This window comes from Fimicolochytrium jonesii (assembly GCF_025526975.1).
Source record: "Fimicolochytrium jonesii strain JEL569 chromosome Unknown EV422scaffold_4, whole genome shotgun sequence".
NCBI classification, from domain to species: domain Eukaryota; kingdom Fungi; phylum Chytridiomycota; class Chytridiomycetes; order Spizellomycetales; family Powellomycetaceae; genus Fimicolochytrium; species Fimicolochytrium jonesii.
In genome coordinates this window covers 944,411-1,787,891 of record NW_026515671.1, presented here as the reverse complement: position 1 = coordinate 1,787,891, position 843,481 = coordinate 944,411, and the positions used below count along the sequence as shown (strand labels likewise).

Here is an 843,481-nt window from a genome sequence, read left to right as displayed (position 1 = left end):
CAGACGAACAGAGCGGGTGGAGTGTTGAGGGTCTCCGGGTGTCGGCGGTGGTGTGTCGAGGTACAGGGTTTAGTTACAGGGTGACCGGGTTACTGGAGGTGCTGAGCCGAGCTGGTGTTGGGTGCTAGGGCGACTAGGGCTGGTTCAGGCGGCTGAGGTTGCCTGGGCTTGAGCTGATCTTTGGCTCCAGAGCTTCAGGCGCAGGGTTGGGGATTTGGGGATGGGTGTACGCATCGGGTTGAGCCTGGGCAGCAATGTTCTGAGCAGCTTGTGCGTTGGCTTGGGCTTGGGCTAGGTTGGCGTTGACTTGGCACATATCATTCCATTGCTTTGGCGGTGAAAGGTACGGATTCGGATTGGGCCATGGCGAACAGGTTTGGCAGATGCAAGGCTTGACGGGTTCTGAACTTCGCAGTGTTGGAGCAGATCAAACTGTTATGATCTCGACGAACTGAGGCGGAAGCGAAGTAGAGAAGACAAGGCGAGAGCGATGGGCGACAGGAGATTGTATTGGCGAAACAAGAGACAAAGACTAGAACAAGAGATGAGAAGAACTGGTGTTGATCTGCTGGGGAGGAAGGGAATGGACGAAGAGGGGGCGGCTATTTATAGATAAACAACCCAGCAGACCAAAGACAACAACAAGAGGGGACTGAGTGAGCGCCAGCTCTGCTCCCTAGCCTAGAGCGAGCGTAGCAGGCGTAGAGAGCAAGCTACAGCTGCTGGCTGTGGAGAAGTACTGGGGGGGTTGACAAATGGCCGGAGATTGGCTCACAGATGAGCGGGGTAGAGGAGGAGCGGCGAATGGGGGATTGACGAAATGAGAGGGGAGAGGAGGAGTGGCGATATTGCGGGAGGACTGGCAAAATGAGAGGAGAGAGGAGGAGTGGCAATATTGCGGGAGGATTGGCGAAATGAGAGGAGAGAGGGGGAGTGGCATTGACATTGGCATTGACATTGGCATTGACATTGACATTGACATTGACATTGACATTGACATTGGCGTTTGACATTGGCAATCGACATTGGCGTTTGACATTGGCGGCTGTCAGTAGGTAAGATTATGGTATGGGCGCGTCGTCCATAACAGCTATCAAAGAGAACACGAGCAAACTTGTTTCCGATGCGACAATGAGAGACCCAGAGTCCAGCAGACAGTGGTTCGAAGGCAGGTTTATCGGTAGGATCGTATGATGTAGGCCGAGCAGAGCTACCAAGGGGCTCTATCGACCTTGGAAAAAACTCGAAGATTGATTTGTAGTAGTATATGTAGTATTCGCAGAGTTGACGGCGTCATTGAGAATTTCCGTAATGCGTGACCCAGCATCAACCTGATTGGCTGAACCTTGTTGTTGATTAGGTTGGCGACTGCGCTGCGGAGTTTGAGCACCACGACCGCGCTGTCGAAAACCTCCGCGTCGGTTCTGGGTTTGCGAGCCTTGCTGTCGATTTTCTGGATTTGACCAGCATTCAACTCTCCAATGTCCCATTTTATTACAAAGGGGACAAGGAGTCGTTGGACGTTGACGAGGAATGTGAGTAGTTTGCCATTGTCCATGTCGACGAAAGGGCTGTTGACGTTGGTAGGGAACTTGACCTGTAGTGATACGGCTCACTCCAGGGGAATAATATGACGTACCGAGGGCATTGAGCCCAAAGGTCATATCATCTAAGTCTTGCTCGAATTCCGTAATTCGAGGATTGGCGTAAGGGGCGAATCGTCCGCCACGACCACCGCCACGACTACCTCGACCGCGGCTGGCTCCACAACCGCCACGAGCCCTTGACGCCGAGGCAATCGGACGAGGCGTATCGGCTTGGTTGCCGTCAGTGAACCCATGAGCCACATGGGCACGACGGGCTGCAGTGATAGCTTGAGCGAGAGTAATGGGAGTATTGATGTTGGTAGTGCCCAAAACTTCGAAGTTCGTAACAGCTTCAGCGAGATAATGACCGATTACCGTATTCTTGAGAAGACCGGCCTTGAAGTATCGGATCTGATCAATAAGGGGAATGGTGCCTTGAGTGTTATCGAGACGACGAGCAGCTTCGAGCTCATTATTGGTGTCTTGAAACTCCTTGATATATTTTTCGAGAGAGTCACCGAGCTGAGACCGGAAAGCTTGAGCTCAATAGTATTACGCAAGTTGCGAGGATAAAAATGAGCGACAAGAGCCGTTTCAAAAGCTGCCCAATTTGCGGGAGGTCCAGCGGTGTAAGTCGTATTGTACCACTCGAGAGCAGTACCCTTGAGGTAGGTAATAAGCGTAGGGGCGTACTCTGCCATAGTAAAGGCTATGGCATTGGCAGCTTTAGTACCGTCTGATCCAGCTTGTACAGCCGGGACAGTAAGAGACTCGAAAAAGTTGTGGTGAGACGTAACGAACTCTTCGATCTTTTTGGCAGCTTTGGCGCCATCATATTCGACGAGCTTGTTCTTGCGAGCGTCCATAAGAAGTCTGAAGCGTTCGGCTCGTTGGTTGTCTTGCGTAATAGCGCGCTCCCAAGTAGCGAGAGCAGCTGCGACAGCCGCAACGATAGCTTGAGTCTGTGCGTCCATTCTTGCTTGTGCACGAGTGTAAGGGCGATGTCCGGTAGAGGGGCGACGTTGACGAGGAATGTCTTGGTGATGCTAGCGGTAGGTGGTGCTATCTGTAACGTCAGAGGAAACGTAGACGATATTGGGCCCTTCTGAAAGGGCTGAGAGCAGTGTATTGTAGTGAAGAAAAAAGTAAGAAGCTCTTCGCAGCGGCCGCTCGCCTGACAGCTTTATATATGGACTGCCAGTGGGGCTTGCGTGGCTTCAGTGAGGCTTGGCGCCTTATGTAATGTATTACCGACAGCTCGGGTGGCCAGCCCGGGTCTCGGATCAAGTAAGAGTAAAGAGATATAATATGAAATACAAGTGAAGATGAGATATCCCCGACACAAACCCTGAAAAGGATTTGGAAACAATATCTCAACTACCACAAAAGCAATTGGAAGAAACTATTGCCTTTGACCGAATTCGCGTTCAATACCGCTCGGGGGGAGGAATATGAAGGTTTATCGCCATTCGAAGTAGATCTCGGACGCTCTCCGATCCTCCCGGGTTGGAATCCCACACTCGAAGGACAAGAACTCAAACTTCGAGCTGTAGATCGAAACGAAATCGAACTCTTCAAGAAAGGGCAGGAAGATATCGCCCGTATCGTACGCGAAAACTTTCAGAGATCGCAAGATCAATTCGCACGTCAACACGACAAAGGTCGAACGCCAATCGCATACAAAATTGGCGACCTCGTCGATTTAAACCGACAAGGAATCAACCTAGAAGTCGACGCTCGAAGAGGACTTCGATACTCAGCTACGTGGATCGGACCATTCAAAATCATCGCACTGGGAGCACATCCTGATACCTACGAACTCGATTTATCACCATTGAAGATCAGCGGCATCTGGCCCGTCTTTCACTTGGGTATTTTACGACCACATCGCAAAGAGCAATATCCGCAACGTGCAGTTCCACAACCTCCTCCACCAATAGAAGAACGCGAACAACCTGAATGGGTCATAGAAGATATCATCGACGAGCGACGCGCCGTACGAAATCTTCTAGTCAAATGGCTCGGTTATCCTGACCCTACTTGGGAACCCGAATCCGCACTTCGTTACACGCCTGCCTACAAACGATGGCGAAAAGCTCACCCACAATCTTTGTGGATACGGAGACGAACAGCATAGAGCATCTCATATCACATCACACGCGCGACGCCGCAAGAACAGCTCACTATCAATCACACCGCTGACAATAGCGACGTAAACTATATCACATCACGCGCGGCGACGCAAGAACCGACCTTACACACACACACATCACACACGACGTCGGCTTAGGGACGCCTTTGCCTCAAACACACACACACACAGTGCGTCAACACTATAAAATGAACAAGTGCGTCAACACTTTGAAATGAACATGAGCTCTCCCTTTCTTCACATATCCCTTGTAGTTCACCTCTTATCTATTCGGCGCCCCCCTCAGGATCTGAGGGAGGTGTCGGGGATATCTCATCTTCACTTGTATTTCATATGATATCTCTTTACTCTTACTTGATCCGAGACCCGAGCTGACCACCCGAGCTCTCGGTGATACATTACATAAGGTGCCAAGCCTCACTGAAGCCACGCAAGCCCCACTGGCAGCCCATATACAAAGCTGTCAGTCGAGCGGCCGCTGCAAAAAGCTTCTTACTTTTCTTTCACTACAATACACTGTTCTCAGCCCTCTCAGAAGGGCCAAATATCGTCTACGTTTCCTCTGACGTTACAAGGGGGGGAGATCGCCATTATTGGAACGGAGTTTGTCGAGGGGCGGCATATATCTGCCGCGGATCGCTCACTATTCGATCATGTACGGGCAGCCTACATGTCACTACACCAAGCGGGAGTTATTCATGGCGATATCGCATCGCGCAACATCATTATCACTGGCCTCTCTGCGCGCCCGGTCGTTCTCATCGACTTTGGCATGGCGCACGAAGCTACCCCCGCCAAGATTCAAAGCGAGCTTGCCCAGGTCGAGAATATGTTGGCCAACCTTCACTGAACCATCTCAAAGCTTCCCATCCGCAGCACAGCTTTTCCGAGGACGGAGCCTTTATGTTCCTTTGCACCGAATGCTGCGTAGAAAATCAAGATGTTTAATGTGGAGACTACTAAAGTCCCTGCAAGCTGGAGCACACCCTTGAAATGGTCCGGTTGTCGACCTCGAAGTGAGGGTTGATAACAAATCGGTGCTGGTTGTGTTCGCGGATGCGCCGATGGGGCAGCTACAAAAAACTTTGTAGATTGATTTCTACATAACGGTGTAGATGGCAGTCTAGATGTAGATGGCAGTTTAGATGTAGATGGCAGTCTAGACGTTTTGCAGATGCGTCGTTCTCCGCAAGAATTTCTGGCCTTATCCATTCACTTTGTTTACCGCTTAAAATGACCGCCACCTGTGCGGATATAGCATAGGTCAGCATATTACTTTTTTTGAAAATTTTGGTGAAAGGCGGTGGGCGTCGGCGCTTGCACACGCATCCTGAATTCCGCCATACGTCGCATGAAGTCTGAGAAACCGGCGCGCGAGCCGATGTTGGCCGCATATTCTCAGCCCGAACGCTGGTAGGTATTGTCGCCCCTGAACGTCGGCAACCCGCAGAGGAAAAAACACCGGCTCGACTGAGGATCAGGATCTGGGGCGTCGTATGCAACATTTACAGGTCGATGAATTCTTCGGTCTAGTCGTCCAGCGCCTAACTAGGATAGGAATCTGACCCTGAACCTGACCTTTTCAGAACTAACCATCTCCCGCTCTTCCTTGCAGCCGTAGCGACTCCCGCATCCGACATACCAGCGGTGTATATTCGTACGCAGTCTGCTTCCACGCTGCATACCGGACTTGACTTGACCCTAGTTCCCGCCAACTTCCTCTACTCCTTCCTCTTCCGGTTTCGCTGATTCGGTAACTCGGAGGTCCAACTACTCCAACGACCTGGTGGAAGGCTTGAACCAGCTTGCCTCATCTTCGTCGTCGGAACTGTCGCTGGACTAGTCCAAGTTCTTTTGGGAAGATTCCGGGGACTTGGGTGGGGGAGGGCACCTTTGAGGATGAGAGCCCGTAGCTGAATATATGCTTCTTTGGCCGTCAACCTATTGACTGGGTGTTTGTTCAAGCACAGTACCAAGCTCGCAAGCGCCTTCACAAGCACCGAGCCTTGGAAGCGGTAGGTCGCGCACGTAGTCGAGATTTCCAGCGAAAGAGGGGTCCGCGGAGCTCGCGTCGTCGACTCGTCGCTGAATTCATGAAGCGGGGGCGCTTCCAGGGCGCTTCTCCGGCTTCTGCGCAGTTCCATCCGCACCAACTCGCATCTTCAACTTCCTCCACCTGCGAAACTCAGCCACTTTGTGCCCCGCCCGGACCGTGAGGAGTTCGGCCAGGACGACTTCCGATTCGTGATGCCATGCTTCCGCTGCTCCGGAGAAGCGTATTCCAACCCTCTATCGTTGCAGATTGCGGTCGTCCCGTCGGAGCAAACTCGAGCAATGCCGAAATCAACTAGCAGGGTATGCTTCCTCTCCGGGTGAATCATGATGTTCTGGGCCTTGATGTCGTGGTGAATGATCGGTGGGACCCTGGCGTGGAGGAGATAGAGCGTTCGGGAGCACTCCAACATCCACAGCAAGACCTGGGCAACTTGCTGCTGCTGACCCGTCCTGAAAACCAGCGGACGTATCACCATGCATGATGTCCACCAGGGAATCGTTGCACCATGGTTGCAGGTAGATTTCGAGGCGCACTTTGCCCTTGCGGTCTTTGCCTTGAATGGCACCGAGGAGCTTGCACACAAAAGGATCGTCGGACAGCGTTCGATAGATTTCCATCTCGACCTTGACAACTGCGTCACCTTTTGGGGTGTATTGCACTTGCGAGTACGACTTGCGCGCGGCAACGTCGGTGCCGTCGGTGACGAGGTCGACCGTGCCCTCTCCACCTTTCAGAAGCACTACCTTGCCTTTATCGACCGCGCTCGGAGGTTGCCATTTACTCTTCTGGTTGCCTTTGCAAATGACGATCTGATGGACGTCCGATTCAACCAAGTTTGTCTTCGAAGGTGGTACCGCCATGTTTGCTCTGCGGAAGTTCGAAGTTGTTGAGATTGTTGCCAATTTAGTTGTTGAGGTTGTTGAGAAGATTCCGCGACAGATGAACGAGGGGCCCAAAAAGCTTTCCAGCCCAATTTATTGCTATGGACCGCCAGCTCCGCGAAACATGATTTTCCTGTCGTGGGCGTACATCTCCACATGTCCGGGTCCTCTCGGAAGGGCCCATTATCGTCCAAGTTTCCGCCCCGACGTACCTCTGCTCTATCCATCAACGCCTCAAACGACCCCTTCTTCTTCTTCGACCTCGTGTACCTCTCCTGCACCTTCGTTAGGTGTTTCGCAGGGTTTTTGTGGTTGTCCTTGTGGTACTCAATTCGCAATCTCCGTCACCACACGCAACGCTTCTCTTACGCGTGAGGTGGACATCGAGAAGATGCGCGCGTCGTGCGCGTAGTCGGGTTCGACGGGCCTGGCGGTGGCACAGCTAGTTTACATATACAGTGGGCTTCGGTGCGCTTGGCTTCACTGTCTTGCGCGCAGTTTGCTTCTTCTTGCCGCCGTTGCCGTTACCACTCTTCTTCCTGTTCCTGTTCTTTTTGGCAAGGCGTCGGCGAAGCGGACCAAGAAGCATGGTGCATAAACGACCAAGCTAAATCAAGTGTTCCCTGACAGGAGTTGGCCGTCATTTCATGGACGCGCGAGTTCGTCACGTCGGCACCGTGCGTAGGGATGTACATTTCTGCGATGCTCAACCATCCGCAGATTTCTCGGAATATCCTTGTAGGAACTACGAGAGATCGTGATGCTTTTACTGCCAGTGGTGTCAGGAAAAGCCTGGCGTTGTGGCGCGATCTATTGTTTTATGTTCGTGGTTAATATCCATATCACGGGATTGTCAGCACCACTAGGTTTAAGACGAACTCAATATGGTGAAATCCCGGTTCTGGAATGACCTTGCTGTTCAATCCCGGTAATTTTGGATGGTGCTCGGCTGGTTCTGGCTGCGCCAATGTTGGAAATGACAAGCCTGCTGGAAGCTCCCCAACCACGATCCCTTCTTCATCTTTCTCGCCTTCGGAGAGCTCACCCTCGTTCGTGCTGCCCTTCCTTCGTCACTTTGTAAGCTATCGTTCGCAGGACGGCAGAATCTTTGCGTAAATCAATACAGTATATGACGAGCAACGGAATGGATACCGAAGCAGCCATTTCAAAGCGGGGAGCCGAAGCTTCCACGCGAATCCCATTGCTAGTTTACTTCGTCGGTACGTGTTGGACTTTTCGCAGACCACAGATTTGGCGCTCACCACCTCTTTGGCGCAAAGCCGTCACTGTCATCATTGTCGGTGTGATTTGTGCAATCATCACCGCCATTTCATTCAAAGGCGCCAATGATACCGTAGATGACAGTAAGTGCGTGCCCTACTCCTTACTCCCTCAGCATTGCTGAGATTGATTGCCATTCCTCGCCCCAAGTTACTTCGGTTTTGCGTGATGATGCCATTGCGCGAGCATATGAGTCAGTTATGGCTATGATCGCGGCTGCCCCAAGGCTCGCCTCCACCCTGGGCTCTAGCCGCGTAATCAGATCCATGCTCACCGCCGTCGAATCCCTTCCATTCCAAACGCATCCGAATTTCTTAGCTGAATATCCTGATGCGTACGTAGGTCAAATGAGATGGACACACCACCTGATTTCTTCTCACACTACGTGCTGTAGGATGTCAGAAATATGGTTTTCAACTATCAGCAATCCTTCTATCGGACTCGCAGGCGTCGTCTGCGCTGACGGATCTCTAATGCTACAGGCTGCTCAGGCAGGAATTGCGATGATTCAAGATTCCAGTACAAACTATACATTCGGGATGGAACTTCTCACAAGGCCAGACCCGGAAGGCAGGCTACCTGTTGTGGGGCCCACGACATTCACTGCCTACGGTGGACCAGGAACTCCCCCGGTGCGTGTGTGTTTAGGCGGGTCGCTTCTTAAAATGATATTATCGCTGTTTCGCGTGAAAGAGTTGCGGAACAAGGCGACGACGGAATTCGACACCGCGTCTCTAATGAACTTCAGTATTTATCTTCCAGGATCCCGCGACAAGGCCGAAAGCCACTACAAATATCAGCCTTGGCACATGGGAGCCTGCTAGGGTTGACGACCAGATCAATTATGGATTCAATTGGCGTATCTGGCGCAATGCTCAGATCGGGAATGCCGTCATTGGAAGCGCGGATATCGGCTCTATCCAGATCTCCTTATCGACTGCATCTCTTGAGCCGATGCTTCGCAACATCCACATCAGCCCCAATGCCGTTATTGCACTCTGGCAAGTCACGAAGCGTATCTTCTGCAATTGTACCAACACTTTCTAAGCGTTCTGTTCTTCAGGGAGAGCGATGGAACAATGGTTGCTGCAAATGTTCCGAACACTGTTCGCGCAGTGGGTTCCGTTGAAAGGGCCAAAGCTAACAATACGACGGACGCACTCATCCGAGCTTCCGCACAAGTCCTTCTGGAGATGACCGGCGATGGGACTTCGTACCTCTCACTGCCAGCTGATGTCAGAACGACATTCACGGATGATAAGCGAGGCATAGTACTGATGCAATCCAAGTGGGTGAAGGATATCTATGGATTGCAATGGCTATTAGGCAAGTACGCTTCTTGATATCGATGGACAGATCCTACTAGGCTAAAAACCCTGAATAGTTTTGGCTCTTCCCCGTAGCGACTTCACTGCTAGCTTAGATAAAGCGCGAACTAAAATCATTTTCGGAGTCGTCGGAGCGAGCATCGGACTCGCATTAGCATCCTTCGCGCTTTCGTACGCTCTGGTGATCCCGATCCGGCGCCTATCCACCATCATGGAGCAAGCTACAATGTTCGATTTTTCTGCAGCACGGTGGGTCAGCCTCCTCGCAACCTTTACGAGATGTATCTCGGATGATCCAAAGGCTCATATAAGCTTCCTGTGGTATGATTCTTTGCAACAGCTCGTCCACATTTTTGACCCATTCCAGCATCTTTGAACCCGCGGAGATCGCCCGATGTAAAGCCGTCTTCAAGACAATGTTGACAAAATTTGCCTCAGCCATACAAGACAACAGGAACTTAATGAAAAGTACGACAACGGCAACACCAAAATCTGACAGCAAACACAAGTCGTTGTCGAAGTGACTGTCCTGCGAACCCTCATCGATGCTGGCTGGTAAAGACTGACCTCTTTACAATCTTCCCATGGTTTCGTTCGCATTATCTTCAACTGGCATGGCTTGCTTCAAAAAGCATTGACTGCATCGCGAAATAACGCAGTAGACTCGCACCTTTGCATCGACCGGATTCATTCGATTTCCTGGACTGGTCAGCGCACCAGTACAACCCGGACGAAGAGCGACTCCCTCTTCCTAGCGATGAGAACTCATGACCTTGCGTTGATAATCATCTGAATGACACGAATTTCCTTGTTCCAACTAGTCCTTGGCAATCCTTTTGGTACTAGAAATGATAACGCTTTCACGGCTGCTTCTCGGGTCCATACCCTAACTTAGGGTTATAAACCCTAACCTTACCATAACCCTATCGCTGATGGAGACATCGCTTCGCTCCTTCTGCCCGTCTGTTCATAACTGTGCTTTGTCCTTGTCATACAATCTGTACCCTACAGACACACAGTCTGGGTCCATAAAGCTGCTCCACCCGTCAGAGTCAACCGTCCTTTCGCAGCCTTTTGGCTTCTCAGAAATATGTGGAGAAGGTCATCCCCATGACCTGGGCCTACGGAAGTTCGTCGGAGATAATACATTGATGTAGGAGAACGTCATTGAAAGCAATAAATGCAAAATAAAGGCGGAATACAGAATACAGAAGGATGGAAATCCAAAACCATACAGAATACAAAAGAAGTGAAAATATAAAAGAAAGTGACCATACGCCAGAAGTCTATAAGCCATTGCTAAAGCCAAGCTGCCCATCCTCTCCACTGCAACGACATCATCAGACGACTTGTCACCATAGCTATGATGGCATCAACCTGCACTTCGGCAAGGCATGTCGTGCGTGATTTGATGCCTGATACAGTCGTAACGTGCGGATCCTCTCTCGAAGGCGGTCAATCCAGGTTTTCGTACGATGGTATAACACAAGGTTCCGTTCAAGGAGATACCCAGGCCTGGCTCCCTGGGTGATGGTTTCCCACGTAGCCTGACATCTCTTGCACATTTCGTCGTACGCTTGCCTGGCCAGGGCCCGTCCGCGATTCCCCTGCAGATCCCCGGAAACTCTAAGCACGTCCATGGGAGGAGCCAAGGTAAAAAGGTTGACGGTTTCGACGAGGCGATCAGGTTTGGCACGTAGAGCGGCGAGGACCGCTATCATGATAGCACGGAAGGTTGGCACATGAATGGCATTCCGAATCTGTTGGTTGCAAAGAGGAAAAGATATATGTGAGAAATTTGCAGTGGTAGCGGATACTCATAGGGTGCCGAGTATATCTTGTCAAGTGTCCTCTACTGTACCGTGCATCCCTTTCCTGTACCACTACATCTACGCCGAGCCACTCCCCTCCCTCTATACCACATCTTCCCCTTTCTTGACACTCTTGTCCATCTGGATCTTCCTATCCATCGTATATACCAGCCCGAAATGCTGATTTCTATCCGGCGAACCAGACAGTTTACACTCGAATGCGAAAGAGATTATGAATACGGAAGGATTGATCTTGCTTCTCCAAGCTACCCTTGCAGATGTGCAATAGCACATCAACGCGCTTCCTCTCATTTTCTCAAAACCACTGATACTTGGGGCCAAATCAAGCTGTCTATCACGCCCCGACGAGGTCCTGGCGGATCATGGGTCCGCCAATGGTCCACAGGCCTCCACTGATAGCTTGATCCCTAAGCCATTCTTGAGAACGACCAATGACGTCGTCCTCGTCGCCGTCGTCGCCGTTACCGTCGCTTTCGTTGCTCGAAACCGCAGGTTTAGCAGCAATGTGTGTTTGGCACACCACACCGCCCCGATCGAAAACCGAGTTGATCCATGTTGGCGATGTCAGCCGCGGTGGCAGCGAAGCATCGGCGAGGACAATTCGGCGCGGGGAACGGAGTGTCGACGGGAACTCGATTGGACCGTCTAGCGTGTCCAGACCATCAGGCCGCGCTAATACTACCGTCTCGAGTTCGGGTAAAGATGCCACCGCTCGCCAAAAGCCTTCGTCCGCGTTCACGTTGTACAGCGCTAATCGCTTCAGGGGCCAGCGAGTCCAGACAAGGTCTCTTTCTGACTGCCCATGGCGTAAGGAATTGGCGTACACATATAGTTCGTCGCGGGCACTAGTGAGCTCCTCTAAGCTCTCCAAAGAGAGAAAGGCGTCATGAAGAAGTTTCCGAACCCCTTGCGAATCGTCCTCGGGATACAGGCTCCGAAGGGGCATGTCTATAACCAAACGTTTTAGAAGTGGGCCTATGTGACGGAACAGGCTGACAAGTTTGGACATTGTAGGCCCATCATCGATGTTTTCCTTGAAGGGAGACAAGTACAGTGACAGGAGGCGGCGTTTGTCGATATTGACCCAGCCCACGCCCTCTGACGATTTCTGCCCGTGCTGCACCACAGCGGGGTCGGCGGCATCGAGAGCGTTCAGGAGAGACTCAAGACGAGAACGAGTGTCGATATACAGGCACTTCGCGTACAAGAGCCTTGTGGCTGTTGGGTTGACAGATCGCGAGACAGTGGCGAGGTTGAGGAGCGTTTTGGTGATGGGGTGCGCTCGTTGTAGGGCAACAGGAGGGTGTTGTGCCCCAGTGTCGGGCGTGACTTCTGAGAGCACCTCAACGACTCTGAGAATGAGTTCGAGTGGTAAGTTCGGCATTCTCCCGATGCAGACGGCGAGAAAAAGACTCCTTTGGGCAAGCGCCTGAGGAGTTGGGAAGTAGGAGGAGGAGGACAACCAGATGCTACGTACCGAGCACTCGGCGCCGCGTCGCTGTCTGACAGCTTCTTCCCCTTCGCTCAAGCAGCCATCGCAAGCGTCTTCGGAAAAGGAAGACTAAGTGATCCCGTACAGAGAAACGGAGACAGACGACCGGGACGACTACTGGAGACTCTTACGAAGCCGCCAGGCTCTCCGTACTGACAGCAGAACCCGTCCGAAAGTTTTTGGAACAGATTTTTTGATTTTATTCCTAACCTAGCAAGACCGATGTCGAAGGCGGCGTATATATCCCCTTGTATAAGAGAAGACAACCACTTCGTACCCGTGCCGCCATTCCATCGCACCACTAGCCCCTCCCCCACCCCAATCCGCCCAGAATCCCCAACACCAATCCCACAATCGCATAGATCATCAGCGAAAACAAAATCGCCTTTGCCCAAACGCGTTCGTACGGATTCCGACTAAACAAACAACACAACCCGCACAACCAGAAGATCGGAAAGATGATGCCGAGGGCAAACAGCCAGAACGAGACAGGCATTCCACAGCACCCGCGTGGCGCATTGTAGGCGGGGTCGTAGTACGCTGTGTGCACGTCGGGTTGAAGCGCCGAGGTGTAGGTCGACGGGCCGGGAAAAGGTGCTGGAGCGCCTGTCCCACCTGGAGGGTAGCCAGTAGGTGCGGTTGGTGGAGGAGGACCGTCGCCGTCTCGAGGAGGATAGGCGGGGGGAGCGCTGGTTGAAGGGGCGCCGCCGGCGTTGTAGGGAGTGGTGTTGACGGGGCCGGTGAAGTTGAAGGGTGCGGGTAGGCCGCGGCCGGTGGTGCTTTGCCCTGAGCCCATTCTTTTGCTCCAATGTTTCGCTTGTTGGAATTTGAAAGTTGCCCGTTGAGCGGTTTGAGGGGTGTGAGCCGTGAGACTTGGTTCGATTTCCGCACCGGACTTTCAAGGAAGTCGGCAAGAGTTGGTTCTTGCAGCCGAATGCACACAGGCTCGCTTCCCGTAGTTTCCCCCGGGCCCATATCCACTCTCCACTCCCCCAACTAATCACTGTGTTCCGAAAAAGCACTGTGTGGAGAGATGTGTGGGGATGCAGACGCGTGATGCGCCAACATCGGAAGACTTCAAGCTACAATCAAAGAGGGCAACAGAAACGTATTTTCACAAGTCATATGAAAAAGGTACAGTACAAGGTGCAGTTCCATCAAGCTTGTCACAGGAATAGGGGGTTCACCGCAACCAAAAATCGCTCTGCAAACAAGTCATATCAATCTTTGTAGAGCCAACGATCCCGCACAGCCCGTAAAACTCCATCAATCATGCTCTAATATCTCACAAGTCCCCTTAACCTTCTGTTCCATCTCATCTTGCCCATAACCACTCCCTCGCAAGCCGGCCGTCTTTGTCGCCTTCTTTGGCACGGCGGACGGCACTACTCCGCGCTGCTGGAAGTTCTGCGGCCGGGAGAGGGCTGCATTGGCTCGGAGGCCGCCGGCGCTAGGAAGACGGAGTGAGAACGAGATGGGGTTGACAGCAAAGGGTTAGGGAGTGGGGATACTTACAATGCGCCGGCCATGAGATTAAACACCTGTTGCACGGTGCTGACTTCGTGCACCAGCGAACGGTGGTCGAGTTCGGCTTTTTCAAGGACTGCGAAGTTGAGTTCGCAGAGCTGATAAAGGTGACGGCATCATCCATCAACGGAAAGGAGACTGGTGAGTGATGTTTGATCTCAACCACATGTACGCCCCACCCTCGCCAGCACCATTACCTGCTTCATCTGCCTTGCCATCCTCCTCAACGGCACCACCACCGTAACCCAAATCCCCAGCGTAATCCCCAACACGCTCACAACGGTGATCACAATCACCAGGATAATCGTTGTTCGCTTCACCGTGTCAATCCGCCCAAAGAAATCCCCCCGCGGGATCGCAATCACCAGCGCCCATGTGATATCCGTGTCGACGGGGAGCGGGCGGGTGCGGATGTACCAGTGGGAGCCGTCGGCGAGGATGGCGTTGTCGAATTTGGCGGTGACATTGGGTGAGGTGAACGCGGAATGGGTGGTGAGGTAGGAGGCGAGGAGGGTTGTGGAGGTGTTGGGGGCGTTGTGCCATGTGTCTGCAAGGGGCCAACGAATCCGTCAGCCTTATCTGGGATGTGGAAACCCATGAGCGATCTGCCAAGCTGGCACTCACAAAACTCCCCGCCGAACTGAATAGGAGCCTCGCTATTGGCGATAACCGTCCCGTTCGCGGTGAGATCGAGGACGAAGGTTTGGGAGTTGTTACTCGGCTTATTGCTTTGCATCACCACTTTGAGCGGTCGGTCAGGGTTTGCGCCAGCCTGGCACACATAGGTGGGGCGTGGGGATGTGAGCGGGAAATAATAGTTGATCGTATATGACCTGCCACACGACTCCTATTAACAATCATCCCGTTGAGGTAAAGAGACCGACTGACGCCTCATACCAGTAGAGATACCCGGGTCCAAACCTAGACCCGAACCAATTGTATCGGAACTTGCCCTGCCCGTTTGGCAATGGATCCGGATCGGACATTTGCATGTAGGCCGGGTTGCGGGTTTGATTGACTAGCGGGGTGATTATCAATGGGTCCGCAAACGTCCCATTCGGAACTGTATATGTATATTCAAAGTAGAGCTGGTCAGATGGCTAGAATTCGCCAAGGATCGGATAAATGATATCCCGCACTCACATCGAGCATAGTCGACATACGAGGCGTTGGTGGAATAATCCTGGAACATGTAATCGTAGAAGTTCTCGCCATAGTCAGAGCCGGCGTGTATCACGACCGATGCGACGGTGGAATTTGGCACGTTGTAGAGGTTCGTTCCCCGTCCTTGGTGGAACAACAGATGTCAGTCAGTAAGCAAGCTTGATTTTGACCAGCCGATGTCTGTGCGGGTACATACATACCACTGATATTAGCGTTCGTAATGCAGCTGACACTGAATGAACTGGTGGTAAGAACCCTCGTCCTAAAGAGGACGGGAAGGATTGGAAACTGCGATGCGAACGGGAAAGCCACTTACGCCGACAGAGCCTGTCCGTACGAGAGCATGGTTTGCCGGGCGGTATCGAACCAGCCGCCGGGCTCCATTGCGTCCGTGAAGTTGTCGAAACTTGTTGTGAGGAATTGGGCGGTGGTGAGCCGATGGCCTACATCTTGGGCGACCTGGATGTGATGATAAGGGAGATACCTGAGCTCGGGAGTTTGCGATGAGGGTGAGAGTGAAGACGAGGCTGACCTTTTGGAAACTACCGAGCCACTCATCCCAGTCGTGGAAGTATTTATCGAAACTGATCTGAGCCCAGCGATGAACTGTCAGCCCAGGTTCATGCGAACGTGATCTAAAACTGACCAGGGATTCAAGAAAACACCATTTCGCGAAAAACTTACTCTCAACAACGGCTCAGAAAGCTCATCGACGGTGATCTGCGCCGTACGGAAGAACAGTATATTGCTCTATTGCACATAAAAACATCAACATCATTAGGGCACACTAAAGCAGTAAACCTGGTCCTCCGCATTTGCAGGTGGACAGGTAGCTTTCCAGAGATGTAGCCCACGGGCGAACGTGCCTACCGGAATGACGAGAATCGACACCAAGAGCACAAGCTGGCTGCCCAGCAGCACCAAAAGTGGGAGTCTAGTCCGTCGGGTCGGGGGATCCTTCAACGACCGTGACGCGAGGTTGCGCACACTAGCCGTTAGGCTCTCGAGTTTGTCGTTGGAGGCGAGGGTCTGGGTGCTCATCTCAGCTTGGTCGTTGACGATAGACGGTACGATGGTATGCTAGCGGGGGCTTGCATTGCAAATCAAAGGGATGCCGGCGTGCTCCAATGGGACGCCGTCCTTATATACCCCTCCTGAGCAGCTTATGTGCGGGGCATGGTCTCTCCTCGATCGACACAGACCGACAGCAATGGAATAAACAAAAGCTCCTTCTCAAAGAACCCGCCATCCCGGAAGGAAGTTCAGACGGGTGTGGACGCATTCAGCTGAGGGATAGTCCAGACGACAGGGAGAATGGCATTCAAGGAAAGCGATCTAATGTGCATTTGCTGATTTTATCGTCGGTAGACCCTTGCATCGGCTAGCCGCGAATCGTTAAGGAGGACCATAAGTACAATAGAAAAAAGGGAATGGGGAACATCTCATTCCATCCCCGATTTGACAGTGATCCTGCAAGTTCGATTTGCTTCCGCCCTTTGTTACGCGTCAACACCCAGCCGTCAGCTGCGCAGGTTGGCGAGTGATACCCCAGGGTTATCCCCCACCAGGGTTGACGTTAATTCAAAACGGTTTCCCCGGGATGATTTGTCAACGTCTCCATGCTGAACTTATAGAGGCATGTAAGGACATTCCTCCGACATGCGTTGGAAGTATCGGATACGATGAAGGTTAACGAGCGTCCCGATGTGAGATACAGTTGGAAGAGGCACGACATGGGATTGAGGACGCATCGGCGAGCTCGTCATGAAAACCGATCACAGTTGCAGAAACCAGGCTGCGTCGCAGCACTTTCGAGCATGTGAGCAAGAAAAAGGATAAAAAGTACCGCTGCGTAAAAAGGATAAGTACCGCTGATAAAAGGATAAAGGAAAGTTCAGGGTGATTCAGCCCTCCGATCCGTCTTGGCGCGTATCTCACGCCCTCCTCTCCTCGCGCCCGTGGTTAACTTGTCGCATTCGTCGCTTTTTAAGGTCTACTATTACGGGAGGGGAAGAACACGGACGCTCTGTTTCCGATGCAAAACATCAGGTGTCGCATCAGGTAATGGCGCCTTAAACCTGCCAACCCGAACCCAGAAGCTGGCCAGGATGTTCCCGCGTCGCATCGGACATGCTCAGCACTGCAGTCTGCGTTTGCTGCCAGATATTCCCTCCTGACCTCTCTTTACCCGATTGGCAAGCTCTCGCACTATGGAGGGGAAAGCAAACCGGGAAACCGTAAGTGAAATTGCCAAACGTGGCACCCCAGATCCAGGGCTTCGACCCGGCCGTGACTACGACAAATTGTCCCTGCCACGTCACCCAAGGCTCAGTATAGCTTTCTCGACCTTACGTTAGGCCTGGGTAAGCAAGGTTGCCAGAATGGATTGTGGAACAACTGAGGTCTCCCTTAATCCGTGCCGGAAAACGGATGGGTACGACAGTACGTCCAGCCAACATGGGCCTCTGACCTCTGGCAGCCTTGCCTGCAATGCTGGGGCGCCGATGGAATTGGGCGGATTGGTACTCCGTCTCCAAATTCAGTTTGTCAACAGGCCATCAGCAGCAGCCGCCGCGAGCACTTGAGAGCGGAGTTTTCCAGGGTGCTTACGTAACACGCGAACGGCCCCCCAGGACTCCCTCGCTTCGGCCCCCTTTACTCACGAAAGCTATCGGGAGAAGGCATCCGCCGGCCGCACATAACCACTCCCCCGGCTAGTCGATAGCAGCAGCACCAGGACGCTTTTACCAGTGGGAGATCACCTCCGTTCTCCTTCTCGCTGCTCCCCCCGAGCCATGGCGACGGTCAAGTCCTCTGTGCAACATCCCTCTACAAGGACGGCCGCCTTCACACCCTGCGGGGAGCCTTCCCAGAGTCTCCTATCCGTCGTCGCTATTTCATTCCCCTCGCCCACACACCTCAAATCGAATTCACCCATCCTCTACTCGTGCGGTCAGAACCACTGGACCAGATACGTTCGGTCTGGATGGGTTTTCTCCTTACTATCTGTTTGTCGCGCAAAGCGTATGTTGTCCCCTTCAATGGTATGGACCCCTTAATCGAAAGGTGCAATTTCCGCTATGTGAACGTTTTCCCCGAGCTGCGAGCAGATGAGTTCCGGAGGGTGCAACAGTTGTGTTGCGGTACCCTTTGGGGTAGAGGACCGCCTGCACAAATGCATTCAGTTGTGCATGGGCCTTTGTCTACCCCGGCACATCAGAGCGTCACAACAGCGCCGTCGTTCAATCAGACTAGTCCATCCTCCGAAGCTGCAGCTGCTAGCGCATTCATATTACCTTTTCACTTCGGCAACATATTGTGAATGGCATTTACTCCTGCGGCAGATATTTTGGACGGGGAGTCGTCGGATGACATGGCGGAACCGCAGTGGACATACACTTGATCAGGCTATGCGGACGACACAGAGTCTATGCTCGTGGCATGCGAAGCCCAGGAACAGAGCATACAACGAGCGGATCTCCATACTCTGCGAAACTTGCAGCGGTTAGATGCGCAGGCAATGATTGATGGTACGTCTTCGCGTGTCGCATCTTGTCGGCCGGCGGGTTTGCCCGAGTCGTGATTTACTTGGCAGATGCTCTGTGGATAGTGTGTCCTGAAGGTGGTAGTTCACGATGAGGTGGAAGGATGCGATGTGTCACTGACAGTGCTGCCGCCTTCCCCTCTGCGAACGTGTCGACAGTATGCGCGCGTTCGTTGACGCCCTTTGCGACGGGGCAGGCACCTAATATTACACCAGAAGGCCCACCCTGCATTCCTTGAGGCCACCCCGTCAACGATGGGTTGACTCCGAACCTCCTTATATATATTACATAGCAAAAATACAGTCAATGTACAGTAGGCATAATCTATAGGTATCATCGTCGGTCTTCACAACATTCTTCACATAGAAATACAGATCCTTATCCACACATCCTCACAACCCCCTTTCCCTCCAATCAACTGTCAGGAATCTTCAATTCCTCTCTCGGATTCTTCACCACATACGCCACAAACGCCGTCACCCCCGCCACCATCTCGCTCCCCGTCGGCACAATCTCGCTCGCCGGGAGCAAGAACCCCTTCCTGCCCGTATCGCGCAACTCAATCGTCAGCCCCACCATCTTGGCCTTTGCGTTCATCCAGTCGTCGACGGTGCCTGACGCGAAATAGAGGTCGGCGCCGAGTTGGGGAGTGTAGATGACGCCGGATTGCGCTTTGATGGCGGCGGCGATGCTCTTGCCGAGGTTGGAGTAGTAGGCGGGAGGGTTGGGCGGGGTTTTGGTCCAGCCCCAGGGGGTGAGGATGAGCTCTGTTTTGGTAATGGAGATGTCAGATGGCCTGACGGTCTCGCGATGTGCAAGATGTTCCCCCCCCCCCCCCCCTTCACCCTCTACTTACGACTGAAGCTATGGAAATCAATCCCAGCAATTCTGTTCGGGATCTTGGTCAGCACGAACGTCGAAAGCGCCTTGGTCTCCTTCTCCGAGAACGGGCCCGACCCCGCCCAGATATCCTCACACGGGGTCTTCCCCGTGCCGATCTTATTCCAATGCTCTGCACCAAAAAGAAAACCAGCAAAGCGTCAGGCCGCGCCCTCCATCTCCTCGGAACTCCCAACGCAATCCGGAAACCCACTCACCATCCCAATTCCGATTCAAATCCACCCCAATACACTTACTCCCCTCATTCGGGGCCCGATTCTTCCGCCACATCCGATCCGTCGTAAACGTATACACGTAGCCATCCGGGTTGGACACCGGCGTGAAGAAGAAATCGACCGTGTCCAGTAGTTTGGGGAACGCGGGGTCGGGCGTCCCGGTGAGCAGCGCGTAGGCGAGAAACATCACGGTCGCGGGGGAAATCCATTCGCGCGCGTGGATCCCACCGTTGAGCCAGATGGAGGGTTTGGGGGTCTCTGTAGCGCAGACGGGGGTGCTTGTGGATGGTGATGTGGATGTGGATGTGCTGACGGGTGGAGGGGTGGTAGTCGTGCCTGGAGGCGGGGTGGTGGGTGTGCTCGAAACCGACGGTGATGTTGAAGTAGGCGTCATATGCTCTTCACACTCACACCCGGGGTGGTGCAAATGCCACCCCCACGGAACCACTCGCGGGGTCTCCTCCGCCCACATCCGTCTCTCCAACGTCTGGCCCGCACCGCTCGCACTACTACACGTTTGGACCACCCCCGCCTTGGGTTTCGCGGGCGGTTTCCCGATCTTGAACGCAGGGATATCCCTCCCCTCACTCGTCTTCCCGATCGACCCATAATCAGTAAACAGGTCGGGATACGTCTTGGCCCATTCGGCGATCTTGGCCTTGATGTCCGCGTACGTCCGGTACTTGGTGAAGAACTCGTCTATGTCCGCGCGCGCGTGCACGCTGTTCGCGCTTACGCCGCCGGTATCGGTGTCCTCGGCGTAGTTGGCGGTGATGGCGGCGTCCAGATCCTCCACAACAATCTCACACTCCACCGCAGCATTGAAAAGCGCCTCACGTTGTTGGAAATCCGCCCGCAGCTCGAGAGGGCTGTTGAGGACAGCGACCGAGTCGTCGGACCAGACGTCGATGGTGTAGTCGCGGATCAGGTCCAGGTGGGAGGGGGTTGTGAGGTTGCAGGTGAGGACTTGTTGGCCGGCGTAGGAGATGGAGCGGGGGAGGAGGGAGAGGGGGGCGGCGTTGAGGGGGTTGGGGAGGAGGAGGATGAACAGGGCTAGCCAGGTGAAGGCGTGCTTGGCTTGATGTAACGGCATCGTTCGCAGCATCTTGCAGTTTGGAGGACGTAAAATCGAGGGTGTTGAGACGGATGCTGTATTGCGGTGATCAAGGCGGTACAGGTCGTAGCCCAATTCGCTGCTTGCAATCAGTCTGTTCGTATCTTCCCCGTTGGACGAGGAAGGCGGCTTAACGGGCATCCACCGTTTAAGTGCCTGGTCCCCTCCTCCTAGTGGCGACAGCGCTTAGCGCGCATATCTCGTGGCGGCGTAGATCTACCGTACCTTGCGGGCGAGTATTCCGACCGTCCTTCCAATTCCGCTTCCACTCGGAATACAAAAGAATGGACAGCGCTAGCCAAAGAACTTCTTTGGTCTGAAAGCTCAAGCCTCGATCTTCCAAGATCCCGGGGCGTTTCGAACCATCACCAAACCTCCCCTTCCTTCGCAAGAGTGAGTCCGGGGCATCCAAGTTGAGCCCGGGGGTGTCCACGATGCGACGAACCGAGACGGGGCGCAGAAGCATCATGCATGTGGCTTTCCCACAGAACGGCGGGAGAAGACCTCACAGGAGAAGGTTGTAAAGATGTGGCGGGTTGGCTCGAGAGAAGGGAAGCTTCTTGTTCAAGCCCCGTCTCTCGGAGGCACGGAGGGCGGCGGGGCGAGGGGACGAGAGCAAGGGCAGACGCGCGGGAGTACCGGGCTACGGGTAAGCAGGTCTTTGCGCGTTAGGTCATTCGCGTGATGGGACGACATGCACGCGCCAACCTTGTCAGACAAGCCGAACGTTTTACTCAGTCTACTAGGATATCCATACGAGTCGACGACACACCCCGGGGCAGAGCAGGGGGCGGCTGTTAAAAGCACTGTGAAACTCCCGCTTTTTATGTTGCCATTCCCCACATCCCCAATAGCAGAACATCACCCAACAACCTCAGGGTCGTGGGAGCACATGCCAAAGCAAACAAGAATGGCAATTCCCAAATCAAGCAGATAATCCCTATTCACAGCGGTAATACATAAGAAAAAACCCCCAGCAAAGCCCGCAATGCTTTCTTCACGCATAAGCCGGACTCTGCCCCACAACCGCCACCCTCGCATTCTTCTGGCTCAACGTGATCTTATCCCCAAGACTCAGGGCAATCCCCTGCGTCTTGCTTCTGATCCTGATGTGTCCCGTGATCGTCGTCGCAGCACTGCCTGCGGTCGTCGTCTCATCCCCACGTGATGATGATGCAGCAGCAGCAGCGGGAGATGCGATTTGTTCAAGGCAGATGTTGGCGAGCGCGTCCTCGCCGAATATGGAGCGCGCGTACAGGTTGGCGGCGAGGAAGCCGCATTCGCCTGAGAGCGCGTTTTCCGGGGTGAGGCAGTTCATGTTGGTGGATTTGAGGATGTGGGTTAGGTAGGCGCGGATGTCGCTGTGGGAACGAAGACGGAGGGAGGGAGGGAGCGGTTGAATTAGTTTGGAAATTCAGGGATGCCAGGCGGGGTGCGGTACCGGATTTATGGGCCTTACGTGATGTTGGTGTTGACATTGACTTTGTTCTCCCATTCGAATTCGCTCCACATCATCCGGAACTGCCAAAAAAAATCGCACAAACGATGTCAGCCTCCCTCACACACTCACCCTCTTCCCGCTCACATCCCCACCGCCACCAAAACTCATCTTCCTCACCTGAGTTTCAGTACATGTAGCGGGCTTGATATAATCCATGATATCAATATGTATATCGTTCAAAATCACGCAGTTCATGTCCGTCGCCGACGGGCCATCGTACACAATGTTGCCGAATATCACGCCAGTTTCCGTTGACGAGACCTATTGTGCATAGCCCACGAAGTCAATCATGATGATGGTTGTGATGAAAAGTGTGGGGGGGCATATGGCTTTTAGCGTACCTTGATGTTAGCTTTAATCCCATGGAACCCGTGCGGGCTCATGGTATGTGGGGCGGGCCGCTCGACGAGCTTGAGGTCGCCGAGGGTGCAGAACTCGACGGTGAGGTTTTGGAGAGTTTCGCTGGTTTGGTTTACGATGAGGATGTCTGGGGCGGAAGAGGGGTTATGAAGATTAGGAACGGGCATTCGAAACGTATGTTCTTCCCCATGATCAGCATAATATGAGTTGACTTCATACCTAGCAGGATGTCATATTGATGCACGGTAACGTATGCCTCCGCGTAGACCGGGTCCGAAAATCCTGAAAGGAACGACAGAAGGTAGCATGAGCACTTCCACGCTTAGCAAGTCCCGTAGTTTCACAAATCTTCACAATCTCGGGGCATACCAGTCAACTGAATCACGCGACTCAACTTCGACGCCAAATCGTCCGCGCGCTCGCCGACACCGGTTGCTCGTGTGATGTCAAGATCGTACTAAAAACACCATATGACGAAAATCAGACCCCAAACTCTCCCAACTCATAATCACAAGTATGACGAAAAGTTCCGCGTGGCGTTACCTCGTCGGTCCCATCCTGCGCATTCCGCTTCGACTTCAGCTGCCGGAATATGATCGCGTCGTCAGCCTGCACCTTGACCTCCTTCTTCTGCGTCGCCTTCTTCTTCTTCGTGTACTAACCGGAATGCAAAAGTAAAATCAGCCCGACAGAATTCAGTAGCCAAACGGCCCAAAACACGATCCAGGACGTATCCCCCACCTCCTGCGACGCAACAAGCTTCGTAAACGCCTTCCTACAATCCCTCAAAAACACCTCTCTCAGCACATCGTCCTGCGGCACAGCCGACAGGGTCCTCAAACACGTCAAAATCCGCTCCCGCGAGTCCTCGTCGATGGGCTGGGTGGGGAACTCGGACTGCCCGACGCGGATGATGCTGGTCATGATCAGCATGACTTCGGAGCGGAGGGCGTTGCCGCGGGCGGTGTCGGCGGTGTTGAGGTCGGCGTAGCGGAGCATGAGCTTTGTGAGGGCGGTGGAGAGGACGGCGCCGAGGAAGTAGTCGCCGTTGAGGATGAGGGCTGTGAAGGGGCGAATGTGGTGAGTTATTCACTCCACACGCACGCACTCGCGACCAATGCGATGCAACTCGGAGACATACCGCGAAGAGGGGGCTTATGCGCCGCCTTAACAGCCTCCAAGTTCGACGTCAACGCGCTCTCGGTCGCATACGTCCCATCGGCAAGCACGCGGCGAGCGGGTGTAGGCGCGGTCTTTACCGTCGGACTGTCAGCGGGAGCGGCAGGCTCGCCTCCTTGTGCTTCGTCCAATAGGCGCTGTGAAGGGGTTATCATTCGTTAGATCCGATGTAGAGAGCCTTAGCCATCCCAACCTAACACGCCAAACGCAAACCATACCTGTTCTGACGCAAGGATGGGTATCTCGCCCAACGCCTTCCGGATCTGGGTCATCGTATGCTCAATAGCTAAAAGGAAAAGCAGCAATCAGTCACTGTCCTCCACCTGAATTCCCTCATTCCAACCCAACCATCTCAAAGGCAAAAGCCAACCGTACCATCCGTATCCAACGCATACTCCCCAATAATCCACAACGCGCCCCTAAACACGCGCCCGCTCTTCATATCCATAAACGTGTCCAACAGCTTCCCCACAATGCTGGAACGCAGGTGTGGGAACTTTTCCATCACCTCTCTACAGCGATTTCCCAAAATATCAGCATATATGTCCTCCGCATGACGAGATCATGAGTTGCAAAGAAGGTTCTTACCGAACGAACGCCATAACATCCACAGCAGCAGCGTTATGCGACTCCCCGACGAACTCCATGAGGACGTGGACGACATCCGCGGCGACTTCGGAGAACTTGATGGCGCAGGAGTGGATGGCGCTGATGAGGAGCTGCCTGTATTCGTTCGTCTGCGAGGCGTGTTGATTTCGTAAGTCCGGGGGTACCCCAATCAGGGTTGATGTGGCACGAGTCGGGGCCTACCTTTTCGTACTCCTCGTCATGTGTCTTGACAAGCTCCTGTTTTAGCAGACCGACGACTTCCGAGACGTTACGGTTGGAAACCATTTCCAGCGCGATGTCGACGCACTTTCTCCTTACGGCGATATCCGGGCTGAACATAGTGTTGTTCATCACAACCATTCCTTCACGGAAGTTCCCCCGTATGATGCGAAACAAGGACGCTACCTCTTCAAGATCCGCAAAATATCCATCGCCAAATCCTCCAATATCCTGCCATGGTTCTCCCTCAGCTCATTCAGCCGCTCCAACACAATCAGCTTGACGTTGTTATCCGACTCCTTCAGAGCCAGTTCGACATAGCATGCCGCCGCGGCGCGCACCGCCGATGTGTGGGATGTCAACGCAATGAGGGTGTTGGCCGCCTCATATTTGACCGAGTGGGCCGACGATTGCAGCAGCTGGAAGATGCTCTGGATGTATTTCGCCTTATCCGCCGTCGCGCTCCTGTAGTCTTTCCTGATCAGCTCGATGACCGACAATTGCAGCAGCTCGTCGAACGCCGGGATCTGGTTGAACACGGAGTTGAGGTACTGCACCGCGAGTTGCTGGTTGGTGTTCAGCAGCATCATGAACGCGTTGCGTTTACAGTTCTGGTCCGTTTCCGAGGCGAGGTAAGTGTGGATCAGCTCGGGTGCGTCCGGGATCAGGTACTCAAAGTGTTTCGAGATGGTGAAGATGGCCAGCACGGCGTTCTTGCGCACGTACGCATGGCGGTGTTCCAGGCACGTCCTCACTGCCGGGATCAGCGGTTCAAGCAATTCGGCCTCCCGCAATTTACACAGGAACCGTAACGTGCTGCCCCGGATGAACTCATTCGGATGCAAAAGGTCGTTCCGCAGGTTATTGCACACGAGCACCATCTCCTGCTTCAACTTCCCCGCCGCGTCGGTTTTGGGGCAGATTTCCCAGTAGATGAGCAGCAGTTTCTTGAGCTGCTTGTTCTTTGAGGGCACGACGAAACGGATGATGTGCATGAGGAGTTGGGGGAGCGGGTCGCCGTTGAGCATTATGAGGAGGATCTTCTTCATGGTTTCGATCTTGTGGTCCTCTTTTTGGGTTTCGAGTTGCTTGCGCAGCTCTTGTACGGTGGGTTGCTCCTTATCGTCTGTAGCGAAGTCAGAGGTTAGTCAAAGACAGCCAAAGCTCCTGTATTCGAGAGGGCGGGTTATCGTCCGAATGTTGCCACGTACCATCCTGCTGGATGAGCGTGTAGGAGTTGACGTCGGCCATCTTCGCTTTGAGGTCCTAGAGGCGGCAAGTCGAAAAGGTTCTTAAGGAGTCCGACGTAAGGCGGCTATGGCGGGGCGGACGAAGACGAGGCCGCTGTCCCTGCTGATGCTGAGAACGGTAGCGAGCGCTGATGAACTGGCGTCTGCCGTACCGTGGGATGGCAAAATTGCGGCCTTCGCGTGCGGTTATGGGAGTGCTGCCCATTCCATCCCAGATCAAGAGGGACGCCGGAGGGACGCCGCACATACGGGCGGGACGTGGACATCGAACATGTCACGTGCGAGCATCTAGTTTAATTGCCGTTTGCCAACCCAAACAAGAGAAGCTCCTCCGCAAACCCAAATATATGCAATATATACACTTCCGGAGTGGGAAGAAGAAAGCGGGAAAGGCACAAGATTATGTGTGTATGCGAGGCCGCCTTATATGTATGTGGAATGCAACGCTTTGAGGACACGTTCCCTTTCAACCTACCGCGACGACGACGACGACGGTGCATCGGTCGCATTATACGTAATCCTCCGATTCGTCAAGCTAATCTGCCCGTCCCCCTCCTTCTCAAACTGCGCCTCAAAGTCCATCTTGATACACCCCACGACACACGGCCCACAGCAGCAACAACAGCAAAACACAAAACTGGCGATAATAAACACCGGGATGAGAATCACCGCCGTCGATGGGGAGGGTACGCCGCCGTTTTGGAGTCGCTTGACTAGCAGGCCGGTGAAGAGATAGAGGAAGAGGGCAATGAGGGAGGCGAGCACGATGCGGAACGTGACGATGGTGGCGAGTTCAGGGATCTGGGAGCGGCCGGCTCTGCGTGCCGCGCGTTTGATCACGACCACGCCGAGGGTGATCGACAACGCTTCCACGACGATCCAGAGCCACGTGGGGAGGAACAGCAACCCCCACGATGCGTCGGTTGTCCCGTTGAATTTAGGGATCAGGACAGCGAGTTGGATGATCCGCAGCGTCCAGCCTCTGAACTCGTCAAAGACCAGCACGGCTTTTTCTTCCGTGGAGTATTTTCTATTTGCGATCTCGCCCGTCTCGGCGTCCGGGTCCATCATATGGTCCGAGGCACCTTCGCGGATCTGGCGGTTGACGTACGCGATGTGGTCGATGAAAGAGACGGCTTCGAGGATGAACCATGGCGCGAATACGATGCCCCAGTTCCAGTCCACTGTGTCGTCCAGCCGGACGATGATGAAGATTTGTAACAGCAGGAACAGCAGCCATTTGACAAACGCACTGCCGGACGCTTTCATTCGTTTCCGCTTTTCTCTCCGATCTCGCTCCTGGAACGTCTCCCCCTCGTTCATCTCGGCGTGATGTACCGCCGCGTCAGGTTCCGCTGATGCGCGGAGACGCCATAACACCAACAGAAGACACGCGTCGAGGATGAACAGGGGTATTGAGACCACGCTCCATTTCCATGACACTCTGCCGTCGGCCCGAACGGAGATGAGGGCGGGGAAGATGATGAGGAGTGCGGCGAGGAGGGAGCCAAGGATAAAGAAGGTGTTGACTGCGAGGAGGAATTCGGGGTCGACGAAGGGGAAGACGTTGCCCATGGAGTCCATCATGGCGACGCCACGTTCGCCGTATTTGTCGAATACCTGGCGCTTTTTAGGGTCGCCTAAGGGAGGGTAAAGCCTTAGCATAGGTCAAAATGGAATTGTTTCTGTTCGTTCACACTCACTGAGCACATCGTAGGCCTTCTGCACCAGTTGGAACCGGTCAACGTTCTCGGGCGTATTGCCCACCTTATCGGGATGGCATTTCAACGCTTTGCGCCGGTATGCCTATTTGGGTGACAGAGAGTAGGGAATGAGTGTGCGGTCACAAAAGCGATACGGATGTCCGGGCAGCGGTACGCTATAGGCTCGACCTCTCTTCACTCCTCAAGCATCCGCGGTTCCTCGCTGGCGCTCGCCGCAGTTGAGCTCGCCGGTGCTCAGGCAGCTGCTCGTCCTCGTGCCGCAGGACTTGCGAAAACCTCGAGCATCCCTGCATCTTACGGTGCAAAGTATACGCTGAAGTTCGAGCAACTCATGGCTCTTAAAAAAAACCAAATGCTGGCTATCCATGTACTCCACAAAACAGCGCCCATTCCGTCCCAAACCCCTCCACTCCGCATTCCCCTCTCCGCCCCTATATCCCTCAACTCACCCTCCGAATAGTATCCTCGTCCGCAGTCCTATCCACCTCGAGCACGGCATAGAGGTCTCTGTTGGGTAAGGAAGAGACGTCTGGGAATGCTGAGGATTGGTGGTCGGCCATGTTTTGAGAGTGTGTGTGGTGTGGGGGGTCTGGGTGGTGTGGAAGAGGGGTTGAGACCGACTGGAGGGCGCTCTCTTCCTGTTCTTTCTACGTACAGTACCTGGGAGAGAGTTTGTTTGTGAGAGTGGTGGGGGCGGTCAATGTTCTCCGTCGCAGTCAGACAGTCGCCGGACTGGAGAGGGGGTTGGTTGGTTGGACAGCGGCAAGACGCAGACAGACGGACACGAACCACGAATGCCAAAACCGCCGAGCCAAGCCCCTGCCTGCACGCGCACAAGATCGTGGAGAGCGAGAGAGAGAGGCCCCCGCAGCAAGAAGATCGGCGCCCATGCTAACCCTACCCCTAACCCCCGCCCGCATTGGCTAAGCCTTTCCACGCGGTGGTTAAATAGGAAGTTACCAGGGGATATACAGTAAGCCTAGCGATGTTTGAGCAAGCTCCTGTGGATGCGAGCCCCTCTGTTTCTAAATGGGCTCTGAGTTTAAACCTGCCAAACGCATGACGCAAGACGCTAATCACTTGAATCAGGCACCGAGCGGAAATCCCCGCGCGCCGATCTCGGCTCTTTTTCATCATTTTCCTACGCCCCACTTCGCACCAAGGCTGCAGGCGTGGGAAAATCCACTCGGGAAAAGTGCTATCACGGACTGGAGGTGAGGACTCTCTCTCAAGCCAATACAGGGCACTCATAACACTAGCTTATACTTACTCGCTGTACAGGCAGAAGCTACGGTCACTTCCCAGGAAAGAAGACGGAACGGGAGGATATCTTCCCCAACTACAAAACTTCAGGTGGATTTGAGGCTGGAGACATGTCGACGTTCACTCCGCTGGCCGGGGAGGCTGCAAGTGCTGCTGCAATTGAGGAGGAGTTAAAAGACCTGCCTCCACGTCCTCCTCATTTTGCGATTCCCACCCGTACGAGGAGTTTGCGATCTGTCCAATCACTCCGCAATGTGCATAGCGAGGAGAGGCTCCAGAAATTGGGAGGGGTCGGTAGTTCAGAGGATACCCTTGTGGAAGTCGCACAACACTCGTCACCAACCTCCTCTTCCTCCGAAGACGAGGACGACGATGTACCGCTGGGGCAGCTCATTCCCCAAACCGCCGAATTAGGAGTATCACAACCAGCACCCTTACTGGAAGAAGCCGATTTAGACACCCGATCGCACTACTCGGACGACAACCCCAGCGACTCAGTCTCCCTCCCCACAGACACCTCTACAATAAGCGCCCCACCGTCCGATATAGTCGAAGATTTACCCAACGAGGACAATTCCCCACGAGACTCCCTCGAATCCGTCGAATCGGGAGAGTCCCGTGCAACGCTGAACAAGGGAATGAGCAAGAGCGTCGAGAAGCTGACGTTTGATATCCGCAATGCGTTCAGGAATGGGTTGGAGCAGGCAGCGGAAGATAACCCCGACGTTGTGAATGAGGAGGAGTCGCCGGCGACCGTGGCGAAGGTTGCGCAACCGATTGTTGTTCATACGGTTCTCGCAGGCGTGACGCACGAGCATAGTCCAGAGGGTCATTTTGAGGCGGTTCCTGCTGGAGAGGCGAATGAGGAGTTCCTACAGGTTACACCAGACATCTCGATTGAGCATTCGGAGCTTTACAGTGAAGGTAGCACACCGCCTATACCTGTTCATGAGATTGTAACTCCGGTTTTAGAGGCCCCGACCCCTGCGGCCATGCCTCTAGGAGTCAGCTCCGAGAACGCTGGGGATGCTTCCGCACAGAACATTCAGGAGACAACCGAGGAACCTGTCCTTGTAGCTGCAGACATCGATCTCGAGGCCACTCCCAACGCCGCCAGAAGTGATTCTCTCCCAGTCACGAAGCCGGTACAAGCAGCTCCAGTTTCAGTATCCAGGGGGATTGCTTCCCCACCCCAGCGATCGGTACCACAACGCACACCCCCAACTACAATCCCGAAGGCGACCTCACCAACGGGGCTCATTTCGCCCACTCAAACCCGACCGCCAACCTCCTCAACCCCTCAGTCCACCCCTCGCGCAGCCACCACCACCGAGCCAAAAACTCTGAAGAATAGCATATCCCGCAACTTCTTCGCTTCCACCCCTCGCGCACCCGCCACCACCGAGCCAAAGACCCTGAAAAAGAAGCGCAGCTTTTTTGCGTCATGTTTACCATCGTGGTTGACTAAGAAGGACACGAAGAGTAAGACGACGTTGCCGACTGTTTTGGAGAGTCAGCGTGCGGTGCCGTTGGAGGGGGGAAAGGGGAAGGGGAAGGCTGTAGATGGTGATGAGCGGGAGGGGTTGGTTGGGACGAGTAGTGGTGCTTCTGGACCGTCGAGGGTGCCTATGATCAATATCGGCACGGTATGTTGAATCTCACAACCTTCCAACCCCAATTTGCATGTCTCTTTCGACTCACATCCGTCACTTCTTCTCAGGGCAAACCACGAGTAAGCGTCTCCGGCATGGCCACCCCCTCGCACATCCTCCGGACCCACGCCTCCGTCGACAGTCTCGCCCAAAGCGTCCGTCTCCGATCACAGCCATCCATTGACAGTTTTGCCAACAGCGATTCGTCACCGACTACTACCGAGAAGAAGAGCATATTTAGGCATCAGAGGGGTTTTTCGAGGGATGAACGGAGGGTTGGAGAGGAGGATGCGAGTGAGAGGAAAGAAGGGAAGGAAGATAGTGGACCTGGTGATGTTGTCGTGCCGTCTAAAAATGTCGATCCTGCTTCGGGAGGAGCTTCCAATATCCCGGAGGCATCAGTCAACATCGAAGAACTCGCCCGCTCCATCCCCCTCCCCGAAGACCATATCGTCTCCTCCAGCGCCGAAACTCTCGTCGCAACCGACGGCGCCGTCCTCGACACACTCAAAACCCGCGCGGTCGATGACGACGCTGCGTCCATGTACTCTGACGCCTCCTCTGAAGCGCTGACGCTGGCGTCGCTTGACAGTGAAGCGGATGTGGAGGAGCAGTCGGTGCAGAAGGCTGTTGTTGAAGAGGACAGGGTTGAGATTCCGTCGGCGCCGGCGCGGACCGAGACCCCGCTTTCGTTTAATGGGCTGCGGGATGTGCAGATTCCCGTCGCTGTCGCTGCGCCGGCCTCCAACTACACCATGGATGAGGACACTGTCTCGGTCAACGCGGTGGGCACCAGCCGATTCGCCGATCAACCGGCTGCGCCAGCACTGAAGCTGAGCACGAAGCGGAGCGGGATGGTCTTTATCAACCCCGATGACGACGAGTCTACACCCTTATCGGCGCTCACGTCCCGCGGTACACCGGAACCGCTCACGGCGTCGTCCCCGCGCGCCCCGCTCGCTTCTGCCCCGGCTTCCACTGCGTCTAGTCTTCCCACACTGGTAACTCCCACAGCCGCGGACCGCTACGACGTGCAATCAACTACGCAGTCGGCTCAACGCTCTCCAGACGGCAGCATCCGTAACGAATCCGCAGCACCCTCCCTCACCGTCCCTGTCTCCTTCGACAGCCTTTACCACGACCTTGTGATCTCCAACATGGATTTCGCAGAGTTCGCGGACCGCATCTCCTCTAAAACCAGTTTAGCGACCCACACCTCTTCCTCCGGCTCCACAAGCACGCTCGACCGCAGTTTATCGATGTCCGGCATGTCCCAGGCCCGGATCGCCCCACAACACAATACATTGTCCGTCCGCCCCTCCATGCCCTCCCTTCGTCTCCTCAACTCTTCCACCACCCCGCAACATGCGACGAAAGTCTACGCGCTGCCCAACGCCTCATCATCTAGCACGTCCTCGGGAACCACACCGTCCTCGACAGCCTCATCATCCCTGAACCGCCCGACCAACACGGTGAATAAATTCATAGCACGCCCAGCGCATATCCTCACCCCGCCGCATACACCCCCCGCCTCACCCGCGCGAAACGGACAGAAAACAGAGGCGGAGAGTATCAGCGACACCGTATCAGCAACCGACCACTGGCGCCGCAACATCGCCCGCGCACTCGAATCCACCGCCACGTTAAGACATGCAAGTAGTCGGTCGACTTTAGCGAGTCACGCGAGGAGGTCGCCCGAACCTGTCTATTCTCCCCCAGCGACGACCGTGACACCTGCCGCGTATGAGAGGGGCTACACATCCCCACCCTACGCAGTTCCCACCAAACGCCCAAACAGACCCGCCCCGCCACCGCCCAACACCGCTCCATATATCCCCACATCTCCGACATCCCCCACATCCTCAACCACGGCACAAAACCCACCCTTCCGCCGACCCACCCCCACCCGCGCACGTACACAGGATAGGAAGAACGCGTACTCGTTACATGAAGATTTCGTGAATGCGATTGAGGGGAGTTTGATGGGGGATGGGGAGGAAGGGTTGGCGGACGTTGTTAGTTTTGCGTTGGCTATGTCCGATCAATGATTTATTTCCCTTTTTGTTTCGTCTCACACGCGGCGTAATATCGCTTACATTTACATTTTAGTAGCCCTCATAGACATTTTTAGATAATACTTCTCTCACTCTCTCACACGCACACACATATGAATCATAGTTCATGCCCCCCCCCCCCCCCACCACTCTCACTTTGTTTCACTGGCCTCGTAGATGGTGTAAAATGCTCAAATAGTCCATTCTGTTTGTTTTGTTTGATGTGAAAGGCTTCATGGAGGATCGTTACGATGTGTGAGAACATGTTTGGCTTTTGGCTGGGTCCGCAGTTAGTCAGGCCCACGCACTCGCTCAGTTTTGCGTCGTCACAGTCCATCTACAAATAATACTCCGGTTTCCTGATATTCACCCCATGATCCGCCAACGCCGCCGACAAATCATCGACGGTCAGCACCGTCCTCTTATCCTTCACGACGCTCCTCCGGTCCTTTGGCAGGGGCTGCTGGGATCGGATGCGCGAGTACTGCAGGGCGTCGACGGCGATGTCTGATACGAACTTTTGCGCGGCGAGGGCAAGGAGTCGCTTGACGCGGGCATCTGGGCATTCGAAGCCGGAGCGCGTTGTGTAGTAGTCGGTGACGGAGTCGGGCAGCTGTTTATGGGGGCGTTTGATTAAGGGGGGTTCTGCGAGAGGAGAACAGATGGCCTTGGGGAAGCGGGGAACCACGCACGATAGGCTTGTACTCATCCATCATGGTTAACAACTCGGCCAAACTCCGGTCCTTCCGCAGCGTCTCCTTGTCCTGCCTGCCCAACATCGCGTCCGCGCCAGTCTCATCCGACGAGGACGAGCTCGACTCTGACGACGCTTCTTCCTCTTTCTCCTTTACTGCTGGTTCGGCTTCGTTGGACCGCTGTGGATGGGTGACTGGTGCGGCGTCGGTGACTGTGGACTGATGGGGGGTTGGGGGGTTGCTGGAGGATGCGGGTGCGGGGGCGTCGTCGATTTCCATGGCGTTGGTCAGAGTGCAGGGATCTGAGGGCGTTGGTACCGGTGCGTTAATGTGTGTGCTGCTCATTGGTTGTAGGATGGGGTTTTTGGGGATGGGGAATTTTGTGAGGAATAATGCCGAATGGCTCCCGCTTTCTTTCTTCCTTTTTCTAGAGTTTGTTAGGATCTCGTTTACGACGAGGATGCTGGCGGGTTCGGCAAATGGGGCGGGACCTGGACGTGGGAGAAGTGAAGGCGGCGTAGAATCTGAGGGCTCGGCGCTCACAACCACATACTCGTGCCAACTTCCACGGTCTCGCCTGCATCATCCTCGCCCGCAGTCTCCGCAGTCGCGCCCCGAAAGGACCGGATCGAGTAGGATCAACATGCTTTCCCAATCGCCGCAAGACAAGCCCGCCGACATGAGCTCCTCACTCGCCGCTGCAAAGTACTGCCGCACACGCGCCCCCTACAAGCTCATTGGCGTCGAGATGAGCTTCTTCACCGCAAAGTACAGTAGGTCTGCATTCACTTGCAGCGCAAAAGTCCGTGCTGACGCGCTTTTCCCACTCATCTCGTCCAGAGCGAAGGCATATATGCGCTGGAAACAGATCCCGTTCGAGCCCAGTAGGCCCTCTCCCTCTGCCGGTTGTATTTGGAATGCAGTCCGCTAACGGGGATCCCGTATGCGTCACTTCACATCCCCGGCAGTCGTCGCGAGCGCAGATGTCTACAGAGACGTCATCGTCCCCCTAACAGGCGTCTCCTACATCCCCATCGTGCTCCTTCCCGACGAAGAGGCCAAGCAGCACGGCTCGCCAGCCATCCAGGACACCAAGGACATCATCGACTACTTTGAGGCGCGGTACCCGAGCAACCCTGTCCTGCCACCGTCGCCGCTCGCGCGCTTCGCCGCTATGCTGGTTGAACTCGTTGCGGATGAGTGGCTTATTTTGATTGCTATGCAGTGGAGGTGGGGCGCGCCGCATTTCGCTGCTCAGGAGAAATGGGTTTGGACGCAGTTTGGGAGTGGGATGTTTGCAGAACCGGGTACGGAGGATGCGGCGATTGATGTAGGAAAGAAAGTGAGTTCATGCTTGAGCGACAGCGATCGCGACGGCGTCGGTTTGCGGTTAGAGCCGAGCGTTAGTGAGGCGCCTTTGGTTTGCGATGGAAACCCGAGCATTAGCCAGCGCGACCATCGCAAGCGCCTTCGCGAGCGAAGCGAGTTCCCCGCCGCAGGCCCAATCCCTTTGAACGGCAGGGGACTGTCGTCTTTCTTTGTTCCCTGTGAGCGACAGAGAACGGGTTGTTTTCCATAACACATTCGGCTGCCCTCGGCGGCTCCGCGGAGTCCCGGCTTTTGGGGCTCCTTGACAATCGCCTTCTCACCCTCCCTTTCTCTTCAGTCCGGTAAGCATTTCCAGCGCATGCTCCCCTCTCTCGGGATCACGGCCGCCAGCGGGTACATCCTAGATCAGCAGTACCACCATCTGCTGCGTCAGCTCTCGCAGCACTTTGAGAAGCACGCCTACCTGCTCGGGAGCGCGCCGTGCCTCGCCGATTTCGCATTGTACGGACCATTGTATGCGCACCTGGCCCGGGACCCTGTCCCTGGCACGGTGATGCGCCAGACGGCACCGCTGGTGTTTGAGTGGGTCGAACGGATGGGCGGGGTCAGTGACTGGTCAGGGCTGCGTGGGTGCGAACGTGCGGGGGCGGCTTTGGGCGACGAGGTAAGGAGAGGCGAATAAGGCCCCCTTTGTCCCCTCTCGACTTTCCACGTTCCTGCGTTGGCGCAGACCCTCTTTCGAAGGAGTGTATTCTCACAATCTATCATCTCGCTCCAACCCCCGGGCTTATTAGCCCCTTCCCGACACCCTATCCCTCTGGCTCCGTCCCCTCCTACAAGATCTCCTCCCCGTCCTACTTTCCACGGCCACCGCCACCGAAACCTTCCTCTCCAAACGCCCAAACCCAGCCGCCCCACTGCCGAGATCCATAGGCACGCACCGCGCCGTCCTCCATGCGCCTCCAGGAGACATCGTCGAAATCGACCGCGCAGTCATGCCGTCCCCGCTGTGGATGGTCGAGCGAATAGCGCAGCGGGTGTACCGGGACGACGCGGTGGGGGCGTGCGATGCGTGGTTGGCGGAGGCGTTCGGAGAGAATACCAAGGACATGTGGGGGGAGGTTGTGCGTGGGGCGGGAAGGGTGGGATTGGTCAGGAGGCGGAATGTGTTGTTTCAGGAACGGCAGTCAGAACATGCGGCGAAACTCTAGCCGTACGCGGGTGCTGGAGCTTCTGCCCCCTGCGTTGAACCCGCTTTTCGACGAGACTCCGCCGAGGAGGTTCGGTGCGTCTGATTCTGTCAAAGTGGAAGGTGGTGTCTCCGACAAGGACAAACCTGAATATGCCCCGACAGCGTTTCTGATCAGGGTGCGGGCCGCCAGCTGCTCAACGCAGCTAGACAATGCCGTTTGGAGTCTGAGATATCTACCTTGCTATGCAGGGGCTGGCTATGCTGTCGGCGAGAACCTTTATGGACACCCCGGTGACGAGTCGAAGCTGTGGGGTCTGATAGAAAGTGAGAAGGCGAGGGAAGTTCATGTATACCTGTAATATATGAAAAGAGCTTGTTAGGTCCCAAGTTCAACTTCAAACTTCCAGCTCAAGCGTAACCCAAGTGACAAATGCGCTCTGGCCCAGAATGCCCGTCTATTCCGGGCCATGTGGAGGTAGGAAAGGGGGTTATGTTCCGGGGCCGGTGTGTGGTAATGGGAGAAGGTAGGAGAAGAGTTCGCCATTGCCAATATGGCGGACTTTCCCATGCAAAATCAAGCTGGAACTTGGGGCCTTCCGGCAGCAGGCCAGCGCCCTTGTTCGTTCCTATCTTCACAGCCCGCATCGGTTCCACACTTGTGGATTTTCCCATTCACCCATACACCCACGTCAAAGGTCACCTCCTCGCCTATCCCTCTCGACCCTTTGGGGTTTCACACCACGATGACCATGCACGAATCAAGTTCAGCTGCATGCATAGTAGTGCGATGCGTGTCGCTGGTCCAAGCTTACCTCACACCTGCCCTCCATGCAATTACCCTACCGTGGTCCGTGTCCGGGGAAGTTCATGGATGGCGAGCTTTTTACCTATCTGGCGACCGTCAGATCAGAGAAGAGAGCCGCGGTTGCCCAACCCGTCACTTTTGCTTACTCACGCGTTCAACCTCTCCTGTCCCAACGCATGTGCTGTAAGTACATACAGTCCACATGGGATTTCGAGGCAAGTGGATGGATGAGGGATAAGGGGATGTATGGGTTTCGTAACTATGTGGGCTGCTCCAGAGCCACCCGTCGGGGAAAACACACTTGTTCGATTGCACCCATGTCTTTTGCGTTCGGGCTTGACGCGTTTTTCAAACTCCGCGTTCAAAATCCCCAAAACCAAAATCATATTCCAAAATACAGTACAGGCCCATCAAAAAAAAACAATGGCGCCTAACCTAGAACGGGGCATCACAAGAGGTCCAGTTGGGAAGAATAGTACACGTGTATGAGGTCCCATTGAGGGTATTGCGAGGTGCGGGGGGCCGGACATCTCACTCGGTCGCGGCATCTGTTTCTGCACGCCGGGGGGGCGGCGAATCCACAACCGGGCTTTCAAACTCTCCAAAATCATCTTCCGGTTTCGGGTCCCCGTTGTCTGCGTTGGATTCGCGGGGTGGGGTCGATGGGATCGGTGTCGTCCCGGGGGGTGATACAGGCTGCGGCGGGGATGTGTCGGTGCGTGTTTCTCTCGAGTCATGCGTTGGCGCGCCGGACCGGTCTTTTGAATCCCCAAGCGGTTCCGGTGCCGTGGCGGCGTCTCCCTTGGCAGCCCCGTCCGCGTGTCCCACCGCCTCATCAAACTGATACACATCACACCGCCTAACCCTGATCTTCTTCCCTCCCTGCCGTTTGCCCTCCTCGCCAGGCGTGGCCCCACTACTCGCCTTCGAAGACGCAACCGACACTGCGGAATACGTGCGTGGAAGCGGGTGTGGCAGCTGGTGCGGTTGTGGGTTCGCCGGTGGAGATGGTGGAGGGTGTGATAAGGCCGTATCGACAATGTAGGGTCTCGGCACCGCCACCGCTGAATTTGCGCGCGCCCGATTCTGCAACAGCGGCTGCGGCATCCTCCTCAGACTCCCGCTCCCACCGTCAATCACGGAGGTTCGCCTGCCCTGGGACTGGTCGTCGGGGGATGGGGTTGGGGCGATGACTTCGCCGATTGTTTCGACCCATGATTGGATGGGCTTGAACCATGAGGAGGCGCGGTGGAGCGTTTTGCTCATCCCGCCTGGATTCACGCCTGCACCGCCTCCGTGTGCAAGGTGTGAGGTGGTCGTGTTTCTGCGGACGGGTGGGCGTGCGTGGGTCGGGTTCCCATTGACGTTGGAGTGGACGTCAGGGATGGGGAGTCCGACGACCGTCGCTCCGCGACTTAATGCTGAACGGCGATGGGGGAGGGTGGGGCTGAATGTGTTGACGACGACCCCGCCGTCGGGGAGCCGGTGGGTTGATTTTACTGTTACGGGGCGGTGTGCTTTTACCCTCGCTGTGGCTGTCGTCAGTGCGTCCTCTGCGTGTTCCGCGTCACTTCCACCGTCTTCACCCATCTCGTCGGCGTCGTCATCCCCATCCGAGCCGGCATCAGAATCCTCAGAAGACTGATCATCATCGCCGGCGCTGCCTTCATCCACCGGCAGTACAGGCTCAGCAGCACTCGCAGCCCTCTCCCTGTACCACTTCAACTGCCCCACTTCCTTCACAACCCCCACACTGTTACTCCCCCCCGGCAGATCCCTCCACCACGGCGTACGCGTCACCCTCTCCTGCTGTTTCTCCCACACGGCCCCACCCCCCTCATCATCATCATCATCATCATCCCCCGGCGCCGCCTCACTCATCTCATCATCCACATCCGAATCCCACTCACTGTCCCGATCCCAACACCTCCCCACCTTCCTGCCGGGTAAGAAGGCACTCAGATCCTCGTGCACAACCAGCGGCGTCGGCGGGTTATCAATCATCTCTTTGAGTCCCCTGATCTCGCGTTCGCAGTCGAACCAGGTCCTGTTGGCGGATTGTTTCAGATAACTGAATGCTGTTTCGTGCGCGAGTTGGGTGAGTTCCAGCTCTTCTTTGTAGGAGATGAGGAGGTCTTTTGCCGCGAGGAGTTCGTCTTCGGCGTCTTCGGCGCGCGTGCGGAGGTGGGTGAGGGTGGAGAGGAGGGAGGCGTGTTCGCGTTGGAGGGAGGTGAGTTGAGAGTGGGATTGTTGGGAGGCATGTTGGGCGGTAGCGAGTTGGGTGGTTAGACGATGCAGTTGGTGTTTTAATTTTGTTACTGTTGCCGATTCCTGGTTTTCGTCTCGGTGGTGGGGATACTCAGTCCCGCGGTGGGGGGAATCATACGGGCCGTTAGATATACTATCCCCCGGGCGAATCTCGGCATGCTCGTACCGTGTCGGGGTGGATAACGGCGGTGTAGGTGGGATGTTGCCGGCGTACTCCATCACACCCGCGGCAGCACCTACAAACAACGACTGAGGTCTCGTCCGGTCGTTTTTGACCGTGTCATGGCGTAATATAGCAACGGCCTCATGACAGGCCACAACAACCTTCCCATCCGCCGCTCCCGCAATCCCGACGCATCCGGCAGGTACTTTCCACCCCCTAACCACAGCAGCCTTCTTAACATCCCATTCCTCGACACTCCCATCATCCGCCGCGCAGTACAACTTCCCGTTGGCGAGGCAGAGGGCGCGGATGAGGCCGTGCGCGCCGGTGGGGCTTTGGAGAGTGCGGAGGGTTTGACCGGACGATGTGTCGACGACTTGGATGAGGCCGTCGGAGGTGGCGAGGTAGAGAAGGTCGCGCCCGAGGGCGACGGAGACGACGGGGGTGAGGCAGACGTTGCCGAAGTCAGCTAAGCAGCGGCCTGTTGTGGGGGGGGGGGGGGGGGGAAACTATAGTGGTTAGACAAGTGATCGACTTGCACCTCGGCGACCGGCGGATAAGCAACCCCCGACCAAATGACGCACCTGAGGAGATATCCCACCCCTTAACCTTCTTATCCGCCGCCCCCGAATAAACTCTCCCTCCACCCGCAACAACCCCCTCAATCTGCGCATCATGCCCCTGCAACATCGATTTCTTTCGTAACGATTTCGCATCCCACTCATTCAAAACTCCATCCTTCCCTCCCGAAAACAGCGATGCCGAGCTGGGGTCATTGCCCGTTCCACCGGAATTCGCAGAGGCAGCGGCAGCGGCAGTAGCCATCGCCGCTGAATAACAGCATAACGCCGTGACAGGCCCCATGTGCGCCGCGGCAATCGACCTGATGGGCGTGCCGCTCATCCGGTTGAAGATGGTGATACACCCATCCATGTACCCGACATACAGCCGGCGATGTGTCAGCGCAAGCGCCGACGCGGAGGTGATAGCGGACGAGTCGGCGGGGTTGGAAGTTGGTTCGGGGCGCTCGCGCGGGAAATCGAAGGTGCGGCTGTGGGTCCATTGGTCGGCCACCAGTGTGTATTCGAGGATGTCACCGCTGGAGAGGCCGATGAATACAGAGTCGGATTGGACGGTGAGGCAGGTGATTGTGTCGCCAGGGACGAGTTGGAGGGGTAGCAAGGTGTGTTTTGTTTCTGCATTGGCGATACCATCGATGGTCTGTTGATTCCCTCGCCCACCTCCGTCGGGGTCGACTACACCTGGCGGTGCGCTGAAGAACGGCGAATTAACCAGATTCTCGGCCGCTGGGTATCCATTGGGAGTTTGTGGGTATCCATTTGGTGTTTGGGGCCGATGTGGGGTCCCTGTTGTTGGTGTGTCATAACCATTGATTACTTTGACGTGGCCCGGGCGCTTTTGAGGGATGACGGGTGAGGCTGGTGATGAGTTTGGGTTGGAGTGTGATGGTTCTGAGGGACCTCGGAAGACAGAGAGTGTTGCGTTCCAGAAATCCATGGTTGAAATATGGGTGGGACCCCCGTTTTGACCCTTTCAGTCAACTCGTTCAACGTCCTTCCAATTTCACACTTCCGGCCAGTCCCGTGGCCCGCAAATTCAGAAAGAAGCTCCTTGCTCAAAGACCAGCTTTGCAAGAAGGCAAGCGAAACTGACTAGTGGGCCACCGCCCCATAGAGCAAAAATAAAGTCCGCTTTGTCGTTCTCCCTGCACTCCACGGCGGCAAGCTGAGTCGAGTTAACACCTGGTTGATGGGGTTCCTTCCGCTGTCGCTCGCCTCCAAGCCCTTTCGGTTATGACTCGGATATCGATTTTGTCACAGACACTATTGCCGAGTGGGAGCGAGTGTGCAGCGAGGGTATCTGCTCTCGTTGCGGATGAGGTACAGTATGGATAGAATAGTAGGACTTTGCCAAGAGGCGTACCACGAACTCCGCTTGCAAGTTTGCGCTGGGGATTCTGGCAAGGGGCCGCTGCGTGTGACTAACGCGTGCTTCTTAACAGTGTCTGAACATCGCCTTCGCAGTGAATTGACTCACACCTTCCCATGCAGCTGCTAGGACTGAGACTTAGGCCAAAGGACTGAGCTAAGAGGACGTATTCGTATATTTCGTGATATTCGGGGTCTACTCTGGTCTATTCTTCGACGATAGATCTTTGAAGAAGCGCTGACTGATGAAATCGGATGGTGGGTGATGGGAGCATATCGCTACGCCGCGAAACCCACCACGGTGGGTCCAGAAAAAGCGGTCGATTCGATCTCGCACCGCAGGCGCACCGCCATTTCACCCATACATCATATCAAAGTCCTCCTCCTCCTCCTCCTCCGCTTCCTCAACCACTCCCGCAGCGGCATTAGCAGCCGCCCGCTTCTGCTTCTCATACTCGACATCGTCAGTAGGCAGCTCGTGCCTGCAGACGGGACACGTATTGTGGAGCTCAAGCCAGGGTGTAATGCAGAGAGTGTGGAAGATGTGCGTGCAGGGGAGGCGGCGGGGTGTATTCAGTGGTGTGGCAGGAGTTGTGGATGTGGTTGATGGTGGTGGTTCTGTCGTGGAGTCGGATGTGAATTTTTCGACGCAGATCGAACATGTTTTCTCACTGTCTTTCAGACCCGTGGCGGAGGTCATGTCCACCACAGGCATTTTTCGGATGAACTCTTTCGACGCTGGTGGTGGGCCTTTTGCGCTATGGATTTGAGGGGAAGTGTCAGTCGGTTCCTCTCATTGGGTGAAGCGAGTTCCACGGCTGAGGCTGAACGATTCCCTGCTCGCTCCTTTCGCGGCGACAAGGATGTTGGCTACCGCCCAAAGAAACGACTGGGGCTCGCTTTGCTAGCCAACAACCATGATACTCGCTGTATCTCGCGAAAGCTGTGCCTGTGGCGCGGGGACTCGCTTCCGACGGTGGGCTCGGTTTCCTCGCGCTCGCTGTAGCGCACTGGGCTCAGTTCCACTCTCCCCAAGCCGTACCTAGCATTGGCCTCATCCAACAACTGGGAAATCAGCCCATCCAACAACGTCTGCTGCCTCTCGTCGTCATGTCGGTCCCTTAGTGTCCCAAACAAGGACGCGACGGCCAACATCTGCTCCATCTGTTCCATCTGCTCGTTGTTATCCCTCGAGTCGGACATGAAGGCGTCTATGTGGTTGTTACTGGAGTTGCCATTTGTGGAGGAAGGCGCCGGACGCCGACGGGAGGGGTCCGGGAGATTGTGGTCCTCTGTTGGTGGGAATGGAATAAGGAAGATAAGTGAAATGAAACGACGAGTGTAAGCTGCGTGGGATGGAACCGGATCACTTACGGAAGTAGGAAGTCATTGTGGGCGGAGACGGGATGACCCTTGCGGTGATGCTGTGTGTTTTGTGTCGTGGGGAGATTGTAAATTGCGTCGGAAGTTACATACATGTCGAGCAGCGGCCGTTTTATGCCCAGCACACGTCGAACGCCAGCGAGTGTTTGCTTACGGGATGACGTGTCGCGTTCTCGCAAAACCCCGCTTGAAGACTTTGAGGACGTCGATGGTCTCTTGTCACGGGTACCAGGGTTCAGCACTCCGTTCGCTCTCCTTAGGACTATGACTACGTTGAGTCCCCCCGCGCAAAACAGTTTAAGGTTGAGTTCAAAACGGGGAAGGAACTCATGCATATCATTGAAAACACGGAAGGTGCAGGACCTACAATCTCACGACAGAGATTCCTAGCGAGCGAGGCAAGCGGTCTAGGCTACGACGGCGAAGACACCGTACGTTATCGATTTGATGTTCTTCCATGGAGGGACACTGTTGAATGAAGCGTCCCCCAAACATTCGGCAGGAAATGGATGACCCAATCAAATCCAAACGCATCCCGCTGGATTGGAAAGCCGTCTTTGCGAACGCAGGGATCACAGACGAAGATCTTAGTGACAAGAAGAACCTGCGGTCCTTAGAAAAGTTTGTGAAGGAGCATAGTCAGGGACTTCATAAGCTGGGCGCCGGTGAAGACCCTGCTCACCCGCTCCTGCGGCGCCTACTGTTCCAAGGTGGATATCCCCGCTAGAATGGGGGAGCTATCTTTGCCAAAGCGGGGATCACAAAAAGAAGATTTCGAAAGGACAACAGGAAGCGGAAGGTGATACGGCCGGTTCATGAAGGAGGACTCAGCTCCAGCTCCATATGTCACAAATGGTGAGGTGTCTCAAAATTCCTGTGTGCCTCCGCTTGTCCTTGCTTATCCATCTGTCACCGCCTTCGGCTCAGACTCCCTCCCCGGGCCGCCACCGATCTCCACTCCCCTTCCCCGCGACGAAGCACCCCGAATGGTCCTCCGACGAATGGTCGTGACGACCTTGACTCCAGCAATACTTTTTATAATTACTCATATGGGTTCATGCTTTATCTTAGCCCTAGCCTGCGCCCGACCTTTATTTTGGAGGAGGTTTCCCGCATGGTATAGAGGAGGCACGGTGTAGAACAAGTAGACGCATTAGTCACTAAGTGACACACTCCGATCTGAAAGGTCGGAGTACATAGTGTTCACCTCTCATTATTTTTCATTGCGATTCTCACTGTGGTGTGGGATTGGCAACGCTTTTGCTTTGAAAAGAGGGGGGGGAGGGGGTTGCAGGAGAAAGGCTGAGAGCGGGGCCCATGGAGACACCTGGTACTGACCACCTGTAAACCGGGCCCTCCCGCATAATGTTTGCGCATGCGGCAAGCGTTCCCACTGTTGCTGTTTAGTCCGTCTACCCTACTGATTGGCGTGGGGATGCTAAAATTGAAGAGCACGTGGGCGCTGGCGCTCACCTCATTGTTGATAGCCAACCTCAGCGAAGCCAACCTCAACAAAGCCTGAGGTGAATGATGTTGCTGACCGTGGTTGGAAAGGGCGCAATGTGGAGCATAGTTGCGAAAATGCGATCTAGAATGCTGGCAGATGCTTCCGTGCATTCTACCTCCATTGTTGTCTCGCGCAGCAGAACTGTCCCATCCGGTCGCCGTTAAAAGGATCGAGATCATTGCGAGAGCACTTCCTAGCCTCCGGCACAGCAGCGCTCCTTGCCGATTGATGGCCAGTGGATTCCTGCTCTAAGTGTTCTGGAGTGCCCTTCTTGAATGGGTCTTGCGTGCTGAGTGGTTTCGAATATGCTTGTGCGTGAGACCGACGGCCGCCGTACTGGTTCCGCTCTTCGGTCAGACACCTCAGCAGTCATCTCCTCAGTGATTCCGCGACCGTTTCCGAGTCTTTCTCTCTGCGTCCGCGACGTCAGTAAATCCTTCGCCCCAAGCAGATTCAACGACGTTCGCCTCTCAGAATGCGTGAAAACCCCGCTATAGTTTCGTCGCACGTCCAATAGCACATCGTCTCTCCCAAACACAGCGGTGGAAGACCTTCCGTCGCTGTGGTTGGGGTCTTCCACCGCTGTGTGTTCGGAAGAGACGAAATGGTTACGATGGTAGGTGGGATCTAGATGCCACTGCGGAAGGGTCTGCTGTGCTTCCGCTTGTGAGACCAAGAGACGGTCCAGTGCGGTCCGAAGTCAGACAACACTGCTCCAGATCCAGTCCCGTTAGAGTGTCCGTGTCTCTCCCCTCCTCTGCCTCCCCTATGCAGGTTTTCCGCACGGGCCTGAGGGGGGCGTTCATAGAATCGAGATACGGCACGCCCACCACTTCAATTTCGAAATTCCACTAGGCGGACTGTAGCTCATCCAACCTGCCGATACGTGCGTACCCGATCCGAAATACTTTATCAGCCCAATAACGGCGATCGTAAAGTTTTTCCTATGTTCGCCCTTTCCCATATCATACGGTTTGGTCGCTTTGATAAGCAAAAAATCATTTTCCGCCAAATCATTCCAGGTATCGAGCTTTTCCAGGTAGCCCGCGGAAAATACCGCTGAGATAATTTGCGCATGGCGGCAGTGAAGTACGATTCCAAGACTCTGTGTGCGATGCACGAGAATCAGCATTTGGCCTTCCGGCAAAAGGAACTTCTAGCCAACGTTACCTCCGGATCTGCATGCGGTTTCTGTTCTCGGGCATGTTGTCCAATGGAAATCAGTTCGGCGGCCCTCTGAGCAACAAACAATGTTAGAGGCCGGTTTCCTGTAAAGAAGCCGCCTGCACTCAAGAGCAATTGGAAATTGCGTGCGGGTGGTAGTGGATCTCTTTCCACTAGCGATGGCGACGGCCACAGACCCGTCTGTTTTACATGGTATTAGAGCCCCCTGTAACCAAACCCCCTTGGCGAATGGGACAGATCTGCAAGTACTCAGGTGATTTTAGCGCAGACGCCTTTGAACCTATTAACCATGTACTATATTAACTACTCTCTCACCTAACCAAAATTGCCATCGGCGTATTATCCAGCGTCCCAGCGAGCTGAAAATCTGAGATCGTGAAGTCCAAATAGTGCTGTAAAAAAGTCGCTACGGCAGCCTCATCTTTGTCCTGAGTGTCGCTCTCTTTTGATTCCTCAGAGCCCACGTTCTCCACCGACGAGGAAGCTAGGACATGGGAGAGTGCGCGGTACAGGGACGCTACCATTCTATCATGTTGTCTATGCTTTTCGACGTCCCTAATCTCGGATCGGCCCAATTCGAAAACAATGGGAGTGCAAACTCGATTTCTACACCAGGTTCAGAAACACGTCAGAGGTTATGTGAGGCCTGTTCTCCTCAGAAAACAATGTGATAGCCAAATCTTCTTACCCTTATCGCTGGGGCAGGAATTCGACAGGAACAACGTCTTTTACGTCGTCTGTGAGGATGCAATGCGCTTTCAGAGCGACGCAGGAGAGGTCGTCCCATGTCGAGGCGGAGGAAAAGCCTGTAGTGCTACGAATACGGCTTAGGGGAATCCAGGGTCGTGCAGCTACAAGAGTCATAAACGTTGTGTCTAAGTTGGTATTTTTGGAGAACGTCAAAGTGGTGTGATAGCGGAGAGAGGGACATTATTCTCGAAGGGGCAGTCGACCGCTGTACGCACATTTTGGCAGGAGACGAAGAACGCAAAGGATGTGTTCCGGCCGTTATGAGAACCGAACCGATATTCGCACTCACTCTCAGCCACTTGACACTACTTGACACGATCATAAGCGACATAAACTTGGTGGGTAATTAACCTACCGTAACAACACGCTCCGCTCTTGACGGCCTTCGATCATACTAACCCTAATCCTAACCCTAACCCTAACTGGGGCACATGACAATCAGAGTATGAGTGCGAATAGAAGCTTGATCATCAGTGAGTGCGAATATCGGCTCTCCCGGCCGTTATGTCCGTTTCCACCAGCATTTCACCAAAGCTCCCAGCAGCTGGTCGGAGTGTGCCTGACCGCAGCCAGCCTGACCTGACCATAGCAGCCATGGCTGACCATCATGTGCGACGGTTGTGTTTCGCGAGATGCGAGATTAGTGGAGACGTCCCAAGGGCATCCTGATCAACGCGGTCGTCAAGCCGTCTGATCAAATGGGCGTGGAGGGTCCGCCTGCTGTCTATATAACTGTTAAGTGGAACGCACCCACGGCCACGTCGAAAGCCCTGCCCAACTTCCACCCTGCCACTTCAAAGTCATCGCCCCCGTCGTTCATGCTCTCCCTCTTCTGCAACCCAAAGCAGCAACGGCCAACCATGTCTGCTGCCCCTCAAACCGTCGTCCCAAAGGACCTCAAGAGCGACGTGCGTATGCAAAGTGTCACCAAATTCCCGCACCTCCCTTGCTGATCTCCCAACACCTTTCTGTTAACCCAGCTGGCGTCCCTCGACAAGCTCTTCGCCTACGTTGACGCCAACAAAGACTTTTACGTTCAGCGTCTTGCAGAAGTCGTTGCTATTCCTTCCGTCAGTGGAGAGGCCGCCAGGAGGAAGGATGTTGTTAGGATGGGCGAGGTATGCAAATCCTGCAGCCCAATGCAAGTGCTGCTAGCCGGGGATAGGTTGGGCTTATAGAAGGGAGGCACGGACGGAATGGCTGGGAACCGTGCACTGGCAGGCTGTTGACCGGACGAGAGGACTCTGGAGATGGGATAGTCCGCGGTTTAGCCCTGGCATACCGATGAGAGGTTGCATTTCGGAACCGTTCACTTGTCGAGTTACTCGACCGGCCGAAGACCATCGGTGGGAACGGGGGTCAAGATGCAAACAGCCGCAGAACTTTCTTAACGTCGCTACAGTATATCGGAGCTCATCATGATTTCCACTCTCCTTCTATGGATGAATAACAGTGGCTCGTCGCCGAGCTGAAGACCTTGGGAGCCACGTAAGTTGCTAGACAACCTATTAGACACAGAGAAAGTGGTACTGATTCAATCTCTTCCCTTCCAGCGTCTCGACGCACATCCCTGGCACACAGGAATTAGAAGGCCAAACCCTCGACTTGCCCCCAATTGTCCTTGGACAGTACGGTGCTGACCCTAAGAAAAAGACCGTGCTCGTGTACGGACACTACGATGTGCAGCCTGCGTTCAAGGAGGACGGATGGAAGACGGACCCATGGACGCTGGTGGAGGCCGCTGACGGCAGGCTGTACGGGCGTGGTTCTACCGACGACAAAGCCCCCATCCTCGGTTGGCTGTGGGTTATCGAAGCCCACAAGAAGCTTGGCGTCGAATTCCCTGTCAACTTGAAAATGTGCTTCGAGGGCATGGAGGAGTCCGGCTCTGAAGGTCTGGACGAGTTCATCTACAAGGAAGCCAAGGGCGAGTTCTTTGGCGATGTCGACTGTGTGTGCATCAGTGACAACTACTGGCTCGGCACAACGAAGCCTTGCATCACCTACGGTCTCCGCGGTATCTCTTACTACATGCTTGAGATCTCTGGTCCCGGAAAGGACCTTCACTCTGGCGTGTTTGGCGGAACCGTCCACGAGCCCATGACCGACCTCGCCATCATCTTCAGCAAGCTTGTTTCCCCCAACGGCAAGATTCTCATCCCTGGCATCTACGACTCGGTCGTCGCCGTCACCGCCGACGAAGACAAGCTGTACGACAGCCTGGATTTTACCCTCAACGACCTGCACGAGGCCATGGACTCGAAAGTCACCATTCACAACAAGGAGAAGGACGCTCTCATGGCCCGCTGGAGGTTCCCCTCTCTGTCGCTGCACGGTATCGAGGGTGCGTTCCACTCCTCTGGAAGCAAGACCGTTATCCCCGCGAAGGTTGTTGGCAAGTTCTCCATCCGGTCCGTGCCCAACATGGAGCCCGAGGAGATCAACAGGCTCGTGAAGAAGTTTGTCGACGAGGAGTTTGCCAAGTTGGGTTCCAAGAACACGATCAAGCTTGACTGCTCTCACGGTGGAAAGTGCTGGGTCGCTGACACCAACCATTACAACTATGGTAAGCGGTGTGATGTTTCTTTAAGAACAATCTCGCCTCCATCACGTCAGAAACTCTGTGATCACTCACATAAACCTCCTTACACCCCCACAGTCGCCGCGGAAAAAGCTACCGAGCGCATCTGGAAAGTCAAGCCCGATTACACCCGTGAAGGCGGCTCCATCCCCGTCACGCTCACCTTCCAAGAAGCCCTCAACCGCAGCGTGCTGCTTCTGCCCATGGGCACCGCCGCCGACGGCGCCCACTCGATCGATGAGAGCATCCCGACCAAGAACTATGTCGAGGGGATCAAGCTTTTGGGGACTGTGAGTTTTGAGGATTGATTGCTTTTGCATTGCTGATTCTTGTGAATAGTAACTCATTTGTCCGTACTATCCGACAGTACCTCCACGAGATCGCCGCCGCCACCGCCACCACCACCGCCTAAACCCCATCTCAACCCCATCTTCCCAATCACGACCATCCGCCTCCCACAGCGGCAACTCAACCAAAGACATATGAAAGGCCCTCACATGCCCCTCGTGTATCTCCCACATTCCGACACGCCAAGACTCCATTGTAGCATAGGTTTTGCACATATGTAGCGATTAGTTATCCCATGTACAGGAGCATATGATTCACATAGCATTACGGCGTGGAGATCGCTTTATCGTGTAGGTTGTCCCCTCACGTTGGACGTGGATTGAATAGACACCTCTTGCTTTTGAATCGTCTCAACAATTGCTTTTTGCCGCCGAGGCGCCTGATCATTCACCAACGAAACCTCTCTCGTTTCCACTTGACATGAAAAAAAAGGAAAAAGAAAAGCGACCATCCGCAGACTTTGCGCTGCTTGTTGGCGACAACGAACGGCGGAGGCGCGCCTCTGGTCGAACGTTCGCTTGCACAGCTTCCCTTAGGTCGAGACTGAGACAAAGAAAAACAAAGCGACACAGACACTGGCCTTGACGTCCCTTGTACAGCCGTGATATCCGATTCAGTCCGTGTAGCCGCAATAGCGGAACCAGCCATTATGTTGAGCCGCTCACGCCTATCCACGAAGGGGACAATGGCCATTCGTGGGGACATTCGGACAGCGACGTCGGTTTGATGCAAAAGCCTTTTATCATTCCCTTCGTCTCCCTGTCGCTGGTCATGGTACTGTAGCGCATGGTGTGCAAAATGGAAGAAAGAGGAAAAAAGATCGACACTGAGAGGATTCGAACCTCTGCAGGCAAAGCCTATTTGCTTTCGAGGCAAACTCCTTAACCACTCGGACACAGTGTCTGATGACGTCTATGGAACACAGACATGGTTACGGTCATATGTTGCACTACGGGCTGTATAACTCGGAAACCGGGGACAGCGGCGGCGACAGGGGGGATAGCGGCGGCGACAGCGGCGACAGCGGCGACAGCGGGGATAGCGGGGATAGCGGCGACAGCGGGGATAGGGGCATGGTTATCTGCCATCCACATCATTGTACCTCTGCCTGAGGCGTCGCCGATGATGGGCAGCGGGGATAGCGGCGACAGCGGGGACAGCGGGGACAGCAGGGCAGTAGTAATCTCACAATGCACCACCCCATACCAGATACACATCCAATCAACGGGCGGTCGAGACAAAGTCTCGGTACTTTCAACGAGACATGACAGAGCGAAAGATCAATGCCGGCATCGCTGAGATGGAATCACATATTCCGTCGCACAAGAGCATGGACATTGAGGCGTTCTCAGCGTTCATTGTGGATTACGAACATGCGGGTATGATGTATCATGCTTTGTCTTCAAATTTGGTAATACATGGGCTGACATCCATATCCCAGATCCCGCCCTGGATGAGTTTTACCAGGATGAGATTCACGTCGCTCGCAGATTCAAGGCGTTCTCACTGCGGCAAAAGTCTGAGAGCAAGCTCATCAAGAACATGCGACGCCTGTATGGAAAGCATTTTGCCGTCATCTTGGGTGATTGGAGCGACGCTGGAAAAACCATGCGCTTTCAGGAGTCATCAAAGACCAAGGGGTGAGTGACCATCATTGTTTTTTAAGTATTTTAATATGCTAACTCATCATGGAAATCAGATTCCGCACCCTCTTTGCAAGAAACAGCATTCCATGCTACTTGTTAGATGAGTATCGAACGTCTTCCGTGTGCCCAGACTGCCACGGGCGTGTGAAGAAAAACATCCGACCCCGGCTGTCACCTCGGCCGTGGCAAGCCCGAAAGGGAAGAATGGAATACGTCCATGGATTGGTGGGTTGCCCCAACCCCAAATGTATCAACCAAGACTGGACGCCATTTGAGATTCCTGGAAGACGACCACTACGGATGAGAGTGCACAATCGGGACGTCCTAAGCACCAAGAATTTCCTCTCGATTGTGCGTTCGGTGGTGTTTGGCAATGGCCGCAGACCAGACGTATTCTCCCGTAACCGTAGGTAGTCTAGAATCCTCACCCCATCCCATTTTCCGTGGTGGTTATCTGCCATCCACATCATTGTACCTCTGCCTGAGGCGTCGCCGATGATGGCAACTTGTAGCTGTCGGGAAACAGTCAAAACTGTTCGAACATAAAGCTGTGTAATGACATTCATCAATGGTATCTGATTACATATGGTATCTTTCATGTTTCCGCACGGTCAGGATACTGCTGGATACCTGGGACTGCGCGTTGATGCTTTTTTTTTCCGCACGTCTACAGCAATAGATATCCCCAATGCCCTCTTTCAACGTTCACAAAATGGCTTTGCTTTGTTGTAATGGTATGCCTTTCCTTTCAACGGGCGGCGGCGGGGTGAGACAGTTGTAATACTATTTTGCTATGCCTATAAACCCCGGGGGCTATCTGCCCGCTTTTGGGTTCTTCCCGCTGTGTGTTGCTGTTGGGGCTCCGACCTCCCACTTTCCGTCTCCGCGCCCCGACGTAAATATAGTATGGGGGCGCGCCTTACGCAGCCCGCGGCTCACTCTTCCCAGTCCCATCTTCCTTCCTCCTCGCAAACCCTTCTTCCTCACTCGCCTCTTCACCAGCACCGCCAGTGGCACCACCAGTAGAAGTGGCGCTACGATGTTGCTGCTGCTCATCCACCACCCCCCTCTGCCCACCCATCCCCATCCCCATCTGCTGCTGCTGCAAATGCATCTGATGCATCATCTGCATCTGCATCTGCTGGTTATGATGGTGATGCGGGTGGTGGCCCAGCATGCCCATCATCGTCATCGGGTTGAAATGCAGATTTGGCGGGCCGCCTGAGGTGCCGTAGGGCGGGGTGTGCGACATGTAGGGCGAGGAGGGGGCGGAGGAGCGGTAGGAGGGATCGGATTTGGGGGTGGAGGGTTGCGTGCGGCCCCAGGAGAGGCGGACGCGGATGCCGCCTAGGAATAGGACCGGAGGGTTAGTGGGATTGTGGGGGGTGGGGAAAGAGAAGAGGGGAGTTCGTGATTTTACCGATGATAGCGCCGTTCATCTGCATGATAGCCATCTCGGCGGACTGGCGGTGGGCAAACTGTATGAACCCGCAGCCTTTGTTGGGTGGGATTTTGGAGTACACGATTTCGCCGAATGGGAGGAAATAACTGCCGAAGAAATAAAGGTTCAATCAATCAATCAATCAACCACTCAAAGCGTGTCGCGTCCACCGCGGAACAAGAGATCTCTCCCATCGAACATACCTCCTCAACTCATCATCCGAGATATTCCCATCCAAGCCCCCAACAAACACCGTCGTATTATTCGCATCATACTGCTGCTGGGCCGGATGATAATAACCCTGCTGCGCCGCACCTCTCATCCCTCCTCCGCCTCCGGTGTTGTTGCGCGGCGTGGCGACGGAGACGCGGATGGCGCGGTTGCCGCAGTACACGCCTTGCATTTCTGTAAGGGCGCGCTGTTGTTCGGCTTCGTCGGTGAATCTGGGGAGACGATGTGGATTGTTTAGTGAAGGAGCGGAGGTTGGGACAAACGGATAGTGAGGAGGATGGGTGGACGTACCTGACGAAACCATAACCACGCGATGCGCCGGTGGCTGGGTCAGTGACCACACGCGCTGATTTGCAGGTTGTGAAGCGGGCTTGTTGAAACGTTGCCTTTTTGAAAGAAGTAGAGGGTGATATGAGTACATCGCAAGCTCGTCTAATGATGACGATTCTCGCAGACATACCAGTAGAACGGCATCGGTAACCTCAGGTCCAAGATCTCCAACAAACACCGAAAACTCCGGGCCTCGCTCTTCCCTACCAGACCAGGGCGGTAAAGCGTAGTATCAGCATCAGCAAGAAAACCCTCCTTACCACCCGAACAAATCTCATACCTCGTACTAATATCTCTTCCACCCGACGCCCAGTTCAACTTGAACATTCGGTTCGTCCCAGGTATCAGGCTGCCGTTCACATTATTGAGATGGCGGTTGGCGGATTGGTTGGTGGGGAAATCGAGGAAGCAGTAGCCTGCGTTTTGTCTGTGAATGAGAGGAGATTGTCAGCGGGCTCGGTCTTGAGGATACAAAGAAGGGACGCACGGCGGATGGGACATTTTGATGACATGCGGGATCATTTTTGCACCTCCGGCGACATTCATCGCCCTTGTCCGCACTCGGAATGCCCCTTCCGACGCGAAACAACACCGATGGCGGCCATCCCGGCATCATTACTCCCTGTCGCTCGATATTCCCGCAAACCTCACACCAACGCTTACCCAGTAATCTTATCCCGAATCATCTTTACATTAACCTGCTCCCCCATCGCCGCCCTATTAACACACAAAACCCATCAATACACAATCCCCACAATGAAGTCAACCCCCAATCACACAAAAAACATTACCACAAACTCCTGATATAATTCTCCTCCATCCATGGCTCCAAATCGCCCATCCACAACGTCGTCTTCTGTGGATCGCCACCTGCCCCTGCGGCCTGTTGCTGCTGCTGTTGGGTGCCGTATGGGTCCCACATTTTGTTTAGCGGTGGGTGGGTGTCAAGTGATGGTTGGGATATGGGTGTAATGTGGCGTCGAATGCTGACGCGGTGGTTTATGGAAACGAGACGACGATGCGAAGAGATGCGGGGTATGGCACCACGATAAAGGGTGGTTGCAGTACGAATATAGCGGACAAATAAGATATGGAAAATAAAGTTCCCCTTAACGGAAAGACGAATGCCCCACGATGGCGGTTCCGGAGGTGTGAGATGACAGGACGATCACGGCCTAGCGAAACGAAAGCGGATGGCAGCAGACCACTCGCATGACCGAAAGAAACCTCAAAGCGGCTGGAACCGACGCAGACGAGGCAGCTCGAACCCTGGTAGGGTGGGTGTCGGGAGGATGGGGAGATAGATAGGGCTTTTACGATGGCTTGTGGTGCAAAAACGGCAGAGGATCGATGTGCGGCTTCGTTGTGGGGAGGGGTGACTCACATTGGGAGAGATTCACACGCGCCTCTCTCCCTCTCCCGCAGAAGGACTGGGGGGGGTTCAATAGTAGGCAGGAGCACGCCTCTCACGCATATGGGCAATCTTATCAAGGCCACGCCGATATATATTCACTCAAAAGTCACATATCTTTTATCATGTCTGTCTGAAGAGTTTATGCTATCATCAGTCTCTATCCTAGTACTCACGCAAGCATTGGAAAGTATGGACAGATCCTTGCTCCAAAACCGCCTTATGGAACTAAATCATTAGATGTAATTTGCCAAACCTGGAACGTTTTCCCTAGACGGAAGCCGCACGAGCACGAGTCCGAATAAGAGGAGCATCCACATCCACATCGCTCGTCGTCGCCAGCATCGTCGCTGAAAGCGTCACATGGTCCACAGCCATCGGGCTCCGTTGACGGACGATCCTCAACTTTTCCAAGTTCGATCCAGCAGGGCGACGGTACGGTTTGAAGCGAGCCTCCTGGTTCCTCAGGGATGCTGCCGGAATGCGGTTCTGTTGGTTTCCATTGCTGTGGCGAGGCGCCGCGGGGGTGATGGTGACGGTGACCATGCTGCGTTTGTAAGGAGGAGTTTTCGGGATGTACGCCCATGTTGCATGCGAAGTGATTGTTGCTGTTTTAGAGGCGCGAAAGCAGTAAGGCGATGCAGACGCTTCAGAGCACGGGCATGATACCGGCTCGTCATCCATGTAGAGATCCATATCCATTGCGTCGAGCTGCGGAGTGGGCGAGGGTGGCTGTTGTGGGAGCGCCGGCGAAATGTGAACGACTACCATGTCGCGATGAGAGAAGCCGAGGATGGGGCTGGGACTGCGGCTGCTGCTGGAAGAGGATGCTGGCGTGTCGTCGATGTTGGCGGTGAAGCTGTTCATTGAACTGGGGAAAGCCAAAGGCTGAAAAGTTAGTCCCGATCCCTCCAATCCGACAACAAAGCAAGGACGAAAGCCAGGGGAAAAGCTGGCTTACATGACAGATGAAATAAGGTGGGTGGGCGAGATACGAGAGAAAGTTGTCGTTTTATAAGCTTGTATGAGAAATGATGGAAGAGGGAAGTTTTTGCCTAGAGACCCCCCTGCCTTATATACTTTTTTTCACTCCACTCTCCGAAGCTTCCCACTGTTTATTGATAGTAACCGAAGCTTTGGAGGAATGCTTCTCCCGAACCCCGGAAAAGAAACTTTGGTCGAAAGTCCATCGGTCCCAGAATAGTGTCACCCGAAGACCCGCGCTGTCGAACTTTTGTGAGGATTCGCGGCGAGGTGAGTCAGAGTCCAGATTATGTAAGCGGCGAGGATGTCGCGGGATTGACTAGAAGTGGGTAACTCGTGCTAAATGTGAGTAACTCGGGTTAGGGTTAGACTAGTTAGGCAGCTGCCGAGCGGAGCGAGTAGACCCTGATTGTAGGAGGCCGGGTAAGGCCGACTCACCGAAGGCAAAGGGGTTAGGTTTGTTAATCAAATGGTTCACTTTGGCTGTAAAAAAGTCTTATTCTTGAGGTGAGCTACCCACATTTAGCACGAGTTACCCATTTCTAGTCACGCCCGGATGTCGCCGCTGCACGCGCGGTATCGTCGTCGCATGAGCCAGTGCTGGTGCGTTTCGCGTAACGGTTACGAGCATGACTTACTACCTGTGGGTACACAAATGAGAATGACAATCTCATTATTCCTGCCACTTCGCGCAGCGGGAACAACTCATTCGCCAGTAGGTCAATAAAAGGACGGTTGATGAAACCCAACCCCTCCTCCTTCGTGGAGGATCCCAACATTGAAACCTGCCGCATTCTCACTTCCTTCCGATCCCAAATGGCTACTCAAGTAACTGCGAAGTTGGAGTTCCCCAGTAGCGGTCAGTTCAAAGCTGCCGACATTCGCAACAAACCAACAGTCTTCCCCGGCATCACAAATGAAGAGACATCTCAGGCCATTGCTGATCAAATGAACAACGCCAAAGACCTTGTGCTCCGTTATAACAACATCATACTCACGTATGACAATGCTAATCACACTAGTCAGACCGGCAGGTGCATAGATTTATACAATACTCAGGACGTTTCGACTGACCCGTCTTATTTAGTGGAGGTTTTCCAAAACAAAGAAATGCTGTTGGATGCAAACACCGTCCAAAAACTGAAGGACGACCTAGGACACGAGCATCATGTCATCAAAACATTGGCCACAGAGTACGGTCTTCCAGTCTCAAAGCAGGCGGTTCAAAAAGCCAAGGACTACGTTGATGGTATGCAGGCGACAACAACCGCCACCACGCTAACGATCCGCGTTTCCCGTAAGTCCCATCTGAAGGAATCACAGTTGCTCTCCACGTCCTAATGCACAACGCTCCTAGGCCAAGTTTCTGCTTCCCACAATGTTAGCGTTTCGTAGACTATTTGCAGTGTAGTGCTGAACTAAGCAAGCGATCTTCCATTGGGGGGAATGTTCGTTGTGTCTCGTGGTGGACCGATTATACCAGTCAGAACGATTACACCGTTTTCAAGAAGTTCCCCAGTAGGGAGCTCACCTTTTTTTTCTGAAAAAAAAGATACACTCTTCATCCTAAAAAACTTTTGTGAAAAAGGTATAATTTTTCTAATTTGGTTGTATACGGCTGAGGAGCGACCCAACGCGTCCGAGAAGGCCTCTATCGCGGAGTTGTTGGTATAATGTGGGTTCTAACTGAATCTAACTTGTGTTTGTCGATGCCTGCCATGAGATAGCAGGGACGATTAGGGGTTCGGTTCAGGCAGTCCCCAGAGTCGAGGCGTGTCGGGGCGAGGATGTCGAGGACGGCGGTCTCCTCCAAGCTCCGCTCAGACACTGGCTCAGACACTTGAGGCTGACTTGAGGGCATCGGTTCCGGGACGAAGAAGCATCCGTGGTCCCACAGGGGTCAGGGAGGTGGAAGCATTTCATAGCTCAAGACTGCAGACGTCACGCCGGCCAGCGAACGTGAACTTCATCTGGTCTGTCTGGTGGAGCGGAGGAAGTCGCGAGGAAGACGGTTGCACAACACATTGGGACTGTAGAAACTGGGACAAGGATGACGGACTGGGGCCCTTACGATTTGTATGGCGCTAGGCTATTGAAGAACAGTAATGGAGATGCTGGAGCCTCGATGCGCGGACACACTGTGTTTCGAAGAACTAAAGGGTCTTAGTCAGCAACGATGGCATTAAACCAGACGTACCAACTGTTGTTTCGATACCGGGTCACTAGACCGGGCTTTGTGCGTATGAACACCGTCTGGCGTTCCGGCGAAATATCGAACGAGGTCTTTGTGGAGCGAGAGAAGGCAGATGGCGTCGCAGTTGTCCAGAACAGGGATAAAACTGCCGCTTGGGTACTTCGAGGGGTCAAAGCCAGTTGCTCGAAAGGGGAAAAAGAGACGAGACAGCGAAAAGATTCTGCGGAACGTGACGTCTGTGTTGCCGCATACCCAGAGCGTTTGCCACATTTGGTGCGACCACCTCGCTAGCCGTACCATTTTTCATACGCCCTGGTAAACACCACACGAGCGACAAATCCTGGGCAAGCCTATCAACGAACCAGGTCTTGTTTTGAAATCGAAGGATCGACTTTTAAGCGGCAGGAACACCTGGGCAAGAAAACGGCGGGTCGAGCAGCCTGACCTCACAATTTCTTGCATAGCCCCGGACATATATATAACGTTTTCGAGATTTGTGCAACGACGCTCCATGGCGTCCGGACAAAGACGCCCAAAGAGAGTAGAATTCCCTCGCTCCACGACCGGAACGACACTGAACGCTCAATGACTTGTATAATGAGCTAAGAAGGATTTTATCACAGCGTCCGGTGGACGAAGCGCCACGAGACTCTGTACAGACTACGAGGGGATATTGGACGTGGGGTTACGGCAACATTGAGCGAAGTCAGAAACCCTTTGAGAACGGGCTGCAGACCTCTCTGCACTCCAAATTACGAGCACGCTAACCTCACAAATCTGCTTGTTTCCAGGCATTGCTGAATGGTTGTTCCGCTTCACTGGACATCACTTTGCCCGAGCCGAAACAATGGCAGTGGACATCTAGAACGTGTTCAGAGAAGTGTAGCGACGGCAGGGGTTCTTGTGGATAGCGCCAATACGTTGGTGTAACACAGCAGACTAGTGGAACGTGCAAGCTCGCCCCCAGATATAGCCGACGACACTCCCTGTCTCGAGCCAGCACTTGGGTGCCATTCAACGAATGTTCATACCGAATGCCGCCTGGCACCGAAAAATATGCATGATACTGTCTGCGCGGTACGCGGAAGCCCCGCGGGAGTGAGCGGGATTAGGCGGTAAACAAGGACACGCATGTGATTCGGCTCCTGGTGTCCGTCATTCTTCCGAAGCACCTCTTAAGCACCTCATTGCTTGGCGTCAACCACATCCTTAAGGAGAGGGCACTGCGGCTTGTCAGCATTGCGTGTGCCAGAGCGAAGCCCATTGTACTGTACAAGCGCGTCGCGTCGATGAAAGAGCAATCCTCTCATCAACGCGACGCACTTGCATCATGGCTCCGAGAATCCCACCCGCCGCTGTACAGGAGGCTAGGTGGCCCACATCTATCCCAACTACTTGTGTTTGACGACTAACCGTCAAAGACCGAGGAACTCCGATGAACCAGAAAGGGTTTTGCTGCAGGGACCCGTAGCTCCTCATGCAGCACCATATGTTTTCATGTAGATGGATGCGGTTCTTACTAGTCTGCGAGGATCCAAACATGTGTACTGCTTTCTTTGGAAACCGAGTCGAGATGGCAGAGTCCTGGAACGCATAATCCCAGCAACCGCAATATATATATGTTCTGTTTTTATTTATATCGACCTTTTCGGTACACAAAGGGGGGAAAAGTTATCCAAAAACTTCAAACGTTCTCGACGAAGGGGGAGGAGACCACATACACAGGGACTCATAAAAGTAGCATCCCCGCTTCTGTAGTCCTCCTCCCTTAAACCTCGTCATCTCTCCTCCGCCCCACATATTTTTCGGTTCATATACAATATCACACTTCATTCCATATGTCCATTATTACTCTTTTGTACACTTCTTTCGCCCATCTATCTAAGTCCGTGCTGTGCAGGTTCGCTTATAAGCAAGGGATGCCAGCTGCTGAAAGTTCTCGTAATCTTCACTTCGTTTGTGCGGACGTTCAGCTCTTGTTTTTCTGATATCGGGTTTTCGATGATGACCGTTTGGTTTGGGCCGGTGGGGTATCGTTTGGGTTAAATTACGTCTAGGTGTTTTGCGTAGGGGCCGGGGGGTGTTGTTTCGTAACGCTTTTTTTCTGTGGTTTTAGTTCTTTGCTCTTCCGTCCAATGTGTGTTTGTGTGTACGTGTCCAAAAAGATTCCGCGCATACGTCGTACCACCCCTCTATCCCAAAATACTTGTATCGTAGTTCGCGATTGAGCCGTCAAGGGCGCCAGGCGGGTGCAGGCGAGACATGCTTGCCATACAGCGTCCGGTGCAGCATGGAGGTGTTGGCGGTCATCCTCTCGTCCTTGCGGCGTTTCGCAACGGGGCTTTTGGTCGGGGACCCGCTGCTGCTTGAGGAATAGGTGCTGCCTGACGTGGTTGAGGAGGTGGACGGTCGGCGTTGCGAGACGGGTGGACGGACCGGTGTGGGGGAAATCGCGCCGGGGGATCGGGCGTGCTTGCTTCCGGCCGACGAGGACAAGGAGAATTTGCGGTCGGGGTTTTGGATACGTGCGGGAGACGAGAAGGGGCGGTTCATGTTCGGGCTGCGCGTAGGAGATGTCTGGTACGTGGCCGTTGACATCCATCGCAACGGCGAAGGATCACTCGGAGCATGTACTTTCATGTCGTACGACGTCTTGACCGGCGAGTCTGGGAACCGCGGCGAGCTGCTTCCGAACGCCGGAGGGATAGATAGGCGTCGAGAGGACAGAGCTTTGCCGTCGGTAGATGATGGCATACACTTGATATCCTCGTGCGTAGATTTCTTGCCGGTGCCAATCTCCTTCTTGATGGGGCTGAAGTTCTTCACGCACGGTCCGCAGTCAACCCACTCGAACATGTTTTCTTCGAGTTCCCCGAGAATTTTGCGCGGCTGGTCGGTTTTCTTGCGCCACTGACGGCAGTAGCAGCCTGACCCAGCGAGCTTGTCGTCAACTGAGTTGGCTTCAAAGACCACCCCTCGGGTGTACTCCTTATAAGTCGGATCGCCTCTCTTTGGGTTCTCCTTGTCATCTGCGAAGGGCGACAGTGGGGCGATTACGACTGTGGTTTGCTGGATGGTGACCGTAGTTGAGTACACTGTCACTTGACCGGCGTAGGCGGTGCCAGGAATGCCTTGGGCAGAGTGGGAGGCTCCCTCGCCTGACCCGCTTGATTTGCCAGCTGAGGAGTAAGTCGAGCCGCCCTCGCCGAAGCCGGAAGAGCTCGAGCTGCTACCAGCGGATGACGAAGATGTGCCTCCACCATTGCCTTGATCATCATCGCCTTTCTTGTATGTGCGATGAGCGTGAGTACATTCATCAGAGTCGGAATCGCCATCATCAGAGTCTTTGTCTGAGTCGGACTCCTCATCGGAATCGTCAGGGATGTCAAAGTCGAGACGAGCAGGCAACTCGTCGTACCGCCTGTAGTCGGCGGCGATGGACGCCGAGCCGTTCAACTTCAGTTCCTCGGCCGGGTCCACTCGCTGACGCTTCCGCGCCGATGAATGCGTCGATGAGCCTGAGAAGTCTGGCCTGGAAGGTGGGGCACCATAGCTTAGCCGGCCTTGCGGGGTTTGTTTGCGAGGCGTAGGGGATTTTTCTGTTGATATTTTGCGCTTGCGGTCGGTACGAGGTGTGGGCGGGACACGGTGTGCGTACGGCGATTCCTGTTGGTCTGGCGGTGTTCGAGAAGGCTCATTATTCCTAGGTGTTGGGCGGGTAGAAGTAGATAGACCGGCACCGCTAGAACTTTCTCGCTGTGGGCCAGGGCGAGAAGGCGTCGATGGGAACTGACTTGAACCACTAGCCGCGGCGAGGAATGGGTTGCAATCATTCGGAAAAGGGCCTTTCCTTGCACTCTTGCTTGCGCTTCGAAGAAGAACGTCGTGGCGTAGACTGTTGCCATTGGGCCTCCTTGGTGTTCGCGGCGGTAGAGCGCTGGTCATCGTCGATGAACTGGGCCCGTCTGCCCCGAAGAAGTTAGGTTTTGGAGGAGCTGGGCCGTATATGTCGACACCGGGGCGTCGTCGTGCAATGTCTGTGCCGGCTCGTGACGGCGTGCGTGCATCAATTTGCATGTGACCGTCGTCAGGGAGCTGGGACGGACCTGCCAAGTTGCTTGAAGCCCCGCGATGAGGTAGGGAGTGAGCACGGTGCTTGAATCGGCGGTCATCGTGTTCAGGCGCAGGAAAGAGGCGACGGCTGACGGACTTTGGCCTGCCGGACGACATCGGTGACGGCGACCCTGGAATAGGCGGCCGAAGTGCGGACGGGCCACAGCTAAGGTTTCGTCGACGCGATGGGGAAGATGGGGACGACGGACCAGCTAAGAACGGGCTAGCTTCATCCATTTCCGGCTGACGCTGCTTGGACGGGGTCTGATCGACATCCCTGCTGCGAAGGTATTCTCCATCATGTGGTCCGCGACTTGCGATAGCGCTGCGGAGCCCCATGTTGCCGAACGGGCTAAGAAGCGCGGAAGGGGTAGCTGACATTCGAGACATGAGCGATCTCGACGAAGCGCCCTCTCCCGCAGCAAGGATGCCGGGTGGAGGCACACGAGAACTCGAGACGCGAGGGGTTGCAGGGGTTGCAGGGATCCTGGGTACTTGCATGCTGGATCCCATGAATGGGTTCAGCTCGGGGTCAACGACGGGTGAGGCGCGCGGTGAGCTTGCGGCCCGACTACCACCGCTTCGAGGCTGCTCGCCGTAGAACTGTTGCGGGGATAGCCCTGTGGATGAACGACTCGGGGAGCCCAGGTTCATGGGAGACGAAGCGACCATCCTGTTCTTCATGCTGTGGCTGCTGCTGCCTTGTGGCATAGTGGCATTGCGCAAGAGACCGTGAGGACGATGCGAAGGAGTCGGGGCCGCGCCAAAGCCGAAATCGCTGAGCGCCGAGCAAAGCTTGGCTGTTCGCGGTGTATCTTCCGTGACGGCAAAAGGGCTGATATCGCTAGGATCAGAAGGCGCCGAAAATGTCGAACGATTGGGCGTGTCAGGCTCAGCGGCAGGAGCAATCTGACTGATGAAGTCATCTGCATCCATATCCGGACCTGGCGCCTGAGGGGTCGGAAGGCTGTCATCGAACAGATTGTTGTGATCGATCGCCTGGAACGAGATGGTGGACGACGATCGCGAAAGACGAGGAGAACCGAGGTTACTGTTGGAGCGCGAAGCTGGTCGAGAGGGGATCCTTGATACCGGCGAGGTTTTCGCCGAGGAGCCGTACATTGGTGCTTTTCCTTTCCCTTTGCTGCTTGATCGACGATACGAAGGCGAGTCTGGGCAGACGTCCGCTTCAGGGTCATCAATATCTTGTGAGCTGCTCGCCCCCGCAGCGATGAGGCCTGGGCTGGTCTTTTCTAGAAGTAGGTCATGGATGTTTTTGGTTTGCAGGCAGCTCCTGTAGTTAGCGAGCATGAAGGATATAGTCAGTGAAAGTTTCGTTTTGATGAAGCTGTCCCCATGTCGGCGCGCTTTGAGGCGAGAAACTTACTTTGATCTAGTGTTACTCGCTGGAGAGTCCAGCGGAATGGCCGCCCAAGCAGAGCTTGCTTTGGACGGTGTGAGCAATACATCTGATCGCAGATGAGGGATTCTACCAATATTGGTGATGGGAAAGAATATTATGAGATGTGACCAGGTACAGATATAAGGACGACGCTCAACTTACCTTGACTTCTTAGTACTACCGCTTTGAGTAGCGAGCTCATTGGAAACGACTTTCCGAAGTCGCATATCAGCTGATCCGGATACCGAAGTAGGATCAGCCCTAGCCTGCGGGACGTTCTGTTCGCATAGTTGTTGCTCCCTGAGTCTTGTAATAATACCACCTTGTAAATCACTTAGTTGCTGCGACGAGGCACCAGCACGATCGCCAGCGGCCGTGTCGGTGTTTCTCGCCATTCTAGTGGAGCCACCAGCCCTGCTAGCCGACCGAAGATTGCGATGTTGCGGGGTCCTAGATCCGACCGCGTTCTTGTGTCGCTTCGCTTCGGGCGTGTTGCAGTTGGAACCATTCGCTTCATTATCATTGTTGATTGTGGCACCGGCGACGGGCGTCACTACTAGGTTCGGAACATGAGCGTCCCGAGCGTCATCTATGGCGACGTTGGCTTGTCGGGCTCCCGACGCAGGCGACGCGTCAGGACGAAGCTCGTGGGTGCCGCCGAGCATCCTTCACGCGTTAGGAGGCGGGTGTGGAAGTGCCCGTGAGAAGCTATTCGGTCCGTCTCGAAGACGACGGCGACGAGTGCTTTGAGCAGATCACTTGAGCAGAAGTGAGACGGAGACGGTGGATGTGGGACGGAGCTGTGGATCCGACGACGCCGTGTCGAACTTGCCGTCGACGGTGGTGGCCACCAACGCGTGCGATCTGGCTGGTGGGAGACTTTAACAGCGTGTCCGTGCTACGTGCTACGAGGGTAGAGTGCGAAGCGGAGTTCAAGTTACGAGGTGTGGCGGCGGGCCCGAAGAGGGGCGTGGGGTGCGTAGGATGTTGCACGCTAATCGTAGGGAATAATGAAAGAGAGTAGGGTTTTGTACGCGCTTTGCTGCTTTCCTTTCGTAGGTTCGCTTGCTCCCCAGCCAAACGCGTGTCGCGAACAAGTCAGCTACGAATAAGATAAGGGATTCGAATGCACGCAGGGAAATGGGTCGCTGTTCGGCTTGAGCGTACAAACACAGACAGGAAGTTGGGCCAGACAGAGCACGCAAGAGGTTCGTCTTGTCCCTCACCGATGAAGGAAGGCGAAGAAAAAAATGGAAAAAAGGCAACGGGAAAGCGCACGCGCGGCGATGCGTAGAGGGTTTATATCATCGCTTTGATCGCGTCGCACCTCCAAGAGGCATGCATGCCCTCAACGGGACCACGCGTTTTCCCTTCCTTCCAGGAGACAGGGGTCAACGAACCGAGCCAAGGGGGAAACATCCGCCGTGACTATGGCTCACATTCATCACAGCTTACAAACGTTGCTCATTGCGAAGCTGGGAAGAGATATGCGTGTAAATCCGGCCATACAGCCCGATCTACTGCCCCATATTGCAGGGATGCCGCTCGCTCGCCGATTGCTCGCAGCGGGAGATTGCCCGAGACCCATTGTATGGAGAGTTTGGGATATACTGTACCATCGCAGTGACTTCATGTCGGTCGCTCAAGTAAATTTTGGCGTTGCGGCAGTCGCTGATTCATTCAAGGGTGGGGCACAGCTTTATGTTCCCTGGTTGAGATGGAGGAAGAGTCTGATGCGCACAAAGCACCGCTTATACACCGCCGTCCGTATGCAGTTTGAACCGCATTTTTTTTACCAGCGATGCGGCGAGCACTTCCCACCATCTCCATGGACGGTACGTACAGTAGGCAGACGACGGGGACATCCTGACCTCCCAGAAAAACGGGAGATGGAACGGTGGAACTAACTGTGCGCAGGAAACGCACTGCTAATCACAAATAATTAAGGGCGCGTGACGTCAGACACATAAGGGCTTGGGAGGGATGATCCTACTAGATTCAAACCACAAGATTCGATTTCCATTTCTCTTTAGAACTTAGGAGGGGTTAGGGTTTTAGGACGGTGTTTCTCGTTCGGATTTACGGATAGCGTCAAAGTCTCTTCGTTTAGAGAGCACGAGCTGTGTGACAGTATGTGTGTATGCACATGGCATGACAAGAACATGGTAAGGAATTTCGGTGCTGGATCAGAGAACGGCGAAGCAACACGGAGCCGGCACTCTCGTCCAGATCCCACCGATCTTACTTCCCGTATCCTCAATCGTTTCGTAGAGATGCAGGATATGAACCAGGACCAGAAATGAACTCATGCCGGAAGCGAATTTGCTCGGCGGTCGAGTCGTCTCGATGACATTTCGAGGCATTGTCAAAACCATAACCTTAACCGATCTTGAAAAGACCGATGTTCTTGTCTACGCAGTCATACATGCACACCGCAGGAAAGGTCTGGCCAGTTGGACCGGTGGTCTTGGAGTAATTGGCTGCTCCATCTGTCTCTCAGATTCGCGCGCAGCCTTTCGCTTTGACAGCGGCGGACTGACAGCATATGACAGGGGTTGACACCCTTTGACATCATTCGAAATGCTGGCAGACAACCTCCACAGCTGCGACCATTACGCCAGCGTTCGCATACGAATACGCCATGCTTTCTTACTTGTGCGTACGTCTTCCTCCCAACCACTATCGTAGAAACCGTACGCAATGAGAGACATCTGGATTCTGTCTTGTCAAGCTTCCACGTCCATATGGCTCGTCCCTATCCAAAGCTTGATCTGCTCTAACAACATGCCCTAATCTCGATCTGAGATCTCCTTCGCCAATTAAAGATTCTGCTGCTCGCTTTTGTCCATCTAAATTCCTGGTCTCTGCGTTGGCCGCACGTTGCATAAGTGAAATCCTGGAGTGTGGATTCACACCCTGCCACAATAAAGGACATGGGGCCAGTTTCCGGCGATCTGGGCACGTCCACGGAAAGCATTCCCTCCGATAGGAATGGCGCATTAAGAAGCATTTGCCCAAAATCCAGGATCGCATTAGGAATGCCCCTCACATGCGCTTGGGATCTCTGGACTGCGGATATCTGGGCTTGGTCATTGAAGCCCCCGCCCGTCAAGATGGCGCGTCAAGAGTGTGGTCGCCGGACTTGCCAGAAAGCGCTGTGACGCTGTAAGAACCTTGAGAGAGTCCAGGATCGCTTCAAGAAGACCTTCAGACAGTGTCGTCAGCGGGGGCCAAAGACTAGATCAATCACTCCATCCCCGTGCCTTCCTGCCGAAAATTTCCCCCCCGTTCTGGCGTGATTGACGGGCCGGCTTTAACCCGAGATTCAGAGGCGGGCAAGAGTAAGACCTTGGACATCGCTCAGGAACTGCGGAACGGGGGAGTCCCAAGACCAGGATTCGTAAAACCTCTGGTTCGAAATGGGGGAAACGCCATGCAACGCGTAAGATGACAAGAGCTACGTATGTGTTTTTCGTGCCTTCCAGCAACTTTTCAACACGCTGGGAGAAAGAATCGCTTCAAGACTCACAACCCGGTCCTTGCCCAATAATGTCGGCCTGCAGTGAGAAAGCATCGCTTCACAACCTACTTGAAGACCGACTGGGATTTCCTTCCGGCGGTTGATGTATACATAGAATCCAGCGTGGGAAGACCAAAAAGAACTCTCGCAGGCTTGTTCTAGGATAGGATCCGATAGCAGACCCACAGCGAACCACGACAGACAAGTGCCTGGCATTGAATCGTATCCGAGCAGAAACCTTAAATCGGTCAGTGCAGAGAGGACACCCTCCAAATAAGACGGAACCCTGGATTGTATCCGCCATAGTTCGCGCCCGACTGAAAACGGGCAAAGTGATCTTCTTGTGCTCCCATCCCCATCTTCTTTCGGTTCGCCAAATGTTAAGCGATGGACCGAAAACGATTGCAAATCGAATCTTTGATTCACTCCCCTTTGGCTGTGTGTCTGTGCACACTTCCTTGATTTGAACGCGTGAGAACTTTCGCCGCACTCACTTTTGTCTCTGATGCTGGTGGTACTTGTGTTCCCACGAACTGACCCTTTCCCCTTCTGCAAACTCCGCATCTCAAACTCTTTCCACATCCCATATTATCGCAGGTTGAACCCCTTCGTTGCCCTTCGTTGCCCTTCGTCGTCGGCTGAGAGTTGCCCTCACCGCATATCGCAAGCTGAACCCGTTTTGCCCTTCTTTCATTCCGCTCATCCCAGGTACGTACGCTTACGTCCGTCGTCGATATCCCAGGCGAAAACGACGATTTTCCCACGCCCTGTTCTCGCACTGTTTCTTCGTCGAAGTCCGTGGGAAAATCGGCGCCAGCACTGACTCCGTTCTTCTCTCTCTTCACACTTTTCCCACGACATGTCTACTACCCGACGACGATCGCTCCGACCCGCCTCTGCTCTGAAAGCAAGCCTCTGCCCCGGACCAGCAACCCAGGAGGTGCTTTGCGGGAATTGTGCTTTGAAGTTCATCGCCACAAGACCAAGACTCCCCGTGGGAAATCGGCCTGCAAGTAGGTTTGGTGATCTTCGTCATATCTGGCTCGAGCGGGGACCGGCTCTGTCTGGGAACGCCCTTTCTCAGGCTAAAGCTCTTCGTCTTCCTTGCCGCCCAGTGTCTGCCCTACAGCAACGGCCGTCGCACCAGTGCATTTCCAGCGACAATTTACTGAAGCTGGCCAGGAACGCTCAACCTCAATGGTGCCCTCTGCCTTCTCACCCTTGTTTCGACCGAAGCTCTTCGATGCCGACGGCGCATAACCAAGAAAATGCTAGCGGTATCGACTATGGGCCAGATATACCTGAGAGTCACACGTCCTATCATAGCAGCATGCCCAAGGATGCCGAGGAACCGCCCATGTAAGCTTCGTGATTTCGTGAGCTCGTAGCTGCAAAAGCTCCCTGAGCTTGGCGTATCCTCAACGATCGGCTTGATTACCGGCCCTCACACGGTTCTATCTCTTCCCAGACTTCCCAGCATTCCCAGCATGAGCAGTTGGGCTTATGAGCCGTACGACACTCTATCGGCGAACTACTCCTGCAATCTCCTGCCCGATACTCCCAACGCCTCGGCCAAAGCCCATGAGGATGGTCCGTTTGACACCCATCATCATCAGTTTTACGAGATCCATCATCACCACTACTATTCGTACGCGGGATGTCGAGCAGATGGGGGCACAGAAGAGGATGTGAAAGATCACTCCACCTGCGGTCAAGACTCGCAAGCAGGCACTGTGCCTCCGGGAACCGAAGATCACGCCAGCATGTTCAAGCAGTCGTCGTACTACACAGCCCAGGGGCAGGACTATTCTCCACCTTCGCAGTATCCTCGATATGACGTGTCCGGCGGCACGATAGCAAATGGCAGCCCGGACGGTCTGGGCGGCGTAAACCGACCCATATCTTATTCTCAGCTTCCGACATATTCGGCATTGTATACCAGCCCGCAAGCTGGATACTTCGATCAAGTTGCGGTGTTCCGTAGATCCGAGAGCTCTCCTCAGCTTGCCGATGTATCGTACCGCGATCACCGTCCATATGCGCAAGCCTCCATCTCGCCGACTTCCAGCCACACGTGGTCCGCAAATGAGTACGATGGCGAGCTGTCCCAAGAAACCACATTGGACTCGCCGTGGGTTTCTAGCTATATTTCACCGCAGTGGCTGCATCCTAAGGTCCCTGTCCCGCTTCAACATCTTCATCGCTTTAACTCCAATGGATCAGCGTATGAGTCAACTGAGCCTGCCAATTACCCGATGCCGGAAGAACCGCAAATCACCATCGACAAAAAGCATATGCCTGATAGCGAAATCCAACACAGACTGCAAATCAGGGCTGACACATTGAATCTTATGGCCGCCACTGCTAAGAGGGTGAGTGCGGCCGCTTGGCGACCTGATCTGGAGCCGAAGGCAACAATGTAAGTCTCGTGGTTTCTCTGAAATTCAGCGGTGTATCAAGCTGACGGATAGTCCAATTCTTCGAAACCAGCTCGGAAGTTCCGGACCCCACCCCGACCCCACTTCCCAAGCCGCCTACCTTCCCGTCGCAAAAGCCGCCACCTGCTGCATTGTCCATAGTGATCCCCAGTCGCACCATGCAAGTCAGGAAAAAACCCGTCAAGCGTACGCCATCAAGCGCGACAACACCAGGAGGCAGTGCAAAACCTCGCCTCATCTGCGAATATCCAGTCGCAGGCAGCAGGATTTGCGGCAAGACCTTCTCCACCACGGGCCATTTGAGTCGACACGCACGCGGGCACACTGACGATCGACCTCACGCCTGTGAGTTTCCCGACTGCGACCGGAAGTTTACTCGAGCTGATAATTTGAGAGAGGTGAGCTCCGTGTCTTGGTGTCCTTTTGAGCTCTTCACGTTGGCAGACAATCTAATTCCTTGTATTTCCAAACATCTTCGACCATCCAGCATATGCGGAGACATCTGGTGAACGGTCAGATGAGCGGTCGGCTACCTGCGGGCGGCCGTCGTGGCAGTGCGATATCGACCACCAACCACTCACCGCCATTGCTGGACAACGTGCGCACCCCCCCAATGCCGGAAGCTTTCACTAGCACCCAGCAGCCCCACGAACCATCTCCCGTGCCACGGTCCAAAAAGAAACACGTTCGGAACACCAACAAGTCGAACCAAGGCAGCAGCAGTGACAACCCGAAGTCGACAAGCAGCACACCGGTGCCTTCGGCAAAGACCACGTCGATAACGCTACGCAACAACGGGAAGGCGATAAAGTCCGAAGGAAGCCGTCCGGATGTCAATTCGAGGCCGTCGGGTGATGGTGAGACGTCGGAGGGCTCGGAGGCCTCGGAGTGAGATCGTCAACGTCGTCGAGACTGGGCCGCAACACGTCTCAACTCAACTCCGATCTTCTCGCAAATCGACCTTTCGACCTGCCGCACCTCACAGAAACATCCTGTTTCCAAAAATCCACCGATCCTGTCACCACTCTCTCTCCATACCAGCCTACGCATTAGTACTCGAAATCTAAAGTCCGGCCCTCTTCCTACCATAATCCAGCACAATTTGGTTTATTGTTATTCGTTTCCATAGCCTATATCGATTCCCCACCAGGACTCGCTAGTATATATATCCCTCTCTATCATCGTGAGTTCCTTTTAGGGCCCATTTCTGGTTGTGAGCTTGTAGTTTACCTATGTATAGTGTGTCTATGTCTATGCAATATAAGCTTTTTGGTCGCCGTCGTCTTTGGTCCGGAGTGGAATGTGACGATTACGCGATGGTGGGAAACAACAACCCTTGTTCCCAGAAGAGCGCGGAAAGCCCCAAGCCCAGCCCCAAGCCCAACCTCGCCAGGCCTCCAATGCAAGCTCAAACCTTACACATGTCACTGTCGAATGGCGCCGCACCGCTCTCTGGCTAGGACTGACCCCTCTCCCCACCCCACCGGCTAAGCCCATTCTCCTGTTTTAGCCCGCTCCTCTGTATTGTAGTATTTGACTTAGTGTCTACAGTACATATCCCAAAAAGCCCTACGACACAAGAATCGTAGTAGGGTCAGAAAATGCTCCCGGACCTCCCACCCACGCCCCACACCATTCTAACTCAACTATTCGACTACCTGCAACTCCTGTTCCTCCCCTTCTCAGACCCTGCGACCGCCGTCATGGGGCTGATTGACCGATACCCTGGGGTGCATTCCGCGCGGCGATTCCTCATCTTGAATGCGCCGACGGCAGTGTTGGCTGTTGCGGGCGTTTGGGGGATGTGGAAACTGGTGACGTTTGTTGGGAGGGTTGGCGGGGCGGTGGGGAGGGACGAGGGGGGTGAAGATGAGGAGGTTGAACTGGAGGAGGATGAGGGAAACGCTGTTGTTGTGAATGGGACGCGGAAGGGGAGTTTGACGGCGGCGGCGAGGAGGAAGAGTTCGGTGAAGCAGGATGGAGGTGGTGCGGAGGGCAAGGCGAAAGGGTGGTGGAGTCGAGGGCAAGGTGAGACTTGGCGTGCTTGCATGGATGTGATGCGAGGGACCATCACAGCTGCCCGACGGCCATAGTGGAAGCTGGTATTTCCGGGCTCGCAAAGTTCAGAGAACTCATGCTTGACGTTTTCGCTTCCATAGTTGTATACCCAGGAGGGCTGACCAATCTTGGCAACACATGCTTTATGAACTCCGTGCTTCAGGTGTGTATCTATTCGAGCCTTTCCGTAAATACGAATCAAGTGTACTCAAGATTCTGTTCTTTGCGGTGTAGTCAATGGCATCCCTACCCTCACTTTGCACATACGTCTTGGAGCGGTCTAAATACCACGCGCAGATCAAGGTGTTTCCCGCAAGCGAACAGAAAGGCAAGATTCCCATGAATCATGCTCTATACCAATTAGCTTCAGGTGAGCTACTTGTTGGAGTGTGGAAAGTGCGTCTCTGGTTTGGTATACTGACGACGAGTTCGCCCATGCGCAGGCATAAATCAACTGACGAAGCATAGGAGATCATACCGGCCGAACGAATTCATGGATGCGCTTGCGAGCAGTAATGCCTCGAATAGGAGGCTGATGTGCTATGAACAGCAGGTATGTCCCCCCAGCCGGAGGTTGTAAAAGAAACCAAGCGTCAACTGTAAGCTGACATCCCTCTGCCCCCCTTCAGGATGCACACGAGCTCTTCCAACTCGTATCCGGTGCCCTCACCGACGAAGAACCGGACGACTCCGGGTTCCGGCAACTCCTTGATCTCGAATCAGTAGCATATCCACCCACCAAACACCAAGAAGCCGTTCAACATCTCAAACGCGTGCAGGCCGTGATATATGCCGGCAAGCGGCTGGATAGCTACTATTTACCGCCGCCGATGCGGAATCCGTTGACCGGATTGATGGCAAGCGCTATTAAATGTCAGACGTGTAAATATTCAGTAAGTGGGATATGCTTTGTGAATCGGGGATGAGCCATAATGGGTGAGGTTACTGATCGCGGGATGCAATCTCAGAGCGGCGTGCGTCATGAAGTTTTTGACAATCTTTCGTTAGCCGTCCCTCTTGGGGTGAGTGCCATGGTTTCCGATGAAATCATTCGCGGACGGCTCAAGTGCTCAACTAAGTGACTCACCAATTGTCCTTCAGGTACGGCAAGTATCCCTCGACTACCTCCTTCGCGCCTACATGCGCCCCGAAAGCATCCACGATTACGTATGCGCCCAATGCTCCTTAAACGCCACGAACCACGCCATTACGGGCGAGTACTGGGAGCTGACCGAACTTACACGCAAACTGCAAACGGAGTATAATGACTACGTTGCCAAGATGTCGGAGGATGCTGCGGCTGCTAAGCGGAGGAATAATAAGGCGGGGAAGGCGGGGATCAATGGGAAGCCGAAGGTGGCTGGTGAGGCGGATGGGCATGGAAACTATAAGACCACGTCGGCGGATAATCTCAAGATGAAGGACATTCTATTGACGAACGGAAGCAACGGCAGCATCAACGGAATCAACGGCAAGGGAACCCCGAACGGTGTACACGATATCAGCGATGGATCGTCACCTGGCGAATCCCCATCGTCAAGTGGCATGGCCACACCTTCGTCGGACGAAGACACGCACACAAAGTTTCTCCCAGCGAACGTAACAGCCAAGCTGACAGAAAAACTGCAACTGACCGCAAACGTCACCTCCGCCACCCTCCCCAACGGCGTCTCATCCCCACCCTCCAAACTCGATCCGGCTCTCGTCCGAGGTCTCAAACAGCGCACCAACCTCCTCAAAGCGCACGCAAAGCGCCTGGTCACCTTGACCCGCGACCGCGACATTGTCCGGCAAGCCTACAAAACCAAAGACGTCGACGCCGTCTTCCCTCCCACCGTCAAACGCGTCAAGATCCTCGCGCCCCTTTCGCTGAAAGCGACCCAGATCGCTGCACCCCCGCAGTGTCTCTGCCTGCACATGCAGCGGTCGGTGTTCAACCCGCAGTCCGGCAGGATTGTGAAGAATAACCTGAGGGTGGAGTTTGAGGAGTTTTTAGATATCGGGCCGTACCTCACTGCCGGGCGGATTGGACAGTATTTTGCGGGAGAGGGCGTGTCGAGGGGGACGTGGGAGGCGATACATAGGGCGAGGATATACCATGAGCGGGCGGTGGAGGAGGCCAGGGCGAAGGATGAGGAAGTGAAAGCTGCTGCGTCAAAGTTGGAAGCGTCGTCGTCTGCACCGACGTTGTTTGTGTTTCCTCCGGATGAGTCGATACCCAACGGCACGCCGCCGCCAGCAGTTTCGCAAATTCCGAACCGCACGTCAAAAGCATCATCGCCACCAGCAGTCTCCCACCACCCCAACGACACACCAACACCACCATCAACCCCGCCAGCCGCCCCCGACACCCAAACCCCACCCCTAGAACCCGACTCCACCTCCCCCTCCACCCACGCCCCCATCCCCCCAGACCTCATCCCCCCCTACCCACACATGTACCGCCTCGCCTCCGTCGTCCTACACTACGGCTCCCACGAATCCGGCCATTTCATCGCATACCGCCGCATCGCCGTGCCTCTTGACGCCAACGGGGATGCGACCGACAAGGAAGCGGTTGCGACCGAGGACGTGTGGTACCGTATATCGGACTCCAACGTCGATGTTGTGAGTCTGGAGGAGGTGCTGGAGCATGCGGCGGGACATGTTTATATGCTGTTTTATGAGAAGTGGGCGGGTTGATTGGGGGCCGGGATTTCTTGACGACGCCATCCACACACATGAGAGTATCACCGGTCGTTGTAGCGCAGATAGGGATTCGGGAAAGTACTTTTTTTTTTGGGAGAAGTAGTAGTCGCGGAGAAGTCATTTGTGCGCTTTCGTTTATCATACCATGGTTGTTTTCATAGCGCACGTTTTCATATGCATTGTGGGATTATATGATTCCATTTGATGAACAGGGCGGGTGTCTTTAAGCGAAAGCCTTGCAGACTATGATTTTTTAGGGCCCTCTGGCACGGAGGAGACTATCCCTGCCTCTCCATTCGCAAGCGAAGTAGCGGATGAGTGCCGGCTGCAATATCGCGCGAGGCAGGCGTCGTGTACAGTAGTTCAGAATACCAGTGGGCTCAGAGGGCTCAGCGGGCGCGGGCGTGTGAGGCGTTTCCACCATCTTGGGAAGATGGCCATCAGAGGCCAAACCCCAAGCCGTTCGACGATGGCTGTACAAGTACCAGAACAACGACGAGAAGGCGTCTTGACAAGCAGAGAGGCCATTCACACACACCCCGACCAGCACCCCGACATGGGTTTCGACTGACGCCGGCGGGATGTAGCAGAACAACCCAGGATGAACACCGCGAAGTTTCTTTCGTGACGGGCCGTCGGAACCAACAACGCCAAAGGCATTTAAGCTCTTTCCTTCCCGCAAACTCCCAAAACCAGGCGCAGCTCAACCTTATGCCTCGTACTATTCCTGGCGTCTGACAAACAGAGGCTCGGGTGGGAGGTTGCCCCACCGTGGCGTCTATGAAGCAACCGTTGGTTTGCCTGCCCGTTCGTTCCGGGTGGCCAAGCCCGAAAAATTCAGTAGCTCTTTGGGTGCCCAAACGAGCTTGGGGGCGAAGATGATATATGCACGACAACGCACAATCAAGCAGTTCTACGTTGAGAAAAGCACCCCGCTTTCACTTCCAGTATGGAAACCGCGGCGGCGACTGAGTATCGCATATCACGCTGGACGGCGGAGTTTTTGGATCGTGGGATGGAAGAGAGGTACGCTCGGGGGGGGGGGGGGGTCTGCCTTTTTGGTCCTAAAAAAGTGCCCCGGGATTGGGGTTTGTTAACTGACGGAAAACCAATTGGGGGCTTTCTGATGATAGGTACGAGCGGCATGTAGGACGCATCCGACGACGGCGGAACGTGATAAATTACACCGCTGGATGCTTAATCATGGCGATCTTCTGGCAAAGGGCATCTTCCGATTGGGATCCAGCGTTGCCCCTATTCGATAAGATGTGCATCGTCCATGGTCCCTACGCGGTAAGCACCCCCGCGGGTCATCGCGTTCTAGGGAGACATGCGGGCACTGTCGCCGTATCTCCACGACTTATTCTTTTGATCATTCGCAGCTCGCGTACTTCAACGTCTTCACGGCCCTCCTCATCTCCTGCACACAAACCGGCCCCTGGGTCTCCCGCTTCAACGCTTTCTTCCTCTTCCTCTACGTCACCGCCACAATCTGGCTCATCAACGTCCCCTTCATTCACTACACTCCCAGCCGGGCCGCCTTCTCCCTCGCCGGGCCGGGCGAGGCGGCCCTCACGGCGGTGGCGATGCGCTCGGTGAATTGCAAGTGGATGCATAAGGCGGTCGTCACGGTGCTGTATATTTTGGGTGTGAGGACGATTGTGACGGCGCTCTGGCACACGGAGGATTTTGTGAAGGGGGGGTATCAGGTGCCGTTGCAGCTGATATTTACGCAGTTGGTTACGTTGTTGAATGATGATCGGAGGTGAGGGGGCTTCGGAACCCGGGAATGATTCGCGCAATCGATGTCACTCTCACACGCTCAAAATTCGTCCTGCAGACGAACGATACAGGAAAAGAAAGATTTTGTGCTCTTATACCAATCCAACCAGAACAAAATCCTGAATAAGCTCAGCCCGCGGAAGGCCAAGGGGAACTTAGTACGCCCGGTATCGATCCTCCGCACGGAAAAGATGCGTGGGGCGAATGGGTATCACCATGGTGAAAGCAGCCGAAAAGTGCTATCATTCGACAATCACAACGACAACAACAAGGAGGAGGTGGAATCGGCCGCCGTGGAACAGCAGGACGAGGCTGAAAAGTCTCGATTTGAGAGCAGTCGCTGGAAATCGATATTTGTTCTGGATACACTATCTGCTGCGAAGAACAGCAGCAAGCTACGGGATATCCATGAACTAGGGTCCGCGAACGGCGATACCCCCCACGACGCGTTTCGCACAAGGGCCAGGAACGCGTTGAAATCCCTCTGGTCCACAATCAAAGTCCTCGTCCTCCATTTCTGCTGGCAACAGTTCCCCGCCTCCGAATGGGAATCCAAGTACGCCACCTTCAGCTCTAGAATCTCCCAACGCCAACAACAATTCGTCTTCCTCTCCACCGGCGTCTCTAGCGTGCTCTCCGCCTCGGGCGAGTACTACCTCACCCGCACAATAACACCCTGGCTTTACCACATGTGGATCACCGTCCCCCTCGGGTGCGCCCTCGCCGCCGCCATCAAAGAACTGCCCTGCCTCGGGCCCGCCCACCCCCGCCGCGAGCAACTCAGCTGTATCATCCTCGGCGCCCCCCTCGAGATCGGCTTGGCATTCATCGTCGTGGAAACGTGGAAGCTGTGGGACGACAACTACGAAACGTCGACGGATCTGTATGGGCTGATGGCACCGCTGGTCAGCGTGTTCCTGCTGCATATCAATTTCATATTGTCGCGAGGGACGCTGCAGGGACTGAGGGGACCGTATTCGATGGCGGTTCTGGCGATGGAGACGTGTGTTGCGGTTGGCGCGATGGTGTTTAGTGGGGCGAGGTATATGCTGCAGCTGTATATGTCGGCGATTTTGCTGACGGCGGCGATTGTGGCGCATGGGGAGGCCGGTGAGTGCCCCCATTTTCTATTTTTTTTTTAAACCCCCTGAGCTAGTTAGTACCCGACTCCCAACCTCTGATCCCACGTCTCGATTCCACAGAGCTTCGAAAACACTTCATAGTCAACCAAGCCCTGAACCCCACCATCCAATCCCGCGCCAGCAAATGCATGTTTTCCCACCGATGTGTAGCCGGCCGTGACGACGACGATGCGGACGGCGACGACCCAGCGGCATCCACGCCGCCGGTGAGCGCCACGCTGCAGCATCTGATGAGCAGTGTTGTGCCTGCGGAGTGGCCGGCGGTGGCTGCGGGGGGAGGCGGGACGGCGGTGCTCCCGGAGATTGTGAGTCGGGACGAGGAGCAGGGGGAGGAGGGGAGGGAGGTGGCGAGTGTGGGAGGGAGTGGGGAGGGCTGATCGAGTGTTTCGCCCGTGAGGTTTCCCGATTGAATCCTTACAAGAAAGGGTTAGACTCCCCCGTTTCTGATACTTGCTGACCTTCCGCCTCGATAGCTGTGTATGTGTATATAGAATAATAGTAGTAAGGGTCAATTGAGTCGGACAATGGCTCACGCACCTGGTCGTTGGGTTTCCCCATTACGGGGTCTGAAGAGCCCTCGACATCTGCCGTAGCTGAGAACCGTACTGTATCAGCCGTCGTGCCGTTAAGTTGCACTTTTTTTCTGCGTCCGCAGCCAGTGAGGCGAGAATCATTTTCCACCTTCCCAACCCCGACTCTGAGCAACTTCCCATGTTTGGAGGTGACCCAATGTTGCTGGTCGGAGTGTGCTTACCCAACGCGGATTGACAGGCAGTTGGCACGTGACTTGTGACCTATCTTGGAAGGGCGCAGCAACCGACGCCCCCCATGGACATGAATGAATGACGCAATGGCCGACTGGGACTCTCTCCCTTCTCTCGTGCGAAGGTTACGCGTCCGCCCAGAAGGACTAGAACAGGGGCTTCACAGGGCACAGGCGCATTATGAGGTCACGCGCACGGTCCCTTTCCCTCATGCCTCGGTGAACATCCTCCCCCTATAAATACCTACCAGCCAGCCATAACCCCCCTTCACCCCCCCTCGCCATAACCCCCCCCCGCAAACTCAAAACTTCTCATCTTTCCACCTTCCCCAACTTACGACAGCAAATAATGTTCGCCGTCCGCACTCTCCAACGCACGTTCGTCGCTCGTCCTCTAGTATCGTCCGCACGATGCATGGCGACGGGATCAGGGTCGCATATGAGCGATAAGGCGCCACCGTCCAAGAAGGCCCACAATCGTACGTCCATCCGAGAAGCCGTTGTGGTTTTGGAAAAGAGTGGGAAGGGGAACTGCGGATGCCGGAACTGAGTGAGCCCCCGATAGCGATGCGCGGTTTCTTCCCGGCGTGCAGGGCGAGGGTCCGGACTGGGTTCGGGGGCTGGGGAGACCGGCGACGTGCGCGAGTGTCGACCCGAAAGCCGACGTCTGCCCACCCGCGAGCGGAGTGAGCCCTCTTGGCGATTGCGGTTTTACGAGTTCACCCGGTTGGCTAACGCGTCATTCCCATCATCATTCTTTTTTTTTTTTCCCTTTCCCCATTATAGCCGCAAAGAAAGACACCGAGCACCATTTCAACAAAGACGGCGGGTGGGCAGAGGAACGGGCGTCTTCATCCGAGGCTGCGGTACGTGATCATCCCCCAAAAACCATCCTACAGAAAACCCCCCCCCCCCCCCCCCCCCGACACTCAATCCCATCTCATCTTTTTTGACAGGTGAAAGCCGACCGCCACCACCACGGCAAGCACGACGACCCGATCAAGCTGCAGAAGGAGTCGACGGAGCTGCTGAACAAGAAGCACAAGAAGGAGGGCCGTTAGGGGAACAGATTCGAATGGCGGGCGCGCTTCAGACCTTGCCCCCCCCCGCGCACGAGCCCCCCCCCCCCCCCCCCCCCCCACACAGCTAGCGAACATATTTACGGGCACCCCGCGTGTCAGGGCGTCCTCCCCGACCGTCTTCTCGCCTTTTTGGAGCCTTGTAGACACTCCTCGGAGTGTACGATCTCTACCTTTGTAAGAATGAAAAAACGAGCCATTTGCGAAAGGAAAACTCGGAGCTCTCTGTCCTCCCATCATTGCCCCATTATGGAGAGTATGCCCTTCCGGATCATACGAGAGCGATCAGGCACGAAGATCTCCGCGACCAATCGCCTACTACTGAATTCGAGAGACCAAAGTGAGAACACAAACTCCTCTGCCCGACCGAGAGTCTTCCGTTAGTCAATGAGACAGGTGAATGCATTTTGAAAAACAAACATGTACATGGTATGATATCCGAAACAGTTGCAGCGTGCCCAGACCCAAAGACAGGACAGGCCGCCCCCTCACGCGCCGCCAATCAACTTCCGCCCCGTCGCCAGCTTATAAGCCTTCAACAGAAAATAGAAGAAGATCAGGTACGGGTTCCACCAATCCAGGACATTCCTCAACTTTGTCCAGAGCGTTCGTCTCCTGGCTGCCGGTGCCGCGGCCACGACTGGGAGGTATGCTGCGGACGGTGTTGTTGAGACGGAGGTTGGGATGGGGAGATCGGGTAGAGGTTGAGTGAGGGATGGGTGGGGTGGTTGGGACTCGTCGGATTCGGCAAGGGTGATGACTTCGGAGACGGTGCGTTGTTCGGTGATGCGGAGGATCGAGTCCAGTTTCTTGAAGCTGTTCGGGAGACTCTTCGTCGCTGTTTCGTACAGCGCCCCCCAACACACAAACCCCATTTAGATCCCGCCATTCCATGTTCGAAAATGGGGCGGGGGCACACACATACTCACCAACGAACCCGATAACGCTCTTCGGAATCCACCCCTTCAAATCCGCATCTGCTACCTGCACGACCCTGCACATACTCCCGTCCGTACAGTCCGGTGAAGGCCCGATGATCTGCCCGGAGATCTTGGCGTCCATCCGCACGATGCCTTCGGCGTCGCGGGGAGGGTAGCGGGGGTGGGAGATGGATTGGGCGATGTTGAGGTAGCGGCCGTCGGGGAGTCTAAGAGGGTGGGGTGTTAGTGGGTGGTGGTGGGCGGGAAAGGATGGCGGGGCATGGGGCGGACGGTATCTTACTGCTCGACGTGGGCGAGGGTTAGGGTGTCGCGCGGGCTGGCGGGCCAGACGCCTTTGGCTTTAAGGAATTGGACTTTTGTGGCGTTGTCGATGATTTCTACTATCCCGGCTTCTTCGCCTGGACGAAAAGGGGATCACAAAAGGAGTGTCAATGAACATTTCCCCCCCCCAACAACGAGGATCCACCATCATCCCATCTACCCATTGATACCCATCAACCCAGCATCCCATCAATAACCACCAACATGGAGCGGATGGTTGAACGATGCCCCCGGCGCACTGGCCTCGCCCTCGGACTCGCTTCACTCGGACTCGCCTCGTTCGGAACCCTCAATCCATCCCTGGGCCTCGCTTCCCTCAGACTCTACGCCCCCGTTGTCCTCACTCACTATCCCTCGCACCCCTCTCGCTCATCTCAGTCAGAAACTCACAAAGATCATCCCACTCCCTCCTCCTCGTAATATCCGCCATCAGATCAAACGCGCACTCGGGCGTGCAGTTCAGATCCGCCACGACCCTCAGACAGAAATTCGTGTCTTTGCGCTTATGCACCTGGATCGGCGGCGTCTGCAGCAGCGCCACCGTCGTCCAGTCGTCCGCGTTGACGGTGAGGTCCGCGAGGGTGAGGAAGGAGGCGCGCATCGAGGTGATGCGCGAGAGGTAGGTTTCCGGCTGGGTGGACATTTTTTTGGTGATTGGATGAGTGGTGGGCGGGGGATGTGGGGGAATGGTGGGAGGAGTGCGGCTTGTGCTGGAGTTTGCAGGACGCGTTGTGGTCGAGGTGCTTTGCTCGAAATGCGGGTGACTGGCGGACACCTGCAGTCGGTATCGGGAAAGACAGAGGGAGTGTATGTGACGGTAGAGGAGTGGTTGCTGGGGCCTCGTATGCGTAAGTGGAGCAGTTGGGTTGAGGGTGCACTCCGCCTGCTCTTTGCCGGCCGAAGGGGGAGTCCTGGGCGAGAGACTCGAGAGAGACAAGCAAAAACGCGCGGTCCCGTGAAGGCCCAACTGACACGTGCAGAAGACACACACACGCGAGGCTTTCGTTCGTTCCCCTCCCTAACACCTTTCAAAGACCCTATACAGATCCGGCAAATTCGCCAACTGCACCACACTCCCATCCTCCACCATCCTCCTCCCCGCCACAAAATGCGCCTTCAACGCTGGGAAGACCACATGCTCCACACTCCTCCTATACTCCGCCCTCACCGCATCCATCATCCCCCTCGGCGTGCCCCTCGGAGGCCCTGCATCCCCAACCCCACCCCCGTCCAACTCAACAGGCGGCTCGACAGCATAGAACCCCGCCAACTCCCTCGCAAACGTCTCAAAGCACTCCCTCTCGGAATCCCACACGACTTCGCTCGCGAGACGTAATAGGAAGACGGGGAGTTTGTGGAACGGCGGCGTGTACCCGCGGAGCAGGACCGGGAGGGTAAGGAGCGTGCCGGTGGCCGTGATGGAGAAGGAGAAGTATTCCGCGAGCATTTCGCGGTGGGAGATGAGGAGGCGTGTGCAGCTCTGTAGGGGGGGGCGAAGATTAGCGACGGGCGAACGTGCCTTTCTTGCAGAGATGATCATATGCTTACCTCAGCGATCTCGTCGGGAGACATGAGGTCGTCACCGAGCGCCGACGTATCCTCGCCAGCTACAGCCACCGCAACGAGATCAGCGATTCGCACCGGCTCAGAAAGCCGCATGTGTCCAAAGTTCGAGAATCCCGTGAGGACCAGTTGATAGAATAGTTCTCGACTAGAATGAGTTCGGATCACGGCATGAGCTTACGACCATTTGGCACACCACGGACTCGCCATGACTTTCATTAACTCACCTCAAAACACCAAAATCCACCAAAAACAGCTTCGTCTGGAACTGAATAAGCGCCAACATATCATCCACAAACCCCACAAACGTATGCTCGCTAAACACCTCCGTAAGCCCTGATGGGTACCATCACGCCCTTAGCCAATGAAAACATCGAAGCGGAAAGCAGAAAAATGAGTGTCCTGGTACCCACCCTTATGCCCCGCCCGATGAAACTCCTGCCTCAACTTCAACACACTCGTCAACTTCACCTCCACAGGCGCTCTTCTCATCTGTTTCGATGCCCCGCAATCCCGCGTGGTCGTTCGCTCCCGTGTTCGTGCGGGTGGTGGTGGTGGGGAGATGGGGCCGTAGGCGACGTCCATCTGCACATCATCTTGGTCTTCGTCTACGGGTTGTGTTGCGTCGTCGGTGTTGAGGGCGGTGATGTCCGGGTAGGCCGTTGATCCGCGCGTTGGTGTCAGCGTACGTGTCGTATTGAATCTCCCGCTTTCTTGCAGTCGTGGCCGTTTCCGTCCCGCCTGTTCAGCGTCCTCATCATCGTCCTCATCGCCCTCATCAACGCTGTCAAGCGACCCAATAGCAGAGGTTGCCGACACGGAAGGTGAGGAAGCCGTGAGGGTTGTGATGAACGAGTCGAGGGTGCGGCTGCGGCTGTCGGTTCGGACCAGTTTGTGCTCGGGGGTTTTGCCTGCGTAGTGGTCCCAGGGACTGGTGAGTTCGTACCCTGCAACGAACGAGATGGAAGACGGTGTTTTTCTACGTACCAAGCTTTGGAGGCCCCGCGATCGTATCCGACGGCACAGCGCCCTGCCCCGTCAAAAACGTCTACAAAAGCCACTCAATCAGCCCCTCCTCCAAACCCACCCCCCAACCAGAACCCCATACCTGCGTAAAAAAAGTCCTACTCTGATTAGCCCCCACCAACCGCTCCTGCACGGCCGCACAAATACTCTCCACAATCTTATCCTCATGCAAAAAATGCACCTCGCGTTTCGTAGGGTGCACGTTCACATCCACGTTTTGCGGCGCGATCGTCATGCTGAGGTAGACGAAGGGGTGTGTCCCGCGGGGGAGGTATTCGGTGTAGAGGGCTTCGAGGGCGCGTTTGAGGGTGGGGGAGTCGACGGAGCGGTCTTGGGGATGGGGTTTTTTTGGTTAGTTGGGTGTGATTGGGCGTACTTTGAGAAGCGCAATCGTAAGGGATGGCGCAACTTACGGTTGATGAACAACAGAAAGACCATCTTCTTGGTGTTGAAGTTGGCATTGGAGATATACCCGTTTGCGTCAAACGCGTAGTGATCATTCGCGTGCTTCAGCTCCAGCAGCTCTTTCGCGATTGTCGCTCCGTACACGTAGCGAATGTTGTCGAGGGTGGTAGCGGCCGTCGGGGTATGTACATCCGCTGTGCTTGCTCCTTGCTTTTCACACTTTCTGAGTCCCCGCCCTTCCTACCTGATTTACATGAGCAGATCCCGACATACCTTCTTGCAAGTAAAGCTAATCCCACTATTATGTATCGCATACCGCTGAATCACATCCAATATCCGATTATACTCCTCACTCGCACTCTTCAACGCCTTCCTGCGCGTCGGCATATTATAAAACAAATCCTCCGCCACAATCTGCGTTCCCTTGTTCCCCGCACACGGTTTCGGGTCCGCGCTCATTCCCGGTTTCGCGGGTACAAGCTTCCCGTCGGCGTAGTAGGCCTTCCACGCGCAGGGGGACTCGTCGCGCTTGGTGGTGATGCAGACGTGCGCGATGTGGGAGATGCTAGCCAGGGCCTCGCCGCGGAAGCCGTAGGTGGCGATGTGGGAGAGGTCTTCGTATTTGGCGAGTTTGGAGGTGGCGAAACGCTCGCAGACAAGGGGGAGGTCTTCCTTGTGGATGCCGTGGCCGTTGTCTTGGATCTGGAATTCGGATTTTAGCGACCGTTGATGGTGCGTGCGAGGTCTGTCCCGGTCGCTTCATTCGACCCGCACCTGGAGTAATTTCAAACCCCCTTCCTTAGCCGTGATCTGAATCATCGTCGCACCAGCGTCCAAACTATTCTCTATCATCTCCTTCAACGCATTCGCTGGCCGGTGGATGATCTACAAACGAGTGTAGACGTTCAACCATCGCCGTCGTTCAAACACACCTCCCGAAAAACATTTGAAGATGCTCACCCACCTCCCCGGCCGCAATCCTGTTGACTACTTTCTCATCTAATTTTCTGATATGACCGCTATTCCCACCCGGCACAGCGCCCGCTTGCGCATTGCTCCTTCCTACGCCTTGAAGATGGCAGAAGCAATGAGCAACGTGACACCCATGCTTGCGGAGAGTGAGTACATACTATCAGAGGACTCCATGGTATCATATGGCTACGGCGAACACTCGAACGTCCCTTGTGGCGTATGTTGTCAACGCCCGGCTCAGCGATGCTCGGGTGTCGGGCTGTTGGAAAGGTGGGGCTTGCGTGGGAATGTTCGCCGACGCGCTGTCTCGTCGTTCCTCCCCCACGACCAACGAGAGGACGGAACTTGAACTCGGCAATTCGTCACCCCTTCGGCCAGCCATCGTCTCCATCGTCCAAGTCTTACCTCCGGCGACGTTCAACAACACTTACTTGGCCACCAGCTGACTATCAGCAAACGTTGGAGCCGTCCAGAACAGGGACTGGCAGTGTGTAAGTTTGTTAAAACCCCATGCCTTATATATAAGGCACTAGTGGACATCGTCAGTATCCTCAACCTCCGGCAACCCCAACCAGAGCTCGATTCTTTCTTGCTATGCTTCTTATCGGCCTTACGGGCGGGATTGCGACCGGCAAGTCCACTGCCTCGCAGCACCTCGCCAACTCCGCCCCGCCTATTCCCATCATCGACGCCGACCTCATCGCCCGCCAAGTCGTCGCCCCACACCGCCCGGCGTACTATTCCCTTGTCCGCCACTTCGGCCTACAGATTATAAACCCAGAAACACTAGAAATTGATCGCGCAAAGCTAGGCGCGATTGTTTTCTCGGGTGAGGATGTAGATGGACGGCAGCGGAAGGTCTTGAATGGAATAACGCATCCGGATATCAGGGCTGAGATGTTGCACTGCGCGCTGAAGTGCTTTTTGAGGGGAGAGCGGATGTGTGTGTTGGATACGCCATTGCTGTTTGAGGCCGGGCTGTGGAAGGTGGTGAACGTAGTGATGGTGGTCTATTGCTCGGAACAAGCTCAACTCGCACGGCTCACAGCCCGGGACTCGCTCACGCCGACCGACGCCAAATCCCGCATCGCCTCCCAAATGCCTATCGACGAGAAGCGCCAGCGCGCTGATATCCTGATCGACAATTCCTCCGCAACCCCGGATGACATGCGCACCCAACTGGACGCCGCTGTCACTAAGCTTCGACCGGGGAGGATTAAAACGTTTTTGTGGTGGAGTTTGGGTCTGGGACCGGCAGTTCTCCTGTATGCCGCTGTCACCGCGTATGTAGCAGGCAAAGGCGTCTGGGCAAGGTGGAGGGCGAGGAAGCTGATGGCGGAAGTGAGGAGGGTCGATACGGCAGCAGAACACCTGACATCATAGGGCGGGCTCTGCAAAGGAAATACGACTAGTCAGGCGAATCTTCAAATAATGTAGCATGGTAGTGGACAGCATGTGGCTAGATATCATACCATAGCAGCAGCCGAGGGCTTTTTGGGAAAGGCCGTAGTGTATTTAGAGTATTGTTTTTCACCTGGTGTCAAAAATCTTACAATAATGATATGCGTTCGAGAACAATTTCGGCCTAAACAACCAACGGCATTGACTTGCTCATTACTCCGCATTGCTCTACTGGACACCAGCACAGCGCTAGACCGTCTCCCAAGAACTCGTACACTACGCTGTGCATACCAGCCCTACGTGCAGCCCCACATTTGATTTCACTCGTCGCCATCTTCCGTAAACACTCCAGTCATACATTATGCAGCCACAAGCCTCGACGGAAAGGGATAGTGAGCGCAAAAACTTTATCGGCACTCCAAATCCGCTCACCTCTGGCCTCCTCCAACATTTCGGTTGAGATATGTTACAGTTCCGAAGAACCCAGTGTTCAACCGATAAGCACCGCGGGGCCTAGACACAAACTCCTTAAACTCTTCAACGGCGGTCTCGTCTTCACGGTTGAATTGGAGAGCGTTCCGCACGGCGGCTGTCAGCGTGGCTGACTCGGTCGCAGCCTCAGTGGATTTTGATAATAGAGAGCGGCGGGAGCGTTTCTTGAACACTGCGCGGGAAGTATAGCAAGTGCGGCTGAAAGAGGACGGCGACGGCAGTTATAAGGAGAACTGTCAGGGAAAAAGCGCAGATGGGCCTCTTCCTAGCAGAGCACAATCGACGGAGACAGAAGAACGAGGCGACCGGTGCAGCGAGTCGGTGTTCAAATAGATACGTTGGAAGTAGATGTAGATGTAGAGGGGTAGAAGGAGTTGCCAATTCTGAGCGTTTACAAAGTCTTCGCGTAGAATCCCAAGCGTTTTGCCGTCTTTCGCAGAACCCTATTTGGACCAGGAATGCCGCACAGGCTGGCAACCTCAGCGCTGTAAACACACCTCGCCCATACTATTCAAAAGCAACAGAAAGAATAGGGTCGAAAACAACAGGCGATCCCACCTACTGGACTTCGAAAAGGAACGTTAGGAAACATGTCGTCGAAGATGGCCGACGTTTCCCACGAGGAGACCATCGATATCCCCCTCCGACAACATGGCGAGGTTCTCGAAGTCAGCCGAAGGGAACTGAAGGGAAACCAAGAGTTTGTCTTCAATATCTTGAACGACGAGGTCGCTGCGCTGTGGGTGTTTCTGGATGTTGGGGTACGTTGGTTCATACCCTATATGATCACCTTCGGTGGGAGTACTAATTTGCGCTTCGTAGCTGGAGTACTATAAACAGGGACATTTGCTAGAGTTTGAGCAAGCGATCCGGTCGGGGATCTATCGAGCACAACAGGGTGGGTCTCTCGTCGCAGGAATTATGAGGTTTCGGAAGTGGGGACTGACCCCGTCGCGTGGATATCCACCAGAGCGAAACCCAAAGGAACAGCCACATCAGCTGCTGCTCCTTAACGTCCTGGCGTCGTTTTACATCGAGCTAGCGAAAACCACTCCAGCGGACGGTCGTTATGTCACGCACAAATCGAATAACTTGACGAAGGAGGACTGCCTATTGGAAGCTACGGCTTTGTTGAATGAGGCGCGGAAGATGGACCCGCAGGATACGTTCGCTATTGTTGCCTCAGGTGGGGAGAGTGATTGGGCTGGATGGGAAAGGCAGGCGAGATGCTGAACTGGCTCTCGGGATGTGAACTTAGGCAACATTCTCCTGGCGCGGCATCGACACGACGAGGCATTGGAGGCTTTCGCTGCAGCACTTCGCCGCGACCCAAATTGTGTGCCTGCGTTACTAGGCGAGGTATGATATCAGGAGCGCTGTCTGGAAAGGTGGCATGGCGTATTGTGCACGGCCGTTGCTGATCAGGTCCTGCACATGTTTAGGGTGCGGTTCGATCTGCTAGTGGAGACCACAAAACTGCCCTGCAGAGATATCAAAGGGTTCTGCAATTGCAACCCGACATGCGTCCGGACGTCCGGGTGGCAATCGGAATATGCTATTACAATCTTGGAGCCATGATCCAGGCCCGCAAGGCGTTCGAAAGAGCTCTGGCTGTGGTGTGTGTCACTCCCTCGCTGCCATCAGTTCTACAACATCCTACTGAGATTTTCCGTTACAGGATCCCAACAACCCGGACGCCCTCACATTACTTTCTATCATTGACTGGAACGGCCTTCGCTCTACGACCGACGGGACGAAAGTGGAGAAGGACGCGATCGTGGCTCGCGCCAACGAGCGTCTGTTGCTGGTTTATAAGAACGAAAGCAAGCACCCGCTGTTTTCGTGTCAGATGGCCCAGAGGAAACTGATAACACAGTCGTATGGAGATGTACGTTGGAGAATGCATCTGTACGCGGGAGATGCACTATGCCTGGTGGTTCCTGACGAATCTGCCAACTGTAGGCAATTGAGTACGCAGATCGTGTGGTGCATCACAGTAATAACCCAAAACTGCGTGCGGAGGCGTTGGTTTGCAAGGGGAAGGCCCTGAAAGCACAGGTTTGTTGGTTCAAGTCTCTCATGTCTATTCAAAGCAAGGAGTGTTGACCTGATCCTCGTTCGGTTATATAGGGTGACTCTGATGCTGCATTGCAGTGTTTTGAACAAGCCAACGCTCTGAACCCCGGGTCACGATCTGCTCAGTACTCCCTGGGAATGCTATATGTGCAGAAAGGTGTGTGTGTACCGAGAACTGCGTTGTCGATGACCTGAATCGCTGAATCATATTTCTACAAGGCGATGCCGAGAAAGGCGTGAGATGCCTGGAAGCTATCCTTTCCAAGGAGCCCAATAACGTCGAAGTCATTGTGGTATGTGTCAACCCCAAAAGTTTCTTCTGCAGCTGAGCGCTCTGTAACATTGAGCTGTAAACAGCGCCTAGCATATCTATACGCACAATCGCCCAAACACCGGACCCAAGCAGTCGAGCTATTCGATCGCGCGAACAAACAATCCGGTGGATTACTGGACAGCGTCAATGGAGTGAATGGAATCGCGGCCGAGTCAAAATCAAGCGGCACCATAGAGGATCCCTTGGTCTGGCTCGAGATTGCGAAAGTTATGGAACATACCAACATGAAGAGATCGCTGCAATGTAAGACCTTTCCTCCGCAATCTTAGGTCATGTCCCAATATCCATGTCTCATCTGTCTCGAACAGTGAACCTCAAAGCGATAAAGCGCCTGACCCAGCAAGGGTCTCCCGTACCTCCAGAAGTGTACAACAACATCGGATCCTTATGCCACGTCACATCGCAACGGATGAGCGCAACCGCCAAGGGTCCGATCCTACCGGGACTCCAAAGGCCAGCCGCCGCCCACATTCCGGTAGAAGACGGCCAATCCGCATTCGACAGGCCGCCAATCGACATGTTTGCCGCGATAGGGCATATCGACGACGTGCTGAAACGCGAGGAGTTTTGGACGCGGGAGAATTTGCTGCGGCTCGCGGAGGATTTCTACTTTTTAGCGTTGCAGGCGTGTCAGCAGGAGATTGGGAGAGGCAATGTTTCTGAGGATGCGCCGCTTACTGTTGTTACGGTGCGGTATAATCTGGCGAGGGTGCAGGAGAGTATGGGGGAGACGAGTCGGGCGGAGGATATGTACCAAGAGTTGTTGCGCGATCAGCCTGGATATTCTGAAGGTATGAATCGGTAGGCCGGAGCGGAAATCATTCATTCCTTCAATTTCTGAGATCGCGAACTGATTTGGTCCTTCTTTCGATCTATTCTAGCCTACAACCGTCTGGGAATAATCGCCATGAACGAAGGCCGCCACAACGACGCCGTCGAACACTTCCGGCTCCTCTCCGAAGCCGATCCCAAACAACCCGAACCCCGTCTCTACATGGGAAAAGCATACCTAGCCGCCGACAACAAAAACAATGCCAAACGGGCTTTTGACTCTGTGCTAAAATACATCGACAACCAAAACATCCAGGCCCTCGTAGCCCTCGCGCACGTCCAGCTCGGTCTCGCCCGGTCCGCCCGGCATAACCCCAAAGAGCGGGACGAATGGATCCAGCGTGCGCATCGACTATACGACGCCGCCCTGAAAGCCGATAAGAAGAACGTGCCCGCAGCCGTCGGCATGGGGATCATCCTCGCGGAAGTCGGGATGCTAGAGGACGCATTGGCGATTTTCCGACAGGTCGAGCAAGCGACCGGCAACCTCCCCGCGGTAGCCATGGACCTCGCGCACGTCATCCTGGCGCAGGACGAGAAAGACGCCAAGAGCGCCATACCCATGTACGAGAAAGCGCTGAAGAAGGGCAACGAGAACGACGCGTATGTCCTGCAAGCCCTCGCGCGCGCGTACTACATCCTTGCCCGCGAGCGGAAAGACGAGGCGGCGATGCAGGTGTCGTTGCGGTATATTGAGCAGGCGGCGAGGGTCGAGCCGAGCGATACGGCGTGCTTGTTCAATGTTGCGTTGGTGAAGCAGCAGATGGCGGTGGTGTTGAATGATTTGCCGATTGAGAGGAGGAATTTGGCGGCTATGCATAGGGCCTTGCAGGGGATTGATACCGCTGAAAGGTTTGAAGTCTATCTCCTATCAAGCTTGGACTTGACCAGTCTCTAATATCCATTCAATATCCAGGATATTCGGAGCCCTCGCGAACCGCGCACCGGAAAGCCGGCCCAACTACAACATCGCGCACGCATCACATCGGAAGGCTTATTGCAAGGATGTACGCAAGTTGTCTGAGAAAAAGATTCATGAGACGACTACGCTGGAGAGGCAGAGGGAGGAGCGTAAGGAGCGGATTCGGGAGGAGCAAAAAGCCAGGGAGGAGGAGAAGAGGCGGCGTGAGGTAGGGAGAGCTGTGTCATGATATCGTGCATCTATTCTTTGTGTCCGCGACGACCGCGAATGACTTACGCTCCGTCGCACATCTCTCATTCAGCACGAAGAATCCGAGAAACGCCGCCTTCAGGAAGAAGAACGAGCCAAACAACGCGCCGAAGTCCAAGCGCGAGTCCAAAGCGACCTGCAGCGCGCACAACAGTACGCGGAAGAGGAACGCGAGCGCGAGGAGGCCAGTGGCGGCGGAAAGCGGAGAGGAGCTAACAAACGCGACCGCGAACGGGACGTGTCCCCGGAGTCGGCGGGTGAGGAGAGGGAGCCGGTTGAGAAGAGGTTGGTTGAAGTTTCCCTCCTTCATATATCCTCGAATGATAGTTGGCTAATACATGTGTATATTCGCACCACCAGGAAAAAACTCCGCAAAAAACCCTCTTCAACCAAATCCCGCGACTCGGACACCAGCACCGACAAGAAACCGCGGGGAACGGGCAGCAGAGGCCGTCCACGCGGCGTGCAATCCCAACTCTCTGCCGAATTCGTCTCGGATAGCAGTGATGAAGATACGGTTGGTAGAACCAACGGTGACAACGGTCACGAGTCGGCGGCGGAGAACGGTAGGAATGATGGGAGGAGTCATTCACCTTCCCCTGCAGCGGCGGCGGGGGTTACTGACGGGGATGAGAGCCCACATGGGGAGAAACGGCGACGGAGCGAGGAGGATGATGGGGCTGAAGCGAATGGGCATGGGGATGAGGAGGATGAGGATGAAGTGCGGGTGAGGCCGCGGTTAAGCAAGATTAGACGGACGGCGGTGGCGGATAGTGACGAGGAGGATGTGAGGGAGGAGGCACCTGCGGCTGAGGGTGAGCGTGAGGAGGCGGCGGCGTGAGATGTATAAGCTATATCATTCGACAGGGTGCGTTGGGGTTCGACGGCTTGATGGCCTGATGGCTTGGATTTAGCGCTATCTAGCTAGTGTACATAGCACATGGGGGTGTGATGCATAATTCCTGGCCGTAACGCACATTTGTTCCTGTGCGAGTCTTTGTGAGCAGATCTAGCAGATGGAAATAACGCGTTGGGAACATCCCCTTGTAGCCGAGGTGAACCTAGCCGCGCGAGATCGTATGCGACGTATCAGGGTGACGGTGAATTGCACCGTCAATGTCACTTCACAAAGCGGACGCGTACCAAGTGGAAACCGCCCTGTTCCCGTACGAAACCGATTTTCCGGCCAGACATCGTCCCAAGTCGCACTTGCGAGCTCCCGTGCCAGCGGAGCTCTGGGGATAGATCACGGAGAGAGGGAATGTATATAAGAGCCTACATCGAGCGATGGGGTAACACTCTTGCAGCCCCTATATTCCTACTATGTACAGTGACTCAGGAATGGAAAGACGAACCTCCAAAAGCTAGAATAACGCTACGATCTCTTCCGTACAACTACATAGACAAGGAGCCGAGTAGCCAACAACGGACCAGAGCCGGGTCGCCGATCGAGTCTCTCCCTCCATCTTTAACATATGGAGATACCTCCGACTGGTAAACTCTTCGCTCTGCCTGTCTCGGTCCTCCAACATGCCGCATCCTCCCCACACGCCCCTACTGCCCCCCATAGATCTCATGTATCCTCTCCCAACTCCTCTCAAAATGCGTCGGACACTCATACCCATGCGGGTTACCCGTCAAATAATCCTGGTGGTAATCCTCGGCATTCCAAAAGGTCCCCACAGGCTCGAGGGTCGTCACGACAGTGTGTTTACCAAAATGATGCTGGATGTTTGCGAGGAAGTCCTTTGCGAGACGTTGTTGTTCGGGGGTGTGGTAGAGGATGGTGGAGCGGTATTGGGTGCCGGTGTCGCCGCCTTGGCGGTTTTTGGTGGTTGGGTCGTGCATGCGGAAGCTACGAATCAACGTCACGGTGGGGGGTGTCAACTTGGATTGCGCCCACGCGATAGCGATGACAAGCCCCGGCTTCCAGCACTTACAAAAAGTCTAGCAGATTCTCGTAGGTGATCTTCTTGGTATCGTACTTCACTTGGAGGGCTTCAGCATGGCCCGTTGAGCCGGAGCATACCTGCCTGTACGTTGGTTGTTCCGCGGCGCCTGTGTGAGGTCCGACTGATCAATAACCGCAAATCGACAATCCCTATCAACTGCAGACTACACCTCGCAGAGCCCCCAGCCCTCTCCTCCCAGACATCATCAACGCTATGGCAACCAGAACCCACCTCCAGCATACCCAACCAACAAATCCACATCCCCGCCAAACTTCTTTTTGAAACTTTTCTCAACGCCCCAGAAGCACCCCGCGCCAAACGTGGCGAGGCCGTACGCGCCGGTAGGATCGACGGGGAATCCTGTTCCCGAGGGTGTTTGCGAGGCGGTGGAGCCCATCTTTCTGCGAGGTGAGATGGGGAGCGGAGAAACTCTTGAGGGGAGTATGCGGAGTAACGGGGATGTTCTTGTGAGGAGATGGAAGGAGGGCGCAAGTTTGTTCATTCAGAGTTGGGGAGGGTGCGGGTGGGATAGACGGAGAGTGCAGTGAACCCTGGGCGGCTGATACAGTATATATTTGCAGCGATGACAGGCGACCTGAGGACAGTAGTACTGTACAGTAGTGAAGGGTGTGGGGGGTGTGCTTTCCGGAGGTGTGCTGCCACTGCTGCGAGGCCGTTGAGTCGTTGACGTGTTCGGGTGGCTGTGCAGAAGGGAGTCTCACCTCCAACCCTCCAAGACTTCAGGAACACTCCCCTCATCCCCCCCCCCCCCCCCCCCCGCCCTCCCCTCCACATCTCAACACAACCACAGCTGCCAGAACAACCCCTTCTTTATAATGTCCCATCCCGCAAACTTCGCTCCCTACCAGCCACCCCCACCCGACCCGCGCCCCCTCCCCTCCCCTTCCTCGCCGCTGCCGTCCTCATCCCGCCCAAAAACAACAATCCCAAGCTACCAGCAAAGTACCCCATCTCGCAGTCCCACATACCCTCACCAGGGGCATGGCGGTGGGGGCAGTAGTAGTAGTAGTGGCGGTGGTGGGGGAGGAGCAGGATCCTCGTATGCACCGGTGGGGAGTGGCATTGGAGGTGGGGGTGGGGCGGAGGAGAGGGTGAATAAGTATGAGACGAGTCTGGGCGCTAGGGTGGATATTGAGGCGGCTGGCGCGTATGTCTTGGGTGTTATTTCAGGTATGTTCGCAATAAGTGGAGGCAGACGTGCACGAAGCGAGCGAGCCATCAAGCGGAACGAGGGTGGTTGTTTGCGGCGGGCGGCGAGCGAGGCCTTGGTTCCATTACTGCGGTGAGCGTAGTGATCTAGGCGAGAGTCACATTGCGCCAAAGGCGCAATACTCCCTTAACCACGGCTCTTAGCGAGCCTCAGCAAGCGTCAGATCTTTTACGAGCGGAGCGAGCAACCGCCCAAAGCGCAAGACTCCCCTCACATCGTTCTTAGCGTGAGCGACAAGCGAACGGTTGTTTTTTTTTACTGATTCTGTGGTTGATGGCTGCTGAATACTCTCGCCCTCCTTTTCTTTGTTCCAACCAGCAACCCTCCTCCTAATCCTCGAACAAAAGAACGACTACGTGCGTTTCCACGCCTGGCAGTCCGCCCTCACCTCCACCGCCCTGCTCGTCCTGATGTTCGTCTTCAGCTGGATGAGCGTGACTGTCGTTTGGTTGATGTTTGTCGCGGGCGTTGGGGGGGTCGGGTGGTTGGGGTGAGTTTGGGGGTTTTTTTGGATTGAAGAGGGGAGGGGAAGGAATGCTGATTTCGGAATTTTCGATCTATAGGTATCAGGCGTATGTGAATGCGGATTCGCTGGAGAGGTATCAGGCGCCGTATCTTGGGCCGGTGAGTAGTTGTTCGATCTTCTGTCGGCCTGTTTAGGGGGGGACGACTTGACATTCGTTTTTGGAAAACTCGTCTAGTTGGCATCACAATGGGTCGACAGCGAATGAAATCGCACTGGGATGATCAAGAAGCTTCCGGTGGGGGCGGAGGAACCAGCGCGGCGGACGGACGGCGAGCATAAGCGATGTCCCGACTCCCGACGCAGAGGGCTCCTCCGCGTTCAATCCCACACACTCGCGCTTCACTTCCGCACCACCACTACCCTTACCGCCGGCATACGAACACCGTCCGCCGTAGCCCGCAACTCAATCGGAATCTTCCATACCACCGCCAAGCCTCGTAGCGCTTTTCCGTTTTGTAAATACCCTATTTTGGGGCACCGGCTCCTCTCGCGCCTTGCTTTCTCGTGTTTCGCGGAATGCCCCCTCATAGTCGTGATATGTGATGTATATATATGCCACTCCTTCTCTCCTCAAAACGCGCTTCTCATGTTGCAGAGGATAATCCCTCCGTCTTTTCCATCATAATCATCCCATCCAACCCCCTTGCTCATCCCTCAAACTCCCCTCCCCTCGCAATTCCCTTAACAGTGTTTCCCAACCCAGCCAACAACCTCTTCACACCCGCAACCCTTCCCCCACTCTTCCCGTTCCCCGACTCGCTCCCACCACCCTGCGTTAACCCCCCTCCCATCACTCAGAAGAGGTGGCCGTAGATTCCCGCCCCGCGACCGCGTTGCGTCTCATATCCTTCAGGTAAACCCTCTTCCTCTTCTTCATCCTCGTTATGATTCCGGGAGGCGGTGGAGAGACCCGCGTCAGCCTCAGCCAACTCATCAAACAGACGTCTGATGTCGCCGGAGGGTGAGGGCGGGAGTGTGTTGTTGGTGGAGATTGTAGCGACGCGGAAGTGGGTCGTGGTGGTTTCGGTGGTTGTGATTGTTGTGTCGTTTTCTTCGGCTTCAGGGTCTGAGTTGGGGGGTTGGGTTAGGGCCAGCGCACCGTGAGTTTCGAGTTGGTCTCCGCCGTTGGAGGGGGAGGAGGAGGAGGAGGGGTTTGCTGGGGGTGTGAATTTTAGGTGGCTCTCGTAGAATGCGAGTAGCTGGGGGCGGCGAATTGAGGGGGAGTTTGGGTTAGTTTTTCCGTTGCGTTGAGCGTATATCTGTCGCAACGGGGTATAAAGAATGAGCCTACCTTCTGCGGACACTTCTTGTTAGCAGTCGGGGTGGGGTGGACGGACTTCAGACCCGATTTCCAGACCAGATACACGCACAACCCGATCCCGGCGCGTTCAATCGTGTCGACATGGTCGATATCATCTTCCCAGGAGCGCTTGGCCATCAGTTTGGGGTCCATGCGGGATTCAGCGATGAAGCCCTCTTTGGTCACGTGCGGATCGTCGCCGTCCGTTTCGTCGTTGTCGATGTCCGGCGCGTCGGGCATCGCGTTGAAGATGGACTGTGTGGGTTTGCGGGGAACGGCTTTGCGTTTGGCGGCGGGGGACCCTGAGCTAGCTGCGGTGGTGCGTGATGAGCGGAGCTTGAGGGGACGCGGTTCGTCGTCGTCGTCGTCGATTTCTTCCCCGTCCTCGACGTCGTGCGAGATAGGGGGCGTGACGTCGCGGGTGCGGAGCTGACGCTTGCGGGGTGCGCGTTCATCGTGCTCGTCATCTTCGTCATCCCGTTTTCGTGTCTATGGTCGCAGTCAAGGGCAAGAACGGTGAGTAGATCTGTTCCCAGGCGAGTGCCGTTCCAAGCGGTAGTTGAGAGTAACAAGGAGAAAACTTACGCACATTAGTAGCCCTTCCAACGCGGCCATTACTAGCCGACTTAGCTGGTCTTCCGCGGCGCTTCGCCGGAGCCTCCTCATGTTCTTCTTCCTCGTCTTCCTGCTCCTCTTCACTCTCCACGGCAGCCGACCTGGTTGATCGGCTACTCCGGCCAGTCGCAGGCGTCGCGGCGGCAGAAGCCCTGCCCTTCCTCACAGGTGACTTTGCTTTATCACCTTTGCCCTTTTTCGCGACCTCAGCCCAGTAGTCCTCGAGTAACTGTTTCGAAGTGATGTTTTCAATAGGCTCCCACGTGTTTTGGGTCGAGGGGTACCCTGCCCATTTGATGCGGAATTCGTCTTTGCCCGTCTAGGAAATTGGGTGAAACGGGCAGAAGATTGTAAGTACCGTGATTTTTCTCCTATTCGCGTTGATGGGAATCCCCGCAGGCAGATCATCTCAAACACGAAAGATCAACAATGTCCACCTTCCCCCATTACTTACCTTCCTATCGCGTCTATGAGACAAGATCTTCTCGACATCATAAGTTCTATTCTCATCGTCGTCTTCGTCTTCATCTTCGTCCTCGGCTTCCTCCTCAGGATCTTGCTCCTCGTCAACCTGCATCTGGTCGTCCTCGTAGTGTTGGTCGTCCTCGTCCGCGTGTTCTGCAGCGGCCGATGAGCGCGAAATACGGCCCATGGTGGAGCGTGAGTATTTGAGCTGGTTTGGGTGGGTGTACGATGAAGGCGTGGATGCGCTTTGGTCTCGCTTTCTGTTTGCTGTGCTTGCTCTGTGATGGTTTCCCCCCCCCCCCCCCCCCCCCCCATCCGACCCTGCATCCTCTGAGCGCAATGAACGTCCCTCCCTCACGTGAAGTCACGTGCACCCGCCACATTCTATTCCCAGGACGGGTACAAAAAGGCCGCTCAAGCAGAAAACTCCTGTGGTTTCCTCCAAGCGATCGGGACCGGAGCGAGAGGACCTAAAGTCTGTCAGTATGTCCTCTCCTCCAAAGGTCCTATACCTGCCACCTTTCCGTAGTGGGGGTGACTAGGCGTACGCAAGAATACCCAAGGTGCCTGTTTGAGGCGTACTGCTCGTCCCCCGCAAGGGACAAATGGCGGTACGTTATAGGTATGGTAATCTCCATTTCGTTTGAGTGTCGAGAGACAACCGACAATGAGTGTGAAGGCTTTGGGAGAGGGTGATGGAGAGGGTGGCGTTGATGTCGCTCTTGTAGCGGGAGCTGGCAACCCGTTACGGTCCCCAGACAATGAGCACTCAGAAGCTTTGGTCAAGAGAACTCACAAATGGCCCGCCGACGGAGACTGTGGGTATGCCGTGAAGAATGAGATGGTATACACAGCTCTCTGTCCCATTTGCGCCTCTTTGTCGCATCAAGGACTGCTTTTCATGGGGGTGGAGGACGGCTTTTGTACGCTCCGTAAAGCTTTGGCTGAACAAGCGGATTTCCTCAGCAACTCGACCCAGAACTCGACCCAAGTGGCCAACAGGCCCAACTGCTGACTGGCTTTGACGGTACTATACGTCCTTCAAGAGCGAACTGTCGGTGACTGTAGAGAAGGGGCGAAGCACAGTGCTCTAGGTTATTTCAACGCTTGTCGCATTCCACGGAGGACGGCCGTTCCATGCCCGCGGTATTTGCTCAACCCAAGAGTGTTTTTGATAAATGGTTTGATCAGGATCTCCCCGATCGTCAGTCCATGTACTTGAAATGCAGCTTTGGCTTCTCTCCTTTCGCCTTCACTCCCCTCTATTCGCCTTTACTCTTGTCCTGCGCCACGACCGCTTCCAACTGTGCCTATTCACTAACGGGCCCCCAATTCACCTCCCAACGTACTGTACGACCTCGGGTTTCTGCGCGGTTTCCTCAGCATCTAAGCCGACACCAGGCCAAGGTCATGATGAACTGCTTTCCCATGAAATTTAGGCAGTAGAATTGAGGCCCTTTCCATGAGGCGACTTCAGCAGTTCCCCACTTTCCCGTTCCCTCATCCGGCAACTACGCACAGCTTCTGCACACACCACAGCAAACCGTATCCCGCACCCTCCCTCCCTTGTGACCGACCTTTTGAAGAAATACCTACCCGATGGACTGCCTGTGTAGTAGTGCAGTCGTAGGATGTTGGCGCAGTGCTGATAACCTTTGCGCCCGAAGACTTTGTGCAGCTGTTCGTGGTTGTGATCTTTCTCGTGACAACTGCCTTTCTCAACAACTGAGAGGACATTGCGCCAATGGGACATCGAATCGGATATCCAAGTGGTTTATCACACAAATCGCTTTGGCAGAGTTCGATGAAACCTCACCTCTCGCAGTTGGAGATCTTTCACAACCTTCCACAGTCCGCCGCTTCTTTTCATGCGTCCATCTTTGCGCAAAATCGGGCACATGGTGCACATGTGGTTATAGAACCACTTGCTGCTCGTTTTAGTTGGATAAAACGACTGACGGCGACGAGTGCTCAAATGACAGGCACCTCCTGGATTTGATTTGAAATCACGTCTCCACGCTCGAAGGTGACTGAACTGGTTCCCGTACTATAGTAGGCTTGCGTTTGCGTTTCCTCTTGGCCGACGTCTGCGTGGCTGCGGTGGTGGACAGCGTCTGATGGTGCGTGAGGATCCTCTCCTGCGGAAGTCTGGAAAGCGCATTTTGCCTGTCAATCGAAGCGAGGGGGAGCGGTGCTGTCAGTGGGGGCGGTGTGACTCACTGAGAAAGGCATTCAAGAGGAGCGACACAAAGGGCGGCGACGGAAACAGCTTCAACAAAAAGGAACAGACCCGGAGATCTTACCTTCGTTAAAATCACTCTGCAACCACAGCAACACAGCAGAGAGGGAGACGCCCCATCCTGCCCCCCACAGCACAAGCATTAAAGGCACTCTGGCACTCCACCCGCATACCTCGATCTATCGCATAGACATCCGAACATGTCGCTAAACGACGAAAAGCCCGTCCAGGACACCGAGACCGTAAGTTCTGCCCTGCTTTCTGTCAGAGATGGCTCGGAGTTGCACCCAAAAACACCTCCTGCCTCCCTATTTTTTTTGGAACCACTGCTCACTTCTTTCTGTCCTCGCCACCGCGGCTTCCCAACCGCCACCAATATCCGATCATGTCAAAAATCGCACACAGTTCGACTTTGGAATTAAGAAGAAGAAGAAGAAGAAGGCCGTGCCTGATTTCGACGACGACTCCCAACAACAGGAGTCAGAACAAACAACAATACTAGCCGACGACGACGCAGCAGCAGAACCAGCCGCCACCGGCGCCGCCGCAGAGGACGACGACGCCGCCAACGTATTCGCAGACCTGAAGAAGAAAAAGAAAAAGAAGAAGGCCACCTTCGAGGGTGACGACACCCCCACGGGCACCACCGAAGACGGCGCGGACGCTGAGGGCGCCGACGACGCCGACGCCTCGGGTGCTGCCGCTGCACCCGCAGAGGAGTTTGTGTTTGGGGAGAAGAAGAAGAAGAAGAGGTCCAAGAAGACCGATTTGGCGGATTTCGAGGCGGCGTTGAAGGATGGAACCGAGTCGGTCGGTGTGGAGGAGACGGCTGCTGGGGAGGAGACCGCGGGCGCAAAGGCGTCGGAGGGAGAGCCATGGCTGGGAAGCACTAGGGACTACACCTACGAAGAGGTATGTCTGCTTTTGGAGCTAACCTCAGCTGTTGTCATCTTCACCTCGTGCTCACAAATCTTCTCCCTCCCATATTTTTTCCAGCTCCTCCACCGCGTCTTCTCCGTCCTTCGCGAAAACAACCCCGACCTCGTCGGCGACAAAAAGCGGTACACGATCGCGCCCCCGCAAGTCCTCCGCGAAGGCACCAAGAAGACCCTCTTCGCCAACGTCGTCGACATCTGCAAGCGCATGCACCGTCAGCCCGACCACGTCATCCAGTTCCTGTTTGCCGAGTTGGGAACCACGGGCTCCATCGATGGTGCTCAGCGGTTGGTTATTAAAGGGCGGTTCCAGCCGAAGCAGATTGAGAATGTGCTTAAGCGTTATATCAGTACGTACCCTGCTGGTTTTTTCTTCCCCACTTTTCTTTTCGTCGACGAGGTGTCTAACCCCTTCCGAATGGGGCATTTTTATTTTCACAGTGGAATACGTAACATGCAAAACCTGCAAATCGGCCGACACGATCATGATGAAGGAAAACCGTCTCTTTTTCCTGCAGTGTGAGTCGTGCGGATCCACCAGGACCGTGTCGGCGATCAAGACTGGTTTCGTCGCCCAGACGAGGGATGCTAGGAAGGCCGCGCGTGCGAACGCGTAAGGGGGGAAACCCCATCGTTTACCTTGCGGGGAGAGTCGGTGGAGGGGTTTGGTGGGAACTACCCCTTTCATTTTGCCATGCATTTTTATTTATGCAAGAACCCATCGACACATTTTACCTCTTCACTGTTCATTTCCCCCCCAGCAACCCACCCCCAATTCAAAGTACCGCCATCCCCGGAAACCCCCAACCCCCAACCCCTCATCCCATCACCCCATCCCGAACCGTTGTCGCATTTCTCCCCCCTTTCTCCTACCTCTATTCTATTTTGTATTTCCTGTTCTGTACCTTCAAATGTTTCAACCGTCTACTCTTAACCCAAGTCTTGTGCCTTTTCGTCGTCCCTTTCCGTTTCTGAGATGCCATTGTTTTTCGGGCAGTCGTGTTTTGTTTTGTTTGTCCACCCAGGAGCAACGTATCTGCTGAAGACGGGCATACGAGAAAGACGAGAAGTGAAGCCAACCGGTAAAACAAGCATGACCGTTTCGGATGGTGTATACTTCTCGTTCTAAATCGCCTCGACGCCTGAACATCCTACATGCTCTTCTATCCTATTCCGCAACTGCCTATTCCAAAAAAACCCCCCCCCGTTCTATAGCGCCCGCCGCGCTCCACCACCCCTCCCAAAAAAACCCCGGTACATGATATGATGTGATATGCTATGATACGCCCGTCTGCAATGCGTACAAAGTCTCCATGGTCCTGCAAACGATCTCGTTCAGGTGGAGATTTTTCAGCCGTCATTCCAGAACGCATCCGACAGCGCGGCCGTGTGCGTGTCCAGCACCCCGACGTCCCACGCATCTCCCCCGCCATCGACGTCCATCTGATCGTGCGCTCCGTTTCCCTCCTCCTGCGATCCCGGGCGCGATGCGTCTGTGCGGTGGTCATCCGGCGCCGTGAGGGCGGCGCCGGAGAGGGTGGCGGGCAACAGGGCTGCGTACGGCGGGTCTGTCGGGAGCGGCTATACGCGGAAACCGGAAACGGCCCCCACGGCAGTCAGTATCCAGAAACACCCAAGTTCATTCCAAAAAAAAACCGATGATTGCTATTGCTGACATGCCCCACTCACCGGCATACTCCCGAACCACCCCGCGAGCTCGTTGTAACACGCCTCCAGCTCCCGCATCATGGTCCCGGTCAACAGATGCAGCCGCGCGCAGGCCGCCATGACGATCATGGACATGGGCATGAAGAAGGTTTGGGTTAGGAGGGCGCGGAAGGATGTGTAGCAGGTTAGGAGAGCGGGGCGGAGCTGTAAAATACACGGGTTGTGAGGGATGGAGCGGGGGTGTGGTATGGAGGGTGATGGACGAACCTGTGTTAGGATCCGGTAGGCGCTTGCGAGTCTCAGCAGGAGATATGCCATGTTGGCGCGTGGCGGGAGGTGTTCCCAACGGCCTTGGTGGCGTTTTGTTCTGCAGTACAATCACAGTGAGTGAGATGAGTGCAGAGCGACGCCTGCACAGTACGTAACAGAGCGTGGGACCTACTTGTTGGGATGCATGTCGTCCAGTAGCTTTTGGATGAGTGCTTCTAGATCGATTTCGAAGAAGCGGCGGAGGAGGCGGCGGACCTGGGCGGTGGGTGAGAGAAGGGAGAGGGAAGGAATGTGAGGATACTTTGGATGGATGAACGATATACCTGCTCACTCCGCTCAGGGACAAAAACCACCAATGCTCACTGGCGCTCGCTGACCGACTGGGAGCTCGCTTCGCTCGTCGCTCGCACAACCTCAAACATCCCCCACGCCTCGCTTCGCCCACTACAAGTGCGCAACCCAACTCCCTCTCGCTCCTCTCTTCCCCTCTCCCCCGTCTACTCACCATAACCAACTTCCTAAAATACCTCGCACTCCTATGCTGGTTCCCATTCTTATACCGCAGCCTATCCAGCGCAACACACTCGTTGACAAACTCCTTGCTGGCGAACGCGCGGCGGGAGGCGTGTAGTTTGCGAGGGAGCGCTTCTGCTAGGGCTTCACAGGCTTCGGGGGTGGAGGAGCGGTGTGCGGCGAGGAGGAGGGTTGCGCGGGGGATGGGAGGGGTTGACGGGGTGGGGGGAAGGGAAAAGCGGGAGTTGAGGTGGGTGTGGAGGGAGGACATTTTGTGTTGAGTGTGAGAATAGGTGTGCTGCGTAGGAGCGTGCGAAAAAAGAGAGGGGAAGGGGGGAGTCCGGACAAGAGGGGCCTTCACGCGCGACGTGTTGCCCTCTAGGCCCTCTCACCTCTCTCGCAGGAACCAACCGCCAGGGCAGACTTCCCCAACAGGCTCAGTACAGACATACATACTGTACATACACCACAGAAGCAACAGGAACGGCGACTTTCAATAAACAGAACCCTCGGCTTCGGCCTCTTCCGCTCATCCAATAACCCGCTTACCGAAAATGGAGTCCCGCCAGAAACTAACCCTCCCCGCCGACCGCTACCCGCTCAAGATCACCTCCCTGCGCGTCACAGCGGGGTCAGAGGTCCGCCGCGACGACGTGCTTGGCATCTACGAGTACGATAATAATAACCCTCAGGAGGCGGGGAATGCCACCGCGACGACTAGTAGGAAGCGCACGGTGAGGGAGGAGTGGAGGAGTCCGTATAGTGGCAGGGTGGACGAGGTTTGTGTGAAGGAAGGCGAGGTCGTTGTGGGTGTCAGGTGGGTAACCGCGAGAGGAGAGACGTCGAGTGGGAGTGGCAAGGGCGAGCGAAGCGGACGGTAGTTGTCTTTGGAGTGCTACGACGAGAGCCAGCGTCAGGTGCTCGAGCGCAGCCATGGATGGTGTGTGTTGGCGAGCGAGAGCGAGAAGGAAGCGCGGGAACAGGCAGCTGATTGATTGCGTCCTCGGCACATGAGTACTTCCGCACATTCCCAGCGCAACCTGCTTGTCGCGAGCAAAGCGATCATCCCAATACATCGCCGAAGCATCGTTCATCCAACGTCTTAATGCATCGCTTCATATCGCCTTGATACATTGTTTCAACTACTGACACATGAATTCCCCTCAGAAAGACCCTCGCCGTCATAATAGAGCCCTGCGGACACGCGATACAAGTACACGGGATCTGTGCAACGTGCGGGAAGGATGTCTCCATGTGAGTACCAGTTATTTGCGGCATACATCCGAGAGCAGTCCATGCTAACCTTCTCAATGATGTATAGTGGAACATATATGGGGAACGACCTGGGGCGAGCGACCATCAACATGGCGCACGATAATCGGGGAGTGACCATAAGTAGAGACGTAAGTGTGGAGCGCAAGTGGACCTGCCTCCCTTCTTGAAGCCAGAGAACATACCTGAGTCTTCGCGCATCACATAGGTCGCGGTGAAATTAGACAACGAGCGCTCGGAGCGGCTACTGGTATCCAAGAAGCTGACGCTCATACTGGATCTCGACCAAACTCTGGTGCACGCTACGGTCGATCCAACTGTAGCGCAGTGGATGGACGATCCATCGAATCCCAATCAGCAGTTCTTGAAGGTATTGTCTGCGTGTCCTTTTCAATCCCTACGTCGGACAACATACAGGCGGTCCATTCTGAACTCACCTCCCCAAACTCCCAGGATGTGCACAAATTCGAAATCCCCTCCTACCACACCCACTTCGTCAAATTGCGCCCAGGCACCCGCGAGTTCCTGCTCGAGATGAACGAGATCTACGAGCTGCACATCTACACGATGGGGTCGCGCCAGTACGCGGACCAGATTGCGAATATCCTGGATCAGGACCGCGCGTTGTTTAAGGATCGGATTATTTCGAGGGATGAGAATCGTGAGTGGACGTGGGGAATGGGTGGTGTTCAGAGGACCCAGGGCTGATATCTTTTGGGTGGTAGGATCGAATTTCAAGAGCATACAGAGATTGTTTCCGAGCGATCAGTCGATGGTCGTGATAGTGGATGATCGGTCGGATATATGGCATTGGTCGCCTAATCTGTATAAGATTCTTCCCTGTAAGTGGGTTTCGAGAGCGACCTAGGCACAGCACGCATATGATCTCACACGCGCTCCTCTCCCCCGATCAGTCAACTTCTTTGTCGGAACCGGAGACATTAACGCTCCACGACTACCGGTACGTCATTTACTTGCATGTGCATATCCCCAAACCTATCGTGCTCAAGGTGCTCCCCCCCAAAGCCCAGCGGCCCACCTCAAACCCCTCAAGCAGCCAGCAAGCCTGCCATCCCCGACAAAGACCACGACACCGTCACATCACTGGAAAAAGAGCTCTCGGACGAAGACGTCCAGCACCAATTTTTGGAAGATCTAGAAAAGACCCGCCCGCTCGAGAGGTTGAGCGAGGAGTTGGATGCGGAGGGGGAGACTCAAGGAATAACGGGTGTGGATGCTGATGCGATGGATGTGGTGTCCGCCAAGGAGGAGAAAGAGAATGCGGTATCTGATACCCCTCCCACACCCAAACCGGCATCCCCACCACCCACATCATCATCATCATCATCATCAACGCCCCCAGCGCCACCCACAGCCCCTCCCAAACGCCGCCCCAGCCTGCGCACCAAACCGATCCTCACCGACTCGGACCGGGAGCTCGACCGCGTCTGCAAAGTCCTCAAAGACGTGCATCGCGCGTTCTACAGCGGCGCGGTGGAGGAGTCGCGACGGTTGGGTGTGGGTGGGATCATGGCGAGGCAGAAGAAGGCGGTGCTGGCCGGTGTGAGGATTGTGTTTAGCGGGGTTATTTCGACGGATGTTGATGGGAGGACGTGAGTATGGGTGGGTTGGTGGGTGTGAGGTGGGTGGTAGAAGGGGAACTGATACTTTCCTTCCCCCCTTCGTTGGTGCCGGACAGAACGGATATTTGGGTCGGTGCTGAGCAGTTTGGCGCTAAATGCGTGTTTGATTTGTCCGATGATGTGACGCATCTTGTCACTGTCAAGGTATGTCTTCCAAAGGGGTGATGATGCGGGGAATACGGTTCGTGGAAGCCACTGACTCTTACACGGTGTTACAGCAACAAGGCCTGAACAAGACAAACAAAGTGCGGCGAGCGCGCAAGATGCCTGGCGTATTCATCGTGTCGTTGGACTGGTAAGCGGCGGGAATACGTCACTTGAACCCACTGATCCAATGGCGCGATGGTCGTTTCCTTCCCTTAGTCACTCAACTCACTCCACCCCTTTCCCCATCCCAGGCTCTATGACTCCATCTGCCGGTGGGACCGCCAAGACGAAACGCGCTACCTCCTCGAACCCGTCTTCCGTCCGACAGCCCTGCCGATCGACACGCACGCGTCCCCCAAAAGACGCGCAAAACGCACCGCCAAAGCAGACCACGAGTCAGGCTCGGACTCCTCCCCCGACGTCTCAGACGACAACGACGACGACGACGACGAGAAGATCCTGTCGGGGACGTGGGAACACGAGAACGATATTTTCATCCGGATTGGGGAGGATGATATTTTGGCGATGGATAGGGAGATTGAGGAGGCGCTTGCGGAGGAGAGTGGGAGTGATGTTGATGTGGGTGGTGGGGATAAGGGTGGTGGGGAGGGGGAGGGACATGGGGAGGGGAGTAATGGAGCCGGGGATAGTCAATCGTCCGGGTTGGATTTTGATGCGCTTTTTGATGAGGAGTTTGCGGTTTATGAGGAGAGGAGGGGGAGTGTTGGGGTTGATGTGGATGTGGGTGGGAGTGGGAGTGTTGGGATGGACGTTGATGTTGAAGCTGGTGCGGGTGGGGGAGATGGGGAGAAACGGAAACTGGGAGAGGGGGAGCGGGGACTGAGGGATAGGTGAGTGAGACACTTGTCCTTTTTCCTCAATTCTTCGGGTTCTTTTCGCTGACTTGGTTGGATTCTTACCGTGGTAGTCCACAAGCCCAACCACCCCGCAAGAAACCAAAAACGGACGCAAAGCCGCCGTCGTCCCCATCGCCGCGGCCTCCCAATCCATCCTCATGAAAAGAAGTGGACAGACGCGACGGAGGAGGACGGCGGGAAGGAATACCTCTGGCCCTTTTTGATGAAGGAAGAGTGAGGAGATGTATGTATGTGATTGATGGTAGGCGAGGGAGGATGGGAAGTTTTTTTATGTGTGTATGTATGTATGTGTTGGGTGAGGGGTTTATATATCTTGCATTCGCCAAGTGCGAGAGGGGTTTCTCTTTGAATGCTGAATGGGTGCTCGAGATGCGCTGACCTGGAACATGTTGATGTGCCTTTTTCACTGTCGGAGTCGTCGGGCGATGCGGGGTGCGTCAGTCAGAGACAACACGGGGACCTTTTTGGGCACGGGAGGGAAACCCTCCGCCTGGGTTTTTTTCCGTCCAACTCGCACAGCACGGGCGGAACGGATCTGCGCTTGTGCAAGGCGGAAACGGAGGGTCGGCAGCGAGAGAGGTCATAGCGACATCGGCACATTAAACCAAGAACGCCTGACGGAATTTTTGACGAGACATTGCTGTGCGCCATTCACACTTTCGGACCAAGCCAGTGTATCGGCGGTGTCCGTTCCGGCTGGAGCTCGAGCTCCTTCAGTATAAGCGAACGTGGAGAGTCGAGGATGCAAACGAGACCCGGCATCCGTGCGGGAAGAAGCCCCCAAAGCTTGTACCAAGGGTCCTCGAGCATCGTCTCCGTGATTCCCCGGCTTGCCTGCCGCAAAGAGTCACCGGACGCGGAAACAGTCTCTGCACGAGGAGCGAATGAGTTTGTCCCCGCTGCCCCATCCTCCAACCGAGAAGACGTTCACATCAACAGGTTGCTGGTGGGGCGAGCGTCGGACTTGTGAGATGACGCTGCTTACGTGAGGTGGCGATGTTTGTCCGAAACCTCGTGTCCGAAAACGTCTTCGTCTTCTGCTGTTCCCTTTGAGCCCAACAAACTACTCCGGAAATCTAGAAGTTGCACCAATCTCTTATCCCAACACCAGCAACAACAGCGAGAGCAGCGTTCAGTACCAACGGCCTCAAACCACACCCATCCCTGATCGGGAATCATAGCAAGAAATGACAGCGGCACCCACTCTTCGCAGCAGCACCTGCAGCGCAGCCGGCCTCCCCGAAGACGAAGACGAAGAAGACCAGGAGGCGCTCGCGGTGCTGCATTCTCGGTCGCGCGGGGAGGACGAGGATCAGGAGAATACCGGGGATGCTGAAAGAAGTGATGCGGGAGGGGATTCGCACTCCAACATCACGAAGAGCAACACCAACGACGATGAAGCCGATTCAGCAGCCCCAGTCCCATCCACCCCCGGAAAAGACATGTTCCACTTCCCGACCCGAAAACGCAAAGCCTTTGACTCCTACGTTGACGCCGGGCGGCAGCATCTCGATGACACCGAAATCGATGCAGACACGCCGACGCGGACTGGGAAGAAGAAGGTGCGGATGCTTGCCCCTGGGGAAGATGTGGCGACGCCGACGAGGGGTGGTACGGGTGGTGTGGAAGTTTTGGGCAGGCCGCCTAGGTTTGATATTGGGGTCGGGGCGGATGGGGGAACGCCGGCGAGGAGAAGGCAGAGGAAGGCTACGAAGAGGATTTTGAGCGTGCTTGCGACGGGGAGTGAGGATGAGGATGAGGAGGACGAGGAAGAGGAGGAAGAAGAGGAAGAAGAAGACGAGGAGGATGGCGGGGATGGAGATGGAGATAAGGACGAGGGGGGCGTGGATGGGGATGATATCAGCGATGACGTTGCGGAACCAGGGCATCAAAGCTATTTCACGTCCGCACGGCCTGCCACGACCCAACGAAACAAGAAAGGTGGCCGCCTCGCAACTACGACATCCAAGACATCCAACAACACGCTATCACGGCTGCCCTCGCTCTCGCAACTTTCTACGACCACCACCACATCATTCCGCCCCCAAAAGCATGCAGCCGAGACCGCGCTGCTGACCTCGCTCTACCGCGACCAGTTCCCCGAGTGGTTCTTTGAACTTCGGCAAGGCTTCAACCTCGTCTTCTACGGGTACGGCTCCAAACGCGCGCTGCTGAACGAATTCGCCCTTGAGGTCCTGAGCGCCGACGCCGCGGTCGTCGTCGTGAACGGGTTCTTCCCCGCCATCTCGCTGAAATCCATCCTCAACAGTATTGCCGATAAACTCATCCCGTCTTACACGACTGCAAAAAATTCGACAACAAATAGGACAATGTCAGCACCAACAGACCAACTAACTCACCTCCTCACCCGCATCACCCGCCGCACCTACCTCCTAATCCACAACATCGACGCCCCACCCCTCCGCGCCCGCGCAACCCAAGCCGCCTTCGCCCGCCTCGCCGCCCACCCCCACATCCACCTCCTCGCCACCATCGACCACATCAACGCGCCTTTACTATGGGACAACGTTGCCGCCCACAATTTCAACTGGCTGTGGCGCGACCTGACCACGTTTGCGGATTACGAAGTTGAGACCCTGCGTGCCGGGAACACGACGCTGGGTGCACGGTGTGCGCGCGCGGGGTTGGGTGAGGTTGGCGGGGTTGCTGGGGCGACGGATGGGGCGCGCACGCTCAGCGCTGTGCTGCATGTCTTGAGATCGTTGAATAGCAACGCGAGGGGGATATTTCGGTTGTTGTGTGAGCATCAGTTGGCTGCTGGGGATGAGACCGACCCTGCATCACCATCACAACAACAGAAAGGCAACAGCAGCAACAACATCACGCAACCCGGACTCTCCCACGAGCTGTGGTACGCCAAAGCGCGCGAGAAGTTCCTTGTGGGGAATGATATCACCTTCCGCACGCAGTTGGGCGAGTTTCGCGATCATGCGATCGTGGTGGCGAGAAAGAGTCCGGGGGATGGGAGGGAGGTGCTGGCTGTGCCGCTGGATCGGGAGACTCTGGAGGCGGTGTTGGAAGGGATGGCTGAGGAGGGGTGACAGAGAACATGAGGGGCAGGACGAAACCTAGGATAAGCTTCTTTCAAGAGGCCGTGAAGTAAACTGCCTGGTCAAGAATAGTCTTCGCGAGAGACACCCGCGGATGTAAATAGTTTACGAAGAATGTATATAAGCCAACCTACACACAACGACACCATTGGCTCCCTCTTCGCCGTTGCAGGAATATCAACCTTGCTTACTCGAGCTCCTTCCTTGGTTTTTACAAAAACGTGTAGAAGGGGTTGTGTGAGGGTTGCGGCCTAAGAACCCCAGCTCTCCATTCTATTACTTTGGTTCGTCGTTCACCGGCCTCCATCGCCCTCTCCCGATCCAGCGCCCGCCTTAACAGGCACCGCCTGTCCACGCATGGTAGAAGACGAGGGTTCGCCTGCACCACCACTCCCAGTGCCACTCCCCCCACTCCCACTAGCCCCACCGCCGCCGTAGAGACTAGCCTGGCTAGCAGCAGTCGCCCCCGCAGTGAGATCAATCCGATTCGCGATCCACTCGATACGCTCGACGGCGTCGCTGAAGCGTTGGGACATGTCCACGACGCGGTCTTCGTTCATTGTTAGGCGGCTCTGTCATAAACGCGTGTTGGTCCAGGCATTGATGAAATATATCATGAGGCGTTTGCATTACCTCAAGAATACTCATGGTCTGCGTCAAAACATCCACCTGCCGCACAATATGCTGCAACGTCGACGCCAGCTCGTCGGGGATCGTCCTCACTTCCAAGGGCGCCGAGTACGACGACGCAGAGTACGCCGGCCGTTCCTTCTCCCTCTCCCGATGGAGTTGCTGCTGCAATTGATGATTGGTCTGTGTGTTATCGCGCGTGAGTGGGCGAGAAGAAGCTGCGGCGTCGACTCCCTCAAGTTCCTGTTCCGCGAAGATGGCGGCACCGACGTCGATGATGGGTGGGGCCGGCGGTGGGTGGGTCGTGGCGGAGGTTGGAGCGGAGGTGTATGCGGCGGACGCAGGGGTGGGAACGTAGGTGGAGGGGATGGTGGTGGAGGTAGGTATGGAGCGGGCGGTTGTGCCGACGGTGGATCGTATGGGGAGTTGGCGGATGGGGCTGTTGCTTCGGGTGCGGGAGGGGAGGGTGGGTTCGGCTATGAGGGCGCGGGGTTGGGGGAGCGGTTGGATGGGTCGTTGTGTGGCTGTTGGAATGCCGAATGGCGATAAGCTACACATATCCGTTTGTGTGGGGGGACTTCAAAAACGCGTACTGGATGCACTCACACTGATCCTGGCCGATTTCAGCGGCACCCTCGTCCTGAGCCAGAGAATCGAAATTGCTCTTCCACACCATGACCTGCGCATCGCTTCCGCCCGTCGCAAAGTAATCTCCCATCACAGAGAAAGTTGCTGCGGTCGTTGGTCCATTCTTATGGCCATGCAGCGTGTAGAATAGGTGGCCTTCCTTTAGGTCCCATATCTAGATAGCAACCGACCAGGTGTTAGTCCATCTCCAATTTGACACCATCAACTTCCACGGCGCCACATTTTCCTGCCTCACCTTGACAACACCATCCCACCCAGTACTGATCAGGCACTCTCCACCCGGCCCACCAAACGCGACACTGTTCACACCCGCCCCGCCAGCGGGATCCCCGTTGGCAGACCCGTGCGCATCCCCATAATGTTGCAGCAATCTATGTGTTCGGATATCGAAGATCTTGATGGAGCGGTCGGAGGATGCCGTTGCGACGACGGTGCCGGATGGGTGGAAAGCTACCGAGGATATCATCCTGCATTGACGATTGTGTGAGAATTCGCAGAATGTGTGCCCAACCGTGACGCGAGTGGAACCAACCCGGTATGATCCCAATACGTCTTGACGCAGCTCTTCGTCCCGAGATCCCAAAGTTTTACGGATTTGTCGTCGCTTCCGGACACGATTAACCGTGAATCAGGGGAGAACTTCGCGGTGCGTACCCAGTTCAGGTGCCCGGAGAGTGAGTATTGGAACTTTGTTCGGTGGGTCGACCACAGCTACCATACGAAACGGCGTTAGATTCCTATCGTCTCTGGCAACGGTTGAAGGCTTCCATCTCTGGGCATACCTTGATAGTCTTGTCATCCGAGGCAGTAAGCAGCGACAACCCGTCTGACGAGAACTGAACAGTCCGCACAGCCGATGTATGCGCTTTATACACCGTCACGTCCCCTTTTCTACATCGACGCATACAAAGACATCATCAAATCAGAATCTCGCGGCATAAACCGTTGTTGCCGTCAACGTACACATTTGGGGTCCATAACCGCACGGTTTTATCCCGGGACGAGCTCGCGAGAAGGTTGGCTTTTGGCGAGAAATCTACGTTCGTTACCGGACCCTGTTGTGAATGCAGAACGTGTGAGATATGGGGTAGCCACGATAGGTGCCGCCCGCTCCCCCGTAGTTTCCAATGTCGTCTTCGACATAGCCTCCGAGAAACTCGCAACACGCTGCCGTCCGCCTTCCATCCCGCACTCCATGATCTCACTTCCCCTCCGTCCGCACTAAACACCTCCACCCTCAGATAAGCACCTTATGTCCCACAAACCGGAAAGCCCTAAACTGGGGCTTAAAGTTCCACACCATGACCGAATTGTCGAGCGACCCGGACGCCAGCTGAGTCATGGTGGGCTTGAACGACAGACAGGTGACTACATCTTTGTGGCCGCGGAAGGAGCGTTCGAGGGTGGGGTCCTGGAGTTGGAGGTAGGATGACTATGTGTGGTGATCTTGTTAGATGTGTTGCACGCGTTGGTTTTACGCGTGGGCGGGTTGGGACTTACCCCCATGGTCTATGGTGGTGGCCGGGTGGGCAGGACGGGAGGGAGGTCGTAGCAATGAAGAGGGAGGTAGCTGTGCGAGGGAGTACTCAATGGTTGGGTGTTTAGCACTCCTGGCAACTGCAGCCGCCGATTGTCTTTGGAAAAGCAAGTCCGGAATGAGAACGGAAAAGACGGCGGAGGCCCTCTGAGCATTGGCTTTCACCCCCGACGGAAGGAATTAAGACTGACGTTCAACGGATAAGCAGCACCAGCCTAGACACATACAGGACCTCTGTCCCTTTGAGCCAGCAATGGCAGCAGGAACACCCAACCCCTCAACAACCTGGCGCCCGCTCTACACAGAAGCCCAGCCCTCCCCTCGCGCAGGCCACACCCTCACCCTCGACCCGGTCTCAAAACGCTGCGTAGTGTTCGGCGGGGCAAGCCACGAGGAAGGTTTCTCCAACGACGTGCATTCTCTGGACTTGCGTGAGTTGTCAGTCCCTCGGTTTCTTGAGCATGATCATGTATTAACGTTGGGATGGGTGTTTCAGAGACGTTAAAGTGGCGAAAGTTGGCCCCTGCATCAACCAACAACTCCGTCGCCATCCCACCGCGGTACGAGCACGCCGCGGTCATCATCCCAGGCTCCGAAAGCGCCGCATCCCAGCTGCTCGTGATGTACGGCGCGGGGAACGACGGCCTGCTCAACGATGTCTGGACGTTTGACCTGGGTTAGTTTGCTACGCGTGTGCGATTGATGTCCCTTACGAGAGGCAGGCCGAATCCTGATGTTCGTTCGATATCCACCGCCCAGATAAGCAGCAATGGACATCTCTATGCACGAAAGGCACGGCGCCATCAGCCCGGACGCTGCGGTCCGTAGCCGCGATAGAAGATCAACGTAGCGGGTCGCGGAGGGTGTACATTTTTGGCGGTGGAGCGGAACATGACAAGGCTGTGGACGATGGATGCGTGTATTGTTTCGATGTTGGTGGGTTGATCATGGAAGCGACACACAGTGTGATAGATGAGACGCAAGTGACCATGATGTTGACAACGAAACAGCAAACAGATTCTGGACGCGACTAACGGCCCCGTCGCAGCAGCCGGCACCTGCGCCGCGTTTAGGGCACACGTTCACGGCCGTAGGAACGAAAATCTACTTGTTTGGTGGCATGGCTGGTGACGTGACGTTTGATGATGTGTGGGTGTTTGATACAGGTGCGTTGCCCCTCCGGTCCCTCGGTGGTCGAATGGGATCTCGTTTGGGATGTTCAACTAAACCATCATCCGTATCAGTGAGTAGGGAATGGAAATGCTTGGAAGGGACAGGAGACGTGCCGTCGCCTCGCTCAGGGCACTCGGCGACTGTGAACCGGGACAAGATTTATGTATACGGAGGTCTGACACGGACACCCAAAACTCAAGCATTTGAAGACGTTTACGTGTTCGAGACTGGTATGGTTTTCATCCGTCTCACAGCGTGTTTCCATCAACCAACCACGCCTTTTCCACCTCATTGCAGTCCACACAGTATGGACAAAACTCGACCCAGCATCTCTCCCACCCGGCCCGCCAGGTGCTCGCCTTGGCCACGACGCATGCGCCATCACGGAATACGCACCGCTCATCGGGTCAATGGCAGACGCCGACCCGTCCAACACCACAGCGCAAATCGCGATTACGGCAAAAGACGCGATGGTTGTGTTTGCAGGCATGGATTTGGGGGGCATGTACAATAGTGTTTATCTACTGGAGGTTTGATCGACGAGTTTTGAGGAAAGAATTTATGTACAGATGAAGGGAGGGTGTTCCAAAATGTATGCGGGGCTCTGCGAGCGTGGGGTGGATTGTATAGTAGGGACAGAAGGCTAATTTTTGGGGGGCAAAGTCGAGGGATAGGGCTGGGGTTGATGTCGACGATATTTCTTGACTCGGATGATAATTTATGTTTGTCGAAGCGAAGCCAACCTCGCTTTGTGCGGTTTCCGTGTCGCACTTGCCATTCCACTCTCCATTCCCAACTCCACTCCCCTCCCGCACGCAGTCAATCTACAAATAATACTCCGGTTTCTTGATATTGACCCCATGATCCGCCAACGCGGCCGACAAATCATCGATGGTCAGCACCGTCCTCTTATCCTTCACGACGCTCCTACGGTCCTTCGGCAGCGGCTGCTGCGAGCGGATGCGCGAGTACTGCAGCGCATCAACGGCGATGTCTGATATGAACTTTTGCGCGGCGAGGGCGAGGAGACGCTTGACGCGGGTGTCCTCGCATTCGAAGCCGGAGCGGGTCATGTAGTAGTCAGTTACTGAGTCGGGCAGCTGTTTATGGGAGGTGGGGAGTTTAATCAAGGATTCTGCAAAAGAAGAACAGATGCCTGGGGAAGCGGGGAATCTTTAAACACTCACAATAGGCTTATACTCATCCATCATCATTAACAACTCCGCCAAACTTCTATCCTTCCGCATCGTCTCCTTATCCTGCCTTCCCAACGTTGCGTCCGCTCCAGCCTCATCCTCCTCCGACGAGCTCTCCTCTTCCTCCTCTTCTTCCTCCTTCTCCTTTACTGCTGGTCCCTTGCCTTCGGCTTGGTTGGGCCGCTGTGGCAGGGTAACTGTTGCGGTGTCGGTGACTGTGGACTGATTGGGGGTTGGGTGGTCGCTGGAGGATGAGGGTGTGGGGGCGTCATCGATTTCCATGGCATCGGTCAGAGCTGGGGGATCTGAAGGCGTTGTTACCGGTGCGTCAATGTGTGTGCTGCTCATTGTTTGTAGGATGGGGTTTTTGGGGATGGGGGAATTGTGTGGAGGAATGCCGATAAGCTCCGCTTTTTTCCTTTTGTAGGGTTCGTTAGGATCTCGTTTCCGACGAGGATGCTGGCGTTGGCAAATAGAGCGGGACCTGAACGTGGAAGTGAAGGCTATCTCCGTGCTGAGCTTGAGTTTGAGGGAACCGATGCTGTGGAAATTGGGGAGGATTGTGAGCGAATTCTGAGTTCTGTAAGACCTTGAGGGGAAGGCGAAATCAGGCGAAATCGAATCGGACACGTCTTGCCGATTTCAACAGTTTGCCCTCGCAGGGCTTCTTTCTCCCATCATATATATATACCCCCAGCACCCACATAAGCAGTGTAACAGGGGTTTTCCCTCTTCCTGATGCATCGCCATTTTCTAAGCAAAGTAGATCCTGAGGCATCGTAGAATCTGAGGGGGGTGTGATCCGGCTGCCATGCCACGCCTTAGCCTTCCGCACGGAATAAGTTAGGGTTAGGGTTACATTGTAACACCCAAGTCACATCTAGCGTGTTCTTCAGTAGTTGATGACACACGCGTTTGCAGAGTAGGCCAGTACCTTTCTAATAGCACGGAATAGCAGCGAACTATACACCATCTGGTCCGTCTATCATTGGGTCAGGTCTCGAGGATGGACGCTCAGGGAGTTCCCCGTCAACGACTCCGCTTCGAGGAATACGAAATTCACTACAAATAATGAACGCTCCCACCCAATGCGTTCCACGGTAAATGGAAAGAGGGGCCGGGGTTATGATATGGTGGGGAACATCTTCGAGAACTAAAGTGTGGGTATCGACAAGCAGATAGCAAGTTCCACGAAGCGCATACGTGCGGATGACTGAAATGACCTCGTTGAAACTTGCCAGTGGTGGTCGCCACCCCGGCGGATCTTCCTCCTACGCCAGCGGCACGGCTCGGCGCAGGCGGGCGGGCCAAACAGGAAGGACGCCACGAGAGTCACTGACCTGACCTCAAAGAGCCACTACTGGCTCCGGCACCGCCGCCTAATCCTAAGATTTTCCAATCGAGAAGCATTTTTGAATGGGATTTGGCGACTTCCGCCTGAACAGAACGTCTGCGCCTCTGTCGATGTACTGCCGTTCGCTTCGCTCGCTTGAAAGCCTTTTATTCACCTTTGCGGACCGGAATTTGATACAAACAGATGCTCGATGCACCTCCGATTTGGTGGGGTAGCTTTGTTCGCACACCTCTCTCACCTCTGCAGGACGGCCCTTGACTCGATATGAAGTAACGCAACCACTTCCTTACGCCTCCTGGCCAAGTTCAGCTCAGCTTAGAGCGACACCTCACTGCCGCCTTTTCACATACGATTCATGCACATCAGAAGAAACAAGCGTGGACGTTTCATTTGTATATGCAGCGAGAATCTAACCCTCTCTCGGTATTGATACTTGCACATGCGCCGCATTCAGCCCGTCGCCCAACACGTCTGAGGGTGGTCGATACGCGTGAATAAAGCCCATGCGTACAGTACAGTGTTACTTTGCCTTCCATTACACGTACTCCCGAGTCCCCCCATCCCTCACGGATCTTCCCGGCTCCTACATCTAACGTCTCGGACCCGTCGGCCTTGTCATTTTCTATGCGTCGATGGTCCGCACCCAACTCAGTGTTAATAACTGTCATCTGTCCTGAACGCGTGCAGAAAACCACTGTTGCTATTTAAATTCAGGCAAAAAAACGGAAAACTAATAGATGTGTCCATACGAATCTGGGCAAAACACGTGTGAGTGGCTATGCGACCCCATTTGCCACCGAGGGACGCGTCGCTTCCGGGTACATACGTATAAAAGTCTGTGTCCTTGCGCCTTACCTCGTTCACTTTTTTTCAACAAGGCGTTCCCCCAATCTAGATCCCGATCTGATCCAATCTACTCATCTGCAATCTCTTCGGTTCACTTAAGTGACAGTTACTCTACAAATACGCTCCAGCCTGAACGTACTGTACTCCCAGCGCCACAAAGTTCACCTCCAGATGCTTCATCGCGATCATCGCCAGAATTAATCATCGCCACATCTCTTTCGTTTGGCACTCGTTCAAGCTGGTCTGTTTCCATACCATACTCGTGTGCGACAGGTGTTCGTTGCCGGTTGTCCCATTCTAAACTCACTGTCCCAGTCACAGATCAATCACAAGCCATTCGTCGCTACAAGGCCAATGCCAATCGCAGCATACGTTCACTGCCGACTACGTGCAACCAATGGGCGCTCCTTTGCTGGTCTTAGATCACACACATGGTTAGTATTACCTCTGCAAATCAATCAACCCTTATTATACGGTCTTTGCTAACCCAATTTCCCTCGTCTTATTCATCTTACTCATCCAGGTCTATCAGTGCATATGCGCTCCATCGTTAACGCTGATGTGTCGTGCAGTACATTTCGCCGGAGGTTTACATGATTGATGGTAAGTACCGTTGTGACTCCAACTGCTCATGCACCATTAGCCCATCGTCGTCGTCGCTATCTTATATCCACCTTTGTTTCTCACCTTAGGTCATGTACTCCGTTGATGCACTCCATCTCATGCAATGATGGTGAGAGTCGCTATGCGTCGTCGTTGTCGAAGAACTGGCATCTCGTTGGTAAGCAAGTCCACCTTCCATTCAAAGTGGCGTTCTTCGGTCTCGCCTTCTAATGTTCCACTATTCTTTGTTGCCTCCAGATGCGTTCTTCGCTCTCCTTACCTGCATATGTGGGACATATTGCAGCTCCCACAATTCAAACACTAATCTGTTTGAGATTGTGATGACTGCCGGGGATTAGCTCTCGAGAGGTAGGCATCAATCGGGTTTTATCCAGTCGTCGTCCAGATCATCGTCCTCACATCTGTCTTTCCTTTTGCAATAGATGCTACTTCTTCATGCCCTGAAGCAGTATACCAAGACGTCAAGATGATGGCACGGCCGTTGTGAAGCAACACGGGGAGCGTTACGGACGGCCCCGGGGCCGCTCATGCTATATGAAGGCACGACCTACGCATTTCGAGCATCACGCCTGAGTTGGGAACTATTTTTAGGGATCTTCTCTCTAAAGCGTGGTGTAAGATTTGTGCCTGGCTTGCTGAACAATGCCATGGGAAGAACGGGTGCCCTATCGTGCGTCAGCAACCTGTTGTGGATCACCGGTCGCATCTTGGCACCTACTATTTTTAGGAACGTGCTGGGATGCTTTGTGTTTGACTCGAGACTGACGGGTGGCGGGCTCAGGATGCAGGCTGGTCGGAGCGCCCGCTCTCTCTATTTGTCGTCGTCGTCGTCCTCAAGTCAAGTCAACCCGGATTTCTTTTGTAACATGTACATTTATGTACGTCAACGGTTTGTTGCCAGAACTTAATCGAATGCGATGAACTCTAAGATCTAGATCCAAAATGTTGAGACGAGAATCTTTACTCTCCTTCCAACTGCATGGACAGAGGGAATATTCACTGTTGTTGGGCGTCACAAATCCACCATAATATTATGCCCCTCCTCCACACTGTGAGCTGAGCACCTGAGGAGACCCTGAGCACAGCATGTGGCTGAGTGTGACAGGCTTGGTCAGTGTCTTATGTTTCGGTTATTACAGTTTATACGAAGCGGCCAGCTGCCCGTTGGATTCAGGTTAGAACGATAACGATACCGGACGGTCGTCCTGCCTGCTACGTTACCTTATCCAACTTGTCATGCCGCTGTCAAACAAACTGGCATCAAGTCGCCCATATCCTTCTCCAGCAGGAGATTAATAAGGCTGCGTTGGAAGGCCGGTCAAATGTCGTCTCGAATTAGGTATATATAGGGCTCAAATGTGCAAGTGGTCATCAATCATCAACAGCGCTGACTTCTCCATCCTCGAAAAGACGGTATTCTACTGGAACATTGACACTTCCCCAAGCCCCTATTGCTTAGACTTCTTGGCATTTTGGAAAGATATCCACCCTTTATAGTACGTATACTTTGTATTCTCAATTGATATCCACCCTTTTCTAGTACGTATACTTTGCATTCTCAATTGTTTCTACCCACGTCGTAGAAATCAAGACCCCTCCGCAAGTTTCCCCCGTGTTCAAGCATCCGTTCCAACAACTTCCACCATGGCCAATGAACCTAATCTGCCCGTTGGAATCCCAAAGCCTCCGCCTCCCCTTAGGCCTTCTAGGACGGCAGGACCAAGCACACAGCAAGCCGGTGTAAATCTACCAGCCCCATTGGGTCCGTCAACGGGACACCCAGAAAGGCCAGAGCCGTTGACCACCGAACAAACCGCAACCAAGCCGGAACGACCTGAACAAGCTGAACAAGCTCAACCACCGGAACCTCCAGCACCTCAGCCACCGATCCCGCCGGTACAGCCTCAACGATCCGACAAGCCGAACCCCGCGGAGCAGCCTGACCAACCACCTGGAGAGCATGATGGAGATGGAGGCGACGGCTCCCATAGCCAGTCGGGACATGGGTACATTCAGCCTTCGGCAATGTTTTCCATCAACCGGGACGGGTGGCTTGTCTTCCCTCCCAATGTGACCATCCCCATGTCCATGGGCCTCACGCGTTCGCCAGACCCGGCGAATCCCCGGAGAACCATCCTTCGGATTGTGGTGCCTCTCACTTTTGAGGACCTTCCTGACCCCCAGCCTCGACGAGCAACAACCAGCACCGAGTCGGAATCTTCAACCGGGCCCTACACGCACCACCTGCTCCGGTCAATTGAAGGTGTCCGGGTGCACATCCCCTTTCCGCCTGACAGAAACAACGACGACACCCTCGCCCGTGGATCGCAAAGCCTTCCAATCGAAGACTTGCCTGTGTGGAGTGCCATCGAAACCATGCCAGCTCCGTTGATGCCTAGTCCACAAGGCTTCAACCCCCCTCCTGGTAGCCGTAGGACTGGGTCTCGTGGAGCGCGGCCGGAGCGAGGCGGGGGAGATCAAGGCCGGGGAGATGGAGGCCGGGGAGATAGAGGCCGGGGAACAATGACACCGGGCTCACGGGGAGGCCGGGGGGGTGGGGTTCAAACAAGATTTGGCATACCGAGTGCCGGTGGTACCTGTTTTGCCGGAACTGCGGTTCAGTTGATATTTGACGGTCCTCTCCAGGACATCCTTACTGGAGAGCGTTTCGGACTGGAGACGATGAGCGTGGAGCTGGGTCAGTCGTTGGCCAGACTTTTGGGTTCGATGAGGAACCGGGATGCGGCGGGAGCAAGACAACACGTCGGCGCTTTGGCGCGGTGGTACCGGGTGGAAATTGCCGGCCGTCGGCCGGAAGAGAGAACTGAAGAGCCGGCCAACAAATTTTTCACAAGATTGCTTCTGTTATGATCTCGACGACTGAGGCGGAAGCGAAGTAGAGAAGACAAGGCGAGAGTGATAGGCGACAAGAGATTGTATTGGCAAAACAAGAAACAAGGACTAGAACAGGAGATGAGAAGAACTGGTGTTGATCTGCTGGGGAGGAAGGGAATGGACGAAGAGAGGGCGGCTAGTTATAGATAGGCAACCCAGCAGGCCAGAGAACAACAACAACAAGAGGGGACCGGCGGGGGCGCCAGCTATGCTCCTAGAGCGTGCGTGGCGAGCGTAGAGATCATTGCTACAGCTGCTGGCTATGGAGAAGTGGTGGGGGGTGTGGAGAAGCCGAGGGGGGATTGGCGAAATGAGAGCAGAGAGGAGGAGTGGCCTGGCTATGGAGAAGTAGTGGGGTGATGTGGAGAAGCCGAGGCGGGATTGGCGAAATGAGAGGAGAGAGGGGGAGTGGCATTGACATTGACATTGACACTGACATTGACACTGACATTGACATTGACATTGGCGTTTGACATTGGCAGTTGACATTGGCGGCTGTCAGTAGGTAAGCTTATGGTATGGGCGCGTCATCCATAACACTTTTGGAAGATACATCAGCAGCGAGCGTTGATGGATGATGCCCTCCACCTCATGAAGCGCGTCACCCACGAGCGTTGGGCATCCACGCAACGAATTGGCCACACATCTGGCCTGGCCAGAGGCGCCGGCCTGAGAAGAAACCATCGGTACAAGGTCCGAATGCGATGCCTTAGAAACCACCACTACGATCGTCACACCAATGCCCCACGGAATAACATCCACCCAGAAGACAGGCTCGCATTCAGCTTGGAACATCAACCCGTTTTCGCCTTTGGTTCTGGTGATTTCACACGTCGTGGCTGGCAGAAACCACATGGCACCGTGCCAATCAAGAGCCTTGCCAGACAACTGGCCGTTGCCGGCGCAACTGTCTTCATCATGCCTGAAATGGGCACTACGACACAATGCCATAATTCAATGGCAGGCTACGAGACCCTCGCCGGACAATTTCCAGAAGCCAATATCCACGACACCAGGGCTTCTTGGCAACCCTATGGCACATGCAAACATCGTCCCAAGTACTGGTATCGTCGACACCGGGAGGCTCCGGCCAGGCACGGACTCCGACGATAGTGCGAGCAAGAAGCAGATGAAGCGGAACCGATGTTGTTTCCAAGGTGCCCAGAGTCCCGCAACGAGATGGGCAGAAACTGGAGACTTGATAGTGCCCAACATGCCAGATACCTCCTGATATGCCGCCCATCTTTGACAGAGACATTCAAGCTGCCGCCAACTTTCGGTTCCTGATTCATCAATATTCACACTACAACGGTCATCGACCGAGATGGAATGGTCCGGGCTGGTTAGCTGATGCACAGTTGTGGTGAAGTTTTCTAGTCTCCTTAGATAGTTAGCCTCACGTATTTAGCTATTCCCACCCGCGATGGCACACGGACCTGCGTGCATCGCAAGATATGCGACAATACTTCTTGTATGTTGTAGAGAGACCCACGGTGTTGTTTGCGTTGTTGTATGATTTTCATACATTTTGGAGTCAGGGTTGTTTTCGAACGACGGTAATGAATGAATGGGATGCTTGGGTAATCGCGACTCCGCAAACCGAAATGACGCTGACACAGTAGATGAAGGCAAGGTACAATCTGGACTAAAGACGGCCCTCCGACAGTTAGGTTCCGTCCTCCCTCCAGGGCTCGGATCTCTCTCTCTCTTCCCAATTCTGCTGCTCAGGGTACGACTTTCTGACAATTAGAGAATTCTCAACCAATCCCGGATTTGAAATGAAAGCGTCCGTCAATATCGCGGTGGAGCCAGTCAATATCGCAAAAGACTTTTCTGCCCTCTGAGGAAGTAATTCCTCAAGCTCTCCGGCAGCGGCCCCAAACGGCGCCCCTACTCTTGCAAAGTGTCGTACTTCCACGCAATGTCCATCTGTCTCCTTCTCCTGTTCCTTCTAGCCTGCGTCGCCTTTCCCTATACGGAAGCGACCTTGTATGCCGGCGGCGCAGGCAACGCATTGTATTTCTACAACACAACCACAGTTGCCGGCATCGGAAGCCAAGGCATCGTCGACGGGGTCTCGTACGGCCAAATCGTAACGCAGTGGCCTCCAAGTACTTTCACGATCGAGTTTTGGGCGAAGTATGAGTGATGGACAGCGTCCCTCCTTTATATGTGATGAAGAAAATAGCTAACCCGACATTTCCTCACAACCGCAGAACCAATTTTTTCCCCTTCGTCTCCCAAAACCCGCACTACTTCTCCCTCGCCGTGTTGCATTCATTCAATTTTGAGGGGGTGGATGATGGCGCTGATGATGATTACATTAATGTACAGAATGGCTATGCGTCGTTGTTGTCGAATACCGCAGGGGCCATTTTGGTTTGTGATTTTTCTTGGGTAATGTGCTTTTGTTGATATTTGGGCTGATGCGGCTTGCTATTAGTCTGCGACGAATTGGACGGATCTTCGGTTGGGGGAGTGGCAGCATATGGGTAGGGTCAATGGATATGTTGCGTCGTTCCGGGGACGCATAGCTTGACTAACTGTTGATCTGCACACGGATTGCTTCCATTAAAGCGCTCACACTGGATGTACGTATCCCTTCATCGCCCACACATGCTTCCCCTTTCGGGCAACAACTCACACCCTCACAGGTCACAACAGGAGTAGCCCACTTCTACCTCAACGGCGACCTAGAATACAGCGATGAAAACACCGAGACGCAAGACTACTTAGTGGGCGCTAATCTTACGAGCACGGTCGCTTTGGTGTTGGGGCAGGACCAGGATGCATTCTATGGCTCGTTTCAGGACCTGAAGGCGTTTGTGGGGGTTATGGATGAAGTTCGGGTGGGTTTGCGCTTTTGTCGTTGCACTCGATATTGACTTACGTCAACGCTCCTTCACCTTTTTCAACGAAGATATGGAACGTTGTTCGGACGCAGGAAGAGATTCAAGCGGATATGCACCACGTGCTCCCGGGAAGCACCGCGGGCTTATTCGCAAAATGGGGGATGGACATACTGGAAAGCGATAGCAAGACTATTTTGAATGAGGTTGATGCAACTGCGAACCCACTGGTGCTGGGAGGTCAGAATGCGTTTGCGGATGTTGTCGAATGCCCCGCTGGGAGAATTGGAGTCTCGGACGTAAGTGGGAGGATCCCAACCGTGATGTTGATTTCTCTCATGTTGACTGACTGTGGCACATGCAAACAGAACGTCGAATGCAACCGACGACCTTCTTGGATCCCTTCCGATGCCCCCTTGACTGGCAGCCGACGAGTGCGGGCCTTCATTCCGTCGGCGTCCTTATCCAGCGTCAAGCTTCCCGGTTCTTCTGACGTCCCCAATGCACAGATCACCACGTCAATCCAGTCACTTCAAACCTGTTCCACGGCAGCCGGATGGTCTATATACCTAGACTCCGTCACACCCGCCGTTGATGGGAGCGTTATCCCGGGCAACAGTGACACAATTTGGGTGTCCTCCACCGCGGCAGTGGATGCTAGCTGTACATTCACGTACCAGATCTCCGACGGCACATCAGCGCCGACATCGGCGACCGTGACACTCATCGTTGCCAAATCGCTGACTGCTCGGAATGTTCACGTGGATGTCGTAGCGGGGGCTGCAAACATCTTCATCCCTCTGACGGCACGCCCCTTTGCACAAGGGCCATTTAAAGGTGCGATTGTGCAGACACTTCCAATTCGCGGTTCAATCTATAGAGCGACCTTGATCTGGAACGACGTCCCGCAACGAAAGGAGCTGTTGAGTGTCGGTGATGTCGTGAACACCGAAGTAGACGGCATCCAATATGTACCACACCCCAATGAACACGGTGCCCCATTTGACACGTTCGAGTTCAGCGTAGTAGGCGAGCATGGGATAGTCTCAACCAACAACGCCGTCGCGACAATCAACCTCGCCGCAAGGACCGGGATTCCGGCCGTTGCTGGCGTCAACACCTTTTATCTGACATTTGCAAATCGACACCATATAGATTTCCCGAACTACCCACTTTTGGGGATGGCGGAGTTCACTATGGAGATGTGGTTATGGCCAGACCCCGTATCGTCGTCTACTGCGGCACGCATATGGGCTACCGCAGACGATACGCTTGTTCTCACTATGGATCAAGTGCACAACGTCTTGCGTTTTGCCGTCGCCGGTCAACCGCTCCTCCGCGCAAATATCACCTCCCAGCAGTGGTCGCATGTAGCTGTGAGCAAAGACTCGAGCGGAGAGATCAGTATATACGTGAACAATAATGTACAAGACGTACATGTTTCCACCGCCGGCATACCATCCAGCGGAACGGGGCTCGTAATCGGGAAAGGATACGAGGGTGGATTGGACGAGATTGCCATTTTCAATTCGTCGAAAGGGGTTGTGGGAGGATCGAGGAATTTGAATGTTCTCCTCAGACCGCAAGAGACGGCCAATTTGAGCGTAGTGTGGCATTTAAATGAGGGCAGCAAGGGTATTGCAGCTTGCGGTGCACCGGTTTCCGCAAGCACGACTGAGGCATCTTTATGCGGGCCTGCTGGATCCTATGCCGGTCAGCTGGGCGGTGGATCTGCATCCCGTTTCCCCCTGTGGACAGCGGCCCCGAAGCAACCGAGCAACATCGGATGGGACGGCTTTCCATTCCTCAGCACGTACATCTCAGAAGAAAACGCATCCTCGATCATCATTCAATTGAATGCAATCACTCAAGACTCGGATGAGCGGCTTCTGGTGTGCACCATCAATTCGCTTCCGACACTCGGCAAGCTGTATCAATACAATGAAACTAATCCACCGAATTACATTGGGGAAGCCATTACAGAGTACTTTACACCGTGGCGGATCAGTCAGCCACGAAAGAAGCAATGGGTTAGCCGAGTTCCACAGTACCCGAACCGAACCATCCCCTGGCCGAGTGATCCGACTCTGCGTTTTAGCACCCAGTATTATTGGACAGATGAATACTCTGGCTATGGTGTCAATGCTCTGCTAGGCGCGCCAGAGAAATATGATGCAAGTCGCGCGGATCTCGGCTATGGCGGCTCTGAAGATTCCTGGTGTCCAAGTACGCCGAGGGGTGTCAAGTGCGAACCAAAGGGTCCTGCAAATCCATGGGGATGGAACTGCCCGCCTTCGCCGAATGCGATGGAGTTCGTTGAGGTTGGATATGATTTAGCGACGCATATTGTTAGCATCAACTCGTAGGTTTCTTGCACTCACCGGACCTCATCCTTCGTTTCATCTGCTGAAAGAAAACTTGGGAAACAGATACGAAAATCTGAATCCGGGAACTACGGAGATCATCTCCGTCCGGCATCCTGCCACCAACGACTGGATCGCAGTGTGGAAAGGCGCAGCGCAGAAAGACCTGTACTCATCAAGGGGCACATATATATCGCAGACCTACCTGATGAACTCGCCGGGCGTCTGTGGCACACCTTTCCAGACGGATGCAATTAGGCTGGATCGTGCCAACTATAAACTCGACGGATGGAAGGAGATTGATGCAATTGAGAACGTGGGGACTGACCGGTTAGAAGCTGGCTATGTCACCGACATGCAGTATCGAGTCGTGTACGTGCCCGACCCCTCAAAGAGTGGCGTCGATGGGTTTGACTACGGGGCGACGGACTGCATTGGGGATCTCTCCCAGCTATCCGAAACGAGCACCGTCACCATCCACTTGACCTCCCTGGTTCATCCGGCGACGGCCCCCGAGGGAATGGCAATGAGCTATCCGGTATCACGTCTCAATGGTGGCACCGGAGATGTTCTGCCATTCACCGTGATGCTTGAAGCTTATGAACGGGACGAGCGGACTCCGAAGTTTCAAATCACCAAGCCTCCGGGGATAGGATATCTGACAAATGCAGCGGGCGAGCGCATCTCTAATGCCGAGCTTCTGTCCGCGACTTCCAATACCTCCTCACACATCTATCGACTTGATCTGACCTTCCACCCGACAGGTTGTGGGATCGACACCCTTTCCTACCAAGTGATAGATGATCTGAGAACTTCTGATCCCATCGCCATCCAAGTCGTGATACCTTGCGTTCCATACACAGCCTACAGCGCTCCGCTGGGAATCTTCGTTGCATTCTTGAGCAGCGTCGGCTTGCTGGGTATCCTGGCCGCCGCGGTGTTCACCAGAATTTACGTCAAACGGAAAGTCATCAAAGCCGCCAGTCCGATCTTCCTGGGCCTGATCTTATTGGGTCTTGCCTTGACCTTCATCTCGAACCTGTTCTATGCTGGTCCCGTCACCCGAGCCAGCTGTATAGTTGCACCCGCCCTTCTCGCCATCGGCTTTTCGCTATCGCTGGGGAGTCTCTGCATCAAGAACCTCCGCATCTACTACATTTTTAACAATCCGAGGCCATCCAAAAAGGCGCTGAAAGATATGCGATTGTTACAGGCGACGGTCCCGCTTGTTCTGATTAATGTAATCATGATCGCTGTCTGGGGCGCCGCTTCCCCTCCAATACCGGTCATGATGAATCCGGAATCGACGGATCACTACCTTGTGTGCCAGTCTGCCAATAATACGTGGAGCACGATGTTGATGGCATATAACGGTTTCATTCTGGGGGTCACTGTTTTATTTGCGTTCGTGGTGAGTGGATACGGTTGTGTGCGGATATTTGCGTCTCACTGAAACTATTCTCCGGTGTGCTCAATCATGACCAGAATCGCAATGTCGCCCTGCAGTACAACGAATCAAAGCAGCTCGGCATTGCTTCCTACAACGTGATCGTCTTTTGTCTCCTCGGCTTTCCCGTCGTCTTCATGCCAGGAACAACGCCAAGCCTAGTCTTCATGGTTCGCGCGATCGCGATCTGGTCCGCATCGTTCGTCATTCTCACCGTGACCTTCGCCCCAAAGGCATGGCTGATCCTGAGAAAAGGAGAATCCGACTTGAAGCCATCAAACGGATTGGGACTAAAAGCGGGCATCCGAGCAACGGCCCGGGTTGATGATAGCCGACAGAGTTCGATCACTAGCCAGACGGTGTCGAATCATGCGCAAGAGGGTCTAGCGAATGTGGTCCAACATCAAATGATGGCGCGATTCAAGCCGAAGCTCATGTTTGGCCCATGGAGGGATGTCCATGTGATATGTCTGCCGGCGCACCATACGGTCATTTATGTGTATCCTGATGTGAGTCCATACTGCCGATCCATCTGATGACCGACGTATCGTGGGGAACATACTGAAACTGACTTCGTATCGTTTGTCTTCAAGTGCTCGGCTCTATCCTGCAATTGGAGAGAGGATACTTTCAAGTTTGAACTGGATCCAGTGCGGGAGAAGAAGCAAGTCCTGCGGATCATAGCTGGTGGGAAGATCGGCACGATCGAAATGCAACTGAGCGAGGCAGATGCAACCAATTGGTCCGCGCTGCTTACCCAACTCCAGCAGAAAGATGTGGAGAAAAGTTGCCGGTCCGTAAATGCGGGTGGGAGGGGTAGAGATTTAAGCGTGGTGGGGACCTCGGCAGGAAGGAGACCGACTTTGCCACCTACGGCAGAACGGAAGGGCGAAAGTGGCAGCGACGACAAAAAGGGAAGCGCGATTCCAGGGCCAGGGCCCTTAGATGTTTGAACACAACCAGAGACAGCAGTGCTCATTGCGCTTTATGCGAAGAATGATTCTTCTTTATTTGAGGGGCTTGTGTTTGTGGTCCATTGCAGACAAACGATGCCATGTTGATGCCGTGTGGAGATTTGGTTGGCGTCGGTCGTCTTTCTGCCCAGACGTACATACATATGTACAGAATACAGTACATATAAGAAGCGACATAAACTTGGTGACGTTTTTGGGTAACTAACCTGTACCATAACAACACGCAACCCTACTGTAAAGGCTAATCCTAGCGTAGCGCACCACGGGTCAACATCCGAGCAAACGGAACAGAAGCTCCGGTGACACGGTGTTACTTCAGTCCTTGTTGCGCTGACGAGGGTTGACTTGACGTGGCTTGATACCAGTCACTACAGACACTACGTACAGGATACTGTTTCTCCCATGTGACATCAACATAGCACTGGAATGACTCTGCCACAACAAACCGCTTGTCACTCTCCGCCTGACACACTGTCCCTCTCGACTGTCATCCTCAGCACTGACGTCCAGGAGCAACAGCCCGGCCGCAAAGCGTCCGGCGACTCCGCTCCGAACCAGACAGCTGGCTTTTTCGCAAGGTACGTAAACGCTTGTCTTTCTTGGCTTTTGGACATACTAACAGCTCTCGCTAGCCTACGCAGACTTAGCCGGCCAGTTCGGCATTCGGGTCGTACCGCCAACGGAGGCAACGTTCGTTCCCAAGTAGGAGGAAAAATTCTCATTCAGCTTGGTGGGGTGAACATGGATATAAAGGACACTAACTTGACGCCTTTATCTCAGTAATGTCCCTCGTGCAGTACTTCGGGGGGTTGGATTCAAGTTCGACAATTTGGCAACGGCCGCGGGACCGGTACAGGCTGTGCTCGACGCCTCGAAGTGTTGTGTTTTTCCGTTTGCCTTAAAGGTGTGATCTGATTTTGTCGTTCTGAACCTTTGCCATGTCCCGTCAGTTGGAAGAACATTGTGCTTACGTCTGCGGTCTGCCGCACCGCGCATGTACACAGGAACATCTGCCACCCATAGTCGCACGGAAGCTCGAGCCTCTCATGTCCTTCGATGAGGAGGGGGAAGACCTCACGCATAGCTCTATGTACGCTTTCGCCACCGCCGTCTCCACGGGGCTGGATGTCACCGACGGCCCGAATTTTTGTCGCGGAGAGCTCGCTTTTGAGCGACGAGTGTCCATGTCTCTCGTCCGATTTTTTCCTCTGGGAGAGAAGGGCTTTACAGACTTCTCGTGCGTATACAGCGTTTCGCGTTTCTCCATTCAACAGCTCCCGTGTCACGAATCTAATTCTCTCTGTGGTGCTCTTTGTGTACAGCAACGTCAATCTGCCGCTCCCAAGAACAGTCGCCATTGAATCGACGCTGCCCAAACCGGATTTTATTGCTGCTGTTGAAGGATCAGCTTTTCCAGGCGCAACCATCCAGACGTCGCTCTTCGCGGTTCCGGTGTTTCTCCTGGAATGCAAAGACCTGGGTGCTGGCGACGCGGTACCTCAGCTGGCCTGTGTTGCAAAGCCAACCCTGGATCTCTATCGGATAATGGGCGTGCCAGACAATCAACTGTATATCTTCGCAGCCTCGATCGTAGGAGACGTTGTGGAGCTTCACGTTTTTGACATGGTTCGCCCTGATGCGACTGCGGACGTTGTCTACCGACACCGTCGTCTCATGCAATCCAACACACAACTGCTCGAGGATCGGTTGGCCCTCGCCAACGCAATGGTCGCGATTGCGGCGGACGCTGTCATCAAGCGGCAGGAGCTGATCAAGCAACAGATACCCGCCATTCTTACCGCGGCCGCAGAGAACGAATCCCGCTTCGAGGAGGAACGGGAGGACGACGACGATGACGAGGATGTGTATGCCGGCGAGGTCAACGAGCTGAAGGCCCCTCGCGCCCGCCATGAAAGCCCGCAAACTCTCGTTGATACCCTCGAAACTCGATATGGGTCCACTTTCTGAGATCTGACAGGAAACAGGAGATGAGGTACCTTCGAACGGCCCGGACTCTTGCACATCGATCCGGGACGGCGACACATCGGAAGAACGTCGGTTGGGGGCGTTGGGGGAGAGCTTGTGAATCAGGGGTGGATAGAAATCGCTCTTTCGTTCTTGTCGCTCTTCCTATGATTGAATCACGTATTTTGAATCCCATATGTTCTCATGCAAGGAGTTTGCTGCTCTATCCTTGCGATCAAGGGGACGGCTACATAGAAAATGTCCAAACAGCGTGACCTAATCGAATGCAACCTATACATTCGATTAGGTAACGCTGTTTGGACATTTTCTATCACTACTATATATGAGATTACGTCGTACCATGGCATAGCGCTCCCAGGAAGGGACAAGAGTGATTAAATGACTCGCAGCGGATGTCTCTGTCACCGTGCGGTGGAATGAAGCCGCATTGATTCCGCTTTTCGCAATGTCGACTTTCTCGACCGGATTTCGCCAACCCTGGATGCAACGGTATAGTATATATACGCCGGCAACTATCCGTTCCCTCTATGACAGCATAGACGGGTTCACTGCTATGTCCAAGGGTACGACGAGAGCTTCAACCTTGCCGAACTTTGTTCCCGGCAGGATTTACAACTGGCCCGACGTCGAAGATGAGACCGAAACGGAGACGGATCAGGAGAAGGGGCTAGACTGGAGCCTCTTGGCCGGCACTTACTGTTCAAAAGGCCGGACGGTCAGCACATCGGTCGGTGATCGTGCCATTTCGTGGCGTGCCGTTTCCAAACCGTGCCCTTGCGCTAGGACTTCGTCAGCTTTGCATGCAGGCATAGAAGAGCCTAAGACGGTGCGGATCCATGCCCACGGTTAGGAACCCGCAACTCTTAGCGTTGGTACCGTCATGCTGAAGCAGATGCCAGCACTGGCCTCCAAATCCAGTTGAAACGCCCGATCTGGAGGTTAGGATTTCCCTAGTGAACCAATAACACCTCAAATTCTGCTTCTCATGAGTTCACTTGTCGGAATTATAGGTTTAAAAACAGGGTTTCGGGGGCGACAAGGGTATAAGTACAGAGGGCTAGGCCGTAGCAATTCTATCAAAGCGGCACCTCCTCCCCTTTCCAGTTCAGAAATCTACCACTATCCTGCGTGGTCGCCGCCTCAATCGTCTTGATGATACCACCGGCGCTCTCCAGGATAGAGACGGGTGCTTGTTCAAGATCGAAAAGCTTTGCCCCTTTGTTGCCCATTTCAGTCGCGACCCAGCCTGGATGGATGGGGATGACGGTGAACTCTTCCCCTTTGAGATCTCGAGCAATCTCCATCGCCGTGTACCGCGCTGCGAGCTTGGAGAGGTTGTACGCGAACGTAGGGAACATGGCCATCGGAAGCTTATCGAACGTCCCCATCTCAGATGATGTGAAGAAAACTTTGCGGGTGGTCTTCATCTTGAGCAGCGGGTAGAGTGTGTGAAAGGCCCGAAGGGGACCTAATGTATTGACGTCGAATGCGGCCTGCACTTGGCTCAAGGGCACGTCAAGCGCCAGGGCAGGGGGCATGGGGTTCACTCCGGCATTGGCGAGCAGCACATCCACACCGGTTGGGGCGATCCGAGCGATATCCTCAAGTGCCTTGATATGATCGGCGTCGGAGGTGACTTCGAGTTTGACAATGTGAACGTTGGTGTGGGTTTGGGCAAGCTCGGCGAGCTCCAGCGCTTCTGCAGGATTACGAGTCGTAGCTATCACGATAGTGTCGGGCCGCTGGGCGAGCAGTTGAACAATGCCGAGCCCGATGCCCCGGTTGGCGCCGGTGATGAACCATACAGTAGGACTTGCGTTTGAAACGGTCATTTGAGATATTAGACGATGGGGTCGGAATTGGGATAACCAGGGAGAGCGATGACTTTGTGATGTGGGCTGTCTATTCTTGCGATTCTGTTTTATAGAACATCGCCAAACAAGGCATCTTACTGTATGTGCGAAATCACAGTGGGCTGCGGACTGGCTCAATCCACAGTTGGCTTTCCTGAACGTTTTCCGACGCCCGATGCTAATGCCCGACGCCCGATCCGACGCCCGATCCGTACACGAATGAGTTGCACCCGCTGCCGCTGCCGGTTGTGTCTGTGAAAGATGACACCAAGACAATTACCGCCGCTTTCAATTGGCCCGTCGACCTGCCAGGCGTGGGGTGTCGTCCAGAAACCAGGTTATGGCGACATGCCATACTGCCTCGGCCGTTGCTGAGAATCTTTGACGCCGTACTACTTTTTAGTGGAACCTCGATGAGACATCGATTGGGATTGACATAGTAGATTCGACGAGCGACTCGGAGCGAGGGCGCCGTACTACTTTTTAATGAATTACGGGCGCCTACAGGCTATACAATGGAACATCGATGACACATCGATTGTGATCGACATAATAGATTCGACGATCATATGAGAGAACATACAGTACGATTCATGGAATGTCGGCGACTCGGCGGAGTTGCAGAAGCGTTGTGATACATGAAATACTGTAATACGAATGCCCACGCCCGCCGCCTCCGATCCTCCGAGCGGCCCGCGCGAACAGAAGCTAACGCGGCGGCGCCCGACCCGCTTCGTCTTGCGCTTCCGCCTTTCCAAACAGCCCAAACAGCGGGTCTCAGAAGCTTTGTCCCATCCCATCCCGGTGAGAGCCCATGGGACGCCCGGGCCTGTACCCGGGCCGCGGCAAACCCGGCCCATCCCATGGTTGGTTCCGAAGTTACGCCTACCAGTTTTTGAGCGAGGCGGATCTTTACTTCGGACGGGACGGAGCCCTAATGCTAACGCCCGACGCCCGATCGGACGCCCGATCCGTACACGTGAGAATGATATTTTTGACTAAAGAACAAAAGCGTACTACAGTAACAACGACGAGCCGAAGCTCAAATAGGGGAAGAAAAGAGATAAACTGTCTGCAAGTCACATGTTCTAAGCCACAGATCACATGAGGATCCTTGACAGGAACACATATCGGGGCCCTTTTTGGAACCTGTTCCACCCTGACAAGTCTCGCCGACACACACACACACCGAGACATGGCCGAACCCCGAACTCGTACCAAGACTTTGTGGACACCCTAAGTCCAAACTGGTGAGCGACACTGGCAGAACAACAACGATACAAAGAACTTCAGCTAACTTCCCTTTGCGATTGCAATTCCCAGGTCAAAACTGCCGACATTGCCGACATTGCCGAGGCTGCCAAGAGAAGGGGAGGAGGGGACAGCAGTGCAGCCACAGAGTGGGGAGCTGGGGTTGGAGCTCGAAGCAGGTGGCTGGCTTCAGTGTGCACAAAAGAAAGGAACTTGCCAGAGGGGAGGCTGGTTCCACCGACGATACTGCATGCGTTTTCAAGACGAATGAATACCCATACACCACATGCGCGTGATGTTGACATGGGCGAAAAGGCGCCCCCTGAAACCATACTGTCTCGTTGGATCAACCCATCGATCAAAAAAAAGTAGCAAGAGCATTACGCCGGCTCCTCGGCATGGGGAAGGTCTCCGCAGCACAATAAGTGAGCGACCTGTGGCGACGGCGGGACATGGGTTGCACCTGGTGATGTCCTGCAGCCACCTCTGGGCCTGTCATTCAATATTTCCGGGAAATTCCCCACCCCCCCCCCCCTCCTCACCTTATCGCCCCAACGGAGGGAGGTAGCACAAGAAAAAGGGTGCAATCTTTCTTCATCAAACACATGATCACAGCCAGAAAATGAGGCTCACACAACCGTCAGGTTTCGACGGCGACTTGAACAGCTCGGCGTCCATGAAGCGGCAGCCGCCAGTCGTCTTATAAGAAGCCCGTCAAGCCCGGATGTCGGCATTGCTTCGTTCAAAGCTCCTTCTCGTCAACATTCACTAGGCCACCCTATATCCCAGCTCCCACTTCCTCCTCGGCGTCCAGACGAGATGGTTCCTACCAACCCCAAGATTCGAGCATGGCATCAATCGTATAACGAGAGGCAAGACCGGCTCGAAGCTTTGATAGCGGAAGACAAGAAGGGAATCACGGCAAACAAGAGAGCAATTACGGTAAACAGGAAGCGAATCACCGCAAACAAAAATCAAATAGCGGCTCACACGGAGCGCATAGTTAACCTGCAACAAGGGCAGGTGGAGTTGGCTGCCTGCGTGGAGGCCCTCGAACGACGTGGACCTTCTGAAGCGGCGGTCAGCAACCCTGTGTAAGTTGCGGAAACCAATATCGAGCCAAATAGCCTCGCATACCCGTTCTAAATTCTTTTCGAACATTCGTTTCATTCCCGAATCAGGCCGACTCGTCCAACCGTAGCCATGCGGCCTGCGGAACTGGTCAACCACTTCTGCCATGCGGAAGATCACTTTCGGAATGCAATTCGAGACTACTGGGACATGAAGATTCGGAACAACAAGTACAGAAGCTTTACGGGCCGCTTCGAGACCGATATCCTACCAAGGTTGGCCTTCCAGCGCCAGAACGACGTAATGCGCATCATCTTGGCGGAGTTTCTCCATTCTCCCGTTGAGAATGGAATCGTACCCCCCGAGAACTATAACGCATACTTCAATTACCTTACCCGCAACCTGAGAGTGAAGAGAGTCGCCTCCCGTAAAGGTTCAGGTCGCAACAGCCACCTCTACTTTTACAGGCCGGTGTTTGAGGAGATGGAAGAGGGACAAGTTTTCTAGAGAGAGCAAAACCTCCGGATACCTACCGCCTTCCTGTAAACCTCCATGTAGCTTTAATTGAGATAGTGGTTCCGTAGCTTGCCCGTCGTCATTCGTAGCATTTTTAGTTTGCCCATATTCCTTTCTGTAAATAGTTGGAATCCACGTTTTTAAAGTGTTACATTCGCTCTATGTTTATGATGTGTGGCGAGGTTGGGGTTGGCGGTGTGAGAACATTTCAGTTGGCCGCAATCGACGGCCTCGGTATTAGGGCCTCAAAGCTAATTTCGCGAAACACGTTAAAGAGGGTTGCGTCGGCTTTGATCGCGCGACCTTGTGCTTCTCTCGTTGCTTTTCGACTCTTGCGGGGGTTGATCAAACTCCGTGTTCCACATCCTTCGGTCCCACGGTTTGCAGGTCAAAATTCCGAAAAAACAGACCTTCCCCACCCTGCCACCATCCTTCATCAAAGAACGTCAATGTATTCAGAAGTGGCCGCGAGGTGATTTGTCGGGCTTTTGAGGTTTCGTGAAGGGATGCCATGATCCCGGGGATTTGGTAACCACTTAACCACGTCGTTTTCGTCAACACCTTATGTCCATGAAGGCAAGAACAGGATTTTCTAGACGACATATGAGACAAAATCTCCTGGATCCAGACCCGTCTCTACGATACCGGTCAAGGTCAAGGTGATCGTCCATTTCCGCTGCGAGTAGCGCTGAACAAGATTACAGACAACGGTGGTCACACTCCCAACTACCCTTTTCACATTTCGCTCGTTCATGTGTTAGATCTTCCTGTTCAAGGGACTTCCATGTCAAGGTGGACACGAGGGCAAGAAGGTTTGTTCGCGTTTCCGCCTGTCTGCAAACCCCAACCACGAAGGAACCCCGGAATGAGACATGGAATTGTGCATGATAAAGTCGCAGAAGATATGACAATGCAATGAAATTTCGAATCAAGAAACAGCCTTCGTGTGCATCCTACGTAAACCCGTCATACACGATATCTACAGTACGCCAAATCAAGAAGAAGTTGTCGAACAGAGGAAAGCTAACGTCCGCCGACGCCGCTTCAATTCCATCAGAAATGGGATCACTGGACACGTTTCAGAACTCGACTTCCTGAAAGTTACGCACAATCTCATGGAAAAACGCAACGCTCTCGATGAAAGACGAAAGCGCGATGCGTTCATTGACAGTGTGGATGCCAAAGATCTTGTCGGCGCGGATCGGGTCGTATCTGTGTGCATATGAACGATGTTTTGATCCAATCATCAGGAAAAAGGCCACATTCATCAGAAAAGGACTGTCCGAACGAACCTGAAGATGTTCTTCGTCAGATCCCAATAATGCCTCGTATCCGTATTGGCAGGCATCAACTCCGGGCGTACAATAATCCCCTCCTCCTCCTCCTCCTTCTCCTCTTTCCCCTCCTTCACCTCCCAGTTCCTCGCACTGACCCTCCTCACAGTTCCCGCAATCAAGTCCCACGCCGGCGTATCCACCGGACTCACGGGCGCGGGCTGCAACGCCGGGATGAAAGTCTCATAATGTAATGCGCCAACAGCGTCAGGTGTTTCAAAGTGGGTTTTTGTGACGTTGAGGTGGTTGGTGGATGTGAAGTTGAGGGCTAGTCGGGAGGGGTCGGAGAGGTGTGTGAGGAGCCCGATGAGGTGGTGTTCGACGGTTTCGACGGAGGAGTGCATGGCGATGCGTTGGTTGATTGAGGCGATTGTTTGTTCGGGGAGGGCGTTGACTGGGGTTGGAAGAAACGCAAGACCTGAGTTCGAATCTGAACGCGTAGAGAACGTGTGCGTCGCATCCACTTGATACGCGTCGCGAGTCGGACACTTACGTTTGACACCCCCATTGATCATCGTCACAGCCTGCGACGTCTGCATCATATACCTCGTCTGCACATCCCTCGCCAAATACTTAACCAGAGCCGGGCGGACCTTATCCACATTCCTAATCGCCTTCTTCAACCACGGGTTCATCTCCGGGCCATACTTGGCGGTACACTGCAAGTTGAGCAGGAAAGGGTTGTCGTCGGACAGTTCGGGGGTGTACACGTTCTCTTCGATGTTCGCAATGATGCGCGCCATCAGGCCGATGTTGGTGTGTTTGGGCGGGATGGAGGAGTGCCCGCCGGCGGTGGAGAGGGTGAGGGTTGAGTCGGTGTAGCCCTTTTCGGAGATGCCGATGGAGGCGAAGGTGGCGCCGTATTCGGTGCCGATGCCCGGACCTTCGTCGATGAGGAGTTCTACGCCGCCGGGGCCAAGACGGTCGAGAAGCTTCTTGGAGAGGAACCGGGCGCCCTGCAACATGGAGAAAACATCGGTCAGCCCATCTGAAAAAGCTCATCCCCTGAAATGCGCTGCCGAATCTGGAAGATCGATATAACCACCTGGTATCCGCTAATCTCCTCATCAAATCCAAAGGCCAAGATAACAGTACGCTTGGGCTTGAACCCAGCCGCCAACAAGTTTTCAACGGCCTCCACAATCGCAACAAGGGTGTTCTTGGTGTCCACGCTCCCACGACCCCAGATATACTCCCCATCGAAATGACCGGAGAACGGGGGATGCACCCACTGATCAAGCGACGAAGCGGGCACAGGCACAGTATCGATGTGCGAGCATAGCACGAGCGGTTTGGCCGTCTTGACATCCTCCTTGCCCTCCCACGTGTACAATAACGCGTATCTGTTGACCAACTCCCTCTTCAAATGCTTGTGCGTCAGGGGGTAAGCTTTGGCGATCCACTCCTTGAACTTGTCGAATCCGGCCCGTTCGGGGATGTCTGGCGTGCCCTCTGGGGTCGGCATGATATCGCGGAGGTGGTCAAAGGTCTGGGTGTCGATACGCACGCTTTGCGCCAGACGTTCACCGGCCTCCTTGCGCCATTCGGGGTCGCGGAAGAGGCCATCGTAGTTGCGTTCCGTGATGTTTTGGTTCTGCTGGGGAACCCGGGGGGCGGGCTGCCTACAGATGGCATCGTCGTCATTGCCAAAGTCGTCGAAAGCATCCAGGTCGAGGGGAAGCTCGCTGAACGGGTCCGTGAAGGGTCTTGGGGTAATGTTGTCGAAGAAATAACAGGCCAGCAAGAGTAAGATGGCGAGGCCGAAACATATGGCCTTTCTGTGCTCTTTGGTCTCCTTGGCGCGGATTATAGCTCGAGCCTGCTCAAGATCTGAGTGTGACGTCGGCAATTCTGGATGGACTGGCGACCCCTTTTCAGTCGCGATGGTAGCGATCGGAAGCATCTTGGAGACCGCGGCAGGAAGCTACTTTATCTATACTAGGCGAAGGGAAGTTCCTCAGGTGACTGCTCTTATTCGCTCTCCGCTGAGGTTGGAGAGGTGGGTGGGAGACGGCTGGGGGTTGCGTTGAGTCTGCGAAGATGGAAGTGTGAAGTGCGAAGTGTGACGGAATGCGAGGTGTGCGGTGACTCACGGTGACTCACGCGCAAAGTCACTCGGCGCTCTTCCCGCTTTTCCCCTCCTTCCTTTTTTCCTGTTTTGGCACACATATTCACTCATACAGCGCTTTCCTCCTCAGACAATGGCGGGACCACCTCAACTCCCACTCCTCTCAGCCCTCGCATCCTGTTCCTGGCCGTCCACTCCCGATGAGCTCGCAAGCCTCCAATCCAACATCCACATCCACCTGGCCACCCTTCTCACCCCAACCAACCCACCTGTCTCCCCACACTATCTTCAAACCTCACCTTCCACGCTTTTCAGATCACCCCCTGAAGCATCACCGTCCCCACCCACCCTCCACCTCTCCTTCCACCCACCGAATATCACGACGTCAACAACATGGACGCGGCTGCGCATCGTGTCCACTGCAAAGAATACGGAGGTGTATCACGCTGACGAATATTGTGGGACGGCGGAGGTCGTTGACGCGGTGGATGTAAACGTGGGTGGGGAGGAGTGGATGGCGTATATTCATGAATTGATAGTGGATGGGTCGAGGGGGTGTGTGGAGGGGTGTGATATAAAGGTAGTATTGTGCAGGGTGTCTGGCCGCGAGCGAAGTGAGCGATTGTGTTGTACTGCCGTGAGCGAAGCGAGGGCGAGCGGAGCGAGCCACATTGCGCCAAAGGGGCAATACTCCCCTCACCAGACATTTCTGAGGGATCGTGGCAAAAGCGGATCTCTGATCATCGTAATGTTTGGTTCTAGTTCTTACTCCCAAAAGAGCAGAAGACGTGGTTACGACTATGGAGCATCGACATGGCCTGTGAGCACGATCCCGGATTGCATGAACCGTCATCCATGACCGCAATGGCGGGTTTACTCGATGCTGGAATGGTATGTGTGCACCACCCCTCTATCCACTCTCCTCATCCATCTCTTACTCCATCTCATTCATCCACCACAGCAGAACACCTCCCTAAACCTCCCCCGCGTCCGCACCCTCCTCCACTCCCTTGACGTCCCCATATCCCCATCCGCCATGCATCTTCTAACCCAAGTCGAACAACAACAACAACAACAACAACAACAGTCGAGTATACTCCCCGGATTGATGAACTTGAATCTCACACCGCAGATACTGGGGAATATGATGCAGGACCGACGGGAGAATGCGGGGGTGTGGGGGTTGATGGCACAGTTGGGTGGGATGAGGGTTGGTGGTGCTACACCGGCATTACCAACCGAACCGGGCGAAGAGGTGGAAAGCGCGGATCTTCCCATGGTTCCGGTCACATCCACACTCTCGCCCTCTGAGGGCGATGCTGCGTCCGCTCCAACATCAAATAACCAGCAACAGCAGCATAGCGAAAGAACCCGCCCCCCGGACTCGAAAGGAGAACCAGAATTAGACAAACTTACAATAGCTCTGAAAGACCACATCGACGCCCAGATCGCCGACCTCCGCGCCCATGTCGATGCCCGGTTCGATCGGCTGGAGGCCCATCTTGCTACGCTTGTCGAGATACTCACGTAAACTCGAGAGGGGAGCTGGGGTTGTCCGTGCGAGGGTGGTAGTGGAGACTCCGAACTAGGCAGGCGATGCGGCGATGCAAAGTTTGGGAGACTACGCACAGGTGTGGATTGCGCGCATAGCAATGGAGAATTCTAGACACGGGCTGACGTAACCGCGGGGACACCCTTCCCTTCGTGGAATCCGCACGTTGAGAAAACCGTCGCATTGAAGGGCGCACCGCCGACATCCACGGCAGGTTCAGCCGGAAAACGGTGGGGTGGCGGCAATCTCGAGACCCCACACCCAGGGCAACTCGGGCCCACCGGGATCTCGTCAGCAGCACATGGGAATGCACGCCGATAGAGCGAGGCGATACCCATCCACAGGAATCACGAACAGCTCTGAAGCGAGGAAAGCCGGTGGGAAGCGAGAATCTGGTCAATGTGTGCACCGGTAGCCACGCGTGGCCGCACCTCTCGCATTCCGGTCGCCGGTAGGCAGACAGAAGGCCCCACACCTCCTCGAGTCGCCCGTAGATATTAGACATAGATATGGATTGTGTTCACCCCTCACTACCCGCGCATGACGCATGAGAACGACACAGACTGAGCAACAAGAGCGTACCCCGACCCCTTTCATATACCCTATGTCCCCGCTACTCCAGAGCATAGGCAGCCACTGGGATAGGCAAAAGCGAATCTCTATTCCGTTACCATTAGACAGGCTCGTCAAGTCATATACACCGATCTCTAGATTCGATTTCTTCGCAACACAAACAAGTATATACAGAACCCAACCCCAAACAACCACAAACGGCCCCATCGTTCTCTAAAAGAAAGGAGCCAGAAGAAAACATCTCAACACACAATCGGAACCATATTTACATCCCCAATCCAATCTCGACACCCGGTTTCGCAACAGAGTGAGGCGAGAGCAAATCTCCTCACTCCCCTCCGCTATTCAAACCACCCCACCCACCCCCATAGTTCCCACAGTTTCATCGCGGAACAACAACACCCTTATCCTCACCCCTCTTCCCGACAGCTTTCCCAATCCCGACCGCTTTCGCCGCGTTCACGTTCGTATTGTTCGTGAGTTTAGCTTTGCCTACGCCGGGTGTCCCAAGCGCAGATGTATGCTTCATCGGTTTTCGGGGGAATGTCGGTTTAGGTGCCGTCGCTGACGTTGACGGTGTCGGTTTTGTTGTTGAGGTGGTAGCGGTGGGGATGTTGGACTGCGAAGCAGCGCGTGAGGGTATATTGTTTTTCGGTTGTTGTTGTTGGGCCTTCCCAGTCGGTTGCGCGACTGAGGCCGGTCCCGGACGGGTGGTGTGTTGTTGAGTGTGCGGTTGGGTATGTGTCGCTCCGCTTCGTCCGCCGCCTCTTCCACCGGCGCTGTGATACCCTCTGCCACCACTTCCAGTGTTCCTCCCCCGCCCGGTATCCATCCTCGCACTCGCATTCCCAGTCCCAGGCGCACGTTTCACATCCGGTAACGGCGGGAACGCATTCGCCATCGGCGGCGATTGCTGTTGTCGCGCATTCCCATTCCCATAACCGCCAGACGGCGGTCCATGCGCCAACCCACCGCCTCGCCCCCCAAACCCTCCCCGGCCCCGATAGCCGCCCCGTCCGCCTCTAAGGCCACCCCCATCCGCACCACCATCGGCAATAACAGGGCGGAATACGGTATTCCGACTCGCCCGATGCGCGTACTCCAACCCCGCGGCCGCCGCATCCTCCTTCTTCTGCAGCACGTACGCGGTCTCTTCCATCAGGGTGCGGACGGCGGTCGCGACGCCGAGGGGTTGCATGTTCAGGAGGCGGGGGTGGGATTCCATTAGCTCGGTGGGTGTCATCGGTGTAGACTTGACAACAGCGGGGGTTTTGATGATAGGTTCTTCCGCGGCGCCAGCAGCAACCCGCCCCATAATCATCAACGCCCTCCTCATCTCCCTCACCAGCACCCCGGGATGTTTCAAGCTCCCCGTACAATTCCGATCCAACTGAAACGGGTCCTCAACCACCAGCGCCATGCCCATACTCTTCCGACACGTCCCCATCAATTCCGGTGTGAGTTCCCTCATAACGCGGGCGGTGCGCACTGAGACGACCTGGTCGTGGCGGAAGCGGTAGTCCCAGGCGTAGTAGGTCATGAAGGCGTGGAACAGGGCGGCGATTCCGGAGGGGCCGCACCAGATGTCGTGCGGGGTGAGGGTTTTGGAGTGCGCATGGTAGGGGGCAAGGGAGGGGTGCGTGGGGGTGGAGATGAAGGAGACGTCGACGGTGAAGCGGCGTTTGGGGGGCAGGGTGGTGGTGTCTCCGGTTTCGGGTTCCGATGCGTCGTCGTCACTGGCCTCTTCTTCGTCGTCGGATTCGTTTTCTTTGTCATCACCAGCCTTCTTCCCATCATCCACCGGCTTCGCTCCTTTGTGCTTTTCCTTTTCTTCCGCCGCGGCAAGTCCATTGCCCTGCTGTTTCTTCTTCTGGTCGTTCCCACCCCTTCTGCGGCGCATGCGTGGGACCGGGATGGGTAGAAGAACTTCGAGAGTCTGGCGGACAGGATCCTCGTAAAGCTCTTGCAACGACGGGATGATGCCGCGGATTTGAAGAAAGTTGAGGACCATCAGCGAGTAGGCGTAGGAGGTGATCGTTCCTGTGAAATGCGTGAAATGGTGGTGTTACTTTTGAGTGAGCCCAAGGAAAGTGAGATGACAACAGCCACAAGAAGATGGGAATTCCGATCCATACCTCCATCAGCAGCATCATTAAGATCCCTATTCTTCGCCCAATTCTTCACCAACATAACCAAAGGCCTAACCCTCGGATCAATCAACGTATACGTCCTCAAAAGCAATGAATTCTTAACCCCCAACTCATTCCCAAAATTCGCATCACACTGCAACCCCGTCTCCGGATGCACAAACTTGCAGATCGGCACCCTAGCCGACGCGACCGGCCGCACATCTTGCATCCCAAACCTCCTCAGGATATTCGCAAGACGGAACATGTTGGTGAGTCGCGCAAACTCGTCCTCATCCAACCCGTGGGACTGCGGGATGCGGAGACAGATATCGACGTCGGAGGTTGAGAAGCCGAGATTGTTGATTGAGGAGCCGAAGAGCTCCACGTGTATCTTGACGTGGCCGCGGTAGGCTCTGTCGACGATGAACTGCATATTTTCTTGGACTCTTTTGCGGTCTTGTTGGACGCGTTGGGAGGGTTCGAAGGTTTGGTAGAGTTTGCGGAACTCCATGCCAAGGATGGTGCAGGTCATTGTGGAGAGTTCGTCGGGGCGTTCGACGCCTAGCAGGGGTGATCCGACGAATTGACCTTCTTCGGTGTGTTTGGCGGCTTCGACCTGGATCTGTTGGACGCAGCGGGCAACTTTGCAGTAGTCTTCGGTGACGACGATGGCTTTTTGGAGGACGCGTTCGCTGAATTTAAGCATCCTTTTTCTGAGCTTTGCCATTTTCTTTTTCGATTTCTTGGGTTTCTTTTTCGGTTCTTCTTCAGCTGCTGCGGTGTCGGCGGCAGATTTCTCGACCATTTTCTCCTCACCACCCTGCTGAGTCTCGTCAAGCGTCACTTCCAACGTGATGTGCTCTTCCGTTACGACAACCTGCGCTTTCCCAGGCGTATCGAGGCACTCCGCGGGAATCCCCGGTTCCAACATCATCTCAGGGGGCTCCTTTGTCGACATCTCAAACCTCCACAGCTCCTTCTCATATTCAATGACGACCAACTCCCTAGACTTGAAAAACCGATGGATGTCCATGGACCGCATCTGTCGCTCAATCAGAGCGCTCACATCACGATGGACGAGCGCTTCCTGTTCCTGCAATCGCGTAGCCTCGTCCGACCAGGATAACTTGTCCAGGATAGCATTCTTGACGTAACTTCTCACGAACTCGACAGCCTGTGCAAGAAGATTGTCCTGCGTCTCTGCGAGATCGTTGGCGGTGTCGACGTGCTGCCAGAGTGTGTCAATGGCCATGGCATGGGTTGCGGAGACAAGGAGGGCGGCGCCGCATCGCCGGACGAGCTCGTCATTGACCAGATTCCGGACTCGCTTTTCCATGTGTTTGCTAGTCTCTTCTTCGACAAAGGCGAGGAAGCGCCCGCGTTGCTGGCGACGGACGGCTCGTTCGCCTTGGGCAGCTTCTGATACGCCTCTGCGGCTTGGAGGAGGAGCTTCTTTGCTGTGATCTTTGCTGTGCTGCTGCTGCTGGATGGCCGCAGCCGCCGCCGCTGTTGCTGAGCCTGGGGGCAGGACAGCCGGGTCCGCCAGCATTCTGGTGCGGTTCCTGGAAGAGCGTTGGGACTGCACTTTGCGACGAGGACTGCGTAGGAGTACTTCTTATCTATACCCACGGGGGTGCAGGGTATCTGTCTGAGCTGAGGTTGTTCATCAGCTGAGCGCCAGTTGCTGGTGGCGTTAGATCTACCAACGTGGGAATGCCTTTCACAACACCAAAAAGGGACTTCGCATTCGCAAGGGGACGGAAGAGAAGCAGCAGCATCACGCGTCTCCCTCGCCAAAGCTCTCGGACACACTGTAATGTGCCTCGCATGCACACTATACACATATGGGAACGCTGCCTGGGATCGGGCTATGCCGCTCCTGCACCTATCCTGTACATGCACGCCGTCTCAGTACGTCACTTCTCCAGTTACCTCCCGGGATGTCGGAATGGGGCAAAGGACAGGGCATTTACAGGCATCACGCTCCAGCACTCAGCCCTGGCGAAGATGGGGAATACCACACGTGTCCAGCTATCCACCTACCTCACAAGCGAATGGAGCGCGAAATTGTCATTGTTAGAAGCTTAGGGCGCTACCTCCCAACCATGTCGTAATCGTCTTGCACAGATGCGACAGAGATATTTAGAGTCCAGATACGCTAAGGCGTTCTACTCTTTTCTCGATCAATTGTCCTGAGTCGCTTAGACGTGCCTGGTCTTGTCCGAAGTCCTACAATACCATGAATGGTAGTGTACCAGCGGACGTCCTACGAAGCGGAAGGGAAAAGAGAGGGGCACCTTCACGCGCTCATAAGCAAGGACCACCTGAAATCGACATCCACAGAAAGTCCCCCCGTCCCCGAGATGAGACAGGAGCCGTTGAGAGTGCGGACATTCTGTCAAGAAAGCGCTCAAGGAGAAAGGAAGGGGCTATCGCAGGATTACTAGGCGCTTATAGTCGAGATGCGGGAAGAAACAAGCGTAATCATTCGAATCGAGGTAGAAGGAAGCCCAGTTCAAGGAACAGTATGATGGGATAGATATAGAGACTTGAATCAGTTGACCTTCAAATCAAACTTTCGGTGAAGGACATTGACATTGAGCCAGTTCCCAGCTGCGTTGATGAACATCATAGTATCATAGTAGAGTATGGTTGCGGTTTGTTTGTTGGTTGGCTTGTTGGACAGCCACGGAAGAAGAAGAGGCGGCGGGCGCTGGTGGCCAAGTCCGACGTTGTTTTCGCAATTGCGACCCTCGCAACTCTCGCAAACAAACGCATTATTATCCACATATCCGGAACTCAACCCAGCCACAACAGCCACTTCCCCTCACAGTTTCATAAGCAGCGCACCCCTCCCAAGTCGCTCCCATTCCAAGAACCCGTCTCTTCAAGATGTCCCGAGCCTACCGCAAGCTCATGCGAGAACGCGACGGTCTCGTCCCGCTAGCCGTCCAACCGAAACAGAACACCAACAGCCTCAACCCCGACAACGAAGTCACCACCGACGAGGAGGGAGAGGGTGATAGTCAGCATCCGGCGGGTGGACAGCAGAGTTTGTTTGCTTTGGTGAGTTGAGGGGAGGATTCTCAGGAGTGATCTCTTATGTGTTGCTGACAACAGTCAACACTTCCATGGCAGTTGGGTGGCGATGACGTTGATAGCGATGAAAGCGACGAAGAGGGGGCAGACTCAGATACCGCAAAGGGACTCAAGGCCGCCACAACAACAGCAGCAGCCACCGTCAATGGGCAAGACAATGACGAAGACGACGCTGAGGATGACGAGGAGGAGGAGCGGATAGGCAAGCCAGCAGCAAAGAGGAAATCGAAGAAGAAAAAGAACAAGAAGAAGGGGAAGGGTGGAGGGAAGGAGGTCGTGGTGGAGAATGAAGGAAAGGGGAAGGGGAAGGGGAAGGCTGTTGAGGACGGGATGGATGAGATTGATCGGACGCTGAGGGAGTTGAATGAAAAGTGAGTTGCGTTGCGAACGGGAGAGGGCAATGCTGACTGGGAAGGCCGGTCGACGATGAGTACAAGACTGACGAATCCCGATTTCAACCAGGTTCGGCGACATCTTAACGCCAACATCCACAGAACCTACTAACCCCAACAACACCGACTCCGCCCGCCGCGACCTCCTATCCATCGACCCCCGCTGGCTCGACGCCGATGCCGAAATGCGTAAAATGTTCGGCTCCCGGGTCGTCAACGACGAAATCCGGCGCAAAAAGTACATCCGCAGCGCCAAACGCACCGCCCTAGCCGTCCCCCGCGAACACTGGCCCAAACCCGACAAACTCGGCCTGACCATGGAACTCGAATCCACCGCCGACGACGGCACCCTCTACTTCACCTTCGTCCATTCCCGCGCGTACCAGGAGATCCAGCACGTCTTCATCCAGTGCGTCAACACCCACGACCCAAACACCATTCAGAACCTGCTGCAGATGTACCCGTACCACATTGACACCCTCCTCCAGCTCAGCGAGATTGCAAAACACGGCGGGGATATCGCTATGGCCGCTGAACTCGTCGAACGCGCGCTGTATGCGTTTGAACGCGCGTTTCATTCCATGTTCAATGCCGCCACGGGCCTCGCGCGGCTGCCCTACCAGCGGTTTGAGAATAGAGCGTTCCATTTGGCCCTGTTTAGACATATCGGATACCTCGCGCGTCGCGGGTGCTGGCGGACCTCGTTCGAGTTTGCGAAGTTCCTCCTGGCGCTCGATATTGACGCCGACCCGCTTGGAACGCTGTACAGCATCGACGCGTATGCGCTGAACGCGAAGGAGGAGGAATGGTACCTCCGCTTCGTAGACGCTTATCAAGAGTCCCTGGGACTGCTCGACTATCCGAACCACGCGTACAGCCTCGCACTCGCCAAATGGGCCGTCGAGGCCAAAAACCACAAATCGTCTTCTTCATCATTACACGCAGAAAGCACAACCCTCCTCCACACAGCCATCCGCACCTTCCCAACCCTCATCCCCCTCCTCCTCGACAAATGCGGCTCCAGCGTCGCCGGCGTAACCCCCGACACGCCCTTCTTCGTCGACGAGACTGACTCCTTGGCGTTGCGGTTACAGGTGGAATTGTATGTCGAGCGCGCGCATTCGATGTGGAAGGTCCCTGAGGTGTTGGCGTGGTTGAGGGAGGGTGTGAAATCTGTGCTGGCGGAAGGCGGGGAGCGGGGGAGCGGGGTTGGGGAAGGGGAGGTGCCGAGGAATTTGTCGAGGCATATTTTCATTTCGGGTATGTCATGCTTCCACCAACCCGTATCTTCATCTCCCACCGCCATCCCACTCACACAATACTCACCCCCGGTGTGACTTTCGCAGACTTCCCAAACATAACCTCCGCCCTCCCCCGCACGCTCGCCTCAACCGACCTCCAATCCCACGACCCGCTTCCTCCACCAAGCACCACCTCCCGCGCACCCACGGGCCTCTCCCTCGACTTCACCAACCCCGTGACCGCAGCCGGCGGCGGTCTCAGGACAGCGCTCGCGGCCCTCGCGGATCAGATAAGACGACTGCGACGGGGGGATGGGGATGGGGATGGGGATGATCTCGGGGATCTAGATCCGGGCAACGGGTTGGAGGAGGAGGAGAATGAGGAGGGGGATTGGGAGGACGAGTGGTATTATGAGGAAAGAGATGGGCGGCTGACGGCGGGCAGGGGACGGGGGCAGTTTCAGTTGGGCAACGGACCGGGGCAGGTGCCGGAAGCGGATTGGATGGCGGGGTTTAGGTGAGAAATATTTGTTGTTCGTTTGTGTGTGTGGTATTGCTGGGTATCGGAGCTCACCGCATCTACTATTCTCTTGATACGAAACAACAGAGCGGCGGTTGGACGACTAAGGCCGTTTGCTGGGTGGGACCTTGACGGTGGCGGTCCCAACGGCGGTGACGGTGACGGGGAGATTGAGAGCCATGACGGTGAAAGTGACGAGGATCAGGCTGAGGACGACGATGACATAGCAGGCTTCGCATGATACCTGGCCCCGCATGATGCTTGGAGGAATTCGCCATCGGAATGAATGGAAGCACGCCCAGCCCCTCGCCTCTCCATCGGCACGGCATGTACATAGTTCCCACCCCTCAGTCCGGCGAACTCGTTATGGTTATCTTATTCGTGACATACGCTATGTATTTACCGCACATTACACATCCCCCCTAAAGTCATCATTTGGAATGTAAAATATGCATGTCCCAGAATCACACCCACGTACCATAAACACTCACATCCCACTCCTCCGCACCCTCCCTTTCTCTGAAAATCCCCCACAACGTCCATCCTGCCCGCTCGTAGAACGCACGGAGGGACGCGTTGCCTGCCCAGCAGTCCAGGAAAAGTCTTGTTCGTGGTCGTGCGGATACATCATCATCACTTTTTACCCGTTCCAAAACACTCCCCAGAAACCAACCCCCAATACCCCGACCCCCACCCTGCAATTCCGGTTGGATCATGAGCGAATGGAGCATCCACGCCTCCTCCGTTTTGGGGACGCCCCATGTCGAGCGGAGGGAGGGGGCGAGGGGGTCGATGCAGACCATGCCTGCCACTTGCCCATCACCGTCATCACCCTCGTGGCTCCCACTACTGTCAAGCAAAACCCACACCCTCCGTCCGTGCGGCGCATTGGCCTCCGTAAAGTCGCCACGAAGGAATTCGGCACGGAGGTGTTGGAGGGAGTGGCGGGTGTGGGTTAGGTGGTGCTGGACTGTGTGCGCGAGGAGGGGGATTTGGGGGTGGTGCTGGCGGGTGAGGGGGTGGATTTGGAGGTTCGCGTGGGTCGGCGACATTGGGATGGTTGGCATTTGGTGGTGAATGCGATTACCCAGTGCGACGGAGGATGTTTGACGAAGTGGTGGGAAGTCTAGACGTGGGAGACGATGGTTGGGGCGATAGGGGGCGAGATTGCCAATCTCCTCCAAGGTCTACTCATGCACTTGGACGAATCGTGCCGACCATTGCCCCGCACCGCACGCGACCCTCTTCACGAGTGAACGCGTGATGAGCAGGGCCCCGTAGCCCGCGCCGACATATCGCCGATGCTGCAGGGGGCGGGGCATATGGGCTCCCCGTCTCCCTCCCTCAACTGCCTCCGGACCCAAGCGGTCGGATTCCCACGCGTTTTACGTGGGCGACGATACCCAAGTGATGTCGAAGATAACATCGCAAAACCGGAGAACGAGAGCATGAAAAGACGAGGGAGCTGAGATTGGCGGAGAGTGGGTTATGATAGTTACCTTGGGCTGGTGAAGTTAGAAAGGCTCTGGGATGATGGTGTATAGTTCCTGTCTGCCCTTCACGCGTGAACCATCGGCGAGAATCTCGCGCGGCTATCTTCCAAGCCAAGCGAGAGGGGAAGATGAAGAGAGAGGTTACGGATGGGTTACTGGTTTGTGCGTCCAACTTCGGAGCCTTAGAGGGAGCGGGAACAGACATCCTGGAGAAGAAATTGACAAATTGACAGGGCAGATGAGAGAAGGTGGGTCTTGTTATACTTGTCGAGAAGCAATGAGACGGAAGGCGACTCGAGGGAAAACATGCAGAGCCGGATGTCGCCTCCGTTCGAGTTCAGGCCCCAATAATAACGGTTCGCTTCTTGCGACGTGTTGCTTATGCACGCGTTCCTTGCCACAACGCGTAAGCGCAACGTGTTGAGAGAGCGTGGCGTAGACTTGCTGCCCCTGGGTTTTCAGGTCATCGGGTGTTGAAAATCCGCGATTGCCCCTGGGTTGTAAGATCACGCACTTTTCAAAAGCAAGGGACATCGTCGAAAATATCAGCTGAGATTTCTCCTTTAAAATGGAAGGAGAAGGCGAGGCTCGACGCTTTGTCTAGGTACACCCAGAGAGCCCCTACGCCCAGAGAAACATTCATCCCTCCGTGCGAAAGCAAAACAAAGGAATCCGGGATCAGAACACTATTTATCTCATGGAGCGGATTGTTAAACCGCCCGAACTCGAGGTGAGCTGAGTGATACGAAGTTCATCATTTTTGGATTGCAGTCGCGAAAGACAAAATAAATTTCATCTTACGCATCTGGGGTTCGATCTCCCAACGTCCGCGCCTGCACTGAGTGCGTTGGCCGGGATGGACGCGGGGCAATCGTTCAGATAAAGGTTTGTCTGCACTATATGACTAAGCTGCTCTGCAGGTTTCCCGATGACGAGAAATGCTGGGGTTGGGCTCTGTACAGCAGAAGTAGGGTGGCTCAGAGATTCAGAGGTAAAGGGTTCATCAAAAAGATATGGCTCTGGAGGCTACGCCAAAAACCACCAACGAAAACGGGGACGCGAATTCAAATGATGTACAATGATGGGAATTCGGGTTGAATGAAATATGATGGGAAATAATCTAACCTATGAGTGATTTTCGATAGCCCATATTCCCTCTTCCCTCGGAGGGAACAGCTTCTAGACGAATCAGCCGCTATTCACAGATCTCGTTCTACCGTTTCAAGATGGACCCGTGCCACCTTGCTCCTACGCCTCATTCGACTACCACTAATCCCCATCTCCTTGGTTTCCCCGTCCACGACACGAAGGTCTCGTGTTTCACCTCAGAACCGCTTGAAAGACCGCTCCTGCTGCCGTTGCGCATACATCCACGCGCCGGTACACACCGCGCCCAGCGCAGCGAGCCCAAAGAGGACTTTGAGGAACTCGACGAACCCGCTGCTGCTCTTACTCGTTGCTTTCGTGGAGTCCATTTTGCTGTCGGCGTAGTAGGTGGGGACTTTTTCGGCGGAGGGGCCTTTGGCAGTGTCTTGATTGGAGGAGGCGGAGTTGGGTTTGGTGCGCTGAGTAATTAGGAGGGGGGTTAGTTTATGGTAATTGTAGGATGGGATGATAGAGGGAACATCTTGCAACGGCGGTGATTTCCGCAAGCTGAAGACTCCCCCTTCTTCCCTCGCAAACGCAAGGCATACACGAACGGATACTTACGACAGTGATAGCCTGCGTCTTCACACTGATAATATCATGATTATCGCTCACCCCTCCCGTATGCGCCGAGAACCCAATATACCCCGACGGCGGCAACACCACGTTATCCGCCTGAAAGCACAGCTTGAAATCCTCATCCCTCCTCCCCGCATTCCCCGCATTCGACCACACCTGCAGCCGCTTCGTCTCTTGCACATACTTGACCCTCGCCCACGTCGGATCCTCCTTGTTCCTAAAATCCAGCTCGCAGCTGCCCACCTGGCCCGTCACACCGTCCTTGTAGTCGTACGCTGTCTTGCCGTCGCCGACCATGGCGTTCACCCGTGGGAAGGGTAGCGCGTGCCGGCCGTTGTTGAAGGTGTCGAAGAACACGCCGAGCCCGGAGAACTTGTCCTTGGACCCAAACACGGGGCCGCGAGTGTTTTTTTCGGACGTGTACCAGAAAGCGAATCCGTCCCCGTGCAGCCCGGATGTGGTACTGTGGACTTTGAACTCGAACTCGGTCATCCAGGATTTGGTTGTGAAGGGATGCTTGGCCCAAAGGTAGCCAGCTTTGGAGCCGCGGTCGGGGGTTAGGCGGATGTAGTTGTTGACTTCCATGATGGTGTCGCCGCCAAAATCCCACCACCGGTTTTGCAATTGCTCCTCTGCCGAAACGAAAGTATCCTATCAGCATTCCGCCTTGCCTCTCCTGGCTCTGCAAGTACTGATGATTTGCATACCTATATATGGCGCAGATAACGAGTACGCAAACAATGTGAACGGCGGCTCTTCCTCCACTTCTTCAGCAGACACAAGCAGGGCTGCTGTAGCCAAGATGGCCAGATAGAGCGGTATCCGCCGCAGGAGTCGTACTGCCATGGCTATGTTACTTCGTAGTTTCGGGGTGGTGATGATTGCTGATCTCAAGAACTCAAATGTGAGGTGAAGGTGAGTCGGACGTTCTTCGCAAACGGAGACGTCGTACAGGGTTGAGTGAGTGGCCCTCGCCGTAGATATGAGGTGTGTGAGGTGAGGTGAGGGTGAGCGAGTGTGAATCCGCAGCCTAAATGACCCTGTCCGTGTCCTCTCCCTTCTTGCCCTTCCGCCGAAAAAGTCCAAAATGGAACGGAATCGAACGCCTCGCGCCGCAAATTGTCCCAAGCCCCGGATATGAAGATCCGCCTTTTCCGTACGAGAAAAGGACACGAGGGACACATAGACAGAAACAGAGTATCAGCGACGCACATATAAACTGCATGTGCATATTCATCGCACCGGACATCTCGCTCTGTCTACATAGGTGTATTAAAGTGTTATATGAAGGGTGATGAACGCACAAAATGAAACATCGACGACGGAAATACAACGGCATCAATGTGCAGTGTTGACCTCGAAGTTTCTGCTCTACATGGCTCTATGAAAAATCCTATCTCTACTTAGGCGGCACCGGGCTCCCATTCATCCTCGGCGTAAGGTATCCCAACGCCTCATCCAAACTAACATGATCGCTAATCCATATCCTCGGCGCCACACTCAACGAATGCTTACTATCCAAATGCAGATCCACAAGCTCGGCATGATGCGCTCCCTGGCTGAACCCAATCCTTAGACTATACTCCCTCGCCAACTGTTCGTCATCCTCAGTCCCGAGTCCGCGTGCACGTTCATAGAGCTCAAACGTGATTTGGGTGAGGTAATCGAGCTCGTCGACTTTTCCTATGCGGGTGGGCAGGCCGCAGAGGAGAACGATGTTCAGTAAAGCGATGATTTTGGACTCTTTTGTAAAGTAGAAACGCGCGCTGGGTTTGGGGCTCGAGCGGGCGAGTTGGAGGTCGGCAACGAGCTGGCGGAGGAGGGCAACGGAGGAGAGGACGCCGATTTCGAGCTTTTCTTCGTTCTGATTTGGGGGAAAGGGTGAGTCCTTTTTCGCGTTCGTGTTGAGAGATGAGGTACAGCTGGTTGGATGTCTACCTCGATTCCGTATTCCTTTGGCGCAACGAAATCAAACATGGCTTTTGATTTCGCGTAAAGCTGTTTGACTAGGTCGCTGCCCTCTGTTGCGCCGAAAATGGTCATGCAGAAATCTCGGCTGGAAAGAAGAGGAACCCATCGTCAGCACTCATTCTCGATGAAATTGGAAGCGACAGCGGCAACATAGAGTCAGGACGGTACATACTTGTGTATCAAATCATACTTCAACGAATCGTACAGCTCGGAGATCTTTGACGGATCAAACGATTTCCGCTCCACGTCACAGAAGTCCTTCATCATCTTCTCCCACCGTTCCTATACGACACACCCAATACGCCGTAAGCCACCTGGTCTCCTCTTCGCTGCAAGCATGAATGAGCAAACCTTGAACAGCATGGGCGTTTCCGAGCAACACCACCGTCTTTGAATCACATCCACATCCAATTTGGTAAACTTCTCCCTCATCACGTTCCGCAGTTTCCTCAGAATGTCGATAGTCTCATCCAGCTCCGCCGATTTGGCCGCGGCACTATCAACGCTCCCATCCTCTGTCAACTCCTCCCCATTCAGAATCCTCTGAATTCGACCTTTCAGGCTCTCCGTCTGTTCCTTCACCGCATTCGAATCGTCCAACATCTCCTTGCTGACCACTATGATATTCTTGGGAACATCGTCGAGTTTGAGGAAATAGCGGACAAAGAAATCGGCGGTGGCCGTTACACGCTGCTCGGAGCTGCTGTATATCTGCACGTCGTCCAACAGATCCTTGTTGATGAGCATAAGATCCTTGCGATAATTCTCCCCAATCTCCTTAGTTTGATGCCGGCCACCGTGTGTAAACTCTCCACCCCACTTGACGATCAATTGCACCTTTTCCAGTGTTTTATTCGACTTGTTGAACTGAGGTTTGATCTGTGCTTTGGTACCGGAAAACCGAGACTTTGCTGCAAGGACCTCACGTAGCTGTTGGAGTGTGGCCTCGTCCTCAGATTTGGTTTCGAGGGCGATGCGGCATGCTTCGGCGACTTTGTTGAGCTGTTCGAGTTTTTTGAAGACTACTTCGCCCTCCTGCCCGTTCAACAGATCCACAAAAGGCTTGCTACCGAAAACAAACTGGAGAATGGGAGTGGGTTAGTCATGCTCAACGATGATCAGCAAAGAACTAGTCGATGATGCCCACCTTCATCTTCTGCTTCGGTGTTCTATCAGCGTGGCGCATGACAGAAAGGAAAGCTTTGAGCTTCCACTGGTTCTCAATGCTTGGCTCCTTATTCAGTTTCCCAGGCTTCAAGGTCGTCGTATGCTCCAAGAAAATCTGCCTGAGCGTCGAGCAGCACTTGTCATAATAGTCGTCGTTTCCCTTGACGAAAGACCACCCATTCACGTCGATAACGTAGGACTTGCCATCCGCACGCAAGAGATCGAATCCACAGACGGTTTGCCCGAACGCTACAGTGACTCGCTTGGCCATCTCCTTTTCCTCATCCGTCAGGGCCGTGATGTATCGGACCTCTTTGCCCTCAGCATTACGGCGCACAACGCCGTCCACCACCGGCGATTTCCGTGTCTCAGCATGCGTGTAGCGGTCACCGACAGTGTACACTTTCACATCTTCCGCGTTGTCCACATTCATAAACTCCTCGTAGATGTAGGACCCATCCCGACGGATATCCACCACGTCCGGGCAGAACTCGCTGGACTTGTTTCCCACTTTCCTGAAAAGTTTCCGAACGCCTCCGCCCATCGCGGAGGAGTAATATATGTAGACGTTGTGATCTTCCCCAGATACTGGTTTCTCCACGAATGGCTTCTTGATAGTTTGATCTCCCACTTTGAGCGTATCGTTGTTGATAAGTTCAGGGACGACATGTGGCTGTGGATCCGTGGGCACTTTGATGCCTAGGTTGTCTAACCTCTCGAGGATGTCTTCGGACAAGAACGGGCCGTTCCCAGTGTGGCTGATCAATCGCCTAGGTGTTGGCACGCCCACTTTGTCGAGAATCATCAACACCAAACGTCGATCCCACAATAGTTGCTGCATCGGCAGATCGTTCACGCAAAACGGCTGCCGCAGCTTGACGTATCGAATAGCCTTCTCCAAAGGAAACCCACTGGAGAAGAACGAAATTAGGAAATCGCAACTTGGCCAGTTCTCAACCGCTGTTGGGAAGGGAGGTCAGAAATTTGTTCATCACAGTCTACGAGTGCCGGTCTCTACTTCACGAGCCGGTCGACTACTTACCTTCGTCCAAAATGACCTTATCTCCAAAAATGACAGCCTCAAAGTGTCCGGTGGATACAAGTCGGTTCAAAATATTCCGCATGGGCTTCGACCGGGCTGCGTGGGAAACCGTGAGAAAATTGCAACACAGACGCGATTAGACTCCAGCTGCAAGCATTCTTCCCCAACGCACCTTTGGTGTCCATGGCACAGACTCCTATGACCCCTGAGTACGTACGAGAGTGCTTAAGAAGGCCAGTTCACAGTAGGACCTTGCAAGAAAAGCAAACGCTCCATACATTTCGGGCCTCCAGGAACTGGAGACAATAGGTCGAAATCGCTCATGGCTGGTGGAGTAGCGACTTTGATAGACTTGCGTATTCGGAGCTTGAAAGTGCTGCTGTCGGTGGGGCGTATGGATGATACATCCGACTGCTGGAATGCGTGGGAAAATGCTTCGGTGACGGAGTTTGAACCCAGCACCTTGCATGCACGCGGGAGACTTGAATTCTGGTACGAAGTCTGCAAGTGGCGCGGCTTGAACGAAAACAGACCCAACCTGGGATTCTGGGAGCTCTGGGATCAGCAGACGTAGAAACTGCACAGACTGCCCACTCGCTGGCCATCTCACCACCACACCTACCAGCAGGGCCACACTCTCCTGCAACTCGTTGTCTGCGAGCTTCCGACAACAGGCATCCCACCGCCCCTTTGCAGTCGCCCATCGAGTCACAATGGTTTTCCTCACAGCAAGGACGGTCACCGCGCGGCTGCACCCATCCTTCGTTCAACGCATTGCGCCCAGAGGTACGTGAGCAAGGCACCCAGACAGATCAGAAGTGGAAATGGCTAGTGTATGCGGAATCCACTTGTATCTGCATGTTCCAAGTTGGAAGGCTGGTTGCCGTGTGAAGCTTGAGAAAGCCGAAGAGATACATCTTGAGTGTATCCGTCGATAACTGATATATCGCTCGCACTCTTTCAGCAATCGCACACCCAAGAGTATCTGCCAACGTGACAGCAGGTACGCTTCCCATAGATCCCCTTTTGCAGAAGCACGACTTCGTTTATCTCTGTAGACTCTTCCATTGTCCAAGCCGTGTGTGAAGTGAGCAACATCTGAGCGTCCTTCTTACTCCTAGGGTTCGCAACCGCCTCCACCGCCAGGCCTCTTGAACCGGTCCAGGACAAAGAGCTGCACGAATACGGTCGCTTCATCGCCTCCTGCCTGCCCAAGTACATTCAACAATTCTCCCTTTACAAAGATGAACTCACGCTCTACGTCGCGCCGTCTGGTCTCGTCCCCACCATGCTCTTTCTTCGCGACCACACCGCCTGCCAGTTCAAACAGATCGCCAACCTGTCCGGCGTTGACTACCCGACCCGCTCAAACCGTTTTGAGGTCGTCTACAACATGTTGTCTCTTCGCTACAACACCCGTATCCGCGTGAAGACATATGCCACGGAGGTGTCTCCCGTGCCCTCGATGACGCCTTACTTCCCCGGTGCCAACTGGTTTGAGCGGGAAGCGTACGACATGTACGGCATCTACTTTGTCAACCACCCGGACTTGCGGAGGATCTTGACCGACTATGGGTTTGAGGGTCATCCTTTACGGAAGGATTTCCCGTTGACGGGTTACGTGGAAGTTCGATACGATGACGAGAAGAAGCGTGTCGTTGCCGAGCCTTTGGAGTTGACACAGCACCTCCGTGCTTTTGATTTGCAATCGCCTTGGTGGGTTGCTTTTTTTTTAGCGGAGAGGTGTGCAACGGCAGCTTACTGACGTAAGTTATGAATTTTAGGGAACAAACCGGCGAAGGAACCCCGCAGCCAAAGTTCTTGAAGGAGGCGGCCAAGCAGGAGAAGAAGGACGAGGCTAAACCCGCTCGATAGGAAATGTACCTATAGCTCTATCCGCAGATTGCTGGAGCAAAGAGTGAGGCCTTTCATATATATCCAATTAGACTTCATGACAGAATGTGAACGGAGTTTCCCTTGAGATGTTTAGGATACGAGGCTTCGAGGCGTGCGTGAGTGTGCGACGCAGAGGGAGGAGGTGATTATGAAGTTGCAGTATGATATGCATGTTTCTTGAGACTCGTGGAGCCTTGGCTGCCCTGGACGTGAAGATTCACCTGGCGTGGTTGTTGTCGCGTCACCCGGCGGCTAAGCAGATAAAAATGCAAGCGACCTGACCGCTCGTCGCATTTCGCAGTTTTTCCCAACTGCCGTTGCCTTTGTTCGAGAGACTGACACCAGTCCCTTTCCCACTTCCACCTGTTCGCCCGAGCTACTAACACGCCATGGCAGCCTCCCGGGCGTCGTCCATGGAGTCCCTGGGCGGTTCTCCCGCTGTCACCTCGCGGAAAGCCTCATTGCACCAGCAGCAATCCGTCAGCAAGCCACTCCAAAAGGCACCTTTTGCAGATAACCCTACCCATGGCGTTGTGCCACTGAGTGCCACAGAGGTATGTATGGGCTCCCTGGTATCGCATCGTCGTCCGTCGCAAACTTGCTGGAAACCCTTACATGTCCATTTTACTCCCTCCGCAGATATTCCTCCAACGGCTGAACGGCTGGGCGCAGCTCGTCAAGCGTCTGATCACCCAATTTGAAGCCGTCATCGAGCACCAAAAGCGCATGGCCGAGAGCTACAGCAAGCTCGCCCGGGACTTTCAAAGCCCCGTTCGGACGCGGGACGGAGAAGCTATTTTCGGGCCGGACGAAACCACCCAGTTCCTCTTCCAGGGCCTGCTATCCTCGCACATCCAGGCCGCGCAGGAGAATACGGAAGCCGCAGAGTTGCTGGATCAGTACCTGTTACCGGATCTGAGGTCGCTGCTGGCGGATCTGAGGAAGAAGGGGGCGGATACGGATCGGGAGTGGACAGGGTTGGATAAGGAGCTGCAGCATGATCGGGAGACGTATGTGAAGCTGGCGGCGCAGCTGAGGATTGCGCTGGCGAGGCATGGGGGGGAGGCGTATAGTGGTGTGGAGAAGGAGTCGAGTGCTTGGAGGGATCCGTGGACTGTGAATAAAAGTATGTGTTTTCTTATCCAGAGCATTCGGTTGGGATGTCGAAAGGACTCCCTTGCTCATGATATATCCATTATAGGCCTGAAACGACATATCGCACTTTGCCTCCACAAGCAAGACCACTACCGCGCCACCCTCCTGAACCAGCAAAAACACTTTGCGACCTTCGAATCCAGCATCGTGCAGACCCTGCAATTAACTCTCTCCACCTTCTTCGACTGGCAAAACAAAGACCTCACCAGCGCACAAGCCACCTTCCGTAAGCTGAAAGCTACCCTGAGCACGCTGGACGTCGCAAAGGACTGGCAATCCTTCAGTCAGCAGCATATCGATCGCATATTACCGCCGGACGCCGTCAGCATCACGGAGGATATGATTGCGTATGAGGGGCAGAGCCACCCGCTGATACACTCGACGAAGGAGGGCATGATGTACAAGAAGGACTCGACCATGTTCCGCAAAGCGTGGAAGGAGGTCATGGTGGTCGTCACCACGGCCAATTACCTGCACGTGATCCCGAGCGCGACACCCACGCCCTCCGCGAACGCCAACAGCCCACTGGTCTCGATTTTAACGGAGGAGGAGGAAGTCGCGGCGCAGAACAAAGCATCTGAACCGGAACTAAGCCTCTACCTCCCCGACTGCGTCGTTGGCCCGCTGATGATGAACGAGAAGGAGCCGGAGGAGTTCTTCATACAGGAGAAGGCGGGCGGCATGTTTGGCGGGGAGAAGAAACATAAGTTTAAGGGCGCCAATATGGATCAGTCGGCGACGTGGTGGGGATACCTGTCCGAGAGGGTGCGGATGGCGAAGCAGATCACGGGGTCGGCACAGGCGCAGGCGTCGCCTGTTACGCCGGTCACGCCGACCTCGAGCAATGGGGCCCTTGAACGGATTGAGAACGCGCAACGCCAGCAGGGTGGTGCGGCTATTGATCCGTTAACTGGCGCGCCGTTGGCGACGGCTAGGGTACAGCAACAACGGTCTGCGAACCCGGATCCGCTGGGTGCAACGAACCGCGTCGCAACACCGCAGGGTGCCAAACCCGTAAGACCTACGTCTGGAGCCCCACAAGGCCGACCGACCGCGGTTGCGACTGCCGGGTCCCGGCCACGACCCGCCGCATCAACCGCAGCAGCAGAGAACGGATCAGGCCCGAAACCACAGCGAGTGGCAGATGTCCCCGTGAAAGTAGTAAAACGCGCAACGCCACCCTCCTCCCCACGCGGATCCCCACAACCACCACGCTTGGTCAAACCCAGCCCACAAACCATCCAAACCCAACCCGCAGATGTCCGCCAACCCACGTTTGCCACATTCCCGGCACCACCCAAACCCGTCGCGGTAGAGTCACCCACAAGTCCCTACATCCAACCCCCACCAGCACCGGAAGAACAGCAACCACAACAGGAGCAATACCACCACCAAGTCGAAACAGACTCAGAACCCGACTCGGACATCGAACCCGCACGCCCCTCCCTGACATTCACAACAACCGACCCCTCCCTCTCACTCTCCGCCCAAATGGAAGCTGCTCTCAATCCCTCATCTACCACAACACCAAACCTCGCAGACGACGAATTACACTCAGCCCACTCACAACCCCATTACGACCCCTGGGGCTCGACCGCGGTCGCGACGGATCTGTGGGGGGCGAGTGCGGCGTTGAAGAGTGAGTTTGCGAGCGCGAAGACGCCTACGGGGAGTGGGATGGAGTTTGAGGAGGATTTGGGGGGTAGTGCGTGGGCGTAGTGGGGTCTGGGACGGACGGGGATGTAACAGGCTGGGGCTGGTGGGGATGGCAGTCCCCATTTTTTTTAGCGCTGTAGGATATCATTACCATAGCACCTGTACTGTATTAATCTCCATCTCGCTGCTCTCCCAAGGCCGAAGTCGGTGCAAAAAACTGAGCAGCAACCCCGTCGAGGCCCTCAACCTTTCTGACATGTGAAAAGGGCGACGCGTGAGCCTTGAGAAGGGTGACATCGCCGAAGGCTGCAAAGTTGGAAACGAACAGACATCCACCCACAACGTCAAAGTTCCCACACCGACTATTCATAGTACGTAGTAGTCCCATAGTCCCGACCAACCGACAGCAACGATCCCACGATCCCACAATGCCGCCCCCAACCACCCTCGAAGCACGGTCCTTACACCCAATCCCACACCGTGCACTCCCTTCCCGAGTGCCCCGCCCCATTTCCCACCAACCCATCCCTCGCACCTCCGCAACCACAGTACCACCACGGACACCACCACGGACACCACCACTCGACGCCACACGCGTGCACCCCGCCTGGGTGGGCCACAGCGGGGGTGATCGGAGGGGCCACGGGGCATCCGGACTTGGGACTGTGGAGGGGAAGGTGTGGAATGCTGCGGTGATGCATCCAGCGTTTGCGAGTGCGAGGGCACCACCACAGCAGAAGAAGTGGGTTGGGAAGGCTAAGTTGTAATCAGAGGTGCTGCGGGAGTTGCTCGATCGGAACCACGCAGCCATTAACCACATCGCTATTCTTACGAAAAACGTTATGGATATCGATGCTGGGTGGATATGGGAGAGCTATATACATGCAAAGTGAGTTGGGTGGTAGCCTAAGGTGCTGAGAATCTACGGAGATCCGCCGACTGGAAGGCGCCAAGAGGGATTGTCGCTCAGAATCTACCAAAGTGGAGCCCGTTCTCCACTACGCCGAAAGGAGGAAATACGCTCATCACCACCTCAATTATCACCCCCCTTTCCCTCCTTCTCCGGCCAAATCCGAATCTGCGCCCCGAGCGCCTCCCTCAACGTCTGCCCCCCCTCAACCTTCCTCAAATTCCCCTCGGGGTCAATATACTCGCCCGGGTCCAGGATATCGTAATCGCCGAACGTGCGTGTAGAGTTGACGGCCTTGACCCAGTCGAGCTCCAACGCGTAGTCGCCCGGCTGGCGGACGATGGAGAACCCGACTGTTTTTATTTTGGAGCGGTCCATCGTGAGTTGCCGTTTTTGGACGTAGCCGTTGCTGGTTAGGACGAAGTCGCGGAAGGGGATCTAGGATGGAGATTTTGAGGCTGATGGGATTAGCACAGATTTTCGATGGGGGGATTAGTACAAGGAGAGCGCAAAACCTCACCATGATAGTCTCCCACTCCCCCGGTCTCTGAAAGTACAGCCGATGCTGCCATAGATACGTCGGATAAATGCTATCAGTTTGCAGATTCACAAACCATTGGCGTTGGTCGCCTTTTGCGCGGATGGCGAGGTAGCGGAAGAGGGTGGTGTCATAGCGCGGGTGGTGGAAGAGGGTTAGGGGGCGTTGCTGGTAGTGTGTTCGAGGAGAAAGTTAGATGATAGGTTTCAGGCGAGTTGAATGGGCAGGCAACGCCGTGCTGCGTACCTGTGATCTTATTCCAGCATAGCCACTCCGTTCCAGCTTGGCACCTTCTGGTATTTGCGTTGATATTGATCCCCAAAACAGTGCTAGTCGTAGGAGGCCCAGCCAGTCAGTTCAATGTCTCACCCTGCAGGCCACTCGCTGAAAACACCAACGCCCCTTCTCTCATCTCCAACTCCGCCCGACTCACCAGTCTGTTGCGGCGTCAACCCCCAATACGCCTCCGACAAGCCCCCAATATCCGCATCAGAGCCGACCACCCAGTCCTGCAGATCGTTCACGGTCGAGAATTGGAACAGCGGCATCTCCTTTTTCCAACTCGTGTCGAATTTTATTGCTGTTCGAATGAGTGAGCAGTAAGTGGATGAGGTAGGTGGGAGTGCGTTTCGGTTGCACGGGCAAATGTGTATGTACCTGCGACAGCCTCGTCGGCCACGTATTTGAACGACCGTTTGAAGTATGAGCTCATGACCCGTAGGCCGTCGGCCATCCTTCCTTTCGACATCTTTCTCGTATGTGCTCTATAGCGAATTGTCTATTTTCGATGTGGTCGTATCGAAGTTTTCCTCTGGTCCCGCTGTTGGTCCCAAATTCTCTAGTCTGCGTTCTGCGGCCTCTATTCCTCGTCTAAACAAGTCTTTCCGTGTATCGGCACTATACAGTGACCGTGAAATTCCCCCTTGTTGACTCCAAGTATATATCTATCTTCTTTGTCTCTTCTGACAAACGCCGGCGGTATGTGTTTTTCGTTGAAAAGTGTTCGCTAGGCGCCGTGCCGTTTTGAAGTGGTTGCAAGAGAGAATCAGACCGCCCATATACAACAGAATGACCGGTGAGCAGCTGGTACCAGCGCCAGTGCTTGCTCGGTGTTGAAGGGCGTTTGGGTATACGGGAGACGAAGTCCTGGGTCTCAATGTCCATGTGGCCGAAGAAATTCGACGTTGCGCCCGACGTTTTCCTTTTTGACCCGTATTTCTTCGGACGCGTGGAAAACGCAATAAGACTAAAAAGAGGTTGGGCCCCAGAGAGATTCGAACTCGCGGTGCATGCGGATGATACGACTTCATGATTGAGAACCGAGTCGCCACCAGGATAAGCTCTGCTTTAAACAAACGGGTAATGTAGAAGCGCGCTTCGCCAGCCAACTGGGAGCTAATCATCATCAAACACGAGTGGGCGCAGCGAGGAAGCGCAGAGGAAGCGAGGATGGGTGGGAGCGAGGAAGCAGGTCCAAGCGGGTCTCGCGCGCGACAAGCTTTCCCACTTTCGCCCCCATTTTCCCACGCTCAGATCTGAAGGACGACAACGACAACCTCCGACAACTCCCATCCTTCTCTCCCTCTTGCTAGCTTTCGATGCCTAGCACCACCAACTGGTGGCAGGTGCCGGGCGTCATCTTCAACAACTTTGGTGCTTCTGCAACCTCTGCCGGCGGAACGCTGATCATCGAGCGCGTCAACAACCATGCCGCCTCAACCACCGCTCAGTCTCAAAGCTCTCTCGTCAGGCGAGCGCCGCTGGTCCCAGTCTCGAACCTCACAGGAGTCGTGCTGGGTCGCGCGCGTTCATCCGACTGGCACCGCTGCGACGGTTTCTGTTTAACCGCAGACAAGCCAGTCGCGGAGTGGGTATTTGGTAGCCAAATCATCTCGGGTGACCACGCTCGTATCTTCTTTGCGAAAGGACAGGTGCTACTCGAGGACTTGAAGTCCAAGAACGGCACTTTTGTCTGCAAAGGCGTGACCGAGTTCGGCAAGCCTTTGCCTCCAAAGCTTGCTGCGGAGGCGCCTTACACACTCGTGACCGGCGATATTGTCGTCTTGGGTGTGAAGATGGTGGGTGAACCACTGGTTGCTCTGAGAGTTACTTGGGTGCCCAAGGCTAGCCCTCTTTCTGCTTTCCCTGCTCCTTGTACTGCTCCCGTTGCTACTACTACTGGTGTCGTTCCTATGTTTGTTGTTGACAAAGTCGGCTCGAAAGCGGTAAGTGCATCGAGCGATATCGAAAGTATCCTTATCCGTAGCGATGCGCGGCGCAACAATGCTTGAGGTTGAAAGCGATAGCGATAGCGAGCGGAGTGAGCTTCGAATCTTCTGGATTCATTGCGAACAGAGCGCGCCATCTGGTTCTTCTTCTCGGAGGAACCTCGCTGCACGAGTTTATACGAGTCTCACCGCCCAACATTCTTGTTCGCAAGCGTAGCTAGTCGGGTATCGCTTCTCGCACATTGTACTTTGGGGGTTCACAACTTCGCACATCACTCATTCTTGTAATCCCTCACTGGATGAACTCTCTTCTCAATTTCTCAATTAGATAAGCGACGTCTCAACCACGGCAGTAGCACCCAAACCGGCCCTCCCGGAAGGTGCGTCTTCACGGACGGCTCCTCCCATCCCTCTTCCTCCCCGTCCTTCCTCCTCTTCCCTTCCTTCTCGTTCAGCAGCCTCGCTCGGAACGACAGAGTACGGAACAAGAACCGGCGTCTTCAGCGGTCAATCCCTCCGATCCTTCAGCGACGACGTCGCGGTCCCGCTTCCGGCGAAGTGGAAAGTAGCGAGTTCGTCGACAAACACAACGACTACAAAGGTCGGACTCGTAACGATACCCGCGTCGAAGCCTATGGCGAAAGCTGTAGCAAAAGTGGCGAAAATACTAGCCAAGACCAAGCCTACAGCCAAGATCATCGAGAAACTCAGGAGGACTCCCAATAAAGCCAAGCCGGTCGCGTCGTCACGCTTAGCACGAGTATCTAAATTTCTAGCTACTCTACCTCCTCTACCGAAACGGGTCGATGGCACCATGACGCAAGAGGTCAAGGATGCAAACATTGAAGGATGGTACGTAAGGGGGAACGACAAGGCCAGCAAGTCAAAGAAAGCTTTGAGAAGACTACGATACATGCCGACGGAGTCGAAGGCGACCAAGCGCCGGGCGAAGCAAGAGTGGGAGGAGGAGAGAAAAGCGGCGGTGGAAGCAGAGCAAGAGGGCAGGGAAGCTGCGGAGATGGAATTGCTGCCGGCTCAAGGAGTAGCGGAAAAGCAAAATTCGTCATCCACCGCAGTGCAGCCTCAAGGAGTACTGAGGAACCAATCAACGTCCACGGCAGTGCTGCAGACGAACGGAGCAGCGGACAAGCCATCATCATCATCCATCGCCGTGCTGCCGACCCATCTAGTGAAGAAGCCAGTATCATCGACGGCAGCACCGCAGGCGAACGGAGCTCCGGAAAAGCCATCGGCATCCAAGGCACCGCTGCGTGTTGTTAGGCTTGTTGACTCCCCAGTGCGGGAAGCGCCCAAGGTCAAGAAAACTCGCTCTAGTGTCAAGAGAGTCGCGCTCACATCGGACGGTCTGGTTGCCGCTGGACCGGCCATCAGACAAGTCGCGCTCACAACAGACGGTCCGGTGTCCGCTGGACCGGCCATCAGACAAGTCGCGCTCACAACAGACGGTCCGGTGTCTGCTGGACCGGCCATCAGACAAGTCGCGCTCCCACCCGTCAGACAAGTCGAGCTCCCACCGAGCGGTGCGGTTTCCGCCAACCTTCTCCGGGGCGTGGTAGAGCATTATGCAAAAATGAAACATGATATGTACCTGAGCCACATCCGAGAATACGCCCCGGACGTCGACTACATGGACACGCGCCACATGCATCACACCCTCGACAGCGTGCCCCACAAGGAAACCGACACCACCTCCAAACACGTCTGGAACTCCCGCACCGACACCTTTCGCAGCCGCTCGATGTACATGACGCCTGCCGAGCTCTGGTTAAAGATTCAAGGCGATAAGCGCACACCGGCCAATCACGAACCGATACCCTTCCAGCTCCCCCGGCCGCGCACTATACCCGGGAACGCTACCGATAAGCACAGAAGACTAGCCGCAGCCCTCTGGGACATGTTTCACCCAGGCCAACCGCAACAGCGCGCCAAGAAAGCGACCAAGATACGCACGATCACCCGCTCGGTAATCCATACCCGCACCCTCCCCCCAACACCCATCACCATCGACTACGGCGACCTCTCCCCCACCACCCCGAAAGACGCACAGTGGGTCGACATCTCCTCCGACGACGACGTCGTGATCGTCTCCGAGACGCCCGCGCCCGCTGTTGCGATCACGTCGCGTTTGGAGTCTACTGTCACCATCTCCAGCGCCAGTCCCTCCGCTTATTCTTCCAATTACCCCGTCACGCCGGGCCTTACACCAGGTGCTGCTCACAAGACGTACCCGGCAATCACATACCCCGTGCCCCATATCGTCGCACTCCCGACACCTCCCGCCAACCACCTTAAGCGCACCCACACCGGCCACCCCAAAACACAAACGGAAATTATTGTCATCGATTCGGACTCTGACAACGATCAGGATAATATCAGTAATGTCGCCGATATCGATGACAACGCACCCTCATCGGACTCGGCGCCTGATTCGTCTTCCAACGACGATGGTGGTGATGATGATGTGGTGATGGAGAAAGCGGGTAAATTGATGCGTGGGTTTGAAAGGTTGAAAAATATTTGGACGCCGCATAAAGATAAGAAGGCGAGGGTTGATGATGGAGAGACGGAGATGGAAGACGGGCATTCGATGGAGGACGGGGCGGCTGGGATTGGGGAGTGGGTTAGTGGGGTTGTTGGGGAGGGGAAGTGATGTTTTGGATCCATTTTTGAACGGGAAACTTGCGACCCACGACTAGTGATGGGCTACTATGAGCGCTGGTCAATTTCGGCGGTGGGGGGTTCATTTTTGGGAAGAGACAATTCGACTTGTTGGGAGTTTGAGTATGGTTATGAAAAGATGTGATGCTGGAGAATACCCGCAATGGAACCGAAACAGAGGCGCCGATATGAAAAGGCTTTTCGAAATGTGAATGTATAGCGTGAGGTTCTCAGTCTGCCAGTTTGTTGTTGTAATGTGTACATTTCTAATTGAGTGACTTTGGTCTGAGTGACTTTGGACGACGCAGCCTTGTATGTTTATGGGACAACATGTACTGGGGATCAGACTCATTGGATTATATACAGTAAAACGCATGCCAGCACGAAGTCCATCCCGCGCGCCGTCGTCTCTCACCTCTCGAGCCGCCTCATGTCTCACATCTCCCAATCCCCCGACATCCCATCCTCACCCATCAAAAAGACATATCAACCCTCTCCCGCATCCTCTGCCTAACTTCACTAGCCATCGGGTCCAAGAACCCCTGCCTAAAATACTTCACATACGGTTCCAGCGATGTTTTCTGGTAATCTAAAAAACATACGCTGTGTGTTACAGGTGCTCAAGACGACACACCCACACCCACTATATCGCGCGCAATGGTCTTACCTGGGATTTTTCGACGACTCTCGGCTTCGATATAGGAGGGATTGTTGTTTTTGGCGCTCCACGCGTTCAACTCGTCGAGCAGGGATTGGATGGTGGGGACCGTGAGCGGGTTGAAGGTGTCGCATTGCGTTGGGTCGATTGGGACGCATACCCTTCCTAAAAATTCATATATGTGAATACCCAGGTGCATTGTAAAAGTGAGTGAGGAGGGGTATGGAGAGGCGATTTTTACCAGTCTTCGGATGCACGCAAAACGGGGCCTTCAGCAGATGATTCAACCCAATGGAGACGTTGGCGTCGAGGCGCGGGTACGTGTATCGGAAGATGATTGCGCGGTCGGCCGTTTCGAATGCTGCGCCCTGGTATGGGTATCATAGCATCAGTTTCGTGGCATCATTCTTTGATCCGCGCAATCATCCGTCATATCGATATCCGCCACGAAATTCGCGCGCAGGGTGCAGTACTATGGGGGGAAGGCGGGAAGGATGTCGGAAAAGGAGAGTAGAGACATTACCTTCTTGCCCCGCAACTCGCCCACGATCCGATTCCACCGCTCCTCTGAGGTCGTTCCGGAGTCGCTGTCGGGGGTTTCGTCTGTCCATTCCTTGTCTAGTCGCGTTCTCATTTCTGTATTCAATTCAGTGGGATGAGTAGGAGCGCATACGGGAAGCCCACAAAAGAAGAACACGATCAGAGATTTCCCAGGCTAAAAGGTTCTCCGTGCGTATGACGTTTCTGGTCTGGCTGAGCAAAGTAGGAGCTTACCGTGATCGGGCACAAGCTGCAACAGCTTCATCCAATGCTCGCGACTCCCAAGCACGTCCATATTCAGCAAAATCGTTTTCGCGAAATGTTTCTTGAGAACCGCATACGCCCGTCTACAATCCATAAACCAAGACAAACCAAAATCAGATGGAGGGCAGTTCTTTGTGCCAATCTGGGCATCACGCCACCCCGTAATCACAAAACTCACACAAGACTCGGATGAAAATTCCTCTCATCCATCGGATCCTCATCCCCTTGTCCCCTCTGATGATATCCACCTTTGACGACCTCGAGGTACGCCACGACGGCGGAGCGAGCTTCGGGGGACATGGATCGGGCGCGTTCGTCGGCGACCCAGCAGTGCACGCCGCGACGGCCGCTGTAGACCCAGAGGAGGTGTTTGAAGCCAAAGTCCTCTGTTTATGGGGAGGGTGTGAGATTGGGAGGGGTATTGGAGGGGGGAGGTGGGGACGTTTACCGGTGAGTGCGCGATGCAGGATTTTGATGGAGATGGTCATGAAGTCCCAGCATTTTAGGCAGATTTCGGCGCCGCTGGGTAGGGAGATGGGCAGGTTTGAGGTGTGCAGCTCCGCTGTAATCCTATTGAAATGGGGGCTGCTCACCTGCAGCATGTCCTGATATCATCGTAATCCGTCATGTCGATATCAAACACCAGCTCCCTCTCCCGTGGTCGGAACGCCGACGGTCCCACCGTCTTCTTATCCTTGGGCTGAGAATCACATTCCCATCAGCTGCGTTCTCTCCAGCAACAAAAAAAGGAAGTAAAGTGGGCGTACCGCGATATTGTACACAGCGCCGATATCGATCTTCACGGGACACAGTCGGAGAATCTCAGATTTGAGCTCGTCAGCCGTTTTGTACGACTGGAAACGGATGTAGACGTCAGAGGCGAGGGTGAAACTCCATTCGCGGTTTGCAAAGTAGCCTTTTGACACTGGCAAAGGAGAAACAAACAGAGGTTTAACATCCCCATTGCCATGTCCCCCAAACACGATAGGTGTCTATCGTTTTCACACTTACTCTCGCCATAAGCCAACCACCGATAAAAGTCCGTGAACGGAAACAGCCGCTGATAAAAGATATGCAGCCAGCTCTGGAACTGCGCCATCTCGCCGTTCGTGCTGGCGGACGGTTGTGCCGGCGGTGGTGGTCGTCGTGCTATTGGCTCGGATTTCATCATCGCTGCTGCGGCCTCGGCTTGTGAAGCGATGGCCTCGACCTCTATATCCATGAGATCGTCGTCATCGCCGTCGTCTATGAAGTTTTCGTCGTCGGAGGAAGAGGAGGAGGACGGGTGAGGGGGTTCTAGTTTTACTTTCTTTGTTGGGGATGGGTCTGTGGGATTTGGCGCTGCTTCCGCCTGTTCTGTCGAGCTTTGTCGCTTTGTCCTGCTATGACTCTCGGCATCCCCATCGCCTTTGACTACTCCTTCATCCACTGCTGGCTCGTCGTCGACGTCCATGGCCATGTCCTGGGTCTGTGTTATGAGTTGAGTGGCATCGTCGTCCTGCGGGCCAGCGGGGTCCTTGTCGGTTGTCATTTCTCACAGTAAGACGAGAGGCAAGTCCTGCTCCTATTCCGTATCAAAAGACTGTATCGTTGCGGGGGGCAGCAGAGGCGGTAGGCAGGGGTGGAAGACGAAGGGAGCGTTCTGTGGGTAGCGTTCTGTGCGTTGGTTGAAAGGCGGGGTGTTCAAGTCCAGAATTCAGCGTCGGACGTCCGAAACGCGCGTGTCCGAACGTCAGACAGTGTCATAACCCTATCACCGCTACTTGATACCCTTCTTTCCTGCCGTTTGCTCCTGCTGGTGGTCCTCTTAGGGGGCATGTTCCTTTCGCACGTACCTAGCTCCGCCAAGTAGCTTCGATGCACATCCCATCCCTTCCTCAGATGAATCTTCTCATAAGGAAAGACACAAGTACACGAGATTTTTGGTTTCACAATCCGTCACGACACAGCGAGGACAGAGAGCGGCAATTGTCTTCAGGCCATGACACTCTATATGTTTGATAAGAAATGTCGTTGAACGTCGTCACTGTTCCAGCTGAGATGTGTTGGTGTGATTTGTCCTTCAATGTAGCCACTGGCGAGCTTGATGCGCTTCTTCAGTACGTTACAGGCATTTACAGCAGCATGCGATCAGGAATTTCCGTACGAAGATGCTGTTCGCCAGGTCACAGCGGTATTTTAATCTGCAGCGCCTTTTTATGCACATGGCAACGTAGTTCGTAGACAATGCTTCCCGTCGATGGATGAGTACTAGACACAGCAAGATAGCACGCTCTCAGTGCCTACAGTTCTCAACGGCCGTCTTCAGCTGATGAGTCGATTGCTGGCAGAGTCATGCGGCTGGGAGACGACTAGTTCTATGTCCCTTCCCCATGTCATGCTAGTATGCATATGGAGGGTTTGGGTATGTGGTGTCGAACGGGAGAGACGGGGAGCCCGGGCGGGCGTTCGACAGCGCGACTTCATTGTTGAGCGCTGTCATCGCGGCTTTTGGTGATCTCGTCGGGCGTCGTCTTTGTTGTCTTTTTCAGTTCCCACGCCGGAACCCCTGAGAAAAAGTGCCCCACACAGTCCTGAATTGACGTTTGCATACATCTCTCCACTAGACGGGTCTCTATTTCCGCGGAGGACCGTCGTTCTACCCAGCAATAGCACCCGAACTTCTAGCCCAGCATGAAATTCTCGCACTCCATCCAGATCAACGCCTCGCCAGAATGGCAGGAGAACTACCTCGCATACTCGCAGCTGAAGAAAGCCATCTATGCCATCGAAAAAGCAATGCTCGGGTTCGAGCGCTTACCTGCTTCACCGAGGGACATACAGGTCGACAACGAGAACGACGAAGGCTCGCCGGCCGTTGAGGAAGCTCAGCCACTCCTATCGAAATTGCCAGCCGAGGAGGGCAACGCATTCTTCGTCAAAGCGTTGGACGAGCAGCTCGAGCGGATAACAGCCTTCTACACCAAAAAGGAGCGAGAGCTGACGTCTTTGGTGGACGAGTTAGTGACGGACGTTGCAACAGCGGAGGACTATGCGAAACCACAGGCGGATATCGAAAATGGGCTCCTGGTAGAGGAGCCCGCGGTCGAAGGAGACGCCGTCGCATCGGTGGGGCCGACGCAGTCGCCAACATCACCGGGATCGTCGACCTGGCCTCGGAGAGGTTCCGCTCCTGTCAACCGAACAGGCAGCCCACGGTCCCGCATGTCCGGAGTCTCCTTCACGACGCAATTGTGGGCCTCGAAGGCTATGAAGCCATACCGAACCCGCTTCGCAAAGCGTGCCATCGACCTGTTCATCCTTCTTTCCGAATTGAAGGACTACATCGAGCTGAATTACACAGGGTTCAGCAAAATCATCAAAAAGTATGACAAAGTGACGGGTAACAAACTCCGCCGGCAATATATGGCCACGAAGGTCGAAGTGGCCAAACCATTCCGCGCTCAATCGAAAGAAGCCCTCAACCAGCAGATCAACCAGATTGTCGAGATGTATGCGACGCTCCGCACAGATGGCAAGATCGCCCTAGCATGGACGGATCTTAAGGGAACATTGCGGGAAAGAGTGATTTGGGAGAGGAACACGGTCTGGAAGGACATGATCGAGCAGGAGCGGAAGAGGGAGACGATAGCGCTGCGGGCACAGTCGAAGACCGGGAAATCAATTTATACCGAGTTCACTTTGTTGGGTGTGACCATTAGGATATCTCGGGAACTGCTGCAAGTCGTGCTTTGTCTGGGCGTGTTTGCGTTCTTGTTGCTGTACCCTACCTTTGAGGCGCCGGAGCAGCGGAACTGCTTGGCTATACTGGTCTTCGCCTCATTGCTTTGGGCTTTTGAGGTATGCTGAGCAGTTCGTCTACTGGTTCTTCGGTGCCTCTCATCTGACCAGCATCCCTGCCCTCATAGGTCCTTCCGTTGTTCATCACCGCCATTCTGGTTCCCTTCCTCGTGGTATTTCTCCGAGTGCTCCGCACACCCGTCATCAACGCAAAAGGGCACATCACCGACTACAACCGCATGACAGCCAAAGACGGCGCCAAGAAGATCTTCTCAGACATGTTCGGTCCTGTGATCATGCTGCTGCTCGGTGGCTTCTCATTGGCAGCAGCGCTCAGCAAGCACAACATCGCAAAGGGACTGGCGTCGTTTGTCCTGGGGAAGGCGGGCAGCAAGCCGCAGTGGGTGCTTCTGGCCAACATGTTTGTGAGCACATTTGCGAGTATGTGGATTAGCAATGTTGCGGCGCCTGTGTTGTGTTTTTCGCTTGTCACCGTAAGTAGGATGATGGTTGTAAGTCTCCGATTCCTCCCAGCCTGTGCTTACTCAGCTATCCTTCCTCACAGCCCATCCTGCGCAACCTCCCTCTCGGCTCCTCCTACGGTCGCTGCCTCATCATGGGCATCGCCATGGCCGCCAACGTCGGCGGCATGGCCTCCCCCATCTCCTCCCCCCAAAACATCATCGCCATCGGAACCATGAACCCTGCCCCGTCCTGGCCGCAATGGTTCGCTGTCTCCCTCCCGGTCGTCATCATCATGGACCTGATCATCTGGGGCCTCCTCCTCGCCATCTACCGCCCCTCGCAAACCGAAGGCGCGGCCCCCGTCCAGCTGTTTGGCGCTGAGAATACCTCCAGGAACTATTTCAAGGACCATCCGTTGGAGAGGAAGCAGTGGTATATTATTGCGGTCACATTGGTGACGATCTTGCTGTGGTGCTTTGGGAGCGGGCTGGAGCAGTATTTTGGGGATATGGGTGTGATTGCAATTATACCCATCGTTGCGTTCTATGGGGCCGGGTTGCTGACTAAGGATGATTGGAATTCGATGTTGTGGTCTGGTGGGTTCTTGTCCTTGCGTCATTGTCAACTTGTCACTCAGGAAACATGATCTCCGATTGCTGACGCCAACTTTTCATCCCCCCAGTCGTAATGCTCGCCATGGGCGGCATAGCCCTCGGCAAAGCCGTCGACTCCAGCGGCCTCCTTCTCGAAATCACCAACGCGCTCACCCCGCATCTCGCCGGCATGTCCGTCTTCAAATGCCTCGCACTGTTCTCGGGCCTGGTCTTGGTGGGAACCACGTTCATCAGCCATACGGTCGGCGCGCTGATCATCTTGCCGATTATCTTGAAAGTGGGGGCTACGTTGCCGGATCCGAGGGCCAATACGCTTGTCATGGCTGCTGGTATGATTTACATGTCCTCATTTTTGCATAATTATCGCTTTTCGCAGCTGAAATAATTTTCGATCTCGCATCACAGCAATGATGTGCTCAGGAGCAATGGGCCTCCCCGTCTCCTCCTTCCCCAACATGAATGCGATATCCCTCGAGGATTCCAGCGGCACGCCTTGGGTGACCGTCGGCGATTTCATCAAAGTCGGGTTGCTGTGCTCGGTGGTGGCGTGGGTGATGGTGTTGAGTGTCGGGTTTCCGATTATGGGGATGGTGGGCATTCAATGAACAAGGGGTTGGAGATCCCAGATCAGTGCGTCGAAAAGCCTCCGACGACGTTGGGGAGGATTGGACGGACGATCTCAAATCTCCCTGCCACGGGCACCATTTTACATAGACGGGTCTTTACAACGAACTACTGTATACACACATTCTACATCTATCTATATTTTCCTTCGTCTTACTTTGAGAGGTTCAGCTGCTGCTGCAGATGGAGAAGAGCATAATTAGATTGACCACTCCTGACCGAACAAACAGGCTATGGCAAACCGCAAGCTATAGCCTTGAGAGCTGTCGACCCCAGCGGTGAATGTCAATGAGAATAAGAACCCAGGAAGCTCCCTCTCGCGATCTTGGCCCTTCTCATCTGTTCACTGTTGTTGGCGGTTGTTCTTCTTTTTGTCAACCCAGGAACGCTGCTGTTTCCGGGTTGGCCTGAAAAATCCTCGAGATCTTGCCAAACCTGTCAGTGCCAAACCCTGTCAAAATGGCACCGCTGTCAGAAACGGGTCTGCATGAGAAGGAATCAATCGACATTGACCTTTCTGGCGAATGGAATTCACCCACTTTTATATCGCAATCATTTATCAAGTGGGAATAATTCGATGATTCCCTCCTTCATGTACATGTAGGGCTCCGTCCGCGTTGCAGCCATAGATCTAGAATACGTCGAGCATCACGGCACTTTCGAAGAATGCGTGCATTCACCCATCGGCTGCCCATAACCGACCTCCTTGTCCACCGCTTCTTTCGGCTAAATGCTGCCGTATATCACCGGCGGAATGCTGGTGGATCAATAAATTTGGCCCGGAGGGTTGGTCGGCGGTTCTTGAGTAGCGAGGTTTCGTCGTCGTCGGTTCCTGGTCCGGTGGCGGAGGCGATTACCCATGGCGAACAGGGGGACAAAGCAGTGGATGCCCCACTTACCACACCGACAGAAGCAGCAGCAGCAAACCTCTCGGTGCCGACAGGGGAGGGTGCAGCGCATGGTGGTGCGTCGTCTTCGGAACGGACGACGCACGCCGAACCTGGTGATAGGGCTGCGACTGGAACCGATGCTCCAGTAATACCCACGCCGACAGAAGCCGCAGCGGCAGCTTATCGCTCGATGACAGCACCCCGCGCTAAGAAAGAAGCAACCGCTGCACTCACCACCGGACTGCCCGACAAACGGGCTGTTGACCAGTACCTGGCCGCTTCGAAGGCGGATGTCAGTGGCGAGCGGGGGGGAAAGTCGTTTCCATCAACGGAAGATGCATCAACACTAGTTCGGCACCGACAGGAAAGGAAAAGGGATCCGGCGGAGGGGGCGTTGTTACCGATGCAGGGTGTTGATGGGTCCGATGGTGCAACGCGAGGGAAGGAGGGGAATGGAGGGTTGTCGAAGGCGCCGGATACGGTGGATTGGGCTGCGGCTTTGGCGGCTGTGGGAAAGAGTCCGGTGCTGGAATTTGAAAAGAGCGATCGGAGGCAGCGTAAACACTGGAGGGGGAACTTATTGCGAACCCCCGCAGAAGAGGCAGCATGGGGCCGTGAGGCAGAACAGAAGATGCAGGTTGGGAATGAATTGGAGCGGAGGCTGGGTAGCACATCTCGAAAGGTGCAACCGGCGCGGAGGAGGGACGGTGAGAGTGAACCGGAGTCAAGGCCGTCCCGGGGCAAGAGCCGGGATCACTCGCATGCGGGAACGAGTGCGTCGCAGGAGATTGGAATCGAGAGAGAGGCTGAGCCGCAAAAGAACGCTCGGTTGGGGCAGGACGGCACACCTGGAAATGAGAAATCATCGGCAAGGAGGCTAGATGTGACTGAATTGGATCTCTATGGAAGTGAATTGGAGCTGAAGTTGGTTCGTGACAAAAACCCACCAACGAGTGCGCGGTCCCACAGCACCCCCGTCAAGCCACCCGCCTCCCGATCCGCCACCCCCAACAACCCAGCCCTGCTCGAAGAGTTCTACAGGGCTGTCTCACAAAACTACCAGATGTCCGTGTGGGTACTCTACCCCCAAGTTGAAAGCGCCGGCGACGCACCCTGGCTCACTGCCGAAGCGCTGAAGTACGTGCTGTACACCTACAAACGCAATGGCAAGAGAGAGCCCTGGGACCGCCGCGACCACGTCACGTTCCTCACCAAGCTGTGGCAGTACTATACCGCCACGGGCACCCCCCCGGATATCGGTGTTTACCAGGAGTTTATTTACTTCTTTGCGCGGCTGCAGAGTCCGACAATGGTGGACCGGGTGTTGCAGACGGCGAGTGAGAACAAGATTCTTTTTGTGGATCGGTATGGGGAACTAAATCTCATGCTGTGTTATGCGCATATGGGACAGTTCAGTGCTGCCCGACTGCTGTTGGATCAGTTTTTGGAGCATCACTTGAAAAGGCGGGCGGCGGCGGCGTACATGCAGGGATGCACGGCAGGCAACCATGAAGCGGAGATCGTGAAGGTTTTTGCGGAACTAAATGACAAGTGGGGACCTGATGATGTGCTCTTCTTTGAGTTGATCCACTTTTACGTCAAGAATCTGAACATTTCCAAGGTCTTGGCATTGTTTGAGCAACGCAACGCGGCGATGAAGAAACCTGCTCGTCAAGACATGTTCAACATCGTGATACATGCCTGTGAGGAAGCAGGCAGGCACGCCACAGCCGCTGAACTGCGCCAGAAGATGAAGCCTGCCGAAACGACCCCTCTCCCCAACTCAACCTCTCCACCGGTCCCAAACCTAGACGGCACCATCCCCACCCCCTCCGATCTCGTTCAACGGGCCAAACTTGTCTCCGCCTGGCTCCAAATCAAGAAACGCGGCTTCAAACACCTCAGGGTGCGCACCGATACGAACCTAGCTGTCCGTCTCGTACATGCCATGGACAACAAAACTGGCACTCTTTCGCAACTCTCACAGACGCTCCTCCAAGCGGGCCTGCACGTCGGCATCGCAACCCTTCGCGTCCTCCTCACCGGGTTTAGCCAAGTCGGCAACGGCCTCGCGACGGAAAGTGTACTGGGCTGGTTCAATCAGTGTGGTTTGAAAGCGTTCCGGGAGGACTGGAACGCGGTGTTGTCGGCATATGCATCGACCGGGGATGTTGTCAACGCGGTGAGGGTTCGGCAGCAGATGCGGGACACGGGGGTGCAGGTGCAACCGGAGACGTTGGTGCAGTTGGTGATTTTGTTCAGGGTGGAGGGGATGATGAGTAGGGCGAAGGAGGCTCTCGCGGCGCTAAGAGGGCAGGTTCAGCAGGGGGTCGGTACGAGGAAGGCGCGCATTTTTTTGGAGAGGAAGTTTGGGGCGGCGGATGAGATTGTTAAAGCGTTGCGGGAGTTGGAGATGAGGGCCGCGCGAACTAGTGCGGGCGCTCGGCATGCGGAAAGTTTGACCGATGTCTCATCTGAACCTGCGAAAACTTTGGGTGACATCTCGCCTTCCCAGCCGCCGGACGTGTTGTCGCCGGACACCTCGTCGTCTGAACCAGAAGGGAGCTTGTCCGATGTCTCATCTGAACCTGCGAAAACTTCCTGTGACCTCTCGATTTCTCGGCTTGCGGAAGTTTCGTCGGACATCTCGTCGCCTGGATCACTTACGTCGTCGTCCGGGGCGGACACCCCACCAGCCTCCGGCACAGAGACCCCGATCTCCCTCACGCCCGCGAGACCTACGACAACCGCCGGCCCGGAGAGCATCACCACCATCACCAAACCAATTCCCGAACGATACCTCGACCTAATCACCGTGCTGTATGCCCGAGCGCGCGACGGCCAGAAACAACCGCGCCGCAGCCAAGTCGGGGTGGACCTCACCCGCCGCAATCCGATGCTGTTCAAACGCGCCTCAGGGCCCGTCAATTTCTCACAGTATACTAAAGGGGCCGAGGCGCTGGGGTTGGTGGCGTTGGGTGGGGAGTCGGGGGCGGCGTGGATTGCGTTGGGGGCTAACTATGCTTTGTGCGAGGAATTGGCGGGAAATTTGTCGGATCCCTCGTCCGAGCCAGCAGAAACAGTGTCCCGTTCTCAACATGCGGAAACATCGACTGATGGATCGCATCCTGAACCTACGAAAACCTCAGCGACGAATGTACCCGCGGAAACGGCTGCTGATAGTTCGCCCTCTGAGCGGGCAGACGTTCTGGCTGAGGCTTTGCCTTTGCAGCCTGCGGAAACATCGACTGATGGATCGCATCCTGAACGTGCGACGGATGTGCCCGCGGAAACGGCTGCTGATAGTTCGCCCACAGAAGCTCTGGCTGAGGCTTCGCCTTCGCAGCCTGCCGAACCTTCGACCGATGTATCATGTTCTGAATCTGCAGACACCCGGGCGGATGACCCAGCACAACCTGCCGCAGATATTCCCTCCTCCGAGCAGGCAGAAGGTTTGGTCGACACCTCGTCGTTGAAACTGACTCCAGACTCGACTATCGGATCCGCCGACATCCCGCCTATCGAGCCGACGAAAACTTTTGCTCATACCCCTGGCGAAACGCCGGCTTCTTCAGCTGAGACTGCCAAAGCATAGTGATGGGATTCAGATTGAGAGATGTACAGAGTAGAATATAGAGCACGAAATATATTACAAGAGCACTATCTTCGAATAGAACAAGCTCATGGCTCATTGGTCTGTCACCGCATCAGGCATCGAACAGGGTAGAATCCAAAAGCAACCCCGCAATAGCGCACTCTGCCATCCGGCCTATGCCTGTCGCCTTTCTCTCATCCCCCGCCCCTACCCTTCCTCCCCAACGCCGGCGACCCAACCTGCGCCGTATAATCCCATACCCCACTCAAAACCCTGCCAGCGCCCGAAGTCAACACCTCCAAAGTCTTACTCCCGGGCCCAACGAGCCCCAACACGCCCGTATTCGCTCGGGAGGGTGACGTCGGAGTCGAATCATTGGATCTATTCGACGCATTCCCAAACAACTGTTGTCGCGTTGTTCGCGGATCAGGGGACTCTGCCGCAGGACGCGATTGCGGGACGGGCGGGAGGGGTCGTTCAAGGTGGAGCTTTGTATGTTGTTGGTGAGGGCGTGTCCCGGGTGCGTTGATGACGGGTCGAGCGGGGAGCGGGGGGACGGGTTTGGTGTCTGGGATTAGAGAGACGCGGCGGGTGGGGCTTGTTTGTGGGTGGGATGTGGATGGTGCTGTTGGGGTGGTTTGTGACGGTTTGGTAAGTGGTGTGACTGCGGCTGTGCTATATTTCTTGTGAAGGTGAGCGGGAACAGGAAGTAAAGAGAATCGCGGGGGTGCAACGTCCGATAGGGGTATGACGTTATACGAGTCCGCACTGAGTGCCGATGAGGATGAGAGGATCGAGTCGGTTGTGGGCATAGATGCCAGTGGTGGTCGCTTCGGTGCGGATTGGGTGAGCGGTGTGGATTTGTGGGAGATAAGGAAGGCGCCGAAGAGGGTTGAGGTTTTGGTCCAGTAGGATTGGACGTTTTGGGTAAGGGTGGACTCTGTCTCGGCGCGGCTGGTGGGGTGTATCTATTATAGGGGGTTAGCCGGGGTCAATCATCACGGAGTAAACGCTCAACGGCCCAAATGTACTACCCACCTCGCGTAAGCAAATCCCAAGAAGCTTTCGAAGCTCATCGGTTTTTGTCTGATCGGGAGACGGTTGGAACAGGGTTGCGAAATACAGGAGGTCAAACGCAACCTGAAGGAGGGCTTTCCCTTCTGGTATCCGGTCATCGACCGATTCGGACGTGGGAGGATTCAGAATCTTCCCGTAGAGAGCTAGTATTCTCGCGTTCAGAGCCGTCATAAGGCTTTGGAGGCTAGCCTGCGATTCGCAAAAGTTGAAGGCAGTGAGCAACAGCGGCATGCCGCATAGGAAGGGTGTAGGGCGATTTCGGGTTGTACCTTCTCAAGCGTAAACCCCGCAATCCGATTCCATTCCTGACAAAGATCGAAGGTCACTTCCGCGACGTACGACGATGGTTGCACCGGAACAGGGCTAGCACCCGGTTGTCCTGTCGAAACAGAATCTCCATCAGCCACCACCTTCGTATGCTGTTCGTGTAACCCACGCGATGCGACGAACCTTCCCGCCCATCAGCCACCTCCCCGTTCCGCCAATCAACACCCTTCAGCTTCTGCAGAAGTGTCGCATCCAACCGCTCAGCGATCAGATTCATCCACACCGTATGTGCCTCGGTATACACGTCCAGCATTTTATGCTCGAGCGCTATTGGGTCATAGGGATGTCAACACTCAACGACATCCAAACAGGGGGTTTCAAAAGTACACAAGAACTTACCGGACGAATCAGAAGAGTCCATGTGAACAGAGGAAGAGATCTTGCGGGAGTCGTGTTCCAAGACGCTCTCCAGCCGCCGTAATCGCAACGCAACGCTGCGGCCTACGCGACCGATAAAGAGGCAGGTGTCGATTGCTTCCGCTATAACATCAACATCAACCAAAAACCGCGCAAACCGCTTGATGTATGTGTTATTGCTGGGGACATACCTTGTTTAACCGAATCCTCACTGACCGCCTTCGCATCCGCTTCAGCCTGATGCAACAGCGCCAATAGTCCATCCCGATACCTCAACATCGTCTGTCCAAAAATCTTCCGAAATGTTGCCACCAACGCGGTCTTATCCCTGAAAGAGCAGCGCCCGCATCAATCAGTTCACACGGACCACATCCCAATACCAGTCCCGTTTTCCTTACATCCTCGAACGATAATAATCCGCCTCATCAACCGCGACCGGCAACGCATTCCCAAGCAACGGTGCGGTATCGTCTTTCACCTCCCTCATGACGCGTTCGAGCGCGTTGCATAGTTTGGCGGTCGCGGGGGTCTCGGCGCGGTACACGACCGTGCCGCTGTTGTCGAGGTCGATCGTGCCGGCGGACTGGTTTTCGGTGCCCCAGATGTAGTCGCCGATGTTGCGGTCTAGAGGGACGTGGGGTGTTGGTGAGATCACAGATGCGGGGGTGCAGAGAGTAAAGGGAAGGCGTACCTGGCTGGTTAAGCAGAGCGAGAGAGTCCAACTGCCCTTTGAGGAGCTGCTGGGGTTGATTCGCCAACGTTTCCAGAGAATGCTGGATTACAGACGCCGCGCATGCATAGAACGTCTCGCGCACGAGATTCGTCCAGAGGGAGTATGGCTTCGCAAGTAGCTCGCGGCACACCTACGAAAAGTGTGTGATCGTTAATCGGGTGCGCACTTTGGACCGCAACGCTACTAATGATGGGATGTCGCCATTCACCTTCTCCCATGGCTCAGCAACAACCCCAGCCGAATTCGTCAAGGACGCATTCGATGAACCATCCGTGCCTCGCTCCATCTGAACCGCAAACTCCAGAACCTCCTTCCAAACCGCAGCGAGGGCAGCCCCCTTCTCGACACGTTCCAGGCAGTGTTTCAGCTGTTCCCGGACCGTCTGTCCAATCTCATGCAGCCACGTGTCGACGTTGCCGCGGATAACTTCCCGGCTCGCTGAGGAAGGGTGTACTTTTAGTTTCGGGCGGTGGCATTGGATCGCGGGTGGGAGATGCCGGTATATTATGTGCAGGTTTGTTTTCGTGGAGTAGAGATTGAGAATTGAGGGAGTGGCTTCGGATGTAGGTGCCGACGGTACATGCGTCGCTCCTTCCGCATTTTGCGGGTGCGAGTCGGATGTCATGACGAGGGAAGTCAAGATCGCCGTCAAACGTGACGGATCCGATGGCGACGCGGGGAGGAAGATGGACATGACGTCCTCCAGAGTCTTTCGAAGCAGTTCCAGCACCTGGCGGATATGTGCGGCTAGAGAATTTGGGTCGGATGGTGGGTTGCGCATTACGTCGATGACGGCGATCTTGCGCATCGACAGGAACTTCAGGAGTGCGTCTTCTTGCGAGATGCTCGTTAGGAGGATGATGGCCGCTAGGGTATCCGCGACTTTCTAGAAAAGGAGTCAGCTCTCCACTCCATTATTATGACAAGGCCTCAATGCTCTTGATACCTGATGCGCCTCGGAAGTCGAAAGAAGGTTTCGCGTGGATCTTTCAACAATCTGTGGTTGAAAGTGCTGTACGGCGTTCCATTGCCGCTTGATGACCGGAAATGAGGACTATGGAATCCATGGTAGAACAGCGTCAACGATCTGGCTATCCTCATCTCATCAACAACTCCACCAGTCAGGGTACCAACCGACGGCTTAATTGACCAAGATTCTGGAACTGTCTGCAAGTTCTCGTACACTTCCTGGGATACGAGATAGAGACGACTCGCTTTCAGGAAAGAATGGCACTCCATAGCATGCCATATCTGCTCTGGTGTGTCCGCGAGGATCTTGATCTGGGCGGCTAAGCCGTACATGACCTTTTTCCTTTGCTCTGTGGGTCGTAAATTCAATTGCATCAGCCATAGGCGTCGATGTGAACGAGAAAACATTGCGCGACAGGCATCATGGCCGCACATCTCACCGGTGCTGAGCTTTCTGTCCCTCTGATGCTTCGTCGCCTCTTCCTTCCTCCACGCGTTGGAATCGCAGGCCCGTTGCACATCAAGCAACGTTTCGCTGACCGATGCAGCTGATTCGTGCATAGTTCTGATGGCATCGGCAGCATCAATGAGATCTCGATAGCGCTCTCCAACCATCACGCGAAGATCCTGCTTCTTCCGCTCGATGTCTGCAGTGGTCCGCGACAAGATCGTTCGAACCTCCACCACCGAATGCTGTTGAAACAGGGCGTCTGGCTCCATGGTCGCGAGAATTGAAGGCTCTGAGGCCCGCCTCAGGCCAGTTATGACCGACGTGCTTGATGTTTGTCGTTGTGGAAGCATGGAGTTGAGAGCAAACGAGTTTCTGTGGGAAGGTAACGCTGGGAAGGACGAGTCTCGCCTGGATGGCAGCATTCCGGACTCCCTTCGTAGTGGGCCGGGATTGGCCACCGACTCTCGCCGCGACATGGCTAGTTCTCACTACTGGCCCGTCCTCTCCGGGGAACCGTTCTGTTCTACCAGCTCCTCTCCGGTCAAAATATCGTTCCTACTATAAGGCCCCACTTATGTCACCTCTCGGGTCGTAGCGGCAAAGTGATCTTGGAGGTCGTTAGCTCGACATCTGGTGGCGCTCCTTCGCTCGTATACCCTCACAACTAAGCTCCAGATACGCAGCCCGTTCAGCTTGCAACGCAACCTTCCTTCCTGCTGTGTTTCTCGTCCAGGAAGAGGCGTTATCCGACTTGAAAGCACACCTGGGTTGAATGTCTGAACGAAGGGTACATGTAGAGAAGGGATCGAATAAACTCATAAAACGACACGTGACCGGCGTCCCAGTACTTTCTGGTTTTCCATCTCTTCGACGAGCCTCCCTCTGATGCTAAGGGCAAAAATTCGCCTCCGGCTATGTTACCCATCGCCTTTACTGGTTCCGTTTCACCGGAATCACCCTCGTCGCCAGGCGCTTGCAGGTCCCAGCCGAGAGCACATCAACTCTTTGCAAAATGCACGATCAATCTGACCAACGGGCCCGAATGAGACACATGGAAGTATTGCTGCTTGGCGGAAGGGGGATAGATGACTTCCTTGGCGTCACGAACGGGAACATTTTGCGGCGATGGACGACGACGACGCAAAGGAGATCAAGAGTCTCTTTTCCGCTGTTTCGATACGATGTTCCCAGATCCGCGTGTAATCGTGTAATCCACAACAATCTACCACGATTTGATGAGCTCAATCGTTTTGCTCTTCCGCAGTCAGTTGGCGCTTGAAGTACTTACCTTCCGCATACGTTCCTCGAGACAAGCCTGTGTACCAAGCTCCGCGAATCATGCGAAAGAAATCAAGCATGCTATCCACAACGGGACCGGTCTTTTTGGGTGTGGGTAGCATGCTTGATTTCGTTCGCCCGAAGTCTGCCTGCATAGCTTCCGTGCTAAAACGTCCGAGGAAGCACCATATTTGGGGACTCGGTAAAGCGCGAAATACGCTGCAGCAGTGATGTTGTCTCGGGCTTTACGTAGTTCAGCGGAGATATGTTTGAGCACCGCGCCAATCCACAGTGCTCAGATGCACTGGCTTCACATCGAGTTCACGAACCTGGCGGTGCTTGCTCCTACCTACGTATTTGATGGCAGGGACGCTTGATTTGCTTTCGCGGGGTTGTCCCGTTGACGAGGCTATGATCTGCAGATGTGTTTTTGTTTTCCTTGCTTCGCTGCCTATTCCCATCTGTCCACTTGACGATGAAGTCTTCTTGCAATATTCTATACATGTCGCCCAGTTGAATAAATGTACTTGTTGACGTTATCCATCCTCGTATCCCGTTGAGGCCCTTCGTCTGCGATTCCCATTCACGTCGCGTTCGACATCCCCACGGCCAAGTCACAACACTCGTGAGCTCGTCCTGGTCCCCAAGGCGACAAAATACCAGGACGGGCGCACGGCTAACTTAAGAACCGCATCTCTCCGCCAGAATCCAAAAAGGCGCCCTCCTCGCAAACCCAAAAAAAGATGTCCGAAGGAACGGCCAGCACCCCCTTCTGGGTCACAATAGTAGCCTCTGCCATCGCCGCTGTCATAGCCCGTGGCAGCACACATCCTCTGGACGTAAGTTACCACTATCCGTCCCTTCCTTGCGGGGGGCACCTTTGAATTCAGAAGTGGATCTCTAAAGCGTGACCCTCTTCAAGTGCGCTCACCGGCCGCACTTCACATAGACTTTGAAGGTACAGCCCGGATTTATGCCACGAGGATATTGGGATGGGAACGGGAGTTGATTGGAAGTTACCTTGTCTCGCGCACGACAAAAGGTCCGACTGCAGACAGCAATAGCGCCGCCACATAGCTCGACATCCACCCGACATGCGCACAGCGACGCGACGGGTCTGTACGGGTTGTCAGCCTGGGGCGGGTTCTGGTTCATAGTCCGGAACGAAGGGATAGGGTCGCTGTATAAGGGTAAGAGCGAGAAGGGACCTCTCATCCCCCAATCGAACTGTTTGTTTTTGTTTTCCACGCTCATCTGTGATGTGGACGCAGGCTTCAGCACCGGGTTGATCTTCGCCGTTCCAGCGATCATAACATACCTGTCCACGTACGAATGGACAAAGACGCATCTTGGGTTCGTCGGCGATCCTGCCACTAGTAGCATTATCCATCTGCTGGCTGGAGCGCTTGCGGAGTTGCTCAGCAATGTCTTTTGGTGTCCAATGGTGAGGAGGTCGACCGATGAAGACGGGCGGCGTCGTTTCTGTTGGGCCCTACTCACCCACCGCACCCTTTTCATCCTCCGCAGGAAGTGATCAAGAGCAGGCAGCAAGCCCAAGTAGGCAGCGGCCACATGCCTACAAAGCTAAACGCCCACCCTAGCATGGAAAACCTCTCCAACATCGACGACGACGCCGATATCCCCCTTCACACTCTAACCGACGACTTCGACTCCCCAATCCCCCAGTCCCCAACCACAGGTCCCACAGCACCATCAACATTCACCCTCATCCTCTCCCTGTACGCCCGCCAAGGCCTCCCCGGCTTCTTCGTCGGCTTCTGGCTCGGCATCCTCGTCTACCTCCCCTACTCCATCCTCTACTTCATCCTCTACGAACAACTCAAACTCCTCGCTTCCCACAACACCCCCTCGCTTATCCCCCAACTCTCCGGGTGGGCCATCATCCTCTGCTCCGGTGTGGCGGGGAGTATAGCTGCCGCGGTGACGAACCCGTTGGAGGTGCCGAAGGTGGCGTATCAGGTGGATGAAGGGAGGAGGGAGACGTTTTGGGCCATTGTGAAGGGGTTGTGGAGGAGGGAGGGGTGGAGGGGCTTTTGGAGGGGGGTTGGGGCGAGGGTGGCGTGGATGGGGCCGACGCATGTGGTGCAGTTTTGGGTTTATGAGAGTTTTAGGGGGTGGTTGACACCGAAGGCGTGATGGGAGGTTCCAACTTGCATGGCGGGATGACATCTCGCGTCACACGTGAGATTAAGGAGCTTCAAACGGCAGGTCTTCTTGGGAATCTTCAGTGCACGAGGTCGTTGATTGTTGCAGACATATATAGGAACCATCCCAGAATTCCTCAGACCCCGCTGCTATCGGTCTCAACCCGCGCTCCGTCCTCCGCCTACGCACTACACTAGACATAGAGGACTCTATATCCGATTTCAGCGGTCTAGATATAGATGCAATCATACCAGCCTCCAAACTGTCTGATCTTCACATATGCTCTTCTACGCCCCACATAACGTTCCCCGCTCCTCAACCAACTCCCTACAACTTCGACAACCCAACAACACTCAAAGTAGCCCCACCATCGATCGGAATCACTGCGCCGGTGATATGCGCCGACGCCCTGCTGCACAAAAACAACGCGAGACCGGCCATATCTTCCGTTGTCCCAATCCTCCCTAAAAAGATGCATAGATCGATCAGTCACATATCATGGGAACGAGGGGTGATGGGGATGGGATGGGAGGGGCGACGGATGATTTTACCGAGGGGTTGCACGCCTTCGAGGAGATCTTTCCCATGCTCGATGCCGAACTTTGTCATGCGGGAGGGGAAGACGCCGGGGGCTATTGCGTTTATTGTTATTTTGTGGCTGGGACATCAGAATCAAAATTTGTTAGATGAAATGTGAGGGGGAGGGTGGAGGCGTGGGGGGTGGCTTACCGAGCAAGAGGCAACGCGAGGACGCGGGTGAGGTGGTTTACGGCGGCTTTCGACGTCGCATCTGATCACAACCCCGGCATTCACATCTCCATCAGCACACACACTCCATATAGAAAACCCAACGAAATGAAAAGGGGCAACTCACAAGAATAGGTCCCCTTCCCATCCCCGGACAACGGATCCTCCGCGGTACACGCAGATCCAGCCACGGACGAGATGTTGATCACGCGCGACGGGTCCAGGGAGCCGCGGGAGCCGGCTTCCAGGAGCGGCAGGAGTCTGGGGAATGTGGGAAAGTGGATTAGGAAGAGGTGACGATTGCGTTGTGTCGCGAGTGTGAGGAACGATGAATGGATGGACCGACATTCCTGCTCGCTACGCTCGCGACGAGGATGTTGGGCAGGAGATGAACGACCTCGGCTCACTGACTCTCGCCATCCTCAAGCATTCTTGCGCCTTCGGCCCAGTCCTCAAGCGTTCTTGCGCCTCCGGCGCAATGGGGCTCGCTGTCGCTCGCATTCTCCTGGCATTCGCTCGAGATTTACTCACTCAGTTGTGGTATAAAACAAACTCTTAACATTCAGCGCCATCAACCGATCCCACCCATTGATTTCATCAAAGTCTTGCAAGGGCGAACCCCACGCCATGCCCGCATTATTAACCAACACATGGATCCCATTCTTTTCCTTCTCAGCAATCTGAGCCGCGAGTGCTTTGGACTGAGCTTTGGTGCCTAGGTCCGCTTGGAGAGCGATGCAGGTGCCTGGCCCCATACGGGTGAGTTCGGCGGCTGTTTCGTCGACTACGGCTTTTTTGCGGGATGCTATGTAGACTGTGTGGGGAGAAGGGTGCCTTTAGGGTTTGGAGAGAATGGGTGGGGATAGCGAGGCGAAATATGAAGGGAGTGGTGAGGGTGAGGGGTATGCTTTACCTTTGGCGCCGTTCTGGACGAGCGCCGCAGCGATCACTGCATGAGGGAGACGAGAAATGCCGTGAGCTTTCGAGTGCACCCCAGCAATAACGACGAGGGCATTTCCCAATACTCACTCTTCCCGATACCTGTGCCACCACCGGTCACGACGGCGACCTTGCCTTTCACGCTGAAGAGGGCCGGGAGGGAGAGGTCTGGAGCTGACATGATGCTTTACGGTTTTTGTGAATTAACAGAGACGTAAGGTCTTGTGGAGGGCTTTGAGCGGAGGAGCGTAGACGGAGGGGGGCGTGGAAGTGGGGGCCGTCTTTAAGGAGTGCTATGGTGGAGTCTCCACTGCTCAGCTTGAGGAGTGGTTTGCGAGTGTTGGAGTACAGAGTAGAGGAGGTCGGATGCTACCGCGGCAAAAGCACCCCTCCGCCTTGCCCGTCGCCGCCCATGTGTCATCAGCGAGAGGACGCGTCCGTCTTCCTTTCGCCAGTGTCGCACTCCCTCATACATACAGGACACAGGTTGCCTCACGACCACCCAAAAGGAGCAGGGAGAAGGTTCCGAAGCCCCGGAGTCCTCGACGACTCGGACGAGTTTCGGTCTCCCGACAAGCCTTTGCACAGAGCAAGCCTTTGCACGGTATGCACGGGGTAGAGCAAGCCTTTGCACAGAGGTATGCAGAAGCTCTCTTGAGCGAACAAGCTCTTGCACTACAATACACAAGTGCGCACCTGCCGGTGGTTTACCTGCCGGCGGTCACTTGCAGGCGGACGCAGCCACAGCCGCTCGATCTCACTTGGTCCGGCTGGCAGTTCACCTGCATGTGCCAGCGATTCACCCGGCAGTGCAGGAGGGAGGAGAAGGAGAAGATGGATTTGGACTGTGTGGTCGAAGGGTTCAAAGGAGACGAGCGAGGGGATCTTGCTTTACAGCGATGAAACGGCAATAGAGAACATCATCTGCAACCAAACTTTAACCATTCGGAGGTTTCTTCGACGAGGGTCCGGCCACATTCGAAAGAACAGCGCATGAAGAACGACTGCACGGAGCCCTGTGCAGCCGGTTCGAGTACAGCATTGTGACCACCATTTTCCGAGCAGTTTTACAGCAGCTAGATTGCTTCGCACCCGCCCCTCCAACCAGCATCAATCGTCCCGCAAACAACAACCGTGCCCGTTCCCCCCACGGTCACGCTAACGGTAGCTCCCTCGGCACTTCTGCAGGAGCTAGCGCTAGCGCGACCGTGGGCACGAGACCATCCTCCACCCGAACAGCGAGATCCGATTTCCGATTAGCGCGAACAGATCCGGTCGCTCGATGTTGTGATTGGCGGACCCCAAAATCTTCCTCGAGGCGTGTGCAGCGGGGCTACCGGCGGGGTCCATGCAGATGCATTCAGTGATTTACAGTACTGATGGATGGTTGTAGGACGCTCTGCGGCAAAGGAAGCGGAAACGGTAACGCTGATGCTGAAGGGAAACATCAATAAAGCGCAACTTCCGTTCGCAGTCGTCGTCAATCCCGTACCTTCATCAAAGAGCCGGTTGGCCCATGATTTCCCCACATGGTGCGGGCGAGAGTAAATGAAGCCCGTGGAGCTGCAAAAGATCGGACAGTTGTAAACTTCGAGTTGTCCTTGAAGTTGATGTGAAATGTGAGCTCGTTCGACAGCAAGAACGGCTCTGAACAGCACGTGACCGACACGCAGATTTAAATGCCTTGTCCATCCATACTTGCTTCCATGACGAACCCGTTTACTTCTCCAACCCACAATCCCGCCACAAAGCACAAATATGGGAGGAGGAGGAAAATACCCATACCCCAAGTGGGTCTGGTCATACTATGGTGAGTGCTCACATCAGTGCCTTGTCATCAGTTTGCCGAGCGGTGGCGGACTTTCGCTTTTTGGCGGGTCGAAATCATGCTGACAACCGTCGTAATCGATAGGTGGTTGGTGGCCGGCACCAAAGAATGCCGCCACAAATACCATCATAACGGGAGTCGGCATCCTTGGTCTTACCGCTCTGGCATTCAACTTCTCGGCAAAGCATGAGGTGAATATCTGGGCTTGGAAAGTGATCAAAACTGGAGGAGTTGAAGGATAGTCCGCGATAGCAGACCGCGTGCGAATCGGTGGTGTGGGAAGTGGCGGTGTGGGAGGTGCAGCGTCCGAAGAATGACGGTTACAATCGACGAGTTCAGTAGTCTCGAAAACGGTCGCGGAGAGAGGAGATTTCGCGGAGAGAGGAGATTCGATGAACCGATTGGGGCGCGGTTGCTGTGGAAGTCGGGGAAAGTCATGCCGCAGATTCTGAGCACCGCAAATTACAGGTTAGGCATAGATACCCCGATCGCTGGATCCCATCCATGCTATGGGCCAGGGAGTTTCACGTAAGTTCTTCGTTATCCCGTAATCTAGCACCTTGTCTTGTATAACCTGACTGTGATTTATTGTTCCCGTCGACAGGACCCAGCCTCGCAAAAGATGTGGAAGGAACAGTTAGCCAAGGAAGGACGGGAGTGGATCGAGCCTATCCCCGATTGTGAGTGCTCTTTTCTGAATTCTCAACCAACGATGTTTGCAAGGCCAACATCTCGGTTTCATAGGGTGGCCTTTCAAGAAGTGATTGAGTTCCACGAATGCTTTGGTGGCCTACCGAACCTTTGTATAGAGATGATGTTTGCTGGAAATGAAATCAAGGAATCTTCACAAAAAAACCCCTCCTGACAACGATGCGAGGCAGAAGTTTGTGGCATTGCGTGAACGGTTGACAATAAGTATATCCAAAAATGAAACAGCCGTATCAGAAAGTGCAGTGCTTCCTCAAAACTATCTCCGCCAGACCCGGAGACCCGCTACTAATATAGATCAAGGACAGGTTGTACGCCGCTTCGCCTTTGAGATCCTGCTCGTCCTCTGTCAGTTTGCCCTTCCGTGAGGCTTCCAGGATTTTTTCGTAGTACGGGATGGCGAGATTGTTCAGACCTGGTAATAAGTTGGGGGAAGGTGATTCGAGTAATTCGATGAGCGGCGATGGGCGGGCACCAACTCGAAAAGACGGGGGATGTGACAAACGTACCAACATGATGAAACGCCCTAGCGACATTGAAATTCGCCTCGACGTTCTCCCCGCGCAGTTGATGATACCGCATCACGAACGTGAACCCCTGCATCATATGCATGTGTCGATTATCGCTTTTGCGCTGCATTCCGCGCTGGATATGGGCCAGCCCTAGTGAGAAGTTAATGAGTGGGTCGTTGGGGCAGAGGTGGTAGGCTTTGACGTAGAAGGCTTGGGAAGGGATCGTAATGAGCCAATCAGGAACCATGTCATTAAATGACTGCAAAGTGGCCGAGTTGATCCGTACCGATTGCAGCCAAATAACTCCGTCCAGCCTGCAGCAGATGGCCATAAGTCGTCAACAGCAACGCGTTCCTGTTTTCCGGTGCATAGGGTTGTGTTTTCGCTCCTTTGTCCATGGCTTTGAGTTGTCGCATGAAGTATTTGACGCTGCTGTTCATGCCGTAGCATTGGACTGCTTCGGAACCACTAAAATAAATAAAAAACGAGGAAGCGCGTCAACCTTGACGATGGGGCGGTTCCAAATTCTGAGGGACACTAGCACATACCCTGCATGCATCGCACTATATATCCGATACACATCATTCGGATACCCCGATGTTTGACAAAACCACCGGCATTGGTCTGTTACGTGGACGGCGTTTCCTCCGTAGATGGCCACCGCTATCGAAAAACGACCGTTATTGTCCCGCTTCCGCCAATCACCCTCAACCAGATCGAACGACGGAGCTTACATATCATATGCAACCGTAATCGAATCTTCCTCAGCTCATCGTGGTAGAAGACATTGGCGTCGAACGCCGACATGAGCGTTGATTGCGCTTCCTCTTCTTTTCCGTCCATGACTGCAGCGTATGCGTACTTCACAAACAGATCATACCACTGATCGAACTTCAGTCCCAGAAACTCATTCAAATTGACTGGTAGCTGATCTTGGCGAGCCGATTTCGTCATTCCCGGCCGTAACCGGTCACTCATCTCCTGTATCTCATGCTGCACGCCGCCCTTGCGGGTCTTCAGGCGTGGATTTAGACCGCGGTACTTCTGTGCCCGATTCGTAGGGTAGAACGCTTTCGTGTTCTGGAAGGACGTGATCAAGGTTCGGGCTGTTCTCAGAAAGTCCGTCCTGGAGACTTTCTCCTTGATGTTCACCCAAAGCGTCATAACCCTCTCGTACGTCACCAACGCCTCCCTCCTCCTCGCGGCCTCCATCGCATCCTTCGTCGCTTGATCCTGCACCACGTTCCGCTGCTTCTCCATGATAAATGCCACCACCGCTTCCGATCCACTCTGCGTCGGTGTGCCGTCCGAGTGTCTGCCATCGACTTCTTTCCCCTGCGCCGCGGTATCGCCGCCTTGATCCCGCACAGCCGCTCGGGACTCGGCATCGACTTCCGCGATGAGTCTCAGTGCTCTGTCTTCGTCACCGAGCTCTTCGCAGACCTGGGCCAATGCTAGTTTGACATCGAAATCGTCCGGGTTGGCGTCGAGGACGGCTTCGTAGAGCTCGCTGGCGATTTCGAAGTTGCCCAGGTGGTGGTAGCAGTAGCCCATTTTGCTCCAGATTATGGCTGAGTCGGTCTGGGAGGGGAGTAAGGTAAGCAGCGTACCACGTCGCTGGTATCACCCGAATGTGACGGAATCATGAGTGCCTGATGCTTACCGATGGATTATCCCGTAACACTTCGAATACGGTCAGGGCGACCGAAAACATGCGTTTCCCCATGTATGCCTCAGCGACCTCAAAGTACAGTTCGGCGAAGTCATTCACCGGGCGCGCATATAACTTGGCGAAGTGCATCTGTGAAAAGCCCCAAGGGTAAACCTCAACTCTCCATGCATAGCGAACTCCAACTTTTTTCGGTCACACTATATCCCTGGTTCATTACCTTTGCAATCTCAGGCTGATCCAGCCAAATCCGGCATATCCCCAACTTCACTTGCAGCTGGATAGGCAGCTCCCTACTCTCCGGCACCTCATCCTCCGTATACTCCCGATCATCATCATGCTCATCCCAATGGCGCTCCTCCGTTCTCCCCTGAATCCTCCGTAAGCCCTGCTTGATTGTCACTAGCGTCTTCTCATAATCCCCTATCTCCATATACAACTCCGCCAGCATATTGAGCTCCTCATATCCAATACGGGTCTTCGTGGTGACCTTAACGCCCATGCTGACGTCAGCGAGGACTTGCTCGTCGTCGTCGTCGGCCTCTTCATCGTCGCCTGCATCGGGGGATGAGACTTGGATGGGATGGGTCTCGTCGGCTTTAAAGGCGGCCTCGAAGAGGGGGATGGCGCGGCCGGCGTCGTTCAGTTCGACGTAGATTTTGCAGAGCTCTTTTACGGCGGGCATGTTGTGGGGGATGATTTCGAGGAGGGCTTCTAAGTCGGTTATTGCCTGTGAATCGGGGGTGTCAGCGCCTTAGCGATAAAGGCGGTACGAGAGCAAGCCCTCCTGTGTCGTACCTTCTGCATCATTCCTCTCTCATGATAGATCGCCGCACGATCCCATAAAGCATCGACGTTCTCGGGATCCGCAGAGATTGCATGGTTGAAGCAATATAGAGCTTGATCATTCTGCCCAAATTTCCTGGTGTTTGGCCGCTATCAGCATCGCGCACTCCATACGTTTGACACTTCAGCTTGCGCAGACGCACGCACCTCGACATGGCCCCCAACCGAGTCCACAAATCCGTATCCTTAGGCGAAAGATGAGCCGCCATCATATACGTGCGCATTGCCTTGACCGTATCCCCTAACTCATCATGGATCATCGCCAGCGTAACCCACGCCTGATACGCGTTCGGCGCTCCCTGTATAACTTCATGCAGCAGCTTGACAGCAGTCGCGTACTCTCCCCGCATGTACGCCAGATTCGCCTGCCCGACAATCTCGGCCTGCTCGTCCGTCAACTCCTGCTTATCGCTGCTTTTGACCCGTCTACCGCGTTTTTTCCCACGGCCGCGGCCGCTGCTTTGCGTGGGCTCGTCGCCCCAGCCTTCAAAGCCGGCGGACTCTTCGATCTCGCGGATGGCTTCTTCGTCTTCCTCCCAGAGGAAGTCTCTGCTTCCTTGGGTATCTAGGCCAGCGTCGGCGGTCGCTTGGTCGAGCTGTAGCCTGCACAGTTACAAAATGGTTCGTTTTTTGATCAACCGGCACAGGAAACGACCGATCCATGTCCTCCTTACCCAACATCATCTGGGACGTCCTCCACGACTGCGTTTTGATCGTGCTGTGCGTGCGTCTCCGCCGTGTCTATGGCCATACCCTCGTCAAACTCATGGTCATAGTCTTCGCCTTCCTCATCCTCCGCCTCGCCCTGCGCGTCCATGTCATCCCAGGATCCAAAGAAGTCGGGGTCGCCGATAGCCGGTACATCGTTGGAGGCTGTGAAAGCATTATTGGCAGCCGCTGCCGGTCGAGACGAGGCTACAGGTGCATTGAGAATGTCGAGGAAAGACTGCTCGTCGCCTTCGTGGCCGTCCATTTTCTGGGCGCGAGGCCGTCGGCTTCTGGTTTATCGACCGTAACTCTCCGTTCTGGCGAGGATCACCTCCGACAGCTATATGGACCTCCAAGTCTGATGCCTGTCTGCAACTGAGAGGTTTCGTCAAGTAGGGTTGGATAAGGCACAAGTGTGGCTTTCTCAGGCGCTTTCCGACAAGGAAGGTATCGAATAGGGGAACCACAGGGGGAAGCAACGCCATACATTCAATGCTTGCGCTGGCCTTACGGAGCACTGCTTCTAAATAGGCCACCTTCTACCGCCAGCGGGGTGGATAAGGGAACGGTAACATTGAGGTGACGCTTGTTTCTTTCTACGCGTCGGCCACCGCTCTTAATTATAAAGAGTCCGTGATGGCATGCACGACGGGACGTATGCAGGGACGTATGAACGCAACGCAAACATATCGAAAAGTTCAGGGGATTGTTGAATGGAATCGCAAAGTTGCGCACTGCACACCCCATTCGAGCATATGCAAGCATCCCGTTCCAGGAAGTCATACAAATAGCAGATCCCTATCCAGATCCAGCCCGTCAAAAAGATTAACGCACTCGGAAACTCGGAAAAGAAAGCTCGCATTGTTAGACGAAAGTTCAACATAAGATTGGTGGCCAGCCAACCTCCCCCCGGCTCACTGCATTCTCCCTCATCTTTCTGGAGACGCCCACAGCTCGCCAGTTTGTCCATCCCCCTTAAGGAACTTCTCTGACAAAACCTACAAAAACACTAAATGAAAACACTTCGAGTGCATGTTTGCAGAAATGCATGCCATAAAGGAAGCGTGGATAGTGCTAGACCAGACATCTGGACTGTCAGTTACGAAGAGGGAAACGGTGGGAGGAAGGGGATGCTCTAAGTTCGGACAAGACGCGTACATACATGTACTATCGGGTCAGTGACGCCTGTAACGCGTTCACGTTACTCAGAACTAGACCAGTAACGCGAGTCACGTGACCCCCCTATGTATCTTGGGAAATGACTATGTACGGCACTAATAGAAAACGGAAATGCCCTCAATGGGGCATTTCTGCCATACATGGGTACAATGGAAATGATTAGTTATGCGTGTGACCATAGGCCGGGTGACGGCATTTGTTCGTACAGCTGAGGGTTATTGCGTTTTTGGGCGAGAAGTCCAAAGCGACGTTGAAAATTAGCATAATTCTCAGCTTGGACACACTGGACGGCAACGACATGGCTGCGACCCCTACAGCCACCACAGAGGCCACCGCTGCAGCTGGTCTGGACGATGGTGACGCCCCGAGGGACGACGATAGCATAGTGGAGGACTTGGAAGACGTGCAGGATGCGGAAGTTCACCAAAGCACCATTAAACAAATGGAAAAGGACCAACGAGCGAGACCGGTTGAGACTAACAACACATATGGCCACCGTGCGAGGTTGTATCTGGCATGGTGCGACACCAACAGGCGCTCGCAAAAGGTCACGCCAGGCAAAGTTCTTCTGTGGCTCAACAAATATGTCAAGCCCCGGGGGGCATTAAACAATAGAGGACAGCCCTACAATCCTCCAAAGCCCATGTCACGGGCTACGTTGGACCAGTACGTCAAGGCCGTGACGGACTTGTCCGATTCCCAGCAAGCATTGGGCGAGAACATCAAACCCAATTATCCTCGAATGACCACAATAAAGGAGATGCTGAAAACTCAGAGTAGGGATCAGTATAACAGCGATTATAAAGCGTTGAAAGATCGAGGGATCGGGAGTACAGGTGATTCTTACGACAACAAGGACCAGTTGAATCTAGCAAAGCATTGGTGGACGCAGGTGCGTGAATGGTTGATCGTTGGGAAGCTGAGGATTAGTGCATTTTTCGACGTCTCCGGCGTGCGCGCGTCGAAAAACCGCATTAACCTCAGCTTGGCCTCTTCTAATTCAGGATCCCTTTTTTGCAGCAAACTCCAGAGTCCGGGCTCCGGAACTACACATCCTTTTTGATCCAACACGCCACCCTTCAGCGAGGCCAAATCATGCGCGGTTTACAACTCTCCTGTTTCGCCTTTCTGCCGTTGGATGGTAATGAAGGACCCACGCCAGCATGGGGCGTCGAGCTCACATCGCGGCATGGGAAAACAAATCAATTTGGGCGATTGGAAACTGTCGGTTTCATGCGGGCAAAGAATGTTATATTCTGCGCTATAGCGCATGTTGCAGTGTATCTCTTCTACAGATGGCATATAAGCACGGTAAGGAACATGTTGCATGTTGCTTGTTGACCTTTTTCTTGAGGTGGACAAGCTGAGGATTAGTGCGTTTTTGGACGTGCCCCGTTGTGGGACGCCCAAAACCGAGGTTATCCTCAGCTTGTTTCTACTTCTGGAAACTCTTAGGAAACTCCACCGGATCTGTTTGACAAGGCATCGTGGTACAACACGTACTTTATGAAAAAGGATATCACCAAAACTGGAAGGAAACGAACGCGCAAGGTTCTCTCGTCGGACGATGAAGATGGGGGCCTGCGAAATAATCCCAATCGCTTTACATACCAACCGCACAACAAGATGTTCAAAGCAGCCTTCGCGGCAGTCGGGATTCACGCTTCCAAGGTCACCCACTTAACCCGCGGTACCGGTAGTAAGGAAGCCAGAGGCAACGGAGCGGACGTAAACGCGATCACCAATATGGGAGGTTGGAGTCGTAGTGCATTTTGGCTCGGGTATGACACGGATGTCCCCAAAGAAGTGATGCGGGCCATCGGCGAGTGGCCTGCAAATGAAGGCGGGTATTTTCTGCCAAGGGAAGTCGAACGGCCACAGGAACTAGTTGACCAGATCTTCCCGTGGGCTAAAGAAGCACTCGATGCCCACGATCGAAAGGAGCGCACACTGCCTTGCATTGCCAGCAAGAACGTGGCAACCCTGCTAGTCAAGTTACGCAAAAGCCTACTACAAGATTCCGCATTACTTCAATCGCATTTTCCAGCAAACCAATCTGGCTCCATCCGGTCTTCGCCAACCCTGTCTTTCTCGAATACCACGCGAAACTCAAGGCGGCGCAGGAAACGTCACCAGATCCAACAATCGCATCTATTGAGCATGTGCTGCCAAATGTCGCCGTCGCGATCAAAGCAACTAACGATTCCATACTGACGAAGGTGGCAACGGTTGAAGAAGGTATACAGCACCAGATGGCGGCGCTCACAAAACGAGTCATGGATTCAGAGGACCGAGTAACTGCAAGTAAGTCCGTGCATTGCCTTCGTTGGTGACAAGCCGAGGATGATCGCGTTTTTGAGCGAGAACCCGATGGGGACGTCAAAAGACAGCTTAAACCTCAGCTTGCCTGTCTTAACAATCGCCGACGTCTCTGACATCCATATGTTTGCAGATATCGATACACGCGGGCGCGAGGGCATCGCTATGACCATCAAGGCTTCGCAGCTTGTGTCTGCTTACATCAACGGCGTCGGTAGCGACGTCGCTTTGCATAGTCAGCGCATTGATCATGTGGAAGACTTCATGGGATCTATAGAAGGCATGATGACCGACTTGCAAATGTTGCCATCCTGGAGGAAGGCTCAAAATGCATTGGAACAACTGCGGTCAACGGAACGGCCACAGCCAGCCTTGCTCTCCCGCCTGTTGGCCTCACAAGACGCCACGTCTGTGCCTTCCCAAGCCCTCGCCAAAGAGCATTTGCCTACTCCTCCGCCTACACCCTCAGCGACATCAGCGGCTGGTGACATCCCAAAGTACATCATGAGTCGCCGGCTTGGTACGGTCATCCAAGTCTGGGAGGAGTACGACAAGGGCTTGGTAGATGAGAACAGGGCGAGGCAGCCGTCTGTAAGGGCATTGGATGCGGGGTGGCGGTCCAGCTGGCGGGCGGCCACAACTGAGCGGACTCATTATACACGGCGAAAGAGGATATATGATGCTGTACAGGCACGTTGCCAACTGACGGCGACCACAGGCAAGGAGGCTGCTCGTGCAATGGAGGTAGAGCGATGCCAGAAACAGCTTACGCTAGCGGAATACCAAGATTTCCTGAATGAAAATCAAAAACAACGGTGCTCATAACTTGCAATGTACGCTCTTTGTGCATTCTGGTAGAACTTATAAGCTAAGGAACCAAACATGAGGGTAGGGCATATCAAGGGAAACGCGAAAAAGGAGAGATTATGTATTGCGTGCGTGCGTGCGTGCGAAAGCATGTTCTCTATGCGAGGTGTACAAGATTCGATGGTGGAAGCTGAGGATTATTGCGTTTTTGAGTGAGAACTCAATGGGGACGTCGAAAAACAGCATAAACCTCAGCTTACCCTCTCTCATTCTGTCACGTATGGAAAAGGAGCGCCACCACCGCTGCCGTCCCCCTTCCCTCCTTTTCCGAGAGCATTCATCCCCTTCTTGTACTCCCCAAAATCCGGCGTGTCTTCTCGTCCGCCAAGTTTGCCCTCCTCCTAGAAAGTCAGTATTGGTATCATGATATGAGAAACTTTCTCCTGGCCACTCACCTCGTCCGACAGTTCATCGTCGGTATCGATCTCCTTGCCCTTCCTCTTCCCCCCTTTGGCAGCCTCCCTCTTTTCCTCAGCCCTCTTATGCGCCCGTTCCCTCTTTGCCTTCACGGCTTCGTCCTCAGCAAGCGTAAGGTCTATGGCCTTCAGTGGCTTCGACGTCGACGCCAAGGCTTTTGGCTTTGGCTTTGGCCACGACGACGACGACCACAACCTTGTCCACGCCTGTTGGGTCCTCTTCAATTCCATCAGATGTTGACGTTTACGGTATTTGGTCCGCTCCGAAGCACTCAGCATGTTATGGACGACGCGTCCATGCCATGCGCTTACCTCATGACAGCATCCCAACAGTCAGTCAATGTCAATTCCCTGTCAAAACCTGACATCTGCCAAGCCTCGCAGCCGCACGCAGCCGCGCTACCCCACACCTGCCACTGCCTTCATTTCTCCACGCAGCCGCACGTAGCCACACCTCCCAACACACGGCGCTTACAAACCCTTCTCCATACTTCCCCACGTACCCGCCCACAGCCTCAGCGTAGCCACCCCATCCCCAGTCTTCTGTTTCTATGCTTCCCCACCCTTGGCGCTTCTCTTGGCTTCCCTCTCATTCCGTACCCTTCTGCTTCCCCACGCTTCCCCAGCCTTCCCAGAAAAACATAAATAGCCGCCTCCCCTGAGCTCCCCACTTCCTGATCCCCCAGCAGATCAACACCAGTTCTTCCTAGTCTTGTTCTAGTTCTTGTTTCGGTCTGAATACCATTACCTGTCAACAACCTGCACCACAAGTCGCCTCTATTTCCATCGGCTCCGCCCATTCATAACAGTTTGATCTGCTCAACAACCCCCAGCCGCTGTACCTCCACGCCAAATCACCATGTCCGACGCCCTTCCCCTCACGGCCGAAGCCTGGCAAGCCATGTGCAATGCGATTGACGAACTTCGAGCACAGAATACCACCCTACAAGCCGAACTAGCACAAACCTAGACCACTGCCCCTGCCACCCACGCCCCCGAACCCAAAATCAGTTTCCCAGACAAATTTGATGGCACCCGAAGCAAGTTCCGTGGGTTCCTCAACCAGATCCGGCTCATGTTCGCCCTCCAACCCAGGCGCTACCCCAACGATCAGACCAAGATACGGCCTATTGGCACCTACCTCACTGGCACCGCCCAGGCCTGGCTGGCGCCCCTTGTCAAACAAGACCATCATTCCCTTACGAACCTGGATGATTTCATCCAGCAAATGCAAGCAGTCTTTGGAGACAGCGACAGGATCCGCACATCCGAAAACAAGCTCCAGAACCTTCGACAAACCCGTGCAGCAACAGAGTATGTAGCTGAATTCCGACAGCTGCAATGCGATGTGTCGTGGAATGACCAGGCATTGATTGCCACCTTCCGTCGCGGCCTCAAAGAAGACGTCAAGGACTTAATGCTCACGATGCCCCCTACCGCCTCAATTGACACCGTGATGGAACAGGCCATCCAATGTGACAACCGATTGTTTGAGCGCCGTCTAGAGCGAAGCAGGAACCGACAGCCATATGTGCCAGTTACCACTAGCCCCACCCTCATGAGCCCCGACAACCGCCCAGACGACCCTATGATCATTGACGCTGCTCGTCCGCGAGGACCCCTCACACCGCTAGAGCGCCAACACCGCATCACAAACAAACTTTGCCTCTACTGTGGTAAACCCGGCCACATAGCCAAACTCTGCCCGAACAAGATACGCACGGCGAATGTCGCGGTTAAGGAACCTGCACCCATCCAGGATTTTGCCCAAGTCCAGCTGCAGTAAAGGCCGAGCAGCTGGGCAACACCTGTCCTGGGCCTTCTCGCCACGCAAGTACTGCCAAGGGAGAAGCCACAAAACCTTGCTCTGATCCTGGCATCTCCAGCAACACCCTTCTCCTGACCACCAACAATGTCAATCTCCTATCTGAGATACCCTCACCCATGCGGACTTTGGGCCCATCCTCACCATTCGAGTACCCTGTTACCCTGCAGATATCGGCCCAGCGAGCTCCAGTTCAGCTTTCAGCACTACTCGACACCGGTGCGATGTCGTGCTTCATCGACAAAAGTTATGCCCGCAAGCACCGCATCCCACTTGTCAAGAAGGAGGACCCCATTGCGCTTGAACTGGTTGACGGACGTCCCAGCCATGCGGGCTCCATTACCCATCACACCCAACCTTTGGGCATGTGGGTCAACGACCATTTTGAGGAGGTGATATTCCATGTGACATGTTCCCCGCATGCGCCAATCATCCTGGGGCATCCCTGGTTTGAGCTCCATGATGTGGAGCTACACTGGAAGACTCGCACTCTTTGCGTCCGCTGCCATTGCGGTTTTGGACAATACGCCTCCTGGGATGCCCTGCCAACAGAACCTAGCCCGAAGCCCTCAAGAACCCCTGAACCTCTGATCCGTATCCATCAAGACGAGATTTCAGTCTCCCTAGCCCAGACACCCAACACACTGGACCCAGCACCCACACCGATCCACGTATCGTTTATCAGCGCCCCAGGCTTTCCGTGTGGCGGCAAGGCATGACCAGGCTTTCATTGCCTACGCCAATCCGACCAAGTCAGATTCCCAAGCCCTGGCGACCACTCCTCCAAAAGATCCGAAGGCCATCATTCCTGAAGAATACCAAGATTTTGCGGACGTCTTTGCCAAGAAGAACGCGGATACCCTCCCAGAGCACCGACCCTACGACTGTCCCATCGACTTAGAAGAGGGCAAACAGCCACCGTTCGGCCCGATCTATAGTCTCAGCAAGCCTGAAATGCAGGCACTCTGTGACTACCTTGAAGAGAACCTAGCTAAGGGGTTCATCAAGCACTCCAAGTCTCCCGCCGGTGCCCCAGTCCTCTTTGTCAAGAAAAAGGACGGTTCCCTCCGTCTGTGCGTCGACTATCGTGGACTCAACAATATCAACATCAAGAATCGCTATCCCTTGCCCTTGATTAACAGCATCATGGATCGTCTTCGAGGGGCACGCCGGCTCACCAAGATTGACCTCCGGGGAGCCTACAACCTTCTTCGGATCCGGCCAGGGGATGAATGGAAGACAGCGTTCCAATGTCGCTACGGCCTATTCGAGTATAATGTCATGCCGTTTGGGCTCACCAATGCCCCTGGAGTATTCCAACACCTCATGAACGACATATTCCGTGACATTCTCGACGTTTTTGTTGTGGTCTACCTTGACGACATTCTGATCTTCTCAAAAAACCCAGAAGACCACCCCAACCACGTCCGAGAGGTGCTCTCACGACTCCGCCAGCACGGGCTGTATGCGAAACCGGAAAAATGCGAATTCAACCGTGACTCTGTTGAGTTCCTGGGGTTTATCATCTCCCAGCAAGGCATTTCCATGGACCCAAAGAAGACGGCTGCCATTACCGAATGGGAACCCCGGACGAATGTCAAAGGCATCCAGCGCTTCCTTGGTTTTGCCAACTTCTACCGGCGATTCATCAAAGGGTACTCTGCGATCGTTGCACCCCTGACCACGCTCACTCGCAAAGACTTGCCATTCAAATGGACCCACGCTGCACACCTAGCTTTTGAAACCCTCAAGAAAGCCTTCACCTCCGCACCTATCCTGACTCACCCCGACCCTGACAAGCCCTTCATTGTCGAATCCGATGCCTCCGACTTTGCCCTTGGCGCCGTCCTCCTTCAACCCGATGACACAGATCAACTCCACCCTGTGGCCTTTCACTCCCGCAAATTTACTCCTGAGGAAATCAACTATGAGATCTACGACAAGGAACTCCTGGCTATCCAAGACTCATTTGCTCAATGGCGACACCACCTCATTGGTGCCCGCCACAAGGTCATCATTTACTGTGACCACAAGAACCTCCAGTTAATGACTACCCGTACCCTCAACCGCCGCCAATCCCGCTGGTCAATCTTCTTTGCTGATTTCGACTTTGTCATCACATACCGCCCTGGTACCCAGCAACACCAAGCTGACGCCCTCTCTCGTCGCTCTGAATACGAGCTAAGGGAGGGGGAAGAAGCATTCCGCTCCCAGGAAACCACGATCCTCACCCCTGACCATCTCCGCCTGGCCGCCACTTATCTGACCCCACTGGACTCCTCGCTCCTTGACCAAATCAAAGCTGCCCTGGCATCCGATGTGTTTGCGCGAAACCATCCGGCGACAGCTTAGGGCCCCCATTGCCCAGCAATCTCAAGAAGACCAAGAACGGATAAAGCGATTCTCCGAGGAAAATGGGGTTCTGCTGTACGACAACCTTGTCTACGTCCCCACCAACAAGCTCCGTGCTGAGATCTGCCGGGACATGCATGACACGCGTTTGGCAGGACACTACGGCATGTCAAAGACCCTGGAGCTCATCTCACGCAACTACTGGTGGCCTAGCCAGTGGCGTTTTGTCAAGTCCTACATCAGGTCCTGCGACGTATGTGCTCAAGCCAAGACCAGCAGACACAAGCCCTACGGTACTCCTCCAACCCCTGCAGGTCCCTGACCGCCCCTGGGGGTCAATTTCCTATGGACTTCATCACGGATCTACCCGCCAGTGATGGGGTTGATTCTGTGCTCGTTGTCATCTGCCGGTTCACCAAGATGGCGCACTTTGTACCGTGCAGGAAAACTGCCACCGCTGAGTCAACTGCAGATCTGATCTGGCACCATGTCATCCGGCTCCATGGACTCCCCGACGATATTGTATCTGACCGTGGCCCACAGTTCAACTCCCACTTCTGGAAACGTCTCTTCGCTCTCCTGGGAACCAAGGTCAACCTCTCATCGGCGTTCCATCCCCAGAGCGATGGACAAACCGAGCGGACCAATCAGATTCTTGAGCAATACCTTCGCTGCTTTTGCAACTATCAACAAGATAACTGGAAGGAACTCTTGTCTTCTGCTGAGTTCTCTTACAATAACACCATCCACTCCGCCACCCAGACAACCCCCTTCTACGCCAACTATGGGTTCCATCCTCGATTCAGTCTGGCTTCCGCCACCACAACCGAATCCCTTAATCCTGCAGCCGAAGCTCGTGCCAACCATCTCAAGGAAATCCATGAACAGCTTGCCACTGAGCTCAAGGAGGCCCAAGGACGCATGAAGCGCTTTGCCGATGCTAAGAGGGCACCTGGCCCAGACATGAAACCCGGGGACAGTGTCTGGCTCTTACAGCGGAATCTCAAGACTCTCCGACCTTCCCAGAAACTTGATCACCGTAAGATTGGCCCCTTCACAATCACGGAGAAGATCAACTCGGTCACATATCGCCTCAAGCTTCCCCCATCCTACAAAATTCACAACGTCTTCCATGTCTCCCTTCTTGAACCACGTTTCACCATTCCGGAGCGAACTGAGCCAGAACCCACCCCACCAGAAGAAGTCGAAGGACAGGAGGAATGGATTGTGGAAGACATTCTTGACTCCCGTATTCGACGCACGCACCTTCAGTACCTCATCAAGTGGCAGGGTTGGCCAAGCTCGGAGAACACATGGGAGCCAGTGGAACACCTTGCCCGATGTCAAGAGCTTGTTGCCCAGTTCCACCAAAAGTACCCCGACAAACCCCGACCAAAGCCTGCCAACATCAAAACAACATCCGGACGCCGTGGCTAAAGGAGGGGGTGATGTTATGGACGACGCGTCCATACCATGCGCTTACCTCATGACAGCATCCCAACAGTCAGTCAATGTCAATTCCCTGTCAAAACCTGACATCTGCCAAACCTTGCAGCCGCACGCAGCGGCGCTACCCCACACCTGCCACTGCCTTCAATTCTCCACGCAGCCGCACGTAGCCACACCTCCCAACACTCGGCGCTTACAAACCCTTCTCCATACTTCCCCACGTACCCGCCCACAGCCTCAGCGTAGCCACCCCATCCCCAGTCTTCTGTTTCTATGCTTCCCCACCCTTGGCGCTTCTCTTGGCTTCCCTCTCATTCCGTACCCTTCTGCTTCCCCACGCTTCCCCAGCCTTCCCAGAAAAACATAAATAGCCGCCTCCCCTGAGCTCCCCACTTCCTGATCCCCCAGCAGATCAACACCAGTTCTTCCTAGTCTTGTTCTAGTTCTTGTTTCGGTCTGAATACCATTACCTGTCAACAACCTGCACCACAAGTCGCCTCTATTTCCATCGGCTCCGCCCATTCATAACACAGCAGCTTCCGGAAGTACCGGACCATCCGAAACTATTTGTCAAAAAGAGAATCAATCAGTGTGGAATACAAGCCAAGCTGACAATTATCCGCTTTTTGAACGTCCCCCTCCCCAGAGACGTCAAAAGCGGCGTTATCTTCAGCTTGGGTAACTGGAATGCGTTGAATGACAAACAAGTACTCACGTCGTCCTTGTTCAGAGTCCGACGCTTTGCATGCCGTTGTTGCATGATGGAGTTTGAGAAGAGGGCGCTGATGTATGTCTCAGCGGCCTCCTGGAGGGCATCGACTGCCTCTTGGTACCAGCGATGCCTTTCAGAGAACGGCGTCGCCCCCGGGGTTGTCGCGATGCTCTGATTGTGAGCCCGGGGCACTTCATAGTCGATCTCCTCTATCAACTTCCTGAAGGGCGACTTTAGGATCACCGACCCATATGTATGGGCATAGTGTTTGATCTCGGCCTCTGCCAACTCGCCCGACCGATATCCGCCCCTTCTTCGTCGCAGAGTCAGCGCCTTTGGGAACGTGGACTTTGGTGGATAACCAACCTGACGTACCAAGCTGAAGATTAGTGCCATTTTGAACCCTCTCCAGACCGGGGACGGCGAAAATCAAGGTTCTCTCAGCTTGTTCAAAACCCACCTTCCAAGTTCCTGTGACATTATCAATTCTAGATTGGGGAATTAATGCAGGGCGATTTGGGCGATTTGGAAGACCGCGTGGAGCATCCAAGGCCAGTTTCCTGGCAGAACCGGGCGGGGCAGGGGGTCATGGGTTGACCATATTCTGATGTTAATTGAGAAAAGGAAAGAAGAGGCCAACAATCAGAATATATTCAGAAATGGTATGATATGGAACATATTATTCATCGGCTTCAGCATCCTTGGTCCTCTTCCGGCTATAGTATTCAGCCATTTGCTTCCGCCATTCCTTCATCTGCTCCGTATTTTCGAAGATGTCCTCAGCCTCATCGATAACCTCGGACGAAGGGTTACGCATTCCCTCAACAACTGTGTCCTGGAAGGACAACCATGGCTGGGAGTAGTCGCCTGGGGAGGGGGCAGTGGCTGCGGCGGTTGCGGTTGGGCCGATTGGCGGTGGCGGAAAGATGGGAGCATCCCATGTCTGATGGATGCTGTGTGCGACGGAGGCGCCTTTGCAGAGATGGCCAAGGGGGCATAGTGCGGTGTTGTCCCATGCTGGCAACATTCAATCCCTGAGCCTCTCTGCGTCCAATGGGTGGATCCTCAAGCAATCTGAGAGAAGAACACGGTTATTGTTATTGCCCTTCAACGCAGCAACAAAACAAAGACAAGCTGAGGTTTATGCGATTTTTTGACGCGCGCACGCCGGGGACGTCGAAAAACGCATTAATCCTCAGCTTGTCGAGAAGATACGTACCCCCGACCCAATCCTTCCTCAGCATCACCCCGTTGACTTGCTTCCCCTCGTGGTAGAGGCGCGCCTCTGAATCCACTCGACAGAGGCCGAAGGCCGCCGCCGAGCGGGCACGCCTCTGCAGCGTCCTGATGTGCCTCGATTGGTTGAGTGACCACCAGTAAAACTCGACCTGGTGGCCATCGACCATGCGGGTAACGATCACTGGGTCGTAGAGGATCCAGAGGTAACAGAAGACGGCAATCGTCGTCTCCGTCTCCTCCTGCCCCATCTGCCAGTGCATTTCTGACAGGTCGTACATGGCCATCCCCATATCCCCCTCCCCGTTGTCGTTGGGTCCCCGTCCCGTTGCCGAAGAAGAAGAAGCCATACTCACTTATGATGAGGGCAGGGTGTGTTGGTATACCTAAACTTTCGAACAAACGTCAGTCACGTCAGTCAAGCTGTCGAAACTCCGACAGGCTGAGAATAACGCCGTTTTTCGACGCTTTCCAGCCCTTCTGGTTCAAAAACACAATAATCCTCAGCTTACTTACAGTGCGTGGCGTTGCAAAGGAGAGAGGAGAGACGGTGTGATGTGTGTGCGATGTGTTGAAGATGGCGTAAAAGTGCTGTGGAAAGCATAGGGAAAACGTGAGGGGAAGCGTCAGCAGGCTGTCTTATATATGACATCCTTTAATTGGGGGAGTGTGTGGAAGCTAATCATGAGGCAAATCTGTTGCCATAAAAAATGAAAAATCGATTCCCCTAATCAATTGTTAAGTGTTATCATCAAAATCGAATTCTCTGTTAAATTGCGCGCATTGACGCGTCCATTCATATGGGATCATATGTGGTGTACTATGGGAAGCGTGTACTGTGAAGGCCAGTAACGCAAGACCAGTAACGCTTATAGTAACGCAGTGTGACTCACACACATCGCGCTCACGCGCATTCCATTGTACCTACTATATATTGACTCGCAACTGTGTCAGCTTTTGGGACTTGTAGCTAGTGAGTGACCCTTCGCTGCATCACGCCCTCGTAGTACGGTCTGACCTCTCATCGTCAGAAAATGCCGGAACTCCCAGAGGTCGAACGAGCCAGGCGACTGGTCCACGATAACCTCCTGAACAAGAAGATTGTCCGGGTCGACACGGTAAGGCTTGCTCTCCACAACTCATTCGCTCAGCTCCACCCATCCGCTTCGTGTCAACTCGGCACTTTGGTATTGGAGTGCCTCGCAATCATAATAGTGTGACGGCGTACGAACATTCACCCCACCTGCCACCCTTGCTTTCCCAGACTGTAGATGATATCGTATATAATGGCTGCAGCAACACCGAGTTCGCCGAAAAGCTGAAAGGACAGACGGTAAAGGATACGGGCCGGAAAGGCAAAGTGTTCTGGTTCATCTTTGACAAAGTGCCCAATGCCGTGTTGCACTTGGGCATGACCGGATCCGTCAGGGTATGCCCCTCTCCGCCTTAATCCTGTCCTATGTTGCAGAAATTCATACCCACCCCCTCCGCCTCCACATATCAGATAAAAGGCCAACCGGGCCTCCACTACGAAGACTTCTCCACATCCTCCTCAACCTGGCCGCCCAAATTCCACAAATTCGTGCTCGTCTTCTCCACCGGTGAAGAGCTCGCCTTCACCGACCCGCGGCGACTCGCGCGGATTCGGCTCGTCGATGGGGACCCACATGATTTCCCGCCCGTCTCGGAATTGGGTTTCGATCCGTATTTGGAGATGCCTGCTCTTGACGTGTTCAGTGGGTTGGTGAAGGGGCGGAAGGTTCCGGTGAAGGCGTTGATATTGAATCAGTCGTTTAGTGCTGGAGTGGGCAACTGGGTTGCTGATGAGGTGCGTCTACGGGATCCAAGCGTAGTGATGGACATGCGTTCATGAACGGCGACGTGACGAGCCATGCAGATCCTTTACCAAGCCCGCATCCATCCCGCGCAATACACCAACACGTTGACGGAAGCCGAGATCGCGGCGCTGTATGAGCAGATGGCCTTTGTGGTCAAGACGGCTGTTGAGGTGAATGCGGATAGCAGCCGGTTTCCGGATAATTGGATATTCAAGCATCGGTGAGGGGGTTAAATCGCGCCGGCATGGACGGGAAAACCATTGGGCTTGTCACTTACGGTGGCCCCCCTCGCAATAATGCAGGTGGGGAAAAGGGGCAACGAAAGCGCGTGAAGCGACGCTACCCGACGGCAGCATCGTCAGATTCGAAACAGTGGGTGGACGGACGTCGGCCATCGTACCTGCCGTGCAAAAGGTCCACGGAGACGCAGGCGCCGGAGGCCGAAAGGTATTTCTCTCTCACTTCGGACTTTGGACGTCCGGCACGAGACTGGCGACTTATCCCATCCGCGTGTCGCACTATCACCACAGTCGAAATCAAAAGTCGAGAAATCCGAACCGGCGTCACCCGATTCCTCAGCTCCCGTCAAACCATCACGGACGAAAAAACGCAAACCCACACGCGAGGACGCTGACGACGATCCGTCCCCAAACTCCCCACCTCCCATCAAATCACGGACAACGAAAAAACGCAAAGCCAAAAGCGAAGACGCTCAAGCCGACCCACCTTCGGACAGCGCCGCCGACGACGGCAATGAGGAGGAAGACGGCCCAAAACTACGACGCTCAAAACGAAAGCTGAGCATCAAAGTGGAACCAGTAGACGATGCTGAGCCGGCGAAGAAGGATGCAACTTCACGTGGACGCATACGGAAGGTTGAGGGTGTGAAGGAGGAAGGGCCAGCTGCCAAATCGCGGCGGGCAAAATCTGAGAAAGAAGTTGTAGCGGCGGAAGTAGGTTCATCCGCGCGGGGGACGAGGGCACGGCGTAAGGGATGATGGTGGAGCGGCCACATCGGTTTTGAGTTGGTTTCCGTTGCAAGTCGCACATATTTTTGGTTCACATCATGGTACCCACTTCTCTCATTGACTTGATCGCGGTCATGGGCGAGATCTAAGCAGCGTGTCAACCCAGTCGGCGTAGTTAATAATGCCTTTCTCACAATCGACGCCGCGGAAGCTAAAGTAGGTACGGATGGAGCCGCGCAAGCTATCTTCCATGATCAGAAATCGTTGTTCGGCATTGGAGTAGTATGAGAAAGAAGATAAAAATGCAAAATCGCCGTATTATTCCCAACGAATCCTATCTACATGTCGAGAATCGCCCATCTAGTATTTGGAGTGCGTAGCCCCCGACCCCGGAATAAGCTTCTCCTTCTTCTCTTTCCGCTGCTCCTCCTCCTCCCACGTGAGGTAATCCGCATACCCCTCGCGACCTCCACCATAGTACTTGCTCGGGTCCGAATAGTCCGTCAACGGCTTCCCAAGCCGGAACCGCTCGACGAGGTCCGGGTTGGTGATGAAGGGACGACCGTACCCGATGATGTCGGCGCGGCCGGCGGCGACGGCTTCCTCGCCGGTTTCGAGGGTGTAGCCGCCGGTGAGGAGCAACTTGGTGGGGGAGGTGATCAGCGGGCGGAGGATTTGGAGCTTGGATTGGGAGTGGGGAGGCCCCTGTTGCCATCCACCCCAGACGGGTTCGGTGAGGTGGATGTCTGGATGGTGAGAAATACGTTATGATGAGTAAACAGCAATCTGGAATAACGTGACGAGAGATGTGTCAGGCTACTTACATGCGAGCTTGTAAGCGTTCAGCTTAACAAGAACGTATTTGAACAAGGTCTCGGGGTCCTCATCGCTCACATTCTGGATTCCCAGCCATGGCGACAGACGGATTGCGACCTTAGAAGCGGGCAGCTCCTTCAACACCGCATCAACAACCTCAAACAAGAACCTAGCCCTGTTCTCAATCGATCCTCCGTAATGATCATCCCTCTTGTTCGACGACGTCTGCAAGAACTGGTCGATGAGGTACCCATGCGCAGCGTGGATCTCGATCCCGTCAAACCCAGCCTCGCGCGCCCACTTCGCGGAGGTCTGGAACTCGTTCACGACGTACTTGATCTCGTCGAGGTCGAGGGCGCGGGGGGTCTCCTTTCCGTCGATAGGGATCGCCGAGGCGGACACGGGTGCCTTCTTATCGGGCTGGAATTCCGACTTGCCGGCGCGGCCCGTGTGCCACAGCTGGGCGTAGATGTATCCGCCCTTCGCGTGGACAGCGGCGGTGGACAGCTTCCAGCCTTTTGATTGCTCCTCGGTCAGGATGCCGGGGACGTTGGGGTATCCAGCGGCGGTGAGAGATGGGGAGGTGCCTTCGCTGATGAGGAGACCGCCGTCCGTTGCGCGCTGGCCATAGTATTCGGCGTTGAGGGTGTTGGCGACCTCTTTCGGGGAGCGGCTCCGTGTGAGGGGGCCCATGACGATACGGTGCTTGAGTTCAAGGTCGCCGACCTTAATGGGCGAGAAGAGGTGGGGGGCGACGTCGATGGTCATGATTGGTGTTGTTGTAGTAGGTTATGCGTGGGGTGATGGTCAATGGATATATGGGATATGCGTTCCAAAAAAGTGTTGTTGTGGAAAGGAAACCGTCGAGCGACCCCGACGCTTTTATACGACATCTCCGACCACAACCCTCAAACGACGGCACCTGAGGATTTCTAAGCCCCGACGGTTGTAACGGTTGCTGTTGTGTCATGGTTGCTCGCTGTTGTGCGATGCTCCGCATGTGTTTGTGTTGCTGTGTTCCAAGACCCGCTTTCTTTCTTTGTCCGACCGTTGAGCGCTTTTTTGGGCACGCAATTCGGACACATTTCGAATCGGAGATCGCGTTTCCCCCTCCGAGTTTAGGTCATTCCAAACGCGATCTAGTCTATCTCGGTTAAGGGTTGCTAATCAAAAGTTGCGCCATGTCTTGTCCAATGCGGCCTGAATTGACCATTGACCGTCGGCCGTGGCTGCGCTCCGGATAAATTTGTAATCATCATCATGATGCTATTTCGTCGTCCTGCCCAATGGGCAATGGGCATGGATGCTGAGTACGTAATCAACGGAGAAGAGTGTGCGGAGAGCGGCAAAGCCCGTGTCCCGCTCTCGCTCAAGTCTTTTCCGGATGAGCAGTGGAATGCGAAGACGGTGAAGGCATTTCGGATGGTCGACTAGTAGGGGCGGCGGACGGTGTCGGGAAGGACAGGGCTAACCACACCTCAGTACGAGGAGCCTACTGGCCAAAAGAATCGTCTAGCTCGTATGGATGTACCTGCAACCCGCACCGCTTCGATGCGGTTGAACCACTCGTTCAAACCAAGCTGCTTCATGCAATCAACTGTAGAGGCAAACGTTTGCAAGTTTCGTTGCATGAGCTTTGTTGTCTGCAAGTGCAATTCGACGCGTTTCCTATGGGCTTCTGACGAACGACGAACAAAGACGTCGAGCAGCGCGCAGGACAAGACGATGAGCATCTCGGTCGAGATGGCTTGCCAGAAACGGGATATCAGCCGGTAACGTTGTGAAGGACGCGCGCAGGTGAGCGGGCAGGAAGGGCATACTACGCGCGCAAGTCATTGCAGCCGTGCATTATTCCCGGAGGATGCGAGCGCCGTAGCCCCAGGAAGCGGCCCGCAGCACCCACCTAGGTATTGCGATTATCGGTTGCACAGAACTATCGGGAAGTGTGCAACAACGTACTCCCAGGCCTCCCACCAAGACCGTGTGGGAGCACGACCACGACCTTACTTTGGGATGGTTTTGGAACATCGATTTTTTGTTCTCGGAGAGGCCGGAGAGAGGCGAGAGCCGGCGTATTCGATTGGGAAGGCCCTTTGAATATGGGCGGAAGGGCATATCAGTGCAAAGCGTTTTCCGCCGAAAAGATCGCCGAAAGTTTTCCGGATCAAATCATCGACAAGAAAGTTTGAAACCAACGCTCTTTCGAGAACAGCGCTCCAATGTTGATGTGAGTGGCAGAAGAAAACAGATCTAAACGGGGCATATGATCAACATTTATGAAACATACGCAGCGGGAATGACAAAGAAAACAGCCTTCATGATAGCCACAACCCCATGAAAAGTACGTGAATATATGTGTGAGGAAATACGACAACATGACAAAGAACAAATGCAGCAAGAACCAACGAAAAAATTCTATCTAGTTTTTCCCCTCGCGTCGAGGTATACTGGGCCGGCCCTTTAGATGTAAGAAGGGGAGATGCGAAAGGGTGTGGGTGGGGCCAAGGTGTGGGCGTGGGTCGGGTGTGAGGTAGCAGAAAAGGGTCAAAGTGTGCCAAAGTGCTAGCTATGGATGGTTGGCCAATGGGACGGCCCCGATCGAATAAAAACCCTCTGGTATGCATCGAGCACTCGGTGGAAGGTACTTTCAGATGCCGGTGTTGTGTTCTTGCTATTAGTACACGACGCCCTGCGAGAATGAGAAGAGAAAGCATTGATGAGCAACCGTGCCTTTTTCCGAATCCATACTTGGACGAAAACGAGCATACCTTGCTATCCAGATCAGCCCTAACAAGCTCAAACACCTTCAAGAGCTTCCGTCGGGCGCCAAGAGCGCCGACACCCTTGGCAATCAGGTCCTCCTCGGAGAGCTTGATCATGTCTTTCCAGTTCATCGTCTCGAAGGTCGTTGTGTACTTGTGGAGACGAAGACTGCGGAGCCAGCCTGGAATATCTGTTGTTCGAACCGATGGGCGTTGTGAGTGAGTGGGTGAGTAAGATCCAGACATGCTGACAGAGGAAGAAAAAGGAAACCCAAACGAACCTTTCAAAGCCTCCAAATCAACGCTTTCGGGTATCTTCCCCTTCTCCTTGTGCGCTCCAAACGGGCTCCGTGCCCGTCCACCAGGGTAGTGCCCATCGCCAAAGTAGTCCTCGCCATGCCCATCGCGGCTGCGGCTGTACGAGACATCACTGATGTCGCTATGCGCGTACGATGCCGCGCTGTTGGGTGTTCTCGGTCGCCCAACGTTGACGTATCCCCACCCGGGGGATGGATGTCCGTACGCTCCACCGGGCCCTGGGAGGCTGGGCGGGTTGGGCCCGGTCGGGGTAGGCGGTGTGAGCATGATGGGCGACACCGGTCGGTGGGGGTTAGGAGATACGGCCCTGCCGTAAGGCCCTCGGGAGAGCGGAGCGGCCTGGAGTGACAAGTGGCTCAGCGTCGGGATCTCCGGGTCGGGGAGACCCGTTAGCACTGGAGTGAATGTTCCGTTCCCAAGGCGACTCGATGGGCGATCTATGATCGGGGTGGTGGACGGCGAGTTGACCGATAGAGACCAATCCGCGGACGAAATGGCATCTCCAATGGGCGTGGTAGGCCGCAACAATGGGGACATGTTGGCGCTGTTGCGCGATGCTCGGGCTGGAGATGGAGCCCTCAACGACTGATAGGATGCCCTCTTATAGGAGGAGAAATCGTCCTGCGGAATGTACTCCGGCACCGCATCAGCCAGCGAGCGATTGCGTGCGTGCCCAGCAGCTGGTCTAGTTCTATATTGCTGATGCTGCTCCAACTGCTGCTGCTGCTGCTGTTGTTGTTGATGTTGCTGATGTTGCTGTTGCTGGTGTTGCAGCTTCATCGAGTTGATCTCATTCAATAACTGCGCGTACTGATCCTCCGCGTTTGGTGCACTGTGCCTGTCGAAAAGCCTTCTCGTGCTTCGGGGACCTCCAACGGCAAGGTACATGTCATCCTCTTCAGCAGCAGGCTCCGAGTCCAATGGGTTACTCGTCCTGTGCACAGGTGGAGATGGGGAAGGAAGCCTCGGCGGCATCGATACTACTAACAAGTGAAACATTTAGCTAAACTCGTCTCTTAATAAGACTAACTTGCCATTTACCTCTGTTCTGAGCCAAGCGGACCCCATCAATGATCGGCTGAGAAACTTGAGCAGGCGTAGGCACTGCTCCTGTGGCCGGGTCCTTTTGAGCCATCTGCTGCAAAACCGTAATGAAGAATCGGATTTGCACTTCGGTGGTGTTCTGCAACAAACTGTACAACGCCGTCGTGCGTTCTGGATCCGAGAGCACGTTGAACCACTGCTCGATGTGCTTCAGCTCCTCGCAGAAGTTATCATCCATCTAAAGACAGACCGTGACGGGGGGGGGGGGAGGGGGGAAAGGAGGCGGATAATCAGACGATCTGTGCTGGAATCAAATGGAAATCGCCTCGACCCCAGACTCTGTGTGCAACTCTCGGATGTAGGCCAACCCGCCTTCGCCTATCGATCCTTCTGAGAAGCCGGAAACCGTGTGTATCCTCCAAAATATTCTTACCTTCGCCCGCGCCATTTGCTCCAAAGTCTGTTCATAGTAGCTCAAATCCTCAAACCAGCGATCGATGGCTAATATATGGAAATCGTTAGTATGAAGATCCCGAAACGACCTTCCCTTGAGATCCACCATTTCAAGCGAACAAGATTCTCCACCGAATGAAATTCCACATACCTTCCGCCTCAGGCGACTTGTAATGAGCCGACAAAATCTCCGAGCTAGGTCGTTGGGCGTTGCCCTTCTGAAGTGATCCAACAGTAGCCGACATAGGACGGACGCCCGGACGGTCGTTCAGCGGGGCTCTGTGGACGGTAGCAGTGCGCTGACCCAGCTCAGCGGTGGGCGATCCGGTGCCTGTGGGCGGTGCGTTCGACGACATTGCAGACATGTTTTGGGGGGAGGTGTTCCAAGTGTGTTGCGGTGTCGAGTTTTCGGCCGTGGTCCAACGGAATGAGCGAGGGTTTTGGGCGGGGCTGAGGAGAGGAGGACCAGCTCACTCTCTTCTTCCTCTTTATGGGTGTATGGTTGTCTTTCTTCTATGTGTGTGAGCTGGGTGGGAGTGAATCCTATGTGGCTGCAACGTGGGCGTTGTGGAAGCCGTGGAAGGCTTTGCGCAAACCGACGGTCAAAATTGGGTCAAAATCGAGCGGAAGCCTCCCGGCGAGTGGGAGTGTAGATTACGCGGAGAGATTAGGCGCACGGAAACTCCCGCGTCGCTGCACATTAGAGTTGTGCCAAATCGCTAAGCATTCCTCGCGGTCAATCATGGACTTCATCAGTCACGACGGATAGATGTTCGGAGCTCGTCCTTTTTTTGTCATCTGTCAAAGGTCTCATCCCCTGACTTTCGTTCTATGTAGCATATAGAAAGACATCTGAAAGATTACCGTGAACTTCCAATTCTCGCAGAAACAAACTACTCCGTTTCACTTTGATTACGCCATACAGGTCTCATATGCATCTGCTCTCTCCCCGGCGCCAAAAACCGCACTCTGCAGTCTCATATTTCAAACAGGGTCAACGATGCCAACTGCCCTGTCTTGTTCACAACCTGATCGACAGAAAACGTTTGAGCAAAGTCCACGGACCCCATCGTTTCGAGAAAGGTGGATCGTACCTCAAACACCACACCATAATACCCGTAAAAGCACGTCGCCCCGAACGGATTTTGATGTCCTCCCTTGTTATGCACAACAGGTCGTGGTGCGGGAGTTGGATGAAGTGCGCGCTGGATATCTGGCCACTTTTTGGATTGAGGGGTGTCATATGAGCGAATGAGAGATGATTCCGTCGACGACCCTGGTTGCAACGACTCTCACTCTGACATACCATCGATTCGGAAGTGATAGGTTGCGTTCGACCTTCGGTCGGCTTGATCTGAAACCGGCACTTTCTGTACTGTGTAAAGTCCCACGACCCAACTGGGTTGGTGTGCAGAACGATCTTCTTGACGCAATGTGTTGCAGCTGAAAACAGAATGTCGACGCCAACGGAAAAGTCTGCCAAAGGAGAAAGAGAGAACATCCTTAGCAAGCTCTCGAAGAATGAGAAACAAACGTTCATCATGTGAACTCCTCGCAACTCACACGACCAAAAGTAATCACCCCTCTCCTCTTCCTCCGCAGCTTCATCCGCCCCAAAGATCTTGATCTGTTCATCATTCTTCACCCGCATCCCTTCGGCCTTCCCCAAAACATCAAGCACATCTTGTGCCGGCATCCCGAAACCTATCGATAACCGTTCCCCGCGACGGCGATTCGGCATGTGTATGCCATTACCGATCTGGGATGAGAATATTAGATACCCTAACTTATATTCGGGTCGTCATGACCGTTTATCTTATGGGCATACCTCAGCAATGACCTCCCCAACGTCCGATTTCGGCAGCGGGGCCACGGCGTCCCTCCATTTATCAGCTCCGGTGAATACGTAGAACCGATTCAAGACGGGTGTGGTCCCATCAGGAAACGATAGTGGGAGATCTGCCGACGCGAAAACTCGCATGAGAACCGGACGGGGCGAACTCAGATCATACATTGCGCTTACCAGGTATGGAATCCTGTGAGATATACTTTGCTGGTACTGGAAACAGGAAAGATATCCCCTAGAGCGATGAGAATAAGTGGGAGCTCTGTGACTGATGCATCATAGTTCGGCTTACTGGGTACGTGAGGGTGTACTGCTCCAGCCTCGGATCAAATTGGCCCTGCCATCACAGAATTGGAAATTGTTTGAGTAGATTGAGGTCGTCACTTATCCCGCAACCGCTGTCTGTACCGGATAGATGGGGCCGAAGAGTTTATAGATCGTGACGAAAGTCGGGAGGTTGTGAAGGGAGCTGAGCGATTATACCTGAATGGTTAGCGACAACCACCACAGTGAGCAACCACCGCCACATAGAACACGTTTACATACTTGAACTCCACATCACTATATGCAAGCACGTATTTGGAGAAGTCATAGAGCTCGATCAATCGAAGTAACTGACGTGACTAGGGCGTGAGCAGGCGCCAAATGTAGTTTTGGACATCAGCTAGGCTTGCCATACCTGCGTGACAGGATCAAATCTCAGACATATGCCATTTTCGGATAGGTTGATTACTATATCTGCCGCGAATGGTTCCTGCAATCCTTCCGTGTCATTATCCTGCATATCTGAAAATGTAGATATCCGAGAGACCTACCAAATCCCCATACTTGCATTCCACATGCTGCAAGTTCATATCCGTAATGACATCGATGACATCCCCAATTGGTGATCCAAGCACGAGTGGACCAACGGAACGTCCGGGAACCACAGGAAACTGAAGACGCGCAGGTGGAGGAGAGGGCAATGTTTGAGCTTGCTGGGAAGGCGAGCCCGGAACCGTAACCGCAGCCAACATTGCTCGAGGTGGCCTAGACGCCAACAAAACTGATTTGCTTGATTCGAATGTGGGTGACTCCAAAAGCTCAGGCTGGCTAATCGTCGGACTCGACAACAAAGATGACTTATCGTCAGGTGCCGTGGCGACGGTCGGTTTCTCTTCACATGGCTCAGCTCCGCCGGCTGCTATTGACGTCGACCGGGATGGGAAATCCTGGGCCGGTTTTCCTTCCAACTTCGCCTGTTCCCGGAGGCCTGCGGCGAGCTCGGGCGATGTTTGCACTTTCAGCAGCTGTTCTATCTCGGACTCTTGTGGGGTTGGGGAGCCGATACGGATGGCCTCGTGAGGCTCTTGGGTTTCGGCGGGCGAGTGCGACGCTTTGCGCCGATTCCGGCTTTTGGCCACCTTTGCAGCAGCCGCTCAACCCTGAGCAGCTAAGTATGTGGTGGAGAGATTTCGAGCTTTTTCCCACGAAGAATGCTTTTGCACTGTTATGAAACAATATAGAAAATACTTTCTGACGGCAGTCAGGGCGAACGCTTGAACGCCAGCAGAAAATCTTACAAAAGGCGGTGGGAGTGGGCTGATCGAACTTGCAAGGATGTCACCGAATGAGGCACTTTTATGGGGTGGTTTCAAGATGTCTCGGAGGGGCGAGCGTGCAGAGCTGGGAGATTCCCACGTCACGCGCGGACGGCGCAGCATAGCAAAAGTGCAGGCTTGGAGACGTTGGCAGACAAAAATTCGGTCTGCCTTCCAGTAGCGCTGCAGAAGACTTTGCCAACGAAACGCCGGTCTGATAAACCTGTGAAACCGGTCGTAATCGTATACCGACAAGCACTCCGGAATTCCAGTTGGCACTCACCCCGCGCCCTATAACGAATTGGTGTCAGCTGCTACCTGTGTCAGCTGCTACCTGCAGCTCGAGACAGATAAAAGTGGCTGCGAAGATAAATTCCAATCGATTTTCGCTCAGGTATATACAAAGGCTGCTAACCAGCATAAAGGAAGGGTTTCCGTTTTTCCACCTAGTCTTCCTTCCTAAAGCGACGGGCTGGCGACTCGGCGAAGCCATCTCTACGAGCATAGGATACAGGGTGAATGGTTTTCGGCAATAACTATATGGCGACGGTAACGGCGGCGAAGACACTCGGGACGATAAAGTTGTCGTCTCTATTGCGGACGGGGAGGCATGCCGGGAGGGGGGCGGAAGCCTGGAGGAGGTCCTGGTGGGAATCTGAAATAGCAGTCAGTACATGCTGCAAACGTAGGGCTAGAGCATTGTCTCATGAATAGATACTCACCCTGGTCGTGGGGGCATTCCCATGGGAGGCATGCCCATAGGAGGGGCACCAGGCATACCAGGCATAGGGGGTCTAAACCCAGCTGGGGGAGGTCCTGGAGGCATTCCGGGCCTGAATCCTTGAGGCGGCGGGGGCATTCCTCGTCCGAATGCAGGAGGCCCGCCCATTGGAGGTCCACCCATAGGAGGAGGTCCACCACGACCCATTGGAGGCGGGGGCATCATTGGTCGACCATACTGAACAGGAGGAGCGGTAATTCCCCTTCCCTGTGGGGCCATCATTCCAGGCGCAGGTCCACCAACTCCACGGACCGGTCCGCCCAAGCCTGCCGGGGCCATACCAGCAGGGGCCATAGGGAGACCTCGACCAGCAGGTCTGGCAATTCCAGGTCCGGACATGGCGGCAGCCGATCTCGCCTTCTGCTCGTCAGATACCGGAGGTGGAGCTTCCACACTCATGGAAACGATCATCTCTCCACGTAGAATGACGAGTCCCAAGGTTCGTTTCTCTTCGCGCTCCGCCTGATCTTTGCCCTTTGGTTTGATTTTGCGGAGCTCTTCGCAGTCGGCCAGAACCATGTTCATATGTTTGTCGAAGGCGAGCATTTGTCCGATTAGTGTGCGACTATCCAGAAGCGTTATCCGCAACCGATAGTTGAGCAGCGCCAGGATCTTAGAATTCCGTGACATCGACTGTATAGGTTCCGAGATCAAGATTCGATTAGCTTGACGTAAACCCAGATTCTCCCACATTGGATCCAACCGAGACACGACGGAAAGAGACACGAGCCCCCACTTACCATGGCTGTGTATCCTCTCCTCGTAAATCAGGAAGACTGTCGGCTTTGTGCTTGATGGTCCCGAGTGCAAATGACCTTCGTTATTAGCACGCCGGTTATCCTCGAAAAAGCTTCCCCCGCGGTCCAGGATATAGTTTAATTTCATCTTGAGACACCCACGTGCAGCGTCACGTGACAGACCAGAACGGATGCCTTGCGTTTTCCACTTTATGATTTAGGCCGTTTACCTCACCAATTTGCGGGCGACGTCTCAACATAGAAGGGAAAGCAACAATGGAGGTATGTCTCAATTCGGATGTCGGGTGGCAAGGGCTTGCATTGCGCCTATTTATGCCTGGGATTGTGCGTCCGTTGCTTTGTACATCACGTTCTAATGCGCTTCGTTGCAGGCTTTTACAACGGAACTCGAGGGGCTTCTGAAGCAGGTCACCGGCGGAGATACCGCCCGCTTGCAAACGGTGAGGATTAATGTTGACATTCTGGATGTCCCATATAGGAGATGCTCAAATTGTGCAACATTCAATCTCCGCCGATGTCATAGGCTACTTCGACCTTGTCTACGAAGTACTTCACGCAAGTGCAGTGTATTCCGGCGTTATTCGAGATTATCACACGCCAAACGGATGCTCCGGTACGGACATCAGAAGGGGTGGTAGGGCCCATTTGGTCCGTCACTTACCTCATTTCTCATGCAGGTCCGCCAACTGGCCGCTGTCGAACTCCGCAAGCAAGTGAAGAAGCAGGATGGCGCTTGGTGGGAGTCACTTGATGTCAATGTGCGGACGCAGATCAAAAACACCATCTTGCAGGTGGTGTTGGCTGAACCAAGGTGAGTGCCTTTCTGATTAACGGGGCTCGCCGCGTTCAGGGTTCCTTTCTAAGCCGTCATTGATCCACTTAGCAAGCCCGTCCGCAACCAATTGGCACGCGTAGTGTCGGAGATAGCCAATATTGAGATCCCGAAAGAGCGATGGAATGACCTGCTGTCCTTCCTTTACACATGCTGTCAGAGCACCGACGCCGGGCATCGCGAGATCGGCGTGTATTGCATTGACGCCTTGTTCGAAGTGATTGCGGACATGTTTTTGGACCGTATCCCGCAATTTTTCGAACTGTTTTCGAAGACGTTGGTGGACCCGGAAAGTCTGCAGGTCAGGTTGACCACCTTGATGGCGCTTGGAAAGCTTGCAGAGTACGTGGATCCCGATGGTCATGCTGAGATCAAAGCATTCCGGGATCTGTTGCCAGGAATGGTGGCAGTTGTTCAGCAATTGGTGGCAAATGGGGACGAAGATGACGCGGTGCGCGGAATGGAGGTCTTCGACAGCTTACTGTTACTCGAGTCACCTTTGGTGTCACGACATATGCCCCAGCTTGTTGAATTCTTCGTTGGAATTGGGGGGAATAAGGACAACGCACCGAAGGTTCGAGTCGCTGCACTCTCCTTCCTGATGTGGTCCGCTGTTTATCAGAAGAACAAGATCTCGAAGGCGAAGCTGGTTACACCTCTGATCGCAAGCGTGTTTCCTATTATCTCCGAGGAGGATGATGCGGATGACGATGAGGAAGACAACCCCGGCCGAGTAGCGCTCCAGCTCATCAACTCCCTGTCCACCAACTTGCCTCCTCAGCAAATCTTCCCTGACTGCATGCGCCACGTCGTGCAGTACATGCAGAACCCCGATCCCAACGCTAGGAAGGCGGCCATGTTGACTTTCGGCTCGCTCGTGGATGGCTGCGCTGAACACATGCGCAGTCAGATCAATGACTTGCTGCCGCTCTTGTTCACAGGTCTGCAAGACCCAGAGGGTATCGTTCGAAAGGCGGCATGCTTGGCGCTAAGCTCCCTCGCCGAAGAGCTAGCAGAAGAGATTGCGGAACACCATGCGACATTGATGCCGTTGATCCTCAATCTTCTCAATGACCCTAATGAAAAGATTCAACGGTCATCCTGCAATGCCCTGGACGCCATCTTGGAGGGCCTGGGCGACGAGATTATGCCGTACCTGCCGACTCTGATGGAGAAGTTGATCTTTTTGGTCGATAACGCGGCGCAAACTGTCAAAGGAGTCGCGATTGCCAGCATTGGATCTGCAGCCCACTCCGCCGGTGACAGCTTCCTCACGTATTTCCAGGAGGTCATGCCTCGCCTCAAATATTGCATAAGCTTGCAGCAGAAGGAGGTGTTTGACCTGAAGGGCCTGGCTACCGACACTGTCAGCGCCGTTGCGGAAGCCGTCGGCAAGGAAGCATTCAGACCTCATTTGAACGAGATCATGACCATCGTCCTCCAAGGACTTGAATTGAATGACTCCCGGTTACGCGAATGCAGCTACGTCTTCTTCGCTGTCGTTGCCCGAGTGTATGAGGAAGAGTTTGCGCCATTCCTTCCTGTCATCATCCCACAGCTACTGAAATCCTGTAACGAGGAGGAGAAGCTGCCTACTGAATGGGAGGATGAGGAGGATGAGGACATCTCTTTGGAAGCTGATGAGGCGGAAGAGGATCTTCGTGCGGCGTTCAGCGTCAGCTCCGCCATTGCTGAAGAGAAGGAATGCGCCGTGGACGCGCTTGGTCACATCTGCGCTGCAACCCGCTCCGCCTTCATGCCGTACGTTGAGACCAGCGTCGAAGTTTCGATCAAGCTCCTGGCACACCACCACGAGGACGTGCGGAAGTCGGCTGTGGACGCTCTGTTCGCATTTATGCTGACAATGCACAAAATGACCAACCCCCCAAAATGGGTGCCTGGTCTGCCACTGCAGATCCCCATCGACCCTGTCGTCGCAGGATTGGTGAAGCTGTCGATGGACGCTATGATCGTGTTGCTGGACAACGAAGAAGATCGCAGCGTTGTTGCCCAGACTTTCAGCGAGCTGACGGATGCGCTGCAGCAGATGGGACCCGCGGTCCTTGCTGACCGTCTGCAATCTCTGGCGGAGAACGTGTTGTTGGTTCTGCAAAAGGAACATAAATGCCAGTTCGATATGGAGGCTCAGGATATCGAAACTGCGGAGGCGCCAGGAACTCCCCTCCGCCGTGGCGCTGTTCCTGATGACGATGACGAACAAGCCGAGTACGATGCCATCCTTATCAACAATGCCGCAGATCTTGTCGGTACTCTCGCCAAATCCCTCGGACCGGACTTTGCCCCATTCTTCCAAAACTACCTCCCATTAATCACCAAGTACTACAAGAAGACCCGCCCAACATCGGACCGCAGCCTTGCGACTGGAGTCATTGCGGAGTGTGCGTTTGGCCTGAAGAAGGGAGTCACGCCGTTTACTATGGATATTTTGCAGCTGGTCATGAAGGCCCTCGGAGATGAGGAAGACGAAGTGAAGAGCAACGCGGCGTACGCCATTGGCGTCCTCGTGGAGAACAGTGACATGGATCTGAGCAGGTGAGGACGGGTTCTAGATGACCGTCCTGTTGTCGATGGCTGCATGGCTCACATTCCGTCTCCCCGCTTCAGCTACTACATGCAGATCCTGCAATCCCTTCGACCAATGTTCGACACGCACGGCAAAATCGCTGGCAACTTGGCCGACAACGCGTCAGGCGCCGTTTGCCGTATGATCATGAAGAACCCGTCTCTCATCCCATTGGACCAAGTCCTTCCTGTTGTTCTCGACAACTTGCCACTGAAGAAGGACTACGAGGAGAATGAGCCTGTGTACAGGTGCATTTTGCACCTTGTCAGGACCAACAACCCATTGGTAAAGCCCTTCCCCAGCGCAATCCTTCGTTTACTGGTGTGATGATATCTCACCCATCCTGTAACAGCTCCTTCAGAACATGCCCAAGCTCCTTAACATATTTGCCCAAGCCCTCAGCCCACCGGAAGGACAACTTAAAGACAACACCCGTGCCGAAATCCTGGAACTGTTGACAACGCTCAAGACGCATCACCTCGAAAGCTTCCAGACTATGGTTGCTGGTATGGACCCGGCGCACGCACAAAGTTTGGCTGTTCTTCTGCAGTAGAGCGCCCGTCGGACGATGCAAGCCTTTATGACACCGAGTCGCGTTACGCTGGCATCGCGGCGTATTGACCAGCCGGACTGAGGGTCCATATTTGTCCTCACCACCTTAACTATATTTGCGTCACAGTCGCATCAAGTGCCCAAGGGAGACGAGTGAAGCTTGCCCACCCTCATGGGCTGACAACCGCCCACTTCATATATATTTTACACCGGAGCAGACTGGCTAGCGCTAGTATCCCAACATATTCCCAGCAGGCGCGACCTCCATTCCTCATAGAATTTTTACCCCGGTTTTGTGATACAAATCCCCCATCTCTTATCACGTAGTCGCATAGGCCTGGCGTACTCAGTAGACGGTGATGTAAATACTACTTCCAGCGAAATATAGCTGTAGGCTCTATCAACTATATTTATTCGTGCTTCTTATGCTAAGGAACACTGCTTTGTTCAGAATCTGCCTACTGCCTCAGATTCTATCCTGACATCGCGATATCCAAAAAATCGGTGGCCAGAAACTTTTTTCCGATGTTCGGCACGATCCGCCAAATCAACAATCATAGCACGCCAAAACGTTATTCCCAACTCCATCATCCTCCCACTCCACAAGTACCGACTCATCCACATCTAGCACCTCCTGATACAAATGCTCCGGCACACAGCCGACCCTCAACCTCTCCATATCCACCTCCACCAGCTGTCGAGCAAACATCTCCAGCCGATTGTCCGTGGTTTCCCGTTGCCGTTTACCGTTTTGCGTAGGAAGGTAGGGAGCGAGGGATGGGAGGAGGTTGGTGGAGATGATGCGGTGGGCTTCTTCGCGGACGAGGCGGGATTCGTCGGTTGTTGAGTTGAGGATGAGGGATGGGGCGTTTGCGGTCCAGAACACGGTTGGTGAGGACGTTTCGGGATCTCCAAGGGTGGAGATTTGCTCAACGGTATTGCAGGTGTTGTTAAAAAGAAGGGAAAGGGACTGTAGGCCTCGAACGCGGACTTCAGAATCGGGGTCGCTCATCGCCCGTGTCAGGAGAACCGGGGGAAGGAGCGTTTCAAGATCCATATCATGTCCCGTTGATCTACGTTGCCTGGCCAAACTTATAAGCACGTCCATCGCCGACCGCCGAACGAAGGCTTCGGTGTCGGTCGTGACGACGCGAACAAGGTCTTGGGCGAGATCCTTGTCGAGTCCGCGTGTATGCAGGTAGACGTATCCCCGTGGATTGACGACTGTCTTCTCGAGAGCCACTAAACATGCGCTCCGGACGAAGGGTTGATCATCCTTCAGATTGGCAATGACTAGATCGGGTAAAGCCTGCTTGACTGCGAAGTCCGTCCGGGGGCTGACGAGGGAATTTTCATGCGAATCGAACAGGTTGGCGATGAAATGCAGGGCTGTGTCACGGACGTCCCATCTGCGGTCGTTTAGTAGCGTTTTAAGGACCTCTTTGAGCTGATGGTCCAGTATCCGGCTGCCATTGGGTTTCAAAGTGATCGATTGAATCACTTTCAGGCTCTCTTCCACGGTTTGCGTACGAGTAACGCTCCCCATCAAGAACTTCTTAAGGTTTTGCAACGCCTCCCAACAGTTCTCCAAGCCCGTATCGTGTGCGCTAGCCCGTGCCAGAGTTCCAATAACGCTCTTCATAAGCTTCTGATCTTCCCAGTACAATGGATCGGCTAAACAGGCCGCGACGATCTCGTAGGCCAGAAGCACTGAGAAATGCGAGACATGCTGGACCGAGCTCGACAGGCGATGGAGCAGGGCGTGCTGGTTGGCTTTGTAACATTCACTCCCGCTTTTCTCAACCAGTGTGTGAATCAGAGCGAAGAGCTTGCCAGATTCCTGCTCAAGATCCGACGATACAGCCGCCTTCCCGAGCTTCGGTGCGTCAACGCCGTGTAGGATCCAAAATGAACGCCATATGGTGTTGTCGACCCATCCGACCAGCCATGCTTGCTGCGATCGGTGCGCCAAGCCGGCTAAGATGTCCAAGATATCGAAGCTCGCGGTGAACTGGAAACTTGTCGCGGGGCCATTGACAGCTTGCGCAAACCAATGTGTGAAAATGAACTCGGCCGCTGCGAAAGGCAGTTAGCAATGGAACTCCGCAGAACGGAAATGAGTTCAGACGTCTAACCGGAAGCTGCCGTTGTGGCCAGCTCACTCATGCTGTGCTGGCCGCATGCAAGGAGTGCGGGATGTGGGACCCAGCCAAAGAGTAGCTTCATCGAGTCCAAAATTCGACTCCTCGCAATTCGGTCGGTATCGATCAGAAGCAAATCCATGCACGCCGGAACCTAAACCCGCGAAAGAGTTGCCAGTTGGCATCCCCACAACATCCATATGCTGTTCGGCCGCGGTCATACCAGTTCAGCGTCCTTCAGAAACTTATAAGCAGCATCTGATTTGGCATCGCTCAGGCTCCAGATCAGCTCCAACGCCGCATGTTGGCGAGGATGTGAGGGTTGGAGCCACGAGTGGATCACATCATACAATCGGCAGCCGTCAACTACAGATGCGGCAAGCCCTTGATATGTTTCCCGTCTATCCCCTTCCACGTCCGAATGATTGATTACTATCATGAGTAGCTTCGAAGCTGCGGTCGTAACCTATGGAAGTACGTTGGTTTGACCATGCATATTGGAACTGCTGATGCGGCGAGACTCACATGAATGCAATCACATTCGAGAGACCGTATAATGATGTCGGGTAGTTTGCCTGTTTCCATCAACCTGATATAACACGCGTTAGAGTCTTAAAGAGCGTGGCGTGCCTATATATGTTCATACCATCGTGCAGCCGACTCGGCAGCTAAAAGCAACGACAGGGACTCCAGGCATGCGGATAGGATTGACAGTGGTACCTCACGCTCCACAGCAGTGAGCTGGGATAATATATACTGAAGAGTGGGCTGGTTGGAAGCATAAAGCAGATCGAATACAGTAGGGTTCGCTCGGACGAGGTGGCCTACAGACGACCATGTTGCTCGGTTACACTTCGCTAAGCACCATGAAAATGCGTCTTGCAAATCCGACCTCCTTACCGAGGAAACGCACGGACAGAGCTGGGACCCTATAGTCAGCGTGCTGCAGACTCGCCTGAATTCCGGGAAGTCTTTCAGCCATTTGGAACCCTATGTCTCAGAACGCGATAACTCCTCCTCTCGCACCTCAATGGCTTCTAAAGCCCCTAGCTCATGGACGATCCAGTCGGTATGAGCGACTCCCTTCTCGGCATTGGAAGTGAGGAAACTCAGAAGCTTTTCGTGACGAGCTGGATCGGTTATGTTCTGTTGGGAACATTCAGACAGTGCCCTCATCTTTTCCGCCAGAAATAAAAGCTCACCGGCCCGAGCGTCGGCAGATTGCTTATGATCGCCCGCAGGCGCTCCGCTTCCTCGGCGTTGAAGAGCTCTTCACCGCTCGACATTGTTCCTACCCTGTTCGCAAGGTGGAATTCCGAGCAAGTTCTGTTGTTCAACTTTTCCAAGAACCACCGATCCCACACGCGAACGCGTTAAAATAGAGAAACACGACAGCAATAAGATTGCGTTGAGTCAGAGCATCCCACGTGACCGGAATTCAAGACGGAAAACCTTGGAGGTCAGTGCGAGGCTGTATGTGGAGGTCGACACCATTGGCAGACTGCAACCCATCAACGCACCGTACAGCAGTTGTAAGAGAGCAGATATGGCGGTGGCAACCACCACATACTCCCTAGACGGGCTCCAGGTAATTGTCCTCATGACCCCGCAAGTTGTTCCCGCTTCAGAATTTCTAACCCGACTTCCATAACAGACCCGTCTCGCCGAACACAAGAAATGTTTTGACTCCCTGGTCGAGCTCATCCCACCGAAATATTACTTTCAACAGAACCTCGATGCCGATTTGAACAATCGGTTTATGCATAATAAGAAGGGGAAGGCGCCGAAGCAGGCTGTGAAGGATGCGACGAAGAAGGCGAAGAAGCAGAAGGTGGGTGGGGCCAACAAATACTTCTCGCCCCTTGCAGATTATAAGCGGATGTTCACCCGGATGCTGGAGTCAATCATTGATTTTTGTACGGCTTCCGCAGCTTGATCCCGAGAGCAGCAAAACGGTATTAGAGGTCCAATCCGAGCAGTTGAAGGCAGCGAATGAGGAGGTATCGACACAGGCACACACAGCAGAAGCAACGGCGGAAGAGCCCGCTGAACTGGGTATGAAGCTTATTTGGCATATTGCGAAACCCATCCCCACATTTTCTAACCTCGCTACCCCAAACAGCATCAGGACTCAAACCCCTCCCAGCCGGCTCCATCGTCGAACTCCAAGCCAAATTAAAATCACGCATAGAAGAGTTGCGCGCAAAACGCAACGGCGGCAAATCCACCTCCTCAGACGCTAAGGAAGCCAAAACCCCACGCAGCCGGCAGGAGATCCTCGAAGGGCGGGCGCAGCGCAAACAGGAGCGGAAGGAGTCGATCAAGAAGCAGAAGGAGAAGCGCAAGAAGCTGGATGATACGACGGGGATGGATACGGTTGAGAAAACGGTGGTGGAGAGGCCGGGAAAGAGGGTGCCGGTTGTGGAGGAGGATGTGCAGTTTGGGAAACTGGACTTTGGTGTTACGGAGCCGTCGAAGAAGAGGAAGGGGCCCACGGACATTGCTGGTCAATTGAAGCAGGTGCGTACTTGCTGATGAAGCATGGTTCCTCCCCGCCGCACGGCTATCACTCACTTTCATTCCCCCCTACGCAACTAGGCCGAAGCCAAACGTGCGAAACTCGCGCACCTCGCCGAAACCGACACCAGCAAAGCCGAAGCAATAACCGAAAAGCAAACCTGGTCCAAAGTGCTTGCACAAGCACAAGGCGAGAAAGTAAAAGACGACGTCAAGCTGCTCAAAAAGTCGCTCAAACGTAGAGAGCACGAGAAGGCCAAGTCCTCAGCGGTATGGGCGGACCGCGAGCGGACGCTGAAGAAGGACAAGGAGCAGAAGATGAAGAAGAGGGAGGAAAACATCAAGGCGAGGGCGGAGGCGAAGAGGGATCCAAAGGCGGCCAAGGCCGCGAGGTTGGCGGCGGCGAAGAAGAAGAAGGCGAAGGCGAGGCCCGGGTTTGAAGGGGGTGGGCCGAAGAACGGGAAGAAGTGAGGGGGTGTTCTAATCCTCTGACACAATCTCGGCATTCCACACTTTTGCACGACACATATTTTTGCATATGCATTCTTGTCTCTTATTTAAATCAGACGGTCGACATACACGTAATTCCCACCATCGCGCGGAGGCGAACCTACCAATGACTCGATCATTCCCTCGCCAGATATCCATAATATACACCAGCTATCCACAAAATATGTAAAAATCCCAAAGGTCACATCTTACAAGGGAGGTAGGCGCATGAGAGGGATGTGCAGAACCTGTACAAAGGGGTGATGACGGGTGCGAAATGACAGGTAAGGGGGCATGAAGTCATCATCCGAGTCCTGCTATATTTTCCCCGCTGCTCCTGACCCCGAGCCTTTTCCGTCCCCGCTTGCAGTCTGTCCGCGTAATATGGCTGGCATGCTGCCATTCGGTTTCCCGTATGCTGCATCTGGTCCTCGTCGTGCTGCTGAAGTGAGCGGTGGTGGTGGTGGAGGTGGAGGTGGCGGCGGTGGCGGTGGTGCCTGTTTGGTCGGGGTTGCTAGTGTGGTCGGCGGGGCTTGCGTGGTCGGTGGTGCTTGGGTCGTCCGCGGTGGGGGTTCGTACTGCTCTATGCGTCGTAGTAATGTGTTGCGTTCTGTTTGGAGCGCCCTGCAGAGGTTTTCGAGTTTGGTTTTCGCGGTTGTGGTTGATTCGAATGTCTTTTGGTTCCTTGTTCGCTGATTGGGTGGGGGCAAATGTAAGTATCGACCAGGCAGCAAGTCGTGCTGCCTTCAGCGCAAGGCGCGGAACCCATACCTCCTCAGCCATCTCTAGAATGTTCTTATTCATCTTATCGCATTTGAGCTTGAAGGTTGAATTCTCCTTCTCCAGTTTTCGCGTCTTTTTCGTCATTTGCTCCATCTCCCGCCGGAATGTGATGAACAGCTCGTTGCTTTTGTTTAACGTCTCCTCGACCTAATCAAGAACCCAAAATCAGCGCCTAGCCCAGCCCTTCCCATCCTTCTCATCGCAAACACACACCTGCTTGAACTTGTCAACGTAAATCGCCAGTTGTTTCCTCAAATCCGTCTCCGTCTTGACGAAAGACGACACTTGAGCCTTCAAAGCGCCCGATTTGCCGATTTCTTCGTCGTTGATCCGCCGCTGCTGCTCGAGTTTCGCCTCGAGGAGTTGTATCTCTATCTCGCGGGATTTCACCATCTGGTTGTAGTGCTTTTCGCGGAGTTCGTATTGCTCCAAAAAGTTTTTGAACTTGTCTTTCAACCTGCAGGAGCCAAATTCGTTCAGATGATGCCCTCCCCTGCCACGTAGCTCAGTCACTCCAAATCCATACATTTCGCTGTCTTCCGCCCTCCGCTTCTTCTCATCACTGTCCTCCTCCATCTTCGACTTGATCTCCCATATCGTGCTTTCGAATTTGGACGATAGCTCTTCCCGCTTGTGCTGCTCCGTTATCGCAAGGCGTTTGCTTTCCTCCTGCAGGCAGTTCATTATTAGTTCACAACTTCATCCCTCCAACTGGTGTTTCCGTTCCCGCACCTTGACGCGCTTGTTCTCCTTCTGCAGCTCGCGGCATAAGGTCTCAATCTTTTGCTTCTGGTTCGTCAACTTCGTGACTTCCGCTTTGGCTGGAATGACCCACGGTGAGATGCACTTTCCATGATCTCAATAGTGCGGAACCAGACACGTACAAGAATCCTTCTCCTTTGCGCATTGATCCATCTTCTGCTTCAGCCTGACATGGTCGCGCTCCAGTCGCTTGTTCTCTTGAAACTATCGATGTTTCCCAGTTGTGAACAACGGATCCACTGGCTTAATGTTCAAAGTGACTACAAGCTTACCAAATCCATGTATTTCGAATGTATGACTTCCAGCTGCTCAGATCCAGACTGCCCTTCCATCAACTGTGTCATGTCCTTCGACGCCTTTTTGATGGCTTTCGCTGTTGCATACGTTTGTCAGTACCGGCCCAACCCGCAATTTCCCCGCAACAATCTCTCGTACCCATAGCCTTCTCCTCCTCTTCTTCCAAGCTCGACTCATTCTCAAGCTGTGTGATCTTCGATTGAATCATATTCGATAGTTCCTCAGGCGCCAAAGGCTTCTTCTGCGGTTTGCCATTCTTCTTCACCGCGGCTGTATTGGCCTGCTGCCCTACCGCCTGTGCTCCATGCTGATGACCATGATCGTCGGCGTGGGTGTGTTGGTGTGGATGATGGTGGTGGTGATGGTGTTGATGATCTGGCGGTGGTGGTCGTTGTTGGTCTGCGTGCGAGTGTTGCGAATGAATGCGTGCGCCGTTAGGCGGGTGATGCGGACAATAGTGTCCTGTATATTTCGGTATTGCTGGTGTATGCTTTGGTACCTCGGGTCGTGGTGGTGGCACTGGCACTTGTGGACCATTCGAGGGCCTGTTTTCTGAAACGCCTGTCGGTGTAGCTGCCGGAGCGACGTGGGAAGTCATGCTGTTGACTGCAGTCGTCGCTGGAACAGAAGGAGTGGGAAGAGGGACTCCGTTCGCTACTGCCTGTTTTCCCTTCGAAGGGAGATGCTGCCGTTGCTGCTGCGGTTGGATTGGAGCTTCTGTTGCGACTGCCGGTGGCATTGGGAAATGCACAGTCTCCGGTGAATTTTCCCACGCAGCACAATCGAGGCTACTGCAACCAATACAAGGCGTTGAGAGCTTCTCCTATGCCAGCCGCTTCTGCCTCTTCTCGTTGCCGCCTGGAGCCTCCTAGGGTGAGACAAGGGACAATGTCCATAGGACTCCGTATAGCCAGTATGACCCTCCACCGTCCCAGGCAACAGAGGAAGTTGCAAGAAGAAAACCGGTTGCAGCTTCTAGAGACTCCTTCTGCTTCCTGTTTTCTGCTCGAAAGTTGTCCGATAACTGCCGGAGTGGGAGATACCGTACTGCTCTGTGCTGTGCGTTCGTTCCTGTGTTTTCAACTCAGAGGACGGAATTTGACGTGCTTCCTCGGGGGTTTGCACTGCGTTTTCGGCGCAGATCAGAGGCGAGAGGATTTGAGAGCGAGAGCCAGCGCAAAGCCCACAGGCTCGCACCCGTGACTCACACCCGCGTCTTTCCCCCACTGACGGCGTTTTTCGACAGCCTCCCCTCCCGGTCTCCCTGCATGTGGCAAAAAGGTGAGGTGTGAGCCTTTCAGTCCCCTCTCTTCCGTCCACTCTTCCAGGCGAAAGAGCAAGAACTTCGACTCGAAAGTTGCAGCGTCACGCCTTCCAAACAGGCCGTCCCGCTTGAGCTCTATAGATCTAGAGAGCTCCGGATACTGTCCAAGAAAAGCCAGAAGGTACGCGAAACTGTCAGTGGCTTCCCACCTTTTCTTTGTTCCCACGGAGGCACAGCACGACTCACGAAGGTGGGTTTGAACTCAAACTATCTCACTAAAGAGAGCTGCCCTTCTCAGCAATAGAAAAAAACAACATAATGGATACCTGGGGACAAGTTGAGAGCGCCGCGCCCGCCGCTGGGTGGGTCCTCCACGAACCAGTAAGGCAAAGTGAGGACGACTGGAGAGCAGAGTTTGAAGCAGACCAGGCACGCCGCCAAAAGAAGCATGAGAAGACTGCGAAGGAGAGGGAACCTGAATACGTTATTGAGAAGCGCGATCCGAAACTGGAGAAGCGAATTTTCAAACTCAGCACCGCTGGTGGGATCGCTTTCAGTGAGCTGGCGAAAGTGAAAGTTACTGTGAAAGGTGATCGCATCCCTACACCCATGGTGAGAAATCTTTTTGCGCTCAATGATATTATCACTGGCAAGCCTGGCCAATTCTGTCGTCTCTCAGGAATCGTATGAAAATGAAAGCTTGCATTGGTTGATTCGCGAAAACTTGGTACTGTGCAAATACAACCAACCGACGCTGGTTCAGAAGCATTGCATCCCTATCGTGACGGCAGGTCGCGATGTCATGGCCTCTGCTCAGACTGGAAGTGGTAAAACGGCTGCATTCTGGTACGCAAGCATTTCAAGAACTGGAGAGAGGATACCTGCTGTTTGTCGTTTCGAGTGCTGACTAGTGGCACTCACAGTATACCAATCATGAATGTCATCCTCCAAGGTGGCCCATGCGATGTGGCACCTGAGGTGGAGGACAACAGACTTGTGACCGTCTACCCTCTGGTCTTGATCCTTGAACCTACTCGCGAACTGGCGATCCAAATTTACGAGGAATGCAAGAAGTTCGGTTACAGGAGGTCAGTCTCCGGGGAAGTAAAAGCGTATGGTACCGAATGATTCTCTACTGACATTCCGTTTTTCCCACGTCAGCTGGATCCGCACCCGCCTCGTCTACGGCGGCGTCCCCATCGACCAACAAGTAGACCAACTCAAAGGCCGCGGTGTGGACCTCCTCATCGCCACCCCAGGCCGCTTGCAAGACCTGATCGACCGCAAGTTCATCAGCCTCAGCAAAGTGCGCTGTCTCGTCCTCGACGAAGCCGATCGCATGCTCGACATGGGTTTCGAGCCCGCCATTCGCAAACTTACGGAGACGGACATGCCGACCAGCAAGGACGGAAGACAGACCCTACTCTTCTCTGCCACATTCCCGCCCAAGATCCAGCGTCTAGGTGAAACCTTCTTGAAGGACTCCCTGCGCGTCATGATCGGCAGCGTCGGCAGCGTTGCCTCGACCATCAACCAGCGATTCATCCAAACCCATTACTCGGAAAAAGATTCGCGTCTGCTCAAGCTGCTGGAGGAGTTCCTGCCTGGCCGCATCCTCGTGTTCGTGGATAGCAAGGCTCTGGCGGACCGGTTGCAGACGATGATCAATACGCGATCTAAGGCCCTTTCGGATGCGATCCATGGAGGCCGCGATCAGTGGGGTAGGGAGGCGGCTTTGCAGAAGTTTAAGGACGGGGAGATCAATGTGCTTGTGGCTACTTCGGTTGCGGCTAGAGGGTTGGATATCAGCGATGTTACCCATGGTCTGTCCAAATCCCTGTCATGGTGTCTCGATGTGTTTCAATTTGCCTAACTGCTTGCATCATCTCCTTAGTGATCAACTACGACATCCCTAAGGTGAGTTTGCGCCCATTTGCCGTTTCCCTGCATTCTAAAAAAAAAGTATATCTCACCCCCTTCCCATCACCCAGGACGACGACGAATACGTCCACCGCATAGGCCGCACAGGCCGCATCGGCCGCGTCGGCCACTCCGTCTCCCTCTTCTCCCCCGGCCGCGACGACTATACCATCGCCAAGCTCGCCAAAAAGGGCACCATCCCCTGGGACGTGATCGAGAAATCCCTGCAGAGCGCTCAGAAATCGTTCATCAAGAGGTTAATGGAGGGGCCCGGGGAGGAGTTGTATAGGCCGGGGATAGGGGTGGATCGTCTGGCGGCCCTGGTGGGGGTGCTGGTGGTGGTGGGGGTAGGGGTGGGAGGCGTGAGAGGGATCGTGATGATGGAATGGGGGTTGATCTCTTTGGGAATCCGGTTAGGTACCATTCTGGCTGATGATGGGTGATGCAGATTAGGTTAGGATGTCTAAATGGGTAGGGTAGGGTCCGGCGTATTTTGTATATTGTGAGTGTCAGATAGAAAGCATTTCCATGTATATACCGCGGCGTACGATCGAATATGAGAGCATTCATTGCAAACTACGAATACAATCCTTTGATGAAACAGTTGCTTTGGAGTCGAAAATCATGAAAGGGCGCAACTACTCTAACGGAACAGTGATGCATTCGTCTACACCCTACAAAAAGTCCTCTACTCCTAAACGGGTATCCTCCAAATCATCATACCTCCAGCTCAACGCGCGCTTCGCTTGTTTCGTTCCGGCTTTGTTTGAGGAAGGGTATCAGGTCTGTGCCTCCTGTGCCTTGTGCTTGGAGTGACTGCGGTGAAGAAAACAACGGTCAGCATGATACAGTAAAACCCCCTTGGACTCCATGTCCTCATTCCCAAGCAAACTCCAAACTCGGACCGCTCAACCCACCTCCCGCACCCTGGACGCCTGGGCAGCCCTCTTATCGATCTGTCCGACATCCTTCTTCTTCTTGGCCTGCAGCACAATATATGCCGCGACAATCTGCATATGCCGATCCCGAAACGAGCGCATGTTCTCCACACACCGGTTATACAGCCGTCCAATCTCGTCCGCCTGCACGGGGTCATTCCCCGGCGTGTTGACTAGCTCATACACGAACGTGCGGAGACTCGGCGCGCGTTCTAGGGCGCTGATGAACTCGCGGTGGGGGCCGGGCATGTATTTGCGCATTTGGTGGATGTGGTTGATCGGTTTCGCGGGGGCGTGGGTTGAGGGGTCTGGGTGCAGTGGAGACGGGGGCATGGTCGGGCGCGTAGGGTGGTGTTCGACGCCGAGGGCGACGTCGAGGCTGTGGATGAGGGAGCTTTGACCTGCGCTGGCGCCGGCGAGTTTGAGGTAGGTGCCGTGGACGTGGCGTGGGGGATGAGTGACGGAAGGTGGGGATTTGGGGACGCCGTTGGGCTTGGGGAGGTCGATTTCTACTACATCGCCTTCTTCGGGGTCTGTTACGCCTTCGAAGAGCAGGCCTTTGGGCAGTTCGCTGGTGTTTTCCCAGCCTGCCAGGTATGTTCGTACACGGTGGTAGAATATATGCGGGTCGTTCTGCGGAAATCGTTAGACCTTGACATCCAACCCACTTGCGGTATGCCGAAGTACTGACCTTCTCATACATCCGCACCAACACCTTCGAGATATCCTCTGTTATTTGCACCAGAATCTTGAGATTGTCGATAAGCGCATACAAGTCCCGCGATACCACCGCTTCTAGACTAGCAACAATCGCGGGGAGCGCAGGGGCCCCGCAGGCCTCAATGGCGATGCTGATGAGGTAGAACCAGGCTTCATCAGGTCCCGTAAAGGTTTTCATTACCGCTAGATTACTAGATGGGTTTGTGAGTAATGAATGCCGCGAATCCAAACATCTCCCGTCAGGTCAAAGTCTTAGCAATAGCTCACCTGAGATCTAGTGGACCAGAGGGATCCAACGCCTTCCAATTGTATAGTTCCACAGCGGCGTAGGTGATGACAGGTCGAAGGCCGAGATACTTGGCCGTCTCGTACCATGGCTTTGCGATATTTCGCGGAAGTACCTACACCGGTTGAACACGCATGAGAACACTGCCTTCACACCGACCATTTCCACCCCATTCCTGCATGCGTACCTCCGTGGCCTCACCGTTCCTCCCCCAAACGTACGCCTGCCCGATGAACGACAAAACCATATACGCCCGCTGCCATTCCCTATGCGTTGTCAACGACGTCGCCTCGATCTCCGGTATCCTCGCCACGGTCACCCTCAGTTTGCCAGCCAGTAACAAATCGCTCAGCTCATCCAACACGGTCTCCCATGGCTCGAACTTCTCCGGCAGTCGTCGCAGCGGCGGTGGGTCGGAGGGGAGGAAACCTGTTATTGGGTGGATGTCGTAGTCGGCGAGTTTTGGCACAGTTAGGACGTTGCCGTTGGGTTCCTTTGGTTTGGTGAAGGGGTAGACGCCGTTTATGGCGCTTTGGGAGGTATCGATGCGCATATTCAGAAGCGGGGTACGTTGGAGCGTATTGCGAAATTTGTGATGGTGCTGAGCTGCAACGGTTGTTGAAGTCTTTGCCTGGGAATTTCGGAATATCTGGGAATGTTATATGGAGCACAGGCGCCAAAAAGCCACTTTGGTCCGATGGGGTGCTCGTGACTGCGCGCCCTGCCCATGCATCCAGCACATAGCGATTTGCGCGGCCTTAGTAATGGCGTTCTCGAGTTTCGACAGCGTTGTTCATCGGCTTCAACATCAATGGCTGACGGCGACCATCCACAAGAGAGATCATCTGCCTTGAAAATCGATGAATGCCGTTCTAAGGTCTACAGTAGGCTTGCAGGGATGGTATTCGCCGACAGAAGCGACCCTTCGTTACCATCGTAACGCCCATGCAGCCATCATGACACGACCGGAACTCTACAAAAAATGCGCTCTTTCCGATGCATGGAGGCGAGACAGGTCGTTCATCGCTCGGAATTTCGGTTTCAAGCACCGATGAATCTTTCGTTCTGCAGGTATATAATACACCCTTTCCTTCGCGAGTGCCATACTCCCATCTCGAATTATTCGGAACGAAAGAGTGCAGGATATAGGCAGCATGTTCGTCCCGAAGTCTTCCGCAGTGTCTCCGAGGCCCATCTTGGCACTGCATATATCCCCGTTTCCTCGCCTATTGGCTTTACAACGGCCTGTTGGAAACCCCCATGCTCTGACAGTTGCCCCCTCCCCATATCGCTCGTCGGAGTTCAAGACGACGGCCCAGAACGGTGTCTGCGCAGCCGTGCGGTTCGTGTTGCCAGTGTGTTGTGTGATTGATTTGATTGCCCAAGGAAACGCGCGCCCAATGGATTTAGCCGAGGTTGGTCTTTGTTTCGACGCGGGGTCCGTGGTTTCAACCTCCCTTGGCCGTTGCTTGGTCCAGAATTTAACAAACAATAAGCATTTACGCATGGAAATCCTTCACCAACTGCATGGTCCAAGCTCCAACAAAAAGTTTTGCTCTCTTTCCAGGTTCCAATAAGGGTTGGTCCCGGTGATCCTACTATTGGGAATTGATCGTCCTTTGGTATCTACATGGCCCACTGGTACTATGACGATTGTCCAAGTTCCCGAATACCGAATCCCGAATCCCGCCGGGTTTTTTACCCCACGCCCTTCATGGTTGGCAGGGATTGATTGTCTCATCATTAGCGACATAGCCTTATGAGAAATGCATGGGTCTGTCGCTGAGCTCGTCCCGTCTCTTTTCGGGCCCGCCGCAAGCCAAGCAAAAGTCGACTTTTTACGGCTACTCCCGCTCCTTGCTGCTGCTGCCACATACCCCTACTTCAACCTTCAACCAGCCGCCACCCCCACCACACAGTGCATCTTCCATTGGACTTAAGCATATCCCTCGTCACCCCTTCCCTGGCCCATCCCTCCACGCCCGACCAAGTCCATTACCGACGAAACCCCCCCCCCCAAATTTTACTCCTGCGGAATTCCCCCCTTGCTACGCCGTCGGACTTCCCGATAGTATACGACGTGAAGAGGTTGCAAGGATGATGGCTCTTAGGGTCAGTAGGCTTCGTCGCCATAGTGCTTGTGTATCGGGGTTGCGGTGCTTGGGAGCATGCCATTCGCATTGGGTGACCGCACTGTGCCTGGGACATCATGTCTAACCACAATTCCCTCCCATTCTCGCAGGTGGAACTGACCCAATGGGTGGACGGCGTAGCAGCGTTCGAGAACGGGGACTTTGAAGCTGCGCTCGATGTGTTTGAGCCTATCGCGGATACGGCAAGAATACACTTCAACATTGGAATGACGTTTATCAACCTCAACGCTTTGGAAGACGCGGTGAGTTGGGGAACCATATCGCGCACCGTCCTGGGCACAAGTGCTTTTCTTGCTTTGAGGCCGTCTCCTGACCCGGTCTCCTCGATTTAGATATCTGCACTAACACGAGCAGTGGCGTGCGACCCCTTCTTGGCCGTTGCCTATTATATGCGCGGCGTATGCTTCTATAACCTTAATGCGTTGAACGAGAGTCTGGCGGACTTCGGGGAGGCGATTACCGTAAGTGTCCTTCTTGCGAATGCTCAGATGAGAAGAACTTGTCACGCTCACATTTCCATGTCCGTCACTGTTCCCAGTATCTCCGTGGGAATGCCTTCATCGACTATAACCAGCTGGGCTTGGCCTACAAGCTTCACGCCTGCGAGATCCTGTTCAATCGGGGACTGGTCCTTGCAGCCATGAATCGGATGGAGGATGCGTATAGGGAGTTCCAGGAAGCTTTGAAATCACGGCCACAAGACGGGAAAGTCACCTTTGGGAACATAGAAGAAGCACCAAGGATGGGCTCCCGCGCGCCGCAGTATCTTGGCCCGTACGCTGTTCCACCAGACACACTATACAGGCCGCCAAGCGGGAAAGTGAAAAACAGCGAAAAGAAGGATTATATCGGAAAGGCCAAGGTCGTCGCGAGTGTCGAGGCCACTGACAATTACGCGGGGTTCAGTGGGCGAGAATTGAAATTGAAAACCCTGCCCCGATCCAATAGCACGACGGATATACCCACCACCGGCGTGAACGGTCGGGCGATGGCGGACCCCCTGGCACGTTCAAACACGACGATTGTGCGTCCTGTCAGAGCCAATACCACGACTGGCGTCCTTGTCAGATCGGGCACTGTCAACCAACCACAACGGCTAGTAGCTGGCGGAGTCGCCCCATCGTCGATATCGCAGCAGCAACCACAATCGGCGGAAACGGGAGTGTACCGAAGCAGATCCACATCCCTCGGAAGCTCGGCGTCACCGGTACCAGGACCCATCCGACGAGCAGCTACTGTAACCAACATCCAACCCCAACGGGGAACACGGGCAATCTCAATCAACCCCATCGATGAGCTCATGTCGGAATTGAGCATCGATGAGCAGGACGAGCGCGATGACCGCGGATCATATACTGATAATAATGATCGATACCGGGAAGACGATAGACGGAATGGTGGACCGTCGCGGTATTCGCCGGGGAATCAAGTAAATACCACCACAATTAATGTCAACCGACGGATGATGGAGAGCTATGATCGGTCAGTAACCGCGTCACCCGTGTCAAGCATGGGAAGTATCCACACGGTCGCTGACAAGGTATGTCATTGAGGTAGTCGTTTGCAATCTCTCAAATTGTTCCCAGCCTGATCCACATATGTCTTCGCCACCTTGCAGATCAAACTAAAAGCCCATTTCCGAGGCACAACTCGCATCATCCTAATCCCCACAACCCTCCAGCTCCCCGACCTCATGACCCGTCTCTGCGAGAAATTCTGCCTGCCGCCCTCCAACAACCGACCGCCCTTACGCCTCATGTACGCCGACGAAGACGGCACAATGGTGACCATAATGGACCAGGAAGATCTGGAAGTCGCTTGGAACGTGCAGGGGATAGAGTGGGGGGACGGTGGCAGGATAGAGCTGTGGTGTGAGGCGTAGGGGAAGAGGACGTATAGACTGGGGTCAGGGCGTACCGTGCTGGGGGTATGACTCCCTGACCAGGAACATCCATTTTTCTTGTACATAAACCTTTTGAGTCTTAGAACCCTTCACTGTTCTTTCTCCGACTTCCTTTGCGCCTTATATACTATCATTATTGACACAATCATGTCCGTTATTCTTCATCTTGCTTTCCTCTCATATTGCGTTACATACGAGTGCCGATGTTGCGCACCCCTGTTTTTTTACTTCGTAGTCGCTTGCTGCGGCAGAAAACCTCATATCCTCGCCAATCGCTATCCCTGGCAGCTACGTGCGGGAATTCCGTCCATCTCGATATTAGGGCACGCGATCCGAACAGAAGGCATCATTCGTCGTCAGCGCCAAGTCGCTAGTCCAGGTGCGCTTATCTCTTCAGTAAGAAAGTTACACCTTCAACTCTTCTTTCTATCCTCTGTGGTGGTTTGGCATGTCGAAGCGTTTCGAACGGGGAACCGCACTTCGAGATTATCCCCGTCACCCCCCACCTCAACTCCTCGCCGCCCCGCTCCCCGCTTCGACCCGTTTCGAGATGTCATTCACCATGACGCGTGAACTTTTCGGCTGCAATCCGACATTTCCGTGCAACTTTCCGGACCGACCTCGCACACCCGGACACTATTCTGGGCCCTGGCCCGGAGGTGCTCGCGGTGGGACGCTACCCTGTCACCCTCGCTCTCGACCGGCGATGCGGTCTAGGCGGTCTTCTCGGGTACAGGCCGCGGCGTTTTCCGGCTTCAGCCCGGTTAGAAACTCCTCGCTTGCGGTCACTGGGTCGCGGGAATGACGAAGGCGAAGTTACCAGCGGAACTGGCACATCCTTTCGCCGCCACTGCGAGGCACCTGTCCAAGTCGTTGTCACCTTGCCGGCATGCAGCGGCATGTAGGGTGCGGGAAGGAGGTTACCCGTGCCCAGAGCATATTTATGCTGGGATTGTTGACTTGGGGTACCGCCAAAACAAAGCGAACGACCCCGACAGGATCTGGAATGGGCAGGAAGCTTTGCACCCTGCCGCACACTCACCCGTTGACGTAGCTCATCACGAATCATCGGCACGCTCGAACGCCGTTGACAAACTTTGGAGGGGATCCCAGCGGACGACTCTCTCGCGGAGAATGTGGTGCTAGCTCGACGCTTAAGATTCATATCATGAGGGGATACGACACGCTCAATCGACGCCTTCTGGACTCAGCGAGGATAGGGAAGTTATTTCTGGCAGCTCGCCGGCCGGCTATGTGGAGCAAGAACTTGCGGATATGTTAATGCCGGCCCATACCGGAAGCCCCTCTATTTGAACAGGACTGCGACAACTGGAGGGGTCAGAAAGAGATATCCGGACCTTTTCTGCTTGAACCTAGCGAATTGGATATGGAGCTCGCGTTGCATTTGCATACCCCCACATCTTCAAATGCGCCACAAGGAGGAACGAAGGACGCCCATTTCCTTCGCGAGGCTCACATCAGAAACCAAGCCTTACTGCGCGGATCCGATGGGAACTATCTAGGTATTGGGGGAGTTTGGGCAACGGTAGTACGAGAGGCGGAATTCCTCGACCACGGAATACGGGCCACATTTCCGTCGAAGGATATATGAATGGGCGACCCATACGCGGCGGCGGGCCCGTTCCATGCTACGCGACGATCCAAGCGAAATCGAGAATGCGTCTGAGGGGATTTTCTGGGATAGTCCAACGGTTGCCGAAGAATTTGGTTGGAGGTCCCTGCTCAGCTGATGCCGGTTCTCCGGCGAACACGATGCATGGCTGTGTACGCTTTTACGCAAATTCGCTTTCCAGGTCATTGCCGGCAAGTGTCGTTGAGCGAATTCTTAAGGAACTGGACAGTGGAGTCGGCAATGGGGTTCAGCGAGCGACGAGGGTACCATCATATCACTGTACCATGTGGGACTTTGCTGCCCGGCCAACGTGTGGTGTATCGTTCGAGAGCAAAGTATACTACGGCGACAACGACCTGGTGTAGAGTCTGTAGACTGGTGGTTTATAGCGGAATTAAAATAAGAACCAATGCATACCAAAAGGCGGCTAGATTTAGTTTAAAGCTTAAGTACATACGTCCAGCACTCCGATGTCCAGGTTCGTGGCCAGGGTCAGAAAACCCCTGTTTCCCTTCAGCCGGCATACCAAGAATCCCCCCTTTCCTGGTAAAAGAAAGGAAACGGCGAACAAGTTCCGGATAGCCTTTTTGCTCAGGCTTGAGCCGTAATAACTGGCGGGCCGTGGCGGCCCGATCTACTGTACTAGAAGTAGATTTTAGATTGGATCGACCATTCCGGACACCGCCGAACCTTCCTTCCCCCCTGTTGCGGCCACAACAGTGCGACTCGACACAGGGCTTTGCGCGCAATGCAAAAATGTAATAATGGTGGGAGCGCTTTCCACGATGGGCAAGCGCGCAAAGGGGAGCACACAACACGATGAGCAAATGCTTTGGCCTCCTACGACTCCCTTTTCTCCCTTTGCGTTTTTACACAAAAGGAAACCGGCTTGCGGCCCACGCCCTCTGTTGCTCTCCCCAGAAGGCAGGCCCTTTAAACATACATAGACTATAGGCTTCTGGTACGATAACCCGTACGATACCACATACCACAATGTCTTCCTCAGCAGACGTTGTCGTCTCCGAGGCCGGTGGCCACCACATGACCGACGATGAGATCCGTCTGGCCAAGGTACGAGACTTGGTGTTCTGCAGTGAGCGGTCGAAGGACCCTGGGGCTCCAAAGTGTGGTCGGTGCTAACTTCTTTCGTTTACCTTCGGTCCTTCCAGCTTGGCTACAAGCAAGGCTTGAAGCGCCAGTTCTCGGCTTTCCAGAACTTCGGTTTCGTTTTGACCAATGCGTCCGTTCTTATCGGTGTCGTGCCGTTGTTCTCCTTCGGTAGGTGTTTTGTGCCGTTCAAGTGTGGAGTGGGAGGCAAGCGGAAGTCTGACCCCTCTTTCTTTCGATAGCCATGGCGGTCGGTGGACCCGTGACCTTCACCTGGGGATGGTTGTTGGTGTCCTCGTTCGTTATGTGTGTCGGTCTGTCCATGGCCGAGATCTGCTCCACCTACCCCACCGCTGGAGGTCTTTACTACTGGACCGCCAAGCTTGGTGGGCCAAAGTGGGGACCCCTTTTCTCGTGGTTTGAGGCGTGGTTCAACGCTCTCGGCCAGGTCGCCGGCGCCTCCGGATCCGTTCTCTCCGCCTCTCAGTTGATGGCTGAGATGATTCGCATTGGCTCTGGACGGGTGTTGGTTGAGAAGGAGATCTTTGGTCTCTTCTGCGCCATGGTCATCAGTGGTGCGTTGGTTAACGTCATTGGAGGCCTCGGTCTGAAAGCGACGAGTATCGCCAGTGTGTACGTGCACATTTTGGGTACTTTCATCATTGTGATCGTCTTGTTGGTCACGTGCAAGGACAAGGTATGTAGTGTTTGTGCTCGCCGAAAGTACTTGTGTGCCAGATTCCTCGAACCGGGTGCTCACTCACATCGTCTTAGAACTCTGCATCATTCGTGTTCACCGATTTTGAAGACCAAATCGGCGCCACCCAGCACGGCTTTGCCCCCTTCTTCGTTTTCCTCCTTGGTCTCCTTCCCTCTCAGTGGTCTCTTCTCGGCTACGACTCCTCCGCTCACATGTCCGAGGAGACTGAGGCCTCCTACGTCAACGGACCCCGCGGAATCGTCTACACCATCATCGCCGCCGTCATCATGGGTTGGGGTTTGATCTTGTCCATGACCTTCGCCCTGGGAGACTACGCCACTGCGCAGGCCGAGACCTCATTCTACGCGGCACCTACGGCAGCGTACGTGTTCACCCGTAACGCGGGCGACGCTGGCGGCATGGTCTTGCTCTTCATCGTCGTGTTTGCCGGCTGGTGCTGTGGAATCGGCACCATGGCTGCCAACTCCCGCATGTTCTACGCCTTTGCTCGTGACAACGGTCTCCCCGCGTCCAAGTTCTGGACCAAACTGGACGCCAGGACCGGAATGCCCATCCGCCTTGTCTTCCTTTCCGCTACCTTCGTCATCATCCTCGCCATCCCATACATGTTCTCCGCGGCCGCCTTGACGGCCGTCGCCGGTATCTCCGTCATCGGATTCATGGTCTCCTACTCGATCCCCATCTTCCTGCGGATCACTGTCGGCGACAAGTACTTTGTCCAGTCCGAGTTCAACCTGGGGCGCTGGTCGTACCTGCTCGGCTGGATCGGTGTCATCTGGACCGCCATCGCTTGTGTGCTGTTCAACTTCCCCCAGGCTTACCCCGCTGCTGCCGAGACCCTCAACTACACCCCTGTGGCGGTTGGATTCCTGCTCTTGTACTCGGGAGGCACGTGGATGCTGGGTGCCCGCAAGTGGTTCAAGGGTGGGTCTTCACGTCTTTCTGCCAGTGTTGGCTTTGCTGGTTCTATGTTACCAGTGCGTCGTGTCTCACAGTATCTCTGTTTTTGTGTCTCGTAGGTCCCATCCCTGACATCGGCATGGAGCAGCAGGCTGATGCCGACAACAAGACTATCAACGCTGAGCACATCGACCCAGCGCCAGCGTACGAGGTCAAGAACGTCGCTGCTCACTAAAGCAGCCTACTTCGCACTCTGAATATATACTTTTCAGAAGTTACTAAGCGTATCTCGCACCGAACTGGCGCTCGCAACAGGAGTAATATAGCAATAATGACTTTCCCCACATCCGACCGATCAAGTCTGGTACTTGAGAGCGGCTGAGACTCTACTTTCCCCTCATTAGCATTAGCATTTCATCCGAGCGTATCTTTATTTAATACAAGTTGCCATCATCGGCGACGCCTCAGGCAGAGGTACAATGATGTGGATGGCAGATAACCACCGCGGAAAATGGGATGGGGTGAAATCTAGACTACCGGTTACGGGAGAATGCGTCTGGTCTGCGGCCATTGCCAAACACCACCGAGCGCACAATCGAGAGGTAATTCTTGGTGCTTAGGACGTCCCGATTGTGCACTTTCATCCGTAGTGGTTGTCTCCCAGGAATCTCAAATGGCGTCCAGTCTTGGTTGATACATTCGGGGTTGGGCAACCCACCAATCCATGGACGAATTCCATTCTTCCCTTTCTAGCTCGCCACGGCCGAGACGACAGCCGGTGTCGGATGTTTTTCTTCACACGCCCGTGGCAGTCTGGGCACACGGAAGACGTTCGATACTCATCTAGCAAGTAGCATGGAATGCTGTTTCTTGCAAAGAGTGTGCGGAATCTGATTTCCATGATGAGTTAGCATATTATAATACATAGTAGGTACTACCAATGATAGTCTAGTCACTCACCCTTTGGTCTTTGATGACTCGTGAAAGCGCATGGTTTTTCCAGCGTCGCTCCAATCACCCAAGATGACTGAAAAATGCTTTCCATACAGGCGTCGCATGTTCTTGATGAGCTTGCTCTCAGACTTTTGCCGCAGTGAGAACGCCTTGAATCTGCGAGTGACGTGAATCTCATCCTGGTAAAACTCATCCACGGCGGGATCTGGGATATGGATGTCAGCCTATGTATTACCAAATTTGAAAATCAAAGTTGAAGTAGAACATCATACCCGCATGTTCGTAATCCACGATGAACGCTGAGAACGCCTCGATGTTCATGCTCTTGTGCGACGGAATATGTGACTCCATCTCAGCGATGCCGGCATTGAAGCTCTGTCATATCTCTTTGAAAGTACCGAGACTTTGTCTCGACCGCCCGTTGATTGGATGTGTATCTGATACGGGGTGGTGGTGCATTGTGAGAACGCTGCAGCGGAATGTCGCCGCAACGGGGATGGTGGGGATGGTGACGGGGGGGATGGTGATGGGGGGGATGGTGGGGACGGGGACGGGGACAGGGTTGAGGAGGGCGTTGATGGGGATGGCGGGGATGGCGGAGGCGGCGACAGCGGCGACAACGGGGATAGCGGGGACAGCGGGGACAGCGGGGATAGCGGGGACAGCGGGGACAGCGGGGATAGCGGGGACAGCGGGGACAGCGGGGCAGTAGTAATCAACTGAAACGAACCGAAATGGCCGCTCCTTCTTGATGTCTCGACAGAACAAGAGGTCACGCTTGCCCGGATCAATGCTGACGATGTTTGGAGCCTCCCGTAGTTCGGCGATGTGGTGCTCAAAATACAGCTGCTTGACTTCTTCCCGCATTTCGGCCTTGCTGCATATTGTAACATATCTTTGGATTACTTTACATTTGTCGCCAACGCCGACTTTCAAGAATATGATTTGCAACATTACATTATGAAGCCTTTTCAGAAAGCAAGATCCGATGGCACAGCAGGAAATCTGAGACGTCAACTGGAATCCCGTCCAACAGATCCATCTCCGAATCCGCCCTCAATGCCCAGCAGCAAACACCCCCGAGTTTCCCATCCCCGAAATCCGCGGCACCTCCTTGACTCTCAGCGCGACGAATCCAGCAATGATCCCCGACGCCGCGCCAATCCTCAACACCCACCCTACAGAGTCATACGGATCCGGCTGCAAGTCGCCGAGCACATCCACCGCCTTATCCCCCGCCTTATCCCCCGGCGCGTTTCTTTTCTCGATGAGATGGAAGACGGTAAACACGACGCTGCACATGAATGTCGAGAAGAACTGCGGGATGACGATGTAGATGTTGTGAATGCCAAGGACCATGCCTGCTTCGAGCGATTCGGTGGAGTTTGTGGTTGGGGTTGGCGATGAGGCGCGGGGGGATGGGGCGATGCCTTGTGTGCTTGCGCCGATGTACGGGGGTATATGGTCATCGTCGTCATCGTCGTCGTCGTCGTCGATGCGGGGTAGGCTGCCGTACCCGCTGATGAGATTTGCGGAGGAGCCCTGGGCGCTGCTCGGGTTTTCGCGGGGGAGGGTGCGGTTGTCGTTGTAATAGTTGATGCATTCTCCGAGTAGCGTGAAGGGGACCCACTGCATGATTCCCCACGACACGCCGACGGAGGCGATGACGATGGTGGCGGCGAGCACCGAGTTGATGAAGAGTGTGGAGAACATGAGGGCCACAAAGAACCAGAACGCAAACGCCCAGACGACGGGGAGGCGGAGGTATTTGTAGTGCAGTGCTTTCAGCTTTTGGAGGACGGGATGCAGGTGCGAGTCCACCCAGCGTCCGTCGTCTTCGTCACGGCGGACCGTGATCATCGGGAGAAGGAAGCCGGTCGCGAGGGAGATGAGGGAGTACATCAACATGGCAAAGGAGCCTGCTCGTGTCGCTTCGTCGCTGTCTCTTCCACGATCTCCTATACCCTTATGCATGCCGATGGCTTTCTGTCCGACCCATGTTGTGCTGAGATGCAAGTTCCATTAGTATAGGTCAACTGGATGGAATACATCCTGAGTTTCCAGGACACAGTTACCTGTAGAAAAGGAACGGGAAGAAGCCCATCCACCCGAAAAACTGCACCAAGCAGATGCGCTGTATAGTCTCGGGCATACCCCTCATCGCTTTGCCTATGTCCAGCAAAGGCTCATACCAAGCCCTCAGCTTCTCCGCTCGTTTCGGGACATAGCGCTTCTCCTGGACAGCCAAACACGTGGCTCCAAGCGACAGCGCGAACCATATACTCGCAAGCCAGCAGAAAACTCTCATCTGACCGTGTCCGAAAAACGGGAAGAACCGGGGGAGATCCAAAAAACCAAGAAAGTATCCCACTACGTTTCCGATTCCTATCATTCGCCCGCCCCAGGCGTTCGCCGTCTCTTGTTGATGTATGGGCGCTACGTCAACGATCAGAGAGCGACATGATGCTTGAACAGCGTTGATTGAGAAGTCCAGGCAGTAGAATCCCAAAACTGCTGACATGATTGTCAACACTTCGTTCTTAAAGTAGACGGATGTGAGCACGGTTCCTGTTCTGTAGAAAGATTGCAGCATTGACGCATACTCGTTTCGCATCCTTCGACCCTGTGAAGAGTTGCGCTATCTCCGGCGCATACGCAATCATGGCGATCGACGCAAGCACAATCAGGCCACCAACTGGAGTTTCAACACATCAGTGACCTGGTTCCTAAAACATTGCCGAATAGCGAATCTGCACTGCATACCTAACATGAAAGGTCTCCGCCTACCGATACGGAAGCTGCACTTGTCGCTGTACACGCCAACGATCGGCTGAATCAGGAGACCGGATAGTGGGCCTGCCAACCACACCAAAGCTGACAATGCATGGGGCAAGTTGAGCTGCTGGAGGTACGGATTTCCGTACGCCAACTCAACGGTCCCTTTGATGACTGATGTCAGCATCTGACAATCGATCGGGGATTTCTATCTTCTCTCTTCACCTAACCCGCCTCTTACATGTGATTTGCACTCCCGTCAGACATATCGTCAATAAAATCATCGCCGGGAAAGAGAGGTCCCTTTTGACGTCAGAGTCTCCATCGAGCTCCTCTTCCCAATGAGGATCATCGTCTTCGATGTTGCCGAGGAGCTCTGGGGTAATGGTGACATTGGAGTCCCCCATGAGTCTGAGCGGGGTCGCTTTCGACGGGTGAGAACTGAGGTCCGGTGACGACGCCGTCCTGTTGTTGGACACTTTGTTGTAGGAAAACTTGGAAGAGTGGGAGCGAATTCCACCGCAGGAGATGGGCAGTACGCTGCGTATCAGCCGAGGCGCTACGATCCTGCTAAGCTTGTTGAGAACCTTTTTCCCACGACGCCAGGAGCGGCGAAGCTGTTTCGGGGTGACGGGCAAAAACTGAGCGACAAAAGGGAAAATGTCGTTTGGAGCCGGCTCAACATGTACTTTGGAGGAGAAGGGTGGAATGCTTCTGGCTGGCACCTTTCCGAACTTTGAGGAATGAGGTTCCGCTATGGGAACGGGTAACAGTTGTCGAGAGGAAACCACCTCGGTCAATGAAAATGCTCAGGCGGCCTCGCGTTTCGAAGTGGTGTCGTCGACCCCCGAGCCGGAACAGTGCTGAAGGCGGTGGCGAACAGCACCACGTTGCTGGGTCCTTGAGCGGAAGTACTGAAGGCACAGCTGTTGTGTGCTAACTGTATCTGAAGTGGGACGGCGATCTACCAAGCAGAATCCTGCCGACTGCTGCTGTGCGAAAGGACGAGAGCCACACTGCCTCCACTTGCCCCCCGGACGAGACGGATGGCTTCCTGTGAGTCTGTGACGCGTTGGCTTTTCACCCACGGAAAGGACGTCCTAACCCTCTAACCCCAACCCTACCCTAACCCTGAACCTGACGTCGTTTTGATCCAAGCAGCCGTTCGACCTCTTGCGCGGGTCGTTGTTCAGAGAAGCTAGGAGGATCGATCAAATTGAGAAAGTTTGGATGCACAAGCGAAATGCGGTCAAGATGGAAGATATTGCACGGATCCGTGGGTGTGTGGGCCCTCACCCGGAACCAACTCCAACTGTCCCAACCCCTGCTCCCCCGACTCCCGCGCGCACGCCTCTAGGTGAGCCCCACCCGCCAGAACGACCACGGTATGCACCGATCCGGTTCCCATCAATGGAGGTGTCCGCGGTCGACCGCGAGGAGGCAGACCCACCTCGACCGATCGCTCAACCGCGAGCCAAGCGAGTCCGCCCGGAGCGCGTATCCGTGGACGACGGGAAGGCGCGGGGAATGCCGAGGATGCGGAGGACGATGAAAGCGACGAGGTAAGGAGGAGGACAGCGACAACGGGGATTCCGATGACGATGGCAACGGCGAGGATGATGGAGACAACGGGGAGAGCGTGGATGATGGAGACACGGCGTTGCGAGAGAAGCGGGACTTGCTGGGCGCGACGACAGAAACCGCTCCAAGACCTCCCAAGACCGCGAGGGTATGAACGCACGCCTTGTCCGCTACATACTGAAGGTTGCGGAGAAAGCAAACAAAAACAAGGAAAGGGAAAAGAAGAGGAGCAATCCTTCGACAAGCGTCACGGACTTCCTGAAGACCATGAGACGGAGAGAATGAAGGAGGGAGACCTCCATTGAGAAGATCTTTGAGGTCGGGCTAACGTTCGCAGGCTTCTGACACCCAATGACCGTGTCGGAAGCCTGCAAAGGTCAGCCGGCAAGATAAGTGCCACCCTGGGCAACGCCGCCGACAGAATTCTCGCGGAAGCGGCCAACCCCTCCTCTTCGTTCATGCTCTAGTACACACGCTACAGGCCTCGATGCCGCCGGCGCAGGTCATTCTTAAAGGTTTTTCAGTAGAGCTATTTTTGAGGTGGAGGGAGATCGAGACGGGAACAACGGCTGCACGTGAGGTAACGGAGCGAGCACGGGCCGGTGGTACGAGATCGAGTCGAAAGGCAACGGAGCGAGCCCGAAAGGCATTCAAACAAATGCGCATTGCTCTTCTGATGCAGCATTGAGGTGGAAGGAACAAACGCGGTGCGCCTCCCCAGGAACGGTCGACGGGCATAAAGACATACCTTGTAATATACTATCAACAATCATCCTGTCTGAACAGCCTGTCTCCAGCCAGTTCAAGTCTTCTGTCCAGCCAGTTCAAGCGTGAGTGGTGGAACCGTGCAGCGGGGCTTCGTCCGCTTTGATCGCTTTGTCCGAGTGGAGGCTGTGTCGGCTGTGACGCCCCGAGGTCTGAGCACGCACTCTGTTGATTCGGTGTAAGGGGGTTCTGGGTGTGCAAACTCCGTCAACGGGTGGCCGATTTTTCGGGACGGCTCAGAGGTTTGGAGCATCCTGTGGTTGGAATGAAGCAAGCTTGGCAGTCGTCAGAGCGCTGATTCTTTGTGGCGATCCGAGTGTTGATCGGCCGTAGACCGCGGCGGCATTGTCGATGTACCCAATCGGCCGAGTGTTGGGGAGGAGGCAGCCCCGTTGTCCAGAGTTCAACGCTACCGAAGCCTGAAACTTGAAGCTTGTGGAGCATTGAGATTTGAGGCTGTAGGAACATGGCAGTAGGCTGCGGAAGGCGCATGGATCGGAAGGGGTGTAAACTTTACGAGTTTGCGTCGGAGTCGGGGAGTTTGCAGTGGCACCTTCGGGAAAATCGTCTCAAAAACATTCCAGGCGCGAAAATTGACGTGCTTTGACAGGTTTCGAGTGCGTTGGTAATCTCACTCGCTCACAAGCCGTTACGTAGCTGTGCGGTACGTAGTGTACCCGGCTTCCGGTTCGCGTGGCTTTCCGAGCGGAGTCTCTGGCAAGTTTGTTCCCGACCTTCGACCGGAGCCTTTGATCTCGATATGACAGCAACCCGTGGAATTTGAATTTGAAGGCGTTGAGCGGAGCCGGAGGGGCTCCTCATCGGAAAATCGACCCCCCCGGCAAGCAACCTCCCGTCGCTGAGAAAGACAAGCGAATCCCATGGAAGCCTGGAAAGATATAAAAGGGCAGAGGGGCTGGCGTTGGCCTCGCCGTCCCACATCGCTACTATCTCGACACCTTACCCACTTCTAATCTCTCCACTACAAACAACATAATGGGTAAGTTAATTGACTCGAGGTGCCGCAGGTCGAGATCAACGAATATCTAAAGGTCCCTCCGTCCAGCTCCCATCATTGGAAAGAAGGCACCGGTGTTCAACACCCAGGCTCTTGTCGACGGTCAGTTCAAGAAGGTTTCGTTGGACGACTACAAGGGCAAATATGTCGTGTTGTTCTTCTACCCCATGGACTGTGAGTTGATTTGCGAGATGTGTTGTGGGACGAGATGTGTTGTGGGACGTGGGATCTAGATCCGATGGAAAAATGACACACTTTCGCTTATGACAGTCACATTCGTGTGCCCAACGGAGATCATCGCATTCAGCGATAAGATCGAAGAGTTCCGGAAGCTCAACACCGAGGTCATCGCCGCATCAACCGGTGGGTTTATCAATCAGCAATGATCTCGCAATGGCATGTGGCGAGAGGCTGATTCTTTTTGCTCTGCTCGCGCTACTAGACACCGTCTTCTCCCACCTTGCATGGACCAACCAACCGCGAAAGCAGGGCGGTCTTGGCGAGATGAAGATTCCCATCTTGGCGGATGTCACAAAGAAGGTTTCGAGCGACTACGGCGTACTGATAAGCGACGGCGACGATGCTGGTGTCGCACTCCGCGGTACCTTCATCATTGACCCAGAGCAGAGCCTTCGCATTGCCCACGTAAACGATCTGCCGATTGGCCGGAATGTCGACGAGTACATCCGATTGATCGAGGCATTGAGGTTCCATGCCGAACACGGCGAGGTTTGCCCCGCCAACTGGAAGAAGGGAGGGGCAACCATCAAGACTGACCCCAACGCGTCGAAAGAGTACTTCTCCCAGGCGTAGATTTTAGGGGGCGTTATGTAAATGACACCCACTGTATATACTCCAACGGAAATGATGTTTTCCACCCCTTCTTAAAGTTTTTTGAAGTTTCTTCTGGTACGGCTGTTCGAGTCGGGTATTGTTCAAGTCCATCAGGATGGTGTATCTGTTGATGTGGTTACCCTCTAGATGAGCAATTTCAATCCGGAGACCCAGTATCTCAGCTAGCCACGTTGTATTTCGAATATACAGCCTCATACCAGCCATTATGCTACTATAGGATCAAGCATTCCTACAACACCTATCCTTCTGCTATAATCAGCGTTACCGCTTACGCCTCATACTGGTCCTTCCCGGGTGTCTTCCATCGCGAGCCGGTTGCTCTGAAGGATGTGTATTCGACGGATGCAGGGATGTTGGATCATTGCGTCGAGGTGTTCGTGGTGGCTCGCGCTAACTTCCACCCCAGACTCTCTCCGTTCAGTCGTCGTCAGCTTCTAAGTTATGGTTCCATTCACGGCGGTCGTCGATTATCAACGCAGAACGATCGCTTTTCCAATAGCGTTGTAGCTTCCGGCAAACGACAGTCTTTTGGTGTGGATATAGTAATTGCCAATGATTGCGAAGGTCACTTTCCACAAAGAAGCAATCATAACTCATCACCGTCGTGCCTCCTCCTCCCTCTGCCCTCTTCCTCGCTTCCTACAGCTGACCCGCAGGCACGGCGTCACTGTTCGCATAGCTCCAAGGGTGCAACACGCTATCAGAACTGGCCTAACTGTCCGTCTCCTCGTTATCGGTGAGGTTTTCGATTCAGTCCACATCACTGCACGGTAGCGTTATTGTGCCTTCCCATCTCTTCATCCTCGCTCCAGTACGATTGGGCACCACTGCGGCCGCCGCTGGGTGAATCCCATCATTCATGGTCTCTTGAACATCGCCACCCATTTGCCCCACCCCTGAACACGCTCCATTTCGTACGCCCGATCATGCATACTCCTCCACTGGCTTTTCCAATTCTCGCGTGCCCATCGGGAGAAGGTCGCAGCGTTTTCGTGTATCTGCCATAGATTTCGATTCGGCCCATGATGTCACCCTCCATCCCATCATGACAGTCTCTTGACGCAGTGGCTTGGTGTCATCCCTGAAGGAGGGAGCTCGCACATAGAACGGAACCGGAGTTGTCGGTCATCTGGGCTTCGCCAGCCCCGCGGCCGCGCCACTTGAATCGAAGGGTGCCGTTCTTGAACCGCGGCTGGGCTCGAAGTACGCCACTTATCACTCCAAAATCGAATACGCCCCACACATGCAATTTTCTTGCGGACAGGGCAATTTCCAGTTTGGCTTGAAATTGACCATAACAGTCCCAGCTCTCACATCCTTGGGTGCATATCGCCGCAGTGAGCAGCACGTGCCTTCCCAGTCGCAATGGCCTTCCTCATCAATGCGCGGGCAGAGTTCGGGCCCGCTTCACATCAGCCGCCAGATCCTCGTCCTCTCTCTTCCGTTTCAGGCTGTATGCTTCTTTTTCAGCCTTTTCTTCCGCTGTTTTCTTCAGCCTTTTTTCGCGTTCCAAACGCTCGAGTTCCATTTTTCTCCTCCACTTGCTTCGGCCACTCGAATTTTTCGTCCGCGAATCTCTTCTTCATACGCTCTTCCCGCTCCGCAATTTCTATCGGAACTTTCAGAGTCCCTCTTTGGCTTGGGATACGCCTTCTCCGTCGCCTTTTCGCGTGACCCGCCACGCTCAACGCCGTAAAAAGGGCATGGCGCAATTTAAAAACCCGGCCGGCTCGTCCTTGACGGGTGGCGGCTGGTGTACACGAAGTTGCCCGCTTTCCTCAAGTGGTGTTTTGAGTTGGTGATTGTGGCCTGCTGTGAAGGGAATGCCGAAGGATTGCGAATGGAGAATCTATGTGACCCAACGAAACTGCAAGTACGTAAGCCTCATTCGCGCTGTCGAAATCCTTGCGGACAACCCATCGCCACGAAATCATCATCCACTGGACCTGGCAGAATTACTCAAACAAGGGCACTTGGCAACAAAATACGCTCTCGGCGCTGGCAGCTCCAAAAACATCATTAGCACAGAAGAGTGAACCACCCATCTGGGGAAGTGCTCCCGTGGCCGAAGAGACGATCATCTGTGCGCCCATCTATCCGCCAGCCTTTCTCGCCTTTCGACATCTTTGTACGCTAGTCTTTGCTCGGACAACCGGCGGTCTACCATCAGCAACCTCGCAGCTGTCGAACGGTGGTGGGTCCACGAACGTGCAGCGGCCATACGTGTTCAAACCGAGAGCATCGGGGACGGGGACGTCAAAGACATGGTCATTGTCAAAGAAGCGGGAGGAGCTTCAGTGACAGCCTTGCGCCAAGGTCCACCTGCTAAACGTCAAGCAAAAGGTCGTAGAAGACGCTGTAAAGTGAGTCGGAGAGAAAGGAACGACAAATGGCGAAGTGGTCGACGGGCTGCGAAGGTTGTAGTCCGAGTTGGATGCGGAGGGAGCACTGTACCATCTCTCCGGCATGGGACCGATGTGCGAGGAATGCGTTAAGAACAATGAGGAGCTTGCTGGTCTGAAATGGGGGTGCAAGGCGAGCTTCTGGCACATCACCTAGCTTAGAAGGCGCTTCCCTCCATATTTGGGCACCTTTCGGTTGACCGTAGTTCCCAACTTACATAGCTTCCGCGAGCTTCTGCGTAATACCCTCCCTCCCTGCATGCATTCATCTTGAAGCCCGAGGCCCGAGGTGCAATACACAGTAGCAGCCATACACAGCTTACTACCCATCATCACTTCTGCAGCCTATGATACGCAGACGATCATGACAGACGGATCCGCCGACGGGAGACGCACTCTCTGCCGACGTTCGATCGTCGACGACTTCGACGCGAGGTGCACATGCCATGTCGCCCTGCTGGCGCTGCTATGGCGTCGCCGCAAAGGTGGACCTCCTCGTCGTGTCACCCGCCCACGGAAAGGTGTGAGACGAACAATTCCTGGAGCGCGGTAACTTGGCCATCTCGACGTGCCCTTCTGCGCGATTTGCTCCGTTTGCGGGGTCCATGCACGTGAAGCAACTTCTCCCATCCTTCTCTGCGATCGCCTGTCAAAGGCACGAAGGTTTCAGCGGCCAACATTGTAACATGATGTCAAGCCTGCCTCCAGAATCCTTCTGAACAGCCCCAAATACCCGCCAGCTCACTAGGAAGCCAAATCCCTACTGCCAAACCTCACCCCGATCACCCGGTACCTCGACCGACCCTCTTCACACGCCTCTGAAACCTCGTACCTGTCATTCAACCTGTTAAAACTCCGTCATTCCAAGCCTGGTTTCCCAACCGTCCGCCTCGTCACGCTGCATCACAGAAAGATATTTGAACTCTGAGACAGACGGAGGAGGAGGGTATGCTCTCCACTAGCGTAGGCTTTAAGACAGAACGGAGCGGAAATGGTGTGCTCTCCAATGTCGCTGGCCGGCCGGAGAGCAGGAAGAGGCTTGGGAGCGAGCATATAAAGAGAGCAACCTGGGCGAGCCCTCCTCTCTCCCTTCTCTTCATCCCGCCGCCGTGAACCTCCCCTCAACATCCAGCAGAACACGAAAGAATCAAACAAAGCTCCAAACACTGCACTTTCAAATCAAACCTCTTACTCTCCTACACCCGCATAAAAATGCTTCGCTACGTTAACGGCAGCGGAAACGGTCACTCGACCAACGGGTCGACTAATGGGTCAACGGGCAGCAAAGAATCCTTCACCGTTTTCGTGAGGCACAATGGCGGTGGTTCTGTTTCGATGATCGTGAAGCCGAATATGAGGTGAGAATTACATACCTGCCTCCTCATGCCCCCGTACGAGACACTTTGGAATACAAGTTTTTACAAGTTTGGTGACCAGCTGGACGTTTCTGCCCCCTCCCGCAGCATCGCCGAGCTGAAACAAGCCGTCATCAAACGATTCCCAGCCATCCAGTCCTACAACTTGCGTCTCCTTTGCGTCAGCAAGGAACTCGAGGATTCGTGGACTATCAGCCACTACCCTTTCGTCAGAGAGGGGTCCACCATCGATGTGGCGGTCCGGTAGGTGTTCCTTTCCATCTCGGAGCGGCAGGCCTTTTACGATACTGAATTTCTGTCTCCCGCTACAGATGCAACGGCGGCAACCAGTGAATCCAGTCCATTCGCGAAAGAAAACCGAACGACGCAAAGTTGTCGGCGCACATACATCCAGGCGCTTAGGGGGTTCATGAGCAAGCATTGATATCATTCCTATTTTTGTTGTATATACATGAGTTTCTTTGCTGCAAGTTTGGTGAATAGCTTTCCAATGAAATGTTCGAGGAAAGCTCGATGGAGTATCAATGAGAATCACTAGTTGTAATCGACAGAGGGTCCGTTGGACTAGCAACTTCTGATCCCGGGCGGATTTGCGGATTTGCGCTGACCGGCATATCGGCGACCACTTATGGTCCGTTGAGAGCGACGTGGGGGTGACGCTCAGGCAATGAATACTGAACCCGGTACCCATTGTCGTCGCCCGCCGACCCATATCAGGGATGACAGCGGTAATGCATGTGGGCGAAACTCGCACATGTCCGGTGGCACATGCCATCAAATAACATCGTAATGTTCAACCCACTGCGCAAACAACGGCGGAAGAATGATAGCCATAACCGCCGAAGCCACCCAGATAACCGTGAAAGCGGTCGGCTGCTTCGGCGACGGGCTCGGCGGCGGTGGCGCCTCATCTCCATTCGCGTCTCTCTTTATCACAGGATCCGGCACATCCTTCCCATTCCAAATTCCATCCTGGTGGTGAATGCCCGCCTGCTGACTGCGGACTTGCAAGGTATCCCCGACGCTGAGTGTCCAGCCATGCGTGGCAGCCACGACGTTCATGCCGACGCAAGCCTTGTATTTTGCTCCGGCGTCGACGCGTCGAAAGGTCATCAGTGTCGCTGTGGGTTCATTTTTGTGAAAAATGCCCGTGAATGGATTGTTGGTTGGCATGACGCAGCGGGTGCATCTAGAGGCGATGTACATGTCGTGGGTGTGATTGATGGAGATTTGTAGGAAGTCGTCTTCGGCCCAGGGTTTCATTTGAGGTGACGAAATAACGATATTTGGGCGGAAGTTGATCACTGACACATGTGTGATCGGGTTGTCCTTGTATATTTCGGCGTTTCGCTGCTTGATTCGCGATTCGATATCCGCGACGGAGGCCTCCGACAACATCAAGAACGGAAACACGTCCGCGAACGCAGTCTGAAACGATGCATCATAAGATCATTAGGTGCCCCACCAGCAGTGAATATCAGTAACTGAGGGGATCTCCGCGCTTACCTGGGGCTCATGACTAAATAATGCTCTGGCTGGAGTGTGATTGACTGGGAGGTCACGAACGGTATTTGCTTTCACCCAGAGCCTCGCCGGGACTCCAAGAAAGTCTTGCAGCCATGCGGCGGCCTCTTCTCCTTCGTCCACTCCCGCAACATCCCATGTCCACACTGTGATTCTGCTTTCTCCACTATTTTTAGTCAGTTCTGCTCGCGGCCGGAACGGGATCACCAGAGGAGGCATGTTGGGTGCGTTGAGAATCAGTCGACCACCACGTCCGTAAGCGTCCGATGGAATGGATGGCAGTGCGGAAGGAGGTATGTCATTCCCATCCTTGCCCGGTGGGCTGGTGAGCGCCTCGGCCACCACGCAGTCTTCCCCCTCGCCAATCTCCAAGCGTGGCAGGATCATAGACATCTTCGAAATCCCACGTTGCGTAACCTGCTGACGATCCGGACTGGATATGATCCAGAAGCGGTCCAATTCGAGGCCTGCGGAGCATTTGAGGCGCGTTTTCTCGCAGAGCTGAAAGGGCAGTGGCGAGGAGACTTACCAACTTAATACGCCCCGGATTGGAAAATAGCTCAGAGTTAGCAGCTTACGAATGGGATGCCCGGAGCTCACTCCTGAACAAAAAGAACTCACGTTCGCTGACCGCGGCGGACTTTACTCGAATGCCTCTGCAACTCTTCACAGGGTAGACATACAAGCCGCTGACCGTGATATCGTCGTCCACCGGCATGTTGGCGGCCATCCTGGGCGGCTTCGCTTGAAGGGCTTTTCGGATACGTTCTCTGCTTGTCTGCGGTCACCGGAGCGCTTCACTAGGCCGGCTAGTAGGTTGTCCTTCGCAGGTTACAGCGTTGGGATGTGCAAGCGAGTTTTATGCTCAGAAGACGAGCGTCCTTAATATTATTAGTGGGAGCCTGCGGGGGTTCCTTTCCCCACTTCCCAGGGTCCTGTCCTTCCTGCTTCCACTTCCTCCAGCCAAAAACCCCCAAGACGCGGAGGGGCCATTGGGGGGGAAATGCAGACGCGGGGGGACGATGGTTGACTCATCACCCATCACCCCAGATTCCGAGAAAGCCTGGTCTCCTGGTGCACGCCGCTGAACTTGGAAGTTCCCACGGTCTGGACCTGCTGCTGGGGCCCCAGTTTCGACGTCAAGGGTGGGAGCTCGCATCCACCTCGCTACCTACCCATACAGTACCCCGGTCCCCTTCTCATGACCACCGCCGATGTCCCGCACAGCGTCGACGACCCACGGCGGCTCTCCGACGGGTCCATACCAGACGAGAACTTTGAGAAGTACCTCTCCGCCGATGATCTTCTATCCCCCATCGGGAGCGACTTCGGGTCACCAAGAGCCAGCGAAGCAGGGAGGGCTGAGCATACCATAGGGCGGTTCTCTCCGCTTCCCTGGGTCTTCAAAAACTTAGAACGATGCAAGAGCCTATTAGGCGGGGATGGCCTTTCGCCGTTCGCAAAGCAGTGGTTGCGACAGGCGTTGAAGGCTGGCTTCTAGTGAGTCTTGGACGTTTAGCCGTTATTGCCCTATGAGAGGCCTGCTACTGAATGCCACCCTCTACAGCATCTTATCATGGTACACTTTTTCCTTGACTATTTCATTTTACAACACATGGCTCTTCCATGAGGATCAGCGGAATTTTCGGTTTCCGTTATTCACGACGACGTTACATATGCTTATGCGTATGTGTGTGTATTCTTGAGATTACACGCAATTGGCAGTTTTACTTCAGCGTACTGAAGCCCATCTGCTTTCACAGAGTTCAGTCTGTCTGCGATCGCCGTAATATTTGTGTGGCCAAAACTACGGCCAAAGCGGTATCCTGCCATGAAGGATTACCTCACGAAAGTCTTGCCCTGCGGAGTATCCACTGGGATGGACATAGGGCTGTCAAATAGTAGTTTGAAAGTAAGAGTTGCATGTCACGAAGATTTTTCTCCACGAAGCTCACTCATTCCCATTCTCCAGCTGATAACATTATCCTTTTATACGATGGTGAAATCAGGAGCACCCGTATTCGTGCTCCTCTTCGCATTCCTATTCAAACTCGAACGACCGACGTGGTCGCTATCCGCCGTCATCGCTGTCATCTGTCTCGGTGTGCTGCTAATGGTCGTCAATGAAGGACAGTTCAGATGGGTGGGATACCTAGAGGTGCAAACCGCCACGGTCATGTCGGGGCTAAGATGGGCGCTGACGCAGATCCTACTGGAACGCGAATCTATGGGCATGAACAACCCGCTTGCAGCAAGCCTCTTCCTCGCGCCCATCATGGGTCTTTCGCTTCTCGTAGCCTGCATGGCAATTGAGGGCCTCCCGACGATATTAACCTCTCCCGATTTCGCAACCTTCGGCTCAACGATGGGCATCCTTGGCATCCTCTGCGGCGGCGGCGTCATCGCCTTTTTCATGGTCGTCAGCGAGTTTTTCCTCATCTCAACCACCTCCATCGTCACCTTCTCCGTCGCCGGAATCTTCAAAGAGATCCTGACGCTAGTCGGCGCCAAACACGTCTACGGGGACGAGTTCCCGCCCAACAAGATCGTTGGGTTGATCATTAGCATATCGGGGATAGCGTTCTACAATTACCTGCGGATAAGCGGGATGCGCAAGAAGCATCGGAAGGAGGCGCGGAAGGGTGGGGGATTGTTTGCGGAGGCCGAGAGGGAGAGGGGAGAGACGGGTGATGCGGCGGATAATGTTGCGGATGCGACCAGAGGACTGCTTTATGGGTTTCATCCTGTGACGGCGATGGGTTCGCCGTTGAGCATGGAGTCGGATTTGGATATGCCGGGGTATGATGACATTGACCTTGGCGAAGATGACGATGATGGGCTGCTGTAGGGAAGAACATATGTGTAGACTGCCTTTAACTTTGTATATATACCCTATTTAGCACCACATCCTCCCCAATGGCACAGATATCTGTAGATCTAGCAAGTCGACCAAAAGACCGGGAGACTCCCGAAGGCCGTGAAACGATGGTCAAATGCATCTACCCATCCATAACTCTCCCGTCTCGGAGGCTTCTGGCATGGACTGATGGAAGCACCCGATGAGCATTGAGCAGGCGGGAACGATGTAGGCAACGCGTCAGCTTGCGATTGGGCCGTGGAAGTTATGACGTGGACGTGAGCGAGCGGACGAGGACGCTTCTACATCCATACTCCCAACCTTGATACTAATATACTGCATATAAAAACGGCCTTCGCATCGGGTCCACTCACACGCCAACGTTCGCTTTCCCAATACTTTTCAAACATATCATAGTATCATCAACACCAACATGCCCAGCCTCTCAACCTTCCCAAAACCCCCCACCGCCTCCCTCTACCTCCGCCTCCGTATCAAACTCCTCCGCCTCCTCGCCACCCTCATCCGCCTCGCCTTCACGTCCCGCATCCCGGCCCAACGCGTCTTCCCATCCCCCACCCACACCACCCCCTGCCTCGTCTACCACCCGCCCGCCAACCAACCCCCCACGGGCCTGTACGTCAATTTCCACGGCGGGGGTTTCGCGGCCGGCTCACCTGATGCAGACGGCGAGTTTTGCGCGTTTATTGCGCGGGAAGTCGGGTGTATTGTCGTTTCGGGGGGGTACAGACTTGCGCCGGAGTTTCCGTACCCGTGTGGGGTGCAGGATGCGCGGGATGTGGTCGTCTGGGCGCGGAAGACGTACTTGCCACAGACAGCGCAGAAGGTTGCGGTGGGCGGGTTCAGCGCCGGCGCAACCTTTGCGTTGGGTGTTTCCCAGTGGATGGCTAGAGCGGGTACCCCCGTCTCCTACGCCGCGGCTTTCTACCCGGTGATGAACTTCCATCAGGAGTCGAAGAACACATTGAAGGAGCGGAACCCGTGGATTCGGGATCTGTTCCATGAGGCGTATTTGAGTGGTCTGCCGCATGACGAGGAGCTCCTGAGGGATCCGGTGTTGTCGCCGATGTATGCTGCGGTGGATGAGCTTCCGGGGTCGGTCACTGTGGTGATACCGGAGATCGACCCGAATATGCCGGATATGCGGGAGTTTGTGCGGCGGTTGGAGGAGGAGGTTGCGAAGAATGGACGGGGTGCGGATAAGCAGATCAAAGGGTTGTACCTGGAGAAATGTTTCCATGGATGGAATCTTTTGCCTGAACGGCTCATTGGGAAGGATCGGGCTGCGAAGAAGTGGGAGGCGTATCGGACAGTAGCTGACGATGTTAGACGGGTTTTTGAAGTTTAAAAGCGATTGGTCATTTGTACATGGGTTTGAGGCTCGAGAGGAGCATATACATTCGGCGGAACTATGAATACAAACAAGGATATCTACAGCTATCTACGAGTGTTCGAACGCCGTCGCTCAGAAATACGGATTCTTCCAAAACTCCTCGTTATAGCTTTCTATCAGGTCCCTTCTCGTAGGTCCACTCTGCCAATTCTCAAATCCGCCACGAAGAATCAGCACCTCGGACGGTAGAGAGCCGTCGATTGCTGCTTTCGCTACGCCGTCTTCAAGCGCTTGCGCATACCGTTGTGCGCACTTTGGTCCTCGGACTGTCGAAGATACGCGGTTGAGAACACATTTTCTGCGAAAATGACCACAAAGACTCGGACAAAAGAATACCTTGTGATAGCGCACAGTGAAACACAACCTTCGGCACGTCCTTGAACTTCTCAACGTATGCGGCCGGGTCTTCGAGGAATTCGTGTGATGGGACGTTGACTGCTCCTCTTATGTTTCCGTTTGCGAAATCGTCCCCTCGGACATCTACGACGACAAAGTCTTTACCGATCTGCAGCGTAGGGTCCCGTAGGAGGGCGGCTAGGCTGTCGGCGTCGATGTATTTGGGACTTGATGGCATTGCTACGTTGACCGTCGGGACAAACCGTTGAATCGAGAGTGCTGAAAGTTTGGACGGAGATGGGCGGGCATCAAATCCAGTACCGCCGGTTCCATGCGCTCCCGAGGCCCCGGATCCCCATCCGCCAAAACGCGTCCCCCACAGCGGCTCAGCTGTTTCAGAACTTGTGGCAGACAGTGGCTTCTGGTCTCGAGTTGCCAAACTGCGTCGGGGAGGCATCTCCGCCAAGGGCAAGAATATTCCACATCGTTATAAGTACCCCCTGTGCCTTGCAACCGCCGCTCATGTCGACGACCCCTCCTCCTTCCCAGCTCACAACACCGAAAATGGCACGACAGTCAAGCGAGTCGTCCTATCCAATGACCACCGTCGGCGGCTCGGGCTCGGCAACGCCCTCAGCTGCGTCCAAGCGTCCAGCAATGAACCAGCAATTTGCTAACGGGTTCGAACAAGGGATTAATGTCGGCCGTAAAGGTCTTGTGGGAGGTGTCAAAGTAGTCGGGAGTGTAATGGACGACTTCAAGGAGGTGAGTCAAGCTAACCAGGTACCTGTTTTTTTTTGAAGAGATGCAATGCTAACGAAGTGCGCCACATTTATCTTAGTTCCTGAGTCGTGGAAATGTGATTGATCTCGCTGTCGGTCTTGTTATGGGTGCGGCATTCACCGCCGTGGTTACCTCCGTAGTTACGGACCTCATAACACCAGGTTGGTACCCGAGTTTCTCTACCCTTCGACGTTCTGCGTCCTCGTTGAAGCACTTCTCATCGCTTACTGCACATTTCAGTGATCGGGCTAGCGACACGACAAAACTTGAAAAACAATTATCTCATCCTGAGGTGTCCTACTGTGCCTGTTCCGATCGCTAACTGCACTAAAGCAATGTGGGCAACAGTGGCTGAGGCTCAGAAAGCTGGGGCGACCACTTGGAACTGTAAGCTCAACTTGCAATGTCGCGGATTCAATCCCTGTCATATGAATACCCTAACCATATCAATCTTTTACAGGGGGAAATTTCCTAGAAGTCACCATCAACTTCCTGATCATCAGTATCATTATCTTCTTCATGGTGAAAGTGTACGCCGCCGCTTTCCGCCGCAAGAAGCCCGAGAAGAAGACCAAGGAGTGCACTTTCTGCTACAAAGACATCCCTATCAAAGCGATCCGGTGCCCTGAATGCACGAGCAACTTGGAGGATAAGAGGCCCCCAATGCCAGAGAGCGTAGTCACTATCGATTCGTACGGCGACTACGAGCGACCTCGGCCGCAGAAGCGCCAGTGAGGTGGCTCTGAAGAAGGGGTTCTATTATGGATGGCGGACAATAGTCACTGGATGAACTGTCGGCGTAGTTTTCGGACATTTCCGTAGAGCATCCTATACGTATATTGTAGATGTACATACACATAGGCAGGTCCCATGTAGACACTTTTGCATTGTAAGAATAGCTTGATAGACTTCCAATGTGGAAGCAGGACATTCTTCTTGCCGCAAATACGATTGATGGCCAGTGCTGGACGTCGTGGACGTGCTCGATGTGGACGCGCAAGCCACGAGCAGCATTTTCGGACAAAACGCGTCGCTCATGCGGGGTTGACCAGTCCATGGAGTTCCCACAGGAATGGCCGGTTGGACAAGGCTTTCTCAGACCCACCAAAGACAGTCTATTCATCATCGCTGCTGGTCAAGGTGGTAAGAGGTTCATAGGTCAGGTTGCGTAAGGAAGGCACGCCTTGAGTTGAAAATAGCAAAGACCGACGGAGACAATGACTCTGCCGGTTTCTGTTCTCGTGAGGGTATGTGATGTCTTTGGACTCTTGAATGATAGAGGAAGAAAGGAAGTATCAACGCAGCAGAGATATAAGCCTAAGTGTTCCGCACTCTCTAGGTCAGACCCAACCCGTCACTGCGTCCTCCGATAGTCACAGTCGACGAAACTTCCCACAGCGTAACACTCTCCGAAACCAGAAGGTTCACCTACGACGCCGCCTACGGCCCCGAACACAAACAGGCCGAGATATGGAACGCAGCCATCAATATCGTCGACGGGGTGCTCTCAGGATTGAACGGCACCATCCTAGCATACGGCCAAACGCGTTCAGGCAAAACATACACCATGCTCGGATCCGAGTGGAGCTCGACGTCGGCGGAAGACACGGCGGGCGTGATCCCGCGTGCCGTGCGACATATCTTCGATAAGATAGAGGAGAACCGCGCGTCGGCGGATGATGTGACGTATCGGACCTATGTCTCGTTTCTGGAGATCTACCAAGAGCAAGTGAGGGATCTGCTGATGCCGGGACAGAACGTGGATTCGAAGGATCATTTGGCGATTAGGAAGGGTGTGGATGGGGCGATGAGTGTTTGTGGGCTGCTGCAGGTGGAGGTTGGGGATATGAATGAGGCGTTGAGGTAGGTAGGATGCAGTACGCGTCGGATCCGGTTATTGTTCAATCGTTGCTCAAACATGCTTGTCCGCAGTTACTTGGAGCAAGGAAGCATAGCTCGTACCACCGGCGACACTCAGATGAACTCAAAGTCCAGCCGGTCACACGCGGTGTTCACCATCATCCTTGAGCAGCGGAAAGGGGAGACTGTGAAGATCTCCAAATTGTCGCTTGTCGATTTAGCCGGTGAGAAGCAATGTGCCGATGACCCCGTATTCCTGTATTCCTGCTCGACACTGATGATGGCACTCCGTTGCAGGCTCCGAACGTCTGAAGAGGACCGGGGCTGAAGGTGTACGGTTTCAGGAGTCGGTGAAGATTAACACGGGCCTGTTAGCGCTGGGCAATGTCATCAGCATTCTCGGCTCCGAGTTTGGGTTCAAGAAGGGGACCTTTGTGCCATATCGCATGTCCAAGCTTACGCGATTACTTGAGGATTCGCTTGGAGGCAATGCTAAGGTGAGTATGCGCTCCACCGGTCTGATCCCAGCTCAGTCACTCATTGGTTGCATAGACCCTATTGATAGCTTGCGTGAGTCCCGCTCGCGAAGACTCGGACGAAACTCTCAACACGTTAAAGTACGCCCACCGCGCCCGCAAAATCCAAAACAAGCCAGTTGTCAACATCATACGAAACAAAGAGCCTCTTCCAGAGATTATAGATGAAGACGAGATCTTCCCAGATCCAATCGAACCCGACAAAGATCCCGACGTAGACAACGAGGACGAATACGCGGAAGGGGATGCCGGCTACACGGTCCTTGAGGAAGACAGCGCCGATGACCCCTGGTTCCTCGCCGTCATGGACGAGCTCCGTCACCGCACCAGCCGCGGTCTCAAAGCTCAACGGTCCCTCGAAAGCGCCCTGAGCGATCGCGACGCATTGAGCCAACGCGTGGGTCAGCTCGAAAAACTGCTTGAGGAGTCACAGCACTCTATTATGGAGATGCAGGCTTCCAGCGACGAACGATTGAAGGAGCTGTTGAGAGAGAATGAGGAGATTGCTGTGCATGCTGAGGAGGTTGAGCAGGAGTGTGAGCGGGCGCGGCAGGAGCAGGAAGGGCTGCTGACCCGTCTGACGGAAGTGGAGAACGAGCTGCACGCGACGACTGAGACTTTGACGACCGACATCAACCTGACGGTAGATACATTGATTGCCGTCCTCAATGGGGAAGATGTCGCCAAGGTCGTGGAAACGGCGAGAGGGGTCGTGAAGAGATGGCGGCCGGATTCTGCAGTTTGTCTCGAGACAAGCGGGCCGAAGCCGGGAGTGGACCCATACCCGGAGCACCCCGGGCGACAGCCACTTCGACCATCCCGCCCACCCTCCTCCGTCGCATCCGTGCCTGGATCTCTCGGTTACCCACGAAGAAGGGTGCGGAAGGTCAGCACGCCCGACCAGACAGCCGCGTCGCTGATCGACAGGCAGCATGCCGCTATCCGCCGCTTAGAAGACGATCTTTTCGAAAAGGACGAGCAGGCTAGGATCTTACTTCAGGAGATACAGCAGTTGAAGGAGGTGGTTGTCCCGCGACTGGAAGGCGTCAACTTGAAGATGATTGTGGAGAATGACAGGTTGAAGGCGCAGTCAGGAGGGCAGACGGGTGGGCATGCACATCCAACGTCGCATGCAATTGGGGATGAAGAGCAACTGTCGAAGCTGAGCACGCTGTTGGCGCAGAGGGATGATGAGATAGCGTTGCTCAAAGAACAGATCGACGCCTTGACTGCTGAGAGGGATGAATGGGAGGCTGCTGTAGCGGAGATGCAGAATGGGGTGCTGGTCAACGAAGCCGGGGGCGCTGATGTCGGGCAGCCGCAAACCCGAAACGCGGCCTCGGGAGGGAACAGCAATGACAGCCTTTCGCGGCGGAACCGCAACATATCCGCTCGCGAATCGCTGAACGCCATGTTTGTGCATAACGACCGGTCAGCGAAACAGATGAGGACCGCTTTTTGGTCTGAGTCTTTGGGGACGGAGCAGGGGACAACTGGTGTTGCAAATGGTGGAGCTCCTCCTGCCGATGTAAGCGACGTACCCATGATTGCCCCGGCCGCCGAGGACGATGAAGACGACTTCCCCGTTCACGTCAGGTAAGCTCGACGTTAGCGCCTTTGGGTGCAGATGCTTGGAATGTCTAACCTTTTGATTCTCCTCCACAGCGGGATATACGAGGGCCACAAAGACGTTGGAGATGGGGTTACGAGCCCTTCTAGAAATGAGGTCAAAAGCGAAGTGGACGACGGTCCGTCTCGCCAGGATGTGGTTGCTGCGAACAAAGCACGGGTAGAGACGATGCGGGATCTTCGGGATGCACATAAGGAGTATGTGAAGCGCTCGAATTCAATGGCGCAACGCGGGGCCGGAAATAATGTAGTTTATTCCAAACTCAGAATGGAAAAGATCCGTCACCAAACCACCCGCCAAGCCCAAAAACTCCAACGCGAGCTCGACGACGCGCACGCGGAAATCGCCAAATCCAAAAGCGCTTTAGAAGACAAGGAAGCCACTCTAGTCCGCTTGAAAGACGACAACGAGAGACGCTGCAAAGGGTTGGAGACGCAGATTGCGAAACTGAAGGCGAATGTGAAGGATATGCAGAAGCTGGCTGATGAGAAGGAGGCGTTAGAGGGCAAGAATGCAGATTTGCGGGAGGATTTGGCAAAAGCGGAATCGAGGGTTGGTGCGTTGAAGAAGAGGCTGAAAGAAGGTAAGAGGCTGAGAGAAGGAAAGAAGGACCTTCCGCTCGCCTGTACACTCACAAGGCGCCATTTCTCTATGAAAAGAGGCAGAAAAGCTAGCTGAAACCGAATCCCGCAAAGCCAAGGAGGTCTTCTCACTGCGAAAACAAATCGAGGAGGATGCCAAGCGCATCCGCCTGCTCGAGACACAGGGCGACACCTTGCGCAGGCGGCTCGATAGAGCCAAGTCAGCAACGGCCGCGACATCGGCTGATAGGACCGCGCAGCACGCGGCCAGGCGGGATACTCGGTCAGCGTCGGCGGCACATCCAACGAAGAATAGCACTGTTGGGAGCTTACCGCCAATTGCACAAGGGCGGGCGAAGGCAGGCGACATACCGGAAACTGGTGATATGCTGGAAGAGGTGCAGGAGATGGAGGAGAGTTTGCAGTCGCGGGCGGAGGAGATTGAGGTATGACTATGTGGCGTTTTTTCAATGCTGGGCAACGACTGGGGCCATAATCTTCATGTTCAAAGGCATTTAAAGAGTATCACGCGTTTTCCAAACACCTGCGGCAAGTCCGCACAGCTGTTGCGCAACTTACCGCGGATTTGAAAGAAGGGGAGTCCATCCTTGAGACGCTGGCGCCTGAGGATCCGATGCGGCAACGGGTTGGAGTGCGGGTGGGCGAGATACGGCAGGAGCGGGAACTTGGTGAGCGGGAGATGGAGAGAATTGTTAGAGAAAGGGCGGTGGTTGAAGGTATGCGCAGGTTTTGGTCGGATGTAAGGCTTGATTCGTGATGGAGACAGCTCATCAGTGTATCCCCATCAGGTCGACTGAAAAAGAGCCCGTCAGCCCAGGGACTTGGCAAAGACAGCCACGGGTTAGATTTGTCGGCCGTGCAGGACGAGTTTCAGGATCAACCGGACATTATCCATGTTCTCGAGAAATTGGTACGTGCAAGCGTCTGGCCCTGAATACGGTAAAAGCCAGTCTATTAATCATCTTCTCTTCCCTTCATTGCAGGACTCCTGCTCTCTCAGTCAGGCTCAGGAGCTAGTCGTTGAATGCATTCGTGAGCTTTCCAAGTTACAGGTGTGTGAGTGACTCTGAGTGATCGATTTCGAGATGCGGTGTTCTCAACGCTGCATCACCTTTCACGTCTCGAAGCGCGGAAAAGGTCAAACGAGAGGACACGAAGGGTCGCCATCGAGTTCAAAGGGGCTGCAAGACTCGGAGCAGAACAGCAAGATGGTTAAGGACTTGAAAGCGAAGCTTCGCAAGGTTGTGTCTGTCAATCATAAACTGGCCGCCGCATTAGAGAAGGAGCGGAGAGGGGAAAGGTGGGTGTACTGTCCGGGATTTTGTGATTGTGAATAGTGGCTTCCCAGGGACACAGCAATCCGTAACTGTATACCTTCTAACTTCATATTGAATCACAGCCCTCCGAATCCGACTCCGATATCTACCGTTCAGAGTAATTCGGCAGTCCAAGTATCGTGATGCGCAAGGGAAGGCGACAGAGGGAGAGGGAGCAGACGTAGTCCACGTCGAGAAGAGAGTTGTGTGACCGTCTTCTCGTCTGCGTGAATGCCCAAACGAAATATGCATGTGATAGCTGGTACATCGAGCTTCTTCGTCTGAAGATACTCGCCGCAGGGCTCCACGATGGCCACGGAATAGATACCTAAGCCAGATGCTCGTGGTCGAACGTCGCTGTTTCGAGAAGCGCAGGACTGCGATGCCTGAGCCTCCAAATTTCACGTTTGGTGTCCGGAAGCTGAGGAAGCGAAATTGACAGGGAAAGCGACAGCGCGATCCGTATGCACGCCGAACATAAATGCGACGCTTGTGGCGCGATCTGAAAATCATGGGGCTGAAAAGAAACACAGACTCGCACAACAATATACTGTATCATTTGTGCGAAGCTATTAGAGCCAGTGAAATGTGTGGGTCGGTGAGGCCCTGGGGGTCCGGACTCCGGACTCTCGTTTCCAGCAAAGCCACGATCAGGCTTGTTTGATCGCACTGTCGTACGTGTGAGATGCGAACCTTTTTTTGCAGCAAGGAGCCCTCCGGCGACGCCGCTCCGGTATCCATAAAATCCAAAATCATTTCGTTGGAGCATGTTTCCTTTTTTACCTTCGAAAGACCAGCATACCTACTGTACAGTACTGTATTGTATGCTTCCGGCCGACCCTTCTGACCGCGAGGAATATCTCGACTAGATTTAAGATATCCGCCACGGCACAAAGCGCGAATCAGATCAAACCATACATCTCCAGGTCGCATGTGCAACACGCACGCCTAGCTGTTCCAAAACGTTTCCCCAATACTTCGGGAACGTTTTCCCAATGGAGATGTGGGCAAGCCGCAACCGTGGAGCTAATCGCGGGCCAGTGGAAGTGACCAGCCAGCGAGCGTTGCTACGGGCCTGTACACCAAAAGGGTCATGATTATTGGCCGAGAGGTACACGTCCGACAATGGACTGTGAAATGTGCTCGCGCTTGCCACCCGACGCTTGCCACCCGACGCTGCTTGGGGGCCATGCCCTTGAAGGCAGGAAGTGATCCATCGATCATGAGACTCGCTTCAGATCGATACATTGGCGCTCATCTCCGAAGCTGGTGCCCCATCTCATGGGGAGCCTCCATCGATATGCCGGGCACGCTCGTTTGTCTCGGCTTTCGGCAAAGTCTATAAATATCGGGTAGCCCATCCGGATTCCCTCCCTCGGCAACCAACCAGTCTCAGTAGCTGTGACAGCACAATGAAACTTTCCGCCATCATCTCCGTCCTGGCAGTCACTGTCGGCGTCTTCGCCACTCCCATCGAGCCCGAAGCCGCCGACGTTTCCGTCAGCGCCGCGGAGATCGAAGCCAAAGCAGGCACCCTGTAAGTGATCCGCGTCGTGCCTCGGTTCTACAATGTCCAGATCCGGCTACTCTCAAGCGATAATATTGGCTAACGCCCGTCTTTTCTTGCCCCACGCAGAGCCGTCACCAAAGATTGTTCAAAGATCGACGCCCTCAGAGTCAGATCCAGGCCGGGAGGCGGCACAATCCTGGGCCAGCTCCAGAAAGGCCAGTGCCGCCCTTTTTGGAGCGGGTCCCCCGTTATAGTTTCCGGTTCTTCGTACACCGCTTGTGGCGGTACAAGCAGTAACTGGTGCGTAGTGAACTTCATTGAAGGGTGGCGGAACTGGACAATCCACTCATCAGCGCATTCCTCAACTAGGGAACCCATCAAATTCACCCTGTCAAGCGGAACCGTCAAGGGTTACGTCGCCACCCTCTGCACGGAGTGGAAGTAGGCACAGGCGTTCCACTATCGTAGTTTACGTCCCGGGTAGAATACTGGACCTCAGCAATCTCATCATATCCTTTGTTGTTGTACTTGCCACGGCACTGGTTCTTCAATAAATGCGTTCAATGAAAGTACGCTCTCCCTGGGATATAATATGCGTCAGCGTGAAATTAGGCGAGGTCCGAATATGATTTACCAGGGTCGAATTGACGGTGGAGTTTTTCTCATCCTTGTCCGATCCCATTAGCCGCTCCACATTACGCACTAATTTCAACTCGACAACTACCCTACGGCCATCTGCCGAACTCTGATTCCACCCTCATCAATTGTAAAGCGGCGTCGCATTTCCAGAGGACGATGAGGCACGTTTCCTACTCCGGGTCGTTACTTATCCGTGCCGGAATCTAATTGGGTTATGTTAGAGTGTCGTGCTGGCCATGTTGGGCAAACGATTCACGGAGGACGAGTGGAAGTTCGCTCTTGCTGAAAGACGCGTTTGCCCGTATGCGTCGCGTATTGTCATCATGAGGTTGATTTGCTCATTCGACGCGTTGCGACTTGTCCGAAATGAGCGGTTGCACGAGGGCGAAGATTTGCGTTATTGCAATCAACTTCGCCCGCAGTCGCTCAAGTTGGCTCAAGTTGGCTCAAGCGGCTCGAATATGATTATTAGAAGGAGACTCAGGCTAATCATTGGAGGTCCGAGGAATATGGTCATTGCTCAGTTGATGTGCATGATGATGATGGCTCGCCGTTCGTGCACAACTCGCAGCTAAAAACCTTGTTGAGGTTCGCTCATGTTGGCCGCCGCCTGCCCAGGGGTTTCTTTCAGTTTGCCCCACGTCGACCGAACCTATTCTGCCTCTGAGATGTCGACGACCGATTCGGAGGGAATCTGCTGCAAGACCGTCGGGCGAACAAGCCGTCCGGAGTTCATACTGTAGTTAGTCCATTCTGCGGCAGCCCTCAACGCGTTCAGACGACCCCGTCAATTCCCTTGCTCTGGATTCCTGGCGGCGTAGACAGCAGAGAGCGAACGTGTCCCTGTGCAGAGTGAGACCGCCTGCGGCACTCGTCCAGAACTCTCGCTATTTATTGAAACGGACGAAGGGGTTGTTGGGTCACTTGCGGGGTATCCTGCGGCTTGGCCTTCCGCAGCTGAACTGCCTTGTTCCCCTGTGCCCCGCGCGTCTCGCCCCTTTTTGTTTGTTTCCGACCGTCGGCCGTTGGCTGGAGGGGTACTGTTATTAAGGTGATATCACCGGTTGAGGGCCAGCGCACAGTGCGGGAGAGAAGGCAGTTGGATATCCCTCTAGACCGAATATTCCGGCGGAGCATCGCCGGGCGGGTTTCTTCACACTTTGCCCCGCCGTCGACAAGCAATCTTCGAGTAGACCTTTTCCTCGCATAACATACCCAGCACACGCCATATCAGCTTTCGACGTTGTGGAGCTCAAATACTGTTCGAATACGAATGAAGATGGTATCTTACAGGTCTCGTCGCAGTAGTCGGCTCACGCCCTCTATGTCGGTGCTTTGTTTGATGTCCGCAGCAGTGTTTTTTCATTCTGCCGTGGCGCGAAATATACCCTCGCAAGGTATGTTGTTGAAGATGTTTTGTACATCAACCGAGAAGCAGTCACTGATTGAGTCGATATTCTGTCTTTAGCACCTGATGGCTTGCTGCCTGAAAGCCGTAAAGCGGATCTCCTTCCACGTCTTTTTCCGTCATTTAAATCGCCACGGCTTCCGTTAGATGCATCTGCTTCGATACCTGCCGCTGCTCCGTCTGACCCCACGGTCGTGGATCCGAGACCGGCTGATACTGGCAGGATGTCGCAGTCCTCTGCGGCGGTTACGCCGGCGGTGCCGGCTGGGGTTCCATCTACCAGCCCACCAATTTCAAACCCGGCCGCAGGTACACCTGGTAACCCGCCAATCCCAAACTCACCTGGTGGGACACCCGCCAACACGCCAGCATCCCTAGCTACTGGGACAGCCGTCAACACACCAGCATCAAACCCAGTAAGCGGGACACCTGTCAACGCACCAGTCACATCCCCAGTTAGTGGGACATCCCAAAACACCCCCGCATCAAACCCAGCTGGTGGAACATCCGCCAACGCACCACAACCATCATCCCCACCCGCTTCCACTGGCTCGCGACCCGGCTCCGACCCAAATTCCGACCACACCTCAGACCACACGTCCGGCAACAGCGGACACACAAACATGACCAGCGCCAACGGGCCCTTCGCCACAAAAGCCAGAATTCTCACCCTCAGCGAAGCCATGGCTTTGGTAGCCGATCACCCCCAGAAGGCCATGTTGGCCGCACCTATCTTCCTGTTCATCTGCATCGTGGGGATGTTTCTATCCTACATCGTAACGCTATACCAATCGACCTTCCCGCATGCGACATGGAATGCGTCGCTCGACGCCGCTGGGAAGTATGTCGAGCACAAGGAGAGTGATGCCAGCATTGTTTACGCCAGAAAACCGACCACCAATGCCCGGTCTGTAAAGCACGATGATGACGAGGGCAGGATGGGAGGAAAACTGGTTCATAAAAGCTCGCTGACCCGTCTTCCGAGTAAATCGCGACCCCGATACCAAACTGCCGCTGCCGCCGCCGCCGCTGCTGGTGGTAGCAACAATACCGACAATAGCCAGCATCTGGCGCCATGGGAGCGTAAGAAATCACGACAATCGGTCCTTGTCGCCGCGCAGTCTAGCTCCGGACTCGTGGTCGTCGACCCGCCCACGATGCCTACGATGCGAGATTACGTCCCGCCCGAGCGCGATGAACAGCAACAACGGACTCCGCGCCGCATGAATACGGAGACGCCACCACCGCCTATGCCGATGCCCGTGCGGATCGCCACTGCCCACCCGTCTCCTGCTGTTGTTTACCAGATGATGTCGTCGAACCCCTTGGCGCAGGGATCACCACTTTCGCACCAGGCTTCCGTGTACCAGATGATACCCTCAAACGCGTCGGCGCAGGGATCACCACATTCGCACCAGGCTTCCGTGTACCAGATGATGCCCTCGAACGCGTCGGCGCAGGGATCACCACATTCGCAACAGGCTTCACCAAACAGAGGCTTCCCTGAACGCGGACAAAGCCTCGATGCCCAGCGCAACCCATCGGTCCGCAGTCGAAGTCCTGGTAATAATCTCGGGAACGCCCAGCGAAGCCTGTCAATCCGCAATCGGAGTCCAGGTCACAACTTGGTAAACGCCCAGCGAAGCCCATCGGTTCGCAGTCCGAGTCCTGGCCACGCACTGGTGAACGTGCAGCGGAGCCCCTCAATCCGTAACCCGCATGCGGCAGATCAGAATGTGAACGCCGATAATGGGCCGCAGAGGCATTTGATGGACATGTCGCCGCTTCGGCCGGTTGCCAGTTACGGAAACAACAACCAGCCGTCCCATCCGAACTATGGAAAGGACAACAACCTGCCGCCACAGCAGACGAGTCACGGAAATAACCACTTACCGCCGCATGCAAATTATGCAAATAGCAACTTACCGCCGCAACAGGCGAATCACGGAATTACCAACTTACCGCCGCATGCAAATTATGGAAATTACAATCCATTTGCGGATTCTCGCGCCCCAAGTCGGCAGGCACCAAGGTCAAGGTCGCCCATGCCCCCGCCGCAGGTGATAACACCGCCATGGGGCCCACCCATCCGGACCGCGGCCTCGATGGTCCCCCGTGTCGGCAGCCCGGCGAGGGGTATGCCTGTGGTTCACGGCAACACCTACAACATCACCAACAACAACCAGTTCAACCCCGCTCCGCACCCCGCTTACAACCATACTACTGAGACGAACACACCGTATAACAACCCTCGCTCCCACCCCATCGATATCCCGCCCTCGGCCCTAGTCACCCTCTCCCGCTCCAACACCCACACCGGCCTGCGCAGGAACAACACCACAAACACAATCACCTCCACCCTCGCCCGCCCAATCCACCCAGGATCTCAAAACGATCCACGACCCAACCTTATGCGCTCAGCAACCGTAACAGTCCGCAGAGCAGCGTACATGGAGCTCCCGCGCGCGGCTCCGCAACGGACGCAGCAGCAACCCCCGCTGGTACTTCCGCCACGGACACATTCGGCCACGCAGCAGGCTCCGCTGGTGCTTCCGCCACGCACGCATTCGGCCGCGGTGTCGTCGTTGGTGTCGTGGTCGCAGCATCCGAGGCAGACTTTGGATCGGATTTATGATGCTTATGATGTTTGATTGGGGTGGGTGATGGGGGGTGAATTGAGATTGGACGAGGCGTAGGAAACTGAGTTGGGTCCCTAACCTATGCTCAAAGCGGCGTGAGTGAGTTGCGGCGTTGTGGCGGATTTTTTTCTTGGACATGCGATATACCTCCCCATGGGGACCTCTTATGGCTTGATAGTTGATAGTGAGACTTTTGGGTTAATAGTTTTGAGTTTACGAAATGTACATGTGTATGAAGTTTTGAAAGGCGGTGCATCAATCACGTGCAAAATCAGGGAAAACGGCAGGCATCATAGTGATTGCGGAAATGATGTTGGGTTCGCATGCTGCGGTCTGTACACCCAACCCGACTCGTGTTGTGAGGCAGGTGTGGCCCAACTTTCTGCACCGTCTTTCTGTGCTCCAAGCTGCTGCTGCTGCTCCGTTTCCCTCCCCGGCACCGCATTCAACCTCTTGAAATATTCCACCGTTTCCTCAATGCCCTGCTTCACCGAAAACCTCGGTTCCCATCCCAACCACTCCTTGGCGCGTGAAATATCCGGCCGTCTCCGCTGCGGGTCATCCACCGTACTCGGCAGCCTAACGACCTCCACACCGGGGTTGACCGTATTCCGTATAATATCCGCGAAATCCGCAATGGTGTACTCATCCGGGTTTCCCAAGTTGACCGGCTCACTCGCCTCCTCGCAATTCATGAGCATGATCAGTCCGTCGACGAGGTCGTGCACGTACTGGAACGATCGGGTCTGGTCGCCGTCGCCGTAGACGGTGAGGTTCTGGCCGCGAAGGGCTTGGAGGATGAAGTTGGAGACGACGCGGCCGTCGTTTTCGTTCATGCGCGGGCCGAAGGTGTTGAAGATGCGGGCGACGCGGACCGAGAGCTGTTCTTGGTGGACGTAGGCGTAGGCGAGGGATTCGGCGACCCGTTTGCCTTCGTCGTAGCAGGCGCGGGGGCCGATGGGGTTCACGTTGCCCCAATACGTCTCTTTCTGGGGATGCTCCATTGGGTCCCCGTATACCTCCGAGGTGGATGTGAGGAGAAATCTTGCTTTATTGCGCTTGGCGAGTCCCAGCATGTTCATGGTTCCCATGATACTGGTTTTGAGGGTTTTGATGGGATTGTACTGGTAGTGCGGTGGCGATGCAGGGCACGCTAGATGGTATATTTGGTCGACCTCGATCATAAACCGATCTGTCACGTCATGCCGAACCAGCTCGAAATTGGGGTGCCCAAACCAATGCTGTATGTTCCTTTTCCGTCCCGTGTAGAAGTTGTCCAGGACAGTGACCTCATGACCCATCAGCATCAACCGGTCAACCAAATGCGATCCAACAAAGCCAGCGCCACCAGTGACGAGAATACGCTTCTTATCCGGTTGAGCGAGATTCCGCACTGGTGGGTAATCGCGTGCCGTGCTGTAGGTGATGGTCTCTAACGCGTTCTGATCGCCCGACGCGTCGTATTGAAGGTAGAGGTTGCGCAACGTCTCGAGAGGCATCGACGTGCCATAGCTGACACTTCCTACTGTATCGACGTGACCTTTCAGGGTCCGGTCATGTCCGAGCGTGCTGGATGTTGCATGGGTCGTCCGCTTCGAGTTTGGACTTGTCTGGGAAAGGGAAATTCGATCGTCAACCATCAATCACCCACAAACAATGCCCTGCTCGCTCCGCTCGCGACAAGGATGTTGGGCTACACTACATGAATGAGGAGAGTATTGCGCCTGTGGTGCAATGAGGTGCTCGCCGAGAGGCTCGCTAAGAAGTGTGGGAGGAAGTATTGCGCCTTTGGCGCAGTGTGGCTGGCTCCGCTCGGTCCCCCATGCCTCGCCTGCGCCAAATATCCCTGCGCCTCGCTGTTTGCTCGTCGCAGTACAACGCACTCGCTCCCTCCCTGCGCTCGCGTCCGGTGACACCCCCGCTTAGCTGCCGCAGAACAACGCAAAATCGCTCGCTTCGCTGGCGTACGCGCACCTTGTTACTAGTAGCAACCTTGTCATCAGAGAGCCCATGTTTTCCGGTCAAGTGCCTCTGCAAGCCTTTCGTCCCCGACTGCCTCCCCAAATATTTGTAAGAGTTCCCACATATTCCGTGTTCTGTTTGGACCTGGCAGATAACCTGATCTTCCGTTCGGACGAAGTATTTCCAGACCCAGCTGACGCGTGCGCCGAGACTGTTGCTGCTTGTTCCGCGAGGGCGAGTTGCAGTCTGTTGCAAGTAGTCTGGTAGATGAGCGGCTGCTTCTTCGTCGCCGTCCATGTTGGGGTGGTTGGGGTGTGGTGGGAAACTGGGCTGCGAAGTGACATGCATGACCCGCAGCAAACCCGCCGACCCGCCCCGCGCTCGTCCGAGTCGCGTGCGATTCTGACTCCTAACCCTAACCCCTTCCCTCCCAAGAGAATGCGCACCGACGGGATACCTATCTATTTCCCTTAATGCCTTGAAGAGAGATTAAGGGCGGTCGAGGCGGTCGGAGGTGGGGGTAGACGGCTGTGGCCAAATTTTAGTAGATCCTGCGGGGAGGCGTAGTCGAGTTCCATTGTTGCAAGTATCTAATGGGGAGTAGGGGGTGCTGGAAATTTGCTTGAGTCCCGTGATGCGACAGCCTACATGTACTGTACAGAGGCTTGTGTCTAGCAGTGCAGCAATCTCGCAGAATGAAATCGAAAATCTGTCTACAAAAGTTTCAATGTCTTCGAAAAATGCATACCCCCTGGAGAATATAGAATGGAAGTCTCCCAGCTTACGCTAGCGTCCGAGGACCGAAAAGCTTTGCGGAACGTTTCAAGCATAACCTTAAACTGCCCACTTCCCTGCACCTGAACCATGGATAGGAAACGAACGGACCCTCGGCTTCCGGCTCCATGATGGGCTCTCTTTGGAATAAGGTTGCGTATGTTATGAATGCCGTCAACAGTGTGTCAAGTTTAATAGATCCTTTCGGACATCTCATCGATTGCCAAATAGTGCGCGATAAGGGCAATGGATGACAGGTGCGGAGTATGGCTGGTGCGACGGTGAAGTCACGCGCCGCAATTGGGACGACGGACCCCGCATCCCTCATCTCCTCATCAATCAGTCAGCCATCCCCTTCCTCGCAACTTTGATAAGAACGGGCGTCGATTTCTTTAACCTTCGCTGAACGTTCCTCCGTCGTCCTTATCTCTGTTGGCTCAGCTCAGGGCGGCAAGCTGAAAGTGAAAGGCGAGTGGGTGGCACAAGGGCCCCGACTCCGAGGCCCTCGCACCAAGAAGCCATATCACTGTCCCATCGCCACATGCAGATTGATTAGGAACGCAGTTTGCAAGGGACGCCCTGTTTGATTAGGCGTTTCTATTCATGGGAACCCTGTACGCCGCCCTTCTTGTCTTATCTGGCGCGCGTATCCCGTGAACCCTCACTCGCCCACACAGCCAGCTCGCCCGCTACAAAAGCTCAACACCCCCAAACACAGTCCGTCGCAATTTCCTCAACCACTCAGCAGAGAAGCATCGCCGAACGCTTGAACCTACTGTGCAAACCCGCAACACATACCCAAAGAAACACTCTCTGTCAATACCCAAAACCACAGTGAAAGTCATGGCACCCACCACCCAAATCCTCGCTGCCGCCGCAGGCGTCACCAGTCTCGCAGCCGCGTACGTCGCCACCCGCACCAACGCCTCCACCGAGAACAAGCGGGAGCCCGGCACCGTGGGATTCCTAGCACCATCGCTGAACCAGCCGCAGGAGTCCTCCAACCCATTTGGCCTTCACAACGTCAGCATGCGTCGTCGCGTTGCGGCTCCAGCATCTCTTCGTGGGGACAACAACAACAGGTAAATTCGCGCCACCCTCCTATCGACTTCTTGTTTCCACATAGATATTGACCCCTTTCTCACCTCCACAGGCAAACCGCAGAAATGATGGTCCACCTATCCTTCGCCTAAAAGTCCTCTGAACGATGTAACTCCTGCAAAACCTGTACCTTCAATTCATTGCCATCCCGTTATCACCTCGCGCCAAGCCCTTCACGCGCAAAGGTTGCATATCCCTCTTCTTCAAGAACCTCATTACCGAAGTGCTCTCACATCCCATGTACATAGTTTTTTTGATAGTTCGCTTAAAGCGTGGCATTTGTCGTTTTGTTTTTTGAAAACGTTTGTCCATACATACAGTACATCACATACCGAAATGAAAACAGCTGTCCGAAGTCCAAATGCGTTGTTGCTGTTTGTGAGATGAAGACAATTTGTGGGTGGCGACACACGTCACGCTCCAGAAAGCCTTTGTTGCTTGTTCACCGTTTCCACGGTTTTTTTTTTCGTTCGGAAGGGAGAGGCGGAGCACCGGAGGGGGCCATCGGGTATAAAAGCGCAAGCCCCTTGCCATGGAGCCCCCCGCAAGGCTCGCATCCCCGCTGGCACACCCACTTCTACACTTGCAACACTGCAGGCTCATCGTAGCAGTTGACACCATCTCCATCTTCGCGATCTCCCACCCGTAGACTGTTTTACGATGGCGTCCGGCTCCAAGCACCTCCTATTCCGCTCATCCGGCTGCGGTAGCATTTCCGTCGAAGTGCTACTCAAGATGCTCCAAGTGGAATACGATGTCGTAGACATCAACTACAAGGAATTGAAAGGCAACGTCGAAAACGAGTCCATCAAGCGTCTGGCTCAACACAACCCGCTGAAGCAAATACCGACCTTCATCACCAAAGAGGGCGCAGTCCTCACCGAATCCGCCGCCATCCTCCTCCACCTCACCGAAGCTCACCGCCGCGAGACCGAAAAGCTCGGGCTGAGGCCGTTCATCGACCAGGACCCCAAACGCGCCGCCGAGTTCACGAGGTGGATGTTCTTTGCCGCGACGAACATATATGCAGTCATGGTGATGAACGACACTCCCAAACGCTGGGTGGCCGACGACTCGAGCGAGGAGGCGGTGGATGCGTTTCAGACTAAAGTCGACGACCGCATGTACTTTGCGCTCCGGATCCTTAACGACGGTGTTCAGGGGCCGTACATCCTTGGCGACCGGTTGACGATTCTTGATGTGTATGTGGCGATGATCTGCTGCTGGATCAGAAACGGTAGCAAGGAGCGCTTTTCGGAGGAGCTTCCGAAATTGCTGGATGTCATCGCGAAGGTGGAGGAGAACCCGATTGTTAGGGAGGTTTGGCTCGAGAACGAGTTTGTTCCCATTAAGAACTGAGTATGTCGGACCTTCGTAGTCTTTCATCATTGTAGCGGTGCACAATTGTCTTCCTCTAGAGTATACAGTTCCCCTCTTACGGGTTGATGTCTTTCCGCGCTTGTCTTCCTTCAAGCATTGCAAATGTATATATACATCTTTATACCCGTATGTCATTCCTGAACTTTCGGAAACTTCTGTTGTTCGTCCAGACATCGCCTCCACTACATCGCACACGTTACTTTTGTACACTCATCGCTTAGAGGTGAGTAAAGGGCTCTCCCCAATGCGACCTCGCGGTGTATTCGAAGTTGTCGAGAAATGAGATAATTAGGTGCGGCGTGCCCTTCAATTTACATGCGAGTGTGTACAGAGGTTGGGGGTATCGTTCTTAATTTACTTCGTAAACAGGGAGAGACCAGTAGGTGCCCGCCTTCGCGAAGATCCAAAAGCAGGGGCAGCGCCAAGAGCTGGCGTGCCAAAAGCGTTGGGCTGTTGCAGCTGTTGCTGCTGTTGCTGCTGTTGTCCAAATGCTTGTGTTTGTGGCTGGTGTTGTTGGAATGGCTGAGATTGACCGAGCTGCGATTGCATATTTGACGGCCGGAGGGTGGTGGACGCAATCAGTTCCAGTGGCGTTGTATCAGCTACAGTGAGTTTCGGCATGAGTTGAATGTACGCATTCAAAAAATGATCACGAGAGGCACTCATACCATCATTTTGCGTGCCGTTTATCTTCTCAAATCGCCCAGCATCGTTGACTCCGAAGTACTTCTGTCTGTATTCGAGGTACAGCGCCTTTTGCCTACTTATCGCGTCATGAACGGCCGCTATTTTTGAAGCTACGGCAAGGAGACTATCGTCTTGATCCCGCATGATTTCCACGAGCACTACAGAGCGAACGATGCGAGTGAGCGGTTGCCCGGATGGAAACCGGTGTTGGAAGACAATTCTTACCAGCTGGAGAATATGTCTTTTCTTGAGACAGGGCTTTGATGCTCATTTCCAGCTCCTGCAATGATGGTCAGTATCGTCACATAAGCAAAGCGAAAGGTCAAAGACGAACCTGGATCGTATGTCTATATTGCTGCATTCGCTGCTCTAGGGTATCCGCAAAGTCCAAAAAGTAGCTCATGTACGCGTCGTGTTTTGGTGGTGCCGTAGAGTGATGAGATCCGCTTCTGTACCGCTCGATGAATCGCGACACCAAATCACTACTCCGCAGCTCCCGTCCGACCTGTTGTCTAAGTCGTTCGATGGCGAACTTATCCCGTTCTAGCATATTGTTGAGGCCGGCCACTTTCTGCTCGAGCGTCCATCTTCAGTCAGCAGCTCTCATCTTTTCCAACCATGTACTACTACGTACTTGGGACAGTTGCTTCACTTCTGCTGTTATTTCATTTACAAGATCGGAGGTTGTATTCACTGCTACAGACTCGGCTGTTCGTATCTGCTGTTGTATGAAGTTCCTATGCACGCTTTTCAATTATGGTACGCCGACGAGAGTGCAGGGCAAAGACCCACTTACTCGACTTCGTCCACCTGCTTCCTGATATCCTCCGGTATCTCAGAATATTTCGTTTTGAGTGTGACCGGGCCAGCTCTACAAGATTGGAGATCGATCAGCAATGTTCCGAAGCTTCTGAAGAAACTCGAACTTACGGTGTCTGTGGCCGAGGCTGAACAGCCGCCCCAAACGCAGGTTGTCCAGGGGTAGCTGTGGCTGCTGGTTTCGCGGCGCCGAACAGACCACCGCCTGCCGCTGGGTTTGGCGCTCCAAATAACGACGTCCCGCCGGGCGCTGAGGTGGTAGCGGCGGGTGCTCCAAACAGATTCGAAGTGGGAGCGGCGGATGCAGCTGCGGGGGCGCCAAATAGGGAGGGCGCAGGGGCAGCGGAACTAGCGGTTGGAGCGCCAAAAAGGGAGGGAGTTGGGGCAGCGGCGTTGGCTGGGGTTGCGCCGAATAGGGAGGGAGCCGCCGGTTTTGAACCCGCGGGTGAGCCAAAAAGTGGCGTGGTCCCCGGCGCAGATGAGCCGACTGGTGTGCCGAACAGATTAGCATTCGGAGCTGCTCCTGCGGGCGCCCCGAACAGACTCCCGCCGCCCGGAGCTGCCGCTGCAGGTGCGCCGAAGGAAAACCCTCCTGGTTTTGCTCTGGAATGAAGCTATGATCAGCCCGCTGAATGAGACTAGAAGGGTAATAGGCCAAGCGACTCACGCTCCGAACATAGTGAGACGTAGCTATAATGGCAAGGGCCGACCGACTTGAATGCGAAGAACACCGGCTAAAGCCTTCAAAGCTTCTGTATCAGAGACGGTGATCTTCGATCTCCAAAGAGTCCGGCCAGGCGTGGCTGAACTCCCAGTAATTCGGTGTCGCAGCCGTCGTGAGCAGCAGAGGATAGACTGTTGAGCGCTAAACCACTTCCTCCGTATGCCTGTCGAACCGGATGGCGTGGGACCTGCGGATGACCGTCGAGTGAACTGGCAGGTCGCCCAAACTGTGTTTTCGCAGGGGCTGGCAGACGTTGGAAATGACCATGTCCGATCGCCTGGCGTTAGGGTTCAGTTCAGGGTTCAGTTAGGGTTAGCTATGTCTACGCGCGCTCGGAGGACAGTCGTCGTTCGCCGTTTCAATTCCGTTTGACATTGCCCGTTGCCACTGCTATTCCAGCCCACTATACTCTCCACCGACAGCCTCAAGCCTTGGCGCAGTACAATATGGTAGGTATTGGGAGCGAACGGTTCGATCTTGGTTTGGATGTGGTAAGTCTTGAATTGCAGCTAACAAAAGGACTCTGCAGTCCGCCCTGTTCAACTTCCCTTCCTTGCTATTCGTGATACTACTCATCATATGCACGTGCACATATATACGGGGACAGTTCCCATCAATACTGGATCGGAATAAGACAGGTGTGCTAGGATTATTCTGGAAGGCGGCGAGGATCGGTATGTAGTTTTCATGTGGGGAGCATGGATCTATTCATTTCCCCCTCTGACCGCCATACTCTTGCAGGGGAACGATTGAGCCCATACGTTTCGCTGTGTTGCGTATTAATGGCCATCAGATTGATCATCTTTTCGTGAAGGGTTGATCGGGTTTGGAGACCTTTTTGGAGTAGCACTTACAGAGTGCGGTCTCCTACCGTCGGAGGACGTTTGGTATAACTCAGAGCCATGGAGGTTGAAAGATGATATGGTCCCGCCAGGCTAAGTTTGGTATGTTAGACCAAGGTCAAGTTCAGCTTTCGCTGAGGATACCCGCCTTTTTGTCCTTCTCCATTAATTCGGAGGCTCCTGGGATGGCGTGCCGTCGACAGTCTTCCCCATCCAGAGAGACCTCAGGACAGGTTCGCTGCGTCAGACTTTATTCAAATCCCCCGACGGACACGTAGTGCTTCAGAATATCTTATTTAGCTCTAGATCCTACCCAATACATGTACACAAAAAAAACATATATAATATTACAAGGGCCTCACCGCTACCGGTGCCGAGAGCTGTTGATGCCTCCTCCACGCCACTTCTCACTTCAAACCCTTCAGGAACTCATTCATATCCAGATCATCGTACTGGGCTTGATCAGCCAAGTCGCCCAGACCTGCCAGGACATCTTTCGCGCTTGCTTTCTGTCCTGCTGGGCCTTCGATTTTCTTCTTGCCTTTCGTATTCTCGTCGGCCGAAGAAAGAGAGAACAGGTCGAGGATCTGCTCGGTGTCCATGGACTTCAAACCGGCGTTCTCCTGGTTAATGACGGAGGAGGCGATGTTGAGCTTGAACTTTTGCAAGCTACAAGAAGAAATGATGCGGCGAAGGTTAGTAAGGATCCGGCTGCGTTTGAATTTGAAGTGCCATGACATACCCCATAATCTTCTCCTCTAATGTTCCCTTCGTAATCAACCGGTAAACATTCACGACGCGCTTCTGCCCGATTCGATGCGCTCGATCCATAGCCTGGAGGTCCTTCATCGGATTCCAATCATGCTCCACAAAGATGACGGTGTCAGCTCCGGTCAGGGTGAGCCCGAGTCCTCCGACATGCGTTGTCAAGAGCAACACATCGATGGACGCGTCTTCATTGAACTTGCGCACAAGAGAATGACGGGTCGAAGAATCGGTCTGTCCATCCATACGAAGGTACGACACGTTGGGCATGTGCTTCTTGAGGAGGTCGTTCTCAATCATGTCCAGCATCGACCGAACTTGAACGAAGATGAGGGCCCTGTGTGGAGCTGCGACAGGGGTCAGAGCAGCGCTGGCACTGGAAGTTGCAGTTGACGGTGCATCTGCCCCGATGCCACAATCCTGTAGTAGTTGCCTGAACAAAAAATAAGAAATGAGGCGTCAGATATATATATCTCCAAAATCGTGTCGTGTCGAATCCTCTCAGCTTACCCCAATGCCTGTATCTTCGGTGCGTGTTGAAGATCCCTTATGCTGCTTTTCGTGGCGGCCAGGTGTGCTTGAACCTTTCCATACTGCGGATGACTCTCGTTCACAACCAAGGCCGGGTGGTTCACTAGTTTTCGAAGGTACTGCAAAGCTTGGAACACATGGCCAGTCTTCTTTTCCTTCTTCACATTCGGCTCCGAACCGTCGTCGTGCAGAATTGCCTCCGCGCCTTCCTTGGCTTGACTTTTTGCAAAATCCTCATACAGGGTCTTCTGCAAGTCGCTAAGCTCGCAGTAGTAGTCCTGAATGATCTTCGGTGGCAGATCATGCAAGACATCCTCTTTCATGCGTCGCAGAAGGAACGGCAGAACTTGTTTATGGAGCGCCTCCATCGCCAATGCGCCTTGCTCTTGTTCACGAGATGAACTCCTAGCGTCCCGAGACGCCTGAATGGGCTTGCCAAATCGCTCATTGAAGTGGCGTTCTGTGCCGAGGAAGCCCGGCATAAGGAAATCAAACAAGGACCACAGCTCCAAGACATTATTCTGAATGGGGGTGCCAGAAAGAATGACTCGGTGCATCGCCTGAACGCTTTTGGCCGCCTGCGTGATCTTCGTCTTGGGATTTTTGATGATGTGCCCTTCATCGAGGATGCAGTAGTTGAAATGCACAAGTTTCAGCTCGGCGATGTCGTTCCGGAGAATGTCGTAAGACATGATCACCACGTCGTAGGTGTGCAACCGGCGCCGTAAGTCTGCTCTGTCCATAGCAGTGCCTGTATAGATGACAGGTCTCATGAAATCTGCGAAAGTGAGAATTTCATGGTACCAATGACCCGTCAAGGTCGGTGGGCATACGATCAGAGATGGCGAGTGAGCGGAATCAGGTGATCCGGTTTGCTTGAATCGCTCAACACGAGTATGGTGATCCGAGGCGAGAATACATATAGACTGAAGCGTCTTTCCGAGACCCATATCTATTACGAATCAGTGTCAGCAGCTGCAAGATGGATGAGACAAGTTACTCCAAAGACACGTTCGAGCCTACCGTCACAAAGAATCCCGTGCAATCCATAGCGATTCAGGAACGCCAACCAACTGACTCCCTCCTTCTGATATGATCTCAGTTCCGCCTTGATGGGGACATTCAGGTTCATCTCCTCAACCTTCTCAGTCCCGACCAGCTGCCCGATGAACTTCCGCTCTTCGATCTTATGCTTGATCATCTCCTCGTTGAACCCTTCCGGGTCCGGAACACCACTCTCGAGAGGCACCAGCTTGACAAGCTGGGCAAAGACGTTCGTGGACACGAACCGAACTTCTTCGTCGGGATCCGACATCCGGGCAAGCACAGGAATGATCAGGAAGATAATGTAGGGCAGAATGCCGTGGTCCATGCTGCGAACAATCTGATCCACACATTCCGCGGCGCCTTGACGAAAGTGCGCATTGTTAGCGTCACCTAGCAGGGGAATCACTTGCTCAACAACTACGTGCATAGCGGGAACAGTGAGATTCTTGCAGAGTGAAGCCATGCAGCGAGCAGCCAAATGGCGCACCAGGGCACGATTGGATCGGAGACACATCGCTACACCAGTCAACAGCGGAATGAGCTTCGGGTGCAAATCCTGGTGGAGATGCACAGCAAGCCTTTCAAGGAGGTATAACGACTGCACAGTGCTCATCGCGAAATCCTGGTCATCAGCTAATCTTTGGAGGGAACAGGAGGCCGGTGCCGGGGTCGAAAAAGGCAGCAAGTCATCGGACACTATTGCCCACAGCCGCGGCAACATATCGAAGACTCTGGTCCCAAACAGATCGCACATCCCCTTGAACGCGGCGTCCGCCCCGCGCGACTCCACTTTTCTCTTCATGGTCGGTGTTTCCGAGGCGGCCGATGCTGCGTCCGCACCGCTTATGACGTCGGTAACAGAGGTGTCCAGCGCTGGATTAATACTTTTCCGCGCGCCCCTTCCGGCCCCTTTTTTCGTCGAAGCTGGTGCTGCCCCTTTTTTACCCTCATCTGTCGACGTATTTACCTCCAACAGAGTGAGAATGCCGTCCGTTTGCAACCTCACTTCGTCGCCATCAGGGATGTAAGGGTCATTGCACAACGACGTCTTCAGGTTCTTCAACACCTTATCGGTCACCGCCGGCGGTTTGTTCAGCCGAATAGCCAAGTGTATGTACCGAGCCACTTTATGAGCCGTGCGGACTTGAATGTCCTTGTTAACCTCCTCCTTGACACTCGACATCAAGGCTCGGATAACAGGATTGGCTTTAGCTGGTAACCGTCCAAAGCAGACTACGGCAGCGGACATGCTGGATGTAACTTGAATGTCGAGTCTCCTCATTGTCTCCTTAAATGACTCTATTACCGACGCTACTCGCTTGGTCCGATCTTCAATGCTGATTCGAGTCTTCGCTGGGCATTTCGTAGGTGTGAGATGCGGCACAAGCTGGTTAACCACATATTCTGCGATTTGAACGGTGAAGGTATCTCCGAGAGGTGTTGTTGGGCGCTGTCCTTGATGTGAAGGCAGCTCAGGTAGTGGGGGCGGAGGGGCGGTAGGCCCGGAGTCTCCGATGAGGTTGAGGAGTGCGTGACATTCTGAACGGACTTTCTGAAGTGGCGCAACCAGCTCGGTGTACAAAAGCGCTGTTCCCGCATCTGCTTGCGTCAACGAAGTCACCATACTCTCCCACAAGGTGTTTGCCACAGCTAGACTGTCCGCAAAGGACGGCGCCGCCGCGTTTCCGCCGTCAACCTGCATCGCATGCTGCTCCTCCCAATACACTGACCATTCATCCAGCATGACATTGCAGAAAACTCGATGACCAGCCCATGAACTGTTCAAATACGCCGTTATCAGTTCCTTGATGCGAGCTTCAGTATCAGAAGTTGCCGACCCGAGAAGCGTATATATCAAAATGCCGATGGCTGATGCACCCGCTAATCTGCCCCTGATGACGTCGGTGCGAGATACTACGGTCAAATCCTGCAAAGCCATTGCTTTATCGTGAGGAGACACGTTGAATCCATCTATGTGAACCGGCCGGTTTCGTTTATTGCCATCCGTGATGTGCGTCGCAACAGGAGAATAAAGAAACCGAAGGTCTAGCGGAGAGCCCACCGGCGTCATAACCAAGCTGAACCATGCGGACAGAACGGGAAGAACAATCTTTGCCAAATCCTGCGCGGAGGGCTCCATCAGCCTCATGAGTTGCTTCCAGAGCTGGAGTGTGTCCTGCACGATGTCTTCGCGCTCCTCGATGACGAAGTTCTGGAAGACCGAACGCAACAGTTCCACTGTTATCCAGCTCACATCGGCTGCCCGATGGCTAATCTTAACAAAGGTGCTGACTGTACGGAGAACGGCTTGCCGTACGCCCACGATCGCATGTCGAAAGAAAGGATACAAACGGGGAATCAGAGAGCTCAGGGATGTTCGGGCATCGCGTCGCATGTTCTCCATGACATCGGGGTTCATCATGAGCTGTGACAAGAGATCCATAACCGAACCGGTGGCCGAGGTTAAATCGTCCAACTCTTCGAGGCAGTTCCACAACGTCTTGACGATGGAGTCGAAGATGACTTCGACCGGGAGGATAGCGATTAATGCATCGCATATTGGAAGCAGCGCAGATGAGGACACCGCCCGAACATCATCGTCATGATCCTGGAGAGCCTCAATCAGAGCTTTGAACGCCGGTGTACGCCCAGCCTTGCCATCGGATCGCAATATGTTCTCCAAAAGATCCGTTCTGACAGCCATCCAGTACTTGAGCCCGACCAATGCGCCATGCCTCACTTGCCATCCCTTTTCTCGACCGCCTCCAACGCCCATTTCCTGTGAACTCTCTTTGCTGACTTCGAAGAGCTTCAGCAGGCCTTCGTTCACAAGGCGCATGCACAAAGATGGATCACTCCATTGCATCACAACCCCCAACGTTTGAGCTGCTGTCTCGCGGACTGGGGCGACTGCTTGATCACTCCCATAGTCGCCGAAGCGATCCAGCGCCAGCACGCAAAGCAGCCGAATTGAGACATCCTCCAGCCAAGCTCGATGCCGCGATGCGTTGATGTCTTTCGGTTGACCAAGAACTTTCCCAGACCCTGCGCCGTGAGGTTTGAGAACGGCTCGCAAACCTACAGCCGCACCGTGACGAATTTCCCACTTCGGAGAGAACAAATCTAGACACAGCTGCTCGCAGAAGCCTTCAAACGGCCATTCATCCCCCGACTCCTGAATTCCATACTTGTATACCGAGCCCGCCTTTTTCTGCACAACGACTTGTGAGTCGTTTGGCGGTTCCTCGATGGTGGGGGAAAGCCGAAGAGAACCTTCCGTGATGGCAAACGGCTCATCGTTTTCGGTTTTGATCGACAGCGGTACCGCTACTCTCTCGCTAGGACCAGCGCCAGTTGTTGAAATGGAGCTTCGGTGTTTGGTCGCTGATACCTCGACGATCTGCACTTTGGCTGGTTTGTCTTTTCCCATCCTCATCTTGCGCTTCATGCTTGCTCTCTGACGAGCGCTCAGTCCAGCCATACTCGGATCGTCCTCAGTCACACTCATTTGTCGGGACTTCAGAAGCTGCTGAGCAGATTGCTTCGCAACAGGGTTCTGAAGTGATGTCTTCGAGGCAACCACATCGTCATCATCCAATAGATCTTTCAAATGATCACTTCCGAGTCCAAGACGATTCTTCAATTCCTTCTTCTGCAATGCTATTCGCTCTTTGGGATCCAGACCGCCAAAGTCGACGTCGAACTCCTTTCCTGCGCTAGAGAGCAGGGGTGCCCCGTTGTTCACGACGTTCCCGATGTCGAAGGTGTCGAAGGTCAACATCCAGTCGTCCGCACTATCCTCAGCATGACTGGTAGCGCCCACCTCGCCTGGAACCGGCACGGGCGGTTCCCAGCGGGGGACATTCCCTGCGATTGCTTCGATGGCATTCCCTGCAGCTATACGCGTTGCCCACTCTGAACTTCGAAGGTGTACAATGACTCGGCCCAAAAGGTTGTAGAGCTGATCGGGTTGTTGTTTCTGGATCTCCCCTATCTGTTGGGCAGCTGTTGTACGGACGATAGCCGTCGAGCCGGTATCTAGCAAGGAGACCAGTCGTTCAAGCCTATCATGGAGACGTACAGTCAAGTGTTCAGACGATCGCTGCGAGGAATGGTTGCAAGCTGCAGCTGTAATACCTGGTGGCCATTGCCTGATAGGGGCAGGCTCATTCAAAACCGGCTTGAAGGACCGCTGATCTGTGAGAACTTTTACGCAGTAGGGATTCCGTCAAAAATAAAGTTTCTGGGCAAGTTCAGGGGAAAGTTCTCGCCTCTCGCGTTCCCGTCGACCCAACGCGCATTGGCAAATTTCGATTTCAAGGCCCGTCTGTCACGGCATCTTGGAGAAGCCTTGCAAGATGGTCTTCACGACACCAGCGCCGTTCGTCCTGCTGTTGATGCTTTCATCCGCCTACGGTTGCACTGTTCCATGGCCTGCTACTATCAACGTCACATGGGATTATCAGATCGGCGGCTACAAAAATCGGGACGTGGATGTTTATATGCTGGATGGCTTTCTGACCCAGTCAACCCTCATCTCCACTCTGCATGATCAAGGCAAACGGGTATCCTGCTATTTCTCTAGTCAGTACGAGAGCTTTCGGCCTGACGCGGGCAGTTTCCCATCGTCCCTCCTCGGGCATAATCTCGACTCGTGGCCGGGCGAAAGATGGGTGGATATTCGACAGAAGACGGCATTGGAGCCCATTTACAGAAGTCGCCTAACGCGAGCGGTGGATCTGAAGTGCGACGGGGTGGAATGTATGTGCTACCGCCCTGGGACATTGAGCCCGTGGCCGGAAATCATTGGCTAAATCCATTGTTTGCGCTCATCAGGGGATAACATCGATGGTTACATGGACGACAAGAGCGGGTTTCCGGTGACAGTTACCGACGGAGTCAGTTTCATACAGTCCTTGATCACTCTGACGCATGGATATAACATCTCCTTCGGTAAGAATAAAGGTGGTGATTGCTGCTGCCGGTAAGATGGCGTCAACATTGATGTCCCTCCACAGGACTGAAGAACGTGCCGAACCTTGTCGCTCAGTTTGTACAAGCCGCTGATTACTCCATCAACGAAGGTATCAAGCCTTCCTTCGATCAAGCTCCAAAAACCTTACCATGAGACTAATGCGCAAAACCCCAAAAGATTGCGCAAAATACAACGAATGTGGGTCCTACACACCCTTCATCACAGCGGGCAAACCTGCGTTCTCCGTTGAGTACACCGACAACACACAACGGAGCACAAACGCCAAATGCCAAGCGATGGTCAACGCACAGATGACAAGTCCCATCATCCGCGACCGAGGCGTCAAAGCCGACGGTTCCTTTTTGGCCTGCACGAATGCCGCAGGCGTGTGTTCGCCCCCAGCAGGGCCGGGAATGAGCACGGGGCCGACGGGAGGTGGTGATGCGTCCAGCGGTGACACTTTATCGACGCGAGGCAGTCCGTGGCTGGCCGTTAGCTTCTTTCTGTTGATTGTATACGGGATGGCGTAGGACGGTTCTGTGGGAGTGCTATCTATCAGGACAAATGACAAGGGCCTTTCCATTTCCTTTGTCTTCAAGGGTGGAGTCCTGACAGGATGGCCAGCTTGACGGCGGACGCAAAGGGGAATCAGAAGGGAAATGATGCCTCTCGGCTCTCGGCTCTCGGTTCGCGGTATTGATGTCGATAACTTCACGCCGAGCGTTGGCAAGCTATTATTGAGACGGAATCGAGGGACTTCTTCACCTCCCCCACGGCAAGCTGGCACTATGGGCGGCCTTCGCTTGTCGAAGAAGGCACATATCGGCCATGTTACAGCCCTCCAGTTCGTCTCGTCGACCGTCCTGCTCGCAGGTCAAGGGCCTTTCCTGAAAGTATTCGATACTGCCTTGGGACGGAACATCGCCGTCTTTGAAGTTTTCCAGAATGCAAGACTTCACGGCATATGGCTGGCAGGTGTGTGCAACAAGTGGCCCTCGACCATATTCTATAGCTGACGGGTGTACTCTGCAGACGGACAGACGACGGGGAAGGCAAAGACCGCTCGAATTGCATTATGTGGTGGGAAGATATTGAAATTCGGCGTACTCCAGTTCTCATATGACGGCGAGTAAGTCAAGATCACCACCCGAGGGTAATTCAGAAGCACGCAAAGACAAAGGGCTTAGGGTTGCCTGCTTCTTAGTATGCTCGTGTCGTGTTCTCTGGAAGTGGAACAAGAACTTGCCAATCTAAAAGACTGGGTCAAAGATGTTTTCTGGCTATCATCAGAGGTTGGTGAGCTAGGGATGCCAAACTAGGATGGAGAACATGTGCTGACTTCGTTGGCGACCAGCAGGACAGCTCGGCGGCGACGGAGGTAGCACTGGCATTCGCCCATAACTTTGTGCAAGTCTGGAATCTGACGCAAAATCGGACAGTGTTCGAAGTGCAGTGCGAAGAACACTGCATTCTGTAAGGAGATCTCGCTGGGTTGGAGTGTTCGCACGTCCCCGGCATTGACTGGTCGCCCCTTCAGGTATTCGGCCCGCTTTTACCGGACAAGGACTGGAAAGACATACCTTGCCTCTGGGACTGTTTTCAATCAAGTCTTACTTTGGGATATCGACGCTCGTAACGCCAATGGCGAGGGACGTGTACTGAAGAGCTTGGTTGGACACGAGGTAGATGAGTACATGCGTTGTATGCTCAGAAACGCTATAGGATTGTGTCAGCAACTTCAACGCGGTTAGGGATTATAGGGAGTTATCTTCAACATACGCTTTAGCGCAGACGGTGAGAAGCTCGCGACTGCTTCGGATGATCGAACTGTGCGAGTTTGGGACACGGACTTGGACAGCAAGTGCGTACTGACTCTATCAGTCTATTCACTATTGGAATTCCCAAGACTGAACTCCTCTCGCACAGATCGCAGCACGTGTGCCTGTTCGGGCACGCTCATAGGGTTTGGGACTGCAAGGTCGTAGGTCGCTATATTGTGAGCATTGCCGAAGACTCGACATGCCGGGTGTGGGACTGGATGAAAGCCGAATGCATCGCTTGCTGGGAAGGTCACAACGGGAAGAACGTATGGTCGGTAGATATTGATCCGGCAAACAACGTGATCGCGACGGGCGGCGGCGATTCCGGAATCCGCTTGTGGAGTTTGACTGCTCTGGAAAGGAACAAGATAGACTCGGAATCTCAGATGAAATGCGTGTCGGTGCTATCCGGTGATGCAAACCCCAAGTCTCCAATAGAAGTGGTGAAGACCTTTGCGCTGCTGACATTCGAGCACGCATTATCGACCACGGACACGGGGCAGTTTTGGATTCACGATCTTCAGTCGGATAAATCGCCGGACCTTCTGTTTGTTGATCCTGAGTTTGCACGCTACACCGTCATCGCTTCATCTGATTGCGGGAGCCTGGTTGTCGCAGGCGCTTTCGATGGGCAACTGATCGCGATTAGTCCTTTGAAAGCATTTCCGTCTTGCAAATGGGCGTCCCACACCGGAAAGGTCAATTCCGTGCATATATTCCCATCCGGGGAGGATGGAAAATGGTACCTCCTCAGTTTCGCCGAGAAGACAGAGGAGCTGTTCATCTTCGTATTGAAGCTGTCGGACGAAGATGGATCCTGCCTCGTCTCGATGGTTGCGATTGTGACGTTGCCGGATCATTTTTGGCCAATGGGTATTGCATTTTCAGCAAAAGCGAAGGTTCTGATTCTTGGGTCGCGGCTTGGTGCAATAGCTATGTACGACACTCAACCAGTGGCACAAAACAACGTCGCGTCCGACCCCACCGTCCTTGATCCCGTATACGTTCAGCGACGTGTACATGGAAAGGATTCCGTGAGTTCGATCACAATCGACGACAGGGCCTCGGAGAGACGGGATAATGAGCTTATATTTGGAACCGTGGGGCGTGATGGCATGTTCTGCCGCTTCGCTGTGAACAGGACAAAACCCGAATGGGCAGTAGAAAATCTGCACCGGACGAGAATAACCAAAGGATGGCTCGAAAAGCTATACTTTGTGGATGAGATGGCGATCCTGGTCGGCTTTTACAACAAACGTCTGTTCATCTACAACGAAACCAAGAGATACGAGATGTTTTCTGTGGACTGCGGGGGTGGCCACCGACGCTGGGATCTGAAGCTCGAAGATGGGCTACTACAGCGTGCCACATTCGGATTCGTTCGACTGGGGCGAATACAGCTTGTGATCCGTGACCAAGCTGGGGTTGCGGATTTTCGAGACCCGAAACTGCAGGACCATCATTCGGGAATGGAGACTAGGGTTATCCGATTCGTGCCCGGACAGACGGCAAATGACAGCCGTCGATCACTGATATTGACGTCCGGGGAAGACGCCGTGCTACGATTTAGCGAGTTCGACCCATTACGGCGGGATCAGACCATGAAGAGCGTGCTGAATGTCCGAAAGCATATGTCGGTTGTGCGAGGCATCGCTTTTTCCACAGGGCAGACGACCTTGATGTTTACGGCTGGTGCTCGGGAGGAGATGCGATGCTGGCAAGTTGAGACTGACAGTGGGAATCACACCAAATGCATTGAACGAGGGGTTGCCCCTAGCGTGAGCGACATCAACGATATGCGGATTATGGACATAGGAACGACGTCATTGAAGCAATTGGGGCCGACATACACCTTGCTTCATCTGATTGTTGCGGCTTACTCGGACGCAATGGTGCGACTGTGGCTATATGACGAGGCACATTCGAATTTCCATTGCATAGCCGTATCGAAAGCGCACAAGCGCTGCGTGACCAGAGCCAGGATCGTCATTCTTGCGAGAGGAGCGGAAGCTTCGGCCATTGCCGCGACCGGTTGCACGGGTGGCCTTCTTTCTGTTTGGGATTGCACTTCAATCATTGCAGAAGCATGGGAGGGGATACAAAAGGGGACTTGGAAGGGACCTGCGGAACTTGTGAGCATCGTGCATTGTTCTCGGATTCATCAATCCGGCATTAACGCAATGGATGTGAGATGCTCCGTAGGTCAGACATGATTTCTGCCTTCATCTTTCGATATTGCATTGTAACTGAATGGCATCATTGCAGGCGATACATCCGATTTCACAGTCGTCACAGGCGGGGACGATAACTCCATAACAGCCACAAGGTTGACGTTCAATCCTCCGGATCCTTCCGCAAGAAGCCTATCCGTATCTCGGGTCGTCCAGGGAAGCATCATTGCACCTCATTCTTCCGGCGTAACAGGTGAGGCGCAGATATCCCTTTGCCCACTGCCTCTGCTTTGAGCTCACACATGCAACATCCAGGCATCAAGCTACTTTCTGATGACTGTCTGATGTCGACCTCCGTTGATCAAAGATTGAACACATTCCGATTCAGTGCGAATGATACATCTCAAATTGAATTTGCATTGCTGTCAAGTCAGCACATTGATGTCTCGGACATATCAGATATGGACGCTACCGTCAATGGGTAAGCTATGATGCGTGCCATGAAAATTTTCGTAGAAGGTAGTCGACTGACGGTTGCTCATTCATCATAGTAACCGCCTCGAGGTTGCCGTTTCCGGGTTCGGGTTGCAAGTACTTGACCAAGAAGCATCAGAGTTTGCATGAAAAAATACCTCTGCCGTACGCATGAGCATGGAACGCGAATTTCGCATTGCAGCAACCATAGCGGCGGTTCATACAGTTCATTAGAGGTTGTTTCGCGATAGAGGATTGTAGGACAGAAGCATGTTAAGAATCGGGATAGATACACCGGAACGCAGTTTCCATGTTGCCGAACTTGTAGGAAGCGTCCTGCCTGCCAATGGATTTTGCTAGAAAGATTTAGCCCCCTTGGAAGAGGGCTCCCGGAAACGGAACTTTGAGAAAATGCCGGAATTTGCGCCAACTCAGACGCGTCAAAGTGACAGTTTGACAGTTTTTCGAGCGCCTTCTGGCAGTTTCCTCGTATTCCCGTCACTTGTATACGTGCCGGGGGAAGTCCACCTCCCGTTTACCGTTGCATCAGAGGGGGAAAGTTCTCCAATTTTCGCTAGGCCGAAATGGATAGAACAGTTTGACCGAAAATGACGCCCCGTTGGGAAGGTGGCCATGGAAATGTGGAGAGGACTCAGCGACGTAGCTAGATGTGACGTCTGAAGAGCAACGGCGAACCGTAGGCCAACGGCTATAAAAGCCGGGGCCACCCAACGTCCTCTCCCTCCCACCAATTCAGCACTCCAGACCAAAAACGCAAATCTCAAAGCTCTCAAAACAGCTTCCCAACGCTCTTAGCCACACCCACACTCAACTCGCCAAACCAAACCACAAACATGGGCGACCTCGACCGCACCCTCAACCGCGTCCTCAACGACTTCTTCGGCGACTTCCCCGTCTACGTCGCAAACGCTCCCGGAGCTCCAGCCGGCCGCCACCGCGGAGGTCGCGGCGGCGGTCGCGGCACCGGCAAGAGGACTGAAGCTGGGCCTACCGTGGAATGGGTCCCGCATGTCGATGTCCTTGATGCGGGGGACAGCTACATGATCTGTGCTGATCTTCCGGGGGTTACAAAGGAGAATGTTAAGATTGATCTCACTGAAGGTATGTGTTCTCAGCTTGGTGTCGGAGGTGGGAAAGATATCCGGCTTTACTGACGACGTCTTCCCTCTCCCTCTTCATCCAGACTCTACGATGACAATCAGCGGCGAGCGCCCCCAACCCGAGACGTACGAGAAAGCCCAGCCGCTCTCGTGGCTCGAGATGAACTACGGCAAGTTCGAGCGCCACGTACCCCTCCCCATGGGCAAATTCGACTCCAACAAGGTCGAGGCCAAGATGGAGAACGGTGTGCTTCACATCAAGATCGGGAAGGCTGAGCAGGCCCAACCCAAGTCGATTCAGATTGCTTGAGCCAATGTAGGAAAGCGCTCTCTCTGTATCTGTTTGTATATACCATCCTCAGTCGGTCGACCCCGAGTAGGCATACCCTTAATCAGCTAGTCTTCCAATTTTGCATCATGTCGAGAGCCTTTTTCTGTTTCTTGAATGAGAGATTTATCATACTCGCCTACATACATTTGGAACTGATGGCAATGATCAGCGTGTTCGTTGCGGTATGTCGTACCAAACTTTCACCTTTCAAGCCAAAAATTACACATGCAACTGCACAGCTGGGCGCGCTGAGAGTATATTACCGGACGCTTGCCAACGCCAACGTGAGCAAAAGTGAGCGCCAACGCCAGGGTTGCGACCTCGCACTGTGGCAAGATGCAATTGCGAACATCGATTTCTACTTCACAACGGCATCACGCGCCCTAATAACCCAGAGTACGCTATCCTGCGGGACTGCGTAGCATACAAAGCAATGCTTCTGGAAGCCCTGATGCTTTTATCCAGCAACAAACGTATGCGATGATGTGGTGCAGGAATTACGGCGTGACGCAATGGTGAAATCGGTCGGAAAGGCCCGAATGCGTGCACCGGAGACCAAGGTGTGGCGTCGGGGCTCAGGGCAACATCTTTGTCTCCTCATCCCTCACCCACCCGTTGCCTCTCCCGCCGTCCGCTGCCCCGGCTAAGTTAGAGAATGAGTAGGTTGACCGGGGGCGCGGCCCGGCGGGAAGGGGCCGAGGTGAACTTATACTCGTCGGTAAAGATTACTCGGCGTCGAGCTCGAACGCCTCCGAATACAATTTGATGGCATGAACGTACTGCATGGTTGACATTGCCCTGTTGCCAGCGGCCTTCAGGTCCTCAGCGTTCGCCTTGGATGCCTCCGCAGTGGACAACCCTGCAGTCGAAGCACCAGCAGTTGCCTGAGAAGAAGCCTGGTGTTCGAGGCTATTGATGGCTTCAGTGGGGCTACATGCTCGTGTCGGAGAGCGCACCCACGCGATGACGAGACGCGGAGAGATAGGGCGACGCCTGACTCATCACTTTCTGGCTGTGGATTTGAAGATTATCAGCGCGCTGAGCGGTCTTCGAAATCCGCTGCATAACAAAGAGTCCGTCCTTCCGAGACATCCCCCCCCCCCCCCCCCCCTCCTCCAACGAGCTCAGACCGTTTCTGTCCGCCGCACTGCGCTTACCTCGCCTGCCTTACGCTCGTTCAACGCAGGGTCCAGCTTTTCGTCGCACTCCATAGACGCACCTACGACTTCGGAGAACCGCCGACCGGAACAGCGCACAGCATCACGGAGCCCGCCGCCATACCCGGTCACTCGAGGAGCTCCTACTTCGAAGCGTTGAAGCTCTAACCTTTCGGGCTATCCCGACACCTGTATACTTGGCTGAACCAAAGTCGAGTCAGAATGCGGTACCGATCTACCAGGGGAAAGTCCTCCGGCCTGACGTTCGAGGAAGCTGTTTTTGAGGGTCTCGCCGTCGACGGAGGCCTATACATTCCGCATTCCATACCACAAATCCCGGTTGAAGAGATCCTGGGGTGGTCGCCTCTCACGTTCTCTGAGATTGCTGTCAAAATCTTCCGAAATTTCATTGGCGACGATGAGATTCCGGATGCCGATTTGACGGACATTGTTGCTCGTTCCTTTGCCACTTTCTCTACGCCAGAGGTCACGCCGCTCAAAAAGTTGCCAACCCTCGGAGCCGACAACCTCTACATACTCGAACTCTTCCACGGCCCGACATTCGCTTTCAAGGATATCGCGCTGCAGTTTTTGGGAAACCTGTTTGAGTACTTTCTGGAGAGGCGGAACAAGCAAGGGAAGAGCGGATCTCGCGCAGCCATCACGGTGCTGGGTGCGACCAGTGGGGATACAGGAGGAGCTGCCATCTACGGTCTGCGTGGCAAGAAGAACGTCGATGTCTTTATCTTGCATCCGAAGGGTCGCATCTCGCCCGTACAAGAACAGCAGATGACGAGCGTGCTGGATGAAAATGTGCACAACATCGCTCTGGAAGGCACATTTGACGATTGCCAGGACACCGTGAAAGCGGCTTTCTCGGATGAACCTTTCCGCCGCCGCTTCCAGCTTGCCGCCGTCAACTCTATCAACTGGGCACGCATTCTCGCTCAGACGTCATACTACTTCTACTCCTACCTGACATTGCTGAAACAGGTTGGTGCGGGAAGTGCGTCAGCCGGATCCCTCCCGACAATCCAGTACAGCGTTCCCACCGGCAACTTTGGAGACGTCCTGGCCGGATACTACGCTGTCAGGATGGGACTTCCCATCGCCCAGCTCATCGTCGCTACCAACGAAAACGACATCTTGCACCGATTCTTCCAATCGGGCAAGTACGAGAAGCGACACACCGCCAACGGCCACGAAGAGGTCAAACAGACCTTGTCGCCCGCAATGGATATCCTCGTCAGCTCAAACTTCGAGCGTCTCATCTGGTACCTTGCGAAAGGCGACGGGCGCAGCGGACAGGCGAGTGCGAACGAGGAGGAGGAAGAGAAGAAGGCGCAGAAGTCGAGCGAAACAGTGACGCGATGGGTGACGGATCTGAAGGAGAAGGGCGGGTTCGAAGTGCCTAGCGACCTGCTGGCTCGCGCGAGGGAGCTGTTCACCTCCTTCTGCACATCCGACGAACTCACGTCGGACGCTATCCACCGCTACTACCATCACCAGTACGCGAAAGGCGCAACCACCGACCCCGGAACGTCGCCCTACGTTCTGGACCCGCACACCGCCGTCGGTGTCGTGGCAGCCGAACACTTTGCCGCATCTGCCACCTACACCGCCTGTCTCTCGACCGCCAGTCCCGGAAAGTTCCCCGAAGCCATCCTCGCCGCCATCAACGAGCGGCCGCTGCCGGAGACGTCCAAGCAGAACGGGTTTAAGCCCGTGACATATGCGGACATTGCGCCGGCGGGACTCGTGGCTTTGCAGGGGTTGCCGACGAGGTGTTTGGATATCCCGACGGAGGGTGGGAATAAGGCTGTTGCGCTGAAGAGAGTCAGGCAGGCGATTGATAACATCTGTGGAGGGAAGTTCCCTGCCTAAGCATAGGGTCCCGCTTAGAGTATCGTCCTGTGACAATGCACATTATGTACTTCAATAGAGATTTATTGCTAGTAGCAAAGATGCCAGAGAGCTTTCAACCAACATCTCTTCCTGAATCTCATCGCTTTCCCTTCCCATCCATATCTCGTAAAATCACATCAAAAAATGTCCGTGCAGGGCAATAACCTCCGAAGACGAACAAGCTCCAAAAGAAGCATTCGACATCTTCAAGCGAAAGTATCCCGACATCTCCCGTAGAAGAACGCCAGGACCACTCCCGCCGGCCCGCTCCAGTGTTGTGGTCTACTCTTCGCCTGGTTTGACACTCGAGAAACCAACGTGGGGTTATGGACTGGTTGGATGAGTAACATGCCAGGCGGATTTTCATAAAGGGGGGGACGATTTCGGGAGCAGTGATACTGTGGAAAGGGGTGAAGCCGATGGGCTGGACGATGTGAATCGTCATTTCTTTCCAGAGTACAAAGTGCTTCGAGGGATGAGATTCGGTGGGTAGTCGTTGATCTGGGGATAGATTTTGCGAGGACGGCCTGACGATTTCGCAAGAGAAGATCGAGTTGAGAACACGCAAGAGCGAGAAAAATGGGCGTGCACCCTGCATCACGTGACCGGTCGGAGTTGGTTTGGTTTGTCTGTTCGTCGCCGTCATGTCAGCCTGAGCCTGTCAAAAGCGTTCTCTCTCGTCGCTCTGGCATAGGGGGACAGCCGATAACATTCATCTATACGAAAGATACAGGTAAATGTCACAAGTAATAGTCTCCCTCTCTTCTGATGTTATGCGGCCCGTCGCACCGATCTACTGGAATACAGAAGGAGCTGAAGACAAATATTGGGAGGACATAGAGTGTGTTATTACTCCCGCTGACATGAAAGCGCTCCCAGCGCTCATCCCTCCCTTAACGACATCAGTAGCTCTCTAATTCTTTGGTTTCCCGGGAAAGGATGTCGGACACTTGGAGCAATGCGGGGTTGCCGAGATTCCTGAGTGATAAAAAACCGAGGATGTGATTTGCGAGGTTCTGGCCCATTCCAGCTGCCTGCGGGCAAGTAGTACTTACTTGTCCTCATAAGCCCTGTCGAAGCCAAGGCTATGAAAGGGTTAAATCCCCACGAATGCCTCTGGGTCTTGTCCAAGAAATTGTTGTTTCCATAACAAATCTCCTCCCTTCTGTCCTCATTAACACCATCTCTATTTCCTCCTTTTGCCTTCTCCCCACAACAACGCTGATCTCCGATAAATCCATCGCAAATACTCTACCGGTTTGTCATGAGTGACTCGAAGGACGGTGATGCTCACACCATTTCCAAGAGACGATAAGAAAAGCGCCCATGTTGCTAGTATCCCTTTCTCCCTGGCTCCCACTCGGGGGAGCAAACAGGCGTCCCACACTAATGTCGCCTATTTAACCACTTCGCGTTTCTGTTGAGAGAGATGTCGGATGTTCGCGCGAAACCGGTGCCGCACGGCTGGCTGGCGGTAGATGGGGGAGATATGCACCGAGCGAGCTCGGGCTTCGGATCACATCCGTCTCAATCACAACGGGTCGATTACTCGGGCGTGCAACCCGTGAATGGCTGCGATGAGGTGTTAAGTTCGTCTGCCGCCTTTTGATTTCAAACTCGATTAGGTTTAAAGCTCACATGGTGCGTGTCTCTCAAAGAGTGCCACAAGATCATCGCTGCAAAATGCTTACCTGCTATTCATTTCCATCGCCTGCGCCACAGCTTCTCGGGCAAGGTTGTGCCCCTCTTCAAAATGGGAGGCACAGAGCCCGTCGTCCGCAGTAGGTGGGCCTTGTACTGCCCTTTATTACAGACGTTAACCAAGTGATCCTGCCGCTAACCAAGTGATGGGATGGTCCATATCTTCCCCGAGCCTGCTTCACATGTCGATATCGTTCAATACCCCGAGATCTGATGCAAACCGATGGTTTCGAACCATTGCGTCGCCGGTCGGGGTGCGCTGTCCACAGGCAGTGTGAACTGATCGCGGGTGCCCGGCGGCGGAAGCGGGCTGGATTGAATATTGGGCGTGATAGCTCGAAAGAATGATGTGTAGTGTGATGAATCTCGTCTTTCCTTTCTGTGGTTGAAGGCCTGGATGGGGTGACTCATTAGCTACATCGCTGCACCGGAGTGGTAGGGCGAATGTGTATGCCATGAAGCAGTCGAAAATCTCCACATCCCAGTTGGATCCAGCCCGATTGTTGACAAGCTGTCAAAATGGGGGGGGGGGGGTGGCGATGACAAACAGCCACTCGCCACCCGCCATGCGCGACTTGATGAGATATGACTTGATGTGGGGGAGCCCTCTGAGGCCTTGGCAGTGGTGACGTTTCCAGCCTCACAAAACCCAAGTTTTGGCCCATAACCTCTTTCCAAATCTCCCTTCCTTTGTGGCTTCCCACTCGTTTTGGAAGCGTATATCAGAAGTAACACACCTAGCCTCATCTCTATTCGTCTCTCAAACGTACTTGTCACTCAGATAGTCCCCTTTTTGCTCATCCATTCCGGGCCATCATCTCCTCGGCGTAGTCACCATGGCTAAGTATCATGCCGCCCTCTTGGCCCTTGTGGCTCTCATCGGTGAGTTCCCCCTGCACATCCCTCAACTCCCTGAACCGTCCACTCACGCTCACTTCCCGTTCCGCAGCCTGTGTCCTCGCAACCCCCGTCCCAGGCGTCCACGACGTCCACCAAACAACCGTCGATCTCTACGGTGTCGAACACGAGTCTCAGTTTGGCCGTTTTGTAGTTCGTGTAGAGAGGGTTGACCAGATTGTTGATCTGGACGAGAAGAACGAGGCCGCTTTGGCCGCTGACGGCTCCCTCGACAAGATCGATGGGACCCTCATTGCAACCCGCATCTCTGATGTTGTCGTCATGTTTGATGTGACTCCTAAAGCTGAGGTTTTGATTAACGGCAAGCCGGTGCCCATGGGCATGTCCAATTTGCAGGTAAGCCGCGAGCGAAGTGATAACCACCATGGTTGAAGATATTTGCCAATTCCTTGATGATTTATGTCAACCAAATGGTCTTACTGATTTTCCCTGATTTTTCCACAGGTCGAGGCCGAGGTCATCACGGGCGTCACAGCCGCCGGCCAAAAGATGATGAACGCCGAGCAATTGAAGGATGCGTTCGAGACCGGCATTGTGGGGCTCAAGGTCTTTGTCCAGGGCCAGACTTCCGAGGACGGTGTGACTCGCCTCACTATTGCCGAAGCTGTGAACGAGGTCAACGGGAAGGAAGTCATCCAGCAAAATGTCATGGAACATGTTGTTGAGGTCCACCCGGATGGCACTATCGTAGCCAAGAAGCCTTGCGCTGCCTCGAAGGAGACTATTGCTGCCATGGGTATGATTGTCCGCTTTCCCTCGATAAGTTCACGCAATGCATATGTCCGACCTCACATACTCCTCAAACTTCACCAGGCAAACACCACGGCAAAAAGGCATGCATGGGTCGCAAGATCTCCGCCTGGTTCCAGGGCCTCCACTACATCACCAAACTCTTGCTCGCCGCCCTCCTCGGCGTCCTCCTCGGCGTCGTCGCCGCAGCGTTCATGCGGATTGTCACCCTCTTCCTCGCCGGACCCTCGAACGCCGGTTACGTCGCTGTTGGGGAGCAGGTGCCCGTTTTGGTTGCTGTTACTATGGACGCGGATGAGAAGTTGCCGGCTTATGCTGCGGATGGGTACATTGTGGTTGAGGGGAAGGAAAAGGAGGTTGTTGAGCAGCAGCAGCAGTAGATTGTTTGATCACTGTCCCTCTTTCGTACCTGATGGCCCTAGCCTCATTCGTCGCTCTTGGTTGAACGTGTATGAATCTTTTTTGAATTCTCATGTGTTTACGCTTTTGCGTTGCGAATGAGCTGTGGGTTGCTAGCTCTCTACTCTTTACACTTTTGATGTTACTGAATACTGTATATAGTCGTCCGAAAATCAACTCATAAGCGATATCCGCAAATTTCGAATCCACCCGTCTTTCCGATATGTGATTGCAGAAAACTCCATACGTTCATTACAATCGCCGGTCGTCGTCGGGGAAACGTAGGGATGGAGAAAGAATATACAGTACACCGACACATAGTCCAAGGGATATCAAACTACCTAGGGCCTACAAGAAATTACATAACCCTCTCAAAAAACAGCATCTACACGTAAAAAAGAAAAAGACAGCAGTCCTACGCCCTACACTCCGAACGAAAAAGTCATCCTCCACTACACTACACTACACGCACCCTCAAAGCCTGATCCCCACAGCCTTCAACGCATCCACCGCCCTCAAACACCTCCCCACCAAATTCCGTGCACACACCGCAACTCCATCACAATCCGCCACCTCACTTGCCTTGACGCGCCTCGTCACAGCCCCCAGCTGCACCGCCAGCACCTCCACCTGCTCCAAATCCGTCGTGAGCTGCTTGCGTAGGACGGGGTCGGTGCACGCGTCCGCTGGGGGGCGGTAGGAGACGCACAGTTCGCGGGCGAGGTGGGTGAGGTGTTCGGCGGTGGTTATGTATGCGGATTTGAGATGGGTGGGGGTGGTGGTGCGGGATTGGAGGGAGAGGAGGGTTGTGGAGGCGGTTTGGAAGTGCGTGGAGACGGCGGTTAGGTTGGTTATGTCGACGCGGGGGCGGCGCGGGGGGCGCGGAGTGGGTTGGGGTGATGGGTTTGATGCGGTGTTGTTGGACTCTTTCACATGCGCTTCTTGGTTGTTGTTTGCCGTATCAAGGGCCGCTTGGACGGTTGTAGGACTTTCGATCGAGTCGCCGTCAGATACGGCTATTGCTGATAAGGGTATGGGGTGGTGACAGTCGATGATTGTTGCAGTTTTCTCGTCTTCCGTCATGAAGATGCTATGTTCAGCGCCTTCTGCAATGGGGAGTATCTGTGAGATAACGATGGCGCTGGCCGGTGGCTGCACCGCCGGAGACTCGGGTACGCCCATCTGTCCTTCCGCTGTATCGACGTCTCGTACGCTGCCAGCAGGTGTTGGCCCTTCTACTACCGTGATTTTCGCGTCTTCCACGACAGGGAGTATGATGGACATGGGGATCGAGACTGCTGCTCCTTCGATATGAACATCGCACGCCGACACCGCTGATTCGGAACCTTTGACATCAGCATAGGGAAGGTGCTCGGTTGATGGTGATTGGGCTGGGGATGGAAGAAGCGACTTGCCCTCTTCCTCTTTCAAAACGGACACGGAAGCCTGAGCATCAGGTGTAAGGACTCGTGGGCCATGCAAGTCCGTACCCGCCGGCTCAGCTGCTGCTGCGACATGTCCGGCAGCGCTAAGCTCCGCATCAGCAGCCACCGTAAAAGGCACGTCGGCGACAGATCTCGGCCGACTCTTCGACCCCCTAGGCGACGACGACACCGGACTTCTCAACCCGCTATCCACTTTCGCCGCCACTGACGTGAACGACCTGCTTCGCGTCCGCGTCACCGGAGGTGTGACGCTCACATCAAACGCGCCAGCTCTTTTCTGCGGCGACCGCGCAGTGACTACCAACTTCAACTGCTGCTGCCTCTCCGCCTGAATCGTCTGCACCTTTGCCTTGGCTTCGGCTATGCGTTCCGCGCGGAGTTTGCATGCATCGCAGGTGGAGCGATGTCTGTGGCGCGAGAAAGGGATTTCGTCGCGGTTGGGGTCGGTCATGACGGTGACGCTAGGGGGAGGAGTGAGGGGTGCGAGGGAGAGGTTGGCGGTGGCTGGCAGGCTTCGACGGACTCTTGCGCGGGGGGTTGTGGTGGCTAGTGGCGAGGTGCGGAATGTGCTGGTGCTAGTGCTTGACAGCGGGCCGGCGGTCGTCATCTTGGGGAGGAGGGGAAGGGCGATGTTGGAGCGGTAAGACTGCCTCGTCTGCTGCGACGGCCGACTAGTGCTCTCAGTGCCCTGCTATAATATGACTGCTGGACGAGTGAGCGAGAGTAACGCACGAAGGGGCTGCCTATTGAAGCGATGATGCAAGGGAAAAGGACACCGTTTTGACAGGGAAAGGGAAAGGCCGGTGTCCGAATCTTGTGATGAAACCAGTGACGGCATGCTCCACTCGCTGCGCCACGCCTGCGCCACCCCGCGCCCTCCGACCTCCCGCCCCCTAGTCAGTGAGTCACTCTCATTCGCGTGTCTTCTCCAAAAGGGGTTGGGACGTTGAACGAACTGCAGGCGGGACAAGCTGGATACGTATTACTGTACGGAAACAGGCTGCACCGTGGTTTGAAGGACCTGCTTGAGTGTTTAGCGTTTGGCCTCTCAGACTGCAGCGTTTTTCATTGCCGCCTGGGGGACAGAGAGCCCCGTCTTCCTTGCCCCCTTCCTAATGCTCCATCGCCTCAACCCCCGCACAATGTCCCAACTCCGACTCGGTCTCCGCGGCTTTCCACGCCATCCGGCATTCTCCGCCGCCGGTGGTGGCGCCGGTGCCCTAATTCTTGGCCACTCTCCCTTCCTACGGACGCTGTCGACGGGCCCAACTGGCGATGCCGGTGATGGAACGGTGGGGATGGTGACGTCGCTGGTGCAGAGCTTTGCGGCGAAAGTGGGGATTGAGGGCAACCAGTTTGCTACTGGAGGTACTATTGGGATATTGGGAGCCGCTCTGGAGAGAGTATTGGGTGCTCAATGCTTATGCGAAGTGAACACGTCCTCTCAGGATTGACGCTGGCGGTCGTTGGAGCGGCTGTTGGGAGCTTTAGCGTGCTGTGGCGTTACTTCCTGGAGTTTCTGCAAAAGCAGTTGATTGTAGGTGTCACACCTTCGCCCGTTGCTCACCTCGTCCCTCGCGTCGCTCACTAAAGTGTTCTGGCTGAAGGTCAGCGCGGAATTTGAGAGCAGGTTGGCTCATCTAGCGTGACAGATTGTAGTTCGAGATGGATTGCACCCATGCTGATGGCTGTCGTGCTTATATTTCCCTGGATGAACAGGGATGAGGCTTACAGGTGAGGAATGGGTTCGTCGCAACTACGTGGACAGTGAAAGAGTGCTGACATCTAGTGAATTGCAGCTGGCTGATGTCCTACCTTGCCGACCATCCCATGTCGAAGAGGTACCGCGAGGAAGCAAACTGGCGTTTGCGGAACAGATTTTGAACTTTAACATCGCTTCTTGCTGCCAGAACGACACGATTCAGCGTCACGACATCCATCCGCCCGGGACAGAAAACGGAAGCGGACGAGGCTGACGCCAACGTCGGCCTGCCACGTGTCTACTTCCTTCCCTCACCAGGTATGACCCATTGCGCACGCCACCACTCCCCTCATCAATCACATCATCCAACTTCTCCCCTTCACACATCACAGGAACCCACATCTTCACCTTCCAAAACCGCCTCCTCTGGCTCTCCCGCGAGCGCCCAAAATCCGGTCCCGCCAGCACCACCTCCTCCCCTCTCCCTGAACGCCTCACCATTAACTCCCTAGGCCGCAACCGCGCCATCCTCGAATCCCTCGTGCACGAAGCCCGCCGGCTCTGGGTCGAGAAGGACCGTTGCAGGACCGTGATCTACTCCGCGGATCAGTACGGCAGCTGGCGCCGGATCAGGTCTCGCCCGATCCGACCCTTGAGCACGATTGTGCTGGATGAGGGCGTCAAAGAGGGCGTTGTGAGGGATGTGAGGGAGTTTTTGGGGAGTGAGAAGTGGTATGCGGATAGGGGGATCCCGTATCGGAGGGGGTATATGTTTTATGGATCGCCTGGGACGGGGAAGACGAGTTTTGTTACTGGTGAGGGACGCCTTGTCGGGTTTTCGCTCCGGCTTGATATGCAGGGAGATATTGATTTCGAACTCTTTTCTTCAGCCCTTGCGGGAGAGCTCAAGCTCAATATCTACGTAATTAGCCTAGCCAATCGCGGACTAACCGATGAGAGTAAGTGGTTTCAGCTCAAAGTGAAGAATGTCGACCGCCCGAGATCGTAAATCGGCTAACCTACTCCCATACATCCCCACCAGCCCTAACAGAACTAATGGTCGACACGCCCCCCCGCTGCATCCTCCTCCTCGAAGACATCGACGCCGCCTTCATCTCCCGCACGCCCTCCCTCTCCCCCTCCCCCACGCCAACCCCAACAACAACACCAACAAACGTAACCTTCTCCGGCCTCCTCAACGCCATCGATGGCGTAGCCGCCCAGGAAGGCCGATTATTGTGCATGACCACCAACCACCTCGAGAAACTGGACCCGGCTCTGATCAGACCTGGACGGGTGGATGTGAGGGTGTGGCTGGATCTGGCGACGCGGTTTCAGATCAGGGAGTTGTTTGTGCAGTTTTTTCCGCATGTGGTTGGGAAAGAGGGTGAGGGAGTTTGTGATAGTGAGGGGGATGTGGTAGATACAAAGACGTTGAGGAGGTTAGCGGAGGAGTTTGCTGACGCGGTGCCTGAACGGACGTTGAGTATTGCGCAGGTGCAGGGGTTTTTGATGCGGTGGAAGAAGCGGCCGGTTGAGGCGGTTAGGCATTCGGGGGAGTTGGTTGGGGGGAGGGGGAGTGAGGGGCAGGGGCAGGGGCAGGAGAAGGAGGGAGAGTAGGGCGGTGGAGTAGAACATCGGCGTATTTGGTATTGGCTGTACTGTACTGAAAGAACGAGGCTCCTGTAGGCTGTGAGGCTTTGCGTGTCACAGTTACTGCGCGTACATTAGGGGGTCGTCCTGCGCGGGATGGGACGGGATTTGCTGGTCCCGCGTCCTGTCCCGCAGGACGCGGGACGTCCCGCAGGATATCCCGGTCCCGCTCAAGCACACCCAAACACGAGTCTTTAGTAACTGGTAACATGAAAACGAGACTAGCCAGCAGGAATTAGACTCTAAGACCGTCTGCACGCCCCAGATAGGTACTCTTCTAGATGCCTGTGCAGTGCCAACCTCATCTGGGTCAAATCAGAGTTAAAAAGTCTACCACGGTAAAACAATTAGTAAAACAATTAGTAACTGATAACATGAAAACGAGACTAGCCAGCAGGAATTAGACTCTAAGACCGTCTGCACGCCCGAGATAGGTACTCTTCTAGATGCCTGTGGAGTGCCAACCTCAACAGGGTCAACTGCCCATAGGGTTAGGGTAGGGTTAGGTTAGGGGGGCTTGCTGCTTCCACCATGTCGAAATGCTGTTGAAATGCTGTCAAGGCAGTCCCGCGGGATTCCCGCAGGATTTTTGCGGCGGTCCTGCATCCCGTCCCGTGCAGGATGGGACGGGACGGGACGCGGGATATCCCACTGCGGGACGACCCCCTAGCGTACATACATACATATTTGGGCTGTTGAATCACTACTGCCAGCTCTGGACATCGGAAAGCCGCAGACAATACCTCGCGGACTTTGCCATTAGAGCTGCAACCAAACCTACATAGTTCTATCGAAAACCTCCCTCTCCTACCTCTCGGTTGACCGCCACAACAATGACCTCCCACCAAGCAGCCATCACAGAACTCCTCCAAGCCCTCGGCCCCAAAATTACCCTCGACGCCAAATCCCTCACCCGCCATTCCAAGGACAACAGCTACCACACCCCTTACCCGCCGCTCGCCATCGCCCACCCCGAATCCGAAGCCGACATCTCCACCATCCTCTCCATCTGCAACACCCACCGCCTCCCCGTCGTCCCCTATGCCGCCGGGTCATCACTTGAGGGCCACGTCATCCCCGAAAAGGGTGTCAAACCGGTGATTATAGACATCTCGAAAATGGATTCGGTCATCGCAGTACACAAGGACGATCTAGCGGTGACAGTTGAGCCCGGCGTCGGGTGGATGGAACTCAATGCCGAGTTACGGGACCTCGGGCTCTTCTTCCCCCCCGACCCGGGCGCCGCGGCGTGTATCGGGGGGATGTGCGGGACGAACTGTTCGGGAACGCTGGCGTGGAAGTACGGGACGATGAAGGATAACGTGCTTGGGTTGCGGGTCGTGCTTGCGGATGGGAGGGTGATTACGACGCGCAAGAGGGTTACCAAGTCGAGTGCGGGGTATGATTTGACGAGACTGTTGGTGGGGTCGGAGGGGACGTTGGGGGTTGTGAGTCGGGCGATCTTGCGGTTGAGGAGGATACCGAGGTGTACGAGCGTGGCGATGGTGCAGTTCCCGACCCTGGATCTCGCGTGTGTGTATGTGCAGAAACTGGTGCTGGAAGGCCCGCCGACGTTGAACCGGATCGAGCTTATGGACGCGTTGTGTATCCGGAGCGTGAATATCGCGAACGACGAAGCGTGGCCGGAGGTGACGACGCTCTTACTCGAGTTTGCGGGGCCGACGATGGAGCAGCTCGCCAACGACTCGCGGCAATGCGAGACATTGTCGAGCACGCACGGGGTATCCGCGTACAGATTCGGCGGGTATTCAGCGAGGGAGAGCGAGAAACTGTGGTCGATACGCAAGAAAGCGTTTTTCGCGAGTAAAGCGTTACGTCCCGATTTACCCAACTGCGCGATATTGACCACCGACGTTGCTGTTCCCATTTCTCAACTGCAGACGATGCTGCACCATACCCATGCGCTTATCGCACAATACGGTCTCACCTCGCCTATAGTCGCGCACGCGGGTGACGGGAACTTTCACTGCTTTGTGCTCTTTGACCCGTCTAACCATGAAGAATCCGGACGCGTGGAGGGGTTTCGCGATGGATTGATCAAGAAGGCTTTGGAGCTGGATGGGACGTGTACGGGCGAGCATGGGATTGGGAAGGGGAAGCGGGAGGCGTTGGTTATGGAGCTTGGGGAGGATGCGGTGGAGGTTATGAGGAGCATTAAGAGGGCGTTGGATCCGCATGGGATTATGAATCCTGGGAAGGTGTTTAGGTTGGAGGAGGGGTGTAAAGCCAAGCTGTGAGGGAATGGGACGGTCTATGGAGAGATTCTTGGAAGGGGGGGAGGAAGGCAAGATCGGCGTAGCTTTTTTACATGTACACTAGACACCACTGTTCATCTGAAGCATTGCATCTGCAAGCAGCAACACGGCAATCGGAAAATGCTCACTATATCAGGCTGTCGAAAATGATCAAAACATTGTACCCTTTAATTAAGTTTCAAGAATTGAGGTTACCAAGAACCAATTCAGCGGACCATACGTGATCGCCGATGATTAATCAAGTTGGACGCCACTTCGCACACAATGGGATGATTATCAGCCGCACCCTCGTGGATTTCTGATTCAGGGCCCTGGCACGTGGAATATTGAATCCATGAGCGCGCCGCCCGGGAACTTGGTGGGTGCGGTCTCGGAGTGGGGGGCAAGCATGAAGTGTTCGCATTGCAGAGGATGAGCTCATCACAATGCGCCGGTGTTGCGTTCCTGATCCGACGAGTGGCCGGATGAGGCTTCTTTCCCTTCTCATCAGAAATCACAATCCGCTTCTAACTTCCTAGTGAAGGAACGGACGGAGAACGGAGGCGGCCCACAGAGACCCACCAGCGCACACGCACAGCTCCCCCCTCTCACAGCACAACAACACAGGCGTTACAGTACACACACGGAAGACAGAACCACAAACGGCGACACGGGCGCTTGCATATCCCTCCCTCGAAGGACATTCGAAGCTCAGCTCCACCAGTCCACAGCTCACGCCACCAACTGCCCCGTCCATAACCGACGACAGGCAACGACATTTCGACATTCTGGAGATCATTGCACTGCTGTGCCCGGGTCTGTAATTGAGAAGGGTCAACGCACTGTGCGGCTGCGAAATAACTACCGGTCCCACCAAGTCGACAGGCAATTCCTTCCCAATTGGTCCCTACTGGAAGGCCGACGGCACAGGCGCAGAGCAGCGACACTAATTACTAGTCAGAACAATATTCTGGGCTTCAGACTTGATGACGACGGAGTGTTCCTGATAAGATCTATCCGAATATTGTGCCTAGCGGCGTCTGGTTGGCACCATGGATAGGCCGTACCAGGACTATGCCTCGTATGCACATAATGGCGGGCATGCCCCGCCACCGCCGAACGGTATGCCCCAACCCAACGGAGTCCCACAAGACTATAGGTACCCGCAGCGTGCGGCAACTGAGCAAGGGCACCCTGCTTATGGAGGAGGCCGAGGAATGGACGACGGAGGGCACGGTCAGCCAGGCATAGTAGCACCGCGAGAGCCTCAGCGTTATCCGACGGGCCCAGCCCCGTTACCTGTGCGTTATTCCCAATCGCCTTATGGACCTCCTCAACATATGCCACAACATGGTCAACAGCCGTTTTCCCAACCACCCCCACAGCATATGCCGCACGGCGTTACCCATCAGCGCCCATATCCACCTCCAGGATCTGTCTACCGGTTTCCTGCACCACCTCTGAACCAACCGCAACGGCCGTATGTGCATCCCTCGCAAATGGTAATCCCGCAGAGATCCTCGACCCTGCAATCCCGGCCCCCACCTATGTATGCTGCTCCATATGTCATGTCGCCTCAGCAGGAGGAGTACCCCGCTCACCAACGGCCGTCTGAATTTGCGCCACAATACGATCAGAGACTACCGCCCCCGCCGTACCCATACCACCACAACATCCAACAACCACGCCCTCGCATGCAACCACCGCATTACCCACAACAGCAACTCCGACCTCCACCACAACCATTACCTCATTCCCATTCCAGTCAAATCTACCAACCACCACCATACCCTTCCGTTTCACCAACACCTCTTTCGCCGCAACAGCGTTCTACCAGTGCACCTCATCTAGCTCGACAGTTACATCAACGTCAGGCATCCCATCAGCAGATGGGCCAACATCTGCATGCGTCCCAGCCCGCATTGCCACCTCGGCAATCTGTTGAATCACTCAGTGCTTTCCCGCCGGCCGAACCTCGGCTTCCGCAGCGGATGAGTCGAGCATACCCGCCGGCTGCCATTTTCTCCTCATACTCGCAAGGTACCGTATTTTCACAACTGCCAGATTCACAAAACGTTTGCCCGTGCCACCGTTTGATGCTGATAAATTCCGATTTAGGCCTGACTCGCTCTCCTCCAGGGTCCGGGGACTCTGGCTCCAGTCTCGAAGTCACTAGAAATAGCTCTCGGAGAAGCTCCCGTGCGTTGATCGACGACTTTACATACTATCCGGCCATCCTTTCCCAAGTCGCATATGTCTTCCGGAAGCTCGTGCCGACCGCAAGTCGGTACAAGGATTCGCTGGAATATACCGATTGCTTTATTGGGAGGGATGCAGTCGTACGTCAAGTATCGGATTCGCAGTCTATGTAGCACACCTATTGATTATTGTCTCTCTTTCAACAGGATATCCTGTCGACCATCATCAAAAGCAGCGACCGAAATCTATGTCTTTTACTTGGAAGGGCGTTGGACGCTCAGGGATTCTTCCACGACGTCACATACAACCACCGATTACGAGACAGCCCGAACGAACTGTATAAATTCCAGACTGAACAACTGCTGATAGCCGACTCAACCGACGAGAAAGATGCCGGGTCACCAGCAAAGGGCGTCAAGGACGAAACCCTCCCCAACGGCGTATTCACTCTCCTCACCCACTGCTACTCCCCCACATGTTCAGCCGACAAGCTCTGCTACAGCATCGCTTGTCCCGGCCGTCTCGAACAACAAAGCAGACTGCTCAAACAGGCAACGTCACGGTCAAACCTGGAGAGGAGTCCGAGTAGGACGTCGTTTGGGGATCAGGAGAAACAGGCGGAGCTGCTGTGGTCGACCACTGTCCCGCAGGATATTGTGGATGCGGTGTCGAGTGCCGAGCGGAAACGGCAGGAGATCATCTATGAGGCGATCCAGACTGAGAAGGAGTTTGTGGGGGATTTGGAGTTGATTGAGAATGTAGGGACTAGGATTGGATTGGCTATCCCGAGCGATTGAATCCTGACATGTCTTTTACCTTTTTGCAGGTCTTCATTCAACCATTGCGGAAAAAGCTCATCATCCCAGCCGAGAGATTGGAATCATTCATCAGCAGCGTGTTCCTCAACATCTCCGAACTGCACGAAATCAACTCCCAGCTCCTGCAAAAACTCCTAGAACGTCAAAAAGCAAATCACATCGTCGACAAAATCGGCGACATCTTCCTCGCCACCGTCCCGTCCTTCCAAGCCTACGTCCGTTACGGCGCGCAACAAGTCTTTGCCAAACACATTCTCGACCAAGAACGTGCCACCAACCCCGAATTCGCCAAATTCCTCCAAGAATGCGAACGCGACCCGCAGTGCCGAAAACTGCCCATTCATAGTTTCCTCGCCCGCCCAACCACGCGGATTGGTCGATACCCCCTTTTTCTGCAATCGGCTATCAAGGCGGCCGCGGAACACCATCCGGATCGGACTTTGATACCGCAGGCGATTAGGGTTATTAAGGCTGTGTTGATGGATATCAATCAGGAGGCCGGGAGGTCGGAGGATATGTTGAAATTGCAGAGATTGCAGGATTCGTTGATATTTCCGGGGGAGCCTTATGTATGTGACGGGGGGTTTGCAGGGAGATTGTCGTTCGTTGGTGGAATTGCTGACCTCTGTGAATTTTAGGACTTGGGACTCGCGAAACCTGGACGTGCGATCATTCGGGAAGGCACTCTGATGTTGCGGAGGAACGGACATGATCAGGAGATACATCTGTATCTTTTCGATCACGTATTGCTCATGACGAAGACGAAGAAGGGTGGATCTCGGAAGCTTTATAAGCGGGTAAGCATCCGCTTCCTGAGTGAACTGCATCTGCTGAACAAGACGCTGACTGACTTCTTCACATCACAGCCAATACCACTGGAGCTGATAGTTGTAGCCGACACGCAATCCTCAGTGGGCCGACGAGGCTCAATACGGTTCGGATCCTCCAAAAGTTCCCCAGCTGCTTCCATTCTAAACGGAAGCTCCACCCAAAGCTCCCTCCAAAGCTCCCTCCCCAACTCCGTCCATAACTCCGTCCACAGCTCCATCAGCTCCAAATCCTCCCATCACACCACCATCACACCACTTTCCGACGCATCCAAAGGATTCCCTCTCACAATCACGCATCTCGGTCGAGACGGCGGCACCGTCACCTTCCACGCCTCAAACCAAGCCGAACGCCGCCTATGGCGCGAAGCAATCGAATCCCAAAAATCCCTCCTCATGGAATCCAAGCAAAAATTTGAAATCGTCACTTTACTCGACACGTTGTTCCCTTACCACAATCGGGTGAACGCGTCGACGGTTCTTGGGGATAGGTTGATTTTGGGCACGGATGCAGGGTTGTATGTGGGACCGCTGCATTGTGAGGATGGAGCGGGTGAGCAGAGTTTCAAGAAGGTGTTGGATATGGAGAAGATTTCGCAGGTGGATGTGTTGCCGGATCATGATTTGTTGACGTTGTTGGCTGGTGAGTTCTTAAACGTATGGGAGCTGGAGAAAACTCCATGAGACCGTAGCTGACCTTCGTTTGTTCATCACATCAGAAAAATGCCTGTGGTCTTTCCCCCTCTCCATCCTCGACTCCCCCGAATCCGAATCCGGCAAATACTTCCACAAAGGCGAACGCGTCTCCTCCAGCACAAACTTCTTCAAAAGCGGCGTATGCAGTGATCGCACCCTGATCTCGGGCGTCAGGGTCACTGCGCTCAGCTCCATTGTTAAGATCTATGAGCCGATTTCGGGGGAGAGTAAGAAACGCGGGAAGTTGGGGAAGCTGTTTTCGTCCGCGGAGCAGACGGTGAAGACTTTCAAGGTGGGTTGATGAGGGCCTGTTGTCGATGTATTCGGAATCTCGCACTGACATGTTTGTATTTTCGTAGGAATTTTACATCCCAGCCGAAGCTAACTCAATCCACTACCTCCGCACGAAACTCTGCGTCGGCTGCTCAAAAGGGTTCGAGATCGTCGACCTAGACACCCTCATGCCTCAGGGACTGATCGACCCGGACGACGACAAATTGGATTTCGTCAGCAAGCGTGAAGGGCTGAAACCAATCAGCATCTTCCGTCTGGACGGCGGAGATTTCTTGCTGTGTTATGACGAGTTTGGGTTCTATATCAACCGGTTTGGAGCGAGGATCAAGGAGGATTCGCTGATTTATTGGTTGGGAAATCCTACTAGTTTTGGTGAGTTTGGGGTTTCTTTCCGCCCCCTTTCGCTCCGTGAGCTTTGTCTTGACCTTTCCTCCTCCCGCCGTGTCACAGCATTCCACGCCCCCTACATAATAGCCTTCGAACCCTCCTTCATCGAAGTCCGCCACGTCGGCACCGGCGAACTGCAACAGATCATCCCCACCCACAACATGCGCACCCTCAACACCAATCCGGAGATCCTCCACTGCGTCATGGACAGCCCGCTCGAATACCAGTGCGTGTTCAGATTGCGGGAGGTTGTCTCCACGACGGCGGCTGTTATGGATGAGCTGTTTGATGATGAGGAGGTGGGGGACGGGGAGGGGGAGGGGGTGGATGATGGGGGTTCTGTGGCTTAAACTTTGGCGGGATATACCCCCCCCCCCCCCCCCATATCCGTTGTAGGTAGCGTTGGAGCGTTCTTATATATCATAGCGGCGTTTCTGGGAAACCCGCCCCCACACAACCGAGGTTAGATTACTCGAGCACTGCCGCAAACCCCTTGTCGACTTCGATAGTTGACATTTTTTCTTGTCCCTCTCTGGTGGGGAAGTGCTGGAGTACCCACGCACCCTACACCTCTTTTGTCTTTTGCCGCTGCACCTTGTCTATTTTGTGGCATCTCCGGTTTTTCATGTACATACACAACTCACACATATAGAATTCATACGATCGACACATTGCTCGGCCTGTTTCATTTGTGTAAGGAAAATATATTGGTGATGAGATGATGATGGAACGATCTACATAAATTAGGCTGCTTCTATTTAGAGAATAGAATCTGACAAAAATTCTGGACTAGGGTGTACTCCGTTGGAAGGGGGTCGCGGTGAATTTGGTTATTAGGATCGTTTTGCTCGTTTACCGCGGCCCGAGTTGGTCGCCATGGCGCTTTTGCGTTTGACCTGGAGAGATTGAAGAGAAAAGCGGCGATGACAGTGTCAGTATTCAAATTCATCCACGGAAAATCCGCTTGGCCCCCGGTACGTACGGAATCAACCAGTTGAGAGATGTTGACGTCCGAGGTAGCGGGTTTGGACGAAGCCGCGGTCGATTTGGGAACCTCCTGGTCGGGATGTGCCGCAGCGGACCGTTTCCGGCGCTCATCCAGGAGTTTGCCCATCGCTTGCGTCTTCTTGAAGCTGGTATGCGGGAGAAAGAGTATCAGAACCCGAGCTGACGACCTAACGCCAAACTCTACAAATTGCCACTCACTGAGGATTTGTCGGATCAACCGCAAACGCATGATTCTCCAACAGATCCGTAAACCTCGGATCCGCAGTATTAATCTCAAACCCATCCTGCACGCCGCCCTCGCGCTTCTCCTTGTTCGCGTCTTTTTTGTTACGGTTCTTTTTGCGGCGGGACTGTTTTTCTTCTTTGACGACCTGTTTTGCGTCAAAGTGGCGGTTCTCGGTTGAGGTCGGGTCGGCCATCAGGAGTTCGAGCTCGGCTTTGGCTTTCAGTTCTTCGGCGGTGGGTGGTTTGTTTTTGGCCTTTTTGGTTTTGCTGGGTTTGGATTCTTTCTCGGGTTTGGCTATTGAGCCTATGAATGGACATTGATGGTAAGTCGCTGCATGGACGACTAGCTGGGAGTAGGGCACACGCCAAGACCTACCTTTGGGGGCGTAGTTGTCGTCAAACGCGTCACGGAAGAATGGATCGTCCATGTCGACACCTTCGTCGCCAGAAGATACCAGAGCATCTGCAAATCGCGAACGTTAGTATATTGCTGTGTTTCATGATCTGCTGCACGTTGAGTGCCATATTTCTATTACCTTCTGAATTTGGTCCCTCTTCCGCGCCTGCCTTGTTGGCAGCCTTCTTCGCCTTCCGCTTTTCCTTGCGTTTGCGCAAGTAAGCATCAAACACAGTCTCGTCCTTCGAGGCCTTGATAATCCAGGAGAACATCAGAGGCGAGTTGCTAGGAGTCTCCAGCAAAGACAAGCAAAACCTACGTCCTTCCCCTTCTTCTTGTCCAAAAGAGCAGCTGCCTTCTCACTCAACCCAGGCGTGAAGGTGATCTCCATCTCCTCTCCTTTGTCCTTGCTTCCAAACACATCCCCCGCTCCCTCGCCACCCCCCAAAAGAGCCTTAAACTTCTGCCGAATAGCGTCCGCATCTTCACCATCCTCATCCTCGGAAGAAGAGGCCAAGTATGCCTTGAAATCCATATCCTGCAGATCGTCCTTTGTAAACTTCCGTCTCGTGACCCGGACACGGTCATCATCCTCTTCGTCCCAGGTCAGCTTGACTTTGGAATGCTGCAAGGCCTGTGTGACAAAGTCCTTTGGCTGATATACGCTCGGTGGCTCGTAGGCTTCGTCGGCAGGGCTGTCGTCGAACTCCATTCCTTCGGGTACATAGCGCAGGTCGAAGAAATTTGCGGACTTTTCGTATTCTGTACCGTCACAGGTTTTGTAGATCGACCTTGCGGTTTCGACCGAGTCGCATTCGAGTACAGCGTAGTAGTATCGCAACCTCTCCAATTGGTACTTTCGTAGCTTGACATTGTCGTACTGCTCGGTCCCGTCATCTGCTTGGATCAACGGTTTCGACAAATCGTCGCCACCGACGGGCTCAAAGATGTCTGCTGGTGGGCCTTCCCTGGCTTCCTTCTCGAGCCTCTCTTTGCCAAACTCCGACGGGTATATCTTGACACTCTTCACGGTTCCACTTGCCGGCTTGAAACCGTCAAAGATCTTGAAAAGATCTTTTGCTTTCACGTGGTCCCAATCCATATTGACGATGGCGATGCGGGATGTTTCGTCGCCTGTAGGGACCGTCTCTTCTCCGTATGGTCCGATATCCAGTACGTCCCGCTCCTCTGTGTCATCCTCAACAGCATCCTCATCTTCATCCTCGCTCTCAGAATCGGATTCGAGCATTGCACCTCCACGCGCAAGGTCGTATCCTGCTATCCGGCCGCCAGTTTCGTCTTCCTCGTCTTCCTCGTCCTCCTCCTCGCTGTCCACTTCGTCGCTTACTACAACGTCCGCAGAAACGCCGCCCTCTGCCTCGTCCTCCACCTCGTCGCCACTGCCACTTTCACTTCCACTCCCGCTCCCGCTTTCCTCTTTCCTCTCCTCTTCATCGTCAAGCTTGTAAAACCTTTCAAGCTCCTTCTTTGTCCCTTTCTTCGCTCGTCGACCGTAACGGTCAATCGCCGGTCCTGACGAGCCTGTGCCGAACTCCTCACTCTGCAACATGCCGATGAAACGGCTGTCGATTTTGACCTTGTTGGCATCTCGCTTCGCTTTGATGAAACGAGGGTCGGAGTGTACTTTAGCGAAACGGGGATCTGTTGTCAAGGGCTGTGTGGACACCTCCCTAGGGGCCTTTTTCGAGTCGCCCTTCTTTGCCATTGTGTCGTTTTGTGAAGTTACCAGACTATATAAAGAACTCCTTCCGTGGGTACAACCCCTTCAGAACGAGACTGCAGTAGACGCCTGGAAGTCACAGTGGGTCTACCCAGTTGGCGTTCTCTGAAATAGTTGGGTCCCAGTTGAGGAAATGGAGCTGTGGCGAAATGGACGAATTTGGAAGTTGCAAAGACGGAAGCACTGCGAGGGCGAGAAATGTTACGTAAGCAGCGTGGGAATTCCCAACTTTCCCACTCGTCGTCGCCGCTTCTCAAGATCAGGTTGGACGCTCCCCAACAGCACCTTGCAAGAATGCTACGTTTCCTGAGAAGGAAGTCGGGCCCCGTCGCCGCTGCGGAGAAACGCACCGACCCAAACGCCCCCATCAAGGAACTACGGCGGGCACACCTACGAACGGTCGCTGAGTACTACCTCCGCGTTGCCATCAACAAAGGCAGGTCCGTACTCTAGGCCATAATCTCCTTTGGGGCGCCCGCCGAGACATGGTCTGAACGTTTTCCGAATCCCACTGAACAGCTGGTTGTTCTACGTTGTCGGCGTGATATGGCTCCTCTTTCTACCGCAGAGCCAATTTCATCAGCGAAACTATGTCGACGAGAACGCGTTGCTGCCAGGCCAGGTAGGCAGCAACTGCGGTTATGAAGGCGTGGGAAAGTGCTGAAGGACTCTTCCCTCAATGTAGACGACGAAATACTTCTCCGCCCTCGATTATCATTTTGTGAAAGAGTATCGAACGCATATTCAGGCGTTAGCCGCGCAGTCGAAGATAGCTGCCGAGTGAGTGGCCCGAGGAGCCCACTTTTATTTCCACCGATTGCGGCGACTGATAAATGCCGTCCTGTTGTAGCTATGCCTCATTCATCGAGGGAGAACTCCGGTCATTCGGGCTTGACGCGTCAACGCAGGATTTCGTCCGATTTGCGAATCATGGACCGGTAGACGGATCGAACGCATACGGTGTGTTTAGAGCACCACGCAGTGATGGAACGGAGGCGATTGTGATATCGACACCTTTTGTCGCTCAAGATGGACGCGTCAATGCCGGTGGTGTAGCATATCTGCTCGCGCTCGCCAAGTTCGTCACAAAGTTTTCGCATTGGTCCAAGGACTTTGTGTTCGTGGTGACGCATCCAAGTCCCGTGGGGACCCAGGCATGGCTGGAGGCGTATCATGGCAAGCAGTCCCAAGAGGGGGCAGCGCTGCGATATGATCCACTGGCGGTCCATAGCGGCGTAATCCAGGAGGCACTGAATCTGGAGCTAACGGGGTCGGACGAGTACGCAGCTGTGGAAATAGATGTAACGGGACTCAATGGACAACTCCCAAACGCAGACCTGGTGTCTACGGTTGTTCTGTGCAACAAATACGAGGGCATTCCTGTTGCCCTACACCAAGCCGTTGCTCCCGAAAAGTTCGAGAGCGATTGGAACAGCTATCTTTTCAAGGCAGACATTCTGAAGGAATACGTGAAGGCCCAGGCCGCTGGTCTTCCGCGTGGTAACCATGCGCTCTACGCAAGGTTAGAGCCCTTCGAAGAAGGCAGTTTTGTAAAAGACCGCTGCTCAAGTGTTGCATCGACTTGCCAGATATCATATTGAGGCGGTCACATTACGTGGCCTGTCTGACGTACCAGGACGAACATACCGCATCAATGGGGAACAGCTGGGAAGGTAAATGGCGATCCCCGGTCAACAAGGAGTGGGAAAAAGCTTATCAATGTCTGTGCGTAAACCAGATCCATTGAGTCGATGCTGCGGAGTTTGAACAATCTCCTCGAAAGACTCCACCACTCCTATTGGTTCTACCTCATGCCAACAGCTTCGGCGTACATTCCCTTATCAAGGTATCTTCCACCGGTGGCACTTCTCTCTGTGACATTGATATTAGAGGTAGGCGCGAAGGTCGTGCACACGCACATCCCGCCCAGTACTGATAATTCCATCTGTCCGCTACGAACAAGTCTGTTCGTATGTGGCTTGCAGCGGGCGAACAGCTAACAAAGTGTCCCTCTCCGCCAACCCGTATACCGGGAACCAAATACGCCATGAGATCCGCTGAACTGTCCACTTTTGAGCGGATCAATCGACCGGTCTTTCTACCGATCGTCACGCTAGCCATGTGTCATGCTGCGGGAGCTTTCGCCCTCTACATGGCGCCGACAATACGCTTTGTGGCTCAGCATGGAAACATCAATGTGAGTGTCTTTGGTTCTTTGGTTCTTTGGCATGCCAGTCTCAATCATCTTAACCTTTCGCCTTCTGCATCACCACAGCCTTTAAACATGAGTGCCGCCATCCTGGTAGTCACCGCGTGTCTCTACGGCTTCCTCGTCCCCACCCTCCAACGCATCATGGAAGGCTCAGGCGCCAGCACCCAGAAAAGTTCCGCAGCATGGACGATGGTCAAATGCTTCGCCTGCATCGAACTCGGGGCCGCCCTCATCGCCCTCGCAACCCTCAACCCCTCCCTCTCCATCCTCCTCGCCCTGCCCTCCGTACCCGCCATGTACCTCGCGCGCCCGACATCCAACCACGTCTACTTCTGGGGGCAGCTGGTCGCGCTGTTTGTCGCGTCGCCTGTGGGGCTGTTGGCAGTTATGGTATTTGCGGACGGGCTGCATAGTGCGTTGGAGACGGTACGGTTGGCGGTGGACGGGTATACGCTGTATGGGGCGTGGCTTTTGCCGTTTTTGTGTTTGGTGTATTGGCCGTTGAATATGGTTGCGCATGTGATTATAGGCATGGAGCAGTAGATGTTCGCTGGTCTGTTCCCCCCTCAATCGACGAAGCCAGCTCTCTGGACTTGACGTACCTTTTTCGACCTTATGTATATATACCGAGTTATTGGTCTGAAACTAAACCATCATCGTATTCTACTTGTTCCCATACGTGCATTATGTCCATTGCCACCCGCTGAAACGGCACATCTTCCGATCTCACAAACTTTGTACACCATGAATCACACATCCCACATCATCCAAGTCGAATGGCAGACAGATGATCACGTCTCGGAGCATGGCTACCTGTCATGGACGTCAACAGTTCCCGTGCGTAGGAGTTGTGAAGCAAGCCCGAATCAGCGAGCGCTACGCTCAGTTTAAGCCTGGTTGACAAAGAATTAGACAAAATTGCAATGTAGCTACTAGATATGGCGATGAGATCGTGAACATACCTCTTATCGGCCAGCATCTTGTCGACCGTATATCCATCGACCCTATAAAACGGTGTCTAGAACCCGCAAACATCAATACACATCTTACCTCCCGTCCCACCAAATCGCACCGAAACATACATCCTTCTCAGCATCCCTAAACCTCCTAAACGCCTCCGTATCTCCACAAGTCCTCTCCCAATCCCTCGACGCACTCACAGCCACCGTCGCCCGCAATCTCTCCAACCGGCGCTCAAGAGCGGCTTTGGCTTCGTGTTGGCGGGCGATATCGGCTTCGTGGTCGAGTTTTTTTTGGTCGAGGAGGGTCGTGCGGTGGTGGATGCGGGTGCGGTTGTACTGGATGACGGGAAGTGTTGGGTTTGGGAGTATAGGGGGGGGGGGGGGTTAGGTGTGCGGGGGATTTGCATACCTTCATGCGTTCAATGGACTCCTCTTCGTAGGCTTTCCGCATTTCGATGCCGGTGAGCATCTGGTCCATAACCTGCGCTTGTTTGGCGACCTGGTATTCTTTGATCATCTTCTGATGCATCTCGCGCTGGGCCTGCATCTTCTCCTACGGCCGGCGGGTCGTCAGTAGCTGCAAGGACCGGGAACGTCGTTTCAATATTCACTGAAGCAAGCGAAACATACCTCATGTGCTCTCCGCTCCTCTTCCTCAACAACCCGACTCCTCTCCTCCTCCGCCTCCTTCCTACACCGTTCCTCCTCAACACCCTCCTTCCACAACCCCAACTTCTCGTGCATCTCCGCTCGCTGTTCCTCGCGACAACTCGCTTCCTGCTTTGCGCGGAGTTCTCGCCAGTGGTCCACCTCCGCGGCGGCGAACCTGGAGATGGTTCGGGCGATGAAGTCGGCCATCTCGCGGGCGTGCAACTGTTGCAGGATGCTGAATTGGGTGGTGTGGGTGGTGTGGGTGGTGTACCAGCGGAGATACCTCTGAATATGATACCTCGATGTGAGTATGTCGCCTTTCGGGATTTGATGACCATCCAATGCAAATGAACGAAGAACGTACAGAAATATCAGATTTTGGCAATCGGGGCATTTCAAGATGCACCCGATCCAGACAAGACGTCCATTTGTGCTGCTCGGCAGACTCGTACTCGTCGTAGACCTTCCTCAGCTTGAAACGTGTTTCGTCGCTGAGGGTGCAATCGGAAAGCGGGGGATGTGCCGTGGAGAGGGCGCTCACACGGTCTTTGTATGCGGTTATGAGCCTGTGGTGATTGCATGCGTTATGAGCCAAGCTGTTTCCAGCACGCAACTCAGGCTTGGAAGCTGGGTCAGATTACCTGTTGTGCTGCTCTACGCATGACGCCTTGATGTTTTCATCCACGCAAGGCAAGTCGGTGAACTTCATCACCTTGCCCTCGTGCACTATCCACGGATCGTCTCCCTCAGGTTGGTCCATCTCATTCTGCATTCTACGGAAGTGAACCATTGACTGCGATATGCTGCTCGCCTGCTCCGCCAGCTAGGTAGATGGGCGTCAGCATGCTTCTGCATTCGTATCTTTTGCGAAACGCATCGGTCTTCCCTCCTCACACACACCTCCTCATATATCGGCCGCAAGTACGCTTTCGTCTCCGCAAGCGATTCCAAGCAATCTTGCCGCATACTCTCCACCGACTCTTTCCGCCCCGTGCTACTCCTTACGCGATGCATGTAGTGTCGTACGCTCGAAACCCGATCCGAGACCTCTGGAGCCGGGCTATCATCATCAGATACGTTACCAACTCGAAACGATTAGGGGGGATTCCAGCCTAACCGGTCATGAATTCCTCCCGCTCCGCCTCCGCCCCCTCCACCTCGTCAAGAATGTCCGCAACCTTGTCCAACGTGTTCTTTTCGTCTTCATTCAATGGATTGCATTGGGCCACGAACGTGCATAGACTCTCGTGCGCTGACTTTTCTGATACTGTGCTTCAGGTTGCGAGCATACGGGTCAGGCGAAGATGTCACCATGTTGTGTTAACATTGAAGTCCGCCATACCTCAAATGGCTCAAGCGCTCCTGTTCCCTGAACCAAATCTCCCGATGTAACGCAAGTCTGGCGACCGTTCGGTTCTTCTTGACCGCTTTCCCCAGACGCTCAGCCTATCAAGCGAGATTTGCAAAAAGTCAGAACAAAGAAATATTCATCGTTGGCAAGGAACGATGAACCTTTTTGGAGATATTACCCCCATCGCTCGAGTCGAAGCTCTTCAGACGCGCAGCAAAGTCGTCCGCAGTTGGAGCTCTGGACATTGCTTTACTCTTTTGCCGTAATATGACCGATTCTAATCGGGAGTCTGGTATCCGGGAGGAAGGTCAGAGATTTGGAAACCACCCATATTTCCCATGGCTTTGGGGAGACATGCCCATTTTGTGTTTTGGATTCATCGTGTCTAGCATGTTGCACGTCGGGATATGATCTATGTCTCAATCCTTGGGATGCTTGCAAACCAGGCCGGGGGGAAGCTCATGTGATATATGCCTCTACTTCAGGTTCTAGGTGTCTTATTGCTCAGTTAGAAAAGCGGTGCCTCGGTCATTAAGTGCAATCAACGGAAAGCAGTGGATGTAATGTCAATTGCGGAATCAGTCCATATACAGTAAATGTCGAGTTTTGAAGTGTGAACACTCCGACAGGCAAACGCGTTTGTCATGCATTCCCCACGCGTCCGCGGATTGGAGGTCCTAACAACCGAGTGCGTTTTGCAACGCCTGCCCGACGTAACCTCAGGCGAAGGAAGATAATGGAGGAAGACAAACGGCGAAAGGGAAGAGTGGTCTTCATGAATGGAGCTCGCGAGATGGTACATGCCCATCAACGGAGTAGGACTGTCGTTGCGATGTTGACAGCTAGGCTGACTTAGGCCTTGAGGAGACCTCGGCAACGCTTGTGCTCGACATGCTGGTGATTGGAGGCCCCCCACCACAGTGATGAATGGAGCGTTTGAAGACCAGAACATGAAGGAATCAACGCGAAGCTTGCGCCCTATCCAAAATGTGATTCCCCTCTCAAAATATGAATACAAAATGAAGCAAAACTCAGGCATAGCTCCAAGAAGCCTATCCTACCCCACTTTCAGCAGAGAGACATTCAGGAGTTTACAAGGGCGGCACTCCTCACTGTTGAGGGATGCGACGTTCCGCGAACTTGCGCGTCTGATCCCGGAGCTTGTCGATTGGAGCTACGGGGAGGCCAGCTACGAGAGGAGAAGGGGCGGGGGAGGAAGAGTTATTAGGTTTGCTCTCGAAGGCGTTGACAACATCTGGGTTTTCTTACCCAGAAGCTCCAGAGAGGCAGGCTTGTCCGGGGCATTCGGGTGTGACCTGGTCGGGGAGATGGCCTTGCGACGTAGGAACTTTGAGGAAAGGTCGATACGCTCCTTTTCGGACATTTTCTTGGCTAGTAGCGGGAGATGTTTGGTCTCTTCCTCCTTTGCATGGGCTGTTCGTTCAAATAACCTTAGTCAGCGAAGCCGGATGGCGTAATATGCACCTCTCCCTCTTGGCACTCACATTTGAGCACAGCAACCACTCGTGCAAACAAATCGTCAAAGCCCGCATCCCCCACCGACATCTTGTCAAGGCGGAACAGATGGTTCTTGACCTCGGCATGGTCGGCGCGGAGGTGGTCGCCTTCCTTGTCACCTTCAACTTCGTCGATCAGTGGGTATACCGCAGTCTCCTCGGCGATGGAGTGTTGGGCGACTTCCCGGATGAACTCATTGACAATGGCCTAAGGAGGATTCGAGTAAAACGTCGAAGTACACGTCAATGTCAATTTTCTGGAAGGGTATGATGCACCACATGCAGCTAACTCACCTGCTTTGCCTCTTTATCGCCCTTCGTCTTGTGATACCTCTCAAACAGCTCGTCAAACGAGCGGTGATCGTTGGTGATCAACACCTCGATTGGACGGCGAGCGTTGAAGCTCTCGGCTGCTTGCTTGGGTTGCGGGAAGGTGGTGTTGAAGCGCACCCTGGTGCTGGCGACAGCGAACAGAGGCAGTTGGCGGTGGAGGGCCGACGCACGGGGGAGCGATTTGACGAGCATTTTGGGTGTGCTTACTGAGAGGTTTGAGGGAGTGGGGATGGATTGGAAAACGGAGAGGAGTTTGGCAGAGCACCTCAGCTTTTATATGCGTTTTGAGTTACGCGGCTCAACCTTCATGGAAGTCACACGATCCATACTGCATATCTAGCACCTCCATGTCGCAAGCAAACCATCCTTCGTGATTCATCCCCCGTTCCCGTCCATATGTGCGATGTTATTGTTGCTCAAAAGACGTCAGTCAAGGACGGGGCCAGGAGGGACGCGTTCTTTCGACGCGGGAAAGTCGTTATTTGACGCAGCTATGACACAATAATGCTCGGACTCAGCCTAGAACGACGCCCAAAGTCTATACAGTATGCATACTGTACAGAGTGTGTATAGACCAGATGGACACAAAGTACAGGAGGGGCAAGGGGGTTTCGCCGCAAACATGGGAATAGTGGGAACTGACCCCGTTCCCAATGGGGCATACTGTACTGTACGTGCACCTCCTGCCTACTGCGACAAGGCGTATCGCGTTTTCGGTCCTGCGAGGACGTTCTGAGCTGAACATCGGGCCGCCGGGTATATACCGAATGCAAATTCGCCCACCTAGGAATCCTCAGTTGGGAAAGCTGACCAGCGAGCTGTACGTTATACCCTTTCTTTGATGTCCATGGATGTCGAATGGGCCGATAGCCTTGGCCAATGGCCGCTCCACGCGTTTGGAGCGGCGAGGGTTCTTCGGGCAACAGAATGCTCAGAGCGAATCAGTACCCGAAGAGCCTGGCCCCGCGCCGTACATAGATCTAGAGGGGCCCCCGGGAAGCTACCAACCATTCTCACGGTTGCGTGAGGCACGCGTTGAGTGGCGAGCCTGAAGTCCGGCGTGGGAATCCAGATATGTCCCTACTGATCTTGGGCATGTTGCAGCCTGTCCTCGTCTCCGTCCTCGTCCCCTTCCCCATCCCCATCCCCATCCCCATCCCCATCCCCATCCCCATCCCCATCCCCATCCTCACCCCCGTTCGCGGCTTAATCATAACGGTCGTTGAAGACCGGGTAGCATTTAACGCTAGCCTTGAACGGAGGAGGTGGCGAGCAGACATCCTGGAGGAAGTAATCGAGAAGCCGGGCGATGGAGACCGGTTCTTTTATATCCGCTGGGAGAGCCGGGCCATGGCAGGTCAACAGGGCTAGGATCAGGTTCTCGAATGCTTTGAACGGATTTTACTTTCGTCTGAGTTGCGCAATCGCCTGATGTAAGAACCTGCTGACCTGCCAGCCAGATGTGTTCCTCGGCCATATTGAGCAACTCCCGATGTCGGGACGCAAAGACCAGCGCTTGCAGGAACGTGGATTGGAATCTGGACCCTGTGTCCTTTTTTTTTTCCACCAGAGCAGCAACCATTTTTTTCTCTCATAATTTGCGTACGGTCGGCACTGGCCAGCCACCGGCGCGCGGTTTCGAAATTCGGTCCCATGGCTGCGCAAAGCCTCGCTCGGGAGCTCAACATCCTGCCCTGCGACATCGAGCCATATGAGCAATGCGATCTATGTAGATATATGAGGCAAGTTGCTATAGCTGGGAATGTTATGGAGCAAAGATTAGATGAAACAAACCCGCATGGTGGATTGGGGGGGTTGGACGGCAGCAGTGTGTGTGGGGGGGGGAGGGTCTCCGGCAATAACGGGATTGAGTCCAAGCGCGTCCCGGGTCCAAGCCATCTGCCAGATCTATCCAGCAACCCGTGACTGCGACGTGACGAGGACAGAAGGAAACCGCAAACAGGCTCCCCCCTCCGCTTGTTCTCCGGAAAACATAAAAAGGGAAAGCTAAAGCAGTCACCCCTCTCCGCCACTCCCCCATCGCCTATCGCATAAGGACCTCCGTCTTTCGTCTCAAGTTCGCGTTCTCAAAGTCGCCAGACTCGCCTCCAGCTCAATAAGTCCACTAACCCGCGTTTTGGACGGTGCAACCATTCCTGTGAAGTTCAAAAGAGCAGTCCATAAAGTAAGTTGCATTCCGAGTTAGACAGTGGGCTTCAGTTATTCGAGTATCGTTCGAGGATAGTGGCTGCATTTCCCTGCTCGTTTGTATGGTCTGTTGCGGGATTTCGATGCTCATCTAGTCCTCTCTATATTTCGCTGCGCGAGTAGTTCAAACAAAAATGGCCTCCGAAGTTCAGCACAAGTACCTGAAGGCGCCCCTCACCGTCGGCGTCGTGGGAGCAGCATTCAGCGGCGGCCAGCCACGCGGAGGCGTCGAGCAGGGTCCCGCCCGCCTCGTCGAGTTCGGCCTCGTCGATCAACTAAAGGAGCTGGGTTGGGCAGTCAAAGTGGATGAAAAGTTCCCGACCTACGAGCACCTGCGGCCACAGACAGAGCAGAACCACGGCAAGCTCAAGAACGTGGGTTACGTCTCCGCCGTGACAAAGAGCGTCGCGGAGAGCGTCAAGGCGGTGGTTGAGAAGGGGCAATTGGCGTTGACGTTGGGTGGTGACCATTCCCTCGCCATGGGCACCATTGGCGGATCCGCGGCGGTGCACAAGGACGTGGGTGTCATCTGGGTGGATGCGCACGCGGACATCAACACCCCAGAGACCACCGACACGGGAAACCTGCACGGGTGCCCCGTTTCCTTCCTGATGGGTCTGAAGAGCGCGACGGACGTGCCGGGGTTCGAGTGGCTCAAGCCCTGCCTGGCGACCAACCGCATCGTGTACATTGGCCTGCGCGACGTGGACGCGCCAGAGAAGAAGATCTTGAAGGATAACAAGATCAAGGCGTTCAGCATGCACGATGTTGACAAGCACGGTATCGGCAAGATCGTCGAGATGGCTATCGAGTACCTCGGGAAGGACAAGCCCATCCACCTCAGTTTCGATGTAGACGCGCTTGACCCGACCGTTGCGCCCGCGACCGGAACACCTGTAAGAGGCGGCTTGTCGTTCAGGGAAGGACACTTTATCTGCGAGTCGGTGTTTGAGACGGGCAACTTGGTGGCGGTGGATATCATGGAGGTCAATCCGCTGCTGGGAGAGCAGTCGTTTGTGCTGCAGACAATCCAGATTGGGTGCTCTCTTGCAAGAGCGGCTTTGGGCGAGACGTTGCTTTGAAGCATTAAGCACGGGTGTGGAATGTGGGGGTCATTTTCGTACAACCCCTCGGAAGCCGGAGCGGGGTCGACGGTTTTTGAGTCGCTTCATTTTGTATAGATATTTTATCATAGATTCGATCTCTTGGCCGTGGCCCGTGATTGCGTGCATTACATGGAGCTCCGAAGAGGCAGATTTTGATCAGTGAGTGTCACATGCTTCACAGGTAGCCAACGGCCGCCACCGGGTGAAGGGGGCGGTATGAGGAAACCACCTTAACTTGAGGGGGAAAGATTTTATTACCCCATCGACATCACACAGCTGCCAAACCGAAAATATCGGACAAAGGCCTAACGGCCAAAGATGTCTATGTTAAATGTTGTGTAGAATGCCTATATATGAAAAGTGAGCACCGGGGCCAAAATCTTTAGAGAGAATAATCTACATAAATATGGACTATGAATACGACGCCCGCTCGCTGGGATGCCTATCTGTCAACCACCCAAGCAAAACCTCACTTGCGGCCTCTTGAAGAGCCCCCGCCCCTACCCCCACCTCTCCCACCACCATTCCCCTTCCTCACCAGCCTCTTATTCACACTCTCCTCATCATCCTGTTCCGCCCCCGGCCCCTCCCCAGCCCCCGTCCGTTTCCTCTTTCCTACACCCCCCGCCTTCGCATTCGCCAACTCCTCCTTCAACTGCATATGCGCAAACCTTGTCGCCTCCGCCACACGCTCCTGCAGCATCAACACCGCCGCCTTATCCTTGCCCAACGGGTACTCATCCAGCTTCTTGTTCATGGCGTGCTCGATGCGCTGGTACCACTCGACATCGTACTGCGTCACAAGGGTGATACTCTTCCCGCTGCGTCCGGCACGCGCGGTCCGCCCGACGCGGTGGATGTAGTCCTTGGAACTCTGCGGGACGTCGTAGTTGATGACAATGTCGACGGAGGGGATATCGAGACCGCGGGAGGCGACGTCGGTGGCGATGAGGATGTTGCGGGTGCCGGCTTTGAATTTGCCGAGGGCGCCTAAGCGTTTTGGTTGGGACATTTGACCGTGGAGGCAGACGGCTTCGAAGCCGAGGTTGCGGAGCATGAGAGCGAGCTTTTGGGTGCTTGCGCAAGTGAGCGTAAAGACGATACAGGTTTGGCCGGCGAGCTCGTTGAGGAGGTATGTTAAGTAGCACTCTTTTTGGGCGAGAGGGAAGAAGATGTAGTATTGGAGTAGTGTCGAGACGGTGGAGTACCTAGATCACAACTGGGTGAGCCTCAATGACGGACGTCTTTAAAACCGTTTCAAAACGTTCTTACTTTGTGGCAACCTCCACCTTAACAGGGTTGACCAAGGAGGCCCTCTGCAGCTTCTCCACCTTACTGGTCATAGTCGCCGAAAACAAGAAAGTGTTCCGCTCCCTCGGAATAACTTTCAACAGTTTCTCAATCTCCGCGCCGAAATCCAAATCCAGCAAACGATCAGCTTCATCCATGACCAGATACTTCAGCTGCTTCATGTTGAACCCTTTCGTGTTCTCCAAGTGGTCAATGAGACGTCCAGGCGTGCAAATGACGATATGTGGTTTTTTCGAGAGCGCAATGGCTTGCGACATCATGTCCATTCCTCCGACGATGACGGCACAGCGTACGCCGATGGTCGATCCGAGGGCTTCGAACTGCTCTGATATTTGGAAGGCTAATTCACGGGTGGGTGCCATGACGCATGCGAAGAGCGGTTGGGGAGCAGCGAACAAGCGTTGTAGGATAGGTAGGGCGAAGGCGGCTGTCTTTCCGGAACCTGTTTGTGCTAGTCCGATGATATCCCTTCCTTTATGTATGAAGTTCCCCCATTTGTTAGCAAACCCCGTTCTCCCATGCTCTTCCAGTCAGACAAGACGCACCTTCCAGGGCATGGGGAATAGAAGCAACTTGAATATCGGACGGGTGTGTGAAGTTGAGCTTCTTACATGCTTCTACAAGCTGGGGAAGCAGACCCTGCGGAGATAGGCCAAAACACACCATTGTGAGCTCGGAATGCTTTTCACAAGGTCTGTGGGCGCAACATACCAAGTCCTCGAAAGTCTTCTTAACCTCGGCCCCAGCGGTCTCTACTTCGGCGCTGTCGTTACTCATAGCGACGGTGTTTCCTGTGAGTGGAGAGTCGAACGGTGTAGTCGGTTTGTGGGTCGAGACGGGGTTTGAATTGCACCCTTGTTGCAACAGAAAAAAAAGGAAACGGGAAAGTGCTGATTTCCCTGTCGCGTCAAGCTCCTCAAGTGGGGAGCTTCTCAAACTCCAAGACCATTGCGCCGCAGGACTGCCTCTTCATTTGGCCGATTCCCACGAAGACAACAGATGGAGACACCTACAGATACACCGTGATACGCAAAAGGCAACACTTTCGAAGATGGGCGACTTCATAGGTACGTTGGCATAGTCAGAACAGCGCATGAATGCTTGAGTGCGGTCCGTTTGAACAACCTACTGATCACCGGACTTCTCCAAAGATGAACTGCGCCTCCTCCGCAACAACTACCACCTGGGCTCCTACCCCCAAGTCATCGACGAAGCCCTCAGCTCGCGCGACGCCTCCGTAGACCGCCGAGTCCTCGCCTACCGCGCCCTCCTCGCATCCAACAAACTCGATCGCGTCATTTCCGAGCTGCAGTCTTCGCCCGACGCGGAGCTGCAGGCCGTCCGATTGCACGCGCTCCATCAACAGGCGATCGGGACGAGGAACTCGGGGGCGAAGGCGAAAGTTGTTGGCGATATTTTGGCGCTCGTGGGGACGGGGAACAATGCGCATAGTAGTACGGTGCAGGCCATTACGGCGTTGATTTTGTATGCGGAAGAACGGTATACTGAGGCGTTGCAGGGGGTGTTGCCGATACCGCGGAACTTGGAATGGTAGGAGGAAGAGCACTCTGTTGCGAATGCTGAGGGAAATGATGGCGGGCTGGCTTACGTCGAAGATACCTTACAGTGTGGCGATTGCGGTACAATGCTATCTCAAGCTCGATCGGCCCGAGTTTGCACAGCGGGAAGTGGAGAAGTTGAGGACGTGGGCAGATGACGCCACTTTGGCACAACTGGCGGAAGCCTGGGCGAAATGCGCTGTGGTGAGACTGCCGATGTCGTTTTGTAAGGATTCCCATATGATGGAAATGTAAACCCTCTCGGCATTTTCCAGGGTGGACGTCAAAACATTCAAGACTCGGAATACATCTTCGAAGAGCTCGCATCATCTAAATCTGCCACGGGACGAATCATTTCTGGCCGCGCGATATGCAAGATGCAGGCTGGGGAGTTTGCAGAAGCGGAGCGGATCTTGGTGGAAGGGTTGAGCAGGGTATGTATCAGTGAATCACTGGTGGGCGTTAGGGGCGATGGGGAATTCTGGGGATAATAATGCCCACCATTGCTTGCTTTGCAGTGCCCAAACGATCCGGACCTGATAGCAAACCTGGTATCCTGCGCGGCTGCTACCGGCAAGTCGCCTGAGATCATCAACCAATATTTCGGGTACGGTGCCCTGTCATAACTTACAGTTCCTTTATAGCTCACGTCCCGTTCCTTTTCCGTCCATTAACGGGAATTCCTCTCGCTTTCACTCAACAGCAAACTGAAGGAACTGGCCCCGCAACACCCGTTAGTGGAGGAGTACACACTGAAGGAGAGCTTGTTCCAACGGTCGGCACAGCGATTTGCGCTTGCAAAATAATCTGGGGACAGGTTGTAAGATATATACCTTATCGACGAATCAATCATATATGCAGCGTACTGGGACGCTCCATAGCGGATTCGTACGAATGTGACATATGCTACAGCTACAACATCACAAGCACCAATCCGGAGAACCCATAAGGGGTGGGTACAGTTGCACAAAAGCGGGATTAAACTAGCTACGCCCTTCAAAACACCTTATCACAAACAACTACGCCCCCATGCCACCCCGCCACAAAGCTCTTCTTCAAATGATGGTCCACTGCTGCGATACCGGCAGGCACCACGCGATCAAACTCGGTGTGCACGACGTCTGCGTTGAACTTTTTGCCGTAGAGTTGGTCTGAGCCTGTGTTGTTGGTGACTTTAACGACCTGGGGTGTGGGGGAGATAGTGTGAATGAGGGCTGGCCCTCCTTTCGACCCTGTGTAATGGGAGAGGATGGAATGCATGGTAGTGACTTACCCCGCTGAGGCACGGAGATTTCATTGGGATGTCCTTGAGGCATCCCATAATGTCGATCACCCCCGACACGTAGATGGCGCCGGTGGAACCGTCCACCGCCACATTGTCCCCAAGCACCGGCTAAGTGAGACATGCCGTCAGTGAAACTCCCGTGTCCCCCCTCTTTCCGCCCCATTGTTATGCACCCACCACTTCGATCGTATCTCTCAACCGGAGACCGTTGTTGTGTCGGCGCTCGTACACATTGACGATGGCCGCCATGGTGTCGACCACATAGACGTGCTTTTGATCGGCGGAAGTTGTGATCCCGTTCGCGAGGGTGAACTTATCTGCTACCACTCTGCGTGTTCCGCACCGTTAGCGCTATGCTTGTAGCACCATCTCCATGTGGCAGTATCATCAGACCCCATCCACGGTGCTCCTTACCTGGCCTTCCCGTCCTTGCCCTTATACACAACGGTAGCAGCTTTCGACCACCCCAAATTACCCACAATCCCCCACGCCAGCGACCCAACCGCAGCCTTACTCCGATCATTCGTCGCGTAAAAGCTATCCTCATCAATTGGCACCACATCATTCGGCGAATGAAGCAGTTTCTCATCGCGGAAGGTATTGACATGCGTCGCGTGCTTATCGCCGATTTTATGGGTGAAGGTCTCGATCGAGTTGCCATCGAGTCCGACGTTAACGGCGGAGATGATGATGGATTTGGGGTCGGAGCGTGAGGGCGCGATGCCGATGCCGAAGGTGTGGAAGGATGGGGTGAAGTTGTGGAGGTCGAGTTTGCGGGCTTTCGTCGTCTGGAATGAAAAGATTGTGGCTTGAGGAACGCTACCGAGACAGCCTTAAATGTCCTGTTGGGGCATGCATCGTAGCAAACCTTCAAATCAAGAACGACTATGGCGCCTTTGGGCTCCTTAGCGGCCTCACGATCAAGAAGGTGGGCGGGCGGAAACCATTTCGACCTTGTTTCAAGATCCACCGCACAGGCTTAAGAGAGCACCCAAAGCATCGCATCAGACATCCGCTCTGTGATTCAGATAAGGGAACTCCACTGTCGTTTACCAAAGAAAACCTGTCCCGACGCTGCATGAAGCGCGCCGTTCTCGCATCCGCGTAACAAGGGGTCTGTATATGTATCGCATCCCAGGTGAGAAAAATTCCACCATCGCAAAGTGACGGGCACCACGCACCTTGCACAAGCTTGCAAGATGAGTCGGCCGTGTATTGCAACCCCCTGTTCTCTTGCTGTAGCCTGTAGAAGGTTCGCCCTTGAGGAGTGCGAAATGGCGTCAAAGGCTGAAGCACATGATACCGAGTGACTGGACGAGACACATACCAGCGGGGAACAAAGCGCCACCAACGATTGCCAAAAGGGCCACGAGAGCAGTTACGATGATAGCCATAGTTCAAGATGCCGCTTTGATAGAACTAAGAGAGAGCAACATCTCATAAATAATCGCTATACAGGTCTACATATCCTACGTGTATAGATCTGCAGATACCCTGAAGGCTTCCTCTATTCTTGTTGGTGTCCTGGCATTATCCAGTTGTTTTCAGTTAGAAAGTCGTTGACGTTCCTACTTGAGTCGACTCCCGTGTGTGTTGTCGCCGCCGCCTCGTGACCGTCGTTCCGCATGGCGTTTTCTACAACTCCACCAACACCCAGACCAACACCACTTGCGTGGAGGACACGCCCCACTTTCGCATGCAGGTCAAAGAACTTGCGGTCCGGTCGGTCCACTTGAAAGCCATCAAGCAAGAGCTTTTCCCCGTCTTCTATCCGTGCATTTTCTAGTGCCCCGACAGAGCGCCATCTCGGACCCTGTGCTTTATCGAGGTGGGTGATGCGGTAAACCATGTCTCCCTCGTCCGTCTTAGTGGCGTCGATAACCCAGTAGAAGCGCCCGAAATTGAACTGTGCGGTTGGACCTAGCGTGATTATTTTTGATATCACATCCACTTCATCGAACTTGAGATCGCGGTGGCCGAACATTTCGAGCGCCATCTCGAAATGCTTGCTGGCGCCCTGAAAAAGGATACGCACGTCAGCTACACACCCTCCTGCCTCCAAATAGACTTTAACATACCGGCACTCGGGAGATGGATAAGGGTACTATGTGTGCACCTCCGTCATTTGCAAATCAAGCCCCTCTTCCCTCGCATCGGCGATAGTTTGCGGAGGTGCCGTCGACGACAAAAAGCCCGAATAAACGCATCGATAGGAATCTCTCTCATTAGCTTCCTACTTGAGTTCCCCATCCCGTTGGACGGCACCGTCTTTGTTGGTAAATGCAATCATTGCTCGCCGCACGGCTTCCACCAACGTGTCCCGCGAATACGGCGAGCTATGACTGGATCGATCAACCGACGACCGGCGCGAGGACACACGCGATGACTCGGGGGAGCGGGACGCGGACGACGGGCGACTGGCGGGGGATCCTCGTCGCGACGCCCTAGGGGTGGCTCCACCAACCGCCTTAAGCGTCGTCAAGAACAGCTTGATGCTCTCAAAGACGGAATCTACAAAGTGCACTCTTTGGCGCTGTGTGGTACCGGTCTCCCATATGGTCTGGACCGTCCCGAGAACCTTACCGCCCTCTTCGGCGGTAGTAGTGTAAAGACATTCGAAGATCAGCCAGTTCAGCTCACGGATTAGCACAAACTGGTCTTGGCGGTAGTGGGGAGTCGATCCGAGGTTGACATAAGCTATTTGGAAGCCGTGTAGGCCTCACGGAGGTAGCCGATGGCGTCTAACGGAGCAGGTGCGGCCATCACGATAAACGAGGAACGAGGTGGAATACCGTCTCAAGAAGGGTGAAGGGAAGAAGCCGAACGAGGGAGCAAAGTTTGAATACAGACGGCGACACATACAGGGCGGACATTTCTAGGGGAAGGACATTGGGCACCTACCTCAGACAAACAAACACCTGGATTATATTAGTCCCCAAAGCCTATCAAACCGAGACCCCCACAACAATGTATTACCGATCCGCAGCTCTCACTATAAACTGCCGGAAAGTAGGGTTGGAAGTTGGGACAAACTCGGCGATAAGCAGGTAATCAAAGGCTGATTCAACGGCCATGGTGAAATCCGCCGGTTAAATGAACCTTGTATATGGTGTCGGATTGTTCGTGCTCCTGTACGTTCGACAAACAAAGGAGTCGGCATGACAGGCGCGTGAGCATTGTCTCCATCACACAGCTATAATTTCCAATGTGGTGGATAGCGTAAAATGTGCTAACCAACGTTACCTCGGATTTCTGTGGTCTGCTAGCGGCGAGAGCACGAGAGCATATTTCATAACAGCCTGGAAGTCCGGACGCGTTGCAACAGAAGAGTGGATGTCTCGGGTCGTTGGTGGACGGCCTGTTGGACAACTATCTCCAGCCCGCCCCGATGCAACAACGGATGTGGACAACCGTATCTTGATTTGCCGCCGACGACATCAGTCTGCTACTGGTTGCTATGTCTGACTGTTGCCTCCAACCCCATTTATTCCGCCGCCACCTTCTCTAGGGTGCGTTACTGGAGAGGGAAGCCATACCACAACACAACACAACTGGAACAATCATCAAGTCTCCCAAGTGCTTTCATCACATGTGGCAGCTTCCGCCTCAGAAGACGTTCTGGAAATATGTGTGTGCACGCGCACGATTAGGTAATCGTGAGTGTCACGTGACCTGGTGCCGTTTTTGCTTGCCTGGCCGGAACGACGACGGGCGGCGAAAGCAACAGCAAGACAGGTTTGGTTTCCGCTCCTTCCCTTTTACGCACATCCTCTCGCAAAAGGAATCAACAAGGTATATATCACAACCCCCTTCAGAGGAAGGGAACCTATGCCCGAGGAAATCAGCTCAGCCAGCTAACTCAATTTCCTTTCTTGTATAGATGTCATCCGATCTCATTTGGCTGTTGGTGGGTACTGGGAAATATAGGCACTTTCACTAGCGCAAATGCTGACATTCAGTCTCTTGGACAGACCCGCGACCAATCCTCCTTCCTTGTGAAGAGGAACGGCATCCAGTTGACCAGGGAGCCTGGAAATCTTCTTAACAAGAACTCCCTGAAGTACTCTGGTCTCGCCCAGAGGAAGGTGAGGAGTGAAGGAGCTGGGGAATGGGGCATTCGAACGCAGGGGTGGGAGGGCCGATGGACCGGAAAGCTGATCAGTACCTCCGCTTTATGACGTTTTGATAGACCATCGACATCCAGTTCGCTGAGAAGGGTGCCCACATCACACTGAAGAAGACCTCGGTGCCTGCCCACAAGCACGCCAAGTTGGGCCACAAGACCACCATCCAGAAGGGAGTCCGTGCCTCTTCCAAGAGCGTCACCAACCTTTTGAGCACCTACCGCCCCGACCTCCAGAAGGCTGCTCTCGCTCGTCTCACCCGTGTCACTGAGGCTCAACAGAAGCCCAAGGCCCAGAAGCCCAAGAAGCTCCGTGGTGTCCGTGCACGCAAGGCCACCGTTGCTTAAGCGGTTCCTTGTATATACATATCGCTCGCTATCTCAATGAAAAACCTTTTTGCCGCACTTCATCTTTGTTCCGCATCTGTGAACCGCTTCCATTCGAGCTATGTAGCATGTATGCCTACAGATCTGAAGAAGGGTTGTGGCCTGGAGTAAAGAGCTTCCTCCGATAGGCTGGGGAGTACTGGTTCTGACGAAGGGAGAAGGTGGGGTGCAAGGAGCTACTCAGGAACGAGGGTGCTACCTTGGGGGATTCGTTCAGCGAACCGTTCGATGTGCCCAAACTAGCCAGGAAGTTTCTATGATAGGGGGCTATAGATAAAGGTCTATCTTCTTGAGTCGTATGCGACTGCGGCTTCCGGTTCAGCGTCTTCACAGGTTGCAATACCCTTCCGGATCGCGCCCTAGCCTTGAGGAGTCTCGTCGCAAATCCAGCTGATCTGAACGTGAATAAGTGTGATGTCTTGAACACCGATGGCCCACGATTCCGTATCCGCTCCTCCAACCGTCCTCCCACAGCTCGGGCGCTTTCGAGAGCCATCAACCCCAGCGACACCGTGGGAAAGTGCTTCCAAATGTCGTGCAAAGCATCCACAGCCCCTTCCTGCACCCTCATCCACTCCTCATCGTCAGCAACATCAGCCCACCTCTCCCCATCCTGCTCCAAAATCGCAACCAACCCCTCCCCCATCGCCACCCCAACAACCGCCGAACTCCGATGCCTCTGCACAACCGCCCCCAGAAGCACGACCCCATAATACATCATCATCCAATCATCCTTCAACTCCCTCACGCATTGCAAATAGCATTTGCAGGCCACGTCGTTGCTTGTGGCGGCCGTGGCGAGGACCTCGAGGAGTTGCCGGGTGAGGCGCGTCCCGCCCTTCTCGCGCACTTCTTGGAGGACGACGGTGGGGATGTCGAGAATCCGCATCGGGTCCTTCCAGAGCGTGCCGCGGCAGATGCTTTTGAGGTAGGTTTGAGGGGTTGTGGTGCGGGGGTGGGAGTCGGTGTGGTTTGTGTGGAGGAGCCATTGGAGCTGTGGGAGTTGAGTCGGTTATTCACACACTAAAAAAGAAATCCAAAACCCATCGTTGTAGTACATACCGAGTCTTTCGTCATGGCCATCATGACCGTAACAAAATGATCGCCTTCGTATGAGGCACGAGACTCGTCGATGAACTCCAAGCATGTCTGCAGACTCGTCAAAACCGACGGCGGGAAAGTGAACGGCGACTCTTCAAAAGCATACTCCAACCGCTCCACGATCTTCCCCAGACACTGCAACCAAGAAACTCAATCACTCAGATCCCAGAAACCACCATCAAAACATCACAAAAACCCCCGCAAAAGGAAAACCTACCAAAAGCACCAACTTGACCTCCTCCACCCTCCCTTCCCCCCTCCATCCTGCAAGCACCCCCGCAACACCCTCCACTAACCCCCCCAACCCCTCCACCTCAACCGCATCCCCGCGTAACTCATTCCCCGTATCCAACGCCTCATACAACCGCCCCGCCGCCTTCCTCCTCCACTCACCCACCGCACACCCCACAAACACCAAAAGACACAACCGGATCCGCATGGCCGCCCGCCGGGCGGAGTCCGAGGGACGGCAGGGGGCGAGTGCGACGCTGGGGGCGCCGAGGGTGATGCGGGAGGAGGCGAGGCGGGGCATTCCCTTTTTCGGGCGGTATAAGGGGGTCGTGGTGGTTGATTTGGTGGGCTCCGCTGGCGGTGGTGGCGGGGAGAGTGCGGGACCAAGGACGGCGTGGTGCAGACGGTCAAGGACGTCGGTGAGTTGCGCGGTGTAGAGGTGGTGGTCGGTAGGAGAGGTGGTTGTTGAATGGAGGTGGAGGAGGTGGGCGATGTCGGTGGGAAGGAGGCGGGTGGAGGTGGTGGGGAGTGGGGTTGAGGGTTTGGTGGTGGGGGAGGAGGGGGCCTGTTTTTGGGCTTGGGAAGGGGCGTTGGGTTGGAGGGCCCATGCGTGCTGGACGAGGACTGTTACGTAGCCCATTTGAGTAGACTACTGCCGAGTGGTTATTGGTTGTAATCCTGGAAAGCGTAGAGAGAGAACGCTCCGTCGATGTTTCAGTGATGTTGATGTGGGCACCCTACGGCTCTGTTGGATGTGCGGCTTCGCTTCTCCCTGTCGGGGAACATTTAAGGTCCCGACCTACGCACGCTGTCGAAATCCGGTCAGCCGAGGTGACATGTTTGTCAATGGCGACCCAGGCGCTGAAACTGCCAGGAAGTCAATGCTCTGAAAATGTCCGCAAAGAAAAACGCAAAGGAAAAATGCTATATATGTGCATGTCAATGTATGATGCGATAGAGGTCTTTGCGTGAACGGTAAAAAAAATGAGTGAAAGAAACAGAAACAAACGGCTACGAAAAAAAGAAAATGGGAGTCTTCTATCTATCGTGTGAAAGGAATGTTTTCCATTCACGCAAGCTCAATAGCATTCAACAACTCCTCGTCCTCGCTCCCCAGCTCCTCATCCCCCTGCAACCGCGCATACTCCCTCCGCTTCGGGCTCATCGATCTGCTGCGTCTCGAGGATCCGCCCGATCCCAGGAGTTCCCTGACGTTCGCCATCAATTCCGATCCGGCGTTCAGCATCGATGACTTCCGTCGGTCGGCTCTGAACCCGCCGCGGCCGTCCGAGACAGCGTCCCCGGCGTCGATGTCGATGCGGGCCGATATGGTGGGGAGTTGGAGTTGGCCTTCGGGGACTTCGGAGAGGGTTTGGGGCGGTTTGTAGGTTTTGAGGAGGAGGGAGGAGACGACGACGGAAACGGAGGACAGTGACATGGCCATCCCCGCCACCATCGCGGGTAGAGTGATACCCCACGGTGAGAGAAGACCCATGGCCATGGGGACCATGACGAGGTTGTAACCAGTAGCCCAGACGAAATTCATGCGGATGCGGCGGAAGATGACGCGGGAGAGGTGGATGGCTGTGACGACGTCGGAGAGTTCGTCGCGCATGAGGACGATGGATGCGGCTTCGACGGCGACGTCTGTACCGCCGAAGACGGCGATGCCGATGTCGGCTTGCGCGATGGAGGCCGAGTCGTTGATCCCGTCGCCGACCATGGCCATGACGTGCCCGGCATTTTGGAATTTTTCGACGAGGGACTTTTTGCCGGCGGGGGTGATGCCCGCGTGGACGTGGGACTTGGGGATTCCGCATTGTTTGGCGATTGCCAGGGCGGTGGGTAGTTGGTCGCCGGTGACCATCGCGACTTGGATGCCCATACGGTGGAGGGCACGGATGGTGGGGACTGCCGAGGGTTTCATCGTGTCCGCGAGGGCCACGAGCCCTACAGGCGCGTTGTTAAAGGCAACAAAGATGACGGTATGGCCGGACGACTCGTGATGAGTTTGCGCCGAGACGAACGCTGCCGGCAACGGCGGGCATTTTTGGGACTTCAGGAATCTGGCGTTCCCGATAAGCACCTGCACCGGCTTCTTCGCGTTGGGTGGGATGACCTCGCACTTCAATCCCGATCCCGCAACCGCATCAAACTCAGTGACTTTGTGCGGGAAGGACGTGATACCCAACATCATCTTCGCGTGCTTGACAACAGCTTTTCCGAGCGGATGCTCACTGTTCGCTTCTGCCGCGCCGACAATGCCAAAGAACTGCATCTCGTTGTATTCCGTCTGATGCAGCAAAGCTTTGACGACACTAAGCTTCCCAATCGTCAACGTGCCCGTCTTATCGAACACAAACTTCGTGACCCGATGAGCAGTCTCAAGCGGAACACCACCCTTGATAAGAATCCCCAGCTGCGCTCCAACTCCCGTTCCCACCATAACCGCAGTCGGCGTCGCAAGTCCGAGCGCGCACGGGCACGCCACGACAATAACCGATATCGACATACTCAAACAAATCACGATCGTGCTGCTCGTCTCAAACGGATGCGGGCGCCACGTCGTCAACGATAGCATGAAGAACCACATCGTGAACGTGAGGGCGCCGAGGATGATGACTCCGGGTACAAAATATCCCGCAATACGGTCGGCGATGTCCTGGATGGGCGCTTTGGAGGTCTGGGCGTCATTGACGAGCTTGACAATCTGGGCGAGTGTCGTGTCGGCGCCGACGCGGACGGCGCGCATGTGAATGACGCCGGAGCCGTTGACTGTTCCGCCGATGACTGAGTCTTTGACTTTTTTGGTGACCGGTAATGGTTCTCCGGTGACGAGCGACTCGTCGATCTGGGTTGCGCCAAACTCGACAATGCCGTCGGCTGGGAGACGCTCGCCAGGGACCACTTTGAGGAGATCGCCGGCTTGGACGTATTCTGCAGGGATGCTCTTCTCTTGAATCTCCCCGGTTTCAGGGTCGGTTGTAAGCAGGACAGCAGACACGGGAGCGAGCGACATCAATTTGCTCAAAGCTGAAGACGTCTTCCCTTTCGCGACATTTTCCAAAAACCGTCCCAGCGTGACAAACGTGATCAGCGTGGTGCTCGTCTCGAAGAACGTTTGCGGGCGCTTGTGTTGGCTTTCGCATACTGCAACCAGCATGGAGAGAACCGAGAAGGCAAATGCGGCCGTCGTGCCTAGGACGATCAGGACATCCATCGTGTAACTTCCATGCGATACAGCCTTGTACGCGGCGGTATAGAAGCGACGCCCAATGCCGAATTGCACTGGTATGGTAAAACCAAGCATAAGAGCGTCGCCTAGCGCCAGGCCCGGAATTCCTTCCCACTCCAGCAACCCACGCAGGAATGTCATGGGAAGAATCATGGAGAGGAGGGTGACGGGTAAGGAAAGGGCAAGAGAGCGCCAGAAGGCAGACCTCCATTCTTGGATTTCGCGGGTTCGTTCTAACGACTCGGCTTGCGCGTTGGAGCCCATATCAGAGAGGAACGCCGCGAATCCGAGAGCTTCGATCTTTTCGACGATGTTCCGGACTCCGATGATAGATGTATCATATTGGAACCGCCCGGTTTGGCCTAGGAGATTGACCGCGGCGCTTTGGATCCCCGGCATCTTCAACACCTCTCTTTCAATCTTGCCCGAACAGCTTCCGCACGTCATTCCGAAGATTTTGAGATCCACCTTTCCAAACTGATCGTCAGGGAGAACGGTCGCAACGAAGCCAATGTCGTTGATCAGCTCCGCCACCTGCTGCTTATCCAGCACCTCTTCCTTATACTGAACCTCGGCACGCTCAGCCAGAAGAGCAACTCTACAAGACACGATCGCTTTGTTCGAGCGTAGGTGCCTTTCTATGCTGGAAACGCAACTGGCGCACGTCATTCCGCGGACTTCGAGCTGGACGGTCCGCACGGGTCCGGCGGTGGTGGGGGTGTGATTTGGCGAAAGCGCGCTCTTCTGAGAGCGAGCGCTTTCGAGAGAATCTCGCCCCCTCGTGGAATTCGTCCCCTTTGTCTCTATCCGAATTGGGGGTTTGCCGTGGATGGAGTTTTCTGCTTTGAGCGTCGCGTCGAACCCACATTCCTCAATTGCATCGATCACCGTCTGTACTGATATTAACGACGTATCCAGCTCGACCGTTGCTAAGTTCTTTGTCAAATCGACGTGCGCCATTTGCACGCCGATCAATGGCTGAATCTTCCCCGTGATCGTTTTCACACAGGACTGGCATGTCATTCCCTGCACGTCGATTTCGTAACGCGATGGGCCTGAAGAGACATCGTTCGGCATCGCGTATGGTTGCGCGGTCCTCCCAGGCATGGATGCATCAAACCCGCAATCCTCGATAGCGGCCATCAGGTCCGTTGGCGACACTAGGCCCTCGTCGTACTCGATCGCAGCTGTCTCCGTTGGTAGACTCACTACCACCTGGCTAACCCCTGGAACCACCCGTACCGCAGCTGTGACCGTCTTGACGCACGACTGGCATGTCATTCCTTTGACAGATATGGTAACGTTCGAGGCCTTCTTTGCGGCACCTGCCAGGGTAGCCCCGAAGCCGCAATCCTCAATCGCGTCTACAAGTTTCTGCTCGGTCAGGACCTGCGGATCAAACTCGATAATCGCGGAATTCGTCTCCAGTGACACATTGATGGAGGTTACTCCCGGAATGGGTCGCAGTTGACCCTCAATCGTCCTAACGCATGACCCGCAGGTCATACCCTCAATGTCAATGGTCGATGTCTTTGTCGGCATGTTTCGACGGTCCGCCCGGCCGGTTGAAGAAGGAGAATGGGTGACGGGTAAGCGACGTTTTTCAACAAGTCAGTAATGGATCGCGAGCGGCGTCTGCTAAGTGGGGACTCCCCGTCTCGAAGAGCCAGAGACTGAATGCAGTATTTGAAACGTGACTTGCACTTCTGTAGAGAAGAGGTGTTGTTAGTTTAAGGACCAGTATCCAGCTGTCGTCGCTTTCAGGATGCAACAAACACCTCGCAAGCCACGGCTGTGCCGAAGATTTACGGCGACCGGAGTGATGACCAAAATTAGAAACAATGGGGAAGTGGAATTACCGAGCCTGAGCAAAGCACGATCAACTGTCCTGCATCCAGGACAGAGGATAGCGCTACGTACAGTATATGGAAGTGGGAGAACGAGGTACAGTATGGTTGATATGAGCCTGAGATGGATGACAGATGGATGTCTTTGTCAGTCGGGGCTGCGGACGTCCAACTTCTCGAATTCGAATCCGGAGCGGGGATCCGGAAGTGACGGCGGACAATGATGAATGGGCGTGGCGTTTCGGAGCAGCGTGCGCCAGCCACAGATCGCTTGCAAATTGCACTGTTCGTTACCCCGTGTCTTCGGGCATTAGTCATCCCGCTCGCCCCAACAGTCCGCCTGCACCCTGCCCTTCTCTCCAGATCCAAGTGCGAGCCTCTGCGGACTTCTCGAGTGCATTGCCTCTCTTTAGAGCCAGCCTCTTCGCAGATGGAAAGGCGGCTCTCATATGCGGTGATCCCACACTCTTTCACCACGTTGGGAGACAGAGGAGAGGCAACGGTAACGTGCAACGAGTGCGAAGACTGCCGCCAATCTGGGCTACAGGAAATGGCTTGACTACCATCATGCGTAGGTGTCTGAGGCCGGGTACTTGTTTGAGGTTGAGGGGCGGCGACTCTGTGAGCCTCCAAGGTCTGCTTAGGCGTTTGCGTGTTAGTAGCCGCGGGTCCGCCTCTATCCACTTGCCTCCCACCGCCCACAGGCTTCAAATCCATCACATGGGAGCTTTATTAGACCTTCCTCCAGCTCATGCATGTACCGCAGATGGCATGGATCGAAGAAAAGCCATCCAGAGAAGCACTAAAATATGTAGTCTCGTACCCGTTTTCGTATGACATCGCCAGGTGACAAATCACAAAAGTCCGACGCCGGACGATTCGCGTTCAAGCCTCAAATCGAAGCCTTCAAAAACGAGACCATCCGAGGGCCGTTGCATAAAAGCCAGCGGAAATGTTACCAAAACACTTGCAAACACTCCAAGCAAGAAGACTTCTTTTAGCACCCACCTTCCGCTCTACATTCCGTATTCACTGCTATCCCGTTTCAAGCGCAATTCACGCGAACTTCACTTCACAAAGGTGGGTGGGTATTCAGGCGTCGGCGGTGGGCGTGAAATACGCTTTGTCCGCGCGACTTCGGCTCATTGAAATTCCAGGACCTTTCTTTCCACCGCAAACACCAAGATGGTCGAACAGAAGGACGCTGCTGCGTGAGTGTCGGCTCTGGCGTACAGCGTAGCGTTGGTGCGCACGTTTTGCTGACAATTTCTATCCTACGAACAATGGTGATAGGGCCTCCATCTTCAAGTAGGATTACGGAACTGGAGACCAACTCGTACATTGGTCTTGCTCTAGCGCTAACGTCAACTTGATCGCTGCAGATGGGCATCAAAAGACGGGGAGTTCCGTCGGTATGTCCTTCGCCTTCGCATGTCATTGGAAGATCTTCCGCGTTGTACTCACAGTCCACCTCAGCCAGGTGTCATCCTTCCGCGACGTCGTATCCACTGAAGCAGACGCAAAGTTCAAGGCCGAACCTGGAAGATATCATCTCTACGTATCATGGGCGTGCCCTTGGGCGCACCGCGCCATCATCGTTCGGTATGCTGGCATGTGAAGTTACGCCCGATATGTTCAACCGATACTTACTGCCGAGATGTTTCTGATATAGCGCGTTGAAAGGGTTGCAGGATGTGATTGGCCTTTCGGCTGTCCACTATCTTCTGCAGGACAAGGGATGGCGGTTCGAGTATGTTTGTCCTTCTGTACGATTTCGCGTTGTTGAGACGCTGATGTGGTTTTTTTCTTAGCCACCCTGGTGAATCCACACCCGGCGTCATCAACGACAACGTCAATGGCGCTGAGTACTTGCGGGACATCTACTTCAAAGCAGAGCCCAACTACGAGGGACGATGTGAGTACCCGAATGGTTGTCAGAGTACTGCATAATGAGCGCCTGACAAGGCCCGCCAGTCACGGTCCCCGTCCTCTGGGACAAAAAAACCCAAACAATCGTCAACAACGAATCCTCCGAAATCATCCGTTTCCTCAACACCGCCTTCGACGAATGGTCCTCTGCGCCCGGTGTCAGCTACTACCCCGAGAACCTCCGCAAGGAGATCGACGACCTCAACGGCTGGATCTACGATGAGATCAACAACGGGGTGTACAAGGCCGGGTTTGCTACTACCCAGGAGGCGTATGAGAAGAACTATAAGTTGGTGTTCCAGGGACTTGACAAGGTGGAGAACATCCTTGCGAAGAAGGAGTGGCTTGTGGGGGAGACCTTCACTGAGGCCGACATTAGGCTCTTTACCACTATCGTGCGATTTGACCCGGTAAGCTTAATACGATTGCCGCCGAGTTTGGACGTTCTCGACTATTTATACACTTCCATTTCATTAGGTATACCACACCCACTTCAAGTGCACCGGCGGAACCATCGCGCACAGCTACCCCAACATCCTGAGGTGGACGCGCCAATTCTACCAGCTTCCCAAGGTGAGGCCGTCCGCACATCTTGTTCCCACACCACACTGTTACTCATTACAGTCACAGATCGCGGAGACGGTCAACATGGAGCACATCAAAAACCACTATTACATGTCCCACATCCAGATCAATCCTACTCGGGTTGTACCCGTGTGGAATGGCCCGGATCTCACCGTGCCTTACGCTCAGAAGTAGACGGCGTAGGCTCATAGGCTCTCTAGTATAAATAGCATAGTTTTGAGCGATAATCAAAACACAATGCGATGCGTATACACTCATTCTAAAAGGTGTTTACGCTCATAGTGTCACCTATCTCACCTATCTACTCGTATCTACTCTATCATAAGCACGCCGTACCCCTGCACATCCTCGCACATTCCAGGCGGGATGTCAACCCCATGCGTCTCCAACAGGTTCGCAGCGACCGCGAACAGCTCGTTTGTGAACTCAGCACCGCATGCACACGGTCCGGTGTCGTGCAAAACTGATGACAGATTACTTTGGAAGTGGGCGTAGAGTTCCGCCGCCTGTGCACTACTTGTAACGGAAGGAAATGTGTTCAATGAGAGGTGAGACGACGAATGTGGAACGGGATATATCGTGTCGGAAAACTTACGAAATCAACTCCTCGCTATGTCTCGTCGTTGCCGGCACACCCCTCCAAGCCGACTTATCCCCCACTTGCATCTCATGCGCCACCGCGAGGCACAACAACGTATCCTCATCAAACAGCTCGTCCTCATCTTGTGCGGTTAGTGTGCTCATCAGCGATCGGAAACAGTGGGGGAGATGGGATGAGTCCAGGGTGAGGAGGATGGAGGAGATTGGGGAGGTGGGTCCGGCTTTGAGTTGGAGGAAGGAGCAGAGGGCTTGGGTGGCGAGGGTCATGTTGTGGCGGAGGATTCGGGCTTGACCTGGGGCGTAAAGTAGAGGGCACGATGTTAGGTGCCGTCTATATCGATACCGCTTGGTCCATTCCGTATACCCACCCTGGCGATAAACAGTGACCATCCGCACCCGCTCCGCATCGACACCGCCCGTCTGCAACGGTTTTGAGATTTCCCTCAACTTGCCACCAAGCAGCTGCCACAGCGTCGAGTAGGTAGCCACCTCATTCCGCGGGTTTACGGCACTCCGTAAAGCAGCGCCTCCATGCAGATCAAGCTCAATCCCATGCTCATTCATCACCAGAAGTCTCGTCACCGCGACAAGGTCCGGTGGGAGAGCCGTCTCATCATCGCCAGCAAACAGCAGGTGTACCAATCGGTTAGGCTGCACCGCCGCAAGCAGTTCCCGTTTCCGCTGTGCACACGGATCCGATTCATCGCGGATATTGAGCGCGACTTTGACATAGTCTTCCGGGTTAGGATCCAGCACGAACCCGTAGTTGCCCAACAAATTCTCATTTCCCTTCGCGCCATAATTGTTGAACACCTCCCCAGCAGCCGCCACATCCTCCAACGCAATGAAAGAGACGGATTGGCCGTCCTCGATCCGCCATTCGATGCGGTGCCCGCGGCGGTGGTTCAGCATGTCCAGGACGGGGTAGAGGCAGAGCTCGCTGGCGCCGGATGATATCTCCGCTGCTTCCTCGGCTGCGTGTTCCCGGTCTTCTGCAGTGGCTGGTCGGCTGCGTGGGAAGGCGCGGCTGGATACCGCTGAGTATGCCCAGAGGAGGTTTGGCCATATCAGCGAGTTTCTGATGAACATGTCCCCACACGCTTCCCTGACCATCTCCAGCCCTTTCTGTAAAAGCTTCCTGCGCTCTTCGACAATGTGGTAAAGATTCGTCCCCTTCAGCAATTGGGCCACCTCGCTCTCTGGCCACGACAGGGGGAGCGAGTACTCCTCGGGCAACGCCTCCAGGTACGGTTTCCAGAACGAGCCGGCGTTCTCATACATCTCGTACACCAGGAACGCTGACACCAGGATCAGACCGGGTGCATACGGATCCTTCCCGTTGTGCGTGATATCCGACGCATGCTGCTGTAGGTAGCTGTGCAGTTTCGCGCCGAAGGGAGACGAGCGGGCGACAGTTTCGGAGAGGACCAGGGAATATGGGATGGAGGTTATGACTTCTTTTGTGGTTATGGTGTCGGATGCATAGACACCTCGGCTGGCGCACAGAGGATCTGAAAAGAAGGTTGGTTTACCGATTAGACCTGACGCAACGCCGACAAAAATATGAACTGTTTTTTCTCTCACCATCGGTCTGCGGTCCGTCCTGGAAATTCAGCTTTGGGAAACTTGCGCCATGGCTTTTCGCCCATTCGAGGAGCCTTTCAACTTTGCTCCTGCCGGCGATACCGGAGTTTGCTGGAGCATTCTTCTTGGTGAAGTGTACGTCCTCGGCTGCATTGCTCAACCTCCGCTTTTTCGGAATGTGCTGTGAACCTTCGGCTGCCATTGCGTGCCCCGTCCCCAGTTACTGCCCACTCAGACCGTACCGGACAGTAATTCAATCAGGGGAGGGCCCTGGTACTGGGCGTTGGGTTGCTTGGCCACGGGTTTTACTACCTCACCAGCAGCTTTAAGGTGAACAGACTTCTCTTACTCGCAACTTGAACGCCAACGAACGCGTTTCCTCAACCATTGCACGCCGGGCAACAGTTGAACAGGCACGCAATGGGCTTCCAAGAGCTCCAACGTCCTCGTTATACCAACTCGTTATTTCCGGCGAGAACGATGGATTAGATGGAAGTGTTGGATGCTCATGGTGTTGCGAACCCTGCACCCCAAGTATGTACAAACTTTTCAGAACCTTTCGAAACTCTTTCTAACGACCGCGACATCGAAGCCTTCCGACCAGCCTTCCGACGCGTTGGCGCAATGCCCGCGCGATGGCGATGGGTCAAAGCCAGCAACCCCAAGGGGGGCAGCTGCATTCTAAGGATATTGAACCGCATCATACTATCATTCACTCATTCATATAACAACTGCCGCCTTTGTTAAAAAAAACTGCCTACCACGGTCGCTTTGCCTTGAGACGGACAGGATATCCAACATAACCAACACAAGCAATACATGCTTCCGCCCTCGCTGTGAGTCTTCCACAGCACCTCCGAAAGGGTACATTTCCAACCTCACAGAAAAAGCTTCCAACCTATGGTAAGACAAGTGAAGGATCACCGGGACGGATGGAGAGTATTGGAAAGTAAACAAAGTCAGATCGGGAAGTCGAGGGAGGGTGGTCTTTTTATACTCAGTCGGCGGGGCAGGGCGACACGAAATCATGAATACTGGCCAGTGCAGGCTTCTGGGGAGAAGAGGAGACAGAATCGCCCGCCCTCGAACGTCGAGGAAGACGTGAATTCTCTAATGTACAGTATAAAAACAACAGGGGCAGAGGGAAGACGCTGCAAATTTCTATAGTATCTCGTTCGCATGCATTGGACTCGCTCGCATGCATGCATCTCGTTCGTGAGCAGCAGGTTTGTCAGTGGGGTTCACGTCGGAGAACCTCGAACCTGTCGAACGTCTTGTGAAGTGTACAGTATACGAGTCTTGCGTCGACGCGTGGACATGGAGAGCGAAATGTGAATCAGACGTGATGAGGAGGCGGTTCATTCTCCGGGCGACAGCCTTCGCCATCTAAATCTACTCCAGCAACCCTATCGGACTAATCAGAGCCACTCGAGCCTCGCCGCCGGTACCCAATGGCCAACCCACTACCCATCCCCCGCTTCCTCTATGGAACCGCGTGGAAAAAAGACGAAACCCACAGCCTCGTCAAAACCGCAATCCTGCAAGGATTCCGCGGCATCGACACCGCCTGCCAGCCAAAGCACTACAACGAGCCCCAAGTCGGCAACGCCATCGCCGAAGTCACTCAGAACCACAACATCCCGCGCTCCGAACTTTTCATTCAGACGAAATTCACGTCATTGGATGGACAGGACCCGCTGCGTATCCCGTACGATAAGCACGCGACGCTGGAGGAGCAGGTCACGCAGTCGTTCAATGTGTCGTTGAAGAACCTGAAGGTCTCGTACATTGACTCGCTGGTGCTTCATTCGCCGATGAGGACATTGGAGGACACGCTGCGAGTTTGGCGGGTTTTGGAGGGGTTCAAGCAGCAGAATAAGGTGCATTACCTGGGCATCTCCAACGCGTACAATCTGCGGTTTCTCCAGCAATTGTATCAGCAAGTCTCCGTGAAACCGTCGTTTATACAAAACAGATTCTATCGCGAGACGGGCTGGGATCGCGACATTAGAAGCTGGGCTAAAGAGGTCAATATCAAATATCAGAGCTTTTGGACGCTCACTGGCAATCCAAATGTGCTGGCGTCGCCTGTGATTGCTCGCATCGCGAAAGCCAGGGAATGCTCCCCAGAGCAGGTTATGTACAAGGTCTTGATACAGACGGGGATCGTTCCACTGAATGGCACAAAGAACGTGACACACATGAAGGAGGATTTGGCGATCCTGCAGTGGGAGAACTGGTCAGACGAGGAGATCGATGCCGTTTTGGCCTTAGTTGGCGGAAAGTAGGCCGCTGCGTGCTGGCATGACGTACGTGATATGGCCCCTCGATGTAATGCCCTCTACAAAATGTAGGTAGTTATGCAAGCGTAGGAAGTAGGTCTAGTCTTCGATCAGGCGCACGATTATGTACATATCTCATACGAATGGTGACATAAAAAACATGGTATACGGCAGGCTGCGACTATGGTGGAAAGAAATGAAGCTGAAAGCATATCTATATAGTCTCCTCATGCACAACTCCTAATAGGGCACCCCCTCTGTACGAAGGATTCAGAACGCACCCAACGAATTCGAAAGCTACGCAAGTCAACCCCTCATCCGCTCCTACGTCCACCATTGACACCGTCGTCGATTCCAGGCGGCGAAGGGTACATCTCATTCCCCGAAACGGTTCGAAAGGCGGCGAAGGGTACATCTCATTCCCCGAAACGGTTCGAACCCTTGTGCCGTTCAACGGTGGTCGGATACGGACTCAAAGCCTCCATGGTAGTGTGCCATGCCCGTTTCTGCTTGGCCAAAGGGGTGTTCTCCGGAGTGAGGTTTGAGGTTTGCTGCCGATTCGCCTCTGACGGTCCAACCTTGGCGACCAAGCTTGGTGGAGAAGCGGTCTCAGCAACGTCGGTGAAGAGAATTCCGTTGTGGCTGAAGCTGCTGTGAAGTAGGTCTTCTTCAAAAACGAGTAACGAGTCATTCTCAATGTCGTAGGGATCAATTGTGGTTTGCGAAAAGGCTCTGTCAACGGGTAGGCTTTGGGCGTCCTCGGGAAGTGCTGCCGCACTGATTATCTGGTCGAGGTGATTGAGCTCATCGAGAGGAAGGTCACTGTCCATGTCAAACGAATCCGGAGAAGCGGCATGTGGGAGTGGAGCGCCTCGCGGCAATGCGACACTCATCTCTTCCTCGTTCGGCGCCTGCATAACATCGTTGAAGGGACGGCGATGCTCGGTGACGCTAAGCATGGTGTTGCTCTGCATGGCTGGGATGCAGAATATAGAACGTCAGTCGGCGATCTACAACATTAAACAATATACATCGAATTGCGTACGCAGACTGAGCTCATCGTCTCTTTTGCACTGTCTTGTGGTCAACTGTTTGGATCGCATCATGGCGGCCAAGTCGCCATTTGTGATAGTCGCGGGTACGTATTTAGCTTGCCCGTCAGATTGATCAACCTCGGTCAAGTCGTCGTCGTTAGCATCCTCTGCAATGGGTGAAGTGGAGTCGGGCACAATATGTGACGTCCCTAAGTAGTTTTCCGCATATTGGTCGTCGTGTGCAGCATAGTCGTCTTGTACAGCGTGGTTGTTGAAGGTCAAGCGAGGATCCACCGGTAGTTGATTTGGTGTAGGAGCGAATGGGAGATGCAGATCTGACCCTAAAGCTTGGAGCTGACGAGCGAAAAAGTTTGTCGCCGGGAAGGGTTGAGCCCCCGGTTGGAGACGGTGGGACGAGGCTGGGGTTTCCGGACGACGAGGAGCTTGCGGCGATAAGGAGGCAAACGGTCGGTCCGGCCAAGAGAAGAGATCCTGCTCCTCAATCGTTGGCCATGAATCCCAAGTGGGAGATGCAACTTCCTGTACGCGCGACATCCATGTTGGAGTGCCACGTGCGTAAAGTTGAAATCCCTATTTCGGCAAAAGACGTTGAGATGGATTGAAAGGGGAATTGAGGGAACCCACTGCTACCTGTTCATGGTTCGGGGCGAAGAAATCCGCGCCGCTTCTTATAGAAGCTGTGTCAGAGAACCCCGATCTCATCGGTTCCTCCGAAATCTCTCTCGCTCTGCTTTGGGTCGCTACCGTGCTCGCTTTCTGACGCCCAAAGAAATTGTCTTCTTTTCTCAACTGATGTTTATGCTCGGCAGCAGCATCGGCTTCCCTTCCGCCATCTTTCCGGCTTTGTAAAAGGGTCGTAAACTTCTTCCCCAAGCTGGTTCCCCGTTGATACTTCAATCTTTGCTCATCAGCAAAATCGCTCACCGGCGTTGATGTAGGTTTTCCGTCCCTCGCGTTGCGAGATTTCGGTTTGGGTCGCCTTGGGGAGACGAGTTCGTCCGCCAGATCTTCCAGTTGTTGCTTCGAACGGTAGCATTTGAGCCGGCGCAGGTCTTGTATTGACATCGACTCCCAGGTCACTTACCTGCATGCGATCGAATTTGGAGTTCAGAGCCGCGCTTGATCGTCCTGGCACGGGCGGACTCGCTACAGACACTATTTCCGAGTGTATCGATCGGGTATCATGAGGGACGTGGTTTACGACTGACGAACGGCCTGCTTCAACGCGTCAGGATGAATGATGGGATGTTCATACGGCAGTTAATGCAACTCGCCTGGAGACCCGGCAAATTCCCGATAGTAAGGATGGAATACTCCCGGGTTGCGGAATGCACCCGGAAGTCGATTGGCGAAAGGGGAAGGTACATGCCAAGGTTCCTGCTCCTCCGGTCGCCGTTTGATGACTGTAGCCGATACTCTACGGTTGCAGGTGGGTCATCACTGGCACTTCAAAACACCCGGCGTCAAACAAGCGAGGCATACAACCCTGCTACGGAACTTACTTTGCAAAGGGAATAGCCTGCAACTCATCTTCGAGAATTTGTCCTTGGTCTTCGTCCACCGACATATTTGTTCGCTATATTGCGTCCTGGAACCGGAGACCAGCGTGAATGAGAGAAAATCCACTCTACGTTGACCCTAACGGAGACTAAGTGGACGTCCGTTTGTATGGCGATGACCTCTGGGCGCGGGTTGAACAAGCGTGGGAAAATGCTCCAAGAGAAGGCAAACCCTGGGAAAGCTCTCCGGAAAGCTCCTGCGGGACGATGCGGGGTTGGTGGTTAGGGTTTAGAGGCGGGGATGAAGGCGTATGGGTCTTGGCGTAGATTGTTTTGAAGGCGTGATGTGTATGTATGTAGAGGCGTTGATGGTTGTTGCTTTTGCATTTTGGTGGTTTGATTATCATACGCATTCCAAACGGGTTCCTCTCAGGGCAGTCTCAGGGGCACTCATGGTTTGACAGCAACTGACACTATTTTCGCCTCTCGCCGTTTTCAGGGGTTCCCTATCTTCGTTTTGGGTCCCTCCTTGACGCCCTTCTCTACCCATTAATAGGTCGCCCGGATGGCTTCGACCGTGAAACTCCCAACACATCAAAGGGCATCACCAGCACCTCGCTCAATTCCACCCACTCAAACAGTACATGGAACGTGTCAAAGTTTTCTTGTCCTTCCACTCCAGCGTTCCCATTCATGTCCCACAGCACTGGAGCATATTTCCCGTCGTCTTTCCCTGATTTCGTTTTCATGTCACTGTCTCATTATCCTATCACCCCTCGAGACGCGGGTATTTTTTTTGGGATATGTTATATGTACAAGATGGGCGGGATCGTTATGATGGGCAGAACGATTACCCGGAAGGTTGGTTTTTACGCAGCGGGTGGTAAGGGATTGGATATGCGTAAATATGCGAGACGTTGGCGGCCCCACCCATACACAGACATGGGGGAATACAGGCAGCATTTCGCAACCCATCACTCCTTATTCGACGTAAGTTCAATCAACAATTGCCTGCAAAAGCATCAGCATCAGTCGGTTCACCGCCCACTATCACATCAACAAAAACAGCAATGAGAATTGGTATGAGACGTACCAGTCGGAAGGGTTATCCAGCATCACGGACTGCTTAAGAGCTGCTACTGCGTCGTCTTTGCCTAAAGAATTCCAAAAAAAAGGGGGGTAAGGAAAAATTTCGGTTGGAGATCGAAGATAGATTCAACGGCGACACTTTACGATTTACGGCTATACATGCGCGGGCCAATATTTGGAAGGCGTTGTACTGGGTTGGGATGGGAACAATCAGTATATTGCGATCCAGATACCCGCCCGGGCACATCTAGTTACAGGGGCAGATGCATCCTGCATCCCCACCACTTCCGCGGAACCCACATTAAGGGGATCCAAAGCAACGCTCTTCTCAAAACATTCAATAGCTTTCGTGAAATCCTCCTTGTTGTAGAACCCCACGCCGCATCTGAACCAGCCTAGGGAGTTGCGCGGGGAGGGAGCCGATACGGAGGAGGAGCCATTCTTCGGAGCTGTTTTGGGAGGATGAGGGGGTGAGGGTGGGGGCCGAGGTGAGCGGGAGGCTGGTGGAGGGCAGGGTGTCGGCGCCGGGTTTTTTTTGGATGGGTTCGGGGTCGGCGGTTGTTGCAATCGTGCGGTGGGGAGGTGGTGGAGGTGGGGTGGGTCGGGAGTATGGCTCCTCAATCCTCATTCACGCGTCTGCCTTGCTGTCACATCCTTTTCGAGTTTTCGAAAACAAGACGCCGGGAAGACAGGTTTGCTCAGACGCCGCGATAAGCAGCATGGAGGACGGTTGTTGAAGTATGTTCGTCCTGCGCACCGATACAACGAAGCCGGAACCGACAGACGACGTGGACGAGCTGCTTGAAGCGCTTGCCAACGTGACTCTAGGACAACCAGAAGCATCAGCTCAAGAGAACATGGTATCTTTTACTGTTTTTTTCCCAGGCTATTCACTTTCTATATCAGGGTCGCTGACAGCCTGTCCATTTCGTTTGTAAGATACATCCTCGCGTGCGCAGAAAGCGCAGGAAAAAGAAGAAGAGGCAGTCTGCAGGTCTTGCCTGCGAGCGGATAGAGCCTCTCGGCGGTAAGCTTCCGTTGGACCTGGTGAACCCGGAAAGCCGCGACTTTCTTCCTCCAAGTTCCTAAAGACCTCTTCCAGATCCAGCACCACCGCAGGCTCCAATCCCTCCTGTGGCAGAAGTCATCGACCTTACACTTTCTGACGACGACGAAACTCCTGCGGTGCCGACCTGGCCTTGTTACCAAGCAGAGCATATACCCTCGTCGTTTTTGAAGAAGCTGAAGCGCGATGCTATTAGCCGCGAGAAGGACATGGAGCTCCAACGGTTCTTGCGGGCCGTCAAAATACAAGAAAGGAATGTGGGAAAGGGCAATGACGCACCAATTCTGCAAATTGACAACATACCAGTTTCGATATCGCAAATCGAGGAGTTACTTCGCCCAGGATCTTGGTTGAACGATGAGTCGATCAATGGACTCTTTGCGCTGCTTCAGACGCGCTACCCAAGAACACGTTTCTTCAACACCTTCTTCTATCCGGCGTTATTCAAGGAGGGGGTGTACTCATATAAGGCAGTTCGGCGCTGGACGCGGAAACATGCCAATGGAGTGTTTTCCTTCGATAGAGCTGTGATCCCGATCAACAAGGGGAATTATCACTGGTGAGTTTTATAGCATGGTGATATCCTACAGAAGCGTTGCACGAAAGTTGTCTGTGTGTTTACGAACTTGTCACACAGGTGCTTAGTGACGGTTGACTTGGTGGAGCATCGCATTGCCTTTCATGACAGTATGGGCTCTAGCGCGCGTTACGGCAGTAAGGTCATGGCCACCATCAGGCAATATCTGCTGGATGAGGAGAAGGACAAACAGCGCTCTGGGATGCAAAGTGTAGGCAATATCAGGCCGTCCCCGAAGCTATGGACTGCATCATCCCCACCGTGTCCGCAGCAGCAAGATGGCGGCAGTTGCGGGGTTTTCACCTGCCTCTTCGCGAAGAGGTTCGCTATGGGACGCGAGATGGATTTCTCTCAGAGCGACGTTGATCAATACAGGCGGAAGATCGCCTGGGATCTGGTGGGCTTGCGTCTGTGCTCGGAGAAAGCACAGCACGCAGCTAAGTGAATTTTGGCACCGTATGCAAAATCCCCGGAGCCTCGGCGTATGGCAGGCTGTATTGCCAATGTATATAGATGTCGGATGAAGGCGCACTGTATTTCCTCAACACATGTGGTGTCTCGAAAAATTGAAGTGTACCGACACTCGTTATTCCTTGGTTATGGAGCTAACCTGCGCTCAGGCGAACCCTGCGAGGATCTTGGTGATTCGCCTTGATTAGCCTGTTGATGTAATATCATCGTAATATCGACAGCCCCGCGCGCAGAATCGCACTTTTCTTTTTTTGGAGTATTGCAATAGCTGGAATTGTGTTCACTCACCGTACGTAGTGTTACGCATCCCACAAAACAATGAGATACCCCTTGGGAGCCGAAACTGCTCGACAGCTCTCTGCCCAATCATTAGCGCTGTTCCGCGGTCTCGCGTCTCAGAACATGTTGGATTCCGCCCTGGGAAAAAGCACCTGCCCTCCGGAAACCTCATAAGGATCTTCCGTTTCGACGGCCTGCTGGACAAACGAATATGAAGCCAGAAAGATACCTCGGATGGACTGGAGTCGGTCAATTTCCCTCGCTCTGACTTTACCACAGGAGATCGAGCATCGAGATGACACGCAGGTACGCACAAATAGGTGACAGCTACACCGCGGTTTTGCCTGCCTTCTCGGACACGTCCCAACGTCGCCAACATATCGGGCAGCCTGTTGTTTTACAGGGCGCCACTGGGCAGGACATGCGGAACTTCGTCGCACAGTATCAGCACGCTGAGAGTGTAGCATAATGGGTGCGGCGGTTCATGCGATCGCTGCACTCGTAGTACCTCACGACTAACGTGACGGCCACGACGGTTGGGGGGCACAAGCAGCGTGAAGCACTGTCTACACCAACCATCCGTGATCCCGTCACAGAAAAGTCTGCCCGCCTGCAGCGGAGTGTGTGTCGATCTCCTTCTTAAGGCACACATTGCAATATTCAACACCATTGACCAGCGACCATCATTATGTCTCCCTTTATTCAATAACAGGCGCCATCCAGAGGTAGTGCAATACCGGAGGCACCATAGCCGAGGCATTGAGCAAGCCCAATACAACTCTGCCGTGTTTCAAAAAATATGGCACACGCCCTCCAGTGGGTTTCAATCACTTGAATGTGGCCGTGCATTTTGCTGAAAAGTGAGCGGGTTTCCGAGACGGGAAACGGCTTCTTCTATATACCCCGCAGCGGAGTGTCAACGCGAGTTTGCTGACGAGAGGTCAAGTCACGTGACATCGAATTCGACTCATATGAGTTCTCTTTGCTCCTCGAGCTTAGGAGAGGAGAGAAGCTTCTTTTTGGAATGTTCTGCAATGGTCTGTCCGCCCCTAACAAGTTACGGATATCATAATGAAGTGGCTTTCGAGAATGACGTCGGCGGGTCGGTATTGCACCGCTCCGGCAAGGTCCTTCTTCCCGATATTATTCTCCCTCCGATTGCTTAGTCGTCCGATATCCACATACAGAGGAGGAAGCCAAACATGAAAGACCCTTTCTCTTCAATGTGGTCCCGATGCAATTTATGTTGCGACGGGGAGGGGTTTCCCGTGCGGGTAGACCTCCTCTCACGCGCACTGGCGCGCGTTATGTCAGCTATTCGAACGCGTCCCCTTCGCTTAGAGAAACCTCCCTCGAACCCCTCGCCTACGGGTTTGCATGAACTTTTTTTTTTCCAAGTGGAAGGAATGTGGCATTGCCACGATCCGTCGCCAAGCAATGGCAACATTGCAATGGATGTCCCCTGGGTATAAAATGGCGAGGGACCGAAGCCGACAGGCTACTTTTAAGATCCCCATGACCACCATCTATCTAGCATTGATCAAAAAACGGAAGAACAACAAACTCTGCTCGATATCGCACATCTTTGCCAAACATGAAACTCTGCAATCTCTTCGCCGTCGCGGTATTGGCTCCGACCGCTGCTCTTGCTGCAAAGACTGTCGGCGACCCTTGCGATCCGGCCACGATTCTATTCGGATGCGATGGGACGGACTTCTTGCAATGCACGGTCGATGGAAAATGGGTTCTCCAGGTATGCATCGATTTGATACCCATTCAAGAACTCCGGTTATGACGTTGAAGACTCGGTTACTTACTCTCTCGTATTTATCCTTCCCGTAGAACAAATGCCCTGATGAGTGCGAGACGGACGCTCAGTACGGTCCTCTCTGCGATCTTTCCCCGCCAACGGGTACTGCAACACCAAGCACCACAGCCCACCATCGTCACCGCACCGCTACGCCTGCGGTAACGCACACTAAGAAGCACATCAAGTCCCACAAAACCAAGGCAACCTACCACACCAAACCGACGCATAAGAGTCATCACACGGCGGGAACGCACAAACCCAAGCCCCACAAGACCAAGGACCACAAGACGATCAAGCGTACGACAAAGACTTTGAAGCTCAAGAAGACCAAGGCGACCCCGACAGCGACCAAAGACCACCATAAGAAGACCAAGGAGGCCGCGGCGGTGACGAAAAAACACAACAAGGCCAAGCCTACCAACTGAGGAATGCTTTGATCGTGTGTAATATTTGCGACTATTCCCTGTTGATATGGTGTTAATGTGTAATTTGAATGTATTTCTACGTACCCAAAGATGCTTCTCGATTGGCGGACAATGTAAATTTGGTACAACGTTGATGCTTGCTCTCGTATTCTACGGTCCGTTTGCTATGCGCATCCTACGCTTTGCGAAGTGTTTCTTAGTGCCGCGAAGAGAGCAAGACAGTTTCCCTCCGGTCCCTCATAACGTGCGCAACGTTGAGTCTGGAGCAGCCGCGTTCATCTGCGCTCCGGTCAACTTCTCATTATCCCAGCGGCAGGTTGTTGTACAGGAAATCGGTGGTGAGCGGTGAGACCGGAGTCACTCCAGTCTCCGATTGCGCGTCAATGCCCAGGGTCGTGATTTGATCATCAAGGAGGTGCACACGGATGCCTCATCTCGATACAGCCCTGCGGCTTCGGACCCCGATGACTGAAAGGACGCAAATCGATAGCTGCGTACAACATAATTTTTCACGACGGTGGTCGATGCAGGTGGGGATGGGTCATCCATACAATGTGATGGGAGAACACTTGGCACTTCCAGTCGATAGGCTGTGCATTTTGGAAGGGAATTGGAGTTAGCGGCGGCGCTGAAGAGCCCTGAGTCCTCATGTCGATGCGAAAGTGCGCCAGAAGTAACTGGCAGGAGTTTTCCCAGGATCCTCCAACGTACAGCTCAGGAAGACAGCTTTATGTATCGCTGATGAAGTGCCATAGCGGAAATGTAATTTATTGAGATCAGATATAGACGACGAATGCACTTCTAACCCACAATGACAGGGTACTCGAATACGCAAAATGGAAGATCACTAAAGATCGTTTGGTTAGATATCTGGCTCCCCTGGGTGCTGATTGAAGTCCCGTCGGTGCCGTGAATAAGTCCAGTAGTGGTCAACAAGCAAGCGGAGGTTGGCACCTCCTTCGATATTACGGTCCAAGATCACCTGGACCGCGATACATAAGGAGGTACAAAGCCGCCTCTTTTCCGCCGCCTTCATCCACAGAAATGAACGTATCCATATGTCGTCGCAGTAGTCGCAGTATGGCTGTAGACAATGCCGTCCGGAGGGTCCCATCTTCGGAAAGGATTTTGCAAAAAACGTCGTCGCATGCGTTGGAGTAGTGTGTTCGCAATTTCGAAGCCCCCATTTGCAGCATGGCAGTTGCCGGAGGAACAGTCTCTCGGCGATGAGAACTGTTACCGCCTGCAATAGACGCATGCCGCATCACGGTTTTGACTGGTACGGACCCGCAGATAGTGATGTAGACGCCTAAGTCTTCCCGTCGGCCGCAGACACTCCCGTGGCTCTGGCCCATTTCCGAGGCCAACGCTGACACTGAGCCAGTATCTTGCGGATTGAAGGCCGACGCTGACACTGTGCCAAAATGTTGAGGATTGATGCCCACTGCTCATAAGTGATGCATATACGTTGCATCGTCCATCAGTGCTCGATGCTGGTGCATATTCCGGAACATCTAAGCCCTTTGAATTCTCACGCTTGAACCTGTCCGGCGAATCTAGTCGGTGATTGGTGGCCCGTACCGGAACGGGTAACCGAGATTTGGTTGCTGACGATAGATCAACTCGAGTCTTCTTGCGAAGTAATTGATCGACTGGATAGTTACATGATTGTCGTAAACCATTGACGTCGCAATGTTTGGAGCGACGGACGAGTTCGCCCATGGCGCAGCGCGGTCTAGCACGCAGGTGGGGTCAGCGCCATGCCAAGTATGCGCTGCGCAGGTATCCCTCTAATCCATCATAAATACTTCCTGAGACATTGGGATGAACCGTCATGGTTGCCAGTGAAAAGTTCCACCTGAACTGGCTCCGGGAAACCCCAGGGGTTGCCACGAGCACAAGGGATGCCACTCTGGTGAGGAATAGTGAAGTGTCTCGGCGTCAGACCGCAGAATGTTCATATCCGCCCTGTGGGTTGGCAAATTAGCACTCGTCGCCGATGGTTCCTATAGCGCTGTCCATTTGGAGCCCAATGCCTTGCGGTTCTGGCGAAGGGATCGCGTCCTCGTCGCCTTGTGTGCCTTGCGTCTTTTGCATGGCATTTCCAGCTTAGTTTGCCGTGCGTGCAATTCGGACTTCGTCGCTACCACCATGTCCTTCTTCTGTTGGCGGGCAGTCGCTTGGGACAGGGAGGATGTTGGCTAGAACGGGGGCGAGGCGGGAGCGGTGGGCGGCCTTGACTTGTTCGTAGAGACGGTGACAGATGCATTCCGGTAGCTCTTCCCAGTCTAAGTTTTCGGCAGCGAGGTGGAGCAAGCGTTTTAGGGAAGATGTGGCCATATCCCAGGCACCAGCAATCTTAGCCAAGGGTCTTCGTGTAAGACGTTCCGGACGCGGTCTGCCCCTGCCATGGGCGAACTCGTCCGTCGCTCCAAATCAGCCACCGTTTCCCATCGCGCGACCGGCAGCCTCCACCGTCTCCGTCTCCGGGTGGAGCAGCGCAGCGGGATTTCTCATAACGAGACCTATGGGAACTCCCAAAGGTCTGGGAGATCCGTCTAAGTTCCTGAAGTTTCATTTGATGAAGGCCCCCTAAACCGTCGGTACAGAGTATGAGATGTGCGTGATTTTCCGGTTCATGTTCCGCATGTGAAAACACCATACTTGTTCGGGCGTCGATCGTAGAGGCCGCACCCGCTTGTGCAACAGGAACATCGACCCAAACAGGCTGTTCCTCTCCTGTGGGGTGCGATCATTTACATAGCGTGCTGTGGGTTCTGGGTGGGGGGCTAAAGTCACGCCGTAGGTGAGACCATGTTTTGTCTTTATCTCCCCTGTCGCCTCATAAAACAATCGAAAGTCGAAATCCCAATAGGCGGGTGTCCGTCCGCTGGGGACAGATGTGAACGGCCTTAGGCACTCTCAACGTGCTCAGTTCGGGACAGGTGTTGTATATAGCAGCAGTCCATCACTCTGTAGTCTCGCCTCTTCGACCATGGATGAAGGTGCAGCGGCGGCCGCCAAATGTTTGGCCGGAAAGATTATCAAGGCTGTCTTCTGCCTCAGCCCGTCCACTAGCACCCCCACGGGCTCCCGGTCACCTTCTCGCCATCCCATCTCGAAAATGCCGCACTTTGCGGAATTCAAAATCGAACGTCACGTGCGCACATTCGTCATTCCGGCCACCGAGCAGCTCAGTGCAGGTATCAGGGCATGAATCGGCGTCTTTGCGTGCAAGGCACATCTCCCCGTTCTGGTCTGGCTGAGTTTGATGGCGATAATCGAAACCCAGTGCCTAGACACGGCTGTTCTACGAGGTCCCTGACTGCTGTTGCTGATATTTGATGCTGGCCCACCTGGTCGTCGCCGTTGATACCCCAGTGATCCCCGTGTCTTGGATGCGTGTGCTTGCGACTTTGACATCTCGTCGTTGTGGGGGGATGCGGCTAAAGGGGCCCGTTGGTACAGTACAGTACAGTGTTTACGTGGTCGGGCGGGGGTGGAAGCTTGGATATCTGCGCAGCACGTCCATCTTTCCAATCGATGTCTTTGCTACATCGAGAAAACCGATGGCCATATCCAAATGATCAAATCCATAAAATACGCAGAGACCGGCTCCGAGGAGCGCCATCCCATCCGGCCGCCTAGCGCACAAATGTAGGACTTTATCGCAAAACGTCCATGCCGGTTGAATGGGTATTTCCTTGGGCAGTAATCCGAGTCTGGCGATATAGGAGTGGAAAGCTCGTGAAGCTGGACGTGGGAGAGCCTGGAGGAAAGCCTGGATCTGGAGAACATGTGCACGCTGGATCTGGGGTAAGATTGCATATCATATGGGGCCTGTTAAAATCGCATCCCGAACTGACTCCCATTTCAAGAGTTGGACCGGTGACCCGGTACCGGCGGTTCCGGCAAAACGGTGTGGATTTGGTACGCACAGCTCTTGAAGGGGCGCAACAGCTGCGTCATGGCCGTGCGTCCCATCTGCACCGGGCGGTGCAAATAAAATGTGTCCGCCACCCTTGCTTTTCTTCAGCCTCGGACGTGGATCCTTTACCGCGCGTATATCATTTATCGATGTCGACAATTTACACTAACTACTATAACGAGGTCTTGATTAGATCTTGTCTAATCACTGCGCGGGGGAGAAAAAAGCCCTCCTCGCTGCCCGCGATGTCGCAAATCGATGACGCAGTCAGCGCACACGCAACGCGACATTGCCGGGTGGCGAGGATCGCATTTCCCTGTATAGGCATTAGCTATGGGGCCGAAAAAGGGACCAAGTGCGGATCCGCCCCACCAACAGCACCGGGAAGTGGGCGTGAACACTTTCTCCCACCTCCTTTCATCTCACTATTGTCCAGCGGTCAGCACAAAACGTTTGCAACAAAGAGTAGTCTCACTCGCCGCATTTCTCGGCCAGTCCCTTCTCGGAAAAAGCTCACAAGTAAAGGAGGTGGAGGTGTTTTTATCCTTCTGCGGCGGTATCCTTCGGTCTTTCTCTACATTTCTCCAATACCTCAACGCACATCCTCGCACCATCGCCACCCATCGTCCGCTACAGCAGCATACGATCATACCTTGCGTCCGACGATTCACCGCCGAAAAATCGATAAAATCCATCGCCTTTGCCCGACCACAGCAGGATTTTTTTTTCCTCGTCAACGACTCGAAACTCTTTTATATTCTGAAAAGTCATCGTAGCGTATTTCGCCAATAATGCTCGTCAACGGAGACCGCTATTCATCGGCCGAGACGCATCTGTCGTTACAGGCGAACCATACGCTACCGTTTGTCGCTCCCGACCTCCACAAAATCCTTCAGCATCGTGCTCCTCCAGTCTCGGAATCGCTCACCGGGGGCAATAGCCCCAAACTGTCCGCGAACCGGTCGCCCCCAACCGCTGGCTACAAACGTCCCAACACCCCGCCTCACTATGAACTCGTGCGCATACCATCACCGGCCCCGGCCCCAAACACCACAGCGAGTCAGCTCGCCGATACCAGCTCAGCAGCGCTCTCGAATATCCCACGCAACAGTCGAGGTGAAACTGTACGGTCCTGCCTGAAGCCCGAAGACAACCACGTCCGACGACCCTACTATACAACTGTCCCTCGCGGCAAGAAGAGCCTGACTTTCAACAACCTGCTAGAGCATGTGTGTCTGTTCATACGTGGCTCCCGCGTTTCGGAAATTCCCGAATTCGAGCAATACGGAGTGAGGGACACGGGAGATGTCGACTCTCCAACGCTGTCGGCGTCCCTAGCGCAACTCGAATCCTGGGTCATTGCGTCCAAAAATACCCCGACCCTGCCCTCATTCGACCAATGGGTGCCTGTGAGGCTGGACGCGGTGACAATCGAGAACAGTCGCGTCTTGGCGGGGAGCATCTTGGTCCGCAATTTGGACTTCCACAAGACAGTGACGGTGCGTTATTCGGTCGACAACTGGTCTACTACAGCTGAGGTGCCCGCCACCTTTGCGAACGTTATCACCCCGAGCGGCCATGGTTTCGCCGGCATCGACCGATTCCTGTTTCGCATAGATCTCGGCAAGGAATTCTCAGCTTCGGCACTGAAAGGGAATTTCAGCTTCGCTCTTCGATACGAGGTTGGAGGCCAAACCTACTGGGACAACAACCAGGGCTCCAATTACAACCTCGAACTCACTCGTGCCGCCACCGCGTCCTCAAGCAAATCCCCAACCTCGCCAGTCACTCCCACGACCGGCACACCTACAAACTCACGGCAACCGCTCTTCCCATGGGCAGATCCAGCAGCATTGCCAACCAGCTCGCGGACCACTCGACCAATCCGCCCATCACCATCCGCACCCGTTTTCATCCCCACCTTCGCACGCGCATCATCGCCTCGAGCCGAATCACCTCTCAGCACCTCCTTCATCCCCGTCGCAGTAAGCCGGCCCACGCTATGCGTGGAGGTTTCTGTCCCGCCAGGACTTCAAGTCTCCCCATCCTCCTCGCCATCTTCGAGCATCCCCATCCCCGATCAGTCCTCACATGGGCACGCCAAATCATCACCACGGCCGATCCCCAGGCCATCACTCCCTCGTACAGCCTCCTACCCTCCCGCATCCCCACGAAGCTGCTCCCCATGCCACTCGTCCCCCATCGCCATCGCCGCAGCCAATCATAGAGGCAGGAGCCCGTCACCATCGCTGTACCTGGACTCCATAGAGATCCCCTTCTCGTCCGCATCGGTGGGTAGCATGGCCGACTACCACATCAGCCGCAACTTCCACTCCACCGGCCTGCGCAGGGGAGGCGGGTCGCTATACGCCGACTCGGACAATTTTGGACTTGGATATGGTTGCTCGCCGCCGAGCCCTCACTCTGGCTACGCAGCCTGCCGAGCATGAACGAAAACCACCCTGATGCAGGGAATATCGGCAACCCATCGAGATGCATCCCCGAATCGTCAGAGAGTGACACACCCAGTAGAGTTCACCCGCGAGAGGAACCAAACACTTCGGTATCACCATACCACCAATACCCCTTCCCTCCCCCACCAATCAAGTTACCCCCCAGTGGTTTTGTGTAGACACGCCGGCTTGGCGCAAAGGAAAATGAACATGAAGAGCACCCCGATCGCTCTTCTTTCTCAGAGTTCTCTTGTGTAATGGGTTGTTTTGTTACCCTTCTGTGCTCTCTCATCATCCGTTAGTCTCGCCCTGTACATTTTCTTCGAGACCCCTTCCTGATTTTATGTAAATATATGTTTTGCATCCGGTTCTGTCTTTCTGTACCGGGCGTTGTGGTTCTGTTTCAAATATAAACATCTGTCGACCAGACCCTTCTCCTTGCAATCAAACATTGTGCCTGGTAGCGATTCTGGATGGAGCTGTCCTCACAAGGGCTGATGGTCACATCGAGTGGATACTGGAAGTTGTGTGCAATGCACCAGGTTGGAGCTATCGATATCTGGATCACAATAGAATGTTCTATGGATCTAGGGAATCGAACAGCTTCATATCCTCAAGAGCGCTCGAATAACTACTAAGCTTTTACAGCCGGTATACCCCTAGGAAGGCGTCTTACATCAAATCCCGGCACCTTATGAGCGTGAGAGATGGACGTACGTACGATGCTGTACGGAAACACAGTACGGTTGTCCAGCACCTTCTTCTCATCCCATCTACAAAGTCCTGCACATCCCGTAGGTCGTACATCTCGCATTCTCGGCTCATTTAACCTCTCATGTCAAAGTCCCCAAATATCCGTCCATCTGACTTGGCCCCTCTACCATATTGCATTGGCGGAGCTGGATTCGAAAGCGTCCAGATATACGTTCGCACTTTCACTGTAAGGTGTAGGTGGAGACGAGATGAATGTGAAGCTGCCGTTACTGAGTGTTTAGGTTGGGCGGGCGGCAGATGCCTCAGGTTTCCTGCCTTTGATGTACTGTGGAAGGCAGAGATGTTGACGTCAAAGAGTCGGACCGCCGAAACACCTGGATTTGAGGGGACGCTACCGAAACGCATCTGATCGTGCGAGGGAAATGAGCGACGTTCGAGGTGTAAGCACATCATGAATTATCCGTCGCATATCCGACATCCGCTTGGGCCATCGACCTGTTTGCAGAATGTGTGCAATATGGTAGAGGGGCCAAGGCGGATGGACGGATATTTGGGGACTTCGACATGAGAGGTTAAATGAGGTTCCGTTCGGCAATTTGGAGCTTTGCTGGACTGTGGTACTGGGGACGTTCGAGGATCGATTGGGTCGGAGGGATTGGTTGCACGATGTAAACTACATGCTTTTCGGATGCGAAGACAGGCGAAGATATGATACGTTAGTGAGGGGACCATGATGAACACAAGAAACGACGTCGGAAAGCACTTATCCTCAAGCACTTTATTGTGTGCAAGAGCGCGCAACCTCCCGGCGACGATGGATGTCTGGAGCCAACAGAGGCTTACGTCTGGGACCGTAAGGATCGCGGCTTTCTGATAGGAAAAGAAATGTGAGAAAGCGAGCCAGGACCGACTTTCGAGCTCAAGTCACTTAGCCACACAAACGCAGGGAACCTCGTCCCCAACATTCCCCGTTCATGCGCGTACGAGAGGCAATTCAACGGTTCTCGGAAGTGCGAGAGGACAACGATCGCAAAGGCGCTGGCTTTCGAAGACACCAATCGAAACGACAGTCAGACACAACAGATCACAAAAAGGGGCAAAACGACGAACGAGTAGATACACACAACAAACCGCATCATCATCTCCGTGCTATCAGATCCGAGCCCCACACGCGGAAACATTCGCAGCTCGGGTTTTACCCCGAGCCTCACATCAAACTTGACGGAGCGAATATTTTGTAAAGGTGCGTGCGAGAGGGCGAAACGAAAGCGATAGAATGGTTGTCCCAAGGGGCGGACGCGGAGAAAGAGCCGGATGATGGTGTTTTGTTGCGTAACGTCGTTCGTTCGTTCGGATGAATCTGTAAAAGAATCTTTGTTGAAAAACAATGATGACAAATGGTATTAGCGACTGATTCCAAGAATCAACCGTATAGGGTATCTAACTACCAGACGCCACGCTGATCCCTCCCAACCCATCATTCCCAAAAATGCTGATCAACAGCTCGATCCAAAAGAATACCCGCTCGGAGCAACATCTCTCAAGGCAGCAAATCGAGGTCCGCCAGAATGTTCGGTGGCGGGGTACACCCAATGAAAGATCGATCGAGGGAAGTCCCACCCATCTCGAAGAATTTCTTCCGATCGGCCTCGTAGATCTCCGTCGGATATATCCAATCGGCCAAAGGTGGAGTCATGTTATCCTCCTCGTCCTCATCCTCATCCCCTGCGCGCTCCGATTGTTGACCCACGTTCCACCCCAGATCAGCAAAAGCTTCATCGAGGATGTCGTCGACTTCTGCATCAGTAAGGGTAGGCGGAGAGCTATGTGCGGAAAGTTTGGAGGTGCCTTTCAGGTGACTATCGGTGGCACCTTCGCCATCGACTTGCGTAGTAGGCGAACACGACAGATTTTCGGGGGCGGGAGGCCGATAGAAGTCGCCTTTGCGCCGCCAGTTCTTGGGGCGACCGTAGACCGAGATGTTTTTCCAGTGACGGTGTCGCCGATCCGTTCGACCGGTTTGATCGAAAGATTTTCGCTTGTTCGTGGCTGGCCGCGGTCGAGCCTTTTGAATACTTCCTCCCTTCAAAGGGGCGGCTTGACCGACGGGCATGGAGGAGTCAAAGTAAGAAGGTGCGCGGAAAGGAGCGGGGTTCTGTGGGGGGGCGCGCGGAGTCGTGGCATAATTTGAGGCACCGCGGTAGAAAAACGGGGGAAGCGATGGTAATTTTGGCAGTGAGTGGCGAAAGGAAGGGGCGGTGGACGCCTTCGAGGCGAACGATCGACGTGAACGAAGACCGTCGCTTTGCTGTTTGGGCTGAAAGCGTCCTTTGTTTGACGAATTGCGGAAAGTCTTGGTAGGTCCGGCTCGCCTAGGTGCTTTGAGGATGTCTGTTTGGAGCAGGGGCTTATAAAGTAGCGGAGTTGGGGTGGCCATGTCTCCTAGCGATATGTTGTTGTTGAATATTGAAAGAGGTTGTCTGTGTCGAAGGGATGAAGACATCGTCTGCCAATAGCATAGATGGCTCCGAAATTGAAGAGTTGGCACTCCGTAAAGATTTGCCTACACTCCCGAAATTGACGAGTAGGACGGAACTGAGTACTTTCAAGTATTATCGACCGACAGAGTGGAGGTTTGCCGAAGTTGATAGGTCCGTGGGAAAAATGCCGAGAATCCGTGCGAGGCGCAGAAACCAGAAGAGAAACGACACTTTGGTCCTCGCGGAAACAGGTAAGGGCGGTGCGGATGGAGGCGCTGATTGCTTCTCAGAGTACTTCAACGAGCGAGAAGGTGTATATGTTCTTCAGAATGTCGATTTCAGTTGTTCGTGGGAACGTGATTTTCGCTTGTGGTGGCTGTGGTGGACTTGCTCGCTCCTTTTATACCCACCGCTCTCGCGCGTTTTTGCTTTGTCGTTGGGCGGTCATGCGCTTGAGTCATCGGACATTTATTTGCTTACGTACACACAAATCTCCGCCCCACAAAAAGTGCCGTCTTGACGCTAAACCAAACTTCCTTTCTTCTCCACACTCGATTTCTCGATTTAATTCCAGCGCGAAGTTCATGTGGTCCAGTCAATGCCCGTCACTCCATCGAGTCAATTGATGATACGTTTCAAAACGATTCGTGGACACTGCACGTTGATGTGCCTTCTGGTTGGTTGTCATGACCTGTCTCTCAGATCTCGCAGATTATAGTATTTTCTTTCCCTGTATGCTCAGGAACTACTTGAACGTCAGATTCTCACGATGTTCCGGCATATGTGCTTCATTCGATGACCGCACTCTTTGAGTACTTTCAATACGTTATCTATCAAACCACGGTAGAGGTGAGAGTGTTTGCAAGATCAGCTGGCCGTTGGAGTAGGGCTTATTCGATTCGGAATCTTGATGCCAAAGTCATGTATGTCTCGCAGTCAAATCGGACGCCCTTCGAAGTCGAGGGCCTCGAATTACGCGAGCCAGTGATAGCGTTTAGCGGGGAAGCACAGCGCTCTTTGGCTGATCCCCTGCAAGAGGTTATCTTAAAATGTATCGCCATTTCTAGGTGACTACGCTGCGAAATCGGATTGCTTTCAATGACGCCTGTAAGTTGGTCATGGTGGGCGGCCGTGGAGCCGGACAGTCAACTCTTGCCGAAACGGTCGTTGAAACCATTTATCCTGGGAAGTTCGTGAAAATCACAATCCCGCCTGCCAGCATCGACGCCGTCGTATCCGTCTTCCAGCCGCAATCTCGGCAACTCGATAGGACGATAAACATCCGCCAGGCAGCTGAACTACATTTCGCCTTGATCCAAGTCGTCAAATACGGCTGCTATGTTTATATCGACGAGATATAGCGATGCACAGGAGAACGACGCATCATAGCGCATGAGATTCAGACTATGGGGAAGACCTCACTAAACGGTTTCCGAGGAAAGGATCCGCTGGTGGAATTATTCTCGCAAGCTCTTACGCTCCTCAATACTTGGAGGCAGGACATCCTCCTGCCTCCAAAGATTGGGGAGATGGCAAGTTTTATGTCTCGCGACCATTTGGACGCAACGGCGGTGATTTCGCCACGTGGACCCCGCAAAATGGGAGTTATGCATGCTAGCCCAATTACAGTGGGGTATCTAGATATATGGGACATACTGAAAATCTCCAGTCATTTCGGTTTGAGGACCCTCGTGCCATGATTCGACTCGAAGCTCTTTTCGGTGGTGTAGCCAAATACTACCGTCAGCTTGTTCAGCGGAATTTACTGAACGAAGATATCTTGAATCTGGAATTGGTGCGTTAGTCGTTTTGCTGCTCAACCCCCTTATCTTTTTTTTTCCGATCATAGTCATGTATACAGCTTGGGGCAGAGAGGCAGTTACGGACCACCAAGTCATAGACCTGGAGTGGTTGCGGGAAACCTGGCAAATACGGTGTCTGCGACTACCCCAGGCCGATGAATCAGTGTCCTCCTCTCCACTTTTGGGGGCTTGTTATCTCTCCCATCAATGCTTCAGTTCAGGGTGCATTTAGGTGTTGCAAATACTGCTGTGGTTTCGCTGGATAGTAGATCTAGACCAAGGGACAAGAATCAGTCCGGCACACCAGTTCACAACTCTTTTGCCGTGGTCTGATTGGCGAGGTCGTGGACTCGACGTGGGAGTTGCTTCTGTCGAAGAGACGGAATAAAGCACCACGCGTTCAGGACACGTTATTGTGCGTTTACGTGATCAAGCAGTGCGTAATGAGGTGGCAGTGTGGCAGGAACGCCCATTCTGTGGCGGGCGAGCAGCGGCCGCAAAGGCAATATAGAAAGGTTTGGACGCTGCATGTGCCGCAATGCTTGTGACATGGTTTTGAGCGCCCAGGCCAAGCCGTTGAGTAGCCTGGTTGTGCTGTACATACTGTATATAGAGGGTGCCAGGGAGCTGTATATAAGAGCTATAACACACGCACATCAGTTCCGTGTGACCATCCCATCTGTGAAGCATCTCGGCCATCGGACGCTTCGAGAACTGCAGCCTGCACATATAGTTTGACGATTCCGCCGAAAGGAAAGGAGGAATGAAGGGCTCGAACTCCGACTCGAAATCCGGCGCCCCATCATGGGACAACGCTCAACCTGCTCACAGCAGCAGCGAGAGTTCCCGCTCGTACGCGGCACCTCCAGGTCTCCTCCCCGGCGTGAAAGCCAAGAAGTCGGGCTCATCCTCGTCCTTCAGCATGGCCTCCCTTGCCCCCTCTCTCACGAAACTGGGCGTGCCTAAATGCTTGGTCGACACTCTCCCACCTCCCCGAGATCCTCTCCACCCACCCCCGCCCTCCTTCTCGCGGCCCGCTCCAATCCACCTCCTGAACTCGCCGTACGCCGCAGGCCGCGTGGTCCCCGGGACTCCGCCGAGATTCCCGCCCTTCCAGGTGGTTTCCCTCACCCACCAGCTCCGCGACGGCTTCCCGACCGCATTACCTGCCCAATTGACCGGCTACGACGTCTACCCCCGCGACGACTGGGCCCGCTTCCTGGAGGATCTGGCGCTGTGCGGCAAGATGGGAGGCAGCCAGCGCGCGACAAATTTCCTTGAGAAGAATCTGGTGCTTCCTGGGATGAAGGCTTTGCGCACTAGTGCGGATGAGCAGGCCGCTGCGCATATGAAGACGGTGGTTGATGCGTGGAATACCAACTTCTTTGGGCCGCGTGGGTTGCGAATCACTGTTTTGAACGAGCCTGGTCAGCAATCCACCAGGGGTATAGAGGCAGGTCAGCCCGGCGAGGATGTGAAGAGGACTCCCACGAGTGACTACTTGGTCCGTTCTTCTCGGCGACGCTCCGTATCCTCGGTCTCATCATTATCGTCCTTGTCCTCCTTATCCTCGGACTCTGACGACAAGCGTAGCGGTAAGAAGAGCGGAGAAGCCTACGGAATCCGTGAAGCCAAACGGGCTCAACGCCAAGCCAATTTAGAGCGGAAGCGCGCCGAACGATGTGCAAAGCAGCAAGTTAGAATCGCAAAAAAAGCCACGATGCAACAAGAGCGAATTGCGGAGAAGATGGCTCGTCAGGCCGAGAGGGAAGCTGCCAAACGTCAGCGCTCCCTATCGGCTCTTTTCCAGGTGCCGGGGACTCCCGCTTATGGCGACAGGCTTGTTTGTCTGCAGGTTGCTTGCGTCGAGGCGCCTGGTGTGCAGGGTACTGCCCCTGCGGCTGATGGTCAGAAGGGGCCGTACTACCCTCAGGCTTCGGAAGCGTACAATCCGACTGGTCAGATGCCTTACGCCCCGCACGCTTTCGGTGGACCTGATCGGAAGATGCCTTACTACCCGCAATCATCTAGTGGGCAGGGTCAATACGCTGCTCAGAATATGCCTTATTACCCGCAGCCGTCTGGTGGGCATGAGCAGATGATTTCCTATGCCTCGCCGACGTTCGGTGGGCATGGTCAACAGATCCCACCCCAGCCTCAGGCTGTTCATAGCTACAGCCAGTACGTGAACCAAGGCCCTTCGGCGGCTGGACCGTCCTACACGTACGCCAACGGGCGGTACAATCAGCAGATTCAGCTTCCTCAGACCGAAAAGCCGCTACCGCCTTTGAATCATGGGGAAAGCTCCTCGCACAAGGGCGACGCATACCAGGCCACAACCTATCAAGAAGGCGGCAGCAGCAGTTCAAGCCATGTACCACCCGTTGGACAGTTTCCGGGACCCGCAACGCAGGTCTATAATATGCATCAGGGTGCATCTTATCAGCAGCCGGGGGCTCAAGAACATGTAGACGAGGTAGAAGATGCGCCGCCTCCTTACACGCTCTAAGCGAAGGAAGGCCCGGCTCCTTCACCGAATGGTGAGGGAAAGTAAAATGGACATATGTATGTAGTTTGCACATAGGGGAGATGTTGTGATGTTTACGAATGTTCGTAGTTCGGCGTAAAGTACAGTAGTTTGACGGGTTGAATGGGGAATTCATCAAGTTCCCTTACCCGGGGCTGGAGGTCGACCAGAAGAAGAATTGGACATGACTCGAGAGTCGAGAGCAAGCCCTGTGCATGTAACCCTCGTGGGAATGCCAGCCCGTCAAATCTGTCGGTTCCCCAAAACGTTTCTTGGCACGCCAAATATGCCGAGTAAGTCCGTCCATCCGTGTCTCCGTCCATCCATTCACACATGAACCCCACCGTTCCCCCATATCACATGCAACAGGGCCCGAGTTGTGCAAGGGATAGATGTAGCTTCGCTCGCCCCGTCCGATCCTAGCGCTGATGATGTATGGGAGGATGGAGGGCGGAGTTGAATCCAGGATATGCGTTGTGTTTGACACGAGGGGATGACCAGCGGGTGAAAGGAACAACTCAACGCGCAAGCGCCTCCCAAAATCGGTCCACGCGAGAGATGATGTGATGATCTTACTGTATGGGAAGCGGCAGCGAGACAGGAAGAACAAACTCCGCTCAACCTCCACACATGAGCATATCCATACCCCGAAGAGCCCCGCTGGGGCAATTGCAATGCCAAGGGTCGTTCCCACACCTTGTCACGGCTGGATATATAAAGGCGTCGAGCAAAGGAAGGGTATACCCCAGTCCTCTTTCTCACGAGCCAGTTTTGTCTATTGGTGGCCTGCAGCGAAAAAAGCCTGGTTGTACCTACAAAAAGCTTCGAACCAACCGCAAGTCTTCTGTGGTGACAAGAGCTCTTGACGCTCAGACGGCATACTAATACCCGCGGAGAAGGTTCGGAGCCACAAACCTTACGTCGAACGGGTGGGAGAAGTACAAAACTCACCTTTGTCCTCGCTGGTGCCAGTTCACTGCATTCCGCATTTTGGCCCGACCCTTGGCATTTCTCGCACCGCGGTGACATTCTCTTCGTATACCCTTTAAACGAAACGCCAACTATACTCGAATACCAATATGGGTGCTGCGCCGCGATTCGGCACCGTGAAGAGGGAAGAGAAAAGGAGGACAGAGCCGGCAGCGGCGGAAGCTGAGGTTCATTCGGAAGGGCGGTCTGTCGTGTACAGGCTGTGGCAGGTGCTTATTCTGATTATACGAGCGGTAACGCCGTTGGCGTATCTGTACTTTGGAACGGTTCTTTATGTGAGTGCAAGCGATATTGTTTGGACGTTTCGAGACCTCAACGCTAAATATTCTACTATCTTGCAGTACCGATGGTCCCAACCAGTACTTTTCTATGAAACCGTCGCAAGCACTTTGGCGAGGAAGATTACGTTCTCTGTACTGTCAGCATGGATGCTGGGAGAAGCGCTGTGGTTCCCCTGGTACATTGGAACGGTCGAGCGGCTCCAGCTTCGCAAACCGTCCTATCACGCAACGCACGATTACACCTCCCGGGAAGACCTCGTCGTCAAATGCATGCATGCCCTCCAGTTGGCATCTACCGGTCGCAACACCACAGATCACCAGGCGCGGATAGACTATTTGCGGAAAGTGATTGAGGGGTGGTTCCTTGGCGCCGACTTCTTCTCCATCAAGAGGGAGAACTTTCAGAGTTGGGTCGCGTGGGCGTTCTTGGACGAGGATTTGGCGTTGTTGGACAAGGAGAACAGGCATCAGGTGGATAAGCTCACCAAGATCATTGAGCGAGCTTGCGAGCATTCCTTCCCGCCCGGGAACAATCCCGACTTGAAATGCATTCGGCTCACTCTGGACGCCGTGCAGGCGACCCACCGTCCTCTCATCTACTACATAGTGTGCAAATCCGTCAACGCCCTCTCGCACTTACTCCTGCGAGGTATCGGATTCCGCCTACGTGAACTGCAACGCAAGCATGTGCCTGGAAGCGGAAAGCTGACGTACCTTTACCGCCCGGCCAAAGAGCCTATGCCCGAAGGTGCTCTCCCTATCGTGTTCATCCACGGGATCGGAATCGGGTTCGCTGCATACGTCCCGTTCCTGCTCTGCCTGCCCCGCAATGTCCCCGTCTACCTCCTCGAATGGCCGCACGTCTCCATGCAACTGACGGAGGAAGTGCCTACCATCGAAGAAACTATGGCATTCTTGGTCGCGATGTTGGATACGGATCAGCAGGAGAAAGCTACTTTCGTCGCTCACAGTCTTGGCACGATCGCGGTCGCGTGGATGCTTCGGTCGGAATCGCACCGCCAACGCGTAGGCTCCGTCGTCCTCCTCGACCCCGTCACCTTTGTCCTCTGCGACCCTACCATCGCCTACAACTTCCTCCACCGCCCGCCGTCCAACTCCCTGGAGCTGATCATGCAATACTTCGTCTCCCGCGAGATGTACATCGCCAACTCGCTCAGTAGACACTTCCACTGGAGCAAAAACATCCTGTTCTATGACAACCTCCCCCACCCACAAGATGGTTTGAAACACGTCGTCTCCCTTTCCGGCGTCGACGCCATCGTCCCCTCCCCACGAGTCAAACTCTACCTCGACACCTGCGCCGAAATGGACGGGTACAGAAACCCCGTAGATGTCATCTACCACGACGAGCAGAACCACGGCGAAATGCTGTTCCGCCTCCCCTTCCTCCGTCTGATCATGGAACGGATACGTGAAGCGTGCGGGTCTATCCCGTCCCAGCCGCCTATGTCCGTATCAGGCGAATTTCAGAGCCCACCACAATCCTTTGTGAACACCCCCAAATCCGTAAAATCGTCGCCACCGCATAACATGAAGCTCCGCTCGCACGCACGACGACCGGCGGCTTCTCCCTCGCCTGTGGCATCCGTAGACGCCGCCGCTCCTGTTGTCGTCACATCCACCGCCACATCACGCGGCCGGTCCAACTCAAAGGCGCCTCGGCTGTCTGTCATTGCATGACCACTAGAATCAGGGGGTGTTTGAACCATCCCCTCTCCATTTACAATTCGTGCTCAATACTTGCCTTTTTTTGGCCGGGATACATATGTGGTCAACCGCAAATTATTATAGATTTCAATATTACCTTACCTTGCCGCTGGCTTCATATCTCCCTGACTCGTAGCATATGCACACTTACGTACATATAATTCAATGCAATCTCTCACTGTATGGTCTGCTGTCCGCTGCGTCAAAGATATTCTGCTCTACCTTGGTGGAAATCGTACATAGAAATCGGAAGTGCGATCGGGCGGCACTCATGGCTAAATGAAGCAAGCCTAGGCCAAGTTTTGGAGCTCAGGCCCGGTTTGTATCTGGCAAACAAGTGAAAAAATTCGATTAGAGGAATCCGGCCTAGAAGTGGAGGAAGTATTCCAGAGAAGGAGCTTTCTTTGTAAGCGCATTCCAAACACGGTCAAGCATAACCTAGCAGAAAAAGGAAGGATAAGCCGGAAAATGCCCCGGACACAATCGACAGCGCGACTCGAACGCCGCCACGTCAGTCCAAACAGGCTGTCAATCCGTGGTTTGGGTTTTGGATGTGCCCCATTCGTGGCTTTTCACTTGAGTCCATCGTGTTGCAGCTATTCCAGTACCAGCTGGATATCGTCGTTTGGTGGCCTTTACTTGGCCCGCATCCACTGAAGCATTTGGGCGGCTTTTCGTATCTCGCCATGGACAGGTTTGGGATCGAGAATATTGTGCAGATCGTTAGTGAGGTTATACCCAAGGCGAGACGCTTCTCGGTTTTGTCCGAATATGGTAAGGGGTTCCAGAAGTTTGATTTCTTGAAGGCGGGGGCTGTTTTGAGGCGGATGCCGTGGGAAAGTTGTTGTTTGCTAAGATTAGTATTTATACATTTTCATTCAGAACTGCTGGACCTTTGGAGAGAGTTGATGGGATTTGTAGAGTCGGCGCTCGCTGGCAAGGGTCATCGGCAACAGGTAACAGAGCGGATGTCCCATGACTTCGTATGCCTATCAACAGCTCACATTTCGAGTCCCCTTCAGTCGTTAATACTACCAGGCTACGGCGCATTCCACGTCCGCAAAGCTCAGAACAAAGGTCCCGCCGGCGGACATCGGTACATTCCATACTTCATCCCATCACGCGGGTGGGCGAAAGTCCGGGGGTACCAGGTGACTCAGCCGCCATCGACCCTAGATGGTAGATATCGCATCACAGCCCTGTGCATCAGGAACGCTGACTAACATGGACTCTCACCTCAGGCGCACCACCCCCCGACCCATTCAACTTCTCAGCCTGCGCGCTGCACAGCGGCGTCCCGCGCGAAACGCTGGAAGTGGGGATCAAAGATATCACCCATGGAGTGATTCGGGTGATTAAGAGGGGGGCGACGGTGGTGTTGCCGTTTTACGGGATTGGGAGGCTGGTGTTTAAGGAGGGGAATCTTCGTTTCAGGTAAAGGAGGGAGAGCGGTTTGCATGTAGATGTGGAAGGGGATCTGACTTCTGGGGATGTTTTTAGCTTTTCGGCGGACTTTTTGACCAAGCTGAATGGGAGCGATCAGACGAGGGAGGGAAAGCCCGCGTTGGGGCAGGGAGTAAGGTGAGAGATGTTGTCAGCCTTTTGAAGCTGGGAATGAGCGCAGAAGCTGATATCGTCTCTTCACAGCACATCTGCCGCCGACACCCAACAGCCCGCACAATCAACAGATGCCAAAGATCAATCAGCATCCGCAGAATCCGAAACAACATCAGCACAAAAAGCCGACCCCAAGTCGGATCCATCTTCCGACAAGGACATCCTCGTGCCTAAACCGCCCAGCGACCCCGCCTCCGCCGTCCAAAGTCGACCAGCATCAGCCAGTTCCCGCGCACCATCGAACCCCGAAGACTTGCATGTCATATCGCGGGGGTACCTCAAAAAAACCGAATCGCCGCCCATTCCGCCTGTTCCGACAGCTCCGCCTGCTCCGCCTTCTCCTGCGCCGGAAGAGAAGGCGGTAGGGTCCAGACTGTTGGCGGTTGGGAAGCTGGATAAACAGGGGTTGTTGGAGTTTTCGGTCAAGTCAGGTTAGATCACATTTGCAATGAAAGATTCGCAAGGATTCCGAGCGCGAACTGACCCCGATTCTACACGACAGTGGGAACACACTCACACACGCACTCCGGCGACCGCCAATGGAGCGACGCCAGCTGTCCCGTATGTCGCTCCAACAAAATCCCTCCGCTGGAACTGCGGCACAGTAAAGCGAGGAGGGAGAAGGAGCAGGATCGGCTGCTGTTGCAGTTGTCGTTGGATTTGGATCAGGACTTTCTGTGTAGAGCTAAGGTTGGGTCGGGATGAGTTGAAGATGTTTCCGTGTGCGATGCTGACGGGGCGATTTTTTCGGTGATTGTAGGAGTTGGAATGGGCGAAGAAGGCGCGGGCGATGAGCGATGCACAGTTCAATAGGAACACGGCGGCTGAGATGGTATGCTTGGGAGATGCTTACTCGTGCTCGCGAGTGATCTAGCTGACTATTTTGGTTCATCGTCAGGCTGCACAGCAAAAACAGGCGGCAAGGGTGCTGCCCGTCAATAACATCTTTGAGAACCGGGATCCAGGCGCTGAGCCGCCAGAATCGGCACATCGGATCGCAACCATATTGCGGGAACAGGTACTCTGATATACATGTCTTTTCAGATGAGCATTGAAGGAAAACCTCTGACGGGCTTCTCTTGATGTAGATGGTCTCGAAGCAAATTCAGAAAGCCCATGACCGACTCCATCAGCAATATCAGAACGAGGTCTTGAACCAGAAGTTGATTGAAGAGTTGAGTTTGCACCAACGCTATCCCCAATTCTTCTGCGGCACAACGCCGAATCTCTCATCAGATTCCGCTAACCAAACGCAAACCTCTCGTATTGTCATAGCATCCGCAAATCCGAAATCGAAGCCCACCTCGACAAGCTCCGCAAACGCGCCCACCAACAAGAAGCCCTCGCCGACCAGATCCGGCACAAACAACAACGAGCTGCCGCCGGCCGGGCAAGCGGCGGGTCCGGCGAGGCGCCCGTAGCCGACGTGGACAGCAACCCGCTGCCAAATCCGATGGCGCGAAGCGAGAGCTTGATGATCTTGTATCAGAAGCAGAAGGCGAAACAGCTGTATCAGGAGCAGTTGGCGTTGGTTAGGCAGAAGCAGGAGCATGAGAGGAGGCTGGCGGATGGGGAGAGGCAGTTGGCGTTAAGGAAGTTGGAGGCTTCGAAGGACGAGTAAGATCGCAGGCGTGGCCAGTGATCTCCTCATTCCACATTTAACGACCATATCTGTGCAGGTTATCACAAGACGTCGGCAACACGAAACGTCAAAAGTTCGAAATGCGCCGCTCGCTCGAGCATTTCTGGGACCAGCAGATTGCTCTGAAACGGAAACTCCAAGCACAGGCTGCCGCGCAAGGGGTATGCTAGATGAGAAGAAGACGACAGATGGACCGATAATTCGTAGACAGCATTAGCATATTTCAGTAGTATGGCAGCGTTAGAGCCTGCGTTGCTTTATTTACGGACGGGAGTATAATGATGATTTCGACAGAAGCTATTCTCCGTATGTGTCGCAGCGGTGTGGTTGATCGTCCGATCTTCGAGCTCGCATGTGTTACGCTCCACCTCATCTTTACCCTGAACATCTACACTGAGGATCGCTACGGAAACTCGTGTATTTCTTCGTATGTACAGTATTTACACATCCGAAGATCTCGGCCCATGCGCACCGACTTCAGCCGCTTATCTTCGTTTCTTAGTCGCGGCATCAGCCGGCTGATCCCATTTGGACCTCTTCTTGCCAGGAGCGGGTGCTAAAAATTCACAATTCGCTTCAGACAGGTCTCGTGTCGACATACAATGCCAATCTGCCAAACGCGCATGCATACCTGCTTGTGATGCCGTTGGTAGCGGCTTGTTTGCTGTCGCTGGAGTGGATCTATTTACATTTGAGACAAACTGGATAGCGCGTTGCTGGGCTTTTGCCACCGCTGCAGCCAGCTGTGGATTCGCGTTGGGGCCTGCTATGGAGGATGCGGCGAATTGTTGTTGTTGCTGTTGAAGCGTGTCTTGTGCTTGCGCTGATGAGAAGCGTAGAAATCCGGATAAGTATTGACGGTAGCGTTGAGACAGCTTTTGGAAACGACGCACACCAATCTGATCAAAGAATGCCTCCTTCGGGAAGCTATGTGGGTCGAATATATCCTTCGGATAGTTGGAGCCCAGCTCATCGAGATCCAGGTACTCGATCAGTTTGCTCATGATCGAAGGATTGCGGAATGCATGCGTCTGCTCTAGTCGGTCGTTGAAATGCGTGCCAGACGCCTTTATTGCCAACCATTTCTCGATCTTCGCCTGCACAGTCGATGGAGAAGACTATCAGACAATGCCCATTCGGCGGTCGAAAGAAGATACGCCAGGTTCGCAAGCATACCTGGGTTATGGGATTCGGCTCCCCGTCCGGCTCTGACGGAATATCCATCTCGTCATCGTCAACAAACCCAGCCGGCCTCAGTAACGCCCGCAACGTTTCCGATCTCGTCGTTTCATCCCCCGTCTGAGCCTCGTGCACTTTCCTCTCTTTATACGTGCCCTGCAGATAAACCCTGCTATGGGGTCCTCTACCGGACCCCGAAGCACCTTCGAACTCATTCGTCGGCGAAGAGCGAGACGAGGCTGTGCTCCGATTCAGATGTTGTTGGTTCGGGTTTCCTGGTATCGATCCGGGGGTGCTTTCACCTGACACGCCTACAGGCGGCGGCCGCCTAATGATACCATCTCCGGATCTACCGTTTCGTACTTCCGATGTAACTGCACTTTCAGGAGTGTCGAGTTAGTTTTCCGCATAGTATGAGTTGCTTTCGAGCTTTCGTTCTCCGACTTCTTGGAAGGGGAATTTGCGCGCAATTAGAAAGGGCTTGAAAACGCAAGTTATACCAAACACAGGTTCAGAACTCACCTGTAACAACGAGGTGCCTACCTTCCTTTTTCGGCTGTCGTGGAGAGAAAGACAGTCAATTTCCAACTAGAGCTGAACACTCGGTCGCCAAAAACGCACCTCCGAAGCTTGTGCTGGACGGTTGCTTTCCCGCCCGTTATCCGGCTCAGACGTGTCGCTGTCACTGTCGCCATATGCTAGGCCCAATAAGTTGCTCATTGTTTGGTTAGTCCTTCGCAGGAGATGCCGAGGAACTTGGCGAAGTCTGCAGGAAGCCCCGCACTTGGACTCAGACTTGGACTACTTGGAAGACAGAACGCGCGCGTCTCAGCCCTTGCAACCGACTTGCGACCCTTCTCTCAGGTTCATCTGCAAGTCAGATCTGGTGGCTTTGCACCATCTCGTTGGGACGGTGTCTCACCTTGCGGGCTTCTTCGTCTGCTCTTAGTCGGCTGTCGGTTGGTCCTTGTGCATCTCGCCGAAGCTTTGGAAGGCAACACTTCGGGGTCTGGACTGTTGGCAATCTTACAAGATGTGGTGCAGGGTGTCTGTCACTTTCGGTAGCCGGAGCAGTACGGTCCCACTGCAACAAGAACGCAGCGGTCCCGGTTCCATTGTTCGTTTTGCGATTTCTGGCTACTCTGCTCATATTGCCAGGGCTCGCCAACCGCCTGGGTTTCTACGAAGAGCGTAAACTACATATACAAAACGACACAGAATCCAGTTGGACTAGGGCGGTGGGCGTTAGCAATGACTCGGGATTTGGCCTTGAACGGGGATGTTAGCTTCGATCAAACAGCTCTGGAAGCCCTTAAAATCTGACGAGGCGGGAGTATTCAACACACAACAGCGACTTGAACAAGCAAAGGACGTGGGGACCATCAAAACACCGCAGTAAATCCGGGATGATTGGAGTGCGCCAGGGCAAATTCTGTTACTACAATTGGAGCCCCGCTTGCCGACTGGAGATGAATGATGAACGTGTTGATCTTGGCGGAATGATCAAAAGGAGCTGGTATGGAAAGAGGAGCGTCGGGGATCGCAGGTGATGGCTTCTCATGGGTGGCGTGACGATGATGCGGGCCCCACCTGCATGCATGAGGGGAGACATGGATGGTTATGTGAAGGACTTTCACCGACGATGTGATGTTCTTCGTGACATATCCAGCATCATATACATGTACAGATATACCCTCATAGGTCCGTCTCTATAGTTGACGTGGGGCAAAATAAACCCAGCAACGTGCCTCTTTCAGCCTGTTGGCTTCCATTACAGGGGAGTAGCTTTTGCCGTATGTGCTACCCCTGTTTAAAGGTGCGAAAAATGGGGTGCCTTCGGCCATGTTTGGGGGGGAGCCTCAACTCGCAGGAGCCCCAAAATGCCGAGGAGGCCAGGAAAATCGTGGGGCCTGTCGAATTGTCAATACAGCCCTGACGAATACATAACGAAGGAAAAATGGTAATTAACGGACGTGCCGCTGGTAAACAGACAAAGAGCGGTTTGAGGGTGTTTTGAGGATCAGCAAGCCGTTCGTTCCGCTTCCGCCAGTCGTCCCCGCTCGCTACTACAAACATTGTGACTCGCTCTGCTCGGAGCAAGAATGAACCAGCCAGCCATCGGAACGAAGGCCAAGGCAACTCGTTTCCCACGCTTCGCACAAATACGAACAGAACACCTGCACTTCCACTCCCCCCAACTGTAAGATACTCGGGAAGGCATACACCGTCCAGGGGCAATCGAGCATCTGTCTACTAGACGACGACCATATCGCCACGCTCGTCGGAAGAAAGGACGATTATCGGAACGGAACTGTTGAGCATCGACTTACGTTCAACGTGCGTCACTGACGCCTACTCCAACTTACACACTTGCAGTAAAATCGACTTTCGGGACGTCCAGACTTCCCTCGATCCGGGGAATACGAATAGTAACTCTACTCATTCTCGGTATTGCAACAAAGCCGCAGCCAGAGTTCACCGTCCGCTCTTTCGATCCCACTTCTGGGAAAATTTCGTTTTCGAGCGAGAGAGGTTGCGTTTACGGTCCTGTGAGCGCACTTAGGACCGTCTCCCTTCGCCACTCGTCGCCTACTGCACTTCTGGGAGACGACGTTCTTCTGGTCGGCGGTGCCGCCTTGCGCCAGTACTAGCACACCGATACTCCACTCATTGACTTCAGTAGCTTGTTTTCTCTCCGGAGTGTGGCTAAGAGAAGCAAACACATAGCCTCCCATCAATTGAACGCTCGATTTCCTCTCAGCCTTACCTCCCGTCTATCCGCTGATTATCAGACATGATGTCTCCACAGGCCCCGTTTGTGGCAAGCACAAACTTGAATCCGGCCCTATTTCAGTCAATATATGACGGGACCGGAGTTAATTTCGCTTCGAAGAAGCGAGCAGCGGACCAGGAAGGAGGACAAAGGAAGAACATGTCACATTTGCCAACAGGCGATGGGAATTCTAGCGACTCTCTAGGTATGAGCGAAGCATCTGTGTTCAGTTGTGAGTCCATTCAATTGCTAACGAGATTGCCACTGTAGACTCTCAGATCTCAAATCTGCACTCACCCGCGGCCCGCGGCGCATCAAGTAAGCGTACATGCCCTAGCGGTCTGCAGCGACACCGGGGAAGTTTAGGGGATGAAATCTCATTGTCTCCCTCCATACTTAGACTCTGACGCGGGCTCCACAACGAAGATCAAAAAGAAGCCAGGCCGTAAGCCAGCCACAACCGAGCCAGCAAACAAACGGACAGCGCAAAATCGAGCAGCCCAACGTGCATTTCGTGAGAGAAAGGAGCGATATGTCAAAGAGCTAGAGGAGCGGTTGGCGCAATTGGAAGATGCGCAAGGGAAGATCGAAGGCGGAGTTCTGGTGGGAGAAAACACTCGCCTGAGGCAAAAAATTTCGGAGCTAGAAAGCGAGAACCGGGCGTTACGTCAAATGTCGTTTACATTCGACATCCCAGGCAGTGACATCACCCAAAGCTCGAACACGAAGCCGAATGAAGCGCCAGAAATCAACAGTGGAGTAAATTACGATTTCAACAATTACGATTTTCTATCAGCAATGGCTCCAGCAAGCACGGCCACAGCGTCGTCGGCTGGAATGCCTATTTCCCCAACTTCGCTCGTTAACTTGGACGATGGTTCGCAACTGGATACGTCGCCGTTCTCGGTGAAGACGCTCGAGACACCCCTGATAAGGGACGATAACAACACCAATTATGCTCTCTTCGACGACATTCATAGCTCCACACTGTCAATGACGTCGGATCTGGAAAGCCAATCGGCCCAAGATTTCAGTGATCTTGACAGTATCATTGCGGGGTTGCCGCTAACACAGTTCTCTTTTGTCGATGATCTGCCAGCAACACAGCCATATGGCTCGACTGCACAGTTTGCACCGCAATATTCGATGTCAACAGCGCCCGCGTATACGCAGCCATACCAAGGCGTCCGGGGACAACAGCCGTTCACCGCGAATTTCACAAACCCGTTCACTACCGACAACAATCTAGCAGATGCCGATTTCGATGAGTTCTTGAACCTCACCGGGGTCACACGACCGGCGACAGTACCACAACGACAGCAACCACAGCAACAGAATGTCGGAACAACAGTGCCATTGCAGATGCAAGCACAAACGCAGATCCCATTCCAGCAACCACGAGGACCGCAAATGGGCATGACGTCCACGATGCAATTCTCCCCGCAAGCAGCACTCGCACAGCAACCTTTCTCCCCTCAATCCGTCCAGTCAACCCACTCACCGTCATCAGCGCAGATGTCTGCGCAATATTACACGCCACCATGGCAGGCAGGCGATCTCTTCGAGCAAAACGAAACGAAGGGATCCGATGTCAAGTGCGTGATAGATCCCGATCAGTGGGAGAAGACCAAGGACTGTGTGCAGGATGCGGAGACGATAGACGATCTGTGCGAGTTGTTCAAAGTATGTTCTCATTGAATTATCAAAAATCACCTCTATGGGCTACTAACCGCCTCGCGCCTTTCCCAGACAAAAGCCCAATGTACAGAATTCCGCGACCTCCAAGACCAAGTCCTTCAGGCTTGCGAACGGGGCAGCAAAGAAGAGGTCATGGATCTCTTACTTGTGGCCAAGGAAAAGAAGAGAATGTACATGGTAGGTCTCCCCTGTCTCTGCCACTGATCCATCTTCAGACGCAGTACCCTGACAGACCCCACTTTCTTTTCACTTGGTAGTTGCGGCAGAAGGCGGGGGTCAAGGTATTACCGCCCAACCCCGAAGCTGGATTGTAGCAGCGTCACCCACTACCCCGTTCGCGCGCGGAAGTTTTTGCTACGATCTTTGACCTATACTTATGTCGCTTTTAGCATGTGGTATTTGATGTATATGCCCAGCCCTCCTTTCTCTTGTTTGTTGCACTACATCCCTGCCCTGCTTAGTTCGATGATCCCTGCTCTTGATAATCGTGCTGAATACATACGTACGAGATTTTTTGATATGCAACTTCCCTCTGGGCATATAGGATCGGGTCCACTGAGGGTGTTGGAATTCGTGTTCTGCAGTGGACTTGCCGATCACATATTCCCGCGTTTTTTCTCACTTCAGGGTCCAGCTGACTTTTGAAACCTTGCAATTGCGGTCTTGAGCATTGCAGAACACCTTTCGAGACCGCCGCTGCATCGCTACAGCGTCCCGTGCCCGAGCGCGCACTGCCAATAATTCCCGCAGAAAATATTAGACTACCAGGACTTCCCTGCAGCAACCGTACGATTGACGATACCCTCATCGTGACCTCATCTTGGATACATCGCGTCGCCGTGGCCGACTTGCAGACGCAAGGACGAAAGGAAAGGGCACCCACCGTCTTGTCAAGGGAGGAGTTATCCTGGAACTCTGGCACGACGTATGCGCTGAATATAGATTTCTTGTGATCGATGGCTGAGCGGGATCGACGGCTCGTTTACGCAAAGGGTATCTTCGCATTTCCGCTTTCGACTGCGTTCCCTAGCTGGTCGATCGGGGGATCGCAGATCACTAACAACATCGTCTATGGACATCTCACACCACAGACGACATCATCCTATGCTACCACGGGCCCCTCCTCTACGAAGCCCGGGTCCTGAACGCTGCCTACTGGGAGTCCTCAGACCCCAAGAACCCCGACTCCAGCGGCCCGCACTACAAAGTCCATTTCGTCGGGTGGAACAAATCATGGGACGACTGGGTGCCCGCGTCACGGACGTTGGAGTGGAATAAGACAAATCTGGCGAAACAGAAGGAGTTGCAGAAGACGCTGGCGCCGACGGGCACAGGGACGAGGCCAGGACGGCGAAGGCAGAGTATTGCACCCGAGGTGGAGGGTGGGGTGAGGAAGGGCTCGGCGGGGTCCGCGGTGGGCGGGATGGAGAGTGCGAGGAAGAGGAGGAGGGATTCGATTTTGAAGGTATGGTTGGCGGAAACTGGTGGGGAGCAAGAGAAATGCATGGAAGAGTTGTGGGACAAGCGAAGCTTACGACGTTTCTCGCTTGCTTGCTTCCTTTTGCGGATCAGTCACCGGACGAAGATCTATCCCACGACGCACCGTATCTCAAGCTGGACATGCCGCGACACCTGAAGGAGCACTTGCGGGACGAGTATCAGCACGTTGCGAAAGACCACTCGGTAATTGCGTCAAGAGGGGGGCCCGCTTCATTAGGAAAGGGCGTTCAATTCACGTCGCCGTGGCCTCTCTTCCAGTTACTTACCCTACCACGAGACCCAAGCGTAACCCAAATCCTCGAAGATTACGAGAACTACTCCTCCGAATCCGGGGATACATCGATGGACGAGCTGCGGAGTGTGCTGCAAGGGCTCAAACTTTAGTAAGCGTTCTCACACATGCACGCACTCTAGTGATTGGCCTCACCATGAATCCCTCTCAGCTTCAACACAGGCCTGAAGAACATCCTCCTCTACCGCTCCGAACGCGCGCAATACAACGCCCACGTCAAGAAGTCCTTAGAAGGCAAGGCTGCGTGTGATATTTATGGCGCGGAGCATTTGCTTAGATTGTTTGGTGAGTCGCATTTGGGGAGTCGCCGACGGAATGGAAATGGATGGGTAGGTGATTTACGCAATTGTTTTGTTTTGCGGTAGTGCGATTACCCTCCCTCGTTGCACGAGTGGGAGCCGACAAGGATACCGCGGAGATGTTTCAGCAGCACTTTAATGATATACTATTGTGAGTGCCGCTTTTATGGCGTCAGAGTCGTGGCGGATACTGGGCGGGCGAGGGAGTGTTGACAATTGGTGATTTGTCGCAGATTCATCAACGAAAGGCGAGATCAGTATCTCACCGCCGACTACGGGAACTGATATCTTCGAGCCGTGCCGGGTGGGGCACAGGAACATTCGAGTTTTGAAAGAAAATCATCTCTTCGATATATACCCCTAATGCTGATAATGACCCGATATCTTTGGGATGTCTTTGAGATGTGTATATGGACATGAACATTGTCCATTCTAATTTGCTATGGTGGATCGGTGTGTACGATTCATATGGAGTTGTGGTATTGAAGGTCTATTTGCAGAGAAATGAATATGTACAGAGAAATATCGGTCTAAGCACACGCCGAGACTTTCCTTACGCCAAATGTATGGGAATGAAAATGTCTGAGAGGTTTACATCAGAGAGGCTGAAGAGAAAAAATTGTACGCCGTTGGGTGAGCCCCAAGACTTCTATATTGGTAGTGTCCATGTCTAAAGCCATGTCCATCATCTAGTGGGAAGCTAGTGGTTTTCCCGCATCAAAGACCAGTTGGTCAAAGTTCACGATGGAACTGGGGCTCCTCTCCACGATTCGATTCACCGACAACGTGCTGTCGAACGGGTTGATGTCCGATGTGACCAGCGGGGTCATGAGTGGTTGGGCAGGCTTATCGTGCAAGCTGACTTTTTGGAAGCGACAGTCGAACGGGTTGATTTCCGATGTGACCAAAGGGGTCATCAGTGGTTGGGCAGGTCTATTGTGCAGACTGACTTTTTGGAAGCGAGAGGAGAGGGGACCAACAACGTCGTCGTCCTCTTCCTCTTCCGAAGCACTCTGTGCAAGCGGACTCTCTTGAAGTTCGGTGGGGACCTGTTGATCACGGTGCGGGGGCGGAGGCAGGAGGAACAAAGTGGATGGCGGACGACCATAGGACTCGATAAGCTCCATCATATCCACGGTCGACCCGTTGTTGTGATACGACGCTTCCATTCCTGATGGGAACGATTCCGTGGACGGGATGGTAATGATCCCCGCTGAACTTCGCCGCCGGCCTAATACGGGTCGCTTTGAGGACCTGTCGCTTTCGTACGATGATGGGGGCATGTAAGTTGAAATTGAGGTGGTGGACGGGGACGCGACGGGTAGGGCATCAGGGAGAAGGATGCCCCTGCTGTTTCGGGCTCCGAGGGCATCTGCGCTCCTTCTACGCAGTTTTCCGGCACTGATATCGGGTGTATGCGAGCGAGTACGGTGATGGCCGAAATGGAAAAGACGTCGACCTGTTTCCGGATCTCGTTCTGCATGTTCCGGCTCGACAGTTGGGTCCGCTGGGTGGTGGGAAAACTTCTCTTTCAGTTTCTGAGTTATCTTCTCCACAAGGCGGAACGAGCGACGGCGACGATAGTGCCCAGAACTTCCTGAGAGGTCTACTGCGGAGTCTGCGATACTCGATGGTGGTGCCAGAGAGGAGTTGGATCGGGTGGAAATGCTTTCGTTTCTCGACTTGCCGCCATGGGAATGACTCCGCCGAAGGCCCACCTTCGGGTCGGTCGAAGCGTGGGAAAGTGCTGGACTTGCTACAGGGCTCGTGGGAGAGCTAGGAGCGGACACCGCCCTCCTTTCCGCCTGCGTAGGCGTTGCTGGTCTCAGTAAGTTGGACATGTTCAGGTCGCTGAATTCGCCCTATCCTTGTGTTCGTCTACCAATGCTGTCGGCCGGGGAATCGTCGAGAAGTCTGAAATGGCAAGATCCTGGTGCAGGGCGCGCCGCTGTAATAAGGTAGTTTACAAAACGTCTAGTATCCTGCCTTTACTGTTCCCTCCATCTATGTATGAGAGGTTGTTCCGAGGCCCTGTCTTTGCTGAGAAGCCAGGTGGGGAGGCTATGAGCTCCGAGGAGGTTGCGAGTGACCTTCCGGCAGTCTCCGCGTAAGCCTCGCGTTCCCCCACTGCGTCTCCGCTGCGTAACCACAGCGCTTGGAACTCGGACGCTTGGAAGCCGCGGAGCAGGCAAGCCCCATATGTTTTGACCCCCCCTCAGGCCTCATGCGAACGCACAACGGTAGTGCGAAGTCTGCAGAGTACCTCTATATCTAACCTGACAAATGGATGGCATCTCCAGCTCATTTTTGACGGGCGGTTGACATTCTAAAAGGTTCTCACGGGTGGTTGGAGTTGTCCGCCTTGCCGAACAGTTGCAACGGCTATTACGTAGGTAGGCTCCAAGCGGCGACCGAAAGAGCATAAAACTTCACCGCACAGGAGAAGGAGGTGGCTCCCAAAGCCTAGAGTTTCGAGAAGTTGAACGGGAACATGTCGGAAGTTGTGGCAATCGTGACGTCAGAGAAGCAACAAAAACCAATAAATGGTTACATCACGTGAGCTCCGCAGCGGGTTTATTAGATTCTTTGCTCAAACGCTTTCCAGCTACACCTTAACATGCTCTCAAACCCGCGGTCATCTTTGTGCAAAAATCCTCGATATGACTATCTCCGCCGTGCTTGAGGGTGAAGATACGGAAGGGCACCTGGGATTTGTCAATGGCTTGCGGATGGCTCGTCCTGGACATTGTTGGCGTGGAATAGTCGAAGTGACTGCGCTCGAAGGTGCATCTCGTAATGCAGACAACTCGGCTTGAGTCCAGTATCAAGCCTGAAATTGTTCTCAGCACCAGCTCTGGAATACCGGGTCATAGTACCGATGTACAGTATACTTTCCAAGCTCCTTCGTTGATGAGCAAGCGAGTTTTTGTGAGGGCAAACGCGAAGACGTCACAAGCAGACAGAACCTTGACAACTTTTTGACGCGTGCTCGCGCGAGTGTGACGAAAGGGCTCTTCTCGGACATCGCCTGCAAGCCACAGGCGCTCCTCCAGGCTTTTTCCGAGAGCGGATTCCCAAGAAATTTAAGGTTGACATGAGCTTGCGGCCTTTTGATGACAGCCGCCGCCGCCGTCCACCTTGCGCCCGGCGCCGGTCGTCGACGGCGGTGACGCTGTGGACAGTGATGGCTACGCCGGAATGGTTGCGAGAAATGTGTATAAAAGAGGGTAGCAGCTCCTCGAACCTGAACTCACAAACATCTTGAACTGTCCAGCGATCCTGAACTTCAGAGTCATACCCAAATTGAAAGTGAATTACCTCTACCTCTTCATCCCACTTCATCAACCAACAAATCATAATGGCACCCTCAGTCGAAACGTCCGCGGCCAACGTCGAGCACATGGAAGGCAACAAGTCCCTCGCGGACCGTGTTGGCGGCCTCCTGCCCACATCCACTCCCATCGCATCCAAGAAGTCCGAGACGGAGACCATGCGCGCATGTGCTTTCCAAACGTCGAAAACGATGAAGATGGTTGATGTGCCAAAGCCTCTGGTCACCGACCAGCGCGATGTTATCGTCAAGATTACCACGGCTGCTATCTGTGGAAGTGGTGAGTAGGCGATGTGTGCACTCATTCATTTGCGGTGCCTGTGCGGAATCATTCTGATCATTTCTGCCTCTTCGCGACTTGTAGATCTCCACATGTACACCGGCGCCATGAACCCCGGCATGGCCAAGGGCGACATTCTCGGTCACGAGATGGTCGGCATCATCGAATCTGTCGGTGATCAGGTCACCAAGTTCCAAGTCGGCCAGCGAGTCTGTGTCGCCGGACCCATCGGATGCGGTGAATGCGAGTTCTGCAAAAAGGGGCTCTGGTCTTGCTGTGATACAACCAACCCTAGTGGCGCTATGGACAAACTCTACGGTGCTCGTCTCTGCGGAGCTTACGGTTATACGCACCTGACTGGCGGGTACTGGGGCGGTCAAGCGGAATACCTCCGAGTGCCCTTCGCCGACCACAACCTCCTCCTCCTCCCCGAAGACATCTCCGACGACGCCGCCGTTCTCCTCTCCGACATCGCCTGCACATCGTGGCACGCGAACGAGTTGAGCGAGCTGAAGGAAGGCGACACTGTCGCCATCTGGGGATTGGGCCCCGTCGGTCTCTTGACCGCCATGTGGGCGAAGGAGCGTGGCGCCAAGACGATCATTGGTATCGACTACGTCCCCCACAGGCTGGAGACCGCGCAGAAGGTTTTGGGCATCACTACGTTGAACTTCAAGGAGGTTAACGTGATCCAGGAGGTGCAGAAGTTGTGCCCCGGCGGTGTGGACTGCGTAAGTATACCGTGTCTCGCTCATCTATTTAGATGTGACCTACTCAGAGGTTCGCTCGCTCACACGTTCTTGTATGGTGATGTAGGCTATTGAGGTGGCTGGCTTCCGCTACGCCAAGAGCTGGTTGCACGCCATTGAAACCACTCTAAAGCTCGAGACCGACGCCATCGACACCGTTGTTGAGGCCATCACCCTCGTGAAGAAGGGCGGCCACGTCACCATCATGGGGGACTACTTCGGATATGCCAACCACTTCCCAATCGGCGCCATGATGGAGAAGGTGAGATTAAGTTGCTAACTGGCTGCTTCGGACAATTGCTTATCTTAATACCTTCCTCTTTCCTCTCCCTCAGCACATCACCGTCCGCGGCGGCCAAGTCCTAACCCAAAAGTACTGGAAAGACCTTCTCCGCCGGTTCCGTGAAGGCCTCAAGTGCGGCGTCGACCCCACCTTCATCATCACCCACCGCCTGCCGCTCGAGCAAGCACCAGAAGGGTTCCGGACATTCAACGACAAGACGGACAACGTCATCAAGGTACTCCTCAAGCCCGGATTGAAGGCGTAGATCTGGAAACTCGATTCTTAAAGAATCCGAAGGAGTCCCGTTTTTCCATCATTTCATATGTACATATCAAGTAATAAGCTCGTAATAATACCACTACCATTTTGGCCAGGAACCCCAGCCCGTTCTATGAGATCTAATGTCTACCCGAAGAAGAGTCGGCAGCGGCTTTCCGTTCCTGGCGTATCCGATCCAACTCCTTCGCCGCAAGGACTATATGCTCGCCGTGGGGATGGTCAACGGAGATGGGCGGCGTGCCGGTGTTTCCATAGAACACCTCCTCGTTGCTCATCCACTCGTCCATCCGGTCACGGAGGAAGTCCTCGTAGGACCATGGCTCGTCTGGTAGGAGGAGGCTCTCGGGGGCGGCCCATAAGTATGTGTCCGCTTCGGTTTTCACTTCTTGGCCGTTGTCGTTCGTTATGGTGACCGTGACGGTCGTGCGTTCGTAGTCCTATGCCAATGCCATGGATTAGGACCCGACAAGGAAGAAGATGCATTTACCGGCTACTACTCACATCAGTCTCAAAAGCATCCAGCAACCGCAGATCGTCGTGCGATTCTACAGGTACGAGGACTCCTCGGACTTCTGCCGATGGGTGATCGACGCGAAACATGGCCGGGTATGTTGCATCAATGACTTTCACTCGTCGGAAACCCTGCAATAACCGAATATCGTGAGTCAAAATGTTCGCCATACCATGCATCAGAACGTCCGATGGACCCTTACCTTCAGAACAGCGCTCCTCCCAATAGGCTGTGGCTTTCCCATCTATACAGAACGAGAGGTATCATCAACAACTGGTCTCAAGTCGAATCCCGCGCTGACGCATCCTAAAAGCTTACCACAGTCCCATAAACCTGCGGCGCCATCAACGTCCCATAGCAAAAGATCGGCCGCGGCGGACCGGACGCAGGTACAGGTTTAGCACTGACTTTCGCGGGCGGGCAAGTTGCGGAAATCATTATTTTGCGACACTGAATATATCGAGGTGGCGATGGACGAGGATATGTGCGGTGTATGTGGGGTATGTAGGATGTGAAGGCCTTTCCCCATGGGAGGAAAGGCCGTTTATATATGCAGCGCGCGAGCATATTCGTGGGGCAGAACGCCTTGTACGCGGGCGAGATTTCCATATTTTATCAATCGCGGAGGGCGCGGATCTTTGCCTCTCAGAGGAACAAGACACTCCGCCCAGGGACGTGGACCGGGTCAGTCACATCTTATCTGTGAATAGGAAGTCACGAGCTTTTGACGAGATTCATGTCGAATGTCTGGCCATGTACTCGGAAACGGGTAGTTTTTCTGTCCGGCGGTTCTTTGCTTCCCGCCATCTGTGAAATGCACGCGTCCAGAATGGAATGTCGCTGGATTTGGCAACGACCTCTGGCAACGACCTCAGTGCTATTGGCGAGCGAGAACTTCCGCGTAATGCTCCTTTGGGCCGGGTTTACGAGGGGTGTGAGAAATTAATGTGCGCCGTTGTGCGGGAATGAGGATCGGTGGAGATATCTACATGCTCCAACAAAAACTTCCGATACTTCCGTGGAGATGACCGTGATTTGTTCAAGTCTTATATACAAGCAGGTCGGAAGTGTTCGCCAACACCAGCCCCTCCTTCCTCGCCCTCCTCTTGAGTCCTGGTTCCATCCCGACCACAGGCCGTCAACTTTTTCGTATCATTTTTTGTGTTTCTCTTGTTCCTATCTAGGTAACCCCTTCATCGTTTCTGAGCTTATGAGAGAGAGTGGCCCATCATCACTTGCTATGGCGCAACTGCTACTTATTTAGACTACGCCGTTTCCTAATGTCGCACTTAGCTTCCAAATAGTTCCTTCTTCTTGATGTAGCTTTCGTAGAGGTGGTGTACACCGAAGCTCTTCATCCTGAATTGAGGGGGAGATCGTGTGTGACATGGAGGAGGCAGAGGATTCAACCAGGTTGATACAGCTACTTTACCGGTCGATCAACTCGTCCGTTGTGCGGATTTCCAGATGTAAAGGCTTCTCCTCCGACATGTCGTTCGAACTCTCTTCCATGCCACTGTAGTCGACCAGTCTTCGCCAACCATTCGGTGTTGCCGCCTGAAAGTTCTCGCGTTCCAGTGAACGCGGTTTCAAGTTCTGTAGGGAACTCCCCATAAGCTTTCATGCATGAAATGGTTTGCAAATGTGTGATGCTGACCGGAATCGACATCACGAACTTGCAGGTGTCCTCCGCCGTTCCTTCGATAACGATAAAAGGCTTTGATCCAATGCGGGCGAGAATGCCGACCCCGCTTTGCTCGGCTGCGTTCATCACTAGCTTCCGTTCTAGGGAAAGAAATGTGGTTAGGGGCCGTGGCATCTCCCTTGAGCGAGAGTGAAAAGATCGATGTGCAGCATAGACGTACTTTGCATAGAAATTAGTGGATCAACGGTGAAGAGAGTGCGTTGACAATATAAGGTGGTGAACTGTCGAACCTCAGCCGCTGTCGCGACTTTTGATGGTGGTGTCACCGATTTGGCAGCCACTTCCAGTTTCGCAAGAGCGGTGGTGACATCCTTGACGGCATCCTTAACCGGCTGCGACCCTTTCGGCGCAGGTGCCTTTTGAGATTCCATTGCGTTGGTTTGCGTTACAGCGATCTGAGGTTCCCGCCTGGCCGAGCCTCCATTTGACCTGTTATTCACATCGGGGGTCGCTCCCCTGGTCGGGACAGGAGGCGTTGGTTTGCGAGCGACTCCCGAAGCAGATTGTGCGAAGCGCGGACTTTGAGCGCGCGTTTCAGTAGAATTGGCAGCAATGCGATCCTGGTTCTTCGGCGTCCATGCAGGTAGAGCAACAGGTATTGCGTTGCGTGGTTGCTCCACCGACCTCTGATTCGGGAAAACACGCTCAGTTCGAAGAGGCTGCTCAGATGGCGCACGTGTAGTAGATCCAGAAGGTCCAGCCTGCCCTTGTGTTTGAAGAAGTGGCTGCTGCCGTCCTTGAGCTGCCCGTAACCGTTGTGCAGCCCGTTCCTTTCGTTCGGCCTGAGCCTGTTCCTCCTGCTGGCGTAAGGTACATTCAAACTCAGCCCAAGATCCCACGTATTCTGCAATGCATTTCTTGCATCTCCGCTTCTCCTTCCACTTCAACTGGGAGCTGTGCAAAGGACATGGAAAGAGGGAAATACACGGGAAGACGGCTACCCACCAACAAAAAAAAAGAGAAAAGCGTTGGAGTTCTTACCTAGAGTAGCGCTCCCGATCCAACAGCTCATGACACCCGCCGCAGACCTCCGGAGCAGGATCGGGTGGTAGAAAGTCCGGCATTTTTGTAGCGCGGATCCATTCTGGGTTAACCGGCTTTTTGGTCTTCTTCGCCCCTGAAATAGAGGTCCAGGAAGCTGAACCGCGAGTCATTCTCGCGCAAGACCCAGTAGTGGTAAGTCTTCTAAAGAAGAACAAAACGTGTGGGCGAGTTCAGTAAAAGGCCAGGGAAAAGGCATTGGCTCAGCTAAGTGACCAGGAGTACGGATCAGATCTCTGTTCTATTATTACGTGCAATCTTGTTCGGCGACTACCAACTTGCCCGAGAGCAAGGAGTCGAGCCAAATCAGAAACCTTCTCAAAGTTTGCGATCATCACACCGCAGTCCCCACGAAAACTACCAGCAGAAGCCCGTGATTCTCCGCTTACCTTGAATTCCAGCGGTGGCGGAACAAGCGCCTCCAAGCTATAGATTTCCTAAGATGTAGGTATGTAGGCGAGAAGCTGGAAACGCTAAACGATGCGCTAGTGGTATATATATAGCCTGGGAAGCAAAGGGAGAAAGAAGGGAGGGAGAGCTGAGGGAGGAGGACGACCAACAGCGCAATTGTCTACCAATCGACAGCGCGGCGCTTAGGCTCTTTCACGCTTCTCGACTTCCAACACAATTGTGGAGCAGCAGTTAAAACCGTATGTGGGACAGCTCAAGCACTTCACAGTCTGATACATACGGGCCCGCATATATATAGGCACGGGCTAGACTGTGGACGCTGCTGCCACGTCGACTGACGTCTCTAGTCGGTCTGCCAAACAGGCAAGTTTGAAGCGTCGACAGTCTCCGGGCCCTTTCGTACTGTATGCATACCGAAAGTCGCGGTGCCCAGCCTGATATCGGTTCGGCAGGTTCGGCGTAGTGGCAGAAGATACTTCATCCGTCATAGAGCAGTTTAAGTCAGCTGTGCGTTGGAACGACGAGAAAGTCAGGGTGCGGGAGGGTTGGATGCATATGCAGTACACCGTGTCAGATCTTTTGTGAGTGCTCCCGGCAGCGACTTCCACTCGACGACACACTGGGTAGCTCTTCGTAGTTCCCGCAAAAGAAGCGGCCTTGATGTCTAGACGGTCACAACGGCGGAGTGCAACGAAAGGCACTTCAAGTTATCGGGAGCCATCCGACCTTAGTGATGATAGCGAGGAAATGGACACCCAACAGGTCGATCGACAAGTAAAAGTCACCAAAAGAAAGCGCAAAGTGGTGTCAGATCCTTCGTCGGATGAGTCTGATACCGGGGCTGATGAGCAAAAGCAGTATGTCCGGCCGAAGCCTCGTAGAACGGCCGCGACACCGCGGAAACGGGCGAAGTCGGCCCAAGCCCTCCCGGCACCAACCCCTACTGCCCATTCCGAGCCTTTACACGAACCAGAACCTACGTTTGTATCATCGGTGAAAGTCCTGGAACTTATGCGGGTGTGCTATACCGGTGCCCGCGCGGGTGATGTCCTGGAAGGAACCAACCCGGTAACGAAAGGCGCCTTGTTACGAGTTTGCCGAGCCCAAATCCTTCCAATGAAGCGCAAACTCGACCAAGTGCGTGCTGAACCGGCCTTGTGGCGCGCCTTCTTGCGCCAGCTGGGTACGCTCGACTTCTTCAGTGGTATGAGTGAAGCGGGTCGCGCTGCCTGGTTGGAGGCGAATGAGTTGAGCAAAGAGCGTATGGGAAGCGAGGACGATGAGGAGCTTGATCAGTTACGCTTTCAGGTCCTTGGATTGGGGACTAGCGTTCTTGGGACCAAGGTCAGCGCTGAAGACGTGGAGAAGCTCATGGAGCCGCAGCCACGGGAATGGCAGGCCGTAGACATTGCGCGCATGATTCCTGCCAATACCGAGTCTAACAGTACCACGGAATCTGGCCGGCATACGCTCTTTTTCATCAAATCATGGTGGAAGATCTCCACTGATGCGCAAGTTGTCGGTGCATTTGGCGGTCGAACGATCGACATAGCCGCAGGCACTTTTTCATTCGATGGTGGCAGCAACGTGGTTCCGCAGACCCAGCTCTATCTACTTGAAGGTCTTCCAGCAGATGGAGCGCCAGTGGCGTTTCGTGTGCCTGTGGGAGCTCCCGCCACACTGACCCTTGAGGGTCTCACCGAGTCGCACATTATACCGCTGTGGCTTACATTGGACGATAAGCGTGCGCGTAGCCTCGATGCATATCAAGTCCGTAGTCTCGTTCAGACCGTGGGCCAGGCATTGGCAGGCTATGCGCCATCGGCTCTTCGGTCGTTGCTGCAAAAGTTGATTCGATTCCCGTCCCGCGTCTGCACTGACTTCGTGATACCTACTCCGACCGAGAACGACTTAGAGGTCCGAGACTTAAAGGAGGAGGTTGTGGAAAATAAACCGAAGAATGATGCTGTCGCCGTAGGAGTCGATTCTCGAATTGTTTTGCTGACAGCATGTTCCATCTTGCTTGGTAAACCGATGACATTCAACCCCGACATCGGACGGCAAGTATCGGGCATGGAAAGTTTCCTCAAACGCCTTGCTGTTATCCTTTTCGAGGATTCTTCATTCGACGACGACGGCGCTACTGTACTCTCACTCCTGGCAGGCGCTATGATGACGCAGCGTGTGCGAAGCTGGCGTCCGACTAGCGATTTGCTGATGCAGTGGTTTCGTGCCGCGCTAACAGCATATGCTTCCCCTCTGTGCTTTCGCTATGATATCCCTGCGGGTGAAGCGATGCCTGCTTGGACACTGGGTGCCGGGACGACCAAGCTGCAAGCGTCGTCAGCTTTGCTTGACACACTGCGCAGCTTTTCGGGCGACCTGGCCATGGTGCGCTACATTGCGAGTGAGGTTGACGCACGGACATTGCGATTCACGATCCGGGGACATTGTGAATCTGGAGCATCATCGTGGAATAGCAAGCTTGCCTCCGGGTGGCATGGGTTCGAGTCGTTACCGATCTACCACCACTGCGACCAGCACGCATTCCCCAACATCGGCTACTATTACAGTGTGGGCGTGGTCGAACGCGAATGCAAAAGAGCCTCTCCGGGACAGCCATATGCACCGTTATTCAAACGTTTGTTTGAACAAGTCACGGGTGCCAATCCGCGACGCACAATACTGGAGGAAGCCTCGTTTAATGATGATCCCTTTGTACGTGAAACACGACTCGCTCAGCGACGCCTCGTCTTGTCGGCATTCTCACCGCTGGGACCGATGCGGCCAGAGGTGCCCAACATCTCACATGACTTCACCTTTGAGCTCGATCAGTCGTGGTTACCGGGCCTGGTAGGCGCCATTGAACTCAAAGGGCGGGCCAAAAATGCGCGGAAGGGGACCCAAGCCCGCCCTGCTCTCCTCGTCACGCTCTGCTGCGATGACCCGTCGGAACTCATGGTGATTCGCAAGCCTGCACGCGGCCTCAAAGCTGATGAGGCGGCCTTGTCGGACGAGATCGAGAGCGAAGCCGTCGAAGAAGCGCGTCAGCTGTTGAGCGCGGGTGTACCTCTCAAAGCCACTCGCGCACCCTCTACCAACTTCAAAGGGTGTACAGCCATGTGGGATGCCGAGCGGAACGATTATTGGATCGTGTCTCAGAGCGGTCGTGGAGCACGTCGTGTGCTGTGGCAAGAAGCACGTCGCCTCAAATTGCAAGTGCCGGTTCATCCCTCAGTGCCGTATACGATGGAAGGCGCCCTCTTATCGCAAGGTCCAGGCATTCAAGAAGGCGCGATGGAAGCACTCAAGGAATTGGTAGCGAAAGCGCCTTCGCTTGCGGTACTATCCCGCGTGTTATATTACCTGGAAACGTATGACCACGACGTTCGTTTGAATCGGATAGCGCGCAATGGCAACGGGATGGAGTATCAGGTGAACATCAACGATACGGCGGCCTTTCGATGGTTGTTACGGTTCTCGTTGCTCTTCCCCGGTGCTTTGCGTCCGGCCGCACGCCATCTAGCTGCTTTCATCGTTCCGAACGGACCCCTCATCTGGTATGCTGTCGCACATCTACGCACACTCGTGCTGGACAGGCGACTGGGAGAGCTTAAGGATACCCGGAAGCAGCATCCCGCGACCGCGGCCGCACGTGGTGTGGTTGCAGACTGGAAGCCGGACACTTGGGCCGCACCGTTCGCACCATGGTTGCATCAAACCGAGGCTCTCAACGACATGATCGGGAAGCTGAATGCAGGCCGACGCGGGCACTATCTGCACTCCCCAATGGGAAGCGGCAAAACCCTTATTGTCTCGATGTACCTACAGCATCTCGCCGTCAACGGGCTTTTGCCAGAGCATGTTATCTGGTCGTTGCCGCCTCCCGCTGTCGATAGTGTCGCGCAGGAGCTGAAATCGTTTGGCTTTGCGGTGCATTGGATGATGCCAACCAAGAACAACAAGAGTAAGGCGCTGCCTGACGGCGTAGTTCGACAGACTGACGTCAAAAACTTGGCACGCTTTGCGATCACGATTGTACTCCATGACGATCTGAAACGAATGGCTGACGAGTTGCGCCAGGCATCGGATGATCTTTTCTTGGTCATGGATGAAGCACACATGGCACTGGACGAAACGCAGCGGACCACGATTGCGCGCGAGATTGCTAAGCTGTCTCTCGGATTCGTCGCACTGAGCGGCACGCCTACCAAGGATAATCGCATCTATAAGCTTATCCCGTGGATCTCCCTCGTCGTGCCGTTTGCCGTTAACGAGCGCAACTTCTGGGCCGCCTGTAACAGCCTCGTCAGCCAGATCGTCGATACCGGCGTGCACGTGCGTACCCACGAGATCGAAGCGCCATGGTCGTCGCCTGAGGAGGAGCACAGGTACCGTTCCTTGGTGCCTGAAAAGTATGGAGGCGTCAACAATTACTCGTCACGACAAGACGCTTCACGCGCCGCTACGCTCTGTTACGATGCGTGTACGCGTGAAATGGCGCGACTGGCAGTCGAATTGCTTTACGGCAAATTGGAATTCGGCAATGATGCGAAATGGCGAGGTGGCGTTTTCTTGGTCGCTAATGACGAGGTGCATCAAGAAGAGCTCACGAAGTTGGTGATCCGCGTCAGTCGTGGACGCGCCAAAACTTCCGCTGCCGCCTCTAAAACGAACGCGCGCGACCTCGCCGACGCCGACATTTTCTGCATCACGGGTAGAGCCAGCATCCACATGTCGGATACTGCCGTAAACGACAAAAAAGTGCGCGACTACCCAGTCGTCATCACCACCAAGCGTCGATCGACCGGCTACACGTTGTCTCGCCTCAAGGTTTCCATCACATCGGTGTACCCCTCCAATCTCGCGACGCGTCTGCAGCTCGACGGGCGCTTGAATCGGCTATCGCAGTTGGCCAAGGAGCTCGACTATTACACCGTGCACGCGGGCATTCTGTCGTATATTCTGCATAATCATCAGCATGCTGCGTCTATTGACAAGGCGTTTAAGGACATGGGCGTTTATATTGCTGGACCGACGATCTGACACGCTTTCGACACGGGCATATACACAGTTGCCAGCGACCAACTATCCCGATCTTTCGCCGCACGTATCGTCATCTATTTCACAGGTTTGTATGATTTCACACCTCGAAAGTACTCCGTAGCCGTCCGGCAGCGATCGGCACATGCATACCAACGCTCCATCTGGAGCTCATCGCTCTCAAGTCGACGCCTGCCCACGTGGCGAACGACACCAGATGATTTCGCATGGCCACGGGGCTCAACAAACGCAAGATCAAGCGATTCTTCCAGCGTGCGCACACCCAGTTCACACCATACAATAAAAGGCAAGTCTTCGTCGTCTCCTGCATCATTATCTCCGCGCCGTTTTGGGCCCTACCATGTGTTCGAGGGCTCGTGCACTGGACACTCAACGCAGGTTGCGGCGTAAGTGTTAACGAAGATACACAACAGATATATGATGACATCGACATATCAATAGCTTGTGCGGAACGCAAGTCAGACATATGTATGGCAAGATATGCAATGTGGACTAAAAAGCCCCCCAACCCTTCCGGATTCTGTGCAGATGGTGTTCCGCTTCAAAAGGCACTGAAGATGCTACAAACAAATCTATTCATGTAGATATATAAGGCAGATTTGGGTATTCATTTGTAGACGTGGTTTTCGGGTGCTCGGCCTGGTAATCTGTTCGCATAAAACTGTTCGCACCGTTAAGTCCGAGTCAGGCCTCCATATATCCATGCTCGAGCTCGTGTGATACGCGTACAGCAACGCTCACAGCAAACGCGTGACGCTCCGAATTCAGCCTGATGACACATCACCATTTGTGGGAGGCCGGATACCCGATCCAAAATTCCGACATGCGCTCGGCCCCACACCTTTCTACAGCATCGGGCTAACGAGGATCATTCCGAAAGTCCAGAGGCGAATGGGAGTAAGCAAGTTTGTTCATCAAGCATTCGGTTTGTTGTTATTTCAAACGAAAAAAAGGGCCATGGTATACATTTGCGTTGCAAGTGGATGCCATTGTTTTGTACAGTTTTTACCCCACAGCGGAGGTAAGAAAGTGCTAGAATGGGACGCAATGTGCCCCGCCGCTAGTCGGCTCACAGCGGGAGCTTTATTTCTCCTGGCACTGGAAGAAGTTGGCGCCTTCCAACGTCATGCCTTTTTGCTTTGCCCAGCGGTGCGCATTCCAACCGTTGCGTTTGCCTTCGAAGACGCTGAGTTCCAGTTTGGACTTTTGCTGCAAAAAATGACGGGAGAAAGTGAGATCGAATGTTTGACACGGTAAGGTAATGCGTGAGGGGTTGATGAGAAATCCCGTACCTTATACAGCAGGAAGACGTAACGGTGAAGTCCGGTGCCTGGTGGGGGCGTAGGCTCTTGGTAGTCTTGCAAATCCTCTCCTTTCTCGACTTCTGCACCGGGAATGTTTCCGACGACCCAGTGTCTCCATTCGCCCTGTGAGGAAAACAAAGAAAGTGTGAGTATGGGTTTGTGATGACATTTAGACGCGTGGGAAAAATCTTTGGGGCCGGAGGAGCCACGTTTGCAGCGCCGACGACGACGAAGAATACGAGAAGGAGAACATACCTGAGTTGGCTTGTCACGGCTTGGTGCGTCGGGGTCGACCATAATAACGGTGTAGAAGCTCTCGGGGTCGGCAGGCCACGTTACCGATGGTGCAGACAGACACGCAGCAGCCGGGAGCTCTTTCCCGAGCGCGGCCTTCTTCCCTGATGGGAACTTGACGCCGAGCTCGTAGGAGGGCTTGAAGTTGGCGCTATCTGGGATGACATCGGGCATGACACCGTTCGTCGTTAGGGACTTTGTCAGCTTGTTGAGCGCTGCGGCGGTTTTGGCTGCTTGTTTCTCAGCGAGCATGGTTGCGATTTTGGTTTGGAAGTGGACGGGTGTTCTCTGTTGGCAAGTCTCGTTTGGTTTCAAGCGTATGGGACGAAGTTACAGCCTATGTATTATATATTTGAAGTTGCGCCTGCATACGGATATGTTCTCTCAAAGGTATGCAGCCAGTGGAGAGGAACGACGAGAAGGATGGTCTCTTATATAGCAGCAGCAGCTCAACCCGTCCCTTCCATACCCTACTGTACCTTCCATTCGGAAGTGGTTGATGGGGGCCGCCATCCCTGAGATCATCGGGCATGCCACGTCAACGGCACCTGACCTGACCGTCTGGACCGATAACCGTAATAGCCATCTCCACTCTTCCCCCCGCCGTGTCCCGCAACCAGGCGCGGAATTGGGGTCCCTTGGAAGGCACATCAGGTGCAAGGCCAATACAGGTCCCCGCAGGTTGCAAGCTCGCACTTCCGATTTGTTGCATGCCCTCCGCAATTTGCGCCGACAATTTGGGGAGTGCATCGCAGTGCGGCGTCGTCAGGGATGCGAGTATTTGAGCCGGCTATATAGTGCGTATCATATACCCAGCCATCTGGCGGGCTTGCCAAGAAGCCCTGAGACAAGCGAACACCATAATATCACACAATGTTACAGGAAGGGGATCAGGCTTGATTGCCAGGCTTCGTCCTCATTAAGCCGTCGATTTGGTGTTTGGCGCTGGCCATCTGACCCTGGAGAAGGTTTGTGTCACGCATGACACATCAATTGCTGTCAGTCCTGAGTTTCCGACTTCCGGCTCACGCGTCGCTCGCTGCGCCTCGGACAAGCCACACAACACATAGTGACACATTCCGACGACATGCAAACGCTGGCTTCACTATCGATACCGTCCTCTCCGTTAAAAAGGGTTGATGCGTAAGAACCATTGTATTGAAAAACCAAAACGGCCAAAAAAGTTCCTCTCGCTAGCGACGACAGTACATACAAAATGAATTAAGAAGATGCCAAAGCATTGCAAAACTTAAGAGAATTCAATGAGGTGGAACGGGAACTGCTTGCTTCCGAAGGCGTCTCAGAATCAACTCGCAACTTGGGACCCTTTCGCAAAATCAATGAAAACCTGATCCAACGTGGTTTGGCTAAACGCATAGTTCTTGATGTTCGATGTGCGTGTCGCCCTGAGTTCTTCCAGCGCCTCGAATGCGCCTCCAAGACCCGAGACTTTCGGTGCTTGCTCAGCTGTAGCGTTCGAAGCGAAGTCCGACACGGGCACACGGTAGCGACGCATGGTTGCGAAATGATCGACTAGGGCCGCGTTCGGGAAGACCGATACGATCGCGTCATCAGTAGCGTTTTGAGCCGGGGAGGCCGATGACCTCGCAGCCGCAGCCGAGGCGCCATGAGTCTGCACCTCCAACTGATAACCTTCCCCAAACTTGGATTTGAGATGCTGCGCCGTGCCAAAGCATCGTAGCCTGCCTGCAACTTGGATGCCGATTTTGGTCGAGAGAATGTCCGCTTCCTCCATCGAGTGCGTGGTGAGGACCGTGGCCCTTCTATCTTTTGTTCCAAGCAGGATATCCCACAACCGGCGCCTGGCGGACGGATCGATGCCCGTACTAGGTTCGTCGAGGAACAGAACATCGGGCTCTCCCGAGATAGCGATGGCGAAACTCAGTTTGCGGCGGTTTCCGCCACTCAAATTGCCAGAGTGCACAGTGCGGAACTCTTCGATGTCGAGCACCTTGAGGAGGGTATCGATTCTGGCGAGACAGGCATCCTCTTGCATGCCTTTCAACGTGCCGTAAAGCTTGAGATGCTCCATTGGCGTTAAATCTGGCCACAGGGCGTCGAATTGAGGGTCGAAGCCGATATGCTTGTAAGCGTCCGAGTTGCGCGCAAAGATTGAGCGTCCTTGAACGTAGACGTTGCCATGTGTGGGAGCGATGGCGCCGACGGCGATCGAGAGAGTGGATGTCTTTCCCGCACCTGCATATTGGGCACATAACAGATCAGCAATCTGGACTCAATGGGAAAGACCTCAATGAGTAAATGCTTACCATTAGGGCCCAAAAGTCCGAATACTTCCCCTTGTGAGACACCCCAGCTGCTCCAATCCACAGCAGGCCTGACGGTCTCGAGGGCAGATTTTTCCCACCATTTGCGGGTCTTTTGAGCGGGATACGTCTTCCGCACATTTGCGACGAGCACCGAGTCTACGTCAGTGCTGCTGTCTCCCGTCTCCAAGTCCGTAACGGTTTTAGACGCAGAAAGCACTTCAAGCTGGTCTTGCACTCTACGGCGTTCTTTGATGACATCTTCGTCGTCGGCCTCAGCATCCGGACCACGACCCTCCCTTTTCGCACGAAGCTGGTCCATATCGGCGGAATTCCACGGCTTGATGCTCGACTCGGTGAAGCGCGTCTTCTGGAAGTCCAAGTAATAGATCACCATCGACGCCACGCCGAGCTGCACCAGAGCAATCAACAGCGTCGGAAAAGCGACGGCGTCAAAGGCAAAGTAGTCTGCAACCGTCAGCGCGGGCATGCCGGGGACCACACTGTTGATAAGGCTGAGCATGTTGACGTGGTAGAGGATCCCGACGACGGGGTAGTACGGGTCCACGGTTGCAAAGACGTAGTGGAGGGTCTTGGCTGTGTTTTCGTTGCTGATGAGCGTCACCAACAAGTATGGAATCAGAACCATTGGGGAGATGATGCCGGACATCACATTACGTGCGGTCTCGATGTTGGTGAACACCAGCGAGAGTGCGTAGCTGAACAATAGCGCAGATGGAAGGCCGACCATCAGCCCGAGGAAGACGATGGGGAAGGCGGCGCCGCCGAAATTGGCGATCGGGAGCGCAAAGATGAAGATGATAATCACGACTGATGCAGAAGACGTTCAGCACGGAAGCATGGATTGGAAAGTGTGGACAAACCCTCACCTGGCAAGATCATAAAGACGCTCCAATCAACAAGGAATGTGCCCGCCCAATATGCAGCACGCGGGAGTCCCATAACATACAACTGATGAACAATCCTTTCCTGGCGCTCAAGCACTAAAGCGATCGCATGCCCAGCAGCAGAGTAACCGAACGCAAACCCGATCAGCATGGTACTGACAAACGCCCTCGTATCCCAGACTTTCTCGTATACATTTGTGAGCGGTTCGAGAGAAGCTTTGATTTGAGGCACGTCCGTCGTTCTCCCAGCCGCAGCGAATCGTTGTGCTAAGATGGCGTTGTGTACCGTGTTGGCCAGCTTGGGAATCGTGTCGACGTCTCCAGTGCCATTGAAGAAGATCGTTGCTAGGTAATTGCTTGCGCCCGCCGATCCGAGTTGGAAGCCACCAATGTGTGGCTGATTGTTCAGCACCCACTGGGGTCGATTCATTCCGGCGTCGTTGTCAACGGCAGGGGTAGGCTTGATCACGTTGGCAATTGCAACGCCGTCGGTCGCGTTGCTTCCGACAGCATCGTAGAACAAGGTGCCGCTGTCGGAAGAGATGATGAAAGTGCGAGTTGATGTAGATGCCGAAGTTTCGTTTCCTCCCGTTCGTAGGACGAGGCCGACGAGTAGCATGACGATTGGCAATCCGACGGCGAAGAACAGCTTGCGTTTCTGTCGGAACTCCAGGAGGTATCGAAGCTTAGCGACGGTGATCACGTGGCCCCAGAAGGACAGTGGGCGGATATCATTCGCTGAAACCAGGGAGTGTCATGTTAGAGACTTCAGCAACAGACAGTGCCACCACACCATCGGAAATGGAATGCTACGAACCTTTTGGGCGCGGCAAGAGAGCTTCCTTAGATGATGCCCGAACATTGATCACCGTGGTAGCGCTCCCAGATTTAGCATTCGGGATCTCCGCCTCGTCCAGCTCCGCGCTCTTCAGGAACACCTGCTCCAGCGTAGGCATACTCAAGCCATAAGACTCGATGCGTGGCCCATTGGTAGCCTGCCCGCTCGCAGCGCCGTCCAGGATCTTCAATAGCGCCGGGAAACGAGCGACGTGTTCGGCGGGTAGCTCCCATTTACTGACAATGGTGTTGCTTGCGGGTCCAGCGTGACTAGAGCTGTTGTCACCCCCGTATGGGTTCAAGTCTTCATCGGTGAACTTAGCAGTAGGAATCTGGTGCTTGACTACCTCATCGATTGACTCTTGCACATTGGGCGCGTGAACGATGTCAAGCTGGTACCCGATTCCAAAACGCTTCTTGAGGAACATGGATGTTCCCAAGCATTGAACTTGGCCATGCGACAGAATAGCTTTGCGATCTGCCAGGACGTCGGCTTCGTCCATGAAGTGAGTGGACAGCAAGGTGCAGCGGTCTGGTTTGCCGGCGGATAGGAGGTCCCATAGTTGACGGCGCGATAAGGGGTCCATGCCGGATGTCGGTTCGTCTAGAATCAATAACTTGGGACGAGCTAGGATGGCGATGCCCACAGACTGTCACAGACCGACGGTTAGTGGCGAGATCTCCAAGTACGTTCGAGCTGTCGAGTCAGTTCCTTACCAATTTCCGCTTCTCCCCACCACTCAACCCCTCCGCGAACGTGTTTCGCTTTTCATCAAGATGAACTTCGCGTAAGACTTCTTCCACCCGAGTATCCCTCTCCTCCCCAGTGATACCCTTGATCCCAGCAAAACAACGCAAGTGCTCAACAACGGTAAGCTTGTCGAACAAGCAGTCATGCTGCGGGGTCACGCCGAGCAGTTGCCTGATCTGCGGCATGTCCTTGCGAATATCGAGACCGTAGATCGTAGCCGTGCCTTCAGTCGGGGGGATGAGCCCGCAGAGCATGTGGATGGTTGTCGTTTTGCCGGCCCCGTTGTGTCCCAATATACCAAAGATCTCCCCACTATTCATGTGCAAGTTCAGGTTGTCAACCGCAACCTTTGGCTTGGATTTGCCGGTGAATCTGGAACTTTCACCGAATATTCTTCTCAGACCAGTGATTTCGACGGCAACCCCGGCTCCGCTCTCATCGGGCTCCATATCGTCCGGGTTGTCTTGATGTCTCGTATGAGATTCGAGGGCACCTTTCGAGTTTGCCTTCCGACTGAACATCGTCAGGGGAAAGTACCACGGACGCGTTACTCCAAACTCCTGCTTGACGACAGCGTCCAAGTACATCGCCAGGAGTGCGTAGAAAGGCGTCGAAAGCGCCAATCCGAGCAAGTACGTGCCAGCTCCATTCCAAGGAATGGACGACCACTGCATGCCGCTTCCGTTAATCTCCAGTTTTACCACGGTGTTCAGCAGCAGGGTATGGCCGAGGGGGCTGAGGACCATTGCGATGATAACTTGGGCGCCGGAGGACAGCTGCGTGTCTTGCAAAGCGATTTGGAGTACGGCGGGGATGATCCTAATTGCCATGTTAGGGTTAGGGTTAGAGCTGCCAAGGGCGACGTGAGAAATCCCACTTACGTCACGAATGGGCCGACGACGTTCGCCAGCATCGTTTTGGAGAAGAACGGCGAAGTGGCGAAGGCAAGGGCGACGGTCGAGATGCAGTACAGATAGAATATAATCAAGATGAGAAGGAAACTTGTATTTGGCAGGAAGGAGATCCCTTTCACGATCGCCTGCAACCGGGACGTGTGAGCTAGGGCAAAAGTGGAGGATATAGACAAGGGGCTACAGTGAGCAGCGAGAATACTGACCGTTACAATGATGACGACCGGAGGAATGATGCCGAACGCGTAGGTTATTCCCCAACTGAGCCAAAAAGCCAAAGGCCGCAGGCCCATTATGTAGACCAACTCTTTGATTCGCTTTTCCTTCTCTTGCACAACGTAGAAGAGGACCGAGATGTAGAACTGAAAGAAGGCGATCGTCAAGTAAAGCGGGATCATCACATTGGTGGCGCCGGCGATAGTAGACTGCTCTGTTGATTCGGCAATCGGCATCTGTTGAAAATAGTTGCTGACTGACACATTGCTTGACAACAAACGGTTGGAGATCGCCTGGTCCAATGCTCCTTGCAGCGAAAGAAACCCGGTCCGGAGATACTTGTCCATCTCGCATCCGAACCGCATCAAAGTGGGGTCACGACACGCTCCCGGACTTGCTGTAACGCTTTTCGCATTTGGCAAGACAGATGTGTTGAGGCGAAGTGTATATGAGGTAATCGAAGAATCAAAGACGATTCCGGCGAAGAAACTTTCTGGATTTTGGAAGTAGAACTTTTCCAAATCCGTTTCGGACAAGAACGCGCGCGAAGTCAGAGGCTGAAAAGGTCCAATCGAGGGCGAGATTTGAGGAAAGCTCTGACGGGCTGCATTCAGATCTTGGATCGTCGCCGCGATGACGGCATCGGTGTCGGCAGATGGGGCGGTATAGGCCAAGATGCTACTCTGTGCTAGAGGTGCGGCATCGGGGCCAACAGGCCCGGGTATAGAAGGAACAAGCGGGAAGTCGTTGACAGCAGCGAAGGTTTGGGCGCCTGAATCGATTCGAAGGCTCATGATCGAAAAAATGAAGATCATTGGCACCGTTAACTCCGCTATTAGCTGAGGTCGGTTCCTCATCTTGATGAGGCGATTGCGGTTTAGTAAGGCTTTCAGCTGCGCCCACAAAGACGGTAACGGGACGTGGGCCATCTCTGGGTGCACCCGTTGTTTGGGTGACATGTCTTCCATGCCTCCGTAGTGAGAGAAGGGCGGATAGGAGCTGAAGTTCAAGCAGAAGAGCGGCGGGGCGGGGCTCCGTTCAAGTGTTGGTGTCGTGAAAGTTATGTTGCGTGGTGAGCCTCAACGTCAATTGACATGCATGGTTAGGCATCTACCAGCCGTGGGAGGCAGAGGCTGCTGTTTTATACCCGCCCTTTGCCCATCAATCTCCTCGAGATGAGTAGCTGTTCCCAGCTGTTGTTGGAGCAGGGCAACGCCACTGGTGACTCTCCCAGCTCCCAGCTCTCGTGGTTACGAGCATTATTGGAGGACAAGTTTCTTGGTCGTTGGTGGTTGTGGAAAACAAACAACCTGGCAAGGGGCGTGGGAGCGGCGAGGTTGTGGGCCCTTCGCCAATCCACGGCGATTCTAGGATTCCACGCGCCAAGTGACATGGCGACGCGCGCAAAGAGATCTTCAAGACTTCAAGGCTTCATGGAAGGAGCCCTCCGATGGAACATGCAAAAGTGTGCATCTTCTTATTGTCGTAAACTTCGCCGTAGCCCTGCCAGATGCCACGCCAGCACGAGCTGCAGTGTGCACGACACTCTGCCATGCATTTCACGGTTCACCTTCGACAAAGGGCAATCAACGCTAAGACTCTTGGCACCGTACAGCAAGTATTATCAGTAGGGCAGTAGAGCAGTTGCCGAAAAGAAGAAAGAAAAATGGGGCAGTGCTTGCCAAGCTGGCTGCAGCAGTGGACGAGTTATCAAAGAGATGGGGATCTTGCCACACCCCCTGGGGAGGATTCAGACGAACACTGCAAACATTTGATGGTTTCGCCAAGTCAGGAAGAAGCCTGCATATCCGGTTTGAGATTCGATTAATGACCTTCAGAAATCACATATGCCGATCAGCGTATCAGGGCTTCAATAAGGAGGCAGATTTGCTTAACGACGATACATCCGTGTAAACGTGAAGTCTCACACTACAATACAGGTGAAACTTGGGTTACAGACTCTTTTCCAAAAATGTGTGACATCCTAATGTCTAGGGGAGTCTCGGCAATGAATGCAGAAATGTTAAATGAACTACGCGTACGTCCTCAGTGTATACCACGTCAGTGGGCCCTCACGGACGTCGCAGGGTTTGAAGTCCTGGATCGCTTCACCGCCCTCTTTTTAACCGGCACGGATGAACTACCCAAGTCACTAGCAGCTCCAGTTGGGCCGCCCTTGCGCTTCTGCGGCGGCGCCAGGATATGCTGAGTAGGGACGCAACCATTCGACATTGCGAAGCTGTCAGAATAGGTCGCGAATCCGTACGGCGACGTCGGCGTCGACTGACAGTACGCGTAATCCGTACCCGCAGAGGGCGAGGGCGAAACTTGTGTCAGATATGTGTTGCAGTAGTTTGTTGCCGTGGTATAGACCGGGTATGCGTTGTTGGCGAAAGTCGCGGGCATGTAATAGTTCATGTGATACTGAGGGTGGTGTATGTCTAGTGGCAAGGCAAAGCCGGCCGATGGGTAGGTTGGCGTTGCCATTGAGGTATGAAGTGTGTAGTTGCTGGGTTGTCTCAGGCGCCTCGGCGGGCTGGGCGTGGCCGGTGGTTCCGGGACTCGGACTGGCCGTCGTGATGGACCGGCGGTGTTGCTGCCACGTCCTGCGTGTGGAGGTGTAATGTGGTTTGTCCGGGGGCCGGAGGAATGATATGCTGTGTTTGTTCGCGGGCTCGCTTTGGTGCGATGAATGCTGGGCGGTACGATGCGAGGTGTGGTAGTGTCGCGGGAATCTGCAAAAACCATCCCAAACGATTCAGAATAGCATCGGGAGATTTGTTACATCGATTCAACCAAGAACTCACCAGAAAGGGGTGGATAACCTGCGTCCCGAGCGGCCTGAACCCAATCGGTGACCTCTTGAATCTCGTAGTGCAGCACGTTCGGAGTAGAGTAGTGAACATCGTCACTAAACGCTCCACTAACCGGTGTGTATCCCGCATTCGAGCCCGCCGCGTGTGGTGGGCGACCCTTAGGACGTCGGCGCACGGGAATGGTCGTCCTGCTTTCAGCCGTCCTGTTTCCAGCAATATGACGGCGTGGGCTGCTCGACGGGAACGACACTTCAACAGCCGGGGCAATACTGGCTCGGTTGACGGTCGAAGCTGCCGTCGAAACCCCAGCCAGCTGCTGAGCAACAACCCTGCTTGCCTCGGCCTTCTGCGACGATCCATATTTGCTAGACGTCGCTGCCTCGGCCGCACTAGAACGTTGCGCGACGCCTGCAGATATCTGCCCCGACGCAACAAAGCGGACGAACACACCCATAGATTTCGACGATTTGCCATAGGTATCAAAGTACGATGGCAGCTGCTCGTAACTCGACAGATGCGGCTCCTCAAATTCGTCCCGCAAGCCCAGTCCTTCGTCATCGGACGGAGGAAACATCTTGAACCCTTCCCTGTGTAGTCCCATTCTGATAACCTCGGATGTGTCAAATTCCACCTCTGCGGGATTCTTCGGAATATGAATCAGGTCCATGAATTCCTTGAAGCTGCGTAGCGCTTCAACCGTATCCCTTCGATCCAACTTTGACAGTTCCTCCAACACCATCGGAACCGTCGCCGACGCCGTGGCCGTGAGCCCATTCAAGAAGGAGCTCGACACCGACGCCAAAAAAGTCGCAAGCTGCTTGTCAAGCCCAATGAAAGTGTACTTGATCTTGTGCACAAACTCCCACGGCGCCACGTATCCCAGGTGGTACCGGTCCTCGCGCAGGCATTTGATATGGTTTGTGTAGTGAGCAAGCTGTGCGGCGCCCATGAGGAAGTCACGCGTGCCCGCCAGTTCGACAAGGCGTTCGAAGCCTTCGCAGAGGTTACGGTCGGGGCAGGCTTGGACGTCCAACACCCCGCGTGCTAGTGCTTCGATCTCTTTGATGTCGTGGAGATGGCGCTCTTCTGTGCCGATGGGCGGGAGGTCGAATACCATGGCTGGAAAGAGGAAGTCGTAATGATCTCAACGTGGTTGGGAGTTGCGTCAAAACGAAGAAGTCGGGGCGCATGCAGTCTAGCGCCCAGCAGCAAATCCCCTTTGCAGTGTCGTCACCAACTAGTCTACTACCCGAGTAGCTCGACTCCTGTGAACGGTGTCACTTTTCTGCACACTCAATTCTCAAAATTCTGGCGGAAAGATAAGGTTGGCAAGGCCCGGGCGAACGCATAACCTTCGCTGAGTACCCTGGGGCGGGTGCCTACTAACCGTTAACAGGTTGGCGGAGTCGCGTGTTCGAGTGTTGCATAAACATGCCTGCGCTGATGTCATCAGGAATGCTGATGAGTCGTGGGACTTGCACGCGAGCACTCGTTCTTCTTTCTCAATCTTTTCGGCAGATTGCTCGATATCACGGGCATTGAATTCCACTCTCCAATTGTCGGAGAGGGACAAGCAGACAAGCAGAGCTGCTCCGGAGTCAGGGTAGGTGATTTTAACCACTCCTCACAACTTGGACGCCCGCAACAGTTCTGATTTCGACACGGTTTCCCCACGATGAGCGAAAGGTATTCTGCATCGCGAGGGGGAAAAGATAATGCTGAGCGGAATTGAGATCCGGCAAGAGGAGCTCACGCAGCTAAGTAATTTGCACAGCGTGCCTGCCCCCACACCGGGTTCTCGACTCCCACCACTGGAATCTCGCAAGATCACCAGTGCTCCCTCCGCTCGTGAGAGAGAGAGAGAGAGAGAGAGAGAGAGAGAGAGAGAGAGAGAGACAGACTACAACTGTCGACGCACATTGATAAACTAAAACTGCGCGCTAGGGAGTGTTTCGGGCATCCTTTTGACTCTAGAATCCGAGGAATGCTGTGCACAAGGGCGAAGCTGAAGTGGCCTCGTAGGCGAATCCGCCACTTATCCCAAGGAGGGCGAACCTCTGACTGGAATAAAAAATTGTCGAAAGGAATTCCTGCGTGGCATCGCAGAACCCACCACATCCAGTGATGAAGTGGTACGTCGTTCACAGTCTGCTTAGCTCATATTCTCACTCATTTATCTCCATGCTGAAGGTCAAACATCACGATGATGGGTGTGAAACAAGCCTTAGTTGCCAGATTCACTGTTTTGGCTCCCAAAACCGCCACGGGATCCGGAACGTTGCGGCAGCAACAGATGGCTCAAGGCAGTCGCAATGCGCTTTAGAGCACTCCATCGGGCTATCCCAGAGATGATCCCCGATGCCTCCATCGGCAAGCAAACTGTCAGCCTCCACTCCTCCAAAGGACCATTTCGCCAGTATTTAACAGCCGTTTTCTCAACACTCAAGCTGCAGACGGGTAAGGTGCTCCAGCAGCAGTTGAGAACGCCGTTCGATGGTATCCAATATCTATTTGGTCTGATACCATTGAGCGGTATCCAAAAACCCATCCTGTGCAGAGATGTACAGTAGTCATCGTTGGTGGAAAATTGAGCTGTGTCGTTTTGGTCCCTGCAGCTTCTTCGTATCGTAGCTCGCTCTGCGTTCGAAAAGCATTGCCACATGGCACTGCCAGTAGCCTTCCAACTTCTGGCGAGTTCCAAGCCATTTGCTGTGGCTTGTGTGGCGAAGGAAGTGAGCAAGGTTAGACTAATATAGCTTTTGACACGTGCCGTTTGGAAACTGGGACCCTAAAACCTGGGTTGGGAAGTCCTCGGAACGCGTTTCAAATATTCGAGCGAGCGCGCCCGACAGGCATTTTCCCGTTCATCCAGATCCAGCCCTCCAGACCACGATAATACCAAAAATGGACGTGCATTTTTCGCTTCTTTTGGGTTGCTGTGCATGGGACAGGGCTGTTTTTGTCCAACAGTGGAAATAGCTTGAATGGGCCTTGGATCATCGGCTGATATCGGCCGGCCTGCTGTGCATTGCATTCATAACCCAGCGGCCTTTGGGGATTTCACCGGTTCTTCCACTTAAGCGAGCTGCTGGTTATTTATTCGCGCCGGACGTTCAACCCTCTCCTCTTAAGTCCCAGCTCAGCTCGTGGGACTTTCCGCTCTTTCAAAGCACAGTCTCATTACGCCAACATTGAGAGAAGGATGCCAGCGCAAGTCATTTCCGAAGGCTCCTCGTTACGGCAGCGCGTTGGAGCAGAGGGTGCTGCGGACGCGTCGGCTCAGTCGAAGGTCAGCAAGGGTAATGTCGTGGAATCGGCCAAGTACGCGGACCAATGGGTGAAGCCCAACTTCACTCTCAATGATATCCGTGCGCATGTGCCGGCACACTGCTTCAAGCGGGATACTGCCCGCTCTTTCCGCTATGTCTACGCTGACGTCGCAATGGTAAGGCTTATGTTCCGACCATCTTTCTAGCTTTCCGTGGCAATTGCGAACTTATCGTGTTCCTGCTTCGTATAGGCGCTCGTTCTCGGGTTCCTCGCCACGAAAATTCATTTGCTCCCCGAAGCCGCCCGGTACTTTGCTTGGCCCGCTTACTGGATAGCACAGGGTGTTGTCTGCACCGGCTTGTGGGTGATCGCCCACGAGTGCGGTCACCAAGCTTTCTCAGACAAAGCATGGATCAACAACTCCGTCGGCTACGTTCTCCACTCTTTCCTCTTGGTGCCCTACTACTCTTGGAAGTTCTCGCATTCCAAGCACCACAAGGCTAATGCCCACATGACAAAGGACCAGGTGTTTGTGCCCAACAAGCGTTCCGAGTTCGTTGAGAAGCTTGGACCCCGTCAGCGACCTATCGACGACCACCACGATGAGGCCGTGTGGAAGGAGGCCCCTGTTGTGGAGTTCCTTAACATTGTTGCCATGCTCACCTTGGGCTGGCCGCTGTATTTGCTCAAGAACGTCACTGGTCAACGTTTCAACCAGTGGACGTCGCACTTCCGTCCCGATGCTCCCATTTTCGAGCCTAAGCAGTGGTTCTCGGTGGTGCTGTCCGACATCGGCTTGGCGGTGATGGTTGGGCTTTTGGTGTTGGCTGGCCAGATCTTTGGCTCCAGTGCTGTGATTTTCTTCTACGTGATTCCATACTTCAACGTGAATGCGTGGTTAGGTATGTATCTGCGTTCAGGTTGATACTTGGATTCGGGAACGCACAAACTAACTGTCAATCACACACTTCTAGTGCTCATCACATATCTCCAACACACCGACCCCAAAGTCCCCCACTACACAGAGAACGAATGGAACTTCCTCCTCGGCGCCATCTCCACCGTAGACCGCGACTACGGCATCCTCAACCACTTCTTCCACCATATTGGCGACACACACGTTGCCCACCACATCTTCAGCACTATGCCGCACTACCACGCACAAGAGGCGACCGCGGCATTGCAGAAGGCGCTTGGCAAATACTATCTCAAGGATACGACGCCGATCTGGAAGGCGCTGTGGAATTCTAGGAACACATGTAGATTTGTAGAGGATGAAGGCGACGTACTTTGGTTCAAGCATTAGGAGACTTGCAACCAGTAAGCAGTAGAGATGGCTGGCGACGTACTTTGGTACAAACAACGGGAGGCTCCCACTAGTTAGAGATGACGGGCCAGCTATCGATTTTCTTTGAAATATATTTTCTTTACGAGGATCGTTGCGGAGCTGCATGCGGGGTTGTTTTCTTTTTTTTGAATGTTTGGAAATTGGCTTCGATGTCGCCTACCAGGAGGTGAGGCATCTAGGCGGACTCATCGCACCTCTTCCAGCCTATACATATCGTAAACGATACTCCCGTTCAGACCAGCCATCCTCCGATATTCTGCAAGTCCGGTGGCATATCGTCGATAACCTTTGGGACTGGGCGAGGAGTTATGCTCAGACACGGCCGCATCATTGTAAGAGAAATCTTGCCCCCTGGCCGTCGCGGATGTGATTGCCAAAGGAAGGCCTTACTAAGAGACTCCTATTGACTACCGCAAAGAAGCAATCAGCAGCGCATCGAGCGGAATCCAAGTTCCTCAGATAAACGTGCAGTGTATTGTAAATCACACCCAAGATCCATATATACAATTGAGGTCCACTACGCCTACGCTCTCCCTACAGCTTGCTTCTTCCCGCAATTCATACGACCTTAACGATCTGCTTTCCGGTGTTGCGACCCTTCAGCATGCCCACGAACGCAGACGGGGCGCTGGCGATACCCTCGTCAACGTGTTCCTTGTACACGATCTTCTTCTCCTTGATCCACTGGACGATCTCCTGCTGGAATCGCTGGTAAAGCTCCCGGTCGGCGTAGTAGTCGCCAACGATGAAGCCCTGCAGCTTCAGCTTGGACTTGATGAGCATGCTGAGGTTCTTGACGCCGTAGGGCTCCGATGCGTTGTATTGGGAGATGGCGCCGCTGTTTTCATGGAGAGTGGCAATGGTTAGATACGCGAATCGTTGTGTAGCGCAGACTGTAAATTACGTCGCTTACCAAACGGGGATACGTCCGTGAGCGTTCATCAACGGCAGCACGGCGTCCAACATCTCGCCGCCGACATTGTCCCAGTACACATCGATACCCTTGGGGCAGTGCTCCTTCAACGCATCGGTGTACGATTTCACCGTCTTGTAGTTGAAAGCGGCGTCAAAGTTGGCCTCCTCGAGAAGCAGCTTCACCTTGTCGTCGCTTCCAGCCGATCCAATCACGCGGCATCCCTTGGCCTTTGCGATCTGTCCCACAACAAGTCCGACGGCGCCCGCGGCTCCGCTGACGTAGACAGTCTCGCCGGCTTTGGGCTCGCCGATCTTCTCGAGACCGGCGTAGGCGGTGTAGCCGGGCATGCCGAGGATTCCACTGTTAGCGGGACATAGCAAAACCGTGAGCGATTTGTTGCGGTTTCCCACGAGACGGTTTTCATGGCCGTGCAACTTACAGGAAGTACGACAACGGCACATCGGCCTTCTTTTCAACCTTCGTCAGACCCTTCTCGGACACAATAGTCCATTCCGCCCAGTCGACCATCCCAACTACAAGGTCGCCCTTCTGCAGCTTGCTGCCTTCTGCCGCGCGGTAAACCTCAGCGACGGCCGTCCCCTGCAGGGGCTCGCCGATCTGGAACGGATGGATGTAGCTCTTGGCTCCCGTGGCCATTCGCATGCGCTAACACATTTTGCAGCGGTAAGATCAGTCTTCTGAGGCGTGACAGCGCCTTCCGCTAAGATCAACGCTGCGGCTTACCATGTAAGGATCCAAGGACAGGAACAGGGTCTTGACCAGCACATTCTCGGGCTTGATCTCAACGGTATCGGGGTCGAAGTCCTTGTGCACAACCTCCATGTGCTTCTCCTCGACCCATCCCTGTCCAGGGTCCTCCCTGAAGATGACAACGGTGTTCTTGATGGCAGGCATGTTTGTGATTGATTGAAGGGATTATGCGTAAATGCGGATGAGGGTATTGATGTCTTGGAAGTGTATGAGGGTGTTCCAAAAGTGAACAAACGGAAAGGGGGAGCTGGTGGTCTCTCCAGGCTTTTATACTCCTTGGGCCTCACACCTCTCACGCGGCACATGAGTATGAGCGTCTTGAGCGTACATCAAAAACCATCACGGAGGCACAAATCCGATTCCGGGCCCGTGGCTGCAGCCGCCCTCGCTAAACCATCTCATAACCGCATGGTAGTAGCGAACTAGCGGATCGCACTGAACAAAGCGGCCCTCGGAAGACGGATTGTCCACCGCTGGCCGTCGATGGAAGCTTTGAGAACTGGGAGACGGAGGCATTTGTCACATCAGCGTCACACACACGGCTTGCCCAGATTTGCAGCCCTCTTTTTACGCGCTGGAACCCTAACCCCACTTTCGTGACATCAACAACGGCAGCCTCTTTGTCCAGTCAACTCATTATTCAGCTTCGCACCTGGGTGGGGGCAGAGAGGGAGTCCATGCGAGATCAGAAGGCAGAGGCTGCTCAAGAGGACAACTTGGGCCAAGCACCGTTTGGACGACGAGCGGAAAAACGCGAGCCGCCGCCAACCCGTCCTCTCTGCTTATGCTTTCTGTACCCCAAGTTGGCCAAAAGCGTGGGCTTTGTCGCTTATGCCTGCAGCTGAATCTGTCGCTGGGCGACATGGGGACCTACGTTCTCAATAAGCGGCCGCCAACATGAGCAACTCGAGCTGTCGTCGCCAAGAAGGTAATTTCTTCGGAGGGTGGGTTCGATGCACTGGGTGATGTATCGGACCCTGTCGGTTTGACTATGTCCGGCAACAAAGCATTGGGCATGGTTACGGACAGGAGAATGGCTCGCTGATATGCTAACAGCTGAGTCTGCGCACATCTCACGCAATCAAAACAGGTGGACATCTTCTGGGCTGGCCGAGTACGACGGACGGTAAGTCCCTTCGAGACAACGGATTATCATTCCGGCGACAAATCCGCGGGTGTTCCTGAAGTCGGTGAACCCTGAGATGACCATCATTCCTTCGCTGCGCCAGCCGAAGAAGATCCCTTTCATTGGAATGGATGACCAGGAGCCTCATTTTTGTTCAAAGGTGAGTTCTCCACCGCGCAACGGATGCTTTGCACATCATGCAGACAATTGTTGACCATGACCCAGGATGGGCTCGATATGACCTGGTTTTCCACACCAGCCGAACTTCCGATGTCAACGCATGCGGGGCTTGTCAAAAGGGTGAACGCCGTCACATTTATGGAGGCATGCCGTGAAGCTGGCAGGCAACCTTCCTGCGGCAGTATTGAAATGCAAACAATTACCATGCGGGCCACCTAGCGTCCCTAGGAGCTGGGAACAACTTTGAGCACCAACACATGATGTACTCGCAGACCAGATGGCAGAACAGGGCATTCTGGACCGCCATGGAGATTCAAGTGTACCCCTACGACTTGCGCTTATGGCTGCAGAACATAGCAGCAGATACTTCACTGCCACTTGATGTGCACCATTGGGTCTCAGCAGTTTCACCAAAAGCTATGCGACAATGTCTGTATGCTTGTGGGTGCTTGGAATCGGTGATCGGCATGCAAACAACTGGATGGTCACTCCGGAGGGGTTTGTGATTGCAATCAACTTCGATTTGTACATGTCTCGTGGTGCAATGAGTTATGTGCCCGAGGTTCTGCCCATTCGGCTCACCCCACAGGTAAGCTGGCTTCCCCTTCAATTTCCACCGCAAATTTCTCATGTGTATCGTTTCCTCTGCGCAACCAACAGGTTCGGAATGCCATTCATGAGCCAACCTTCCGGGCTATCATGACAGCTGTCCTCCCTGCTCTAGGCGCCAAACCTGATCGCCTCGCTGAAACCGTCAATCCTTGGTTCCTCCCATGGACGTGCTTAGAGTTTCCGGGGATCTGCAGGAGAATCGCGGAAAGCGCCTGTCCAAATAACTTACCTTACGACGCAATTTGCAAGAGATGTCAGGCTACGTGGGAAACCATCATCGATTGAGCCAGGCCTGAGTATCTCCTTGAATGGGACCTTAACGTATACCATCGTAGGAAACCCTGGATTGGACGCCTTCAAGGGAAGATCCGCAATTTCTAGTTGACTGAGTGGCAGAAGGACTGTGGCTTTCTTATTGCGCTTTTTCGGAGTTCGGGAGGGCAACATGTTGAGATGCCTGTGAAATGCTTTGAGATGGTGAAGGTTTCGAAGGCTCTACTATCGGCGGCTGCCCCTTCCGTCAACTGAAATTTCCGACAACTGAATTTCCGTCGCTGAATTTCCGTCAACTGAGACGCGACTGAACTGACATATGACACTACGTTCTGCCGACTCATGGGCGTCCAATCAACTCCTTGGCGCAATTTATGATGGTACTTCGTGCGGAGGAGGCGCTGCTGATGCGAGAAGGTGTGAACTGCCGACATATCTGCGCCAATCCAAACGCGAATCCCCGCCGGTCGCCACTTCTCGTCCTGCACGTTGTTCGCTGCTTCGGGAAGCTATGCCTCGGCCAGTCGAAGGCATCATCCTTCGGAGTCTTTCCCTTCGGCGAATAGGGGAAAGGCTTTGATGACATACTTCGGCAGCCCGTTCTGTAGACAGGAGTCAAGGTACAGTATGTGCAGCCGAAAGAGACCCCTGACTGAAGGTTGCCGACCTCGGCGCATATGAGTTAATCGTCGCATTTTCGTTTGTCCCGGCTAATCTTACTCGAAGTATCTACCAGAGGTCCCGTCCCCATATGCCCTACTCTAATCTACTTAACTCTACGCCGTGAAGCGGGGCCCAGGGGCCCGCAACTTCCTATGCATTCCCATGATGATTTCCACATAGTCTGGTTCATTGGAAGCTGTAATGACGCCGAATCGAATCAGAAACTCGATAATGACCAGGCCTGACTCGGGCATGAACTCTCCACGATGCAAGTGGGCTTGAACCTGTGGAAGGTGGGAGCAAATGATGAACTGGGCCCTACCTTGCGCTGACCATCTATTGCTACGGTCTTACCGTGTCGAGATCCATGAGATAGAATGCCTGTACTTCGCCATCGACTGCCCTGGGGGCAAAGTGGGTAGACAATTCCATATCGTAGACATACTCTGTGTCGGGCACCCATCCTCTTTTGGCGTCGTCCAAGAAGAAAGAGATAGCTCCCACGCTCCTCAATCCTGCTTTCACAGTCGCTGGATCCAATCCGGCCTCCTCATGGCACTCTTTGATGATGTTCTTGTATGGATGAACTCCAGCTGCTAGCCCGCCACCTTATCCCCGAATGGGTTAGCAAGCCATTTCTTATCTAGAAGTATGTCCAAAACCGTGTTTACATACCAACCAGGTTGTCCAACATGTTCGGATATGTCTGTTTCGTCGCGCTTCGCCTCGCTATCCACATTTTGATCGCACCAGTAGCTGGGTCACGGACATAACCGTTCAAATGACATCCATATGAGCGGACTCCAAGCAATCCAGCGGCAGCTCGCTCGACTCTCATGTAGACGCCTTTCCCATTATGTACGTCATAGCGCTCGTTTCGCCATCCATGTAGACATCCAAAGAGAGGGTGATCTCTGCTGCTCTCGTTTCTGAATTCAAGAAGGACACGTTCGACCGCTTCGGTTCTCGCGTCGGCTGTCGTCAGGGAAGAGTGAATGCGTACGCAGTGTTCCTGGACCTCGAAAACCTCTGGGTGAGCAGAAAGGTGCCGCCGGACCTCCGGTTGAATGTACCCTATGATGACATTGTCCGTGGCTTGGAGCGACCAGCCTACGCGTTCGGCCCGAGTAGGGTAAATGATATCCTCTTCCGTGGCGAGCGAGAAACCGTTCGCCCTCCGCACGAGGTCTAGAAGGGAGTGGTGAGGTGCGGCGGACATTTTGCGATAGCGCGGGCTTTGGAATGTTGCAAGGTTAGAGTTCTCAAGCAGCAGCTGGACTCAAAGCTGGACTTTGCAAGCGCAATTAACAGATTAACGCGGACCAACTTCTTTCGGACTTTTTCGAACTCGAGACCACGATTCATTTCGATCCAGCGACATCGGAACTTTTCACATCTCAGCTCCATTCCATCACCGAGGCCCTTGACGTATGCAGCTACTACCATGCTGACCAACACTAAGGTGAGGGATGCGCTCCTACCGTACCGATCTCCGTCAAATCTAAGCCGTTAGGTTTAAAGCCACCAGCAGAGCTCCTGAAGAAGATCAAGGTCCAGACAGGGGTCGTTCGCAGGTATTGGATAGGCTCGGCGGCGATCATATAAGCCTCCAGAAATCCCTAACACGGCGCCATTGAATGCAGGATAAGCAAAGACCTCAGCTACTATGATGAAGAAGCGATAAAACAACAAAAAGCGAATTGACAAACTTATCGCGGACGGAGCGGACGAGCATGATATTCGAAAGCAGAAGGAAGTGTTGGAAGAGACGCACGTGATGATGCTCGATGGGAAGAAGAGGCTGGCGAGAGCGCAGGAGGAGTTACAAGAACTTTTGGACAAATACCTTGTAAAGGAAGGAGGTGTCCTGTCTCCAGCCGTAATTGGTTGCTTACTGTCCAATCTCTCCACAGGGTGCGGTAGATCATGAAGCTGCGACTTCGGAGGAAGTGCTCTCTGCACAGTCGCTCCTGCAGACTCTACAGACGATCATCGTATGATGCGCTACATGGAAGATTCACGTCTTCCCACAAGTGCGGTTTCATTGTATATATTTGGAAGGTTTTACTGGCTAAGCGCCCAGGTTTTCGAATGCTACCGACAATATTACGGATGGTTCTGTATTTCTCCCCGCTGCAACTTGGGTTCGAGTACAGTATGTGGGAAATCAGAGGAATATGCCCTGACGAACCCTGACGACGGCACGCGTTCCCTGTCGAGCTTGGAAGTTGAAGCGTTCGGAACTGCCTGGAGGAATTGCAGCACCAGGCTGGGAATTGCACGCACCGGAGCAGAGCACTACTAAAACATATATAGAATATATAGACGCTTATAGAAAAAGGCTTGCCTCCTGTCTCGCTGAGATATATTAGCCAAGTCTTGCCACGATCTGTCCGACTCAGCCAAACGACGCGGATAGTGGAGCAACGCAATGGCTGGACAACTCTCCTTGCTGCGTGTTGCAGGGGCCATCCGAGCCGCTCGCCCAGCCCTGGGCAGGGTTGGTCTGGCAACTTTAGCAAACGGCTTCGACTACAAGCCAGGTCAAACACTACACGGTTTCATCGTCCAGCGAGTTCAAAGGGTTCCGGAGTTTGACCTATCGGCTATTCAACTGAAGCACGACAAGACGGGGGCAGACTACCTGCACGTTGCGAAGCAGGATACGAATAATGTTTTCAACGTAGCGTTTCATACCCCTGTTACGGATTCCACCGGAGTGCCGCATATCCTGGAGCACGTTACATTATGTGGGAGTAAACGGTATCCTGTGAGGGACCCGTTCTTCAAGATGTTGAATAGGAGTATGGCGACCTTTATGAACGCCATGACTGGTAATGACTATACGATGGTGGGTTCAATGTATTCGCAATGGCGCCGCAGGCGGCTAGCTCACTCACATTGGTACATAGTATCCCTTCTCGACGGAAAATCCCATCGACTTCAAGAATTTGATGGATGTGTACATGGACTCTACCTTTGAGCCTCAACTACGCTACCTCGACTTCAAACAGGAAGGATGGCGGTTGGAGCATGAGGATCCGAAGAACCCGCAGAGTCCTCTGATTTTCAAAGGAGTCGTATACAACGAGATGAAGGGTGCATTATCTGATCTGGGCAACCTTTTCCACACTCGGTCGCAACAACACCTGTATCCCAACAGTACCTACGGTTACAACAGTGGCGGAGACCCGGATTCCATTACGAACCTGACTCACGAGCAATTACTTGCGTTCCATGCCAATCACTATCATCCGAGTAACGCTCGGTTCTTCACCTACGGAAGCTTCCCGCTTCACGAACATCTGAAGGCTATTGATGAGCGGATCAGCAAGTTCGCTCCGTTGGATCTTGAGCCTCCCGCAGACGTACCGCTCCTGAATGGACCCAAGAGCATCCGATTGACATGCCCCCCCGACCCCGTCGGTGAGCCTGGGAAGCAGACAAAGATCGCCGTGTCTTTCCTGACAAACAAAGACGTCGACGTATTCGAGTCGTTCGCCGTTCGCGTGTTGACGTCGCTGTTGCTTGATGGCGCCGCCGCCCCCATGTACGAAGCGCTCATCGAATCGAAAATCGGAACAGACTTTGCTGTCACAACAGGTTACAACTCGCACACTCGCATCACGAACGTGTCATTTGGTGTGCAGGGCATCAAAAAGGAGGACGAAGCAACTGTCGAAAACAAGATCATGGATGTGCTTCGTACGGCCGCACAAACAGGTTTCGACCCGGAGCGCATCGAAACGGTCATTCATCAAACCGAGCTCGGTCTAAAACACCGCAAAGCCAATTTTGGTATGATGCTCGGTCAGCAGGTTGTGAGCCATTGGGTACATGGCGGCGACCCATTAGAGTTCCTGCAGGTGACCGAGCATATCGCGCGGCTGCGGGAGGAGATTGTGAAGCCGGGCTTCTTTGAATCACGAATCGAGAAATACTTTCTCAACAACAAGCACCGATTGACATTCGTCATGGAGCCGGATGAGAAATACAATGACGCGCTGAACCTGAACGAAAAGGAGCGATTGAATGAGAAGATTGCGGCTTTGTCAGAAACTGAGAAGAAGCGGATCTATGAGGAGGGTCTCAAGCTGGCGGAGAGCCAAGAGGGGAAGCAAGATATCTCTTGCCTGCCGACCTTGACCGTCAACGACATCGCTAAACACGGAAAATCGTACCCAACAGAGAACACTGTGCTTGCCGGAACTCCCGTACAATGGCGAAAAACGGCTACCAATGGCGTGTCGTACGTATCTCTAAAGAAGGACGTGAGCACCATGCCACCTGAGTTGGTGAAATACCTACCACTGTACACCAATGTGAGGGCTTTCCTTCAACATCTATCCTCGTTTCCGAAACTTGCTGCTGACCTAGTACTTTTTAGGCTCTCGCTGCACTCGGGACCGCCAAGCGATCACTTCCCGTCCTAGATGAAGCGGTCCGCAAATACACAGGCGGAATCGGTGCGGATATCCTCGCATCGTCCACACCACAGTGTCTTACCGAACTCAACGCCGCCCTTCTCTGGTCGTCCAACTGTCTCGACAAGAACATCGGCAACATGTACGACCTCCTCCACGAGATTATCGCCGCCGCCTCCTGGCAGGAACTCGAACGCCTGCAGACCGTCGTCCTCACCAGCGCCAGCGACGCCAACCAGGGAATCGTGCAGAGCGGCCATCGTTACGCCATGAAAGCCGCCGCGGCGGGACTGACAAAGTCCGGCGCACTGCTGGAGACCTTGTCTGGTCTGACCCAGGTCGGGTTCCTTGGCGGGCTTGCGCGGAATGGGGTCGCTGACGTGGAACAGATCTCAACGACCCTGAAGGAGATTTCCGAGGCCGTTTTGAGGAGTGAGGCGGCGACCAGGGCGGCGGTGAATGCTGTACCGGAGACGTGTAATGTGCATGCGGAGAAGATGGGTGGGCTTTTGGAGGGGCTCAAGTGGACGAATGGAGTGGCGCCACAAGCACAGCCTGGAAAGGAGTCGGCGCCGACGTTCGGCAAGCAGTTCTTCGCACTCCCCATCGCGGTGAATTTCACTGCAAAGTCTTATCTGGGCGTGCCGTATACGCACGCCGATGGACCAGCGCTCCAGGTAATGCCCGGTGGAACTTCCAGGACTTCCGGAACACTTTGCACTTAGCCGCTTACATCCTATTTAAACTTCCTTCGCTCAGCTCCTCTCCTCCTTAATGACCCACAACTTCCTCCACCGCGAGATCCGCGAAAAAGGCGGCGCCTACGGCGGTGGTGCATCCTACTCGCCCTTGGAAGGCACCATGTCTCTATTTTCGTACCGCGACCCACCCACAGGTCTGGACAACACCCTCAGCACGTATAAGAAAGCGGTGCAGTGGGCCGCGAACGCGACAAGGGAATTGGGGCAAAGGGAGCTGGATGAGGCGAAATTGTCTGTGTTCCAGAATGTGGATGCGCCGAAGAGCGCCTCTGATGAGGTATGTGCGATGGATAATGCGGAAGAGGGAGGACGTTAGGGGCTTATCTTGAAACGGGGAGGACTAACTGACTGATCCATGCGCTTCCTCAATTGTCTTTGCGTCAAAACAGGGTATGGCATTGTTCCAATACGGCATCACCGAGGAAATGCAGCAAGAGTAAGCTTCGTCCCCATACCCCGCACTTGACGTTCTCATCGAGCATACTAACACGCGGTTTCCCAGACGCCGCGAACGCCTATTCAACGTCACCCTCTCCCAAATTGAGGAAGTTGCAAACCGATACCTCGTCCCTGCGCAAAGCTCGATAGCGGTGCTCGGGCCGACCGAGGACGGGGAGCGGTTACGGAAAAACGGTGCGGGTTGGAAGGTCTCGGTAATCGAGTGATGATGACCAGTTTGGCCGCGGGTTCAGAGTAACGCCTTACTGCGGTCCACAAATCTTCCGAGCGGAAAAGTGGAGGTGCCGGCTGCCACGAGACCTTAAGGACGGAGGAGGACGACAGTATCAACGGTAACCTCATCATCACCAAAAGGTCACATTTAACGCAGAGAGGCGGTCGCGCAGAAGAAATTCTTCCATAGTGTATGTAGGCCATCCCATCCATAGCAATAGCTGAGTGAGCAACGCTTTTTTCGGCGTAGTTCGGGGCTACCCGCTTGACTTCCAACGCAGATACACATTCGACCGTGAACGGCACATTGTATAATAATTGCCAGTAGAGCTTTATTCACATCGAGCCGCCACGCACGCACTTCCGGAGTGACGCTTGTATTTGGGTTTCTGATGTTGCAAAAGACGTCGCATATACGGCAGCATCCGTTTTTCTTTGGATCATTGCCATGATATTAAGAGTCCCTTATATACATCGTCCCAGCAAAAGCAGACGCTTCAAAAAGAAACAGGGAGTCCAACGGTCCTAATCAACGTCCATCCTACACCATAACTCTTGTCGTCCCGCCCAACTCCAGAGTATCGGCACTATCCGGCCTCCTAGCCGTGGCCGCACTTAACCAGCACCCACCAAACGCCGGGCCGGGATGGAAGATAGCCAGGAGGCCGCTTGCTAAAATGATAAGCATTCCTTCTAGCACCATAAATAGAGGCTCATTGTTCGCTAGCTCGCTGTCGAAGCCACCGGCAAGCTCGGCGACGCGGTAGATGGAGCGGATGAAGATGAGGATGGTGGAGATTGCAAGGGCTGATGAACAAAGTCAGAAGATGCATACCCAACCAAATGCGATAAACGGATGCAACCACTCACCGATCTCAAACCGCCTGAATGCGGCCGTATTTCTGATCCCGACAAACATATCCGCCGCATCCCCGCTTTCAACCCGCTTATCAGCCCCGCGACGAGCCCTCCAATCGACCTCCGCCCAGAGTCCCAAAAACAGCGCCAAGCTCGCCACCTGGAAAGCGAGACCCGCCATCATGATATTCAGGCCCGTTTTGCCCTGGTCGGGGTTGGACTCACTTCCCGAGGCCATCGCGCCCCCCGCGGACTGCAGGATGAGGGCCGTAAGATCGCACGCGATGAAGAGAACTGTGTAGGTGGGCGGGCGAAGGCGGGAGTGGTGGGCGCCGCGGATGGTGATGATGCGAGAGAGGGTGAGGTAGATCGACGCGGAGAGGAGTGCTGGGGCGAGCGTGAGTGGGATGAGGGAGCTGTGTTGCAAACATCATGTCACACATCAGTGAAATGCTATCAAACCGAGGTCCAGGCCGAACATATTACTCTCCACCAGAAAACTTACATCAACACCGTATTGAAGTTGAACGGATCATTTCGCATCATCAACCGACCGGCATACCCCACCATCTCCCCAAAAATCCCGAGCACCACTCCGACCATGAACGTCCACGTGCGGTACCGGATGCCCATGAACGTATGGGCGAGCAGGAGAATGCCGAAGAAGATGAGATACAAGATGTTGCCAGATAGGACGGGCAAGTAGTTGATGACGGCTTCGTGGGGACATGTCTCGATAGTGCAGTTGGCGGGGACTTCGTGCGGCATCTTTGAATGTCGGCGGAACTTTGCGTGGTTTGTTGGTAGTAGGGAGGTATGTGTGCGCCGATGCTTGATGGGTTGCTTGAGATCGCATGGGGAAGGACGCCGCCGCCCTCTTTTTAAAGTCATTCTGCTTGATGTACTATCCCCATCTCAACGTTCGTAGACGCCTAGCCTACGGTCCCTACACTGTCTTCTCCACCTTGCAGACGACTCCAGCTACTCGACAACGAAGCTGCAGGACTATTAGGAACCCTGCCAAGACGTCAACTCTCCTGCCACGCTTCTACCGAGACATCGAAAAGGAAAGAAAGTCTTCCCCCCTATCGCGCCATAGCTGGATCTTCAACCCGAAATCCGAGAAAAAACGCAGAAACCAAGAAATCTACGCAGCGTCCCTGATGCGGTCAAGAGCAGGCTGAGCGATGCGGGGCGTGCCAGATGCGGCGTTTGCGAGCCACCAGCGATGCCGCATAAGACTGTGGAGCGGTCGTTTCGGCGGGCGGCTACAGTACGGTTCAGGTGGTGCGTTGCATCCATCCCCGCAACGTCGAAGTTCACGATGCCGATCCAACTTTGCCACAGTGAAAGGAGCTTTCCCTCCGAATTCCGAGTCTTTCACATGCCTGAAGATGTTAGGTTGATGCCGAGACACGGAGACACGGACACCCTTGAACTTTCGGCGATGTGCCAAGCATCTGCCTGTGCTCGAAGGAGGATCGCCGACCGCCAAGACTGAGCAAAACGACAGCATTGACGGGACGGTTGACAGCGGATTGTCGCGACTCCCGACCAACGGTTGCACAGCCACACGCCCACTGGCGATAAGCGACGCTCAAGACCGACGAGGCATCTTCATTCAACATCCCCGCGTAAGCGTTCTGTTTCAATGTCGTTGCAAGCGGCCCCGAGAGTCTGCATCGTTGGTGCAGGGCCTTGCGGCCTTGCCACCCTCAAGGCCTTCAAAGACTATCCTCACACTCGCTCCTGGGATGTCGTCGCATTCGAGGCAAAAACTGACGTCGGCGGAGTTTGGTACGTGGAACACCTCGGAATCCACTCATCTCCCCACGCTCACTACCACTGGCGGCTAAACCACTCTTTCACTCACTGGCTTTGTTTAGGGTCCCTGACCCACATCCTCCCGTTCCGCCGTCCCATTCCGGTGAAGCGAGCGGCAACATCCCATCCTCACCCATCTATGATTCTCTAACAACCAACTTGCCCCACCATATCATGGCCTTCTACACGCACGCGTTCCCAGACACCGAGATTCCACTCTTCCCACCGCATCAGGTTGTTAGGAAGTACATTCGGGATTATGCCGAGCGCTTCGACCTGCTGCGGTATGTGCGCTTTGGGACACGTGTCACAAAGGCGAGGTTTGTTGAGGAGCCCCGCGGATGGAGGGTGAGGAGTAGGGAGGAGAATGGGTGTTCTGGGACAAGAAATGGAGATGCAGATGGAGAGGGGGAGGGAGAGTTCTTCGACTATCTCCTTGTGTGCGCGGGTCACTACAACCACCCGCGGACCCCGGCTTGGGAAGGCCTGCCGAAGTGGGAGAACAAGAGGAGACGGGTCATCCACTCCATCTACTACCGGAACCCGGACCCATATAAAGGCCAAACTGTTTTGGTCGTTGGAGATGGGCCATCGGCACGGGACATCAGTGCCGAACTTGAGCCCGTAGCAAAGCAGATTCATCGGTCCTTTCCTTGCCCACCTCCACCGACTGCAGGGCATGACGGTATGTACAATACCCCCGTCCTCCATTCGCGCATATCCCGTTTCGATCCCGTCACAGGACACGTACGATTTGAGGACGGTTCCGTCGCGGAGGATGTGGACACAGTGCTCGCCGCGACGGGTTACGAGTTTGTCTACGACTTCTTGAGGCACCGGGCACTCCCTGCGCTGCAATGGCACATGGTACCAACGATAGATCCACAGGCGTACGCGGATGTGAAAGCCAATGCGGAGTCACAACCAGTGCCCGCATACGACGGACAGCGAGGTGGGATGGTGGGAGGGAAGCCTGAAGAAGCCGCGCATGATCATCCCAGCGATCTGCACGACCCATCACCACCACCATCACCTCCACGGATCTTATTTCTCGGCGCCCCTAGCAAGGTGGCTCCTTTCCCGCTGTTCGAGGTGCAAGCGATCGCTGCGACCCGCATGCTGGCCGGCAAGTTTGACTATGCGCATCCTTCAGCGTCATCAGCCGAATCAGCATTGCAATCAATAGGAACGGCATCATCGTTACCAACGACGGCCACCTACGATTTCAGGCGCGCAACGACGACTCACGTTCTCGACGACAAGCAGTGGGCGTTCTGCGATGCTCTCGCCCAAGCCAGCGGGGTGTTCCCTGAGCAGTGGAGCGTGCGGGCGTGGGTACCGCCGCTGTACGCCGTCAAGGCGAGTCTGAGGGAGGCGGCGCGGTTTGTTGGAAAACAGTGGAAGGAGCAGCAGGAGCAGGCAGGCATGCAGGCGGCGTAGATGTAGTATCACTCACTATACCTTGATCGGATTGAAGTGTATCATGGCCTAGTAGGCGTAGTGTAGATGCGCCAAATAAACCCGCACGTGACTCTAAGTGAGATGCGCAGGCGAGACGCGCTTGGAAGGGGATCGCTTCACATCAATCTGATCTCACAAAAAGGCGCAACAACAGTTGGGAAAGAGACCTCGGGGTGCAGGAAAACAGCATTCCCACACATCGCTCAGAATCGACATTACAAGATGTCCGCTTCCGTGCTGTTGGTTGGCTCCGGCGGCCGTGAGCACGCCATCGCCTTGTCTCTCGCGAAGTCTCCGAAGGTCAAGACGGTGTTCGTCGCCCCAGGTATGCACCAGAGAGCGTCCCAACCAGTCACAAAATCTTGAAAAGGCATGCTGAGGCCTTGTCTCTATTTGAAAGGCAACGGAGGCACGGATACTATCCCCGGCGGCAAAGTCAAAAACGTCAACGTCTCCTATGGCTCCACTTTCGAAGAACTCGTCAAATTCGCCGTGGAGAACAACGTTGCACTCGTTGTACCAGGCCCAGAACAGCCCCTGGTCGACGGCATTCAGGGCGCCTTCAAGAAGGTCGGGATTCCATGCTTTGGGCCCTCGAAGGAAGCAGCTCGCCTGGAAGGCTCGAAAGCATTCTCGAAAGATTTCATGAAGAAGCACAGCATCCCGACCGCCGCCTACGAGGTGTTCACCGACTTCAATCGCGCCAAAGCGTACGTGGAATCCCAGCCGCACAACCTCGTCATCAAAGCGTCTGGCCTCGCCGCAGGCAAGGGAGTTCTGCTGCCTGAAACGAAAGAGGAGGCTTTGGACGCGTTGAAGACGATTCTCATTGACCGAGTGTTTGGCGAGGCCGGAGCAGAGGTTGTGATTGAGGAGCGCTTGACGGGCGAGGAAGTCAGTGTGTTGACGTTCTCCGACGGATACACCGTTGTGACGATGCCGGCCGCCCAGGACCACAAACGCGCGTTTGATGGCGATAAGGGTCCCAACACTGGTGGGATGGGAGCATATGCGCCAGCACCCGTCTTCACGCCTGAACTCGCTGCTCAGGTGCAGAAAACGGTATTCCAGCCCACTATCGATGGAATGAGGCGTGATGGTCACCCTTTCATCGGTGTACTTTATGCTGGGTTCATGTTGACGCCTAACGGCCCAAAAGTCCTCGAGTACAATGCTCGGTTTGGCGACCCGGAGACGCAGGTCATCCTTCCTCTCCTAGACGATTCGTCCGATCTGTTCGAGATTATGCTCGCGGCGGCAGAAGGACGTCTGGACTCTGTAAAGATCAACTTCAAGAAGGCGTCAGCTGCCACCGTCGTGCTTGCGTCAAAAGGGTACCCCGGCGCCTACGAGAAGGGAGCCACCATCACAATCAACCAAGGGTCCAGCGAAGGAATAGTGTTCCACGCCGGAACACAGTCGAGCAATGGAACACTGAAAACGTCGGGCGGGCGCGTCATTGCCGTGACAGGTGTCGCCGCCGACCTGAAGCAAGCTCTATCACAAGCGTACGCGCTCATCGAGAAGGTCAAGTTTGACGGTGCCCAGTATCGCAAAGATATCGGCCACCGCGCGCTCTCCTCCGCATCACAGAAGTCGGAAGGTGGTGCCACCTACGCCGCTGCTGGTGTGGACATTGATGCCGGTAACGACCTGGTAGAGCTGATCAAACCGCTTGTGAAGGCCACCAAGAGGTCCGGAGCGGATGCTGATCTCGGCGGCTTCGGAGGCTTGTTTGACTTGAAGGCTGCTGGGTACTCGGATCCAGTCCTGGTGTCTGGCACTGACGGAGTTGGCACAAAGCTGAAGATTGCTCAGAGTGTTGGAAAGCACGACACCATCGGTATGTCGCTCGAAAGCCACGATGTCACATAGCGAATTTGGCTGACATGTACCGTTATGCAGGTATCGACTTGGTCGCCATGAACGTCAACGATGTCATTGTACAAGGTGCAGAACCGCTCTTCTTTCTCGACTACTACGCAAGCAGCAAGCTCGAAGTGAACGTCGCTCGGGATGTCATTGCCGGTATTGCGGCAGGGTGCAAAGAGGCAGGCTGTGCTTTGGTCGGTGGCGAAACCGCTGAGATGCCTGGGATCTACGAACACGGTACGTAATGTAGTGGGCTCCACATGCCTCACCCATTTCATATTGCAGAAGCTCACTCGCATCCGATCCGGGAAACAGGCGACTACGACCTCGCCGGCTTCGTCGTCGGCGCCGTCGAGCGCAACGACGTTCTCCCCGTTTTCGACAGCGTCAAACCAGGCGACATCGTCCTCGGCCTCGCCTCCTCCGGTGTGCACTCTAACGGCTTCTCCCTCGTCCGCCACGTCGTTGCCCGCGCAAAAGTCGACTACACCACCCCGTGCCCGTTCACCCCCCCACAAGCAGGCCAAACGCTGGGCGAGGCCCTCCTCACTCCCACACGGATCTATGTCAAGCAATTGCTCCCCGCCGTTCGACGGAAGTTGATCAAGGCGATGGCGCATATCACTGGGGGCGGGTTCCCGGATAACATTCCACGAGCGTTGCCGGACTCGGTGGGTGTGGAGATTGATGCAAAGACGTGGCCATTACCGCCTATGTTCAAGTGGTTGAAGAAGGCGGGCAATATCGCTGATGGTACGTAGCACTCTTTGAAAGAACATACATAGTCACCCAACCGATCATTGGTGATCATAAATCCATCTAACGTCCTTCCCTTCTGTGCACAGCGGAACTCGCCCGCACATTCAACTGCGGAATCGGCATGATCCTCATCGTCGCACCCGAGAACGTCGCAGAAGTCACCACACTTCTGAACCAGGCCAACGAAGAGGTGTACAACATCGGAACCATCGTGAAGAGGCAGGGTTCTGAAGAGCAGGTCCGTTTGACGGGCACTGAACAGGCCTGGGCTGTGTAAGGCCATACTTCCAAACTGCGCTGGAGGCCCATCTAATCATTGGGTAGTGCCCCGCGGGAGGTCGAGCGCACTTGCACACTTCGGTATTCCCTACCCACTCTGCCACGTTGGCCGTCTCCCCCATCTTCTTGCGATCCCTCAACTGCAGCTAGCACAGTCAACTCAGATCCAACCCACACCGTATGTGCCAGCTACGATAGTCTTATCAGATCTTCGTAGAACAGCTATTTCGAATCAATGAGATATTTTTTCCATGCCATCTTTCCTTTTGTCCGCGCATTGCCATTAAGTCGAATATGTACTGTACATACATGTACTGGGGCCCTTACAAACTTTGATTTTCATTCGCTCCAATACTATACGATACACTACGGTGGTAACTACATGCACACGGCGCAGATAAACATATTACAGGTACTATACACGTACGGAAATAAGGATTGACGCAGGACGAGAAGAACGCCGAATTTGAAGACACATCCAAAAAAAAAGTAGCCCGGGCAGTGAGCCCGTATATGATACGCAAAAGATGCAAGAGCAGGGGAAATATTGATCCCTCGCATCGAGCACGCCGTCTCTTCTGGCTTCCGAGATGGGACGACCGAGGAGCGTGGCAAGGCAGAGAAAATTTCGCGTTCGCCGAATAGCAATAGGTGAGGTGTTCGACCCCCGATTTCCATCTCACCCCAACAATCCCCCCAGACTCTTCACGCCCTCCGCCAGAACAGCCCTCCGTCGCCGCGTAGCCGCCACCTCCTGCTCAGTCCGCTGTCGCGCAGCAGCCGCTTTCCGAGGCTCTAGATCGGAATTGTAGTACTCGTATCGATAATGGTGGTGATCGCCATACGCGTCGCCATCATCATGGTGGTAATCATTATGACAGTCCAGACCGTCGTCGTCGCTGTCGTCGTCGTCTAGGAGCGGGTATCGCCGTTCGGGCATCTGGAAGGAGCGGAAGTTGCGGATGATGGCGGCGGTGCGGCGGGCGCGTTTGAGGTTGACGAGACGTTGGGGTGAGTGGTGCGGGTGTGATGATTGTTTGACGGTGGCAGGTGATGAAGACTGACTGGGGGTCGTCGTCGCAACCACGTGAGACGACGCCAGCGGCACCGACCTTCCTGCTTCTGATGCGGACGTAGGCAGCGCGGGGTCCTTGCGTTCTGATTTCGGAGGCGAGGCAGCAGTGACGACGGAGGACAAGAACGTTGTGTCTGTCGGTTTGAACAAGGGAGAGAGCGGGGGTACAGCGGGCAACAACCCGGGGGCAGACTCGGTCTGGTTCGGGGGTGTCCGTGGCCGGGACTTCGATCGCGAGCGACTGCTACGGTGGCGTGGCGGGCCTGTGAGGAACGCGTCCTTGTTCTGTTTCTGTTGCTGTTGGATGCGCCCGTGACGTTGATGGTCCGACCCAGACGACTCGGATGACGAGCCGGGGCCAACGAAAGGCTCGAAAAACCATCCGACCTCATCAACGTACGCTAGGTCGCTGAGGAAGAGGCCGAAGAAAGGCACAGCACACAGCGACTTCTCCTGTGGCTCGTCTTCATCTTCGTGAGCCGCATCCGGATTCGTCCAAGATAACATGTCCGCTCGTCTCATCCGCCGTGTAGGCTTTGTGGTTGACGACGCACCCACCGCGGGTCTTTTGCCTTTGGTGTCGACGCGCGCCTTCCGACGATCAGGGCGCTCAGACCACCAAGTATCCCAATCCAGAACCACCTCCTTAGCGCACGTCTCTTGCACCTCCCTCAGCTTTGCGAATTTGGCCCGGGCGGGGTCGGCAAACTCGAGGAGCTTAGTGAAGGCCTGGCGAGTGGACTCGGGAACATGATGCCATACATTGACAACGCCGTCCTTTCCAGCCTCCTTAGACGATGCGCCACCGTGTCCCAAGCTCGCAGACGAGGCCTTCTTCGCAACAGTCGGCGGTGCCTTGTTGCCACCACCGCTACCGCCATGGATCCCCAACGGCAACGTATCGTAAGCGAATTTGTACGAATCGACACCTGGTCCCTCGCCGCCCTGCAGCGGCCACACTGATTGCACGGCCAACACAAAGGCTAGCCCCGTAGACCAATTCCTCCACCGCGCCGCGATCCTCGCCATCTCCACCACCCGCTCCAGCATCGCCGCTTTTCCCTGCGCGCCTCCCTCACACTTGCTGAGCTCGCGGGCTACCCACCAGCATGTCGCGTTGAACCTATCGACCACTCTCCAGACGTCCGGAACAGTCTTGAATCCCGCGCTGGATCTGACTTTCCAGCTCTGCGTGAGGAGAAGGTGCGGCCAATCGACCTGCAGGATGTACTGCTGCTCGATGTGCGTAAAATGCTGAGCGAGAGCATGAGGCGGGTAGTCGACAAGGAAAGACCGATGTATAGATTGTGCGCCAGGGTGCGGCGGGTCGGGAAGAGAGGGCGTAGGCGTGTTCGAGCGACTTCCTGCCATGTGCAGCGACAATTGCGACGATTTCGGAGAAAGATGACTGCCCTCCGATGGCGGTGGATCTAGGATTGTCGCCCGATGTCCATGCTTTCGGAAGATCCATGACTTCCATGTCCGGCTTTGTTGACCCGGCACGGTAGACGACGCCGCCGTGACCTGCGATGATACCCCGGAGCGGATGGTATCCACCGACGGCCTAACTTCCGGGAAGAACATGTACGGTTGCGATCGGGCGTCGGGTGAGTCGATTCTTCCAACAGAGGGAGCCGGCGAACTCTTGCCGCCCGCCGCGTAGATGACGCTTTCTGCACTATTATTCGGCGGGCTGCGATTACTTCCCGTATCACTCCCCTTGATCCTGTTGACATAAAGCGTGGGCTCCGTTTGATCCCCATGCCACCTCCGTCGGTGCGACGTGTCGCTGTGTCCGCCAGACCGGGTCTCATCGTCTGAATGATTGTGCCGGTGGGAACTGCGAGAAGGTGCGCCAGACCTGTGATGTTTACTTCGACTCCTCAAACGATCGCGGCTCCTGCTCCGCATGCGCCGTTGCTCTTTCCTCACAACCAGAAGGTCCTGCAATGCACGCACTTGTGCCGCCACGTTCTCCTCCTCACCCGCATCCGACCGCGTCTGTCGATTCGTTGACCCATTGGCAAGGTTTGGATGCGATTCAAGCTTCGTCTTCAGGAACGTGTTCAGCGAAGCCCTCAGCGTCCGCGACGGTGCGAAATCAACATCATACTGCAAATCCACCCAGTATTCCAACAGCATCAGCGTTTTCACCAGCACGAGGCGCCGTCTCCCTTCCTGTGTCCCCGAACCGCTCCACATGCCTCTGAGACACCACACCACTCGTTGCAGGAGCAGACTCATCAGCGACTTTGCGCTCATAAAGACCCGGTAAGTGATAAAGAAATCTACTACGAAATCCGGGGGAGCATCCGTGGTGAGGTACTCGACCAATTTGACAGGCGTTGCCGCTACAAGGTGTTTGGTAACATTGTGTTTTCCGGTGTCGATGACATACTCAAAGACGGCGTTGTGTGGGCCAGAGGGTTCGTCAAAGGGACTAGGAGTCGAATCTTCTTCGGGATATGGGTTTTCAGCGGCCGTGTGGTAAGAGGTTGACGATTCCTGACCATTGTCGAGCGATGAAATCTTTGCAGCCAAGGACGCCAGGGGAGAGGATGGCCCCGCCCGTGACCCGCTATTTGCTGCTACACCACCCGCTGGCGCACGGGTTGCGGTATTCACGATACTAGCCTTGTGACCCTCATCCAAATTTCGTATCGGCGAGCCTGGCACCACTGAGACCTGTTTGAGATGCTGCCCCGGGTTCACGATCACATGCGACATGTCCGGCACCAGATCGCCGAATGTCAATAGGGAAGAATTGGCAGACATATAGCCAGGATCGCTGGCCGTCTTCGCGGGGGATGAAATTCCAGGCTGTTTCGCGCTTGTGTAAGTAAGAGATGACGATGATGGAAGGGTGAGGGTGGTAAGCTTCCGAGGCGATGACGCCGGTGTGCTGGTTTCGAACGACCCGACGCCTGATACAGCCGAGTCTGTGGTTGGGAAACGTTCTTTTCCGTGTCTATCCCAGCTGAGGTCACGAGGATTCGAAGAAGGGGTGGGCGTCGAGCGATTCGTTGCGTCGTGTTCCCAGGACACGTCTTCACGGCCCTGGATGTTGGCGACCTGCACAGTTGGCGAGGTTGCGACAATGTCGGCACCTGTCGGGTCGATCTCAATATGGATCCGATTGTCCTCGCCCACTGTTACCTGGAACTTGAAGTTGTTTCGCGGAGCTCCACTCGGTAGCGGTGAGGTTGGCGACCGCACGCTTTGACTTCCTGAAGGCGCATCCTTATGTGTTCGGACCGACAAGGAGTTCGGAGCAGGGGTAGGCGTGCTTTGACTTGTCCGAGTATGTCGCTCAGACATGGCATCCAACATCGACACCCATCCTTCCAGTCGCTCGATGATAGCCTCCCATGTTCTCGCATCACTCGGACCCGCGTGTTTGCTTCCATTCCTAGGCGGCGGGATAGGTGCAGCATTCGAGGCGCCGCCAGCTGTAGGTCGTGCCGGGAAATATGAGCCCTCCGCCGCAGGTGGAATGCCCATAGGCGTGTAAAACACATCTTCGTCCGCTGCTTTCGGACTCTGCTGGGTCTCAGCTCTCTTCACTGCAGATTCCGGATTTCTCCCCAATGTTCGCATGGCGTCATACCCGTCTATCAGCTCGTTAATGCTCAACGTGGGGGACGACGTATTCTCCGAATTCCCGCCTTTGCTCTGCGCCGGAGACTCGGGATCCTGAGGCGATTCGACCTCTATTGTAGACGATCTCACCGCGGCGCCTTCCTCCGCATCAACATCCGTGAAATCCGTCATCGACCCATCAGTTGCGGACACGTAGCCATCCTCCGGAACGGGCAACGCTGGTAATGGCGGCAGGTCAGCGGCAAAAGCCAAAACGGGCGATGTTGGCGAAGTAGAGGAGTTATCCGTCCTCCGATCCGGCGAGACGCTCTTCAACTTATAGGGATTATGCTGGCGCCACGCCTCCCGCAGGTCCTCTATCGATTTCGGTGAATATGTGTAGTTGCGTAATGGCGAGTTCTTATAGCGGTTGGTGTTGGTTCGTTTGAGCGTCGTGACTTTCGGCGTCGGGGTTGCTAATGAGGGGCGAGAAGCGGTAGGTGAAGGTGGTGTTGTGGTGTCGGGGCGAGCGTTGAGCCAGTCCGTCAAGATCTCGACGGACTGCGTTTTGCGATGTGCGGGCACAAAGTCGCTCGAGTTGTTGGAAAGAGGGAGGAAGGTGTCTGAGTAGGCTCGTTCTTCCTGCACGCTGCCCTGTACTGACGACCGGTATGGTGTCTGCCGACGGTCCATTGTCGCTGGGTGTTCCAATGGTATTGCGGTCTATGGTGATTGGACTGACGCGCCTTGTCGTCTGCGGAAGCCGTACTGTATATGTAAGTTGATCTCGACTCTCCACGACAGGGCTTGGAAGGGCTTGACTATGTAAGGGTAGTGGCCGCGGGTTTGAAGGGTGGCTCTCGGATGCTGGCGGAAGGGATCTTGGTCGCAGACTAGTATTTGCGGTATAACTTTGGGCCCGACAAGACGGCACTAGCGAGTTGTGACGGCTAGTGACGCGGTGCGCTTTCGCAAGGTGGGAGGTGTGAAAGGAAAGCAACAGCGGCAGTTCTGTGACCTCCGAACGAGAGTTGGCTGAGACTCAAAGTGAGGAAGTGTGAAGCGAAAGCGGGCGAGGCGGGGCGGGAGGGAAAGTGGCGACGAGAGAGGCGGACAGACAGGGCTTGCTCGCCGCGCTTTTGTCGTGAAGGCTCTCTTCTGGCAGAAGACAACCGGCCCAGGATCCATGGAACACAGCCGGAAAGACTCGCAGGAGGAAGGATTTCCAGCTTGACCCTCTCTTTGGGACAGACGCTCCCGGCAGGCGCAGTCTCTCGCAAAACCTCCCAGAATTGTGGAGGCGGCAACAATGGTGTGACCGATCGACAGGGGGCCGTCATGACGTGGACACACACACAAAACACACAACAGTCCTTTGCGACCTTCACTGGCCGCACCATTTGCACGGACTACGGAAATCTGAGTGTCCACAGGCCAGACTGCACATGTGTCATGAAGCCAGACTGAACTTTCTCATACGATATCATCTCGAGTCTCCTGGCAGCGGTACTGCAGCCATATGCAAAACGGCATGCCATGTCTGCACAAAACTTCAGACACGCAGATCCCTCCAGCGCCGCCAGTTCCGCCGCCGGGCCGCCCCCGCCCCGCGCCAGGGTCCTGTGCATTTGTCGAAGTGTCACCTATGGCCTTGGCACACTGATGATGGGTGTCCGTGCGCGTCTTACCGTGGAGGCTGCACTCCAAGTGTCAAGCCATATGTAAAGAAGACTTCGTTGTACGTTGTACGATGAAGGAATACAAGTTGCCATCATCGGCGACGCCTCAGGCAGAGGTACAATGATGTGGATGGCAGATAACCACCACGGAAAATGGAATGGGGTGAAAATTCTAGACTACCGGTTACGGGAGAATGCGTCTGGTCTGCGGCCATCGCCAAACACCACCGAGCGCACAATCGAGACGAAATTCTTGGTGCTTAGGACGTCCCGATTGTGCACTTTCATCCGTAGTCGTAGTGGTCGTCTTCCAGGAATCTCAAATGGCGTCCAGTCTTGGTTGATACATTCGGGGTTGGGGCAACCCACCAATCCATGGACGAATTCCATTCTTCCCTTTCGAGCTTGCCACGGCCGAGGTGACAGCCGGCGTTGGATGTTTTTCCTCACACGCCCGTGGCAGTGTGGGCACACGGACGACGTTCGATACTCATCCAGCAAGTAGCATGGAATGCCGTTTCTCGCAAAGAGTGTGCGGAATCTGTTCCATGATGAGTTAGCATAATGATACATAAAAAACAATGATGGTCACTCACCCTTTGGTCTTTGATGACTCCTGAAAGCGCATGGTTTTTCCAGCGTCACTCCAATCACCCAAGATGACCGAAAAATGCTTTCCATACAGGCGTCGCATGTTTTTGATGAGCTTGCTCTCAGACTTTTGCCGCAGTGAGAACACCTTGAATCTGCGAGCGACGTGAATCTCATCCTGGTAAAACTCATCCAGGGCGGGATCTGGGATATAGATGTCAGCCCACGTGTTACCAAATTTGAAGACAATGCATGATACATCATACCCGCATGTACGTGATCCACAATGAACGCTGAGAACGCCTCGATGTTCATGCTCTTGTGCGATGGAATATGTGATTCCATCTCAGCGATGCCGGCATTGATCTTTCGCTCTCTCATGTCTCTTTGAAAGTACCGAGACTTTGTCTCGACCGCCCGTTGATTGGATGTGTATCTGATATGGGGTGGTGAATTGTGAGGACGCTGCAACGGAATGTCGCCGCAACGGGGATGGCGGAGACGGGGGGCTGGCGGGCGGAGACGGGGGGCTGGCGGGTGGAGACGGGGGGCTGGCGGGTGGAGACGGGGGGCTGGCGGGTGGAGACGGGGGGCTGGCGGGTGGAGACGGGGGGCTGGCGGGTGGAGACGGGGGGCTGGCGGGCGGAGACGGGGGTGGGGGGGGGGGTAGCGGGGACAGCAGGGCAGTAGTAATCAACTGAAACGTACCTAAATGGCCGCTCCTTCTTGATGTCTCGACAGAACAAGAGGTCACGCTTGCCCGGATCAATGCTGACGATGTTTGGAGCCTCCCGTAGTTCGGCGATGTGGTGCTGAAAATACAGCTGCTTGACTTCTTCCCGCATTTGGGCCTTGCTGCGCTTCCGGGCCCAATGCCCATACTTGAGCCCTGGCTTCTTGAAGTGGATGGTAGCGGAATACCCGTTTGTGCTGATTGATCCATCAAATTTAAGACCAAGCTTCTTTCGATGCTTGAAGACCTTGTCCTGCAATCCGTCATTCAGCGACGTGAGGTGAGTGAAATAAGCGCAGAGGGATAGAGACTTACATTCACGTTGATAAACTGCCCCCACAGCTCCCGCTTGCGTTCATCGGTGAATTTCCCCATGCGACTTCGGCTCAAGCCCAGGATATGAGTGCCTAGGATCAGCGTGTCGATCCGAACAGATGACTGGATTCGAGATTTGCGCAGCGGGATAGCCGAAAACAGCCGCATTCCACGGCGCTCATAGAGGCGTGAGAGCTCACAATAGGCACCTGTGATGAGGCGAGGCAGGTGCGGACCATGATTAGACAAAAGAGGAAGCGGGGGGGGGGGGGGGGCGGAAATATACTAACTCACCTAAATATGGCATTGCGTCCACCGCAAGGCTGTACGCAAGCGGCTCATCCTGGGGAGGAAACAGAGCCCATAGCTCGTCGAGGACAGTCCGCTCAAGTCGTGTGAGCCGGGCAAACTCCTCTTCGGTTGGAAACTCCTCAAACGTCGCGTATTTTGTAAATTGACGGAACCGCTGATAATACCGTCTCCGCTGCGCTCGGTTGACTCCGGCTCTACGGAGATGCAGTACGACTTGTTTCAAACCAAGCCTTTCATTGACGTAGCGCAGAAGCATTTGAATGAAATGCTCTTGTACGTTGACTTTGAGGTTTGTGAAGATGCTCGTAGCCGTGTACGCTGCGGTCTGTTGGCAATTTCGCATGCGGATGGGGGCGAATCCGTGAACATCACAGTAGTCTTGAACCCGTGGACGCAACTCTTGCGCGATGACCGGATTGCCATTGTAGCCTGGATTGTTGAGCAGCTCAAACATCACACCGATGTGCCTGTCGGTGATGTCCGGGAAATCGTGTAGAGGACGGTCAGCTGTGGCGGGCATTGCGGTCAGGGCATTGTTTCATGGGAAATATACAGTGCAGTGTACCCCAAAAACTCACCAAGGTAGTACTTGAGAAAGAAGGTGGTGTGGCGCGCAAGGATGTGAACATTGCCGATGAATGCTGTCAGGTGCTCCCTTTGCTCCCTTTGAGCTTGATTATGGATGATTCGGTGAAGCGAAACCTTGGTGCTGGCGTGTGTTTGCGAGCGGGGTCGTTGAGGGGGTGGTGGTGGCGGGGGTTCATACACCAGGGGTCCACCCGGTGTGCTGGGAAAAAGGAACGGGATGGGAGCGGGGAGGTTCAACGGACGCTGCAGGCCCCTGTCCACGGGTGAAAGCCCTTGCTGCTGTTGCTGCTGCTGCTGCCCGTCTTCATCGCCGGAACTCTCGCCGGAACTCTCGCTAACCATGTCTGCAATTGCTTGGGGCAAGTGGCGTTGGACAGACGGTGGGAACTCGAATCGCGGGGGTTGTTGCAATGGTGTCTGCACAGCGGCTGGCAGATTTATGGGCAGCCGCGGGGTAGCCGGAGTAACCTTCCTCCTCTTCCGCCGTGGTGTGGTGGCTCCGGTAAAGAAGCCACACCACAGGTGCCCCTGGAGCGACATGATTGGCTGTGCTGTGCCTGTGCTGTGCTGTGCGTGCTAGAGATGAGGTGCTGCAGGTGATTGCCGCGATGGCTGTGTGTCAAAGAGCTCACGTCAGTGCTGTGGTAATGAGGCTGAGAGCGGTGAGGAATTGCGGCTGCTACCTGGTGGCGGCTGAAGGTGAAAGCGGGGAGGCCTACTGCTCACAATTGCGTTGGGAGGGAAGGTGGTTGGGAAGGAGGGCTCCTTTTAGGCCGCGCGTCAAGGCCGAGCGTGAAGGCTGTAGGCATGGTGAGTGGCATTCGTCCTGCGCTAACGTGGCTTCACACGCGTTAGCACCCACGCCCGCGCTAACGTCACGAGTCCAGCGCTAACGTATGTGCCTGTGGTTGCTACTGTGCCTGTGGTATAGGAACGACATTCAACATGGAAGCACGCAGAGCTCAACTTCTCACCCAGCTCCATGAGCTGCAGCTCTGCAGGAAAATGGTCGTCGAGCAGAAGGTGGCGCATGCGGGCGAGCTCAACGACCTCCGTCAGAAACGTCAGCAACTGCGCGATGCCGTGACAACGAGTCGTATCCGGCAGCTTCAGGATCAGGTCGAGCTTGTCCTCACGTTCACAGAGCATCTTGAATCGTCTGTGGGCACGATTCAGGCCGCCGTGGACGATCTCGCTATCAAGACCGGGAAGTTGATTCAACAAGTAGCCCGTCTCGTTACCGACACCCACGAAAGCTCAATCCGAAGGACGATCGCCATCAACATAGAGTACGAATTGAAGCGGGCCTTTCTGGCGGTAGATACCACTTCCTACTGGGAAGAAGATGACATTCTGGAGATGTCTATCGGGCAAGCCCGTGAGATAGCTCGGACACATGATAGGGAAAAGGGCTGATAGGATCTGCAAGGAGTGGTTTCCGGATGCTCAGCTGTCACAACGCACTTTCGCCGAGACGATGCAGCTTCTGAAAGTTGCGAGTTCCGACGTTCACCCGGCTGAAGACATAGAGGGAAATCGAATGACTCTGGCTGTGGCTACCGCCTTGTTGGAGTCTGAATTCGAAGCGCCGAGCAACTCGCGACAGGCTGGGAAACAATGGGAGGAGGAGAACAAGAAGACCGCAATCTATTACCTGAACAAACTGGCTCAGATTCGGGAGATGGAGAAGAGCGACAGGTTGCTCTATAGGTCTTCCGCGCCTCACTTACCTTTTCCTATTGGACCAGTGGGTGGTGGGGACAACCGCAACTAGCGCTATACTCGAACTTCCTGAAGCGAACAAGAAGGGGAGAAATCGGCGGCCGGTTACAATTGAGCGATCAGAGAGGGAGCGGCAGAGACTCGGATGGTTGGGTCTCGGTGACGGCCATTTGCCCCGAGCCTGAAGAGTTAAGAAACATTTTAGATATCTATGAAGCAAGAAGAGGACATGTTGCAACAGTTGATGGGGTTCATTGGAGGCGGGGACCCTCCCCCGGCACCCGTCACCGCTCAAGTTATTAAGGGGCCTTGGACGTTGCGTCAACAGCTAGCGAGCAATAGCAACAGCAGGAACTCTCCCCGGCCACCCGTCACCGCTCAAGCTATGAAGGGGCCTTGGACTTGCGTCAACAGCAAGCGAACAACCTACCTCCCCCGCCACCCGCCGCCACTCGGGTCCTGCCAATGCCCGAGGAACGATACAAACCCTGGAACTTGTATTATGAGGCAGAAAAGTAAAGACAGGCCACACGGACCGAGTCCTTGCTTGCCACTTACATGGAAGACCATGATAAAATGGCTCACCTTCAACGCTTGACCTCCATCCTGCGAGTGAACAGGGACGAAACAGACAGGCGGCACCACGCCTTGGGTATCACACCGGCCCGCGAACGCGAGCCGTATTGTGACAAAGGCCACGTCTGGTGGAGAGGCGTCGGGTGTATCCCCAATGACGTTTGGCGCAACCACAACGAGTTGTGGAGAAAGTCGCCGAACGTCAACAATATCATCTACTATGGTGGAGGGAGGCAAACGGCCCGTAGCCGCCGGATCCGTAGTCGGAGCAAAAGCCGTACCTGCAGCAAAGCCCGGAGTCGTAAGACGCCTGCCAAAAGCAAGCACTCGCGGATGACACGCCGCAGCAGAAGCAGGAGCATGTAACGTCAGAGGAAACTTGGACGATAATGGACCCTTCCGAGAGGGCTGAAAACAGTGTATTGAAGTGAAGAAAAAAATTTGTTGATCTTGGAGTAGCCCATGTCTCTCAAAAACACTTTTCTCTTTCTGTGACTGTATTCCGAGCAATCAGGAAAATTCCCTTGACATGGTAGCACCCCAAAGTCCTTCTTGGGACAATACATATTCTAGGGAGCGAGCATGTAGAAAGCGTAGACGATGCGATTATGACTCCGCTGCCGGTTACCTTTACATGTCCTTGTTAGCCGAGGCAAGCCCGTTCCCGTGATTGCGGGGTCTCAAGGGGTCGTTCGAAGGCCAACCCGCTTACGTGTTGACAGAAACCTTCGCGCCGTTTGCCTGTCCCGCTGGCCTTCTTGACGGGACCGGCTCACTGCGAACTCGCAACCACCCCCGGCAGCCAAAACCCACACTGTTATCATACTGCATATAACTTATTGCCACCCACTCTCCCATGCTGTGCCCCCTTGCCGGACGTAGAAGAAAACTTGCTCTCAGCTGAAGAGCTTTCGCCGAGAGTTACACCTCCAGGTGTTCAGCAGTAAAACACGAAGCAACCCATTGGACACTGTCCTTGAAGCAGGTGTACTCCGTCCAATGGTAAGCCCATACTATGTTCGCCGTCTCTCGTTTGCAACTGTCTGACGCCCATACTCTCTGCAATCCGTCTCACCAAAACGAAAAATAGAACCGATTCTACGACGATCAAATGATGATGCGCGGGAACAGGCGCAGCGGGTCGGTGTTCCCTGACCCCTACGGCATGTACGACGAGCCGGAGTTCCTCAACCAATACACCAACTCCGTAGCAGCCGCGGCCGCAGCAGCCGCCATGGGAGCCACCGGACGTGGAGGGTGGGGAGGAGGGCCCCACATGGGCCTGGCCGGCGGGCAATCGTCCGCCCAAATGCCGTATCGTATGGGCGGGATGGGCGGAGCTGCGGGTTATGGAATGGGATATCCGAACGGCGGAGGGGTGGGGGGTTATTCAAACCCGGCTGCGGCGATGGGCATGGGGATGGGGATGAATATGATGGCGTATCCACCTGCGGGGCTGGGGAATGGCGGCGGAATGGGGTTTGGCGCGGATAGATATATGGGCAGGGGCGCTTATGACGATGTTGGCATGGGGGGTATGGGCGTTGGTGCAATGGGGATGAACGGTATGGGTATGGGCGGCGTTGGCATGATGGGTGCTAACGGCGGGAGAGGATACCCCGCCGGCACGTCCCGTTTGAATACCGGCATGCGCAGTGGATACCCTGCCGTGGGAAACAGCTACGCGCAAGGGATGGATAAGCCAGGGCAGATGAAAGAATCCAACTGGAACGACCGGCCGAACAATACCAGCAGCAGCAACCTGCTGAATATGGGGAGCAGCATGGGCAGTTTGGCCGGCAGTAACAGCAGTGAGTCGAGGCCAAGGGCAGGATTCGGTCAGGGAGCCGCGGATTTTCTCCCAGACCCCGACGTTCGTGGTTTTGACGAGTACAAGATGCGGTGGGATCTCGCTGAGGATGGATTGAATGGAAAAGATGCTGCGGCTTTCAAGGTATATTTTCCCACTGAAAAAGTCTCCTGAAGCGATGACGCGGAGATGCTTACCTCGGTTTCGAATATTGATTAAATCAGGAAGGGAAGGGCTGGGGACCTCAACCGGAAATCATCTTTGACCCGCTCCTCATGTGGCGCCGTACTCCAGACCCGCCTGGTATCCCTGGCCACAGCAGCCGCGCTGCCAGCGAGCTACCAGCCGCACAACCGGAAGCAGAGGTGAAGATCAAACTAGAAAAGGATACTGAGGCCGAAGTCAAAAAGGAGACCCAGCGTCTGGAGCTCGAGACGAACATCAAAGTCGAGCCGGTGCCGATGAAAGCCCTCTTGACGGCAAAGTCGAACAGACCGACGGCGTCGGCGCTTATTGACCGTGCTCGTGAGCGTGAAGAGCGGGATCAGTTCTACAGGGACAGGTGCGTTGATGATGGAAGACTGGTCGCGAATGTTCGCTGGCTAGCACAGCTGTCCACATCATTAACCTTCTCATAATCCCTCACAGCACCAGATCGGCCAACCCTTTCGAAACTCAGGCACATGTTCCTCCTGCATACGACGAGGAAAAGATTTCCGCCATGCAAGCTTATTTTGCTGCTGCAGACACCGAAGCCCACCCGCTTCCTGGACTTTCATCGCATGCTTCCCAAGAGACCATCATGGGTGACGTGTCTCGCCAAGGGTCAAGGATCCTCTCGTCGTCCCTAAGCGGCCTTCACGACAGCTTCCCGATCACGAAACCAGACTTCTCCTCCATGGACAAAGGCGGCAGTCAAACCTCCATCGCAACCGCGTACTCCGACCGCGACTCGACCATCTCCCGGCCCCGCCCAATCTCCCGGCACGCCAGCCTGAGCGACCGCGAAACCACGCGCACGAGCAACACGCGCGCCAGCTCGTCCTCTCGCCGCTCCTCCGCCATCCCCGACCCCGATTTCGACCGCGACCGCAGCCTCAGCCCGCCGTCGTCCCGCAGCACCGACCACGAGAGCAACAACCCGCCCACCGAACACACCTATGCCCAGAACAGCCAGAATCAGTACCAGAATCAGGAACGTCATGGCGGTGGCGGCGTACGGGGCAGTCATAGCCCGGCCGTGCGTGCTCACCGCCCGCCTCCGATCGCTATCCCGGCGAGTATGGCCACCACTCCAGCGGCGTCAGCCGCCTTGATCGCGTCCGCGTCGTCATACTTTGCGAACGGGGCCCTGAACCTGCCCTACACCGTCCCGCATTCCGCAGGTGTCCCCACTGGTAAAACCATCGGTCCCGACGCGTCTCTCCCTGGTGCGGCGCTCAGTGCGGATGCGACTGGCAGCCAACATCAACGCCGCCACAAGCGCGCTGGGGACGATGATGGCTTGTTTGGGTTTGAGTTTGGAGTGGATTTCACTGGTGCGGGACGGCCGAACTCGGCGGCGCATTCTTTGTTTAGTAGGATGAATCGGTGCGTATTTCCTTACTTTCGCGCCTTTGGCGCCCTGGTTTCTCATTAAACTCACTCAATGCCTCCATTTGATAGATACGAGGACGACTAAATCCCACTACAAGCGGCGTCCCCTTGAATTAAGCAATACCCCGCACACCATCCCGCGCAACCCAAACAAACCCGTCCTTCGGGGCATAGAGATTTCCCTCCGTGCGCGAACACCCCTCACGGTTACATGACCCCCGTCCTCCTCTCGGAATCTGCGTATACCCACCCCCCACGTATTTCCTTTTCGTTTTGGCTGCGGTGCTGTCACGAGGGTGCGGTGGTATCTCTTTTTTTTCTCTCTGGCTTTTGGCGGTCTGGGTGTGGGGGTTCGATTTGCGTGAGTGCGGTCTGGTGGCGGTGTCTTTTTTTCTTCTCTTTTTGGACCTTTTACTTTTTGGGTGCTCTTCCTTTTTCCGGTTCGTCTTTGCGATGTATAGTTCGTTGTTGACGGGAGTAAAAATAAAATGGCGTTTTCGTTTGAGTCATGTCATGGAGTGGCCTTTGTGTGTGTGTGGGCATCCATTGAGAAGTGAGCTTGCCCAGGCGTGGAATTCCACACTATGGCCCTTCAAATTCCGTTGCGGACACCTGTGGTCATCGCCGGCTCGACTGGACACTCTTGTGCCTGGCATCACGACGCGAGAAAATGAGCCTCGCCAGTCTGCATCCATCGGCATCGTCATCCCATCAGCGTTTTCCCCCCAAAATCTAGCGCCCAGGGTTCAGCCCACCTGTCCTTGACCCATCCCGTTGCCTGCTGACTTGGCTATTGTTATGCTGATAGCCGTAGATGAATATCGCCAAGCGCTGGACGTTTTTTTCTTGGGCTTCTTCAGTTCAACGTCTCTTGGCGTGAGTCAAATGCATGTGTTGGAACGACCCCACATTCGTGAACAGGGAGGTTAGTCGCGATACGCTTATTTCCTTGCCAATGAATCATGAATGCGAGCGTGATGCCAAGCTATGTGAGAGCCCATGGGTTGCCTGCCATTGGATGGTGGTGCGATTGACAGTGGCCGGAGCGGAGTGGGTTATGTAAAATCTATTGGTGTACGCGCCAACAAGAACATTCCAATTGGAGCGCGTGGCTTTGCAGAGCGAGAACATGCGCGTCATGGAGGCATGACATCACACTAGGACGGGGGGTGCGCCACTCTTGGGCGCCAACCGTGCAGTGACACGCAAGTGACTCAACGACCCCTCACGCAGCCATGGAAAGGTGCGGGAATGACATCATGCGCGAATGCTCGGAGGTGCGCGGCCAAGAACGCGGTCCATGTGGGGTCATTGTCTGATTGTATGGCAGGGTGAGACTGTGAGAGGGAGACGGTCGCCGGATTGGAACAAGCACTTGGCTCGTTCTTGTTCTCGCTGCGGAATGATCTGGCTGCTGGCCCCCTCGCTCTTGGCCCCAACCTGCTACATGCTGCAAAATGGCATCCATGCAAGGTTGAAGGGACCGGCCGACTGATGGATGATGATGATGATGAGCTCCTTGGAATAATCGCAGACGTCACTCGCTCTCTTCCCTGTTCCCCTTTTTTTTTGGTCGACTCCCCATACTATTACACTCGTATAAATACCCCCACGCTCCAACGGAATTCCCCGCTCACTCCACACCCGCAAAAAGCCTCATCCGCCCGCCCACCACCACCGGCCAACGCTTGGGTTGCTTGCTCTTCGCAACATTCTACATCCGACTCGTCGACCAGCGCGCCTATATCTTACACCACACTTCCGACTTGGCAGCTACCTCCTGTTCACCCCACCGACTTGTCGAGATCAAACCGTGAACGATGGCCATACCACACTTCCGCAGCAACAGGAACCCTAGTGCAGGCACTATTCCCCCTTCGGGCAACCAGCCTGTGTACAAGGACGAACCCTTCACCCCCCGAGGCTACATCCGCAACTATGCCGCCGACTACATCATCATGGCCTGCATGGGCGCCCTCGGGCTCGGTATCTACATGCTCAGGCCCGCACCCAACCGCCTCTTCCCCATCTACTTTCAGGATGGAGAGGTCGTATACCCAGAGTTTGCCTACCCGTTGGAGAAAAACATCATTCCCATCTGGCTGGCCGCTTTCCTTGCTTTTACGATTCCGACGCTGTTTATCATCTTGATGCAGATCAGGATTCGCAGCTTTTACGATGCTAATGCGGCGATCATGGGTCTTCTCTTCAGCTTGAGTAAGTGTCTGCAACGAGCGAGGCGAGGGGCGAGTTACCCAAGTCTATTGTCTTTTGGTGTGACGGTCGATAATCGATGCTGACCTTACTTCCCCTTTCTTTTTCCTTTTCCAGTCACAGCCGCGGTCTTCCAAGTCTTCCTGAAATGGCTCATCGGCGGTCTCCGCCCCCACTTCTACGCCGTCTGCAAGCCCAGCATCCCCCCCGCCCTAGCCAACGCTGGTCAAGGCTTCAGCGGCATCATGGTCGACAGGAGCGTGTGCACGGGTGACGAGAAAGAGATCAACGACTCGCTTGAGAGCTTCCCCAGTGGACACTCGACCGCTGCGTTTGCCGGGTTCTTGTATCTGTCGTACTATCTTAACGCCAAGTTGAAGATTTTCTCAAACTACCGTCCCGCGTTCTGGAAGCTTCTTCTGTTCTACGCTCCTATTCTTGCCGCTACCCTCATTGGTGAGTTTTTATCTCTGCCTTTCTCACGACTGAGTTGAGAGACTCCCATACTGAGATAAGTCTTCTCTCCCGATCAGCCGGCTCATTGACCATCGACAAGTACCACCACTGGTACGACGTCCTCGGCGGCGCCATCATCGGCAGCATGGTCGCCACCGGCGCCTACCGCTTCCAATACGCCGCCCTCTTCGACTACCGCTTCAACCACATCCCACTCCCCAAGGGCGGCCAGAACTTCTTCCGCTACGCCCCCGGCGCCAGCGACGGTCCATTGGTCCGCCCGGCAACTCGCAAGGCTGGGTGGGGCGGCGAGTACGGAGCCCCGGTGGCTGGCGCGCCCTCCGACGCGATGTTTGGTGGCGCGGGCGCTGCTGGCGTGCCACACATGGCCGCGGCACCGCAACATGGCGAGTTGAACGTGTAAACCGCTTCGAGCATCTTCGTCACTATGTCTTTGCACATTTTTTGGGTCTCTCCTTTTGTATTGCTGAGCTCGCATATACCGCATGCGTGCGTGAGATGTATCCCCGACCACCAAGTTTGATTGTATCATTAGCCGCTTGCTTGTACAATCAGTGTTTCTTAATGACTGCAAATAAAACATTTCGTCGCACATAACCCTTTTCATGTTCCAAAACACGTTGCATTGAGCACTTTGATATTTACATGGATTCCAATCTGGGAAAGGAGTGTTGGTGTTCATGTCAACTTTCCTCAGCCGACCTGCCCCCTATATAACTTGTATAGCCCCGGCCCAACGTTCAGCGACCCCTCCTCCTCCGTAGCACATCCCTACCGCGCATGAATCTCAACCACATCCTCATCCTCCAACCCCAACCCCTCCAACGTCGCCCCGCCACCCAACATCTCCCCCTCAAACATCATCCTAAAACTCGTACCGGCCGGGGGCCCATGCCTCGCCTTCACAAACGCGTCAATGACCTCGTCCACCGTCGCCGAGAGCTTCGCTTTCAATTTCAGCGGGGCGGTGGTGTTGTGTGTGATTTTGATGGCGACGAGGGGGTCGGTGGGCTCTATGGGGGCGTGGGTTGGTCCGGGGGCTTGTGCGGACGACGACGCACCGCCGCAATGTGATGAGGGCCCCGTCGAGAAATCGGCATGTGTTCGAGGCGGCGACGGCGCATTGGACGCGAGCCTGAACGCATCATACTCGGGCTTGTTGTAGACGTCAAGCACAGAGTCGTCGTCCATGTCGAGCGCGGCGGGCGTGCCATATTTGAACAGCGCCGCGTTACGGCATAGAAAGACGGTTCGCTGTCTGTCGAGGGACCATTGGTTGCAGACGGCGGCCATGAGGTGGTCGAAGGGCTGGTCCTGTGGGGGGGTTAAATGTTAACATCATCGAGAATACCAAATGCAGGGTTTCGGGGGCTGGTTACGAACCCGTCGTAACCGCAACTTCAGAGGCTTGATAAACTCCGCATCAGGCACGGCCGGGTATCGTTTCCGCTCAACCCGGATCGTAATCGGCCGTGAATCCTGGAAATCGGAGGATGAGGACGATGATGTGAACGGGTTTGCGAGATCCATCAGGGCGGGGTCGAGTGTGGAGAGGGATGTGCTTTCGTATTCGAGGATTTCGGGTGCGCGGAGCTCGTTGCATGTTCGTTTGAGTTCTTGGCTGGATGAGAGGAGGTGTAAGCGAATGAAGGGTGAGTAAGGGAGGTGATCGGCGGGACGTACCTTCTCACGTATAGGGACATGATCACGTCTTCCGGGACCTCTGGCGGCGGTGATGGAGGCGGTGAGAGAGATGGTTCTCGTTCTACGGGTGGCGTCTTCTCGACCGGTTTCTTCCCTCTTTTCGCTTGCCTTCCACTGAATAAATCGAGAGATGTCAGCGTCATAGGCCCACACGTCCTACCACACCAGGAAACAACCATAAAAACCAACCTCTCCTCCTCATCCTCACTATCCGACAACGCATAATCCAATGCCGCCACCTTATCCGGCCCAAAACTCCCCACCCTCCCAAACTCCCCTCGCGCACCCAGCGACCCCAGCACAGCCTCCCCTATCCCCATCTGCGACCCCGCAGTTGTAGCCGACTCATTACTCGACCCACTCCCATTCCTCCTCACCGGCTGACGTCTCTGCACATTCATCGTCGCGCGGATAGTCCCCACCGACCCTTTTTTGCCCATATCGAAGAAATCGTCGACATTGGTGGTGGATTTAGACCGGGTGGTGGAGGTAGGGGCGAGTTTGCGGCGGGTGGGGAGGGGTTGGGAGAGCTTTTTGGCGGGACGAGGGGAGGTGTCGGAGTCGCTGGAGTCGGAAATGACCACGGAGTCGTCGTCTATGGGGGCTTTGAGGGGCCGGCCGCGTTTGCGTTGCGCGCCGTTGCCAGTTTTCAAGGGGGAGGCGCCTGCCATGGTTGTCGACGTGTTGCGCAAGGGGCTACGTGTGCGCCGTTGCTGTATTGCTCGGGAGCCGCTGTAAACTATGGACGTTGAATGGAACGGAACGCAGACTTGAAAACGGCATGCGGAAGTTGGAGTTGGAGGAAGGCCGTGCGCTGGCGTGCGAGACGTGATTGACAGCAAAACGTCGTTTTTCGCGTCGTCCAACTCCTCCCCCTTCTCACTTTCGTCCAGAACAGCGTGGACGCCTTGAACACGGATGGCAAAATACTCCTTACGCCATCTGCTTATGTTAGGTACATATACAGCCAAGCGGTCGTGGTCAGCCGCAGGTAGGCAGGTGCGATATGGACCCCGCGGTAGATTCAACACCTCCCGGCAATCCCCCATATGCCCTTAATATTTACTGCAACCGTTTTGCAGTCCACCTATGCCATCTACAGACATTCCACTCCCATGTACAACCTTTTGCCTCACTTCACCTCCTGAATAGATCGAAAGGAAGTACCATCATGAGCTTCCAGTTCTCAACTCGCAGACTGAAAAAGTACCCAAAACACCTACATCAACATTAAGCTCTCCAATGAACAGCGTCTTGTCGTTACTGGCAGACGCAATGATGCTATGTGTCCAGTCCACCTCGTTGCATACTCCTTTGTGTCCCGGTAGCTTGTACACGATCTTCTGCGCCGACACATCCCAGACAACCACCGACCGATCACCGCTTCCTGCTGCGACAAAGTCACTGTGTGGTGACCAGCAAGGGCGTAGTAGGTTCTTTTCGAAGCCTTGCGGTGCGCCTGGAGACAACATCAGATCGTCAGCTCTTTCAACGTCGGTGGTGGACCAGTGAGTGACGTATACCTTCAAGGATCTTCGTCAATCGGCTTCCTGAGGCTGCAAAAGGCTTTACATCCCAGATTCGGACTAGAGTAGAGATCGTCAGTCCAAAGCTCTCAAAAAAGCAAGCCCACAAACAAAAGTCATACCAGTATTGTCCATGGAGTTACTCAAAAGCATATCACCGTCGGGACTCAGCCGCAAACCAGTAACCGTATCAAAGTGTCCCGCCAGCGTATACGCAACCTCCCCCTTCCGCATATCCCACGCCCTAATCTTGTTGTCCAGCCCTCCCGCAAACACCAGTCCGCCGTCCTGGTTGAACTCAACGGAGGTAATCGCAAACTTGTTCTCGAACGAGTGCACCGCCTGCTTCACGCGTGGGTCCCACACTTTCGCTGAACCGTCGTCGCTTCCCGATACAATCAAGTCCGTGCCGCCTACTTCCCGCCGTGTCGATGCGCATGAGTTGACGTAGGAGGTGTGGCCCTTCAGCTTCTTGATGCGCTCTCCAACCTCTGCATCCCATACTCCCAGTGTTTTGTCTGTCGACGCAGAGTACACTTTTGTTCCGTCGCTCGACCACTGGACCTGTAATACTGGCCCCGCATGTCCTTTCAGCACCCCGTAGTTTTTGCACTCTCCGTGTGCTTCCCACAGATCTGCAAAAAGGATCGGATATCAGTATCGAGCCCGCGTCTCGAAAGTTTTGCACACCAGCTTTCTCACATATCAGGCGGTCAAAAGACCCAGACACAAGGTTGCGCCCCGATGGGCTAAATCTGCAGGAGAAGACTTCTCCTTGGTGGCCGGTTAAGAGCATGATAGGGCCTTGTAAGTCGGACGTCCTCTTGATCTATCATCCCGAGGTTGAAAAATCAGCAGTTGGCCACAACACTTCGGCGAAATGGATCGGCGACCCATATAACTCCCAAGCATAGCTCGTCAGCCAACCCACCTTCCGTATGATAGCGCCTCCACCCCGCCCACCAGTCGTCGCCAACGCGAGTCCACCAGATTCATTGTCTGCCCTGGGTTTCTTCGTCGCTACTAGAGCCGAACCAGCGTCTGCTTTCCGTTTCTCCGACATTGCTGATTGATATGCTATCCACCGGCCTGCCGACTACGTATGGGTGTTTCCAGTCTGCTGCGAAGCCGTTGTTGTCCTCCGCCGGCGACTCTGCTGTGTCTGGGATATCGGAGGCCAATTTCAAGTTTGAAACGGGGACAAGTTCAACAAGGCGCGCAACTGTTACATCCAGTGTTACAGTACAGTACATCTCGTCGGGAGCGTCGGGTCAACAACAGTGTCCAGATCCCTTATGCCCAGTGGTCTTCTCAACGCATCGACCTCTCCCACCTCCATGTCCACCCCTCTCGCTCAGCTCGAACGCATCCTCGTTCGAGATCTCGCCCTATGCACGAAACTCCACACTATCAAAACCGTTTCCGGCGGCTGCATCAACGAAGCGTTCAAATGCGTCACTGACACTGGCGACTACTTCGTAAAGGTAGCGCTCGGGCACCGGAGGAAACCGCAAAACCAGACGTTGCCTTGTAGGAAGTCAAGACCTCTTCAGTGATGGCAGCCACTTTTTCGTAGGTCAATCGCGATGGAAACGTCTCAAGCCTCCAGATGTTCGAAGGAGAAGCCGAAAGCTTGAACGCCATTTCCGAAGCAGTGCCTGGTTTCTCTCCAACGCCTCTAGGGTTTGGCCGTCTAGTTGATGGAGATGATAGGGGAGGATCGTTTCTGGTGACCACTTTCCACGACTTGGTCTCAAGGTATTTCCACCAGGGAGAGAAATCTGGAAGACCTGGATATGAACTGCTCTTGCAGGTCAGGAAGACGGGTGGACAGACAGCTTGCATCCAAGCTTGCCGAGATGCATAAGTGTCCGTCTCCCAACGGGAAGTTTGGCTTTGACGTGGTCACCATGTGTGGCTCGACGCCGCAGGTATGGCTGATGCACGTCAAGAGTCGCTTCCCACTGCTCAAACCAGCGGAATCCCCATAGGACAACACCTGGGAATCTGACTGGCCAACTTTCCTGCTAAAGAGAAGATTTGAGCCGTTGCTGCAGATGGTGCTTGAGAAACATCCCGGCGACAAGGAGCTGAGGAGCCTGGGACCTCGCGTGATGGACGGTGTCGCCACGTTGTTCAAAGGGCTGGATGTCAGGCCTAGCCTGGTACACGGAGATCTCTGTGAGCTTCCTCTTGAAGGTTCCGCTTTTTGTCAGAGTAGCTACTCATCAGCCGTGAGGGAGCAGGGAGCGGGAACTGGGGTGTGGACAGTGCACGGCAAGAGCCTCTAATATTCGATCCGGCCGCTTCGTACAGCCACGCGGAGTTTGATTTGGCTATCATGAAGGTCTTTGGCGGGTTTTCGGCAGGTATGCTCCGCCGCGGCTATGACATCCTCATTCCGTTCCCTCGATCAAGGAACAAACACATATCAAACCGATGTTACGGGCAGACTTCTTCAATGCATACCACGAGGTGCATCCGAAACACAGCGGGTTCGAGGTCCGCTTGCAGCTGTATCAGGCGTAAGTTTGGAATAGTCAAGCCGACATGCACACGGAAAGGCAAAACTCACCCGGTCTCCCGTTCGGAATGGGGATGGCAGGTATCACTACCTCAACCACTATTGTTTGTTTGGGCAAGGGTATCGTGCATCGACGCTCAGCGCGTTAGGGAAGGTGGCGAAGGCGATTGAGAATGAGGAATGATTGTTTTGGCGGTGAGAGATGTTTTGATGTCGTATCCACCATGCCCGTCAAGTAGCGTCCGTTGGCGTATCAATCGTTATTCGGTTCTACTTTCCACATATATAGCCGCTTCCGTCAACATCATCGACCTTGTTCAATCAACTTAATCGCATTACTTTACTGGGTCGATTTATCCCAGCCAAACAACCTAGTATTGTTCCTAAACATCCGATCCTTCTGCTCCGGGGTCATTGAATAATCTTCTAGCTTCACGATCCAAAATCTATTCAATCTCGCAGTTCCTCGGCGTCGATTGTATTCGACAACCACAAAACCATACTTGACCCCACCACGAGGCTCCCATTGGAGAGTAGTCCACGGGGATGGTTATGCGCGGGGTACTACAAAACGCCATAGCTCGGCGTGCCTTGCCTTAGGAGACAAGCACTATCTTGCAGTTGTTGCTGTTGGCCCGTACGGGTGTTGGGAACTGGGATCTCGAAGACGGATTGATAAGTCGTGAAGGTGTTGGGATCTCGTCGTAAGATTGCCATGGAGGATGGATGGGATATAATAAAGGTAATGTGAGAAACACGGAGAACAGAGATTTTGACTAGTAAGAGGTGCATAGCTCACCCTGGTCGTTCTGATTCGTGAGAATAACTGCACGAGCTTTTTGGAAACATTTTCTCAAAACCATGCAACACGACAGCCAGGTCCACCCCAAACGGGAACCCCATATAGATTAGAGCATACACTTCCTTATAAGCAGTCCCCACCAACAGTTACTGGGTAGCATTTCCGGCCGCAGCTTGTTTGAAGGCTGAAGTCCCAATAAAACGCAGGAAAGATGCACGCACAGCTGAGCAGACTACGACCCGCCTACTATGTGGACTTCGAGCTGAAGATTCCATGAAAAGTTTCGTTGAGCTGCAGGTGAACCCAACGTGATGTTAACTTGAAGTCCCCGCCATAATGTCCGAGTAGCTCTGACAAGGCGGGCGGGGTAACTGACAGTGCTACCGAGTGGTCGGGACCGCGCCGAATCGATTCTGAGAGGCCAGTGGAAACACTAGAATTCGCATCCAAGATGGAAATATATTGCAAATCACACCCACCTTTTTCTTTTCGGGATCGCTCGCACAGGAACCGGGTGAATTCTATCATATGACGTACAAGATACATGGACACGTAGGATAGATGTTCTTAAACACTTCAGCACGGTGCCTCCGACACGGATACCATCCTCCGCGCCTGTGTCCAGAACTGTCATGTGCACAAGTCCATGTGGAAGCAGTTCAGCAACTGCATTCTGCTGTGGAGGAGATGCTCCTCCTTGTCCTGCAAGTGCGTTTTCACATCCGTGGCAATTTGCACGCCGATGTGGCGGCCCACCGCTGATGCGAAACATGCGGTCCGCTAGCTTCTTTTGCGTGTTTCCCTTCCCCGGGAACGCTGCTCGGCAGCGAGAGGTGGGAGGTGACGAAGGCGATTGAGAATGATGAATAAGGGTTTTCGCTGCAGGAGCAAGGATGGTTATCGCTATGGGAGAGTTTTTGTTTCCATTCGTCTCGCTTGCCCCGGGCGGCAGACACCTGATTGATGTCGCGCACAGGGCTACGAAAAGCAATTAAAAGGCCGCCCACAGTCAGTCACATAGATGAGTTTGCTTTCGGTCTCCCACATCAAATACCCGACGTAGCCATTACGACGCCCTGTGGCACTGCAACCTACAGGCGATTCTATATTCTTCCTAGTGGTGAGGTTGCCAAAGTCCTAGCCACTTCGAATGTATGTATGAGAATATGTGCCTCTGAAATCTACCTGATCTACTAGATCACGAAAGAGCGCCTGTATTATGAAACGAAAGTCTACCTGACTGCCTGCTTCTGCCTACAAACGTCGCTCCCCCCAAAAAAACCCCCCATGAAGAGGCCAAAGTCTATCACGACGCCGGTGATGATGCCGGCGCGGGCGTGTCTTTGGGTGTGTTCTGGTGCTGTTGCTGCTGATACTGCCCCGCGGGTCTCTGCTGATTATGTACCTGCCCCTGCTGCCGCCGAGGTCGGGCATTGCTCAGCTTGCGAATATTTGCGACCGCACGTTGCCGGACTTCCGACACGTCCGGGGCACCTAGCGGAAGTCGTCGCGGCGCCTGACCTTGCCGGGGCGGTGGTCTAGATTTGGGCACACCGCCAGAGGATGGACCGTGTGAATTGGAATAGGTATCCCGCGGTGGGGTGATGACCGACTGGTTGGTAATGGGCGGTGAGGATATCCCCGAATGTAGATGTGCGCTGGAAGCAAGCACTGAAGCGGGGGAGATGCATTCGACGGCGGCTGGGGATGAAGGTGGTGGGGTTGGTGGCGACAGCACTACGGGTTGGTACCGCGATGGCTGCGAGATGGGTAATAGTATTGGTGCGTCGGGTGTGGGGATGGGATTTGGGTTTGTGGGTGCTGCTATGGGTGTTGCGGATGTCGGTACCGAGTCCACTCTGTTGAACGGGCCCTTGGGCCCCTGTGCCGCTCTATTTGGTCCATGACTGACTGCCTTTCCACGGTTCCGATTCTGATTGAAGCTCCTCTCGTAGGTGACTTTCCGCGGGTATGCGTTCTGCATCACCGGATTCGTCGGCAGGGGGTGCAGCGGGTGCAGCGCGTTGGCCGATCCCATACCCTGATCCTTTCCTAAGTCCATGTTGGGAATAGAGCTCGGGCGTGGCGAGCCGACCTTCGCCGCGCTCGGAACCCGCGCCTCTTCAGCTACACATCTGCTGCACATGCAATGGAAGTAGTATTCCTGCTGTAAACGTGAGCGACGCGCGTGGAGTGGGATGTTGGCGTCGATGTAGGAGATGGTGAGCGGCTCATTTTGTTTCACGGGCCGCTTGGTGCGGAATGTTATTTCGTCTGCTGCTTGGGTTGCGCTGGTGTTGGGATCGCAGGAGTGCTGTTCGGGAGTTACGATGGAGTAAGACTTTCGTGCAATACTGCAACCAGAAATACTGCGACGCCAAGAATCTCCATCGCACTCACATTGAAGTAACTCGCATTGGGAAAAAGAGCTCTCCCCATACACTGCTCGGTTTTCGGACTCCACAACCCGAACCCGTTGCTTTCAATCTTACTGACCAGATGCAGAACAAAGTCCGACGGATCTCCCCGGGGTATTGGCGGCACCCGGTCACCGTTCTCCAGCAAGCCACAGTCCTCGAGCAGCTTTACTATCAGATTCTTCGTCTTTCGCCAATCTTTCGCATCTTCCAACGGCCAAGAGCTGTAGTGCGACTGCAGATTGTCCACCTCCGCCCATGTCTTTCCCGTCCCTAAAATGGCAGCTTCGCCTAATGCTGATGCTTGATCACTGCCCTGCTGGACTGACCCAGCAGGTTTGTTTTCTGCCGCGCTGCCATTCAGTATAAATGGTGGTGCTGAAGCCAACGATATCGCGTCCCGCAACGTATTCGATATATGCACATTCCGGCCGCGCTCCACATGCCTGAGGGACGCAAGACGTGGTATCAGCGGCGGTCACGAAGGGATGTAAGACGCAGCGTTGTACATCAACGGCCTTACCGCGCATAAAGCGTCATCAGCAGAATCTTCAACACGCTCTTCTCATGTTGCGGCGCCTTATGCGTCGCCAACCGCCGAAGAGCCCCACACACCACATGATGCCCGTTCGCCAGCAGGTTAGCAAGGCAAGCAGGTGAGCACAAATACACCTGGTCGCAGTTCCTGCAGTGCAGGTGAAAAGCTCCATTGTCGTTGAAGTCCAGACATACCCCGCACACTCGCTTCTTGTGGGAGTCGAAGATAGCGTAGGCGTAGGGTGTGCAAGTCAAGAGGGCGGTGTTGGCGGGGACGTCGGAGGAGGCTACAGTATAGCGGCCTTGAACTGGGTCGTTCTCAAGACGATATGGCGGCGGTGGCGGAGGCTTCTGTTCGATGGTCGCGGGTTTTAAGAGCGGTGAGGACGTTAGGGAGTCATTCAAGCTGCGTGGCTGGAACAACGGCGAGGCCGGAAGACGCTGCTGAGTCCCTGGACGTAATGGTTGCTGCTGCTGCTGTTGCTGCTGCTGTTGCTGCAGCTTATTTTGCTGGCTTCTTGGTGGTGAAAACAAACTCATAGCGACCTCTTTGCAATGCTGAGGAAGTGTTCCGTCGGGGTTTTCCGGTCGTGAAATAGGTCCAAAACTCGCTATTGCCAGCGATACCGGCACGCGGTGAGAGCGGGAGTTGAGCCTCTGCACTGATGAGGCAGTGACTTGATGGAGATGGTTATCAGGATTGCTTCCGAGCCTTTACAATTACGGACGAGAAAAGCGGGAAGGAGAAGGAGGCGCGACTTTCGAGACTTTCGACCCTGACGCCCCGATTTGCCCTTTGTTCGTGTGGCACAGTTCGCGCATCAGCACAGCGACCCCAGTCTCACTAAGCTTTGACAACATACTGAATGGACATAGGAGTCAGGACATGCAGGCAGTGCAGGAACAAGGCTTGCGCCCGGTTTTCATTACGATGAACATCCGATGTACAAGAAAATGATACATAAACACAAAAATGGGGCGATCCAGACATCCTTTCTACAAGTAATATATGACGTTCGTGATCCCCACCCATCTATAGTCCGCCAGCATGGTTTTTCATATATCTCTTCATTATCTGAAAGAAGGGCTGGCATCCCCACTGAGCGAAAGATATTGGCAGAGATATGGGTAAGAGTTGTTGATTGCCTCTTCGGTTGACAGGGCGGTGACGGCGCCGGGACCTCTCGTGGGACCGAGCTGGAGGGTGATGTTGACCGCGCCGTAGTCGTCTCCGTTCCTTTGAGATGCGCAAAAACAAAGTGGGTTCGCTGTCAGGAATCTGCGGAAGCACGGTCCGTCCGGACTCAAAGCACGACGCCAGAAATTTCAATCCCAACTCACCAAGAAGACACAACAACCTGTTTCCCCGCCCCCACACAATCATACGCGGCATTCGACACATTGAAGAAATTGTAATACTCCAGCTTGGCCAGCGCGCCGCCATGGCTCTCGCACGCGTCTGCCGCGTCGACGGGGAAGGTTTCATTGGTGGGGATGTAGAACGTCCACACGCTGTTGTACACGGTGAATGCGCATCCGTCGACACCGTCTGGTGGGCTTGGGGCCGGGGTCGATTGGCGGTGGAAGAGGCGGGCGGGGAGGGCACGGGCGGCCACCAGCTATGAATGGGAGGATAGCTGATTAGATATAGTGCGAATGGGGGTGGGGGTGGCATTGGCAGGCGTTGTGCGGACGGAGAATCCTGAGATACTTACCGCGCACAAGACTTGGAAAGCAGCCAAAGCGACGAGTAAGAAGTTCATCTTTATTGCGTTGATTTGTTCTTCGGGCGGGCGTGGAAGTGAGAGAGAGTTTTTGGGACGCAACGAAAACCGACCAGCGTTTTATATCGTGCGTTGGCGGTGAGACGCCAGCGGTATGGGCACCGGAGAACACACTCCATGGCATCCCATCATGCCAGCGTCGCCTTCTGCCGTGCCCATGTCCATGGCACCGATAGCTTCGACCGTTGCGAAACGAGGGTTGTGCCACCAGAAGGAAGCACATCCGTGCCTTCTTGCCGGTGAAGAAAACGAAGGTTTTGACACGTCCCGCGAAAAAACCTTCTCGACCTTCTTTTCGAACGCGCGCGCTCGATTATGTCAGCGCGCGTCTCACCCATTCTCACATCAAAAACCCCATCGAAACCCCCAAAGTTCTTTTCTTCCCAGTTGTGACTTTCTGGTGGACTCTGAAAATATCTTTCACCGACGCCACCGTATGGGCTCGGATAGACTGTACTCGAGAACCCATCCGTGGCGCCACGTGCGAGACGGTCGATATCTATTCGAATATCGAAGACCAAAAAAGGCGCTTCCGTCTACGATGGCATTTCGTCCACTCGATAGCGTTGAAGCACAGCAGACATCCTCCCTCTCGGCGAGTGCTGAAAACATATAAATGGCATTCGTTTTCCTGAACCCAAATCAGCCGCCAAGGGGACTTATATACACGTACATAGAGGGTTCTTGTGGACAATGGGTTCATTGGCTTTATCCAGCATGAACATCGTCCAAACACATCAAAGAAATCCCAGCTCTTAATCTTAAATACTCTATCAAGGGTTTCCGCTTTTCTGCATATGTTCCACAGAGGTTCGAAAAACAACACATTCCATCTCCCTCTCCTTGATCCTCATCCCCTTAATACTTAACCGTCTTCCCCTCCGGCGTAACCACTGTAAACACCTCACTTGTCCAATTATCCCCCCTCCCCCTCCCCCTAAACCTCACCTCTGCCCTCCCCTCACTCCCCTGCACCCCAAACCTAAAATCCGCCTGCCCCTTCTGCATATTCACGTCCCCTTCCACGCTATGATCCCGCTTGGCGTCGTAGGTGATGTCCGTGCCGAGGAGTTGCTTGGCGGCTGGGTTGTGGCGGAGATGGAACATGACAGCTTTGAAGATGCCGGAATGCGACTTTTGAACGTTTACGCCGGAGAGGACGACTGAGGTCCACCAGCTGAGACCGGCAGTGGCGGCGGCGAGGTAGGGGTAGGGAGAGCGGAGGGAGAAGATGCGCCGGAGGGCGGACTGTTGGGACATGGCGTGGGAGTGCAGTGCTGTTTCGCTATTGAACTTTTCGAGTCCAAAGGGGGTATACTCTAAATATACTCAGGTATCTGTGCCGCCGACGACGGGACTTGCAGCTGGGGATGTTGCCGTGAGAGATTCCGCTGAAGTGAGGTTGCAATGAGCAGAGCTGGGCTACGAGAAGTTGCACCCTGTGCAAGTTCCGTTTCCGCGTTTGTGTTGACTGGGATTTCCTCCGCCTTGTTGACGGCTTTTGACAACTTTAGCAGAAAGGCAAACAGGGCAACCCGATGCCAGGTCCCAAAGAGGTCGCGTGAGAACGAGAGTAAGGTTATCGCCAACAAAGCTCACTCTTACTGACCATGGCTTCTGGGGAGACATATCTAGGGCCGGCAAGATAAGAAGGAGAGCGGAAGAAGGCACGGCCATCTCTATTTGAGCAGCACTCTCCACCATCTTTCGTTGCTTGCCGACTTCGCGCATTCTACGCCTTTCCATCCACCACTTGGCACCCATCGACGAAGCTCTGAGAACAATCTTCAAAGTCTACACTCCCTCGACATCTACTCTCTGTGCGTGAGGGAAGAGAATGATTCCCCTCGGTCGGTCGATTCCCAACTTGCCTGGCAACACTCCTACTACGAGCACCCAGGCCAACACGGGTTTGGGAGGGGCGGCGCCCGGCGGCGGCGCTGGGCCGGCAGATTTCAATTCTGCGAGGCGTCGATCGTCTATTGATGTGAGTTCCTTACCTTCAAGTTCAGTAGTTATTGGACGATCTTCTCACATTTCATTGCATGGGCAAATATAGGCAATCATGGGCCATCTCCGCTACGTCGGCTCCTTCCCAAGCCGCGTCATGCAAGACTTGTCTCAACCGAACGCCATCAATCGCCCGGGAACACCAGGAGGAAATCTGCCTGGCGGGTTTTTGGGGATGCAGTCGCAGACTTCATTCGGATCTTCCACTGGGTCGTTGCGCGCTTTTGGGAGGTCTTTCACTGATGTGAATGCTGCTGCTGCTCAACCGCAGGCCGCGCCGGTGAAGACTACGCAGGGTGGAAGCAAGGTTCCTGCGGCTGAGGCCTTCCTCTCCATTTGATCGGGGGATACGTGATTGGGACGATGCAGTACCGAGGACAGATGCGATGGGACACCTTGCGCCACCTTGTAAATGCATTTGTCAGTTGGATAGTTTCCTGCGAATGAGAGAGCATCGAGTTCCCGTTTAGCCTTTTCATGCACGGAGGGCGAAATGAATGACGGTGTGGCATACAAAAGAAGAAGGGGAGACCTGATGAAGCGTCCCACGGCAGCCCACGGCGTTGCAAACCAAAGCAACCCGAGGGCCAACCCGAAACGCGTACGCGAGCGAGCGATGAATCCCGTGAATCATCAGTTGTGTCTAAACACAAGCGGGGTGGATCCGACTGATTTGCTTTAGGCGTTCAATCAAAATCGGACGGCTCGGACGCCAATCAGATAAGGTGCGGGGGTTACCCTGGCGTCGCAGTCACCGGATACGTCCCATGAGAGCTGTCGTTTCTCCTTTTTTTTCCCTCTCATTACAGCACTACTTATTTGTTGGCACAGTCCTATCCTTCACCCTCAGTCCACTCGCAATCGCCGCTCTACCCACGCCAACAATGCTCCTTCGGAAACTCACCCCACTGGCCGCCCGCGCCTCGCCATTCCTCCGCCCCACAGCAGGATGCAGCAGATCACTCGCTACCGCCTCCACCCTGGCGCCGCTGCAGAGCGCAAACCTGCAGAAGAAGTTGACGGACTCGCCAAAGACGAAGCTGGCGAATAAGGAGTTGCAGTTCGGGAGGACTTTCTCGGACCACATGCTTTCGATTGAGTGGGATAGCACGAAGGGTAGGTCTCGGTGATGGCGACTGTGAGCGGCGGCAGGGTAGGGATGGTTGGGACTGGCAGGCGACGGTTAGCTGGGGAGCGCTAGTGGGCCGTCAGTGCGAAGGAGTGCAAGCGGGGGGATCAAGAGCATCGCTTGCGTGAGGCCCGCTATTGACGCGGGAATGCTTGAGGATGGCAGTACTGGCTGTAGGTGCTTTGCGAGCGCTTGCGAGCTTTCGTGCTTAACAGACCCCGAATCTCCCTCGCGAGTAACAGCGAGTAGGAAATCCTGTTACACCCAAGTCAAACGTATGATATAATATCACTCAACAATACTCCTCCCGCTTTTGACAGGATGGGCCACGCCAAAGATCCAGCCGTACGGCAAGCTCTGCCTCGACCCATCAGCTACCGTCTTCCACTACGCCATGACATGTTTCGAAGGCATGAAAGCTTACAAAGACAAGCAAGGGCGGATCCGTCTCTTCCGGCCCGACATGAACATGGCGCGGTTGAAGAAGTCGTGTGAGAGGTTGACCCTGCCCACTTTCGACAACGACGAGCTGTTGAAGTGCATTAAGGAGCTGCTGCGGGTTGATCACTCGTGGATTCCATCGGAGAGGGGTTACTCGCTGTACTTACGGCCTACCGCTATGGCTACGCAGGAGTCTTTGGGTGAGTATTAATGGAGCAGAGCCAGCTCACATCAACAATGAGACTTACTGTTTTCCCACTCGCAGGCGTCGGACCATCGGACCGATCTCTCCTCTTCGTCATCGCATCGCCCGTCGGCCCATACTATAAAACAGGTTTCGCCGCAGTTTCGCTCTACGCAACACAGCACTACGTCCGCGCATGGCCTGGAGGAACAGGTGACGCCAAGATCGGCGGAAACTACGCGCCTGGCATCAGGCCTCAGATCGAGGTTTCGAAAAAGGGATACCAGCAGAACCTGTGGATCTTTGGCGAGGAGGAGGCTATCACTGAAGGTGAGTTATTTGTATTTTCAGGTGCGGCAAACCGGTAGAAGCGGACGCTAAAGGTTATCGCTTCTCTAGTCGGAACGATGAACTTTTTCATGTACTGGACCAACGAACAAGGCGAACGCGAACTCGTCACCCCACCCCTCGACGGCACCATCCTCCCCGGCGTAACCCGCGACTCGATCCTCTCCCTCGCGCGCCAATGGGGAGAATTCAAAGTCTCCGAGCGCGCCCTCACCATGCCCATGCTGCGCCGCGCTGTGGAAGAGAACCGCGTGCACGAGCTGTTTGGATCAGGAACCGCCGCGATTGTCAGCCCGATCAAGAATGTGAGGTATAAGGATGTGGACTTGAAGATTCCGCTGGATCCGAATGATAAAAGTGCGCAGGCGGGGCCGTTGACGCAGAGGATTGCGGATACGATTATGGGGATTCAGTATGGCGAGATTGAGCATGAGTGGTCTGTTGTTGTTTAGGGTGGTGGATGAATTCATGGTTGGATGACACGGTTGGACTCTGTGGCTGATGGGATGCTATAGCACTCCAACGCACACACACGCAGACGAACCCTAGATAGATCTCTCTCTAGGACCTCTCACTACGTTCATTTCTCCCATTCCATTTGTGCAATTGAATGCTCGTTTTGGCTCTCCGATTGGCTCTCCCGTGCTCCCATCGGGCGCCTTATGATGCATCTCATTAAGAGATCACCTCTAGACAAAGAAAGCTACAGCTAGGGCTACCCTCTGATGTTCACCAAATCCTGAAGTCCCGGGGAAGCACCTGTATCTAAAAACACATCGCTCTCCACCCTCCTCTCACCACCCACTAAAATCCCCAAACCCACCCTTCACCTTCTTCTTCGCCGGCGGACCACCCACCACCTCCTCAGCCCCACCCCAGTCGATCCCCAACCCATCATCTGCCTGTCGTTTGGTTTTGCTGGGCGCTGGTGTTGCGAGGTATTTACCCACACCGCTTGTACTATCTGGGGGTGTGGAGATTGTGGAAGTGGAGGGGTTTTTCCCTTTGGGAGCTTTTTTGGACTCGAGGGATTTTTGGAAATCGTCGAAGGGGTCGATGAGTATTTGGATGGCGAGGATTTTTATTTCTTTCTGTGTGATCGAAAAAGGTAAAGAAGACGGTTTGATTGTCAGGTAGGAATTCTCGCGTGTTTTGGATGGGCGTTACTGGGTTAGGGTTCATACCTCTGGTTTATCGGCCTCGTCGGTAGGCACCTGCTCGATCTTTGTGAGCACGTCGAGGCCGCCGACTACTTTCCCAAAAACCGTGTGTTTGTTGTTGAGGTGTGGGCATGAGCGGTACGTTATAAAACTGTGGCACCATAACTGTGAGTGGACGTGGCCCTCCTATGTCGACATGCCCAGTCCATCCATTGGGTACTCACAATTGACTGGTGTTCGTATTCTTCCCCTTATTCGCCATACTCAGCACGCCACGACCGCTATGCGTGAGGTTGGACTTGAACTCGTCCGGGAAGGGTTTGCCCCAGATGGATTCGCCGCCGCGGCCCGTGCCGGTCGGGTCGCCGCCTTGCACCATGAAGTTTTTGATGGAGCGGTGGAAGAGGGTGTTTTCGTAGTAGCCTTTGCGGAAACGTGGCGGTGTCAGTGAGGACTAGAGAGTGGTTCGGAGAGAAAGACACGGACCAGATACCTTTCTTGGCCAACTTGATGAAATTATAACAAGCCCTCGGCGCATCCCCACACAACAACTCCAAATTCACATCCCCGAGATTCGTCTTGAGCTGCGCATACCCCTTCCCCTTGACGCGCTCAAACATATACTCCTCCTCATCGATCAGCGCGGCCGGGTTCTGCGTCTGCACGGGCACGGCGGTGGACGTGAACGATGACGACGCCGCGCCGTTGGAGTAGTGCGCTGCGTTGTATTGTTGTTTGTCGCGGGAGACGAAGGAAGGGGTTAGTGAGGTTGTTGGAGTGGGGCTGGATTTCGCAGCTGCTTTGTCTTCGGTTTTTTTGGCGAGGGTTTTTAGGAGTTTCTCTGTTGCGCCTAACGCGTTGATCTTATCCTCCTCCTTCTTCCCCGCGCCCTCGTTCTCGACTTTCATATCCTTCTTCACGTAGTAGAAATCCGTAATATTCCGCATCGTGATGTTATGAGGGTCCTGGAGGGTGATGACGTCCTTCCGCTTGAACGGTACATCGGTCATGAGGTCCGTCCAGTTTTTGGTCTTGATGTTGAGCCGCTCGACGGCTTCGTAGCTGTAGACCTGCCCTGAGGGCTTGATGGCGACGATGTGAGTGTTTTCGTTGAAGACTTTGAAGGTGATGGGGCAGTGGTAGGCGTCCGAGGCGTTTTTGTGGAAGTGGAGTTTTGTTAAGTCTTTCGCTTCTAGCTGGGGTTGGTGGGTTGTTAGAAAAGGGGCATTTCATGCTACACTTATGCGCAGAACACCGCTTCGCCCGGGACCTTACCTTTTCGCCCGTTACTGGGTTATTTCCATGTTTCTTCAGCCATGGCACAATATTCCTAACAATGTGAACATCATTAGGGCCCGGTACTCCATGATTTTGTCTTTGTGTTCATGTGTCCTCAAGTCTCAACGCTATCGCACTCGCTCCGCTGCACTATGCTCGCTTTGTCGGCCGGCATACATGTCTTCCGGGCACTGGCTCGTAGGAATTGCCGTTTTCAACCGGCCCGCCTCACTCCCTCGCCGAAGCCTCATTGAACTCCAACAACACACCTCCCCATCTCCCTCCCCTCCCCCTTCTACCCTCCTCTCCTCGGTTTAGTCCCTACCTACATGAGATCAAACACCATTCCCTCATTCGTACACACAGGGTGCTCAAAAGGCTGCAAAGACAGCGCGCAACAACTGAATGGCAGTCGCTTGAACTCGTTGCCTGTATATCGCTTTGCTCCTCTGAAAAAGGGATAGGATGTTAGACGAGGACTGTGGGAAGGGGCGACAGTGAAACAGGAGGGCTTACCCAGGCCCGGCAGCGTGCTCGGAGTGCGTTACGTAGAGTTTGTCAGTGTTTTTTCCCATTGTTATGGAACGAACGTGGGGAGTGGGTGCGTGACGACGGGGGTTTCAGCTGTGGTTCTTCTGCTGGCGTACGGGGTAATAGTGCTGAGCTGTTCGCCACTGCCGTGTTGGATGCCGGGGTAATGTGGGTGTAATGTTGGGTTGGAGTGGAGGTCCTTCTCTCTTGTTTGTGGGACGCGTTTTTTCTCACGGCCCAAGCACCCCAACCACCAGTAACGCCAGCAACGCCAATAGACATAGACCAACAATGCCCAAGGTACGTATCAAGAAGCCTCAAGGCGACGACACGGCGAGGGGACATCGACCCCATGTCGTTGTCCTCTCGCACGTCAGTCGGGACGTGGAGTGAACGAGGGACGCCACGATTGTCGAACGGACGAGAAGCCATCTTGGGAATCGAAAAGCATGGAGGGAGGAGACAGGGAAGAGCAAGAGGAGGTGTATCTCTCCCGACTCGAAAGCTACGCCGCAAATCATGTCACCGATGCGAAGATCGTCCACACGTCAAACCCCAATGTCAAGCCACGTCCCACTCACACCCAATTACCCTCCTTCGGTTCTTCATATCCTCAACACCCCCCTCCTTCATGAACCCCCTCTCTCCTCTCACCAGATGATTCTCTACCTCGAGCCGCGCCCCAGCACCCCCCTCCGAGCCCACCTCGACACCTTCCGCACAACCACCGCCGCGTCATGGGGCCCCACCGACGCGCACGCGTACCACCCGCACTGCTCGCTCACGGGCTTCTGGGATTTGCACGTGCCCAAGGACAAGAATGGGAGAGAGATAAGGAGGACGTTTCAGTGTGTGGCTGAGGAGCTGGAGGCGTATGGGGTGGGTATGGTGGAGGCGGCGTTGAAGGCGGCGGCGGAGAAGGTTTGGAGGGAGAGGAGGGGAGGGAGTGGAAGTGGAAGTGGGGAGATCAATGGACGTGGAACTGCAACTGGAACTGGAACGGGATCTGGAACGGGATCTGGAAGCACATCAAGAACACCACCACCACAACAACAATCGCCACCCCAACATCCCACCACCCAGGACCCTCTCAACGACACCCCCCCGCACATCTACGCCATAACGGACACCGACACCACCGACACCCCAGCCCTTCACCTCCGCCTCCTCCTCCCCCCCACAAAAGTCTTCCCCCCCCTCATCCCCCCCCACAACCCCCGCTGCCTCGTCCTTCCCATCCTCCCACCCCCCGAAATCACCGAACTGCAAAACCTTATCATGGAACTCTTCGAGAATTCGGGCCGCTTCGTGAATCGCCCGGCGAAGAAGAGGGGGGATCATATCAGTATGGCGTATTATCCGAACAGGGGGGGAAGGATTGCTGATGTGGCCGGAGCGGGTGGAGGGGATGCAGGGGCGAAGAGGATGGTGGGGACGGCGGTGAGGGAGGCTGTTGCGGTGAATGGGTGTGCGGGGGGGATACCGGCGTCGCTGGCTGCTGCTGGGCATGGGGACCACCACAACCATAACCATCCAAACCACCGACGGAACAGCAAATCCAAGTCCCTCGGCTCCCTCAACAACCACACTCACCCACTCACCCCCATCGAAACCCTCGAACTTGACAACATAGCCGAAATGAAACACCACGCAGACACGCTCCTCGCCCCGCTCTTCCGCGACCCCCACGGCGGCGCGCGGGTGTACACGTTCGAGTGTGAGGGATGGGACGTGGCGTACTATGAGCTCGTCAGGGAGGAGGAGGAGCCGAGTAAAGGGGGGTGGCATGTGTTTCGGGAGTGGGGGAGGTGGAGGGTATCGTGACGGTGTGGGTGGATGAGGAGGAGGGAGGGTGATGGGGAGTGCCAGTGGGTGGGCGTAGGTAGCTGAAGTCAGCGGTACTTTCGTATGTGGGTTCTTGTACATTTAGGAGATGTTGTCTTTTCTTTTCAAATTGAGATTTTGACCCTCGAAAGAGATGAGGACGTTGGAACTCTTTTTTTCCCTTCCACATTGGAACTCCCAAAATTCACCCTCCACTGTGCTGTTCGTTCCGCCCGATTAAGCAAGTAATGAAACAAGAATCCATTCATAAGGGACTTGGAGAGAGGTTTCAAAAAAGAACAGCGCATAATTTGGTATTGACCGACAAAGAAAGATTGTTCAGGCCTCTATGAAGAATGGTAGGCGTAATGCCATGGGAGGGTAAATCGCCCGTCCAGGTGCGGAACGGGGTCATCTCTATGGCATCGCCGTTGTGTGTGTGTGTGTGTGTGGAGAATTGTTGTGTTGCGTGGCAGTGTGGATGGGTGATGGGGGATAAATTAAGCGGTGGCCTCCTTGAGGTAGGCGATGGTGTCCGCACGATCTTGGGGCTTCTTGAACCCGGCGAAGACCATCTTTGTCTGGTTGGGAGGAACAGTAGGATGTGATGAGTTATTGATTCGAAAGTCCGACATACGCCGGCAAGCGTCGGACAAGGACTGGAGCTGTTGATACTTACGCCAGGCACAAACTTCTTGGGGTTCTCGAGGTAGGTGAACATGTTCTCCTCAGACCACACCACTTGCTTCTTTTGCATACCGGCAGAGTACGAGAACCCGGCGGCGGTACCCGAGGTACGGCCGAAGAGACCGTGAAGCGAAGGGCCGACCTTGTTGACACCCTGTGAGAGAGGAAGAGAGAGCGGAGAGTTGAGTTTTCTCGTTCACTGTTTCGCATCGTGTCTTCACTCCGCTCGGGGAAACAATCGTCGGAGGTATGATGGCGGGAATTTTACTTACAGGCTCAACGACGTGGCATTGAGCACATCGGGTCTTGAAGAGCTTAGCTCCGTTAGTGGCGTTACCTATGTGGATAGAAGAGGGAGTCTGACGGTCAATTCGTTGTTCTCCGGGGCACAGTGATTTTCCCACGATTCGGTCGGCCTCGAAATCTTGAGAGTTTCACCAGCTCCGACAAAAGGGGAGTACTGCGAGACGGCGGATACGTACCAGCGGGCATAGACATGGCTGTCAATATATGTGTTTGTGGGTGAGGTGGGTTGGGAGTCGTGGAAGCGATGCGTTGTGGTTGCGGGATGGAGTTGCGGGATGGAAGGGGGGTTTTGTCGGGTTGAGGGGCCCAGTCGGGTTGAGGAAAATTTCTTACTGTATTCCGACGGTAGTTTTTAGCCATCGATATGGGCGCGCATAGTAACAGCCAAGTGATTCATCATTCATGGGAGACGAGACTTTTCTGATTGAAAGTTGAGACGGGAGCCAAGGGTCAGTTACTATTTGCGTGGTGGGTGCTTTGTGACGTATACCCTGTCTTTTGCGTTGTCTCTCTCTTTGGTTTGGCGTCCACCCGGAAACACCCGATTCCCCTTGTTTGCGAGTCTGGCTGGGGCGCAGGCGTGGCGCAGGAAGTAGATGACTTACGTAAGGAGCGCCGTCACTGTCGATTTGCGCCTGTGTGCCGCCGCTATAATCATTCATTGCGGTTTGTTGTTGCTTTTGGCGCCCTACTGTCCAAGCGGCCTCTGTGGATGGACGACGGTGATATCTGGGGGGCCTTTTCGGGCGCTGCAGGTGCAGGTCGGTTCAAAAAGGAAGCGAGAGGCCACTGACAACAGGCGCTGACCCTTACCACGACAGGGTGTGAGCTCAGGGAACCTCTTGGGCTCCTGCACCACTAGAAACCCAGACAAGGTTCGAAAAACGCTGGGGAGAACATGGCGGAACGAACACCAGCGGCTACGACCGTACAGGAGCCGGTAGAGAGAAGAGATACCCCAGGTTCGACAGCGCCGGACGCCGTCACCTTGAACGCCAGTAATACCGATAGCATATCAGCACCCAACAGGGACGGCAATGGTACGGCAACCGAGCCAACGCCTGTTGGCGGCACCACCACCACCACCTTACAGTCACAAACCCCAATAACCGTCGCCGTCTTCGGACGGTCCAGAGCCTGTGCAGTCATAAACATCAACATAAACCAAACAGGCACCGCACTCCGCCGTCTCATCGCCGCAGAGTTCTTCAAAGGCTCGCCATTGGAATTCAATCCGCATGATCTGACCCTCTTCGACATCATCCGGGAGAACGTCTCCTTCAATGACCCGCGATTGTGGGATTCTGCAACGCATGGCGGGGACGACTTGGGCGATGATGGCGAGAGGGATGAGCAGCTTGTCTCCCTCCTGTTCCCGAGTGCTTTGGAGATCTCCCCATTGGAATACCTTTACACGTCCTTGCCGAAATTAGGAGGCTTAGATGTTAATGGAATGGTCAGAGTTCTCGCCGTGATAAACTTAGTACCGAGACGTGGCACATATGCAGGAGCTTCGAACTCAAGCTCGGCCGCGGAATTTGTTGACTCGGCGATGGGATCAGATACACCGCCGGAATACACGTCGCTGCCACGCACGCGTCCAGTTCAACGACGAAGACGAAGCGTCCCGGATATGTCGGATGCTAAAGCGTTGCAGGATTACTTACAAGCGGCAGGAATGTCAAGCACTGCAGGGTCTTCGAACTTAGCGGCCGAGAAGCGTCTCTGGAGGCAGGAGAATCTCCCAATGATGGGGCTTGGGTCTATGGCGGATAGGGATATCGAGGCTGCACCAGGCAGCTCCCCAGAATCGAGGTTTGATGATGGACAATCGTCAAGCGGTGGTGCTGCAATCGTTTCGCTGGCTCGCTCCCCGCCTTCTACCGAGCTCCTGATTACGCAAAAGAGCCAAACACCGGTGAAGAAGTCGTTACGTCGCCGCCTGAGTGGACGCAAAATAAGGGTCATTGGCATAATCGGATGCATCCTGCTAATACTTGCCGTGGTCGCGGTAATTTACGCATTTCAAGCTCGGAAGCGCTCCAGTTACAGCGACCCGTCGGGGACGATTTCCTCATTCGCCTCGCGAAACAACCAGGTCTACTCCAGTTCCCGTCTGTCCCCCGACGGCCGATGGCTCCTCGCTGGGTCAGCCAACACACCCACTTGGGACCTCTATGACACAAACTCAAACACATACGCGCGATCCTACGACGGCTACACGGCCGCAATATCGCCCACGGACAACGACATCATGCTCACAGCCTCCAACAACCCCGCGGGCCCCAACATCGCCCGTCTCTGGACCCTCACCGACGGCCGCGCCCTCTTCTCCGAACCCCTCGCACACCCCGTCCAAAAAACCCTCTTCACCTCCGACGGGCAGTACGCGCTCTTCCTCGGCGGCGACGCCACCACATACACCAATCTCACCATCTACCAAATCGTCGGCAAACCCCCCGTTCTCCAATTGGTCGATTTTGGAAACACCTACACGGGCGTCCCGCTCAAAGATTTTACCTGGGACCTCACCCGCCCCAACGACCCGGTGTGGACAGTCAGCCTCTCCGCCACCTCCAACGAGGTGCGCGTGTTTTACCTCTCCGGTACCGTCGTGCGCTGGTCCCTGGTCCCAAATCCACAGAGCTTAGGCGCCCTCGTGGGCGTATCCTACCCCTTTGAGCAAAACGACACCACAACCGTGCACATGATGGAAGACCGCTACGATTCCCCTTCGATCCCCTGGTTCCGCTCCTCAACCCGCTCGATCCACAAATGGGACCCGGCGGCGACTTCACCCACCGCCACCCGCGTCATCTCCAACATCGCCGACGCCAACATCACCTCCACCTCGTTCCAATCCTTCGACGTCGACACGGACGAAAAATACTTCTACCTCGCCTTCGCGAATAACGGGACGGGGGGCGTGAAGGTGTTTGATCTTGCGAGTGGGAATGCGACGCCGGTGAGGACGATTGATCCCGGGTGTGCGCCGAGGCATGTGAAGGTGGCGAGGGATGGGAAGGCGATTTTTTGTGCGTGTTTAGAGGGGACGAGTAGGGTTGAGGGGAGGGTGGTGGGGGTTGGTGGGGGGAATGTGAAGGTTGGGGGTGTGCATAAGGTTTTGCTGTGAGTGGAGGGGAGGGATCGATCTTTTGGGATGGGTGTGGTGAACGGGAGTGCGCATTGGCGGCGTGATTAGACAAGGTGCTTCTAGATAGCTTTCCTCTATAAGCTAGCCATCGTGGACAAATCAACTATTTTGGCAGACGTTTCGGCGTACGTATACATTTAGAGTAGAACGCATTTCGACGTATTAAAAGTTACAAGAGACTTTTGCAATAGTACGAAGGCGCTTTTTTCCATCAACCATGTCTGGTTCAAGACCTCGCTTCCCCGACCCCAGTCTATTAACGCCCGTCCCATCTCTCGTGTAAAGTTCCGCCGTACATGCCCGCTACCAAAATGATGGCAATATACATTGAATCTTGTGTTCGATGTACCAAAAAAATCCTTTTTGAAGGTCGCCATCACCATCCAACATGATATTGAAACCAGAAACTTGAGAGCGCCAGCATCCACCTTGTCCAAACCCCACTCCAGCCACCTTCTGCCCAGCGAAGCGCCGCAATCTCAGTACTGAATCCTCCCTTTCTCTTGATGAAGTCCTATCAGAATCCTCCGCGCAAACACATATTAAGCTTGTTCGAAGCAGAGTTTGCTCAACGTAAACAAACTCCGCGGTGCGCCACCTTTTTCGGAGTTGTGACGGCCAGGTATAAGAGCCGGGGGGATGCCCTTCCCCCTCGTTCGTCAGATTTTTGATTTTTGGTACTATGCTGAGTTGCTCGTTTTTTGTTCCGGGGTGGTATCTAAGTTGTGCTTTGCGCGAGGTCAGAGCTACCACATTACCGCGCACTGCTCGTCGTCGCACTCGCTATGTGCTCATCCCAAGAAACGGAAGCTGTCCTATCGCACTGTAACGTCATCATCCTTGCACCCGGTATTTGCGTCGTCGGAACCAACAGTGCTTTTCATTCAGCTCTCATACGGGCCGATGGTCACTAATCATTCCCGGCTGCATCGAATGTGTACCCGAAATCGCTTAAACCCTTGGTGGCGGGGGGAAGTCTGCTGTCCAAGTATTTGGCTTTCCATATCAAGTTCATCGCAAGGGACGACCGGCATTTCCACCGCAGCACTCATAAACGACCCATTTCTCATCAAATCGCCGCATGTCTCTGGCTTCAGGTGCTATATTCGCCTCCCGGCTACTGCATCGAGCCCTTTTGCCCCATGCACAAGCTCGGGTGTCAGTGGTTTCCAGTCGAATCATCGCTTTCTCCCATGTCATGAAACACCGTCAATCCCAAGGCAACCAGCAACGTAGTAGACGCCCAATGACGCCGTCAAACGCATACTGGCTCGAGACCGACGCCCTCATCGACTCGTTTGACTCATCTCACAGAAACTTTCCTATGGCCCGCTGCAAAGCTAGGCTGTCCATGCATTGGCTTTCCATCTGAATCATCGCTTCTTCCCATATCAAGAAACGACCATGGATTGTTATCTCGACCTTGCGATTTCGACTTTTTTTTCCCCACCTCGCTATTCCCGCATACCGGCTAAACATTCATGTGGCGAATTCGACCGGATAATCGTGATCCACTACACCCACCCACCATCCCTGCAGCGAGGTCGAGTTACCCTGTATGAGTCTGCTTACCTCAACGTGCGGGGACGCGTTTTCCGCTTAGCGAACTCAACCCCTCAGGCCCATCCCATTCCATCGCCATACCCCTGCTCGACTTGCGCAATTCGATATGTCAACCTAGAACTCGGCAGGCAGCGAGGTCAAGTTGCCCTGTCCGAGTCTGCTTACCTCAACGTGCGGGGACGCGTTTTCCGCTTAGCGAAATCAACCCCTCAGGCCCATCCCATCCCTATCGCCATACCCCTGCGCGACTTGCGCAATTCGATACGTCAAACCAGAACTGGCCCGGCTCGGGAAGTGGCGCAAGAGTGGTCGCCTTCGCCACTTTCGCCCAGACCTCGCAGCCTATAAATACTGGCCTCGAAGCGATTTCCCCCATCGCTTTTTTCCCAACTTCCTTCGCCCATCCAAACTCGATTTCGAACCCGTACTCGCATATCACATACAACGGTTCCACATGTTTTCGCACTTGCTTTCGTCGGCGCCTTCATCGCTCGCACTGTCTTTTGCCTTCATCTACTCTCGCGGTCGTCGCTCTCAAGGTCTTCCATCCATCCATCGCTGTCAAGTTCGCTGGCCAGCACGCGTTATTTACGCGTTTACCCGCTCGCCATTCAAGATTCTGCCCGACATCGTCTTCACGATCTACCATACAAGGCTCATCGTCGCCTTGCTATCATCGGCAAACCACAAGAAGCCCAAGACCCTCTCGTGTGGTTACAAGATCCTTCAAGTTCGTCGGCTCCTTCATCCTCATCGGCTATTTCACCCACGCGTGCGATACGCGTTCAAGATTCTCGATCTTGATACCCGAAGGCCAAGGTCCCACCACCATATCGTTCGTCGTGAAAAGTTCTTCGTCGACTAGTACCTACACCGTCGTCGTCGGCCAAACCAAGCGGGTTCCAGATGCCTCGGATCATCGGCTTTCAAGATCTTCAACAAGCATTACCTCTCTTGGTCATCACCGACTTGGACCCGAGCTTTACGGCAGCACCCGGTGTACTCGTCACACATCCTCACCATACCACAAGACTGTCTCTCAGTACCACCTACCTTCCACACCGCTTCTTGAGCCCAACGAATGAAGTCATCGTCGTCACTGATTCACGTAAGTATGGTATGTTGTTTATATTGTGGGTCATCCTCCGTCCTTGTTCTGACTTCTTTCACCTTCTTCACCTACAACCCTCAGGTCCTTTTCAAGCCTGCCTTACTTCGTCGGACGTTGCTACCTTCGCCCTCACCGCTTTATCAAGACCGCTTCGTTTCAAAACTCTCGTTGTGCGCTCGATCACCGTGCACCCAAGATCCGCGCAGCAGTTACGGCATCAAGTCCTTCGACGCGTCCTCCGTCGGCACCCACTCCGACTTCAGCCTCCTGCGACTCCTTGCTTCGTCGTCAGCTCACTCGAAGCCTCAAGCGTACCTTTCGCCGGCGAACCCTGGATAATCCCCACCCAGCGAACCCATGTGAAGTCGCATCATTGTTGAAAGGTCATTCTTTCTTGGTGAGGATGGAAGACCGTTGATGCAATAACTGCACCGGCCTGAAAACTCGCTCCTCTATGGAGAGGCAATGATATGATTGAATTGGTAAAACTGGTGTGATTCGCCGTCGTCGGCAACGTTTCATCACTACGACATCTACTCTTCGCCGGTCATTAGCACGCTTCAATAGTTCATCGTCGGCGCTCCGCAATATTAATATCGGTCATCGTCATCACGCTTCTACCGCAAGTGTCGCCGTTCATTCTTCGGTCTCCGGTCCAAATACCAAGATCAAGCGTCTACAGTCACTCCAAATTCATACCACGTCGTCGGACACTCGGAGGTCGTCAGCCACGCTACTCGGCAATCTACCCAGCACTATCCAGCACTATCCACCCGCATCCCAACATCAAGGCATCAAGACGTCGACATCATTGGCAGTACTACTTGCAACCTCTACTGGTTCATCAGGCTCTGGGTTGCCTGGGGGTACCCATCGCCCTGGTACGTTCTTCGTTGCCTCTCTCAACTTTTCATGGTCTCATGATCTTCTACTTCATTTAGTCCATGGGCTCTCCACGCTACTCTCCATTCCCTCCACTATTCGCCTGCCACACGCTCAGTGGAATGCACCATCGCTTGTCCTCGTCGCATGGTAAAGCCCTTCAGTGAGGCTGGCGACTTTGGCTCAAAGACTCACTGAAAGGGCAGGCATGCGGCGACGGGGACTTTCCGTTGGTCTCGGCTGCTGAGGCCTAATAATCAAGATCATCCACCATCGTCGCAAGTCATCTCACATCATCGGAGCATCGGAAGTCGTCAGCCACGCTACTCGGATATAACAGTTGTCGCCTACCACCCATCACTCCTACGCAAGTCGCCTCCAGTACTTTCTTGCCAAGACTCCTTATTCACTTCGCCCCTATACCTCGCGTCATTGGTCTCAACACACCCTCCCTTCGGCATCTGACCGTCTTTCGTTGGGATCGGGGTTGCCTCGGGGCACCCATCGCCCCGGTATGACCTAGCCCTCTTTGCACATCGTTTCTTGTATGGCTCTCATTCTGACCACCTTCTGCTTCCTCAAGGTCCATTCCACGCTACACTCCGCATCGCTAATCCTCATCAACGCCCGCTCTGTCAGCTTTCCCGTTAGCTTTGCTGCGGGCACACCTCTTCGGGAATCGGCGTCCGGTCTTTTAGCAAACACTCGACTCGGCAATGTCGATCCACCAATGTCTACTCGGCGGCGTTCCTTTTGATTCCGAGAACTACCAAGACCTGATCCTCCCCTTCGACATCGCCATGGGGAGGTAGGTAGGCAGCACTTCGGTGTCCGGTCTTTCGACAATCTCCGCCCGGCAATCCCTATCCACGGACTCGCCAATGCCATCTCGATACAGCCATCTGGACTCGGCAATCTGATTGCGTTCATCTGGACTCGGCAATCTGGACTCGGCAATCATTCATCTGGAGTCGGCATCATTCCGTTCATCTGCACTCGGCAATCTGGTTTGCGTTCATCTGGACTCGGCATCATTCCATTCATCTGGACTCGGTATCATTCCGTTCATCTGGACTCGGCAATCTGGACTGGGCAATCCTGGGGACATATCCTGGAGAACTACCAGGGCCTGATTCTTTCCCCCCCGACAATCGCCAACGGGGAAGATAGGTAGGCAGCGCTACGGCGTGCGGTCCCAAGAACTACGTGGGGTCTGATTCCTTCGGGATACGTAGGCAACGCTACGGCGCCCGACCTCAGGACTACGTGCGACCTGATTCCTTCGGGATACGTAGGCAGCGCTACGGCGTGCGGTACAAGAACTACGTGGGACCTGATTCCTTCGGGACACGTAGGCAGCGCTACGGCGTGCGGTCCCAAGAACTACGTGGGGTCTGATTCCTTCGGGATACGTAGGCAACGCTACGGCGCCCGACCTCAGAACGACGTGCGACCTGATTCCTTCGGGATACGTAGGCAGCGCTACGGCGTGCGGTCCGAGAACTACGTGGGGTCTGATTCCTTCGGGATACGTAGGCAACGCTACGGCGCCCGACCTCAGAACTACGTGACGTCTGAGTCCCCACGCGGGATACGTAGGCAGCGCTTCGGCGTCCGACGCCCAAGTCAGTATCTCGTTTTTTCGCCGCGGAATACCACTGACCTTCTTCGTTCGCCGCAGATGCCAGTTCACCATCCTACAGCTGTTCCGTGGATTTCGACGCCTGACATCTCGCGGCACCGACCATTTCACTATCTTCCGCTCTCGGTAAGTCTCCGCATACGTCATCTTGCCATCCTCCAAAATATCACGCCGATAATACTTCGCCCTTGTGCCACTCAATACTGAGTCCGGCTCACCAGTGAACAATCGACTCGCCTCCGCCACCTTCGACATCTCGTCTCCCCGAATTACAATCGACTCCTTACCAGCCCCCCGGTAGGCCATTCGACAATCGACCCGTCTTCGCCGCCTTCGACATCTCGCCACTCCGATACTCGACAATCGACTCGCCTTGCATCGACATCCGACTCACGCTCGCCTTCGACTTCCATTCGCCTTCGGGAACTACTGAGGCCTGATTCCATCCCCCCTCTGGTAGCGGGGAATGGATAGGTAGGCAGCATCCCCCCTCACTGGGGGGGTGTCCGGCCCTCGACATCGGACATTGCACCATATTCACGACCGCTAGCGACATTTGCCTTCGATGCTCGAGCCAGGTCGCCATTCGACACTCACCTTCGATTCGCCTTGGCCTTCGACACTCGCCACACGCCCCTCGACATCTCGACAACCAGCCAACCCGCCAATCCGTCAACCCGTCAACCCATCAATACAACCCGCCAGGCCATCACTTTGACATTCGTCATTCAGTACCGATTCGCGCCGATTTTCGACGGTGACATTCGACGCCTTCGACGCCTTCGACGACTCGCAAACCCGGAAATCCGCCAATCCCCTGGGTCACTACTTCGACTTCCCCTTCGCATTCCAGGTCTGATTCCTCCTCCTCTCGGGGGGACATAGGTAGGCGGCACCCCCTCCCTGGGGGTGTCCGATCTTCGGAATCCAATATCTGGCAACATCCAAGTTCGCCACCAACATTCGACGCTCGGCCACTTCGACACACACACTACGCCGTCTCGCCATTCGACTCCCGAGATCTACTGATCTGATTCCTCTCTCCTCCTGAGCGATATCGGGGGACAATAGGTAGGCAGCACCCCTTCGAAACGTGTCCGATCATACAAGTCGCCAACAACGTCTGACCGATCGACGCCGTGCCTTACGAAACCGCGACACATCGCCATTTTGCCATCGACCTTTCGACAAACCGCAACGCAATATTATTCGCCGCCATCCTCTCAACTTCGTGAATTGTCAAGAGTCGAGTCCTCCCTCGAGTCCTCCCCTCCGCCGCTGGGGAGGATAGGTAGGCAGCACTTCACTGTGTCCCGTCTTCGTCACCATCCTTTCAACTTCGAGAACTACTGAGACAGTCCTCCCTTCCGCCGCTGGGGAGGATAGGTAGGAAGCACTATGGTGTTCGTTCTCCACCCGTCATTCGTACACACCAATGTTACCGCGGCTTTTGATTACCATGTGCTGACAACTGTTATGCTTCCTTGCTTTTGTCTTTCGCAGGGTCGACGGCAAGTCTCGGATTGGCAGCAAGCTGAACGCCGTGCCTGTGTTCCTTTCCTCGCAATGCATATGGACTCTCATCTCTCTCTCGCCCCTTCCCACATGGGTGTCGCCTATCCGCAAGTCGGCGTCGCAAGACTCGGACAGAAAGATGTGTGGTGAGCCGTGAATTTACGTGGCAATACGGCCTGGCTACCTTTGACCCCAACGCGCCCGGAATACCATGGATTTGCTCTACGACAACGACGACTTCCAATCAATGGCATCAGTGAGGCGTATTCTACGATTGTCAGACGGATCCGTTTTCAGTTCTGGGCTCTGGACTTTTGGACCGCGAGGGAGATGGAGGATCGGACGTGGAGGAGTGGCTCGTGAAGTTGCAACATTCGATCAGACGCGGAAAAGTTCTCTTGTTGGTGGTACACCTCTGTCCCGTCTTGGCAGGAACAGGCTAAGGTCTTTCGTCTTCTCATCACATATGGCATCACTCTTGGCATGAGGGCATGCTGGCGGCATGGCGGCAGGGGAGTCGGCCGCGATGTGGTAGATCTTTCGCCTCGGCAGACGATGGAGGAGCTTTAAAAAGGTAAGTCAGTCGTAGGATTTACCACTTCTTACCTCTCCCTTTAGGGATTCGCCCGACGCTCAAACAGGGAGGCGAGAAGGATCTTCGAGGAAGGGGTCATCCTACTTGGACTATGCGTCTTCGGCATTCCGAGGACGTTCGCAAAATAAATACGCCGTGATATGCCGATGATTAAAAAAAGCTACTATATGCTACTATGATACAGATGCGGAATCACAGGATCATGGGGAATAATGCGCCATGGACATGCAGTCAACGCTCGGCATCTTTTCAACATGGTCCCAAAAGTCCCAGCCCTTCGGTTGATCCATCCCATTGCCCCTCTGCACCTTGGCCGCGTACTCCGCCTTAGACTTGACTACATAGTGATGCAGCGCCATCCGCTGCCGTGTAATAGGCCGTCTAAATGCGTAATCTACTTTATCGCCGTTTTCTCCCACCGTGATGGTGTCGTCGGTTGTGAAGAAGGAGTGGGGGGATGTGGGGTATGAGTAGTACGCGGTCCGCACGATGGACTTGATGTGTCGGTTGTCCTGTTCAGGGTCGTCGACGATGCATCTCGTGAACCCTTTGCGGGCGGATGGGGGCCGTTCGGTGAGGTTGTTGGAGTTGTGAACCTGCCAATTGACGCCGACAGCGCCGACTTTCGGGTCCTTCTCGAACTCGCGGAGGACATCGTCCAGCGTCTCCCTCTTTGTAGTGGAGGTCATTTCGAGGAACTCGTCGGCGTCGATGTATGCGATCCAGGTATGGCGATCGCGGAACCGGCGGTTGCATTCGTTGTACATGTGGTTCTGCATGTACGGCATGCGGTCCGTCTCGTCGAAGTACTGGAAGGTGATGGCCGACCGTGGGATACCGTAGTGGTTCTCCGGCTGCTCAGACAGGGGCGGTTTTGTCCCGTCGTCCATGATGTAGAACCTCCGTATGCCGATGTGGTGGTAGTGGTGGATGAACCATTCTGGCAGGTCGCGGACTTGGCCTTTGACCGAGAGGCATATTGCGACGTATTCGGGTTGAGCGGTTCTGTTCTGAGCCCGGTTCAGAAAGGTGTTGCGGAGAGTGGAGGGGAGTGTGATGGAGCTGAACTTGCTTTGGGAGACGAGGATCGTGTAGGAGAGCGATATTGTGATGACTGTAATGATGGCTGTCAGGGCGAACCACCATTGGCGGGGTGTCGAGGCCATCGCTCCCCGCATTGCGCCTTTTCTTCGGAGTTCCCCGGGAGGACGAATGGGGTGAGGAGGGCGGGCTGGAAGGAAGAGAGTTGGAGAGGCCGGGTAAGGCGACAGGGTCAACGTTGTGCGCTGGACGTCTAGAACGTTTGGCAGCTGGTTTGCTTGAGGGAGTTTGAGCTTAAATCGGAGCAAGCAAGCGAGAAAGGGAAAGAGAAGAGAAGGCGCTGCCGCTGACAGTTCCGGACGATCATTACGGCACCGCCCGCCCGGAGCGCGGTACGGGCCGACCGGCTGGGAACCATGATATTCGTACTGTCGCCTTCCTCCTGCTTGCGAACTTTCAGGTTGGACGCCCCGATCCCCTGCAGACGCCGGCACTAGAGTCAATCTATCGTCTATCCTTCCTCCAACCATGGTTTGCAAAAAGTGTAAGATTGCTTCCCGTCCATTACCTGCACCCCACCCCAAAACTCACCGCATATACCCCTCTTCCCACCCCCCCAATCCAGGCGAAAAGAAACTCTCAACCCTTGCAACAACCGACCCGTTCGCATCTAAAAACTCCTCAACATCCTCCTCCAAACCCTCCTCCTCATCAACACCCTCCACCTCCACCTCCACTCGCAAACTCAACGAAAATAAACTCCTATCGTCCAAGAAAAGCGGCAAATTCAATCCCTATGCTGCCAAGTGCAAAGTGTGCAAGCAGACGGTGCATCAGGCGGGGAGACATTATTGTCAGGGGTGTGCTTATAAGAATGGTAGGTGGGAGAGGATGGAGTAGGTAGGAGTTGGGGGTTGATGGTGGGCGGTCGAAGCTAACCTGCCATTCGATTTTCCAGGGATATGTGCGATGTGCGGGGTGCAGATATTAGATACGGCTGGGTATAAGATGGCGTCCAAATGAACGGGTCGACGCATGTACATAGGTTTGTTTTTGCAGAAAAATATACACACTTTTTTGGGGGAAACGAAACGTTGCATCATTGGAAAATGTCACATAGGTACGATTTATACATGGGTATACAAAGAATGGAAACGATATCGAAGCTCCTAGCGACAATGGCGGTGGTCTCTACAAATTCGCAGCGTTGGCAGGGCCCAATGGCACGCTCAAAATACTCTTGCCGCCCTTAATCTCCGCCAAAGTCGGCACCCTCTTCAACCTCAACAGCTCCGAAAACTGACTCACAACCGGATCCTTATTCAGGCTCGCCACGGCAACAACGGCGCCCTTGTTTGCATAATACGCCACAAAGCTGGTCTCATCACCTTTTTTGCTGGTCAAGTCGCCGTCCACATACACTTCGTCAAAGGGGCCGCCGCCGGCGTATCGTACGGAATTGCCGTATTGGACTGTCCAGAAGTACGGCACTTTCGTGAAGGGTTCCAGTTCGGAATCTGCGGACGCAGGGGGTTGGGACCCGGAGGCAATGGCGATGTTCCGCGCGATGGAGCGCCCCGTGTTGCGGGCGACGTTCCAATGTTCCACGCGGACTTTCTGGTCGGTCCCCCCCAAGGGAATCCGCGCGACGTCGCCGGCGACATAGACCTCCGGGTGGGAGTGCACGCGGAGGAAGTTGTCGACTTCGATGGAGCCGTCGTCGTTGAGGAGGCCGGTGGGTTTGAGGAAGGTGGTGGCAGGCTGGGCGCCGATGGCGACTAGGACGACGTCGGCGGCGAGTTCTTCGCCGGTGGTGAGTTTTACTGTGCCGACTTCTGACGGGTTTACCACTGCGAGAATGGAAGAAGGACAGTCAGTTCGAGCCAATCCAGGACGATATCACCGGAAAGGGTGCATGCGCGAGGGGACAAACCTGAAGGCTCGAACGATTTGGGTTGCGCGACCTTGAAGGTCACTCCCTTTTCTTCGTGCCATCGTTTGATGAACTTTCCAATCTCTTCACCCAGAACGGGCTTCAGTGGTGTCTGGTTCGAAAACAGGCCTCAGTCTAACATAATGGACTCCAAAGCGGATGGATGTGGCGACCCATACCTCATTCCTTGCCAAGACGGTCACACAAGCAGTCCCGTCCTTCGCAAGCACAGACGCCAACTCCAGTCCAATAAACCCAGTCCCAACAATAATAACCTTCGGCTTCTCCTTCGACTTGATCGCCTTATGCAAGGCATTGGCATCCACCAACGACCGCAGCAAATGAACATTCTTCAGCTCCTTCCCAGGCACGTCCAATGGCCGGGGATACGAGCCCGGCGACAGAACAAGATGCGAGTACCCCTGCGTCGTCCCATCGGTCAGCGTGACCTGCCTTTTAGCAAGATCAACCTCCTTGACCTCCTTCTCGGCGTGCAGCGCGATCTCACGCTCGCGGTAGAACTCCTCAGGCCGCAACGCGATCTTCTCCGCGGACACGTCCAGGCCTTTGCTGAGCTTGGTGCGGTCGATGGGGAGGTACGGTTCTTTCCCGAAAACGACGATCTTCCCACCAAACCCGTGCTCCCGCAACGCCTCAGCGGCGGACTGACCGCCGGACCCGTTGCCGATGATCACGACCGTGTCGTCCTTTTTTGGGGACGGCCGGTTGGGGATAGGCACGGTTTGCTTGGCGGCTTCGGGGGTGACTTCGATGTGGATCTTGTCGCCGGAGATGGCCACCGGGAAGGTTTTGAGGCAGGCCATGCCTGGGGCGTCTTCGATGTCGCCGGTTTTCACATTGAAGCAGGCGCCGTGCCATGGACTGAATAACATATCATGCCGTCAATTATCCGCCTCCCTTTCGTCTGGGTGTTTGACTTTCGTATGAATGTCTTACCAAGTCAAGCGCCCATCGGCTGTAAGCACGCCCTTCTCCAACGGCGCGCCAAAGTGCGTACACTTGTTCGTCGTGGCATACACTTTGCCCTGCACTTTAGCGATCAGCACTTTCTGGTCGCCACCAACGTCGACTGACTTCATTTGGCCATTCTCGAGGTCGTTGGCGGTGATGATGGGGGCGGGCATCTTGGTGATGGGGGTGGTTGAGAGGCTTTGGAAGTGGGTGGTGGGGACTCTTGGGAGAGAGATACGGGTGCGAAGAGCGAGCCGGGAGAGAGGTAGGGTGTACGGCGTTGGAAGGAGGAGGCCAGAAGGCATTGACCTTTCGACGGCGGAAGATGGAAGGCGCGGGATACTAAAGCTGTATCGCCAAAAACTAAGTGATCTGGAATGTGATGCTTTTACGGTAGAAAGAGAAGGGGCACGGCTAGCTATATGCGTTCTTATTATATACCTCCTGAGAAATCTCGTTGACTCTGCTCTTGCGTGGTTTCCTGCGATGCGGCAAAACGTTGTGGTTGCAGCCCGTCTGGGAGGTGGATCGTCGATCGCATGGCATTCCCCCATATCGATACGCGTTGACGACGTCACGGAGCGGGGCTTGCTTTTGGGCTGGGAACCGAGTCTCGCACAGGCCCGCATGCATTCATCAAGGTCACACCGACCCACAGTGCGATGTTCTGCAAAAGCGACCTCCTATTCTACCAAGACTTCCTATCATACTTCGCATAAACGGTCGCACCTGTCAAACCCCCCAACCCTACTCTACCCTGCTATGATCACCTACTCCTCCTTCCACTGCTCAATGTCCCTAATCCTAATCCCCCTCGTCGGCCGCTCATGAATACACTCAATCCCGTTGATCGCCAGCAACGTCTCCAGCCCCTCCAGGACGCGCCCGAACGCCACATATCGCTTGTCGAAGCAGGGCATCGCGGCCGTGGTGATCATGAATGGTGTGGTGGATGTGTGCGGGCCGGATGAGGAGGGGATGAGGTGGAGGGTGTAGGGGTCGTGCGGGTGGATGAAGTTTTCATCTGGTGTTCGGGGGTGGGGTGGGAGGGGTTAGTTAGGTCTTCTCTCATGTGTTTAGCGAGCGTAGGTGGGGGTCCAACTGACCTTCCAAGACATTTCCCGTGCGAAGTTGGCCATCTGGACCGCGGATTTCTACCAGAAGCAGAATGATCTGAACCATGCATGTGGAATTTCCTGCAACATCTCCAACCCCCCACTCACCTCCACACTCAATCCATCCCCCCTTAACGACCCTCGAGACCCCGCTCCCCAAATAACTCATCCCCCCCTGCCCGCCATCCACGTACTGCAGAAAATGCCTCGTAGTCTTCGGACACGTCTCCGCAAACAGCTCGATCAATACATCCCTCCCCAGCGGCTCGAATTCCCCATTCCCGTCGGCATTCTCAGCTTCAAACCCAATCTTCACCACGGGGTTGCCCAAGCTCTTCAAGAACCGCGTGTGCTCCTTCGTTGCTACGTCATCCCCCGTGGCTTTAGGCATAGCGACGTTCTTCCCCTCGGCGTACGTGACCAGGTCCGCGACGTTGAGCAGCTTCTTGGTCGTTTTGGCTTCCGTTTTCCGGGTGCGGTTGACGAGTTTGTGGGTGGTTGTTGTTGTGCTGTGTAGCTCGATTAGCGTGTGTGGGAATAAAGAGGCGTGGAGGTTCGAGTAGGACGATTGGAGGGCGTGGCGGCGGAGGGTGTAGGCGGTTTGCGGGAGGGCGTGGAATTCGGTGGTTATGTTGGGGAGCTTGGCTGCTGCCTGGATGTTTTACGGACAAATTTAGGAAAACAGTTGTTCGACTGTTCTCTTGTCAATATCGAGTGCATACCTGTGCAACCTCCTTGGCCCTATGGAAGCTCGAGTGCGAGATATCGCCGGTGACAATAATCTTCTCGGTGAAGACGGTCGACGAGCTCGTCGCCGTAGATGCGGGGGTGAACGGGACCACCGTCAGCGTCGTGGGTAGCGGCATTTCGATGTTCTTGGATATGCAATGAGTTACAAAGTTGTAAGAGTTCCAGGTCCAGGAGGGTGATTTGCTTGCTTTGTGTCCCTGGTTTTGACGGAAGCTTGAAATTGGGTTGCGAAGTTAGACGTCACGTAAGCAGAAATCGACAGCGCGCATACGACACGACAGGGACGTCGCTGGCGCTTCCTGCATTCCGGACGGCAGTGGACTACCACCGACGCATCGTACGAGATCGTTGATCTGGACCATCGGGATGGTATGATTTTTGAATGCAGCTGTAATCCGATGCAGTCGCGCGCACGCGGGCGGTCCTCCACGGTCGCAGCATCCGAGTATGAGACATGCGTGCGAAGTGGACGCATACGAAATGCCGTCCCAGGCTGTCTACACCGTCGCCGTAGATATCTCGCCCGCGGGCGTCTTCGCACCGAGGGTACATACGGCACTGGGACGGGCGGCCAGACGGTACTTGGTGTATTGCGCAATTACACGTGTGCGGGCGAGGGGAACGCTCCTGGGAACTTGGATGATGACGCCTACACCCATTTTGCCACAATGTCTCGCTGGCGGATGGGGCTACACCCTACCGGTCCATACTCAACGTTTGGGAAGCTGTGTCTGTCGCTTGTGGCCTCCTACGAGCTCAGCCGCTGGGGGAGCGGTGCACAGTCCATTTGTGAGAACGCGTCGCAGCCCAATCGCTCAATGGAGAGCTCCAGGTCCCCAGGGTGGCAGGGAACTTACAGCTACTCGCATGGCTTTGTGTATAGCTGTGAGACCCCCCCGATTGTCTGCTTTTGGAGATCGAGGTGCGGGTGTCGTTTCCGGGCCGGGATGGACGGGGCAGCACTGCTCCGGTCAGCCCGCTGTGTCCGCTCCCTATATCTCCCTTTTGCTAAACAGTTGTAGACACTTTGAGACGGTGGGACAGATACGCTGTAGATGAATGCGACACGCGGAATGGGCCGTCATTGCGAATGGAGCATCCGGCGTACATCAACGCATAGGGCCTTCCACAGGTTGCATGGGAACATCGCTATCAGATATCTGGTCTTACGAAATTGGGCCACTACCATACATTTATCATCCCGCAGTGTATTCCACACGCAGTGGTTTGCTCCTACATATGCGTTATATGCAAAGATCGGATACATTCACTTCGTAATAGATGTCCTACGAGCTACGCACGCACAACTAAGGGTGGTCAGCGGTGCAATTCGGTTGTTGATTGTGTGACACCCTATTCATACGCCTAACTCAACAAAATTGTTCAACCTGGCATCCAGCGCAATGGTGTTGATCACGGCATCTCGAGGCGTCTTCGACAATGTCCAAAAGCAGCCCGTTCTGCAGCTTCAGAGAGAGCAAACCGAAATGACGTCCTGTCATGCGTCGTGCATCTAATGGGACTTATATTCGTTGCCGAGAAGCTCAGGAACTTCGCACTTATCGACGATGTAGAGAACCTCGATACAGTTTGGGGTCTTATCCTCGTTTAGAAACTCGACCATTCGCCCCTAATCAAGTCGAAAATGGATAGGGCGGGCTCACGGCGCAGTTGGTTCAGGTATTCCGATATACAGTCCATAGTCTACGGCCTTGTCAACAGCTCCCTGCTCTGCTTCCAATTGAACCCGGATGACCTGTCCGGTAGTCGCATGTGAAAAGTAACGTGAAGAGCTGCTACACGGTCATCGACGACATCTTGGCCTCGCAAGGTTCGTAAATGATATCCAGAAACAGTTCAAAATCAGGCTTCGTAAGACTCTTCAGGTGGATCGGGGGCTCAGAGGGTGCATACTGGGGCCGGCGACTGGAATAAGAGGACCTTGTGCTTCACGCCAGGGGAAGTTCTTCAGGAGCGATTTGTGAACGGCGAAGATGGTGTCATCTCACCACATTCTGAACAGTGGCATCCTCGTAGAAACGCTTTGCCGAACGGGTAGGGGATATGGTCGGCTGCTCGGGAGCTCATGTGGCTGGGGGAGCGTGGGAATTTGGCAAGGGCCCGTTGAGGTTGGAAGTTGCAGTCGAGAAGGAAGGGAAACGAAGGAGGGAGAAGCCGCGAGAAAATCACGCGCAGATCATGCATGCGCCCACTCTCCCACGTCCTGCTGGAACAAACGTGAGCTCTAAATTCACCCTGGTTTCCCCACACATCTCGCTTCTGTTTGTCTTCGCTTACCAAGGTGCGTTAATATACTCTGTAGACGGCTGTTTCGGGGGCCAATTCCCTGCAGAGACCCGGCTGGACACGATAACGCTGTGGCATTTGTTCAACTCGCCAAGAACATTAACTGATCGTCTCCAATTTCGCTCTTGGTTTTCGCAGATCACAGAAAAGACACACGCAATGATGACCGCTGCGTAAGTACACGCTCCCTTGCGACTTTCGACCCTCCGTCTGCAGTGTCGGGGAAAAACAGAGGCACTATTGGAGCCGGTTGGGCCATGCTGGAACCGAGTCCCGATCTGCCCTCTAACGCTAATCATTTACGGGTTTCGCTTTCACAACTCGACCGATCTACAGAACAAATACCCTCATCCCGGAAGTTCTTTGGGCTCAACGGACCGACGAGCTCTTTGTCACCATCAACGTCAGCGATGTTGAGCACCCCGAGGTCAACTTGAGCGCAACGGGACTCAAGTTCACTGGCGCGTCCCACGGAAAGGAATACTCCCTCGACCTGGAATTCTTCAAGGAGGTCGACATTGAGGTTGGTTTCTCTAGTCACTTAACGGGTGTGCGTTGCGGGCTTTTGGGGGTTCCTTCGGTCTCCTGCTGGGAAACCTTTTCTTCCCTGTATTCACAATCCCAACTCGATTCTTCCAGGCATCGAAGCAAAACATCACCGCGCGCAACCTGAGCTTCGTGATCGCCAAGAAGGCGACCGGAGAAGAGTACTGGCCCCGCCTGACAAAAGAGAAGGCCAAGTACCACTGGTTGAAGACGGACTTTTCAAAGTGGAAGGATGAGGACGAGGTCGAGGAGGAGGTTGCTGCTGGCGGCCCTGGTGGAGCCGGTGGATTCGACGGAATCGACTTTTCGCAGTTCCAAAACATGGCCGGCGGTATGGGCGGTATGGGTGGCATGCCTGGCATGGACTTTGGCGCCAACGGAATGGATCTTGGAGGAGTAAGTGATGACATTGGCATAGGGAAAGAGAAGAGCACAAGCCCATCACGAAGGACGCTCACTGATCAATCATCTGTACTTTCTCCCATCCCTCACTCACAGGAGCAAGACTCTGATGACGAGGAAGAGGACGGCGATCTCCCCAAACTCGAATCCGTCGAATCAGTTTAAATACTCAACCCCAAGGTTCCTGTACCCGACTGACGACCACACCCGAACCTCCCTTCCATGTGCTCCTCTCCAACACTCGCAAAATACAACCCCCGTGATTTATCCCTACATTATTATCCAAATATTGTCAGCCGTTTCAACTCCTTTTCAAATATGGTGTGCATGTAGCCCCCTAAGTACATTTGTGACGTGAAAAAAAATGGCATTGTACATACACGTCCGACCGCGAAATCCAATGTGCAGAACATATCGCAGTGTGATAAGTTAGTGTCCTCCTTGGGCGGAAACTTGGCGAAGTTGCTGTAGGATTTGGGGCTTGGGAATATGGAAGTTCGCGTGGGAACGGCGCCGTTGGCCGCTGGGACTCGCACGAGCCGCTTATGAAAAGCAGTGCTCAACAGCGCCTTTTCTGAGCGCTCCCTCTCAACCCATTGACACCCACTGCCGTAAATACTGTATTAGCCGGATATAGATAGGAGGCTAGCCGTCTTGTATTTAGTTAGGCACAGTCCCACTTCAGTCAATCAGGCACCCGAGGTTCATTCATTTCACGCATATCGATCTTCACATTTCAGTTGCAGGCTTTGAATTGTCGGCACCTCAACCCTCGGCGGACCTCTCCCGCCACCATGTCGCCATTCCCACGTATCCCATCCCGCTTCGACTCCCTCGCCGAAACCAGCGGCCCTCTCGAAGCCTTCACCAGCCTCCCCCGCCCCACCTCCTCCAAACCGCCCCTACCCTACCGCGAGCCCTCCTCCATCTCCACCTCCACCACCGAATCCTCCCGCTCCCTCTCAGAAGCCACAGGCGGGTACCAACCCACCCTCGACGTAACCATCCACTTCCACAAAGCGACGAACCTGCCGAAACTAGACATCCTAGGCTCGATCGACCCGTTCTTTCGCGCGAATATTGATTCGCAGATCGATTATTGCTCGGCTTGTGTGTATAATACGCTGAATCCGGTGTGGGATGAAAGGTGGAGGGTGAGGAATGTGCCTGTGGCGGCGGTGTTGAGTGTTGTGGTGTGGGATAAGGATAAGCATACGGTTGGGGATGAGGTTGCTGGGAAGGTATGTGTGAGTGGAATGGAGCGAGTGGGGTTGATGCGCGGAAGGCAGCCTGAGAGCCCACCACCGCGAGCAATGCGAGCGGCGAGCGAAGCGACGGAGGTGCAGGAGCGCAATACATATCTCCTCGCCGCCGTGATTCTATGAAGGGCGCCTCCGAGCGTAGGTCGTTTCTGAGAGCGACAGCCAGCATTCGAGTTGTTTCACACCTCCCTCCAAGTTCTTGTCGCGAGCAGGATGATGGGATTCTATCTGTGCAGGATTTCTCTGATGATTTGATCGACCATTGCGTTCGCACGAGCTCACCCATGTTTCCTCACTACCACCTATTTTCCAGTGTCAAACTCCTCTGACACCCGGCCGCCACACCCTCACATTAACCCACCCAAAGACCGGCAACTACCGTGGCGAAATACACCTGGAAATCGAAACAAGCCCGTCCGCAACAAATGACAACAACAGCTCGACGTCAGATCCATCCTTTCCCCTTTACTCATTTGCAGGCCCCGTCCGCTACACTGTACATCACTCCCCGTTCGTTGGGCAGCTCACCCGCACGAACCAATCGCGTCTGTACAGCACGTGGAAGATGCATCTGGTAGGAATCCAGGCGTACCTGGAACCCCCTACACATTGGAACGTCAATTACCAAGCTGCCCAGACTATTTTCGCTAGCTCAATTTCCAGCGCGGCTTTGAGGGAAAGCATCAAAGCTGCACATCGGCTGTTGTACGCACGGACGTGGAACAATGGCGCGGGGGTGTTAATGAGCGGCGACGAGTTCATCGCTCTTCTCGTGTCAAGTTCGGAAAATCCGGCCGCATCAGCCGCCTCTGCGAGCAGGCCGACGAGCCAGAGCACAGCAGCGACGAATGCTGCGGTGAACACCGTCACGCAGGCACCCATCCAGGAAGTGCAGCCGACAGTGACCGGGCCCGGTATCATCCCTTTCCCAATGCCGCGCTTCGACAACGACCCCAGCCTGGACGCGCCACAACAACCCACCCTCCCCGCCAACAACAACGCGGAGGATCTCCCCAGCACAGACGTCAACGAACCCGGGCCACCGCCACCAAAACCCTGCATGTACACCTACGCCATTGACGACAACACGCTCCGGTTCTCGGAGACCGGCGCGGCGTTCATGTTGGACAATGCGTCTAAGCATGCCATGCATGCCAACTGCTCGGAATATATCCGGTATGCGGGCGAGTTCCATGTGCGGCCGGCGTGCGGGTGGGCGCAGATTCCGCCGCCGGCTGAGTATGTGCAGATGGGGATGGGGAAGGATGATTGGGGGTGGGAGGTTGTTCTTGGTACGTCTTTTTCACCTTTACTCTTCTCCATCTGGTTCCCACATCTCACACCCGCCTCTGTCCCACCACCAGACAACAACTCAGGCACCTACGCCCCACCCGCCACCCTCCTCCCCTCCCTACACGCCCTCATAGTCTCCAACTTCCCCGGCCTGCGACTCCGCTGCGTCGACCGGCAGGACCCCTTCCTCGAGCAATCGCGAAAGGAGATGCAGGCGTACGCTAAGCAGTATTATTCGCCGAGCAGTATGAGCGCTAGTGGGAGTGCAACGGCGGAGAAAGGCGAGGATGGGGGGGATGGGAGCTCGAAGGCGTTCGGAGCAACATTCTTTGAGAGGTTGAGGGGTTTGGGGTTGAACCGTTAAAGTCGGACGAGATGGGACCTCTCGCAATCGCTGCATGCAAAGTTCGGTGGACGAGATGGCGGCGTATTGTTTAAAATCTCCACAATCTAGACTGAGACTCTGCGCTATCTGGAGCCTAATATTTGGTGTCAATGTGGAACATCTCTTCCGACAGCTATGAGGTCGCGGACCCTGTCATCCGGATGAATCGGCAGCTTGTGCTATCGAAATCAATGGGGTTTTCGGTCTACTACCGAGTTGGCGATGTCCCCTCCGGAACGCGTGCGTTCTTCTCTTGACGCGGTTGGATGTGATTTTCGCACAGCATCGGGACCCAACCTTCTTCTTACTTTGGCTTGCGTCATCTCCACAGCCAAAAGGCAAATGTCAAAACGAGGTATCTGCCTAACGGAGACGAAGTAAAAGGCATGCCATATCGTTTGACATGCGGTACTCCGACCTGGATCCTTGGGAGTTTGTCAACATGGTACCGGAAACGAGAAGACCATTCTCTTGGCTGTGGGGCTGCGTCCTGCTGACGGCAATGATCTGGTGGACTTCTTCCGTCGTCGATCTGCGTTCGACCTCCGCCACTACATAGCGGGATTGAGTACGGAAGAAGACGCGTCGGACGAGTTGCGGTTGCGGTTCGACGGACGGACGGTAACGAATGAGCGTGAGGTTCTCAATACTATCACTCGCTGGGTACGGAAACATCGAGCGGAGTTGGGGATGTGCATGATGTGCTGCAACGAGGTCCCAAAAGACGCCATATTGCCGTCCTGTGGCAGAAGAGGATGTGACGTGCGTTGCTGCAAAAGTTGCCTCGACCGGTGGTACGGCGTGCTCGTTCCCGGGCGATTCATTCCGCCGGCAAATACCCGGTGCGTGTTCTGCCGACGCATCCCCACCCCGGAGGTCCTGTACAGACACAACGGTATGGCCTGGCAGCTGCGACGAGCCCCGTTGGACACCTTCGACCCCGCGTGGCATTTCGGATTTTGCCTCGGTTGCAACCGAGCGAAAAGATGGGTCGAACGCGTATGCGCCGCCGAACCTCCCACGGAAGATGGATTCCGGTGTGAAGATTTGCAACCTGTTGGCCAACGCGCGGGTCGTATTCACCAGAGATTGTCCAGGTTGCTGTGTGACCATTGAAAAGACGGTGGGCTGCGACCACGTCACTTGTGCCCACTGCCAGGAACACTTTTGCTGGAGATGCGGCAAAGCACACCCAGTTCAGGATATCTACCCCCACATGTCGAGCTGCCCTGGTGACGACGTCTATCAGGCGCACGGTGGGCATCGTGCGCCGGACGGAAATGGATATGGAGATGGATATGGAGACGAGTGGGACGATGACGACGACTGTTATATCCATTATTAGTGCCGCTCGAGGATTGTCGTTGCTTCGGATACATACCGCCATTTGGGTATATCCGGACGTCCCTTGAACGAAGAGCCTTATTAAAGAGGAGCATTTTGAGGAGAAATTGGGGGAAAAGACGTAGTAGATAGTCCTTAATGGCACGTAACTAGAATTATTTTAGCTAGTGTCATTTTGTACTGTCGACGTACATACAGTACTAAGATCCAAACACCTCAGCAGCCTCCTTGTGAAACGTCTTCGCGATCTCTCTTCGTCATCACCAGTTTCTCGCGCAATAGCCATGAACATCTGCTGCATCTCGCGCTTGTATCACTTCCACACGAATATCTCAATGGCGTTTGAAATTTACGTCGACCAAAACACCCTTCTCCTTTGCCAAAAAAATGGTACAGCTCGAATTAAATGGAGTTACTGTACAAAGGCCGACGTGGATCACGCTGACGCAGAGTCGCAATTCCAGCCCGAAATCCACCCATGATGCTTCTGATACTACTCGGAATGCTCAACACCCCTTCAATAGCCCTAACGAGTCCTTTTTCGAATTGGCACTCGTCTTCTCAGCTAGCGACCTAATGCCATCATACAAGGCGTCCGTTCGGTCTTCGGCGATATCGACGTAATGCACCAGCTGAAGGATATCGGCTTTGATCTGCGAGTCCAGCACGCCAAGACCATGTACAAATTGAAACCCAGCCCCTAAAACGATTCCAAAAAGCGCAAACAGGAACACCGTTCCCGTTTTGGCGGCGGGCTGCGCTGCTCGAAAGCACAGGCTGGCGACGATTATCCATGCGATGGCGACAACCGTCGCTATAACAAACTTTAGTCAGTGTCAGCCATCAACGTCTGTGTCCCTGCGTCCTCGCGAGAAAACGTCACTAACGCTCACCAAAGCGTCCGCAAAGCTCCGCGTCTTAAGCCTCTCTTCCGCAACCCGGCGGATATCGGCAAGCCTCCGAGCGGTGTCCGCCTTGACCTCGGCCAATTTGGCTTCCGCCTCGGCGCGCTTAACTTCCGCCTCGGCGCGCTTCGCTTCCACCCAAGCTAAAAGCACCGCAGCCCTTTCGCTCTCAGGTAGTAATCGAATGGCTTGAGTGATGTCTGTGATGTCTGCAGACATTGTGTTTTGCTTTGCTCTGCGTCCTCGGTTTTGATTTCGTTCAGCTTTTCCAAAGCAAGCTGTTCCAAAAAGCAAAGAAGTTCTCCACCAGTTGCTTGATGGCGGGAAGCAGTACGATCTGGTGGTCACTTCACCTCCTTACAAAATCGGAAAGCGGTATGATCGAACCGGGCCCCACGCTGATTACCTCGCTTACATGAAGGAGAGATTGCAACTGGCCGAAGCATTGGTGAAGCCTACCGGGTCGTTGTGGTTGAATCTAGGCTACACAAAGGCATACAACGGGCAGCACTTCCCTCTCTCCTACCATTTTTGGGATGCATTTGCCACGCTGGAGCTTCGACAGGAGGTTATATGGCACACTCATCGCGGAATTCGTGTAAGAACTACTTTTCGCCCCAACACGAAACGTACATGTGGTTCCAAAAGATAGGGCGTGATCCCTACTTTGACCTGGAGGCTGTCCGAGCACCTCACGACCAGAAAACATGCACCTATGGTACACGTAAAGGTGTCAAGCGTTGCAACCCGCGAGGAAAGAATCCATCGGACGTTTGGTTAGATCTGGACCTCGATACGACATTGTGGGACGTTTCCAGCGTGGCAGCAGGCGAGGGACGTTCGAGCGCTGAACGTGTCGCTCACCCGGCTCAAATGCCACAAGAGATTCTTGAACGGATCATCAAAGCTTGCTCCCCAGCGAAAGGCAGCGTTCTAGACCGGTTCGCCGGGTCCGGCAGCACTCTGATTGCCGCCATCAGATGCGGGCGCGAAGCTGACGGAATAGAAATCTCGCCTGAGTATGTGGCTTTGGCGAGGGAGCGTTCTGCAATCTTGCATCCACCCTCCTGATCCGAACATGACAACGCCTGCGCCAAACATCTACGGAGCACGATTTCGGGATTATTTTTGTTTATCCCCCTATCACATCGTATCTCGCACCGGAACTTAACTCAGCACGACCACGATCACCGATACCATTATCGCCCCGAAGATGGTGACAATGTCATCGTCTACGTCGTACATACCGGAATCTACATACAGTAGAACACGAGGAGTTTCAAGGCCGAGCAAAGTGGGAATTCAACGCGGTTTCAGGGTATGATGACGACGAAGACGAAGCCATCAAGCGCTTCAGAGGTGGGTTCGATGGAAATCCCACGGTCATTGTCATAGTGGACGTCGCCCCCGACGCCGTTCGCGGCAACGCAGTTAGGACCGACGGACGCTCCGCGGCGGGGAGGTGGGAACGCCGGCGGCATGGATACGGCATTGTTCGTCGGGAGTGGTGGAGGTGAGGCTAGTGGCGCGTCCCGCCCGTGTTTCCGTCGATAGTGGTGCGTGAATTCAACCACAGAGCTAGCCTCTTTGCAATTCAACACGCAGCAAGGTATCGTCTCCGCGGCCGCTGCAGTGAGCGACAGAACAAGATAACACCGAATAAGTCCGGTTCTACTGCCTCCCAGTCGCCCAGAAGGGTCTAACCTTTCTCAGGGTCGTGGTCGCAAGTAATCGTCTCGACGTGGCATTTCCAAACACGTTCGCAGGTCGGGCAAGTACGGTCCGCCAGCGGACAAGCGCACATTTCCTTCGTATGCCTGCGAAGGGCTTGTCGGCTCTGGCACAGGTAGAGACATAGGGGACAGACGTGCCTGCCGGAAGCCTTTCGCGGGGCCATGGTGTTCCTGTTGTCGCTCTTCGCTTTCTTTCCTTCACTTGTTCCGTGCAGACCCAGAGACCTCCGTTCCCGGTTCGCCTCCTCGCTCACTGTTGTAATACGCTTTTATTATACTGTGCGAGAAAGCTACTGGGATGGCTCGATTTCGGCCCTGTCGAATTCACTGACCGCTTGAATGGTCTTACGGAGCACATCCTTCAGCGGTCTCAGATCGGGTGGAAAGGCTAAGTGTTCTAACGCAGCGATGGCGGCTTCAGAAGTCTCATTCTCGGCGCGGTGGAAGGTGGTGTTGCTGTTTTCCTTCATATGGAGCACCGCCTGGAGCTCGTCCAGCGTCAGATTGTGCGTCGCCAGGATGGCCTTCAAAGCGTCGGTGATGACGCACTGAGGCGTCGGTTTTCCTCGTCGGAGAGCTTCCGCTTTCGTCTTCTGCTCTTTGCGAATGTCCTTGGCTATCTGTCCCCAGAGCGAGTAGTTGCGACCCACAAATTTCTCACTGAGGACATCGGTCAAATAGTCCCGAAGGTCGCCGACCCACTCTCGGTATTTGGCATAGATTTGCACACGAGCTTCTCCATACTCGAAGGCTGTGTTGATTTCGTCGAGGAGCTTCAAAATGACGTCGTTGTGCTGGGACTGCTGGCGCAGGATGTCGAACATGCGCTCGGTGACATTCTGTAGCTCAGTGATCAAGTGCCCAGCATCGTCCCACAACGCTCGCACTTCCGAGGTCATGTTTGCCGCTTCGACAGCTATGTCTTCCAGCAAGACCTTGACCAACGGTTCGATTCGCTGCTCATGACTCTGTTTCGCCCGTTCGATAGCATCTGCGAGTTCCTTACTGCGGCTGCGTACGTTGCTGATGCGGAGACCGAACCTTGGTCCCATGTTGCTGAGTTGGGCTGAAAAAAAAAGGCACTAACAGTGAGAAAGGGCCGTAGGATTTGTTGTATTTGTTATTCCTCCAACATACATAGATTTAGATATACCGGCACCACCGCCTACCTGTAGCCCACCTGATGTAGTTGATGTTGAGTCAGTTGCAGATGCTAACTTGGAGGAATTATCCGTCTTATTGACGTGAAAGACTGGGCTCGACTGGGCTACTTCCTCCAGCGGTCGTGTTCAACAACGACAGGAAACCAACTCCCACTCCATCCCCTGTGGTCGTTGAGTAGAGTTCCCAAGATGCTCCACCTGTCGATGTATTGTTAAGGTTTAAACCAGGCTGGGTACCAGCCACTGCAATGCCTGATGTTCTAGCGTTTCCAATAACATTAAGAACCGATAACGTCCCAACTGGAGTAATCTGAGCCTCTGAGGCTGACTCGCATTCACAGAAAACGTATTTGAAGATCGAGTAAGGCCACTTCCTGTATTAAGAAGATTATCGACATAAGTCTGATTCGTCAAATGGGTACTTGCTGTAGGGACAGTCGAGACTACAACATTCCCGCTGATATTTGCATCTCCTCAGCCTGTAATGCTAAGACCTTGCAAAGTTCCCACTTTTGTGATAACGGCCGACTGGTCTGCATTAAGGGACAAAGTAGTGCCAGCCTTGGAGAGTCCGGCTCCTGCAGTTGAGACTTGGCCATCGACATAGGACTTCTGTGCGACAGTTTGATCAATATTTGCATATGGTAGAATAGGTTCTTACTTGACAACGAACCTAATGTAGGCAGACCAGTCAAGGTGGAGTAGGCAACAGAGTTCTGAAGGGCAACTGAGCCAAGTCCTAAAGCCGTCCTTGCATTGCTTGGAGTTGGCTTGGAGTGGTAGAGACAAAATTTGTTGAATCTCCGACCAGAAAAATGTTAAGACTGGCAGTACTAGAACTGATGGCCGTAAGTTTGGGATTAGATGGCTGGGAACAAGGGTCCCGCTCCAAGAACACCCACGCTCAGCAATACTCGCCAGTACTCAGCACCAAGCGCCCGCTGGGCTGCGTTGGCGACCGGAGTCGAAACGGTGGTCTAATTCGGCGCTGACTGGAACTTCCTGGATATCTCCAACGAACGGCGAGGCACCTATCCTCGTTGTTCGCGAAGGAAGACACTGTGCATTGCGAGTCAAGGCTGCATTTGGAAACATTTGATCCCCTTCTGTATGCGAAGCGACTCGGTTGGCACTCCGAATGTGTGATCGTGTCCACGACCTCACGAAACTGGCCGTTGACTGCAGTAGAACTTGGAATCAGGCGAACTGGTGCAGCATTGAAATCGGAGTCGGCATCAGACCCTTCGCTACGTTTGGCACGTAATCTATATCAAGCCATGTACAACAGCATTGACAATTCACCTGTCACCCATGCCCTGGACTAGGATCTTCTACGGCGGAATGACGGCCATGACAACAATCTAGCATCCTCTGCTTCGAGGCAAACGACGCGAGAACCCTCACGTCTCGAAGGGCTTGCAACTGATGTGCATGGTGCGTGATATGGACCTTGACGGAAGGGAAGGGGAAAACGAGACTCAGAACTCGTATGTGCATCGCTCGTATCTGGGAGGAGTGGTGGCCCTCCGTGAAACGGCAAAGATACCCGCGGCGGAAGAGGAAACCACGCAACGCCTGCACAGACATATCAAGCATGATGTCGCCAAATGCCTGCAGCTAGACCTGACTGCGGTACCGGAGAAGCCAATGCCATGCGGGGCAAAGAAGTTGAAAGAAGTGTCATGCACCCGGGCGCGTACCTCTTCACCGTCAATGATCAGCAGTACGTCGGGAATACCGTCTGAGGTCTAGCTTGACGCTGTTTATATCAGCACCTCAAAGCCGAGTGCCGTGTCGGGGTAAAGCCAGCAAGGTACTGCCGAATATGAAGCCACCAAGGAGAACATTGATAGCCCAAATCATCCCCAGGCAAACCTTGAGCTTCTGGACACAATTGTTCGCTCTCCAACCGAGCAGCCAAGGTGCAACGCGATTCACGCCTCCGGGGGAGCTTTGGACCAAGAAGCCTGAGCCTCATGTATTCGCCTTGTCGTGAGCCATCGAGGCATGAGCCGATTGCTGGTATTCACGATCCGTAAAGTGTGGAGCGTTTGCGTGAAAGTCGATGGCGTGAGCGAAGCCTGATGTGAAGACTCGGACGGTGCGGCGCTGGATGGAGCGAAGCGGCCCGCCCGACACACACCGATTATTTGTCCGCGCACACTTACCCGGGCGTGAGCAGGCCAGTATGCGCAGACAAATGGTCACTGAGTGGAAACCCATGACGCGAGGAATGAGGAGTAGTGCACATTTGAAGCGGACTACCATTTCCGAAACAATGAGCTCAAATGCGCCGGGGAAAGCAGGCACGACTTCTTGGCGGCATCATCCCAAAATGAGTTCTGGACGATAGCACCATGTTCTTTGCATTTGGCCGTACAATTCCTTTTGTATCTCTGCAATTATTCAATATGAGCGGCGGAACCGTGCACGCAAAGAAGAACCTCGGATCCATCCAGCAAACTGATGTAACGTGAGCAAATCGCAAATTGTTCTCGCGCTCCGAAAACTTCTGACAGGTTCACTGCAACCTTTCCGCCGAACACCAGAAAGTTTTGGTAAAGATTCGCTCCACCAACCACCGGCGGAGATTAGAGCCAAAAACTCGGGAAGACATGTCATTAGACAGTCAGGCGCGCGAACTTTATGGCGCGAAATCGGGTTGCTAAACTCTAAAACAATTTAAACTGTTGTCACTATTGTCCATAAACAATAAACCTTCGATTTCATTGTCAAGAAAGGCGGCCTGCTCTTGGGGTAAGCGATTCCGCTGGTCCCGGTTTGGTTGCCTTTGATCGCTGACCCAAAGCGCCTAGCAAAGCGAAAATTCGAACGTTTCAGTTTTCTTGGCCGTTCTGGGGGTCCCAGGCCAGCGCCGGAACGAATGGCAACGCGACTCCGCTCAAAATTGACAGCGGCAGAAGGCGAGCGACGCCAACTTTGACAACGCGGGCACTGACAGTCCGATCTGGCTGGTCGCGATGAACCTTCGTAGCACCCACGCACATGTAGAGCGATGCGCCGGGGACCGGCAGCACATACGGGCAGAGGAACGCAGATGAGGGAGCGTCGGGTCGCATAAAAGCAGAGCTGGGCGAGTAGCATCCCCTCCTTCTTCACACCGCCTCACACCAACCCAACCAACATACACAGCCCCCAACCCCCAACACCGCTACAATCATGAAGGTCGCTTTCATCGCTGCATCGGTCCTCGCCGCCGTCTCTTCGGTCTCAGCCCACACGTACCTTGACCACGTCGTCCTCCCCGGCGGCGCAACTACTGACTGCATTCGACACACATCGACGTGGACAACCGGCCAGAGGAACTTCCCCATCAAGGACTTGGCCAGCAAGGACATGATCTGTGGGTTTGCGCCCACTCAGCCCGCGGCCGCCACGTGCCCCATCACCGCCGGCAGCAAGATGTCTTTGTTCTTCGGCCACGACCGTGCTGGGGACGACATCATCGCGTCCTCCCACAAGGGTGCTTGCGAGGTCTACCTCGCCGCCGCACCCGCGGATGGCAGCATGCCCACCGGCGACGCTTGGTTCAAGATCTTCGAGCACGGTTTCGACAAGGCCACCAACAAGTTCTGCACGGAGGTCCTGATGGGCAACGGAGGCCAGCTGGACATCACCATCCCCGCCCAGGTCCCATCGGGCAAGTACCTCTTGCGCACGGAGATCAACGCCCTGCACGAGGCCGACACCCTGTACACCAACAACCCTGGCCGTGGGATCCAGCTCTACGTGTACTGCGCTGAGATGCAGATCACCGGAACCGGCAACGCCGACTTTGAGCCCAAGACCCTCATCCCCGGAAACGTCAACTTCCAGAGCCCCGGTGTCCTGTTCAACCTCTACGCTCCTTACGACTCTTACCCCACCTTCGGCCCCGCCGTTGCCACTGCTGGCGGTGCTGCCCCCGCTCCCGTCCCGGTCCCGGCTCCTTCCTCCTCTCCCGCTGCTCCCGCGCCGGTCTCTACCCCCGCGGCGCCTGTGCCTACCTACACGGCGCCCACCGACCCCGAATACTCTACCGAGGCGCCTGTGCCTACCTATACGGCGCCCACTGACCCTGAGTACTCCACCGAGGCCCCGGCCCCTACTGCTGCGCCTACCTCTGCACCGGCTCCCCCCAAGTGCCGCAAGAGGAACTAAGTCATTTGCGATATGACGAATGTCCCATCGCAAGTATATACCGTTCGCCCGACTTTATAGAAGCTTGATCTCGCTACAAAGGCAAGCGATTTGTTCATAGATGCGAAATGCAAGATAGATGTAGATAGATACACACATATAGATAGACCGATTTCACAAGATAGATGAACGAGATGAACCGTTGAATATAAATAGAATTACGAAGCTTTGCAAACCACCAGACTGCGTTTAAATGTGGGAGTGTGACGGTAACCTTCTTCTCGACCTGGCTCTGCACTTTCGCAAATACTACTGCTTTCAAATGTGAGATACTTGATGGTATCATTTCGGGATGCTTTGATATATATAAGACTACCGGACATCGGTAAATACAAAATGAAGGCAGTTCAGAAGCCTCAAAAGAAACCTCTGGCACCGACACTCGCGTATCCTCCCTCAACCCCAACATCACCATCTTCTACCACGACCACATCGCCTCCTATACATATGAGCGCATACCCCGTCCCGCCCTTCAGACTCTCCTCCACCACGCTCAAATCGACCCTCACGCCCACGAGCGCGTTCCCGCCCAGCGCTCGCGCATGGGCCCTGAGCACGGCATGGATCTCCATCAAGAACGTATGCGAGAACCCGCCCATGCCTCCCTGTACAGAGTCGAATGTGATGGCGGCCTCCTTGACAAAGTGGTGGGATATGCGGCCGAGATGCGTAAGCGTGGGGTGGGAGGGGATGTACCATAAGGGTGTGAGTGGCACCGGACCAGTGTAGGTGGAAGGAAAATTAGGGAAGTGGTTGGGCCTGTGCGATGTTGATATCGGAGGAGCGCCCGATCCTGGTGATGCGACGGCGGACGAGGGTGGAACGGTGCTGGTAACTGAGGCTCCGATGCCGCTCGGATCGTCGGCGTCGATGGAGAAGACAAAATCTTCGTCGATGCTGGTCCCGCTGGTTCCCATGGATGTAACTGTTGGCTCGCGGCGGAAGAATAGACGGGTGGCTTCGCGCACGATGAGTGGGCTGGAGATGGTCAGCTTTTTGGGCATCGGGTCTTCCACAGCATGCACAATGCTCGGTCTGCGAGAAGATGAAAGGTTCCCAGATCGAATCTCCTCCAAGACTTCGTCCAGCTCGATGGTGTCGGTTTCCGCAGTCAACGTTGCATAATCGAGCGACGAACCCAGAGCCACCCCATTGAGCACGATCTGAATCTCGCATTCCTTCACAACCGTCACGTTGTAGTCCAGTCCGGCGACGACACACTTTTCAAAGTACGCACCCAACTGCATGATCAGCTCCTCATATATCTGCCTGAACAGTCCCGCCAGCTGCCTGTTTGGGTGATGGGAAGCACCGGTGATCATGGCGTGCTTGATCATCGTGATGCCCTGAACGCTATCCAGTCCGTGCGGTTCAAATAGGGTATCACTCGAAGGTGGCACGGAGGTATTGCAGATCGCGAAATTGGAAGGAAAGGAAGGCGACTGCAAAAGCACCAGATCCTCATCCTGCTCGTCATCGATCTGTACAATGACGCTGCGATGTCTCTTAGTCTGCTCTTGCTCATCGTCGGAATCGGAGTCAGACCCACTGCCGGAACTTGACGAGTCGTCTGCGTCGGTTTTGAGAACACGGTTTTTGACCTCATCCTCGTCTTCGTCTTCGTCCAGTTGTCGCCGCGCCCGCTTTAATGCCAGCGACTCCTCTTCCAAGAGTTCAAGCGCGTCCTCGATCATTTTTCGATTCTCCTCACTTCTGGCCATGATGCCTCGCTGAATCTCCAGCAGCCGTTGGTCCTCCTCATCGACCACTTCCAGGTTCCGAAACACTTTCAGTGGCGGTGGAGCAGGGAGCGCGCGCACATATGTGGCAGTGCCAGTAGCGACGGCCGTCATCAAAGACTCGCCTACGCTAAATTGTATTTTCAGCCCAAACACCGCATTGAGCCCGTTTATCCGCAGCTTATAGATAAGCTGTCGATGGATGTCGTATTGGGCGAAGGGAATAGCTTCAGATATGACACCTGGCCTGGAGTCTCCATGTATCCGGCGATACCTGCAGACTGACGGTGTATTGAAGCATCTTGAGCTTCAATCTTACAGAGCCAAACGCACGCGAAGACGTAATTGCATACCATGTGCTTCGAGCAAGATGCCATTACTCACGGTCTCGAGCTCAGGGGGTGGGTCAATGGTTGTCAACAAAACCTCCGGCACGTATTTCTTCTTACAGAGACCGCATTTGATATACGACATGGGAAATGGTGAGTCGTCGCGCCTATACGTGATATGACATGCTTGACAACCTGATTCGATGGGTGCTTAGAGGCACAGCCTTTTTCCACAGTGTGCCAATGAATCCGGCATACCTTTCGCTCGTTTCCGGCGTCTTCTCCTCTTCGCAAAAGCGTCCCAAAACGTTTCCCGAAACTCGCTACCTGTCAACGAGCCTCTTGGCTGCCCTAATGACCCCTGCGACAGCCCTTCTTCCAGTTTCGCGTCACGCGGCACAGATACCGAGTTCCGCCTGCTAACCGAGCTGGTCCCATTATGTGCATCGTTCGCAACCGACTCTCGCTTGGCACTGCCAGTCGCCGTACCCAGCACCTCCGACGTAGCATTGCCGCCCATCATCGCCATATCCATGATCGCCGCGGTCCCACTGCAATGCAAAACCGCAAGTTCGCCGTTGATGCAGCTGTCTTCGGTATACCCAATGACGAAAGGACACCCAAGAGCTCTGGCATGCGACTTAATCTCGTCGCGCAGCTCCGTCCACCAGGCTTCCCGGATCTCGGTTTTGCTGTTGTCGATGACTTTGACGGACGTAGCGCTCACAAGTCCGCCGATTCCGAGGATGGAGCCCGATGGGAAGTTGTGCAGCGTGAAAGTGACGTGCTCGGCGGATTTGTAGCCTGTTGCGGCGGTTGGTAGCAGCATGGCAACAGTCTGGTCCCTATGAAGGGATGAGCCGTCCTCTGATAAGCTCAACGCGGAGGCATGCGCATTGGGAGACGTGGGTACCGTCACCACCGGGAGCGATTCGCTAAAAGGTGTGCCGCCTAATGGCGAGGATGTCGGAGAATGTGCCAACGACGCCCAACTCGCGCCCCGGTCCAAAGTCACTTCATCCGGTATCACGAGTCGTACGGCGGTACCGATGGCCCGCGCTGTAATCGACCGCTCTTCATTTTCTATGTCGAAATACTGCTTGTATCCAATGACGGCATTCCCGTTCAGCTCGAGCGCTTCCTTCCCGATCTTCCTCCTGAGCTGTCCGCTCAAGCGGTACATGACACGCGTGCGCGATTCGTTCGACGTCCTTGGAGTTCGGAAGTTATCACTCCAGTGCTACGATGCATGGTCGAGTGTCAGACGCCCGCTTCAGCCTCAGTCTTGCATAGCTGTCATGCCAGTACTCACGTATTCAGGATCGTCCTCATTCTCGAGAGCAGATACAAAGCCCAATACGGACTGAACATTGAGGTTCGACGGCAGAGCAGTGGAGGTATAGAACTGAACACCGGCCGAACTATCTGGGCGGCATCAACGGATTCTCCTGTAAGCATCATATCCCCAGCGCACATGCCTGTCAAGCACCGCTCACCTTTGAAGGGATTCACATCCCCAAAAAACTGTAATCGGACCTGTACATTCAGCTCTCCTCTGACTCCCCGGAGTGTATCAAAGCTATCATACGCGGAAAAGTGAGCCGCAACGCCTCCACATCCTCCAGGACCCACTCCTATGCCCAGCTTACATCGGAATCCACCCAGAGATCTGCGACTTCGAATCCCACGTCAGAAGCGGGTTCATATCAATAAACACAGTCCCGATCGAGTCATTGTACGTGATCTGGTCGTAATCCATCACTTTCAGCTCCAGTGGCTCGTTTTGGAGATCGGCATCGTCGCTGACTTCCTGACAAGTTGGTTGATGAGCCTATGATCCCATTGCCTAAGGGCGAGATCAAGGAACGTACAAATCGGAAATCCTCGTTCCAGACGGGGTTCAGCGTCCTTTTGCAGATCTGCGTGCGGAACTCATCGTATGCTGCGAATTTCACCTCGACGAACGCGTCTGTAGCCGAACGGTGTTAGCTGAGACTGCGTAAACTACACCATAGTGGTGGGGTCGGCCAAAGAGCAGGTGGACATACCAGTCAGTTCGGTCGCTCGGTCCATGACCGGCAGGTTCCGAGCTGCGACGATGCGCACTTTCAGAATGCAAGGCTGGGAAGATTGTCATTTCGTCAGTAAACTCGAAATGGCCCGAACACAGCATATAACAAGTGTTGCCCCAACCATTTCGGGAAATGGCGCCGGGAGACCGGAGGGAGACCGTTGTCCAGTTTTATGTATGTGTGCCTCTGCCGAATGCTGTTCGGGACAGAGAGTCGCACCCCCTTTCGCAAAGTGCGCGAAAGACGGTGAACGCCTGTGAACGCGTTGGAGCGTCGGCATGATTGGAGTCGGTATCGCCCCCGCTGCCGTCGGTGTCGATATCATGCCATCGTCCAGCATAGCTGGTGCCATCAGAAATAGCGAGGATCCAGCTCCTTTCAAACATAGATATGTACATATTATAGAAGACGGCCTGTTTCTATACAAATCGAAGGGTTGGAGAGACGCCAGTCGCATGGATAAAGGACGATGTACAGTATACGTCGCTACGTTGTACACTACCGCCCAAGATCTCGGTCCAGCAATCCTCACCGCGCAAGGCGGTACTGCTCCCCTTGCAAATTCTCCATCAAGAAGTTCCACAGGCGGACATACACCTCCCTGGGCGCGCCGCCGGCGCTCATGCTGTGGTCCGAGTCTGTGTAGACCTGGACTTGGTAGTTGCGGATGCGGGCGTTGGTGAGTTTCCAGATGAGGGAGGCCGTATTCTGGAAGTGGACGTTGTCTGGTATCGAGGAGGGTGGAGTATGAGTGAGGTGAAAAAAGAAGTGGGAGCGTGGCGACAGTAAAGAGTCCCCGCACTCACCATCAGCAGTCCCATGCACCAAAAGATACTTCGCATTCCGGAAGCCCTCCATCTCCGTCACGGCACTGCCCTCATATCCCTTTGGGTTACTCCTCGGCGTCTTCATATACCGCTCCGTGTATATCGAGTCATAGTACATCCAATCCGTAACGGGCGCAACCGACATCCCCAACGCAAACCGGCCACTATTCGCCTCAATGCACTTGGCGGTCATGTACCCGCCGTACGACCAACCCCATATCGCGATTCGAGCGGGGTCGACGAAGGATTGCGTCCGTAGCCAGTCGGCGGCGGCTAATTGGTCGTCAACCTCGACGCTGCCGAGATGGGATGCGACGGCGGTGCGGAATTTGCGGCCCATGAGACCGGTCCCGCGGCCGTCAACGGTGAGGGAAAGAAACCCGCCGGCGGAGACGACGGCGGTCATGAAGTCGACCGAGAAGCGTTGCTGGACGAGCTGAGAGTTGGGCCCGCCGTAGACGCGCATCAGGACGGGGTACTTTGTGGTGCCATTCGCGTTGAAGTCATGGGGGCCGCGGAGCATGGCGTTCATCATCTGAGGGGACTGCCGTGCTTCCGATGACGACGAAGTATCTCCCGGCTTCTCACTCTGGTGCGCGATGGGAATTTGAAAGTATTGTATCTGGGGAACTGCGTATTGGCCGATGACATTCCACAATTCCTTGTTGTCCACATCGGTGCGGAACTCGGATAAATCAGCTTTGTATATCCTGCTCCACGGAACGCCTGGACCTTCATACTGAAGGACATAGAATCCGCAACCCGGTGAGAACCTAGCACTGTAGAAGCCGGCATCCGCCCCACTTGCGTCCAGCGCAATCCCCGCCTCCCTGCCCGCTAATATATTACTCGGCACGACAGGGCTTTCCGGCAACTCGCCCTTGGGCGGAGTCAACCGCTCTTTCGTGCCATCGAGAGCCACGCTGAAGATATGCCGTTGTGTCGGTCCATCCTCCGTGCTGCTGTAGTAAATCAACCCTCGCTGTGCATCCACAGCCAGGATCTTCTCCACCTCCCATGCGCCCTTGGTGAGCCACGCAGGGTCGACGCTGTTCACGCTTTGGAAATGCGCAATGTGCATGTATCCGTCAGCGTCTTCCAGCAGCTCCACGTAAGATGGTTGGTTACGGCCTATCGCTAGGGCTGGCGGGATAAAGGTAAGAGGCTGCAGTTTCGTAATCCAGCCTCCGTCCGTGGTGGTCTGGTTCCGCACCAAGGTTCCTCGCCACCGCGTCGTATCGTTCGCAGTCACGGCTTTCACCAGAAACAACCGATGCGTGTCCTGCACGCGGTTCGTGGTGCGTACGAGCAGCGAGTTGTCCGTGACCCATGTGACTTCTACGAATAATCGGTCGTTGTCGGGGAAGTAGTGGAGCGGGTCGAGCTCTACGAGGTTATCCCAGCCAGCGGGGTTCGTCGCCCCGGGTGTCGCGATATGCAACGTCACGACTGGGTTGGGATACCCCGGTTTGGGATATTTGACCGACACGCCCTCCGGATACGAGTTCTGCTTGTTGCGTTCATAGTATTGCAGATTGTATTCGGGTACTTCGGTTTCGTTGAATTTCAGATACGCGACATGGGTGCCGTCTGGCGAAAACCACATCGCCTCATGGCTTCCAAATACTTCCTCCTCGTAAACCCAGTCCGCAATGCCGTTGATAATATTGGCCGATCCATCATTGGTGATCGGGACTTCGATATGCGGGTCGGCATTCAGTGTGACGTAGATGTTGTTCTCCCGCACCCACGCAATATTGTTACCGCTCTTGCTCCACATCACTAGTGCAAGCTTTTTAGTCGGTTCCGACGTTGGCAATCTCGTTGCCTCCTTCTTGTTAACATCCCAAAGCCAATAATTCGCCAAAAACGAGTGACGCCAGCCCCGCTCGTAATCTGTTTCGACAAGGACATATCGCATGTCAGGAGAGATAAAGAAGTCTTGTATCGTTATCGGTTCTCCATTTGGCTCTTTCAGATCCTGGAGGATAACCGACTCGTTCTTCACATCCAGTGCGTGCTGGACGACAATACTTTTCTGGCGCAAGAAGGCATGGAAACCATCCGCCCCTAGAAGCAATGGCGTTCAGATGAGCGAACAATTATTGAAAACGATTAGCGGTTCCTTGGGGCTCAAGCCCGCTTACCCGGCAGCCACCTGTAATTTGACGTTCTGGGGCTGAACGTCCCATTGAAGAAGTGTTCTAACGTGACATTGGGCAGTAATGATATATGTTGCGGTTCTTTCACTACGAGGAACGAGAAAAACAGTTAGTCTGATGGAGAGCTCATAACACCTCTCCCGCTCGAATTAAGCGCTTACCGAACGCAGGCCCATTCGACGCAACAGACGACAGGATGATCAAACCCAGCACCAACGCCAGCCCACACATCAAGAACCATGGTTTCCGAACCCAATGCTTCATCCGCCGTTTCGCGCGATGCCTTAACCCGCCCAACAGGCCCTTCTGCGACATATCCATGTTCATATCGTCCATGTAAGCATCGTCGAAGTATGCGTCCTCGTCGTCGTCTTCATCATCGTTGACGTCGAAGCGGGCGCGCTGGCTTTGCGTTGTGGAGGATTGCTGGGACGCTTGGAGTGGGTAGCGACCGCTTTTGCATTGGTCGGTCGTGCGCCGGCCTTGGGTGGGTGATTGGCCTTGCGCGAACTCGGAATAGACGGGAACCGGCCAGGAATCGGCTTCCGGCCCGCCGGACTCGGATAGGTCTACTGCGGCAAAACCGTGCGAGCCGTCATTTGATGGCCGTGAGGAAGCCATTGCTTGGAGTCCAGCCCAAAGCGTTGCGGTGTTCGCAGCAGTAGCACGTCCGAGTGGCACTATTTGGAACGGAGGCCTCCTTTCTTTCTCTTGAAGAACAGATGCAGGTAGCCCCTTCTAGTCGGCACAACGAGCGGGAATGGTTGCAAGGGCGAGGGCAATAGCGATTGAACCCCTGCAACTGCCTGCAGGAAAGCTCTCAATTGCAAGGACAAACAATGGTTGTGGGGTGGCTGCAGTGCGGCCAGTTGACCGTTGACCGTTTCGGAGCGTCCGGGACCTGGTCCACCAATTTTTGACATTCCGGAAACGCAGCCTAGACCGACAATGCTCGCAGTGTCGCACATCAAGTCGAACCCAAAGTACTACATATTTTGTACATCTACATGTACACATCAGTCTACATTAATCTACGTATGAGGGGTGAGAATGATATTATTGTGCGATGTAAGTAAACCTTCCACTGTAAATTACTCGGTAAGGAAAATCTGCGCCCGTTCATAAGCCTCCACCACCGCCGGATTCATCGGCATCAAGATCGGCTTCGCAAACCGATACGCCATGAGCATGTAATACGTCTTCCCTTCGCTCAAATGCCTCAACGACGGCTCCTCATACACCCCACCCCTGTCCATCTTTGCCGCATCGCGCAGAATCGGAAGCGCTTCATGCAGGAGGTCGATGTCCGGATCCAGTCGGCGTCCAATACCCTCCAGCAGAACGATCGACACACCAACGTTAGCGAAATCGCCTTCGATCTTGATATGGTGCGTGCGGACCATCGAAAACACTTTCGCGAGAATGTCGCCGACTTTGATGGACCCGAGTTTAAGCGTGTTGTATTTCACCGTGTTGAGGAACTCTGCCATCGTGTCTACGAATTCTTTCTGGTTGATCACCGTCTGTGGGGTGCGTGAGCGCTCGATCATGAGGTGGCCGACCCGCTCGCCGTCGAATTCGGCGACGGCGCGGAAGAGGTCGAGGAAGTTGCGGAGGTTGAGTGTTGAGAGGGTTGAGACAAGCCCGGCGTCGAGGAAGATGAAGCGAGGGGTGTAGCCTTTTTTGAAAAGGTCGTTCATGGCAACGTGCCATTCGGCGGATGGTAGGGACGCAAGGTGGGATACTTCTTCCGGGCTAATTGAGTTTGGCTCTGCTCCTATATCGTTTGATTTCCCGAAGAGCGAGGAGAGTTGGCTGGATGTTGAGGGTCGATCGAATGTGATGAATATGTTTCCTGCATGATGCATCGGGAAGTAAGCAAGTGTAAAGCGTTCAGAGATGGCCAGAGATTCAAAGGATCTTACCAGGGTGCAGATCCGCGTGGACGAAGTTATCCAGAACCAGCATGCGCTATCAGATACAGATTGTCAATGCGTTAGCCACCCAGTTTCAACACATGAACGAGATCCTCAGCCAATGACACGCACCAAGAACGAATCCAGCCCAATCTCCGCCATCGCATGATCAAACGGCGTATGCCCCTCATCCAAAAATTTGCGAATCGGGATCGCATGTGCAAACCGCTCAATCAGTACAGTACGCCTGGCCAGGGCCATGTACGGCGACGGGAACGAGACTTTGGGTCGGTTTCGGAAGTTTTCGGTGAATCTGTTCAGATTCTCAGCTTCGCAGCGCAAATCCAGCTGTTCGTGCATCATCTGGCCGAACATGGCGACTTCGTCGGGAAAGGAGAGCCACTGGGCGTCCGGGAGGAGGTTTATGACGGATGCGACAAAGTGCATGATTTTGAGGTCCGCGTTGATGAGCCATTCCACCCCAGGGTGAAGGACTTTGACGGCGCAGGTTAGCGTCGGAGAGTCGGAGGCACCTGGAGCTGTTGGGCGGAGCTTGGCTTTGTAGACCTGATGTAGGGGAACTTAGCTTTATTCCTCTGCTTGATTTGTCTTCCATTTACATCATTGCTTACCTGGGCGATGGCGCCAACCCCAATGGGCTTCTCATTGAACTCCTCAAACATCTCCTCCAGAGCTACTCCGTACTCGCGCTTGATGATACGCTTTGTCGCACTGAAGGAGTGAGGTGAGACATGGGATTGAAGTCGGCCGAGGATTTCGCAAACGTAAGCTGGGAAGAGGTCACTGCGGGAGCTGGCCCACTGTCCTAACTACGAATCGAATGAAAAACGAAGTGAGCAACGTAGTTGAGGGCCCGACACATCAATAAGCTGTTGTACCTTGGTGAACGTCGGTCCACTGATCTCAAAACTCCACACCAGGTACTCGACCCACCACAGATTTGGCGTCGTGCCCAACTTGAAGCTTTTCCTTTCGGTCAGATACCATATTGGAAAAGTCAAGATGACCGGCCCAAACAGAACGGCGAGCTGCAAGAAGCGCCATGATACACGGATCGCGCTCCATGTTGCAGCCAGCACTCGCCTGGGTATAGAAAATACCCCTGTCGAAGTCGTACGTTGGTCGGCAACTTCGAGTGGTGCGGCGGCGAGGAAAACGGTGGCTGTGGCTGGAATTGAGCGGTGCGATGGAGGAGCGATGGAAGTAAAAGAGGTGGTGGATACATGGAGGCCCGATACATGGAGGCCCGGTACAGTCGCTACGAGCAGCCAGCCGGCTTTTGGTCTCCAAGAAGCGTTCCCATGACGCTGACGCGGACCTGCCCTGAAAGCAGACCACCACCAAGACCAGTCTCGCTGTTTCTGCTGTTGCTGCCCGTTGCCGTGCCGGCTGTGGAATCGATTATTGTGGAGAAATGACCTTTGGCTTTGACGTATCGATGCAAAGAGGTTGCGCCGTGGCGGACGGGCGGAGTATAAAGTGGTTGTGGCATTTGAAGGCAGCCGGCCGTAAAGCGCCAGTTGAATGCGCAACATGGGCTGGTTCGCTAGCCCGATGAGTGTGAGTGGGCGTGGAGGTGATCAACCTCCAACCCTCGGTGCGTCGGTAATGTTTCGGTCGTTTTGTACGTAATTTGGGAAATTGGAGTGGGAACTTCGGAAAAGCCGAGCCCAAGTTCCTTCGGAAGCCGTCGGAAATCGGTCGCCGATGACGGGTGACGGGTGACGGCAAACTCACAAATCAAATAAAAGCACTTGTCATAGCAGTAAGTGGGCCACACGCACTCCGACACCTGTCAAATTTCGTACTCGCCATTGGCGAGCAATGCTTTCATTGAGAAGAAATGGTTTTTAGTTCTGTTCTTTAGTTGGTGCGGTGGCGTCTCTATATGACCGGTGGCATAGAGCAGGGTACGATCCTAGTTAAGCTTAATCGGACAAGACAAGAAAGACGGTCTTCCGCGAAGGTCCAGGGTGGTGTGCAAACAAAGCGCATCTTGTTCACGCAATTGGTGGATCAATCTCAGCGAGGAAAGCCTGCGCTCCGGCCGAGTCTCGAAACAAGACTTACAGGAATGGTAAACATTGGCCATTCAGGATAGGGCATTCATGGGGCGCCCGCCGCCTGAGGGCTAAAAGCATGTATCCCATGAAGATGCTGAAAACCTTGGTGGCGTTCTTGTTTGCCTATGTTTGAGGAGCAAGGGCTTGCCCATAGAAATCCCGCATCCGTGAGGCCATGCCTCTGGTATAAAAGCATCTGCTAGAGGAAAGTCCCCGTGTTGTTGATTCCCATACACCTGCCCATACACCAAGATGGGCGTACACAAGGCGGCCCCGGTTCTGCTCGTATGCTTCCTTCTCTGCCTTTCGTCCGTCGCTGCCATCACCGCGAAGCCGGCCACTTCAACGAAAGCAGTCACCCCAACCCCTACCACGGCTGCGATCACTTTCGTCGAACCCACATCCGAAGCTGAAATTATAAAAATCGTTAGCGATGCATACAATGCTAGATCCCTGGTCCGCGTCGTAGGATCCAACCATTCCTGGGCCGACGTGGTCATCGACAACACTCCAGCCAAAAAGCGTGTACTCATCTCTTTGGAGAATTACTCGGGTGTGACGGTCGACAAGAAAACCAATATCGCTGTTGTGAAAGCCGGTACTCATATCGGAGATCACGCTCATTCGGCAAAGGGCGTTGCCGTTGATAGAAAAGTGACTTTGATCCATGAGCTCGAGAAGTATGGATACGGACTTCCCGTCCTCGCGGGAATTCAGCATCAATCTGTTGGTGGCTTTTTGTCAACTGGTGCTGCTGGAGGTTCCGTGAAACGATCTTTGCTAGATGCGGTTGTGAAGATTGCTCTTATCGATGGTTGTGGAAAGAAGGTAGTTGCTGATGTACTCCCAATTAACGTCGAACGCATCGAAGATTTAACAATGCGTTTCTTTTTTAGCAAGTCTATGCGCCGCCTCAAAAAGAGTTCTACGCCGCCGGAGTCTCCCTCGGATTGTTAGGGGTCGTCACAGAAGTCCATCTCAGGCTCGATTACAAGCTCTACAACATTTCCGGCTCTGAAGTTGCTTGTCCCGTCACTCCTCTATCCCAAAACAACTCCCTCGGAAGCCCTATCGACTTTTTCGGCCCCGGGAAAACTGGCTACCCGAGCCTTCTCCAGTTCTTCACTGGAAACACAAACGATGGTGCGCGCGTCCAATGGTATCCTCAGAAGCTCTTCAATCGTATCCAAATCTACCAGTGGAAGCAAGCTGCTTTGCCTGCGAAAACCCCGCTTTCGCCTTTTGTGATCTTTGGCGGTGCGACCGGTGCGGACGCAGTGGCGATTCAGGAACAAGTCGCTGGAGGATTACAGTTCCTGAACGCTGCCAACGATGAATCTCCGGAATTCTACGAACAAGCGGCTGGCATCCTCGACCAATTCGTACCGTTCGAAAGGCAAACATTTTACGATGTTTACTATAACAGTGTCTCCCCCGATAATGGGATCTCCGATACCATTCTTCCCGTAGTCATATCCGAATTCTGGTTCCCTCTGGAAAAACTTCCCAACATCCTAGCCACGTTGAAAACCTACTATGCCAAGAACGGATACAACGCCACCGGTGCCACCTCCGTCGAAATCTATACTGGCAAAAAGAGTCTTTTCTACTTGGGACCTTCCTACAACACGGACGTCGTACGTCTGAATTACGTCTGGCCCTCCGTCAATACCATTGGTACCCCGCAAGCCTGGTTCCAACAATTCTGGGATTTGCTTAAACCCTTTGAACCCAGATTCCACTGGGGAAAAGTGTTGCCGTCGTATTACAAGGGTGCCTATCTGACGAAATCCTATCCCAAGTTAGCCGACTTCTTGAAGGTACGCCAGGATTTAGATCCTCGCCAAGTGTTCGTCACCAATTATTGGCGCAACATTTTGGGAATTCCAGCCGCGACCGTTGGCAAGAGGGATCTCGGCGACGACCAAGGTGCTGTTCGCGAACCTGATGCCTTTGGAGTTGGTCAAGAGGGCGTTTACCCGGACCTTCAGGACTCGCCTATCCTCAACAAGGAAGCTCAAGAGAATACAGAATACCGTGACGGAGATTTGAACGAGGCTGTTGTCGCATAGTTTAGATTTCTTCTCTCTTATTGCTTCAATATACCGTACCTTTGGTCCTTGAAAGCTTTCGTCTTGGAGTGCGCCGGCCTTGCGGCAAGAGAGCGAGCCCTCCATGGACTGGGGCGACGCGTAAGTTGCTTACGCCAAACCGACGACCTTGCGCATTGATCATGAACCCTAACCCTCTAACGCTCTCCGAAATTTGCAAACCTTTGTGAGCTGCCCCGTTTTCCTTAACCCGCTTGGCTTTCTCAACATTTTACCACGCACGTACCACACACTCTTCTCTCGCCACTCAGGACGTAGAAGACATGAGCGACAGAGGAGGCAGTCGAGAAAGAGGGCGCGGCGGTGGTAGCTCTCGTGGCGGTGGGCGGGGTGGATTCAGAGGCGGCCGAGGAGGTGGAGGAGGAGGAGGCAGTCGCGGCCGTGGAGGTTCAATGTCTAGAGGAAGGGGACGAGGGGGACGAGGAGGCGGTGGCGGAGGCAGAGGAGGAGGAGGAAGAACGAGGGAGTTGAACGATACTACGAAAATGCCCGCTGTCTTGCAAACCCAGTTTGAAAACGAGGGACGCGGTGAGTCAGCGCAAGCAAGCCCATTCCGAGCATTAGCGACTCGTCGGGTCTCGGACGAAGCTGACTGGGCATGTATCGTTGCTTCGGCAGGTGAGGACAAGGAGCTGGATAGACGGTTCGCCTTCCGTTACAGCAAAAAGTCTTTGAACCGAAAAGCAGAGCGAAAGGAGAAAAGGCTGGAAAAGAAGCAGAGGGTGCACCAGCACCATTCGCAAGCGAAAAAAGCACATTTGCAGCCAGCGGAGGAGGAGGTTTGTATGGCGTGCAACTGGTAGCGTATTAAAAACTTGGAGGTCGCGACTAACGAGCTTGCTTCCAGGAAACGCAATCCAAAAAGCGCAAAATCGACCTCGAAGAGGAACCACAGCCCCCAAAGAAGCTGAAGTCCTTAATACCAGCCCCGAAACCCGCAGATCCAGCAGCCGAAACCCGAAGACTCGAGCGTCTCGCCCAATCCAATCCCCACTTCTACCGCCTACTAGCAGAACAAAACCTCGTCGACGGCACGATCGGCGGCGCAGGCCCTAGCACTAAAAAATCGGCGTTTGCAGACGACGACGCCGAGATTGCGAAATACGCCAAGAAGCTGAAGATTAAGGATAAGAGCAAAGTTCCGTCGACTTTCACGGAGGAAGGGCTGGACTTCTTGTTCAAAGGGCTCATGGGTGAAGCGGGGTCGGATGATGAGGGTGGTGTGGCTGGGGGCTACGAAGGCTACCTTGCGAGTAAGCGAAAGAAGACTGCAAAACCGGCTGTTCGGGCGGGGAAGGCTGCGGAAGCAGCAGGGTCGGCTGACGACGAAGAATCGGAGAAGGACGACAATGCGATGCTTGGGCTGGACTTTGCGTTTGAGGATATTGAGGACTCGGATAATGCCGAGGATCGGTTTAGCGATCTGGAGGTGGATATGGGCGATGATTCGGACGAAGAGGAGTCTGATGAGGAGGTGTTTGAGGATGGGGATAGTGTTGAGGGCGAGGAGGGTTTCGAAGATATGGTTTCTGAAGATGAGGAGGACTTGGAGGACGACGATGAAGACGATGAGGAAGACTTCGATGTTGAGGATCCTCTGCAGATGTCCGACTCGGACGATACCGGCTCCGAAGGGTCCGAGGACGATGATGAAGCTTTTGAAGCTGCAAGTGATGCAGGGTCAAACGCAGAAGACGATTCCAGCGAGGAGGCAAATACTTCGAACAGTCCGACCGAAGACGCCGACATATCACCTCAAATACAACCTTCCGCCCCAGCACCCGGCAAATACGTCCCGCCACACCTTCGCAAGCAGCCCCCAACCAAATCCGAAGCCTACCTGCGCCTTAAACGCCAAGTTCAAGGTCTTCTCAATCGTCTTAGCGACGCCAACATGGACTCCATCATCTCCGGCATCGAGGAGTGCTACCGCAACAACAGCCGGCACGACGTGACAGAGATTCTCACTGACTCCATCCTGTCGTTTGTCGCTGACCACGCGAATCTGCTGGACTCATTTGTGATGACGTATGCCGCGTTCATTGCGTCGCTGTATAGTATCGTCGGGATTGAGTTTTGCGCGCATTTGATGCAGACGGGTGTGGAGTTGTACGAGACCTCGCGCAAGGAGTATTTGGACGGGATAAAGGTTGACCCCGAGGGATCTGACGCCAAGAGCAAGCGATGCATCAACGTCGTCACCCTCCTCGCCTTCCTCTACAACTTCGAAGTCGTCTCCTGCGTCCTGATCTACGACATTGTCCGCGAAGCCATCGGCACCCTCAGTGAACTGGACGTCGAGCTCCTGCTGCGCATGCTTCGAATCTGCGGGTTCCAATTGCGCGCTGACGACCCGCTCGCGTTGAAGGACATCGTCCTCGCCATCCAAGCCGCGGCCGCCAACCGCCCCGAAGCCTCCTCATCGCGATTCAAGTTCATGGTCGAGACGATCATGGATCTCAAGCACAACAAACGCAAGCTGGCTAAGAAGGGCACGACGGCGAACGCGGGCGCAGACATGTCGCAGCAGGAACGGTTGAAGAAATTTGTGGGGAATATGGGCAAGAAGCGGGCGACGCTGCATTCGACGGAGCCGTTGAGGGTAGGGTTGGAGGATATTCGCAATGTCGTGACGAAGGGGAAGTGGTGGCTGGTGGGCGCCGCGTGGACGGGACATGAGCTCAATAACAACACCAACAACGAAAACCAAAACGACACATCCGCCCTCCCCACATCAACATCAACCGACAATCCCACATCCCTCCTTGCCCTGGCGCGCTCCCAAAAAATGAATACCGACATCCGCCGTTCGATCTTCCTCACCCTCCTCTCCTCCGAAGACTGCCTCGACTGCTTTTCCAAGCTGCTCAAGCTGCACCTCAGCGACAAGCAGGAGCGCGAGATCGTGCGCGTGCTGCTGCACTGCGCCGTGCAGGAGAAGGTGTACAACCCTTACTATGCACTGGTGGCCCAGAAGCTGTGTGAGTGGAAACATGGCATGCGGATTACATTTATGTATGCGTTGTGGGATGCGTTCAAGAGTATGGCTGGGGATGATGGGGGCGAGGAGGAGGAGGGGATGGATGTGAGGAAGTGTGCGCATATGGCCAAGTTGTATGCGTATTTGGTTGCGGTGGATGGTGTCAATTTGGGCGTGCTCAAGGTAATGGTTTTACGGTTGCCTCTTTGCAGTATCTTTGCGATACATTTACTTAACTTTCCATCTCTTTCGTAAACAGGCCTTAACATTTACATCCCTCCAACCCCTGCACCACCTATTCCTGCAACTCCTCCTCACAACCCTCTTCACAACCTACGCAAAAACAACCACCCAGATCCACACCATTTTCGCCCGCGCCGCGACGCAGGAGAACGTGCGCGAAGGGCTGGTGTTTTTCATCAAGCGCTGGGCGAAGGAGGGATATGCTGTGCCGGGGGTGAAGGTGGATGTCGACGGCGTGAGGAAGGCTTGGAGGGCTGCGAGGGAGGCGTTGGGGGGTGGGGGTTTTTGAAGAGGCGTGAACAGGGTGTAATTTATATATATTTTTGTATTTGCGTAGAGTAGGTAGTTGATATGATATAGAGTTGAAAAGCGGAAGAAGGTCTTCACAAACGTTTTGAGGGGGAGGTTTGCGCTGCTGACTATAATATAGCGCTGCACTAAAAAATGGAGAGTAGGTTGAACCAGTACGCAAATCATCCTAGATGATTGCATTCCGGGAAGTGGTGTGAGATTTGGCGCGTCGGAGCTCGTCTGAGATCTGGCGTGGTGGGTTTTCACCAAGGTTTTCACCATCGCAGACAAGCAGGGCAATCATCGAGGACGGACTTGCAACGTCAACATTGTGTCCCAAACACAACGAAGATGACAGACCAAATGCAAATAGACACCCCACCCCTCCTCTGTCCAGCATCCTCGTCAAGAATGGGGTCATCCAGCGCAGGCACACCGTTCCCACTACCACCGTTACCACCATTACAAACAACAGGAGAAGCAGACGAGCCGGAAGAAGCGGCACGGCTACGGTTCCAGCTAGAGTTGGAGTTTGTGCAGTGCTTGGCGAATCCGCAGTATTTGCAGTGTGAGTTTAGGGGAATGTTATGCCCATATGGCAGCGTCGGAGGTGTCTTTTGGCAACTCTGCAACGAGGCTGACCCCTGCTCTTGTCGTACTATCAAGTCCTCGCACAACGGCAATATTTTGCAAACCCCAGCTTTCTTAACTACCTTGCGTATCTGCGGTATTGGCAGGAACCGCCGTATTCCAAGTATATCACGTATGGGAGGGGCGGTCGATACCTCACGCTTTCAGGAATTTAAGATCTAATCCTAATCACCCATTATATGGCTACGTTTTCCCAGATACCCGTACAGTCTGTATATGCTAGATCTCCTCCAGCATGCTGCATTCAGGGAAGCCTGCGCGTCAGCGGATACAATGCGGTTCTTGCATGAGAAGGAGTATTGGCATTACAGGACGTACCGGAAGAACAGGATGCCGGAGTCGCATCGGGCGTTAGATAGTATGTAACATGTGGTTTACAGAGGGAAGGGATCTTACGCTAGGATTGCCGGCTTTTTGGATTGGTCGAGTTGTGGCGCAGAGTGGCGAAAGGAAACATGTACATTTTAGTCTTTCCATGTCCATTTGAACGTCATAATATTTACATTCGTCGGTGATCGCATCCAAAGCGACCGGACATATGTACTGTCGATGTCATCTCTCCCATCGCCACGCATCCCCCCGTCTCACAGCTTACTGCTAATAACAACATCGCGTTTCTCCATCTGTTTCTCAACCTCCATCTCCGCCTCCTCCTCCGCATCCTCCACGGGATCCACATGCCCAATCCTGCAAAACATCGCTCTAGCCTCCGCCCTCCTGATTCCCTTCGGCACCGGCTCCCTCCCAAAATCATACGTCGCAAGATCCATCCCGCCCTGTCCGCCTTTATTCCCCACATCAAAGACGCACCCCTCCACAAACACCTTCCTCCCCTCTCGCTTCGTGATCCCGCAGTGGAACCCCAGCACCTGCGCTAGCGGGACCGGCCGCCGGTAATCCACAGTGAGTGTGAGCGTCATGTGCGGGACATGCTTATTAGCCGGATCCGAGTGCACAGCAATCGCCAGTAATTGATCCAACGCCGTGCCGATCGCGCCGCCGTGCACGCACTGCGGGGCGCCCTCTGTCGAATGCGCAAAGTAAATCAATCCGACGAGGTAGTAGTTCTCCTGCTTTTGGGTGGGGAGGAACGTGCGGTATTGGAAAGTTTCGCCTGTCCCGTAGAAAAAATCGGTCCCGCTGAATAGGCCTGACCGCGTGCGCGCGCTGTAGGATGGCCACCAGAGTTTGGAGTCGGGGGTGAATGTGACAGTCGGGTTGGAGGCGAGCGAGTGCAGCGCGGGTAGCCGGGTCGGGAAGCGAGTGAGGTTGCGGTCGTGGATGGCGGTTGGGAGGGGATGCGGGGTTTCTTCGGGGAACGCCATTGCGGGAAACATCGTGCGTTCGATTTTCGCCGTCCAAGTTGCCTGGCTTGGGTGACCGTCCACTGTCTTTTCGCCTTTACCTGGTCCGCCTGTACCCATGACTTGCGAGCGAGAGGAAGATGAGCGCACTTACCTTTTTATGAAGAGTGTAAATGTCGCAGGGGTCCCTTTCCTCCGAGGGAGAATAGAGATGGCCGCCGCGGAGGCCGGGAGAGGTGTCACGTTGCAACCGCCTGACACACGTTCGTCCTCCTGCACTTACCGCTACCGCTTCCCAATGGCGGCGTGTAGATAGTGAGTTTGGCAGCACTTCAGACTACAGCAGGGACTTTCGGGTAACGAGTGATAAGAGCTCTGAATGTCGTTGAACGGACCTTTCGGGACGAGCAAGATGTCAGGGCGTCAATAGGAGCTACTGGAAGGCTTCCTTCTCGTCGGTTTGTTGTAGTGTACTGTACAGTACAGACCCCTCGCAAAAAGCCGCTCCCCCCAAAATCAAGTGAGTGCTGCGGCGCCCGACTCATCCGCTTGTGAAACGGACGCTCACTTCAATTAGAACGGGACGAGCTCTTTCCGAGGGGTCTGTACTGTATGTAAGCGCGCGGGCCCGAGGGCGGAGTTTGCTCCCCTTGCGGGCCTAGGGGCAAATGTGTTCTTCGCGGGCCCAGGGGCAAACGAGCGAGCGAACGAACGCGCGCGGCAAGCAAGCAGCGGAGGAGGAGCATAAAAAGAGCACCCTCATCCGCATTCCCTCTCAACTTTTCAACCAGCTTTTCACAACTTCCGGCTATCCATTAGTACCCTTGGAGTTGACCGCGTTGGGTCGGGCTTCGGTGCTCTGGAAGGAACAAGAGCAGGGGCGATGTGGTCGCTGGTTAAGAGAAATCTAGACCCTTCGCAGCGGGTTGGACATCCCGTCGCTCGTCCCTTGGTCGTGATGGCCGGTTGGGGTGGAATGCTGGTTTCGCCATCGGACTATGTGGAGGATTGTGTGGAGGATTGCGCGCGCTGTCAGAAAACGATAAAGGTGACGTGCATTGCTTTTCGCTGTTCTTCACACAAGTTAGGCGATTGTACAATTGTCAATCGGCTAACTAATGAGCCTACGGTGGTCCCAAGCCCACAAACCTCTTTCGAGAGGGAATCCAGAGGGGTTAGCACTAACTTGTACTTCTTCGTCGGAAAACTCCCATCTGCTATAATATTGTCAAAGGCTTGCGATCCTGTAATATACATTCTTTCAATATATAATTTGTGCCGTAAGGTCACGCTCCCGCCGCCTGCAACATTTTGCCCACAAAAAACAGCAAGTATTTGGTGCATGTATCGTCCGACGGCGGTCTCTGATTCAAACAAATCTCGAAACCTGCAGAGATGGCGGATAGCAGTAAGCTGGACGCAGGCATTCGTCGACAGCGGGGACAAGATTAACGGCCACCATCAGTTTATTGCATGCATAATCCGAAGGCGCAATGAATTTTCCTAAATCATCCCCTCTAATCTACACACAAGGCCTGCATATCAATCAACTGATGCATCTCCGTGTCCTCCCACTCCACCTTCTTCCGCGTCTCACCCTTATTCCCCGGCCCCCGTTTCTCTACCGTGACCTCCGCCGCCCTCGCCGACAAATCCACATCCGGCACCGCCGGCAAACCATTCGGCCTAATCTTCGTTCGTCGCGCACTCTTGGGCGTGTAATTTGGGGATGCGGTGACGGAAGCGGGGGAGGAAGTGTGCGTTTGCGGTTTTGCGGGGCGTTGCGCGGGTGAGGCGGGTGCTGGAGGGTACATGTACAGTGATGGGACGGGTGGGAGTTCCTTTTCCTTACGTGCCGCGGCGGTTGTGGAGCTGGCTTCGAACACTGTTAATGCGGATTTGACGTCGGCGTCGAGCTGGTTGAGCAGTTGCGAGACGCTAGATGACTCTGGTGGCGTTGATGGTGGTGGTATCGACGACATCTCCGAATGATCGTTTCCGCTGGATAATTGTTTGCGACCGGTATTCTGGTTCTGAGCCGCCGCCGCAATCAACACAGCCTGTGCTTGCGCCGCCGACATCGGCGCCTTCCTCCCACTCTCGTCGTTTTCCCGATCAGCCTGATTCCCCGGAATCACCTCCACCGCACCCTTCAGGAAAATCTCATCCGCGTTCCAGATCTTATTCAGCCGTTTGATGTCCGCGACGCTCATCCCGTACAGCACTGCGATGCCTTCGAGCGTATCCCCCAACTTCACGGTGTGAAAGACCCTGTTGCGCTGTGATGGGCCGGTTTTGGGAGGGACGGGTGGTGGATGCACTTCGTTCATTCTCGATGCCGGTGCTGCATTTCTCCCACTCGATCCTTTCGCTCCGGTGAGTTTGTTGTGAATAGCGCCAAGTATGGCAACGGGTTCGGAACTGCATCGACGGCGGGATAGGCGGGATGAGGTGAGGGAGTAGTCGTGCTCTGAGGTATAAATAGCTCCTTTCTGCGAGAGCGGGTGGTCGATCGTTAACTGGGTCGTTAGTGTTGGTCTTGCCATCGTTGAACGCGGACCGAAGGCGAGTTGGGTGAGGGGAAGGATGGGAACCTTTCCTGGCTAGCTCGGAATGAATCCTCTCGCAAAAAGTTTATATCTACGCTCTAACACTATTCTAGCACTAGGCGAAAGGGCTGCTATTTTGATACGAAGTTAGGCGGTTGGGCGTGATATGTTTACGAGCGTCGACGTCCATTCGGATTTTTGTGAATTTGAAGGAAGAAGCGATGGGAAATGCATTGCCTGTGGCGTGCCCACCCCACCGTATTGGGAAGCAACAACAAGGTTGAGGTTGAGCGTACCTGAGGGACGCTTCTCTCGAGAGAGACGACTTTTGGCATGTTCGGAGCAAAAGCGACAGCGTGCTGGCTGTCAAAATCGTTTATAAGTCACGTGCCGAGTTGATCGCCGATGGATCGCCTGATTTGCGCAAGAGGGATTGCCAGAGGGAGAAGAGAGACGAGTCCCGTTTCCCTAGACCCTCACTTTATCCCTCGACACAACACACCTACTCAGTACCCGTATATTATCAGAATAGAATGGCTAGCAACAAAGTTTTCGTCGGTGGTTTGGCGGTATGTCTCCCTCTTTTGTTGCGCTTCTCAACTGCTTGCTGAGCCAGATCTGGGGAGGGACAGCTTTCTGCCGGCGGTCTCCTTGATCTGAACTTCTTGAAACTCGATCGCTGATCCTCCTCGCCTTCCTCTAGTGGGAGACCAACAACGACTCGCTCCGCACTGCATTTGAGAAGTTCGGCGCCGTCGAGGACTGCTATGTGATTTCGGACCGTGAGACAGGTGCCCATCTTCAACCGTGATTCCGAAAGTCGGATGCGGCCCTTATCCCATCCCCCACCACTGTTGCTGTCCCTTTCCCGTTCTCGATACTGTTTCCTCCTGTCGCTGTGCCATGCTTTGGGCACTGAGCTTTCTGGACAGGAGTTTCATCTCGCGTCGAGACTGTTGACCATACGGCGGGTTTTCGGTGCCCTTTGCGGACGATTTCCAATGTCTAAGAGATGGATTGTGCCACACACATGTTACGACCGTTTGCCAAAGGCTCCGACAGTCTGTGTTTCGACGGGTCTCGCGCAACGCAGGCCGAAAATGGTCCACATGAATCATGATATTGCCACAGTTTCGATCTATTGCCTGTCTTTGGCACATACGCCGCATGTCGCCGTTCTGTTGTTGACCTTCTGGCGCCCTTCCCGTTCAATTTATCTCTATGTTCCCGCGGAAATCATCTCATCGACGACTCGTCTACATCCATTCGACTCCCCTCAATCGACCATCAATCTTCCGATAATGACGCTTTCATCATCAAGGTCGCTCCCGCGGTTTCGGATTCGTTACTTTTGCGGAGACCAAGAGCGCTGAGGAGGCTGTTAACGGAATGAAGGACCAGGAATTGGATGGCCGGTAAGTCATTAGCCTAACTCTCACACTGGTTGTTTGCGATATGCTTTCAAATTCCAATCCTAAATCTATGTATATTTACAGTACTATCCGTGTGGACCTCGCCAACGACCGCCCTCCTCGTGGTGAAGGAGGCGGTGGTGGTGGCTACCGCGGTGGCCGTGGCGGTGACTCCTATGGCGGAGGTGGTCGCAGCTACGGTGGCCGGGATGGCGGTCGCGATGGTGGCCGGGATGGCGGTCGCGACGGTGGCCGCGATGGAGGCCGTGGTGGAGGTGATCGTTACGGATCCCGCTACGACCGCGACGATCGCCGCGATGGAGGTCGTGACTTCGAGAGGAAAGACGACAGGAGACGCGAAGACCGTGGAGACTCTCGTGGAGACAAGGGAGGCGACCGTTACGAGCGCTCGGACCGCAGCCGCGCCGACCGCTAATTACCCTTTTTCGCAAACGTGTTGACCCCTGTCTGTATCCAGTTCTACCCAATCTTGCGTAGCGCTCAAGTCATAATATCGAAAAGCGCCCATTTTTGTATTTAGTTTGGTGAAATAAAGTTTGGAATGTGAAGCTGCTTCTTGTCCCTTCATCGCCCATTCACGCCTATATACAACGGTTCCATAGTCAAGATCTCATCCCACAACCATAAAGCGTCCTCGCCGCCATTTACTTCGAGCTCATATTATCGATCAACGCCAACTGCTGCTGCTGCACTTTATTCAGGGAATCCGCCTGCGCCGTCAACCTATCCAGCTCAGCCTGTCGCTCCTTGATCAACATCTGCATCTCCTTCTGCTTGCGGCGGCGGTTGTCGAGCTCGCGTTCGGAGCGGTTGCGGAGTCCGATGGCCTGTGGGAGAAAAATGTTAAGATTTTCATGGAAGTGACGGGAAAACGGACATCGAGGCTTTGATTCGTACTTTGAGTTTCTCAGCCTCAATCTGTAGCGCCTTCTCTTCCATCATCTTCATGAACATCTGGATGATATCGTTGAACCCATTCATCCCTATCCCAAAACACGTTCAGTTCAACATCCAGCGTAAAACAAACAAACTCTCTTCATGCTTTTGATGCTTAAATCCCAAACACCCACGCTCTGTAAACTCGCTACACTCATCCTTCAGCCTTTCCGACGCCTCGAACTGCGTTGGGTCCATGACCCGCAGTTTGGAGAACTCGTCGAAGGTCACGCTTACGGGTTGGTTTGTGATGCTCATTATAGCGGTGGGGTGGGATGAGGCAGAATCGCTATAGTGTTGAGGTGGCAGCGGTTGAGGAAATGGATTGGGTTTTGGAGTACTGAACGAGTTGACGGGCAAATGCGCGCGACGCGCTGTCGAATAGCCAAGTAGCGCAGTCAAGGGAAACTCCGAAACACTTTTCGCACCGCAGAATGCGGCCTTTCAATAGGAGCTCTCTAACCGCCAGGGTGTCTAGCAGCTCAGTGTGGCGGCAGTCTACGTTGTTCTGATAGGGGGGCGGGGCCGCGAGCCAGAGTAGAGTGAGTCGTGTAGTTGGCCCGGCCAGTGAGATCTGCTTAAGCTTAAATCCGACATCCTTGTTGATCTGCCTAGAGTTTCACCCCGCTATAAAAGGTGGACAGACATAAAGAAATGCACTGTGATCTAAGGATCAACGGACTCTGTGCGGTGGACTACTGTTTACAATCGTTGCTGTAACGGCGTTGGCGACAGATCTGGAGGAATCAGCCGCTTGCCACCGCCATGCCGAAAGAACAAGCCGGCCATCTTCGGCCCTCACTCTATGCCTCCTCCGACCGGATAGACCGCAGTGCTCAGCTCACAGATCATGAGATCCAGCGGATGGCGTCGTCGCCATCCTATGCGAACGAACAAGCTTATCAGCAGCATGCTCACCACCAAGGGGGTTCTGCCCTGGCTTCACCCCCAAATCTACATGACGCACCTACCACCACCGAGGAACTGCTGCACTGGAAACCCGCCATACCGCCCTCCCGCGGCTGCTTCCCCTCGGGCTCCCGCAAGCCCGCAATCGCACCCGCAGGAGTGAACCCTTGCACGCCACTAGCGAGGCTTGTGAACCCAGAAGGTCTGGTCGGCCCACCATCCCCGTCGCTCAACACCGACTTGATAATCGACGCCGTATATGCCATATGTCTAAGCAGAATCCCGCTGATAGTGGCTTCCAATGGGCTGGACAAGTACGCGATCCTCCAGTTCGTCATGGTTTACCTCCCCTTCCATACAACTTACACACAACTGGTCCTGGAGCACGACCGCAACTTCGCTAAGCACGACCTGCTCCATGTAGTGTACACATGCCTGCGGGTCGCACTTCTGTTCGGCCTGGCGTTCGTAGCGCCGATGGTGTTTAACATCGTCGACGCGACATGGAAACCGTTCGCGAGCCTAGTTCTAATCGGACGCGCGTTGAGTGGGTTTGCGCACGTTGTTGTCGGATTGGAGGCGTGTCGGACGAGGTCGGGGACACGGGCATGGTGGCTGATCAGCGTGCGAGCCACGGCGATCCTGCTGCCTTGCCTGCTGTGGGGCATTCTTCTCGGCTTCGACAGTGGGCAGGCGGACGTAAGGGAGAGTGTATGGGTGGCGGCGGTAGGGCTTGATTTAGCATGCGTGCTGCTGCTGGGGTTGAGCGAGGCCTGGACCGTGAAGAAGACAATGTATGATGACTATCCAGCAGCTAATCGGGCGATTGAAGGGGAGGATGGGAAATTCGAACAGCGGACGGGTGCACTGCTGTCGCTGATACTGGCGCTGGGCGTCACAGGTTTGTTCGACACCAAGCCTGGAGTGGGAAGCCCGGACACGTACACGGCCGTGTCGTTCTATGTCCGGTCGTTTCTCTGCGCAGCCTGTGGAGTCGTCTGCCTATACGCCATCGACAGGATCTACAAGGGATCTCAAGCGACGCTACAAGTGCATCACACGACCGCATCCCACCCACCGAATCGCATCACTGTGTCGCCCGGCCTGCCCACCAATACGTCAGCGCTTACCACCACATCGAAAACGACCACCCCCAACCATATTGCCCAATTCCTCCGCGCCTCCCTTCGCTTCCCTCTCTACGCCTTCGCAATCCTCTTCGTCTTCGCCCTGCAAGTCGCGATGGAAGGCATCTCCTACACCGTCAGGGAGATCCCTGCCTACGACTACACTCCCCCGTCCAACGCACCCTTCCTCACCGCAGCGAACGTCGCGCAGAATAACAGTCCGGCGGCGGCACTTTACGTACAGACGTACAACACAGAGATGCCTTACGCTGCGGCGCTCTTCCTGCCAAATCCCGTGCGCGGTGGGACGTCGACGTTGACGGATACCAGGAAGTGGACGAATAGCGAGCTGATGAGCGTTTGTGCGGCCTTGTTGATTGGGGTAATGGCGTTGATGGGGTTTCTGAATAGCAGATGTGGTGGTGGCTATATTGGGGCTTGGAGCGTTAGAGGTTTGGCGCTGAGAGTCATCTTTACGATGATGCTCGCCGTACCGGGATTGATTGGTGCTACTGCTGTTGTGACATTATTGAGTCTGACGGTTCTATTGATCGTCGGGTGTATCTTTGAAGAGCTGTTCACCCCAGCTCTTTGACATGAGGTTTTCTCTGCGCAAACTTTATCTGTATCATTTGTTATGTTCAATGTCAAACATTCGATCTCCCTGTACGTCCGACATGACAGCGTCTCTGACAGCACCAGAAACGTCTCTTGCGGCTTTCATTTTCCTTGGGCGTGTGCATCACTTGGGAGCCTGATCGTAGTTGATCGGCGTCTCCTATTCGCTGAGGCTTTGATCCCTGGACGGGCAATGGGCATGGGCTCTGTGCAGTGGATGGGTCGGACATTTCCCATGGACGGCATGTCCGAAACGTGGGAACGCTTGACGCGTTTCGCCCCTGGACGCGCCCAACGAAAAGGGCAAGCATATATAAAAGACATGACCAGAACATCCTCCCGAGGTCCTCCTCGAACTCACGAGAACGAATAAGAAGACATGAGAAAAATGAGCAAAGAAGGCGAGCCAGCAGTATCAACTGCTTCAAATGAAGATCTTCCTCTTCATGACGCTACAGGGAGATCCGCTCTATGAAAGAGAACCGGTGTGAATTCAAACAACGGCAGCGATTTTCTATCATCCTTACTGAGTAAGCAGACTCTTCCTCTTTAGAGGGCTTTCTGGATGTTATCCCTAACGAATGTGGAGGTATGAGAGTGCGGAGACAACACGACATGGTGAGAAGATGCCTCTGAATAGGGACACCGTCCCTCAGGAACTTGACCCTGTTCACCAGCGTCTTACTAACCGGGTCCAAGCGAGCTTTTCAAAGCTCACGCAGCCTGGCGTATGAGCCCGTTGATGCCTTGTAAATCTCGTGCCGTGACATAACTCACTTACCTTTGATACCCCCAGCGCCTCGGGCTTCCACAAAACCTGACGTCCATCGGACCCTTGCCAGACATGCCCCAACTCCAGGAGCTTGACTACTACGACAACAGGCTTGTGAAGATAAGGCTCAAAACTCTTGACGTGAGCGCCAACAGGATAGAGCATTTGCAAGGATTGGAGGCCCTCGAGAATCTGCAGGAGCTCTGTGGGCCATCTGCTCTGGTGCGATCTGACGTCCTTCCTGTTGACACGCAAACTCCGCCGTATCTAGGCAAGCACTGTCATCCTCTGGAAGTAGAATTTCAGCTGGAGGGAAAGAAGCGACTAAGGACAGTCTATTTCGAAGGCAACCCTCCGCAAACCGCGGCGGGTGCAACATATCGGTCGGAGATTGAGGCACTTCTCCGCAACTGACGCAAATCGACGCCACCCTGGTCCGCTAAATGAGCCGCTCAAGAATGAAGTTTTGCGAACGCTCGACAGCGAATCGCCACCTCTTCACCTTACAGAGGCCCGTCGCTAGGAAGGTATGAAGTGCGATGATTTTGAATGGTCCGATCCACGTAGCTGAGACGATGGACCAGGCAGCTTATTTCTAACTTTACTTCTAGCTTCACATAGCCTACTTACGTAGTAGAGAGAGAGGAGGGAGAGAAGCAAGATATGATAATCGATCTGAGCTAGTCAGAGAATCGCTGTGCGTTCGCAAGAATAGACACCGGTTTGCGATCTCCTTAGAGGGTTTAGAATACAAGTTTTAAAATAAATCACGTGACTAGAACTCGCTTACTTGCCTCGGCGTGAGCAGTGAGGATTGCAGAGGGAGATTTGCGTTGTGGGTGAAGTTTAGATCGTAGAGTTTCGTATATTCGAAGTTCGCCTACCAAGCGTGAAATCCTCTACGTTAAAAGTGAGCAACGACTGAAAAGTAGTGAAGACGGCAGGATCAAAGCAATTCGAGAAATCACCGTACTGGAACGAACATCATGTTCTTGTACAACTTGACCCTTCAGCAGCCCACTGCTATCACTCAAGCGACGCTTGGTAACTTCTCCGGTACGAAACAGCAGGAGATCTTGGTTGCCAGGAACTCCGTGTTGGAGCTGCTTCGGCCAGATTCCGACACGGGCAAGGTTCACTCCTTGCTCACCCACCAGGTGTTTGGCATTATCAGGTCGATAGCACCGTTCAGGCTGACAGGGGCATCCAAAGGTGCGACGGTGGAACTTAAAGACATGTTAATTCGTGAAACGCCCAGACGCTGACTGGACTGCCTTTCAGATTACATCGTGGTGGGGTCAGACTCGGGAAAGATTGTGATTTTGGAGTACAACCCCGAGAAGAATGTGTTCGACCGAGTTCATGAGGAGACTTTCGGCAAAAGTGGCTGCAGGCGGATAGTGCCGGGGCAATACCTGGCCGCGGATCCGAAGGGGCGTGCGGTGATGATTGGTGAGTTCTGAGCGACCCAGATTAATTGGGACCTGTCCCGGCAACTCACAGAGCATTGGTTTCAGGTGCGATCGAAAAGCAGAAGCTCGTCTATATCCTGAATCGTGATGCATCAACAAAGCTCACGATATCTTCACCGCTCGAGGCGCATAAATCGCATACACTAGTGCACGACATCGTGGGGGTTGATGTGGGATTCGAGAACCCAGTGTTTGCGTGTATTGAGGTGGACTACGCCGATGCAGATCAAGACCCATTGGGAGAGGCATTCCAAAACGCAGAGAAGGTGCTAACGTATTATGAGCTGGATTTGGGTCTGAATCACGTTGTGAGGAAATGGAGCGACCCAATCGACACAAGATCGAATAAGCTCATCGCGGTCCCTGGTGGAGTGGACGGCCCTAGCGGAGTCCTTGTGTGTACCGAAGATTACATCACCTGGAAGCATCAGGACCACCCCGCGGTCCGAGTCCCCATCCCAAGGCGACCAGATCCATTAAATCCCATGCCAACGAATAACGGGGAGGATTTCGACACCGGCAGGGGAGTCATCATTGTCTCCAGCGTCATGCACAAACTGAAGAAAGGGTTCTTCATATGGGCCCAGACCGAAGATGGTGACATCTTCAAAATCACAATGGATTATAGCGCGGGAGCTGATGGGGCAATCGGAGGCGTCCAGAACTTAAAGATCAAGTATCTGGACACAATTCCTGTTGCAACCAGCATGTGCTTGCTGAAGTCTGGATTTCTTTTTGTGGCGAGCGAATTTGGGAACCAGTGAGTGGAAGCGTGCGTGATCGACTTTCTTGTTATCTGAACTCACGTCTGTTTCCTCTAGCTACCTCTATCAAATCGTGAACCTTGGTGACGACGACGAACAGACGGAGTACCAAAGCGCAGAGTTGCCACAGGGAGAAGATGCGGAGGATGTTCTCGTTTATTTCAATCCCCGACCTCTGTTGAACTTGGCAATGATCGATGAGATGGAGTCCATCTCGCCGTTGATCGACGCAAAGGTGCTCAATCTGGCGGGAGACGACAGTCCTCAGATCTATGCTTTGAGTGGACGCGGAGCGCGATCCAGTTTCCGAACACTCCGGCATGGTCTCGAAGTCTCCGAGATGGCAGTGTCTGAGCTCCCAGGTCACCCGAACGCAGTGTGGACTGTCAAAGCGAACTCTCAGGAACAATTCGATTCCTTCATCATTGTATCGTTCGTGGACGCTACTTTGGTTCTGTCTATTGGGGAGACCGTCGAGGAAGTGACGGACACTGGCTTCCTCAACAGCACGCCGACGCTTACCGTGGCTCAGCTGGGTGACGATGCTTTGGTGCAGGTGTACCCCCGTGGTATTCGACACATCCGAGCCGACCGTCGCGTCAGTGAATGGAAGACTCCCGGGAACAAGGCCATTGTCAGAGCGGCGTGCAATCAACGCCAGGTTGTGATCGCTTTGTCGGGAGGAGAGTTGGTCTACTTCGAGCTTGATCGAAGTGGACAGCTTAACGAATATCAAGATCGGAAGGAGTTCGCTGCGCCTATTACGGCCCTAAGCATTGGGCCCATTCCAGAAGGACGCCAGCGTTCCAGTTTCCTCGCGGTCGGTTGTGAAGACAACACGGTCAGGGTTATCTCCTTGGATCCGGACAGCTGCCTCCAGTCTATGGGTGTGCAAGCTGTGACCTATACACCCGTGTCGTTGACGATCGTACAAATGATGGATACGGGGACGCCGGTCGGAACCCTTTACCTCCTCATTGGATTACAAGCGGGTCTTCTTGTGCGGACAACACTTGACAGTATCACCGGAACATTGTCGGATACTCGGCTGCGATTACTCGGATCACGGCCGGTAAAGCTGTTCAACGTTACGATTCAGGGGTCACCGGCGGTGCTAGCATTATCCAGCCGGCCATGGCTCTCGTATACGTTCCAGGGCCGATCCAAGCTCATCCCTCTGTCGTTCCCGATGCTGGAATATGGCTCCAGCTTCTGCTCCGAACAATGTGCGGAAGGCATCGTTGCGATCGAGTCCAACAACCTGCACATCATAACAGTGGAAAAGCTTGGAAATGTCTTCAACCATAGTGTTCTTCCGCTGAAGTACACGCCGCGTCGGTTTGTCTTGCACCAGCCTTCAAATAACTTCGCTATCATCGAGTCAGAACACAACACCTGGTGTCCGTCAGAGAAGACGAAGAAGCTAGAGGAAAAGGTGCGTCGTAGCATAGCGTCCGCATACGCTTGTGCCAGTACTTACTCTGTTTCCCATTTTCTTGTAGGCCAACAGCATGGATGAAGGCGATGGTCTGGTTCTGGAGGAGCTTCCTCCGGACCAATTCGGGTTACCAAGAGCTGAGCCCGGGAAATGGACTTCGTGCATTCGCGTTGTGAACCCTCGTGAGAACGAGACGACCCACCTCATCGAACTGGATGATAACGAGGCAGCTTTCAGGTTTGTGGATGTGTTGTTTTGCTGAGCGCAAGACGGCTTTCGCTGATTTCGACAACGGTTCTTAGCATAACGACATGTATTTTCAATGGGCAAAATGGAGAAACCCTTTTGGTGGTTGGCACAGCAAGCAATGTAACCATGTCACCAAGAACATGCACAAGCGGTCAACTACATACATATCGATTCTCGCAAGATGGATCCTCCTTGGAGTTACTGCATAAGGTATATTGAAACGGTGCTGACGCACTATGGCATACCAACGTCTGACCCCCTATTTCCTCAACTAGACACCGATAGACGAGATCCCACAATCACTTTGTGCATTCCAAGGTCGTCTCTTGGTCGGCATGGGTAGAACGTTGAGGGTGTACGATTTGGGAAAGAAGAAACTGCTTCGCAAGTGTGAGAACAAGGTATTACTGGCATGGTTGTTTACCATCTGTTTGGTCATTTGAGTCATCCTAAACCCTCCTCGCTTCTCAGCAATTCCCAAACAACATCTTGACGATACATACGCAAGGAGACCGAATCGTGGTTGGCGACGTGCAAGAGTCCGTGCTCTACGCGTCATACCGTCACTTTGACAACCGCATCGTCATCTTCGCAGACGACACCACACCGCGCTGGATCACAACAACGACGATGCTAGACTATGACACGGTCGCAGGAGGTGACAAGTTTGGCAACCTGTTTGTGGCCCGGTTACCAGCAGAGACATCGGAGGAGGTCGATGACGACCCGACGGGCAATAAGCTCGTATACGAGAAGGGGTACCTTCAAGGCGCGCCACACAAACTGGAACACACCGCCGAGTTCTTTATCGGCGAAACGCCAACCGCGATAAGCAAAACGGTGCTCGTCCCTGGTGGACGTGAGATAATCGTCTACATCACCCTCATGGGTACTATCGGCTGTGCCATCCCGTTCCAATCGAAGGAAGACGTGGACTTCTTCCAAACTCTGGAAATGCACATGCGGGCAAAGGCCCCGCCGCTATGTGGTCGCGACCACTTGGCCTATCGGTCGTTCTACATTCCGGTGAGGAACGTGGTGGATGGAGATCTTTGCGAGCACTTCAACCTGCTGCCTGCCACGGCGAAACGGGAGATTGCAGAGGAGCTGGATAGGGAGGTACATGAGATCGCGAAAAAGTTGGAAGACGTTAGGAATAGAGTAGCGTTCTAAGGGCCGTAGGTAACTCGTTATATGCGTCCCGGCACTAGAGCGTGTAGCGGCGTACTCTGGCGTCGTCTTGTATCTGTACAATACTCTATATATACATCTTCATGGCAGTTATACTGCCAGCCTAGTAGGCACATCCACAGAGGTCTTTATCTTAGCAAATGTTGTGTGTCTTTTCTGTTTTTCTGTGTTGGCAACTTGGCCGTGAGCGACTCGGAGGACATGAAAAACGCGTTTCTGTGGGAAGCCTGGAGCAGAAATACGGTATGACCACGCTTGTCGTGGTGTTTTGAACCTCCCCATTTTCAAACATCGTTCCCACAAACTCACTACACTTCAGAAAGAACAAACCCCGCAGTCCTCACAACCAAGAAGAAATAAATACCTGTCGGCCTAAGTCTTTTCTTCCGCCCGTCGCATCATGGTCCTGGAAGCAACCATCCTCGTGTACGTTACGCCAGAGAGCTTTTAGACGCGTCGTCGCTAAAGCCGAGAGCATTAGCGTACATCTTTGGCAGCATGGCTTACGATTCCTCTGGTGATCAGGTTGGATAACTCGGAATGGATGCGAAATGGCGACTACACTCCCTCGAGGATGGAGGCCCAGGCGGACTCTGTTACTCTGTTGTTCAACGCGAAGACGCAGTCCAATCCTGAGAACACCGTAGGCCTCATGACTATGGCTGGGAAGAGGTTGGTGTATATTGCCGGACTCAAGGATGGGATATACCTGGTGGACAGATGGCTGACTACCGCTTCCCCACGGCAGCCCAGACGTATTGGTGACTCTCACCCCCGACATTGGTAAAATCCTCACGGCACTCCATCACATCGACATCAAAGGCAACGCCAACCTAAGCACCGGGGTGCAAATAGCGCAGCTTGCCCTGAAACATCGCCAGAACAGGAACCAGCGGCAGCGGATCATTGTGTTTGTTGGGAGCCCATTGAAGGAGGATGAGAAGACCCTTGTGCGTCTAGGGAAGAAGCTGAAGAAGAACAATGTTGCGGTGGATATCGTCAATTTCGGGGAGGAGCTTGAGAACACCCAGAAGCTACAGGCCTTTGTTGATGCTGTGAAGAGCAACGATAACAGGTACGGCTTGGAGACAAACGTGGAAGAGCTTCAAGCTGACAGCGGGGTGTTTCAGTCATCTAGTGTCCGTTCCACCTGGCCCACACATCCTCAGTGACATCTTGTTGGCATCACCCATTATCTCCGGAGAAGACGGAGCGCCGCCCGGTTTCTCGAACGCCGGTGCCTTTGAGTTTGGAGTTGACCCCAACTTGGATCCCGAATTGGCAATGGTATGTTGCCACTTCACCTTGCTTCCGACTCGACTTCCCCGTCTTACTCCTAGCAACCCTTAGGCCCTCCGGATTTCCATGGAGGAAGAGCAGGCACGACAACAGACGACCACCCCTGGCGCACCAGCTGCAGGTGCTAGTGAGCCAATGCAAGTGGACGCGGCTTACTCCGGAGCTGGAGCTGTTGCCGCTGGAGGGGAGGAAGATGACATGCTCGCACAGGCATTGGCAATGTCGCTTGGTCAGCAGGAGGTAAGAAATCCTTTGTCTGGGAAAATTTGTCACCCATGTATACTTGAGCTTACGCAATGTCTCTCTTTGCAGCAGACAGGAATGGACGTAGATGCCGCGCCGCCAGCAGCTACCGGAGCCAACGTGGACATGAACTCCATTCTCGGATCGCTGCCTGGTGTCAATTTGGACGATCCACGATTGAGGGCGGCTATGGGTGGAGCCAAGAAGGAGGGAGAGGGCGAGAAGAAGGATGAGAAGAAAAAGTAGTTGGGGGATCATGTTGGATGTAAGGCTCTATCTTCCTGAACATAGGTGTATGCAGTGAATTGGCACAGCAACGAATCTTGTGGGATAAGTGTGAGCTTGCTTTCGATTGTCCGAATCAGGATCTGTTTCTAGGTGAAGATGGCATTCCAGAGTAGTCGATTTCCCTCTGGTAATGGTATGCCCGCACAACGAACCGGAATGCAAATTCGATTACATGCGGAAACCAGCAGTCTATTTCAAAAAAGTTGTCATGGATGGGTATACAATTGCACTAGAGTCCGCTGTCGAGAGCTATACACAGCACCACAGACGGAGCATCACCGAGGCCCAATCCGATCCCGGATAGATATCTTCCTTGGCGACCCAAACCACGTGGCCACTCTTTCCGCCGATGGGAGTAAGTCTACCAAAGATCTCGAACCCGGGAGGCCAGGTACGCCGAGTCTAAAAGTGGGAGGGGAGACAGACGAGGCTTGGGAATCAGCTGGGGAAGGTGATCTCAGCTCATTCGCTGGGGAATACGCCGCGGGCGACTTATTAGCTGATGCTGAAGACTCTAGCGACTCGTATTGGGCCATGGAGGATGTGTCCGAAGACGAGAATGATGGTGAGGAGGAGCGGGGTGGGGTGCTCATTTGTGACGGGTGTGAGTGCGGTGGTGTGTCTGCCGGCGAAGAAGGGGATGGAATTTCCGGCGGCGCCGCGTCATCATCTTCCGGAGATGACTCGTCACGCCAGAATCCACTGACGCGCCTTCGAGGCATGTGCTGTGATCTGTTCGGCATTGTGAAGGCGACAGTGTTGAGATCCGGAAGGACGGGGGTTGTCGACGAGCGCTTCAAGGAACCGAAGCTCATTGAGGGTATGGCGCGGGCGAGGATGTTTGTCGCGCTGGAGGTGTTGATCGGCACCGCGGGGAGAGGTTTGGGCCGGCCGGCCGTAGCTCTGGATGTTGTCGTGGATGGCAGGATGTGTGTTGAGGTAGGCCGCGGTTGGTCGGAGAGATGTCGTGCGCGGTCCGGTTTCAAAGGTTTCGTCGGAGCTGTGATCTCTCGAAAGAAGTACGCTTTGAACCGTTGGGGTCCCGTCATGTAACCCGAGTCGCGCTTGTCACGTTCATCGTTTTCGGGCGCCGTGTGATCCGGCGTTTCGGAATCGCTTACGGAAACCGACGCAGCCTTCTCAGTGATTTTCTCATAGTACAACAGGGCATAATCATTGATGGTGCCTTTCAGTCGGCAGATGTCTTCCAGCATGGCCTGAATAAGACTGACAAGCGGGGCCAGAATCAACTGGTGCATCTGTGCTTCCTGCGAGGATGCTATCTCTGACTCCTTGAGGGTCAAGGGCATGTTGAATCGCGTGGACATGCCCTGTACATCGGCGCGAATGTTATCGATGACCGTTTGCGACAAACGCGAGAGCTGTGTAATGTCAAACCGGCGACGAATCTTGCGGTTGAGCGCGTGTGGATCGGTCGTTGTCAATTTCGTGCGGACCGAGGTGCCGACTCTGAGCAGCAGTCGGAGCTGCGAGACGAAATCGCTCGTTGTAATGTTATTGGCAAAAGGCGGTGCTTGTGAGCATTCGCTGCAAGTGTTGGTGAATATGGGAGCGGCTGCTGCCGGAGTCGAGTGCTTGTCACCGTAGTTCAGTGGCAAGACTCTTGTCGAGGTGCCTACCGACTCTTTGCGAATCGTCCGCGGTGACTTTCGTACCACGTCTTCCAGTTCTCCAAAAACAGACTTCTTGGGTTCCGAAGCACTCCCGGATGCCGAGCCGGTGTCTTCCAAGAAAACCGAAGGTGGTCTCTCTCTAAAAGCTGTCACTTCGTTTCGTGATTGCGCCAGCAGATCGCACGCCTCGTTGAGCTCCATTCTGAGCTTGTCATTCGCTTCCCGGAGGCCTGACGCCTCAGCAAGTTCCGAGCGGAGCTTCGCATTAGCTGCTTGCAACTCGGTTGCGAGAATGTAGAGAACCTCAGCTTCCGTCTCTGATGGCTGCGAGGTGCGATAGGGTTAATGGATCATCAGACATGCGGACAATTGCAGATCAGAGTCGAGCCTCACCTTCACAGCCAATACAGGCGATATGCGCTCATCCAGCTTCTGACCCTCTGTTGCCACCTCGAGACGCACTTTCATAGAGCTCAGCTCCGCACGGACCCTAGCCTGCTCCCGTACTGCCCTTGCTTCCGCATCCTCAGCTTTCACGACCTCTGTTCGCAGGTTATCAGCATGTGCATCCAACGCGGCTCTCTTCGTTTCGAAGTCCCTCTGAGCTCTCGCCAATGCATTCTCCGACTTGTGCAGCTCGTTGTTTTTCGACTCGCATTCCGCCGCCAACTCCGCACAACGCGCTTCGAGCGTCGACTTGTCCTGCTTGTGCCGGTCCGCAATACGCGTTTGTTCTTCCTTGTCCTCCCGTGCGATCTGCAGTTGCGCCTCAAGGTCCTTGGCTTTTGCTTCCGCTCTGTTGCAGCGCTCAAGCAACTGGAGTCCGTATTCTTAACAGAACAGGGGTAAGCGTGGGAAATCCGGCTTTGAAGGCGGCGCGGCATAAGCACCACTTTTCTCACCAGCGGCAAGTCTGAGTTCAACCTGCTTCTCCTTCAGCGCCCGCGCGGAAGGACAGGGTGCGTGCGGGTCGCAGCCGTCGACGGAAGGGCCTCTCCTGCGGAAGTCAAATTCCTTCCAATTGAGCGGTGGCGGACCCGTTGTATTGTTCCCAGAAGACGCTTAAAAGGGAAGGTATCAGTCTACATGTCTGCCCGACATTTGGGAGTCACAAAACCGGTGGACTCACTTGAGACCTCTTCGTCGTGCTTGCTATACTCCGAATGTAGGCGCAAAATGTCAATGGTCAAGGTCTGGGAACTGGGGTCTCGTTCAAATGGGTCCATAACCCTGCACCCTATTGGCCAGTGCAGAGGCCGTTAGCTGAGAGAGGAGTCAAACAAGTCCTCCTGAGGGTTATCGCTCCGGTGGGAAAAGCTCGTCTTGAGTAAATAGTTGAAACGTGATTCGGTAATGTTCAACACGTTCCAAGCCTCTGCTCGACATGTTTCTGTGTATTCCTTCGACTTCGCATGTCAAGTTGGAGCCAGAACTCATCTCAACGCGTGACGCAGTCCCGACATTTTTCACTCGTCTCAAACGCTCACGAGGCATCGCTGCCAATTCGATAGCCTCCCATTCGACAACACAGAAACGGAGAACAAGTTCAGATTTACACGTGTGTTCGCTTACCCGTGCAGTGTTTGGAAGGAGGTCGACAGCCGCTTGATTCGTACCCAAGGCATTAGCCTAGGGGATAATTGTAGCTGTGGGAAGGGATTCTCACATTGTAGTAACCACCTGGCATTGCTTCACCGTTTCATGTGGGCTACTTGATGATATGGAACTGGGAAGATTCAGCTTGAAAATGAAATGAATCAACGGAGTCTTCTAGGGGAATTTGGCGCAATGAAGCTCGAGGAAGAGAGTCGTCCCCTGCTCCCAATGCTTCTAACTCGACTGCCACATCTTCAGAATACCTCTACTCATACACCCCTCGCCGACATTGAACACTCCAACAATATCTGGATGGCTTTTGGGTCCGGTTTCCCAGTCAGAAAATCCGAAAGGGAAGTTCATGCAGCAAACCGCCAGTTGCTTCTGTCGTGAAAAGTCGACAGCTGGCATGCATGGATGGCACGTCAAACGCACGTCAAAAAGCCTAAATCCAAATCTGACAGGACGCCGGCGGCGCATGCGTCACGATCGTACGAGCCAGAGTGCGGCCAGTCACCGCTTGACGGATTGTACGCGCTCTCCAAATGTCTCCATTCTCCACGACTTTTCGCGCTCTGAACTTTGCCGTGCGACAAAGCAAGGTTCTTTTCGCCATCCTTCGACGGAATCCCAATGCACTACGAAGAGTATAAATACCCCAAGCGAGAGACGATATTCCCCGCAACTCAATCGTCGACCAGAATACCCTCTTGACTTCGAAGAAGAAACCCCGCCGCAAATGCGTTCTTTCACCTTCCTCACCGCCGTCCTCGGAGCGGCCGCCGTCCAAGCGCAGAATCTGTCGGTCCTCTTCGACCCCTCCGTCTCCCAACCCTGCCAAGACGCCGTAACCACCCAAATAACCAACGTCCAAGCCCTCATCATCCCCTGCGGCCTCATTAACACCGCCGCAATCCTCATCGGCAGCGGCGGCAAGTTCGACAACAAAACCCTCAGCAATGCAATCGACAGCTCCCTCAACCCAAAGAGCCTCGACGCTATTTGCTCCGACACCTGCACGGCCGCCATCAACAACTTCGGCACCGTCGTCGCGGGACCATGTGCGAACCAGAAACCGCTGTTGAGCCCGTCTATCACGGGCGCGGCGGACGCGGACACGCAGGCGTTGTTGAAGAATCTGGGTGCGGCGGATATCTCGCCGATTTTGAACTACCTGCGGAAGACGGCGTGCGTGAAGAACGGCGCGACCTACTGTGCGGCGGATGAGCATGACGCCGCGCAGAGGGGAATGGCTGTGGATGCTTGCACGCCGTGTGCGAAGGCCCAGTATGATGCTTCGGTGGATACCTCTTCGTTGCCGGCGTATGCGAAGCCAACTGTGGATGGAGAGGTGGCAAAGGTGAAGACGCAGCTGGATGCGTGCCCGGCTGATAAGCTTTCGAACTCTACGACTACCCCAAAGACATCTGGTGCTATTGCGATCGCGGGTCGCAACACTGTGATGTTGATACCTGTGGTGGCCTCTGCTCTCATGATTTGAGGGTCTGGAAAGGCATCATTTTTGTTGTCGGATGGTAGTTCGGCAAATGTCATTCCAAGCCCTGTTTACTCACATGTATCATAGACATAGAGATCTCGTCGAGAATTCTGTATTTACTTGTCATTTGAATATTTTGATCCGCCTTTCAGCATCACAATCATGGACGTAGATATGACCGCCATGTGGCCCATGCTCTTTATTAGCTATTCTCATTCAATACACCGCTGTCACAGCAAATCCTTCCGTCCCACCAATCGATATATTAACAGCTCTATACTCTGCGTCGCGGCCGCAGGTGGCAGGCCCGCGGCCGGTGATTCTTGTATGAGTAGGTGATGCATCGCTTGCGAGCAATCGATGTACCCAATGACCTCACAAACGTATTCTCAAACAAACTCATCTTTGTCAGTGCCAAATTCCTTGCTATCCTTTATCCTCGAAGGCATTTCCTCCACGTCCCCATCTTTCCTCGTTTTCGCGTCCCCAAAGCTCTCAACGGTTCGCTTAATGGGCCTCACATTCACCAGCATTCCTCCCCCGGACGTCGTCTTCGAGCAAGCATCGTCGCCCGCCTCCTTCATCGGCGCCGTCAACAACCTCCGTTTGAGAAACACGGCGGCAAAGTATTCCCGCCGTGTCCGCTCAGCCTGCGGGACAACGACCAACCCTGCCCCACAGACGACAATCATATGCTCCAGCAGCAACCCTGATCGGTTAACCTGGTTGGGATCCAAGATGAAAATAGCAATCGTACATGCCAGCTCGATGCCCGCGCAGACAAGTCCGTACCGCGCGAGCAGGCAATCTGCGTTGAAGATGGCGACAGCGGAGTTGTAAAGGAGTTGCATCATTGAAATATACACGGAGTTTGCGATCGCTGCTCTCCGCGGGGGTCCCTCGTGTAGGCTCGTTTCTCTTTCTTTGGCGGTGATGAGGACCATGCTGGTTGTACAAAGCCGCCAGACGGCGTTGAGTATCGTCAGAGCGACTTGTTGCCGTCTGGGGTGATGTGCCCCGAATGCGGGCATAAACGTTATCGCGAAACATATACAGCAGGCCAGGATAAGGCTGACGGCTTCCGGTAGTCCCTTCAGACCCGCTGGCCCTAGAATGATGTCCGGGTACATAATCAGATGCGTCAATTGTGAGACGAGGGTCGATATAGCGATGACCACGCAGATGAGCCGCATCTCCTTCTGAGCCACCGTCGCGAAGTATCTCCTAAACCCTTGTTCGTCGTCGGGATTATCGAACGTCTGATGCATTACGTGGTTAAAGGACAGGACAACCCAGCGTAGTGGGGAGGTTATCCAGTGATGCTCTGCTTCTTTGTCATCCTCTGAACTGTCCTCGGCGGTGGTGGACAGGGCAAAGCTGGCCCGTGCTCGCTTGTCTCGTCGGTATTGGATATAGAGGGATGTCAGGCAGATCGCGTTTTGGAGGAGGCCTTCGATGTCGGATGAAATCACCTCGCTGTGGAGGATCCATCGAAGGCCCAGACGGCAGATGATGAAATAGGTAGTAATTGCGATGAGCTTGTGGAAGAACTGAGCGAGAAGACATATGAATACTAGTTGCCGCAATAATCACGTCCAAGAAAGAACGATATTACCAGACAATTGATGCACATCAGTACACCCCAAGTGACAACAATCTCCGCGGTTGTATGCGCTTTAGTGAAATCACTTGCTTGGTCCGGCATATCCGATGTGACGCTGAACGATAGCAAGAAGGTACCGAGGTTCTCATTCGAAAGCAGGCTGAAGCTGCATACGCTGACCATGACTGAGATTGTGGTGGGGCATGCGAAGGATTGATACCGTAGGGTGATAAACATCACCACCAGCGTGGTCAGCGTGGAAAGACTCATCTGTCGCATGTTTGGAAAAACAGAAGATCAGAACGTGTGTGAAATGTCAGCGCACAGGCGCTAAACAAGAGCAGGTTACCCACACAGCCGGCCGCAATATAATAAGTGTTTATAGCAGTAAAGTTCTCAACAGGCGGGGTAAAAAAGGTACCGGCGCTGATGATCAGTGTGACGCCTGTTTAAGGGAAGATAGAGGTGCCGTCAGCGTTCTACATGTTCATCGGGTAATGCCGTAAAGCGGCGAGAACAACCCGTACAGAACGTCATGCAGTTCGTTGTCAGTTGCTGATGGAAATGCACCCTTCGAAACCTGGTCCGGAAACGAATCAACGGTCGTCCCCGGGCGCACACAGACGCTACGAAGTCGCCTGGGTATATTTCCTCATACCTCCTCTCCAGATCGTTATCCACAAAGTAGTTCGACCAAGGTTTCATAGGAAACTGCTTGAGGGCTTCTACTGGTGGGTCGGTCTCAAAGACGAAGTTAAGAAGAGCCCCCAACCCGTTCAGGTAATCGCCGAAGTTCCACATTGTGTCTATCCCAAATTACAGCCAGCCTCGACTCTATGCTGCTCCAAACAACGTCGATAGAACCAAGGGCGAATTCGCAAGTCAGTCGGGCATGCAGGTATAAAAGTCAGGTGCAGGACCGATTTAGAATTTGGGAGCCGCGTTGTGGCAAGGCTACCGGAGCAAACCTTATGTTTGCTCCGATGGCACCGAAGTAACGACAATGGTCGTCACCCACAAACCCGGAACAGCTGGATGACGTTTGCCCTCTTCGGAACTACAACGGGGTTTCCTTTCTGCCGACTTTTGCGGTTGGCAGTCGTAAGTTGCGCGCCAACGGACATTGTGCAGTCACGCCCGCGGTATGTGATACATCACCATACGATACCCAATGGACAATGGTGGCAGGAATAGAGAAGGACTTACGATCGATTTTCTCAGTGCTGGATCGACCAGTTTTGCCACTTTTTGCCTCTGTCTGTCCGCGTCCCCGATCCCTTTCCCCCTGCTGCCCGCGGGCCTCGGGGGAAGCGATCCTGCAATGTACTTTTCTTCTGTTCTAACAGGCGAATGAGGGTTCATCGAGCATGCATGCTCGTATTGGAAGACATCTCAACCACCGGGCCGGTCTGGCTATCATTCAGATACAAAATGCGAACTTTCCGGATGTCTGATGGAAATGCCCGAAAAAAATCCCCTGGACTGTTGTTGAGCGGGAGGCGTAGCGACGCGCTGTCGAAACCGTGTTTGTTACTGTCGGAAACTCGGCTCGGTCTACCGTCAACATGAGAGTCGGCCCAGCAACCTGTTCGGACCGTTTGAGACCAGCTGCTCCGAAACATGCAGCTTCCCGCAGCGGTCCTTTGCTTGTGGTGAAACTTTTCAAGAGAGACTGTCCCAAACCAGACCCGCAGCTCAGCGGACCCGGACCCGTCGAAACTTGTTCGCAACCTAGCACGGGTTTCTTCCACGGGTCCAATCCGACCTCAGCAAATCCAAGGTCCTCCCAACGCCCAGAACAATAAGGCAAATTTGCAAATCTCAAGGTTACTTGGGATATCCGCATCGACACGTCCAGGCCTCAAAGACAACGCTCACGCTCGCGCCGTCCGAATCTACATCCATCTTCAGTGTTGTTGTACAGGACGACAATATTGTGACGGTTCCAACGTTTCGCGTTCAATGGGCACCAAAAGAACGAAAGTGAGACCGACCAGGAGAGGCGGGCTCGCTCCCAGGCGGCCAATAGCGCGGCCGTCCAAGTTTACCGGGCTAAAATAAGGAGAGGATTATTGCGGCTCATTGCGGGCTACCCGAACAAAGGGATGTATTATGGTGCATCGCCACCTACATAGAGTCTTGCTGTTGATTTACGCCACCCAACCTCACGCAACATGCCGAACTAAGTCTCGACCGCATAGAGTCTCATCCAAGCGCAAACAGGTGGATACAGCTTCTGGGGTAGGAGAGACGACGTAGCCATTGGGGCATGGACGTGCCGGAGGAAATATACGCAAACGCCGCTAGCCAGTTCAGCAACAAGTTCCGGGCCCGACAATGCGTGTTCATACATTGGTCCACAACCAATTGCGACTACACAATACCGTCCCGTCTCGCAGGACCGTTCCAAGCTGAATGGTGGCTCATCAATCTTTTCGGTTTGGCAGCACTTCTATGGCTACCACAATTGCGGAAAACGTTGGAAAATGTCACCGACACACAAATCTCCGCAGCATCAGCATTCCCAACTGTTAGCAACCAAACTCTTCCCTGATAGAAACCATGTATTTCACACGGCGGCCAGTGATAGTAGAGCTTTGCTAGACATCTTAGCGTTTTCACAAGGGTGGTATTGCGCCTTGGCTTGAACTTTGTAATTGTTATGGGACCTATTGCTATGAATATATGTGGGGAGTTCTCCCAAGCAACAGCAGCGGTAGCAGTTTTATAGCTAGCAATTTCCTTTTCACGGCGTAGTCTTGGCGTAAATGTTCCCCGGTCATTGTCATTTAGGAAAGTTTCTCCCTAAAGTTTTTTACTGCTGCTCCTTAAATCAAAGCTGAAGAGGGTATTCCGCTCTAGAAATACCCATGTCTGTAACTGAAAAGACTTTCGCGTAAGCCTGAGAGAACAGCTTGTGAAAAGTCGTTGGTGAGGAAAAGTGACGGGAGCTGTCATTTTGAGCTCGCTCATGCCCCCCGCGGAGCGCCTCTCCCTCATCGTCAATCACGCCGATTCAAATTCAATCACGCGTGACCGCCCGCCTGGCAGTCACGTCGTTCATCAAAGTCACGTCCGCTTCGCATATATATATATATGAGGAAGCCACTCTCAAGCCCCCCCTCCTTCCCCAGCATTCATTTCCTCCCGATACGCAGCAGCAACAGCAGCAATGACCAACACAAAGCACTCCGTCAGTAAGTGCATACACCGGCTGCCTTTTTTCTTGTCGGGCGACGAGCACTCTTGTTAACGGACGAACTTTCCTCACCCAACAGTTGTCGACACCGACCCAGGAGTGGACGACGCATTAGCGCTGCTTTTCGCTTTTGGCAGCCCCAACATCGATATCCGCGCCATCACCGTCACGCAGGGCAACACCACCCTTCAGAACTCCTTCCGCAATCTCAAGCAGATTCTGACAGTACAGGCAGCTCATGAGCGTTACCTTGCGGAGCACAAGACGGATGCGACCGTGAACGCCCCCGGCACCCTGCTTTCCCGCGACGAGCCAGTTGTGGTAGCTCTTGGGGCTGGCAAGCCATTGGAGGGAGAGCCGACATATGCGCATTTCTATCATGGCGACGATGGACTCGGTTTCTACTTCAAAGATGAGAAGCTGCAGGAGGACGATTTGGACCAGACGAAGGCTGTCGCTGGTGCGACAAAAGCGGCGAATCCCACGCAGGAGGACAAGGATGCTGCAAAGGAGCTGTACACTCTGAGTGCGCGATCTGCTGAGGATGAGATTCTGCATCAGTTGGAGACACACCCGGAAGGCACTGTCAGCATTGTGGCCCTTGGTCCTTTGACAAATGTCGCAAAGGCTATTCAGAAGGATCCCTTGACAAGTGAGTGTGCATCCGCTCTCCCAGACGACATCAACGTCAGCTGACTTCCTTCGTTCCATCAGTGAAGCGAGTCAAACACATCTTCACAATGGGTGGTGCCATCGACCACCCCGGAAACATCACTCCCGTCGCAGAGTTCAACTGGCACGGTGACACTCTCGCAGCGCATATCGTCATTGCGTCCGACCTTCCTGTCCGCGTCGTACCTCTCGACGTCACCATGGTCTCCTCAATCGTCGACAGCCACTACCTTAAGACGCATGCGGAACCTCTGCAAACACCCCTGAGCAACTTTGTATCTACAATCACGGACCACGTGCTTGGCCTGACCGAGCGTACAATAGGTTTCAGGTGGTTGTTTATGCACGATCCATTGACGGTGCGTAGAGGCGTTTGCTGCATCAGGTGTTTGGATACATCCCGCGACGTTCCCGGCTGACATCGTTTCCCTGTTCCACAGATCGGAGCTTTGGTGGACCCCACCCTCCTCGAGTTCACCCCTCTCGACTTCCAAGTCGAGCCTACCGGCACCTTCACGAAGGGAATGTGCGTCGTCGACCGCCGCACCGGTCCGAAGGGCACCCCCGCCTCCAAAAAACGCACGAATATTGAGGTCGCATTGAAGGGTGACACACACAAGTTTTTGGTCATGTTTTACAAAACGCTTTTTGGTCTTGACTGGGACAAGTTTGAGAAGGTGCCTGCTAAAAGCAGTGCTTCCTAGGCTGGAGAGTGATTCGAAATTCAACCGGCGTTTGCATGCTTATACTCCTTCAAGATGTCACACTATGTACACTATTGGCTATGCAGCTACGAATTCCTAGATAGAATTGTAGATATGTAAAGAAGCCGAAGACATTAAGTTAGGACTTCCTGCCGCAGCTATTCAGCTCAAGAATCATACGGATCTGTGAACGAATTGGTTCAGATGAGCACTGCCTTCGGTTGAACGATTTAGCCAAACGGATCTTACCATAATCTCCATCGTCGTCCTCATCATCATCAAAGTAGTTTTTGTAGCCTCTTCCTCTCCTATACCCCTCATCCACATCACTATCATCTGATTTCTCGCTATCCGACGCGTCAGGATACTCATTTGCATAGTAGTCTTCCGCATTCGAATCTTCGTCATCATCGTCATTGTTATCGGAGGAGTCGCCGGCGTCGGCGAGGAGGGTTGCGGAAAGGTCTTCGAATGTTCTGCGTGACGTGCATGATCAGCTCGATGGAGTAGAGAGAGGGACAGAGAGATGGACACCTACAGCTCCGCGACGCGGCTATGTGCTTCCGGATCCATTTCGGGTTGCGCGTAGTAGATGTCGTAGACGTACTCGCTGGGTATTGGCCCGTCTTTCTCCTGTGAGACTTTTGGGAATGCCCCTTTGTGAGTTCCATGCTCCTCATGCCCTCGATGAAGCATCCGGGCGCTCACCATGCAGGTATTCACGCATCATGGGCATCAAGCTTTCCATTAGATCGCTTTCTGGTATTGGCCCACTCTCATACGATGTAGTGTGTGGCCCCTTCTTTGGTTCATCAGACGTTTCTTCGACGTCTAGCAGCTGGAATCGGGTACGTGTCAGTTCTACCATCACGGCAAGGTGTGAACGAAGACATACCTCGACATCATCAAGAATCTGCCGCCGATCTTTCACCACACGATACCGGGCTGCTTTTCGTTCCGCCTAGAGATTGATATGCTCTGTCAGCTTCCGCACATCTGAACGGATCCGTTGAAACAGGATTTTGTGCCCCTCACATTCCTCCCGTTGATCGCCTCCGCTCGCCGCTCATCCGATGGAGATGGTGGCGGGGACTTGATGGATTGTTTGTTGGCCCGCAGGTATTTCAGGCGCTCGCTCGTAGCCTAGAGCATACAAGGGATGCGTTATGGGACCGCCGGGCTGAAGCGAGAGACCACTCCGGTCGCCGTCTACCTTTAGCCTCGTCGTATCATCGAAATCCCGCGTCTCGACGGTTTCGACTCTTTGAAAGAAGCGAGCAATCTCCGCTGGTGGTTCTGATATGATGAATACCGGGAGAATGAGAGATGAGGTCTCACTCCGGCGAGGTATAGGAGGCCTCGGCTTCACCAGAGCCGGCGCACGTCGGGCCCGGAACACCTCCACCATCATGACTTTACCTTCCCCTGTTTTCGTTCGCTTCTCCTTCCGAGCTATTTCCTCCGTAGCCACGACTGATGGAAGGGCAAGTCATATTGTCAATACGTCAATACACGCGAAAAGCAGGCTACGGCGGCGAAGGAGGAGCGGGCTTACTGAAGGCGTCAATGGGATCTTCGTTCCGCTTGCGTTTGATACGCAACATCGGGCCCGTAGGCAGCATCTCAAGGTCTGCGGTATCCGGTAGACTTGGGTTTGATAGCATCATATTGGTAGGTTTGAGAGAGCAATTTCCCGAAAGTCGATAACAGCAGAGCTTCAGACTCCCGAGAGGGAGAGATCAGAGCTGCTCTGCTGCTGTCAATTTCAACAGCTTCTTCCCACCGCGTCTTTTTCGAACTTCAACTTTTTGACATTGAAGAACTCCCGCAGAATCCCAACGACATGACCGGACGACGAAAAGCCCCTCCACGGGGTCAACGTGCAGCAGCAGCACCTCAGGGAGAAGCTGGAGCGCAAGCGCCCGGCGAAAGCAGCAGCACCGCCGAAAATGCCTCCACAACGCCCGCCGCGGCGGACACTCAGCGACAGTTTGGGACCATCGACCCTGCAGCAGGCTCCAGCGCTGCGCCGGGGCGGTTGGGCTCGTTGAGGGCACCACCGGATATTAGGACTGGGGTGGCGACGGGAGGAGGAGCTAAGGTATTGTGAAATTGTGCTTTGGGGATTGTTCTTCGACGAGCTCGCGTTCAAGGAAGCATAATCCTTCGACGGATAGCCCAAGTTTGCTCCGAAAATCCCAACAACGAGGCGGAAAGTGGAAGAGTATGTTGTGCTGTACTTGGAGGGAGAAGAATGGCAGCTATCTCATCATATTAACACTGCAACCCATTCTGCCACTCTTTAGAGTTGCAGCACCAGCGCCAAGCGAGAGATCACAATTCGGCGACGGCGCCCGGGGTGGAAGAGGTCGGGGACGAGGACGCGGTAGAGGAAGGGGAGGTGCAGGTGCGGTGATGGGTTAGAGCCGATCTCTTGGGGTTGAGCCTCTCGCTGATCAAGCCTTTCCATGAACCAGCGGGCCCCGGCGGCAGACAGGAAGTAAAGATGACCGCATCCGGCCCGTTTGCTTTCGGACCGGCGCAACGAGGTATGCTCTTTCCTTTAATGTACCGCTCCCCGCTGGCGATAAACAAATCAATTATATGCCAGGCATCATCGCAACACCCGGCCGAGCATCCGGTCCATCAGCTAAGCACGAGGTCGTCGATCAAAAGGACGCCAAAGCGGCCGAGGAAGACGACAACTCCTTTGACCCCACCGATCAGTGGTCTCCCGTGGTGGTGGGCAATGTGACGCGCCCGAAGCGGGAAAAGAAGCTCCGGGCTACAGACCGTGTGAAGGTGAAGACGGAAGCTGGGGTGGAGGCTCAGGACGGGGCGGGAGCGGATGTCGTCCCAATGGATATCCCGAGCACGGCGGAAGATGTGTTGGATGAATTGGCGGATTTGGGGTTCAAGCCTTATCCGCATGAGCAGCAGATGGAGGAGGAAGAGCCTGATACCGTGAGTCACTGGGTTCGAATCTTTACCGGCCCCTCTCCCTCTCACAGTATGCTAACATCGTTCTCGCGTCAGACCAAAGTCCTCTTCTTCCAATTCCCATCCATCCTACCGAAATTCCAAGACACGTCCGCCATGGTCATAGGCGGCGACAGCGCACCGGTGGCACCAGCGAAGAGCGCCAAACGACGGCCCAGTAAAGATGACGGGGCCGTGAAAATGGAAGACGGGGCGTCGGGGAATGTTAAACCGCATCAGGGCCCTGACGGCCGGGCGGGGAGATTGGTTATTTACAAGTCGGGGAAGATGAAGATCAGAATGGGCGATATCTTGTTCGATGTAAGTACCCCACCTTCGAGAAACTGCATGTGTTTTCGAGCCATTGCGTTTTTTTGCTCACGGATCTTCCCATCATCAATAGGTGACACCCGGCTCGCAACCTGGCTTCCTGCAACAGATCGTGGCGGTCGACACGTCGCAGCCAGCCTGCTACATCCTGGGCAAGGTCGCCAAAAGATTTGTCTGCACGCCGGACGTGGAATCGCTTCTCGCAGCCGATCCCTAAATGATGCCGATGCCCGGGCGTTCTCGCTCGTCACATCACGAAATTTTCTTCTTGGTCTTTACTCTGTACATATCCATCTCTGCTACGACACCCCGATTATCATTATGACCGATTCTATAGAGGCCGGTTCCCGCAGCCGCACAAATAGATATAGTTCCGTCCAAAATAGGCGGTAGGCTGTTTCTGTTTGCCGCAAGATACATACATTTCCAGGGCCGCACATCTTCCGGCGGCCAATCAAAAAGCCCCATCTCTGTCTCTCCAAAGCATCTTTTCTCGACCTCCCCAAAGTGAACAGGAGTTCATCAATACTGATCCAGCTTCGTGACAATCCCCACCCTCACAGCTTGGTCAAACGCAGCATAAACACACAACCCCTTCTTATCCGGACTCCAGTCAAACGCTGCGATAGGCTGCTCGGCGGCGTGAGCCGAGTTGATGAGCTCGAGTGTCCCTGCGACACCTTCAAGCACGTTTTTGGAGTCTTTTTTGGTTCGCTGATCTGGGTAGTTGCTGAGGAAAGGATGCCGGAGGGTTAGACATGCGGAGAGAGAAGTGAACTACGGGTAAATCTTACTATTTGAAGAGCTCGAGCGATCCATTTCCGCCGGAAGTCATAAATATATCCCGGTTCTGAGGCAGATGCCGCGCAGTCCACACGGTAGTCGCATCATGCGCCTTCTGATTCACATGCGCAAACCCATTCTTAGGATGTTGCGTGCGTACATCGTACACGCGGAAATTGGATTCAAGGGTGGTGACAACGAGTTTGTTCATCTGGATGTCTTTGCGGTCGAACTCGACTGAACAGACCCCGTTTTTAACGTTGGTTTCCCAGAGGAGGGACATTTGTCGGAGGTCAAACATTTTCACGTCGCCGTTTTCGTAGCCGGCGCATACGACGCGTTCTTGATCGTTGTACGAGTTTCCTTTGAAGGATGCGGGATGAGCGGTCCTGTCGCTGGTGCCGAAAAATAGAACAGTGGCAAAAACGTCTCTGCTCACCGAACGCTACTGCCCATGTATCATGAACGACTTCGCCTTCTGCGGGAGCAATCTTTGCGACAGGCTTGTCTTTTTGCCTCGTGTCCCATATCTTGACCGAGCCTGCATCCGACAAACATTTGTGAGATCTCACGTCCCATCCGCACCATCTTGCAGTGCAACGAGATCCAAGACCGCTACACACCATCTCGGCTCCCAGTAGCGATCTCTGGTGGTCCTTGTGGAGAGCCGACGCCTCCAGCCCCATCGATACAGTTGATGATCTGCTCATGGGCTTTGACGGAGTATAACGGCGTATCTGTCTTTTCAAGGTCCCAAAGTGACAGTCGCCCACCGAAATCACCCGTCGCCAGATGCCGGGACTGTAAAGATGATGCACCGAACGTCCCGCACTTAAAAGCGTCTTGCTTCTCCGTCTATTGTGACGCGAAAGTTCTCCAGTGAGCTCCCAGCCCTCTGCAAGCCCTTCGTGCGGGGTTCCACAACGTCCACGCAGCTCACCCACCTCTTTGATGAGCTTGATATCAGCTCCACTCAGCTCATACACCTGCAAAGCTCCTGTGCCTCGTGGGTGCTGTCCCAGGACTACGAAGCGCGCCGAGCTGGGAACCCACCGGACATCGTAGGCCGTGAAAGGTAGTGACTTCTGGATATGAGTGATGATCTGGCTTTTTTCTAAAGTCATGGCTGGTATATGAGTTGTAGCAAGTGTTCCGGCTGCAAGGGAGTCTGTCCTCTGAGACTGGAAGGGCTGTTCGCAGCACGGTAACGCTAGAAATCACTGGCGGTAATCGACTTGTCAGGCTTCTGATATTCTACGTGTGGAAGGGGACAACCTCATCATCATCATCCAAGGAGCGACGCGTCGAGACTCTGATCCATGGCCAGTCTCGCTCATCCCACCCAACTTCATCTCACCCATCACCCGTGCACAAAGATATTGACCAGCTTCACGCCGATGCTGCCTATCTTGCTTATCGAGAGGCACTACATAATACACCCCGGCATCATAAAGCTGTTGGTAATACGTCGATAGTCCATGTCAACTGCATGAAATACTGTACTGTACGTCCTCAAGACGTCCTTTGCAATTCAAACTTCACGCGCTCGGGACGCTGGTCATGTGACCGGCGGGTGCAAGTTTATTTGAGCGTCTTCCCTTTCTGCTGGTGCGCGAGAAAGTTGCTGCTTCGCGCCGGTCGCACCGAGTGAGAGCCACCAATAAGCGGCTAAGCGGCCTCCTATGAACGCGCACCCGCGCCCCCTCTGCGCGCGACATGTCACTTTGCGCTCGTTGTGTTCTCTCCTTTCCACCCCTCGCTCACGGCTTCTCTCACGGCTGACCTCCTGCAGGCAGGCTGCCAATATCCATTTATTCTCACCGCTCTATCACCCACGAGCGCTAGCACTGGACGACGAACCGGTTCCGTCTTCACCTGCGCTGCGTTCACGTCACGTCAATAGTATTTCAGGAAACTCTTGTTTGAACTCGAAGTCGTTTTCGTCGAACCAATTCTCGTGTCGCCCGCCTGTCAGGATAAACGAATAGGCGATCAGGGGAAGGTCTGTCTAGTTCCCTCAAACCTTTCCACCGCGCCGCCGATAATGTCGTCCGGACCGCCGTTTGGAGGAGGAATGGCGGGCGCGCCACCAATTGGACAAGTATACGGAGACAGTTTCGCTTCGACATCGAGTAACTCTGCGTTCGGTGGAGCTGTGCACCCATACTCTCAGCAACCCCAGCATTCACAGTATGCGGACTTCCAGCAGCCGTCCCTTCTTTCACACACTCCCGCCCCGCCGGGACCACCGCTGGCCTTCCGTCAGCAGCAGCAAGCTCCTTTACAGCAGTCACGGCTACCCGCGGCTTTTCCCACGAACGCTGGACCGTCGCTCACACCAGTCTCAGGGGCTATAGCACCGGCGTCGACTTGGAAGTACCCGAGACGTCCGGATGTAGGCACGGCGGGTCGTCAGATCCAGGTTCGCGCGAACTTCTTCCCGATCCTCAACTTCCCGAAAACAATGATCCATCACTACGACGTGGCGATTTTGCCTGACGTTCCACCTGCCAAGAACCGAAGAATTTATCAGATCTGGGAACAGGCATTGAAGTCGGGCAAATGGAAGGGACCTAACCTAGGATTGGGGCCCTCAAGCGTCCCACAACCGGCTGACCTGGGGGACAGGCCATTCATCCCGCCCGTATTCGACGGAAGGAAGAACGTATATAGCATTCAGGATCTTGGACTTCCTGAGGGCATCGATTCGGTCTATGAGCTGGACTACTTTGAGGACGAGGAGGCCAAAGTGTATGTGACGCTCTCATAAGGATCAGGCCTACGCATTGACATACTGATCAACCTTGAATATTTCATATAGGCGGGGCGGTAGAAAGTTCACCATGGCCATTCGAAAGGTTGGAGAGATTGACATGCAGCGTTTGGCTGCCTTCTTGGAAGGCCGCACTGGGGAAACACCCTATGATTGCATGGCTGCAATGGATATCCTTCTCCGCCACCGTCCGTCCTTGACGTACACAACCATCGGTCGGTGTTTCTACACGGCGGATTCCGCCACCACGATTGCCAACGGAGCCCAGCTGTGGCAGGGTTTCCATCAAAGCGTGCGCCCGGCACAAGGGCAGATGCTCATCAACCTGGATGTCTCAGCAACGGCCTTCTACCAACCAGGCCCTGTTGTGGAAATCGTCGCAAGGATTTTGGGACGACATGATGCCTCTGAGCTGCGAACACCTCTGAACGAACGCGACCGGCAGAAGGTCGAGAAAGCGCTCAAAGGCCTGAAGATTGTCGTCACCCACCGAGGCCAGATCCGCCGGAAGTTCCGCATCTCAAAAATTACCAGCACACCCGCCAATCGCACCATGTTTGCGCTTGAGGAGAGTGGTGCCGAGACATCCGTCGCGGGCTTTTTCCAGTCCAAGTACAACCACACCCTGTACTTCCCGCATTTGCCTTGTCTGGTGGTTGGAGATCCTGCGCGGCAGGTGTTCTTGCCATTGGAAGTTTGCGATATTATGGCTGGACAGAGGCATCTCAGAAAGCTCAATGAGAAGCAGGTATGTTTGCCGTGCACTCAGAGTTTAGATTCTTGAAGCACTTATCTGACGTTTCTGGCGTGATCACAGACGGCTGAGATGATCAAGTTCACTTGTCAACCACCCCATGTGCGCTCCAACAAAATCTCTGCCGGAATCACCCTTCTCCAGCAAAGAGACAACGAATACTTGCGTGACTTTGGTGTACAAATCGGGCACGAGATGGCCATTGTCAATGCCCGGGTTCTGCCAGCCCCATCGATCTCTTACCACCCGGCGTCGAAGGAGCCCATCATCACACCGCGAGAGGGTGCATGGAATCTACGCGATAAAATGGTCGCGCAGGGAGTGACCATTCGTTCGTGGAGCGTGATCGCTTTCGGACAAGAGCATGATTACCCGATTGGGGCCATTCAGAAGTTTGTCACCCTCTTGGTGCAGACCTGTGAAGAGTGTGGGGTGTTCATCGCAAACCGACAGCCACCCATCTCGTACGCCAACCCTCATGGCAACATCGAGAAGGCATTGATTGATGCGTACATGCTTGGCGGACAATCGTTTAGCGAGCGGCCACAGCTCGTTGTCTGCATCCTACCCAACACTGGCGTGCCTCTCTACGCAGAGATCAAGCGCGTCTCCGACACGGTCATCGGCGTCGCCACCCAATGTGTCCAAGCGAAGCACATGTTTGCCGCAAAACGCCAATACTGTGCAAACGTTTGCTTGAAACTCAACGTCAAGCTCGGAGGAATGAACTCATACCTCTCTAATACCCAGTTGCCTTTCATCGCTGAACGACCGACGATCATTATCGGCGCGGATATGACCCATCCAACCCCCGGCTCTGCCTCCAATCAATCCATCGCGGCAGTGGTAGGCTCGATGGATGCACAGTGCTCTCGGTTCGCGGCATCCATCCGCGTGCAGAAAGGAAAATCAGACTCGATCCGCGACCTGTCGGGAATGATCATCGAGCTGTTAAAGACTTTCTACCAAACTTGCGGCGCTAAACCCGAACGCATGGTATACTACCGCGACGGCATAGCAGACCCCCACGTCGCCGAAGTGCTCGCGTACGAGACGGCCGCCATCCGGCAAGCCTGCGATACCCTCGAGCCGGGCTACTGCCCAACCATCACCTTTGTGGTCGTCCAGAAACGCCATCACGCTCGGTTCTTCCCTATCCGCAAGGAAGACTCTGACCGTTCGGGCAACATCCTCCCCGGCACAGCTATAGCCCACGGCGTGACGCACCCCTCCGAATTCGACTTTTACCTCTGCTCGCACCCCGGTCTGCAAGGCACGTCTAAACCGACGCACTACCACGTCTTGCTGGACGAAAACAAGTTCACGTCCGACGGCATGCTCGAGCTCACGTACAGGCTGTGCTACCTCTACTGCCGCGCCACGCGCAGTGTGTCGGTCGTACCCCCGGCGTACTACGCTCACCTGGTCGCCGCCCGTGCGCGGTTCCACGCGTTTGGCGAAGGGACGTGGGAGTTGCCTGCAACCAAAGACCACCTCATCTTCACCAAGAAGAGCGCCTCGGCGGCCGCGGCGGCGGAACCGTACGTCGCTTCCCCGCTGACCCCGGTCGGCGGGATGGCCACCGGAGCGGAGTTCGGCGACAACCTGCACACTTCATTGTCCTCTTTATCCCTGTCATCCATACAATCAGCTCAGATCCCCTCCGTCGCTGCTGCGGCCGGTGGGAAGCCCGGCGCCAGCGCAAATGTACCGCCGACCCCGTGGAACGGACGAAAGGCGAAGGATGGACCGGTGCGCGTGATGAACTACGGGACCGTGAAGGAGGAGTTGAGTCGGGTTATGTACTTTATGTAAACGGGAGGGCGAGACATCCTAGGCGGTGGGACCGGTCGCTGTGATGGTGCTTGTATGAGCACGACGGATTTTTGTTTGCCATGTGTTCCGAAATGGATCTGGACGTTGAAACTGGGGATGGGACGTTGTACAGCTGTTTAAGGGGTTTGTTATTTTGACTGGATCGGGAGATTTTTCTGCTTTCCGTTGTAGGTCTGGGATGCTCCCTTTGCCTCATCAGGTATTTTGTAAAGTAATTTTGTTGCCTATAAAGCGTTAATAAGGTTTGGATGAAGCGAGCGAGTATATGGTCGTGGAAGTCGTCGGACTCAGCACAGGACATCGCTTTAATAAACCAGGGTACGAGATGCGGGCGGGATATGGGCAAGCCGCCCGGAGCTTTAGCGATAGCGGGTGAGACGCAAGCGGCAGCGGAAAAGATCAAGGAGCCCAGCAAGTAGCAGTCACCCGCGCTGGGATCTCTCCTCCTGTCGGTATGTATTGACATGAATAGAGTTTCACATATATGTACAAGAGGGTCATTCGCGTCTCGTTACGCCTCTAAGAGATCATTGCTGTGCAGAGATCGATTCCGCAGGCTGGGAAGGAATTCCTACACTTCGTTTCGAGAGATTTGCTCCCCTCAATCCACGTCGCCACCGTCAAAATCGGTCGCGTCGTCGTCCGAGGTTGGGGTGAAGGATGCATCAACGCCTTCCTTCGCTGGGTACCCCAGAATTCCCGACAGAGGTCACCGCACCCGCTCTCATACGTAGCAATCGCATCAAGCCCACTCCCAACTCGCTCTCCGTATACCAGTGAAGCGCAAGCACGGTCCCTCCCCAAACCTCCAAATCCCCTCCCATCCAACGCGGGCCCCAAATCCATCTACCTTCCCGCCAACCCCTCCCCACCCCCGCCACTCCCCGCCTCGGCCCTCAGCTCCCTGACCACCGCCGCAAGCGCCTCCGGGTTAACGCCGCTCTCACACAGTGACACGCACAGCGCGAGGGTTTCCCTGTCGAGTCCGGTGTGGAGGATCTGCGAGATGGCGTGGAGGATGTCAAGAGTTTCGTGGGCTGCTGTTTGTGTGCGGGCTGTTGTTGATGATGGGGGTGGTCGTGTTGTTCGTTCGGAGGTGGAGGAGGTTGAGGGGCGGTGAGGGGAGGATGAGGAAACGGATGCCGGGTGGTGGTGGGCGGTTGGACTTGACATTGACATTGAGTGTTATTGCGCGTCGGTAAGGCTAGCCCTGGAGCGAAAGCGGAGGCTGTGGTGAGGCGTTGGTAGGGTGGTGGCCACTCTTTAGAGAGATGACTTTGTGGGCAAGGTTGTTGGGCAGGTTGTTGGGAGTGATCTCGCTGGTCGACTGTTGAATATGCGAAGTCCGATACATACAGTATTTACGAGTTCGATGACACGCTGGATGACACGCTTGCTCGCTTGCTGTCCCCCAAGTGTGACCCCCCTTCCCCAGGATCAGACTTGAGAAGCACTTCCTGGACTGAGATATCAGAACACTCTTGGGAACCATTCCTACTCGTCCGCACTCACCAGATTTGCAGCTGCAACCTTTCGTCGTCCTATGAAAGTAGTGCGCAGTTGTAAAGCATGGAACGCTCCGTTATTCTTCAGGAACCAGAAGAGGTAACGACCGCTTTGGTGGAGGAACGCCAGCGGGCCCGGTCCCCAGACTCGCACTACCGCCAAACACAGTCTCGTGCGAGACACCAGTCTCCGTCTAAGCGACGATGTAGCGACAAGGAGAAGGAGAGGGATCGGTCGGCTAACGGGTTGGCACCCCTGGAGAGGACACTTGAAGAAGCGGAGGAAGATATCCAGCATTATGACGATACGTACGGCCGGAGGCCTCAGGATGAGGTTGCGGACGAAACGGCACAAAGAATGGAGGAGAAAGATCTGTGGCAGTTGTTGCAGGAGAATGAACGCAATGTGAGGGAAGCGAGAAACGTGTGGTTGCGCAGGGCACCAGTGGCCGCCCTGCCACATGAAATCATCGCAATGATCTTTGCTTGTACGTATACTGCCTCCCCGCTTCTGGAAGTCTGGTGGAAATTCGTCCCAATCGACGATGTGTGAACGACGTCCTAATGGCTACCCTTGGTCCTGCTTCCAGACATCCACGACCAGCCAACATTCGCAGCCCTTGCGCTGGTCTGCCAGGCGTTCAACATATGCGCAACGCCTTTGCTTTATCGTGCGCCTCAATTTCAGACCACTTTTCAATGGGCGCAGTTTGTACAAACATTAAGAGGGTCCGCTAACGGGAAAAGAGACCTAGGCGCTTTCGTACAGGTAGGCTACTTCCTGCACATTGGGGGAATACAGGAGGACCACGATGTTTGTCGGCGTAATCTCATTTCGAATTCCACGCTCGACAGGCGATCGATCTCTCTTCAACCGTCATGAAGAAGACTGTCGTTGAAGCTGAGGAGGGGAATCGAAGGAATAGAGTTAACCCCGGCCATCTCCACGGCGGATTAGCTCAACAAGTGTGGACCCATCACATCAATGTCAACAACACCTCGGATAGAGACGGCACGAACAACGATGAAGAAACCGAATATGTAGCCTTCGTTCCCGGTACTGGCGTTGCGTTGATGCCTGCCGGCATCCATCAAGTTGTGAGGCAGGGAAGCGTCTCGTCGCTCGAAGGTACCATCAGATCGAATTCCCGGCGTACGAACGTGGCACCGGCATTGGGAGGAGCCGGGGCTTCTTCGCAGAGTATCGTGAACGCAACTCAAGCTCCGATTCAGCAAACGGGCCTGCCACATCAATCAGAGAACGAAGTTGAACCTTTGTCCTCTGCTGTATACCCAGCCTCTCAGTCGACTGCGGGTCCGAGTGGAGATGGGCAATCCCGTTTAGACCGAGCCATTCAACAGATGCACAGTACTGTGAACATAAGTGATGACCTTATCAATGCATGCGGCGGTAGCAGTGATGCAGGACTGAACAGCGGAAGCGCCATTCTAGATCTGGCTAGGGCTCACAATGTCACTGGCGAAAGTAGCAGCGGTGCATTTGCGGACGACCACACTGATGCCATTCCTGGAATGAGCATTGGGAACTCAACACGTCGGGACTCGACAGCCACATCCACTCAGATACCCGTGGACTACGATACCATCAACAGACGCACCCCCGAACCCATCCGCTTCCATCTCCTCACATCCTCCCTCACTTCTCTCGCCGAACGATGTCCAAACCTTCTCTACTTGAACATCGCGAATTCACCAATGTCGGATGATACTTTGGTCGTCGAGACTGGGGAGTACATCTCGAGCATGGCGCAGCGAGCACAAGACCTACTCAACAGGGATCTGAACCATCCTTCGGAGAATTGTGATGACGGTGATCCAGACGACTACGGACACGATCACTATGCACAAAACTTACTGGAACGCAAATTCAGCGGAACTTACCGACGCCCATGTCCGAGCGCGAGTCTTACCCTCCGCACGATCGATGTCGCGTACTGCATGCATGCACTCGCCACGAAATGCCCTCATCTCCTCAGTGTCGATTTCCGAGGCGCCGACTGGCTCATGATCAACCATGTGACAATCCTGGCACGATCCGCAAAGAATTTGAGGGCCTGCAACCTAGTGAAATGCAATAAACTGCCTACGACTTTGGCGAAGCTGTGGTACTTCAAAACGCACACGAATGTGTGGGTGGTTCCCCACGCTGACGAGGCCGTCGGAGGGAGCGCTGGTGCGGCGGAAGCTGACCAGACTTCCGATGACTGTGAAACTGCGGAAGGACTTACGCTCTTGGAGAAAATGTTGCCGTGGCCGCAAGCCAACACGTTGTACTCGCTCATGCATGGTACCATGGTGGAGGCTTTGCGATCAAACAGCACCAGCTGAGTCTATGCAGATCTTCATCAGGAGTAGGCTGCGCGGCGGATGATAACCGAGATACCTCTCAGGTAAAGTTTGGATGGAAGGAGAACCCATCCTTTCAATCATCAATATAGTTTTAGCTGTTCAGTTTTGTTCCCCCCTACCATGTCGGCATGGCTTTATACCCCCCGCAGGAGTAGGTTAATATTTGTTAATGTGAATAACCCGAGTACGTACGTATGAATATCCCTGTCGCATTGGGCTGAATGAGAAAAACGTATGATGTGACACGCGGTGACCCTGACGCGTTGCTCTTGTTTCCCCGCTTCTTCCCCACTTCTTCCCAGGCTTCTTCCCTTCTTCCCTGAACTTGAAAACCCGCTCACCAAAAGAACACCTTTCCCGACCCGTTTTTTCGCAAAACATTACCCTCAGGATGTTCTCCAAAACAGGGCTGAAAGCCTACGCAATGCCGTCCGCCACCTCCGCCGCCACCTCCGCCGCCAAGCTCCTCCCGCGCCGCCTGTCGCCATCTCTTACCGGCCTCGCAAGCCACGTTTGTCGGCAGTCACCAGCACATTCGCTCGTCTCATCCCGTCCCCTCTCATCCACCCGCTCAAACTATCACGACCAGTCCTCCGCCCCCGCCCAATCAAAACACGTTCCGGTAGGCGGTTTCGCAACCGTCCCCGAAATCCGCGAGGCGCTCCCGCCCAAAGTCGCTGACCTTGTCGAAGACTACCCGAGCCTTACTACCCTCCCCGTCCAGTGGGGAGAGCAAGACCCGTTTGGACACCTCAATAATGTCATTTACCTTCGATACTTTGAGAGTGGGCGGATTGCTTATTTTGATCAGATCATCAAGCCGGGGCTGACACAGCGTGCTTACAACTCGTTCATACAAGGTATCTATCTGAGGAGATAAATGACGATTGAAGAGAAAGGCTAATAGCTCAACAATCCCCAGCGAGAGGAGTAGGCCCGATCGTTAAAACCGTATCCTGCAAATACAAGTCTCCCGTGAGGTATCCCGATACGATCACGGTGGGCGTGAGGATTCCGAGGGAGACCCTGGAGAAGGACCGGTTCGTTCAGGAGGCGGTGTTGGTGTCACATGCGCAAGGGCGAGTGGTGGCGACGGCCGAGTGCCAGGTTGTGACGTACGACTATGGGGAGTTGCGCAAGGCGGACATTCCGCCGGAGGTTATCAAGGCTTGGAAGGCTGGGGAAGGGATCAAGTGAGAGGAGTCTCCGCTTGATGAGGAGTAAACTACCTTGCAGTAATTTGCAGCACTAGATAGACGCCCGATCAGACTGTAATAGGGAGATCCAACTCAATTCATAGTACAAGCGCACACAACCTTAGAGCGAAGCAGTCTATGTCCCGATGAAATATGCGTGTAAACTATTTGACATAAATACAGACATGGTTGTATGCGCGTGAAGCCGCCGGAACTCTATTTTGCCCCGGCCTCTACACGTTCTTGTACCGGTACCGCTTCTCCTTCACGCTACGCACCATCTCCCCACTCCCCTTCGCGATGTCCCCCGTCCTGTTCCTAACCATGGCCGCAGCAGCCAAAACGGTGACACGAGGAATCGTACGTTTCCCAGCCGCCTTCGGAGATGCAACATCAGCGGCTGCTGCAGCAACTTTCGCGTTCTTCGCACCTTTCCCACCCACTTTTGCGTTTGCTGCATCCCTCTCCCTCTTCTGCAATATCGCTTCCGCGTCCGCTCTCCGCATGTTGTCGACAGTCGTTCCGCGGCGGGTGAGCAATCGCGCTGGGCTCAATGATTCCGGGCGACCATAGTTGAGGGCTTTCAAGGTGGCGGCGGAAAGTGCCGCGATGGGGCCAGGCAGGGAGGATGCGAGGTCGGTGGCGGTTTGGATGGAGGCGACGGTGTCGCGTGGAGATTGGAAGTGCAAGCTACCATAGACCGGTTCGTGAATGCCTGGAAGAGGGAGATACAAAGGTTACTTGCGTTTGCGGTGATGCGCACAGGATTCTCTACATACCAAGCTGGGAAAAGACTGCTGGGGTGTGGATATCCCAAAACGATGTCATGAATCCACGACCCTTCAACGTAAGGTTGTTGTCCTTGATGAATTTCGTGATTGGGAGCAGCAGACCTCTGTAACCGGGGCGAACGTATCATGAGCGACGAGCATTCATTCAAAGGCTATTCGGACATCAACGCAACGCACCTTTCGCGGACCATAATCTCCGCTTCACGCTCGCCTAGCGCACTTCGCTCCCACTGCGGCAAACCCGCTTCTTCAGCTTTCTTCTTCAACTCCGCTTCGGTCTTCCTTGCCTGAGCTTTGAGACTCTCCACGTCAATTTTGACCGACCCCTCCTTCTCCTGCTCCAGAACAACCAGCATGTATCGATGCTGCTTACGAGGATTGGATGCCGGCGGGTGTGCCGGAACGTAGGGAAAGACAACGTTTCCGGGAATGACGGGTGCCGTTTCCGGCGCTTTTGGCACAAAGTGCGCTCCCGTCAACATCTTCTCCAACTCCCCCTTCGCCGCATCGTCTTTCGGCGTTTGCAGGTATGGCGACGATCCACCAGGAATAACCAGCCTCCTCTGCACGGGAACATCCGTGATGAGCCAGTGACACCATTCCTCGTACGACTTGGTATCCGAGTCAGGACGGTCAACGTCTACCAACGCAACAGTGAAATGACGGACGGCGTCATCGTTGGTCGTGATGGTGACTTCGGGAGAATACAGCGTCCAAATCGGCGGGACAGGCTGACCGATAGGTGCGAGCCACTCAGTGTTTTGGAAGTTCATCTGGACAATGACGGTTGGTGTGGTGGACTTGGGAAGCACGTCGCCTATGATTTTCCAGTTCTCTTCCGATTTGCGGAGGCGGGGAACGAGTTTGCTTTTCCACCGTTGTTGGTGCATGGCCGCGAAGACGTCTTGCGTTGGGGCGCCTGACAAGGATTCCGCATGAGTACTGGGTTCTGTACGAGTCCCTAGCCCTCCTTCGAAACTGCAATCAGCATACCTTTCCCAGCAACAAACGCCTCATGGTTCTTGGGATCACTGTAGCCTAAATCCACTTTCTTTGCAAGGAGTCGTGCCTGAACCTCCTTGTCTTTCGGATCCGCCTTTTCCAGAGTCGCTATCTCCTTCCTTACTATCTCCCTGTGCTCCTCCAAGACCCGCGACGCAAATTTCTGTGCGTGGCTTGACGCCGAGGAGACTGTCGTAGCCGTTCGCTTGCACTGTGATCGGAAGGGTCTTTTGCCACCTACCGGAGACCGCTGAGCTGGCCGCAAGCAGCTTGGTGGTGGACGGAAAGGCATTCTGCTGCCTACGGTGTGTGCGAATAACGTATACAGGCGCCCCTTTGCGAACCGACTTGCCGCACAGTGACACTGGAAAGCTCTTGTCCAAAGTTGCTCAGACCGAAATCGGTTTGCCGGAAGAAACGAAGACCGAAGGCAGACACTGGACGCGCTTTGAACTTGGTCGTTCTCACAGATCAGAGCAGATCAGACCTCACGTCCGTCGGGCCTGAAAGTCCACATTCTCACTTAAGTGCGGTCAACCACAAAAAGGGCGCATGCCCTGTGTATGGCAAGGCAGCGTCGATGCACATTGCGCTTGCATCACCCTATCGGTGGCCTCGAACGGAAATCCTATATCTTCTTTGTAAATTTAGAGTGCATAACTGCTTCTGGTACTTCCCCAGCTTGCGGGCATAAATGAACTCGCAGGTTTCAATAAATGAACTTGCAGACATGAAACGATGCGATGAAGTTTGTCTATTGTATGTACATGGGATGAGAGATTCGATTTTGCCACAGCCTGATTGTTTCGAGAGGTTTGCCGACAGCCCGCGTCGCGCAGGATCTGATATCGCCGAGTTGGTCGGACGTGTTGTTTTACCCAACTTGATACGCTTCCGGTGGTATATTTCCCTATCATCGTGACAACATGGTCAGCAATGCACATCGCTCAATCAAGTATTGATGCAGTCGGAATATCGCAAGCGAAAAGCTCACCTTAACATTCTGATACGCCTGCATCGCTGCGGGAGTAGACCAGCCCGTTTCTGATAGGCATTGTAGACTGAATTGATAATTTAGGCCTGTGGCACGTGCGAATTCGATGACTTGACTCTGGCGGACGTCGTCCTGCGAAAAAAGCGGATGAACCTGGACATCAGACATGGAGCCAGCACGAGAGTCCCCCGTAAACAACTTACCAATTGATATTGTAACTGCAACTGCTTGAGTAGGGTGGGATCAGGTAGCTGCGGTAGGTGATGATGGGCTGGCTGCGAATGAGAGCTTCCGTTCGGAGCCGTTTCCGTGATGCTCGCCCAGGCCTTGTTGCCGGCATATGCGCGAATATTCAGTTGATCGTTTGACACACTATAAGGTAATCCTGCAGCAGCAGATCTTGAGCCTGGAGGTGGGGTTACGAGCACGAGGGTGCGATCGAAGCTACGATTTGTGTTTGTTTCCACTGAATGCGATGATAACGTTGTTATCAGCCCACGGCGCGCTGACGCGTACGGAAATTGATTCGGGTACGCACCTTCTCTGAACTCTCCATGTAGCAGAATGAAGAGGGTGAGATCTACACCCGCGCCGGTTTGATAGCCTTCAACGATATACGAGGGGCTAGGGTATTGTGGGTGTTGGGTTCGTGGTATTCGCTCGTATGCTCGTATTATGTTCGTCCCTCCTCTCGCCAACGCCGAAACTCGCTTCTCTGAGAAGGTTATGTCAGCCTCGATGCCACATATTGTTGCTGTGCACGCTCCCGTTATGATACCTGAGCTCTTAACTTTCTCCAGATTGTGATCTACATCCCTCCAACTGGCGAACGCGAGTTGATCTCTCCCGCGAGGGTCTTTCGTCGACCTCCCAGTGGAATCCAGGGAAAGAGAGAAGCATGCCTGATCGTGAAAGAGATCGAAGAGCGCAATTCGGTTGGCGTCGAATGATGTCAGGAACCTAGGTGAAGGGAAGGGTTAATCAGGTTATAATGAGCTCGTCAAAGGTCACAGTCCTCACTTTTGTACGAAATCGTTTACAAGCGCAGCTGTGCCCGGGGAATCCACGAATCCAGTTCTTGATTGTAGGGGCAATTCGACGGCCATTGTATCTACTCCGAAAGTTATTTCTGCGCCAACAGGTTCCATGTCGAGAATTTCGATGGTTGGGAAGAGCTTTTGGATATCACTACAGTAGAAACGAAGGGTTACACTACGTTTTCGACGCTCAGCGTAACTGATCTCATTTCCTCACCCGCGGTAAACGACATCACCACCAGGCTTCTGTAATGCGATGTCTCGAATCGGATTTCCAGAAAGTAGCAGCTCGCGAAGTTGACGGAACTCGGAGCCGCGCAACGGCTCAATGTCTCTCAAAGATCGGAGCTGATTGTCTTGGAAAGACAACGCCGTCAGGTTCGGCGCGTATGTCGGCAATATGGAGAAGTGGGATAGCGTTGTCAAGCGGTTGGACGCCAGCGACAATGTCTCCACATCCGGGCAGCACTCTCCGATCATTTTACAAATAACACCTCCCATCTTAGATTCTGGCTCGAACCCGCGGATTCTCTCGTTCGCTAATAACGGATCCTGCATCATATTCGACAGATCAAGATACTTCTGTTCCGGTTGGTAGCGATTCCGCAGTATGGTTCTGAATGCTTCGATTGCACCCCCTGGTCGGCTCTGCGGGGCTCTGGCGCCTGCAAACCCTGTGTTGTTTACAGGCGCGCGCAAAGACGCATGAGCTTGCCCTTGAGAGATCGCAAGCTGCGTCAATCGTTACCGGATTTAGAATTTTCATCGATCGCCATCTAATCAGGTAGAACTGCGTTCCCCACCTTCTTCGCTCTGAAATTAATGCCATTCAGCTGCATGATTGCCTGCGCTTCCAGAGCATTTGCCATTTTGAAGACTATTGCATTCCCACGAGTTTCGCTCTAGAATGGAGGATGAGGTGGTGGCACTGATGATGACCTATTGCATGCCATAACATGTACGCACCCCAACAAAGTTCAGCGATCGGCCGTGTTGCGCTTGATACTTCCGAGATAACCAGACCCCGAGCCCCTCCGGTGCTGTGTCGTGATCTATGTTTTCAACCTTCCTTTCTCGTAAGTGACAAATCCATATTGACGAAACGGTTACACAAACAACCACCCACCAATACTTCCTCCACTGCGAGGTTGGGACCAGCGCTTTCCCCAAACGAGCTTCCCCCTCGTGATCTGCCGGGCCTGAGAGAATAACATGAAAATTTTTAGATACGGAAAGCCTATTACGAGCGAAACTTCCTGGGAACGAAACGAGTATACATACGATTGGTTTTGTCTATGTCCCAGCCCATCGCTCATCATCGCATCAGCTTCAGACCCTCTCCCGTCATTGTAGCCACCTCGCCCTCGACCGCTTCCTCCTCTGTATGGCCCTCTGGCATTCCCGCCGAAGCTGGATCCGCCACTGAAACGGGACCCACTCTGTCCCCCGTTGATGGTGTGTGCAGATCCAAAGTCGCCTTGATTTTGTCGTGAGTGCCCTGATACGAAGGAAAGGCCTCTGCCGCGCCGGCCACCCTGTCCTGAAAAGCTCATCTCTACTCCAGTAACGCGATGAGGGCAACCTGCTTTCCACCTGATCTCCCAGTTGGTTGGCCGGGCGCGAGGACAGGAGATCGTGTGTGCTGGTCAGGCGGCAAGGAGAAACTGGAGGCAGCCGCTACTTCTCACTACTGAGCAGTTTCCGCGTCCTTGTCGTTCGCTTGCTTGGAAGGAAGAAGTGCTGTTGCGTTCACACGGAAGGTTCGGAGTGGTGCATGTGCCAGCAACTCCAAAGTGAGGCCTTGTCCACAAGTCGCGGAAAGGTAACCGTCAATACAATGTATCACGTGACCGGGAGTTCAGGTTTGATCTCAGCGTCATTCGGCATAAAAAGGGAGCCTTTCTTCCTGAGAGCTGGGAACAATATCGAGACCGCTCGTGGGAAGAACTTTGGAGAGCCCCAGCTATATCGAGCACTATCAAGCGACGGGTGGTGTCAACTTAGTCCATATCTTTCTGCCCTACTGCCTGGTGTCCTCCGCGGCAGACCAAGCGGGCGGATTGGAACTCAACCCAGCTAGCCCGTGAGATTGACCACCAGGATACCGCATATCGACAAGTACCGCGGTATCTCTAAAGATAATTCTGACTGGTTAAAACGAGGTCTCTTGCTGAAAGCAAAGGAGCACTCTTCCTAATTCCGTCAGAAGTGTGTTGGCAAAGTAATTGTGGCGAAAAGGGACGTGTTGCAAGGGTGTCTCAAGCATGGATAATTGGGCCGGACTACTCGGCGTCCCCAATAACGTCCAAGGGACTATGCCAAGCGAAAGCTACTCCCAGGAAGTTCCAACCTCCTTGGCCAACCCTCATTTGAACAATGGTGCCCTCGTGGGAAATTACGCGACCAATGGGCAGCTTGAGCCACCAGCATTTCAGCATCATCAATATCAGCAGCCCGCATCAACGGAGTCGTTTCACAGAGGAACCGATCCTACGTCAGTGGCCCCTACCAGTGGCTTCCCAAGTGTTTTGTCAGCACAACCGTCTTCTTACGCCTCGCGATCCGCTGTACCATCTTCATACGGAGCGCTACTTGGTAGCCAATTTCCTTGGGCTCAGTCGCTCACGCCCACTATTGCTCAGCCGCAACACCCATACACAACATTCCAGCAGCTTGGCCAGTATGACTCTACCCAGGGAGGATCTCCGTCAGCCGGGCCCACTTCCTTAGGCCAACATACTATGTTGGATGCGAACGTAGTTCATGGTGCGAGTGGAACCTCTTCAACTTCAGCGTATGGTAAGCGAAAGTGTTTTTCTGTTTGCTCCGTATTTAGCCTGAGATCCATGCGCACATATTGCGTCAATTTTCGGCCGATCTTAGGCAGTCCAAACCTGCCCCTGAATACGCAGGCGCTATCCATTTACAGTTGATGTGATGCTTATAAGAATGATCTCGTTGTCAATAGCTGCAAATGCGTCCGCTCCAAAGAAAAAATTCACATCAGAACAGACGGCCGCACTGAAAGCTCATTATGAGGAGAATGACAGGCCTTCCGATGCCATGTATAGGGCGTTCAGCCAGGAAGTGGGATTGACAGAAAAACAAGTAATTACTTGACGCACATGCTTGGTTTCCAAAACGATTCGCTGATTGTAATACCATTGTTACTAGATCAGAGACTGGTTCAGCCGTGAGCGATCTTCTCGCAAACGCCGAATGGCAAGCGGCACGCCCGACCTCGACACCAGTGCATCATCAACGACCAACTCCCAAACCCCGGCGACGTCTCTGCAAGATGGCCCTCCAGCTGCAGATGGATTCTCGGCCTACGCCTCCCTTTCACAATCGGCCCATTCTGGTGCATCGAACCCTTTTACTGCGATGAGCGCCTACCATCCCGCAACGAGCTCGCTTCCTTCTGCCCCAAGCATTGCAAATCAACCTCTCGACCTTTTCTCTCGAGGCAAGAACCTGTCCACGGATATGGTGGCGCAGTTCCTTGGTCGACTGAATGGGTCCTACGCTGCAGTGGATAATCAACTATCGGCTTCTATCGCTCCTCTGACCACCGCCTCTTGGATGCCCACGGGGTACCCGTCACCCATTTCCTCAGCAACGGCTCTCCCAGGCCAAATGTCGACCACCTCGTCGGTTCCATCTGCCCAAGCAGCGGCAAAGCCAGCAGCCACCCAGATAGCCCAGCAAGCTTTCACTTCCGCAGGTCCGGATGTGGTCACCGTTCCAGACGATGGCCCGTTGTTCACACCTGCAAGATCCCCATCACCTCAGCAGTTGATGGACGTTGACATTCCCGAGGAGACGAAATCTTTCGACGAGATGCTTGCACCTTTATTGGACGCTCGGGGGCAGCTCAGTGACGTCACGCACATGTCGCAATTTACGAAACTGGCGGGGTCAATTTCAGAATGGTCGGAGCGACAGGTGGTTCTCCGAGTTTTGTCAGACGCGGAAAACACCGAAGTTTGGAAAAGGTACCTGTCAGTCGTCCTTGATGAGGCTCCCGCTGCAAGTCTGACATGTATCTCCATTCCTTAGTTTCCTAGGTTTGAACGGCCTGAAGCTTGTGACGAAGATGCTGCTGCAAGCAAAGAATCTCATCTCAGACGTGGAGGCGGCTGCGGCAGCCGTCTCAGCTCTGGGCCTCCTAGCAAAATTGCCAGTCGATGTCAATGAACTTCGTGAGGTAAAAACTGGGAAGGTCGTAAAGCATTTCGCCTCGATGACAGATAGCGAAGGTATGGCGGCGAAAGGTACATTTGTACATATAAGGTTAGCTAACCTCCAATTGCACGTTGGTTGTCAGCTGTGCAAAGCGCAGCGTCTAAGGTCATGAGTAGCTGGCAAGCTTTGGTCGCAAAGCCGAAAGAAGTTCCAGCTGGTTCCGAAGGAGCACATGCAGCCGATAACGAAAAGAAGCGGGAACGGGAGAGTAGTCCGACTGAGCCTGGAAATCTGGCCAAAAGAGTAAAGGATTCGAAGGACGCGCTACCTACATCGAACCCATCCGCCGTCGTGGACGATACGGATATCTTCGTATCATTATCCAACGCGAATCTACCCAAAATCAAAAAGACGGACGGCGCCGCCCCGGCTAAGAATACGGAAGTACGATCACCCGACAAGCTCAAGGAACAAGTACCATCGCCGCAAATCAGGTATGTTCTACTTTCCGTCGGAGTGGGTATTCTTTTCATGCTCAGACGTTGCGGCCCGTACAGATCTGAAAAGCTGGAGCCTGAGAAACTTCCAAGCTATCGTGCAAAGACAGACAACCCAGCGACTTCCGACGCAGGTGTCTCGGCTGGCAAAAAACGTGTCAGATTCGCCGAGGGAGACAAATTAGTGGCTGTGAGATACTTTGAGAAAGATGAACATCTTACCGACAATGAGGTACATATGAGTTACGTTTTTATCCGAAGTGCTTACGGGCCCTTCTGACGTTCTTGTACAGGCACAGAAAGTTACACCCCATCAGATGGGCAACGCGAGAGATCTTGATCGCCAGGAAGGAAAACGTGCATTCCAGCGTGATACTGTTCCCGTTGACAAGTGGACCCCGCCACCAGGTAAGAACAGAGTCTCCCAGCTTTTTTCTCCCGAACCTGGGTACATGTTTCTTATGGATCCTTTTAGTACTGAACTGGAAAGTAATGAATGATGTAACGAAGAAGCTAGAACCGAAGACGTTGGAGTGGGGCAACGAGTCTGAAGAGCAGAAAGTGCAAGACCAACGCGAGCGGACGACTCTGGGCACCTATTACACTGACAATCAGCAGATACCGCCCACTCCTTCCGAGCCAGATACGGTCCATTCGTCGTCACAATCTACTTCTCCCAAGGAGATTCTGTGGGAACCACGTCCCGCGGCGGCCGCTGTTGTGAGTTGCTTTCATAGTTTTCTGGAAGTGTCTGACGGAACACTTATGCTGAATCCCTTGCAGCCTGCACCAGCTGCACCTCCCCCAGGTCCAGCAATGCAACAACTTCAAGCCCTGAATCCTGTACTCTTGCAGCAAATTCTCGCGGTTGTGGGGCAACAACAAAATCCCGCAGCGACGCTTCTCGCGGCTTTGGGGCAACAACATATACCACCATCGATACCGGGGCCTCTGTTTAGTGGCTTTGGGAACTCACTTGGTGGACTAACCGGTCAGCAACCTGGAATGCTGGGACCACTGGCCGCACCACAGCAACAACAACCACCGACGTACGATTCCGTTTTGGTATGTTTGTACGCGCGCACACGTTTCCGCCCTTGACTATCACAATTTCTGACATCTCAGTGTTGGATAGGCTCAGTTATCACAGGGGACACACGCTCCAGCCGCCCTCGGGTTATCGAACGTGGGCCAATTCGCTCAGCATCACCAGCGTTTCCCGTCTCCACAAGTTCAGCAATCCCCTCTTCAGGGCGGCGCAGGGCCAGTACAAGCGGGGCAACCTCACCAAATGAACGGCCACCAAAACGGTGGACAGGGGCGGTGGGGAAACAACCGAGGGCGGGGACAAAGCAACGGCGTACCAAACACCACGGGTCCCACGAGGGGGGGCTTCAATCGAGGTGCACGTCCCGGACCGTATGATCGCCCACCGAACAACAAGGGACATCCGCAATACAAAAAGCTCCCTTGCCGATTCTTCCAACAAGGCACTTGCAAGTTTGGGGATGATTGCTCATACCGTCATGACATGCAGTGAATCATAGTCAGTCGCCGGTGGACCTATGTATGTATACCTTTTCATGTAATTTTGGTAGTCCGCGGGCAAATATACACAAATCCCATCCCCCTTCATCATGACCTTTGGGTTTGGGTTCTATGTTTGGATCACTTGTTTCTCTCGGGCGATATTTCCAAATTCGGAGCCGGGCACGGAGAAAGGTATGACTGCTTGGGCCCTTCTCTCATCCCGAGCTCCTTCTCGACTTTCACATCGGCAACCTGTACAACCTGGGTTAGAAATGCGCATGCCATGCTAGGTTCATGTGAGAATTGCTACCAATTGCTTTCTGAGTGTTGTACCGGCCCTCTACGAAAGAATGTATTATATAAACAATATGATGTGAAGTGCTATGTGCAAAACCGGTTCTACTCGGTGGAATCTATTGTGAGCTATGTTACCGCCCGGCATCGGTACTGGCTCCCTCCGTTTCCTCCGCATTGGCGCTAGATCCCGCCTCCTCGTTTTCCTCCTCGGGCTCGAATGACTTCAGCAAAATGTTAACAGCGTCCATATGCCCTTGTTGTTCTGCAACGGTCACCGCACTCCTTCCCGACTCGTTCTGCAAAGTGGCGTCGGCGCCGGCGTCCAGAAGAATCTTGACAACGTCCACTTTGCCGTTAAGCGCGGCCCAATGGAGTGCGGTCGACCCGTCGTCGTTCACTGCATTGACGTCGCCGACGGTCAACGCCGGCAAGAGATGTTTGACAATTTCGATTTCGCCATTAGCCGCGGCCATGTGCAGGGCAGTCGCGCCGTTCGGTAACCGGCTGGCGTAAAGCGCCCTTGGAGTTAGGTTGGCTGGCGTCGGGGTTGCCGTTGTGGTTGGGGAAGTGGCGCCGGTGGCCGTAAGGTAATTGTCTACGAGTTCCTTCAGGCCGTCGAGGTCCCCGTACCTGGCGCAGGCAACGAATTCTTCGACATCAAACGTTGAGGAGGCGGCCTGGTCGTCTTTGACTGGGGCAGTAGGAGCTGCTCCGGCTGGCGTTGCGGTGGTCATTCTGTGTATATGCGTTGTGTGGAGTTGGTTTCAAGGTGAGCTTGTTGCAGTGGAAACCAGAGTGGAAACCGTCTGAGAAAAAAACGAGTTCTCCGTGAGGAATCATTTTGAGCGCGTTGGCGGAGGTTAGGAGAGGTTGGTGGAAACTGGGTGGAAATGAGCCCATGCTGCAAGTAATTCCTGGTGACCACTTGACAGCGCATAGAGGCCCGCACGCGCACGCACACGTCGCTGCATAGCGATTGGGCTGTAATATATCCCGAACGGGTCTCCAGGTCTCCTCGACACGCATAATGACGATATCTAGCTCGGCCGACTTTATCGGCGTTGCTTGCAACCGAGTCAGTCAAGCAACAGACTGCAACCTCGACGGCCTGGTGGCTTTTGCGGCGGGACGCTTTGTTGCTTTATATCGTCCTCAGGTGTGCTCCGGTGCGAGTTGCTGAGACTCTAGATCACCATATTAATGTTGGCATGCTTGATAGGATCCAGCACGACGGGGGGTGAAGACGACGTTGGTGGGACATAAAGACAGAGTGAACTGTTTACGGTTCTTGCGACGAGGTACTATCAAAGGAGAGAAGTGGGAAGGACTTGGTGTGGAGTTTCTTACATCGTTCTCCTCAGGCACCGGCGCGGAGCAGAGAGACGTGGGATTGGTGACGGGTTCAGCAGACAACACACTTCGTATCTGGAAGCAAAGGGATGGAGACGAGGTAGACCACTATATTCTGGGAGGCATTCGATGCCTGCGTCTAACATCCCAAAACAGTCGTGGAGTTGCACAGCTGTTCTAAAGGGTCACACGGCGGGCGTGTCATGTCTGGGAGTGTCCCGAGGCCGTAACATCCCTGGCGAGACCGACCTGGTCGCCTCAGCAGCCTCAGATGGCACCATAAGGATATGGGAACGCCGAGAGAACGGGGCTGAAGGTATTTTGTTGAGTGCATTCCCCACAAGCGCTGAGATTCCTCACAAGCACCGTGTCATCCCAACCCCAAAGACACCACGGAATGCGTGCAGATCATCAACGTTGGATCTCGATATCCGATGGCTTTGGCTTTGGGAGTGCTCCCTGGGTCGGATGGTGGGTAGAGCTTCGTGAGAAATGGAAATGCACGCGGGAAGGCTGACGACGATCTACAGAACCAGTGCTTGTAACCGGGAGGACGGATAGCAAGTTGAGCGTCTATACTCGTCGCGATGGAAACGTAAGCTGGAAAAAGCGAGTTCTCTGCCGTCTGCGCTTTGTAAGATCCTCATAGATTGTAGTTTGTGGAAAGTCTGGTTCTCCAGGGCCATTCGGATTGGGTGCGATCCCTCGAGATCGCAACGTACACGGCGAGCTCCGGAACCAACGAGCAGTCGAAACACTTCAAGGACGGCGACTTGATAATCGCTAGTTCCTCGCAAGACCGATACATTCGTACCTGGAAGATATCGCAAACTTCTTTGGATGCGGCGAATCCCGTGGCGGATGACTTCACGTCACTGATGATGAGCGCTTTGGCGGAAGCGGGATTGTAAGAATCTTCACAAAACTATCTCGATCGCATGAGTCGGACATCTCACAGATGGCTTGACTGCAGAGACGAAGGAGACATGCAACTGAGTACTAAAGCGCATATCATGGACCTGGACACGCCAGCTGGGTACGGCCAGTGAGACATTATTTTGATCGCACCACTTCATCGTCAAATGACGAGATCGACTGTCGCAGGAAACAGAAGTATGCCGTCATGTTCGATGCGCTTCTGATGGCCCATGACGACTGGGTACATAGTGCTTGGTGGCAACTACCTACAATAAAGGGTGAGCTCGTAAAGCAAATCTGATCCTGCGCCATGATCGCAACCGACTCACCGCACTTCCGCAGATGGCACATATCACCAGCCCATGACCCTCATATCAGCTTCCGCGGATAAGTCGATCATGATATGGCGTCCTGACCCGGCGACTGACACCTGGGTGAACCAGGTTTGTCTGAAGAAGAGGGGTAATTGCTCAGACGATATGCCCACTGACTACCGTTTATAGGTGCGATTGGGGGAGATTGGAGGAAGCACGTTGGGCTTCTACGGTGCTCTCATAAGCCCGCAGGGCACGACTGTCATTGCCAATGGCTACAACGGCGCTCTGAACGTCTGGTCAGAAACGAGCAAAGATGGTACGAGATTGAAGTCGATGAAGCGACATTGTAGAACATGCTTTCTGATGATCGTTTCTTCAGAATGGTCGCCGCAGGTGGGAATCAGTGGCCATAAAGCACCCGTTGAAGACCTCCAATGGGATCCATCGGGTCAGTTCATCGTCAGCACCAGGTAAGGAAGCGCCGGGGTGATGGGACAAATCTCTATGGCGTATTGACCAATGGTCCGTCTTCCATCTAGTCTCGACCAGACGTCGCGGCTATTGGCACCTTGGAGGCGAGGAGATCTGACAACATGGCATGAGATCGCTCGTCCGCAAATTCACGGATACGACATGCACTGCTTAGCATTTTTCCACAAGTACGGTTTTGTCAGTGGAGCCGACGAGAAGGTACTATGCGAGATAAAGAAAGACGGCATATGTAGCTAAGAGCTGACGACGTATGAATAGATTTTGCGAGTATTCGAGGCTCCAAGGACATTCGTGAGGTCTCTGGAACAGCTGACCCAGGAGCGAGAATCGGACGAAGTGATGGAGCAGCGGCCACTCGGTGCCAGCGTACCTGCTCTTGGATTGTCCAATAAGGCCGTCTTTGAGGGTTAGTAGGGAGTTGGTTGCATGCTTCATGCTTAATATGGCCAGCTGACTAGAACGATTTTAGGTGATGTGGCCGGCGCACCAAACACGCACGACTTTCGAAATCTGTCTGCATACACCGCTGTCGCGAGTACCTCAACATCATTCACGGCTACAATGGCGCAACCACCGTTTGAACAGCATCTGCTGCAGCACACGTTGTGGCCTGAAATAAATAAACTTTACGGACATGGATATGAGATTGTGAGCGTGGCAGCAAGTCACAATGGAGCATACGTTGCTTCAGCTTGCAAGGTATAAAAGGGGTACGAAACGCTCAGATCGTATCCTGGCCCTCACGATGATATCTTTTGTTTAGGCCGCCAAACCAGAGCACGCCTCCGTTCGATTATGGTCGACGAAGACGTGGAAAGAACTGTGTCCACCGCTAGCAGCACACACCCTGACAGTCACCGGAATCCGATTCTCGCCGGACGACCGTCGTATCCTGACTGTGGGACGCGATCGTGGATGGGCCTTATTCGACATAAATGAGGATGCAGGCACATTCACCTTGCTGGAAAACAACACCAAAGCACATTCCCGTATTATCTGGGACGGTACCTGGACTCACGATGGGAAGTATTTCGCCACCGGATCCCGTGACAAGACTGTCAAGATCTGGCACGGCGGGGAGGACGAGAGGTCATGGAAGTGTGTGGAAACTCTGAAGTTTCCAGAAGCTGTTACCGCTATCGACTTTGCGCCTTACTTTGTTCATGGACGGTGAGATATCATTCGATTCGGTACAGGCTGAAGAATCTGTATCTGAACCTCCTTTCGCAGGTATGTGCTCGCCATCGGCTTGGAAGATGGACGAGTGCAGATCGTACAAATTTCAATCAATAATGGCACACTGACGCAGACGGATGCCCAAGACCTCTCGTAAGTACTCCGCTTTCTCATCCCGCTTTCCGAAAGAGCAAAAAATGCTTATTGGTTCTCTTTTCATATGTCGCGCCGCCCCAGGGATGTACATGTTTCGATTGTGAATGCGGTGAAATGGCAGCCGATGAAATCGCCCGCTGATAACAGTGCCAAAGAAGTATCACTAAAGCTTGCAACGTGCGGAGACGACTGTTCCGTCCGGATTTTTGCTGTCACTTTCACCTTATAATCGGCGTTGTTGCGTAGAGTTCGTAGCGCGCAGAGAAATAGAAACCTTGGAATTCTCGAATAGAAACGAATAGAAGCTCATTGAAGGAAGCTTTCATAATGCGTCCATAGGATGGATATTCTCAGTAGTTTTCTCCGTGAAAAATACCCCCATATCCCTTTATAACGCCACCCTGCGTATGGGAGGACAACCTGGCACCGCTCTTTGGGAAACCTTCGACCCCCGCCGTTCTGTCGCCTTCCTGACGATGCCCCATTGCCCCCGAGGCGAACTGTGCGTACTTATCTTCGGGACTGAATAAGACGGGCACGTCTTCCGATGTTGCGAAGCACCCCATCTTGCACTGCTTATACGCAAGTCTGTGGTAAAGCGTTGGGGAACTGGACATCAGGAGCCACTATACAAACGACGTGAACACTCCTCCCTGCCTCCTCCCTGCCTCCTCCCTCCCACCCCTCCTCCTCCTCCGTCGCCCGCTGCGTGATGGTTGGCTATTCTTCAAGATTAGTTTGGTGTCCAGGCCTCCCGACCGTGGGCCTGGGCTGCGAAGTTTTTGTGTGTCTTGTGACACGCATGGACGCACATGCAGACTCATGCAGACGTGATGCAGACGTCCAGAAAGCCTCCACAAGCTCCCATTTTCCCAAGATCTTCAACGACATCAGGGCCTCCCGCTGTCCCCACTGTTGTCCTTCGCATACCACTTCTCTTTCCCACGCGACGCTCGACCTGCTAGCTCTTATAATACTCTTGTGAGGTCAACGTCCGCTCATAAACCACATTTCTGTACGGTAGTCGGCGAAACGATGTTCTGGCGGTTTGGGTTCCACAATGCTTCGGTCATAGACGGACTGCTAGAGAAGGAAGGCGTGACGCTGGACGAGCTGCTGGAGGAGGACGAGCTGATGCAGGAGTGCAAGGCGCATAACACGAAGCTGGTTGAATTGTAAGCAAGTGCCGGTTGTCTTATCACAATGCTTGGAACAGTGAACTCAGCGCCGCGTCTCTGCAGCCTTAGCAAACCCGAAGTGCTCAAACAGCTGCTAGGCTTCATCATCAAATCGGAAGATCTGGACGAAAGCAAGCGATTCAAGTGTGTAGCCGTACATGGAATCGAGGACATGCCCCTCCTAATACTGACTACGGCTTACTCTTCTAGATATCCATTTGTAGCTAGCGAAATCATCAGCTGTGAGATCTACTCGATATGCGAGGGAATCATGGGAAGCGAGGAGCTGCTGAATGAGCTCTGGGGGTTACTGGACCGTCCCGCACCGTTGGATGCCTTAACGGCAAGCCACTTCGGCAAAGTCATTGGCGTACTCCTAGCAAAGAAGACACCTGAGGTATGCGCTGACAATCGAACGATGTGAAGCTCAAGCAACTCACAATCGTTGGACCTCAGATGGTTGCGTTCATCCGCAAACAGCCCAATGTGGTGCAGCAGCTTCTCACACACATTGCTTGTTCTGCAATCTCCGATCTCCTGCTGAAGCTGATCAGCATGAACGACATTCCAGAAGGGGCCGGTATCGTTGAGGTACGACTATGCTCTGGGATAAGGACAGCGGAGCTGGATCCTGACTTCCGTATGTCTTCCACTAGTGGCTCAGTAAGGAGGGACTCATTACGACGCTGCTGAGTCGACTGGACCCGAAACTGGACTCAGAGGTACTGCACATCACGCTCCTTTCCGACACTGCGTACCGAGCTTCACTGCTAAACGACAGAATGAAACATAGGTGCATAACACGGCTGCCCAAACTCTACTGGACGTCATCGCTGTGAGCTACCAAACAGTTAGCCCACAGGATATGATGAATGCTGGCTTCGGAGGATCCTTGCTTGGCGAGGAGGCAGGTTTACCACCACCAACTCCTGGAAACACCCTGGTGGACGAACTGAAAAGGTAATCTTCCTCGCCATTGCATGCCCACCTCATCAAACTGATTGACTTCTTGGTTCAGTGAGGGGATGATGAACAAGCTTGCCTCGTATATGCTTGATGACCCAAGCTCGCACTCCGCAAGTGCTCTGATGAACGGAATCAACATTATCATCGAGCTCATTCGCCGATATTGCAGGTAATCGCGGAACACCGCGTTGTCAGTGATATTCGTTCAAGCTAACGGAGTGTCTGGCATTTCAGTGAGATTGAGCAAGCAGAGTATCTCCAGCACCAATACCAACTTTCGCAAGCACACCAGCGACAAGCAATCTCCCCTCCATCACAGGAAAAGCTCAAAGCGCTAGCTACCGATCTCAATGACTTGCTACACGTAATCGGAGATCGCTTGACGCAGTTTGCTGAGCTGCTGCATGGTCCTCCGAAATCGGTATGTCTTTGTCTTATGCAAAGCGCCGCGTTCGGCAAGCGCTAACGCTGACCAGGCTCCACAGGAGAACCCTACGACCACTGGTCAGATCACACCCTTAGGGTCTGAACGGCTCAAGACCTGCGAGTTATTTGCGGAAATCCTGCATCTTCAATATCTGTACACCTCTAGCCCGCTGTTCGAGAGGTTTATCACTGCGGGCTTTCATGACCCATCGGAAGAAAGGGCCGAAGCGAAGGAAACGCCGAGCGATTCGGGAGAATCCACAAAGTCTCCGCCCACACCTCCGCACCCTGAGAGAAGGGTGGCTGACGAGCTCGTTGCCATCACTGACAAGTTCATAGACGCAAAAGTACTACCTGCATGCTTGGTAAGTCCTCGTTCCACCACATCTTACAGCAGCGCGACAATGTTATTGACCCTGGCCATGTAGGACCTTTTCTTTCGCTACCCCTGGAACAACTTCCTCCATTCTGTCGTATACGACATGATCGCGAAAGTGTTCAACACTTACCAATATACCAGCTCAATCAACCTCATCAAGAGTCCTGAGACTCAAAAGGGCGTAGAAGCAGGGTCCCCAACAGCCGCAACCCAGTCAGAACCCGTAAACCCGGCGCAAGCTGCTGTGGAAAAGCAAATGGGTGCGGTGCAAGTTGTAGTGAGGAAACTGGTTCTGTCGGTATGTGTCGTGGTCTCCGAGTGCAGGCGGAAAAGGCTGCCTGAATATTCGATGATAACGTGTACATTCAGATTTTCCAAGACGGGCAATTGACAAAACAAATAATACGAGCACAGAAAGAAAACGATGAGCACGTGTAAGTACCCTTCCGACACGCTGATTTAATGAATTCCGAGGTTTACTGTATCGCGTTCTGCAGAGCCAAACCAAAAGGGGTACGGCTAGGATTCATGGGACATTTAACGTACATCGCTGATGAAGTGAGCAAGCTATTGGAGAAATGCCCCGAAGATCTGGTTAAGGAGCTAAGTGGTGAGTGCCACCACCGGTAGAGACAAACCACAATTGCCCGTGCTCATAATTGTTCACGACAGATCATATCGTAGCCGATGAGTGGCATAGTTACGTCTCCGGTCCGCTGAAGGAGACAAGGGAGCGGGATCGACAGCCTCTCGGTGGCGTGCGGCCAAACGCTGGTCCACAGAATCAAAATATACCCATCCTGGGAGCAATTGGCGGGAGCTTCACAGGCGCTCCAGAAGAATCGGAAGAAGTCAAAATCCGTGACGATTTGTATCAAGAAGCGGCAGAGGCAGATGATGACGATGACGACGACGATGAGGCCCTAAGCGGCATAACTGGTGGTGATAATGGTCTTCCTGGGGATGGCGACGGCACTACCGTCCCGACGTCCCCACGAGAAGAGCATGATTGGGAGAAGAATGTGGATGTGTGGTCGGCGGATGCCAGTTACGATTAACAGCACCGGAAGTCAAGGCGGCGGAAGGGGCGACAATTTTGGGTAGAAAAAATACTGATACGACTATGACTACGTTAGAAGAGACACATATGATGAGATACCCTCCGGAGCCGTTGGAGCCAACTGTTGCGTGTAGGCAGAATGAGGGCCACGGCCCGTAGACTCCTTTTGCACTTTATTTTGTTAATATCATTACGCGTTACGTTAGTTGCTGTGGGTAAGGAATGCTGCTCACTCCCGTTTAGCGGACAAGAAATGGCCTGAACCTGAAGTACAAATGACAGACGGAAGCGGTTCTTTTATACCCGCCGCTTACGCTTACTTTTTGTCTTGCTGCATGCACGCGCCCTTCCGCCAAAACCGGCGAGATTTCGTCGAAGGGCGGGCGACTGTGACGTAAATCCCCGTCAAGAGAGCCGCCGCGCACTGATGACACACGCACGGCCTCCCCTCTCCCCCTCCTCCGCCGAAGCCACGCCTCAACTCCAGGAGCCTCAAAGAGCTTCTCCGCAAAACGCAGATATAAGTAAGCCGAGGGACAACCGTTAGCTCCACCACAACACGTCCCACGAAACAAACCAACTCCAACAAGGCTCTCAACTACATCATACCAAGGTTGCATCTTTCTCTCATCTTGGACCATGTCTTGTGCGATCTACAAGTTTTGGACTCTACGTCATACACAGAGGCGATAACATGGGATGCTCATACTTCCTCTTCTTTCTTTTTCTAGCCTTTATCTCAGCCGTTATCGAAAAAGTCCTGCATCCGACCTCACATAGCACCACCATCACAGAACATAACCACACCATGCCAGGACAAACTGCAGACCAGAGCGGCTCCCAGTTCGACCATGTCTCCATTATCGTCTTTGGCGCAAGTGGAGACTTGGCCAAGAAGATGACCTACCCAGCTATCTACTCGCTGGTGAAGAACGGCAGACTGCAGAAGGACAAGTTACACGTTGTTGGCACCGCTCGGAGCGAGTATAAGATTGAGGACTTCCGCAAGAAAATTCAACCTGGCATTTCTGTACGTGTTTGCGCGCTGGTGGTGATTTGCCGACCGAGATCATCCTTTAAATATGACCCTCAAATTCAATACAGAAAAAGGACAAGAGCGAGTCAGAGTCGAAGGACTTCCTGGAAATATGCTCCTATGTCCAATTGAAGGGCTACGACGACGCGGAGTCGTACAAGAAGCTGAACGACGAACTGAACAAGCTCGAGAGGGGTTCAGGGAAGCATCTGCGGTTGTTCTACATTGCTCTCCCGCCGTCCGCCTTTGAAGATGTGGCTGCCAACGTTCGCACGGCGGCATGGGCAGAAGGAAAGACGAACCGTATCATCATTGAGAAGCCGTATGGAAAAGATTACAAATCTGCAAAGACTCTGTCTTCTCATTTGGAGAAGCTCTACAAGGAGGAGGAGGTGAGATTGAATGCTTGGCCTCACATTTCCCATTCCTGGTTTCTATTACTCATACAGCGGTCAAACAGCTCTACCGGATTGATCACTACCTCGGAAAGGACGCCGTCAAATGCGTCCTGCCCCTGCGATTCGGTGCCAACCCCATCCTCGCAAATTCGTGGTCTCGCGAACACATCAAATACGTCACCATAAACTTCAAGGAGGAATTTGGCGCTGAAGGACGTGGCGGTTACTTTGACGAATTCGGCATGATTCGTGATGTTATGCAAAACCATTTGATGCAGTGGATCATTTTGTCTGGGATGGAGAAGCCCAAGAGCTTGTCTACGAACGATATTCACATCGCAAAGGTACTGTCCGCCTTGTCCCGAGAAAGAAAGCGAACATACGTGGTACTCAACCTTCAACTGTTGCCAGTTGAACTTCATCAAAGCTTGCCGCCCCATCCGCCCGGAGGACACGTTAGTTGGCCAGTACGGCGCGTCTTCCAAGGACAAGGACAAGAAGGCTTATGTCGACGATGATACCGTGAAGGACGACTCGAAAGCCAACACGTTCGCCACAGCCGTTCTCTTTGTCGACACTGAGCGATGGAAGGATGTTCCTTTTGTCATCCGTGCAGGAAAAGGTGAGTTTTAGAACATACTTGATGCAGGGTAGCACTGATCGGCTATAGTCTAATCAACCCATGAACAGCTCTGGACGAAACGCGCGCCGAGATCACATTCGTCTTCAAATCCGACAAAGACGCCCTCTTCCCCACCAAAGCGCCCACCAGCTTCACCATCCGCGAGCACCCCCACCGCTCCCATACTCTCACCCTGTACACTAAGCAATCCGGCTCCGGCTTCAGGGTCGTGTCCGCGCCCCTCGCCGTCGACATGGTAGACACCGAGCTTGGCACCGCCGACAAGTACCAACCCAGCGCATACGAGTCCCTGATCTACGATGCCGTGCAGGGTGACCAGACATGGTTTATCCCACGCGAGGAGGCCGAGGAAGGGTGGAAGATTTGGGATGATGCGATCAAGGGCACGGAGAACCGTACGCCGTTCAAGTACGAGTATGGAAGCGAGGGCCCGAAGGAGGAGAAGGAGTTTTTGGAGAAGTGGGGTGTGCGGTTTGGAACGCAAGAGACGAGTGTGGCCGATGTTACCAAGTTGTTTTCTGCGGCGAAGATCTGAGAAGGGAGGCAGCGGGTAGTACGTTACCCGTGAGTAACTGGAGTCTTTGAGGCCGAGTGGAGCTCCTGTGTGTGAGGATATCATATGCGTTTGTACATACATAAGCTGGCAAAGCAGCGTGTCTCTGTCGACTACCTTTTTGAATGCAGGGGTTGCGGGGGTAATGATGAAGTGAGCGCGTCATGACGGGAGCGGCGCCTTCTCTCGCGTCGTTGTCTTCCTCCTTCCGCGGCTGCGTTCCATCCTTCCGCGGAACTTTCCAGCCTTCCGGAATGAGTTCGCATCGACGTGCGATATCGATACTGCACTCGTTTAACTGGATAGTCGCCCGGCGCTCTTCGACCGGTCCTTCTACTCCTACTCTACGGAGATAAACCTGTCCAATAGTCTCCTCAAGATTGCTACGCGTGCCAGCACAGCACTTCCAACTGAGCGAAGAGAAGCGAAATTTCTTAGACGCACACACAAGAGGCATAAGCTAGCCTCCTGAATACAAACCGAGAAGTCTCGCACACCGGCCTCACGCCCATCGTCCACATGTCCGCCTCAAAGCTAGATCTCAACAACCTCACTGAGGACCAAAAACTCAAAGCCCTCGCCGAATTCCGCACCCTCCTCGGCGCCGAAGAAGGGTCCAAATACGATGACCCAACCCTTCTCCGCTTCCTCGTCGCGCGGCAACTGAATGCCCCAAAGGCGCTGGAGATGTTGAATGGCTATGTGGAATGGCGGGAGAAGGATGGGATTGACAAGCTTCCGATACCGGGGGTGGATGGGAACCCCGTGCAGCAGAATGTAAGGGGCTTCAAGAGTGTGCCGGATGCGAATTGGGATATGACGAGGGAGGGGATGCCGGAGGAGTTTAAGAAGTTTTATGCTTGCATGGGTATGTGCTCCCAGAATCAGCCACGGAGGACGCCGTGTTGCCACTTGAAGAATGCACCCTAACCGTTTTAGCGAATGATAGGTGGAGGGTGTTTCCATAAAGTCGACAAAGAAGGCACACCTGTCTTCATCGAGCGCACCGGCTACCACGACGTGAAAGCCCTAGCAGTGAAATGCCCGCCGCCCGTGATGCTCGACTGGCACATCCGTAACAACGAGATGATTTTCAACGTGCTGATGCCGGAGTGCTCTGAGCGCGCAGGCAAACTCATCGAGAAGCATACGGTCATCTTTGATTGCACGGGATTGGGAATATGGCAGTTTGATATGACGGGGCTGAATCTGTTGAGGGCTGTGTCGGATTTGGACTCGAAGGTTTATCCCGAGCGGTTGGGGAAGCTGTTTATTGTGAACACACCTGGTGAGTCTCATTGCTTTGGCTGTTTGTGCTCATGAGAAACGGCTAGACTTAACAACTCACGTCGCAGGCATCTTCACACGCGCATGGAGCATCATCAAACGCTGGTTGGACAAACGCATCCTCGAAAAGATCTTCATCTGCGATTCAAACTACAAAGAGGTCCTCCTCCAACACATCGACGCCGAAAACCTGCCCGACTTCTTGGGAGGCACCTGTAAATGCAGCCACATGCCCGGCGGCTGCGTCCCATCACCCTACCTCGAAAGCAAAAAAGCCTCGGGCGGAGGCGACAACTTCCAACACAGCGCATCGCTGGGCTCCTCCACGCACGAGCACGAGCTCCTGGTTCCCGCTGAGGACCTCGAAGGCGCGCAAGTGAGCCTGAACTACAAGTTCAAGACGACGAAGAAGGGGGTGACGTTTGAGATCAGGCATCGGAAGGAGAGCGGGGAGGAAATCGTGGCGGTGCCGTCAAACTCTTACGAGAGTCATAAGGAGACCGTGTCAGCGTCTGTGCCGGCCCTGCCTGGGAAGTACATTCTGTCGTGGCAGAAGCCGTCAGGGGGGTTCTCGCTGTTCAACTCGCTGCAGTTGGACTATTCGTGTGATTTGGAGTTGCAGGATGGGGAGGAGGTGGTTAGCGAGAAGGTTACGATCTCGTCGGTGGATCCGTCGCAAACGACGACATCGTAGTGTACAGTGGACGTTGCGGACGCCGAAGCATTTGAGTATTGTCCCGTCTTAACATTGTCAAATGAACATTACACCCTTGTCTATACGCTTAATCTATTAGTTTTGTTGAGTCTGGCGAGTCAAAGCATATCATAGTATTCCGGTTTATTTCTCCACATCAGGACACCAACTGGTCTTGCGATCCAGAAAGCGCCGTCGGAGGAGAGTACGTATTGGGGTTGCCCGACAGCTTCACCGCCGGCGTCGATGGTTTTCCGAACCGCTTCTTTTGCCTTGGTGCACGCGGGATCGGTTGGTGGCACCCTGCAGCGCATGCATTCATGTTCATTGTCAGCAGGGATCGAGAATCGATGAAGGAAGGAATATAAAGCACTTACCAAGATATGAAGCATAATTACTCGTCCGCTCATGGCGGACAGGGCCGTCATTGTAAACGAGATCGAAGCCTCCGACTCGTGGTCTGATGCTTTTGCCGGAATGCCTGCCCATTCCCGGTTACATCAGCAACCGCCGCACATCCGGCGCTTTGCACTTGATTCTCAAAACGCATACCTGCGTTCCAAATCGACGACATCGAAGCAGTCCTGCACCATCGCGTGCTTCAGGTCGTAGTCCCATTGCGTTTCGGCTGTCAGCGATGGGGAGGCGTTTACTTCTAGTAACCATCTGTGGGTTGACTTGAGTGAATGGATGTCTGTGACGGGACAACTTATGAGGAGCAGGACTTACGGCTTAAGGTTTTGGTCAATGAGGATGTCGTAGCCGTAGCTGGCGGGATCACGGTTGTGAGTATCGGTACGATGGACCTTGCTACACCAGTTTTCAGGTCAACTTACAGCTCAAAACAGTGCTTATCATTGATCATGACCTTCTGCACGCTCATCAAGCTCCTAACAACGCTCGCCTCCATCTCCGTAAACAGGTCATCGACCGCTTTCGACCCGTGTCTGGCCGTAAGGAACAGCTTCAGGTTGCGGAGCAACCATTTGCAGCCCCGGCCGGAGATGTAGTTAGGCGAATGCTTTTGGATGGCAACGTTTGTTGCGTGTATATCTATGATGTGTCCAAAATGGTAGGCCTTGTGAGATTTCTTGTTCACATGTGTGGGGGGAGGATTTGGGGGACGCTTACACATGTTACTGATGTCCTTTGCTTGCATCGAGAACTGGGTATTCGAGAAGCGGCAGAATCCGTTTCGGTGGATGTAGATCGTTAACGGGTAGTATGAGGTGACCAGCACATACACACGGATATCAAACTTCTTTCCTGCAAAATGACCGCCCCATTAGAATCTGAGTGGAACAAGCGCCATGCATCGATGAACTCACCTCCTATGAGCAAAGGATTCTCAATATACCTCTGTACGATATACGCCTCCGGCGCATCATCCCCATCCCTATCCCCCTTCACATTCCCCTTCACATCCTTCCTCCACCCGTTAATCTGGCTGATCTTATTGATCAAGAAAATGCCCTTGCCCTGCGCCTTCCCGACCGGTTTCATGATCCAGACGCTTCCCGGGTTGCGCTTGAACTCCTCGGTGAACAAGGCGTGTTCGGCGGGAAGGACGTAGGATGGGGAGAGGAAATCGAATTTCTGGGATTCGGTTTTGCCGTACTCTTTCTCGATGGATTTGATCATGCGCTTGACGTTTTTGACTAGGAGGTCTTTTCGGGTCAGCTTCCCTTGTCGTGGTGGAGATTGTTGGGAAAGATAGACAGGTAGGGATTCGGTAGCGAAGGAAAGGAGAGGGTGAATATGAGTGGGCTGATATAAGTTGGTCCCTCCGTCTCCAAATGTACAGGTGCGTTACTCGAGGCTCCAATATCGTCGTCCAGACGCATAACGCACCTCATAGTGGTTACGAAAATGGTTGATCCGTTGATGCTCCTGCAAGTACACATGATCGAAAGTTTCGTGGATCCAGTGTACGTCCGCCCAGAAGAAGTCCCAATCCATGTCCCTGGTTCATCATGAGAATATTCAGTTCGGACAAGTCTTCACAAAAAGCTGAATGACAACCGTACACACCCATCAGCCTCCTTCCACCCGCGATCTCGCATCGCATCATACACCGTATTCCGAATCCCAGTCCGAAACCGAATCGTTTGAGAGGGACCAGCATTCGCCGGCGATCCATTCGATGCCATCATGGTGGATGGCGACTGCGATAGAACCGTATTTGATCCTATTGCCGCCTGGTTCAAGTTTGACTGTGATGCGAGAGGGGTTGATCGGCCTGATGTCGCTAGGCCGGTCGATAGCCGTGCGGCCGTCGTTTTTTCTCGGGACATCATTTTGAGTGGAGCAAGACAACAACCAACTACTGCATTCGCCGATAAGAAAATGACGCTTTGACGTTTCTACCCGGCGTAGAACAGTGTCTTCTGACAAAATGGCACTGTTCTCTTAGATGTGGATGAACGGGACTCGAGGGACTCGATCAAGCTGTTTGCGAATTGACGGGTTCCGACGTTCCGCCTCCGCCCATGACTGTGTCGCGTTTTGTGACGTTCCCTTCTCTCCGCCAATCCTCTCGCTTTTCCGTTTCCCAGCAACAAGAACTCTATACACCAAGCCGGGATCATGTCGGAGCTCATAGACCTTGTCGAACGTCAGTGCCGTCGTTGGCTTGAGGCCCAACGAAATGTTCAGGACAGCACCTCGAATCGCCCTTTCATCGTGGGTATATCGGGCCCTCAGGGGAGCGGTAAGACCACGTTGACTCGGGAGCTTGAACAGCGGTTGGCTCGATCATCCACCCCTCTGACAGCTGTAAGCCTGTCCTTGGACGACTTTTACCTCACGTACGATGAGCAAGAGGCGCTGGCAGCGAAGAATCCAGAAAACGATTTGTTGCGGTATCGGGGCAACCCGGGGACACACGACGTTCCGCTGGCGATGAAGACTTTAAATGCGCTTGTGGCCGCGCATACCGAGTATTTGCAAAGGGGCGTGATTGGTCGGGGAGGGGAGGCGGGCGTGAGCGTACGAATCCCGCGATATGATAAGGGCCTGCGAGCTGGACGGGGCGATAGGCTACCATTTGAGCAGTGGGACGCCGTGAGCCCACCGTTTGATGTGGTTCTTCTTGAAGGATGGTGTGTGGGCTTCGAGTGCATGGAGGAGGGCGCCTCTCTCGAACCATTACGTCTGGATCCTTTCATCGATCCTCCAATTGCCACACTGCTGCCTCACGTTACTAAGTACCCGAGCGCCCACATTCAACTGCTCAACGAATATCTACGCAAATACCATGCATTGTGGAAGTGGCTTGATGTGCTTGTGCATATATGCGCTTCTGACATTAACGATGTGTACTTGTGGAGAAAGCAGCAAGAGGAGGCCTTGAGGAAGTCGGCCACGCACGGACGGGGCGGGCTCAGCGATTCCGAAGTGGAAGACTTTGTTGATCGCTTCATGCCTGGTTACCTGATTGGGCTGAGGTCTCTGCAGCTAAGCGTAGATCTAGGGAACCGTAAATTAGGAGGGTACATGAGAGTCACCCTGGACGTACATCGTTCCGTCAACATGATCCTTATAGCTTGAACGAATGGATTTCAAGGGAAATAGCCGCACAGTAGACAGTTGTCAGCATTATGTCGATGTCAGCATAATCTCATTCGGCGTATTTACAGCATATAAGCTCGAAGGCTAATCCCTCGCTAGTTTCCCATTTGAGTACATACATAAACTACCGGCTACCTTCAGTGACCTGTCGGACCTTGTCTACAACTTTGGTCGCCACGCCATATGCAGTCGCCAGCACCGTGCCTACAATGTTCGCCCCCTGGTCGACACCTTGTTCATAGGATCCTCCCACTTCGGGCGCTTTCGCGAGGGCACGAGACTTGTACGACTTGCGGCTGTTGCTGTTGTCATGATATTCATAGTCAGAGTCAGAGCGGGCCTGTCGGTCGTGAACGTGGCGAGCATGCAATGGTGTTCGGAATCTGAAGCATTTGTGTTATTCGATGACATGTCTAGCAATGAAAATCAAATTGACTAAAGAAGTGAACATACCCGCCAACAAGGTCCACAAGTTCGGGCTGAGTTGAAAGACCGGTCTCGATTGGTTCTGGGTTAGGATTGAGACCTTTCAAAGCTGCCTCGACGGGAGTGGGGAACTCGTTCAGAGGGTCGTTCGTTGCCGTAGTGCTCATTCTTCAATTTTTGTACGGGATATTCGCTTGCGAGCGTGTTTCTGGGAAAACGAGAAACAGTCAACTGTTAATACGTTTTTCTTAATGGGAAAGTGGGGGTGCGTGGGGCACCTCACTGGGTGGAGGACTTACCGGTGCTGATCTTGCAAGATCACTTGATGGAGATGGCGAGTAACTGTTTTGGAAGAGGTTGAGGTGACCGGGCGAAGAAGGCAAGAAGGGGGGGCACCTTGGTTTCCGGACATGGAGATGGATGCAAAAACCCCTTTCTTTGCTGTGGAACATTCCCGCCTTTTGCCCCATGTTCCCCCCCATGTGAAAGCTGCACCACACGCTGTCGAAACCCTGCGGCGTGCACGCGTCACCCGTTGTTCCTGGGTGCTCTAGATGCCCGCCCCGTTCGCAACCCGAGAATAAATGCCAAAGACGGCCCCACGTTGTGTGGGCGGGCCTGCTAAACTCTGCAACGGGTGGACACGGCCGAGAGGGAGGCCACAAGATAGGCCAATGTACAGTCGTCAACAGGTACAGTACGGACGAGAAGTTCTCCAAAAAATCATAGACATTCTGCCCATTATGTGGTCGTATTTGGCGAGACCAACGGTATGGGACTTCATTTCAATTTCCATCACACCACACCAAAAACACCGAGCAGCATCAACAGGTTGGTGCTCGGTGCATCAGAGGTGGTCGCATCGGTTAAGTGTTTGGTGAAGGTTGTCGAAGCAGACGAGCATCAGAAGAGTTGCGCCCCGACAGCAGCTGCACGTGCATAGGACATGAAAGATTAGGCTCCTGTCCGGAGCTGCACGAGCTTAGCAGCAAGGACACAATCACTTAAGGAAACGGAAAGCCCAAGGTATGCTGTTCAGATGTTCAACACTATCCTTGATCAGCGTGCCATCACTGCATTTCCTGAGATATCTTGCCAATTCCCTTAACCCTAACCCTTCCACAACTCATCCAATCGCGTCCTACATAAGTCCGAGAGGGGCTTCTGGGCTTAGTTTCGGGGCACGACTTGTCTCTTGATTAAGGTAAATAAATAAAGCACACGGTCGGCGGTCCTATGAGCCGCTCAGCTCCACACCCACCAACTGCTGCTGCCTTCCTGCTGTCTGTCAACGTCAATAGACTACTGTAGAATTGAACTGGCCAAACACTCAGGCTGGAAGCGACTATCTTGGCGGCCGGAAACATTCCTAGCTCGGCAACCCGCTCTCAATACCTCAACCTTGGTGACGGGCCATCGCTAGGGCCGTCAGACGACACTCGCTTACTTCGCTCGCTCAACCTGAGCGGGCTCCTATAATAATCCGTCATCAGTTGGAGCGGTTTCGATTTTCCCACGAAGCCCGCCGAAGCGTTCTGCCCACGAGCGGGATATTGGTTGAGCTAACGTGAGTGTTTGGGAGTGCTTTCATGGGAGTTAGTGCTTTCGGCTTTGAAGAACCTAGGTGTTTCCACTTTCTAAGTGGCCCAGTTGGGTCCTTGACATCGACTGATGGGCGGATGGGCGGAGAGTAGCTACTTGAGCCAATGGTTTTGGTCATGGCTACACGTATCTTGCTTGAAAGCTCTTCTCATTCTTGTCTGCCCCTTGCAATTATACTCCACATGTTGCAGGTCCCTTCCTGTGGACATCACTCTTCGCGTGCCTCAAAAGGCTGATAGTGGCTCTCCAAGAGGCGTCCTCTTTGAGGGCCCATAAAGAATGCTGACGTCGCGTATACCCCCTGGAGCCGATTCGAAAGGCGAAGCAGCGTACAAACAGCGCATGATTATTTGCAGCAAAGACGGCTCGAAAACTGCGACTATCTTGCATACCGTGAATCCCGCTACTCCAGTTCCCACGAGTACTACACCGCCTCAGGCGCAGTCACATCAAATGCCATTACCAGCCGGAGCACGTCCTGCGCATGATCAAGCCGCATCCGTCGGAAGGCGCAAAAAGGTATGCAGATGAAGGGAGTCCTTCGAATAGCAGGTCAACACTGGTTTACACATGTTGGCTTAAGCAGGGAAAGAAAGGCTCGAAAGGACCTGGTCATTCCCCAAGCCATCACACGCACCAACATGCGACGTCGAACGGCGCGACCCCGCAGGGACATGTGGACGATGAGGAGCTTGACGATGGATACGTGGACGAAGAGGTTTACCACGCGCGCGGACGGGGCCAGAACCGCGACCATACCGCATCCCACCAACAGTCACTGTCTCCTGGAGACGAACCCTTGACGGACGATGACGAGACAAGCCCAGCTTATCAGCCACGGAATAACTCCGAAGGGAAAAAGAAGAAAAAGAAGAAACGAGGGTCCACTGCTGGTCATAGCCATCAGCATGCCGACATCTGGTACAAATCAGATGCGGAGGAGAAGCAGCGCATCAGGGAGTTCTGGCTCCAGTTGGGTGAAGAGGAGCGGAGGGCGTTGGTCAAGCTTGAGAAGGAAGCAGTGCTGAAAAAGATGAAGGAGCAGCAAAAGCAGACATGCTCGTGTTCTGTCTGTGGGAGGAAAAGGTTGGTATATCATATTGGACGCTCGAAAGAATGTCCGTTTCACACCTAATAGGATGAATTACAGAACTGTTATTGAAGAGGAACTGGAGATTCTCTATGATGCTTACTACGAGGAGCTCGAGCATTTCGCGAACGACCAAGGTACGAAATCCTTTGTGTGGCTTCCCGTGGTACTTTTCAATTTCTTTACGCCGGAGAGCTCCTCTCAGATGGAACGCCACGGCCTATTGCTGTGCCAGCAATAAGGGCGGCGCCCCCACTTCATAATGGACGGCATACTCACCCGGTGCCAGAACCGATATATGATGATGACGAGGAGGACGACGACGAGGAAGACGATGATGACGATGAGTACGATCACGATCCATCCGAAAGCATCTTCGAATTTGGAAGTAGTCTGACAGTCAAAGGTGCGTCAAAAAAACATGTTCGCGTCGAGGCGATCATACGGTGACGCTCAACCTATTTTCGATCTATTCTTTCTTGAAAAGGCGGGATTTTGACGGTTGCTGACGACTTTCTGAAAAATGACGGTCGCAAATTTCTCGATCTCATGGAACAACTAGCGGAACGGAAAATTCGCCAGCTGGACGATGAGATGGATCGGAATGGTGATGGAGGACAGGAATATGATGACGGTGAATACGATGACGAAGAGTATGACGAGGAGGAAGAGGAGGTACGGGGTCAGGCTGGTTGTTGTTGTGGCAGGCGTGCGTTTCTGACGATATCATGCAGGACACGCTCACCGAGGAGCAGCGGATGGAAGAAGGCAGGCGAATGTTCCAAATATTTGCTGCGAAAATGTTTGAGCAACGAGTACTTCAAGCGTATCGCGAGAAGGTACGCTGTCAACTGAAACTTTATGCGCTTACATCGCAAAGCTGATTATGGGTCCGTGCAATGAAGGTCGCACAGGAGCGACAAATGCATCTGCTGGCCGAGTTGGAGAAAGAAAAGGAGCTGCAGGCGCTTCGCGAGCTGACTCGGCAAAAGAACAAGGAGAAGAAGCGACAGCAGAAAAAGTAAGCCTGATTTTGCGACGGTGGGGTTGCGATCATTTTCTGGTCTTCTAACGACACTTTTGGCATCAGAGCACAAAAGCAGCAAAAGGAAGAAGAGCAGCTAGCGCTGGAGAAGAAGAAACAGGAAGAAGAAGAGCGGCTTCGGGCGGAGAAGGAGGCAAAGCAAGAAGCTGAGCGGTGGGTTAATTTTGAACATCATGTGTGTTAGGAAGTAAGGACTCAAATCCTCATCCTCAGGCTGAAGCGCGAAGCTGAAAAGCAAAAACGTGAGGAAGAGAAGGCACGTCGAGAGGAGGAAGAACGGAAAAAGCGAGAAGCCGAAAAGCTCCGGAAAGAGGAAGAGAAACGGAAGCAACGCGAAGCTGAAGAGCGGAAGAAGCGAGAGAAGGAAGAGCGCGAACGTCTTGAGCGGGAAAAACGGGAACGTGAAGACCGCGAGAAGAAAGAGCGAGAAGACAAGGAACGGAAGGAAAGAGAGAAGAGAGAGCAGGAAGAACGCGAACAGCGCGATCGGGAAGAGAAGGAGCGACGCGATCAGGAGGACCGCGCACGTGCCGAGAAACAACGACAAGAAGCGCAGCTACGACATCAGCAGGCTAAGAGTGCAAAGTCGCCTCCTGGAAAAGCTGCAGCTGTGTCAGGACCACAATTCAAGGGGCATTCATCGCCGTCGAATCAACCTCACTCAACCCGTTCGACTCTCGGTGGCCGTGCGCCGGCGTTGGCAGTTCGGCCTGGGTCCAAGCCTCAATTCTCTTCGGGCGCACCGGGCTCGCAGATACAGCGGCCTCCATCCGCTTCTGGTCCGCTCTCAAATGCACCTACCAGTCCGCCGCCGCATCCGACAAATTCCGTGCCGAGCCAAGCTGGCCGCTCAGGCCAGACTGTAACCGCGGCCCCTCACCCCAATTCGCTGTCTCCTCATGGACAACATCCGGGTCAGCCAAGCAACAACCGTCATCCGATGGCATTTGGAGTCCCAGGGCAGCGACCAGGGCCGATGTTTGGGCAGCCTCCCCTCCATAGCGCTATGCTCCATGGACAGCCGCTTCCTCATTATCTACCAGGTCCTCCCGCACATCAGCAACCCAATGCAATACCCCCTCCACCCTCAAGTAGTTCTATGCTCGGTGACGCTCAAAGCCCACCGGACTTGTTTGCCAATGCATCATTCCCCGCCATCGGTTGGGGCGCACCCGAACAAGCGCCGCTCCCTCTAGGGTACCATCCTGGCCAAGCACAATCTGGCGGCGTCTCACAAGCACATTCTGTCCGGCATCTACAGTCAGACAATGCAGTGCAACCCATAGGTGGGAACAAGCCGATCTCGCGGCCAGCTCCTATCCGACGCCCGTCAGCGGTCCCGTCCCAAGGATTGGAGAATTTCGCGCGGATGGGTGTCAGGGACGATGACGAAGGTGTAGCTGGGAGTGCAGCCCTCGGTGGGGAGGTCCTGAACGACGACGAGCGGATCACGGGTGGCTCGGCATGGCGCCGACCGTCTGTGCCATCCAACGGAATGTCGGGTCCACCAGCTGTCGCAATGTCCATACCTCCGGGATCTATGGGAGCGCAACATCCGCTGGACGTCTTTGGCGCGGGGACTCCCCCAAATGTTGGTGCAGCGAACAACGCTCTTCGAATGTTTGACGGGTTTTCGCCGTTTGGTGGGACGTGGACCGTGACGGAGCCCATGGGGACGCAGAGTACCTTCACTGGTGAGTAGCATTGTGGGTGCTGTTCCCTCATCACGATTCTTACTGTACATCTGCAGAGCCTGGAAGACACAGGACCGGGACAAGCCCAAATCTTACGGCGTTCTCGCCTCCTCCAGGCGGCAGATCACCCGGACTTGAAGCGTCCTCTGCAAGCCATCTGTTGGCACCTGGGTTCTTTCCCCTTGGATACATGGGCCCTACATCCACACCCCCACCCACTGGCGGAGGTAACATTCCCGTTCCATTGAACTCACCAGCAGGACCGATTGGAGCGGCCCCGGGTTCTGGGCGGCCTCAAAACTTTGGAGGTCAGGCGCAACCACAGGGGTCTCAACAAAAGATTCAACAGCAGCAACCACAGCGCATGTGGTAATCCTGTTAGCGGTCACCAGTGACGGCTCTTGTCGGAGTGGTTCACACCGTTTTGGCGGGAAAGTTCTGGACCTATCGGTCTCGTTCAGTGCGACCAACGGCACTCAGCTCCCAAGTTGCTATACGTGAGGCAAGGCTTTTTTTCCTCCTTCGCTACAGGGGAAGCCGAGTCCCCGGAAGGAATTGTGTATGCAAAAAACCCCCTCTCGCGTACGCGCGGTGTTTCTATGTAGGCCTTTTCCCATCCCCCCCCTTTTTGTCGTTTGATTCCCATGTTTTATGCGGGGTTTGTGCATTTAATCATGAAGCACGTTGTACAAAGAAATATCTTGCTCTCCTTAAGCTATCGTCGTCCTTCTTGACCTCTGACTTCACGACTGAGGAGGCTGGAAGTAACAGAGTGACGGCGGCGCTTCGACTCCAGGACGACTCTTACTTTCAAGAGCTCCTTCACCTTCACCAGTCGTGTCTCAGCTGGGCGTCGCTGGCGGCGTGGGATATGTCTGAAACCGGGATATACAGTACGTGAAGAGGATATTTAACCGAGACGCCACTGTATCTTCTGCATCTTCTGCGTCGCCTCGCACAAATGACCATTCAAAGCTTTTCATTTGGTAATGTCGCCCACCAGCCGACTTCGACAGTGGGCGCTTGATCGGCTCCCGGGAGATGAAAATCATGAGATGGCGACGAGGAAAAGTTCCTGGGACATGGTGGGTCCCCCTGCCTGCACGCCCGTCGCTACGTCAATTCAACTTCAAGAAGAGATGGGCATCGACAGTGGGCACACCAGGATGAATCTACCCGGGGATGGGCCTTGTGAGAGTGTGAGGTAAGGCGTGTGACGAAGGCAGCTCGTGGAAGGACATCCCGATTCCCTTGACACGACGCGTCGTTGGTTATCCTGCCGCCCACCGCCAGGGCGCCTACAACTCGGATATGAATCCGTTCGTTGATCGAGGCTTGATGATATCGGCAGCCTTCTCCCAGGCCTTCTCCGCTGGGCTGCTTGGGCTTGATTATTGTCGGTCTTCGTCAAAAGCCGTGGTGCGGACTAATCGGAATCCGAAAAAGTTTCAGCGAGCGAGAGCAACGTTTACATATATAGGACGGCGGTTGACTTTTAGACCAGAGGCCATATTACTGTACTAGATAGAATACCGAAACTGTTTTTCACTCTGCAATCCGCTCTTACTACAAAGGCCTTTTGTGGTTCTGCCCAAGTTACCTACCCTCACCACCTACAAGACTTTTGTTTTTACGCGATAATTACGTTTTTCCTCCCTGGCGCTATGGGTTCGGAAGCTACCGTTTTGCTCGGATGCATCTCCTTGGTAGGAATGCTGTCTTGGTTTTCTGATCCGCACGCCTGACGCTAACGGATTTTTGGTAGCGTAGATAATCGTTGCACTTACAGTAAGGGCCATGCGAAGCAGGATGAAACCTCCCGTCGTCGATCATGACCAAATGGAACCTCCATATTATCCATATGGATGCGACGACACTCTCAGCATTCGAACATTGCCGATATATACAGGGCGGACGGACTGCCCGCCACCTTACACTTTAATGGACAGGGCGGCCGCCGCGTACCGGGCAGCGAACGACCCGCGAAGTGAAACGCTGAATGCAGACAATTGGTCTAGTAGGACAGAGGTTGACGGACCAACGCTGGTTCTGTCGGTCGTCGATCTGCCGTACGAGGAGCAACCATGGCCTGCAGCGCAGTCCCAGGCGGTCATCCCAACAAGTGATTCTCCAATAACAGTACATCAACCTCCAACGAATCCTCCATCGCCAGCGTCCACCAGACCCGCGCACGAAACCCAGATTCAGCCGGAAATGTCGAGCGTAATGCATTTATATCCGCTTTCGCCTTATTCACCGCCGCCGGATATCGAAAATCAAACGGCCGCCTTAGAAATCACAACGACCTCATAGTCAACCTCATACCCAGACACTAGCCCCACTTATAACCGGGGATATCTTGGCTTCATCTATGGATGGGGCAGTATACCCTTTCCCCGGCGTAGTCTCACCATGCCTGCACGTGTCATGCGTCCGCCCCCTAATGTATCTTTACTTCTTCGGTCCATTCTTCCTTGTACTTACTCTTCGTGAATGCAAACGCCATCATGATCTCAGGCATGTACAGTACCAGCACTTTCAAACCCCAGGTAGTTTTGAAGAATTTGACGGAATAACATTGCAGTGAAGTTGACTGCGTAGTAAACACATAAGATGCTGCACACATGACGTATATCTACAAATGCTACGTCTACGTCTACGACAAGACCTGAAAAATGCGGGGGAATAGGGCTGTTAATAAGCCGGGCAGGTACGATACGTCGCTATCCATCTACTAGGATTGAACCAAAATGCCCGAGCGGCTCTTAGGGCCTAGCAGCCGAATGCGGCCTCGCTGTTACGCGGGTCACATGCGTTCTAACGGAACCGCGCTCATCCTCGCCCATCGAGGGCTTACGAATGTGCCTGGTGGGCGCAGAGACCGGTCTTGATCTTGGCTGCTGCTCGATGTTCTTCACTCGTCGGAAAGTGCACATGGGCAGAATGCCCGCAATCCATGTCACCTCCACATCTGTCCTGCCGAGAGCAAGCATGCGGCAGTATTGTGATCCAATGACGGATACATATCCACTGTATCCGCTCAACAAGTGCCACCAAGCGTGAAGCTCGAGACCGATGCGGAACGGGTAGCCAATATTGTTGCGGTGCTGTTGAATGGATCCGCAGTGAATCTGGTCCGTGTTCCACAACGCGAAGGCAGCCAAAATCGAACCGACGGCCAAGGCGGTGAGGCCAAACAAAAGATTTGTTTCACTTGGGTGGATTTTGCGAATGATGCTGATATTGCGGAGTGCCGCAAACAACTGCACAAGCGTGAGACCGACGAATGAAAGCTGGAAAATGATTGGCGTCTTCAGGAAGAGGTGCGATCCTGCCACCGACGCGAAAGTGCAGAGAAGGCCAATGATTGTGAGCGGAGATGTGTTCTTGCTGAACATCTGGAGACTGGAAGAGAAGGAAGATGTAAAGTCAGTCGCCAGCTTTTGGGACTGCATTAGGAACGATGATGACAGTACTTACTGGCAATACACAAAGACGCACGTGGCCATCGCCATCGGCAACTCATCCAAAAGTTGCATTGCGTACGTCAACGATCCATGGAACAAGAAACTCCCACTGCCCACCATCATTAACGCGATGTAACTCGCGTAGAACCTTGGCTCAGCGCCTGTCTTGATGCACGAATATATTCCGATTGCGGGCCATAATAAGAACACCAGGTTGGTTGTTGCATTCCACCATTCAGCGAGATATGGCGATACGATGTAGTTTTCTTCGCACCAGTCGAGAGTTGACGTTACAGGACCCCAGTAGCCGGGGAGGCCTAGCGCGATGGATATGTTGCTTCCGCCGAATAGCGATGTAATATTGTAGCTCATCTTGTTACGAGAAGGCTGGTTGATTGATTGTGTGTGACGATTTAGATGGCGGTGAAAGGGCTTGAGATTTGGCGGAATCGGAACGACGGGCTTGGATCTTATAGGTTTGCGTTTAAACAAAAAGATTTGCAGGCGGCAACGGAAGCAGCGTGCCCCGGTTCTATATGCGGATGGGCGATCTCTATTTCCTGGTTCTAGCGCGATGTGGCCTGGCGTCGATGTTCCTATTTTAGAGCACAGTACAGGTTGTCGGGCCAGCTGGTTCTGGTCAGCAGTACGATGAATGATCGTCGTCAAAACGTCTCAAGTGGGGAACTGAAGCTTAACAGGTATAAGAAAATCGCAATGTGCTTTGACGTCCGTATATTGTGTCAATGGGGTTAATCTGTTTATCCCTGAGTGCACATGGACAAGCACATGGGACACGAATCGCTTGTTGACGTCGACGTGCGGGTTCCTGGTTCTTATCCTGTTGTGTCTTGAGTCGTGTGAGTAGGGGTTTTGGTCACGCCCATACGCAGTTTCGTCTTGGCAGAGGGAAAGCAAGGTCTTTGAGTGGGAAAAGGGGTCCCAGCCGTGCTGTGAAACAAGGACCCCCGTTGACTGACAACCTGTCAAAATGTGGCGATGCTTACTAGATCTGGGCGCGTCTTCGCAAGCGTCAAGAAAAAGCGACGCAACGCCGACCGGGAGGGCATAGCATTATGGGGCGCATTCATTGATGAGAACGCTTCCCTTCGCCCATCTTGAAGCGTCTATAAAGCGAGCACGTATTCCGTTCGATAATGGGAACTATGCGGGTCTGAGAAGAGTAAAAATTTCGTATCGTGGAAGGCGCCATGTCCTCAAAACTGTCGTCATGCAAGGCAGGAGAGGAACGGGCCAAACTCAGCCGCAGCCAAACCACTGTAGACTGCCCGGCAATGCTAAATTCCCCCGCAGGGAATCGAACCCTGGCCATCACGGTGAGAGCGTGAGATCCTGACCACTGGACCACGAAGGATGTCGTGTCCGAATCATGTGCGACAAGCTACGACAAATTTGGGAGGTCTACATGCGTGGGAGTTCGATCGGGGTGCCAAAGATGGAGAGAACACATGGGAAGGGAAGTCAACCAACGCTGAACAGTGTCCCCGTATCGGTGTTCTATTGGTGTGGCGTTCATGAATTCCAATATGGATATGCCTCCTCGTCTGATCTATATATGTCGGAACGGTAGGGGCGATCGGCCTCAGCCATCTCAAAGGTTCCCCTCCGAACGGCCTGTCACTTTGCATGGCAACTATACGACTCATTCTCCGTGAAGGGCGAGGTTCGTACCCCATTTGCCAAATATTGTACAGGTCATCCCATCTATGCATCTTCTACGCAACTAAGCGAGTCCACCTCAGCGCTTAAGGGTTCAATCGTCCCCAGATGCAGGTTGTGAAGCACCGTCAGCACTTGCCGAGTTCGATTCTGCTGGCCCCATGCATCCCGCTCACATATCCTCGTCATCAAAAATAGACCCTCCCAAAATCCCCTCAATTTGCAATGCCCGTGTCGTGAACGTCCGTGCAAGCACTTCCGGGACTTCCGAGGACTTCGTGCACACTCTCATTGCGCACGATATTGATGGCGCTGGGGTCGTTGGAGTGCTTGATGAGGAAGTATTCGGAGGGCTTTGAGGTGGTGCTGCTGCCCTCGACGACGTCTTGCTGGGACGGGGCGTACGTGGCGACGTGAAGCTGGCGGCCGGCGATGCTGTTGTGAAACTCCGCCGTGAGTCACCCTGTTGCTTTCGGCTCGATGTTGGGGAAGATGCCGTTGGTCGCTGTCGGGAAGCGTCCGTCGATAGAGGTGAGGGAGGGGAGCATTTACGAGAGGACTTCGCGGGAGTCCCTCTCGAGGCAACGTTTGGCCCTGCACGAAACATGCTGAGTAACCACTGAGGAACAGAAAGGCTGTGGTATGAACCGTTACGAGGTTGATACAGCGGAGCGGAAAAGACAAAGCTGCAGGCGAATGAAGGAGCTGAGAAGACGAGAACGGAAAAGTCGCGTCCTTTGCACAGCGTCAAAAAGTTCCCAACTCATCGCGGAGCTCATCCCAACCATTTTAGCAGTCTAGTCCTCACTTGGACTGGGACTGCGTCACTAACACGGGAAACATACTACATATACGGCACGGATAGCTCGGATGGATGCCTCTCCTGAGGATGTCGGGAGACAACCCCGCGAAAATATCGCCGCCACGCAAGATGTGCTTATGCAGCCACGTGCCATCATAGGAGTTTCTGACGAACCAGTGGTTGCGTCGCCCGCGGTGATGAAGAAGGAAGAAGAAGAGCCGGAAGAAGGAGAAGTCACCGAGGAAAAACTGGACGTTACTTACCCCGGATTCTCTACGCCCCTTTTGAATACGTCATGGCGCTTGGGCTCCCGTAGCCCGCCAACACCCGACATCTTCGGGACCCCTCCTCACGACGATGTGCACGACGAAGATATAGATGCGGAACCGCTCCTGGAAGATACAGCCGGATTGTATCGAGCGGTTCAAGACATCCAAGAATATGAGAAGAACGTAAAGGTCGGGCAGGGCACTTTCGGGTATGGGATGTGTGTCGTGTCTCATCATTTCTTGACGTAGGTCTAATTCCATTCTTTGATCATTAAAAGGGAAGTGACTCTCGCTACTCACAAGCAAACACAGCAAAAAGTGGCGCTTAAACGAATCATTGTACATAAGCACAAAGAAGGGGTATGGACCCTTTATAATGCGGAATTTTCCAGAATACGTATGATTCTGAACATTCGTCGCCCCAGTTGCCCATCACTTCCATTCGAGAGATCATCATTTTGAAGGCCTTGAAACATAGGAACATCATAAGTCTTGATGCACTGGCCTTCAGCAGAGGTAGATATCTGGACGCGTTGGGAATCTTGACGAATTTGAATAATCTGATGGCGTTCCATCAGGCGACGAAGAAGAGTACGAACCCGCAACGATATACTTGATTTTTCCATACATGTCCCACGATCTGTACGGGCTCTTGAAGAATGCCCAAGTCACTCTGGAGCCAGCGCAGATCAAATCTTTTGCGCATCAAACGCTCGAGGGACTTAGTTATTTGCACAAGGTTCGAAGTCAATGATCGAACGCGCATGCCGCTAATGTTGAGGATGCTGCTAAACTTAATCCATGATTGCTTTCAGAATAGACTGTTACACCGGGATCTGAAAAGTGCCAACATTCTTATCGATGACAAGGGAAACCTCAAGATTGGCGATTTTGGCCTCGCTCGTCGGCATGTGACATCAGCCAATGTAATGACCACCTTGACACCAACGGTGGTGACATTGTGGTACAGACCTCCTGAGATTCTCTTTGAGGAGAGGAAGTATAACACCGCGGTGGACATGTGGGGATTTGCATGCATCTTCGCGGAAATGTGGGATCGGACACCGGTCTTCCAAGCGAAAAATGAAACGATCGCTATAGATAAGATATTCACGTTATGTGGAACACCGACGACGAAAGACTGGCCTGAGCTCCAAAATATCGCACAGCGGCAAAAACTGGTTCTGAAGCAGGAAACCAGAAAGGTGCGATATATATATAGTCAAGAACGGTGAGTGAGTAAACGGACAGCAACGGGTAGGCGTGTGTGGTGGAGATACACAGCAAACACAAGCATACTAACCGGGGCTCAGTCTCGATGTCCACACCATCAATTTCCTAGATTTTCTACTGACGTTGAATCCCGCAAAACGGCCAACCGCGGAAGAAGCCTTGCAACACGAATATTTCCTGATCGAGCCAGCGACCGCCAAACCCGGCACAGCAGAGTGAGGGCCATTAAAGTGTTTCGAGGTGCAATTAACGTCACATGCTAATCATTTCCTTGTCGCATCTTTCACAATAGCTTCCCAGGCTGGCCGGAATCCCATGAAATGGCCATTCAGGACCGAATAAATGGAGAGCAGGAAAGAGCCCACGAAATGGCAGAAAGCCTCGGCCAGGCCTCACCACCACCGTTCGAACTGCGGCTTCCACCTCACGCGGACGCCCTCATCGTCGACGGAGTTCCAACACCTCGACGTGCGTTGCCCGTCGCAGACGGAGGGCTGAAAAGGCGCCGGGAAAGCGGCGACCATGAAGGGGACTTGGAACGCGACCGGAAACGCTCTGTGGCATCATCACCACCACTTCCACCACGGCCGAAAGGGGACGGGACTAGGCGTTACAGTGAACGAAAACCATCCGCGCGTCCGGGCGTAGGGGATTGGTACCAACCACAACCACTTGGCCATCGAAAACGGACAGATGGGAGAGGCAGCGGAGGTGGCGGTGGTGACCGCGAGCGCGATGAAACGGGGCGCAATGATTCAGCGTATGATTCGCATCACCATCGGGATAATGAAAGAGAGCGGGGACGGAAGCATGAGAGGGGTGGTCATTGGGATGGGGATCGCGACCGGGACAGGGAGAGGGACAAGGATAGAGAATGGGATCGGCATAGAGATAGGGATAGCGATAGGGATTGGAACCACGACCGAGACCGTGATCGGGATGGCAGAGACAGGGGCAAGCCATCACATCCCCGACACAGAGACGACAGAGGAGGACCGATCAGTGCTGGCCCATCGCGAAGACCACCTCACCATGAAGGCCAATCTCCGGAACTCCAAGGGCCTAGGCATGCATTACCACCTCGCCCTGAGATATCGTATGATTGAGCTCGCCCTCCAAATATCTTTTTGACTATCTATTCGATCCTGCGTGTCCCGTTCATTATGCGTATGATGCTAGTGTATGTATTTACAAGTATTGGGAGGTGGCTATCCTATTCTGGTGTATACAAACGTCCCCGTTGGAGTAAATACGATTTTCGGAGGTGTATCTATGGCTTTCTCCGTCCTTTTCCGTGTACTTTGCGGCATTCATGACCTCCTACCACTCTTTCCCGCGCTTCGCTACGATGTCTGCCGATTTCTGCATTGCCCCTCGCCACAGCTCCTTGAAAATCTGACCATCCAGGATGGTCGTCTGCAAGATGGGTCGCACATGGCACGCAGTTACACGTCCGTACCAATTTCCATCCACCGCTGGGTTGCGGTGGTAAATGATGACATTGCCTGCATATTTGTGACCTGGAGGAAACACGACGATCAAAACTCCCCTCCCAAGGATATGGCCCCAGGGCAAACCGGTGACTTACCTCCAAAATGAGAGCAACCGAAGACATGCACATCATCAATGTTCATCTCCTTGAGAGCCCTCCTAAACTCGTTGACGAGCAGTGGTCCAGCCACTCCACATCGCTTGTCCCTTTTCTTGTGCGTACATACGAAAATCCACGCTCGCCCTTCCAAGGGAACGGGTGTCAATGGGTTGCTCGATGTTGTTACGGCGTCGATGCTGTTCGCCGAGGGATCCACGGACGGCACAGGCGCGTCCTTCATGGCCAGCAAGGTGTCAATAGCGCCAGTAGCTGATGCTGCATCCACGGACGGGATGGAAAGAAGGTCGGGGAACAGCCACACGGCATGTCCTTCCGTTCCTGCTGAAGCGGCAGCATCACTCTCCTCCGGCATGGGATCGCACGCCGTCACAATCGTCCTATATCCCAGCTCTGCGATCTCAACCGCTTTCGAGACGGCGTTCGTGACCTTCTCCTCGTCGCCTTCCTCTATCCTCTCCCTCCATGTTCTGCTCGTTCCCTCGACGACCATGATGTGACGTTTATAGGGCTTCATGGTTCCCACAAGAGGTCCTGGTTCGATTTTCTTCTGCAGGTAGCCCGGGATCTGCTCGTGGGTGGTGCATGGCGTTGCGCAACCTGCGCACGGGTCAGCATCTGTGAAAGGTACGTCGGCGGGAAATGGGTTGACTTCGCCGACGCCGAGGATTTTCTTGAAAAGGCTGGCCATGGCTTTTGTCAAAAGTTTCGTGCTTGCTTTGCCGAAGCTGTCTTGGGGAGAGGAGCGGCAAGGAGAAGGAAAGTGCTACTTATATACCTGCCAGTCGGGGGACAGACGTTCTATTTGGTATGTTCATTGCCGGTTCAACGCACTGCAACCGGACTCGGAGTTCCTACTTGCGAAACGGATGGTCGAAATGGAACAAGAGAACGGCGGACGCGATGAAATTTGTGGGGTTGGCGTTCCCGGAATCCGGATCGTCGGTCCAATCGGATTTGGGGTGGCTCACTCTGACTGATGCTGACTCAGCGTGGCTTTGCTCGGACACGCACGCGTTTGCAATGGGCGCATCAGCTCATCAGGCCACCGGTCTGACGCGTTCAGGAAGAAGCATCGCCTGTCAGTTTTCACGCCCGATTTCTTATAGGAGACGGATGGTATGGAATCGCGATATCAGATGTCCCTTGCTTTGAGTTGGCTTAGCACATGTTGTGCGCCATGCACAAAGTGAGTTGTTAATCCGAGTGATCCGACCCATAAACCTCCGTAAGTAAAAACGGCGTTACCGGCGGCCACCGCAAACCTGCCTTTTGCTGTACAAAGTTGGAGGTAGCCTTGGTATATATATCGTCCTCCCGTCTCCTTTCCCCACTGTGTTTCTGTGTGCACTTGAAAGGTCCATCTCCATCCTACCGTAAGGCGTCCATAGAATATAGTTAAGTCCCGCAACTAGATACGTGAGCGCCATGTCATTTGATTTCGAAGGCGCCGTGGCGCCGGCTCTGAATGCCACAAGGTAAGGCAAAGCATCTGCACCAGCATCGACGCCGTTTTGGTCGGTTCGGTTTCGGAAAGTGGCTAACGGTCGCACTTTTTCGTATATAGCGGTGTACCACCGCCCTACATGCCCAACTACCTTGAGCGGAAGTGGCTGGAGACGTTCGACAACACCGAGTACGCAGGGATGAAACTTGCCCTCGCACTCCTCCTATGGCACGAATTTGTATTCTTCGGCAGGTTTTTGCCCTACTACATCATGGATCAGATTCCATACTTCCAGAAATATAAGATCCAGGATGTAAGCCTCGCGAACGAGTATTGCACTTCGAACGCCGCCCAGGCCATAGCTGTTTGACGCTCTCGAACATTTCCAGGCCAAACCGAATACACCAGAGATGTACCGTAAATGTGTGATAAGCGTGATCAAATCTCAGCTCTTTGTGCAAGGGCCGCTGCTCCTGCTTTTCCACCGTTCGGCAACATGGCTAGGCATGAAGTTCTTGGAGGTCCCGTTTCCTTCATGGTAAGCCGGATTTTCCACCCTCTTACTACATTCGAGGTGTAATTTTGACATCTCTCCGTAACAGGACGACCATCGCTCTCTCCTGCCTCTTCTGCCTCGTCATGGAGGATACATACCACTACTTCGTCCACCGTCTTGGTCACCACCCCGCCCTCTACAAGCACGTCCATAAAGTCCACCACGAATTTTCAGCACCCTTCGGTATTGCCGCCGAGCACGCCCACCCTATTGAGGTGCTGGTTCTGGGACAAGGTTTCTTCATTGGGCCGGTGTTGCTGTTGTTGATGGGCGTGGACATGCACGTTATCACCATGTTTGCATGGCTAGCGCTGAGATTAGTCGAGACGGTGGATGTGCATGCCGGATATGATTTTCCATGGGTACGTTCGGGGGGTGCTGTCAGCTACAGACTTGCAAGTGCCAGTGCTCATCGACTGCAACATTTTAGTCATTCCACAAGTTCATCCCATTCTGGGGCGGCGCCGAATTCCACGACTACCACCACATGGCGTTCGTAGGCAATTACTCTTCATCGTTCCGGTACTGGGACTGGTTATTTGGTACCGACCAGGCTTTCGAGACCTGGAAGGCAAAGCAGGCCAACAAGAAGGTCGCTGCTGGGGAAACACCCCGTGCCGGTGTCCCAGTCACGAAAGAGGACTAGGTTTAGTATCATGGGACCGTGAGGGGCACCCTACCCTGGTCCTCAGCCGTACTTTGTGTTGTAGATCATATGTGAATTTCTATATGGATAATGAACGCTTTTCGAAAACGGAGTATCGCAGCCGGGAGCAGACAAAAGTGTTTCTTCGAGGCTAGGCATCCCGCGCCTGAACGTCTAGCATACAACGTGGCCTCTATGATGTCTATCCTGGGAACAACAAATACGCCTTCTAATCCAAAAGTATACATACACTCCCAGCTTGTGCTCAGTCGCGGCGCACTAGTATAGCGATGTTCTCCACTTGCGCCGTTTGCGGGAACATGTCGAAAGGCTGCACATGTATAATATCGTACAATTTCGGTTCGGATCGTATGATGCTTCTCAAATGCCCCGCGGGCTGGTGGAGCTCGTTCAATCGGATCACTTTCCCACCGATCCGTAACGTTTGAGAATCGGTGGAAGATTTCCGCAGCGACGAAGGCTGTTTCGGCTTGACTTGCGCGTTAACTCTTCTTAAAAGCGAAGCCAAGTCTCTCGTTTGCGAGTGCACATTGCAACTGACATAGACGATCACTTTCGGGTTGAATTGCCTCAACTGCTGCATGAAGTCCTCCCCGGCGCCTTTGGATGGTGGGTCCATGATGACGGCTGTGTGACTTGGATCCCGTCGTAGCTTCGGCGAACCATCTCGTGACCGTGATCCAAGAGTACGACCGAACTGTGCTTCCGGTTCAAATGCTTCATCGTAGATGCGTTCGGCTGACCCCTTGATGAATATCGCATTTCCGATGCTGTTGTTCAGCGCATTTTTTGATGCTGCGTCGAGAGCTTTGCTGTCGATCTCGATGCCAACGACCTTCTCGAAATCGGGGGCGCAGGAGAGCGCAAACAGCCCCGATCCGCAATATGCGTCCACGAGCACATTCACGCCGAAAGCGGATATCGTATCGCGCAGGCATTTGCGAATGTACGTCGTCATTTCCGGTAATATGGAGGAATTGTTTTGGAAAAAGCTGTGCGCTGGGAAGGTAAACTTGACGTTGTTGACACAATCTACCACTGGCAGTTTCGAGTGCCGGACCGATTGTGCGGATAATGCTGGTGTAGGCCACGGTATGGGATCGGATAGTGGTGCCAAGGGGCGCCGACGGTCTCCCGAATACTGCTGCACAGGGTGGAGTTTAGGTAGTACCAGAGAATGCCTGAACGATAAGGTTGAGCCGTTGGCAAACCCTGGGCTGGTGGAACCGATCAGCTCTCGTCTTAGAGCCTTGAAGTCATCCTCGATCTCCTTCGTCACGATCGGACACTCCTCAATGTCAACAACGGATTTACTCCCCCGTCCGTTGAAGCCGATTTTCTCGAGTGGCTGATATGCGGCTCGTCGAGGGTAGTGCGGAGTCATCTTCGTCCTGTAACCATACTGCAAAGGCGAAGGTATCACGTCCTGCACTTTAACAACCTTCACAGGCGCGTCTGTGTCGACTGGCTTTGCATTCCCGTCGGCGTCGATGATGGTCGGCGGCTTCCACAGGGAATCGAATGCCCGCTTCACCACTCCATGCTTCCGCCGCAATTGTTCTTCGTAGGTCACATGCTGAAAGGTGCACACCGAACATTCCTTGAAGTGTTTGCATCGTGGTTCCACCCGTATAGGACTTGTTTCGAGCACTTCTAACAGGTCCGCCATCGAAAATCCAGCCCCATCTCGATATATCTTCACCCGAACGCGTTCTCCCTCCAACCCACCATGCACCAGCACGATCCAGTTATCCTTTCCGACCGCAGCCCCATGTCCGGAATCGCTCGTTGCGATAATAGTCACTGTATCTTCCTCGTGATACGCGTACGGGGATGGCGTCGTAGTTGGCGCATCGAGGTATGGGATGGAGCCTGGGAGGTTTAAGGATCGAAGGATGTCGGCGAAGTCGGCGACGAAGAAATTATCGAACGGCGTTTTCTCAACGGCGGGTTTGCGAGGACCTGTGAACGGTGTTGTTTTCTTGCTTGGGAATCTGGGCCTCGGTGACGTTCCGTCACCATTCGTCCTCCACTCTCTCAGCGCGCGAATCTGCTCTTCGGAAAATTGCTCGTCCTTTCGAATTGGCTGTTGCCGCGACCTATCGGGCTCCTTACTACCGGGTCGATCTGAGGGAGTTGAGGGCCCCCGATTTCCTGTTCCCAACGCCCTGTTGAAGACGCGGGGTTTCGCGCACTTCCCAGCTGCTTGACCGTGACTTGAAAGCAGCGACTCCCAAGCTGACGTCCGTAGCCTCGAGGAGCCCAAGCGCCATCGTTGCGACATGGCGTTGCGTGCACATCTTGCCCGACCGCCTGTCATTGCTGCGACTTGGTTTTTGCGATAAATTGCTAGGGCCGGCTCACGAAATGAACGACTCGGAAAGTGACATTCGTGATGCCGTAAGCGAGCGCGGTCCGTGTGGCGGACGTGGCGTTCAAAGGGCTTGGGCACTCTGCTCCAAAATGGTAGGCCAGACCGGTTTCTTGTTCTCTCCCTCTTCGCCAATTTCGCAGCTTCAAGCTACAGGATCGCATATTACAATGTCCAGCGGAGGTGTCACCGTCAAGGACGTCAGCGCTCACGCTTTCGTCAAGGCTTACGCTGCCTACTTGAAGCGTACCGGTAAGCTCGAGGTCCCCAAGTGGGTTGACCTCGTCAAGACCGCTACCTACAAGGAGCTTGCTCCTTACGACCAGGACTGGTTCTACATCCGTGCTGGTATGTGTTGTGATCCCACAGGAAGGGCTTCGTCGGGCAGGGGTTCGGTCACTGCCTGTTGTCTGAACTAACCCACTCTCACACGATCAGCTTCCGTCGCCCGTCACATCTACCTCCGCAGTGGTGTCGGTGTCGGTGCTTTGAAGAAGAACTACGGTGGCCGTCAAAACCGTGGCAACAGGCCCCATCACCACGCCATTGCCTCTGGCTCCGTTGCCCGTAAGGTCATGCAGGCTCTCGAGAAGATCAAGGTGCTTGAGCAGGACCCCACTGGGTGAGTTGCGAGAGATTTTGTACTGGCTCAGGAAAGTACCCTCGTCTCGGAGCTAATCATAGTATCCTTCTAGCGGGCGTCGTATCTCCCAAGACGGACAGAAGGATTTGGACCGTATCGCCGCCCAGATTGTCCGCACCGACGAGTAGATCTCGTTTCCTGTGACTGTCTGGGATCATATGTAGATCAGTGATAGATCCACTCCACATGTAACCAGCTTCCGCACTCTGGCAAGCCGGTCTTCCGTTGCAATACCGCACGAAGACTGAGACAACGCTTCAGGGAATAAATTGGTGTTGGCCTTGCGGCCTATCTTCAGCTGGAAGACTGCCCCTTGACGCTGAAAGGAACTTTGTTCTAACCCGGTGCCGCGGCACATCTATCGACCGTTTCAGCTGGATAGTTGATTCCCTTAACGTGGATGGCGGGTATCATCCAGCTTTCGGAACTCCAAAGCGTGACGGATACTGGCGGAGGACAAGGGCTGATAATCAGCATGATAAGACTTTTGAGGTTGAGCTCCGACTGCCCAGCGGCTCGCAGGCCAAGTGCCCCCAACACGGAACCAAGCCCTCCAACTCCTGATTTGGTGTAGATGTCAGATTCGATATTTTGATTAGGTTCGAAGGAAAGTCGAGAGTGATGTACATTTTCTATTACTACGAGCGTCGAGGATATTATCTACGTATTAAGGGGAACTACAAAAAAGTATATACGAGGGTCTGGATTATGTGGAGGTGTGCCAACGAATGGAGACAATGTCAACATACACTTGATACAGGTGAGGGTGGAACTATACGCCGTGAGAGATCAAGGGCGACGACGGCTGTACTACTGCCGCCAGTGCCACGATAAGGCGATGCGTTTACGCCAAGGTACGGGCCTGAGCGAGCTCCCAGACTCATAGGTCTCCCTCGTGCAGGTCTTCGTTTTCCTCGAGATAGTTGTGAGCCTACGGACGACTTGAGTTAACACTTGCCAGCAACAGGACCGATTTCACAACGCGTAGGAACTCACCATCCTCAAGGAATGATTATATTTGTTCGGTATATGGTGAATCAAGAAGTTGGTTTTGAACTGTATATTGCAGAACAACTCCTTAGTCGATCGCTCCAGCAGATAATGGGGCGTAGGGTCGTCAATCAATGGGTTGCCCGTGATCTCGCGTTGTGCCTGGCCATCTTTCCGTGGTCGACTGGTGGAGGAGAATACGCGGGTAGACTTGTAGACGTAGAAGATTTTGCCCGGAATGAAGACCTTCGGGTGCTCGTTGGATTCCTTGAGATGGGTATGATGTTCCGCAAGGCGCTCCATACGGTCCTGCGTCGAGAGCTTCTTCTCGTTCAACAGGTCGTGTCCTTTCAAGATGAGGTCCCTGAAATCGCACACCGCTCCCCAACTGGACCGTGCAACGAGGTCGTTCTCGTTGATGTAAGTTTCGATGTAAGGTTCGAACTCTTCACACAATTCGGCGTTCACACTCGGAGGCGAGCCGTAGTTGTAGCACTTGAGCTTGAACTTGCGGTTGTCGCTCAGTTGACGGAGTTCCGGAATGTGGCTGGTGAGGATCATCGTGAGGAGGGACGCGACACCGCCTCCCAAAGAGTGACCGGTGACGTAGATTGCGGAGCACTTGTACTGCGAGACCCAGGCTTTGATTCGATCGAGGTAGTGGAGCTCGAGGTACTCAGCGCAGCGCAACATGCCTTTGTGGGCGTAACCGTGGGAGAACGGGGTGTATTCAGCGGTGATATCCACAATCATCTCATGGAGATTCTAGAGGAGTAAGGCACGTCAGTATCAACCTTCACAGGAACATATGAAGATCGTCATACTTACGAAGGTTCCCCTGATGGCAATGACGATAGCGTTCAATTTCGGGTCCCGGCAAATGAAAACTTGAGGCTTGAAAAGCTCCAACTGAAAGTCCCAGGCAAGCATGTCGTTCTTCCCCAATCCCAAGTGCTCGCGAGCCGTGGCCGAATCCATCTTGGGCCGAGCAGCATCACGAAGGTAGCCCTTTCCGTAGCCGAAGAAGTTCATGAGCAGGGAACCATATGCGCACATCGCATAGTTCAAGAAGTAGCAGGCCACACGGATTTGACGTCCGTCTGTGACTACGTCATTTGTCATTGCGCTGAGAGAGATAATGCGTCAGTCATGAATAAGAGATAAGCTTTGGCTTTCATCCAGATGAACTTACTTGGGATGGAACTTCTGGTAGTACTTCTGCACAAAGAGCATCGATCTGGCGATCTCCATCTTGTTCAACTTCCAGCCCGAACCGAAGAAAGCCGAGGCCAGCTGCGCAACCTCCTTGATTCCCAACATGGTGTTCTCAGCGATGATCCTCTTCCGTCTCCTCTTGGAAGTTGCGGTCGTCGCGGAGCTGGCGGTGCTTCGCATACTGATCATCGATCTCGTCTCCGAAGCCATGTCTCCATACATGTCAGCGTCCTGCGCCTGCATCTGCTGGTAGTAGTCCATGTATTCGCTGGTTTGCATTTCCTCTTCGGACGATCCAATCATCTTGTCGAGCAACATGCTCTCGTCCGAGGGGCCATGGCGGCTGCTCGCGCTTTGGCTGCGAGTCAATGTACCGCCGCGACGCGCGCCGATGAAGCTGAATCCGATGGTAATTTCACCAATGTCTTTGCTGGCCAGCTTGGAGCTGCGATGGGCCTTGCGATGGTTCAGGGTATATGTGCTGCAAAATTATGACATGTTAAACCCGACCTCACAGAAACAAGGGCAGTCCATCAAATGGCACTCACTGTTCCAAGTCGCCAAGGAGTTGCGGCAGTCGGGACAATCGAATGTGCACACGCCCGATATGCGATCCAAAGAATCCTCCCTCATATATATCAACCTTCAAGTGGTCGAACAGCAAGGAATGGTAGTTGCATTCGAATTTCTGCTTTTGCTCTCGGTGTCCATGGGGGTAAGGTGCCGAGTCCACTTTCACTCTCTTATGGCGAAATGAGAAGCGCACTTGAATGTTGTTCACGGGGCGTCGTAAGACGATGTCCTCGAGATGTACCTGCAACGGGCAAACACATTAGCGGGAGCGGATCGGATACACGATTTTGCGGCTCTCTCTTACCATCATTGTTGAAGGATGGTTGTCCCAAGAGAGACCATTGGTTGAGGTAGGTAAGGTGGTGGGGTTGAACATGGTTGCCGAGCGATGTTTATCGGCCGTCGCCGGCATCGACTGCACTTGGTTAGCCTGAGAGATCGATGCTGTAAAGGAGAGTCGCCATGTAAGCGCCGGAATCTCCTGAACAATTCAATGGAAGGATTTGGCTGCCATACTACGTACCAATATACATTTGCTCAATCTCCTGAGGGCTCATAGACGAAAAGTCCAGCTTCGAAAAGTCGACTAGGCCGGTGTTATGAGCATACTGGGGAACGGAAGAGTTGGCTTCCTCGACTGTGGCGTCGAATTCCGGTTCCGCATACATTGCGGCTTGCAGAACCTGCTGCTTGCTGCCAACGTGCCCGTCGCCATTGGAGGTGTCGGAGCGGACTGGTGTTGGTACGGGCGCCATTTCGTCGTTGCTTTCCGAGGGCTATGGAGTGAGGACTTTTGCCAACGATATTGTCTGACACTACTTTGCGTTATTCTACTTCAACCTCTTGACTAAACTGCTGGAATGAATAAGGCTGGCAATGCAACCTCACGTATATATGTATGATGGGACTGGGCTTGGACTACATCCATTGGCTGGGCTGGGCAGTGCAAGGTCAATATCCATCAGTTCAAGGTCAACATCGTCCGCCAGGCCGCAGCTTTCGAAATTTTTGCGTTATTTGTCTCATCAGTATCCCGTCGGCGGTAATCATCATTGTTCGCATGTGGGCAGTCTCCCACACCGCAAAAGCCTCGTCACGATGGATTCGCTGGTGTTCCGGGCCCCAACTCCACAGCGTTACAACGCACGAGCGCCCAGCTATTATGAAAGAGATGCAATTGATTTGGCCTCCCGTCACCGTTGGTCCGCTATCCACGGTTCAAAAAATGAATCTTCAAATTCAGTGCGGATCCTGCCATAAAAAATTTGCCTTGCACGCGAGGCTCTTTGATCGTTTTCTGGGACCCGCTCCATCGCTTTCTCTGGGAGGCCTTACGTTCTTCTCCACATATGATAGATATGAACATATCTATTTCAGCCTCCGAAGACGGCGGAAATCGACGGCGGATGATGGTCATGACTCTTGAGGCATCTCATGTTCAATCGTTGATAGTGGGTGGAAGACGAGGGACGCTTTTGAGATCGGACAACATTTGGGCAGCAGGGAGCAGCATTTTCGCCTCGCATGCGCTCCCACCGCCCTCCTCCACTTTGACGAATGTTCTAGTACTGCGAATTCGTTCCCTTCGAACTCGATGTCGTTGATGAGGGATGCATACCGTGTACGGTAAGGGAGGACGGAGAGGCAGACGTTTTGTCGTTCACAAAGCTCCACGCATATTTCCTTTGGATGCCCAAGACAATCGTAGGAAGTTGAGGCCAGAGTGCCGTTCCCGAGATAGCATGTCTCTCTCTTTGCATTTGGGGACACTAATTTGAGCAAAGCATGGCACACTGGTCATGATATGCTTTCTTATAGATACATGCAAAACAGAGTATGTCCCCAATGTGCGTGCGAAGTTGAGAAGCATCACATTTAACTTTAAATTTAGGCTCTTCAGTCCAAGAGGGATCATTGATGCCAGGAGCTATGCCGCTCCCAGTCATACCTACAGTAGGAATACTCCACCTGTAGTAGGAATACTCCACCTCCTCCAGCGTTCCGCTTTCTATGAATCCTGCGAGCTTTGACGGAAATGTGACTGCCGCGAGCCGCTCGTGCTGCTAAGGTTGTTCACGTCCAGCAGAATAATTGTCTGCATCAACAACATCCCTTCGAACGTTTTCCCAAGTGCACGATCCAGACCAACGTGAAGCATATTCTTTGTCTTCAGAAGAAGGGGCGAAGCCACGACTTCACAGTGCAAGGATGGATATCGTCATTGCGGTGCTCCACGCTGTTCGGGGTCAACTCGGATCTCTCGCTAAGAGGAGCTTCTCATTTCGTTCAGAAACGCAGTGCGCCGGACGTGCGTTGCATTCCAATGTCGCCATGGCCTCACGACAATAGAAGCAAAGCATGTCGGGCGCACATGCGAATTCTTTGGTGGCCGAATTCAGAGACCTGCCTACGAACTGGTTCTTCCATTTGAACGACGGTGGCGAGCGACATTCATGAAACTAGGCTATTATCGGTATGGGGAATGGCAAGCAGGAACCCGGACTCCTAAAGTCGTCGAATGGCGTGGGAAGAAGAATGGCTCTCGACTTGAAGATGGGTACAGTACTTTTACTCGTCACAGATCACAGATGAAAAGCGAACCTCGCTGAGTTACCGAGAGACGTGCAAGTCCGGTGCATAATATGCCCTTGTCGTCCTTCCCGGTCCGTTGCACTCCCGTCAAGGTCCTCAAAACTCAATTGCTGTGGGCCCTCGAAATTACATTGCTGTGGAGTGTGGGCCCTCAAACCTGGCCTCAATGCCGAGCGGTGAGCGGTTATCGTTGATAAGATTCGCGTTCGACTGAAATGACGAGGTTAGAGCGCCACCACGCGCCGCTGCCAAATCTGACGCTGTTCCAGCTCCTCCTTCCCAGCACCAGGGAAGAAACGGCAACACAGGTCCGAGTTCCAACCGAGCCCATATTCTCTGGTGCTTGCCACTTCTTCCCGGGAGGAGGCCGGTAGATATAGAGGCTACCGTCGACCGGGCAATGCTTTCTGGGAATCTGGGGTTTGCTGGGCCACTAAAGTGGTTTCCAATGATTTTCAAGGGCGTCTTATGGCTACATGATGAGGCCGCACCAGCTTTGAATTTCGATGAACGACCACCAACTTGGACCTCCTCGCCGTTTTTATATATGTGGCAAACTTCAACTTTGGGCCGTAATAACTGCCTTCGTTCTTGGGAAACACTCTTCATAACACTGAGTACTCAACGCCATGCCAGCCTCCATAAGTGATGCGGTCTCGCTCAAAGAGGCAGGAGATTCTTCGAAGCCATTGCTGGCACCATACCCAAGAAGCACCTCAATGACACCATCCACTCAAGTAAGGAATACGAAGTGCATATCCGCGTTCCGAGGTTGAACCTAGTCTAACCCGTTTTCAAAGTCGTTGAGCGCAACTGTAGACGTAACGGATGCATTACCCGCGGGCACTTCACCGTCGAATTCCTCAACAGGAGGCGCCACCAGGAGCTCCGATACCTCGCCTATGATATCACAAGATAAAAGTGCTGTTGTCGCAGCGGCAGCAACGGCCAAAGCGTTTCGTCCTCCAACGCCTCCTCCTAAAGATCTCATATTTGCGCCAAAGGCGGGCCCAAGTAGTCAATATCCCACCCCGGTTCAGTCGCCGCTGCGTAAGAAGTCGCTGATACAGCGGAAGGAGGATCCTTCTCCTAAAGTGGTACCGGCCGTAGCGGCTGGTTCTTCCACTGATATTGAAGAAACGCAGCCAATAAAGCCCAGGCCTTACTCATTCCAGGCCGATCCAGGAGTTGCGCCCTACGTGCTTGGTGCGGTGTCGAAAGTTCATTCTGAGGCTCCAAGCTTCAGCTTGAAGGGTCATCCAACGACTTTCACGAATGTTGTGGACGCCGGCCCTCTAGGACCACCACGGAACGAACTTCAGAGCCATCAAAGAGCCCTGGCGAATAACGAAGCCGACAAATCGATTGTCGGTGCAGCTGCAAGTGCGCATATGAATGGGTCAGCGCATTTAACTGACGACATATGCGCCCCAAGACGACCTTCCCGGACTACCTCACTGTTAGCGCTGAACACTGGTTTGCCCGTACCGGAAATGTTAGGCCTTAGCCACAAGGCATCCTTTGCCTCCTCCGACCACTTTTACCTCGCGCCGGAAGCCACCGAAAACATGGCAAAAGCGGAAGCAGATGAAGACGTGCACAGTGATCTCGAGCCGCGTATAGCGGAACTATCACCAGTTCCGGAGGGGGAAGGGGATTCAGCAACTCAAGCAAAGATATCAGCCGAAGGCAAGGAAGCCGGAAGCGCGGAAGTCCCAGCCGAGTCTACGCTATCAGATAGCATCTCTGAGACCTCGGATGAAGACACTGTCGGGTCGCTGAACTCCCCTATCTCCCCTATCGATTCTACACCTTCAGACGGCGCATCCCAAAAATCACAGGACGCAGCAATGGACTTTCCAACGGACCCGGCTGCGCAATCCGCTCCAACGGTGGCTTCCTCTCAAAGTTCAAGCAATCCGGAAACCTTAGTTTCAGAGTTACATGGCTCGACGACACTTCAGCCCCGGCCCAGTTTTCGCAAATTGGCAGTAAGAATACCGGATGGCCCGTCTCCTGGCGGCCCGCCATCCTCAAAGGTTACAAAAATGTCGATAGAAACCACGCTTCAGCTCTACAAGGCCAACGCATTGAAAAGCAACGATGATAAGCTGAAGTTTAGCTTTGCCAAATTCTGTCTAGAGGAAAGTGGCAAAGCGTCAGAACCTGCTCTGAAGGAACGTCTGCTGGAGGAGGCCTATGCTGTTTTGCGGGAGTTGAGCAGGAACGGAAACTCTGATGCGATGGTAAGTTTGGTGCAGTTTGGCAACACTGGTAGAGATGTCAAAATCTCATCTCCTTCTGCTTTTCTAGTATACGCTGGGACAAGCCTACTTTGACGACCGCCAGTACTCCCTGGCCTATACTCAATTGCTCAACGCTGCAAAGCGCTCGCATCCCGGCGCCATGTACTTGGCCGCCATGTTGAACGAAAAAGGTGCAGGCACCAAGAAAAGCTACCGTGTCGCTTTGGACTTTTACACAAAGTCTGCGCAGGCCGGATACCGACCGGCACTGTATCGATTGGGCATGATCGAGCTCCATGGCCACATGGGAGGGAAGCGGGACGTGCGGAAAGCTGTGACGTGGTTCAAGAGAGGCGCCGCGGTTGCGGACAAACAGCACCCGGAATGCTTGTATGAGCTTGCTAAGATTTTCGAGAAAGGCGTACCTCCACACATTCAAGAGGATGAGCCGTACGCGTTTGGCCTCTATGCGGAGGCAGCCGAGCTGGAGTACCCGCAAGCCCAGTACAAACTGGCGCAGTGCTTAGAGTTTGGTCGGCTAACGTGTTCTAGGAATATGGTGAGACTGAACGCGGTCTATGTAGTCCACTTTCGGAGCGTAAATATCTTACCCGCATATCTTTCCTCTTTCAGCGCGACGCACTTTACTGGTACGGTCGGGCCGCCGAAAATGGGAATGCAGATGCGCAGTTCGTCCTAGCAGGCTGGTACCTCCACGGCTTCGACAACCTTCTCCCGCAGAACGAGCACGAAGCCTACGCATGGACGTACCGTGCTGCAAAGCAAAACCACGCCGAAGCTCAATACGCTGTAGGGTATTTCTGCGAGAAGGGCGTGGGATGTGTCAAGAGCGAGGAAAAGGCTCTACAATGGTACCAAATCGCCGCGAAAAACGGCGAGACGAGGGCAATCGCGAAACTGGAAGCTGCAAACCAGCCTATCCCGATCTCCAGGGCTTCGAAGTCTTCCAAGGGCCGGCCCAGGCCAGCGGTGAAGGAAACAGGTTCCTCGTCGTCGAGCACGAGCGCCAGCAGCGCGGCAAAGGATTTGAAGAAGAAAGCACTCGGATTCCTACGGAAGTAAGCCGAGTTCGGACAGATGGACAGACTTTCTGGCGTATTCCGGCGTAACATCACCACTGTATCCTTCCTCTGCTCCGTCGTACATAGATATCCATAATGTAGACCTTCGTAGTTCTGTAGGCACGGACATGTACATATACATTTGGTGCGCCCCATATGCGTCACCTACCACGTACTCCCATATGAGCGGCATCTTTATGCATTCTCATCATTCTGACACTGCACCAAAATCGCGATGCCACCCTAGTCTAACATCTATCACCGTGTTTGTTGTAGTCCACCTCTCGCTTCCCACCACTAGATACCGCCGTGTTGATCTATGAACGTCCGTCCTTGGTCTTCAAAGAAAAGTCGCTGAAATCCCAAAATAGATATAGTCCACCCTCGCTCTCAGTTATTTTCCCGCGGGGAATGTTGATTCGCTGCTGATACAAAGGCCCGTCGAGCACCATGGTATGGAATTCCTAAGAGAGACACCCGGAAGAACGACGACTCAGCAAGATGCCCATGTGCTGGGTCCATCGACGTCAGGATAGACAACTTTCGACTTACCCCGTTTTCCCCGCATTGATCCACCGACTCACACCCAGGCTGTGACAGGCAATGCGCAAGGAGTTCCTTCGTCAGCACCCTTCCCAGCATCAGAGCTGCCACCTCTCGTGGGATGGCCGTTGAGTTCACGCAGGTAACGATGAACTTGAGGGCGAACTCGTCATATAGTTGTGCCAACAGTTTTGGCCGAGGTACCTCCCATAGGGGCCTAACGAGAGGAAGCCCAGCTGCCCGCGCCGCTTTCCCCATGAAGTCCGAGCACACGTCCTCAATGTCCCCGTTTGCGAACGCCTCGATGCCTTCCGATTTCAACAATTGCATCTGTGCCACATAACACGAGAGGAAATCGTTTCGTCCCGTCGCGGTTGCGCAGCTCTGATTTGCTGCATCTGAGTTTTCGCTGCTCTCTGCAGGTTGTCCGGGGTCGATAACCAAAACCCTATGAGGGACTCCAACTGCCTTGGCAATGGCCTGGATCAGTTCTAACTTGTGGCTCAGGAAAGGCTTCGCTTTCGCTGGAACGAACGTGCAGAGAAGCGCGACGTTGTATAGTTCGGGGCTTTTGGACAGGATGTGCAACACAAGAGTCGAGTCCTTGCCGCCGGTGAAGGAGAGCACCACTTTCTGGGGCGCCATTGGTCTCGCCGCCGTGCGCTATATGTCGAATGCCTGCCTCCTGCCTTCCGAATCATCCGAAGCCATTGCGAACACCTCTCAAACTTCGCCATCGACACAAAATCGCCCGATCGTGACTCATCGTCCCGGACATGGCTGATTGCGCCTTTCAAGTTTCGGATGCTTATCAGCGTCGCGGCGATAGGGTTGACTTGCGCTTGTTTCACCGCCCGCTAAGCCATGATTTGGAGATGAATCCGCAGGAACAATCGAACATGTCCGACGTCGGAGTCTCCAACCTTCTTTGGCTCGTGCTAATGACAGCCTATGGTGTGAGATATCAACTCACTTGGCGAATGCAGGGGTTAAAGGGGATCTCGGTGATTCCGCTTGAATAATGTGAAAGCCCTGTTGAATCACTAGTTCAGAGCGTGCTTGAATAGATAGATGCTGTGTGGGAAACCCCTCGCTCGCACGCCGTCTCAATCCGTTTAGGAGTACGACAACCGACAAGTGCCGATTTCCACTTACTTGAATGTATGTCATCTGGCTGTCCCGCCGCGGTATATGCTGCACACCGGAAAACCATCCCTGTTGTGCGCACCACCCCATCGATTGAGGGTTTACCGAACCATTTACGGTTTACCCATTCCAAAGAGACGTCTGTGGACCAGGAGAAGTCCCGTTCGTAAGGTGAGCTTGATCTTGACGATTGTGTCCGAAGGGGTCCTTCGCGCGAGTTGTATGTCACCAATTGTGACATAACCCCCAGCAAGGGTCTTCCCATCTTGGAGCATCTTCCATCACTTTACTGACCACCGAGCACATTCCATTTTTGTTCGGCAGTGAGTGTTACTCTGCGTTGAACCCCCTTGGTCGGCCGGGTCTCACTGGGCCCACTTCGCTATTTGCTCGTGGAATAGTATACAGCTTCGCTCCCTCTTGGGAACCCCGTTTCGCCTCTACGCTCTTGGGAACCCAGACTTCAGCCTTGCGCTCAAGGCATCTGGATCTATAGGCCTGGACCTCTGGGGGCTATCAGTTGCTTCAGTGTACCCAACAGATACGACAAAGATCCCCGATTTCCCTGCTTCGACGAGTCACTCTGGTCATTTCTAGACCACTGCCTTCCCCGCCCCTGAACCTCACACCGTAACACACTTCCCAACCCCAAACCATTGTTCCTATTGCGAACTCTGCACAGCCGCCTTCATTTACATACTTCATCGGCACGGCCTACGCGTCAACCTATGTCTTCGTACGGGGTGGCGGCCCAGCCTAGTGCTTTCTCGCTGTCGATAGGGCCTTTGACCACATTTCCGACCACCCGTCCGAGGGCGATATCTTGGCCGACGAAGATGACTGCTGGAACGGCTCAAATTGTGGCCCCAGGGATCAACACTTTGCACATAGCGTACCGGTAAGCAGAACGGATTACAGCTACATATACAACTTTTTGGTCGATGCTGACCTCTCTGCGTGCATGCCTCTCTCGCTCATGTTGCTCCCACAGCCCGGGCGTCACAGATCGAGGTCAACTGTATCTGCACTTCCGCACATACGCTGGTTTTGAAATGTTTGCGTTCTACGATCACTACTGCTTTGTCCGCTTCGCTTCCACGGATTTTGCTCGAGAGGCGCTGATGAGACGCGTTCCTGTTGGCATCATCACGTTGGAGCCAGCGCAGAAGAACTATCGAGTCCCATATCCACAACCTGAAGAAGAAACTGCACCGTCCAAGGCGATTCATGTGACGCATTTGCCAACCAACTATTCGAAGGATGAGATGTGCAAGGTGTTCCGTGCGTTCCCAGGGTGAGTACTACTTGACTACATCACCCTTGGCGTTTGATATCTGACTTGTCTTCATCTCCCTGTTCGCAGATTTCTTAGCATGCAGTTCCACGGCAAGTACGCGTACGTTTTCTACGAGAGTGGCATGGCGGCGTCGAAATGCTGGATCACGCTCCGCCAGGAGACCAACCTTGTCGTGAGCTATGCCAAGAACGCAAAGGAAATGGATGCTCTTTCAGAAGCCTTGGAACAGATATGCATCGCGAATACAGGAAATTATAGTCGCGAAGCATTACTGAGAGGGAGCTATCAAGGCATCTCGGGACCTCGCCAGCATTACGGTTATGATGATAGATACACGTTCCTGCCTCGAGACAGCATCAGACAGCTGGATGCCGACATCAAGAATGACTTCGAGAAGCTCCTCAGCGAGTCCCATTGCCGACTCTGCCCTCCTCCAATCGGAACACAAGTACACCCAGGGAAACCGCAGTCAAATGGCGACGAAGATGATGCTACATGGTTCAGTGACTCGTCTTGCGACATCGAACAATCCCTAGCGAGTGACGTCGATTCGATTGCACCAGACCTTCTCAAAACTGGCACTCGCACCCGAAACAGTTCTACCAGCACCTACAGTCCAGACGACCCGACGAGCAAAAACGCCCACAGATTATCGGAGCCATCTTCATGGGAGCCCGCTCGTGGCCACGCGTTCCCGGTCGCATTCACAGAGCGGGCACAGGCACGGGACCCATCTGTTCTCCACAAGCCCCCCAGATATCATCGAGGCTCAGTCGGGGACATGGAAACTTCAGGAACGGCAGGAAAATACTTCTCAGCGACGCTGCCGCGATTCATGGGCTCCGTTGCTCACCAAATATCTGAGGAAGACCGGAGCCAAGAGAGCGAGCAGCCACCGCTGGGACGCCGAGGGAGCTGTCCGAACCCTTTTCAAACTGCTCCGGCAGCCCCTCAACACTCATATCACCCGCAACGCCCGCACGCCACCATAATTGGAACCTGGCCTCGCGTACCGACGTATCCTCTTTCTGTAGCATTCGACCCGCAACATTGCACGGCTCCCGCATCCGAAGCAAACGTGCAGCTCGTGTAGCGACAATCGGCACGCCCCTTCCATACTACATACATCATCACGAACTTCACAAACCACCCGTTCCAAAGCACCATCGTTCATTCGCCGACATTCCAGCCAAACTCCTTCCTTGCCTCTGTTCCTCAAATTGGATATTTATCACGCGCCATGGTTCTCATAAGGCTTGTTTGACACTCGTGTTTTGACAGCCGGGACCATACTTTCTGGACTGGAGGTCGGAGAGACAATGGATTCACGAGCATTCTATACTCATCCTCGCTTGCCGTTGCTGTCTGCCTCCTCTACGTTGTATTGCACATAATTTGTTTTTCGGTTTATGTTCCCCTTTTTACAGTTACATGTATAATACTTCTATAATCCTTCTCTTCTTCCTCTGTTCTTCCTTCTCACTTCATTCTGATGTCTCGCTGAGTTTGTGAACTTTCGGAAATAATGGACATTTGTAGTCAAAAGGATTTGTACACCATATCTTCCTGTAATACCATTAAGTTCCTGCGAAATGTTCTGGATACCTGCAGTCTGTTTTCATAGAGAGCGTAAGAATACGCCCATGGAATGTATGGAGGAGTAGATTAGGCAGTATGACAAGCGACAGGTGCGGTCGGGTAGTCCTTGCTCTCTATTTGACGTATTTGCTCATAAACTTGCGATGAAAATCGCTCCGTAGCACATCATTAATGAACCTCTTCTTCGGGTTGTCCTCCACACCCCGCGCCTGGTTCTTGAATACCACGTCGTCGTCCCAGCGCCTCTTCACGGAGAAATCTTTCGACGCCTGGCTTTCAAGTAGAGGGTTCCCCGTCAATGCCTCTTCCTCTCGTTGCTTTTCATCTTCTTCCATCTTTGCCCTCTCCTGACGTTCCTTCTCCTCTGCTCGCTCCCTCCGGATCTTTTCCAGCTCGCGTAGAAGCTCAGCTTCATCGTCATCATCATCGTCGTCGCTGGAGTCACTATATATAGAGAGAGAGTAATCGTGAGCTGGCAGCCGAGAAAGTGTGAGAGACGCGGGAGGTTCCTTGAACCTTCTTACCTATCACTTTCCGATGCCTCGTCATCGTCCTCCGAGTCGTCTGCATCTATATTTGGTTCTATTTTTGTCCTCTGTCGCTTTGAGCTTTCATCTTCCTCGATCCCGGCTGATACTGGAGTGAAGAAGGGAAAGTAAACGAGGTTATCAGATTCTCCAATGCTCTAAGAAAACGTCGAAGACGGGCGGCTTGGGAATCCAAAACGCAACCTACTCTCTTTCCGCTTCTCTCCCCTTCTGGCCTTTTCAAAATGCTCACGCTCCTTCTCTTCCAATCTCTCCTTCATACGAATCTCGTCAAGGGAGTTCAGGTCCTCGGGAGCATTTTGGCCGGGTTGACGCAGCTTCAGCTTGGTTTGTGTGGCCAAATCCCTGGCGCTGACCAAGTGGACAGGTGCAGCGTTGGTGTCACGGAGCTGCAGTCCGCCAACGGCGGGATGCCAAGTGGGTCTTGCAGCTGTAGTCATATTGTAGATCGACGTTCAAAATGGACTTTTGGAAAAGAAATGGAAGAGCTGGGCAAGCAAGAAGCTGGGCCTATCAGAGGGTGTTCAGTCAATGCTTTAAACTCTGGCTGAAGATTAGAAAATGCGGTATGTCTAAACAAAATGTCGAGTCCCCGTGGCTGGAAACTTAGAAGGGTCACGAACACGTAACGTGTCCGGCTCGCTGACCTTTCTCGAACGGTATGAAGACTTCACTGCCGCATTAGGCTTGCAAACCTTACACCGTTTGTTCACAGAACTTCGAATATCGACAAGAACCCGGTGTGCCGCCGTACCCTGGTATGGCACCTTAAAGTCATTGTGCACGCCTGCTTCCTTTCGTGTCGCGAAATAGGGTGTCCAAACGGAGCGTTTCTCTCGAGAGGTTGTCGTTTCCCACGAAATGGAGCCTGAGAACCAACCGACGGCTCGCAGAGCTATGAACGTCTCTTGGGCGGGTCAAGCCGATAGGGAGGTAGCAGCTAGTCTACCAGGTGATCCGACGTCTTGGAAAAACCACCGTCCGTCCTTTTCGTCCAGTGAGCCATATTCCACCTCGGCCCCCGTGGAAGAACTGTACTTCTCCATGGACCAAGAGGGCACCCCGCTGCTATCAAGTCATGAGCGGAGCCAGCCTCGCATACTTCCTCGAAGTGCTCATGGAGCGAGGAGAACACAAGGGCCTCGCGCATTGACGCTTCCCGACCTCGCTTTAAAAGGCACGTCCTCACGAACTTCGCATGGGACGTTCTCACCGGTACCAGCAGGCTCGTGGCGTAAGTCACTGATATTCAGCAAACGGAAAAGCGAGACCTATGATGAAGATGACGAGACGGCGGCAACGGGGACGGGCATGAGGGTGTGGTATCAGGACTTCACCACTATCGACTGGATTCATGATACAATAAAGGAACGAGTGCGACTTCGCACTATGCGTCGCACACCGGGAATGAGGGGGTGGCTAACCGAGAAGCTTGACGGGTCTATTGCATGGATACTCTTGGCATTGATTGGAGTAACCTGCGGATGTATAGCGTCACTCATCGAAGTGAGCTACACCCATATATCGGATTGGCGGACAGGGTTTTGTGGCAGAAGCATATGGCTTCGCCGGGAACATTGCTGCAGCTCAGGTTGGTTGGATGATCTTGGTCAAGCCCCATCATTGTTCTATGCTCATCTTTCGATGTCTTTCAGAGGAATGCCCAGAATGGTCATACTGGTCCGATCCCGTTGCGTCACACATGCCATCGCGAGCGGAGCAGTACACGCAGTACGCAATTTACGTCATCTCTGGGGTAGTACTAGCGCTATTGTCAGCGGTGGTGACCAAGCAGTCTAGAGCTTCCACGGCGTCTAGCGCCCAAGCGAATCGTACAGTGACGGAGCCGAGCTGGGTAACGAATGCGCGCGAACAAAGAGGACTACGGCGGAGCAAGAGCCGGGAAGAGGGTTTAAAGGCGGGCAAGAAGCCCAAGTTCCATGCGGCAGGCAGTGGGATACCGGAGGTCAAAACCATTTTGGGTGGCTTCGTTATTACCGGTTTTCTTGGCGCCCGGACATTGGTTGTCAAAGTGGTTGGACTGGTAAGGACAGGCAAGCGCATTGGTTTCCTCGAATTGGCGCGCTAACCCGAGATTGTATAGATTCTATCCACTGCTTCTGGACTGGTGGTTGGTTCGCAAGGACCGCTCGTACACATTAGCTGCTGCGTCGGGAATGTATTGTCCCGGTTGTTCAATAAGGTGGGAAAGCGCAAATATGGTTGCTTCATTGAATAACGTACTCACCTGGCATCCTCTCCAGTATGCCAAGAACGAAGGCAAGCGACGAGAGATCCTGTCTGCATCATCCGCTGCAGGTGTTGCCGTCGCCTTCGGAGCTCCTCTTGGTGGAGTACTGTTCGCACTAGAAGAAGTATCTTACTACTTCCCTATGAAAACTATGTGGAGGAGCTTCTTCTGTGCGTTAGTTGCCGCCGTCACTGTCCGTATCATCAATCCCATTGGTGGCGGCCGGGTCGTTCGTTTCCAAGTTCATTGGGAAAACCTGGAATCGCGAGGTGTATGGTCTTTCTGGGAACTAGTTCCTTTCGCGGCTGTGGGGATACTTGGGGTAAGTGTTCGTGATTTGGTAGTCCGGACCCCGCACAATCTGCTCACCTTATCCGCAGGGGCTGTATGGAGCAGCGTTCATCAAGTTGACGAGCTTCTGGTCACGAGTCCGAAGTCGAACCTGCCTGGGTAGCTGGCCTCTTGCCGAAGTGTTTCTTATCGCATTGATCACTTCCACAGTTGCGTATCCATGGGAGCTTACCAGGTAAATATGCAAGTCTTACTTCTTGCGCAAGCCTGACCACTTATCTCATATTGCATGTGTAGCCTGGGAAACAATGATCTGCTCGGTCAGCTTTTCTCCCAATGTACAGAATCCTCAAAGGACATCATTTGTCATCCATTACCGCTTGCGTCCCACCTGGGAATGCTGGCGCTTGCTCTGCTCATCAAGTTCGTTCTCACAATCCTTGCCTTTGGCATTAAAGTGCCAGCGGGCATTTTTGTCCCTTCCATGTGCGCCGGTGCGCTGGTCGGACGGATGGTGGGCACTGTTGTGCAGTGGACGGTTGCAACGTACCCGGAACACTACGACGGAGCCTTGCCAACTGCGGTCGTTCCTGGTTTATACGCCGTTGTCGGAGCGGCGGCAGCTGTCGGAGGAGTGACGCGGATGACGATCTCTTTAGCAGTCATTATCCTCGAACTCACAGGCTCTGTGTCCTCCTTACTCCCGTCTATGCTCGCCATCATGTTGGCCAAGTGGGTAGGGGATGCTCTATCTCCCCAAGCGCTTTTCGAAAAATCTATCATCGCCGGAGGTTACCCGTACCTCGACTCCAAGAGGCCGATTCGCTCAGATCCGGGAAGGATGCTCACAGCCATGGATGTCATGGAGCGTGGGGTCAAGAGCCGCAAAGTGATTCGCTCAGATGTGCAATATACCATCGAAGAACTGCTGGGCTTGGTTGGGAGTGTCAGCATGACCAACCTGGGCCCTATCCTCCCGACCTCTTCGACACCGCACGGAGCGCCGCCTGCCGTGCACCCCAATGGTGTATACGAGGACACTGGCTTTCCCATTGTCGACCATTCAGACGTTCTTGTAGGCTATATCGCCGCTCCGGAATTGATGCATGCTTTGGGCCTTGTCACCGAATCCTTGGAAACCGAACACGGCACGAGACGGCCAAGCCCCCCTATCATCTTCCATCGACCAGGACGTGTCCCCAGCGTCAGTGAAGTATCCAGTGATCGCCGTATTGACGTCGAAAGCTTCTTGCTTACCTCCGTCAGAGGCCGCAGCCCCGCAGGTGGATCCCGGATACCGCGCGCCGGGTGGCATTCACCAGCACGAGGGTCGGAAAGAAGTATCGAACGCATGCCTATCGTCGCTTCTCCGGCAGCTACCGAACTTGGACCCGCGGGCATATCACGGTCGAACACTCCTGATCTGTTTCGCGGACGGTCCGAGCAGCTCGCTGTGCAAGGTGGCGGGCGAACATCCAGTCCCAGCCCGTTGAGGTCCGGTTTGACTGGCTCGGTTCCGGGCACCACAGCGATGCCGATGGCGACGCCTGCTTCATCGATGTCATTGCCTCTGCTCTTCCAGCCGCCCTCCCCCGGAATGCCATCCACTTCATTCCCACAAGTTACTCCTCACTCATTCTCAATCTCCGAGCCAAGCGAAAGCCGCGACGCATCCGACAACGTCCAGGACTTGACACGATGGATGGACCCGTCGCCCTTATCTGTCCCACACACCGCATCCCTCGATCTCGTGTATGAACTCTTTGTGAAGCTTGGAGTTAAGACGCTTTGCGTTGTGTGCGATGGGAAGCTTGTTGGCCTCATTCACAAGAAGGGCATTGTTGCCTACATCCGGGGTGAAAATTCGGCGTATACTCCGCCCTCTATGTAAATATCTCGTCTATGTTGCGGCGTAAGTCTGTAGGTGACACTGGTGCGTAGGGCACGTGTCAGAGTAGGGATGCTAATGATGGGTATGTGAATTTTGGAATACATATACAAGTTTGAATGTCTCTCAGATAAGGTATATTGGCCTTCATCAGCCCCTCTGTAAATGCTAGAACCCAGTCCGTGCGTCCAATATGTCAAATCCACGAATCCTGCAAAGTCTGCCACACCATGTTCATCCATCCGCTCCCGCCAGGCTGATAATACAGGTCAGCGAACCTCGTGGCATTCATGCCACTGAACAATAAAGCTGGAGTCGAGTCCTTGCTATCAGCCACAGCGCCAGCAGTCGCCATCTTCGACACTGTGGTGTACACGTCGTCCGCCGTGGCTTCCGGGTAAAGAGAAAGAAAGATGGCCATAATCCCGGCTACGTGGGGTGCGGCCATTGAAGAGCCTTGCAGGGTGGCGGTTGCCGAACCAGGGATATATGTTGACGTGATGTTTGTACCTGGAGCAAAGATGTCTGCGAGGAGTGAAGGATTAGTGCCAAGGTTTGACTCTTCAGAAGGCCATTTGAGGTACTCACTGACGCAGGGCCCGAAGTTGGAGAACACGGCGCGCTTATCCTGTTGATCACTTGCACCCACAGTCATGACAGCTCCGGATGAGGATGGTGATGAATCGCACGCTGTGGAAGAAAGAGAAATGAGTCAGTAAAGTGGCCCGCTCATGTTGTGCACTTGAAAGTCAGGTCCATATCCTCACCATTGATATTGTCATTCCCCGCCGCCGCACTAAGCGGAACACCCATCTCCCGCCCCTTCCTCACCAACTCGTCCAGCGCCTGCGACTTGCCTCCCCCAGCCAGACTCATATTAATCACGCCCCGCCGCGTGCCATTCCCCACCGCCAAAAGCGACCATTCGAGGCCCTGCACGACCTGCGACACGAATCCCGTCCCGTCGTTGTCCAGCACTTTCACACCAATGATGTTTGCAGCTTTGGCCACGCCCCATGTCGAAGATGCAGCGATCCCAGCCACGTGCGTTCCATGACCGTTGCCATCCTCCAACCCGTTCGAGGAGAACGTCGGGCCTTGCCGCGCTCGGCCTTTGAAGTCTGGGTGCTTGTGGTTGATGCCCGTATCCAGGATGTAGATGTCCACGCCTTGCCCGCCGTCTGGAGGAAACACGTACACGCCTTTCAAGCCCGCCTGACGGTGCGTGATACGGTCGAGACCCCATGGAGGGTACTGTTGCACCGCAGCTGAGGAATCATCGACGTTCATGAAAAATCCCGAGGACGAGACGAATTTCGATCCATCCTCGCTGCCGTTCGATTTGGGCGCCTGTGCGTGGTTTATTTTCTGATCTTTTTCCACAAATCGGACCAGCTCGCTTTGGTCAATCAAATGAATGATACCCGGTGGGAGATGCGCAGTGTAGCCTTTGAACACATCGGAGTTGAACATTGTCGCGATCCCTGAGAACTTCTTGGCGAGCGCAGGTGGAATGATTCCACCATTGAGGAGCGTGTTGCTAACCCACTGCACATGTCGATCGATGTCCTCTTTTGTGATGTTTTGCAGCATGGCAACGATATATCGATCGTCGCTTACGCTGTCCGTGCCTGCTTTGATTTTCGACAGGACTTCATCGGTTTTACCGCTGTCCGTCGCAGCCTTCACATTGGCCGAACCGGGCCGCTCAGGGGTTGATCCCCATTCACCGCCTGCCGAAGGAAACGAAGGCTGTCCTCCCAGCCATGCTGAGTTTTCGGGATGATGCTTCTGTAATTCCACCGGCGAGAAGGCGTCCAGATCAATCCGGAATTCTTCAGGGTGCTGCTGCGCGAGGGTTTGCGGAGATGCTACTAGGAGCAGTAGCACCGCTATCGAATGAGGTAGGGTGAAGAGCATCGCGCAATCGCACTGGGAAACTGATACTCAGATCGTAGGCTTTCCAGACCCCTTCTATATGGCAAGCTATAGGCAACGGCTTGGTCGGCAATGGCGGTACCTCCTGAAAGTCGAATATCACACGTATATACAAGGAGAGGATCCCACCTCCAGGGAATAGCGATCTATTTACCTATATACAGGGATACCGTTGTCCTCCGTCGCTTTGTGTGTACTGCACATTACTGCCTTGTTCTCACGCCATCCAGGTTCGACTTGGCCCTTTCCCAGGCTGTTTCCCAGGTGAGGCTGAACGCTCTTCTCAATGCGCGCGCGTTTTGCAAATGGGCCGCCGCCACATTCCGCCGCCTCCTCCCGAGGTCAGAAATCAGGAACCTCGCGAACTTTCCACTCTGCTTTCGACTTTCGGACGACAGATAGCCAAGTGCGACTCTGGGCATGGGCGACGGTCTGAGCGAGGGTAGGAGAGACGGCCAACAGAATGGAAAGGTCGACAAAGGAGGTTCATACGTATGAGCCAGTCCTCACCGTCACCAAACAAGAGCGGAAGGTAAGATTGGTGGTATTGAGGGATGCAGTAGTATCTCCACCACACGGAGCGCTTTGTAGTTTTTCTTCCTTAGGTCCGATATATCGTGCATTCTACAATATGCGGTTTTACGGTGCAATTGTCCCGTCCAGTTCGGGGCGCAGGTTCAAGGGGCCGATGTATACACAACATGGCAAAGCGATCGGAAGCTTTTAAGGTTTTGCTCGGCGTCGTTCGCTAGGGTCTGGGGTACCCTGGACTCCTGGAGCGTCTGTGTCGTATCAATCGGCCAACCGGCTTCGTCGGCGACTCAACTCAAAAGAGGGACATTCAGCTGTGCATTCTGCTCCCACGCCGCTAACGACTATCAAAACTGTCAGCGGGATGTGGTGGCCCGTCAGCGTGAACAGAGTGATTCAAACCCTACAAAGAAAGTGTATGATGCGACTGCGCGGCGCATTATTGAATAACCCTAGGCGGAATTCACGATTGGGGACTCGAAGCATGAAGCATGGAAGCATGGGGTGGAAGTGGATGACTGCATGGAAGGCAACGTGGCTCAAGCATATCAATACGCTATGCTGGCAAGAGAACGAAGTTGTGAGGAGGGCCCCCTAGCTCGTTCATTCATCTCTATCCTCCCATCGAATCAATGTTTCCACTTGCGGGACGCACTTCTTCTTCGTCACCTTGAGCGTATGTATGTACATATACAGCACGTGGGGATGAGATGCCCCTTGAAATTGCGATGAGACTGTCCTTAACCCAAATCAAGGCGGCACACGTGGGTCGAAAGTCCTTCCCAACGTAGTCATTCACCGACGTCTCGGGGTTTGCATATATGGGCATACACCAACTGCAGGAAGTCATATCCCAGAGAACCAGTCAATCGAAGATATGGTTTCCCAATTGAAGAGAAGGATATGTGGGAACGTTTATCGAGACCCATCTGTACTTTTTGACATGCCCGCTGACCGATTCACAGCTCAGAACGTGATGGGAACTGGGGTTACGGGCCTGTGCACGTGGTGCGCTTGATCTTGTTTCGGTTCTTATCACGTCAGGAGTGCGCAAAGACATCAAGGGCGACGCACTTGCCTGACTTCGCAAGACGTGGCGGTGCGTGGGTGTGACAGTGGTGCTTGTTGTATGGTGAAGGACGTACGCGCACCCGAGCGGTTGAAAGGCAAAAAGGCCAAGTGCGCCAGGGGTGCCTTGCCTTCCAAGAATAACAAATGACAGCACCAAGCGGACGGCTCGCGGGACTGCGCTTCTGTGAAAGACGGCGGCATGGGCATGGCATGGGCAGGCTGCGTATTTCATCACAGGCCCGACTGCTCCATCTCTCCGGGGAAAAAGAGAACTCCCACCATCACCAAACCTCAACCGCCAAGTCCAAAGTGCGCCCGATTCACGACCCGGCTTCTGCCCACTATCGTCAAGGCCAACTTGAAACTCACGCCTCCTCTAGCGCAACTCCGCCAGGTGTCGCCGTCTTGACATCTCTCAGCTATTCGACAGTGACATCCTGTCAACGACGATCACTTCAAGTTTAGGCGCTATTATACTTGAGCCGCCGGGGCTTTAGCCATACGCAATTGCCAAGTTGCCCAAGCGTTTGACGGCGTACCGCTGAAACTATCTTGAGGTCATACGATTACCTGCCTGCCTTAGCCCCGGACCTGTCTTTCAGAACTGCTATCCGCTTAAGCGAAGATGAGCTTAGCCAACTTCGCAGTTCATCTTCGTCAAAAACTCTCTAGTGTGCTTTCAGCCGTCGGCGTTGGCTCCGCGAGTGGCGCTGGCTCTTCGAACGCCACCGCCGGGGCCCAACTGCAGCAACGGCAAAGGCAGAAGAATAAGGAAGCCGTCCTGCTCTGGGCAGGTTTGCAACAAACAGACACGACAGCGGCACTGAACGCTGAACTTCGACGAGCACACATTGGGCTCGTCACCAAAACAAACTACAAGGCACCGAAAGACCCAGTGGTCCTTTGCCATGGTTTGTTCGGATTCGATGTGTTGGGACCCGAAGCAGTGCCAGGGCTTCAAGTTCATTACTGGAAGGGCATCGCAAATGCACTCCAAGACATCGGATGCAAAGTGGTTGTGTCCAGAGTGGGAACGGTGGCGGCGCTGAAAACGAGGGCGCAGGAGCTGCGGAGCTTTCTGGAAAACAAAGCAGAAGGGCGAGCCATGAACCTCGTGGCACATTCGATGGGCGGGCTGGATTGCAGATACGTCATCACCCATCTGCCATCGTCAAAATTCAGGGTGAACTCCTTGACAACGGTCGCCACGCCGCATCGTGGCAGCTCTTTCATGGACTGGTGCCGGGATTCGCTGGGTCTTGGTCTCCTCCAGGACTATATCAACAAGCAATCCGACGATGTGGTGGCAAAGCATCTGACATCACATCACCATTTACCACAAGATACCAACACCGCAAACCCACTTTCCGACGCAATGACGAGAACACTGCGAGCTCATCCCCTCATCCGCGCACTAGCCTCACCCATCGATTCCCCGGCATTCGCAAACCTCACAAAGGACTATTGCGCGGCGTTCAACGAAATCACCCCGGACGATCCATCCGTCCATTACGCATCGTACGCCGCGGTCGTGTCGCAGATGTCGCCCTTAGCACCACTTTACTTCTCCCACCGCATCGTGTCGGAACGGGAAGGCGTCAATGATGGGTTGGTCAGTCTGGCGAGCGCCAAGTGGGGAGAGTTTATGGGAACAGTGTCGTGCGATCACTGGCAGCTTTTACCGCCCAAGATGCGGGGCGTAGTCTTGCGGAAGAGCGGGTTCGATTCGATCGGTTTCTACCTCAACCTGGCCACCGATCTGGCGGAGAGGGGATACTAGACCTTCATCACAACCTCCCCTTGTAGTTGTGCATGTAGTACACATCACTCCCTACATCTACTTATTGAGTACCCTTACATTACACAAGTTGTTAATAGACATTCATGGAGACACTCTTTTTGGCTTATATCTGTTCGATCCGAGTCTGATTACATGTTCGACGCCCTAACGTAAGTACCGGAGAGCTCCGGATCTCAACTAGAATAGAATAGATGGAGGGGCTTACGGAAGAATCGTAATGAAGAACGCAATCCGACGCTCATATTCCGACGATTGCTGGGTTGTCCGGTCTCAGATTAAAGGGTCTGTCCAAATCCAAAACGTCGTGCTTTGTGAGAGCAATTTTGTTCCAGAATTACAAGCTCTGCCCAAGCGCTCCTCGGTCCGAAAGTCTTACACACAGAAAACGGCCGATTCATTGGGAAGAATGTGCAAAGCGGTTAAAAGAAACCCTGGCAGTAAACCACCTGACGCTTATGGCAGCTGCTACGCGTCGCGTCGATTTATCGGAGTTGTCACAAATGGTGTGGAGCGTCCACCGCAAATCTCGTAGGGCTTTGCAACGAGTGGAAACCGCATATTCGCAGTGATTAGTGCTCGAAAACCACAAAATGAAAGTCTTCATATCCCACATCGATAGCCCCCTCGGACACAACCTCTCCCGCCACTTCTCCACCACCCTCGTCGGCTCCCGCCGTCCCGAAGAGGAGCCCAGCGACGAAGAGGAGGAGGACGCACCCGTCGCCGAGAAACCCAAAGAGAACGAAAACTATATCATCTCCGGAACGCTGCAGGATGCGGATCCGGGCCTCGCGGGATTTCCGCCACCGAGGCCGGGGCTGATGGTGGAGACGGGGGATAGAAAGGCGGATAAGGCGAGGAGGGAGGCGATTGCGAGATTTAATGTTGGAGGGGAGAAGCCGAAATGGGTTGCGGAAGTTGTTGAGGTGAGGGATTATTGTGGTGGGAATGTTAGCTTTACAGCGAAATCAATATGGATGAATCCATCCTGACGCTTTGGGGAATGTGATTCAGAAGAACGACCGCGAAGCGCTAAAACAAGCATTGCTGAGCGCAGACGTTATCGTCTACGACATCGTCGCATGTCTCGACGAGGCAACATGGGCATTAGAAAGTAGGTCAGCACACTTTAAACGCATACCTTCCCACCAGAGTCCGTCTAACCTCTCCACGCATCATCAGCCCTAAGCGCCGAAGCCGACACATTCCTCGACTGTCCTAAAACCTTTATCGGCGTGTCCAGCGTGCTCACATGGGCAAAGACCAAAATCGATCCAGATGATCCTGAGGCGTTTATTGGAGAAGATGAATACCGCCGACGGCGGCCACATCCTAATTTCAAAGATCATTTGGCGTTGGAGAAGAATATCATCAAGGCCGGGAAGAAGAGCGCGTTGAGGACGTATGTCCTTGCTGCTGGGTTGGTGTATCATACAGGGGATAGTATCTTCCATCCGTTTTTGAAGGTGCGCCGGCTTGGATTTGAGCATTCAGAGTGTGTCATTGAACAAGGTAGGGATTGGATGCTCATACCCTCCATTCCGTCAGATGGCATGGCATAACAAGGACCTGACGTGCTACGGGGACGGGGACAACATCCTCCCGATGATCTACATCGACGACTTATGCGGAATCATCGTCGACACCGCCGAGACCCTTCCCGAATCGCGGTACATGCTCGCCATTGACGATTCGAAGCACTCGTTGTACGAGGTTTTGAGGGTACGCAGTGAAGTGATGCACAGCGGAGATCAATGTGAATGCGACGACTGACATTCAAACATTTCATAGGCGATCAGCGAAACACTGGGAACTGGAAAAGTGCACAAGGCATCGAAAGAGGTCGCGCTGTTGAATCCCGACATCCCGCAATTGAATTTCGACCAATTGCTGGTGAATCTAAGGCTTGACCAGGGCCACGTGAAGGAAATGTCGTTTGGGTGGAAGTATGAGGTAGGCGTCAATCATTCTGCTATCTGGATAGGGAGAAACTGACAAAGCCCCCCGCCGGCTTGTCTAGTCTGGGCTGATAGAAAACCTGCCACGGTTCGTGCAAGAGTACAAATATGCTCGCGGCCTGACCCCGTTGCGGATAGTGGTCCACGGCCCGCCGGCGTCTGGAAAGACATTGTTCTCGGAGAAGTTGGCGGAGCACTATGCGATTCACTTGGTCGATGTTGAGAAAGTGCTCGCGGAAGCAATCGCACGGCTGGTATGTGAGCGAAAATCGCACAATGTGGAGCTTTGAGTATGCCTTTCTCATGAGCGACTGCTCATTCCTAGGAGCGGCGAGCAAACGGCAACCTGACAGAGGAAGAGCAAGAAGACGACATCGACGCCGACCGCGAGCTCCTGGAGGAGCTTAAAGAGGCTGCCAGAGCGTCGAATGGGAAATACCCCGAGGAACATATCACAAATTTTGTGCGTGATAAATTGCGGTCGATGCCGTGTAGGAATCAGGGTTACGTTATTGATGGGTATCCGACGACTACGGAGGAGGCGAGGGAGCTTTATCGATGTGAGTTTGCCATCTCAAGACTAATGCCTCGGTCGGTGCCGGGAAGTATCTCATGAACATCGATATACAGCCGCGGATGATGACGGAGGTGACGAGAAGGGACCGGTGAAGATAGACGAGGTCATTGGGCCAGATCATGTCATCTCTCTGGACATATCCGATGAAGTCATCAAGGAGCGGGCTATGCATTTACCCGAATCCGCCGCTGGGACAAAGAACTCCGAGGAAGGTATGTATCACCTAGGAAAATGTACTCATGGCCACGTAAAATCACCAGAGCATGCTCACAATAACCATTCCTCTCGGATACAGCCCTCACGCGCCGCCTAGAAGAGTACCGTACCCACAACACAGACGAAACCACCGTCCTCAACTTCTTCGACGAGGCCGAAGTTCACCCATTCGTGGTGTCCACCGAAGCCAACGGCGTGGAAGCCGTAATGAGCATTCTGACGAAGCAGATTGGCCCAGCTCACAACTACGGCGCCACCATCGAGCAATTGGCGGAGCAACGACGGGTGGAGGAGGAAGCGCGGACGAAAGAGGTCGCTGCGGCTGAGGAGGAACGCTTGAAGCGGGAGAAGGAGGATTCGGAAAGGCAGAGTAAAGCTGTTGCGGAATGGGTAGGGTGAAAACCGCATTTCAAGTCTAAATGGTTGCTATCCCAGAACGGAGCCTTTCACTAACATGCCGTACTGATAGAACGCACGACTTGAAGAGGTTCGGAAACAGGAGGCAGAAGTTCTAGAAGCACAGTCTGTGCCTCTGAGAAACTATTTGATGAAATATGTCATGCCGACTCTCACATCTGGCCTCATCGAGGTGTGCAAAGCTCGACCAGAGGTAGGTCATACTTGATCTGGATTTGCCAGATCCCACGTCTGATCACTGTTCGCTTGGTTCCAGGACCCCGTTGACTACCTTGCGGAGTTTCTGTTCAAGGTATGTGTCCTAGAAATACCGGATTGATTGGAAGTGGGGTCGTCGCTAACCAACTTACCATCATCGCAGCACAACCCTGGAAATGCATGATAGGGAGGGAAAGAATCCGTGTATATGTACACTGTGCATCATATGTCAAATGACTATCCACCACTGTATACATATCGTTGCAAACCTTGGCTTCTTGAGCGTTGCTGCATGCCACATGTCCATTCGTATGTGTTATATTCTCTCAAAGGGGCGAAAAAGCAACTCGGTGGCGTGATGCCGTCAATAATGGGAGAAGTGTCGGAAGCCGCCATGTCTCAGAACCGCCACGTCCGAAGGTTGGTGCGACACCCGACCAGGGCATGGAGCGTGACAAGTTCCACTTGGTACTTTCTGCCCGCCGTTGCGGCGATGCCCTTAACGTTCCTGCCGCTTCAACGTATACCACTTTGCATGTGGCTGCAAAGACGGATGACCCAAGATGGTAAAGTGCCTAAGTGGGCCCAATCCAACATGAACGCCTCGTGCACGCTAAGGAAAGACGCCTATGGATATGTAGGCCTGGCCAGAGCCGTCTTGGGCGTCGTTGCCATTGTTGTCAGACGGCGGGAGGGAGGAGATGGGCTGGAGCGGTAACGACAGTGGTGGAGCGCCAGTAGGCGGGGTCGAGTCTGCTGTTGATGTGGACGGGAAGAGAGCGCCCAGCGGGATAATGGCGTAGGGCGATTCTGCAGCTGTGTACATTGTTCGAAGTAAGCGAAGAGTGCGGTATTGGGGTAGATCTTGCTACATATGATGGCGTGTGAGAAAAACAGCAATGGATCGTTGTCCAAAGGAAAGAGCCAGCGTGAGAAGTTGCACTTGGATGAGTCGTCAGAGTGCGTCGCGTGTGGCATTGGTGTCACTAACGTCGATCGGCATCCTTGCAACACTTGTGACTTTCGAGGCTTTTTTTCGGGCGTAGCCCACCGCCCATCTTCAAGTCAGAACACAAATAACTCTTAGTAGTCTCAGGCCCTTCCTCTCAGCCGATATAGCTGCAGACGACGAGGTGTTCTTTTCCATCTATCGCCGATATCTTTACGCGGCGGGTCATTTCGGAATTCTGTTCTCGGAAAGGCGAGGCTTGTAACGCAAGGGAGGGACGTACATTTTTGCGCCATGCCATCGTCAACGGGGCCGCACAAAGAGGGTGTCCAAGGGGACGCAGAGTCCGCCGTGTTGTCGGAACTCCCGCAAAGCGAGCCGACGACCGGCACTCCCGAGATGAGTGAGAGTACCAATGTCGCGTAAGTACCGTGTTCAAGGTTCGCTTTCCGTTTATCCCGGGCCGTTTGTTTATGAGCTTTGTCACCATATCTAGGGGTACCGGCGTAGGAAGGTTTCGCTCCGATCCCTTGGGATTCATGTTGCGTTTGACTTCCGAGTCTTCCGCGTTCTACACTGGAACGGTACTTACCTTCAGAGTCTGAAACGACCTTCAATGACCGATCGAAACTGATTAGATGCGTCGATGCGTCGGGAACAGGGCTGGCGAGCATATCAGAACTACATAGGAGCTCGAATCTTCTACGAGAAGTACTCAGACGAGATTCGCACCGGGCTGCTGACCTCCGATAGTCGTAAGTCTCCATGGTCTACAATCACACTCTTCCGGTCGGGATCTCAACTCCCTGCTCTATCTTCAGTGGCAGATGCTGTGAAAGCTGTCTCGTTAGCTCGGTATCGACAGCTCCACTCGAGTTACGCGTCGAAGGACAAATTGGCGAAGAAGACGCGAGGACCCCGGAGGGACATTACCCTCGAGGAAGTGATGGCGGATACACAGCGGCGGTTGGTCCGAATGATGGATGGGATGGTTGCTAGCATGAGCTCCATACGAACCATTCGGTAAATGCAGGTGTCGCGATGCGCGCGGACTCGCGGTCAATCCAGGGAGGGCTGACGGCTGTGGTTTCCAGATTCGTCGCTTTCTTCATCAACAGCATGCTGGTTCGCATGTACCAGCAGGGAATCCATATCCGGGAGAATGAGTTTGTAGAAGTATGCATTCTCGTTTGCTCTGCCGTGTCCTTTCGTTCAGCTGCTGACTGATCAATGCACGCCCTCAGCTACAAAAAGTCGCACGCTATGCGGAAAAGAACCGAATTTCGCTCATCTTTCTGCCATCTCATAAGAGCCACGTGGACTACCTTGTTTTGAGGTGCGTCAATGCTATGAAGTGAGACGCGCGACAATGGTTGACCCTAAATGATCTCCCATAGCTACATCTTCTATCGGCTAGGGATAGCTCTACCACACATCGCAGCCGGCGACAACCTCAACATGCCTGTCGTTGGTCAGATCTTGAAAGCTGGGGGCGCGTTCTTCATAAGGCGGCAGTGGGGAGATGATATGCTGTATGGAGCGCTAATGCGGGAGTACATAGAGGTTGGTGCCAACTTTACGATTGAGGAAGGCGCCAAAAACAAACTCACCATGGACGTGTCAACGCCTAGCTCCTGATGCAACGTGGGCACAACATCGAGGTTTTCATCGAAGGCACGCGTAGCCGCATTGGAAAAGTGCTGCAGCCAAAGTTTGGGATCCTCAAAATCATGCTTGATGCCGTCGCGAGCGGACGCGTGAAGGATGCGATCATGGTGCCGATGAGTATCGGGTACGACAAAGTTATTGAAACGGAATCTTATGTAAACGAGCTTCTGGGAACCCCAAAGGAGAAGGAGTCGTTGTCACAGCTCTTTGGCAACCTCAATATCTTGCAATTCAAACTCGGGAGAATCGATATCCGGTTCGCCAAGCCGTACTCATTGATGGACTACATCAAGAGCCAGGAGGTTCGCCGAGGGTCCGAATTTCACCCTCTGACCGTACCAAAGGACAGGACGCTGCTTTTGCAATCGTTGGGTTTCCGGATTCTGAGCGACATCAACGCCGCAAGCGTTATCATGCCGACTGCGCTGGTGGGAACGGTGGTTCTGACTTTGCGTGGACGTGGAGTAGGAAGAGACGAGGTGAGACAAGTGCGGATGCCTGCGGGGGCGGAGTTCCGTCGTGCTCATTGCTTTTACTTCGTGCAGTTAATACGGAAGGTGAACTGGCTGAAACGGGAGATCCTAACGAAATCCGGCCGCGTCGCCCACTTCGGTGATATGAGCACCGCAGCCATTGTCGAACGTGCTGTGCAACAGATGAGAGATCTGATTGGCCAGAGGACAGATCTTCTCGAACCCGTCTACTACCCCCTGAAACGTTTTGAGCTCAGCTTTTACCGGAATCAAGTCATCCACCTCTTCCTGGCCGAGTCTATCTTATCCATGGCCATGTACGCCACCGTGAAGAACGGCGGTCCCGTACACAGTCAACGAATCATGTTGCGACCATCGCTAGCCGAAGACGTATCTTTCGTCTCGCAGCTCTTGAAAGCGGAGTTTATTTACGGGCCGGGCGGTCTGGATAGGAATTTGGAAGACACCGTGTCCAAACTACACGCTGCGAACGTGATATCGATTGAGGAGGAGCGTCTGGGCACCTCCGAGTCCGGCGCGGACGTGGCGCACTGGATATCTCTAAGCCCTGAGGAACGACGACTTGGCCGAGAGACATTTGACTTTTATTGCTTCCTCATTTGGCCATTCATCGAGACGTACTGGCTTGCGGCTGTCAGCTTATTCGCGATAATACCGGAGAACCCGCCAGCCATTGACAATAAGACACCCACATTGGAATGGGTCGACGAAAGAGTATTCATGAACAGGGCGCAGTATCTGGGCAAAACCCTATACTATGAAGGCGACCTGTCCTACTTCGAGTCCATCAACAAGGAAACCATCAAAAACGCGCTCGCCCGGTTCAAAGACATGGGTGTCGTACTCACCCACAAAAGCCCGCTGCCACCATCAAAAACCGCACCGTACCTCGATGTTTCCATGCTGCCACCGAAGCGCGATCCCCGACTGCCCGTCCCATCTGGGACTGTCCCAGCCCCACCACCACAACCCGCGTCAGGCACATCGATCACATGGATAGCCATCGCACCGGAATACATACCCCGTGATAGACTGCCGCCAACGATCGTAGCCTTCCAAGCTCGAGCGGCTGCTGAAGCGGCGTCGATACTCGAATCGGATAAAGCGACGGTCAATGCAAGCGCGGTAGACCTGTTCCAGGCAGGCACTGTGGCAGCTGTACCCGCATTTCCAACCAGTAAGCTCCGACGACCACGCGATCGCCGGCCTGGTCAAGTCCCGTCTGGCACATCGGCGATTCCGGAGGTGCAGAACACGGCATCGGCGGCAACATACCCGTTGACCCCTCCACCAGAGGAGGACATTCAGGATCCCTGGTCTGACATTCACCCTGAATCTGCCCTGTGGGATTTCTGTGAACACATCGGACGGTTTAGGAGGGAAGGGAAGAACAGGCGTGACACCGCAACAGGTGCGTATTACATTTGAGTCCTTCGTTGCGATCGCGCATACGTTTACTAACGTCGATCCATTCCCCAGTCGCCATCCGAGTCCTTCGATTGGCACGCCTGGCCGCGTTCTCAATCGACAGGATCAAGGGCAAAAGCAAAGGGAAAGTCAAGAAGCCCGCAGATCCGCCAGCCGCAATGTATTACGGCGGTGAAACCGCGGCGGCCAGCAGTTCTCGACCGAAACTCTGATTCCATGTCTTACAACACACACTCGTCATTGAGACATACGTTCGAGCACAGCACACTGGTCATTTTCTATGCGCCTTGAAGAAATATTCCTGAGGGCCTATACGGACTTTTTGGCGCATCCAAATTTCCTGTACAAATTGTTCTTTTTGATCATTTGGGGGACGTATCCACTCTTTTGCCACTTAGCTCGTTTTGACATGGATAAACTGCTACCCTTCCAACCCCTATTGCCTTTTGTAACAATTGTGTCAAGCCGAAAGACAGAACGTCTCATAAAAAGAGGTCAATTCACGTGATCCGACATGTGACCCGACGGTAGTCGACTGGGCCTTTGCTGATCCTCAGAATTTCCGAAGACCGAGCTCAAAGGTGGATTAGCGACACATAGTGGACAGGCTGTAACTGCAGAGTCTGACAGGTGAGACGAGGGTCTAAGATCGCACCTTCTTGAGAGGTGTCCAACTCTGGCTCTGGATACTGTCGCAACTTAAATTGACCGACTCAACGGGCCTTTTCGCACATTGGATATAGATCTCCGTTCAACTGGGGACAAACTAGAAACGACACACTCTGTCCGATACAAAACGATCGCCTCACTAGCAACAAAATCCCCGGGCAAACATCCAGGCATTTGTTGTATAGTGAGATCTCCCTCACACGTAAGATGGCGAAGAAAAAGGGGGCTAAGGCCCAAAAGCAACCGCAACAATCGTAAGAGCCTTGGATGCCTGTCGAGAGTAGTGCCTTTGTCGTTCTCATGCGCCGGTTTGCAGATCATCTCGCCACGAATCGGATTCCGAGCTTGAAATCACCTTCGATCCAGCGGCGGAACCCACGAATGGCTTTCACACCGTCAACGGCGATGATGATGCTTTGAACGTCGATGAGGAGGGAAACGATTTGGGCGGTCTTATGGCCACCTTGATGGCGAACAAGGGCGGCAAGAAGGGAAAGAAGAGCAAAAAGAACCGATATGACGACGAAGAGGATGCCGCCGCCATTCTCGCCAGGATGGATGCTGAGGAAGCTGAGGTTGAAGGCAGCCCTATCCCTGATTCCCCGAAGCCGGCTCAGAAAGGAAAAAAGGGAAAGAAGAACCAGGCTGATGATAGTGAGATGGACCGTGTCGCCGCGGAAATCGAGGAGGCCTCTGCCAAACCTGCCGCCAAGGCCAAGAAGGGGAAGAAAGGAAAGAAGGGCGGGGACGATTTTGAGGCGGAGATGGATCAGATAGCTGCGGACATGGACGAGGAACCACAGTCACCTGCCCCAGCACCCAAAGCTGGCAAAGGGAAGCCTGCCGCGAAAGCGGCAAAAGCGGACTCTGACTCCGACGACGATGTTCAGGAGCCCGGTGAGATCAGAATCAAATCGAAAAAGGAGAAAGAGAAGGAGCGTAAAGAGCGGGCGAAGCTTGCCAAGAAGCAGCAAGAAGCCAAAGCAGGCAAGAAGACCGCAACTGCTCAGGCCGCCGCTCCTGAGCCAGTAGAGGCACCGGAAGAGGAGGAGGAGAAGAGTGACAAGAAGAAGAAGGGAGCCGCGGCCGGAAAGAAGAAGCCGGCCGCCATCATTGCTGCTCTTCGTGAGGCCAAACTTGCCCAAGAGGCTGCCGAGGAAGAGGCTCGGAGACAGCAGGAAGAAGAGGAGCGGCGGATAGCAGAAGAGCAGGCTCGCATCGAAGAGGAGGAGAAGAAGCGGGAAGAGGCCCGTCAAAGAAAGAAGGAGAAGGAGAAGGTAGGGACCAGCCCGTGGTCTGAGATGAACACGTTCCGGTGGTAACAGCGTTTCTTTTCCAGGCCAAGAAAGAGGAGCTCAAGAAATCCGGAAAATACCTCACCCCAGCACAAAAGGCAGCGCAGGCACAGCAGAAAGCCCGCCTGGACGCCATGATCGCTGCGGGCATGAAGGTCGAAGGGTTGGGCGAGGACGCTGAATCCGCCGAAGCGGCGGAAGCCGCAAAGCCAAAAAAGGTCGTTTACGGCAACCGAAAAAAGGGAGGAGCTCAAAAGAACCCCGTCGCTGCCAAGGAAGAGGAGGAGAAGCAGCGGGCAGCGGAAGCTCAACGGTTAGAGGCCGAGCGTCAGGAACGAGAAGAGGAGAAGAAACGCGCCGCTGCAGCGGAAGCGGAAGCTGCGAAAACGGCTGAGGAGGAGGAGAAAGAGCGATTACTAGCTATCCTGCAGAGCACAACGAAGCCGGTCGCCGAGAAGGAGAGTGATGATGAGGATGTCAAGGACGAGTGGGACGTCGAATCAGAAGATGACGTAAAAGACGCCTGGGACGCTGAGAGCGATGAGGAGAAGAAAGACGCCAAGAAGGTCGAAAAACCAGCTACAACGAAGGAGGTTGGGGCGAAGCCAGCTGCCAAACCAGCCGGCAAACCAGCACAGAAGGCCGTCGCCAAGAAGACCGACGGAAAGCCAGTAGCTGCCACATCGAAGCCCGCTGCGAACGGAGCCAAGGCGTCGAAGGCAAAACCGGAATCTGACGATGACGAGGAGGATGACTCCGAGGAAGAGGAGACTTCTGACGAGGAAGATTCCGATGACGACGACGATTCCGACGAGGATGACTCAGATGAAGAGATGACAGCCACTCAGAAGCAGGCGCAGAAGAAGAAGGAGGAGGCCGCTGAGCGTAGGAAAGAGCGTCACGCACAAGCTCTCGCCGCTCGATCTGCCGAAGACTTGCGCTCCCCGATTTGCTGTATTCTCGGACACGTCGATACCGGAAAGACGAAGGTCCTGGACAAGATTCGTCAAACCAATGTGCAAGAGGGTGAAGCGGGAGGTATCACTCAACAGATTGGTGCGACTTACTTCCCGATGGAGGCCATCAAGGAAAAGACTTCGCTCTTGCACAAGGGCGCTGACCCGGGATACAAGCTTCCTGGTCTGCTAGTCATTGATACCCCAGGACACGAATCTTTCACGAACTTACGTTCCCGTGGTTCGTCACTCTGCAACATTGCCATTCTGGTAGTTGACATTGTTCACGGACTTGAGCCACAAACCTTGGAGTCTCTTGGTCTCCTGCGTCAGCGCAAAACACCATTCATCGTCGCCTTGAACAAGATCGATCGTATGTACGACTGGAAAGCCATGCCTGATCACCCTACAAGAGATACGCTGGCCTCCCAAGCACCTCACGTTCTTCGTGAATTCAATGAGCGTGTGAAGAAAGTCATACTGGAGTTCGCCGAGCAAGGTCTGAATGCTTGCCTGTACTGGGAGAACAAGAATTACGCCAAGAACGTCTCGCTGGTGCCTACTTCAGCCATCACCGGTGAAGGTATTCCCGATTTGCTCCACCTTCTCGTCGACTTGACACAAACCAGGATGACGGAAAAGCTGATGTATCTCTCCGAGCTCGAGTGTACGGTTTTGGAAGTCAAGGTTGTGGAAGGTCTTGGAACGACAATCGATGTTGTCCTTTCCAATGGTGTACTGAACGAAGGCGATAGGATTTGCGTGTGTGGATTGAACGGACCCATCATCACCACCGTTCGTGCGTTACTCACACCGCAACCGATGAGAGAACTTCGTCTCAAATCACAATACGTTCACCACAAATCCGTCAAGGCTTCCCTGGGGATCAAGATCGCTGCGCCGGACCTCGAAAAGGCCATTGCCGGATCTCGGTTGCTGGTCATCGGCCCTGACGATGACGAAGACGAGATCAAGGAAGAGGTCATGGGTGACCTTACATCCCTTTTGTCGAATATCGACAAGTCCGGGAAAGGTGTCTGTGTCCAAGCCTCTACTCTTGGATCCCTCGAAGCCCTCCTCACCTTCTTGAAGGCGTCGAACATCCCCGTTTCCGGCATCAACATTGGACCCGTGCACAAAAAGGATATCATCCGCGCATCCGTAATGTTGGAGCGGGCTCGAGAGTACGCCCAATTGTTAGCATTCGACGTGCCAATTGATAAGGAAGCCGAGCAGATGGCTGAAGAATTGGGTGTGAAGATCTTCTCCGCTGAGATCATTTACCACTTGTTTGACGCATTTACCGCGTACATGAAGGACTTGGAGGAGAAGAAGCGTGCGGACGCGGCACCAAAAGCCGTCTTCCCGTGCGTCCTGAAAATTGTTCCGGGCGCCGTCTTCTCGCGTCGTAATCCTATCATTCTCGGAGCCGACGTCGTGGAGGGTAACCTCAGAATTGGCACGCCGTTGTGTGTGTACAGCGAGGAGACCTCGAGTGTAATCAAGCTTGGACGGGTTACCAGCATTGAGCTGAATCACAAGGCTCAGCAAGAAGCTAAGAAGGGAGGCCCCGCTGTTGCCATCAAGATTGAGTGCCCGGACTTCGAGACCCCAAAACTGTTCGGCAGACACTTCACGGAGAAGAACGAGTTGTATTCCCACGTAAGTATTTTTGCGCTTCCTCATGAGTATGTCCGGATGAGCGCTTGCTTATCTTTTCACTATGCATTCCACAGATTACAAGACCATCGATCGACATCCTGAAAACAACCTTCCGAAACGATCTCAGCAAGGACGATTGGGCCCTTGTTGTGAAGTTGAAGAAGATTCTCAAAGTCGAGTAAAGGACGAAAGCTTCTATCCTATGCGATCTTCTACACATCTGTACACTGTATTTACTCACCGTCATTCATTCGTGTCATCTGTTTCTGTTTTTGATTCTGCATAACTGTTAATATTGTTCATACTCGTTCACATCAACGAATCCTCAGCGCAAAGCGTGCAAATGGATGGACGCTCACGCTTAACCACACCACAGCCCGGAGGTAGCAGATATGACGTATAATGATGGCAAAGTGATATATTAGGCCCAATGAGAAAAGCAAGAGATTCAGGTTTTGGCGTAAGGTATCAGGAAGGAGGGAGGTGGTCAACTAGCACGATGCCATAGTCTATAGATGTAAACATACCCTTTCATCATATACAAGCACTATTCTAATGCGCACCGCTGCCATCTTGCGTTTCTCGCATTCGTTTGAACTGATGCCGTGTGCGGAATATGTCGTTCTCCGGGGGTCGATTCTGTGCTGGTCCTATTACCAGGGAAATGTTAGAGAACGAGTTCGGCTTTGGGGGGCATATCAATAGTCTCTCTAACCTTCATAACCAGCATCGTCATCGAAACCTCTCCGTTTCATTCCTGTTCGTGGACCGCCCACGTCTGGTCTCGTTGATCCCTGATGCGCCGAGTACAAGTATTAGTTGCGGTCCCTCGACCTATTTATCTGATCTCCAACAACTCCACTCACCCTTCCGCGCCCTCTTCCACGCCCGCGGTCATCTCTATCTCCCATGCGACCCCCACCATAGCCTCTGTCCCCTAGGGGCTGTGCATATCCCCGCGGTCTGAATGGTCCAGATGGCACTCGGTCAAATCGATCTGAGCGATCCACCGGTGATTCTCCTCGGGAAGCTACAGCGGGTTGTCTCGAGATGAAGGGCACGTGAACCATCGTTGGCGGATTTGGAGGTATTGGCAGCGGGATCTGGCGGAACAGGTCGATAATGTCATGGACTGGCAGTGTTGGGCCTGATCGATTGAGAGGAAATCATTGAGGCGCCAAATTCCGATCGAGGCACATAAAGCTAAACCCACCATTGTACAGAGCCGCCGCAGGTAAGACGGACAGCAGCCTCGCAACAGCTTCCGGCACCATCGCGCCAGGGCCTCGTTTGTCGACTGCGTTAAGGCTAGCCGGGGGGGGCCGCGGACTTCCAGTAGCCGAAATCTGACCTCCGGCGTTTTCTTGCTGCAGCTGCTGTTGCGCATTTGCGGGGGTTGGCTCGGGTTTATAACTGACCCACTTGGCCATATCCGGCCGTGGGTACCTCTCTGGATGGTACGATTCGAGGCTCTGGAAGCGACGTCCACCGCTACGGTCGTCGGCAACGGCCTTACTCTGGGTGGCCGCTGCCGCTGCCTGGGACGGGGCTGGGTTTGGAATGGCTCCGCCGCTGTATATTGCCTTTTGTGCTATGATTCGGCGTTCGACTCTCAGAGATCGTTGGATGTGATCGAGATATTCGATAAAACGCACCTGATAAACCTAATTCGGTTTCCCCAACATGGTCAATCCCAAGAAAGCTCCACCTTTCTGCTACGACATTCAAGGTCGCCAGAGGATTCTTCTGATCTATATGGAGTGCCACTGTCAGCGGAAGTAGAGATGCACAAGCGCACTAAAATGTCCGCACCTTCAGGATACGCCTCCGCACGCCTTGTCTCGGTTTTCAACACATTTGCCAAGTCGCCATTCTCCGTTTCATACGCCAGCAGTTTCGCCCACACAGGCTTCGCTCTCTGGGGCGGTAATGCTGCTAGTGCCCGTTCGAATAATGCACGTGTGTCTGCAGCATTGCCTGTTCAGCGCCAGATTAGGAATCACGAAAACGACCGGGGTTCACATACTATTATCGTCATTAAGATGGATAAGAAAGTCCAGGTAGTGCAAGATGAAGTCTGGCGCGTGTGGATGTTCGGCCGGATTAAAGGTTTTGAGGCCAATCTCAAAAACGCGGCCGGCCACATTTGCGTCTTTATTACTGTAGTATTCCATCAAGCCTGGTGCGAAAAGAGTATTATTGCCCATCACAAATAGCTGGCGAATCGCACTGACTGTCCTACCTGCCGCAACCCAGACATGATATGTGCAAAGGGGGCTTTTCCGTGCCTTTGTGAATATGAGACGAGCCGCATTGATGCTCTGTTGTCGACAGATAAAAAAAGGCCGATGAGTGCACCGTCACCCAAAAATTCGCTTCATGCAGACCTACTTGGGCTCGTCTCGATGTACGCATATAGGTTACATATACGAGTGCAAGCGCTTCTTTAATGTCTTGCACATCCTTCTTCCGCCGCTCTTCCACTTTCTCTTCAACTTCTTGCTGTCGGACCTTTTGCTTTTCGCGCTCTCGTTCTCTTCGCTCTCCATCCCAGTCATCCGCGCCGGAAATATCATCACCTTGCTGTAAACTCTGTAGCAGCGACTCCCGCTCGGCGTCGTATCGTTTATTAATCTGGTCGATTTCCGCTTCTAATTGGGTGATCAGCTTCTCGAATATTTTGGCAATCTCCGCGAAATCCTTCTTGCGAGATTCTTCAAGCTCGGCAAATGATAAGTTCAACAGAAGACTGGAAAGAGATATCGTTTAGTATTCCTATTATTATCCGAATGATTCCAAAGACCGAACCTTGTTGGCAGAGTATCAGCTCCGGTTTTCAACATTGTGGCAGCCTCCTCGGTCCGCCCCACGCTCTTCAAAAACATAGCCGCATCATAACTAGCAATCGATCAACATAGCGAACTTGCACAACGGGTGTTCACCGCGGTAACTCACTGGATTTCCGGGTAGAATCGCAACATCAGCAGAGCGGATCTGTATGCGAACGTCACTCTGCTGATCCACCCGTTCTTATCTTCCAGGCGTAGCGGGTTCGCTTTCTCCCAGGCAATATACTTCTTCCAAGCTGCTAACTATCATCCGGATTAGGACATGTTCCACATCTTGATTATTGACGTGCTCAACTCACGATTTGCACATGCTTCTCTGTCCAACTAGGAGGTTTTGCCATCCATGTCCTTTGAGCCTTTTCTATGGGCTCCAAAAGGTGCTTCAACTCTCGAAGTGCAGTTCTCGCTGTCATATACCCGGCGGACTTTTCCGACAAAAATTTCTTGGCCTGGAAGCCCTGGATTAGATATTTTCATGATGCAAATACGGTGGAGATAGCCTCGTACCGTGAGTTTATTGAGACCATTCTCGAAGGTATCATAATCCTTCCAGAGCTGTTCTATGTTTGTCAAAGGGATCCATATGGCACGATGATATGCACGTCGGAGCGAGTCCATTTGTTGCTGGTCCTCATATATTGACGTCGTCTACCGATGAAGGATCGGAAGTTCAGAACGTTGTATCAAAAGCTCAACAAGCCCAACCTATGTTTTTCTACAACGAAAGATGAAGGCTGCAGTGGACGCGGCAGGAAGGAATACCCCGCGACCGTCGGCGCTCACAAGGCCGACATTATCCCAAATGTGAGACGGCCCATAATCACGAAAAAATGCGGCAAGTTCCAGGACGTGAACGGTTTTGCAGAAGAGCATCATGTATTTTCCCAATATGCGTAAAAGCTCAACCACATTCTGCAGCCACCTAGTGCCCGTGCTTGCTAGCGCGTCCATCTTCCGGCCTAAAGGCGCAACACATACCTCTCCACTCTTGATGAAGTTGATGTAGTCGCTCCAAATGTGACCGGCGTCTTTGTCGTTGCCAACATTTTGAAGAACAGACTCGTAAGCCTTCAAAATCGTGTTGCGGGATTCCAGCTTGCTTTCCGGCGGAGCGTTCGACGGCGAGTGTATCCTTCGCACATAGTTCACGTAAGCCCTCCACAGCTCCACCGCCGGTACACTCCTAAGACATCTCCCAAACAACGCTTCGACTTTATTGAAAGCGCGATGCTTCTGCTCGAAATCTATGTATGCCAACCAGTATTTGACCTATAGAAAGTGTGCGTGAGTCGACCTTCACGAAAGCCAAAAACCAAACAAGTGAATTCTTACGGCGGTGGGAAACTGTTCCAAAAGGCCTTCGTACGCTTCTCGTATTCCAGTTTCGTCCCCACGTCCATGCGCTTCGGTGAGCCAAGCTGTCCAGGCTTCCACGTCCCAACAATTCTCAAGTGCTCTTTGGCGCAGCTTGTCAACCTTTTCCGTTCTGTGGTTCCTACCGGCTGCTTGCTCCCGGGACCCACTTTCTGCGTCAATAGGACGACCACCACGAGCAGGTTCTGCTGACTCGCCCGCCCTGGCGGAATCATGTCCCTTAGAGGTCGGCGCCGTGTTCTGAGTTCCGTGGGTAAGTACAGGCGTGTGCGGTTCGGAGCTAAAGTCGGTCGTTACTGGTTCCCCTCCGACACCCTGCTGAGCAGCTGCGTTCATTATGGAATAAGAAGTTGAACTATTATATGTGTGTGTACTCTTGCAGTGGGGGATGAAAAGTTGTTCGTCTCGAATGAGGGAGGGCTGGGAGGGGAGAGAAGACGATCTTTAAATGGACAAGGCAGCCCACGTGAGGAGCTCCGGCAAAATGCTCAAGACCCTTGACCTCTGACTTTCCCTCGTCGGGAATAGATCCCGAGAAGAACTAAGCAAACGTCAAAACGAAGCCCACCTTTCGATCGCTGTCTTCGGCAGCGGGGCGGCTCGGAGCAAGCACAAGGAAGAACCATTTCGCATAACTGCTTCATTTGTGGGTCGTACCTTTAAAAGCCATTATCGCCTAACGAGAAAGATGGGCAAGGTGGGATCTTCGTTTTTCTTGAAGATACCAAACTCTAGAATATAACCGTCATAGTGTTGCAGAAAAAGAGAAAGGAGATGAAGCCTTGGTGCTGGTACTGTGATCGCGAATTCGAAGACGAGAAGGTCTTGATAGATCACCAGCGTATCAAGCACTACAAGTGTACAGAGTGTGGGAAAAAGCTCAACACTGCGAACGGAATGGTGATTCACATGCAGCAAGTTCATAAACAACCATGCACGACGTGAGTATGGGTAGTTTCAAAGATCCTGGGGGTGGCATGGCTGACGTATTCCGTCTCCAGTGTAAATAACGCGTTACCCGGTCGTGATTCGGTGGATATCGAGATATTTGGAATGGTTGGTGTACCGGAAGAAGATCTCCAAGCTCATATAAACAAAATTCAAGGAGGAGGCAATGCGTCCAAGAAGCAGAGGACGGACCTGGGCGCCCTCACACCCGAGCAGATCCAAAAGCAGATGGCGGAATTTAAAAAGCAACAGCAACAGCTGACCGTCTTTGGAGGTGCACCTCAAGCTCCACCCGCGGGTATGCAAGGTGGACCCCCGCAACCTCCATATGGGGCCCCGCAACCATACCCCGGTGGTCCTGGATTTCCTGGCGGAGGATATCCTCAACACCCACCTCCCTTCGGGTTCCAGCAACCGTACGGCGCGCCCCCACCCATGCCTTACGGTATGCCTCCGCCGCAAGGTTTCCCACACTTCCCTCCCTTCCCTCCGCGTCCAGGGTACGTATTGCGGGGTGTCATTAATTGAGCTCAAAAGAGAGACCGTGAGCTGACGTTTTCACAGCATGCCGCCAATGATGGGACCTCCTCCTGGCGCGCCAATGGGTTTTCCACAAGGTCCGTATCCAGGTCCACCAAATCAAAATGGTCCTCCGCCGAATCTCCAGTGGGGCCCACGGCCACCAATGCCTTTACCACCACGGCCACTTCCACCGTCTCAAGGTCCTGGAGCGCCGCCATATCAAAATGGACCTCCTCCTGGACCTGGGTTTCCGCCCAATGCTGGACCTCCTCCTGGGCCTGGGTTCCCGCCCAATGCTGGACCGCCTCCCGGGTCTCAATATGGTGCGTATAGCCAGCCACCTCCGCATGTCAATGTTCACAGCCCTGCCCCGGTGTCAGCGACGACCGTCCCAACGGACACAGCCGAGAACGCCACTATGGCATCGGTGGAAGCCAAGGCGCAGACGGTACCCGCACCAAAAGAACAACGTGGAACCTACTTGATCTACTCGGATAACGAGATCTCGGTGGTAAGTTTTTCTAAATCATCAAATTTTCAACTTGCCGAAAACTAACACTCATTTGCTCGTGCCCCTTTAGGAGGAGAAGAGAGCACTGCATCCCAAATATGCCTATGAAGACGACGAATAGTGTCCGGTGATGTTGGAATGCATGGCTTTCGTGCTTTTAGCATTAGTTGAAGCCATATAAAGTTTGAGGTGTTCTCCCCTTTCCCCATAGGTCGGAACATATGAACTTATGTATCCGGTAACGTCGCGTCCTGTGTATGTGCACTCCCCATCAAAGATAAGTTAAGAGGTTAGTCTGACAAGGATGGGGTTTACAGGACTTGAATGAGCAATACACACTGTTCTTTGATTCACTGCGCCAAAGAAATCCCATATACACCGTTGTCTCGACTCCCAAGCACGACCCATTCGCCAACGCAAACAGGAGAGGAAAAGACGCCTGCTTCGCCTCCTACTGTCAATAATGCCTGCATTTTTCCATTCGCGCTATCCAAGACCATCAGGCCCCCCTTCATCGTAGCGCAGACCAATCCATACGGGCTTATGTACGGAGTTGCATAGACTCCACCATCCTTCATCATCGCCTGCCACTGTATCTCCCCGGTCAACAAGGACAGACATCGTACGCTGTTGTCATGACATCCAACGTAGACAGTGGTGCTTGCCAAGCATGGAGATGAGAAGATTGGCCCACCGCATTTGAACGTCCATAGTATCGAAGCGTCATGGGTGTTGAAGCAGTAGACGAAGTTGTCGACGGACGCTACAATGACCGTGCCGTGTGCTTCGGATACAGCTGGTGAGGCAAAGATGGGTTTCTTCGACGGAACATGAGTCGTCCACTTGAGTGCAGGTGAAGTGTTTGAGCTCGATGTGAAGCACAAGACCGCCCCGCCCAAGGTGCATGCGAAAACGTTCCTGAAAAGATGCAAGGCGTAAGACTCAGGCTGCACATGGATACACGTGCGACGTACCTTCGAGTTCGATCGACCGCACAGGAGGCAAAGACAGAAGCTCCGACACTCCACTTGTCAATGACTCGCAGAGCAGCATCAGCATTCATTGCCGGAAGAAGCTCAAGACAGTACAGGTGATGGTCATGAGATCCAACCCATATATAGTTTGTCTCTTGTTCCACTATTGGTGAGCACTTCACCTCCGCCCCCGTCGTGAAAGTAGCCATGATCTCCCCGGTTTCCGTCGACATAGCGTAGATCTTGCCATCATAACATCCGACAATGACCAGTTTCCCATCGTTTGTAATGCATGCCGAGCTTTCAATCCGGTCTTGTAGTTGTGCAGTCCACCTCGTTACGCCGCTTTCGACGTCGATGGCAACGAATCGGCCGGCGTGAGAGCCAATGTATGCTATGAGTGTTCTCGCCCCTTCGGCGCTTCGGATGCAGATGACTGGTGAGGCATCGACGCATTTTTTGAGGTCCACCCGCCATCGAATGTCCATAGATGGCTGTGTATGACTTGCCGCCCCATCACCGCCCAGGGCACTGCTAGCTAAATCAGTAGAGTTCATCCCGCGGCCATACATCCTGCAGGTCTCTCCAAACCGTCTGCGTTTAGGTGGTGGTTGAGATCCGGTTTCATCCGATTCATCTTCAGTAGCTCGAAAAAGTGTTGTTGCGGTCTGTGTTGTCGACTGGGTGCTCTCCGCCTCTGGGATTTGGTGCCTAGAAGCCGACAAACTGGACGCCAGAAAGCGCACGATGCCATCGTTGCTATCATGAAGGAGAGCTCTCAACAATCTGTCACGGGAATGCAGAATGAGAACCTTAGCGGAACGCATCGGCACGATGACTACAACACAAATTCGGCGCACCTTTCCTCAGATGGGATGCTGTTTTCCGATGCAATCGGCTTGAGAGTTCCTTTTTTGCCCACCCTCAGTAACCTTAGGATGACGGAACAAGCATACCTCCATATCTCACCTAACCATCTGCGCAAGTCACCGGCGACTAGGACCGCATCAATACTTGTGCCGCCTTGTGCGAGAAACCACCATGGTCTTTCGCTTCCAATTTCAATCCCGAGCCGATCTCGTACGATGTTCGAGAGCTTCGCGTGCATCTCTGCGATGGATGGGGGTGATGCCAGAGCATGAGGTGGAAGACCAAACGCAGACCTTTCGTTAAGATATTCCCAGAGCTTCACTCGGTCTGCCTGATTTGGATCAATCGTCAGCATTTCGAGTCTCTTGGTATGCGGCCTATTTACCTTACCTTTCCGTGCGGCGTCATCGGAAGCTCGTTGATGAAAATAAAGTCGTCTGGTCTTGCATAGAGTGGAAGTGCGGACTCCAAATGCTTTCGAATTCTTCGCAAAATTTCTTCTCGTTGAAACATGAGATGTTGCGCTTTGTTGATATCGGCCATTCCATCTCACCCACCATCTTGATCAAGTGACCCCTGCAGCACAACGAAGCCTACAAGCGAACCTTTGGACGAGTTCAACGACCCATCTGCCTCGACGGCTGTGGTCTTGGCGAAAAGGACTCTGGAAACAGGACGCGGTAAACGTCATAGCCCACGTATGCGAGAGTTGGTACATGCTACCCACTCACTGCGGGCGACACCCTCCACAGACTCAATCGCGGCGGCTATCATCTCGGTGTTCACGCGATAGCCAGATATCTTGATTTGACTGTCTTGCCGGCCCACGTACGAGGTGATGCCGGTAGCTTCATCAACTCGGACTAGATCTCCTGTATTCCGCAAGCTGGGAATTAAGTACGTGAGGTGAGCTGATGCTGGTACAGATACGATGTGAGGCACAATATTTACATTTTTCCTTCGATTTCATCGCCCACGAAACAGACCCGTTCAATTCCGCCTATCCATAGTTCTCCGACCCCATTTACAACTTCCCGGACTTCCACCTGCGTATCATCCAACGCATATCCGATTCCCACTTGCTTATCCACCCGTTGCAATGTAGCCCACACGGAGCATTCGGTGGTCCCATAAATGTTCCACAGTTCGACAGCCGAGTTTGCTTGCCGCGTGACCTCAGTCAGTCCAGCTGGAAACGCTTCACCACCCAAGATGACGGCCCTAGCGGCAGTTTCGCCACTGAGTATCAGCCTCTGATCGGCAAGTGGGAATCTCAAGAATAACGACGGTGTCATCGACAGATGGGTAATCGAGTGTCTGCGAAGAGCTGCCGGAAAGGCTGTCGGGTTTTGGAGCGTCCATCTTGAGGGGATGAAAATCTTTCCGTGCAAATACAAGGGCAGCAGGATTTCGATAAGGTGCGGATCAAAGGTGGGCGCCGACACCAAAGCCATGACTGGAGGATCTTTTTTTGTCATTCCTAAGCGATTGCTGGGTAGACGGTGTCATGTGAGATCTAGCAGGACACGGTGCGGGAATCTTGGATGGAGCAGCTCTACCCGATGGCGCAAACATTGCTGATGATGGATCTGGCGGGAACGCGGACGGAAACACCTCCCGCTCCTTTCCTAGTTGTCCCCGATGTCCGTATGATATAAGCCAGGTTCCGGTGTTGATATTGGGTTTCATGGTCTTCTGTATGACCCGTGAGAAAGGCACAAATGTCTGACCCGCGAGGGCTAGAATAGATTGAAGGCCGCATACCATCATTGGATCCAGTTCTGAGCAGTAATTTGCAGCCCGGAAGAACGTCGTCCAGATCTCTGACTTGAGTATTAGGGCCCAACTCATCTAGGAGTTTCTGCGGGGACCGGAGCGTCAACTGACGGATCAAATCTGTTGGGGATTGCTGCGTGTCCAAACCTTTGCGTACTCGTCCGCGCTTATGATATAATGAACCATGTCCATTTTAATCAAGATGGCGGCAGTGTGGGAGAGGGAACGAAACCCGGTGGCGAGAGGCAAATAGGTGGCATGCATCTGTAGTACGCTATACAGTCTTCTATATCAGCCGTTATATCTCAACTACGCTTTCTATGCTAAACCCACCCCAATAATGCGACGACGAGGTTTGCGGAGGCTTCCAAGACGACTCCCACGTAGCTAAATTGCCTGATCTGAAATCATCGTCATTTATCGACCCGCATACCCCGCCCAGCGGAAAGTGAGTGCCTTACGCCTATGGCCATCAAGATCTTCACTAAGGCCGCAACTTTGCTCTGCAGCTCGCCATAGGTAAACGTATCCTGTCGGAAGGTTACTTCCCCGCAGTGCACCGTCTGTGATACCGTCTCTGCTATCAAAGCAGTTGCCGTTGGAGGGCCAAGAGCATAAGCTTGTAAAACGGTCTCACGAGACATGATCTTCAAGATGTGGTCGGCAGTCGCGTCCACCGCACCGCTGTATGCCGCTGTAGGCCTCGTCTCAGAACTACAGTAATGGCGCCGAATACCGGCGCTTGGACTCGCTTGCGTGCTACGAAAGGTTACCGTCTTCCTATAGATGCCCTCTTTGGGTTTCACTGTTTGCCAGAGTCGAATGAGTCGGACGACGCGAGGTTGTGGCTGCCCATTTTCGATCTGGCGTTTCCAAAGCCTCCAAGTTCGTTTTACAGCCCATTTCGGCAAGTTGTGCATTCGTTGTCAACAGCCAAAATGTTCCGCAAGCATATGCAACTTGCCCTTCTGCTGCTGGGCTGTTTCCTTGTGCCAGCAGCCCTCGCCTGGGAGCAAGCCGATTATGAGGTACCTTGCCTTGCCGCGCCGCGCCGTCTCTGGCGACTAAAGTGTTGCTCTGTGCCATGTCACTTACTCACTTATTACACAGATCTTCGACTTGAGCGACGCTTTGAAGAAGAGCGCAGAGGCCGATGTGGATTTCTATTCTGTGTTCAACCTCACGTTAGTTATTTGACGTTTTGCCGCAGGAACTGCGAGTGAACGGCTCATATGAACCACCGCCTCTATGTTTTCAACGCAGTCGCACTGCCACCGTTAGTGAGATAACCAAAGCCTACCGTCAGCTCTCCAAGACGATCCACCCTGACAAGAACCCAGGTAAGCATTGATGCATTCGGCGAATTGGACTAGCATCTGCTGATACTGTTCACTCGTCTAGATCCAAAAGCCGGAGAGCTGTACACGGTCCTCACATCAGTGACTACCCTTTTGAAGGATGAGAAGTCCCGTGAACGCTACGACAACCACCTCCGGAACGGCATCCCCAAATGGCGTGGAACTGGTTACTATTACAACCACTACAAGCCCGGATTCTTTGGGATCTTCGTCATCATTCTGGTCGCATCCAGTTTCGTGCAATACGTGTCGGCATGGATTCAATACCAGCAGAGGAAGGGTCAGGTCGCGGAGGCACAGGCTTCCGTGAACAACCTCACTTACCAGCAAGTGAAGAAGCAGTTGAAGAAGCGAGGCGCTTCTGATTCCCCCAACCTTTCGCGTAAGGCATTCAAGAACACCTCCGCCATCGAACTTCTGGCGTCCACCGGTGAACTGCCGCCTCAATTGGTGGCCATTCCGCCATCGGTGAAGGATACGGCCTTGGTTAGGTTGCCTTTGTGGGTGTTCTCCTTGCTGGTGAGCATTCCGTCTAGGCTCTCTGGTCGGGAACCAGTGCAAGTTGCTGGCGAGCAACAAGCAGCGGACTCCCCGTTCACATCGGACTCGGAAGGATCGGGACGGGATGACTCTGGCTCGGAGGGAACGAAGAACCGCCGCAGGCGGAAGGTCGGATCGTCTTCAAACTTGGCGGAGTAGAGATTTTCCGTGCCTTCTTTCCTTTCTCCTTAACATATTCGATCGAAGAACGTAGTTTTGATGGCTTATTTAAAATGTGGCGATGGGAAGACTAATCGACTCTTTCATGCCCTCATTCTCCTCCCCTTCCCTTGATCTGATTGTGGCGACCAAAGCGCATGTGATATGGCTGTAATTTGGTATATTTTCGGGAATCGTTCAACGTGTACAGGATTTCCCTCCAACATCGTCTCGTCTCTATATCGCCGCACCCTTCTCCTGGTCCTTCTTCTGAATCTCCTCCCAACGCTGCTTGTACGGGTCTCTCCGCGGCCATTTGAAGAATCCATCGTCGGGTTTCTTCTCGCCTCGTGCAAGTGATGTTTCCAACCTTGCCCATTCGGCGCCGGCGATGATGATCGGTAAGAATATGGAGTGCGCAACTACGTGGCTCAGCTTTCCCGCTGTAAACGATGACGGTGAGAACACTATCTTTCGGAAAGTGCCACGCATAGAAACCTCACTCTGGATAGCTTACATCGCAGACCAATCAATGCACCAACGACTGCTCCTCCCACTGGCGCGTTCCACATATCGTCTTTCTCCCTGAACTGTGCGACCGCTACTTGTGTTCCGTAGAACGCGGCACCGGCAACACCTGCGGAAGTTTCCAAACCAGCGTTAATTCCTGAAATGACCACGGCGGGCTCCCAAAAAAGGCAGCCCAGCTATATCGTGCCAGCCGGATCGCCTTCTCGTGCTCACCGAAGAATCCCGCCCCTCTGCCGGCCTCCTTAAGCACTTCATGCCGTGGTGCTGCGATCCACCATTGAAAGGCGGCACTGCTGAGAGCTCCCGCGAAGACTCCGAGACTTCCGACCTTGACGGCCTCTGTGAAGGGCGACGCCTCGAGAATGTCCTTCTGGAGGAAGTCCTTGCTCTTTTCTTCGTGCATGATTGTGTTGGTGAATCTGATGGCGTGGGAGTTGGTCAATTGCCCGGGTGTTAAAGCCAGTTTGGGACGACAAGCCGTATTTAATTTCCCACACGTGATCTGTCCGAAAAAAATGACAGGGGCCAACGAACGGGAACTCATCGCAGCGAAAGAGAGCCGAGTTTTGCTGTTTCCCACTCGACATCCCTCTTGTTCTTCAATACCGAAGTTCCTGGGAAATACCGACAACCATGGCTCCTATCCAGAAGTCTGGCATTGCCACCGGCCTCAACAAGGGCCACGTCACCACCAGGCGTGAGCTCAAGGCTAAGCCCGTCAACCGCAAGGGGGTGAGTGGATCAAGCGCTTGTTTGAATAGCGTCAGGGGAAGGGGTTGGAAGAGGGGTCGTAGGAGGGCACGAATGATATGGGAGCAGGGAGAACCTATGCTGGTGGTGTGAAGATGGAGGGGGTCCCAAAGAAGGGGTGGGATGATGTGTTTTGTGGCCTAATTGTCTTGGGTTTGCCTTTCATTCAGACGTTGGCCAAGCGCACCAAGTTCGTCCGCGACCTTGTCCGTGAAGTCACCGGTTACGCTCCCTACGAGAAACGTATCATGGAGTTGCTCAAGAACTCTGCTGACAAGCGCGCCCGTAAGCTTGCCAAGAGGAGGGTAAGCTGAAAGACCTTGTTCTACATTGGTGGAAAGTGCGGGCTGGGACCAAGTTTGGCTAATCTGAACTCCTCCTTGTAGCTCGGAACTTTCGGCCGTGCCAAGAGAAAGGTCGAGGAGATGTCTGCCGTCATCGCCGAGTCTCGTCGTGCCCACTAAATGCCAACTCAATCAGTCGACACGGGCAATAGCGATTGCGAACCGCGCATGAGGAGCATTCACTAGGACTGTGTTAGATAGCTGGATGGAGATGATGGGACGAACTTGGAGGGTGTTGACAAGGCGAGGAAGAGGATCTCTTGTAGCGTTCAACTACGTTTATGAATCTGTCTCGAATGTATAAAGCCATACGATCGTCTAGCTACCTCACTTGGTGTGAGTCTTTTGCGTATGGCAGCTGTTTACTGATTGGAGAGGTTAGGAGAGGGGTGCCGATGCACATTTCACTGAGCGATCAGGCACATCTGCCATAGCTGGAGGGATTACCAACGGAGTTGGATATGGGGATGGGCTTCGGGCGAATCCAACGAGGACTCGTATGGCCAAAGTTGACGAGTCCCGTCGATGAAGTTTCGAGCCACAAGTATCATACGGACATCAAGCTAATATATTCTATGTCACCTCCAAAACTTTGATATACAAGAACGCCGTATGCAAAGCTACAATATGTTTACAGCTGCAACAGATTATCGGTGATGGAAGCATTTCCATTCACCTTCCCTTCCTTCACCTCGCTCTCCTGCTGTGCGGGTGGTGGAGACATGGTCGGGCTTCGAGTGCGGGTACGAACCTCAGGTGTGTACAGCGGCGGCGCCGTGGTTCGTTGTCGTGAGTCCGGTGTGAATGGCGCAACGCTTGCAGCTCGCGAATTCGACACGGAGCCGGGTGTTCGGGAGGATATAGGAGTTTTGGAGTAGCTGGCTCGCAACTGCGCGTCGAAGGATTTGTTGTTTGTGAGGAATGAAGCTGCCCCGGTTTTCTTGAGTAGATGCTGGGCACCTGGGGATAGGGAAGCTGAGCGGATGTTGAGTGGTGATGCAGATACGTGGGTGTTTCTGCGGGCGCCTGGCGTGGATGATCCGGGTGTCATCAACCTCGCGGGCAGACCAGGTGTCTTGAACCGGGGCGACGAAACTCCCGTTTCCGCCTTCTTGCTTCGTAAAGACTTCGCCGCCTTCTCAGATAGTTTGTGTCCCAGGGCCTCTCGCTTGGGTGTGTTGGGTATCTTGAAACTCCTACCACCGCTGTGATCTGCCCCGGCGTCAACCAATAACGGTGTTCCTTCAATGAAACCCCACGTCATGAGCTCAGACGGATCTATGTCCTCATCCGGATTCAAAGCAGGCGTCGACGAGACATAGGCGTATCCGTCAACCGCTCCTTGCACCTCTGCCGACTGTTCCACTCTGGGTAAAAGACCTGGGGTCGCTCTGGCCATGTCCCGCCACACTTCCTGTGTTCGCATTCGTTCTGCTGTTGCAGAGGCTACATCCGTGAGCTGCCCGTTGGTAAGAGACGGGTCGAATCGAGTGGAAGCGTGAGACACGGCTTTCGGCGCTCCGCGTGATGCGACTTGGTCCGCTGGTGTGTATGGTGCGCCCTCCGGGTAGTACATCAATGCGTTTCTGGCCTGAAAAGAGATACCAGATGTGAGCACCTGTGTCTGACATCTTTCCGACTGGACAGCCCTCGCTTACCTTGAACTTCCAGTCCTCCACGCCTTTATTCCCTCCTTCTATGAGTTTGCCATTCTTGTCCGTTGGAGCTGGCCCGGTTCCCAAGAGCAGCTGAGCCTTCTCCTTTTCGTAGATCCATCGATGCTTTTCCCGTTGCTCCTTGTTCGCCTTTTCTACAATCGTGGCAAATGAAGCATTGTCTTCGCTGGTGTAGGCGGCTTGGAACTTATCAAGTGAGAGCCGCGTGTTCATATTGATGGGGCCTTCATGTGTTGCGGTTGCCGCTTGCGAGACGTTCGATCTGACCGACACTGGCGTTCTCGAGCCCACCGGCGTGTGAAACGGAGCTTGCGGTGTGAATGAGCCCGCCATAGAAGCTGGCGTCCTTCCACTAGTTGCCATGCGAGCCATTTCAACACCGAGGCTCCTCGCAAGACCTATTTCTCCACCCTGTACAGCTGCCAGGAACTCGTTCTGCAACTTCATTTTCTTTAGGTTGGGGAAGAAATCGCGTTCGATAATGTCGGATACGGCTTGTACGTAGACGTCTTCCTCTAGGACAGTCGGTTCCTTTGGCCTGGGACGTTTTTGTCCATTTGGTGTAAGTGACACGACGGCCTGCGATGCTGTCGCCGTGCTGGCCACAGTTTGTTCGTTCGACATTGTTGTTGAGTCGACCACTACCTCCAAATTCGATATGTCGCGGAAGTGGACTTGGCAGTGTATGGGTCGAGGGAGTGCCCGCGAGCGGCTGAGGTGTGCGTATCGAGAGCGTTGAGGCTTTTCCGGAAGGCGTTGCGGCGAAGCGGATAGATCTTGGGGGTGGTTGAAATGGGCTTTTTCTGGTTTTGCCGTCTGGAAGGTGGGGCTAGGTGGGGGGGGGGGCGGGTGTGATGACGGATGGACTCATTTGACCGCGCTTTTGGGATTTGACAAGCTGCCTGTCTTGCTCGCCCACTGCGTCCTTAGTTTTGCCCCGTCGCCTCTCCGCCTTCCCGTTCAGAGAAGAGAGAGGAGCCAAACACAACCCCACCAGCCCATACCGCCAACCAACCGCCAGTGCTTCGAGGCCTGCTCCTTATTTACATAGCCTGCACATAATTTACATATACCCCCAAGAGTCGCTTGCGAAACCCTCTTTCGTCCGCTCCAACAGTCTCCCACGCATTTCGTCAGAAGGTGAGATACAAAGGCAGTCAGTATACTCAGCCGCGGCATGGCCAGGGCGACTTCGGGGCACTTCCTGGCAAACCCAACACCACCCTATACTTATGTTCTTTCAAGTACCATAGTCGTCCTCAGCGGTTTACCCCGGCACCCGAGCTTCCACTTGCGAGCCATTTGCCCCGCGTCTCCGCTGACGTTGCACGTGCATCACCGCATCTTGTTGCTTACCGGTCCAGCACCGCCATATCAAGCTTTGTAGAGAGGCGGCGGCGTAGTTCCTTGCCTATCCGTTGTAGTCAAAGGTGGGTACCCCTGCTGGCTATATATACTTGCATTCTCACCTTAGTAAAGCTGTTAGCACCCGTAGAGGTTCCCACGCGCCTGAGACCCTCGTTCACCGCCCAGAAGGGCGAAACAGAATAAGGACCGTATTTTTTTGGATTGGTATCAAATCGGGCACGTTATGTTGCCGTTTGCCCATCAACATCCACATCCCGCTGTGCGGGACGATGCTCTGATACCACCACCGGATGCCAGTATACCCATCAAACCATCTGGCAGAGAGCGGTTTTCTGGATTCATGGATAGCGCCGAGGTGAGGACGCGTGGGGATGTGAGCGATGGCTGGGGGACGACAATGATGCGCGCGAGAAGCAAATCCTGTGCTTCGACAGCTGGAGGAGGTGGCCGCCTGGGAGTAGTACCGTGGCAAATGGAAGCTGTAGGTGGCAGAATGCTTGGGCACTGCTAGTGTCAGTGAGGGTCTGTGAGACGAGGCCAGTGCAGTAGCGCTTTAAAGGGCGGCTTCTGAGCGATAGCTAGTCCCTTGCCCCATATCCACGATAATGCTCTGGTCGACGGTGGTTGGCCGAAGGAGCAAGAACGATGCCGTTCAGACTGTCGTTAATCGAGCGATGGGAGGTTGGGCGTTGTTTCCCATGCATTCAATGCCCGACAATGTCTTTGAACGATGAACTCATCATAATCCTTGAACTCGAATCAAAGGCGGTACTGGGTGACGAAGCCATCAACCCATTCAATTGGAAGCGGAGACCGTCACCAGATCAAGTACCTCACGAACTGGATGAGGAAACGGAGATGCTCCTTACGCTGGAAATCAACGCGTTAGCCGCTGTACGTCCCCTTGAAAGCATTGCATAATGAATGGCAACTCTATCGTTCTGGGAGTCGATGACGAGAACTCGGACCTGACGAAACCTCACAGAGCCTCACACCTTCACAAGAAAGTTACCAACTGAGATCGCTTTTCATCGAAAAGCTTCAGCGGATTTTAGATTTAGAGTGGCCGGGGAAGGAAATCAAAGCTCATGTATTCGGGTACGTCCTCCAGCGTGAGTCCTTGTGTGCGACTCGGCACTAACTCGGCAGTATCGACGGCCATCAGGTCTACTGTCAATGGCTTGGGAACCCGGACAAGTGATGTCGATGTATGTTTGACAACACCATGGGATGACCGGATAAACGGCATATCAAATATGCATATCCTAGCCACAGGATTGAGGAAGCGTAAGTTCCAACGCACTGCTCAGACACCATTAAACCATGCTGACGTTGGGCTCCATTCCAGACGGCATGGTTAGTATATATACGGTGGCAGCTGCCAAGGTTCCCATATGCAAGTTCTATGATCCCGAATTGTAAGTCTGCAATTGCCGTGGATATCGTCTGAAGTTCACTCAGCTAACATACAATGCCTAGCCATGTCAACTGCGATATCAATGTGAATAATGCGATCGCGCTTAGAAACACCAAGCTTATCAAGACATATGTCGATCTTGATCCTCGAGTGCGGCCGCTGATGCTCGTCGTCAAGTACTGGACACGGCAAAGAGTATTGAATGATGGTAGCTTGACGTGGTTTGCGATTCGATGCATTCCCACATACCTGACTTTCGGTTTCTGCAGCTGCGAAAGGAGGAACTTTGAGCAGTTATTGCTGGGCAATGATGGTACGTCGGCATACCGTGAGTCTCGTCTCGGATTACAAAATGTACTCATTCTACTTCTCCCTCGGTCGTAGGTGCTCAACTTCCTTCAGATTCGGGAACCTCCGATTCTGCCATGTTTGCATGAAATGTACTTTGCGAAATTGAAAGCCGACGCAACAAAAGTCAATCCAGTCATTGTCAATGGGGTCGATTGCTCCTTCCACGAAGATGTGGGTTCTCTGAAGGGCTTTGGCGAAAAGAACGCAGAGACGCTCGGAACGCTATTACATGCGTTCTTTCGGCGGTACGCTTTCGAGTTCGAATATGACACCTACGTCATATCAGTGCGGCATGGGCGATACGTACCGAAGGTAGACAAAGGCTGGGATGTGGACATTGAGCGAAACCGCCGCTTTCTGTGCGTCGAAGAGCCATTCAACCCACAGCGGAACCTGGGCAACTCGGCAGATGCATTCTCCGTCGCGGGACTGAGAAAAGAGTTCGAACGAGCTCTGCCGATCTTGGAGAGCGGAGGGACTTTCGCGAGGGTGTGCGAACCGTACATTCCGCCATCCCATCGAGTGATCAGCAGTCAGCCTCCCATGTTGGCCAATGGGAACGGGACGTATTTGCCTGAAACCAATGGCAAACTGCGTGGCGGCGATGTCTACACCAACTGGCATGAGGCGTATAGGTTACAGCTTCAACAAACTTACCATCACAAGTCGAATGGATCTGTGGGCGGGAGCTTCTTCCCGCGCAACAACAACCCTACTCCATACAAGCTGAATGGAGCTTCAAACGACCGCAGATCGGGATACACCAACGGACAGAACAACGATCGGCATTGGTTGGCCGGGCTCAACCTCATGCGGAATCCGGTGCCTTACTCGTCGGATGATCGTCCTCCTCGAGACGATTTCCATCGAATACAGTCGCTGTCACTAGAAAGTCGGCAGCTGGACAACCACAACAAGCGCGGAAATTACAGTTCGTTGATTTCCGATCGTCGGTTGATGGACTCCGAGAAATCGAAGAGAAATGGGCCGTCTTCCTGGAGTACGACACCACCTTTGCGTAGACAGAACGGCACACATGCCGGCCAGCCGCCGGGGAAAAGCCCGGTTGAGCCAGAGAAGGAAAAGAACAACAAGATTGTCGAAACAGACTCTGACGAGGCTGACGGCGACGCGCCTGCGCGAAGCCCCATCACCGTCATCATTGAGAAACAATCAGAAGATAAGAACACGGTCGAAACGACAGTAGCAGAGATTCGCAGCGGCGGGCGGCGGCGAACTCTCTCCTGCAGTCGATCAGAGATCCACTCTGAACGATCTAATCGGGGTGGATTAAGCCCTGACCGGCGGCGAATGTCGCCATCGCCGAGTGATGGAGACGCTGGCAAACGGCATAGGAGGCGGACGTCTACGCCAATGGCGCAGAATACCACTGACAGCTCGTTCGAGGCACGACCGGCATCCGTGGAAGCGAAGCCAATATCTACGCCTCCTCGACGGCGGACAAACAGTCGAACAGACAACATACAGACCGATAGGACCGATAGCCACAAGCGGGTGGCGAAATCTATCGATTCAGGGTCACGGTCACCCGACCGGTTAAACAATTCGATTCACAGCCAGAAGGGTACCACTGTTAGCGATTCTGTCGAAGTCAATGCCCCTGCTCCGGCGCCCCCATCGAAGCCGCCGCAAAGCAACGGCATCATGCCTGAGCGGGAACGATATGCCAAGCGAGCAATGCACTCGGAGGCAGCCGCGTCGCCAACAGGCGAATCGTCTGCCAACGGGAAGAACGATACAGGCGATTCCGCTCCCGGCGCCAAACGGAGGGGAAGCAAAGGCACTCTGCTTTGGGCCAATCACTCGCATCGGAACGATGGCCGATCTGCGCCAAGTAATCCGCGACGGCAAAGCCAAGGTGGTGGAAATTCCGAGCCATCGACTCCGAGAGCAGAGGATGATTCGGCGATCGCGGATTCACGGCGGGGGAGAGCCGCGTCTTCGGGTGGAAAGTGGGCCCGGCCGCGCTCGCTATCGGCATCAGATACCCCCAGAATGAATTGGCCAGGCGTCCGGTCTGCACCGAGTCCGGAACGAATACAAATACGGGACTCGTACAATCAAGTCGCGGCTAGGGCCCGGGATAAGGATGCCAGTTGGAAGGAGATACCAACGACTCCGTCCACCGTGAGCACGCCTTTGAATGGGTATCATCAATCACATATGCAACACGACTCTTCAGCATTCCACGGAACAAAAGGACTGCAGCGGATACCGCGGTCCGACTCCATCGAACATTTCCCGAATGAGAAAAAAGTCAACGGAGTCGCGACGCCGCCTTCGTTGGTGGGAACATCGATCGCGCTGGCTGCTACGCACACGTCCAAGGACAATGAGCTGGTAAAGCGGCATGTGGCTTCAGACACCCCTCCCTCCTCCCACTGCAAAGGACCGAATGGGGTGTATAGCAAAGCCGGGATCATCGGAGACGCCGCTGAACAGCCATCCGCAGGCCGGCAAAAGGGGAACGGCATCCACCATGGCGCCCATCACCAGACCGGCAGTCATCGTCATGCGCTCTCTCAGCAGCAGCAGCAGCAGCCAAGCCGGAAATCCGATGCATAACCGACAAGCACCATGTCTGGGGGCTCCAGCACGTTATCGCCTCCGTGCTTCTCAGCAGGGAGGCAAACACACCTGCACGTTAGCCTTACGTTTTCAGAACCAGGTGGGCCCCCCCAGATTTGTTCATACCCTCACAATTTTGTCGCTTGTATACCTCCCTCTCTTGTACGTGCATTGTTTGCCACACTTGTATTTTAAAAACGTTAAAACACTCCAAAAATAGGAAGAAACATGTCTGCGTCCGGTATCTGAAGGCTTTTGGGAGTAGCTCCCTTTGTATTATTGCACAGGATGTGCCAAAAATGATTGAACTCATGATGATAGCTCTATGGGTTATATAGGTAAGGAGCAGGTGTTGCAGGAGAGAATCGTCACTCTTTCGGTGTAGCGGGCGGTACCCTAAACCTCGCCTTCTCATGCGGCGCCAATTTCTCCTTCTTGACCTTCTTCGTCTTCCCCGCATCGTACTCCTGCTCATACCGGTCCGTCCTCCTGATCCGCACCTTGGTATGATCCACGATACGGGTCTGCTGCAGCGCCTGTTGGAAGACGTCAAACCCTTCCCACTGTTCCACCGATGCCCCGAATTGCGTGCTCACACCGCCGTTGGAGGCAGGCATGGGCCGCGATCGCCGTTCTGCGACTTCGACAAGGTTCGCGTTGCGTATGCTAGGCGTCTCGACGGCTTTGGACGGCTTGCCGCCCGTCTCGATGTAGTCGCGGAAAGGGTTCATGGATTTTGGTTTTGGCGGGGCTTTCACCTCGATCTTTGATATCGTGCTGGCTGCATCACTCGTTTGCTCAATCAACGCAGATGCCATATGGCTCTCTCCCGTTTCACCTGCCGGTTCAGCGCCGCTTTTCGTCCTCTTCCGCTTCTCAAACGCAAGCTCGACCTCATCCTCCCCATCCTCCCGCTCCCGTTTGCTCGACACAGGCGTGGTCAACCCCTTCGATTTCCCTTGCTTCCGGTGAGGTCCTTTGTTCCCCTTCTCCCGCGGATTCACCGGTAACGCGGCAATCACCGACGCCAAGTTAGACAGCTTGTCCCCTCTCCCGCCCCTCAATACCTTCCGACCGCGGTCCTCGCTCGACTGTTGACCTTCCTGTCCGTCCGCTACGTGCAGCAGCGGTGCATCAACCTCAGCTGTCCCTCCTCTCAGAATCTCGCTAATAGCGCCCGTCTGTGGCGACGACGGAGTTGAAGGAGCGTTGATGGGTTTGTATTTCTTACGTAGCTGTTCCTGCATGACGTCCGCCGACCGGACTTCTTTGAACTCGATGCGTCGCTCGAGGAGGGCGTTCGTGTAGGATCTTTGTTGAAGCTTTTCGTTGATTCCGAGGTCAGAGAGTGAAAGTGTTGACGGTGTAGAGGACTTCGCCGACGTCGGCCGGGGTCTCTGGACTTTGACGGACATTTGGGATAGGTGGAGCAACCTTTCGCAAGAGAGAACATTCAATTGCAGGCCTGTAGCGCTGAAATGTTCATTGCGAGAAGCAGTCGAGTTGACTTTGGATGGCCATGATGTTAAATAACATCCTTCGTGAATCGTTAAAACTGTTAAGTGTCCAACCGAGCTTGTGTGCAAGCTCACTTTTTGTTGGCTTTGAAGTTTGGAAGTTTGCAGACTTTCCACACTACGACGTCCAACATGAGCGTTATGGAAGTCGACAGCCAGCCGGCCCAGCAACGCTCTGCGCCAGTAAGCAGCTCCTTGACCAACCGGAAAGCCATTCTCGAATTGCTGTTGGTATACTTTAGCGACTCGGAAATCAAGGGGACGGTTGCCAATATTCCGCAGGGTGCATTCTCAGCAGAAGACTGGGTTGTAGGATGTAAGTAACTCGATTGACCACCACCCGCTGGCCCCCAGAACGCATGCGGGTGGACTTTATCGTCGCTACTGGCGATTCCGGACTAACGCTTTCTTGCCTTTGCAGGGATCCCAATAACGACACTCTGTTCTTTCAAACGCCTGCAGAGCTTGACAAAGGACCCCCTAGAGGTTGCGTCAGTGGCACACGAATTGGCTCAGGGAATACTGGAAGTTAGCACCGATGGGTCAAAGCTGCGTCGATTACGTCCCTTCACGGCGCAGGACGTCGCCAACCTTTCCGCCTTAGCCGCTCTGTCCCAGAATGTCGTTGAAGTGACCGGGTTTGCTCGATTGACGCCGGCGTCGGAGGTCTCCGCTTACTTTTCTCGCTTCGGACCGGTTGCCAATGTAATGACGGTCCCAGGTCAGGCGGAGCCAGTCTTCCATGTGGAGTTTCAGCAGGCAAAGGATATGGTGGAAGCACTTGCTCGCCAGCACTCGTACGAGGACGCAACGCTTCATGTTGTCGGAAGAACGAAGAAGACCATTGCGGGGGCGGAAGAGTCTCAGAAGAAGGGACCGAGCAACAAGAAAGCGTCGGTTTTGGAATCACACGCTGGCGGAGACGTACCTCGTCGCGATAGAGTGCTGAGGTTTCAGCTCGCTGATGGAGTAACCGCTACCGGGGCTGAGGTCAAGAACGCTATGAGTAAATTTGCCACTGTGCATTCTGTCGAACTGGATAAGGAAGCTACGTCGGGATACATCCGTCTGAAAAAGTCTGTGGCCGTTCAACTTCTACCCATTATCGCACGTCAAGGTGGTGCCCTTGTGCATGGAGAACCTTTGAAGCTGGGACTCCTCGGAGGTGAGGTTTGAAGAGTGATCAGGGGCATTCAACAGCTTCATGAATACTCACTGGCTCCTTTTTCTTTCAGATGATGAAGAGCGTCTTTACTGGGAAGTGTCTAAGCAAAAAGAGAAGATCGCGACCGCAGAGAAAAAGGCAGCACCACCATCCGTGCCAGTAACCACGGAATCGAAACGAAAAGCTGGTCGACAGCAGCGACGGTCTGACCGGGGACCGTACAGCAAGGGACGGAAAGGCAATGCAAGGAATACTCCCAAAGAGAAGGTCAAAATCAACGAGCTGGAAACCCTCTTCTCGAGCTGGGCTGTTACGCCGGAAACAAAAGCAGAATAGGATACGTAGCATCATTTGCAGTTTTGAAAGTAGCGCTGGTAGCTTCTCAGTCTGTGCCTCATCAAGCGGTGTACTGTATGTAGTGTAGTTATTTAAGTATTTAATGCCAGAGGTGCTTGTGCGATGGGAACGTGGAAGCGTTCCTCAAAGGTGACTCGCTCTCGCGTTCGGACATCGATTGATTGCATCTGGACTCGCATGCGGACTTTTTGAAGCCTTCAAGCTTTTCGTGTCCCGCTTTTGCCCCTTCTCGCTTTTCTATTTGCAAAGGCATGCCGTCCGATCTTGACCGAGATCTTGCCCCATCCCTTTCGCGCCAGTCAGCCCAGTCGGACACGCGCATACCACTCTCGCTCGCATCTATCACAACTGGCACTCCACGCTCACTACGTCGTTCTTTCGTGGACTATCTCGAGCTTTCAAGCCTTCCAATTTTAATGGTTTTCGCGCGCTCGCTGAAAGCATAGCATCCTTCGACGAGACCAAAGCTATGGATAAGTACGATAAGATCGAGAAGGTCGGAGAAGGTACCTACGGTGTCGTATACAAGGCTCGCAACAGGGAAAATGGCGATATCGTAGCTTTGAAAAAGATCAGGCTGGAAACGGAGGACGAGGGTGTCCCTTCGACGGCCATCCGCGAAATCTCTCTTTTGAAAGAACTGGACCACAGTAACATTGTGCAGTGAGTTTTCCAGTGGCCGATGGGCAGTTTGTCCTGCTCAGCCTATCTGCTCTTCCATTTTGCCCTTTCCGAAATGACCGGTCTGTGGTCACTCGCAACTCGGAGCTGACACATTTCCGCACTCTTGTACAGATTGAAAGATATTGTTCACAACGATACCAAACTTTACATCATCTTCGAATTCCTGGACCTCGATTTGAAGAGATACATGGATTCGCAGACGAATGGACTCTCTCAGCCGTTGATCAAAGTAATACCGTATGAGAGCAGGTTACGGCGTGGAGCTTAATGTCATACTAACATCGATTCGACGTTCCAGAGTTACATGTACCAACTCATCAAAGGAATTTTGTATTGCCACTGCCATCGTATTCTCCATCGTGACTTGAAACCACAGAATCGTAAGACTTTCCGCTTGTGTAGCTCATCAAATGCGTTTAAATTTACTCAGTCGTACCCGCCCCCGCCCTTTCTCAGTGCTCATCGATCAACACGGAATCCTGAAGATCGCTGATTTTGGTCTCGCAAGGGCTTTTGGAGTACCTTTGCGCGCTTACACCCATGAGGTGAGCATTTGCTGTCCTTCCTGAATGTCGGAAAGTCCAATCTCACACACCTTTCCACCTTCTAGGTCGTAACGCTCTGGTATAGGGCACCAGAGATTCTGTTGGGAGGAAAGAACTACTCCACAGCAGTTGACATGTGGAGTATTGGTTGCATCTTTGCCGAAATGTGTATGCGTCACCCGTTATTCCCAGGAGATTCTGAGATCGATGAGCTGTTCCGCATCTTCCGGTACGTTATCCTAACGGGCTGGCCTTGCATCCGTACTCATCCTTCTGACCGCTCTCGGGTAATAGGACTCTGGGTACACCGAACGAGCAGACCTGGCCTGGCGTTTCAGAGCTGCCAGACTATAAACCTACGTTCCCAGTGTGGTCCAAGCAAGATTTGGCCAAAATGATCCCCAATTTGGAACCCACTGGAATTGACCTTCTTTCGGTAAGAAGCTCACTAGGCCCGATATTTGTTAGTTTTTACCTTGGAGCTTACGTGCGATGGCTTTTCTGCAGAGGCTATTAGAATTCAGCCCAGCTGAGCGAATCTCCGCAAAGCAAGCGCTGATCCATCCGTACTTCGATGACGTAGAGAAGGACTATTCGCGTGCCATGTAAAAAGGTAAAGTCCTCTTCGACGTGGTTTCTAACACATCGGATCTCTGACGACTCACCTGGGGGTCCGCTCATAGGTGTCCATGCTATCAGTTTGAGGGACGAGTATGTATAGAGTTGTATGTCAGAGTGCCATCCCAGTTACCCAGATCTGTTGTCGCAAGCTCGATCTACCTCCGCTCTCGCCTTAGGGAGAGATAAGGGACATTTTTGTATATTGTTTTCATACATGTTGTTGCACATGGACGTTCACTGCTAAGACATTCTGTTCAGCGCTCTTGAAAGCATTACGAGGATCAGTGCTGTCTCTTCGAATAGTTGCTATGAACAAGTATCTGAAACCCTATTGCACATAAATACAACCACCAAACGCCCTCAAATCATCCTCCTAAATCTCAACAGGTTTTGCAACCGTGCGCCGGAAATAACGCATCTGGGCGCCCTTCTCCCTCGGCCGGAATGGGGCATACCCACCATAGGGCTTGGGTATGGGCAACTCGGCCAGCAGCGATTTTGGACCACCTGCCGCGCCGCCGGCGATGTCGGGGATGTAAGCGTTCGGACGCGGCTCAGCTGTGGTTCGAAGGCCTGAGTACAGGTAAAATCCGTCGTCCCTGAGATGATAAGAAATATTTGGTTCAATTGCGATGCTCCTGCGGAACGTGGACGACGTGCGACAGAACTTACACATCCAGACATCCACTCGCTTGTGCCTGCATGCGTCTTTGTGCGATAGCCTGTTGTTCTTTCAGACGTTGCTGTGTCCGTTGTTCTGACCGCTGGAAATCGCGCACTATATCTGCAGTTGGCGGGTCACCGGCTGCTATGCGTGACTTGGCTTCCTCCAGCATCATTTCCTGCGGGTATATGCACATCAGAGTGAGTGTGAGTGGAAGATATTGCGGTCAGATGCACGAAATGGAATCCTCGCAAATCACCTTGTCGATCTTCTCCTGATATAGACCCATCGCCATAGCCTGATGCATGGCCAATTCTGAAACTCGCGCCATCATCGCCTTTGTCGTGTGCTTGATGCGCTTAGAGAGATCGTTGAGCTTACTGGCGACCTCATTCGAGTCCGTGCGGCCCTCAAGCGTTTGTCGTTTTAGGCGGTCTGTGAGGGTTGTAACTTCGGAAAGGATGAGATCCTTTTCGAGGATGCGTTCCTGTCATATGCGATTTCCGCTGATGAGTGCGGCTTCGTGAATCTTCGTTGTCTCAAATATACCGTACCTCACGCTCAGCCAACTGCTCCTCAATACGATGCATCTTCTCCGCCAAATCCTTCTGCGACGGGTCCAGTCCTCCCAGATCCCTCGTCCGTGTGCCTTCCACCGGTGTCTCCATCTTGTCACTCAACTCGCTCACCCTCTCCTTCGCACTCTTCAAAAGCGTGCCCAACTCCGCCACCCGGTCCTCCCACTCCTTCACCTCCTTCTTCGCAACCTTCTTTTTCCCAATCTCCACGCCCCTGCTCAAATCCGCAATCACAATCTCGAGACGTCGGATGTCGCTCTGCGCATCGGCCAGCGCAGACTCGCCTCGTGTTGCAACGTCTTGCGCGAGGTTGAGCTTTTCGTAGAGGATACAGAGTTCGTCGTTGCGGTCGAGGAGCTGCATGCCTGTCGTGTTGCGGGTCCGGAGGAGCGTTTCGTGCCGTCGGCGTAGGGCAACTAGGTCGGTTTCGACGGCTGTAATTAGCATCTGTAGCGTTTCGATCCGCGAAAGATTTTGATCGATTTCGGCTGGCGAGGAGAGAGATGGCAGGTTAGCTCAAGATTTGTAATGCTTTCCACTCGGCTAGGCAATACCTCTGCGCTCCCTATACTGTAACAATAACTTGTTCGCCTCGTTTTTGGCAGAGTCTCTTTGCGCGTAAGCCGCGGTGTTTGTTTGCCGTCTTCGCTGGTGTTCGCAGAATCAAAGGATGAAGAGCAATGAATGATGAGGGTTATATTTGGTGACAGGCATGCCTTTTTCAGAGCTTACCGTGAGCTCGCGGTCTTTATGTGAGATTTCGTGGCGCAGAATCTCGATCTCGTTCGACAGAATCTTGATCTTCTCCTTCATCTCAGCAGCTCGTTGTGTGGTTGCTTGGATTTGATTCAGCTATAGGGGCGTTAACCTTTTTTAGCTCGTGCCTTTCAGCATTACCCCCAGAAAGATTTTTCAACTCCACGTACATATTTGTTTCGCTCATTCTTCACGACGTCGTAGAGTGTAGCGAAGTCTTTCAACCTGATGACCGCCTCTTGGCAGCGTTTGGAACCATCCAGCACAGCAATTTCCTTGACGCCCACGTCATCTTTGATGACTTTCAATTTGTTTCGGATGCGGATAAGTTCTTTGGACTACACTGCCAAGATTTAGAGGAAGGACTGCCGCATACGAGGATTTGACTGGGATGTGACGCACCTTCAACTCTTTCTCGACATTGAGTTCGTCCGCAGTCTTCCTCAGCGCCTCAACCTTCTTGACCTTCTCATCCAACTCCTCCTCCAATCGTCGGTTCACACCCAACTCTCTCGCAAGCGTCTCCCCCTGCGCGTGCTCGGCATTCTCCGTCTTCAGGAAATCGTAAATCGTCAGATCGATCTTTTTCCTGAGCAACTGAACTTGTTTTCGATAGTGCTTTTCGTCCCGCTTCGCGGTTTCGAGGGTGCGGTTGTGCTCGATGAGTTGCTGGTGGAACAAGGGAGTCGACATGCGGATGTTGGTTACGGTTGTCTCAAGGCGGCGTAGGGATTTGACGAGGACGTCCTTCTCGCGGAGGGAGCGGAGAAGGAAGTCGTGCTCTCTTCTGATCTGCATGAACCATCACTGGTCAACCGAAACTGATTTCAAGAGTTTTTCGAAGGTCGAATCTTCGCGTACCTCAAAAATACACTTCTTCAACGCCAAGTCCAGTCTCACTTTCTCCGCCTTATGAATCCCCAGCTGCTCCTTCGATATCTCATGCTGTTTGAAGATCTCATCGCACTGCCGCTCGATATCGTGTATTTCCCTCCTTCGCTGCTCATACTCTGCCGCTTGATCCAGCTTTTGTTGCTCGAGATCCTACCATTGAGAAGAGAAGCGAGGCTGCCATGGTTCATGATTTGCGATTGTCTAAGAGTGTGCCGCAAAGTAAGGGACCCTACCTTTCGTCTCCTGGCAAGCTTTTCGAGTTCCTTTTCAAACTGCTGGGAAAGGCCGCTTTGTTTACTGTTCTCGGTAACGAGGGAGTTTGTGGCGTCGCGCAGCACTTCCGATTGTTTGCTGGTAGGGAAGGGGCAACCTTCAGTGACGGCCTTCACATGTCCCTACTATCTTGTTGCATCATTGCTTACGCACATAATCTTCGGTGGCATTTCATTTGCCTGGCTATATGCCGTTGCGTGTCGCTCTCGCTCTAATTCCAACCTTTCAACGTCGTGCATGACCATCTCATATGTCGCATCTTTTTCTTCTTGATCCTTTTCCAGGTTTTCCACCTGATGCCGCCGCTGAATGACCTCCAACTAATCGCATACAATGCACATCAGTATGTCGCATCTATGTAATATAGTTCCTGATGCGATGGCTCACTTTGAGTTCTTTACTGGAGGCGATAAGCTGGGGTTCCAGCATGTCTGCTTTGTGTCTGCGAATTTCTTCTATATCCTCAGTGAGAGTGCGCCTTTTCTCCTGCGACTCCTCGATATCCTTCTGTAGTTTACTCTCCCGGTCTTTCGCCAATTTCACCTCGTTCTCGGCCTGAAATGCGGGTGGTGATGAACACCGACTGCTGGGGTGTTAAACAAATAGAGTGGATCAAACCTTCATGAGCTCCCGCTTCAGTTCACCAATCTCCGTATTCTCTGTGAACTGCTTCGTAGCTGTCCGGTCGATCTCCAGTCGGAGTTTGTTCAGGTCTTGCCCCACATCCTTAGTACGCTTTTTCAACTGCTTTTCATATTCCGCGCACGATAAAAGGAATCTATGCAAGGAGTGCGTTCGTTCCTCGAGAAAGTTGATGCTGCGGTGGGCGTTAGCTTTTGGGAAGCACATCCGGCAAAAAGGGGATCGCACCTACGTGTTCTCGTCTACATCTTTTCCACCCTTTAAGCTCTCCAGGAACTTAAAGCCTGGAGACACCTCGAGATTGAACAGTCCTCCAAGGTAGTAGTCGTCATCCCCTTCAGGTTCCTCCGCTCCCTCCTGCGCTGTGGCAGCCCTCGTTGGAGCGCGGGTGTGTTGTTGTCGACCTCCTTGGGCGGCCGGGGTTAGAGCCGCTGCTGCTGGGGCTGGTGTTGAGCGCTCAGATACATCTGCTGCTGATGAGGCTTTTGTGCCGATGCTTGGTGCTGCTGGGGTTGCACCACTCAATTGTGCGTTTGACTCTCGGGGAGAGCCGACGACGGAGCGCTCAGCTTTGGGTAGAGATTGTTATGCTTGGTTAGCAGTGTGCTTGCATAGACTCGGATGGACCCACCGGAACCGGGAGAAAACGAACCTTTCGCCTCGTCGCCTCGACCAGCGCCGGACATCGTTGGACTTTGCGGCAAGGGAAAATATTACGACGGAGATTTCTTAGAGCTAAGTTCTGCCAGATTGAAATGAATGGCCTGAATTGCGGATCGGCACTCATAACCTAAGCCACCCTGCACGCTGTCGAATACCGTCGACAGAATGTAAATTTAAAGACAGGTCCTTGAAGAATTTGAATTCAAGTCGGCGCTCACGTGATGCTCACCGCAGATCTCGTTTGTCGCTTCCCTCTTTTCTCGCTCCTCAGCTGCAACAACCTGCGAACCAACGTCAATTACACATAAGTCAGTAACGCAGAATGCCCAAGTCTAAGAGAGTGAAAGTGGGTGAGTACTGGACGTCTGTATCTTGTGTCTGTCCCGCTGCACGCTCTGTCGGCGGGGAAAACAGGTGCCAAGCATTTCCCAGTTCTTTTTACTCACTTCCAATTCTTTGGCAATTGCGACGATAGTCAACCTGACCAAGACCGACAAGAAGACGAAAGATCACAAAGTAGAGCTTGTTACGAAGATCCGCGAAGCTTTGGACTCTCATGACCACGTCTATGTCTTTTCCGTGGAGAACATGAGGAATACTTTCCTCAAGGACGTTCGCAATGAGCGTTCCAACGACCGCTTCTTCTTTGGCCGTGTGCGGGTGATGGCCAAAGCTCTGGGAACAACAGCAGAGGACGAGCAGAAAGACAACTTGCACCTTCTTGCCGACAAACTCGTCGGAAACGTCGGCTTACTCTTTTCGAACGACGATTTGGCGAAAGTGAAGGAGTATTTTGATGGTTTCTGGAAGAAGGACTACGCGAGGAGCGGTTGCACTGCGACCGAGACCGTTACCATCGCGGAGGGTCCCGTCATGCGCGGCGAGGACGGGTTTCCTCATAACATGGAGCCCCAACTGAGGTCGTTGGGTATGCCAACGGCGCTTGTAAATGGTGTTGTCACATTACGAAGCGAGCACACGATTTGCAAGGAGGGAGACGTTCTGACACCGGAACAAGCACAGCTCCTGGTAAGCTTCATGGGCGCCGGTGGACTCCACTTTAATGCTTGTGTGCGATTTGTGATTTCCGGCTTACAGCTTATGCCCCACAGAAACACTTCTTCGTTCAACAAGCCGACTTCCATGTCCAGCTGATAGCCCATTGGACAAACGGAAAGTTCGAAGAGATTGAACAGCCAGACGCCGACGCTATGGCATAGATTTTTTGGGCGAACCTTTTCGAACGGCATTCACCTCATTTGCCTTACCATCTCGCACACTCATCGCACTACAAATTCCGGAACCTTGCAATCCTGGAGCACGCTGGTCCCTACCTGAACACACAGTTGTCTGATGAGAGCAGTTCATAGATCAGTGTCTGAACTCGTCTAGTTCATGCGATCAGCTGTTTTAGTCTCACTTCTTGTAAAAGTGCTCAGTTTGTGAGTCTTCATACCACAGCTGCCAGTAGGCTAGATGAAGTGTGATGGACGGGCGTATGCAAGATCTTCTTAATTTAAATGCAATCATGGAGCAAAATTGGGGTTCATGCGTACAAGTGATGTTAGATGCAACGGAAGGTGGTGGATTGTGGCTGGGTGCAAGCCGTGATCTTTCTCTATACAAGAAACCCGACGAAGGACTGGATCGGAAGCTATGCTGAGCGGGGTGTGGTGGTGGAAAGGGGATAACCTAACACTAAACAGGGCAACGCGGCTTGGTTGCCGAGAGCCAAGGGTGCCTGAGAATGTCTTTAATGGTAGCTCGATATCGTTGCTTCTTTTGCAGTAAGCTAGCGATGAGATCTGAGCAGCTAGCGGAGCATGGTATCGCACGGTAGCCAGCGAACGCCGTGGCTTCAGGGGATGCGAATGGTCCGTGGCCTTTGTTGATCATCCCGTAGAGCAAAACACCCAGCGACCACGTCTCGGCCTTCTCTGGATCGTAAGCCTGGCCGAGGATGACTTCGGGTGGCGCAAACTCTAAGGTACCGTGGAAGTCTGCTTGCCCGCACATCCTCCTCATGGCAACGTCGATGGTACCTCCGAAATCGATGAGCTTGGCAAGCGGCTCGTCGCCTGTCCAATCGATGAGGATGTTCTCATCTTTGATGTCGCCGTGGACGATGTGATGTGTGGAGATCATGTGGTCGATGCAATGTACGACTTGCAGGAAGATGATGCGGGCTTCGTCTTCGTTGAGATGACGCACTTCGAGGAGTTCGAAGAGGTCCATGGCTCGTGTGCGCGCCGGCCGGCATGCCAACGGCAGTGGGTTGGGATCCGACGAGCGCACGGTAGAGGCACGCCAGGACCCGCCGAACACCTCCATGACGATGAGGAAGAAATCATCCTCTTCGAAGAGGTCGAAGAAGTCGATAGCGTTGGGATGCTTGACGTTCTTCAGTACGGCGACTTCGCGGGGTATACGTCCGTATTGCGCGTCACGGACCCAAGCGTTCGGTGGAACGCACGCCCGAGGGAGGATCTTGACGGCGACTTCCTTGCGGTCTTTTCGGCGGATTGCGGAGAAAATGTGGCCGCTGCCGCCGGATCCAAGGTTGTCCTTCACCGTGCCGTATTGCTCGAGGAAGGCTAATGGGAGGTGCCATCGCATCTTTTGATGCGCGCGGTGCTGTGGAGGTGGTGGCGCAGGCGCTTGTTCAGCAGCTGCTGCCGTTGTGTGCGCGATGTTCGCGCGGAATTGAGACTGTGCGAGCATGAGCCGCGGGCAAGGAGGTTTTGGCTTTGCATACGACTCGGTTTGGTATGTTGCAGGCGAAGAGCGCGGGATATAATCAAAAGATGAGCTCGAGTCATCGGACGAGGAAGTTGAAGACGTCGGCGACGGCGGGCAGGCCATAGCGAGCCCGTGCGCATTGTAGAAAGCGCCTTTTTCAAGTGAACACGGTCCGGAGCGACTTGAACCTGGTCGTCCGTATGGACCCTGGGTAGGTGGCGCATTGGGACCGCGAATGCACTGTGCGGGCATTTCGAAATACGTTTGTCCGATGAAGATAATATGTGTGTTGTGGTTTTGCGAAGATGGTTGCGACTCAGAAAGCTATGCTATGAGTGAAGCAGAGTGAAGACGTTGACAGCGATGAAGTAGTTCTGAGGATGCAATGAGGGAAGAGAGGGATGCGAGCATTCTTAAGCGGCTATATATATTTGTGAAGGCCCATATAGGAATTTTTTTTCGTTCATTTGTGCTTAATGAATTGAGCCTGTTTCTTCCTCAATAAGCTTAGAAAGCTACATGATGCATGCACAGTCCCCCGGCCCGAAACTAATCACGCTTGTCAATTGCTGGCGAGCCGATGCGATGGATTGAGATGGGGGGGGAAAACCCCGATGACGCGGAGGAAAAAGGCGATGTCCGTGGATCTCTATGTCCTTCACATACGTCTGCACGGCATAAACAACCCTGACACCTCGCCCTGGTAAGTGCGCGGAGGTGGGGGAAAGGCCAGAAGCCCTATTAGCTTTAATAATTGCTGGGAACCCCGGGCACAGTGCGAACTCAGAGCCGCGGCAAGATTATTTTCACAGCGTCGTTCTTTTCTAATGTGCCAGATCTCTGACTGTTCCCCCACATTATCGACTTTACGGGCTCCCGGTCCCGGGAGGCATTCATTAAGAGGGCCGTGGTGATGGAAATTGGCAAAGCTTGGGGAGGCAGAGTGCTTCGTGCACCGGGGCACATATGTAAAAGATGAGCACGGGAGATGGGGGCTGCTCCGAAGGCTCCAGCGAGGCGAGTGCTGCGAGGCGAGTTCAACGAGAACAAGGAACCTACACTGGATCCAGATCCACCGCACTGGGCATTCAGGGTTGCTGTGTAATGCAAACAGGCGTCTCTTGGCTCAGCAAGGGTCCGTCTTTCATCTTGGCCTTACCCAGGATCACATCTCACATCGATCTGTCAGCATCATCTCGACGTTTTCTCGGGGCAGAGCGCATCATCGTCGTAACGTACGTGCATGTGTGAATCTGTGAAGGAGAACGAACACAGATTCACATCGGAATTTCCCGTGGACGCGGCGCAGACCAGTGAGGTCATCGCCACTGCACGCTGTCGAATTTACGTTTGCCCTCCAAGCTCAGTCGTGATCCCAAACGCAACTCTTTGACAGACGTCCTCCACTACCATGCACTTAAAAAATGGCTACTCGCCCGCAGTTCACCAGTTACCCCATTGCGCCGTTGCTTCCCGCGGCCAGACATTCTATCAACTCGACCGATCGCTTCGGCTCGGTCACCCTTCACCCGTGCCGCTCAAGCGCCCCGTCAGGAAATTCTCGGTAAGGGACGTCTTGGGATGTTAAACTCGCCATTGCACAAAATTCGACGACAACTTTTCGTGTCAGAACCGTTCTTCACCGTCTCCTCCATTCCTCCTGCTTTGCCCACGTCTCCCCCATAAGCGTAATAAAGGATCTGCGATTTTTCGAGGATCAGCTCTCGATGGACATTCCTGGATCTCGGACGCACAGTACTGATTAGAGCGATCCGCACAGCTGTAGAGTATCACACGTCCAGCCCGAGTGATGAAGGAAGAAGAGTCGGAACGCCAAGGGGAACGCTGGATTGTCCATTTCCAGGAATCCGGCCCTCTCTATCCCATGGAGTCACGGTGCTGAGCTTCCCTCCCAGCATATGAGATCCCGCACGGAGATGACCCACGTGGTTGGATCTGGGCACAGCAACTGCGTAATGAGGCGAATCACAATCAGCGCCGGAATCACGCAAGGACGATGCAATATGAGTTTTTTTTTCAATCTCTAATATAACATGATAGGCGGAACGTAGATAGAAGGGAAGAGATCAATTGAACCGAACAGGATCTGGTAAATGCGGGTTTCCTTTTTACGGCTATTATCCTGGATTTGATGGGAGACGGGAGTAACGGATGTTGCGTTCTCCTCCGTTGGTATCGGGAGTAGGGTTTCAACATAGAACTTATGCGAGTCCGGCTTCCTTCATGGCCTGTTTTCGAAAAAGATGTCAGAACGCATGATCTTCGAAGCACCATTAAGGAATTGTGCGGCATGAACATACCCGCTCCATGTAGACACCGAGCTGGGCGGGGGATGGGGTAACATGAACGCCAGCGGCCTCGAGAGCAGCAACCTTGTCTTCCGCTTTACCTTTTCCACCGGCGATGATGGCACCAGCGTGACCTATTTGGTTCCGACATTTAGCGTTGGTGATCCGAAGTATCAACTGTCACGAAAATTGCGAATACTAACCCATCCGCCTTCCAGGTGGAGCAGTACGTCCGGCAATGAACGAGACGACGGGCTTGGGGTTCGCCCGGGACTGGTTGTGCTTCACCAAGAATTCCGCAGCCTCCTCCTCAGCGGAACCACCAATTTCTCCAATGAGAATGATACCTTCCGTCTCGGGGTCGTTGAGGAACAAGGTCAGGCAGTCAACGAAGTTGGTTCCGTTGAAAGGGTCACCACCAATACCGATGCAAAGAGATTGACCCAGTCCGACGGCAGTTGTTTGAGCGACGGCCTCGTATGTCAAGGTTCCGGATCGGGAGACGATTCCGATCTTTCCCTTCTTGTGGATGTGTCCGGGCATGATACCGATTTTGCACTCCTCAGGCTTGATGATACCAGGGCAGTTGGGACCGATGAGACGGGTCTTGTCCTGGTTCTTCAACACCTTCATCACGCGGACCATGTCCTGTTGAGGGATACCCTCGGTGATGGCGACAACCAAAGGAATCTCAGCCTCAATAGCCTCAATGATGGCCGCAGCCGCGCCTGGTGGTGGGACATAAATGACGGAGGCATCGGGCTTCGCTTCTTGCATAGCCTATGTGATATTTCGTATTAGCATCGTATCCTTCTTTCCCATGTTCCATCAACTCTTTGCATTCCCTCCACGGACCTCCTTTGCCGAGGCAAAAACGGGCAGACCAAGGTGGGTGGTTCCGGCCTTCTTGGGATTGACACCACCAATGACGTTCGTTCCGTAGTCGATGGCTTGCTGGGAGTGGAAAGTACCCTACTCGACGGATGCATCACACTGTGTGTTGAGTATAATGCTACAGCTTTACGGTAAAACCCAGGTGAACACGCAAAACCGACCTGCCTTCCCGTGAAACCCTGCGTGAGAACCTTGGTGTGCTTGTTGATCAACATGTTCATGGCGGTCTTGTCGTAAAGACCAGACCCAGCGGACACAGCGTAACCCCTAGAAAGAACTGATATGTACCACACGCCATCAGTATGGCTCCCCTTCTCCCGGTCTGATTCCAGCTCGGTTTCCCCAGTTCGCGCCTTCACGATGGCGGCCTTTCCGAGCACCCAATACCATCCCCAACCTCCCCAACCTCCCCAACGCTGTGTGATTCCATCATCAATATTGCCGTTTCCCTCCTCCGAAAGCCGCCAGATGCCATTCAACTCGGTACCCCAAGGAGCGGTTGGGATCGCGATGCAGTTTTGGAGGCCCCTGCCCGAGACGTGGAAGTTCGTGAATGACTTGACACTTACCAGGGGCGCCTTGCGCCTTCATGAGCTTGCAGACTGTGGCCATGCCGGCGGGCCTTACTCCTGACAGAACCATCTTGATCGTTTGCAGGTTGCTTCTCGGGGATGAAGGTAAACGACCGTTGCGAGGATGCTCCTTGGGCTTGTTCAAAGCTCCATGTGGGCGTCTTGCCGGTTCTCGTACACGTGAGCGTAGCATACAAATCTGGGAGGGTCTGTGTCACGTGCGTTGAGATCGATTTAAATGCCGGTGCCGGAAGATATGAGAAAGGGAACGCACTGCGCCAGGTCCCAGCCCCACCCGCCACTAGCACCTCTGCGACCTTCCCCGTTTCCCAACACACTTTTCCCACCGAAAAAACACCAGTACTGGAACAGCAAGATACCCTCAACACGCAGGTCCTAGCGCAGGCAGCTTCCAAACCCCAAACTCTCGCGTATCGCTGGACGTCCCTCGTCTTTACGCGCTATTTTGGTCGGAATTCCAGTAGAGGGCCCATCTTTTCCGAGGGCACTATACACTGCACTTTTTAAAACGGAATTAGGTGTTGAGCATGGCGGTAGGTCGCGCTGATGTCTCGTTGACGGGAGCTCAGGGCTCTCGTGTCTGTGTCGAAGCAAATCATTCACACGTTCACTTGCAGGAACCAGAGGGGAACGAACGCGCGGTCCAGCACAATCAGCTGGATTCCGGTGATGCTAATCCTGAAATACCCATGTCGGTTGGGGAGCATTCTGCTTTCGCCGGGCAACAAAACGCGGACGAGCAGCGCGCTGCATATCAAAGCCTTCAGCCAAAAGTGGACGCTGCTCAGAGCGCGGCTTTTCTACGGGCCGCGCAAGCAGCGCTTCAGTCTTTGCTAGCGAGTCACCAGTTCCAGGGGCAACTATCTCTACCAAACACGGCGCAACTTACTCAGTCGATCGCAGAAAGCAGAACAGCGGAACAAAGTAGTGCGGAAGCAGAAGCTGTAGCAAGCGCTGCTGTTGCTGTCAACGCAGCTGTCAACGCGGCAAACGCAGAAAACGCGGCGAATGCAGCAAACGCAGCAAACGTGGCAAGTGCAGCGGCGGCCAACTCGCAGAATATAGCACAGTCGCTACCTCCCGCTCCCCAACAACCCGCGATGCCCGATTTGCAACAGATGATGGCCCCTGCTTTCCCGAATCATCGAGACGAAACGGCGCAATTGCTTGCTCACTTTGCCAACAACCCAGCTGCAGCAGCGAATAGTTTGATGTTACTTAGCAGCGCGGCGGCTGCTGCAGGCAACCAGAGTAGTCAGCAAAAGGCCTTGGAGAATAGCGTGGCGATGCAGCAGAATTCCAGTGTACTCACCGCACAACTTGCCGCTCTATATCCTCAACTGGCTGCCGCTACGACAACGATGGATCCTTTCGCGTCTTTGCTGACAAGAGCTTTACAGCCGATGGCGCCGGGAGTTCCCCAATTCCCTTATTCCCTGTCCCCACAAGCCTTACAAGAGGCCGTGTTGGCGGCAGCAGCTGCTGCAGCTGTAGCGACGGGCGATTCCTCGAGGGTTGCCGATGGATCAGTTCGGTCGTCACAGGGCTCCGTGTCGCCCACAAGCGGCAAGCACTCGGACTTTTCCCTGCGCGCAGATCAGGTCGTCCCAGGCAAGGACGGGCGGTATCCCTGCACGCATTGTGAGCGAAGCTTCAGCCGGTGAGTATCCGCAGAGCGTGTTTGTGGGGTCGAATGTTCACTGACTGACTTCCCCATTATAGCCACTACAATCTTAAAAGCCACTTACGAACGCATGAAAACCACAGGCCATTCGAATGCACAGTCTGTGATCTGAGATTCACGAGGTAGGTTAGCATGTCACTGTCGCAAAAGACACCGCGCTGCCCAAGCTACGATCATTGACACACATCTCCTGCGCTCCGTAGGAACCACGATTTGAACCGGCACATGAAAACGCATTCTCGCGAGAGGCCACATGTATGTAGCGGATGTGGACGGAAGTTTGCCAGGTAATTACACAATTGAACGAAATGGCCGGTCGCAGCAGTTTGTGCCCGTTCTGATGTGGTCATTTTTTGCAGGAGAGATGCACTTCGTAGACACGAACGTATGGATTCCGAGGGCAAGCGAGCCCACTGTGTGCCAGGCAATCACAACAATCATCCGGCAGAATCAGGATCGACTCCAGGTCCATCATTAGCTCATCCAATGTCGCCGCATGCTTCGGGCAGTCGGCAGGAACCACTATCACCGCATTCCTATCAACAGCATCTGCAAGGACATGTACCTAACCAAGATCCAGCCAGCGGCGGTGCACCATCCACGGCTGCTGCCGCTGCAGCAGCGGCGGCGGTGGCACAAATGTTACCAGGGCCTATACAGGAAGCCCTTTACGCTGCACTCGTCGGCGCTGCGCAGGCTGCCGCCGCAGCCACTTCCGGCACCAATGTGCAAAACATGGGAATGCACCCTGACGGCGCGAGCTCAGCTGTACCCGCTCAACTACCTGGCGTTCCGGCCCCACCGACGTTGACCAATACCCCCACCCCCGCCCAGGTGCAAGCCGGCGTACAGGCCTTCCTTACGGCCGCTCACGCGCAAGCACAAGCCCACCTTCAACAACAAGCAGCTCACAGCGTGGCTAATCAGGGCGGCCCAGGCAACATGGGCATGCCTCAAATGACAATCGAGAACGCTTCCGCAGAGTTACAACATGTGCACTCGCATCAGCAAGAGCACCAACAAGATTCACCATCGTGACACTTCACCCCTTCTAACTGGCTGCCTAACTCCGCCAAAGTACTTACTTGTCGCTGTATCCTGGTGGTTCTCACCGCCCGCTCTCACTCCCAAGAGTCCCGCTCCTTTACCCGCCCCCGCACCTGGTCGGAGAATGTGTAGTATATTCCCCACCTCCCTATACCCCTGGTTCTGGACGCAACCACGATGGTGCAACCCAGTCCATCAGAGAAACCAGATCTTTAGACACTGCAATGGATATGAATTATGCATGCTGGAGATGTGTAATAAAAATCTATACGCGCGGTCAAGCGCTCCATATCTACACGTGAGGGGAGCTGGTGTCGTTGCGACCTATATCTGCCAGGCTGGGCTTCGAAGTATCCTCCATCGCAGGACAAGGCTGGCTCGGACAGAAAACAGCGTGTCCGTGCCATTATAGGGGCAACGTCCTCGTGGTCCCTGCGGACGAATTGCAACCCCTGTCCAGCGTGTGCACGGTGTTCCCACGGCCATTACGACCATGAGCAGAGTCATACCCGCTCCATTATCATCACGGCCGTTTCCCGGGCAAAGATCCCGTCTATTCCTGGTGATACATCTCCTCCAAGACCTCCACCGCCGCCTTATCCAACACCAAAATCTCGTTCCTCAACAACGGCGTGACCGAAACCTCCCTCGCACTCGACACCAACAGCGGCTTCTCAGCCGGCAGACCCGCAAACCCCTTCGCCTTTGGCACCGGCTCCTTCCTCTTGAACTTGCCCGCGGCCTTGATCAGCAGCTCCTCGGGCTCCTCGTTGCCGTACATAAAATACACGGTTTTGTTATTGACGGATAAGGCGAGCAGTTTCTCCATTAGGGTGGCTTTGAGGTCCGAGTCGAGGGTTAAGCTGTCGACGACGAGGAGCTGGTCTTGGCGGAATTTGGCGGAGAGGGCGGAGCGGATGGCAAAGGAGTAAACTTTGCGGGGAATGTCGGTGGATTTGTCGTGCGGGCGGGGGCCGTGTACTCTGTAACCTGTGTACATCAAATTAGACTCGTCAGTTCCTCTCTGGAATGGGAATACTTCGAATTCTTGGCCCGCGGTTCGACGCCATACCTCCTTTCCATTGTGGTGCACGAACAGTTCCCACACGTGCTTTTCCCCTTCCCTTTTGCGGAAACGCCTTCCTCGTAGATCCACGGACCTGCCCCAACGCCTTTGTGCTCTCCGTTCCCTGTTCCAACCAACTCTCTTCGTAGCGAAGTGCGCGAGCGAGCAAATCGGATCGCGGGTCGGCTCCAAAGACCGTACGGTCGAGTTCGATGAGACCGACCGACTGACCTGTTGAGAAGGATTGCAGGAATGCTTGGATTGATGGGGATTTCCAGTAGTAGTCTGGGAAAACGAGGGCGGTAAGTAAAGTGCTTTGATGTTGCAAATGTTCGTTTCGGACTTTCGGGCTATCGCGGATCCACCCAGCGGACCTGAGAGCTACGATGCATTTATCCTCGGTTCGCTCGCCACTCGTCCAGCCCGAACCGAAAGTCCGCAGATCTTCCGTCCCAAGATACATACTGTTTATGTCTTCGAAGGAAGGTACGTCTGTGAGATCGAGCGTATCAGCTCCGCGAGCCACCGGAGTAAGATGATGCAGCAGTGTGGGAGTTTCCACTCCGTAAGGGTTCTCGAGATTGAATGTTGCTGTTGGGTGGCGGGATTTGGGTGTGGTGGAAAACTGCAGGCGTGACGATGCTAATGGCCCTATCGCTTGTGATAGCGCTAGTGCTTGTCGGGAAAAACGACATGGTGCAGTTACACCGCTAATCGACGGTTGCCGTAGTAGGCAGGTTGGGCGTAGCCGGATGCTTGGTCTTACTGCAGTCATTGTCTGCAGGTTGTCCCGAGCACTTAATTGGTCGGCGTTGGGATGCCAGCAGGCGTTGTTGTCGAGGTGGTTGCAGGGAATACGAGTTTTTCAAGACGACCTAGAAGGTCATGTGATCGTGATATAAATGCTGGAAGCGGAGCGTCATCAGTTTGCAAAGTGATGACTCTCCATCGCGTGCCCATCGCCCACTTCCGCACTTACTGTTCAATCTGCTCAAAAGTTCCCATGGGCTTTCGATAGACCCATCGTAAAGTTTCAAACCAGAGTTTTCCTACGGTCCATTGCTCAAACTCCTCAGCCGAAAAAAGTTCATTAACTTCGAGAAGGACCTGAAGCATTTGGGTGTGAGGCGATTGAGTCTATACCGACTCGTTCAAAAAGGAGCAGGGAGGAGACATTATGTCGTACTTTTGGCCGTTCTCCGGATGGTCCGTGCCGCAAGGACTTCAGAAGCGGCTATTGAAGTTCCTATTGAAGCGAGCGATTGGCCAGTTTCTCGCGGCTGAAATCGACCTGGAAAATTTGGATGTCGAGTTTGGCAAGGGACAAGTGGTCCTGAAGGACTTGGAGTTGAACTTAGAGGTTAGAGATCGCCAATGACTTCAACAGCAGTGAACCTTTAGATGCTCACGGAGAATGATTTCGTTTTAATGATTTCCTTTTAGGTCCTGAATGATCTCGTAGCTGACCTGCCGGTCGTCGTCACGAGCGGAAGCATCAAGAGTATTCAGGCGTATATACCATGGAAGGACCTGAGCAACTCAAGCTGCACTCTGGAATTAGATGGATTAAATATCGAAGTTGCCTCAGTCGCGGACGACCCGGAAAATGGTTTGTATACAATCATGTGCAGAGGATCCTGCAATTAGATCCTGATACCGCGCTACAGGTCTCTCCAAGTCATCGCAGATGTCCGACTCCCATATCATGTCGTCCTCGATACATTTCGCCGAGAACTTCCTCCGTAGCGAAGCTACCGATGACGACGAATTTAGCGGAGGAGCTGAAGGTTCTGGTGCAGACGATCCCGGCGCGTCGAGCTTCTCGAACGGCGGGGTGCCACCTGGTGGATTAGAGGGTCTACAGGTGCTTGCCGGAGTGATCGACAAGATCCTAGCGAAGGTTAAGTTTACAGTTCGCAATACGAAGTTACGCTTTTGTCATTCGTCACCACACTCGATGGCAAAAGGCGTTCCGGGAAGCGGTCCCCATATATACTACCTGGACTTCGACCTATCCTCGCTGGCGTTCCAGGACGAAACGCCAGAAGCCGACGTATCGAACGCGTCGCTACCATCGGCTCCCAAAGTGAAAACCGTGCGCTTCTCTGGATTGACCGTTAGCTTAAACCAGCTCCATCCAGAAAGTATTCCGGCAGAACCCAACATGCCAGCAAGAGAGCCAACATTCTGCTTCTCTGCAGTCCTTGCATCGACAGCCAAAAGCCCGGATGATGAGATCCGGATACTCATCGATGAGGGCAATCACACAGATCAGCACTTACGGCAAAATATGCCTGTACGCCGACCGCGTGTTGAGGTGGACATCTCAATATTCTCGATATGCGCCCTTATATTGCCATACCACCACTCAATATTGATGGAGATGGTCTCGTCACTGCAAGAAAGCATACTGATACTAGCACAAAGCCGGCAGTTTGAACAAGGAAGCGAGGATATCAACATGTCGAACCTCTCTCGCAAGCATAGGTCCATGTCAAGCTCCTCACCGCCGAGTGATATCCAGCAGGATTGGGGAAGTCGTGGGTATCCGGCTGCTGGGGAATTTGTCAACAACAGCGATACGCCACTTCCGAAGTCTCTCCGAATACACATCAGGACCGCGCATGCCCATCTCTACCTCGTGACGAGTTTAGCGCCGCCCGTGATAGACGAATCGATGTTCTTCATTACATATTTCAGCGGCAGGCGTGATGTATTGCATTCTGATCTATCACGGAGCTTCATAACAAAAGTCAACACGAGACTGAATGCCGGGAAGCTGTCGGTGGACGTGATGCTTGGAGAACTGATAGGCGCGGATCATATCAAGATTGCCCTCCATGGCATTCTGGCAGCTTACGGGAAAGCTCCACGCGGGAGAAGGAGGAGCCGGTCTCCAGACGATATCTCTGAGCTCTACATTGCTGAGGCTGGACTCTCAGAATGGGTGCAGGATACTGGTATGTCACCGCTCTAGGGCCGTTGCTTGGTGACTGTTGATTAACAAAGGACTTCAGACGCAGGACCGAAATCGACTCCGAATTCCTATCAACCAATAGTCATGTTTGACGTGGGGGCAAATACGGACGAGATTCGAGATCTGTATGCGCAACTTGGGAAACCGGTGATACCCGCGTCATCCATATATAAGCCTTCGAAGGCCATGCCGACGTTGCGGAATGATGTCCGGTCGCCCGTCGTAGGAGAGACGAGCTCCTGTGCAATAGTCGTGAGCCTGCAGGCATCGAGAGCTTCATTTTCGGACCACTCCTCCCACATACGGCCATCGCCAAAAGTTTCCGTGAAGCTTGCACCGGTCAATGTGTATATCAACGCAGCAGCCATCAACCGAGTTTTGAGGTTGGTGAAGACCGTTGATACGGAAGCAACCGGGGAAGGGTATACTAGCTCGTCTCCATTCGACGATACACCTGTCGGGAACATTATGGATGACCTAGCTGGGAGTAACAGCAGCTTGGACATGGACAACGGGAACCGGACATTCCAGGTCCAGATCGCGTTGTTACGTTGCTGGCTGAACGTGGCAGAGCCGACGTCCTCTATTCCCTATGATAGCTTGCTCCTCGATCTCATCGATGTCGATGTATCCACGTCGCTGGAGGTGACGGAACATACGAGCAAGAGGCGCGGTAGTCTGGGGTCGCTGCACCAACCTTTAGGAACCTGCTCAACGCACGGCCTGAATGAGAGCAGGCGGTGGTCGCTGTCCTGGGAAGTCGGTGGCGTTGCTCTTGTTAACTCGAGAGCCAGCCCGTCAGGTATTACCTTTCGCACCCTTGGGTCGGCCTCAAGCGTAGGACCTTCATGCTCACGACGGATTTTTATGATTCATCCAGGTCTTACCATTCAACCATTCATGTTGATGGATAAGTCCGCCACCACCTCACCTCTAGGACAAACAGGCGACAGCCGACCAAGTATAGACGTCACCCTTCGGTCCCATGTATGCGATGAGTTACTCGAGAGACCTTCCCTCGATCTTCACGCCGCAAGTGGAGGGTTTACACTCAATAGGGAAAGCAGTGAGGAAGATCTATCGCCTTATGGACTGCAGAGCTGGCTGGATGTTGGCAAACAATCGGCAGGCAGTCCGAAACGGAAGGGCGAGAGTAGTGAAGATAAGGATCTTTTGTGGTTTAAGCAGCGGGCTATACAGGAGTCGGTAGGTTGCGTTGGTCTGTGAGCTCTGTGGCAGTACCCTTTTGCTGATCTATCTGGTTTAGTTAGTACATATCGATGGATATGTCCCAACATGTTGCGTGAACTTGACGAAGGATGCGTACGATGGCTTGCAGGTTCTGCTGAGCGTTTTGGCACCTTATCAGGAAGAGTCGGCCAAGACAGAGATACCCGCGCCCCCTCTGGGACTCTCCATGCCCTTAATACCCGTCTTGGAATTTCGTCAGCCTGATACATCGACTACGTTTCCCGAATCGTATACAACCTCACAAGAGTCTCAAAAATCTCCTGTCAGGCGCGATCCTTCGACGATGACACTGATAGTGAACTCGAACGCTTTCAGCGCGGTGATACACGCAGCCGATGCGGAGGAGAAGCCAGATCCAGACCAGCAGCTGATGTACACACTGGACGCGGAAGATCTCCGCCTGTTCGTCGTCAACGGCCACGAGGGAAAGCCCACGACGTATATCTGGATCGACGCCCAGGATCTGTCGGTGATCAAAACATCAAAAGCAGAGCAAACGCCCTCACCATGCCTGGATCGCACCCTTCCGCATGCGTCACAGCCGCAACAGATGCTCTCGGTATCGTTCTCTCTAAAATTCGACGAGGAGCTGAATATGAAAGAGACTTGGGCATCGTTCAACCTGCACGCTTTCACCTTACGGTCCGCTGCAGTCCTCCCACTCGCCCGCGACCTCGGCAACTTTTTCAAAGAGCCCCCAGAGGTCGCGTTGGTCGACACGGCGAGCAGATTCACAAAGCTGCATGTCAATCTACTGGACGGCTGTGTGGACTACAGCCCGGTCGACATACCGTCGCGAGCGGTTTTGGTCCTTGACAGTGTGAAGATCTCCTGCGATTTGATACCAGAGTCGCCCACTGTCAGCGTGAAGGTGTTGTTGTACAACGCATGCATATTCGCCATTGAAGACGACAGTAAGCGGAAGGAAGTCGAGTTGCAGACGTTGGGTGGTTTCATGCACACTAAGAAACATTGGACGGTATGTTGCTCCTTTCTCGGCATGATATACGGTGTTTAACACAGAATTCCGTAGAACATTGGTTTCGCACATGTCTTGGCATGCAACTTTCTGGAACTATCTCTGCGGACCAACAGCGGAAGCATAAGTCCGTCGCTGGAAGTGAGTCATTTTCAACGCAGCCGGCAGGTGGCTCTTTCGATCTTTCTGACACTGCACTTTGCAGATAGATGTGACCAACAACCAACTCAGCCTGGACACTTGTGCCGACTCTTTTCAAACTCTGATTTCGTTGATCAAGAACATTGGCGATAGTAAAGGCTCGGAGGACACTGAGTACGTATAGGGGCAGGATATATGGCATCCATGCACCGTATGGCTGACGACTGCGCAGGAATCCGCCTGTTAATAGGCACCCGGAGCCGGTTGCTACTATGCTATCGGGGAATCATGATGATCTTATAGGTACTGTAAAACCAGATTCTTATGAATGGACATTCGTGTACTATCACAGCTTAAACCCGTGTTCCCACAAAAAAACGTAGCGAGTCTCGAAGAAGACGTATTTGGCGGTGTCAAATCACGCTCAGCGGAATCGCTTCGCAGTCGGAGAGATTCTTACGATCTGCAGATGGAGTCTATCGACAACATGTCTGTCGGCCGCAGCATTGATGGCAGTTCCCCGGAAAGCGAATCCTTCTCTCCTGGCACGTCTGATGATTTCGATTTCGGTATTGGTGAATCGGCAATCACTAGACCACACGGGAGCAGCCCTGGGAAGAGCTCACAAGGAGGGAATGCTGAGAATGAACGGACTCGGGTGTTTGGCGATCAGAAGGGGTTCACGATTACGGAGAATTACTTTGCGCAGGTGTCTGCTGCTGCTGAGAAGCGGAATATGGAAGGCAACCGGTACGACAGAGTATGGCTGAGAATTCGTCTGCTCATATGACGCTCACTCTATATTGCTCACGAAGGGGAGGCGAGAAGAGCATGTTCCGCGTTCGCTTACATGATCTCGACATTGTCTGGAACATCTACGATGGATATGACTGGGAGGCTCATCGCGATTTCGTATTCCAGAGGAGCCACGCTCAAAAAGCCGATAAACCTCATCAACCCCCGAGTGATCATGGCCACACTCCGCCAAATAGAATGCAAAGAGCAGCGAGTTTTGGGTCTGCGGGCAGTTCACCGTCTGGCGAAAATGGGATGATGAGGCCCACTCTTTGGAGAGAATCGTCGACGGAACTTGGCGTGCCGATCGAAAACAATGCGTTTGAGATCGCGCATCAGTTCCTACCCACTTTGCAGCAGGGATCATCCGCGACCTTCGATAATTGGAGAGACCACGACGATACTGTCAGCGAATACAGCACCGCTACTGGCGTTTCGTCGCGGCCCCAAGAGGAAAAGAAGTCGAAGGGAACAAGGCGGCGGAAAGTCCCAACATCCGTAGCAGAACTCGTGCGAACGCAGACGCCGCAAATCATGTTCCGCGCATACGCGGTCAACATCAATTATGATACATACTCTGCGACGGCACAAACGGCGTGGGAGCTTGATGTCAATGTCAGGGACTTTGAGATCATCGACAACCTGTCCACGTCTAGGTGGAGAAAGTTCCTCTCCTACATGCGACCGGAAGGGAACGCTGCACCGCGGGAGACGAGCAGCAAGATCATCAAGGTCAATTTGAGCAGCGTGAGGCCGATACCGGAACCAAATGGCGACGAGGAGTTGAGATTGAATGTGAGTGATGAAGCAGGCCCCATTCGCACAAGCCCGCTGACCGGATTGTCCTCCAGATCGAACTCCTCCCTCTGCGCATGCATGTGGATCAAGATGCCTTGACTTGCCTCATCCGTTTCTTTACGTATGAGCATCCCTTCCCTCCGTCTCCTCCTGGGCCACCAGCACCCGATAATACCTTTTTCCGTAAGTCATGAGAATCGTCCAAGTTGCTTGCAAACCATGTCATGGGAAGCTCATGAGATCCAATATCCATACAGAACTCTGCGACATACAACCGTTGTCCTTGAAGATTGACTACAAGCCCAAGCATGTAGACTACGCCAATCTGAAAGGCGGAAATTTCATTGAGATTTTGAACTTCTTCCCCTTGGAAGGCGCGTTAATGAACTTACGCGGTGTCAGACTGACAGGGGTAAGTACGGACATGCGTGTTTCCATCCATGCGTCTCCGTCGACTGAGCGCTCCTCATGATTCCAGGTGAAGGGCTTCGACAGGATTCTCGATGGTATCTTCAAACAATGGCTACCGCACATTCGCGACACCCAACTGCCTAATATGGCGTCGGGCGTCACCGGGGTGAAGTCAATCGTCAATCTCGGTTCCGGCATCGCGGACCTCGTTCTCCTCCCCATCGAACAGTACAAAAAGGACGGCCGGATATTGCGAGGCCTGCAAAAGGGTGCAAAGTCTTTCGCGAAGGCCGCTACGACAGAAACCATCAAGATGGGCACGAAGCTCGCCGTTGGCACACAAGTACTACTTGAGCAGGCAGATGAGATACTGGGTGGTGAGGGTGGCGGATCCAACGGCGATAACACCGAATATGGCTTTGGCCCATCTGGGAGTGCCGACCAGATCAGCAAGTATTCGGAACAGCCGCTGGATATGCGGGAAGGTGTTGAGCTCGGTTGGAAAGGACTGAGTCGCAACGTCGCTACTGCCGCAAGGACCGTTCTTGCGGTGCCCACAGAAGTCTATGAGAACACGGGCACACAGGTTTGTCATTGCTCCGGGTGCCGACGTCGATGTGATGCGATTCTCACCATTCTCACCTCTACAGGGCACTGTACGCGCCGTCATTCGGGCGGTCCCTGTTGCCGTCCTTCGACCCATGATTGGAGCGACAGAGGCGGTATCCAAAACCCTAATGGGTTTGCAAAATAGTATGGACCCAAGTCGGAAAGCGTCTATGGAAGACAAGTATAAAGGCTAGGTTGTCTTCCTTGGCGTTTCATTTTACCCATATGCATTGTATCATATAGTTCTGTACATAGTTTTGTCGCGAGTTCCGTAGTACAGTCAGAGGAACTCCGGGCAATTTTTTTGGAAGTATCTCTACGTTCATGGAGTTCAATATCAATCTGGCATATGTGTCCAATCTTTCATCAAGTCTGACATGACCGAGACGCAGTGCAGACGGATATTTCGACACGGAAATGACATTTCGACGGGTGTCGCGTGAAGTCCTAGTCACGATCGAAACTCCGATTTTTGGGGTAATTGATCTGCCTCCAGAATCTGAGAAGCAAATGGTCGAAAGACTGGGACCGAGTAAGAAGGACCCCGTGTTGATTTGGCTTCAAAATGAGTACACTAATGAGCTTTAAATGCATTCCGCGCCAAATAGCGAAGAACAATTTCCCAGTGTGCTGAGGCCCATCGGTAGCTTGTCTGCTATCATCGTGCTGGCCTTCCAGTACAAGGATAGTTTCCTCCTGTGACCTGGTCGAGGAGCAAATGGATAGATTCGATCTTGATCATGGAAGATGCAAATGAGCGCAATTCTGGAGTTTCCAAACTGACGGTGCGACTATATTCTATCGACGTGATTGTATCAGACATGCACTGATTCTTCCAGTAGGTGTCAGTCCGCATTCGCCCTCTGGCTCCGAAAGACTTTGCAAAAGAGAACGTACAAACGACCGCCCGAGCGCTAGACGATACAGTTAGTGTCTATAGAAAATTTTCGGTCCACCACTGCATGGATATTCGGTTGTAACGAGTATTCTGCGTCCTTAGAACGTGATCGTCACTGAACCTACTCCTGAGACTTTTGACGACCACCTTCGGAAGGATCGTCCGAAAGAGCGCATATACGCATTCGACCGCGTATTTGGCGAAAATGCGACACAGGAGGAAGTCTTCCAAGGAACAGTGGAGAACTTGGTCCATTGGGTCGTAGACGGGTTCAATGCGACCGTTTTTGCATACGGTAAGCGGCAGTTCCAGTGTTTCGCATACGAGCGCTGCTGACCCACTTGATGTCTTCCAGGGGCAACTGGTAAGTATCACTAAAGTGTAGCGGAAAAAAAATGATGAAACATAGCGACCAGAAGTAAAGATGAAGCCACTGACCTTCGTTGCCGTACCTCGATGTCGAAAATGAATCTTCAGGAGGTATGGGGTTCAACTCTTTTGATTTGTGTTGGATCACTTTCTTACTGAAGCATCAATTCTAGCGGGCAAGACATATTCCATGCTTGGAAACGACACGGAGCCCGGCATCATAAATCTGACTCTGCGGGCACTGTTTGCTGTCTTGAAGCATAACGGTGATCAGCCAGAAGCACGGTCGAAACCAAAAAAAGGCCGGCAGCCCTCATCAACCCCGTCAACCACCTACACCGTCAGTCTCACTTTCCTGGAAATCTACAATGAGAACATTCGAGACCTACTGTCGGGTGTCAGTGTACCAAGAGCTGACTACTTGGACCTCCGGGAAGATCCGACACGGGGTGTCGTGGTGTCGGGGATTACGAGCGTCCGAGTCAGAGATGTGGAAGAGATATTGGCAGTGTTGAAGAAGCGGAACCGATATCGAACACAGGAGGCCACAGGCGCAAACGAGGCCTCATCTCGATCTCATGCGGTTCTGCAGGTGAGAATGTGCCCATATGCTAGGAAGCTGTTATGTCTAGACCTGCGTCTCACGTACATAGGCCGATCTTGGTGAATCTTGCACTTCAATTGTCCTTTCCCCAAGGTGCTAGTAGGCTGTGCTACCGCAAACAAGACCGGGAAGAGAACAGAGCGTTATGGAAAACTCAGTATGATCGATCTGGCGGGATCAGGTACGTCTCACCTGGAGCATGAGACTCTTCAGCCCTGGTCAATACCTAACGCTTACGCACATCATTGCAGAAAGGGCTGCTGAGACGAAGGTAAACACATCCCTGGACTTCACCACGGCTCGCCATGACTTGACACATTATATATTTCCAACTCATCACTATTCCCGCATATACACCAGAATCGAGGCTTGAGAATGATCGAAGGCGCGAATATCAATCGATCATTGCTGGCCCTGGGCAACTGCATAACCGCCCTCGCCGATACCTCGAAGCGCGGAAAGTACGTCAATTACAGGGACAGTAAGCTCACCAGGCTCCTCAAAGTAGGTCGGGCATTTCATCTGTGTCATCAATCAACTACTATCCTTCTCACTTCTGAAGCACCTGGAGAGCTTGCACCGATTAACAACATTTTCACCGACTAGGACTCTCTGGGCGGAAACTGCCGGACAGTCATGATAGCCAACATCAGTCCAGCTTCCACAAGCTTTGATGAGACTCTGAATACTCTAAAATATGCTACCAGGGCGCGCACCATCAAAACGAAGGTAAGCATGCAGCGGCAGTAGAGTCGAAAGAGAGAGTCTGAGATGTGCTGCCGCTGCTTCTAGGTTACGCAACAGGTATCCACAAAATATGAGCCGTACAATGCCACGATACAGCAGCTGCAAGGGGAAATCGGAGTTCTGAAAGACCGACTGACACGTGCGGAAAGCACGCACCTTCTCGCTGATAATCCTATCAGAGCGGCTGCGAATATCAGTGCCAGAGATCTGTTCCAAACACAGGGGCCCGGAAGCAAGCGTAGCAGTGTCGCTGGTCGACCCCGATATGAGGAGAAGCTGCCGCCGTTACATCGCCCAGGGACAAAGGAGTCGACATACACCACAATACAGCAGCGGCGGTCTGTTGGATCCATCAATGAACCAGCGAATGAAGCTCCGTCCCCAATATTCTCGCAATTGCGGACAGTGTTAGAAAGAGCGTTTGCACGACATCAGGAGTCCTTCAAATATCTGATTGCGGCAGAAGAAGACCTAGAGGACGAAGCAGAGCTAGATGAGCTGCGGACCAAAGTTGACGGCATCGAAGATGAGATTCGTCACATCCAAAAGGTGAATGCCTTTATCGTGACGTTGGGCGCTTGCAAACAGCACGGGACACCTGACACAATCAATGTAGAGTTTACCAACCTCCCTTGATGCTCGCGAAAGAGAAATCTTGGACCTAACTGTTCGCTTGCATTTCTTTCGAGCAGATAGTAAGTTGCAGTCCAGTTCCCTCGGCGCGGTTAGTAACATACATATCTGATCACCAAAATCTATTCTATAGATGAAGATCTCCAGCATGTGACACAAATGCAACGCCTTGTTCAATCGCAAACGAAAATCCTGATGGACGCATCCATGCTGGCACACCAGACAGCCCTGGACAGAGTGTTGGAGTTGCAGAAAGGGGCTGCAAGCAGTAAGGGAGGGTCAGCTGTCGCGACGCAGTTGGGCTCTCTCCACAATGAATTGCTTGCGAACAAAGCAAATTTTGCCAATGGTCGCGATGCCAGTAGAACTTTGGAAACCAACATCCAGCGTACGGCAGCTCGTATTCGTCAACGGAAAATACTAGATCAACATGGGGTACCAACCATCGTGGTACAGCCTCGAGATGGAGGAGACCATGAGGCGAATATTAGCGATGACGACTTCGATGAGGATGATGAAGGGGAAATGGAGAAGAACGACAGCAAAATCTCTCGGAGGTCATCAGACGTTGGATCAGGACCTGTTGGGAAGAAAAATGCCGGAACATCCATGAATACGTCACTATCACCTTTACCCGCACTGCCTCCGAACAAAAACGTTACCAAATCGCAGCCGAGCGATCGAAGGATGGACCTCATGAGGAAGGCATATAGTGTCTCGAAGCCTGGCGCACGCCGATGAGACCACATTCGTAATTTGGCGTTCTGGAGGACATGTGCTTACTGTATATATACCGCTCGCTTTTGTTCATATTACCGATACCAACCTTGGTTGATATCGAAGTGTACCGTTGCATCTCATTGCCACTAAATACAAGATCCCAAGGGGTCTATAGAGCTTCACTCGAATAAAGGATGGTCGATGTTCAGAGTTTCTGCGCCATGTTCACCGCCGCAAGCGTCAAATGGTGCTTTGTTCCGAATACAGCTGCGTACACCTCACATGCATTTTTGGCCGCCAGTAAAGCGTGAGAAGCCGCCTTGGCTGATCCCGCCTGACCTCCAGCACCACCATCACGGCCTTCAGCTGCATGTGCGAGTCCATCTGTTGAGTTCGCTTCAGGCTCCCGATTTGTTTCCTGATGCGCGGTTTCCGCTTGTGATATCAACTCTACACTCTGGTCATCCATGCGTTCGTAGCGAGCGTATAGGATCGCAAGAAGATGGAGCGCTTTCGCATGGATCTCCTGTAGCTTTGCGGATGCTTGTGGTGAAGCGATCGCGCTGTCTCCTACTATAGTCGTCAGCATCTGGATTCCTTCGGCTTCTTGAGCTTCATCTACAAGAGATTCGGTAGGCATGGGGGTTAAAGCAGAATCACTAATAATATCAAGTACTCTACCACAAAATGGCAACTTCTCGAACCTAGGATGGTATCATTCTCTTCAACCACATATTCTTGACCCGAGACCTCTGGCGTCGATGGTAGTGAAGATGCACTCTCCTCCACATGGCGCACTTTGAGCAGGGTATCAAACCATATCCGAACAATAAGCTCAAACAGCGACTGGGCAGTGTCCAGCTGATTGAGGGCTTGGAAGACAGTCGCCAGATGGAAATATCCGCCCGTCACTAGAGAAGACGACATATCAGTTTCCCCGTATATGACTCGCCATGACTACCTTCAAATCCTCTACCTGAAACGTGCTCTGGATCATTCTTGACCAGTGATGAAAAATATATCTGGAAAGAGCGCAAGTACATCAGATATTTCCTGCTCACCTCAGAAAGCGCGCGCCCACACGTAGGGAACTCACATCAGCAGCAAAACAGTCCCTCGCCTCCGTATACTTCTTCTTCGCCTTCCACAACAGTCCGAAATTTCTATTCAGCAAAGCTTCCACCACCGCATCCTCAATCCGCTGCGCCTTGGCTTCCACATCCACCACCGGCTCGCCTGGCTCTCCCGAGCGGTGCTCTACACCACCACCGCCACCATCTGCCTCGGCCCGCGCGCTGGCTCGCTTCATAAGCGCCCATCGCGCGAGCGATAGATATTCCTCCGCTTGGGAGAGCTGGCCGAGCCCAATGCTGGATTCGCCGAGGAGGAGGTAGGACGGGATGAGTTGCGCTGCATCGGGGCCGTGGATCTGAATGGCGGATCGGAGGGATTGGAGGGCGGCTGGGATGGCCAAGACATACTAGTTGATGATTTTGGAATGGCCAGTCAACACTTTCAATCACTCCACTAGGTCTTTTAACTGCTGCTGGATGTTTACCTCTCCCTCAAACAGCTTCTTGTGCGCCTCGGTGGTCGCGATCTCATGCAGCTGTCCATACCGCGTCCGGACCTGCTGCTCCCTATGCGCACGTTCCTCCTCTGATCCCAAGATAGACACTGGGGTCCTTCATCAACTCCGCTGGTTAGTGTATGCTTCACGTTCCTAATGCTACCATATCACGTGGTACCTCAAAGGGATGAGGAGCGAGCAGACCCGCTCATGGATGCTTTTCCAATCTGATACTTGATGCTCTTTGTCGCTAATGGCAGTTCAGGGGTTTCAATTAGCAACCCAATACGAGACTCCGTATGTTCGACTCGGCTGATATTCCCTCACCAGTAGTATGTTACTCGACACCCATCACATCGCAGATATCTGTGGACACCACACATTTAGACCATCGACGATTCAGTTCCAAGAGAGAAAACAGCACATACGCTGGCTTCCCACAAAGCTCACAGAGAAGCTTCACACCTACACGGAAACGATGCTTAGATTCCTCACGAACCAAAACATATAATGCAAACTTCCTCACCTTTGGGGTTCGCCAAAGGGTTGATTTGCGTCACGGTCGATACTGCAGGCTTCCTCATCTCATGGATTTTTTGTGCTTTTACTATTGAGATTCTCGCTTTCTTGTTGTCCTTTTTCGGTCTTGCCGGGTTTTCATCTGCCCTTTCGTCAAAAGTTTTGGCCGATTGGCGGGCATACCGTCAACGCCAGAATCGCGTGTTTTGGTAAGCGCCTGCTGTCAATATGCCATACGCGAGCTTGCCCCTCGAATATGGAAGCGTCGTGTTTCCCTCCATCAGATTTTTTCCTGGTAAGCGCAGACCCATGTCAACTCAAAAGTCAAAAGGTAAACCAGCTTGCCAGTCGGCCATATTTCGGATATAAAAGATACAAAAGAAATTTGAAGTATAAGCAAAGTGTGGAGGGGTGAAGGGGGTGTGGGAATCTACATAAAAGACATCTCAGTTCCATCTTTCATTGCATTCCGATGATGCCCGAAAGGCGCCCAGTCTTTCAATCCCCATTCAGAGAGCGGCCAAAATTTCTGGGGATCGTCCAGCACAAGAGCTGATTGCAGATCCCCCTGATTTCGATCTAAACAAAACGCAAAATGTATGTCCAACTCGTTCTTGTTTTTGAGCGACCCGCAGTTCGTGTGGATAGGGGACGGGGTGGTATCTGATATGTGCGCGAGGTTGAATGAAGCGGGGAGACAAGGACCAGGAGAGAAGTCCTTGATTTCATAGTTATATACCCACGCCGTCGACTTGCTTCTCTCCTAGGTGCATATGTTCCAGAGCCCCTTCGACGACAGTTGGCTGCACCACCGAATCGTACGCGTTTCGTTCCATGACATCGCAATAGCGTGCCACGATCTCGTAGCAGAATCCGTACTGCGATAATGATTGTACCATCAACACGCGCTGCGAACGTAGGTGGTGGACAGTGGCCAGGATCATGTCGTGCGGTGAGGTTTCGGGGGCGAATGTGGTGGGCGTGAGAACAGGGCGTACGGTCGACCATGTATCTGAGGGTGTTGACGACGACTTTTCGTGACCTCCGGATGGCAAGCTAGTAACAGCACTTGGTGCTTGATCTTGCACCGGGGTGTTGTCAGCATCGGCGTGCATCGGATGATTCGTGCTGATCGCCTTCAAGACTGCATCGACGCAGATGAACGCGCCTGTGCGACCGCAGCCAGCCGAGCAATGCACAATGACAGGCCCCACTTCCTCCCTCCCAAACTTGATATCGAGCCGCTGGCACATCGTAGATACCAGGTAGTGCACGCGGAGCATCTCATCGGGGTGCTTGGGCACGCCGTGGTCTGGCCAGCCGAGGTACTGCACTTGCCAGATCGTTTCCGCTTTGTCTTCCCGTTCGTCCACCACCACCCGGAACTGGCGCACGACAGTACCACCGCCGGCCGAAGGAGTCCGGTTTTCACCGAAAAGAAGGGGTATCTCTCCCTCATGCGTCACCCGCGTCCGACCGTATAGCATGGAATGCCCCTCGTCCGGCCAGTACTTGTGGCACGTTTGGCTGCCTCGTTGTACGTCTGCGTCTGCCACCAACATGAGCACAATGCGTGATTTTTGCTCCCAAGCCATCCGCCAGAAATCTTCGAAGGTACTGGCGATCGGGCCCTGGGTAGCTATGTACAACCGATGGCCGGCAGGGGAGACGATGAACGAAGCGTTGATGTAGTCGTTGTGACGGGTGTGCTGTTCAGCTGTGGCCGCCTTGTACGGTGACAATGACGCTCCGTCTTCGCGCATATCCGGAGTCAACTGTCCATCGCAAGCAAGCTTGACCCGATTGTGGTTGAAGGGCCAGATGTTGTTGTAGCGATTCCGGGTCGCGCCGCCCTCCAATGCATCGGACACAGAGAATGGATCGTCCCGAGATTGAGCACGGAATGCGCAGTCTAGTCGCCTCTTCTCAGCAGCCTCGACGATGGCAAAGTTCTGTTCAATCTGCCTCCTGACATTGCCCTGACGTACAAGATCTCTCAAGAACAACGGTATGTGCGTATTGTTCACATCGATCGTGTCCGCAAGCATCCCATCCGCGTTGAGTTCAGATGCACTCTGGTGGGAAGCGTACGTCGGTTGTAACAGCGCTGGCCTAGCTGCTCCAAGCGCGCCGAGAGCAGAAGGTGCGGTAAGCGGTCCTGTGATGGATAAGTGAAGGTTAGTAATTGAAGTGCCAAATGATCGTCAAGATTAGCACCGCATGGATCCTTACCTCCTATATTTAATGGCGCTCCTCGAGTGATGTTATTTGTGTTCGGTGCTATGCTCTCGGAACCTTGGGGTGGCGGCGAGGAGTCACAAAGATCAGGATACTGTTCGGAGAATGCGGTAAAACCTCCCTGTAACCATCCAATCCTCGCCGTCGAGTTCGCGTGCTGAAGCTTTCGTGCCAGAAGGACGATAGGCGATCCTTCAGCTGTGTTCAGGGAGTCGTCGTCGTAAATAATGATATTCTCGAACTTTGTCCAATCCTTTAGCACGTTCTTGGCGTGGTCAGAAGTCAGTGCCCCAAAGAGTTTCACGGGCGTGCAGGCGGGTCGTTTCAACATCATAGTGGGCACAGAGAGATTGACCGACGAACATATCCGGAACTCAGAGTAGTGTTGGTACGAACGCATGTCCAAACCAAGGACTGTATGTGTATTCGCCGACGAAGCGGATGTTTGGGATTGGAGAAGGCTGGCGAACTGGCTGGGTTCAAAGGCGACCGCATCTTTGGGTCCGGCGGCCTTTTGTACGTTTACCGAGTTGACAGATCCATCTCTCGCGTCTCCATTTGGCACGGACGACGCAGGTCCGCAAGGCAAGGATGGGGCTGCAGGGCCCTTCCTTAGCCCTGCTGAAGTCCCCGGCATCGACAGATTGAACGTGTCATGGCGAGGGAGTCCCGGCGTGTCCAGCGCACCCGGAGTTCTCGCGCCCCCAGGAGCACGGTTTATTACGATATGTTGTCCGGGTGCGCCTCTTGGCCCGCCATGCGAAGGTCCCACCGCTGGAGAGTATGGTCCCGCCGCTGAAGAGTACGGTTTCTGCCCGGGAGTTTGCTGTGATGGCGTTTGTGCAACGAGGGACGGATGGAAAAAGTTGTTATACGGTGATTCTGGCACGGCGCCAGCTGGGGTGAGGAAGGGGAGAGTCGTGGAGAACGCCTGAAGTGGGGATGCAGTCGGTCTTCCTGGATGACAGAAAGATTGCATATAAGTGTAAGTATTGAGTCAACCGCCACGACAGCCAGATACCACCAGAGAATCATCAACAGCGAGATGAATCTTACCCGTTGTTGGAACTGAGAAGTAGTCTACATTGCTACGAACTTCATTTGAGCTCGACCGCCCGTCGCCCGCATAAACTCCTTTGTTACATCGAGGGCTGAATCTCGCCTCGCTATCGAGGTCCGGTGTCGTGCGAGTGTACAGGGTTGCCATCGCAGATGCCGCTGGCGGCGAGAGTTCCTTGAGCGGCTTCAACTTGACAGTGTCGGTCCGGCAAGAGCGAGGTCCAGTCCCAAGAGTCTTCCTGTTGGCGGAAGGCGGAAGAGGAGGCTTTCCAGAGTTCTGAAACGAAGAGCGATAGCCTGGAATGAAGCCTGCCAGAGTGAAACTGGCGTCGGTCTGAGTACGTAGTGGAAGCCCGAAAGAAGCGAACGGGAAAGCAGCGAGTGGAGTCGTCGGACGAGGGGTGCCTTTGTCTGCAGTCAGACAAATGCGTTGCTCGAGCAAGAATGCTTTTCGCGTCAAACCGGATGCGGGACTCTCGGAAAGAGGATCGCACAACAACAAAAAAAAGGTTTTTCACGGTGGCAGTGACGAAACTCCGTATGGGTTGGGTTTAAGGGCGGTATAACGGCGGTAAGGGTTGGATATGGCGTAATGGGGGAACTGTTCTATGCCGAGCTGTTCCTGTCTTCTGCACGGGTTCGCTCAGAAAATATAGACGCCTTCGACCCGTTCCTTTGCCGACGAGAGATATGGGACTGTCAATAGCGTGACGGCAGTTGCTTGGCGGCTTGCAGCGGAAGTTGACTTGCAATGGCAGGCCGGGGTGCGGGATGGAAGTGGAAGCGAATCGTTCTAACTCCCAAGCTTTCGGAAAGTAAATAGGATACCAAGCGACGACGGACGAAACAGGATATACGAGGCAGTGCTTATGGCGTTCACTGACTGACAAAGTTGGGCCACGTCGTGCGTCAATAGGAGTTAGTTCAACCTATGGCAACCACCTTTTTCCCCTCTATTCTCTCCTCTGCAAGCGGACGTTGGGGCAATGATAATCGATACTGCATAGGCACGCACCACGAGCTCCCCTCGAGACGCGGAGAAGGCTGAGAAGGGCCGGTCGGCTCGGCTCCGCTCCTCCTTGGCTAATGTGTCTTACTATGGGATTTGCATGATCATGGGCGAGAATCACCGTGAATCGGCTGATTGTCAGACACTCATAATGAATTGATTTTCTTCAAACGCGTCATTCCAACGCGACAAAGACGTCAGCGTCATCGCCCCGGCACTGCCACAGTGCCACGCTAAAAGGCAATGATGGCTGGGCTATTAAAGACACTCTCTGAGACGCTCTTACGCTGACAGTCCAGTCCAGACTTCCAGTCGCTTGGGCCCAATTGTGAATGAACGCCCAATGCCCAGTGGTCCGCTCATGCAAAAGCGAAAAAAAGGGGTCGCTGTCGGATCGAGAACCCCCGGCGATCGCACTCCACTTTTCAGACGTTTGCAGGCAGGAGCCAAAGCGGGGCTCTCGGGAAAAAGAAGACAGAACAGCATCCTGGCATCTCAGAACGACTCCGATCAAAGCCACAGAGGAGGCGGAGAGATCGCAGCTGCGGCTGAGCTGCCTTTGAGAACGAACCATGGGCCTCCCTTTCTGTCTGTTCATTGTTCTTTGTGCTCTTCTGGTTTGAGAAAGTCCTTACACCGTCACACGAATGGAATTCCAAGGCCCCGGGCACGGCAACGCTGCGTGGAAGAAAATATGCTGAAATAAATGTCCCTGAAATAAATCAGCGACGACTTGGATTTCAATTATGGGGAGTCGCAGCTTTATGGACACTGACTGTAGCATATCGCGTCTTCACCCCCATTCCCCATAGAGACCGACTTCCGTTTCTGCCATCCTGAACTGACTCAACTCCCAAAGACTTATGCCTCCCATTTACGTAGTGGAGTCGCAGGTGCAACTTGAGCCGAACTGGCTCTTCTTGTGTTGCATACCCTGGCTCCACATGAAGGGGCATATCCGTAGCCTTTGGGCCCTCTTCAAACTGCTACTGTTCGTCAAGGCTCAGCTCATCCTTCAACCGAATGCAACGCAGTATCTCACCACCTCCATCACACACAATTCAATTCACCACCATATTCACAAAAAAAACGTAAGAATGTCATCCACGACTCAAACCCCGCCACACATCACCACGCAGGTTCCTTCTCCGAAGAGAATCATGGCGGGGTCTGCTAAATCGGGACTAAGTCTCCTCTACCCGATCTGTTTAGATCACACATCCCATCGCTGGAGCCCCGTCCGGCATGTGGCCAACCCTTCCCTTTTCAGGGTTGGTATGGCCGCCGAATGGGGTCCCGAAGGTGATCAGATAAGGTCGGGGTATAACTTTGGGGGAGAATCCCGAAATGGGAGAGTTGCGCCTTTTTGTTTCGGTGAGGAAGTGTCACGTGAGTTCTCACTGCATGACATGTGACTCGTCGGAGGTTCAATTCCGTGGACCTTCTCCCCCCGAAGCAGCCCCGAAGACGCAAGTCCAAAAGGTCCAAAAAGTGTTGAGATGATAAATGCATTGTTACATTTTTGCATACTTCAAGAAGGCCGAAGCCGTATGTCATTTCTCCCTCATAGCTGCCTCGTAGTTTATGCACGACACTCAAATATACACTCACGAATCATGGCTGGAAGCTCGTTTGTCAAGTCCGCACCCGAAAGCGGGGTGGGGCGGGATGGGATAATATTATTTCTCCAATGGACAAAAAGCTATACAAGAAGGTTCAACGAGGAGGTAAAAGTCGCGAGACCAGTCGCGAGAGATGTACAAAAGCTGCCCGTGGGAAAGGGTTCCTCCGGGCGAATAAACATCAACAAAATATATACGTATAAGGGGACGACGGTGGTTTTCCAAACGCTCGCTTTGGATATGAACGTCGTCCTCTTGGTTCTGCTCTAGACCCCGCAGATGCCAGTGACCCTGACGACAGGTTTCTGCGGCGTGATAGGCCTATCGATATCCATCCCATCGGCATCACAGCTCTGTTGCACCGCTGCAGTGTTGTAGACCGGAATACACCACGGCGACGCCAACATCGACGCAGCAGGGTGCGAACCCGCCCGCGGACACTCGACAATCGCATCCCCCGACTGCTGCTGAGCCAACGACTGCAGCACCGCCGAAGTCGAATCCGCCCCGCTGTACATCACCCTCTTGACACCTCCTCCGAATCCGTGCTGTTGACGTTTCGCGACGTGGGTATATGTGGTGGGTGAGGTCGCGGCGCCGGGGCTGTTTGGAGACATAAGCATCATGTCGTCCATGTGCATATCCGACTCGTCCTCGTCGTAGGCGCATTTCCGTTTGCGCGACGAGACCATCAGCTCTGGCTTAGGTGTTTGAGGGTGTTGAGGGTGGAAGGCCGGCATGCTGTGTTGGTGGTGGTGGAAGAAGAGGCCGGAAGACGTGTTTTGGAATGCGGGGGTTGTGGCAGGCATGTTTTTGAAGTTAATACGAAAGCTTATGCTGAACTTCTATGAACCTAAAGGATGAAAGCCGTGGTGAGTTCCAGGAAGTCGACTTCTGGTCTATATACCCTCCCGCAGCCCGTGGGAAAAAGGCAATGCAGCAAGGGTCTCATTCTCCTTTACCTTCGAAATGCAAGTTCGGTCGGCCGACCCGACAGTTTTCTGACACGGGGGGAAAGGACAAGTTGAGGTTTGCGGTCAGCGGGATGTTTGCCAAAAGCTAGTCCACAACAAAGTGCTGTTTCAGAGGGAATTCAGATGCGGTGGGGAACCGGCCGAGGAAGGGTCTGAGAGAGACCGAGACTGAGCTTGATCCCTCTCCTCACGCGTGCTGTGCCTATTCCGGGATCACCGCACGCGTCGCTCAGCTCTGGATAAATACTGTAATTGCCGTAATTTGTGCAGGTCTCCCCGTAATAAAGTGTCCTGTCAGTCGGTGTCCTGACTGACCACCCTTCATCCACGCAGGACCGTCTGCCGCACAGCAGTTGAAAGGGAGGCTTACATTACATACAAATACACATCGCCGGAATGGTTAGCACAGCGATGAATGGGAACATGCCACGGGGGAAAAGGAATCCTACCACGTAAACGACGCAAGTATTGCATCGTCGGATTCCCAGGCATTGCCAAAGTGATCCCACACTGAACGGTTAGTTTCAACCAAGGGAACATATCACCAATAAGTGCAGTATTATTGGTGCAGTACAAGTGTCAGAACAGAATCGGATTCTAATTGAGTGTACATCTAAGAAATGTAAAGAAAATGTACAAATATATGTGCGTGGTATGTAAAAGGCAAAAGGCTCCTCTATCTGCCTGTCTGCTGCTGGTAACTATCTACAAGAAAGGATGTACAAAATGCAGAGAAGTATAGAGGCCTCGGAAGCCGACGTCCACTCTAGATGAAGAGGGAGGTGTCGACGTTGGGGCACCCAGCGGTAACATCCGCAGTGTTCTTCTTCACCTGCTTGGTGTTGAGATCGATCTGCGCCTGGTCCTTTTTCAACAACGCCTCGGTCAACTGGCACTGGTTCTTCAACGCCTTGTTGCGGTTTTTCTGGCACTTCAGGGCAGCGATCTTGGCCTTGTCTGCAGCGGACTTGCCGGTGATGGCGGCAATGGCCGGGTTAAATTTGGTCTTTTCGGCGTTCTCGGCGACCTGGCGAATCACTTCGAGTTGTTTGGCGCCGAAGGAGGCTGGGCAGACGACGTTGGCGTTGGCGACCGCTGCGGGGCCGTCGCCGGATTTCTTGGAGATGTCGATCTCGTCGAAGGTTGGGGTGCCGGTTGCGAGGGCGGCGTTGTCTTCGACTGTTGCGGTCGCAGCAGAGTCATCGACCGTAGCAGTAGCCGCGGAGTCATCGACGGTCTCGCTGGCAACTTCCGTCGCGGCGGCTCCCGAGTCCTCGACGGTAGCGGTGGCAGCCGAGTCATCAACTGTCGCGGTGGCAGCCGAATCATCAACCGTCGCGGTGGCAGCGGAGTCATCGACGGTAGCGGTGGCAGCCGAGTCATCGACGGTAGCGGTGGCAGCTGAATCATCAACAGTAGCGGTGGCAGCCGAGTCATCGACGGTAGCAGTAGCCTCAGCACCTTCGGTCGCCGACGCAGTGTCCTCGGCAACGCTGGTCTCAGCGGCGCTGCTCTCAACAGCTGTAGCCTCAGCAGCGCTAGTCTCAGCAGCAGCCGTGGCCGAGGCAGATGCAGTGTTATTCTTGTTTCCCTTCTTGCCTTTCTTTCCGGCCTTCTTCGCCTTCTTCGCCGCGGCCTTCCTAGCCTTGCGGGCCTTCTGAGCAGCAGTCCTTTCGAGCTTGGCAGCCTTGTTTTGCTGCTTGCCAGCCTTCTTGTTGGCGGTCGCTCCGACGGCGGTGGCGTTGGCGTTTCCCTTCAGCTGCGCGATCGCGCGGCCGACGCCGTTGTTGCCGTGGGAATGACCTTCGGATGAAGCCGCAAGGGCGGAGGTGATGGCCGTGGCCGCGAGAAGGATGGTGGAGAGACGGAAGTGCATGGCTGATGTTCTTGTGCGGGTGGTTGTTCCAAAGAGGGGTGGGATGTTGGTGATCTCGAACATACGCTCGCCTTTTATACGTTGCATCCGGTGAGGTACACTCTCTTTCCCGCCACCAACAAAACGGCATCCCAACAACGGCAACGCTTCTCGGCGAGGTTTTCCTTCCGGTACAGAACTCCCGTTAGGCGGGTCCGTCGGTGAAGAGAAGCGTATACAATCCCCTCCGAAACATTTACCAACCCATCCCACAGGAAAGGCGGGCCCTCATTCCGGGCGACGAGTGCAGCCAACCAACGCATATCGATGTGCCGGGGTTCTGGGCCCGAGTGCCAAGCGTATCTCGCTGGTTCCGACTTTCAACGAGACGCAACTCACACCCAACCTTGCCCAAATGTTATAAAAAAATCTTGGCCGCATCGTGCCGGAAGGGGTTTATTTTCTTGGCCGCATCCGAGGTGTTTCAGGATATCTTGAATTGTTTTGATGATTGTTTTTGAGAAACGACGGGACAATCCAACTCCAAACAAGGCGAAACGCGTTTGAACATCCAAGACAGTCACGTGAATTGACGCGTTGACGATTCAATGCATTTAACTTTTCGGTTTTTGGAAGGATCTTGCGAGGTTTGAGCACACAGACGGAAGCATCTCTTTCGCAATTGCGGAAGACCCATCTCCAGTTCTGAACCAAATTAGGGTAGCTCCGTCCCCATTCGAGCTCCTCTGGACATTCGAGGTTCGCACTGTTCCGCTTTTTCCAAAAAAAAACTCGGTACCAATTTGACAAAGAGAGCACAAGTGTATGTATGTACATTTCGGAGGGAGGGAGGTTTTCTATACAAGGCTATATACGATTCTGTCTGTCTGTCTGTCTATGTGCATCTAGAAAGGCAGTCAGAGGGGGAAACAGTGACTACCATGCCCCTTCGGCGTTCGACGACGGGGCTATATTGGCAGGTGAAGTGGGTTGCGTCTAAACGGTCTGGACGGCTGGAACCGAAGCGGTCGTGGAGGTAGCGGATGCCTCGGCGGCGACGGTTGCCTCGGCAGCGGCGGCTGTGGTAGAAGCGGCAGTGGCGGTAGCAGCGGTGTTGTTGTTCTTGTTTTGCTGCTTATTTCCCTTCCTACCTTTGCCTTTGCCCTTACCCTTTCCTTTGCCGTTGCGCTTGTTTCCACCGTTCTTCTTTCCCCCGGCGGCCTTCACGGCCTCCTGCAGCTTCTTCTTAGCATCAGCGGGCAAGTTCTCGCCGACCGCGAGGTCGAACTTCAACGCGTTCCTGAGCTCCTTCTGCACGGTCTTTGCAGAGGCCTTCAGGGTTGAGTTGGACGGTGCGCCTCTGACAATCCGGTCAATCTCGGACTTTGCTTTGCGGGTCCCGGCGGCGCTCTGAAGCTGGTCTTGCGCGTTGATCCCCTTGTTGGCCTTGATCTGTTCGCCAATGCGGGAGTTGGCGTCGGTCGCTTCCTTGAGGTCGGAAATCAGAGTTGTGGTGTTTCCGCCGGCTTGGGTGACTGCGTCGACGCCTTTGACGGCGTTGTCGAGGGACTTGACGACTCCCGCGCGCGCCTTGTCGAGTTTGGCTGCTCTCTTTGCTTCCTTGGCCGCTTTGGCTTCCGCTTGCTTCTTCTTGATTTCGGCTTTCTTTTCCTCGATCTTCTTTTTTATTTCGGCTTTCTTCTTTTCTTGTTCAGCTTTCTTCTCCTCGGCTTTCTTCTTGTTCTCCTCGGCTTTCTTCTTGTCCTCCTCGGCTTTCTTCTTGTCCTCTTCGACCTTCTTCTTCTCCTCTTCAGCCTTCTTCTTTTCCTCTTCGACTTTCTTCGCTTCTTCGGCTTTTTTCTTTTCCTCTTCGACCTTCTTCGCTTCCTCTTCCACTTTCTTTTTCTCCTCTTCGGCCTTCTTCTTTTCTTCTTCGGCTTTCTTTGCCTCTTCTGCCTGCTTTGTGGCCTCAGTGTTCTGGGCCCCCTCGGCTTGTGCGGTCACGGTGGCTTGGACGATCTGGACATCGACCTTCTGAGTTGCGCTCGCAGCGACGGCACCCTGAGCGGCAGTCTCCAGTTTCGCCTTGGCATCGGCAGGCAAGTTGCTGACGACGCTCGCCTCAAACTGCACCGCGTCGGTCAACGATCTTTGCACCTTCTGCGCGGCCGCGAGGAGGGCCGCGTTTCCGCCGGCGGACGCGACGATGGCATCGGCGGCGGCCTTGGCCTTGTTGGTTCCGTCCGCAGTCAGGAGCTGGTCCTGCACGCTCGGAGCAGCGCCGGTTTGGACCGCTTGCCCGATCCGTTGAATCGCGGCACCGATCTGGGAATGAGAGGATGGAAGGATGATCTTTAGTGCGCTGCCCTTCGAGCAATATTGGAATGACCCTTTTTTCCACATACCTCAGCGAAAGCAGCGTTCAATGAGTCGACATTGCCACCGGCAGCCTTGATTGCGCTGACCCCTTTGAATGCTTCACCAAGCGACCTGGTGACACCGGCGCGGGCGGCGGTCAGTTCTGGACTTGCTGCTTCAGCGCGTGCGGCGATGAGGCCTGCTAATGGTGCCCCCGTGGTTGCCGTGGCCATGAAGGCCGCGAGCACGGCGAGGACTACCGAGTGCCTTAATTGCATTGTAAGCTTTTCCGGATGAGTGTTTGTGTGTCGTGTTCGGGATCGGAAGCGGAAACTGGAAACGAGTTGCTGTGACGTCTTTGTTTGTGGTTGATTGGCTTGTTGGTTTGATGGATGAGGAGATGGGAGAACTCCGGTCTTGGCTTTTATATTTTCTTGGCAGGTACCCCGTCCAATCCAAAAATCGAAGCAAGAATGTATCACGCAAATGTAAAACGCACCTGCTGCTCAAGCTGTCTCTGAGATGGAATCCAATGGATCCCCTCCGAGTTGACAGCAGCATCCCGTCAGTACCTCCGTTCTCCGACCGGGTTTGACCCCCGCAATTAAGCGGATGTTTCCAAGTGCCGAACAATCAGGTTCCGTCCCGACAATCGGAGCCGGATGGCCCAGACGCAGGCCGGGTAACATGTCGGACCTTTCGATCGCTCGTCTGCTAGGTTTCTGACTCGGAACCCGGAAATGTCTGAAGAACTTCGAAAAAGGGATGGATTCAAGAGGGGGCGTGAAACTCTGTGAGGAATTTAACGGGGGTGGTGTCGGAGGCAGCTTACGTAAAGACCGATTGTTCGCGATTGTTTGCATTGACAGAATGTGCCCGTCACTGGTTAAGGGAGCAGCCCGGGGTGAGAAAACCTCCTAGCCGTATCCTGCTTGCTACAATTGAGGGACGACAGGCCCCGTGCGTCGGTCTCAGACTCGCAGCAGGATGTACTGTATGACGGGCGGAAGTTTTTGAAGCCCGTTAAGCGGAGATGTTTCGCCTTCGTCCCATGTTGTGCATCCTCCGTTGTCTTTTCCGTGGTGAAGTTGAGAGCACGTGTCGTTGCTGCAGCATGGAGCCGGAAGCAGATGTATCACGGATAACCAGGAATCTTCTTCCGACCTGGTGCTACTAAATATTTTCGGCGATAATCACAGAGACGCATCGAATTAGGCCCATCTGATTTGACACAGTGTGGTCGAGATATCATATCAAGATCGATCGATATGACATTAAGTGTCTGGATATCTGGCCGTCATCACTAGACGGTCACTACGGTGACTGATATAGAGCTGACTTCGCAGAGGCAGGACTACCATGGCTTGCGAGTCCTGCGAACCGCGCGCATCCCATAACGAGACAAGAGAGCGGTATGCCCCAAGACAAGTCGTCTGTGAGGTATCAGTGACCATGAAGCAGTGCCAAACTCGAACCCCATGTCCACGATCCACGTCAAAGTCGACGGTCCCCCCGCAGGAACTAGCATATGTCGTTCAGATTGGACGTACGTCGAGCAACTTCCGGCTCGAAAAAACTTTCAGGTTATCAAGCGGTCGCATATGAAGGTTCAGCAGCCTCGCGGGCCAGTCGGCCCTGACAGCAGAGCCAAAACGCCGTCTTCTCCTGCCGGTCGGCCAGGCATGATGGGGAATCATCCATAATGGCTCATAACCGCGTCCAACCTCGGTCGCCATTTCCACCCCCAAGGCCCCCGATTTCGTTGAGCAACGATGCTGCTTTGGGGCACCCCTCGAGAAAGGGGACTGCCCCCGAAATGAATGAAAAAACGCGGCGAGCTCAGGCGGTCTGACCCCTCTCAAGGCCACATCGGACGCCAATGCCGAGATGAAGGCATTCTCGATCTGACCCAGCGAACTCCAGAGCGGCCGCTCGCGCAAATCTGCCCTAACATAGTACTCGCATTTGGGCAGAATGGCCCGTTGTGGGACGACCGTGAGCAACCCTAGCAGGCAGCCGAGCCCCGCCATTGTTCCTGCTGGCGTACGCAAGGATTTTTGCGCCACTGCGACAGTGTACGGTAGGTGAATAGCTCGGAGTCGCCCAATCCAACGCCTTGCAAATAACCAGCCAAGAGGGTGCGAGTTCTTCTCCAATTTGATTTACGAGGGTCGCGATCGTAGTAGTAGTTTGCCTCGGCCATTGTAAAGGGGTTGATAGCTGGAAAATAGGCGTTGTGAAAAGCTGCTGGGAAAGGTATCGACACACAGACGGCTTCCCCTGTGTACCCAGCACCATAATCATTTCTTTGAATTGCCAGGGCAGCCACATTCCCACGCCCATCTTCCAGGGCGACGGCGACGGAGCTGCTTGACATGCGTTGGGTGACGTGAGGAGCTGCGAGGGGAGGGAGGAAGGGTCTGGAGAGGTCATTTTTTCTTGTGAGACACGCGACTTTGGTTTAGCAGTTGCAGTGGAACTGATGAACGAGCTCGACGGGTGAATTTTTCGTGTAGCAAGGAATGACAGGAAGTTGACAGCGTCTTCGCGACGCGTTTTCAGTGGAGCATGAACCAACAGTGAGACTCGACGCTGGAGACACTGTTCCAGCGGAGCGGAGTAGATAGACAACGAAAATGCACAAGTGCCATATATATATTTGAAGGGACAAGTACGCCATCAAGGGTACGAACTAGGAAAGGCATATATAGCTAACTGTTCAAGGGGGAAATCAATCTATGGGCATGGCGTGCGCTTGATGAGCTTCGAACTGTTGCCGGCTCATGAGCACCATGCAACGAGAGGGGGACGGAGCTGATACGCCGATATATACCGTTCACCAGCCACCAACAGGGTAGTCGTATCCACTTCCCGCATTTCCTCCGCCGTTTCCCCCGCCCTGATTTCCACCTCGGTATCCGCCGCCTCCACCCCCACCAGCGCCGCCTGCACGCCCAAACCCACCACCACCGCCGCCGCTCCGGCCACCTCCAAACCCGCCACCAAACCCACCCGCACTGCGTCCACCACCTGCATACGGCCTACGCAAGAAATCAGGCACAGTACCGCCGGTAGCAGTCTCCAGCTTCTTGATCAGCTCCAACCTCAAATTGGCATTGTCGTCGTTGTAGAAGCTGGTCGCGCGGCCGGTGTTGCCCGCTCGGCCGGTACGCCCGATACGGTGGACGTAGTCGTCGATCTTGTCGGGGAGATCGTACTGGATGACGTGGCCGACGTTAGGGATGTCCAAACCGCGAGCGGCGACGTCGGTGGCGATGAGGACGTTGGGTTGGCCGTGACGGAAGTTTCGCAGGGCGTGTTCACGTTCGTTTTGGGTCAGATCGCCGTGCATTTGGACCGAATGCTGGTTGAGGGAAGATCTGAGGTAGTTGGCGAGGATGGGGGCAGAGCGCTTGGTCTTGACGAAGATGAGGACAAGGTAGGGGTGCTCCTTGGTGCTGGCGCGGAGCTCTTTGTCGTTCTTGAGGAGCTCGCCCAGAGCACGTTGCTTGCCGTGGTGGTCCGCATAGATGATCTCTTGCCTGATATCGTCAGTCTGAAAACCACATCATTGTTAGCAACCGAACGTATGGTATCACATCATGAGGAAGAATATGCTCACAGTGCTTCCGATTTCGCCCACAACTATGAACAGGTAATCCTTCAGGAAGTCCTGGGCCATCATCTGAATGTCGACCGGAAACGTTGCAGAGAATAAAGCCTTTTGATGGGCAGGGTTCAAGTCGCAGCCATCCAGGATGTGACGGATGGCAGGTTCGAACCCCATATCCAACATCCGGTCGGCTTCGTCCAGGATGAGGTATTTGATTTTCCTCAAGGTGACTGCCTGACGTTCGATGAAGTCGATTAATCTGCCAACCGTGGCGATGAGAATATGACATCCATGCATTTTATCACGCTTGAGAGGTATGGAGAGTTAGCACGGGTCTGAGGGGACTATATAAGCGGGCCCAGGTAAACTAACCTGTTCGCCCGTCGGCGTCCCACCTACAGGAAGAAAGCGAGTGGTGAGATGTCAGAAGCTACGACTGCAAGTCAATTTAAGCCAGGATTGTACAAGAAGATTACTGTACCATAAATGACCGATACTTTGACAAACGATCGGTACGTGAACTTCAATGCTTCCTTGTGGATTTGGGTCGCCAGTTCGCGGGTTGGCGCTAGGATCAAGGCGACTGGAGAAGCCACGCGGCTGTCCATCGGCGTGGGACCATCATAGAAAATGTTGCTGATGACAGGAAGTAGGAACGCGGCGGTTTTCCCTGATCCCGTTTGCGCGCAAGCCATAAGGTCACGGCCTGCGCTTAGAGCGGGAATGGCAAATCTTTGGATTGGGGTCGGCTTGTTGTAAGACGCCAGCTCCCGTAGCATCCAAGCGATACCTTCGTGCATGCCAGAGTTCTAGTGGGCGGCGTGGAATTAGGTGACAGCTTTTCGCATACTCAACATTTTTGACGCACCGCGAAGGTTTCCAATGGTGGAGGCAGACGGACACCATGGGTGTGAACTGGAATGTCGTCGTATTTGGCGAAATTTATTCCTTCGGTTATTTTTTCTGAGAACAGGGCTTTCTCCAGTCGCATGTCTCTCGGTTTAGGCTGCCATGGTACTATTTGCCTTCTTTGAATGGAACCATGCACTGGGACGAATGGAGGAAAAGCATATGGGATGAGTAATCGATATGCGCATTGCTACAGTTCAAGTGCGCACGCCAACGTGAAAGCATTCTTATCCGAAGGTCCCGCAATCCTCTCTCCCTTCTAACATGACCGAAAAGGAGTTGTCACATACCTGGCGCCTGTTGCTGAGCATCCGAATCCGTTTCATCGGCCCCAGAACTGCCGTTGGCTGCCACGTGGTCGTCCGCAGAGCCGCAGCCGTTTGCCACCAATCCGGTATTCTCAAGGCTGAGCCGGGAACCAAAGTCCGAGGCGAGCTGGTTGATCGATTCGCTGCTTAAGTTCTGCGTCAGGCCAGGCCCGTAAGCGTCCTCGGCCGCTACCGCGTTCGTAGCTGAACTCATGGGAGGTATATGGTATGTGTTTTCCTTTTGGTGGATGGCTTCTGTATCTCGTCCCACAGCTAGAGCCTTTACGGGAGTGTTTGGGGGGGGGGGGGGGGGGGGGGATGTGAGGTCGTTTCCGGCCGGCCGTGAGAAACTTGGTGGTGGGAGCAAAATGACTGAGCTGTCGAAAAGTGACAGTCGCAGGCGGGCAGCCTCAACGCTGGCGGCCTATGCGAAGATCCTGAGAGAGAAGCTTTTCCCAACCTACCCGACCGAAGCCGACCGAACAGAAGAGAAGGAAGAAAAGAGAGCGAGAGTGAAGAGTTTTGTAGCCCAGTTGTGGGGGGGGGGGGGGGGGGAACCATTGCCTCGTGAAGGGGTCCACTCACTCTCCCCCCCGGTTTGGCGCAAGGGTCTCCACTTTCGACAGCACGCGCGCTTGCGTGTCAGTGACTCAGAGTGACTCTGATAGTGGCGCAGGAGTGGCGCTGCTCCCCCTCTCGAACTCCCCAAACGCGCCAGGTTGGCTTTCCCATGCTCGTCTCCACCCGGGGAAAAGGACATCATCGTAAACCAACCGGAAACAATCTTGCACAACGACCCAACACCAATCACTACTACAACCCTTGTCCTTTTGCATGCGAGCTATCCCATACCAGCTCAACTGGATGCCATAGCAAGAAACTCTGCGCTTTTGGAGGAGGCTGTTTCTGAAGAACGGGCGGGTCAGAGATCGTTTTCACACCATGACGTTGCCACCAGCGGAAGTCAGCAATATCAAGGCCACTATGGCACTGGACCTCGGCATAAAGGCGCAAAAGAGGGCACGAGATGCAGCGGACATAAACGCTCAGAACGGCGCTCCAACGGACGAAGAAACCAGTCTGCGGCGACCGGCGTCGAAGAAGGCGCGGTTAGAGGAGAACGGGCCTGTAGGGACAGCGACGGCTGTGGCGTCCGGGGGTATCAACGGCGAATCTCAAGGATCTCAAGACCGATCCGAATGGGAGGCGACTCAAGATTCCGAAGCCTCGGACTTTCATAGTACACAAACCAGTGAAGAGACACTTGGTAGTCAGAAATCTAAAGGGAAACAGACGAACGGCGGCGAACTCGTTCCCTCAAATGATATCACGCCGATAAAAGTCAACCCAATAACTACTACAGCAAAACCGCATGCAACCCTGAAACCCATACCAACGAGACAGCTGCGTGCTCGGCACCCCAAACCAGTGAAAAGACTAAAGAGCCGTGTAGTGGAACCCATCGAAATCGTTCGTCTCAGTGAGCCAAACTTGGAAATCCAAGCCAGCGGTTGTCTGACCGCGCGTTGGAAGCCCGTGTCGCCGTGCGCGCCGTGTATTTGTAAGAATCGACCGACATGCAGATTCAAGGGTGTGAGAGCATTCAAAAAGGATCCAGACACCGGTTCTGAGAAGGTCGTGTTTCTATCGGACGTTCCGTCTGACGAGATACCCCTCTTGAAGCAGTCGGACTCTACCCGATCGGAAGCGTGGGAGAGTCTGTCCGATACAATGCGGTATAATCTCAGACTGATGCGCACCCCGTTCTTGGAAAGCGTCGATAGGGACTTGAAGCACCTGAGGAAAAGAGAGGTTGACGCTCAGGAAAGGGGATCACTTGCGTACTGCATCAAGCAAGCAGAGCCTTTCACCCGGCAAGTGTGCGATGTCTGTGAAACAGGGATATACAACGTAGGTGAATCGCACTCGAGTTGGACCCTCTTTGATGCTGCACACTCAAACCTCTTACTCTATCGATCAGGTTTACTACTTATGCACGGAGTGTGGAAGGGATATTTGCGTACAATGTGTCGAAGAAGGCTGGGGCCAAGGCACGGATATGGAAGCGGTCGAGACAGAGGCAGCGACGCAGCTGGCAGGGATTTCATCACATGATCCCCTGCATCGCTGTGCGCGCCAATATTTGCATACACCTGGGTCTTTTGTGACAGTCAGTAGATTGACGAGGGAGCAGATAGGGCATGCTAAGAGTTGGGTGAGTATGATAGATACTGGGCTTGAGGATGCGGACCGTGAGAAGTTAGAAGATGGGTTTGGCAGCGTCGCCGACAGCAGTGCTCCAGAGTCTGGACCAGCGCAAGCGCCGATCGACCATGCCCTAGACACTTCAGCACCAACCCAATCTGACGCCACCTCAACTCCCTCAACCGACGCCTCCACATTCGCAACAACCCTCATCGACACCCCCCACCCCGACGTCGTCATCATCCCCTTTTCCCAGCTCACCCGCGACCTCTTCCAAAAGCACTGGCGACGCCGGAAAGCGATCATCGTTCGCGGCGTGGGTGAACCGCTCGGAGGAGAAGAGTCTGTCTGGTCTCCAAAGGCGTTTGCGAGGGCGGCTGGGGAGGATACGGCGTCGATTGTGGATTGTGTGACGGGTGAGGTTGCGAGAGAGCAGGAGTTGGGGAGGTTTTTTGAGGGGTTTGGAGGGAGAGCGGAAGGGGAAAAAGAGAGGCCGATTTCTAAACTCAAGGTTGGTGTCGATGCTCGACCTGTCCTTATGACCGGCGCGGAGATTTGTGCTGTAGCATGTCTTCCTGATCCAAATCTTTCACATATAGGATTGGCCAACCGACACCCATTTCCGCACCAAACTTCCCGAGCTCTACACCAAATTCCTGAATCTCATTCCCATGCCCGAATATACCCACCCCACCGGCGCATACAATCTCGCAGGTCTTATCCCTGCCCAAGACGTGCCACCAGATCTTGGCCCCAAGATGTACGCCGCCTACGGATACCTACCCAACCAACTCGGCCCAACCACCCGCCTCCATCTCGACGTCGCCGATGCCGCAAACGTCATGGTCTGGTCTCAACGCCACGCCACCAAACCCGATAACTCCGAAAACAACACCACCCCAGACCCACAATACGACGGCGCCATCTGGGACCTCTTCCCGCCCACCTCCCTCCCCACCCTCCGCCACTACCTCCGCTCCTCCTACCACCTCGAACCCCTCCCCCCCACCACCCCCGCCCATTTCCACACCGACCTCCTCACGCCGCACAAAATCGACGACCCCATCCACGACCAAACCTTCTTCCTCCACCCCCACCACCTGCACGCCCTCTCCACCCGCCACGGCATCACGCCCATCCGGATCCACCAGCTCCCGGGGGACACGGTGTTCATCCCCGCCGGGTTTGCGCACCAGGTGGCGAACGCGGCGGATTGTGTCAAGATTGCGCTGGATTTTGTGAGTGGGGAGAGTCTGGGGGTGTGTGAGGAGTTGGGAGGCGAGTTTCGGCGGTTGAGGAGGGGGCATGGACGTAGGGGGGATACGCTTTGTGTGGGGAAGGTTGCTTGGGCGGTTGTGAGAGAGGGGATGAGGGGGTTCGAAGGGGGTGTGAAGGGGAGTGAGGAGGGAATGGTGAAGGATGCGGAATGAGGGATGGGAGCGATCGCAGGGGAAAGAGGATATTTTTAAGGAAAGGCGGTTTGCGTAAAGGCTTCTCCACCGTGCCTCCTCCTCTGGTCCTACGCACTTTAAATATTAGGTCAGCTGAATAAGCCCCGTAGTGTTAGTGCACGGGCTGATTCGGTGGACACCGTTACAATCCAGGTGGAAGCTTCTCTTGAATACAGCATGAGAATGTTTCGCCCGTTGGGGATCGCCCAATGAAATGAACATCGCCCATTTGTGTTCCAGGGACCAAGTCCGACATGCGCGCATGATTACGACAGCGCGGAAGATCAGTCCCACAATGTCCCCCTTCTGACGGGTCAAGCACGCCAACTTTCCCCCTCGTGAGGTCCTTCGTGAGACGGCCGCGGACTTCCGTCGTCAGATTGCTTCCGACCGTCGAGGACAAAAGCCGGCCGTCCGCCACGGATCGTCATAATGTTGCTCAAGCAGGAGTCAACCAAAACCTATGATATTTGCAGACCTGATGACGGCGGAAACACACATGCAAAGGAGGGAAAACAAGCTCACATTCCTCCATAAGGGACCATCACCCGACATCGCCGGCATGTGCGAAATCCCCCAGCCAATCCACCCCTATTGTCGTCCTCGAGTTCGCACCAACCCCTATCCACGGCACAAACGAGGAAAACTATCGAGTTGTTTGCCACCGCCACGTAACCGACATGTCGGGAGAGAGGCGTATTGGGAAATGAACGCAAGTTGGCGATCAATTTGGGAAAGTGGGGATTTTTCGACATGCGTGGAAAATTTGGAAATATGGATGTGGAGGGTTTTTGGAGGGATGGTACAAAAGGACAGAAGGACGTTGGCCGGCCTTTCCTAATGCAATATATGTCAGTTCTGTCGTGAAAACCAGCGAAGCGAATAGTGTTTGCTTGGATCACTTCTTAAGGATACCCGCCACTGGCAGAAGCATTTGGAAGTCCGGAAAAAGCCAGTTCGACGGTCAAACACCACAAAAAAATGACAGTCGACACAACCGCCGCTGAGGCACCGGGCACCTGCCCCTTCTCCGGCGTCCGCCAGCGTCACCTCGCAGCCGCTGAATCCACCGGCTGCCCCATGTCCCGCACCTCCACCCCGCCCCTCCCAGACCACGCCGTCCCGACGACCCCCCCAATCCAATGGTTCGACTATGAGAGCTTCTACGGCGGCCTCAACCTCGCCAGCATCCCGCCCAACCCGGTCGACCTCCATTCGCTCCTCAAAATCGGAGACCCCGTAGCCGACGACGCGTACGATGCCCTGATGGCGGAGTACCGCGCGGAGGGGAAACAACCCCCGAGCTCGTATAAGATTTTCGAAGAGGTTTTGGAACGGAGGGACGCGGGGGTGTGTACCGACGCGGAACGGAGGTTGTTGGCGGAGGTGGAGACGGTACCCTCGTGGGTGGATTGGGCGAGTTTGGAGAGGTGCGTGTGAGGGAGGGGGAGATATGTTCGCGTAACGATGGGGATGTGGAGGGATTTTGAAAGCTGATTCTGATTTGCGGTTTGTGTGTAGGGGCCGGGAAGTCTACTGGCGCAACTTGAGCGGGATCCAGATCGTGTTGCTGTACGGGAGTCTTGCCGGCGGGTTCTCGATCCCGCGCGTGAACGAGGTGTTGGTGCAGACCGGGTACTTGTCGCACGCCAAGCATGTCAATCGCCGGTTGATGGAGACTGCGGAGGTACATCTATTGCGTTCTCCTCTCCCCGCTGTCGACCGTTCCATCCCCCCCGCTCCCAATCTGGAATCTAACATCCCATCGTCCCCCACAGATGATAAACGACGTAATGCAACACGGCCTCGCACCCAACTCCCAAGGCTGGAAAGCCGTCGTCGGCGTGCGGTTCCTGCACTGCTCCGTCCGCGAGAAACAAGCGGATCGGATGGCGATGCGGAAACGGCAGGCCGAGGCGACCGGCGGGTCGGTGGATGATATCAGCGAGGAGTTTGGCGGGGCTATGGCTATTGCTCAGACGGATTTGGTTCGTTTGCCTGTTCAGTTGGTCCCCATACGGAACGCTTTGCTGATATGGGGTGTTTCTTATCAGATCGGCACCCTCCTAGGCTTCCAAGCCTCCGTCGTCGTCGGGCTAGCTCACCTCTGGACCTACCTAACCCCACAGGAGCGCGACGACTACACGCACGTATGGCGATACGTCGGGTACTTGATCGGCGTCATGGACGAGCATAGCCCTCTCCAGGTACAATCGTAACTTGACAACAGCCCCGCTTTGTCGTGGGTGACCAAGCTTATTGAATTTGTACCTCGGTTGCAGTATTCGTTTGAAACGACTTGCTCGGCTTTGAAGGATTATCTCCAGCTGTGTAAGTGCCTTCTCTATACACCTGGTTCCTCAATGCCTCCCAAGCTGACGAGTTTTCTTTTTTGTGAATCCACCACACACAGACTTCGAACCCGACGAAACCTCCGCCCGCCTCTCCAACACCCTCCTCCAAGCCGTGGCCGATAAAGTCAGCTCCATCGGGCCGCCTCAGGCCGACAAAGACAAGAACCAAAAAGTGAAGGCCGCACCCACGACAGCCAAAGCGGCCACCTCCACATCAACGGCAGCATCACCCACCAAGACGACGCCCAACGCCCCCGAGTTTACCTCCGGGTCGTATCTGCTGGGCGTCTCGATTTCCCGGAGGTTTCTGTCGGGTACATTGGGTACGTTGTCCCATTTCACATTCACGTAAGGAACATCCCCGAAGAAAAATGGTGTCTCTAACCGATTCATCCCCCATCGATTGCCGCCAACAGCCGACGCCCTCCAACTCCCCTCCCCACCCCTCTACTACCGCGCAGTCGCCCTCTGGCTCTGTTTCGTGGTGTGGCTGTTTGGCCGGATGGCGTATGTGCCGGGGTTGAGTGAACGGACGGTGAGGAAACGGAAGGAGAAGATGGTAGGTGTCATCGCATTTGGGAAAGGGGCGTGATGGGTGCTAGCATCCGGTTGCTGACTTTTCTTTTTTCCATGATTTGGTGCACAGACGAGGATGCTGAAAGTGCTGAATAGGCCCGAGGCTTGATGTTGATGTCGGCTGTTTTCTGCTGTTTTCTGGGTTCTGGAACATTTCTGATGTTGCACATACACAGGACTTTGTACATACGTAGATTCCCTTTCCAGCCGTGTTTTGCGTCTGTGTGATTAGTGTGGGGCGAGCTCAGGTGCAATAATGATTCTGTATATCTCCGTCCGTTAAATCTTCCATTGGCCACACCTTCGACATGATAACACGCAATGTGCATTGGCATATAGTCAGTCCCAAAATTATATTAGTGAACCGAAAATGTACCAAGGGTCAAGGCTCTAGATGGGGAAAACGAGTTTGAAACTAATGAACATAATATAGTGTGTTGTATCGGGCCAACATACAAACCGGGGCCCCGAAACAAGATGGTGATATAAAAACGTCCCTCACAATGATGCCAAGAATTGGCAGAAAAACAACGTATGCTAGCATACGTCCAGCCGGGCGTCGTGCGCTCGGAAGCGGGTATAACCACCCGTCACCGCTGCGGATGATGCGCCACCCCCACCTTCAACCCCGGCACCTCCACATCTCTATCCGCCTCCCCAACCTCCATATGTTTGTGTCGTGGATGTTGCGATGGTGGTGGTGGGGCGTGGGAGGGCATCGGCCCCACTTTTGGGGGGATCGGTAATGAGGCGGGACAGGCTGTGAGTAGGCCTGTCTGGTGATGGTGGTGGTGGTGATGTAACTCCGTTGTGTTCACCTTCCCGGAGCGGGGAAGAGCATTTTCAGGGCGAGCTAGCCATTCACCCCACGCGACCCTAGGCGTAACGCGTTCCAGGGGTACTTCAACTTCCTTCCCGTCCGGTGATGTGGCGGGTGAGGAGACCACCGCGACGTGTTTCGTGCCTTTGAGTCCGAACGCGGCGTGGCCTGCGCGGGCGGCGGTGACGACAGTGGAGATTGGGCGGCGGCGGAGGAGTTTGCGGCGGGTGGGTGGGGGTGGAGTGTTGATTGTTGCGCCTGCTGATGGTGGTGGTGATGGTGGCGGTGATGGACTGGTCGATTCCGATCCCGACGAGGAGGAGGACTCGACCCGCACCTCTACGACCGTCTCGACCTCCCCCGCACTCCCAACACCCGCATCATAGCACCTCACAAACGTTCGCTCCCAATCGCGTTCCTCGTCTTCATCATCGACCACCCATGCCGGGATCAGTTTCAGCCCTAGGCGTTTGGATGCGGCGACGCGGTGGTGTCCGTCGAGGATGACGTGCGGCTGCGAGCGGGTGATGACAGGGATCGGGACGGGGGTGGCAGCGTCGACGGTTTCGAGGTGGGTGAGGAGACGGGCAAGGTGAGGTTCGCTGACGAGTTCGTGGGGGATGAGGGTGGTTGGGTCGACGTAGGCGATTTGGGGTTGGGGAAAGGGGTGGAATGGGTCCTGAAAAGGGAACAAATTGTCAGTGTCAGTCGCTTGAAACACTGTTTAACGGGCGCAGCAAAGCGATCGTTGGATGGCCGATGGTTAAACGAGTCCCGCTCGTTCCGCCGGCGACGAGGATGTTGGGCAAGATTTTGATGAAAACGACCGTTCGCTGTCGCTCGCACCCAATGCTCGCTTCGCTCGCTAAGAGCTGCGCCTGCGGCACGGGATTCGCTCCGCTCGCGCTCGTTGTCGCTCGCGAAGGCGTTCGCTCTGGTGCCCCTCACTACCGCTCGGCCTCCGCGGTAGCCAACCTCAAGCAACCCTGCACCTCACATGGCTCGCCACAGTGGCAATGACGGTTCGCTCCGCTCCGCTACTCACCTTCACCACATACTCAGCGTTCCCAACGGACTGTTTCATATCGATATCGAAAGCCGTCGGCACCCCCAACAAAAAACACAGCACACCCAACAAGAATTGTGCGGGAAAACCTAGTTTCCCCAGGACCCTCCTCGCTATAGACAGCTGCTTTGCGTACTTTGCCCGCACTGGGGGTGCAGGTGAGAGTTCCTCCGTTGCACTTCCTCTGCTGGAAGGGTTACTGGTCCGCCGGCGAACGTTCTGGAGTTGCGGTTTGAGGGAAAGCCGGCCGGCTGCGGTAGGATAGCCCTGAGAGGAGGAGGCAGGGGAGTGCGGTGGCGGGATTAACTTGGTGGTGATGGTGGTGGTCGTGGTGGTGCAGCTGCGCTTTGCTGGTGATTTGCGCATTTGCTCTTCCGGTCACAGCGGGATTGGTGGGAGGGGGTGTGACTTTGAACGACCTGACCTTTGACTCGGACGGCTCTGCTGCGGGGATACGAGACGAACGCCCCGACGGTTGCTGCCAGCCTGACGCTGTATATGCCCTGTGACTGTCGTCGTTGTTGTTGTTGTTGCTGTTGTTGCTAGTCGGCGGAGCAGGGCGTCGACCCGTTGCGGCAGGGGTCGGTGTTTGCCTTTTGCACGACGGCGGACTTCGGACGCGCAAACCGGAAGTTCCTCACAGACAAGAAGGCACCTGCACTTCGACACTCATGCAGCTATGTCCAGTAAGATGTTGACAGTAAAATGGCGTGGGTATCTCCCAGAGACGCACGATTCCAGCTTATGACATCAAACTGAACATCGTGATATCATCCATCCAAATCGTTCAGGCTGAGCGTCGCTCGAAATGTGCATGCGAGCGTAGAGGGTTTGGAAAAGCAGACGGTGGCATTCCCGACACACGTGCCAAAAATTGAACTGATGCCAGTTGTGAAAACTTTCGGCCATTGGTTTACCGCTTTCGTAATGTCCTTGCCCCTCTCCATGCACTCCAAGGGTATTTTGTAGACTCCAAGGGTATTTTGTTACCGCTTTCGTAATGGTTACCGCTTTCGTAAAGCACCGATCGCAATGTCCCGCAGATATGATTTGAAGATTCAACGAAAAGGAAAGCTCCGATTGACATACTAAAAACAAAAGCTTGGACGAGGGCAATGGGAACATCTAGAGGAAGGGGTTGCTACTAAATCTATCACGGGGTTTACGTCTACGAAGCCCCACAGCGTATCCTGTCCCCCAGAAGAGACATAGATCTAGAGTGTAGGCTTTCAATGAGCGAGATAAGGCGTTGCGACGTCGCTTTATCATTTCGCGCGTGCCCATGTGTAAAACATATGTTCCTCCGTTTCAACCACCTTGGAGCAAGTATCGCTGCTCTTTACGGCGATTGCGATGCCTTCCCAAGCAAGCTTTTCTGCGAAATTGGAGGTGCTCATAGGATTAGTATGGCAGCTTCGCTTTTGCCTGTTTTGGACAGGCTGCCTGGACATGACTTGTTCACTTTGAGAGCTGTCGAAGAGGGCCGTCGGGTTGCCCGCTGTCGCTTTCCTGGCAAGTCACGTGCCCGCCTCGTGGCTTTTTTCCTCGAGTCGCCCGCGCCACTGGGGACTCTGCGGGTATAAAAGGGCCGAGCAACCCGTCTCTCAGTCCCTTCCATCGCAATTCACAATCCGTCTTCACTTCACCCGTCTCATCAGCAACCAACCCCGCAACAGCACAGACCCTCTCCTCCCCCACAGCCGTCCATCGCGCATAATAGGTTCTTGCAAACCACACTTTTGCATATCTCTCATCGCTGCTATTATCCCCCGCCGGTCTTTTTCCTCCCTCTCTCGTCTCTGAGAAGGGAGGAGACCGGTGTGTGGGCAGTCCAGTCTTTTCCTGAAAAGAGTTGAAGGCGCAAAACGTGGTTTGAGAATCTATTACGTCCGAGGATGCACAGTCTTCCTTGTTTGGAAGATACGGGAAGGGCGTTTGGTTGGGTCGTCGCCTGCTTGTTGGTTGCTTTGAGACACATGAAGCGAGGATGGGCACACACACACACAGACACGAAGGGAGAATGAGAGAAAGATAACCCTGGAGAGATGAATAAACTCCTCTTTAATTCTGACACCTCTACTGTCATCGGGAGTCCTGAAAATCCTCCCGAAATGCTCTCAACCGGTCTTTAGCTCTGACCTCGGTTATCTTCTCTCTTGATTTCTCTTCTTTTATCGTGTGTGTGTGGGATGTCTTGAGCGGGGAGGTCGTTTGCCGCTGTATGCGGACGACTTGACTCGCTCGATGAGGAAAGGTTACGCTGGGTGATACCAGTCGTCGCTCGACTTGTTCGATGCCCTTCCATGTTTGAAGTATGAGTTTCGAATGCCGACGCCGTTCGTCTTGGCGTATTCGGATCCACAAGGGAAACTCATCCGCTTATTTGGAAGAGACGGTGGTGGAAGCGTCCGTTGCACGTTGAAGCAAGGTGCACGCCGCCCGCACAATCGAGGCCAGTGTTTGAGAAGGCCATGTGCGGACGATTTCGACTTGCTCGATGCTGGCCCCCTCCCATGGGTGGGCCTGGTTTCGACGGCCAATGCCGTTCGTATCTGCTTTCACTGCTCGACACGGAAGTGCTCCGAGAGTGTGAAACCCACGTCAAGATGGCATCGTCCTTCGCCAACCTCCTACGCCGCCTACCGACACCAACCTTTAATCTACCAAGAGGAACTGTTTGATTGCCACATACGGCCAGCCATATACAATTTCGGATTCAGTACATACAGAGAGTCAGTTCACTTTTTTTTCTATGTACCACGGAGGGAATTTACAGCCGGTTGATGTCTCTATCTACATACGAGGATATCGGGATATGTAACAAATGTCTTTGGGTGATGTCTAGGGAGTGTCTTTGTCTATATGCCGTCGGTGGGAAGTCCAATCTATGCGTCTAGGGAATGCGGGAGCCGATGTAGTTTCCACTGCAAGAGAGAGAGGAGAATAGGAAGTAAGTGGTATGTGAGATGAAGAGAGCAAGGCAAGTGGGCGCAGAAACTTACGGAGCGTTGTACTGGCACACCACATAAGTAGTCTTGGTCTGTCCATAATCCCTCACGGCAACTCCACACCCAAGCTCCTTGGTAGTCCCCCACACCATCTGGGTATAGTGCCCATAATCATGCCACGTGAACTTCCCATTGTTATCGCCAAACCTGCCTCCAACAGGAAACATGCTCTTCTCGCTGTACCACGACTTGCTGGCGACGTCGCAGCCGACGGTGTTGGGTCCCGCAAAGGCGTAGAGGTTCTCACCGAATTGGCCGTTCGAGTGCACGAGACGAGGGGAGAGCGGTCCGGGGTCGGCGTTGGCGAGGACCTGGGCGTAGTTCTGAGCGGACCGGGCGACGGCGGAGGAGAATGTGAGGGGGCGTTTGCCGTCCTGGGCGCGGAACTGGTTGTGGAATGTAAGGCATTCGGTGGTGAAGGATGATTTGGTGGGTTTGGTTTGGGTGGGGGGTTGTTGGGGGAGGGTGGGTGCGGCGGTCTTCTTCGGGGGAGGGGCGACGGGGCGCTGCGTCTTCTTGGGCTCTTGCTTCGGCGGCGGCTTCTGTTCAGTTGGCTCGGCGGGGGGAGCGGGCTCGGGGAAGGCGGGAACCACGGTGGGTTGAGTGGGTTCGCTGACGACGGGCGGGACGGTCGCGTCGGGAACAGCGGTTACCTCGGGCTGAACGGTGGACGGCTTCTTGCAGGTGCCTTTGCCAGCGACCAGCGCGGCGGAGGCGAGGAGGAGCACCGAGGCCAACTTGACCATTGTTGCTGGTTTCGGTTGGTTGGCGGGTGGGGGTGAGAGGTCGAGGTGTGATAGGAATGCCGGAATGGTGGGGGGCTCCGACGCCGGCGCTGGGCTTTTATACTGTACTATCACTTGCAGAAGGCCTCGACCGCTATGACCTTTGAAAAGCCTAAAAAAGGTTCGGAGGTGGGCATGCAATATGTCGATTTCATTTGCGAGAAGCGGACATGGATGCCGTTGTTGCGCAGACGGGTGGTCGCCCAGCCCATCCCCAAGCGTCGAATTCGTGGAAAAAAGCGAGAGAGGATGACAGCAACGGTGGGACACACCGGATCCCTGGCGTGGGGGGGGAACACTACCACAACAATAAGGTTCTGTCTGGACTCTTCACGGGAGCGCAGTCTCATCCCCCCTCGCCTTATAGATATTACATTAGGAATCGGGGGCGATTCTAAAGATGTTGACGTCGATGCGAGCGGCGATCCGCAATGCAAGCCCCAGTTGTAGCGCAAGGCCCCATCCCAAACGCGCCTGGCAATCCCACCTCATCACTCCGACCATCCCAGTTCTTACCCACTGTCACTGTCACCCGCTCAACCTGACAGTGAAAATCTGCATATGAAACGCGGCGCGCAGGAAGCACAGATCTGGTCTGTCGAAAGTGCACTTGGACGACGGGAAATAGAGAAATAGAGACCTGTGATTGTCTGCTTTCTCAAAAACCCCAATTGCTCCGTCCTGCCGAACCGAGAAGCGTCGTTCGTATGCACCATGGGTTTTCTTTCACCACCCATCCAATACATGCCGGAAGTCACACAAACATCGGACAGTGCAAAGATGCTTCCATATGCATGCGCGCAGTGAGTACTGCGGGACTCATCCACGATCAACGTCGGGGGTACCCATCCCGAGCATACACCAGCGCGAAAGCCAGTGAAGGAGCGCAAAAATCCCTGCACGTTCACCCTGCGACTTCACCCATATTAGTCCTACCAGCATATATCCCCGACTAGCACGAACGCTGGCAAACAGCAACCCGCGGCGACAGCATCCCGTCCCCATCCCAACAACCTCCGCGGCGCGGCAGAACTTTCCATGGACTCTTGGTGCAGTCTGTGTTGCGGTGAGGTAAGTTTGTCAGCAGCTAGTTTCTTTCTTCCACCCATCCAGGGCGCAAAATGGCTGACATTGGCGTATCAACACCCCGTACTGAATCTCAACCCTCGCCCGCCATCAGCTGTATAACTCGATCCATCGTATCCACACCCCGCCCCGAAAAAGAAAGAAGGCGAGACCAAATACATCCCCGCGGACGACACCTGCTGCATCGTGAACAACTTTGCGTGCGGTAAGGTACTGTACTGTCGAGTTTCACATCCCGGACCTATGCTGCAAGACCTACGCATTTGCAGTCCTCGGACGTGACCAAGTCTCCGCCCAGCAGACGGGTGTGCATTGGGTGTACGATGGTCAGCGCGCCCAAAACCCATGAGAAACGCTTTTCCGCCACCAGACGCGCGCCGCGTTCAACACACACCTTGAAATTGAGCGCGGGCAACTTTCGGATCATTTGCTACGTCGGGATATTCGGCCAGTCGAGCGCGGTGGACTATGTTCGGTTGTAACCGGGTTCAACGCAAGATTGCAATAGAGGCCAGTGGTGGCGAAACGGCGCCTGGTGCAGCTCCACGGGGAATGTATCGTGGACTTGGGTACAAGACACATGTCAGAGGTTATGGGGGAGTTGGTTCCAGTTCGGAGGAATCCAAAGACCGCAAAAGACCGCGTGTGAGAAAGACGAGCACTGGTTCGAAGGGACGGCGGAACAGGAGACTCTGATCCCCGGAGACCAATGTCGGTCGAGAACGAGAGTGCAGGATGTCAAGAGCGGGAAGCCTTTGCTTCGAAGGAGAATGCATCGAGAAGAGAGACCAATGCAGCAAAGGAAAGAGCACGCGAACGAACAAGATATCCAAAGTGGAAACCTTTTTTCTAATTCAGTTTTCAAAGAAAGACACAAGAAAAAGACCAGTTCGCAACACATTCAATGTGGGGGGTATAAGAAGAAAAGCACGCACAACTAAATCTGATCTAAAGCAGAGAGATAGGGGGTATCGTTGAGGTCTCAAAATCGCTAACCACCACCTAATCTAATAAAAGAAACCGGGATGCAAGAAGTCTGAAAGAACAACCAGGAAGAAAGAAACGCAGCGAGCCAACGCCACTTATCCGAGCGCGGGGGTCGGGTTCTGCACGAAGCGGTACCTGACATAGTTCTGGAACGCAGTGTTGTTTGTCGCCCACCCGGCAAACGCCTCGGCCCAATTGAACGGGCTCAGATTCCACAGGCCGTAGGTCCTCGCCGCGCGGTACTCGACATCGTACTCGACCTGGTCGATGGTGTTGGCGCGGACGACGTCGGACCAGTACTGCACGTAGTCGGTCAGGGCGCCGTAGGTGCGGTGGTGCGTGGAGTAGTCGTAGATGCGGATGGCCGGGTTGTTGGCGGGGATGATCGCCGGGCCTTGGGAGTTGACGTGGAGGACGCAGGAATTCTCAAAGTCGACGGCGGGCACCGTGTCGGTGATGGTGGCGAGGAAGAACGGGCCGTCGCGGGGCTTGTCGGTGTTGTTGGTGTACACGAAGGAGAGGTAGTCGGAGTTGGTGTGCCCGTAGAAGGAGGCGAGGATGGTGTCGGCGTATTTGCCGAGGAGGTTGATGTACTGGGATTGGCAGTTGGGGAAGTAGAGGGATTTGCCGGCTTGGGAAGTTGGGGGTACGTGCTGCATCACGTAGGCCTTCTTGCCGCGGAACCGCAGCTCTTTGAGCTGGGATTCCATCCAGGTCAGCATCGCGCCGCCGGCGGAGTTGGGGACCGCGCAGTCGGAGGTGAGGACGTTGGAGGCGAAGAGGAGCATGGAGTTGAGGTTGAGAACGGTGAGACCTTCCTTGAGCTCGTACGCAAAGTAACCACCCTTGGCCCACTGCTTGTTGGTCGAGAGACCGAGGCCGAGGGGCTCCCAGACGGAAGTGAGGCTGGCGATGATGGGATCGCTGTCGTTCGCCATCTTATTGTAATCGAACTGATCGTTGTTTCCGAAGGTCGGGATGAACTTGACCTTCTTGACATCGTACACGCTGCGGATCTTGTCGACGACCAACTGGTGCTCGTATGTCACCGTCGGGTACTGCCTGGGCATCTTCTTGTCACGGTCGTGGCGGGCCGAGTCGCCGGTATAGAGGATAAAGTCGACGTCCTTGGTGTTCTCCGCCATCCAGTCGAAGGTGGCATTCAGGAGCGCCATGGGGGTATCGCAAATGGAGGCCAGGGTACCGTACTTGCCAGCGACATTCGCAGACGGTTTGGCGGTGTTCACGGAGTGGCACTGGGACACCGGGTCGGTTCCTTGCTTGTACAGCTCGTCGATGTGGATGTCGGAGATGTGCATGAACTTGCCGTTGCTGCCCTTGCCCCCGCCGACGGGCCGGTGGACTTCACCGTAGGGGCCCTGGTACGAGGTGGCGGACATGCAGCGCGCCTTCTTGGCAGCGGCGGAGGATTTGCCTCCCGGCGCCGCGAAGACGCCGGAAGAGAGAGCGGAACAGGCAATCAAACCGATGAGGGGTGTCGTGATGTGCATGTTGTGCTATAACTTGGTATTGGGATTCGAAAAGTGGGGTATAATCGAAATCGACAGGAAGCCGAGATGAAATTGAAGAATATATGAGACTTGAGAGTTGGACGATGAGATTGTGAGTTGAACAATGAGGCGCGGATGAAGAAAAGAAAGTAGGGAATGGCGCGCAGACCAGCCCCACTTTATATTTCGGAAGGCGGACGTGCCGGAAGCGCGCGCGCGCATTTGCTGTTTCTGCTACAATCCCCTCTATTCTTGATTACAGTTCCGCTTACTTTTGCGCGCCCGGGTAATGCAGCAACATCCCAAGGATGCGTTCCTCAAAGCATGACACTTACCCTTTTTTGGGTGTGTGGGGTTATTCCTGATCTAAAAGCGTACGATGCGATATGGGGCCATAAGCAAACACATTTGGAAGCAAAACAATAAGCAAATGTGCGTCGTGAACCTACGGATGGGTTTGCAGTGAACACAGTGTGGGACAAATGAGTCTTGGCGGGAGCGACACTCGCTGCAGTTTCCGTTGATCGTGCAGGCGCACTAATTCGCCGTGGGTTTGGATGTACCACGACTTCGGGTTAGTGTCTTCGGATTGAATTTAGCCCCTCACGGAGTATGCCCCCTACCTGGATTTAGGCCGAATGTTCGCAAACACCCTGCACAGCCGATGGAAGGTTTGGAAGTGTGCTACGTATACTTTGCGTTACGACGGTGGGAAGTCTCGTAGCCAATTCCGGTGACTCGCTATATTCGGAGGTAGTTTGCAATCCTGATGCTTGAAGAGTGACCTGCAAATAACACCCAACGGTTACTCGTAAACTGTGGCTTGAGGGTCACCCGGGGAGTTTGTGACGGAAAGCTGTAAATAGACGGTCGTTATTGTAGAAGGCATTTGCAGTAAGCTTGTTTTTGAAAGCGTTTGGAGTAAGCTTATTCCAGAAGGTGTTTGGCAGCACGCTTATTCTAGAAGGCGTTTGCAGAACTGCAGAGTTTCACGTTTTCCTCGGTTGTAGAGAATCTCCGCTCGCTTACGCGAGGCGAGATTGTTACTGGAGAACACGCTCTCACGCCTGGGCTTCGTTCCGCACTTTGTTTCTCCACAAAGCGGGAAAGCCAATGAGGATGTTTGTTCGCATCTCTCCGGCGACTGAGGACCCAGGAACGAACTTTACGGCGGCGACCTTTTTACTGGAAACGAGCGCTTACGGCCACCTCTATCTTTCGGACAGTTTGTGGATCGGGACGGTGTTGCCTGCGATGGTGGGAGTGTGAAGCTGGACGTGTTGTGAGAGCTCTGTATGGCCGTCTATGGCTGTGCTATCCTTTCTGGTGAGGATAATGCTAAAAGTGCGAACCCTGACCTGCTCTTTGCTGTAGTATCTTGGATAAGACGAGAGAGCGGGCCCCAATCTGGTTTCGAACACGGCGCATGTGCTTTTGCGCACGATGGGATATGGGGATCGTGGTCGTCCTGTGCTTGCGAGTTGAACCTTTAAGCTCACTCAGATTACATTGACGCGCAACCACAGGCGATGACCATTCCCTCAAAGCCGCTCTCCAACCCCTTCCTTGCGATGATGATATCCCATATGCGTGTCAGCCGAGAACACTCAAAACAGGTTACACCTCAACCCTCTCATGATGCGTCCCCACTACACTACCCTCACGGCTGTTCGAAAAGCTTAACTTGGGGTTTGCCCCCGGGGGTGGGCGTACGTGGTGGGAAACCCTTCTACGGGAGGTATTGGCGTGTATACCTGCGTTCGTTGACGACGACATAAATCTTACACAGGGAATCTGAGCAATATGGAAGCTACACAGACTTATGAGATGTAGATGGAGCCGTGAGTCTAGGCTCTTTTACTACGCGGCATACTTGTGCGTCATTCGGACCCCTTTCTGTCAATACCTGATGATGAAGAAGCAATAAACTCACATGTGCGGGGACGCTGCGATGGGTGCAGTTGTAGGGAGAAAACCTTGTTTGCTCCAAAAAAGCCAAATGCGGAGTGAGAGCCGAGTGATGATTCATGGGAATCACCCATCGCGTGTGCGACTTTCGAGCTCTCCGTTCTTCCTGTGAGGAGCGGACTTTTTCAACACAACAACCCACAGTGAGCAGCACTGCTGCACTCATCGGTCTGCCATAAACATACGACGAGGAAGGTCACCGGACCCGGGAACATATAGTTGGGCTTCCACTCCCAATAAAGGTGGCTTTAATAGCGAAATTGAATTCCCGACTCAACGACCACCACTACCCCGTCAACCCGCCAACTACACAGAATGACCATCTACCTCCTCGACTACGGCGCTGGCAACGTCCGGTCGCTCGTCAATGCTGTGGCTAAGCTCGGTTACTCCATAAGTCCGATCGAGAAGTTGGAGGATTTCGATAAGGCCGACGTACGTATGAACTTCTTTTGCAGTGTCACAGCCCCAACCCTTGCTCAACCTATGGCTTCTCCTGTTGTAGAAACTGTTGTTCCCGGGCGTCGGCGCCTTTGGGGCAGCCATGCAACGGTTGTCGACGACGGGGTATGACCAGGCGTTGAAGAAATACATAGCGTCCGGCCGACCTTTTATGGGCATCTGTGTCGGGATGCAATGTCTCTTTGAAGGGTCGGACGAGAGTCCCGGTGTGCCTGGGTTAGGCCTGTTTCCAGGAACTGTCACACGGTTCAAATCCGACACAAAGTCGGTACCGCACATGGGATGGAACAGCGCTGCGGTTCAACAACAGGAACAGGGCGGCGAAGGGCGGTGGTTGAACCATGACGGGGACGAAGGCACGCGATACTACTTTGTCCACTCGTACGCTGTCCCAGCCCACGACGCCGAATGGGAATTCGCAACAACGACGTATGGCGAGGAACGGTTCGTCGCGAGTGTACGGAAGGGCAACGTGTTTGCGACCCAGTTCCACCCGGAGAAGAGCGGGTTTGCTGGGCTTAAAGTCCTGCGATCGTTCTTGCAAACGACAACATTCCCAACCACCATCGTCCGCGTTCCATCACAACAGCAGAAACCAGAACGCGATCACCTCACACGCCGTATCGTTGCCTGCCTCGACGTCCGCGCCAACGACGACGGTGACCTGGTCGTTACGAAGGGCGACCAGTACGATGTCCGTGAACAACTGAACGACGGGACGGGTTCCCGCGTGCGTAACCTCGGCCGCCCCGTCGACCTCGCGCGATCGTACTTCGAGCAAGGCGCGGACGAAATAACTTTCCTGAACATCACAGCCTTCCGCAATGTACCCCTCCGCGACCTGCCCATGCTCGAGGTTCTCAAACGCACGTCCGAGTCCGTGTTTGTGCCCTTATGCATCGGCGGCGGGATCCGCGACATCACCGACCCCGAAAAGGGCACCGCCGTCCCCGCATTAGAAGTCGCGGGCGCCTACTTCCGCTCCGGCGCCGACAAAGTATCCATCGGCAGCGACGCCGTCTACGCCGCGGAAGATTTCCACCATAAACACAACAAAGAACCCACAGGCCTCACAGCAATCGAACAGATCGCCCGCGTCTACGGATCTCAGGCCGTAGTCATCTCCGTCGACCCACGCCGTGTTTATGTTGCATCACCAGATGCCGCACCCACCCACACCGTCATCTCCACCACCACCCCGGGCCCCGCGGGGGAAGGATACTGCTGGTACCAATGCACAGTCAAAGGCGGCCGCGAACCCCGCGACCTCGACGTCCACCAACTCGTCACGGCGTGCGAAGCCCTCGGCGCCGGTGAGATCCTCCTCAACTGCATGGACAAGGACGGGACCAACTCCGGGTACGATCACGAACTTATTTCTATGGTTAAATCCGCGGTCAAGATCCCTGTGATTGCATCCAGCGGCGCGGGAAGGGTCGAGCATTTTGTGGATGTGTTTAGGCAGACGGGCGTTGAGGCTGCGCTTGCGGCGGGGATTTTTCATAGAGAGGAGGTGCCGATTGGAGCGGTGAAGGCGTATCTGCGGGGGGTGGGGGAGGAGGTTAGGGGGGTTGAGAGTGATTTGTGAATATAGATTCTTGTTCGGCGTAGGACGGCTAAGGGGATCGGGTGTATTTCATTTGTATTTAGATCAGAGTTCATTGCAGACATCCATCCATACACGGTCGGCGACAGACCTCTAATCCGTGGGTTAACCCGCGCTCGGCGTACCGGCGGAATCAGCCGTCGTTCCCCTGCGCGATCGCGACATCAGGCCGCGCGTGTTCTCCAGTCCGCCCGTGATTCTTCCGGTCCCGTCAGAGTCGCCCAGTCCCGCTTTTCAAATGCATGAAAAAGCACAGTCGGTTTCCCAATTCCCACCACCACCCACCACCCACACCCACAACATAATGGCTCCCATAGGCAAACAAGAACACTACAAGGTCGTCATCGTCGGCTCAGGGCCCGCTGGCCACACCGCCGCGATCTACCTGGCTCGTGCCAATGTTAACCCCGTTATGTTCGAAGGTATGGTTCTTCCGGGCTTTGTAGCATGTTCGTGAAGGGCTCAGTTACTTATACTTGACGTGTGCCCTTGCTTCTAGGTTTTATGGCTGCGGGTAGGTTCTAGATATCCGCCGTTGTTTGCTTGGAACAGCTACACGGTAGTACTCTAGTCGCGTGTGATCTCACCACCTTCTCCTTCCAGGCGTCGCTGCCGGCGGACAATTGACGACCACCACTGAAATCGAGAACTTCCCCGGGTTCCCCGACGGCTTGTCAGGGCCAGAGTTGATGGACGCCATGCGGAAGCAGAGCGAGAAGTTCGGGACAAAGATCTTCACAGAGACTATTGCGAAGGTGGACCTTTCTGCACGGCCGTTCAAGCTGTGGAGGGAGGGAAGTGAGGATGATAAGGAGGCTGCTATCCTGGCGGACTCGGTTGTCATTGCTACGGGGGCTACAGCGAAGAGGGTATGTGTTGGCGGATGAGAGATCTGACGTAGACAAGGGCGGAGTGGTATTGACATACGACCCCCCTCCCTCAGCTCCACATCGCCGGCGAGGAAACATTCTGGCAAGCCGGCATCTCCGCCTGCGCTGTCTGCGACGGCGCCGTCCCCATCTTCCGCAACAAACCCCTCGTCGTCGTCGGCGGCGGCGACTCGGCCTCCGAAGAAGCGACCTTCCTCACCAAATACGCCTCCAAAGTCTACGTCCTCGTTCGCCGCGACAAGCTGCGCGCCTCAAAAGTGATGGCCGATCGCCTTCTCGCCCACCCCAAGGTGGAAGTCCTCTGGAACAAAGTCCCCATCGAAGCCAAAGGCGACCGGCTTCTCAAACAGTTGGTGATTGAGGACACGGTCACGAAGGAACAAACGACATTGGATGTGAACGGGCTCTTCTACGCGATCGGACACACGCCGAACACGGCGGTGTTTGCGAACCAGCTTGAACTTGACGATGTGGGTTATATCAAGGTGCGACCCAACAACGGCGTGCCGTCGACGTATACGAATATCGAGGGCGTGTTTGCGTGTGGGGATGTGCAGGATAAGACTTATCGTCAGGCTATCACTGGTGAGTTTGCTTTCCCCTTTTTCCCTTTCGATTCTCTTCTCCGTTCACTTACCCATTCCCTTGAATCTCGTAGCTGCGGGAAGCGGATGCATGGCGGCCCTGGACTGCGAAAGATGGTTGGAGTCGCAGGAATCTCACTAAACAGAGGATAGCGGCCAGCGGCTTCTCTTTACCATAGATACAAGCGTTATACTAGCGACATTTAGGGATCATGATTTGAGCTTCCTAGGTGTCGGATGTGGTTCATTATTTCTTCGTATAGACTTATTACATATTTTATGGTGAATCATTATCATATCCTGTTGTTGTTGCGGTTGTGGTGTATGGGATTCTCGTTGGTGGACTCTCCATGATTTGTCCTGTCTGGTCAGTCTCCGCGGCAGGGCTGCGCTATGATGACGGAGGACATCCGTTGGAGGGGAATGTCCGTATGCCAGATTATCGGCTTGCCATTGTAACCCCTGATTCAATGGCGCGGCGTTGCAAGTGCGTCTTAAGGAGAACTGCCAGCCTGCCGCCTCATAGACATAGATACACCCTCGTAATACTGCTTCAGCTTGTGGGATCGGAACTCACGGTGTGAGCAGAACGGAATATCGAACCCACGTGACGTAAGCAGTGGGAACAAGTATTTCGACAGTACGTGCTCTGAGCGACCTGCTCGAATTGCTGTTACTTTCGGGTGAGCGAAACCGGCAATACACTCACCACTTGTTCCGCCGCAGACTTCCACGTATCCCGCCGGAAGAGGAGCACAGCACCCTTCGACCAGAAACATCATAACCAAAAATGCCCACAAACCCCAATCCCCAAGCCCTAACCACCTTCCTCGCCACCACCGACCCCGACCCCGAACGGCCATGCTACATCATTCTCGGCAAACCAGGCTCAGGCCGCAAAACGGTTGCGAAGCGCCTGGCGGAGAAAGTTGGCGCTGTGTTGGTTACGCCTGATGCGGTTTTGGAGGGTGTTGTGAAGGATCAGGGGCATCCGGGGCATGAAGAGGTTGGCTTTTTTTTTTGGCAAGGGGGGGTTGTTGGGGTGCTGTGAAGGATGGGATGATTTGCTGATGGGGAGGGATCTTTTTTAGATTCTGGAGACGTTGGCGAGTGGACAGCAGGTTGCACCGGATAGGGTTGTCCAGTTGATGCTTGATGCGGCGTTGCGGGAGGCTGCGAGGTTTCGAGGTAAGGAATAGACTCGATGCACCCTCTGTATGAAGCGGGTGCTCACCACACCAATCATAAGGCTACATGGTAGCCGGCCTCCCCAACACCTGCAAGCCCACCACCACATCCACCACCACCCCACCACCCGACATAACAGCCCTTATCCAGATCCTGAACTCCAAATCCCCCAACCAAACCCCAATCCTCCTCTCCCTCACCCTCGCCGACGACGACCTCGTCCGCCGCCGCGCCGCGCAATGGATCGATCCCTTGACAGGGACAATATACCCTGGGGCACAGGTTGTGTTTTCAAGAGCTAAGAGGGCGAAGATTGGGATGCATGAGAATGGGGAGGAGGAGGAGGAGGGGGAGCATGACAAGGGGAGTGAGGCGGGTGAGGAGGAGGAGGAAAAGGAAGACGATGGGGATGAGGAGGAGGATGAGGAGGACAGGAGTGAGGGGAGTCAGAGTGGAGAGGATGAGGATGGGGAGAGGAGGAAGCGGAAGAAGAAGGTGAAGGAGGTGGTTAAGCTCAGTAATAAAGTGGAGTGGAAGATGATTCCTATGGATGTTGTTGATCGGTAAAAGATCGGGGGCGTCAGCGTCGTTGAGGACTCTCACTCCCCGTTCACTGATTGACGTATATCTCACAGCCTCGTGAAACGCCCTGAAGACTCCCCCGACCTCGTCACCGCCGCCCTCGACCACTACAACAGCACGTACACCGTCCCCTTGGAGACCGTCAAACGAAAGTACTTTAATGATCAGAGGCAGATTGAGCTGGATGCGACGCAGCACCCGGATGTGCTGATACCGGGGTTGACAGATGCATTGGATGCGATTGGGTTTGGCGAGTTTGGACGGACGGTGTTGCCGAGGGTGCTGGAGGGGCCGGGGGGTGGATTTGCGCGTGAGTAGATTGGCCAGAAAACAGGGCAATTGCTACTCAATTCCCCAAACTAACGGTGTTTTGATTGAAGCCGGAACATCACCGCAAACAGCATACGAGCACTACACAACCACCCAACTCGAACCCGACGAGCCTGCCCGCGATATCGGCGCCTTTGCCAACTACTGCCCCGTCACCGCCTACGGGCCCTCCGGGAAGCTCGAGCCCGTCCCTACCTTCGACTATGCCGCCGTTTACAAGGTACTTACCCTCCCTGTCCCTCGCCTCCCATCTCTTTCCCCAAACTAAAACGCATCATTGTTCACAGGGCAAAGTCTACTTCCTCGCTTCCCCCTCCCACCTCGCACTCTTCCTCGAAAACCCCCCCAAATACCTCCGGCAACCGCCCACGCTGCCCGAACTCAAAATCGCGGTGCTGGGTGGGCCGAGGGCGGGGAAGACGACGCTCGCGAGGGCGGTGGCGGAGCGTTATGGGCTGGTGTGGTTGTCGTTGGATGAGGTTTTCGGGAGGTGGGAGAGCGGGGAGGTTGAGACGGGGTTCAAGGCAGTTGCGCAGAAGGTTTTGTTTGTTTGGTTGGGATTGCCATGTGATGGGATGTTGGGCGAGACGGTATTGATGCCCGTGTTTTTCATGTTTAGGTGGTTCAAGTCTGCAGTAAGGGTGAGGCCGTCCCCGCCGACCTGCAGGTTCAGGTCATCCAAAGCGTTCTCGACGAGGCTCGAAAGGCGGGCAAGGTAAAGCAGCGTTTCCATGTGCAGCGCTATCACACATCCGTGGCTGATTGACCTCCTTTTCTCCTGTATCAGCTGGACAGGGGATGGGTCCTCGATGGATTTCCGCAGAATATGGAGCAGGTGCGGATCCATTGAAATACCTGTGCCATGCTTTCGTAACGGCATTTATGATTCGTTTAACACTACTGCATCCCGCGAACACAGACAAACCTCCTCATAGCCAGCGGCATCGTGCCTCAGTACTCTATCGGTTTGCAGAGCGGTGAGTGAATGCCGCGAACATGCATACTCGTACCGTCGGAAGCTCACATCGCACATTTGTAGATGTAGCCGACGACAAGGTCCGGCGTCGCGCAGACGTGCCCGATCTCGGCGCCGCGCTGCAATCCACACCCGCCCACCTCACGTCACTCATTCACCGCCCATTCTACGACGAGCTGTATAATGGGCAGACGAGCGAACTGGCGGACGTGTTGACGGTTTTGGAGCAACAACCACCGAGTGGTGATCCACATGATGCGGAGGGGAATCCGGCTGGCGGGAAGCAGGTGGTGATCAAGTTGAATGCGGCGGATCGGCCGGGGGTGGCGTTTGCGACTGTGCAGCATGTGTTGGATCCGTTTGCCGCGAAAGGAGGTATGGGAAACTACCCTCCCTTTTCCGGGCCTGGAAACCAGAGTGTCGCTTTTTTGCTCATGCGCGGTGATCTCCCGATCTTTTAGAGGTGGCTTCAAATCTTCCGTCTCCGGTTCCGTTTGGGGCGACAAAGGATTATGATCCCGTGGCGTTGCTGGAGCATGATGTGCTCATGAAGGGGGATGCGGCTAATGCTTCAAAGTACAAGGTACAGAATCTTCCCAACATTTTTGATAGTCTCCCGGAGTTCCGACTGCTGATCCAACTTCCTCCCTCAGTACCGCTACTACTACCACACGACCCCGGAATCCCTCGCCAAATTCATCGCCGAGCCTCAAACCTACACCACAAACGTCCACGCTCCCCCACCCCGCCTCGTCTTTGTCGGTCCACCCGGTAGCGGAAAGACGGCCATCATCAACGAGCTGCGCAAGAAACATGAGCATGTGCCGCATGTCCAGTGGAAGGAGCTTGTGAGGGCGTACTTGGCTGCTCAGACGCCCGTGAAGGTGGAAGTGAGTGGGGAGGAGGATGGGGATAATGGGGAGCCAGCGGCTGAGGGGGATAAGGATATGTTGTTGGATGCGGATTCGGGGGTGAAGGTGCTGAGGGAGTTGTTTGAGAGTGAGGTAATGTTGTTTGCGTCCCTGCGATACCTGATGCACCGGAGCAAAAGCACCCATTCTCATTCTAAATTCATCTCCTCTCACATGCAGCCCTACAAAACAACCGGCTTCTTCCTCGAATCCTTCCCACCCACAAAAGACGGCGTCATGGCAGTCCTCGAAACGCACTACCACGTCGATGCCTTCGTCGAGCTCACCGTCGAGGCTGACGTAGCCTCGCGCCGCGTCGCGAGCGTCATGCGTCGCCTGGGCACGTTACCGCTCAAGCAGTCGGAGGATGCAGACGAGGATGAGGAGGAGGAGGACTTGGAGGGTGTTATGGAGAGGTGTGAGGCAGAATGAGCGGTGTATGTGGGTGGGCTAGAACTCATTGATGGACCGATTACAGCATTGACAATGGCCAAGTGGACGCATCAACGATCACATCGACGGTGCGGGCCAACAGCCACATCCCCGTGCTGGAGATCGATGCGAACCTCACCATCCGACCAACCATGGCTGCCGTCCGCACACATCTGGCGACTTATCTCGAAAACGTAAGTCTCTCCTATCCGCCTTACCCGTTCTCGCTCCTATTTCACCTAAGACGACCCCTCCCGCCTCGAACGCCATCAACCCTGTAGCGCTCCAGCCTCTTCTGCAACGCCTACAAAATTTCTCCCAAAGAAGCCAAGCGCGCTCTCGAGCTGGGAGTGAAGACCTACAGCAAGTTCCGCAAGTACTGCCCCGTCACGGTCAACAAGAGCCGGTACATCACGCGCGCGAGTATCGGGACGCTGCCGGTTGTTTATGAGGACTGTGTGTACTTTTTGAAGGATAAGGCGGCGCGGAAGGTTTGTTTCATTTTCTTGTGTTTGTCTTAACCCTTGTAAAAAACCGTTAACTGATGGTGCATTGTTATTTTGACAACAGGACTTCCTATCCAACACGTCCAAATACGTCAATCAAGCCCCGCCACCGCCCTCGGTGCACCCGCGGGTGTGCGTGATCGGGATCGGCAAGTCCGGCAAGACGACGGTGTCGAAAGGGCTGGCGGAGGAGATGGGGGCCGTGTGGCTGGACGTGCCGCTGGTTCTGCAGAGTATTATTGATGGAGGGGAGGTGTGCATGGGGCTTTATGATGAGGTACGTTTGACCGTGGCTATCTATTTTTTTTTCTAACGCGTAGGTGCTAAAACGAAGATTTCAACAGCTCAAAGCATGCCTAGAACAAGGCAAAACAGTCCCCGACGAGATGGTTGCAGAGGCGGTCCGCATCATCACCTCCCGCGCGGCATGCCAAGAAAAGGGGTGGATCCTCGAAGGCTGGCCGATGACCATCCAGCAGGCCAAACTCCTCGAGCAGCTCGGTGTCGTCCCGCATTTGGTCGTCAATCTGGAAATTACGGAGGAGGAAGTTGAACGACGATGTCAATTGGCAGAGGATCCTGAGATGAGGTAAAGAACAAAGAAACTGAATATTCTGCCTCATCACTTTCTCGGTCGTCTAACCCTGTCGATCCCAGCTTCGACACACCCTCCGTCGACAATCTCCTCGAAATCACCCAACTGCGCAACCGTGGCTACGAGGACCGGATCGCGGGCCTGGCGGAATTGTACCAGCACCGGTATTGCAACTGGACAGCTCTGGACGGGAAGAAATCGGTGTGGGCTACGCGGGCGATACTGCGGGCGAGGGTGGAGAAGAATATTGAGAATCGGCAATTGTATTTGGAGGCGTTGAATAAAGGTTTGTTTCCGTGTGGGTGGACACGGATGAGGAGCGGTGTGGTTGATTGATGTGGGTTGTTTCCATCCTGGTCGGATAGATACGGCAGCCCCGATTCATGACGTTGCAGTGAACCTCGACGAAGTGGCCAAGAACATGGGACCAGTCGGTGACTACTGCCCCGTCAGCCTGACACAGAACGGCGAGCTCGTCGTGGGCCCGGGAGGGACAGAATACATGGCTGTATACAAGGTGAGTCGTCAAGAACATCGATCTCGCCAGACAAATGTGTTGTGCAATACTCACTCCGGTTTGATAGGGGATGTATTATCGTACAGCGGGCCCGTCCGAGCTATCAATGTTCCTGGCTGGCCCAACAAAGTTTGTCGAGGAAGGGAAGGAACTACCTGCTGTGCTTCCGGTACGACGGACGCCCGGCGATGTCAAGGCTATGTTCCCTGCGCAGATCGAGTTGCAGGGGTATTGTCCTGTCACGTTCGCTGAAGGGCCCAAAGGGTAAGTTGGATGAGGCCATGTTTTCAGATGGCCGTGTGAAACTCGTAGGAAGCTCATTTGGCATAGGTTCCAGAGCATCGTGCCCGGCCGCCAGGACTTTATCGCCGAGTATGACAACAAGCTGTACAGCATGGAGAGCGAACAGAAGCGCGAGGCGTTTATGAGGTTTGTCCTCTCGTCCCATAACTTATGGGCTGCGCCCTGATTGTCCGTGTATCGGATAACTGATGAACAATTTGCGCTACTGGCAGGACGCCATGGAAGTACGCATCGCTCGTTCTCCCCGCGAAACTCCCGCCTCGCCAAACCCCAATACCTGTAGGCAATCTTCCGCTTGTCGGATATCTTGAGCAGACAGTAGCCACGCGGATCACCGAGGCGCTCTTGGCGGTCGGCAAGGTCCGGCCAAAGCATCCTTTCAAGAGCATAGATGCATCAGCTGTGGAGTATCTTGCTTTGTACCTCAAAGGTAGTTGGATTTTGCGGAACGCCCCTACATCCTCACTTCCAGTAATGCTGACTGTACCTCCCTGACAGGCAACAACCCATTTTCAAAAGACTGGGTCCGCAACGCATACAAAAAGCGATTGAAACAATTCGAAGACCACTGTCATTTGATCGAGGCCTTACACGCAGAGGCGGCTCCGTTTGCAGGACCGCGACAAGACGGCACATCCCCAAACGAGCCCTCCCTAAACCCGCCATTCATAGACTCGTCGCGCAGGCCGCCTGGATTCGACGACAGGATGTCGCAGTTCTTGGCCCTGGAACCGTCAAGACAGGCTTTGCCACCTATTCGTGCAAGTCAGGGTGTGCGGTGAGATTGGACATTGGGAAGGTACAAGGGGCGAATATTGTATTTCTATATAGGCTATCTCTCGATCTTATATGCCTCACATTGGGGACTTGTACAAGGGCGCTGGTTGGGGCGAAACACATCAGCGTTCAAGCTCGCAGAGATTGACAGTTTCAATGCACGCGTGTAGAGTTGCTTACGTGATCATCAACACACTTAATACTTCTGTTGGAGGCGCCAGGTGGGACGCCTCACTTAGATTGGAACTCATTAAATTCATTACGCGTGCGCTGGCGGCGTGGGCGTAAACGCGCCGTGGTGTTGTGCCTTTTGATGAATGGAAGTTGTGCAACTGGTCCACCCACGGGCCACCACAGCTGTCTCTCCTTTCTGCTTGCTGCTGGGCCCCCGTGCCCGTGGATCCCATGGATTAATTGAATGAAGGCTTGATGAAGCGGGGGTTTTTCTTGGATTGTTCTTTGTTCTTTTTTTCTGTTCCGCGTGCGCCGGCGGCCCATGATTCATTCGTCCCACGACAAAAGTCTAAACTAAACTGGCGCCTGCTTTTTGGACCCTCCGTGGCTCCTCCGCCGGTTCGCTGCCACATCGAGGGATTCGAGGTTCCTTCCGCTTGCCAAGACAAGTCCCACGAAAGCGCTCCCGCACACGTACAGTAGCTCCTTCCACATTCGAATTTCCGACTTCCAAAAATTCAAGCACACGCGTCGAAAGTGGACATGGGCTCCTTCTGAAAAAACTCGTGGGCTAGCAGCCGAATAGCAGCCACAACACCCACCTCCATGCCATAAACTGCTCCTCCTTCCGCATTTTTCTTTCTCTCAACGCTTTCACTCCCATGCCGTCTCAACCTTCCTCTCTCACCCCATGCCCAACTATGCAGGAACGGAGTGCGTAGGTCTGCGGAAAGCTGTCTCGGCGATGGATATAAAAGGAAGGGTGGTCGGCCTCTTCCCTTTCTGTCCATCATCCCACACACACACAGCAACACAACAGCAACAGCAAACGCACTCCTACGCTCTTCTTTCCTGCACATCCATCAGCAGCAGCAACAATCCAAACCCTACACAACCCAACCAACAAATCGCAAAAGATGCCCTCCATCGCCCTCCAACAACAGTGGTCTTCCGCCCTCGAGCACCAATCCGGCCCCATCTTCGCTGACCTGAAAGTCGCTAAAGCCATCAAGGCCCAACAAAAGACATCGACTATCACCCCAGCCACCACCACCACCGCCGATAAATTCGTCATCATGCCCTCCTCCGGTGTAATGACCCAGCAGTGGGCTTCGGCGCTCGTTCACGAGTCTGGCCCCATCTTTGAGGACTTGAAGCACAAGAACGCCGGAAAGAAGGAGAAGAAGCAACCGGCGGCTAAGGCCACGGTTGCAAAGTCTTCCAAGAACTTCATCGCCATGCCCTCGGCGTTCAACGGCGCCCAATCATGGGCTACCGCGCTCGTCTACGAATCCGGGCCCATCTTCTCGGCGAAAGCTGCCAAGAAGGCGAACAAGCAGCAGCTGGTTGAACCCACCACCGTTGCAAAATCTACAAAGGCCCATATCGCGATGCCCTCTGCATTCACTGGCGCTCAATCCTGGGCCACATCCCTCGTCTACGAATCCGGACCCATCTTCTCGGACCTGAAAGCTGCCAAGGCGCTCAAGAAGCAAAACAAGAAACAGCAGAAACCCGCACCTGAGGGCAAGAACTTCATCGCGATGCCCTCCAGCTTCAACGGCGCACAATGCTGGGCGACTACCCTCGTCTACGCTTCCGAGAAGAAAACCGTATCCACTCCCACCACACAAACCGAATCCACCACCTCATCCCCCGAAATCACGCTAACAACCGTCCCCCAATCCGAACCCTCTGTTTCGGTCATCCACATCCGCCCAGCCTCCATCATCTCCGTCCACACGGCCGCTGATTCGGCCTACGCTTCTGATATCGAGACCGCCAAGGGACGTACGTCGAAAAAGACCTCGAGACAAACGCTGAACCCGTTCTCGGGGCCTGCTTTCCCTGTGCTTCGCATCTAGGGGAACACTGATATTTGTCGGATATACCATCCGCACAAGTTCTTATCCCACCCTTGCTCTCGTACATACTCTTTTTGGACTCGGTTTTAGTAGATTATCTAGTATAAATGCTCGGATTTTGGCCTCCACTTCTGTCTGGCCATAATTGTTCATCCACATATTCCCACCCTTTGTATACATTCCACGCTTCACAAGTTGTGCCGCTTTCGGCATGCCTCATTGCAACTATTGGTTTTACATGTTGTTATATAAAATACATATACGTGAAACAAAACTTGATTTCGTTGCGATCTTGGTCTGTTGTTCCAATGTTTCAGATTCCGCTCGCCGAGAAAGAGTATGCGGCCGGTGGTGTGGTTGAAGTCCAAGAGGCGTCAGAGAAGTATTAGCTAGGAACGCTACTTCCCTCGAATGCCGTGGCGCTATATAGAGGGAGACCAACGTTTTCTGGTTCGCGGACGTGAGGGTGTAGGCTATGGGGCCATTAAGGATGGCTCCCCATAGTAGGCCTCGTCGGACTGATGAAACTTGAGAACACTCGCCTGTCAATAGTGTCATTCTGTGACATAAGCGCCTGTCAATTTGTCGGAGGGATATTTTTCTCAGAATGCCGATTAAGGAAGGCATACAGGCACAGCGAGCAAATATCGTTGAGGGGGTGGAAGAGTGTTGTGAAGGGTAAGGAACTGGGGATTGGATGCTCCTGGGTTTGATTGCGTTTGAGACTGGAGGACTGATTTGATGGGAATATCTTTTGTTTTGCAGTGGAGCCAAATCGCCCGGACTGAACAAAGCTGAAAGCACCGCTTCCGGACGCCCCGGGCATCATCCCTCGTCCGACGAAGAAGGATTTCATCAAAATCAACGCATTGGACCCAATCAACTCCAGTAAGGAAACACAACCATCTCCACATCATTAAACAAGAAGAAAGGACTCGGGCGGGATCGAACGTATCAATCTTTCGCGGTGCCTGATGCAAACTGGATGGAGAGTGTTGGAGGGGAAGAAGGGGTGTGTTGGAGTCCCGAGTGGGATTGGACATTGATGTGTGTTTGGGGCGTGTTCCTACATCTTTACACTTGTACGCTACCATCAATCATATGCGTGATGTTCGAAGTGACGGCTGGGAGTCGTGCGTGGGAGTGACATTATTGTTAAGATAGGATGTAGGGGTTTTCTGAGATGCGGGCGGCACGCATAACGAACTCTTTCATTGGAGGGCTTTATGACGGAGAAGCAGCGTCCATCCGTGTGGTCTGATGTCGGTTGACCGGAAGAACGCTGGAGCCTTGAACGGGAGATGAAACGCGTGGGTCTGTGCGTGACACTCTCTGCGACTCGCATTTCTGGGCATTCCTGGGGGGCAGGCCGCAATCCGCAAAGCATGGCTGGCATGGGACAAACCTCAAAAGTCCCCACCATCACCGCAACATTGCAGCGCACTTCATATAAGAGTATTGCAGCAGTCCGCTAAGCCTTTCCCTCCCCGAATGCTGCCCAGGTTATCCGCAACCTAGCGCCGTGAAACTTCAGTATGTTTCCATAAGTTAAAGCGGCCCTTGTTATCCCTTTCCCACAGCGATATGATCTTGACCGATAACTCACGCCCAAATAGCACATAGTCCAACCCGCCTGTCATGCCGCGGTCGTCCAAGACCCGAGTCTCCTACTCCATAAGAGAAGACTATGGGGACCGTCAACTCCATCGCTCGGGCATCAACGCTCTCGCGCTCGACGAGACGACCCCGACAGAACCGGACGGAGCACCCGGAGGCATTCTGTTCACAGGAGGGAGGGACACGATAGTGAATTCATGGGACTGCCACATCGATTTCGCAAAGCAGAACCAGCTCGCGGAACAACGGGAAGCGAGATGGCGCGAACGTCACTCACGAATGGAAAAGGACCGCGTCGACTCGTATTACGGGTCGCCTCAGCAGCAGAGCCTCAGTGTAGGAGGGGGCAGCGGAGCGTCGAGGGAGGTCTCATCGTGGTCGAGGGCGAGCGCTCGACGAAACAGAACGCAAGTGACCTCAAAGTTTGCGGCGTCGTCTCGACATTCGATGATCTATCCCTCCGATGAACCACAGAGAGAGGGGGGCAGTAACAGACACTCGATGGTGGACTCCCCTGCAGCGCTGGATACGGTGGGGCAGATGCTTGGAGACCATTCTATCTCATCGTCACCACCCAGTTCTCCGATTTCACCAATCAGTCTGCAGGACAGAAAGGATTGGGGGGATCACCGCGATGCTCGGATGGAGACCGACCGGCGTCCGGCGAATGGGCTACATATACATCATCAAGTCGATTTTGCAAAGAGGGAGACGGGTTTGACTAGAGACAAACGGAGCATTACGTTTGGGGGGTCGCCTGCGTCGCATCACAACTTTGCGCTGATGAGTAGGAGTGAGTCGGCGATGAGCGTGGATAGGGGACCGAAGCACCACAGATTTTTAGGGGTATGCAGCAGTTCAGAGTGGTGCTGTCGTATGATTGGTTATCACGAGCACCTCTGACTGGAGCCTGTTTGCAGACATCCACACCACCAACGACGTTAAGACGCACGTATCAACACCACAGCGACTGGATAAACGACTTAGTCCTCTGTAACAACAATCAACATAGTATGCACACGTCTCCAATTTCTTTCTCCTCGTCCTTCACCCCGTGTATGCTCACCGTTGCAGTCGCTGTACAGTAATTTCCGCCTCGAGCGACCGGACCGTGTGTATCGCCAGCACAACAACGCAAAACAGCATGCCGCACATCATCGGTCATCACTATGACTATGTCCGTTGCTTAGCGTATTCCCCGCATCGCGGCTGGGTCGCGTCTGGGGGGTTGGACCATCGGATTCTGCTGTGGGATTTGGGCGAGGGCCGGGGGCCGGTGGGGACACTGTCGATATCGGAGACTCCTGAAGGTGTGAGGATTGGTACATCCGCATCTGGTTATGCCTCCAATCATAACAACTTGTTCCTTCTAGTTCTGCTCAACGAGGAGTCCCCGACCGCATCCATCTACTCGCTTGCTTGCAACCCCGGAGGCTCCGTACTGGTGTCAGGGTCACCGGATAAGGTCCGTGTCGCAGAGGGACTGGGATTACTCTACCGCTCTGTAGGCGTAGCCTCGCTGACATTGCTCTATCACGCAGTGCGTACGCGTGTGGGACTTCCGCGCAGGCAAGAACGTTATGCGCTTACAAGGACATACCGAGAACATTCGCTCCCTGCTTGTCAGCGACGATGGTCGACGGGTATGACCGACCACCTGCATCCCAATATCCCGCGCTTGATTTCGTTCTAAAAACCCTCGAACCCGTAGGTCCTTTCATCTTCCTGCGACTCCACAGTCAAAATGTGGTCCCTAGAATCCCACAAATGCATGCACACATATTCGCATTTCGAGGACTCGGTGTACTCTCTCTACTCCACGGACCCCGATCTGGATACCTTCTGGACGGGCGGCAAGGATGGATGGGTCACAAAGGTGTCAAGGTCAAAGACGCTGGATACGTCGGATGATCTGCTGGAGGTCGTGGCGGTTTGCAAGGAGGATGGGCCGGTGCACAAGGTTAGAGACGCTTACTTGCTGGGCGGTTGATGGTTGTGTTTTGCAATGATCTGATTGGTGGGTTGCGCAGGTGGTTGCTATAAACGATCTGTACATCTGGACAGCGACGTCTAATGCGAAAGTGAATCGCTGGGTAAGGCGAGAGCCCTTAAACATTGACAACCGTCCCCGAGATCCCCACCTCACCCATGCTTCCTCAACAGCGCGACATCCCCTTCCAGCACACCGACTTCCTAGAATCCGGGCGCACCTACGACCCCGCCGACGAGTCGGAACGCGTCATCATCCCCCGCAAAGCCATGCTAACCATCCCGCACTCCAAAGACCTCGACGAAGCCAGCACCCTGCGCAGCTACCGCCCCTTCTCGATGAACGCGAGCGAGCGCATGTCGTTGTTTAATCGACGGAAGGATGCGGCTACTTCGGTTTATGCCATGTCGATGGATGTGTTGAGGCCGGATACGGCGCCGGCTGTGGAACCTGCGTGGAAGGAGCCTGATGGTGTTATCAAAGGTTTACAACCGTGCGAATCGTTTTTCATGGCCGCCAGGATCAGTACGCTAATGGAAGTGCGATCTGTTTCAGGCACACCGGGAATCAACAGATTCGTGATGCTAAACAACAAACGCCACGTCCTTACCCAAAACACCGCCAACGAGGTCGTGCTATGGGACATTGTGCGCTGCGTCAAGCTGCAGGCATTCGATTGCACGTTCACTGAAGCGCTGGAGAAATGTCAAAACCCGATTGATTGGGTGTCGCAGTGGTGCTCGGTTGATATACATAATGGGGTAGGTGGTGCTGTTCTGATACCTGTATCGATTTTCGGTCTTTACGAAGATGGCTAAGAGAATGGGCGGTTTTGTAGTCGCTTGTTGTGCATCTTGACGAAGCGCGATGCTTTGAAGGCGAGATATTCCATGAGGACAGCGGTGTGGAGGAGCCGCCGGAAGCCGAGGAGCAGAGAAGTAGGCCAAACTGAATAATTCCAAGCGTCAATCAACGCAATCTCACTAGCTTACTATTGTCACCGTAGTCAACATCGGTAAATGGGTTCTAACCCTCCTCTTCCAGGCCTTCACCGCAGCGTACCATCTCCCTGCAGACGACAGCGCTAGTTCAGGTGATGCGGACGTTGGAAGGCAGCCACTGGGAAGGAGGGACGGAGTCGAAAGCGAGGAATCGTCCAACGAGGCAAGCCTTCCTGCACGGCTGAGCTTGGAAACGGCGATGACGGAGGGTGGGATCGTTGAAGAACGTCCGAATGATGCGGTTGGGGAGGTCCCAAGAACGTCGCTACAAAATCTAGGTCATGATAGCATACCCGAAGATCGGGAACCAGGGATGCCGCCGCGGAATCGCGCGGGAGGGTCAAGTCAAGCCATCATTGCTGTCCCGCCGCCGCCTATGAGCGATCCACCACCTGAAGCGTTCAGCCAGGCGTCGTCGATGCATTCGCTGTACAAGCAAGCGCAGGGTCATGTCCAGGAACTGGAGCCGATTCATACTATCGAGGCCGCGGAAGCCGTCCCAGCAAAAGTGTCACCTCTACCGCCGTCCCCCGAGTTTTCGCGGTCGCGACAGACTTCAGCTACATCGTCGAAAGGGCCGGAACGGAACGCATCGCTCATGGATAAGTTGAAGACGCACGTTAGACGACGAGCGAGTTCCGTCCGGAGCGACGATCTGAAGACTGCGAATCTCCGACCTGTTGAAAAGGACAACAACAAGCAAGGCGCCGCGGGTAACTTGACTCATCTCCGAACCAGCAGCAACGGGCCCGATCCAGCAGACGACAAGCGACCCCACACACCCTCGAACCCCGACTCCGCCTCCCTCCAAAGCACTACCACCCCCGCCGTAGTATCAACCCCACACGAACCCCGCGACTCGTCCCACACCACCCAACCCTCCACCAGCTCCCTCTCCGACTCCCTCGACTCCCTCCACGGTCGCCCCAACCTTCCCAAACGCACCGACTCCGCCCACGCAATCATCCTCCCCCCGCGCACTCTCTTCGCCTCCGGCTTCCTCAACCCTGACGAAACCCCGCACATCTCCATCCCCCCCACCGTGCGCGTCATCATCAGCGTCGAGGAGTCGGAGGAGGCCGCGGCGTTCTTGGATGTGTATAGAGGCAAAGTGGGGGATATGGGAGGGATGGGGGAGGTGGAGAAGTTGCAGGCGGTGCTGCCGACGTGGGTATTTGAGGCGGCGGTGCAGGGGAAGGCGGTAATGCCGAAGGAGAATGTGAAGGTGGCATTTATGTTGTATCCGATGCCGGGGAATTCAGGGCCGGATATTCCTAGGAGGTATGCAAAGGTTTCTCTTCTTCCCCCTCTCTCTCCCCCCCCCCCCCCCCCCCTCCCCGCGTTTTTTGCTTGCCCTTCCTTTCATTGGAATAACCCCTTTTGTACATTTTCATTTTCCAGTGGAACACGCTTAAGCGCCAACCGCATGCTCAAAATGCGCAAACTGATGGGTTTTGTCGTTGAGAAACTCGGCCTCGCGCCATCTCCCGAGCAGCGCCGCCAGAACCCTGAAGCCGCCGGAGAGTTCAACCCTGAGGATTTCGTTGAGATTCTTTGTCAGGATAAGGTATGTACACACCTCCGATCTGCACCTTCCCCTTCCATCTGTGTGGGTTGTAAAGCGAGGTTGACTAATGATTGTGGTTTCATTTAATGTTTATTCAGGTCGCACACCCGAACATGACCCTCGGCGCGGTCAAGCATCATCTCTGGAAAGGCGGGTCCGAGCTGAGTTTGTTCTTTCAGCGGAAGCAGGGCATTGCGGGGGATCCCGCTGTTTGTCGGTGACGATCCCTTTCGCCTCCAGTGTTGTCTCTGTCCCATTTCCGTTTTCTCTTTTTTTTTTTTGGTGGGCTGTTCCAGTTTGGACTTTGTGGCGGATTTGGTTTGGGGGAGACTTTTCATCTAGAGGGTTTGTTTAGATTCACTATGTATGTTCTTCACTGTATGTACCAACCAAACACCCTGACATTTGGTCGTTATACTGTATGTACTCAACGATAGCGGCGGCGTTCCGCAAGAGTGCTCCAACTCGAGCCATCTCGGAAATCTCAAGTTCAGAAGGGAAGCACATGTAGACGCAGTTGGGCACGATTGCATGAAATTGAAGACACCGCAAGGAGGCAAGCTGCATCGCCCCCAATTTCAGATGATTACATCTTCTCCCGTCGAACTCCTGTCAGCGTGCTCACCCCCACTTCCATACACAGCTTTACTCTGTGCCACCAGACACATCGAGGATGCTCGCGGAAATCTTATTCGTCATTCAAAAATAGTGCAAACGTCAAGGCACTGGCCCACGAGCAAGGACCATGATCTCCATGATGGCCGACTCAGGGTCAAGAAATTTGACAGCTATATCCGACATGCCGATTTGTTTTGTTGCCATACTAACAGAAGGGATGCGGAATGTTGTGCGCAGCGATGGGGAGTTTGAGGGGGCGTCGCGGAGGGTAAAGCAGCGGACTCGGATGCTCAAGGAGGCAACTTACGTGTAGGAGAGCATTCTCACCCTTTATGTCAGCCATGCCCTATATGAAACGCGTGAAATGTAACCTTTGACAGCATTTTGACAGTATAGATTGTGTCATCCAAGAAAACGCGAAAACGCGTTTCTGGTCTTCCAAGTCTTGCCCCTTTGAAACGCGAATGGTCTCCGGTTTGTTCTACAACCGCTGTCATGTTTTGGGAATATCTATGTTCACCTTCAGTAGTTTCGCGCACTCTATGGATACGCGGAGGGTATGCACACAGGGGATGGTTGGATTCGATTTTGTTTTCTCAGCAGATTCCTGAATGTTGAAGGGATCCCAATGCCTGCCTGCGTGCACGACGCATGCTTGAAAACTCAAAGATATTGGGAATGCTCCGGCAGGTGGTGCATGACCCCACTTCCACGCCAGCCGTGAGGTAGTGTGGGGAAGGAGATTGTTTGCCTTCTCCTCCATCCCTCCGTTCCACCTTTGTGCCAACATCGCCGCTGTAGCCATGCCTTCGGTGTCCCTCACGCGCTTCTCTCTTCATCATTATCCGACTTTGCTGCAGTTATGTTGCCGTTCAGTTCTTCGTTAAGCTGCATCAGAACCCCCTGCATGAGGCTGCTCTGGGGTTGGTGGGGTTGGCTGAATGATAGGTTGCACACATCACATGGAGTATGGTTTGGGCGGGGTGATTGAACGCCAGGTCACTACCGATTCGCTCAGTTGCCGTCTTGGCCTCACAGTAGGTTACTGTATCGAAATCCGAAGCTCCATATCACTCAAGTGGAAAATCTGTGCGTCCGCGTCTCGCTTCCTCCAGTTGCCTCCGCAACAGCCCTATGTCCGCCATTACCGAAAGAAAGCTAGAAAAAACAGTGACAGCGTGAGCGCTCGCATTACCTCAAACGGCATTAAGGAGTTATATGTGACCTTGGTGTAGTGGGAAGGATGGGGAAAGACAGAGATGAGCATCGGACGAGATGACGGATAGCCCTTGGGAAAATGTACATGCCTAATCGTTGGTGAGGTGAGGGGCTTCGCAGGCGTCACAGCCATTATGGACGGTATAGCGGGCTGACACAGCGTTGGACGGAGTAGCGGCGTACGGACGGGTTGGGGTTTCAATGGGACAATGTGGGTTTGGCATGGCATCGCATGTCGGAGTTGCAGCTTTCGCGAGACGCGTCAAAACTGAACTTGCTTACGTGTGCTTGTTTCCGGTCATTTTCCGCGACGACATGGGCGGTCTCGGCAACCCCTCCTGCTATGTTTGCAGCGATGCTTTGTCTGTCTTTGTACGAAGCTCGGTACTTGGATGCGCTGCGTGTCTACCAGCGCCCGCGGAAAAAATCCCGTTCCGGTCCATTGCGGTTATAACCGATGGCAGTCGCTGTCAGGATTGCAACAACCATTCCGACGCGCTGGATAGCAGTAACGCGGACTCAAGATGAAGCCTCGCTTGGAATGAAACGAATACTGAATCAATCCTTTTCCATGCCTTCGTTAGCCTATTTGAATTATTTACTCGGGCCAGCGACGGAAACCACCGCCAGAAATCCTTGCTGAGGAAGGAGATGACGAAGGTCCATAGTCCCAGTGTGACTTCTAGTGCAATGCTCGTTCGATCGATCGACTGTGAAGTTCATATTCGATGAACATCTAGATTATGGGCTCGAAGATGATGTCAAGACAAGAATCTCTACGTTGACGGTTGCTTGACAGCATTTCCTCTTACGCTAGATTGATAAATACTAATGAGATGTCACTACGCCTACTATCCCACGTTGGTATTCGCGACATCTGTCTCCGAGAACCTGTAGGTGAATCATTCGTACTCTTCCTTGCCGTTATGTGCCACGTACTGCAGCCTCGTCCGCCGGTAAGTCCTGCTCAACTCAACCGCCTTTAGCTCCTTTTCCAGCTTCTCCACGACCTCATCATGGATATCGCCATTTTCGTTCCACCTCCACACCTGTCGTGCCACGCCCTCAGGGTCGCCATTTACAGCCGATGACGACCCCATCTCGGCCTCCATCCTCCTCGAAACTTCCTCACTCCCCCTCCGAATAATCCCATCCAGTTCTTTGCTGCTCGTCCACGTAACCTTCCTCGCATCCACCAGCTTCTGCAACGTCTGCCCGCCATACATCGCCCTCCACGCCGCATTGATCCGGAACACGTTGTACGTGAAAAACACATTAGCGACTGTTACGTGGAACTTTGCGATATACAGCGAACTCGGCAGCGCCAACGACCACAGGAACAACCGCCGTCGGTGTCGATCCCGATTCGCGAGGTACTCCCCAACCTGCGCCTTGACCGCCCTCGCATTCGCGCTGGACGGGTAGATGAACTCCACGTGCTGGGTTATCCGCGGCACCGTCTTCAGAAAGTACTCGTCGGCGGCTCGCCGCGTCGTCCAGCGGTTACCCAGCATCCATGCCTTGAGCATCATTCTCCCCCCAGCCGAGTCCCTCCGCGCGTTACCGGCCCCACCAATAGCATGCCATGCGAATGCCGCAACGTCGGCAACCTGGTACCGCCATTTGCGTAGCACGTAGGCGGAGATGAGGGCGAAGCGTTCCCAGCGGGTGCGCGGGCGGAGGAACCGGCTGTGAAAGACGTACTTGTTGTGGACGGTGGGGAGGACGTACACTTTGAGATGCGTTGGGTCGGCGGCGGGGAGGGCGAGGGTGGAGGTCGGTGGTGGTGAGCCGGATACTGTTGCGGTGGGTGAAGGTTTGCGTGCTGTTGGTTGGGTTTTGGAGACGAGCTTTGGTGCAGGAGTTGAGTTGTTGAGTCGCCGCCATTGGCATTGGAGGGTAAGCGGTGGTAATGAAACGACCTGCCTGAAGAACGGCCGGACCACGACCCGACTTCTTGTGCTGTGCAGGAAGAGCATTGTCCCGTGGCAGGGGTAGGTAGCTATGCAGCTGTCGTTCTGGTGGTCGAAAAAGGTGAAAGTGAAAAGGTGAACGCGGGAGACTTCGCAGGGATTTCACCCAGGATCCCATCTCGACTCCATGACAGTCGACGAAAAGGCTCGTTGCAGCACTGGCGCAAGTGCCTTCCAACAACGGGCTTCGGAGACTTCAGAGCTCGGCGACCCTTGGCTCCGGTATACCCTCCCCTTCCTTCAGAGTGCTATCCGTTCGCATGGCTTCTTGATCGGAGCTTACCTTTGCTTCCGCCATCCAGCGCTACGCAGGCCAAACTATCTATCAAATCAAAACCAAAAGGATAGATATGCTCGTTCGCGGGAAGGAAGGAAAAGAGGCAACTCCCTTTGTGTCTCATTCACAAGGTGAAGGTCCGACGGACTCGGAAAGTCAGTTAAACCAGAGTGTTACTGTGAAAGGCCCCGGGGAACCTGCATAAAAGACGACTATCATTTGATCCAGCAGATGCATCCGTGACAGACTCTAGCAGCGTATGGCAGGCCAGCAGTCACTCAGCGTGCGTACAGCAGACACAGGCGAAGAAGGTATACCGGGCTATCAAGACCGCAGCTTGCCGGAAATCAGCAAGGGTGAAGGAACAGATACGGTGATAAGCATGGCGGGTCTGAGGAAGGCATGCCAGTATATCGAAACTCCTCGCGAAAATGCGACGGGAAATCAAGAGAAACAATGATAAACACGCACAGCGATGTGAAAACAGAGTAGTCAATCGATCGAGGCTTGCCGCAGATCTGCGTGGAGGAAAGAAAGAAATATGGCCTGGTAGTATGGCCAACGATGTGTGAAGCCAGAGCACGTACTTATATCCGATGCTTGCGGTCTGCTGGGAAAGGAAGTGGAGAGGGTCAGATCGGGGGAAGGACTCGAGATGTAGCTTGCTTCGAGGGCTGCCGCCGATCTATGGGTAGTGTGAAGAAGAGGTGGACAACATGCGGGGTGATGGGAACTAGAGTGCCCTACCTTGCGGCGAATCTGACTCAGGAACAAGCGAGAGATTGATGAGGATGCGTGGCGAGTTGGAGGAACGTGCCCTGGTCGGGCTACAGAAGACGTGTCGCGCTTTCCTGAGGAAGTCGGGATGGGAAGACGAAAAACCAGAGTGTTAATGTCTGATGCGCAAATGTAAAGCCGATGAGTGCGGTAGACGGAAGGATAGATTGCCGACGAGCGAGTACCATAGAGCGCCCTGCCTACTCATTCTCTGCCGAAGCGCAGGGGAAGAATCAGGTCTCAGTAGTTCAAGGATCGGAGAAGGATGACATTCTGAACTGCTCATCAATCGGTAGCAGCTAAGAGTCGAGTATGCCGGAAGAATAAGCAGGAAGCGAATAGGGAATGTGGCGAGATGTTCAATGGGTTTTGTTGAAGAACCAAAGATACGAACTCAGCGAATGCAATGAATCATCAACTTCAAGTGCGGCGATGACCGAACGCCCCAAAAGAGCGCTGTCTACGTATCCCGGGAAGGAATCATGTCACACGTAGTTCTTCGATGACGAGGCAAATGACGGACGGGCGATGCTGATGTGGGGGAAGGCGTATAATCGACAGCGGCAATGTCGAACTCGAAATGGAGAAGTTCAACTGGCGAATGGCGGTCAATCGCCGAAGGCGAATGGTCGAATGCGGATGGGCGAAAGACCGGACGCTCGAAGGCGCTGCCTACTTATCCCGAAGGAATCAGGTCTCGAGGAGTTCTTGTCATGTCAAATAAGCGGAGTGCCAACGTCGCATGTCAAATTTGCGAATGTGCAAAGTAGATTGTCTAAAGCGGCGAGTGAGTTGCCAAGAGCGGTGATTTGGGCGAGACGGCAACTTGTGTTTGCGCGAGTGTCGAAGCCGGGTGGTGGAGTGCCGATTGCGTGGGCTGTCAAGTGTGGCGAAATAGACACGATGCAGCGACGAGAAAAAGAGACAAATACGCACGAAGAAGGATGGGAGGCAGGAGGGTTCGGCGCCCGCGCGCTTCTCATAGACCCGGCGGATTTGGACGCTGTGGAGTCTAGCGGGTTTGGGAGAGAGGAGAAAACAGAAAGCTTGGACGGCACTATTTGCGAGAAAAGCTTCCATTTGTGGTTGCTCCTCTGCGGGTACAAGTTATCCTCGCAAGCTCGGATGTCTCGCGTATACGGTCTTTCCACCCAAGGGCCGGGACAAGATGACCAACCGCTCTACAAGGACATACCTGGTCGGCTACGCACACCAACAAGGCACCAAAGGTTATTACGAATATGAACGGATATTCGAGAGTGAGGCATGCCTGCAAAGCGACAGAGTATCAAGTTATGATATTGGATGGCGAATGGTGTCGCACTGAGAATACCGTAGCAAAACGAGCAATGATTTCAGCGACGCAGTTAATCCTGAGGAAGAGGACGACGAGATAGATGCAGCGGAACGGGTTGGCAAACCAGTGATATGCGAGATGGAGACGAGATGCGAAAAGGTTTCGCGTATTGCGTAAGTGGAGCCACGGACGTTGTTATCATGTGGAAAGGGAGATCTCAGTGGAAATGACATTGACCGATTATGGCCGAGTGACGAAGATCAAAAGATGAAACGATGCGGGCTTCGCGAGACTTGGCCATATTACCCAAAGGGAGCGGAGTTTGGTTTGCTTACGAGATGACGCGCGCGTTATGGACGGTACTGTCATGCTGACGCAATCGATGTCAGTTTTCTGACGCCCGTCGTTCTTGACTCTTGAGTAGTTTTGAATACATTCCTCCATTGCGAACCGTTGCTGTTCACTGACGCACTGGTACTATCATATGATCATGAATCCATCTTCCAGCACAGCAACTACTCTGAGAGGCAGCCGTTTGTTCCTGCTTCGAGGGATCTCTCAGAGAAAATATATGTCCACGTGATGCAAAGACAGCATGGGAGTCTGAGATCAGCAACGGGCGCACCGTGAAAGGAGTAGTACATCCAGTAAAACGTCGAACCCCTTCTTGTATGAGCTCTCATCTTGCATACCTAAATGAACAGACGTTCCTCGCATCTCACGTTTCTTTCTGACAGTCGGAGACCTTTTCATAATCGATCTCACTGTGACACTTGGATCCGTCAAGTTTCAACCCGCCGGTGTTCACTGTGGAACGAATACTGGCGGTGGCATGAGAAATCTTGGGGAACCTTTCGTGCATGAAATGGATGAATGGCTGTTCATCCGAACATAGAAGCAGGGAAACCCTACCCCCCCTATGCGCTGTGATCTTCTTCTGAATAGCGTCAGCCATCCACTCGTACTTGTCGGTCCCACGCCAGTGGATCCCGATGTTGAAGAAGTCTCTCATATGTTCTACATAATGAAGTTCTACTGCGGAGGATACATGTCGCCGTGGCACGCAGAACGTATCGAAAAGTCTCCGCCAGGGTGCGGCAACGTTCCTGACGGACTCGAAGGTCACTCGATCAAACTCATAAAATGCACCAGGGATGAGGAACTTTTGTTCGCCGAGAGAAGCCGTTCCGAACTTGAAAGTGAAAGCGCCACATAGGGGTCGCTTGTTCACTGGCAAAAGGGGCTCGAAATAGTAATGGAACCAATTCCTTTCACCGCCGATGACATCCTTGTACTCCGTGAGATATACAGGGTTGCGTTCCTGATAGACGCCGGATTCAAAAAGGACCACGAGCTGCATGGAATAGCGACTTGCCACCCACCCAGCAAGAGCTAAGTTAGGTATGTGCCACCAGAAGCCTCCATCGGCATTGAAACAACGGATCATGAGATAAGCTGAAGGGTTACTTACGGTTCTTTCCAGCGGAGGGTTATCATTTGGGACCATAGACCATTTTCGAAGCCTTCGTAAGGAAATCAGCGAGGATAACAATGATGGACACGACCAGTAAAGTGGTAGTACGTATATTCATTATGCTCTTCGGTGAGCGCGCTTACTTCTTTGACAAACAAAATTCGGTTATCTCGTTATCCCAGCCATCCAATCGATCCGGATGTCAGTTAATCAAGTATGTGCTCTGGATACTTCCAGGCCCGTCTCTACCCATATGCATCAATGAGTGATCGTGCTGCGCCGGCTCGGCGTCGTACGGAGGGGCTTCAACATCAACGGCAACAGACGCGCTGACTGGATTTTCAGTAGCCAGCTCGAGGACATTCCATTCATTATGCGTATCGAAATGATCAACGAGAAGTCGGAGTCGATCGGCTCGCTCCGAGGCCGTGAGATCCTCTCCAAGTGTGTTGAACAGCTTTACCAAAGGCATCCAGGCATCTATTTTCTCCTCAACCTTGTTCTTGTTCGCCCGCAACATGGCAACCTCTCTGCTTTTAGGGGCGACAATATCCATGGCTTGCACGATAGGAGTGACATCATGTAAAGTCTCCGTCAGTCTGAGGAGATCGTCCGGACTAGGAAGGAAATCAGGTAGCTGGAAACAAGAAAGGCTCATGATAGTTGCCTTCTGTTCGGCGAGATGTCTCCAGATGATCTCCATGCAGGATCTGTCCACTCCAGTGGGAGGGTCCGACAACGCATAGAAGGGGACGATATAGTTGTGTAGGATTCTTATTTGGATCTGAAAGCAGTCGATTTCTGGAAAGGAATCTGTCTCCCGGAGATCTTTCCAGAAGCCGTTGGTGTGAAGTAAAGTAAACAGTTGGGACCCGGTAGCATCGAAGATGCGAGTTACAACATCCTTTCGAGTGCTGCTGTAGGTGAATACATGTGTAACTCCATCAAATCCGAGTTGCATGTCTTTCTTTACGCAAGTCTTCTCCCATCGTGGAAAGAGACCGTGACGGGCAGAGAAGACAAATTGAAGTTCGTCGTCACTGTTGTTGAGGATACGGGCCATACTGATACTGCTTGTTGCTTGATGGCTTATGATATGTGATCTGTTGAGTTTTGCAGTTACCTTTGAACCCGAGGTCTTTATGATATCCTGAAAGACCGCAACTGATTTGGAAACGCGTAACTGTTATGGACGACGCGTCCATATCATACGCTTACCTCATCACAAGGCATCGACAGCCTGTCACTGTCAACTCCCTTGTGGTCGGGGATCGGGGATGCAGCCGCTATCTATATCACCAATTCTCGATTAATCTCGTCTCTAGCGACCTTGCCGAGTTCGATATGTTGTTGGCGAGTTCTTGCATGAAACCCAAGTCCTGGAGCCCCTTCAAGGTATGACTCAGGTGAATGACCTTATTGACGATCATCTCAAAAGCGAGAGCGGCTTGATCAACTTGGTCCCCGATACCATAAAAATACGTAACCGCCGGGATCCGGTAGAGGAGAAACCCCCACGCGAAAAGTCTCGTCGACAAGCAAGGCCAAAGTGCGATGCCAGGACTCATCAGGGTTTTTATTGATTGGCCTTCAGCGTTCCCCCGCTACGTTGTTGTTCCAGAAAAGGATGCGGCGGACTAAGCGGGTTCGTTCCCCTCGGGGCGCATCGATGTAGACCTGCTTCCGTAGGTCCTGAGTGACTCTAATGGCGCCCTCAGCTCCGGCAGGACCTTTTCCATCGCAAACACCATGATGAAGAATTTTGCGCATGAGGGCCATAAGCTGTGCGCTGACACCTTCCGCCTGTTGAGGTTTCTTTTCGTAGAGGGGAGTGCTTTCCACCTGCGCGTAGAAGGTAGCGTCTTGATGATATTTGGGCCCCTCGCAACGTATGCGGGCAAACTTCTTCAACTCCTCTGGATCAGAGAGCGATACGGCTAGGGTATGTAAAGGTAGCGCTTTTGGTCGTATAACTTCACGTGCGAACTTGGGGTCGAAAGGAGGTGGTGGGTTTGACGAAATCGGGGAAAGAGACTTCTTCGTGGTCCTCTCTCTCGAGGCGTGGTCGCTTGCGAGGTGAAGACAGTTGAGGTTCCTCTGCCACGGTAAGATCAATGACATTGGTCTCCTCATGTTTTCTGGCCAAGTGTTTTCTCCAGCTTTGTATTAATGGTATTTCAACAGGGGCGGGCATTGTGGATGGAGGAGTTACGGCTGGCCTCGTTTGAGTGGGCGCATTCACGAGGGTGGATTGGCTAACGGCCGGCCTTGTCTGAGCGGGTACGTTTCTGGGAGATGCTGGACCCACACAGATTCCCACCCACTTTCCAACCACTTTCTGGCACATTTACAGAGTGCGCGGTCTCATGCTCGTGTGTTGCTCTTGAATGCACATCTTATAAAAGAATATGAATCACCGACGATGCTTTCTGATCACGTGTGAGTGAGGGCATGTTTAAAACTTCCCTTTTTTTTCGACGGATCCTTGCAACTTGCAACCCGCTCGAAAGCCAAGGAAGCTGGGAGATGGGCGGGAGAAGGAGACTGGATCAGCCGGAACGTGGATTCAAGCGGAATCGTGAAATGAGGTCAGGATCTGATTCGAATGTTCCACCAACGCCAACTGTCGAAGGTGGTGGAGGGCGGGTCAAAACGAGGGCGGTTTCCAGAAAGGACAGGGCCACCGAGCAAGCTCCACGCCCCAGGGACGACGATGAGACATGAATGGATCACGGACGCATCATACAATGCATCATCCCTCCCCAGCCCTTGTTGCACTCCAGATCGAGAACATCGGCAGGTCGGTGACCAGAAGGCAAGCCTTTCTTGTCGCAAGCGCTTGTCATCGTCGGGTCTCGGCGTCATTGGGGCCATACAAACACAACCAGCCCCTGGCACTGTCGGCGTCGCCATCCTCGCTGAACTTGACCCAGTGCTCCCGATTGCAGCCGAACCCCGTCATCACGCCCTATCTCGACATCCAGCTTCAAATAAGTTCAAAACATTGAACTTGGTCTAAAATCTCGACTCCGGTACGTAGCAGAGCGGGCGTTAAGCCACCGATCGGAAACCAGATCCTCGGAAACGGGGCGGATCCAACCAACCCATCTCAGGCTGATGTCATTTCGTCTGAAACACGTCAACGCGCCGAGCGGACCACTCATCACTCCTGAACGCCATTTAAGGTTTAAAATGTCGAAACAGAGACCTCAGAGACTTCCAACCAAACTAACGGGATATCATATCTATATCATGTTCAAATTCACCCCAGGCATCTGCGATGGGGATCATGGGATACCTTACTGGTACCTGGATGCGTCGGATGCGTTGGGCCGGCCGCGCAGACCCAAGCGCGACATGTGCGTCGCTACGTACGTATACGTTGGCAATTGTGGTGTCTGTGCGCAGATTGATACGTTTCGGAATGGGATGCTCGCGTTAGGAGTTTCGGACTCGGGATTGTCAGCGGCCCAGACTCGGTCCATCGACAACGTCCATTGCTGTTGTGTCGATAGACTCGATAGTACATGCCGGATCTGGAGGCAATCGATTGTATACAGTAACCTCCCATCCATGAGGGGACTCTCCGACGGGCCCGCCCCCCCATGATGGATCTATGACTTCGGTCAAGAGTGCCACCACTGCACAATATATGGGAGAGACCCCGCTAGAGATACGCCGGTGCAGCGCCGCCGAACGGGAGCCAGCGTCACCTCCAGGCTCCAGGAACCCGATGATGATGATTGCGGACCAAAAGGGGCCACCGGGAGTTGGCGTCGCAAGAGGCATGTGCAGAAAGAAGCCCCGACGCGAAGGCAGCACCGGGAACAAGTCCTACTATCACCTCTTACGTCAAGGCTCGAATAACACGTACGCGAACCGTGGTTGCATTTCTCCCATCAGATCCCGCATCGCATCCACCACGTTCTCCTTTTTTTCCTATTGTGTGGTGTCTCCGAACAGGATGAGGCTATGGATACGCTGGCATATGGTAATTCCCACACTTTCCCACATTATCGCGCATATCGATATCACATCGGACTCCGTAATGTCCGTCAGCGCCAGGAAGTCCCTGGAACCCCAACAGGTCACCTTCGCAATACCGCTCAACTATGATCTTGAGCCACCGTCTTTCCACCCCCTTCTTTCTTTTTATGGTTTTGCTTGGCGGATTTCTGATCTGTGTTTTCAAACGTTTGACGAACATTACGTCGTATCAGCCCTGCCACCCCCCAAGCCCAGAGTCGCTGCCACACTCTCCGAAGCCCGTCTCGGAGCCCCTCCCGCTTTTTTACTAAAAGTGCTCTCTGCAGACTCGGTCCCCGCTCGTTAGTCTAGTAAGTCAACATACCCCTGGGAAACCGCAACCTTGCACCCAACTCCAAATCGTAGCGACAGAACGCCGACGACGGCGACGACGAGAAAGCAAACGACGACTCTCGACATCGATCTATATAATATAATATACCGCGAAACCATGAAATCAACCGTCCTTGCGACCGCCGCGGCGGTCTTGCTATGCACTGCAGCATCTGTGAACGCTGCCGCGGTCCAAACTTTCGCACCGCTGGAGCAGTCCGATAAGATCTTATTGTAAATATCGAAACGCCCATATCACCCGTGGTATTGCCCTCAGATGCTAACCCCGCTCCTGTTCTCCCTTTCCTCAGCGGCGCATGGGTCGACTCCATTGGCGGCACCGACAGCCCAACAGCACTGAACCAGCGGTTCAACTACAAGCCATTATCGTTCTTCCAAGGCAACTTCAACATCCCTGCCAACCTGACGCTCGTCGATCGCTTGATTGATGACATTGAGAAGACCGCTACTGATGGTATGTGCGAGATTTATTGATCGATATGTTCTTCGCGGCCAGCTTACTCATTTGATTTTCTTTAACGTTTCCAGCGATAATATACCTCACGGTCTACCCTATGGATGGACTGGACCTAGTAACAGATGAGCATATCAAAGAGTTTGGAACGAATATCAACAACGCCCTTGCACGCGGACGACGGTTTTTGATCCGATATGCGCCTGAGATGAACGGTGAGGACATTCTTTCCCGTCTGTTGGACCATGCCGCTCCTCGGGTAGCGCATCTACTGACCCCCTGCTCCCTCGCCCCACAGGCAACTGGTTTGCTTACGGCCAGCACCCCGCTGCCTTCGTCGCCGGCTGGAAACACTTCGTCGGCACGCTCCGCAACATGATCACCGACAAGACGCGCGTCGCCTTCATCTGGGCGCCCAACTCAAGCAATGGATACCCCTTCCTCGGCGGAAGATACAACACCACAGAGTCCAACCCCGCCGTCCTGCAGCAGCTGGATACAAACAAGGATGGCAAATACGATGAGTGGGATGACCCGTATTCGCCGTTCTACCCGGGAGATGAATGGGTGGATTGGGTGGGGCTGTCGATGTACCATTATGGAAAGGCGTACCCGTGGGTTGATAATGTACGTTGCTGGAATTCCTTTGAGCGCATTTGAAGGGAGTTTGGTGTCGAGTCAAGTTAACACCGGTTTTTTGCGCGTATTAGGTCCTGCCACAACCGGGAACGTGGGAAGCCATGCTGATCGGCAAGGGCACTCAAGGCCACTACAACTTCTACTCCATGTTCTCCGGCAACGGTACTGGTCAGAACGTCACCGCGCCCGTCTCAAAGGGCGGCAAACCCTTCATCATCGCCGAAACCGTAAGTCCGCGCGCGCGAATCTGCCACTTCGTCTGCAGACCATATAACACATCGCGCACCTCCCTCACACTCCTACCTCCCTCTTCCCCCCCACAGGCCGCAACTTTCCACGAAGGCTTCCTGAATCCCTCCGAGCCCGAATCCGCCATGAAACCGCTCTTCGCCGGCCCCGGCATGGTCGCCATCAAACAAGCCTGGTGGCGCCAAATCTTCAACTCCACCGCATTCACCCTCTACCCAAAGTTGCGCGGCGTGTGCTTCTTCGAGTTCCGCAAGCAGGAGGAAACCACCATGCGCGAGTTCCGCGCGCTCGGTGCGAATACGGCGGCGGATGCGGAGGAAAATAAGGTTGCTGCCGCGTTCAGAGGGGATCTGGCGCCGTTGGATGGGAGGATTGCTTGGGCGGGGCAGGCGAAGTATGGGGTTGCTGTTAAGGGGTCCGGGGCGGGGAGGATAGATGTGGGGAGGAGTTGGGTGGTGGGTGTGGTGATTGCGGTCGGTATGGGCGCGGTGATGGGATTATAGGGCGGCGTAGTTCGGTCGTCGGCGTATCCCTTCACGTATCATAGCATAGCATCACCCCCCCTTACGCACTACTAATACGTTCGGCGAGGAGGACATGGGATCAGATTTTGACACTCCCTCCTGGACAATCATTCCTCGTCGTCATCCCCCAATCAGTGCTTTAGTTTTTGTCAGTGCCATAGTTTTTGTTGTACGGCTTTGTAAATATGTAAACATCAAGCGTTTTGTGCATATTCTGTGATATGATGCGTCTGGCGGAAACTCGCTGTGTTCGTAATGGCGGTGTCTGAGGATAATTAAGGGTCGCTACGCCGCGATGTGTGTTACAAAACTCATGGAATGAAATGCATGCTTCCGAATAGGTTAACAACAGAATGCTACGCCGCGTACGGGGTGTCGCCGTCAACTCCAGAGAACAAGATGGAGCCATCCAATCCCGAACGCAAACCAGACTCACCAACCCTCCCCCTCTCAATCTCAACCCCCTTACAACCGCTCAACCCTAACAACGGGACAATATTCCGGCTTCCAAACCGCCTTCCTCACGCACTCCTCCACATCCTCCCCCTCCTTCACCTTCGTCGCCACCCCCTCCCGCACCGCACACTCCACAACCCTACACGCAACCCTAAACGACACCCCCCTACTCTCCCCAATCCCAGGCATCAACCCCTCGCGCACATCCCGCGGCGCCGCATCCGCCACCGCCCTCGCAGCCGCCCTCAACATTGCGTCCGTGCACCGCGTCGCGCCAGCGACGATACACCCCATCCCGATGCCGGGGTACACGAACGCGTTGTTGGCCTCCGCGACCGTCACCGTCCCGCCGGCATACGTGACCGGGTCCGTCGGGCTCCCCGTGGCCGTCAGCACATCACCACGGGTCCATTCCACCAGGTCCTCCGCGCGCGCCTCGGCGAGGCGGGTCGGGTTCGACAGCGGGAAGATGATGGGCCGAGGCGTGTGTTTGTGCATCTCTTTGACGATCTGCTCGGTGAAGGCGCCTGGGTGGGTCGAGACGCCGATGAGGATGTGGGGTTTGACCGTGCGGATCACGTCCAGGAGGGTGTTGGACGCGAGCGGGGGTTTGAGGTAGGGTTGTTGGTAGGGTGTGGGGGACGGGGAGGCGGTTGTGAGGAGGCCGTCTTTGTCGACGAGGTAGATCTGCGCGCGGGCGGAGGCGAGGTCGTGGGTGGGGTCATACATGGCGATTGCGTCTGTGAAGGGGTGGGAACGCGACCCCTCTTGTTAGATGGGATTGTGGAGAGAATGTTGAGTGCGAAGTGGGGGGGTTGATCACCTGCAATGCCTGTTCCGGCTGTTCCAGCGCCGTTTATCACGATCCGCATGTCCTTGAGCTCCGTCTTTAGATGCCGCATGGCCGAGAGCAGGCACGCAAGGGTAACGACTCCCGTTCCTGAGCGTAAGCAGGAGGAAGGTAAAAAAAAGTGAGATCCCCGCTCGGCGCGTCTATGCCGCTAAAAGAGCAATGCAACGCAACGCCCAAACCCACCCTGCATATCATCGTTAAAAGTGCAGAACTGATCCCGATACTTCTGCAACAACGTCCTCGCCTCATCCCGTCCAAAGTCTTCCCAATGGATCATAGCCCCCGGCAACACCTTCCTCGCGGCTTTCACAAACGTATCCACAAACGCCTCATACTCCTTCCCCCGCACCCTCTTCTCTCTCCACCCGGCGTACAACGGATCATCCAGCAGCTTCTGATTATCCGTCCCAACATCCAAGACCACGGGCAGGACGCGCGCAGGATGCACGCCCCCCAACGCAGTAAACAGCGCAAGTTTCGACGTGCTGATCCAGATCCCGCCGACTCCCTGGTCGCCGATCCCCAAGATCATCGCGCCGTCGGTGACGACAATAATGTCGACGTGCGCGGGCCCGGCTTCCTCCAGAAGCGCGCCGATACACTCGCGGTCCGGGTAGCTGAGAAACAAACCCCTCGGACGCCTGAACATCTCGCTGTAGCTCTCGATCGCCTCGGCCTCGGTGGGGGTGTAGACGATCGGGAGCATCTCCTCCAGATGCTCGGTCAGCAGCCGGTAGAACAGGACCTGATTCTGATCCAACATGCTGTTCATGAACGCGTTCTTCTTCAGCGCACCCTGCTCGTGCGCAAACTGCCCGTACGCGCGCTGCGTCTGCGTCGCCAACGTCGCCACCCCGTACGGAAGCAGCAGCTCCAGCCCCAGCCGCGTGCGCTCCGCTTTCGTGAACGCCGTGCCCTTGTTGAGCACGGGATGCAGCAGGATCTCGCGCCCGGGGAGCGTCGTTTCGATGTGTTGCGCGCCGGTGGTTGGGTCGATGACTATGCGGTAGGTTTGGGTTGAGGGATGCGCAGGGCGTGGGGGGGCATGCGGAGCGCTCATCTTGGGCGTGGCGGGAGGCTGAACAGTAGGTGTATGGGGGTGTCCCGTGCGGGCTTTTGCGGAAAAGAGATGACGCTGAGGAGTACGGGCAGTGAGGGAACGAATCGTGGCAGCAGGCCTGTGACTGTGCATATGGCTCGAATGATCTGCAAAGGCCCAATGTCGAAGTGGGATGTGGAAGTGGGGCGAAAAAGGTGGAGAGAAACGCCCCATGTCGATTGACGGCATGATGTCATTGGGCGGGCGTCAATCGCCCTTTCGACTGGGCCTTGTCCAAGCACAGAAAAGAATCTATTCGGCGAGCAAGCGCTGTCCCAAAAGAGTGCTCGAGGCATTGCTCGAATGATAAGCATTATGCAGAAGATAGGCAAAAGATAAATAGGAATAGGTACATAGTACAAGTACTCAGATGCTGGGGGGGCGTCTTTTTGCGCCCGTCTACGGAACGAACGAACGAACCCTTTGAGGAGTTCGCCGGAGAGATGAAAAGAGAAATAAACGCAGGGACAAGCCCATTCAAGAAGACGGCGGCACTCCCCCTCCACTCGCACTCGCACTCGCACTCGCACCACTCTTCTTGCCTCTAATCTTCTCCGCCGCCAGATGCGCCCCGGGGAACGCATTCTCCCCAACGGGAATCACCGGCAGCCCCAACGCCTGATTCCCCTCCCCCAACCCCAAACTCAGATTCAACCCCGACGCCGACCCCGCCGCCGCCGCCGTGGGACTCATCAACGGGCTGTGGGCGGCCACGAGATTCAGGAGCGGTTCTGGGGCGGATGTGAATTGGGCCCCCCTTGAGGAGCCTTTGCCCGGTGAGCGGGAGAGGTTGCTGTTGAGTGATTGTTTACGGGCTACGTTCACGGGCACCGACGATTCCGACAGCGGGCCGGATGATGGCGGTGGGAGACCCGTCTCCCTCGGTCCATGGGAGTACCCATCGGCGCCGTCCAGACTCCCCGGCACGAACGGGGTGACAGGTAGATTCAAATTCGCCTTGGCCACCGCGTTGAGCTGTTCGTTGAGCACGATGGATGTGTCCTGCAGTTCGGTGGACGGCGCCGAATCGGTGATGATCGAGTCCGAGGACTTCCATTGCGAGCCGAGGACCATGTAGCGTTCTTCCATGAGGGTTTGGTAGCGGTACGCGAGGCGGATGTTGGGGACGTTGGTTTTTTGGATGTCTGGGGGATGAATCAGGTGAGTACGGGTGAGTGATTGGTGGGCCTGGGTTTTGGCGGTGATGATGTGAAAGCTCTTACCGTTCCCAGCAGGCCCGTGGAAATCGCACCGGTCCCCTAACCAATGTTTCTTGATCTTCATCTCCCACCCGCTCTGCAGACAGCTGTTTCGCGCAATCTCGCACATGTCCGTCGACGAAAACTTCCAAATCTACAAAAATCAATCAGTCACACCCATCCCGCAAGAACCCCCCCCCCCCCCCCCCTCCCCCCACCACTCATTTTTCACCTCCCCAAACGCACCTGAGCCCCAACACTATACTCCTCAATCAACGGCTCCTTCGTAAAATGGAACTGCAGCGGATCGTCCGTCGACAGCGACACGTTCAACCCGCGCTGGAAGAAGGGCAGGAACGGGTTGCGCTCGTAGGTGAGGAAGAGCGCATTGTTGGAGAGGGGCGACATGGCGATACCGATTTGGTCGAGGTAGTACCTGGCGATGACAACGACTGAATGAGTGACGGTGGAATGGGATTTGGGGCGGTGCGGGAGGACTTACAGGTATTGCAGCGCAGGCACTTTACGCAACAAGATCCCGTGACTGATACTGTGGGAGGTCAGGAACGCCGATGTCAAGTGGTCGGTATCCCCCGCCTCGCCCGCATGCGGTCGCAACACAAACGTATCTATCATCAGAAAAAAAAGAGAGCGCAAACCAAAAATGATGAGAACTCCCACTCCCCTCGCTCCCCAAACAACAAGAACAAAGCATACTCACTAAACCCCCTCTCCTTCCTCCACCAATTCAACGTCGACATATTCGCATACATGTAATATATATAGTAGGAGTACGGCGGGTTCATGCTGATATCCCAGTTGCGCGGGAACGGGTACTTTTTGTACGTGCGCCGCTCGTTTTTGCTTTCGTCGTCCACGCTGTCGAACCCGATCACGCGTTGCAGGAACACGTGGAGTTCGGGGTGAGAGGTGGGGTCACGGGTTACTTCGAAGAGGGGTTCGAAGACGTCTGCGAAAGGTGGGGGGTGAGTGTTTCTGCGGCGTGGATAGGGGAGACCGGGAGTTGTGGGAGGGGCTTACTGCGGATGACATCCTCAAACGTAGCGATCAGCTTCGACTTTTTGTAGACGTTGTACAGACGGGGGATCTGCACCAACCACCGCACGTTGTTGGAGAACAGCTTGTGGTTGACGACCCATTTGGCTAGCTTGTCCCACTCGTCCTTTGAGCGCCCGTAGATTGACACGCGGTACTCGGCCATTTGGTACTTGCTCGCTTCTAGGTCGGAGAACACCTCTGTGGAATGGAATCAATTGTTAGCTATTGGTTGTTGGGTGAATGCGGTTTGCATGGGGAAGAGTTCGAGTGGTGCAGTGTTTTTCTTACCCTTGGTGAGTTCAGCCAAGTACCGTCCCTTGATGAAATTATCCGTCTTCATGAAGATCTCCCTCAGGCGGGATTCACCGACTGGGTTGTACTTCAAGTTGAACTTATCGAAGCGGTGGAAAGAGTCTTTGTGTGCCTGAAAAGAGGAGGTGGTGTCAGGGAAATTTCCTCCGACTACGAGCGTCCGCTCACTCGCAAACACTCACGTGCATGTCCAATGTGTCGATACTGAGGTCGTACGCGGTCAAGTGCAGGGACTCGAAGACTTGCTTGAGTGTCAGGTGTTGGTTGTCACGGTAAATCACAATGTCCTGGTAACGAGATTCCGAATGAGTTACCGTTCGCAACCCCCGAAATCAACCAAAAGGGTCATGGTCCAAAACTCACATCAGGGGACTTCTTGAGCTTGTATTTGATGAACCGCAGCAAGTGCTTAGAGTTCATGCAGGAGGAGTGATGCACGTGGGTATCGACTTTCCGAATGTTGTAAAAGTCACGATGCGGTACACGCTAGTATCCATTACGGGATATCAGTAAGAAGGTATACCCCAACAACATAAATCACACGCACACCACATACCTTCGTATCCGCAATCTCCTGATACTCATTAAGCAGCACGTACATATGGAACTTGCTCTCGAGGTACCTCAACCGCCTGAACGCGAAACTCTTGGTCGGTCCGTCGGAGATTGTCTCGACGACAAAGTCCATGTCCATGAAGTAGTCTTTGATGGTTGGGAAGGTGCATTTTCCGTTCTTGCTTTGGGAGGCGTCTGTGGGGGTGTCGTAGACTTGGAAGACGCCGTCGTCTCGGAGTTTGAACACGCGCTATGGAAGATAAGGTATCCCGTTTAGGCCATGTCAATTTAAAGTCAAAACAGACCTCAAAAAGTTGCCTCACCTCGTCAGCCCCCGGTATTTTGACATTTTCAAACTCAAACTCATGCGGAATAGGTGTTCCAGGCCTGATATCCTTTCCAGACGCGTCCTTTTGCGGCGGGTAGCTCGGGCCCGGTGGAGGCGGGTAGATCTCCCAATCCTCGGTGTCCTTGGGGTTGTCGCCCGCGCATTGTAGACTGCTCATCATGTAGCGCTTCCTGATAGCTAGGCACTTTTGCAGCGATACAAAGATGTTTTGCAGTTCCTCTCCAAGCTCTTCGTCTAGGGAAGTGAGAAGGATTTAGTAACGATTGATGGTTGATGGATGAACCTCAGCGTAGGATGGCTGATGGATGGAACGACACATTGCTCGCTCCGCTCGCTTCTCTCGCTGAGGCTCGCCTGCCTCAAGCATTTCCTGCTATCGCTCGGACTCACTACCGCTCCAACTCCCGTACCTTTGATCTCGGCCTTGGAGTAACGGGCCACAATCTCACTGGTCACCGGCGCGCCAGCATACTCCGCCCAACGTTCCGCCAAACTGAGAGTGGAAAACTGCTTCATATCCTCAATCGGGGTGGCGACGTTTGGAAAAACACCGGAAGACTGTCTCGACAGGGAATTCCCACCCATGATATCCTCATCCTCCTTTGATATCCTATGCGACCAGAACTTTGTATCCTCGTGCTGCATTGCGCGATCTGAGTGGTAGTCTGTGACGCGCCGGGTATAAGTACCGTATATATATATAAGAGGTGAGACATTGTGACGTTCCCAAACTCACTGTAGAAAGGGTCAAAGGGCCTTCTGGCGTAGTTTGGGGTAGAGACGTCGTTGTTGTTGTTGTTCAAGTCCGGGTTGGTGTTTCCTCTGCTTAGGGGAGCGGCGGAGACCGGTGGAGTGACTTGGCCCCCCGTGAGAGGCGAAGACCTGAAGCTGGACATTTCGTTGTGATACACACAACCGGTCGTAAGTGGAGGTCCTCTGGCTGAGGTGGGGGGAGGTTCCGACGGAAGCAAGCAAGGCGTGTTTGTTTGCAAGGAGGTGGGAGGGAGGGAGGGTGGCTTTTGCTTTATACTGTGATAAACTGTAGGCGGGGCAAGCGAGAGTGGGCAAGCCCCCGCGGAGACATTGAGGCAGTATGAGTGGATGGATGCAGCGACGCGTGGGGGTCATTAGGGCTCTCCCTCTCCCTCGTTCTGGCAAGGTTGTTGGCGACATACTGTAAAGTCACACAACGCGCAGTCGCTCGCTTTCTTTTTTCAGAGTCCACGCGTGCTGCATCCCGGCACTGCATTTTTACTGTACCAACGAAGGCAAGTCAGAAACTGCCCCGCCCGTGGACTATCCCTTCGTCCGTACTCAAGCGGCGGCTTGGCCCATCTGCCAATAGTAAACGCTGTCACTTCCGCAGCTGACCAGCGACGCTGTTGCAGATTGTTCCACACGCCCGACCCCGCCATTGTGGCCCATCGTTGAAGCCTAGCCGTCTGTCGTTGAAGATGCACTTCTCGGCTCCCCGGATGGTGTGATTCGTGGCCAAGTGCACCAAAGGCGAGGTTGGACAGTTCTGTGCCTAGCACGGGCATGGTACCGGCTGCTCAGTGTGTAAGTGGCCTCGTTCACTATCATCGTATGCAATTGAGCGGACCCCCTCCTCGGCAGCTATGCCATTCTGCGTCGTTGTAGCCAGTTCATAACGGCAACCAGCTCGTCTCGGTATAGCGTCGTGGCATCGTCGAAGACATCGAGTGTGTTGGACCACGACGGGCATTTCCACAACTCCGAACCGAGATCTGACGGGTTCATCGTCGTCAAGAAGCAGCTCAAGTAGCATCTCCACCCCAGGACCTAGCCGTAGCTCAAAAATGAAACCGCGATTGAAAGACCCTTGTGGCTCCTCAAAACAGATTCGGGGCAAGTTAGCAGGTTGCGTTCCGAGTCTCGGTCGAGCCGCAGCTTTCCCCTCCACCTTGAAACACCTCGCAAAATCTTCTAGGAACGTCAAGGAGATCGGGCAACTTGGAACAATGTGTCGCATCATCCTCGTGCTCGATGCGCTTCGCTCGATGCGCTTCGCTTGCCACGCAGTGGGGTCGGGGACGGAAGTTGTATCACTGAGGGAAGCTTGTTCAGGATAGGAGCCATGGTACGAACTGATGCCAGGCATCGTCTCTTCAACCCTATCGTGTCCCTCTTCAAAGATGCCGAAGTGACCTTTTCGATGGCAACTCTCGCAGAACCTTATACCGCCTCTGGGTGAGTGGCTGATTGCTGCAAGTTGCTGATTGAGCCAGGGGTCCCATCGCTCCCCCCCGATGCATCCTCCTGCGGATGGCGCCTCGAAAGAAATCCTTGTGGCCCAAGGTCGCAGTCGTCCTGTGGGGAATATAGCTTCTGCGTTCGAGCAGTGGACGGCTAAACGTCAACACCTCCGTTTCTTAGATGGACTGGGTGGATAGCCGTATCGAGATCATCTCGTTTCGATATGTTTTTTGTGTTTCGCCCGAAACTTGCAGTCTCTATGGTCGATCTGGCGAGCTTGAAAGCTGTGGTCCACTGCGGTCGTCACAACAGCGGTGGTGGAGTGAGTCGTAGTGGGTGGCGGGTTGTACAGTATACAGTATATGTCGTTGTCGTTGTCTGTCGACCGAGACTTTTGCATCGGAGCCCGGGTGTCCCCCAGGAGGCTTGGAGGCGGTGGCTTTCTTGGCTCGCAACTTACTGTACAGTACTGTAACTCCTTACATACTGGACTCTCAGCACCCAGCCCATACTCTCCAACTTCGCGACTCGTCCTACCGCCACACAGAGCAGCTACTGCTACTGCCCCGTCTTTCGCTAGCTGCCCACGAAATCAGCAAGTCAGGCCTCCGTCCAACACCGGCAGCACAACGCACTTCCCAAACGACAGTGCCGAGTTCGAAAACGTAACTAAACAGTAGTTGGTAAGTTGAGAGGCCGCTGACAACCCTTGTGGTCAAGGCTTGTTTCTACTTATATAGCTAACCACTGGCCCCCACTCCCACTCCGAGAAGTGCCACCCCATTTCCATATCGCTTCGACAAAGCTGTTTGCGATCTTGTCACAAATCTTGGAAAGCGCGACCCATAATGGCTGAGGCCAAGCCACCAACCCTGATCGCCAAGTTGGCTGAGAAAGGGAGTGTGAATGAACCGCCAAATAGCCACTCTATAAAGCTGTGGGCAACTTCGGCCCTGGGTTTGTTCGATAAGGTATGGTTTTGGCGTCAACTGAGTGCGAGAGGAGAGCACGACGGTCCGCTAACACGTACCCACCTTCACTAGGGAGAGCAGGCCAAGCTTTCAGGAGACTTGGAAACAGCATATGTTCATCTCTACAAAGCGATAACGTCAGTCCCCTCAAACGTGGGAATTCCACTTTGGTTTCTTTGTACTGACGCGCAGATTCCATAACAGCATCGTTGTGAATGTCATAAGCAAGCACCGAGACTTTGAACGAGCGCAAAAGGACGACGCCCAATACCACGCAGCCCGACGGAAAGTCAATGTGTACCTGCCACAGCTAGAGGAAATTAGATCGGAACTGAAGAGCAGGGCCGATCAGTTCGCTCAGGGGCGGCCGTCGTTTTCATCGGCCGGGAGCGCGCCGGGAAGCAGCAGCGACCTTACCAGAGGTGTCAGCAACATCTCCCTGGGAGGGACTGGGGAGAGTAATGGGAGTGGTGGTGGCAGTCGGGAACCGCGGACTGTCGTGCAACCAGGGGAGCTGTTTGGGCTCCTCAAGCAAGGCGCAAAGTCTGTGTTGGTCCTGGATGTGCGTCAGACGGAGAAATATCTGCACGGGCATCTGAAATGGCGGAATAACCGAGGCATGCGAGGTGGAGTTGTCAACATTGAGCCTGAATGGCTGGAACGTTCTGGGTAGGAATATTCCCTCTAGAAGAAGCAGCGATATGTCACAGATCGCTAACACTTCAAGGTTTACAGCACAACGTCGGCAGACATATCAACATACCTGATGTCGTTCGGTCAGAGCTCCTCCATGGCAAAATCCCTCTTTGAGTCGAGAAACCAGTTCGACATGGTAATCTACCTCGACGACCACAGCACGAATCCAGACACATCGCCAACCTTACGGCGGTTGATGAGCATTCTGTACGAACAGCCACAGAATGCGCCAAAGCTACGGCCATTACTGCTTGCCGGTGGCCAGCGTGCTTGGGAGAGTTTTGTGAAGGATAGTGGAGAGTGGCAGGGCGATTGGGTGGAGATCGGCGACGGGGTGGGGATATCGGAGAGGAGCGAGGAGAATGCGCCGCAGAATGCTGTGCCGGCTGGATCAGGCATCGCAAGAAGTGCATATGACTTTGTAAGTGGCCGGGTGGCTCCAGTACCGATGTGGCCTGCCCTTTCACTCACACCTGCGGAAATTGACAGGTCGCGTCGAAAAACCAGCAACAACAGCAGACATATGTGCAGAAGCCTCTAACGCATCCTCAGCCTACGCATCAACCACTTCAACAGCAACAGCAAAACGGATATCACCCCCACAACCCTTTCAACAACATCACCAACATCCCCTTGGGCGGGACATCAAATTCCGCAATGCCTGTCATTGTGCCCGTGACGCAGCAATCAACTCAGTACTACCAAGCACCATCCATTATAAGGAACAACAGCAGCGGTATGGGCGGCCAGCAAACGCGACGCTTTGAAGACCCATTCTACTTTACACCACGGTCAGATTCGGCGAAACGGATGGCCGTCATTGGCAACGTATATGCACCGCCATCCTCCGTGCCACCAACGACAATGACTTACCCCAATCTCGCCCCTCCCAACACATCGCTTGCGCCAAGCTCAAGCCCAATATCGCCCGTATACCCAAGTCCCAGCTCCATGGGCGCACCGTCCGTCTACCCCGCCCCCGCCGCGCCACCAAAACCACTCGCTCTGCAACCGCACAACCATCCCGGTGTCATTTCCATCCCGCCTCCCGCTTTCCCTCAACCCCCATCGCGCAAGAACTCATCGCCGCTCTTACAACGGCGACCGCCATTAGGGCCGCCATTAGCCCTCGAATCCGCGCCTCCAGCGATGTTCCGGCGATCCTCCTCTCCGTCGGGGTCACCCAGCACAGCCCGATTCTACGGCATGACGGCACCGCCGCCGATTCCCAACAAACCGAGCGGCCGCCTCGCAGGCCCTATCGCGCACTCGTACTCGAGTTACGATACGGGCCTTTCGGAGTTTGTGCCGTATTCGCAGATGGGGTCCTCGTTGATGGGGATGTCTGGGATGAAGAATTTGGGGAATACGTGCTTCATGAGCTCGATTATTCAGTGTTTGGCGGGGACAGTGCCGTTGGCGAGATACTTTTTGGGTAAGTTTGAGTTTGTTAGGACTTGGTCCTGCATATGGGGCCTATGGCTAATATGAAGGATTACCATTTGCAGATGGGAGTTACCGCAAACACGTCAACCGCAAAAACACGCTCGGCACAAAAGGCGAAGTCGCCGATGCGTTCGCCGAGCTCGCCAAAACCATGTGGACAGGCCAAGAAGGCAGCGTCGTCACCCCCACCAAATTCAAGCAAGTCATCGGCACCCACCACCCCTCCTTCCGCGGCAACGAGCAACAGGACTCGCAAGAGTTCCTCGCCTTCTTCCTCGACTCCTTACACGAGGACCTCAACGTCGCGCGCACACCCGCAGCCATTGCGGAGGTGAAAGCGAACCCGGAGAAGGAGCAGGATGATGAGGGTGTGCCGGATGAGATTATTTTGGATAAGACGTGGCAGCGGTATCGGAAGCTGAATTGGAGCATTATTGTGGATCTGTTTCAGGGGAGCTTGAAGTCGAAGTTGCAGTGTTTGACTTGTGGGAAGGTGTGTTGGACTGTCTGTCAATCCCCCTGTTGTGCCCTATCTCCCCATCGCCACTAACCACGCGCCCATACTCCCCGCCCTAGTCATCAACAACATTCAACCCCTTCATGTACCTCACTCTCCCCATCCCCCCCTACAACCAAGCCGGCAAAAAAAACGGCCCGCTCTACCTTCAGGAATGCCTCGACAAGTTCGTCGAAGAAGAGATCCTCGAAGGCGACGACGCGTGGCGGTGTCCGCGGTGTAAAGTGCCCCGCAAGTCGACAAAGACGTTGACGATTGCGAAACTGCCGATTATTCTGTTGATTCATTTGAAACGGTTCTATTATTCCGGGCCGTTCAGGAATCGGATTGATACTTATGTGGAGTTTCCGATTACGTATGTGGAGGGGTCTTTTTTTTTTTGGCGAGTACTGGATTTGAGATTGGTTACTGACTCTATATTGCATCTTAGATCGCTGGATTTGACGAAATACCTCCCGGCAGCGCGCGAACCCTTCGTCTACGACTGTTACGGTGTCTCTGTAAGTAACCCCCTCGCACAACGCTCCAACCACATCATCGCAGTCGGACTCACCACCTCATATGATCCCCCCAGAGCCACTTCGGCGGCCTGAACGGCGGCCACTACACCGCACAAGTAAAACACTCCTACAAGGGCAACCAGTGGTTCAATTTTGACGATTCGAGGATTAGCAAGACTGATGATAAGAGCGTTAAGGTAAACCAAAAAAACGTCTCAAGTGTTTGTTATGGGGCATTTGATCTGACTTCGTTTTTTTTTGACAGTCACCGGCGGCATATATACTGTTTTATCACCGGCAAATGAACGGCCAGCGCACGTCGACGAATTGGTGGAATGCGAATGGACCGCAGCCGGTGGGGGCTGGGCAGCGGCATATGATGTGATGTGATGTGAAAAGACGTGGCAGAACAGACAAGAATTGGACCGCAAGCTGCTCTCCCAGGCTGCAAAACAGAACTCCTGTGATACCCCCCCTGCCCCCGAACCGCCAGTCATACTAGGATGCTTTGTTTTTTTTTTTTGTGTATCGTGCCCTTTTTTGCTGTCGCCTTTTTGTTGGGACCGTATTCGGTCCGCCCCTGGTCTTTCTTCTTGTCTGTGAGGTTTCTCTGTTCTTATGTACATATGGCATGTGGTTTCGTTTGTTGGGATTTTGTTTCGTCGATGTCGATGGATTTTCAATTGAGGGCAGCTGTCAAAACCGTCACCGAGATTGATGAAGAGTGTCACCCGTTCCTCCGTGGCTTTCTGCTACAGCTTTCTGGTGTTCCCCAGCAGGACATTTAAGCCTTCAGCCGGCTGGTCAACCCCCACACAAGGCCCATCTTATGTACTAGACCAGTATCATTCTCCGGTGTCATATTACGGTTTGGCTCCCGTCCGTAACAGCTCTCGCAGCGGTGGTGGTCTGGCAGGAACAGACGCACGGCGTGAGGGGTTTCGCAGTAGGAAAGGAAGGAACAGGAACAGGAGTCACCTCAGGCATCTTACGAGCATATTCGGCAAGATGGACGCAGCGCAAATGCAGCAGCTATTCCTGCGTCAGCAGCAACAACAGCAACACCAGCAACGACTCGCCGCCGCCGCTGCCGCCGCCCAGCAGCACCAACAATTACAGGCCGGGCAACGACCCACCACCTATTCCCAACAACCCCAGCAGACCCAATTCCTCCAAAAGCAGCAGCAGATACCCGTGTCGTACGCTCAGGCGATGGGCGCTGGGAACGTAGCGGATTGGAGACAGGCGTTGGCGCCGGACGTCAGGGTCGCTTACACCAATCTTCTGGTCAAGTCGGTCGAATCGCTCGGGCAGTATCCGGATACGAGAGTCCATGAGCTGGCGTCTGGGTTTGAGGCGAGGACTTGGGAGAGGTCTCAGTCATATGTGAGTGTGCGGGCGGGGGCGGGCAAAATAGGCTCGACAGCAGCCTACTTACACCATTGTCCGCTTGGAACAGGCAGAGTACGCAAAGAATATACGACAAAAATGTGACGAGATTGGAGTCAAGACGGGGCAGCCGGCCGCCGCGACGAGCATGCAGATGGGCGGTGGTGGGATGCAGACGATGCAAGCTGCGTCGTACGGCATCTCGGTGGCTACCTCCAATGCGCCGCAGATCATGGCGCAGGTTCAGGCGGCTCAGATGGCGAGATCTATGCCGCCTGGGTCGATGCAGCATCTGGCGGCAGGTGGGGTGCCAATGCGGCCAGGAGGATCCGTTAGTCAGGCACAGGCGCAGCTTCTTATGGCGCAGCAGCAACAGCAGCAGGCGGGTGGGCGGCCTGTGCTTCAACAGCAGGGATTACTTACGTCCGTTGGCCAACAACAGCAACAACGGCCGCTGCTGCAGCAGGGGACGATCGACCCTCACCAATACGCATTATCCCAGATAGGGCCCGACATCACACCCCAAGAAGGCATGATGATTGCAAACATGACCCTGGCCAGCCTAAAAGAGCACCTCGAGAAAAACAAGCTGCCCATGAATTCCGCACAACGGGCCTGGAACGCCAAAGTGACGTACGATCGAGCATTCGCTGTAGCACAGGAATCCAATGCGAGACGAGCAGGGCAGAACATACCGCAAGTCCCCCAGCAGCAGCCGTTCCAGTTGCGCGCCCCGGCGAGTATGGCGCAGGCGACCCCGGCCGTGTCGCAGCCGTTTGGGACGGACCCTGCGCAGGCTCAGATGCTGCAGCCTGCTGCCGGAGTTGTTGCACGCCCACGACCACCCGTGGCGCCTGAGCCTGTGAAGACTGCTGTGCAACAACCGGCTAGACCTGCGCAACCGGTGCCGACTGCCGGTAAGTAGAGTCGTGATACTCGCTTCGCTGTTTGACGGCAGCAGCCAAACTGATTGGACAAATCTTTCGGCAGCTGGGGTGATCAAACGACCCGTTCTAACATTGGATGAGGGGGAGCAGCAATATGTTCGAGGAAAGGTATGCGGCTCTGAATTCGCCCACCGCGTCTTGAAGGTTTTCGCCGAAACTCACACTACCTAGTTGGAGTCCATGAAGCCAATGATGCAAAAGGCGGAGTTGATGATCGGAGTTCTCGACTCGTCCACGATACCCAGTGACCGCGAAGCCGCCAAAGACTGTCTCCAACTGGTATGTGTAGCCAATAGCGGCCTTCAACGAATGGCATACTCTCCGAAACTGACTTTCTCTCGCCCCCAAAGATGAAAGTATGGCAAGCGCAAATGGAACTGCTCCCACAAAACGTGTTCAACTTCAATCCGACCTCTGTGGAGAAGCTGTACAATAAGATGCTGCACTATACGAGGACGGCAGAGGACCGACGGCGGCAGATGCAACAGAATGGAGGGGTGAAAACTACACGGGGTTCGTCTCAGGACCCGATCCTCGTTGCTAGTCCGCATAGCTCTGTGGGCGGACGGCCGTCAGGGTCGTATCAGTTCCCCGCAAGCACGCAACCGGAAGACGCATCACAGGTGGCACCGACAATCATCACCGAGTCTCCGGAAGTCGCCGCGGTGGCGATTCCGACGACGAAAGGCGGGAAGAAGGGGAAAGGGAAAGCTGCGCCGAATAAGAAAGCGTCTGCTACTCCTACCACTGCTACCGCTGCCACCGCCGCAGCCCCCGCAGCCCCGCCTAAATCGCGTGGAAAGCGAGGATCAAAATCAAAAGCAGGCACACAGGATGAGCCGCCCCTCATGTCACCGGACCCAGCTGCTGGACAGCCCCCGGCTACCGCGGCGGCGTCTCCAACCCTTCTTGCACCCAAACCGAAACGAAGCCGAGGCAAGTCGTTGGCTACGGACGCGCCAGCGGAACAGCCCGCAACGGCAACATCAACAGCAGCAGCAGCAGCCGCGGCCGCGAAACCAAACCCGACGAACGCAAAGACGAAAGCGGGTGCGAAGACGGGCGCGAAGGCGAAACAACCCGCGACCAAAACGGGCAGTAAATCCAACGCTGCTCCTGCTGGTGAATCCGCGAAACCACCCTCAGTGCTGGAAGCGGCTGCCCTCACGGCTTCAGCCGGAGGTGTTGGTGGTTTCAGTACGACCACCGCCGCCGCCGCCCAACCGCAAACGGCGACCCCCACCACCGCGCCCATCACTACGGTTCGGACACCTTCAACAAAGCCAGACGTAGACCCGCACATCCAGAAAGCGATCGAAAACACCTACATGAACGATTTCGCTTCCTTCAACACGCACCCGGCGGACCCGATGGCGCATTTGGCGGATTTTGGGATGTTTATTTCGGGGAGGGGGATGGGGGATGAGTTTTGGGGGGTTGACGCTTGGGGTGGAGATGCGTTTGGTGGAATTGGGATGAATCAGATGGGGGAGAATCAGGGGGAGAGGGAGGAGGAAGTGGATCCGGTTGCGACCTACACGATGTATTTTGGATTGCATCATGGTGAGCGGCGGCGAGACTCACATAAGTGCGGCCATCACGACACCGCGTCCACGGCTCAGGATACCCAGACGGCAACAATCCATAAACGCAAACGAGATGAGGGGGAGGATGTGGGGGAGGATGATCCGCTTCCGAGCGGGCCTGTGCATCTTGCGGGTGGGGAGGCTGTGCCGGTGTTTTGAGTGGTTGACGGGTGGAGATGAGCTGGGCTGGAGAAGCATTATTCGCATGAACCCCGCGACCCGTCAGACGATGGGAAAACGACGCGCCGGGGGACATTATGGATGGGAGGGCGGCGATATCGATACCGCCCGCCTTTTCTTTTTTGGTGGTCAGCTTTGTTTACAAACATGCAGCATATGTTGGCATTACGGCGGGATTTGGGAGTTCCAGCGCGCGGAAGGGCGAAACCTGTACCCCGTATGTGTATTAATACGCATAATATACCCTACCCTTTGCACCTTCTTTGAACATCAACATCGTAATCCGTACCATTCCCCAAGTGGAGTTGGAGTAGGACGACAGCGTGCTATATACTGGATATAGCCCCTGCTTCTCTCCTGCGTCCCCCCTTTTCTCGGGGGTCTCTTTTCGAGGAGAAACGCCTGGCGAAGGGCGCGTCATTGTCCGCCTGTTCGAGTTAGGGTTGCAAGCAAGCTGAAGAACAGGCTTGCACTGGAATGGAGTTCACAAGCACAGCACACCGCTCACCCTCAGACAGCAAGGATCAAGCAGGACCCCCTCATCGTCCATATACCCACACTCACCGTCGCCCCCGCAATGTCTCGCAACATCGACAACGCCCGCCTACGGGTAAGTGAAACCGTCCGAATTCCCCTGTCCCCCTTCGAAACCTCGCCATCACTGTGAATACCGGTCTCTCACTAATTTGAAACTCATCATCACTTGTTAGGCCGACCTGACAGCAGAACTCAGTAGTACCATGGCGGTCGGCGAGGACACGGCGACGTTGACGGACTATTGCATCTTGTTGGTTGGGATGGAGAAGGATCGGGAGTCGTTGATTGCGGACCTTAGTGATGGTGCGTTGGGAATGGTGGCGTGGGGAGTATGAGGAGGACGTATGGGAGTGGGGGGAGCGGAAAGTGGTCGGCAATGAACCTCGAAGGACAGCATGTTACGTCGCACATAGGAGCGGGTCGAGCAGTGCATGACCGTCAGCCACCACACCTTGCTGCAACCTACCTGAAGGATAGGCCATTAATCACTCCTTATTCCGCATCTTCACAGTCACATCAGCGGAAGACGCCGAGAAGCTAGCGACTTGGATCACCCAGTGGCTGGAGAGGAATGAGGGGACGGGGCCGGGCACTGCGGAAAATGGCGAGGATCATAATGGGGATATGGTCATCCACATCGATGATGCAAAGTCCGATGAGGAAGTCGGTATGTATCCGAGATTTACGAGCGTGGAGATTTGACCTCTGTCGGCTCACAATGGAAAGCTGACAATGTATGGTTTATCCACCACGTTCACCGCAGAAGATGATGACGATCCCGATCAGCACCCGAGGAGAAGCCGGGTCAATTCAGCCTCATACGCCGGAACCCCCGCGAGTCTTTTGGTGAAAGCAGTGCTTGACTCTGCAAACAATACTCAAACGTCGCGAAAACGCCAGCGCGGGGATGCCTCGATATCCAACGATCGGGCGAACGCGACTGAAGGAGATGGGCCACGAAAGGCTGCGAAGATTGAGGACGGTGAAGAAAACGATGCAATGGAGGAGGATGATGGCGCGGTCCGTTTCACCATCACGATGGGAGCAGGTGCAACAGCCACGCACGTCATTCCCTCGGCGCGTGCCCAGCCTGACGTGCCACGCTGCACATACTGGCCCAACTGCACCTGGAGAAACGCCTGCAAATACTGGCACCCCAAAGAAACCTGCCCAGATTTCCCAAACTGCACCGCCGGAAACCAGTGCTACTACATCCACCCCGACGCGGCCGGCGCGACAAACTGCCGCTTTGGTGCCGCTTGCACGCGTCCCGGGTGCGCGTTCAGTCACCCCTACGGGCACGGCGGGATGGCGAGACGCGGTGGACGTGGTGGAGGGTATAATGGCTCGGGTGCTCGTGGGGCCCGCGGCGGCGGTGGTGCGCCCCCACCTGCGCATCTGCAGAAAACGCAATGCAGGTTTTATCCGAACTGCACTAACGTTGCGTGCCCGTACTTTCATCCGGTCCCACACACGCGTCGAGCGTCTAGCTCTGCGAGCCCGGCACCGCAGACGGCTGAACTTTGCAAATTCGAGCCTCTTTGCACAGTAAGTCTTTTTTCGCCTCTCCGCCGTCTTCCATATGTTTTTGCAATCACATTTTCGTCAGACAAAAAACATCAACTAATCAACCATATCTCCCCCATCCACCAGCGCGAAAACTGTACATACTCCCACCCCTCCCGCTCGACCCCGGAACCCTATAAATCCAAAAAGTTTACCGATCCCATCACCGACTCCAACAACACCAACGGCGCCTCCCACAACGCCACCACCACAACCAACTTGAGCACCGGAGGTCTCCCCGGCACCCGCCGCAACAAAACACTCGTTTTGAACAGCAACAGGCCGCATATCAGTGATCGCAGCTTTGCGTTTAGTGACGGCGTTACGGAGCATTTGGAGGTTGGGAAGACGGCGGGGACGGGGCTGAAGGAGGGGGAGGGGCAGCAGACGCAGACGCAGGGGGAGCAGGAAAGATAGGTGTGGATGAATAGGAGCGGTAAGGAATGGGGAGGGAGGGGGGGGGGGGGGGCGGGGGGTAGGATAGGGGAGGCGAGCGGGGAATGCGATTATGGATGGTTGCAACGCAAAATAACGACATCAGCACACGCAACACGACTGTGGCGAGTTTGTTTTGGAAAAGAGACGGGAAGAGACCGCAATGATGATCCCCGGCTGGAGGTGGGCCGTGGGAATTTCCCACTCTGGAGTCGCAAAACTAAAACACCCACGGCAACATGCAACAAGTAGGGAGCGGTCCCAACAAAAAACAATTCATCTGATGCCCGAATAGCCGCAAACGCAGAAGCGGTCCAATGGGATTCATTGTGGAGAGATGAACGTTTCAACATCAGTGTTTTTTTTCCATTCTTTTTGAAATATAATCTTATCTGGTGTCTGCGTCGATATAAGTACCAGGTTCTCCTGGGCACATGGTTTTGCTTCGTGATTTGCCCACTGTAGCCGTCTCGCCCCCCCGTTTGCACGGCGGTTTGTATAGAGCGGAAGGATAGACCCATCCGCATCGCACCAGGGATAAAAGCCATAGAGTCTTCCTCCGTGAATATATCTTCACTGAAAACGCATGCAACAGAAGAAAGAGTCCATATCTTACATGCCTTATAACACCGGACCTCGGTGATCCCCACACATGCCATCCTTCTCGGGCATTGCATCCCCATCTGGGACATTCTCCACATCAGTACCATCGTCCTCCGAGTCTATGATCCGCGGCGCAGGCATCGACGCCTGAAGCTGCCCATTGATAGCAAGGGGCGTGTGTTTGATGTACCAACCCTCCCACCGTGCCAACTTCCCAACCTTACGTTCCCATTATGCTGCCGACACTGGGTCAAGCCCTTCCAGAGCTAGTTCACCCCGAATTTTTGGAAGTCCCCGGCATTGTTGTTCCATGCAAGCTCCAGTATGCACGAGAAAGAAGCGAGGTCCTTTCACGGCAGTGGGTTCATCCACCAATCATGTCGTTTTTGAACATGGTGTTGCTTAACATGAGTCTCATCCGCCCACTGTTGGGTAGTTCGTTGCAATGCTTATGTCAACAGCAAAACACGTTACGCTGCAACGTTACGCGCCTTTGTCAACGCGTCAACGCGTAAAGGCAACGCGACCACTTCTGCAATGACCCTTGGTTACGTTTGAGGGTGGTATAGAACAAGCACTTATTCGGTCGGCACTATCAGGTCCGGAGCAAGCATCAGCACCCTTCGTCCGCACTCTTCTTCGGTCGGGTCCGGAATCACCTTTAACTACCATCGGCACCCTTCGTCGGCACTCTCTTCGGTCGGGTCCGGACTGATCTTAAACTACCATCGGCACTCTTTTTCGGCACTGCTTCGCCACCATTCTTTTCTCTGCTCGTGGTGGGGAAGACACACGTTAACCAGCCCGTAATGTGGAAGAAACACGTTAACCAGCCTGTGACGCGGAAGAAACACGTTGAACAGCCGGCGTAATGGGCCTCATCAACCTGGAATGCGAGAATCAAGGCGAAGCGACCGTTATACTCGGTGGCGGCCCTCGGGTAGACAAGGCGTGCTAGGAATCCATGTTAAACTCAGACTCGTGCTAGGCATCACATTAAACTCAGACTTGTGCTAGGCAACCACGTTAAAGGCCTCGTGGGGTGCAAATCCAAGCAAAGCGACCGTATACTCGGTGGCCATGGAAGGATCGCTGGGCGACTCGAAGGCGCTTATATATCTCTTTTATAATCTCTCTTGTACTCGGTATTTCAATACTATCTTTCAATAAAACCTACGTTTGAACTATACTGGGTTGACATTTGCTCTGCTTCGTGCGCTCTTTGAAAAAATGGCTTGCAAACTATTCTACTCCTCCCTCCCTCCTATCCCCCTGCGGGCCCTGCTTGAACTTCACCAGCACCTGTCCCGTCCTTGCAGATGTTGGCACAGCAGGTAGCAACGCCGCTGCAGGTCTTCTGCCTTCCTGTACGTCGATGCACCTTGTTAATGTACGTCGATGTACGTCGATGCAGCTTGTCGGGACGCTAGCACCTCAGTTTGCATGCCGAGGCTGTGTAGGTAGCGCATGAACTTGGGCGCCGGTGCACAAAGTGGGACTACCGGCCTGTCGGGACTATGGCGAAGTTCGCCTACGCCCCTCCGTCGAACAAGGGGTGAGGCAATCCCATCCTCGCCTCTGTGAGATACGATCAGCAACGTCAATCCAATCACACATAATCAAGCGGACGGCATACATTCCCTCACCAAAACACAAGATGTACAATCCCATACAGGGAATATTGGTAGTATATGTACAATATGTATCGAAAACCAGGTACCCCCCCCACATTTATAAAACACACTCAAGACCCAAAACTCAGCCAGCCTATGCGAAATGTACCCGCATTCGTAAAGCTTCATGCACCGAGGTCCAAAAACCCCGGTGCGCGTGGTTGGCGGTGCGGGAGGGTGCTGGTCTCCTGCTCTCCTCTTTCGGGTGTCTCTCTCCCCGGTGGGGGCAAAGTACTGACAGCATGCTGGGTCCAAGCGTCAAGGACCGACGGCGGTGGCGCGTTGGCGGTATCCTCAGCGATAGCAGATCTTTCGTTGGTGTTGTCGGTGGTGTAGCGGCCCTCAAACGCCGCAACCTCGCGAGCATCAGCATCCACCCGTGTCGACATCCCCGTCACAGAACCCGGTACATCCATCGTCTCTCGCCCCTCCACGGCCCCCAGCCCCGACGACCGCAACACCTGCGTCGAGTATGCCCTCCGAAGGGCGGGGCGCGGTGTACCTGGGCTTGAATGTGCGGGGGATGAAGTGGAAGCGAGATGGGCCAGGCCGCCGTAATCGCTGCGGGAACGGGTGGGCCAGGCGTGGCAGTAGGCTTTTACGTGGGGTTTGGGTCGTGCGGGTGTGGTGGGTGGTTGCAATTGTGATGATGTGTCGAGAGATGGTGGTAGTGATGGGGACGACATAGACGTAGAAGCAGAGGCAGGCGGTGTAGCAGCGGCGGCATAGGACGCCGTAACAGACTGTGGTACATCCACGTGCGCTTCCTCCACATCCCCGCCCCCCTCATACGCCAATCTACCCACCTCTGCCCTTACCACCGAGTTGAAACCCGACGTCGAACTCACAGACCTCTCATGTCCCCTTCCCTTCCCTGCCACACCGCCACCAAGGGCCGGAAAACTCTTCTCGCGTCTCAGCCTCCCCGGCGTTCCAGGGAGGGATCCCCTCAGGCTTCCCGTTCTCGATGAGGATAAAGGCAGTGGTGCTGGAGGCGGCGGCCGGGTGGAGATGCTCAGCAGACCCATGACGTGCAAGACGGGGGTGGAGTCAGATCGGCGGCGGGATTTGCGGCGGTGGAGGGATGGGAAGGGTGTGTCAGAATCGGGGGTGGGTTGGTGGGGTACGGTTGTTTGGTCGATTGTGGTAGGTGACACCGAGGTGGCGGATGACTCAGACGACGTGGGGGATTCCGGCGACGGCGGTTGTCCAAGGGCGGCAGGTGATCTCTCCTGGTCCCTCTCAGCAGCCTGCTCAAACCCACCACCCACCCAAGACCCCAGCGTCTCCCACGCGCTGCCAACCACAACCTTCCACCCATCCACGCTCTCGCCCGCGCGCGCAACGACCGGTTTCGCGTAGTCCGAGGCCTGTTCCGCGAGATGGTGCACGGTCGTGTCCACGCCCCAGTAGCGCGAGGTGCGGCCGAGGTAGTCGGCTGCTGCTCCGATGGTTTCGTAGTACCATGGTGTCAAGGTGGCGCTCGTAGCGGAGGCCGCTACACCCGTGTCACCGGCGCGAGTGGATGACCCATCATCAGATTGCGTACTTCCGACGCCGCCTTCATCCCTAGGCGAAGTCGACGAGAACGGCGACGAGAACGGGGACACAACGGAGTTTCTCAACGACGACGCCGGCGCCACCGCCCCACTATTACCTAACCCCCTCTGACTCGCATTCAGCAACCCATCAAACGTATGCCGTTTCCGTAACCTCGGCCGCGGGCGCAACGAGCTCTCAATTGCTTCCCCGATACGCGTCGCAGCCAACAAATCGAGGTGCTGTGAGGAGTCTTCAAGAGCGGTGGGCGTGCCTTCCTCGTCTTCATCGCTAACGAATTCGTCCCCGTCTTCGGGCCAGGAGGCGGTGTCGTAGTCCGATGATGTGTTGTCGATGATGTCGTCGGCGTCTTCGTGTGAATCCGTATGTGTACCCGTGGTCGGCGTGTCACGCTTATCTGAGCTGCTATCATTGCCAGTATTGCGCCCCGGGTCGCCCCAAAACATCCCGCCCAACCCCCGAGTCGGCCAGAAGCCCAGATCTTCCATATTGGGGAGGACAAAGAACTCCTCAATGACTTCCTTGATCCTCCGCTCGATGACGGTGTTGACCAAACTCATCGAAATCATCTTATGGCCGACGACGGGAACGACCTTCATCTCCAGCTGGACGGCGGGTTCCCGCTGGATGCCGAGCCAGACGCGGTTGGTCTCCCACATGCCCTTAATCTTGATCAGCAGGCGGGCAGCGAAGCGATCGATCTGTACGCCGACGACAAGCGGGACCTGTAACGGTTTCAAATCCAACGAGTTGATGGAGATGGTGGCGAGAGTAGCAACCTCCAGTCGTGCTTTGCCCGTGTACTCGACGTCGACCTCGATGGTCATGTCGCCGTCGACGGTCATGTCGAGCAGTTTGGGGTTGGAGAGGACGGGGAGGCTGTTTCCGACCGAGATGTCGCGGACGTCAATGTCGCCGAGGATGGAGGCTTGGTCGTCCTCTTCCCGGCGGATGTGCATGGAGCGGCGGATGAACTTTTCCAAGAGCCATTCTTTCAGAGCTGGGTGGGAGTGGATCCCGACGAATATTCGGCCGACTAGGGCGTTGAACCAGGCTGTTGCTGCGTCTTGGGGCGTTTTGTTGACTGTGTTTACGAGCTTCTCCATGGCGACGCGGTAGGCGGTTACGGGCGCCGTGTCGTTGAAGAAGACGCTGCATGCACCCTCGTCAGCGCGAGACGGGAGCGTCCGGGCGCGCCGCAGCATGATGTGCCAGTCCTCTTTGTCTGAGTTTGTGGGAAAGTAGAGATAAAAGGTCTGTTGGTTACACCGTTTTGAAATGGCCTTGGGCACAAGGCAGAGCGGATTCGTCCGCAGATAGACTTCAACGTCTGTCGTTGTGGCGGGGTATAGGTTGACGCGGTAATCAGAGAGCAGCAGGATATGAGTGCATTCTTTTTGGTCGTCGGAGGTATAGAGATGGAGGGTCCTGTATCTCAAGACTGCATACGAGTTTCGCCATCGTCGTGGGCGCGGCGGTACGGGAGGCGTCACACGTAGTTGCGGCAAATCAGCTTCCGACGCGGCTGCATTCTGGCCCATGAACCTGTTGGCGATGTATGTACTGACGGAGCGGGTGACAGTATACATGGACTGAGCCGATCTGGACGCCGATGCGACAATCTGCTTGGATGTTGCGGTGAAGCTCCGCTTTTTGTTGAGATTGGGGAAGTGTTTGTCGGCGCGACTGAGACCACGGCCGCCGTTGCTCCCATCCTCATCGTCGCCGTTCTCCTTCTCGCTCAGTTCTGCGACGGTCAGAGGCTCCTCGCTCCATCGCAACCACCCAGCTCGTTCTAGGTTCTTGTCAGTTGCACCGTTGACACTCGGTCCTGCGGTCGAAGACTCTGCAGACGCGACAGGGGGGAAGAAAGAGCGTTCCTCTTTGCGGGGGACCAGATAGTACGGCAGCCACTTGATGAAAGCCACCAGCGCAAACGTGAGTATCAGCAGACACGTCAAGATGCCAAAAGCGAACGCGAGCCCGTGCGAGAGCCACCAGTTGGAAGTCGATGCCGCGGCGCCTGGATAAAGGTTCCCTGGGCTTGTGAGTGGTTCCGGGCAGTGACAGAGGTTGGAAGGCCGGCTAGTGAAGGAAGGGAGCCAAGATGAAGGGCTGTTGAGGGCTTTGAGAGACGCTTGCATTCCTTCTCCCCAAGACATATTGTCAGCGCGAATGAGCGTCTAGGAGTGACATTGAACGGGGCAGGAGAGGGCGATCTGAGTCGGTTCGACTCGGGAGTTGTGTTGTATTCTGAGCTGTTCCCTCTGGCTTCCGCGTGTGAGTGGCGCTATGCCTCTGGATGTTTATGTAGTTGTGGGTGGAGCGGTGCAAGTTCGAAGCACAATGTCAAGCGGAACAGCCTTTGAGAGGGAACTGGGGCACTGGGGACCTTTTGCCAACTGTCGAAGCGCGTGGGCTTCACAGAATTCGTTCCGCGGCCAACTGCTCCAACTGGGCACATTACGATGATGACATCTACTCCCGCACAACAACACAACTTTCACATGGCAGTTGTTGTGCACCGGAAAGGAAACAGGCAGGACCGTAAGGGGAGGTCAGGGGCGGAGTTGGGCCTGAGGGACTCCCTGTTGTGGGGGAGGCCAGGAGGAGGTGACAGCAGGAGACGATGTCTCCTTGACAGCTCCTCGCGCCCGCAACAGAACCTCATTCGAAACCCCGTGTCTTCGATCTAAGGAGACCCTCATCTCCGTGGTTTTGCGGGAGACGAGCGAGCGAGGGGTTCGCGGGGGCGGAGTTGACGGCGAGGATTGCCCTCAGGCGCCAGCAATCCGCCCCATTTGAGGGGCTGAGTGAAGACACCGGTGAGGAATAGCCAACGCGAATGCATGCTGCTTGAGTAACCTTTTTTATCGGAAGACGGACGGCCTCTGACGGACGGAAAACAGCCGAACGCGTAAATTCCTGTACCCTGCACTGTATAGTATAATACTGTAAGTCTGACATCACCGTCATGTCACATCTCACACCTGGCCATTTCCCCTTTTTTTTTCTGGATGTACGGGGCCACACGTGCGCAAAGGTAATAAAGCGGCGTCGGGTTTGTGGGCCGACGGTGGCAAGGTATGTTCATTCTTTACTTGGAATCAAATGCAAGTTCGCGGATGAGAGTGCTGGTGTGCCCATCGGAACGCGTTACAAGGTGTGAGCGACTGCGGGCCAGGTATTGCAGAAGTGGGCTTCTGTTTGAAAGGAAGGATGCCATAGGAGGAAGGTGCTTCTATCCCGCGGAGTGGGTGTAGGTAAGTTCGTCGTGAACGCGGCGGTCTGTAGGGTAGGCGAACGCGTCCGGTACGGAACTGTTCCATAACATTGGAGGTAAGTGCATGGATAGAAACATTTCTAGGGTTTTGCTGATATAGCGATGGGATGTCGGTGTCTGTGGTATGATCGCGAAACTACTGGATCCGGAAGGTAAGGACATTGCAGCAAGGTGAGCGTATCGACATCCTGCTAAAAAATGAAGAACACTCCCAGTCGCATATCTAAGCGAAACGAAAACACATCCGCCGGTGTGGAATGACGAATAACAGAGGTACGTGCATGAGACCCATCATTGTCTCAAGATGGGGCCGGTGTAATAGAAAAGTTAAATGCGTAATTCTGCTGTGAAACCGAGGGAGGTACCTGCAAGCGCACACAGGTGTGGTGGTAGTTATAGTTCTGCAAGCGTATAGGGGGACGCTCGCTCGGGCGCCATCCGCTGGAAAATCCTGCTCCTACTCTACTTCGTCCGTCATGACGGTTTTGCAGAGGCGGAACGGGTGAAGGATCGCTGCAGGGCTTCACTGCACGTTGTTGGAGGCTGGACACGACTGGGTGAATTGAGATATCGGCGTCCTGCAGCAAAACCGTCGAGGGGTATTCTTTGCTGTACCGTGCGACGGAACAATCCTTGTGGCCCAAGTTCAAGTGTTTGGTTCCAGATTCAGGCGAAAGAGAATCGAGTCTCACAAACGGGTTTCGTTCAACGCGTTAGGCACGCGCGAGACCAGAAGGTTGGGACGAACTGCATATACAGTGAGTTTGATGATGGAGGTATCCGATCATGCTGCGGAATAGGAAGAAGGCGAGCGGTACGATTGTATAGATGGTGGGAAGTTGTGCATTGGTGGTATAAAAGTCCGTAAAGGGAAGGCTTGTCGGCGGTGTCTGCAGATACAGCATGGGGAACTGCAACCGGATGTCATACCTGTTCTCAGGTGCTTTCCAAGCGCTGCTAGTCTGGTGGGTCAGGGCAGGACAATTTCCGAATGCCATTACCGAAAAGCTGGCTGCGCCCGAGTCTCAGTGTGGGACAGTTTCGGACAACGCGAATCGCACGCGTGGAATGCGGGACAAGTTCGGACAAACAGCTACGCGTGCTTACGTTGGATGATGTCGTAGTTTTGACGACGGTGTGCGTATGGTCAACGGCGAAGCCAAAAAACATCAGTGCAAGCGATGCGTAGGTGGCATGCAGGGGACGCCTACCGAAGTTGTTCATGGCCCAGAGCGGTTCTACTCTCCTACTCTGTCAGAAAGAATCTGCAAGCGGGTGCGCAGCAGGTAAAGGCAGGATGACAGTCGAGCGTCTATCAAAGTGCCATCACGCTGTCTTTGGCTGTTATAACCGTTCAGGATGCAGGGTGCCTGCATTTCTATATCTAGGTGCCGGTTGGTTGGTTGCCAGTTGCCTGTCTGTTCCCACTTGAAGCGATGCAGAACGGTTCTGGATAATGCGCTCGTGGACTGTGAGACGAGAAGCTCGGATAATAGCGGCGGAGTAGAGGAATATTCTGGTCTTATCTTTGAGAAAACGGGTTTGTCCGATCGGAGGAAACTCGCGGGTGACGGAAGATACTCCCGGACAACGCGTAATAAAGCGAAACAACGCGTGCAAGTTCGGACGAAGAGTCGCAAGTGACGACTACCTGTATGTGGCCGAGAAACATCGCTTGATGACGGCTGGCAAGGCCTTACACCTGGATTGCCAGTAATCGATGCACATGCACAACAACAGAAGGGACATAAGGTCAGAGAGGCCATTTGCGGATAGTACGTGCTCAATTGCGGCCTGCCGTCGCTCATGCAAGTTGTGTAAATGTTCGGAATCAGGCGCATCTCTTTAATTTGAGGGCCTCTCCGACCTTAGGGATTCAATTTCAAGGCAAGCAACGGACAAACCGTATCCCGACGCTGGCTCAGTTCATCGGAACAAATAGGGGTTCTGCAGCAAATCACTTTCGGACAACGCGTAGGACACGCGTGAAATGCAACATGACAAGGTTGAGACGAACATCCAGGAGTGGTGTTGCCTCATCGGCCTTTCTGCGGCTGAGAAGCATTGCGCTGTCAACCGCATACACGAGTAGCCCTCAGGTTTCGGACAACCCCTTCGCTCCGCCCCTTAATGCCCCTAGAACCCGTATTTCAATTATTGACACGTAAACACCCGTAAACCTGCTTCGGAGCCCAGATAACTTCAGATTAATGCGTTGTGGGTCCGTCCAAAACGGCAACTATTTTGTTCGCAGAGAAGGCATCTAGGTATGTACGTATGTATGTCCATTTTATATGAAGTAAGGGGCATGTACGAGGGGAAGCAGAAAGGTATATATAATACAATGTGAAAAAGTCCGCAAATGAAAACGAAAAAACAGAGTCCACCAACAGAAACGTCAATCCACACCATCCCCCAAGAACCCACTCATCAATGCCCCTCACTGATGCCCACCTCCGCCCCATTCGGATAAAACCACGCCGCCACCGCAAAAATATAATACAACAACAACAAAAACATACCCTCGACCCAATTCGTCTTTCCGTTTGACAGAAAGCTGCCGACGACAAGGACCGCGAGGAGTAAGGCGAACGAGGCAAACCCGTTGAATTGGAGCGTCATGGGATGGTTGGCTATCCACCCGACGATGACGACGATGGGCGCGACGAGGAGCGCGGATTGGATGGTTGCGCCGAGGACGTGGGAAAGGGCTAGGTCCATTTGGTCTGTTTTGTAGGGAGAGTCGGTCAGTATTTGGTTGCAGTAAAGCAGCAAAAGTGATGAATTCAGTCATACTATCAGAAGCCTCATCAATGGCCGTAAAGTGCTCCGCAGCCTTCTCCACCAGTGGCACGAGGATCAGGCCCATGAACGGCTCTGTGACATGTCCCAGCTCCACGATATGATGGATCTCTCCGACAAGGAAGACGGCGCAGGCGGTGACGAGGGCGAGTGAGATGAGGAGTAGGACGAGGGATTCGGCCCAAGAGAGCCGTTTCCGACGGGCTTCTTCTTCGCGGTCTGTGTCTTTTGCTTCGGCGGCCGAGAGGACGGCGTCGAAGGTTGTGCGGTGTGTTTTGAGTTGGTAGATTAGAAAGCTGGGTGGAGCGGGGTGAGCGGTTATGACCGAAGGTAAAAGACTTGCATCAACTCACTCATGAACCCTTCACTCACCCGCCGTAAGAGATTAACAGCCCCACTGCCGCCGACCGGCTCACTTTCAGCACCAAGTCCTCCGTCGCCCCAAGCCCCATCGCAGGCATGACAGCCAAACTGAACTGACTGGGCAGAATGATGGCAAACGCCGACGCCAGCAACCCCGCACCTGAGATCTCCGTAACAAACTCGGCTACATCCTGATGCTTGTACTTGACGCCACCAACAAAGAAACAGAAGCCAGTAATGAGGAGCAGGTTGGCAAACATGGACCCGAGAATGGCGTCTTGGGCGACGGTGTATTGCCGTTGGAAGAGGAGGAGGATGCAGAGGATGAGCTCGACCATAGCGCCCATCAGTGTCTCGAAGGTCGCGCCTACAATCTACGTGTTCGAAAGCTTGATTAGTATTTACTCCTCCTGTCGAACCGCACGGATTAGAACGTTCGGCTAGAACGTTCCACTGGGCTTTTTTTCTCGAAGCCCAGCGTCGCGTGAAGGAATATTCCGCCGACTCATATCACTATCGCCATTGCAGACATACATTAGGTAATTTCTCGTTGATCTCAAGACTCGCAAAAGCCAACCAATTCCCGCTCGGAATCATGCCCAAATAATTGACTACAAAGATAGCGATATGCCATTCGGGTCTCACAAATCTCAAAATGATCCCAATGGGAGCCAGAGGCCAGAGGAGGTTAGCGAGCCGCGACATGGTACTCGTGGATCTGTAAATAATGCGGGCGGCTTGAACGGGGTGGAAGCGGGCTTTTGGGGGTTCGACAGCTTTATGGTCATGGTGAAGCGGATGAGCGGCTTGGGGTGGCGCCTGGGAAATTTCGCGAAGGGTAGTATCACCATCTTCAGCGACATCTTGGGGCATGTCTATCGGGTGGGTCCGTGGTGATGAGGGCATGGCGCCCTGGGAATGGCTTGGCAGCGCCGTGAAAGGAGAGATGCCGACGAAGCTAGCGAACTTCCGAATGCCGAAGCCTGTTTGCGAACTTCTTATTGTCGAAGGAGCCGGTTGAGAGCCTTCCAGCCTTCGGCGTGGCCGACGGAACCCTCGCGGCCTCGCGTGAGAAACAAACAAGCTTTCAAGGTTTTGCCAAATGACGTCACGGGGTGGGACGCGCTCATCGGTCGGAGTCCGATTCGGGTGTGACTGATTCTCTGAAGCGAGTCGAGAATTAACCTCAGGAACATGAGCATCGCCAGGGCAATCAAGACGTGAACTTCTGGTTCCGCGCTGCTTGAAGTAGTGGGACCACAGCCTTAGCCTATCGGGGTGGACTACATCTCAACGAAGAGGCGAAGGGATGCGGTCGTGACGACGCGAAAACCGGGCAAGATTGAGCTTCCTATGGAAACGATCAGTACAGCTCTGAATATCCAGCGACCGTGCGACGTTCAAACCAACCACTATCTCCTCTCGAACGTTTCGAATTACTCCCACAGAAATTCGACAGTAAATGAAGTCTGTGAGCCGAAATCGCTATCCTCGCGACTCCTATGGAACCGGACAGAGTCGTGGGGCCGGGCTTATTGCTATGCGAGACCGAAAGATTCAAATCAGTTTGGGGGGTCGGAAGCCACAGCTAAGGTGACACTCCTACGTCCGTGAGGCCAGAGGATAGTTCAATTGGGATCTGGAACCCGAGAAGACAAAAGGCATCCTCTTCAATATGTCCCTGCAACCTCCGTCTCGTTCGTACACTTGAAAAACATACGGGCGTAAGTTAGCCAATGCTGTCATATACCGCAACAATCGGTTTGGAATCAGAAAAGCGTAAAGCACCGTGTGGGACTGGGACAGGGACATTTAGCACGATACACACGTCCATGCCAGTAAACGACATATGTCTCCAGCTAGACGTACTAAACAAGCGAGGTGCAACCGTTTGGTAACCCTGAAGCCGAGCTGAGACATCCGACCTATCCGGTTTATCAATGGCTACATGCCGATATATTCTAGAATAGCGATTCATTTTGCACCTGAAGTCTGACTGAACGACACCGAATGCACCAGCTTAGAACGCGAAACGTTTCTCTTCATCTACGGCGGCGACAGGGCCTTCATCATTTACAGCAAAGTTTTCATCATCTCAGGAAACTTGCCGGCGACTACTTGCCTGAAGCGAGAGATTTGGAGGGGGACTTATTGCACCATGCAGCGATTTTCCAGGACTATTGATGGCGCACCGAGCACTGCCGACGACGGGGAAAGAACACCGCCATTGGGACTATGAAGCACTGAGCCGCTGTCATGGAAACAAAGATTCGACTTCGGGAAGCGGTGGAAACACTATAGACACTATACGTACAGTAGCATGACGTGCAAGATGTCTAATTAGACATATAACCCCCGATCGACAGGTTGAGCGTCGCGCTGTCAGAAACTGACGTAAGCGACGTAAATCCCCAGCTGACAGTTCCCGCTGAGGTGATCTTTGCTCGAAGAAGGTTCCAACACTTACAAAGTGCCTCCCCTCCCTCGCACGAAACGTAGGAAATTCCTTCAAGCTTTGTCCTCATAGCACTCCCGTTACGAGTCTACAACGAGTCGACGACATACTACCACTTCATAGCCCCAATTTACAGATATAAACTACTCGATATCAACATGTCGGCTCATTCACCGTTAGAGGACATTTGCGATAACAGCCCCTGCATGGGTAGGCGAGTGCAAGTCGCCATCCTGCAGAGCCAGTTGAAGATTGAACAAGAGGCGTTTGCTGAGTTTCGACAAAGCACCCAAGAACTTGAAAGTAGTTTGAAGAAGCAGCAAGCCGTAAGCGACCGTGCCCTCAGCGCCACGAAAGCAGAGCTCAACGCCGTCCGCGCCGATTTTGAGGCGACCAAAGCGCTGCATGCGGAAATGACCGAAGTACGGGAATTCTTCCAAGCCGAAGCAGCGCGGTTTCGCCAGACGATGGAGGAGCAGGTCATCCAGTTCCGCTCGATGGTGGCGGCGGAAATCGGACACTTGCAGACCAAATTCGTGAGTGGCGCCGGGCCGTCGAGAAGTTGGACGACCCGCCCTACTTCCTCGCGCATATGCTGATATAGACTGTGTTTGTAGGAAACTCAAGAAAAGACTCTGGCGTACCTATCCACCACGGTAACCAAGGTAAAAGTCATGTTGTAAATTCAAGGCGCTCATACTCGCTATCCTCATTCTTTGCAATGGAATTGCAATCCTAGAACCTCGAGAAATTCCATCAAGAGCTGCAGAGTACACCGGACAGTCGCCCAAGATCAACTTTAGGCGGTCCAACGGTCCTCCCCGCACTCCCGCGCAGAAGCATGTCACACGGCTCGCTCGCCACGACCTGCCCAACCATGCTCATGCTTCGCTCCTACGGGGCCGCCTCAATGAGCCGCAGCAGCTCGGCCGCCAAAATCTCAGATCAAATCGCACAGGACAAAGATCTGACGGAAAACTACCCTCTCAAAGCCTCCGCCGGCGAGCCCGCGTCGCGGGGAAGCAGCAGCTCAAGCACGCACGAACGAGCCATCGAACGCCCGGGCGACGCACGTAACACCCTCGCGGTAGCAGCCGAACCAGAAACGTCCGCACTCCCCACCGAACACGCCCCGTCGACGCCCCTCACCCCCGTCGCCCCCGCCAGCCCCGGCCCCTTCAAGAAGAACCTCAAGCGCATCCTGACCATCGGAGGCAAGAACAGGTCGGTGGGCCGGTCGCTGACCAAGCTCCGGAAGGCCGTCATGACCTCCGTCCATTCTCTCACTGTGTGAGGGGCGGGGCGGCGGATATCCGTGGGATGCATTTATGGGGAGGAGTTTTGGGACGTGGGAGGGTTACGGAGGGTGGGATTAGTATGTACATCACGAAGGAAGTGAGGTGAAGGAAAAGTGACGATGTGAGAGGAGGTCAAGTGTGGTGTGGACAGCGTACGGGGTTGAACCGGTTTTGTCAAATACTTACAAGTCGGGAAGCGTGAGAATGAGTCGGACTCCTGAAGAAAATGGGTTTTATGAGCGATACTCAAAACGTAGTGGTTCGGGCATGGATCACAATGTGGTGTTTAGACTCGAATAGAAATACCGTGTTGTGTTCTTGATCATTCGGGCCTGTTTCCCTACGCAGAATATGTACATCGCACCAGGTGACAAACAAAGCTAGCACTGTGTTGGGTGAACTCGATCGAAGTTGTAGGAGATCCAGCTCCCATTTCCATTGACACGGAGACAAATGTGCAGGCCAATATACACGAGGATGGGGTATCTATCTCTAAGGGGGTCTATGTACGTAGCAATGAAGAACATTCAGCGCTATGAGGAGGGGTTGGTGTAAAATATACCAGTCAAAGTCCATCGTAGACTATATACCGTGATACGCCGTGAGGGAGTATATCCCGTTGTCTACTTGTCCAGAGCAGAGCCAACCAATTCACCCACTCACACCAGCAGCCTTACCAGCAGCGGCCTCAATCGCCCTCGCACACCCCTGCAACTTCAACGCCGCCAGCACTTCGGGCGGGATACTCGCACCAAGCGACTGTCTCGGCGTCGGCGCGCCCCCACTCTGCACGGCCGCCGGCACCGGCACCGGAGCAATCTCCCTCATCATCCGCGCCAGATGCCCCAACCGAATCACAGGGATCGCAAACACCTTCTTGCACGCCCTCGCCCACGCCTCCTCCCCGTCCCCGTCGGTGCCAGGCACGCTGGTGAGGCCGTCGATCCATTGTGCCGGCAGGCCCTTGAAGCCTTTCACGATCCCCAGGAAATTCTGCATCACGGCCGGGGGAAGGGCCACGTTGCCCGTGTCGAACGCTAGCTGCTGGTCCCGCATGGCCACGGCGTAGCTCGAGTAGACGGGGATAGCCGCCGTCGCGAATCTAAGCACGGCCTGGCCCAGGGCGTTTGTATTTTGCTTCGGTGAGGTTGACTGCGTTGGGGAGGAGGAGAGGGCGGCATGGCGGAGGGCGTCGAGGAGGGCGCGGTGGATGGCGAGCATGTCGAGAACGACGGCGTGCACGCGCGTGTAGTGGGAGGTCAGTGGGGTGGGCGTTGGGGTGGTGTGCGTGAGGTATTCGAGGAATTCGGCGGCGAGGGTTAGGTCGTAGACGAAGTTTGACTGGAAGACATCGACAGGGGTGAGTTACATGCCCCCATGTGAGCAAATAGAAAGGTAATTCTTTTTTACGTACCTCACTCAACAACATCTTCGCAACCCCCGCCTCCCTCTTCTTCCCCTGCGCATTCCCTCGTCTTCCACCAACCTCCCCACTCTCACCCCGTCCCGTAACACTCCCTTTCCTCTGCCGCACATCCACAGGCGGCGGGGAAGGCAACGCCGCGGTCGGCGCTGGGCTTCTCGAGGCCGAGGTCTGCGCGAATGGCACGGTTACAGGTGGGAGAGGCGTGAGGCTGTACCTGTTCACGACGTGGGATGGGGAGGGTGGTGGGACTGTTTCGCGGTTTGTCGACGGAGCTGGGTTGGGCTTGTTGCTGCCTGGGATTTCTAGGCGTGGTGGTGGGTTGGATAATTTTCGTGGTTGTTGCGGATGCTGAGGTTGCTGCTGTGGCGGCTGCTGACGGTCTTGGTGAGGCTGCTGAGATGGTTGATGAGGGTGCTGGTGTTGCTGCATGTGCTGCTCGCGCTGCTGCAGGTCTTGCTGAGGCTCTCGAGGTGATTTATGCGAGTGCTGAGGTTGCTGCATGTGCCGCTCGCGCTGCTGCAGGTCTTGCTGAGGCTCTCGAGGCGGCTGATGCATGTGCTGAGGTTGCAGAACATGCCGCTCACGCTGCTCTTGGTCCCGCTGAGGTAACTGACGCAGGTGCTGGGGCAGCTGCTGCGTCTTGCCCATCTCCTGCGAAGGCCGGCGCTGCCCCTGCGGCAGCTTCCCCCTCTTCCCCGCCTCCGCCCCCACCGGCGACACCGGACTCCTCGGCGACATCGGCGGCGGCACAAACGGCACATGCACCTCCAACCGCCTCAACCCCGCTCGTCCCATATCCTCCCCACCATATCGGTTGGGCGAAAGGGGCGGAGTGGGGCCCGGTCCATATGCACCACCATCCGGTCTCTCTGCACCTGTGTTGCGCGCATCCCCGGTCTTACTCGGCGGTGTCGGGGGTATGAGATGTATCCCCGGCGGCACGTTGCTGGCGACATCCGGGCGGGGTAAGGACCCATCCGCAGCCGGGAGTTTCGGGAAGGTGGGGAGTTCCACGAACTGCGAGATCCGCACGCTGTTGGTGCGTTTCATGGGATCCGCGTCGATGAATTGGGACAGACGGGGGGTGCTGGTGCGTTTCATCGGGTCGGGGTGGTGCGAGTCGATGAATTGGGAGATCCGCACGCTGCTGTTCCGATTCGTCCCCGCCGGGTCGTCGGAGCGTCGTTGCTGTTGTGGCTTCTGCGCCTCCTCCTCAGGCTGCTGTTGTTTGTGCGCTTGTTGCGCATCCTTATCGTCATCTCCCTCCTCCTCATCTATCTCATCATACCCAAACTCCCCCGCCAATTCCAACAACACACTCGTCGCGCCCTTCCCGCCCCTCGACGCCACGAAGGACACCGGGCGGGCCATCGCGCGGTCCGGGACGGCTCGGGATCGGGGTGGGGAGACGAAATGTGGGCGCGGTTGGGGGGTGGATGGGGGTGGGAGGGTCGGCGGGTGTGAAGTTTCGTCGCGGGGGGAGGTGCGGGGGGTAGAGAGGCCTTGGGTTCGGTAGGGCGGGAGGGGGGCGATGGGGGGGAGGGACCGCCAGTGTTCGGGTTCCTGTTCTATGCTATGTGACGGTGTCGCTGTCGTCTCCGCGGCTGGTACTGGGGCCTCATCACCCACCACGGCCGTCTCATCCGACTGGATCGATCCAGTCGGGCTCAACAAGGGTGTCGACTCCTCGTCCTGTTTCGGAATTTCGTCGTCATGGGGGAGTGTGGTGGTGGCGCTTTCCTCGAACGTGTGTCCGTCGTGGTCGTCGCTATCGACCCCGTAAGCAGTCCGCCTCACCTCCACAGCATCGCCAGTCTTCGCCTCCGCCACAGCCCCGTCTCTCGCATCCACCCCTCTCACAGTAACATCACTCTCGTCAGACATAACGGACTCGTCATCATCTCCCTCACTGCCATTCCCGTGATCCTGGTCCGGCCGCGCCAAATCCCCACCCATAGCCCCACCGCCCAAATTCCACTTGAGATCATCCAACGGCGCAACAAGACTATCGTCATTATCGTCATCCTCCTCATCGGACGACAGCCGACTCCTCATGGATTTGAAATCATCCTCGGTGGTATAACCTTCGCCAGCGGTGACGAAAGAGGCTTCTGTTGTTGTGTCGTCGTCTTCGGATGATGAGTCGTGAGGGAGCGCGCTGGTGGGGTGTGGGATGGCGACGGTGGACGACCGATTGGAGGCGTACATATTGTAGAGGGAGTCGCTGGAGTGGTTTTTCTGGAGGTGGGTGGGCGAGGTTGGCGAGGGCGGATCGTTGCTCGTTATGACCGATTGCTGCAATTGTCGATCTGCATTATCGCTATCCGTGATATCGGCGTTTCCGGGTACGTTTTCCACCACCTCCGGTTCCACCACCTCCTCCTCAGCTCCCACATCCTCCAAAACCAACTCGACCCCCTTTCCTCCCATGCCCCTCGCACACTTCTCAAATAACAACACCGTCTTTAGCACCTTACAACTCACCGCCCTCCCCCCACTCCCACCCTTCCCCCGCCCCTCTAACCCTGCATCAATCAGAATATCCCACACCGAAAAAAGATCCCCGGATTCCACACCCACCAATTTCGCCAACTCCAAAAAGAAGACGAGTTTATGGATCGTGTGTGTTGATGGTTGCGTGAGGAGGTGGCAGGGTGTGGATGGGAACAGGGTCGTAGAGAGCCGGATCAGGATGTCCCCGGAGCGGAGGAGAGTTATGAGGTCGGTGCTGGCGTGGGAGGGGTGGTGGTAATACGCGGCGGTATCCTCCCCCTCCTGTTGGGATAAGGTCTCGCGAATCCACCTCACGACCTGCGGGGAGTAATCCTTATAAACCTTCACGGTGCCCTTATTCTCCATATCTCCGAAATATCTATCATCGTCGTCTTCGTCTTCATTGAGGTCCATGTCGAGGACGTCTTTGGATGTTTGGTAGGTCTCGTCGGCGTTGAGGAGGTCCATGAATTTGAGTTCGGGTTCGGAGGGGCCGCGGTCGTTACGTTGGAAGCCGATTGCGTCTTGGGCGTGCAGGATGGAGGTGTAGGAGGTGGAGATTTGCCAGAGGCGTTTGAGGTGGTGGGAGCGTTGGTGGCGGGTTAGAGTTGGGATGGTGGGGGGTAGTGGGGATGTGGGTTGGGGGAGGCGCTCGACGGTGTTGAAGTGCGTTGAGCGGTCGAAATCGTTTGTGCGGCGACGTTGGAGTGTTACGCGGGTCTCTTCGTCGTTTTCTAGTTCGCCGAATGAACCGCCGAAGGACCCGCCGTCGGAATCTGCGTATTCCACGGCGATTTCCGGTTGCCCGTCTGCGAGATGGTTCTCTCGCGTTTCAGTCTCCGGTGCGAAAACATCGCGATCCTCCTGCGGTGGATTCCTGACCGTCACCCTCCTGTTTCTTCTCCTCCAGAATTCCTGAATCCTCGTAACAGCCCATGTGACTCTCCGCATAATCGTCAAATCCTGCAACACCCTAAAACCCCGACTCGTCATATGCACCGTATTCCAATCCCTCGAGATCCACAGATCCCTTTCAGCCACACGACTCATGGCCATATACTGCACGCATTTGGCCTGCAGATGCGTGTAAGGAGTTTCTGGAGTGAGGTCATGTGTGATAAAGCGGAGGTAGAAATCGATCATGGGGAAGGTTATGACGTCTTTGGGGAGGCCAGTTGGGCGGTGGTTTTCTCGGGTGGTTGATGGGGTGGATTGAAAGAGGTCGCTGTCGTCGTCGGCTTCTGCGTTTGTGGAGAGGGGGAGGGTGCCATGGGAGAAGAGGTTTACGCTGACGGACTGGTGGCGTTGGGCGAAAGCGCTTTCGACTGCTGGTGCGACGTTGGCGATGATATGTTCTTGTATCGGTTCCGCATCATGGTCGGGCGCTTCGTTGTGCCAGTCAAAGAAGTCGCTGTCATTTCGTAGGTGCTCGTGAGTGGAAAAGTCGCTGAAAGCTAGAGGGTTCGTTTCCCTTTCGCGTTGGTTAGTATCTTGATATGGCGGCCATTTGGGGTCGGCCTCGTTCCCACCCGGAGAGTAGGGGTTGTAGCTCTGGTATTTTGCTAGAGTGGCCTGCGAAGGCTTGTATTCGGTGTCCAGAAAGTCCTCCATTCCGTATCCTGTGTGATGGGTGTGTGATGCCCGCTGTTGTTGGCGTTTTCGACGGGCGAGCTGGAAAGGACACACGGGGTTTTCTGGTGGCCAAAAGAGGGTGTATGGGGCAAGAATCGCGGTCCGTCCGTCCGTCCGTGCGTCCGTCCAGCGGGCAGGAGGATGTACTTGGTGGGTGGGAAGTAATTATAAGGCTGCTGGTGGGGAGGTGGGGCGTTTTTCCAAGCGAGGGCAAGTCGTTGCTTTGCCGCTGAAGCCTGGTGAGCGATTTCCAGCAAGCCTCCCCCTCCCTCCGACTATCGTGATGACTGGCAAATGAGTTATATATATAACTTATGGGCGGGCGGCGTACCGCGACTCCGGGACCCGCGCTCAATGCATTTATTGTTGGGGCCGTACCGTTATTTAAGTGGTTATGTGGCTGCCAATCCCCCCGCCAAACTCCCAAGTTCTCGCTGACTGAAATGGAAAGACAGACTTTGCAGGACCTCCCCCATTACATACATTCCATACTCTGAAATGTCAAGAAGACCTCTGTCGCGGTGGACAACGTCATCGACTTGTTGGGGCCGACTTGAAGGTTGTCCGAAAGTGTTCACTTGCATCGTCCCTTTCCGCCGTCTATGTGACCCTTCAGCGACGCGTCCCGAGAGTGGCAGCCCTGACAAATCAACATGGGCGAGTCTGACAAACCACGCAGCTCTTCCCTTCGCACACCTTCTTGCAACAACAACAATAACAACAACCACCCCCACCCCGAACGCTACGATACGATACAAAAAGGGCCAGGTTCCCTGTATTAAGCCACGGCTTCAAGTCGATAGAGAGTTCCTGGCTCCATCTATAAATACTTTTGTCGGTCAAGGATATTCAGCATCACTGTCGACCGACACTCTCCCCATCCACGACACTTCCAAATTCTTCACCTCGATAGTGCTCAATAACCTGCAAAACATGGCGCTTGGCAGTCCCACTGCACCAGAAGCGAAGCCTGAGGTGCTCGGGAGTGACCACCGTGTCGGCAATGCTGGAAACGGGGACACGTCCATACCAACAACCGTCGCAGATCCCAGCATGATCCCCTTCACAGTCGCCTACAAAGGCATAGCACTCCCCCTCGAGTTTCCCTTCTCAACGCCCCTCGATGACCTCAAATCCTATCTCTCCACCCACCCATCCATCGGCGTACCCCCACCCAATCAAAAGCTCCTATTCAAAGGAAAATCCACCTACCCTCCAGACGCAACGCTCGAAACCATCGGCCTGAAACCACATGCAAAGCTACTCCTCATCGGCTCCTCCGCCGCGCAAATATCCGCCGTTCAGGAAGGTACCGCCCGCCAACAGCAAGCCGCCGTGCGAGCATCATCATCACATCGACGACCGGCAGCAACCTCAACCGGCAGCCGCATCAGCACCCTCACATCCCCCGCCGACCCCTCCTCCACTTACACCTTCACCACCCTCCTCGCCCTCCCCTCCTTCCCCGACCACAACCTCGCCCACGCCCTCCTCACCCGTCTCGCAAACGACCACGCCATCAAACACATCATGTCCACCCACAAATGGCGCGTGGGCACCCTCAAAGAACTGCACCCGTCCGAACGCACGATATTGGGGTACAACGAAAACAAAGGCCAATCCATCGCACTCCGGCTCCGCACGAACGACTTGGACGGGTTCAGACATTACGGGACCATCCGCAAGGTCCTCCTCCACGAACTCGCGCATATGGTGCATTCCGCCCACGACGCGCAATTCCACGCGTTCAATCGGCAACTCAACGCTGAATGCGATGCCCTGAGCAACGGGCGCACTGTGGGGACTCGCGGCGCGTATTACAACCCGCCCGAGGAGGAGAGGGTGGATGAGCCGGCGTTTCAGGGGGGCACGTTTAGGCTGGGTGGGGGAGGGAGGAGGGAGACGGGGGAACGGGAGAGTCGGCCGATGAGGGAGATTATGGCGGAGGCGGCGTTGGGGAGGTTGACGCGGGAGGAGGAGGAGTTGGAGAGGGGGTGTGGGAGTGGGAGTGGGAGGACGTAAGAGACGTAAGAGTTGGCGGGTTGAGTCCCTCGACGAGGCTTTGCTGGGTTGGCGAATTATTTTTGGTAGTTAGGGTAGGATATAGCATGCACGCATCCTATTTTGTCGATTTGCGCCGGTGTATGTAGATCAGTTGGGAAACAGCCCCGCTCCAAATGTCCCCCCTTTCCTTATGTGTAGCTGCATAGCGATAACCGAGATACACAAAATTCATAGCATGTGCAAAAAACACTCCCACATTCCTTTCCAAATGCATCATTTCGGTCCACTCCCCGTGTTCGTAGGCACATCCACCACTTCCCATGCACAAAAAGGGTATCAACCCCACCACTTCCATCTCGCACTTCCATCTCGCACGTCCATCTCGCATCAGCCACCAAAACTTCCTACCACAACCAACCCTACCACGAAAAAAACTAACAAAAACTACAAACTACAAAGCATATAAACCATGCAGTGTGCCTGAAAGGCTTTGGCTGTGGGGGCGGCAAGTGTCACCAGTCAACCGTAGGGAAGGTTATGACGTTGTGCAAACCACCAACTGGCATACGATTAGGGACACGTTTCTCGGAAGGACAACGGATTTGAACGGAGCTTGAAGGAAGCGAATATGCACGTATCGCAACATTTTGACCGTCCCTCCATTCGAAGGATCTGATGACGGAAATCAGAGGCGCTAAGCCTCAGACGAAACTCAACGGGACCTTCCGGATGTTTATTCACTTGCACTCTTTGAATTCTGATGTTTCGCCGAGTCTGGATCGGAAGGTGGCATCTGAAAGCGAGGGAAACCCGATACTATTTTCGGACAGCGTCCTTTCCATGTGAAAAAGAAGTTTTGGGGTAAGGAGGGGTCCAGGAGATGGCATATGGGAATGTCCAGAATGGCACGGAGTCATCGGAAATGGCTTCAAGGCGAGGGATCGCGGTCCATAAACAGCAACACGCGCTGGGACCCCCGTTCCCGTTTGGGCGACTGCGCACGCGTTGATGCGTGTGAGTCACCGCGTTCCGAAACTTTTCATCAGGATCCATCTAATGATGCGATGATGATGATAACCAAGTTTTTTTTAGACAGATAGTAAGTAGATACGGACCCCGAACGGGTAACAATCGAAGAGCACCCCAGCCCAAGGGTTCTTTCAACGATCCCGCAGACACTCGATACCGCCGCCGAAGGCTTTTTTTTGCCAGCGGAACCAGTTCCAGATCTCGTAGCATCCACACCGCAAAACGTGCGGCGGTGAGGACCGCACGGAAATGGTATAAAAGGCGAGGTGGGCCGAGGTTGCCCACCTTCCTTTCAACCCAACCAACCAAAACAACCAGATCTACTTGCACATCTCTCTATATCGTTACGTCTTCAACGACCCAACCTACCGTCAGAACCCTACCAAATCACAAATCACAAACACACAACCATGAACGCTCGCCAAATCCTCTCCACGATGCGTCCCACCTTCCTCCGCAACGCATCAACTGCATCCCAACGTGAAACCGTCGTCGCTGCTGCACGAAGCAATCCCTCCCGCAACAACAACGGCAGCAGTATACGCCCCGCGACCATCTTCGGCCTCGTCGCCACCGCATTACTCGCCAAGCAGGTCGCTTCCGAGGTCCATTACTGAGCTGTGCGAATGCCCAGCCAACACGCCCCTTTTTGGAGACCCCCGCCCGCAATAGGACGTTCATTTATTTGACATTTTTCTCTCGCTACCAAGTTGGGATGCATCTCTCCGTAAATGAAGGCCCCCTTCGTCGGGACCTTGATACCTCATTAGACAGACAGACCGTCCCCCTCCCCTTTCGTGTTTATTCTCTTATATTTATTTGGGCGCCTTTTTCAAAACGTATACCATAATGATACTCCGCTGCTGGGGCCGCTTGCTTCCTTGTGGAGCCGAGCCCGGAAAGAAAAAAAGTTCATCTCGTTCCTGTCCGTTGCGGCGTTGGATGCCCGTGCCATCTTCATTTTTCCAACTCCGCTGATGAGCTCGGCCAAGTCCCGGCGAGCGATTCTGGATGGGAATCGATGACTCTTCCTCGTAATTTGCGAGACCATGCAGATCAGATAAGAGAGTTGGCGGCATAGTCACATTTATAAATTACGGCCACAAGCACGTGACGTGTAGTTGTGGGCTGCGGTTGGCATAAAGCTGATAGAGACTTCCCAAAAAGTAAAGGCACTCGTGCGTATAGGGTGATTTTCAAGTCTAGTACATGTGGTGGTATGGGGGTAACTACGTCTGATATGCGGTATGTCATAAGCTAAGCTACCGTGTTGGCGGGGAAGGGCGCCTCTACGAAAGATCTCTGCATTTTAGAGGCTCTCGGTCTGCCCACCCGAATCCAGCATATCCCATCTACAAGCTCTGAGCGTCAACAACCTTACATCCAACCCTCTCCCAAGCCGCCTTCGCCTCCTCCACTTTATCCTCCTTAATCAGAATCCAATCCGTATCATATGTGCTAACACAAAACACGCTCACACCAGCCTCCTTCAACGGAGCAGTCAGATACGCAAGAATGCCCACCAATGCGAAATCCAGCGTGCCGGCGACTTGCACGGCAATCCAGTCACCTTCCGTCTTTATCTCTCCTTGTGGGGCGCCATGTGATTCTCCGGAGGGGAGGGCGAGGGATGAAGGAAGGATGACGGAGACTTCGTCGGATGTGATGGTGAGGGAGGCCAGCGGGGCATAGGTTGGTTGGCTTGCGGTGGCGAGGAGCCCAGCGGCGAGGGAGATATTGTGTGCGATTGGGGTGAAACGGTGAATGGAGAGGGACTGTGGGTGGATGCCGAGCGTGAGTTTGGGGGTTACGCTTGCCATTGTGGGTATTTGTGGATGTGATACGGCAGGTACGTTGGAAAGCAGTCTTAAGAGTAACGAATGGATTATGGATGAGTGAATATAGAGAGGAGCGGAGACAGAGCAACCCCGTACCTTTAATACGCCGTCGGTCCTTCCGCCCGTCCTGGCCAGTTAGCTGGTTGTTTGGGCCCCTTTTCGAAGCGCAAGTTCCAACGCGTTCCGCCAGGATGAAAAATGCGCAGCCACGACGCCCGTTTTCCCTCTTCACGCGTTTTTCGGCCCTTGCCCTGGTGCTCCATGAACTACTTTTCGCGGAGGAGCTTCAGAAGACATACCGCGAACCTGCGTAGATAGCAGGAAAGTTCACGCGGCAGTGCTATCGATGTGGTTATTCTCTTTTGATTAGGAAAGCAACCATACCACTATACCCAGAATCGCCACCATCCGGAAACATACTGGGCGAGCGCAGAAACAGACGATCACAATGGAAGCACTTAACAAACTCACGGCGGAGCTGGACGAGTTTGAGGCTTTCGTCGAGAACTACAGTACGTTCCATATCGGCGCTTTGCTGAAAAACGACCAAATCTCACGCATCCTCTCACTAGCTGGACAGATGAATGACATCCTCACCGGGAAGCTGCCAGATGCGGATAAGCAGTGGGCTAAACAGCAGCTGGAGAGCATCCACAGTGCGACGGTTGACATGAAGGCGCTCGATAATGTGGCGGCTGAGTCTGCAGAGCCTGTGAGTGGCGTCGCGGGGAAGATTCTGATGAGTGGTTCAAGAGCGGACAAAGAAGGCAGCAAAACGAAGGAGATCTCAAATGACGAAAAGGCCAAAGCGGAAGCAGCCCAGCACCGCGCGGACGGTAACGCGTTCTTCAAGCAGAAAAAGTACGCGGATGCCGTGTCCGCATACACGCTCGCCCTGGCCGCCGCTGCCCGGCGAAAAGTCCAACCATCGCACAGCGACACAACGGACCCGTCCGATGACACTGCCATAACCCTCTACACCAACCGCGCGCTCGCACACTTCCGGCTTGGCGCATACACTCTCTGCGTCGCCGACTGCACTTACGCGCTGGAGCTCAACCCACGATGCAGCAAAGCACTATGGCGGCGCGCGGAAGCGTACCGTGCCCTGCGACAATACGAACAGGCCAAGAAAGACGCATTTGCGCTGCAGGGGCTGATTGACGATTTCGCGGGGTTGACGTCGCGGATGGGCCAGTTGAGGAAGGATAGAGCGAACGTGACGGATCCGGGGGTGTCGGAGGCGGAGGTGCGTGGGCTGCTCGCGGTGTTGGAGCGTGAGCTTGCGGACGAGAGCGAGGAGAAGAAGTTGAAGGAGGAGTTGACGGCCGACGGGTCGTTTACGGTCCTGCAGGAGCTCGTCACCGCGTTTGCTGAAACACTACGCGCAATCGCTGGGTCTCCACCCAACAGTACGAATAAAGCGCATGCCGCCGCCCATGCCTCCTCCACGCGACTCACTCGACTTGTCGAAGCCTCGCCGCTGGTCGCCGACGCTTTCCGTGCGACTAACGCCTACCCAATCCTCCTGTCCGACACCGCCGTGCTAACACCAACCTCAATTGATCTGATCCTCCCTGTCATGGGCGCCTCTGCGCGGACCTCATCAGTCAACCGACGCGCACTCGCGAAACACGTCGGCGCGATCGTCAACACGATGATGCGCATGCAAAGTCCGCGTGTCGAGACAGTCGAAACCGCGGTGGAAGTGTTGAGGCTTGTTGTGCGAGAGGAAGAAGGTGTGCGTGCTGTTTGCGGGATGGCAAACTCTGATGGAGATACGCAGGTTGACGGAAAGGCGTTTGGGAAGTTGGTTTTGAAGTTTCTGCATGAGGCGAGCACGACAAAGCTGGTTGTAGAGGCTCTGTTGGAGTTTCTGACGCGTGTTGTGAAGGAGGGACCGGCGGGATGGCGGGCCGTTAGCGTGGCGTGGGGCTTGGGCCCCGAGAAGTTGCTGGGGGAGTTGCCGTCTTACTTGAGAGTTGATAAGGCAAATTTAGCTGAAGAGCAAAAAGCGGACGACTCGAAAGCAGACGATAAGAAGCCCAGACACGACCCCGCGGTGGTCACCAATGCATGCCTTCTCATCGATGCCCTCGCCGGGTCGCCGAAAGCGGCAGCCGCCGCGTTCTCTCAACACTACAAATCGCTTCTTGATGCAATGTGGACGAATCTCACGGTGTACCTTCCCACACCTGAGCGCACGCCCCAAACCCCGACCCCAACCTCAACCTCCCCGACTTCCACATCCAACCCAGACCTCGTATCCGTCCTTCTGGCAACGACCCACAACGCGCTCCTGAACCTCCCAACCGACGACGACGCACAAAAAATCATAGCGGCGCTGCTCCGTCGGCATGCGATTCACGTCCGGCTGGTCCACGTCCTAATAGCCCAGCCGAAGGCCACAGATACACCATCAGCAACACATACACACCTTACAACCCTCGCACTCCGCGTGCTGACGCGTCTCCTCGCTTCCCATCGGGACGACATCATATCCACCCTGGATGGGTGGTGGGACGACGTGCCGATGCTCCAGCTCATCCAACAGCATCACCAGCAGCAGGCCCTGTCGCTGCAACTCCTTGCCGCATGGCTGGCATCTGGCGAGAGCAAAGCAGTCGAGTGGCGCAAGATGGGCGGGTTCGAAGCGTTAGTGGGCGTGTTGGAGCGTGCGAGGGGAGTGAAACCTGCGGAGAGGGATGAGAAAATCCTCGGAAATGCGGCGCTATGTGTAGGGGAGTGTGCAAAGACTGGTACGTTTTTCTTTTGTTGCTTCGCTTCTCCGGCCAATCTCACGAAACTTCCCACTCCAAAACAGCCACCTCCGCAAAACAACTCCATCGCCTCGGCGCCACGACGCATATCGTGCACTTACTGCGGGACGACACGATCCGCGATCTCAAGGCCAAGAAGAACCTGGCGATTGCGTGTGCAAGGCTTTGTCAATGTCGTAAGTGGCCGCTTGCGTGACCGGGATGGCCGGGGTTTTACTGTTTACAGCTTTCCTCGTGATACTCATGGCATGTCGTCCCATTTCTTTCCCATCTTCCATTCAAATCTTCACTTCGATATGCCACCCCGGAAAACACTAGCCGCTGCCCTGGACGAGGCCCGCGCGCTGCACGGCATCGAGTTGATGTACAGCCTCGGGCCTAAGATTCTTTGAATCGTCAAAGCAGGAAGGACAGTGAAGGAAGTACTACATATCCTGAGAACCTAATCAGCATCGAAGGAGATTCCTTTATCGTCTCTCGTGGCTCTTCTGACATACGTTGTGTATTTGTATGTGTGTCGCTCGCAGGACGTAACGTGTGTTGTGTCGTGTCCAGTTTTCCAAAGACAATGCCGGACAGTAAACGCATGTTTGTATAATGGTGGACTTGTATTATAATTGTAGAAAGATCTGAGGAGAGCACTCGGACTATATCCGATCAAGGAGGATGCCGCCGCTGCAGCAGCTGACCTAGCACGCCCCCGATCTATTGCGAAGGTTGTGAGAAGACCAAAGTGGGAAGGACCAGCGGAAACGCGAAACACACGCGTGAAAGGCGACTTTTTCGGAGATGCGTAAGCCAGCACGTCACACCTCATCTAACCGAAACTCTTAACAGTCCCCCGCAGCTTTTTCCGTGACATCTGCAAACCCAAGAGGTGCAAGGCGCATGGACATTCCCGTACAAACTCCCTTTTAGGAAAGGGATCTGCTCGCTGCTCAGCGCCGTTTGTCGCCTTGGCTTGCGGTGTGGCAGTCAGTGCTGTCGCAATGTGGGTTGTCATCAAACGGGGTTGCGTACTGGAAGAACCTCACGATGACCCGGAGATTCCGCCTGTTCCTCCCGCCAAGCATTAGCATCGGTTCGCTCCCTGAACAAGAAATACCATCAGAACATACAGGCGAACTACTCGGTAATGGTCCGCTTGTGTCATATGAGGATTACACGTTTGAAGACAGCGGCGCTTTGCAGCCTGCATCTCAGGAGTGGTCCCCCGTTGTCCGAGCCGTTCGCTACAGTTTGGTGGAAAGCCCGTACTTCCCAGCAAATCTTCTTCAGAAGCATCATTGGAGCTCAGAACTTCAGAACAGAGAGCAAATCGAGTCGCTTGCTGGGTTCAACAACCACTTTCCTCTTTGCGTGGAAGTCAACGATACAATGTCCGCTGAACACGTCAACCCGACAGCTCTTGAGCTCCATGTTGGTACAGAGCCTACGGAGGAATTGCTTCAGCACACTTTGAGCTTATACTGGAACTCTCTGTTTGATGGGCTGTTCGGGGCAAACAATCGAGATAGTCTCGTCAACGAAAATGATTTTGGGGCGAGCATCCTTGCCTCACACCCCATGCATCATCACCTTGAGATACAACAAGGATCAGCTTCTCTGCACGCTAGTTTGCCGAATGAACGGGACATCAAATCTCTGGGGATCTCAAACCCAGCACTAGTTGATGGTGTGGATACACATTCCGAAAGCACGGGTCCCACCTCTGTCCATCTTGCCTCAATCGCGTCTTCAGTGACGATTATCCTTCCTACAACTTCACAGGAAAGGATGGACTCCATCAGCACCACTTTGCCTACCTTTGACTCGCAAGCAGCGTTGATAAATGGAGGCTTCAACCGGGCTACACATCGAGCGTCAAATGGAATCAAGGATAACGATGCCGCTGCTTCCAACAGAGAGTCCGATCCCTTCCCTTTACCACATGCTCCCACTGAGTCGCAACTGGCTTCAATGGCGAGCAGTACGAGCGGGCATTCTGCGCGACGACAGCATCAGAACCCTCCAACCAGACGAGACTTTGTTCTGCCATTGCAGTCCACCCTCCAACCCGTCCGTTCCGCGCTTCTTCCCGCAACAAATCTTTCAAGCTGTCGCATAAACACACGGTGCGCCATATTAGCTGTCGTGACGCAGCTTCATGTGGTGAAACACATGTCGATAGATGGCGCATCTGTGCCCGTTACCTCGGTTTTGGTGGCGGATCATACCGTTCCGTTCTTCCCTATTACACTCTGGAGAGCGAACACAAGATGGTTGGACATGCTGGAAGTAGGCGACATTGTTTACATCAACGGTGAGACACATTCTCGCGGAGAACAGTAGGGAAGGAATCACCTTTGAGGCAAAGGCTTATGCACCTTTGCAATGTATTCAGATGTCCGAATAAGTGAGTTTCGGCGAATCACGTCGGCCACTGCGCTCTCACATTCTTCTATCAGAATCGTGCATCGGCTATGTACGGATGCGCCAATTGATGAAGGTATATTGCTCCGACTTCACTACCGATTGGATCAGTCTGGCGTTCTGATTTGATCATTTCCCAGATGTGGACGGACATGCGTTGGCCTTACCCATTCCGCAGCTGCAAACACTGTTCGAATGGGCCCAAGAACAGCCGCTGATGCAGTATCAGAGCCGTTATCGGAGAAGGCCTGCAGAAGAAGACAACTCAATGGATGGCAGATAAGGGAGTCATCATCTGATGGTGGGAACTGTCTGTCCATGTCTCAGAGGGGCAGATAACGTGTGGCGTTCGGGGGTGATCCGAAACGAAAGGGCGAGAATACGAAATATCTATTCTGATGCGAACATGATGTAAATGGGCTGCGGAGGACAGGGCCAGATTGTGCAATATACACCAGCAGTGGTATTTGGGTGTCTAATTACTGTGCGAGTTGCTTGGTATCCGAGGGCCTTCGCGAACTTGTCGTAGATGAAAGCGGATCGAGCTTTGCGTCCACTGCATGGTCTCCGGACCGCCTTTGACTTATCACCCAGTTGACGTATTCGTTGAACGATACTTTTCCGTCGCGATTATGGTCTAGCTCCTTTGGTTCGGAAGATTTGGGCCCTGGAGTCAATATGGGTCCCAATCAAGCAGCTCCCCCTAATGTGGCACAGACGCCCCGCGCATCATACCTCTAAGGTCCCTGCAAGAGTCTTCTTGGTCATATGTCGTTTTACGAGATCAGCATACAGCATCCGGAATTCGCGCACATCGATGCATCCGCTATGATCTTTGTCGAATCTGCAAATGATAGAATCAAACGCAGTCAGCTCTTGGCTGAAAAACGGATTGTATCGCCAGTGACTCCATCTCTGCTAGTGCATTCCCATCGAGGCCGTGCTTCGTGCATCCTCGTCGTCAGGAAATATGCGATGCCCTCAGAATTTGGACTCGCAGGGCCGGCCTAGCATCTGACCGGAATCTTGGCGTCTTGAACGTACCGTTGAAACTCTGTGCTGATTTCTGTCAATTCGGCTAACTCCCCCTGGGACAGCTTCAAAGCTGCGAACCGATCTTCGCGTTGCCACCAATTTATGACTTCCGAACGACGATAAATGCAAGATGAGGGGGACATTGACGACATGTAGATTTTCAGAGAATGAGCAGAGTTCCACAAGCATCCGCGGTCACTCACATTCGCCGTAACTAATCTCTCCGTTCCCATCTACATCCAGCAGCTTTATCGCCATCGATAGCTCCTTGTCCGACAGGAAGTACCCCATGTCGTAACATAGATCTCGGAACTCACGAACATTGATGGTACCCGATGAATCTGTGTCGAACTTGTCGAATCTGGTGGTGAATACTATCAGCCAGCAGCTCAGTGAATGGCTGGGCGGAGCTGTCGACATTCGAGTCACTTACATTACTCGAGACGGCGGTTTGTACGCATCGGCAAAGGATGACCCACGCCGGTTCGATGGACCTGCTCCTGCTTTGTTTGGACCCATCGGATGTTGTGCTGTCGAGTACGAATTCTGCGAGTAATGCCAATCTGCCCGGGGTACGTGACGCTCCCTTCTCTAACGGCACTTATTTCAACAAATCTCGGCGTCTGCTTGCCAATCACTCAAGGGGACCACGTTCTGTTAACCTTAAATCCAAACCATTTTGACTTTGACGGGCTGTGTTGAGCCAGCACCCTGGAAGTTTGGGCGACGCGGGATGTTGTAATCTGCGGAATGGCCCCGTCACCCGGGCTAGGGATACACTGCTTAAATCAAGCCAAGCGGTACGGTGAAGGCCGACCCTTGTCAACCCATTCTGCTGGGTCACAAAGTGTGTTTTTTTGAGGGCCAGTTCCCCAATATATCGCGAACCTCCCCCCTCCCCCCAATCGCTGGCCACTACTGGGGTTATTCTATCATTGCAGTGTACAAAATTGCATTCCATAAGGAGTAGTAGCACATGCGAGTCCTTGCGCCAGGCGAATGATTCCGTGATGTGAGTTGCATAGGAAACATGTTGTTGCGCCGTTTCGTCCTCATGAGCCGTTTCGTCCATCAACGGCTTCCGTTGTGGGCACTGGGCGGAGTCGGGGGGCACGGTGTCGGATTTGTTCGGCTGCCGTCATTGAATGGATTATCTCGGACTCGGAGTTCTCCGCGTGGGGGTTGGTGCCACGTTTGTGGCGGACGGTGTGGGGTCGGTCGGACGCGTAATTGGGGGTCGCACGCGTTCGGATTGGAACTTGATGGAACCTGGAAATTTGACCTCAAGGTCACAAGGGCCCGCCTCGCTGAGTAATTACATATCGGATTCCTAGTAGTCTGCCAGCGCACCTTTTTTTCTCGGCTGTAGGGGAAATGACTGCAGAAAAGTCCTATATAAGCGGCGTACTGGCCTTATTCCCCAGGCGCAATCGCTCAAAATCTTCCCGTCTTTGAATCGATCGTAATCCATTGACAATCCTTCTCCAAGATGGCACCCACTCTCAAGCTGACGTATTTCGACATCCGTGCCCGAGCGGAATCAATTCGCCTTGCCCTTACCATCGCAGGCATTCCCTTCGAGGATGTGCGCCTCCCAAGGAGCGAATGGCCAGCTTTCAAAGAGAAGACTCCATACGGCCAAGTTCCCACTCTGGAAATCACGGAAAACGGCCAAACATTCATGGCGGCTCAGAGCGAAGCCATTCTTCGGTATGTGGCCCGGCTAGCACCTGAATCAGGCCTGTATCCCGTTGAGGACCCTCTGAAAGCATTGCGAGTGGACGAGATTTTGAACGCATGTGAAGGTTAGTTGACTGCTCAGCCGTGCGCACGTCACGTCACGCTTGTTACTGATCCTGCGTCGCATCCCTTCCCAGATTTGGGTAAAAAGATCTCACCCACAATGCGGGAGCCGGATGCTGAGAAGAAAGTGAAGACTCGTCAAGAGTTGACCGGCCCTGAAGGCGAATTGACTGTTTTCACCAAAAAGATCAACGCCCGCCTGGATCCGTCAGGTATGTCAGTTTACCATTTCGAAACCCGATCTTTGCTGGCTTCATGTTGCTAATTTTCGTCCGAAAAAGGCTACGTCTTGGGCGGAGACAAGCCCACCATCGCTGATTTGGAGCTCAACGGCGCAATGTGGTGGATGTCTAGTGGCTTACTGGACGGCGTAGACCCGGCCTGGGTAAACCAATTCGATAGAATCTGCAAGCTGCGTGACAAGCTCGCCGCCCATCCGAAAGTGAAGGAGTGGTACTCGAAAAAGTGAGGGAAACGCGTGGCAACGGCCCTGTGGGCTCCACCCCCTCGGGTCGTGAGTTGCCTCTTCCCATTGCTACCTCGTAACAAATAGGTGGGAAGGAATCCCTCTGAGATAATTGAATAAACTGCTGCTTGAAAGTAATGACCAGGAAAGCTTTCCGCCCCTTTTCGTGCACCGTGGTTCACTGTGATATTGTCAGGAGTTGATTACATGTGCCTAGTCTGAACAACGCGGGGGATATGCCGCGACGGCGGATGTCTACCCTATGCCCTGGCAATATCTATCACCAAGATCCCCGTATTTGTCTGATACGTACAGTTCAGTGATCAAATCGACCTGATCGCCCAACCTTACTTCGGCCTGGTCAATCGTTGGGTCCGGGATGGAAATCAACCCATCTTTCGCGCCATCATACAACATTTTCCATTCGGCAGATACGGCTCATAGTAACGGGTGCTGCTTTTGTGTGTTTCACCTGGGGCCTCAGGAAGGGTCACGTTCAGCTCGCTTGATATTGCGTTGGACACGGTTGTTAGACTTGTTGCAATGGTTGGAGGTGGATCAAGTGCCGGCAAGATGATTAAAAGGTGTTTGTGCTCTATGTGTTGAAAACTGCTTGAAACTGCACACAGAAACTCGAACAGGCGCGTCTCATCGAATGGGTGGACAAGGACCCTGTATGGACACGCGTGCAGAACTGGGGCCCGTTCCCGTCAACCTCCCAGCCCATCTTCCCTCAAGATAGTGGTACCCACCATTCCGCCACGGACTTCTCTGGACAACAAACACTGGTTGGGTGCAGGTAGGTGCTCGGCGAGGGCGGCGCAACGCTGGCGACAAACTCGGCCGCGAGGGCGGCGCAGTCGGGCCTTTGCGCACAAAAGCCATACGCTTGGCCGTTCAAATCTCGAGTTTGCGAGGGCGGCGCACCAGGAAACGCACATTTGGTCCTGAGGTTCAGTTTGCAATGATGGATGGAACGGCGTGTTTATCGCTGCGCGTTGCACCAGACCTTGTTCTAGGACTTTGATTCGAGATATAGCTTGCATCGAAATAGCTCGGTTCCGCAATAAACCCGCGCGTGTTTGGCCAGCCGAATTTGTGGCAAGGCTCTCTGTAGGAATGCTCTGGCGTGCTCTCTGGGGGTGTGCTCTGGCACACGGTCCTTTGAGTAGAAGCCCTTGTGTTCTACCTTGACTATGTTGAAACTGGGATGCAGCACGCGCGGAGGAGGGTTCTGCATTTATGCGGTTGGGGTTGCAAGTGCGCTTTAGCCGACTTGTTGGTGGGCTTTGTCCGTCCATTCAAGTTGCAGCTACTGTCGTACACCTCCATTATTGTGGATCCGGTTGAATGATTAGGCTTGGCCCTTTGTCCCCGGAGGAGCATGTGCTGGACGACCCTCCTGCAAATGGACAAGAACTGACACCTACCATCTCCGTTTATTATGCAGCAGACAGGGTCGGCGCTGAGCGCCTGCTCTTTCTGCGAGACGCCTTTAAGCAGGATGTCTTCTCGCCGGTAGAATTCGCGAAGGAATTCGAATACAAGAGTCCCAAGGCATTTTGTAATGCCATTGCCACTTATTTGCGGGCGCTGCGCGATATCCTGGGAAAAGAAGACGATACTCCCAAGAATACTTGGCCGAAGGCGCAAGTGAAAGATGCTATCCGCGACGCCTCCCAGTTCTTGGCGAGCGTGCAGACTTCGCAGATATGACCATCAGGGTGTCCTGTGAACCTGATGTCGTGTTGGTAGCAGTTGGCAAGCTTTTGTACGTCTTGGGCATTTAGGCGGACAATTTACTCACCAATCCATTAGAGAAATTGAGTTCATAATGGAGTTCATAATTGACAAGAAAAACGATAAAAAGGCAATAACTTTGGCACAATTTCATTTCTCGGTAACCAGTGCAAATTTTCGATTTGAGAATTTACTCACCAGTCTTTCGGGTCAACGATCGCAAAGACCCCACTTCGTTTTGCATTAGCAATGGCCATTTCAATTGGGGAGTAAATTCATCATCTATCATGGATGCTGTCGCTGCAGCATATCCTGCCAATCCTGGCCGAACCTGCGTTCTGAGTGCCGGGATCTGCTGGATATGCCTGGATATGCGCCCGGAGAGCCGCGTATGCTTGGATTTGGGCTGGATATGCCTGGGTATGCGCCAGGACCGCTGCATATGCTTGGATATAGGCTGAATATGCCTGGATATGCGCCAGGACCGCTGCGTATGCTTGGATATAGGCTGGATATGGACGAATATGCATGCAAGAGCACTCGTTCGCGGTAGGGTTGTTGTGGGAGGCCCAACGAGTTTTGGACGGGCCCTAACCCTACCCCACTTTTTGGCCCAGCTGCGAGGAGCCTGGAAACTCGATGGTGCTCGGGAGCTACTTTGACTTTCGATGGCCGTGCGCTCTCTCTTGCAAAAACCCATAGGAAAATGGACTTCTGATTGGTCCATCTCGGTGACCAGGGCTGGATCTGCGCTTGGCGCCAAAAGCGCTAACCAGGTTGCAGGACTGCTGGTAAGAGGGTGGGAGACGGAACCAAAGATCGGTACGTTTTGAGGGGATGTTTGCACACTTTTTATGGACTTTTTAACGAAAAAATCTCATCTGAAATCTTGATTTTGCGTTGAGTAAATTGTCCGCCTTAGATGCCCAGTGTCTGATGCCAGATATGGAAGGGGGTACTACGGAGTACTCCAGCTGAGTAGGCATATCTTGAGATAGGTTGGGGCTTCATAGTGTAAACTCCGTTCTCCTTAAAAGCTCTGAAGGCAAGAACTCCTTCCTAACGCATCACTATGCACCTTCCCCCCCATGACCGTGTTATTGGCATCAAGACAGGATCCATACCCATCGTGTGCCAACGTCGGTCGGGAATTGGGAGCGAACAAAGTAAGCCAACACGCTTATTCTTCGGCGACTTGAACCTTTGGCAAGACCCACAAGTCTTGGTGTACCTTCTCACGTCTGCGTCCATATCGGGCCAGTAAAACTCGCGTAGGAGCTTGCCCAAAGTACCTTGTACTCCCGTATGCGAGCCAGAAAGCAACGAGTCGTGGTACGCTTGCAATACAGTTCCTCGTAAAGCAGCTGGCACGTAGAACTTATCGTGATACAGTAAATAACCATGCTCATCGATCGAAAAACGTCGATCGAATGTAGACTGCCGTTCCTTTGGCTGTGACAAAGGATCTTTCCGAGATGCAAAGTACTCATCAGACTCCAAGGTTTGTATTGAATCCTCAAGCGTAACATTCCCCAAAGGAATTCACTCAACGGACATCCCCATGGCTGCAGCGATCTCAACTCGCTTGTTACATTCGGCGCAGCGCGGTGCATAATGAGGATTACGACTCACTACATCTGCGACGGTGTTCCAACGACCAGGTTGATTTTCAATATCAAATTTGAATTGTTGCAGGAAATCAACCCATCGTGCTTGGCGATGGCTAAGGAAGGGCTGTGTCTGCAGCCAGACCAAACTAGCGTGATCGGTGAACGCTCGAAACGGGCGATCATTTGTCCGATCCTGCAAGTAATGCCTATTTGCCTTGCAGATCTTAACCAAAGCAAGTAGCTCTTGTTCGTGCATGGGGTAACGTGTTTCAGCGGACTGCATCTTCCGCCCAAAGAAAGCTATTGGCTTTAACGGTGGCAGACTCGTAAATCCCTTCACTGAGGTAGGCAACGGTGATGGGTGATGCTCTGATGGATCCGCCACGTAGCAGTAGTCGGCAGAGGAAGCAGATGACTGAGCGAACTTCATGTTGTGTGTGATGTAATACTGTGAAGTATGTATTGTCTTACAGATAAGTCTTCAGTAGAAAGAGGACGCGAGGTCCGTAGGGGAAGAAAAGAGTGAAGTCCCGTACGCGGAAGCGTGGCGTAAGCGGGAGGGAAGTCACGTGGGGAAATAAACCACGGGGACCCTAACCGGGGACTTGGGAGGATGATACCTCCAACAACCCCTGTAACAACAGAGGAAAGGTAGACGATATTGGGCCCTTCCGACAGGGCTGAGAGCAGTGTATTGTAGTGAAGAAAAAAGTGAGAAGCTTTTCGCAGCGGCCGCTCGACTGACAGCACTATATATGGGGTGCCAGTGGGCCTTGCGTGGCTTCAGTGAGGCTTGGCGCCTTATGTCATGTATCACCGAGAGCTCGGGTGGCCAGCCCGGGTCTCGGGTCAAGTAGAAGTAAAGAGATATAATATGAAATACAAGTGAAGATGAGATATCCCCTACACCTCCCTCGGATCCTGAGGAGGGCGCCGAATAAATAAGAGGTGAACTACAAGGGATATGTGAAGAAAGGGAGAGCTCATGTTCATTTTAAAGTGTTGAGGCACTTGTTCATTTTATAGTGTTGACGCACTGTGTGATGTGTGTGTTCGAGGCAGAGGCGTCCCTAAGCCGACATCGTGTGTGATGTGTGTGTGTAAGGTCGGTTCTTGCGTCGCCGCGCGTGATGTGATGTAGTTTACGTCGCTATTGTCAGCGGTGTGATTGATAGTGAGCGGTTCTTGCGGCGTCGCGCGTGTGATGTGATATGAGATGCTCTATGCTGTACGTTTCCGTATCCACAAAGATTGTGGGTGAGCTTTTCGCCATCGTTTGTAGGCAGGCGTGGAGCGAAGTGCTGATTCGCATTCCCAAGTAGGGTCAGGATAACCGAGCCATTTGACTAGAAGATTTCGTACGGCGCATCCCTCGTCGATGATGTCTTCTACAACCCATTTGGGTTGTCCGCGTTCTTCGACTGGTGGAGGAGGTTGTGGAACTGTATGTTGCGGATATTGCTCTTCGCGATGTGGTCGTAAAATATCGACGTGAAAGACGGGCCAGATGCCGCTGATCTTCGATGGTGATAAATCGAGTTTGTAGGTATCAGGATGTGCTCCTTGTGCGATGATTTTGAATGGTTCGATCCACGTAGCTGAGTATCAAAGTCCGCTTCGAGCGTCTACTTCTAGGTTGATTCCTTGTCGATTTAAATTGACGAGGTCGCCAATTCTGTATGCGATTGGCGTTCGACCTTTGTTGTGTTGACGTGCAAATTGATCTTGCGACCTCTGAAGGTGTTCGCATACGATCCGGGCAATATCTTCCTGCCCTTTCTTGAAGAGTTCGATTTCGTTTCGATCTACAGCTCGAAGTTTGAGTTCTTGTCCTTTGAGTGTTGGATTCCAACCCGGGAGGATTGGAGAGCGTCCGTGATCTACTTCGAATGGCGATAAACCTTCATATTCCTCCCTCCGAGCAGTGTTGTATGCGAATTCGATTAAAGGCAATAGTTTCTTCCAATTGCTTACGTTGTAGTTGAGATATTGCTTCCAAATTGTTATGATCTCGACGACGGGGGCGGGAGCGAAGTAGAGAAGACAGGGCGAGTGTGATAGGCGACAAGAGATTGTATTGGCGAAACAAGAAACAAGGACTAGAACAGGAGATGAGAAGAACTGGTGTTGATCTGCTGGGGAGGAAGGGAATGGACGAAGAGGGGCCGGCTATTTATACATAGGCAACCCAGCAGATCAGAGAACAACAACAACAAGAGTGGACTGGGGGGCGCCAGCTATGCTCCTAGAGCGTGCGTGGCGAGCGTAGAGAGCATTGCTACAGCTGCTGGCTATGGGGAAGCAGTGGGGGGTGTGGAGAAGCCAAGGGGGGATTGGCGAAATGAGAGGAGAGAGGAGGAGTGGCGATATTGCAAGAGGATTGGCGAAATGAGAGGAGAGAGGGGGAGTGGCATTGACATTGACATTGACACTGACATTGACACTGACATTGACATTGACATGGGCGTTTGGCATTTGGCGGTTGACATTGGCGGCTGTCAGTAGGTAAGCTTATGGTATGGGCCCGTCGTCCATAACATCACCCCTCTCTTTAGCGGCGGCGGCGGCGGCGTCGAGGTTGGTGTGGCCGCAGAGGAGGTGCTACAGGGACAGAGGAAGGCTTGTTGGGGTACGCGCTGTGGAAGTCCTGGAGGAGTGCATCGGTATGGGTGAGGTGTTCCACGGGCTCCCAGGTGTTCTCGGAGTCAGGCCAGCCCTGCCATTTGACCAAGTACTGAAGGCGACGACAATGGATGCGAGAGTCAAGGATGGCTTCGACAACCCACTCTTCTTGACCCTCAACGGTCTCTGGGGGCGCGGGTTCGGGTTCGTGTCGTTTGGGGATGGTGAAGCGGGGTTCGAGGAGCGAGACATGGAAGACATCGTGGATTTTGTACGTAGGCGGGAGCTTGAGCTGGTAGGCGACGGGATTGATTTTTTCAACGATGGGGAATGGCCCAATCTTGCGATGGTCGAGTTTCTGAGAGGGCCGGGTTGTCTAGAGGTTTTTGCGGAGGAGCCAGACGTGGTCGCCAGGCTTGAAGTCCGGTCCAGGAATTCGTCTAGCGTCGCCGTAGCGCCTCATTTGATCTTGGGCTTCCTTGAGCTCGAAGGCGAGCAGTTCATGGACTTCCCTGATTTGTTTAGCGCGGGCTTCAGCGGCGGGGTTGACGGATTCGGAGGTAGCGGAGGCCGCGAAACTGAAGCGGGGGTGGAGACCCTTGTTGGCGTAGAAGGGGGTGGTCTGGGAGGCGGACTGGTGGGTGTTGTTGTAGGCGAACTCGGCGGACGACAGAAGCTGTTTCCAGTTGTCCTGTTGGTGGTTGCAAAAGCATCGGAGATACTGCTCCAGGATCTGGTTGGTGCGTTCCGTCTGGCCATCGCTCTGGGGGTGGAAGGCCGAGGAGAGGTTGGCTTTTGCCCCAAGGAGTTTGAGAAGTCGACGCCAGAACCGGGACTTAAACTGGGGTCCTCGGTCAGAGATGACGTCGTTGGGGAGGCCGTGGAGACGGATGATGTTGTGGAAGACTAGGTCGGCGGTGGATTCGGCAGATTCTGACTCGCTGCAGGCAACGAAGTGGGCCATCTTGGTGAGGCAAGAGTTGACGTTCAGGATGGAGTTGTACCCGTCCACGGGAGGCAGACCGGTGATAAAGTCCAGGGACCAAGATCCCCAAGGGCGGGTAGGGATACTGTTGGGCTGGAGTAGGCCATATGGTTTGTGTCGACTGGATTTCGCTTGGCTACAGGTATCGCAGGACTTGACGTAAGCCTTGACGAAGCGCCACTGGCTGGGCCACCAGTAGTTGCGGGAGGCGAGTTCGAGCGTCTTGGACATCCCAAAGTGGCCGGCTAGGGGTGTATCGTGCATGTCATGGCAGACTTCAGCTCGGAGCTTGTTGGTGGGGACATAGACAAGGTTATCGTGCAGCAGGATTCCTTCTTCATCTGAGAACCGTTTGATACGATCTTGGGTTTCGTCAGTCCGTTGGGCGAGGGGTATCTTGAGCTCTTCGCGGATGGCCTTAGCGAGGGGATCAGAGGCCTGGGCAGCCTTAATCATGTCAAGAAGCATGGTATCCATGGGTGTGAGGCAGGCCGCGGCGAGTCGAAGGCATTCGGGAGTCAAAATTGTGGTTGCCTGGGAGCGGAACGCTTCTTCCCCATTTTTTAGCTCATGTTCGGAGCGTCGGGAGAGGGCATCGGCTTGGTGCTGCTGGGAACCGGGGCGATAGGTAATGACAAAGTCAAAGATCCGAGAAGAATATCGACCAGCGGGCTTGGCGGCGGTTCAGGGTGCGGGTGGTCATGAAGTACTGAAGGTTTTTATGGTCGGAGTAAACGGTGATCTTGTGACGGGCGCCAATGAGATGGTGTCGCCACTGGGCAAAGGAGTCTTGGATGGCCAGAAGTTCCTTGTTGTAGATCTCGTAGTTGATCTCTTTGGCCGTGAATTTGCGAGAGTGGAAGGCCACGGGGTGGAGCTGATTGTCCTGGTCAGGTTGGAGGAGAACTGCGCCAAGAGCGAAGTCGGAGGCGTCCGTTTCGACGACGAAGGGCTTCTCTGGGTCAGGGTGAGCAAGGATGGGGGCGGTGGTGAATGCTTTCTTCAGGTTCTCAAAGGCGGTGTTTGCGGCGGGTGTCCAGGCGTACGGGATGTCTTTCCGGGTCAGGGCTGTGAGCGAGGTAGCAATCTTGGAGTAACCTTGGATGAATCGGCGATAAAAGTTGGCAAAGCCGAGGAAACGCTGGACGCCGTTGACATTCTTGGGAGGCTCCCAATCCGTAATGGCAGCGATCTTCTTGGGGTCCATCTGGATGCCTTTCTCGCAGATGATGAAGCCTAGGAACTCGACGGATTTGCGGTTGAATTCGCACTTCTCTGGTTTGGCGTACAACCCATGCTGGCGGAGGCGGGACAAGACTTCGCGGACATGCTTGGGGAGATCTTCGGGGTTCTTGGAGAATATCAGGATATCATCAAGGTAGACAACAAGAAACACATCGAGAATGTCGCGGAAGATGTTGTTCATCAGGTACTGGAAAACGCCAGGAGCATTGCTGAGTCCAAAGGGCATGACGTTGTATTCGAATAGGCCATAGCGGCAGCGGAAGGCGGTCTTCCATTCATCGCCCGGGCGCATGCATAAGAGGTTATAAGCACCGCGGAGGTCGATCTTGGTGAGACGGCGGGCACCGCGCAGACGATCCATGATACCGTTGATCAGGGGCAGGGGGTAGCGATTCTTCACCGTGATGCTGTTCAGGCCTCGATAATCCACGCAGAGGGGGAGAGAACCGTCCTTTTTTTCACGAATAAGACTGGCGCACCGGCAGGGGACTTTGAGGGTTGGATGAATCCTTTGGCGAGGTTTTCTTCGAGGTATTCGCAGAGTGCCTTCATTTCTGGTTCGCTGAGGCTGTAGATCGGGCCGAAAGGTGGCTGCTTGCCTTCTTCCAGATCGATTGGACAGTCGTAGGGCCGGTGCTCGGGGAGAGTGTCAGCATTTCTCTTTTCGAAACGTCGGCGAAGTCTGATACTCGGGGGGCAGGAAGTCTTTGATGTCTTTCTCGGGTGTCGGGGGGTTACTGGGGCTAGGCGAGGCTGGGAGATCGGGTTTCGCAGGGTTGGCGTAGGCAACAAAGACCTGGTCATGCCTTGCTGCGACCTGGAAGGCTGGGGCGGAGATGAACGAGACTCGGAGCGGCGTGGGAGCCGGTTCTGGGGTGCTGGAGCGAGATACCTTGGGTACTGGAATCGACCATGTTTCGTCGACGGGGACTTCATCCTGGGGGATGCGGATCAAGGGCTCGGGGGTTCTGGCGGGTGCTGGGCTCAGGGGTGCTGGAGAGTTGTCCCAATTCGCGAATTCATGGTACAGACAGTCGCAACGGAAACCGACCGAAAGGTTCTTGAAGTCAAGGTTAATGTCGTGGAGGCGGAGCCAGGGAAGACCAAGGAGGATTGGAGCATGGGGTGATTTGGTGACATGGAAGACGAGTTCTTCGAAGTGGTCGTCGACCCACATGCCTACTGGTTGGGTGTGATGGGTGATTGGCCCAGCAGAGCTGGGTTGACAGTCAACGAGTTCGATCGTCAGTGGACGCTGATGCGGGACTAGGGCGATGCGGTGTTTGCGGGCAAAGTCTCTGTCGATGAAGCAGGACAGGGCACCGTTGTCGATCATGGCTGAGGTAGGTATCGGGGCGCGGCTGGATGATACCATGATGGTAACGGGGTAGTTGAAGGGTTCGATGGGACCCAGCGCAAGCATGGCGCGGGGGTTAATTTCGGAGTTTTCGACATGGGCAGCGGCTAGGAGGGTTGTGTCAGCTATAACGGAGTCGGGAACCAGGGGGGTGGCCTCTCCCGTTGCAGGAGCTGCGAGGTTAGGAGGCCCGGGGCGGTGTGTGTTGTCCAGTCGCTGGGGCTTTACTGCGGCTGGACTTTGGGAAAACCCTGTTCGGTGGAGGGTTCTTTCATGTCGACATTGGCGGCACGGGTGGTGGTCTTGTTCTTGACGGGGCAGACTTTTGCAATGTGCCCCGCGCCACCGCAGTAAAGGCAGAGGTTGTTGGAAATGCGGCGTTGGCGTTCCTGAGGGCTCAGAGGGCCGCGGGGACGAGCGGCGTCAATCTGCATAGGCTCGCTGTGGTCGACAGTGGTGGTAGTAGTAAACTGAGGTGTGGGGAACCAGGAAGGTCTGGCGGCTTCTGTTTCGCTCCAGGCGGCGCTCAAACAGCCGGTTATCGCACTGGATAGCCTGCTCCATCACCATATCAATGGTGGACAGCAGGGGGCATTGTGAGCATCAGGTCCTTGACGTCCTCTTTGAGGCCACGGCGGAAGGTAGCAATCAGGGCCTGGTCGTTCCAGGAGACATCGCATTGTAGCTGGCGGAACTCAGCGACGTACTCGGTTGCTGCACGGGTTTGGCGAAGGTTCTGGAGCTTGTTTTCAGAGGTGCGGACCCTGTCGCTGTCTCCGAAGACCGATTGCATCTGACTGATAAAACTATTGAAGTCCTGAAGGCTGTGATCTTGGCGTTCGACTAGGGGCGCCATCCAGGCTTGCGCAGTGCCGGTGAGGTAGGTGCCAATAGTTTGGATCTTGATGATGTCGCTGGGGTAGCGGTCGGGCTGGAGAGCAAACATCAACTGGATGTTGTTCAACCACCCACGGAATTTGCTGCGGGTACCATCAAACTTCTCGGGCGAGCTGATTCTTGGCTCCAGAGCAGGGTTGGCGACTTGGGGACGGGTGTACGTATCGGCTTGAACCTGGGCGGCGATGCTCTGGGCAGCTTGTGCGTCGGCTTGGGCTTGCGCTAGGTTGGCCTGCAAGTTGGCGTTTTGGCTTTGCAAGGCGGCGATGGCTTGGCACATATCGTTCCATTGCTTGGCGGTGAAAGGTACGGATTCGGGTTGGGACATGGCGAAAAAGGTTTGTCGGATGCAGGGCTGGACAGGTTCTGAACTTCGCAGTGTTGGAGCAGATCAAACTGTTATGATCTCGACAATGGGGGCGGAAGCGAAGTAGAGAAGACAGGGCGAGTGTGACAGGCGACAAGAGATTGTATTGGCGAAACAATAAACAAGGACTAGAACAGGAGATGAGAAGAACTGGTGTTGATCTGCTGGGGAGGAAGGGAATGGACGAAGAGAGGCCGGCTATTTATAGATAGGCAACCCAGCAGATCAGAGAACAACAACAACAACAGGGGACTGGGGGGCGCCAGCTATGCTCCTAGAGCGTGCGTGGCGAGCGTAGAGAGCATTGCTACAGCTGCTGGCTATGGGGAAGCAGTGGGGGGTGTGGAGAAGCCAAGGGGGGGATTGGCGAAATGAGAGGAGAGAGGAGGAGTGGCGATATTGCAAGAGGATTGGCGAAATGAGAGGAGAGAGGGGGAGTGGCATTGACATTGGCATTGACACTGACATTGACACTGACATTGACATTGACATTGGCGTTTGACATTTGGCGGTTGACATTGGCGGCTGTCAGTAGGTAAGCTTATGGTATGGGCGCGTTGTCCATAACAATGCTGGATGAACTCAAAGAAGCCGGGATTTCGCTAGTCCGGACACAGCCGTACTCCTCCCAACAAAATGGTATTGCGGAACGGTTCAATCGAACAGTTATGGATCAAGTTCGCACCATAATGTGGATGAGTAACGTGCCAGAAAACCTTTGGAATGAATTTGCCGTTTTGGTGAATTACCTCAGACAAAGGACACCGGCCAGTGCTACTGGCACAACTCCATACCACAAATGGTATGGGAAATCAGCGGATATATTGACTTTGCGGACACCGTTGAGTGAGGCGTTCCTCCACATCCCTAAACAGAAGAGGAGAAGTAAACTTTCGCCTGGGCACTAGGTCCGTTGCGTTTACTTGGGTATCATGCCACTAAACATGACACTTATCGTCTCATTGATGAAGATATGCTCGAGATATTTGAGTCTCAGGATGTAACCTTCAACAAAGAAAACAGTCGTAGCGAATCCGTCGCTCCTGGATCAGAAGACCCTGCAGAATACGCCATTGAGAAAATACTCTTATCGAGTGGAGATGGAGATTTGGGGGAGAAGGAGTACCTCGTCAAGTGGGAAGGTTTTGACGACCCCACATGGAACCCTACGAATTTGTAAAAGACGCAGTAGCGTTATCTGAGTTTTTGGGGGCCGAAGACGACGGTGGTCAGTACACAGGAGCGGAACTCCTGGTAGCTACGGTGGACACAGATAAACCCACCACACTGCAAGCCGCTATGAAATCCCCATACTCACGCGAATGGCAAGCCGCTATGGAAGAAGAACTTGCCTCTCACGCAAAGAACGGAACTTGGGAATCGTCTGATCAGAAAAACACTGGACACACAGTAGATTCCAAATGGGTCTTTAAAGTAAAGCGCAATCCTGACAATTCTATCAAGCAGTTCAAGGCACGTTTAGTAGCCAGAGGATTTACGCAAAGAGAGGGAATAGATTACCACCAAACGTTTGCGCCCGTCGTGAAGTTTAATACGTTGCGGATGTTGTTAGCCATCGCAGCGTCACACGACTTGGAGATCCATCAGATGGATGTAAAGGCCGCATTCCTGAATGGGAACCTTGACACCGTAAAATACCTTCGCCTACCAGACGGGACAACAGTGAAACTCAAACGTTCCCTATACGGGCTGAAACAGTCACCTCAGTTATGGAATAAGGTGTTGGACGCTTACCTCCGAGAAAAAGGCTTCAACGTTTCCAAACCAGACTATGCTCTTTACATAAAGCGCATTGGCCGAGGTTTTATCATCATTGCCGTCTACGTTGATGATCTGACAATTCTTTCAACGAGCAAAGGGGAAATCTAACTTTTCCGAAACAACTGTGTCGAGAATCATGTATGATTCTTTGTTGGCCAGCCATATCTGCTTCGGTTCGATACGTTTCTTGGGAAATTTGTGCTTTTCGACGAATGTCTTGTCAAGGAATAACCCAGTAGCGCCGCTATCAAAAAGAACACGAGTAAACTTGTTTCCGATGCGACAATGAGAGACCCTGAGTCCAGCAGACAGTGGTTCGAAGGCAGGTTTATTGGTAGGATCGTATGTGGTAGGCCGAGCAGAGCTAACGAGGGGCTCTATCGACCTTGGAAAAAACTCGAAGCTTGATTTTTAGTAGTATTCGTAGTATTCGCTGAGTTGACGGCGTCATCAAGAATTTCCGTAATGCATGACCCAGCATCAACCTGATTGGCTGAACCTTGTTGTTGATTAGGTTGGCAACTGGGCTGCGGAGTTTGAGCGCCACAACCGCACTGTCGAAGACCACCGCGTCGCTTCTGGGTTTGCGAGCCTTGCTGTCAATTTTTCGGGATTTGACCAGCATTCAACTCTCCAATGTCCCATTTTGTTACAAAGGGGACAGGGAGTCGTTGGACGTTGACGAGGACCGTGAGTAGCTTGCCAGTGTCCACGTCGGCGAAAGGGCTGTTGACGTTGGTAGGGAACTTGACCTGTAGTGATACGACTCACTCCAGGGGGATAGTATGACGTACCAAGGGCATTGAGCCCAAAGGTCATATCATCTAAGTCTTGCTCAAATTCCGTAATTCGAGGATTGGTGTAAGGGGCGTATCGTCCACCACGACCACCGCCACGACTACCTCGACCGCAACTGGCTCCACGGCCGTCACGAGAACTTGTTGCCAAGGACATCGGACGAGGTGTATTGGCTTGGTAGCCGTCAGTGAACCCATGAGCCACATGAGCACGACGCGCTGCAGTGATAGCTTGATCGAGCGTGATAGGGGTGTTGATGTTGGTAGTGCTCGTGACTTCGAAGGTCGTAACGGCTTCAGCGAGATAATGACTGATTACTGTATTCTTGAGCAGACCGGCCTTGAAGTATCGAATCTGATCGATAAGGGGAGTGGTGCCTTGAGTGTTATCGAGACAATGAGCGGCTTCGAGCTCATTATTGGTGTCTTGAAACTCCTTGATATATTTTTCGAGAGAGTCACCAAGCTTGAGGCCAGAAAGCTTGAGCTCAATAGTATTACGCAAGTTGCGTGGATAAAAGTGAGCGACAAGAGCCGTTTGAAAAGCTGTCCAACTCACGGGAGCGCCGGCGGCGTAAGTTGTATTGTACCACTCAAGAGCAGTACCCTTGAGGTAGGTAGTGAGCGTAGGAGCGTACTCTGCCATATTAAAGGCTATGGCAGTGGCAGTTCCAGTACCGTCTGGTCCAGCTTGTACAGCCGGGACAGTGAGAGACTCGAGGGAGTTGATGTGAGACGTAACAAACTCTTCGATCTCTTTGGCAGCTTTGGCGCGATCGTATTCGACAAGCTTGTTCTTGCGAGCGTCCATAAGAAGTCTGAAACGCTCGGCTTGTTGGGTGTCTTGCGTAACAGCACGCCCCCAAGAAGCGAAAGCAGCTGCGACAGCCGCAACGATAGCTTGAGTTTGGTGGTCCATTCTTGCTTGTGAACGAGTGTAAGGGCGACGTCCGGTAGAGGGGCGACGTTGACGAGGAATCTCTTGGTGATGCTAGCGGTAGGTGGTGCTACCATGTAACGTCAGAGGAAACATAGACGATATTGGGCCCTTCCGAGAGGGCTGAGAGCAGTGTATTGTAGTGAAGAAAAAAGTAAGAAGCTCTTCGCAGCGGCCGCTCGACTGACCGCTTTATATATGGGCTGCCAGTGGGGCTTGCGTGGCTTCAATGAGGCTTGGCGCCTTATGTAATGTATCACCGAGAGCTCGGGTGGCCAGCCCGGGTCTCGGATGAAGTAGAAGTAAAGAGGTATAATATGAAATACAAGTGAAGATGAGATATCCCCAACAATTAGCTCTTGTCAAGATGTTGGGCCAATCGACCATATCTCATCGGTCGTTACTTCCAATGTTTTAGCGATCACAAGGCACTCGAATTCATTCAAACGCAACCCCATTTGAGCAGAAGACAAGCCAATTGGGTGGAGAAGCTACAAGAGTATGATTTTGACATCCAGTATTTCCCTGGACAATGGAATCATATTGCCGACATGCTCTCCCGCAATCCAATCTATGCGCCTCGGTGTGTAGATTGTCAACGACGCCTCAACATGCATACGCAGATCAGCAACATGCTTGTCAACGAACCTTCCTCCAATGCTACGACAGAGGATCCACAAAATTCCCCTACCTGCTCAGAAGAAGAATGGAAAAAAGCGCTATGCAAAGATCCATATTCGGATTATCTCGATGAAATTTCTCGAAAGCCTCAACATGCTAATCATCAGTACACCCATGAGTGGTGCGCACGCATGAGGCTCTAGCGCTGATATAACCTTCTTTCCCATGCAGCCCTTCTCACTGACGGAGGAATTCACCGCTGTCTACTGTCTGCATTCATTGACACCCGATACAATCGAGATTCGGGATGCGCAATCCAAGAAGTTGTCCGGTCGTGTGTACGATTTGCCGTCAATCACTCTCAAAGGAGGCCGCCGAATGATCGCCGAAAATAAGCTGGCCAATGTTGTTTACAAGTTTGGGACAGCTAATCCCGGTGCTCTTCCGCGCAACATCTACCCGGTGAGTGAACAAACAACGATGAAAATTGCAACTTTCCGATGTTGACAATCGTAATGGGCAATGCCCAGAAAGTGGGGTGCACGTGGAGCCACGTGACCCATTTGTGTTGCTGGCACGGCCGTAGTATCTAAAGGCCTTCAAGTTCGTTCTTTTCTTTCCTCCTCACTGGAAAAGCAACGCAGATAGCAATTCAATCAGCTACCCACCCTCCCTTGTTTGCGATGGATGTATGTATATGCGGTGTTGCTAATATATGCGTGCGCGGTTTTGCCCGCGAAGCCGTTCCGTCGGGAGCCACCTATTGGGGTGGTCACCAGGCGGAACGGCAAACCCCAGCCATGGATTGTAAATTTCCTTCCCTCAGGCGTGGTTGATGAATCTTACCAAGCCAAATGAACCCTATATCATCGATATGGCGACCACCGAAATCTACCGCGATCGCGAGCGTGGAATACCCCGATACTTGCAATGTAAGAAAGTAGCTTGAAAGCTAATAGCTCTTTCCGGCCCGGAACTAACGTCTCGAATCATCTTGATTTTTTGAAATACCCTCAGTCCATCGCGAGATCGGGCTCAAACCAGACTTCAAGACCTTCGCGGACATCAACCCGGACAAGAAGGTCCAAGCCCTCCTGCAGTCCGTTTACCGAGTTCCCGAAGACGTCGACCTCCTCGTCGGCACACTGGCAGAGGAGCCGAGACCAGACGGTTACGGGTTCGGTGACACGGCGTTCCACATCTTCATCCTCATGGCTTCCCGGCGATTGTTCACGGATCGTTTCTTGACTGACGACTACAAACCCGAGATATACACCGCGGAGGGTATCAAGTACATCGAGACACAGGGCAACTTCAAGGGGTTGATCTCACGGCACTTCCCAGAGCTGGCCTCTTCTGTGAACTCCGTCGACAACCCTTTCAAGCCGTGGAAGCTTAGTTCTTGGACGGAGACTTCCGCGGAGTAGTATAGCAGATTTCTTGACCTTTTGACCGATTTGCGGGTCGCATAGCACATTTCTAGTACCCTGGCTATAAACATATGACTGGCATTGTGAAACTGATTACCTAGCACTGTGTCCATCATATTGTGTTCCCTTTTTGAGATGTCTTCCCAGTGAGCGACGCGCGGATCTGCCGGCGAGAGTCGCGCAATGAGTTCTTCGCAGCTTTCGGCAGGGAATCAGCATTGGCCTACCACCCACCCAACCCCGCCTACTTCAACGTCAAGAGTCTTAGCGAGCCTCTCAAAGTGCTTGCACTCCCCCACCAACCGGCCGTCGGTCCGTATGTTCAATGGGACCCCTTTCTACCGTGCAGCATACGTTGCTTTCGACCTTCTCGACCTGCTACACAAAGAGGATGACCTCAGACCGCTTCACTACACAGTGTGCGGCAACAAGGGAGGCAGAAAGTATAAGCGGGAGCTCATCAAGGCCATTGTTGAAGAGGAGGATAACGTGAAGGCTTTGTCGAGAGAAACAGGTCCGGACGGACGACCTCAACCATGTGGTCGAACGGTACACTGGACGCAAAAAGGGAAATCAAGCAGAAGCCCAAAGGGCCTTTTGCGCGCTGTTTGGTATGCGGGGTCCTTTTACCACTTTAGGAGTCGCTCTAATCGCTATATGAATTCCTTATTTATATGATATGCAGAAAAGTCAGGGTTCAAAGGTCCCCGTTTGCAAGACAAGTATGAGTTCCCGTCCGTGTCGGACATCGAAAGAGCGAGTTCTGCTATCCCGACGAAAGCATTCTTGATAAAGGCTTTTCCCAATGGAAGACCTTCGAGGCTTTTGCCGCGATCCCTCTGTTGAGGACGCTCGAGTGGCCGATACCTTGATAGCGGACAAGTTCAGCATGAAGGAGTTTATGTTGCCTGATCTCGTTCGCGGGTGTATGCTGTTGGAGATTCCGTTCGACCGAGACATGGCCCGACACCGGGAATGGTCCCACGACGAGCTTTGAAGAGAGAATAGAGGATGCGCTGCGAGTTGTCGTTATGGAAAGGGGGTTTTCCACGCCATACGCAGGTGGCAAAAAAGAAGGTCGGTTTTTCCTTGTTTTTTCCGGACACTTATCCTCGCGAAACTAAATCTCATTGTAGGACCCCGTCGAATGCATAGACTTGACGTTTGAAGATATAGGTGTGTGATGAAAAAACTGTTATGCGAAGAAATAGGAGCGGTTGCTCACAAGTTCTCTCCAGCCGGTGGGAAAAGGAAGCGGACAGCGGGCGATAATGAGAGTAAAGTTTTGAGAGTTTTCCTCAGCAAACTCACCAATGGGTTACGGTTGGGGATGGACGAAGAGAAGAAGTCGAAACAAGTAAAAAAACAGAGCAAGAAACAAGACGGAGGCTTCTGCGTACGTTTACGAATCCGGAGATTTGTTGCGCCGCTTGTCGATTCCCGACACAGGACTAAATCTTCCTATAGACTACAGCTCAGTTTCGGCGCCGGTTGACGAAAGCCGGCCTCCGACTGTTACCAGACCAAGACGTCTTACACATCATTGCATCATCAAATGGGGGTGCAGACCACGTCGACAACTACCATTGGCTCGGCAACCGGGTTCTCGACATTCAGATGGGAAATAAGACCGATCACATCTATTGCTATCTTGCCGGGCAAGTGATGGCGCGGGCGGCGGTCAAGATCTCGAAGAAGCACGGAAAACAGGACAGGCATGAAGTACCAAGGGGACGACGCCGATAAACTTCATATAAAAGGTGAAGAGGTTTTCCGAAGAGCTGCTGCCGACGCCAGAGATAAAAAGCGGCAAAATCTCGGTGCCGCTTGAGTCGAGCAGAGGGTAGAGGGGCTCATCGCCGAGCAAAGGAGCCATCCTTCCCTTGGAACACTGTTCTGCTGTTACCTTGGACTCATATGCAAGATTCCGTTTCTTGGATTAATGTAGCGTTAGATCTTAGGAGTGGCATAATGAATATGCCGGACGAAAACTGCAGAGACTTACCTTCCGTCTCCGGCTTTTATGTAGTTCGCGCTTGTTGATTTCGTTCCGCGCGGATGTCACGCAGCGCAGCGGCAACGGTTAACTTCCAGTAGAAGACCGTGCGCATGCATAGCATCACCGCACCGCACCTTACTGCACATGTACATAGTGGGAATGTAAGATCGGCTCAATAATGCATACAAAGCACAAATCCTGATGGGAGTCGTCTTTGCAACCTAGTACGTGACGCCATTCGCTTCTTTTTCAACGTTCAGTAGAACCATCCCATTCGATGACCCGAGCCGGATACTGCAGATCCAGTTCCGAACCGCAGGCGTTGCCCGTCTTTGAGCTGATCGGCATTCTTGTTCATAGAGTAGGTGACCGAATGGTGAGAAAGGACTCGGACGGACTTTGGATGATGAGAGAGGCGACGTTTGAGTCCCTCCCCGGTTCCCAACGCGTGATTCATGTCATGACAAAGACGCGTCAAGGCCGTTGTGCATCCATCATCATTGTACCAGGTCTCCCGAAGTCCACAATCCACAACCCGGCGGAACTATCTATCTTGAGCGTTTCCGTGATGCATCTCCTGCGTTTCTCCTGTCTCGCTGTTCTAATGCCTCCTGCTTCGTTTTGAGGAACATGAAAGGTGGAACCGCCGGATATTAAAACGAACCGACTTCCGCCCCCGTTTGGCGCCAGCGGTGGCTCGAGTTCAATCGTTGTCATCTCGAGAGCGCGTGCTGGTGGCAGCGCTTGAATGAGATGGATTGGATGGCCTCGACTCCTATGATTCATTTCTGTTCAGAAATGTTTGTAGATTCACGTTCTTTTTTGGTTTTCATTGTTCTTGGGCCTGCTATAGACGATTTGTGTAGAAGCAATTGGATTAAGATGGCGTAGTATTTACCTACATATCCTCAGTTATGTTATCAAATAACAAACTCGGCTAGTGAACAAGAGTAGTATCTACAGCAGATGCAATTTCAGATTTGTTGTAATGAACAGCAAACGCAACCTACGCTACGAGCTACACTACAAGATAACACAATTAACCTTAACCCGCGGCAGCAAGGGGGGTATTGGATGTCTAACACTCTCAACCCTCTCAACCACAACCCCAACAACAGCTAACAGCCCCAAACACACCACCGCGACCAGCAACCCGCCCATGAAATCCACGATCTGCTGATCTCGCCATATCAACAGGGACATCTCCCACACGGTGCGGCCGAGGATCCAGTACTGCACTGCAAAGTAAAGGAGGTAGACGCCCACAATGCTTGTGGTCAAGACGTCGAAGGCACGGTGTAATCGCGGCCGAAGCCACAGCACCGCCACATGTGCCTTGACTTTGGGCCAGATCAGTGCGTTCCTGCATTGTCGGTGGTTGCGTTTTGAGTCGTGGTGCAGGAAGAGGGCGGAGGCGATTGTGGCACCTGTTGCGAGGAGTTTGCCGTAGTGGGTGCGTATGAAATCGTAGAGGGGTTCGAGGGACTCGGGCATTGGGCGCGGCGGTGGATGATGCGGCGGCGGAGGTTCTCGATGATGGCGCCTGATGTAGCATCTCTGACCTGCTTTGAAGTGGCTTCCCGGTTGTACTTCACATCGAGTATCAGAGATTGCGGATCGTCCGAGCGTGGTAGGATTCTGCGCGCGGTTTCCAGAGCTGGTGCGAGTGCACTTTTGACGAGTGTGTCTATTTCTTTCCTCAAGGCCGACTTGGAGATCATGCACAAGTCTTCGTCGCTGGCTAGGAGGGTGCGCAGGGAACGAATGATGACCGTGGTAGCAGGGCATCCTAGGGTCGCTACGTGACTCCGTGCCCAATCCACATATCTGACAAGACGCACAAAAGTGTCAGCCATCGGAAGGCGAGTGCGTCCTTAACAGTTCTTGCGCGCAAAGTTCTTTACCTTTCGATGTACAGACTCTTCTTATCAGCAAGCTGTTTCCCCAACAGCACAACACCAGCGCTCTGCTCCGGTTCCTGCCCCACTCTCGCCGCCAAAATCCGCATCGCTTCCGATATCCTCTTCACCCTGCTGTCCAGGTTATCGATAAAAGCATCGTACGTGATGGTTCGCGGATCCGGTGGAAGGAGCTGCGAGACCTGGCAGTCGAATATTTCCAGCAGGGGTTGGCGTGATGACCTCAACTTTTGGCACGGGAGTTGTGCCGAGTTTACCATCAGTGACTCGGAGGGTCTCATCATGAACAAGGCTAACAGTTGCCAGCCCGGCTTCGGTCTTCGATTCCAGCGGCTCGGTGGCCTCAACTCAATTTACCTCGAAAAGGTCATTTTCATTCGAGACAGTTTGAAAGCCTGCCTTCTGGAAACCAGTGATGCTGGCGTCCCCGCTGAAAGCCTTCATATCGCCACTAACCAGCGGCGATTGAAGATGCGCATCCTCCAAGTACCGGAGCCCGGAGCTGTTTCTCGAATTGATCCCCGCCATGATTCTCGCGAGTAGATCTTGTTACTCGTAAGCAACATTCCCTAAGCTAGCCGACAACGTTTCGTGGGGCGCTCAGGTACCGGTTCAGCCGACTTCCTAGGCCGTCTGCGCAAGATGGGTTCGACCAAAGGGCCGCTTGAAGCGACGGCAGGAATGCCGATGTCAGCTTCCAGCTCTTCAGTTTCGCAAGCGGACGAATCGCGGCTCCAACGGCTACCCTGGGTTGTTTGGGCAGTGGGGCCGGTGGCGCTATGACTCCGGTCGTAGGTATCTCAGCCTCCAGGTCTCGCCCTGAACGGCGGGTCGGGGCTTGGCCTATGGCTTCTACCGGGCGGAGGACAACGTCCTCCACATCCTCCTCTATTCTAGCACATTTGCGAACTCATAACGCCTCGGGCGACCTTTTAGCCTTGCGCTTAGTCCCTCTCGGGACCTCCACCGTCAGATCCACAGCTTTCGGAAGAGTGGGAAAGTCAGGAGGAGTCGGTTGGGGAACAGGCACTTTTGGAGGATCATCGTCCCTGCCGACGGCTGCTAACCTCCTCCTTGCCCCTATGTCGTCCCATATAACTCTCGCCTTCTTCTTGTCTTGAGCGGTGTACAAAGTGCTGCTGCCGGCTCGCTTCTTTCCCTGGTTGAAGACTGGCACGGGAGGTGGCTCGTACTTTCGGAACTCGGCGTGTGGCGTAGGAGCTGGAACGGAGACGAAGGTTGCGTTCTGATCTAGTATGTCAAAGATCTCATTTCTCTGGCCAGTCCGATCGCTTAGGACCACCGCGTCACGGGGGCTCACAGGTTGAGAAGGCTGCGGTGAGGGCGTGGTGTCAACATACACCTCCATGGGAACTTCAGCCGTTCGGCCAGGGAACGTTCCGGGCATAACATAGTCTCCTTTCGGCGCGGGAACTTGGGCGAGCGGTCAACAACTCCGGTCGCGACGCCGACTCGATGCGTGCCGTCCATTGGATCTACGCGGATCTCCATCTCTCGCGTCTGAATAACAGGATTGACATTTTTGGTGTTCAGATTTAGCTTCTCCTCGGGAACCTCCTTCCCCCCACTGGGAGCCTGGAACTGAAGGCCAGTTTGAGCCGTAACTTCAGCGGGGTAGTTGTACACGTAACCTGTCTGATCAGGGATCGGCAACCCGCTTGTAGAGGTAGAGGTACCAACGGAGATCGCGGTCCCCGCTCGCCTCGAAGGCGTGATGCGATCCAGGAAACGTTCGCGTTCACGGTAATCCTTCTCTGCTTTGAGGAACTCCTGGGCATCTTTGTAGGCTTTCGATTGAAGCCTGGCTGCATTGAAGCTTCAACGCTTCAACGGAGGAGATGACCGTCTCATGTTTTGGAGCGGTGTAGTTCTGTTTAGTAGCGAGGTCCTTCCGGTGGATGTTCCTGTTCCACGCGTACTTCACATTGGGACACCGAACGCGTCGAGATGACCGTAGTCAAGCGCCTGGCCAATCTGATGGCGTTGGAGGTTCGTAATCGGCTTGGGCCGATTGTAACCTTGGGCTTCGAGAGGGTTTGCCCTGTAGATGGCCGCCATTCTCGCACTTTCTAAAGCGATGAGAAAAAATTCTATCCATCATGCTAAGACAGCGAAACCCTCGATGCCCAGTTTCCTTCAGAACGTCAAGACTAAAGCCCGTCATCTGTTCACGAACGCGCCGTCGTATCTGAACAAGGCGAGAGGGTTCGCTACCCAAGTCGTGATGTCGGGGATATCTCATCTTCACTTGTATTTCATATATTATATCTCTTTACTTCTACTTGATCCAAGACCCAGGCTGGCCACCCGAGCTCTCGGTGATACATGACATAAGGCGCCAAGCCTCACTGAAGCCACGCAAGCCCCACTGGCAGCCCATATATAAAGCTGTCAGTCGAGCGGCCGCTGCGATGAGCTTCTTACTTTTTTCTTCACTACAATACACTGCTCTCAGCCCTCTCAGAAGGGCCCAATGTTGTCTACATTTCCTCTGACGATACACCAGGACTTGAGGAGTGTTGTATCCATCCTTTTTCGAGCATCGAGGTGATTTGTTTCTTGAGTTCAGCGAGTTCTTCTTTGTTCATGTGCCGAAGAGGTTGCCAAACGGGTTCAGCACCTTCAGTGAGTTCGATCTTGAAATCATCTTCTCCGCGATCAGGGGGTAGACCTTCCGGTTCCTTGAAGAGCGTATTGACGTGTTTATTTAGGATATCCTTGAGATGTCCTGGATTTTTTTAAGCTCTTGTGGAGCGTCCAGTATTTCGTTAAGAGCGAGGGGACAGACTGGGTCTTTTTCAAACTTGTTCCGTCGCCAAGCCTTATTGAATTGCTTAAAAGTCATTTCTATGACTTGAGGATTGCGAAGGGCATTGGCTTGAGCAAATCGAGATATATAATGAGGTGCGGCTGGTAGAGGACGAGTATCCACAGGTTTACTGATCCGAACAGGTCGAACAGGTCTTTTGTCATAGACCGGATCTCGTTGTACATCGAAGTAAGGGTTTTGTGTTTCGGGATGTATTCGACGTCTTCCCAGTTTCTTGAAGTTCTTTCGCACTTGATGGTGACAGACTGCGGTGCGTTTGGTATAGGGCCGTAATTGGTCCAGCGAAGGGTAGGTAAGGTACTCATCGAGAATTGTTCAGCGTAATTAAAGAAACGCCAGAAAGGCTTTCCAATAATAGCGTCGTAAGCCAGATTACTGACTAGCCAGGGTAGTTGTCCAACTAAGAAAAGCGACTGAGATTTGAGATCCCATAGATCTAACTTTTCCGAAACGACTGTGTCGACAATCATGTATGATTCTTTGCCGGCCAGCCATATCTGCTTCGGTTTGATACGTTTCTTGGGAAATTTGTGCTTTTCGACGAATGTCTTATCAAGGAATAACCCAGTTGCGCCGCTATCGAAAAGAACACGAGCAAACTTGTTTCCGATGCGACAATGAGAGACCCAGAGTCCAGCAGACAGTGGTTCGAAGGCAGGTTTATTGGTAGGATCGTATGTGGTAGGCCAAGCAGAGCTACCGAGGGGCTCTATCGACCTTGGAAGAACTCGAAGCTTGATTTTAGTAGTATTCGTAGTATTCGCTGAGTTGACGGCGTCATCGAGAATTTCCGTAATGCATGACCCAGCATCAACCTGATTGGCTGAACCTTGTTGTTGATTAGGTTGGCAACTGGGCTGCGGAGTTTGAGCGCCACGACCGCGCTGTCGAAGACCACCGCGTCGCTTCTGGGTTTGCGAGCCTTGCTGTCGATTTTTCGGGATTTGACCAGCATTCAACTCTCCAATGTCCCATTTTGTTACAAAGGGGACAGGGAGTCGTTGGACGTTGACGAGGACCGTGAGTAGCTTGCCAGTGTCCACGTCAACGAAAGGGCTGTGACGTTGGTAGGAACTTGACCTGTAGTGAGACGACTCACTCCAGGGGGATAGTATGACGTACCGAGGGCATTGAGCCCAAAGGTCATATCATCTAAGTCTTGCTCAAATTCCGTAATTCGAGATTGGTGTAAGGGGCGTATCGTCCACCACGACCACGCCACAACTACCTCGACCTCAACTGGCTCCACGGCCGTCACGAGAACTTGATGCCGAGGCAATCGGACGAGGCGTATTGGCTTGGTTGCCGTCAGTGAACCCATGAGCCACATGAGCACGACGAGCTGCAGTGATAGCTTGATCGAGAGTGATAGGGGTGTTGATATTGGTAGTGCCCGAGATTTCAAAGTTCGTAACGGCTTCAGCGAGATAATGACCGATTCCTGTATTCTTGAGAAGACCAGCCTTGAAGTATCAAATCTGATCGATAAGGGGAATGGTGCCTTGAGTGTTATCGAGACGATGAGCGGCTTCGAGCTCATTATTGGTGTCTTGAAACTCCTTGATACATTTTTTGAGAGAGTCACCGAGCTTGAGACCGAGAGCTTGAGCTCAATAGTATTATGCAAGTTGCGAGGATAGAAGTGAGCGACGAGAGCCGTTTCGAAAGCTGCCCAATTTGCAGGAGGTCCAGCGGCGTAAGTCGTATTGTACCACTCGAGAGCAGTACGTTGAGTGCGTGAGTGAGTGCGTTGAGTGTCAAAAAAAAAGAACGAGGGAAAACAAGCAGTGCGTTTCACTACACATATTTATTCTCCTATAAATCTTCCACTTGGGAAGGGTTTGTTTTGTTTTGTGCAAGCTAGTAGAGCGGTTAGGTTCGGCGCCCATCTGGTAATCTCCTCCTTTTATCTTGTTTATTGCTGAGGCTTCACGCCGTTGTTTCATATTGGTACAACTGCGTCCTGTAACATCTAAAACCTTTGTTGACCATTTGTATGAACTCTTTCTTGATTTGTCCATCCAATACTTTTTTGAAATTGTCGTAGGTCAGAAGATCGACATTCTGTTTCTTATTGGTCCCCTTGCAGCTCACCTTGCTGCGCTTCTTGCTCCGTAGGAACTGCTCTTCATCTCCAACCACAAAGTACATCTTGGGTGCCAGGGCAATCAGCGCTGTCCCGGTGAACTCTATCTTGAATAGCCCCGGGTCTTCTCGTTGTATTCATCCCCATCGGCAACCAACCATAAACCCGCGTTCCTGTAGAAACTGCTCCTTGAGTTCTGGCCTCACCAGGGAATCAATGGTGTCACCGGCAAGCGCCATATACATGCTATCTGTGTCCATCTGAAGCAGCTCAGATGTAATAATGCTAGGTCCGTTGCCAGAGGCTAGCTCTGTCTCCGCTCGATGTATTGAAAGAATTCTAGAGTTTCTACCTCCTGGGGCGCCGCCCAAAGGCTTTTCTTTCCCTTCAGGAGTCACCCCAGAGCGTAGGACTCCAATATAATCTATGCTACCCGTGATCTCATGCCCTACGCGCTTCCCCGCACTAAGGTGACACCTGCAGCATCTCATTACACCCCCCTTAGAGCGAAGTGTCACATCACACATCACACACGACGTCCGCTTAGGGACACCTTTGCCTCAAACACACAAAGGGGACAGCCTAAAGAAGGCTCTCAAGCGACAGCGAGTGTGTAATGAGGTGCTGCAGTGTCACCTTAGAGCGGGAAGCGCGTAGGGCATGAGATCACGGGTAGCATAGATTATATTG

At 54.1% G+C, this 843,481-nt stretch overlaps 295 protein-coding genes and 2 non-coding genes across 297 annotated transcripts; 156 read left to right on the top strand and 141 right to left on the bottom strand.

Annotated features, from left to right (window-relative positions):
• Window positions 1–6,059: 6,059 nt before the first annotated feature.
• On the bottom strand, window positions 6,060–6,209 carry EV422DRAFT_487684 (uncharacterized protein; the record flags this gene model as incomplete). Its single annotated transcript, XM_053067399.1, has 1 exon — window positions 6,060–6,209. A coding segment is annotated over one exon (150 nt), but the record flags the coding sequence as incomplete, so codon positions are not given.
• A 1,378-nt stretch (window positions 6,210–7,587) lies between these two features.
• Window positions 7,588–9,843, top strand: EV422DRAFT_326400 (uncharacterized protein). Its single transcript, XM_053066322.1, has 7 exons — window positions 7,588–8,039; window positions 8,107–8,290; window positions 8,351–8,588; window positions 8,719–8,957; window positions 9,020–9,282; window positions 9,360–9,533; window positions 9,625–9,843. The coding sequence occupies exons 1-6, from the start codon at window positions 7,805–7,807 to the stop codon at window positions 9,377–9,379; spliced, it is 1,179 nt and encodes a 392-aa protein (XP_052928473.1). The 5' UTR covers window positions 7,588–7,804; the 3' UTR covers window positions 9,380–9,533; window positions 9,625–9,843.
• Window positions 9,844–11,228: 1,385 nt separating this feature from the next.
• EV422DRAFT_326495 (uncharacterized protein) lies at window positions 11,229–12,548 on the bottom strand. Its single transcript, XM_053066323.1, has one exon. It carries the CDS (start codon window positions 12,498–12,500, stop codon window positions 11,451–11,453), a length of 1,050 nt encoding a protein of 349 aa, XP_052928472.1. The 5' UTR covers window positions 12,501–12,548; the 3' UTR covers window positions 11,229–11,450.
• Window positions 12,549–12,612: 64 nt separating this feature from the next.
• Window positions 12,613–13,685, bottom strand: EV422DRAFT_326243 (uncharacterized protein). The gene has a single exon (XM_053066321.1). It carries the CDS (start codon window positions 13,581–13,583, stop codon window positions 12,975–12,977), a length of 609 nt encoding a protein of 202 aa, XP_052928471.1. The 5' UTR covers window positions 13,584–13,685; the 3' UTR covers window positions 12,613–12,974.
• Window positions 13,686–13,696: 11 nt separating this feature from the next.
• Window positions 13,697–16,787, bottom strand: EV422DRAFT_520610 (uncharacterized protein). Its single transcript, XM_053069700.1, has 10 exons — window positions 16,170–16,787; window positions 15,984–16,049; window positions 15,832–15,888; window positions 15,616–15,758; window positions 15,500–15,531; window positions 15,279–15,422; window positions 15,033–15,198; window positions 14,760–14,968; window positions 14,333–14,682; window positions 13,697–14,233 (listed from the first exon to the last, which is right to left on the bottom strand). Exons 1-10 carry the CDS (start codon window positions 16,338–16,340, stop codon window positions 14,120–14,122), a joined length of 1,452 nt encoding a protein of 483 aa, XP_052928470.1. The 5' UTR covers window positions 16,341–16,787; the 3' UTR covers window positions 13,697–14,119.
• A 1,202-nt stretch (window positions 16,788–17,989) lies between these two features.
• EV422DRAFT_326238 (uncharacterized protein) lies at window positions 17,990–18,869 on the top strand. Its single transcript, XM_053066320.1, has 2 exons — window positions 17,990–18,343; window positions 18,410–18,869. Exons 1-2 carry the CDS (start codon window positions 18,095–18,097, stop codon window positions 18,806–18,808), a joined length of 648 nt encoding a protein of 215 aa, XP_052928469.1. The 5' UTR covers window positions 17,990–18,094; the 3' UTR covers window positions 18,809–18,869.
• Window positions 18,870–19,291: 422 nt separating this feature from the next.
• Window positions 19,292–20,944, bottom strand: EV422DRAFT_483854 (putative carboxypeptidase precursor; the record flags this gene model as incomplete). The annotated part of the gene is made up of 4 exons (XM_053067347.1): window positions 19,292–19,611; window positions 19,701–19,856; window positions 19,942–20,215; window positions 20,486–20,944. Coding segments are annotated over 4 exons (1,209 nt in total), but the record flags the coding sequence as incomplete, so codon positions are not given.
• Window positions 20,945–21,805: 861 nt separating this feature from the next.
• On the bottom strand, window positions 21,806–26,391 carry EV422DRAFT_520600 (adaptin N terminal region-domain-containing protein). The gene is made up of 15 exons (XM_053069699.1): window positions 26,153–26,391; window positions 25,128–26,067; window positions 24,924–25,053; window positions 24,702–24,850; window positions 24,489–24,625; window positions 24,332–24,399; window positions 24,076–24,250; window positions 23,676–23,995; window positions 23,478–23,591; window positions 23,304–23,391; window positions 23,154–23,216; window positions 22,916–23,061; window positions 22,692–22,835; window positions 22,533–22,594; window positions 21,806–22,434 (listed from the first exon to the last, which is right to left on the bottom strand). Exons 1-15 carry the CDS (start codon window positions 26,190–26,192, stop codon window positions 22,071–22,073), a joined length of 2,940 nt encoding a protein of 979 aa, XP_052928467.1. The 5' UTR covers window positions 26,193–26,391; the 3' UTR covers window positions 21,806–22,070.
• An 86-nt stretch (window positions 26,392–26,477) lies between these two features.
• EV422DRAFT_520597 (uncharacterized protein) lies at window positions 26,478–28,812 on the bottom strand. Its single transcript, XM_053069698.1, has 3 exons — window positions 28,365–28,812; window positions 27,895–27,997; window positions 26,478–27,831 (listed from the first exon to the last, which is right to left on the bottom strand). Exons 1-3 carry the CDS (start codon window positions 28,473–28,475, stop codon window positions 26,663–26,665), a joined length of 1,383 nt encoding a protein of 460 aa, XP_052928466.1. The 5' UTR covers window positions 28,476–28,812; the 3' UTR covers window positions 26,478–26,662.
• Window positions 28,813–29,026: 214 nt separating this feature from the next.
• EV422DRAFT_520596 (uncharacterized protein) lies at window positions 29,027–33,029 on the top strand. The gene is made up of 3 exons (XM_053069697.1): window positions 29,027–29,129; window positions 29,197–30,824; window positions 30,899–33,029. Exons 2-3 carry the CDS (start codon window positions 29,289–29,291, stop codon window positions 32,876–32,878), a joined length of 3,516 nt encoding a protein of 1,171 aa, XP_052928465.1. The 5' UTR covers window positions 29,027–29,129; window positions 29,197–29,288; the 3' UTR covers window positions 32,879–33,029.
• Window positions 33,015–33,955, bottom strand: EV422DRAFT_520595 (transcription initiation factor TFIID 23-30kDa subunit-domain-containing protein). Its single transcript, XM_053069696.1, has 2 exons — window positions 33,577–33,955; window positions 33,015–33,497 (listed from the first exon to the last, which is right to left on the bottom strand). The coding sequence occupies exons 1-2, from the start codon at window positions 33,922–33,924 to the stop codon at window positions 33,222–33,224; spliced, it is 624 nt and encodes a 207-aa protein (XP_052928464.1). The 5' UTR covers window positions 33,925–33,955; the 3' UTR covers window positions 33,015–33,221.
• Window positions 33,956–34,222: 267 nt separating this feature from the next.
• On the top strand, window positions 34,223–36,119 carry EV422DRAFT_565266 (uncharacterized protein; the record flags this gene model as incomplete). The annotated part of the gene is made up of 5 exons (XM_053072289.1): window positions 34,223–34,347; window positions 34,420–34,463; window positions 34,548–34,921; window positions 35,246–35,572; window positions 35,703–36,119. 5 exons carry the CDS (start codon window positions 34,223–34,225, stop codon window positions 36,117–36,119), a joined length of 1,287 nt encoding a protein of 428 aa, XP_052928463.1.
• Window positions 36,120–37,193: 1,074 nt separating this feature from the next.
• On the bottom strand, window positions 37,194–38,838 carry EV422DRAFT_520585 (uncharacterized protein). Its single transcript, XM_053069695.1, has one exon. The coding sequence runs from the start codon at window positions 38,784–38,786 to the stop codon at window positions 37,437–37,439; it is 1,350 nt and encodes a 449-aa protein (XP_052928462.1). The 5' UTR covers window positions 38,787–38,838; the 3' UTR covers window positions 37,194–37,436.
• A 2,537-nt stretch (window positions 38,839–41,375) lies between these two features.
• On the bottom strand, window positions 41,376–42,819 carry EV422DRAFT_325906 (uncharacterized protein). The gene is made up of 3 exons (XM_053066319.1): window positions 42,660–42,819; window positions 42,328–42,577; window positions 41,376–42,043 (listed from the first exon to the last, which is right to left on the bottom strand). Exons 1-3 carry the CDS (start codon window positions 42,673–42,675, stop codon window positions 41,641–41,643), a joined length of 669 nt encoding a protein of 222 aa, XP_052928461.1. The 5' UTR covers window positions 42,676–42,819; the 3' UTR covers window positions 41,376–41,640.
• A 2,265-nt stretch (window positions 42,820–45,084) lies between these two features.
• EV422DRAFT_325902 (uncharacterized protein) lies at window positions 45,085–46,070 on the bottom strand. The gene is made up of 4 exons (XM_053066318.1): window positions 46,049–46,070; window positions 45,676–45,966; window positions 45,346–45,599; window positions 45,085–45,280 (listed from the first exon to the last, which is right to left on the bottom strand). Exons 2-4 carry the CDS (start codon window positions 45,882–45,884, stop codon window positions 45,189–45,191), a joined length of 555 nt encoding a protein of 184 aa, XP_052928460.1. The 5' UTR covers window positions 45,885–45,966; window positions 46,049–46,070; the 3' UTR covers window positions 45,085–45,188.
• Window positions 46,071–46,590: 520 nt separating this feature from the next.
• EV422DRAFT_520577 (uncharacterized protein) lies at window positions 46,591–49,428 on the top strand. The gene is made up of 6 exons (XM_053069694.1): window positions 46,591–47,018; window positions 47,091–47,228; window positions 47,564–47,598; window positions 47,664–48,676; window positions 48,770–48,981; window positions 49,059–49,428. Exons 1-6 carry the CDS (start codon window positions 46,809–46,811, stop codon window positions 49,101–49,103), a joined length of 1,653 nt encoding a protein of 550 aa, XP_052928459.1. The 5' UTR covers window positions 46,591–46,808; the 3' UTR covers window positions 49,104–49,428.
• Window positions 49,429–49,860: 432 nt separating this feature from the next.
• On the bottom strand, window positions 49,861–49,942 carry EV422DRAFT_t43. Its single transcript has one exon. It is a non-coding gene; the product is annotated as a tRNA-Ser (tRNA).
• A 137-nt stretch (window positions 49,943–50,079) lies between these two features.
• On the top strand, window positions 50,080–51,196 carry EV422DRAFT_554766 (uncharacterized protein). Its single transcript, XM_053071894.1, has 3 exons — window positions 50,080–50,418; window positions 50,481–50,679; window positions 50,739–51,196. Exons 1-3 carry the CDS (start codon window positions 50,304–50,306, stop codon window positions 51,097–51,099), a joined length of 675 nt encoding a protein of 224 aa, XP_052928458.1. The 5' UTR covers window positions 50,080–50,303; the 3' UTR covers window positions 51,100–51,196.
• EV422DRAFT_520562 (uncharacterized protein) lies at window positions 51,116–54,029 on the bottom strand. Its single transcript, XM_053069693.1, has 8 exons — window positions 53,479–54,029; window positions 53,351–53,404; window positions 52,968–53,114; window positions 52,818–52,890; window positions 52,649–52,743; window positions 52,330–52,569; window positions 52,106–52,233; window positions 51,116–52,032 (listed from the first exon to the last, which is right to left on the bottom strand). The coding sequence occupies exons 1-8, from the start codon at window positions 53,607–53,609 to the stop codon at window positions 51,605–51,607; spliced, it is 1,296 nt and encodes a 431-aa protein (XP_052928457.1). The 5' UTR covers window positions 53,610–54,029; the 3' UTR covers window positions 51,116–51,604.
• A 1,757-nt stretch (window positions 54,030–55,786) lies between these two features.
• EV422DRAFT_520557 (uncharacterized protein) lies at window positions 55,787–56,712 on the top strand. The gene has a single exon (XM_053069692.1). The coding sequence runs from the start codon at window positions 55,821–55,823 to the stop codon at window positions 56,421–56,423; it is 603 nt and encodes a 200-aa protein (XP_052928456.1). The 5' UTR covers window positions 55,787–55,820; the 3' UTR covers window positions 56,424–56,712.
• A 2,451-nt stretch (window positions 56,713–59,163) lies between these two features.
• Window positions 59,164–63,686, bottom strand: EV422DRAFT_325783 (uncharacterized protein). The gene is made up of 3 exons (XM_053066317.1): window positions 62,954–63,686; window positions 62,777–62,878; window positions 59,164–62,683 (listed from the first exon to the last, which is right to left on the bottom strand). Exons 1-3 carry the CDS (start codon window positions 63,454–63,456, stop codon window positions 59,509–59,511), a joined length of 3,780 nt encoding a protein of 1,259 aa, XP_052928455.1. The 5' UTR covers window positions 63,457–63,686; the 3' UTR covers window positions 59,164–59,508.
• Window positions 63,687–66,024: 2,338 nt separating this feature from the next.
• EV422DRAFT_325761 (uncharacterized protein) lies at window positions 66,025–67,022 on the bottom strand. The gene has a single exon (XM_053066315.1). The coding sequence runs from the start codon at window positions 66,891–66,893 to the stop codon at window positions 66,249–66,251; it is 645 nt and encodes a 214-aa protein (XP_052928454.1). The 5' UTR covers window positions 66,894–67,022; the 3' UTR covers window positions 66,025–66,248.
• Window positions 67,023–67,032: 10 nt separating this feature from the next.
• EV422DRAFT_325768 (uncharacterized protein) lies at window positions 67,033–68,987 on the top strand. Its single transcript, XM_053066316.1, has 2 exons — window positions 67,033–67,670; window positions 67,780–68,987. Exons 1-2 carry the CDS (start codon window positions 67,171–67,173, stop codon window positions 68,732–68,734), a joined length of 1,455 nt encoding a protein of 484 aa, XP_052928453.1. The 5' UTR covers window positions 67,033–67,170; the 3' UTR covers window positions 68,735–68,987.
• A 1-nt stretch (window position 68,988) lies between these two features.
• On the top strand, window positions 68,989–69,159 carry EV422DRAFT_484777 (uncharacterized protein; the record flags this gene model as incomplete). Its single annotated transcript, XM_053067359.1, has 1 exon — window positions 68,989–69,159. A coding segment is annotated over one exon (171 nt), but the record flags the coding sequence as incomplete, so codon positions are not given.
• Window positions 69,160–70,581: 1,422 nt separating this feature from the next.
• EV422DRAFT_520548 (uncharacterized protein) lies at window positions 70,582–73,727 on the top strand. Its single transcript, XM_053069691.1, has 6 exons — window positions 70,582–70,970; window positions 71,042–71,177; window positions 71,251–71,360; window positions 71,437–71,700; window positions 71,776–71,829; window positions 71,909–73,727. The coding sequence occupies exons 1-6, from the start codon at window positions 70,884–70,886 to the stop codon at window positions 73,487–73,489; spliced, it is 2,232 nt and encodes a 743-aa protein (XP_052928451.1). The 5' UTR covers window positions 70,582–70,883; the 3' UTR covers window positions 73,490–73,727.
• Window positions 73,728–74,547: 820 nt separating this feature from the next.
• Window positions 74,548–77,137, top strand: EV422DRAFT_520537 (uncharacterized protein). The gene is made up of 4 exons (XM_053069690.1): window positions 74,548–74,788; window positions 74,878–75,260; window positions 75,336–76,387; window positions 76,480–77,137. The coding sequence occupies exons 1-4, from the start codon at window positions 74,699–74,701 to the stop codon at window positions 76,794–76,796; spliced, it is 1,842 nt and encodes a 613-aa protein (XP_052928450.1). The 5' UTR covers window positions 74,548–74,698; the 3' UTR covers window positions 76,797–77,137.
• Window positions 77,138–78,632: 1,495 nt separating this feature from the next.
• On the bottom strand, window positions 78,633–80,553 carry EV422DRAFT_325446 (uncharacterized protein). Its single transcript, XM_053066314.1, has 4 exons — window positions 79,914–80,553; window positions 79,483–79,600; window positions 79,191–79,408; window positions 78,633–79,099 (listed from the first exon to the last, which is right to left on the bottom strand). The coding sequence occupies exons 1-4, from the start codon at window positions 80,164–80,166 to the stop codon at window positions 78,750–78,752; spliced, it is 939 nt and encodes a 312-aa protein (XP_052928449.1). The 5' UTR covers window positions 80,167–80,553; the 3' UTR covers window positions 78,633–78,749.
• Window positions 80,354–83,981, bottom strand: EV422DRAFT_610004 (DNA mismatch repair protein Mlh1). Its single transcript, XM_053073854.1, has 11 exons — window positions 83,648–83,981; window positions 83,482–83,585; window positions 83,292–83,402; window positions 82,791–83,219; window positions 82,526–82,727; window positions 82,195–82,442; window positions 82,074–82,134; window positions 81,500–81,997; window positions 81,314–81,422; window positions 81,072–81,234; window positions 80,354–81,003 (listed from the first exon to the last, which is right to left on the bottom strand). The coding sequence occupies exons 1-11, from the start codon at window positions 83,661–83,663 to the stop codon at window positions 80,542–80,544; spliced, it is 2,403 nt and encodes an 800-aa protein (XP_052928448.1). The 5' UTR covers window positions 83,664–83,981; the 3' UTR covers window positions 80,354–80,541.
• A 102-nt stretch (window positions 83,982–84,083) lies between these two features.
• Window positions 84,084–84,704, top strand: EV422DRAFT_478351 (dephospho-CoA kinase; the record flags this gene model as incomplete). The annotated part of the gene is made up of 1 exon (XM_053067268.1): window positions 84,084–84,704. A coding segment is annotated over one exon (621 nt), but the record flags the coding sequence as incomplete, so codon positions are not given.
• A 1,268-nt stretch (window positions 84,705–85,972) lies between these two features.
• On the top strand, window positions 85,973–90,635 carry EV422DRAFT_565249 (uncharacterized protein; the record flags this gene model as incomplete). The annotated part of the gene is made up of 15 exons (XM_053072288.1): window positions 85,973–86,143; window positions 86,205–86,280; window positions 86,353–86,568; window positions 86,641–86,741; window positions 86,825–86,998; window positions 87,061–87,270; window positions 87,345–87,440; window positions 87,513–87,615; window positions 87,678–87,751; window positions 87,816–88,035; window positions 88,101–88,583; window positions 88,674–89,475; window positions 89,540–89,753; window positions 89,847–90,079; window positions 90,155–90,635. The coding sequence occupies 15 exons, from the start codon at window positions 85,973–85,975 to the stop codon at window positions 90,633–90,635; spliced, it is 3,654 nt and encodes a 1,217-aa protein (XP_052928446.1).
• A 713-nt stretch (window positions 90,636–91,348) lies between these two features.
• Window positions 91,349–92,143, bottom strand: EV422DRAFT_584868 (peptide methionine sulfoxide reductase MsrA; the record flags this gene model as incomplete). The annotated part of the gene is made up of 3 exons (XM_053073436.1): window positions 91,349–91,649; window positions 91,735–91,852; window positions 91,978–92,143. The coding sequence occupies 3 exons, from the start codon at window positions 92,141–92,143 to the stop codon at window positions 91,349–91,351; spliced, it is 585 nt and encodes a 194-aa protein (XP_052928445.1).
• Window positions 92,144–92,530: 387 nt separating this feature from the next.
• Window positions 92,531–93,358, top strand: EV422DRAFT_325201 (uncharacterized protein). Its single transcript, XM_053066312.1, has 2 exons — window positions 92,531–93,203; window positions 93,296–93,358. The coding sequence occupies exon 1, from the start codon at window positions 92,583–92,585 to the stop codon at window positions 93,051–93,053; it is 471 nt and encodes a 156-aa protein (XP_052928444.1). The 5' UTR covers window positions 92,531–92,582; the 3' UTR covers window positions 93,054–93,203; window positions 93,296–93,358.
• An 854-nt stretch (window positions 93,359–94,212) lies between these two features.
• On the bottom strand, window positions 94,213–95,742 carry EV422DRAFT_325244 (uncharacterized protein). The gene is made up of 3 exons (XM_053066313.1): window positions 95,389–95,742; window positions 94,795–95,292; window positions 94,213–94,702 (listed from the first exon to the last, which is right to left on the bottom strand). Exons 1-3 carry the CDS (start codon window positions 95,467–95,469, stop codon window positions 94,298–94,300), a joined length of 984 nt encoding a protein of 327 aa, XP_052928443.1. The 5' UTR covers window positions 95,470–95,742; the 3' UTR covers window positions 94,213–94,297.
• Window positions 95,743–98,096: 2,354 nt separating this feature from the next.
• On the top strand, window positions 98,097–100,012 carry EV422DRAFT_520493 (eukaryotic translation initiation factor 2 beta). The gene is made up of 4 exons (XM_053069689.1): window positions 98,097–98,364; window positions 98,528–99,034; window positions 99,119–99,407; window positions 99,499–100,012. The coding sequence occupies exons 1-4, from the start codon at window positions 98,323–98,325 to the stop codon at window positions 99,672–99,674; spliced, it is 1,014 nt and encodes a 337-aa protein (XP_052928442.1). The 5' UTR covers window positions 98,097–98,322; the 3' UTR covers window positions 99,675–100,012.
• Window positions 100,013–100,407: 395 nt separating this feature from the next.
• On the bottom strand, window positions 100,408–101,779 carry EV422DRAFT_504533 (uncharacterized protein; the record flags this gene model as incomplete). The annotated part of the gene is made up of 5 exons (XM_053068437.1): window positions 100,408–100,638; window positions 100,747–100,929; window positions 100,993–101,092; window positions 101,168–101,250; window positions 101,501–101,779. The coding sequence occupies 5 exons, from the start codon at window positions 101,777–101,779 to the stop codon at window positions 100,408–100,410; spliced, it is 876 nt and encodes a 291-aa protein (XP_052928441.1).
• On the top strand, window positions 101,732–105,161 carry EV422DRAFT_520485 (uncharacterized protein). The gene is made up of 10 exons (XM_053069688.1): window positions 101,732–102,325; window positions 102,676–102,762; window positions 102,830–102,911; window positions 102,989–103,150; window positions 103,234–103,441; window positions 103,506–103,622; window positions 103,695–103,741; window positions 103,807–104,393; window positions 104,480–104,567; window positions 104,642–105,161. The coding sequence occupies exons 1-10, from the start codon at window positions 102,063–102,065 to the stop codon at window positions 104,720–104,722; spliced, it is 1,722 nt and encodes a 573-aa protein (XP_052928440.1). The 5' UTR covers window positions 101,732–102,062; the 3' UTR covers window positions 104,723–105,161.
• On the top strand, window positions 104,656–105,697 carry EV422DRAFT_324981 (uncharacterized protein). Its single transcript, XM_053066311.1, has 2 exons — window positions 104,656–105,345; window positions 105,491–105,697. Exons 1-2 carry the CDS (start codon window positions 104,758–104,760, stop codon window positions 105,587–105,589), a joined length of 687 nt encoding a protein of 228 aa, XP_052928439.1. The 5' UTR covers window positions 104,656–104,757; the 3' UTR covers window positions 105,590–105,697.
• A 1,718-nt stretch (window positions 105,698–107,415) lies between these two features.
• On the top strand, window positions 107,416–108,495 carry EV422DRAFT_484750 (origin recognition complex, subunit 2; the record flags this gene model as incomplete). Its single annotated transcript, XM_053067358.1, has 1 exon — window positions 107,416–108,495. A coding segment is annotated over one exon (1,080 nt), but the record flags the coding sequence as incomplete, so codon positions are not given.
• Window positions 108,496–108,661: 166 nt separating this feature from the next.
• EV422DRAFT_520481 (WD40-repeat-containing domain protein) lies at window positions 108,662–111,477 on the bottom strand. Its single transcript, XM_053069687.1, has 9 exons — window positions 111,298–111,477; window positions 111,047–111,229; window positions 110,761–110,852; window positions 110,580–110,688; window positions 110,330–110,508; window positions 110,033–110,264; window positions 109,756–109,951; window positions 109,153–109,673; window positions 108,662–109,091 (listed from the first exon to the last, which is right to left on the bottom strand). Exons 1-9 carry the CDS (start codon window positions 111,301–111,303, stop codon window positions 108,813–108,815), a joined length of 1,797 nt encoding a protein of 598 aa, XP_052928437.1. The 5' UTR covers window positions 111,304–111,477; the 3' UTR covers window positions 108,662–108,812.
• A 340-nt stretch (window positions 111,478–111,817) lies between these two features.
• On the top strand, window positions 111,818–113,043 carry EV422DRAFT_492944 (uncharacterized protein; the record flags this gene model as incomplete). The annotated part of the gene is made up of 5 exons (XM_053067636.1): window positions 111,818–112,010; window positions 112,094–112,317; window positions 112,383–112,500; window positions 112,579–112,737; window positions 112,805–113,043. The coding sequence occupies 5 exons, from the start codon at window positions 111,818–111,820 to the stop codon at window positions 113,041–113,043; spliced, it is 933 nt and encodes a 310-aa protein (XP_052928436.1).
• Window positions 113,044–113,331: 288 nt separating this feature from the next.
• Window positions 113,332–113,985, bottom strand: EV422DRAFT_493543 (transcription initiation factor IID TAF10 subunit; the record flags this gene model as incomplete). Its single annotated transcript, XM_053067678.1, has 2 exons — window positions 113,332–113,607; window positions 113,695–113,985. The coding sequence occupies 2 exons, from the start codon at window positions 113,983–113,985 to the stop codon at window positions 113,332–113,334; spliced, it is 567 nt and encodes a 188-aa protein (XP_052928435.1).
• Window positions 113,986–121,092: 7,107 nt separating this feature from the next.
• Window positions 121,093–127,295, top strand: EV422DRAFT_520466 (7 transmembrane sweet-taste receptor of 3 GCPR-domain-containing protein). Its single transcript, XM_053069686.1, has 10 exons — window positions 121,093–121,561; window positions 121,639–121,801; window positions 121,866–121,914; window positions 122,000–122,013; window positions 122,077–122,271; window positions 122,343–122,570; window positions 122,640–124,633; window positions 124,701–126,045; window positions 126,120–126,590; window positions 126,675–127,295. Exons 1-10 carry the CDS (start codon window positions 121,344–121,346, stop codon window positions 127,032–127,034), a joined length of 5,037 nt encoding a protein of 1,678 aa, XP_052928434.1. The 5' UTR covers window positions 121,093–121,343; the 3' UTR covers window positions 127,035–127,295.
• Window positions 127,296–127,925: 630 nt separating this feature from the next.
• Window positions 127,926–129,263, top strand: EV422DRAFT_324841 (uncharacterized protein). The gene is made up of 2 exons (XM_053066310.1): window positions 127,926–127,959; window positions 128,060–129,263. The coding sequence occupies exon 2, from the start codon at window positions 128,112–128,114 to the stop codon at window positions 129,021–129,023; it is 912 nt and encodes a 303-aa protein (XP_052928433.1). The 5' UTR covers window positions 127,926–127,959; window positions 128,060–128,111; the 3' UTR covers window positions 129,024–129,263.
• Window positions 129,264–129,975: 712 nt separating this feature from the next.
• EV422DRAFT_324762 (toxin biosynthesis ketoreductase) lies at window positions 129,976–130,972 on the bottom strand. Its single transcript, XM_053066309.1, has one exon. It carries the CDS (start codon window positions 130,871–130,873, stop codon window positions 130,118–130,120), a length of 756 nt encoding a protein of 251 aa, XP_052928432.1. The 5' UTR covers window positions 130,874–130,972; the 3' UTR covers window positions 129,976–130,117.
• A 1,992-nt stretch (window positions 130,973–132,964) lies between these two features.
• EV422DRAFT_565236 (uncharacterized protein) lies at window positions 132,965–133,723 on the top strand (the record flags this gene model as incomplete). The annotated part of the gene is made up of 2 exons (XM_053072287.1): window positions 132,965–133,239; window positions 133,327–133,723. 2 exons carry the CDS (start codon window positions 132,965–132,967, stop codon window positions 133,721–133,723), a joined length of 672 nt encoding a protein of 223 aa, XP_052928431.1.
• Window positions 133,724–134,596: 873 nt separating this feature from the next.
• On the bottom strand, window positions 134,597–137,147 carry EV422DRAFT_324601 (uncharacterized protein). Its single transcript, XM_053066307.1, has 4 exons — window positions 136,112–137,147; window positions 135,560–136,022; window positions 135,025–135,460; window positions 134,597–134,944 (listed from the first exon to the last, which is right to left on the bottom strand). The coding sequence occupies exons 1-4, from the start codon at window positions 136,967–136,969 to the stop codon at window positions 134,812–134,814; spliced, it is 1,890 nt and encodes a 629-aa protein (XP_052928430.1). The 5' UTR covers window positions 136,970–137,147; the 3' UTR covers window positions 134,597–134,811.
• Window position 137,148: 1 nt separating this feature from the next.
• On the top strand, window positions 137,149–138,360 carry EV422DRAFT_324608 (uncharacterized protein). The gene is made up of 2 exons (XM_053066308.1): window positions 137,149–138,025; window positions 138,096–138,360. Exon 1 carries the CDS (start codon window positions 137,268–137,270, stop codon window positions 137,991–137,993), a length of 726 nt encoding a protein of 241 aa, XP_052928429.1. The 5' UTR covers window positions 137,149–137,267; the 3' UTR covers window positions 137,994–138,025; window positions 138,096–138,360.
• Window positions 138,361–141,216: 2,856 nt separating this feature from the next.
• On the bottom strand, window positions 141,217–141,899 carry EV422DRAFT_493059 (uncharacterized protein; the record flags this gene model as incomplete). The annotated part of the gene is made up of 2 exons (XM_053067645.1): window positions 141,217–141,299; window positions 141,395–141,899. Coding segments are annotated over 2 exons (588 nt in total), but the record flags the coding sequence as incomplete, so codon positions are not given.
• A 2,236-nt stretch (window positions 141,900–144,135) lies between these two features.
• EV422DRAFT_324528 (transcriptional repressor TCF25-domain-containing protein) lies at window positions 144,136–146,510 on the top strand. Its single transcript, XM_053066306.1, has 3 exons — window positions 144,136–144,454; window positions 144,527–144,858; window positions 144,950–146,510. Exons 1-3 carry the CDS (start codon window positions 144,281–144,283, stop codon window positions 146,214–146,216), a joined length of 1,773 nt encoding a protein of 590 aa, XP_052928427.1. The 5' UTR covers window positions 144,136–144,280; the 3' UTR covers window positions 146,217–146,510.
• Window positions 146,511–146,650: 140 nt separating this feature from the next.
• On the bottom strand, window positions 146,651–147,845 carry EV422DRAFT_324514 (acyl-CoA N-acyltransferase). Its single transcript, XM_053066305.1, has 2 exons — window positions 147,119–147,845; window positions 146,651–147,031 (listed from the first exon to the last, which is right to left on the bottom strand). The coding sequence occupies exons 1-2, from the start codon at window positions 147,705–147,707 to the stop codon at window positions 146,988–146,990; spliced, it is 633 nt and encodes a 210-aa protein (XP_052928426.1). The 5' UTR covers window positions 147,708–147,845; the 3' UTR covers window positions 146,651–146,987.
• A 1,871-nt stretch (window positions 147,846–149,716) lies between these two features.
• On the bottom strand, window positions 149,717–150,798 carry EV422DRAFT_324459 (putative lectin family integral membrane protein). The gene is made up of 2 exons (XM_053066303.1): window positions 150,566–150,798; window positions 149,717–150,490 (listed from the first exon to the last, which is right to left on the bottom strand). Exons 1-2 carry the CDS (start codon window positions 150,702–150,704, stop codon window positions 149,724–149,726), a joined length of 906 nt encoding a protein of 301 aa, XP_052928425.1. The 5' UTR covers window positions 150,705–150,798; the 3' UTR covers window positions 149,717–149,723.
• A 287-nt stretch (window positions 150,799–151,085) lies between these two features.
• Window positions 151,086–154,539, bottom strand: EV422DRAFT_520437 (histidine phosphatase superfamily-domain-containing protein). Its single transcript, XM_053069685.1, has 8 exons — window positions 154,317–154,539; window positions 154,211–154,243; window positions 154,039–154,134; window positions 152,977–153,956; window positions 152,181–152,909; window positions 152,002–152,111; window positions 151,797–151,914; window positions 151,086–151,722 (listed from the first exon to the last, which is right to left on the bottom strand). The coding sequence occupies exons 1-8, from the start codon at window positions 154,360–154,362 to the stop codon at window positions 151,258–151,260; spliced, it is 2,577 nt and encodes an 858-aa protein (XP_052928424.1). The 5' UTR covers window positions 154,363–154,539; the 3' UTR covers window positions 151,086–151,257.
• A 212-nt stretch (window positions 154,540–154,751) lies between these two features.
• On the top strand, window positions 154,752–155,913 carry EV422DRAFT_504517 (uncharacterized protein; the record flags this gene model as incomplete). Its single annotated transcript, XM_053068436.1, has 4 exons — window positions 154,752–154,824; window positions 155,003–155,041; window positions 155,160–155,754; window positions 155,823–155,913. The coding sequence occupies 4 exons, from the start codon at window positions 154,752–154,754 to the stop codon at window positions 155,911–155,913; spliced, it is 798 nt and encodes a 265-aa protein (XP_052928423.1).
• A 150-nt stretch (window positions 155,914–156,063) lies between these two features.
• EV422DRAFT_324453 (uncharacterized protein) lies at window positions 156,064–158,861 on the top strand. The gene is made up of 3 exons (XM_053066302.1): window positions 156,064–156,488; window positions 156,574–157,060; window positions 157,136–158,861. The coding sequence occupies exons 1-3, from the start codon at window positions 156,324–156,326 to the stop codon at window positions 158,806–158,808; spliced, it is 2,325 nt and encodes a 774-aa protein (XP_052928422.1). The 5' UTR covers window positions 156,064–156,323; the 3' UTR covers window positions 158,809–158,861.
• Window positions 158,862–159,671: 810 nt separating this feature from the next.
• Window positions 159,672–161,039, bottom strand: EV422DRAFT_324411 (complex I intermediate-associated protein 30-domain-containing protein). Its single transcript, XM_053066301.1, has 5 exons — window positions 160,851–161,039; window positions 160,627–160,773; window positions 160,440–160,522; window positions 160,176–160,361; window positions 159,672–160,093 (listed from the first exon to the last, which is right to left on the bottom strand). The coding sequence occupies exons 1-5, from the start codon at window positions 160,939–160,941 to the stop codon at window positions 159,779–159,781; spliced, it is 822 nt and encodes a 273-aa protein (XP_052928421.1). The 5' UTR covers window positions 160,942–161,039; the 3' UTR covers window positions 159,672–159,778.
• Window positions 161,040–161,653: 614 nt separating this feature from the next.
• EV422DRAFT_324384 (uncharacterized protein) lies at window positions 161,654–162,812 on the top strand. The gene is made up of 2 exons (XM_053066300.1): window positions 161,654–162,665; window positions 162,750–162,812. The coding sequence occupies exon 1, from the start codon at window positions 161,792–161,794 to the stop codon at window positions 162,482–162,484; it is 693 nt and encodes a 230-aa protein (XP_052928420.1). The 5' UTR covers window positions 161,654–161,791; the 3' UTR covers window positions 162,485–162,665; window positions 162,750–162,812.
• A 1,079-nt stretch (window positions 162,813–163,891) lies between these two features.
• Window positions 163,892–165,402, top strand: EV422DRAFT_520426 (uncharacterized protein). The gene has a single exon (XM_053069684.1). The coding sequence runs from the start codon at window positions 164,013–164,015 to the stop codon at window positions 165,090–165,092; it is 1,080 nt and encodes a 359-aa protein (XP_052928419.1). The 5' UTR covers window positions 163,892–164,012; the 3' UTR covers window positions 165,093–165,402.
• A 171-nt stretch (window positions 165,403–165,573) lies between these two features.
• EV422DRAFT_493426 (uncharacterized protein) lies at window positions 165,574–167,661 on the bottom strand (the record flags this gene model as incomplete). Its single annotated transcript, XM_053067675.1, has 10 exons — window positions 165,574–165,689; window positions 165,786–165,923; window positions 166,000–166,126; window positions 166,282–166,394; window positions 166,533–166,645; window positions 166,741–166,948; window positions 167,011–167,084; window positions 167,156–167,262; window positions 167,330–167,487; window positions 167,574–167,661. 10 exons carry the CDS (start codon window positions 167,659–167,661, stop codon window positions 165,574–165,576), a joined length of 1,242 nt encoding a protein of 413 aa, XP_052928418.1.
• Window positions 167,662–169,071: 1,410 nt separating this feature from the next.
• Window positions 169,072–172,447, top strand: EV422DRAFT_520420 (SPX domain-containing protein). The gene is made up of 5 exons (XM_053069683.1): window positions 169,072–170,402; window positions 170,471–170,836; window positions 170,908–171,403; window positions 171,490–171,750; window positions 171,827–172,447. The coding sequence occupies exons 1-5, from the start codon at window positions 169,236–169,238 to the stop codon at window positions 172,024–172,026; spliced, it is 2,490 nt and encodes an 829-aa protein (XP_052928417.1). The 5' UTR covers window positions 169,072–169,235; the 3' UTR covers window positions 172,027–172,447.
• Window positions 172,448–176,724: 4,277 nt separating this feature from the next.
• Window positions 176,725–180,713, bottom strand: EV422DRAFT_565221 (uncharacterized protein; the record flags this gene model as incomplete). Its single annotated transcript, XM_053072286.1, has 12 exons — window positions 176,725–177,498; window positions 177,569–177,796; window positions 177,877–177,986; window positions 178,058–178,201; window positions 178,274–178,414; window positions 178,483–178,619; window positions 178,690–178,915; window positions 178,983–179,154; window positions 179,233–179,910; window positions 179,971–180,078; window positions 180,159–180,343; window positions 180,434–180,713. The coding sequence occupies 12 exons, from the start codon at window positions 180,711–180,713 to the stop codon at window positions 176,725–176,727; spliced, it is 3,183 nt and encodes a 1,060-aa protein (XP_052928416.1).
• A 1,648-nt stretch (window positions 180,714–182,361) lies between these two features.
• Window positions 182,362–183,998, top strand: EV422DRAFT_324051 (mitochondrial carrier domain-containing protein). The gene is made up of 5 exons (XM_053066299.1): window positions 182,362–182,561; window positions 182,672–182,680; window positions 182,765–182,912; window positions 182,994–183,166; window positions 183,250–183,998. Exons 1-5 carry the CDS (start codon window positions 182,466–182,468, stop codon window positions 183,877–183,879), a joined length of 1,056 nt encoding a protein of 351 aa, XP_052928415.1. The 5' UTR covers window positions 182,362–182,465; the 3' UTR covers window positions 183,880–183,998.
• A 615-nt stretch (window positions 183,999–184,613) lies between these two features.
• Window positions 184,614–185,755, bottom strand: EV422DRAFT_504508 (uncharacterized protein; the record flags this gene model as incomplete). The annotated part of the gene is made up of 5 exons (XM_053068435.1): window positions 184,614–184,678; window positions 184,763–184,896; window positions 185,167–185,449; window positions 185,549–185,584; window positions 185,665–185,755. The coding sequence occupies 5 exons, from the start codon at window positions 185,753–185,755 to the stop codon at window positions 184,614–184,616; spliced, it is 609 nt and encodes a 202-aa protein (XP_052928414.1).
• Window positions 185,756–187,290: 1,535 nt separating this feature from the next.
• Window positions 187,291–188,322, top strand: EV422DRAFT_520404 (uncharacterized protein). Its single transcript, XM_053069682.1, has 5 exons — window positions 187,291–187,384; window positions 187,487–187,593; window positions 187,871–187,930; window positions 188,007–188,082; window positions 188,147–188,322. Exons 1-5 carry the CDS (start codon window positions 187,333–187,335, stop codon window positions 188,164–188,166), a joined length of 315 nt encoding a protein of 104 aa, XP_052928413.1. The 5' UTR covers window positions 187,291–187,332; the 3' UTR covers window positions 188,167–188,322.
• EV422DRAFT_520401 (uncharacterized protein) lies at window positions 188,323–192,503 on the bottom strand. Its single transcript, XM_053069681.1, has 10 exons — window positions 191,812–192,503; window positions 191,285–191,740; window positions 191,090–191,213; window positions 190,512–191,021; window positions 190,286–190,423; window positions 189,357–190,203; window positions 189,171–189,285; window positions 188,909–189,090; window positions 188,620–188,832; window positions 188,323–188,525 (listed from the first exon to the last, which is right to left on the bottom strand). Exons 1-10 carry the CDS (start codon window positions 192,108–192,110, stop codon window positions 188,344–188,346), a joined length of 3,066 nt encoding a protein of 1,021 aa, XP_052928412.1. The 5' UTR covers window positions 192,111–192,503; the 3' UTR covers window positions 188,323–188,343.
• A 10,461-nt stretch (window positions 192,504–202,964) lies between these two features.
• On the bottom strand, window positions 202,965–203,267 carry EV422DRAFT_481305 (uncharacterized protein; the record flags this gene model as incomplete). The annotated part of the gene is made up of 1 exon (XM_053067311.1): window positions 202,965–203,267. A coding segment is annotated over one exon (303 nt), but the record flags the coding sequence as incomplete, so codon positions are not given.
• Window positions 203,268–203,643: 376 nt separating this feature from the next.
• EV422DRAFT_565211 (uncharacterized protein) lies at window positions 203,644–204,550 on the bottom strand (the record flags this gene model as incomplete). Its single annotated transcript, XM_053072285.1, has 2 exons — window positions 203,644–203,981; window positions 204,184–204,550. The coding sequence occupies 2 exons, from the start codon at window positions 204,548–204,550 to the stop codon at window positions 203,644–203,646; spliced, it is 705 nt and encodes a 234-aa protein (XP_052928410.1).
• A 633-nt stretch (window positions 204,551–205,183) lies between these two features.
• On the top strand, window positions 205,184–207,192 carry EV422DRAFT_323804 (DNA glycosylase/AP lyase). Its single transcript, XM_053066298.1, has 6 exons — window positions 205,184–205,318; window positions 205,465–205,629; window positions 205,705–206,028; window positions 206,098–206,258; window positions 206,341–206,485; window positions 206,569–207,192. The coding sequence occupies exons 1-6, from the start codon at window positions 205,235–205,237 to the stop codon at window positions 207,034–207,036; spliced, it is 1,347 nt and encodes a 448-aa protein (XP_052928409.1). The 5' UTR covers window positions 205,184–205,234; the 3' UTR covers window positions 207,037–207,192.
• Window positions 207,193–207,366: 174 nt separating this feature from the next.
• Window positions 207,367–208,590, bottom strand: EV422DRAFT_550089 (NADH:flavin oxidoreductase; the record flags this gene model as incomplete). Its single annotated transcript, XM_053071748.1, has 2 exons — window positions 207,367–207,752; window positions 207,831–208,590. 2 exons carry the CDS (start codon window positions 208,588–208,590, stop codon window positions 207,367–207,369), a joined length of 1,146 nt encoding a protein of 381 aa, XP_052928408.1.
• A 4,518-nt stretch (window positions 208,591–213,108) lies between these two features.
• EV422DRAFT_323618 (uncharacterized protein) lies at window positions 213,109–215,270 on the bottom strand. The gene is made up of 12 exons (XM_053066296.1): window positions 215,260–215,270; window positions 215,061–215,180; window positions 214,925–214,999; window positions 214,792–214,859; window positions 214,654–214,714; window positions 214,538–214,582; window positions 214,423–214,480; window positions 214,228–214,358; window positions 213,963–214,158; window positions 213,706–213,875; window positions 213,494–213,619; window positions 213,109–213,427 (listed from the first exon to the last, which is right to left on the bottom strand). The coding sequence occupies exons 2-12, from the start codon at window positions 215,097–215,099 to the stop codon at window positions 213,377–213,379; spliced, it is 1,020 nt and encodes a 339-aa protein (XP_052928407.1). The 5' UTR covers window positions 215,100–215,180; window positions 215,260–215,270; the 3' UTR covers window positions 213,109–213,376.
• A 912-nt stretch (window positions 215,271–216,182) lies between these two features.
• On the bottom strand, window positions 216,183–217,474 carry EV422DRAFT_323745 (uncharacterized protein). The gene is made up of 2 exons (XM_053066297.1): window positions 216,548–217,474; window positions 216,183–216,480 (listed from the first exon to the last, which is right to left on the bottom strand). Exons 1-2 carry the CDS (start codon window positions 217,297–217,299, stop codon window positions 216,417–216,419), a joined length of 816 nt encoding a protein of 271 aa, XP_052928406.1. The 5' UTR covers window positions 217,300–217,474; the 3' UTR covers window positions 216,183–216,416.
• A 106-nt stretch (window positions 217,475–217,580) lies between these two features.
• Window positions 217,581–221,606, top strand: EV422DRAFT_323531 (armadillo-type protein). Its single transcript, XM_053066295.1, has 7 exons — window positions 217,581–217,625; window positions 217,736–217,804; window positions 217,888–217,977; window positions 218,042–218,175; window positions 218,248–220,749; window positions 220,822–221,065; window positions 221,133–221,606. Exons 1-7 carry the CDS (start codon window positions 217,620–217,622, stop codon window positions 221,331–221,333), a joined length of 3,246 nt encoding a protein of 1,081 aa, XP_052928405.1. The 5' UTR covers window positions 217,581–217,619; the 3' UTR covers window positions 221,334–221,606.
• A 273-nt stretch (window positions 221,607–221,879) lies between these two features.
• EV422DRAFT_477833 (uncharacterized protein) lies at window positions 221,880–222,170 on the bottom strand (the record flags this gene model as incomplete). The annotated part of the gene is made up of 1 exon (XM_053067262.1): window positions 221,880–222,170. A coding segment is annotated over one exon (291 nt), but the record flags the coding sequence as incomplete, so codon positions are not given.
• A 2,794-nt stretch (window positions 222,171–224,964) lies between these two features.
• On the top strand, window positions 224,965–226,573 carry EV422DRAFT_520358 (surfeit locus protein 6-domain-containing protein). Its single transcript, XM_053069680.1, has 5 exons — window positions 224,965–225,061; window positions 225,128–225,304; window positions 225,405–225,528; window positions 225,596–225,993; window positions 226,072–226,573. The coding sequence occupies exons 1-5, from the start codon at window positions 225,020–225,022 to the stop codon at window positions 226,459–226,461; spliced, it is 1,131 nt and encodes a 376-aa protein (XP_052928403.1). The 5' UTR covers window positions 224,965–225,019; the 3' UTR covers window positions 226,462–226,573.
• On the bottom strand, window positions 226,574–229,495 carry EV422DRAFT_520356 (myosin-like coiled-coil protein-domain-containing protein). Its single transcript, XM_053069679.1, has 8 exons — window positions 228,460–229,495; window positions 228,297–228,397; window positions 228,147–228,228; window positions 227,995–228,083; window positions 227,789–227,931; window positions 227,476–227,719; window positions 227,251–227,409; window positions 226,574–227,171 (listed from the first exon to the last, which is right to left on the bottom strand). The coding sequence occupies exons 1-8, from the start codon at window positions 229,058–229,060 to the stop codon at window positions 226,797–226,799; spliced, it is 1,794 nt and encodes a 597-aa protein (XP_052928402.1). The 5' UTR covers window positions 229,061–229,495; the 3' UTR covers window positions 226,574–226,796.
• Window positions 229,496–229,903: 408 nt separating this feature from the next.
• EV422DRAFT_576870 (P-loop containing nucleoside triphosphate hydrolase protein) lies at window positions 229,904–231,948 on the top strand (the record flags this gene model as incomplete). The annotated part of the gene is made up of 6 exons (XM_053073243.1): window positions 229,904–230,197; window positions 230,265–230,431; window positions 230,509–230,673; window positions 230,747–231,408; window positions 231,480–231,502; window positions 231,577–231,948. The coding sequence occupies 6 exons, from the start codon at window positions 229,904–229,906 to the stop codon at window positions 231,946–231,948; spliced, it is 1,683 nt and encodes a 560-aa protein (XP_052928401.1).
• On the bottom strand, window positions 231,877–234,267 carry EV422DRAFT_520354 (Indoleamine 2,3-dioxygenase). Its single transcript, XM_053069678.1, has 5 exons — window positions 233,637–234,267; window positions 233,431–233,564; window positions 233,135–233,354; window positions 232,423–233,076; window positions 231,877–232,321 (listed from the first exon to the last, which is right to left on the bottom strand). Exons 1-5 carry the CDS (start codon window positions 234,000–234,002, stop codon window positions 232,223–232,225), a joined length of 1,473 nt encoding a protein of 490 aa, XP_052928400.1. The 5' UTR covers window positions 234,003–234,267; the 3' UTR covers window positions 231,877–232,222.
• Window positions 234,268–235,658: 1,391 nt separating this feature from the next.
• On the top strand, window positions 235,659–237,484 carry EV422DRAFT_565200 (uncharacterized protein; the record flags this gene model as incomplete). Its single annotated transcript, XM_053072284.1, has 4 exons — window positions 235,659–235,844; window positions 235,935–236,063; window positions 236,141–237,142; window positions 237,221–237,484. 4 exons carry the CDS (start codon window positions 235,659–235,661, stop codon window positions 237,482–237,484), a joined length of 1,581 nt encoding a protein of 526 aa, XP_052928399.1.
• Window positions 237,485–240,000: 2,516 nt separating this feature from the next.
• Window positions 240,001–242,276, top strand: EV422DRAFT_323369 (APC amino acid permease). Its single transcript, XM_053066294.1, has 5 exons — window positions 240,001–240,209; window positions 240,308–240,416; window positions 240,488–240,942; window positions 241,020–242,077; window positions 242,139–242,276. Exons 1-4 carry the CDS (start codon window positions 240,132–240,134, stop codon window positions 241,983–241,985), a joined length of 1,608 nt encoding a protein of 535 aa, XP_052928398.1. The 5' UTR covers window positions 240,001–240,131; the 3' UTR covers window positions 241,986–242,077; window positions 242,139–242,276.
• EV422DRAFT_323329 (uncharacterized protein) lies at window positions 242,246–243,670 on the bottom strand. The gene is made up of 4 exons (XM_053066293.1): window positions 243,551–243,670; window positions 243,093–243,257; window positions 242,827–243,025; window positions 242,246–242,756 (listed from the first exon to the last, which is right to left on the bottom strand). Exons 2-4 carry the CDS (start codon window positions 243,169–243,171, stop codon window positions 242,507–242,509), a joined length of 528 nt encoding a protein of 175 aa, XP_052928397.1. The 5' UTR covers window positions 243,172–243,257; window positions 243,551–243,670; the 3' UTR covers window positions 242,246–242,506.
• Window positions 243,671–243,876: 206 nt separating this feature from the next.
• EV422DRAFT_492980 (major facilitator superfamily domain-containing protein) lies at window positions 243,877–245,879 on the bottom strand (the record flags this gene model as incomplete). The annotated part of the gene is made up of 5 exons (XM_053067639.1): window positions 243,877–244,825; window positions 244,896–245,359; window positions 245,424–245,515; window positions 245,584–245,760; window positions 245,837–245,879. 5 exons carry the CDS (start codon window positions 245,877–245,879, stop codon window positions 243,877–243,879), a joined length of 1,725 nt encoding a protein of 574 aa, XP_052928396.1.
• A 2,939-nt stretch (window positions 245,880–248,818) lies between these two features.
• Window positions 248,819–250,018, top strand: EV422DRAFT_520330 (peroxiredoxin-2). Its single transcript, XM_053069677.1, has 4 exons — window positions 248,819–248,941; window positions 249,008–249,133; window positions 249,230–249,322; window positions 249,402–250,018. Exons 1-4 carry the CDS (start codon window positions 248,938–248,940, stop codon window positions 249,770–249,772), a joined length of 594 nt encoding a protein of 197 aa, XP_052928395.1. The 5' UTR covers window positions 248,819–248,937; the 3' UTR covers window positions 249,773–250,018.
• A 937-nt stretch (window positions 250,019–250,955) lies between these two features.
• EV422DRAFT_323182 (uncharacterized protein) lies at window positions 250,956–251,849 on the top strand. The gene is made up of 2 exons (XM_053066292.1): window positions 250,956–251,687; window positions 251,768–251,849. Exon 1 carries the CDS (start codon window positions 251,058–251,060, stop codon window positions 251,508–251,510), a length of 453 nt encoding a protein of 150 aa, XP_052928394.1. The 5' UTR covers window positions 250,956–251,057; the 3' UTR covers window positions 251,511–251,687; window positions 251,768–251,849.
• A 1,579-nt stretch (window positions 251,850–253,428) lies between these two features.
• On the top strand, window positions 253,429–253,925 carry EV422DRAFT_504489 (uncharacterized protein; the record flags this gene model as incomplete). The annotated part of the gene is made up of 3 exons (XM_053068434.1): window positions 253,429–253,574; window positions 253,632–253,835; window positions 253,904–253,925. 3 exons carry the CDS (start codon window positions 253,429–253,431, stop codon window positions 253,923–253,925), a joined length of 372 nt encoding a protein of 123 aa, XP_052928393.1.
• Window positions 253,926–254,102: 177 nt separating this feature from the next.
• EV422DRAFT_323166 (MOSC N-terminal beta barrel domain-containing protein) lies at window positions 254,103–256,171 on the bottom strand. The gene is made up of 4 exons (XM_053066291.1): window positions 255,738–256,171; window positions 255,646–255,648; window positions 255,099–255,583; window positions 254,103–255,020 (listed from the first exon to the last, which is right to left on the bottom strand). Exons 1-4 carry the CDS (start codon window positions 255,844–255,846, stop codon window positions 254,367–254,369), a joined length of 1,251 nt encoding a protein of 416 aa, XP_052928392.1. The 5' UTR covers window positions 255,847–256,171; the 3' UTR covers window positions 254,103–254,366.
• On the top strand, window positions 256,054–258,238 carry EV422DRAFT_520316 (triose-phosphate transporter family-domain-containing protein). Its single transcript, XM_053069676.1, has 4 exons — window positions 256,054–256,616; window positions 256,684–256,802; window positions 256,880–257,028; window positions 257,089–258,238. The coding sequence occupies exons 1-4, from the start codon at window positions 256,318–256,320 to the stop codon at window positions 257,962–257,964; spliced, it is 1,443 nt and encodes a 480-aa protein (XP_052928391.1). The 5' UTR covers window positions 256,054–256,317; the 3' UTR covers window positions 257,965–258,238.
• Window positions 258,239–258,296: 58 nt separating this feature from the next.
• On the top strand, window positions 258,297–259,437 carry EV422DRAFT_520312 (Alpha/Beta hydrolase protein). The gene has a single exon (XM_053069675.1). The coding sequence runs from the start codon at window positions 258,407–258,409 to the stop codon at window positions 259,340–259,342; it is 936 nt and encodes a 311-aa protein (XP_052928390.1). The 5' UTR covers window positions 258,297–258,406; the 3' UTR covers window positions 259,343–259,437.
• Window positions 259,438–260,054, bottom strand: EV422DRAFT_520311 (Rhodanese-like domain-containing protein). The gene is made up of 2 exons (XM_053069674.1): window positions 259,724–260,054; window positions 259,438–259,653 (listed from the first exon to the last, which is right to left on the bottom strand). Exons 1-2 carry the CDS (start codon window positions 259,959–259,961, stop codon window positions 259,460–259,462), a joined length of 432 nt encoding a protein of 143 aa, XP_052928389.1. The 5' UTR covers window positions 259,962–260,054; the 3' UTR covers window positions 259,438–259,459.
• Window positions 260,055–260,128: 74 nt separating this feature from the next.
• On the top strand, window positions 260,129–261,463 carry EV422DRAFT_520308 (large-conductance mechanosensitive channel). The gene is made up of 4 exons (XM_053069673.1): window positions 260,129–260,488; window positions 260,565–260,667; window positions 260,747–260,893; window positions 260,967–261,463. Exons 1-4 carry the CDS (start codon window positions 260,246–260,248, stop codon window positions 261,239–261,241), a joined length of 768 nt encoding a protein of 255 aa, XP_052928388.1. The 5' UTR covers window positions 260,129–260,245; the 3' UTR covers window positions 261,242–261,463.
• Window positions 261,464–261,529: 66 nt separating this feature from the next.
• Window positions 261,530–266,321, top strand: EV422DRAFT_322962 (uncharacterized protein). Its single transcript, XM_053066290.1, has 12 exons — window positions 261,530–261,753; window positions 261,846–262,369; window positions 262,439–262,590; window positions 262,664–262,863; window positions 262,919–264,498; window positions 264,568–264,729; window positions 264,799–265,115; window positions 265,192–265,559; window positions 265,625–265,802; window positions 265,937–266,044; window positions 266,118–266,186; window positions 266,262–266,321. The coding sequence occupies exons 1-11, from the start codon at window positions 261,724–261,726 to the stop codon at window positions 266,156–266,158; spliced, it is 3,660 nt and encodes a 1,219-aa protein (XP_052928387.1). The 5' UTR covers window positions 261,530–261,723; the 3' UTR covers window positions 266,159–266,186; window positions 266,262–266,321.
• A 1,541-nt stretch (window positions 266,322–267,862) lies between these two features.
• On the top strand, window positions 267,863–268,405 carry EV422DRAFT_565188 (uncharacterized protein; the record flags this gene model as incomplete). The annotated part of the gene is made up of 3 exons (XM_053072283.1): window positions 267,863–267,987; window positions 268,087–268,260; window positions 268,330–268,405. The coding sequence occupies 3 exons, from the start codon at window positions 267,863–267,865 to the stop codon at window positions 268,403–268,405; spliced, it is 375 nt and encodes a 124-aa protein (XP_052928386.1).
• A 1,826-nt stretch (window positions 268,406–270,231) lies between these two features.
• Window positions 270,232–271,514, top strand: EV422DRAFT_504482 (uncharacterized protein; the record flags this gene model as incomplete). Its single annotated transcript, XM_053068433.1, has 2 exons — window positions 270,232–271,090; window positions 271,210–271,514. The coding sequence occupies 2 exons, from the start codon at window positions 270,232–270,234 to the stop codon at window positions 271,512–271,514; spliced, it is 1,164 nt and encodes a 387-aa protein (XP_052928385.1).
• Window positions 271,515–272,840: 1,326 nt separating this feature from the next.
• On the bottom strand, window positions 272,841–275,129 carry EV422DRAFT_520299 (uncharacterized protein). Its single transcript, XM_053069672.1, has 2 exons — window positions 274,621–275,129; window positions 272,841–274,256 (listed from the first exon to the last, which is right to left on the bottom strand). The coding sequence occupies exons 1-2, from the start codon at window positions 274,954–274,956 to the stop codon at window positions 272,937–272,939; spliced, it is 1,656 nt and encodes a 551-aa protein (XP_052928384.1). The 5' UTR covers window positions 274,957–275,129; the 3' UTR covers window positions 272,841–272,936.
• Window positions 275,130–276,225: 1,096 nt separating this feature from the next.
• Window positions 276,226–276,575, top strand: EV422DRAFT_565185 (uncharacterized protein; the record flags this gene model as incomplete). Its single annotated transcript, XM_053072282.1, has 2 exons — window positions 276,226–276,464; window positions 276,536–276,575. 2 exons carry the CDS (start codon window positions 276,226–276,228, stop codon window positions 276,573–276,575), a joined length of 279 nt encoding a protein of 92 aa, XP_052928383.1.
• Window positions 276,576–277,143: 568 nt separating this feature from the next.
• On the top strand, window positions 277,144–277,842 carry EV422DRAFT_504480 (uncharacterized protein; the record flags this gene model as incomplete). The annotated part of the gene is made up of 1 exon (XM_053068432.1): window positions 277,144–277,842. One exon carries the CDS (start codon window positions 277,144–277,146, stop codon window positions 277,840–277,842), a length of 699 nt encoding a protein of 232 aa, XP_052928382.1.
• Window positions 277,843–278,127: 285 nt separating this feature from the next.
• On the bottom strand, window positions 278,128–280,149 carry EV422DRAFT_322479 (uncharacterized protein). The gene is made up of 8 exons (XM_053066288.1): window positions 280,037–280,149; window positions 279,481–279,972; window positions 279,347–279,421; window positions 279,185–279,287; window positions 278,885–279,121; window positions 278,776–278,830; window positions 278,532–278,708; window positions 278,128–278,465 (listed from the first exon to the last, which is right to left on the bottom strand). Exons 1-8 carry the CDS (start codon window positions 280,045–280,047, stop codon window positions 278,218–278,220), a joined length of 1,398 nt encoding a protein of 465 aa, XP_052928381.1. The 5' UTR covers window positions 280,048–280,149; the 3' UTR covers window positions 278,128–278,217.
• Window positions 280,150–280,256: 107 nt separating this feature from the next.
• On the top strand, window positions 280,257–281,282 carry EV422DRAFT_520295 (uncharacterized protein). The gene is made up of 5 exons (XM_053069671.1): window positions 280,257–280,309; window positions 280,381–280,542; window positions 280,623–280,767; window positions 280,835–280,980; window positions 281,047–281,282. Exons 2-4 carry the CDS (start codon window positions 280,540–280,542, stop codon window positions 280,903–280,905), a joined length of 219 nt encoding a protein of 72 aa, XP_052928380.1. The 5' UTR covers window positions 280,257–280,309; window positions 280,381–280,539; the 3' UTR covers window positions 280,906–280,980; window positions 281,047–281,282.
• EV422DRAFT_520287 (SNF2 family N-terminal domain-containing protein) lies at window positions 281,283–287,519 on the bottom strand. The gene is made up of 5 exons (XM_053069670.1): window positions 287,416–287,519; window positions 283,255–287,342; window positions 282,211–283,183; window positions 281,678–282,133; window positions 281,283–281,604 (listed from the first exon to the last, which is right to left on the bottom strand). Exons 1-5 carry the CDS (start codon window positions 287,424–287,426, stop codon window positions 281,343–281,345), a joined length of 5,790 nt encoding a protein of 1,929 aa, XP_052928379.1. The 5' UTR covers window positions 287,427–287,519; the 3' UTR covers window positions 281,283–281,342.
• EV422DRAFT_322545 (putative endo alpha-1,4 polygalactosaminidase precursor) lies at window positions 287,518–289,057 on the top strand. Its single transcript, XM_053066289.1, has 4 exons — window positions 287,518–288,039; window positions 288,115–288,231; window positions 288,297–288,362; window positions 288,431–289,057. The coding sequence occupies exons 1-4, from the start codon at window positions 287,637–287,639 to the stop codon at window positions 288,781–288,783; spliced, it is 939 nt and encodes a 312-aa protein (XP_052928378.1). The 5' UTR covers window positions 287,518–287,636; the 3' UTR covers window positions 288,784–289,057.
• EV422DRAFT_565180 (WD40-repeat-containing domain protein) lies at window positions 289,042–292,868 on the top strand (the record flags this gene model as incomplete). The annotated part of the gene is made up of 10 exons (XM_053072281.1): window positions 289,042–289,228; window positions 289,286–289,382; window positions 289,458–289,545; window positions 289,611–289,726; window positions 289,791–289,935; window positions 290,014–290,114; window positions 290,180–292,275; window positions 292,339–292,497; window positions 292,560–292,725; window positions 292,796–292,868. The coding sequence occupies 10 exons, from the start codon at window positions 289,042–289,044 to the stop codon at window positions 292,866–292,868; spliced, it is 3,228 nt and encodes a 1,075-aa protein (XP_052928377.1).
• Window positions 292,869–293,159: 291 nt separating this feature from the next.
• On the top strand, window positions 293,160–294,295 carry EV422DRAFT_618150 (HSP20-like chaperone). The gene is made up of 2 exons (XM_053074028.1): window positions 293,160–293,840; window positions 293,923–294,295. Exons 1-2 carry the CDS (start codon window positions 293,573–293,575, stop codon window positions 294,147–294,149), a joined length of 495 nt encoding a protein of 164 aa, XP_052928376.1. The 5' UTR covers window positions 293,160–293,572; the 3' UTR covers window positions 294,150–294,295.
• Window positions 294,296–294,895: 600 nt separating this feature from the next.
• On the bottom strand, window positions 294,896–295,381 carry EV422DRAFT_565178 (uncharacterized protein; the record flags this gene model as incomplete). The annotated part of the gene is made up of 3 exons (XM_053072280.1): window positions 294,896–295,054; window positions 295,131–295,229; window positions 295,328–295,381. 3 exons carry the CDS (start codon window positions 295,379–295,381, stop codon window positions 294,896–294,898), a joined length of 312 nt encoding a protein of 103 aa, XP_052928375.1.
• On the top strand, window positions 295,279–297,305 carry EV422DRAFT_520274 (tryptophan synthase beta subunit-like PLP-dependent enzyme). The gene has a single exon (XM_053069668.1). The coding sequence runs from the start codon at window positions 295,550–295,552 to the stop codon at window positions 297,209–297,211; it is 1,662 nt and encodes a 553-aa protein (XP_052928374.1). The 5' UTR covers window positions 295,279–295,549; the 3' UTR covers window positions 297,212–297,305.
• A 2,234-nt stretch (window positions 297,306–299,539) lies between these two features.
• EV422DRAFT_520270 (uncharacterized protein) lies at window positions 299,540–301,190 on the top strand. Its single transcript, XM_053069667.1, has 4 exons — window positions 299,540–299,815; window positions 299,883–300,187; window positions 300,296–300,587; window positions 300,665–301,190. The coding sequence occupies exons 1-4, from the start codon at window positions 299,770–299,772 to the stop codon at window positions 300,979–300,981; spliced, it is 960 nt and encodes a 319-aa protein (XP_052928373.1). The 5' UTR covers window positions 299,540–299,769; the 3' UTR covers window positions 300,982–301,190.
• EV422DRAFT_520268 (uncharacterized protein) lies at window positions 301,191–303,230 on the bottom strand. The gene has a single exon (XM_053069666.1). It carries the CDS (start codon window positions 303,050–303,052, stop codon window positions 301,475–301,477), a length of 1,578 nt encoding a protein of 525 aa, XP_052928372.1. The 5' UTR covers window positions 303,053–303,230; the 3' UTR covers window positions 301,191–301,474.
• Window positions 303,231–303,412: 182 nt separating this feature from the next.
• Window positions 303,413–305,767, top strand: EV422DRAFT_576848 (BCS1 N terminal-domain-containing protein; the record flags this gene model as incomplete). Its single annotated transcript, XM_053073242.1, has 8 exons — window positions 303,413–303,813; window positions 303,894–303,982; window positions 304,053–304,075; window positions 304,165–304,179; window positions 304,245–304,286; window positions 304,356–304,465; window positions 304,540–305,106; window positions 305,190–305,767. The coding sequence occupies exons 1-8, from the start codon at window positions 303,561–303,563 to the stop codon at window positions 305,765–305,767; spliced, it is 1,677 nt and encodes a 558-aa protein (XP_052928371.1). The 5' UTR covers window positions 303,413–303,560.
• A 753-nt stretch (window positions 305,768–306,520) lies between these two features.
• Window positions 306,521–308,266, top strand: EV422DRAFT_520262 (uncharacterized protein). The gene has a single exon (XM_053069665.1). It carries the CDS (start codon window positions 306,634–306,636, stop codon window positions 308,056–308,058), a length of 1,425 nt encoding a protein of 474 aa, XP_052928370.1. The 5' UTR covers window positions 306,521–306,633; the 3' UTR covers window positions 308,059–308,266.
• Window positions 308,267–310,151: 1,885 nt separating this feature from the next.
• Window positions 310,152–313,626, top strand: EV422DRAFT_493071 (CNH domain-containing protein; the record flags this gene model as incomplete). The annotated part of the gene is made up of 9 exons (XM_053067647.1): window positions 310,152–310,394; window positions 310,461–311,012; window positions 311,081–311,641; window positions 311,711–311,869; window positions 311,939–312,006; window positions 312,079–312,542; window positions 312,619–312,887; window positions 312,955–313,261; window positions 313,340–313,626. The coding sequence occupies 9 exons, from the start codon at window positions 310,152–310,154 to the stop codon at window positions 313,624–313,626; spliced, it is 2,910 nt and encodes a 969-aa protein (XP_052928369.1).
• A 312-nt stretch (window positions 313,627–313,938) lies between these two features.
• On the bottom strand, window positions 313,939–316,782 carry EV422DRAFT_520258 (uncharacterized protein). Its single transcript, XM_053069664.1, has 6 exons — window positions 315,226–316,782; window positions 315,046–315,157; window positions 314,886–314,972; window positions 314,483–314,813; window positions 314,259–314,409; window positions 313,939–314,172 (listed from the first exon to the last, which is right to left on the bottom strand). The coding sequence occupies exons 1-6, from the start codon at window positions 316,630–316,632 to the stop codon at window positions 314,110–314,112; spliced, it is 2,151 nt and encodes a 716-aa protein (XP_052928368.1). The 5' UTR covers window positions 316,633–316,782; the 3' UTR covers window positions 313,939–314,109.
• Window positions 316,783–319,513, top strand: EV422DRAFT_520255 (Gaa1-like protein). Its single transcript, XM_053069663.1, has 8 exons — window positions 316,783–317,087; window positions 317,167–317,269; window positions 317,333–317,427; window positions 317,498–318,169; window positions 318,237–318,320; window positions 318,386–318,539; window positions 318,611–318,844; window positions 318,923–319,513. The coding sequence occupies exons 1-8, from the start codon at window positions 316,846–316,848 to the stop codon at window positions 319,400–319,402; spliced, it is 2,064 nt and encodes a 687-aa protein (XP_052928367.1). The 5' UTR covers window positions 316,783–316,845; the 3' UTR covers window positions 319,403–319,513.
• Window positions 319,514–322,379, bottom strand: EV422DRAFT_520249 (uncharacterized protein). The gene is made up of 12 exons (XM_053069662.1): window positions 322,182–322,379; window positions 322,002–322,112; window positions 321,815–321,918; window positions 321,590–321,744; window positions 321,373–321,521; window positions 321,114–321,295; window positions 320,837–321,038; window positions 320,452–320,757; window positions 320,231–320,374; window positions 319,942–320,157; window positions 319,822–319,877; window positions 319,514–319,752 (listed from the first exon to the last, which is right to left on the bottom strand). Exons 2-12 carry the CDS (start codon window positions 322,005–322,007, stop codon window positions 319,623–319,625), a joined length of 1,650 nt encoding a protein of 549 aa, XP_052928366.1. The 5' UTR covers window positions 322,008–322,112; window positions 322,182–322,379; the 3' UTR covers window positions 319,514–319,622.
• A 412-nt stretch (window positions 322,380–322,791) lies between these two features.
• EV422DRAFT_520247 (uncharacterized protein) lies at window positions 322,792–324,151 on the bottom strand. The gene is made up of 4 exons (XM_053069661.1): window positions 323,635–324,151; window positions 323,329–323,548; window positions 323,093–323,257; window positions 322,792–323,012 (listed from the first exon to the last, which is right to left on the bottom strand). Exons 1-4 carry the CDS (start codon window positions 323,863–323,865, stop codon window positions 322,933–322,935), a joined length of 696 nt encoding a protein of 231 aa, XP_052928365.1. The 5' UTR covers window positions 323,866–324,151; the 3' UTR covers window positions 322,792–322,932.
• A 1,864-nt stretch (window positions 324,152–326,015) lies between these two features.
• On the top strand, window positions 326,016–326,963 carry EV422DRAFT_565167 (uncharacterized protein; the record flags this gene model as incomplete). The annotated part of the gene is made up of 1 exon (XM_053072279.1): window positions 326,016–326,963. One exon carries the CDS (start codon window positions 326,016–326,018, stop codon window positions 326,961–326,963), a length of 948 nt encoding a protein of 315 aa, XP_052928364.1.
• A 493-nt stretch (window positions 326,964–327,456) lies between these two features.
• EV422DRAFT_584756 (P-loop containing nucleoside triphosphate hydrolase protein) lies at window positions 327,457–329,202 on the bottom strand (the record flags this gene model as incomplete). The annotated part of the gene is made up of 4 exons (XM_053073435.1): window positions 329,010–329,202; window positions 328,844–328,937; window positions 328,260–328,770; window positions 327,457–328,195 (listed from the first exon to the last, which is right to left on the bottom strand). The coding sequence occupies exons 1-4, from the start codon at window positions 329,073–329,075 to the stop codon at window positions 327,457–327,459; spliced, it is 1,410 nt and encodes a 469-aa protein (XP_052928363.1). The 5' UTR covers window positions 329,076–329,202.
• A 147-nt stretch (window positions 329,203–329,349) lies between these two features.
• Window positions 329,350–330,663, top strand: EV422DRAFT_565165 (coatomer epsilon subunit-domain-containing protein; the record flags this gene model as incomplete). Its single annotated transcript, XM_053072278.1, has 6 exons — window positions 329,350–329,365; window positions 329,450–329,849; window positions 329,926–330,061; window positions 330,133–330,291; window positions 330,376–330,464; window positions 330,561–330,663. The coding sequence occupies 6 exons, from the start codon at window positions 329,350–329,352 to the stop codon at window positions 330,661–330,663; spliced, it is 903 nt and encodes a 300-aa protein (XP_052928362.1).
• A 190-nt stretch (window positions 330,664–330,853) lies between these two features.
• On the bottom strand, window positions 330,854–332,536 carry EV422DRAFT_565164 (uncharacterized protein; the record flags this gene model as incomplete). Its single annotated transcript, XM_053072277.1, has 8 exons — window positions 330,854–331,039; window positions 331,131–331,250; window positions 331,320–331,470; window positions 331,557–331,930; window positions 332,011–332,120; window positions 332,196–332,258; window positions 332,324–332,401; window positions 332,470–332,536. The coding sequence occupies 8 exons, from the start codon at window positions 332,534–332,536 to the stop codon at window positions 330,854–330,856; spliced, it is 1,149 nt and encodes a 382-aa protein (XP_052928361.1).
• Window positions 332,537–332,649: 113 nt separating this feature from the next.
• On the bottom strand, window positions 332,650–333,905 carry EV422DRAFT_565163 (uncharacterized protein; the record flags this gene model as incomplete). Its single annotated transcript, XM_053072276.1, has 3 exons — window positions 332,650–333,159; window positions 333,445–333,800; window positions 333,866–333,905. 3 exons carry the CDS (start codon window positions 333,903–333,905, stop codon window positions 332,650–332,652), a joined length of 906 nt encoding a protein of 301 aa, XP_052928360.1.
• A 1,117-nt stretch (window positions 333,906–335,022) lies between these two features.
• On the top strand, window positions 335,023–335,613 carry EV422DRAFT_504465 (ribosomal L28e/Mak16; the record flags this gene model as incomplete). The annotated part of the gene is made up of 3 exons (XM_053068431.1): window positions 335,023–335,049; window positions 335,114–335,227; window positions 335,332–335,613. The coding sequence occupies 3 exons, from the start codon at window positions 335,023–335,025 to the stop codon at window positions 335,611–335,613; spliced, it is 423 nt and encodes a 140-aa protein (XP_052928359.1).
• Window positions 335,458–336,693, bottom strand: EV422DRAFT_321926 (uncharacterized protein). Its single transcript, XM_053066287.1, has one exon. It carries the CDS (start codon window positions 336,539–336,541, stop codon window positions 335,729–335,731), a length of 813 nt encoding a protein of 270 aa, XP_052928358.1. The 5' UTR covers window positions 336,542–336,693; the 3' UTR covers window positions 335,458–335,728.
• Window positions 336,694–338,053: 1,360 nt separating this feature from the next.
• EV422DRAFT_493185 (uncharacterized protein) lies at window positions 338,054–341,761 on the bottom strand (the record flags this gene model as incomplete). The annotated part of the gene is made up of 2 exons (XM_053067652.1): window positions 338,054–340,896; window positions 341,266–341,761. 2 exons carry the CDS (start codon window positions 341,759–341,761, stop codon window positions 338,054–338,056), a joined length of 3,339 nt encoding a protein of 1,112 aa, XP_052928357.1.
• A 1,073-nt stretch (window positions 341,762–342,834) lies between these two features.
• EV422DRAFT_321482 (glutathione S-transferase) lies at window positions 342,835–344,963 on the top strand. The gene is made up of 10 exons (XM_053066285.1): window positions 342,835–343,146; window positions 343,224–343,277; window positions 343,360–343,374; window positions 343,449–343,478; window positions 343,543–343,668; window positions 343,739–343,816; window positions 343,878–343,981; window positions 344,041–344,405; window positions 344,473–344,568; window positions 344,626–344,963. The coding sequence occupies exons 1-10, from the start codon at window positions 343,019–343,021 to the stop codon at window positions 344,752–344,754; spliced, it is 1,125 nt and encodes a 374-aa protein (XP_052928356.1). The 5' UTR covers window positions 342,835–343,018; the 3' UTR covers window positions 344,755–344,963.
• Window positions 344,892–346,966, bottom strand: EV422DRAFT_565158 (uncharacterized protein; the record flags this gene model as incomplete). Its single annotated transcript, XM_053072275.1, has 4 exons — window positions 344,892–345,093; window positions 345,176–345,473; window positions 345,549–346,691; window positions 346,765–346,966. The coding sequence occupies 4 exons, from the start codon at window positions 346,964–346,966 to the stop codon at window positions 344,892–344,894; spliced, it is 1,845 nt and encodes a 614-aa protein (XP_052928355.1).
• Window positions 346,967–348,093: 1,127 nt separating this feature from the next.
• Window positions 348,094–349,245, top strand: EV422DRAFT_520195 (aldo/keto reductase). Its single transcript, XM_053069660.1, has one exon. It carries the CDS (start codon window positions 348,216–348,218, stop codon window positions 349,050–349,052), a length of 837 nt encoding a protein of 278 aa, XP_052928354.1. The 5' UTR covers window positions 348,094–348,215; the 3' UTR covers window positions 349,053–349,245.
• On the bottom strand, window positions 349,233–351,775 carry EV422DRAFT_321578 (uncharacterized protein). Its single transcript, XM_053066286.1, has 6 exons — window positions 351,604–351,775; window positions 351,376–351,518; window positions 351,186–351,316; window positions 350,732–351,121; window positions 350,092–350,671; window positions 349,233–350,022 (listed from the first exon to the last, which is right to left on the bottom strand). The coding sequence occupies exons 1-6, from the start codon at window positions 351,666–351,668 to the stop codon at window positions 349,463–349,465; spliced, it is 1,869 nt and encodes a 622-aa protein (XP_052928353.1). The 5' UTR covers window positions 351,669–351,775; the 3' UTR covers window positions 349,233–349,462.
• A 799-nt stretch (window positions 351,776–352,574) lies between these two features.
• On the bottom strand, window positions 352,575–353,317 carry EV422DRAFT_565155 (uncharacterized protein; the record flags this gene model as incomplete). The annotated part of the gene is made up of 5 exons (XM_053072274.1): window positions 352,575–352,611; window positions 352,694–352,754; window positions 352,834–352,879; window positions 352,945–353,084; window positions 353,116–353,317. The coding sequence occupies 5 exons, from the start codon at window positions 353,315–353,317 to the stop codon at window positions 352,575–352,577; spliced, it is 486 nt and encodes a 161-aa protein (XP_052928352.1).
• On the top strand, window positions 353,297–355,833 carry EV422DRAFT_576835 (uncharacterized protein; the record flags this gene model as incomplete). The annotated part of the gene is made up of 8 exons (XM_053073241.1): window positions 353,297–353,549; window positions 353,629–353,716; window positions 353,792–354,314; window positions 354,393–354,773; window positions 355,025–355,092; window positions 355,300–355,388; window positions 355,588–355,704; window positions 355,795–355,833. The coding sequence occupies exons 1-8, from the start codon at window positions 353,430–353,432 to the stop codon at window positions 355,831–355,833; spliced, it is 1,425 nt and encodes a 474-aa protein (XP_052928351.1). The 5' UTR covers window positions 353,297–353,429.
• Window positions 355,834–356,676: 843 nt separating this feature from the next.
• EV422DRAFT_504457 (uncharacterized protein) lies at window positions 356,677–357,317 on the top strand (the record flags this gene model as incomplete). Its single annotated transcript, XM_053068430.1, has 2 exons — window positions 356,677–356,835; window positions 356,925–357,317. 2 exons carry the CDS (start codon window positions 356,677–356,679, stop codon window positions 357,315–357,317), a joined length of 552 nt encoding a protein of 183 aa, XP_052928350.1.
• Window positions 357,318–362,615: 5,298 nt separating this feature from the next.
• On the top strand, window positions 362,616–362,987 carry EV422DRAFT_485332 (putative phosphatase regulatory subunit; the record flags this gene model as incomplete). The annotated part of the gene is made up of 1 exon (XM_053067370.1): window positions 362,616–362,987. A coding segment is annotated over one exon (372 nt), but the record flags the coding sequence as incomplete, so codon positions are not given.
• A 2,815-nt stretch (window positions 362,988–365,802) lies between these two features.
• On the bottom strand, window positions 365,803–367,036 carry EV422DRAFT_321329 (uncharacterized protein). The gene has a single exon (XM_053066284.1). It carries the CDS (start codon window positions 366,913–366,915, stop codon window positions 365,953–365,955), a length of 963 nt encoding a protein of 320 aa, XP_052928348.1. The 5' UTR covers window positions 366,916–367,036; the 3' UTR covers window positions 365,803–365,952.
• Window positions 367,037–367,455: 419 nt separating this feature from the next.
• EV422DRAFT_576831 (uncharacterized protein) lies at window positions 367,456–369,019 on the top strand. The gene is made up of 5 exons (XM_053073240.1): window positions 367,456–367,930; window positions 367,960–368,232; window positions 368,254–368,463; window positions 368,562–368,687; window positions 368,764–369,019. The coding sequence occupies exons 1-5, from the start codon at window positions 367,688–367,690 to the stop codon at window positions 368,851–368,853; spliced, it is 942 nt and encodes a 313-aa protein (XP_052928347.1). The 5' UTR covers window positions 367,456–367,687; the 3' UTR covers window positions 368,854–369,019.
• A 211-nt stretch (window positions 369,020–369,230) lies between these two features.
• Window positions 369,231–371,249, top strand: EV422DRAFT_321321 (uncharacterized protein). The gene is made up of 2 exons (XM_053066283.1): window positions 369,231–370,289; window positions 370,356–371,249. Exons 1-2 carry the CDS (start codon window positions 369,458–369,460, stop codon window positions 371,201–371,203), a joined length of 1,680 nt encoding a protein of 559 aa, XP_052928346.1. The 5' UTR covers window positions 369,231–369,457; the 3' UTR covers window positions 371,204–371,249.
• A 1,513-nt stretch (window positions 371,250–372,762) lies between these two features.
• EV422DRAFT_493257 (uncharacterized protein) lies at window positions 372,763–374,193 on the top strand (the record flags this gene model as incomplete). Its single annotated transcript, XM_053067660.1, has 1 exon — window positions 372,763–374,193. The coding sequence occupies one exon, from the start codon at window positions 372,763–372,765 to the stop codon at window positions 374,191–374,193; it is 1,431 nt and encodes a 476-aa protein (XP_052928345.1).
• A 533-nt stretch (window positions 374,194–374,726) lies between these two features.
• Window positions 374,727–377,696, top strand: EV422DRAFT_520172 (uncharacterized protein). The gene is made up of 12 exons (XM_053069659.1): window positions 374,727–374,994; window positions 375,103–375,176; window positions 375,243–375,399; window positions 375,462–375,654; window positions 375,721–375,801; window positions 375,868–376,268; window positions 376,340–376,527; window positions 376,598–376,669; window positions 376,736–376,855; window positions 376,926–377,011; window positions 377,113–377,454; window positions 377,517–377,696. Exons 1-12 carry the CDS (start codon window positions 374,772–374,774, stop codon window positions 377,647–377,649), a joined length of 2,070 nt encoding a protein of 689 aa, XP_052928344.1. The 5' UTR covers window positions 374,727–374,771; the 3' UTR covers window positions 377,650–377,696.
• A 268-nt stretch (window positions 377,697–377,964) lies between these two features.
• On the bottom strand, window positions 377,965–379,378 carry EV422DRAFT_565147 (HCNGP-like protein-domain-containing protein; the record flags this gene model as incomplete). The annotated part of the gene is made up of 6 exons (XM_053072273.1): window positions 377,965–378,035; window positions 378,111–378,302; window positions 378,375–378,576; window positions 378,656–379,032; window positions 379,202–379,214; window positions 379,280–379,378. The coding sequence occupies 6 exons, from the start codon at window positions 379,376–379,378 to the stop codon at window positions 377,965–377,967; spliced, it is 954 nt and encodes a 317-aa protein (XP_052928343.1).
• EV422DRAFT_321314 (uncharacterized protein) lies at window positions 379,197–380,020 on the top strand. The gene is made up of 2 exons (XM_053066282.1): window positions 379,197–379,613; window positions 379,703–380,020. Exons 1-2 carry the CDS (start codon window positions 379,403–379,405, stop codon window positions 379,942–379,944), a joined length of 453 nt encoding a protein of 150 aa, XP_052928342.1. The 5' UTR covers window positions 379,197–379,402; the 3' UTR covers window positions 379,945–380,020.
• Window positions 380,021–381,184: 1,164 nt separating this feature from the next.
• Window positions 381,185–383,266, top strand: EV422DRAFT_321116 (uncharacterized protein). Its single transcript, XM_053066281.1, has 3 exons — window positions 381,185–381,636; window positions 381,702–381,749; window positions 381,832–383,266. Exons 1-3 carry the CDS (start codon window positions 381,453–381,455, stop codon window positions 383,127–383,129), a joined length of 1,530 nt encoding a protein of 509 aa, XP_052928341.1. The 5' UTR covers window positions 381,185–381,452; the 3' UTR covers window positions 383,130–383,266.
• Window positions 383,267–384,085: 819 nt separating this feature from the next.
• Window positions 384,086–385,505, top strand: EV422DRAFT_565145 (MRG-domain-containing protein; the record flags this gene model as incomplete). Its single annotated transcript, XM_053072272.1, has 7 exons — window positions 384,086–384,122; window positions 384,221–384,594; window positions 384,702–384,812; window positions 384,888–385,012; window positions 385,073–385,206; window positions 385,287–385,371; window positions 385,454–385,505. 7 exons carry the CDS (start codon window positions 384,086–384,088, stop codon window positions 385,503–385,505), a joined length of 918 nt encoding a protein of 305 aa, XP_052928340.1.
• A 202-nt stretch (window positions 385,506–385,707) lies between these two features.
• On the bottom strand, window positions 385,708–387,252 carry EV422DRAFT_321065 (uncharacterized protein). The gene has a single exon (XM_053066280.1). It carries the CDS (start codon window positions 387,059–387,061, stop codon window positions 385,910–385,912), a length of 1,152 nt encoding a protein of 383 aa, XP_052928339.1. The 5' UTR covers window positions 387,062–387,252; the 3' UTR covers window positions 385,708–385,909.
• A 1,368-nt stretch (window positions 387,253–388,620) lies between these two features.
• On the top strand, window positions 388,621–390,128 carry EV422DRAFT_493276 (chaperonin 10-like protein; the record flags this gene model as incomplete). Its single annotated transcript, XM_053067663.1, has 4 exons — window positions 388,621–388,831; window positions 388,916–389,562; window positions 389,648–389,842; window positions 389,916–390,128. The coding sequence occupies 4 exons, from the start codon at window positions 388,621–388,623 to the stop codon at window positions 390,126–390,128; spliced, it is 1,266 nt and encodes a 421-aa protein (XP_052928338.1).
• A 133-nt stretch (window positions 390,129–390,261) lies between these two features.
• On the bottom strand, window positions 390,262–391,091 carry EV422DRAFT_565142 (uncharacterized protein; the record flags this gene model as incomplete). Its single annotated transcript, XM_053072271.1, has 4 exons — window positions 390,262–390,579; window positions 390,644–390,784; window positions 390,856–390,897; window positions 390,972–391,091. The coding sequence occupies 4 exons, from the start codon at window positions 391,089–391,091 to the stop codon at window positions 390,262–390,264; spliced, it is 621 nt and encodes a 206-aa protein (XP_052928337.1).
• Window positions 391,092–391,540: 449 nt separating this feature from the next.
• Window positions 391,541–393,970, bottom strand: EV422DRAFT_520146 (uncharacterized protein). The gene is made up of 6 exons (XM_053069658.1): window positions 393,789–393,970; window positions 393,340–393,543; window positions 392,519–393,252; window positions 392,311–392,438; window positions 392,086–392,249; window positions 391,541–392,012 (listed from the first exon to the last, which is right to left on the bottom strand). The coding sequence occupies exons 2-6, from the start codon at window positions 393,510–393,512 to the stop codon at window positions 391,943–391,945; spliced, it is 1,269 nt and encodes a 422-aa protein (XP_052928336.1). The 5' UTR covers window positions 393,513–393,543; window positions 393,789–393,970; the 3' UTR covers window positions 391,541–391,942.
• A 500-nt stretch (window positions 393,971–394,470) lies between these two features.
• Window positions 394,471–398,856, top strand: EV422DRAFT_504445 (uncharacterized protein; the record flags this gene model as incomplete). Its single annotated transcript, XM_053068429.1, has 1 exon — window positions 394,471–398,856. The coding sequence occupies one exon, from the start codon at window positions 394,471–394,473 to the stop codon at window positions 398,854–398,856; it is 4,386 nt and encodes a 1,461-aa protein (XP_052928335.1).
• An 834-nt stretch (window positions 398,857–399,690) lies between these two features.
• On the bottom strand, window positions 399,691–400,957 carry EV422DRAFT_520134 (OV-16 antigen-like protein). The gene is made up of 3 exons (XM_053069657.1): window positions 400,434–400,957; window positions 400,167–400,301; window positions 399,691–400,083 (listed from the first exon to the last, which is right to left on the bottom strand). The coding sequence occupies exons 1-3, from the start codon at window positions 400,722–400,724 to the stop codon at window positions 399,958–399,960; spliced, it is 552 nt and encodes a 183-aa protein (XP_052928334.1). The 5' UTR covers window positions 400,725–400,957; the 3' UTR covers window positions 399,691–399,957.
• Window positions 400,958–401,608: 651 nt separating this feature from the next.
• Window positions 401,609–407,800, bottom strand: EV422DRAFT_520128 (uncharacterized protein). The gene is made up of 7 exons (XM_053069656.1): window positions 406,371–407,800; window positions 406,135–406,292; window positions 405,220–406,072; window positions 404,483–405,152; window positions 403,648–404,403; window positions 402,761–403,588; window positions 401,609–402,689 (listed from the first exon to the last, which is right to left on the bottom strand). The coding sequence occupies exons 1-7, from the start codon at window positions 407,346–407,348 to the stop codon at window positions 401,779–401,781; spliced, it is 5,154 nt and encodes a 1,717-aa protein (XP_052928333.1). The 5' UTR covers window positions 407,349–407,800; the 3' UTR covers window positions 401,609–401,778.
• Window positions 407,801–408,441: 641 nt separating this feature from the next.
• On the bottom strand, window positions 408,442–410,313 carry EV422DRAFT_565137 (uncharacterized protein; the record flags this gene model as incomplete). Its single annotated transcript, XM_053072270.1, has 2 exons — window positions 408,442–409,115; window positions 409,188–410,313. The coding sequence occupies 2 exons, from the start codon at window positions 410,311–410,313 to the stop codon at window positions 408,442–408,444; spliced, it is 1,800 nt and encodes a 599-aa protein (XP_052928332.1).
• A 1,794-nt stretch (window positions 410,314–412,107) lies between these two features.
• EV422DRAFT_584730 (fatty acid desaturase-domain-containing protein) lies at window positions 412,108–413,901 on the top strand. Its single transcript, XM_053073434.1, has 3 exons — window positions 412,108–412,641; window positions 412,717–413,368; window positions 413,441–413,901. Exons 1-3 carry the CDS (start codon window positions 412,399–412,401, stop codon window positions 413,770–413,772), a joined length of 1,227 nt encoding a protein of 408 aa, XP_052928331.1. The 5' UTR covers window positions 412,108–412,398; the 3' UTR covers window positions 413,773–413,901.
• A 259-nt stretch (window positions 413,902–414,160) lies between these two features.
• On the bottom strand, window positions 414,161–416,002 carry EV422DRAFT_520114 (NADP-dependent alkenal double bond reductase P2). Its single transcript, XM_053069655.1, has 4 exons — window positions 415,475–416,002; window positions 415,170–415,396; window positions 414,728–415,090; window positions 414,161–414,652 (listed from the first exon to the last, which is right to left on the bottom strand). The coding sequence occupies exons 1-4, from the start codon at window positions 415,643–415,645 to the stop codon at window positions 414,373–414,375; spliced, it is 1,041 nt and encodes a 346-aa protein (XP_052928330.1). The 5' UTR covers window positions 415,646–416,002; the 3' UTR covers window positions 414,161–414,372.
• Window positions 416,003–416,953: 951 nt separating this feature from the next.
• Window positions 416,954–417,750, top strand: EV422DRAFT_320737 (uncharacterized protein). Its single transcript, XM_053066278.1, has 2 exons — window positions 416,954–417,396; window positions 417,468–417,750. The coding sequence occupies exons 1-2, from the start codon at window positions 417,235–417,237 to the stop codon at window positions 417,702–417,704; spliced, it is 399 nt and encodes a 132-aa protein (XP_052928329.1). The 5' UTR covers window positions 416,954–417,234; the 3' UTR covers window positions 417,705–417,750.
• Window positions 417,751–418,256: 506 nt separating this feature from the next.
• Window positions 418,257–419,999, bottom strand: EV422DRAFT_320762 (uncharacterized protein). The gene is made up of 4 exons (XM_053066279.1): window positions 419,031–419,999; window positions 418,710–418,963; window positions 418,426–418,639; window positions 418,257–418,344 (listed from the first exon to the last, which is right to left on the bottom strand). The coding sequence occupies exons 1-3, from the start codon at window positions 419,572–419,574 to the stop codon at window positions 418,469–418,471; spliced, it is 969 nt and encodes a 322-aa protein (XP_052928328.1). The 5' UTR covers window positions 419,575–419,999; the 3' UTR covers window positions 418,257–418,344; window positions 418,426–418,468.
• Window positions 420,000–420,669: 670 nt separating this feature from the next.
• Window positions 420,670–423,928, top strand: EV422DRAFT_320725 (peptidase M16C associated-domain-containing protein). Its single transcript, XM_053066277.1, has 4 exons — window positions 420,670–421,206; window positions 421,268–422,677; window positions 422,743–423,456; window positions 423,539–423,928. Exons 1-4 carry the CDS (start codon window positions 420,787–420,789, stop codon window positions 423,854–423,856), a joined length of 2,862 nt encoding a protein of 953 aa, XP_052928327.1. The 5' UTR covers window positions 420,670–420,786; the 3' UTR covers window positions 423,857–423,928.
• Window positions 423,929–424,753: 825 nt separating this feature from the next.
• EV422DRAFT_565132 (RTA1 like protein-domain-containing protein) lies at window positions 424,754–425,838 on the bottom strand (the record flags this gene model as incomplete). The annotated part of the gene is made up of 3 exons (XM_053072269.1): window positions 424,754–425,019; window positions 425,083–425,486; window positions 425,576–425,838. The coding sequence occupies 3 exons, from the start codon at window positions 425,836–425,838 to the stop codon at window positions 424,754–424,756; spliced, it is 933 nt and encodes a 310-aa protein (XP_052928326.1).
• Window positions 425,839–426,685: 847 nt separating this feature from the next.
• On the top strand, window positions 426,686–428,497 carry EV422DRAFT_618104 (uncharacterized protein). Its single transcript, XM_053074027.1, has 2 exons — window positions 426,686–426,867; window positions 426,957–428,497. The coding sequence occupies exons 1-2, from the start codon at window positions 426,722–426,724 to the stop codon at window positions 428,332–428,334; spliced, it is 1,524 nt and encodes a 507-aa protein (XP_052928325.1). The 5' UTR covers window positions 426,686–426,721; the 3' UTR covers window positions 428,335–428,497.
• An 80-nt stretch (window positions 428,498–428,577) lies between these two features.
• On the top strand, window positions 428,578–431,263 carry EV422DRAFT_565130 (phosphoribosylglycinamide synthetase; the record flags this gene model as incomplete). Its single annotated transcript, XM_053072268.1, has 5 exons — window positions 428,578–428,680; window positions 428,756–430,198; window positions 430,261–430,464; window positions 430,543–430,980; window positions 431,073–431,263. The coding sequence occupies 5 exons, from the start codon at window positions 428,578–428,580 to the stop codon at window positions 431,261–431,263; spliced, it is 2,379 nt and encodes a 792-aa protein (XP_052928324.1).
• Window positions 431,264–431,944: 681 nt separating this feature from the next.
• On the bottom strand, window positions 431,945–436,612 carry EV422DRAFT_565129 (uncharacterized protein; the record flags this gene model as incomplete). The annotated part of the gene is made up of 1 exon (XM_053072267.1): window positions 431,945–436,612. The coding sequence occupies one exon, from the start codon at window positions 436,610–436,612 to the stop codon at window positions 431,945–431,947; it is 4,668 nt and encodes a 1,555-aa protein (XP_052928323.1).
• A 935-nt stretch (window positions 436,613–437,547) lies between these two features.
• On the bottom strand, window positions 437,548–440,234 carry EV422DRAFT_320470 (uncharacterized protein). The gene is made up of 7 exons (XM_053066276.1): window positions 440,128–440,234; window positions 439,532–440,016; window positions 439,238–439,446; window positions 438,898–439,175; window positions 438,456–438,625; window positions 438,195–438,393; window positions 437,548–438,139 (listed from the first exon to the last, which is right to left on the bottom strand). Exons 2-7 carry the CDS (start codon window positions 440,001–440,003, stop codon window positions 437,776–437,778), a joined length of 1,692 nt encoding a protein of 563 aa, XP_052928322.1. The 5' UTR covers window positions 440,004–440,016; window positions 440,128–440,234; the 3' UTR covers window positions 437,548–437,775.
• An 848-nt stretch (window positions 440,235–441,082) lies between these two features.
• EV422DRAFT_565127 (uncharacterized protein) lies at window positions 441,083–441,911 on the top strand (the record flags this gene model as incomplete). Its single annotated transcript, XM_053072266.1, has 2 exons — window positions 441,083–441,454; window positions 441,567–441,911. The coding sequence occupies 2 exons, from the start codon at window positions 441,083–441,085 to the stop codon at window positions 441,909–441,911; spliced, it is 717 nt and encodes a 238-aa protein (XP_052928321.1).
• Window positions 441,912–443,097: 1,186 nt separating this feature from the next.
• Window positions 443,098–446,050, top strand: EV422DRAFT_320398 (uncharacterized protein). Its single transcript, XM_053066275.1, has 5 exons — window positions 443,098–443,437; window positions 443,526–444,389; window positions 444,470–444,807; window positions 444,894–445,835; window positions 445,911–446,050. The coding sequence occupies exons 1-5, from the start codon at window positions 443,435–443,437 to the stop codon at window positions 445,924–445,926; spliced, it is 2,163 nt and encodes a 720-aa protein (XP_052928320.1). The 5' UTR covers window positions 443,098–443,434; the 3' UTR covers window positions 445,927–446,050.
• A 1,209-nt stretch (window positions 446,051–447,259) lies between these two features.
• On the top strand, window positions 447,260–449,129 carry EV422DRAFT_520057 (PAP2 superfamily protein). Its single transcript, XM_053069654.1, has 3 exons — window positions 447,260–448,058; window positions 448,173–448,511; window positions 448,589–449,129. The coding sequence occupies exons 1-3, from the start codon at window positions 447,662–447,664 to the stop codon at window positions 448,933–448,935; spliced, it is 1,083 nt and encodes a 360-aa protein (XP_052928319.1). The 5' UTR covers window positions 447,260–447,661; the 3' UTR covers window positions 448,936–449,129.
• Window positions 449,130–449,136: 7 nt separating this feature from the next.
• On the bottom strand, window positions 449,137–451,106 carry EV422DRAFT_618098 (uncharacterized protein). Its single transcript, XM_053074026.1, has 3 exons — window positions 450,216–451,106; window positions 449,916–450,153; window positions 449,137–449,846 (listed from the first exon to the last, which is right to left on the bottom strand). The coding sequence occupies exons 1-3, from the start codon at window positions 450,905–450,907 to the stop codon at window positions 449,304–449,306; spliced, it is 1,473 nt and encodes a 490-aa protein (XP_052928318.1). The 5' UTR covers window positions 450,908–451,106; the 3' UTR covers window positions 449,137–449,303.
• Window positions 451,107–451,368: 262 nt separating this feature from the next.
• Window positions 451,369–452,914, bottom strand: EV422DRAFT_609710 (WD40-repeat-containing domain protein; the record flags this gene model as incomplete). The annotated part of the gene is made up of 6 exons (XM_053073853.1): window positions 452,694–452,914; window positions 452,465–452,591; window positions 451,885–452,397; window positions 451,760–451,822; window positions 451,460–451,695; window positions 451,369–451,380 (listed from the first exon to the last, which is right to left on the bottom strand). Exons 1-6 carry the CDS (start codon window positions 452,823–452,825, stop codon window positions 451,369–451,371), a joined length of 1,083 nt encoding a protein of 360 aa, XP_052928317.1. The 5' UTR covers window positions 452,826–452,914.
• Window positions 452,676–454,707, top strand: EV422DRAFT_320270 (ketosamine-3-kinase). The gene is made up of 8 exons (XM_053066274.1): window positions 452,676–453,246; window positions 453,339–453,520; window positions 453,576–453,693; window positions 453,754–453,943; window positions 454,009–454,131; window positions 454,215–454,287; window positions 454,368–454,481; window positions 454,576–454,707. Exons 1-7 carry the CDS (start codon window positions 453,058–453,060, stop codon window positions 454,468–454,470), a joined length of 978 nt encoding a protein of 325 aa, XP_052928316.1. The 5' UTR covers window positions 452,676–453,057; the 3' UTR covers window positions 454,471–454,481; window positions 454,576–454,707.
• Window positions 454,708–457,180: 2,473 nt separating this feature from the next.
• On the bottom strand, window positions 457,181–457,767 carry EV422DRAFT_487271 (uncharacterized protein; the record flags this gene model as incomplete). Its single annotated transcript, XM_053067394.1, has 2 exons — window positions 457,181–457,402; window positions 457,489–457,767. Coding segments are annotated over 2 exons (501 nt in total), but the record flags the coding sequence as incomplete, so codon positions are not given.
• A 1,289-nt stretch (window positions 457,768–459,056) lies between these two features.
• EV422DRAFT_320234 (uncharacterized protein) lies at window positions 459,057–460,123 on the bottom strand. The gene is made up of 3 exons (XM_053066273.1): window positions 459,758–460,123; window positions 459,384–459,661; window positions 459,057–459,279 (listed from the first exon to the last, which is right to left on the bottom strand). The coding sequence occupies exons 1-3, from the start codon at window positions 459,803–459,805 to the stop codon at window positions 459,114–459,116; spliced, it is 492 nt and encodes a 163-aa protein (XP_052928314.1). The 5' UTR covers window positions 459,806–460,123; the 3' UTR covers window positions 459,057–459,113.
• A 561-nt stretch (window positions 460,124–460,684) lies between these two features.
• Window positions 460,685–461,390, bottom strand: EV422DRAFT_609686 (cytochrome oxidase complex assembly protein 1-domain-containing protein; the record flags this gene model as incomplete). Its single annotated transcript, XM_053073852.1, has 1 exon — window positions 460,685–461,390. Exon 1 carries the CDS (start codon window positions 461,084–461,086, stop codon window positions 460,685–460,687), a length of 402 nt encoding a protein of 133 aa, XP_052928313.1. The 5' UTR covers window positions 461,087–461,390.
• Window positions 461,391–461,663: 273 nt separating this feature from the next.
• EV422DRAFT_565118 (uncharacterized protein) lies at window positions 461,664–462,176 on the top strand (the record flags this gene model as incomplete). The annotated part of the gene is made up of 2 exons (XM_053072265.1): window positions 461,664–461,813; window positions 461,886–462,176. The coding sequence occupies 2 exons, from the start codon at window positions 461,664–461,666 to the stop codon at window positions 462,174–462,176; spliced, it is 441 nt and encodes a 146-aa protein (XP_052928312.1).
• Window positions 462,177–462,395: 219 nt separating this feature from the next.
• Window positions 462,396–464,644, top strand: EV422DRAFT_320130 (aminotransferase). Its single transcript, XM_053066272.1, has 5 exons — window positions 462,396–462,561; window positions 462,668–462,952; window positions 463,286–463,606; window positions 463,672–463,920; window positions 463,990–464,644. Exons 2-5 carry the CDS (start codon window positions 462,721–462,723, stop codon window positions 464,388–464,390), a joined length of 1,203 nt encoding a protein of 400 aa, XP_052928311.1. The 5' UTR covers window positions 462,396–462,561; window positions 462,668–462,720; the 3' UTR covers window positions 464,391–464,644.
• On the bottom strand, window positions 464,562–467,188 carry EV422DRAFT_320001 (cyclophilin-like domain-containing protein). Its single transcript, XM_053066271.1, has 7 exons — window positions 466,893–467,188; window positions 466,706–466,825; window positions 466,374–466,428; window positions 465,592–466,294; window positions 465,323–465,521; window positions 465,123–465,249; window positions 464,562–465,029 (listed from the first exon to the last, which is right to left on the bottom strand). The coding sequence occupies exons 1-7, from the start codon at window positions 466,949–466,951 to the stop codon at window positions 464,733–464,735; spliced, it is 1,560 nt and encodes a 519-aa protein (XP_052928310.1). The 5' UTR covers window positions 466,952–467,188; the 3' UTR covers window positions 464,562–464,732.
• A 10-nt stretch (window positions 467,189–467,198) lies between these two features.
• On the top strand, window positions 467,199–468,731 carry EV422DRAFT_565115 (uncharacterized protein; the record flags this gene model as incomplete). Its single annotated transcript, XM_053072264.1, has 2 exons — window positions 467,199–467,207; window positions 467,565–468,731. The coding sequence occupies 2 exons, from the start codon at window positions 467,199–467,201 to the stop codon at window positions 468,729–468,731; spliced, it is 1,176 nt and encodes a 391-aa protein (XP_052928309.1).
• Window positions 468,732–468,741: 10 nt separating this feature from the next.
• EV422DRAFT_520015 (cytochrome c-like domain-containing protein) lies at window positions 468,742–470,119 on the bottom strand. Its single transcript, XM_053069653.1, has 4 exons — window positions 469,901–470,119; window positions 469,691–469,755; window positions 469,411–469,572; window positions 468,742–469,312 (listed from the first exon to the last, which is right to left on the bottom strand). The coding sequence occupies exons 1-4, from the start codon at window positions 470,082–470,084 to the stop codon at window positions 469,232–469,234; spliced, it is 492 nt and encodes a 163-aa protein (XP_052928308.1). The 5' UTR covers window positions 470,085–470,119; the 3' UTR covers window positions 468,742–469,231.
• Window positions 470,120–470,622: 503 nt separating this feature from the next.
• Window positions 470,623–472,857, top strand: EV422DRAFT_565113 (uncharacterized protein; the record flags this gene model as incomplete). The annotated part of the gene is made up of 1 exon (XM_053072263.1): window positions 470,623–472,857. The coding sequence occupies one exon, from the start codon at window positions 470,623–470,625 to the stop codon at window positions 472,855–472,857; it is 2,235 nt and encodes a 744-aa protein (XP_052928307.1).
• A 2,490-nt stretch (window positions 472,858–475,347) lies between these two features.
• On the top strand, window positions 475,348–478,516 carry EV422DRAFT_504422 (uncharacterized protein; the record flags this gene model as incomplete). Its single annotated transcript, XM_053068428.1, has 12 exons — window positions 475,348–475,549; window positions 475,634–475,722; window positions 475,749–475,935; window positions 476,107–476,433; window positions 476,494–476,584; window positions 476,775–476,946; window positions 477,018–477,123; window positions 477,247–477,604; window positions 477,670–477,807; window positions 477,851–478,063; window positions 478,116–478,202; window positions 478,378–478,516. The coding sequence occupies 12 exons, from the start codon at window positions 475,348–475,350 to the stop codon at window positions 478,514–478,516; spliced, it is 2,109 nt and encodes a 702-aa protein (XP_052928306.1).
• A 1,870-nt stretch (window positions 478,517–480,386) lies between these two features.
• Window positions 480,387–481,184, bottom strand: EV422DRAFT_485841 (uncharacterized protein; the record flags this gene model as incomplete). The annotated part of the gene is made up of 1 exon (XM_053067379.1): window positions 480,387–481,184. A coding segment is annotated over one exon (798 nt), but the record flags the coding sequence as incomplete, so codon positions are not given.
• A 571-nt stretch (window positions 481,185–481,755) lies between these two features.
• Window positions 481,756–482,515, top strand: EV422DRAFT_609670 (PDZ-binding protein; the record flags this gene model as incomplete). The annotated part of the gene is made up of 3 exons (XM_053073851.1): window positions 481,756–481,771; window positions 481,853–482,104; window positions 482,186–482,515. 3 exons carry the CDS (start codon window positions 481,756–481,758, stop codon window positions 482,248–482,250), a joined length of 333 nt encoding a protein of 110 aa, XP_052928304.1. The 3' UTR covers window positions 482,251–482,515.
• EV422DRAFT_565110 (uncharacterized protein) lies at window positions 482,419–484,305 on the bottom strand (the record flags this gene model as incomplete). The annotated part of the gene is made up of 4 exons (XM_053072262.1): window positions 482,419–483,077; window positions 483,161–483,272; window positions 483,340–484,042; window positions 484,118–484,305. The coding sequence occupies 4 exons, from the start codon at window positions 484,303–484,305 to the stop codon at window positions 482,419–482,421; spliced, it is 1,662 nt and encodes a 553-aa protein (XP_052928303.1).
• A 445-nt stretch (window positions 484,306–484,750) lies between these two features.
• EV422DRAFT_319727 (cyclophilin-like domain-containing protein) lies at window positions 484,751–486,189 on the bottom strand. Its single transcript, XM_053066269.1, has 4 exons — window positions 485,970–486,189; window positions 485,356–485,899; window positions 485,239–485,286; window positions 484,751–485,156 (listed from the first exon to the last, which is right to left on the bottom strand). The coding sequence occupies exons 1-4, from the start codon at window positions 486,111–486,113 to the stop codon at window positions 484,903–484,905; spliced, it is 990 nt and encodes a 329-aa protein (XP_052928302.1). The 5' UTR covers window positions 486,114–486,189; the 3' UTR covers window positions 484,751–484,902.
• A 2,115-nt stretch (window positions 486,190–488,304) lies between these two features.
• On the top strand, window positions 488,305–489,724 carry EV422DRAFT_519991 (HSP20-like chaperone). The gene is made up of 4 exons (XM_053069651.1): window positions 488,305–488,477; window positions 488,641–488,827; window positions 488,944–489,246; window positions 489,349–489,724. The coding sequence occupies exons 1-4, from the start codon at window positions 488,464–488,466 to the stop codon at window positions 489,415–489,417; spliced, it is 573 nt and encodes a 190-aa protein (XP_052928301.1). The 5' UTR covers window positions 488,305–488,463; the 3' UTR covers window positions 489,418–489,724.
• EV422DRAFT_319518 (uncharacterized protein) lies at window positions 489,705–492,363 on the top strand. Its single transcript, XM_053066265.1, has 3 exons — window positions 489,705–490,493; window positions 490,828–491,806; window positions 491,879–492,363. Exons 1-3 carry the CDS (start codon window positions 490,047–490,049, stop codon window positions 492,169–492,171), a joined length of 1,719 nt encoding a protein of 572 aa, XP_052928300.1. The 5' UTR covers window positions 489,705–490,046; the 3' UTR covers window positions 492,172–492,363.
• Window positions 492,364–492,381: 18 nt separating this feature from the next.
• Window positions 492,382–493,789, bottom strand: EV422DRAFT_319532 (uncharacterized protein). The gene has a single exon (XM_053066266.1). The coding sequence runs from the start codon at window positions 493,303–493,305 to the stop codon at window positions 492,556–492,558; it is 750 nt and encodes a 249-aa protein (XP_052928299.1). The 5' UTR covers window positions 493,306–493,789; the 3' UTR covers window positions 492,382–492,555.
• A 1-nt stretch (window position 493,790) lies between these two features.
• EV422DRAFT_319576 (uncharacterized protein) lies at window positions 493,791–494,876 on the bottom strand. The gene is made up of 3 exons (XM_053066267.1): window positions 494,848–494,876; window positions 494,430–494,754; window positions 493,791–494,360 (listed from the first exon to the last, which is right to left on the bottom strand). Exons 2-3 carry the CDS (start codon window positions 494,658–494,660, stop codon window positions 494,043–494,045), a joined length of 549 nt encoding a protein of 182 aa, XP_052928298.1. The 5' UTR covers window positions 494,661–494,754; window positions 494,848–494,876; the 3' UTR covers window positions 493,791–494,042.
• EV422DRAFT_504417 (S-adenosyl-L-methionine-dependent methyltransferase) lies at window positions 494,857–495,958 on the top strand (the record flags this gene model as incomplete). The annotated part of the gene is made up of 3 exons (XM_053068427.1): window positions 494,857–495,039; window positions 495,090–495,483; window positions 495,705–495,958. The coding sequence occupies 3 exons, from the start codon at window positions 494,857–494,859 to the stop codon at window positions 495,956–495,958; spliced, it is 831 nt and encodes a 276-aa protein (XP_052928297.1).
• A 259-nt stretch (window positions 495,959–496,217) lies between these two features.
• EV422DRAFT_319583 (uncharacterized protein) lies at window positions 496,218–497,616 on the bottom strand. The gene is made up of 3 exons (XM_053066268.1): window positions 497,355–497,616; window positions 496,507–497,240; window positions 496,218–496,427 (listed from the first exon to the last, which is right to left on the bottom strand). Exons 2-3 carry the CDS (start codon window positions 497,224–497,226, stop codon window positions 496,425–496,427), a joined length of 723 nt encoding a protein of 240 aa, XP_052928296.1. The 5' UTR covers window positions 497,227–497,240; window positions 497,355–497,616; the 3' UTR covers window positions 496,218–496,424.
• Window positions 497,617–500,177: 2,561 nt separating this feature from the next.
• EV422DRAFT_519985 (glycosyl hydrolase family 61-domain-containing protein) lies at window positions 500,178–501,715 on the top strand. Its single transcript, XM_053069650.1, has one exon. It carries the CDS (start codon window positions 500,518–500,520, stop codon window positions 501,496–501,498), a length of 981 nt encoding a protein of 326 aa, XP_052928295.1. The 5' UTR covers window positions 500,178–500,517; the 3' UTR covers window positions 501,499–501,715.
• An 18-nt stretch (window positions 501,716–501,733) lies between these two features.
• On the bottom strand, window positions 501,734–505,924 carry EV422DRAFT_519983 (uncharacterized protein). Its single transcript, XM_053069649.1, has 9 exons — window positions 505,799–505,924; window positions 505,654–505,726; window positions 505,477–505,574; window positions 505,255–505,415; window positions 505,102–505,184; window positions 504,918–505,030; window positions 503,864–504,845; window positions 503,630–503,800; window positions 501,734–503,557 (listed from the first exon to the last, which is right to left on the bottom strand). The coding sequence occupies exons 1-9, from the start codon at window positions 505,799–505,801 to the stop codon at window positions 501,894–501,896; spliced, it is 3,348 nt and encodes a 1,115-aa protein (XP_052928294.1). The 5' UTR covers window positions 505,802–505,924; the 3' UTR covers window positions 501,734–501,893.
• Window positions 505,925–505,951: 27 nt separating this feature from the next.
• EV422DRAFT_519982 (dipeptidyl peptidase IV N-terminal region-domain-containing protein) lies at window positions 505,952–508,673 on the bottom strand. Its single transcript, XM_053069648.1, has 2 exons — window positions 506,484–508,673; window positions 505,952–506,402 (listed from the first exon to the last, which is right to left on the bottom strand). The coding sequence occupies exons 1-2, from the start codon at window positions 508,423–508,425 to the stop codon at window positions 506,206–506,208; spliced, it is 2,139 nt and encodes a 712-aa protein (XP_052928293.1). The 5' UTR covers window positions 508,426–508,673; the 3' UTR covers window positions 505,952–506,205.
• Window positions 508,674–509,574: 901 nt separating this feature from the next.
• EV422DRAFT_519979 (ABC1 family-domain-containing protein) lies at window positions 509,575–512,278 on the bottom strand. The gene is made up of 6 exons (XM_053069647.1): window positions 511,482–512,278; window positions 511,215–511,412; window positions 510,715–511,149; window positions 510,592–510,637; window positions 509,825–510,521; window positions 509,575–509,734 (listed from the first exon to the last, which is right to left on the bottom strand). Exons 1-6 carry the CDS (start codon window positions 512,136–512,138, stop codon window positions 509,698–509,700), a joined length of 2,070 nt encoding a protein of 689 aa, XP_052928292.1. The 5' UTR covers window positions 512,139–512,278; the 3' UTR covers window positions 509,575–509,697.
• A 530-nt stretch (window positions 512,279–512,808) lies between these two features.
• On the top strand, window positions 512,809–514,789 carry EV422DRAFT_618076 (uncharacterized protein). The gene is made up of 2 exons (XM_053074025.1): window positions 512,809–513,494; window positions 513,563–514,789. The coding sequence occupies exons 1-2, from the start codon at window positions 512,919–512,921 to the stop codon at window positions 514,736–514,738; spliced, it is 1,752 nt and encodes a 583-aa protein (XP_052928291.1). The 5' UTR covers window positions 512,809–512,918; the 3' UTR covers window positions 514,739–514,789.
• A 116-nt stretch (window positions 514,790–514,905) lies between these two features.
• EV422DRAFT_519975 (uncharacterized protein) lies at window positions 514,906–518,462 on the top strand. The gene is made up of 4 exons (XM_053069646.1): window positions 514,906–515,305; window positions 515,396–515,556; window positions 515,625–517,940; window positions 518,017–518,462. The coding sequence occupies exons 1-4, from the start codon at window positions 515,041–515,043 to the stop codon at window positions 518,287–518,289; spliced, it is 3,015 nt and encodes a 1,004-aa protein (XP_052928290.1). The 5' UTR covers window positions 514,906–515,040; the 3' UTR covers window positions 518,290–518,462.
• A 52-nt stretch (window positions 518,463–518,514) lies between these two features.
• On the top strand, window positions 518,515–519,408 carry EV422DRAFT_519971 (mediator of RNA polymerase II transcription subunit 31-like protein). The gene is made up of 3 exons (XM_053069645.1): window positions 518,515–518,859; window positions 518,958–519,054; window positions 519,140–519,408. The coding sequence occupies exons 1-3, from the start codon at window positions 518,643–518,645 to the stop codon at window positions 519,306–519,308; spliced, it is 483 nt and encodes a 160-aa protein (XP_052928289.1). The 5' UTR covers window positions 518,515–518,642; the 3' UTR covers window positions 519,309–519,408.
• On the bottom strand, window positions 519,050–520,652 carry EV422DRAFT_319298 (HotDog domain-containing protein). The gene is made up of 3 exons (XM_053066264.1): window positions 520,530–520,652; window positions 519,656–520,368; window positions 519,050–519,559 (listed from the first exon to the last, which is right to left on the bottom strand). The coding sequence occupies exons 2-3, from the start codon at window positions 520,364–520,366 to the stop codon at window positions 519,527–519,529; spliced, it is 744 nt and encodes a 247-aa protein (XP_052928288.1). The 5' UTR covers window positions 520,367–520,368; window positions 520,530–520,652; the 3' UTR covers window positions 519,050–519,526.
• Window positions 520,653–521,700: 1,048 nt separating this feature from the next.
• Window positions 521,701–523,186, bottom strand: EV422DRAFT_519970 (uncharacterized protein). Its single transcript, XM_053069644.1, has one exon. The coding sequence runs from the start codon at window positions 522,790–522,792 to the stop codon at window positions 521,764–521,766; it is 1,029 nt and encodes a 342-aa protein (XP_052928287.1). The 5' UTR covers window positions 522,793–523,186; the 3' UTR covers window positions 521,701–521,763.
• EV422DRAFT_519965 (uncharacterized protein) lies at window positions 523,187–524,782 on the top strand. The gene is made up of 4 exons (XM_053069643.1): window positions 523,187–523,364; window positions 523,499–523,586; window positions 524,117–524,210; window positions 524,292–524,782. The coding sequence occupies exons 1-4, from the start codon at window positions 523,329–523,331 to the stop codon at window positions 524,641–524,643; spliced, it is 570 nt and encodes a 189-aa protein (XP_052928286.1). The 5' UTR covers window positions 523,187–523,328; the 3' UTR covers window positions 524,644–524,782.
• Window positions 524,783–524,950: 168 nt separating this feature from the next.
• Window positions 524,951–525,401, bottom strand: EV422DRAFT_485282 (intraflagellar transport protein 20; the record flags this gene model as incomplete). The annotated part of the gene is made up of 3 exons (XM_053067368.1): window positions 524,951–525,055; window positions 525,126–525,211; window positions 525,299–525,401. Coding segments are annotated over 3 exons (294 nt in total), but the record flags the coding sequence as incomplete, so codon positions are not given.
• A 528-nt stretch (window positions 525,402–525,929) lies between these two features.
• EV422DRAFT_504404 (uncharacterized protein) lies at window positions 525,930–527,795 on the top strand (the record flags this gene model as incomplete). Its single annotated transcript, XM_053068426.1, has 1 exon — window positions 525,930–527,795. The coding sequence occupies one exon, from the start codon at window positions 525,930–525,932 to the stop codon at window positions 527,793–527,795; it is 1,866 nt and encodes a 621-aa protein (XP_052928284.1).
• An 813-nt stretch (window positions 527,796–528,608) lies between these two features.
• EV422DRAFT_519958 (uncharacterized protein) lies at window positions 528,609–529,321 on the top strand. Its single transcript, XM_053069642.1, has 2 exons — window positions 528,609–529,109; window positions 529,221–529,321. The coding sequence occupies exon 1, from the start codon at window positions 528,663–528,665 to the stop codon at window positions 529,002–529,004; it is 342 nt and encodes a 113-aa protein (XP_052928283.1). The 5' UTR covers window positions 528,609–528,662; the 3' UTR covers window positions 529,005–529,109; window positions 529,221–529,321.
• Window positions 529,322–529,379: 58 nt separating this feature from the next.
• EV422DRAFT_554564 (CPSF A subunit region-domain-containing protein) lies at window positions 529,380–533,843 on the top strand. Its single transcript, XM_053071893.1, has 8 exons — window positions 529,380–529,802; window positions 529,872–530,042; window positions 530,108–530,822; window positions 530,884–532,261; window positions 532,329–532,501; window positions 532,567–532,723; window positions 532,789–532,914; window positions 532,985–533,843. Exons 1-8 carry the CDS (start codon window positions 529,577–529,579, stop codon window positions 533,684–533,686), a joined length of 3,648 nt encoding a protein of 1,215 aa, XP_052928282.1. The 5' UTR covers window positions 529,380–529,576; the 3' UTR covers window positions 533,687–533,843.
• Window positions 533,844–533,981: 138 nt separating this feature from the next.
• On the top strand, window positions 533,982–535,713 carry EV422DRAFT_519956 (uncharacterized protein). Its single transcript, XM_053069641.1, has 6 exons — window positions 533,982–534,130; window positions 534,230–534,376; window positions 534,453–534,779; window positions 534,835–534,991; window positions 535,055–535,243; window positions 535,316–535,713. The coding sequence occupies exons 1-6, from the start codon at window positions 534,105–534,107 to the stop codon at window positions 535,490–535,492; spliced, it is 1,023 nt and encodes a 340-aa protein (XP_052928281.1). The 5' UTR covers window positions 533,982–534,104; the 3' UTR covers window positions 535,493–535,713.
• EV422DRAFT_519953 (uncharacterized protein) lies at window positions 535,714–538,614 on the bottom strand. The gene is made up of 4 exons (XM_053069640.1): window positions 538,298–538,614; window positions 538,071–538,229; window positions 537,562–537,998; window positions 535,714–537,492 (listed from the first exon to the last, which is right to left on the bottom strand). Exons 1-4 carry the CDS (start codon window positions 538,392–538,394, stop codon window positions 535,810–535,812), a joined length of 2,376 nt encoding a protein of 791 aa, XP_052928280.1. The 5' UTR covers window positions 538,395–538,614; the 3' UTR covers window positions 535,714–535,809.
• A 728-nt stretch (window positions 538,615–539,342) lies between these two features.
• Window positions 539,343–540,383, top strand: EV422DRAFT_519951 (uncharacterized protein; the record flags this gene model as incomplete). Its single annotated transcript, XM_053069639.1, has 1 exon — window positions 539,343–540,383. A coding segment is annotated over exon 1 (757 nt), but the record flags the coding sequence as incomplete, so codon positions are not given.
• Window positions 540,384–542,795, bottom strand: EV422DRAFT_519949 (uncharacterized protein). Its single transcript, XM_053069638.1, has 5 exons — window positions 542,524–542,795; window positions 542,393–542,445; window positions 542,219–542,310; window positions 541,878–542,135; window positions 540,384–541,812 (listed from the first exon to the last, which is right to left on the bottom strand). The coding sequence occupies exons 1-5, from the start codon at window positions 542,664–542,666 to the stop codon at window positions 540,652–540,654; spliced, it is 1,707 nt and encodes a 568-aa protein (XP_052928278.1). The 5' UTR covers window positions 542,667–542,795; the 3' UTR covers window positions 540,384–540,651.
• Window positions 542,796–544,955: 2,160 nt separating this feature from the next.
• EV422DRAFT_318949 (Inosine/uridine-preferring nucleoside hydrolase domain-containing protein) lies at window positions 544,956–546,527 on the top strand. The gene is made up of 4 exons (XM_053066260.1): window positions 544,956–545,062; window positions 545,144–545,716; window positions 545,779–546,095; window positions 546,177–546,527. Exons 1-4 carry the CDS (start codon window positions 545,038–545,040, stop codon window positions 546,438–546,440), a joined length of 1,179 nt encoding a protein of 392 aa, XP_052928277.1. The 5' UTR covers window positions 544,956–545,037; the 3' UTR covers window positions 546,441–546,527.
• On the bottom strand, window positions 546,488–548,210 carry EV422DRAFT_318944 (uncharacterized protein). The gene is made up of 9 exons (XM_053066259.1): window positions 547,996–548,210; window positions 547,860–547,913; window positions 547,654–547,736; window positions 547,476–547,583; window positions 547,336–547,401; window positions 547,149–547,278; window positions 546,979–547,081; window positions 546,690–546,916; window positions 546,488–546,624 (listed from the first exon to the last, which is right to left on the bottom strand). Exons 1-9 carry the CDS (start codon window positions 548,105–548,107, stop codon window positions 546,608–546,610), a joined length of 900 nt encoding a protein of 299 aa, XP_052928276.1. The 5' UTR covers window positions 548,108–548,210; the 3' UTR covers window positions 546,488–546,607.
• A 73-nt stretch (window positions 548,211–548,283) lies between these two features.
• EV422DRAFT_504395 (RNA polymerase III RPC4-domain-containing protein) lies at window positions 548,284–549,966 on the top strand (the record flags this gene model as incomplete). The annotated part of the gene is made up of 7 exons (XM_053068425.1): window positions 548,284–548,546; window positions 548,594–548,664; window positions 548,747–548,847; window positions 548,902–548,989; window positions 549,052–549,404; window positions 549,477–549,740; window positions 549,823–549,966. The coding sequence occupies 7 exons, from the start codon at window positions 548,284–548,286 to the stop codon at window positions 549,964–549,966; spliced, it is 1,284 nt and encodes a 427-aa protein (XP_052928275.1).
• A 240-nt stretch (window positions 549,967–550,206) lies between these two features.
• On the bottom strand, window positions 550,207–551,818 carry EV422DRAFT_318994 (WD40-repeat-containing domain protein). The gene is made up of 5 exons (XM_053066261.1): window positions 551,477–551,818; window positions 551,156–551,387; window positions 550,972–551,073; window positions 550,544–550,895; window positions 550,207–550,479 (listed from the first exon to the last, which is right to left on the bottom strand). Exons 1-5 carry the CDS (start codon window positions 551,654–551,656, stop codon window positions 550,272–550,274), a joined length of 1,074 nt encoding a protein of 357 aa, XP_052928274.1. The 5' UTR covers window positions 551,657–551,818; the 3' UTR covers window positions 550,207–550,271.
• Window positions 551,819–552,291: 473 nt separating this feature from the next.
• Window positions 552,292–556,243, top strand: EV422DRAFT_318903 (Piwi domain-containing protein). The gene is made up of 3 exons (XM_053066257.1): window positions 552,292–553,283; window positions 553,354–554,053; window positions 554,123–556,243. Exons 1-3 carry the CDS (start codon window positions 552,577–552,579, stop codon window positions 555,872–555,874), a joined length of 3,159 nt encoding a protein of 1,052 aa, XP_052928273.1. The 5' UTR covers window positions 552,292–552,576; the 3' UTR covers window positions 555,875–556,243.
• Window positions 556,244–556,572: 329 nt separating this feature from the next.
• EV422DRAFT_318872 (mitotic-spindle organizing gamma-tubulin ring associated-domain-containing protein) lies at window positions 556,573–557,294 on the bottom strand. Its single transcript, XM_053066256.1, has one exon. The coding sequence runs from the start codon at window positions 557,072–557,074 to the stop codon at window positions 556,742–556,744; it is 333 nt and encodes a 110-aa protein (XP_052928272.1). The 5' UTR covers window positions 557,075–557,294; the 3' UTR covers window positions 556,573–556,741.
• A 1-nt stretch (window position 557,295) lies between these two features.
• EV422DRAFT_318906 (uncharacterized protein) lies at window positions 557,296–559,898 on the top strand. The gene is made up of 3 exons (XM_053066258.1): window positions 557,296–557,888; window positions 557,991–558,169; window positions 558,256–559,898. The coding sequence occupies exons 1-3, from the start codon at window positions 557,465–557,467 to the stop codon at window positions 559,747–559,749; spliced, it is 2,097 nt and encodes a 698-aa protein (XP_052928271.1). The 5' UTR covers window positions 557,296–557,464; the 3' UTR covers window positions 559,750–559,898.
• A 170-nt stretch (window positions 559,899–560,068) lies between these two features.
• On the top strand, window positions 560,069–561,098 carry EV422DRAFT_519931 (HotDog domain-containing protein). Its single transcript, XM_053069637.1, has 2 exons — window positions 560,069–560,630; window positions 560,693–561,098. The coding sequence occupies exons 1-2, from the start codon at window positions 560,162–560,164 to the stop codon at window positions 560,965–560,967; spliced, it is 744 nt and encodes a 247-aa protein (XP_052928270.1). The 5' UTR covers window positions 560,069–560,161; the 3' UTR covers window positions 560,968–561,098.
• Window positions 561,099–563,252, bottom strand: EV422DRAFT_519929 (uncharacterized protein). The gene is made up of 4 exons (XM_053069636.1): window positions 562,751–563,252; window positions 561,935–562,676; window positions 561,746–561,861; window positions 561,099–561,681 (listed from the first exon to the last, which is right to left on the bottom strand). Exons 1-4 carry the CDS (start codon window positions 563,049–563,051, stop codon window positions 561,200–561,202), a joined length of 1,641 nt encoding a protein of 546 aa, XP_052928269.1. The 5' UTR covers window positions 563,052–563,252; the 3' UTR covers window positions 561,099–561,199.
• A 121-nt stretch (window positions 563,253–563,373) lies between these two features.
• Window positions 563,374–566,568, bottom strand: EV422DRAFT_519926 (uncharacterized protein). Its single transcript, XM_053069635.1, has 11 exons — window positions 566,072–566,568; window positions 565,917–565,989; window positions 565,757–565,855; window positions 565,594–565,692; window positions 565,008–565,522; window positions 564,774–564,941; window positions 564,532–564,713; window positions 564,292–564,468; window positions 563,957–564,219; window positions 563,754–563,885; window positions 563,374–563,669 (listed from the first exon to the last, which is right to left on the bottom strand). Exons 1-11 carry the CDS (start codon window positions 566,341–566,343, stop codon window positions 563,634–563,636), a joined length of 2,016 nt encoding a protein of 671 aa, XP_052928268.1. The 5' UTR covers window positions 566,344–566,568; the 3' UTR covers window positions 563,374–563,633.
• A 998-nt stretch (window positions 566,569–567,566) lies between these two features.
• Window positions 567,567–571,208, top strand: EV422DRAFT_519922 (uncharacterized protein). Its single transcript, XM_053069634.1, has 10 exons — window positions 567,567–567,589; window positions 567,674–567,898; window positions 567,965–568,785; window positions 568,850–569,049; window positions 569,118–569,469; window positions 569,533–569,704; window positions 569,766–569,880; window positions 569,948–570,192; window positions 570,256–570,537; window positions 570,608–571,208. The coding sequence occupies exons 2-10, from the start codon at window positions 567,728–567,730 to the stop codon at window positions 571,010–571,012; spliced, it is 2,763 nt and encodes a 920-aa protein (XP_052928267.1). The 5' UTR covers window positions 567,567–567,589; window positions 567,674–567,727; the 3' UTR covers window positions 571,013–571,208.
• Window positions 571,209–571,282: 74 nt separating this feature from the next.
• Window positions 571,283–571,952, bottom strand: EV422DRAFT_519921 (ankyrin repeat-containing domain protein). Its single transcript, XM_053069633.1, has 2 exons — window positions 571,930–571,952; window positions 571,283–571,834 (listed from the first exon to the last, which is right to left on the bottom strand). The coding sequence occupies exon 2, from the start codon at window positions 571,770–571,772 to the stop codon at window positions 571,431–571,433; it is 342 nt and encodes a 113-aa protein (XP_052928266.1). The 5' UTR covers window positions 571,773–571,834; window positions 571,930–571,952; the 3' UTR covers window positions 571,283–571,430.
• Window positions 571,953–572,162: 210 nt separating this feature from the next.
• EV422DRAFT_318476 (quinon protein alcohol dehydrogenase-like superfamily) lies at window positions 572,163–575,998 on the top strand. Its single transcript, XM_053066255.1, has 18 exons — window positions 572,163–572,455; window positions 572,519–572,597; window positions 572,661–572,749; window positions 572,806–572,965; window positions 573,037–573,120; window positions 573,180–573,244; window positions 573,306–573,556; window positions 573,623–573,685; window positions 573,754–573,845; window positions 573,910–574,010; window positions 574,071–574,200; window positions 574,264–574,354; window positions 574,424–574,574; window positions 574,635–574,782; window positions 574,846–575,075; window positions 575,140–575,546; window positions 575,607–575,705; window positions 575,790–575,998. Exons 1-18 carry the CDS (start codon window positions 572,327–572,329, stop codon window positions 575,935–575,937), a joined length of 2,517 nt encoding a protein of 838 aa, XP_052928265.1. The 5' UTR covers window positions 572,163–572,326; the 3' UTR covers window positions 575,938–575,998.
• A 560-nt stretch (window positions 575,999–576,558) lies between these two features.
• On the top strand, window positions 576,559–579,965 carry EV422DRAFT_519911 (SIT4 phosphatase-associated protein-domain-containing protein). Its single transcript, XM_053069632.1, has 13 exons — window positions 576,559–576,883; window positions 576,950–577,030; window positions 577,097–577,283; window positions 577,343–577,477; window positions 577,543–577,608; window positions 577,680–577,846; window positions 577,905–578,021; window positions 578,087–578,273; window positions 578,338–578,643; window positions 578,707–578,955; window positions 579,027–579,091; window positions 579,155–579,267; window positions 579,330–579,965. The coding sequence occupies exons 1-13, from the start codon at window positions 576,744–576,746 to the stop codon at window positions 579,713–579,715; spliced, it is 2,199 nt and encodes a 732-aa protein (XP_052928264.1). The 5' UTR covers window positions 576,559–576,743; the 3' UTR covers window positions 579,716–579,965.
• A 123-nt stretch (window positions 579,966–580,088) lies between these two features.
• EV422DRAFT_519900 (glucose-6-phosphate dehydrogenase) lies at window positions 580,089–582,548 on the top strand. The gene is made up of 6 exons (XM_053069631.1): window positions 580,089–580,330; window positions 580,449–580,747; window positions 580,822–581,145; window positions 581,214–581,495; window positions 581,563–581,773; window positions 581,842–582,548. The coding sequence occupies exons 2-6, from the start codon at window positions 580,526–580,528 to the stop codon at window positions 582,327–582,329; spliced, it is 1,527 nt and encodes a 508-aa protein (XP_052928263.1). The 5' UTR covers window positions 580,089–580,330; window positions 580,449–580,525; the 3' UTR covers window positions 582,330–582,548.
• On the top strand, window positions 582,487–584,401 carry EV422DRAFT_519898 (CRAL-TRIO domain-containing protein; the record flags this gene model as incomplete). The annotated part of the gene is made up of 3 exons (XM_053069630.1): window positions 582,487–583,215; window positions 583,297–583,635; window positions 583,703–584,401. Coding segments are annotated over exons 1-3 (977 nt in total), but the record flags the coding sequence as incomplete, so codon positions are not given.
• On the bottom strand, window positions 584,402–586,788 carry EV422DRAFT_519895 (tubulin-tyrosine ligase family-domain-containing protein). Its single transcript, XM_053069629.1, has 9 exons — window positions 586,360–586,788; window positions 586,180–586,291; window positions 585,657–586,008; window positions 585,460–585,594; window positions 585,165–585,381; window positions 585,058–585,096; window positions 584,881–584,994; window positions 584,706–584,809; window positions 584,402–584,631 (listed from the first exon to the last, which is right to left on the bottom strand). Exons 1-9 carry the CDS (start codon window positions 586,623–586,625, stop codon window positions 584,486–584,488), a joined length of 1,485 nt encoding a protein of 494 aa, XP_052928261.1. The 5' UTR covers window positions 586,626–586,788; the 3' UTR covers window positions 584,402–584,485.
• Window positions 586,789–586,914: 126 nt separating this feature from the next.
• EV422DRAFT_493248 (P-loop containing nucleoside triphosphate hydrolase protein) lies at window positions 586,915–587,877 on the top strand (the record flags this gene model as incomplete). Its single annotated transcript, XM_053067659.1, has 2 exons — window positions 586,915–587,267; window positions 587,316–587,877. 2 exons carry the CDS (start codon window positions 586,915–586,917, stop codon window positions 587,875–587,877), a joined length of 915 nt encoding a protein of 304 aa, XP_052928260.1.
• A 2,251-nt stretch (window positions 587,878–590,128) lies between these two features.
• EV422DRAFT_318304 (salt tolerance down-regulator-domain-containing protein) lies at window positions 590,129–594,187 on the top strand. The gene is made up of 9 exons (XM_053066254.1): window positions 590,129–591,012; window positions 591,077–591,153; window positions 591,222–591,422; window positions 591,504–591,691; window positions 591,751–591,855; window positions 591,922–592,037; window positions 592,107–592,214; window positions 592,275–593,755; window positions 593,812–594,187. The coding sequence occupies exons 1-9, from the start codon at window positions 590,411–590,413 to the stop codon at window positions 594,126–594,128; spliced, it is 3,195 nt and encodes a 1,064-aa protein (XP_052928259.1). The 5' UTR covers window positions 590,129–590,410; the 3' UTR covers window positions 594,129–594,187.
• Window positions 594,188–595,172: 985 nt separating this feature from the next.
• On the top strand, window positions 595,173–596,293 carry EV422DRAFT_318257 (uncharacterized protein). Its single transcript, XM_053066253.1, has 2 exons — window positions 595,173–595,461; window positions 595,526–596,293. Exons 1-2 carry the CDS (start codon window positions 595,420–595,422, stop codon window positions 596,066–596,068), a joined length of 585 nt encoding a protein of 194 aa, XP_052928258.1. The 5' UTR covers window positions 595,173–595,419; the 3' UTR covers window positions 596,069–596,293.
• A 1-nt stretch (window position 596,294) lies between these two features.
• EV422DRAFT_318245 (alkaline ceramidase 3-like protein) lies at window positions 596,295–597,745 on the bottom strand. The gene is made up of 2 exons (XM_053066252.1): window positions 597,236–597,745; window positions 596,295–597,160 (listed from the first exon to the last, which is right to left on the bottom strand). Exons 1-2 carry the CDS (start codon window positions 597,592–597,594, stop codon window positions 596,521–596,523), a joined length of 999 nt encoding a protein of 332 aa, XP_052928257.1. The 5' UTR covers window positions 597,595–597,745; the 3' UTR covers window positions 596,295–596,520.
• Window positions 597,746–598,525: 780 nt separating this feature from the next.
• On the bottom strand, window positions 598,526–598,597 carry EV422DRAFT_t42. Its single transcript has one exon. It is a non-coding gene; the product is annotated as a tRNA-Glu (tRNA).
• Window positions 598,598–599,642: 1,045 nt separating this feature from the next.
• EV422DRAFT_318187 (kinase-like domain-containing protein) lies at window positions 599,643–602,528 on the top strand. The gene is made up of 7 exons (XM_053066251.1): window positions 599,643–600,182; window positions 600,252–600,333; window positions 600,399–600,489; window positions 600,552–600,712; window positions 600,789–601,204; window positions 601,287–601,421; window positions 601,499–602,528. The coding sequence occupies exons 1-7, from the start codon at window positions 599,773–599,775 to the stop codon at window positions 602,310–602,312; spliced, it is 2,109 nt and encodes a 702-aa protein (XP_052928256.1). The 5' UTR covers window positions 599,643–599,772; the 3' UTR covers window positions 602,313–602,528.
• On the bottom strand, window positions 602,420–603,587 carry EV422DRAFT_318175 (Sucrase/ferredoxin-like-domain-containing protein). The gene is made up of 2 exons (XM_053066250.1): window positions 602,795–603,587; window positions 602,420–602,726 (listed from the first exon to the last, which is right to left on the bottom strand). Exons 1-2 carry the CDS (start codon window positions 603,504–603,506, stop codon window positions 602,527–602,529), a joined length of 912 nt encoding a protein of 303 aa, XP_052928255.1. The 5' UTR covers window positions 603,507–603,587; the 3' UTR covers window positions 602,420–602,526.
• Window positions 603,588–604,139: 552 nt separating this feature from the next.
• Window positions 604,140–605,597, top strand: EV422DRAFT_318113 (uncharacterized protein). Its single transcript, XM_053066249.1, has 5 exons — window positions 604,140–604,293; window positions 604,383–604,575; window positions 604,652–604,800; window positions 604,865–605,180; window positions 605,249–605,597. Exons 1-5 carry the CDS (start codon window positions 604,244–604,246, stop codon window positions 605,462–605,464), a joined length of 924 nt encoding a protein of 307 aa, XP_052928254.1. The 5' UTR covers window positions 604,140–604,243; the 3' UTR covers window positions 605,465–605,597.
• A 132-nt stretch (window positions 605,598–605,729) lies between these two features.
• Window positions 605,730–607,265, bottom strand: EV422DRAFT_492832 (S-adenosyl-L-methionine-dependent methyltransferase; the record flags this gene model as incomplete). Its single annotated transcript, XM_053067629.1, has 4 exons — window positions 605,730–605,861; window positions 605,973–606,120; window positions 606,184–606,523; window positions 606,614–607,265. Coding segments are annotated over 4 exons (1,272 nt in total), but the record flags the coding sequence as incomplete, so codon positions are not given.
• A 761-nt stretch (window positions 607,266–608,026) lies between these two features.
• On the top strand, window positions 608,027–608,627 carry EV422DRAFT_493303 (ribosomal protein S19e; the record flags this gene model as incomplete). The annotated part of the gene is made up of 3 exons (XM_053067666.1): window positions 608,027–608,204; window positions 608,295–608,478; window positions 608,552–608,627. The coding sequence occupies 3 exons, from the start codon at window positions 608,027–608,029 to the stop codon at window positions 608,625–608,627; spliced, it is 438 nt and encodes a 145-aa protein (XP_052928252.1).
• A 448-nt stretch (window positions 608,628–609,075) lies between these two features.
• On the bottom strand, window positions 609,076–612,484 carry EV422DRAFT_318078 (uncharacterized protein). The gene is made up of 7 exons (XM_053066248.1): window positions 611,801–612,484; window positions 611,582–611,721; window positions 611,253–611,518; window positions 610,682–611,185; window positions 610,318–610,615; window positions 609,496–610,254; window positions 609,076–609,430 (listed from the first exon to the last, which is right to left on the bottom strand). Exons 1-7 carry the CDS (start codon window positions 612,030–612,032, stop codon window positions 609,380–609,382), a joined length of 2,250 nt encoding a protein of 749 aa, XP_052928251.1. The 5' UTR covers window positions 612,033–612,484; the 3' UTR covers window positions 609,076–609,379.
• Window positions 612,485–616,188: 3,704 nt separating this feature from the next.
• On the top strand, window positions 616,189–617,198 carry EV422DRAFT_493209 (uncharacterized protein; the record flags this gene model as incomplete). The annotated part of the gene is made up of 2 exons (XM_053067656.1): window positions 616,189–616,674; window positions 616,749–617,198. Coding segments are annotated over 2 exons (936 nt in total), but the record flags the coding sequence as incomplete, so codon positions are not given.
• A 158-nt stretch (window positions 617,199–617,356) lies between these two features.
• On the bottom strand, window positions 617,357–618,511 carry EV422DRAFT_317996 (uncharacterized protein). Its single transcript, XM_053066246.1, has 2 exons — window positions 617,750–618,511; window positions 617,357–617,661 (listed from the first exon to the last, which is right to left on the bottom strand). The coding sequence occupies exons 1-2, from the start codon at window positions 618,383–618,385 to the stop codon at window positions 617,515–617,517; spliced, it is 783 nt and encodes a 260-aa protein (XP_052928249.1). The 5' UTR covers window positions 618,386–618,511; the 3' UTR covers window positions 617,357–617,514.
• An 861-nt stretch (window positions 618,512–619,372) lies between these two features.
• EV422DRAFT_318034 (uncharacterized protein) lies at window positions 619,373–621,586 on the top strand. Its single transcript, XM_053066247.1, has 3 exons — window positions 619,373–619,784; window positions 619,878–620,180; window positions 620,250–621,586. The coding sequence occupies exons 1-3, from the start codon at window positions 619,615–619,617 to the stop codon at window positions 621,274–621,276; spliced, it is 1,500 nt and encodes a 499-aa protein (XP_052928248.1). The 5' UTR covers window positions 619,373–619,614; the 3' UTR covers window positions 621,277–621,586.
• A 309-nt stretch (window positions 621,587–621,895) lies between these two features.
• Window positions 621,896–622,816, bottom strand: EV422DRAFT_573293 (Pre-mRNA-splicing factor Cwf15/Cwc15; the record flags this gene model as incomplete). Its single annotated transcript, XM_053073169.1, has 3 exons — window positions 622,518–622,816; window positions 622,307–622,418; window positions 621,896–622,226 (listed from the first exon to the last, which is right to left on the bottom strand). The coding sequence occupies exons 1-3, from the start codon at window positions 622,768–622,770 to the stop codon at window positions 621,896–621,898; spliced, it is 696 nt and encodes a 231-aa protein (XP_052928247.1). The 5' UTR covers window positions 622,771–622,816.
• A 170-nt stretch (window positions 622,817–622,986) lies between these two features.
• On the top strand, window positions 622,987–626,879 carry EV422DRAFT_519860 (chloride channel). The gene is made up of 6 exons (XM_053069628.1): window positions 622,987–623,921; window positions 623,986–624,374; window positions 624,435–624,533; window positions 624,595–624,903; window positions 624,962–625,107; window positions 625,170–626,879. Exons 1-6 carry the CDS (start codon window positions 623,192–623,194, stop codon window positions 626,761–626,763), a joined length of 3,267 nt encoding a protein of 1,088 aa, XP_052928246.1. The 5' UTR covers window positions 622,987–623,191; the 3' UTR covers window positions 626,764–626,879.
• Window positions 626,880–626,956: 77 nt separating this feature from the next.
• On the bottom strand, window positions 626,957–628,680 carry EV422DRAFT_565054 (peptidase S8/S53 domain-containing protein; the record flags this gene model as incomplete). The annotated part of the gene is made up of 3 exons (XM_053072261.1): window positions 626,957–627,285; window positions 627,349–627,450; window positions 627,528–628,680. The coding sequence occupies 3 exons, from the start codon at window positions 628,678–628,680 to the stop codon at window positions 626,957–626,959; spliced, it is 1,584 nt and encodes a 527-aa protein (XP_052928245.1).
• A 1,806-nt stretch (window positions 628,681–630,486) lies between these two features.
• On the top strand, window positions 630,487–632,201 carry EV422DRAFT_519854 (Alpha/Beta hydrolase protein). The gene has a single exon (XM_053069627.1). The coding sequence runs from the start codon at window positions 630,926–630,928 to the stop codon at window positions 632,078–632,080; it is 1,155 nt and encodes a 384-aa protein (XP_052928244.1). The 5' UTR covers window positions 630,487–630,925; the 3' UTR covers window positions 632,081–632,201.
• Window positions 632,202–632,536: 335 nt separating this feature from the next.
• Window positions 632,537–635,781, top strand: EV422DRAFT_519852 (uncharacterized protein). The gene is made up of 12 exons (XM_053069626.1): window positions 632,537–633,027; window positions 633,116–633,215; window positions 633,284–633,567; window positions 633,650–633,823; window positions 633,893–634,054; window positions 634,122–634,313; window positions 634,385–634,619; window positions 634,690–634,848; window positions 634,932–635,242; window positions 635,322–635,462; window positions 635,526–635,561; window positions 635,631–635,781. Exons 1-12 carry the CDS (start codon window positions 632,692–632,694, stop codon window positions 635,649–635,651), a joined length of 2,151 nt encoding a protein of 716 aa, XP_052928243.1. The 5' UTR covers window positions 632,537–632,691; the 3' UTR covers window positions 635,652–635,781.
• On the top strand, window positions 635,509–636,373 carry EV422DRAFT_317870 (uncharacterized protein). Its single transcript, XM_053066245.1, has 2 exons — window positions 635,509–635,561; window positions 635,631–636,373. Exon 2 carries the CDS (start codon window positions 635,676–635,678, stop codon window positions 636,183–636,185), a length of 510 nt encoding a protein of 169 aa, XP_052928242.1. The 5' UTR covers window positions 635,509–635,561; window positions 635,631–635,675; the 3' UTR covers window positions 636,186–636,373.
• A 78-nt stretch (window positions 636,374–636,451) lies between these two features.
• Window positions 636,452–640,552, top strand: EV422DRAFT_519848 (acyltransferase-domain-containing protein). Its single transcript, XM_053069625.1, has 10 exons — window positions 636,452–636,838; window positions 636,913–637,000; window positions 637,078–637,171; window positions 637,238–637,439; window positions 637,511–637,592; window positions 637,661–637,752; window positions 637,814–637,979; window positions 638,048–638,563; window positions 638,630–639,989; window positions 640,058–640,552. Exons 1-10 carry the CDS (start codon window positions 636,711–636,713, stop codon window positions 640,216–640,218), a joined length of 2,889 nt encoding a protein of 962 aa, XP_052928241.1. The 5' UTR covers window positions 636,452–636,710; the 3' UTR covers window positions 640,219–640,552.
• Window positions 640,553–643,043: 2,491 nt separating this feature from the next.
• On the top strand, window positions 643,044–644,770 carry EV422DRAFT_493015 (P-loop containing nucleoside triphosphate hydrolase protein; the record flags this gene model as incomplete). Its single annotated transcript, XM_053067642.1, has 2 exons — window positions 643,044–644,588; window positions 644,663–644,770. The coding sequence occupies 2 exons, from the start codon at window positions 643,044–643,046 to the stop codon at window positions 644,768–644,770; spliced, it is 1,653 nt and encodes a 550-aa protein (XP_052928240.1).
• Window positions 644,771–645,602: 832 nt separating this feature from the next.
• Window positions 645,603–649,229, bottom strand: EV422DRAFT_317763 (uncharacterized protein). Its single transcript, XM_053066244.1, has 12 exons — window positions 648,770–649,229; window positions 648,416–648,706; window positions 647,945–648,085; window positions 647,737–647,886; window positions 647,544–647,680; window positions 647,397–647,486; window positions 646,980–647,337; window positions 646,831–646,909; window positions 646,615–646,767; window positions 646,401–646,553; window positions 646,244–646,339; window positions 645,603–646,179 (listed from the first exon to the last, which is right to left on the bottom strand). Exons 1-12 carry the CDS (start codon window positions 649,145–649,147, stop codon window positions 645,755–645,757), a joined length of 2,451 nt encoding a protein of 816 aa, XP_052928239.1. The 5' UTR covers window positions 649,148–649,229; the 3' UTR covers window positions 645,603–645,754.
• Window positions 649,230–649,306: 77 nt separating this feature from the next.
• On the top strand, window positions 649,307–650,913 carry EV422DRAFT_576752 (uncharacterized protein; the record flags this gene model as incomplete). Its single annotated transcript, XM_053073239.1, has 5 exons — window positions 649,307–649,508; window positions 649,571–649,752; window positions 649,813–650,259; window positions 650,324–650,792; window positions 650,863–650,913. Exons 1-5 carry the CDS (start codon window positions 649,500–649,502, stop codon window positions 650,911–650,913), a joined length of 1,158 nt encoding a protein of 385 aa, XP_052928238.1. The 5' UTR covers window positions 649,307–649,499.
• A 229-nt stretch (window positions 650,914–651,142) lies between these two features.
• On the bottom strand, window positions 651,143–655,056 carry EV422DRAFT_504362 (uncharacterized protein; the record flags this gene model as incomplete). The annotated part of the gene is made up of 13 exons (XM_053068424.1): window positions 651,143–651,710; window positions 651,767–652,552; window positions 652,627–652,698; window positions 652,723–652,967; window positions 653,027–653,120; window positions 653,190–653,300; window positions 653,364–653,522; window positions 653,588–654,127; window positions 654,165–654,375; window positions 654,401–654,497; window positions 654,560–654,686; window positions 654,746–654,813; window positions 654,874–655,056. 13 exons carry the CDS (start codon window positions 655,054–655,056, stop codon window positions 651,143–651,145), a joined length of 3,261 nt encoding a protein of 1,086 aa, XP_052928237.1.
• A 294-nt stretch (window positions 655,057–655,350) lies between these two features.
• On the top strand, window positions 655,351–656,469 carry EV422DRAFT_565046 (DnaJ domain-containing protein; the record flags this gene model as incomplete). The annotated part of the gene is made up of 4 exons (XM_053072260.1): window positions 655,351–655,440; window positions 655,523–655,596; window positions 655,676–655,752; window positions 655,814–656,469. 4 exons carry the CDS (start codon window positions 655,351–655,353, stop codon window positions 656,467–656,469), a joined length of 897 nt encoding a protein of 298 aa, XP_052928236.1.
• A 237-nt stretch (window positions 656,470–656,706) lies between these two features.
• EV422DRAFT_565045 (uncharacterized protein) lies at window positions 656,707–657,403 on the bottom strand (the record flags this gene model as incomplete). The annotated part of the gene is made up of 3 exons (XM_053072259.1): window positions 656,707–656,912; window positions 656,987–657,106; window positions 657,214–657,403. The coding sequence occupies 3 exons, from the start codon at window positions 657,401–657,403 to the stop codon at window positions 656,707–656,709; spliced, it is 516 nt and encodes a 171-aa protein (XP_052928235.1).
• A 173-nt stretch (window positions 657,404–657,576) lies between these two features.
• Window positions 657,577–658,421, top strand: EV422DRAFT_519826 (ribosomal protein L36e). The gene is made up of 3 exons (XM_053069624.1): window positions 657,577–657,732; window positions 657,921–658,055; window positions 658,137–658,421. Exons 1-3 carry the CDS (start codon window positions 657,634–657,636, stop codon window positions 658,212–658,214), a joined length of 312 nt encoding a protein of 103 aa, XP_052928234.1. The 5' UTR covers window positions 657,577–657,633; the 3' UTR covers window positions 658,215–658,421.
• Window positions 658,422–658,646: 225 nt separating this feature from the next.
• Window positions 658,647–660,599, bottom strand: EV422DRAFT_618029 (nuclear protein Es2-domain-containing protein). The gene is made up of 2 exons (XM_053074024.1): window positions 659,753–660,599; window positions 658,647–659,685 (listed from the first exon to the last, which is right to left on the bottom strand). Exons 1-2 carry the CDS (start codon window positions 660,392–660,394, stop codon window positions 658,726–658,728), a joined length of 1,602 nt encoding a protein of 533 aa, XP_052928233.1. The 5' UTR covers window positions 660,395–660,599; the 3' UTR covers window positions 658,647–658,725.
• Window positions 660,600–661,855: 1,256 nt separating this feature from the next.
• EV422DRAFT_565042 (uncharacterized protein) lies at window positions 661,856–665,492 on the top strand (the record flags this gene model as incomplete). The annotated part of the gene is made up of 7 exons (XM_053072258.1): window positions 661,856–662,032; window positions 662,124–662,236; window positions 662,304–662,425; window positions 662,487–662,556; window positions 662,618–662,763; window positions 662,825–662,868; window positions 662,940–665,492. The coding sequence occupies 7 exons, from the start codon at window positions 661,856–661,858 to the stop codon at window positions 665,490–665,492; spliced, it is 3,225 nt and encodes a 1,074-aa protein (XP_052928232.1).
• Window positions 665,493–665,738: 246 nt separating this feature from the next.
• Window positions 665,739–667,151, bottom strand: EV422DRAFT_519822 (uncharacterized protein). The gene has a single exon (XM_053069623.1). It carries the CDS (start codon window positions 666,908–666,910, stop codon window positions 665,864–665,866), a length of 1,047 nt encoding a protein of 348 aa, XP_052928231.1. The 5' UTR covers window positions 666,911–667,151; the 3' UTR covers window positions 665,739–665,863.
• Window positions 667,119–668,671, top strand: EV422DRAFT_519821 (uncharacterized protein). The gene is made up of 3 exons (XM_053069622.1): window positions 667,119–667,328; window positions 667,434–668,177; window positions 668,248–668,671. The coding sequence occupies exons 1-3, from the start codon at window positions 667,145–667,147 to the stop codon at window positions 668,511–668,513; spliced, it is 1,194 nt and encodes a 397-aa protein (XP_052928230.1). The 5' UTR covers window positions 667,119–667,144; the 3' UTR covers window positions 668,514–668,671.
• A 75-nt stretch (window positions 668,672–668,746) lies between these two features.
• On the top strand, window positions 668,747–670,650 carry EV422DRAFT_519819 (kinase-like domain-containing protein). The gene is made up of 7 exons (XM_053069621.1): window positions 668,747–669,197; window positions 669,330–669,447; window positions 669,517–669,598; window positions 669,675–669,763; window positions 669,829–669,992; window positions 670,058–670,199; window positions 670,271–670,650. Exons 1-7 carry the CDS (start codon window positions 669,004–669,006, stop codon window positions 670,370–670,372), a joined length of 891 nt encoding a protein of 296 aa, XP_052928229.1. The 5' UTR covers window positions 668,747–669,003; the 3' UTR covers window positions 670,373–670,650.
• Window positions 670,651–671,019: 369 nt separating this feature from the next.
• On the bottom strand, window positions 671,020–673,922 carry EV422DRAFT_317338 (uncharacterized protein). The gene is made up of 9 exons (XM_053066243.1): window positions 673,703–673,922; window positions 673,510–673,627; window positions 673,244–673,426; window positions 672,785–673,174; window positions 672,553–672,720; window positions 672,359–672,478; window positions 672,181–672,274; window positions 671,603–672,114; window positions 671,020–671,535 (listed from the first exon to the last, which is right to left on the bottom strand). The coding sequence occupies exons 1-9, from the start codon at window positions 673,792–673,794 to the stop codon at window positions 671,275–671,277; spliced, it is 1,938 nt and encodes a 645-aa protein (XP_052928228.1). The 5' UTR covers window positions 673,795–673,922; the 3' UTR covers window positions 671,020–671,274.
• A 1,150-nt stretch (window positions 673,923–675,072) lies between these two features.
• Window positions 675,073–676,390, top strand: EV422DRAFT_519815 (ribosomal protein L10-domain-containing protein). Its single transcript, XM_053069620.1, has 3 exons — window positions 675,073–675,204; window positions 675,330–675,883; window positions 675,967–676,390. Exons 1-3 carry the CDS (start codon window positions 675,177–675,179, stop codon window positions 676,072–676,074), a joined length of 690 nt encoding a protein of 229 aa, XP_052928227.1. The 5' UTR covers window positions 675,073–675,176; the 3' UTR covers window positions 676,075–676,390.
• A 162-nt stretch (window positions 676,391–676,552) lies between these two features.
• On the bottom strand, window positions 676,553–677,470 carry EV422DRAFT_493418 (kinase-like domain-containing protein; the record flags this gene model as incomplete). The annotated part of the gene is made up of 1 exon (XM_053067674.1): window positions 676,553–677,470. One exon carries the CDS (start codon window positions 677,468–677,470, stop codon window positions 676,553–676,555), a length of 918 nt encoding a protein of 305 aa, XP_052928226.1.
• Window positions 677,471–679,547: 2,077 nt separating this feature from the next.
• EV422DRAFT_317177 (succinyl-CoA synthetase-like protein) lies at window positions 679,548–681,515 on the bottom strand. The gene is made up of 6 exons (XM_053066242.1): window positions 681,366–681,515; window positions 680,958–681,073; window positions 680,758–680,874; window positions 680,106–680,682; window positions 679,915–680,036; window positions 679,548–679,842 (listed from the first exon to the last, which is right to left on the bottom strand). Exons 1-6 carry the CDS (start codon window positions 681,436–681,438, stop codon window positions 679,816–679,818), a joined length of 1,032 nt encoding a protein of 343 aa, XP_052928225.1. The 5' UTR covers window positions 681,439–681,515; the 3' UTR covers window positions 679,548–679,815.
• A 147-nt stretch (window positions 681,516–681,662) lies between these two features.
• EV422DRAFT_519807 (uncharacterized protein) lies at window positions 681,663–684,351 on the top strand. The gene is made up of 5 exons (XM_053069619.1): window positions 681,663–681,922; window positions 682,007–683,049; window positions 683,112–683,195; window positions 683,277–683,360; window positions 683,433–684,351. Exons 1-5 carry the CDS (start codon window positions 681,917–681,919, stop codon window positions 684,109–684,111), a joined length of 1,896 nt encoding a protein of 631 aa, XP_052928224.1. The 5' UTR covers window positions 681,663–681,916; the 3' UTR covers window positions 684,112–684,351.
• On the bottom strand, window positions 684,352–686,010 carry EV422DRAFT_519805 (ribosomal protein L4 domain-containing protein). The gene is made up of 3 exons (XM_053069618.1): window positions 685,652–686,010; window positions 685,193–685,471; window positions 684,352–685,110 (listed from the first exon to the last, which is right to left on the bottom strand). Exons 1-3 carry the CDS (start codon window positions 685,959–685,961, stop codon window positions 684,674–684,676), a joined length of 1,026 nt encoding a protein of 341 aa, XP_052928223.1. The 5' UTR covers window positions 685,962–686,010; the 3' UTR covers window positions 684,352–684,673.
• A 151-nt stretch (window positions 686,011–686,161) lies between these two features.
• EV422DRAFT_519800 (uncharacterized protein) lies at window positions 686,162–693,586 on the top strand. Its single transcript, XM_053069617.1, has 15 exons — window positions 686,162–686,546; window positions 686,630–686,795; window positions 686,854–688,146; window positions 688,204–688,965; window positions 689,044–689,369; window positions 689,431–690,393; window positions 690,448–690,534; window positions 690,599–690,708; window positions 690,767–690,837; window positions 690,918–691,284; window positions 691,350–692,124; window positions 692,181–692,310; window positions 692,385–692,539; window positions 692,606–693,124; window positions 693,189–693,586. The coding sequence occupies exons 1-15, from the start codon at window positions 686,364–686,366 to the stop codon at window positions 693,339–693,341; spliced, it is 6,060 nt and encodes a 2,019-aa protein (XP_052928222.1). The 5' UTR covers window positions 686,162–686,363; the 3' UTR covers window positions 693,342–693,586.
• A 301-nt stretch (window positions 693,587–693,887) lies between these two features.
• Window positions 693,888–697,139, top strand: EV422DRAFT_565032 (P-loop containing nucleoside triphosphate hydrolase protein; the record flags this gene model as incomplete). The annotated part of the gene is made up of 12 exons (XM_053072257.1): window positions 693,888–693,932; window positions 693,990–694,073; window positions 694,148–694,340; window positions 694,401–694,409; window positions 694,588–695,006; window positions 695,112–695,199; window positions 695,270–695,289; window positions 695,379–695,522; window positions 695,625–695,747; window positions 695,811–696,314; window positions 696,382–696,460; window positions 696,532–697,139. 12 exons carry the CDS (start codon window positions 693,888–693,890, stop codon window positions 697,137–697,139), a joined length of 2,316 nt encoding a protein of 771 aa, XP_052928221.1.
• A 71-nt stretch (window positions 697,140–697,210) lies between these two features.
• Window positions 697,211–699,367, bottom strand: EV422DRAFT_317033 (uncharacterized protein). Its single transcript, XM_053066241.1, has 9 exons — window positions 699,215–699,367; window positions 699,117–699,153; window positions 699,016–699,054; window positions 698,867–698,938; window positions 698,677–698,803; window positions 698,215–698,598; window positions 698,095–698,140; window positions 697,823–698,029; window positions 697,211–697,736 (listed from the first exon to the last, which is right to left on the bottom strand). Exons 1-9 carry the CDS (start codon window positions 699,270–699,272, stop codon window positions 697,324–697,326), a joined length of 1,383 nt encoding a protein of 460 aa, XP_052928220.1. The 5' UTR covers window positions 699,273–699,367; the 3' UTR covers window positions 697,211–697,323.
• Window positions 699,368–699,780: 413 nt separating this feature from the next.
• Window positions 699,781–703,040, bottom strand: EV422DRAFT_316915 (protein-tyrosine phosphatase-like protein). Its single transcript, XM_053066240.1, has 3 exons — window positions 702,502–703,040; window positions 701,440–702,402; window positions 699,781–701,365 (listed from the first exon to the last, which is right to left on the bottom strand). The coding sequence occupies exons 1-3, from the start codon at window positions 702,650–702,652 to the stop codon at window positions 699,939–699,941; spliced, it is 2,541 nt and encodes an 846-aa protein (XP_052928219.1). The 5' UTR covers window positions 702,653–703,040; the 3' UTR covers window positions 699,781–699,938.
• A 3,593-nt stretch (window positions 703,041–706,633) lies between these two features.
• On the bottom strand, window positions 706,634–708,452 carry EV422DRAFT_519762 (uncharacterized protein). The gene is made up of 2 exons (XM_053069616.1): window positions 707,405–708,452; window positions 706,634–707,377 (listed from the first exon to the last, which is right to left on the bottom strand). The coding sequence occupies exons 1-2, from the start codon at window positions 708,070–708,072 to the stop codon at window positions 706,876–706,878; spliced, it is 1,170 nt and encodes a 389-aa protein (XP_052928218.1). The 5' UTR covers window positions 708,073–708,452; the 3' UTR covers window positions 706,634–706,875.
• A 449-nt stretch (window positions 708,453–708,901) lies between these two features.
• Window positions 708,902–710,539, bottom strand: EV422DRAFT_316866 (uncharacterized protein). Its single transcript, XM_053066239.1, has one exon. The coding sequence runs from the start codon at window positions 710,365–710,367 to the stop codon at window positions 708,961–708,963; it is 1,407 nt and encodes a 468-aa protein (XP_052928217.1). The 5' UTR covers window positions 710,368–710,539; the 3' UTR covers window positions 708,902–708,960.
• A 2,619-nt stretch (window positions 710,540–713,158) lies between these two features.
• EV422DRAFT_573284 (P-loop containing nucleoside triphosphate hydrolase protein) lies at window positions 713,159–714,926 on the bottom strand (the record flags this gene model as incomplete). The annotated part of the gene is made up of 5 exons (XM_053073168.1): window positions 713,159–713,878; window positions 713,945–714,241; window positions 714,308–714,330; window positions 714,417–714,744; window positions 714,804–714,926. The coding sequence occupies 5 exons, from the start codon at window positions 714,924–714,926 to the stop codon at window positions 713,159–713,161; spliced, it is 1,491 nt and encodes a 496-aa protein (XP_052928216.1).
• Window positions 714,927–715,895: 969 nt separating this feature from the next.
• EV422DRAFT_519759 (uncharacterized protein) lies at window positions 715,896–719,121 on the top strand. The gene is made up of 3 exons (XM_053069615.1): window positions 715,896–717,063; window positions 717,134–717,868; window positions 717,957–719,121. The coding sequence occupies exons 1-3, from the start codon at window positions 716,095–716,097 to the stop codon at window positions 718,785–718,787; spliced, it is 2,535 nt and encodes an 844-aa protein (XP_052928215.1). The 5' UTR covers window positions 715,896–716,094; the 3' UTR covers window positions 718,788–719,121.
• A 555-nt stretch (window positions 719,122–719,676) lies between these two features.
• On the top strand, window positions 719,677–722,044 carry EV422DRAFT_316793 (uncharacterized protein). The gene is made up of 8 exons (XM_053066238.1): window positions 719,677–720,238; window positions 720,330–720,495; window positions 720,587–720,796; window positions 720,863–721,015; window positions 721,091–721,139; window positions 721,222–721,485; window positions 721,579–721,721; window positions 721,809–722,044. Exons 1-8 carry the CDS (start codon window positions 719,790–719,792, stop codon window positions 721,845–721,847), a joined length of 1,473 nt encoding a protein of 490 aa, XP_052928214.1. The 5' UTR covers window positions 719,677–719,789; the 3' UTR covers window positions 721,848–722,044.
• Window positions 722,045–722,072: 28 nt separating this feature from the next.
• Window positions 722,073–724,224, bottom strand: EV422DRAFT_519755 (uncharacterized protein). Its single transcript, XM_053069614.1, has 2 exons — window positions 723,604–724,224; window positions 722,073–723,237 (listed from the first exon to the last, which is right to left on the bottom strand). Exons 1-2 carry the CDS (start codon window positions 723,988–723,990, stop codon window positions 722,329–722,331), a joined length of 1,296 nt encoding a protein of 431 aa, XP_052928213.1. The 5' UTR covers window positions 723,991–724,224; the 3' UTR covers window positions 722,073–722,328.
• A 1,903-nt stretch (window positions 724,225–726,127) lies between these two features.
• Window positions 726,128–727,699, bottom strand: EV422DRAFT_618009 (CAP domain-containing protein). The gene is made up of 2 exons (XM_053074023.1): window positions 726,627–727,699; window positions 726,128–726,548 (listed from the first exon to the last, which is right to left on the bottom strand). The coding sequence occupies exons 1-2, from the start codon at window positions 727,376–727,378 to the stop codon at window positions 726,518–726,520; spliced, it is 783 nt and encodes a 260-aa protein (XP_052928212.1). The 5' UTR covers window positions 727,379–727,699; the 3' UTR covers window positions 726,128–726,517.
• A 432-nt stretch (window positions 727,700–728,131) lies between these two features.
• On the top strand, window positions 728,132–729,495 carry EV422DRAFT_609426 (uncharacterized protein; the record flags this gene model as incomplete). The annotated part of the gene is made up of 5 exons (XM_053073850.1): window positions 728,132–728,220; window positions 728,374–728,488; window positions 728,642–728,708; window positions 728,773–728,829; window positions 728,910–729,495. 5 exons carry the CDS (start codon window positions 728,132–728,134, stop codon window positions 729,197–729,199), a joined length of 618 nt encoding a protein of 205 aa, XP_052928211.1. The 3' UTR covers window positions 729,200–729,495.
• Window positions 729,496–729,585: 90 nt separating this feature from the next.
• On the bottom strand, window positions 729,586–730,809 carry EV422DRAFT_492917 (Metallo-dependent phosphatase-like protein; the record flags this gene model as incomplete). Its single annotated transcript, XM_053067634.1, has 1 exon — window positions 729,586–730,809. One exon carries the CDS (start codon window positions 730,807–730,809, stop codon window positions 729,586–729,588), a length of 1,224 nt encoding a protein of 407 aa, XP_052928210.1.
• Window positions 730,810–733,164: 2,355 nt separating this feature from the next.
• Window positions 733,165–735,147, top strand: EV422DRAFT_316718 (uncharacterized protein). Its single transcript, XM_053066237.1, has 2 exons — window positions 733,165–733,404; window positions 733,475–735,147. Exons 1-2 carry the CDS (start codon window positions 733,285–733,287, stop codon window positions 735,017–735,019), a joined length of 1,665 nt encoding a protein of 554 aa, XP_052928209.1. The 5' UTR covers window positions 733,165–733,284; the 3' UTR covers window positions 735,020–735,147.
• A 38-nt stretch (window positions 735,148–735,185) lies between these two features.
• Window positions 735,186–736,817, top strand: EV422DRAFT_519746 (uncharacterized protein). The gene is made up of 5 exons (XM_053069613.1): window positions 735,186–735,459; window positions 735,537–735,551; window positions 735,641–735,906; window positions 735,981–736,512; window positions 736,586–736,817. Exons 1-5 carry the CDS (start codon window positions 735,276–735,278, stop codon window positions 736,651–736,653), a joined length of 1,065 nt encoding a protein of 354 aa, XP_052928208.1. The 5' UTR covers window positions 735,186–735,275; the 3' UTR covers window positions 736,654–736,817.
• Window positions 736,818–737,205: 388 nt separating this feature from the next.
• Window positions 737,206–743,912, top strand: EV422DRAFT_519744 (uncharacterized protein). The gene is made up of 23 exons (XM_053069612.1): window positions 737,206–737,517; window positions 737,603–737,699; window positions 737,761–738,262; window positions 738,335–738,591; window positions 738,662–738,831; window positions 738,899–739,150; window positions 739,231–739,326; window positions 739,399–739,446; window positions 739,531–739,588; window positions 739,651–739,962; window positions 740,049–740,170; window positions 740,241–740,591; window positions 740,679–740,914; window positions 740,977–741,124; window positions 741,212–741,421; window positions 741,501–741,713; window positions 741,781–742,025; window positions 742,094–742,317; window positions 742,397–742,548; window positions 742,616–742,812; window positions 742,879–742,977; window positions 743,064–743,281; window positions 743,350–743,912. The coding sequence occupies exons 1-23, from the start codon at window positions 737,302–737,304 to the stop codon at window positions 743,631–743,633; spliced, it is 4,707 nt and encodes a 1,568-aa protein (XP_052928207.1). The 5' UTR covers window positions 737,206–737,301; the 3' UTR covers window positions 743,634–743,912.
• A 341-nt stretch (window positions 743,913–744,253) lies between these two features.
• On the top strand, window positions 744,254–745,934 carry EV422DRAFT_519740 (uncharacterized protein). The gene has a single exon (XM_053069611.1). The coding sequence runs from the start codon at window positions 744,720–744,722 to the stop codon at window positions 745,665–745,667; it is 948 nt and encodes a 315-aa protein (XP_052928206.1). The 5' UTR covers window positions 744,254–744,719; the 3' UTR covers window positions 745,668–745,934.
• Window positions 745,935–747,305: 1,371 nt separating this feature from the next.
• EV422DRAFT_565017 (uncharacterized protein) lies at window positions 747,306–752,063 on the top strand (the record flags this gene model as incomplete). Its single annotated transcript, XM_053072256.1, has 13 exons — window positions 747,306–748,130; window positions 748,205–748,295; window positions 748,370–748,594; window positions 748,658–748,749; window positions 748,826–748,927; window positions 748,996–749,244; window positions 749,315–749,377; window positions 749,448–749,757; window positions 749,830–750,035; window positions 750,113–750,212; window positions 750,281–751,556; window positions 751,677–751,842; window positions 751,941–752,063. 13 exons carry the CDS (start codon window positions 747,306–747,308, stop codon window positions 752,061–752,063), a joined length of 3,828 nt encoding a protein of 1,275 aa, XP_052928205.1.
• A 2,341-nt stretch (window positions 752,064–754,404) lies between these two features.
• On the bottom strand, window positions 754,405–755,978 carry EV422DRAFT_316340 (uncharacterized protein). The gene is made up of 3 exons (XM_053066236.1): window positions 755,605–755,978; window positions 754,728–755,528; window positions 754,405–754,641 (listed from the first exon to the last, which is right to left on the bottom strand). Exons 1-3 carry the CDS (start codon window positions 755,767–755,769, stop codon window positions 754,603–754,605), a joined length of 1,005 nt encoding a protein of 334 aa, XP_052928204.1. The 5' UTR covers window positions 755,770–755,978; the 3' UTR covers window positions 754,405–754,602.
• A 3,765-nt stretch (window positions 755,979–759,743) lies between these two features.
• Window positions 759,744–760,821, bottom strand: EV422DRAFT_519716 (uncharacterized protein; the record flags this gene model as incomplete). The annotated part of the gene is made up of 1 exon (XM_053069610.1): window positions 759,744–760,821. A coding segment is annotated over exon 1 (796 nt), but the record flags the coding sequence as incomplete, so codon positions are not given.
• A 2,128-nt stretch (window positions 760,822–762,949) lies between these two features.
• Window positions 762,950–764,222, top strand: EV422DRAFT_316245 (uncharacterized protein). The gene is made up of 4 exons (XM_053066235.1): window positions 762,950–763,346; window positions 763,427–763,467; window positions 763,536–763,813; window positions 764,147–764,222. The coding sequence occupies exons 1-3, from the start codon at window positions 763,093–763,095 to the stop codon at window positions 763,772–763,774; spliced, it is 534 nt and encodes a 177-aa protein (XP_052928202.1). The 5' UTR covers window positions 762,950–763,092; the 3' UTR covers window positions 763,775–763,813; window positions 764,147–764,222.
• Window positions 763,954–765,610, top strand: EV422DRAFT_504327 (glycoside hydrolase superfamily; the record flags this gene model as incomplete). The annotated part of the gene is made up of 7 exons (XM_053068423.1): window positions 763,954–764,069; window positions 764,147–764,310; window positions 764,385–764,525; window positions 764,609–764,937; window positions 765,021–765,176; window positions 765,273–765,489; window positions 765,525–765,610. 7 exons carry the CDS (start codon window positions 763,954–763,956, stop codon window positions 765,608–765,610), a joined length of 1,209 nt encoding a protein of 402 aa, XP_052928201.1.
• Window positions 765,611–765,781: 171 nt separating this feature from the next.
• On the bottom strand, window positions 765,782–768,001 carry EV422DRAFT_609401 (uncharacterized protein; the record flags this gene model as incomplete). The annotated part of the gene is made up of 3 exons (XM_053073849.1): window positions 765,782–766,945; window positions 767,002–767,118; window positions 767,215–768,001. Coding segments are annotated over 3 exons (1,662 nt in total), but the record flags the coding sequence as incomplete, so codon positions are not given.
• Window positions 768,002–768,463: 462 nt separating this feature from the next.
• EV422DRAFT_316060 (uncharacterized protein) lies at window positions 768,464–772,066 on the bottom strand. Its single transcript, XM_053066234.1, has 11 exons — window positions 772,015–772,066; window positions 771,579–771,838; window positions 771,257–771,505; window positions 771,064–771,186; window positions 770,883–770,987; window positions 770,677–770,812; window positions 770,371–770,586; window positions 770,051–770,299; window positions 769,832–769,958; window positions 769,576–769,765; window positions 768,464–769,483 (listed from the first exon to the last, which is right to left on the bottom strand). The coding sequence occupies exons 2-11, from the start codon at window positions 771,762–771,764 to the stop codon at window positions 768,608–768,610; spliced, it is 2,457 nt and encodes an 818-aa protein (XP_052928199.1). The 5' UTR covers window positions 771,765–771,838; window positions 772,015–772,066; the 3' UTR covers window positions 768,464–768,607.
• A 752-nt stretch (window positions 772,067–772,818) lies between these two features.
• On the bottom strand, window positions 772,819–773,726 carry EV422DRAFT_504325 (uncharacterized protein; the record flags this gene model as incomplete). The annotated part of the gene is made up of 2 exons (XM_053068422.1): window positions 772,819–773,153; window positions 773,183–773,726. The coding sequence occupies 2 exons, from the start codon at window positions 773,724–773,726 to the stop codon at window positions 772,819–772,821; spliced, it is 879 nt and encodes a 292-aa protein (XP_052928198.1).
• Window positions 773,727–774,260: 534 nt separating this feature from the next.
• Window positions 774,261–778,459, top strand: EV422DRAFT_315915 (uncharacterized protein). Its single transcript, XM_053066233.1, has 11 exons — window positions 774,261–774,504; window positions 774,592–774,792; window positions 774,865–774,929; window positions 774,997–775,461; window positions 775,528–775,909; window positions 775,978–776,923; window positions 776,997–777,427; window positions 777,511–777,806; window positions 777,882–777,951; window positions 778,026–778,148; window positions 778,217–778,459. The coding sequence occupies exons 2-11, from the start codon at window positions 774,670–774,672 to the stop codon at window positions 778,334–778,336; spliced, it is 3,021 nt and encodes a 1,006-aa protein (XP_052928197.1). The 5' UTR covers window positions 774,261–774,504; window positions 774,592–774,669; the 3' UTR covers window positions 778,337–778,459.
• Window positions 778,460–779,100: 641 nt separating this feature from the next.
• Window positions 779,101–781,950, top strand: EV422DRAFT_315903 (uncharacterized protein). The gene is made up of 6 exons (XM_053066232.1): window positions 779,101–779,337; window positions 779,415–780,257; window positions 780,331–780,395; window positions 780,459–780,566; window positions 780,638–781,660; window positions 781,743–781,950. The coding sequence occupies exons 2-6, from the start codon at window positions 779,489–779,491 to the stop codon at window positions 781,764–781,766; spliced, it is 1,989 nt and encodes a 662-aa protein (XP_052928196.1). The 5' UTR covers window positions 779,101–779,337; window positions 779,415–779,488; the 3' UTR covers window positions 781,767–781,950.
• A 388-nt stretch (window positions 781,951–782,338) lies between these two features.
• EV422DRAFT_519682 (uncharacterized protein) lies at window positions 782,339–784,605 on the top strand. The gene is made up of 5 exons (XM_053069609.1): window positions 782,339–782,663; window positions 782,764–782,893; window positions 783,102–783,257; window positions 783,354–784,138; window positions 784,244–784,605. Exons 1-5 carry the CDS (start codon window positions 782,631–782,633, stop codon window positions 784,571–784,573), a joined length of 1,434 nt encoding a protein of 477 aa, XP_052928195.1. The 5' UTR covers window positions 782,339–782,630; the 3' UTR covers window positions 784,574–784,605.
• Window positions 784,606–784,638: 33 nt separating this feature from the next.
• Window positions 784,639–785,386, bottom strand: EV422DRAFT_519679 (uncharacterized protein). The gene has a single exon (XM_053069608.1). It carries the CDS (start codon window positions 785,299–785,301, stop codon window positions 784,663–784,665), a length of 639 nt encoding a protein of 212 aa, XP_052928194.1. The 5' UTR covers window positions 785,302–785,386; the 3' UTR covers window positions 784,639–784,662.
• A 1,225-nt stretch (window positions 785,387–786,611) lies between these two features.
• EV422DRAFT_519678 (uncharacterized protein) lies at window positions 786,612–790,831 on the bottom strand. Its single transcript, XM_053069607.1, has one exon. The coding sequence runs from the start codon at window positions 790,587–790,589 to the stop codon at window positions 786,993–786,995; it is 3,597 nt and encodes a 1,198-aa protein (XP_052928193.1). The 5' UTR covers window positions 790,590–790,831; the 3' UTR covers window positions 786,612–786,992.
• Window positions 790,832–792,621: 1,790 nt separating this feature from the next.
• EV422DRAFT_519675 (uncharacterized protein) lies at window positions 792,622–792,941 on the bottom strand. Its single transcript, XM_053069606.1, has one exon. The coding sequence runs from the start codon at window positions 792,932–792,934 to the stop codon at window positions 792,668–792,670; it is 267 nt and encodes an 88-aa protein (XP_052928192.1). The 5' UTR covers window positions 792,935–792,941; the 3' UTR covers window positions 792,622–792,667.
• Window positions 792,942–794,100: 1,159 nt separating this feature from the next.
• EV422DRAFT_315758 (Sodium/calcium exchanger protein-domain-containing protein) lies at window positions 794,101–796,133 on the bottom strand. The gene is made up of 4 exons (XM_053066231.1): window positions 795,410–796,133; window positions 794,885–795,249; window positions 794,507–794,808; window positions 794,101–794,436 (listed from the first exon to the last, which is right to left on the bottom strand). Exons 1-4 carry the CDS (start codon window positions 795,779–795,781, stop codon window positions 794,141–794,143), a joined length of 1,335 nt encoding a protein of 444 aa, XP_052928191.1. The 5' UTR covers window positions 795,782–796,133; the 3' UTR covers window positions 794,101–794,140.
• Window positions 796,134–797,335: 1,202 nt separating this feature from the next.
• Window positions 797,336–799,022, top strand: EV422DRAFT_315746 (uncharacterized protein). The gene is made up of 3 exons (XM_053066230.1): window positions 797,336–797,866; window positions 797,948–797,995; window positions 798,070–799,022. Exons 1-3 carry the CDS (start codon window positions 797,489–797,491, stop codon window positions 798,622–798,624), a joined length of 981 nt encoding a protein of 326 aa, XP_052928190.1. The 5' UTR covers window positions 797,336–797,488; the 3' UTR covers window positions 798,625–799,022.
• A 1-nt stretch (window position 799,023) lies between these two features.
• On the bottom strand, window positions 799,024–804,400 carry EV422DRAFT_609391 (uncharacterized protein). The gene is made up of 2 exons (XM_053073848.1): window positions 800,043–804,400; window positions 799,024–799,969 (listed from the first exon to the last, which is right to left on the bottom strand). The coding sequence occupies exons 1-2, from the start codon at window positions 804,156–804,158 to the stop codon at window positions 799,280–799,282; spliced, it is 4,806 nt and encodes a 1,601-aa protein (XP_052928189.1). The 5' UTR covers window positions 804,159–804,400; the 3' UTR covers window positions 799,024–799,279.
• An 832-nt stretch (window positions 804,401–805,232) lies between these two features.
• EV422DRAFT_493406 (WLM domain-containing protein) lies at window positions 805,233–806,201 on the top strand (the record flags this gene model as incomplete). Its single annotated transcript, XM_053067673.1, has 1 exon — window positions 805,233–806,201. One exon carries the CDS (start codon window positions 805,233–805,235, stop codon window positions 806,199–806,201), a length of 969 nt encoding a protein of 322 aa, XP_052928188.1.
• Window positions 806,202–808,428: 2,227 nt separating this feature from the next.
• Window positions 808,429–809,418, bottom strand: EV422DRAFT_315683 (ACT domain-containing protein). The gene is made up of 2 exons (XM_053066229.1): window positions 809,147–809,418; window positions 808,429–809,078 (listed from the first exon to the last, which is right to left on the bottom strand). Exon 2 carries the CDS (start codon window positions 809,030–809,032, stop codon window positions 808,565–808,567), a length of 468 nt encoding a protein of 155 aa, XP_052928187.1. The 5' UTR covers window positions 809,033–809,078; window positions 809,147–809,418; the 3' UTR covers window positions 808,429–808,564.
• Window positions 809,193–812,149, top strand: EV422DRAFT_315663 (uncharacterized protein). The gene is made up of 4 exons (XM_053066228.1): window positions 809,193–809,375; window positions 809,447–809,562; window positions 809,623–811,809; window positions 811,875–812,149. The coding sequence occupies exons 2-4, from the start codon at window positions 809,499–809,501 to the stop codon at window positions 812,024–812,026; spliced, it is 2,403 nt and encodes an 800-aa protein (XP_052928186.1). The 5' UTR covers window positions 809,193–809,375; window positions 809,447–809,498; the 3' UTR covers window positions 812,027–812,149.
• A 607-nt stretch (window positions 812,150–812,756) lies between these two features.
• Window positions 812,757–814,908, top strand: EV422DRAFT_315638 (uncharacterized protein). The gene is made up of 3 exons (XM_053066227.1): window positions 812,757–814,132; window positions 814,214–814,318; window positions 814,383–814,908. The coding sequence occupies exons 1-3, from the start codon at window positions 812,866–812,868 to the stop codon at window positions 814,523–814,525; spliced, it is 1,515 nt and encodes a 504-aa protein (XP_052928185.1). The 5' UTR covers window positions 812,757–812,865; the 3' UTR covers window positions 814,526–814,908.
• On the bottom strand, window positions 814,451–816,062 carry EV422DRAFT_315601 (uncharacterized protein). The gene is made up of 5 exons (XM_053066225.1): window positions 815,711–816,062; window positions 815,481–815,638; window positions 815,287–815,383; window positions 814,978–815,086; window positions 814,451–814,886 (listed from the first exon to the last, which is right to left on the bottom strand). The coding sequence occupies exons 1-5, from the start codon at window positions 815,794–815,796 to the stop codon at window positions 814,722–814,724; spliced, it is 615 nt and encodes a 204-aa protein (XP_052928184.1). The 5' UTR covers window positions 815,797–816,062; the 3' UTR covers window positions 814,451–814,721.
• A 447-nt stretch (window positions 816,063–816,509) lies between these two features.
• On the top strand, window positions 816,510–817,741 carry EV422DRAFT_315608 (putative glutathione S-transferase). Its single transcript, XM_053066226.1, has 3 exons — window positions 816,510–817,082; window positions 817,155–817,292; window positions 817,362–817,741. The coding sequence occupies exons 1-3, from the start codon at window positions 816,767–816,769 to the stop codon at window positions 817,547–817,549; spliced, it is 642 nt and encodes a 213-aa protein (XP_052928183.1). The 5' UTR covers window positions 816,510–816,766; the 3' UTR covers window positions 817,550–817,741.
• A 15,368-nt stretch (window positions 817,742–833,109) lies between these two features.
• Window positions 833,110–834,026, top strand: EV422DRAFT_315512 (putative alpha-dioxygenase). Its single transcript, XM_053066224.1, has 2 exons — window positions 833,110–833,438; window positions 833,524–834,026. The coding sequence occupies exons 1-2, from the start codon at window positions 833,342–833,344 to the stop codon at window positions 833,931–833,933; spliced, it is 507 nt and encodes a 168-aa protein (XP_052928182.1). The 5' UTR covers window positions 833,110–833,341; the 3' UTR covers window positions 833,934–834,026.
• A 3,175-nt stretch (window positions 834,027–837,201) lies between these two features.
• On the bottom strand, window positions 837,202–838,516 carry EV422DRAFT_315497 (uncharacterized protein). Its single transcript, XM_053066223.1, has 2 exons — window positions 837,840–838,516; window positions 837,202–837,762 (listed from the first exon to the last, which is right to left on the bottom strand). Exons 1-2 carry the CDS (start codon window positions 838,136–838,138, stop codon window positions 837,288–837,290), a joined length of 774 nt encoding a protein of 257 aa, XP_052928181.1. The 5' UTR covers window positions 838,139–838,516; the 3' UTR covers window positions 837,202–837,287.
• Window positions 838,517–838,764: 248 nt separating this feature from the next.
• EV422DRAFT_564992 (uncharacterized protein) lies at window positions 838,765–839,933 on the bottom strand (the record flags this gene model as incomplete). Its single annotated transcript, XM_053072255.1, has 3 exons — window positions 838,765–839,105; window positions 839,216–839,676; window positions 839,800–839,933. 3 exons carry the CDS (start codon window positions 839,931–839,933, stop codon window positions 838,765–838,767), a joined length of 936 nt encoding a protein of 311 aa, XP_052928180.1.
• Between the last annotated feature and the right edge of the window lie 3,548 nt (window positions 839,934–843,481).

Excerpts from the sequence above, each read along its gene's own strand:
- EV422DRAFT_323804 (XM_053066298.1), top strand. The coding sequence starts at position 205,235 with ATGCCGGAACTCCCAGAGGTCGAACGAGCCAGGCGACTGGTCCACGAT. Across the intron at positions 205,319-205,464 it reads AGATTGTCCGGGTCGACACG|ACTGTAGATGATATCGTATA; the intron begins GTAAGGCTTGCT and ends TTGCTTTCCCAG. Across the intron at positions 206,029-206,097 it reads GCAACTGGGTTGCTGATGAG|ATCCTTTACCAAGCCCGCAT; the intron begins GTGCGTCTACGG and ends CGAGCCATGCAG.
- EV422DRAFT_519985 (XM_053069650.1), top strand. The coding sequence starts at position 500,518 with ATGAAGGTCGCTTTCATCGCTGCATCGGTCCTCGCCGCCGTCTCTTCG.
- EV422DRAFT_519854 (XM_053069627.1), top strand. The coding sequence starts at position 630,926 with ATGAGCTTAGCCAACTTCGCAGTTCATCTTCGTCAAAAACTCTCTAGT.
- EV422DRAFT_519983 (XM_053069649.1), bottom strand. Across the intron at positions 505,575-505,653 it reads CCGAGCGACCGAACTGACTG|ACGCGTTCGTCGAGGTGAAA; the intron begins GTATGTCCACCT and ends GTTCGGCTACAG. Across the intron at positions 504,846-504,917 it reads ATGAGGACGATCCTGAATAC|CACTGGAGTGATAACTTCCG; the intron begins GTGAGTACTGGC and ends CATGCATCGTAG.
- EV422DRAFT_318113 (XM_053066249.1), top strand. The coding sequence starts at position 604,244 with ATGTCATTTGATTTCGAAGGCGCCGTGGCGCCGGCTCTGAATGCCACA. Across the intron at positions 604,294-604,382 it reads CCGGCTCTGAATGCCACAAG|CGGTGTACCACCGCCCTACA; the intron begins GTAAGGCAAAGC and ends TTTCGTATATAG. Across the intron at positions 604,576-604,651 it reads AGAAATATAAGATCCAGGAT|GCCAAACCGAATACACCAGA; the intron begins GTAAGCCTCGCG and ends GAACATTTCCAG.
- EV422DRAFT_618029 (XM_053074024.1), bottom strand. The coding sequence starts at position 660,394 with ATGTCGAACGAACAAACTGTGGCCAGCACGGCGACAGCATCGCAGGCC. Across the intron at positions 659,686-659,752 it reads TGGAGGACTGGAAGTTCAAG|GCCAGAAACGCATTGATGTA; the intron begins GTAAGCGAGGGC and ends ATCTCTTTTCAG.
- EV422DRAFT_322545 (XM_053066289.1), top strand. The coding sequence starts at position 287,637 with ATGGTCTTCACGACACCAGCGCCGTTCGTCCTGCTGTTGATGCTTTCA. Across the intron at positions 288,232-288,296 it reads TGGATATAACATCTCCTTCG|GACTGAAGAACGTGCCGAAC; the intron begins GTAAGAATAAAG and ends GTCCCTCCACAG. Across the intron at positions 288,363-288,430 it reads TGATTACTCCATCAACGAAG|ATTGCGCAAAATACAACGAA; the intron begins GTATCAAGCCTT and ends AAACCCCAAAAG.
- EV422DRAFT_316793 (XM_053066238.1), top strand. The coding sequence starts at position 719,790 with ATGACAGTCGACACAACCGCCGCTGAGGCACCGGGCACCTGCCCCTTC. Across the intron at positions 720,239-720,329 it reads GATTGGGCGAGTTTGGAGAG|GGGCCGGGAAGTCTACTGGC; the intron begins GTGCGTGTGAGG and ends GTTTGTGTGTAG. Across the intron at positions 720,797-720,862 it reads CTATTGCTCAGACGGATTTG|ATCGGCACCCTCCTAGGCTT; the intron begins GTTCGTTTGCCT and ends GTTTCTTATCAG.
- EV422DRAFT_520287 (XM_053069670.1), bottom strand. Across the intron at positions 282,134-282,210 it reads CCGAAGATACAGGCATTGGG|GCAACTACTACAGGATTGTG; the intron begins GTAAGCTGAGAG and ends TTTTTTGTTCAG. Across the intron at positions 281,605-281,677 it reads TTAGAGGAGAAGATTATGGG|CTTGCAAAAGTTCAAGCTCA; the intron begins GTATGTCATGGC and ends TTCTTCTTGTAG.
- EV422DRAFT_326243 (XM_053066321.1), bottom strand. The coding sequence starts at position 13,583 with ATGGGCCCGGGGGAAACTACGGGAAGCGAGCCTGTGTGCATTCGGCTG.
- EV422DRAFT_618009 (XM_053074023.1), bottom strand. The coding sequence starts at position 727,378 with ATGGTCAAGTTGGCCTCGGTGCTCCTCCTCGCCTCCGCCGCGCTGGTC. Across the intron at positions 726,549-726,626 it reads GTGTGCCAGTACAACGCTCC|TGGAAACTACATCGGCTCCC; the intron begins GTAAGTTTCTGC and ends TCTCTCTTGCAG.
- EV422DRAFT_520481 (XM_053069687.1), bottom strand. Across the intron at positions 110,853-111,046 it reads TCCGGTTTGTGGGACATAAG|GGTCCGGTAACGAACGTAGA; the intron begins GTGCTTATCTGA and ends CATTCACAACAG. Across the intron at positions 110,265-110,329 it reads ACGTATTGGGATCATACCGG|GATGATATCCTCGGTAGCTT; the intron begins GTTGGTTCCACT and ends TCGTCAATGCAG.
- EV422DRAFT_315497 (XM_053066223.1), bottom strand. The coding sequence starts at position 838,138 with ATGATGAGACCCTCCGAGTCACTGATGGTAAACTCGGCACAACTCCCG. Across the intron at positions 837,763-837,839 it reads AAGAGTCTGTACATCGAAAG|ATATGTGGATTGGGCACGGA; the intron begins GTAAAGAACTTT and ends GCGTCTTGTCAG.
- EV422DRAFT_618104 (XM_053074027.1), top strand. The coding sequence starts at position 426,722 with ATGTCGTTGCAAGCGGCCCCGAGAGTCTGCATCGTTGGTGCAGGGCCT. Across the intron at positions 426,868-426,956 it reads ACTGACGTCGGCGGAGTTTG|GGTCCCTGACCCACATCCTC; the intron begins GTACGTGGAACA and ends GGCTTTGTTTAG.
- EV422DRAFT_520548 (XM_053069691.1), top strand. The coding sequence starts at position 70,884 with ATGCTTGACGTTTTCGCTTCCATAGTTGTATACCCAGGAGGGCTGACC. Across the intron at positions 71,178-71,250 it reads TCTATACCAATTAGCTTCAG|GCATAAATCAACTGACGAAG; the intron begins GTGAGCTACTTG and ends GCCCATGCGCAG. Across the intron at positions 71,830-71,908 it reads CGTTAGCCGTCCCTCTTGGG|GTACGGCAAGTATCCCTCGA; the intron begins GTGAGTGCCATG and ends ATTGTCCTTCAG.
- EV422DRAFT_316245 (XM_053066235.1), top strand. The coding sequence starts at position 763,093 with ATGACTTCGGTCAAGAGTGCCACCACTGCACAATATATGGGAGAGACC. Across the intron at positions 763,347-763,426 it reads CGTCAAGGCTCGAATAACAC|TGTCTCCGAACAGGATGAGG; the intron begins GTACGCGAACCG and ends CCTATTGTGTGG. Across the intron at positions 763,468-763,535 it reads TATGGATACGCTGGCATATG|CGCCAGGAAGTCCCTGGAAC; the intron begins GTAATTCCCACA and ends AATGTCCGTCAG.
- EV422DRAFT_318304 (XM_053066254.1), top strand. The coding sequence starts at position 590,411 with ATGATCAAGCCGCATCCGTCGGAAGGCGCAAAAAGGTATGCAGATGAA. Across the intron at positions 591,692-591,750 it reads ATGACGAGGAGGAAGAGGAG|GACACGCTCACCGAGGAGCA; the intron begins GTACGGGGTCAG and ends GATATCATGCAG. Across the intron at positions 592,215-592,274 it reads GCAAAGCAAGAAGCTGAGCG|GCTGAAGCGCGAAGCTGAAA; the intron begins GTGGGTTAATTT and ends CCTCATCCTCAG.
- EV422DRAFT_519819 (XM_053069621.1), top strand. The coding sequence starts at position 669,004 with ATGGATAAGTACGATAAGATCGAGAAGGTCGGAGAAGGTACCTACGGT. Across the intron at positions 669,198-669,329 it reads GACCACAGTAACATTGTGCA|ATTGAAAGATATTGTTCACA; the intron begins GTGAGTTTTCCA and ends ACTCTTGTACAG. Across the intron at positions 669,764-669,828 it reads TGCGCGCTTACACCCATGAG|GTCGTAACGCTCTGGTATAG; the intron begins GTGAGCATTTGC and ends TCCACCTTCTAG.
- EV422DRAFT_319576 (XM_053066267.1), bottom strand. The coding sequence starts at position 494,660 with ATGTCTGCAGACATCACAGACATCACTCAAGCCATTCGATTACTACCT. Across the intron at positions 494,361-494,429 it reads GGAGCTTTGCGGACGCTTTG|TTTGTTATAGCGACGGTTGT; the intron begins GTGAGCGTTAGT and ends CACTGACTAAAG.
- EV422DRAFT_321321 (XM_053066283.1), top strand. The coding sequence starts at position 369,458 with ATGAAGGGCTCGAACTCCGACTCGAAATCCGGCGCCCCATCATGGGAC. Across the intron at positions 370,290-370,355 it reads CTCTGACGACAAGCGTAGCG|AGCGGAAGCGCGCCGAACGA; the intron begins GTAAGAAGAGCG and ends AAGCCAATTTAG.
- EV422DRAFT_519922 (XM_053069634.1), top strand. The coding sequence starts at position 567,728 with ATGCTTATAAGAATGATCTCGTTGTCAATAGCTGCAAATGCGTCCGCT. Across the intron at positions 567,899-567,964 it reads TGGGATTGACAGAAAAACAA|ATCAGAGACTGGTTCAGCCG; the intron begins GTAATTACTTGA and ends CATTGTTACTAG. Across the intron at positions 569,470-569,532 it reads GTACCATCGCCGCAAATCAG|ATCTGAAAAGCTGGAGCCTG; the intron begins GTATGTTCTACT and ends CGGCCCGTACAG.
- EV422DRAFT_321329 (XM_053066284.1), bottom strand. The coding sequence starts at position 366,915 with ATGTCTTCATCCCTTCGACACAGACAACCTCTTTCAATATTCAACAAC.
- EV422DRAFT_519800 (XM_053069617.1), top strand. The coding sequence starts at position 686,364 with ATGTCGTACTTTTGGCCGTTCTCCGGATGGTCCGTGCCGCAAGGACTT. Across the intron at positions 690,394-690,447 it reads ACACTAAGAAACATTGGACG|AACATTGGTTTCGCACATGT; the intron begins GTATGTTGCTCC and ends AGAATTCCGTAG. Across the intron at positions 690,535-690,598 it reads GCATAAGTCCGTCGCTGGAA|ATAGATGTGACCAACAACCA; the intron begins GTGAGTCATTTT and ends TGCACTTTGCAG.
- EV422DRAFT_519759 (XM_053069615.1), top strand. The coding sequence starts at position 716,095 with ATGACGTTGCCACCAGCGGAAGTCAGCAATATCAAGGCCACTATGGCA. Across the intron at positions 717,064-717,133 it reads GTGAAACAGGGATATACAAC|GTTTACTACTTATGCACGGA; the intron begins GTAGGTGAATCG and ends TCTATCGATCAG. Across the intron at positions 717,869-717,956 it reads GGCCGATTTCTAAACTCAAG|GATTGGCCAACCGACACCCA; the intron begins GTTGGTGTCGAT and ends TTTCACATATAG.
- EV422DRAFT_315601 (XM_053066225.1), bottom strand. The coding sequence starts at position 815,796 with ATGGGTCCAAACAAAGCAGGAGCAGGTCCATCGAACCGGCGTGGGTCA. Across the intron at positions 815,639-815,710 it reads AAACCGCCGTCTCGAGTAAT|ATTCGACAAGTTCGACACAG; the intron begins GTAAGTGACTCG and ends ATTCACCACCAG. Across the intron at positions 814,887-814,977 it reads CTCTTGCAGGGACCTTAGAG|GAGCTAGACCATAATCGCGA; the intron begins GTATGATGCGCG and ends TCCGAACCAAAG.
- EV422DRAFT_520562 (XM_053069693.1), bottom strand. The coding sequence starts at position 53,609 with ATGTGGGACCCATACGGCACCCAACAGCAGCAGCAACAGGCCGCAGGG. Across the intron at positions 52,891-52,967 it reads GGAAGAGATATTAGTACGAG|GGAAGAGCGAGGCCCGGAGT; the intron begins GTATGAGATTTG and ends CTGGTCTGGTAG. Across the intron at positions 52,570-52,648 it reads CGTGGTTATGGTTTCGTCAG|ATTCACCGACGAAGCCGAAC; the intron begins GTACGTCCACCC and ends TCGTCTCCCCAG.
- EV422DRAFT_323166 (XM_053066291.1), bottom strand. The coding sequence starts at position 255,846 with ATGGCCGCCAACATGCCGGTGGACGACGATATCACGGTCAGCGGCTTG. Across the intron at positions 255,021-255,098 it reads TATTTAGTCATGAGCCCCAG|ACTGCGTTCGCGGACGTGTT; the intron begins GTAAGCGCGGAG and ends GCATCGTTTCAG.
- EV422DRAFT_520134 (XM_053069657.1), bottom strand. The coding sequence starts at position 400,724 with ATGCTCGCTGAGAAACAAGCAGCCAAAACCGCCGCAGCGCTCAACAAG. Across the intron at positions 400,302-400,433 it reads GCCGTGACAAGCCAACTCAG|GGCGAATGGAGACACTGGGT; the intron begins GTATGTTCTCCT and ends TTTTCCTCACAG. Across the intron at positions 400,084-400,166 it reads ACGTCTTCCTGCTGTATAAG|CAAAAGTCCAAACTGGAACT; the intron begins GTACGGGATTTC and ends CATTTTTTGCAG.
- EV422DRAFT_519975 (XM_053069646.1), top strand. The coding sequence starts at position 515,041 with ATGAGCGACAGAGGAGGCAGTCGAGAAAGAGGGCGCGGCGGTGGTAGC. Across the intron at positions 515,557-515,624 it reads TGCAGCCAGCGGAGGAGGAG|GAAACGCAATCCAAAAAGCG; the intron begins GTTTGTATGGCG and ends GCTTGCTTCCAG. Across the intron at positions 517,941-518,016 it reads TCAATTTGGGCGTGCTCAAG|GCCTTAACATTTACATCCCT; the intron begins GTAATGGTTTTA and ends TTTCGTAAACAG.
- EV422DRAFT_315608 (XM_053066226.1), top strand. The coding sequence starts at position 816,767 with ATGGCACCCACTCTCAAGCTGACGTATTTCGACATCCGTGCCCGAGCG. Across the intron at positions 817,083-817,154 it reads GATTTTGAACGCATGTGAAG|ATTTGGGTAAAAAGATCTCA; the intron begins GTTAGTTGACTG and ends ATCCCTTCCCAG. Across the intron at positions 817,293-817,361 it reads CGCCCGCCTGGATCCGTCAG|GCTACGTCTTGGGCGGAGAC; the intron begins GTATGTCAGTTT and ends CGTCCGAAAAAG.
- EV422DRAFT_520249 (XM_053069662.1), bottom strand. Across the intron at positions 320,158-320,230 it reads AGTCCATTGAACGCATGAAG|TACAACCGCACCCGCATCCA; the intron begins GTATGCAAATCC and ends CCCGTCATCCAG. Across the intron at positions 319,878-319,941 it reads TTAGGGATGCTGAGAAGGAT|ACACCGTTTTATAGGGTCGA; the intron begins GTATGTTTCGGT and ends TGCGGGTTCTAG.
- EV422DRAFT_519900 (XM_053069631.1), top strand. The coding sequence starts at position 580,526 with ATGCCAGGACAAACTGCAGACCAGAGCGGCTCCCAGTTCGACCATGTC. Across the intron at positions 580,748-580,821 it reads AAATTCAACCTGGCATTTCT|AAAAAGGACAAGAGCGAGTC; the intron begins GTACGTGTTTGC and ends AATTCAATACAG. Across the intron at positions 581,496-581,562 it reads ACGATATTCACATCGCAAAG|TTGAACTTCATCAAAGCTTG; the intron begins GTACTGTCCGCC and ends AACTGTTGCCAG.
- EV422DRAFT_520596 (XM_053069697.1), top strand. The coding sequence starts at position 29,289 with ATGTCGACGTTCACTCCGCTGGCCGGGGAGGCTGCAAGTGCTGCTGCA. Across the intron at positions 30,825-30,898 it reads CTATGATCAATATCGGCACG|GGCAAACCACGAGTAAGCGT; the intron begins GTATGTTGAATC and ends ACTTCTTCTCAG.
- EV422DRAFT_317996 (XM_053066246.1), bottom strand. The coding sequence starts at position 618,385 with ATGGCGCCCCAGAAAGTGGTGCTCTCCTTCACCGGCGGCAAGGACTCG. Across the intron at positions 617,662-617,749 it reads ATCAATGCGGGGAAAACGGG|GAATTCCATACCATGGTGCT; the intron begins GTAAGTCGAAAG and ends TGTCTCTCTTAG.
- EV422DRAFT_323531 (XM_053066295.1), top strand. Across the intron at positions 218,176-218,247 it reads GTGGTGTTGGCTGAACCAAG|CAAGCCCGTCCGCAACCAAT; the intron begins GTGAGTGCCTTT and ends TGATCCACTTAG. Across the intron at positions 221,066-221,132 it reads TCAGGACCAACAACCCATTG|CTCCTTCAGAACATGCCCAA; the intron begins GTAAAGCCCTTC and ends ATCCTGTAACAG.
- EV422DRAFT_519982 (XM_053069648.1), bottom strand. The coding sequence starts at position 508,425 with ATGCGATATGTCCTTGTCGAAACAGATTACGAGCGGGGCTGGCGTCAC. Across the intron at positions 506,403-506,483 it reads GGTGCATGGGACTGCTGATG|ACAACGTCCACTTCCAGAAT; the intron begins GTGAGTGCGGGG and ends CCTCGATACCAG.
- EV422DRAFT_519926 (XM_053069635.1), bottom strand. The coding sequence starts at position 566,343 with ATGAGCTTTTCAGGACAGGGTGGCCGGCGCGGCAGAGGCCTTTCCTTC. Across the intron at positions 565,693-565,756 it reads GATCGCTGAACTTTGTTGGG|AGCGAAACTCGTGGGAATGC; the intron begins GTGCGTACATGT and ends CCTCCATTCTAG. Across the intron at positions 564,220-564,291 it reads ACATGGAGAGTTCAGAGAAG|TGGAAACAAACACAAATCGT; the intron begins GTGCGTACCCGA and ends CATCGCATTCAG.
- EV422DRAFT_321578 (XM_053066286.1), bottom strand. The coding sequence starts at position 351,668 with ATGTCGGTGGACGAAGACCAAGGACAAATTCTCGAAGATGAGTTGCAG. Across the intron at positions 351,122-351,185 it reads CCAAATTCGATCGCATGCAG|CAACAACTGGAAGATCTGGC; the intron begins GTAAGTGACCTG and ends TACCGTTCGAAG. Across the intron at positions 350,023-350,091 it reads AGACGATGAGCTCAGTCTGC|CCATGCAGAGCAACACCATG; the intron begins GTACGCAATTCG and ends TCTGCATCCCAG.
- EV422DRAFT_318872 (XM_053066256.1), bottom strand. The coding sequence starts at position 557,074 with ATGTCAATGTCAAGTCCAACCGCCCACCACCACCCGGCATCCGTTTCC.
- EV422DRAFT_324051 (XM_053066299.1), top strand. The coding sequence starts at position 182,466 with ATGTCCGAAGGAACGGCCAGCACCCCCTTCTGGGTCACAATAGTAGCC. Across the intron at positions 182,913-182,993 it reads GATAGGGTCGCTGTATAAGG|GCTTCAGCACCGGGTTGATC; the intron begins GTAAGAGCGAGA and ends ATGTGGACGCAG. Across the intron at positions 183,167-183,249 it reads ATGTCTTTTGGTGTCCAATG|GAAGTGATCAAGAGCAGGCA; the intron begins GTGAGGAGGTCG and ends CATCCTCCGCAG.
- EV422DRAFT_325783 (XM_053066317.1), bottom strand. The coding sequence starts at position 63,456 with ATGCTCGGCGGCACCCACGAGCTTCGTCCTGACGCGTCGCCTGCGTCG. Across the intron at positions 62,879-62,953 it reads GGTAGTACTAAGAAGTCAAG|AATCCCTCATCTGCGATCAG; the intron begins GTAAGTTGAGCG and ends CAATATTGGTAG. Across the intron at positions 62,684-62,776 it reads GCGAGTAACACTAGATCAAA|GAGCTGCCTGCAAACCAAAA; the intron begins GTAAGTTTCTCG and ends CGCTAACTACAG.
- EV422DRAFT_323329 (XM_053066293.1), bottom strand. The coding sequence starts at position 243,171 with ATGGAGTCACATATTCCGTCGCACAAGAGCATGAACATCGAGGCGTTC. Across the intron at positions 243,026-243,092 it reads CGTGGATTACGAACATGCGG|ATCCCGCCGTGGATGAGTTT; the intron begins GTATGATGTTCT and ends TCCATATCCCAG. Across the intron at positions 242,757-242,826 it reads GAGTCATCAAAGACCAAAGG|ATTCCGCACACTCTTTGCAA; the intron begins GTGAGTGACTAG and ends CATGGAAATCAG.
- EV422DRAFT_319298 (XM_053066264.1), bottom strand. The coding sequence starts at position 520,366 with ATGGGTACAGGCGGACCAGGTAAAGGCGAAAAGACAGTGGACGGTCAC. Across the intron at positions 519,560-519,655 it reads TGCCGAAGGGAATCAGGAGG|AAACGCGATGTTGTTATTAG; the intron begins GCGGAGGCTAGA and ends AAACAGATGGAG.
- EV422DRAFT_520247 (XM_053069661.1), bottom strand. The coding sequence starts at position 323,865 with ATGCTCGTCAAATCGCTCCCCCGTGCGTCGGCCCTCCACCGCCAACTG. Across the intron at positions 323,258-323,328 it reads AGTGGTTGCTGTGCTCAAAT|CCCATGCAAAGGAGGAAGAG; the intron begins GTGAGTGCCAAG and ends TTGAACGAACAG. Across the intron at positions 323,013-323,092 it reads TGCCTCTCTGGAGCTTCTGG|CTGGCCTCCCCGTAGCTCCA; the intron begins GTAAGAAAACCC and ends CTCCTCTCGTAG.
- EV422DRAFT_519815 (XM_053069620.1), top strand. The coding sequence starts at position 675,177 with ATGCCCAAGTCTAAGAGAGTGAAAGTGG. Across the intron at positions 675,205-675,329 it reads GTCTAAGAGAGTGAAAGTGG|TCAACCTGACCAAGACCGAC; the intron begins GTGAGTACTGGA and ends TTGCGACGATAG. Across the intron at positions 675,884-675,966 it reads CGGAACAAGCACAGCTCCTG|AAACACTTCTTCGTTCAACA; the intron begins GTAAGCTTCATG and ends TATGCCCCACAG.
- EV422DRAFT_325902 (XM_053066318.1), bottom strand. The coding sequence starts at position 45,884 with ATGGTAGCGTCCCTGTACCGCGCACTCTCCCATGTCCTAGCTTCCTCG. Across the intron at positions 45,600-45,675 it reads CCGATGGCAATTTTGGTTAG|ATCTGTCCCATTCGCCAAGG; the intron begins GTGAGAGAGTAG and ends GAGTACTTGCAG. Across the intron at positions 45,281-45,345 it reads AACCGCATGCAGATCCGGAG|AGTCTTGGAATCGTACTTCA; the intron begins GTAACGTTGGCT and ends CATCGCACACAG.
- EV422DRAFT_316915 (XM_053066240.1), bottom strand. The coding sequence starts at position 702,652 with ATGGCAACCCTGTACACTCGCACGACACCGGACCTCGATAGCGAGGCG. Across the intron at positions 702,403-702,501 it reads CTTCTCAGTTCCAACAACGG|GAAGACCGACTGCATCCCCA; the intron begins GTAAGATTCATC and ends TCTGTCATCCAG. Across the intron at positions 701,366-701,439 it reads AGCGCCATTAAATATAGGAG|GACCGCTTACCGCACCTTCT; the intron begins GTAAGGATCCAT and ends TATCCATCACAG.
- EV422DRAFT_520557 (XM_053069692.1), top strand. The coding sequence starts at position 55,821 with ATGAAACCCAACCCCTCCTCCTTCGTGGAGGATCCCAACATTGAAACC.
- EV422DRAFT_520128 (XM_053069656.1), bottom strand. The coding sequence starts at position 407,348 with ATGGAAGACATGTCACCCAAACAACGGGTGCACCCAGAGATGGCCCAC. Across the intron at positions 406,073-406,134 it reads GTCGTCGGCCCATTCGTGAC|GATCATCCCCGCCGTACTCC; the intron begins GTAAGTGGGATT and ends CATGGCAATTAG. Across the intron at positions 403,589-403,647 it reads CGTCTTTATGATCTTGCCAG|TCGTGATTATCATCTTCATC; the intron begins GTGAGGGTTTGT and ends CTTCTGCATCAG.
- EV422DRAFT_520420 (XM_053069683.1), top strand. The coding sequence starts at position 169,236 with ATGAAATTCTCGCACTCCATCCAGATCAACGCCTCGCCAGAATGGCAG. Across the intron at positions 170,403-170,470 it reads CATTGCTTTGGGCTTTTGAG|GTCCTTCCGTTGTTCATCAC; the intron begins GTATGCTGAGCA and ends CTGCCCTCATAG. Across the intron at positions 171,404-171,489 it reads GAATTCGATGTTGTGGTCTG|TCGTAATGCTCGCCATGGGC; the intron begins GTGGGTTCTTGT and ends TCATCCCCCCAG.
- EV422DRAFT_519921 (XM_053069633.1), bottom strand. The coding sequence starts at position 571,772 with ATGGCCGCGGCTAATGGCGAAATCGAAATTGTCAAACATCTCTTGCCG.
- EV422DRAFT_325761 (XM_053066315.1), bottom strand. The coding sequence starts at position 66,893 with ATGTGGAAAGAGTTTGAGATGCGGAGTTTGCAGAAGGGGAAAGGGTCA.
- EV422DRAFT_519965 (XM_053069643.1), top strand. The coding sequence starts at position 523,329 with ATGGCTAGCAACAAAGTTTTCGTCGGTGGTTTGGCG. Across the intron at positions 523,365-523,498 it reads TTTTCGTCGGTGGTTTGGCG|TGGGAGACCAACAACGACTC; the intron begins GTATGTCTCCCT and ends GCCTTCCTCTAG. Across the intron at positions 524,211-524,291 it reads GACCAGGAATTGGATGGCCG|TACTATCCGTGTGGACCTCG; the intron begins GTAAGTCATTAG and ends GTATATTTACAG.
- EV422DRAFT_320737 (XM_053066278.1), top strand. The coding sequence starts at position 417,235 with ATGTCTGTATGCTTGTGGGTGCTTGGAATCGGTGATCGGCATGCAAAC. Across the intron at positions 417,397-417,467 it reads CCATTCGGCTCACCCCACAG|GTTCGGAATGCCATTCATGA; the intron begins GTAAGCTGGCTT and ends CGCAACCAACAG.
- EV422DRAFT_320270 (XM_053066274.1), top strand. The coding sequence starts at position 453,058 with ATGCCCAGTGGTCTTCTCAACGCATCGACCTCTCCCACCTCCATGTCC. Across the intron at positions 454,132-454,214 it reads CTTTGGCGGGTTTTCGGCAG|ACTTCTTCAATGCATACCAC; the intron begins GTATGCTCCGCC and ends TGTTACGGGCAG. Across the intron at positions 454,288-454,367 it reads CGCTTGCAGCTGTATCAGGC|GTATCACTACCTCAACCACT; the intron begins GTAAGTTTGGAA and ends TGGGGATGGCAG.
- EV422DRAFT_519971 (XM_053069645.1), top strand. The coding sequence starts at position 518,643 with ATGACAGACCAAATGCAAATAGACACCCCACCCCTCCTCTGTCCAGCA. Across the intron at positions 518,860-518,957 it reads GAATCCGCAGTATTTGCAGT|TCCTCGCACAACGGCAATAT; the intron begins GTGAGTTTAGGG and ends CGTACTATCAAG. Across the intron at positions 519,055-519,139 it reads CCGTATTCCAAGTATATCAC|ATACCCGTACAGTCTGTATA; the intron begins GTATGGGAGGGG and ends ACGTTTTCCCAG.
- EV422DRAFT_318949 (XM_053066260.1), top strand. The coding sequence starts at position 545,038 with ATGACCAACACAAAGCACTCCGTCA. Across the intron at positions 545,717-545,778 it reads TCAGAAGGATCCCTTGACAA|TGAAGCGAGTCAAACACATC; the intron begins GTGAGTGTGCAT and ends TCGTTCCATCAG. Across the intron at positions 546,096-546,176 it reads TTATGCACGATCCATTGACG|ATCGGAGCTTTGGTGGACCC; the intron begins GTGCGTAGAGGC and ends CCTGTTCCACAG.
- EV422DRAFT_520466 (XM_053069686.1), top strand. The coding sequence starts at position 121,344 with ATGTCCATCTGTCTCCTTCTCCTGTTCCTTCTAGCCTGCGTCGCCTTT. Across the intron at positions 121,562-121,638 it reads ACGATCGAGTTTTGGGCGAA|AACCAATTTTTTCCCCTTCG; the intron begins GTATGAGTGATG and ends TCACAACCGCAG. Across the intron at positions 126,591-126,674 it reads TCATTTATGTGTATCCTGAT|TGCTCGGCTCTATCCTGCAA; the intron begins GTGAGTCCATAC and ends TTTGTCTTCAAG.
- EV422DRAFT_519848 (XM_053069625.1), top strand. The coding sequence starts at position 636,711 with ATGCCATCGTCAACGGGGCCGCACAAAGAGGGTGTCCAAGGGGACGCA. Across the intron at positions 637,593-637,660 it reads GGGAGAATGAGTTTGTAGAA|CTACAAAAAGTCGCACGCTA; the intron begins GTATGCATTCTC and ends GCACGCCCTCAG. Across the intron at positions 637,753-637,813 it reads GTGGACTACCTTGTTTTGAG|CTACATCTTCTATCGGCTAG; the intron begins GTGCGTCAATGC and ends GATCTCCCATAG.
- EV422DRAFT_520268 (XM_053069666.1), bottom strand. The coding sequence starts at position 303,052 with ATGACGACCGCCGGCCCGCTGTCAAGCACTAGCACCAGCACATTCCGC.
- EV422DRAFT_519895 (XM_053069629.1), bottom strand. The coding sequence starts at position 586,625 with ATGATGTCCCGAGAAAAAACGACGGCCGCACGGCTATCGACCGGCCTA. Across the intron at positions 586,292-586,359 it reads GGGTGGAAGGAGGCTGATGG|GGACATGGATTGGGACTTCT; the intron begins GTGTGTACGGTT and ends ATGATGAACCAG. Across the intron at positions 584,810-584,880 it reads GTCGTCGATTTGGAACGCAG|GCATTCCGGCAAAAGCATCA; the intron begins GTATGCGTTTTG and ends GGGAATGGGCAG.
- EV422DRAFT_325244 (XM_053066313.1), bottom strand. The coding sequence starts at position 95,469 with ATGAGGAGGCTCCGGCGAAGCGCCGCGGAAGACCAGCTAAGTCGGCTA. Across the intron at positions 95,293-95,388 it reads TGGAAGGGCTACTAATGTGC|ACACGAAAACGGGATGACGA; the intron begins GTAAGTTTTCTC and ends CTGCGACCATAG. Across the intron at positions 94,703-94,794 it reads ACAAGAAGTGTCCGCAGAAG|CTACTCGCATTCTACGAGAG; the intron begins GTAGGCTCATTC and ends CGCCGCCCCCAG.
- EV422DRAFT_321926 (XM_053066287.1), bottom strand. The coding sequence starts at position 336,541 with ATGCGGATTCTCGACATCCCCACCGTCGTCCTCCAAGAAGTGCGCGAG.
- EV422DRAFT_316718 (XM_053066237.1), top strand. The coding sequence starts at position 733,285 with ATGACCATCTACCTCCTCGACTACGGCGCTGGCAACGTCCGGTCGCTC. Across the intron at positions 733,405-733,474 it reads AGGATTTCGATAAGGCCGAC|AAACTGTTGTTCCCGGGCGT; the intron begins GTACGTATGAAC and ends CTCCTGTTGTAG.
- EV422DRAFT_315512 (XM_053066224.1), top strand. The coding sequence starts at position 833,342 with ATGAATCTTACCAAGCCAAATGAACCCTATATCATCGATATGGCGACC. Across the intron at positions 833,439-833,523 it reads AATACCCCGATACTTGCAAT|TCCATCGCGAGATCGGGCTC; the intron begins GTAAGAAAGTAG and ends AAATACCCTCAG.
- EV422DRAFT_320470 (XM_053066276.1), bottom strand. The coding sequence starts at position 440,003 with ATGTTTGAGCTGCTCAACAATCCAGGCTACAATGGCAATCCGGTCATC. Across the intron at positions 439,176-439,237 it reads GGCAGTTTATCAACGTGAAT|GACAAGGTCTTCAAGCATCG; the intron begins GTAAGTCTCTAT and ends GACGGATTGCAG. Across the intron at positions 438,626-438,897 it reads AAGAAGGAGCGGCCATTTAG|ATACACATCCAATCAACGGG; the intron begins GTACGTTTCAGT and ends ACCCCATATCAG.
- EV422DRAFT_519979 (XM_053069647.1), bottom strand. The coding sequence starts at position 512,138 with ATGTTGCGCATTCAACTGGCGCTTTACGGCCGGCTGCCTTCAAATGCC. Across the intron at positions 510,638-510,714 it reads TTGGGCTGGATTCGTTCTTG|CGCATGCTGGTTCTGGATAA; the intron begins GTGCGTGTCATT and ends TGTATCTGATAG. Across the intron at positions 510,522-510,591 it reads CCACGCGGATCTGCACCCTG|GAAACATATTCATCACATTC; the intron begins GTAAGATCCTTT and ends TGCATCATGCAG.
- EV422DRAFT_519852 (XM_053069626.1), top strand. The coding sequence starts at position 632,692 with ATGAAAGTCTTCATATCCCACATCGATAGCCCCCTCGGACACAACCTC. Across the intron at positions 634,849-634,931 it reads GACAAAGAACTCCGAGGAAG|CCCTCACGCGCCGCCTAGAA; the intron begins GTATGTATCACC and ends TCTCGGATACAG. Across the intron at positions 635,562-635,630 it reads TTGCGGAGTTTCTGTTCAAG|CACAACCCTGGAAATGCATG; the intron begins GTATGTGTCCTA and ends CCATCATCGCAG.
- EV422DRAFT_315683 (XM_053066229.1), bottom strand. The coding sequence starts at position 809,032 with ATGGCAAGCGTAACCCCCAAACTCACGCTCGGCATCCACCCACAGTCC.
- EV422DRAFT_320762 (XM_053066279.1), bottom strand. The coding sequence starts at position 419,574 with ATGTCCGCCGCACCTCACCACTCCCTTCTAGACCTCGTGCGGAGGGCG. Across the intron at positions 418,964-419,030 it reads CATGTTGGACAACCTGGTTG|GTGGCGGGCTAGCAGCTGGA; the intron begins GTATGTAAACAC and ends TTCGGGGATAAG. Across the intron at positions 418,640-418,709 it reads ATCTCATGGATCTCGACACG|GTTCAAGCCCACTTGCATCG; the intron begins GTAAGACCGTAG and ends CACCTTCCACAG.
- EV422DRAFT_320725 (XM_053066277.1), top strand. The coding sequence starts at position 420,787 with ATGGCTGGACAACTCTCCTTGCTGCGTGTTGCAGGGGCCATCCGAGCC. Across the intron at positions 421,207-421,267 it reads CTGGTAATGACTATACGATG|TATCCCTTCTCGACGGAAAA; the intron begins GTGGGTTCAATG and ends ATTGGTACATAG. Across the intron at positions 423,457-423,538 it reads CCGATGGACCAGCGCTCCAG|CTCCTCTCCTCCTTAATGAC; the intron begins GTAATGCCCGGT and ends TCCTTCGCTCAG.
- EV422DRAFT_520437 (XM_053069685.1), bottom strand. The coding sequence starts at position 154,362 with ATGAGCGATTTCGACCTATTGTCTCCAGTTCCTGGAGGCCCGAAAT. Across the intron at positions 154,244-154,316 it reads AGTTCCTGGAGGCCCGAAAT|GGGTCATAGGAGTCTGTGCC; the intron begins GTATGGAGCGTT and ends GTACGTACTCAG. Across the intron at positions 151,915-152,001 it reads AAGTATGATTTGATACACAA|CCGAGATTTCTGCATGACCA; the intron begins GTATGTACCGTC and ends TCTTCTTTCCAG.
- EV422DRAFT_520600 (XM_053069699.1), bottom strand. The coding sequence starts at position 26,192 with ATGGCCGACGTCAACTCCTACACGCTCATCCAGCAGGATG. Across the intron at positions 23,062-23,153 it reads TCAATATGACATCCTGCTAG|ACATCCTCATCGTAAACCAA; the intron begins GTATGAAGTCAA and ends CTTCCGCCCCAG. Across the intron at positions 22,836-22,915 it reads GGATTAAAGCTAACATCAAG|GTCTCGTCAACGGAAACTGG; the intron begins GTACGCTAAAAG and ends TATGCACAATAG.
- EV422DRAFT_315915 (XM_053066233.1), top strand. The coding sequence starts at position 774,670 with ATGGCTGAGGCCAAGCCACCAACCCTGATCGCCAAGTTGGCTGAGAAA. Across the intron at positions 775,910-775,977 it reads CAAGAAGTGCATATGACTTT|GTCGCGTCGAAAAACCAGCA; the intron begins GTAAGTGGCCGG and ends GGAAATTGACAG. Across the intron at positions 777,428-777,510 it reads AGTGTTTGACTTGTGGGAAG|TCATCAACAACATTCAACCC; the intron begins GTGTGTTGGACT and ends TCCCCGCCCTAG.
- EV422DRAFT_519678 (XM_053069607.1), bottom strand. The coding sequence starts at position 790,589 with ATGTCTTGGGGAGAAGGAATGCAAGCGTCTCTCAAAGCCCTCAACAGC.
- EV422DRAFT_319583 (XM_053066268.1), bottom strand. The coding sequence starts at position 497,226 with ATGGGACCAAGGTTCGGTCTCCGCATCAGCAACGTACGCAGCCGCAGT.
- EV422DRAFT_321314 (XM_053066282.1), top strand. The coding sequence starts at position 379,403 with ATGCCGAGGAACTTGGCGAAGTCTGCAGGAAGCCCCGCACTTGGACTC. Across the intron at positions 379,614-379,702 it reads TCGTCTGCTCTTAGTCGGCT|GGTGTCTGTCACTTTCGGTA; the intron begins GTCGGTTGGTCC and ends GATGTGGTGCAG.
- EV422DRAFT_326400 (XM_053066322.1), top strand. The coding sequence starts at position 7,805 with ATGACGAGCAACGGAATGGATACCGAAGCAGCCATTTCAAAGCGGGGA. Across the intron at positions 8,040-8,106 it reads CAATGATACCGTAGATGACA|TTACTTCGGTTTTGCGTGAT; the intron begins GTAAGTGCGTGC and ends CCTCGCCCCAAG. Across the intron at positions 8,589-8,718 it reads GTGGACCAGGAACTCCCCCG|GATCCCGCGACAAGGCCGAA; the intron begins GTGCGTGTGTGT and ends TTTATCTTCCAG.
- EV422DRAFT_519911 (XM_053069632.1), top strand. The coding sequence starts at position 576,744 with ATGTTCTGGCGGTTTGGGTTCCACAATGCTTCGGTCATAGACGGACTG. Across the intron at positions 577,478-577,542 it reads AAGGGGCCGGTATCGTTGAG|TGGCTCAGTAAGGAGGGACT; the intron begins GTACGACTATGC and ends GTCTTCCACTAG. Across the intron at positions 579,268-579,329 it reads TCTGGTTAAGGAGCTAAGTG|ATCATATCGTAGCCGATGAG; the intron begins GTGAGTGCCACC and ends TGTTCACGACAG.
- EV422DRAFT_519755 (XM_053069614.1), bottom strand. The coding sequence starts at position 723,990 with ATGCGCAAATCACCAGCAAAGCGCAGCTGCACCACCACGACCACCACC. Across the intron at positions 723,238-723,603 it reads ACGCTGAGTATGTGGTGAAG|GACCCATTCCACCCCTTTCC; the intron begins GTGAGTAGCGGA and ends TTCCCTTTTCAG.
- EV422DRAFT_315663 (XM_053066228.1), top strand. The coding sequence starts at position 809,499 with ATGGAAGCACTTAACAAACTCACGGCGGAGCTGGACGAGTTTGAGGCT. Across the intron at positions 809,563-809,622 it reads GGCTTTCGTCGAGAACTACA|CTGGACAGATGAATGACATC; the intron begins GTACGTTCCATA and ends TCCTCTCACTAG. Across the intron at positions 811,810-811,874 it reads AGGGGAGTGTGCAAAGACTG|CCACCTCCGCAAAACAACTC; the intron begins GTACGTTTTTCT and ends ACTCCAAAACAG.
- EV422DRAFT_520610 (XM_053069700.1), bottom strand. The coding sequence starts at position 16,340 with ATGAGCACCCAGACCCTCGCCTCCAACGACAAACTCGAGAGCCTAACG. Across the intron at positions 15,532-15,615 it reads TACGGACAGGCTCTGTCGGC|TGTCAGCTGCATTACGAACG; the intron begins GTAAGTGGCTTT and ends CAGTTCATTCAG. Across the intron at positions 14,683-14,759 it reads TCAGTTCGGCGGGGAGTTTT|ACACATGGCACAACGCCCCC; the intron begins GTGAGTGCCAGC and ends GGCCCCTTGCAG.
- EV422DRAFT_519805 (XM_053069618.1), bottom strand. The coding sequence starts at position 685,961 with ATGACTGCAGTAAGACCAAGCATCCGGCTACGCCCAACCTGCCTACTA. Across the intron at positions 685,472-685,651 it reads TTCCTTCGAAGACATAAACA|ACTACTACTGGAAATCCCCA; the intron begins GTATGTATCTTG and ends TCGTTTTCCCAG. Across the intron at positions 685,111-685,192 it reads TGCACCACAATGGAAAGGAG|GTTACAGAGTACACGGCCCC; the intron begins GTATGGCGTCGA and ends TGATGTACACAG.
- EV422DRAFT_520595 (XM_053069696.1), bottom strand. The coding sequence starts at position 33,924 with ATGAGCAGCACACACATTAACGCACCGGTACCAACGCCCTCAGATCCC. Across the intron at positions 33,498-33,576 it reads TGGATGAGTACAAGCCTATC|CTGCCCGACTCCGTCACCGA; the intron begins GTGCGTGGTTCC and ends CCCCATAAACAG.
- EV422DRAFT_520316 (XM_053069676.1), top strand. The coding sequence starts at position 256,318 with ATGACCACCGCCGATGTCCCGCACAGCGTCGACGACCCACGGCGGCTC. Across the intron at positions 256,617-256,683 it reads GCGTTGAAGGCTGGCTTCTA|CATCTTATCATGGTACACTT; the intron begins GTGAGTCTTGGA and ends CACCCTCTACAG. Across the intron at positions 256,803-256,879 it reads GACGTTACATATGCTTATGC|AGTTCAGTCTGTCTGCGATC; the intron begins GTATGTGTGTGT and ends CTGCTTTCACAG.
- EV422DRAFT_320130 (XM_053066272.1), top strand. The coding sequence starts at position 462,721 with ATGCTCCTTCGGAAACTCACCCCACTGGCCGCCCGCGCCTCGCCATTC. Across the intron at positions 462,953-463,285 it reads TGAGTGGGATAGCACGAAGG|GATGGGCCACGCCAAAGATC; the intron begins GTAGGTCTCGGT and ends CGCTTTTGACAG. Across the intron at positions 463,607-463,671 it reads GGCTACGCAGGAGTCTTTGG|GCGTCGGACCATCGGACCGA; the intron begins GTGAGTATTAAT and ends TCCCACTCGCAG.
- EV422DRAFT_519956 (XM_053069641.1), top strand. The coding sequence starts at position 534,105 with ATGGTCCTGGAAGCAACCATCCTCGT. Across the intron at positions 534,377-534,452 it reads ATGACTATGGCTGGGAAGAG|CCCAGACGTATTGGTGACTC; the intron begins GTTGGTGTATAT and ends TCCCCACGGCAG. Across the intron at positions 534,780-534,834 it reads GTGAAGAGCAACGATAACAG|TCATCTAGTGTCCGTTCCAC; the intron begins GTACGGCTTGGA and ends GGGGTGTTTCAG.
- EV422DRAFT_324608 (XM_053066308.1), top strand. The coding sequence starts at position 137,268 with ATGGCGGGACCACCTCAACTCCCACTCCTCTCAGCCCTCGCATCCTGT.
- EV422DRAFT_519929 (XM_053069636.1), bottom strand. The coding sequence starts at position 563,051 with ATGCCTTTCCGTCCACCACCAAGCTGCTTGCGGCCAGCTCAGCGGTCT. Across the intron at positions 562,677-562,750 it reads GGCGTTTGTTGCTGGGAAAG|GCGCCCCAACGCAAGACGTC; the intron begins GTATGCTGATTG and ends AATCCTTGTCAG. Across the intron at positions 561,862-561,934 it reads GAGATTATGGTCCGCGAAAG|AGGTCTGCTGCTCCCAATCA; the intron begins GTGCGTTGCGTT and ends CCCCGGTTACAG.
- EV422DRAFT_519679 (XM_053069608.1), bottom strand. The coding sequence starts at position 785,301 with ATGGTACTGATGTGGAGAATGTCCCAGATGGGGATGCAATGCCCGAGA.
- EV422DRAFT_519822 (XM_053069623.1), bottom strand. The coding sequence starts at position 666,910 with ATGTCCGTCAAAGTCCAGAGACCCCGGCCGACGTCGGCGAAGTCCTCT.
- EV422DRAFT_315903 (XM_053066232.1), top strand. The coding sequence starts at position 779,489 with ATGCAGATGGGCGGTGGTGGGATGCAGACGATGCAAGCTGCGTCGTAC. Across the intron at positions 780,396-780,458 it reads AGCAATATGTTCGAGGAAAG|TTGGAGTCCATGAAGCCAAT; the intron begins GTATGCGGCTCT and ends CACACTACCTAG. Across the intron at positions 781,661-781,742 it reads CGCACCCGGCGGACCCGATG|ATGCGTTTGGTGGAATTGGG; the intron begins GCGCATTTGGCG and ends CTTGGGGTGGAG.
- EV422DRAFT_323369 (XM_053066294.1), top strand. The coding sequence starts at position 240,132 with ATGTCTTCCTCAGCAGACGTTGTCGTCTCCGAGGCCGGTGGCCACCAC. Across the intron at positions 240,210-240,307 it reads ATGAGATCCGTCTGGCCAAG|CTTGGCTACAAGCAAGGCTT; the intron begins GTACGAGACTTG and ends CGGTCCTTCCAG. Across the intron at positions 240,417-240,487 it reads CGTGCCGTTGTTCTCCTTCG|CCATGGCGGTCGGTGGACCC; the intron begins GTAGGTGTTTTG and ends TTCTTTCGATAG.
- EV422DRAFT_315746 (XM_053066230.1), top strand. The coding sequence starts at position 797,489 with ATGTCGGCTCATTCACCGTTAGAGGACATTTGCGATAACAGCCCCTGC. Across the intron at positions 797,867-797,947 it reads GACACTTGCAGACCAAATTC|GAAACTCAAGAAAAGACTCT; the intron begins GTGAGTGGCGCC and ends CTGTGTTTGTAG. Across the intron at positions 797,996-798,069 it reads TATCCACCACGGTAACCAAG|AACCTCGAGAAATTCCATCA; the intron begins GTAAAAGTCATG and ends TTGCAATCCTAG.
- EV422DRAFT_520057 (XM_053069654.1), top strand. The coding sequence starts at position 447,662 with ATGGCCATACCACACTTCCGCAGCAACAGGAACCCTAGTGCAGGCACT. Across the intron at positions 448,059-448,172 it reads GGGTCTTCTCTTCAGCTTGA|TCACAGCCGCGGTCTTCCAA; the intron begins GTAAGTGTCTGC and ends TTCCTTTTCCAG. Across the intron at positions 448,512-448,588 it reads TCTTGCCGCTACCCTCATTG|CCGGCTCATTGACCATCGAC; the intron begins GTGAGTTTTTAT and ends TCTCCCGATCAG.
- EV422DRAFT_519807 (XM_053069619.1), top strand. Across the intron at positions 683,050-683,111 it reads TGTGAGCGAAGCTTCAGCCG|CCACTACAATCTTAAAAGCC; the intron begins GTGAGTATCCGC and ends TCCCCATTATAG. Across the intron at positions 683,196-683,276 it reads TGTGATCTGAGATTCACGAG|GAACCACGATTTGAACCGGC; the intron begins GTAGGTTAGCAT and ends TGCGCTCCGTAG.
- EV422DRAFT_318906 (XM_053066258.1), top strand. The coding sequence starts at position 557,465 with ATGGAACGCTCCGTTATTCTTCAGGAACCAGAAGAGGTAACGACCGCT. Across the intron at positions 557,889-557,990 it reads CATCGCAATGATCTTTGCTT|ACATCCACGACCAGCCAACA; the intron begins GTACGTATACTG and ends TCCTGCTTCCAG. Across the intron at positions 558,170-558,255 it reads ACCTAGGCGCTTTCGTACAG|GCGATCGATCTCTCTTCAAC; the intron begins GTAGGCTACTTC and ends CACGCTCGACAG.
- EV422DRAFT_324601 (XM_053066307.1), bottom strand. The coding sequence starts at position 136,969 with ATGCTTCCGATCGCTACCATCGCGACTGAAAAGGGGTCGCCAGTCCAT. Across the intron at positions 136,023-136,111 it reads AGGAGATTAGCGGATACCAG|GGCGCCCGGTTCCTCTCCAA; the intron begins GTGGTTATATCG and ends TCCATGTTGCAG. Across the intron at positions 135,461-135,559 it reads GATCAATGGGGGTGTCAAAC|TCAACGCCCTCCCCGAACAA; the intron begins GTAAGTGTCCGA and ends TTCCAACCCCAG.
- EV422DRAFT_318245 (XM_053066252.1), bottom strand. The coding sequence starts at position 597,594 with ATGAGCTACAATATTACATCGCTATTCGGCGGAAGCAACATATCCATC. Across the intron at positions 597,161-597,235 it reads TGCGTCTTTGTGTATTGCCA|TCTCCAGATGTTCAGCAAGA; the intron begins GTAAGTACTGTC and ends CTTCTCTTCCAG.
- EV422DRAFT_520195 (XM_053069660.1), top strand. The coding sequence starts at position 348,216 with ATGGCCAACCCACTACCCATCCCCCGCTTCCTCTATGGAACCGCGTGG.
- EV422DRAFT_318903 (XM_053066257.1), top strand. The coding sequence starts at position 552,577 with ATGTCGTCCGGACCGCCGTTTGGAGGAGGAATGGCGGGCGCGCCACCA. Across the intron at positions 553,284-553,353 it reads GAGGACGAGGAGGCCAAAGT|GCGGGGCGGTAGAAAGTTCA; the intron begins GTATGTGACGCT and ends TATTTCATATAG. Across the intron at positions 554,054-554,122 it reads GAAAGCTCAATGAGAAGCAG|ACGGCTGAGATGATCAAGTT; the intron begins GTATGTTTGCCG and ends GCGTGATCACAG.
- EV422DRAFT_318187 (XM_053066251.1), top strand. The coding sequence starts at position 599,773 with ATGGATGCCTCTCCTGAGGATGTCGGGAGACAACCCCGCGAAAATATC. Across the intron at positions 600,183-600,251 it reads GTCGGGCAGGGCACTTTCGG|GGAAGTGACTCTCGCTACTC; the intron begins GTATGGGATGTG and ends GATCATTAAAAG. Across the intron at positions 601,422-601,498 it reads GCCAAACCCGGCACAGCAGA|CTTCCCAGGCTGGCCGGAAT; the intron begins GTGAGGGCCATT and ends CTTTCACAATAG.
- EV422DRAFT_318175 (XM_053066250.1), bottom strand. The coding sequence starts at position 603,506 with ATGGCCAGCCTTTTCAAGAAAATCCTCGGCGTCGGCGAAGTCAACCCA. Across the intron at positions 602,727-602,794 it reads CGGTTGCTCTCATTTTGGAG|GTCACAAATATGCAGGCAAT; the intron begins GTAAGTCACCGG and ends TGTTTCCTCCAG.
- EV422DRAFT_519949 (XM_053069638.1), bottom strand. The coding sequence starts at position 542,666 with ATGTGGAACTTCGGCGATTACCTGAACGGGTTGGGGGCTCTTCTTAAC. Across the intron at positions 542,446-542,523 it reads GATAACGATCTGGAGAGGAG|GTTTCGAAGGGTGCATTTCC; the intron begins GTATGAGGAAAT and ends TTTCCGGACCAG. Across the intron at positions 541,813-541,877 it reads TGATGTGCATCAATTGTCTG|TTCTTCCACAAGCTCATCGC; the intron begins GTAATATCGTTC and ends CTTCTCGCTCAG.
- EV422DRAFT_318944 (XM_053066259.1), bottom strand. The coding sequence starts at position 548,107 with ATGATGCTATCAAACCCAAGTCTACCGGATACCGCAGACCTTGAGATG. Across the intron at positions 547,914-547,995 it reads AGATCCCATTGACGCCTTCA|TCGTGGCTACGGAGGAAATA; the intron begins GTAAGCCCGCTC and ends CCCTTCCATCAG. Across the intron at positions 547,082-547,148 it reads GATGCGTGAATACCTGCATG|TCTCACAGGAGAAAGACGGG; the intron begins GTGAGCGCCCGG and ends CATTCCCAAAAG.
- EV422DRAFT_322479 (XM_053066288.1), bottom strand. Across the intron at positions 279,422-279,480 it reads CAGCCTCGGCCACAGACACC|AGCTGGCCCGGTCACACTCA; the intron begins GTAAGTTCGAGT and ends CCAATCTTGTAG. Across the intron at positions 279,288-279,346 it reads AAGCAGGTGGACGAAGTCGA|GAACTTCATACAACAGCAGA; the intron begins GTAAGTGGGTCT and ends AAGCGTGCATAG.
- EV422DRAFT_520308 (XM_053069673.1), top strand. The coding sequence starts at position 260,246 with ATGTCGACGACCCCTCCTCCTTCCCAGCTCACAACACCGAAAATGGCA. Across the intron at positions 260,489-260,564 it reads TAATGGACGACTTCAAGGAG|TTCCTGAGTCGTGGAAATGT; the intron begins GTGAGTCAAGCT and ends CATTTATCTTAG. Across the intron at positions 260,668-260,746 it reads TACGGACCTCATAACACCAG|TGATCGGGCTAGCGACACGA; the intron begins GTTGGTACCCGA and ends TGCACATTTCAG.
- EV422DRAFT_520485 (XM_053069688.1), top strand. The coding sequence starts at position 102,063 with ATGGAGTCCCGCCAGAAACTAACCCTCCCCGCCGACCGCTACCCGCTC. Across the intron at positions 103,623-103,694 it reads TCTGTATAAGATTCTTCCCT|TCAACTTCTTTGTCGGAACC; the intron begins GTAAGTGGGTTT and ends TCCCCCGATCAG. Across the intron at positions 104,394-104,479 it reads ACGGATGTTGATGGGAGGAC|AACGGATATTTGGGTCGGTG; the intron begins GTGAGTATGGGT and ends GGTGCCGGACAG.
- EV422DRAFT_519991 (XM_053069651.1), top strand. Across the intron at positions 488,828-488,943 it reads TCAAGGAGGTCGACATTGAG|GCATCGAAGCAAAACATCAC; the intron begins GTTGGTTTCTCT and ends CGATTCTTCCAG. Across the intron at positions 489,247-489,348 it reads ACGGAATGGATCTTGGAGGA|GAGCAAGACTCTGATGACGA; the intron begins GTAAGTGATGAC and ends CCTCACTCACAG.
- EV422DRAFT_325446 (XM_053066314.1), bottom strand. The coding sequence starts at position 80,166 with ATGTCCACCCAGCCGGAAACCTACCTCTCGCGCATCACCTCGATGCGC. Across the intron at positions 79,409-79,482 it reads ACCCTCGCCCACGTCGAGCA|ACTCCCCGACGGCCGCTACC; the intron begins GTAAGATACCGT and ends CCACCCTCTTAG. Across the intron at positions 79,100-79,190 it reads GAGCGTTATCGGGTTCGTTG|CGACGAAGAGTCTCCCGAAC; the intron begins GTGAGTATGTGT and ends TGTACGAAACAG.
- EV422DRAFT_326238 (XM_053066320.1), top strand. The coding sequence starts at position 18,095 with ATGGCGACGGTCAAGTCCTCTGTGCAACATCCCTCTACAAGGACGGCC. Across the intron at positions 18,344-18,409 it reads GTATGTTGTCCCCTTCAATG|ATGAGTTCCGGAGGGTGCAA; the intron begins GTATGGACCCCT and ends AGCTGCGAGCAG.
- EV422DRAFT_319532 (XM_053066266.1), bottom strand. The coding sequence starts at position 493,305 with ATGGTCACACAGCAACCTGGACAATCTCTGGTGAATACGACCCGCGCG.
- EV422DRAFT_317870 (XM_053066245.1), top strand. The coding sequence starts at position 635,676 with ATGTACACTGTGCATCATATGTCAAATGACTATCCACCACTGTATACA.
- EV422DRAFT_519826 (XM_053069624.1), top strand. The coding sequence starts at position 657,634 with ATGGCTCCTATCCAGAAGTCTGGCATTGCCACCGGCCTCAACAAGGGC. Across the intron at positions 657,733-657,920 it reads AGCCCGTCAACCGCAAGGGG|ACGTTGGCCAAGCGCACCAA; the intron begins GTGAGTGGATCA and ends CCTTTCATTCAG. Across the intron at positions 658,056-658,136 it reads GTAAGCTTGCCAAGAGGAGG|CTCGGAACTTTCGGCCGTGC; the intron begins GTAAGCTGAAAG and ends TCCTCCTTGTAG.
- EV422DRAFT_520015 (XM_053069653.1), bottom strand. The coding sequence starts at position 470,084 with ATGGCTAAAAACTACCGTCGGAATACAGTAAGAAATTTTCCTCAACCC. Across the intron at positions 469,573-469,690 it reads AATGCCACGTCGTTGAGCCT|GGTGTCAACAAGGTCGGCCC; the intron begins GTAAGTAAAATT and ends CCTCTCTCACAG. Across the intron at positions 469,313-469,410 it reads CCAAGAAGTTTGTGCCTGGC|ACAAAGATGGTCTTCGCCGG; the intron begins GTAAGTATCAAC and ends CCTCCCAACCAG.
- EV422DRAFT_318034 (XM_053066247.1), top strand. The coding sequence starts at position 619,615 with ATGTCTTCGTACGGGGTGGCGGCCCAGCCTAGTGCTTTCTCGCTGTCG. Across the intron at positions 619,785-619,877 it reads ACTTTGCACATAGCGTACCG|CCCGGGCGTCACAGATCGAG; the intron begins GTAAGCAGAACG and ends TTGCTCCCACAG. Across the intron at positions 620,181-620,249 it reads GTGTTCCGTGCGTTCCCAGG|ATTTCTTAGCATGCAGTTCC; the intron begins GTGAGTACTACT and ends CCCTGTTCGCAG.
- EV422DRAFT_520311 (XM_053069674.1), bottom strand. The coding sequence starts at position 259,961 with ATGCCATCAAGTCCCAAATACATCGACGCCGACAGCCTAGCCGCCCTC. Across the intron at positions 259,654-259,723 it reads TCACTGTGCGCTATCACAAG|TCCGAGGACCAAAGTGCGCA; the intron begins GTATTCTTTTGT and ends TATCTTCGACAG.
- EV422DRAFT_576831 (XM_053073240.1), top strand. The coding sequence starts at position 367,688 with ATGACCGCACTCTTTGAGTACTTTCAATACGTTATCTATCAAACCACG. Across the intron at positions 367,931-367,959 it reads TGGCTGATCCCCTGCAAGAG|GTGACTACGCTGCGAAATCG; the intron begins GTTATCTTAAAA and ends CGCCATTTCTAG. Across the intron at positions 368,688-368,763 it reads ATATCTTGAATCTGGAATTG|AGAGGCAGTTACGGACCACC; the intron begins GTGCGTTAGTCG and ends AGCTTGGGGCAG.
- EV422DRAFT_519953 (XM_053069640.1), bottom strand. The coding sequence starts at position 538,394 with ATGGACCCATTTGAACGAGACCCCAGTTCCCAGACCTTGACCATTGAC. Across the intron at positions 538,230-538,297 it reads GCACGACGAAGAGGTCTCAA|CGTCTTCTGGGAACAATACA; the intron begins GTGAGTCCACCG and ends TTCCCTTTTAAG. Across the intron at positions 537,493-537,561 it reads CGCCTGTATTGGCTGTGAAG|CCATCAGAGACGGAAGCTGA; the intron begins GTGAGGCTCGAC and ends CGCACCTCGCAG.
- EV422DRAFT_520356 (XM_053069679.1), bottom strand. The coding sequence starts at position 229,060 with ATGCCACCGGCAGTCGCAACAGAAGCTCCAATCCAACCGCAGCAGCAA. Across the intron at positions 227,932-227,994 it reads AGGAGAACAAGCGCGTCAAG|GAGGAAAGCAAACGCCTTGC; the intron begins GTGCGGGAACGG and ends AACTGCCTGCAG. Across the intron at positions 227,410-227,475 it reads ACGTTGACAAGTTCAAGCAG|GTCGAGGAGACGTTAAACAA; the intron begins GTGTGTGTTTGC and ends GTTCTTGATTAG.
- EV422DRAFT_325201 (XM_053066312.1), top strand. The coding sequence starts at position 92,583 with ATGTCCCATCCCGCAAACTTCGCTCCCTACCAGCCACCCCCACCCGAC.
- EV422DRAFT_520597 (XM_053069698.1), bottom strand. The coding sequence starts at position 28,475 with ATGGCCGACCACCAATCCTCAGCATTCCCAGACGTCTCTTCCTTACCC. Across the intron at positions 27,998-28,364 it reads ACGAGGATACTATTCGGAGG|GCATACCGGCGCAAAGCGTT; the intron begins GTGAGTTGAGGG and ends TCACCCAAATAG. Across the intron at positions 27,832-27,894 it reads GAAGGCCTACGATGTGCTCA|GCGACCCTAAAAAGCGCCAG; the intron begins GTGAGTGTGAAC and ends ACCCTCCCTTAG.
- EV422DRAFT_320398 (XM_053066275.1), top strand. Across the intron at positions 444,390-444,469 it reads AAGATGCTGCGGCTTTCAAG|GAAGGGAAGGGCTGGGGACC; the intron begins GTATATTTTCCC and ends TGATTAAATCAG. Across the intron at positions 444,808-444,893 it reads GATCAGTTCTACAGGGACAG|CACCAGATCGGCCAACCCTT; the intron begins GTGCGTTGATGA and ends AATCCCTCACAG.
- EV422DRAFT_520585 (XM_053069695.1), bottom strand. The coding sequence starts at position 38,786 with ATGAGTGAGGCGGCGCCGGGGGATGATGATGATGATGATGATGAGGGG.
- EV422DRAFT_324841 (XM_053066310.1), top strand. The coding sequence starts at position 128,112 with ATGAGGAGGGGGAAGACCTCACGCATAGCTCTATGTACGCTTTCGCCA.
- EV422DRAFT_324514 (XM_053066305.1), bottom strand. The coding sequence starts at position 147,707 with ATGCCAACCATCCCAATGTCGCCGACCCACGCGAACCTCCAAATCCAC. Across the intron at positions 147,032-147,118 it reads GTGGGATGTGAGTGTTTATG|CGTATGTCACGAATAAGATA; the intron begins GTACGTGGGTGT and ends GTAAATACATAG.
- EV422DRAFT_323745 (XM_053066297.1), bottom strand. The coding sequence starts at position 217,299 with ATGTGGGAGAATCTGGGTTTACGTCAAGCTAATCGAATCTTGATCTCG. Across the intron at positions 216,481-216,547 it reads GGAATGCCCCCACGACCAGG|ATTCCCACCAGGACCTCCTC; the intron begins GTGAGTATCTAT and ends CTGCTATTTCAG.
- EV422DRAFT_324762 (XM_053066309.1), bottom strand. The coding sequence starts at position 130,873 with ATGACCGTTTCAAACGCAAGTCCTACTGTATGGTTCATCACCGGCGCC.
- EV422DRAFT_520146 (XM_053069658.1), bottom strand. The coding sequence starts at position 393,512 with ATGACTCGCGGTTCAGCTTCCTGGACCTCTATTTCAGGGGCGAAGAAG. Across the intron at positions 392,250-392,310 it reads AGTTCGTGATGTCGATTCCG|AACTTGAAACCGCGTTCACT; the intron begins GTCAGCATCACA and ends AGTTCCCTACAG. Across the intron at positions 392,013-392,085 it reads ACGGACGAGTTGATCGACCG|GATGAAGAGCTTCGGTGTAC; the intron begins GTAAAGTAGCTG and ends CCCTCAATTCAG.
- EV422DRAFT_318078 (XM_053066248.1), bottom strand. The coding sequence starts at position 612,032 with ATGGCGCCCGTACCAACACCAGTCCGCTCCGACACCTCCAATGGCGAC. Across the intron at positions 611,722-611,800 it reads GATTGAGCAAATGTATATTG|CATCGATCTCTCAGGCTAAC; the intron begins GTACGTAGTATG and ends TCTCCTTTACAG. Across the intron at positions 610,616-610,681 it reads TACCAGAAGTTCCATCCCAA|CGCAATGACAAATGACGTAG; the intron begins GTAAGTTCATCT and ends TATCTCTCTCAG.
- EV422DRAFT_324459 (XM_053066303.1), bottom strand. The coding sequence starts at position 150,704 with ATGGCAGTACGACTCCTGCGGCGGATACCGCTCTATCTGGCCATCTTG. Across the intron at positions 150,491-150,565 it reads GTTATCTGCGCCATATATAG|AGGAGCAATTGCAAAACCGG; the intron begins GTATGCAAATCA and ends TCGTTTCGGCAG.
- EV422DRAFT_321482 (XM_053066285.1), top strand. The coding sequence starts at position 343,019 with ATGTTACCAAAACACTTGCAAACACTCCAAGCAAGAAGACTTCTTTTA. Across the intron at positions 343,479-343,542 it reads AAAGACGGGGAGTTCCGTCG|CCAGGTGTCATCCTTCCGCG; the intron begins GTATGTCCTTCG and ends AGTCCACCTCAG. Across the intron at positions 344,406-344,472 it reads CTATCGTGCGATTTGACCCG|GTATACCACACCCACTTCAA; the intron begins GTAAGCTTAATA and ends CCATTTCATTAG.
- EV422DRAFT_317338 (XM_053066243.1), bottom strand. The coding sequence starts at position 673,794 with ATGGTCATGCACGACGTTGAAAGGTTGGAATTAGAGCGAGAGCGACAC. Across the intron at positions 673,628-673,702 it reads GAAATGCCACCGAAGATTAT|CAAACAATCGGAAGTGCTGC; the intron begins GTGCGTAAGCAA and ends CTTCCCTACCAG. Across the intron at positions 673,175-673,243 it reads TGAAGAAGTGTATTTTTGAG|ATCAGAAGAGAGCACGACTT; the intron begins GTACGCGAAGAT and ends TGGTTCATGCAG.
- EV422DRAFT_325768 (XM_053066316.1), top strand. The coding sequence starts at position 67,171 with ATGTCTACTACCCGACGACGATCGCTCCGACCCGCCTCTGCTCTGAAA. Across the intron at positions 67,671-67,779 it reads GATGCCGAGGAACCGCCCAT|ACTTCCCAGCATTCCCAGCA; the intron begins GTAAGCTTCGTG and ends ATCTCTTCCCAG.
- EV422DRAFT_520312 (XM_053069675.1), top strand. The coding sequence starts at position 258,407 with ATGCCCAGCCTCTCAACCTTCCCAAAACCCCCCACCGCCTCCCTCTAC.
- EV422DRAFT_324981 (XM_053066311.1), top strand. The coding sequence starts at position 104,758 with ATGGCGCGATGGTCGTTTCCTTCCCTTAGTCACTCAACTCACTCCACC. Across the intron at positions 105,346-105,490 it reads GAGTGTTGGGATGGACGTTG|CGTGGTAGTCCACAAGCCCA; the intron begins ATGTTGAAGCTG and ends TTGGATTCTTAC.
- EV422DRAFT_554564 (XM_053071893.1), top strand. The coding sequence starts at position 529,577 with ATGTTCTTGTACAACTTGACCCTTCAGCAGCCCACTGCTATCACTCAA. Across the intron at positions 530,043-530,107 it reads GGGGCGTGCGGTGATGATTG|GTGCGATCGAAAAGCAGAAG; the intron begins GTGAGTTCTGAG and ends CATTGGTTTCAG. Across the intron at positions 532,724-532,788 it reads CCTTGGAGTTACTGCATAAG|ACACCGATAGACGAGATCCC; the intron begins GTATATTGAAAC and ends TTCCTCAACTAG.
- EV422DRAFT_520426 (XM_053069684.1), top strand. The coding sequence starts at position 164,013 with ATGAAACATGATATGTACCTGAGCCACATCCGAGAATACGCCCCGGAC.
- EV422DRAFT_520274 (XM_053069668.1), top strand. The coding sequence starts at position 295,550 with ATGCGGTACCGATCTACCAGGGGAAAGTCCTCCGGCCTGACGTTCGAG.
- EV422DRAFT_520577 (XM_053069694.1), top strand. The coding sequence starts at position 46,809 with ATGGGCGTGGAGGGTCCGCCTGCTGTCTATATAACTGTTAAGTGGAAC. Across the intron at positions 47,019-47,090 it reads CAAAGGACCTCAAGAGCGAC|CTGGCGTCCCTCGACAAGCT; the intron begins GTGCGTATGCAA and ends CTGTTAACCCAG. Across the intron at positions 47,229-47,563 it reads ATGTTGTTAGGATGGGCGAG|TGGCTCGTCGCCGAGCTGAA; the intron begins GTATGCAAATCC and ends GATGAATAACAG.
- EV422DRAFT_316340 (XM_053066236.1), bottom strand. The coding sequence starts at position 755,769 with ATGGGATCCTGGGTGAAATCCCTGCGAAGTCTCCCGCGTTCACCTTTT. Across the intron at positions 755,529-755,604 it reads GTGGTCCGGCCGTTCTTCAG|CTCGTCTCCAAAACCCAACC; the intron begins GCAGGTCGTTTC and ends CCTGCACCAAAG. Across the intron at positions 754,642-754,727 it reads CTGAGGGCGTGGCACGACAG|GACTTACCGGCGGACGAGGC; the intron begins GTGTGGAGGTGG and ends TGAGTTGAGCAG.
- EV422DRAFT_318257 (XM_053066253.1), top strand. The coding sequence starts at position 595,420 with ATGGGTTCGGAAGCTACCGTTTTGCTCGGATGCATCTCCTTG. Across the intron at positions 595,462-595,525 it reads TGCTCGGATGCATCTCCTTG|ATAATCGTTGCACTTACAGT; the intron begins GTAGGAATGCTG and ends TTGGTAGCGTAG.
- EV422DRAFT_520358 (XM_053069680.1), top strand. The coding sequence starts at position 225,020 with ATGGCGGTGGCAACCACCACATACTCCCTAGACGGGCTCCAG. Across the intron at positions 225,529-225,595 it reads GGAAGAGCCCGCTGAACTGG|CATCAGGACTCAAACCCCTC; the intron begins GTATGAAGCTTA and ends TACCCCAAACAG. Across the intron at positions 225,994-226,071 it reads TTGCTGGTCAATTGAAGCAG|GCCGAAGCCAAACGTGCGAA; the intron begins GTGCGTACTTGC and ends CTACGCAACTAG.
- EV422DRAFT_317177 (XM_053066242.1), bottom strand. The coding sequence starts at position 681,438 with ATGGTTCTGTCAGGAGTAAGGCCCGCCGGCATGGCCACAGTCTGCAAG. Across the intron at positions 680,683-680,757 it reads TTTTTGCCTCGGCAAAGGAG|GCTATGCAAGAAGCGAAGCC; the intron begins GTCCGTGGAGGG and ends AATATCACATAG. Across the intron at positions 679,843-679,914 it reads TCGGTGTCTACATGGAGCGG|GCCATGAAGGAAGCCGGACT; the intron begins GTATGTTCATGC and ends TTTCGAAAACAG.
- EV422DRAFT_520258 (XM_053069664.1), bottom strand. The coding sequence starts at position 316,632 with ATGGCAAAGAAGGGCGACTCGAAAAAGGCCCCTAGGGAGGTGTCCACA. Across the intron at positions 314,410-314,482 it reads GTTGATCCGACAAATCCTCA|CTTCAAGAAGACGCAAGCGA; the intron begins GTGAGTGGCAAT and ends CCCGCATACCAG. Across the intron at positions 314,173-314,258 it reads TCTCTCAACTGGTTGATTCC|GTCAAACGCAAAAGCGCCAT; the intron begins GTACGTACCGGG and ends CAATCTCTCCAG.
- EV422DRAFT_584730 (XM_053073434.1), top strand. The coding sequence starts at position 412,399 with ATGCCAGCGCAAGTCATTTCCGAAGGCTCCTCGTTACGGCAGCGCGTT. Across the intron at positions 412,642-412,716 it reads TCTACGCTGACGTCGCAATG|GCGCTCGTTCTCGGGTTCCT; the intron begins GTAAGGCTTATG and ends TGCTTCGTATAG. Across the intron at positions 413,369-413,440 it reads CAACGTGAATGCGTGGTTAG|TGCTCATCACATATCTCCAA; the intron begins GTATGTATCTGC and ends ACACACTTCTAG.
- EV422DRAFT_519762 (XM_053069616.1), bottom strand. The coding sequence starts at position 708,072 with ATGCAACGTATAAAAGGCGAGCGTATGTTCGAGATCACCAACATCCCA. Across the intron at positions 707,378-707,404 it reads ACCGCGACAGTTGATGACTC|GGGAGCCGCCGCGACGGAAG; the intron begins GGCTGCCACCGC and ends CGTCGAGGACTC.
- EV422DRAFT_520255 (XM_053069663.1), top strand. The coding sequence starts at position 316,846 with ATGTTACGTAAGCAGCGTGGGAATTCCCAACTTTCCCACTCGTCGTCG. Across the intron at positions 317,088-317,166 it reads GTTGCCATCAACAAAGGCAG|CTGGTTGTTCTACGTTGTCG; the intron begins GTCCGTACTCTA and ends CCCACTGAACAG. Across the intron at positions 318,170-318,236 it reads AACCATGCGCTCTACGCAAG|ATATCATATTGAGGCGGTCA; the intron begins GTTAGAGCCCTT and ends TCGACTTGCCAG.
- EV422DRAFT_519970 (XM_053069644.1), bottom strand. The coding sequence starts at position 522,792 with ATGGCAAGACCAACACTAACGACCCAGTTAACGATCGACCACCCGCTC.
- EV422DRAFT_609391 (XM_053073848.1), bottom strand. The coding sequence starts at position 804,158 with ATGGAGGACTTTCTGGACACCGAATACAAGCCTTCGCAGGCCACTCTA. Across the intron at positions 799,970-800,042 it reads CGAAGATGTTGTTGAGTGAG|TCAAACTTCGTCTACGACCT; the intron begins GTACGTAAAAAA and ends GATGTCTTCCAG.
- EV422DRAFT_519682 (XM_053069609.1), top strand. The coding sequence starts at position 782,631 with ATGTCTCGCAACATCGACAACGCCCGCCTACGG. Across the intron at positions 782,894-783,101 it reads GATTGCGGACCTTAGTGATG|TCACATCAGCGGAAGACGCC; the intron begins GTGCGTTGGGAA and ends GCATCTTCACAG. Across the intron at positions 784,139-784,243 it reads AATTCGAGCCTCTTTGCACA|CGCGAAAACTGTACATACTC; the intron begins GTAAGTCTTTTT and ends CCCATCCACCAG.
- EV422DRAFT_324384 (XM_053066300.1), top strand. The coding sequence starts at position 161,792 with ATGCCTAGCACCACCAACTGGTGGCAGGTGCCGGGCGTCATCTTCAAC.
- EV422DRAFT_520270 (XM_053069667.1), top strand. The coding sequence starts at position 299,770 with ATGGCTAAGTATCATGCCGCCCTCTTGGCCCTTGTGGCTCTCATCG. Across the intron at positions 300,188-300,295 it reads TGGGCATGTCCAATTTGCAG|GTCGAGGCCGAGGTCATCAC; the intron begins GTAAGCCGCGAG and ends ATTTTTCCACAG. Across the intron at positions 300,588-300,664 it reads GGAGACTATTGCTGCCATGG|GCAAACACCACGGCAAAAAG; the intron begins GTATGATTGTCC and ends AAACTTCACCAG.
- EV422DRAFT_319518 (XM_053066265.1), top strand. The coding sequence starts at position 490,047 with ATGTCGCCATTCCCACGTATCCCATCCCGCTTCGACTCCCTCGCCGAA. Across the intron at positions 490,494-490,827 it reads GGGATGAGGTTGCTGGGAAG|TGTCAAACTCCTCTGACACC; the intron begins GTATGTGTGAGT and ends CCTATTTTCCAG. Across the intron at positions 491,807-491,878 it reads GGGGTGGGAGGTTGTTCTTG|ACAACAACTCAGGCACCTAC; the intron begins GTACGTCTTTTT and ends TCCCACCACCAG.
- EV422DRAFT_326495 (XM_053066323.1), bottom strand. The coding sequence starts at position 12,500 with ATGCCGAACTTACCACTCGAACTCATTCTCAGAGTCGTTGAGGTGCTC.
- EV422DRAFT_520172 (XM_053069659.1), top strand. The coding sequence starts at position 374,772 with ATGTGCCCCATTCGTGGCTTTTCACTTGAGTCCATCGTGTTGCAGCTA. Across the intron at positions 375,655-375,720 it reads GAGGGGAATCTTCGTTTCAG|CTTTTCGGCGGACTTTTTGA; the intron begins GTAAAGGAGGGA and ends GGATGTTTTTAG. Across the intron at positions 376,528-376,597 it reads ACTTTCTGTGTAGAGCTAAG|GAGTTGGAATGGGCGAAGAA; the intron begins GTTGGGTCGGGA and ends CGGTGATTGTAG.
- EV422DRAFT_324453 (XM_053066302.1), top strand. The coding sequence starts at position 156,324 with ATGGCAGCCTCCCGGGCGTCGTCCATGGAGTCCCTGGGCGGTTCTCCC. Across the intron at positions 156,489-156,573 it reads TGCCACTGAGTGCCACAGAG|ATATTCCTCCAACGGCTGAA; the intron begins GTATGTATGGGC and ends CTCCCTCCGCAG. Across the intron at positions 157,061-157,135 it reads TCCGTGGACTGTGAATAAAA|GCCTGAAACGACATATCGCA; the intron begins GTATGTGTTTTC and ends TATCCATTATAG.
- EV422DRAFT_520295 (XM_053069671.1), top strand. Across the intron at positions 280,768-280,834 it reads CTGGAAGGCGGCGAGGATCG|GGGAACGATTGAGCCCATAC; the intron begins GTATGTAGTTTT and ends ATACTCTTGCAG.
- EV422DRAFT_321116 (XM_053066281.1), top strand. The coding sequence starts at position 381,453 with ATGATGTCTCCACAGGCCCCGTTTGTGGCAAGCACAAACTTGAATCCG. Across the intron at positions 381,637-381,701 it reads GAATTCTAGCGACTCTCTAG|ACTCTCAGATCTCAAATCTG; the intron begins GTATGAGCGAAG and ends TTGCCACTGTAG. Across the intron at positions 381,750-381,831 it reads CGCGGCCCGCGGCGCATCAA|ACTCTGACGCGGGCTCCACA; the intron begins GTAAGCGTACAT and ends CTCCATACTTAG.
- EV422DRAFT_324411 (XM_053066301.1), bottom strand. The coding sequence starts at position 160,941 with ATGTCGAAAGGAAGGATGGCCGACGGCCTACGGGTCATGAGCTCATAC. Across the intron at positions 160,774-160,850 it reads GGCCGACGAGGCTGTCGCAG|CAATAAAATTCGACACGAGT; the intron begins GTACATACACAT and ends TCATTCGAACAG. Across the intron at positions 160,094-160,175 it reads GGGAGTGGGAGACTATCATG|ATCCCCTTCCGCGACTTCGT; the intron begins GTGAGGTTTTGC and ends TCTCCATCCTAG.
- EV422DRAFT_322962 (XM_053066290.1), top strand. The coding sequence starts at position 261,724 with ATGACTCTGCCGGTTTCTGTTCTCGTGAGG. Across the intron at positions 262,591-262,663 it reads GTCGCTTGTCGATTTAGCCG|GCTCCGAACGTCTGAAGAGG; the intron begins GTGAGAAGCAAT and ends ACTCCGTTGCAG. Across the intron at positions 266,045-266,117 it reads TCCATGTTCTCGAGAAATTG|GACTCCTGCTCTCTCAGTCA; the intron begins GTACGTGCAAGC and ends CCTTCATTGCAG.
- EV422DRAFT_618098 (XM_053074026.1), bottom strand. The coding sequence starts at position 450,907 with ATGGCAGGCGCCTCCCCCTTGAAAACTGGCAACGGCGCGCAACGCAAA. Across the intron at positions 450,154-450,215 it reads ATGTCCCTATACGTGAGAAG|CCAAGAACTCAAACGAACAT; the intron begins GTACGTCCCGCC and ends CCTCTCATCCAG. Across the intron at positions 449,847-449,915 it reads TGAAGTTGCGGTTACGACGG|GACCAGCCCTTCGACCACCT; the intron begins GTTCGTAACCAG and ends ACCCCCCCACAG.
- EV422DRAFT_520537 (XM_053069690.1), top strand. The coding sequence starts at position 74,699 with ATGGCGATCTTCTGGCAAAGGGCATCTTCCGATTGGGATCCAGCGTTG. Across the intron at positions 74,789-74,877 it reads TCGTCCATGGTCCCTACGCG|CTCGCGTACTTCAACGTCTT; the intron begins GTAAGCACCCCC and ends GATCATTCGCAG. Across the intron at positions 76,388-76,479 it reads TGTGGCGCATGGGGAGGCCG|AGCTTCGAAAACACTTCATA; the intron begins GTGAGTGCCCCC and ends TCGATTCCACAG.
- EV422DRAFT_520299 (XM_053069672.1), bottom strand. The coding sequence starts at position 274,956 with ATGCATGTCACTTCGCAGCCCAGTTTCCCACCACACCCCAACCACCCC. Across the intron at positions 274,257-274,620 it reads AGGTTGCTACTAGTAACAAG|ACAAGTCCAAACTCGAAGCG; the intron begins GTGCGCGTACGC and ends TCCCTTTCCCAG.
- EV422DRAFT_520354 (XM_053069678.1), bottom strand. The coding sequence starts at position 234,002 with ATGCGCATCGATACCTCCCAAAGCGCCATAAACGGCGTCTACCCCTTC. Across the intron at positions 233,565-233,636 it reads GGAACGGTGAGGCCACGGAG|GTACTTCCGCGAAATATCGC; the intron begins GTACGCATGCAG and ends CAACCGGTGTAG. Across the intron at positions 233,077-233,134 it reads TGGTGCGGATGTATGAGAAG|AACGACCCGCATATATTCTA; the intron begins GTCAGTACTTCG and ends CGATTTCCGCAG.
- EV422DRAFT_519675 (XM_053069606.1), bottom strand. The coding sequence starts at position 792,934 with ATGAACAACTTCGGTAGGCGTCCCCTGCATGCCACCTACGCATCGCTT.
- EV422DRAFT_324528 (XM_053066306.1), top strand. The coding sequence starts at position 144,281 with ATGTCCCGAGCCTACCGCAAGCTCATGCGAGAACGCGACGGTCTCGTC. Across the intron at positions 144,455-144,526 it reads AGCAGAGTTTGTTTGCTTTG|TTGGGTGGCGATGACGTTGA; the intron begins GTGAGTTGAGGG and ends CTTCCATGGCAG. Across the intron at positions 144,859-144,949 it reads CTGAGGGAGTTGAATGAAAA|GTTCGGCGACATCTTAACGC; the intron begins GTGAGTTGCGTT and ends GATTTCAACCAG.
- EV422DRAFT_325906 (XM_053066319.1), bottom strand. Across the intron at positions 42,044-42,327 it reads TTGGATGAGGCCAATGCTAG|CGCAAAAGGCCCACCACCAG; the intron begins GTACGGCTTGGG and ends TCAAATCCATAG.
- EV422DRAFT_519860 (XM_053069628.1), top strand. The coding sequence starts at position 623,192 with ATGGAGCCTGAGAACCAACCGACGGCTCGCAGAGCTATGAACGTCTCT. Across the intron at positions 623,922-623,985 it reads GGAACATTGCTGCAGCTCAG|AGGAATGCCCAGAATGGTCA; the intron begins GTTGGTTGGATG and ends GATGTCTTTCAG. Across the intron at positions 624,904-624,961 it reads CGGCTGTGGGGATACTTGGG|GGGCTGTATGGAGCAGCGTT; the intron begins GTAAGTGTTCGT and ends CCTTATCCGCAG.
- EV422DRAFT_554766 (XM_053071894.1), top strand. The coding sequence starts at position 50,304 with ATGACAGAGCGAAAGATCAATGCCGGCATCGCTGAGATGGAATCACAT. Across the intron at positions 50,419-50,480 it reads TGTGGATTACGAACATGCGG|ATCCCGCCCTGGATGAGTTT; the intron begins GTATGATGTATC and ends TCCATATCCCAG. Across the intron at positions 50,680-50,738 it reads GAGTCATCAAAGACCAAGGG|ATTCCGCACCCTCTTTGCAA; the intron begins GTGAGTGACCAT and ends CATGGAAATCAG.
- EV422DRAFT_519740 (XM_053069611.1), top strand. The coding sequence starts at position 744,720 with ATGCCCTCCATCGCCCTCCAACAACAGTGGTCTTCCGCCCTCGAGCAC.
- EV422DRAFT_321065 (XM_053066280.1), bottom strand. The coding sequence starts at position 387,061 with ATGTCCAACTTACTGAGACCAGCAACGCCTACGCAGGCGGAAAGGAGG.
- EV422DRAFT_318476 (XM_053066255.1), top strand. The coding sequence starts at position 572,327 with ATGACGATATCTAGCTCGGCCGACTTTATCGGCGTTGCTTGCAACCGA. Across the intron at positions 575,076-575,139 it reads ACGTTGCTTCAGCTTGCAAG|GCCGCCAAACCAGAGCACGC; the intron begins GTATAAAAGGGG and ends TCTTTTGTTTAG. Across the intron at positions 575,547-575,606 it reads CCTTACTTTGTTCATGGACG|GTATGTGCTCGCCATCGGCT; the intron begins GTGAGATATCAT and ends CTCCTTTCGCAG.
- EV422DRAFT_323618 (XM_053066296.1), bottom strand. The coding sequence starts at position 215,099 with ATGAACTTGCAGCATGTGGAATGCAAGTATGGGGATTTG. Across the intron at positions 213,876-213,962 it reads GGGTGATTACTTTTGGTCGT|ACTTTTCCGTTGGCGTCGAC; the intron begins GTGAGTTGCGAG and ends CTCCTTTGGCAG. Across the intron at positions 213,620-213,705 it reads CTATCACTTCCGAATCGATG|TGGCCAGATATCCAGCGCGC; the intron begins GTATGTCAGAGT and ends CAATCCAAAAAG.
- EV422DRAFT_318994 (XM_053066261.1), bottom strand. The coding sequence starts at position 551,656 with ATGACTTTAGAAAAAAGCCAGATCATCACTCATATCCAGAAGTCACTA. Across the intron at positions 551,074-551,155 it reads CGCTACTGGGAGCCGAGATG|GCTCGGTCAAGATATGGGAC; the intron begins GTGTGTAGCGGT and ends TGTCGGATGCAG. Across the intron at positions 550,896-550,971 it reads TACATGGGCAGTAGCGTTCG|GAAACTCGTACAACGATCAA; the intron begins GTGAGCAGAGAC and ends CATCCTTCAAAG.
- EV422DRAFT_519931 (XM_053069637.1), top strand. The coding sequence starts at position 560,162 with ATGTTCTCCAAAACAGGGCTGAAAGCCTACGCAATGCCGTCCGCCACC. Across the intron at positions 560,631-560,692 it reads TTACAACTCGTTCATACAAG|CGAGAGGAGTAGGCCCGATC; the intron begins GTATCTATCTGA and ends AACAATCCCCAG.
- EV422DRAFT_520262 (XM_053069665.1), top strand. The coding sequence starts at position 306,634 with ATGACCTCCCACCAAGCAGCCATCACAGAACTCCTCCAAGCCCTCGGC.
- EV422DRAFT_520114 (XM_053069655.1), bottom strand. The coding sequence starts at position 415,645 with ATGCCTGCCATCAAGAACACCGTTGTCATCTTCAGGGAGGACCCTGGA. Across the intron at positions 415,397-415,474 it reads TGTCCTTGGATCCTTACATG|CGCATGCGAATGGCCACGGG; the intron begins GTAAGCCGCAGC and ends AAAATGTGTTAG. Across the intron at positions 414,653-414,727 it reads CACGGACGTATCCCCGTTTG|CGGCGCCATCTCCCAATACA; the intron begins GTAAGCGACGTA and ends CCATGAAAACAG.
- EV422DRAFT_618076 (XM_053074025.1), top strand. The coding sequence starts at position 512,919 with ATGGGCGTACACAAGGCGGCCCCGGTTCTGCTCGTATGCTTCCTTCTC. Across the intron at positions 513,495-513,562 it reads TCGATGGTTGTGGAAAGAAG|CAAGTCTATGCGCCGCCTCA; the intron begins GTAGTTGCTGAT and ends TTTCTTTTTTAG.
- EV422DRAFT_520401 (XM_053069681.1), bottom strand. The coding sequence starts at position 192,110 with ATGGACGGCCACGAAGGCGACGAGCAGTCTTTCCTCGACATTCTCAAT. Across the intron at positions 191,022-191,089 it reads AGAGAGGAATGATGCAGAAG|GCAATAACCGACTTAGAAGC; the intron begins GTACGACACAGG and ends CCCGATTCACAG. Across the intron at positions 189,286-189,356 it reads ATTACGGTTGCATATGATAT|CGGTGGCCATCTACGGAGGA; the intron begins GTAAGCTCCGTC and ends GTTTTTCGATAG.
- EV422DRAFT_520493 (XM_053069689.1), top strand. The coding sequence starts at position 98,323 with ATGTCGCTAAACGACGAAAAGCCCGTCCAGGACACCGAGACC. Across the intron at positions 98,365-98,527 it reads CCGTCCAGGACACCGAGACC|TTCGACTTTGGAATTAAGAA; the intron begins GTAAGTTCTGCC and ends AATCGCACACAG. Across the intron at positions 99,408-99,498 it reads TGTGCTTAAGCGTTATATCA|TGGAATACGTAACATGCAAA; the intron begins GTACGTACCCTG and ends TTATTTTCACAG.
- EV422DRAFT_610004 (XM_053073854.1), bottom strand. Across the intron at positions 83,220-83,291 it reads GGGGTTTGAAATTACTCCAG|ATCCAAGACAACGGCCACGG; the intron begins GTGCGGGTCGAA and ends TCCGAATTCCAG. Across the intron at positions 82,443-82,525 it reads CTTTCTGTTGTTCATCAACC|ACCGCTCCGTCGACTCCCCC; the intron begins GTAAGTTGCGCC and ends CCCATCCCCAAG.
- EV422DRAFT_519744 (XM_053069612.1), top strand. The coding sequence starts at position 737,302 with ATGCCCACAAACCCCAATCCCCAAGCCCTAACCACCTTCCTCGCCACC. Across the intron at positions 739,447-739,530 it reads TTCCGCAGAATATGGAGCAG|ACAAACCTCCTCATAGCCAG; the intron begins GTGCGGATCCAT and ends CCGCGAACACAG. Across the intron at positions 741,125-741,211 it reads TGGCGACTTATCTCGAAAAC|CGCTCCAGCCTCTTCTGCAA; the intron begins GTAAGTCTCTCC and ends TCAACCCTGTAG.
- EV422DRAFT_519958 (XM_053069642.1), top strand. The coding sequence starts at position 528,663 with ATGCCCCAACTCCAGGAGCTTGACTACTACGACAACAGGCTTGTGAAG.
- EV422DRAFT_519746 (XM_053069613.1), top strand. The coding sequence starts at position 735,276 with ATGCATGAAAAAGCACAGTCGGTTTCCCAATTCCCACCACCACCCACC. Across the intron at positions 735,907-735,980 it reads CGGGGGCTACAGCGAAGAGG|CTCCACATCGCCGGCGAGGA; the intron begins GTATGTGTTGGC and ends CCCCTCCCTCAG. Across the intron at positions 736,513-736,585 it reads TTATCGTCAGGCTATCACTG|CTGCGGGAAGCGGATGCATG; the intron begins GTGAGTTTGCTT and ends TGAATCTCGTAG.
- EV422DRAFT_316060 (XM_053066234.1), bottom strand. The coding sequence starts at position 771,764 with ATGATGAGCAGTCTACAATGCGCGGGCGACAACCCCAAGGACACCGAG. Across the intron at positions 771,506-771,578 it reads AAATACCGGGGGCTGACGAG|CGCGTGTTCAAACTCCGAGA; the intron begins GTGAGGCAACTT and ends TATCTTCCATAG. Across the intron at positions 770,587-770,676 it reads CTTGGCTGAACTCACCAAGG|AGGTGTTCTCCGACCTAGAA; the intron begins GTAAGAAAAACA and ends TCCATTCCACAG.
- EV422DRAFT_316866 (XM_053066239.1), bottom strand. The coding sequence starts at position 710,367 with ATGTGGAAAAAAGGGTCATTCCAATATTGCTCGAAGGGCAGCGCACTA.
- EV422DRAFT_317763 (XM_053066244.1), bottom strand. The coding sequence starts at position 649,147 with ATGAACGCAGCTGCTCAGCAGGGTGTCGGAGGGGAACCAGTAACGACC. Across the intron at positions 647,887-647,944 it reads ATGGTCTCAATAAACTCACG|GCCAAGAAATTTTTGTCGGA; the intron begins GTACGAGGCTAT and ends CAGGGCTTCCAG. Across the intron at positions 647,338-647,396 it reads GCTGATACTCTGCCAACAAG|TCTTCTGTTGAACTTATCAT; the intron begins GTTCGGTCTTTG and ends ATCTCTTTCCAG.
- EV422DRAFT_319727 (XM_053066269.1), bottom strand. The coding sequence starts at position 486,113 with ATGCCGCTACCCACGACGCTGACGGTGGTCCCGTTCACCCCCGCATCT. Across the intron at positions 485,287-485,355 it reads GGGATGGATTGAGTGTGGAG|AAATCCGCGGTCCAGATGGC; the intron begins GTGAGTGGGGGG and ends TGCTTCTGGTAG. Across the intron at positions 485,157-485,238 it reads CACGGGAAATGTCTTGGAAG|ATGAAAACTTCATCCACCCG; the intron begins GTCAGTTGGACC and ends CCCGAACACCAG.
- EV422DRAFT_323182 (XM_053066292.1), top strand. The coding sequence starts at position 251,058 with ATGCAATTTTCTTGCGGACAGGGCAATTTCCAGTTTGGCTTGAAATTG.
- EV422DRAFT_520404 (XM_053069682.1), top strand. The coding sequence starts at position 187,333 with ATGGGAGGAGGAGGAAAATACCCATACCCCAAGTGGGTCTGGTCATAC. Across the intron at positions 187,594-187,870 it reads ACTTCTCGGCAAAGCATGAG|GTTAGGCATAGATACCCCGA; the intron begins GTGAATATCTGG and ends CGCAAATTACAG. Across the intron at positions 188,083-188,146 it reads GATCGAGCCTATCCCCGATT|GGTGGCCTTTCAAGAAGTGA; the intron begins GTGAGTGCTCTT and ends TCGGTTTCATAG.
- EV422DRAFT_317033 (XM_053066241.1), bottom strand. The coding sequence starts at position 699,272 with ATGAGGAAGCCTGCAGTATCGACCGTGACGCAAATCAACCCTTTGGCG. Across the intron at positions 698,939-699,015 it reads TGTCGAGTAACATACTACTG|CGACAAAGAGCATCAAGTAT; the intron begins GTGAGGGAATAT and ends AACTGCCATTAG. Across the intron at positions 698,804-698,866 it reads TCGCTCCTCATCCCTTTGAG|GACCCCAGTGTCTATCTTGG; the intron begins GTACCACGTGAT and ends GAGTTGATGAAG.
- EV422DRAFT_315758 (XM_053066231.1), bottom strand. The coding sequence starts at position 795,781 with ATGCCCTCATCACCACGGACCCACCCGATAGACATGCCCCAAGATGTC. Across the intron at positions 795,250-795,409 it reads TCAACGAGAAATTACCTAAT|ATTGTAGGCGCGACCTTCGA; the intron begins GTATGTCTGCAA and ends TCGAACACGTAG. Across the intron at positions 794,437-794,506 it reads CATTGATGAGGCTTCTGATA|ACCAAATGGACCTAGCCCTT; the intron begins GTATGACTGAAT and ends CCTACAAAACAG.
- EV422DRAFT_320001 (XM_053066271.1), bottom strand. The coding sequence starts at position 466,951 with ATGGGAAAAAACACTGACAAACTCTACGTAACGCACTCCGAGCACGCT. Across the intron at positions 466,826-466,892 it reads GAGCACGCTGCCGGGCCTGG|AGGAGCAAAGCGATATACAG; the intron begins GTAAGCCCTCCT and ends TCCCTTTTTCAG. Across the intron at positions 465,030-465,122 it reads ACGAGGCCGATAAACCAGAG|AAAGAAATAAAAATCCTCGC; the intron begins GTATGAACCCTA and ends TCGATCACACAG.
- EV422DRAFT_519821 (XM_053069622.1), top strand. The coding sequence starts at position 667,145 with ATGAGCGTTATGGAAGTCGACAGCCAGCCGGCCCAGCAACGCTCTGCG. Across the intron at positions 667,329-667,433 it reads AGAAGACTGGGTTGTAGGAT|GGATCCCAATAACGACACTC; the intron begins GTAAGTAACTCG and ends TTGCCTTTGCAG. Across the intron at positions 668,178-668,247 it reads GAAGCTGGGACTCCTCGGAG|ATGATGAAGAGCGTCTTTAC; the intron begins GTGAGGTTTGAA and ends TTTTTCTTTCAG.
- EV422DRAFT_315638 (XM_053066227.1), top strand. The coding sequence starts at position 812,866 with ATGACCCGGAGATTCCGCCTGTTCCTCCCGCCAAGCATTAGCATCGGT. Across the intron at positions 814,133-814,213 it reads CGACATTGTTTACATCAACG|ATGTCCGAATAAGTGAGTTT; the intron begins GTGAGACACATT and ends CAATGTATTCAG. Across the intron at positions 814,319-814,382 it reads GGATGCGCCAATTGATGAAG|ATGTGGACGGACATGCGTTG; the intron begins GTATATTGCTCC and ends ATCATTTCCCAG.
- EV422DRAFT_618150 (XM_053074028.1), top strand. The coding sequence starts at position 293,573 with ATGGGCGACCTCGACCGCACCCTCAACCGCGTCCTCAACGACTTCTTC. Across the intron at positions 293,841-293,922 it reads TAAGATTGATCTCACTGAAG|ACTCTACGATGACAATCAGC; the intron begins GTATGTGTTCTC and ends CTCTTCATCCAG.
- EV422DRAFT_520330 (XM_053069677.1), top strand. Across the intron at positions 249,134-249,229 it reads GTTCTTCTACCCCATGGACT|TCACATTCGTGTGCCCAACG; the intron begins GTGAGTTGATTT and ends CGCTTATGACAG. Across the intron at positions 249,323-249,401 it reads GGTCATCGCCGCATCAACCG|ACACCGTCTTCTCCCACCTT; the intron begins GTGGGTTTATCA and ends TCGCGCTACTAG.
- EV422DRAFT_320234 (XM_053066273.1), bottom strand. The coding sequence starts at position 459,805 with ATGAACTTCTTACTCGTCGCTTTGGCTGCTTTCCAAGTCTTGTGCGCG. Across the intron at positions 459,662-459,757 it reads CTTTCCAAGTCTTGTGCGCG|CTGGTGGCCGCCCGTGCCCT; the intron begins GTAAGTATCTCA and ends TCCCATTCATAG. Across the intron at positions 459,280-459,383 it reads CAGGTTGTTGTGTCTTCTTG|GAACGGAGACGACTACGGCG; the intron begins GTGAGTTGGGAT and ends CGCATCTCAAAG.